At 43.5% G+C, this 1,135,759-nt stretch overlaps 10 protein-coding genes, 2 long non-coding RNA genes and 1 pseudogene across 21 annotated transcripts; 3 read left to right on the forward strand and 10 right to left on the reverse strand.

Annotated features, from left to right (window-relative positions):
• Positions 1-3,512: 3,512 nt before the first annotated feature.
• On the reverse strand, positions 3,513-20,794 carry LOC129710315 (uncharacterized). Its single transcript, XR_008725657.1, has 3 exons — positions 20,583-20,794; positions 7,388-7,489; positions 3,513-6,121 (listed from the first exon to the last, which is right to left on the reverse strand). It is a non-coding gene; the product is annotated as an uncharacterized LOC129710315 (long non-coding RNA).
• On the reverse strand, positions 19,405-20,567 carry LOC129710314 (protein HEXIM1-like). Its single transcript, XM_055657220.1, has one exon. It carries the CDS (start codon positions 20,482-20,484, stop codon positions 19,672-19,674), a length of 813 nt encoding a protein of 270 aa, XP_055513195.1. The 5' UTR covers positions 20,485-20,567; the 3' UTR covers positions 19,405-19,671.
• A 12,483-nt stretch (positions 20,795-33,277) lies between the features above and the next one.
• On the reverse strand, positions 33,278-92,105 carry LOC129710316 (acyl-CoA-binding domain-containing protein 5-like). 3 transcript variants are annotated; one of them, XM_055657222.1, is made up of 12 exons: positions 91,974-92,105; positions 89,789-89,960; positions 77,628-77,748; positions 74,342-74,426; positions 71,420-71,540; positions 70,436-70,642; positions 68,796-68,902; positions 63,411-63,684; positions 55,182-55,387; positions 48,688-48,738; positions 42,480-42,602; positions 33,278-33,504 (listed from the first exon to the last, which is right to left on the reverse strand). In XM_055657222.1, the coding sequence occupies exons 2-11, from the start codon at positions 89,871-89,873 to the stop codon at positions 42,489-42,491; spliced, it is 1,371 nt and encodes a 456-aa protein (XP_055513197.1). In that variant the 5' UTR covers positions 89,874-89,960; positions 91,974-92,105; the 3' UTR covers positions 33,278-33,504; positions 42,480-42,488. The 3 variants fall into 3 exon arrangements, with proteins under 3 accessions (XP_055513197.1, XP_055513196.1, XP_055513198.1); XM_055657221.1 differs by lacking the exon at positions 33,278-33,504 and having other exon boundaries at positions 40,909-42,602; XM_055657223.1 differs by lacking the exons at positions 33,278-33,504; positions 48,688-48,738 and having other exon boundaries at positions 40,909-42,602.
• Positions 92,039-155,061, forward strand: LOC129710318 (abl interactor 1-like). 4 transcript variants are annotated; one of them, XM_055657227.1, is made up of 9 exons: positions 110,899-111,075; positions 120,299-120,466; positions 126,805-126,981; positions 128,839-128,936; positions 134,654-134,758; positions 134,859-134,965; positions 138,678-138,812; positions 145,725-145,853; positions 148,004-155,061. In XM_055657227.1, exons 1-9 carry the CDS (start codon positions 110,938-110,940, stop codon positions 148,165-148,167), a joined length of 1,221 nt encoding a protein of 406 aa, XP_055513202.1. In that variant the 5' UTR covers positions 110,899-110,937; the 3' UTR covers positions 148,168-155,061. The 4 variants fall into 4 exon arrangements, with proteins under 4 accessions (XP_055513203.1, XP_055513202.1, XP_055513199.1 ...); XM_055657228.1 differs by lacking the exons at positions 110,899-111,075; positions 145,725-145,853; positions 148,004-155,061 and adding exons at positions 92,039-92,121; positions 140,878-141,950; XM_055657224.1 differs by lacking the exons at positions 145,725-145,853; positions 148,004-155,061 and adding an exon at positions 140,878-141,950.
• A 6,685-nt stretch (positions 155,062-161,746) lies between these two features.
• On the reverse strand, positions 161,747-204,284 carry si:ch1073-13h15.3 (all-trans-retinol 13,14-reductase). Of its 2 annotated transcripts, none has more exons than XM_055657229.1 (11): positions 204,059-204,284; positions 199,167-199,349; positions 195,767-196,008; positions 183,257-183,452; positions 179,359-179,556; positions 175,265-175,384; positions 174,559-174,697; positions 171,944-172,053; positions 166,707-166,873; positions 165,329-165,488; positions 161,747-161,954 (listed from the first exon to the last, which is right to left on the reverse strand). In XM_055657229.1, exons 1-11 carry the CDS (start codon positions 204,213-204,215, stop codon positions 161,809-161,811), a joined length of 1,818 nt encoding a protein of 605 aa, XP_055513204.1. In that variant the 5' UTR covers positions 204,216-204,284; the 3' UTR covers positions 161,747-161,808. The 2 variants fall into 2 exon arrangements, with proteins under 2 accessions (XP_055513204.1, XP_055513205.1); XM_055657230.1 differs by lacking the exon at positions 204,059-204,284 and adding an exon at positions 203,835-203,935.
• LOC129710320 (uncharacterized) lies at positions 199,362-214,701 on the forward strand. Its single transcript, XR_008725658.1, has 2 exons — positions 199,362-202,164; positions 214,099-214,701. It is a non-coding gene; the product is annotated as an uncharacterized LOC129710320 (long non-coding RNA).
• A 24,720-nt stretch (positions 214,702-239,421) lies between these two features.
• LOC129710321 (galactoside alpha-(1,2)-fucosyltransferase 2-like) lies at positions 239,422-242,252 on the reverse strand. The gene is given in 2 exon segments (XM_055657231.1): positions 239,422-240,264; positions 240,267-242,252. Coding segments are annotated over 2 exon segments (1,092 nt in total). The 5' UTR covers positions 241,324-242,252; the 3' UTR covers positions 239,422-240,229.
• A 9,222-nt stretch (positions 242,253-251,474) lies between these two features.
• Positions 251,475-779,883, reverse strand: mpp2b (MAGUK p55 scaffold protein 2b). 2 transcript variants are annotated; one of them, XM_055657232.1, is made up of 13 exons: positions 777,923-779,883; positions 544,945-545,072; positions 343,401-343,519; positions 314,167-314,319; positions 309,382-309,537; positions 295,456-295,683; positions 292,287-292,418; positions 286,384-286,492; positions 271,684-271,752; positions 269,226-269,387; positions 263,052-263,254; positions 259,032-259,160; positions 251,475-257,390 (listed from the first exon to the last, which is right to left on the reverse strand). In XM_055657232.1, the coding sequence occupies exons 2-13, from the start codon at positions 544,976-544,978 to the stop codon at positions 257,214-257,216; spliced, it is 1,671 nt and encodes a 556-aa protein (XP_055513207.1). In that variant the 5' UTR covers positions 544,979-545,072; positions 777,923-779,883; the 3' UTR covers positions 251,475-257,213. The 2 variants fall into 2 exon arrangements, with proteins under 2 accessions (XP_055513207.1, XP_055513208.1); XM_055657233.1 differs by lacking the exons at positions 544,945-545,072; positions 777,923-779,883 and adding an exon at positions 431,602-432,743.
• Positions 779,884-813,294: 33,411 nt separating this feature from the next.
• On the reverse strand, positions 813,295-833,814 carry LOC129710323 (peptide YY-like). The gene is given in 5 exon segments (XM_055657235.1): positions 813,295-813,933; positions 821,785-821,862; positions 830,346-830,533; positions 833,693-833,727; positions 833,730-833,814. Coding segments are annotated over 5 exon segments (396 nt in total). The 5' UTR covers positions 833,800-833,814; the 3' UTR covers positions 813,295-813,908.
• A 45,899-nt stretch (positions 833,815-879,713) lies between these two features.
• Positions 879,714-880,385, reverse strand: LOC129710030 (U5 small nuclear ribonucleoprotein 40 kDa protein-like; annotated as a pseudogene).
• Positions 880,386-1,014,874: 134,489 nt separating this feature from the next.
• On the forward strand, positions 1,014,875-1,062,273 carry nags (N-acetylglutamate synthase). 3 transcript variants are annotated; one of them, XM_055657236.1, is made up of 8 exons: positions 1,014,875-1,017,776; positions 1,029,161-1,029,435; positions 1,033,745-1,033,958; positions 1,044,080-1,044,172; positions 1,047,795-1,047,975; positions 1,056,291-1,056,462; positions 1,058,543-1,058,725; positions 1,059,351-1,062,273. In XM_055657236.1, the coding sequence occupies exons 1-8, from the start codon at positions 1,017,450-1,017,452 to the stop codon at positions 1,059,526-1,059,528; spliced, it is 1,623 nt and encodes a 540-aa protein (XP_055513211.1). In that variant the 5' UTR covers positions 1,014,875-1,017,449; the 3' UTR covers positions 1,059,529-1,062,273. The 3 variants fall into 3 exon arrangements, with proteins under 3 accessions (XP_055513211.1, XP_055513212.1, XP_055513213.1); XM_055657237.1 differs by lacking the exon at positions 1,044,080-1,044,172 and adding an exon at positions 1,044,473-1,044,514; XM_055657238.1 differs by lacking the exon at positions 1,044,080-1,044,172.
• A 13,073-nt stretch (positions 1,062,274-1,075,346) lies between these two features.
• Positions 1,075,347-1,093,712, reverse strand: tmem101 (transmembrane protein 101). The gene is made up of 4 exons (XM_055657239.1): positions 1,093,534-1,093,712; positions 1,089,532-1,089,712; positions 1,077,584-1,077,730; positions 1,075,347-1,076,839 (listed from the first exon to the last, which is right to left on the reverse strand). Exons 1-4 carry the CDS (start codon positions 1,093,662-1,093,664, stop codon positions 1,076,531-1,076,533), a joined length of 768 nt encoding a protein of 255 aa, XP_055513214.1. The 5' UTR covers positions 1,093,665-1,093,712; the 3' UTR covers positions 1,075,347-1,076,530.
• Positions 1,093,713-1,106,350: 12,638 nt separating this feature from the next.
• On the reverse strand, positions 1,106,351-1,107,761 carry LOC129710326 (leucine-rich repeat-containing protein 17-like). The gene has a single exon (XM_055657240.1). It carries the CDS (start codon positions 1,107,466-1,107,468, stop codon positions 1,106,401-1,106,403), a length of 1,068 nt encoding a protein of 355 aa, XP_055513215.1. The 5' UTR covers positions 1,107,469-1,107,761; the 3' UTR covers positions 1,106,351-1,106,400.
• Positions 1,107,762-1,135,759: the final 27,998 nt, after the last annotated feature.

Genomic DNA, 1,135,759 nt, shown 5'->3' on the forward strand with positions numbered 1-1,135,759 from the left:
TCAGCAGGGGGGTGAGCACGCAGCCTTGAAGTGTTCCCGTGCTGATTGTTATCGAGAATGACACATTTCCACCAATACGGACAGACTTTGGTCTGTGGATGAGGAAGTCGAGGATCCAATTACAGAGGGATGCACAGAGACCCAGACCTGAGACCTTGGTAACCAGCTTGGAGGGGATGATGGTGTTAAACGGCAAGCTGTAGTCAATGAATAACAGCCTGACATATGAGTTTTTGTTGTCCAAGTGGTCCAGAGCGAAATGGAGAGCCAGTGAGATCGCATCTACCGTTGATCTCTTGTGGCAGTGGGTCGAGGTAGGAGTTGACATGTGACATAATCAACCTCTCAAAGCACTTCATCACCACAGACGTTAGTGCCACTTCTAGAAGAACTTCTGCGCATTGCATTTTAGATGATGTTTCTTCTGTGTTCTGGGATGTCCTAAGGTGCAACTATTCTTTGAACTGATAACACTTGTTTACTAATTTCTGGTCAATATCCTCTTTGTAATACATTATTATAAGTTTAATACTGTCCTCATCAATTTCAGAATTGTTCACCAATTCTGAGAGGAACTTGAACCTTTTCGCAATCTGCTCATAAGGGTCAATCCTCTTGCGTAACTGGATTACCAAGCAGTCATAGAGCTGATATAAAAATTCTATCCTAAATTGGTCAGCTCCTCTCAAAGCAATATCACTTGTTCCATCTGAAAATGTCCTTGTAACAATGCATTTGGAAGCGTCAGAATAACTTGAGGTGATATCTTCACACAAACCTTTTGCCTCCGATTCATAGTGTGCAATCCTATCAGCTGAATTTTCTCTGAGTTTGTTAACAAATGAAAGATGACAGCAGAAGATATCCTTCAAATACATCAAAACCAGGGGTTTAGAGTTTCTTACTTGTTTTGTTTAAACGCTCCAGCACTTCTTCCCAAACGTCTGTTAAAATAGCATATTCCAGCTTTACCAACATGGTATAAATTCTTTGCATCGTGTTTACATTCAGGTTTCTCTTCTGAGTCTTCACAAATATGTTCGAGAGTATGTAAAATACCCATATATCCATTTTTAATGGCCCGACTGCTTGATAGTGTGCAGACCATCTAGTTACACTTAAGCTCTTTATAGAAAAATGTAGATTGCCCTGTGTGTTTAAAATCCCCCATCTTCGTGGAGATCCAGAAAAGAAACCATACAGCTCCTGCAAAATAGTCAACAACTTCAGGTACAGTAGACACTGCCTTTTCTTCAACAAGGTTAAGTTGGAGAAACAGGTACATGGTATATAGTCTGCGTACCTGTTAATGTTTTTAAAGAGTGCTTGCAGCCCTTTCTCCGAGCCCTTCATGTTAGATGCATTATCGTAGGACTGACCACGGATATTTTCAAGTGAAAGCTTATGTTCACCCAGGACATCTTGTATTTTGTTGAGCAAGGTAGTGGATGAATGGTTTTCTATTGGTAAAAATGTTTTAAAAAATCTCTCACAGGGTTTTCCATTATAGCAGTATCGAACCATAATTACCAGCTAGCCAACATGTGTCAGGTTAGGTGCAGAGTCAACAATAATAGAGTAGTATTTGGTGTCTACGTTGTTGATTTGATTTACAATTCCATCTTGCACATGTTTTCCCATGATTTCTATCAATTCTTCATACACGGTTTTGGATAGGTAAGTAGCATTTACTTTTTCATTTTTACATTTCTTGAGATGTTCATGTAAAAATGGGTCAAACTCTGCAATAAGATCAATGGCCCCATGACATTTCCAATATTTGGTGAGCCCCACTTCTCCTCATGACCTCTAAATGCCAAACCTCTTTCACTTAAAAACTTTATAACAGCTACAACTCTTTTCAGTACTTCAAAATCAACTGTTATGTGCCAGTTTTCGAGGTCACTGAATTTGCTTCCTGTTTTATGTTTCTGCTCAGTCTCTGCTTGTTCCACGGTACTTTCATGATGACCACTGGTATCAAAAGCATCACCAGTGGGTTGAATATTGCTAGAAAGAGCTCCCACGGTTTGTACACTATCACTGGAGATTCAATGGTGTTTGCTTGGCTTGTTTCAACTGTAGGTGTTGACAAACTTGACATTGCAAAATTGTTTGTTAGTTTTTGACATTTAGAAATGTTGTCAGATCGCTTTTCCTTGAGTTTGCATTTTTGGTATCCACTTAAGTACTTACGTGAACTCATTGTAATTCCTCTAGGGTCTTGACCTCTGTTAAAAAGGGAAAAAAATACATTAGCCACAGCACAACAGCCAACTTACCGCGACACTCCACTTTTACAACATCTGTGCTATTGACTCTCAAACTAGGATTGTTGAAATATATACAACAAAAAATTAACCAATTTGAGTCGTGCCACTATTGTCGAATGCTTTGAAATAAAAAAAGATGTAGATCTACTTTCTGGGAAAGGTTTTTTTTTTTTTTTTAAACCCTTCTATTATGAACACTTTTCATAATAAACATCAGTAATTTTTTTTCTTTTTATTATAATTTTATTGGAAGCAATTGTACAAAGAAGAATCTGTAATTTAACTCAAATTCACCCTTTTATTACTTTTTCATAAATACTTGTAATATAGCATTAGCCAAGGTTACGAGATCATAGCCAGCCTTCCGTTCACCTCTTCATAAAAACTATAGGCTTAGGCTATTCTAAAACTCGAACACTATTTCACCTTTATCACTTATCTTACTTTTCTAAATATAACATTTATTTTTGAGATGGGGTAATTCAAATATTGCATCCTTATGAACACTTTATTGAAAAAAATTAGTCTAGATCGCTATCACGAGTGCTATCACGTGATTCACCTTAGCATTGTGATTTCCTTTTCTGCAGCTCCCCTTTTTTGTTACAACATGTCATCCACTGTTTGTATCTACCAATGGTATTTTTATTACATTTTAATTTTTTACTGTATTTTAATTGTACACAGGTAAAATTGTTATTATTTATTGTAATAGTATATTTTAAGGTTTTTTAAGATTATTAGTGTAAATAAAATGGTACCGCAATGTTGTCCTTTACAATGAACGCACGCAATAAAATATGCTTTCATTTTTTCCATTACAGCTAGCCTAAGATAAATAATTTTAATAAAAGTTTTAATTTCTGTCAGAAATGTTAATAATGTTTTAAATTATTTATAATTATTTTATATTAAATATTTTGAATGAAACATCCTTAATTTCTTTAACGGTTAGCCTACATGATACAATAAAAATTAAAAGATTATTAAAGTAACTATTTGTATTGAATTACATTATATTATTAATATTATTATTTTTTTAAATTCCTTCTCATACAATAGACCCAAAATTTAAGCAATGTGGACTAAAGTCGCTTCTGGGGCCCTCTGGGATTAGGGGCCCTGAAGCTTAAGTTTCATTAATTTTGTTGTAGATCCGCCACTGCCAGCAACTGGCGATGTCCATGAATCACAGACTTTAAGCAGTCTTGCATGCAAAGGATATGCAACTAAATACGAAACACGACTACTTTCATTTACATGACATTGCTGTGTCCCAAACATTATGGTGCCCTGAAATGGGGGACTATGTATAAATACTGCTGTCATTTCTACATGGTGAGACCAAAATGTACAAAAATGGCCGTTATTAAAATCTGACAATGTGCACTTTAACCACGTGATTTTTTCTATTACAAATCTCAAATTGTGGAGTAGAGGCAAATAAATAAATGATGGGTCTTTGTCCCAAACTTTATGGAGGGCACTGTGATTGCATTATATAATTTATATAACACACAAAACATGGCTAATAGAAAGAAAATCGAGAATATGTTTAAAACTTGCTTGAAGAACATGAAGTTCCTCATCCCTATCTCTCAACCATTGGAATGGTGTTGAGAATCATATGGACATGCATCCGGAGCACGCAAAAGCCTAGCGCAAATTACAGGAGCTCTCCAGGTCACAAATTACCCTCCTGCCTACTCTGGCTACCACCTCATAACCCAAGAAAATCTGAGTGGAACCAAGTCACCCTCTGTCCCCAGGGGCCTTGTCAGAAGAAGAGTAACTGCTTAATCTAAAGGCATTAACAGAATCTAAGAATTGTGTAGGTCCTTCGGACATTGGAATTTGTTTCACGAGTCAATCATTTGTTTCACGAGTACTACTCCTGCAACAAACTTGACAAATTCAGAACATAGGCAGTTGGAATGGGAAATATTTCATGAACTAACACAACTCACTTCAATTGTTATTCCAGTCTCTACTGAATCCAGAAATTAGTGCCTGTTGGCTGATCTTAATTCTTATCTAGGAGGATATTCCGATGAAAACATGTGGAGTTTCAAATTGCTCACTGTGCATTGAGTTGGCAATGCTATGCAGAATTGCCAACCAGAGCAGAAAATGCAAAATTGTTTTACCTATTTGGCTTAGAAATGTTTTCTTCTTCAGATCTGCATTATGTCATTTTTATCCACAAAGTTAAGGTAGGATTACCAGCAATTCCATTATATGGGTAGTGAACATACCACATAAGCCCTGTGTTCTGCAGAAGTACTTTGCAGGGAGGTTGCAAGCATAACACGTATTCACCACACCTGCTGACTATCATCTAATTGTGATCTTCCGATCTCACAGTCCCACAATTCTACACATAATGGATATTTTAATGACCAGCTTTCTGAGTTGAGCATTATATACTGGACACCACAGCTCCCAGATTCACATCTGTTAAAGATACAGAGTCAAAGAGAGTGTGAAGTTCTGAGGGTCAAACTTGAACTGTAGAAGTTTTGTGAGCTAGACTTGAACCATAAATTGCCACTGTTTGGTCATCTGTGTGAAAAGCTATACCCAAGGGATGACTGATGTGGTACCTTGTCCCAGGATAAACTTTCAACCTATTGCTTTTCTCCTGGAAATTGATGATGAACAATTACAATGTTATAAAATACTCTATGCACATTACTTCTTGTATGTGAATGTCTTATCTCACAAAGACGGATTTTAAGCTAGAATGCTGAGATTGAATCCATGCTCCCTCCTAAACTCTTGCCCCACAAGGTTACTCTCTGCAAATGAGACCTCACTGTAGAACGGTACAGCACAGGAACGGGCCTTTTGGCTCACAAAATTCATGCCGAAAATAATGCCAAGTTAAACTGAATTTGTCTGCCTGTATATGATCCATATCATCCTCTTCCTTGTACTTCCATGTTCCTATCTAAATCTACATGATCAGTTGACAGCTGAACACTTATCCTTTACAAATTCTCAACATTTGGAGCAACTGTTGCCCCACAAATATATATTTTTAGTTATTCATTCAAAGGATGCGAGCCTTGCAGATTCAGCCAGCATTCAATTTTCCTACCCCTAATTGGCCTTACGAAGATGATCACAAGCTTTTTCTTGAATCACTGCAGTCTGAGGTGTAGGTATAACTCAATGGTGTTAGAGCAATTTCTAGGATTTCGACCTTGTGGCAGTCGGGAACTATAATATATTTGTGTCCAATATATTGGACATCAGTTTTTATTCCTGTCTATACCATCTGCTCTTTCAAATGCTAGTTTACTATTTATTTGTGTAAAAAAATATGTTTTCTTATTACTTCGGGCTTCTAGAAATCATCCATTTAAAAGCTTTGTAAACTTCTTTCATCAGCAGTATTATTGGGCAGTTGCTATAGTCCTACGATTCTGAAAACGGGTCCTGACACACAATGTTATCTGTCCATTCCCTCCACAGATGCCACCTGTCCTGGTGAGTTCCTCCAGCACTTTATGAATTGCTCAAATTTCCCAACATCTACAGTTTATTCTGTCTCCAGTCCAGTTAAATTATAAAACAGATATATTATATTGTTGATATTTGTCAAAAAGAAATAGATCATTTTTTGTAGAAGCACATGTATTGGTATATTTGTAACATAATTTTTATTCTTTGGAATTTGGACCGGTAGAAAATCATAATGAAATAGATTGTAGATCATCGAGCAATATTCCAAAATCTTTTACTTTCTTTTACCATAATCACAAAGGCGAAAGCTGTCTTTATATTGAAAATCAGGCACCTGATTCTTGAACCCCACCGTTCTGTGTTGATTGTCAACCATTCAGCTAGAAAAGATAAAATAACCTTAACTTTTATTGTTGTAAAGCACTTCTCACGACTTCTACAACTTTTGTAATAGGACATAATGGATACATAAATATTTTAATAAATTGAGGACAATAGACAATAGGTGCAGGAGTGGGCCATTCGGCCCTTCGAGCCAGCACCGCCATTCAATGTGATCATGGCTGATCATCCCCAATCAGTACCCCATTCCTGCCTTCTCCCCTGACTCCGCTATCCTTAAGAGCCCCATCTAGCTCGCTCTTGAAAGCATCCAGAGAACCTGCCTCCACTGCTCTCTGAGACAGAGAATTCCACAGACTCGCCTCTCTCTGCGAGAAAAAGTGTTTCCTCATCTCCATTCTAAATGGCTTACTCCTTATTCTTAAACTGTGGCCCCTGGTTCTGGTCTCCCCCAACATCGGGAACATGTTTCTTGCCTCTAGCGTGTCCAAGCCCTTAAAAATCTTATATGTTTCAATGAGATCCACTTTCATCCTTCTAAACTCCAGAGTGTACAAGCCCAGCTGCTCCATTCTCTCAGCATATGACAGTCCCGCCATCCCGGGAATTAACCTTGTAAACCTACGAGGTACTCAATAGCAAGAATTAGGGGACCAAAACTGCACACAATACTCCAGGTGTGGTCTCACTAGGGCTCTGTACAACTGCAGAAGGACCTCTTTGCTCCTATATTCGATTCCTCATGTTATAAAGGCCAACATGCCATTCGCTTTCTTCACTGCCTGCTGTACCTGCATGCTTATTGTTTTGCTCATGATATAATTATTTTGCTCATGATATAATGTAAAATGCTAACAATCTGTATGTGCAACATGATGTGGTTGCTAAATTCCAAACTGAGATTATTTTTTGGAAAACTATTCAACAGGACCCCTGCCTCATGCACATTTTCAGCCAGCAAGTACAAACAAAATCGGAAATATGGACTCTACTATAAATTTCTAAGATTCTATGCATTCATAGAGGAAATAAATCTTACTCATCCCAGTTTAACTCGCCGTGTTTTTGAATGTGTAGAAACCCATGATATAATGTAAATCATAAATACAAAAATGCTATTCTGTCAAATTTTATCTAAACAGACAAAATCGTACCAATTGTCTAATTCTTGGATTAATTCCAATAAATTGTGCTACCAGTTTGATGTAAAGTAGAAATGCTGCAATGATTTAGATACAGGATTTTTACTCACAGGGATCCAATTCAAATTCAGCCTTGACTGATGAGATGGAAGTCCAATTTACCTTGAGTGAATATGGCTGTGCAGGACGGTGCCATCCTTTTCGATATTTCCTATTATGTAGGCTTCCATCTTAGCAACAGGACTGAAACAACATCCTTTAAGACTGCAAACAAATTGCAATACCCTTCATTAATATCCTTGCAAACTTTGAGCAAACCATCCTCCTCCTTTTTTCTACTACTATAAGATTACTCTCAATTGAATTCTTACTTAGAGGTGTAGTAATTTTGACTAAGTGTCTTTTTACAATACTGCACACAAAAATGTGACATAGGGGGTCAAATTTCAAATTCCTTCAAAAAAAGTTGACAAGCACTTTACTGGGTTCATGACTAACATAGTATCAACAAAAAAATAAAAGATAACATTTTGATGGTAAGTTTCCGAAAATGGCATCAGAATACACAAATACATTTTGTGTAACGGTTTGTCTCGTGGTGTCCACCAGTGACCTGGTTGCCACAGTAAGGGCACGTACTTCTTATTCCTTTCTAAGTTTTTGAATACCACATGGAATAATAAAATTGCAAACACTGTTTCCACTTCATTCACCTGATCATGTAGTAGATTACTGCATCCATCCGAGTGGACACCACAACACACGTTACACATCATACACAAACGGACGTTGCGGTGGACACTAAAAGGATTGGTGTCCCAGAAAACGAACACATTATTAGCGAAAACCAAACATTTTCACCAATGTGATCTAAACGGTACATTACCATATGGATTTGAGCTATATTGTTGGCCTATGATTCGTCAGAATGTTTGATGTGGGCTGAATTTTTAGTAAGTAATAAGTAAAATGTCTCCATAACGGTCGTTGTGGAGCTTCCCGAAGTTGACACGAATGAATTAAGTTAGCAACTTGGTGCGTAAGAAAGGTAAACAAGAGACAGTGTGTTGCCAAATTGAAGATTGGCCCATTTTATTCGTTTTGATTTAAAAAAAAATTGATTTTAAAAGGTCAGAAAATATAGCCTCCGCGATTAAACTTAATGCAACCAGGTACACCATCAGATCCAATGGTTTGCAAGGATTCACCCTCATGAAGGATCGGCCTTGGTGACTGAGATCACAGTGCCATCGGGAGCTATGGGGGCCTGAGAAGACATATCTTTCCCAAATGTTCCTTCTCCATTCTGAGTGGTTGCTGTTCAGAGACTTTCAGGAATCAGTGGAGGTGTTGCATTTTTGCTGACAACAATCCTACTCTTGGTAACACTCAGCTGAACTTCTCCAAAAACTGTTTTGACCCACCCACTGTCTTTGTGTTGACTGACTGTTTCAAAACATCCAGTCTGGAACGTGTCAGAACCTTCCACAGTTAAAAACAATAGTAGTAAAACCGATGTATTTTGTCCCACTACAAGGTTTGGACCTTTTTGATCAATTCCATTCACTCTTTTGTGATTGTTTTAAGTGAAATCAGTTTGAACTCTCTGCATCTAAATCAACGCCAATATTGTATCTCTTGGCCTCACCAACATAAAGACCTCCTACTTTCATCATTATAGTCTACTTTGCTTCAACCTGTTACTCATCTGCTGCTGAAGTTCACATTTATATATTTTATTCTTCCTGTGCTCTCTACCATAATAATCAAATTCCAATGATTTCCAACTCAAAATTCCCAATCATCATCTTTAAATTTAAGAGTTTTGACTACATCTGCCTTTTTAACCTTCGCTGCCTCTCTCGGAATTTTCCATTCTTCCAGTCCCTTGTCCATTTGTGGCTACGCCAACCATTGTCGATGGCCATTTCATAACACATCACCATATATGATTTAGATTTCCTTTCTTTCATTTCCTCCTCCTCTTGAAAATCCATCTAATTCACAATGCATTTAATCACACCTTACAATATTGCCTTTCTCATATTTAGTGTCCATTTTTTGTCGGATTGCATTCTGCAAAACATCCAAGAATTTTTATTTCTGTTAAAAGATCCGAATACAGATTATTGTTTGACATAAGTCGGATATTTACAAAGAAAGTTAGTGCTGTAGCAAGATCATCTGCCCCATCATTCCTTTGCTGCTCTATGAAAGAACTATTTAATTAGCTCCATATCCATGATCTTTTCCTCGTAGTCCAAATGTTTCCTTGAAGTATTTATCCAATTGCCTTTGCAAGTTATTATACAAATTCTAAGGAGAACAGTTTCTCTAATGACTACAACTGAAATCTTTCATCACTGGCTCTGTATAATACATCTCTTCTGTATCTCTCTAGGCTTTTACATCCTTCATAAAATATGATGTTCATAACACTGCAGCTGCGCGTAACTAACCTCTTACGAGGTCTGGTTTAATTTCCTTGCTTTTGGATTATATACACCAATTTATAAAGCCAAGGAACCTGCTTTACTTTCAAACTGCCTTCTCAACATGTCTGGCCACCAATTAAGTTGTATATATGTACTTCCTCTGGTCTTCAGTCACCATCTCTCTTTCAAATTTGATCAATGTATTCTATATCACCACTCTTCATTGTTCCTGCCAAAATGAGTAATGTCACTTTTTACATACAACTGTATTTGCCTCCTGCCTACCCATTTCACCAGTTTGTCTCAATCTTCTGTAACAATTTTTCTCACTGTTCCCATAGTTTTTAGTTTAATGTCAATTGTATACTTTGAAATGATGCCCTGTTTACTTAAATCCGGGACATCAATATTTATTTTAAAGAAAAGCAGTGATCAAAACACCAAACCTTGAACTTCATACTGTACAGTTTTGAATACAACTGTTTGACACATTTATGCTTTTCTGTCTCTGAGGTTATTATATAATTAGAATAAATTCTATAGGCCTTAAATTTGCTCATGTCTATTATATGGTACTCTATTAAATGCTTTTTGTAATGCAATATTAACCTTATTTCTATTCCTTAATCGAAAAACTCAATGAACCATGTGAAACAAAATTCGTCTTTAATAAATATTTTCTGAGTTTCATTTATAATGTTCAACATTTCTCAATACCAATTAATCTTATCTAGATTTGTCACTGAATGCTTTCTCCACCACTAACTGCTTTGTAGTCGCCATCTTTATCACATTCCCCCCCTTTTTAAAAAAAAGGATGTAACATTTATAGTCCTTCAGTCCTTGGGCACCTCTTCCATATCAATCAAGGCTTATAAGATCGTAATCAAAGCCTCAGCAATAATTACCTTTGCTTCCATTTGCAAACCAGGATAACACCTAATCCAAAATGTATGCCACAACAGTTTAAGCCCCTTTTATTTATCCTTTATCCAATTTCTCTGTTATTTTCTCCTTTGTTGTAATATTTGTAGTATGTTCTTCCTTCGAGTAATTTTGGAACTTAATTATATTTTAGTTACGTTAAAATGTTCTTGTTGGTCACCATTAGATCTTAAGTGTTATTTGATTATTCTAAAGGTAAAAGCATTCATATTGTAAAAAAATTCTAAGCTCCCTATTATGTGGTGCTATGCTCATACATTTTCCTTGCTTTTTATGATCAGTTTGGTTCTTTATAACATGGAAGCCTCCCCCACACCCACCTGCAACCGCAGGAGATGTAACACCTGTCCCTATGCCTCCTGCCTCCTTTCAGCATGGACCCCAGCAATCCTTCCAAGTGATTCACAGGTCAATTTGCACCTCCTCTAACCTCATCTATTGCACTCTTGATGGGGCCTCCTTTACATCGGCACAGTCTAGATGATCGTTTCGCCGAACATTTGTGCTTAGTCTGCTAAGGCCTGCTGGTTCTCCACCTTAAACCCCCCCCTTCCCCTCTCCCATTCCTCTACTGCCCTTTTTGGCCTCGGTCTCCTCCATTGCCAGAATGATGCTGGCAATGTGTGTGGAAGGAACAACACCTCATATTCTGCTTGGGTAGCTTACAACACAACAGTATGAACATTGAATTCACCAATTTAAGGTAAACAAACACCTCTTTACTCCCCTTACTTGTGGCCATTCGGATGTGCGCCATTTTGCCCTTTCCCCTCCCCTTTGTGTTTACATTTAGACCATAAATATTAGGATCATGTCAAACATTGCAATTTGTGTGTATTATTCAATAATGCTGCCACAACCCCGAGCATCAGCACGGTGAACTGTGCTACCACATTATTTTACCATACAGGCAGGATAAATCATCTTTGTTCTGCAGAACAAACACTGGCATTCTTAATGAGGAGGATCCTTGAACATGATAGCTTCCTAATTTCATGCAACAAACTCCAATATCATCACAGCAATGAATTAAGAAAGTATACAGTTTGCTTCGGCTCAACCCGAGTGATTCAGGAAGACAGTAAAAACACCAACCAGATTTAATTTGCATGGCCCAGCAAGATTTCTTTGCATTTATGCACATTCTAGCAATGTTACAAAATTTTGAGATTTAAAAAATCAAGTCTGCAATTTATCCCATCAGATAAAGCATAACAATAAGTTTAATTTGACACCAAATTCACTTTCATATCTCAAGTATTAAAAAAGTTATGACCATTTTCATACTCGGAAATTAGCATCTTGTTCCCTATTGATTTTCAATGGGGATTACAAAAAAGCTGTGATCTTAGATAGTCAAAAGCACATTTCTTAAGGAAAGATTAACATTTTTAAATAGCCTAAGTGTCCAAAGATTATTCACAAATAATTCACAATATAACATGATTTTTATATCTAATTTACATTAATTTATAGGCCAAATGGAAGGAATTTAGTGTTCAATTGCTGTAAATAAATCGGTTTTCTAGTGGGTTCATGTGGAACGCGCAGGTTTAGAATGTTGACAGCGCGCTGGATTAGTGCCCTCAAATGCCGAGAAAAATACTGGGGGGTTATTAAAAAGCCCAAAACCTGAGCTACTGCTATAGAAAATTATAATTATAGGGTTATATACATGCCCCATTTAATGTAAAAATAAGGTACATACCTTTAATTGTTTGCTTTATAAAACCCTGGGGCTGCCAGAGCTTGCGGAATGAACGAGAGCTTTTAAATTTATTATATCTACTCTTCGAGGCCTATAAAACTAATAATAGCTTTTGGGACCGGGTCTTGCAGCGATTCTCCGTTAATGATTTACTAGGCTGAACATCTGCGATTGGAACAGCCTAGTAAAAATCGGGTTTTAAACCCGCCCCCTCCAAACAGCTCCAAAATCACACACAAGGGGAGGGGCAGATGCTCAGCCACGATTCAGGTACGTTTTGTAACATACCTACACATTCCATGTCTTTGTCAATTTTGTTTACAAGAACGAAACCTTCTGATAAAAAGTGCCATTGGAATTGCTGAAAACCTGGAAGTAAAATAATATCCCATAGCCTTCATCAAATATCAAAGTCCATATCAAAGATTAAGTGAACATGTACACATTTACTTAGTTAAGCTCTAGTTATTCCTAGTTATTTCTATAAAATGCAAATATCTATAGAATTAAAACTCAAATCTTGACCACTTACTGTTTGCACTGCATATTGATTTTAGAAAAAAATGCTACCACTTACGATTTTTGGCCATCTTACTCAGAGTCCCCCTCCGCTGCGCAGGACAAGAAGATTTTTCCCATCGATGAAAAATACAAGACTTATTAATGTTTAAAAAATGTTGAGATTCTCTCCTGTCAATCATGCCATGAAAGCCACACCCCTTCCGGTGGGAGGGGGGACGGACTATAAAACCTGGAAGTGTGGACTGCCTCAGTCTCTGCAAGATAGGGGAGCGAGAGGTCACAACTCTCAGTCTGAGCTGTGAATAACACTGAACACATGTCTACTAAACTGTGAGTGGTTTTACTGACCTGTGAGTGCCCTTAATGTAGTTTGAAAATTTGGTTTGAAAACGCAAAAGTGGCTTGGTTTGAAAACGCAAAAGTGGCTTGGTTTGAAAACGCAAAAGTGGCTTGGTCTGAAAATGCAAAAGTGGCTTGGTTGAAAATGCAAAAGTGGTGTTGCCTTTGCCTTATTGAAAAGTGGTGTTGCCTTTGCCTTATTGAAAAGTGGTGTTGCCTTTGTCTTATTGAAAAGTGGTGTTGCCTTCCATATAATTAAAAGTTTAATCTTGACCACTTCCTGTTTGAGCTCTATATTGATTTTAGAAAAAACGCTACCACGTATGGCTGTGATTTTTGGCCATCTTACTCAGAGCCCACGTTCGGTCATCAGGTACTGAGGATTTTTCCCATCGATGAAATATAACTTATTAGTGTTTAAAAAATGTTGAGATTCGCTCTCCTGTCAATCACGCCATGAAGGCCACATAAAACCCGGAAGTGTGGGCGTGGCTCAGTCTCTGCAAGGTGAGGGAGGGAGAGGTCACGACTCCATCTTTGGTGGCCTTGCACCCTTTGAAATGGTAGGAAACTGCACGAGTTTGGTAGCCTTGCAGCCTGCTTGAAATGGTATGAAACTGCACGAGTTTGGTGGCTTTGCACCCTGCTTGAAATGGTATGAAACTGCACTTGAGTTTGGTGGCTTTGCACCCTGCTTGAAATGGAATTTCAAGGAATAGCTGTGAGTCAACTGCCAGCCCACCAGCCGTGAGTAACTGAGCTGCCAGCACACCAGGCTTGAGTGACTGAACCGCCAGCCGAGGAATCCATTCGGCCCACAATGTCCATACTAGCCCTGTGGAAACCAGTCCCTTCAGCCCACAACACCCATACTAGTGCTCCAGAAAGCCCCCCCCGCCAATATTAGAATTGGTGGACAGGTGGAACATTGCGTTGGGGGACCAGCCCTCCCGTGTGAAGCTGGGACCCAACTGGTCCCACTTAGTCTAGTTTATATATAGACGGGTTATTTTTCAATTCAACCCGAGGCAGAAAGGCACACCACAGTAAATACTTGTCACGTTTCACAAAAATACAGCCTCTTCTACCATTCAATCAGATCGTAATAGATCAGTAGATTAAAGTTACCTCCTTTTGACCTTAGTCTTAATATCCTAAATTAATATCTATCTCAGTTGTGTGTTTCTTTCATTTACTTTAATAAATTAATCTTATCAGGTTTGGTTTGGAGAAAGTCCATTCACATTTAACATTCTCCTATCCAAATACATGTCGTCATATCTCTCCAACCTTACTATAGTTCTGGCATGTCTTTGACCATCCTGTGGATACACCCACAGCATGGTTACTATACGCTTTATAGAGTGCAATGGACAGAACTGAACTCAATTATTTAAATGTGGTTTACTCAGAGCTTTATACAGTAATAACAAAACTTTCAGTCCAAGCTCTCCAGCTCCTGAAAATAAAATCTAATATTTCTTTATACATTTAGCATATTTGATGCAGTCATAGCACATTCAATTTTTGTTGATTGGTATTTTGGATTAATAGCTTTGATGGGTGAAGTGATAGTAATGGGTTTGAAAGGGGCAGAGCAATTAAATTCTTGATGAAATAATGGGATTTAGATACTTACCAAAAACCAGCAACTTCCAATTGTGTGCTTTTTTTGGCCATTTTCCTCAGCTCAGCATTCAATAGGAAGCAAATAGAAAGACTACACAGGTTATCAACTCCATACATTAACCCTCAGAAGTGCATGCCCATAGGAGATCAATTTTACGCTAAGAGATAGCACAGATTCTTTTGACATCTTGTATAAGGATAAAGTAACTCTTCTGCGTACTCGATAATTTCCCACTTAATGTTGAAATTAATTAACTTCATACATTTTGGAAATGAGAAGCATGCTATTAAGCCATGTAAAAAACACTGTAGAACTCATATTATCAGTAATCTAATTGGAGCAATATTTGGAATTTGGTTGCTTCTGGTGAAATCCAAAGGGAAATGGTGTAAATTAACCTTATTTTCATGTGCAGTACCTGATGAATTGAGTGTGATGTCTGATTAAGAATTTAAACATGCAATTTGACAAAGGTTCTGAGCCTTTTGCAATCTTAGAAGGCAGTCATAAAACTGTCACATGGTTGAGCAGTAAAATGCTTAGTATTGGTGAACCTGTGACCCAATTATTCAGCCCATGTAGTAATGCAGTATAACAGGGATTTAAAAAAAATCATTAATTACATGTCTATAAATTGCTGTTAAAGTCCAGCAATTGTAAATGCTGTCATGCGGTGGGCTTCTTTAATCACTGCAATTCATGAAGTGACCATATGAAACTATAGTCAAAGACCCATGGTAACTCCCACCACCAGTGGAATGAATTGGTGAATGAGTAAATAGTGCAGAATTCAAAAATAGGAATTTTACAACAATGGATACAGTGAAGAATAAAAAGTAATATAGATTTGTTAGTTATTCAATTGAAAATCAAAAATTTTGCAACTGAAAATTAGTTCAGAGTTAACTACCAACCAACCATAGGTTGCAAGGCAAGTATTACTGTTATTGTGAGTTGGTTGCAGAATTTTGTTTGTTTTAAAAGTAGAGAGACGCTTGCAGAAGAGAACCACAAACATATGACAAAGTGCAGACTAGTGAAATGGAAATTTGGTGAAAGTGGGATATTAAAACAGTAAATGCTGAAAATACTCAGCATGCATTTTGCTGCAAGATGGTCAATTATCTTTCCACATTTGAAACCATGAGGGACTACAATCTTTTATTACGCATTAAAATGTATTAAGGGTTTGGGGAAACTGTTGCAAACGCAAGGATCAAAATCAAAAGGACCAAATATTAATGTGACGGACAAACTAAACTGCTGACACTAAACTGCTGACACATAAATAAATATGTTTATACAAGGAATCAAGATTTGTATCCCATGCCTGATAAATCGGTCATAATCCCACATTCAGTAGCAGACTTCCAGAGGGAATTGGAGAAAAACTCATATGAGAAATAATTAAAATGGGGAGTGAGATTAACGGAATTTCTTCTGAAAGCAAAACGGCTTCCTACACTATACCATTCAGATTAGCAGCCTCAATTGCCATCAGTTAACCAAGCACACGGGATCGCTAAACCCGTGGACCTTTTGACATGCGTCATGCTCGCTGTTTTTTCGATGAAGCAATGGGCAGAGCATCGTATTTAAAAGAGTCTCCAAATGCAACCTGTATTTTAAATGCCGTTGAAAAAGGGTTAGTTAAACAAATGGTGAATCGTTCCTTACGCAAGAAAATGTACCCTCTGTTGATAAGTACGCGAATACCAGTGCCTCAATAACTTAATATCGTCCAAAACTGTATATAAAGGAATAGGAAACAAAGTGCTGGAGCAACTCAGTGGGACAGACAGCATCTCACACTGTATGGAGGACCGTGTTCCCTAAAAGACCAAATTGGCTGCATGGCTTCGTACGTTAGAAAAATATTGTTCACCAATGCATTAGATTAAGAGCTCCACTTTCCGTGTTTGAAATATACTAGACTAAATGGGACCCACTGGGTTCCTGTCACACAGGAGGCCTGGTCCCCCAATGCAATATTCCACCACTCCTCGTTCCCCCAATGCAACCCACCCCAACGTAATATTGCACCAATTGCGCAGGCATGGCTTATTTCCCCTCAACTCCCTCTCCCTTCTTTCCCCTCTCCTCCTCCGCTCCCCAATCCCTCACCTCTCTCCATCTACTTTCCCCTACCCTCAGTCACTCCCTCCCCCCCCCCCATAACTCCTCTCCCCTCCCTATCCCCACTACTCACCTCCCCTATCCCCCCCGTTCCTCACCTCCGCCTATCCACCCCCCACTGCCCTCCACCACTCCCTTTATTCCCCACCTCCCCCAACCCGACTCAACCCCCCCCCCCCATCCCTTCCTCAATCCTCCCACTCTCCCTCCTCACACCTCCCCAGGAACTTTCCCCATCTCCTCCCCAATCCATCCCCTCTCCTTTCCCCTACCCTCAGTGACTCCCTCCATAAAAAGCAGCATGTGCAGTTCCTTCCTCCAGATCATTGTTAGCTGTGGTTTCGATCCCGTTCACCTGACAATTGGACTAATTTGCATCGTGTGTGTGTGTGTTTGTGCGCATGTGCGTAACTCAAACTCCGCGCAAACTGCTCGGCCACCCTGCAACCCGACTCTCCCTCCCTCTCTGTCCACTCTGGCTCAGCCGCCGCCCCCATCCTGTCCGACCGTCAGCTGCTGCCACTCGGCCCTTCCCCGCACTGCCCACCTACCTGCTTGCTGCCGCCGGTCCGTGGGTGGGTGGAGATGGGAGTCTGGATTCTTCACGGTGGGCACCATGAGTTTCGATGAGCTGGTGAAGATGTCCTCCGGGAAGGCCGTGAGGGTGAGTTACCGCAACAGCGGTGGAGACGGACCCGGGGGGACGGGTAGATGCGACCGCCATTGCCGCGGGGGGTGAAGGGCAAGTGATGAGGGGGAGAGACGGGACCAGGGCCTCCATTGAACCCCCCCCCCCCTGCCAACGGTGATGGGGAAGCTGATAGACAAGTTACTGTGAGGAGGGATGAGTTTGTGAGGTGGTGAGGGACAGGCCGTCGCCAGTGGGGGAGGAAGGGGCATGGCCATCCCGGTCGTGGCATTGACTGACAGGAGAAGAGACCAACCTGACTGTAGGAATTTGCACAATACGTTTACGATTTTTTAACCGTGGTAATTTTTACAATATACCACTGATCAGAACAAAACTTGTTGCACTCACAGCACAGGAGAACGGTGAGTAACCTGGCAAAAAATAATTGTGGCACTATCGTGTACCGTTTTTGTGCAAATAGAAAAACTCCGCAAACCGGAAGAGCACAAGATCAGAGTTTTAGTTATGTACAGATTCAATCCTGCCTTTGTGTATAAATTCAAGGTGTACACATGATTTGTAGCTAGAAATTATTATTATTTTTTTTTTTTTTAATTATAAATAGCACAGGTTTTATATTTACGATGTCAATACAAAGGCTTTGGACCTCGCCATCTTTCGTTATAAAACTGATCGAATTCCGGCTGCAGTAAATGGCGGAAGGTAATTCTGAAAACGGGCAATGCAAGGGCTTCTTTCACTTCAAATAATTAACTCTTGCTTAGCTGTCATCTGACCCCCCAAAAATTTTTTTTTTTAGCCTCAAACTAAGTAGGAATGAAATAGATGCTGGTTTAAACCAAAGGCACAAAAGGCTGGAGTAACTCAGCGGGACAGGAAGCATCTCTGGAGAGAAGGAATAGGTGACGTTTCGGGTAGTTTCAGACACTGAAGGGTCTCGATCCAAAACATCACCCATTCCTTCTTTCCAGTGATGCTGCCTGCCCCACTGAGTTACTCCTGCTTTCTGTTCACCGCTTGAGGGGATATCGTTAGATCACTTGTGACCTGCACATTCTTCACATTACTACAACAATTTTTCCTTCTTCTGACAACAAGCTTTTTAAATTAGTGATGAGTGTTCCAGATTGGCAACTACACACCCAGAAATGTATAACAAATATTACTTTGGTTTGGCCACATTTGGAGTATTTACGTAGTTCTGGTCGCCCAGTTACTGGGGCAATGAGGAAGCTTTGAAAACGGTTGAGAAGTTTGAGAAGGGCTGACACCCTCTGAACCAGGCAGAAGGCTGCCTGGTTCAGAGGGTGCCAGCGACAAGGAGGCTGGATAAACTTGGATTGTTTTCACTGGAGCGTCGGAGGTCGAGGGGAAACCTGAGAAGTATATACAATTATGAGAGGCATAGATTGGGTAGATATACAGGCACATGGATTTGCAGCGAAAGGATGGCTGGATATGGATCATGTGCTGGAGGAAGAGATTAGTTTAACTTGGCATAATGTTCAGCACGGATACGGCAGTCAGAAGGTCCTGTTCTTTCCTGTGCAGTACTATTCTATATTCTAGTGCACCGTTTGACATTGTAACAAAGTAGCTGCTGGGCAACCGCAAGTGCCTTATCAATCTACCTTTCCCCCCCCCCCATGAACTTATTAGTTCAAAATTAGTGCAAACTGATCGAGACTAACTAGGTAAATTTGCAAGTGTCACTAATCGTTCTTATGACAATCTCGAACAAATAGCCCAACAGTGGAACATGGACAATTGCAAAGGGCTTACTGTGAACATATCACATCACGAACATTGTCATCACTTTACTAACGCATCGTTTATTCTTTGACTACGAGAAATCACTTTGAAGATGCACAGGACTAGATAAAACATTAAAACTTTGCAAACACGAGACAACACTCACATATTATACCGCGAGTTCAAAAAAGGTAAACAAGCCAAAAAGTTGCACGGGGAAAAAAAAAGCTCAACACATATGGCACAACAAAAAGGGAAAAGTGTACATTTTTATAAAACGCTTACATCAATTTAAAATATGTACAACATAAAAGTCCAAACATCGTGTTATTGTCCGTTCTCCAAGCATCCCTCGTGTTTATATTGTTCGTTTTCGATCATCAGTGTCTGGTTTTCAGTCTTTAACATCTCTACTTGATGTTGGATTTGCTTCATTTGTATCTCCGCAGCCTCTGCGCTCCTGACCGCTTTCTTCCCTTCCAAGCGGCATCGCAGCCGATTGTTCCCGTCCTCCAGCCTGGACAGGCACTTCTCCAGCTCCAGGTACTCTTGGATCAGTTCCTGCTTGCTCATGTTCTGCAGGGTTTCGGCGTGATACTTCTCGTAAGTCTCGGAGAAGTCCTTCTGCAGGAACTCGCTGCCGTTGCCCCCCATGCCGTCGCTGCCACTGTCCTGATCCTCCTCGTCCAACTCTTCCTCCTCGCTCGTCTCGTCCGACTTGCTGAGGCGCTTGGGGCAGACGCCAGTGTTGAGGTCGGGCTCCTCCTGGTTGTGTTCCTCCATCAGGAACTGGGTGGTGTTGTAGGGAGCCACGGTGAAGCCTTTGGCGAACATCTCGGCGCGGGTCTTGGCCGCCCGCACGCTCTCCCTCTCGTCTAGCTGCTTCTTCTCCTCCCACGACAGCTTGAAGTACGGCTTCCAGCGCCGCTTCTTCTTCGACGGCCTCCTCCGGTGCTTCCTCTTGGGCTGCCTGAGGAGACCGTGTCTCGAAGCCTCGGGTCTCGGGTCGCAGCTCCCAGCCGGAGGCTTCGACGCCACCTCCTCCTCCCCGTCTTCCACCACTTGCTCGCCGTTGGCGGGGACGGCGGATGGATTGCCCAGAGGCCGCGCCTCGGCGCCCGCCGCCATTTGATCCCCCATCGCCCTCGCCTCACAAGTTTCTCCTCATGAGTCTCACCCGCCCACCCCTGTCCCCTTCCCCTGCGGCTGCAGCCACAACCTTCGCCACGTTCACCTACCTCCAACTGTTCTTCTCACCGCAGCGACGGCGCTTCATATAGCAAGACGCGGGAGGGAGGGGGGGATGAGGGCAAACGCTTCACCGCGCTCGCCTCTTGCGCGCACGGTACACTGGGAGTAGAAGTCCACACCGGCCACCGTCGCCGTTCTAGGTAGACGCATGGCGAACTACATCGCCCAGAAGCCCCCGCGCACACGGCCGCCTGCCGAACGTTCGTCCGCTTGGCGCCGCCCGCTCGACACTAATCCCGCCCATTGGCAGCGACACAACCGCCCTCCCCCCATTGGCTGCGGCCCGCCCCTCGCTCCGCCCATTGGCTGCGATACGACCGCCTTCACTCCGCCCATTGGCTGCTGTCCGCCCCTCTCTCCTCCCATTGGCTGCGCCACAACCGTCCCGCCCCGCCCCTCCCTCCGCTCATTGGCTGCAGCGCGCCCTCATTTCCATACAATTACCGCTGTTGCTAAGCCAACTCCGCTTCAACCATTGGACGGAATCGCTGTCATTCATTGTGTATCACATCGCATTATCCGCCAATCATCTTGCTAGGGGGTCGGGTACGAACAAGGCATTTTCGCTGACAGTGACATTAAACATGGGGGGAGGGGTGCACTTTAAAGCAGTGTTGGCCACAGCAAAATTGAACTTTGTGAAAGGAAAGATTGGGGTAAATTGTACGAATAATATGTATGCATTACTGATGTTAGGATTTCAGGTAAAATAATTAGAGAATGAATATAGTTAAAGTACAAGCAACTGCACAAGCTGGAATCTTGAGCAAAACAAAATGCTGGATGAACTCAGCGGGTTAGACAGCATATGCGAAGGGATTGGATAGGCAATATTTCGGGTCGGAACTTTTCTTCAGACTCACTGAGTTTTTCCAGCAATTCGTTCTTTGCTCAATTTAAGGTTGCTGAAGTCTACTGCAAAGTTTGATCACCCGGATGGAGACGGATTTGTTTATACGGTCATAATTGGGCCATTCGGCCCATCTTCTACTCCGCCATTCATTCATGGCTGATCTATTTCTCCCTCCTAACCCCATTCTTCTTCCTTCTCCCTATAATCCCTGACACCCGTACTAATCAAGATGATTTGCATTAACGTTCCACACACCTTTTATCTTCAGCATCAGCTTGAGGTTACATTTTGATATGGAACTCCACCCCCCAAAACATCTTGACACCGAGAAGACCAAGACATTACCTGAGGCACTCTGATACTCTTAAAACATACAATGTTGGAGGAATTCAATAGGCCAGGCAGCAACTGTGGGGGGAATGCACAACATTTTGGGCTGAGACCTTTATTCAGGCCGACCCAACTCAAAATATCCTTCGCTCCATAGATGCTGTTGCATCCACTGAGTTTCTCCAGCACTTTTGTCTACCTTCGATTTTCCAGCATCTGCAGTTCCTTCTTAATCAAAATGTCATCTGTCCATTCCCTTAACAGATGTTGCCTGACCCCTTGAGTTCCTCCAGCTCTATGTATTTTACACAAAATTAGCTCCTTTCCAGCTTTCTCCCCATACCCACTCCACCAGTCTAAAGAAAGGTCCTGACCTGAAATGTCACCTGTCCATTCCCTCCACAGAAGCTGCCTGATCCATTGAGTTCCTCCAGCACTGTGTTTTGCTCAAGATTCCAGCATCTGCAGTTTCTTGTGTCTTCTGATACTCTTGGAATGTTGTGGAGTGTAGTCAATGCGGTAATATGGAATTACTTCCATTGCTATTTTATTGTTTAAAGAAGGGTCTCGACCCGAAACGTCACAAATTATTTTGTTCCATAGATGCTGCCTCACCCGCTGAGTTTCTCCAGCATTTTTGTCTACCTGCGATTTTATTGTAATAGATGTGAGTGAATTAAATCACATGAACATTCTTGCTATTGAGAGAGTGCAGCGTAGGTTCACGAGATTAATTCCCGGGATGGCGGGACTGTCATATGATGAAAGAATGGAGCGACTGGGTTTGTATTCACTAGAATTTATAAGGATGAGAAGATATCTTATAGAAACATGTAAAATTATTAAGGGATTGGACATGCTAGATGCAGGGAACATGTTCCCGATGTTGGGGGAGTCCAGAACCAGGCACCACAGTTTACGAATAAGGGGTAGGCCATTTAGAACTGAGATGAGGAAAAACTTTTTCACACAGAGAGTTGTGAATTTGTGGAATTCTCTGTCTCAGAAGGCAATGGAGGCCAATTCATTGGATGCATTCAAAAGAGAATTAGACAGAGCTCTTAGGGCTAGTGGACTCAAGGGGTATGGGGAGAAGGCAGGAACGGGGTACTGATTGTGGATGATCAGCCATGATCACATTGAATGGTGGTGCTGGCTCGAAGGGCTGAATGGCCTACTCCTGCACCTATTGTCTATGTATCCATGTATGTATCTATGACAGCACATGAGGAATTCTTGTCAAGTAAAGTAAAAGCTGTTGGTGCAAATAGTCCAACACTTATTTGACTGGTTCAAGTTATCAACATACAGTATGTAAGCAATCATGTTAATTTTGTTTAACTATTGTGAAGTGGAAATATTTACCAATGACATAGCTGAGGACAAGTCGGAGAATCAGAAACCACCAATATAGATTGAATCAAACAATCCAAACCGTTAATTGTTCCGAATGCATCAATAAACAAAAACATGCCAAAACAAAATTAACTTAAATTGTCCATCAACAGCTTCCTGGTACTTTCCTATGGACACCCAAATAGACAACTCCAATTGCAAGTTATGTACAACCAACAGATTAATACAAACTTAAATAATGTTAAAATCATCCTGCAGATGCTGGTTTATACTAAAGATAGACACAGAATGCTGGAGTAACTAAGCGTGTCAGGCAGCTTCTCTGGATGTTTCAGGTTGAGACCTCTCTTCAGACTAAAACGTCACCTATTCTTTTTCTCTAAAAATGCTGCCTGATTCACTGAGTTACTTTAGCATTTTGTATCTAACTCTGATAAAAGCATCCACATTCTTTTGGTAATCCATTCAAGTATTAAGTTTACAATCCAATGATCATTGGAAGCCAAGGATTTCCTTGGCTTCTCACTTAGAGTTTATGTTGTAAAGTAGATTTTTTTGATTTTTTTTTTAAAATCACATCATTCCTGTTATGAGTCTTAAAAAGAGCCTGTCACTGGAGAGATCCATTTGAAATGTTTCTCAGCAAATTGGTCAGGAGCGCTCTCTTGCCCACATTAAGTTGCTGGCTATTTCGCCTCAACCCAAAACCTTGAAATACAATTGAGGATCTTGGCCAACTTCAGAGCCAGCCAAATTATCTGCCATCACCAAACTCCCAACCACATGAAATGCAATCCTTGAAAGTTACCACTGGGCCTGTTAACATCACACAGGCAAATGGTCCAGGAAGGTAGGGACGCCAAGAAGTGAATAGCACCAAATTAGATGTTTCTTTTAGAAAATGTTGTCTAAGATTCTCCAAACTCATTTGACTTCAGTGAACAGATCCGACAACCCTTTTCCCTTCAAGCAGATGGGATTAACTCCTGTTCCAATGATCATTGTGTAAACCCATTAGATAATTTAGTATGAAGACTTATATTTTCTTAATTCTAATTAAATCTTGTTCAATCTTTCCAACAAGACCAAGAAATTAGAATTTGTAATAAATTGTCATGGGGAACCTCAAAGCTACCTGCTCAGTCCCCTTCGCTAGTGTCTCTACACCCACGACTGTGTAGCCAGACACAGCTCCAACTGTTGTGTTGGGTGGTGAGATTACCGCAATGATAGGTAATGATGAGTCAGAGTACTGGAGGCTGATCATTGATAACCTGATTGAATGGTTCTTACTTGTTGAAAGAAACAAAAACTAAAGAGCAATCCTTATCACTGCAGGACTGGAGTAACTTTGTGGGTCAGGCAGCATCTCTGGATAGGTGACATTTCGGGTTGGGACCCTTCTACCGACTTATCTAATTTAAAGAATATTTGCAAGAACATGCCTTTGATTCTGTGATCCATGATAATGTGAATGCATTGCTTGCTGACCCTAAAGAAAGCAAACTACATCGATCTGTCAATCCCAGGGGCTACAGGGTATGCCTGGATTTTCTCAGCAGACCAGATACCCAGTTGCATTTAAGAATTCTCACAGTCGGTAAAACAAGAAGAAAAAAGCTCTATTTTAAAAAAAAATAGGGATTGAAATACAAATCTGATTAAGGACAAAATGTAAATACAATATATTTTAAAGATTTTAAACAAGGACCAGAAGTTTGGAACAGTTATTCAAAGGGAATTAAACTTCACTGTTTGGAGGTTGTTCATCAGTAATTATGGATTGGAACATCTTAAATATGGCCCTTTTAAAAAAAAAAACCCCCATAAAATTACAAAAGTATTTAAAAACACCACAAATACAGATGTAAACTTAAGGGATTCTTTGTTTAACTGTGTATACACAAACAGTAACTTGCTGTTATCTTCATTGAACATCATTGCTCAGTGAAGAGATTTTCACCATTATTACAGCAGATAAACCCACGATCAATAATTTAATGGAGTGAAATATCACACTTCTATTTTTTGTTGATAATTCTCTCACGGAGTAAGATGCATGGTGCACTGCATGATGAGTTGGTCTTTTTTTTATCTGTATCAAACTCGCAGGTATCTGTTCCAATCATAGTTGGGAGATATAATATTTCATTCTGAGACTAAGATCAATATTAGTACTACCATTCCAAGTATCAGTATGAATTTATTGGAAATCTCCAGGCAGAATTTGATCATACACTGCAGGGATGACATTTCCTGAGATTAGTCTGGGGTTGGACTTACCATGCAGTGGGATTTTCATTCGCCAGAATAGCCAAATCCCCCAGGCACGAACACCATAATGAAAACCTGACATGGTAGGATGATATCCATCCTTTCCTTCATCAGAAATACGTTAAATCATTCTTCTTCTCCAGAGTAAAGAGTAGGATTGGAAATGCCACACTGAACTTGCTGTCGCCCCAGTATGAAGAAACATTTCAGTTTAAGAAACATTTAGACAGGTACATGGATAGGGCAGGGTTAGAGGGTATATGGACAAATGCAGGAAGGTAGGGCTAGTAGATGGGACATGTTGGCCGCTGTGGGCAAGTTGGGCCGAAGGGCCTATTTCCGCGCTGTATGACTATGAAGTGGGCCTGTGCTGTAAATGACAACTATATTATTTTGAGGATTAGCATGAATTTAAAAGATGAATCCTATTTGCTAGTAATTACGCAGTTTGAGTGCTCAAGGACTAGATCCAAAGTTCATCCCTCCTTTCTTCTGATGTGATTAATAGAACAATTATAACTGAAATTCATAGAGCATCACACACATTAATAACAATTCGTAACTGTGCATGCACGTAGGAATGGAGATGGATAAATAATTCACAAATTATTTGGAGATTTTAGGATTTCAGTGGTCCATGCATGGTCAAGCCTCACAATTTCTGATTCTCTCGCCTAAAATACCCCTTCATATAGTGCACAACAGTGACACTGTAGGTATCACAGGCATCTTGCAAATTCAACTATTCAGGTTTGATTCGGACCTCGTATTTATGGAGGCTGCAAGTTTTCCCTGTGACTGAGTGGATTTTCCTCGGTTGCTCTGGTCTCCTCCCACATCCCAAATTTTGCTGGTTGGCGGTTTTATGTGCTCCCAATAATTAATCTGGGAGGTAGCTTGTGAGATAATTGGCAATGGTGTTAATTGGCATGTGTGAGAGTGGGTTACAAGGAAATAAATGGGGGAATAGAACTGCTCAGAGAACTGACGTAGATTTGATAGGCTGACTGGTCTCTTCCTATGTCATTAGGAAACATGAAAATACATAATGAAAATGTTTATATCTTTCACTAATTAAATATTCTTTGAACTCTTTGGTTCTTTTAAGTAAGTTTATTGATTTTAAATCCAGGCATGTGCTTTTAAAACTGCCATTGTTTGCATTCTTTGCTTGCTCTCATTGAAACTTGTCACAATGGACCTCCGATATAGTTAGTCATCTGGTTGACGAATGAATCATAAAGTCATTGGAGACAGGTAGAAATAGAGAGGGCATGACCAGAGTTCAGGATGTCCACAGGCTACTTGGTATATTACAAGTGTTGGAGTAATTCAGTGGGTGAGATAGCATCTATGGAGGGAATGAATAGGCTACATTTTGGGTTGGAATCCTTCTTCAGACATTGTATTTTGCTCAAGATTCCTTCATCTGCAGTCCCTTGTGTCTCTATTTGGTTTATTGCTTGTTAAAGAAATAATAGTGAAGCCAAATGTCGTGAACCTATTCATTTATGTGATAATATTTACATTGGTACAAAAGGATGGGCGATATCCTCCCTTGAAGATATTTTTCGTTGTAAATTGATTCAGTAACATTTACTTTCTAAAATAATAGATTATGCAGGGACGTATGAGGAAAATAAAATTGGATAGAAAAGTTTGACCTAAGTCGAATGAAAAAAATGGGAAAGAAGAAAACGGGCAGCACATTGTTGCGGCGTGTAGAGCTGCTGCCTCATAGTCTGCTGATTGTCGCCGGAAAGTCATACATTTTCACACATGAACCTCCAATTATTACAGTTGCAAACTTTAATAAGGTATTGCTAGCCTGCAATATTGTTATTAAGTTTTTGAGTCCATTATTAAGCTATCTGAGTATATAATAATATCCTTTACACATTGTAATCTGGTAGAACTGAACAAGACATTTCAAAAATATGAAGAATGTATTGCATTCTTTGGAATAAACACATTACATTTTCAAAATCACATTAACTTGCCCTTTCAACACCAAAGACGACGGGTAACTAAATGTGGATTGCAGACTGTCGTGTTCAATCCTCATGATCCACGCATGTCTTCACCGACAAGAAAACCTGTCTTTATCAGAGTCTCCTTGAGAAGTGATCATATGAAGTCAATGTGAGTTCATATGGAATTCATTACCATCACAAAGTAGATCTGCTTATTTCACGGGTAAATATTCATTAAAATCTTTAGAGACTGCAGATTTTAGATCATGCTATTTTATTAACTCGGGGGGAGGGGGGGGGGGGGTTCATATGGTTGTTTCTATCGCACACCGATGAGTGCAAATACGATGAGAAATCAAAAGAAAGACACAAAATGCTGGAGAATTCAGCGCAACAGGCAGCGTCTCTGGAGAGAAAGGATGAATGGATGATGTTTTGGGTCGAGACCCTCCTTCAGACTGAGAGTTAGGGGAAAGGGAAATGAGAAATATAGACGGTGATATAGAGAGATAAAGAACAAAGCAATGAAAGATATGCAAAACAAGAAATGATGATCGAGGAAACAACCCATTGTTAATTCAAAAGAAGCAAAAGAAGAAGAATGTGGCAGAAATTGCACATAAAGACACATTGGCTCATATGGTGAGGGATTCCCATTAACCCCATTGTTTGGGCACCGTTTATGGAGTTATAGAGTCATACATCACAGGAACGGGTCCTTCAGCCCACAATGTCCATGCCAAACATGATGTTAAACCAATTTCCTCTTAAACCAACCTCCTGCACTTGGTCCATATCTCTCCATTCTCTACATATCCATGAGTCAATTTAAACACCTCTTACATGACACAATCAAGATGCTAAGCTAGTCCATTGTCTATATATAGCCCATATCCATACGATAATTATAGTGAAATAATTCTTTCCGATTAGTGCCAAATCTCATCAATCCTTTTATTTTTTTAATGCTGTTAACCTGAACTCAAAATGTCTTCTTCTTTGACCATTCTTCAATTGAACATACTGCTGGCAATCCAAATCTAAGCCCATCAGGCAAATGTTATAAGACACTTCCAGAAGGAACATTCCCTTCGGTTCTCTTTAATCAAAGTAATGATAATTTATTTTTTGAAAATTGCAATTTCTGCAGTAGAGCTGTTATGGAAGACAGATAACATTCCCATATTACACAGTGGCCCATTTATTTTTGTACAGATTGGGGCAGCCAGCTCGAGGGTAAAAAAATATCTGTTATGAAATTATTTGGATTCATGGGTGGGTGACACTTGCCATTTACCAGTAGGTCGAACAAAAATCTATCATTAAACAGCAAACGTAAGATGTGTAGGAAGGAACTGCAGATGTTGGTTTAAACAGAAGATAGACAAAGGCCTTGACCCAAAATGTTACCTATTTCTTTTCTCCAGAGATGCTGCCTGACCCACTGAGGTACTCCAGCATTTTGTGTCTGTAAACGTAAGATGTTGCCTGTATTTCCCTTCTTCAAGATCAACACGGCAATCACAGTCAATATTACAGCAAATTTCACCTGGAGACAGCAAAAAGGTTTAATCACATCCACGTATAATGCACACCTTTGTTGTTGTTACCCTGTACTATAGTAAAATGTCATGATTATACACTGAAGCAGAGAATGAGGTAATGGAGCAACTGTATCATTGATGGCGTCCAGATCTGATTTTCTAAATTATGGATGTAATGCGAAAAGCTGAGAAGAAAGTTTCAAATACATGTTTAAAATGCTTGCTGCAGAGCCAATGTTTCTGCAATGAAGCCCAAACAATCTTTCCAAATCTAGAAAACATTTATCAAATTTCTACACTGCTGCACTTTGACATTTTAAACCGACAAATCTACACAAACACAGAGAACAAGGATTTCTAAATCTCAATCTGAAGAAGGGACACAGCCCAAAACACCACCTATCCATATTCCCATACAGCCCTTTCTGTCCAGGACCTCCACCTGCCAGAGTAAGGCCCAACGCAATTTGGAGGAACAGTGTCGTATATTTCGCTTGGGCAACTTACAACCCAGCGGTATGAATATTGACTTCTCCAACTTCAAGTAACCCTTGTTTTCCCTCTCTCTCCATCCCTCGCCTCATCCAAGTTCTCCAACCAGCCTGACTATCTACCTGATTCAATTTTACATTGGATGCCTCGTTGTCACCTCCCACCAGCTAACAATGATCTATTCTACATTTTCCTTGATTTTTGTCCCCTTTGATCTTTCGTTTTCACACCTTATCCTTCCATACCTCTTATTTGGTGATCATATGAAGTCAATGGTTCATATGGAATTCCCTGACTTTCAGTCTGAAGAAGGGTCTCGACTCGAAAGGTCACCCATTCCTTTTATCCAGAGATGTTGCCTGTCCCTTGAGTTACTCCAGCATTTTGTGTCTCGCTCCAGAGATGCTGCCTGACGTACTGACTTATTCCAGCACTGTGTGTCTTTTTTAGGATTTTTAAAGATTTGCTGGTAACCAATTACATGTTATTGGCATATAAAGCACAGTTGTTATAGACGGTAAGTTAGACAAACATTTCCAGCCTGTTCCCTTTGTTCAAATTAAGGTGAAGTGCCTTCATCAAGATGCAGGTGCTTCATGTTTTTACTCCCCTCAAAGGTGAATGACCAATCCAGTTCATGTGAGATTATCCTTTGAACTTTGTAACTATAAAGGTTTATGACTGCTAAGTAATTGCATTGGACTCCAAGTCTCTGCTTTTTGTAAAGTAAACTTATTAACTTCCCAACTTCTTGTTTCCCCCACAAAGGCGTAAACTTTTTCTGAGATCCTGTTCCATCAGTAGAGTCCCAATTGTGTACATTGACTCAGTAGGCCATCTGATCCTGAGATTCATCACCGACAAGTCCAATCATATCCTCTCATGAGAAGCCAACAGTAAGTAGCCATTGTATCTGAAAGTCAGCTATGTGCTCGACATCAGGCATGATCAACCTATATAGTATCAAAATGCTGGAGCAACTCAGCGGGACAGGCAGCATCTCTAGAGGGAATGGGTGATGTTTTGGGTCGAGACCCTTCTTCAGACAGAGAGTCAGGGAAGAGGGAGTCTAGAGATATGTATATACCTATATTTCACAGGGTTGAGTTTTAGTTTTAGAGATACAGTGAGGAAACAAGCCCTTCAGCCCACCGAATCTGTGCCAACCAACTATCATCCGTCCACTAATTTTATCCTCAAGGAAAATTTGTCAAAGCCAGTTAACCTACACACCTGCATGTCTTTGCAGTGTGTGTGTGTGGGTGGGGGGGGGAGGACCAGAGCATCTTGAGAAACCCCAAGCAGGCACGAGGAGGACGTACAAACTCTGTACAGATAGCACCCATATTCAGGATTGAACCCGGGTCTCTGGCGATGTAATGCAGCAGCTCTACTGCCTGGTGCTTTTCTGTAGCCCTTTTGAACTCATTTTGCATCATAAACGTGCAACAAAAATAATGGTGGCTAGGGCATGGGTGAATTATGGGCATGGGTGTTAGTTTAATTTCAGATTGTGTATTGCATGTAAATATATTGTGTAAATGTAATGTGTGGAAGTTGAACAGAGGTTGCCCTTTCTTGGCTGGCTGATTTGTTGGTTGCTTATTGTTAGGGCCCCCACTTTCTAGGGGGCCTCCCGAAAAAATTGATGGGCCTCGAGGTCTAGGGGGGCCTCCGGCCAAGGCAGAACACCTACCGTTCAACTCTGGGCGGCCCCCTCTCTATCTCTCTCTCTCTCTCCATCTCCCCCCGCTATCTGTGTCCGGGCCGCCGGGCTCCGCTCGCTCCTCATCCGCCGGCACGACAGGCCGCCTTGCACATGCGCACAACCACGGCCAGCGCATCATCGGCCGCCCTGCGCATGCGCACTGCAACGGCAACTGGTCGGCGCTGGGCACTTTCTCCCTCGCTTTGAATTGTGGGAGATTTGGCCGCCATGGCTGTCCGGTCGTTGGGGGCCTCACAAGTGGAACAGCTTAGGGCCTCTCTTCATCTAAATCCGGCACTGCTTATTGTCATGGTTTATCCTGGTTAGATAAGAAATGAGCCTGCATTGTCTGCCACACTGGAAGCAGTGCTTTTAAGTATCAAATGTTCTGGATGCAAGAATGCAACCTATATTTCCAGTTAAGAATGAAAACAATGTTAATACATTCAATTTGCCAAATCTGAGCTATTCTTAAATCCCCAGAAGTATAGCTGCTCTGAACCGGCCCCGCTGAGTGCCCCCCACCCCCGTGAACTGTCTCCCTTGGATGGTCATGCCGCACATCGACCCGGCACAGATATATTTGCACTTTAGACAGTTTTGACTGTTTTACTGTTCTTTTTATAAATCATGTTTGTCGGGGTATCTAAATCTAAATTTTATTAGTTGTTTAAGTTATGGGTGGAAGCTGCATACCAAATCTCGTTGCACAAATGTGCAATGATAATAAAATATATTATTACTATTATTATTATTATTAGTATTAATTTAATTTTGATGCACTTCCAAATCATAGAAGATTGATAAGTGGATATTCAACCTGTATTTATCCCCTCTCTCGCCACCCCTCCGCCATCTTAGACATTGTACTAGTTTTACTGTCACCCTGTTGAGTTCCACTGTCTGTATAACTCATTGTCACCTATCCCACAGCCAACAATGGACCATTGTGGACTCCATATTTCCTTGATTATCTTTGCTTTCTGCATATCATCCATTCATTTGTCCTAAGTACCATCTACATCTCTAGTTACCCTTTCCCGGCTCTCAGTCTGAAGAAGGGTCTCGACCTGGAACATCACCTATCCTTTTTCTCCAGAGATGCTGCCCGACCCACTGAGTTACACCAGCTTTTTGTGTGTGTTTTCAGTTAAAGCCGGCATTTGCAGTTCCTCCCTACACATCTGTATTCATTAGACTTGGATAAGATGTTAATTGACTTTCATAATCATGGACACATTAATAACACTTGCATTTTTTATCATTCATACTCACATGAAAATGAGCTGACCTGGTTCGCACAGTGTATTAACATAGGTGTCCATATCCAATACCACTCTGACTTTACTCAATGTTGATTTAAAGTCAGATGGTAACAGATTAATGATGTTACAGAATATACTGACTTTATATTGGTAATGCATTAATAATAATCCTTGAAAATACATAATCTAAATGGCGATTCTCCATCTTCCAAAATATAATTAAAATAGATTTCAAAAATTCATGCATTGATGATTTTATAATAATACAGTATCACTGATAATTTGGTGATTAGTGCATAAAATGCATGATATCTAGTTCTTTGAATAAGGAAATGAGGCTCATTGATGCTTGACATTGATTTGATGATATCAATTAAGTACTATGAATTAAGTGGCAGATATGTCAAATTAATAAGCAGATCATACAATTAAATCAAATGTATTTAAAGCCTGTGGCTTTTTTTTACTTTTTTGACTCATGATCTTTGAATGATATGCCAGCCCTGCAGAGCAGTGCATGGAGCAATACCTTTACCCATCTGGGCCATCAGGCAAATGTATTTTAAGTAATCACAATTAATATGTAATTGAATAACATTTGATAATTGGGCCAACTGTTTGCAAATAGTTGCTAATTTGCTATTTTAACATTACTCCACACTCCTCTTTAAAGTTTAAGCCGCCTAATGCAGACAGTATAACCCTTGCACATCTTAAATGAAAATTGAAACTATTGTAACTCTGTGACAATTGAAGATTCTTGGAATTGGGATATTCTACTATTGTTTAAAAATAATGGGCCGACAATGTCTCGTGTTGCGACCCGAAATGTTGTCCAGAGTTCTCCCAGTAGTTTGTTTTCGTGCTCATAATTCCTGCACCTGCAGCCTCTTAGTTTAGTTTAATTTACTTTATTATTACCACATGTACCGAGACACAGTGAAGCTTTATTTTGAGTGTTATCCAGTCAAATCATACCATAAATCATACATACACAAATGAGTGGAACAAATAGTGGATCCTCTTCTGGGTCAGCGGGCAAAGAGTCGCCACATTCCACCGCCATCGTTCAACGCTTAATTCTCAAGTCTCTGAAATCAAGTCCGATCTTGGTCTAAGGAGATATATATATACACACTTCTTATTTTCTCACTTTAAACTGTAGTGTCTTGCAGCACTGTATTAATGATGCTGGGGATGCCCTGGCCCAGCGTGATGCCTTCAGTTTCTTTCACGGCCACCATTGCTGCAAACTGCGCCCCCCCCACCCCGGCCTCCATGTATTCCTGTTCTAACACCATGATCACCGCAACTGGGCCATTTGTTGCATCCCGCAGCCACCCCTCCACTTCTGTGCACCAAGGTTACTGTGTAGTGCTTCCCCGAACTGACCACAAATCATTAGGTCTCCCTCTGTGGAGTGTGGTAGGTGAGCTCGCAGATTGTTCATAGCCACTAACTTGCCCTTTCACCTTCCACCACCACCATTTTGATGTACACTCCAGACAAAGAGACATACGGTCATCAGTGTTCCACACCACTCGTTTTTTAAGTCCAAGACCAAATAATTTGGATCCCCACAAGACACAAGGAGGTCTCAGAGACGATTCAGGTTATAGCAGAGAAGACAGGGACAACAAAACAGGCATGCAGGTTTTGTGCTATGCAGGTATCGTAAACCCTGTCTATCTACTCACTCCCTTCCTGAAATGGACTTGCTAATTAAACGATTCTGCACCTCAGTTGGATATTTGCTACAAATCCATTGTGCAACAATGCCACACTAAAGTCTGCATCTTTATCTTTGCAGCCTTATCAGGGAACCCCATTTTACCACCACCAGTAGAGAACCTTACACAGGAAAAGGTGCAGGAAGATGATAACCTTATGGCTGGTGTGATGGCAGAAGGAATCTTGCATTATCACATCTATCAGCAGAGCCTGAGATAACAGAATGGGGGGGGGGGCGGATGCTGCATAAGGGAGTCACCTGACACTGGTGGACCACAGAGAAGCAACAAGACAAGAAAGCCTACGCCTAAGAGGATGAGGGGTGATCTTATATAGGTGTTCAAAATCATGAGAGGAATAGATCAGGTGGATGCACAGAGTCTCTTGCCCAGAATAAGGGAATTGAGGACCATAGGTTCAAGGTGAAGGGGAAAATATTTAATAAGAATCTGAGGGGTAACATTTTCACACAAAGTGTGGTGGGTGTATGGAACAATCTGCCAGATGAGGTATCTCATCTATCCCAATGTTTAAGAAACAGGCAGGAACATGGATAGGACAGGTTTGGAGGGATATGTATCAAGTGCAGGCAGTTGGGACTAGTGTAGTTGAGACATGTTGGCCGGTGTGGGCAAGTTGGGCCGAAGGGCCTGTTTCCACACTGTATCATTCTATGACTCTCTATGACTCTAAGATAAACACAAAGTGCCGGAGTAACTCTGCGGATCATGCAGCATCTCTGGAGAGAAAGGATGAGTGACATTTCTGACTGGGACCCTTCTTCAGGCCTATGTCCCATATCTTCAGACAAGATGGCCTATTGGGCTGGCTTGTACATGGTGACTCCACAGGGAGGTACGTTCTCAGGCCAAAATAAGGGAACGGTCAGGTAATGGCTGATGAGGATCCATAAACAAACGTTAGTATGGCCTGCAAGAGAGAATACGAGCTGTGTGAAGCCAATAGAGGGTCACTTCTACTTTGGTAGCCCACTTTGGTTGCCCTCTCCCGCCATTGCCAACATCCCAATACTTTTGAATATCAGGTTTCTGCTTCCAAGAAGATCCAGTCTAAGGCCATCAACAGTTATTTGGAGTCTCAAGCACTCCCATCTATGATCTGTGGCTGGAGAGTTTGCCATTTTGTGGGAACTACCAGCATTGCAACAACAACTACTATGTCTGGCTCCAGTCCTGGTCTTTCAACAAAAGCAATGGTGGCATTAACAATGCAAACAGTTTCCAAGTTGGAGTATCTCAATAGAGTTCAGTTGAAGTCACAGTGATGGTAAAAGCTACCTTCAATATGACCAGGCAGACACAAAATGCTGGAGTAACTCAGCGGGACGGACAGCAGCTCTGGAGAGAAGGAATGGGTGACTTTTCAAGTCGAGACCCTTCTTCAAACTCCAGACAATATGAACAGGTGGTCTCCAACAAAGAGAGTGAGAACAGGAGAACAGGGATGAGCACCATTGTCAAAACCTAATAGCTAATGTTTCATGTCTTAACACACAAAAATATGGCTTAATTTCATCCTTTAGTTTATTTTATCCAAGCTTGCTGAACACATGTTTCCAGAAAGTCATTTCAGCAATAAAAACGGCATGTGCAAAAGGCTAATTCATTATATTAACACATACATTATATATTATTACAATCACCCATCCCCCACAGTTAAATTCAACATTTAACAAAGCTTTTAAAATACACTGGAGGTCTCTTCTCTAGTAGAGTGCTTGACCAGCACTTAAGGCAGTCCACTGTTTTATTTACACTATATTCACATACAGAGCATGATCCATGGCTAGCATTTGGCTCCTAGGGACAATTTGCAGAAGCCAAGTAACCTACAAACCTGCACGTCTTTAGAAAGTGGGAGGAAACCGGAACACCCAGAGAATACCCAGGTGTTCACGGGGAGAATGTACAAACTCAATACAATCACCACCTGTAGTCAGGCTCAAACCCAGGTCTCTGGCACTGTAAGGCAGCAACTCTACTGCTGCGCCACTGTGCCGTCATAAGCAATGGTATCTTCACATGTTGAAAGCTGTGGTGTATTCACGTGTTCTCAAGATTGTAACCCATCTTGTAGTCCCACTGGTTGAATTTACTATAAATCAACAATCCCAGATATACCTTCAGTTCAGCTGCTTTAGTTGGGGCAGGAGCATTGGTAATGAAGATGGAGGTTGTGACAAAGGGTCTGAAGAAGGGTCTCGACCCGAAACGTCACCCATTCCTCTCTCCAGAGATGCTGCCTGACCCGCTCAGTTACTCCAGCATTTTGTGTCCAGCATTGGTAATGGCTTGGATCTTCCCTTGAAACGGTCAGTGTATCCTCGTGTCTACACAATGCCTCTTAAACTGCACAACATTCATTAAGAAAGCACACTTACTTCTCTACAGGCACAATCCTGCCTTTTCTAATCTGTTCAATACTTTTTTCCAAATTCTGTAAATGTTAATCGCTTGAGAATCCTGCAATCAAAGTCTCATCCAAAAGTCCAGGAACTCTCACACTGCCCCTTTCTGGTTCTCTGAAGCACTGCAAGAGCGAACACACCCTAGGGTGGCGACAGAAGAATCGGTAGATGCGGGAGTCTTAAACAAAACACAAAGTGCTGGAGTAACTCAGCGGGTCTGTCAGCATTGTGCAGGGACTGGACAGTCCTTTTCATGTCGAGACCACTTTTCATACTATTTATTGCAGTTAGCCATATGTGAACAAGCCTTTATAAGTGGATGTCAGAATCATCTGAGACTACTTCTCTATCGTTTTCTGTTGATATGCATAACTCATATCCAGCTTGGTGAATAAACCTGAAAGTAATTCTTCTATTCAAGAATTGGGGCACTATTGCAATGATAAGAATTGATGTACACTCACCAGGTTCAGTCATTAAGTCTGAATTTCTGCCTCTAATTTTAGCTTTATTGCATGTCATTGTCCTCAGCTGAAAAAGCTACAGTGGAGCAACAGGGTTAATGTGAGCATTGGCCATTCATTGTTGTCAGCTCACCTTTGATAACTTCACCGAATATCCCAGAACCCCCTGTAATTTAGTTTAGAGACACAGCGTGGAAAGAGGCCCTTCAGCCCATCGAGTTTGTGTCGACTGACGATCACCCATACACTAGTTCTATCCTACATCCTCTGGACAATGTACAGAAGCCAATTAGCCTACAAACCTGCACGTTGTTGGGATATGGGAGGAATCCTGAGCACCCGGCGAAAACCCACATGGTGACAGGGAGAATGTACAAACTCCATACAGACAGTACTTGTAGTCAGGATCAAACCTGGACCTCTGGTGCTATAAGGCAGCAGCTCTACCGCTGCACCACAGTGCTGCTGTAAAGTTCCAGCCCCGAAACAAAGGAGGCTGCAGAGAGCGGTAGACATTGCCCAGACCATCACAGGTATTGAGATCCCCACAATCGAAGGGATCTACAGGAGACACTGTCTCAAACAGGCAGACAATATTATTAAAGAGCCAGGTCACCGTGCCCACACTCTCATTTTGCTCCTACCATGAAAAATAAGCCACAGGAGCCTGAAAACCGTGACCACCAGGGACAAGAACTGCTTCTTCCCGGCAACCGTTGGGCTCTTGAACAGTGCACAACACTGACCTCAGCAATTATGATCTTTCATGGATTTTTTAGTTTAGTTTAGAGATACAGCACGGAAACAGGCCCTTCAGCCCACTCCGACCAGCGATCCCCGCACATTAACACTATCCTAAACCCACTAGGGACAATTTTTTACATTTACCAAGCCGTACAAACTCCATACAGACAGCACACGTAGTCAAGATCGAACCTGGGCTCCCGCGCTGCATTCGCTGTAAGGCAGCAACTATACTGCTGCGCCACCGTGACCACTCTGTCTTTGGTTGCATGACAGGCTTCGGTTTTTGTACTAGTATGGTTACCATAAGAAGTTATTTTTGATTGATTTAAAAAATTTATATGTCATTATGTTTGTTGTCCTGTTATGCCAGTGAAAGTAAGATTATCATTGTTCCATCATCGTTGTCAATTAAACAGTCTTGATTCAACTCATGGCCTCACTCTTAGTATGATGAATATTCCTCCAATCCAGCAGAATTATGTTGAACCAGCCTTGTTCCGACGAGTCTGAAGAAGGCTCCCGACTCAAAACGTCACCCAGATTTGCTGCCGGGCCCGCTGAGTTACTCCAGCACTTTGTGTCTGTCTTCCCGACAGGTTTGAGTCCTGGGACGGCAATGACCACTTGTGGTGATGTTGTAACTTGTACTTGGTATTTCACTGTCAACCTCAACTCCTCCAACGCTTTCACTTGTACAGGTTTTCAGCATTCGTTCTGCCTTTTTAAGTTCAGGTGCTACGTTCTCTGGCCACCCAGCTGCACTTTCAACCTGGCCCATCAGTGTAAGACTCAAATGTCATGTCTCTGTCATTCACCTCCATGATAACAATCAGTGGTCCTACTTACATTAAATTCCCCTTTTCATCAAAGATCGTAATCACAATGCCTCCATTGTAGTCTACACTTGCTTCCTTTATCTGATGAGAATGTAGAACATTTGACATTTTTTGTGTGCTGCAAAATGGCAAAAAGCATTTCACTTCATTACACCTCGGTGTATGTGAATGTGACCAATAAAATACCTTTGATACTTTTGATTTTTGAGCACCTTTCTTTTAACCTTTGTTACTTTCATTTTGTTTGTTTAACTTCTGACAAGTGGCTTTTTAAACCACATGGTGACATTGTATTTTTGTCCGAACAAGGATTCAGATACATATGTTTCCTCCATAGTGGTAATAGCTTTTATTTACTATTTTAAAATGATGCTCAAGTTGCTTCTCAAAAAGGTGAAGGTTTATTTCTGCCATTTAGGTGCTATGTTTATTTTCCTCAAAGCTGCTGAATACACATTTGCAAACTAATTTCTTCCAGTGCGCAACAAAAATGGTGTCTGGCAAAGATGAAAAGAATCACACAAGTAAGCACCCAAAAGCACCGTGATCTTTGCTGTTGTGGGGGATAAATATGAATAATACAACATTCCATCGTATATTACTACATACATTAGATACATAATCCCTACACAACAGACGAGTTTGGGAAAAAAAAATAATTGTGTTTGAACAGCAACAAAAACAGCATTATTTAGGGCAGGGGTCGGCAACCTTGATCTGCATAGGAGCCGGGACGCATGTCTGCGCGCGCATGGTGGGCCACATCTATCACGTGTATCCCGGGGCCATAGGTTGGCGATCCCTGATTTAAGGCATAGATAGGGGAGATGGTCAGAACCATTCTCCCAGGGTGGAAATGTCCAACACTAGAGGGCATGGCTGTAAAGATGAAGGTGGAACATTTAACGGAGATGTGCAGGGTATGGTGGAGGCACATGAGAATGGTGGGGGCTTGGAACGCATTGCCATTTTTTTTCCCCACACGGAGGGTGATGGGTATATGGAACGAACGGGGATGACGGGGCTGACATATGATGAAAGAATGGATTGATTGGGCTTATATTCACTGGAATTTAGAAGGATGAGAAGTGATCTTATAGAAACATAAAATTCTTAGGGGATTGGACAGGCTAGATGCAGGAAAATGTTCCCCATGTTGGGGGAGTCCAGAACCAGGAGTCACAGTTTCAGAATAAGGGGTAGGCCATTTAGGACTGAGGTGAGGAAACACGTTTTCACACAGAGAGTTCTGAAAATCTGTGGAATCCTCCACCACAGAAAGCAGTGGAGGCCAATTCACTGGATGTTTTCAAGAGTTAGATATAGCTCTCAAGGCTAATGGAATCAAGGGATATGGGGAGAAAACAGGAACGGGCTACTGATTTTGGATGTTTCTATGAGCCGCCAGAGGAGGTAGTTGAGACAGGTACTATAACACCATTTAAAATATTTTTGCACAGGTACATGGATAAGAAAGGTTTAGAGGGATATGGGCCAAACATAGGCAACTGGGACTAGTGTAGTTGGGCATCTTGGTTGGCCTGGGCAAGTTGGGTCGAAGAGTCTGTTTCTTTGCTGTATCACTGTATACTGTACGAGTTATTTATGATCGCTGAAATTAATACTACCTGTACTCAGCAATCAAATTGACTGCCATTTTTCTAACCTCCCTCTTATCAATTCCCTTGACTACCTTAATTAAACCAGCCCTTAATTTTATTCATCAGGGAATATAAATCTTGTCTATGAAATCCTTCCTTATAATTTAGGCTCATAACAATATTATTCTACTTCATTCAAACTCAAGGGATGGAGACGCTGGCTCCGAAAATATTGCACATTTTAAGCCAGTTGTGGAGTGCACTCTGGAACATTACCCCACAGTTTGCTTGTCTAATGGTGGTATTGCAGGATAGACACAGGCCACTGCAAGAAGCTCCTTAACTTCACCAACGTCTTGGCTCGCTATTCGAGTGAGAACACAGAGAGCTCCTTGCAGGAAATACCACAATGCCACCTACATCTTGTTTTGCTGAAACCAGCTCCTAAAATTAAGCTCCGAGCGCAAAGAGCTCCGGCAAAAATAATAACACAAGGGGAAGAAAAAACAGAGAACAGATGTAGTTTTCACTTCACAAGCAACAAGGTGACCTTTGCTGTAACTGTAGAGGAGCTGGAGTATTTTTTTGTTTTTTTGACAATGCTTTCATGACGGAATCAAGGCTGGGGGTGGGGGGGGGGGGGGGGGGGGGGGGGGGGGGGGGGGGGGGGGGGGGGGGAGGGGGGGGGGGGGAGAGTGTGGGTGGGGGGGGGGAGGGTGGATTTCATAAAACTCAGCTGCTTAGGCTTAATGACCGCCTCAATAGATTGAAATAGAGATCTGGAAATTCTTCAAAACACATGGGAGAGTCCGATTCCACTGCTAAGAAATACCCACATTAGGAGAGTCTGCAAATCTTTTCCTTGCTGTGTAGCTCCGGGTTTTGTATTGATCCCAGTTGGAGCGGTCGGATAGAGGGGGTGTGACTCTGGCCAGCATTCACAACTTGGCAACAACAGCTTAAAGGCCTCATCGTGGGCAAGGGAGATTGACAGCTATAATGTAAACAACAGGCCCAGAGCTCTGCGGGTTTGTTGGTTTAATTGGCCTCTGTAAATTGCTCCTAGTTTATAGTTCAGTTTAGTTTATTGTCACGTGCACCGAGGCACAGTGACAAGCTTTTTTGTTGCGTGCTATCCAATCAGCGGAAAGACTATTCATGATTACAAACACGCCATCCACAGTGCACAGATACAGGATAAAATAAATAATGTTTAGTGTAAAATAAATTCCAGCGAAGTCCGATTAAAGATAGCCCGAGGGTCTCCAATGAGGTAGATCAGGACATCTCTGTATTTGTAGTCATAGGATGGTTCAGTTGCCTGATAAGTCAGTTGGGAAGAAACTGTCCCCAAATCCAGAAGAATGTGCTTTCACACATCTGTACCTCTTTCCTGGTGGGAGGGGAGAAGAGGGAGTGTCCGAGGTGAGACTTACCCTTGTTTATGGTGGTGGCCTTGCCGAGGCAGTATAAGTAGGGAGTGAATATAAGAGTGGGATAACATAGTGTGAATAGGTGATCGATGGGTGGTGTGGATCCGATGGGCCGAAGGGCCCATTTCCATGCTCTATCTTTCATTCAAAAAGCCATCTACCGAATGTGTCACTGTTATTACAGGGCAATGCCAGACAACTATTTGTTTTCTAAAGAACGGTCCAGACCCAAAACGTTGCCGGTCCATTTCCCTCCACAGATGGTGTCTGACCTGCTGAGTTAATCCAGCACTGTTTTTTTTTTATTGCAACTCAATATTTGCAGTTCCTTAAGTCTCAACTTTTTTTTCTGCAAGTTATGGTTATTTTAGGTCAGACTTGAGTGTGAATAAAATCAATATGTAGCACTCACATTGCCATGCTTTCCCTACAAAGGTTCGGATTGCCAAAGCAAATACATCTTAAAGGCATAATGCAAAAGTGTAGTACATGGAGGCACTCATACAGGTCAGATGAATACTAGGAAGCTGACTTCTAGAAGATGGCACAGTGGTGGATTAGTTGCCTTACAGCGCCAGAGACCCGGGATTCGATCCTGACTACGGGTGCTGTCTGTACAGAGTTCGCACATTCTCCTCGTGACCAGCGTGGGTTTTCTCCAATTTCTTCCCACACTCGAAAAATGTACGGGTCTTGTTGGTAAATTAGCTGGGTATAATTGTAAATTGTCTCTAGTATGTGCAGGAAAGTGATAGCGTGTGGGGATCACTGTTCGGCACGGACTCGGTGGGCCGAAGGGCCTGTTTCCACGCTGTATCACTAAACTAAAGGCGGCTTGCAGACACGTACCATGGTTTCTCAGCTCCTCCTCCTGCGCAGGAAGACATGGACAATCCACTGAGCAACGAAGGGCCACAAAACCAGAAAGATCAGGGTGCGTCTGGATGGGCTGAACAGCCACCTGGAAGTTCTCTAAAAGTAACAGAGAATGAACCGGCTGAGACAGATGCTACGATGTATCATAATAGCGATCATAAAATGACAATCAAACGAGTCTTCACACGCCTTCCCTATTCCGAAGAAGAGTCTCCTAATAATTTTCCCATTTTCCTCACCGACAATAAAAATGGTTCAATGGTTCAAACATTACATACTGGAAATGTTGTGTGTTATACAATCTGATAACCGTCCCACCTCACACAGCGGATTGATGCATCCGACCTGTGTGAGCTTGGGACAGTTGTTATGTATCAGCAATTTAGAAACATAGAAACATAGAAAATAGGTGCAGGAGTAGGCCATTCGGCCCTTCGAGCCTGCACCGCCATTCAATTTGATCATGGCTGATCATCCAACTCAGTATCTTGTACCTGCCTTCTCTCCATACCCCCTGATCCCTTTAGCCACAAGGGCCACATCTAACTCCCTCTTAAATATAGCCAATGAACTGGCCTCAACTACCTTCTGCGGCAGAGAATTCCAGAGATCCACCACTCTCTGTGTGAAAAAAGTTTTCCTCATCTCGGTCCTAAAAGATTTCCCCCTTATCCTTAAACTGTGACCCCTTGTTCTGGACTTCCCCAACATCGGGAACAATCTTCCTGCATCTAGCCTGTCCAACCCCTTATGAATTTTGTAAGTTTCTATAAAATCCCCCCTCAATCTCCTAAATTCTAGCGAGTACAAACCGAGTCTATCCAGTCTTTCTTCATATGAAAGTCCTGACATCCCAGGAATCAGTCTGGTGAACCTTCTCTGTACTCCCTCTATGGCAATTTATTTTTAATGTGCAGTAATTTCATATTGGACTGTAATAAATATTTCTGATTGAGGTGTGAAAGAGACGAGAAACATGGCCATGAAGTGTGGACATATCAGATTAAGTAATTAGTATGCTCTCAATGGTCACTGAAAATTGACGAGGTGGGTGACCAGTCTTGGTGATGATCCAAGATCGGCTTGGGAAGCGGAACATGGGAACTTCTGTGCTCATAAATGGAAGGCCTGTGCTTGAGGCGATGAATGTAATATTAGCGGAAGCCGCAGGTTGTGGTATCACCAGAGGCGGCTGCGGGAAGCCCTACAGCAGTTGGGTGAGCTAGCCGAAGGCATAAGGAGCCGAAGGCATAGGAGCCGAAGGCATAAGGAGCCGAAGGCATCGCACTGGGCCAGGCCAACCCCTACTTCATTGACGATAGACACAAAATGCTGGAGTAACTCAGCAGAACAGGCAGCATCTCTGGAGAGAAGGAATGGGTGATGTTTCAGGTCTCAAGCCAAAAATGTCACCCACTACTTCTATCCTTGAGATGCTGCCTGCTCCGCTGAGTTACTCCAGCATTTTGAATCTATCTTCAGTTTAAACCAGCAGCTGCAGTTCCATCCTACATCCTACTTCATTGATTCAGCACCACCAGGACATTGGGTCTTAAAGTGAGAAAATAAAAAAATTGCATATTTCCTTAGGCCAAAAATGGGACTTTTCAGAGACTTGGAAATTGCAAGATGTTTCTGGAATGTGGCGCCCCTCTGCATGCTGTTCCAGAAGAGTCTACTTACGAACATTTCATTCCTGTCTGTGTATGATTGGACTCATACGGAGTATGATTTGACCTGATAGCATGCAGAACAAGCTTTTCACTGTTTCATGGCACACATGACATTAATAATCTACTGTAAACTAGAAAAAAAAAAGCTCAATTCAAGCTGATGTTCCAATGAAAAAACTGAAGAAATCAGTGACTTTGGGTCAGATGTAAAAGATCATCCACTCTCGGGTAAAATAAAACATTGCATGTTGAAGGAGGATCTGGGGTAGAAGATTGGGGGTTGGAGGAGTGAAATGATGAAACCATTATCCTCTCAATAGAGCAGCACTGTGGCACAGTGATGGGAGGCACAGTGGCACAGCAGTAGAGTTGCAGCTTTACAGCACCAGAGACCTGGGTTCAATCCTGTCCGCGGGTGTTGTCTGTACGGAGTTCGTACGTTCTCCCCATGACCATGTGAGATTTGACCGGGTGCTCCAGTTTCCTCCCACATTCCAAAAACGAGCAGGTTTGTAGGTTAATTGGCTTCTGTAAATTCTCCCTAGTGTGTAGGATAGTACTAGTGTACACCTGATTGTTGAGTGACGCAGACTCGATGGGCCGAACGACCTATCTCCACACTGTATTTCTAAACTAAACTAATTTCTAATTATTTATCAATTAATATTATCAAAAACGAGTGATCAGATCAGTCACATTGCTGTTTGCAGGCACATTGGCTTTTTTCTTCATAATAACTGTGACTACACAACAAACGTAGTTTACTTTACTACAAACTCCGTCCAGACATCACCCGTAGTTAGGATCAGTACTGTACTGATTAAAAATGCTTTGTAACATTAGAAGAATATATAAAGTCGATATTTTTTGCTCTAATATTTAAGCCATTGAATGCCAAACTAATTCTATGACTATGCCAAGGGCACTACTATAAACATAAGGAAGGTGGGGGACAAATCATCATGAAAATTAAGGAGAATTGACATACAGGTACTTGGTTCTTTGTTTCTTGGTCCTCCAAAATATTCCAAATTTTTATTTAAACTGGAGGTGATGAAGGGAGGGCTTAAGCCAGAAAAGGTTATTGGGAAGAAAGAGCTACTTTAAATTTAGTTGCATCTGGTTGGGTAACTATAGTAGGGTGGAGATTATTCCATGCTTTAATTGTGCATTCAATGGGCAGAATCCCAAAAGGTGTTTTTCCACAATGTGCAATGCTGGGGTTTTCTCTTTAGATAGTTGTAAGTGGAATGGGGCATAGCTGGACGTCAGCACCAGAAAATCTCCGATGATTGAAAATTATCCTGCTTTTTTAGCAAGGATCTGTTTTTGTTTGAGGAGGTACAGAGGGTAGAAAACATGGTGGTTGACATGAGCAGGCAGCCGGCATGAACAGGTGAACATTTAAAATACATTTGGACAGGTACACAGACGGAAAATCTTTAGAGGGATATAGTTCAACTGGAAACTGGTGGGCCTAGTGTTGATGGGGCATCTTCGTCAGCATGTGCAAATTGGACCGAAGGGTCTGTTTTCTTGCGATATGACTCTATAACAGTGTGCAGATCCCATTCAGGGCTGATGGACAATGAGGGAAGTGATGCAAAGGGGGAAGTGATGTTGGGTGATGGAGAACCAGGATATCGTTGCTCAATGCAAATACATTATTCTTCATTAAACTGTAGATAGGGCTGATATAATCATGTGGCAAGATTTACTTAACATTGAAAATATCTGCTCCAGATTTACAAAAAGACAGATTAAAAACAATTTGAAATATATTTACACAAAATATAAATGTAAACTGAAAATTCAATAGAGCATGAAAAGATGAAATGGCTATGTCAAAGTTTAAACCCATTATATTCGGCAAAATGGCACGGTACTGGGATGTTCCAATTAAATTGTCTATTTGATTTCTGATGCCCGCAGTTCACTAAAACTGTTAATAACTTCAGCTTTCTTAAGCACAATACATAATTTTGTAAAAAAGACAAATGCAAACAAAGGGGAGCAGGATTAATGTCAACATGATTAGATTATTAGATTGCCTATCTAAGAAATGAAAGATATGGACCTGCAGTTGCCGTGACGTGCATATTAATACACAGACCCAGTCGTTCCAATTCAGAAATAATCTATTGTACACGGAATGTTCTAACACCTTTTAGAATGCAGCACTGTGGCATAGAGGTAAAGTTAATGCGCCAGATACCCGGCTTCAATCCTGACTACGCATGCTGTCTACATGGAGTTTGGACGCTCACCGTGTGACTGCATGGTCTTTTCAGCTGAAGCAACAAATCATTTTCAAGGCAACTGATTGCTCGGCATTATTTAAAGAAGTCAGACAATAAATTACAAAGTCTGTAGATATTTCTCTTAAAATTTGATGCAAGAATTTTTTGTTAGAATACTAGACAGATATCATATTTCAGTTCAAGAATGATTGGAAAACTAAACTAAGCAATTTTGAATCTGTTATTAATCTAACATCAGTTACGGGCATGTTCTCATAATTTAAGTAGCCACTTAAATGTATTTTAATAGATGAATCCATTTAACTCAATAAAATTATTTTATTTATTATTTATTTATGTTTTTTTGTTACTTCATACATATTACTTGTATGTGTATATCAGTTGTATGTGTATATATATATGTCTGTATGCATCTCTAAAAATTGTCTAGGGTTTTATTATTATTAATTAATTATTAAATATGGAAGAAGGGTTTAGGGAGAAGGGGTGAGATTAAATAAGTTATTCTTCTTCTCACTCCTTTTCGAGCTTGTAAAGAAAAAGTGTTGGACATTTAAATTTTGCTTTATGCTTTTCATTGCTTTGCAAATATTGCCTGGAATGTCCAATTGTTTGACTACTTCGATTTTGCTGTTGTTATTTATTCCTATTTATGTCTTTACTTGTTCGGAACAAATAAACAAACAAATAAATAAATAAATAAATAAATAAAGGTGTCTCGAAGAGAGCTTGGTACAAGAGTTTAGATATAGGCTTCAAGAAAAAAAAATGTATGATCACAAACAGAAAAAGCTAATGAAAAATGAAGACTGGTTCAAATGGGCATTCTAATGGGCTGGTAAGAGTACCAGCTCTGAGCTGGTAAGAGAGTCGACCTTCCACGTCCTCAATGTTGGCTGCGGGAGGCATCCTCAGTGCACAAAGGCTGAAGGTGGCCGGGCGAGGAGAGAGACAATAGTTCACTGAACAATATGGACAAAGGCAATGGCCGAAGGCCCTGCAGCAGCCTGGGGCTGGCCTGGATCTGGACCTGTTCCAAGACACCGAGCACATGGACCGGACTGGACTTTGAAAATGGTGCCAAAACCTGCCAACTCTTGCAAGCAATGTCTCAGTGGACTATTTCTATGCACTTTGTACTAATCAGTGATTGTACTTTAAGTATGGTAATTCTTTACTGAACTGTATGAAAAAAAGTAATTTCACTCTACGTCCGTACATGGGAAAATAAAAATAACATTGACCATTGGGGAGATTGAAAGTGAATTTCACTGGTGCCAAGTGATAGGAAGCGACCCTTGCTCGCCTGCCTCAGGCAGTGTGCCTGGCTCAAGTGTTGGTTTTAAGTTATTTTTAAAGTTTTGAGATATAGCGTGGAAACAGGTACTGCAGCCCACCAAGTCCACGCCGACCAACAATCCCTGCACACTAATACTATACCACACAAGCAAGGGACAATTTACAATTTTACCAGTCCACTTAACCTATAAACCTGTACGTCTTTGAAGTTTGGGAGGAAACCAGAGCTCCTGGAAAAAGCCCGCACGATCACAGGGAGAACGTACAATCTCTGTACAAACAGCACCCGCAGTCAGGATTGAACCCAGGTAAGTCAATTATTATTTGTATAAAAATAATTTGACTTAAGTATAAAGGAACAGTTATAAAATGTATTTATAACAGGAATTTGGTGCAGGAGTAGGCCACAGCTATTCTGACATTTAATAAGATCACAACTGATCTGATTGTAATCTCACATCCACATTTCTGAATATCCAAGGTAACCTCTCACCCCAAATCTGTGTTGTTCAAGACTCTTACTCTGCTTCCCATATATTGTGCACTAAATGAATGTATCTCACAGCTTAATCTGATGACATTGTTCTAAGGGTGTTACATTTAGTGTTTGTTTTTGGTGTGAAGATGTTGCAATATTTTCTTGTGATCCCCAAAGTGCTATGCCATGGTCAAGGTGAATTTATTATTTTCACAAGACGCATAGATTTGAGTTAATCAGAGACGGGGATTATTGTGTTAATGTCAGGAAACGCATTCACAACCTGTTCTTTCTATTGTACTTCAGAGAGAGGTTAATGAGGAAGAAATCAGCCTTTACAACATTGACAGCAGCAAGTTGTTTTCAGTATAATTTTGATCTCATATGTAATGTGCATTGCAGGGAAGAAAACACTGATATTTAAGAAAGTATGATATTATTAAAACAATAACTTTCATGACATTATTCACCTTAAACAGAGTCATTTTCAAGCATGAAGGTTGCAACTCAGTTGCTTCCATCTATAATAAGAAAGTAAAAATAAGTATTAATCATAAAAACTGATCTCATATTTCAGTAGGCTGTGTGTAAGAATTGCATTACAAAGCTTGTTTTCATAGTATTCAATGATCTGCCTATGGGAGGATTAAGCTTGAAGTGAGCGTATTTGTGGGATTGAGTGTTAATGAGCAAGGAAAGCAAATGCAATGCTAGCATTTATTTCAAGAGGGCATGTATACAGAAACAGGGATGTAATGCTGAGGCTCTATGAGGCACTGATCAGGCCGCATTTGAAATATTGAGAGCAATTTTGGGCACCATAACTGAGGAAGGATGTGTTGGCTCTGGACTGGATTCAGATGAGGTTTACAAGAATTATCCCAGGAATGAGTAGGTTAACATATGATGATGGCACAGGTTCCATATTCGCTGGAGTTTAGAAGAATGAGGGGGGGGGGGACCTAATAGAAAACTACAGAATAGTGAAACGCTTGGATAGAGTGGATGTAGAGAGGATGTTTCCACTAGTGGGAGAGTCTAGGACTATTGGGGTCATAGCCGCATAATTAAAGGACGTTCATTTAGGAAGGAGGAATTTCTTTAATCAGAGGGTGGTGAACCTGTGGAATCATTTGCCACAGAAGGCTGTGGAGACAAAGTCAGTGGATATATTTAAGGATAGACTTTTGATTGATAGGGTTGTCAGAGGTTAAAGTGAGAAGGCAGGAAGAATTGGGTTGGGAGGAAGAGATAGATCAGCCATGATTGAATGGCAGAGTAGAGTTGATGGGCCAAATGGCCTAATTTTTACTCCTACCACTTATGATCTGTAGGGCCATTCTTTGGAAAGTGAACCAAAATGTCACATACGTGACCAGATGGCATCACATAAAGTAATACATTAAAAAAAAATCTTGTAAGAGATTAATCCTATTCATTGCTATTTTCCTACCTGTAGAACTATAATGCATATCTGCTAAAAATATGAACATTCTAGCTTTTTAAAATTCAGTTTGTAAGATAAAACAGTTATGAAAAAAATGCTTCCGTGTGAGGTCACCAACATGACCAGTCATGTTTGACCTCTGGCCCTAAACAAACATTGTTAGCATAACATAAAAATTTCATTTGTTAAACTTCAAAAAAAAAGAATCATATATACAGCATAAAGCAATATACCTGTAATGTTTTCAGAATTAGAAGAGATGTGTTCCACAATCTTTCATATTTTGGTCACACATGTGGGCCTGGATATCTATTCCAGAGTTTAGTTCCTCTCTCTTGCTACTTTGTGAAAATTTATAGTTGAAAAGCAGGCCCAAATGAACAGATTTTCAAGGCCACGTACCATTGCAAGAAAACGTTAACGTTAAACTTTTCTACCTACTGCTCAATATTTCTAATTATTGATAAGCACAAGTTAAAGTTTAGTTTAGTTTAGAGATACAGTGCAGAAACAGGCCCTTCGGCCCACTGACTAGCGATCCTCGCACACCAACACTATCCTACACACACTAGGGACAATTGTACATTTACACCAAACCAAATAACCTGCACATTGGTTTTCTCCCACACATCCAGATGCTCAGAAGATCTCGGAGAAAACCACGCTGGTCACAGGGAGAACATACAAACATACAAAGACAAATAGCCTCATTCTTTGCCATTAGGAAGAATGAACCCAATACCTTGAGTCTAACTGAAGTTCTCTAGGTCTAGTTTGTAATACCGCTGTTTCTATTCTATCCTGATTTTCTATGCAGTAATTAACTTTTCCCCTGGTTACACTTCAGCTGATTGCGACTATCAATTTGCATCTTCACTTTACTCCAAGTAAACAGTATGAAAATCTTTGAGACACAACGAACTGCAGTTGCTGATTTACAAATAAGAGACAAAGTGCTGGAGTAACTCAGACACATCCCTGAAGAATATGGTAGATGATGTCTGAAGATTTCTCAAGAAAGCTTCCAAACTAAAACATAATCTATCCATGTTCTCCAGAGAAACTGCCTGATCTACTGAGTTACGCCAGCACCTTGTGTCCTCTTTTTTTAATTGAGAGAAAAAAAAACTTGACGCGTATGTTATACTCAGGGTGAATTTAAAAAATAACTTAATTCTGTTGAGTTGGCATTATTCTCACAATACGGCGTATACAACTATTCCTGGGCACACCTTTACAGGTGATGTTACTGCAGGTGCATCACCACACACTGCACATCACAACGGCACCAGTTCAATATTAATCACAGATCCCTCAAGCTGGAATAGAATTCCAACTTTGGAAGGCGAAACAAAAAGCCTGCTCCAGATCCCCACCTGCTGATCTTTCTTGGGAACATCATTTATGGAGCTCAGAAAGAGAGATGATCTGGCTTGTTTATATTGACCTCCTTTGCTGAATAATGCCCGAAACAGCTGAATAGGACACTGTCAAATTGCTCACTGCTATTCTAACACAGTCCCAGATAAGTCAGTGACAATAGACAGTAGGTGCAGGAGTAAGCCTTTCGGCTCTTCGAGCCAGCATCGCCATTCAACGTGATCATGGCTGACTTCAGGGAAAAAAAAGTGGATAAAACCCCAGAGAGGAAAGTGTAAATTTTCACGTTTTGCCACATAAGAAATAATTTGCTCTGTGAAGTATTTAACCAGCTGTTAATCATAATACATGGATGTTATCACTGTGGATATGACACAAATAATTTTGTAGAAATAATGCTGTATTTTAAAAATTCGGATTCCACAAGTTTATTTGCACTACAGAAACAATGCAGTTTGAATAGCAAGCAGTTGTGCATGATAGTTTTTGCAAAAAAGTGTAAAAGCTCTTCCCAATATGGACTGCTGTTGCGAAATACTGAAAGTAGATTACTGAATTACAGTAACATACAGTAAAAGAGAAACACAATTGGAAAATATCACATCCGGCACATGGATATGGATCATATGCAGACAGAAGAGATTAAGTTTTATCTGACATCCTGTTCAGCACAAACATTGTGGGTCAAAAGCCTACTGGTCCCTGGTGGAAGACCGCTTTTCGGTGCTCCCGCAACGGCAACTTCTCTCGCCGGAATCGTGGGGTTTAAGTGACTCCGAGCGGGGCCTAGCATCGCCCAGCGCGGCTTAAATGGCTGCAGGACGTACCATCGCCCGCCGGGGGCTTTAACATCGTGAGCCCCAGTCACCTTGACGCTGCAGTTGGACTGCTGGACCGTGGGAGAAGAACAAAGGGAATAGATAGGACTTTTGCCTTCCATCACAGTGAGGAGGTGTTGGAGATTCACTGTGATGGATGTTTGTGTAAATTGTGTTAATTGTGTGTCTTGGTTTTTTTTTTGTAATGTCATGACTGCAGGAATGAAATTTCATTTAAACCTTATCTGTTTAAATGACAATAAAAGGCATTAAACATAAAAACATAGAAAATAGGTGCAGGAGGAGGCCATTCGGCCCTTTGAGCCAGCACCAATCAATAACCCGTGTTTGCCTACTCCCCATATCCCTTGATTCCACTAGCCCCTCGAGCTCTATCTAACTCTCTCTTAAATCCATCCAGTGATTTGGCCTCCACTGCCCTCTATGGCAGGGAATTCCACAAATTCACAACTCTCTGGGTGAAAACGTTTTTTCTCACCTCAGTCTTAAATGGCCTCCCCTTTATTCTAAGACTCTGGCCCCTGGTTCTGGACTCGCCCAACATTGGGAACCTTTTTCCTGTTCAATTCTATTCTATTCTGTGCTGTTTTGTGTTGTTGTGTTGGATGTAGACAAATACGGCAAAGTACTGCAACCGAGCAAGTACAGCATCTGTGCTTTAATAACACAATCGTTAACAACCATATGTTATATATATTGAAGGAGTTTTTTTCATGCGCGACATCAAGTGACACAGTCAAAGCTAATATCCAACTGGAGGGGTGGGGAGGGAGGGGGGGGGTGGATTTGCTGTTCCTATGCCATTCAGCCTCTGATCATCATTGTGGGAATGCTCTCTGCAGAATCCTGGCTAGGGTCCCTCATTTGCTGTCCTGTTTTTCAGTGACAGGTCTAGGAGCACTCTTGGCTCCAGGACGAAACAAAATGTGCGAGAGAAAATCTGGGGAAATTCACAGGACTGAATGAATCAAGCATTGTGTCAGCAAATGAAATACGTCAGAACAGCAGCCGGCTTGCAGCTGGAAGTAGGATCGATTTTCAGCAGGGAGGATGATGTGCAGAGATTTTTGAACATCAACAAAATGGTCATCATTTTACAGTAACTGTGTTCACCTGACCATTACCTGGTTGATTTGTGCGAGTAGATTTATCACTTTAGCTCTAGTGACATGATTGACCCATCGGGGGTACATGGATGATGTCATTCCCTTTGCCAATTTGTTTAGGGTGGAATGCAGTAAAACGTGCATCACCTATCCCAAGACTTATTATCGTTAGAATTTCATGAGGCAAACCGTTCTTTATACTGCAGGTCTGGTCTGGGTCAGACAGGGAATTACCACCACTTGGTCTATCCCGTCTTGCTATCCCTGTTGGCTCTGCACCCTCACCGTCATGACCTCCGAACCTTCACCACCCCTGACCTCAATCTTGATCCAACCAACTCCCTTTCCAAAGACCAATCCCTCTCATGTCCTGGTCCTCCGATCCTGTGATCCACCAAACCTCGTCCCCATCCTCAGGACCAAGTCCACTTTAACCAAAAAAAAATATATCTATATATGTGTTCCTTATGAAAATCCTTAATATCTGCTTGAATCTCAGCATTTCATAATGTGAAATGAAATACCATGATATATAGACAGAAATTCAGTGTTTCATTCCTAGATAGCTGTGGAACAAGAGGCAAGCTGCTGCACTTTAGTCTCCCGAAGATTGGAGCTGACTCAGGTTACACACTAAGGGATTGTTTACCAAATATGCAAGATTGCAATTGTTCCCCTGTGCAGTTTCACCACCATTAACGATTGACAATTGTCAGAACTCCTACGAGTCTTCCCTTTATCTCCTTGTTCATCATTGATGATGACATTCCCCACGCATGGCAGTAACACGAGTTGCATTGCAGTGCCCGCATTGATTTGCAGTGTGTTCGCAGGCTGCAGAGACTGGAGCCCCATTAATTAATGGCTGTCTGCCTTTTGACTGGATTTCTTCCTCTGACGGCACCCCATTTCAGGAAGGATATGGAGGCGGGGGGGGGGGGGGGGGGGGGGGGGGGGGGGGGGGGGGGGGGGGGGAGGGCGGAGAGGAGTGGGGGTGAGGGAATGATTAGTGGAGGACGGGGAGGAATGGGGCATGAGGATGGGGGGGGGGGCGTGAGGGGGAGGAGTGGGGTGCGTGAGAGTAAGGGGGTGTGAGGAAGGAGGGGTCAGGGGGTGTGGCAGGGGAGGAAGAGGGGGGGGGTGAGGAGATTGGGGAGGGGTTGAACAGAATGCGGAGGGGAGTTTGATGGGGAGAATGAGGATGGGGTGAGGAGAGGACGATTTGAAGGGGAGGAGGAGGAATTGTGAGGGGGAGGAGTTGGGGGCTCAGAGTGGCAAGCGGTAGAGGGTGGGGGAGGCGGTGTGAGGGTGATGAGGGCATTTGCGAGGAGGTGATGGAGGGGGGCGGTGAGGTGGGATTGTGCTGTGCGGGCAAGGTGTGGGGGTTAAAGAGCTATTCCCAATATGGACTGCTGTTGCGAAATACTGAAAGTAGATTACTGAATTACAGTAACATACAGTAAAAGAGAAACACAATTGGAAAATATCACATCCGGCATATGGATATGGATCATATGCAGACAGAAGAGATTAAGTTTTATCTGACATCCTGTTCAGCACAAACATTGTGGGTCAAAAGCCTACTGGTCCCTGGTGGAAGACCGCTTTTCGGTGCTCCCGCAATGGCAACTTCTCTCGCCGGAATCGCGGGGTTTAAATGACTCCGAGCGGGGCCTAGCATCGCCCAGCGCGGCTTAAACGGCTGCAGGACGTACCATCGCCCGCCGGGGGCTTTAACTTCGTGAGCCCCAGTCACCTTGACGCTGCAGTTGGACTGCTGGACCATGGGAGAAGAACAAAGGGAAGAGATAGGACTTTTGCCTTCCATCACAGTGAGGAGGTGTTGGAGATTCACTGTGATGGATGTTTGTGTAAACTGTGTTAATTGTGTGGCTTGGTTTTTTTTTGTAATGTCATGACTACAGGAATGAAATTTCATTCAAACCTTGTTTTTTTTTTTTAAACACAAAGTAGTGGGTTCTGGAGCGCACTGCCACGGGTGATAGTGGAAGCAGAAACAAGGGTTCCAGTGGGTTAAGAGGGTTTCAGTGAGGCATAGTAATACAAGGAAATGTGGGGTGATATGGATCATGTGCAGCCAGATGGGATTGGTTTAATTTGACGTCATGTTCAGCGCGGACAACGTGGGCCAAAAGGCCTGTTCTGAGCCCTACGTTCTATTATTTGCAAACCTGAGATGTTGCCAGGTTTTCAAGATGTCCGAGTCGCCGTAAGACGTTCTGCATATCTTCCTGCAGGTGAACAAGAACCATCCCAACCTTGTCACCGAGACTAGCTGCACCCATCTCTCCGTGTGTCCGTCTTTTGTTGTCCTCCATGCTGTGGACAAGGCCATTTCTCAGTCTGTGCGAGGACCAACCTTCAACCTGCTGCAAGCCTGTTGGAACAAGGATTGTCCTTAAACATAATATATGTGGCGGACAACAAAGTTGGGATGTAACAAAGATAACACAATTATTAAGTTAGGGTCTACTGAGGTTCTTGAACATTGCATAACTCTAACCTCAGCAGCTATAACCTACAATGGTCTGCGTCTTTGGTTGAACTACACACTTCGGTTTTGCCCTATTATGATTACCCAATGTGACTGTTACTAATTAATTGTATTATTGATGTATATTCATCTGTGCGTTTGTGTTAGCAGCCTTTTAAGCAACAATAAATTTAGAACTTCATTGTTCCGTTACAGGTACATATGACAATTAAACACTTGACTCACGTTTCTTTAAAATCACATTCAGTGTTCTTTTTAGATATTTACACATGCTCCCTGCTTGTCATTCTGTGAAAATATCCTCATTTATAAACTAAGCCATTTCCCCATAGCTTAATCGTTTGAGTCGACACAAAGACTGGATGGAAAGGCTTAAAGAGAGCTGTCTCACTGAGTTACTCCAGCATTTTGTGTCTATCTTCGCTGCATTTATACATTTGTGTATTCACACTCCAACATTTCATTTTCCAAGTCATTTAAGCCATGAATCAGCCCCTTAGAGCAGCGGATACCCATATGGAACCTCACCCAAGAAACCATTGTCATTTGTAAACATCGGCAAGAGGAGCTAGAATTTCCTCCCAAAGAACTTCTGGCAGGAGATGAGATCTAGACATCAATCCAGAGGGGCCATGATCCCAAATCCCACAGCCAGGCATTTTTCCCATACTGATTGTGGACACTGAAAACCATTCATCAGTACACACCTCACTGGTGGAGCAAGCTCCACAAAGCAATGAGAAGACTATGTATCCCTAAAAGGTTAAACGGTTTAGCCAGTTCAACCCTACTGTTAGACTTTAGAGATACAGTGTGGAAACGGGCCCATGCAAGTGACATCATTCCACCAGCACTTCCGATTCAGTAACTGCTTTCAGTTGTGCTACACTGGTAGTGCTCTTGCATCCAAGTCTAAAGTTTCTGGGTTCAAGATTCACTCCAGATCGACTCAGAATTTAAGGCCACATTGCAAAAATATCAAAGATCATCTGCCATGTTATAGGGTCTGAAGATGGGTCTCAACCCAAAACATCACATATTCCTTATCTCCACAGATGCAGCCTAACCCGCTGAGTTACTCCAGCATTTTGTGTCTATCTGCCCTACTATAGACCCAGTTCATTGGACTGGATTTGCATTTTGTCTAAACATTCAAGTCAGGCCGTGCTGTGCTGGCCTGCATTATCGGGGTCGATGCGACCCAGTGACTTTTGAAAGAGGTGACTGTGTTAGAAGGACTTTCTACAAAGAGGGTGGTGGGTATCTGGAATGAGCTGGCAGTGGGGGTAGTTGAGGCAGGTACTATAACAAAATGCATTTGGACAGGTACATGGATAGGAAATATTTAAAAAAAAATAGCAACATTTGCCACCTGTGCATTACAATGCAGTTCCAGCAAATGGTCTTACCAACGCACAATTCTTAATTCACAATGTAGTTTGATGACAGTTGTATATTTAGAATTGTTATTGAAATTAGAATGGTGGCTGGATTAGAGGGTGTTAGCTGTGGGATGGTTTTGGACAGACTTGGATTGTTTTCTCTGGAATGCCAGAGTGTGCGGAAGAACTGGTAGAAGTATATAAAATGACTAGACTGTGGGACCCGTTGGGTCCCATGTTCACACGGGAGGGCTGGTCCCCCAATTCCAATATTGGTGCCCAGTGGAGGGGGGGGGGGGGGTTCTGGATCGCTAGTATGTTGTGGATTGAAGGGACTGGTTTCCAGAGGGCTAGTATGGAGATTGTGGGCCAAATGGATTTTTGGGATGGCAGCTCAGTCACTCAAGCCAGATGTGCTGGAAGCTCACTCACGACTGGTGAGCTGGCAGTTGACTCACGGCTATTCCTTGAAATTCCACTTCAAGCAGGGTGCAAGGCCACCAAATTCAAATGCAGTTTCATACCACTTCAAGCAGGGTGCAAGGCCACCAAATTCAGGTGCAGTTTCCTACCACTTCCAGCAGGGTGCAAGGCCACAAAATGCAAGCGCAGTTTCATGCCATTTCAAGCAGGGTGAAACCACCATAAAACCCCACAAAACCACCACTCACAGTTCAGTTGACATTCAGTGTGTTCAGTTGATTCACAGCTCAAACAGAGTTGTGACCTCTCCCTCCCCCATCTTGCAGAGACTGAGCCACACCCACACTTCTGGGTTTTATAATCCCTCCCCCCTCCCGCGGGAAGGGGTGTGGCCTTCATGGCGTGATTGGCAGGAGAGCCATTCTGAACATTTTTTAAACACAAATAACACTTTTGTAAGATGGCCAAAAAACCACAGACGTAAGTGGTAGCTTTTTGTCTAAAATCAATATAGAGTGCAAACAGGAAGTTGTCAAGTTTCCACCACCAACAGCCACTTGCAGTGCTTCACTTCAAACCAACCACCACCAACAGCCATTTGCAGTACTTCACTTCAAACCAACCACCACCAACAGCCATTTGCAGTGCTTCACTTCAAACCAACCACATTTTCATTTTCAAACCACATTAAGGGCACTCAAGGTCATTAAAAACACACTCATAGTTTTGTAGACATGAGTTCAGTGTTCTTCACAGCTCAGACTGAGAGACGTGACCCTCTATCCCCCATCTTGCAGCGACTGACTGAGGCACTCAACACTTCTGGGTTTTATAGTCCCTCTGGAAGAGGCGTGGCCTTCAGGAGAGAGAATCTCAACATTTTTTAAACACTAATAACTTTTTTAATTTTCATCGATGGGAAAAATCGTCTTGTCCTGTACTGCGAAGGGGGACTCTAAGTAACATGGTCAAAAATCACAGCCATAACTGGCAGCGTTTTTTCTAAAGTCAATATACAGAACAACAGGAAGTGGTCAAGATCAGACTTTTAGTAATATAGATGAGAGGCATAGATAGGATAGACAGTCAGTGTCTTTTTTCCCCAGGATCGAGAAATCGAATACTTGAGGATACAGCTTTAAGGTGGGAGGGGCAAAGTTTAAGCGAGATGTGTGGAACAAGTATTTTCTTTATATTACAGTGGGTGGGTGCCTGGAATGTACTGGCAGAAGGTGGCAGTGGAGGCAGATATGATTGTGGCATTTAAGAGACTTTTGGATAGACACATACTGTAGATGTGCAGGGAATGGAGGCAGATAAATGTTGGTCTTGGCATCATGATGGGTATGGACATTGTGGGCCGAAGGGCCTGTTCCTGTGCTGTACTGTTCTATGTTCTGCGGAAATGAGTTGCAAAGGCTCAGTGCTAAACCATTGCGTCCTGCTGGAACTGGAGGCCTGTTCTGATAATCAGAAGCAGCTGCACTCTCTTCTACATCAGTAAAGCTCAGTCAAGTGTTGGATAAATGAAAACAAGGAGTTGAAGCAATTTCCCCAAAACAGATTTCAACAGCAGTCATATTTAAATGCCACAATACCTCATTAAAATAAATCACACAGATTGTTTTAATAGTTCATAGATTAGTGGAAAATCAGATGATGCAAACTGAGAGACAAAACTCCAGTACTCGATACACCCCATTTATACCATTTGAAGTGGGGAACTTTCTCCATTTTAGCTCATATAATTCCGAAATAACTGCACGTAAAATGGGAGCTGTACTTTCACTCACCAAAACAGACAAAAACAATTTAAAATTATGACTTCTTGTTCTAGTTTCTCCCTCAGAGGAAATAATTATGTTCAACATCTTAAATAATTTAATCAAATCAATCGCAATTGACTCAAAAGGACTCTGGCCACGTTTATTCAACCTAGTCTCATAACTTAACCCTTTGAGTCTTGGTATCACATTAGACATTTTCAATCATTCTTCTCTGAGGTCCATTACCCAGAACAGAATTCAGTTCTCTCCGTAACAAAGAAGAACTGCCTTCCTTTATACTTCAAGTGTCAAGAGACTTGAGTCTTTAATTCTCTTATGTACTGACAAGGAACAATGGCATTCTTACTTGCTGCAGTTTAACCGTCCTATAAATGCAGTACACACAGATAATATAATAAAATAATTCAATACCAGTGCAAAAGCTGAGCTTCTTGGTGCAACCAAGGACAGTTCAATATAATAAAATAATTCAATACCAGTGCAAAAGCTGAGCTTCTTGGTGCAACCAAGGACAGTTCATGGAAGTTCATAGTTGCTGAGGTTAGTTTTGCATAGTATTAACAATTCGATTGCTGTCAGGAAGAAACCACTCTTGAATCAGTCGGTTACCCATTTCAAGCTCCCTCCCGTACCTTCTACCCGATGGTAGGAGTGAAATTAGAGCTTGGGATCTTGGATGATTCTGGCTGTCTTTTTGGGGCACCCCCATCAATAGAAGATCCCTTTGATGGTGGCGAGGTCAGTAACTGTGACAGAACAGCCAGCCTCAAATATGACACACAAACTATTTTTAACAGGATAGAATTGAGAAGCTGACAAAATGTGAAATTCATACATAATTTCTATTGGACACTGGTTGGGACACTGTACACAATATCCATGCCCACATTTTTACTGGACTGTGCTAGGGACAGAGTACAATTCTTAAGTCCAAATTCTCAAAGTATAAAGTGTAAAAATAGTTATAAGAACAAAATCAGATATGTCAAGCCAAGAAATGACTGATCCGAATGTAACCTTTTATGTAGGAAAGATTGAAGTCTGGTGACATCTTTACAATGATTAAAGCAAGTTAAGAGACTGCATGTAGGCAAGACCAGAAAACAGGGCCTTAGGTGTAAGATGGACAATATTAAGTCCATGGAAAGAATTAAGAAGCAACCTCCTTATTTGGAAAATGGTTAGAATCTGGATATTGCAAGTACAAGTGCAGAGATCAAATTATGCGTATGGGAGGAAGGCAGATGAGGATGAAGCATTGGTAGGATTTGCCAAGAGGATGAAATGTAGAAGGTGGGATGGGGTTTTGCATTGACCTGTTGAGATGTACAGCCTGGCCCTGCACAGAATTTCTATTTCAAGGACTTTGAATCCTTGCTCAAAAGCTCAGGGAACTGGTTCCTTTCATCACACATATCTCGCCCAATGTTAAAAATAGAAAAGTGCCACTCCTGCAAGGCATTCCAGATTAGCGGCACCAATTTTTTGTTGGGGTTCTTCCTTCCTATTCTGCTTAAGTGACGTTAACAATGACCTCAGGAATGACATGCCAAATGGAACCAGTTCTTATCTCTCACTCAGGTGCATTAGCTGTACAGAGAGGTTGCTGTACGGAGAGGTTGGACAAACTTGGATTGTTTTCACCGGAACATCGGAGGCTCAGGGGAGACCTGTCGTAAAAGGGCAGCATGTAAAATTATAAGAGGCATGGATAGGGTAGACTGTCAGAACCTTTTTCTCCAGAATGGAAATTTCAAAGACCAGAGGCACAATTTTAAGGTGAGAGAGGCAAAGTTTAAAGAAGATGCCTGGGCAAGTTTTCTTTCAATACACAGAGGGTGCTGGGTGCTTGGAAGGCACTACCACCAGTGGTGGTGGAGGCAGACATAATAGAGGCGTTTAAGAGGATTTTAGATAGCCACATGAATATGTATGGAAATTGAGCAATATGGATCATGTGCAGGCTGGGGAAATGTGCTTAATTTGGCGTTGTGTTTGCCACAAACATCATGGGCTGAAGGGCATGTTCCCATGCTGTACTGTTTTACGTTCCTAGTCCATGTTACCAGCAAATAATCCATCTGGTTTCCTGGGGGCAACACTGGGGGCAATTTATAGAGGCTAATTAAACTACAGCCCTGTGCATCCTTGGGGTGTGGGAGGAAATCAGAGCACCCGGAGGAACAGGGAGAACACGACACGGACAGCATCCAAGGTCATGATCAAACCCGGGTCTCTGTCGCTGTGAGGCAGAAGCTCCGCCATCGTTCTGTTGTAGACAAAAATTATTTAATAAACTTTTGTCACGCAGAATCTCTTAAAGGTGGTAGGTATTGTTTAACAAGCTCAAGAGGAGATAGTTGACGCTGGCACTTTAACATTTAAAAGGGAATTGGACAGATGCATGGATAGGTACAGTTTAGAGGGATATGGGCCAGATGTGGGCTGTTGGGACTCCTGTAGATGGGGCATCTTGGAAGTCATGGGTAGGTTGGGCCAAAGGACCTGTTTCCATGTTATATAACTCTATGACTCCAAGTCCATGCAAAGCATCTTACTGTTAATTGCACATTTTTTAAATGTTTTTTTTTGTCCCTAATCTTATTAAATAAACATGTTTATAGGCTGGCTGATGAGATGAAAACAAGTATGTGTTATTGTTCTGCTCATCTCCCAGGACTAGGCAATTCTCTGACATTACACAACACGGTGGCACAGCGGTAGACCTGCTGTCTTACAGTGCCAGAGATCCGGTTCAATCCTGACTACGGGTGCTGTCTGTATGGAGTTTGTACGTTCTCCCCATGACCTGCGTTGGTTTTCTCTGGGTGCTCCTGTTTCCTCCTACACTCCAAAGACATACAGGTTTGTAGGCTAAGATAGACACAAACAGCTGGAGTAACTCAGCAGGACAGGAAGCCTCTCCAGAGAGAAGGAATGGGTGACACCACCCATTCCTGCTCTCCAGAGATCCTGCCAGTCCCGCTGAGTTACTCCAGCTTTTTATGTCTATCTTTGGTTTAAACCATCATTTGCAGTTCCTCCTTACACAGATTTGTAGGCTAATTGGCTTGGTAAAATTGTAAATTGTCCTTAGTGTGTGTAGGATAGTGTTAGTATGTAGGGATAGCTGGTTGGCATGGACTCTGTGGGCCGAAGGGCCTATTTCCAGGCTGTATCTCTAAACTAAATTACAGACATTTCAGTCAAAACTGTGGGCTGGTAATGTTGAATGTAACAGTTTACAACAAACTGATAGTTCTGTGACCTTTGCCATCACAACACATGCACATAACAAGGTACAAGCCTCCTGTCTCCTAATCTAAACCTGTTCTGTTGGGAAACTAAAAGCACAAGGTTGCTCTCGGAATTGAGAAATAGTTCAATGTATTGTTCTCCTCCGTATAGATCAGGCAAAGTTCAGATTGAAAACATACTCCTCAGATATAAACAAACACCAAAGTGTGTATGTAAAGAGAGAAGTGATGGTATGGAACTTTTTAAAAATTCCATTCTTGACATTACATCAAAAGGCAAGTCTTAGTATGCCCTAAACCAGAGCTCAAAACCTGGGCGGAAACCTGTTACCATCTATAAAGGTCATTGTCTGAGAGTTAAATATTCACACAAATACTCCAGTGAGTTTATTTTCACATCTACTATAGCTAGGAATGTGAGACTTCAATAGTCACACTACCAGCAACAGAACAATGAAATTCTTACTTGCTGCAGCTCAAGTGGCTTGTCAACACAATAACACAAAACATAATATATAATAATTAAAAACACAAGGGTGGCACAGCGGTAGAGTTGCTGCCATACAGTGCCGGAGACCCGGGTTCGATCCCGACTACGGGTGCTATCTGAACGGGGTTTGTACGTTCTCCCCGTGACCTGCGTGGGTTTTCTCCGAGATCATTGGTTTCCTCCAACACTCCAATGATGTACAGGTTTGTAGGTTAATTGGCTTGGTATATGTGAAAATTGTCCCTAGTGTGTGTAGGATAGTGTTAATTTGCAGGGATCGCTGGTCGGCATGGACACACTGGGCCGAAGAGCCTGTTACCATGCTGTATCTCTAAACTAAATTAAACATTAACTTAATGGCCATAATACTAGGTAACCATAATAGTGCAAACCCAAAGTCCACAGGGCAACCAAAGATGATCTGAGATGTTGAGGACCTTAGTATAGAGATGCAGCTTGGAAACAGGCCTTTCGGCCCATCGAGTCAATGCCGACCATCACTCACACCAGGTCTAGGTTATCCCACCTTCCCGTCACTCCATAAACACTAGGGAATATTCTACATACCATTCTCCTTGGTTAGCTCTTCAGGTTCCAAGGAATGGGTTGCAAATGCTGTTTTTCCTTTCTTCCGACTTCCCACAACTAATGCATGCTCTCCATTGCCATTGCTCCATGAATGTTGGCATTGATGTAAATCGTCAGCTGTGGGCTGGTACCCAGCTGGCAAACCGGGAGGCAATGTGACACAGTGGACCAGTGGAGGGGGTGCCATGTCTCGTGAAGGGGAAGAATCTTGAGAACACGTGGCGATCATACTGCTGCTGTGATTCTCCAACATCTGGAAAACACAAGGAAACAGAAAGGCTCTCAGCTGAGCAGCTCTTTCCTGGGAATACCCAGTAACACCACAGAAATCTCCACCTTGAACTTTTACCTGTACTTTTTTAGCTTCCTCTTTGGATTAGATGAACTGGGCACACATTGTGACTGAACTTGACCCATTTTGTTTAGTTTAGTTTGGAGATACAGCATGGAAAACGCTATATCTTGAAACTAAAAATCCCACCTCTATTTCTTAGTTCCAGGCCCTCTACAGATAACGTAAGAATACAAGAAATAGAAGCAGGAATAGGCCATTGAACCCCACATGAACCATGTCTGATCATTTACCCCAGAACCACTTCAATGTACTAAGCCCAAATTCCATCAGGACACAAGGAATGGAGATTCATCTCACTTTTCCTGTCCCAAGAAAGATCCCTTTACTTTTCATAAGATCACAAGAAATAAGAGGTGGGCTTGGTGGGGGAGGATGCTCCTCAAACTGCAGAGCATCCTGGATAATACAGCTCACCCCCTCCATGACACACTGGTCAATCTGAGAAGTACCTTCAGCCACAGGCTGGTTCCACCAAGATGCAGGACAGAACGCCACAGGAGATCCTTCTTCCCTGTGGCTATCAAACTTTACAACTCCTCCCCCTTCTTTCGGGGGGGTAGACTGAGACAGAGTGACTCCCTTACCCCTCCTCAATCTTTGCACACCCCCCTAGCCTTTCCACTTGTCACTTTAATTTCATGTATTTTGTGTTTTTTATGACTGTTGGCAGATCAATTTCCCTCCTGAGATAAATAAATTATATTGTATCATATTGAGTAGAATTAGGCCATTTGGTCCATCAAGTCTACATCGCCATTCAATGAGGGCTGATCTATCTCTCCCTCCTAACCCCATTCTCCTCCTACTCCCCATAACCTCTGACACCCGTAAAACCCGTACTTTTCACTCATGCTATTAAATAACTTCATGTTAACTAACAAACACTGATATCATCCCGGATGCACAATGAACTGCAGATGCTGGAATCCAGACAAAAGCACAGAGAGCTGAAGGAATTGAGCAGATCAGGCAACATCTAGGGAGGGAACAGACAAAACCATATAACCATATAACAATTACAGCACGGAAACAGGCCATCTCGGCCCTACAAGTCCATGCCGAACAAATTTTTTCTTCCCCTTAATCCCACCTGCCTGCACTCGTACCATAACCCTCCATTCCCTTCTCATCCATATGCCTATCCAATTTATTTTTAAATGATACCAATGAACCTGCCTCCACCACTTCCACTGGGAGCTCATTCCACACCGCCACCACTCTCTGCGTAAAGAAGTTCCCCCTCATATTACCCCTAAACTTCTGTCCCTTCTGTCCCCTGCTGTTTTTAGTTCTCAACCACAGTAAACTGCTCCCTCTTGTGGCCACTTTGCAGCTGTTCACGGATAGTTTAGAGTTTAAAACGTTTAAGATCAGGATGCTTCTTCAGACCGATTGGAGGGAAGTGCTGGAGGAATTCAGTAGAACAGCAAAACCAGCCTGGCAAGTGATAGGTGGAGACAGGTGGGGGTGGGGGTGATTGGAAGATGGGCGGAGTAAGTGACAAAGACTTGGGGTGAAAAGGAGACGAAAGGGTGTCAGACAAAGAGAGAGGAGGAGTGAAATATAAAGCTGGGGGGAGATATGGGAAGAAGGGGAAGGGAAAGGAGCAGGGTGACTGTGGTAGTGGCAGAAACGTGAGTGGATCTGGTGGGGTGAGGTAGAGGAAGGAGACGGGGTGTAGGGTGTGTTGGATAACCTAATTTCAGTAGATATCATTTCATGTGACAGACGGCTCTACATTAGTTCAGTGTTCTGGAGATATGAGGAGGAAATAAACTATCAGGTTTTCTGCTGGATGTTTATCTGTGGCTGTTTGCCTCAGTGGGGAAGTAGAATGGACAAGGCCTGCTTTAGGACTGCCCGTGTACGACAGAGTAAGAAATAGCCTCGCCCTTCTTACCAAACTGAAGTTTGGTGCTGTTTTTAGTTCTCAACCACAGTAAACTGCTCCCTCTTGTGGCCACTTTGCAGCTGTTCACGCATAGTTTAGAGTTTAAAAAGACAGCCTCGAAACCAGTCCTTCAGCCAACTACGCTAACTATCGATCACCCAAGCACACTAGTTTTGTTATCCCACATTCCCACCCACTCCCTACACGCTATGGGCAATTTACAGAGGCCAGCTAGCCTATAAACCTGCACGTCTTTGGGATGTGGGGGGGAAAAACCGGAGCACCTGTAGGAAATTCACGCAGTCACAGCGAGAACGTGCACACTCCAATCAAGCAACATCCAAGGTCAGGATCGAACCTGGGTCTCTGGAGCCGTGAGGCAGCAACTCTACTCTGAAATGACAATGTGGGAGTGAGGGTACCCGCAAATAGAATCTTTCCATTTCAGCTGGTCATAGGAATCCATTGTCGCCATTGTCATCACCAGGGGCGCCGAACGATTGGCTACCCCGCCAACAGTCTGTTTGTTTTTTTGTCTTCAAAATAAAAAATGTTAGTGCATTTTATAAGTTTGTCGAAATGTTCTCTGGTTTGTTTTATGTGAGGGGGTGGTGGTGGGTCGGGGGAATTTTTTTTTCAGTTTCTTACCTTGCTGGAGACGCGATGTTTCTGGGTTGTTTCTCCGGTCGCTTTGCGGCCCATCATCGATGGAGCTGGAGGCCTCCTCAGACTGACCATCGGCCAGACCGCGAGACGCGGACTTAATATCGGAGCCGATCCCTTGCCTGGTATAGCTCCAACCGCGGCCTGTGGACTTACCACCAAGAGCTCGCAGTCGAGAGAGGCTGGTCGGGAGCTCCGAAGAACGCAGAGGCTTGGCCAGCCCCGACACGGGGTTCGATCGCCCATCACGGGGTACTGACATCCCCCGATACAGGAGCTGGATCACCCCGACGCCGAGAGACCAAAACGCCACCGACTAGTCAAGATCGTCCGGTCAACAGAGGGCTCGGGGCCCCCGACCACGGGAGAACTAAGGGAAGAGTTTGAACTTTTTTTCGCCTTCCATCACAGTGAGGAATGTGGAGGAGTCTCTGTGGTGGATGTTTATGTTAAAATGTGTTTTGTGTGTTCCGTTGCTTTTTATTCGTATGACTGACTTGGCAAATGAAACTCCTCGTATGTTGCAAAACATACTTGGCTAATCAAGTATTATTGTGTGATTGTGATTCTCCTGGGCAATACATATATGGTTCGTCCACATCCAGGTCATAACCCAGCTATTACCCCTTACAGTTGGCTGAATTGAAGGAACTTCACTTAATTTAATGGGATGTTCTTCCTCAATCCCTAACATGCGGACAGCATGTGTATGAGCGGGGCTTGCCACGTTGACACAAGAGGCTGCAAATGCTGGAATCTTGAGCAAAAAATGAGTGCTGGAGGAACTCATTGGGTCAGGTATCATCTGTGGAGGGAATGGGCCTGTGATATTTTGGGTCGGGACCCTTCTTCAGACTGATAGGACAAGAATCCCCTCCTAAAAATTGCCTGAAGTATGGCCCCAACCTCAAGTGTCTCCACCACTTCACCTACATATACTAATCACTTGCCAGGCTTCATTCTGCCCCCAACCCACTCTTTTCTGGCTTTCTCCAGCCTGTTACAACAGACTGAAGAAAGGTCCCGACATCCAAATGTCATCTGTCCATTTCCCTCCACAGATGCTGCTTGATCTGCTGAGTCCCTGCATCATTTTCATTTTTGCATGGGGATTGAAATGGTATCTGACAACCTTTCCTTTGAAGAAGCAAAACCATCTGAAACAAGAATGCTCGACAGGGAGGAGGTCTCTTTTATTGTAATTAATATTCTCACCCATCTTCAATGAGATATCGATCCACCCCATCCCAGCAGGTCCCCTTAATTGTCCCGCCATTCTTTATACACGCTTCTGTTTGGGCAGCATAGCAAGAAAATCCTTCATGAGAAAAGAAATAGATGACGTTTCAGGTCAAAACCCTTCTTCGTACCCGAAATGTCACCTATTCCTTTTCTCCAGAGATGCTGCCTGACCCACTGAGTTACTAGTGCAGCTAGTAGGAATGCCATAGTTCTGTTCCCATTCCACATGACAATTAAATAGTCTTGATGGGAGAACAACAACAGAGTTTCACCTTCTCCCCAACTGTGTACACTTCCTCTATGTGTTCCCACTTCCTTTTGCATTCCAGGCGCGTGCTGACTGGTAGTAAATTTCCCCTAATTTAGGAGATTGGAGCACAAGGGTGAAGCTGCTGGGAATGTGAAAGACAATGTTGTACGGAAACAGGTGGGGAGAATGGGACTGATGGCATGAGGGACAACACTGACTTGATGGGAATATTGCTTATGTTGAAGATAAAAAAAGATTTTCATTGTTAAATCAATGAACTGTCTTCAGTTTCCCTAAAAGAAAAACAATTTTCAATTTGAGTCAGAGTCATACAGGACGGAAACAGGCCCTTCGGCCCAATATTTCCATGCCGACCAAGATGTAATTAATTGTTTTCTAATTTGTTTTCCTCCTAATGCTCGAGACTTAACAAATGCCATCTATTTTAAAGTCATGCAGGATAGAAACAAGCCCTTCAGTCCAAATTATCCATCTGGCTGGATTAGCTGGAAGCTAGGTGGTGGGGCCTAGCGTTACTGCCTCATCCAAGCTGGTCCCATTTGTCCGTGCCTGGCCCATATCCTGCTAGATGCAGGAAAAATGGTCCCCATGTTGGGGGAATCCAGAACCAGGGGTCATGTTTTAAGAATAAGGTGTAGGCCATTTAGGACTGAGATGGGGAAAAACCTTTTCACGCAGAGAGTTGTAAATCTGTGGAATTCTCTGCCACAGAAGACAGTGGAGGCCAATTCACTGGATATTTTCAAGAGACAGTTAGATTTAACTCTTAGGGCTAAAGGAATCAAGGGATATGGGGAAAAAGCAGGAACGGGTGGGTTACTGATTTTGGATGATCAGCCATGATCATATTGAATGGCTCGAAGGGCCGAATGGCTTACTCCTGCATCTATTTTCTATGTATCTATGTTTCTAACCCTCAACAACCTTTCCAAAAAGGTTTACCTTTTCAAGGCCCAGATCTTCTACAGAATCGCAGAACACCTCGCTCTCAGAGTCACTCGTGGGATGATTGGCATCAATTACATCCACTGTGGAATTCCAGTTACTGCCTGAAAACCAAAGAGCAAAGTCGTTGTTCAACAAAGGAAAATCTCTCAGCCCGAGCGTTTGTTGAATTTTTTCATTTTCAGCCCAAACTTGACTGGAGTGGCTTCATGTTCTGCTCTTGCAGATCACAATCCTTCATCTTGGTGTCAAAAGGGCACATTCATTATAAACCAGGGGGTCAATATTAAAGCTGGTTCTTCATGTAGGAAACAATTGCTTCAAAACCTACAGGTTTAAAAATTAAAAATGGACCAGTTGAAAAATGAGCAAAAAAAAAATCAAAGTGCTGGAAGAACTGAGTAGAACAGGCAATATCTGTTGAAGAAATGGACATATGAAGTTTGGGGTCGGATTCCTCCTTCAGTCTGAAGAAGGGTCCCAATCCAGAACGTTGTCTATCCATTCCCTCCGCAGATGCTGCCCAATCTGCTCAGTTCCTCCAGTAGTTTGTATTTTCTTCAGGATTCAAGCAACTGCAGTTCCTTGTGTCTCCAATTAAACACTGATTCTTACAACTGATTTCCCGAGCTTTCAGAATCAGTAATCAAACAAGACCTCATTGTACAAAAGAAAATTTGGAGGAAGACATGGGACTTGCATCTAGTCAGATTTTCTCAGTGCAGATTTTGAGAGCTTCAATGCAGAGCACATCTTTGCAGAATGGAGACTTGCTTGTTATGACAACATATTTTACGTATTACAATTAGTTTGCATTAACTTTAGTTTAGATACAGATTGCAAACAGGCCCTCGGCCCACCAGGTTCATGCCGACCATCGATCACCCATTCATGCCAGTTCTATGTAATCCCACTTTCTCATCCACTCCCAACACATCAGGAGACAATTTTACAGAGGCCAATTAACCTACAAATCCGCATGTTGTTTGGGATGTGGGTGGACACTAGAGCATACGGATGGATCCCACACAATCACAGGGAGTACTTGCAAACTCCACACGAACAGCACCCGGAGGTCAGGATCGAACTCGGGTCTCCAGCGCTGTGAGGCTGCACCCTTAGTAGCAAAAACAATTAATGTGGGTACAATGGAAAATATATTTCACATATAAAAAGTGCAGGATGAGAACCAAAGTACTGTGAATTACAATACCTAGCCCTTTAAAATGCAGCAGATATTAATGATCAAGTAAATTAGTAAGCCAAGTAACAAAAAGAACCATCAACACTATTGACTTAGTGATAGAGGTTGCACAGCAGGAGCAGTGGGATCAGCTTAAATGGACCTAGTTTATTTGTGGATAAATAGGTTCAATCAACAGCGTCAATGGTAACTCCATGCACTGTGGCTTAAAAAAAAACCTTTTCTGACAGCAAAGACTTGCAGTTTGAAAGCTGCCCTGCCCTTCAATAGTTATGCCGTCCTTCTTGTTCACTACAGCCCTGCAACACATATCTTGTTCATCAAACATACGTCGCAGTTCCTTTTTAATCTGCTCCCACCCTTTCAAGCATTGCCGCCGAGACTGTAACTCTCAGGTGGGTAAAATTCTCCATGTTCCCTTTGGTTAATTTACCGTTTGTCACATGTGTAGCCATCTGAAGCTCGTGGGAACTCTCAAGAGGTTGCATGGTGTTTACAAGTTCCTTGGTACTTTCCAGCTGAAAGATCTGCACATCTGCATCAAGATCTTCACCTTGCGAATGGTCATCTTCCGTTAGATATGACACGTTGTCACTGGTATCATCTTTCCCGACATCCTCTTGAAATCGGACCATCTTTACTACAAACATAAATCCATCTTTTAAAATGTAGTCACACTGAAGCCGTTTAATGTCTACTGCACACATACTGCAACTGGCTTTTCCGGAATATTTTATTTCCAGTCCTGCTAACAGTTTATTCAACAACCTACGCAACCCTAACTCCACCTCGATGACAGAACACTATGACCCACTTAAGATAGACAAAATGCTGGAGTAACTCAGCGGGACATGCAGCATCTCTGGAGAAGGGTCTCCAGAGATGCTGCCTGTCCCGCTGAGTTACTCCAGCATTTTGTGTCTATCTTCAGTTTAAACAAGCATCTGCAGTTCCTTCCTACACTACGGTCCACCTGTCACACTTCCATAGACTTGTTTCTCTTTCAATCATGATTCTGCACTGACGACTTGTTTTTTTTTGTACCATCTTTATTTTAGAATTATATGTGTAATTAGTTTTCTTGTGTGCCTGCTGTCTCCAGTCTGTGGTGCTGCTGCAAGCAAGATTTTCCATTGTGCCTGTACCTCACCGTACTTGTGTAAATGATAATAAACTTGAACTTGTTCTGGCCTGTATGTGACTGCAGGCACAAACCAATGCATGAATAAGATGGGCTGAAGAAATGGTCCAGGAGGGCAATGTGTTGAGGAAAGGACAATAGATATTATGTTGATCAACATAAGCTACATGCACAAAGAAAGAATAAATTAAATCTGTATCCCAACTGCTTCACCATCTCATAATAATATCTCAGGGAAATATTGGTGACTCCAGCCCACCGTATCCCTGCTCTTACCCGGTACTTTCTTCAGGTGAAAGCCAGGCGGCCGAGGCATATCCTCCACAACTTCGTACAGCGGTTTGAACAGGAGGAAGTGCTGCTCCGCATTTTCATCTCCGGCCATCTTATCCACAGCCTGAGTGAATGGATTTCAGATAACATTAATATTTCTAGCTTGGCAGAACACCACTCAGCAATTGTTCCTGTTGCAAGCCAAAAATAATAAACTTCTTGGAGTTGCACTAATAAACTACTCTTTTATTTTGAATGAAATAATGCTGACCAGGGACAGGCATCCATCCGTCCACTGCTGTTTGCTCTAAATGCGTCATTAGTAATGTGAGCATTAGGCTCTCGTTTTAGAATTTGAAATTTGAATCCATAAAAGTCAATGGAGCTGACTTTCAGTCAGAGATTTCACTGTGCTCATGTTACAAGACCAAGCATTTACACTGTAGTTCCCTAAAAGAACAAAATTCAACACAAATTTTGACACCAATCTAAACTTAATGAATTCTGTAATATTATTTGTGAGGGGCAGGGGGGGTGACGATTTTAAGGTGAGGGGGGCAAAGATTTTAAGGTGAGGGGGGAAGATTTAATAGGAGCCTGAGGGGCAATTAAAAAAAAACTTACACAATGTGTGGTAAGTATTTGGAACGAGGTGCCCGAGGAAGTAGTTGAGGCAGGCACATTTAAAAAAACATTTGGATAGGTACATGGAACTTAATGGTTTCGAGGGAAAAGGGCCAAACCCAGGCAGGTGGGACTAGTGTAGATAGGGCACGTTGATCAGCTCGCGCAAGTTTCAACAGAGTATGATTCTGTGACTATTATTCATTCAGAATGATATAACTAATCATTCAAAAAAAACTCCAGATTCAATTTGTGTACAAATGTATGGCTATGTACAAGTTTTTGTTCCCTTTACCTTGTTCAGAATTAAATGAATGATTTTTTGTCAAATGAACATTGAAATTCTGCAAATGTGCAATTGTAAAGATATAATACACCTGTATCCTGGTGGTGGTTTTAAAATGTCCCAAGTAATTGGTTCCTGAAGTGAAGGGCCAATTAAATGCCTTGTTGAAAAGCAAGGCGAAAAGAAAAGATGCCAAAAAAAATCAGAAATAAAACCAGGAAATGCTGGAAACATTCAGCATGTCAGGCAGCATGTGCAGAGAGAGACAGCAGACAACGGTTTGAAGGGTCTCGACTGGAAATGTCACCTATTCCTTTTCTCCGGAGATACTGATGGACCCGCTGAGTTACTCCAGCTTTTTGTGTCTATTCCACCACGGTGTCCTTTGTGTATTAACCAGCATCTGGTGAAAGGCTTGGATAGAGTGGATGTGAAGAGGATGTATTCACTAGTGGGAGAGTCTAGGACTGGAGGTCACAGCCTCAAAATTAAAGGACGTTCTTTTAAGAAGGAGACGAGGAGAAATGTATTTAGTCAGAGGGTGGTGTATCTGTGGAATTCTTTGCCACTGAAGGCTGTGGAGGCAAAGTCAGTGGATATTTTTAAGGCAAAGATAGATAGATTCTTGATTAGTACAGGTGTCAGAAGTTATGGGGAGAAAGCAGGAGAATGGATTTAGAGGGGAGAGATAGATCAGCCATGATGGAGTGGCAGAGTAGGCTTGATGGGCCAAATGGCCTAATTCTACTCCTATTCATTATGACCTATGTGTAGTTCTTTGTTTCTACAGCTATGGTTCAGGTCATTGGTCTTTCATCACTTCCAGAATTCACAGTTACAAGTATCACATTCTCTGGTTGTGTTGGTACCACAGACAGCAGATACAGGCCTTTGAAACCACCGTTTCTCCTAGTTTCAAGAGGCAGACAGTTCCTGTTCCTTCAAAGCCTCCACAGCCACCAACAGAAGTACTGTAATATCTGGATCTAATCCTCCCTCACTTCCCTCTTCCTGCCTACTTTCACATCCCACTCTGGCTCACACCTCACCTTGCTGGTCATCAGTTCTCCCAGTTCCTGATCCCCATGTCTTCCCAGGCTTTATGTCTCTCTCATTCTGTAGCTGCCTATTTATTAATCTAACCCTTGACTATTCACCTTTAAATAGCACAGTTTGGAATTACATTTAACCATGCAGCAAATATGCCACCTCTCACATAATTTACGTCCTTTGTAGCTCCCAAAATGTTGGGTTTTAGAGCACACTGAAATTCAAAAAATTGGAACGAAGGTCAAATCTGCCCGAGCCTTGCCCGTCGATGCAGGGCAAGAGAGAAGATGATGAACTAGTTTGGAAGAATATACAATTACTCTTTAATCAGCCAACAGTATGCATACTAATGCCCAGTCCACATCCCCCAACTGAAATATTGTCTATCCATGTGTAGGAAGGAACTGCGGATGATAGCTTATACCGAAGATAAACACAAAATGCTGGAGCACTCAGCAGGTCTGGCAGCATCTCTATGTCCTAATGCCATAGTGGACATAGTGCATGCAGCTGCCATTGTTGATGCTATTGATTGATCCTGTTTATCTAAAAATAAACAAGGTGCATTGCTTAATCCCACTGTTCCTGCTGTGGAACCTCCATCTGGAGATGTTGCCCGACTCGCTCAGTTCCTCCAGCAATTTGGGCTTTTTCCAGCAACTTTGTAAAACCCAAAGTATCTATATTTCTACATAGCCAACCCCCGTGTCTCCATTTCTTTTTTAGCTCCTCTCCGAAGAACTTGTGCATGACTCCTCAGTGACACTGATAAACTTGACAGAACTTTGTGCAAGTTCACACTCTTGCGCACTTTATGACACATCAGAGACAATTTTGCATCTTCTGGTATTGCCGTTCCTTCATCAAGGGTTATAGGAATAGGCTAGGTACTTCCATAAAATAAAACATCTTTTCAATGCAAGAAAAACAACGTTGCCTTTTGCACAGAGAGCTGGAGAACCTACCTCCCCTGCAGATGTTTTAATCTCTTCCACGTAGTTTGTCATGGCTTCTCTTTTTGACATGTTCCCGAGAGCTTTCCAAGCATCCCTACAGGAGACAAACAGGGCCATTATAAATTTGGCAGTTTCTGAGCAACAAATACCATTTTACACACTCACACTACACATAATATACAACATTTAAAAGGGTCCCACAAACCTACTTAAATACCCATTTGCAAACCTTTTTTTTTGTTTATAAAGTGTTTTGAAATTGAACAATCTACAAAATGCTACTTATAGGCACAGAAAAAAATCAAATAATTTATCAAGTAATACTATACTATGTAAGATTACTTGATTACCCAACCATGGACGTGTTTATATTGCGTTTTGCAATTGTCTATTTCTTTTCACGATCTTGTGGCATTTTCCTACAATTTTTCCATTTGTTTAGTTGATTATTGTCACATGTAATGATGTGAAAAGGTTTTTGTTGCGTGCTATCCAATCAGCAAAAAGACTACACATGATTACAAACAAGATGTCCACAGTGCACAGATACAGGATAAAGGGAATAATGTTTAGTGCAAGGTAAAGTCCAATTAAAGTACCCGTGGAGGTTCTGCTCGTTAGATTTTCATTGTGCCTGTACTTCACCGTACAGGCACAATGTATATGACAATATAATCACAGAGAGTGGTGAATCTCTGGAACTCTCTGCCACAGAGGGTAGTTGAGGTCAGTTCATTGGCTATATTTAAGAGGGAGTTAGATGTGGCCCTTGTGGCTAAGGGGATCAGGGGGTATGGAGAGAAGGCAGGTACGGGATACCGAGTTGGATGATCAGCCATGATCATATTGAATGGCGGTGCGGGCTCGAAGGGCCGAATGGCCTACTCCTGCACCTAATTTCTAGGTTTCTATCAGCTCAGCTTGATTACTTTGCTATTATTAATGTTAATACAGCGCAGAAACAGGACCTCCGGCCCACCGACCAGTGATCCCCGTACATTAACACAACCCTAGACACACTAGGGACAATTTACACTAATGCCAAGTCAATTAACCAACAAACCTGTACGTCTTTGGAGTGTGGGAGGAAACTGAAGATCTCAGAGAAAACCCATGCAGTCACGGGAAAAACATACAAACTCCGTACAGACAAACTCCGTACAGACAGATGCACAGAGTCTCTTGCCCAGAGCAGGTGAATCAAGGACCAGAGGACATGGGTTTAAGGTGAAGGGGAAAACATTCAATAGGAACCTGAGGGGTAAAATTGTCACACAAAGGGTGGTGGATGCATGGAACAAGCTGCCAGAGAAGGTAGTTGAGGCACAGACTATCCCAACATTTAAGAATCAGTTAGACAGCTACATGGATAAGACAGGTTTGGAGCAATATGCACCAATTGCTGGCAGGTGGGACTAGTGTAGCTGGGACTTGTTAGCCGGTGTGGGCAAGTTGGGCCAAAGGGCAAGCACTGTAAGGCAGCAACTCTACCGCTGCACCACTGTGCCACTCGTAACATAACAATATGTGAAGTATGTTTATTAATTTCTTGATGTATAATTCATAATGAATAGAATGAATTCACTGCTGCATCTTGTGCCCCATTGCACTGAGGAAATACTACTGATAACATTGGCAATATGATTTGAGTGGAGACATTTCAGATTACAACAACAAAAAAGACCAATTCAGACTTTGTTTTTGGAGTTTTTAAAAAAGAATTAGTAACATTTCGGAGCCAGTGTGCTCTGGTAAGGATGAAGGGAAAAGCTGATCATGGAAAGAATTGGATGACTGAAGGTTTGATCAGGAAAAAAACCCATTTTGACAGGTCTTGGCAACTGGAGAGGGAAACATATACATTTTACTCAGAGTAACTCTCTGCCAATGGAGTTGGTGGAAATGGATACAATCACCACGTTTGAGACATTTAACAACTGAATAAAGAAGTCCTACAAGGGACCCTAATAGGATTAGTGTAGGTACATTAAAAAGATCAGCGTTGACATGGTTAAGTCAAGTAGCCCATTTCTGGACTCTAACTATGGATTTTTAATTAGAATTATTGAACTTTGTTCTTTGCTTTATGATGTTATCAATTAAGTACTCAACATACAGATCTGTTACGCTGCTGGAAGTAAAATTGTCATTGTTCCGTTTCGGTACATATAACCATTAAACACTCTTGATTGTAAGTTATAATTCACAAGTGGCCGGCACAGTGGTGCAGCTGGTAGTGCAGTTGCCTCACTTTGCCAGAGACCTGGGTTCAATCCTGACCTCGGACCTTGCTCTCTGTCTGGAGTTTGCATGTTCTCACTGAAAAAACATGGGTTTTCTCCCACAACCCAAATACCTGCGGCTTTTGTGGATTAATTGGCCTCTGCAAAATTGCCTCTAGTGTGTAGCAAGTGGATGAGAAAGTGGGATAACGTAATTAGTGTGAACGGGTGATCGATGGTCAGCATGGACACGGTGGGCCAAAGGGTAAGTTAATCCAGTAAATGAATGAATTGAGCAATGTGTTATAACACCCTACAACTGAGGTGAAGTAACTGAATATCTCCAAAATCTTTCACCATTGCTAAAAACTTAAAAATTTGAAAACCGTTTTCCTGGTGTTTAACCATAAGGCACCTGCTCACGTGGAAAAGCACACGAGCTCTGGTCTGCCTGCCTAGTCCCTGAAGAAGGGGCTCGACCCAAAACATCACCCATTCCTTCTCTCCAGAGATACTGCCTGTCCTGCTGAGTTACTCCAGCATCGTGTCTATCCCTAGTGGGAGGCTCCAGTTAATGAACCCACATGCGCCTGAGGCAATAAGTGGCTAATTAGTGGTAGAGGATAAGAGCAGAGTTGTGAAAATGGTCTTAGTCTACTTTCGGATCCTATTATCTAATGATGGGTGCAGAATCCCCAATATTACTTCAATTACATTGGCAAGGACAACAGCAATTTCCAAGGTTACAGTTCAAGAGTAATAAGTAGGATTTCTAATGGATTGAAAGATTAGCAGTGTTAATCATGAACTGATTTGCCAATTTCCCCAAACGCGAAAAATTGTCAAATGAAGGGGAAATGTCTGGCATGGAACTAAATAATTTGGCTCATCAAAGCCTCACTGGAAAATCCCGCATCTACTTTTTTCCAGTTCCTTTGAGTTTCCAAACATCAAAGAGAAACCAAAACCAGCAGTCTACATATTAAAACAAAAGGCACAATGACTTCTCTGTGGCTAGGAATCACTGTACTTCCTTCACCTTAATTTGATAGATAACACAAGGCAAAGGTTACCATTTTATGCGTCCAACAGGGTCCCAGAAGCCAGGCCTGCTGATGGTACAGGGGCCAACAGTTGCCTGTTTGTAGTAACTGTAAAACTTCAGCATCTTCTCATGGGACGGCTGGTAAGAACCTGATGGCAGAGAGACAAATCAAAAATAGCACACTCTATTTAGTCGTCTGTGATATTCCCACTTGGCCACCTGCTGCTGCCATTCACAGATGAAAGAAAATGAAAGGAAAGATTAATATTTCTGGAGTGGTTCCCACATTCCACATAAGAGAGACACCTACGCCAGATTTTTATTCATAGAATACATCTCTACTTTTAGTACCATTACCCCATCCAGACTCAGCTCCAAACTCATGGAACATGGAATGAGCACTCATCTCTACAAATGGATCCCTGACTTCCTGACCAACAGACCACGATCAGAGAGGATAGGGGACAAATCGTCCTCTACAATAATCTTCAATAATGCTGCTCCCCAAGGATAGGTTCTCAGCCTCCTCCTTTACTCCTTATACACCCATAACTGTGCAGCCAAGTGCAAGTCCAACTCAATTTACAAATTCATGGATGATATCACCCTAGTGGGACACATATCAAATAATGATGAGACGGAGTACAGGAAGGAGATTGAGAACCTCTTAACCTGGTGTCAAGGCAATAACCAGGTTAATTTCCGGGATGGCGGGATTGACATATGATGAAAGAATGGATTAACTGGGCTTATATTCACTGGAATTTGAAGGATGAGATGGGATCTTATAGAAACATATAAAACTCTTAAGGGATTGGACAGGCTAGATGCAGATAAAATGTTCCCGAAGTTGGGGGAAGTCCAGAACCAGGGGTCACAGAGTAAGAATAAGGGGTAGGCCATTTAGGACTGAGATGAGGTAAAAAAAGAAACTCACCCAGAGAGTTGCAAATCTGTGGAATTCTCTGCCACAGAAGGCAGCGGAGGCCAATTCACTGGATATATTCAAGAGAGAGTTATATATAGCTCTTAATGTTAACAGAATCAAGGGACATGGGCAGAAAGCAGGAACAGATGATCAACCATGATCATATTGAATGGCGGTGCTGGCTCGATGGGCCGAACGGCCTACTCCTGCACCTATTTTCTATGTTTGTATGTTTCTAACCTTTCAATGTCAGCAAGCCAAAGGACATAGTGATCGAGGAGTAAACGGGTCCTTTTCACAATGGCAGGCAGTGACTAGTGGGGTACCGCAAGGCTCAGTACTGGGACCCCAGCTATTTACAATATATATTAATGATCTGGATGAGGGAATTGAAGGCAATATCTCCAAGTTTGCGGATGACACTAAGCTGGGGGCAGTGTTAGGTGTGAGGAGGATGCTAGGATACTGCAAGGTGCCTTGGATAGGCTGGGTGAGTGGGCAAATGTTTGGCAGATGCAGTTTAATGTGGATAAATGTGAGGTTATCCATTTTGGTGGCAAAAACGGGAAAGCAGATTATTATCTAAACGGTGGCCGATTGGGAAAGGGGGAGATGCAGCGAGACCTGGGTGTCATGGTACACCAGTCATTGAAGGTAGGCATGCAGGTGCAGCAGGCAGTAAAGAAAGCGAATGGCATGTTGGCTTTCATAGCAAGAGGATTTGAGTATAGGAGCAGGGAGGTTCTACTGCAGTTGTATAGGGTCTTGGTGAGACCACACCTGGAGTATTGCGTGCAGTTTTGGTCTCCAAATCTGAGGAAGGACATTATTGCCATAGAGGGAGTGCAGAGAAGGTTCACCAGACTGATTTCTGGGATGTCAGGACTGTCTTATGAAGAAAGACTGGATAGACTTGGTTTATACTCTCTAGAATTTAGGAGATTGAGAGGGGATCTTATAGAAACTTACAAAATTCTTAAGGGGTTGGACAGGCTAGATGCAGGAAGATTGTTCCCGATGTTGGGGAAGTCCAGGACAAGGGGGTCACAGCTTAAGGATAAGGGGGAAATCCTTTAAAACCGAGATGAGGAGAACTTTTTTCACACAGAGAGTGGTGAATCTCTGGAACTCTCTGCCACAGAGGGTAGTTGAGGCCAGTTCATTGGCTATATTTAAGAGGGAGTTAGATGTGGCCCTTGTGGCCAAGGGGATCAGAGGGTATGGAGAGAAGGCAGGTACGGGATACTGAGTTGGATGATCAGCCATGATCATATTAAATGGCGGTGCAGGCTCGAAGGGCCGAATGGCCTACTCCTGCACCTAATTTCTATGTTTCTATGTTTCTATGATTTCAGGAGGCAAAGCAGTACACACACTGTGGTATACATTGACGGCGCTGAAGTAGAGATACTGGGAGTCAATATCACCAGCAATTTGTCCTGGACTAGCCATATCGAAGCAATGACCAGAAAGCATACCAACATCTCTACTTCTTTAAAAGGCTTCGGAAGTTTGGCATGTCCCCTACAACTCTAACCAACTTCTAAAGATGGGCAGTAGAAAGCATTTTATCGGGATGAATCACAGCATGGTTTGGGAACAGCTCCATTGAAGACTTGTGGACACAGCCCATACCATTACACAAACCAATCTTCCATTGACTGCATCTACACTTTGCGCTGCCTCGCAATGCCACCAGCATAATCGAGGACTAGTCAGTCTCAACCCAGACTCTTCTCTTCCCTCTTCTCCCCTCACCCATCAGACAAGAGGTATAGAAGCATGAAAACGCATACCTCCAAATTCAGGGACACGATTCCCAGCTGGTATCAGCCAACTGAACCATCCTCACACCAACTAGAGAGAGGCCCTGAGCTAGACTGCCAGACTATCTTTAATCAGACTTTATCATGCACTAAATGACCATTCTACATTTCCTGGATCGTCGTCTGCGTTGTTCTGTCGTTTTCACACCTTGCTCTTCCATATCTCTAGTTTCCTTCTCCCATGACTCTCAGTCTGAAGGGTCTCGACCTGAAATGTCACCCATTCCTTCTTTATAAAGATGCTGCCTGTTACTCCAGCATTTTGGGGTTTTCTTCAAAGTAAACCAGCATCTGCAGTTCCTTCCTACATGTTATTCCCTTTATCCTGTATCTGTACACTGGACTGCTCGATTGTAATCATGTATAGTTGTTTCGCTGACTGGAGGGTGTGCATCAAAAAGCATTTCACTGTACTTCTGTTATTAAACCTTTGGCACCCTTATCAAGAACCTAAGAATCTCTGCTTTAAAAATACATTTTGCAATCAATTACTTTCATACTGAATGAATGCTTTACCATCAAACCATAGCCCTAATGAGAATTTTTAAGAACTTAGACTTAGATGAGTTGACAACCAAAAATAGTTTAAAGATTAATGAAACAGAATGCATTATTCATCCATTCACGAATATGGTTAATTGGAACATTTCTTTCATACCCCATTTCTTCAATAGTTTAATATTGATTTTAAGCGCTTCAAAACTCAAAAGGCAATTTCAAAAGGCAAACTCAAACCAATAATATATTTTTTAAACGAAACAAATGTTGTTATTTCGCCTATCATTTAAGATCCATTTACAAGCAATGAGTGGCACTTGCAATGCCAACATTGATTGTCTATCTTAGATACCCTTGATAAGGTGTTGAACCTTCCAAATACATACATCTATACGTTCAATACATGCATTGAAATACATGACTGCATCTTAGTCTCATAATGTAAATATTTGCTCTGAACTTAGTGACATTTATTTTTTTAGAAACATACATCAAATATTGTTACACCCAAGCCCAAATCCCTCAGGAAATATGTAGCAAAGGGAACGTTCTTAAAACATTTGTTATATTTGAATAATAAATTATCAACGATGTGAAATGTTATGGTGGCAATCTGGCTTCACGAACAACATGTTAAATTCCAGTGCCCATTCCTATATATAGACACTAATCCACTGCAAGATATACAGCCAGGACATTGCACTGAGGTACTCATTATTTTTCCTCAATTTGCAAAAGCAAATTAAAACAATAAGATAACGATTATCCCAAGCATCCTTAGCCCCCTTTGGAATGAAATCCTACACTTGTTATAACTTTGTAACTTGAGTAAAACAAAGTGCTGGAGGAACTCAGCAGGTACGTGGGGGAAAATGAACAGGTGACTTTTTGGGATGGGTCCCTTCTTTGGACTGATTAGAATAGGGAGAATAATGCTGAAAAAGGGTGGGGGCAGGAAAAGGCCTGGTGAGTGATGGGTGGATACAGGTGAGGGGGGGAGCGGCATATGGATGAAGCAAGTCAAAAGCTAAAGAAAAGACGACCAAAGGGTGCGATGTATGGTGAGAAGAGGGGGGGGGGGGGTGGGGGGAAATCTTATCATTTACCACACAACCCCCCCCAACTTGTATCCACCTACTAGACTAAGTGGGACCCGTTGGGTCCCATGTTCACATGGGAGGGCTGGTCCCCTGACGCAATATTCCACCTCTCCACCAAATCCAATATTGGTAGCCAGTGGGGGGGCTTTCTGGAGCGCTGGTATGGGTTCTTGGGGTGGCAGCTCAGTCCCTCAAGCCTGATCTGCTGGCAGCTCACTTACAGCTGGTGGGCTGGCAGTTGACTCATGGCTATTCCTTGAAATTCCATTTCAAGCAGGGTGCAAGGCCACCAAATTCAAGTGCAGTTTCATACCACTTTCAGCAGGGTGCAAGGCCACCAAATTCAGTGCAGGTTCATACCACTTCAAGCAGGGTGCAAGGCCACCAAATTCAAATGTAGCTTCATACCATTTCATGCAGGGTGAAACCACCATAAAACCACACAAAACACCAAACTCACAGTTCAGAAGCCATTCCATGTGATCAGTTGATTCACAGCCCAGACAGAGTCGTGACCTCCCCCTCCCCCATCAGGCAGAGACTGAGTCACACCCACACTTCCGGGTTTTATAACCCCTCCCCATGGAAAAGGTGTGGCCTTCATGGCGTGATTGACAGGAGAGAGATTCTCAACATTTTTTAAACACTAATAACACTTTTATATTTCATTGATGGGAAGAATTCTCTGCACCTGCTGAGCAGAGGGGGACTGAGTAAGATGGCCAAAAACCACAGCCGCAAATGGTAGCATTTTATCTAAAATCAATATACAGTGCAAACAGGAAGTAAGTGCATTTGCAGTAGTGCCTTTTTACTTCAAGCCAAAGCACACAAGCCACCATTTTCAGTAAGTAGTGCCTTTCAACTTCAAGCAAAGCACCCAAGCCGCCATTTGCAGTAAGTAGTGCCTTTCAACTTCAAGCCAAAGCTTCCAAGCCACCATTTGCAGTAAGTAGTGACTTTTAACTTCACCAAAGCACCCAAACAACCATTTGCAGGCAGTGCCTTTTTACTTCAAACAAATTCATATTTTCATTTTCAAACCACAGTAAGGGGACTCACAGTTGAGAAGACATGTGTTCAGTGTTATTCAGAGCTCAGAGAGATGTGACCCTTTGGCTTCATCCATCTTGCAGAGACTGAGTGAGGCACACCACTTCCTGGTTTTATAGTCCCTCCCCCTCCCTCCAGCAGGGGCAGCAGAGGGAATGGTGAATTATTTAAAAACATTAATATCTCTACGATTTGTCATCGATGGGAATAATCCTCCGGTCCATGAAGGCGGAGCGGGGCTCTGAGCGAGGTGGCCAAAAATGGCAGCCGTAGGTGGCGGCGTTCTCTTGGAAATCGCAGCACAGTGGGCCAAAAGCGGTCAAGATCAGACTTTTAGTAATATAGATAGATTGCTTGTGTAGGAAAGAACTGCAGATGCTGGTTTAATTCAAAGGTAGACACAAAATGCTGGAGTAACTCAACGGGACAGACAGCATTTCTGGAGAGAAGGAATGGGTGACATTTCCGGTCGAGACTCTTCTTCAGACCTATCGCTTGCCATACTTTGTCCTGATTTTACTTCATGCTCCACGTGCATCATAAGCCTTCCAATCCGGACTCTGCACAATATAGAATGCTACTGGCATAGACTACAGGACTGGGACGATGTCCAGTGGGAATTCTGACAGGATTGTGCGTGGATTGTGCCTGTTGGCTGCTCACAGCGAGCTCAGATGTACCAAATTATTAGAAGATAGACAGAATATGCCGGAGTAACTCAGCGGGACTTGAATTGGCCTTCTGTGGCAGAGAATTCTACAGATTCACAACTCTCTGGGTGAAAATGTTTTTCCTCATCTCAGTCTTAAATGGCCTACCCCTTATTTCTAAACTGTGACCCCTGTTTCTGGACTCCCCCAACATTGGGAATTTTTTTCCTGCATCTAGCCTGTCCAATCTAAGAATTTTATATGTGTTTATGATCCCTCTCATCCTTCTAAATTCCAGTGAATACAAGCCCAATCGAACCATTCTTTAATCTATGGTTTTTGCCAACAGTTTGAAGATGACTAGAAGATCGTAGACACTAAGTGTCAGATCTTTCACTACATGCTTGGAAGGGGGGAGGGCAGAGTGAAGGGTAGAAATCCCAGCCATCTACTTAGTAATCAAACAGCAATACATCACCTCTTGAATTTCAAAGCAATAGTCGTAACATTTTTCAGCCATACTGCAGGTCTTTAGGGCTAGGGTTTGGTGTAATTGCAAAATTGTACTGGTATTTATGGTGGCGAGTTTTAATAAAAAATCATCTGCGTAACTAGACAGGGTAGGTGGTCAGAACTTTTTTCACCAGTGGGAGAGGGAAAAAAAAAACAATACTAGAGGACATAGCTTTAAGGTGTGAGGGGCAAAGTTTAAAGGAGATGCGTGGGGCAGGTTTTTTTTTATTTTTAAACAGAGGGTGGGAGGTGCCTGGAACACACTGTCGGACCTTGAGGCAGATATGATAGTGGCATATAAGAGAATGTTGAATAAGCATAAGGATATGCTGGGAATGAAGCATAAGTATTTTATGCGGGCAGATAAGATTTGGTCTTGGCATCATGTTTGGCACAGATATTGTGGGGTGTAGGGCCTGTTCCTGTGCTGTACTGATCAATGTTTTAACTACAAGCATAAGATCTGCCGTGAAACAGCATCACCAAACTATATTTTCTTTCATAATATTCCTAATGCTTCTTAGAATGAAAATCTGCTCCAATTTTACATCTGAAAATTGGTTTAATAACATGAAGCATTTTTAAGAAGGGCTTTCAGTTGCCCATCTTCTTAAAATTAACTTAAAAATGACAAAATATGTCTTGTGGAAGTGTCTGTATTGATTCAAATACTCCTTTCGTTTGTGCACATTTCTTGTTTTTTTTTTAAATATACGAATGAACTTTGAACACAAGGCCACTGATCTCTTTGTGTGATTGAACAAATCTTGCGCAACTCAAAGAGCCTTCTCTAACTGATGGAATCTTGCATTGACCCCCCCTCCCCCCAAGGCAACTTTGAGAGAAAGATGCAATTCAGTGAACTGAACTTTAAATCAAAACAATAGATTGCAGAAAAAATATGCACAACTAGCCTGGGAGTAAGTCACTTTGGTTCACAGTTCTCTGAACATTTCCGCCAAGGCTGCAGAGTGTTCCTGACCGTGGCAAAGGAGAACACTAGTTAATGTGCAATTGGTGATTATGGCCAAGAACAACATCAAAAATGGACGAGTAATAATAGGTTGTTCTGGGATGACACAGAGAATGTAAAATATATACGTCCTTCTAATCATAATCATACTTTATTAGCCAAGTATTTTTGCAATATACAAAGAATTTGATTTGCCATACAGTCATACCAATAAAAAGCAACAGAACACACAAAATACATTTTGACATAAACATCCACCACAGTGACTCCTCCACATTCCTGACAGTGATGGAGGGCGAAAAAAAGTTAAATCTCTCCCTTCTTTGTCCTCCAGCAGTCAGGGGCCTCTAATCTTCCGTTGATGGGACGATATTACTCCCATAGCCGGCAGCAGACCTCCTCGTCGGGGTGATCAAGCACCTGCATTGGGGGGGAATCTCAGCTCAGCCGCGCCTGGCGATCCACCCTGGGTTGGATCTAAACGAACGCCGCGCGGTTTTGGAGCTTCCCCACATTGGTCTCAACCCGAGACTGCGAGCTCCTGGATGTTAAAGGCCACAGGCCGCGGTTGGAGCGTCGATCCCAGGGAAGGGATTGGCTCCGATGGTAATTCCATGCCCCGCAGTGGGGCTCAGTCAGTCTCGAGCAAGGCCTCCAGCTAGCGGCCTAAAACAATAGCATCTCCGGCAAGTTAAGATATTTAAAAAAAAAAATTCCCCCGACCACCCCCCATGCACACATAACACAAACCAGAGAACATTAATAATAATAATAATAATAATTTTATTTATAGAGCAATTTAAAAACAATCATAGCTGCAACAAAGTGCTGTACATCACTAATCATTGACAAAAAAGTTAATACACACCAAAAATAACAATCAAAAGAAATAGTAGGAAAAGACATGTAAAATAAAGAAACATCAAAAACACCACAAACAAAAGCAAAGCCTCAGGCATGGTCATACATACATACTTTTTAAACACACTAAAAATAATTTAAAAAATGACAAAAAGGACAGACAGACTGCAGGTGAAGCTGCCATCCAAGTGCCACCCAGTGGAATACCTAGTTTTCCCGCAATATATCAAACACCTTCCACTGACACAGATAATGACAATAATGGAAACCTGCAATATGCTGGTGTCTGAAGAAAGGTCTCGACCCAAAACATCACCTGAACCTTTTCTCCAGAGCTGCTGCCTGACCCGCTGAGTTACTCTTGCATTTTGTGCCCATCGTCAGTATAAACCAGTATCTGCAGTTTCTTCCTACACATGCTACTGGTGACAGTATGTATAGTGGAATGAATGAACTAGTGGTTGTACTCAGAATTTCCTATGTTGAGCACCTAACCCAACAGGTATGATAGGTTGAACCTGTTTGTTTACGTGCCGAAATTATGGAAAACCACCTTCAGTTCAGTTTAGAGATCAAGTGCAGAAACAGGTCCTATATATCTTTATCTATATCTATATCTATATCTATACCAGATGCTTATTCTTACTACAGCGTGCTTATTCCAAGAATGTACAGGTGTTAGGGATCATGGGGTGGGGGGGGGGAGGGGGGCAGGAGAATGGGGTTAGGAGGGAGAGATAGATCGGCCATGATTGAATGGTGGAGTAGACTAGATGGGCCGAATCCTACTCCTATCCCTCATGACCTTATAAAGACAGACAGAATTCTGAACGAAATATGTAACCCACATCAAAACTAGTCAGATCAAATATCAGCAAATTTGAACATTAGCAAATATGAATGGCCTTTTCTTTAAAATGCAGTACCCTAGAGTGAGAATGGTTGTGTAATGTATAAAACTGTTGAGCAATACTCCTTGAAAAGAGCAGAGAAGCAGAGTGGAAATCAGAGATCAGCACAGCCAGAGGCCAGAGAGGTTAGGAACAGTCAGCATGGATTTGTGCCTGGAAGGTCATATTTGACTAATCTTCTTGAATTTTTTGAAGAGGTTACTAGGGAAATTGACGAGGGTAAAGCAGTGGATGTTGTCTATATGGACTTTAGTAAGGCCTTTGACAAGGTTCCTCATGGAAGGTTGGTTAAGAAGGTTCAACTGTTGGGTATAAATGCAGGAATAGCAAGATGGATTCAACAGTGGCTGAATGGGAGAAGCCAGAGGGTAATGGTGGATGGCTGTTTATCGGGTTGGAGGCAGGTGACTAGTGGGGTGCCTCAGGGATCTGTGTTGGGTCCTTTGTTGTTTGTCATGTACATCAATGATCTGGATGAAGGTGTGGTAAATTGGATTAGTAAGTATGCAGATGATACCAAGATAGGGGGTGTTGTGGATAATGAAGAGGATTTCCAAAGTCTACAGAGTGATTTAGGCCATTTGGAAAAATGGGCTGAAAGATGGCAGATGGAGTTTAATGCTGATAAATGTGAGGTGCTACACCTTGGCAGGACAAATCAAAATAGGATGTACATGGTAAATGGTAGGGAATTGAAGAATACAGTTGAACAGAGGGATCTGGGTATAACTGTGCATAGTTCCTTGAAGGTGGAATCTCATATAGATAGGGTGGCAAAGAAAGCTTTTGGTATGCTAGCCTTTATAAATCAGAGCATTGAGTATAGAAGCTGGGATGTAATGTTAAAATTGTACAAGGCATTGGTGAGACCAAATCTGGAGTATGGTGTACAATTTTGTCGCCCAATTATAGGAAGGATGTCAAAAAAATAGAGAGAGTACAGAGGAGATTTACTAGAATGTTGCCTGGGTTTCAACAACTAAGTTACAGAGATAGATTGAATAAGTTAGGTCTTTATTCTCTGGAGCGCAGAAGGTTAAGGGGGGACTTGATAGAGGTCTTTAAAATGATGAGAGGGATAGACAGAGTTGATGTGGACAAGCTTTTCCCTTTGAGAATAGGGAAGATTCAAACAAGAGGACATGACTTCAGAATTAAGGGACAGAAGTTTAGGGGTAATATGAGGGGGAACTTCTTTACTCAGAGAGTGGTACCGGTGTGGAAAGAGCTTCCAGTGGAAGTGGTGGAGGCAGGTTCATTGGTATCATTTAAAAAATAAATTGGATAGGCATATGGATGAGAAGGGAATGGAGGGTTATGGTACGAGTGCAGGCAGGTGGGACAAAGGGGAAAAAACGTTGTTCGGCACGGACTTGTAGGGCCGAGATGGCCTGTTTCCGTGCTGTAATTGTTATATGGTTATATATAGGTGTTTGTCTGTCAGAGGGTCTCAGCGGTATTAGGCAAAGGGAAGGGGTTAAAAGTAAATGGTTTAGTTTAGTTTGGAAATAGAGCGCAGAAACTGCCCCTTCGGCCCACCGAGTCCGCACCGACAATGGTGACCAATTAGGAAAAGGGGAGATGCAACGAGACCTGGGTGTCATGGTACACCAGTCATTGAAAGTAGGCATGCAGGTGCAGCAGGCAGTGAAGAGAGCGAATGGTATGTTAGCATTCATAGCAACAGGATTTGAGTATAGGAGCAGGGAGGTTCTACTGCAGTTGTACAGGGTCTTAGTGAGACCACACCTGGAGTATTGCGTACAGTTTTGGTCTCCAAATCTGAGGAAGGACATTATTGCCATAGAGGGAGTGCAGAGAAGGTTCACCAGACTGATTCCTGGGATGTCAGGACTTTCATATGAAGAAAGACTGGATAGACTTGGCTTGTACTCGCTAGAATTTAGGAGATTGAGGGGGGATCTTATAGAAACCTACAAAATTCTTAAGGGGTTGGACAGGCTGGATGCAGAAAGATGTTGGGGAAGTCCAGGACAAGAGGTCACAGCTTAAGGATAGAGGGGAAATCCTTTAGGACCGAGATGAGAAAAACATTTTTCACACGGAGAGTGGTGAATCTCTGGAACTCTCTGCCACAGAAGATAGTTGAGGCCAGTTCATTGGCTATATTTAAGAGGGAGTTAGATGTGGCCCTTGTGGCTAAAGGGATCGGGGGGTATGGAGAGAAGGCAGGTACGGGAGACTGAGTTGGATGATCAGCCATGATCATATTGAATGGCGGTGCAGGCTCGAAGGGCCGAATGGCCTACTCCTGCACCTATTTTCTATGTTTCTATGACAAATGATCCCCGCACATTAACACTGCCCTACACACACTAGTGATAATTTTACATTTACACCACACCAATTAACCAACAAACCTGTACCTTTGTAATGTGGGGGGAAACCGAAGATCTGGGACAAAACCCACGCAGGACACGGGGAGAATGTACAAACTCCGTGCAGACAGCACCCGCAGTCAGGGTGGAACCTGGGTCTCTGGCGCTGTAAGGCAGTAGTTCTACCGCTGCGCCACCGTGTTGCCACATCCCAAACGGAGAGGAATATATGGCGTTCAAGAAGGAACTGCAGATGCTGGAAAATCGAAGGTACACAAAAATGCTGGAGAAACTCAGCGGGTGCAGCAGCATCTATGGAGCGAAGGAAATAGGTGACGTTTCGGGCCGAACCCTCCTTCAGACTGAAGGAATATATGGCGTTGTCTCCACCGTTTACCATTCTCACCAAAACCTCTGCACCATATCGGGTACTATGTTTATATACGTGTTGTGCTGCTGCAAGTAAGAACTCCATTGTTCCATTTCGGGACATACGACAATAAAACACTCTTGACTCTTAAAGGATAATTCACTCACCTTTTTTTGGCAGGGCCTGGATGACAGAAACAGCCACCTGGAATTGTCTCTGGAAGTCCGATTGAACCTCTACCATCGTGTCCATTTTCTATCGTCGCAAAGGAATTTAATTAAACTTCCCAATTTCAGGGAAGCTGCACCAACACCTCAGAATCCCTGGTGACCACAGAAGCTGTCAATATGAACACACAACAGGCACAGAATTACAAGTAGATCTGCCATGGCTGTATGGTACTTCCCAGAAAACCATGTGACACACTTCAAAACAGTATCTACGGATTTATTTGCTGTTTACTTTTGGTTTAGAGATTAGCATGCAAACAGGCCCTTCAGCTCACTGACAGCATGCCGCCCATCGATCACCCGTCCACACTAGTTCTTTGTTATTCCCTATTCTCATTCACCCCTTACACACGAGGGACATTTTAAAAGAAATAGACGCCAATTAACCTACAAACCTGCAAGTCTTTTGGGATGTGGAACTCCTAGAGGAAATCCATGCAGTCACAAGGGAGAACATGCAAACTCCACACAGACAGTGCACGTGAACCTCTGTCTCACCTGGAAGGTGATCCTGCGACGCCGCCAGGACAACAGACCTTCACGCTCTGATCAAGATCCCTGCACTTACAACAATTGGGACTTGAAAAGGGTCCCAAACTGGCAACTCTGTTCTGTCGCAGGGTACCATTGCTATACACTTGCACTGTTTCTGAGATGCTTAACTAATATGTATCTAAGTACTTATGTATAGTGATACTTGTACTGAACTGTAAACAAAAATGAATTTCACTGCCCCTCGGTACAGGTGACAAATAAAGCACCAACACCATAGGTCTAAAGGACTGTTGGGGTCCCTGGAATATGGGGAAATCATTGTTCAAAATGTTGAACTGCGAGGACGTGAATACAATGATAAACTCTTCACAGGCCATGACTTGAGTGAGGTGGTGAGACTTGTCATGGCCCTCACAGCGAGGTAGAGACACTGCTCACACTTCCGGTATTGTTCTTGGCTGACACCCATCGCCACTGTTTACACAGGAGAGCAGACTGGAAACACGAACGCTCCCAGCAGACTTCACATATCCAATTTGAAATTAAAACCTTTCAAACCAAATTGAACCCTCCTCATCTCCAGTAGTCAGAGCTTCTGTCTGTCACCCTTCATACACACAACTGCATTAATGAAACCAACTCCCATGCATTGTACAGATGGAATGGTTATATCATTGGTTTATCAAAGGTGGTCATAAATTTCCACCTCCCTCAAATGTTACCAGGGCTTGTGTTATAGGGAGAGGTTTCTAGGCTGGGACTTTTTCTTTGGAGCAGGGCGGGCGGGGGCGCGGGGGGGGGGGGGGGGGGCTGAGGGGTGAACTTATTGTGGGGCAGAAGATCATGAGGGGCAAGGATGAAGTAAACACTCAGTCTTTTTTCCCCAGGATAGAGGATACTAAAATTAGAGTGCATCGGCTTAAGGTGAGAGGAGAATTAAGAGGGACCTCAGGGACACCTGTTTTTCATTCAGATGGTATTCCATATATGGAATGAGCTGCCAGAGGAAGCTATAGAAATGGAAACAATTACACAGGTTTTAAACGAGAGATATTGGACAGATATATGGATAGGTCTGTGTCATGGGCCAAATGCAGGCAAATGGGACTGCCCAAATAGGTCAGCATGGACATGGTGGCCCGAAGGGCCCGTTTCCGTGCAGTACAACTCTCTGACCTTGTGAGCAACTTTAGATTTAGCTCAAGCTCTTTGCATTTACTGAAGTGGGAAACCATTTGTGCCAAGCTGTTTAAAGTGAACAGGTAAACATTCACGTTTAAAATGGAACGGCAGGTGCTGGAAAATCGAAGGTAGACATAAATGCTGGAGAAATTCAGCGGGTGAGGCAGCATCTATGGAGCGAAGTAAATAGGTAACGTTTCGGGTCGAGACCCTTCTTCAGACTGATAACATAAACTGTGTAAACATTCGCAATGAATCGGGTTGCCACTGATCGCCAAAGGCTGCAACTTGTGCTCCTGAGCTACTCAACAAAGGATTGCAGAGATAAACCCCGCATAAAATACACTTGCCCTAACCAGCATCGTTAACAAGCACCACAATTCAAACAGAACAGCCTAAAATTGCAACATCTAAAAATAAAGGCCTGCAGCCCACATCTACTAACCTCGGTCACAGGAGTATACAGGAAGTATAAACGAGGAGGTGGAGTCAGTCCCAGGCAGCTTTAAAGGGACATTGTCTCCAATGCTGCACCATGGCTTTCGATTTCAATTCGCACATTTATACAGTATTGAAACTATTCTATATCCGAGGTAGGAATTAATTGAATTTACTGTGTTGTTACCAGCTTTATTTTGTCCACGCACCATAAGGAATGCTGGAAATAGTTTTTTTCCCGTTGATTCAACCTGAAATAAATACCCAGGGGGTGCTTAGAATATTGCACATTACTATTGGCAATTGTTTATTATTGTCACACGTACCAAGGTACAGCGAAAAGCCTTTGTGTGCTATCCAGTCAAATCAAGAGTGGATTTGAAATGGAACAATGACAATTTTCCTTGCAGCGCAGCAGGCATGTGAGCGCAGCACTCAGTAAATATCACAATGAACAACAAAAAGCTGTTAAATACTTAAAACATATATATTATATTATATACTGCACTGACATTACCAAAACACACAATGAAATTCTTACTCACAGCAGCACGATAGGTTTGTGAGCACAGTACTCAATAGAAATATAATTATAAACAAAAAAAAATGCAATAAAAAAAATGTAGTGCAAAATCAAACAAAGTCCAAAGTCCCCAGTGAAACCCTGGCAGTTTATAGTTTAGTTGTAGTTCATAGTAGAAAAAGGGGGTTACAGTCATACAGCACATAAACAAGCCCTTTGGTCCACAAGGGCAATTTATTCATCCATTTTGACTATATTAATCCCATTTAAACTTTCCTTGATAGTGGGGAGGGAATAAATTCAGTTTACCAACCCACCCCACACTTTAACTCAATGATAATCCCACTCAATCGTGCTCCCATGTACACAGCCAGGTCAGACCAAAGGAGCAAATATAAAGAGGCCACCATGTATACAGTACCCTTCAGGAATGTATTTGCTTAATGGCTTTTTACTATGAAAACAATTCTGTTTTACACACATTGAACATTTTTAAATATTTGTTTAATATATTTGCCTAAGGCAAAAGGCATTGGTGGAATTCATGGCAACTGGCAGAGTGGGTTTGGGATACTTCCCGAAGACACCGGTTGGCAAGGCCCAGGGCAAGGAGAGACACCATCTAATCCAGGAAGAGGTCCGAGCAGGAGCGGAGGAAGAGCGTGTGAGCAGGACGGTGGAGCTCAGGCAGCAGGGAGCGTGGACAAGGTGGGAGAGCATACCGCAGAGCAAGATTACCTGGTCAAACATCATGCAGGCAGACTTCCAGAGCGTCCGGTTCCTTGTCCAAGCTGTCTACGATGCCCTACCAAGTCCAGCAAACCTCCACGTCTGGGACAAGAGCGAGACTCCTTTCTGCCCACTTTGCTCTGGAAGAGGATTATTAGAACATCTCCTCAGCAGCTGCCCAAAGTCCCTTGGGGAAGGTCGCTATCGGTGGCGCCATGACCAGATGCTCAAGGTGGTTGCTGAGAGCATAGCCACTGCCATCGGTAACAGCAAACACCACCATGCCCCAAAGAAATCAATCACTTTTGTCAAAGATGGAGAGAAGCCTCGACCACAACCAAAAACAAGGACGGGCCTCCTCTACCCAGCACGTCGATCTGGGCAATTTTCACAGTACATCACAGCAACATCACTCCGGCCAGACATGATCATCACCTCCAAAGTGACAAAACAGCTGATCATTCTGGAGCTGACAGTGCCCTGGGAAGAGCGTATTGAAGAGGCTAACGTGAGGAAATGCGCAAAGTACCAGGAACTGGTGGAGATGTGCCAAGACAGAGGTGGGAAGACATACTATGAGCCCATAGAGGTGGGCTGTAGAGGCTTTGCAGGACGCTCACTCTGCAAAGTCCTCAACCAGTTGGGCATTACGGGGCTGGCAAAGAAGATGGCCATTCAAACCGCAAGCGAAGCCGCAGCTTTGGATTAAGAGGGCTGATCCGTGGGCGGTTGCTGCTGGGACGGAAGTCGGGGCCTGATCAACCCCGGCTGGGTCAGCTGGGCAAAGGTGGCTGATGTTATGAGACCCGCATCAACCCTGGCCTTGCTCTCGTTTCAATCATACCATTGGTAAGAAGGTATAGGAATCTGAAAACAGTGACCACCAAGAACTGGATAATCCTTGCAGCTTCTGTCAGAGTGTGTATTGTGTTTCTAGACTGTTATGCTGTTGCAAGTAAGAATTTCATCGTTCCATTGTCAGTACATATGACAGTTAACAGGGCTGCCAACTCTCACGCTTTGAGCGTGAGACTCACGCATTTCGACAAATTCTCACACTCTCACGCTGATCACAAATTTCTCATGCTCTGCCGTGAGAAATTATGTGATCAACGAGAATTTCAAAACTTATATTAAGTGCATGGGCCGCGGGCATTTGAGAGCCGGAGCTGAGGGAGGGATGGAAGCAGACGCAGTGGCGGGGACAGAGGGGGGAGTGTTTGCCAGGCTGGCGAGTTGCTCGCTGCAGCTCCAGCCATGGAGAAGCCTCAGTGCAAGAGTCCCAGGCCATCGGAGGCATCGGAAGCATTGCGCCGCTGCCGTTAGTCTCTGTGCTGAATTCGTCCTGGTGACCGGCATGGATCAGGCAGCGTCTCTGGAGAGAAGGAAAGGGTGACTTCTCTGGTCATGACCCTTCTAAGGGTCTCTACCCAAAATCTTTAGAAGGGTCTCGACCCGAAACGTCACCCATTCCTTTTCTCCAGAGATGCTGCCTGACCCGCAGAGTTGCTCCAGCATATTGTGTCTCTCTTTGGGTAAACTAGCATCTGCAGTTCTTTCTCACCCAATGAGACCCAACAAGACGACTTGGCAGCTAGTACCAGGTAGTAGTCGGGTGGGGGAGGGACGGAGAGAGAGGGGATGTTAAAGAAATCGATATTCATACTCAATCGGGGAAATTAGTTGATATCTGTCTTTAAATTGATATTTTGTTCATCTTTAAATGTAAGTCTTGGATTCATGTATCGCGGGAACAAATAAGCAAAGGCAAGATGGTAAATATAAACTACAAATTAACCAGAAAATAAAACTTGTAGAGATGAACATTGCCCTTCACTTTACAAAGAATAACCTAAGGGATTATGCAATAAATGCCATTCAAATACTCTGCAACCTTGGGATAATATTGTTCATGTTCAAATCCAATAGGTAAGTCTTGATTTGTTCAATATTATAATTAGTTCAAAGATACAGCGTGGAAACAGCCCTTCGGCCCCTCGAGTCCATGCCGACCATCGATCACCCGTTCACACTGGTTCTATGTTATCCCACTTTCTCATCCACTCCCTACACATTAGGGGGCAATTTACAGAGGGCCAATTAACCTACAAACCCGCACGTCTTTGGGATGTGGGAGGAAACCAGAGCTGTGGGAGGAAATGGCAGCACCCGGAGGAAACCCACGCGGTCACAGGGAGAACGTGCAAACTCCACACAGACAGTACCCGAGACCAGGATCGTACATGGGTCTCCGGTGCTGTGCAGCATTAATTGTAATGCTAATACTTGGGCCTTCGCTAATATGCCGGGATGATTACCCAATATTACTGATTATTAATCCATCGTATTATTGATTATATATGTTGTGCGCGTTCTCCTTTATCTGTACATTGTGAGCGGCTTTCTTGAATTTACCGGATAGCACGCAACAAAAGCTTTCCCCTGTACCTCGCTACAGGTAGCAATAGTAAACTAAATCAATCTATTTACATGTATCCGTGTGTTGCTTTAACCGGCCTGTTAAGGTGCAGCAACTGAGAATGTCATTGTTCTGATGTCGCTGCACGCAACAACTAAACACTCTTGTCTTCATTCTACACATGAAATTACCACAATGACATTTAAACGGCATTTGGATAGGTACATGTGTGGGAAGAAACTGCAGATGCTAATTTAAACTGATAGACACAAAGTGCTGGAGTAACTCAGTGGGTCAGGCAGCACCTCTGGAGGGAAGGAATGGGTGACGTTTCGGGTCAAGACCCTTCTTCAGACTGAAGGTCTGGTTAATTGGCTTGGTATAAGGGTAAATTGTCCCTAGTGTGTGTAGGATAGTGTTAATGTGCGGGGATCGCTGGTCGGTGCAGACTCGGTGGGCCGAAGGGCCTGTTTCCCTGCTGTATCTCTAAACTGAACCCAGTCCGGCTAGCAAGGCTGTGTAGGGCCGAGTGCCGGGACATGGTGACATCTGACTCTGATCTCCACAAAGCAAATCACGTATCGAGCATCGCCGCAAGTCAATGGGCCTCTGGTGCTTGGAGTTGGTCCACAGACACAGAGAGGAAATTGGCTGTTACTTCGGCTTTTTATGTCTATCAGCGACTTGGAGAGTGGGCTAGACAACGAGTGACACAGCTGGTCATGGCTCCCCTGGTCTACGCTATTCCCACGCACTTATGGACCTGTCCCCCTAAGGCGACTCTTCAGGCGACTGTCAGGGACTAGTTTTACTAGCATTCACCTACGACACTTCGCGACAACCTATGACGACCTCCGGCAGCAAATATCGTTGCCACTGTCGCTTGTAGTCGCCCAACTGATTGCCTAAGAGGGACAGGCCCTTCAGGTTGCGGCTCGGTGCATCCTGGAGGACAGCCAGTGGCTGCTGGAAGTAGATACCAAGCACTGGGTAGAAACGGTGGAAGATGGAGGCCTTCAAATGGGGGTGGTTGGAGAAAGCATCCTGCTTGCCTGCTAGATTTTCACATACTGTAACTGCAGGAAAAATGTTCCCGATGTTGGGGGAGTTCAGAACCAGGGGTCGCAGTTTAAGAATCAAGGGTAGAGCAGTTAGGACTGAGATGAGGACAAACTTTCTTCACCCAGAGAGTTTTGAATCTGGAATTCTCTGCCACAGAAGGCAGTGGAAGCCAATTCACTGGATGTTTTTAAGTGAGTTACATTTAACTCTTGGGGCTCGTAAAATCAAGGGATATGGGCAAAAAACAGGACAGAGGTACTGATTTTAGATGAACAGCCATGATCATATTGAATGGCAGTGCTGGTTTGAAGGGCCGAATGGCGTATTCCTGCACCTATTTTCTATGTTTCTATGCTTGAGTACATGGCAATAAAACTCAACCACTTCATTTTGAAACATTCTTGCATGGCGGAGGTATAATGTAGTCATAGAGTGATACAGTGTGAAAACAGGCCCTTCGGCGCAACTTGCCCACACCCGCCAACATGTCCCAGCTACACTACCTGCTTTTGGTCCATATCCCTCCAAACCTGTCCTATCCATGTATCAGTCTAACTGTTTCTTAAATGTTGGGATAGTCCCTGCCTCAACTATCTCATCTGGCAGCTTGTTCCATACACCCATCACCCTTTGTGTGGAAAAAGTTACCCCTTAAAATGTTACCTCTTAAAAATACTTCAAACAAAAAACATTGAAATCATACTTCTACAATGCACTAAAACATGATTTTAATACATCAAATGTCAAAAAGTCCCTACCGTGGGAGGGAGGACACCCTCCTCCCACACCCTCCCCCACTCATTTACTCCACTCCCTCACCGGTTACCCCCAAGGCGAGTGACCAGCGACCACTCAGCCCTCCCACTTTCAAAAACACTCTGTGGCCCCCTGGTTCAGACAGAGAACCCTGCTAGATGTGAGTGGGGAACTGAGGCCAGTTGTCCGTGATGTATGGAACCCAATGCTCAGCTCTTTGTGTTTTGGAGTTGGCTAATGTTATTGATTTTTAATTCGCCTGATGTAATTAGTTGACAAAACCTTAATTTATTAATCTGGAATATCCAGGGGATGGGATAAGTGTAATATTAAAATGACATGCAAGGTGTCAGGCTGTCTGTCACAACATACAGCCCCGATAACTCATTATTTCCTTCAGTTAAATATTGGGAAGGTAGCACTATTGTCATTTGCCACTCAACTATTATGTTTGTTTACCTCGCTGACTATTTCTAACCCCCCCCCCCCAAATTCCTTTGACAGGTTGAATAGAAATGTCCCCAATCTCGTTGTTTTATTAATTGAACACGTAGATGAACATCCTCAAGGAATGTAATCAGATGGAAACTGATTCAGATGCAATGTTTAAAGGCTTGTTAAAAGAAGGGGCATATTTTAAAGGAGTGACAGAGATACTTGCAGAGGGATGTGTGAGGAGGTTATTATTTGCCTTTAGTTTTAGCTTGAACCAGGACATCTGAAGATTCAAAGTTTAATTTAGTAATTGTGCTGATACTGACTCCAACCAACCACGTAATGAATATCATCCATTCCGGAGGTTTTATTTTTCTGATGCCATTTAAACTTCACTTGGATTTCAATCACTTCAATGTAAAAGTAATTGGGAAGGGGGAGCATTGGAACAAAAATTTGCCCTCGGTACATATTAACTGTAATATAATAATGTATGCATGTTGGAAGGTGCAATCAAAACAAAGATATATTTTATCATTGTTATGTTATGAATACCACAGAAAATATGAAGTACTCTCAAGATCACATTTAATAGAATAATATTGCTTAAAAATATATAGTTATCGAACTTTGCATTTTGGAAAAGTCCAAGCTGAGAGGAAGACAGCAAAATACTGAAAATATTGGGGGTGAAAATGATTTCAGGACAGTTTGTTACGAAAATGAAATAAATTGTAACAGAATACTTATACAGCTGAGTGGGTATAATTTTATGGTTGAGAAATTGTGTTCAACCAACTGATGACTTATTTGACAAAGTAATTAGCATGTTAGATAACAAGGAAGCCAATGAATGGAGCAAATTTTGTTTTCCATACAAAATTTGGTCTGTGAAGTCCCCCATAAAAGATTACCGCATTAGATAAGCACCTGTGGACTTGAACAAAATAGGTTAAATCCAGGGGGTCAGATATGGGGGCTTTATGCGTGGGCCAGATATATTGTCAGTGCAGAGGGGCTAGGAGCAAGGCCAAGTGTGCATCCAGAGTCAAGGTCTGGAATAGTACTAGGTGTGCAGTCAAAGCTGGGACAATGGGAGTGTTCAGCACTAGGAATAGGTCAGCAGCTATGATCAGGGTAGAATAGGTTGGCAGGTGTAAGGCTGGACTCAGGTCAGGACTGAAAGAAGGTATGCAACCGGAGTCAGGGTCAGGAGCAGTACCAGGTGTGCAGTGAGACCCAGGTTGGTCAACATGGGCCAAGTGTTTGATTATAATCTGATTTCCATACATGAATATACTACGATCATTCATGTGCTGCATCTGTTGATCAGAGCCTGACTCTATTGTGGAATGTAATTAGGAATGTAATTTAGCCTAACCTTATTCATAGCTAAACCAATTTAAAGCACCTCCCTCCCAAACCCTCCCCCCCTCAGTCGCTGCGCTCCCTCGAGCTTGGTCTCTCACAATTTCTCACTCCCAACTCTCACCTGTCTGAAGAAGGGTTTTGGCCCGAAGCGTTGCCTATTTCCGTTGCTCCATAGATGCTGCTGCACCCGCTGAGTTTTTTCAGCACTTTTGTATACCTTCGATTTTCCAGCATCTGCAGTTCCTTCTTAAACACTCTCACCCAATGTTGGCAGCCCTGCAGTTAAACACTCTTGATTTATGACTACTTTCAGAATGATATACTGAATGATTTTCAACCAAGGTCAAAACTTTACATTTGGTAGTTTGGTAGTTAGTTTATTATTATTATCACAGGTACAGTAAAAATCTTTTTGTTGATTGCTATCCAGTCAGTGAAAGGATTGCAATCAAGCCATCCAGTGTACACATACAGGTTGAAGGGAATAACGTTTAATTGGAGATAAAGTTCAGTAAAGTCCAATTAAAGATAGTCTGAGGGGCTCCAATGAGATAGATTGTAGCTCAGGACCACTCTCTAGTTGGTGATAGGATGGTTCAGTTGCCTGATAACAGCTGGGAAAAAAACAATTCCAGAATTTGGAGATATACACTTTCACATATCTTTACTTCTTGCCTGATGGGAGAGGGGAAAAGATGGAGTACTGGGGTGATACTCGTCCTTGATTATGCTGCCGGCCTTGCCAAGGCTGCGTGAAGTGTAGATGGAGTCAATGGAAGGGAGGTTGGTTTGCGTGATGGTCTGGGTTACGTCCACAACTCTCTGTAATCTCTTGCGGTCTTGGATGGAGCTGTTCCCAAACCATGGTACGATGCATCCCAATAAAATGCTTTCTATAGTGCATCTGTGGAAGTTGGTGAGGATTGTTGAGGACATACCAAGCTTCCTCAGCCTTCTAAGGAAGTAGTGGCATTGGTGTTGTGTCTTGTTTCAACATGACTGGTCCAGGACAAATTGCTGGTGATACTTAGTCCTAAGAACTTGAAGTGTTCAGCCATCTCTACTTTGGCGCTGCCAATTTATATGCAGGTGAATAATGGGTTCTGTGTATAAAATGTCACCATCACTTGTGCTGTAATATCAGAATATGGAGAATCATGACATACAAATTTCTCATTTTTAAATGGAATTTTTAAAATTTTAACCCAAATTATCAGCAAACACTTCAAGTTCTGGCCATAACTGCATCTCCTTCAATCTTTATGCATAAAAATAGGCACAAATGTATTTTATTTCAAGCAACATCTCAGATATGAAATCATAAAAGTATTACAGCACTAAGGAAGATTAATTGGTCTATTGAGTTTATGATGCTTCTGCTAACAAGCAATCCAACATTCTTTTCCAGGCACTTTCCCTCTAGGCCTGAATTGTTTTTCCTGTTTGAATCTATTTTTTTAGTTTTGCGCTCCAGTTATAAGTAGTTGCGAGAATTATGTTACTTTCATGCACCTAGTCTTTCTGTTTCCAATCATATTGCAAAGATCATCACCAATTTACTTTTAAAAAGTGGTGAACACGGCCCAGTCTATCACAAGTACTACATGGGATCTACAAGAGGTACCGCCTCAAAAAGACAGCCAGTATCATCAAGGACCCATACCACCCTGGTCTCGCTCTCATTTAATTCCTGCCGTAAGGAAGAAGGTATAAGATCCTGAAAACTGTATTGTCCAGGATCAGAAACAGCTTCTTCCCAACAACCATCAGGCTATTAAACGCTTTGAACCCCAACTAAACTACGAACTATGAACTCTTTGATTGCACTAGGGCTTTGTTCCACATTTTGCAGAAATTGGGTTCTTTTTTAATTTATTGAACATTTTTTGTTTGTTTATTAAATATTACATTGAATACGATTTTACAAATCTGATGAGCTGCATCAAGTAAGAATTTCATTGTTCCATTTCGGTGCATATGACAATAAAACTCACTCTTGACTCTTGATCTTTGTTTTCCCACGCCCGCAACATTTGCATCTTTTCATCTCAACAGGAAAACGTTTTGAATGGCAGTATCTTCTTATTTTCCTGTCTGCAGTTTTCAGCCCTGAGTCTAGGTTGCAATGACTGGTTACAGGAAACACTGTCAATCTGGCGGTTAAATGTTGCAAAGCAGACAGGAATTGCTGCAGCTAGAAATGGCCAATTTATGGATACAGTACATCACAGATGTAAGTGTGAGGTTGGCTGCAGCAAAGTGCTTCTGTGTGGTAAAACGTGCAAGGTAGCTTGGTATGTCATATTCAGAAAGAGATTGCAAAAAGCCACCATAATTTCGAAATCAATTGGAACTGCTAGGGTTGGTATCGTGGAGAAAGAAGTATTTTTACTTACATTTAATTTAAATTAGTTCAGAGATACAACACGGAAACAGGCCTCTCTATTTGTTTCATGGGACTGTAAGAAATCTTCTGTCTTTACCTTCTGTTGTTAGTGTTAGGTTTAAGTTATTTTTTAATTTTAGTTTAGTTTAGAAATTCAGCGCGGAAATAGGCACTTCAGCTCACCGAGTCCGCGCCGACCAGGGATCACCCCAAACTAACACCATCCTACACACACTAGGGACAATTTACATTTATACCAAGCCAATTAACCTACAAACATTTGGAGTGTGGTAGGACACCGGGGATCCCGGCGGAAACCCACGCAGGTCACGGGGAGAACGTACAAACTCCGATCGAACCCGGGTCACTGACACTGTAAGGCAGCAACTCTACCACTGTGCCACCGTGCTGCCTATTTCTCACAACTACTAAAATAAAAATAAGAAAGTAACACGCAGAAAGCTCAAAGAACCTCTGCCACATTATATGAAATAGTCCTGGCTGATCCAGAAGATGAAGATGCACAAGTCCACTGTGATTTGACATTGAGGATTGAGGATTGGCTTTTGTTGTGCATTATGATGAAAGGGTGCTTTTCTGGCTGGAGGTCTGTGACTAGTGGAGTTCATAGGGATCTGTGATGGGATTTCAGTTCTTTGTGATATACATATAAATGACTTGGACATAAATGTAGATGGATTGGTAATAAATTTGCAGATGACACCAGGATTGCTGGAGTCAGAAAGGCTGTCAAAGTATAGATCAGCTACAGAAATGAGCAGAGAAATGGCAGATAGAATGTAATCCAAGCGCGTGTGTGGTATTGTGCTTTGCAAGGTCGAATGTAAGGGTAAAGTAGACTATTAATGGCTGGGCAACTTTTTACACAGAAGTGCTGAGTGCTAGGTGTGTGCTGTCAGGGCTGGTGGTGGAGGCAGATATGATAGGAGCATTGTGGTGGCTTTTAGATAGTCACATGCATAAGCATGGAGGGATATGGATCATGTGCAGGTAACCAAGATTTATTTTCTTGGCATCATGTTTGCTGCATCATTGTGGGCTGCAGGGCCTGTTCCGGTGCTGTACTATTCTATTTTCTAATTTCTAACGTCATCATGGACTTCCTGCATCAGCATTTCCAGAGGCTGATGTGCAGTGTTTTAGATAGTGAGCTTCCTCATCACTTCCCAGCACAAGAATTGCTGAATCATTTATAAGCCAGGGTTACCTCTGGGCAGTGTGCACCATTTCTACATTGGACAGATAATGTAATTACGCAAGGCTTGTAGTCCAGTCACGTGATCTAATTTCTCTTTGCATATTTTGTCCCATGTGACTTAGAGCTTCCTCATTTGAAATGTTGGAAGTCCTCTAATTAGACTGTTGAAATACATGTACCTTTTCAGTCTGAATAATTACTGCGAGACAGATCATTTACAAAGTTGCCTCTATTAAGGAACAGATTTGTAATTAGGTGGTCGAAATTGGAATTGTTGAAAATAATTCGCTTTAGAAATGGGAAAGTTCCTAAAGTCTTGGACCCTTCTTCAGACTCACTGACTCTTCACCTCCCCAGATGCTAACTGGCCCACTGCGTTCTTCCAGCATTTTGTTTTTTGCTCAAGCATCCAGCTTCTGCAATTTCTTGATTTTGATATTATAACATTAGATTGATAACGTGGAAGGTTAGGTTGCTGAATATTTGAATTCCTAAAACAAATCAAAACATAGAACTAACATCTGGGTGATCACTGATCGGCATGGACTTGATGAGTCACAGGGCCTGTTTCCACACTATATCTATTAGCTGAACTAAGCTAAACGGATTTACCAGAAGGATATTGTATTTGATAAAAAATGTTAAGGATGTGACTGGTAGAATGGATACGTGGATTCCAGCAGATGTGGTGTATTTGGGCCTTTGATGAGATACCACACAAGGCAATATTAAACACAATTGGACGGAATGGGATTGGGGGTAATACAAGGGCATGGTCTGAGAATTGGTCAACAGGCAGTGGTAAAAGGATCGGAATAACCAATATGTTTGGGATGGAATTCTTGACTCGTGGGGTCCACAGATATCAGTGAGGGGCACCAGATGTTCACTATACACTTCATTGATTCAGCGGAGGGGATTAAGTCTGTTTGAAAGGTGTCAGTGTTCCTTGTACACAAATCACAATGTTAGGAAGGTAAATGATATCATGACCTTCATTGAGAAAATATTTTGGCAGAAGAGTAAAGATGTCCTTGTGCAATAATATTGAGTCATGATGAGACCTTGCCCAGCATACTGTCTATTTGTTTGGTCTCCCTTCATATGTAAGGACATATTAAAATAGAAGCACAACAACGAAAGTTTGGATGATAGATTCCTGAGAATCTATCGCTGCCTTAAAAATGTCCACTGACGGCCTCCACAGCCTTCTGTGGCAAAGAATTAAAGGACATTCTTTTAGGAAGGAGATGAGGAAAAATTTCTTTAGTCAGAGGGTGGTGAATCTGTGGAATTCTTTGCCACAGAAGGCTGTGGAGGCCGTCAGTGGACATTTTTAAGGCAGAGATAGATTCTTGATTAGTACAGGTGTCAGAGGTTATGGGGAGAAGGCAGGAGAATGTGGTTGGGAGGGAGAGATGGATCAGCCATGATTGAATGACGGAGTAGACTTGATGGACCAAATGGCCTAATTCTACTCCTATCCCTTATGACCTGAGCTGTGGAAACTAGATACAATTACAACTTCTAAAAGACATTTGGACAGATATATGATTAGGAAGGGTTTTGAGGTCTATGGTCAGAACTAGGCCAGTATGCCAACTTGGTCACCATGTACTTGTTGTGCCATAGCGTCTCTTTCCATGCTCTACAGCTCTGACTATATGACTATGAGAATTTGGCCCATAAGGAGAGATTAAGTACATTGGGCTTCAACTTCGCGAGCTTAAAAAATTGACAGACATATCGTATGAAAATTTACCAAATTCTTATAGGACTTCACAGGATTAATGCTGGGATTATATTCCAGTTGGCTAAGTTTGAAGAACCAAGGATAACAGTCTCAAAATATGAGGTCAGCCATTCAGAACTGAGCTGCGATGTAATTTGCTTACCAAGAGGGTAGTGAATCTTTGGAATTCTCTCTCCAGGAAGTCTGCGGAGGTTCAGACACTGAATACATTTCCAACAAAGATCAGTTGACCTATTGATAATAGGGTATCAAGGGATATGTGGTTAGTGCAGGAAAGTGCTGTAAAAGCTTGGCTATGATCTTATTGAACGATGAAGAAGTAATTGGCCACTCCTGCTCCTATGTCTTATGTTCTTTAGAAACGATGAAGGAACAAGTAATTCAGAAATTTGGAGACACAATGGATTGAAGATGCTGGAATCCTGAGCAAAACCCAGAGTACTTATGGGGATCATGGTGGCGAAGTGATAGAGTTGCTTCCTTACAGCGCCAGGGACCCGGGTGCGATCCTCACCTTGGGTGCTTGTCTGTATGGAGTTTGTACGTTTTTCCCGTGACCTGCGTGGGTTTTCTCCGGGATCTCTGATTTTCTGCCACATTCCAAAGACGTACAGGTTTGTAGGTTAATTGTCTTGGTATAATTGACTCCTGGGGCTCGGAGGCTCCAGCAACGCAGCCGCAGGTCCGGTGGACTGTGACATCGGGAGCTCGCGGGTCTGGGAGGAGAGAGAGAGACCGCTTCCCGGAGCTCCCGCAACGCGACTTCTCCAGCCGGTGTCACGGGGTTGGAACAACCTGGAGCGGGACAGTACATCACCCGGCGCGGCTTCATGGCCGTGGGACTCACCATCGCCCGTGGGGGTTCCAACCTTGTACTTTCAGACCGGGAGCGGGGCCGTAAATCGCCCCGCGCGGCCTAAAATGGCCGTGGGACTCATCATCGCCCGCCTGGGGCTTGGACATCGGGAGAGACACGGAGAACAGGGGAGAGAAAAGACTTGCCTTCCATCACAGTGGCTTCACTGTGATGGATGTTTGTGTGAATTTAATTATGTGTATGTCTGTAAGACAGTGTCTTTGTTTGTATGGCTGTGGAAACAACATTTCGTTTGAGTCTCACTGGGGCTCAAATGATAATAAATTTGTATTGTATTGTAATTGTAAAGTGTGTGTAGAATAGCGTTAGTGTGTGGGGATCGTTGGTTAGCGTGAACTCGGTGGGCCAAAGGGCCTATTTCCGCGCTGTATCTCTAGACTAAACTAAACTAAACTAAACTACTGAGGAGCACAACAGGTTAGGCAGCATCTGTGGAGGGAATGGACGGACATTACTTGGGTTCGTGATCCTTCTTCAGGCTCAGAGATTTGCCTGAATGGTACCAAGGATGTATTACGTCGGTAGAATGGAAAAACCAGAGCAGTTTCCTGTGGCGCAGGGACGATTGAGAAGAGATTTGATAGATATTCGCATGGGTCAAGTCAAAGTAAGCAGGAACATCTCTCATTAGCTCAGGTTACAGATTTAGGTTATTTTGCTGAAAGAACCAGAGGCAAAGTGAGGACAATGTTCTACAAAAAATGAGTGGTTCGGTTTTGAATTAAAATGACTGTGATGGAAATGAATATAGCATTGCATAAATAATTGAAATAAATAAGTTCTACGGAAAAAGACTAGGAATGGGACAACCTAAACTGCTCAAAAGAACTGGAAGCGATTTGATGGGCAGAATAGAGTCTCTAGGAGGTGTATTCTTCTATGATTTATTTCAATAACTCTGAATCCTCATCATAGACCTTTAGTGGCAGAACATTTCATTGCGAAGTCTACAAATTTTGTTTGATAATCATACAGGATGTGGGTGTGGGAGCATGAGGCCGCTATGTTAGAGAACGGAGTGTATGGGCGGTTGTGGGAGTTGAATTTATTGCGTAACCTCTTGCTGCTGTCAGTGACATTTTGTGTTCTATCTGGCTAGAACCTTGGCTGCAAAATGAAACAATGATTTGGGGTTAATATATAAGCAGTATTTTGTAATATTGAAAATATCTCATGATGCTTTAAAGAGGAAGGAGAAACTATTTATTTTTCTGGTGGATTGGTAATGGAAATGTCTTTCTTAATTTTTATTTGTAGTACAAGGCATTCTCTGGAAGATCAGAGGTTGAGGGGAGGCTTGATAGAAGTATATAAATTTATGAGAGGCATAGATATGGTGGACAGTCAGAACCTTTTTCCCAGGGTGGAAGTGCCCAACTTTAGAGAGCATAGCTATAAGGTGAGAGGGGGAAATTTAAAGGAGATGTGCGGGGGAAGTTTATCTATACAGAGAGTTGTGGGGGCATGGAATGCACGACCAGGGGTGGTGGTGGAGGCAGATATGGCAATGGTGCTTGCGGGGCTTTTAGGAAGGCACAAGGAAGTGCATGGAATAGAGGTATATGGATCAAGTAGGGTCAGATGAGATCAGTTTAACTTGACATCATGTGGGCACAAACATTGAGGGCCGAATGGTCCGTTCACGTGGTGCACTGTTCTATGCTTTATATTCTAGGCTCTACTTAAGGTTGAGTTGAGCCAATTTACCCACATTTAGGAATCAATGTTATCTTTGGATAACTAAACAACAGATTATGTTTAATGCCTTATAGCTTTATGTTTTTACCAGAAAAAAGGAAATATTTTAACAACAGAATTATCTTTGCAAGACACCCTCAAGTCAAAATGAGAAAACAATATGATTCCAATAATGTGGCATTAATTGCTTGGAAATCTTAAAGATCTAGAAATAGTATTTCTCACTAGCCATTATGTGGACTACCTGCTAATTGAAAAAGTTGCCCCCCTCACCTTAAGCATATGTCCTCTAGTTTTAGAATCTTCTACCCTGGGTCCAGAGTACATGCTGAATGCAGGACCATGGTCAGGGTCAAGAACATGGTTTAGGCTGGGGTCAGGACTGTGGGCTGAATGTGTCGCTGGCACTGGCAGTATCATCTAGGATGCCAGAGGTGAGGAACAATGGGACATTTGGCGGGACCAGAGTACTTGGATATTTCAGAAGTCAGAATAAATGTATTGGCCAAGTATGTACACATACAAGGAATTTGCCTTGGTGCTTTGCTCACTCATGGTAAAAAACACGATGTACAGCAGACAATTAAAAATAAAACATTATAATTTAAACATGTGAAAATAAAGTACCAGAGTAAAAAGAGGCTACAGTCTTTTGGCTGTTGAGTAGGAAGAAGCTGTTTTTATGTCTGGCTGTAGCAGCTTTGATAGTCCAGAGACACCTCCCAGAGGGAAGTACTTCAAAAATGTTGTGACCAGGGTGAGATGGGTCAGAGATGGCCCTTGCAATGGGGGGATGTTTGCAGCCAACAACTTTCTCGGCTGATCGAATGATGCGCTGTAGCCTCCGGATGTCATGTTGGTGCCTGAGCCAAACCATACCCATGATGGAGAAGATGAGGACAGACTCTATGATGGTAGTGTAAAACTGTACCATCATTGCCTGGTCCATTTCTCAGCTGCCGCAGGAAGTACATCCTCTGTTGGGCCTTTTTGACTGTGGAGTCGATGGTGGCCTCCCATTTAAGGTCTCTGGAGATGACTGTTCCGAGGAACTTAAATGACAGTTGTGACTGTAGTCCTGTTGATGATGAGTGGGAGGAGGGGGAGCTCTCCTAAAGTCTACAATCAATTCCACTGTTTTAAGAGCATTGCACTCCTGGTTGCCGCGATAGCACCAGGACACAAGCTGTGTCACTTAATGTCTGTAGGCAGATTTCTCCCCATTCTGGATCAGTCCAATCAGGGTTGTGTCGTCCGCAAACTTGAGAAGCTTGAGAAGCTTCTGGTACACTCGAAGGTTTGTTGTACTGTTGTGTAATATGTGAAAACAATTGAATAAAAATGTGTTTGTTCAAAAAGTAACATTCAATAGACTGGAAAAATCTGCTAGTCTGGCACAACCAACGTCCCAAGGGTTCCAGATTATTAGAGTTTTACTGCAATTCAAAACATGCAAGTATTAAATATATAACATTTTCTGTGTACAAAGAATGGTATCCCTATCCAATATTCAGTGTCTGTGAGTACTGATCAGAGAAATAACATTTGATTGTAGATAAAGGGATTCCCAATTCAAATTTTGGTGAATTTAACATGAATGTTGGCATAGACCTGATGTGCTGATTGGCCTGGTTCTATGCTGTATATTCTGTGTAACATAGCAGTCACATCTCCACATGAAATCATCCACACAGTCCTTTATCATCAGTCAGGGTCTTGAGTGTTAGCAAACAGCTTGGAAAAATGAAAGGGCGAGTATCCAAATCATGTGTGTTGGAAACAAGCAGAATTGTTTCTCTGGTTCAAACCAACTGTCCTGATGTAGGGTCTCAACCAAAAGTTCCTACCATCTTTTTGGTTCTTGACCTGCTGAGTTCCTCCAGCAGATTGTTTTTTGCTCCGGATTTCACCATCTACAGACTCTATCATCTCCAGAATAATTTATCTAATTCACTCATGACTTCTATATACTGTGAATTGTTGAATGCTGCTTCCGGCCATTTCTTATTTGGTAGATCACTTAAGGAACAAACATATTGGTAAATGCAAAAGATTTGATCAAATTTGTATGGATATACGTGAAAATTTGTTTTCTAACAGGAATGAATTGCAGACACTGAAATCTCACTCAAGATACAAGATATAAGATACAAGATACATTTATTTGTCACATGTACCAATTGGTACAGTGAAATGTGTTGTCACCATACAGCCATACGAATAATAAGGAGCTGAGAACACGATAGACTTTAACACAGACACCCCCACACAGCGGAATCAAAATTTCCCACCGTGAGGGAAGGCTCTGAAATTCAGTCATCCTTCTCCGTTGTTCACCCGTGGTCGGGGGGCTCCCAAACCCCTCGCAGTCGCCGCCACAGGCGGCCCAATGTTAAGGCCCCCACACCAGGATGATGGAACTCCGACATCGGAACGGGAGAACCACCTCAATGGCTTGGACATCTGAATCGGCCACTTCCTACCGGAGTCTGCGGCTCCCGAAGTCCACGGGCCACGCTGGGCGGAGATTCAACGCTGGCGACCCCCGGCAAAGGGTCCCAGGACTCCCTGATGTTGGTCAGTGCTGCCCCTGCTGGGAGCTCTCCAAACCCCAGCTCCGAGATGTTGAAGCAGCAGGCCCAGCACTCCGGAGCTTCAAACGGCGAACCAGGTAGGCATCGCCCTCTCCGCGGTGAATCCAGTGTTGCGCCGCCGCCGCTGAAGCTTTGGTCCGGTCCCCGGCAGGAAAGGCCGCGCCAATCCAGTTGGTAGGACGTGAAGGGGCGAGGACACACGACTCAGAGAATAGTCACATCCGCGCCGGGAAATGACTGAGAAAACGGTTTCCACCTTACTCTACCCCCCTCCCCCACATAGAAAAACTAAAGAATCCTCCAAATCACACTTTAAAAAAAAGATTGAAAAACACTGTAGGCAGAGGCTGCCATCAATGCGGTGTCCCTAGAGGCCGCAAAGTTTCCGCTCTCAATTGGTGGGACCCACCAAATGTTTGATTGGATAGGATCTAAGTACCTTATTTCTCTTCCGCTTAAATAGGTAAATACTCTTATTTGACATAAAGTCACAGAGCTTCACAGCATGGTAATGGGCCCTACAGTCCAACTTGTTCATGCAGTCCAAGGTGGCATTCTGGATTGCTCCCATCTACCTGCATATGGCACATAGTCCTCGAAACCCTTCCAATCCATATATCTGTCCAAATGCCTTTTTTTAAATTGTAACTGTATCAGCTCCTATAGCTTCCTCTCATTATGGATTGCCACTAGCATCGGAATAAATAGTTGCCCTTGACGTTCCACTCAAATCTCTCCCCTCTCATCTTAAGCCTATGACCGCCAATCCTCTACCCTGGGAAACTGACTGTGAGTGACATGAAAATGGAGAAATAAATTGTTTATCTTCTACTTTAAAATGAGATGCAATATACAAAGAATAAACTTTAACAAGATTGTATCGGGGTTTAAATAATAATTCTTCACCCCTTAATACAGATATTCCATATTTTGTACATTTAGCTTTAATACCATTTTTGTTTGAAGTTGAAACTTCTCTAAAAATATCGGACATTACTTCTTTAAATGAACAATGCTTTTATATACACTGCAATTTTTTTGTTGATGCAAAGCATACCCACAATGCTGCTGATTGAAGAACGCAATAAATAGGCAGAGACTGGGGTAAAACCTCAACTTTAAAACCCGAGCACTCACTGTAAGAAGGAAATGAAACAGTCAGGCTGCAAAATGGCAGAAATTCAGAAGTTACTTCAACAAGATATCCCAGCCGATAGACAAGTTCTGGTGGAAAACTACACAAAACTCCAGCAGGTAGCAGAACACTGTGAAGATAACTATGTACAGGTATGTGAATTAATTTAATGCACCATTTGTAATGATGCCAGCCTTAACTACAGCTGCAGTATATTCACCACAGCATCGTTCATCAGCTCCTGCATATCAGTAGCCTCTAGTTCTACATTAACTTTGCTATTACCTTACAGTCATGCAGTTCTCTAAAAGGTATCACAAATTACTATTCTGGTTTGAAAGTCTGTTTTCAAAAACTCTTAAGCTGACAAAATGAAAAAACAATATTTCGAGCATACATTTGAAAGATGGAACCTGAATGAAAAATTGACAGTTACTTTTTTGTGATGTATTTACTGGACGCTGTCAGAAATTATTTACTCACTCGGAGAACTGGAAGTGTTTGGCAAGGTTTGCTGTGAGAATTTAAAACAGTGCTTGCAGACTTGTGTACTAATCTACCTTCTTTTGCACTGGAGTGCACTGCTTGCAAGGTTGGCAATTCTCAGCACACTTCTAGTTTCCGTACGACTGTGTGCTTTGCATCTCAATATCTGCAGCTAATGAATATACATGGCAAATTAATTCACTGCTCATTGGATTATAATAGTTGGCAGAAGTGCCCAGAGCATTAAAAGGTCGTGGTTTAGGATGAAGTGAATGTTTGAGTACCAAATAAAAGGTATTGCCGTAAAGTTTGCTGTAATGGTGCTGCATGTAATGGTTAGATTGCACCATTATAGAAGTCATTTCAGTCTGGTAGGGACATTGTTTCTTAAAAATTCATATTTTAATGGCATTTTTCTCCCACAGAAGTTTTTCAAGAAACCAGTGGGGCATAAATTATTGCAATTGTGGCGAAACACAGAAGTAATTCAACTTCCTCACTTCTAACAATGATCTCAGGAAATTGAGGTTGCCAGAGAAAATTGAATTAATGTGTGAAAATTAGCTGGGGGGAAAGAAACACAGTTCTTCAAAATTCTGCAGTAATGCTTTTGAAATATTGCCTACAACATTAAAAAAAAAAGTGTGATATGACCAGAGATGAACCCTTGCTTGGTGCTCAGAAATCAGAAAGTTAGCAGAAGTTCGAAGCTCCCTTTCCCACTCATTTATCAGCATTTGATGAGTTCCGTTTTAGGATGTAATTGGTAGAAGTGCAAATGTCAACATTTTTGCTAATAGTCAATTGCAAGGTTGCTATTTCAGAGCAAATGGAATTAAATAAGAAATGTTATTCATAACATTTACATAGAACATTACACAGTACAGCACAGAAACAGGCCTTTCGGCCCACAATAAGTTCATGTCCATAGGTTCACAATTGATAGGAGCAGAATTAGGCCATTTGGCCTATCAAGTCTACTTCGCCATTCAATCATGGCTGATTTATCTCGCCCTCCTAACCCCATTCTCCTGCCTTCACCCCATAATCCCTGACACCCATATTAATCAAGAATCTATCTATTTCTGCCTTAAAAATATCCATTGACATGGGCTCCACAGCCTTCTGTGGCAATGAATCCCACAGATTCACCACCCTCTGATTAAAGAAATTCCTGGTGGTGTGGCCTTTCCTGAAGACCGGCCCGGCACTTCCAGCAGCAGGTGCGGCGCGGACTTTATCATCGGGAGTTGCGATCCTTTGCCAAGGATTGTGGGGAGCTCCGACCGCCGGGCCTGTGGACTTTAACACCGTGAAGCCAGCGGTCTCCGGTAAGAAGAGGCCAACTCGGGAGCTCCATGCTGAACAGAGGGATCTAGGAATAACTGTGCACAGTTCCCTGAAGGTGGAATCTCATGTAGATAGGGTGGTAAAGAAAGCTTTTGGTGTGCTGGCCTTTATAAATCAGAGCATTGAGTATAGAAGTTGGGATGTAATGTTAAAATTGTACAATGCATTGGTGAGGCCAATTCTGGAGTATGGTGTACAATTTTGGTCGCCTAATTATAGGAAGGGTGTCACCAAAATAGAGAGAGTACAGAGGAGATTTACTAGAATGTTGCCTGGGTTTCAGCAACTAAGTTACAGAGAAAGGTTGAACAAGTTAGGTCTTTATTCTTTGGAGCGCAGAAGGTTAAGGAGGGACTTGATAGAGGTCTTTAAAATGATGAGAGGGATAGACAGAATTGACGTGGATAAGCTTTTCCCACTGACAGTAGGGAAGATTCAAACAAGAGGACATGACTTGAGAATTAAGGGACAAAAGTTTAGGGGTAACATGAGGGGGAACATTTTTACTCAGAGAGTGGTAGCTGTGTGGAATGAGCTTCCAGTGAAGGTGGTGGAGGCAGGTTTGATTTTATCATTTAAAGATAAATTGGATAGTTATATGGATGGGAAAGGAATGGAGGGTTATGGTCTGAGTGCAGGTAGATGGGACTAGGGGAGAATATGTGTTCGGCACGGACTAGAAGGGCCGAGATGGCCTGTTTCCGTGCTGTAATTATTATATAGTTATATGGTTATCGAGTTTCGATCATCCAATCCGTCCCGACGCCAGAGTTTCGATCATCCCGACGAGAGGGCTCGGACATCGGACCGTCATCAGCAGCGAATGCGGAGGGTTCAGAAGCCCCGACCATGGGTGAACAAAGGAGGAAGATGATTGAACTCTATTACCTTCCATCACAGTGAGGAATGTGGATTCCACTGTGGTGGATGTTTATGTTAAATTTTATTTTATGTGGCTATGTGTATTGTTGTTTTTCCACTTAGTATGGCTGTATGGTAACTCAAATTTCACTGTACCTTAATTGGTACACGTGACACTTAAATTGAATCTTGATCTTGCTCATCTCCTACCTAAAGAATGTCCTTTAATTCTGTGGCTATGACCTCTGGACCTACTCTCCCATTAGTGGAAACATCCTCTCCACATCCACTCTATCCAAAGTGCCATACTTGATGCCAACATTAACATATCTCATCTGCCTGCACATGATCCATATCCCTCCATTCCACGCATATACATGTGCCTATCTGAAAGCCTCTTAAATGCCATTGTATCGTAATTAATTCTCCATTTACTTTAAATATGCTATAGTTTTATAAAAAGGTATGTCATCTAACGAATAATTTATTTTTATTTTTATTGGTTCTGAGTGATTTATTATCTGCACTAACTTCATTGTTAAATACCAACAAGAAATGCTTGGGGTCATGTTCCAAGTCAACAAGCTTTCAAAAGAGCTGGGTAAAACTGGAGCTAAAAATGTTTAGAAAGGAAAAGAGAGAGCAACAAGGGTGGGCTGTGCCAGAGTATGCGGTAGGAGAAATTAAATGAAGAATGACGGTGCAAGGGAAAAAAGTTAATACCTTAAAATAATAAAAGATGGGTTCAGAGGCAATATGAATATAAGAAGCATCATTATCTGGTTACAAAATAAAGCACAAAATATGCTGGAACACCAATTATTCGAAATTATAGAGCTCAAATGTGGGTGCTTTGAAAGGTTTCTGTAATAGCTTCTTCCCAACAACCATGAAGCTTTTGGATACAAAGCCTCTTAAATGTCACCACCCTAACTTCTGCTCATCTCAACTATGATCTAAGGATAGGCACAAAAAGCTGGAGTAACTCAGCGGGTCAGACAGCATCTCTGGAGAAAGGGAATAGGTGACGTTTCAGGTCGAGACCCTTCTTCAGACTGAGAGTCAGGGGAAAAGCAAATGAGAGAAATAGTGATACGGGGAGATGTCGAACAAATGAATGAAAGATATGCAAAAATGTAATGATGATAACTATGGACTGTCTTTGATTACATTAAGGACTTTGATATTGGAGTTATTACTTTATTGAATTTTAGTTTGTTCTATGTTATCTATGTGTATTATATTTACAGGGCTGATATGCTGCTACAAGTAAGAATTTGAGAGTTCCATTCTTCGTACATATGACAATTCTTGACTTGACTTTTGACTCTTGCAGCCGTCAGTGAAGGGCCTGTCCCACTTGCTGATTTTTTCGGCGACTGCTGGCATCATTGACTGCCATATCAGGTCACCGAATAATTGCGGCATGATGACGTATTGATCCGCGGTGTTTTTTCAAGTGTCACAACATTTTTTTTGTCGCTGCTGGATTTTGAAATGTTCAAAATCTTTTGGCGACACTGATATGAAGCCGGCAGCTGCCGAAAAAATCGCTAGGTGGGACAGGCCCTTTAAGTCTGTATTGAGTCGCTCCGTATCTGACGGGAACTAATGAGCTGAATAGTGATGTATTATAGTCAGTGCTAATCCTTTAATTAACAAACAGACTTTTCAATTGGGGATTGTACCATGAATGGATCAACTTTACATTGACATAATTTAAAGTTATGTGTAGATGTCGGCATGGATTATTTTATTTGTTTGCATTAATGAGCAATTGTTAACTTTGCAACAAAGTAAATCTGTACCCAGGCAGCTCAAATCTTAACAAATCAAATGTTATGTTTCAACACCTTCTTTGATTTCCTGTTGTTGTAATTTTATACAAATAATATCAGACCCACTAGTGGCCATGAAAACCACAAGATTAGAAAAAAACTATTTTGTATTGGTATCAAGTTTTCCCGTTCAATCAAAAACTCCATAATATTGAAATTTCTAAATGTAGGGCAATATTATTGGGGTCTCTGTGATAGAATTTAAAAACCCAATGTGATATGTTGTGATTCAATGGAAAATTTCCAGAAATGAGCATCAAATCCTCTGTGTATACAACACACACATACACTAGGGCAGTGTACATACCCTGTGACATGAAATTCTTGTTCTGATATCACTGCACAAACTGAACAATATGTAAGAGGCCAACAAATATCATGGGCTCAGAATAATAAAATATTAAATAATATTCATCCGCACAGATGATTGAGACCTGCTTTGATGTATTTTAAAGGGCCTAATCTTACACGTTACTGCCCAGATCTAACGTTTTTTGATTGTTTGAAAGATGCAGCATGGAAAAAGGCCCTTCAGTCCATAGAATCCACACTGACCATCAATCACCCATTCACATTAGTTCTATCTTATGCCCTTTTCGCATCCACTCCCTGCACTCCAGGGGAAATTTAAAGAGACCAATTAACCTACAAACCTATATGTCTTTAGGATGTGGGAGGAAACCGGAGCACTCGGAGGAATCCCAGGTGGTCACAGGGAGAACATACAAACGCCACACAGCCAGCCCCCAAGGTCAGGATCAAACTAGGATCACTGGCACTGTGAGGCAGCATCTATACCAACTGCGCCACTGTGTCAGAGTGCCAACGTGTTCATCCTCTTTAGGTTTTCTTTGTTATTGACTGCCTACATCTCTGCTTGCCACTGTTGATCTGAGTCAAGTCAAGTCAAGTTTATTGGCATAACCACAGGTAAAGTGAGGTACATGTACAATGAAGATCTGGCTTGCAGTAGCGCCACAGACAGTTAACACACAAAAACGTACATTTTTACATAACTCACACATAAGTTCTCCAAGACAGTGAAAAGGAAAGGAAAACTAGATATTTGTGCAAAATACAATTCGGAAACAACTCCATGGTAGTGCAAGAGAAGGTATGTTATGTTCAAACCTGGTGGTTATAGGTAAGTAGATGTTCCTAAGCCTGGTGGTAGGGGATTTCAGGCTTCTGTACCTCCTGCTTAATGGTAGCAGTAAGAAGAAGGAATGGCCCAGATGGTGGAGATCCTTGATGATAAAGGCTGCCTTCTTCAGGTAGTACATCATGTAGATACTTTTGATGGAATGAAGGGCTTTGCCAGTGATGGACTGGACTGGTCTGAGTCCACCACTCTCTCTGTCAAATGTCTCCCTGTGACTCCTTCCTCCAGTCATCCCTTGCAACTAGTTGCCCATCCACTATCATCTCTCTGAACCCCCATGATCATCGCAGACCAACTCCATATATTAGAAGTATGAATAGGAACTGCAGATGCTGGCTTGAACTGAAGATAGACACAAAATGCTGGAATAACTCAGTGGAATAGGCAGCATTTCCGGAGAGAAGGAATGGGTGACATTTCAAGTCGAGATCCTTCTTCAGTCTGAAGAAGGGTCTCGACCTGAAACATCACCCATTTCTTCTCTCCAGAGATGCTGCATGTCCCACTGAGTTACTCCAGCATTTTGTGTCTACCCCATATCCTAGAGGGTTGGGAATTAAAGTTAATGAGCCTTCCTCCACTGCCTTCACAAAGGGGTTCTAATGAGTCCAGAATTTGAAGCCAACATCAACATTCATAATTTTTGAAAGGCACAAAGAGATTAATATCGAATCCATTATACTTTCATTAAAAAAAGGAACAAATATGACACCATCCATGGAACATACTGGGTAAGAATCTCTAGTTTTCTTATTTGCCTTTTCAGTTATTTATTTCAATGTTATATATATGAAACAAAAACTGCATTGTTGGAATATGAAGTGTGTTGCAAAACATCAAGTGTCGAGTCAGAGTGAGACCAAAAGAATGAGGCTCAAATGACTTTGTTTGCATGTCCCAGTTTTGCAAAATGCATCTTTCTTCTCTTTTTCCAATTTGAATCTACTTTATTGGAGTAAATGTGTGTGTTATTAATAAAAACGGCTTAGAGTGTGCTTCATCGATACATTGACAAATAGCATGACTCAAACTGGAAAGATGGCTTGTGTTATCTTACAAGGGAACAACTTGCCTCAACTGCATGATTATTGACAGATAAATTACATACTTTACATGCTTTGACTGGTTGCCCCGTGGCAACTAATACGTTTCTAAATGCTTGTATTAAATTTAAAAGTGAAATTCCAAATGAAATACATTTGTGAAAATTTCAATTGTTTCAGTAGAAATGTTAATGAGTTGTAACTCGGAATGACAACCCAAGATCCCCATCTAAGCTGGTCCCATTTGCCTACAATTGTCCCATATCCCTCTAAACCTTTCCTTTCCATGTCCTTGCCAAAATGTATTTTAAATGTATTAAAGGACAGGGATATCTTGTCATAATTTACTTAACTCTATCCTTTGTTAGTTTATATAACCTGTCATTATATTGCCAACCATTGTGAATATTAATGCTGGCTTCCAGTTCCGGGTTCATCAGATACTTGAGGAGATTATGAGATACGAGCTTGCAGTATTGTGCTTAGAAATGACTGGAACCATGGTGCTAGGGGGAGCTGTGGTTGGGGAGGATAATATTGCTGAGGTTGCAGAAAGGATATAAGGTGAGGCACACCACATTGTAAGTGTACAGAAATGCTCCATTTGACCCCGGTGGCCATGGAGGGACAGTACAATTTAAATTTAAGTAGAGATAGCAGTGCTCCATTTTCCTTCCTCTAGTTCCCCCACCACCCTCTACTTTCTGGCTGAAGAAGGGTTCCAACCTGAAACGTCATCTGTTCCTTTTCTCCAGAGATGTTGCCTGACCAGCTGAGTTGCTCCCGCACTTTGTGTTTATCTTTTACATAGTTAAGCGATGAGAGCCATTTACGGATCAAAGGAAATAGGAATCAGAAAAGAACTAATGCTTTGAATCTTGGGAAAACCAGGACTAGGGGCCATAGCCTCAGAATAAAATGACATACCTTTAGGAAGGAGATGAGGAATATCTTTAGTCATGGGGTGGTCAATCTATCAAATTCATTGCCACAGACGGCTGGGGAGGCCAAGTCGTTAGGTGGTTTTACGGCGCAGATTGACAGAATCTAGATTAGTAGAGGTGTCGGGGGGTTATGGGGAGAAGGCAGGAGAATGGGGGTTGAGAGGGAACGATAGATCAGCCATGATTCATTGGCGGAGTAGCCTTCATGGGCTGAATGACCTAATTCTGCTCCTATAACCTTTGAAAGCGATTGAAGCCAGGAAGCAGTTTATATTGTGAATATTGTAGAGAGGACATCAAGGATTAAAAGTGGTCAATAAAAGGTGATAGGTGATGGAATTTTAGAATGTGCAGCAACCAAAATTGGGGAATTACCAACTCAAAAGAAGGTAATATACTATAAAAACAGGAAGTTGACTTTGTTACCTATCTGGTCCTGGACTAACTTGTTGTGATTGTAGAACGACTAAAGGGATGGTTTTACTTCCCTTCTGAGGTAATTTAGTTTAGTTTAGTTTAGTTTAGCAATACAGTGTGGAAACAGGCCCTTTGGCTCACCAAGTCTGCACCAACCAGCAACCACCTGCACACTAGTTCCATGTTATCCCAGTTTCACATCCTACACACTAGGGGCAACTTACAAAAGCCAATTAACGTACATGGAACCTTCATGGGAAACTCTAAAATGGATTTACTATTGGAAAATAGGGAGATGGAAATCGATAGTATCACATTGATACCTTTCATGTTATACACCCCTCAGATCCTGGGGAATGTCAAAGGGCAGAGCTTTGTCAACATAGTCTCCTACTCCTACTTGTGCTTTGAACTCCATGTGCATATCATGGAAAATAAGTGCAATTAAAAGCAAGTTATGAGTAGAACACATTTATGTTGAGCAGAATGGAGCTGTAACTGCCTTTTCTTATGCAGTAGGAGTAAAGTCCCAGGCTATCTGCACAAATGAGCTAACTAAGAGGAAATGTTGTTGTATTTTCTGTATAATCTACTCGACTCGCTCTATTCCAAACCACGGATGTATTATTTAATAATATGATCTGATGATTATTATTTCATGATTTGGAGGAACAGCACCTCATATTCCGTTTGGGGAGTCTGCACCCCGGGGGCATGAACATCGACTTCTCCCAACTCCCACCAGCCTTCCGGCTACTCCTCCTTTTCCCTTTCTTGTCCCCAAATAATTTCTCCAGCTTTTCTGTGTAACCTAACTAAGAGGATTTTCCATGATTTCTGTACATTTATTAAATAACATTTATTTGAACATTTCTCTGCCTGAAAAAGGGTCACAACCCAAAACATTGCTTATCCATTCCCTCCACATTCCCTGCCTGATCTGCCGAGTTCCTCCAACACTTTTGCGTTTTGCTCAAGATTCCAGCATCTGCAGTTCCTTGCGTCAACATTTCTCAGCATTTGGAGTGAACACTGCATTCATAAACGGCATATCTGGAGAAAGGGAATAGGTGTCGAGACCTTTCTTTCAGACCCGAAATGTAACCTCTTCCTTTTCTCCAGAGAAGCTCTCTGACCCACTGAGTTACTCCAGCTTTTTGTATGTATCATTGTTTTAAACCAGCATCTGCAGTTTCTTCTTTTTTATGAACAGCATTCATAAAATCCATCTTAAATGAAAGTTGGTGTCCTAAACAAATATGTTTCTATTGCAGGCTCAAGACAAGGCAAAGGCTCTTCAGGAAACCAAGGCCTACACCACCCAATCTCTCGCAGGTGTAGTTTATCAGATCAATACGCTGGCTGAGAAAGTGCTTAGACTACTTGACCTACAGGCTTCTGAAATCTCCAAAATGGAATCTTCCATTAACTGCATATCCCAGGTGAAAATTAATCTTTATTCATTTGCCTTTCCTCTTTCACTTTCTCTTTTCCAACACTCAGTTAAGAACTGTGCCATTTAATCAATATTGCCTCTTCATAGTCTTCTTTTTAGCTTTAGTTTAATTTAGTTTGGTTTAGTTTAGTTTAGTTTTGTTTGGGTTATTGCATGTACTGAGGTACAGTGAAAAGCTTTTTTGTTACGTGCTATCTAGTCTGCAGAAAGACTATACATATATTTGAATTCAATTTCATTGCCTAATGGCCACCGATTCCACATGATTATCAACAATGATGTGTACATTTCCCATTTTATCAGGTGGGCCTTGATGACTATAGCAATAATAATTCTTATTGGGCACTTGAATCTCATTCAAAATCTGTAAAACAAAAACTTGTTATTTTTCTCTCTCGGAAATTATTCCAATGTTAAATGTTCATTGGGCCTAGAGTCACAGAGTCAAACAGCATGAAAAGAGGCCACAAAACATTTGAGACTCAAGGAACTGCAGGTGCTTGTATCTTGAGCAAAATAAAACATGCTGGAGGAATTCAGCTGATCAGGCAGCATCAGTGGAGGTAATGTGTTTAAGAAGGCACTGCAGATGCTGGAAAATCGAAGGTAGACAAAAGCACTGGAGAAACTCAGTGGATGCAGCAGCATCTATGGAGCGAAGAAAATAGGCAACTTTTCGGGTTGAAACCCTTCTTCAGACTGATGTAGGGTGGGGGGGGCGGAGGCGGGGAGGGGAGACAAAAGGAGAAAGGAAGAGGAGGAGCCCGAGGGCTGAGGGAGAGCTGAGAAGGGGAGGCGACAGCAAGGGCTACAGGAAATTAGAGGTCAATGTTTATGCCGCTAGGGTGCAAACTGTGCCCACTCTGGCCATGGAGGAGGCCGAGGACAGAAAGGTCGGATTCGGAATGGGAGGGGAAGTTACTTCAACAGAGTGGGCATCACCGGAAATTGGAGGAGTAGCACCTCATAAACAAGTCTTGCATCTTGGGCAGTTTGCACCCTAGCGGCATAAACATTGACCTCCAATTTCCGGTAGCCCTTGCTGTCTCCTCCCCTTCTCAGCTCTCCCTCAGCCCTCGGGTTCCTCCTCTTCCTTTCTCTTTTCTTCTCCCCCCGATCCTACATCAGTCTGAAGAAGGGTTTTGGCCCGAAACGTTGCCTATTTCCTTCGCTCTATAGATGCTGCTGCACCCGCTGAGTTTCTCCAGCACTTTTGTTTACCTTCAGTGGAGGTAATGGACAGGTGACATATTGGGTTATGACCCTTTATGTGACTCTGAATCTGTCCATTTCCCCCCACGGATACTGCCTGGACTGTTGTGTTTTGCTCAAGATTCCAGCATCTGCTGTTCCTTGTGCCTCCATATTTAGCATAAGGCTTGTTTTTTCATTATTCCTCAAACAGTTAAGAGCACTCTGCTCTAAATGAACACAAGATGCAAGACTTGTTTATGGACATCACAAAGAGAAGTGGTGTTTATGAAGTTTGTGGCACTGAGTAACAGCTTGTGCATAAGACCCTTAATGTTCCCTCCAACACACACATGGCTTATTTAGGACAAAGGATTTAAATCTTTTTCCCAGTTCAATGTCTTTAGTGGAAAGGAAAAACTGTTATTTGTGACTGTTCAGACTGCTATGAATGCAGAGTGAAAATCCACTTATGCCCCAGTTTTTGAAATGCAAAACATCCCAATTTCTATTGTTTATCACTGGTTGTTTATTCCACTGACTCACAATTCACGAGGGAAATAAACTGGTGAATAGAAAATTCTAGATGCAACAGTTAATCTCCATCTGAAATCGTTTTGAGTGTGTCAATGAATAAGTCCTTGTGAAGATCTTTCCCTGGTGTGCTACTGAGGCAGTGTGAATGTGAGTGGCAGTGTTGGAAGCAGTGGAGCTGTCTCCTCACAGCCAAGTGACCCATGTTCAACTGTGATCTCGGGTGCTGTCAGTGTGGAGTTTTCATGTACTCCCTATAACCTTGTGGATTTCTTCCCACATTTACAAATGTGTAGGTTGGTAGCTTATTCAACTGCTATAAACTACTCCTAGTATGTAGTGGGGAGAGGGTGGAGTACAATTGGTGGGACAGTGAGAAGCGTGATGTGAGAAGGATTTGGGTAAAAAAAATCAAAGGAAGATACAGTAGTTGGTCTGGACTCCGTGGGACACTTTGGCACCCTCCAATGTATTTTATATAATGTAAAACACTCAGATCACACAGCAAGACTATCAACAAATGAAAAGGAATTAGTTATTGGGAGAAGAAGTTTTAGTATTTATTTCCTCTTTATGAACTACATCCATTAGGCTATTAAACACTACAATCTCCAAATAAGCTCTGAACTACATAGACTTGGGGGCAATGGTTTTGTCTTTTTGCACTATTATTGTTTGTTTGTACAGGTGCACAACCTTTTATCCGAAAGCCTTGGGACCAGACACTTTTCGTAATTCGGAATTTTTCGGCTTTCGGAATGGAAGATTTTTAGCGTAGGTTTTAACGGCTGGCTCAGTGGTAGAGTGCTCGGCTCATATCCGCAAGGTCGCGAGTTTGCGCCTCGATCCCGGCAGTTACTCAATCGCAAGTTTGAGTCTTCAATGTAGTTTTTTTCTTGCAGAATAGGAGAGAATAGGGAGGGTTAGGCTGGGATCATTCTCTGCGAGATGATCTTAGTGCGGGAGACAAGTGTAGGAGAGGTGTACTGACTGTGTGGGCTGAACTTTGGAAGTGATTGCCCACCATTCTCAAAAGCCGTTGTGTCTCCCTGTCCCTCCAACTCCAGAGGAATCCGCTCCCCGATCGGCCGCTACGGCGACAAGTGGTAGTTCGCCCACTGCCCGAGCTGCGCCACCCCAAGAACAAGACATACCTTGCACACCATCAGCTTCTGCCCCTACGGGGAGCGTGTTCCTCTGGAGTTGGAGCGGGGCTGGCCTGGAGTTGCTGATCTGGGATCTCCATGCTTGCAGTGGGCCTGGGGGTCGGTGTCCCGATGAGGGGGCGCAGCTCGGGCTGTGGGCGAACTGCCACTTGTCGTCGTATCGGTCCATCGGGGAGCGGCTTCTGGTGGTCCTGACGTCTCTCAGCTCCTGTCCAGGGGGGTGGCCGGAGATCTCAGGACCAACAGGAACCCTCTCCCCGATGGGCCGCTACAGCGACAAGTGGCAGTTCGCCCACAGCCCGAGCTGCGCCCCCTCATCCGTAACCCGGGTTCCGCTGGAGTTGGAACGGGGCTGGGCTAGAGTTGCTGCTGGCTGTGAGTCTCTGGGATCTCCGTGCTTGCAGTCGGTGTCCCATTGGTCCTGACGTCTCCGGCCACCCCCCTGGACAGGAGCTGAGACTGGGAACTGTACCGCCCTTGCCCCCTCCCTCTGCAACTGCAAACAACCCCACTCTACTGCTCAGTGGCAGCCTGAGCTGCGCCCCCCTCATCCGCAACCCCAAGAACAAGACTACCTTGCACACCATCAGCTTCTGTCCCTACGGGGAGCGTGTTCCTCTGGAGTTGGAACGGGCCTGGGCTAGAGTTGCTGCTGGCTGTGGGTCTCTGGGATCTCCGTGCTTGCAGTGGGCCTGGGGGTCGGTGTCCCGTTGGTCCTGACGTCTCCGGTGACTGGCACTGACCTGCTGGCATCGCCGACGTGAAGACAGTGCAAAGCCCCCGCGCCGGTGCAATGGGCGGGGAGCTGGAGAGGGGAGGGAAGGGGTCACACACATGGCCGGGAAGCAGAGGGGTGTAGGTGGGGTGAAACTGAAGGGAGCGACAATCTGCTGCTGCCTGCCCGCTGAGTTAAAAAGTTCCCACGCAAGACTCACGATACACTGTGTATCGTGAGTCTACCATGGGAACTTTTTAACTCAGCGGGCAGGCAGCAGCAGATTGTCAATTATTAACCCTCCCGCGCAATATACCCTCACCTTCTCTTTTATGAATGGGGATTTAGTTCCCCTTTCTTCGAGGACCGACCGGAGGTTCTGCTGTCACCTCTGCGGGCCACCCTCGGTGAACGTCTTCAAGGACCTTTCTTCAAGGACCGAAAAAATGTCTGCTATTCGGAGCTTTTCGTTATTTGGAATTTCGGATAAAAGGTTGTGCACCTATACTATGTACAGAGTATTAGGTTTGCATATTCTGTTGTGCTGCTGCAAGTAAGAATTTCATTGTTCTGTTTGGGACATCTGACAATAAAACATTCTTGACTCTTGACTTGACTGGATTGCACACAAACAAAAGTTTTTCACGGTACCTTGGTACATGTGATAAAAATAAACAATACCAGCACAAAAATGCAATATTCTGAGCACCGAGCCTTGTCGAGCCTACTACTAGAAAGAGCGAACTCAAAGCATAGAAAGTGATACATATTCTGTGGTGCTGCTGCGAGTAAGAATTTTATTGTTAAATCTGGGACATATGACAAAAAACCCTCTTGATTTGCAACTCATGATAGGAATTTGTGCAGTTGTATGTGCGTGCATGTTTAGATGTTGAAAGGTTTCACTTCTTGGCTTTATTTCCTTTTTCTCAAAGCCCAATAAGTCGATGGAAGCCAAAAGGCAGAGAAATATATTCATGACTTATTCGCAAGGCAGCAACTCTACCGTTGCGATACCATGCTGCCCACGGTGATGTTTCAACTTTTACATTGGTGCACCACAACAAGAAAGTTGCTCATGTACTGACCTCCTGTCCTGCTGCTGGATAGAAATATAGAAACAAAGAAGGAGGTGAAGGAGGACGCCATTCGGCCCTTCGAGCCAGCACCACCATTCAATGTGATCATGGCTGATCATCCACAATCAGTACCCCGTTCCTGCCTTTTCCCCATATCCCTTGATTCCACTAAGATTCCACTAGCCCTAAGAGCTCTATCTAACTATCTTTTGAATACATCCAGTGAATTGGCCTCCCCTGCCTTTTGAGGCAGATAATTCCACAAATTCACAACTCTCTGGATGAAAAAGCTTTTCCTCATCTCAGTTTTAAATAGCCTACCCCTTATTCTTAACTTATGGCCCCAGGTTCTGGACTTCCCCAACATCTGGAACATGTTTCCTGCATCTAGCTTGTCCAATCCCTTAATAATTTGATGTGTTTCTATAACATGTATAAGAAGGAACTGCAGATCTTGGTTTACACTGAAGATAGACACAAATTGGTGGAGAAACTCATCGGGCCAGGCATTGTCTTAATATAAAAACTCATTTATTTTACCATCCAGAGGTTCAGGCAGTTATTCACTGTTGACAAAACACTCAAGTTGTTGGCAGCGACTCGGAAATATGTACAAGACTTGCTGAGCTTGCACAAGTTCACACTCAGCAAATTGCAAATCTACTGCAATCTCAACTCCACTGTTGATGGACAATCGCAACGGACCTATCATCCTTCAAGACGGTGAATGCACGCAACGTGTCCAGCCCAGACTGCGTACCTGGCCGAGTATTAAGAACTGCGGGGACCACTGGCTGGCGTGTTCAAGGACATCTTCAATCACTTCTGTGGTCTGAGGTTCCCACCTGCTTCAATAGGGCATCTATTGTACCAGTGCTTAAAAACAGCGTGGCAACCTCCTTTTTAGCACAATAAACAAGAAACAGAAAAAAAAAAAAAAAAAAAAAAAAAAACAATAACTACCCATCCAGTACTGTAGCACTTCCAGTATCAGTAGAATCCATTGAATGAAATGGTTTCAGAGGTTGATTGTGGTGCAATAGACAGTAGACAATAGGTGCAAGAGTAGGCCATTCGGCCCTTCGAGCCAGCACCGCCATTCAATTGATCATGGCTGATCATCCACAATCAATACCCCGTTCCTGCCTTTTCCCCATATCCCCTGACTCCGCTACATTAAGAGCCCTATCAAGCTCCCTCTTCAAAGTATCCAGAGAACTGGCCTCCACCGCCCTCTGAGGAAGAAAATTCCACACTCACAACTGTGTGAAAAAGTGTTTCTCCTGCCTTCTCCCCATAACCTTTGACACCTGTGATAATCAAGAATCTATCTTTCTCTGCCTTAAAAATATCCACTGACTTTGCCTCCGCAGCCTTCTGTGGCAAAGAATCCTATAGATTCACCACCCTCTGACTAAAGAAATTCCTCCTCATCTCCTTCCTAAAAGAATGTCCGTTAGTTCTGAGTGTCCATTCCCTGCACATCCGTGCACCAATCTAAAAGCCTCTTAAATGCCACATATTTGAAAATCAGATTTCACAGGATGTTTTAAAGATAATAATTTGTTACTTTGTTGAGTAATTATGAAGCAATCTTTTTAATTAACCTTCTAAACCTTTCTCTTTCCAATTTACCTAGAGGGTGGAAATGCACAAGGAAAAAGTGGCCCGTCGGGAGATTGGAGCATTTACTGCCATTAAGACCACACCAAAGATTACCAAAATTATACCTCCTACAAATCCAATCCAACGTGTAAAGTACACCAGGAAACCTATCATTTACACGATTCTTGATGATGTTGGTCATGGGGTAAAGGTGAGGAAATCGATTTATTCTCATGTATAAATAAACCTATGCTTGAATATATGCGCTTTTGCTGTGCATAAACAGTAACAGCGAAATTTTGATATTATCATAACTCCCGAAGCAAAATGTAGCAAAGAATTTATTGCTGAAAACCTATTCCTGGTAATTGTTCCATGAAGATGTTTATTAACTAATAACTTGAATTAAACATGGTAAATGGAAGAGCAAAGAGAGAATTGATTGTTTCAAAACATAATTATCAGAAAATTATTGTGCAATTATGGAGAAAATTAAATACCTTTAAAATTAAATGCTCATTTTTGGATGTGATAAAGCATTTTCGGTGTTTCGTTATATTATAATATCAAAACATAGTATTATTTATAAGGCAACTCAAAGTCAACACAATCCCTTTCAGCCTCGCAGTTTAAATAACTTTGACTTTCTGAATAAACAGACATGTTTATTGTTGAGTAGTCTGTTTGATGTAGGCCCTGTAATAAACCAACCACATCCCGCCTCCAAGACTGGAGCAGAAAGTTGGCATAAAAGTTGGCATGTTATGTTAACAAACACAGGAATATCGTGTGCAGTTCCTGTTGCCCCACTACAGACAAGATGTGATGGACCTGGAGAGAGTGCAGAAGGGATTCATCAGGATATTGCCTGGATTGGAGGACTTTACTTGTGGAGAGATTGGATAGACTCTGGAGCAAATGAGGCTGCTGGAAGACTTAATAGAAGTATAACAAATAATAAGAGGCATGGGTGGAGTGGTTAGTCAGAATCTTTTTCCTGTGGTAGAGGTATCAAAAAAAGGTATCAATTTAAGGTGAGGGAGGAGATTTTAAGGGGACTTGACGAGAAAGTATTATTTTTGCAAAGACAGTGATTTATATGTCAGAGGCAGGTACAGTACAATAACTCTGTTTAAGAGGCATTTGAATAGGCAATGCATAGAAAGATATAGTCTGAATGCAAACAAATGTGATTAATGTAGAAGGGCAATAAGATTGGCATGGATACGGTGGCCCAAAGGACTGTTTCCATGCTGTACAACTCTATTACTCTGAGAATTGAAAAGTTAGAAGACAACTATGTTTTAAGTCACAGAAATGTGGAGGTGCAGAGGGAAGTTGCAAGGTAAAACTCACTTTAAGAACTGACGTTTAAAGCATTAGACCAATTGAGGTGGATGAAGTGGATTAGGCCAATTGAGGTGGATGAAGTGGATTAGACCAATTGAGGTGGATGAAGAGGTGAGAGTGGAAATTACATGGAGAATTAAAGTGAGGGTGTGTTTACGGTCACCCTGTGGCTGACTGGGGGTTTTCTGCAAAGTAAATTCACAATTTACTTTCCATAGTAATGTCCCAATTTGCTTCTGCTTTCACCAAAGCAGACAATACCACATCTTGAGCATTCAATGCAATATATTAAATTTGAGGTCTTGTAAGTGAATTGCTCCTTCTCCTGGAAAGATGGTTTGGGATAGACACAAAAAGCTGGAGAAAATCAGCAGGTTAGGCAGCATGTCTGGAGAAAAGTAAGTAATGTTTTGGGTCGAAACCCTTCTTCAGACGGTTATCAGAAGAAGGATCCTGACCTGAAACGTCACCCATTCCTTCTCTCCAGAGATGCTGCCTGACCCACTGAGTTACTCCAGCTTTTTGTGTCTATCTTTGGTGTAAACCAGCATCTGCAGTTCCTTCCAACATAAATTGGGTTGTGACCCTGGAGAATGGGAATGGATGGAAGTGCAGAAGCATAATTGTCATTTATTTTCAAAAAAGCATTTGAAGGGGTTTCCTTTGCTGCAAATCCTTCTCCTGTGTAATATATTTTATTTTCATTTCGGCTATTTAGGAAAGCAGCAACAATTCAAGACTGGGAACTCTAACAAGGAGGAATAGACAAGGAAGTATACCAACGTGTCCGACTATACCCTCCCAAGGAACTATAGGGTAAGTCGTTGGCGAGACCACACTTGGAGCACTGTGTGCATTAGCATTCCTATAGATGGGAGACCAGAACTACTCACAGTTGGAATGAGTGCAGAAGAGATTCACCAGGATGGTATGTGGGCCGACGTGGTTGAGTTATAGGTAGAGGCTGAATACGCCTGGACTCTTTTCTTTGGAGTGTAGGAAGCTGAGGGGTGACCTTATTGAGGTGTACAAGATCCTGAGGGGCATGGATAAAGTGAATGCTCACCGCCTTTTTCCCAGGGTAGAGTATTCTAAAACTAGAGGGCTTAGGCTCATGGTGAGAGGGAAGAGATTTAAGAGACAACCTTTTCCCTCAGTCCAAATCTGGAATGAGCTGCCAGAGAAAGATATAGAAGCAGATACAATTGCAACTTTCAAATGACATTTGAGCAGACATATGAAGAGGAAGAGTTTATAGGGCCAAATGCAGGCAGATGGGACTAGTCAGTATACCAACTTGGTTAGCATAAATAAATTGGACTGAAGGGCCTGTTTCAGTCTATGACTATGATTCTAAGTGTGAGTCTTAAACCAGGATGCTTGTTGGCATTTGGGAGCATTAACTGTGGGTAGGAAGAGACCTATTTATTACATGATTTGCTTTGTTTCAGTGATCCTCATTAGTTCGAGACAATTAGCTCATACAATGGATACAATTGACTGCAGCGTTGAATGTAGTGGGAGCAGAAGATAGAGGGGGCTTCTTCTTCTTCCTTCTTCCTTCTTCCTCCTTCTTTCTTCTTTGTTTTTTTTGGCGGTTGGCAAACAACTTTTTAGTGCATTACCGCCACCAACTGGTATGGAGTGTGGATCAAACAACATTATAACTTATATACCAATAACCTATATCTTTCCGAACAAATTGATTACCTTGAGAAAAAGCAATAGGATTTGATAGCACTTATATGAATTCTTTTGTAAAATATCTATTAAATCAAATTGTACTTTTTCTTTTCTGAATCGTTCACTCATTTGTCTTCTTTCGTTCTCATACCTCTCACCATGTATAATGACATGCTCTATTGTCTCTTCTTGCCCACAGTATTCACATCTGCCTGTATTATGCTTGCCTATTATAAAAAGTGTACTGTTCAGACCAGTGTGTCCAAATCTGATTCTTGAAATTACTGTCTCCTCTTTTCTGTTTTTTCCTGCACATCTCATTTCTCCCACTTTCCTCTGGACTCTGTAGAACCACCGTCCTTTCCGCTCTTCCTCCCATTGCTTTTGCCATCTTTCCTTCAGTCTTTGCTTAATAATGTCTTTGATTTCAGTTTTACCCATGTTAATACTTAAATCAATCTTACTTCTTTTTGTTACCTCTTTTGCTACCTTATCTGCCATTTTGTTTCCTCTAATGCCAATGTGTGCTGGTACCCATAAAAATATGACTGTAAGCCCCATCATTTGAATTCTGAATAGTGTTTGTTGTATTTCAATCAAAATGTCTGGTCTACTGTCTGAATGGCTGTGCTGTAAACTCTTTATTGCTAAACTTGAATCTGAACAAATAACTGTCCTTAAAGGCCTAGTATCCTCGACCCACTGTACTGCTAACAATATTGCAATCATTTCACCTGTGTATACTGAGACCTCATTATTGATCCTCTTCCCTACTTTGATGTGAAATTCTGGTACAATAAATGCTACTCCTACTTTATCTACTGAATCTTTTGATGCATCTGTATAAATTTGGACAAAGCTGTAGTATCTGTCAATGTATTCCTGTATGATGAATGAATTATACATACGTTGTTTATCCTTGTTTTTCTGTTCTAATATTGTAAAGTCTACTGTTGCATCTGGAAGTATCCAAGGTGGAATTGAAGGTAATGGAACCGTTGGAACCACATTTAATTGTGCTATGCTGATTTGTAATGCTCTCTGGGTCACTGTCCATCCAAAACTTTTTGTTTCCCTTCTCTCCTTTTCCCAGCATGGTTTGACAGTAACTTGTGCTGGATGTTCTTGACTGTGTCCCTGTAGGTTAATCCAGTAATTCAATGAAAGCTGTATCCTTCTCATCTCTAGAGGCATCTCCCCCATTTCAACCTGTAATGCTGCTGTTGGAGTTGTTTTTATTGCACCTGTACATATTCTCAATGCCCGATATTCAATGTTGTCTATTTTCTTAAGAGAAGTACTTGATGCGGACCCATACACCACACAACCATAATCTAACACAGATCTAATTAACCCAGTGTATATAGTCTTCAAAGCTGTTCTATCTGCCCCCCAATCACATCCAACTAAACATCTCATTACATTAAGTATCTTCTTACATTTGTCCACTACTTTCTGAATATGAACCATCCATGTAATCCTCTCATCAAACCATAAACCTAAAAATTTATAGTATTTTACTCTCTCCAATTCCTGGTTATATAATTTTAGTTTTACCTCACTACCAATTTTCTTACTAGTAAAAAACATTATCTTTGTTTTTTCCACAGAAAATTTGAATCCCCATTTATATGACCACTCGTGTACCTTTATTATAGCCCTCTGTAGTTTCTGCACAATAAACTTCACATTTCTCCCCCTTTTCCAGATTGGTGGGCTTCTTCCACCACGAGGACCACCTATATACCTCTCATCTGTACTTTATCTAGGATTGGAGGTTGTGCATTGGTTAGGGGAGGAAATCAATTGTTGGTTTCATTAGTGCTACCTTAATCTTTATTTAAACACAGCAGGACACCAAATGGGCATGTGCCTAAACACTATTGTGGAAAGACAGGTTTTGGGTACTGGCTTGAGAGACAGGTATTTTAGATTTATGCAGGAAAGTGGAAGCTATGGTGGTTTCCTCAGAGCAGATTAGTAGATGAACTAGAGTTAGCCACTGGAAATTTATGATGGTTTGAGTGGAATAAAGATGAGAAAATGTTTCAACTATTGGGAGTCATTAAACGGCAGACACACAATTAATGCAATCGGCAAAAGAGCATGTGAAGTGATGTGGAGAATTTTCTTTTATGCAGCGAATTGTTATCCGGGGTGTACTGCTAAAGTAAATGGATACAAATTCAATTGAAACTTCTAAAAGATAATTGGTTGTAAATGCGAAAATAAAAACAAGGAGAGCTATTTTTAAAAAAGCTGTTGACTCTCTGGATAGTTTTTAAAGACTTAATGTAGGTTTGATGGATTCTTGCCTTAAGTTAACCATCTAATTATTCTATGAACTGGAAGAAACTGTTTTCATGTACTTTTGACTAGAAGAGGCCATGCCAATAGTGATGAGAAAGTCTCTTTCCTGGAGTCATGGAGTCATACGCCAACCCAACTAGCCCATGCTGACCAACGTGCCCCATCTACATCTGCCTGCATTTGGCCCATATCCCTCTAATCCTATCCTATCCATGTTTCTTAAATGTTGTGATACTACCTCAAAGGTTCAAAGGTTCAAAGGCTATTTTATTAGTCACATACACCTAGGTGTAGTGAAATGCTTCTTGCCAATGCAGCACATAAAGAAAGAATACAGACATAACAGTAATAAAGAAATTTAAACATAAAAACATCCCCCCACAATGGTTCCCACTGTGGGTGAAGGCACAATGTCCAGTCCCCATCCCCAGTTCACCCATAGTTGGGCCTATTGAGGCCTCCACAGTTACCTCCACGGAGGCCCGATGTTCCAGGCCGTTCTCGCCGGGTGTTGGTGCTCCAGCGTCGGGAGATTCCTCACAGCGGCATGGGACACCTGGAACGGCTGTTTCCGTACTGGAGGCCGTGGCTTCCGAAGCCAGATGGAGCTCCACAACTGGTGATCACGCTGAGAGATCCCAGGCTCCCGATGTTAAAGTCAGCGCCGCTGCCTGCAGCTGGCTGCTCCACAGACCAGCAGCTCCGCGATGTTTTTATCGGCGGTCTCAGCTCACCGGACTTCCAGCGCGGCGACCCGGGCAAGGCATCGCCCGCTCCGCGATAGCGCTCCAGCGCTGTGCTGCCACTGAAGCCGAGGTTCTGGGTGGTCCGCTTCAAGCCCGCTGGTAGGCCGCGAGGACGGGTCAGCCCGGAGAAAAGCTGCCTCTCCGACCAGGTAGGGACCCTAGAAAGCAGTTTCCCCCCCCCCCCCCCCCCCCCCCCCCCCCCCCACATAAAAAAAAAAGGCTAGAACTCCAGAACAAAAAAACTCAACTAACTAAAAATTTAAAAAAAGAGAGAAAAAACGGACAGCTCAGATTCAGATTCAGATTCAATTTTAATTGTCATTGTCAGTCTAAAGTACAGAGACAACAAAATGCATTAATGCTGGGCAGCCATACCACACAGGACGGCGCCCCCAAACCTCAACCATCTCCTCTGGCAGCTCGTTTCATATAGCTCCCACCCTTTGTGTAAAAAAAGTTGCCCCTCAGGTTCACATTAAATCTTTCCCCCCTCACCTTAAACCTATACTTCCTCTGATCTTCATTCCCCTACTTCGGGTAAAAGACTCTGTATTTACCCTATCTATTGCCACTTTAACTTTTTTTGTTGCCTGCTCACACCAACACGAGCAATCATTAGTGGACATCAGTCAATCTCAAACAGAACGGAGAGCACTCACTTCTCTGGCCCTCCCAACTTTATATATTCATACAAAGTAAAATTCCCTCTACTATGCTTCAAAATACACTTGTCAAAATGAGTTTCTTTCCACCTCATTCTGCATGCTCTCAGAATGAAATCTCCACTTTGAAGTTGTGAGCACATGTCAACAAGGTACTGATCTGAAGGTGTCAAAATTACTAGGGCCTATTCAACCAATAAAGATAAAGATTGTCATCATTCTCTGTCTAAGTTGCAGTTGAAATCATAATTTGAAGTAAAAAATCAACAATGTTTAATTGTCACATGTACAGGCAACAGGACAACGACATTCTTACTTGCTGTAGCTTAACAGACCCTTTAGCACGATAACAGAACGATAAAATAAATGACAATCAATAAATTAATAGCTGGGTAACCACAATAAAACACACCGAAGTCTGTAGTGCAACCAAAAGCACAGTCGATAGGCAATCGTTGTTGCTGAGGTTAGTGTTGCAGTCTTTTCGAGCCTGATGGTTTTTGGGAAGAACCTGTTCTTGAACCTGCTGCTCCATGCTCCTATTCCTTCCTCCTGATTGTAGAGTGAGAGCAGGCCAGGGTGATGTGGGCCTTTGATGATATTGACTACTTTTTTGAGGCAGAGGTTCCACAGATCCCTTCAATGGTGGTCAATACCTGTGATGGATCGTGCAATTTCTACTACTATCTGCAGCCTCCTTTGTTGTTGGGCGTTAGAGTTATCAACCGGGCCATAATACAACTACAGAGAGACACAAAATGCTGGAGTAACTCAGCGTGACAGGCCGCGTCTCTGGAGAGAAGGAATGCGTGACACTTCTAGTTGAGGCACTTCATGCAATATTGAAGTGTCTCGACCCGAAACGTCACCTATTACTTTTCTCCTGGATGCTGCCTGACCCGCTGAGTTGCTCCAGCATCTTGTGTCTATCTTCGGCGTAAACCAGCATCTGCAGCTCTTTTGTACACATTTTGTGATGCAACCAGTCAGCATGATCTCTATCGTACACTTGTAAACATTCTGTGGAGTGTAAATCAACGTATCAAATCTCCTCCATTTTCCCCAGAAGTAGATCATTCTTAATGATCTCCATTTAATATGTTCTGCATCTTCTTGCGTCTGCCATTTTCAGAAGACGGGGTATCTCGCCGGCACCAGTTCAGCCTCCGGTGGTCTCCAGCGCACTCAGCAGCCCCGTGACCAGCTCCCCACCTGCAGATGGGCCTCAGGTGCTCAGGTAAGCGTGGCCAGAGATATTAAAGTATTTGAGATGTAATTATGAATTCTCATAATTATATTTTTTCTTCATGGTTTTCATTTCTCCTGTTCTCTGGAAGCAGTGAACCCGGCAGAGACAGGAGCAGTTCCAGAGCCAGTGACATGGTGGTGCCTCCTCCTCCACCACCACCACCACCACCACCCACCCCGGCAACGTGCGGAACAGGTCAGTGTTGGCACATGTGCAAATCTTATATCAATGGAAATGGATACAGTGGGCTGCAATAAGTTACCAATCTGCGAAGAAAAGTGCTGGTGGAACTCTGTGGTTCAAACAACAACAGACACAATCTAAATTGTGAAGCTAGAGGAAGGAATGTAGGTGATAGAGGGAGGGGGATAGACAAACACATGTGTGGAATAGACGGACAACGTTTCAGAAGATGAATGGACAGATGATGACAGGGGCGCTTCTTCTGCCAGATCTTTTTTTTTGCTCCAGATTCGAGCATCTGCATATCCTCATGTAACCAATCTGCAATTTGTAATTTAGCTTCAAAAACCAGCCCTTCGACTCAACTTGACCATGCCGACCAAGATGCGTTATCTACGCTGGTCCCATTTGACTGGGTTTGGCTCATATCCCTCTAAATCCTGTAAACAAGGAACTGCAGATACTGGTTTGCAAAAAAACCCACAAAGTGCTGGAATAATTTAGTGGTTCAGACAACTTCTCTGGAGAGGTTTAAGAAGGAACAGCAAATGCTGGAAAATCGAAGGTAGACAAAAATGCTGGAGAAACTCATCGGGTGAGGCAACATCTATGAAGCGAAGGAAATAGGCGACGTTTCGGGTCGAGACCCTTCTTCAGACTGATGTGGGGGTGGGGGGTGGGGCGGGAAGAAGAAAGGAAGAGGCGGAGACAGTGGCTAGTGGGCTCTCTGCCTCTTCCCTTCTTCTTCCCCCCCCCCCTGAAGAAGGGTCTCGACCCGATCCTTCGCTCTATGAATGCTGCCTCACCCGCTGAGTTTCACTGGAGAGGTGATGTTTCTGGTTAGGCCCATTCTGCAGACTGATTGTAGGGAGGTTGGGATGGGGGAGGAAAGAAAGCTGGAAGAAAGGAGGGGCAAGATAAATTCTGGCAAGTAGACACAAAATGCTGGAGTAACTCAGCGGGTGAGGCAGCATCTCTGGAGAGAAGGAATGGGTGACGTTTCGGGTCGAGACCCTTCTTCAGACCCAAAATGTCACCCATTCCTTCTCTCCAGAGCTGCTACCTCACCCGCTGAGTTACTTCAGTATTTTGTGTCTACCTTCGATTTAAACCAGCATCTGCAGTTCTTTGAAGGTTTGAAGGAGGATAGATTGAAGGAGGGTGGGTTAGATAGGCAAATGGTTTGACAAAGCCAGAGATGAAAAGACAGAAGTTGTGAGAAAATAGAATTGAAGAGGTGCAAATTGTGAAGCTAGAAGAAGGAATGCAGGTGGTAGAGGGAGGACAAGGTGAGAAATGCGTATGGATCCAGATGGGAGAGATAGAGAGAGGGGTGGGGGCAAAAGTGAGGGGCTGGGTGGGTTTGTAGCTGCTTAAAATTGGAGAATTCAATGTTCATACTATTGGGTTGTAAGTTATCCAAGCGGAATATGTGGTGGTGTTCCTTCAGTTTTTATGTAGCCTCACTCTGGCAATGGAGGAGGCCTAGGACAGAAAGGTTAGTATGGTAATGGATGAGGAGTTAAAATAGTTTGCAACCGGGAGACTTCTGAACAGTTAGCAGCTGAACAATAGCTTTCGGATTGCCAGGGCCTTCTGGATCTCCCAGTTCTCCAGAGATGCTGCCTGACTTGCTTAGTTAGTCCACTTTACCCTCCAAATCATTCTTATCCATGTACCTAGGAAAGGGTTGAGAAGGCTGTGGGTCAAATGCAAGCAAATTTGTACTAGCCCAACATACCAACTTGGTCAGTATGGATATGGTGATCCAAATGAGCTACTTCAATGCTGATTAGCTCTACGACTCTACGAATAAAATTACAATTTGTTTTTTGTTGTTCTGAAACATTCAAATTTACGTTTTGAACCATGACTACCATTGAACCAAGAATACCTGCTGTATATCAACAAAGCTGAAATTTAAAGCACTATAGCAGCACTCTGACTGCTTAAGTACCTGTTTCGGGAAGAATATGAGAATTTAAATGTGTCAGCTTTTTAAGGGGTCAAAAACTATTGGTCATGATTAAAAATGAAGAAAAAGGAAATGTAGTTGTGCGTGAAAGGAAAATGTTAGTAAGAGATGTGATTGAAACAAATGGCATAAAAATTTCAATGATAATGAGGTTTCTCTGTTAAGAAAGAAGAATGGTTAAAGGTTATGAAGGTAATACAGAAGTAACGAGGTGGACTTTAACACAAAAGGAACAAATGTGTCAAAATACACTTTGTATTAAAATACATTTGAAGTGACTTAATGTGGAGTAAGCCATTGTCTGGAATTTAACGCTATTTTATGAAAGTGACCTTAATTTGAAAAGAGATATTAAAACCAGTCCTCATCTTGGAACAGCTATTACCATTATTAATTTTAATTTTAACAGGCCAATGCTCTTGAAAAATGAACTGTAAAAGCAAGTGCCATTGAACAGAGCCCCCGTGTGGACTGTTCAGTGATAAGCCTTCTATTCTGCACTGAAACTATTGTTTCATGCGCTTATTTAAAACTTATGGCTCTGCTAGCTTAAGGTTGAATCAGTTTCAAATAAAAGAGATAGTGGGAGTAATTTTTATGTAATATATGCAAGAGATAGAAAACCAGGTGATGCAGATAATTGGCAGACGGCACCATTGCTGCTGTTTAATATCAAATGTTGTAATGACTTTTGATATAGCCGTCAAAATAGCACTGCAAGACTTAAAACCACCATGTTCCATATTTGATTTTTGAATAGGTATCCCATGATGTCACGGTTGTTCTTTGCTTAATATCTGAATTTTGATATCATTGAATTAAGCGTTTTTTAAATTTTACTGGAGTTATTTAAGTTTTCCTGCAGTTGTCATGACTGGGGGGGCTTGGGTTACAAGGAGAGACTGGATAATCTATGGCTGTTTTCCTCGGGCAAGAGGATGAGGTGTGACCATATAGGAATTTATTAAATCAAGAGAGGCATAGAAAAGACGATTGCCACAATCTTTTTCCCCACATGTTGGTATTGACTTATTAATGCCACCTGTACTGAGTTACAGTGAAAAGCTTGTGTTTGCATTCTAGTCAAAATTCTAGTTGTAATCAAATCATACTATACAGGAGTACACTCAAGCCATAAACAAGTACAACAGGTAGTACAAACAGAGAAATACTAGAGTGCAAAATATAATGTTACAGCATTATAGCATCACAGTGACACTGTTACAGGTACAGAGAAAAAAAGTCCAAGGTCCACAGTGAGGTAGGTTGAAGATTAACATAAAGGAAGACCATTCCTATAAGACTAAACTGAGGGGAAAAAGCTGTTCCTAAATCCTAAATTCCTAAATCTGGTGGTATGTGCCTTCAGAGACGAAAACTAGGGTGTATAGGTTGAAATTGAGAGGGAAAAATTTAACGGACCTGAGAGGTAACGTTTTCACACAGATGGTGGTGGGTATATGGAACGAGCTGTCAGGCCAAATGGTAAAGGTAGGTAGAATATACCTACATGGATAGGTGCTTACATGGACAGGAGATGCTATCCCATTTGGACAAGTACATGGGTAGGAAAGGTTTAGAGGAATCCAGGCAAAATTCGGGCAAATGGGACTAGCTCAGGAGGACATGGTTGGTAAGGATGAGTTGACTGTGGGGCCTGATCACATGCTGTATAAGTCTACGACTCAAGAGATTAAATTGATCAAGGTGGTAAAGAGTGAGATTAATTGTATTTATTGTGATTTAAAGATGGAATTGGTTTTCCGGAACCATTGGCTGTGAATTCATTGGGGCTGCCCCCTGCCCCTCCTCCTCCACCAGAAGTCACCAGTGAGATCTACCTCCCTCCTCCTCCCCCCTTAATGTCTGATGCTCCCTCATCAGGTAAGCAACTATAAGTCTTACTTTTTTATCCCCTCACTGCCATAAAGGTAATTTAAAGTATTATTTCTATTGGTAACATTTTTTATAACATCAGTCAAGATATTGAATGTAATTGAAAACTGCTCTGGATTCTACACGCCCCTCTGTGTTTGGAAAAACCACAAGACTTTCAGCTAGAAATAAATAGATTTGATATGTTACCCATTATTTGAGCCACATCATAAAATTAAACAATTTGAGCCACCTCATGAAATCAAACAATTTCTACATTGCACAGGGTCATTTGTACATCATGTGACAAGTTAAACGGTGACTGTAGATTATTCAAGTAACCTTGTTCTAACTTGACTTCTCTTTGAGTTTCTCTCTCTCTGCCCCTATATCTCCCTGCATTGGTTTATTATTGTCATATGCACCAAGATACAGAGAAAACCCTGTTTTTTTTGCGTGTTCTCCAGATAAATAATACCATAAACAAATACATTAGGTAGTTCAAAAGAGAATGTGTACAGAGTGTAGAGCATCAGTTGTGGAGAAAGAGCTGATAGAAAAGTGCAAGGATTGGGAGATTGGGATATTATTCTTAGCACATTAGAGATCTGTTGCAGGATCAGTGTTGAGGTGCATGTCACTCATTGAGTTGGCGATCGGTTAGAACCCATGGAAAACCATTTATTCTACAGCTATTACAGTCTATTGGAAAGTGGAGTAAAGAGTCTGACAAGATGCTCAAGGTAACAGAATCAACTTCAGATAAAACCAAGGGAGGTTAGTTATAGTCATAGGGTCATACAGCATAGGAACAGGTCCTTCAGTCCAATTCATCCATACCATACCATCCCATCTAAGTGAGTCCCATTTACCTGTGTTTAGCTCAACCTTTCCAATCCATGTATCTGTCCAAATGTCTTTTAAATGTTGTTATTGTACCCGTCTCAAATAATTCGTCTAGCAGCTCATTCCATTCACTCAACTCCCTCTGTGTGAAAAGAATGCCCCTAAGGTTCCTATTAAGTCTTTCCCTTCCCATCTTAAACCCATGCACTCTATTTCTTGATTCTCCTACCCTGGGAAAAAGACTCTGTGCACTCACCCTATCTGCTATCCTCATGATTTATACACCTCCATAAGATTACCCCTCAGCCTCCTGTAATAAAGTCATAGCCTAATCAACCTAATCAACCTAATGCTACAGCTCAGGCCATTAAGTCCTGGCAACATCATCATAACTCATCTGTGCCTTTCCAGCTTAATCACATCTTTCCTACAGCAAGCTGACCAAGACTGAACACAATACACCAAGTGCAGTCTCGCCTATGTCTTGTACAACAGTAAAATAACGTCCCAACTTCTATATTTATTTCATGACTAATAAAGGCCGATGTTTCAAAAGCCTTTATCACTGCTCTATCTACCGGCAGCGCCACTTTCAGGGAATTATGTACTAATATTCTTAGATCCCTCTTCTCTCTGCACTGCTCTTATATCAGATCAATCCCAGTCTTTTGCAGAAGGCATGATTGATGAAGTAATCACCCAGTCATGTACATGCGGACAGGTAATTCTGCAGACACCACACAAACTACATGACAGTGAAACTCATCAAGTAAACGTACTGAGAATGCACTGCGAACTCTGAGGCATCTGCATCCCTCCCCTGTACAAAACTGAACTGAGAACACAAATATTATGAATAAGTCAAAAAAAAGGCGAATTAACAAGCAATTGCTTTTTGTTAATGTGGACAAAATGGTATGCAGATGCTGGTTCATAAAAAAAAGACATTAAGTGCTGGAGTAACTCAGTGGTTCAGGAAGCATCTCTTAAGGGCATGAATAGGCAATGTTTTGGGTCGGATCTGCAAAAAGGGTTCTGACACAAGCCATCTAATCTTGCCCTTCAGAGATGCTGCCCCACCCCCTGAGTTACCCCAGCACCTTGTGTCTTGCATTATTAATAATACTGTGTTGGGTTGCTCTAAATCCAGCTGAAAACATTGTAGTTCCTTTTTGTGGATGGGACATGTTGATGGATTTGTTGTCTGCCTTGTATCTCTGTGATGCAGCTAACTCTGCTTCAAGCTGTCAGCACCACCTTACGTGGCAGGGTCTTCGGCAAGGCCACAGTACAGCAGCTTCTGCGAGCCTCAGGTCCCGGCGCTCTGTAAACTCTCCTGTCCGACATCTATTTGCTAGTACCACACCTCTCACCTCCCTGCTCTCAAGTAAGATTTCTTCAGCTACACAAATTTTAGAATTCCACTTTGTGCAATGTAATCTGATACATTTGCTCGAGTGTCTTACAAAGGCTTTTATTTATCTCTGCCACTCCCTTAGTCTGTTCCCCAGAACCTGTCCTCTCCCCTTTATTGCCATCTGTTCCACAGATCCCACTGACTGGCTTTGTCGCACGCTTTCAGGAGAATAGTAAGTTTCTACTTTACTTGCTCGCTCGTCTCTTCACTGTTTCTATTACAAACACTATTGCAAAATTGCCATTTGACAATATAATCTCAACAAGGAAATAAATGTAAATAAATAATAGCATCAGTAATGATAACCATGAACAGCAGTACAGTGGTGCAGCTGCCTCACAGTGCCAGACACCCAGGTTCGAACCTGTCCACGGGTGCTGTCTCTGTGGAGTTTTTATGTTCTCTCTGTAACTGTGTGGATTTCTTCTGCATACTTCAGTTTCCTCCCATATCCCAAAGACGTGCAGGTTTGTAGGTTAATTGGCCTCTGTAAATTGCTCCTCACGCACAGGGAATGGACGAGAAAGTGGGATAACATAGATCTAGTGTGAATGGGTGATTGAAAGTTGGTGTGGACAGTGGGCCGAAGGGCCTGTTTCCATGCTGTATCTTTCAATCGATCAAACCTACTAGATTGTCATATCTGGTTCACCAATGTAAAGAGAAAGTGCACTGCCATCTCCCCCTGTGTGGCCTACTGGCTACATTTAAATATCACTTATCTGATTCAGTAAGTCCTTTAGTTTGAGTTTAGTTTATTGTCACATGTACCAAGGTACAGTGAAAAGCTTTTGTTCATGCTAACCAGTCAGTGGAAAGTCAATATATGATTACAATCAAGCCATCCACAGTGCACAGATACATGATAACGGGAATAAAGTGAATAACGTTTAGTGCAAGATAAAGTTCAGGGCCTAATTAAGATCAACAATTACGGGAGCAGAGGTAGAATTGCTGCCTTACAGCGCTTGCGGCGCTGGAGACGCGGGTTCGATCTCGAGGTACGTTTTACCCCGTGACCTGCATGGGTTTTCTCTGAGATCTTCAGTTTCCTCCCACACTCCAAAGACGTACATGTTTGTAGGTTAATTGGCTTGGGTTCGTATACTTGGTATAAGTGTAAAAATTGTTCCTAGTGTTAATGTGCGGGGATCGCTGCTCAGCGCAGACTCAGTAGGCTGAAAGCCCTGTTTCCGTGCTGTATCTCTAAGCTAAACTAATCAACATTGTTCATCCCAGCTTTTGCACCTGTAGGACATGGGAGTGTCAGTGTTATTTGCTGCTTTGCTGCTTGTTTACTTGTATTTTTGATTGTTGTTTCAATTAGCTATTTTTTTCTCTTAATTCTATATTGTTTGAGTGTTCTTCCTCCATCATTGATCCTAGTCATTGAAAAATGCTCATATTTCATTACAACTATCCAGCAAAATCCATATTCCATGAATTAATAAAAATATCATATTAGTGATGTCAGAAGAATAAATGTATTCGTGGTTTTATGAATTGATTTGGTTGTGAATGTCTAAACATGTTGCAAGGTCATCATGCCCAGGGCAATAGTTACTGGATCATGACTATTCAATTTAACCCAAATCTCAGCTGGTATAGGGGTTGGTGGTACCTGGATCTTCAGAAAGCATTTGATAAGGTCCCACATAGGAGATTAGTGGGCAAAATTAGGGCACATGGTATTGGGGGTAGAGTGCTGACATGGATAGAAAATTGGTTGGCAGACAGGAAACAAAGAGTTGGGATTAACGGGTCCCTTTCATAATGGCAGGCAGTGACTAGTGGGATACCACAAAGCTCGGTGCTGGGACAGCAGCTATTTACAATATACATCAATGATTTAGATGAAGGGGTTCAAAGTAACATTAGCAAGTTTGCAGATGACACAAAGCTGGGTGGCAGTGTAAACTGTGAAGAGGACGCAGGGTGACTTGGACAGATTGGGTGAATGGGCAGATGCATGGCAGATGCAGTTTAATGTGGATAAATGTGAGGTTATCCACATTGGTAGCAAAAACAGGAAGGTGGTTGGCGTCAAGTTGGGAAAAGGGGAAGTACAACAGGATCTGGGGGTCCTTGTTCATCAGTCAATGAAAATAAGCATGCAGGTACAGCAGGCATTATTAAGGCATGTTGGCCTTCATAACAAGAGAGGTATCGGAAAAGAGGTGTTTTGCAGATGTATAGGGCCCTAGTGAGAGCACACCTGAACCACTATTGTGCCACTTTTGAAGAAGGACATTTTGCTAAAAATAAGGGTGGCGGGATTGTCATTTAGAACAGGAGCGGCTGGGCTTGTATACTCTGGAGTTTAGAAGGATGAGAGGGAATCTTTTTGAAACATTTAAGATTATTAAGGGTTTGGACAAGCTAGGGGCAGGAAACATGTTTCCGATGTTGGGGGAGTCCAGAACCAAGTGCCACGGTTTAAAAATAAGGGCAAGCCATTTAGAACAGAGACAAGGAAACACAGAAAGTTATGAGTGTAGAATTCTCTGCCTCAGAGGGCGATGGAGGCCGGTTCTCTGGATACTTTCAAGACAGAGCTAGATAGGATTCTTAAAGATAGCGGAGTCAGGGGATATGGGGAGAAGGTAGGAGGAACGGGGTACTGATTGGGGATGATCAGCCATGATCACATTGAATGGTGGTGCTGGTTCGAATGGCCGAATGGCCTACTCCTGCACCTATTGTCTATTATCGTAGATTGCAACCTGGTCCGCCCTGTTTCAACGAATGCAATCAACCTGGCGTGCACAATCAAATAGAACAAGTGTCCTACAACTTTAAGCTGTGCACGCCATACGCAAGAAGAAGAAGCTGGTATAGGAACAGGAATTCATCTCTTAATTATCTGAATTTTCAGGCAGTTCTGTGAAAGTAATAGGGGATCCTCAGTGAAAATGTCTTTGCACATTTATGTTAGGAGGATATTTCGTCCTTGTGAAGATTCTTGACCTAGAGTTTTATATGTATTTTGTTGGATTGGTGGCCAATGCCAATGTTTTTCTGAATGGACCTACCAGCATTTGTCTATTTAAACAGCCATGGGTCTTGGACTTCCAGGTCTGGATTATTCGCAATTCATGGATTTACCGATGGATTGATCTGTGTGATCTGTTGCTGGATGCAATCCAGAGGAACCCAATTTTGCTGTCATCTCCCAGCATTACACCAGAGAATCACCTCTTAGGTCCTGGACAGGATCAATGATGTCAATGGGGATTGTAGGGCAATGGTAGAGAAGAGCATAGGTTAACTATTTTGACATGATTTCACTTTATATCCACATTTTACAAATGTTCATTATTATTAATTATTTACAAGCATTGTTAGTTGTTTTTATAAGAACACTTTAGTTTCCAGATTGCTAAAATGTTAATAGATTTTACTTAGCCCTGTTACACTTAGAAATTACTAAAGAAAACGCTGATGGATTTTATGGTTGTCAAAGCTGGAGTTGGGGCTTTGTTGGCTTTCAAAGCTGTTGAATGGCCTTTCCAGTGCCAAGCATCCTCAGTCCATCAGTAGATGCCCTGCTGCCCACCAAGTCGTGGCACTGGTTTTGGAGATGCTTTGAGATAGTGAGAATGGTCCTCTAAATTCAGCCAGGTAAGGATGGCCATGGATGTAATATGACTGGTGATTCAGGGCCATTGCATTGGGCAGCATGGTGGCACAGCAGTACAGTTGCTGCCCACAGCACCAGAGACCGTGTTCGATCCTAACTACAAGTGTCCGTACGGAGTTTATACGTTCTCCCCATGACCACTGGGTCCCTGGGTGCTCCGATTTCCTTCCACACTCCAACGATGTAAAGGTTTGCAGGTTAATTGGCTTCGGTAAAGATTCTAAATTGTCCCTAGGGTGTTGGATTGCGCTAATTTACGGGGATCGCTGGTCGATGCGGATTTGGTGGGCCGAAGGGCCTGATTCCCTGCTGTATCTCCAAAATAAAATAAACTAAACTAAACGTTGAGTCAGCATTACTGATTTGTATATGTGATTTACCAAGACCCCTTTCAGTGAGTGTAAAAGAAGCCACAAAAACAAATCAAGTCCTGTAGTGTTCTACAATAGAAATGAACAGAAGAATTACACAAATTAATTAATCTCAATAATTGAGTTTCATCCTATTCGAAAGGCAAATGTAAAAAAACTTGACCCTTTGAATTTGACTCTCTTTTGGAACCCACGTTTTCGTTTTATCAGTGTCAATTTCTCCAAATGTGTATTTCTCTAAAGTTGCATATAAACAATCATGTAATAAAGATACAAGCATAAAAGATAATAACCAAGTGCAGCTTCCCTCTGGATCACTCACCATGCTGACTTAGGAATCTATTGCCCTTCCTTCATCGTTGCTCGGTCCCAAAGAATCATTGACTACACAGAATCATTGAAGCGAACTGCAGGAGTTGGGCATCTGCACTTTAAGGCCTTCTCCAGCATTCAACGTGAGCATGGATGAACGATAGGAGTACAATTACATACCAGAGACCTAGAACCTAAGGAATTAGAGATTATTCTGTTTACCACTCTCTATTCTATGATGTGTGGTGATTGCTGCGAGTACAGTACTACCTTCTGCAATGCTTACGCTTCCCATTAGACATTCCTTGGTCTGATTTTTGTTATTCTGCTTCCAGTCACTGAATGCCCACCACCACCACCTCCTCCTGACTACATGCTTGACTTTGATGAATGCCCACCCCCTCCACCTCCCATAGACTACCTAGATGACCATCACTTGGCACCAGCCAACTACATCGAGAAAGGTACTGCCAGGTTTTTGTTTACTTTTTGTAACAATATTGCTAATATCATTTTCCATGATGATTGCCTGTAAAGCCGATAGATTTCATTCATGTTGAATGGATGACGTTGAGAATGATTTAATACTTGTAAAATGGGGGATGCATATCTATGTGCATATCCAAAAGCCTCTTAAACACCATTATCATATCTGCTTCCACCACCACCTTCTGTGTAAAAAAAAAACAACTTGCCCTGCACATCTCCTTTAAACTTTGCCCCTCTCACCTTAAAGCTCTGCCCTTTAGTATTTGATAGTTACAATACAATACAATACAATACCGTTTATTTGTCATTTGAACCTCACATGAAGTTCAAATGAAATTTGGTTTCTGCAGTCATACAACAAGAAAAGAACCAAGACACACACCAACACAATCCACACAAACATCCATCACAGCGAATCTCCTCCTCGCTGTGATGGAAGGCAAAGTCTTGTCTCTCCCCTGCTCTCCATTCTTCTCCCGATGTCAAAGTCAAAGTCAAAGCCCCCGGCGGGCGCTAGAAAGTCCCGCGGCCACTTAAAGCCATGCCGGGCAATGCAAGGCCCTGCTCCGGGTCCCGATGCTGGAGCCCCCGGCGGGCGCTAGCAAGTCCTGCGGCTGTTTAAGCCAAGCCGGGCGATGTAAGGCCCCGCTCCAGGTCACCTTCAACCCCGCAATTCGGGCGGGAGATGTCGCCGTTGCCGGTTTCCTGCAAAGCGGTCTCCCTCCAGGGACCCGCGAGCTCCCGATGTCACCAACCACCGGAGTCGGGTCGCAGCAGCGCGCCACCACAGCTTTCCACGCTCCGAAGCCGGCCAGCTCCACGATGTTAGGTCCGCAGCTCAGCCGGCTCCGCGACTTGAGGCCACAGCTCGCTCCGGCTGGAGGCCGCTCCACGGCTCCAGGCCCCAACGACAATGGGGACCCGACAGGGAAAAGGTCGGGTCCCCATACAGGGAAGAGATTTAAAGGTTTCCCCCATTCAACCTTTCCTTATAGCAAATACCCTCTAATCCAAGCATCGTTCTGATAAACCTCCCCTGCACCCTTTCCAAGGATTCCACAATGGGATGACCAGAACTGCCTGCAATACTCCAAATGCAGCCTAATCAAAATCCTATAAAGCTCCAACATGACTTCCTTATTCCTTACATATATACACAATGCCCCAATCAATGAAGGCAAGCATATTATATATCTTCACCATGCTATCTGCAGTGAGTTATGGACTTGGATCCCAACATCCCTCTGTACATTAATGCTGTTCAGGGTCTTGCCTTTAATTTTATATTAGAAACATAGAAAAATAGAAAATAGGTGTAGGAGTAGGCCATTCGGCCCTTCGAGCCTGCACCGCCATTCAATATGATCATGGCTGATCATCCACTGATATTTTCCCCTTACATTCAAATCCCTGTACAGTCTCATACTAATTTGTATTTCCATTAGCATAAATGTAAACATAAATAATAAATATTAGCATAACTAAAGACTATTATAAGGCATTCATCATTAATATGAGTTGAAAGTGTTAATGAGAGTGAGGTAAAAATGCTTTAAATGTTAAAGATGAGAAAGTCACCTTCAGATAAAGGTTCACGGATGAAAGAGGTGAAGCATTGACTTAAATGGCTTCACTGGGCTATCTGTTGCAATTCTATACCTTATTGTCAGTGCTTCCATCTCTCCCCCCCTCTCTACATTCCTGCTGCTTCAATCTTATGCATTTACATCAATTTATCTTCTTTCCAGAAATGTTTTTGACGAGTTTATGTTCTCCCATTAGCATTGGTACACTTGTGCTCATCCTTGCCTGAATCGACCTTATAAATTTAAAGCTGGTTTTCAAAATCATCTCCTATCTGTTTTGCCTGATTGATTTAACATAACTTTCTCTCCTTTCAAGCACTCTGTTCTAATAGAAAAGCAAACCAATTTAGGGCAAAGCAATATCAAAAGCAAAGTCCTTGTTGCATTAGTGGTTCTTGCGAAGATATTTCTGCTTCAATTACTCTGGTTCGGTTTCCAGAATCAGTACTTTGTATCATGCGACACTCAAATGATTTGTGCTTCTCCTTCCCCCTCCCTCCAATCCCGTTCCAACCCCTACCTCTCTCTTCACACCTCAGTTGTTGCTCTCTTTGCCTACAACAAAAACTGCGAAGAAGACTTGACTTTCAAAGAAGGAGAAATTATCTATGTCATCAAGAAGAATGAGAATGGATGGTATGAAGGCATCATCAATGGAATAACCGGCTACTTTCCTGAAAACTATGTACGGCCAATCAATTAGAGCAATGGAGATCAGCTGCAGGATTCACCAGCAATGTGTATCATCATGTAAACGTTCCAAACATTCACTTTTTTCTTGTAAATTTCCTTAGAAGGAGCATGTCTTTTTATTTGGTGGATGAAGGTGATGCCTCCTAAATCTTGCAGCTGACTGATGTCACAGCCCATGGAAGCCTCTTTATCTGCTGGGCCAGATTCATATTTACGAAGCATAACATAACCTTTGAATGATGCAGCGAGATTGTAAACCTTAAGACAGCAGCATCCTCAAAATAACCAGGATACTGGACCCATCCTTTCTCTTATGTACAAACTGTACAAAAGGGATGGAATGCACCTTAACAGGTGGGGGACTGGCATTCAGGCAGGCAGGTTTGCCACTGCGACACAGGTGGTTTTAAACTAAATAAGGGGGGTGGGGGGTGGTCAAATGGGATAGTCAAGAATGGAGTTAAAGGGAAAGGGAGTAACGGGATAGTAAATGACCCCAGAATTAATGGGAGAGAAAGCTCACAAAGGGATAGGAGAGTATGGCCAAGTGTAATAGGGATCGATGTGAATGGTGAGATGCGTAAGGAATTAAAAGTACTGTATTTGAATGCGCGAAGTATAAGATGTAAGTAGATGAGCTTGAGGCTCAGATAGAGGTTGGTAGATATGACATTGTGGGGATTACCGAGACGTGGCTGCAGGAGGATCGGATCTGGGAACTTAATATTCAGGGTTATACAATCTATAGAAAGGACAGGCAGGCAGAGGAGGGGTGATAGCTCTTCTGGTGAGGAATGGAATTCAGTCCCTTGTGAGGAAAGACATAGGGACTGACGAGGTAGAGTCACTGTGGATTGAGTTGAGGAATTGCAAAGGCAAGAAGGCACTAATTGGTGTTATTTACAGACCACCAAATAGTAGCCCGGATGTAGGGTGTAAGTTGCAGCAGGAGTTAAAACTGGCATGTAACAAAGGTAATGCCACTGTGGTGATTGGGGATTTCAATATGCAGGTAGACTGGGAAAATCAGGTTGGTTCAGGACCCTAAGAAAGAGAGTTTGTGGAGTGCCTCTGAGATGGATTCTTAGAGCAGCTTGTAATGGAGCCGACCAGAGAAAAGGCAATTCTGGATTTAGTGTTGTCCAATGAACCAAATTTGATAAGAGAACTCGAGGTAAAGGAACCGCTTGGAGATGGTGATCATAATATGATTAGTTTTAATCTGCAATTTGTGAAGAAGGCTAAATCGGAAGTGGCAGTGATGCAGTTGAACAAAGGGGACTATTAAGGCATGAGTGTAGCTGGTCAAGGTAGACAGGAAAGGGATACTAGCAGGAATGACGGTGGAACAGCAATGGCAGGAATTTCTGGGCATAATCTGGAAGACGCAGGATCATTTCATTCCAAAAAGAAAGAAAGATTCTAAGGGGAGTAGGAGGCAACCATGGCTAAGAAGGGAAGTTAGGGATAGAATAAAACTAAAAGAAAAGATGTATAACGCAACAAAGAGTAGCTGGAAGCCAGAGGATTGGGAAACTTTCTTAGGACAACAGAAAAAAACAAAACGAGCAATACGGGCTGAAAAGATGAAGTACGAGGGGAAGCTGGCCAGGAATATAAAGAAGGACAGTAAAAGCTTCTTTAGATATGTTAAGCGAAAAAGAATAGCAAAGTCAAATGTGGGTCCCTTGAAGGCAGACACAGGTGAAATTATTAATGGGGAACAAGGGATTGGCAGAAGAGTTGAACAGGTACTTCGGATCTGTCTTCACTAATGAAGACACAAACAACCTCCCAGAAGTACTGGAGGACAGAGGATCTAAAGAGGTCGAGGAACTGAAAGAAATTTTTATTAGGCAAGAAATTATATTGGGTAGGCTAATGGGACTGAAGGATGAAATATCCCCTGGGCCTGATGGATTGCACCCCAGGGTCCTCAGGGAGGTGGCTCTAGAAATAGTGGACGCATTGGTGATAATTTTGAAATGTTCAATAGATTCAAGAGCAGTTCCTGTGGATTGGAGGATAGCTAATGCTATCCCACTTTTCAAGAAAGGAGCGAGAGAGAAAACGGGGAATTACAGACCAGTTAGCCTGACTTCGGTGGCGGGAAAGATGCTGGAGTCAATTATTAAAGAGGTAATAATGGGGCATTTGGATAGCAGTTAAAGGATTAGTCCATGTCAGCATTGATTTATGAAAGGAAAATCATGCTTGACTAATCTTCTGGAATTTTTTTAGGATGTTTCCAGTAAAATGGATGAAGGGGAGCCAGTGGATGTAGTGTATTTAGACTTTCAGAAAGCCTTTGTTAAGGTCCCGCACGGGAGAATGGTGACTAAAATTAGAGCACATGGTATTGGGGGTAGGGTGTTGACGTGGATAGAAAATTGGTTGACAGACAGGAAGCAAAGAGTAGGAGTGAACGGGTCCTTTTCAGAATGGCAGGCAGTGGTGAGTGGAGTGCAAGGCTCGGTGTTGTTAATGATTTGGAGAGGGAATTAGGAGCAACACTAGCAAGTTTGTGGATGATACAAAGCTGGGTGGCAGTGTGAACTGTGAAGAGGACGTTAGGAGGTTGCAGGGTGACCTGGACAGGTTGAGTGAATGGGCAGATGCGTGGCAGATGCAATATAATATAGATAAATGTGAGGTTATCCACTTTGGTGGCAAAAACAAGGAGGCAGATTACTATCTCAATGGGGTTAGGTTAGGTAAGGGGAAGGTACAGCGAGACCTGGGTGTCCTTGTACACCGGTCACTGAAAGTTGGCGTGCAGGTACAGCAGGCAGTGAAGAAAGCTAATGGAATGTTGGCCTTCATAACAAGAGGATTTCAGTATAGGAGTAGAGAGGTTCTACTGCAGTTGTATAGGGCTCTGGTAAGACCACATCTGGAGTACTATGTACAGTTTTGGTCTCCTAATTTGAGGAAGGACATCCTTGTGATTGAGGCAGTGCAGTGTAGGTTCACAAGATTGATCCCTGGGATGGCAGGACTGTCATATGAGGAAAGATTGAAAAGACTAGGCTTGTATTCACTGGAGTTTAGAAGGATGAGGGGAGATCTTATAGAAACATATAAAATTATAAAAAGACTGGACAAGCTAGATGCAGGAAAAATGTTCCCAATGTTGGGCGAATCCGGAACAAGGGGCCACAGTCTTATAATAAAGGGGAGGCCATTTAAGACTGAGGTGAGAAAAAAACTTTTTCACCCAGAGAGTTGTGAATTTGTGGAATTCCGTGCCGCAGAGGGCAGTGGGGGGCAAATCACTGGGTGGATTTAAGAGGGAGTTAGATAGAGCTCTCGGGGCTAGTGGAGTCAAGGGGTATGGGAAGAAGGCAGGCACGGGATATTGATTGGGGACGATCAGCCATGATCACAATGAATGGCGGTGCTGGCTCGAAGGGCCGAATGGCATCCTGCATCTATTTTCTATGGTTCTATGTTTATAGTTCTCTTATATAGTTTGGAGCCAATTTGGAGGTTGTAGTGTTTAATAGCCTTCTGGTCATAGGAAAGAAGCTGTTCCTGAGTGCTTTACATTTCTTTCTTCTTCTCTCCTTAACTGACAGCTCTTGGTGTCTCCTTTTCACCTCTAGCCTTACTCCAACCCCCTCACCTGTATCCATCTATCATTTGCCAGGCAGGCATTGTTCTGCCCACCTCCCTTTTCCAGCTTTCTCCCTACTACAATTAGTCTGACCCAAATTGGCACCTATCCATGTCCTCCTGAGATGCTGCCTGACCCACTGAGTTACTCCAGCACTTTGTGTTTTACTGCAAATGAGTGGTTTGACTTTATGAGAAAAAAAAAACACGCATGAGTTCTATTTAACTTTACAGTCACCCTGTTATAGTCAGCTCTGTTTTACTAAAGATTGTAGACTGAATACAGTAGTTGGAAGGTCATGTTGCAGTTATATAAGACGTTGGTGATACCACATTTAGAGTATTGTGTTCAGTTTTGGGCACCATTTTATAGGAACGATGTTGTCTATCTGGAAAGGGTGTAGAGAAGATTTATAAGGATGTTGCCAGGACCCAAGGGCCTGAGCAAAAGGGACAGGTTGAGCAGACTAGGACTCTATTCCTTGGAGAGCAGGAGTATGAGGGGTGATCTTATAGAGGTGTACAAAATCATGAGAGGAATAGATTAGGTAAACGCACAGAGTCTCTTGCCCAGCGTAGGGGAATCGAGAACCAGAGGACATTAGATTAATGTGAGGGGGGAGATTTAATAGGAACCTAAGGGGTAACTTTTTTACACAAAATGTGGTGGGTGATTGGAATGAGCTGTCAGAGGAGGTAGTTGAGGCAGGCTAAGAAACATTTAGACAGGTACATGAATAGGGTAGGTTTAGAGGGATGTGCACCAAATCCAGGCACGTGGGGCTAGTGTAAATGGAACATGTTGGTCAGTATGGGCAAGTGGGCCTGTTTCCACACTGTATGATTCTATGACATTGGGGTGTCAGGGTCTGGTCCCACTTTCTGACCTGCCAACATCTCTATGACCTCTTGAATGGCCCAAAGCCTTGAAACACCTCCCAGTCCACCAATTCTCCAATTAGCTGATTGCCTTGGCCACTGTCCTACAGCGGACCCATTGGCCCATGATTAAATAACATTTCACTGCACCCTCTCCCAAGGCTTCTGTTTTCTTTGCACACTATCATGTGCTTGGTTCCTAATGCCTGTCAGGGAGCAACAATGGTCAATAGACACTTTTCTAGTTCTATTAGAACATGGAGAAAAGAACAGTACAGGACAGGAGCCAACCCTTTGGTCCACAATGTCCATGCCAATCATAATGATGTTAAACTAATCTTGTCTGCCAGCATGTGACCCTCTGCATATCCATGTGTCTACTCAAAAGATTCTGAAATGACACTATTGTATCTCTATAAACCTCGCCCTACACATCACCTTTAAACTTTGTTCCTCTATCCCCTCTTATCTTTAATATTTCCATCCTGGGGAAAAGGTTCTGACTGTTTATCCTATCTATGCCGCTCATAATTTTATATATTTTGGTCAGGTCACCTCTCAACCTCCGACACTCCAGAGAAATCAATCTTAGTTTGTCGAACCTCTTTCTTTACAGCTAATACCCTCTGATCCAAGCATCATTCTGGCGAACATCTTTTAGACTTTAGAAATACAAAATGGAAATAGGCCCTTCGGCCCACCGAGTCCGCGCTGACCAGCGATCATTACGTACACTAGCATTATCCCGCACACTAGTAACAATTTACAATTTCTTAGGAGCCAATTAACCGACAAACCTGTACATCTTTGGAGTGTGGGTGGAAACCGGAGTTCCCTGAGAAAGCCCACCGAGAAAGGAGACCGTTTAAACTGTATAGACAGCACCCTTAGTCAGGAGCGAACCTGGGTCTCTGGAGCTGTTAGGCAGCAACTCTAACGCTGCATCAGTGCGCCGCCCATCTGCACCCTCTCTGAAGCCTCCATATCCTTCCTGTGATGATGCTACCAGAACTGCACACAATACTCTAAATGTGGTCTAACCAAAGACTGCAGGTGAAAAGCAAATTAAAATGAGAATCATTTTTCTTTCCATGTTCCCCACAAGGTTTACAGACGTGCTGTTTGTTTCCCCACTGTAAACTTGGTGAAAGATGTGAACACACCTTAGTTTTTTTAAGTGGAACTAAGAAGATTTAAGGCTAAAGTTAATGTTGGAACTCTTACTGTGAATGAATACTGAACACTGCTGTAGAAGATTCACTATTTTAACAATACTTAATCTTTGTTGGCCAAAATAACAGATAAATGAATATATTATGATCATGTCAAATATTTGCTAACATAACTGACAATTATAATATCTGATTTGTATAGTAAAACAATTCTTATATTTTGTATGTTTGGTTAATACACTGAAAAATTACTTTGTACTTTTCTGTATAACATTTCCAAAATGCTATCTTTCTAAAAATACAATGAGATGGATGAGCTATTTGTTACTTCACGGTCTTCTTTGAAAATAATTGTGACAAATGAAATTGTGCGAAGATTTAATGGAGGTGTATAAATAAATAAATGGACTGATAGGGGACCGAACTGCCTGAGTAGAGGGCACCAATCAGAGGGTAGAACTTTAACTTAAGAGGTAGAAGGTTTAGTGAGCTGGTGAGAAAACAAGATATTTTATTAACAAGTTGTATGAGTATGGAAGTCACGGCTGGGAGGGTGATTTGAGGCAGACATCCTCTCCTTATTCAGAAGGTATCAAGCAGAGCACTTGTAGTGCCACAACCAACAGGGTAATGAAATGAGAGATGTGAAGTACGTAATGTGTTGAAAGAACACCTTCTGGTGCATGGATAGGGCCAACAGGTACATGGATTGGATACGGACCAAATGCGGGCAGGTGGGACTAGTGTAGCTGGGACATGTTGGCCAGTGTGGGCATGCTTGGCCGAAGGGCCTGTTTCCACATTGTATCACTCTATGACTCCTGGGCTTTCTTTGTATAGCTGCAGTACTGCAGCTCTATCCATGAGCCAGTTTATATAGAATAATGGCTGGGTCAGAGCAGGACTTTGCACCATCCAGTAACTATGAAAAGGCTGCCCGTGTACACAGACGTGTGTGGATTAATATCAGTGGGGATCCCTATATCAGTCAAAGGGACAGAGGTTCAAGAACAGATTCTAAGATTTTCCCTTTTGTTGAGCTAATGGATATAATTGTAACATTTTAATGGTATCACAGATCATGATTCTTATAGAAATTGAAATACATTTTACGTGATTCTGCAAATATAGTTTGCAATTTTTGCCTTCAAATTGCACAACACACCTGTCATAAAATAGGTTTCCTTCAGTCCTGCAAATGATGTTATGAATATGTCTGGAGCTTATTTTTAGAAGAGATGCTGTTATATCCACCTTTAGTGACAATGACTTGTATATAACATGGCAGGGTTTCTCAAAGAACTTCCTAGGAATGTAATCGACACTGGGCCAGATCATACTTGTGTGTGGGGAGCAGTTTGGTGGAGAACAGCTGGCACTGGCAGCATAGCGGTAGAGTTGCTGCCTTACACTGTAAGTTACAGCGCAAGAGGTTTGATCCTGGCTATGGGTGCTGTCCGTACGGTTTGTACATTCTCTCCGTGACCTGCATGGGTTTTCTCCGAGATCTTCGCTTTCCTCCCACACTCCAAATTCATGCAAGTTTGCAGGTTAATTAGCTCAGTGTTAATGTTACAATTGTCCCTAGTGTGTGTAGAGTAGTGTTACTGAGAGGGGTGTGAGGAGAGAGGGGAGAGGAGAGGGGGGAGGGGAGAGAGGGGGGGGAAGGGGGGGGGGGAGAGTGGGGTGGGGGGGGGATGAGAGAGAGGGGGAGAGGGAGGAGGGAGGGGGGAGGGGAGGGAGAGGGAGAGGGGGGAAGGGGAGAGAGGGGGAGGAAGGAGAGGGAGGGGGAGGGATGGGATGGGAGGGGGAGAGGGGGGGGGGGGGAGAGAGAGGGGAAATAGTGGTGAGGGAGGGGGAGGATAAGAGTGTGGAAGAGGGGGGAGGAGGAGTGGTGGAAGGGGGAGATATGGGAGGGGGGCAGAGGTGGGGGGGAGGAGAGGGGGGGGGAGGGGGGAGGGGAGGAGGGAGAGAGGAGAGAGGAGAGAGAGAGAGAGAGAGAGAGGGGAGAGGGGAGAGAGGGAGGGGGAGGGAGAGAGGGGGGGGGGAGAGGAGAGAGAGGGAAGAGGGGGGAGGGGGGGGAGGGGAGGGAGGGGGGAGGAGGAGAGGGGGGGGAGCGGAGGGGAGGAGGGAGAGGGGAGGAGGAGGAGGAGGGAGAGGGAGGGGGAGGAGGGGTAGAGGGAGAGGGAGGGGGGGAGGGGAAGGGTGAGGAGAGAGAAAGGGGGGGGGAGGGAGATGGAGGGGGGGGGGAGGGGGGAGATAAGTGGAGAATGGGGAGGGAGGGGGAGAGGTGAGGGGGAGTGGGGAGAAGAAGAGGGGAGGGAGGGGGGGGGAGTGGTGGAGGAGAGAGGAAGAGACAGAGAGGGGGGGGAAGGGTGGGGGGGGAGAGGGGAGGGGGGGGGGAGGAGGGGGGAAGGGGGGGAGGGGGGGGGGAGGGGGGAGAGAGAGGGAGGGAGGGAGAGAGGGAGGGGGGAGAGGAGGGGGAGGGGAGTGAGGAAGGGGGGAAGGGTAGGGGGAGGAGGAAAGATGGAGGGGGGTGGGGGAGATAGGGAAGGGGGGGGGGGAGAGAGAGGGCGGGGGGAGAGAGGGGGGAGGGGAGAAGAGAGGAGGGGAGGGGAGAGAGAGGAGGAGGAGGGGGGGGGGAGAGAGAGAGGGGGAGGGGAGGGGGAGAGGGGGAGAGAGGGGAGGGGTGGGGGAGGGGAGGGGGGGGAGGGAGGGAGGGAGGGATGGGAATGGGAGGAGGGGAAGAGGGAGGGAGGAGAGGGGAGGGGGGGGGAGGAGGAGGGGAGAGGAGAGGGAAGGGAGGAGGAGGGGAGAGAGAGGGGGGGGGAGGGGGTGGAGGGAGGGAGGGGGTGGGGGGGGAGGAGAGGGGATGGGGGAGGGGGGGGGGGGGGGGGAGAGGAGAGGGAGAGGGGGAGAGGGAGAGGGGAGGGGGGGAGGAGAGGGAGGGGAGGGAGAAGAGGGGGAGGAGGGGAGGGGAGGGGAGGGGAGAAGAGAGGGAGGGAGGGGAGGGAGGGGAGGGGGGGGAGGATGGAGAGGGGAAGGGGGGGGGGGGGGGAGGGGGGGGGAAGGGGGAGAAGAGGGGGAGAGGGGGGGGGGGGGAACGGGGGTCAGGGGGAAAGAGGGAAGGGAGTGGGCAGAGGAGAGGGAAGAGGGGTGGGGGAGAGGGAGGGATGGGGAGGGAGGAGGAGGGGAGGGGGAGGGAGGGGGAGGGGAGAGGAGAGGGAGAGGGAGAGGGGGAGGGAGAGGAGGGGGAGGGGAGGGGAGGAGAGAGGGGGGGGGGGAGAGAAGAGTGGGGGGAGAGGGGAGGGGGGAGGGAGGGAGAGGAGGGGGATGGGGTAGGGTGTGTAGAGGGGGAAAAGGTGTGGATGGAGGGGGAAAGAGTGGGGAGGGGGGGGGGGGGGGGGGGGTGAGAGGGAAGGGGTGGGGACGGAAGGGGGGGGGGAGGAGAGGGGGAAGGGGTGGGGAAGGGAAGGGGGGAAGAGAGAGAGAAGGGGGTGGGGAGAGAGGGAGGGGAGGGGGGGGAGGAGGGGGGGGAGAGGTTAGAGGGGTGAGGGGAGAGAGAGGAGAGAGGGAGAGAGAGAAGGGAGGGGAGAGGGATGGGGGAGGGGGGAAGAGGGATGGGGGGGGGAGAGAGAGGTGGGGGGGGGGGAGGAGGGAGATGGGGTAGGGGAGGTAGGGGGGAAGAGTGTGGAGGGAGGGGAGAGGGGGTGGGGGGGAGAGAGAGAGGCGAAATAGTGGGGAGGGAGAGTGGAAGGGGGAGGGGGTAGGGACAGTCCATCTGTTCCCCATTCCCTATCACCCCCAATCCACTTTCTCTATTCCCACACACGTGATGACGCGCTTCGACACAGGTTGCGGGGGTGGGGGGGAGGGGCTGGGGCTGCTGTAAAGACATATGTAAATGATCCATTCCGATTGGACATCTGTGAGCATTGGGCATTGTGACATCACACGATGGAACGTTCACCAACATTCTATGGGTGAGAAGCTTTTTTTTAAGGATTTTATTAAAAATGTGTACATAAACACAACAAAATTTAATCAGGAGTGGATACTTGGAATGAAAAGTGAAATCTCTGTGTCTGGTGTTGGCGTAGCAACGAATCAAAGGCTGGCAGCCACAAATCAGGCAGAAACAAACACAGCCAACCGGCAACCACAGAGTTTTATATTATAACTAGACCAAGTGCAGACCCGCTGGGTCTGTGTCCCCAACGCGCGTTTGCGGGGGGTGCTGCAAAATCACACTCACACTAACCACCCCCCAAACACACAGGGAAGGGTAGGGGGAGGGGAGACAGGGGGGGGAGGGGGGAGGGTGAGAAGAGAAGGGGGGGGGGGGTGGAGGGGGAGGAGGAGGGAAAACGGGAGAGATTGGTAGAGGAGAGTGGGGTAGAGGGATAGAGAGGGGGATCGGAAGGGGGAGGAGAGCGGGGAAGGGCAGGAAGGTGGGGAGAGAGAGAGGGGTAGGGGTGGGAGAGGGGGGTAGCGGGGAGTGGTGCAAGAGAGAGGGGAAGGGGGGGAGGGGGGGGGAGGGGGGGGGTGAAGAGAGAGGGGGCAGGAGGGGATGGGAGGGCAGTAGGAGAGTGGGGTGGGGGGAGGGGATGAGAGAGGGGTGGGGAGGGGAGGGGATGAGAGAGGGGTGGGAGAAGGGGAAGAGAGGGAGTAGGAGGGGAGGAGGGAGGGGGAGAGGTGTAGGGGAGTGGTGGAATGGGAGAGAGGGAGGGGGAGGGGAGGAGGGGGAAGGGGTTAGGGGAGAGAGGGGGGACGGGACGGGGAGGGGGAGGGGGGGGGAGGGGAGGGGTGGGGAGGGAGGGGGGGGGGGTAAGGGGGAGAGAAGTGGAAGAGTGGGGAGGGAAGGGTAGGGGAAGTGGGTGGAAGAGGGACAGAGGGGTAGGGGGGGAACGGGGCAGGGGGAAAGAGGGAAGGGAGTGGCATAGAGAGGGGAGGGGGGTGGGGGGGGGAGGGAGGGATGGGGTGGGAGGAGGAGGGGGAGGAGTGGGAGAGGGGTGAGGAGAGGGAGATGGAGAGGGGGAGGATAGGGGGGGGGGGGAGAGGGGAGGAGGGAGGGGGGAGGGAGGAGAGAAGTGTGGGGGGAGAGGGGAGGGAGGCGAGGAGGGAGAGGATGGGGTAGGGTGTAGAGGGGGAAGAGTGTGGATGGAGGGGAAGAGGGGGGGGGGGAGGGGGAGGGGGGGGTGGGGGAGAGGGTAAGGGGGTGGGGGACGGAGAGGGGGGGGGTGGGGGAGAGAGGGGAGGGGGGGGGGGAAGGGAGGGGAGGGGGGGGGGAGAGGAGGGGGGGGGTGGGGAGAGAGGGATGGGGTGGGGAGGAGGATGGGGGGGAGGAGGAGGGGGAGGAGGGTAAAGGGGTGAGGAGAGGGAGATGGAGAAGGGGAGGAGAGAGGGATGGGGGAGGGGGGGAGAGGGATGGGGAGGGGGAGAGAGGTGTGGGGGGGGGGAGGGAGATGGGGTAGGGGAGGTAGGGGGAAGAGTGTGGAGGGAGGGGGAGAGGGGTGGGGGGAGAGAGGGGAAATAGTGGGGACTGAGAGTGGTAGGGGGAGGGGTAGTCCATCTGTTCCCCATTCCCTACCACCCCCCTATCCTCGGATTTTATTAAAAATATGTACATAAACACGACAAAATTTAATCAGGAGTGGATACTTGGAATGAAAAGAGAAATCTCTACCGAAATGGAAAAAATCTCGGCGATTCTTCGTCTGGTGTTGGCGTAGCAACGAATTAAAGGGTGCTTGTCTGTACGTCAGCGCTGTATCCGCACTGTTTCTGTAAATTAAACTAAACTAAGACTCCCGCTTGGTCTTATGCACATTTATGACTCTTGTACCTGGATGTTGAAACGTAGACACAAAGTCGAGATCAGATATTGGTTCACCTGATCTCCTGGTTCCACTGCTGAACTCAACACCAAGACCCATGGTGGGACATTGATGTTCTGAGCTGAACATTCAGACATGCTTAAGACTCAGATTAAAGAAAGGTCCTGACCCAAAACGTTACCTGTCCATTCCCTCCACTGATGTTACCTGACCTGCTGAGTTCCTCCAACACTTTGAGGTTTTGCTCAAGATTCCAGACCTGCAGTTCCTTCTGTCTTGATTTTTCTGATACACTGTGGTATCTGCTCAAAATATGGCGACATTGGGGCAAAAACGTCTTTGGAGTGTGAGAGGAAACAGAAGTTCTCGGAGAAAACCCATGCAACTCCAGATGTACGGACAAGCCCCCCGTAGCTAACCCTCCACATTGCAACTCTTTGTATGCCTGGGTATGCAAAACAAAGCATCTCACTGTGACTTGTCACATGCAACAATAAAAGTATTCCAACACTCACTGCTCCCCCTCTATGATTCCTGCTGCTCTCCTGCTCTTCACCATGTTCTGACATCAGTCTGAAGAAAGTTCCCGACCCAAAACATCATTTGTCCATTGCCCACACAGATATTGCCTGACCTGCTTAAGTTCCTCCAACACTTTGTGTTTTGCTCAAGATTCCAGTATCTGCAGTTCCTTGTGTCTGGTCCCTCAATTTTACTTCAAGGGCAATAGAGAAAGTAGCATGGCTCCATTTATTCAAGCTGACCTCGAGTTAAGTGCAGGTAAATGATTTCTTTTTTGTGTGTTTGGTATATCAGTTTTATTATTAGCGCCTTTTTCAAGATAAAACTGACAGTTGCAATACTAACAATGTCCTGACAGTGGCAATGCAGAGCTATTATAAATTTCAGCAGGGACTTTATAAAAAGAAACTAATCCTGTGATGCATTCTATTACACCATGTTATTACTAAATTAAGTTGAAGGGCTCAGTATATACTGCACAAACAGTCATTGACTAACCTTTCTATAAAGTCACTTAGTCGTGCTATTTACAAAATTCTCTGAGAAAGTACAAGAGATCATTTTGAATATTAAAATATAAATTAAAACTGTATTACGAAAAATGAATGTTAATCCATTGAATAAACATAAAGTAGACGAACATGAGTTTTCTGGGGATAATTAGTTATACAACATTGTTAAACTATTATATTTGAATCATGGAGTTGATCCCATGTCACCTCTGCATTCCAGCACTGAGCTCACATTTTACCCCCCAGACAGCAGCCTATAAATATCTTCTCCTTCTCCCTTGGGAATTATGTTGGACTGAGGATGGCTTCTCTCCAGTCTGGTTCTGTGGGTCTGAAGTGACCGATGCTGCCAATCTGTCATGAGTAGACATTTCCACAATGGGGCGGAAGGTGTTTGATTGGACAGGCGGATGGTATGAAAGAGAGTGTTCGCCTGCAAATGCTAATACTGAGTCTCTGCATGCTGCCAATGCATGGACTCCATTCCCGCAATACTTCACATGCTCATTGGTCATGCGCCAGGGGTTACCATGGTTCAGTGGTGAACTTGCATGTTTCCATAGATGAAAGACATGCAAAAATGAGTACATGTGACAATAAAAGACCTTTGACCCGAAACGTCGCCTATTCTTTCTCTTCAGAGATGCTGCCTGACCCGCTGAGTTACTCCAGCTTTTTGTGTCTATCTTCAAAAAAATGTGAGATACTCGTATAATCCCCATCTGGGTCACGACTGTTCTTCAACGCAGAAAACTTGTCCTCTTTAACTGATCTGTGTTTTATGATCCTCCAAACTATGACAAAGTCCTCCAAGCTGCACACCTGATCAGTTATTGTCACCTTCCATGAGGCAATGAGTGATGGGCTGCAAATGTCGACCTTTCTCAACATTATCAGAAAGTGAATAATTCAAAAACAAAATCCTACGGTCCAGTTTTGACATAGCACCAACAACAAAAAATCTTAAACTGTATACCAAAGTGAGAAAGCAGCAGCAAAAGAATTGAGAATGAAGAGATTTTAACAAAACATCAATTGAGAATCAGGTGGAATTGAATCAAGCGTCCTTTATTCACAGTGCCATGAAGCACTGATTAAACCTGCTGTCAGAGGTTCACACAACTTTTTTAAGTTGTTTCTTCTTAAGTCTCCGTTTAAGAAAAATAAGATCTATATACACAATTCGCCTGAGAATGGCAGAGGCACAGAGAAGGCCTCCATGCATAGCTCCTGCTATCCCATTGGAAAAGACATCTTGACCTGCAAGAGAATGCATCGAGATAAGTGGATGGATTGCAGTTTGGAATTTAGAGAGATACAGCATGGAAACAGACCCTTCTGCCCACAGGGTCCACACTGCCAATCGGTCACCCGAACACACTACTTCCAGGTTACCCCACTTTCTCATCTATTCACTACGCAATAGGTGGAATTTCAAGAGGACAATTCATATACCAAACGGAGACTCGGTGATCACTTTGCTGAACACTTTCTCTAAGTCTGTTGATGTCTATGGCATCTGCTGGTTACTTCCCATACTGACCTCTCTGTCCTGGGCCTCCTCCGTGGCAAGAATGAGGCCACAGGCAATTTACAGGAACAGCACTTCATATTTCACATGAGCAGCTTACAACCAAGCGCTATGCACTTTGAATTCTTTAATTTTAAGTAACTTCTACGTTCATTCCCCCCCCCCCCCCCCCCCCCCCCCCCCCCCACCTTCCCCTTTCCACCAGCCTAGTTGTTTAACCAGTTCCACAGTTCTTCATGTTGTTTTGTCCACTTTTGTCCACAGTTCTCAACATTGTTTCCCTCATGAGATGACACCTTCCCTAGCCAGCAATGGGCCTACCAGGCATATCCCTGCCTGAGGCCATTTGTAGACAGCTCAGATTGGTCCTGGTCCTTTCTTGCCTCCAGCTCTTCACCAAGGGAATTCGAGAACCAGAGGACATAGGTTTAAGGTGAGAGAGGGAAATTGGAATAGGAACCTGAGGGGCAACCTTTTCACACAGAGAGTGGTGTATTTATGGAATGAGCTGCCAAAGGAGGTAGTTGAGGCAGGTACTATAACAACATTTGGACAGGTACACAGATAAAAAGGTTTAGAGGGCTCTGGGCCAAGCACATGTAGGTGGGACTAGTGTGGATGGGCATCTTAGTTGGCATGGGCAAGTTGGGCAGAAGGGCCTGTTTCTGTGCTGGATGACACTATGACTCTTGGGGGAAACACACAGAGAACGGGAAAGCCCGCAGAGAGAGCACCCGAGCTCAGGATCGAACCTGGGTCACTGGCACCGTGAGGCAGCAGCACTGTCTCCTGTGCCACTGTGTCACCTTCCAAAGGAATCAAGGCCTGAAACATGGTTTGCCATGGTTTTTGATTTGATTTGATTACATTTAATTTATTGTCATTGTCTTCAGTTAAGAGACAACGAAATTCTCTTTCCCTTACAGTCATACAAAAAATAAAATAAAAAACAAAACAAAACAAAAACACAGAACACAGTAGTCCACAACACAAACATCCCCACAGCGGCACCAAATTTCCCCACTGTGAGAGAAGGAACCAAAGTCCAGTCAACCCCCTCGCTGATGTTCCCCAATGTTCACCCGTGGTCGGGGCCACCCGAGCACCCCGTAGTCGCCGCTACAGGCGGCCCGATGTTCAGGCCCTCTCGCCGCGAACGATGGAACCCCGACGTTCAACGGGAGAATATCCTCAGCGGCCTGGACCTCTGAATCAGCCACCTTCCACCGGAGTCCGTGGCTCCCGATGTCCACAGGCTGCGCTGGGCGGAGATTCGCGCTGGCGACCCCCGGCAAAGGGTGCCAGGACTCCGCGATGTTGAAGTCAGCGCCGCCTGCATTGGGAGCTGTGCACCCTCAGCAGCAGAAAGCGAATGAAGGACAGTTCCCCCTTACAATACCCGCTTCCCCCCACATAAAATAGTGAAAAATAACTATAAAAACACACTCTAAACACAACAAAAAACCAGACCATGGGCGGAGGCAGCTAGTAACAGCACCACCGGATGTCCAGGGGAGTGTGCATATGTTTTTTATAGAACGTGTAAAACCTTAAAACGTGCTGTAACCATGGAGATTGTGTGGAAGAGATTTGTCACAGCATTGCCATTGGTTGTTACATGTTTGTGAGGTTGGACACCAGGGGTCATCTGAATAGTGCCCAAACTGAAAAATTAACTGGGAAATTCATTTCCCCCGACAATCTCCATGAAGTTAACACTTTTATGAAATTGAAACAGAAAACGTTGGGGATACTCGACATCTAAAGGCTTTCCTTTCACTTTTTGATTTGATGAAATTCATTTTTTTTTCAGCTGAGAATAAATTTTCTCAAACAGGCTCAAATCATTTTTTTCCAGAGCTGAGACCATTAGTGAGCAATTTTTACTTTGTCCATCTCTGTGTCCAAGTCGTGCTCGTGTGGAACGGAATGGTCAAAAGGGAAATACAAGCAAATAAATAGAACGAGGCACTGAAGGATTTCATCAGTCCTTGCTCTCTGGCAGCTTCTACGCACTGAGCTTTGAGACACGATCGACACACTTATCTTTTCTCATAGTGCAACAACCATTCCTGAGGTACAGCAAAAGATCTATACTGTGCAAGCTGTGATGATCAAAGTTATAAAGGGAAGCAGCCAAAGCACATGGTCACATTTGATCTTCTGCCAGAAAGCTAGTGGGCAGGGGGTTAAGGTGAGAGGTAATAAGAACCTGAGAGGCAACATTTTCACACATATACCCAAGGTGGTGGGTATATGGAACAAGCTGCCAGAGGAGATAGTTGAGGCAGGTAAAATAACAACATTTAAAAGACACAAAATGGTAGAGTGACTCAACGGGTCAGGCAGTATCCCTGGAGAGCATAGATCGGTTATGTTTCGGGCTGAAGAAGGGTCCCGATCAGAAACGTCACCTATCCATCTTCTCCAGGGTTGCTGCCTGACCCGCTGAGTTACTCCAGCATTTGGCGTCTTTCCTTGGTAAACCAGCACCTGCAGTTCCTAGTTACAGCATTAACCATATAACCATATAACAATTGCAGCATGGAAACAGGCCATCTCGGCCCTACAAGTCCGTGCCGAACAAATTTTTATTCCCCTTAGTCCCACCTGCCTGCACTCATACCATAACCCTCCATTCCCTTCTCATCCATGTGCCTATCCAATTTATTTTTAAATGATACCAATGAACCTGCCTCCACCACTTCCACTGGAAGCTCATTCCACACCGCTACCACTCTCTGAGTAAAGAAAAGACATTTGGACAGGGAACGATTTAGAGGAATATGGCCCAGACGTGGGCAGAAGGAACTAGTGTTGATCGGCATGGAAGATTGGGCTGAAGATTCTGTTTCAGTGCCGCATGACTCCATGACTAAAATATGTATTCATTATATGTATTAATTATGAAAATGTGGGTTGAAGAATTGTGGTCTGGTTACAGGCAATTCCTGGCACAGGAAGAATTGCAACATGCAGAGGCAAATCTATAATTCCATTCTTGCTGTTATATTAATACCTGATTCTGTCCCTGTCAACATAGTGAAGTAGCTAGTTAACCGACATTCTTGTTTGGTTGGAATAGACTCAGCCGAATGCTTACCAGTGAGGTAAAGGTTCTTCACGGGCGTTTTGGCTCTGATTGAGGCGACGACTTCAGGTGTGAACCGATGAAGGTCCTGCTCGATACCGTACATCTCCCCTCGAGGTGCAGCCAGGTAGTACTGATTACTGAGAGGAGTCGCCGCATTGATGTATTCAATCTAGGATTTTCACACATACATTTTAAACAATAATTTCTCGTTGATTAATTGATGACGACAGATAAACACAAAAAGCTGGAGTAACTCTGCGGGACAGGCAGTATCTCTGGAGAGAAGAAATTGATGACTGCATTTTCTTTCGTTGCCAGACAACCCAAATATTTCTCTAGATCACGCCTCTCTCTCTCTCTCTCTCTCTCTCTCGTTTCCCTGATTCTCAGTCTGAAGAACGGTCTCGACCCGAAACATCACCTGTTCCTTTTCTCCAAAGATGCTGTCTGCCCCGCTGAGTTATTCTAGCTTTTTGCGTCTATCTTTGATTTAAATCAGCATCTGCAGTTCCTTTCAACACACATCGTAAAATAATGTCACATTATGGCTATCTTGTGCAGCAGAGTGGGGTGCCCAGTAAAGCAAAGTTCCACAACTCCAGGGACCCAGGTTTAGTTTTGTTTAGTTCAGTTTATTGCCACGTGTACCAAGGTACAGTGAAAACATTTGTTGCATGCTAACCAGTCAGCGGAAAGACTATACATGATCACAATCGAGCCATCCACAGATGAACAGATACATGATAAAACGAATAACATTTAGTGCAAGATAAAATCCAGTGAAGTCCAATTAAAGATAGTCCAAGGGTTTCCAGTGAGATAGATAATAGCTCAGGACCATTCTCTAGTTATTGATAGGATGATTTAGTTGCCTGATAACAGCTGAGAATAAACTGTCCCTGATCTCTGGTACTGATTGGGATTATATTGCACGTTCTCCCCTTAACCACATAGGTGTACTCCCACACACCAAAGACCAATATGTTAATTGATCACTTGTGTTCTTCGACGGAGGAAATCAGCCACCCTTACCTGGTCTGGTCAACGTCTGGCCCCAGAGCCTCTGAGGTGATTGACTCAAGTTCAAGTTCACATTTATTGCCACATGCACCAATTAAGGTACAGTGGAATTTGACTTACCATGAAGCCATACAATCAAAAGAGCACAATACACAGTAGAATACAACATGAACATCCACCACTGTGTAATCAACATTCTTCACTGTGGTGGAATGCAATAACTTTCACTCAGTCCTCCTCCTTTGTTCATCTTGACAGCACCCTGAATATTACTGCAAGACATTTGTTTCAGCGGGCAATGAGGTCAGACCAGTAATACTGGCAACAAATAAATAAATAGCTAGAAGAACCACGGTTTTAATGATACCTTATCCTTCAGCTGTGGAAGCAAATCTATGGCCCGGTCCAATAGTTTCCTGGCAATGTCCATCTTCCATGTCTCGTAGTCCGCCCCTCGACTCTTTACTTTTCCATCTTTCCATTCCTCGAACCACTCGTAGCGAGCCATGGTTAGAATTGTCATACACGAATTTCCTGATAATCAGAAAATGTTAGTTTGAGTTTAGTTTAGAAATACTGCCTTGAAACAGGCCTTCCGTCCCTCCAAGCCCGCACCAATTATCGAGAACCCATTCACACTATTTCTACGTTATCCCACTTTTACATCCACCTTCTAGACGCAAAAGGTAATGTACTGCGATCAATTAACCTACATGCCCGCAGTTCTTTGGGATGTAGGAGGGAACCGGAGCACTCGGAGGAAACCCACATGATCACAGCGAGAACGTGCATACTCCACACAGACAGCACCCGAGGTCAGGATTGAACCCGGATCTCTGGCACTGTGAGTTCTACTGCTGTGCCACCGTATAGCACATATAGCCGTATAACTCTGCGTCATGTAGCTTTATTCTCCAGTCCCACTGCTCTAGATGACTTGTAAAGACCAAAGATTTAATACATATCACTAATGTCTGATGACATTTTTATCTCTGCATATTGCAGAAAGATTAGTGAAGCAAATCAGGCCTGATTTGAGGAGATATTAACTTTTCTTCTTAACACAGGCATTTGTAATCAGACACAGTAATAATATTCTCAATTGTAAAATATAGATCAACCAAAATGTTTTAATGTTTTTTGACAAATGTTTCCTTTTCTCCACAGACTGCCTTTTAATAATTGGGTGCTGATGAATTAAGCTCCAAATTGCTTCTTAATTCCATCAAGAATGTATCTTTTGATCAACACTGGATTGTTAATGGGAGGAAGTCCCTTTTCCTTGGAACATTCACTCTCTTTTAGAACTTGGTTGAGTTAAAATATAAAGAGAAGGATGATAGCAAGACAAATAGTCCCATTGTACATTAAAAAAAAGTATTATTAAAATTTGTTTAGTCACCAATGGCAATAAAATCAAATGGGGACCTGGCGGGTGGTGGGAGGGGGGGGGGGGGGGGGGGGGGTACTTTTGTAACTTTGTCAGAGCCAAAATGTGGCAACACTTGTGTACTGCCTAGATGAGGTATGCTATATGATTTTACCAGGCTTTATGCAAAACACCATTTCACTGCACCTACAGTAGTCAAGTCAAGTCAAGTCTATTCGTCACATACACATACGAGATGTGCAGTGAAATGAAAAGTGGCAATGCTCGCGGACTTTGTGCTAAAAAACAACCAATCAACCAAACAAACTACAAACAGGTCCATGTAGGCAGTAGGTACATGTAACAATAGCTATAATTGAATCATTGAATTGCAATCTCATGACATCTACATACGCCTTTATTTTATTACAAATGCTGTGGTTTCAGTATGGCACCTTTGTAATAGAATCAACAAATTAGCAGACACACACATGTAAATATGGATATGACATAATTATTAGGCAAAGGCACTAGTCTAGTGGATAAGGCTGGGAGTTGAATATCTAAGGAGAGTTGATATTTAGGAAGACCAAGATTAAAGGAAAAGGAAAACGGGGGAAAGTGCTAGCTATGGATGAAATCGGTGCAATGGTGAGCAAGGAAACAGACTCGGAAAATCTGAATGTCGGACCAGTGTGGAACCAGAGCTAAGAAGCACCAAGAGACAGTAAATATTGACCATTAGTGGGAAGTGCCCATGGGATTCCAAACATTGAATGGGTGTGCATCGAACAAAAACAATATTAAGTACTATTGGCAATCATGGGTGGACTTGGCAATTGGGAATAATACCTGGAACCTCGCCACAATGTTTTCATTTCACCAGTCAATTGAGAAGCCAACTCGTAAGCAGACTATCTTAGATTGGATGCTGTGCAATGAGCAGGAGTTCTGTGCAATGAACAGGAATGATCTTGTTGTGTGAAGCCCTTCAGGGGAGAGTGAACACAACATAATAGTTGCTCATTAGCAAAAAATACAAAGTGCCGAGGAACTCAGTGGGTCAGGCAGCACCTGTGGATAGGAAATGGACAGACGATGTTTCAGGTCGGGATCTTTCTTCTGACTGACGAATAGGTGGGGAGAAAGGGGTGCGGGGAAAGGGCGGGGCAAGACAGGGATGGGAGGACATTCAGATGAGGGGAGATTGGGTTGACTGAGCTAAGTTTAAGAAAAGGGGTAAGCCATTTAGAACAGAGATGAGGAAAAACTTTTTCACACAGAGGGTTGTGAATCTGTGGAATTCTCTGCCTCAGAAGGCAGTGGAGGCCAATTCTCTCGATGCTTTCAAGAGAGAGTTAGATAGAGTTCTTAAAGATAGCGGAGTCAGAGGATATGGGGAGAAGGCTGGAACGGGATACTGATTGTGGATGATCAGCCATGATCACAGTGAATGGCAGTGCGGGCTCGAAGGACCGAATAGCCTACTCTTGCACCTATTGTCTATTGTCTATTCATAAGATTGTTTAAGATTGAGAGGAGATCTGATTGAAACGTACACAATTCTGACAGAGTTTGATGTTTCCCCTGGAAGGACAGGTCGAGGACCAGAGGTCACAGACTCAAGTTAGGAGTTTAATTATGTGAAACCTGTGGTATTCTTGACAGCAGAAGGCAGTGGGCGCTAGGTCACTAAATTAGTTCAAGAAGGACAGTGATACAAAAGAACATCAAGGAGTTAGAAGAGACTACGGGAATATAATGACAAGAAACTGCAGATGCTGGAATCTTGAGCTAAAATCTAAGTGCTGGAAGAACTCAACGGGTCAGGCAGTATCTGTGGAGGGAATCGACAGATGACTTTTCGTTCACTGCCCTTTGTCGGACTTGAGATTTTAGCCTGAATAGGGTCCTGACCTGAAATATAGTCTATCTATTCCCTCCACAGATGCTGCCTGACCCTTTGAGTTTCTCCAGCACTTTGTGCTTTGCTGTGGGGATATGGTGTCGAGATAAAGGATAGGCCATGAATGGTGGAACAGGCTCAAAGAGCCAAACAGCCTTCCCCGCTCTTATTTTTCAATGTTTGTCTCAATGGGACTAATATACACAGATTTATTACCTTTCAAAGAGAAAACCTGTTGCAATTTCAATTATGTAAATTAAAATGAGGCTTTGAGATACTATTGTGAGTAGTAATCCTAATACCTGCAACTCTAAATCCATGGGATGCTTTATATCAGAAGCACACTAACAAATAATTAATTATCTGATTTGTTCCCTGGGTTTCTGGAGATTTTTTTTCTGCCCTTAATTTTCCTTTATTTATTCCTTTTTTTTAGGATATGGATGTTGCTGGCAAGGCCAGTATTGTCCATTCCCAATTGTCTGAGAAAAGGTGGTGATGAATTAGCTTCTTTAAACTTTGAAACACTTTTGGGCAGCACGGTGGCGCAGTGGTAAAGTTGCTGCCTTACAGCACCAGAGACTCGGGTTCGATCCTGACTTCGGGCACTGTCTGTACGGAGTTTGTACGTTCTCCCCGTGACCTGCGCGGTTTTCTCCGAGATCTTCGGGTTTCCTCCCATACTCCACAGACGTACAGTTTTGTAGGCTAATTGACTTGGTATAAATTGTAAATTGTCTCCAGTGTGTGTAGGGTAGTGTTAATGTGCGGGGATCGCTGATCGGTACGGACATGGTTGGCCGAAGGGCCTGTTTCCACGCTATCAACTAAACCATCTCTCAACTAAACTAAACTGTTGATGATGATGAACCCTTAGGGAGAGGTATTCAAGATTTATTCCTGCAGCAATGAAGGAGCAGCAATTTATTTCCTGGTAGGATTGGTGTGCGACTTGGAGTTAAGTTTAGTTTATTGTCACGTGGTATAGTGAAACATTTTTGTTGCATGCTAACCAGTCTGCGGAAAGATATGATAACAATTGGGCCATCCACAGTGTACAGATACAGGATAAAGGCAATATCATGGATAACATTGAGTGCAAGATAAAGCCAGTAAGTCCCATCAAAGATATTCTGACGGTCTCCAATGAGGTAGATAGTGGTTCAGGACTGCTCTCGAATTGTTGGTAGGATGGTTCAGTTGAATTATAATAGCTGGAAATGTCCCTGAATTTGGAGGTGAATCTGAATCTGGATAGCAGGTAGGGTAGTAATGGTTCCTTGGAGTCAATGTCATCTTTCTTTCAAGTGGCAATGGAAGGGTATTGTTGGGATGGCCTTGGAAGGTAGTGTTGGAGGGAATTAATGTATAGGGTGGATCCAAGAGACAACCAGAGACAAGAGGCAACCCGAGGTCAGTATACAAATTGTCCCACAGAACATGCAAGACCAATTGGTGGACAATAAGTCTTCAAATTTTTGCCGAAGACTTGGTTTGATCATTAAACACACTACACAACAGATTCAGAGTTTAGATTGAGCTTTTTATCTGAAGCTTTGTGAGTCAAAAGGGAGATATTGTGTGATTAAATACATCACTGCTGGATCAGTACATCCCTTCTCCAGCAGAAGGCCATGGATAAGGAGCAATGGCAAATCAGTTCGGAATTAGAATTAAACCTTGTGTTTGTACAGAAGATTCCTTCAATATTGTGCCATTAAAATGTTACTGCAGCCTAAATATAGCCAATAAAAAGGTTATAAACCACATGAGTCTTTATGTTCTGGGATACTCGAGCAAAGCACAATGAACTCAGTAGGTGAAGCAGCATCTGTGGAGGGAATGTAGAAGGGTCTCGACTAGAAGAAGGGACTGAAGTTGGATCCTAGCCCAAACCACCATCTGTCCATTCCTCAACAGATGCTGCCTAACCTCCAGCACTTTCTTCCAGATTCTTCAGATCCTCCAGAACTCAAGAGTCCATCATCTGCAGATCCTTGCATCTCCATTCAAAGGTGTCATGGTACCTCACTGTCACATGTACCTTTGCGCTGGGAGATTATTTTTTGCACAGAATTCAGGAAAATCTTATTATACATAAGCACATTCATACTCAAATAGAAGAGTATAAGCATAGTAAATTACACCAAGCCAGACGAGATGCTCAGACGAGATTTGCAATATAGAAATATACAAGAAATTAAATTTGACTGAAAAAGTGAGTGGAACACATACATGAACGTGTCTGTTGAATGCTTAATAATTATTTCAAGGATCCCATGCCCAGTTTGTCTGCCCATCTTTTTCAACGCACTTCGATGGTAATTACCTAGGTATCGTTCCTTCCAGGTGATATCCTTGGCTGATGGAAAAGTAATAAATAACATCGGAATAGTTTTGACAAACTCCTCCTTGCTTGCAGGCATGGTGTGACACATTCTGAAACAGTAAAATAATTGAAACTTTTAGAGTCTAGGATGTTTTATTGTCATATGTCGCTGATAGAACAATGACATTCTTATTAGCAACAGCACAACTGAACATGTAAAGATAGTACTCTGTAAACAATATAATTAATGAGAATAAAATAGTTCAGTCTGTGAATATACACACACATACGTATATAGACACACACACATATATATATATCCACACACACACACACACATATATACACAGATATACACATAAAAACACACACACACACACATATATATATATATACACACACACATACATATACATATACACACACACACATATATATATATACACACACACACACTAGATAGATAGATAGATAGATAGATAGATAGATAGATAGATAGATAGATAGATAGATAGACACACACAAACATACACACACATGTGCATACACATGAAAACAAACATATTAAATAATGCAAAAAGCCAAAACCAATGCCTCCAAGTCTATGTAGTTCAGAGCTTATTTGGAGGTTGTAATGTTGAAGTGTTTAATAGCATGATACCTGTAGGGAAGAAGCTCCAAAGAAATTCACCAAAGTTACTAGTTTTCATCATAGCTTTGGCAATGTTTATGATTTCAGGAAAGGCAATTCCGCTAATTTACAAGGTGAACAGTTAAAGGATTGACACATGATCACAATTTTGCCAATGAAGGAAGCAGCAAATCTGAAACAAAAACAGGGAATGCCAGAAATGCTCAGTAGGTCAGGCAGCATCTATGGTGAGTAGAGGGATGGGGCCTGAAGAGGACTGAAACAAGGATTGTTCCGCAGTACCCACAGGTACATAGGCATAATGTGTAGGAAGGAACTGCAGATGCTGATTTACACTGAAGATAGACAGAATAAGCTTGAGTAACTCAGCGGGTCAGGCAGCATCTCCGGAGAAAAGGAATAGGTAACATTTCGGGTCGAGACCCTTCTTCAGATTGAGTCGGGAGAGATATGAAAGGTACAGAACAAATGAATGAAAGATATGCAAAAGAACAATACAAAGCCAGCAATGATGATCAAGGAAAGGTGGAGCTCACAATGGTCTATTTTTGGCTGTGGGGAATGTGGCAATGAGTGATACAATCAGTGAAACTATGCAGAACGACAGTGAAACTAGTACGACGATTAGGGTGGAGGAGGCACGGAGAGAGTGGGCATGCAAGGGTTACTTGAAGTTAGAGAGATTCTAAATCCTACTGCTGGGTTGTAAGCTGCTCAAGCTAAATATGAGGTATTGTGCCTCCAATTTGCACATAGCTTGGGTCCTGCAAGTTCCCAAAGCTACACCTTCAATGTGGAGAAGTTGAGTTGAGTTGAAGGAGAAGTTCAATGTTATGAGTACAATGAGTACAGCCATGGTGGTGGAGGGAAACCAGCTGAGGAACCACTGGGCATCCCAGTGGCGTAGCTGTTAGAACTGCCTATCTAAAATGGCAGCGTTTCTGGCAGTGAGTTACAGCCCCCACACCAGGTTTTGTGTAAAAAACCTGCCCCTCGCACCTTAAAGCTTTGCCCTTTCACTTTGACAGCCTGTTACCCCTGTACCTCCAAGGTGATAATATCAACAGAGAGTTTGAAAAGCATATAAACTTGTCTTTTTAAGTTTAAATGCAAATTACACTTACAATAATTAAAATACCCAAACCAATTTGTTAATTCCCCCTCATAAAATCTTGATTGGCCATAAGTTTAAGAAAGAACTGCAGATGCTGGAAAAATCGAAGGTAGACAAAAATGCTGGAGAAACTCAGCGGGTGAGGCAGCATCTATGGAACGAATGAATAGGTGAGGTTTTGGGTCGAGACCCTTCTTCAGACTGAAAAAGGGTCTCGACCCGAAACGTCACCTATTCCTTCACTCCATAGATGCTGCTTCACCCGCTGAGTTTCTCCAGCATTTTTGTCTACCTTAGATTGACCATAATATACTTCTCTCCCTCACAGCCCTTAATTTCCAATGAAATGTAGACAATGATTATTGTCTCACCATAACTATTGGGAAACTGTGGAATTATGTATTTGGTCACTGATTAGCTTTGAGTATAAGGGCGGCTTGGTGGCGCCGTGATAAGAGTTTCTGCCTTACAGCGCCGGAGACCCGGGTTCGATCCTGACTACGGATGCTGTCTGTCAGGAGTTTGCAGATTCTCCCTGTGACCATGTGAGTTTTCTCCGGGTGCTTTGGTTTCCTCCCACACTCCAAACATGCACAGGTTTGTAGGTTAATTTGGATTTGGTTTAAAAAATTGTAAGTTGTCCCTAGTGTGTAGGATAGTACTAGTGTAGGAATCGCTGGTTGGAGAGGACTCGGTAGGCCTGTTTCCACATTGTATCTTTAAACTAAACTAAACTAAATTGATCAGAATGACTTGAACACCCCCACCATCACTTCCCCTTATCCTTACCCAATGCTCAATTACCGGCAGTGGGACGGACTGATGCAGATGAATATTGCAGTAACTTACAGCTCATCCATGTTGTTGTTTTGATAAATCCAATAATTGGTTGCTCTCAACCCTAACTCTTCTTTTGTACCTTTGAGACCGACGAACACAAGGAACGATCCCATGCTATGACGCACCATGCTAAGCTGTGACTGGATGTCTGCATAGGAAGAAATAAGATCACCGATCAGTATCCATGACCTGAATTTTCTTGAGTGGAACCTGCTATACACCTCTAAACTTTTACTATCCATGTTCCTGTCCAAGTGTCTTTTAAATGTTATTATTGTATTTGCCTCAACTACTTCTACTGGCAGCTTATTCCATAGACAAATCACCCATTGAGTGAAAACATTGCCATTCAGTTTCCCATTAAATCTTTCTCCTCTCTCCTTAAACCTATATCCACTGGTTCTTAATTCCTCTACCCTGTGTAAAAGACTGTGCATTTACCTTATCAATTCCCCTCATGATTTTTATACACCATTACATGATCACCCTTTAGCCTCCGTCACTCCAAGGAACCTGTTGCAGTCTTCATTAATAACCTATCTATAAGTGAATGTATAAAGAGACTTTTGCTTTTAACAGCAAATCTACTAAGATCAACTGTTTATCAATCATGTGCTGGAGAGCTACATTGTATTGATATTCTAGTTAAAGAAAATTGATGCTGTTACACTAAGATCTATTAGCCACAGCGCAATACAGCAGATTATCGTCTCACCGGGTTTGGCTTGGATTTCCTTTGGTAAAAGACATTCATAAGTGTTGTAAATTCCGGCATCAGAGATGACCGAGGGGGCATAAATATTTATTTCCTCTTGCCCTTTTTTGACAGTCACACCTACAATGATATATGTTGATAGTAAAACCAAACTAGCGTCAAAATATTAATGCAGTTAATCTCACTTCCCATAAAATTAAATCTTAGAGGGCTGCTGAAGCCAACTGAACGGAGAACTGCAACGTTTAACCTTGTACAACTTAAATCCTTGACCAAAATTAGTCATGCAATAATCTTGTTGGCAAGAACACAAAGAGTTTGTAAGTTTGTTGGTATGTGGTGTGCATGAGAATACATTGGCATGGGGATTTTCTGAGAAATTTGAAACACCTGACCTGCCAACATTGTAACACACAAAGTGGTGGAGGAACTCAATGGGTCAGGTAGCATCTGTGGAGGTAAATGGACAGGCAACATTTCAGGTCAGGCCCCATCATCAGACTGACAACATTGTAAATGGGAGTCCATAAACAGGGTATGAATGGATTAAGTGAAAATCATTCTATCCACTGTATCCATTTAATCTGATGTGAACATTTGCAGTGAATGCTTCACTTTTCATTTATGTTTCCCTAGTCTGTGGAAAGCATTGCCAGCTAAATCTATTTGGCATTGTATCATATTTTTGGAGAGCTGGTGTCTTTTCTTTTATTGAAGCCCATCAACAGCCAATTTGAGAGGCATAAAGATGGTGTTCTGCATATGATTGATAATTTCAGCATTGAGCAACATTAAATCCTCTGCAGGAAAGTCGAGATGCAAAACAGTATTTCTCCCTCTGCGTAAAATAATGCTTCCGTTCAAATGGAAAGGCATCTGGAGTGAGAGTACGAGTTAAACAGCCTAATCCATCATGCTCCATTATTATAACAGCATGTATCATGTGCTCAACCCTTTCCATATGTTTATGGGAGCTTTAAACGTCACTGGTGGATTCAATGATATACAGTGCCCACCATAACGTTTGGGATAAAGACCCATCATTTATTTATTTGCCTCTGTACTCCACAATTTGAGATTTGTAATAGAAAAAAATCACATGTGGTTAAAGTGCATATTGTCAGATTTTAATAAAGGCCATTTTTATACATTTTTGTTTCATCATGTAGAAATTACAGCAGTGTTTATACATTGTCCCCACATTTCAGGGCACCATAATGTTTGGGACACAGCAATATCATGTAAATGAAAGTAGTAATGTTTAGTATTTTGTTGCATATCCTTCGCATGCAATGACTGCTTGAAGACTGCGATTCATGGACATCACCAGTTGCTGGGTGTCTTCTCTGGTGATCCTCTGCCAGGCTTGTATTGCCTGTTTTGGGGGCTAGACCCCTTCAGTTTTCTCTTCAACATATAATAGTCATACTCAATTGGGTTCAGATCGGGTGATTGACTTGGCCACTCAAGAATTGACAATTTTTTAGCTTTGAAAAACTCCTGTTGATTTAGCAGTATGTTTGAGATCATTGTCTTGCTGTAGAATGAACCGCCGGCCAATGAGTTTTGAGGCGTATGTTTGAACTTGAGCATGTTGAGCATGAACTTGAACTTGAGGATGTGTCTATACACTTCAGAATTCATTATGCTACTACCTCCAGCAGTTGTATCATCAATGAAGATAAGTTGTATCATCAATTGAGTTAGATGTGGCCCTTGTGGCTAAGGGGATCAGGGGGTATGGAGAGAAGGCAGGTACGGGATACTGAGTTGGATGATCAGCCATGATCATATTGAATGGCGGTGCAGGCTCGAAGGGCCGAGTGGCCTACTCCTGCACCTAATTTCTATGTTTCTATGTTTCTATAAGTGAGCCAGTATCTTCAGCAGCCATACATGCCCAGGCCATAACACCCCACCACTGTGTTTCACAGATGAGGTGGTATGCTTTGGATCTTGGGCAGTTCCTTCTCTCCTCCGTACTTTGCCCTTGCCATCACTCTGATATAAGTTAATCTTCATCTCATCTGTCCACAAGACCATTTCCTAGAACTGTGGTTGCTCTTGTAAGTACTTCTTGGCAAACTGTAACCCGGCCATCCTATTTTTGCGGCTAACAAGTGGTTTGCATCTTGCAGTGTAGCCTCTGTATTTCTGTTCATGAAGTCTTCTGCGGATAGTTGTCATTGACAAATCCACACCCGACTCCTGAAGAGTGTTTCTGATCTGTCGGACAGGTGTTTGGGGATTTTTCTTTATTAGTGAGAGAATTTTTCTGTCATCAGCTGTGGAGGTCTTCTTTGACCTGTCAGTCCCATTGCGATTAGTAAGCTCACCAGTGCTCTCTTTCCTCTTAATGATGTTCCAAACAGTTGATTTTGTTAAGTCTAAGGTTTGGCTGATGTCGCTAACAGTTTTATTCTTGTTTTTCAATCCCATAACTGCTGCTTTGACTTTCATTGGCACAACTTTGGTCCTCATGTTGATAAACAGCAATAAAAGTTTCCAAAGATGATGGAAAGGCTGGAGGAAAGACTAGGTGCTGAGAGCTCTCTTATACTTACATTAAGGAGGCAACTAAACACACCTGAGCAATGACAAACACCTGTGAAGCCATGTGTCCCAAGCATTATGGTGCCCTGAAATTGGAGGATTATGTATAAACACAGCTGTAATTTCTACATAATGAAACTAAAATGTATAAAAATACCCTTTAATAAAATCTGACAATGTGCACATTAACCACATGTGATTTTTTTTCTATTACAAATCTCAAATTGTGGAGCACGGAGGCAAATAAATAAATGATGGGCCGTTGTCCCAAACATTATGGAAGGCAGTGTAGATCCATGGGCCATGATTGGCGCACAACTGGTTGTACACCAGTAGGCTTGCATTTGATGGTGTTATAGATTCCGAAGATGTAAACTTGGCTCCATAAACCCAAACAATGTCAATTTACACTTCAGCAGGAAATTACAGCCTTCTTCAAGATAATTGCAATTTAAGAGAGCTCCACGCCCAATCTCCTTATGAAGAGGCACCCAAATGTTTGTCACCAGAGCATCTGATGAGTTTTTAATTGATACTGAGCTGTTGTCTCTGTAAATTCATTCAAGGGCCAAATCCTTCAAGAGGAATTTCTCAATATCATCTGTCCACGTGTCTCACATGAAAAATATAGTGTGTGCAGTAATCTTCCTCTTTCTATCTTTTACCAGACAATTTGGGAGCATTTGGAATTTTTTTCATTTCAACATACTCATTTTCAAGGTTTAACTTTTCATTATTTTCCCTCTCATAAATTTCACCTCTCTCCTCTCTTTTAACACCCTTCAAGGCCGAAATCCTATTAACCAGCCTTGTGCAAAACGCCATGAACACCCTGACATTCTTATTTCCAATTGACCGTCTACTCAACATTAAAAGTGTCTAAATAAACAAGAAATATTAATAACAAAAATTGTTAGATATTGGCCTTTGAAAGTGAAAGCCAGAGTTTGTATTCTTGCCTGGAATAATATCTCTATCAGTCTCTAGTTGGAGTGAAAAGTTGACCATTTGAATGAATATGAAATGCAAGTCACATTGATATGTGAAAGGAATAGTCCAGTTGGCATCTATTTGAAGCAGCCCAAAAATGAATAGACATTATGTGTAGGAAGAAACTGCAAATGCTGGCTTATACCGAAGATAGACACAAAATGCTGGAGTAACTCAGTGGGACAAGCAGCATCTCTGGAGAGAATAGATAGGTAACATTTTGGGTCGAGACCCTTCTTCAGACTGAGAGTCAGGGGAGAGGGAAACACAGAGATAAGGAAGTACACTTCCACTTTACACTACCACTTACCTTACATTTCCTTTTCTCTGTGTCTTCCTCTCCCCTGACTCTCTGTCTGAAGAACGGTGTAGACTCAAATCGACTCCCATTCCTTCTCTCCAGAGATGGTGCCTGTTACTCCAGCATTTTGTGTCTATCTTCGATGAGTAGACATTAATAGACATAAATTTCCGATGGCTACCTTGTTCTTCCGTCGTGGCGAGGAAGAGTCAGAGAAGAGGGCAAAGAAGTGGTTTGACTTTAAACTCACCACAGGCCTCTCCATTTTTGCTAATTAAAATCTGCTGCACACGGGCGCGCATAAGAACAGCCCCACCTGTCCTCTGGATAACTGGGATACAATGGAAGGCAATCTCGCTGGCACCTCCTTTGGGATACCAAGCTCCACGCTTATAGTGATGTACCAACAGTGCATTCATAACAAAGCTGGATTCTTTGGGAGGGACACCTGGTGAGGCAAAACAATCGTTTAAACAGTCTGCAAAACCATGCAATAATTTCCTTCTTTCTTTCTGAAATCACTGCTCCATAAACATGCATGGTTTACATTCTGAAATAACACACGATTCTAAAATTGAACAGAGGCACAGCTGGTAGAGCTGCTGCCTCACAGCAACGGAAACTCAGTTACGATCCTGATCTCTTGTGCTGCCTCAGTGGAGCTCGCACGTTCACCTTATGGCCGCATGGGCTTCCTCTGGGCGCTCCAGTTTCTTCCTACACCCCAAAGATGTGTGGGTTTGTAGGTTAATTGGCTCTCTGTAAATTGCCCTTAATGTGTAGGGAGTTGATGCAAAATTAGAATAACACAAAACTGGTGTTTGGTGGTCAGTCTGGACTCAGAGGGGTTGAAGGGTCTGTATCCATGATTAATCTCTAAACTAAAGTGAGAATTGTGAGTTGATTGGAATTTCAGTCTACATAAGTGCAGATTTTTTGATTAATTTTAGTTCTCTACTCAATATAATCTAGAAATGTCTCTGCTGCAATATAATCTGGAACTCTCAACTCCTCGAAACCCACCTCTGCTGTTTATCCCCTAATCTGATCTAAAACAGTGCATTATGTATGTTAAACATGTGTTATTCTTTGGAAATTTAATTTCTTTGACATTCAGTGAAAGGGAAATTGCAATAGAGGTGCAGCTGCAACTTCATAACAGACCTTTCTCTTTAGACTGGGGATGAACATTCAGGAAAATATGTGTCAACAATGATGTTATTTGGTCTGCCATTGTAACCATTTGGAGTTACATATGGAAATCTGGCATTTATTAGTTCACATGACACAGTACAATTCCTCGACATGATATTTTTCTAAAATAACTGTGACTTGTTTCAATGCTGTTGTACAATCAATAATATGCTCCATGCAATAGATAACTAACATAACTTGTAATATAAAGATTTCAATTATAATTAAAATCTGCTGTACAGATTCCAACTCTTTTCCATCGCTCTCTCGCCCACTACAATCAACCTGAAACCTGACCTAAATCATTGACTGTCCATGTCCTCCACAGATGCTGCCTGGCCCACTAAGTTTAGTTTACATAGAAACAGAAACATAGAAAATAGGTGCAGGAGTAGGCCATTCGGCCCTTCGAGACTGCACCGCCATTCAATATGATCATGGCTGATCATCCAACTCAGTATCCTGTACCTGCCTTCTCTCCATACCCTCCGATCCCTTTAGCCACAAAGGCCACATCTAACTCCCTCTTAAATATAGCCAATAAACTGGCCTCAACTACCTTCTGTGGCAGAGAATTCCAGAGATTCACCACTCTGTGTGAAAAATGTTTTCCTCATCTCGGTCCTAAAAGATTTCCCCCTTATCCTTAAACTGTGACCCCTTGTTTTGGACTTCCCCAACATCGGGAACAATCTTCCTGCATCTAGCCTGTCCAACCCCTTAAGAATTTTGTAAGTTTCTATAAGATCCCCCCTCAATCTTCTAAATTCTAGCGAGTACAAGCCGGGTCTATCCAGTCTTTCTTCATATGAAAGTCCTGACATCCCAGGAATCAGTCTGGTGAACCTTCTCTGTACTCCATCTATGGCAAGAATGTCTTTCCTCAGATTAGGAGACCAAAACTGTACGCAATACTCCAGGTGTGGTCTCACCAAGACCCTGTACAACTGCAGTAGAACCTCCCTGCTCCTATACTTTAGATATAGTGTGGGGACAGGCCCTTCGGCTCACCGAGTCTGCGCCGAACATCGATCCCCTCACACTAACACTTTCCTACACACACTAGTGACAATTTACGATTTTACCGAGTCAATTTACCTACAAGCCTGTGCGTCTTTGGAGTGTGGGAGGAAACCGGAGATCCCGAAGAAAACGCACGTGTGTCACAGGGAGAATGTACAAACTCCGTACAGACAGCACCTGAGGTCAAGGTCGAACCCGGACCTCTGCCGCTGTAAGGCAGCAACTCTACCGCTACGCCTCCATGTCACCCTTCCAAAGTTATACCAGCACTTTGTGTCCTACTGCTGTACAACAACCTGTGCTGTTAAAATTTGTTTTTTTCCCTCAAATCAGGATAAATAAGCTGAGTTATCGGCTGTGCAATCAATTGACTTGGATTGATATCTTCAAATTCCATAGAAGTGGGAAATGCATAAATTCATTAGTTCACAAGTTCATAAGTGATAGGAGTAGAATTATTTCATTTGGCCATCAAGTCTACTCTGCCATTCAATCATGGCTGATCTATTTTCCGCTCTTAACCCCATTCTCCTGCCTTCTCCCCAAAACACCTGACACCTGTACTAATCTTGCCCGCTCGCCAGGAAGCGAGCGGGCCCTGGCCACAAACTCTTTGAATCATTTCCCTCTGGAAGGCGACTCCGGACTGTCAAAGCTGCCACAGCCAGACATAAAAACAGTTTTTATCCACGAGTAGTTGTTCTACTCAACAGCCAAAAATCTGTAGCCTCCCTTTGATCAGGTATTTTGTTGGTTCACATGCTTGATCAATGGTTTTTTTTATCATTAATGTTTTATTATTATTCATGTTTAGTGTTTTCTGAGTCATTCGTAACTGTCACTGTATGTCATGTTGTTACTTGTGGGCAGAGCACCAAGGCAAATTCCTTGTATGTGAATACTTGGCCTATAAACTTACTTACTTAATCAAGAATCTATCTGTCTCTGCCTTAAAAATATCCATTGACTTGGCCTCCACAATGTACTGTGGCAATTAATTCTACAGAATCATTACCATAAGTAAATACATTAAAATCTAGAATTTATATATTTTTTAATGTTAATAGTAAACATGAAATGTGTCTGATTTAATTATGCCTAATCTATCTGGCTAAAATGTGACTGCAAATCGAGAGCAAAGTGGCTGAATTTTAACTTAAACTGAGATGGTCAAACAAGCTGATAAACTCCAGGGAAATTAGCAATGGACAATAAAAACTGGGCTCGTGAGCAACCTGCGAAATAATTACATGATAAGACTTTTCTTACAGAGATGTATAAAATAATAAGGATAAATAGATTGGGTGAATGCACAATTAGTTACCCAGGGTAGGGAATCAAAAAACAGATGACATAGGTTTAAGTTGAGAAGGGAAAAATGTAATATGCAACCTTTTTAGCTCAAATGGTGGTGGGTATATATAGAATGAGTTGCCAGAGGAAGTAGTTGAGGCAGGTACTATAACAGTATTTATAAAGCTTTTGGATAGATATATGGATAGGAAAGATTTAGAGAGACATGGGCCAGACACGGTCAAATGGGACTAGCTTAGATGAGGCATCTTGGCCGGCATGGACAGAAGAGCCTATTTCCATGCTCTATAAGACTTGTTGAGTATCTGCAGTATATCGATAGATGGTGAGACAAGGCATTAGGAGTGGAGAGAGCTATTGATCTAGGGCAGTGAGTGCGTATTCATGAGTGAAAAAGAAAAATGTGTTCTGCTTTGGATTTCTGAAGTAAGCACACTCCTAAATCTAATGATTAATAGAAACAAAACTAACCACAAAGCCATACAGTATGTCAACTGAAGCGATACCTGAAATGCATCAAACGGTTAATGTGATAAACTGAGAAATTATTCTTATCTGTGATCTTACAGTTGCAGCAGACACGAAGAATAAGGCGGAAAATAAAATCATCCACTTACCGGTGAACATGTAGCAGAAGACAACTCTTAGATCTTTGTTTTCTGTCAGCTTATTAACAACCTGAGTAACATTTGTGCTTGCATCCTTAAATATTGTGGAGATCCAATGGATGATGCCCGTCTTAATAAGAAATTTGGCCAACCAAAAAGGAATCATTTTCAGGATAGCCATCAGGGGAACATGCTTTGAAGCTTTCTGCAACATCAAGAGAGGCAATTAAACCCATTTACTCTTCTTGAACTGAACAATGGATAGGACAGGTTTGGAGGGGTATGAACCAAAGCCGGGCAGGTGGGACTAGTGTAGCTAGGACATGTTGGCCGGTGTGGGCAAGTTGGGCAGAAGGGCCTGCTTCCACACTGTGTCACTCTATGACTCTGCAAAGGAGATATACCTCAGTCTGAAGAAGGGTCTCCACCCGAAATGTCACCCATTTCTTTTCTCCAGAGATGCTGCCTGTCCAGCTGTTACTCCAGTGTTATGTGTCTATCTTTGCTATGTAGAAACAATTAAATTAACAAAAGACCACTCTTTTCCCTCCCGTGAGCCAAGCTTCAGTTACTGTAGATGTACGTTGAACAGGTCATTGGATGGAATTATTCTCCTATATTGTTAATTGGAGCAGAACAGGTTGGCATGAGACCTCCAGCAGTGAGCTCTTAGTGAACATTAAACAATGCACCAACCTCAAATTTCTCCTCATGTTTTGACGTCCAGCTGTTTAAAGTGTTCCTTCGTTCTCTGACATTCAGTAACTCTCAATAACGAGCAAAACATGAAACACTTATCTCAACCTTTTTGAAATCTAAGATTTTTTAAAATTAATGAGAGGCACAAGACAAATCACAAATAATGAAGTAAAAGGAAACGAACATATTTTCCTCTCTTACTCGCAGACTTAACTGTCTGCTTGAAGTCTGTGGGCTTGAGGATCCAATACCATTCCTCACCAAATAAAGGTCTGGAGTCAATTTCCCATCTGCAGAATCTAGGTGAGATAAAGCTCCACACCTGCAGATGGTGTTGTTGCATAGAATTAGATAGACTGTTTTTTTTAATCTCCCTTCTTTCCCCTATCCCGTTCCATATAACCATATAACCATATAACAATTACAGCACGGAAACAGTCCATCTCGGCCCTACAAGTCCGTGCCGAACAACTTTTTCCCCTTAGTCCCACCTGCCTGCACTCATACCATAACCCTCCATTCCTTTCTCATCCATATGCCTATCCAATTTATTTTTAAATGATACCAACGAACCTGCCTCCACCACTTCCACTGGAAGCTCATTCCACACCGCTACCACTCTCTGAGTAAAGAAGTTCCCCCTCATGTTACCCCTAAACTTCTGTCCCATAATTCTGAAGTCATGTCCTCTTGTTTGAATCTTCCTTATTCTCAAAGGGAAAAGCTGATCCACAGCAACTCTGTCTATCCCTCTCATCATTTTAAAGACCTCTATCAAGTCCCCCCTTAACCTTCTGCGCTCCAGAGAATAAAAACCTAACTTATTCAACCTTTCTCTGTAAATTAGTTGTTTAAACCCAGGCAACATTCTAGTAAATCTCCTCTGTACTCTCTCTATTTTGTTGACATCCTTCCTATAATTGGGCGACCAAAATTGTACACCATACTCCAGATTTGGTCTCACCAATGCCTTGTACAATTTTAACATTACATCCCAGCTTCTATACTCAATGCTCTGATTTATAAAGGCTAGCACACCAACAGCTTTCTTTACCTCACTATCTATATGAGATTCCACCTTCAAGGAACTATGCACGGTTATTCCCAGATCCCTCTGTTCAACTGTATTCTTCAATTCCCTACCATTTACCATGTACGTCCTATTTTGATGTGTCCTGCCAAGGTGTAGCACCTCACATTTATCAGCATTAAACTCCATCTGCCATCTTTCAGCCCATTCTACCAAATGGCCTAAATCACTCTGTAGACTTTGGAAATCCTCTTCCTTATCCACATCATGGTATCATCTGCATACTTACTAATCCAATTTACCATACCTTCATCCAGATCATTGATGTACATGACAAACAACAAAGGACCCAACACCGATCCCCGAGGCACCCTACTAGTCACCTGCCTCCAACCCGACAAACAACCATCCACCATTACCCTCTGGCTTCTCCCATTCAGCCACTGTTGAATCCATCTTGCTACTCCTGCATTTATACCCAACAGTTGAACCTTCTTAACCGACCTTCCATGAGGAACCTTGTCAAAGGCCTTACTAAAGCCCATATAGACAACATCCACTGCTTTACCCTTGTCAATTTCCCTAGTAACCTCTTCAAAAAATTCAAGAAGATTAGTCAAACATGACCTTCCAGGCACAAATCCATGCTGACTGTTCCTAATCAGACCCTGTTTATCCAGATGCTTATATACAAGTATCTTTTCCATTAATTTGCCCTCCACTGAAGTCAAACTAACAGGCCTATAATTGCTAGGTTTACTCTTATAACCCTTTTTAAACAATGGAACAGCATGCACAGTACGCCAATCCTCGGGGACTATTCCCATTTCTAATGACATTTGAAATATTTCTGTCATAGCCCTTATCCCTTACATTTCTCTCCTCACCTCTCCTTATCTGACACCCTTTTTGTCTCTTTTTCTTGTCCAGCCCTCTGTCACTTACTCCACCCTTCTCCCAATCACTCACCCCCTCACCTGTATCCACCTATCTCCTGCCAGGTTTCCCCCCACCCCACCTCTCTTATCCAACTTCCTTCCCCTTACTACATCAGTATGAAGATGGCTCCTGACCCAAAATGTTGTTTGTCTATTCCCTCCACAGATGTTGCCTGACCTGTTAAGTTCCTCAAACACTTTGTGTTTTGCTCGTAGAATTACAGATATGTACCGGACAAAAGAAGGCCATTCAGTCCTTCACGTGCATGCCAGCCCCCACTTTTACCCAGCAGCACCCAGTCTCTCCCATCTCCCTCCCCATCGCCCATTTGCATGATGATCATGGATAGAATCCCATTTTAAAGTGTGAATAGTGACTGTTCTATTCAGTACGCCTGGATTTTACAAGCAAAGTCGAGACCAATACATCACAGGATTTCAAACATCTCTCTTTTGAAGGATTCCAACTATAAATGTTTTCAAAAGATGAAATGTGACACCGTTGTCCTTTTACTAATTTAAATTCCTGGTTTAAAGCCTTTAAAAAAACCGGTATGTATTGCCTGAAACACATAAAGTCACTAGATGGTTTTAAGAGTTTACTGAGGGATGAATGATGAACGCGTGGTTCTCGAAGGCGGGGCAGACGTAATAGGAGGGGCCAGCAATACAGGGCCGGGAGGGCAATATAATTGAGGCCGGCTGAACAAAACCTGAAACAGGTGAAGAAACAGTACTCAGTATGGGCTAAACGGCCGGCGGATGACCCCTACGCCGCGGTGGAGCAACAACCACCGGCCTGTCCACATCCACGTGGGCGGGCTTAAGGCGGCCGATGGAGACGAACTCCTCCCGGCCTCCTACGTCCAACGTTAACGTGGCACCTCTGGCTCGCAGCACCTGGAAAGGCCCTTCATAGACCCGTTGCAATGGCGAGCGGTGAGCGTCCCTGCGGATGAAAACATAGGCACACTGCTGTAACACCGCGGGCACATGCACCGCAGGCGGCCCATGCCTGGAAGTGTGAACGAGAGCCAATGTGCGTACCCGTTCATGAAGGCCAGCCAGCAACACCGCGGCTGAAACATACTGTCCGCGTGTGGCAGGCAGGAAATCTCCAGGCACCCGCAAGGCCGAACCATACACAAGCTCAGCTGAGGAAGCAGCTAAACCCTCCTAAGGGGTGGTACGGATACCCAGGAGGACCCAGGTCAGCTGGTACAGCCAGTCTGGAACCGTAAACCGGGCCTTCAGCGCTGACTTAAGGTGTTGATGGAACCTCTTGACCAACCCATTAGCCTGCGGGTGATAGGTGGTAGCATGGTGTAACCGGGCGCCGTAGAGCTGGGCCAGGGCCGACCACATGGACGTGAACTGGGCATCCTGGTCCGTGGTGATGTCGGAGGGCACCCCGAACCGGGTGATCCAGTGGGCCGCCATAACCCGGGCGCAAGCCGCGGCGGAGGCATCCGAAAGTGGGATCGCCTCTGGCCACCACGTGAAACGGTCCACAATGGTGAGCAGATGCATGGCGCCTCGGGAATGTGGCAAGGGACCCAAGAGGTCCACATGCACGTGCAGGAAACTGCCCTCGGGGACAGCAAAATCCTGCAGTGGAGGCCGTAGATGTCGCTGGACATTGGAGGTCTGGCATGGGATGCAGGCGCGGTCTCAGGCAGCCACCTGCTTACGGAGTCCGTGACAGACGAACTTGGCTGCTAACAGGGTGGACATCGTACGCATGGACGGGTGGGCCAGGCCATGGACTGCATCGACAACTCACCATCTCCATCAAACGGGGATGACCTGACGGGAGCGACCTGTGGAGACGTTGCACAGGACCATGGTACTGGCTGCACCGCAAGGCCTGTACTGGCGGTGCAGTAGTCCGCCATACTGGTATCTACCTGCTGCGCTGCTGCCAGCTCGCCATAGTCAACGCCATGGTTGAGGGCTGAAACAGAGGGAATGGCAGGGCAAGACAAGACGTCGGCAATGACGTTAAGCTTCCCAGCTATGTGTCGGATATCTGTCGTGAATTCTGAGACGCAGGCAAGGTGTCGCCGCTGTTGGGCAGACCACGGATCCGCAATCTTAATGAGGGTGAAAGTAAGGGGTTTGTGGTCTGTGAACGCGGTGGACATGCGGCCCTCGAGGAAATACCTGAAATGCCTGATAGCCAGGTAGAGCGCTAGGGGCTTGCGATCGAAAGCACTGTATTTGCACTCTGGGGCCCGCAGCTGCCGGCTGAAACCCGCCAACGGCCGTCAACAGACTGCTCTAAAACTGCACCCACGGCAGCATCCGAGGCTTCGATGGTCTGCTCTGTGGGTGCGGATGTGTGCGGGTGCATCAGCATGGTGGCGTTAGCACCCTCAAACAGCGCGTCTGCCTCTGCGGACCACACCAGATCCCGTGGTTTGCCCACCAGGCACCGGAAAAGGGGGCACAAGATAGCAGCAGCCGCCGGCATGAAACAGTGATAAAAATTCACCATGCTGACAAACACCTGTAGCCCGTTGACGGTGAGCGGCCGGAGAAACTGCCGAATGGCCTCAACTTTCGCAGGAAGCAGGGTAGCGCCCCGCGGGGTAACCCAGTGTCCCAGGAATGAAATGGAACGTATGCCAAACTGGCACTTTTAAGGCGCCTGTAATCACCGCAGGGTCTCCACCCCCCAGATGCTTTCGGGACCATATGTAGCGGGGAGGCGCACGGGTTGTTAGACTGATGTCCATGTCCTACATCAGTTGGAACTCATCCCGGGCGATGCGCAGATTGTCCGGCGTGTGGCGGCACACGTGGGCATGCACTGGGGGGCCCTCGGTGGGGATGTGATGCATGACCCCACTGAAATGGGGTGTAAGGAGCTCGGTAAACTCAGAGAGCAGGGCGGCGTATGGGCTTTCGACCTTGGCAAAGGCAAGGGATGGGTGAGGGCAGTGCAGAGTGGCCAACCGGAGAATAAAGCGACCATCCCGTAAATCGGTGACGAGGGAGGAAGCGTGTAGGAGATCGGTTCCCAGGGGTGGCTGGGCAACGTTTGCAATGATAAATGTCCACTTGTACGGGTGGGAGTCGAAAGTGAGGGCAAGAGTCCACGTACTGTACGTTCGGATATCGCTCCCGTTAACGGCCGAGAGAACGGGGCCTTTCTTACCAGCAAGAGTGTCATGGCTGGTCGGGAGAAGTATGCTGGCGATTGCATCGGAGTCCACCAGGAAATGGCAGCCGGAATGGCGGTCGTGGACGTAGAGGCGGTTGTTTGGGCCGATTGCGATGGCCTCTACAGACGATCGGCCGAGGCATTTCCCTGAAACATGCAGGGGTGGCAGCAGCTTCGAGCCTCCGCACCATAGCGGAGGTGATAATAACACTAACGGTGCCTACCGCTGGTCTCGGGTGCTGCTGATGTGGTTGCTCGGTGGGAGATGAGGGCGTGACTTCTACGCGGAGCCGCCGAGGAGAAAGGTGCGCTGGTGTGGGCACGCGGCTGATGGTGCAGATATCCTGGTGTCTGGTCTTCCTGAGTTCGTCGGTCCACTCCGTGAGCTGCAGGGGATCGGTGAAATCCGCGCTGGCGAGCATCAGGCGGACATCGTCAGGCATCTGCTCGAGGAACGTCTGTTCAAACAACAGGCACGGGCGGTGGCCATCCATGACGCGAGCATCTTGGCGATGAGAACGGACAGCCGGCGATCTCCCAAACTGTCCATGTGAAGGATGCGGGCAGCACGGTCCCGGCAGCTGAGTTCAAAGGTGTGCAAAAGGAGGGCCTTGAGGCCGTCATACTTAGCGGTTGCAGGAGGGTCCGAAGATAAGGCAGTAGACGGGAAGCGGACTCCTGCGACAGGGCTCCCACCACATGGAAGTGCCTCGTTTTGTCTGCAACAATGTGGTGCAGATGAAACTGCGCCTCAACGTGGGCGAACCACGCCTGAGGCTGATCTGGCTAAAACATGGGCAGTTTCAGGTTGACGGCATTATGATGGACGTCGGGAGGAGCGGCGGGAAGATAATTGTCCTGCATTGTGTCATTCAATCTTCGGTTGGACGCGTCGGGGTCACCAATTTGACGGATGAGACGAGAGTTGATTTTCCAAATGAGTTTCATTAATAAAATGATGCAATCAACGAAACAACTCAGCCAATACACAGATCCAGCCACAACGGTGGTCCTGAACGACTGAAGGGGCATTGCCCAGAAAGTGCGCGAAACACAACCCCTGCCCAGAATCACATGTCCGAGGCATCCGGCCACAGGGTTCGATTACCTGCGGACAAGGGTTTACTGTATTTGATCAATCTGTATGTTATATATTTGTTTAAAGCACTATCATGACCAATTGGTATTATGTGAATGCAATGAACATTACTTCGAGGGTGATATGTTCTATATTGAATGCCATTAGTATTACATGCCAACAGATGAAGCTATTTCAGAGACCCAGGCACCCATTCCTGACGCAGGTTTCTGTTTCAATAAGCGAGTTCGGTATAACAACTGCGCATGCCAAGATCATGGGTCATTCGGGATAAACATTCTTGCCAGCTGAGCTACTGTGTGTGTACGGACCTGCGTATCCATTTCAATGAGATTTATAAATAAATGTATCCGTCAAATATGTCAGCAGTAGGCCACAGCGTATGGCAGGCTGCACAAATCCACTGTTTAAATTATTGACTCAATACAGCACCAGCCTTGAAAATACAAGAATGCCTGGAACGAGCCTGTCAATGATCAAATCCCTGGCATTAGCCTGAGTCACAGCTATTCAAATTCGATATTAATTTACACGAATTACAAGTTGCGTGGTCAACCAATTTGAGACATTCCTTACATTCCTATATAAACAACCTTCCTGGATGGAAGGAAACGAGGAGAATGTACTGTGTGTGGAATAGGTAGGAAAGTTCAGATTGGATTCGAACAGGCTGGTTAAACTTTCAAGGTGGATTGGCTTATATAAAGATGTTTTCACTTTAACCTCTGGGGTTGGTTCCAGTGTGTCAGGGCACACAGTTGAGCCAGGTCTGGGTGACCGGGCAGTGATAATTATGAGAATTTGCAGCCATTTGAGCCGCAGCCAAACCAGAGGCTTCACTCAGGAGCAAAGATCCTAGAGGAACAAGATAGACCACTCCTCGAAAAACGCGTAGTATGACGTGTGTGATCGTCGACGCCATTTTTCGAGGCATTTATTGGGCTTCCCCCACACTGTCATGGCGTCCTTATCTAAATTTCATCTCACTGCTCTGCTATCAAGTATTCTAATCGTAAATCTAAACGACCCGACCTGTCATTCTTTAGGTTCCCCAATAAAAAAGAAAGGTGAGAAAATATTTTTATTATTTTCAGTCGATATTCTGTCGTGAAAATGTTATTTTCTGTTCTCCCATCAACGGCCATTGGGAAACTTGGTTTGTCGGTACATTAGAAAGTTATTAGACTTATTTTTAATAGTTCTTTACTCACCACAATAATAAAGACAATTTTAACACTTCTGTACGTTTTTGGTTTTGTTTTGTATGGGATTAGTCTCCACAATATGGCCCGCGGACACATTAGGTCCAGTGACCAGGAGATTTTTCGAGCTCAGATTCAAGTCCGAGAATGGGCGGCTGTTACCCATTATATTCCTCGAACATAGGGACATAGCAAACAACACTCACATACGTACAAGACATCACAAGCAAAGATCACAAGCCCGCCGTGAAGAAGGGTGCAATCAAATATTATATAACTCTGCTCTATCATCTTTGGGTGCAATGGTGGGTCGGGGGGTTCGGTGGCGGCGGCCGCAATCAAAGATACTAGTGGAGCTCTGCTCTATAATCTTTGGTCGGAATGGGACGGCTGCGCGTTATAATGTGCTATCGTTCCACTCTCCCTCTCCCCCCCTCTCCCCCTCTCCCCCCCCTTGTCCCTGTCCCCTCTCCCCTCCCCCCCCCCTTCTCCCCCCCCCCCCCCCCTTTCCCCCCTTCTCCCTCCCCCCTCTCCCTCTCCCCCCTTCTCCCTCTCTTCTCTCGATCTCTCTCTCCCCTCCTCTCGCTCTCTCGCTCCCCTCTCTTCTCTCGATCTCTCTCTCTCTCTCTCTCCCTCTCTTCCCTCTCTCCCTCGCGATCTCCCTCCCTTCCCTCTCTCCCTCCCTTCCATCTCTCTCTCCCTTACCTCTTCGTGAGAGTTGGCAGCTCTGCTATGCCTTGGGTCCAAAAGAGGATAGATAGAAAATACTTAATGGTCTTTGTAAGAAGATTTTAATAAGCTCTTCTACATTTAAGGTAAATTGACATATTAGAGCCAAAACGCATTTTCAATATACAGGTCTCTCCACACAACTGAAAACAATTGCATTTAAGTGATATATCATCCATTGTTCAGGCAAGTAGCACTAGGTTACAATAAACTTCTTACATATTCCAGGAATTCATCTCATAAAAATGGGAGAGGCTTAAATGCATTGTAAAATCATAAATCCATGTTGACTTGGACTAATCCTTTTACTGCTATCCAAATGCCCCATTATTACATCTTTAATAATTGACTCCAGCATCTTTCACACCACCAAAGTCAGGCTAACTGGTCTGTAATTCCCCGTTTTCTCTCTCGCTCCTTTCTTGAAAAGTGGGATAGCATTAGCTATCCTCCAATCCACAGGAACTGATCGTAAATCTATTGATCGTTGGAAAATAATAGAAACATAGAAACATAGAAATTAGGTGCAGGAGTAGGCCATTCGGCCCTTCGAGCCTGCAACGCCATTCAATATGATCATGGCTGATCATCCAACTCAGTATCCCGTACCTGCCTTCTCTCCATACCCTCTGATCCCCTTAGCCACAAGGGCCACATCTAACTCCCTCTTAAATATAGCCAATGAACTGGCCTCGACTATCCTCTGCGGCAGAGAGTTCCAGAGATTCACCACTCTCTATATGAAAAAGGTTCTTCTCATCTCGGTTTTAAAGGATTTCCCCCTTATCCTTAAGCTGTGACCCCTTGTCCTGGACTTCCCCAACATCGGGAGCAATCTTCCTGCATCTAGCCTGTCCAACCCCTTAAGAATTTTGTAAGTTTCTATAAGATCCCCTCTCAATCTCCTAAATTCTAGAGAGTATAAACCAAGTCTATCCAGTCTTTCTTCATAAGACAGTCCTGACATCCCAGGAATCAGTCTGGTGAACCTTCTCTGCACTCCCTCTATGGCAATAATGTCCTTCCTCAGATTTAGAGACCAAAACTGTACGCAATACTCCAGGTGTGGTCTCACCAAGACCCTGTACAACTGCAGTAGAACCTCCCTGCTCCTATACTCAAATCCTTTCGCTATGAAAGCTAACATACCATTCGCTTTCTTCACTGCCTGCTGCACCTGCATGCCTACTTTCAATGCCTGGTGTACCATGACACCCAGGTCTCGCTGCATCTCCCCTTATCCTAGTCGGCCGCCATTTAGATAATAGTCTGCTTTCCTGTTTTTGCCACCAAAATGGATAACCTCACATTTATCCACATTATACTGCATCTGCCAAACATTAGCCCACTCACCCAGCCTATCCAAGTCACCTTGCAGTCTCCTAGCATCCTCCTCACAGCTAACACTGCCCCCCAGCTTAGTGTCATCCGCAAACTTGGAGATATTGCCTTCAATTCCCTCATCCAGATCATTAATATATATTGTAAATAGCTTGGGTCCCAGTACTGAGCCTTGCGGTACCCCACTAGTCACTGCTTGCCTAATGAAGAACTCAACCATATTATGGTCACTCTTGCCCAAGGGGGCACGTACAACAAGATTGCTAACTAACCCGTCCTCATTACTCAATACCCAGTCTAAAATAGCCTGCTCTCTCGTTGGTTCCTCTACATGTTAATCATATGTATAAATATATATGTATGTGTATATATATGCATGTATGTGTATATATGCATGTATATGTATATGTGTGTATATATGTATGTATATATATGTTTATATGTGTGTATGTATGCATATAAATGTATCCATATGTATGTGTGTATTTGTATGTGTGCATATGTATGTGTATACGTATGTATGTATGTGTATATATGTATGTGTGTATATATGTATGTGTATATATATATGTGTGTATAAATATATATATGCATATATATATTATTACTATATAATTATATATATAATTGCCTTTATGGTTTATGTATATCATCTTACAAGACAAATAAATTAATAGTGATTATTTAAATCAAAGTAGCTTCTGATCCATGAGAATAAACTTAACTATCTGTAACTTGCCTCTCACACACAGACACACATTCATATAAATATATATAATATGTATACGTTAAATTTAATTTTGTGCAGTGTGTGTTAAAGCAATACAATGCAAGGGAAACTACGCAAAGGAGGGGTCTGTTCCCGCTACAAGATACTCGAGGATCTTTGCTTTGGATCAAAGATTATAGCGGAGCTCTATAATCTTTGCTTTGGATCACAGCGGGTGGCATACCGGAAGTCGCATGTCGCCCTAAAAAATGGCGGCCGTGACGTTCCGTCACGTACTACACGCCAGTCCATTGAATTTCGAAGGAGTGGTCTATCTTGCTCCTCTAAGATCTTTGCCCCAGCTGACGGGACCTGTTCTCGCTCTCGTTGAAGGAGGCGCCGCCCGCCCCAACGAGTGGGCAAATGCGGAGCCAACTCGTAGTATGAGCACAAGCATTTTCCCAGTCAGACTTTGTCGACAATTGGGGTGGGGGATCTGGGAGAGAGAGAGAGAGATGTTGATGCCACAGGAACAGTTTAATAATGACCCATTAAAATCTGCCCTGCGGCCACTAGGCAACCTGGGCTGGTCTGATCCGACAGCCCCCTTGCTAGCTCGCTGCGTGTCCGATCCTGTCGCAGAACCTCCACAAACCTTTGGACCGAGTAACACCTGCACAAAGAGCCTCTGCTAACAAGGGCTGGCGAACTGTGCTGGTCAACGTGCACTGGGCGAGATGGTTGGGGAAACGCACTGCAACCACCGCAAACTTGGAACAGCACAGACACCTCCACTCAATCTATCCAATACTAAAGGACAGGCATTTCACAGTTAAATGTCTTATATCAGGTTGGCAGCTCCTTCACAGGACTTAGTTTTCCTCGGAGATTAATCTTTGCTTTAACAGTACACTCACACCACCTGTAGGTAAAGCATCAGCCCACATCACACTGATACAGTCATTGCCCACCTCAGATTGCATATATTTTTACACATAAATTATGAATAAAGATAAGAAAATGTTTCAAACACAAGTAATATTTTCTTATTCCAGTAGCAAACACAATCAGGATTAAATTAAAATAATAAATTCTTGAACTTTCTGAATATTTCATAATTGCAGATTAATGAACTGAACTAGAACTGGGACTGTGTAAGTAGTGTGTGAACAGCAGAACAAAAAAGGAAGATATTGAGTTGACAAAATGATAGAATAATTCCTGATGAAGGAAACTTGAGAAAAACACAAAGAGCTGAAATAACTCACTGGGTCACACAGCATAAATGGTGCTGACTTTTCGGGTCTCTTTTTCAGACTGATTGTAGTGGGGGGGGAGAAAGTTGGAAAGTTGGAAAAGGGAAGTGGGATGGGACAAAGCCTGGCAAATGCTAGGTGGATACAGGGAGGAGGGAGGAGGGGGGGGGGGGTGGTTTGATTAGCAGATGGTTGGTATAAGAGATATGGTTGGTAGCTAGAGATGCAATAAGGTTGATATATAAGGAGTGAAATGTAAAGCCAGAGGGAGGGATATGGGTGGAGGGCGATGACGGGTGTGGGGGGCAGCCGCTGGGGAAGAAGGGCAGGAAATGAATATATTTCATTACCTTTAAATGTTTCATAAATGTTTCGATAGCTTGCTCCTCCTGAGGAAATTGCCTCTTCAATGCGTCAATAAAGCCCTGTTTGCCACTGTAGAGTTCATATTTACGGGTGTTGTCTCCGCTGCCCAGGATAATGTTATCGTATTGATCATCCATTCGAGTCCATTCCAGCTGCCCATCGGTGATTTGATCCATGATTACCCGCAGCAGTCCACACTCGTGCATTTGTCCGATATAATGGATGCCTGCAGTCGGAGGAGTGAGTCCGTTAATTTATGGGACTCTTGAGTCCTAATTGAAATGTACAGAACAGTAAAAGGCTTGGATAGAGTGGACATGGAGGATGTTTCCACTAGTGGGAGAGTCTAGGACTAGAGGTCATAAGCCTGAGAATTAAAGGACGCTCTTTTAGGAAGGAGATGAGGAAGCATTTCTTTAGTCAGAGGGTGGCAAATCTGTGGAATTCTTTGCCACAGAAGGCTGTGGAGGCCAAGTCAGTGGATATGTTGAAGGCAGATAGATAGATTCTTGATTAGTACGGGTGTTATGGGGAGAAGGCAGGAGAATGGGTTTAGGATGGAGAGATAGATCAGCCATGATTAAATGATCGGCTGAATGGCCTAATACTGCTCCTATCACTTATGATCTTATGATGGCATTTTATGCAATAACATCAAGAGACTTCCTGGTTGGCCAATCTGTGCTGGCCTCAATTCATCTCTGCCAAATTATGCAACAATAACTTTAATTGTGCTTGGATTACTTTGGCTCAGTTGCCAGCATTCCTGCTTCAGAACAAGAGTCATTGAATAGTTTAGTTTAGTTTATTGTCACGTGTACTGAGGTGCAGTGCAAAGCTTTTGTTGCGTGCTAACCAGTCGGCAGAAAGACAATACATAATTACAATCGAGCTATCCACAGCATACAGATACAGGATGAAGGGAATAACGGCAATGACATTCAGTGCCAGATAATGCCAGTAAAGTCCGATCAAAGATAGTCCGAGGGTCTCCAATGAGGTAGATAGTAGTTCAGGACTGCTCTCTAGTTGTTGGCAAGATGGTTCAGTTAACACTACAAGCTTCAGTACATAATTAAGTGAGACACTTTCATGTTCAAAGGTTAACTATGACTGTACAATACATGCAAGCAATCTTGATCTGGACTTTCCCTGGCACCAAGTTCACTGACTCTATCCTATACCCCTGCCAACATTTCAAGGACAGCCACTTAAAGGAATAAGCGCAATGCAGAATAGGATGTTAAATTTTGTAGATTGTGATAGGTGGCACAGTGATGCAGCACGTAGTACGGTCCCACACAGCTCCAGCAATCCAGATTCATTCCTGACCTCTGGCTCTCTCATGTTTTCTCTGTGACCAGGTGGGCTTTCATCTGATATTAATATATCCAGAAGAGCAGTGGGCTGCCCCAAATCTGAAAGATAATCATGGTTTGATGTTCTCCGCTCTATGTCAGTCCCGTCAATTATGCTGTTAACTTATCCTTGCATCAATGCCGCTGACAGGTCCATGACGTGGTACTATCAATACAATCTTTTGAGTTCTGTTTTATGTCTCCTGATGATCAATTCCCCCCAAGAGAATCTACCACAGAGGTCACAGAATCCTTTCCCAAACTTTTGTCACCTCCTCCAATACATTTCCTGTCAGCTGACCCCAGGAGGAATGTAGATTGACGATAATAGATCTAGTCAGAGGGATGGCAAAGTGGTGCCGCGGTAGAGTTGCTGCATGTTTCGATCCTGACTGCAGTTGCTGTCCATACGGAGTTTGTCCACTCTCCCCGTGACCTGCATGGGTTTTCTCCAGATGCTCCAGTTTCTTCACACACTCCAAAATCCAAAGCTGTAAATGCCTGTTTCTTTTGTTATTTCTGAATTTGCTCTTCAACCCATGACCTCTGGTGGTTTAGTATTCTGCAATAAACTTGGCTTGTACATTGCCTTTTGGATTTGTCCCACTCTGTCATTCACCTGCCTCCGGCCTTCCATGCAACCCAACCTTCCTCGGTTGTTGCCAACCATCCTATCGCATTTTATGCAACGCCTTGTTTTATGCAAAACAACAATCTTAATTTTATACCAAGCAAATACTTTCATTTTATGCAACAACAACCTTCTTCCTTTGTCTAAGAAGGAACTGCAGATGCTGGTTTAAACCGAAGATAGATACAAAATGCTGGAGTAACTCAGCAGTGCAGGCAGCATCCTTGAGTTACTCCAGCATTTTGTGTCAACCTTCTCCCTTTCATACAAACCAACCTTCTTAGTTTAATGCAAACAAACCTCCTTTGTTTTGAGGTAGAAATATGTTCCTTTAAAGTCTTTCCTGAATGGCTTCTTTGCATTCTTGGAACTTTTTCAAAGTTCAGATATCAGACATATTTCATATCCTATCGAAGTCTGAAGAAGGGTTTCGGCCCGAAACGTTGCCTATTTCCTTCGCTCCATAGATGCTGCAGCACCCACTGAGCTTCTCCAGCAATTTTGTCTACCTTCGATTTTCCAGCATCTGCAGTTCCTTCTTGCACATATTTCATATCCTGCTGTTGTGCCGAGTGTGTGTGCTCATTCCATGTGAAGTTTCATGAGTACATTAAAGAAATGTAGATCGTAGAGCATTTTATTGTCTCACAGGGTGGTTCAGTGGTGTAGCTAGTCGAGCTGCTGCCTCACATCGTCAGAGTCCTGGTTCAATCTTGAGCACTGACTGGTTCTGTCTGTGTGGATGTGGAGAGGATGTTTCTACTGGTGGGAGAGTCTAGGACCAGAGAGCACAATCTCAGAATAAAAATTACTTGTTTTTAAAACGGAGATGAGCAGAATTTGTTTAGCCATTGGCTGGTGAATCTGTGGAATTCATTATCACAAACCATTGGAAGCCATGTCATTGGGTATTTTTAAATAGGAGATTTATAGGTTCTTGATTAGTTAGGTCATCAAAGGGGAGAAGGCAGAAGAATGGGGTTGAGAGGGAAAAATAGATCAGCCATTATCAAAAGGCGGTGCAGACGTATGCAGAATGGACTCATTCTGCTCCAATGTCATTTAGTGTTATGGTCTTCTCCCTGATACCACAGTGGTTTCCTTCGGGTGCTTTGGTTTCCCCTCACACCCGAACAAAGTGCTGATTGGCATGTTAATTGACCTCTGTAAAGTGCCCCGGGTGTGCAGGGAATAAAAGTGGGTGCAAAAGTGAGATGACATAGGACTAGTGTGAACTAGCGTGAACTTGCGATTGACGGTCGGCATGGTGGGCTGAAGGCCCGTTTTCATGCTGTCTTTCAATGATTCAATCAATTACATTAAAGGGCCATTACTGCAAACCAAATGAAGAAAGTTATTCGACATTAGAGGAATGTGATACATGCAACGGCTTACCAACATCAAACTCAAATCCCTTTTCCTCGAATGTATGGCTACAGCCTCCAGCAATCTCATGTTGTTCCAGCACCAGAACACGTTTGCCAGCTTTAGCCAATACTGCTGCCACCGTAAGTCCTCCGATTCCACTGCCAATCACGATGGCATCAAGATGAGCTGGTACTCTGTCTATCAAAAACCCTGAAAAGACAGCACATGGTAGATATCTTTTTAACACTGACTGCTGCATCAACTGTGTTTGGAGAAAGACATTCATGAGTCACCACTGGGAAACTTTTCACAGATTCCTGTTATCCAAGATGGTACAATGGCACAGCGGTAGAGTTGCTGCCTTTCAGTGCCCAGAGACCCAGGTTTGTTTGTACGGTTTGTATGTTCTCCCTGTGACTGTGTGGATTTTGTCCAGATGCTCCGGTTTCCTCCCTCATCCCAAAGACATGCAGGTTTTTAAGTTAATTGCCATCTGTAAATTGTCCCTTGTGTGTAGGATAGAATTAATATTAGCGGGTGACTGTTGGCGAGGACACATTGGGCCAAAGGGTCTGTTTCTGCACTGCATCTTTACATTAAACTAAACTAAAAGCATTCAAAGTGCCACAGTAACTCAGCGGTGAGGCAGCACATCTGTACAACACGGATAGGTTACATTTCGGGTTGCAAGCTTTCTTCAGTCTTTTTGAAAAAAAAGTCCCAACCCAAAATGTCACGTATCCAAGTTCTCCAGATATGCTGCCTGACCCACTGAATTACTCCAGCACTTTGTGTCCTATTGTACAAATCACCATCTGCACTTCCTTGTGTCCACATCCAAAATCATTCATTCATTCGTACAATTGGGCTCCAAAAGCAGTTATTTTTATCCCTGATAAAAATGTATCACTGGGGAATAGATCAGATGAAATGTGTAAAATGAACTTGTCAACAGCTTTGAAAGATCCATAACACATATAATTTAAGTCTAGTTGAGGCTATTGTCAAATGCACATTTAAGAAACATTCAGACGGGTACATGGATAGGACTGGTTTAGAGGGGTATGGACAAAAACAGGCAGGATGCGTAAATGGGGCATGTTGGTCGGTGTGGGCAAGGTGGGTCGAGCCGGCCTGTTTCCCCACTCAATGAATCTATGGCCCAAGTCCAGTGAGGTGCAGGTACAATGAAAAGCTTACTTTTCATTCCCGTTACTGCAAAGTTATAGGAACATAGACTCAAATCAGACATAGTTCATGTATATATACCTCAGTCAGAGGGTGGTGAATCTGTGGAATTCTTTGCCACAGAAGGCTCTGGAGGTCAACTCAGTGGATATTTTTAAAGCAGAGATACAGATTCTTGATTAGTACAGGTGACAGAGGTTATGGGGAGAATGGGGTTAAGAGGGAGAGATAGATCAGCCATAATTGTATGGCGGAGTAGACTCGATGGGCAGAATGGCCTAATTCCATTCCTATTCCTTATGACCTTATGACATGGAATGTAAAATTACACGTAAATCTTACAAAATAATGAAAAAAACACGAAAAAATGGAAACAAGACAATGAGTGCAAAAATATTTAGAAATGAAAAGGTTCAAAGGTGAGTAAAGATGCCACAGTCTGCCCTCTCCTCATTCTCATCCACTTCACCTCCCAGCACTTTTCCACCGGTCCCTCCTTCTCCTCACCTACCTGCCTGCCACTCCCCTCTCATCAGCCCAACTCTCCTCACTTGTTGCACTCATTTGCCTCTGATCACCAATTAACCCGGTATATAGACTCGCCTCACCATTCACACAGTGCCAGATTGTTCTCAGCATTCATGCAAGACTCTCCAGCGATTTCCCGACTGCCTACACGGATTCGAACCTGCCTGCCCCTGACCATTCCATCCTGTCGTCTTACCGGATATCTCAGCCTTCTGTCCACGGCCTTCGTCCCGTACCTCCTGGTTTCTGTCTGCCTCTCTCCTGGGCTGTTTGGTGTATCCCTGCAACGGCTCCTCGACTTCCTGCCTGGCTTTGACTCTCCTTTTGTCTGTCCCTCGCTGGTTTGTTTGCATCGTGTGTTGGATCTCCTGGTTACCGGACCTTCCGCTACCCCGACTACGTCTCCTGCCTGCCCCTCTTCGGAACCCTCGCCCAATCCTGAGCCTCTGTGTGAGTACGGTGTACCCATTCCTGTGTTACTACTCTGTGTTACAGTATCGTAATAAAGTTCATGACCAATTATACCTGCCTGATTCTGTGCTGCTATTGGGTCCAAGCTAGACCCGTTACAAAAGAAAGTGTGCGCCTGCACAAAGCATGAAAGTAAAGCGCTGGAGGAACTTGGTATGTCAGGCAGCATCTGTGTAGGGAGTGACCTTTCTTCTGACCTTTCTTCTCCTGCATGCTGGTTGAAGGTCTCTCGAGTGCCATTTTTAAAAACAATTAATGATGTTCAATTGAGTCTCAGTGGATCAATTTTAACAAACATTATTGTGAAGGAGTGGTCAGAGTATGTGGAAACCTGGTAGCGTTCCAGCATCATACACTTATCAACATTGAAGTCATTAGTTCTTCCATACATTGACCATGGAGATTTGCTCTAACAATATGCAGAAAAAAAATGGCATTTTGGTTTTATTTTAATAACTTTTACAAAAGATGCAACATTTCCCAAACAACGGTTGCCTGCTTCATCATCCTCGGCTGTCCCTCAGGCCTGAGGTTGATTCATTTCCACTTTGATAGTAAGATCTGCACAGGATTTGCTCCAATGTGGGGTAACTTGAGTTCAGCAGTTGCCATGGGAGCCTGGAGGGCAAAGTCTCATTTGTCCTCTTACAAAACCTCTGCTCACATCCAATGAAATCCGTTTGGGTTTCCTGCCAGATTTTGGTTTCGAATACAATCTTTCCCTCCCTGATTTTCTTTGCAAATCAAAACAGAAGGAACTGCTGTGATCCTGAACGTGTTGGAGTTCCTCATTGAGTCGGGCAGCAATCATGGAGTGAGTGGATAGCCGATATTTCAGGTAATGTAATCGACTGGATCCCCATTCACAACCAGGCAACTTTTTTGGCTACTTCACTATCTATCTTTTTGACTCTGGCTTCAACTTTCCTTTCCTTGTCCCTTCCAGGAACATACTGAGACCATAGATGAATTGAATTGAATTGAATACATATAGTTAGCCAAGTATGTAAACATACAAGGAATTTGCCTTCGTGCTTTGCTCGCACATGGTAAAAACACGATATACAGCAGATTATAAAACTAAACATTATAATTTAAACATGTGAAAATAAAGTACCAGAGTAAAAAGAGGCTACAGACTTTTGGCTGTTGAGTAGTACTACTGCTCATGGGAAGAAGCTGTAGTTTTATGACTGGCTGTAGCGGCTTTAATAGTACAGTCGCCTCCCAGAGGAAAGTAGTTCAAAACATTTGTGACCAGGGTGAAAGGGATCAGAGATGGCCCTTGCAATGGGGGAAGGTTGCAGCCAACAACTTTCTCAGCTGATTGAACGATGCGCTGCAGCCTCCGGATGTCGTGCTTGGTGGCTGAGCCAAACCAGACCATGATGGAGAAGTTGAGGACAGACTCTATGATGGCAGTATAAAACTGGATCATCATTGCCTATGGCAGATTGTGTTTTATCAGCTGTCGCAGGAAGTGCATCCTCGTTGGGCCTTATCTACACGACTCTGCCTCGGCAAGGATGCCAGAATAATCATGGATCAGTCTCACGGTGGTCACTCCCTAAGTTTGAAAAACCATAGGGCCATATTCAGGAACAGTTTCTTCTCAGTTGTTATCAGGCAACTGATCGGTCCTCTCATCAGCTACAGTGCTGTCCTGACCTCCAATCTACCTCATTGGAGACTTTTGAATTATCTTCAATCGGACTAATGTCTGGGGAAGTTTTATTATGTAAAAGATCTTCTCATTTTAATACTGTGTATTCACAGAGAGAACACGAATCCCTGTTTTTACTTCCTATCTAGATCTTTCACTCCAACAATGGCAATAGTTAGTAACATTGGAAATATTTGCAAATTTACAAGGTTAGATTAACCTACTCTTATACTGTGACCTGGAGGAGAAGGAAGATTCCTCCCAACACACCACCTATCACTTCCTGATATGTCCTGCTCCCCTATAGCTTCAACTACAGTCCAAATCCCACTCCAAGTCCTGGCATTGATTCCTGTCTATTCCCTGTCCCTCAACACCACCTATCAGTTCTCCATGTTAATACTAGGTGGGTGTACTTGGATACACAGCCAAATATTTGTGTCCCGAACAAACAGTACAGCTAGTGCTTGGAGATAACAGGAGTAGAGTAAAACAGTTGGAGTCTGCACATATTTACTGATCAACTCTGTTACAAGATAGACACAAAATGCTGGAGAAACTCAGCAGGCCAGGCAGCATCTCTGGAGAGAAGGAATAGGTGACGTTGCGGGTCGAGACCTTTCTTCAGAATGAGTGTCATGGAAACTTGAGGTATGAAATGGTACAGAACAAATCAGAGCTGGCTCGCATGACCCAAGAAAGGTGGGGCCCACAATGGTTGCGTAAAAGGTGACAACAAAGGTTAACCAACAGATATGAAACTAGCAGGATGGCTGGGGTGGGGGAGGGACAGAGAGAGAGGGAATGAAAGGGTTACTTGAAATGAGAGAAATCCATATACATACAGCTGGGTTGTAAGCTGCCCAAGCGACATATCAGGTGCTGTCTCTATCTATTCCACTTCCAAAGCTCTCAATCCAGTTACCCTTCGAAGCTTAGTTTGTCTACAATAATAACAGAAGACTTAAAAAAACTTAAAGCCATAACATTAACACAACATTTCTCTCTGCTTTATGGAGTTGCAAGTTTTAGTGATTTGCAGGGTGTAATCACAACTGAAGCAACATACCTCGTTTAAGGATTTTGTTCCTGGTCCTCTGGTTCAGCACTAAAGGTTGAGGTGGCCGTCTGGTGTCAACAGCAAAAGGATTGGGATTTGAGCCAAAAATCAATTTGAGTAAAACTGCTAAAAGGCAACAAAGTCCGAGAGAGAGAAGGAGCAACATGCTGATTGAATATTAACAGCCCAGGAATGAGGAGTCAAAGTCAAATAACAATTCAGTGCAAGGACCAGCCAGAGAAAGATAAGCGCAAGAAATAAAATCAGGGACTCAAGTTACCACAACTTGGTATTTAAATTAAAAAAAATATTTTATATTACAACGTCATGTTTTATATAACAACGGCATGCTGAAGGCTGAATAATTTAAGCAGAGCTGGACAACAATCAAAGATTTGTTTTCAAAAAATGCAGCTCAAATTGCATTAGAATCAGTAGTGTAAATGAACAAGACCTTAAATTTAGGCCTGTTTACTGATAGCTCTTAGGGCTAAACACAAGACAAAACACAAGACAAGCTTTGGACAGTTAACATTGCCAGTTGAAAGGGTAAAATAATTTCTTTGTTGTGAAATCTTCAGGAAAGGAAGAGAGAAATTTGTGAAGCAGTTGACTTTAAAAAATGATTCTTTATGTCAGAAAATATGATATAACAAACATCTTTTAAGTCTTATAGATTGCAACTTTTCATTGATGGTCAGTCTAGAGTCTGCTAGTGCGAGAAACAACACCAAGTGTCACACTATGGCGATAGATGTGGCCCACCATCCGCTCACAGACACGGGTCCTGGCCCCTATGCAGAACAAGGTTGCCGACTCCTGGGCTAGATTGTGGGCAAACGGGCCTGTTTGCATGTTGTATCTCTAACACAAAGAGGTAAAGGATGGAGGTGGAGCATTTCGAGAAGCCATCAGTTAAGATGGTGCGAGCATATCATTTTATGAGAGACATAGTTAGGGCAGGCAGTGAAAACCTTTTTCCCTGGATGGAAATGTCCAAGACTAGAGGGCACAGGCTTAAGGTGGGAGGGGAAAAGTTTAAAGGAGATGTCCGGGGCAAGATTATTTACACAGAGAGTGCTGGATGGCTTGAACACCCTGCCAGGGGGTAGTGGTTGAGGCAGATACAATAGTGGTGTTTAAGATGCTTTGTGGATAGAGGCATGGATATGCAGGGAATAGGGGGATATAGACATGCATGCAGTTGATATTAGTTTATCTTGGCATCATGTTTGGCACAGACATTGTGGGCTGAAGGGCCTGTTCCTATGCTGTACTGTTCTTTGTTCTTTGTTCCATGAGACAGACCATTAATTGCACAATCTTAGGATTTCATAGCCTGTGAAGAGATTGGACAATAAACCATGGTAACTGTGATAAAAATAACTCCATCCAGTCATGGTGGTGATCTTGGCATTATCAGAGATTCTGTGGATTATGCAAGGGCTCCACTATGACGACGGTCCAAAGGGCAAGCCTTGAGGCCAAAGTGCCAGTGCTGGTAAATAATGTTAGTTACAAACAGAGGCCACAACGGCTCTGCTTATAGAGACGCTATAATCTACACAAGAAGTATTAGCTCAATATTCTATTTCTATCAATAATACATGACCAAAACTTTCCACTCTTTGGAGTGATTTAAGGTTATAGGTTTCAATACTGCCCCGAATATTGTCTCGTTAGAAACATCACAAAATGCATGCAATAAAAAATCAATCCTCAAATATCCCTCTTCATTTGTGTGGGTTCCCATCAAATGAAGTTTTATAATCTGTCATGGATGTTCATTGCTAATGATATCCCTCCTCCAATATCTCTAAACTGGTGTCTACCAACCATTTCTGTAAATCATGCACATACCATTCTGGCCTGCCCCAAAGTCAACATTTCAAACTTCCTTCTGTAGAAGGGTCCCACCTCGAGACGTCATCTGTCCATTCCCTCAACAGATGCTGCCTGACCTGCAGAGTTGTTTCAGCGCATTGTGTTTTGCTCAAGATTCCAGTGTCTTGCAGTTCCTTGTGTCTCCCTTCTTATGAGTTGATCTGTTTTTCCAACATCTATCTAAAATAGAATTTATAAGCAATGTGAGCCATCAGATCCTCGTATAACTGTTACTCATATAATTGCTTTGCTGTAAATGCTTTTAATCGACTGTTGGCAAAGCCAATGCCTCACAGAGCCAGAGTCCTGAGATCAATCCTGACCTCCTGATATAGGAGAGTGCGGAGTCTGCACATTCTTCCTTTGACAACATGGGTTTCCTTCAGTTGTTCCAGTTTCCTTCCACATCCCAAATACATGCGAGTTTGTAGGGTAATTGGCCTCCGTAAAATTCGCCCCAATGTTTAGGGTGTGGATGGGAAAGTGGAATAACAGAACTAGTGTGAACTGGTGCTGGTTGGTTGTCATGGACTCAGTGGGCCGAAAGGCTTGTTTCCATGTTGTGTCACAACACTAAACTAAATTAAAGTCCATGAGTAAAAGGAGCAGAATTAGGCCATTCGAACTATCCAATCCACTCCGCTAATCAATCAGGCTGATCTATTTTTGCCTCTTAACCCCATTGTCCTGCCTGCTCCCCATAACTCCTGACACCTATACTAATCAGGAATCTCTATCTCTGCCTTAAAAATGTCCATTGACTTGGCATCTACAGCCTTCTGGCGCAATGAATTCCACAAATTCACCACACCAAGCTAAAGTAAACTAAATTAAACGACTACTTTTCTTTCTTGATTTAACTAGGCATTGTCAATAAATCTATTCTGAGTCACACTTGCTTTGTTAACTGGTATCAGTGTCATGAACTGTGTCAGGATGTGGAGAGGATGTTTCCATATGTCGGTAAGTCTAGGACCAGAGGACACAGCCTCAGAATAAAAGGTCGTAGCTTTAGAAAGATGAGGAGGAATTTCTTTAGCCAGAGCATGGTGAACCTATGGAATTCATTGCTATCGACAGCTGTGGAGGCCAAGTCTTTGGGTTCTTTTAAACTGAAGATTGATAGGTTTTTGTTTGGTGAGGGTGTCAAAGGTTATGCGGAGAAGCCAGGAGAATGGGGTTGAGAGGGAAAGATAGATCAGCTATGAATGAATGACGGAGTAGATTTGATGGACCGAATTTCCTAATTCTGCACCTATGAGTTTTGAACATGAACTCAACGGGTCATGCAGCATCTGGGGGGGGGGGGGGGGGGGGGGGGGGGGGGTGGAATGGACAGATTATGTTTTGGGTGGGGACCCTTCTTCAGACAGATGGAATAGGGGTGAAAAAGTTGGAAAATGGAGATGGGCAGGGAAGGGGGGTCAAAGCCTGGCAAGTGGTGCGTGGATACAGGAGAGCGGGGTGGGTTGAATTGGAAGGTGGGTGAAGCAAGTGACGAAGGCAAGGGGTGAAAAGGAAACAAAAGTGTGACAGATATGGAGAGAAAATGAGTAGTGAAATGTAAAGTTCTCGTGGGGATTGTGGGTCAACAATGGGGAGGGGAAAGAGGGGATAAAACTGGAACAGGGCAATTGTTTGGTGGATTTGGGAGATGGCGGGAACAATAGGGGTGCAGTGGGATCAGGGTGGGCTTGGGGGTGGAGGAGCATGGGGAAAGAGGGGGCAAGGGATGTATTACTCTAAGTTGGAGAATATATTGTTCATACTTGGGTTGGGTTGTAAGCGACCCAAGCAGGGTCACAGTTTAAGGATAAGGGGGAAATCTTTTAGGACCGAGATGAGGAAAACATTTTTCACACAGAGAGTGGTGAATCTCTGGAATTCTCTGCCACAGAAGGTTGTTGAGGCCAGCTTATTGGCTATATTTAAGAGGGAGTTAGATGTGGCCCTTGTGGCTAAAGGGATCAGGGGGTATGGAGAGAAGGCAGGTACAGGATACTGAGTTGGCTGATCAGCCATGATCATATTGAATGGCGGTGCAGGCTCGAAGGGCCAAATGGCCTACTCCTGCACCTATTTTCTATGTTTTTATGAGAAGCTGCTCCTCCGGTGTGCGTGTGGTCTCACTCTGGCAGGTGGGCGAGGCCAGGGACAGAAAGACTTGAAGCCGGAGAATTCAACATTCTCACCTCACTCCTTCCCCCCCCCTTCCACCCACATCCCTTCCACCAACTTCCTCCTCTATTCAAGAGCACCGCACCTGCAGTCAGCCCGTCATGCGATGTTGCTTTAACAAAGTGGAAGCTTCTTTCCAAATCTTTATCTGCATGTAAATCACTTGTGTAGCTTCACAGATCATTAACGATGTGTTGCCACATACTGTGTGTAACCCTTTGAGTGTCTTTTACATCAGGTTGGTTATTTCACATGGACATACTTAAAATATCTGGAATTGCCTCATGGTGTACATCTTGATACAATAACTGATTGAATTACTCCAGCACCTTGTTGAGTTACTCCAGCACCTTGTGTCTTTTTTGACAGACCAGCATCTGCAGTTCCCCGCAGATCATGTAACATCAACATCAATTGGTTTAACGTCCAGTTAGTTGCTTGTCACAGTACAGCGTTTCACACCTCTAAAAAGTTAAAATTGAGGTTTTCAATTTTTTAGATAATATACAAAGGGATTACCAATGTTTAAAAAAATAACTGGAAGGTACACAAAACAGCTGGAGAAACTCAGCGGGTGCAGCAGCATCGATGGAGCGAAGGAAATAGGCAATGTTTCGGGCTGAAACCCTTCTTCAGACTAAAAAATAACTAATTTGCTGGGAACGATATTTCACACTATGTTTAGGGCTTGAGATCTATTTCAGATACTGAAGCATTTTGTGGCTCAGATAGGCACTTTCTTGATACCATTTTTAGTTGTTTGATGGTTTACTTCAAAATTACACTCACTTTTGCTACCTTGTCCCCAAATACAGATGTTCACACTAATATCTCCCCTGATAATATTTACTGCAATACACTACAGAAGTCTAAAGGTACCATGTGCTTGTTTATGTAAAATTACTATGTATAAAGCCCTCTGCCTATTACCTCTATCCTAAGTACCAATGATTGCTTTTTGTAGAGAGGTGTCATTTGAATATCATAGAACAGTACTGAATCAGTCTGAACAAAGGTCCCAAGCCGAAACGTCATCTATCCATTTTCTCCAGAGATGCTGCATGATCCACTGAGTTATTCCAGTATTTTGTGTCTACCTTTGGTAAAAACCTGCATCTGCAGTACCTTTTTTTTTTGGTTACATTATGGAACAGTACTATACAGGACAGGCCCTTCAGCCCACAATACCATTCCTTGCTGTTAGTGACAATGGCAGATAATTGTTATATAAACTGTTTAAGCTGAGGAACGGCCTGGCCATCAGATTGGTAATCCTTTTGTATATTATAATTTCTAAAAAATTGAAAACCTAGATTTTAATTTTTTAGAGGTGTGATACGCTGCCAGGAACTAACTGGGCACTAACTCAATGTTGTCATGATATTGATGTTGCATGATCTGTGGGGAACTGCAGATGCTGGTGTGCCAGAAAACTCAACAGGTCTGGCAGCATCTTTTTAGAGAAAGTGGATAGGCTACATTTTGCATTGGGACCTTTCTTCTGATGGATTGTGATGAGGAAGGAATAAGTTGGAAGAAAGGTGTGAGCAGGACAAAGCCTGGAAAGTAGTAGATGGGTGCAGGTAATGGGGGGCTCTGGATTTTTATCAGTCTATTTAATCATGTGTGTATATATTTATACAATGGTATATGGATACACTGATCTGTTTTGTAGTAAATGCCTACTATGTTCTGTGCGCTGAAGCAAAACAAGAATTTCATTGTCCTATCAGGGACACATGACAATAAACTCACTTGAACTTGAACTTGGATTGGTGGATGGTTGGACTAAGGCCAGAGATTAAAAGTTAAAATAAAGTGAGATAAGGATAGTTGAAATTAATTTGCAAGTCAAATCGGAAGTAAGGAAGGCACATTAAATGCTAGCATTTATATCAAGAGGACTGGAATACAAAAACAGATGTAATACCGAGGCTCTATAAGGCACTGGTCACCCTAATCGTTTAATCTGCTCCACAGTTCACCACAATACATACCTCTTCAGATCACACCTTCCCTAGACAACAATTGGCTTGCAGGGCCTGTCCCACTTGGCGATTTTTTTTGGCGACTGCTGGCGGAATATCAGTGTTGCTAAAAGATTTTGAACATTTCAAAATCCGGAGGTAACAAATAAAATGTTGCGACACTTGAAAAAAACACTGCACGTCATACGTCATCACGCCGCGTCATGCCGTGTAACCGCCGCATCACGCTGAAAATTTCAATGATGCCGGCAGTCGCCGAAAAATCGCCAAGTGGGACAGGTGCTTACCACAGCACTGTCCTGCCTGAGGTCATCTATTGCCAGCCCTGATATCTCCTGGCCTGTTCTCACCTCCAGCTCTTCCTCATCCCCCATCTCCTACTTTCAGCCTGAAGAACGGTCCCGACCCGAAACTTCACCTATCCTTCTTCACCAGAGATGCTGCCTGACCTGCTGAGTTACTCCAGCACTTTGTGTCTATTTTACTTTTCTTGGAGTCTGGAATGATGGAAGTTTCCTTGTAGATACTGGGGACAATAGACCTTTGAAATGAGTGGTTGCAAATGTCGGCAAAGACTGTTGCTAGTCCGTTGTCTCATGACCCAAAACCCAACTGTTCACTGGAATTATACATAACCATTGTGAATGCCAGGTACTTACTTCTGGTAATTGTAAATCAGATAATAAACTGACAAAAAAAGAGAAATAAAAGGGCAGATAGAAACATGGAAATATAGAAAAGAGATGCAGGAGTGGGCCATTTGGCCCTTCTAACAGCATTGCCATTCAATATGATCATGGCTGATCATTCAAAATCAGTACCCCGTTCCTGCTTTCTCCCCATATCCCTTAATTCCAAGTGGGACAGGCACTTCTTCATTATCAGAATGAGGCCAAACGCAAATTGGACGAACATCACCTCATATTTCACTTGGCAGCTTAAAACCCAGCGGTATGAATATTGATATCTCTAACTTCAAGTAACATTTGTATCCCCCCTCTTGCTGCCCCTCCTCCACCCTAGTCATCGTTCTAGTTTCACTGTCGTCCTGTTGAGTTTCACTGCATGTATAACTCGTTGTCACCTACCCCACAGCCAAAAATAAACCTTTGTGGTATCCACCTCTACTTGATCATAGTTGCTTTTTAAATATATTTCATTCATTTGTTCTATGTGTCGTCTTTATCCCTCATTTCCCTTTCCCTGAGACTCTGAGTCTGAAGAAGGGTTCCGACCCATAATGGCACCTCTTCCTTCTTTCCAGAGATGCTGCCTGAACTGCTCCAGATTTTTGTGTCTATCTTTAGTTTAAACACACGAGGAGCAGGTGCTTCTGACCAACCATCTCTCTCACATGTTATTGTATCTGCCTCAACTACTTCCTTTAGCAGCTTGTTCCATATACCTGCCATCCTCCATGTGAAACAGTTACACCTCAAGTTCCTATTACATCTGTGCACTCTCACCTTAAACCTATGCCCTCTTGATTCCCTTATCCAAGGAAAAGGACTCTACACATTCAACCTCTCTAATCCCTTCATTTTATACAAGATCGTGGCTCCAAGATGTCTCGATTAACCTATTCAATATTCGACAGAATCAAAAAGTACAATATGTCAAATCTGTCATGATCCCAGGACACCTTGAACATTCAGGCTAAATGAAACCAGTCTCTGCAAAGAAGCCGCAGAGTGAGGTCTATATAAGATAAGAAAAAGATTTTCAGGAAATAACGATGGGTCAGTCTTTGGACTAGGGGCAGAACTATGAAACTGATGAAGCTTAAGTTTCAGGGCCCCTAATCCCGGAGGGGCCCCAGAAGCAACTTTAGTACATATTCTTCTGATTTAAATCGTAATTCCAATTGTTTTGTTTTCCTAGAAATTAATCTGATTTTTCACCTCGACTAAACCCCTCTTTCCCGTCACACAATATCATCTGAGCAATCACATCCTGTATGACACATTTTGCCTAAAGGGAGATTCTTTGCGACTGATAAGTTTCTGCCACTTGTTTTAGGGAGATTAGTTTATCGTGTTTAGCATAGACAATGTGAACGGTAACGCTAGTTCCTGTATTCATGTTCTATGTTCTGTGTTCTGCTTGTTACAAAAGGAGGTATATTGGATAAGTGCAAATGGGGAGTATTTATCAAATGTCTCCCACCATTTTATATAGTTACTGAGTGAGTACTGCGAGAAGTGGGGTGCTTACATTGTCAATGTGTTTTTGCCTGCAGGAGTACATTAAGGCAATGGTAATGGATAACTGTGTGCTTGTGTGTGTGAAACTAACTAGAAATTAGTTCATAATTAAAGTGAGCAATTCAAGTCCAACTTGAATTGAATATGTTAATTATTGACTATAACTAAAGGAACATTTTGAGGAAATGTTCTCAATGAAGAATAAAGGCAAGAATTCAGGAGTTTTAAGCAGGATTATCGCAAGCAGCTTCTATGGTGTTAACCTGAGGTCATGTCAAACAGAAAATGGTTAGTGTCAAAGATTCTATAACGGATCTTTGGTTAGTGCAATGTCGCAAACTTTCTCAGCGGAAGTGATTAACAAGGACGATGTGAAGCTATTTTCAAGTCAGAATATTTCAAAATGTAACTTTCGTTCAACAACTAATGGCCAGATTAATCCTTGTCCCTGCAGCTTCTAGCATGTACAGCTTTTAACTCCACCTCGGTACACGTGACAATAAACTAAACTAACTAACGTAGCTGTGTGCATCCATTATAAATTCCCCATCATCAGGTAGGTTGTTCCCTTTGACTGTTTCTGCTGTAAATCATCCACCTGTGATATTGATTCAGCTTTCCCCTCTCCATTGGTACGGTGTAACATGATTTGCATGTCCTGTATGTTACAGTATTGTACTGATGTTACTACATCCTAATGATCCCCATTAACCCATTTAACCGAACACCTCCTGTAGATCATCTGCAAGGTAACCTCGGCTCTCATCCTATCTCTGGTATTCCCTTTGCCCTATCCATTACACTCACCACATTACCTAAACTTTAATTTCCCTTTCCTAGTTTTGTCAAGAAGACTTCAGACCCAAACATTAATTCTGTTTCTCTTGTCCTCAGATGCTGCCTGACTTGTTTGAGTATTCAGACCATTTTTTGTTTGTATTCAGATTTCCAGCACCTACATGTTTTTTATTTTCATTAACTGCCTCAGTAATATGATCGTGTAGGAAGGAACTGCAGATGCTGGTTGAAGTAAGAAGGCAGTGCAAATTGTTGTTTGGGTTGAAGTAAAAAGGTAGTACAAATGGTTGTTTGGGTTTTTATTGGGTTACTTTATAAGTGTGATTTATAGATCAGATTCAATTTCAAAATTAACATTGCAACACAGTTTAAGATTCTTGGGCAAATCTCATACATTTTTTCATTCACAGACCCTTGCCAAATTAGTTTCTCAAGCACATTATTTGTGTCACCCAAATCTATTTCACCAGCTAGTGCACACAAAATTCCTTGTGTTCAGTTCGGTTTGGTTTATTAACATGTACTGAAATACAGTGAAACGTTTTTTGATAGGCTCACAGATATTCTCCTGCCGCTCCAGTGTTTTGCGTCTCTGCTTTCCTTGGTCCAAAATGAAGCTACCATTACATGCCAGGTGCTGCATTGAATTGTGTCTGTGATTAGCACAACATGCACCGCCAACCAGCACAACACAAGGAAAATGAAAGATGACTCCAAATTTGGACCAGGGACCCACTGTCCCTATTTTAGCACTGAAGGCTCCACACTGAATTTACAATGGAATACCAATTTGATCAATACCTTATCTTGAATTGATAAGATAGGTTGGGGGCGCTGCCAGTCGGTTGCCCTGCCAGCAGCATGTTCGTTATTTCGGCTTTTTTTTTGTGTCCAATTATTAGTGTAGGTGCCTCTCGGTGTGTTTTGTGTGGGGGATGGTGGGGGGGAAATCACTTTTTGGTCGCCTCCGACTTTTTCCATGTGATCTCTCTCGCAGCTTAACAGCTTGGATTGGAGCGGCCTTTCCCAGAATCGGGCCTGGATCTTCAGCAGCGGGTGCAGCATCGACTTTTCCATCACAGAGTGGGTGAACCCTTGCCGGGGGTCACCAGAGAGGAGTGCTTTGATCGCTGGCCTGGTGAATGTGGTCTGTGGAGCTTCTAGCCATGGGCGTGGCATGGACTTACGGAGTCTGGGATCCCTTGCTGGGGATTGCTGGATAGAGCTCCGACTGCCTGCCTGCTGACTATAACATCCTGAAGCCATGGTCTCTGGTAGGAAAGTGCCGATTCGGGCACTCCAAGCCACGGAGTGTGTTCGACCGTCCCGATATCAGAGCTTAGATCATTCTGACGAGCGGGCCTGTACATCTGGCCGTCCATAGCGGTGACTACGGAGTTTTATGGCCCCAACCACGGATGAACAAAGGAGGAGGATTGGCTGAACTTTGTTGCCTTCCACCACAGTGAAGAATGGTGTGGTGGATGTTTGTATTAAATTCTATTGTGTGTTCTTTTTTAAAGTGTATCGCTGCCTGGTTAATTCATTTCACTGCACCTTAGATGGTGCATGCGACGAATAAATTTGACTTGGACTTTGACTCTTCTATCCTTCACTCCAGCTCTTCCCTCGTGATTCTCTATCTTTAATTCTTGGTCACATCGAGATTTCCAGTTACAGCAATCTCCCAATAGAGGAGGAGAAAAGTATTTGTACAATTTTCACCAGCAATCAGCATTGGTGATGATGCATTGATTTTGATTAATGTTTGATTAAATTAAAATATAGATGAAATTATACATTTATATGAATTAATTTGTAACTTAATATTTACTAATATTAATTCAAATTAATTTGTGAAGTAATAAATAAGTAACAAGATACTTTTTAAGTACCTTTTATCAAGCAGCCAGTTTTTTTATGATAAACATCGAATGGAAAAGGAACTTATACCAGCTTCTTATTTTCTGCCATCTGTAGCTTTAGATTTGAACTTTGAGGATGGTGCTGCAGATCACATCTCCAACCATCAAGCATGCACAGAAACCTCTCCAAGATGTCTCGATTAACCTATTCAATATTCGACAGAATCAAAAAGTACAATATGTCAAATCTGTCATGATCCCAGGACACCTTGAACATTCAGGCTAAATGAAACCAGTCTCTGCAAAGAAGCCGCAGAGTGAGGTCTATATAAGATAAGAAAAAGGTTTTCAGGAAATAACGATGGGTCAGTCTTTGGACTAGGGGCAGAACTATGAAACTGATGAAGCTTAAGTTTCAGGGCCCCTAATCCCGGAGGGGCCCCAGAAGCAACTTTAGTACATATTCTTCTGATTTAAATCGTAATTCCAATTGTTTTGTTTTCCTAGAAATTAATCTGATTTTTCACCTCGACTAAACCCCTCGCCTCGATTAAACTTCACCTACACTTAAACCTCAACTCACTAAACCTCGCCTCGACTAAACCTCCCACCTCACACATAATACCTGCCACGACTAATCGCCGCCTCTCTCCTGCGAGGAGGGGCTGCGGGCGCCGCTGGTGGGGGGTCGGGGTTCGGCTCGACGTCAACGTCAGAGCGAGTGCACCCCTCCCCTCCCACCAGCTCTCTCGGGTAATGTAACATCTGCTCCACGGATGAGGCGTTCCACACCAGGACATCTGAAATGTCCTCATTATTCAGGGAACGGGGGTTCCCCTTCTCCACCATAGATGAGGCTCGCACCAGGGTCTCTTCCATACCCCGCAACACTGCTCTCTCTCCCCATCCCCCCACTCGCAACAAGGGCAGAGTCCCCCTAGTCCTCACCTTTCACCCCACCAGCCGTCACATAAAAAAAGTAATCCTCCGTCAGTTTCGCCACCTCCAACGTGACCCCACCATTCGCCACATCATCCCATCTCCCCCCATATCTGCCTTCCGCAAAGACCGCTCCCTCCATAACTCCCTTTTCAATTCTTCCCTTCCCTCTCATACCACCCCCTCCCCGGGCACTTTCCCTTGCAACCGCAAGAGATGCAACACTTGTCCCTTTACCTCCCCCCTCGACTCCGTTCAAGGAACCAAGCAGTCGTTCCAGGTGCGACAGAGGTTTACCTGCATCTCCTCCAACCTCATCTATTGCATCCGCTGCTCTAGATGTCAGCAGATCTATATCGGTGAGACCAAGCGGAGGTTGGGCGATCGTTTCGCCGAACACCTCCGCTCGGTCCGCAATAACCAAGCTGACCTCCCGGTGGCTCAGCACTTCAACTCCCCCTCCATTTCCGACCTCTCTGTCCTGGGTCTATTCCATTGCCACAGCGAGCAGCACTGGAAATTGGAGGAACAGCACCTCATATTCCGCATGGGGAATCTGCATCCTGGGGGCATGAACATCAAATTCTCTCAATTTTGTTAGTCCTTGCTATCTCCTCCCCTTCCTCAGTCCCCCTGCTGTCTCCTCCCATCCCCCAGCCTTCGGGCTCCTCCTCCTTTTTCCTTTCTTGTCCCCGCCCCCCCCTTCCACCCCCCGATCAGTCTGATGAAGGGTTTCGGCCCGATACGTTGCCTATTTCCTTAGCTCCATAGATGCTGCTGCACCCGCTGAGTTTCTCCAGCTTTTTTGTGTACTCTCGGGTAATGTGCCTGCGCCACTCAGCCCCGCCCCCCCTTGTTGAAGTCGTTCCGCTCACGTGAGGCGCCGCCAATGGCCGGGGGTGGGGGGCTATAAATAGCAGGAGCGGGAGAGAGGCGGCGATTAGTCAAGGTGCGGATTAGGTGTCAGGTGGAGTTTAATCGTGAGGTGGGAGGTTTTGTTAAATTAAGGTGGGATTAAGGTGTGAGGTGAGGTTTATTTGAGGGCGAGGTTTAGTGAGGTACGGTTTAGTCGAGGCGAGGTGAGGTTTAGGTGTGAGGAGAAGTTTGGTAGAGAGGTATTGTCGAGGCGAGGGGTTAAGTGAGGCGATGGGATTAGTCGAGGTGTAGGTGAGGTAAGGAGAAGTGGGAGTCTGAGCTCAGGAAGGGTGACCGAGGTGCTACTGAAGGAGACGAGACCACTGCTTTCTGTGGCAGAGAATTCCATAACTGGGTGAAGAAGTTTTTTCTCATCAGTGCTAGGCAAAGAGACATTTCAGGTAACATATTTTGTAAAGATTTTTTTAGCAGAATGAGGCAATTTATTATAGACAATCTAGAGGCAGGAAACATGGTTCCAATGCTGGGAGAGTCCAGAACCAGGGGCCGCAGTTTAAGAATAAAGGGTAGGCCATTTAGAACGGAGAGGAGGAAATACTTTTTCACACAAATTCAGTTGTGAATCTGTGGAATTCGCTGCCTCAGAAGGCAGTGTAGGCCAATTCTCTGGAGGCTTTCAAGTGAGAGATAGATTGAGCTCTTAAAGATAGTAGAGTCAAGGGATATGGGGAGAAGGCAGGAATGGGGTGCTGATTGTGGATGATCAGCCATGATCACAGCGAATGACAGTGCTGTCTCCAAGGGCCAAATGGCATACTCCTGCGCCTATTGTCTATTTCTTGAATTATATATAATTTGGTGGTTATTTTACTGCTTATGTGTTAGGAAAATTCTAAGCTTCTGTTATGTAAACTACCAGCAGAAAGCTTGAGAATCACTTTCAATTTATTGAAAATGCTTTGCACCCTGAACGCCGCCGGGGGCCTTGACAGCCTCCTGGACCCCTGGTCAATACTTCCTACTATTTTTCTGGAGGTGAATATCATGCTTAGTCCACATGGCTTAAATATTTTGGGTCTACTGTATGAGAAGTGGTTTAAAACAAAATTAATATTAATAATATAGTGTAATTCAATACAAAATAAAATAGTTAAAATTAAAATTAAAAGGTTATTAAAGTATGATGTAGGCTAGCAGTAAACAAAAAGTGTTCAAATTAAGGATGTTTCATTCTAACTATTTAATATAAAATAATTATAAATAATTTAAAACCTTATTAACATTTATGACAAAAATTACAATTTATGGTGATCTGTCATGGAACAACCCCATTGAAGAAGATAACAGTGGTTACCCAGACCTCGTTGCTGGTTGCGAAGACGTCCCCATAACAGTTCAAGCTTCAGGGCCCCAAAAATGTAGGTCCGCCACTGCTTTGGACAAAAGTGACGGAAGGGCCCCAGTGCAACACATGTGTTATGTTAACCCAGAAAAGCATAAAAGATTATCGACAATTGTCGGAAGCGTTAAACAAACGTTTGGGAGATGAACCTTGGTCAGTAGGGAGAACATGGAATGTTGAGACTATTAAACAAGCAGAACAATTGATATGGGAAAGAGCGGCAAGTAAGAAATTGAAAAAGAGGATAAGAGAAGGCACAGAAAAAGTGGGATGTATCCAGGAGTAGAATTTTAGAGGGATAATGCAGGTCGTAGAGGGATTACAGTATGTACAAAGGATGGTATATTTAAGAATTGGGATATGTTGCAAGCATTGATACAAATACATCTATAGATGCTCCTGAACACATCATCAGTGATGTAACCTGGGGTCATTGGGTTTTTTGGGTCTTTCAACATCAGACACCCTCACCCAGGCGACCCAGCCGTGGTTGATCAGACCACGACTTGTGTTCAGGTGGCATTCGCTCTTCCCCATGAACCTTCTCTCCTGATCCAGAACCATCTCAAGGCCTTCTCCGCTGCCTCTGTTGTGTTCTTGATGGCCCTTCTCCTCGCCACTCCATCGATGCCCAGTGCACTCAAGGCTTTGTAGAACGATTGCCCTGCAGAACCTCTGCAGCCAACCTCGATGGGCATACACCTTGCCTTCCAGCCCTGCTTGCGGCAGTCTATGACCTTCTCTTCATACTTGGCCATCTTCCTCTCGTGGGCCTCCTCCAGATGGTCCTCCCACGGCATTGTCAGTTACAACGGTGATGTTTTTGGTTGCCTCTGAGACCAGGAAAATATCTGGCCACAGGGTGGTCGTGGCAATGTGCTGTGGGAACTTCAACCATTTCCCAGGTCTACGGAAAGCTGCCAGTCCTGCGCAGTCACCAGGATTCCTGACGGATTCCTGGCTGCTGTGGTTCTTGGCAGCTGCACTCCGGCCTTCACGAAGGTGATCAGCTGGTTGGTGGGGCGTGCTCATCTGCAGCTGCTGATTCCCATGCTGATGGCTTCTGCAATGGGTTTATGAACCTGGTCGTGATGCCAGGTGTACCGGCCCTGCCCAAGAGCCTTTGGGCAGCAGCTCAGGATGTGTTCCAATGTCCCCTTGCCTGAGCATTGCGGGCAATCTGGAGATTCCACTTTGCCCCAGATGAAGAGGTTCGATGGGCTGGGCAGGACATCATAACTTCCTGGACCAGGAACTTGATGCGCTGTGGTTCAGCCTGCCAGAGCTCAGTCCATGTGACTTTTCAGTCCATGGCCTGTTCCCACCTTGTCCAGGCTCCCAGCTGCCTCAATCCAAGCAGATTGGCATAATAAACAACAGGAAAAGGCCGAAAAAAAAAAAAGTCTTGACTGAGTCGCAAAATAAGCGACGTTTGAAAACAAAACAGGCACCAAAACGAGAAAACCCCAGGAACTCCTTAACTGGCATAGAGACCCTCTATAATTTAGGAGATTGAGAGGGGATCTTATAGAAACGTACAAAATTCTTAAGGGGTTGGACAGGCTAGATGCAGGAAGATTGTTCCCGATGTTAGGGAAGTCCAGGACAAGGGGTCACAGCTTAAGGATAAAGAGGAAATCCTTTAAAACCGAGATGAGAAGAACTTTTTTCACACAGAGAGTGGTGAATCTCTGGAACTCTCTGCCACAGAGGGTAGTTGAGGCCAGTTCATTGGCTATATTTAAGAGGGAGTTAGATGTGGCACTTGTGGCTAAGGGGATCAGGGGGTATGGAGAGAAGGCAGGTACGGGATACTGAGTTGGATGGTGCAGGCTCGAAGGGCTGAATGGCCTACTCCTGCACCTAATTTCTATGTTTCTATGTTTCATAGACGAAGAAGAGGAGGAATGCTATCTAGAATGGAGCGTTCATCCACCCCTTTATGTCCCCACATCCCAAGCCCAGGGTAGCCAAGCAGCAGGAGGCATGGCTGGATCTACCCCATCCGTGCCACCGTCCCAAGACAAGGAATACCCGGAAGAAGAAGAAAGAAGAAAGAGAAGGAACAGGTGTTTGGAGGGGAAGTAGCTAAGTCAGTGGCTGAAAGGACTAAAACCAATCAGCAACTCCAGCCTAAGGGTGTCCGGAAATACCGCATGAGAGCTATGCTAAATCCCCAAGTGAATCAAGTTGGCTAACAGGCAATAATGAACATTTACAATTCATGGAAGCTTCAGGAGATGTTCTTAATTGCACAAAATGCTCCCGACAGAGAAAAGGACCCTGTAAAATTTGGTAACTACATTCAGTCGACTCTGACAATGTATGAGGCGACTGCCAGGGACCTGTACTCCCTGGTCCATACTATGTTAAGCCCAGAGGAGGAAGATAAATGAAAGAGGGCCATGGGAGGGGCAGGCACTATGGTCGTAGATTTTCAGGCATTGACCCAACTGCATAATACTCCCCAAACCAAAGTCTAATGCATCCTGGATGCATTGACCCAGTGTCTGAGGTGCCCGATTGACATGAGTAAGGTTATCGAGTGCCATGCCAACTCCAAGGAACCTGCCCATGACTTCTGGGAAAGATTCACCACTGCTTAGGTGAACCCCACCACCTATGCCGGAGACCAAACCCATAATGAAGGACAAATCTCAGCCCAATTTAACGCCATACTGATGCAGTGCCTCCCAGAATTGTTTTTTGCTGAACTAGGGGAGCAACCAGTCATCCCCATGAGGGTTCAGGGAATCCAGGTTCCATTTTTGATTGATACCAGTGCAACTTTTTCGACTCTGGATCAGGAGCTGGTGGAATCCTGCGGGTTTCCTCCCTCCAGGCAAATGGTACAATTATCTGGGCTGGAAGGGCGGTCCAAAGAATACCCGTCCACCATGTTTTTATCGGTGACGTACGGCAATGCCAGCCACCTCCCCTTTTCCATAACCCCCAACCTTGGATGCAACTAAGCTGGCCGAGATCTCCTATATGGGACTAGAGGTGGATATCACATGCTCCGACCGAGGCATACACTTCCAAGAGACAACCTCGAGCCAAATGATTGCTGCACTTAAACTCCAAACTACAATGGTGGGCGATTGATCTGCCTCTATCCACCTTATACCCCCATGTCCATGATCCCCATGTCACTCTGTACTGGATGCGACGGCGCAGCTGCTGCTGAAGACTTTTTTATGCCGCTGTTTCGGACACCTGCTACTGTCGCCCTCACCGCAACAATACAAGGTGCCCCAGGGACAGCCCTTATTGCTGAGATCCTGCAGCAGGGATTAATGTGCCCACATGTCTCCACCTCTATGAATCTGCAGCACCCTGCCAAAGAATTAGGATTTCTGGCCTACCAGTTGGTTATTCAAGCGGATAAAAGCAAGAAAGGTCCTCAGAATTTCCCACAGGAAACCATTGAGTATTGGTGCAGCTCCCAACGAGTGGAGGGGTGCATCCAACATTACAGATCTCAAGCGGACTCACAAATACTGGAACAGGTTTGGTCCGCCTCGCCCTACGAAGTCGGGCGCACCAATTGCGACTCCGTCCAAGTAACCCTCAAACCCAATGTGCGGTTGCCATCTATTTCACAGTGCCTGCTGAAGCCAGAAGCCAGAGGGAGCATACAGCAACTTGTTACCTCTCAATCACACCAGGGAATCTTGGTCCCTCGCCAATCGTCATGTAACACCCCCAAATTCTCTGTTCCCAAGCCAGGACACACAGAATGTCGGCTGGTACAAGACCTACGGGCCATCAACGACATTGTCATCCCTATGCACACCATTGGACCAAATCCCGTCACCATCTTGAGTCAGGTACCAGCAGAAGCCACCGTCTTCACTATAGTTGACTTACAACACGCCTCTTTCAACGTGCCCCTGCACCTGGATTGCCAATACCTTTTCGCCTTCACCTACGAGGGGCGACAATACACTTGGACACGACTACTCCAGGTGTACATCCATTCGCCAACAATCTTTTCCCAGATTCTGAATGGCCAGCTGACAACTCTCCGATTGCCCCATGGCTCCGCGGTGATACAATATGTAGGTATGTTACAAAACCTACCTGAATCGTCATTGGGAATCTGCCCAAAGCCATGTCCGCGATTTTGGCGCTGTTTGGAGGGGGCGGGTTTAAAACGCGATTTTTACTAGGCTGTTCCAATCGCAGATGTTCAGCTTAGTAAATCATTAACGAAAAATCACTGCAAGACCCGGTCGCAAAAGGTATTATTAGTTTTATAGGCCTCGAATAATAGTTTTAAAAGCTCTCTTTCACTCCGCAACCTCTCGCAGCCCCAGGGTTTTATAAAGCAAACAATTAAAGGTATGTACCTTATTTTTACATTAAATGGGGCATGTATATATCCCTGTATATAAAATTTTCTATAGCGAGTAGTTCATTTTGGGCTTTTTATATCCCGCAGTATTTTTCTCGGCATTTGAGGGCACAAATCCAGCGCGATGTGAACGTTCTAAACCAGCGCGTTCACAGGACCCCACTAGAAAACCGATTTAAATGGGCATTTATTTACAGCAATTGAACACTAAATTCCTTCCATTTGGCCTATAAATTAATGTAAATTAGATATAAAAATCATGTTATATTGTGAATTATTTGTGAATAATCTTTGGACACTTAGGCTATTTAAAAATGTTAATCTTTCCTTAAGAAATGGATAGATGTTTATATCTACTAATTGAATTTTGATTAAACATGATTTTCGTTTTTAGTATTTACTATTTGTTTTAGCGTTTAACTTTATAATCTCTACCTTTTTTTCTAAAACTGCAAATAATAACTTGTTTCTGTTAATGCTGTTCAGTGTTTTTGTTTTATTTACATTGTAAACAGATGTCTCCAAAGAAGAAATGTAAAATTGTCAATCCAAAAGCCCAGCCAGGCATAGCTAGAGTTCAACTTGAAGTGAATTTCTCTGTCATGCCCAAGTCTATGAGGGATCTTAAAAATGGACACATCTTGTACTTGTTTACCTCATTTGGAAAAAGTCTGCCTGAAACAGAGAAAGTGCTGAGTTCACATTTCTCTTTGTCGGATGCAGAAGGCTATTCATGTGCTGCTGTTAAGTTAAGAGTGCATGCTCTCGTTAAACGGACTTTGCTTAAGTTTAAAAAAACTCACCAATCCCAAGGAATTTAGAGCATTTATGGAAATTTGTGATGAAACTTTTAAACTTCAAAAAGGCAGTCGACACATTTATTTAGATGACATTCCACTGCCTGGTGCTCAAGATCCTGAATTCTTGACATCAGCTGAAAGCCAAGTGCCCATATTTCAAGAGACCGAGGACATGGGCGATGACAGTCATAGTCTGCATTCTCCACTGAATCTAGCAACGCCAACGACAGCTACTGCCTCACCTGAACCAATGCCATCGACATCTGGTGTTTCTACAAGATGTAGCAGAGAATTTCTAAGTCTTTCACCAAGGAAACAGAAATTGAAGAAAAGACTACAGTTTGTGTCCGAATCCAGGGCTGCTCTTTCAACAAAGTATCACACAAAGATCAGTGAACTTAGGGCACGGTTGAAAACTCCCAAACGTATAGTTAATCAAGCCTTAAAGAGAAAGGAAAAGCAAATAGATTTAAAGGACAGAAAGATTCAGGAACTCAAAACCAAATTACATGATAACACTTTGGCACGAGAGCTCTCTAACACCAAGGCAGAGTTTTTGAAACTTAAAAAAGCACACAGACAATTGCTGATGTTTCGTGGCAGTATGAAAAAGAGAAAAGTTTTTTCAATTCAACAGTTCAGAAAATGTCAAGAAAATTTAAAGGACAGGAAAGAGGATGTGAGACGCCTCGAATTTGACATTCTTGTCCTCAAAGAAACAATCAAAACTCTGCAGGCTGCCAGTATTGTCAAGGCAAAGGTGGGCCAGAAAACTTACTCCTCAACAATAAGGATGCATGTGTTTGACTGTATTGTAAACAAAACTCCCACAGCAAACATTCCAATCCTGATAAACCAGTTCTACAAGCGGAGTGGACTTCATCTGGATCATGTTCCACAACGCAGTGCAGTTGAAGTTATGGCCTGAGAATTCGTGGTTATTGCTGAGTTTTAAAGAGCAGAGATGCTCCTTGCAACAAAGGGTTTGACTGTGGGTTTTGACGCAACCACCCAGGAAGAGATCCACATTAACAGCATTCATTTCACCACCACAAACAAATGTCTCTCTGCAGCAGTCGAGGAATTAGCTGGTGGGACTGCTGAGGACTATGCACAACATATTTGTGAAACAATTGACAATTTATGTAAAACCTACACTTATTTCAATCTGCAAGCAAATTATCAAGAAACCAGACAAAATATGATCGCCAACATTTCAAACACAATGAGTGACCGGTGTGCAGCAAATCATGCTGCTATTAGAATTGTGAGTAGTGAGTGGGGTAAATATTTGAACGAGCTCTACTGCCACTTGCATCCTCTTGACTCCATTGCTACATCAGTTCGCTCAGCCCTAAAAATGCAGAAACAATCTGGAGGACAATTCTTGTTTGGGAAAGACTGTCTAGCAGTAAATGCCATTCTGCAGATGAGCAAGCTTCGTTATAAAAACGGAAAAGGGGACCCAAAAGGATTTGTCGCATTTTTAGATGACAGGAACATCCCCCGAGGTGTCCTCCCACGGTATCGTGGCAACAGATTGCACATACTGTTTCACATTAGTGGCAAGCTAATAGAACATTATGATGACTTTGTTGCCCTGCTGAATAGCGGAATATCCTGTGGGGGGTTGAAAAGCGCCATCCTCCATGACTTCACCCAGGCTGAAGCAAAAGTAGAACTTCAGATATTGGGCTTACTTGGCAAATATCTGACTGGGCCTTGGATGAAGCGCTTCTACACTTCAAGCCAGAATCAGATCAACCATGTTGATGGCATCAAAGTGGTTAAAGGGGTGATTGCTGCTCTAAAGGAAGCCACAGATGATCCAGAGGAATTGATATTGGCAAGGGAAGATTTCTTCGGTGAGGAGGTACATCTTGACGCCACATTGACAAAACTTCGGGAGCTACCAGTACATCCACAGTTCAGTTCAAAGATGAGGAGCTGTCTTCAAGCTGTCATCACTGTGTTGGAGAGGCAGTATAGTAAATACTTTGAACTTGATGTTACTGAGAAACTGAAGGAGGAGACTGCATCAGCAAGATCACACAACATGAGATATGAGATATGCCATTTATTGTCACTATACATGTACAGTGAAAATGAAAGCTGCTCGTACTCAGTGCATACATACAATTTAGCACAAAAAACAAGAAACAGAAAAAACAAAAAACAGAAGGGGGGGGGGGGGGGGGGGGGGCGGGAATAGGTGCACAATTTCTGCGGCGCTACATACATATATACATATATACAGATGGAAGTCCGTGGTGTTGGGCAGTGAAGTCTTCGGGAGACTTCTTCGGCACAGGGACGATTGTAGCTGATTTTAGGCAGGACGGAATAACTGCCTGGTCCAGGGAGAGATTGAACATTCTGGTGAAGATGGCAGTGAGCTGGTGGGCGCACGCTTTGAGCACCTTACCAGGTACTCCATCTGGGCCGGTAGCCTTCTTGGGGTTCACTGCCAGGAGCACCCGTCTGACATCGTGCTCCCTGACAGTGAGTGGAGCAGTACAGGAGCTAGGTGAGGGTGGAAACAGGGCTGTAGCAGGTGAGTGCTGCTGTTGTGGTGTTTCAAAGTGGGAGAAGAAGCCATTTAGCTTTTCTGCCAGCGGCGCACTCGGGTCTTCTGACTTGTGGCACAGCCTCTGTAGTTGGTAATGTCTTGTATGCCCCGCCGTACCTCCCGTGTATTATTGCTGGACAAGTGGGACTCTATGCTCCTCTTATGGTCCGCCTTGGCATTTTTAATACCACTTTTCAGATCGGCTCGAGCAGCCCTGTACAGAGCTCTGTCACCTGACCTGAAGGCAGCATCGCGGGCTCTGAGGAGTGTGCGGACCTGGCTGGACATCCAGGGTTTCTGGTTTGGGAAAACCCGTATGTTTTTGTCTACAGTCACATTTCCGATGCAGAACTTGATAAAGTCCAGCACCGATTCTGTGAGAGTTTCCAGATCCTGGTGTTCGAATATGTCCCAGTTTGTCTGTGTAAAGCAGTCCTGTAGATTGGAGAGTGCATTTTCAGGCCAGGTTGTAACAGATCTTATGGTGGGCCTGGCACTGCGTCTGAGGGGGGTGTAGGCTGGAGAGAGCAGGAGGGAGAGAGGATCTGACTGGCCGAGTTGGGGGAGGGGGATGGCTCTATACGCGTGCTTGATATTGGTGTAGACATGATCCAGCGTATTCACCCCTCTAGTAGAACACTTGACATGTTGGTAGAATTTCGGCAGTACAGTCTTCAAGTTGGCCTTATTAAAGTCCCCTGCGATTATGTGAACACCTTCGGGGTGGTCCCGCTGCTGTTCGTTAATGGTGTTCAGCAGGAGAGAGAGCGCCTTGTTTACATTGGCGTCAGGTGGAATATACACAGCCGTGACAATCACGACTGTTAGTTCTCTCGGTAGAAAAAAAGGCCGGCATCTTACAGACATGTACTCGAGGTCAGGGGAACAATGATTGTCTATGATTGTCCCATTGTTGCACCAATTCTCATGCACGTATATACAGAGACCCCCTCCCCTGCTCTTACCGGAGTCCATAGTCCTGTCCCCGTGGAGCAGAAAGCGTCCTGCTAGCTGCATGCTAGCATCAGGTATCCCCGGGTGAAGCCAGGTTTTGGTGATGATCATAACACAGCAGTCGCGGGCATATCGATTCCCAGCGAGTTGTACTTCCAGGTCATCCATTTTGTGAACCAGGGATCTGGCGTTGGAGAGATACAGGCTCGGTAGAGGTGGCTTGTGTGGTCGATTCCTTAGCCTTAGCAAAGCACCGGACCTGCGGCCTCGCTTCTGCTCCCTCTCCCTCCTCCATCTGCGCCGCCTCCTAGACCCGACAACAATCCACGGGGACCCCGATGGTCTTGCTATGTCGCCCGGGATGTTATACTTGCGATGGAAGACACCCGAAACCGCAGTCTGGCGCTGGTCACCGATATCACCGATATCCACGAGGTTCTGTCGGGTGTAGCGGGTGTAGCGGGTGTTCGCAGAACCGACAGCAAAGACGTACACGACAACACAACATACACAAACAACAAAAAAGAGCACCGAGTCCGAGAGCCGTGAGCCGCTGCGACCGTGCGCGCCGCCATCTTGGATCCGCAGCATTTTGATGCGGAGCAGATAATGGGGATGTTTAGTTCATTGAAACAGAAATCTCCCAATGCCACCATGTGTTATTTCTCATGTAGGATGCGGGCTTGCAAGAATAGAACAGTCAACTTCCTTGATAATCTCGAGGAGCATCGTAGGGAGGAGGTGCTCTGTAAGGCAGTGACATGGGGGAGAGTGCAGAGGAACAGACGGAAGAAAAAACAGAAGGAATTGAGAGCAGAAATCATCAAGCGACAGAAAGGCAAGGAGCATGCTCGAGACACGAAAGAGAGGAAAAAACTAGGGAAAGAATTGAAAGAGACTGATTTAGACAACATTCGCAGAGATTATCCGAATTTGGACTATTCCAAATGTGATGATCTACACGACATTATTAGTGGGAAAGTAGTTGGCAGAAAGGCATGCCATGCGTGGTTTGAAGATCAAAACCTTGTAGTTTACAATGCCAAAATTGAAAAATTGAGGAAAAACAACGTGTACAGAGTTGCTTATTAGTTGCAGTCTGAGGAGTATGATGATGCTACTGATTATGATATGCCAATGTACCAGCTATCAGATGATCTTCTCCATAAAGACTTGGTCTTTTGCTAGAAATTGTAATTTATTTACCTATCCATAACTGACTTACAGCATATTATACAATAATATTAAAGTTCTGATCTTGAGAATATCACATTTTTGAATTTTCAAGGCAGTCTGGTTGTTTATTACCATTTATGTCACATCGGTCAATTTTGTAATTAGCTACAATTAGGTAATTAGCTAATTATATGCTTTAATTTCATGTCATCCAAGTAAGATTGTTTTATATTTTTTCAGAATGCTTCAATCTATGATAAGTGAAAATTTCATTCAGTTCTCTTAATTCTTAAGAAAGTTACGGGCTTTTGACTATCCAAGATCACAGCTTTTTTGTAATGTCCATTGAAAATCAATAGGGAACAAGATGCTAATTTCCGAGTATGAAAATGGCCATAACTTTTTTAATACTTGAGATATGAAAGTGAATTTGGTGTCAAATTAAACTTGTTGTTATGCTTTATCTGATGGGATAAATTTCAGACTTGATTTTTAAAATCTCAAAATTTTGTAACATTGCTACAATATGTTGACGATCTCCTCCTGACCAGCATAGGCCCCAGAGAGAACCATGCGGACATGAAGGTACTGTTAAAGGCGCTCCACTGCTGGGGATACGCCAATGGATCCCCAACATCGCACTTTACACCAAACTACTCTCCCCCTTGGCCTCCGTCAAGGCGCCACGCCAGTTCACACTTTCTGCAGAACGGGTCGCCGCATTCTGTGGCAGCATCGCGGTTTCCTCACCTCCTCCGGCAACCCCATGAAGAATGTTACAACTTGCTGCAGGCCCTTGGCCTTCCTGCCCACCTGGCAATAATTAAATGCAGTACCAATATTGGCGACTACGATCTGGTTTCCTTGGGTAATGCCTTTGCCGACACCACAGCAAAGACAGCCGCACAGACTTCCCCCCTTACGATCCCCGTAGGCCCACAGATCCCAGTGAATAGAAGGCTCCCATTGAGGTGAGGGTGACCCCACATAGTGCCACCGGGCTGACACCTGCGGAAGTTGTGTACAGGCAGCCATTGCGGACTCCTTGGGGAGCAGACCATAGTGTAGAGGTTAGCTTCGACCTGCATGCTCTCAGTGATGAACTGATAACTTATGTGCAACAATTAACAAATGCATTATCAGTATTGCATTCCCAGATTCATGAAGGACAAAGGGCGATGACTGACACCCGTGAAGAACGAATGGTGTGGCCAGGTGACTACGTCCTCGTCCGAAATTGGGATCGGAAGAAGTTTGGACCACGGTGGAAAAGACCGTTCCAGGTGCTCCTAACTACCCGCACTGCAGTTAAGGTCAAAGATCATCCTCGTTGGATACACTTACAATAGATAGATCTTTACAATAGACAATAGGTGCAGGAGTAGGCCATTCGTCCCTTCGAGCCAGCACCACCATTCAATGTGATCATGGCTGATCATCCACAATCAGCATCCCATTCCTGCCTTCTCCCCATATCTCTTGACTCCGCTATCATTAAAAGCTCTATCTAACTCTCTCTTGAAAGCATCCAGAGAACCGGCCTCCACCACCCTCCAAGGCAGAGAATTCCACAGACTCCCCCAACATCGGGAACATGTTTCCTGCCACTGCCGTTTAAAACCTTAAAAATCTTAAATGTTACAATAAAATTCCCTCTCATCCTTCTAAATTCCAGAGTGTACAAGCTCAGCCTCTCCATTCTATGAACATGTGACAGTCCAGCCATCCTGGGAATTAAACCTGTGAACCTACGCTGTGCTCCCTCAATAGCAAGAATGTCCTTCCTCAAAGTTGGAGACCAAAACGGCACACAATACTCCATGTGTGGTCTCACAACTGCAGAAGTCAAGTCAAGTCAAGTTTATTCGTCACATACACATACAAGATGTGCAGTGAAATGAAAAGTGGCAATGCTCGATCGCAACGAGATCTCTTTGCTCCTATACTCAACTCCTCTTGTAATAAAGGCCGACATGCTATTCGCTTTCTCCACTGCCTGCTGAAGCTGCATGCTTACTTTCAGTGACTGATAAAAAAGGACCCCCAGATCCCATTGTACTTTCCCTTTTCCCAACTTGACACCATTAGATAATAATGTGCCTTCCTGGGAATTCTCTGTGGAAACCTGTGAACCTACGGACTTTGCTTTTCCTTTCTCTTTAAGGCTTGATTAACTATATGTTTGGGAGTTTTCAGACTTCTGCGGACTTTGCTTAAGTTTAAAAAACTCACCAATCCCAAGGGATTTGGAGCATTTATGGAAATTTGTGATGAAACTTTTAAACTTCAAAAAGGCAGTCGACACATTTCTTTAGATGACATTCCACTGCCTGGTGCTCAAGATCCTGAATTCTTGACATCAGCTGAAAGCCAAGTGCCCATATTTCAAGAGACCGAGGACATGGGCGATGACAGTCATAGTCTGCATTCTCCACTGAATCTAGCAACGCCAACGACAGCTACTGCCTCACCTGAACCAATGCCATCGACATCTGGTGTTTCTACAAGATGTAGCAGAGAATTTCTAAGTCTTTCACCAAGGAAACAGAAATTGAAGAAAAGACTACAGTTTGTGTCCGAATCCAGGGCTGCTCTTTCAACAAAGTATCACACAAAGATCAGTGAACTTAGGGCACGGTTGAAAACTCCCAAACGTATAGTTAATCAAGCCTTAAAGAGAAAGGAAAAGCAAATAGATTTAAAGGACAGAAAGATTCAGGAACTCAAAACCAAATTACATGATAACACTTTGGCACGAGAGCTCTCTAACACCAAGGCAGAGTTTTTGAAACTTAAAAAAGCACACAGCCAATTGCTGATGTTTCGTGGCAGTATGAAAAAGAGAAAAGTTGTTTCAATTCAACAGTTCAGAAAATGTCAAGAAAATTTAAAGGACAGGAAAGAGGATGTGAGACGCCTCGAATTTGACATTCTTGTCCTCAAAGAAACAATCAAAACTCTGCAGGCTGCCAGTATTGTCAAGGCAAAGGTGGGCCAGAAAACTTACTCCTCAACAATAAGGATGCATGTGTTTGACTGTATTGTAAACAAAACTCCCACAGCAAACATTCCAATCCTGATAAACCAGTTCTACAAGCGGAGTGGACTTCATCTGGATCATGTTCCACAACACAGTGCAGTTGAAGTTATGGCCTGAGAATTGGGCTCTATTGCTGAGTTGCAAACAGCAGAGATGCTCCTTGCAACAAAGGGTTTGACTGTGGGTTTTGACGCAACCACCCAGGAAGAGATCCACATTAACAGCATTCATTTCACCACCACAAACAAATGTCTCTCTGCAGCAGTCGAGGAATTAGCTGGTGGGACTGCTGAGGACTATGCACAACATATTTGTGAAACAATTGACAATTTATGTAAAACCTACACTTATTTCAATCTGCAAGCAAATTATCAAGAAACCAGACAAAATATGATCGCCAACATTTCAAACACAATGAGTGACCGGTGTGCAGCAAATCATGCTGCTATTAGAATTGTGAGTAGTGAGTGGGGTAAATATTTGAACGAGCTCTACTGCCACTTGCATCCTCTTGACTCCATTGCTACATCAGTTCGCTCAGCCCTAAAAATGCAGAAACAATCTGGAGGACAATTCTTGTTTGGGAAAGACTGTCTAGCAGTAAATGCCATTCTGCAGATGAGCAAGCTTCGTTATAAAAACGGAAAAGGGGACCCAAAAGGATTTGTCGCATTTTTAGATGACAGGAACATCCCCCGAGGTGTCCTCCCACGGTATCGTGGCAACAGATTGCACATACTGTTTCACATTAGTGGCAAGCTAATAGAACATTATGATGACTTTGTTGCCCTGCTGAATAGCGGAATATCCTGTGGGGGGTTGAAAAGCGCCATCCTCCATGACTTCACCCAGGCTGAAGCAAAAGTAGAACTTCAGATATTGGGCTTACTTGGCAAATATCTGACTGGGCCTTGGATGAAGCGCTTCTACACTTCAAGCCAGAATCAGATCAACCATGTTGATGGCATCAAAGTGGTTAAAGGGGTGATTGCTGCTCTAAAGGAAGCCACAGATGATCCAGAGGAATTGATATTGGCAAGGGCAGATTTATTCGGTGAGGAGGTACATCTTGACGCCACATTGACAAAACTTCGGGAGCTACCAGTACATCCACAGTTCAGTTCAAAGATGAGGAGCTGTCTTCAAGCTGTCATCACTGTGTTGGAGAGGCAGCATAGTAAATACTTTGAACTTGATGTTACTGAGAAACTGAAGGAGGAGACTGCATCAGCAAGATCACACAACATTGATGCGGAGGAGATAATGGGGATGTTTAGTTCATCGAAACAGAAATCTCCCAATGCCACCATGTGTTATTTGTCATGTAGGATGCGGGCCTGCAAGAATAGAACAGTCAACTTCCTTGATAATCTCGAGGAGCATCGTAGGGAGGAGGTGCTCTGTAAGGCAGTGACATGGGGGAGAGTGCAGAGGAACAGACGGAAGAAAAAACAGAAGGAATTGAGAGCAGAAATCATCAAGCGACAGAAAGGCAAGGAGCATGCTCGAGACACGAAAGAGAGGAAAAAACTAGGGAAAGAATTGAAAGAGACTGATTTAGACAACATTCGCAGAGATTATCCGAATTTGGACTATTCCAAATGTGATGATCTACACGACATTATTAGTGGGAAAGTAGTTGGCAGAAAGGCATGCCATGCGTGGTTTGAAGATCAAAAACTTGTAGTTTAAAATGCCAAAATTGAAAAATTGAGGAAAAACAACGTGTACAGAGTTGCTTATTGGTTGCAGTCTGAGGAGTATGATGATGCTACTGATTATGATATGCCAATGTACCAGCTATCAGATGATCTTCTCCATAAAGACTTGGTCTTTTGCTAGAAATTGTAATTTATTTACCTATCCATAACTGACTTACAGCATATTATACAATAATATTAAAGTTCTAATCTTGAGAATATCACATTTTTGAATTTTCAAGGCAGTCTGGTTGTTTATTACCATTTCTGTCACATCGGTCAATTTTGTAATTAGCTACAATTAGGTAATTAGCTAATTATATGCTTTAATTTCATGTCATCCAAGTAAGATTGTTTTATATTTTTTCAGAATGCTTCAATCTATGATAAGTGAAAATTTCATTCAGTTCTCTTAATTCTTAAGAAAGTTACGGGCTTTTGACTATCCAAGATCACAGCTTTTTTGTAATGTCCATTGAAAATCAATAGGGAACAAGATGCTAATTTCCGAGTATGAAAATGGCCATAACTTTTTTAATACTTGAGATATGAAAGTGAATTTGGTGTCAAATTAAACTTGTTGTTATGCTTTATTTGATGGGATAAATTGCAGACTTGATTTTTAAAATCTCAAAATTTTGTAACATTGCTACAATATGTTGACGATCTCCTCCTGGCCAGCATAGGCCCCAGAGAGAACCATGCGGACATGAAGGTACTGTTAAAGGCGCTCCACTGCTGGGGGTACGCCAATGGATTCCCAACATCGCACTTTACACCAAACTACTCTCCCCCTTGGCCTCCGCCAAGGCGCCACGCCAGTTCACACTTTCTGCAGAACGGGTCGCCGGTTTCCTCACCTCCTCCGGCACCCCATTAAGAATGTTACAACTTGCTGCAGGCCCTTGGCCTTCCTGCCCACCTGGCAATAATTAAATGCAGTACCAATATTGGCGACTACGATCTGGTTTCCTTGGGTAATGCCTTTGCCGACACCACAGCAAAGACAGCCGCACAGACTTCCCCCCCTTACGATCCCCGTAGGCCCACAGATCCCAGTGAATAGAAGGCTCCCATTGAGGTGAGGGTGACCCCACATAGTGCCACCGGGCTGACACCTGCGGAAGTTGTGTACAGGCAGCCATTGCGGACTCCTTGGGGAGCAGACCATAGTGTAGAGGTTAGCTTCGACCTGCATGCTCTAAGTGATGAACTGATAACTTATGTGCAACAATTAACAAATGCATTATCAGTATTGCATTCCCAGATTCATGAAGGACAAAGGGCGATGACTGACACCCATGAAGAACGAATGGTGTGGCCAGGTGACTACGTCCTCGTCCGAAATTGGGATCGGAAGAAGTTTGGACCACGGTGGAAAGGACCGTTCCAGGTGCTCCTAACTACCCGCACAGCAGTTAAGGTCAAAGATCATCCTCGTTGGATACACTTACAATAGATAGATCTTTACAATAGACAATAGGTGCAGGAGTAGGCCATTCGTCCCTTCGAGCCAGCACCGTCATTCAATGTGATCATGGCTGATCATCCACAATCAGCACCCCATTCCTGCCTTCTCCCCATATCCCTTGACTCCGCTATCTTTAAGAGCTCTATCTAACTCTCTCTTGAAAGCATCCAGAGAACCGGCCTCCACCACCCTCCAAGGCAGAGAATTCCACAGACTCCCCCAACATCGGGAACATGTTTCCTGCCACTGCCGTTTAAAACCTTAAAAATCTTAAATGTTACAAAAAAATACCCTCTCATCCTTCTAAATTCCAGAGTGTACAAGCTCAGCCTCTCCATTCTATGAACATGTGACAGTCCAGCCATCCTGGGAATTAAACCTGTGAACCTACGCTGCGCTCCCTCAATAGCAAGAATGTCCTTCCTCAAAGTTGGAGACCAAAACGGCACACAATACTCCATGTGTGGTCTCACAACTGCAGAAGTCAAGTCAAGTCAAGTTTATTCGTCACATACACATAGAAGATGTGCAGTGAAATGAAAAGTGGCAATGCTCGATCGCAACGAGATCTCTTTGCTCCTATACTCAACTCCTCTTGTAATAAAGGCCGACATGCTATTCGCTTTCTCCACTGCCTGCTGAAGCTGCATGCTTACTTTCAGTGACTGATAAAAAAGGACCCCCAGATCCCATTGTACTTTCCCTTTTCCCAACTTGACACCATTAGATAATAATGTGCCTTTTTAGCAGATGCAGAAACGACAACCAATTTTTCTGAACGGTTTTATTTACATAATCGCTCCTTGGCAAACGGGACTCTGCAAACACGTCTGGTCACAACGGTGGTTGGCAAAACAACTGTGGCGCAAAAGCGAAACCGTACTAAACACAGCAGCCCCTCCCGAGTCACGAGACCACGGCTTCCGAACGCCGGGTTCGATACCTGTGCGCGCCAGTAGGCACCGCTACATGGCCACCCCCCACCCCCGAAACCGCTGTATGGAAACGCACTGGTAGCTGGACGGTTCAACCGGAACGCGTAGTCCGAGGTCGTGGAGTGAGCGTAACATTCGGAGCCGGCAAAACAGAACCGGGGGAAGCGACAAACATGAACGAGGGACGGGCGTAACAGAGGGGACCGGTGAAACATAACCGGGGGTAACAGGTGCTGAGGGTTGCAAAATGGCCGGCGGAGTGGCCACAACCACCGGGCTATCCTTGTCAACATCGGCTGGCTTAAGGCGGCTGACGGAGACGAACTCCTTCCTGTCAGCCATGTCCAATGTGAACGTCGAGGTACCAGTCTCTAGCACCTTGTACGGTCCTTCATACACCCGCTGTAACGGCGAGCGGTGAGCATCCCTACGAAGGAAAACATAAGCACAATCCTTTAATATAGCACATACATCGCAGATGACCCATGTCGGGAGGTGGGAACCGGGACCAATGCGCGCGCCCGCTTGCGAAGGTTAGCTAGCACCACCGAAGCCAGGACCTCCTGATAGCGGGTGGCAGGCAGAAAATCCCCAGGTACCTGCAAAATCGAGCCATAAACCTGCTCGGCCGAGGAGGCACTGAGGTCTTCCTTGGGCCTTCTGATGCCTAGGAGAGCCCAGGGCAACTGGTCAACCCAATCAGGGCCGGTGAGCCGGGCTTCAACGCCGACTTAAGATGTCTGTGAAACCGCACGACTAAACCATTCGGCTACGGATGATACACGGTGGTCTGGTGCAGCTTAGTGCCATACAGCTGCGCCATAGCACACTACAGGGAGGACATGAACTGGGCCCCATGATCAGTAGTGATATCTGAAGGGGCCACAAAACGAGCGATCCAATAGGAGACAATAGCGCATGCACAAGCCTCAGCGGAGGTATCAGTTAACAGTATTGCCTCTGACCATCTGGTGAACCTATCCATGATAGTTAGTAAGTGAGTGGCCCCATGTGAACACGGCAAGGGACCCACCAAGTCAACATGGATGTGCAGGAACCTGCCGTTTGGAACAGCGAAATCTTGCATGGGCTGGCGCACATGCCTCTGCACCTTGGATGTCTGACAGGAGATACAAGCACGGGCCCATGCTGCGACCTTCTTTCGTAACCCGAGCCAGATGAACTTGGAGGCAACCAGGGCAGAGGGACAATCGGGCGGGCTTTACCCGTTGAGACATCGCAAATGACTCGCACGCCTGCGGCGCCGCAAGGCACCTCAATCAGCTTGAGACCCGATTCAGCATTGCCGCAATCCTCCATGCTGGCGTTGGCCCTTTGTGCCGCTGCCAGCTCCGCATAATCCACACCCAGGTTTAAAACAGAAACATCAGGGACCGCCGGATGGGAAGGCGCGTCGTCCACACCGTTCAGCTTCCCCGCCTCATGCCGAATGGCAGATGTGAACTTGGATATGTAGGCGAGGTGCTGCTGCTGCCTGGCAGACCAAGGGCCGAACACCCTAATTAATGCGAACGTGAATGGCGTGTGGTCCGTGAATGCAGCAAACGCGCGGCCCTCTAGGAAATAAAGGAAATGTTGGATCGCTAGGTAAAGCGCAAGGAGCTCACGATCGAAAACGCCACACTTTATCTCCGGGGCACGCAGCTGCCCGCAGAAAAACGCCAGCGGCAGCCAGCAGTTACCTACCCGCTGCTTGAGGACAGCACCCACCGCGACATCCGACACGTCCACGGTGAGAGCTATGAGAGCTGATGCCCTCGGGTGTACCAGCATGGTGGCGTTGACCAGTGCAGTCTGAGCCCCCTCGAAAGCTATCCCGGCCTCCTTGGACCAAACCAGGTCCTTGGGCTTGGCCCGCCAGATATTGGAACAACCGCCGCATGATGGCGGCCGCTGACAGGATAAATCGGTGGTAGAAATTGACCATTCTGATGAATTCTTGCAGGCCCTTGACGGACAGTGGCCTCGGGAACGACGGATTGCGTCGACCTTCTCAGGCAGCGGTTGTGCGCCTTGGCAGGTTACCCTGTGACCTAAAAAGGAGATGGAGTACAATCCGAACTGGCACTTCGCGGGGATGATCACCAACCCGTGCTTATGCAGCCGTACGAAGAGCAGGCGGAGGTGCCTAATGTGATCAGCCTACGAGCTGCTGGCCACCTCACATAATCTGTCTCAGATATGCAAGAGTCTCTTAAGACTACAGTAGAAACAAGGAACTGCAGATGCTGTATACAAAAAAAAAGGACACAAAGTGCTGGAGTAACTCAGCGGGCCAGGCTGCATCTCTGGAGGACATCAACAGGTGACATTTCGGGTCGGGAACATCTTTATTCTGAAGACCCAAAAAGTCACCAGAGAAAGACACAGAGAAGCTCACGTTCTCCAGAGATGCTGCCTGACCCACTGAGTTACTTGTGGATTAAATTATTTTAGGGAGAAATTAAAGGAAAATAAAAAGCGGAGACTTCACAGGTTTGTTTCAAGAGACTTTATTGCATGATATCATGAAGAGATGGCGGCAGTTTACTGCTCCCCAGTTCTCTGATTTTGCAGCAGAATTAGCTGACAGTTATACTGTGCAGTAAACAACTTCTGTTTTTTTGTTAAGTACAACTATACAAAAATATACTATCTACTACAATGGTACCAATTATTTCATTAGTCATAACATACTTTCTGTTTATGTCAATCTTATTTAACAACAGATGGTTAATACAAGTCAAACACTATTTTCTATGTTTCTAATATTCACTTTTTGTTTGCACATGAAATAAAAAAGAGCTGTAACAAAATAATTGCCTGTTAGACAGTTATGGTGAACAATTGTTCTTTGGACGGGACTAGGGAGCTGGAGGTGATGGTGCTGGAACATGTGCCTTTTGATGTACAGTATTAATAGCCTGGATTTGGGTGTATGGCGTGTGTAACAAAGAACATAGAAATGTACAACTTGGGAACAGGTTCAATGGCACACAATGTTTGTGCTGAATATGATTCCAAGACCATCTCTTATAGAAACATAGAAACATAGAAAATAGGTGCAGGAGTAGGCCATTCGGCCCTTCGAGCCTGCACCGCCATTCAATATGATCATGGCTGAACATCCAACTCAGTATCCTGTACCTGCCTTCTCTCCATACCCCCTGATCCCTTTAGCCACAAGGGCCATATCTAACTCCCTCTTAAATATAGCCAATGAACTGGCCTCAACTACTTTCTGTGGCAGAGAATTCCAGAGATTCACCACTCTCTGTATGAAAAATGTTTTTCTCATCTCGGTCCTAAATGATTTCTCCCTTATCCTTAAACTGTGACCTCTTGTTCTGGATATAAGACATATCTCTCCATTCTCTACATATCCATGTACTTCTTAATCCAAATACCTCTTTAAATGCTATTAACGTATCTGCCTCCACCACCAAGCCTGACAGTGCGTTCTAGTCACGCAATGCACTCAACGTAAAAAACCTGCTCAGACTTCTCCTTTAAACTTTGCACCTTTCACCTTAAACCTGAGCCCTTTGGGAACAAACATTGTACAGGTAGCAGTTGTAGGAGATTTCCTCAGACCGGTAATACAAAAATTATAATTTGTAAGGTTAATCAAGAAGTTAAAGTTCTTCATCTCTATGTGATCAGAATAAATCATATTTAAATACTATTATACAATTCTTTTTAGCTCATTTACTGCAAAGAAGACATAAGGATGCAGACATGCTTACTCTATTAAATTAACAATTATGCTAGAGTTTACTTTCCTGAACATATGAGTTAGAATTTGTTAATCTGTACTTTTAGTGTTAAAGGATAAAGTTTTAAGACATGAGCTGACATTAGAATAATAAAGATTACAGCAAACTACTAAAACATCTTCATGTCCCTTCCTTTCTGGGCTTTTAAGTGAGGAGAGTTTTAAGTATACTTGAGTTTTCATGGTTTGTGACACGCTATGATTCGTATATAGAAAGATGGTTAAAGGGCCATATTCATTGTTCTTAAAAATAATCATTTAGCTAAACAAAACATACAATTAATGATAAAACGAGAAGTGCTTGAGGAACTCAAATGGATTTGGTAGCCCCTGTTATCCCCGCAGTTAGCCTTCTTCTTTCCCCTCATTAGTACACACTTCTCCCATCTCCCGTATTTCCTTTTTATACCTGGTATTTCCCCAGCTCCCTCTCCTATGTGCCCCCCCCCCCCCCATTTCACTCTTCCTCTTCCCTCCTTATCAAACACCCTTTGCACCTGAAGCCTTTGTCATTTACTCAACCCATCTGACAATCAACACCCTCACCGACACCAACCTATCATTTACCAGGCTTTGTCCCACTCCCACCCATTTTCCAGCTTTCCCCTCAACCCCATCCAATCCATTTGTCAGAATAAGAGTGCCAGCCAATTATGTCACCTACCCATTCCCTATCGATTCCCTCCACAGATGCTGCCTGACTTTCAGAATCTTCTGTCTCTTGTATCTTAGAGTAATGTGTTCAGTTTTGGTCACCCTACTATAGGAAGGATGTTGTGAAGCTGGAGAGACTGCAGAGAAGATTGACGAGGTCTGTGCTATTGTGAGAGGTCAGGCAGGCTCGGAGTTTATTTCATGGTGCGCAGGAAGTTGAGGAGTGATCCTATAGGGGTGTATAAAGTAATGAGGGGAACAGATAGGGTGATTGCACAGTGTTTTACCCAGGGTAAGGTGAGAGGGGAAAGATTTAAATAATTCAATTTAAACTATTAATAGATTTAATAGTTGCCCCTGAGTGGGAAAGTTTTCCACAGAGCGAGGTGGGTATATGGAAAGAGCTCACCAAGGAGGTAGTTGAGGCACGTACAATGAGAACATTTAAAATACATTTGGACAGGTACATGTATTGGAATGGGTGAGAGGGAGATGGGCTTAAGGTGGGCAGGTGGGACTAATGTGGATGGGGCATCTTGTTTGACTTGGGCAAGTTTGGCCGATGAGCCTCTTTCCATGGTGTATGACAGTTTGAATTAAGAATGCTTGGTTAAATTAGTTATTGTTTTTTTTTGTACTGGCAGTGTCTTCAGAAGAGGTGAGAGATCAGCTGGAATTCCAATCCATTGAGGTAAGAAAGCTGCTTTGTACTTAAATATCTTTAGAAACGGTGAATCAGGCAGAGTGTAATTATCGAGATAAATAGTCTCCCCACCAGCGAGGTACCCAGCCCAATACCCAAATGTTCCTATCGTCATTATAGTGTGATTACAATGAGCAAGAATAGAAAGATCTTGACCTGGACTGTTCAATGTATCTGAAAAGAAAACATCCCCTTTGGAATTATTGATGTTCTCCTTGCACCAATCCATTCCATCACTTGTCACCGCAAAAATTACATTCTTGAATTTATTTCTGAAGTAAGTCATTGCTTTTTCTAAATATTTCTTATCCGCCACAACCCCTTTCCATATTTTTGGCATGGTTTGTAAATAATCGCCCCTTCGAACATGAACACCAACAAAAGTCACATTCTTTCGCTCTCCCCCGATGCGTCTCAGATATGTATTTGTCTCTTCCGTTATAAAGTCATGAAAGGTGAACTCGCGGAGAATTTCCTCTCGTAAGTGATGATAGAAGGTCCAGGAGCACGGGTATCCCGTGAGTATTCGATAGTCCCCTGGAATATTACGATACTCATCATCCATCCAGTCATGGAGCCCGTAAGGCTTCAAGTGTAATTTTTTGTTCAAGCTTTCATGGAGGGTTGGAAGAGTAGTTTTAAAGAGAGGAGACAGATAATTGGCCATGGAAGGCAAAATGTAGGCCTGATGACCATTCAGCTTTGCCAAAGCATACAGTGTTGCATATTCCCCCAACTGGTTGCCAAGTCGTCCAATAGAATTAATTGTCCAAATTCCCTTTGGAATATTCTCCATTCTGGTTTGACCATCTTCCTTACCACATTTTACATTTGTATCATTATTTAAATTAACTATTTTAAACTGAAGTTTATATTGCCATCCAATATTTATGCAAACAAATGTTACTGAAAGTAAAATGAATATGAAGAAGTGACGTTTCATCTTTTTTTGCGCAATAGAAATGCACTTTGTCAAAACTATTTTCATGATGTTCACAAGTTGCATCTTCTCTGTTCTTTCAATTTACCTCAGTGCTTCTGTGTTTAAAATAAAATTATTAAAGTTATTATTATTAAAAATTATTATTAATAATATTACATTTGAACAATTCCTCAAATTTGCTAATGTTTAGTTTAGTTTTGAGATACAGCGGGGTCATGGGGAGAATGTACATTCATTTCCAATTAACCTATTTCTGAAAAACAAAGGGAATAATTAGTTTCAGGGAAAAGACAGAAGTGCCCCCAAGCTGTGGAATACCCTACCTAGGGCTGTGAGAGACATCCACTCACTTGACATTTTTAAACGACAGCTAAAGACTTACCTTTTTAATCAAGCTTTTAACTGATGTTACTTCCTTTGTCCTTTTACACTCTCAATTTAATATTTTATATTTTCATATAAATCTGTGTTTTTATGCCATTAACAGCCTATGTTCTAACTGTTTTTAATTATATTTTTGTTTACATCTGATTCAACGTGGAAAGCACTTTGGGTTGCATTCAATTGTATGAATGTACAAATAAAGTTATTATTATTATTATATTATTCTGCACACCCAAGACGTCCTAATTTCTCACTGAATATTGAGGCAAATTCCAGACTTGTCACTATTATCAGGGCCACTGAATGCACACAAATGAACTCAACGTTAACAAGCATTCATTTACACTTGGGATCAATCAAAAGTTTAAAAAAGGGTGTTAATAAAATTAAAATATCCAGAGCTTCCTTTTCAGGGACAAAAAGGTGTCAGAACACATATCAATTAAAATTTAGCTGCATTTATCCACAATTTCTTTCCACTATACCCCCTACTCCTGTTTTGATTTTGTGATCAATCAACTTCTAATGACAGGGTACAAACTATCGACTGATGTCTACTACAAATCCACTGACTCCCACAGTTATCCCAACAACACAGGCTCTTTAACGTAGGACTACACTGTGGTCATTTGCAGTTCTATTAACCCATACACATTGGAGTTGTGCAGGAACCCAGAGGACTGGATGGAACACATGATGGCCAGGACAATGTGCGAACATGCAGAGTCAGCATCCAAGGCCAGGATCAAGCCCAGGCCACTTGAACTGTGAGCCATTATCTCTACCATGCCACCTGGCACTGGACCTGGAGGCATAAAGTGTTGGAGTAACTCTGCGGGTTAGACAGCAGCTCAGAGAACATGAACATGGATTGGTGACGTTTCGAGTGAGGCCACATGCAAACTGGAGGAACAGCGCTTCCTCTTTGGAATCTTACAACCCGACAGTATAAACATTCAGTTCTCCAATTTTACGTAACCATAAAAGCCTCCCACCCTCCCCATATACCCCCCTCATCCTGCACACCCAGGACTTGCACCTATTCCCTCCCAGCATTTTGCATCTTTTTTTGAAATATCAGCAACTGCAGTTCCTTGTTTCTAATGGATCTTAGGGAATGGGAGCCAGAACTGGATCTTGAGGGTTGAGAACCAGCATTGGCTCTGGAGGAATGGAAGGCAGAATAGGATCTCAAAGAATGGGAGCCGGCACTGAATCTGGAGGGATGAGCCAACTCTGTTCAGAGTAATGGGAGCCTGCTCAGTCCGGAGTAATGGGAGCCAGCTCTGTCCGGAATAATGGGAGCCATCTCTGTCCGGAGGAGGTGGTCTGGGAGGAGGTGAAAACTGCCCAACGCATCATCGGTTCCTCACTCCCCTCCATTGAGTCTGTCCAGAGCAAGCTATGGACAGCTATGTGCCGACAAATGTTCATCATAGGTTAACCTTATCATTCCTGGGACCATTCTTGTAAAGGTCCTCTGGACCATCTCCACAGCACATCTTTCCTCAGATATGGTGCTCGAAATTGCTCACAATATTCCAAATGCGGCCTTACCAGCGCCTTATAGAGCCTCAGCATTGCATCTGTGTTTTTGTATACAAGCCCTTTTGAAATAAATGCCAGCATGAGTTTGCTTGAGTCATTGGTCTGCTATTTTTTTCACAAGCCCCCCAAATGAAGCAATTTATTCACAATGCAGAACAAGAAACTTCAAGCATATTGGTGATAATTTGTATTATTTTTTAATTATTTGAAATTAGATATACACAAATATTTCAGTAAATAATAACAGTGAGACTGCGCACTTTATTAATAAATCGACTAACTAATGCAACACAACATTCTGTGCAACACACAACCTGGAAATATCAGAGAAGTATTGCCTAATAACAGTATATTGCAGTTTAAACAGTGACCATTTAATAGATAACATAAACATTAAAAATAAAATGATTACAGGTAACTCACAACAGTGACTTTACAGACAATATGAATTTTCCTTCCATTTTAGTAAAAGGACAAACTATTGCTCAGCGGGCACAGCAAGTCACATAATTTACCATCAAATTAAGTATATAATACTGTACATTCACACACAATGTCGTATTTGTACAATGCAAAGATTTGACCAGTTTGAACACCAGTCCTTACTTAATTTAGAAAAAGCTACAAACAAAAATACTGCTCACAATCTGTTTGAGACATGGATACAAAATGTAACCACAGTTTCAAGTAAGCATTCACTAATAATCACCTGCATAATAAGACAATTACGTATTTTTTTGTTACTAAGAAAAATATTTTGACTTGCCTCTGTTTTTATTCGTAAAATCTTGACCAGAATACAAATAATTTCAATGCGCACATCACACAGAAAGTTCTCCACGACATGGAGAAGGCAAGAAGTATTAAAGAAGGATTAAAGGTAATATACAATTGCTGATTCTTAAAAATGAAAATGTGTAGTCCAAAATACACTCCTCAAATATAATTTCTATTGTTACTATCATTTTAAAAAACTCTTGATGCAAATGGAACAAAAAGTGTATTTTAATGTGCACCCAAAAGAAAAAGAAGCTAAGTGAATGTTTACTTAAATATTTATAATATTTTGAAATTCATAGTAAAAACTGCATGATTGGTCATTGTATTTGTATGGTACAGAAAAACACAAATCCAATAATCATGAGAAAAATATAATGTTCTTGTACTGAAATAACTTTTGACAAACTTCTTAACTTGGTACGGTAGACTTCAAAAATACTTTTTTTTGTGTGAATATAGCTCCAGGTTTATATTGTATAAGACTAGCGCTTGTAATTGTGTAATGACATTTTGTAAGACTGAGTAAGAATGTGATTCATCCTAACTTTGAATGAGTAATGATCATTTGCAGCATGAAAAGAGCAGGAAAATAACAGCCTTCCATGTACCTTCTTCAGCCTGCATTCTTTAGTGTATATTTACAACATGTGAGTAATATGTACAATTTCCAATGTCTCCTATTTGCTTCTCATTCTTCTCTAAGTGGTCACAGTTTTGGAAGCTTATGTCCATAAGTTAGACCATTGTCCTTTAAAATTTAGCTGAAACAACCAATTATTCATTGCCCACGCTTCAACTTTACTCATGTTTTAAGTTAAATGCATGGTATAATTTCATTGATGTGTAGATATTTTCATAAAGTGAAATATTTGAATAAAATGAAATGCAGACACTTTGAATAAAATGAAATGCAGACACTTTGAATAAATCTGACAAAGACCGACTTGGAACACCTGTGCATTTCATTTAATCCATCCATTTCATTAAAATGTCTAATATCTCTATATTTAATTTTATGCATAGACAGTTTGATGATGTGAATTATACAGATGGTTCAATTAAGTGAAACGCAAGGACATTTTGATGAGAATGCATTGGCATTCTATTTAACTTAAATGCATGGCAATATAAATACGTAAATGCATGATTATTCTGATTAGGTTAAATGCATGTATAACAAAATGCATAGGAAGTTTGTTGAAGTAAAAGTATAGGTCAATAAATAAATGGGTTTTTGATTAAACGAAGATATGGCCACTTTAATTTAGCGAAGTATACGCACATTTTGATGAATTAAATGCACTGATAATTGTTGATCTAAATGCACAAAGATATTGAAATGGATCGATGTCTTGAGTAAGTGAATATGCAGATATTTGAACAGGTGAATGCATTGACATTTTGATTAAATGGAGGATGAACATTTTGATTGTGTGAATGGATGAAAATTCTGATGAAGAGAATGAATGGAGAAAACAATGAACTAATTATTGGAATATTTTGATGAGGTGAATGTGAAGACATCCTGATTAATTACTATGCATGGATTTTTACATTACATGCTATGTATTGACAGATTAAATGAATATAGAGACATTTTGACCAAGTGAAATTCATGGACATATTCATGATTGATGTTTTCGATACAAACTTACCAATACAGAAATATTCAATATTTTAGACAGTCTGAATTAAATTATTCCAGACAATTTTGTTGCAATGCATGATCAGCAAGGTGAAGATTCCTCTTGGTACTAATTAGTGCCGACTGTTGGGCAATGCAACCCTGTAATATGCATTAAACTATGGATCGACGGGACAATTTCCCAATATCTTCATTGACTTTCAATGTTGGAGAGATAAATATCCATGAAAGAGACAAAATAACAATATACTCTGAAGCTTTTGCTATATATATACACATTTATATATGGAATCCATATATGGAATTATATATATATAAATAATATAAATTCCATATATGGAATTGGAGGTGGACATTTTTTAAAAAGTGTGACTGTAAATCAAAGGAATTTTGCTATTTTTCTTTCTATTAACACATGGACAAATGTTACATTATAAGGCACATCAGCAAGTTTTGTATGTCTACATTATTTCAGATCCTCTACTTTGGGCAGTGAATTATTTGATCCCTTTGCAAATGGTGACTATTCCTCCCACATCTAATTTGCAATGCTTTGGAATATGCTTTGAAGAGAAAATACAGAAGAACCAGGATCCCTGGCCAGGGGTCAGACCTGGACAATCGGAGGGAGCCTGGGTTGACCATATTACCAAAGCAGCACAAATTCATCCACAATCTCTTAAACATACTCACAATAAACTTATGACCTAAAGTGCAGTACTTTATCATGCATTTACGATTTAAGATGTCCGATGGAACCAAACGTCAGAAGTGGAGGACAATATGCTGTTGTGATCATACCACTGACTTGGGATGAATTTCCACTTTGATGTCTCACCAAAAAAAATCCCAAATGGTAAACTGCACAGAAGGCAATGATACCTAGGTTATAAAATTGACAGTTACCAAGTACTTCTAAAAGTGCCCTTCACTATAATAATAATGGCTTTAGACTTTAGAGATGCAGCGTGGCAACAGGCCCTTCGGCCCACCGACCAGTGATCACTCCGTACACCAGCACTATCCTCCACATTAGGGACAATTTGCAATTTACAGAAGCCAATAACCTACAAACCTGGACGTCTTTGTGGGAGGAAACCAGAGCACCCGGAGAGAGCCTATGCGGCCACAGGGAGAATGTACAAACTCTGTACAGACAGCACTCATAGTCAGGATTGAACCCGGATCTCTGATGCTGTAAGGCAGCAACTCTATCACAGCACCATCGTGGCATCTTTTATCTTTTTGAACGTGTGACAATCGGAGCTGAAAACCTCACATGGACCAGTCTATATCTGTGCAAAGCCTCAATGTAACCCTGTGCGGTAACAGTATTAGTTTAATCTTTGGTAAGGCAAAGTCAATGGACAAATAGCACCATGCAGCAACCACAGTGGGTGGCATTTCCCTTCATTACCAATTACACAACCAGTTCACAGATGGCCCATTGAAGTACAATCACACTCCAGCTGCCTTATCAACATATGTGACTTGGTCTCGGCCTATCATAGATATTCCCATGGTTCTCTCCATTTCTCCAGCCATCTACTCTGCAAATTCCAATGATCTTTCTCACTTTATCTTTCCCAGATCTGATGTAGGGATTCCGTACCTGAAACAGTAGCTTTACTTACCAAATTGCTCAGGAACATGAAAACAGGAAAGATCACGCAATGCCTCATGACTATTCAACTAATTAGTGCCATCAAGCCAGAATAGTTTTCCATAACAATGGATGGTATCGGGTCTGGTTTAGGTTTATTATTGTTGTGTGTACCACAGTACAGTGAAAGGCTTTGTTTTGCATGCTATCCAAACAGATGATATATCTATATTACTAAAAGTCTGATCTTGACCGCTTTTGGCCTACTGTGCTGCGATTTCCGACAGAACGCCGCCACCTATGGCCGTCATTTTTGGCCACCTCGCTCAGAGCCCCCCTCCACCTTACGGGTGCGGAGGATTTTTCCCATCGATGACAAATCAGAAAGATATTAATGTTTTAAAAAAATTCACCATTCTCTCTGCTGTCCCTGCTGGAGGGAGGGAGGGGGAGGGACTATAAAACCAGGAAGTGGTGTGCCTCACTCACTCTCTGCAAGATGAAGGTCATGTCTCTCTGAGCACTGAATAACACTGAACAAATGTCTACACAACTGTGAGTACCCTTAATGTGGTTTGAAAATGAAAATATGGTTGGTTTGAAGTATAAAGGTACTGCCTGCAAATGGTTGTTTGGGGGGTTTAGGTTGAAGTAAAAAGGCACCCTCTCTCTCTCTCACCCTCCTCTCTCTCCCCACCTCTCTCTCCCTATCCCTCTCTCTTTCTCTCTCCCCCATCTCTCTCGCTTTCTCTCTCTCCCCTTCTCTCTCCCCCCTTTCTCTCTCCCCCTCTCTCCCCCCCCCCCCCCCCCCCTCCCCCCCCCCTTCCCCCCCCCCCCTCCCCCCCCCCCCCTCTCTCTCCCCCCCCCTCTCTCTCTCCCCCCTCTCTCTCTCCCTCCCTCTCTCCCTCCCCCTCTCTCCCCCCCTCCCTCTCCCCCTCCCCCCTCCCCCCTCCCCCCCCCCCTCTCATATCTCTCTCCCCCCCCTCTCTCTCCACTCCCCCCTCTCTCCCCCCTCTCCTCCTCCATCTTCTCTCCTCCTCCCCCTCTCTCACTTTTCCTCTCCCCCCTGTCTCACACTCTCCCCCCCCCCCCCCCCCTCCCCCCCTAAACCCCTCTCTCCCCTCCACACCCCCCCTACCCCCTTCCCTCCACCCCCCCCCTCCCCACCTCTCCCCCCTCTCAGCACCCCCCCCCTCTCTCTCCCCCTCACTCTCACCCCCTCGCTCCTCCCCTCCACTCTCTCCTCCCCCCCCCCCCCTCCTCCCCTCTCCTCCCCTCCTCCTCCTCTCTCTCCCCCCCTCCTCCCCCACCTTTCCCCCTCACCCACCCTCCTTCTTCTCCTCCCCTCCACCCCCCTCTCCCTTTCTCCCCTCTCTCTGTCTCTGCCCCATCTCTCTCTGCCCTCACGCTCTACCTCCCCCTCCTCTCTAGATGCGACTGCAAATTGGGGGCTATGCGTCAGTAGATAGGGTGGTTATGGGGTAAAAGGAGCAAATTAATAATATTAATATAATATCAAGGGGGGTAATTAGCGTGTGTCCGGGGGGGGGGGGGGGATAGTTAGTGTGTGTGACGCTGCATGCCGTGTGATGCCGCATGCCCCCCCCCCCCCCCCCCCCACCGCACGTTGGGGGAACACTTGGTCTGGTACTATATATAAATACAGTCAAGTCAAACTCAAGTCCAAAAGATGGAGCAAAGCGGAAGAAACATAGTGCAGAAGATAATTCTCAGCATTGGAACACATGTTCCATGGACAAAGTAGAAATCATTTTATTTCAGATTTTCAACAACTACAGTGTTTTTTTTAATTAACATGGCCCATTTATTTGATTTATTGGTATTCACCATAAATCAATGTATTGATCATTGTGGCTGTAAATGAAACACATAGCATATTACACAAGAACAAGCCCCTTGCCCCACGATATTTGTGCCGAAAAGGATGCCACGATAAACTAATCTTCTCTGCCTGCACATGATCCAAATCACGCCACTCCCTGCGTATCCATGTACCTGTCTAAAAGCTTCCACTACCTGTACAAAATAACCTGCCCCGCACATCTCCTTTAAAGCTTGCCCAGCTTACCCTCTCTATGCCCTGCCATGCTCTCGTCTTTGACAAATCCACTCTGGGAAAAATGCTCTGTCTACCCTATCAATGCCTCTCATAATTCCTATCTACTTCTATCCGGTCCCCCCACAACCATCGATGTTCCAGAAGAAACAGCATGAATACTCCAAATGTGGTGCATGTAAAGTCTTTGAGCTGTATCTTTAGAATCAGTTGCTTGATATGTGTACAAAAGACACAAAGCGACCTTTGTTTGACAGATTTGTTTGAAAGATAGATTTTGGATAGGCGCGTGGAAGCTTAGAGAACAGGGAGAAATGGATCATGTACAGGAAGTTGAGATCAGGTTCACTTTGTATTATGTTCGGCACAAACATTGTGAGCCTAAGGGCCCATTCGTGTACTGTACTGTTTTATGTTCTATATGTTAACATATAACCATATAACAATTACAGCACGGAAACAGGCCATCTCGACCCTTCTAGTCCGTGCCGAACACATAATCTCCCCTAGTCCCATATACCTGCGCTCAGACCATAACCCTCCATTCCCTTCCCATCCATTGTTATGCAGCATATCAAAAATAGTCTACCTGCCGACCCACTGCAGTTTGCCTACATGTGAGAAATTATTTGTTTTTTTGGCCTAATTCGAAAGACATTTCCAAAACTCTTTGGAATTTCCTGCAAGAAGCCGAGAGAACCTAAAGCAAATCATCGCATAGAAACAAGGAGCTGCAGATGATGGTTTACACAAAAGGACACTGACAGATGATATTGACCTCTAATGTGTTTATACTACTTTCCAAATTCAAGCATATAATGTTTGAAAGAGCATTAAAATTTGTAAACATAAACAGCTTCAACTTTTTTCCAATTAGATTAATGAACTTATTTATTTAGCGAATGCAAAGTCCTTTAGCCAAGCAGTTGACTCTTGATTTGCTGTATGAAGGGTGACAAGTCCTCCTTTGAGTCTTTGTTGCGGGCATGCTTCAATGATGTGTTGCATTGTTTACTGCTCTCCACAAGCACACCGTGGGGTTGGACTGCTGCCCCATTTGTGAAGGCTGGCCAAGCAGGGGCCATGTCCAGTCCTGAATCTATTCAGCATCGTCCACTGCTTCCTTGGGAGATTGGTGCCAGGGACCGGTAGGGTGGGGTCTGACACCAGATGTTTATTTGGGACGTCCTTGGACTCCCATTCCCTTTTCCAAGCTGATTGGATGGTGAAATCAGCTGGTGGTGGGTTCTTCCAAATTGGTCGTCTAGATGGAAGTCGAGCGGTGGGTGGGTTGAAGATGTCCATGTGAATTGGCAGGTGAGGGGAGTTTTTGGTCTTTTGGAGCATCCTTTGAGTGAGGACTACTCGCCGGATGTGTGGAGGGGCTATGTTGGATAGGACAGGGAGCCAGGGGAGTGGTGTTGAGCGGATTGTTCCTGTGATGATCCTCATTGTTGAGTTCAATTGGGTGTCCACATGGTGTGTGTGGGATGACCTGGACCAAACAGGGGCACAATATTCGGCTGAAGAAAATGCAAGGGCTAGTGCTGAAATGCGCAGTGTGGGGGCTGCTGCCCCCCACTTTGAGCCAGCAAGCTTACTGAGGAGATTGTTTCTGGACTTCACCTTAGCTGCTGTTCTTTTGAGATGTTCCTTGAAGGATAGGGTCCTGTCAAGGGTCACTCCGAGATAGGTTGTAGTGGGGGCATACTTCAGTTTGGTCCTGCTCAGATAGATGTTTGGTTCTCTTGTGGCTTCTGCATTATGGAGGTGGAACACACTGGAGACCGTTTTTTCTGGGCTTGGTTTTAGGCGCCAGGTTTTGCAGTACTTGTCCAGTTTAGCAAGGTCTTCATTGAGCACCTGTTCCAATGTACCAAAATCTGGTGCTTGGAAGGCCAAACAGATGTCATCTGCATAGATGAATTTGCGGGATTTGGTGGTGGGTAGGTCATTTGTGTAAAGGTTGAACAGGGTTGGGGCTAAGACTGACCCTTGCGGGAGCCCATTCTTCTGCGTTCTCCATGCACTCTTGTTCTGACCAAGGTGAACTCTGAACCTGCGATTGGAGAGCAGAGATTTGATGGTTTCTGATGCCCAGGCAGGGAGTGCTTTGGTGAGTTTTAGGAGGAGGCCTTTGTGCCACACAGTGTCATAGGCTGCGGTGAGATCAAGGAACTAAAAATTGGTGGTTGCATTTATTTTGGCAACTTGACACAGGCATGTACAAGCATGCATTTTAAAATGCTTCAAAATACTTGCACAATGATAGAAAATTATGTACTATATACACGTTGTAAATTTTAGTTTAATTTAGTTTAGAGATTCAGCAAGGAAATAGGCCCTCTGGCCCACCGAGTCCGTGCTGACCAGCGACCACCGTACATTAGCACTATCCTATGCACTAGGGACAATTTACAATCTTTACCAAAGCCAATTGACCTACAAACCTGTCCGTCTTTGAAGTGTGGGAGAAAAACCAGAACACGCGGAGATAACCCATGCAGGTCACATAGAGAATGTACAAATTCCGCACAGACAGCTCCTGTAGTCAGGGTTGAATCCTGGACTCTGGCGCTGTAAGGCAGCAACTCTACCAATGCACCACCATGGCATATAATTGGAATATTAAATATATTTAATATTGATTAAAGTTCATTGTGGAGTAAATAAATGAAAGCTTTGATAAAGAAGGAAATGAGCTTACACGAAGTTTAGGCACACACGTAGGTTACTAGAAGGATTATAAAGGAGAAGATGGTGGCAGTGAGTTTCAAAGGGCTAAACTCCTGAGAGTGCTGCCTTTGGTGAGGTGAAAGCTTAAATACATGAATCATTGAGTCAAAAAACAAGAGAGCTTGGATGGATGCCTCCAAAACCAGTGTCGATCAAGATTCATGGACACCCAACAAAGTAACTCCATAGTTTCCACCAGAGAAAACTATGACCAGATTAGAACATAAAACTTAGAAAACTACAGTACAGGAACAGGCCCGCATTGCATGTGTTAATTATAATGCCAAAATAAATTAATCTCATCTATCAACACATGATCCACATCCCTCCAATCCCAGCATATCCATGTGCCTATTTCAAAGCTTCTTAATCGCCTCTAACATATTTGCCTCCAGCACACCCCTCAAAGCACGTTTCAGGCACTCAACTGTGTAAAAAACTTCCTCTACACATCTCTTTTACATTTTTCCCTTCTCACCTTCAGTTTATACCCTCTAGTCTAACTCTAGTGGCATAACTCCCTCGGAAAAAGGGTCCTGACTCTCCAACCCATTTAGGCTTCTCATAATTGTATATACTTCTGTCAGGTCTCCCCTCAACATCCAGCAATCCATTGAAAACAATCATTTTGTTCAATGTTCCATGTAGCTATACCTCAAACAGTTCATCAAGCATGACAGCGCTTTCATCAGTGTCTTCTGACTTATCAGTAAAAGCACTGAACCATAACTTTTGTACTGGAGAAGGGTCACAAATGTTTACAATTCTATTGATCATCTGTGCTCACCTGGAAAACACAGTTGTATAAAGTATGACAGAAAATAGTAGATTTGCAAAACTCTACATATATTGTTTTTGCTAAATGTAATCTACAGCAATTGTACATTTTACAGCAATTGTATACCATCTCTCCTTTTTTTCCAAATTAAATTCATACCAAGTCTAATTTTTCCATTGATAAATTCTTCATGTTACATATATAGAGATTCTTTAAATCTGTTACAAAGTTAAAAATACAATAAAAAACAACATTTTAAAAGCACCCTCGATGGATTGTTTAAAAAAATGATCTTCAATATATTAACTGATCAATTATAGAGATGGGTTTGATCTGTAGTCACTGGACACAAAATCTCTTTACAATTGGCTAGTAATAGAAATACATCATAAAGCAAAATCTATAAGGATAATCATATTTTTAATTAAGAACAATATCTGTTGTTATTCATCTATTATCACAGCTTATCCTCAAGTTGGCAAAGGTAAAATGCTTTCTGATAACTCGTAGAGATTGGACAAGTATAATAGGTATGTGGATGTCTTGTCTCATTGGGACCCAGTGTCCTGGGCGACTGATGTGAATTCAAATCTCACCACTGCAACTTGAGAATTTGAATTTAAGCAATTAAATAAAATGTAAAAATAAAATTTAGTACCTATAAAGTTAATCATAGAAGTTGTACATTTACGTGATACTCCAGCAAGCCATGAAATGCTGGAGGAACTCACAAGATCAGGCAGCATGTGTGAAAGGGAATGGGCAATCTGAGAAAGGGATCCGACCTGAAACGTCGTCTGTCCATTCCTTCCGCAGGTGCTGCCTGACCCACTGAGTTTCTGCAGCACTTCGTGCCTGCTCAAGTTTCCAGCCTCCGCAAAGCTTCATTCATGGAGTGGATATGGTGGGAGTTTTAAGTGAAGGAAATTTACCATCTTCATCACCTCTGGTCTATATGGGATCTGAGATCCACAAGTGTGGTCTGAGATAGATATCCTCTGGAATCGCTAAGAAACCCCTCCGACCTGAAGTGATTGGGGCAGACAGCAAGTGACTTTGAAACCAACATTCCATGAAAGAATAAATGAAACAAATTAAAGGACACAGAAATGTGTCCATGATTACTTGCTATGTGCATGATACTCAGCTTATTATATACCATTTCTGAAATCACAAATACCAGAGCAGTGTGAGTATGGTGAACAAGGATAAATTTCACTTTTTCAGTACAGCTATCAACGCGAGGAACTTTCTTGGTCTTGCATGTGTGGAGAAGGAGGCAAACTAGAAAATAATCTAAAGTGTTTACATTGAAAGATTCAATATTATAAACAAGACATCTCTCAAGTAAAAGCTAATGAAACAAGGCCCTACAAAAAATATTCTAATAATACTAAGATTTCAATGGAAATGTCTATCCCTTAGAGTAACACATGGAATATTTCAACAAGTGAATTTGTGTGTATCAGTTTCAGAAAATAAAAAAAATTGAAATGCAGAAAATGTTATCCTCAGCAAATCAGGCAGCATCTGTGAAGATGTATAGTATTAATTCATCAGTCTAGAAACATTAATGCTGTTTCTCCTTTCATAAATGCTTCTGCACTGCTGAATACTTCCATCACTTCTTTTACTTCAGATTTTGAGCATTTTGCCACGAGTGCTTTCTGTTCATTTTTTAATCCTAGTTTTATTACATTTTAGCCAATATTTTATAGAAATATTGATTGGTTGATTGAAACACACTTTGGCCCACCACTATCATGTTGACCATTGATCACCTATTCATACTAGTTCTATATTATCCCACTTTCTCATCCACTCCCTGCAGTTAAGGGGCAATTTACAGAGGCCAATTAACGTACAAACCCGCATGTCTTGGAATGTGGGAGCAAACCAGGTCACAGGTAGAAAGTGCAATGCCCACACAGACAGCGTCGAGGGTCAGGATCGAACCTGGATCTCTGGTGCTGTGAAACAGTAGCTCTGCCAGCTGCGTCTCTGTGCCACCTTTGGAACAATGAAATAGATTGAAAAAACTAAAAAAATGTCTGGACTTCCACCTTGATGAGTCTGGCTTTTGTTGCAGCCCACAGTATTCCAATGAAGTTAAACGTTATGGTTCAGTTACCAAGGGTTACTGATTATTAACTTACTGTATTATTCATTATTGTATATTTATTAGTGTGTTATTGCATTAGTGGGCCATGTAAAGCTGCAGCAAGTAAGTATTTCATTGTTCTGGTGCACATTGTTCTGGTACATATGACAATTGAAGAGCATTCAATTTTGCAATGACAATACATAAACTGGAACTAAAGTTGATGAACTTGATCCAATTCAGCTCATGTTTTAAGATTGTGAATATACATCACTATTGCTGTGAAAGTGTAATTCATAATTTGGAATAACAACTTTGTTATTTTGTTATGGGCATAACATACTTGACATACTTAAATTATATTAATGTAAAAAAACTAAACTCTTTCTATCATTGAAAACACTTTCAGCACAACTTATACCTCAGCAGTAAACTTGAAGGCAGTACCCCATGAAATGCCCAATTAACCATTGTTTTCTCCCACTCGTAAACCACTAAAAAGAGATACTCACTCACAGAGAACCTTATTATTAGTAAATATTAGATTAAATCTGAATTAAAAACACTAGAGAAGAAGGCCTGTAGGAAACAACCAGTGCTAAGTCAATGCCACAGTTGTGCCCGACTTGATGAACAATTTGAAGGAGTCACAAGTGTAAGACAGTCTGGGTTAAACCTGTGCTGACCATTATGAGCACATGTGCTTTAACATGTTTCTACAAAATACATCCTCCACCATTTAATTAACACATCAATATATGTATGTTCAAGTAGTTTGCCTTCTTGAAAAACAGAGAACTGAACCAAACAATTGTATTAAAGCATTCATGTGCAAATATTTCTTATGTGTGCAGTTATTGCTACACAACTGGGACCCCAGGATTCAGCAGCCTCAAGTAAGTGTACAACTGAAACACATTTTGACAGAATCCTTTGCAAATTAATGGCAATGACTTCCAGTTTGATTCTGGACAACAATCATTCAATTCAAATTCTGACACTTGTCCATTTTAGGGTAATTTAAAAGCATTGAAATGGAATAAAAGTGAAAATGTTTAAACAAACCCAATAACTTAGATTCCAACACCAATGTGCCCAGGATTATTTTCCTTCAAGTGGAATTGTGCCAATTATTTCTGAAAACAGAAAATGCTGGAAAACCTTGGTACATCAGGATGGATCAGCAAGAATTTCAGGTTGAGATGCTTCCTTTTCCAGAATACTTTTCAGCTATAGTTCTATGTTACCCCATTTTTACATCTGACACACTTTTCTTCTCAGATTCCCACCAACCACAATATCGTACATTGCATAGTTGTTCATTGTCCTGGTGAAATGCTGCAAAGAGCAGTAAAAGTCCGTCTTCCTCTTCTTTCCTTTCCACCTATATCCCTCTCACTGTCTTTACATTTAATCCCCTTTCTCTCCTTATCTGAGAGCCTTTTATCTCCTTTCCATCTTTACCCTTTGACCAACCATATGTAAATAAAAACCCACTCGTATCCACCCATCACTTGCCAGGCTTTGTCAGGCACCCACCTCTTTTCCAGTTTTCTCCCCCTCCCCCACTACAGTCAGAAAAAGGGTCACAATCCAAAACTTTTTGTTTAGAGATATAGTGTGGAATAGCCATGCCATTAATCGCCCATACACTAGTTCCATATTATCCCACTTTCGCATCCTACACATTAGGGGCAATTTACAGAGGCCAATTAACCTACAAACCTGCACATCTTTGGGATGTGGGAGGCAATGGGAGCACCCAGAGAAAACCCACACGGTCACAGGAGGAATGTGTAAACTCCACACAGATAGCACCTGAGGTCAGGATCGAAGCCGGGACTCTGGCGCTGTGAAACAGCAGTTCTGCCACTTTGCCACCTGTCCATTCCCTCCACTGACCCGCTGAGTTAATCCAGCACTTTGAGTTTTACTCAAGACTCCAGCATCTGCAGGTTCTTATGTATCTAATGTTTTATCTTGTTAATTGAATTGATATAATCTAGCAGAATCTGCCATAAATCAACAAACTGGACACCAATGCCAATGGAATTTGCCCATTTCATAATTGTTTGAACAACAAAATCATAAAAGTAACATGGGAGCATTCCCATCCCTTCCTTTCATAACCATTTAATTTAAGATTTAATGTTGATTGGCACAAATATATTGGTTAGAAGCATGACACGTTGCCTCCTTATGACTTGTCCAAATTGGTGTCCCTTTATATCTAAGGGACTTTTTCTACAAAGTTAATGGTGCTCTGTGTAAAACATATTTCTCTACCCCTTTGGAAGAACATTAGTAGACCCAGCTCACAGGCACCCACTGGGGCTCTATGCAGAGTTTCTCCATGACTGTCTGAAGCTTTTGGAAGGCCTTGTCAAGATTATCATTCATAATGGTGAGATCGAAGTAGTGGTTGTATGCTCGCTGGATGCGGGAGCTCTCGTCCACAGTTTTCTTCAAATCTGTGTCCTTAAAATGAATAAAATAGAATGCGGAATTATTTGCACTTTGATGGTACATGCATGTGCTCTGTCTCACAAAATAATTAAAAAGCATAACAGATTAACAGACAAATTATAAAGGGCTGTGAGATTGAAATTTATAAGGAGAACCAAACTTTGGAGTTAGAAGTGCAGCCATCTCCACCTTGTGAGGCCAAGACCCAGTTTCTATCTCCGAGTACCTGCTCAATAATTGCTCAAGAGTAGCATGGTGGCACAGCGGTAGAGTTGTTGCCTTACAGCGCCAGAGACCCAAGTTCAATCCTGACGACAGGGGGGTTGTCTGCACGGAGTTTGTACATTTTCCCCATGACCTGCGTGGGTTTCTCTGGGAACTCCGGTTTTCTCCCACACATTGTAAAATTGTCCCTAGTGTGTGTAGGATTGTGTTAATGTGCTGGCATCACTGGTCGACGCAGACTTGGTGGGCCGAAGGGCCTATTTCCGCACTGCATCTCTAAACTAAATTAAACTATGCATTGATGCTTAAGGTCTCATGAAGAGTTCAACTGAGATCGTTCTAAGAGATCAAGGCATTACTTCCTTTGAGATGACAAACGAGGCCAACATGAGATCCACAGACTGTGACATACACCCAACTCCTCGGGAATATGTGCGACACTGCCACTAACCAGCCCACTACTATGGTAGATGTGCTAACGATTTAATTATGAATGAGATCAATTCTTGTAGATTATAAAGGAACTGTCATCGTTTTATAAGATTGGTTTGCAGCTATGTGATATTTTCACACCCTCCTTACATTTTTCTGTGCTATTGGAATGAATTTATGTATATTTTAATGTGTTTGTGCTTCAAGCATTTTCATTCTTTAATGTTTAGTTTCAATAATAGTTCTCGAATACTGTTAAATGTTTTTGCTTGCCAGGAATTTTAATTTTGTCTGCAAGTGTGGCTTCATCAGCTTAGATTAGAGAAGCAGCATGGAAACAGGCCGTTTGGCTAACTGAGTCCACTGCGAGCACCGACCAACCATACACTTATTCTATCCTACACACTAGGAACAATTCACAGATGCCAATTGCGCATGTGTGGGAAGAAACAGGAGCACCTGGAGAAAACCCACACAGTCACAGGAAGAATGTACAAACTCCATACAGACGATCAGGATCAAATCTGGGTCTCTGGTAAGGCAGCAACTGTACCTCTGTGCCACAGTGCTGCCTCGGTGTAAAAGAATTTCAGTAGGTGAGCTTTTTCAGGGTTTGCAAGCAGTAAAGATCAAAGCATCCTCTGTTCATTGATCAATCTTGGGAGCTCAGGATCAGGTTTTGAGGGGTATCAACCATGGGAGGAGTTTTACTGAAGAAACACCCAACTTAAATTTCTGTGAAATGCTTATTGGTTAATTGAAAGTTGCAGCATGGAAACAGACACGTCAGCCCATCGATTCCTAGCTGACTATTGATCACCCATTCACACTAGTTCCATGTTATCCCACTTTCCCATCCAATCAAATTCTGTTGCTTTATTATTAAAGAGGTGTTTAATTTTACTTACCAGTGTCAACAGTACTGAAAGATTGTTAATGAGTTGAAATGTGATGACTGTGCCGAGAAGTACATAGATTTATAAAAATGCAACTTACAGTTAATTGTTTTGTTGTAACTCCCACATCAATAGCTGCCCTGTGCATTGCTCGAAGTGTGTCCAAGTCTGGAGCCTCAATAAATACCACATAAGGCATGAATTCAGATGTCCGTAGAACCTTCAGTGCCTGCAAAAGATTTGAACACTAAATGACTGTCTCGTGGAGTATAGAACGGTACAGCACAGGAACAGGCCCTTCAGCCCACAATGTCTGTGGCGAGCACAATGTCGATATAAATTAACTTCCTCAGCCTGCATATGATCCATATCCCTCCATTACCTGCATAGCCGTGTGCCTCTCTTAAACTCCACCACCACTCCTGGAAGCATATTCAAGGCACCTACCAACCTAGAGATAGCCAAAAAAAACTACCCCTCACATCTCTTTGCCCATTTGCCTCATTTAAACTTTGCCTCTCGCACATAAAACTTGGCCCTCTAGTCTTTGACATTTCCACCCTGGGAAAAAAATATTGATTGTCTACCCTGTCTATACCTCTCAGAATTTTAAATATCCCCTCAGCATTCAAAGACTAGAGGAAATAATCAGGTTTTACCCAACCAATAATAGAACATAGACACAAGCTGTAGTAACTCAGCGGGATAGGCAGCATCTCTGGAGAGAAGGAATGGGTGACATTTCGGAGGAGAGACCCTTCTTCAGACTGGTTATGGATAAGGGAGACAAGAGATATAGACGATGATGTGGAGAGATAAAGAACAATGAATGAAAGATATGCAAAAAGTAACAATGATAAATGAAACAGGCCATTGTTAGCTGTTTTTAGCATCTTTGGTTTGTAGGGTGAAAATGAGAAGCTAGTGTGACTTGGGTGGAGGAGGGATAGAAAGAGAGGGAATGCCGGGGCTACCTGAAGTGAGAGAAATCAATATTCATACCACTGGGCTGCAAGCTGCCCAAGCGAAATATGTGATGCTGTTCCTCCAATTTGCGTTTAGCCTCACTCTGACAATGGAGGAGACCGAGGACAGAAAGATCTGTGTAGGAATGGGAAGGAGAATTAAAGTGTCCAGCAACCGGGAGATCAGATTGGTTCAGGCGGGCTGAGCAAAGGCATACCGCGAAACGATCACCCATTCTGTCCGCCGATGTATAAGAGTCCCCATCTTGAACAAACTGATGCAGTAGATGAGGTTGGAGGAGGTGCAAGTGAACCTCTACCTAACCTGAAAGGACTGTTGGGGACCCTGGACAGAGTCGAGGGAGGAGGTGTAGCAACAGGTGTTGCATCTTCTACGGTTACAGAGGAAGGTACCTGGGGAGGGGGTGCTTTGGGTGGAAAGGGATGAGTTAACCAGGGAGTTGTTGAACGAACAATCTCTGCAGAAGGCGAAAAGGGGTGGAGATGGGAAAATGTAGCTAATGGTGGGATCCCGTTGGAGGTGCTGAAATTTTCGAAGGATTAAGTGTTGTATGCGACAGCTGATGGGGTGGATGGTAAGGACTAGGGGGACTGTCTCTGTTGCGACTGGGGGGGGGGGGGGCGCAAGGGTGGAGCTGTACGGTACCGAGGAGACATGAGTGAGGGCCACATCTATGATGGGAGAGAGGACCCCCATTCCCTAAAGAATGAGGACTTCTTGGATGTTCGAGTACGGAACACCTCATCAGATGCGGTGTAGACGGAGGAATTGGGAGTATGGGATAGTCTTTGCAGGAAGCACAGTGCGAAGAAGTATAGTCGAGATAGTTGTGGGAGTCAGTGGGTTTGTAATAGATGTCAGTCAATCGTCTATTTCCTGTGATGGAGACTGTGCGATCAAGAAAGGGGAGGGAGGTGTCGGAGATGATCCAAGTAAATTTGAGTGCAGGATGAAAATTGTTGTTGAAGTTGATGAAGTCCATGAGTTCTGCATGGGTGCAGGAGGTACCACAGATGCAGTCATCAATGTAATGGAGATAGAATTCAGGGATAGGGCCAGTGTACACCTGAAACAGGGATTGTTCAACGCACACCTACAAAGAGGCAGGCATAGCTGGGGTCCATGCAGGGGCCCATAGCTACGCCTTGGACTTGGAGGAAGTGGGAGGAGTCAAATAAGTTGTCGAGGGTGACGACCAGTTCCGCTAGGCGGAGTAGAATGTTAGTAGAGGCAAATTGAATGGTTCTGCGATCAAGGAAGAAACGGAAGAAAAGTCCTTCCTGGTGGGGGATGGAGGTGCAGGGTGACTGATCGTCCATAGTAAAGATGAGGGAGTGGGGGCTCGGAAAGCGGGCGTTATCAGAGACAAAGGGCATGTGCGGTATCTTGGACATAGGTCGGGAGAGATTGGTTTTGGACATAGGTCAGATTTATATCCTCTATTCCAGGCAGCATTCTGGTAATCCTCCTCGGCTGCGTCGCCAGAGCCTCTGCATCCTTCCTGCAGTGGGACGACCAGAAATTGTGGGAAATGGTGGGAGAAACGTATGCATACCAGTGTTAGGGGTGGCAGGGAAGTGAGAGGGGGTAGGAGGGTGGTATTTGAAAATGGAGAATTCAATGTTCATACTAATGGGTTGTAAGCTAGCCAAGCGGAATATGTGGTACTGTGAATAGACAAGATTGCTGAATTGAGGTTTGTTTTAGGTCAGCAGCACCTATGTTTGTCAGATCTCAATAACTCAGTCAGAAATGGACGACCAGACACTTAGACATAGAATCATAGCGTGTAGAAACAGGCCCTTCGGTCCAACTAGCCCACACCGGCCAACATGTCCATTCTATTAGTCTCACCTGCCTGTGTTAGATCCATATTCCTCAAAACCTATCATATCCATGTACCTGTCTAAATGGTTCTTCAATGTTCTGATTGTACCTGCCTTAACCATCTCCTCCGGCAGCTCGTTCCATACACCCACCAATCTGTGTAAAAAAGTTACCCCTCAAGTTCCTATTAAACCTTTCCTCTCTCACCTTAAACTTATGTCCTCTGGTTCTCGATTCCCCTTCTTCGGGCAAGAGGCTCTGTGCGTCTACCCGTTCTATTCCTCGCATGATTTTGTACATCTTCTCTGGATGAGAAAACTTCCCCCTCTTCCTTGTTTAGTTAAGTTTAGTTTAGAGATACAGCGCGGAAACAGGCCCACCGGGTCTGCGCCGACTAGCGATCCCTGCACATTAACACCATCCTACACCCACGAGGGACAATTTTTACATTTACCAAGCCAATTAACCTACAAGCCTGTGCGTCTTTGAAGTGCGGGAGGAAACCGAAGATCTCGGAGAAAACCCACGCAGGTCACAGGGAGAACGGACAAACTCCGTACAGACAACACCTATAGTCGGGATCGGACCCGGGTCTCCAGCACTGCATTCGCTGTAAGGCAGCAACTCTACCACTGTGCCACCGTGACTGGGAGTACAAATATAACTAAGATACACCCCATAAACAAAATGTGGCAAGCTTTATTGGAATTCATGATACAAATCATTGAAAGCCAGAAATTGTAATTGTAGAATAAATTGATTTTTACTTACAGGTCACTCTGAACGATCAATAGGAGCAGAGTGCAGCGATGGTCTAAGGGGTTAAGTCTAAGGGACCATTACCAACCTCCAGTTCCAGATTTGTATCATAAATTCATCCTGTTGTTTGTGTGATGAGAGTTAAAATCTGATGGAAGTGCACTCTATGAATGTGACAACTTTTATTTGAATTCATTATGTACATTTACAGAAAATGATACTTGCCTACCAGACCTGCAAATAAATAATCAATTTATTCTAAAAATCACAATTTCAAAACCTTTCTGAACCCCTAAAACAAGAGCTGAATGGGATCAGATTTAAATTCAGAATCAAAGTGCCTTAATTTAAAGTGCACGGAATTGAAATTCCATCTTCATTGCTGTAAATTAGTTATTATGGATTTCAACCGCTGGCGTAATGTATTTATTGCAATTGTTAATTTGTATTGCAGGAAGAGCATGTTCCCTAGAAAGATCTAGGGACGTTCAATTTTAAATTGTAAGTAATAGGGACATTCTGTTTCAATATCAATTCTGTCCCATACCTGTGGGTTTGCATCCAGGATGCAGATTTTTCCACATTCAACCACCTCGTGAATGGAATCGATTTTTGTTCCGTAAAGATTCCCTTCGTATTCACCGTGTTCAAGATACCTGCTGCTCTTGATGTCGTTCTCCATTTCAGCACGAGACACGAAGGCATAAATATGTCCGTCATTCTCATCCTCCTTCGGTTTCCGTGAAGTGACTGTAACAGAGAGAGTGTACAACATAAACGAGTGCTCGCTTGAAAGTAGAAGTTGATCCAGTGTTGAGTGGTACACCTCAGGGCACAGTACTTGGCCCAGTACTTGAGTCAGCTGATGATGCTGATCAACTTAAGTCAGCTGATGATGAAGATGCTCTCCAAAAGGATCTTGATACTATGGTTGAGTGGTCACAACAATGGGGCATGCAGTTCAACCCTTCCAAATGTGAAACCATGCGTGTCACCAGAAAGAGGAATCCAGGCGAAACATCTTACAATATACTTGGTGCCACCCTTGAAGAATCCAAACAAACCAAGTATCTTGGCATCAAATTGCAGAATGATCTGCGTTGGAATGGTCAGACTCATCATGCAACGGTGAAAGCAACAGGTGTCCTAAACTTTCTGAGGCGCAACTTTCATCATTGTTCAACTTCTGTCAAGGAGAAGCTATACTTCACCCTCGTTAGACCTCATTTGGACTACGCAGTTGCAGCATGGGACCCATACACAAATAAAAACATTTCTTCCATCGAACATGTCCAAAGACAGGCAGCTCGATTTGTTACTAACACCTATGAGAGAGAAGCGAGTGTCACCAAACTTCTGAATTCTCTGGGGTGGAACCCTCTCCAAGACAGACGTGAAGCTCACCGTTTGACCTGTTTTTACAAAATGTTAAATGGTCAGCTCGACATAGATTACAAGACCTACACCAAACCCAAACCAGGAGCAGACGAGGGCATTTGGTCCAATTTGTGATCCCAGCTATAAAGACAGATGTGTACAGCAATTCGTTCTTCCCCCGCACAATTAAAGCATGGAATAATCTCCACCCTACTATAGTTACCCAACCAGATGCAACTAAATTTAAAGTAGATCTTTCTTCCCAATAACCCTTTCTGGCTTAAGTCCTCCCTCCACCACCTCTAGTTTAAATTCCATTTGGAATATTTTGGAGGACCAAGAAACCAAGAACCAAGATGGAAATGGAGAAATTGAAAAAACAGAAACTCGAAAAAATGTCATAAAAGCTGAATAATAAGTCGACATTTCGGGTCGGTACCTTTGTTCAAACAGCTGTTACTCAAAAAGGTCAGCAAATGGAAGGGATGATGAGAAGGTAGAGTTTAAATCCAGCAAATCTCAATAGAAGGACAGGCAGGAAGAGGTTAATGAATAAGGTGAAATTCATGGGCTGAAGTGTGTTTATTTCAGCGCATGTATTCGCATAAATATGGCGGTATGGTGGCGCAGCGGTAGAGTTGCTGCCTTACAGTGCCAGAGACCCGGGGTTGATCCTGACTACGGGTGCTGTCTGCACGGAGTTTTTACATTCCCTCCGTGACCTGCATGGGTTTTCTTCGAGATCATCGGTTTCCTCCCACACTCCAAAAACGTACAGGTTTATAGGTTAATTGGCTTGGTATAAATGTAAAATTGGCATTCGTGTGTGTGTGTGTGTGTGTGTGTGTGTGTGTGTGTGTGTGTGTGTGTGTGTGTGTGTGTGTGTGTGTGTGTGTGTGTGTGTGTGTGTGTGTGTGGGGGCGTGTGCTTGTGGGTCAGGGTGTGTGTGTGTGTGTGTGTGTGTGTGTGGAGGATAACGTTAATGTGCAGGGATCGTGATTGTTGGGCCGAAGGGTCTGTTTCCGCATTGTATCTCTGAACTAAACTATTGTGGGTAAAGCAGATGAATTTAGAGTCTGGATCAATGCTCGGGATTATGATTTCATGGCCATTCTGAAAAATTGGTTGTGAGAGTGAGAGGAATGGCAGTTCAATATTCCATGGTTACACAAAAAAGCTGGAGAAACTCAGCGGGTGCAGCAGCATCTATGGAGCGAAGGAAATAGGCAACGTTTCGGGCCGAAACCCTTCTTCAGACTGATCGGGGGCGGGGGTGGGTGGGGACAAGAATGGGAAAAGGAGGAGTAGCCAGAAGGCTGGGGGATGGGAGGAGACAGCAGGGGGGCTGAGGAAGGGGAGGAGACAGCAAGGACTAACAAAATTGGGAGAATTCGATGTTCATGCCCCCGGGGTGCAGACTCCCCAAACGGAATATGAGGTGCTGTTCCTCCAATTTCCGGTGCTGCTCGCTGTGGCCATGGAGGAGACCCAGGACAGAGAGGTCGGAGGCGGAGTGGGAGGGGGAGTTGAAGTGCTGAGCCACCGGGAGGTCAGCTTGGTTATTGCGGACCGAGCGGAGGTGTTCGGCGAAACGATCGCCCAACCTCCGCTTGGTCTCACCGATATAGATCTGGGATCAATATTCCATGGGTTTGATGTTTCAAAGGTCTTTTATTGCCTCGTGTACCAACTAAGGTACAGTGATACTCAAATGTTTCAGATATGATTGAGGGGGAAGTAAAGAAGGTGGAGGAGTTGCTCTGCTAATCAGGGAGACTGCCATGGCGGCACTCAGTAAGGATATCCTGGAGGGCTCCTCCTCTGACGCCACAGATATAGAGCTCAAAATTAAGAAAGGTGCAATCATTCTAATGGGATTACACTACCTGCCTCCCAATAGCCAGTGGGAAACAGCGGGAAAACACAAATGTAAGATTTTGGAAATATCCAAAAACAAGAGTGTTGTTGTGGTGGGGAAACTCTGAAGACGAGATCTGACCTGAAACGTCACCTATCCATGTTCTCCAAAGATGCTGCCTGACTTGCTGAGTTACTCCAGCATTTAGTGTTCTTTTTTTTAAACTTCGCAATATATCTGGTACGTATTCAGTACAACGGGCATGGCCGGGGCAGAATTACTTTGGTGTATCCAAAGATAAACTATGTGGATAGTTAATCCAAGGAGGGATCATACATGTACTGGAAAATCATCATGGGCTCCTGTGTTGTACTAATTAAGTAATAATCCAGACAGTTAAATCCATATTCCAGATCCTACTTTGAAAGGTAAGGACGTTTTTTAACTTCTAATACTTGAATATTGATATATAGAACTTAATGTATCCCAGGAGGGAAATTGATCTGGCAACAGTCATAAAACACAAAATACATGAAACATGAAATTAAAGTGACAAGTAGAAAAGATTGGGGGTGGGGGGGGAGTCAGTCTGCCCCATGGCAGGAGGGGAGTTGTACAGTTTGATAGCCACAGGATTGAAGGATCTCCTGTGGTGTTCTGTGCTGCATCTTGGTGGAACCAGTCTGTTGCTGAAGGTACTCCTCAGGTTGACCAGTGTGTCATGGAGGGGGTGAGAAGTATTGTCCAAGATGCTCCACAGTTTGAGGAGTATCCTCCCCTCCAAGACCAACTCCCATGAATCCAACTCCGCCCCTAGGACGGAGCCAGCCTTCTTGATGAGTTTGTTAATCCTACTGGGATCCTATGGGATTCTTATACAAACTCATGAGATTGTTCTAAGATTAAAACACATGTCTGAGAACAAAATATCAGATATGACAAGTTGTGAGATGATGCAATACTTGGAATTTATTATGGGGAACAAGGAAATGGCAGATGAGTTGAACAGGTACATTGGATCCATCTTCACTTAGGAGGACACAAACAATCTTCCTGATGTACTAGTGGCCAGAGGATCTGGGGTGAGGGAGAAACTGAAGGAAATCCACATTAGGCAAGAAATGGTGTTGGGTAGACTGATGGGACTGAAGTCTAATAAATCCCCAGGGCCTGATGGTCTGCATCCCAGGGTACTTAAGGATGTGGCTCTAGAAATCATGGACGCATTGGTGACCATTTTCTAATGTTCTATAGATTCAGGATCAGTTCCTGTGGATTGGAGGGTAGCTAATATTATCCCACTTTTTAAGAAAGGCAGGAGAGAGAAAACAGGGCATTATAGGCCAGTTAGCCGGACATCAGTGGTAGGGAAGATGCTGGAGTCAATCATAAAAGATGAAATAGCAGCACATTTGGATAGCAGTAACAGGATCGGTCCGAGTCAGCATGGATTTACGAAAGGGAAATCATGCTTGAATAATCTTCTGGAATTTTTTGAGGATGTAACTAGGAAAATGGACAAGGGAGAGCCAGTGGATGTAGTGTACGTGGACTTTCAGAAATAATTTGATAAGGTCCCACATATGAGATTAGTGGGCAAAATTAGGGCACATGGTATTGGGGGTAGAGTGCTGACTTGGATAGAAAATTGTTTGGCAGACAGGAAACAAAGAGTAGGGATTAACGGGTCCTTTTCAGAATGGCAGGCAGTGATTAGTGTGGTACTGCAAGGTTCGGTGCTGGGACAATATATGTTAATGATTTAGATGAAGGGATTCAAAGTAACATTAGAAAATTTGCAGATGACACGAAGCTGGGTGGCAGTGTGAACTGTGAGGAGGATGCTATGAGAATGCAGGGTGACTTGGACAGGTTGGTTGAGTGGGCAGATGCAGTTTAATGTGGATAAATGTGAGGTTATCCACTTTGGTGGCAACAACAGGAAGGCAGATTATTATCTGAATGGTGTCAAGTTGGGAAAAGGAGAAGTACAATGAGATCTGGGGGTCCTTGTTCATCAGTCACTGAAAGTAAGCATGCAGGTACAGCAAGCAGTGAAGAAAGCGAATGGCATATTGGCCTTCATAACAAGAGGAGTTGAGAATAGGAGCAAAAAGATCCTTCTGCGGTTGTACAGGGCCCTAGTGAGTTCACACCTGGAGTATTGTGTGCAGTTTTGGTCTCCAAATTTGAGGAAGGACATTCTTGCTATCGAAGCAGTGCAGTGTAGGTTCACGAGGTTAATTCCCAGGATGGCGGGACTGTCATATGTTGATAGAATGGAGTGGCTGGGCTTGTATACTCTGGAATTTAGAAGGATGAGAGGGGATCTTATTGAAACATATAAGATTATTAAGGGTTTGGCCAAGCTAGAGGCAGGAAACCTGTTCCCGATGTTGGGGGAGTCCAGAACCAGGGTCCATTTAGAAGGGGTGAGCCATTTAGAACGGAGATGAGGAAAAACATTTTCACACAGAGAGTTGTGAGTCTGTGGAATTCTCTGCATCAGAGGGCAGTAGAGGTCGGTTCTCTGGAAACGGTTCTCACGAGAGAGGTAGATAGAGCTCTTAAAGATAGCAGTCAGGGGATATGGGGAGAAGGCAGGAATGTGGTACTGATTGTGGATGATCAGCCATGATCACATTGAATGGCGTTGCTGGCTTATAGGGGGAATGGCCTACTCCTGTACCTATTGTCTATTATCTATTGAAATCATCCCATTAACCAAAGAGAAGAATATTCCTAATTACTGTCATCAAAGACTCTCTATTCTACTTTCAACTAAAAATGTAATCCTCAAAAGAGCCACGTGCACTTTACATGGCGTTTAATGATAATCAGTTGACTAAAAGGGGTCAAGGAAAGAGTGTTCACGTCGCGGCCATGTTTCCACAAATCTTTCCACCACCATCACGCACAAGAAGCGCAAGACGCAATTGTATGCAGATGCTAAGTGTGTTCATCTCTGGCTGAACAATTTCTAATCTTGCAATGTGGTCTTGATAAGAAGAAGTTAATTAAAAGATTATTATTTCATATATGGTGGGCTGACATGGATTTGTTTTATTTAGAGTTTTAGAGATACATTGTGGAAACAGGCCCTTCAGCTCATGATCACCCATACACTTGTTCTATCCTACACACTAGGAGACAATTTACAGAAGCCAATCAACCTACAAACCTGCGCATCTTTGGGATGTGGACGGAAACTGGAGCACTCGGAGTAAACCCACGTGGTCACAGGGAGAATGTACAAAATCTGCACAGACAGCACCCATGGTTAGGATCAAACCTGGGTCTCTTGCGCTGTAAGGCAGCAACTCTACCACTGTGCCACAATGCCACCCTTATTGCTACAACAGACTGGATATTCTTGTCTTATTGATTCTGTTATTTTGTCACAATCCAGCTAAATTACCAGAGATGGTGATCCCGGGATTAGCTGCTAATCAAAGGTTGTGGGAAAACAAGTCTATTTCTACTCACAAGGAATGGTGGTTCCAAATCTCATTGGATCAGACATGATGAGTCTGTTCTTCAAGCTTCTTCTCCCGACTCCTTGTGCCCCAATAAGAACCAGAGTCTTCCTCTGAAACGGTGGCATTTTTGCTACTTCCTCGTAGATTAGAAGCTCGTGTCGATCAAATTCTAGAAATTAAACAGAAGAATTATCTGAATAGCAAATATGAATGATACAACGCTTTTCATCACAGTCACAGAATCACAGTGATACAGCGTGGAAACAGGCCCTTCAAACCAACTTGCCCACACCGGCCAACATGTCCCAGCTACACTAGCCCTACCTGCCAGCGTTTGGCCCGTATCCCTCCAAACCTGTCTTATCCATGTACCTGGCCAGTTCCAGACAAGGGAAAGAATGAAGAAGTGTCCCAAAACATCACCGATCTATGTTCTCCAGAGATGCTGCCAGACCTGCAGAGTTACTCTAACACTTGGTGTTTTTTCTTTAAGGGACAGAATGCATTCAGTATCAGTATCAGTATCAGTATATCTTTATTGTTATTTCCTGAGTACTCACATACCCAGAGGAAACAAAAAAACGTTGCTCAACCAGTGTCCATTCAGTGTGCAGTGCAAATAACAACAAGTAAATAGAAATAAAAATACATATATCATGAACAAATTAAATTAAACACTCTACTCTCTACTAAACATCAACAGGCGTTCCGATCGACAGCTGCTGCAGTGTGTCCAGGTTGGTGGTTGGTGCGCGATACTTTGGCAGGGGGCTAAGTCCGTTTATCAGTCTTATAGCCTGCGGGAAGAAGCTGAGGAGCATCCTGCTGGTTTTGCATCTAATGCCCTGTACCTCTTCCAAATGGCAGGATGGAGAATATGTGATGTGATGGGTAGGGGTCCTCTGTCTGAACTCTCTTCCTGTGTACCAGCAAGAAAGGGAGTGGAGCAAGCTGGCGGTCCACAAAAGTTGGTTACCGATCGTTCCACAAAAAAAATGAAATGAAATGATTCAATTTATTGTCATTGTCAGTGTACAGTACAGAGACAACGAAATGCATTTTTAGCATCTCCCTTGAAAGGGAGACACAGGGCGTCGCGGTGTGCCCGCGCCTGCCGCCGTACATTCCATTACAGGCAAAGGTGGGTGAAGTGTCTTGCCCAAGGACACAACACAAACAAATAAGGGTGGAGCTAACAGGAAATGTCCACACTTGCAGCTGAAGCAGTACATTAGATTGAAAAAATTATTCACATAAAGAGGGCAGCCAGGGCTTTAGTTTAAGTCAGACTCCAAAGAAAGATGCCTTAAGCAGCACAACACTCTCTCAGTTCCTCATTCAAGTCACTGAAATGAATTTAAATTGAGAATCCTTCTCACTCTGAGCAAGAGGGCCATAAACGCAACCCCTATTGATAATGGTGTTTATTTAACAAAGCCTCTCACAAAGCAGCTAAGAAAATGCACCCTGAGATGATCTGTGAGATACTGGCAGCTTAACATTGTTACATTCATAATCTTATTGGAGGTGCTAATCTTCTGAAATAAATGTTGAAGCGCTCTGTTGAAAGAGGTAGTAAAGGAACTTCTCTACATTCTCCTGCACTTATACCCTTTAATGTTGTATTTTCATTAAACAAGGCCCAATGAACAGTAATGTTAAAAGTTCCAGATAAAGTGTTTTAGTGATTTGGCTTTAGCGATAGACATTGGCCTAGACACCAGATTTAAATGCTGCACTTATGTTTTAGTGGCATGTGGTCTTTAACAGCTGCCCTAACAAAATAGATTTGGCTTTGGTTTAGCATCCCTAATTATTGGTATCAGTATTTGGTTCATAGATAGAACATCAGGGCTGCCAACTCTCACGCTTTGAGCGTGAGAATCACGCCCTCAAGCAAACTCTCACGCCGATCAGAAATGTCTGAGATCAACAAAAATTTAAAAACTCGGATAAACTGCATGGTCCGCGGGTGTTGGAGAGGGAGGCTGAGGGAGCGATGGAAGCAGCGGGCGGATACAGAGGCGGGGAGCCGGGGCTGGTGGGTTTGCGGGGCTGACAAGTATTTGGGTGGCTAGCGAGTTGCTCGCTGCAGCTTTGGCCATGGAGCACTCCGGACAGTGCGAGTGTCCCGGGCCGTCGGAGGCGTTGGAAGCGACGCTGCCGCGAGAGTCTCTGTGCCGAAGGGATAGACTCTCAAAGGGTGGAGAGGAGAGAGAAGGGAGGGAGGTAGGGGAGAAGGAGACAGGGAGGGAGAGGGGAGAGAGGGAGAGGGAGAGAGAGGGAGAGGGAGAGGGGGAGGGGAGAGGGAGGGAGGGGAGGGAGGGAGAGAGAGAGAGAGGGAGAGGGAGAGGGAGGGGGAGAGGAGAGGGAGGAGAGAGAGAGGGAGAGGGAGAGAGGGAGGGAGAGAGAGAGAGAGAGAGGGAGGGCAGAATCTTTACTTACCCATTGACAAATATAGTTACCTGCATTTTTGGTGGTCAGATACATCATCTTCTTTTTCCTTTTTCCACCCATACTCCCACACAATGCACCTGTTTACGAAATGATATATGATATGATTATGGTTATAAACGGCCTAGATTCCTGATGGAAATATTGAAATCTGCATCTCATACTGCTTTAAGCAATCCTCTTGTTAATGTTAGCAAAATATTGAGTAGACTAAATTAAGTTACCCTGTCAAATACAACTTCTGTAAAGCAGTATAGATTGCAGAGTGAGGTTTGTTTCAAGCTTCAAACAAGATACAAGATATTTTATTATGTCATTTAAACCTCAGTTCAAACGAGATTACATTTCTGCAGTCATACAAACAAGAAAAAAAAACCAAAACACAATTAACACAATTTACATAAACATCCATCACAGTGAATCACCAAACACCTCCTCACTGTGATGGAAGGCAAAGTCTTGTCTCTTCCCTGTTCCTTATTCTTCTCCCGATGTTGGAGGCCCTGGCGGGCGATGGTAAGTCCTGCGGCCATTTAAGGCCGCGCCGGGCGATGCAAGGCCCTGCTCCGGGTCACCCTCAGTCCCGCAACCTGGGCGGGAGAAGTTACCGTTGCGGGAGCTCCGAAAAGCGGTCACCCACCAGGGACCCGCGAGCTGGAGATGTCCCGTCCACCAGGCCTGCAGCTGGAGCCTCTGAGCTCCGGAGCCGGGTCGTAGTCACGCCTCACCACAGCTCTCCATACTCCAAAGCCGGCCAGCTCCGCGATGGCGAATCCATAGGCTCCGCGACTGGAGCCCCCAGGTCATTCCAACGACAATGGAGACCCAACAGGGAAATGGTCGGGTCCCCCGTACGGGGAAGAGATCCGACCTTTGGGCTGCTTAAAGGGGATGCTGAGTCTATGGCAGTGTTGGGGATATGGGAGAGCCCGCGCTAGCTGCGCCTTGTAACAGGGCTGCTTAATGGGGATGCCGAATCTATGGCAGTGCCGGCCTATGGGAGAGGCCACACCAGCAGCGCCTTGTAATAGGGCTGCTTAATGTATGGCAGCAGCACCTGTAGAAGGACTGCATAATGTCTCCCTCATGGAGGAGGTGAGCTTACCGGGGCAGTTTTGTTCTGACCCTGAAGTTGGAGGTATTGCAGAACAGCATACCCCAAGGGATGGAAGCCACTGGGTCGCCGAGTCTATGGCAGCGCTGGCCTATTTCTCTAGGCCGCGACAGCAGCGCGTTGTAGCAGGGCTGCTTAATGTCTCCCTCATGGAGGAGGAGAGCATGCCGGGTCAGTGTAAATCTGACGCCAAGGCTGAGGGTATAGCCGTGGAGCATACTCCAAGGGATGAAGGGCACGTGTCAGAGGTACCATTCCTGGCAGCAAGGTTGCCATCCCAACACAATGCAGTGGGACGTTAGAGCGTTAGAGCCACCCGCCGAGTCTTCTATTCAGGTAAGACCTATTCCACAGACAAAACCTGGAGGACGAAGCATAAGCTGTTGGACCAATTAGGCCAACGACGAGGAAGGCTTCATAGTTTCGGTGATAACGCACCCCACGGCTTCATCGGCAGTAAGCGGTTCACTGAAGCTGGTAGCAGCATGAAAGCTGGCCAGAGGGTCCACCCACTCTACCAAAGTCACTTAACAACTAAGTGACCACGTACAAGTTGGTAAGATTTACACTTGGTTGAACAATACACAAATTATTAAGACATTGTCATCTACTCAGAGGCATTTAACCAGGTAAAACTGGACATTACTAGTATTCCAAGCAGGTTGGAATTGGGCCAGAATTGTGTTGAGCCAGGTTCAGTATTTTAGACAGGTTTGCCTTCGAGACAGGCTCGGAGATATGGGCAGAATTGTCTTTCAAGGCAGGGTCAGAATTGTGGCAAGAGTTGTCTTGGGACATGTGAGAATTATCGGTAACCGGGCCAGAGTTGCCGTTCAGGACAGACACAAAATGATGGCAGGCATGGCCTGTTCATTATGAAAGAAGGGTGATTAAACTGATTTCATAGGGTGTTTCCATGTACAGTGATCATCAAAGATATTTGGCGGCATTGCTATGATGAGGCAATTTAACAGTAACAATTTAAAGATCAAGAGGGAGCAGCTGTTGTGAGTCAGCTACCTGCTGATTTCTCCCAGCAGTTTCTATTGTATTATACTTGTATCGGATCCAGGGTAAGGCGGGAGAATGACAGTCAGAGTAGTGTACTGTTCTGGATGTCAGATGTGGGAGGTAATGGTGTCGGATGGCCCTCCAGACGTCCACATCTGCACCAGGTGCAGCGAGATGGGGCTCCTAAGGGACCGTATTAGGATCCTGGAGCAGCAGCTCGATGACCTCTGTCTGATCAGGGAGAGTGAGGAGGTCATAGAGGGGAGTTATAGGGAGGTGGTCACTCCAAAACCACGGGAGAGAGAGACATGTGGGTCACACTAAGGAAGGGCAAGGGGCAGAGGCAGGAACGAGTGAGTACTCCAATGTCGGTACACCTTGCAAATTAGTACTCCTGTTTGAGTACGGATGGGGGTGACAGCCTACCCGGGGGTAGTGACAGCGGACAGGCCTCCAGCACAGAGACCGGCCCTGTTGCTCCGAAAGGTAGGGAAAAAAAGAGGGCAATAGTAATTGGGGACTATTGTTAGGGGGTCGGATAGGCGATTCTGTGGATGCAGTCGGGAGACCAGGATGGTGGTCTGCCTCCCTGGTGCCAAGGTCTCGGACGTGTCTCAACGCATCCAAGATATCCTGAAATCAGAGGGAGAGGAGCCTGAGGTCGTGGTACATATAGGTACCAATGAGATAGGTAAAAAAAGGGAAGAGGTCCCTCTTGTACTTCCGGTGGCGCTGGTGCCAGCAGCCTCCACCTACAGCCCGGTATCTTTTTTGTTTTTTTGTTTATTTTGTTATGTTAAAAGTGTATTTTTTTGTGTTTTTTTGTGTTTTTATGTGGGGGAAGAGGGCACGGTGCGGGGGATACCGTCCTTCAGCCGCTTCCTGGTGAGGACGCGACTATTATTCGAGTCGCGTCCTCGCCCCCCCCCCCCCCCCACAGCGGCCTACCTACCTGGATTGGCGCGGCCTTTCCTGCCGGGATCGACCGGAGCTCCAGCAGCGGCGGGACAGCGCTGGAACATCGCGGGGCTGGCGATGCCTTACCGGGGGTCGCCGTCTGGAGCCCGGAGTGCTGGACCTGCTGCACCAACATCATGGAGCTGCGGTTTGCGGAGCTCCCAACGCGGGCGGCGCTGATGGACAGCGCGGGGTCCTGCGACTCTGCCCGGCTCGGCCTGTGGACTCAGGAGCTGCAGACTCCGGCAGCGGGAGGCGGCTGATCAGGAGGTCCGGGCCGCTGAGGAGGAGGATGCTCACCGTCGGGGTTTCGGCGTCGGCGTTCCACCAGCCCGGCGTGAGGGCCTGAACATCGGGCCACCCGGGGCGGCGACTGCGGGTGCTCGGAAGGCCCCGACTACGGATGGACACGGAGGGGAGGCTGGCTGGACTATGGTGCCGTCCTCACCTGGGTGCCATTTATGTTATGTTGTGTTGTGGACTTTTTGTGTTTGTGCTTTTGTTAAATTTTTAATTCAATTTCAATTTTATTTTTTTAATATGTTTTATTATTTATTTATTATTTATTTTTATTATTTTTCTTGTGATTTTTTTTTAACGATACTGCTGTACGGGAAATTCATTTCGTTGTCTCAAAGTGAGGCAACGACAATAAAATTTGAATAGAAGAATACAAGAATACAATACAAGAAGGGAGGTTTTAGGGAGTTGGGAGGAGAGTTAAGGAAAAGGACCAAAAAGGTAACAATCTCAGGATTACTGCCTGTGCCATGCGACAGTGAGAGTAGGAATGGAGCGAGGTGGAGGATAAATGCGTGGCTGAAAGACTGGTGCAGAGGGCAGGGATTCAAGTTTCTGGATCATTGGGACTTCTTTTGGGGAAGGTGGGACCTGTACAGAAAGGATGGGTTGCACTTGAACCCGAGGGGGACCAATATCCTGGCGGGGAAATTTGCAAAGGCTACTGGGGATACTTTAAACTAGAATGGTTGGGGCGAGGGACTCAAATAGAGAAAGCTAGTAGACAGAATGGGAGGCAGGAAGCAGAAAAGGGAAGCACTCGGACACAAGAGGAGAAAGAAAAAAAAGGAAATAAACAGAGAATAAGAGACGGGGGGTTTCTTAAATGTGCATATTTTAATGCTAGGAGCATTGTAAGAAAGGTGGATGAGCTTAGAGCCTGGATAGACACCTGGAAGTATGATGCTGTGACGATCAGTGAAACATGGTTGCAGGAGGGCTGTGATTGGAAACTAAATATTCCAGGATTTCGTTGCTTCAGGTGTGATAGAATTGGAGGCGCAAGAGGTGGAGGTGTTGCATTGCTAGTCAGGGAAGATATTACAGCAGTGCTTTGGCAGGATAGATTGGAGGGCTCATCTAGGGAGGCTATTTGGGTGGAACTGAGAAGTGGGAAAGGTGTAGCAACACTTATAGGGGTGTATTATAGACCGCCAAATGGGGAACGAGAATTGGAAGAGCAAATATGTAAGGAGATAGCAGATATTAGTAGTAAGCACAAGGTAGTGATTGTGGGAGATTTCAACTTTCCACACATAGACTGGGAAACACATTCTGTAAATGGGCTGGATGGTTTGGAGTTTGTAAAATGTGTGCAGGATAGTTTTTTGCAGCAATACATAGAGGTACCTACTAGAGGAGGGGCAGTGCTGGACCTCTTGTTAGGAAATGAGATGGGACAGATGGCGGAGGTATGCGTTGGGGAGCACTTCGGGTCCAGTGATCACAATACCATTAGTTTCAATATAATTATGGAGAGGGTCAGAACTGGACCTAGGGTTGAGATTTTTGATTGGACAAAAGGCTAACTTTGATGAGATGCGAGATGATTTAAAAGGAGTGAACTGGGACATTCTGTTTTATGGGAAAGATGTAGAAGAGAAATGGAGGACATTTAAAGGGGAAATTTTAAGAGTACAGAATCTTTATGTTCCTGTTCGGTTGAAAGGAAACAGTAAAAATTGGAAAGAGCCCTGGTTTTCAAGGGAAATTGGACATCTTGTTCGGAAAAAGAGGGAGATCTACAATAATTATAGGCAGCATGAAGTAAATGAGGTGCTTGAGGAGTATAAGAAATGTAAAATGAATCTTAAGAAAGTAATTAGAAAAGTTAAAAGAAGATATGAGGTTGCTTTGGCAAGTAAGGTGAAAGTAAATCCAAAGGGTTTCTACAGCTATATTAATAGCAAAAGGATAACAAGGGATAAAATTGGTCCATTGGAGAGACAGAGTGGACAGCTATCTGCGGAGCCAAAAGAGATGGGGGAGATATTGAACAATTTTTTTTCTTCGGTATTCACAAAGGAGAAGGATATTGAATTATGTGAGGTAAGGGAAACTAGTAGAGTAGCTATGGATACTATGAGGTTCAAAGTAAAAGAAGTACTGACACTTTTGAAAAATATAAAGTGGATAAGTCTCCAGGTCCTGACAGGATATTCCTAGGACATTGAGGGAAGTTAGTGTAGAAATAGCCGGGGCTATGACAGAAATATTTCAAATGTCATTAGAAACGGGAATAGTCCCCGAGGATTTGCGTACTGCGCATGTTGTTCCATTGTTTAAAAATAGTTCTAAGAGTAAACCTAGCAATTATCGGCCTGTTAGTTTGACTTCAGTGGTGGGCAAATTAATGGAAAAGATACTTAGAGATAATATATATAAGCATCTAGATAAACAGGGTCTGATTAGGAACAGTCAACATGGATTTGTGCCTGGACGGTCATGTTTGACTAATCTTCTTGAATTTTTTGAAGAGGTTACTAGGGAAATTGACGAGGGTAAAGCAGATGTTGTCTATATGGACTTTAGTAAGGCCTTTGACAAGGTTCCTCATGGAAGGTTGGTTAAGAAGGTTCAACTGTTGGGTATAAATACCGTAATAGCAAGATGGATTCAACAGTGGCTGAATGGGAGAAGCCAGAGGGTAATGGTGGATGGCTGTTTGTCGGGTTGGAGGCAGGTGACTAGTGGGGTGCCTCAGGGATCTGTTGGGTCCTTTGTTGTTTGTCATGTACATCAATGATCTGGATGAAGGTGTGGTAAATTGGATTAGTAAGTATGCAGATGATACCAAGATAGGGGGTGTTGTGGATAATAGAAACATAGAAATTAGGTGCAGGAGTAGGCCGTTCGGCCCTTCGAGCCTGCACCGCCATTCAATATGATCATGGCTGATCATCCAACTCAGTATCCCGTACCTGCCTTCTCTCCATACCCCCTGATCCCCTTAGCCACAAGGGCCACATCCAACTCCCTCTTAAATATAGCCAATGAACTGGCCTCAACTACCCTCTGTGGCAGAGAGTTCCAGAGATTCACCACTCTCTGTGTGAAAAAAGTTCTTTTCATCTCGGTTTTAAAGGATTTCCCCCTTATCCTTAAGCTGTGACCCCCTTGTCCTGGACTTCCCCAACATCGGGAACAATCTTCCTGCATCTAGCCTGTCCAACCCCTTAAGAATTTTGTAAGTTTCTATAAGATCCCCTCTCATTCTCCTAAATTCTAGAGAGTATAAACCAAGTCTATCCAGTCTTTCTTCATAAGACAGTCCTGACATCCCAGGAATCAGTCTGGTGAACCGTCTCTGCACTCCCTCTATGGCAATAATGTCCTTCCTCAGATTTGGAGACCAAAACTGTACGCAATACTCCAGGTGTGGTCTCACCAAGACCCTGTACAACTGCAGTAGAACCTCCCTGCTCCTATACTCAAATCCTTTTGCAATGAAAGCTAACATACCATTCGCTTTCTTTACTGCCTGCTGCACCTGCATGCCTACCTTCAATGACTGGTGTACCATGACACCCAGGTCTCGCTGCATCTCCCCCTTTCCCAATCTGCCACCATTTAGATAATAGTCTGCTTTACCGTTTTTGCCACCAAAATCGATAACCTCACATTTATCCACATTATAATGAAGAGGATTTCCAAAGTCTACAGAGTGATTTAGGCCATTTGTAAAAATGGGCTGAAAGATGGCAGATGGAGTTTAATGCTGATAAATGTGAGGTGCTACACCTTGGCAGGACAAATCAAAATAGGACGTACATGGTAAATGGTAGGGAATTGAAGAATACAGTTGAACAGAGGGATCTGGGAATAACCGTGCATATTTCCTTGAAGGTGGAATCTCATATAGATAGGGTGGTAAAGAAAGCTTTTGGTATGCTAGCCTTTATAAATCAGAGCATTGAGTATAGAAGCTGGGATGTAATGTTAAAATTGTACAAGGCATTGGTGAGACCAAATCTGGAGTATGGTGTACAATTTTGGTCGCCCAATTATAGGAAGAATGTCAACAAAATAGAGAGAGTACAGAGGAGATTTACTAGAATGTTGCCTGGGTTTCAACAATTAAGTTACAGAGATCGGTTGAATAAGTTAGGTCTTTATTCTCTGGAGCGCAGAAGGTTAAGGGGGGACTTGATAGAGGTCTTTAAAATGATGAGAGGGATAGACAGAGTTGACGTGGACAAGCTTTTCCCTTTGAGAATAGGGAAGATTCAAACAAGAGGACATGACTTCAGAATTAAGGGACAGAAGTTTAGGGGTAATATGAGGGGGAACTTCTTTACTCAGAGAGTGGTAGCGGTGTGGAATGAGCTTCCAGTGGAAGTGGTGGAGGCAGGTTCGTTGGTATCATTTAAAAATAAATTGGATAGGCATATAGATGAGAAGGGAATGGGGGGTTATGGTATGAGTGCAGGAAGGTGGGACTAAGGGAAAAAAGGTTGTTCGGCACGGACTTGTAGGGCCGAGATGGCCTGTTTCCGTGCTGTAATTGTTATATGGTTATATGACAATAAATCATTCAAAGAACTACTCGGAGTTCAAAAACACTTGTTATGTATTGGCTGGATGATATTTTGATGCTGTATTTGACTAAAATCCACTGTTTCATTCTCAAACTACTTGAGAAATTGTTCTCCTCTATCCAGTTAAATTAAGTTGTTATCAAATAGATAGTTGGCCTGTGACTCCGCCCTGGGCAACAGATTGGAGTCAATAGAAGCCTGGAACAGCCTTGTTGTTATAAAGCAGCTTTCTATTCATTAGACTAATTGGCAATGTAATAGATATGATGCAGCTGTGCAAGTGGGAGAACTGACAGCTTGCTTAATGGCAAACTATAAAGGGCCATGAATGTCATTGATAACACACATTAGCTATTACCTGTTGAAGCTACTAAAGTCACTATGATGGACAAACAGTATTCAACAATGCTCCAGTAGTTGATCAATAAATGTGTCATTATATTGCAAAATAATGTTATGGCCTAACGTGGGAAATTGCGAATGTCATCTCTAGTTGGAGGTGGAGGAGACTTGCATGAGTTATTAATTCTTCAGTTATTGGTATCAACTATCTATAGACCCTACGTGCATTTTATGTGTTAAAGATTGATTGAGCGAATATGCATATCTGCATGCTCAACTTCATGTTGACACTATGATGGTGGCATATGATAATCACTGGAGTGCAATCAAGTAAAATAATCCTGTAATAGGTACATAATCTCATTTGCCACTGGAGTATCATCAAGTACAGATCAATGACAACACAGAATGGGTGTTGGACCACACCATATTTATGAAATTCTGATTCAATGCAACACCAAATATAGATATGTTGTTTTCATGCTAATTCACAGGTTGCAAAAATGTGTGGCATAACAGTGGCGAAAGATACATTCTCGCTACAAGCAGGAGGAATGGTCTTTTATGTCTTCCTCCATTTTGCTTCATGAGTCGGATCTTCAAATAAAGTCATCAAGAGCCCGCTTTAGGTTCCAGCTGTGGGATTGGCCTATGCAGTTTAATTCCCGATTTGATAATGCAACCTTATATGGTTATTTTAAACGTAACTTACTGGTTCAGCCTGTGGCATGATGGGAAATCAGCCGTTGCATGATAAAATCAATTTATGTTCTACAGATTCTCAATAGATTGCCTTCAGCTTGGGTTGTCACACCCATTCTTGTATGTATTCAGAGTGCTGGGATAGTACCAAAAAGCAGTACATTGCTTCTTCAGGAGGTGGGAAGCGTTTGTTTAATGCTCATGTTACATTTAAAATGGTACGGTCGGATCTCATTAGGTAGTTATCCTCCTGGCGCTGGTTTAGCGCAACAGGTCACTCGCTACATAATTGCGACAGGACAGGATGATTACATCTGTAAATAATGTGTATAGTATTTTATGTTATAATTTATTTAAGCAGAGCAGTAGGGGTGTCAGGTCTCAAAATAGGTCAAGGCATACCCAGGGACCTTTCGTTATGTGAGGGCACACATATACAACAATACGTCAAGGTCAGCAAGAGCCTTCGAGACTCTGAGCTAGCTATGATTGTTAGTTACAAAAAACGTTAAAAGAACGTATCTGTTCAGATCTTGCCAGGTGTTAAAACGGAGTTGAGTTATGCAGGAGTAGATACTGATTCCAGATCTCACTCCACCAGGGCTGCTATAACAGCAGCAGCAAGGGTTAATTATGTTCCGCTGGACCACATCCTAACGGCTGCAGCATGGTCAAACAAACGAATTTCCAACATTTTATAATACCCGTTGTCAGACCAGGGGTATTTATCAACTTTATTTTACGTTCTGTTATAGGTTCCATCCGGATGAGAGATGTGACTATTGTTAATACTTTATTTAACATCATTAGCATGTTTAAATCTATGTCATGACTGTATGCATTATGAATGTTTTCCCTCATTTGTCAATGGAGCAGTTGTGGTTGTGTAGACTTATTTTTCACGGCATGAAATCACAGAGCTTTGAAATCTTCACACAGTGACTCACGTGACTCCGAAGTAAAATAGTAAGATTAAACGAGAACTTACCAGTTTGAAGTTTGATCTTTATTTGATGAGGAGTTACGATGAGGGACTATGTCCCCTCCGCTCCCAATCCTCATAAAGGTCATCTGGTAGTTCTAGTCTTCTTTCATCTTACTATTATACTTCAGTCACTATTATCTGTGATTTCACACCGCTGCTTTGAAGATTGAAGCACGTGCGGCTGTATGGGGTTCTTCACGTAGTCCCTCATCGTATCCCCTCATCGTTTGATGTATACAACAATGACCCCAATCATCCCATTCCAACCACTCATTACCCTTGACTCAACCTAAATTATTTCTGAAATATTGGCATAAATTTGGTGCAGAAATGCTCCAAAATAAGGCTCAGAATACACAAGAGAGCATCTAAAACCCCAGAGCTTCCAGGGCCCGCTTAATGGCCTGGACCCTGGACGCAAGGGTATTTGAGCTTTGCGCTTGTGATATGCGCTGTGTGCACTTATTTCATTTAAAATTTTTGTAATCCTGCCATGCCATCCCCCTTTTCGAAAAGCCTCGTACGGGCCTGGTGTATAATATTTTTGACACTGTCATAGACTTTTCTTACATATGCTGTCACAACACACTGTAGTCTCTAAACAACACTTCAGTAGTTTTCCTTGCCCTCCATTTCAGAATAATTGTGTTTTAAGCCGATAACTCGACAATAGCACTGGCAATAAATTAAAAGCGCAGCTTTCCAGCCCTTATCTCATTGGCCATGCGCGGCTGCACATCGGTGTCAATCTGGTGGACTTTTCCATCTTCCTCTAGTCGTGGGGGTGGGGGATTGGGAGGGGCCTCACAAGTGGAATAGCCTAGGGCCTCTCTTCATCTGAATCCGACACTGATTCCCAGGATATATTTAGATATATATAGATCAGCCACGATGACGACTCGGCCTACAGAGAGGAAGTACAACAACTCATCAACTGGTGTGACATCAATAACCTTCAACTCAATGTCAATAAAACAAAAGAAATAACTGTGGACTTTAGGAAGAAACAGACAGCACACACCCCACTCACCATCAATGGCAGTGCAGTGGAGTCTGTGAAAAGCACCAAGTTCCTGGGAGTGCACATCACAGATGATCAGGCATGGTCCACCAACAACATCTCCCTAGTCAAGAAAGCACAGCAACGCCTCCACTTCCTTCGACAGATGACGAGAGCCGACCTCCCCCCTTCTGCCCTCACCACTTTGTACAGGGGTGCCATTGAGAGCATTCTTACCAGCAGTCTCTCAGTCTGGTATGGCAGTTGCTCTGCTGCTGACCAGAAGGCCCTACAGAGAGTGGTGAGGACAGCGGAGAAGATCACCAGATCACCCCAACCAGCAATCCAGGACTTACACCCATCTCGCTGTCGCAAGAGAGCAACCAGTATCATCAAAGACACCACCCACCCAGCATACAAACTGTTCACCATCCTACCATCCGGCAAGCGCTACCACAGCATGCGGAGCAAAACCACCAGATTCAAAATCATCTTTTTCTCTCAGGCCATCAGACTACTCAACACATTCAAGAAAATTCCATGAACATTATACAAACAAAGACCAACTGACTGTCAAAATAACTTTAACTCAATGTCTGCAGTATGCTATTTGCACTTTTCTATATTGCACCTTTATTATTGCACCTTAATAACACAATAATAACACCTTAAAATTTTACTACACTCTGGCACACTATGAATATTTTATATAATGTATATGTCCATTGTCTATCTTTATTGGTATATAGTCTGTCTGTGTTATAAATATTACTTGCACATTTGGAGTATGGGGAAATGCAATTTCAATCCTCTGTGTAACTACTTGTTGCATTATTTGAATTGACAATAAAGTTTACTTACTTACTTACTTACTTACTATTATATTTGCACAGACAATTCGCAATATAAGGCTTTCTTTACCAAGTGCTTGATTGTTAACCCAAAAATACATGTCTAAATTAAATTTTGCTCCCAATCAAGCCAGAGACACAGGAAGTTGAAAACACATACCTCCAGATTCAGGCACAGTTTCTTCCCAGTTATTATCAGAATGGTCCTCTCATTAGTTAGAGTGGAGTTCTGACCTCCCATCTACATCATTGGAGACCTTTGAGTTCTCTGTAATCAGAGTTTATTTTGCACTGTGTGTGGTATCCTTTATCCTTCATCCTTTATCTGTACACTCAGGAGGGCTTGATTGTAATCAGATATAGTCTTGCTTTTGACTGGATAGCGCACAACAAATGCTTTTCACTGCTTCTCAGTGTATGTGGCAATAATAAACTAAACTAAACTGAAAGAATTATCCACCACCATGGATAATTTAACCACATTCAGCCACAATTTTGATTGTTCACCCTTAATAAATCAGCCAACTAATGGCAGTAGGCAAAATACACAGAGAGAAACAGGCAGGTGATGTTTTTGCACTGAAGACTTGAATAAGGATTAAAAAGCATAACATAATTCTTTCATTTCCATAGAGTAATACACTGTGCAAACAGATCCTTCGGCTCACAGAGTCCACACAACTGTTTTGCAAAATCCTAGTGCTATAAATTGATTCAATTTACGGGACACATTTTATTCAGGATTTTTAAAGCAATAAAATCTTGCTGTTATACTTCACTCGCTCATAATAAACACACCGTCCCATGTTTAATGAGTGCTCCAGAGTTAGTACAACAAAATAATTGCATGCAGTCGAATCAGCAAAATAAAATTGAACTTTAATTCTTTTTACGTACATTTATACAAAATTAACTTATTTCACTTAAAATGTTTGTAATCCTGCCATGCCATCCCCCTTTTCAAAAAGCTTTGTATGGGCCTGGTGTATAATATTATTGACACTCTCATCGGCCTTTCTTACATATGCTGTCACAATGCACTGTAGTCTCTAAACAACACTTCCGTCATTTTCCTTGCCCTCCATTTCAGAATAATCGTGTTTTAAGCCGATAACTCGACACTAGGTGGGGGATTGGGAGGGGCCTCTCTTCATCTAAATCCGGCCCTGTCCGGAATGTTAAAATACGGAAGGCAGCCGGTCCGGACGGAGTCCCAGGACGGGTTCTCAGAGACTGTGCTGATGAGTTAACTGACATATTTACAAACACAAATCTCTGGCACAATGCATAGTCCCCACATGCCTAAAAACATCGGAAATAGTGCCAGTTCCGAAGCAGACAGCCATAACCTGCCTCAACGACTACAGGCTGGTTGCACTAACACCAATAATCATGAAGTGGCTGGAGAGACTGGTCCTTAAGCACTGTTGCTGGTGGATGAATTAGTATTGTTTTTGTTGTTGGTGATGTGCCGTATACCTTGCCAATCGGCGACGGGAGTCTGAGTTGTTGAAGTGACTCAATCCTACACTTATAGGCTGCTTTGGCATTCCTGATGCACCTCTTCGGTCCGACCTGGCCGCACTATACAGCTCTGTGTTGCCAGGCCGTGATGCCATATTGTGGGCTTTTAAAAGGAGTCGGACGCCTTTTAAAAGGAGTCGGACAAACCATCCATGGTTTGTTGTTGAGAGGGATACGGATGCGTTTAGTTTTAGCGACATTGTCTACACAGCTTTTTATGTAAAATAGTACAGTGGAAGTGTAGGTGTCAATGTCCTCATCCTCAAACAAGTCCCAGTCATTTCGGATAAAGCATTCGTGTAGTTGCCCAGAAGCTCCCTCAGGCCTTGAATGTCCCTAGCAGCTGGTTTGATCATATTGATGAGTGATCTATATGCTGGAGTTGAAAATAGGGAGATGTGGTCAGATTGGCCAAGATGGGGGAGAGGTGATGCTTTGTACCCATGTTTGATGTTGCTATAAACATGGTCCAGTATGTTTTTACCTCTTGTGGGGCATTGCACATGTTGATAGAATTTAGGGAGGACAGTCTTTAGTCTTGCTTGGTATTACATGGTAGTCATTTTTTCTTGCTTGATATATTATTTGTGCTGTATTAAATTCTACTAGATCCATAAACATCAAGGCAAAAACAGAGAGTTGATGAGTTCACAAAATCCTATATCATTAACTATCCTTATGGCCCTTGTTTGCATAATGGGTGTAGGGTGCTTTTGCAAGTGTTACCCCCATACCTCCACACAGTAATTTAGATATGGCATTACAAGTGAACACTAAACAATGTACAGCGCTTTGTGATTCAGAACGTGCATTGTTCATCCCAGGACTTTGGCAGATTTTGTGGTTTGTGAAAAACAGTGAAAAACTTTGTTTGTGTGTTATCCAGTCAACTCATGTTGTACATGAGTACAGTCAAGCCATACACAAGTACAACAGGCAATGCAAAGATAAAAAATATTAGAATGTAAAATATAGTGTCACAGTGTTATAGTGTTACAATTACAGAGAATGCTGTTCGCTGTATTTTGCACTCTGGTATTTTTCCCTTTGCACTACCTGATGTACTTGCGTATGAGTTGATTATACTCAGCAGAGTACTTTCGTTAAGTAGTGTGGGAATGCATTGGTTTATGGATTTGACGTAATTGATTCATGTTCATAACTCACAGGAGCAGAATTAGGCTATTCGGCCCATCTACTCCTACATTAAATCGTGGCTGATCTATCTATCTTTCCCTCTCAACAACATTCTCTTGCCTTCTCCCCATAACACCTGACACCCATACTAATCAAGAAATAATCAAGGAATCAAGATACAGCATGGAAACAGGCCCTTTGGCCCTCAAGGTCCATGCTAACCATTGATTGACTATCGCACAGCACTTACCTGAAGGTGCAGAAAAATCCCAATCTCGCTTGACAAAAGCTTTTCTCTTTTCTTCCAACAGCTGACTGGGGATAAGGCCCGCACTCCCTCCCTCCTTCACATGGCAGGCCTTGAAGAGAAGAGGACAGTGAAGGGTTAGCAAATCTCTACCTTTAATTCGCACCCTGATTACAGCAGAATCTAGGAAGGGTAGTTTCTGAGGCCTCCTGCCCAATGCAACTGGGGCTGTGGTGATATCAACATGGTCGGTTAGAACAACTGTTCCATTAGTGTGGGCAATGATATTCTCAAAAACAGAGTCTTAAAATACAAGCAAAGGTGCTAAGTGTATATATAAAAGTCCATAGAGTAATCGATTTATACAGCATAACCCAGTGATATGAATATTGATTTCTCTAATTTATAAACTTTTGCATTCCTCTCTCTCCATCCCTCCCCCACCCTAGCTGTCCTGCCAGTTTCACTGTTCTTATCCCTTTGTTATCACCTCCCCCACAGCCAACAATGGACCATTGTGGGCTCGTGGGCCATCGGTGCCAGTTCTGATTTGTTCTGTACCTTTTCATACCTCTAGTTTCGCTCTGCTCTGAATCTCAGTCTGCAGAAACATCACCTATTCATTTTCTCCGGAGGTGTTGCCTGACTCGATTAATTACTCCAGCAACTGTGTCTAACTTCACAGAAACAGGCCCTTTAGCCTAACTTGTCCATGCCAACTAAGATGCTTCATATTAGCCATTTTAGGGTGCAATCTTACCCCTGTTCAGTTTTTAACAGACTTTACTACAAAAAAATACCAATTTATGAGTGCCATACAGATAGGATAGACAGTCAGAAACATTTTTTTCCAAAATAGAAATGTCAAAGATTAGCAGGCATAGCTTTAAGGTGAAAGGGGGAAAGTTTAAAGGAGATGTGCAGAGAAAGTGTTTTTTCTTTAAACATAGAGAGTGGTGGATGCCTGGAACGCACTATCAGAGGAGATGGTGGAAGCAAATACAATAGTGGTGTTTAAGAAGCTTTTAGATAGGCACATGCATGTGCAGAAAATGGATAGAAACATAGAAACATAGAAAATAGGTGCAGGAGTAGGCCATTCGGCCCTTCAAGCCTGCACCGCCATTCAATATGATCATGGCTGATCATCCAATTCAGTATCCTGTACCTGCCTTCTCTCTCCATACCCCCTGATCCCTTTAGCCACAAGGGCCACAAGGGATGGACATGGATGAAGTGCAGGCAGAGACGATTCGTTTAGATTAGTATCATGTTTGGCACAGAGATTGTGGGGTGAACTGTTCTATGTTCCAGTATGTTGCATTTGGGTTTAACTGTGTGGTTTCCTCTAAATAGGTGACACCAATTGAAGATTCAGTCCACATTGCAAATCCTGAGTTTCCTGCCACTTTAGCTCAACATCCCCCTTCCATTCTGACTCATCACCTCCTGTGCAGTTCCAGTGAGGTCCCACGCATGCCTGAGCAACAATACCGCAACATCCATATTCCATGTTAATCTCTGGAACCAATATCAACCTCAATAACCTCAGAGCCATTGAGTGGTAGAGTCATACCACTTGTAAACAGGCCCTTCGGCCCAATTTGCCCTAATGCCGACCAAGCTGCCCTGTCTACACTAGTCCCACCTGCCCATGTTTGGCCAACAACCCACTAAACCTTTCCTGACCTTGTACCTATCCAGGTAACTTGATATTTCTGTTTGTGTCAGTTCTGCTCTAAGTTTAGTCATCTGCAATCCAAACTCAGTTTGCTTGTCACCGCTGTTGCTGCCTGAGGAGTTGGGTGTGTCCCAACTTCCTTCTTTTGATGTCATGTTCCATGAAGAGCTTATCCTGGAAGAGTAATTTTAGATGTTTCTTTCGTGTCGACCGTCATGAACTGTTAATCAACCCCAGTTCCTTCCCCACACTTTTTCGTACACTGTTTACCTCTGTTTCAACCACTGCAGTCTGAACTGCTGAACATTTTCTGTTTTATAACCCATACAGTTAGTGGTTCCACATTTTCAGCCTTTTTAATCAAAACCAAGCATTAATTACCATCAGACTGCTAATCAGGGAATCAAAAAAAACTGTGTAGGAAGGAACTGCAGATGCTGATTTCACCTGAAGACAGACACAGTCATAAAGAAGACATATGGTATGCTTGCCTTCATTGGTCAAGGCATTGAGCATAAGAGTTAGGAAGTCATGTAGCAGCTTTATACAATTTTGGTCAGGCTGCATTTGGAGTATTGTGTGCATTTCTGGTCACTCCTTTACAGGTTGGAAGTGGAGGCTTTGGAGAGGCAGCAGAAGAGGTTTATCAGGATGCAGGTACACACAAAATGCTGGAGTAACTCAGCGGGACAGGCAGCATCTCTGGAGGGAAGGAATGGGTGACATTTTGGGTTGAGATTCTTCTTCAGGTCTCAACCCGAAACGTCACCCATCCCTTCTCTCCAGAGATGCTGCCTGTGCTGCTGAAACAAAATTACCTAATATGCACTGATCATTATTCCTTCAGGATCTGAGACTTGGAGATATTTCTCCTTAAACTGCAAAGTAATAATTTAATGTGCAGGCCTGGAGAATGAGTGGCATTGATTGGCTGCTTTAAAACCCAAGCTCAATTGAGAAAACTGAATTCTAATGAAACATGCACACATTAAAAGTGTTAGTATCTCAAGATTCAAAGCCAAAGTCAAAGTATTCTTTATTGTCATTCAGACCATTCAATCTGAACAAAATTTCGCTGCCTTGCAGTCATACATTTAATAAAATAACAAAACACACAATAAACACAAATTTAACATCCACCACAGTCAGTTCACCAGGCACCTCCTCACTGAGATGGAAGGCAAAAGTCTTAAGTCTTTGTCTCTTCCCTCCTTGTTCTCCCTCTGTGCTGAGGCAATCCAGGCCTCCGATGTTGTGACCCCACTGGGTGATGGTAAGTGAGTCCCGCGGCTCAACCGTGTTCCGCGAACGGGCCGGTTCAAATTCCGCGGCCCGGGGTGGTCGAAGCTGCCGAAGCTGCCGCTCTCCAGTCCAGTGGACGAAGCTGTTTCCGCGGGAGCTCCGGAAAAACAGGTCACCAACCTGTGACCTGCGAGCTCCCGACGATGTCGTCCACTGGGCCCGCGGCTGAACGTCCGAAGTCAGGTCGCCGCCGGCCAGAACACCGACCCGGCCCCGAGTCGGGCCACTGACGGAACACCGCATCAGCCCTGAAGTTGGGCCGCCGACGGAACACCGCATCAGCCCTGAAGATGGCCAGCCTTGCATTGGTAAGTCCTGGCTGGCTCTGCCTCCGGAGCCCCGAGGTCAGTCCCAGTTGGAGGCCGCCAGCTCCGCCGTTAGGCCTCAGCGCAGATGGAGACGGAGACGGGGGATACAACAAGAAAAGTCGCAACCCCCCCCGAAGGAAGAGACAAAAACAAGTTTCTCCCCCCCCCCCCACACATGCACAACCTAATAACTCAAATTAACAGGACAAGAAAACAAAGAAAAGAAAGAACAGACGGACCGCGGCTACTAAGGCAGCGCCGCCACTTCTGCCTGCGGAATAAATCAAATACAATAAATCAAATGTCAACAGCTGTGATTCAGAATTAATATGACTCTGTGGAGTCATTATTTATTATCTGGCAAATCCCAGGCAATGGTGAGATCTAGTACTTATTAATGACTCAAACTCATTTGTCTCATTTATCAACTGCTATATATTTACTGACAAGGAAATACAACATGTGTAGGAATGAAACTGCAGATGCTGGTTTGAACCAAATATAGACACAAAAAGCTGGTGAAACTCAACGGGACAGGCAGCATCTCTGGAGTGAAGGAATGGGTGATGTTTCGGGTCGAGACCCTTGTTCAGACTTTCTTTAAATAAAGCGTGACAGGTAACATGCTTTGGGTGAATATCATACAGAGACTGATGAAACTTCTGTTAAAGAGGGAACTGCAGATGCTGGAGAATCGAAGGTTACACAGAAAAGCTGGAGAAACTCAGCGGGTGCAGCAGCATCTATGGAGCGAAGGAAATAGGCAACGTTTCGGGCCGAAACCAAGGGTTTCGGCCCGAAACATTGCCTATTTCCTTCGCTCCATAGATGCTGCTGCACCCGCTGAGTTTCTCCAGCTTTTCTGTGTAACCTGATGAAACTTCTGTTGGAAATGAGCACAGAGAATTGAAATCAAACATATTTTACCTTGCGTAAGGGTTAGACATAATAGCAGGCAAAAATGGATCCAAGTTCTAAGTATTCAAACCTAACGGGTGGCACGGTGGCGCAGCGGTAGAGTATCTGCTTTGCAGCGCCAGAGACCCGAGTTCGATCCTGACAATGGGGGCTGTCTGTATGGAGTTTGTATGTTCTCCCTGTGGCTGCGTTTTTTTTCTCCGGGACTCTCTGGTTTCCTACCACACTCTAAATACGTACAGGTTTGTAAGCAAATTGGCTTTGTGAAGTTGTAAAAATTGTCCCTAGTGTGAGTAGTGTTAGTGTGCGGGGAACGCTAGTCGGCGCAGACTCGGTGGGCCGAAGGGCATGTTTCCGCGCTGTATCTCTAAACTAAACTAAAATATATTAAACTAATCTGAGATTGATCTGAACACACTTGGAATGCAACACAGGATAGCTCGTCGAAATCCAGAGAGTCAAAACAAAGGCCAGGGCAGCTCAGGGGCAATGAGCAAATGTTGATGGACCAACACAACAATCCAGGTACAGTGACGACCTGCACTGGTCTGATGAGATGTCTCGAAGAAATCAGCATTGTATAAGAGGTTCCTGCTGGCTTTGGGAGTGATGGGGTGGGGGAAATGGAGGCCAAATGCAGCATAGGAATTGTTCCTGTGGCCCACTAAGTCCATGCTAAGGCCAAACACCATGGAGTTTGTATGTTCTCCCCATGACCTATCAAGCATGCATTGACACTAATCTCATTGTATTCTCCACACATTCCCACACAGGACCAATCTGAAGAAGGGTCTCAACCTGGAATGTCATCTATTCCTTTTCTCCAGAGCATTTGCCTGACCTGCTGAGTTATCCCACATTTTGTGGGAATCTTCCCATCAACACGTTCCCCTCCCAAGATTTCACCACTATCTACATACTAGGGGGAGTTTAGAGTAAATGGGTTCACCGATCGACACGCATGCCTTGGAACGTGGGAGGAAAGCGAAACACCTAGAGGGAACCCGCAGGCTGAACGTGCAAACTGCACACAGACTGCGGCAGAAACCAGGATGGAACCCAAGGCATTGGAGCTGAGGTGCAGCAGCTCTACTAGCTAGTCTGAAGAAGGGTTTCAAACCGAAACACCACCTATTCCTTTTCTCCAGCAATGCTGTCTGATCTGCTAAATTACTCCAGCATTTTGTGTCTATCCACTCTCCCATGTGCCTGTTATACTGTCAGAAAAGCCAATTAGTGTCAGTAGTCAGTGCCAGAGCATCTGCCCATTGCATGTAGATCTATTCATTGAACAATGCAGTTTCAGAAAAATGCAAACATCGCGATTGATCTGAATTAATGAACAGGTTTATTAGCCAAGTATGTACATGACGTGAGGTTTGAGTAGTGGGGTAAGGCTTCCAAGGCTGCCTGTCTGAGGGGCCGAGAAGGATGACCTCAGACTTACTCTCGTTTAGTTGGAGGAAGTTCTGGGCCATCCAACACTTTATATCCTCGAGGCAGTGGGTAAGGTTAAACAGATTTGATTAGTTTTTGGGTTTCAGGGGGAGATATAGTCTGACGTTAATGAGTGCCTCTCATATGAAAGCGATCTTTGTGGAATTTTGACAGACGACATAAATGAACAAACACAGACAAAACAGCAAGGAGCAGAACACCATGGCAACCATCGTGGGAGCGGCAGAAACCGGCCTTACCTGCCACCAGTTGAGGTCCTCCTGATTGACAATCTGTAATATATCGCCACAAGTGAACTTCAAGCCAGCTTCTTTGCAAGGGATCAAGTTATCGTTGACAGGTTCATATTCATAGTGGCATTTCACATACACCTGGAAGGATTTAAAAAGTGACTTTTAGTTACTTCGATATTCTCTTCAACAAACATGGCATTACAACAAGGAATTGACGTTATATACCACCTTTGATATAGTAAGGCATCCTGAGCTGTTTCGAAAGGGGGGAAATCAAATAACGTCCAACACCACAGAGTTTGTACGTTCTCCCCATGACCAGCGTGAGTTTTCTCTGGGAGATCCGGCTTCCTTTCACACTCCAAAGACATACATGATTGCACGCTAATAGGCTTGGTAAAATTGTAAATTGTCCCGAGTGTGTGTAGGATAGTGTTAATGTGGAGAGATCGCTGGTCGGTGCGGGCACGGTGAGATGAAGGGCCTCTTTCCACACTGTATCTCTAAACCAAACTAAACTAAACTAAAACTAAAACTAATCTACTTAGCGAATGTATGCGTTAGGACATCAACACTTTTATCAAAATGTAGGTTTTTGGTGACTTTGTAATGGAAAGGTTAGGGATAGGTTTGGCAGCTGAAAAATTGCTACCAGTTGTGAGAAAGGAAATTAGGAATGTGCAGGTGACTTAATAACAACATTTAAAATATATTAGGACAGGTCGGAAAGTTTTGGAGGAATGTTAGTCAAACACGGACGTGGCACAGCGGCACAGCGGTAGAGCTACTGGCTTACACTTGTACTTTATGTGCAAGTTCACTTTTCACTTTACTTTTCACACATAAAGTGCAAGTGACGAATAAAACTGACTGATTGATTGATTGATTACAGCGCCAGTGACCTGGGTTTGATCCTGACCTCGGGTGCTGACTGTCTGTAGTTTGCATGTTCTCCCCGTGACTGCGTAGGTTTCCTCCAGGTGCTCCATTTTCCTCCCAAAGACATGCGGGTTTAAAGGTTAATCGGCCCCAGTAAATTCTCCCTGGTGTGTAGGGATTTAATGAATAAGTGGGATAACATAGAACTAATACGAATGGGTGTTTGATGGTCAGCCTGGATTTGGTGGGCCAAAGGGCCTTTTTTCCATGCTGTATCTCTAAAACTCAAACTAAAACGGGCAAATGGTACAAGCTGGGGTGGGGTGTATCGGTCGGCCTTGACAAATTGCCTCAAAGGGCCTATTTCTGTGCCGCACATCTCTATGACTTGATATGTAGGAATGTAGAGTTCTTAGTTGCTACAAGGGCTGATGCAAGACCAGAGAGGGATTTGAAAACCAGGAAGATAATTATAAAATCAAGAAGTAACCAGACCAGAATCAACATGTTTTTGTTCGTTAGGATTAAAGCTCTGGGGGTTTGGTGAAGTTGAAGTCCTGGGAGGCTGGAAAATGGCAGAATTGGCAGGGATTCAACGGAACTACAGAGGCTGCAGATATATAAATCATTCACTAGGTTTCAAAGGTGAACAAGTTGACAATGGAACAGCTTCACCGATACGATGGGTTTGAGAGTGGAAGTGTCTTATGATGGAGAGAAAATTGTATCAGAAATTTGGGATGCTGAGATTCAAACCGAGGAGAGGGGGGAGGATGGGAGACGGAATTGGCAGCATCGGCTGAAGAAGCTGCGTCATCAAAGTATTCAACTGGAGGAAATTTCTATCGATATGTATAATGCACAAGGCGAGGATGGCACTGTGGTGCAGCTTGTGAAACCAGTGTCTCACAGCCTTGGTAACCCGACTTTAATCCTGACCTCAGCTACTGTCTGTGTTGCATTTTCCCTGTGACTGTAGAGGTAGAGCTTAGAGATACAGCATGGAAACGGGACCTTCAGCCCACCAAGTCCACGCCAACTAGCGACCATCCGTACACATTAGTTCTATGTTATCTCACTTTCACACCCACTCCCTCCACATGTAGAGGACAGTTTACAGAAGGCCAATTAACCTACATACCCGCACGTCTTTGGGGTATGAGAAGAAGACGGAGCACCCAGGGGAGAATGTGCAAACCCCATGCACACAGTACCAGAGGTCACTAGCGAACCTGAGTTTCTGACACTGTGGTGGTTGGATATTTACCTGAATTGGAGGTCTTGCATATGAAGTTACAGTCTCAGGAATTGGGGTAAAATATTTAGTTTTAAGATGAAAGAGTTCTCTTCACTCAGTGGTGAACTAGATAAGATTCACTTGTACATAAAGTGATGGAGGCCAATGTTCGGAATATATTTCAGGCAATGCATAAATAAAATATATCGAAGGTACAAGGAGAGAGTGAGAATGGCATTGACATAAAGGATTAGCCACGGACAAACTTAATATGATAAAGTTGAACCTTAACCTAATATCCTATCATTTATAGATAAACATAAAATGTAGGAGTAACTCAGCGGATCAGGAAACATCTCTGGGGAAGATGGATAGGTGACGTTTTGGGTCTGAAGAAGCATCCCGATGCAAAACGTCACCTATCCATTTTCTCCAGAGATGCAGCCTGACCCACTGAGTTACTCCAGCATTTGTGTCTATTTTTGTGTCTATTTAAACCACATCTGCAGTTCCTTGTTATTACCCTATGATCTCTACATGCTTCTAGCCTCATTTAACCCATTTTCCGATCCTTTACTCCACAGATGCTGCCCGACCGAGTTCCTCCAGCACTTTGTGTTTTGCTCAAGATTCCAGTCATCTGCAGTTTCCTATGACTCCAGCTCTTCTCATCTGTTTTGTTTGTAATCTTTTCAGTTTCATTGTCTTGCAAATCTTTGCAACTTGGTTCATCACATTTTATCTATTAAACAAATCCATAAGCTGGTCCTCAAACAAATGATGCGTATGGAACAAGGTGCCAGAGGAGGTCGTTGAGGCAGGGACTTTTACAGTATTAAACAAACAATTAGACTGGGCCAAACATAGGCAGGTGGGACTAGTGTAGATGTGACATGTTGTTTGGTGTGGGCAAGTTGGGCCGAGGGCCTGTTTCCATGCTGTATGACTATGACTCTCTATACCTGGAAGGCACTGTAATCATTCCTAAAATTAGTGTGCTAACATTTAACAAACCAGTATTATGATGAGGTATAACAAGCAAGTACAACATGTTCTCACCTGGCGTGGAGGGTGTGGTTCTTGGTAGCTGGGCAGGATCTTAAGGATGACACTTCCACTAGCGTTCTGCAGCATCTCCTGCAAGACTTTTGGATCATTCCCAACCTCTTTTCCGTTGACCTCCTTGATGATGTCCCCTACATGAAGTAGACCTTGTTGGTCGATCATGCCTCCATGGAGGATGCGAGCAATCACAAGCTCACTGTTTTCCACCCTGAACGTCACACCCTGGAGAGAATTGTTACTGCTCATTATTGACTAACAACCACTCATCCAACAGAGATATTCCTTTGTTTTAGAATGAGAACATTTTGTAACTGCAGTTACATTTGAATTAACGATTCAACGAGGCAACTATTGCTTAAAGTCTAGGAGGGTATCACGTTAAATATTTGATTTACTTCTTAGCTGTCACTTTATTCACTAAAACAATTGACTTCAGTAACCATTCCCCAAGACTAACTCAAGCTGTTACATGTGACATTGCCTCCTCCCACATGTGACCTCGCCTCCTCCCTCATGTGCCGCTCCAAACCCCGTTAAAGGCAGACACGTCAAGACATCAGGGAACTCTATCCTTGTTCTGTCTGGGGAGAGGGGAAGGCAGTGCAGAACTACAGGACACAGAGGAAATGCGGGTGAGGGATTCATCTATGATAGCAAAAGGTGGCCATGTTTTCTGAAGAACGAGAGCATTTCAGATGTCCTACAATGGAAAGCTTCATCTTGGGAGCAGATGCAGTGGGGACGGAGAAATTGACAGTAGGGAGGACAGCGATTTTGCAAGAGGCAGGGTGGGAGGAGGTGTAGTCCAGATAACTGTGGGAGTCGGTAGGAATTTAGTAGACGTCAGTCGATAGTCTGTCCACTACGATGGAGACAGAGATCAAGTTAGCAGAGAGAGGTGTCAGAGATAGTCCACGTGAATTTGACGGCAAGGCAGAAGTTAGTGATAAAGTAAAGGGCCTGTTCCACTAACGCGACTTTTCGAACAAGCATCCTAATACTGAAAAACTAATAGCTTATATTTATAACACCCTACTAAACAACGAGGTACCACCGTCCAAACCATATAGATACAAATGGGAAAATGAAATAGTTCACACTATAACGAAAGATATGTGGGACGAAAGTTTACAACAAATACATCAATGTTCATTAAATGCAAGACATACTTTAATACAATTCAAGGTCTTACATAGACTACACTACTCTAAAATAAAACTATATAGAATCTTCCCACAAATCTCTCCTATTTGTGATAAATGTCTACATCTAGAGGCTAATTTAACACATACGTTTGCAAACTGTATAAAACTTAAACATTTCTGGACTGATATTTTTGAAATAACTTCAGAAGTTATTAATACAAAACTGGACCCAGACACAAAATGAATAATACTTGGAATATCAGAACAAAGTTTAACACTCACAACAAACCAAAGAAATTTCATCGCCTATAGTATAATAATCGGGAAAAAATTAATATTAAAATTTTGGAAAGGCCCTACAACCCCCACAATGAAAATGTGGGTTACGGAAATGTCGGAGACCCTATACTTAGAAAGAATTAGACTTGTCTTAATGGACAAACAAGACCTATTCGATAAAATCTGGGCTCCATTCATTAACTATCTGAAGGGATAGATTGGCACAGCACGACGACCCAACTGAAACTTGAACTCAGGATCAGATGAAAAGCTATACTTTATAACCTACGAACCTATCTCCATTGACGTATTACAGGTAATCCATTCCACCTCCTTTGTTTTTCTGTTTTTTATTTTATTTTATTTGTAACTTTCTACCCTCTCTTTCTCTCTTTTTCTATGAAATATTTTTAATAATTTTTTTTTAAAAAGAGATAGTCCATGTGAATTTGACGGCAAGGCAGAAGTTAGTGATGAAGTAAAGGGCTTGTTCCACTAACGCGACTTTTCGGCGACTGTCTTCGACCTTCAAGCTCGAGGGCACTCGCCACACAAACACATTGCAAAGGTGGGGGTCAGGGAAAGCGGGGGAGCGCTGTCTGAATTTCGCACCCGCGATGAACAAGAAGGTAGAAGACGGCTGGCACAGTTACAGTAAGTCCTTGAGAGAGCGGGGGGGGGGGGGGGGGGGGGGGGGGGGGGGAAAGGGGGAAGAAGAAGGGGGAGAAGGAGGGGAGAAGGGGGGAAGGGGGGGTAGGAGGAGTGGAGACACTTTTAAGAAGCCAGACAACTTTTAATAAAGTTTAGCGGGCATTTAATATTACCGGTTGGTTTCTTACCTTTTTTTTCTCAACGAGCTTTACCTTCGACTACCTTCGACTACCTTCGACTACCTATGATAGCATTACGACCTACCTTGACTAAACCTACGAGTAAAAAAATATCAATTTTTTCCATTGGGACCTTTTTTTACTCGCGGGCATTTTTCAGCATGTTGAAAAAAACGCCACGACCTAGCTGAGGCCTCGAGTACGCGGGGACTACTCTCGAGCATGAAGGAGTGTTACAAAGACCTCCTTGGACCTCGTGTCGACCATGCTGTGAGTATGAGTCGAGGGCAAACTCTTCTAAACTCGGCAATTAGGTTGCCGCAGTGGGATAGGCCCTTTAGTGAAATCAAGAGGTACTGCGGAGCTTTGGTTTCCGGCTAGCAGCTGGTTCATGCAACATTCCAGCTCAAGCCAGGCAGCTGCAAGTGAAATGTTCGAGCTATCAAGGATAAGTCACTGTTGTAAACCTTTTGTGCATGGCTTAATTCTACAAAACTTCCCCTCAGAGAGAAGATCTGGCAGAAATCACCAGACACTTGAATCAAACCAAGAATAATATTCATGATAATCTCCTTTTGTTTTTTGGAATTGAGCAGTGAAGAACTTGATTTGAAACTAATCATAGCACAATTTGTTAACATTTCACAACACCATAAAGATCTCCAACTATTTACCAAGGGAAATTTTCAGAAAATCTATTATTTGTGACTAAATACTACATACTAAATGAAATGAGTTTTATTTTATATACTTCAATGTATTAATTTGAAAGAATTTGGTTTTAAAATGGCGTCCAGTTCTTTTACAAGTTTAGCATGCAAATTCCCCTTGCAGTATAATTGCTCAATTATTTAATAGTTCAGCCTTTATTTGGAGGTCATCATTGATAAGTTGGGTCGAAAGGCCAGTTTATGTGCTGTATGACTGAGTCTATTAGTGCACAGAGCAAAGTTGGACACTGTTACCTGCTTGATAAAATCTTCTTGTAGAACCTTTGTTCCTCCATTTCATTTTGTGTCTTTTTAGATTCATGTGTTAAATTGCCTCCAGCCCATTCCCTTCCTTTATTGTTAATATCTTTAAATGGGTTTTTTTTATACACAGTAAAAAAAAAACCTTGGCACAATCGTCTGAATTTTGACAACCCCACCAGCGATAGGAATGCAGCCATGAGAAAAACAGGATCTTAAACAGGATTTAATGATTACACAGAGAAACAAGGAAGTGCAGACGTTGCAATCTTGAGCAAAACATAAATTGCGCGTGTCAGGCAGCATCTGTGGAGGGAATGGTTAGGCTGAAGAAGAGTCCAGTTCAAAACGTCTCCTCTTCATTCCCTCCACGGATGCTGCCTGACTCAATCTAGCACATTGGGGTTTGTTAAAGATTCTGAGGTCAGATTCTGAGGTTCTGTTGAACGTTCCCAGAATTTTCTGTTTTGATTTCAGATTTCCAACAGCTGCATTTTTGTTTCATTTTACATTTAAAATAATTGTTGATTTAGGATCTCCGGTTGAGAAAGAGTGCCAACACTGTTGTGTTTTAGATATTGGCTTTGCATTCTAAATTTGCTCTCAATTAATGTGATTCTGGAGAAGTCTCCTTCAAAATCTAAACCACGGAAAGAGTTTTATTATCCAAAATAGCATAATAGCATATAGAAAACGACAAAATACTGAAGCAACTCAGCGGGTCAGGCAGCATATCTGGAAAACATGGATAGGTGACGTTTCGGATCGGAAACCTTCATCATCATATGTACAACATAATGTACATCGACTATTATGAATATGAAATTAAATTGGTGGATTTGGTGGATACATACAATATGTAATAGAATAGAATTGGAGAGGAGGAGTTACCTGGGCGGTGAGTTAAAAATCGAGCGTGGGGCTTGCTTTCACAGAGGCCCAGGGAGCCGTTGGTGAGAGGAGGAGTTACATAGGCGGTGAGTTATAAATCGAGTGCGGGGCTTGCCTTCACAGAGGCCCAGGGAGCCGTTGGTAAGAGGAGGAGTTACCTGGGCGGTGAGTTATAAATCGAGCGCGGGGCTTGCCTTCACAGAGGCCCGGGGAGCCGTTGTTGAGAGGAGGAACATTCCATCTCACTTCCATAGAAGGGGACTGGTGGAAGCCTCTGATTGGTGGAAGAGGACCAGAGGAAGCAGCTGATTGCATTTCTGCTTTCAGGTTAAGGGTTCAGTGAGTTAAGGGTTCAGTGAGTTAAGGGTTCTGTGATTTAATTGTTCTGTGAGTTAATTGTTCTGTGAGTTGAGGGTTCTGTGAGTTAAGGGTACAGTATTTATTAGTAAAGGTACAGTTTAAAGGATAAATATTTTTATAGTGTGAGGGAGTTGATTTAATTTGGGAGTAAGCTATGTCAGTGGAGATTGGCCCCGTGGTTTGCTCAGCCTGCAACATGTGGGAGATCAGTGATATGGTCGGTGTCCCTGGTGACTACGTTTGCAGGAAGTGTGTCCAGCTGCAGCTCCTGGCAGACCGCATTGAACGATTGGAGCTGCGGTTGGATTCATACTGAAGCATCCACGATGCTGAGAAAGTCGTGAATAGCATGTACAGCGAGTTGGTCACACCGCAGGTAAAAGGTAAGAGGACAGAAAGGGAACGGGTGGCCAATAGCCAGCAAAGCAGTAGGCAGGTAGTGCAGGAGTCCCCTGCGGTCATCTCCCTCCTATACAGGTATACCATTTAGGATACTGTTGGGGGAGATGGCTCAGCAGGGGAAGGCAGCAGCAGCAGCCAAGTTCATGGCACCATGGGTGGCTCTGTGGCACAGGAGGGGAGAAAAAAGAGTGGAAGGGCAATAGTAATAGGGGATTCAATTGTCAGGGGAATAGATAGGCATTTTTGCGGCCGCAAACGAGGCTCCAGGATGGTATGTTGCCTCCCTGGTGCAAGGGTCAGGGATGTCACTGAATGGCTGCAGAACATTCTGGGGGAGGAGGGTGAACAGCCAGTTGTCGTGGTGCATATTGGCACAAACGATATAGATAAAAAAGGGATGAGGTCCTACAAGATGAATTTAGGGAGCTAGGAGATAAACTTAAAAGTAGGACCTCAAAGGAAACTACCAGTGCCACGTGCTAGTCAGAGTAGAAATAGGAGGATATTGCAGATGAATACGTGGCATGAAAAATGGTGTATGGGGAGGGATTCAAATTTCTAGGGCATTGGAACCAGTTCTGGGGGAGGTGGGACCAGTACAAACAGGACGGGTCTGCACCTGGGCTGGAATGGAACCAATGTCCTTGGGGGAGTGTTTGCTAGTGCTCTCAGGGAGGATTTAATGGGGGATGGGTGCAAGAGCAGAGAGGCAGAGGGGTGTAAAATGAGGGTAGAAGCAATAGGCAGCAAGGTGAAAAGTAAAAGTGGCAGGCAGACAAATCCAGGGCAAAAATCAAAAAGGGCCACTTTTCAACATAATTATATAAGGGGTAAGAGTGTTGTAAAAACAAGCCTGAAGGCTTTGTATCTTAATACAAGGAGCATTCGTAATAAGGTGGATGAGTTGAATGCACAGATAGTTATTAATGAATATGATATAGTTGGGATCACGGAGACATGGCTCCAGGGTGACCAAGGCTGGGAGCTGAACATCCAGGGATATTCAATATTCAGGAGGGATAGACAGAAAGGAAATGGAGGTGGGGTAGCGTTGCTGGTTAGAGAGGAGATTAACGCAATAGAAAGGAAGGACATTAGCTTGGAGGATGTGGAATTGATATGGGTAGAGCTGCGAAACACTAAGGGGCAGAAAACGCTAGTGGGAGTTGTGTACAGGCCACCTAACAGTGGTAGTGAAGTTGGGGATGGCATCAAACAGGAAATTAGAAATGCGTGCAACAAAGGTAAAAAAATTATAATGGGTGACTTCAATCTACATATAGAATGGGTGAATCAAATTGGCAGGGGTGCTGAGGAAGAGGGTGTCTTGGAATGTATGCGGGATAATGTAGAGGAACCAACGAGAGAGCAGGCTATTCTAGACTGGGTATTGAGTAATGAGGAAGGGTTAGTTAGCAGTCTTGTTGTGCGTGGCCCCTTGGGCAAGAGTGACCATAATACGGTTGAGTTCTTCATTAGGATGGAGAGTGACATTGTTAATTCAGAAACAAGGGTCCTGAACTTAAAGAAAGGTGACTTTGAGGGTATGAAACGTGAATTGGCCAAGATTGACTGGCAATTAATTCTAAAAGGGTTGACGGTGGATATGCAATGGAAGACATTTAAAAACTGCATGGATGAACTACAACAATTGTTCATCCCAGTTTGGCAAAAGAATAAATCAGGGAAGGTAGTGCATCCGTGGATAACATGGGAAATCAGGTATAGTATCAAAACAAAAGATGAAGCGTACAAATTAGCCAGAAAAAGCAGCCTACCAGAAGACGGAGAAATTCAGAGTCCAGCAGAGGAGGACAAAAGGCTTAATTAGGAAAGGGAAAATAGATTATGAAAGAAAACTGGCAGGGAACATAAAAACTGACTGCAAAAGTTTTTATACATATGTGAAGAGGAAAAGATTAGTTAAAACAAATGTAGGTCCCTTGCAGTCAGAAACAGGCGAATTGATCATGGGGAACAAGGACTTGGCAGACCAATTGAATAACTACTTTGGTTCTGTCTTCACTAAGGAAGACATAAATAATCTGCCGGAAATAGCAAGGGACCGGGGGTTAAATGAGATGGAGGAACTGAGTGAAATCCAGGTTAGCCGGGAAGTGGTGTTAGGTAAATTGAATGGATTAATGGCCGATAAATCCCCAGGACCAGATAAGTTGCATCCCAGAGTACTTAAGGAATTTGCCGCAGAAATAGTGGATGCATTAGTTATAATTTTTCAAAACTCTTTAGATTCTGGAGTAGTTCCTGAGGATTGGAGGGTAGCTAATGTAACCCCACTTTTTAAAAAGGGAGGGAGAGAGAAAACGGGGAATTACAGACCAGTTAGTCCAACATCGGTGGTGGGGAAAATTCTGGAGTCAGTTATTAAAGATGGGATAGCAGTACATTTGGAAAGTGGTGAAATCATTGGACAAAGTCAGCATGGATTTATGAAAGGTAAATCATGTCTGACGAATCTTATAGAATTTTTTGAGGATGTAACTAGTAGAGTGGATAAGGGAGAACCAGTGGATGTGTTATATCTTTACTTTCATAAGGCTCCCCAAAGGTCCCACATAAGAGATTAGTATGCACTTAAAGCACACGGTATTGGGGGTTCAGTATTGATGTGGATAGAGAATGGCTGGCAGACAGGAATCAAAGAGTAAGAGTAAACGGGTCCTTTTCAGATTGGCAGGCAGTGACTAGTGGGGTACCGCAAGGCTCAGTGCTGGGACCCCAGCTATTTACAATATATATTAATGATTTGGACGAGGGAATTGAATGCAACATCTCCAAGTTTGCGGATGACACGAAGCTGGGGGGCAGTGTTAGCTGTGAGGAGGATGCTAGGAGGCTGCAAGGTGACTTGGATAGGTTGGGTGAGTGGGCAAATGCATGGCAGATGCAGTATAATGTGGATAAATGTGAGGTTATCCACTTTGGTGGCAAAAACAGGAAAGTAGACTATTATCTGAATGGTGGCCGATTAGGGAAAGGGGAGATGCAACGAGACCTGAGGGTCATGGTACACCAGTCATTGAAAGTGTGAATGCAGGTGCAGCAGGCAGTGAAGAAAGCAAATGGTATGTTAGCATTCATAGCAAAAGGATTTGAGTATAAGAGCAGGGAGGTTCTACTGCAGTTGTACAGGGTCTTGGTGAGACCACACCTGGAGTATTGCGTACAGTTTTGGTCTCCTAATCTGAGGAAAGACATTCTTGCCATAGAGGGAGTACAGAGAAGGTTCACCAGACTGATTCCTGGGATGGCAGGACTTCCATATGAAGAAAGACTGGATAGACTCGGCTTGTACACGCTAGAATTTAGAAAATTGAGGGGGGATCTTATAGAAACTTACAAAATTCTTAAAGGGTTGGACAGGCTAGATGCAGGAAGATTATTCCCGATGTTGGGGAAGTCCAGAACTAGGGGTCACAGTTTAAGGATGAGAGGGAAGTCTTTTAGGACGAGATGAGAAAATCTTTTTTTACACAGAGAGTGGTGAATCTGTTGAATTCTCTGCCACAGAAGGTAGTTGAGGCCAGTTCATGGGCTATATTTAAGAGGGAGTTAGATGTGGCCCTTGGGGCTAAAGGGATCAGGGGGTATGGAGAGAAGGCAGGGATGGGATACTGAGTTGGATGATCAGCCATGATCATATCGAATGGTGGTGCAGGCTCGAAGGGCCGAATGGCCTACTCCTGCACCTATTTTCTATGTTTCTATGTTTCTATAATAGACTATATTTCCTGAACAAGAGGTTTACATTCTATTCAGGAGCATAAAGTAATCTGTCCTATTTCACACATAAAATGAGACGTCATAAAACTTTGAAGATTACTGTTACCGCAAGGTAAAAGGCTATTTATTGAATTTCCATTACCACCATCTGTTGACATAAACTCTGCTGTTATCATCCTCTCAACCTCACTCCATTCAAACATTTGAGAGCCTCACTGCTGGCATTAACAAGACATACGGCTGCAACATTGCTTGGCATCTTATTATTCTGAGAAGGTTACAAGAAAAACAGCGTCTCTCTAGAAATGGTATTTTGTTTTAAACTTCTCCGGTTGTCAACAGGGCGGCATGGTGGCGCAGCGGTAGAGTTGCTGCTTTACAGCGCTTGCAGTGCCGGAGACCTGGGTTCAATCCCGACTACAGGTGCTGTCTGTACGGAGTTCGTACGTTCTCCCCGTTCCCTGCGTGGGTTTCCTCTGAGATCTTTGGATTCCTTCCACACTCCAGTCGTACAGGTTTGTAGGTTAATTGGCTTGGTGAATGTGAAAAATTGTCCTTAGTGTGTGTAGGAGATTGTTAATATGCGGGGATCGCTGGTCGGCGTGGACCTGGTTGGCCGAAGGGCCTGTTTCCGCGCTGCATCTCTACACTAAAATAAGAGCAAATATTTTTGTCCCAAAAGGAAATGGAAGCTTGGGATATTATAATAGCATATTGGCATCTCTGTACATTTTCACTGAAACATTTTTTCAGCTAAATATTTCACAGCAGTTACATCTTGTAGAGCACTTGATCCTTAGAGACTGCCATTTTATTGTATCAGTAATTTCTCAACTACTGCCAGTAAAAAGGTCAGAATCTCATCTTGATATCACAAACCTTTTATGAGCAATCGTTTTATGTCAAGCAGTGCTTATATATTGATTTGAGCACGTTTGTGACAAAGTGATTTTTTCTTGAAATAAAAATTATGAGTAGTCTGGGCTCAATTGCAGCCAACATGGATGTCATAGAGTCATGCACATGGACACAGGCCCTCCGGCCCAACTTGCCCATGCCGACAATGATGCCTCATTTACACTAGTCCCACATGCCCGCATTAGGTACCTATCCCTCCAAACCTTTCCTGTTCAAATGTTTTTTAAATGTTGTTGCAGTATCTGCCACAACTACCTCCTCTGGCAGCTCGTTCCATATACCCCCAACTCTCTGTGTCGGAAATGTTGCCACTCAGGTTTTATTAAATCTTTCCCTCACACGTTAAATCTATGTCCTCTGGTTCCTGATTACCCCAACTCTGAGTAAAAGACTACGTTTACACACCTCTATAAGACTCCCCTCATCATCCTATGCTCCAAGTAATAAATGAAACCTCTTCAGCACCTTGTACAGCTGCAACATAACATCACAACCTCTATGGATATAAGTGCATACCTCTGCTTAGTCTGCCTAAACCTACCAGATCTCCTGGTTGCTTTAACTTCCCCTCCCATTCCCACACTGACCTTTCTGTCCTGGGCTTCCTCCACTGTCAGAGTGAGGCCCAGCACAAATTGGAGGAACAGCACCTCATATTTCGCTTGGGCAGCTTACACACCAGCGGTATGAATATTGACTTCTCTAACCTCAAGTATCCCTTGCTTTCCCTCTCTATCCATCCCTCCCCCTTCCCAGTTCTCCAACCAGCCTGACTGTTCCCTGAATAAATATTATCTCTGTATCCTTCCTTGTCACTTTCTCCAAGCTAACAAAGATTTATTCTCCATTTTTGTTACAATCATCACACAGGATTGTAGCCATTGAATGAATAACAAATTACAAAATTTGCTAACATCATTAATCTCAAAATCTACAAGTGTATCAAACACACCCAGATTTAGTCAATAGGTGGCTCATATACACTCGTACTTATATAAACAATGCTCTACTCAGTCCTTAGTGCAGTTAGTCAAAAATGCTGGAGAAACTCAGCAGGTGAGTGAGCATCTATGGTATTAGGTGACGTTTTGGATCGAGACCTTTCTTCAGACTGGGGGGGGGGGGGGGGGGGGGGGGGGGGATGGGACGAAGAAAGGAAGAGGGGGAGACAGTAGGCTGTGGGAGAGCTAGGAAGGAGAGGGGAAGGAGGGAGAAAGCAAGGTCTACCTGAAATTGGAGAAGTCAATGTTCATACCGCTGGGGTGTAAAATGCCAATCTTCCGACATTTTCACCACCTCCAACGGGATCCCACAGCTGGCCACATCTTCCCATCTCCTCCCCTTTCGGCTTTCCGTAACTCCCTGGTCAATTCGTCCCTTCCCACCCAAACCACCCCCTCCCCTGGCACTTTCCCTTGCAACCGCAGGAAATGCTACACTTGTTGCTTTACCTCCCCCCTCGACTCCATCCAAGGATCCAAGCAGTCTTTCCAGGTGAGCCAGAGGTTCACCTGCACCTCCTCCAACCTCATCTATTGTATCCACTGTTCTAGGTGCCAACTGCTCTACATCGGTGAGACCAAGTGCAGGCTTGGCGATCGCTACGTCCAACACCTCCGCTCAGTTCTTTTTTAAATTTCAAAATAGACTTTATTCGGGTAATAAATATATACAATACATGAACCGTGCAAAAAATTCATCCGACATTTTCGGATGCTATATAAATTGTTCAGTAAGTCTATATACATTGCTCAAATTTCACGAATTTGTCCCCCACCCTTGCTACTCATGTGGCCCACTGGCGTGGAATCTCTTCCCTTATTTTGAGGGGCGTCTCCACCACCCCCTGCCCCCATGTCCAGCAGCGGAAGGACCCTAGACTGTGGTCCTCCCCCACCAAGCCTTGGCGTTGGCTGCACCGAGCTTCAGTGCGTCCCTCAGCACGTACTCCTGCAGTGTGCAGCGGGCCAGTCGGCAACATTCCCTGACGGACATTTCGCTCTGCTGGGTGGTGAATGCTCGGGCAGACCAAAGAGCGTCTTTCACCGAGTTGATGACCCTCAAGCAGCACTCGATGTCAGTCTCTGAATGCGTCTCTGGGAACAGTCCATAAATCACAGAGTCCTCTGTGACGGAGCTGTTTGGAATAAACTGTGACAGGGACCCTTACAAACCTCTCCAGACTCTCTTTGCAAATCCACACTCTGCAAAGACGTGGGCAACCATCTCTTCTCCATAGAAGCCGTCCCGCGGGCAGCATGTGCTGGTAGTGAGGTTCCGATGGTGCAGGAAGGATCTGACTGTGAGGACTCCCCTCACCATCAGCCAAGCCAGGTCTTGGTGCTTGTTGGTGAGTTCTGGCGATGAGGCATTTTGCCAGACAAGCTGGGCAGTATACTCTGGGAACCACGCCACCAGATCCATCGAGTCCTTTCCCTGCAGTGCCTGCGGGGCGTTCCGTGCTGACCACTGCCCGATGGACATGTGGTCAAAGGTGTTGGTCTGGAAGAACCTTTCCACAAACGACAGATGGGGCGGCAACGTCCAGCTGACTGGCACATTGCGTGGCATTTGCACCAGGCCGATCCTTCGCAACACCGGGGACAGGTAGAACCTCAGCAAGTAGAGACACTTGGTGCCCACGTGCCTTGGCTCTACACTCCGCCTGATGAAGCCACACAGGAAGGTGGCCATCAGGGTGAGGGCGACATTGGGCACGCTTTAACCCCTTTGTCTGCCGACTTGTGCATTGTGGCCCGTCACACCCGGTCTATCCTTGACCCCCAGATGAACTGGAAGACGGCCTGGGTGATCCCTGTGGCATAGGAGGAAGTGACAGGCCACACTTGCGCCAAGTACAGCAGCCCCGCCATTAACCAACCTGATCTCCCGGTGGCTCAGTACTTCAACTCCCCTTCCTATTCCGAATCCGACCTTTCTGTCCTGGGCCTCCTCCATGACCAGAGTGTGTCCCACCGCAAATTGGAGGAGCAGCGCCGCATATTTTGCTTCATTCCCCCTTCAGTCCTTAGTGCAATCAAGGTAGTTTGTAATTTCAAGTTTACATCAGAAACAAGCTGACACTGGGCGACGGTGTTTACCCAGAAGGCTGTGCACCGCAGAAAGGGTCCCAGACGCCACTGAGGCAGTTATTACTCTCAGTATTAACGTAGACTGGGAGATCATTTCGCTGAAAACCTTCGCTCAGTCTGCCTGGACTTACGTGATCTCCACGTTGCTAACACTTTCCCCCACTGACCTTTCTGTCCTCCATTGTCAGAGTGAGGCTAAATGCAAATTGTAGGAACAGTATCTCATATTTCGCTTGGGCAGCTTACAGCCCAGTAGTATGATTACTGATTTCTCTAACTTCAAGTAACCCTGGCATTCCCTCTCTCTCCATTCCTCCACCACCCAAGTCGCTCCAGCTTCTCGTTTTCACTCAACAAACAGCTGACAATGGCCTGTTTCCTTTATCATCATTGCCTTTTTGCATATCTTTCATTCATTCATCTATATCTCTCTACGTCTACATCTTTCATTTCCCTTTCCCGTGAATTTCAGTCTGAAGAAGGGTCTTAACCCAAAACGTCACCCATTCCTTCTCTCCAGAGATGTTGCCTGTCCCACTGAGTTACTCCAGCATTTTGTGTCTATCTTCGGTTTAAACCAGCATCTGCAGTTCCTTCCTCCACAATCTTCTTTTAATTCTGTGCTTCAAGATTTATAAGATGTTACAGAGTTGGAAGTATGTTTTTCTTGCAATGCACACTGCCTGCTATAAAATTACTGCTCAGACCTTGAATTGCGAACAGAGCCACCTTGCTGCCACAGTTGTCTGCATCACCAAAGGCTGAGGGGAGACCTGATAGAAGTTACTAAAATAATGTTAGGCTGGAACATGCTGTCAGGGGTGGTGGTAGAGGCAGATACAATACTGGCATGCAACAGGCTTTTGGATATGCAGGGAATAGAAGGATATGGATCAGGTGCAGGCAAAAGTGATTAGTTTATCTTGGCATCATCTTCGGCACAGACATTGTGGGCCAAAGAGCTTGTTACTGTGCTTTCCATGTTCTCAATCCTAGGGCCCTACTCAGAACATATTGTGTGCTTGCAGAGCAAAGATCCACCAACTGCTGTGAACAGAGGAACACGAGTCGGTTATAAAGCCCTTTAAGATTGTTCTGCCTTTTAAAGAGATTGCTGCAGATCTGTAACCTCATTCTAGTGACGGCACACTCAGTATTTTGATAGAATATGTTCCTGCTAAACTTGAATAAATTTGCAAAAATGAATGCAAAAATACATAGACCTTCTTATCTATTAAATACACAATGTATTCTAATATAAATGTCATTTGTGGATCTCTGTACCTACCAAATGCTCACCCTTGACCTTGCGAATCCCCACCATTCGGACAGCATCAGGGGGCACAGGCTGATTGTTGAACGTGGAGTCCATGAACGACTCTGGACTTGGAGGTGGAGTTTCGTAGTTTTTGGAGGCGACTGTGTCGTGAGCTTCCAGCAGTGACTGCAGGCAGAACAGGAAACCAACCATTTTAAACACATTCAATAGTTCAACTTTTACAAAATTATTCAACATGCCGCCTTGAGGCTGAAATATTACACTTGCATATACTAATGCAACATGAAAACACTGCAAACTTTGAAATTCTGAAATAAAAATGCATGCAGCCTCTGCAGATGAAGCAGCATGTTTGGGAGTGATTCACAGTAAACCCTTCAAATCAGTCAACCTGGTGTCCTGATACATCTTTAATAATCAACTCAAGCATTTTCCCCTCTACTCTCAGTCTTTCGGTTTGCTGCTTCCTCTGGCCAATTTATATGCCTCTTTCTTGGATTTAACACTATCCCTAATTTCTCTCATTAGCCACCGTTGAGCCGCCTTCCCTGTTTTATTTTTATGTGAGACAGGGATGAACAATTGTTGTAATTCATTTGTTGTGCGGGCTTTGCACAACATGATTGCTAACTCATCCTTCCTCATTACACAATACCCAGTCCAAGATGGTCTGCCCTCTAGTTGGTTCCATAGAAACATAGAAACATAGAAATTAGGTGCAGGAGTAGGCCATTCGGCCCTTCGAGTTCCTTCGAGAAGGTGGTTCCTCTACATATCAGCTTAGAAAACCAACCCATATACACTCCAGGACACCGTCTTTCTCACTTTCTGTTATACCACTTTCGCATCCACTGCTTGAAACCAGGAGGAATTAAAAGAGGCCAATTAACCTGCAAACACACACATCTTTGGGATGTGGGAAGTAACAGGAGCACCCAGAGGAAACTCATGCCAAAGGTTACAGGGCAAACGTGCAAACTCCATACAGAGGTCAAGGTTGAACCTGGATTCTGGCACTGGCTACCAGCTGCACCACTGTGCCACCACAAATAAATATCTCACATTTTATGCTGTTAGTGACGGGGCAACCTCTCATCTCAGGAATTTGCTTAGTAAATCTCTTCCACACTGCCTCCAATTGTATAATATATCCTTCCTTGAATATGGAAACTATATCACCTCCCTCCATAATATCCTCCCCTCCTCTGGAAATGGGGATAGGCAGAGAAACAATCAACTTGCTGTCAGGCAAAGACGCTCCACAGATGTTCTACTTTGCATATATCCTTAATTAGTTGTCTTCAGCCCATAAGGTTTTAATTCTACACTATCCCAGCACAGATGTGAGTCATGTATCTTCCAATGCAAGAGGCTGAGAGCTACAACATCCTACAGTTGCTAACTGACCCATCTGTAGTCATAAAACGGCAATTTCTATAATTTGCTGTTTGCATATCCCTGAGTCTGTAGCTAAACATACCCTGTCACAAAACTAATTTCATTTGCACTTATTGCAACATGTTTGTGTTAATCGCTAAGAAATGATTGGCATTGATTGCATTTACACTTTAGAGGAATTAAAAATAAGTTTCATCCCAGCTGTCGTGAACAGCAGCTGAATATGTAATAAAGTCAGCAAATTTGAAGGATGTTGGCTATCTAGTCTTAAACAGTGAAAAATTATGATTTAATAGAATGTTGCTATATCAGTGACTCGTGAGACATGTTGTTCATGACCTAGTTGGTACAATCAAAAATATAGGATTATGCCCATTGCTGCTAGATGTCATTAACTGTAACCAAGACCTACACTAGATGCTCATCTAATACTTCTAACCACAGATAATTAATGTGGCACAGTGGCGCAACTGGTAAAGCTGTTGCCTTACATTGTCAGAGACCCGGGTTTGATGTAAGTCTTTGGAGTGTGGGAGGAAACTGGAGCACCTGGAGAAAAAACCCTCGCAGTCACAGGAAGAATTTACAAACTCCCTACAGACAGTATCTGTAGTCAGGATTGAACCTGGGGTTTCTGGCACTGTAAGCAGCAACTCCACCGTTGCGCCATCGTGCTGCCCCAGTTTTCTCCCACATTTCAAAAGCAGCAGGATTGTAGGTAAATTGACCCTGGTTTGTAGGGAAAGGATGAGAAAGTAGGATAACATAGAACTTGTGCGAGCGGGTGATAGTAGTCGTCGTGGATCAGTGGGCCGAATGGCCTGTTTCCATGCTGTATCTTTAAATTATTCAATAATATCATGCCTTTCTGGACAGTTCTCTGAGAAGCCCTTTCATCACACAATTACCCTTTGACAAAGCAGCTATCTGGTAAGCAGCAAACAGAACAAGATCATTGAAAGGGAATGTTAAAACGGCAATAATTGATGATGCCTAACAATTCCAGAAGAATCAAATGCTACTGATGTGTGGCAGGTTAAGGTTGATTATTGTTATCAGCGAGTTTCAGCACTTCACATACTCCAGAGGAATGACGATGACTTATTAGCGGCCTATTGACTCATCCTCACCACTACAACTGAGAAAATTCAATTTAGATAAGAACGTGAACTAATTCAGAATAAGTAGATGAAATCCGTGACAACCGTTATGAAAGGTGCCTTGTATTCATTGACGTACTTTAGGAAAGGCAATCTGTGTTCCTCTTAGTCTGGTCTATAGACAAGAGTCAACATCAGTTCATGTTCTAGGAGCAAAATTAGGCCATTTGGCCCAACAAATGTACACTCGCCATTCAATCATGGCTGATCGATCTTTCCCTTTCAACCTCATTCTCCAATAAGTTCATAAGTTCTAGAAGCAGTTGCCAAGGAACAGCTTGGATATTTGAAGCATGGGGTGAGATGGGTGGGTCACGTTCTGAATTTCAATTGGCATTAATTGTTGGAAAAAAACATATTGTTCAATATTGACCACCTACTCCGCAATGGCTGTCGCAAGATCCCAGGTGTTCATGTCTTTCTCCATCATAAGAACAGAGGAGAAAAACGGATTAAAGACCTTTCCCAACTCCTGTGGCTCCACACAGAGATGATAGCATTGATTCCTGAGGGACACTATTCTCTCTCTGGTTACACCTTTTCCCCTAATGTACTTATTAAACTCTGGATTTGGAGATTGTTGAGCTATTGGTATTAGAGGGTATTAGAGTCATTTATAAAACCTAGGTAGTAAATAGAGTTACGATGACCAATAGCATGATATCTGTGAGTGCAGAATTGGTGCAAGTGCAAAAACATGAAACTAAAAACCTTAGCGGTATATGCTGGAAATGCTCAACAGATCAGGCAGCATCCGTGGAGAGAGTTAATGTTTCAGGTCAGGGACCCTCTGCCAGAATTGGATTTCCTACTTGAAACATTGGCTCTGTTCTCTTCCTACAAATACTGCCTGACCCACTGAGTGTTTCCAACATCTTCTGTTTTTATTTCAGATTTCCAGCATTTTGATTTCATCAGAAGTGCAGAATACACGGTCAAGTGTAGAGACGGTTCACCAGACTGATTCCTGGGATGTCAGGACTGTCTTATGAAGAAAGACTGGATAGACTTGGTTTATACTCTCTAGAATTTAGAAGATTGAGAGGGGATCTTATAGAAACTTACAAAATTCTTAAGGGGTTGGACAGGCTAGATGCAGGAAGATTGTTCCCGATGTTGGGGAAGTCCAGGACAAGGGGTCACAGCTTACGGATAAGGGGGAAATCCTTTAAAACCGAGATGAGAAGAGCTTTTTTCACACAGAGAGTGGTGAATCTCTGGAACTCTCTGCCACAGAGGGTAGTTGAGGCCAGTTCATTGGCTATATTTAAGAGGGAGTTAGATGTGGCCCTTGTGGCTAAGGGGATCAGGGGGTATGGAGAGAAGGCAGGTACGGGATACTGAGTTGGATGATCAGCCATGATCATATTGAATGGCGGTGCAGGCTCGAAGGGCCGAATGGCCTACTCCTGCACCTAATTTCTATGTTTCTATGTTTTCTATGTTTACGCTTCAATGTAACAGGGAGTGTTACAGAAAGGAGGGTGCAGCACTTTATTTTCTAATCTAATCTATGTTTGTATATTTTGTATGATATACAGGAGCTGAGATCACAGGACTAACACCATAATTAAATTTGGAATGGGTGCAGAGGAGGTTTAACAGAATGATGTGTGTAGGAAGGAACTGCAGATGCTGGTTATACACCGAAGGTAGACACAAGATGCTGGAGTAACTCAGCAGACAGGCAGCATCTCTCAAGTGAAAGAATGGGTGACGTTTCGGGTCTCAACTCATTCCTTCTCTCCAGAGATGCTGCCTGTCCCGCTGAGTTACTGCAGCATTTTGCGCTCAACATAATGATGTCAGGTATTAGCTGCAGTGAGAGATGCTCAGTGTGCTGCAGGGGGTGGTGGTTGAGGCAGATACGATAGTGGCATTTAAGAGACTTTCGGAGAGACACACGGATATGCAGGGAATGGAGAGGTATAGATTATGTGCAGGTAGGTAAGAGTTGGTGTCGGCATCATGTTCGGTACAGACATGTGGGCTGAAGAGACTGTTCCCGTGCTGTACTGTCCTATGTTCTACACATTAAGAACTGTGGTAGAGATGTTAGTTACAATTTCATTCATTGGCCCTAGCTACTAGGCAAAATCCACACCCTGTAAGTACTTTAATGTACATGGATAACATTACCACCCAACGAATCTCAACTGCTATTCAAACAAGAAATTAAATGCATTTTAACTTCAGTTACAATTTTTAAAAATTAATTGTTGTGGCTGCACTTCACCTGAAAATGTGGTTCTTGGAGAATCTGAGAGAGTTCTGCTGCAGTGTCATTCTCTTTGGCAATTGGGGTTATATCATCGATGATCTCCTTCACTAACTCCAAGTTGTTATCACTCACAGCTTCCAGCTGAGTGTCTTCCAGCTTCTCGTGGGCCTGCATGATAAAAAAAAAATCAATTTATTAATAAGAGTTGGTATTGATATTGGTTTATTGTTGTTACGTGTAACAAGATACAGATGCCTTTGCTTGCGTACGATCCAATTAAATCAGATAATACCATACAGGATAATACCATGTATACCATACAATACAGATAACACCACATAATGCCAGAGTATAGAATATAGTTTTACAGCATTGTAGCGTAACAGTTAAAGAGAAAAAGTTCAGCATCTGCCATGAAGGTAGGTTGGAAGATCAGGTTTCACTGCTAATTTATGCGAGGAACCATTCAGTATTCTGGTACTTGAGGGGTAGAAACTAATCCTGAATCTGATGGTGCGTGTTCTCCAGCTTCTGTATCTTCTGCAAGAGCGGAGAAGAGTAAATGTCGAAAAAGGTCCTCGATTATGTTGGCTGCTTTTTTGGCAGGTCTACAAAGTGAAAGGTTCACAGGGAATATCCATTATGGTAGAAATTATATTTGTGACATTTAATAACATTCACATTTTTTTTTTTTTTTTTTTTTTTTTTAAATTAGGTGCAGGAGTAGGCCATTCGGCCCTTCGAGCCTGCACCGCAATTCAATATGATCATGGCTGATCATCCAACTCAGTATCCCGTACCTGCCTTCTCTCCATACCCCCTGATCCCCTTAGCCACAAGGGTCACATCTAACTCCCTCTTAAATATAGCCAATGAACTGGCCTCAACTACCCTCTGTGGCAGAGAGTTCCAGAGATTCACCACTCTCTGTGTGAAAAAAGTTCTTCTCATCTCGGTTTTAAAGGATTTCCCCCTTATCCTTAAGTAGGTGTGGTGTAGGTGTGAGGAAATTTATGATCTGATTTCCTATAAATATTCAATGTCAATAATTTGTTTTTGGCTCCAATGGCCATTGTGTGCATCTAGAGAAAATGACAAAGGATAAATTCTAGTTCCATGACTGTTAATTTGGATAGATAGTCTTTATCATATCTATTGGATAAACAGTGCAATTCAAATTGTAGCGCACAGTTTTCCTCTTGGCTAAGATATAACACTATGCAGAGGAGAGAGAGCGTCAGAATAATATATAATTAAAACTCTGCTATGTAACCTCCCTGCAATTGGCAAGACAAGTAGATAGAATGGTAAAGGAGGAGGATGGTATGCTTGTCTTCATTAGTCGGAGCATTGAGTATAAGGTTCAGAAACTCATGAGGCAGCTCTATAAGGCTTTGGGTAGGTATTACGTGCATTTCCGGTCACCCTATTACAGGAAGGATGTTAAGAATTTGGACAGGGTACATTGATTTACCATAATGCTGCCTGGTTTAGGTGGTATCAGCTACAAGGAGAGGTTGAACAAACTTAGATTGTTATGGCTGGAATGCTGGAGACTGAGGGGAGACCTGATGGAAGTATATAAAATGATGAGAGGCATAGACAGTTAGAAACTTTTCCCCATGGTAGAAATGTCAAAGACCAAAGGGCATAGTTTGATGGTAAGAGAGCCCTTTAAAGGAGATGTGCGGGACAAGACTTTTGTTTTACACAGAGAGTAATAGGTTTCTGGAACATGCTGCTAAGGGCGGTGGTGGTGGCAGATACAATCGTGATTTTTTGAGGCTTTTAGATAGGTACATAGATAAATGGAGAAATGTGGATCATGAGCAGGCAGATGAAATTAGCTTAACGTGGCATCATATTTAGCACAGTCACTATGGGTCGAAGGGCCTGTTTCTGCACTCTATAGTTCTATGTTCCTTGACCGAAAAGACATAAGGAGCCAATCGTCTCAGGGGCCTGTCCCACTTAGGTGATTTTTTCAGGCGACTACTGACGAATGTCAAGTTGTCAGCAGTCGCCTGATACACCGACAACTGGAACGGCGACTGTCAGAGTGGAACACGAATACACACACACACACACACAGACACACACACAGACACACACACACACACACAGGAAGGCAACCTCATCTGCAGTACACAGCTACATCTCTTCACCAGATAAAATCTGTCCAGGGTCTGACCTCCCCATAGGAGCACGGGTGAAGCTCAACAGACTCCACACTGGAGTTGGGCGTTTCAATTCCAGCCTGTGGAGATGGGGGCTCCGCCAGAGCCCAGCCTGTGAATGTGGAGCAGAACAACAGACAGCCAACCATGTCATCTCTGAGTGCCCGCTCTACCACTTACCAAATGGAGCTCAGGGCCTGGCAGACATTGACACAGAGGCAACAACCTGGCTGCTCAACAATCGGCTTGAGATCTAACTATTGCTTTGGTTTATTTATGTTTCATTCGCAAGAAGAAGTAGACACCCCCCCTTCCTACATGTTATTCAGGCGGGGACAGGGCAAACAGGGGAAGCACTGTCTGAGTGAAATTCACACGGTGCAAAGCCAATGTGATACAGACACATACCGCGATGAACAGGAAGGTTGGCGCTGTAATTAAGATGGTGAAAGCTAAGTGTACGGGAAGGGTCACGTAAGTCTTTTAAAAGATATGGGGGGGGGGGGGGAGAAAGAGGGGAAAAGGAGTGGAGACAACTGTTAAGAAGCCAGAGATACACGGCTGTGAAGCTCGGCAGGCATTAACATTACCGGTCGGTTATCCTTGGTTCTGAAAACTACTGCTTACGTTTTTTTCCCCCAATGAGCCAATAAAATTCACCAGTCAACACCGGCTACAACCTACGAGAACCTTCGACCTCCTGGCAACCCACCAGGACCTCCTACCGACCCACCTACGGCACAAGAATTCTCGCTACTCTCCATGGCGGCTTCATTCTGGTCACTGCTAATTTTTCAACATGTTGAAAAATTTGCGCCGACCATAATGAGGCCATGACTAGTTCCCAGAATACGGGAAATCCACACGACCATGAAGGTGACTACCCGGCAACCACCCGCGAACACGTGGCGACCAAGTGGCGTCCGCAAAGTCTCCTGCAGTCGCCTAAAAAGTCGCATAAATGGGACAGGCCCATTAGTTACAATGTTACTACTTAATAGTTGCGCAAACATGTTTTTATGAAGATGCAGCCAAAGGTCAATATTAAAGGCATTATAGACTTGAATCCAAACGTATATTAAATGGTCTTCAACCAGGGCCGGATTCAGATGAAGAGAGGCCCTAAGCTGTTCCACATGTGAGCACCCCCCCCCCCCCCCCCCCCCCCCCCCCCCACCCCCCACGACTAGAGGAAGATGGTCCACCAGATTGACACCGATTTGCAGCCGAGTGTGGCCAATGAGATAAGGGGCTGGAAAGCCGTGCTTTATGTATTTATTTATTTATATATCTATCTATTTATTTATTTATTTATTTATGCCACAGCTAGTGTCGAGTTATTGGCTTAAAACACTATTATTCTGAAGGAGGGCAAGGAAAATTGCCCTCCTTCAGAATAATAGTGTTTTAAGGCATCTTTTTAAGTTGCCAAATGACAGTTTAGGTGGTCATTTAAGACGGTTTGCATGACGCGTGCGATAATGTGCTTGGGCAAAGTGCGTAGATATCAGTCGGAATTATGCTCAATGAAGCACTCACATATTACTTCTGCTTCAAATAAAGCCACAAACTAAACATATTCACCAATCAAGACATGATATATACCACAATGACATGCAGCAAAATTATAATACAGTATCTCAACTCTTTTTACACTCTGCAATGAATGCAATTTCTATTATTTCTTTCCACTTCCAAACAAAAATGTGGTTGGAATATTCAGTGTATGATCAGCCTCGGTGAGACCAAGCGCAGGCTTGACGATCACTTCGCACAACACCTCCACTCAGTTCGCAAATAACCAACCTGATCTCCCGGTGGCTCAACACTTCAACTCCCCTTCCCATTCCGAATCCAACCTTTCTGTCCTGGGCCTCCTCCATGGCCAGAGTGAGGCCCACCGCATATTGGAGGAGCAGCACCTCATATTTGCTTGGGGTAGTTTACATCCCAGAGGTATGCACATTGGCTTCTCTAATTTCAGGTAGCCCTTGCTTTCTCCCTCCTTCCCCTTCCATTCCCAGTTCTCCCACAGCCGCCTGTCTCCGCATCTTCCTTTCTTTTTCATGTCACCCCCCTTGCCACACTTGTCGTTTTAATTAAGTTCAAGACAATGGGGTTGTAAATTGGCCATAAAGTTGCTGCCTAAAAGTGCCAGAGACCCGGAATTGATCCTAAATATGGGTGCTGTCTGTATGGAGTTTGCTCCTTTTCCTTTTGATCACATGGGTTTTCTCCAGGTGCTCTTGTTTCCTTCCACATTCCAAAGGTGTGCAGGAACCTATTTCAGACCCAACCCAAAACGTAATATTTTCCTTTTGTCCAGAGATTCTGTCTGACCTGTTGAGTTACTCCAGCTTTTTGTGTCTATCTTCAGTTTAAACCAGCATCTGCAGTTCCTTCCTACACACACAATACTATACGATAGAACTTTATTAACCCAAGGAGGGAAATTGTGTGTGGGTGTGGGTATATATAACACACACACACACACACACACACACACACAGTTATATATATTCATATATAAATATACACCATTTTGTTTTCTCGTTTAAAACATTGTTTACAGAGTATTATGTTTGCATATTCTGTTGTGCTGCTGCAAGTAAGGATTTCATTGTTCTAACTGGGATGTGAGAGAATAAAACACTCTTGACTCTTGACTCACTTGGCTAATGTGTGGGAAAGAACTAGTGTACGGGTGATCAGTGGTCGGCGTGGACTCGGTGAGCTAAAGGGCCTGTTTCCATGCTGTATCTTTAAATTAAACTAAGACACTAAAACCAGAGGGAGTCTAAAGAAGGGTCTCTACCCGAAACGTCACCCAATTTCTTCTATCCTGAGTTGCTGGCTGCTCCATGGAGTTCCCCCGCACAATTAAAGCATGGAATAGTCTTCACCCTACCATAGTTACCCAACCAGATGCAACTAAATTTAAGGTACCTCTTTTTTCCCCAAGAACCCTTTTTTGATTAAGTCCAAGTCAAGAGTCAAGAGAGTCTTATTGTCAAGTGTCCCAGATAGGACAATGAAATTCTTGCTTGCTGCAGCATAACAGAATATGTGAACATAATACAGAACAGGAGATAAAAGTTCAGTGTGTTTACATACCATGGACCATATATATATATACAATAAATATACAGGTAAAATGCAATAGGCTGTTATTGTTCAGCCCTCCACCACATCCAGTTTAAATTCCATTTAGAATATTTATGGAGGACCAGGAAACCAGAAGCAAGAGTTACTCCAGGGAGATACTCCTGATCCAGGGTCAGGGAGTGATTCTGCGTTGGTATTCAGCGCTGGCGGTGAGGCAGCGACCGGACAGCAATGGTGGCCAAATCTCCCACTATTCAAAGGGAGGGAGAAAGTGCCCTCCAGTTGCCGTGACAATGCGCATGCGCAGGGCGGCCGATGATGTGCGGGCCGTGGTTGTGCGCATGTGCAGGGGGAGGACTGCAGGCCACAGCAATGCGCATGTGCAAGGCGGCCTAGAGCCCGGCGGACCGAACACGAATAGTGGGGGGAGACACAGAGAGAGAGAGAGATAGAGAGAGGGGGACCCGCCCAGAGTTGAACGGCAGGGGGCCTGCCTTGGCCGGAGGCTCCCTAGATTTCGAGGCCCTAGGCTGCATGCCTAGTGGTAAATCCGGCTCTGCTAGGCCCCCCTAGATCTCGAGGCCAAAAGCTGAAGCTTGTTCAGTGTTATGTATTCGGGATGCTTAGCACACTTGAATAAAGGCTCGGACACATAATTACATATGCTAATTATCACCTACCTAACCTTCGGCTTATACGTAAATCCGGCCATGACTTCAACTGGGTATTTCCAACCAGTGAATTGATATGAACATCCTTCTGCACGCTAATGGACCACTTCTGAAGAAGAATTAATTAAAATAATACCAATACACTATCACCAGACATCTAACTCCAAGTTAGATTTAGTTCTTAGGGCTAAGTGAATCAAGGGATATGGGGGGGAAAAGCCAGAACGAGGTACTGATTTTGGATTTTGGATGATCAGCCATGATCATATTGAATGGTGGTGCTGGCTCGAAGGGCCGAATGGCCTACTCCTGCACGTATTTTCTATGTATTTCTAAGTAAGAAGTGATGTATATATCTTCGCGGGTCAGACAGCATCTCTGCAGAAAAGGAATGGGTGATGTTTCTGGTCAAGACCCTTCTTCTATACCAGAAACGTCACCTATTCCATTTTCTCCAGCTTCAGTCTAAACCAGCATTTGCACTTCCTTCATGCACGTGTATTAATCTTTGCTTGAATAGCTGAACGTTTAGCTCACTCAGCTCTCCAATTAAAAATCTAGTGACAAGCACATATTATGGCAAGCTTCTTACTGCTGTTGCAAGGGAGTAAGGCATCTCCCAATTACATTAATTTGACATTTGAATCTCAAAGAGCTTCTTATTTCTAAAATTAATTTAAAATTGTAATTTTCTAAGTTATGTTTAATTTGACTGCAGTAGAATAATATTGACTGTAGGAGTAATATTGACTGTCGTAATCTAATACTGGGCTACATTTTACCGTTAATCCTACAATACCACAGCAAAAGAGGTACAATTTTTAGTTAATGCTTTTTACATTTTGCAAAGAGCAGAATAAAGTGGGAACAGATGCATAAGATTATCGGGGTTGAAATATAAAATCGTAACTCGTAATTAAATTTGTTTATATTTTAAAGTATTTTCAATGCACGTGCACTAAATTAGTTCTTTAAATCAGCATGCTAAACAAAACTATCAACATTCCATTAAAATACATTTTGTTTTATATCTTAGGCAACAATGCATTAGATTGTCAAAGCGACAATTCTTTGTCAATACCTGAGATTTTCATCCTACCATTGATTTCCTTTGATTATAGTGGAGGAGACAGTAATGTTGTGGAGAAAGATTAAATCACTGATGTTCCAACATTAAACCCTACTGACAGCAAATCTGGAAGCTGTTTTCCGTATCACTGAGATATAACACTGACGTCTATAGGGCCATCATTATCATTTCAAGGTCAGAATTTGAGCTATGAACTATTCCTGGCCGAATATGTTCGCTGCTCAAATACTGACCTTGAAACTACATTGGGGCCGAGTTACTCCAGCACTTTGTGCTTTTTTTGTTTGTAAGACTGCATCTGCAGTTCCTTGTGTCTACATTTTACTACTCCACAGCTAAATCTCCTCAATGTATGCCTATTTTGAAGTTCCCTTCCTCTCTCTGATGGATGTTCTGCTCCCCTTCTGATTCCCGAGTCTGAAGAGGGGTCTTGACAACAAATGTCACCTATCCATGTTCTCCAAAGATGCTGCCTAACCCACTGAGTTACTCCAGCACTTTGTGTATTTTTTTAGCATTGGTATATTATTTTCAGTACTGGTTTATTATTACCAGTATAAGCGAGTTCGGAATTCGGAAACACGCAAGGAATCATGGGATATGTCAAAGGTCACTGGCTATAAAGAAAAAGTGAACAGAGTGCTGGTTGCATAAACTGTATGTAAATTCCTATCTTTATTCATGATTAATATGTAAAAATATATTCAATATATTTTTTATAATTAAAAATCTATTTAATCTGAGGAACCGGGATGTTGGGTAGCGGAAAAGCGGGTGTAACAGCGAGAGAGAGAGAGAGAGAGGCAGATGCCAGTGGGAGACGGGAGAGTGCGCACAGACCCGCACTTCGTCTGCAGGCTGGGTCAAGCCCATGTCCCCGGAGCCGTGGACGCTGCCGAGTCGCCGCTAGACCCCCCCCCCCCCCCCCCCCCGCAGGTGGCGCCTGAGCCAGCCCGGCCCTGCTCCTACTCCCGAGGAACATTCCTTTTCTCTGGGGATGCTGCCCGTCCAGCCGAACCACTGCAACACCCCACGCGCACCCCCGCCGACTGCCGGCGCTAGGCGCCCACCAGCGCCGGGGAGTCAAGTCAGGGGCCGAGCGCAGGCGGGGGCGTGCGCGGGGTGCTGCAGTGGTTCGGCTGCACGGGCAGCATCCCCAGAGAATAGGACTAGGTGACGTTTCAGGTCGAGACCCTTCTCCGGAGATGTTGCTTGGCCCGCCTGTGGCCAGCGCTCGGCCCCTACCGCCACCACACCTCTCTGTCTGAGTCACAGCACCCTCCACCAAAGGGGCCAACTGATGACCACTGGTCAGGGACAGAGGCATGTCCGGGGGACGGCCCTCCCAGGAACCGGAGCGGAGCCAGGCTGGAACCGGCGCCGAGCCATCTGCGCGCCGGCTGCATGTCTGGCCCAACACCTCCGACCACCTCCAGACGGGGACGGGACCCCCGAGGTGGGACGGGGACGACACATCGGCGACTCGGCGGCGCCGGAGACCCATGCACGTGCCCTACCCTGACCATGAACCATGACCCCGACCCCACAGAGTAGCACGAAGCATAAAGTACTCACTGAAATTAAGGTCTGTTAACCAAAGATAACACACAGCAGTTCCGCACCTTCCAATGTTTATCTGTAGTGACCTATGACCTGGGCATGAACAGTCGGAATACCAAACTCACTTATTGCTATTTTATTATCGGGTGTACCAAGATACACCAAACCTATTAAAGTCACAGGGTAGGCGGTAGGCGGCGCGGCTCTGGCCAGCAGCGGCCTCTGCAGTCTGTCCGCGTTTTTATTATTTTCTGTCTGTGTTTTAATGTAGTTTTTGTTATTTTTTGTTGGGGTGTGTGTGTGGGGGGGGGGGGGGGGTGGTGGGGGGGGGGGGGGGGGAAACTTTTTAAATCTCTCCCTGCACTGGAGACCCGACCTTTTCTCGTCGGGTTCCGTTGTCGTTGAGGCCGCAACGAGGAGCGGCCTCCAACAGGAAGAGACCGGGGACTCAGGTGCCGACTCACCGTTGCCGTCGCGGAGCTGGCCGAGACCGGAGCGGTGGAGGAACGCTGCTGCTGCTGCTGCTGCTGCTGCTGCCGATGCCGCTGCTGAGTCGGGGGCTGCTGCTGCGGGTCTGCGGACAGCGGCGCCAGGAGCCCGCGGATCCCTGGAGAGAGACCGCTTTTCGGGGCTCCTGCAACGGAGAATTCTCCCGCCCGAGTTGCGGGGTTGAAGAGCTCATGGAGCGGGGCCTCACTACACCGCCCCGCGCGGCTGGAATGGCCGCGGGTACTTGCGAGCGCACACCGGGGGCTCCAACAACAAGACCCGGTGTGCGACCTCGCACCACCCGGCGTGGCTTCAATGGCCGCGGGACAATCGCCATCGCCAGCCGGGGGCTTTGACTTTGACTCTGACATCGGGGGGGGGGAGAGTGCAGTGGAGAGATAAGTTTTTTTTTTTGGCCTTCCATCACAGCTATGTGATGGATGTTTATGTAAAATTGTAATTATGTTGTGTCTGGGTCTATTTGTGTGTAATGTATGGCTGCAGAAACGGCATTTCGTTTGGACCTCTAGGGGTCCAAATGACAATTAAATTGACTCTTGACTCTTGACTCTTGACTCTTGAAATCTAATAACTCAATTTGGTCAGTTTTCGGGATATAGAATTAATTGGAATAAAAGCGAAATCATGCCAATAACAAAATTCAATTTACATACAATACAACAATCCCCTTTTAAAATAGTTAAAGATAAATTTAAATACTTAGGAATCTATGTAACTAAGACATATATCTCTTTATTTAAACTAAATTTCCCACCCTTACTGAATAAACTACATAAGAATATTCAATACTGGAAAACACTCCCCATTTCTATGCTTGGGAGAATTAATGCTATAAAAATGATTTTTTTACCGCAACTGCTGTACCTACTTCGATTAATTCCGATATATATCCCAAAAACTTTTTTCAAAAAAGTCGACTCCATTGTTACAAGTTTTGTCTGGGATTATAAGAATCATAGAATAAGTAAAAAACATTTATGTAAGTCAAAGAAAAATGGAGGTTTGGCTTTGCCAAATTTCTTATTTTATTTTTGGGCAGTCCATATTAAAAACATGAATTTCTGGCTGGAAGAAATGGATCAACAACCAGATTGGTTAATGATGGAAAAGGAAGACTGTCTACCTTTTGAAATTGGACCGATCATATTTGCCCCCACAAAACTGCACAAAAAAACCTATAAAGAAAACCCCATAATACATAGTGGAATACGAATTTGGAATCAAATAATAAAAAAAGATTTAAAATTGAATAATATACCACTATGCCTTCCCATTGTAAAAAATCCTTTATTCAAATCATCCTTTGTGGACAAAGGTTTCACACAATGGAAAAATTATGGAATCAAAAATATAGGACATCTTTATGGGAAAGGCACTTTTCTTTCATTTCAAGAGTTACAACAGAATTATGGACTGCACTCAAATAATTTCTTCAGATATCTACAAATTAGAGATTATGTTAAATCTAATACACAGGTCTACAGGAGTAGGGAATCAGAAATTCTTGATGAATGTTTGATCAAGTCTGCAATTTATCCCATCAGATAAAGCATAAAAATAAGTTTAATTTGACACCTAATTCACTTTCATATCTCAAGTAATAAAAAAGTTATGGCTATTTTCATACTCGGAAATTAGCATTTTGTTCCGTATTGATTTTCTATGGACATAACAAAAAAGCTGTGATCATGGACAGTCAAAAGCCCATAACCTTCTTAAAAATTAAGAGAACTGAATGAAATTTTCAGTTATCATAGATTGAACCATTCTGAAACAAATATAAAATAATCTTACTTGGATGACCTGAAATTAAAGCATATAATTAGTTAGTTACCCAATTGTAGCTAATTTCAAACTTCAATTACTAGATCTAAACAACCATCGATTTCTTAATAAATGATTAACATTTTTAAATAGCCTAAGTGTCCAAATTATATTCACAAATAATTCACAATAAAACATGATTTTTAAATCTCATTTACATCAATTTATAGGCCAAATGGAAGGAATTTAGTGTTCAATTGCAGTAAATTAAAGTCAATTTAAATCAGCTTTCTAGTGGGTTCCTGTGAACGCGCTGGTTTAGAACGTTCACATTGCAGTGGATTTGTGCCCTCAAATGCCCAGAAAAATACTACGGGATATAAAGAGCCCAAAATGAGCTACTCGCGATAGAAAACATTATATACAGGGTTCTTAAGAAGCCCCTTTTAATGTAAAAATAAGGTACATACCTTTAATTGTTTGCTTTATAAAACCCTGGGGCTGCGAGAGGTCGCGGGTTTAGAGAGTGATTTTTAAACTACTATAACTATTATACAAGGCCATAAAAACTAATAATACCTTTTGCGACAGGGTCTTTCAGCGATTTTTCGTTAATGATTTACTAGGCTGAACATTTTCGATTGGAACAGCCTAGTAAAAATCGCGTTTTAAACCCGCCCCCTCTAAACAGCGCCAAAATCGCGAACACGGCCTGGGGCAGATTCTCAACGATGATTCAGGTAGGTTTTGTAACATACCTACCCTATACTTAGAAAGAATTAGACTTGTCTTAATGGACAAACAAGATCTGTTCGATAAAATCTGGGCTCTATTCATTAACTATCTGAAGGGATAGATTGGCACAGCACGAGGACCCAACTGAAACTTGAACTCAGGATCAGATGAAAAGCTATACTTTATAATCTACGAACCTATCTTCATTGACGTATTACAGGTAATCCATTCCATCTCCTTTGTTTTTCTGTTGTTTTTTAAATTTTTTTATTTGTAACTTTCTACCCTCTCTTTCTCTCTTTTACTATAAAAAAAATAAAAACACTAGAAGCAGAAGTAATTGATAATTGAACATTTTAATAATGTATGACTGATGTATATGAAAAGTCTTCTTACTATAATATGTAACTATACTTTATAATATGTCTACTTCTAATAAAAATATTTAAAAAAAAAAAAAGATACACTGAAGAGCATGTGTTTGTGCTGTTCCAGAGACGTGGAATGTTGCTTTTGCCCAGCTGGAGAAGAGGGAATGACCAGAATGAAAAATGTATTTGATTACATTGGCTGCATTCCCAAGGCAGCAAGAAGTGTAGATGGACTCGATGGTGGTGAGTTGAATCTGTGTGATGGACTGGGCTACGTTCACATCTTTGTAATTGCCTGCGGTCTTGGGCAAAGCTGTTCACCAAACCAAGCTGCGATGCAACCACAGCATGATTTTTACGGTGCACCTGTAAATGTTGGTGAGCTTTGTTGGAGACATGCTGACCTTCCTTAGTCTCCTGAGGAGGTGGACACATTATCGTGCTTTTTTTTTTGCCATAGCTTGCATGTGGTTGGTCCAGGATAGATTGTCAGTGAGATTTCATGAAATTTGGTCACAAACCAAATGGTCATCATGATAACAAATGACAGCAACGCTTCTTTTGAAATCACTTGGGATGAAATGATGCCATATAAATGAAGCTTGCAACTGGGGTCTTGCAATGTTGCCAGCAATTGTCTCAAACCATCTGCTGACTGCTATCTGATGTTCTCAATGGCCCTTCTCAAATCGTTTTATCCAACTCAGTCCCACACGATCCTGACACACCTTTTGTGGGCGGCATGGTGGCGTACTCCCAGCGCCAGACTCCCAAGTTCGATCCTGTGTACGGGTGCTAGTCTGTACGAGATCTTTGGTTTCCTCCCACACTCCAAAGACGTACAGGTATGTAGATTAATTGCCTTAGCAGCAATGTAAAATTGTCCCTAGTGTGTGTAGGGTAGTGTTGATGTGCAGTGATCGCTGGTCGGTGTAGACTTTGTGTGGTCAATGGCCTGTTACCACCCTGTATCCCTAAACTAAACTAACCCTTTCCTATGACTTCATACATACAACCTTAAGGTGTGTGCTGACTGTAGTTGGGGGGGTGGGGGGGGAGAAGAAGGGAGATACGAAACGTTTCTGCCCTCACTGGCCTCTTACACTGCATACATCCCTGCAGATCATAGAGCGTAGAACAGCACAGCAGAGGAACAGGCCATTTAGCCTAAAAAGTCTGCTCCAAACATAATGTGTAGGAAGCGAACTGCAGAAGCGGGTTTAAACTGAAGATAGACACAAAATGGTGGAGTAACTCAGCGGGACAGGCAGCATCTTTGAATAGAGGTGATGTTTTGGGTCGAGGCCCTTCTTCAAACATAATGCCAAGATAAACTAATCTCATCTGCCTACACATGATCCAAGCCCCTCCATGAACAGCATAACAATGCGCCCACTGCCTTCTGTGTAAAAAAAAAACACCCTGTATCATTTTCTGCAGTTTTGGTTTGCCGCACATACACAGTGTGAATTAATGTGCGTAATACCCACTTTTCAAGCATCTTGTCACATTTCCAATGGTTCGTGTATAATTTATATTTTTCCAAGATCAAAAACAATTATCCGAGGCAGTCTGCACATTTAATCTTGAAAGCCGTACAAAATGTCTAATAATTATCTGCCTTCAGAAATATAATTATTCAAAGAAGCAAAATGCTAATTTTTGTCTGTTTTTTCCTTCCAGGTCACTGAGGTCATTAATTAATTAATGATAGAAAGCATTAGATTTCATTAGCCAGTACCGTAGGGAGTCACAATTGTGAAAATCTTATTTCATCTTATTCATTCAGCTCTGAAAATGAAAGGGAGTGATAAAGGAGAGTGTCAGACTTTAAAGTCCACTCATTCATGAAATCTGGTAGAAAGGAACCGATCCAACACATTGTCTGTACATTCCCTCCACAGGGAATGCCTGACCCACTGAGCTCCTCCAGCACTTTGTGCTTAGCTTAAGATTCCAGCATCTGCAGTTTTTTGTGTCTCAATTTTACTGCCTACTTTAAAGAAGTTCTCCTCCTCTCTCTGATCTGTGTTCTGTGAGACCTTCTCTCACTAGAGTTTCAAGAAGGGTCCCGACCCAAAACATCAACTCCGTCCACAGATGCTGCCTGACCAGCCGAGTTGCTCCAGCAATTTATGTTTTGCATGAAATGTGGATTGTTGCCTATCCATATATATCCACTGAACAGAGTGTGTTGTGAGCTTAGTTCAGACGTTGTTAAAGGATCACCTAGATTGGTGAACCTGGAATCATATTCAAGCTGGAAATTCTAAAGGTGAGAGAGGTACTCTTCCCTTAAAAACACAAATGAATCAGTGATGTTTTCACAACTTTTCATGGTTATGATTATTGATTCTGTTTCTGCCAATTTTCAAATTGATTTAATCATGCAAACTAATTAAACTATTTAAATATTTAAACGATTAAATAGTTCCCTTGAACTATTGAACTATGGCATTGATGGAAATGCCAAAGACTGGAGTGCATATCTTGAAGGAGAAAAGAGTAATGTTTAAAGGACATGTGTGGGGAAAGTTTTTTTTCCATAGGGATTGGGTGGTGGTGGAGGTAGGTATGATAGTGGCATTTAAGAGTCTTTTAGATAGGCGCATGGATATGCAGGGAATGGAGGGACATAGATCATATGCAATTAAATGAGATTCATTTATCTTGTCATCATGATGAACATGGACATTATGAACATGGACATTAGGCTGAAAACTCTGTTCCTGTACTGTACTTTTCTATGTTCTACGATGGAACTTAAATAAAAGCCTTGTGACATCTAATCCAGACCTCTGGAGCCAACCACAGTGGTGGCACAGTGGTGCAGTGGTAGAGTTGCCGTCCTACAGCGCCAGAGACCCAGGTTCAATCCTGACCACGGGTGCTGTCTGTGTGGAGTTTGCATGCTCGGCCTGTAATCGCGTGGGTTTTTGCCAGGAGCCCCAGTTTCCTCCCACATTCCGAAGATGTGCAGAATTGTAGGTTAATTGGCTTCTGTAAATTATCCAAAGTGTGTTGGATAGAAGTAGTGTATGGATGAACATTCATCAGCGTGGACTCGGTGGTCCGAAGGGCATGTTTCAATGCTGTATCTCTAAAATGAAAACTAAAGAAACTAAACCACACGTTTGCTGACAACAATGCAATGTTACTGCATCCGCACAACTCATTCTAGTGAGTGCGCTTCAATACCTCGGTTTTCCATCTGTTGGCAAATTGCAACAAATTACCTATAGTAAAGAGTTTCCATGAAATAACTTCCAGATCAGGCAAGATTCAATCTTACGCTTAGAGATTCAATCTCCAAATTTCACATGCATAGGAACTCACATCAAAGTTTTAAAATAAAAGGCTTCAATTGCCAATAATGCACTAGGGCAGGCAGCATCTCTGGAGAACCTTCGACCCTTCTTCAGACTCAACTCGAAACGTCACATCCTCGTTCTCCAGCGATGCTACCTGTCTTGCAGAGTTGCTCCAGCACTTTGTTTTTTTTTATACAAACCAGTATCTGCAATTTCTTCTTTCTTTCAAGAATTCACTGACTGAATTTAAATAAAAGGAAATAAAATCGCGAATTATCATCATGCAACTTTGGAACTGCTCCCTTTCCAAGATTCTTTCTGAATTGAAAGTGATGATATATTTAGGTGGAATCACAACTTTAGAAAGCCATTAAAGACTTATACAATACAATAGAATACAATACAATACTACTTTATTAGCCATGTATGTTTTGCAACATACGAGGAATTTGTTGTAAAGCAGTGCATTTTTACATGGTTTCTTATTATAGTAAGGAAATTGTGTCATGATCACATTATATCTAAACTACAAATACAACTTTGTTTTGTGTAAGACCAGATTCCTAGAGCTAGACTTTTGTGTTCAACTGGTGTGACAGACGTTGTTTAAAGTAAACATATAATGTTGCTAAATACTCTTTCTAACCTCTACAGGTGTATTGCAGAGAGCATACTGACTGGTGGCATGACGGCCCGGTACAGTGACAAGCATCCCTAAGATTGAAGGTGGTAGCAGGAAGTGGTGGACATAGTCTGGTCCATCATGAGAATTATCCTCCCATCCATCAAAGAAACCTACAGGAATCGCCACCTCACAAAGCAGCCAATTCTACCCCTATCACTTATGAACTAATGAACCTTACCCTTAACACACTCTTATCTCACTGCCATCACCAGGAAACAGGTACAGGAGCCTGTGAATCGTAACCTCCAGGTTCAAGAACACTTTCTTCCCAGCAACTATCAGACTCTTGCGGTGGAGTTGCTGCCTTACAGCGCTTTCAGTGCCAGAGACCCTACCTCAACAACAATCTGCTATGGACTTTGTATGCCGCTACTTATTTCAGTTTGCACAATGATGGCCTGGTTAACTAGTATTACTACTAATTTTTTGTATTATTGACTATTATATATTTATTTGTATTATTGTGTTAATATGCCTATAAGGCTGCAGCAAGTAAAGATTTAATTGTTCCGCTCCTGGTGCATATGAAAATTAAACACACTTGACTCCAAACAATCCTCCCCTGTGCTCAACCAGGACTCACACCCATATCTCCCCATCTCTCCCCCTCTACCTACATTCATTCCTCTGGCTTCACAAGGCTAAACCCATCTTCGGGTTCCAACCCAAAACAACACCTATTCCTTCCATCTATCGCCTAAGATGCTGCCTGACCCGCTGAGTTACTTTCGCACTTTGTCTCTATCTTACATGCAAACTCCAGACAGACAGCAGCCGTGGTACCAATCAAATCTGGGTCTCTGGCACCACGAGGCAGCATCTCCTCAGCTGCACCACTGCTGCTTTAAAATGTGCACTCAAGGCCAAACTCTTGGTCTGATACAGTCAACACTGATGAATTTTGTTCATTTCAATAAGATCACCACTCAAATTTATAAAATCACGAGTATGCATGTTTAATGAGCTCAATCTTTCCAATTTCCCACCATCTCCAGAAATCAATTCTGTTTATCCTTCCACCACGGTAACCACGATAATCAAATTAGATTTTTGAGGCGATGGTGGGATTGTGGTAAATGGGAATGTTAAGTGTGAATTCAGTAAGACGGAATATTGGTCAAAATAATTTTTAATCCCCTCCTATGCCTTATGATTCCAGTCCCCCAATTACTACCTAAAGAGCTAAACACGTTGGTCGGTTGTGACTATTGAGGTGCCCTCAACAGATCAGGTCAAATTGTTTTCCACATTAAAGACAAATTTCACAGAGGGATCCTTAAGTAGGCACCTTAACAATTGCAAAGAACTGTTTCGATGCTGAGCCACAAGTCGTTGAGTTTCTTGTCACATACACATGTCCAGTGAGGTAAAGGGACAATAACAAAGTTTGCTCATAGCAGCATCACAGGCAGACACAGACAAACGCACAACTACATAAAATGCACGTAAAAATTGTAAACGTAAAATAGATAGCCAAAAAAAAACACAATACGAGACAAAAAACATCCAAAACTTAATCGGGAGAAAACAAGATCACAATCGTGCAAGAGGTAGATCATTGTGCTCTGTTGTTGAGGTTAGGTTAGACATAACCATGAGACTCCACGCTATTCTTGCAATAAATTTGTTAAAGTGTTCATCTTCCATAACACATACTAATTTTTAGTCACATGTGTGTAGGTTCAACTTTGCAAAGAGAAATATTTTGTTCTCCTCAACATTAGGTCGGCTTTCCCAAAGTGTTATCATACCAAACAAGAAAGTTTAAAGCTGATTTCACTAAAAGAAAATGTTTATTTATTTACATTAAATGCATTTGCCAGAGTATGAAATTTATACTACAATATTGTAAATTCAATATAGTCCCACTGTGGGATCAATATAAATTCTGATTGGTTATGACAGCATGACTGATGGAATATTGATCAAAATACTTTTAATCCCCTGCTCTGCCATATCATTCCAGTCACCCAATTACTATCAATAACTTTCATTCTTGGCATTAACAATTTATGATTTGCACAATCTTGAGGTTTTGATTTTTGTGGAGCGATGATGAAGTCCTGCCCATGTGCAGCGAGGCAATTATGGGTTGAAAATAGAGATATTTACAGCTTACACCCCAGCGATATGAATATTGACCTCTAACATCGAAACCCTTGCTTTCCCTCTCTCTCCATCACTCCCCTTCCCAGTTCCCCGACCAGTTTGACTGACCCCCTGATTACATTTGCTTTGCTCTCACCTAGCTAACAATGAGCTATTCTACATTTCCCTTTTGCTCTTGTTTTCATACCTTACACGTCCTCATCTCTGTGTCACCCTCTCCCCTGACTCTCAGTCTGTAGAAGGGTCTCGACTGAAAATATCACTGATTCTTTCTATCCAGAGATGCTGCCTGTCGCGCTGAGTTACGGCAGCATATTGTGCCCGTCTTCAATATTTACGACAATCCTAGACCAACATAGAAACATAGAAATTGGTTAGGGATGCAGGAAACGAGGGATAGGCCATTGATGTAGAGAGATTCGAGCCTGCACCGATGATAAAAGAAATTTGTTAGCTATTTGTTGGGTGAAAAGAGAAGCTCATGGTAGGGGAGGGATGGATGCATCCAACATGAAGAGAGAGGAATCAGTATCCCGTACGAAATATGAGATGCTGCCTTTGCGTCTCCTCATGACCCGGGAATCTTTAAGTGATCCCCTGGAGATCAGGTACGTTTAGGCGGACTGGCAAAGGTGTGCAGAAGGGCCACATCTACGTATACATCTTGCCTCCCTGTAAGTGAACTTAACTTTATATAGCCACGGATGCAACTGGCCTCAACTACCCTGCTGTGGGTCAGAGAGTTCCAGAGATTTTCAGCACCACTCTCTGTGGTTGAAAAAACAAGGGGAGTTTCTGTGGAGGGGACTCCTCATCTCGGTTTGGTAAAGGATTTCCCCCTTATCCTTAAGCTGTGGGGACCCCTTGTTCTGGACTTCCCCAAGGGATCCGGAACAATCTTCCTGCATCTAGCCCCGTCCCTAAAGCATTAAGAATTTTGTAAGTTGTGTCTATAAACCATCCCCCCTCAATCTTCTAAATTCTAGCGAATCTGGATGGTTTGACAAGCAAGGTAAGTTAACAAATATCCAAAATTTGGTTGCCTGGAAGTAGTCTTCATATGAACTGCAGGCCTCCTGACATCCCAGGAATCAGTCTGGGTTGAACCTCTCTTGGAAGAAAGATACACCCATCTTGTCTGGCAAGAATGTCTTTCCAGGATCCAGATTTGGAGACCAAAAAAATGTACACAATGTCTCCATGGTGGGCAGAGGATGTCTCATGTGGACATAAAGATTCCCAGTGTAACTAATGTACTGAAGTAAACATAGAAACATAGAAAATAGGTGCAGGAGTAGGCCATTCGGCCCTTCGAGCCTGCACCACCATTCAATATGATCATGGCTGATAATCCAACTCAGTATCCTGTACCTGGCTTCTCTCCATACCCCCTGATCCCCTTAGCCACAAGGGCCACATCTAACTCCCTCTTAAATATAGCCAATGAACTGGCCTCAACTACCTTCTGTGGCAGAGAGTTCCAGAGATTCACCACTCTGTGTGAAAAATGTTTTTCTCATCTCGATCCTAAAGGATTTCCCCTTTATCCTTAAACTGTGACCCCTTGTTCTGGACTTCCCCAACATCCGGAACAATCTTCCTGCATCTAGCCTGTCCAACCCCTTAAGAATTTTGTAGGTTTCTATAACATCCCCCCCTCAATCTTCTAAATTCTAGCGAATACAAGCGGAGTCTATCCAATCTTTCTTCATATGAAAGTCCTGACATCCCAGGAATCAGTCTGGTGAACCTTCTCTGTACACCCTCTCTGGCAAGAATGTCTTTCCTCAGATTTGGAGACCAAAACTGTACACAATACTCCAGTTGTACCCTGTACAACTGCAGTAGAACCTCCCTGCTCCTATACTCAAATCCTTTTGCTATGAATGCTAACATTCCATTCGCTTTCTTCACTGCCTGCTGCACCTGCATGCCTACTTTCAATGACTGGTGTACCACGACACCCAGGTCTCGTTACATCTCCCCTTTTCCTAATCGGCCACCATTTAGGTGTAAAGTGTGAATGCTGATGGATTGTCGGTTTTAATTTCACCAACTCAACCCGATATTAAAACTGCGTTATCCATGCTTGTTCACTGCTGGTCGAACTAAATCAAAATGTTTTAAAACCCCTAGTATTACGTCAGGTAAATGGTACAAGTTTGGAGCGGCACAGTGGCGCAGCGGTAGAGTTGCTGACTTACAGCGCCAGAGATCCGGTTTGGATCCTGACTACAGGTGCTGTCTGTGTGGAGTTTGCACGTTCTCCTTGTGACTGCGTGGGTTTTCTCCAGGTTCTCTGGTTTCCTCCCACATTTCAAAGACGTGCGGGTTTGTAGGTTCATCCTCTGTGAATTGTCCCGAGAGTGTCGGATAGAACTAGTGTACGGGGTGATTGTTGTTTGGTGCGGACTCGGTGGGCCAAAGGGCCTGTTTCCACTCTGTATCTTTAAAACTAAAAACTAAATTCATTGTTGTTTGACCCTTTGACAAGCCGAATATGATATCGAAATATTTGTTCCTTAAATACATTTGTTGAATTCTTGCAGTTCATTGCCACCTATTGGAAAACTAGTGAAAATACACCACTGAGGCACAGATTTAAAGTGAAAGTGGAGAGAACAGAGGCGCAGAGAGACTAAAGCTTCTACCAAGATACAGATTTAGTTGTGGCTTGCAAAAGGGGAGTGAATAAATAGTTGGAAGTAAACAAAAACCTAGAGTTATAGGGAGTGTAGTTGGAGTACATTGGTCAGCATGGGGCCAATTTCCATGCTGTATGATTCTATGACTATCATTCTGTTCCAGCATTTCCTACTCTGCTTTCCAATTACCTTGTGCTGCCAATGCCAGATATCCAGAATTTTAACTACGGCAAAGAACTCGTTTCGTTTTTCTTCACTTTCACTTTTGCTGAAACCAAAAGATAAAAAGTCTGCCTGATGATGGGGGTGGCACAGTGGTGCAGCGGTAGAATTGCTGCCTCACAGCGCCAGAGACCCGGGTTCGATCCTGACTACGGGTGCTGTCTATGTGAAGTCATAGAGAGATACAGTTATAAAAACCTGGATGCAACATAACTTCCTCAAACTCAACAGCGATAAGACAGAATTCGTCCTCATAGGCTCCAAAGCCACACTCAGCAAAATCAATAACCCCACTCTCACCATCGACGGCAGCACTGTCTCCCCATCTCCCCAGGCCCGCAACCTTGGCGTGATCTTTGATTCCACCCTCTCCCTTGAGCCTCACATCCGCCATGTCATTAAAACCTCCTTCTTTCATCTCCGCAACATCGCCAAACTCAGACCCTCTCTCACACCTCCCGCTGCTGAAAGACTCATCCATGCCTTCATCTACTCCCGACTAGACTATTGCAACTCACTTCTCCTTGGCATCAGCTCCACCTACATCAACCGACTCCAACTGGTCCAGAACGCAGCCGCCCGACTCATCACCCACACCAAATCCTGGCATCACATCACTCCAGTCCTCAAACAACTTCACTGGCTTCCGATCTCCCACCGGATCACCTACAAAATTCTGGTCCTCACCTACAAAGCCCTCCACCATCTGGCCCCCCCCATATCTCACTGACCTCCTCTCCCCCTACCAACCCTCACGGTCCCTCAGATCCACATCAGCCGGTCTCCTCTCGATCCCAAGTCCGACCTCCGCAGTTTTGGGGACAGAGCCTTCTCCAGGGCAGCTCCCAGGCTCTGGAACTCCCTCCCCCAACTGATCTGCAATTCCGTGTCCCTCACCATCTTCCAGTCCCGCCTCAAGACCCATCTCTTCACCTCTGCCTATCCTTAGCCCCACGTCCCCCTCCCTTTTCATCTGTGCATTAATTGCCTCATATTGTGTTTTGAATTGAATTCTGTCTTTACTTTGTGTACTAGTCATGTCTCTACTATTTATTTCATTCCACTTACATGTTTTTCCTCCACCTGCTAAATTTTTGTAAGGTGTCCTTGAGACTCTTGAAAGGTGCCCATATATAAAATGTATTATTATTATTATTATTATTATAATACAGTGTGGAAGCAGGCCTTTTGGCCCATCTTGCCCACACCAAACAACATGTCCCAGTTAGACTAGCCCTACCCGACTGCACTTGGTCCATATCTTTCCAAACCTGTCCTATCCATGTACTAACTGCTTCTTAAACTGGCTCCCGGTGCACTTTCGGGTTCATTTTAAGTTACTGTTATTTGTTTTTAAATCTCTGAATGGGCTCGCCCCGCCTTACCTCTCTGAGCTGCTCCACCCATACACTCCTGCCCGGTCCCTCAGGTCAGCTGGTCAGCTGCTCCTGGAGGTACCGAGGTCTAGTCGGAGGCTCAGAGGGGATAGAGCCTTCTCTGTTGCTGCTCCGGCACTCTGGAACACCCTGCCGCTGCACATCAGACAGGCCCCCTCACTGTCCATCTTCAAATCCAGTGTTAAAACGCATTTGTACTCCCTGGCTTTCGACCATGCCTGAGGCTTTGCTTCTGTTGTGGTGTTTTTGATGTTTCTTTATTTTACAGGTCTTTCCCTACTATTTCTTTTGATTGTTATTTTTGGTGTGTATTAACTTTTTTTGTCAATGATTAGTGATGTACAGCACATTGTTGCAGCTATGTTTGTTTTTAAAGTGCTCTATAAAAAAATTTATTATTATTATTATTATTATTAAACATTGAGACAGTCCCCGCCTCATCTACCTCTTCTGGCAGCTTGTTCCGTACAACCACCAACCTTTGTGTGAAAAAGTTACCCCTCAGATTCCCATTAAATCTTTTCCCCTTCACCTTAAACCTATGTTCTCTGGTCCTAGATTCGCCTACTCTGGGCTACCTGATCTATTCCTCTCATGATTTTTTACACCTCTATAAAATCACCTCTCATCCTCCTGCGCTCCAGGGTTTAGAGTCAGTGTGGAAATGGTGCGCCAAAGAGTCTGTTTCCATGTTTTATCTCACCCTCTCCTTCTCTGTTGCTCTCTCTCTCTCTCTCACTCTCACTCTCACTCTCTCTCTATACCAGTTGGTTCCTACTACTTTCAGCCAAACTTCAAAACGCTCTTTCCAAACCCTGCAATCTCTGAACTTCAATACATTTCAAACACACTCGGATATATAATGACCATATCTACAAATAATTACCTCCATTCCTCACTGTAGGTCAAGTGGAGAGACTGTTGGTTCGTGCTGCTACAGAAAGGATTACGGCTTAGAGCAGATTCTAACAATTATGAATATGTAGATTGATGAATAACAAGGAGAAACACCAGGCAGTGTGTAGCCCTTTGCTCTGAAAGCCAGTAAAGAATGGTGTTTTCTGGGGTAAGAAACTGATTTACATCTGTTGCAATACTTTCAGCAAGAGCGATGGCTCCATTCAGTTATAAAAATAAAACCCTGGAATGAAACCCAGTGGTAATTTCCATATGGTGTGTTGCTGATAAAGTGTTGATACTTTACAAGCATTCCTGATGGAAGCATATAAGATTATGATGGCTAAAGACAAGGTTGATAGTCAGAATCATTTTTTTCTCAGGTTAGGGGTTTCACAACCAAGAAGGCATCGGTTTCAAAAGGGTCCAGGTCTGAAGAAAGGCTCCGACCTGAAATATCACCTATCCATGTTGTCCAGAGATCTGCCTGATCCACTGAGTTACTCCAGCTCTTCGTGTCCTTTTGTGCAAACTGGCATCTGCAGTTCCTTGTGCCAACATCCAAAAGCATTCATTCTTAGACACAATTGGGCTGCAAAAGCAGTTCCATTTGTCCCTGTTGCTTCAGCACTTGGTGTCCTTTTAGGAATAGGTTTCATATAAAACGGAGCAATTTTAAAGGGAACCTGAAAGCTGATCTTTGGTCAAGTCGGGGAGATTTCCCCTCGCGACGGGTGCCATGTAATCCCGTGCTACCTGCTCCATGGTCGGACAGTCGGCGACTAAACCGTCTCCCCCACCTGAATTTCCAGGTGAGGAGGAGGCTGTGGACCCCCAACAGGACCAAAAACAAGACCTATCAAAGGGCGGATGATCTTCTAGCGAGCCAATGGCCATCCACACTTCAGTAGAAGTTGCGATCACTGTCGTACATAGCATTGTAAGGAACGATGATAAATCACACACACCAAAATCTTGTACTTCCAGCGGTGAACTTCCGCAGGAACTGGAGGACAGAGATGTGTGGTGCCAGTCGGAAACCAGCACCACTGCGTCGCTAATGTTTACAACGATGATGATGATGATGATGAAGGCTAAGCTTTTTTGTGCACTGAAGGGGTTGATATCTGGAATGTGCTGCCAGAGAGGATGCTGGAAAAAGGTATATTCACTATGCCCGGGAAACATTCAGAAAGGCATTGAAAGAGTAAAGGCCTAGAAGGATACAGCAGGCAAATAGGATTAATGTAGATGGGCAAAAAGGTCAGCATGGATGCAGTGGGCCATGGGGCCTGTTTCCGTGGTCTGTACAACCCTATGACGTGTGCATATTGCAAACCTGAAATTTGGATTGGGATTTTTCTTGTGGAAGAGGCATTGTTTTATTTACTGATCGGGCCCGGATGTTTTGCTTGTTTGGAAATATTTAAGTTCTGTGGTACAGATATACAGCATGGAAACGGACCCTTCCGCCCACTGAGTACCCATCAATATTTATTGCGCATCTGTAATTGCCCCTGAGAAAATGATAGTGAGCCACATTCTTGACCCAATGTATCCAAAAGGTAATGGACAGCATGGATTTAGTGGGCTGAAGGACCTGTTTCAATTGTTTATCTCTAAACTAAAACTCCAGACATTGTGTTGAAGTGAACTTGCCACTGGCTTGAAGTATATTTCTCAGAGACACAGAGCAATATGGCACAGAAACTGGCCTAGCGGATCCACACCAAACACCCATTTCCATTGTTCCTGCATTATTCCCAATATTCAACCCAGATTCTATCCAAGTCCACCAAGGTTCTACCTCTCGCCTATGCACCTGGGCCAATTTACAGAGGCCAATTAATCTACCAATTCATATGTCTTTGGGATGTGGGAGGAAACCTGCATTGTCACAGGGAGAACATGCAAACTCCACTCCGACAGCACCCAAGATCAGGATCGAACTTGGGTCTCGGGCGCTGCGAGGCAGCGGCTCTATCAGCTGCGCCACTGTAAAAGGCAGAAAGGTTCTTTTCATATCATGACCTTGACTGGAGTTTTCGGAAAAAACTGAAGATTCATCAAAGTCTAATCAATGATAATTAGACCAAAGCCCAGAAAAAAAAGCTTCAATCATTTGATTCACAGAGGAAAACCCACTGCTAGTTTTAGCCAAACAGAAAACTTAATTTTGATTAGCAACATTTCAAAATAATTGCTCAAAAATCAACATCACTGCAGAAGAAATTAATCTCAACCTCACCAACGCAACCCAATGGTGTTCAAAACCTCACTTTAATTTGCCGTGCTAATTTGCAGCCTCTCAGCTGAATATTAATCATTATCTTTTGAAGTGTAAGCTCGTGACTTTGATGAAATTACTGTGACACCATGTTGCCCGGGACATGAGCTGGTATTGGGCCAATATTATGCTATTCCTGAGCAGATGCAGAAGAGATTGTAGCATTCAGTTCAGATTTAAATCGAAGATAGACACAAATTGCTGGAGTAACTCAGCGGGACAGGCAGCATCTCTGGAGAGAAGGAATGCGTGATGTTTTGGGTCGAGACCCTTCTTCAGACTGTCTGAACTGAACTTCAAACTCGATCCATTCCTTCTCTCCAGAGACACTGTCTGTCCCGCTGAGTAACTCCAGTATTTTGTGTCTATCTTTGCAACAATCTGTGATGTTTTCAATGGAGTGGCCAGGCAGAGTGGAAGCTTTAATCTGATTGCTTTTTGTCAGCAGAACCTGACAAGCGGACACAAACCTAGAAAGATTGTCAGTCAGTGTGAGTTTCTAATAGCTGGTGTGAACGCTAACAGTGCATCAATTAAAGCCACTCCGCACCATATGGCCATAGCAAATCCATAGAATTTGTTAGCAACAGAACTGCAGAGCCTGTTGCAAATAATTCTGTTGCAAAACATAATAATGACATTAGTTTAATAATGTTATTTCTTTTTAATCTAATCATAGTTGGAAACAAGAATATCTATCACATGCTGATGCTGTAAAACGTGTCACCAGATCCCGTTGGCTTGAAAGAAATTGCTTTCCCAATTAATTGGCTGATCTTACAAAGTAAGACACGCGTATTTAGCAGTGCTTGACGTACTCTCGTGACCTGCCTTTGTTGTAGAGTAGGAAAGAACTGCAGATGCAGGTTTAAATTGAAGATAGACACAAAGTGCTGGAGAACTCAGCGGGACAGGCAGCATCTCTGGAGAGAAGGAATGGGTGATGTTTCGGGTCGAGACCCTTCTTCAGACTGTCTGAACTGAACTTCAAACTCGATCCATTCCTTCTCTCCAGAGACGCTGCCTGTCCCGCTGAGTAACTCCAGTATTCTATGTGCAGAATTCTCCTGCCAACAATAACATATGCTGGGCAATTTCCAGTATCTCCAGCTATGATAGCACTGAAGAATCTTTCATCAGAAAACGTCCAAGATAAAATTCCTCCCTGCAGACTGCCTGGCAAATCTTAAGCACGGGAACAAAAACCGATCCAAAAATTGTTCCAAAAAACAATATTTAGAATTTGCTCACAATTAGACTTTATTGTCTTCAATCACCGTGAGGAATGCGGGGAAACTGCTGTGGTGGATGTTAATGCTAACTTTTATGTAGTTGTATGTCTTGTTGCTTTTTTTAATATAGCTGTATGGTAACACGAATATCACTGTACCTTAATTGGTGCATGTGACAATAAAAGACCATTTGAAACCCTTTAATTCAGAAGAGAACAGGGGTGCCACAGTGGCACAGCAGTAGAGTTGCTGCCTTACAGCGCCAGAAACCCAGGTTTGTTCCCGACTACGGGTGCTGTTTGTACGGAATTTGTACGTTCACCCTGTGACCTGCGTAGATTCCCTCCAGGAGCTACAGTTTCCTCCCACACACCACAGACGTACAGGTTTGTAGGTTCATTGGCTACTGTAAAATAGTGTGCGGGGATTGCTGGTTAGCGTGGACTTGGTGGGCCAAAGAGCCTGTTTCCGCACTGGATCTCTAAACTAAACTAAAACTGAAGCTGCTTTATATTTAAACCATTGAAGATTATGTAAAACGCTTTTCATTTATGTTGTTAAAACACATAGCATCCTTTAACTATTAAAGATGGCACACAGTTTCCTGTTAAAATGCTCTTCACATATGAAGCCGTTTCGAGGAAAGAACAAGGTTATCTGTCAGAATTATTTGGATCAATTTAATTTGGATCAATTTAATCAAGATATTCAGTTAGCTCTTCACATCACCCTGTTGAACCCCGAGAGGAATCAACCTGTTTTACTCAATTAAATGTTTAGTCAGCAGTTAAGTTGAAAGCCGTAGCTGTGTATGCTTTTAATTACATTCACAAAAGATTTGCAAAATCTGTACAGCAGAAGAGATCAGCCTGCAATGGAGTCATATAGCTGCACAGCAAGGATACAGGCCCTCCAGCCCACCTTGTCCTTGACGACCAAGTCAGCATATTGGTCTGGACCTATTTGCCTGCATTTCGCTGATAGCCCTCTCAGCCCGGTCTATCCATATACCTGTCCAAATCTCTATATAACTAAAAGTCTATGGTTTGTGCCCATGATGTGTCTCTGTGTCAATGGTTAATTCCTATCTTCTTCCAAACTCTAGGCCACAGCCTTCCCATTTTCACACATCCAACTCACATTTTTCCCGTGGTGGCGATAAACATCTTCCTGTCACATTTCCACCTATATTTCCGACGTTATTAAACGTTGACATTTTAAAAACAGCCTGAAAACCCACCAATTTTGGAGAAAAAAAAAGAGTTACGTCATAATGCACTCGCAAGGCAGGTGACGCACGGAGTCGCTCAAGCCTTCTGCAGTACCACACATGCAACATGTACGTTCTTACTTGGTAAAAACCGCCACATCACTGCTGCTCCCGGACAGAGAGAAGATACAAATGCTTTTTGTGACTGACCTGCGAAAGGGCAGCGTGCTGGCGATTGAGGGAAAGTCCCGGCCCACGACCGCCCGGGGTTGTAGGGTGACTGAGCTTTCTGAACCCGAGCACCAAGGGACACTCAAACACCCAGTGTAAGCGGTGGAAGGAGCGGATCCCTCGGGACAGCCCCCACTCTCCCCACGGGATCAGCACTGTCCGGCCATCAGACACACGGGGACACAACACCCGGCAACATCCCCGTCAGCTGCAGTCAGGTCCCTCCGCCCACCCGTCACTAACCTTGCTGCAGTAGCACCGGACCCCGACCCACACACGGGGTGATTCACCCCACCACCCCCAGACCCCGACCCCCACATTATTTCACTGTGCCAAGGATCGGAGGGGAAAGAGGAGAAGGGGGAGAGGGGGGAGGGGGGAGGGGAAAGAGAAAGTGGTGGAATATTGTGTTGATGGAACGGGTTGCATTGGGGGAACAGATCAGTGATGCAATATTGCATTGAGGGAGCAGACCCAATGGGTCTGCACTTGGTCTAGTGTCTTTTAAAAGTCAAAATTGTATCCGCTGCTATAGCTTCTGCTGGAAGCTCATTCCAAATATGGACGACACACTGAACAAAAAAGTTGCCCCTGAGGTTCATAGAAACTAGGTGCGGTATTAGACTATTCGGCCCTTCGAGCCAGCACCACCATTCAGTATGATCATGGCTTATCTTCCTCTTAAATAACTCCCCTCCACCTGAAGCTCACGTCCTCTAGTTTTAGAATCCTCTTCGCTGGCAAAAATACTGTGAGTTTGACTTTATCCATGGTCCCTCATGATTTTATAATCCTCAATAAGGTTATCCCTCAGCATCCTACGTTCCGAAACAAAAGGTCTGAGCCTACCCAACCTCTCCTGACATCTCAAGACTGCAAGTCCGAGCTGGTGAATCTCTTCTGCACCCTTTCCAACTTCATTTCCAATAGATGAAGTTTCATCTTATTTCATTGTGGTTTATTTTGATTGACACTTTTCTTAGGAAAAAAACACAAAGCAGAGAATGCAACACAGAAATGTACACAGAATAAATAGCTACCTTAGCTAGTGACCGAACAATTGGGCTTTCCATGATTCCTCGCAGGAAGAGCAAGTCTAGATCCTTGGCTCCAGTAGAGTTTGGTAAGTCATTCAAGTTGTCCAGGACCTGCTGCATAGCTGCAGAGAAAACAAAGTGTACATTTCAGTTTGGAAGTTTCTACGTATGGAAACCATTAAACATCTTTAATAGCACAGTGGCGCAGGTGGTCAAGCTGCTGACTCGCCACGCCAGAGACCAGGGTTTCGACCTTGGGTGCTGTCCGTATGGAGTTTGCACGTTCGCCCTGTGAACATGTGGGTTTCCACAGGGTGCTCAGTTACCCTCCCACATCCCAACGGTATGCGGGTTGGTGCCATTATAAAAAATGCCCCTACTGTGTGGGAAGTGGATGAGAAAGGGAACTAGTGTGAACTAGTTGATGGTTGGCATGGACTCGGTGGGCCGAATGGCCTGTTTTCATGATGTATCACTAAACCAAACTAAACCAAAGGATGAATACAAATTAATTGGTCAATTGCATGGCCTGATACCCAGGCATTATGACAACAAATCTTTAGTTGAGTTGTACTTCTCAGAAAAAGTGGCGTAAAGGATCGTATAATTATTTTGAAGGTTGTACCAATGCAATTTTTTTTTTTAAATCACTTTCTTAGAACCTTTTACATAACAAGTGGAATATGTGTTGGAAGTGAGGAAAAGGGGTACAGAGGAGGGTACAGAGGAGGAAGTGAGGAGAAGGTATAAAGTAAACTGAAAAAAAATAATTTGAGAGAGGATCTGGGCTCTGAGAAAAGGAATCCCAAAATATTACATTCCATTAATAATATTGGAACAGAAGGCATTATGCAAGGAAAAGGCATCAGAAAAAGTGGGAGTAAATGATCGTAAATAAGGAAGTTGAAGGTTGTACCTATGCAATTTATTTGTTTTAAATCACTTTCTTAGAACCTTTTACATAACAAGTGGATATTGTGTTGGAGGAGGATTTGCAGAGTGGGAGGAAGTGAGGAGAAGCTTCAGGCTAGGAAAAAAAAAAAATTTGGCAATGGGGAAAAAGAATAAAATTGCTATTAATAATATTGGAACAGGGAGCAGATTGCAAGTCAATGGATGTCAATAGTCAATGAAAGTGAGATGGGATGTCTTGGAATTTGCAATGTGGCTGGGAAGAGGGGAGCTTCAGGCTAGGAAGGCAATGGGGAAAGATAAGGTTGCTAATCGAGGAAGATTTAAGTGTGGTAAATACAATTGGTAATTAATGAGACATTGACCTGGGGGGGGGGGGGGGGGGGGAACTGAAACTGATGTAAAAATGTTTTTTTAGTATTAGAGATGCTGCATTGAAACAGACCCTTCAGCCCACTGAGCCAGTGCCGGCCATCAATTCCCCCTTTCACACTAGCTCTGTGTTATCCCAATTTCTCATGGACTCCCAACACATTAGAATCAATTTTACAGAAGTCAATTAACCACAAACCCACACTTCGTTGGGATGTGGGAGAACACTGGAGCACTCGGAGGAAACCCACGTGGTCGCAGGGAGAACGTAATACTCCACAAAGACAGCACCTGGTTTCAGGATCAAACCTGGGTCTCTGGCGCTGTGGGGGCTCTGCCAGCCGCAGAACCGTGCTTCCTGGATAATATCCAAATTCAACCCAAGCTCGGGTACTTGTGGATAGACAGAAAAAGCTGGAGTAACTCAGTGGGATGGGTAGCATCTCTGGAGAGAAGGAATGGGTGATGTTTCAGGTCGAGACCCTTCTTCAGACTTATGTAATTGTGGCATTGATCATACACGACTTGACAATTATCATACATTTAACAATGTTACTAATGTGTAAGAACAGCAAGTAAATCATTCTGACCATGTAAGAGCATGGAACTGGCCAGTGGGGCATGACTAACTGACCAGAGTCCAATCATGTTGTTAACCTAATAATCTGATAGAATTATTATTCTGACCCACACCACACCTGGCACATACAGCTGGGTTCTTACGGATCTGGTCATCAAATACTGAGGCTCTCAGGTGAAACATTGGTGGGAATTAGAGCAATCAAACCCAATGTGCCCACAAATATCAGCTTCTCAGTTTTAGCAATGCAGGACCACGTGAGGGATTACTAATCTCAACGGTGCACAGTGGCGCAGCTGGTAGAGCCGCTGCCTCACAACGGCAGAGAACCGGGCTCAATACTGACCTCGGGTGCTGTCTGTGTGGTGTTTGCAACTTCGTAGCTTCATGAGACCATAAGACATAGGAGCAGAGTTAGGCCATTTGGCCCATCGAGTCTGCTCCACCATTTGATCATGGCTGATATATTTTTCCCTCTCAACCCCATTCTCCTGCCTTTTACCGTGACCTTTGATGCCCGTATCAATTAACCTATCAATCACCGCTTTAAAAATACCCCGTGATTGGCCTCCACCGCCTTCTGTGGAAAAGAATTCCACAGATGCACCACCCTCCTGGCTAAGGACATTCCTCCTCATCTACATTCTATAGATACACCTTTTTATTCTAAGGCTGTTTGTGCCCTCTTGTTCTCGACTCTCCCACTACTGTTAACATCCACTCTATCTAGCATAGCATATAGCATAGAACTGGTGTAAACAGGTGAACGATGGGCGGAAAGGACGGTGGTTCTACAGAGTCCAGAGGAAAGTGGGAGAAATGAGATGTGCAGGAAAAAACTGAAAAGAGGAGACAGTAATTTCAAGATTTGGACACACTGGTCTGAACAGTACACTTTTTTTAATAGGCAAGCATAATACTGGCAGATGTGAATACTGTGGGCAAGAAGAGACAATGGAGCATGTCATTGTACATTGTGAGAGGTATGAGGAAGAGAGGGGACGGATGAGTGAGCAGTTCAGAAAAGAAAGAGTACAATTTGATTTGGTAGATATTTTGCAAGGTAGTTCATATAAGTGCTATCAAATCCTGTTGCTTTTTCTTAGGGTAACCAATTTGTTCGGAAGGATATAGGTTATTAGTATATGTAATGGTGTTGTTTGATCCACACTCCATGCCAGTTGGTGGCGGTAATGCACCAAAAAAGTTGTTTGCCAACCGCCAAAAAACACTACATAGAAGAAGAATAAGGAGAACGATGGACGGCTTTGACTGGGTGGGCCGAAGGGCCTGTTCCCGTGCTGTCTGTTTCAATCAATTCAATCGACAAGAGAGAAGCAATGAAGCAGGTTAATGGAAGATGTGACTGTTTCCGGTCGGTAGACTCAGCAGCAGGTACATCTGGAATAGGCACCACATTGTTCTACTGCTATTTCTTTGAGCAGCAGGTGGCCCTGTAGGAGAAAGGTTATGGCTGACACTGGGAATAAACTGCGAGAAGATGCCTTAATGAATCTACCTTATATTATGCACATAAAGCAAATCTGCAACTCTTTAAATATACATGGCATGTTTTATTCATGCTAAATACAGCTGCAAGCAAAGACAAGACAATTAGAACGCATAAAAATAATTGCTTTAACTGCACGCACACACACACACTCACACATACACACATACGTACTGACACACACTCACTCTGACACACCCACACTCACTAATTTACAGTTGTGTTGTATCTTTTTATTTTTCTAAAATGTAAATACTGGTTCTGTTCTGTTGTTTTGCACAATCATCAGGCATTGTCATTTTCATTTCACTGCACATCTTGTATGTGTATGTGACAAATAAAGTTGACTTGACTTGACACTGACACACCCACACTGACACACTCACACACACTGACACACTCACACATGCACACACTCAAACCTGTACCACATTCCCGTCGCTGCAGTGCTGACAGCACATGGTTCTTCATATAATATGATAATGATTCCTTTTAACAGCAATTCCACTCCCACTCCCACTCTTGTCCCCAAAAACACATCATAAACATTAAGCAAGGTATTTGTGTACGTAATTACAGTAAGATGTGTCAATCCTTCATTTATTGAAGCTCTTAAGGAAATATCAAATTTCCTCACCTTTTCCTCACTGTCACTCTGAAATCTACATCCAAACATATTTCTCTTTCCGGATCGGCTTTGAAATTAACATCACCACTCCCCTCTCAGTTTATTCTGAATAAAGTAAATCAGTAAATCTGAAAATCTGAGTTTTTCCTTGATCATTATTTCCTTGGTTTATTTGGCCATCTTTAAATATATTCGATTTAAGGAGATACCCACTTGCTCATCTTGTTCCCTCATGTCCCAAATCACTAACTTGTTTAATTACACTGCTCCATTTTTGTCGGCAAAAGGTTTTAGACAGGTAGAGGATGCGGAGTTAAAGAATAGTGGCAGGGATCGCAGTTGATTTACTGCATAAAATTCTAACTCCTAATGGTTCACTTTGGCCTGATATGGCAGTGTGTATTAAATTAAATATTGAAATAGAATTAATCCAGTGCTTTTCTTGTGACGGTATGGCATACCGGCACCACTAATGTGACATGTACTTTTATTAACCGTGCTTAGCTAATGGATAATGTAAGAGAATGAATTAGGACACATATTTGTTACAAACTTAGGGTTCAGTAATTATATTACAAGTGAAGGTGTCCCCAACGTTAGGGATATTGATGGAAAAAATAATGTTAAAGGCAGCACAGTGTTGCAGCAGGCACCAGAGACATGGGTACGATCCTGACCTCGAGCTCTATCTATGTGGAGTTTGCACGTTCTCCTTGTGACTGCGTGGGTTTACTCCAGGTACTCTGGTTTCCGCCCACATACCAAAGACGTGTGGGTTTGTGGGTTAATTGACCTTTGTAAATTGCGCCTAGTGTGTAGGGAGTTGATGAGAAAGTGGGATAACGTAGAACTAGTGTGAACTAGTTGGTCGATGGTCGACGTTGACTCGGTGGGCCGAAGGGCCTGTTTCCTTGCTGTATCAATAAAGTAAAAAAACTGATAAATGTGGCTTAATTTTTAATTGAAATTTTTGTTTATTATTTAAAAAAAAGCACATGGAATCCATTACATGAATAATATTCTCCATCACTCTTTGCTTTGATTTATTCACAACTAAATTAACACTTTATAGTGATAAATTCTAATTGCTTCTTTTAAAGCAATCAGCAATTGAGTTGAAAATTTTAAAAAGTGCTAAGATTAAGATATTCAGATAGGCATCTTGAAGATCATGACACTAACATGTTTTCGTGTGAAGAATGTGACAGTGGCTATTTGTATCAGAAAGACATTTGTCTCAATAATGATGGACTCACATTCCCTGCTGTGTTGCCACGGTTAGTGGCATTTATCCAGGACTGACTCAGTATTGACTTTGCATCAGGGTGCCGTCAAACCTGAAAATGCAATGGTAGCATTCAATTAAAGGTCCAATTATGTTGCATAACACTCTGCATGAAACCTGTTGCTAATATTGTGGTGGTGGCATATTTTATTCAAGTCAAAGGTATTCAAGTCAAGATTATTCACTTAAGTCCCATCCTGAGCCAAGGATGTAGTGACGTTTGCTACTCTGGTGTGGATGGCCCACGTTTTCAATTATAGTGAAGAGAAATCCCCCCAAAATCAGAAGGATGTAGGAGTGGAAAACACTATTGGGTTTAAATAAAGAAAAATAAAGGCAGAGATGTGAAAGAAAAATATTGATTATAATGATGAGAAACAAATACTACTTACTAATAGACTTTTAAAAATAGAACTGCCATTGGAATTATGCTTTGTCGAGCTTCTCCTTCAGTGCCATTGCAATAGAAAGCTGCAAGGGACAGGGTCTTCTGGCTTTACGAATAGGGAGTAGAGAAAATGGCTGCATATATATGCATCAGGGACCGATCTAATTGTAAAGTGGTCTTCCCCCAATGAGGCATGAGAAGTCATCAATGAAATAGCAAACAACAGCAGAAGAATCATTCTTTCTAAAAGGAGGGATAAAAAAGAGATAAAAACAGAGAACAATGGATGATGTTTCAAGTTGAGACCCTTCTTCAGACTGAGAGTCAGGGGAGAGAGAGAGAGAGACACAGAGATAAGGAAGTGTAATGTGTAAAAAAGAGACATCAAAGGGGATGAGGCAAAAGGAAAATGTAGAATAGATCATCGTTAGCTAGAAGGTGATGACAAAGCATACAGGGATAAAATTTAATCAAGGGGACATTCATATCTAAACAGCAGCAGGCAAATCCTGAAGCTAACAAAGGGTTGTTTGCAGTCATGCACTACTTCCTGTGTATCGCATGGATAAAATTGTCAAGGGTTCAGTTAGTCACAGTCAGAGTTGTCCCAAAGTCATTTTTATTTTTTATGACTGGACAATTTGGAACTCACCAAGTTACTTTAGTAGACTTAGCGTTTGAATTTCAGCAAAGTAACGTGGAATTATTAAAACAAATAAAGGTTTGTTTCAAGTGTTCTGCATAGAATAGAAAAACGAATGTTTACAACAGTGTATACAAATCCTCAGTTGACAGTGTAATAGCTATCTAAAATAGATTTCTATATCTCCTATTATTAAGAAAGGCCTGCGGTAGCCAATATATTTTGTGTTTCACACAAAATACATTTCACTCCTGCCATCGGGAAGAAGATATAGGAGCCTGAAAACTGTAGGAGCTTGTAACATCCAGGTTCAGGAACAGCTTCTTCCCTACAGCCATTAGGCCAGGGGTCGGCAACCTATGGCCCCCAGGCCGAATGCGGCCCGTAACCCGAAATCATCTGGCCGCAGGCTGATTTTTTTTCCCCATAATCATCCGGCCCTGCCGAGCTCTGGCTGTACCGCATCCCGCGCAGAGCCGCCGGCCACATCTATCGCGTGCACCTTCTGTGAACACATTTAAGAAAGAAATGCAGGTGTTGGAGAAATCGAAGGTAGACAAAATGCTGGAGAAACTCGGCGGATGAGACATGCAAGGGTTGCATGAGGCTGCCTCACCCCCTGAGTTTCTCCAGCATTTTTGTCTACCTTCTGTGAACACGTGATTTGATGCCTGCCATCCGGGGCAGAATGGGGGCGCGATCCATGTGTACACGCGATAGATGTGGCCCGCCATCCGCTCACAGATATGCACCCTGGCCCCTATGCAGAACAAGATTGTCGACACCTGCATTAGGCTATTAAACACTATAACCTCCAAATAAGCTCTGAACTACATAGACTTGGGGACATGGGCTTTGACTTTTTGCATCATTATAGTTTGTTTCTTTGTACTTATGTGCATGTGTGTGCGTATATCTATCTATCTATATATATATATAGAAATTTATTCCTTGTCAAGCTTCTCACTTATAGTAGACGGAACATTTAGAAGAAAGTGGCGGCCATTTATATTTTGGGCGCTACCCAATAGTGGGGATAATTGCATAATTAAGTTAGCATCTGTACAAGATGCTGGAGAGAGGAGAATGAAAGATCAACACTTCATTCATCAAAAATGTCCACCGTTGCCTTCATAGCCTCAGTTCATTCATTCACATCACAATTCATTCCAACCGCAAATTCTATATCATCCATCAGTAAGAAAGTTGTTCCTTACCTCAGACATCACCTTTATTGTGATAGGTGCAACACAAAATAGTGTAGAATGAGAGGAGGGAAAAATCATTTTCCCCCACAATGTTCTGTCATCTTACAGGTCACTTGTAATCTGTTTTGATATACATTCTCTGCCACTCATTAATCTTTTGAGGAAAGACAATGAATATAAAGCTTGACAAGCAAATCTCCAGAATTGTAATTTCTTCTGAAAGCTCTTCCATCCAATTTTGTCCAGCTCTTAAAATAGATTACACACAACACAAATTACAGAGCCATGCAGCTGTATAGCAGGCCTTTTGGCCCAACTTGCCATGCCAACCTGGATACCCCAACCTGGATAGTCCCATGTGTCTGCATTTGGCCCATATGCCTCTAAACCATAAGCAAAACACAAAGCACTGAAATAATTCAGGGGGTCAGGCAGCATCACTGGAGGGAATGGATCAGCAATGTTTTGATGACCCAAAAAAATCACCTATCCATTCCCTCCAGGGATGCTGCCTGACCTGTTGAGTTACTCCAGCAGTTTGTGTTTTGCTGAATATTCCAGCATCTGCAATTCCTTGTGTCGCCCTCTGCACCTTTCCCATCTATGCACCTAATCTTTCATCCCGAAAGCGTGGATGTAATCAGGTGTTCTGTGGAGCACGTAACCCTTTTTGCTTTATCCTTACGTTCATAAACCTCTAATCATCATTCCCAATTATCTACTTGTCCACTTTTATTTAAAAGTGTTCATCATTGCAGTGCCAACACCCCTTCATCTAACACTGTTCTACTTAATTAGTATGTGGGAAAGAAATCTTTTAAACTCACATTTCAGGACTTGCTAATTGTAAACTCGTAATATTTATTTTTAGAATACTCTCCAGCTTAAACAATCAGTGCCAGCATCAGAAGTTTAAAAGCCAAAGTCACATCTCTCATTCGTTTTATCAGCGCCAATTGAAGTTTAGTTGAGATGGGATCAATTAAGAATCTTTAATTAGACAGAAAAAGCTGGAGACTCAGCGGGACAGGCAGCATGTCTGGAGAGAAGGAATGGGTGACGTCTCGGGTGGAGACCCTTCTGATCATTCTGAAGAAGGGTCTCGACCCGAAACGTCACCCATTCCTTCTCTCCAGAGATGCTGCCATGTCCCACTGGGTTACTCCAGCATTTTGTGTCTACCTTTGATTTAAACCAGCACCTGCAGCTCCTACACAAGAATCTTTAATTACTGAGAGTAATAACACCATAGAATGTGATTCTTCCAGTCCCATTTCCCTTTATGGAGCCTTTTTTAAGGCTTTGATGTTTTCCTCAAGTTAGTGTGTCCAAAACGTATTCAATATTCAAATACGATCTCACTAATCCAGGCTGAAATGTTTGTTATGGTCTGGCCAGAATCAACCTACCTTTAATTACATGTACAGGCAGTAAATACAGAGTGATCCCCACATAGACAAAGATCATCTAATCCAATCAACCCAATTTAGTGCAAAATTTTCATTTGATAAATGTTTTTAATCCTGGCTGCTGTTAGATTTAGTTTAGAGGTACTGCGCGGAAACAGGCCCTTCGGCCCACTGACTCTGCACCAACCAGCGATCCCTGCACAATAACACAAGCCTACACACACTAGGGACAATTTATACTTATACCAAGTATACAAACCCAAGCCAATTAACCTACAAACCTGTACATCTTTGGAGTGTGGGAGGAAACCGAAGAGCTTGGTGAAAACCCATGTGGTCACGGGGAGAACGTACAAACTCCATACAGACAGCACCCGTGGTCGTAATCGAACCCAGGTCTCAGGCACTGCAAGCACTGTAAGGCAGCAATTCTACTGCTGTGCCACCGTGCCACCCCCTATTTAGCCTTGTTCAATCACCCATTCAACCCATTCTTAAGTGCTGACTCCATTAATCCCAGTAGTAAATACCCCAACTTTACAATCCAATAATATGTTTCTCCTTTTTTCTTTCCTAAAACTTCCTGTAATTTCAAATCACAATAATGTTCCGTCATTCTGATTGCTTCAATCACAGCAACTGACCTGTTCTTCCTTAGCTTTCTAAGTCATTCCATCAAATCGATCTTAGTTCCTTGAAGGTGGTGTCACAGGTAGATAGGGTGGTCAAAAAGACTTTTGGCACATTGGCCTTCAGCAGTCGGAGTGCTGAGTATTGAATTCATTAACTCTTCCCCCCCATTCCCACACTGACCTTTCTGTGCAAATTGGAGGAACAGCACCTCATATTTTGATTGGGCAGCTTACACCCCAGAGGTATGAATATTGACTTTGCTACCTTCAAGTAACTCTTGCTTTCCCTCTCTCTCCACCTGACTGTCCCTGATTACATTTTATCTCTGTTTGCTTACCATCTCCTAGCTAACAATGATCTATTCTACATTTTCCCTGACCTCCACCCCCTTTGATGTCTCGTTCTCAAACTATACACTTCCTTGCCTCTGAATCTCCCCCTCCCCTTCAGTCTGAAGAAGGATCTCGATCCGAAACATCACCCATACCTTCTCTCCAGAGATATTGCCTATCCTGCTGATTTACTCCAGCATCCTGTGTCTATTGAGTATTGAAGTTGGGAGGTCATGTTGCAATAATATAGGATGTTTGTGAGGCCACATTTAGAGTATTGTGTTCAGTTCTGGACACCATGTTACAGGAAAGATGTTGTCAAGTTGGAAAGGGTACAGGGAAAATTTACGAGAATGTTGCCAGGACTCAAGGATCTGAGCTACAGGGAGAGGATGAGCAGGCTGGGACTCTATTCCTTGGATGGGGAGTGATCTAATAGAGGTGTATAAAATCATGAGAGGTGATCTTATAGAGGTGTATAAAATCATGAGCAGGTAGAAGCACAGATTCTTATTCAGAGTGGAGGAATCGAAAACCATAGGCCATAGGCATAAGGCGAAGGGGGAAAGATTTAATGGGAATCTGAGGGGTAACTTTTTCACACAAAAGGTGGTGGGTGTATGGAACGAAATGCCAGAGGAGGTAGCTGAGGCAGGGACTATCTCAACGTTTAAGAAACAATTAGACAGGTACATGGATAGGAAAAGTAGGCAGGGGGGACTAGTGTAGATGAGACATGTTGGTCAGTGTGGGCATGTTGGTCCGAAGGGAATGCTTCCAAGCTGTATCACTGAATAACTCTATTCCACTGTAATAATTGCCTTTTCTATGTTAGCTCCAAAGTTATTGCTACACAGTAACAGATGGGGAAATTTCAACACATTATTCAATAACGCAGATGAGATGTGTGTTGATCATTTGATTAAACAATAGGTAATCGCATATTGGCTGAATACTGCTTGTACAATCACAATTTCTCTTGCATTCATGTGATTTTAGACTCATACAGCATCATAGAGTCACACAACATGGGAACATGCCCTTCCATCCAAATCATATCATAAGATCATGTGATCAGAGCAGAATTAGGCCATTTGGCCCATCACGTCCACTCCATCATTCAATCATAGCTGATCTATCTCTCCCTCCTAACCCCATTCTCCTGCCTTCTCCCCATAGCCTCTGACATACTAATCAAGAATCTATCTATCTTTGCCTTAAATATATCCACTGACTTGGCCTCCACAGCCATCCCTGGCAAAGAATTTCACAGATTCATCACCCTCTGATTAAAGTAATTCCTCCTCATCTCCTTCCTAAAAGAACGTCCTTTAATTCTGAGGCTATGACGTCTAGTCCTAGATTCTCCCACCAGTGGAAACATCCTCTCCACATCCACTCTATCCAAGCCTTTCACTTTCCTGTACGATTCAATGAGGTCCCTCCTCATTCTTCTAAACTCCAGCGAGTACAGGCCCAATGCCATCAAACGCTCATCATATGTTAACCTTGTTAAATCGTCCATGCTGACCAAGATGCCCCATCTAAGCAAGTCTCATTTGCCCAACTTTTGCCCACATTTCTCTGAACGATCATATAAATGTGATCAAAGTACCTGCTTCAACTACTGCCTCTGGCAGCTCGTTCCATATGCCCACCAGCCTCTGTGTGAAAACGTTGCCCCTCAGGCTCCTAATAAATCTTTCCCCTTACAAATTAAACTTATGCCCTCTAGATCTTGATTCCCTTCTAGGTATTCACCCTATCTATACCCCCTATCTATTCCTCTCATTATTTTATACACTTCTATAACGTCACTCCTTAGCCTCCAGTGCTGTGAGGAATAACGTCTGCAGTTATTACCTCAACCACTTCCTCTGGATTCCTATTTTCTACAAATTATCTAATAAAGTGAATTTATGAGGCATAAATTCCTCGCCTGAAGTTGAATAATTTAATTTGTTTTGCAAAAATTGTTTAAAAAATGGAAAATAATGTTAAGTAACCTGTGCATAATGTTATCAGGTTGAAATCATACTGATGATATCAGTCAGATATTAGAACTTTGAACTGTACAGCACAGAAACAGGCCCCTTGTCCCACCATGCTTGCGTCAACCATGATGAGCACCCAACTCATCATATCTGCTAGGACATGATATACATCCCTCTATTCACAGTCTATTCATATATCTATCAAAATGCCTCTGAAACAGATGTCAGAGGTTATGGGGAGAAGGCAGGAGAATGGGATTTGAAGGGAGAGATAGATCAGCCATGATGGAAGACTTGATGGGCCGAATGGCCTAATTCTACTCCTATCCATTATGGCATTTTTCATTTAATGTAATGTTGCCCCTTGTCTGGACTTCGAGTCTGTAATAAAGTTTATTATTATTATTATTATTATTGCTATTGTATCTGCTTCTACTAACTCCCCTGGCAATGTGTTCCAGTCACCCATCATGTTAAAACAATCTTGACCTACACATCTCCTTTAAACTATCCCTTTCTTGCCTTCTCACACATCTTCTTTGGATATATTCTCGCCGTTTCCCAGGACATATTTATATATATATTATATATATATATATATATATACACACACACACACACACACATATATATATATATATATATATATATATATATATATATATATATATATATATATATATATATATATATATATATATATATATATATATATATATATATATATATATAAATATGTATATATATAAATATGTATATAATATATATATTATATTTGCACAGACAATTCACAATATAAGGCTTTCTTTACTAAGTGCTTGATTGTTAACCCAAAAATATATGTATAAATTAAATTTCGCTCCAATCAAGCCCGAGACACAGGAATTTGAAAACACATACCTCCAGATTCAGGCACAGTTTCTTCTCAGCTATTATCAGGCAACAGAATGGTCCTCTCATTAGTTAGAGTGGAGTTCTGACCTCCCATCTACATCATTGGAGACCTTTGAGTTCTCTGTAATCAGACTTTATCTTGCACTGTGTGTGGTATCCTTTATCCTTCATCCTTTATCTGTACACTCAGGAGGGCTTGATTGTAATCAGATATAGTCTTGCTTTTGACTGGATAGCACACAACAAATACTTTTCACTGCTTCTCGGTGTACTTGGCAATAATAAACTAAACTAAACTTAAAGAATTATCCACCACCATGGATAATTTAACCACATTCAGCCACAATTTTGATTGTTCACCCTTAATAAATGAACCAACTAATGGCAGTAGGCAAAATACACAGCGAGAAACAGGCAGGTGATGTTTTTGAGCTGAAGACTAGAATAAGGATTAAAAAGCATAACATAATTCTTTCATTTCCATAGAGTAATACACTGTGCAAACAGATCCTTCAGCTCACAGAGTCCACACAACTGTTTTGCATAAATCCTAGTGCTATAAATTGATTCAATTTACGGGACACATTTTATTCAGAATTTTTAAAGCAATAAAATCTTGCTGTTATGCTTCACTGGCTCATAGTAAACACACCGTCCCATGTTTATGGGTGAATCAAACTGGCAGGGGTGCTGAGGAAGAGGATTTCTTGGAATGTATGCGGGATAGTTATCTAAATCAACATGTAGAGGAACCAACGAGAGAGCTGGCTATTTTATACTGGGTATTGAGTAATGAGGAAGGGTTAGTTAGTAGTCTTGTTGTGCGTGGCCCCTTGGGCAAGAGTGACCATAATATGGTTGAGTTCTTCATTAGGATGGAGAGTGACATTGTTAATTCAGAAACAATGGTTTTGAACTTAAAGAAAGGTAACTTTGAGCGTATGAGACGTGAATTGGCCAAGATTGACTGGCAATTAATTCTAAAAGGGTTGACGGTGGATATGCAATGGAAGGCATTTAAAGACTGCATGGATGAACTACAAAAATTGTTCATCCCAGTTTGGCAAAAGAATAAATCAGGGAAGGTAGTGCATCCATGGATAACAAGGGAAATCAGGGATAGTATCAAAGCAAAGGATGATACGTACAAACTAGCCAGAAAAAGCAGAATACCGGAGGACTGGGAGAAATTCAGAGACCAGCAGAGGAGGACGAAGGGCTTAATTAGGAAAGGAAAAATGGATTATGAAAGAAAACTGGCAGGGAACATAAAAATTGACTGCAAAAGTTTTTATAGATATGTGAAAAGAAAGAGATTAGTTAAAACAAATGTAGGTCCCTTGCAGTCAGAAACAGGTGAGTTGATCATGGGGAACCAGGATATGGCGGACCAATTGAATAACTACTTTGGTTCCGTCTTCACTAAGGAAGACATAAATGATCTGCCGGAAATAGCAGGGGCCCGTGGGTCAAAGGAGGTGGAGGAATTGAGTGAAATCCAGGTTAGTCGGGTGTTGGGTAAATTGAATGGATTAAAGGCCGATAAATCCCCAGGGCCAGATAGGCTGCATCCCAGAGTACTTAAGGAAGTAGCTCCAGAAATAGTGGATGCATTAGTAATAATCTTTCAAAACTCTTTAGATTCTGGAGTAGTTCCAGAGGATTGGCGGGTAGCAAACGTAACCCCACTTTTTAAGAAGGGAGGGAGAGAGAAAACGGGGAATTACAGACCAGTTAGCCTAACATCGGTAGTGGGGAAACTGCTAGAGTCAGTTATTAAAGATGGGATAGCAGCACATTTGGAAAGTGGTGAAATCATTGGACAAAGTCAGCATGGATTTAAGAAAGGTAAATCATGTCTGACGAATCTTATAGAATTTTTCGAGGATGTAACTAGTAGCGTGGATAGGGGAGAACCAGTGGATGTGGTGTATCTGGACTTCCAGAAGGCTTTCGACAAGGTCCCACATAAGAGATTAGTATACAAACTTAAAGCACATGGCATTGGGGGTTCAGTATTGATGTGGATAGAGAACTGGCTGGCAAACAGGAAGCAAAGAGTAGGAGTAAACGGGTCCTTTTCACAATGGCAGGCAGTGACTAGTGGGGTACCGCAAGGCTCAGTACTGGGACCCCAGCTATTTACAATATATATTAATGATCTGGATGAGGGAATTGAAAGCAATATCTCCAAGTTTGCGGATGACACTAAGCTGGGGGGCAGTGTTAGGTGTGAGGAGGATGCTAGGAGACTGCAAGGTGACTTGGATAGGCTGGGTGAGTGGGCAAATGTTTGGCAGATGCAGTATAATGTGGATAAATGTGAGGTTATCCATTTTGGTGGCAAAAACGGGAAAGCAGATTATTATCTAAACGGTGGCCGATTGGGAAAGGGGGAGATGCAACGAGACCTGGGTGTCATGGTACACCAGTCATTGAAGGTAGGCATGCAGGTGCAGCAGGCAGTAAAGAAAGTGAATGGTATGTTGGCTTTCATAGCAAGAGGATTTGAGTATAGGAGCAGGGAGGTTCTACTGCAGTTGTACAGGGTCTTGGTGAGACCACACCTGGAGTATTGCGTGCAGTTTTGATCTCCAAATCTGAGGAAGGACATTATTGCCATAGAGGGAGTGCAGAGAAGGTTCACCAGACTGATTCCTGGGATGTCAGGACTGTCTTATGAAGAAAGACTGGATAGACTTGGTTTATACTCTCTAGAATTTAGGAGATTAAGAGGGGATCTTATAGAAACTTACAAAATTCTTAAGGGGTTGGACAGGCTAGATGCAGGAAGATTGTTCCCGATGTTGGGGAAGTCCAGGACAAGGGGTCACAGCTTAAGGATAAGGGGGAAATCCTTTAAAACCGAGATGAGGAGAACTTTTTTCACACAGAGAGTGGTGAATCTCTGGAACTCTCTGCCACAGAGGGTAGTTGAGGCCAGTTCATTGGCTACATTTAAGAGGGAGTTAGATGTGGCCCTTGTGGCCAAGGGATCAGAGGGTATGGAGAGAAGGCAGGTACGGGATACTGAGTTGGATGATCAGCCATGATCATATTAAATGGCGGTGCAGGCTCGAAGGGCCGAATGGCCTACTCCTGCACCTAATTTCTATGTTTCTATGTTTATCGATGAGGTGGAGTTAGCACAACAAAATAATTGCATGCAGTCGAATCAGCAAAGTAAAATTGAACTTTAATTCTTTTTACGTACAATTATACAAAATTAACGAGTAGTTACTTTTTATGCAGACACCAGGAACTGCAGATGCTGGAATCTTGAGCTAAAAAACAAAGTGCTGGAGGAACTCAGCAGGTCAAGCAGCATCTGTGCAGGGGATGGACAGGTGACGTTTCAGGTTGGAAGCTTCTTCAGATCATAACTATCCATGTATCTGTACATAATGTGCAACAATTTGAAAGATTGCTCACATCCACATACTTTGCTAAATCAGTAAAGTAAACACACAGCATCGTGCCGAATGCTGGAATCTTTTAGAGCAAAACTCCTATAATCTGGCTCATTGGCAGAGCCTGACTGGTAGATTTTCCAGACTAATGGAGGTTAGTCCTGTTAATACCATTTAATTCCTTTTCGTTCAATCTTACTTAGTAGAATAATACTTTTTTTTTTCAATGAACCAGGTGAATCTAAGCAAACATGGGGATCAGGGGCCTGGTAAGTTTGAATGTACTGCAGGAAGCCTGGGAAATAGGGCACAAATAAATTTAATGGTGCTCAGGAAATGGGGTCCTGCTGGATTTAAAGGAAGTGAGTATGACACAGGTGAGCCAGGTATCTAAAAAAATTATTAGAATTTTACTGTAATTATTAATTTATTTTGTAATTATTAACCAAAACTGAAACCACCACCTACTATGTTTGTAATTCACTTACCTGCGCAAAGCATTATGCTTTCCATTAACAAATGAGGATGTGTATGCAATGTTTGTATTCAATAACTAAAAATGGAACCTCGCAACATAACAACCTGACATCCAACGTATTCTCATAAGTAGAAGTAGAATCACATTATGGAGTGCAGGGAAATTATCAGTGCATCTTCTCAGTTTTTTTTGCATGCCCAAAATCAAATAACCTGATTACTAAAAGCATTTGGGTCACAAGTGCATACTTGCTGAGGTAAAAATGGTAATGTTGCTAAAATGTCCAACTATATTGGCGGGATCATGACACATGCAGAATGCAGCTTTAATAACCAATCTCAAATTGGGTTTCGTTAAGAGCCACATGTAGCCAGATCAATGGAGCTGCACTGCTGGCTGCAAACCCACCCAGATTAGAGAAAAGCCAACTGTTAAGGGTCTCTGAAAATCAAAAAAAAACTGCAGATGCAGGGATAAAAAACAACCCAGAAAAAATAGAACAAGAGTCATAGAGTTGTACAGCATAGAAACAAGGCCTTTGGCCAACCACATCTATACTGTCCATCAGCGGTAAAACTGCTACCCTACAGCGCCAGACATCCAGTAATGATCCTGACTGCGGGTGCTGTCTGTACAGACTTTGCACAGTCTCCATGTGACCTCATGGGTTTACTCCGGGTGCTCCAGTTTGCTCCCACATTCCAAAGGCGTGCAGGTTTGTCTGTTAATTGGCTTTTGTAAATTATCCCTAGTATGTAGGATAGAACAAGTGCACGGGCGATTGATGGTCAGTGTGGACTCCGTGGGCCGAAGGGCCTGTTTACAGACTGTTTCTCTTAAACTAAACTAAATTAAATAATACTAGTCTAACTTGTTCAAGAAGGAACTGCAGATGCTGGAAAATCGAAGGTACACAAAAATACTGGAGAAACTCAGCGGGTGCAGAAGCGTCTATGGAGCGAAGGAAATAGGTGACGTTTCGGGCCGAAACCCTTCCTCAGTCTGAGGACGGGTTTCGGCCCGAAACGTCACCTATTTCCTTCGCTCCATAGATGCTGCTGCACCCGCTGAGTTTCTCCAGCATACTAATCGAACGTGCTTGCATTAATTCCATACCTCCAAGGTATCTTTCAAATATCTTCACAGATGCCTCTTAAATGTTGTTACTGCTTCTATCACCTCATGTGGCCTCACATTGAAGATAAGGACTACCTGGCAACTAGAGACAGACTGGCTCTTTGTGTTGCCACTTTCAAGAAACTATGCACTTATACCCCAAGGTCTCTCTGTCCTACAACACTCTCCAGAGTCCTGCCATTCACGTTGTATTCCTGCCCCGGGTTAACTTCCCAAAATGTGTCGCTTTACGCTTGTCAGAGTTAAATTTAATCTGTTATTGTGGGTCTGAGGTAATTTGAAACCTGTATCTCGTTTCTGTAAACTGTTCGATTTTCTGTACATTTCCGTTGACTTTGAGATCATTGCACCTCCCAGACTCATAGTCTCTGCCAATGAGGGGATAACAAGAGAGGGCACATCGGCACATTATCACCAATAGGTTTCCCTCCATGTCATTCACTATCCTGACTTGGACAATATTTATGTTCTTTCAATGTTACAGTGTCAAACTCAGCGTGTCAATGGACAATAGACAATATGTGCAGGAATAGGCCATTCGGCCCTTCGAGCCCGCACCGCCATTCAATGTGATCATGGCTGATCATCCACAATCAGTGTCGGCTCCCAGAAGCCCAGTGGTTGCTTACAACTTCTAAATATTTAACGCCATACTTTCAGTTCCCTTTACCCACCATGTCACATACACCAATTGGTGCAATGAAATTTGAGTTACCATGCAGCACACAAATAAGATAAACACAACATTTTTAAATTTAACATAAAACATAAAATATATCCCCCCACAGAGTAATCAGTGTTTCCCACTGTGAGGGAAGGCACCAAAGTTCAGTCCTCCTCCTCTGTTCACCCGTGGTCAAAGCCTATTGAGGCCTCCACAGTCGCCGCAATGGCGGCCCGATGTTTCAGGCCCTCGAACAGAAGAACACTCTCACCGGCACGGAGCCCCTGAATCGGCCGCTTCCTACTGGAGACCACGGCTCCCGAAGTCCACAGGCCAAGCTGGGCGGAGATTCAATACTGGCGACCTCAGTGAGAGATCCCAGGCTCCGCAATGTCAAGTCAATGCAGCCCGCGGCTGGAAGCTCCACAGACCACAGCTCCACGGTGTTGAAGTCGGCAGTCGCAGCACTCCAGAGCTCCAACACGGCGATTCCTGGTAAGACATCGCTTGCTTCGCGATGGAATCCAGTGCTGCACCGCTGCTGAAGCTTAATCTCTGACCGGTCTCTGGTAGGAAAGCCCGCATCAATCCAGATGGTAGGCCGCGAGGCAGGGGTGAAGATGCGGCTCGGAGGATAGACGCATCCTTGACCAGGAAGTGACTAAGAAAAAGGGTTTCCCCCTCCCCACCCCCCACATAAAAAAGACTAAAGACCCAAAAACAAACTTTAAATCAGACTAAAAATAACAAATAGGATGAGAGGACAGACAGCTGCAGGCGAGGCAGCCACTTTTCTTCTGACTCCAGTGCATTTCTGCCTCTCTTGATGGCAGGTACTATCATAACATTTAATAGACATTTAGATAGGTACACAAATAAGGTAGATTAAGAGGGTTTACCGGCCAAGTGTGAGCAGGTGGAACTAGTGTAGATGGGCAGGTGGTTGGTGTGGGGAAGTTGCGCTGAAGGGCCTGTTTCCACACTGTATGACTCTATGAGGAAGATCAGATGAAATAAATATCATTGCAGAGGTCAATGATATCCCGTGTGAAGTCTTATTTACATTCCACCAGCATCCTTGGGTATGCCTTTGTGAAAGCTGCAAAAACAGCATTCCATTCAGTCTGAATAAAGGTCTCACGATCAGGCACGAAGAACGCCCGTCATTACATTTTTGATTGAAAGATAGAGCATGGAAAAGGCCCTTCGGCTCACCTAGTTGACACCAACCATTCACACGAGTTCAATGTTATCCCACTTTCACATCCACTCCCTACACACTAGGGGCAATTTACAGAGGCTAATTAATCTAAAAACCCGCAAGACTGGAATGGAGGAGGAAACCGGAGCAGCCGGTGGAAACGCACCAGATGATGAAATCATCAGATGATGAATATGCAAACTCCACAAAGACAATACCTGAATGGGGATTAAACCGGTGTCTCTGGCACTGTGGGGCAGCAGCTCCAGCAGCTGATCTTAATGTGTCCAAATCTATGTAAATGAGACTCGGGTCATCCAATAACACATACATGAAATGACTGGTGATGTACATTGTGGGTATTATTTTGTAAACTTCCTTGATATTTTGCTTGCACCTTGGAAAGTGCTGAGAGAAAAATTATTAAACCTGATCCAATGCAAGTACTCTACATAAAAATCAAATGTTAAAATGACTTTAATGCGAGTCCTACACATTTGCATCATCTCCTTCCCTTGTTCTGTCCCCAAATATTAGCCACAGTAACAGTTTAGACACTTCCCAGCAGTCCCTCAGATCACATTATCATTCCAGGGTCTCTTGCAGAAAGACAGAGTGCCTCTAATTCCAAATTTAGCATTTAAATCGATATTGGATTTGCTGGAATTAGCCTCCAGCTCTTTCATAAGTTCCTCATTAACAATCCCAGAGCCACATACTGCCTGGCAGTGTTATTTTCTTCTCATCTATCTATCTTGGCTATTGTGTGGGACAAAATGAAATGCTAAAAAGTAGGCCAGCTTTAGAAAAGCTTGGAGAAGCAAGAAACTGTAGACGCTGCATTAGGCAGACTGGCATTGGTATTGGCCACAATCCAGTTAACTGTGGGCTTTGTTTTCTAATCTTGTTCAATAGTCGATTCTCTGCATGCTGTGCTGTGCTGTACCCCAGGCAGAAGGTTGCAATTCTGTGTGAGGGTCTAGTACTGGCACACTTTCTTTGGAATTATCCAGCGAATCATTTTCGATTGATTGAAACATACAGCATAGAAACAAGCCCTTCGTGCCAACCCTCGATCTCCCATTCATACCAGTTCTGTGTTATGCCACTTTCACATCCATTCCCTACACACACGGGGGCGGGAGGCAATTTTACGAAGGCCAATTAACCTTCAAACACACACATGGGAGGAAACCGGAGCACCCGGAGGAATCCCACACGGTCCCAGGGATAATGTGCCAAACTCCACACAAATGATAGCTGAGTTTAGCTTTTAGTTTAGCTTAGTTTAGTTTAGAGATACAGCACAGAAACAGGCTCTTTAGCATAGCAACCAGCGATCCCCACACATTAACACCATCCTACACACACTAGGGACAAATTTCATTTATACCAAGCCAATAAACGTCAGGAAAGATCTATTGGAAAAATGAATAGTCACCATTTCAGGTCTGTAATTCTTCATCAGAATCTGATTTTAATTTAATAGAAAGAGCACAAGAAACACAGACCGTGATTAATGCAATGGCTGCACTCCATGCTAGTATAAAGTATTCTGGTTATTCAAAATCTTAGAGCGATTCAGATCACAACAGAATCTGGATTTCCTTTGAAATGGTAATGGGAGGGTGGTGGGGGAAAACGTTTCTTGTCTCTTTTCTCGACAGACATGCAACTTTTTCCGTGTCGTATCTCCGTCCGCACTGCGGCTTAACATCGTGCCGTTGGCGGCCTCTTGTTTGGGACTTCTAGAGCTCCAAAACCACGGAGCCTGCGGACCTTTGCCAGGGATTGGCCTTTGGTGCTCCAACCTGCGGGAGCTGCAGACTTTAACATCATGGAGCATGCAGTCTCTGGTGAGAGACCGATTTCAGGAACTCCAAGCCACAGGAGTTCGGTCACCCCGATGCGGAAGCTTAGACGGCCCCGATGTGGGAGCTCGATTGCCGGTTGCGGATGGTTAGACTTCCCTGACCGCGGGAGGAAAGGAGGAAAGAAGATAAGACTTTATTGCCTTCCATCACAGTAAGGAACTGGGAGGAGCCACTGTGGTGGATGTTTATGGCAATTTTTATGCAGTTGTCTGGCTTGTTGCTTTTTTGTTATGACTGTATAGCAAACCAAATTCCTCGTATATTGCAAAACATACTTGGCTAATAAATTATGATTATGATTGTTATGATTATGATCCGCAGTTCCTTCCAACACAAAGTGCTGGGATAACACAGTGGGTCAGGCAACATCTTTGACGAATATGGATTGGTGACATTTTGGGTCAGGACCCGTTTTCAGACACTCAGTAGACTGAGGGTCACTGAGCTAAGATGTTGACTGCTATTTTCACCAAAAAACCCCACAGAACCACTGAGTATTTCATAGAACATATACAACAAAGAACAGTACAGCACAGGAATGGGCCCACGATGTTTGTGCCGAACATTGCGGCAAGTTAAACTGATCTCATCTGCCTGTAAATAATCCATATTCCTTCATTCCTTGCACTTCAACATGCCTATCTGAAAGCATCTTAAACACCACTATCGCATCTGTCTCCACAACCACTCCGGGCAACGCGTTCCAGGTCCCCACCACACGCAGTAAAAAATACTTTCCAAACTTCCCCCCTAGCTATGCACTCTAGTGTTGGACATTTCCACTCTAGGAAAAATCTTCTGGCTGTCTATCGTATCTATGTCTCTAATCATTTTACATACTTCTATCAAGTCTCCCCCTCAACCTCCGACGTTCCACAATTTTTGGCTTTAATTATTTTCCAGTTTCAGTATCTCAGGTAAACCACTTTTCAGGATTCCAGCTTTGACCTCAGCATCAATTCCTCTGTTGCAGTGGGTGTCCGGATTACCCAGTTACAGCATGCAGGCATTGCTACAGTGCTGCATACCATCTGGCATCAGATGCAGACAATGCCACAGCATGGCACCATCAGATAACAGCATTCAAACTTTAACTGGAAACCATAAGTGCAAAAAGACTCTGCAATCCGAACCATTGAACTTTTTCAAATTTGATTTTCCTTGCCAAATTATCTAAATCTGTGTGGGAAAAGAAGCACAAGTATAAATTTAGCGTACAATTAGCTGTACAAAGATTAATGGCACCATTCAAAAAGCTCACAAAGGAATTAAAGACTTCCATATAGAATGTTGACATCATTCCTTATACAGTTCATTCATAATTAAGCTTAAAAGTGCTTAAATTACCTTTTAAGTGCAATTCAATACACTTCTCAGGGCGATTGATAACAAATTCCAAGACAAAGCAACTAATTTACAAACTTTTAACCAGTTTCTTAACCATTTAAGAATGCCGTCTGTTGAATTCTCTGCCTCAGAGGGCGGTGGAGGCCGGTTCTCTGGATACTTTCAAGGGAGAGCTAGATAGGGCTCTTAAAGATAGTGGAGTCAGGTGATATGGGGAGAAGGCTGGAACGGGGTACTGATTGGGGATGATCAGCCATGATCACATTGAATGGTGGTGCTGGCTCGAAGGGCCGAATGGCCTACTCCTTTGCCTATTGCCATTTAGTCAAATTTTGTACAAAGGCAGGAGAGATGGATGATGTTGATTCCACTCGGAATACTGATCCAAATGCACTCATTCCATGCCGATCATATGGTTGAGTATTAATCTTCTACGTATTCCCTTATAGTACACGAGGAAGTCACTAAGAACATAGAGCATAGAAGAGTACAGCATAGAAACAGGCCCTTTGCCCCACATGTCTGTGCCTTACATGATCCCTAGATAAACTAATCTCTTCTGCCTACACCTGGTCCATATCCCTCCATTCCTTGCATGTGCCGACCTAAAAGCCTCTTCATGCCACTATCATATCTGCCTCCAGCAGAAGAGATGAAAAGATCTTCTGCAATCTCTCAATAGCCCAGGGTAGATCCCATCAAGCCTTGGGAATGTATCCTCCTTATTGCCCTTCAAGACCCCCAACACCTTCATCTTAATCTCAGACTATCCTTGCATATTAGCATTTTCAAATACTGATCTCACTGTCCTCCATGTCCTTCTAGTGAAAACAGATGCAAAGTACTCCTTTAGTACCTTGCATACATCCTCTGACTCCAAGCACAATTTCCTACAACCTATTCTCTACAATTCCCATCTGCTTCCCTCAGACCCTACACTTCACAGTGACCGATTAAACTACCAACTTGTGGTAGTTGTGGAAAGAACTGAAGAATTTGGGAAAACCTGAAAACCACACACACAGCGCCAGACATCAAGTTTGAACTTGAGTGGCTGGAGCTATAAGGCAGCAGCACGACTAGCTCCAACAATGGGATGGCATGCAGGGCAGCATGGTGGCGCAGCGGTAAAGTTGCTGCCTTACAGTGCCAGAGACCCAGGTTCGATCCTGAGCACGGGTGCTGTTTGTACGGAGTTTGTACATTCTCCTCATGGCCTGCGTGGGTTTTCTCCAGGTACTCCGGGATTCCTCCCACACTCCAAAGAAGTATAGATTGGTAGCTTAATTGGCTTAGTTAAAATTGTAAATTATCTCGAGTGTCTGTAGGATAATGTTGGTGTGTGAGGATCGCTGGTCGGTGCGGACACGGTGGGCTGAAGAGCTTGTTTCCACACTGTATCACTGAACTAAAATTAAACACCGTCATATTCTGGCATGTTTGTGCAGTTATTTCAAGCAACGTTTCATCAATATACATCCAATACAAAGCAAATAAATGATGGAGAGTCTGTGCACAATAATCATGTGAAGGTCACCCATTCACCTGCAAAACAGAGGACTAATCCCTGTGAATGGAGACGCATGGAGTAACTCAACAGCCCAATTCTCAGCAAGTGCCGGACAACACTATGTTGAGTTGGATCTGTGCACCGGTACACACCTCAGAATTCTGTCTCCTACTAAGAGTCCAACTACATTTCAGGTATAAATAAATATCTTGTACAACATGCATGCATCAAGTGTTAAACTGTGGGGTAACCAGTGGATCCAAGATAACCTGGCAGTTTCTCAGAAACTCCTAAATCTCTGCCAATACAAGCCAATGGTGAGACTACACTCAGAATACTATGTGCAGTTCTAGTCACCCAGCTATAATAAGAATATTATTAGGTTGGAAAGAGTGCAGATGAGATTCACCAAGATTGAGAGTTTAGACTTCAGAGATTCAGACTTTAGAGATTTAGGCTTTAGAGATACAGCGCAGAAACGGGCCTTTTGACTACAGCACCCTTAGTCAGGATTAAACCTGGGCCTGTGGTGCTGTAAGGCATGAACACTAACACTGCACCACTGTGTTGCTCTTCAGTGATTTTATGATGCTTGTGGGCTTGAGTTATAGTGAGAGGGTGGATAGGTTGGGACTTTTTTCTTCCATGCATAGGAGGCTGAGACATCCAAGATCATGAGGTGCATGGATAACATGAATATTTGCTGTCTTTTCCCCAGGGTAGTGGATTCTAAAACTAGAGGCAAGGACTTATGAAGAGAGGAAAGAGGTTTAAGAGGGTCCTCAAGGGCAACTTTTTCCACAGAGTATAGTCCATATCTGGAATGAGTTGTTAGAGAAATTTATAGAAATACATTTAGTCAGATATATGTATAGGAAGGATTTAGTGAATGACAGGCCAAATGCAGGCAAATGGGACTAACATAGAACATAGAAAGTGGGTGCAGGAGTAGGCCATTCGGCCCTTCAAGCCAGCACCGCCATTCAATATAATCATGGTTGATCATCCAAAATCAGTACCTCATTCCTTCTTTCTCCCCATATCCCTTGATTCCGTTAGTCCTAAGAGCTATTTCTAACTCTCCCTTAAATACATCAACTAGCACAGTATACAAACTTGGTTAGCATGGACAAGGTGGACCAAAGGGGCAGTTTCCGTGCAGTACCACTTTATGAGTCTATGCCTACCCAACATTGGAATCTCTGTGGTAACTGTGGTGGAGCTTGCCACAACTGGTGACCTTTGGGCATCAGAAACTTGGCAAGCCACCTACATCTTGCCAATGTTACATTAATAAATAACAAAATATTTTACCACCCCCACTAACCAAGCCAGGGCTTTGTAAAAACCAACGATCTTATAGCGGAGATCTTATAGCGGAGAAAATAACAGTCAGCCCCAATACTACAGCAAGACCAATATTGTTATACACTGAAAATTACAGTAAAGTTAATCTGTGGAAATAGCAAATTAAGAGATGCATTATTCCTGGGGAAATTATTTTTATTAATAATGTTTAATACTTGGTAATAACAAATTGTACAATAATTTAATTGCATGATTCAATCAATATTATTAATGCATCTGCGCTGTGAAAATGTGACATGCTTCTGAAATAGCAAATGTTTGTCTAATCTGCAGAATATTTGTACAGAAATTGCCATTTTAATTGAGCACTAAATAATTTTATGCATTAGAAACGTTGCAATGGGTAGAAGAGTCTGACCCAAAACGTCACCCATGCTTTATCTCCAGAGATGCTGCTTGACTCGCTGAGTTACTCCAGCACTTTGTGTCTATCTAATGGTGACTAAAAGTGTTCCTATAAAACAAACTAAAGTCACACTTTGGTCTATTTCTTACGATTTGTCAATGCCACAACAAACATTGTTGCCTTGGAATTTCCCCCCCAAAATCATGAAATAAATATATAAACAGAACAATTTGCTACCTGGAATTAGATGGTATTAGCTACATGGAGAGATTGGACAAACTTGAAGTTGTTTTCTGTGGAACACCAGTTAGTTTATATCTTACATTCAATGTTATATCTTGCACTAAATGTTGTATCTTTTATCTCGCACTGAGGACATCGCTGATTGTATTTGTGTATAGTCTTTGCTTTTACTGCATTGTGTGCATTGTGTGCAAACAAAAACTGTACCTCGGTACATGTGGCAATAATAAACTAAGGGTAGACCTGATAGAAACATGTAAGAGATTATGAGACGCATGAAGGGGATGGACAGTCAAATCCTTTTACCCTGGGGTGGAAGTATCCAAGACTAGAGGACATGGCTTTAAAGTGAGAGGGGTAATATATACCAAGATTCCAAAGTATAATTTTAGACCCACTGGAAGAAGTAATGAATATCAATGCGGAGTCAACAAAATTAATATCATACTTGTGCTGTGCTACCTGCCGATCACCAACCACTCACACTCACCCCCTACGACGTATACGTGGCACTGAGTAGGACTAATGCACGTAAAGCTGCTGGCCCTGACGGCATCCCCGGGCGCGTGCTCAGGGCCTGTGCTGCGCAGCTGACAGACGTCTGGACTGACATCTTCAACCTGTCACTTGCCCAAGCAGTTGTCCCCACTTGCCTTAAAACCACCTCCATCGTGCCAGTGCCAAAACACTCCACTGCGGCAAGCCTCAACGACTTGCGGCAAGCCTCAACGACTTCCGCCCAGTTGCACTTACCCCCATCATCACCAAGTGCTTCGAGAGGCTGGTCCTGGCACACCTCAAAAGCTGCCTACCCCCCACACTGGATCCCTATCAGTTTGCCTACCCCAAGAACAGGAGTATGGAGGATGCCATCTCAACGGCACTTAACTCCGCCCTCTCCCACCTCGACAACAGAGACACTTACGTAAGAATGCTGTTCATCGATTACAGCTCAGCATTCAACACCATTATACCATCAAAACTGATCACCAAACTCGGTAACCTGGGCATCGACCCCTCCCTCTGCAACTGGATACTGGACTTTGGAAAAATGCTAATATACCAACATTTAAAATGTGGATCAGTAATATGCTGGACACAGCACATTTGGAAGAAATGAGACTCCTCCTAATAGACAAACAAGACCTATTCTTAAGGAGTTGGTCCCCATTTATTGATTTCTTGGATTCATGTGGTGACATAGTATCATGAAAACCAACAGTTTCAGGTATGGGTGAAAGATGATTTAGAATATTTAAAAAAAAACCATCTCACTGTGGCAATGGAATAATCTCCCTCCTGCTTTCCTTCTTCACTTATTCCTTCTCTTTCACTTTTTCTTTATTGGTTTTTCACCCACGCTCACTAATCTATTCTTCACTTTTCACAACCTCTTTTTCTTCTCTCCTTTCTCACTTCTCTCTTTCTCTCTTTAAAAAAAAAGGGAAGTTGTACAGAGAATGTAATATGTTAACATCGTTTTTGTACCAATGCATTGTACTCACTTCTAATAAATAAAATTTTTTTTTTTAAAGTGAGAGGGGTAAAGTTTAAAGGAGATTGGCAGGGCAAGTGTTTTCATCACAGTGTGGTGGGAGTCTGGAACACGCTGTCAGAGGTGGTTTGTGACTTGCGAGGTTTTTAGATAGGCACATGCCGAGAATAGAGGGATGTGGATAATATGCAGGCAGATGAGATTAGTTTAACCTGGCATCATGTTCGGCACTGACATGGTGGGCAAAGGGCCTGGTCCTGTGTTGTATTTCTTCCATGTTCTATGTTAATGAGCTTTTAATAAAAGGCAGTGCATCGGAGAGGAAAGCAGATCTATAAACCTTGAGTCCACATAAGTCTGTCAGCTATTTATACACTTGAATCCTACTCGACATACGTAATACTTGCTAAGAAATTACCTGTTTGCACCAAGAGTTCCATTAATTCCAAGCATGATTTAATAAATAACTAATTATGATATCTTGCACATTCAATCTTTCACTGGACACACCTGGAAACAACCAACATCAAAGCATTTAATAAGAAAGTAATTTCCACAGAACTTTGTTGTCTCCGGGTGAAGCCTGCCAGTACTGGTAATTAAAGTTTAATACCAGTTATTTTCACTTGTCATTCCTCGTCTTTCCCAGCACCCTCCCCCCTAACAAAAACTAAATTATAATAAAGAAACAGGAATGTAATCCTAGCATTTAGTTCCCTACATTCCTGAGGTAGACACAAAGTGCTGGAAGAAATATAGAAAACATAGAAAATAGGTGCAGGAGGAGGCCAGCATCAGAGGAACTCAGTGGGTCAGGCAGCATCTCTGGAGAAAAAGGGTGGGTGACGTTTCAGTTTGGAAACTGCTTTCGGACTCTGAGTCTGAAGAAGGATCTCGACCCGAAGTGCGAGTCCGAAGAAGGGTCCTGATGTAGTGGCACCTAGTGGTGGGGTTGGGAGGTCAGAACCTTCATCATTGGTCGGTTCTGTCATGTGACCGCGGGCTTTTCTAGGGTGTGTTAGTCAGTCAGCGCTCCTCCTGGTAACCAGAGCTATTATTGTTAGTTCAGTCAGACACGCAAACTTCACTAGTTTTGTTTCGTTTTTATTCAAAATAAAAATCACTTTGCTCAACCTGTCTGGCCTCGCTGCACTGATACAAAATGTCACCCATCCTTTTTCTCCAGAGATGCTGCCTGACCCGCTGAGTTACTCCAGCACTTTGTGTCTATCTTTGGTATAAACCAGCATCTACAGCTCTTTGTCCCTGCATACCTGATTGTTTTATGTGATAATCTTCACTATCACTGACAGAGGACCTTTTCCTTATATCATATTTTGCAATTGCTAAATGTGCATAATTGGAACTTTGCCCACACATTGTTCAGAGATGGCTAATTAAGTCCTCAGTGTATTTGTATATGAGCTCTAATAAATAATCTAAAAAATATTCCCAATGAATTGTACGGCTGCATTTGGAAATTTGCATAATTGATGCATTTGGGAAGGATACAACTAGAAAGGAATTTATCAGTAGGGAGTTCTAAGCTGGGCAAATCCTGCAGCAATGTGAAAATTGCTATCAATATGCAGGGGTCTCAGAGACAACACTGAGGCTAGACTGGTTCAGTGCATTGATTTAGAACATTGAACATTGAAAAGTACAGCACAGGAACAGGCCTTCGGCCCACAATGTCCATGCTTAACACAATGCCAAAATAAATTAATCTCCTCTACCTGCAGTACCCTACCATTCACTACATATCCATGTGCGCATCTAAAAGACTCTTAAACTCCTACAAGCCAACCATCTCAACATTTCATCACAACCAAGAATATTTATATTCAAAGATAGGTGCACTTGGTGCACAGATAATAACCTCCTACTCAACACATCAAAAACACACAAACTTATCATTGATCTCAGACGTAAGGCACAACCCAAGATCCCCCCTACTCATCTCAGGTGAACCCATATCCACCACTGACTCATTCAAATTTCTTGGCACTCATATAAGCAATAACCTCAAATGGAAAATCAATTCAGATCACATTTATAAAAAAGCCAACCAAAGACTTTTCTTTCTCCGCCAGCTCAAGAAGTTCAGAGTGAGGAAACATCTCCTAATCCGTTTTTACACAGCCATCATCCAAAGCATGCTCACTTCATCTATAACAGTCTGGTACAGCAGTTTAGACACTCACTCCCGAAATAAACTACAGCGCATTGTTAACAAAGCATCCAAAATCATCAGCACTCCCCTCCCATCAATAGAATCACTCAATATCAAACGGTCCGTGTCAAGGGTGAAGAAAATCATTTCTGATCCCTCCCACCCAGCTCACTACATCTTCCACCTGCTGCCGTCAGGAAGGCGCTACAGCTCACTGCCCGCCAAAACATCACGATTTAAAAACAGTGTCTATCCACATGCAATTCGAATTCTGAACACCCTATGACAACATCACATAGCCACCTCGTGCATGTACTGTATACGGTTTGTTGTTGTGTTTTTATGTTATGTTTGACGGGAATCAGCCTACTGTATAACATCCTGTACTGAACCTGAATTCCACCAGCTTGACTGTGTGGTCATTAAATAATCTAATCTAATCTAATCTAAGATACAAAATGCTGGAGTAAATCAGCGGGACAGGCAGCATCTTTAGATAGAAGGAATGCATGACTTTTTGGGTCGAGACCCTTCTTCGGTGTCAGTTTAAACCAGCACCTGCAGTTCCTTCCTATAAATTTATATTCAGTGTTTCCTAAATAATAAAGAACAAAGGACATTTATTGTCACAATGGTTATCTCAATCATTGTTCAACTAATCTAGTTTCCCAAAAGGACCTGTAAGGGAAAAAAAACATTCCCTTATTGCTCCAGGGAGCCTGTGCATTATCCTGCAATTGTTACATGTTGTGTTGAGTTTCTTTAAAAGCTCTGTGGCGTACAGGTTTTAGCACAGCTCATACAATAACGTCAATTTCTACAAGTGGTTGTTTTTGCCAACTTAAAACTTTTCATGTTTAATAAAGAAAATAAATCAAAATAAGTGAGAACATTTGACTCTTTGACATGGGCACTTTCTTCGCAAACAGTCGTAAGGCCGCACTTAGAAATTTGCACAGAAACATAGAAAAATAGGTGCAGGAGTAGGCCATTCAGCCCTTCGAGCCAGCACCGCCATTCAATATGATCATGACTGATCATATAAAATCAGTACCTCCTCGTCCCTGCTTTTTCCACAATATGCCTTGATTCCTTTAGCCCTAAGAGCTATATCTAACTCTCTCTTGAAAACAACCAGTGAATTGGCCTCCACTGCCTTCTGTGGCAGAGAATTCCACAGACTCACAACTCTCTGGGTGAAAAAGTTTTTCTTCATATCAGTCCTAAATGGCCTACCCCTTATTCTTAATCTGCGACCCCTGGTTTTTGGACTCCCCCAACATCGGGAACATTTTTCCTAGCCTGTCCAATCCTTTAAGAATTTTAGAGGTTTTTATAAGATCGCCTCTCATCCTTCTAAATTCCAGTGAATACAAGCCTGTGCATCATTGATACATTTGGGATGTGCTCTATTTGAAAGGAATTTACCGTTAGGGTTTGGATATTTGGCTGAAGATTTTAATTACTTGGGTGCCAAGTGTAGTGGAGAGTTTCCCCTCCCTGCATCAAACTACTCATTAGTGAAGCCACCGAGCATAAATAAAGCCGAGTGTATGACACTAAGCTCCTGTGCGCGAGGAATTAACTTGGCAGCGAGGGCAAGAGAGTGAAGGTAGAAATGTGGGTACACACAGCAGGTCTGTAGATGCTACACTTTTACCTCTTGTTTAAAGATCAAAGTGGTTTTATAAATACCGGGAACCAACAAGGCATTAATCTCAGGAAGGCTTTGACCTAGGTAGGCCAAGTTTACAACTGCACTTCCTGTCGTTTTTCTGTGGACAAAAGGTGCCGGCACGCAAGATTAATAAACATACGTGACAAATGGCTGGTAAACAAAATAATTACTGAAGAAAGGTCTCGCCCAGAAACGTCACCTATTGCTTTTTCCAGTGCCTGATCCGCTGAGTTATTGTAGCCTTTTGTGCCTGACCAGTTTAAACAGTATCTCCAGTTCCTCCCTACACAATTACATTGAACTTTCAATTGGTGCTGGTCCAGCAAATACAGTCACCAGAAAGCACTGTACTCTTCAATTCAAATATGTATAAACCACTGAGTAATCTTTAAGGTGGGTGTAAACCTTCTTGCAATTTAGAATTCAGCATTATTGAACTAAAACCATTTTTGAAATTTTGCCTATTTTAAAAACCTAATACACTCTAAACACTGTATTTTGAGTTATTAAACATGTATCGGGCTAAATCTGTCAGTTTAAATTCCATTTGATGCCCAACCGCATGGTGGTTGAGAGATACGTACACACGAGTCATGATGCCAAGTTAAACTGATCTCATCTGCCTGTACATGATCCATATCCCACTATTCCCTGAACTTCCATGAGCCTATCTCAAAGGCCTCTAAACACTATCGTATCTGCCTCCACCATGACCCCAGGCAATCTGTTCCAGGTTCCACTACTCTGTAAAAAAAAAAATTGCCCTGCACATCCCCATTAAACTTTCCTCCTCTCACCTTATAGCTATGCTCCCTAGTGTTGGCCATTTCCACCCTGGGGAAAAGGTTCTGACTGCCTACCCTATCTGAGCCTCCCTTAATTTTATATACTATCATTTATTCGACCTCCCAAGGTGTAACGATGGTTGAAACGCCATTGCTTCATTTTATTTGGTTAATTAACAATAATACGATAACCTACACTGAATCAGACTGGTAGGATCAGATATTCTACACTACATATTTATAAAATATTTGGACTCGTACTTGGATTGTAATAGGAGAGGGATACGAGCAAAACACAGCAGGTGGGACTAGTGTAGATAAGGCGTCTTGGTCAGCATTTTTATTCAAGCATCATTGAAATACTATTTAATTCCATAAACAAAGGCCTCTGGGACTTTTATCACCCTTTTGTTGGCAGCTCCTTGTTCAATGCTGCTCCAATTGGCTACCATACACCTACTGGTTCTACGTTTCTGGGAAATGTAATTTTCTATGTTCACTTCCAATTATTTTCTGTCGATCATTTGGTAGAAGTCCAATGAACTAATCACTTCAACGTTTCTTCCACAGCCCTCCATTCCCAGGAGGCCTTAATTTCTCATCAACTACATCCGTAACTTCCCCTTCAAATCCCCACTACCCACCATCTCCCAATTTCAGTAGCCAGTCTTTCTTTATAGTTCCCCGTTGATCATTCTCTCTCAATTCCCTGATCTTCATTTTCAGCCACCCCTACCATGCCTAATTTCTATCGTCATTGTCCTCCTTCCTTGTCTTCACTGCATCCATATAACCATATAACCATATAACAATTACAGCATGGAAACAGGCCATCTCGGCCCTACAAGTTTGTGCCGAACAATTATTTTCCCTTAGTTCCACCTGCCTGCACTCATACCATAACCCTCCATTCCCTTCTCATCCATATGCCTATCCAATTTACTTTTAAATGATACCAACGAACCTGCCTCCACCACTTCCACTTGAAGCTCATTCCACACCGCTACCACTCTCTGAGTAAAGAAGTTCCCCCTCATGTCACCCCTAAACTTCTGTCCCTTAATTCTGAAGTCATGTCCTCTTGCTTGAATCTTCCCTATTCTCAAAGGGAAAAGCTTGTCCACATCAACTCTGTCTATCCCTCTCATCATTTTAAAGACCTCTATCAAGTCCCTCCTTAACCTTCTGCGCTCCAGTGTCCCTCAGTGTCCCTCTCCCTCCTGGTCCATTCTGTTAAGAAAGTCAACGTTGCTGATCTCCTCTGCGTTTGGATGCATGTTGGTCGATAATGGAAAACGCTAAGTAGCTCCAAATTCAACTATGCTCTGAGTACTTTAAGGAACGGTGACAGACGGGTTGGTAAATGGGATAGCTTTCGGGACTCAATCTGACAAGTACAGAACGAATCGGTAACACGGTAACAGGGTACGGCACCAGTTCGCCCTGTGACCTGCGAGAGTTTTTTTTTAGATCTTCGGTGTCCTCCCACACTCCAAAGACGTACAGTTTTGTAGGTTAATTGGCTTGGTATAAAAGTAAAATTGTCCCCAGTGTGTAGGATAGTGTTAGTGTACAGGGGCCGTTGGTCAGTGCAGACTTGGTGGGCCAAAGGGCCTGTTTCCATGCTGTATCTCTCAACTAAACTAAACAATGCCCAGGTAAAAACTCAAAGGCTCGTTTGCAGATGTATACCTTCTAAATTTTGAGCAGGACTTTGTTACGTAAATAGAAAACAAAAATGAAATTGATGCAATGGGATTTGTACCATTTTCAAAATCCATTTTATTTCCTGGAGACCTCAGGCATAAACATACTCAATTCAACAGAAGTGTAAAAATAGCCTGCAAGCCTTGTCCTGCCCTTCACCCTTCATCTGTATGAAAAAATCCGAAAAACAAAACCAGCTTGTTGAGCAAAATCTAAGTATAGAGTTCCCCACTTAAATGTGTACTGAATAGATCATCGTAACCTGGATAATATAAAGATCTAATGCAAACCGATAGCTCCAAAAAGTTTCACGCACAAACACTTTCATCTCAAAAGTCACGTTGCTTTCTTTTGATTGCTTCAAGGGACTAATTTTACAAAGAGATTTGCTGTATCCCACTTACGGATGAAAAATTATAGCAGTCAATGATAGGACCTGGTTTACTTACTTCTTTTGAATTTTTAACCAACAGTAATGAGTCAAGGATTAAGTGAAGAATGTTTATTTGTCAGATGTACTGATAGCAGAACAATGAAATTCTTACTCTCAGCAGCATAGCGGGCCTGTAAACACAATACACATTGATAATATATGATAACCAAAAATTCAATAAGTGAATAACTACAATACAAATCCAAAAAAATGGTCCTTCGTGCAAACAAAGGCAGATGTTTATTGTTGAGGTTAGCGTTGCGTAATGAATAATTGTAAATAAGGGATTATGATTGGAATACAATTTCTAATTTTATTAGCATATGGGAGAATTAGCTCTTCAGGTATTTATTTTAATAATTAAACTGTTCATTGCCAGCTGACAAAAATAAATAGAATAAACCACACCTAATTCATAGGCTTTTTGCTCTTTAAACCTAGACTAGCACAAGCTGACAAAAATAGGTGACAGCCACTGCCAAACACTGCAGGACTTCAACAAGGGGGCCAAAGAGCACGAGAAAACATTCTATTACAACAGGAGATGGTTTTAGCTGCAAGGATTGGATTGACTGAGGCAAGGAAATGCCACAGTGCGTTTTGATCTTAAGATTCCAGTTCATTGCTGATGCAAAGAAATAGTGCTGTAAAATAAGTAAATTCCTCTATTGTGGAGATGACCCAGTTTGCAATGCGAAAGCCATTGATGTGTGTAAATTTTTAACAAAAATTTTAAAGCTGTGTTTTAAGTGCTCATTTATGGAGATGCACATTGACATAATTTCATAACCACCTCCTCCTCAGGGGGATTGAAGAAGACAGGCAACGGACATGCTTAGGCCTAGAAGCTACGCCATGTGAATATTAAAATGTGAACCTTGTCTTTTGCACAATGTAATTCCATTCAAGTTATTTAGTAGTTGTTCTAATCCATTATAAATAAATGAATATTGCCTGTTAAAATAGGAGGGAAAGGAATATCACGGCCAAATTCTTTCACTTTAATATTCGGCAGTGTTTCCCAAGACTTTTCATCAAGAAATAATTAGACTTTGCAGACACTAAGGTTTAGGGTTTATTATTGTCATGTGTATCGAGGACCTTGAAAAGCTTTTGTAAGCACACTATCCATTGAAATCATATAATACCACGTGAATAAAATCACGTCAACCACAACTTCAAAAGAAAAAGCAAAGAGAAACATACCAGAGGACATAAAATAGTTCAAAGAAGATTAAAGAGTATATTCTTAGTACGACTTGAAATAGTGATAGATTTACGTGGAAAAGAGGTTTAAAAGAGTGGAGGGATCGTATCGGATGACAGTAGATCCTCCGCTGGGACTAGTAGGCAAAGAGTCACCACACACCGGCGCCATCTTGCAGTATCAACCTCCTTTCAAGTTCAGAGTTTTGCTCAGAACGGCATAAACATCTGACTGCTTTGTTCATGAAGCTTTTGAAACTGGCTGCTCTGACAAAAGAACATAGAACATAGAACAGCACAGCGCAGGAATCAGGCCCCTCAATCTACGAGGTCTGCAAGCTCCATGATGCTAGTCTCAACTAATCCTACCTTTCTGCACATGATCTGTATCCTTCTATATCCTACAACAAAAGGAACTGCAGATGCTGGTTTACACAAAAGGCTGAAGAAGATTGCTGAAGATGGCTAACTTAGTCTGAAGAAGGGCCCTGACCCGAAACGTCACCTGTTCATATACTGTACTCCAGTGATGCTGCCTGACCCAGTTCATTCTCTCTATTTTCTTCCTGTTTGTGTGAACGTCCAAATGCCTCCTAAACATTGCTATCATATATGCTTCGACCACATCCCAGGCAGAGTTCGGTAGGCGGCGCGGCTCTAGCCAGCAGCGGCCTCTGCAGCCTGTCCGCGTTTTTATTATTTTTTGTCTGTGTTTCTGGGTTGTTTTTGTTTTTTTATGTTGGGGTGTGTGTGTGTGGGGGGTTGGGGGGGGGGAACTTTTTGAATCTCTCCCTGCACTGAGACCCGACCTTTTCTCGTCGGGTCTCAGTCGTCGTTGAGGCCGTAACGAGGAGCGGCCTCCAACAGGAAGAGACCGGGGACTCAGGTGTCGACTCACCTCACCGTCGCGGAGCTGGCCGGGTCCGGAGCGGTGGAGGAGCGCTGCTGCTGCTGGTGCTGTTGCTGCTGCTGCTGCTGCTGCTGCCGGAGAGTCGGAGGCTCTCTACAGGTCTGTGGACGACGGCGCCGAGCCCACGGCTCCCTGGAGGGAGACCGCTTTTCGGGGCTTCTGCGGCGACGACTTCTCCCGCCCGAGTTGCAGGGTCGAAGAGCTCCTGGAGCGGGGCCTGACACCGCTGCCCCGCGCGGCTGGAATGGCCGCGGACTCTGCGAGCGCACACCGGGGGCTCCAACATCAAGACCCGGTGTGCGACCTCGCACCACCCGGCGTGGCTTTAATGGCCGCGGGACAATCGCCATCGCCAGCCGGGGGCTATGACTTTGACTCTGACATCGGGGGGGGGAGAGTGCAGTGGAGAGATACGTTTATTTGGCCTCCATCACAGTTATGTGATGGATGTTTATGTTAAATGTAATTATGTTGTGTCTGGGGTCTATTTGTGTGTTATGTATGGCTGCAGAAACGGCATTTCGTTTGGACCTCCAGGGGTCCAAATGACAAATAAATTGATTCTGATTCTGATTCCTGGCACATCCGGTGCAATTTTCCTCGCACATCTACTTTAACCATTTCCTCCCTCACCTTAAATCCATACCCTCTGGTATTTGATTTGATTAAGATACATTGGAAGAATTGAAATAAAAATGAATTGTAGAACTTATCACTAAGACTCACATCAGAAATGCTATCTCTTTAAGTGATGCTCATAATCTTGTCAATTCAATTTACTTTTGTGTCTTTCTTCCTCACAAAGAGTATCATTAAACTCAAAATTTCAAACATCAATTCCTATTGTCATGGCAGAACCCATTGCAATCACTTAGTTCAATACTTCAACTCACTCCATCAGAAAACTTCAACTTCTAGCATACCATTTGCTGATCATTTTGAGCCATGCTTATCATTCTCTCTATCATTTCCCCATAGTCAGGTTTGGGCATTTTAAATCAGAACAGAATCGCAAATGTTAATATCGCTACAGTGAATGGTTTGGTCTGATTCATGTCTAATAGAGAATTGACAGATAATCAAATTATGAGGCAGAGCCGGCTGCATAGAGCAAGTTCAACTTCTTCTGTTCCCCATAGAGAAAGCCTCATTCTCTTGGAAAATTACCTGATATGCTTTCTTAAAGGCAAAACTAACAACTGTAAACTACGAGTGAGAAGCAAAGCGATCTACAATGGATATTGTCTTATTTGTAGCTTGAAATCATGACAAGAGCTTCTGCCCAGCAACCATCAGTCTCCTGAATACTGCACAAAACTAACCTCAGCAACGATGATCTTCAAAAAACAGTGTTTGAATTGTCATAGGCAAAGACAACAAAACAATGACATTCTAACTTTCTGCAGCTTAACAGGTGTATAAACACAATGCACACAGATAATATGCAATAATAAAAAATATCAATAAATTAATAGCCATAATAATTGTGCAAAACAAACAAAATTGAAGACAATGCACCAAAGACAGTCGGTGGAAATTCATAGTTGAGGTTAAAGTTGGGTAGAGTTGAAGAGCCTAATGGCTGTTATGAAGAAGCTATTCTTAGATCAGGTGGTCACGGCTTTAAGACTCCTGTTCATTATTTCCGATGGGGGGGAACAAAATGAGAGATTGGCCAGGGTGATTTGAATCTTTGATGATATTGGCTGCTTTGTTGAGGCAACACCTCCTGTAGGTCTCTCTGTAGGTGGTGAAGTCAGTATCTGTGATGGGCTGTGATCTTCTTTTGTTGCCCTACAGACCAGTTTCTGCACTATTATGGTTGTAATAATATTAATTTATTGTATTTTTGATTATTATATATGTATCTGTGTGTTCTTGCATCAATGGGCCTGTTAAGCTGCAGAAAGTAAGAATCTCATTGCAGGTAGACATGGCAATTAAACACTCTTGACTTGACCCTTGAAACAATGCTGGTGAGGAATGATGGTGAAGCCAATTGAGATGGACTTAGCAGCCTGGGAGTAAGTTATTGAAAAGATCAGCGCCATAGTTTTCACAGGAGTTCAGACAGAAATTAAATTGATCAGGCACAGAAAGAGCACCAGCAGGAAGGCTTTCCAGGGACATTTTGTGAACATTGCCAACTCCAAGAGTGTTATTGTGTCTTGTTGGACGTGGGTGTCACTGGTAAGGGCAGTATCTTTTGCTCATCATAAACTGGTCTTGAAAAGCCAATGGCAAATTTCTTCCTTGAATCGTTGCAATGCAGTTGCGGAGGGTAGTGCAGGAATTCTTAGCAAGCAAAGGTGAAGGAAGTGCGCCCCGAATATACAGACGCTCCACGACTTACATACGTGCTATGCCCCGCGGATCCTTGCATAAGTTAAATGTTACTGGAGTCAGAAATGGAAAAGCTGCTGTGCACGTGCAAATGACTATTCATACTGTGTAGTACCAGTGGGAGACCACATGGGAGCTGCAATGTGGAGACCACGTGGGAATGTCCACGGGAATAGCTGACTAACTTGCAGAAACGGATACACGCACAGAAGCTCACTGCTACCGAGACTACTGAGGCACATAACTCGGAAATAACGCGGTGGGCTTAAAGAATTGCTTTCGCAAGTGCGAGTTTACGTAAGTCGCCTATTACTCAAGTCAGGGAATGCCTGTTCCAGGCCAGAATGGTGTGCAACTTGCACACCAGGTAACTCCATCCTTCTTGTTATGTAAAAAAGAACTACAGATGCTGGATAATACCGAAGATAGACACAAAATGCAGGGGTAACTCAGGGGATGTAACGTTTTGGGTTTGTGGATATTTTTAAGGCAGAGATAGACAAGGGCTTGATTATAGTATAGTATATCTTTATTGTTATTTTCCTGAGTACTCACATACCCGGAGGAAACAAAAAAACGTTGCTCAACCAGTGTCCATTCAATGTGCAGTAAAAAATAAATAGAAATAAAAATACATATATCATGAACAAATTAAACACTCTACTCTCTACTAAACATCAACAGGCGTTCCGATCGACAGTGGCTCTGCTGCAGTGTGTCCAGGTTGGTGGTTGGTGCGCGATACTTTGGCAGGGGGCAAAGTCCGTTTATCAGTCTTATAGCCTTAGAACAGGTGTCAAGGGTTATGGGGAGAAGGCAGGGTAATGGGTTTTGGTGGCAGAGATCAGCCATGATTGAATGGCAGAGTAGGCTCGATGGGCTGAATGGCCTAATTCTACGCTTTTAATTGTGAATGTGAACTTTATTTGTGTTTAGAGATGCAGCATGGAAACAGTCCCTTCGGCCCATTGAGTCCGTGCAGATCATTGATCACCAGTTCCCACTAGTTCTATGTTATCCCACTTTCTCTTCTATGTACCAGGGGCAATTTTACAGTGACCAATTAACTTACAAACCTGCACGTCTTTAGGATGTGAGAGAAGCTCCATGCAGACAGCTACCGAGGTCAGGATGGACCCAGGGTTTCTGGCGCTGTGGCGCTGTGACCAACTCTGTCACTGTGTTTGTGATGTGCTCTGAAAGAGTCCTTGGTATGTAATAGCTGTGACATTTTGGCAATGGCAAACTCTGCAGCTCAGTGTCCTGGCAGTGAAATGAGGGAATGTTAAGATGATGGATCAGATGGTAATCAGACAAACTGCTTCGGCCTGGATGGTATTGAACTCAAGAGTTCAAACTGCATTCATCAATGCAAATAGAAATTATTTCCGCACACTCCTGCCTTTCCTTGTAGGTGATGGAAAAGTGATGTGGGTTTGTAAGTGAGTTCGTTCCCACACGTACCCAACCTCTGACCTGTTCCAGCAGCCATGCTTTTATGTACTTGCTCCAGTTAAGCATCTGATCAAAGTTGATCCCAAGATGTTGATAATACAGGATTTTACCAGAGAACATCAAGTATTTACACTTTCTCTCTGGTTAGTTCAGTTTAGAGAGACTGCTTGGAAACAGGCCCTTCGGCCCACCAAGTCAGTGCTGGCCATCGATCACACTTATACTAGTTCTACATCTGACACACTAGGGACAATTTACAGAAGCCAATTAACCTACAAACCCACACGTGTTTGGAATGTGGGAGGAAACCAGGGCGCCCGGAGAAAACCCATGCGGATTCTAAACCCATCCGCATCCTAAAGATGTGCGGGTTTGTTGGCTATGTGGCCTCTGATAATTGCCCCTAATATGTAGGTAGTGGATGTGAAAGTGGGCTAACGTAGAACTAGTGTGAATGGGTGATCGATGGTCGATGCGGACTCAGTGGGCTAAAGGGTCTGTTTACATGTGCTCATCATTCTTCCATTAAGGGCCAGTCCCACTTAGGTGATTTTTTTAGGCGACTACTGGCGACTATCATAGTCGTAGCAGGTCCCCGAAAAACCGGCGACTGGACCCCCCTACGACAATGTCTACGACAAGCTACCACTTCGTCGACGTCAAGCTACAGCAAGCTACCGACAACGGGCGACCCATTAGGACGTACACATACGACCACACCTCGACCACACAGGCGACAACCTACGTCCACCCGAGTCAAGCTACGACCCTGTCGGCGACAAATGAAGACATTTCAGTCACCGGTAGACGTAGGTCGATGTAGGTAGTCGCCAATGGAATTTGCCGAAGTCAGCACCAGCGACAACCTACATCACCACCTGGCGACAACGTACAACAGCACCTACATCAGGAGAAGTCAAGACCACGCTCATTGGCGTTAAACCCACTGTTGCCGAAAAATTTTGAACATGTTGAAAATCCAGCGGAGACCAGAAAGATGCTACGACTCTTTCGGCGACTGAGGAGACTACTCACGACCATATAGGCGACGACTCGGCGACCATGTGGCAACAGGCTAGTCGCACATCATATAGCCTAAGTGGCACAGGCCCTTTATTTACTCTTTGGTCCTGACCCTGTTTTCTTTAGCTGCCTGCGAAGGATCGATTAGGCAGTTCAGAATCCATCAGAAATAAACCAAGACTACCGCACAGCATTCCATGTTGAATTAAATCTCCAGCTGATGTGACTTTGACGCTCATTCTCATCACCAGTCAAACACCCCTGTCACAAACACCAGAACGATAACTGCTTCGAATTCTAATCCCATAATGCTGTTTTAATCAAATGTGAGACAATTGAAAATCAATCTTTTGTTTTGGAATGAAATGAGATAAATCGATTTTCAGGTTGATTTGAGTCATTCGGAAAATGTAACTGGTGTAAACTACTTATGACCAGCCAAGGATTCTATGTCATTCCCCGCTCGTCGTGTGACACTTGTTCTGAAGCATTATGGGGGAGCCTCGACCCTGGGAGTCATTTCTGGGACTCCAGTTCCTCTCACTGCAACCATTGTACATTTTACCTTTCAGGGCCACTGTCAATATGCACCGATCACTGCTCACATCCTCATCTCCCCCCCACAACCTCCTCCCCTGAACAACTTTCAATGCAAAGATAGGGTAGACATTCAGAACTTTTTCCCAGGTGGAAGTATCATAGACCAAAGGGGTATAGCTATAAGGTGAGAGGGCCAATGTTTAAAGGAGATGTGCGGGGGAAGTTTTTTTTTTTACACAGAGGGTGGTGAGAGCTTGGAATGTATTGCCAAGGGTGGTGGTGGAGGCAGATACATTAGTGGTAGTGAGGAGGCTTTTAGATAGGTGTGTGGATATGCAAGGAAGGGAAGGATATGGATCATGTGCAGCCAGGTGAGATTGGTTTAACTTGGTATCATATTCGGCACAGACACCGTGGGCTGAAAAGTCTGTTCCCATGCTGTACTTTCCCATGTTCTTTGTTCTATGTTCTATGCCAATCCTTTCCCAGAAGCAGACCCATTCCTCAAGGCACTACTCTCCCACATACATATCAATGCTTCTGACCCCTGCCCCAATCATCGCCTCACACCATTCTTAACACCATTTGTTGAGCCCCATCCTCCCTGTAACTTCACCTCATACCTGTATCCCTCCTCAGTTTAGTATTATCATGCATACAGCCGTGGGTGGACAAGGAATAAAGAAGGGGCCTGAGAACGCATCCTTGCAGTGCAGTGTTGAGGATTATTGCAGAGGATGATTTGTCCCTTATCCTCACTGATTGGGGTCTGTAGGTCAGGAAGTCGAGGATCTTGTACGAACATCCCACCTGTATCCCTCGAAACCTTTCCTCACTGTGTTCCTGTCCGAATGTCTTTTAAATGTTTTGTTTCGGAAGGAAAATAGTTCATTTAGTACGTGAACTCAAAGGATGTGTTACATGAGATGTCAGTGTGCATATGAGACTCTTCTTTCTAGTGTACATGCGGCCTGTGCTACAGAAAGGGAACCACTGACTGCCACTGGGAATTGTGGCAAACATAGAAACGTAGAAAATAGATGCAGGAGTAGGCCATTCGGCACTTCGAACCAGCAATGCCATTCAATTGCTGATCATCCTGAATCAGTACCCCGTTCCTGCTTTCTCCCCATTTCCCTTGATTCCATTAGCCCTATATCCAACTCTCTTGAATACATCCAGTGAATTAGCCTTCACTGCCTTCCGTGGCAGAGAATTCCACAGATTCACAACTCCCTGGGTGAAAATATTTTTCCTCATCTCAGTTCTAAATGGCCTACCCCTTATTCTTAAACTGTGACCCCTGGTTCTGGACTCCCCAACATTGGGAACGTTTTTCCTGCATCTAGCCTGTCCAATCCATTAATAATTGAATATGTTACTATAAGATATCCTCTCATCCTTCTAAATTCCAGTGAATACAAGCCCAGTCGGGAGACATCGCCCTACTTGGCTCAATTGTATAACCTTGCAAGAAGACTTGCTCTGTACTAAACACAAACTGCTGGAGGAACACAGGGGGGTTCGGCAGCATCTGTGGATAGAAAGGCAGATGGCGTTTTGGGTCAGGACCTTTCTTCAGTATCCATTCCCCAGATGCTTCCTGTCTCGCTGAGTCCCCCTGCACTTTCAGCACGTGCCGTTCCTTGTGCTTCAAAATGTGCCTTAAGTAAAGGCAGCACTTCTCTGGAAAGCATTTAAAGCCTAAACTCTCCAAATGTCAGGAAGGAACTGCAGATGCTGGTTTACAACGAAGATTGATACAAAATGCTGGAGGAACTCAGCGGGTCAGGCAGTATAATTGTAAATTGTCCCTAGCAGATGTAGGATGGCGTTAATGTAGAGTGATCGCTGGTCAGCGTGGACTTGGTGGACCAAAGGGCCTGTTTCCGCGCTGTTTCTCTAAACTAAACTAAACAACAGAGAATGCTGGAACTGCATTACAAGTTGGGTGAATGCTCCAGAGCGGCTTTGGAGGAAAAAAGAGTCTGGCTGAGTAAATGTTTAGGAAGGAACTTCAAATGCTGGTTTACACTGAAGATAAACACAAAATGCTGGAGTAACTCAGTAGGTCAGGCAGCATCTCTGGGGAAAAGGAATAGGTGACATTTGGGGTCGAGTCCCTTCTACAGTCTGAAGAAGGGTGTCGACCAGAAACATCCCTATTCCTTTTCTCCAGAGATGTTGCCTGACCCGCTAAGTTACTCCAGCATTTTGTGTCTAACTTCACTGCAATTGTCAACCCACCACATTCATTTGTTTGCACTAAAGTTTGGTGTCAAATGTACTCTAAATTGAAGTCAGGCAACTACTGAATTCAATGGAGGAGGCCCAGTAGATAAAGGTCACTGTGGGAATGGGAAGCGGTGTTAAAATGGTTAACAAACGGGAGATCCCGCAGGCCTTGGTGGACCAAGCGTAACCGTTCTGTGATAGTACTGTCACCTTCTATGTTATGAATGAATAGCATTACCGTAAACAGAGTTGAATTAAGAATTAATGAAGCCATGGACTCCATAGTAATCTATTCGCTCCACTGCTTCACTCTTGTCACTAATCACAAGTGGCCGTAAATGGTGACAAATCTGCCGACAATATCCTTCACCTGGCTCCATTCCCACATTTGTATGTACTTTCACTATAAATTGGTGACATTGAAATGCACCTGGTTAGTTCCTTAGCTTGTTGGAACTCATGTCCTTGGACCCAACAGTATTGTGCGAAGTTGGTCATGACCCACAGCATCAGGATCAAAGAACAAGATGGCACAGTGGTGCAGCGGTAGAGCTGCTACCTTACAGCACCAGAGACTCGGGTTCAATCCTGACTATGGGTGCTGTCTGTACAGAGTTTGTAAGTTCTCCTTGTGACCATGTGGGTGGTCTGGTTTCCTTCCACATTCTTAAGGCATGCAGGTTGTAGGTTAATTGGTTTCTGTAAATTTCCCCGAATGTGTAGGATGTGAAAGTGTGATAATAGGGAAGTAGTGTACGGGTGATCAATGGTCAGTGTGGACTTGGTGGACTGAAGGGCCCGGTTCCAAACTATCTCTAAAGTAAACTAAGCGAAACAGGTGAAAAACAGGCAACAGCTGGAGATATATAATGATCCAAACCACAAATGCAAAAAAGCCTTAATTTAATTGACCATACATTTAATTAAATTGCTAAGATATCCAGCTGCTATAATTTTGACATATGGCCAATATGCTTGCAATATCAAGTTGTATCTCATCCTTATTTGACCTTAAATCCTACAAATGCTGAATAATTTGTCTTCTATTACTGTAAATTGCTTCACAACAAGGAGATATTCCAGTACCAAGTTCAACAACTCATTCTCCCATTAACTTACCTCTTGTCTTTCTTCAGTGCTTTTTTTAAAATTGAATGATACAGCAAGGAAACAGGCCCTTCAGCCCACTGAGTCCACACCAGCCCGTTGACATGAGTTCTATATTATCCCACTTTCGCATCCAATCCCTACACACTATGGGCAATTTACAGTGGCTAAGTAACCTACGGACCTGCATGTCTCTGGGATGTGGGAGGAAACTGGAATACCCTGGTTCCAGAGAGAAGGTGCAAACTCCACACAGGCAGCAACCAAGTTCAGGGTTGAACCTTGATTACTGGCGCTGTGAGGCAGCAGCTCTATAGTATGCTCCACTGTGCTGCCCTTCTTCTTAATGGAAGCTTATAATATAGATTTTGTTTTCATCGGCTTTACACTGGGCTCCTACTCAATAGTTCCTCAATGGAAGGAGAAAGAGAATTTGATTGTTCTTGTCGTGTATGTTGCCACTTGATCTAAAAGTAACTTGGTGTAATCGCAAATAACGTCAGCCAGTGAAAGGTTCAAAAGGGTTTTGTGGGTTTCTAAGCAGAGTGAAGGTTATAACATCTGTATGGGGCTAGAAAAAGAGTGGTATTTAACATATAATGTACCGTTTCTGATTCCTCATCATCTTGGCAGTCCACTAGATTCAATGTTGATTTGTCTACACTTCATTTTCTGAGGCGGCTGATTAGGTTAATGCAGTCACATGAGAAAAAGAGAACATTAAAGTCATCAGAAGAATGCAAATAACACCCAGACCCTGAGCTGATCAGCTTCAGGTCAGGAATTGTGCCAGAGACTCCCAGTAGCAGTGACCACCACATCCTGGCTCACCCCAGTCAGTCAAAAGAAAACTTGCACATCCCTGGGATGTGGGAGGAAACCAGAACACCCAGGCGGCCACAGGGAGAACAGGCAAACTCCATATAGACAGCGACCAAGGTCAGGGTTGATCCCGGGTGTCTGGCACGGTGAGGCAGCAGCTCTACAGGATTCAGTACTGTGCTGCTCTTCTTCTTTATGGAAGCATGATAGTGATTTTATTTTCATCCACTTTGATATTTCTAGTTGAGACCCTTCGTAAGGGTTCTTCACACCAGTCAGTGGCTGGAACTGGTGGACCCCAGTACCGTGTACACTGCAGATTTGAGCAACTGAATGGGGATGCCAGGAACTGCAGATGCTAGAATCTTAAGGGAAACACAAACTGCTGGAGGAACTCAGTGGGTCAGGCAGCATCTGTGGGGGGAATGGGCAGAAAACATTTCCAATCACGACCTTCGTTCGGACTGATGAAGGGTCTCGACGGCTACCATCTGTCCATTCCCTCCACCGATGCTGCCTGACCCACTGGATTCCTTCAGTAGTTTGTATTTAGTGCCAAGCAACTCTTACTGCGTGGATAAAAGATTCAGCCAAGCAGGACTGTGCCTCCCACCCTTCCCAATGGCAATCAATAGTCCCCCTTCTCTACCATAGGCCCCACTGCACTCTGGAAGGAGAGGTCTTGTATGCACATTAACATCATGTATTACATTTTTATAGTTGATATACTAAACAAATTATTTTTCTTGCAAAATATTACAACATTTAAGATTAATTCAGGCAGGTACACTGATAGGATAGATGGATAAGGACCAAGCATAGGTAAATGGGATTGGCTTAGATGTGGAATCTTTGCCGGCATGGACGAGTTGGGCCGTGGGGCCTGTTTCCATGCTGCAAGACTCTCTGACCCTTAACCTTTACTTTATTAATTTAAGACTGATCTACTATTTAGAGGAGAAATTAAGTCAGTTTTCCACTCAAACATACTGATATGTATATCTGAAGAACTGCCAGCACAAAGCACATGCCATCACAAGAATATAGTTACTACTGGTGTTTCCTCGGCTACACAGCTGCAGAAAGGATTGTGATTACTGGTCACCTTACATTCCATCTTCTCAAAATATTGTGTAGAAAGAGATCCTTGGAGATTCTGAACATTTTGATTGGATTACAGAATGCCAAGAACTTGATTGCTACCAATGTAGAAATTATGAAGAACTTTCGCTAACAAGTATGGAGAAAATCAATTCCTTCTTTGACAAAGGGTATGCATTTTAAAATTACATTTGTGTTAAGACAAGCCAGGAGAAATGTGTACAATCAGAAGGCTGTAAGGGAATAATTTGTTGCATGATGTGGCTGAGATTAATGCATGAAGCGCAGGAAGATATAAAGGCCGAAAGCAAATAAAACTTAGCTAAAATGTCAAGGGAACAAATCGTGGCATTTAAAAAAAAAAAGAATTCTGCAGATTAGTGATGTGCTTCTAATTCCCAGTTGCCTCCCGCTTTCTGTTCTGGCTGTTAATGATGAGGAAGTGTCAGCGTGTGTCTTGTTGTGTAACACATCCCTGCTCCCTAAAGGTGAAGGGAAATCATTATGAAATATGGAGATATGAAATAAAGATAGAGGTTTGGGTAAAAAAAAGACACAAAATTCTAGAGTAACTCAGCAGGGACAGGCAGCATCTCTGGAGTACTTTGATGCATGACGTTTAAGGTCGCGGCCTTATGGCGTCCCACATGAAATGTCACTTATCCATACTCTCCAGAGACGATGCCTGAACTGCTGAGTAACTGGAGCATTTTGCCTTTTTTTGTAATCCAGCATCTTCAGTTCCTTGTTTCTACATTCCTCTATGGAAGTTTGGATAACAGGAACGCCTATCTTCAGCCTCTCCTATCCCACCCCTCTTTGCACTTCCATTACATGCTTCCTTCTGGGTTTACATTGTACTCCTCTTCCCTCTCCTTATCTGACACCAGTTTGTCTCCTTTTCATCTTACTCCACCCATGTACCAATCAAACCTACCCCACCTCTTTCCCTCTACCACGTGACAGTTCTTTCCCCACCCCTCCCTCTTTTCCAGCTTTCTCCCCCCTCCTATCATAAGTTTGAAGAAGGGTCCCGGCCCGAAACATTGTCTGTCCATTTCCTCCACTGTGGCTGCCGGACCCGCTAAGTTCTTCCAGCACTATGTGTTTTCCTTAACAAGCATTGGAAATTGTACATTGATTTAATTAATGGAATGTGTTGTTCATCAATTTTGAAGAAGGGGTCCCGGCCCGAAAAACATTCTGTCCCCCCTTTTCGCATTTTCCCCCTCCCTGCTGGGGGCCTTGCCCGGACCCCGCTACGTGCACTATGTTTGTTTTTTTTGTTTTTTTCTTACAAGCATGTTGGGAAAATTGTAAAACATTGGATTTTATTAAATGGATTAGTGTTCAGATGGATAATCCGGGCGAAAATAAGGTCCCATGGAGAAAACACAACCAACACAGACAATGCCTTTTGACCCGCCAATTTTGTTCCCCCCCCCACGCGGACCCAAGTTTCCCAACCGAGCTAGTCCCACTTGGATGAAGCAAAATCCTGGGCCTGCCCCCTTTTTCACATTTTGGGCCTTTATTTGAAACCCTCCAGAACTACCCCAAAGGGTTTTTGGACATTTTGAATGCTAAATGGAACACAATCCTGGAGAAAGAGTCATGGAGGAACACCACCACACCATGGTTTAAAAGTTCCCCACAATTTATCCGTGGGACAAGTTTTTTAAACACATGTACACCATAATCTACAAAAAACCAAAGTCAATGCAAAATGGGAAATAGGCTCTTTGACCCAATTTGTCCACGCACTAGAAGCTTTAAAGTAACAACTGGGTAACAGTCTGTGGTGGGCGGACAACCTGTCATGTAAAATAACTGGGTACAGTCCCTGGGGTGCGGACAGGGGAACGTCCCCCACCTGTAAATAAACTGGGTGTACAAGGGTCCCCCCTGGTGGTCGGACCCCAAGGAACCTGGTCCAACCTGTAATAACCTGAAGGTACAAATAACAAAGTTACCAAATAGTCAGTTTTTTTGATTTGAAACTAACAGCAAAAATTAGTTTTTTTGAACTCAAATATCCGATTCTGGTTTTTTTCATCCACAAAACTCAAGAGCAATTTTCTTTAAATTTCTTATCGAGGTATATTTAATGCCATTTATTACAGTACCCACCTTGAGGGAACATCTAACCCTTGCTCTTACATGACACACAAGTCTCAAGAGGGTTTTGGGCTTTTTTTTTTTTCACTAGGGGGGGTTAAAATCCAGCTTGTGGCAATACATTTAACCTTTTTTTTTACTTTTTTAGACTTTTTTTAGGCTTCAGAGATGCCCCCAACACGGAAAACCAACGGCCCTTTTGGCCCACGCCGAACCCATAGGCCGTTCCCCACCCCGTACCAACTAACAATATCCTCACTTCTATGGACCAATCTCAAAAGTTTTTTACCGAAGGCCAATTACCCCTACCAACCTTATAGCCTTTGGAATAAGAGTCATGGAGGAACATCCCACTTGCCGCAGACCAGTTCCCAACCGAGCTAGTCCCACTTGCCTCTACATGTAAATGCTCAGATATAAGTTGCAACCCCACTTCGTACCCAAGTAATTAGAATTCAAACAATTAAACTAATTTGAACTAAAAAAAACTGTTGTCAACGTTAACCAAGAAACTACATGATAATTGAAAAGCTCACTAATCACCAATTAGTGAACAAATCCTGCTGCCTTTTACACATTTGGCCTTTATTTGACTCCAGACTACCAAAGGGTTTGACATTTGAATGCTAAATGGAACATGCTACCTGGCTTAAGAGGGAATTAGGGATGGATAATGAACACTAGCCCCGTAAAAGTAGGGTTCAGACCTGTTTAATGAAGGACACTTACAACTATACAATAATGAATACTTTCTATATGGCCTTGTTCTAGAAATGAGGAAAGAGAGTTTTAATTCAGATGGCTACCAATTCTGGGAAAATATGTTGATAATGTTTAAACATTAATGCGCCGTTGTGTATGGCTGCTCCTCCTGCAGTCCGTCCTTTCACCCTTTTTTATTTTTATTTTTAGTCCTGTCCGTACAAAATGTTTCTTGGAGGTCTTCTTTTATGTGGTGGGTGGGGGGGAGGGGAAGGGGGAAACTATTTTAACCCCAGTTCTACCTGGTCGGAGATGCGGTTTTTCTCCGAACCGCATCTTCGTCCTCTCTGTGCGGTCTACCATCAAGCTGGAGCAGCGCTGGAGCGGCGTTTCCTGCCGGGACTACAGCTTCGCCGGCGGTGCAGATGCTGGGACACCAACATGGAGCGGGCGATGCCTTACCGGGTCACCTTGCGGTAAGCTCCGGGGCACTGTGACCGCCGACTGCGACATTGTTGAGTTGCGGCTACAGAGCGTCCAGCCGCGGGCGGGCGGCACTATATTTACAACACCGCGGAGCCTGGGATCCAAGATCGCCAAAGTCGGAGGTCCGGCCGGCGCGGCCTGTGAACTTTGGACATTGCAGTCTTCGGGGAGGAAGCGGCCGCTTCAGTCCAAGCCGCTGAAGGATGTTCACCCGACGCCGATGATCCAGCTTCGCGGAAAGAGGGCCTGAAAACATCGGGTTGGCTGAGGAGGCCAGATATAGGCCCCGACCTCGAGTGGACTATGAGGGGGAGAACTGGATATTTTTAGTGCCTTCCCTCACAGTGAATTCTGCTGTGGGGGGACGTTTCATGTTGATTTCTATAGTGTACTGTTCTGTGTCTTTTTTTCTTTTTCTCTTTTTTGTTTTGTATGGATTTATTGACATTTGATCTGTTCAATTAATTTAATCAATCTCTGTAAAGCACTTTGGTTCAAATATTGGTTTTGTTGAAAAGTGCTATATAAATAAACATTATTATTATTATTATTATTATTATTATTAAACAATTATGGTGTAAATTCCATCAAGCTCTCATTATGTGGTAAAAGTCACAATTATCGTGGGAAAAGGTTACACAGTGTAGCACCATATCTACAAAAGTCATGCATACTCAGTAGGTGAAAATGGTTCCATTTTTCAATGTCACATTTTACCATGATTAATCAAGATTTATAACCAGCTTTTGTACCCTTCTGCCTCCAAATCTTCCAAAAATAAGTTAGCTGCTCATTACTGTTGATTAAAATAACCCAACGCATTGAGGGCCAGAGGCCAAATTGCCTCTAGAGTACCTTTGCTGAATCTTCAGATAATAAATCATATTCTATCAATCACTTAGAACAATTGACATGTTGCACTAAGACTGTCCCCTGCAACAGTAGGTCTTCGAATGGATTAAACAGGGAAAAAATGCACCTTCACTGGACAAAGCACCTCACTGTATAACATTGGGGTACAGTACTGGTGGGGATAGGTCTGTCACTATACAACAGTGGGATGCAGCATTGGTGGGGATGGGTCAGTTACTGTATGACATTGGGGTATAGAACCAGTGGCAACGTGTCTCACATTATAACACTGGAGTAGCACTGGTGGGGATGGGCCCGTCACAGTATAACACTCGGAGGTACAGTCCTGATGGGGACGGGTCTGCCACTGTATAACACTGGGGTACAGTCTGGTGCGGACAGGACTGTCACTGTATAACTGAGGTACAATACAAAGTGGGAATCGATCAGTCCCTGTATAAAACTAGACAAAGGAAAACATGTTGCAGAGAGTCAGAAGTTAGACTGAAAGGGAATTCTCGTAACTTGTTTTCAGATATATCGGATCAACCAGAAATTAATGAGTCTAAAGCAGTGTTTGATTGAAACTGTAGCAAAAATTAAGTTGACAAATATCGAGCTGGTTCATCACAAACCCTCAGAGCATTTCTGAAATCTTATTCGAGGTATATTGAATGCATTATTACAGTACCACAGCTGAGGGCTGTGTTCTATTTTGGTTGATGACAAGCAGGAAGAGCTTGCAGCAATCCTTTTATTTTAAACTTTTGATTCTTTAATAGAAAGGCTTCAAGCCCTAATCTACTTGCACTGCTCTGGAATACAAACTCTTATATATACAAGACCAAGCGACAAGAGTTGTGCTTTTTTTTCGCGAGGGTATCCAGCAGTATGGCATACATGTACCTTTACTTTTTAGACTTTAGGCTTCAGAGATGCAGCACGGAAACACGCCCTTTGGCCCACGCCGACCATCGGTCACCCCGTACACTAACACTATCCTACACTCTAGGGACAATCTACAATTTTACCGAAGCCAATTAACCTACAAACCTGTAGATCTTTGGAGTGTGGGAGGAAACCAGAGCACCTGGAGAAAACCCACACGGTCATAGGAAGAATGTACAATCTTCGTATACACAGCACCTGCAGTCAGGATCGAACCCGGATCTCTGACACTGTAAGGCAGCAACTCTACCGCTGCATTATTGTGCCGCCCACATGCCGCTGTGCCGCCCCCTATATTATTGTGCCGCCCCCTATAGTTGAAAACTAGATTGATGTATAATAATCAGTAGCGTTGCATGAACTATTCCTCGTATATTGCAAAACATACTTGGCTAATAAAGTGTGATTATGATTATGATATTACATGCATAACAGCACCCTCTTGTCTACAATATAAGCACTGGTCAAGAGTGTTTAATTGTCATATGTATCAGCCACGGAAAAATGAAATTCTTACTTGCTGCAGCTTTACAAGCCCATTAATGCAAACACACAAATAAGTATACAACAATCAGCAATATCATAAATTAATAATCAGTAATACCAGATAACTAGATCATAATATTGAAAAACCTAACTTCATAGTGCAACCAAATAAAAGTTGGTAGTAGATCATACCTGCTGAGATTGTGGTTAGAGTTGTGCAGTGTTCGAGAGCCCGATGGATGCTGGAAAACTTTTGTTAGTCTATGTTATTTGCAGGAAGTTTGCATGTTTGTACACCTGGGAGATAAGCTGGCACTGAGCACCACTTCAGAGTTTGGGAATGGACTCATCTGCAACTCATGATCAATGGAGTCGGAAAATTATTTCTCAATTTCCACTGTTTTGTTTCTGCATGCTGGTACATTAGCTCGCAATCATATCAAATTCATCAGAAGCTCGTGTCATCTTTGAAGAGAAGAACCAAAAAGCAATTCTTTATTCACATCAGAAGAATTGAGCCTCTGTGGAGCTGCTTTGTAGTTTCTAGCAGCAACTACTGGCATCATTATGGTCTGCTGTAACTTTACCCACTCAGCTTCAAGCAGCATTACGATTCCCTCCCCACTACATCATCTTTCAAACCCTCGCTGAGTGTTGTTCTGGTCTTTCAACAGAACCTGGATGGCACTGTGGTCTCACGGTGCCAGAGTATCAGGTGCTGTCTGTGTGAAGTTTGCAAGGTTTCCCTGCGATCGATTTTTCCAGTTTCCACCCACGACCCAAATGCTTGCGGGTTTGTAGGGTAGTGTTAATGTGCGGGGAGCTGGCCGGGTCCGGAGCGGTGGAGGAGCGCTGCTGCTGCTGATGCTGTTGCTGCTGCTGCTGCTGCTGCTGCCGGAGAGTCGGAGGCTCTCTACAGGTCTGTGGACGACGGCGCCGAGCCCACGGCTCCCTGGGGAGGGGGCCGCTTTTCGGGGCTTCTGCGGCGGCGACTTCTCCCGCCCGAGTTGCGGGGTCGAAGAGCTCCTGGAGCGGGGCCTGACACCGCTGCCCCGCGCGGCTGGAATGGCCGCGGACTCTGCGAGCGCACACCGGGGGCACCAACACCAAGACCCGGTGTGCGACCTCGCACCACCCGGCGTGGCTTTAATGGCCGCGGGACAATCGCCATTGCCAGCCGGGGGCTATGACTTTGACTCTGACATCGGGGGGGGGGGGGAGAGTGCAGTGGAGAGAGAAGTTTATTTGGCCTCCATCACAGTTATGTGATGGATGTTTATGTTAAATGTAATTATGTTGTGTCTGGGGTCTATTTGTGTGTTATGTATGGCTGCAGAAACGGCATTTCGTTTGGACCTCCAGGGGTCCAAATGACAAATAAATTGATTCTGATTCTGATTCTGATCACTGGTCGGTGTGGACACGGTGGGCCGAAGGGCCTGTTTCCCCACTGTATTTCTGAACTAAACTAAACCATCATACACCATCCTTAAGGGCCTGTCCCACGAGCATGCAACTGCATGCGGCAAGCGCGACCAAACCAGAAGCGGGGGCTGCGCGGAGGTCGAGTGAGTGACATGAAGTTCGAGCAAAGCCCGCGGGAAGTTCGCGCGTGACGTACAGCGTCGAGGCGGCTGCAGGCCGGCAGGCCGTTGCCACGCGGAATTTTTGAACACAGTCAGTTTTTCAGACCAGCTCTGCACAACTCCATATGGCTCCTGCGATCGAAGTGGGACCGGCCCCGCGAGCCGTACGGCTCAAGCGACCACGTTAGGTCGCGCTTGCCGCATGGAATCGCATGCTCGTGGGACAGGCCCTTTACAAGCATATATATCACCAATCTTCAATGGGTCTAAATGCAAGAACTGACTCTGCAAAACAATTGATACATTATAGCGAGACACGTGTTGTGAAACTAAGTGATCTTTATTGAGTTATACAGAGAACAGCACACACACGACTGGGGAGGGTTCACCAAGAGTTCTATATACCAGGGCACACCCCTAAAACACATGACAACTTCTTCCCGCCAAACACCGTCATGTGACCCTGCCCGTCCTGGTGCCGAGGGTTCGCTCAGTAAGTGGCCTAACCACAACATCTTCACCACAAGATTGTTACAGTTCAAGCCAGCTGGACACCATCACCTCCTCAAGGGCAATCAAGGAGAAATAATAAATACTAGACCCTTCGAGCATTAGTCAAATCTTGGAACTTAATTTTTTTTTAATCTTTAATTAGATACCTGGGAGAAGAACTGGTTACAAACATGAACCTATAATTTTCTGTCACCTGTAACAAAGTAAATTCTTATGCCTATTGTTGCACATCGTATAATTAAGATACAGTTGAATAGCTTGCAATGAAATCTCTCGAGTCATTGCATTAAAAACTAATTTCATTCATTTAAAGGCTAAGATATTTTGGAGAAAATAAAATATTTGAAATGTTATCAGTTTCATGATACAAGATCAAAAATAGCAATTAGGACAAAGGCAATCTCTGGAGATGTCGTAATAAGCACAGAATCTGCACCTCAATCATCTCCACCTCATTGACTAACATCATAGATGCACCTCCAGACTGCATCCATAGCCACCCAACTCTTCTCTCTTTCCACACTTGACTGTACAGCTAAGCACAGCTCCAATGCCATCTACCAATTCATTCACAACACTCCATTGATGGTGGAATCAGGCATGGTGATGAGTTAGCAGAGATAGAACACCTTGTTCAGAGGTGCCATAACAACAGCCTCTCATTTCATGTTAACTGGAGTTAAAGTGCCAGTTTTCATTGGCGGGTTGCTAATGGAGTGAGTTAGCAGCTTCAAATTCTGTGGCGTGAACATCTTGGGTGATTTATCCTGGACCCAGCAAGTACATGTAATGATGGAGGAGTTCCAGTACTTCTACTTTCTTAGACAATTAAAGAGCGTTAGCAAATACTCTTTAACAAAGAAATGTAGGAAGTATGTTGGATGGAACTGCAGATGTTGGTTTACACCGTAGATAGACACAAAATGCTGGAGTAACTCACTGTATAATACTGGGGTACAGCACTGGTGGGGATGGGCTCTGAACGATCCTGGATCTGAAGAAGGGTCTTGACCAGCAATGTCACCTATTCCTTTTCTCCACAGATGCTGCCTGACCAGCCTGACTCCAGCTTTCTGTGTCTATCTACTCTAGAAAGTATCCTGACGAGAGTCTGCAGAAAGTGGTGGACTCAGCCCGTTCCATTTTAGGCAAACCTCTCCTCACCATCGAGAACATCTACATGAGGTGCTGCCTTAAGAAGACAGCATCCGTCATCCAAGATCCCCACATGGTGGCAATGCGCTATTCTTGCTGCGTTTGTCGGGCAGGAGGTACAGATGCCTGTGCTTCCAAACCACCAGGTTCAAGTACAGCTACTTTCCTGAAATCATCCGGTTCCTGAAACAACCTGCACAACTCTAACCCAACCTTGACAGCAGAACACTTTGGACCACCAATAGACACAAAGTGCTGTCAGTGGGTCAACAGCATCTCTGGAGAAAATGGATTGGTGATGTTTCGGGTCGTGTCCCATCATCAGATTGTGGGCCACCTCTTGACTACCATGGACTTGTCCTCTAATTGGATTTTGCACTGATGTCTTTTCCATTCAATTGCCTTGTAAAATGTATGAATATTTATGTTTTTGTCTGAGACTATGTGCCTGTGATGCTGCTGCAAACAAGATTTTCATTATAGATGTACATCACCGTACAATGGCAATAAACTTGACATATAGGAAGTAACTGCAGATGCAGGTTTTAAACTGTAGACACAAAAAGCTGGAGTAACTCAGCGGATCCGACAGCATCGCTGGAGAAAAGGAATAGGTGACATTTCAGGTCTAAAGAAGGGTCTCGACGATTAACTTGACTTGAATTGAAAGAAACAATAGCCTTCATTAGGTAATGGTTTACTTTGAGGGCAATCACTCTGCCTTAACACTGTCAGAGGGAGTGAATATAGGAAAGGAAAAGTGCCTCTGCCAATCCACGGCTGACCTGCAAACAGACCTGCAACCTGACACAAAGGATAGAACAAGCTGCCAGAGGAGGTAGTTGAGGCTGGGATTATCCCAACATTTAAGAAACAGTTAGACAGATACATGGATAGAACAGGTTTGGAGAGACATGGACCAAGCACAGGCAGGTGGGACATGTGGGCCGGTGTGGGCAGGTTGGGACGAAGGGCCAGTTTTCACACTGTATCACTCTGTGACTCTAAAGTGATTCTTTATACTCTTGGCGGGTGCGTTTGTAGATCCAGGTTGGATCTAAAATTATCTCAGAATCCTGAACAAGTGGATGCTAGTGATCAAACTTGAATCATGGAATTGCCACTGTCAATAACCACAGAAGTCATTCTGTAACGCCGCTTCATCCCTCTCCTTGACAACTATCTAAGGCTAAACCAGAACGCTCAAATATTGGTGTCAGATTTGATGTGGCGAAGAAGGAAGAGCAATATATCTGTTCAGTCGATGTCAATTGCTTCGACCTCCACCACATCCCCCATACAGTGGACGTCTCAGCTCAGCTGTCACTGCAAACTTCATCCCGGTATTTATTACCATTCGACTCTATAAATCCAATGCTCCTCTAACCATAGCGTGATAGAGCTGTGCAGCACGGAAACAGACCCTTCGACCCACAGACCCTTCGACCCTTCGGGAGAACAGGGAAGGGGGAGGGGATGGAGAGAGAAAGCAAGGGCTATCTGAAGTTAGCCCTTGCAGCGGCTAACTTCTCTAACTTCAGGTAGCCCTTGCAGCGGCTAACTTCTCTAACTTCAGGTAGCCCCTTGCAGCGTCTGACTTCTCTAACTTCAGGGAGCCCTTGCTTTCTCTCTCAATCCCCTCCCCCTTCCCAGTTCTCCCATTCAGTGCCAGATTTACGTATAAGCTAAACAAGCTATAGCTTAGGGCTCCCACTTTCTAGGGGCCCCCCCCCGAAAAAATTGATGGGCCTCGAGATCTAGAGGGGCCTCCGGCCAAGGCAGAACACCTACCGTTCAACTCTGGGCGGCCCCCCTCTCTATCTCTCTCTCTCCATCTCCCCCCGCTATCCGTGTCCGGGCCGCCGGGCTCCGCTCGCTGCTCATCCGCCGGCACGGCAGGCCGCCTTGCACATGCGCACAACCACGGCCAGCACATCATCGGCCGCCCTGCGCATGCGCACTGCAACGGCAACTGGTCGGCGCTGGGCACTTTCTCCCTCGCTTTGAATTGTGGGAGATTTGGCCGCCATGGCTGTCCGGTCGTTGGGGGCCTCACAAGTGGAACAGCTTAGGGCCTCTCTTCATCTAAATCCGGCACTGCTCCCATTAGTCTTACTGTCTCCGACTACATTCTATCTTTGTCCCGACCCCTCCCCTGACACCAGTCTGAAGAAGGGTGTCAATGTGAAATGTCACCCATACCATCTCTCCAGAGATGCTGCCTGACCAGCTGAGTTACTCCAGCATTTTGTGTCTACCTGCATACTGATTTACACCAGCATCTGCAGTTCTTTCCAACATATTTTTTAATCAGGATGCAGCCTGGATTATGAAAGAAATAGATAGGGTGAATGCACAGTCTTTTACCCAGAGTAGGCAAATCATATACCTCACACAGAGGGTGGTAGGTATATGGAACGAGCTGTCAAAGGAGGTAGTTGAGGCAAGTACTATAAAAACATTTAAAAAACATTCAGACAGGTACATGGATAGGAAAGGTTTAGAAGGATATGGGCCAAACATGGGCAGGTGGGACTAGTGTAGATGGGGCAGCTTGGTCAGCATGCGCTAAAGGCACTATTTCCTTGCTTTATGACTCTTTTAAACAGAGAGTGGTAGGTGCCTGGAACACATTGCCAGGGGTGTTGATTCCAGTTCAACATTACAGGTGTGACTACACCAGAAAAGTACTTTGTTGGCAGTCATATACTTTTGGACATCCTTTGGATGTGAAAGGCGTCAATAAATATCACATGTATTGAAAATGGTCAACCCAACAGTTCAGCCAGCATCTATGGAGGAAGAAATGGTAAGCATTTCAGGTTAACAACCTACCATCACGCAAAAGCAAGCTCCCTAACTAAAGTCAAACCTTGCAAAGAAAATACCTTGCTGATGCCCTCGGCAAGGCTAGATAACACTACACTAATTTCCAAATGTAATCTGAAGCCCACACCACTCAATGCTGCTTTAATATCATTATTCACTGGGAAACATTTCATGAATGCAATTAAAATTAAGCTCATCACCTACAAGGAGCTTGATTAGAGTCTGGGTTTCTATTTTTGTTCAATAAAACAAATTGGTTTATCAGGTAGACTCAAATTACTGGAGTAACTCAGCGGGACAGGCAGCATCTCTGGAGAGAAGGAATGGGAAAGGAATATCCTACACAAATTGGTTTATCAATTGTACATTAATATTCTACAGTTCAAAGAGACCTGAAGACTCTACATCTCCACTATTTTAACATGATGAAATCCTTCGAGATCAAGGCCAATTTTCATGTGGATTTCATATTTCACCTCTGCTGACACAGTAATTTTGGACTGAACAAATACACCATGCCATTGAATGTAAAGTTCTCACTGTGATAAGTTTATTTATTCACTGTTGGCAGATTAAGCATGTCATGTTCTGAAAAACTAGAAGGGTTCCAATGCCAAACACTGCAAAATGGATATCAAGTTCCCTCTTTAATTACTCCTAGATTTGCTCAATTTGACAGTGCAGAAAAGTGTATGTTCATCTTCAAAATCCATTACATACCTTTTGCCCATCGTTTTCTTCACCTCTTCTGTGTTCAAGACCTAAATGTTACTGTTCCACAAGTGCAATAAACAGACAAGTTCTAACAGAAAGGGTCGCTGAGTCTGCATTTGTTCTCGCTGATGTACAGGAGGCCACATCGGGAACACTAGATGCAGTGGATGTGGTTAGAGGTGGTGCACCTGAACCTCTGTCTCACCTGGAAGAACTGCTGAGGTCCCTGGATGGAGGTGAGGGGGGGGATGTATAGGGACAGGTGTTACATCCCCTTTCGTTTCAGGGGAAAGCACCTGTGGACTTCGTGGTTTGGGTGGGAAACGATGAGATGCACAGTTTTCATTTAAAAATAGGTGTTTAAATTTCATTCATGCAGATTGTTGAAATGAATGAAATCAGTACGCTTTGGACACTTGCAGAAATTCAAGCAAGCGCAATTGTTCATGATGCATCCATTTACAGGGACAGCAGCTATAGAGTTATAGAGCTATACAGGGCATCTACAGAGGGCTATATCAGTCAGGGCTAAAGTAACAAACATCTGACTTGCTTACTTCAGGCCCAGCTCCCACCAAACCTTTCCTACCCTGGATGTGTCTTTTGTAATGCAGCTCTCTAAGACTTTGGTTAAGCCGCATCTGGAGTATTGTGTGGAGTTCTGGTCACCGTAACTATTGTGTGTAGTTATGGGAAGGATGTGGAGGCTTTGGATAGGGTGCAGAGCAGATTCACCTGAATGCTACCTGAATTAGAGGGTTTCAGCTATGAGAGGTTGGATAACTTTGGATTGTTTTCTCTAAATCGTTGGTGGTAGTAGGAAACTTGATAAAAGTGCATAACATTATGAGATATATAGACAGGGTAGACTGTCAGAAGTTTTTCCCAAGATAGAAATGTCCAGCACTAGAGGGCATAGCTATAAGGTGAGAGGGGAAAAGTTTGATGGAGTTGTGTGGAGCATGGTCTTTCACATAGAGAGTGGTGGGGGCCTGGATGCTGATACGATAATGATGTTTAGGAGCCTTTTAGACAGGCACATGGAAGTGCAAGGAATAGAAGGATATGGATCGTGTACGGCAGATAAATTCAGTTTCGCATGGCATAGTGTACAGCACAAACCGAAGGACCTGTTCCTGTGCTGTACTATGTTCTATGTCAATTTTATAATTACACCCGTCTCCATTTGTTCTGAATCCAAACTTCTTCACCTGCCTCCACAGCTGTTTTGAATCCAAGCTCTCCAGTCCCTCATCGTAACTATGCTTCTGTGATTTTATAAACCTCCATAAGGTCACATGCTCCAGTGAACAAAGATACAGCCTCTCCAGCCCTTCCTTATTGCTCAAATCTTCCCAATTTGGTAACGTCCTCGTAAATCTTTTTTGCATCTTTTCTAGTCCTTCCTATCGCAGGTCGACTAGAACCGTACACCATACTCCAAATATGCCCTTGTTCACGTCTTGTACAGCTCCAGATTGATGTTCCCACTCCTGTACACAATACACTGACCGATGAAGGCAAGCGCACCAAATGCCTTCTTCACCACTCTTTGAAGAAACGTTTCAACATTCTAGACTCAATTATTGTACTTTGTTTAACATTGTTACTCATAGTTATTTCATTTGGCTGCATGCAACAGCTTATTAAGACACCTGGAGGGGGGGGGGGGGTTAATGTAATGAGTAGCACCTGACTCCTATTTATTAGGCATTGTGGCACAGTGGCGCAGCTGGTAGAGTAGCTGTCACACAGTGCTATAGTCCCGGGTTCAATCCCGACGTCGAGAGCTATCTATGTGGAGTTTGCACGTTCTAACACCCCAATTGTATTTCATGACCTCTTCTATTGGTGTGACTCACAACCTATCATTCAAGGTCATTATTCACATTTTCAACCGATTACAACATTATCTCACAAAGTTCAAATTTAGCAACACAATAATCACGGCATAATATATAGTTTTCTATCCTGAAATAGCATGAGCATGAGTCATTTCAACTATAAAATGACCGAGATACTCATTATAAACTTGAATCAAAGACAAGGAAATAACACAACCGCTTATTAAACAGATATGAAGAAACTGGTTTATATGAAGAAATGGATCTGAGTTTAGAGGTTAAGTCCTTGCCCTAACTGCACATCCTTGAATCCATTTAATATCCAAGAGCTATCATCGCTATTGTGGATGCAATCTTTAAAGAAGAGACTCATTTCCCCAATGCCAGGGTGGGATTTGATTCTGGACCTTGAGATTATTAGTCTAGGCTTTGGGAACACGGGCCCAGTGACCAATACCCAGCTGTGCTGCTGAACTGCGAACAAGAAGCAATGAAGGCTCAGTCATGGAATATATTCAAGAGAGAAAGCAATGGATGTTGAGGCTTTAAGCGAAAGAGAGGAATCGATGCAGGAACTGGCAGGAATGGTCCCTAGTACAAACTCATTACACAGCAGTGCTTGAATACTTGTTAACTTGAAAGTTGGGAAAGGACTACACAGAATTGTCCCAAGAATTTCTTTAAAGGCTTGAGAAGTAAAGCATGAAGCAATGTTTGCCATTAACATTCGTCTTAATCTTCCACGCTCCAACAAAAACATATTTGTCAAAGGTAGACAGGATTTCTGAAACAAGGAAGAATCTTGTAACTAGTTTACGTTCAGAGATACAGCCTTCGGCCCACTAAGTCCGTGCAGCTCCACAATCACCTGTACAATAGTTCTATCCTACGCACAAGAAACTATTTACAGAAGCCAATTAACCTACAAACCTGCCACTCTTTGGAATGTGTGAGGAAACTGGAGCGCGGTCACGGGGCAAACGTACAAACTCCGTGCAGACTGCGCCCATAGTCAGTATACAACCCGGGTCTCAGGCTCTGTAAGGCAGCAACTCTACTGTTGTGCCACAGTGCTGCCCTAATACTGTATATGCATCAACTAACACTGTGTACCTGCCATGTTGCACTTCAGAAAAACACCTGGGTTAATGGCGACATCCATATAAATATTATCTTTTGGTCAATTGCTAGCCAGAATATCTTTGATATGGAGTGATGAACCAGAGCATGGGGAGGGCAGATTCAGCAGCATGCTTACAAAAGGGCAGACATACACACAATGCCATGACAGTCACTCCTTGTGAATCATGTAGACAGATTCATGAGCACGCTTCAGTAACATTGCAGTGAGGTTTCTGCATCGAAGCACACTTGAGTGTATTCTGGCATTGAACAACACCTCGAAGGAGACATGACCAACAGCATTGGCGTGATTGGCAACTGGATAGGGTAGGGTAGTTATCTGCTCTTTTGACCTACAGTTCAAATCCCATCATAGCAGGTTATGATTTTAAACATTAGTTAAGCTGATTTTAGATTATATAATCACTGCAAAAAAAAAGCCTATTTATTAATATCTCTTAGGGCCTGGTAGAAGCTAGAGGTTTGAATGCTTGGCTCTTAATGGACCAGCTAGACACTTAGTTGTAAAACAATTATGGAATGGAATCACCAGAGAAATATTGGACAAGCCTGTTGGTAGGAGGCCAGGAATCGACTTAAGCAACTGTAACCTCTCGTGCGAAAAATAATAGTTCTCAACTTGGGAGAGCTGCCACATAGTAGTTAAGCAACAGGAATAGATGCACATACATCAGCGAAATGGATAGACCAACTGGGGCTTGCGACTTCAGTCTTGCATAATCTCTCATTGTTTTCAGATATAAAACTAACATAGTCATGTTTTATTTCCAAGTGATTTGATGTCATCAACTGACAAATTAGTACTTCCCCCATGCTAAGCGACTTGGGGAACAGCAAGGACACATTATGTACTGTACTCTGGGTTGCTCAATGTTATCTCTTACTGACAAAGCAACTGAGTTCTGCATGATATAGTTGCCAGATTTGGATGCCAGCAAGTGGTAAAATCACCATCAGGAGGCAGAGATCTAATTGACTTGGAGAGATATCCAGCTGCGAAAGCTCTGGGTGGAGAGACCATCACGCAGTACTTGCAAACGCAATGTTTCAAAACCATATCAGCAAAATAAGGAGTAGGGCAAGGATTACTATGGGGTAAGGTAAAGGGTCTGTCCCACTTTCACAACCTAATTCACAACCTTTTTTACTCGTGGACATTTTTCATCATGCTAGAAAAACGCCGCGACCTACTTGATGCCACGAGTACCTACGACTAGCATCATGGCCTGCTACAACCCACCTACAACCTCGTGACGACCATGCTGCGAGTATGAGTCAAGGGCAAACTCGGCAGAGGTCATGAATTAGGTCGTGAAAGTGGGACAGGCCCTTAAGGATTACTATGGGGTAAGGCAAGGTATCCTTAACTTACCCCATATTTTGCTGATATGGTTTTGGAAACCATGCGCCTATGAGTTTTGTTCCAGACTATTTTAGATAAAATTCAGTAACACATTGATGGAAGGCGGTGGGGAGGAGAAGGAAATGTATTCATTGAATTGAAAGATGCAACATGGAAATATGCCCTTTGGCCCACCGAGTGGAAAGGATGAGAAAATGAGGCTACTGGTGTGGAAAAGAGAAGGGAGAGTGGTTGGCGATAAATATAAGGATGCCAATATAATGTGTAGAAAAGAACTGCAGATGCTGGTTTAAATCGAAGGTAGACACAAAATGCTGGAGTAACTCAGCGGGACAGGCAGCTTTTCTGGAGAGAAGCAATGGATGACGTTTCGGGTTGAGACCCCTCCGCTGTCTGACGAAGGGTCTCGATCCGAAACGTCACCCATTCCTTCTGTCCAGAGATGCTGCCTATCCCGCTGAATTACTCCAACATTTTGTGTCTATCTTCGATGTACTGATTACCTACCTACCTTCAATATACTGATTAGTTGGTGTTGGGATTGGCATGGATGGGGAAGGTGAAAGGGAGGAAGGGGACAGTTTTCTGATCAGTGAAGAGAAAAGATCAATGCATTACACTCCTGTGGCAGAGCACTAAAGATAATAATTCTGTTCACCTGCTGGATTTTTGATTGATTGAAAGATACGGCACGGAAACAGTTGCCTTGGCCCTCTGGGTCCACTCCGAGCATCGATTCAAACTAGTTCAATGTTATCCTACTTTCATATCCGACACATTAGGGGCAATTTGCAGAGTCCAATTAACCTACAAACCAACACATGCCTTTGGGATGTGGGAGGAAACCTGAGCACCTGAAGGAAACTCTCACAATCACGGGGTGAAAGTACAAACTCCAGACAGACAGCACCCGAGGTCAGGTTCGAACCCAGCTCCCTGGCGCTGGCAGGCAGCTGCCAATTTGATCCTCTTTCTATTCCTTAGAACCTGCATTAAATTCCCATTTTAAGATTACAGCAAAAGTTTCTGTAAATGTTTGTAAAACCACTAAAACCTCTATGATTCTGCATTAATTCACAAACCAGCGGCTCAGAATCCAGCGATAATGTTTGGCCTTTTATACACAAAAATATGTTTAGAAATCAAACTGAGCAAATTCCAGATTCCGTATCAAACAGCCAGGCTTTCAAAGAGGAGGAATAATGTATTACCTTCATCCCACTGCTCTGCTGAGTTTGTGAATTTGCTTTTGTCTAACGAAAGGGAGTTGAAGCAACTACTGTATGCAAAAGAATCTCTTCCTTGCAAGTCCAAAGTTCACTGTGACAAGGCAGTAAATGCACTCTATATTTACAGCAAAGTCTCCATTGACAACACTATGTCAACCAATAGGTTGGAAATGGGTTGGGCCATTCATCCAGGCTCATAACAGTCAAGTTGCTCAGAACAGAGTATGTTTAAAGAATGGAGGAAATAGAACTTTTAAAAGAAACTAGAGTAACTTCTCCCAACAAGAGCAGCGTAAAATCATCCAGAGAAAAAAATCAGTAAGTGGAGGATAGTAGCTAATAAATTTCAGCACAGAAAATTAAATCAACGCAGATATCAGTCTTGAACAACAATCCATTCATCCAATCACCCCACCCTATATTGCAGCAGTCTTGCTGTTGTACACAGGTATTTTACATAAACATGCCTGAACAAAATCTAACACTGTTCAAAAGATACTTACTTTTAATTTTACAAAACATCAAAAGGCTAAGTGAAAATATCATTCAAAGGAACAGATTTACGTGCCTTAAGATTATAGGCATAGCATCCAACAGATCAGAGAGAGGAGTAGCATTGTGGAATTTTGTACTGCCATCTTCATCTTTCAGCACTTTTCATTTATGCCCAGTTTTGAGGGTTCTCCCATCAAGGGTATTAGGACCCTTCAAGACCGGACGCCGTTTGGCCCCAATCACGTGGTTCTTTGATAAGGCATCATGGTACATCACACAAACAGATCCTTTGGCCCACTCCCATGTCCATGCACACCAAAGATTGCCAAGTGTTCTAATCCCATTTACCAGAGCTTGGTCTGTAGTCTTTGATGCCTTGGCAATTCTCGTTGCACTTATGTGCAATGACAATAAAATATATTATTATTATTATTATTATTCAAATGCTCATTAAGATACTTTGTAAATATGGCAATGCATTTCAGATTCCGAATCTTCCTCTGATTTTCTCCAAATCTCTTGCCCCCCATTTGTACAATTGCAGTGAGCTGCAGGTACAATGAAAACCTTGCTTGTAACAGCTCCACAGGCAACACGCAACAAACCTAGGGTCAGGATATGGGCCTGACATGTTTGGACACATGTTCGGACACATCTGCTCTCGGGAAAGATTTCCAACTACCTATGTCCCTCTGTTTTGCGTAGCTCCGACATCGTATGTTGCCAGTGAAGCTGCTGCAAGCAAGGTTTTCATTGTATATCCAGCTCACTGCAATTGTGCACATTGCAACAAACTCCACTTGGTTTAGTTTTGTGTGCTCGGGATGAAATGGTTGCCACGTCTTCTAGACAACAACAATCGCACTTAAACAAAGGACATCATTGTCTGTAAAACACATTGAGGTATCCTGCCTGGGGCTCAAGAAAGGCACGTTCCAAATGCATCTTTTTCGATTTCTTTTGAATTCTTATTTAACTTTCAAAATGGTGCAAGTGTAATGCAATATAATCTGTCACAATCTAATCATTCTTAAGGGATTTTACCCATTATAGGGGCTGGTGAAATACAGCCCAGTGCTGGAACATGCCTTCAAAAATCAATGGCGTCAAACAAATTATCCTTGGGTCATCGAGACGATACTCTTTAAAATCTCAAAGTCTACTTTCACCCAATCAATCAACATATTAACTTCTATTCTCCATTGTCGATTTGGTCCCACAACTTAAACAGCTGGAGTTAGTTCAATTTAAAAACAGTGAATTAAAGCTCCAATGCCTCAAAAGCTCAGTTGAACCTTCTGAAAATTAGTTTTAAGGCATGTAACTTACAAACTCGGTGTTTTCAATCATCTGAGTTTCTACGATTTTTGATTGCAGCTGAAATCAAACTTCTCGGTGCTGCATCTCCCTTCTCAACAGAGCGGACTTGAAGACTGTACCAGCCGCTCTCATACAAGAGCGAATTTTAAAGCTGCAGCACCCCACAATTATCATCATACACTGTTTCCTAAAATAATCGTATGCTACTTAAGAAAGGAATACCAAGAGCCTTTAATTACTGAGGAATACAGACAGTTCCATTTGTTTTATTTTAAGGCTTTAAGTCAACCTTGTGGTTAAGGCTGCAGTTCGGGACCTCTCCCAAGCCGGAGACCAGAAACCCCGCCACACCCACCAAAATGAGTAATGTTTTAGTGTTTTTTAGTTTTAGAGATAATTTACTTTAGACTTTTGAGACGCAGCATGGAAACAGGTCCTTTGGCCCACCGAATCAGCGCCGACCAGCGATCACCCCACACACTAGCACTATCCCACACACACTAGGGACGATTTACAAATTTTACCAAAGCCAATGAACCTACAAACCTGTACATCTTTGAGTGTGGGGTGGAAACCTGAGCACCCAGTGAAAAACCCATGCGGTCACAGGGAGACCATAATCCTCCGCAAGAAAACCCCCCGTAGTCAGGATCGAACCCAGGTCTCTAGCACTCAGGCAGCATATTGTCTGTGTGGAGTTTACAAGTTCTCCAGGTGCCCATTTCCTCTTACATCTCAAAGGCATGTAGTTTCATTGGCCCCTGTAAATAGTCCCTAGTGTGTAGGAAGTGAATGGGAAAGTGTGATAACATTGAACTAGTGTGTTATGTTGTGCTTGGGACAGCTTGCAACCCAGTGGCATGAACATTGAATTCTCCAATTTTGGGTAACCTCTGACATCCACTCCATTCTGCCTGCCTCCCCCATTCTCCCCCACACCCTCCTTTCGCTCCCCCCCCCCCCCCCCACACCCCCCATTTGGCCCACCTGGACTTGCACTTATTTCTCCCCTCCCCCTTCTCCACCACGTAGATTCCTCTCTCTGGCGGCACAATTTGCAGTTCTTCAATCATTTTCTTTCACACCTTGTTTTTTTTAAATCTCTGGCCTTTGTCCAACTATCTGACTATCAACAACCCCCCTCAATTGTGTTCACCTATTGCCTGCCATGCTTTGTCCTGCCCCTCCTCCCTTCCAGCTTTCTCCCCCCCCCCCCCCCCCCCCCCCCCCCCCCCCCCCCTACAATGAGTCTGAAGAAGGGTCTCGACCCGAAGGGTCACCTATCCATATTCTCCAGGGACGCTGTCTGACCTGTTAAGTTTTTTCATAAACCAACATCTACAGTTCCTTGTTTCTACATTAAATTACATTAAATTAATCTGAATAGGTGATTGATGGTTGTTTTGGACTAAAAGAGCTAAAGGGCTGTTTCCATGTTGAATCTTTAAACTAAACATCATCTCAGGACATTGAACATGTTAGAAGCTCCTTCTTCCAATGTCAAATGTATAGGGAAAGGCAATTTTGAATGAAAATACAGATTAAGTACAGTGGCGTAACGATTCCTGTGGTTTTATAAAGAAAATGTTTCACCGAACAACCACAGAGAGAAACAAACAATCTTATTGAGGTGTTCAAGAAGGAACTGCAGATGCTGGAAGATCGAAGGTACACAAAAATGCTGGAGAAACTCAGATCAGATTAAGGGCAAATTGGATAGGTCAAACCTATTACTCCTCATTCACCTCTAAAGCAAGAGGCACGGCCATTATAATTCGGAAGGGCATACCTTTTAAATTAAAGAATTCCATATCTGATAAAGAGGGAAGATATGTTATAGTCACAGGAGAAATTTACAATACACCATTAACTATGATAAATATTTACGCGCCTAATTTTGATAACCCACAATTTTTTAGGAAAATAATAGATTTAATCGCAGAGCATAATTTTCAAAATATAATAATGGGGGGAGATTTCAATTGTGTTATAGATCCATACTTAGATAAATCAATAAAGCTAGGGAAGCGTCTTGTTAAAACCAAGACCTGTGAATTTTTAAATACTTGTATAAAAAATAATAACATAGCTGATATTTGGAGAATAGCAAATCCAAGTGGTAGGGAATACTCATTTTATTCATCAGTTCACAAAACTTATTCGCGAATTGACTATTTCTTACTGGACACAAAATTGATCCCGTATACGAATAAACCATCATATCATAATAGTATTATTTCTGATCACTCACCATTGACTTTTATACTTAAAATTGAGGGAATGCCGAGTATAAAGCCTTTTTGGAGGTTCAATGCACACATATTAAATAACCCGCAGGGTTACGAGTATATAAAAGAACAAACAAAACTTTTTTTCGAAATAAATGACACACCGGGTATTTCTGCACCGCTATTATGGGAAACCTTCAAGGCATATATTCGCGGTGTCATAATCTCTTACCAAAGTTTTCAAAATAAGGAAAATAAAAGAGAACTTCAGCGGATAGAACAGAAAATAAAATTACTAGAACTGGACAATGCAACTGACCCAACCATAAATAAACATAATAAGATAACTTTATTGAAATATAAAGTCAATAGAATACTATCGGCTAGAGTAATAAGATTATTCCAAATTACAAAACAAGCACACTTCGAATTTGGGGATAAGCCACATAAACTGCTTGCGAGGCAACTGAAGCAACGAGAAAAGGAAAAAACTATTACAAAAATTAAATCGGACAATGGTGAGTTTCTAACATTGCCTAAGGATATTAATAAGAGGTTTGCCCAATTTTATCATAATTTATACACATCCAAAATAAAGATAGATGTAACTAAAATTACAATTTTTTTAGATAATTGCAAGCACCCAAAATTGGATAGTTTAGAACAAGAGCAATTAGGAGCACGGATTACTAGTGAAGAAATAAAACAAATAATAAACTCATTGAAAAATGGGAAGACCCCAGGACCAGATGGCTTTAGTAATGAATTTTATAAAAGATTTCAGGAGTCAATTGTACCAAGATTATTTAAGTTATACACGCAGGTTTATACTGAAAATAAACTACCAGAAACCCTAGCAGAAGCAACAATAACGCTTATACCAAAAAAAGATAAAGATTTAGATGAACCTGGTTCTTATAGAGCTATATCACTTCTAAATACGGATCAGAAAATTTTAGCAAAGATTCTAGCTAGAAGGCTAAATAATTATATTAACAATTTAATAAATACGGATCAAACGGGATTTATACCCAAAAGACAATCATTTAATAATTTGAGAAGGCTTTTTAATATAATGTACTCATAAGGAGGACAATGAAGATATCTCAGTGGTCACGTTGGATGCAGAGAAGGCATTTGATCAAGTAGAATGGCAGTATTTATACAAGGTACTCCAAAAATTCAATATGGGAGAGAATTTTATTAGATGGATTAAACTACTTTATGATAGACCTACGGCAAGAATATTAACTAACAATATGCTATCTCCAAAATTTTACTTATCAAGGGGTAATAGGCAAGGGTGTGCCTTATCACCATTGCTATTTGCCCTTATGATAGAACCGCTGGCCGAAAGGATTAGAAATCACCCGAATATTCACGGATATAACAGCAAGGACTCAAAGAATAAAATTTCATTATACGCTGATGATATCCTTTTATATATTACTAATACACAAACGAGTATACCCACCTTATTAACACTAATTGAGGAATTCGGCTCTTTTTCAGGATATAGAATAAATTGGAATAAAAGCGAAATTATGTCTTTAAAACCACAGGATTCGAGACACTTACTAAAATTCCCCTTCAAAATTGCAACAGAAAAATGCAAGTACCTGGGTATTCAAATTACGAGAAGACACAAATCATTATTTAGTGCCAATTTTATACCACTATTAAATAAACTGAATGATACGATTAAATTTTGGAAAACGCTTCCGCTCTCATTGATAGGTAGAATTAACGCTATAAAAATGACTTTCTTACCACAATTAATATATTTGTTTCAAGCGATCCCAATATATATTCCAAAATATTTTTTCAAAAAATTAGATTCCACTATCACTAATTTTATATGGGACTACAGAACACATAGAATTCAACGAAAGCATTTGTGCAAATCTAAAGAAGTTGGGGGTTTATCATTACCTAACTTTATATATTACTACTGGGCAGTGCATATTAAGAACATAATATACTGGCTGGATAGTTCCACTCAGCAGTTGGAGTGGATAAGAATGGAGAAAGAGGAGTGCTATCCGCACGATATAGGAACGATCCTGCTCTCACCGATAAAATTGAATAGTATAATATATAAGAAGAACCCAATTATTCACAATATAATAAGAATTTGGAAACAAATAAAAGTATCCTTGAAATTAAATAATTTATCAGTACTAACCCCACTATTGAACAACCCCGCATTCAAACCTTCTCTCATCGACAACACATATCAACAATGGGATAGACTGGGGATTAGGAAAGTAGGGGATATGTATGAAGTGGGCAAACTGTTATCATTTCAACAATTAAAATTAAAATTTAAATTGAAGGATAATCAATATTTTAAATATATACAGGTATGTGACTTTATGAAGAAATATACACATAGATTTCAAACTATATTTTTAGATCCTTTAGAAGAAGCAATGAATATTAAGGCTGATTCACAAAAATTAATATCATACTTTTATAATATATTAAATAGAGAATCACCCTCAACAGAAGCATTAAGGGAAGATTGGGAACAAGAGCTAATGATAAAGATCTCGAAGGATAGATGGGAAAAGTATTTGATGAATACACATAACTGTTCTATTAATGCAAGACATAATTTAATTCAATTCAAATTATTACATAGACTATATTATTCAAAAACGAGGTTGAATAAATTTTATCCAAACATCTCTCCCAGATGCGATAAATGTTTGTTTCAAAACGCTAATATAACACACTCATTTGTAGGATGTACAAAGTTGAATAAATTTTGGAGTGATATATTTGATATATTTACAAAGATTTTCAAGTCAAGAATAGAACCCAACACTGAATGGATTATATTTGGAATAATAGGAGAAGATACCAATTTAAATAAAGATCAAAATGTTTTTTTTAATTATGGGTTAATAATTGGAAAGAAATTGATACTTAAATTTTGGAAAAATACAACCACACCAACTGTTAAAATGTGGATTAGGAATATGATGGACATAGCACGCCTTGAAGAAATGAGACTCCGACTAATAGATAAATATGACCAATTCTTAAGGAGTTGGTCTCCTTTCATCGACTTTTTGGAATCATGTGATGCAGCGGTACCGTAAGGATTGCTGATTTCAGTTCATGACGCGGATAGATCTACATCTCCGAATACAGATTTGAAAAATTCTCTTTTAAGGGGCCTTCTCTTCTATTTCTACTTTCCACTTTCTCTCTTCCTTTTTTTTATTTTTTATATACACACTTCACGTTTTTCTACTCTCTACCATCTATTTTTCCACTTTTTCCCCTTTCTATTGTTTTCTTTTTCTTGTCCTGCTTACTTCCTTCTTATAACATAAAACTAGAGGTTGTACATAGAATGGATTACGGTATTACATAGTTGGCACCTAAAATTAGGTGCCACTGTACTGTTTTGTGCTGTATTAACTTCTAATAAAATAAACAAAAAAAAAAAAAACAAAAAAAAAAAAGAAACTCAGCGGGTGCAGCAGCATCTATGGAGGGAAGGGAATAGGCGACGTTTCGGGCCGAAGCCCTTCTTCAGACTGATGGGGGGTGGGGGGGAAAAGGAAGGAAAAAGGGAGGAGGAGGAGCCCGAGAACGGGGGGATGGAAGGAGACAGCTCGAGGGTTAAGGAAGGAGAGGAGACAGCAAGGGCTAGCAAAATTGGGAGAATTCAACGTTCATGCCATCCGGACGCAAGCAACCCAGGCGGAATATGAGGTGCTGTTCCTCCAATTTCCGGTGTTCCGGTCTGACGATGGAGGAGACCCAGGACAGAGAGGTCGGATTGGGAATGGGAGGGGGAGTTGAAGTGCTGAGCCACCGGGAGTTCAGGTAGGTTATTGCGGACTGAGCGGAGGTGTTCGGCGAAACGATCGCCCAACCTCCGCTTAGTCTCCCCGATGTAAATCAGCTGACATCTAGAGCAGCGGATGCAGTAGATGAGGTTGGAGGAGATACAGGTGAACCTTTGTCACAACTGGAACGACTGCTTGGGTCCTTGAATGGAGTCGATGGGGGAGGTGAAGGGACAGGTGTTGCATTTCTTGCGGTTGCAACGGAAAGTGCCCGGGGAGGGGGTGGTACGGGAGGTAAGGGAAGAATTGACAAGGGAGTTGCGGAGGGAGCGGTCTTTGCAGAAGGCAGACATAGGGGGAGATGGGAAGATGTGGTGGGGTCACGTTGGAGGTGGCGGTAATGGCGGAGGATTATGTGTTGTATTTGCCGGCTGGCGGGGTGAAAGGTGAGGACTAGGGCGACTCTGCCCTTGTTGCGAGTGCGGGGATGGGGAGAGAGAGCAGTGTTGCGGGGTATGGATGAGACCCTGGTGCGAGCCAGGTGTTATTGAGGTGTTGCTCTTAAACAAGTCTTGGCCAGTTGTGTCTTTTGAAAGGAGTAGCATTTAGTGTGGGAACATTGCAGCACATACTAAGCTCTGGAAAATGCCTCACACAACCTTACAATTACCACAGAACCAGTGAAGTAATCAGCAGCAACAAAATCCTTACAACTAGACAGTTAGAATGAAACCTATTTGGAACTCATTGTGTGATATCTTGGCCTATCACTAGTGCAATATGCTGCTTCCTTTTTTCTTTTGATTTATAATTTAAGAACACCAAGATAATCCTGTTAAGGCATGGCCATGTCAGGTATTACTGGATTTGTGCCACAGTACAATAATAGATCAGGATATAAATGTCTTTGCTTTTCCTCTATTCTGCTCAAAGTACCCTACGAAACACATTCTGAGAAGGACTGTATCAAAAGGTATTGGACAAAAGGGTGACACAGTGGTGCAGCTGGTAGGGCTGCTGCCTCACGGCGCCAGAGATCCAGATTCGATCCTGACCTCGGTACTGCCTGTGTGGAGTTTGCACGTTCACCCGGTGACCGATCGAGTTTCCCCTGGGTGCTCCAGTTTCCACCCACATCCCAAAGATGTGTGGGTTCATAGGTTGATTGGCCTCTGTAATTGCCCCTCGTTTCTAGGGAGCAGATGAAAAAGGGGGGCAACATAGAACTGGTGTAAACTAGTCAGCGTGGATGGTGGAGGGAAGCTCCTGTTTCCATGCTGTATTTATTATTCAAGCAATCAAGAGACGTATTTTCACTGATTTGCCTATTGCCAGACATTACTTTTATGCCCATTGATAGCATGGATCAAGTACTGCCCCTCACTATGACATGAAATAAACTACTATACAGCGTTGATATCCCTGGGCCTGACTTCTAGGGTCACAGACAGTGAGATTGTTGAGCTGACCACAGCATTATGAAAAAGTGGCAAACTTTCATGGACATTGATGTAATATTTCAGGGGGATAACCTGAGGTCATGAGGCAATGCTGAGCCCAATCAAACAGTTGAAACTGTGGGAATCAATTGAGCCTAGGATCAATTGCTCCTGACGTGTGCTTTATAGACAATGAAAATGCATTCGGGAGTCTGGATTGAGTTTATGTTTATTATTGTCATATATACAGCGGTACAGTGAAATGTTTCGTTCAACATGCTATCCCATCAGAAACATAGAAAATAGGTGCAGGAGTAGGCCATTCGGCCCTTCGAGCCAGCACCGCCATTCAATATGATCATGGCTGATCATCCTAAATCAGTACCCTTTTCCTGCTTTCTCCCCATACCCCTTGATTCCGTTATCAGATCAGATAATACCTACAATCCTCTCAAAAGCTAGAGAGTGGTCTTGCCCTCACATCTACCTCATTGGAGACCTTCGAACTATCGCTAATCCGATGTTTCCATGCACTAAACGTCACACACTTTATCCAGTATCTGTACAGTTTGGGAGCTTGATTGTAATCATGCATAGTCTTTTCGCTGACTGGATAGCATGCAACAAAAAGCTTTTTGCTGTACCTCAGTACACGTGACAATGATAAAATAAACTAATCAAGTTAAACTCAAGTACAATAGGTGGAGTAAAGAGGAAGATACAGGGTGCAGAATATAGTTCTCAGTATTGTAACGCATGGGTTTTATAGCCAAAGTGCAATATCCAAAATGGAGTAGAGGTGAATCGAACAATGCTCTAGATTATGGAAGAACTGTTCTGAAGCCTGATAACAGGAGGAAAGAAGCTGTTCCTGAGTCTGGTGATGCAAGTTTTCAAGTCTGTACCTTTTGCCTGACAGGAGAAGCAGATGTTGGCAGCTTTTCCAAGGCAGCGTGAAGTGTAGATGGAGTTAATGATGGGGAGATGAATCTCTCACCACAGTATATCAAGCCTTTGATCTGCTTGTATAACTACAACTCTTAAATGACTGCCCCATCAAGTTTATTTTCAATGGTGATCCAGGAGTAGATGATTAATGATATCATCAATGGCAGTTGCATTTGTATAGCGGGTATATTGTTGGGCATTTTGTTATTGATGTTGGTACTTATGTGGCAACATTGTTAGCTGTCACTTGCAAACTAATGTCTGAACATTATCCAAATGCATGCAGGCAAAGACTGCAATGTAGAAACAAGGAACTGCAGATGCTGGTTTACAAAAAGAGACACAAAGTGCTGGAGTAACTCAGCGGGTCAGGCATTATCTCTGGAAAACATGGATAGTATTGTATTCTTGTATTCTTGTATTCAAATTTTATTGTCGTTGCCTCACTTTGAGACAACGAAATGAATTTCCCGTACAGCAGTATCGTTAAAAAAAAAAAAAAATCGCAAGAAAAATAATAAAAATAAATAATAATTAAATAATAAAACATATTAAAAAAATAAAATTGAAATTGAATTAAAAAATTAACAAAAGCACAAACACAAAAAGTCCACAACACAACATAACATAAATGGCACCCAGGTGAGGACGGCACCATAGTCCAGCCAGCCTCCCCTCCGTGTCCATCCGTAGTCGGGGCCTTCCAAGCACCTGCAGTCGCCGCCCCGGGTGGCCCGATGTTCAGGCCCTCACGCTGGTGGAACGCTGACGCCGAGACGAGCCCCGACGGTGAGCATCCTCCTCCTCCAGCGGCCCGGTTCTGATCAGCCGCGGAGGCGCTCCTGAGTCCACAGGCCGAGCTGGCAGAGTCACAGGACCCCGCGCTGGCGCCGCCCGCGTTGGGGGGCAGCTCCTTGATGTTGGTGCAGCAGGTCCAGCACTCCGGGCTCCAGACGGCGACCCCCGGTAAGGCATCGCCAGCCCCGCGATGTTCCAGCGCTGTCCCGCCGCTGCTGGAGCTCCGGTCGATCCCGGCAGGAAAGGCCGCGCCAATCCAGGTAGGTAGGCCGCTGTGGGGGGGGGGGGGAGGACGCGACCCGAATAATAGTCGCGTCCTCACCAGGAAGCGGCTGAAGAACGGTATCCCCCGCACCGTGCCCTCTTCCCCCACATAAAAACACAAAAAAATACACTTTTAACATAACAAAATAAACAAAAAAACAAAAAGATACCGGGCTGTAGGTGGAGGCTGCTGGCACCAGCGCCACCGGAAGTACAATGATAGATGATGTTTCGGGTCACAACACTTCATCAGACTGATTGTGGGGAGGGGAGTGGGGAAGAAAGCTAAAAGAGAGGAGGGGAAGAATATGGCATGGCAGGTAATAGAACGGAGGCGACAAGTGGGGGGGGGGGGGGGGGGGGGGGGGGGGGGGGGGGGGGGGGGGTTTGGGTTGATAGGCAGAAACACACGTGGCTGTGGTAGTGATCCGGGGTCAGAACATGGTCATAGAGCAGGAGTCACACAGGGGAAGCAATGAGACAGGGTCTCACAGAACTCCCATCAGAGAGAGGAGTGGAACCTGTTCAAAGCAAGCATAACTTGAGGATATTTTACACAAAGTAGTCAGCAATGTCAAATGTCAGAATGTGAACAGAATCAAACACGATGTAGTCTTCAGTAAAACATCCCCACTTCTGGGCTATCAACAGAACAATGCAAGATGGCTTGGTCAAATGCACTCGCTAAGGATTACATGAGTGGGTGTCCTGCGGTTGCAAATGACAACTTTTCAACAATCACAACTCTGTTCCTTTGTGCAAATTCTATTCTACAGAGATCTCTTATGCCACATTCAGCAGTGATGCCAGGGAAAGTCATCCCCATTTCACCTTCCAGCTTCAGCTCTTTTTGTCCATGCTAGCATGCTATTGTAGTCTGGTCCCAGGTAGAACGGAAGCTGAGCAGGTTAACGGTGGGTTGTATCCATCTCGCGGTGGATGGCAAAGCAACAGCAGCAGGGGAGCAAGTTGTATGCACTTATTTGTCATTTGTTCAAACAGCCTTCAGAATGACATGGAAAACAAATCAGGAAAAGGGATGAAGAAATCAAAGCTTTCTGAGGAGTGCTATTCAATAGCGAGAAGCAGATTGGATTTCACACTTGGATGTCTACAACTAATAATGGTAATGCAAATACACATTGCCTTCTATCTTTCATAATAGAAGTCTCCGCCTAGAAATTGGAGTTTACCCTTTCATAAATTGATGTTATCGGAACAGAATCAAGCCATTCGGCCCATCAAGTCCACTCCAGCATTCAATCATGGCTGATCTAACTTTCCCTCTCAACCCCATTCTCCTGCCCTCTCCCCATAATCCCTGATACCCAAACTAATCAAGAATCTGACAATCTCCGCCTTAAAAATGTCCATTGACTTGGCCTCCACGGCCTTCTGAGGCAATGAATTCCACAGATTCACCACCCTCTGACTAAAGAAGTTCCTCATCTCCTTTCTAAAGGTACTTCCTTTTATTCTGATGCTATGCCCTCTGGTCCCAGACCTGCCGTGCAGATTCTGCATATTGGCCCAGTCCCCAATGGATTGATCCACAAAATGACATTGGTTAGTTGCTCATACGGATGCTCAGTAGAACTGCAGCAAGACATCCCCACTCCTTTATAAAAATACTCTTGCTATTAATCATCCGGTACACCTGCATGCTCCCTTTCAGTGCCTGGTAAGAGGCACATAGTGAGTTGGCCATGATAGATTGGTGAAGATCACTTCAGCTTAGTGTATTATTGTCATGTGTACCAAGGTACAGTGAAAAGGTTTTTTTGTCCAGTTAACGAAAAGATTATGCATGACTATACATGATTGCAACCAAGCTTCCCACAATGTACAAATACAGGATAATGGGAATATTATTTAGTGCAAGGTGAAGTCGAAAAAAGTATGGTTAAAGATAGTTCAAAGGTCTGCAATGAGGTGGGTGGGAGGTCAGGGCCGCACTCTAGCTGGTGAGAGGACAGTTCAGTTGCCTGATAACAGCTGGGAGAAAACTGTCTGTGAATCTGGAGGAATGCATTTTCATACCTGTACCTCTTTCCCCTGATGCTTGACACTGGATAGAGAATGGAAAATATTGCCTGCCCAGACACGTTCCACCTCACCTTTTCTCAATCTCTCACTATGCAGTTAATGACTGAATTGCCATTGTATTGAATAACTTCACACTATACTGCAGCTACCATTCCTTTAAGCTGTTCAAATCAAGCTGGAATTTCTCTGGGTTCCTCTCAAACCCAATCTCCCAGCCAGTTGGTCATCTGTAAACTTGAAGATATTACATTTAATAACATCCAATTTATGAATCTATATCATGACCAGCAAAACTGCCATTGCTGATCCCTGTGTTACTGCACTAGTCTCTGCTTGACACGTGGACAAACATCCACCTATCCCTACTCCTTGCCCCCTGTCTGTTCTCTATCAAATTGTGGTGTGGTGGCGCCTATCGGCAGCAGCTCAACTACAGTTCGTTTGTCTTTTTTTTAATTTTTGTCTTGTTAAATGTATGTCTTGACCCTAGTTTTTATTATTTTTCTTTAGCTGTGTATATGTGGGGGTTGGGGGAAACCGTTAATGTCTTCCCCCATTCAGGGACCCGACTTTTTCCCTGTCCGGTCTCCGGTGTCGTTGAGCCTAACATCGTGGAGCCGGCGGCGGCCTCCTAAGGCCGGAAACGTCACCCCTTCTCTCCAGCCCAACATCTTTTATAACAGAATCTAACCACCTCCAGGCTAAACAGTCTCACGGAATTCATGGTGGACCTGACACTCAGATGATGGGGCCCTGGAGCTCCCCATTACCGACTTCGGAGCGGGGAATTTCTATCAAGTTGCAGTCTCTCAGAGATGTGTGGTGGCGCCTTCGGCTGACAACATCGCCCAGAGATGCATAGCTTAAAACGGCCACAGGACTTACCATTGTCCACCGACCCGACCCGGAGCTTCGGAGGCTCCGGAACCGTAGGCCACAAATGTGGACAGGAACATCGGGAGCAATCAGTCTGCGGCCTCAGTAATAGTTCCCCTCCAGTTTATCCACTGGTTCTGAATTCCATTTGGAATATTTTGGAGGACCAAGAAACCAAAACGTCACCAAGCCACAAGATTGTCCCCAACATTTTGTGTGAAAAATTTTTCTGCGACCAAAAAGTCTCTCGGTTGCCATCCTCAGATGGTTTTTAATATTGTTTGAAAATCGAAGTTATCCTTAGAGTTAGTCAGTCTCCAGGTTTAGCAGCTGTAGTTTGGGATCAATATGCCATGTGACTAGTTCCATAAATTTGCCATAGTTCTTCAACATGAGGTAGTCCAGGAGTCCCAATGCCCCACAATCCTAGTGTTTAACTTTTTAATCGCCTTTGCGCCACATGACCACATGGTCGTGAGTCACCCTTCATGATCGCAGTTCGCATTGGGGCGGGGGGGAAAGGTAAGAAACCACCAATTTTCAACATGTTTGAAATATTTTCTGCGACCAGGTTTCCATGGAGAAATCGATGATCCTGTAGTCGTAGGTGCAGCTGTAGTGGGATCGCCATGTAGTTATACCTAGTCGAGGTAGTCGTAGGTAGTTTTAATTAATCGCCTTTGCTGACCGGTCGTTTTCATTAGTTCGTTGGGGGGGAAAAGGTAAGCACCAATTTTCAGAACCAAGGATAATCGACTGGTAATGTTAAATGCCCGCCGAACTTTCAGGCTGTGTATCTCTGGCTTATTAAAAGTTGTCTGGCTTCTTAAAAGTGTCTCCACTCCCTCCCCCCCTTCTCCCCTCCCTCCTCATTTAAAGAACTTACCGTACACTGTGCTAGCAGTCTTAACCTTCCTGTTCAACGCAGTGTGTGTCTGTATCACCTTGGCTTTGCACCGTGTGAATTTCAGACAGCGCTCCCCCCACTTGCCCTGGCCCCCCCTCCTTTGCGATGTGTGTGTGTGTGTGTGTGTGTGTGTGTGTGTGTGTGTGTGTGTGTGTGTGTGTGTGTGTGTGTGTGTGTGTGTGTGTGTGTGTGTGTGTGTGTGTGTGTGTGTGTGTGTGTGTCTCCACTCTGAAAGTCGCCATTCCAGTTCCTGGTTTCAGGCGAGTGCTGGCAACTTGACAGTCGCCGGCAGTCCGCTGAAATATCGCCTAAGTGGGACAGGCCCTTAACTCCCTTCCAAATCACCTTCTCAGCCACACATTAATCTAATCCATCTCTTTCTCTGCCCACCAACATGTGGCAGAAGAAGTAATAATTCGATTGTTACCTTTGAGTTCCTGCTATTTGAGTTACTTCCAACCTCCTGAAAGATGCGATGTGAATGAATGCTCTTCACAATCTACTAGAATTTGGCAGCTCGAGCCAATCTCGGACATCAGTTACCACGTGGGAAGTAAACTACCCGTGCACTCAAACAGATTAATGGAGCAGCTTCGAATGCAAGGAGATAATTAAAATAATAGGCTCATAGGGGAATGGCTGAGTGAAATCGTCTTAAGTTGAAGAGATAGACCACTCTCTCTCTCAACAGGCCTTTCTATCGATGAGTCAAACAAATTGTACAAGTTTGAGTAATTCTGAAGAGGGGTCTCGACCCAAAATGTCACCTTTTCCTTTTCTCTAGACATACTGTCTGATCCGCTGAGTTACTCAAGCTGTTTGTGTTTATCTTCGGATTAAACCAGCATCTGCAGTTCCTTCCTCCAAATTGTACAAGTTTCCCTGCTCATCTTCCAGTTGTACATAATCAACCGAGTCCACCCATGCTGGTCACTGAGAAACGACATTGCGATTCCCTCCACAGATGCTACCCGACCTCCTGCTCAAAGTTCCACCAGCTGGAGTTTCTTGTGTCTACAACTGATCTGTGTTCTGTCTCTGGGAAGAATCAAAGTTTCCAATGGTGCCTGTGAAATTTTGCATGGATATGGGATGAAGATTAAACAAGGTCAGACTTGCCTTTTTTTTTGCCTTAACTGAATGAATAACTAACATACATTCAGTTCCTGTGCCTTCAATGAAAAAGCATTGAAACTATTCCCTTGATCCTCACTCTTAATTCCAGTATGAAAGTGTCCTACTCGGAAATCTGATTTACTATCAGTTAATATGACAAAGTCATTGTTCCCAGACTTTTTGTTTAAACTGTTGAATGGTGGAGGAGGGAGGTGTAAAGTGTAATGTTCCTGTAATACTAATTTAGTGTACCTAATGTGCACCTCAGGAGCTTTCTGTCCTCTTGGCTTTCCCATTCCTTTTAACTTAGTGCTATGGATGGAGCCTGTGCTGTTCAAGGTATTTTGATCTGTTTAACCAACTGCGCCGCCAATTTAACACCCAAACTATTCACATCAGTCCTCAGCGGGCTGGAATGTGTTATTGATGCATTGATGCATATTGAAACATCTGATGCACCTTTGTGAATAGACTAGGATGTGCAGGACATACCTATAGAAAGGAGATGAGGAGGAATTTATTTAGCAGAACTTTTTTCACACAGAGTGGTGAATCTCTGGAACTCTCTGCCACAGAGGGTAGTTGAGGCCAGTTCATTGGCTATATTTAAGAGGGAGTTAGAGGTGGCCCTTGTGGCTAAGGGGATCAGGGGGTATGGAGAGAAGGCAGGTACGGGATACTGAGTTGGATGATCAGCCATGATCATATTGAATGGCGGTGCAGGCTCGAAGGGCCGAATGGCCTACTCCTGCACCTAATTTCTATGTTTCTATGTTTCTATGTTAGCCAGAGGATGGTGAATCTGCGGAATTCATTGGCACAGACGGCTGTGGAGACCAAGTCATTGGGTAATTTTAAGGCGGAGATGGACAGATTCCTGATTTGTAAGGGTGTCAAGGGTTATGGGAAGAAGACAGAAGAATGGGGTTGAGGGGGAAAGATAGATCAACCATGATTGAATGGTGGAGTAGACTCGATTGGCCAAATGGCCTAAATCTGCGTTTATGGGTTATAAATCGACAGAGCAGCAACAGGAGATGGTTGATCAGGTATTGCTTAATTAAAAGCATACTTTTTTTGCCATTATGTTTAATATGTGTTTTATGTGCACTTATGCCTACACACATTAACTACTGCAGTTCATTAATTTGCAAGGTAAGATAACATAAAACTACTGATGAATTAAGGCACATTAACAGAATTAAAAGTATGTGCCTGCCGATTTATAAAAGGTTAGAGGTTTCTACATGAGTTATGCAAACATTATACAATGAAAACTTTGCAGAACTGTACATGAAATTGATTATATTGTTATGGTTTCCATATTGCACGTCGACAACCCTTTAGACATTTGTAATAATTATCTGTGAGCCATCCCATACTGTAATGCATACCATGCTTACAGTAGCCCAGTGGCGGACCTACATTTTTGAGGCCCTGAAGCTTGAACTGTTATGGGGGCCCCTTCACAACCAGCAACGAGGTCTGGGTAACCACTGTTATCTTCTTCAATGGGGTTGTTCCACGACAGGCTGGCTAGGCCACTGGCGGGTTCCAGGGGCAGTGCCTCAGTGGGGGTTCAGGAAACAATGTCTCCAGAAGCTCCTGCATTTTCAGTAAATTGAAAGTGATTTTCAAGCTTTCTGCTGGTAGTTTCCATAACAGTTTTCTAAACACATAAGCAGTAAAATAACCCCCAAAAGAAATATATTTAATGAAATAGACAATAAACATTTCTATGATCATCAACAATCAGTACCCCATTCCTGCCTTCTCCCCATATCCCTTGACTCTGCAATCTTTAAGAGCTCTATCTACCTCTGTCTTGAAGGCCTCCAGAGAACTGGCCTCCACTACCAATCCACTCTTGAAGATAGCGGAGTCAGGGCATGTGGGGAGAAGGCAGGAACGGGGTACTGATTGTTGATGATCAGCCATGATCACATTGAATGGCGGTGCTGGCTTGAAGGGCCGAGTGGCCTACTCCTGCAACTATTGTCTATTGTCTATTCACAACTCTCTGTATGAAAAAGGATTTCCGCATCTCCGTTCTAAATTGCCTACCCCTTAATCTTAAACTGTGTCCCCTGGTTCTGGACTCTCCCAACATTGGAACCACGTTTCCTGCCTCTCTAGTGTCCAAACCCTTAATAATCTTATACGTTTCAATAAATGGCCTCATACAGCTAAAAAAATCTTTACAAAAAGTATTTTACCTGAAATGCCTAGCACTGAGATAGAATCTTAATTTGCAAATGCAGTGAATAACATTCATCTCATACACTGGATTTAATAAAAGTTCTGGGCAACGCTAAGTGAATTGTCAACTGCAATGTAGGAAAAAAACATGTTGCAGGAAGCTAGAGCACGAATAAAATAATGGAGAGAGGCTGCATGGAACCAGACTCAGTCAGTGTTTTAAAATGAAAGGAAGTTAACATTACGCTATTAGAAATCATAAGAAAATGATCTTGAAACGCGCGTGAGGAAGTATTAGTGAAATCTCAAGGTTCCAGCTCCATTTGCATTTTCCACTGTTGGGACTAAACTGGTTTGCTGAAAAAAAATCACATCTAACAGATGTTATCCGATGGCTTCAGAGACAGCTTGCAGAATCTCAATGTAAAATCTAACCTATGTCACATCATCAAAGAAACGCAAGGGGCCATCTCCCAGCAGACTGTGCCCGACCACTTAATTGGGTTCTCAGTTTGAACCATATCTTTTAATCACATTTTCCTCTCCGATCCCTTCGTACTCTTCTTTATATATATATATACGCAGATCACATTCTCTCTCAAATTAGGTTAAATCCTCTGGGGTTATTTTCAGACTTTTCCTTTAAGGCATGAAGCTCGTCAACCAAGCTAGCACATCAGGACATGACAGGCAGCTCAACGCTGGCAAATGATCAAACCCAGCAACTAACATGAGAGCTTTAGATGGTCAGATAATCCCTAGCGTACATTCATTTAATTTAACTCCCCCTCACGATAACCCCCACGTTTAGCTATTTCTCAATCAATGCAAACAATCCTTCACTATTTACCTTTTAAAAACCTTGCATAATCTGAGAATCCTCAAAGAGATCCTCTTATCCAATGTGCTTTGAATGAAAAAACAATTCCCATTTTCACAGAGTTTCTTTGGAAAACCATGGCCACTGTATCGTGAACTTTAACTGCGACCTATCATTAGTTTTATTGGGGTTTTTTCCTTTAATGTGACATTTACAGTTGCCTGATTGACTGATATCCTCTCTCAAGATGACCGGCAGCTTTGAGACTGTGGTCAAGCCATTTGATGCACTGTGTTCCCATTGATGATTAAATAAGCCGATTGTGAAAAGGCAGAGTGTGCTATAAGTGTAATGGCTAAAAGCCTCATTGACTAATGCTGTAAGGTGATGTATGATTCTGTGGACGTGTTTATGATGCAAAAGCATTGGCTTTTATTGTGGCACATTCCTATCCACAGCCAAAGACATTATTCACATCAGTCATCGGCCACAGCTTCCCACTCATCCCAATCAGCACTGAGTGTCTTGTCCTATTCTACTGATGATTCAAGGCAGCAGGCCCACTGGCAGTTAGGGAGGCATGGTGGCACTGCGGTAGAGCTGCTGCCTTACAGTGCCAGAGACGCGGGTTCGATCCTGACTACGGGTGCTGGCGGTACAGAGTTTGTATGTTCTCCGCGTGACCCATGTGGATTTTCTCCGGTTTGCTCCCACATTACAAAAATGTATAGGTTTGTAGGTTAATTGGCTTTGGTAAAATTGTAAATTGTCCCTAGTAAGTGTAGAATGGCTTTAATGTCAAGGGATCGCTTGGCGGAGTGGACTCGGTGGACCAAAGGGCCTGTTTCCGCGCTGTTTCTCTAAACTTAACTAACTAAACAACAGAAAATGCTGGAACTGCACTACAAGTTAGGAGAATGGCACGGGGAGGCTTTGGAGGAAAAAAGAGTCCGGCTGAGCAAATGGGTAGGAAGAAACTGCAGATGCTGGTTTACACTGAAGATAGACACAAAATGCTGGAGTAACTCAGTGGGTCAGGCAACATCTCTGGAGAAATAGAATAGGTGACGTTTCAGGTTGAGACCCTTCTTCAGACAGTCAAGGGAGAATGGGGGAGAGGCACCTCTAGTTTCCCTCCCCCCCCCCACCAACTCTCAGTCTGAAGGGTCTAAACCCAAAACGTCCCCTATTCCTTTTCTTCAGTGATGCTACCTGACCCGCTGAGTCAGTAGGCAAGGACATGGGAAATGAGAAAAGATATGGACAAAACCTGAAGTCATCATGTTTGTTGATATAAAAAGAAATCCGAATATTCGGTTTAACTGGTGAAAGATTGAAAGTGCAAGACTAACTTAGTGGATCACGCTGCCTAACTCACTGAGTTACTCCTGCATTTTGTGTCTATCTTTGGTGTAAACCAACATCTGCAGTTCTTTGTTTCTACATAAAGATTGAAAGGATTCAATTTAAGTCATAGAGCGTTACAGTAGTACAGTACTTGGTAGTATGTGTATATATACACACTGAACTTTTTTTCCCCTCTCTCATTTATCATATTGTTTATAGTGTACTATGTTTACATATTCTGGTGTGCTGCAGCAAGTAAGAATTTAATTGTTCTATCTAGGACATATGACAATAAAACACTCTTGACTCTTGACTCATGTTGGTACGGAGTTTTACGTTCTCCCCGTGACCTGCGTGGGATTTCTCTGGGTGCTCCGGTTACCTGCCATACCCCAAAGACCTACAGGTTTGTAGATTAAGTGGCTTGGTAAAATTGTAAATTGGTCCTAGTGTGAATGGGATAGTGTTAGTGTGCGGGGATCGCTGGTCGGCACGGACTCGATGGAGGACTGTTTCTGCGCTGTATTTCTGAACTAAAGTAAAACCAAACTAAAACTTTCTAATGTACCAAGACAAGCCACACCAGGAACACATGTTTTACACTTGCCATGTATAAAGGCAGTCATCAGCTTCCTCATCTAACACATACATCATTGTTTTGAAGGTTCGCAGGAAAATTATTCAGTGAAGCATATTAATCTCTCCCTTAAATATCCAACTAAAAATTCAGATTTAACATTTATAAAAATAGATCTCTGTATCAGGTTTAAAGAGATAACCATCATTCACGACCCAAAACATCATCTATCCTTTTTCTCCAGAGATGCTGCCTGACCCGCTGAGTTACTCCAGTACTTTATGCCATACGGCGTGGGAACAGGGCCTTTGGCTCAATTTGCCACACTGGCCAAACATGTCCCAGCTACATTAGTTCCACCTGCCTGCCTTTGGCCTAAATCCCTCCAAACCTGTCCTATCCATGCACCTGTTATCCCTCCAAACCTGGGAACTATCCATTCCCTGGGTGCTTTGTTCATCAGATAATATACAGAAAGTCAAAGATATTCCCCAAGAGGAATTGATGGAAAGGGGTGGTGGTGAAGGCAGATACGATAGTGGCATTGAAGAGGCTTTTAGACAGGCACATGGATATGCAGGGGATGGAGGGATATGGATCTCGTGTGGGTAGGGGAGATTAGTTTAACTTGTCGTTATGTCCGGCAAGGACATTGTGGCCCTGTCCTTGTGCTGTACTGTTCTACATTCTACGAGAACACGTTATCCAACTTTCGCTCAGCTATTCCAATTCTCGTTTATTTTTCGATCCTAATTTCCACAATACCTGCTCCTTATAAGGGTTTTGTGTAGTACATTCGTTTCAGGTAGGCTTCACCTAACAAGTTCTTTGACTGATAAAAATCTGAGCTTAAATCTTCCAAATGAACAAAATAGGGGGTGACAGCTGTCATGCGATGTGGTCACTTTCTATGCCCACGCTTTGTTTCAAGGTTTATTCTAAAGGGTTTAGCTTTTAAAACAGCAGGAACGCAAGCTTGTAAATGACGCTGTGAACATGTGTGCAGCTGCATTGATTTCCACTGCTGTAACTACATCTCACCAGGCAGTAAATACAGTGCAGAAACTCTGAGGTTTTTTTTGTGCCAGCAGAAAGTACAGTTCAAAACAGCCACTCCATCTTTAAATAATGTTCAGACAGCAGCCAAACTGATTGAAATGCAAGTCGTTTCTGCACACCCGGGGTGTTAGTGTAACCTGGCAAAGATGTTTTTTCTCACCGAAATGCTCTGTGTCGTTCAGAGAGATGGCAAGGTAAAATACCTCACTCTCAGTACTGCTGGTGACAGGACAAGTTTAATCCTCGCCTTACTCTGTGCCTAGACTTGACACTTGGCATTAGCTTCTGCAGCCTTGCACTAACAGTTCTTCATTGTTCCTCTTCTCTCATTGTTTCACCGTTTCGAAGAGGGCTAAGCCAAAGTACACAGGAAACGAATAAGCTACAATTATTTCAGAGAATCTAGCAAAGCGTACAGAGTTGCAACAAAGCTTGTATTCCAATATAATTCCTTCTAATGAGCAGCTCAACAAACAGTACTGCTGTGCACTGTGATCAACATATCACCCTGGGTTATACTATGCGTCTGAAAACAACAACTAAATCCTCATTACAACAGACACTTTGTGGATAATAATGATTCAAGTAGCTCATTCATGACAGGAATCTTACCTCCTTTGCTTTGACTTGAGTCGGTCCCTCCAATAGATGCTAAACAACCCTCTTGTGAGGAGGCTCTATGAGGCTGACCATTAGCTCCCCAAGCTCAGAAATGTCTTTCTGCCTCCGCTCTCTGTGGGAAAGGAGCAGAGTCTCATGGCCCTCTCTCTTCTTCGAGAGGTCAAGCAAGCTGCACGCCAGCTGGCTGTTACTGAGTTCTTTAATGAGAAGAGAAGCTGACAGGTTTTATGTTTGACTGAGCAGTTTAATATGCCTACGGTCCTTCTCAGTGGCTTCTGTCCAGCTAAGTACTCCAAGCCTTGCTTTATACACACACACACACACAATTTGAATGGGCCAGAGTCTTCAATGGGGAGGTGTCACTGTCAGGTGATGTAATTGATATCAGCTACCTTACCTTCACTCTGTGTAGTTCTACTAGTTGCCTACCTCCACAGCCCTGAAAGCAAAACTATAATTGTACATTTCCCCTTACAGCTTAAACAACCTTTCAAACCTCCGTGTGAATTAGTGACGTTTTACTTCCTATCCGTTTTCCCTGCCAATGATTTTCCCTGGGTCCAAGTGGAAGATAACAGAATCTGCTTCTCATATCGTGGCAGGGTAATTATTGGTTCATGAACGCCCCTCAACAACTGGCCACTTAGGTAGGTTTGCATAACTATGATAATTTAACATTTGGAGGCTGGCTTTTTGTCTGGTACATCTAGCATCCCATTTTCGTAATACTGCACAAAAACCTTCATTCTAAATACCAAATGACTCAAGCAGTGATTATGTTCCTCTCCATTGCCGCCCCTCAATGGCAATACATCCCAGCAATCCCGTGAACATGTTCAGCTGAATTACTTGCTAGTTTGAAAAGAAGACTCGTCTTTATATAGTGCCTTTCACAATCTCCGGCCAATTCTTAGTGCTTTACAGTCATTTAAGTACTCTTGCAGCATAGTCACTGCATAGTCACAAACTCTTACATTTCTAGCAATGTGCTCATAGAACATAGAGCAGCATAGCACAGGACCGGGCCCTTCGGCCCACAACATCTATGCCAATCATGATTTCAGGTTGCACTATGGACTTCAGTTTTGCACTATTATTAGTATCAGTTTTTAATTAATTGTATTATTAATTGTTATATATTTATATCTGTGTATTATTGAATTTATAGGCCTGTTGAGCCGCAGCAAGTAAGGTTTTCTGGCACAGTGGCACAGCGGTAGAGATGCTGCCTAACAGTGCCAGAGACCCGGGTTCGATCCTAACTACGGGTGCTGCAGTGGAGAAATGTGTGCATACCAGGGTAGGATGTGGGTGGGCACTGGAAAGAGAGAATGAGTCGTGAATATCTCTTTGGACCAAGATCGGACTTTTCAGAGACTTGAACGTTACAAGACGGCACCAGAACGTGGCAACACCCTGCGTGCTGTTCCAGAAGAAGATGTCTTGTAGTCATGTACCGTATGATTTGACTGAATAGCATGCAGAACAGATCTATCTCTGTACAAACGACAATAGATAGACCATGTGCAGGGAGGAACTGCAGATGCTGGTTTAAACTGAAGAGAGACACAAAAAGCTGGAATTTCTCAGCTGGCCAGGCAGAATCTCTGGAGAGAAGTTTTGGGTCGAGACCCTTCGTCAGACTGGTTAGGGATAAGGAAAACGAGAGATAGACACGATGATGTGGAGAGATGAAGAACTATGAATAAAAGATATGCAAAAAAGTAACAAAGATAAAGAAAACAGGCCATTAGCTGCTTGTAGGGTGAAAGCGAGAAGCTAGTGCAAAATGGGTGGGGGAGGGATAGAGAGAGAGGGAATGCCGGGACTACCTGAAGTGAGAGAAATCAATATCCATACCACTGGCTGTCAGCTTCCCAAACGAAATATGAGATGCGGTTCCTCCAATTTGCGTTTAGTCTCACTCTGACAATGGAGGAGACCGAGGACAGAGAGGTCTGTGTAGGAATGGGAAGGAGAATTAAAGTGTCCAGCAACCGGGAGGTCAGGTTTGTTCACGCGGGCTGTGCGAGGGTGTTCCGCGAAACAATCGTCCAGTCTACGTTTGGTCTCACCGATGTATAAGGGCAAATCTTGAACAACGGATACAGTAAATGAGGTTGGAGGAGGTGCAGGTGAACCTCTGCCTCACCTGAAAGGACTGTTTTGGTCCCTGGACAGAGTCGAGGGAGGAGGTATAGGAGGAGGTATAGGGATAGGTGTTGCATCTTCTGCGGTTGCAAAGGAAAGTACCGGGGGAGGGGGTGGTTCCCCTCCGCAGCCCTGGTTAACTCATCCCTTCCCACCGAAACCACCCCCTCCCCAGGTACCTTCCCCAGGTAGCCCCAGCATTCCCTCTCTCTCTTTCCCTCCCCACAGTGACTAGTGGGGTACCGCAAGGCTCAGTGCTGGGACCCAGCTATTTACAATATATATTAATGATCTGGATGAGGGAATTGAAGGCAATATCTCCATGTTTGCGGATGACACTAAGCTGGAGGGCGGTGTTAGCTGTGAGGAGGATGCTAGGAGACTGCAAGGTGACTTGGATAGGCTGGGTGAGTGAGCAAATGTTTGGCAGATGCAGTATAATGTGGATAAATGTGCGGTTATCCATTTTGGTGGCAAAAATGGGAAAGCAGACTATTATCTAAATGGTGGCCGATTGGGAAAGGGGGAGATGCAGCGAGACCTGGGTGTCATGGTACACCAGTCATTGAAGGTAGGCATGCAAGTGCAGCAGGCAGTAAAGAAAGCGAATGATATGTTAGCTTTCATTGCAAAAGGATTTGAGTATAGGAGCAGGGAGGTTCTACTGCAGTTGTACAGGGTCTTGGTGAGACCACACCTGGAGTATTGCGTACAGTTTTGGTCTCCAAATCTGAGGAAGGACATCATTGCCATAGAGGGAGTGCAGAGAAGGTTCACCAGACTGATTCCTGGGATGTCAGGACTGTCTTATGAAGAAAGACTGGATAGACTTGGTTTATACTCTCTAGAATTTAGGAGATTGAGAGGGGATCTTATAGAAACTTACAAAATTCTTAAGGGGTTGGACAGGCTAGATGCAGGAAGATTGTTCCCGATGTTAGGGAAGTCCAGGACAAGGGGTCACAGCTTAAGGATAAGGGGGAAATCCTTTAAAAACCGAGATGAGAAGAACATTTTTCACACAGAGAGTGGTGAATCTCTGGAACTCTCTGCCACAGAGGGTAGTTGAGGCCAGTTCATTGGCTATATTTAAGAGGGTGTTAGATGTGGCCCTTGTGGCTAAGGGGATCAGGGGGTATGGAGAGAAGGCAGGTACGGGATACTGAGTTGGATGATCAGCCATGATCATATTGAATGGCCGTGCAGGCTCGAAGGGCCGAATGGCCTACTCCTGCACCTAATTTCTATGTCTATGTTTCTATGTTAACTTTCTCTCCACTTCAACAGTTACAGCCTGACTGCTGAGTATTTCCGTAATTTTCTGTTTTATTCCAAACAAAAATGCCAAATGCATTCACAAGCACGGGAATAGGCAACTCCAAAGATCGTTCACTGTATAGGAAGCACTTTGAAATATTTGCAATGGGAACAATATGAGACATTGCATTATTGCAAGTTTTGCTTTCAGATAGTGTAATATTATGCTCAGCTATGTAAACGAATTGATCACAAAAGAATAATGAATTAAAATAACATTCCAATTTATGCCGGATGTCAAAAAGCACAAAGCGAATGTCTGACTGATGCATAATCCTTATCTGAATACCACAACGAAAATACTGGTTTATTGAAAGGAAGGTGCGTTCTTATTACCCCAAACATCTAAAGTAGCCTGATTTCAAAGGAGGTCCAATCAATCAGTCAGTGCATTGAGAGGTCCTCTATTATTATTCCATACTGATGCAAAACAAAAATAAATGTTAGCGTATACAGTATAATGTTACAGATAATCATCAAGCCTCCAGTTTTTGACAAATTACTTCTGTTTCATCAATATGTTTCCTTTTCAAGATCTTGATTAAATCATCATTTTGCGATTGACCCTCTGTTTTCCATGGATGCAACGGTTTATTTCTAACATGTCCCAAAAAGTTTACGGCAGATAGTTTACAGTGTGTACTTGGGTTAAAGGAGGACCCTGAACCCCAGTGAATATCAGAACATTTAAACATTAAAAAGTTGATAGCTCCGATAAAAGGTGACGCATTAGGATGCAGTTGTACAGGTTAGTGGTGATACCACACCTGTGTATAGTTGAGGTCTACACATACAGGAAGGAGGTTATTAATGTGTAGGACAGCACTGCAGATGCTGGTTTAAACAGAAGATAGACACAAAATGCTGGAGTAACTCAGCAGAACAGGCAGCATTTCTGGAGAGAAGAAATGGGTGACGTTTCGGGTCGAGACCCTTTTTCAGACTGTCATTAAGTTGGAAAAGGTACAGAAGAGGTTGACCAGGATGCCACCTAGGCTTGTGGGCTTAAGTTATAGGGAGAGGTTGCAAAGGCTGGAACATTTTTCTTTGGAGAGTATCATGAGGGGCATGGATAAAGTGAACACTACCAATCTTTATCCCTGGGTAGAGGATGGCATTGGCTTATGTGGAGAAGGGAGAGATTTGTGTGAGAAAGAACTGCAGATGCTGGTTTAAATCGAAGGTAGACACAAAATGCTGGAGTAACTCAGCGTTTGAGGCAGCATCTCTGGAGAGAAGGAATGGGCTTCTTCAGAGATTTAACAGGGACCACAGGGGTACCTTTTTCACTCATAGGATTGTCAGTATCTGGAAGAAGGTGCCAGAGGAAGCTATAGAAGCGGATACAATTGTGACTTTTAATAGACATTTGAACAGACATATGGATAAGAAAGATTTAGAGGGATAAGGGCCAAATGTAAGCAAATGCAACTAGCCCAATTTGCCAACCTTGTCAGCATAGACCAGTTGAGGCGAAGGGGCTGTTTCTGTACAGTACAGCTCAAAGACTTTGTGACTCGAACATTAGAGCAAGTTCATGCACTGATATTTACTGCTGACTCCATGGGAGATCCAGCAGCATTTTCCCTGCCGTGGGTGAAAGCAACGTTGAATACACTGTTCAGTAGACTTGCTGTTGTGCCGCTCTTAATTAAAGTCGCCAAATTTAAGTCACCGGATGGTTTCAAATTACAACCTGTATGTCGAAAGCAGATATCGAGGCATTAAATGGATCTTCAAAATAAAGTGCATCAAATGAAAAGAAGTGACGATAATGTAATCTATCTGAAGATAGTAATGGCATCCTGCAAAGAAGCTTGTCATCGAGTTAATGGAATCGCAATTATGGGACAAAATCTTGAAAGTTAATCGATCCTCTTTAAAGTTAACAAATCCTCTAGCCTACCACCCACCTTCAGTTTTTAGCAGAAATAATCAACAGCAGCATCTCAAGGTTTTTAATTCCGATGGAAGTATGGAAAAAATCTGGTAAGGAGACTGCTAAGCTGGTGCCGATGTAACTGTGGAATAATAAATATTTGTTTGTGAACCTTATGCAGTTGATTAAAGGGAAGGCCTAGATCCAGGGTATAGAATAAGTCAGCTCTATCAAGTGGGATTTATTATTTGGAAAATACGTGTTAAAGCATTCCTGTTCAGTTATTAATGACCAAATATTATGCAAATACATCTATTTAAGGCCTAATCAATCATATTTGTGTGCAATGCATGAGACATTGTTTCTTCACGTCCTAGTATTAAAAGACTGGTAATAAACAACACCATAAAAACACAATCTCACGCTAATCTGCACGTCTGCACAACAAAAGAGCTTCTGCATAAGCAACATAGATTGCCAAAAGTCTAAATAATTAAAAAGACCACGATCAGTAAATAAAGCAGCAATACTAATCCCAATAACAATTGAGTTTTTTGCAAGTATCATTCATTTCTATAAATGGAACATTGAGGGGTAATTCTCACAGCAATGTTCAGTAAGCAGATTTTCCAACAGGCTCTGTTATACTCATGTGTGGGAAGTAAAATCTAATAGCCACAAACTGTGGCTATTAGATCAACAACCTCCGTTTCCTTTCACGTCATATAATAGTTAAATTCGTAAGCAATCGCAATATATGTGCCTTCATAACTAAGTTTAAATATATCTAAATATAATTTTTGCTTCAAACTGATGTTCCGGATTAATTTTGACTGATGCATTAATTCCAGCCCATGTTTCCCTCCAATGCTGCTAATGAACAATAGTTCACAAAGCAGATCTATTGCCCATCTGGAATCACTTGATGCGTAGGGATAGTGTCTGTCTTACAATGCCAAATACCCAGGTGATCATCCAAAACCTGTACCTCCTTCTTGCTTTTTCCCCATATCCCTTGATTCCGTTCATCCAAAGAGCTAAATCTAACTCTCTCTTGAAAACACCCAGTCAAGTGGCTTCCTGTGGCAGAGAATTCCATAGATTCACAACGCTCTGGGTGAATTCTTCTAAACGGTGACCCCCCTAGTTCTGGACTCCCCCAGCATGGGGAACATTTTTCCTGCATCTAGCCTGTCCAATCCCTTAAGAATTTTATATGTTTCTATAAGATATCCTCTCATCCTTCTAAATTCCAGTGAATACAAGCCCAGTCAGTCCATTCTCTCCTCATATGTCAGTCCCACCATCCCGGGAATTAACCTGGTGAACCTACGCTGGACTCCCTCAATAGCAATAATGTTCTTCCTCAAATTAGGAGACCAAAACTGCACACAATACTCCAGGTGTGGTCTCACCAGTGTCCTGTACAACTGCAGTAGGACCTCCTTGCTCCTAAACTCAAATCCTCTCGCAATGAAGGCCAAGATGCCATTAGCTTTCTTCGCTGCCTGTTGTACCTGCATGCTTACTTTCAGTGATTGATGTACAAGGACACCCAGGTCTTGTTGGACCACCCCTATTCCTAATCTGACACCATTCAGATAATAATCTGCCTTCTGTGTGGAGTGATATTTTCTCCCTGTAACCGCAAGAGTTTCTTCCAGGTTCCACGATTTCCTTCCACATCCCAAAGGCGTGTGGGTTTGCAGGTTAATTGTTCTTTGTAAATGGCCCCAAGTGTGTAGGGAGTGGATGAGAAAGTGGGATAACGGAGAACGAGTGCGAACCAGTGATCAATGGTCAGTGTGGACTCGTTGAGCCAAAGGGCCTGTTTCCGGGCTGTATCTTTCAAAGTGCCGCATTCTTTAACATCTCACCTGCCTCTCGCTGACGAAACATCTATGCTGCAACTTTCCTTAACCATCTGACCAAGTTGTGGCCAAATCCCGGCTCAAGCCCAGCTTCATGAGCATCAACTTAAATCAAATGGCACTCAACTTTTTAATATATTATTCCACTGGTCTCTTTGTGACCTATAATTTAGTCCAAATGGCTTCAATCTTATTCCCTGTAGCAGTGGGGGATAGCGTATCATGGAAATTTAAACGAGGCAACAATCTGGTTATTTGTCCTAGGCAGCACTATTCCCATCCTGACTTCCAGTCTATCTGTGTGTGGAACTTGCACACTTGTGACTGTGGTGATGGGTTTCCTCTCTGGCCCTCTGGTTAACGGTGGCCAATTATCCACACCGTTATGGAAGATATCCACACCGTTATCATGGAATATGCAAACAGTCTGAAGAAGGGTCCCGACCCAAAACGTCATCTATCCATGTTCTCCTGAGATGCTGTCAAACAGAATTAAGGGGTATGGAGAGAAAGCAGGAACAGGGTACTGATTCTGGAAGATCAGCCATGATCATATCGCATGGTAGTGCTGGCTCAAAGGGCCGAATGGCCTTCTCCTGTACCTTTTTTCTATGTTTCTATGCTTGTATGACCTGCTGAGTTACTCCAGTACTTTGTATCTTTTTCCGCTCAGATGAACCTGGCCAGCTGGGCTGCGAGAGGCGCCGCGGTGCATGTAGTCAGAGCGTTGACGGTGAGAGGCAAGGGTCACCGTGTCTGGATCGAATTGCCCATGGAGTGGCCGCTGGAGGCCCTGCAACAGCTGGGGAATGACTGGATCAGGCATCTCTGAAGACCCCACAGAGGCAAGACAAGTGTGTGAATCAAGAGGTGTGTGGATTAAGGTCACGTGTCACAGACAGAACAATGAAATTCTTACTTGCAGCAGCACAACAGAATATGTAAACATGGTACACTGTAAACAATATAATAAATGAGAGAAAAAAAGTTCAATATGTGTATATATGCACATACTCACAAATACACATATATATATAGATCATATATATTATTGTTATTATTGCACTGTTGTGTTTGTTGTGTGTATGTATGTGTGCATGTGTATATACACATGCACACATACGTATACACAAAAAACAAACAATAATAGTGCAATATATACATTAGTGTATATATATATATATATATTATTGCACTATTATTACGTATTTTTGTGTGTGCACCAACATGTGTGCGTGTACACACACACACACACCCACACACGTACACACAAAAAACAAACGATAATTGCACCATAAGAACAATAATAGTTATTATTCTATCAGGCATGGATCAGGCATGTCCTGCATCGGCAGGGTGCAGAACACCAACATCATCGGCAGGCCAGGCTGATCACTGCTTCACCGACCCAGTGCTGCCTGCAAGACAATAGGCATTTAAGCCCAAGATAAGATGACGTTTTTAAGAACTTTGAGACCTGAAGGATACAAGATGACACCAGAAACGTGTTGACGCTTGTGTACTGCCTCATTGTAATCTATTATTTCGATACTACACAGATACTACCACAAAACATTTGGACGGGTACATGGATAGGAAAGGTTTAGAGGGCTATGGGGCAAACACCGGCAGGTGATGCCAGTTTAGATAGGGTATGTTGGTCAGCATGGGCAATTTGGGCTGAAGGGCCTGTTTCCATTCTCTATGACTCGACGACACTCTTGTACTTAGCAATGATTGTGCTTAGATATAGTAAGATTTTTTACTGATTTGAATGCAAAAAAGGATTTCACTGACCTACGTACTTGTGACAATAAGTAGCATTGAACCATTGACTGTATAATGGTCAAACTAATCATTATCGTGGAAATAAGCTGTGTTTTGTATGGACTTCATTTTGGTTGCACTATTATGGTTGGGCTACTTTAGTATTATTGATTATTAATTTAATGTTTGACTGATTATTATATATTTATGAGTGTATTATTGTGTTAATGGGCCTGTAAAGTTACAGCAAGAACGTCATTGTTCCATTGCCAGTACTCGCGACAATTAAACACTCTTGACTCTTGATTTGAAATAAGGGTGTTCCCAGTAAATTGAAGTAGATGATTTATTCATGATCAAATGCAGAGGAAGCTAACTTACATTCAATGTTTTGTGCTTTTACGCGGAAACCAACAGAGAATATAAGCAAGCGCGAGGAAGAAATTTAGAAAACCAATAGTTAAAAATACAGAAAATAATAGACCAAGTAAATACCCCCCCCCCCCCGCACTCGCGCTAACAGAGGGGCGGAGGGGGGAGAGAGAGGAGAGAGAGGAGGGGGGGGAGGAGAGAGGGGGGGGAGAGAGAGAGGGGGGGGGGAGAGGGGGGGGGGGGGAGAGGGGAGGAGAGGGGGGGGGGGGAGGAGAGGGAGGGGGGGGGGAGAGAGAGGGGGGAGAGAGGGGAGGGAGAGAGGGGAGGGGAGAGAGAGGGGTGCTGAGGGGGGTGAGATGAGGGGCGGGGGCAGAGGTGGGGAGCAGGGAAGGGGTAGGGGTGTGTGTGGGGAGGGGAGGGGGATTTAGGGAGGGGTTTAGGGGAGGGACGGTGGGGGAGGGGATGGAGGGGGGAGGAGAGGGGGGGGGGAAAGGGGGGGGAGGAGGAGGGAGCGGGGGGAGGAGGAGAGGGGGGAGGAGGAGGAGGGGAGGGGGGAGGAGGAGGAGGAAGAAGGGGGGGGGGAGGCAGAACCGAGAGGGGGGGGAGGAGAGGGGGGGAGAGTGGGGGGGGAGAGGAGAGCAGGGGGGAGAGGGAGGGAGGAGGGGAGGAGAGGGGGAGAGGGGGGAGGAGGGGGGGGAGAGGAGGGGGGGGGGGAGGAGGGGGGGGAGGAGGAGGGGGGGGAGGAGAGGGGGGGAAGGAGAGGGGGGGGAGGAGAGGGGGGGGAGGAGAGGGGGGAGAGGAGAGGGGGGAAGAGGAGGGGGGGGGAGAGGGGGGGAAGGAGAGGGGGGGAAGGAGAGGGGGGAAGGAGGGGAGGGGGGGAGGAGGGAGGGGTAGGGGGGGGGGTGGGGAGGAGAGGGAGGGGGAGGGGGGAGGAGAGGGGGGAAGGAGAGGGGGGGAGGGAGGAGGGGGAGGGGAGGAGGGGGAGGGAGAGGGGGGAAGGAGAGGGGGGAAGAGGAGGGGGGGAGGGGGGGGAAGGAGGGGGGGGAGGAGAGGGGGAAAGGAGGGGGGGGGGAGAGAGGGGGAAGGAGGGGGGGAAGGAGAGGGGGGGAGGAGGGGGGGGGAGGAGAGGGGGGGAGGAGAGGGGGGGAAGGAGAGGGGGGGAAGGAGAGGGAGAGAAGGAGAGGGGAGAGAAGGAGGAGGAGAGAGAGAAGGAGAGGGAGAGGGAGGGGGGAGAGGAGAGGGAGGGGGGAGAGGAGAGGGAGGGGGGAGGGAGAGGGAGGGGAGAGGAGAGGGGGGGAGAGGAGAGGGGGGGAGAGGAGAGGGGGGAGGGAGGAGAGGGGGAGGGGGAGAGGGGGAGAGGAGGGGAGAGAGGGGGGGGGAGGGGGGGAGGGGAGGGAGGGGGGGGAGAGGAGAGGGAGGGGGGAGAGGAGAAGGAGGGGGGGGGGAGAGAGAGTGCCTTTTCACTTCAACCCCAACCCAAACAATCATCTGCAGGCAGTGCTTTTTTACCTCTAACCATATTTTCATTTTCAAACCAAATTAAGGGTACTCACAGTGCTGTAGACATTTGTCAGTGTCATTCAAAGCTCTGATTGAGGCACACCACTTGCAGAGACACCACTTGGAGACTGGTTGAGGCACACCACTTCCTGGTTTTATATTCCCTCCCTCTCCCTCCAGCGGGGGCAGCAGAAAGAATGGGGAATGTTGTAAAAACATTAATATCTCTGTCAATTTTCATCGACAGGAAAAATCCTCGGCACACATGCGGCGTAGGCGGGCTCTGAGCGAGGTGGCCAAAAATGACGGCCGTAGGTAACGGCGTACTCTCGGAAACCGCAGCACAGAAAGCCAAAACCGGTCAAGAACAGAGTTTTAGTAATATAGATAGATATCAGAAGATGGAAAATAAATCGGCACTATCTTTACGATGACTGCTTCAATGGGTCTTGTCCTTCAGACACAACCTTTTTGGTGGAATATTCTCACCAACAGCAGAGACATTTTAAACAGTCGGTGTCTGGTGCACCTATTGTACTTTCTGTCATCCTCACCACCTAGAAATTAATTAGCAGCTGAGGCGAAAGGCACTAGGTGCAATTGAATTAACTGTACTCAAGGAAAGATCATTCCTTGGAGCACTGCATCAGAGCAGAGAATGCAAATGTAGTCAATTAAGTCTTGGACCCGCATCTCAGTGTGGGGAATTGCATGGAAGAGAGGCTTCAAGATGAGGGTGTGTCATGGATAGGGAGAGAGACAGGATGTTGATTGTTGCTGGCGATGGAGGCTGCAATCCTTGGCCCATGCTCCACAAACTCCATGAGGATATTTTTGGGTTGGGGAGAGCGGTGGCGTGAAGTGGGGGGGTGAGGTACGGTCACTGGGGATCATTGAATGGGGAATTAGAACGTGCATGGGTTCCGAGCTTGCATGGGGTTGGCTTGCAGCGTGCAGTGGGTGCTATATGAGGCAACATTTGAGGCCTGTAGAAGGGCCAGCAGTTGATTAACTTGAAGAGAGTTGAATTCCCCCTAACATCATGAAGACGCAGGTCACACCACATACTTCACCTTACCTGTCTCTTTTTCACGTCTAACCTCTGTCTCTTACTCCACCCATCTGCCACTTCACCTGTATCCACCTATCACTTGCCAGGCTTTGTCCTGCCCCCAGCTCTCTTTGTCAGCTTTTTCTCCCTGCTCCAATCACTCTGAAGAAGGGTCCCGATCCGAAACATTGTCTCTCCATTCCCTCCACAGATACTGCCTGACGTTGCTTGTGTTCTTCCAGCATTTTGTGTTTTGCTCACGATTCCAGCATCTGGAGTTGCTTGTGTCTCCAGGTCTCACCCTACTGTGAGCAGCAGGAGTGACTGGCCCATTCCAAAGATCCTGGAGGTGGCATTAAGCCACGCATTCTATAGTGTTGAGTGGACACCTCCAGGTCCACTATCCTTTGCACAACAGGTGCACAGAGGTTCAGGTTTAGGTTTGTTATTTTCACGTGTACGGAGAAACAGTGAAAAGCTTTGTTTCACAAGCTATCCAATCATTGCAGATAATACTATACATAAGATAGACACAAAATGCTGGAGTAACTCAGCAGGCTGGCAGCATCTCTGGAGAGAAGGAATGGGTGACATTTCAGGTCTAGACCCTTCATCATACTATACATAAATACAATCAAGCCAACCTCAAGTACAAGAGTTTCCTCCAGATGCTCTGGTTGTCTACCACACCTCAAAGATCTGCAGGTGTGTAGGCCTCTCTAAATTGTCCCCAGTGTGCAGGGAATGGATGAGAAAGTGGGTTTACATTAAACACGTGTGAACAGGTGATTGATGGTTGCCGCAGATATGTTGGGCTAAAGGGCCTGTTTCCAATCTATATCTTTAAATTAAATGTACATTAAATTATGAGGAGCATAGATAGGATTTCCAGTCAGAACCTTTTCCCCAGAATGAAAATGGCCAACACTAGAGGACATAACTATACGGTGATACGGTGAACCATACGGGTCTCATGGGAGACCCCTTCCACCCCTGCAACGGACTGTTCCAGCTGCTATGGTCAGGCAAACGCCTCCGTTGCCATGCGGTGAGGGAAGGAGAGGTTGATGGAGGCAATTCGGACTGTAAACGAAAACTTTAAACGTTTTTACATTATTTAGAGTAGTGGTGTTATGGTGATAATTTGCTTTTGCTGGAAGCATTGCATTGCCTGGGGCGGTGACAAATGGACTTGGACTTGAGGGAAGGAAGGTTTAATGGAGATATGCAGGAAAATTTTAATTTTACACAGAGAGTGGTGGGAGCCTGGAACGCATTGCCTGGGGCGGTGGTGGGGGCAACAATAGCGACATTTAAGAGGCTTTTACATGCAAGGCAGAGAGGAATATGGATCATGGACAGGCAGATGAGACCTGGTTGCACAAACATTGAGATCGTGGTTGCACAAACATTGTGGGCAGAAGGGCCCATCCTTGTTCTACATTCTAAGTTCTATGATAAACAGTGAGCGAATCCTAGAATGAACATTGCAGCCTCCTGATCCACACAGTAAGGCCATGGTAATCCATTACATTCAATTTTTTCCCAAGAACTAGATTATGCAGCCCACAAAAACAGAGCGCCATGCCACCTATTTACCAGATCCTCGTCTCAACAGGTTTCTTAAATTGTAAAATTGGAGCGTGTTTATTTAACTCTCTGAAAGACCCTTTGTTAAATAGGGTGGCCACAAACAGAGGGCTGATTCTCCCAAATGCACCAGTGATTGTTGATGCCCATTAACCTAGAGCAAAAGTGATACTGTGCTCAAGAACCAAAATCATTCAAAGAGGACGTATTTAGCACGCATTCTCTCTCGCTGTCAAAATGATATACTGACCGAAAGCAACCTACTGGTATTTTATGTGCGCTCCACTCACACGGAGAAATAACCTCAGGAGTCCGGCTGTGTTCCATAAACAACTTCTCTTGCGCCCATGATGAACACGCTCCTTCACAAAATGTGTAAATTAAGAACATTTCTTTCTCCAGTGTGAATTTACTTTGTCAGAGTAGGATCTTCACCGTAATTGGTTAAGTGAGAATAAATGCGAACTTGAACTTGAACTTGAGCTATTCACTCTTTACAAATGGAAAATAAATGAATCCTTAATTGGGTATTGTAGATGTGAACTGCAAATGCCTGCCCCATTCAGTCCCATCAAAGTGACAAGTTACAGAGCAATCCTGAGCTGCCATCTAACTTATTGGCGAGCCTCGGACTCTCTTTAACCGAACTTTACCTTCCACTATACATTATCCTCTTTGTGCTGTATTAGGACACTGTTGATGGTTCGATTGCAAACATGTATAGTCTTTGTGTTGACTGGTCAGCACGCAACAAAAAGCTTTTCACTCTACCTCGGTACAAGTGACAATAAACAAAACTAATAATTGTTCTCTACATCTTTTCTCACATACATTTTACCTTCCAACGTAATCTGGTTTAAGGTAAATTTAATGAATGTTTCAAAAGGCTAAAGTTGGTGATAATAACTTGAGACAATCACTTCACATCTTATTGTCAAGGCACCGATAAATACCACTAACACTGTCTCTGCAAACTTGACAAATTGACTGGGGTCTGAAGAACGGTCTCGACCCGAAACGTCGCCTATTTCTTTCGCTCCATAGATGCTGCCGTACCCACTGAGTTTCTCCAGCATTTTTGTCTAACTAGGAGAATAAGGGAATAAGTCTGTAGACGGGTCCCGATTCAAAACATCACCCATCCACAACGTCGCTTAAACACTAGCAACAGGAATAATACAGGAATTATCTATGCACCGGCAGCTGTTAATTTCCATTCCACCTACCGCCAACCACTAAAGCCCCTGTCCCACTTCGTGTCCTTGGACGGTCCCGCGCGACTTCATGCGTCTGCACAGCCGTCTGGAGCGCGTGACGTAATTTGAAGACAGACACAAAATGCTGGAGTAACTCAGCAGGACCGGCAGCATCTGTGGAGAGAAGCAAAGGGTGATGTTTCGGGTCGAGACTCTTCTTCAGTCTGAAAGAAGGGTCTTGAGCCAAAACGTCATCCATTCCTTCTCTCCAGAAATGCTGCCGGTCCCGCTGAGTTTCTCCTGCATTTTGTGTCTATCTTCAATTTTCTTGGCCCCGCTCTGGGAGTAGAAGTGGAGGGAAGAACAATGGCCGTGAGCCCCAGGCCAAGTTCGACGATCGTTTGCCTGCTTCTGCTGCTGTTGGAGGTGAGACGTTGCGTTGCGCCAGGGTCTTGAGCCTGTCCCACTTTGGCTGGCAGTTACGCGACAGGCCGGTGGCGCGCAATGATTTCGTTCGCTACAAAATTTCGGGGCACCGCGCGATATCGCGCACAACTCCAAACCCTTCCGCGCTTCTCAGTGGGACCGACCCTGTGCGGCCACACGATACCCGTGCACCTCAACGCGACGACGAGGTTGAGTAATTTGCGTGCCAAGGACACATAAGTGGGAAAGGGCCTTAACACTTGCGAACTCCTTGCTCTCGTGTAACTGAAAGAGTTTACAAGCCATCACTCCATCAGAAAATCATTCCTTGGGGGCCATTAACATGTCCTCCCACATATTGGAAGCTCCAACTAAACCATCATATTCAGAGAAAACGATAGATTAAAAAATGTTAAAGCAATTTAAGAACACAATAGAGGATTGCTCATCAATTGCTGTAGTCTTCTTCAACAGTATCCAAAGGCATCCAATCACACTCTTTGCCTCTCGTGCTTTGTCATAATCTCGCACATTTCTGTGAAAGCTACTAATTTTACTCCTTCAAAAATCATTATCTGCTGGCAATTGCTTTGGTGACTAATCAAACTGATTGTTTAAGTTCTAAAGCTGTGATTTTTTACTGAACTAGAGTGAATTAAATTTTTCATTTAAGCAACTGAGAGACTGTAAACAAATGACAGCACAATTTAAAACACATTTAAAGAAAGTGGTGTCTTACCACCATTACATTTGAGTATCAGCACATTTCTATTCTTTGTTTTTATTACCTTTGTTTCTATTATCCATAATAATTTTACTTCACATATTACAAGAAAATCTTACTGCATTTATAAGTGCCTTAATGAGACTGCACTTTGGGATGTGTGTAAAATGCCAAGTGCTGGAGGAACTCAACGGGTTAGACAGCATCTGTGGAGGGATTGGACAGACAAGGTTGCAGGTCATGTCTACTGATGCTCCTGCTACCCATCGTGCCCTGGTCTCCTTATATCCCTTCCTCCAACCAATTAAGTATCCAATTAGTCCTTTATCCCATGCAATCGATTTTCCAGAGCAGCCGACCATGCAGAACCTTATCAGAGGCCTTACTTAAGTCCGTATAGACAATGTTTTTATGGTCTTGCCCTCATCAACCTTCTTGATTACGCCTCCAAAAAACTAAAGACATGTACAACATGAATAATCTCCCACATAAAAGGTTATGCTGACTATCCCTAAACAGCCCCATACCATCCAAATGCATTTGCAGAGCTACACAAGCTGATAAAGAATTGGCTTCATGGAAGGAAATAGAGGATGATACTGCAAGGCTGTTTTTCAGACCAAGCATGTAATTAGTAATGTGTCTCAGGGATCAGTGCTCAGCCCATTTCTGTTTATAGTTTATGTCGATGATTTGGATGAGAATACACAAGACATGATTAGTAAGTTTGCAGATGATACTAAAGTGGATGGTATTGTAGATAATGAAGATATTTATCAAAAATTACAGCAGGATTTTGATTAGCTTGGAAAGTGGGCTGAGGAATGGTTAAAGGAGTTTAATGCAGATGAGTGAGAGGTGTTGCATTTTTGGAAGTCAAACCAGGGAGGACGTTCACAGTGAATAGCAGGGCCTTGGGGAGTTTTGTATCTACTTCTTCTTCTTCTTGCGTATGGCGTGCACAGCCTAACGTTGTAGCACAACTTGTTCTATTTGATCTTATTTGATTGTGCACGCCAAGTTGATTGCATTCGTTGAAACAGGGCAGACCACGTGAAGGTTGCAATCTTCCGCCCCAGTACAGAGTACAGAGGCATAGTTCCATGAAAGTGGCATCACAGGTAGGTAGGATGGTCAAGAAGGCTTTAGGTACATTGGCCTTCATCAATCCGGGTATTGAATAAAGAAGTTGGGATGTTATTTTACAGTTGTACAGGATGTTGACGAGGCCTCATTTGGAATATTGTGTTCAGTTTTGGTCACCCTGCTATCGGAAGGATGTTGTTAAGGTGCAAAGAAGATTTACGAGAATGCTGCCAGGACTTGGGGGCCTGAGCTATAGCGAGAGGTTGGGCAGGCTGGGACTTTAGTCCTTGGAGCACAAGAGGTTTATGGGGATCATATGGAGGTGTATAAAATCATGAGGGGGATAGGTAGGCTGAATGCACAGAGTATTTTACTCAAGAGTAAGGGAATCAAAAAGCAGTGCACATAAGTTTAAGCTGAGGGGGAACAGATTTAATTGAAACCTCGTGGAGAAAAGTTTTCACAGAGGGTGGTGGGTGTATGGAACAAGCTTCCAGAGGAGGTAACCATATAACCATATAACAATTACAGCACGGAAACAGGCCATCTCGGCCCTACAAGTCCATGCCGAACAAATTTTTTTCCCCTTAGTCCCACCTGCCTGCACTCGTACCATAACCCTCCATTCCCTTCTCATCCATATGCCTATCCAATTTATTTTTAAATGATACTAATGAACCTGCCTCCACCACTTCCACTGGGAGCTCATTCCACACCGCCACCACTCTCTGCGTAAAGAAGTTCCCCCTCATATTACCCCTAAACTTCTGTCCCTTAATTCTGAAGTCATGTCCTCTTGTTTGAATCTTCCCTATTCTCAAAGGGAAAAGCTTGTCCACATCAACTCTGTCTATCCCTCTCATCATTTTAAAGACCTCTATCAGGTCCCCCCTTAACCTTCCGCTCCAGAGACTTATTCAAAAGTAGTCGAGGCAGACATTATAACGACATTTAAAAGACAATGAATGAGCATGACGAGTTCTTAATTCCACCAAGGCGGCTTTACAATGACCACAGTGAGGAACCCACTGCCCCAATTTCTGTCAAAACATGTGGAAATGGGTGAAAATAATGACAACACCTGGTGCTAGCTGACTCTGGGAAGATGAAAAGCGTGCCATCATGAATTGCTCATAGAAAGAAAAATAACAAAATGCTCCTTGGAACTCAGCAGGTCAGACAGCATCTGTGGAGGGAATGCGCAGGTGACAATTTGAATCGGCACCCTTCGTCAGTCATATTGTAATGTCCCTTTTCAGTTTCACATCAGGGATGATTTTACTTCTAGATCTATTCAAGCTAACATCAGAATTATACTGAGTGGCTCCCAGTACCATGTAGTCCGCATTCACGCAGCCATGTATAACTACATGTTATCAAAGATAGACTCAAAATGCTGGAGTAATTCGGGACAGGCAGCATCTCTGGAGAAAAGGAATGGGTGACGTTTCAAGTCGAGACTCTTCTTCAGAAATGTCACCCGTTTCTTCTCTCCAAAGATGCTGCCTGTCCTTCTGAGTTACCCCAGCATTTTGTGTCTATCTTCGATTTAAATCAGCATCTGCAATTCTTTCCTACATGTTACTCATCAATATAAAAGACTGTGCAGCATAAAAGGCACACAGCATATTGTTCAATAAAATGCATGCCAAAAATAGTTCTGATTTTTTGAATAATTGCGTGGGCATAATTTTTTCCAGTTTTCCTCCCACCCGTGATTTCAAAAATGTGTAGGGGCCTTGAAAGATGTTTTCTAAGGGCAGAATCACAGCAATTGCCTTTATATGCCTTTATTCTGTTGGCATTGAAATCCCAAAACCACCAGACAACTATTCATATCAAACTCTTATCAGCTTGGCCAACCTAATATTATCTTTTCAACAATGATGCCACAAACTGTGTTAAATATATCAGCTGCTGTAAATGATATTAGGTTGGCATTGCTTAATGATGCCACTTCAATATGTGGGCTTCTTTTTGAGTGATATTGAGTATTTTTTCAATTAAAATATGTTTGGAAGGATATGGGCCTAACGTGGGCAGGTAGAACCAGTTTAGATGGGACGTGGTGGTCAACATGAGCAAATTGGGCTGAAAGGCCTGTTTCCGTGCTTTATGGCTCTATAACTATGTTTTCAAAGCAATTTTTAATTCAACCCAGTGAGGTGGATATTTAGAGTAAAAATCAGCAGTGCCTTTTCAGATAACAAAAAATATTTTTGTCTCAAGAAATGAGGGCAGCACAGTGGCACAGCGGTAGAGTTGTCGCCTTACAGTGCCAGAGACCCGTGTTCCACCCCAACTATGGGTGCTGTCTGTACGTCCTCCATGTGACCGCAGGTGTTGACACCGGTTTCCTCCCACACAACGTACAGGTTTGTAGGTTAATTGGCTTTGGTAAATTGTGAAATCGTCTGTGAGTGAGTGAGTATGAAAACAGGCTATTGGGCTTAGCAAGTCAACGCCTACTATTGATCATCCATTCTACATTATCCCACTTTCACATCTGCTCCCTACACACGGAGGGTAATTTACAGAAACCAATTAACCTGCAAACCCAAACATCTTTGGAATGTGGGAGGTAACCAGGGCACCCCTGAAGGAGATCCACGTGGTCACAGGGAGAACGTGCAAACTCCACACAGATAGCACCCAAGGACAGGATTAAACTTGCGTTAATCCAATGTAGCCACAGAATGATATATGTGATCTGTGCTCATGCTGCAGGCAAGATTCACTAAATATAGTCATAGAGTGATACTGTGTGGAATCAGGCCATCCGCCCCATCTTGCCCACACCGGCCAACAATGTCCTAATTGCCTGCGCTTGGTCCATATCCCTCCAAACTTGTCCAATCCATGTACCTGTCTAACTAATTCTTAAACAATGGGATAGTCCCATCATCACCTACCTCCTCTGGCAGCTTGTTCCATATACCCACCACCCTTTGTGTGAAAAAGTTACCCCTCGGATTCCCATTAAATCTTTTCCCCTTCACCTTGAACCTATGTCCTCTGGTCCTCGATTCCCTTTAGGCAAGAGACTCTGCGCATCTACCCGATCTATTCCTCTCATGATTTTGTACACCTCTATAAGAGTCCCCCTCATCCTCCTGCGCTCCATGGAGTAAAGACCCAGCCTACTCAACCTCTCCCTATAGCTCACATCCTCTAGTCCTGGCAACATCCTCGTAAATCTTTTATGAACCCTTTTAAGCTTGACAATATCTTTCCTATAACATGGTGCCCAGAACTGAACACAATATTCCAAATGCGGTCTCACCAACATCTTACACAACTGCAACATGACCTCCCAACTTCTATACTCAATATTTTGACTGATAAAGGTCAAAGTGCCAAAAGCATTTTTGACCATCTTATCTACCTGCGACTCAATGTTCAAGGAACCATGCACCAGTACTCCTGGATCCCTCTGCTCTACAACACTACCCAGAGGCCTAGCATTTACTGTGTAGGTCCTGCCCTTGTTCGACATCCCACAATGTGTCACCTCACACTTCTCTGTATTAAATTCCATCAACCATTCCTCCGCCCACCTGGTCAATCAATCCAGATCCTGCTGCAATTTTTCACAAAATTATCTCGACAATAGATATGACGTATGGAAGGCTGACGAATTTTATCCAATACAAGGCACAGTTACTATAATAATTTAAGAGCCAAAGAATTAAGAGCATGAGTAAGCCTTTTGGGTGTTTTAGACTTTAGTAATTTTTAATATATTTAAAATTTGAAAAGCTAGTTTTTAAACATTTTTAAAATAGGTACTGTCACAAGGAAAACATTGATTGCGACACATACCTCAGTGAAAAAAAATGACCCTGGCCCAAATGTTGCCTATCCATGTCTTCTTGAGATGCTGCCAGACCTGCTGTGTTACTCCAGCACTGCGTGTCTTTTTTTATGGTTATGCAGTTTGTTTGTCGGCACGAGCATTAATTTAGCACCAAGATGCTGAATCACGGGCAATCACACCCATAAGTGCAGCCAAGTAGCATCAGTGAAAATGATGGAGAACCTGAAAATATATTCAAGCAAAGTACTGAGGACTTTAGCCCAGAAAAAATGTTTGGAAAGTCATAACGGTTAGGAACCAATATAATCAGTTGTCGTAGCTAATTTTCCCATTGCTGGCATCGACGGGCAAGGATTGACTCTGAGAATTGGAGCAAGATTGGAGAGATATTTTCAGTACCAAATGTATAGGGGCCTTGAAAGATGTTTTCTAAGGGCAGAATCACAGCAATTGCCTTTATATGCCTTTATTCTGTTGGCATTGAAATCCCAAAATGACCAGACAACTATTCATATCAAACTCTTATCAGCTTGGCCAACCTAATATTATCTTTTCAACAATGATGCCACAAACTCTGTTAAATATATCAGCTGTTGTAAATGATATTAGGTTGGCATTGCTTTATGATGCCACTTCAATATGTGGGCTTCTTTTTGAGTGATATTGAGTATTTTTTCAATTAAAATATGTTTAGAAGGATATGGGCCTAACGTGGGCAGGTAGAACCAGTTTAGATGGGACGTGGTGGTCAACATGAGCAAATTGGGCTGAAAGGCCTGTTTCCGTGCTTTATGGCTCCATAACTATGTTTTCAAAGCAATTTTTAATTCAACCCAGTGAGGTGGATATTTAGAGTAAAAATCAGCAGTGCCTTTTCAGATAACAAAAAATATTTTTGTCTCAAGAAATGAGGGCAGCACAGTGGCACAGCGGTAGAGTTGTCGCCTTACAGTGCCAGAGACCCGTGTTCCACCCCGACTATGGGTGCTGTCTGTACAGAGTTCATACGTCCTCCATGTCACTGCGGGTGTTTACATCAGTTTCCTCCCACACAACATACAGGCTTGTAGGTTAATTGGCTTTGGTAAATTGTGAAATCGTCTGTGAGTGAATGAGTATGAAAACAGGCGTTAAGTTGGCCACACAAACAGATTATGAAAGTCATAACGGTTAGGAACCAATATAATCAGTTGTTGTAGCTAATTTTCCCATTGCTGACATCGATGGGCAAGGATTGACTCGAAGAATTGGAGCAAGATTGGAGAGATATTTTCAGTACCAAATTTGCTTGAGATATACCAATTGGGAAAGCAAGCACGATGTCCAGAATACAAACATATGTATTACATGTTATAATGTCAATACCTAGCCAAATACAAATTCAGTTTCTGTAAACCTCAACCTAAAACTTAAAGGACGAGTTGGAAGAGGAGTCAGGAGACTCCGAATGAAATAAAGTTCCAGTGAAGTCAAGACATAGTAAATGAGCAACACCAATTGCACCGTGACCTAAAACCATCAAAGTTATTCAATGCGCAGGAAGGAACTGCAACTGCTAGTTTATACCGAAGATAGACGCAAAATACTGGAGTAACTCAGCGGGTCAGGCAGCATTTCTGGAGAAAAGGAATAGGTGACGTTTCGGGTTGAGATCTTTCTTCAGACTGAGAGTCAGGGGAGAGGGAAAGTAGAGGTATGAAAAGGTATAGAACGAATCAGTCAGCACGAATGGCGAAAGAGCCATTTGCTGTGAATTCTCTGGTGATGTCAAAATTACATTGAACCTAGCCATTGATGAGAAACAGTGTCCATTAATAACCTCACAGAATCTATATGAAGAAGGTTTTCACCAAACTAAATCTGTCAAATGCATGATGAATGTGGATAAGAAGTGTCAGCAATGTTTGTCAATTAATACACATAAGGGCCTGTATTTGTATTAAAATGATGTGTTAAAGCATCACTGAAGATCTGGCATGCTCCAATAGAGAAGATATTATGAAGTTCAGATTATTGTCAATACAATGAAGATGATGTATAGTACCATTAAGTCCCAAAGTCGAAAATCTTTGAATACTAGATGAAGCGTTAAGTTGGCCACACAAACAGTAATGTGCATTCATATATGTGAAGCTGGTTTATTCTAGGCTAGAATTAGATGCAATTGGAATGCAACATAATTAAGAAAACAGTAGATGATGATTTTCTTGTGACTGCAATGGGGATAGCTAAAAAGACACAAAACTGCAGATGCTGGCATCTTGAGCAAAACACAAAGTGTTGGGGTAACTCAGCGGGTCAGTCAGATCTATGGAGGGAATGGATAGGTCCCTTGCGTCTGAAGACGGGTCACAACCCGAAATGGAGCCTATCCATTCCCTCCGAAAATGCACTGATGTTCCTCCAGCACTTTGTGTTTTGCTCAAAGAAACAAAAAGATAGCAGGTAGATAGCATTGATGCACGTGACAATTGCACAGCTGAACATATGACACTATGCTAGAGTGGATGACATGAGTTGTCAACAGAACAAGGTTGTGTTGAATGAAGGCACAGAGCAGTCATTGTACAAGCCTTGGGAAAACAGATTTTGAAATAGTTTCACACTGAACATTCTGGTATTTTCAGCATGGAGGCAACAGTCAGAGCAGTGGCGCAGCGGTAGACTCCTGCCTCACAGTTCCTGACTCCAAGTAGGCTGTGGGCCCAGGAGCTTTTTCGTTCAAGTTCATGAGCCAACTCACAGAACTACCTGGATTTTTCACATATTGTGTAAAAATATTATATAAATCATAGCTGAAACTCGTGAAGACCAAAACCTGCACATTTATTTTAAAATATCAGAAAAACTTCCAATTTTCCGAGTAGTAATTATCCAATCAATGCACCTTTGACATTGAGGGCAGACGCAAATTGACCAATCCCCCGCTTTGTTTTATGGTCACTAGGCAGCGAGGACCCTGGGATCATAGCAGCCTCCTAATTACATCAAAACCATAACAAAGTTTTGAAGGAATAAAGGTAATGCTAACCTTGCTGATAATCTTGTTTTCAATTGATTTGGACATCCAAGATGGCGGCGCGCACGGTCGCAGCGGCTCACGGCTCCCGGACTCGGTGCTCTTTTTTGTTGTTTTTTTGTACGTTGTGTTGTCCGTGTACGTCTTTGCAGTCGGTTCTGCGAACACCCGCTACACCCGCTACTCCCGACAGAACCTCGTGGATATCGGGGATATCGTTGTACAGCGTCAGCCTGCGGTTTCGGGTGCCTTCCACCGCAAGTATAACATCCCGGGCGACATAGCAAGACCACCGGGGTCCCCGTGGATTGTTGTCGGGTCTAGGAGGCGGCGCAGACGGAGGAGGGAGAGGAAGCAGAAGCGAGGCCGCAGGTCTGGAGCTTTGCTAAGGCTAAGGAATCGACCACACAAGCCACCTCTACCGAGCCTGTATCTCTCCAACGCCAGATCCCTGGTTCACAAAAAATGGATGACCTGGAAGTGCAACTCGCTGGGAATCGGTATGTTCGTGACTGCTGTGTTATGATCATCACCGAAACCTGGCTTCACCCGGGATACCTGATGCTAGCATGCAGCTAGCAGGTCGCTTTCTGCTCCGCGGGGACAGGACTATGGACACTCCGGTAAGAGCAGGGGAGGGGGTCTCTGTATATACGTGCATGAGAATTGGTTGCAACAACGGGACAATCATAGGCAAACATTGTTCCCCTGACCTCGAGTACATGTCTGTAAGATGCCGGCCTTTTTTCTACCGAGAGAGAACTAACAGTCGTAATTGTCACGGCTGTGTATATTCCACCTGACGCCAATGTAAACAAGGCGCTCTCTCTCCCTGCTGAACACCATTAACGAACAGCAGCGGGACCACCCCGAAGGTGTTCACATAATCGCAGGGGACTTTAATAAGGCCAACTTGAAGACTGTACTGCCGAAATTCTACCAACATGTCAAGTGTTCTACTAGAGGGTGAACACGCTGGATCATGTTTACACCAATATCAAGCACGCGTATAGAGCCATCCCCATCCCCCAACTCGGCCAGTCAGATCATCTCTCCCTCCTGCTCTCTCCAGCCTACACCCCCCCTCAGAGAGTGCCAGGCCCACCATAAAATCTGTTACAACCTGGCCTGAAAATGCACTCTCCAATCTACAGGACTGCTTTACCCAGACAAACTGGGACATATTCGAACACCAGGACCTGGAAACTCTCACAGAATCGGTGCTGGACTATATCAAGTTCTGCATCGGAAATGTGACTGTAGACAAAAACATACGGGTTTTCCCAAATCAGAAACCCTGGATGTCCAGTCAGGTCCGCACACTCCTCAGAGCCCGCGATGCTGCCTTCAGGTCAGGTGACAGAGCTCTGTACAGGGCTGCTCGAGCCGACCTGAAAAGTGGTATTAAAAAGGCCAAGGCGGATCACAAGAGGAGCATAGAGTCCCACTTGTCCAGCAATAATACACGGGAGGTATGGCGGGGCATACAAGACATTACCAACTACAGAGGCTGTGCCACAAAGTCAGAAGACCTGAGTGCGCCGCTGGCAGAAAAGCTAAATTGCTTCTTCTCCCGCTTTGAAACATCACAACAGCAGCACTCACCTGCTACAGCCCTGTTCCCACCCTCACCTGGCTCCTGTACTACCCCACTCACTGTCGGGGAACACGATGTCAGACGGGTGCTCCTGGCAGTGAACCCCAAGAAGGCTACCGGCCCAGATGGAGTCCCTGGTAAGGTGCTCAAAGCGTGCGCCCACCAGCTCACTGCCATCTTCACCAGAATTTTCAATCTCTCCCTGGCCCAGGCAGTTATTCCGTCCTGCCTAAAATCAGCCACAATCGTCCCCTGTGCCGAAGAAGTTCCCATCACCAGCCTTAATGACTACCGTCCTGTTGCCCTCACTCCGGTAATCACGAAGTGCTTCGAGAGATTGGTCCTCCAGCACATCAAGGACTATCTACCACCAGACTTCGACCCCCACCAATTCGCTTATCGCCAAAACAGATCCACAGAAGACGCCATCACCGTAGCTCTCCACTCTGTGCTGAGCCATCTGGAGCAGGGGCAGAGCTACGTCCGGATGCTCTTTGTGGATTTTAGTTCAGCCTTTAACACAATCATCCCGGACATCCTCATTGGTAAACTGGTCACTCTCGGCCTCCCCACTGTCACATGTGCCTGGATTAAGGATTTCCTCACAATCCCGGCCCCAGACTGAGAGACTTGGACCCCCCCTCTCCTACACTCGCAGGTTGAGTACCGGTTACCCACAGGGCTGTGTGCTAAGCCCCATCTTATATTGTCTCTACACCTGCGACTGAAGTCCGACCCACAACAACAACCGCATCGTCAAATTTGCTGACGACACTACTGTGGTCGGACTTATTTCAAAGGGAGACGAGGCAGCCTACAGAGAGGAAGTCCTGAAGTTGACAACCTGGTGCTCAGAAAACAATCTGGCTCTGAACACACCAGGAAAACAAAAAGAGCTCATTGTCGACTTCAGGAGGCACAGCACCGACTTAGTCCCCCTACACATTAACGGCGAGTGTGTGGAGAGGGTCAACACCTTCCGGTTTCTCGGCGTCCATATCGCTGCTGACATCTCCTGGACGGACAACACGACGGCGGTCATCAAGAAGGCTCAGCAGCGGCTGCACTTCCTGAGGGTCCTCAGGAAGCACAACCTGGACTCTAACCTGCTGCTGACCTTCTACCGCTCGTCCATCGAGAGCCTGCTGACATACTGCATTACAGCATGGTATGGCAGCTGCACCATGGCAGACAAGGAGAGGCTTCAGAGGGTAACCAGGACAGCGCAGAGGATCATTGGTTGCCCTCTCCCCTCCCTGATGGACATCTACACCTCCCGCTGCCTTAGCAGGGCAAAGAAGATCACCAAAGACAGCTCCCATCCTGCGTTTGGACTGTTCGACCTGCTGCCCTCTGGAAGGCGCTATAGGTGCATCAAATCCAGGACAAACAGACTCAGGAATAGCTGCTTCCCGAGAATTATATCTACCATAAATTCAAATCCACACATGCACTGACTACACCGCCCAACACGGACTTCCATCTGTATATATGTATATATGTATGTAGCGCCGTAGAATTTGTGCACCTATTCCCCCCCCCCCATCTCCCTTCTGTTTTGTTTTTCTGTTTCTTGTTTTTTGTGTAAAATTGTATGTATGCACTGAGTACGAGCAGCTTTCAGTTTCACTGTACATGTATAGTGACAATAAATGGCATATCTATATCGATTTATCTTGTGAACTGTTAAATAAAAATGATAAATAACAAATGTAGAGCTAGGGTTAGGATTATGGTCAGTCAGTCAGTCGGTTATTCAGTCAGTCGGTCGGATGGTCAGTCTGTCGGTCGGGCCTGTCAGTAGGCTATGGATGCTGTGGAGGATCAGTCGGGCTATCGGGCTGTCGCGCGCCGGTGGGTAGTGAGAGTTGGGCCGGGCCACTGGTGAGAGTGGCCGGGCCGCCAGTGGGTGGTGAGAGTGGTCGGACGGCCAGCGGGTGCTGCGAGTGAACACGCTGTGGAGCCACACGAACGGAACCCGCAGTCGGTCCCAAAGCGGCTCCAGCTCCAGCCGTGGGCAGCTCTGGAAGGGGGGCGAGTTAGGGTTAGGGTTCGGCATTTTCCTGTCAGTGGAAGATGCCTTAGCCTTCTCCCAGCCTGGCACTGGCCCAGTCCAACTATGGTGACCCCCACTCTGCACACAGTTTAATTAATTAATGTACAACTTTTGGCACTGACGAGTTATAACTTCCTTCTCAATTATATTTTATCTAAATCTGTGCAAAATTGGGCATGCGTCACGAAAGTTGATTTCTAGACATATTTTTGATGCTTGGCCAACCACCTGGAGTGCTGTCTCAATGTAGTTTGTACTTTCTCTTTGTGATTGCGTGGGTTTTCTCCAGGTGCTCCAGTTTCCTCCCACACTCCAAAGACATACAGGTTTGTAGGTTAATTGGCTTTGGTAAAATTGTAAAATTGTCTCTAGTGTGTAGGATAATGCTAGTGTACAGAGATCGCTGGTCGGTGTGGACTTGATGGGCCAAAGGCGCTGGTTCTATGCAGTATCGCCAAAATCTAAAGTCTACTGTCGAAAGATTATGTTTCTTTGTCTGGTTAGATAGGGGTGTTGCAGTGCCAGCAGATAAACCAATTCAGCGAAGGGACCTTCACTGAATTGTAAGTGACCTTTCCAAACAATATTCCATGATTATTGAGAGAAAGGGGTTTATAGCTCCTCAGTACTAATGGGCAAGAAATGAAAGCGGCCAGTCAGAACATTTTTCCCAGGATGGAAATATCGAATAGCAGAGGGCATAGTTTTAAGGCTAGAGGGGTCGTTTAAAGGAGTTGTGCAGGGCAATTTTATTTTACATGAAGGGTGGTGAGTCCCTGGAACGTGCTGCCAGGGTTTGTGGTTGAGTTGCATACGATAGTGGCATTTAAGAGGCTTTTGGATAGGCATATGGATATGCTAGGACTGGAGGGATATGGATCATACATGGGTAGATAAGGGATGGTCTCAACATCATGTTCGGCACAGACATTCTGGGCCAAAGGGCTTGTCGGAGTGCCCTACTGTTCTATGTTTTAAGTTCTATATTCCAACTAAAATATTGCAAGGTTGTGGAAGCAGACACTTATCCCAGCAGCATCCTAAAGCTTGGCATTTTCTGTTCTTATTTCTGATTTCTGATTTCTAAAAATCTACAGTTTTTTTATCTTCAATAAATGACTCAGAACACTGCATCCTAACATCTGCACGTCCAAGCATCATCCCTGTACTATAGCCCAACGTCTGAATTTGAGCAGACGGTTCTAGAAGAAAAGAAAATATTTCCCCTTTTTTTTCCCAATGGATTAGCTTCCCTGCAGCAGGATATTTGTTGAAAGGTGCAAAATTATGGCCAGGTCATGGAAAGTGTTGGAGCTTCTGACTACCCCTGTATACTGGGTAAATTCCCCTTCATTCTTTGCTCTCAGATGACTAGGCCATGGGTAGTGAATGTGCTGAAGAATCTACCAATGTCACATTTAATAGCGAGCTGAAGGGCTTCCTATTATCTGGTCTTCAGGTGAGCAGAGGGCAGAATGCAGGGCATCTTTCTATGTATCAGAGGCAGATAAAGCAGGAGGAGAATATGATCCAGGTAAGGTTCAAGGGGAAGAAATTCTGAGGGATATGAGGGGTGCCTTCTTTACCCAGAGAGTGGTATGTCCCTGGAATGCACTGCCTAAGAGGGTGATTGAAGTGGGTAGCTTACTGCCCCAAGACTAAATATTCAGAGCCATCATAAATTTGACTGGCACCACCAATGGCATTCTGGACCTGCTCTGTGACTAATGTCCTATCAGAACCTCCGTGACCACCCCCTTCATAAAACTGACCTGAAACTTTGCTCCTCGCCCTGCTGTACATAATAATAGTCTGGTCTCTTAACACAGAAAATGCTGAACACACTCACCAGGATCAGGCAGCATAGGTTTAAACCAGCCACTGTTTTAGGTCTCAGAAGCTTCATTTCAACATCTCTAAACACCTTTGAAAGGTGGGACACTCCTCCTTTTGCAGCAAGCTGGACACTCACGTTTCCTTGTTATGATTGATTCCTTGTGCTATGCAAACACCAACTTCCGCAGCCTTGCGATATTTTAGTGCAGGAGTAGGTCATTCGGCCCTTCGAGCCAGAACCACCATGCAATGTGATCATGGCTGATCATCCCCAATCAGTACCCCGTTCCTGCCTTCTCGCCATATCCCCTAACTCCACTATCTTTAAGAGCTCTATCTAGCTCTCTCTTGAAAGTATCCAGAGAGCTGGACTCCACTGCCCTCTGAAGCAGAGAAGTCCACAGATGCTGAATGAATCCCAAAGATAACTCCAATTACTCCACAACAATAATAGTTACTTGGATCAAATCCCAAATGTTCAAGTAGTCCTGAAGAAGCCTTCTCTCATGGCTGAAATAAAGGCTGTTAACTGCATTATCAACGTCCTAATTGTTCAATGGTTCTTCAAAGGTTCTTTATTGTTACATATACCGAGGTACAGAGAAATTCTTCTTTGCATACAGTTCAGTAAAACATTACTAAACATAAGCCCAATCTTAGATCAGTACAAAGTATAAAGAAATAGACCACTGAGCCAACATAAAAGTCGCCAGGTTTAGCCACCAAGATCCTAAGGTGGCTATGCTGATTTCAAAGCTTGTTGCACCATGATTAATATCTCAGTCTTCCTTCTCTGCAATGGGCGTACGTGCTCTACACACGCGGAGATGCTATCCAATGTGACTGATGATGAGAGTTGTGCAAAGACATGCATGCATGACCCGGATAGCTAAAGTACCTGTAGCACTGAATAAAGCAATGAATCAAAGCCAGGTTTTGTGGTGCACAAACTTGCTTGCTTATACCAGCATTTGTGAAGTTAATTAGCTAATCCTGAGGAACAATCCCATTTGCAAGCAATTATCTGCAACATTAAAGTGTTAAAATAGCATTGAGTATTCAATACTGACAGTCAACATGCATCGGAATCAATCCCAAAGAAATTGGAAAGTTAACGGTGTTATTACCTCATTACAATTCACGTTGATTTCCTCATTCTTCCCATGTCCCGTAAGGAATAAAACAAAACAAGGGTGGTTTAATCAGATCTTGGCAATATCAGTCTCCACACCCACAATCGCTTCCTGTTGACAGGATGTCGGGTGTCATGTGGGTTCCCAATTCTCTTGATTCATTTTGAAAAATGAAAACTGCACATGGTTATGTTCCTATTTTGGAACAATTTCATGATTCCATGTGACCGGAGATTGGAAGACAAAACTTCCTTTAAAAGTTGAACTGGTGATACACAGCAGCATTCAGCCACAATTGGGCATGCTCCATCATCGGGCTAGAAGTGGTGCTTGGAGAACTTCCACTCCCGGGAGAAACAGCGCCTTCGTAGACAGATTCTTGATTAGAATGAGTGTCAAGGGTTATGAGCAGTAGGCAGGAAAATGGGATTAGGAGGGAGAGATCAGCCATGATTGACTGGCAGAGTAGACTCGATGGGCCGAATGGCCTAATTTTACTCCTACAACTTGTGAACCTGTTCACCGCGATGTGAACCAAGTCCTCCAGAGCAGCAGCAAGTCTTCCAAACCAAGTGCTCCTCAATGCATCTTCCAGGCATTTCTTTCTTCAGAAGCTTTCCCTGTTGACTGAGACAACAACAACCCTGCTTCTTTCAGGGGTCTCTTCTGCTCATACCTCAGCCCCAACATTTCCCCACAAACCACTGCTACCCTACCCCAACCATGCAAAAGCTCCGTACCAATGGGAGGGAAGACACTCCCCTTTCCACACCCTTCTCTCCCCTCCCCTCCCCTCCCCCCCCCCCCCCCCACCTCAGTCACTATGCTCCCTCGGGCTTGGTCTCTCGCAATTTCTCACTCCTAACGTTCATCCAATGTTGGCAGCCCTGCCACTATCACCCCCAGCAGCACATCCCAGGCACTAACCACCAGATTTTCAAAAAGCTTGCCCCACGCATCTTTAAACTTTGCCCCTCTCACCTAAAAGCTCTGTCCTTCAGCATTTGATGTTTCCACCCTGTGAAATAAGAATGTCCACCCTATATTGCACCACCAAAAAAGAATTTGCAAATATTCACCATGCAAGATTGACAACAGTAGTGTGCTTTGAGTAGCACAATTTTCAGATATTTTCTATTCTTGCTCCATTATAAAGGAGAACTTTGAAAAACACAAACAAACTGTTGATTTATAAGTTTATCAAAAACATCCTCTGATACTGATTTATTGACTGGAGGATGTGAACTTTGTGCTTGTGGAGAAGTCTTATAAAATGAGCTCTCAGCAGCCAACTTGAAAGCTGCTACATAAATTTAAAGTAGCTCTTTCTTCCCAATAACCCTTTCTGGCTTAAGCCCTCCCTTCACCACCTCCAGTTTAAATTCCATTTGGAATATTTTGGAGGACCAAGAAACCAAGAACCAAGAATCCCCAATCAATGATTTCTTTAAAATTGGTCAATTGTCATAATTTTCTTTAAAGTATCGTGTGAGCAGTTCAGAGGGATTACAACATTTCGGCAATAATACTGCATGTGCATTAATGGCCATTATAAATACAAAGAAACTCACATTTGAGCATTGCAATGTAAAAAGTGTTGAACTAATGCTTGGTTGAAAATATATTTGAACACACATAATTGAAATTCTAATGAACATGGGCCTGCAGTAATAATTGCTTCCTATTTCAGAACTAATTGGTAATCTCATACCATGGTGGGTGGTAGAAATTGAATAAAATATCATTCCAGCGCAGTAATGTACGTGTGATTGTGCCATAATTATTGTCGTACTGATGAGAAGGTTTGAATTTGCAGCTAGCTTGTGAAATGACAGGCAGAACCTTCTTCCCAGTGTGGAAATATCAGAGTCGAGAGGACGTAGCTTTAAGGTGAAGGGGGCAAAGGTTAAAGATGATGCGCGAGGTAAGTTTTCTTTTTACATATGTAGTGGTGGATGCCTGGAACTTGCTGCCCGCAGTAGTGGGGAAGGCAGATACTGTGGCGGCTCCTAAGGGTCGTGCCATTATACTGCCGAACCCCTCGGCACAGGAGTGGTGCAGTCCGGAGGCGGTCCTTAGCCGGAGGGTATAAAAGGCAGGGTTTGGGTGCCATCTTTTCCTGGTTTTGTCTTCCCCTGAAACGGGAGGAATTAAAGTAAAGTGCTTCTCAAACTTCGGACTACTTGCCTCATTTTGAGACCCACGCACTACAATACGATAATAGTATTTAAGAGGCTTTTAGATTGGTGTGTGGATAAGCAGAGAATTGACAAACGGGAATTATATGCAGGCAGATAAAATTAGTTTATCTTGTCATCAAGTTTGGCATGGAAATTGTGGGCTGAAAGGACCTTTTCCTGTGCTGTACTGTTCTATGTTCCATGTTTTAATGGTTTCGCGTGATATCAAAAAGATTTCTACAGTCCTAAAACCAGTATCCTTTTCTGAAGGAGAAACATTTCAAGTTTAATTCCAAATTTATTGCCACATGCAAAAGAATAAATCAGGGAAGGTAGTACATCCATGGATAACAAGGGAAATCAGGGATAGTATCAAAGCGAAGGATGATCCGTACAAATTAGCCAGAAAAAGCAGCATACCGGAGGACTGGGAGAAATTCAGAGACCAGCAGAGGAGGACAAAGGGCTTAATTAGGAAAGGGAAAATAGATTATGAAAGAAAACTGGCAGGGAACATAAAAACTGAATGCAAAAGCTTTTATAGATATGTCAAGGGAAAAAGATTAGTTAAAACAAATGTAGGTCCCTTGCAGTCAGAAACAGGTGAATTGATCATGGGGAACAAGGACATGGCAGACCAATTGAATAACTACTTTGGTTCTGTCTTCACTAAGGAAGACATAAATAATCTGCCGGAAATAGCAGGGCACCGGGGGTCAAATGAGATGGAGGAACTGAGTGAAATCCAGGTTAGCCGGGAAGTGGTGTTAGGTCAATTGAATGGATTAAAGGCCGATAAATCCCCAGGGCCAGATAGGTTGCATCCCAGAGTACTTAAGGAAGTAGCCCCAGAAATAGTGGATGCATTAGTGATAATTTTTCAAAACTCTTTAGATTCTGGAGTAGTTCCTGAGGATTGGAGAGTAGCTAATGTAACCCCACTTTTTAAAAAAGGAGGGAGAGATAAAACCGAGAATTACAGACCAGTTAGTCTACCGTCGGTAGTGGGGAAACTGCTAGAATCAGTTATTAAAGATGGGATAGCAGCACATTTGGAAAGTGGTGAAATCATTGGACAAAGTCAGCATGGATTTATGAAAGGTAAATCATGTCTGACGAATCTTATAGAATTTTTCGAGCATGTAAATAGTAGAATGGATAAGGGAGAACCAGTGGATGTGTTATATCTGGACTTTCAGAAGGCTTTCGACAAGGTCCCACATATGAGATTAGTATACAAACTTAAAGCACACGGTATTGGCAGTTCAGTATTGATGTGGATAGAGAACTGGCTGGCAGACAGGAAGCAAAGAGTAGGGGTAAACGGGTCCTTTTCACAATGGCAGGCAATGACTAGTGGGGTACCGCAAGGCTCAGTGCTGGGACCCCAGCTATTTACGATATATATTAATGATTTGGACGAGGGAATTGAATGCAACATCTCCAAGTTTGCGGATGACACGAAGCTGGGGGGCAGTGTTAGCTGTGAGGAGGATGCTAGGAGGCTGCAAGGTGACTTGGATAGGCTGGATGAGTGGGCAAATGCATGGCAGATGCAGTATAATGTGGATAAATATGAGGTTATCACTTTGGTGGCAAAAGCAGGAAAGTAGACTATTATCTAAATGGTGGCCGATTAGGAAAAGGGGAGATGCAACGAGACCTGGTTGTCATGGTGCACCAGTCATTAAAAGTAGGCATGCAGGTGCAGCAGGCAGTGAAGAAGGCGATGTTAGAAGAAGGTATGTTAGTATTCATAGCAAAAGGATTTGAGTATAGGAGCAGGGAGGTTCTACTGCAGTTGTACAGGGTCTTGGTGAGACCACACCTGGTGTATTGTGTACAGTTTTGGTCTCCAGATCTGAGGAAAGACATTCTTGCCATAGAGGGAGTACAGAGAAGGTTCACCAGACTGATTCCTGGGATGTCAGGACTTTCATATGAAGAAAGATTGGATAGACTCCGCTTGTATTCGCTAGAATTTAGAAGATTGAGGGGGGATGTTATAGAAACTTACAAAATTCTTAAGGGGTTGGACAGGCTAGATGCAGGAAGATTGTTCCCGATGTTGGGGAAGTCCAGAACAAGGGGTCACAGTTTAAGTATAAGGGGGAAATCTTTTAGGACCAAGATGAGGAAAACATTTTTCACACAGAGAGTGGTGAATCTCTGGAATTCTCTGCCACAGAAGGTAGTTGAGGCCAGCTCATTGGCTATATTTAAGAGGGAGTTAGATGTGGCCCTTGTGGCTAAAGGGATCAGGGGGTATGGCGAGAAGGCAGGTAGGATACCGAGTTGGATGATCAGCCATGATCATATTGAATGGCGGTGCAGGCTCGAAGGGTCGAATGGCCTACTCCTGCACCTATTTTCTATGTTTCTATGTTCTATGTTTCTATCATCACAGACAGTATAGATTCAGACAGACACACACAATTAAATTATACATAAATTACGCATAAAACTCAAAGAAAGAAGACCACGAGAAACAAGACATTAGTGCGAAAACATTATTAGAAAATAAAAAAATAAACAAATGCCTGATTGTGCAAGAGGTGGGCCAGAGCGCACTTTTCCCTGCAACCGCAACAAGAGATGTAATACATGTCCAAATACCCTCTCACTCAACTCCATCCTGGGACCCCAGCAGTCTTTCCAGGTGAGACATAGTTTCACGTGCACCTTTAACCTCGTCTACTGCTCCAGATGTGCCCTCCTGTACATTGGCGAGACCAAACGTAGTCTTGGCGACTGCTTCTGTTAGAACTGACCCACTGCGTTACTCCAGCACTTTGGGTTTTGCTGGCCATCAAATACATATTTATACTCATCCTATTTAACAATACTTGATTCATACTTAGTCAACAAGTAGACTGGAGACGCCGGTTTACAAAAAAAAACACAAAAGGCTGCAATAACTCAGCGGATCAGGCAACATCCCCAAAGAACATGGATAGGTGACTTTTGGGGTAGGGACCCTTCTTCAGACTGAAGTTCCTTATGTCAACATAAAAATGATATTACTTGTAAAGCGTTTGCAACACTTAACTATTGAAGCAGGCTCCAAAATAGTAATGTCGAATTTTAGTTTAAGACACCCTTCATGAAAGCATTGGTTAATTTATTTCTGGGAAATCAGAGGATTGAAACAATTTCCCATCAACAATGAATGCTGTGATTAATTTTGTCCAACCCGTTTAACATGGAAAAACATTGCAAAGGACTTTGCAGGGGATTAGAGCACTTAGTGAAAAGCTTGGTTAAAACAGTGGGTTTTAATGAGAGTTTTAAAGGAGAAAAGAGGTTTAGCACAGGAATTCCGGGGGCCAGAGGGTCAGTCACCAGTGGTGGGTGGGTAGCCAGAGCTGGGCATTGGAGATTACATGCCTGAAAGAAATGTGGTGAGATTTCATCATGACGTTGGCCATTTTACAATTGATACACAGGGCAGTTACAAGATAAATAGACTTGCAAGGAGGAGCATAGTGGATCAATGAGACTTCTATTACATTGAATTTCCAAAGCTCTGCTGATTGATAGTGTAGCTGAGCGGCAGAATGTCCCACTTTTTCAAGAATCAAATTGTTTAATTGTTATATGCTCCAGCAATGAAACAATTAAACTCTTTTTTGCTGTAGCTTAACAGACGTCACAGTGGCGTAGGGATAGAGTTGCTGCCTTACAGCGCCAGAGACCTGGGTTCAATTATGACAATGGGTGCTATCTGTACATTCTCCCAGTGACCACGTGGGCCTTCTCCGGGTGATTTGGTTTCCTCCCACATTCCAAGGATGTACAGGTTTACAGGTTAATTGGCCTCCGCAGATTATCCCTAATGTGTAGGATAGAACTAGCGTATGGGTCATCGCTGGTTGGCACGGTCTCGGTGGGCCTGTTTCCACGCTGTATCTCTAAACTAAACTAAGGAGACAATGCAATTACACACAAATAAGTGTACAATAATCAATAACGCAATAAATTAATAAGCAGTAACACTAGGTAACCAGGCCATTTCAGTTCAAAAACAAAGTCTGAAGTGCAACAAAAATGTCCACAGTAGTTCATCATTGCTGGGGTTGTGGTTAGTTCTGTGCAGGGTTCAAGATTCTTATAGCTGCTGGGAAGAAGTTGTTTAGTTTAATTTAGAGATACAGTGCAGAAGCAGGCCCTTCAGCGCACTGATTCCGCACCAACTAGCGATCCCCGCACACTAACATTATCCTACACACACTAAGGCCAATTTACAATTTTACCAAGGCTATTAGCCGACAACCCTGTATGTCTTTGGAGTGTGGTTGAAAAAAGGAGATCCCGGAGAAAACCCACGCAGGCCACGGGGTGAATGTACCAACTCCGTACAGACAGCACCCGTCGTCACAATCGAACCCGGGTCTCTGCAACTGTGTGACCATGTCGCCCAACATGTAAGTCACATGTTTCAGGCTTCTGTACATTCTTCCCAATGCTATGTGAAAGCAGTGCATGCAGGAAAATTAGACAAAAAATATCGCATGCCCATCTAATTTTGCAAAAGTAATGAGGTATGGAATATTGGGTAAGCTTCTTCAAAGGCTTGCGATCGTCATTGCCTGACTTTCTCCATTGTGCAAATTCCAGTCAACCCATGATGCAAGACTGGATCATGGCAATCTGTCCCAGGAATTGTGTAAGGAAAGTTGTCTTCTTCTCTCAGTTAAGTTTGGAAGAGGCTCAGAGAGGCAATTACATAGTCAAATCATTACATCATCATGAGACACCTCTCCTTGCATCAGTTTGACTGCAGCTTCTGGTCCCTTGGAGGCTGCAAAGCTGCTTGCTATATCTATGCTGAAATCTCTCTGATCTATACCAGGAGAGGTCACCTCTTGCAAGCTCCTTCTCGATATCCAGTGGTACTTTCAAAGGCGCCCCGCCGATACACTCAGTCCCAATCCAATGTAATTTAAGCATTATTCGGGACTCTTCTGGTTGGATGGCAGGATACATAACAAGTTCAGTCACTAATGTGGGACATTAAGCCTCAGTTAAACCTCACCCGATCTCTGTCAAATTCTGATGTCAGCTACATTATCAGTTATAACAATGAATTCCGTTTGCAAACCACAGAGGTGTATATTCTGTTGACGTGACATTAGGTGCGCAGCATTGCAGTGGATCATGACCACAAAACAGTACTTAAAAAGATTAGCTGGAAAGTCTTTCAAACTGTGAGGGATGGTAAACACGTTAGCAATAAAAGGCCTTGCAGTTCTGAGTGATCGGCCAAGTCTTGGACAAGTTGTCATAAGATCATAAGTGTTAGTAGCATTAGGTCATTCAACACATCAAGTCTACTCCACCATTCAATCATGAGTGATCTCTCTCCTCCCCAACCCCATTCTCCTGCCTTCTCCCCATAACCATATACCAGCAAGAAAACATCTCTGACTAAATCACAGTGGAGATCAATTCTGCAAATAAACTTTAAACAGATAATATCAAAACATGTATTCCATGATTCCATGCTGTTTGATGTGACTTTGTGTGTACTCCAAAACGCCTCGTGTATGCACACCACACACACACCTGGATTGAATTTGAGCAAATGTGTTGCATGGACACAGAGGACTTCAATACATGATAGACAATAATGCATTTCACACAAACATGTTGTGCCTTCTAACTGAACTTCGAGTCCAACAGATTTAATTTTCACCAATAAAACCTGTCAGAATACAAATTTAAATTCAGAAAAAAACCAATCTTAATCTGAACTTAATAATAGTTCGATTGGGTTTTGATCACCATGAATTTCTAATAAACTGCTTTAAGGCTGATCATCATTGACAGCTCAATCACACATTAAACAAAGATATAATTAAGCGTTAAAAATAATCATCCCTGAAATTATAACAGATGGCAATTTTTTGGAAGTATATTTTGTTTGACCAATCAAAATGCATTTTTTTTTCAAATTAGAGAATCAAAGACAATAGGATTGAAAGTGACAATTAATGGTTTTGAACAGATCTGAGAGACATGAGCAAACAAGGGTCAATGAATGAGAAGAAAGCAGAAACAAGATAAACAAACAACAAATTAAAAAGAAGATAGACGTGAAGAGCTGGAGTAACTCAGCGGGCCAGGCTGCATCTCTGGAGAGAAGGAATGGGTGACGTTTTGGGTCAAGACCCTTCTTCAGACGAAGAAAGGTCTCGACCCGAACTGTCACCCATTCCTTCTCTCCAGAGATGCTTCCCGTCCCACTGAGTTACTCCAGCTTTTTGTGTCTATAGTATCTTCAGTATATTTAAACCAGCTTCTGCAGTTCCTTCTTACACGATGGATCTATATTCCTTACATGCTCACTCAGCACATTGTCGAGGCATTGTGCTCCATCATCAGGGTTTCTTGGGACAAAAGATAATTGAGTGAATTTAACAAATACATTCTCAGATAACACAGGACTAATATGGATGGGTGATCGATGGTCGGTGTGGACCCTGTGGACAAAGGGCTGTTCCCCTGCTGTGTCTTTCAATTCAATTCAATTCAGCGCACATAGCTTGTGGCAACCCAGGGAGCTTTGCTGACTTCAAAATTTTAATTTTATATTCTCGTGCCCAATGTCTGTTACCGGGGGAGAAAAGCTCACACTTGGCAGCTCAAATTTATTCTTCCATCAGAGCAATTTGATAATTAACCTATCAGCCGTCAATACTAAAGATTGATACAAATTGCTGGAATAACTCAGCAGGTCAGGCAGCATCTCTGTAAAGGACAGGTGGCGTTTTGGGTCGGAACCCTTGTTGAGTCTGAAAAAGGGTTTCGACCAGAAGAGTCACCCAATAATCTCAGCGGGACAGGCAGCATCTCTGGAGATTATTGGGTGACGTTTCGGGTCGAGATCCTTCTTCAGTCCGAAACGTCACCCATTCCTTCTCTGTCTGCTGCCTGTCCCGCTGAGTTACTCCAGCTTTTTGTGTTTATCATTGGTTTAAACCAGCATCTGCAGTTCCTACCTCAACAAATAAAAAAGAGTGAGCCAAGAGAAACAGGAATACAGCAGAGATTTGCCAGAATGTTGCCGAGATTAGGTGGTATTAGCTACAAGGAGATTGTACAAACTTGGATTATTTTCAATGGAACATTGGGAGGTCAGATAGTACCGTTTACCCAGGGTGGAAATGTCAGTGACGAGAGGGCACCGTTTTAAGGTGAGAGGGGCAAAGTTTGAAGGAGATGTGCGAGGCAAGCCTCTTTTACACATAGAGGCTGGTGGGTGGCTGGGATGGTGGTGGATACCTGAGTAGAAGGGTTCCCAACCCGGGGTAAATTTACCCCCAGGGGGGTATATTTTACCTACCCAGGAGGTAAATTTGTTGATTCTGGATTTGTACATATTTTTCCTCATTGGCTGACTGTGTTTGGTTCTGGTGTACCTGAATCTGTTCATCATTATTTGTTCATAAATAAGTGAAATAATATTGTTATGTGCCAGTAAAGTTGCCAGGGGTAAATGGGACGAAAAAGGTTGGGAACCCCTGCCATAGTAACATATTAAAGATTTTTGGATAAGCACATGGATATGCAGGAAATGGAGGAATAGCAGCATAACTATACAGACAAGAGTTTTGGATATCGATTGCTGTGATCTTCTATACATTTATTCTGTAATGGTAGGTCAGTTAGCCACGGTCAATCATGCATTGCTTTTGGATGAGTGGTAGAATCTGGAGGAAGCTGATGGAAGCTGGTGGGGAGAATTAAATAACATTTATGTAAATGGGTTCTTGATGGTTGTCTCAGACCTGACAGATCCAAGCAGCCAATTTGTGTGCTGTAAGATAAGATCCTGACTGCTGGTGCTTACCTGCACCCAATCTATACATTTTCCACATGGCCTGCGTGGCTTTTCTCAGGGAGCTCTGGTTTCCTCCCACACTCTAAAGACGGACAGGTTTGTCAATAAATTGGCTTGGTAAAAATAGTAAATTGCCCCTATTGCGTGTAGGATAGTGTAAGATTGTGTGTTAGTGTGCAGGGATAACTGGGCAGCGCAGACCCGGTGGGCCGAAGGGCCTGTTTCCGCACTGTAACTCCAAACTAAACTGTGATATCGCATAATGATACCAAAAAATATTCTGGCTATTGCATAAAAAACTTACTTTGATTATGCTGTTGACATATATTTTAGAATTAATATTCTTAATTTGTACCCAACAAATGGACTTGCTTTCCTTTAAGATCCTTAGCCACCTTCAACAGAATTGGTAAGGTTGTGGATGCTCTATTAACAGGTATCCTTACCAGGGTCAGACTATTTATTATGAGCGAGTATAAAATTAAATCTTAAAAAAATAAACATATTTATTATGCAGAACCTGGGCACAATGTAGTGATTAATAAAGAAAATTAAATAGAGTACCAATGTCTTTGAGAAGTAATTTGCTACCGTCATGGACCTTACGGTGACATAGGGTCAGATCTGGCCCACATTGAACACCGAGTCATTATTTAGACAAACATTATCTAACTGCAGCATTGGATAAACTACAGCGAGTTTCATCTGTAGAATGGCTGGCCATATCCAAGGAAATGCCTCTACAATTTAAGATTAGTCTCAGAAGTATAAATCAACCACCCTTAAAAAAAAAGTCAGAATGGGAACATTAAAACAAATCACAGAGCTAAAGATTTGGAATATTATACAAATAATGGCCATTGAAGATAACGTGATCAACATCTGAACAAAGCAAATAATTAAAATGGTTGGAAAGAAATGGGACTCAATTTGAGGAAAAAAAGTGTTTTTCTACATAGTAAAGTGTTCACAATTTTTATACACTTTTATCAAGTCTCCCCGCAACCTCCAACGATTCAGAGAAAATAATCCAAGTCTAGCCAACCTCTGCCTGTAGCTGAAACTCTCAATCCAGGCAGCATTCTAGTAAACCACCTCTGCACCCTCTCCAAAGCCTCCACATCCTTCCTGTCATGAGGCAACTGGAACTGCATGCAATACTCCAAATGTGACCGGAACCAAATGTATACTAAAACAACATCTGTGGAGATGCTGCTTGAGCTGCTGAGTTGCTTTCTGCTCAAAATTCCAGTGTCTGCAGTGCCTGGTGTCTCCCCTGGAGCCAACTTGAAATGGAAAACAGTAATACTGTTTGTAATCCTCACATTGTTTCTGGAACAACTGCGTAGAAGTCTCCCTGATTGGAATGTCCATTAAAATGGGACCACTATATTGCACAAATGGGAAATGGAAGCAGAGAGCTGACTCAGCATTAAAGGAGATCTCAGGCATGTGTATGCATAATTGACAAAATCTCCGAGGCCATTAATGTCACCGAAATTGCTCTCTGGATGGTACCTTAGCTCCGAGTATGAGTGAATTATTAATACAGCCAATACAGCTGGTGCAGTAGATGATTCACAGTATCTATAAAATGGCCAATTCTTTCATTTCATAGCAGACTCTATAATCAATGAAACAAACACGTTCACTTTTAAAGATACCATGTCATATAGTTACAATTCCCAACGGCAGCTGATTGAGGCTTGCTCTTGCAAAATGTGATAACGTGGCATCTGATTATGAGACATCCGTCCGGCATTTACAAATGCTGTTATATTTTGTTCATTAATGTTTAGAAGAATAATGGGAGATCTCGTTGAAATATATACAATTCTGAGAGAGAGAGAAGAGCAGTCATAATTGTATAGATGAACAATCCAATCTTCATTGATGGTTTGGCAATGGAGAGAGTCAACAGGCTCTGAATTTTCGGCCCGGCACAAAGAAAGCCCATCAACGCCTCTACTTCATCAGAAGATTAAGGAGATTAGGTATATCAACATAACCTTCAGTTTTTACAGGTGCACAATAGAGCATATATTGACTGGTTGCAACACAGCCTGGTGCAGTAACTCGAACACTCAGGAATGAAGGAGATTACAGAGTGGTAGACAATGCCTGGTCCATCACAGGTACTGATCTCCCTACCATCGAAAGGATCTAGAGAAGGCGCTGCATCAAAAAGGCACCAATGTATCACACGGACCACTCTCTCATTTCACTCCTACCACCAGGAAGAAGGTATAGCAATCTGAAAACCATGACCACCAGGTTCAAGTACACAGCCATCAGGCTCTTAGAAACATAAAAACATAGAAAATAGGTGCAGGAGTAGGCCATTCGGCCCTTCGAGCCTGCACCGCCATTCGATATGATCATGGCTGATCATCCAACTCAGTATCCATCCCTGCCTTCTCTCCATACCCCCTGATCCCTTTAGCCACAAGGGCCACACCTAACTCCCTCTTAAATATAGCCAATGAACTGGATTCAACCACCTTCTGTGGCAGAGAATTCCACAGATTCACCACTCTCTGTGTAAAAAAATGATTTTCTCATCTCGGTCCTAAAAGACTTCCCTCTTATCCTTAAACTATGACCTCTAGTTCTGGACTTCCCCAACATCGGGAATAATCTTCCTGCATCTAGCCTGTCCAACCCCTTAAGAATTGTGTACGTTTCTATAAGATCCCCCCTCAATCTTCTAAATTCTAGTGTGTACAAACCGAGTCTATCCAGTCTTTCTTCATATGAAAGTCCTGCCATCCCAGGAATCAGTCTGGTGAACCTTCTCTGTACTCCCTCTATGGCAAGAATGTCTTTCCTCAGATTAGGAGACCAAAACTGTACACAATACTCCAGGTGTGGTCTCACCAAGACCCTGTACAATTGCAGTAGAACCTCCCTGCTCTTATACTCAAATCCTTTTGCTATGAATGCTAACATACCATTTGCTTTCTTCACTGCCTGCTGCACCTGCATTCCTACTTTCAATGACTGGTGTACCATGACACCCAGGTCTCGTTGCATCTCCCCTTTTCCTAATCGGCCACCATTCAGATAATAGTCTACGTTCCTGTTTTTGCCACCAAAGTGGGTAACCTCACATTTATCCACATTATACTGCATCTGCCATGCATTTGCCCACTCACCCAACCTATCCAAGTCACCTTGCAGCCTCCTAGCATCTTGAACACTGCACAACACTAACCTCAACTATGAACTTCTATGGACTTTCTTTGGTTGGACTAAGAATTATTGTTTCTTTGCACTCTGATTGTGGTTAACAATTTGTAGATTTTTTTTTTGTTTATGATATATTATTTATGAGTAGACAAAAATGCTGGATGGAGATAATAACTATGCTCCAAATGTATAGAGCGAAGGAAATAGGCAATGTTTTGGGCCGAAACCCTACTTCAGACTCAGCCCGAAGCATTGTCTATTTCTTTCACTCCATAGATGCTGCCTCACCCGTTAAGTTTCTCCAGCATTTTGTCTACCTTCGATTTTCCAGCAACTGCAGTTCCATCTTAAACATATTATTTATGAGTATTGTGTTTACAGGCGTGTTATGCTGCTGCAAGAAAGAATTTCATTTTTCCATTATTGGTACATATGACAATTAAACACTTGATGCTCTTGAATGGCAATTAGGATCAAAGTTGCTGAATGGTCTACTCCTCCTTTTCTATGTTTTCTTGAGTTCTCTCTTAAGTTTCATGAGCACTTTATCTGCAGTAACACACGTTGGCACATCATGATGGTGTGAAAGCTGTTACAAAAAAGAGGCCTTTCTGTCCGTCTGCTATTGAGAGCTTCAGTGTCACCAGGAACTAAATAAAATTCAGGAACACAAAAACATAAAAAAAAGTTAAGGATAAATAATATTTAAAAAAAAACATTACTCCTATAATATCCACTTAAAGATCAAGTAGTCTGAAGAAGAGTCCCAACCTAAAACAACATCTGTCCATTCTCTCCACAGATGTTGCCTGGCCTGTTGCGTTCCTCCAACACTTTCCACTTAAGTGCATTCAATTGAATCAGTTCCTGTTCATGGTGATCAATATGAGAGAGCAGCACGTGGTGCAGCTGGGAGAACTGTTGCTTCACAGCGTCAGAGACTCTGGTTCGATCTTGACCTCAGTTGCTGCCTGTGTAGAGCTTGCAGGTTCTCCTTCTGAATCTTCCAGCTGCTGGCGGCGCTGACTTTGACATCGCGGAGCCTGGGATCTCTCGCCGAGGTCACCAGCGTTGAATCTCCACCCAGCTTGGCCTGTGGACTTTGGAAGCCACGGCCAATTCGGAGGCTTCGGGCCGCTGCGAGTGTTCTTCCGTTCGAGGAACTAAAACATCGGGCTGCCGTGCGGCGACTGCAGAGGCCTCAATAGGCCCCGACCACGGGGGAACCGAGGAAGAGGACTGAACTTTGGTGCCTTCCCTCACAGCAATTCTGCTGTGGGGGGATGTTTTTTATGTTTTATGTGAAACTCTAAAGTGTTGTGTTTATCTTATTTGTGTGCTGCATGGTAAATCAAATTTCAAATGGGACAATAAATGTCCTTTGTCCATAGTCCTATGATCATATGTGTTTCCACCAAATGCTCCGCTTTCCTCCTACATCCCAAAGACGTGCGAGTTTGTAGGTTAATTGGCCTCAGTAAATTGCCCATGGTGTATCGGGAGTGGAAGAGAAAATGGGATAGCATAGAACTATTTTGACGTGGTTGACGTGGACTCACGTGAGCCGAAGGGCCTGTTTCCATGCTGTCTCTCTAAACTCCATCTGCCAAATGGGCACATTACAATTAGCCTAGAAAGTAGATAAAAATGCTGGAGAAACTCAGCGGGTGAGGCAGCATCTATGGAGCGAAGAAATAGGTGACGTTTCGAGTCGACACCCTTCTTCAGACAATTAGCTTAAGTTCTTAAAAGCAATAAGTCCTTCCATAAGCAAGGGTATAGCCTGGATCTTCTAATCTACCTCATTGAGAACACGGGCCATTTTTGCTGCATCGGGTACAATAATTTTTTTAACTTTATTCTGCACTGCTATTTTTCTCTTTGCTCACTCTGTTATATGTGTATGGTTTGATTATATTCCTTTATAGTTTTGTTTGATTTGATCGGATAGCACATCAAACAAAGCTTTTCACTGTATCTCGGTACATGTGACAATAATACATCAGTACAAATACCATACCAATTCTCTGACTCAAAAGTGAGAATAGCAGTTTTACATAATCAGCAATTCTAGCCTTTCTATCTCATAACTTCAGCATTCATAGTTTATTTCTCTTCTTTCTATTTTTTTTAAACTAGAGCCATTTAAATTCACCCACCTTAATTTACACCTCTTCCAATTCTATCTTCTAATATTCACAACTATCTTTAACACCCACTGACATCTGACCCCCCCCTCCCCCTACCTCATCATTCAATCTCTCTCACCCGCCATCCCCATCACAAGATCGGTCTGAAGAAGAGTCTCAACCCGAAACATCACCCATTCCATCTCTCCAGAGAAGCTGCTTGTCCCGCTGAGCTACTCCAGCTTTTTGTGTCTATCCCCATCACAAACTTATCCTTTTGCTCTCTATTCTCCCTGCCATCCACAACCCTGCACTACCTTCTCATGCTCTGCACCTTGATACATATCTGACCTCTAACTTTTCTCATTTCTGTTCAAATGCCACCAACCTGCAACGTTAACTCAGTTTCTTTCTTGACAAATTCTGCCAGACCTTCTGAGCATTTCCAGAATTCTGAAGAAGGGTCTAGACCCAAAACGTTTAATGAGAATCTGGGGAAGAATATTTTTAACCTCAAGGATAGTTGGAATATGGAATGCAGTGGGTGGTGGGAGATACACTTACAGTATTTAAGATTGATCCAAATGAGCATTTGAAGTGCGAAGACATAGTAGGTTATAGACCATGTGCTGGCAAAAGGGATTAGAAACATAGAAACATAGAAATTAGGTGCAGGAGGAGGCCATTCGGCCCTTCGAGCCTGCACCGCCATTCAATATGATCATGGCTGATCATCCAACTCAGTATCCCGTACCTGCCTTCTCTCCATACCCTCTGATCCCCTTAGCCACAAGGGCCACATCTAACTCCCTCTTAAATATAGCCAATGAACTGGTCCTCAACTACCTTCTGTGGCAGAGAGTTCCAGAGACTCACCACTCTCTGTGTGAAAAATGTTTTTCTCATCTCGGTTTTAAAGGATTTCCCCCTTATCCTTAAGCTGTGACCTCTTGTCCTGGACTTCCCCAACATCGGGAACAATCTTCCTGCATCTAGCCTGTCCAAACCTTTAAGAATTTTGTAAGTTTCTATAAGATCCCCTCTCAATCTCCTAAATTCTAGAGAGTATAAACCAAGTCTATCCAGTCTTTCTTCATAAGACAGTCCTGACATCCCAGGAATCAGTCTGGTGAACCGTCTCTGCACTCCCTCTATGGCAATAATGGCCTTCCTCAGATTTTGAGACCAAAACTGTACGCAATACTCCAAGTGTGGTCTCACCAAGACCCTGTACAACTGCAGTAGAACCTCCCTGCTCCAATACTCAAATCCTTTTGCTATGAAAGCTAACATACCATTCGCTTTCTTCACTGCCTGCTGCACCTGCATGCCTACTTTCAACTTTTTACTGATTTACATCGGCGAAACTAAGCGGAGGTTGGGCGATCGTTTCGCCGAACACCTCCGCTCAGTCCGCAATAACCTACCTGAACTCCCGGTGGCTCAGCACTTCAACTCCCCCTCCCATTCCCAATCCGACCTCTCGGTCCTGGGTCTCCTTCATTGCCAGAGTGAGCAACACCGGAAATTGGAGGAACAGCACCTCATATTCCGCCTGGTTTGCTTGCGTCCGGATGGCATGAACGTTGAATTCTCCCAATTTTGCTAGCCCTTGCTGTCTCCTCCCCTTCCTTAACCCTCGAGCTGCCTCCTCCCATTCCCCCGCCCTCGGGCTCCTCCTCCTCCCTTTTTCCTTCCTTCTCCCCCCCCCACCCCCCATCAGGTCTGAAGAAGGGTTTCGGCCCAAAACGTCGCCTATTTCCTTCGCTCCATAGATGCTGCTGCACCCGCTGAGTTTCTCCAGCATTTTTGTGTACCTTCTGCCTACTTTCAATGACTGGTGTACCATGACACCCAGGTCTCGCTGCATCTCCCCTTTTCCTAATCGGCCACCATTTAGATAATAGTCTGTTTTCCTGTTTTTGCCACCAAAATGGATAACCTCACATTTATCCACATTATACTGCATCTGCCAAACATTTGCCCATTCACCCAGCCTATCCAAGTCACCTTGCAGTCTCCTAGCATCCTCCTCACAGCTAACACTGCCCCACAGCTTAGTGTCATCCGCAAACTTGGAGATATTGCCTTCAATTCCCTCATCCAGATCATTAATCTATATTACTATAACTCTGTTCTTGACCGGTTTTGGCGAACTGTGCTGCGATTTCCGAGAGAACGCCGCCACCTATGGCCGTCATTTTTGGCCACCTCACTCCGCCGTACGTGTGCCGAGGATATTTCCCGTCGATGAAATATAACAGAGATATTAATGACTTTACAAAATTCTCCATTCTCTCTGCTGCCCCCGCTTGCAGCAGGGGGGGAGGGACTATAAAACCAGGAAGTGGTGTGCCTCAATCAGTCTCTGCAAGTGGTGTGCCTCAATCAGAGCTCTGAAAGTGGTGTGCCTCAATCAGAACTCTGAATGACACTGAGAAATGTCTACAGCACTGTGAGTACCCTTAATTTGGGTTGAAAATGAAAATATGTTTAGAGGTAAAAAAGCACTGCCTGCAAATGGTTGTTTGGGTTTGGGTTGAAGTAAAAAAAGCACTCACTCTCTCCCCCCCCCCCCCCCCCCCCCCCCTCCTCTCCTCTCCCCCCTCTCTCTCTCCCCCCCCTCCCCCCCTCTCCCCCCCTCCCCCTCCCCCCCCCTCCCCCTCCCCACCCCCCCCCCTCCCCCCCCCCCCCCCCTCCCCCCCTCCCCCCCACCCTCCCCCCCCTCCCCCCCCCCCCCCCCCCCCCCCCCCCCCCCCCCCCCCCCCCCCCCCCCCCCCCCTCCCTCCCCCTCCCCCCTCCCTCCCCCTCCTTTCCCCTGCCCCCCCCCCCTCCCCCCCCTCCTCCCCCCCCTCTCCTCCAACCCCCCTCTCCTCCCCCCCCCTCCTTCCCCCCCCTCCTTCTCCTCTCCCCTCTCTTCTCCCCCTCTTTCTCCCCCTCCCCTCCCACCTCCCATCCATCCCCTCCCCTAAACCCCCCTCCCCTCCACACCCCCCCTACCCTCTTCCTTCCACCCACCCCTACCCCCCCTCCCTCCTCCCCCCTGCCCCTCCTCCCCCCTCTCCTCCCCTCCTCCCCTTAGCATGAGTGCAGGGGGGGGGGTAGTTAGTGTGTGACTCTGCCACCGCCCCCCCCCCCCCCCCCCCCCCCCCAACAACTTTGGGGGGGAAACAGACCCAACGGGTCTGCACTTGGTCTAGTATATATTGTAAATAGCTGGGGTCCCAGCACTGAGCCTTGCGGTACCCCACTAGTCACTGCCCGCCATTGTGAAAAGGACCCGTTTACTCCTACTCTTTGCTTCCTGTTTGCCAGCAAGTTCTCTATCCACATCAATACTGAACCCCCAATGCCGTGTGATTTAAGTTTGTATACTAATCTCTTATGTGGGACCTTGTCGAAAGCCTTCTGGAAGTCCAGATACAACACATCCACTGGTTCTCCCCTATCCACGCTACTAGTTACATCCTCGAAAAATTCTATAAGATTCATCAGACATGATTTACCTTTCGTAAATCCATGCTGACTTTGTCCAATGATTTCACCACTTTCCAAATGTGCTGCTATCCCATCTTTAATAACTGACTCTAGCAGTTTCCCCACTACCGATGTTAGACTAACTGGTCTGTAATTCCCCCGTTTTCTCTCTCCCTCCCTTCTTAAAAAGTGGGGTTACGTTTGCTACCCGCAAATCCGCAGGAACTACTCCAGAATCTAAAGAATTTTGAAAGATTATTACTAATGCATCCACTATTTCTGGAGCTACTTCCTTAAGTACTCTGGGGTGCAGCCTATCTGGCCCTGGGGATTTATCGGCCTTTAATCCATTCAATTTACCCAACATCACTTCCCGACTAACCTGGATTTCACTCAATTCCTCTAACTCCTTTGACCCGCGGTCCCCTGCTATTTCCGGCAGATTATTTATGTCTTCCTTAGTGAAGACTGAACCAAAGTAGTTATTCAATTGGTCCGCCATATCCTTGTTCCCCATGATCAACTCACCTGTTTCTGACTGCAAGGGATCTACATTTGTTTTAACTAATCTCTTTCTTTTCACATATCTATAAAAACTTTTGCAATCAGTTTTTATGTTCCCTGCCAGTTTTCTTTCATAATCTATTTTTCCTTTCCTAATTAAGCACTTTGTCCTCCTCTGCTGGTGTCCGAATTTCTCCCAGTCCTCTGGTATGCTGCTTTTTCTGGCTAATTTGTACGCATCATCCTTCGCTTTGATACTATCCCTGATTTCCCTTGTTATCCACGGATGCACTACCTTCCCTGGTTTATTCTTTTGCCAAACTGGGATGAACAATTTTTGTAGTTCATCCATGCAGTCTTTAAATGTCTTCCATTGCATATCCACCGTCAACCCTTTTAGAATTAATTGACAGTCAATCTTGGCCAATTCACATCTCATACCCTCAAAGCTACCTTTCTTTAAGTTCAGAACCATTGTTTCTGAATTAACAATGTCACTCTCCATCCTAATGAAGAACTCAACCATATTATGGTCACTCTTGCCCAAGGGGGCACGTACAACAAGACTGCTAACTAACCCTTCCTCATTACTCAATACCCAGTCTAAAATGGCCTGCTCTCTCGTTGGTTCCTCTACATGTTGATTTAGATAACTATCCCGCATACATTCCAAGAAATCCTCTTCCTCAGCACCCCTGCCAATTTGATTCACCCAATCTATATGTAGATTGAAGTCACCCATTATAACTGTTTTGCCTTTGTCGCATGCATTTCTAATTTCCTGTTTGATACCATCTCCAACTTCACTACTACTGTTAGGTGGCCTGTACACAACACCCACCAGCGTTTTCTGCCCCTTAGTGTTTCGCAGCTCTACCCATACCGATTCCACATCCTCCAAACTAATGTCCTTCCTTTCCATTGCGTTAATCTCCTCTCTAACCAGCAACGCTACCCCACCTCCTTTTCCTTTCTCTCTATCCCTCCTGAATATTGAATATCCCTGGATGTTCAGCTCCCAGCCTTGGTCACCCTGGAGAGCCATGTCTCCATGATCCCAACTATATCATAATTGCATAGCATAGACAAGTAATTGAGGGTCTGACACAAAGTGCTGGAGTAACGCAGCGGATCATGCAACATTTCTGGAGTACATCGATAGGTGACGTTTTGGGTTGGGACCGTTCTTCAGAGTCTGAATGGTGGGTTGAAGGACGCGTTTCTGTGCTACATGACTCGACAATGAATTGTTGGGAAAGTCTAAATCGAAAATATCTCTTTTAACCATGTGCATTTTTGCTTGCTTGGTATTTTGCCTGCAGAATTATTCAAAATGTAAAGTGTGAGACAGATTTGTTTGAATCACCTTTCCCGTGGATCCTAGGGAGATCTAGCACAGAGCAGCTCCAACAGTGGTGGCCCAGACATCTGGTTATGAATCCCTGCCTGCTGTTCACTTCATCTTGGCCAAACGCATGTGGCATCAAGGTGAGTGTTGCAGTTGCTAATCGTGTGAGCAGCCCAAACTTCCATGTCTAACAATATCACACAACGCTGTGCTGGATGATGATGGAGCAAGTTTAGTTTAGTTTACTTTAGCTTAGTTTAGTTTAGATTAGAGATACAATGCAGAAACAAGCCCTTCGGACCACCGTGTTCGCGCCGACCATCGATCCCCGCACATTAACGTTTTCCTAGTATTAACCAAAGATCACAGGGACAAGTTACACTTATACCAAGCCAATTAACCTACAAACCTGTACATCTTTTGTTAGCCAACTATATATGTATACATACAAGGAATTTACCTTGGTGCTTTGCTCGCAAATAACAACACGATATACAGAAGACAATTAAAAATAAAACATTATATTTTAAACATGTGAAGAATGAAATAAAATACCAGAGCAAAACAAGGCCACAATCTTTTGGTGGTTGAGTAGAGATACTGCTCATGGAAAAAAAGCTGTTTTTATGTCTGGCTGTGGGGGCTTAGACAGCCCAAAGTCGCCTCCCAGAGGGAAGTACTTCAACGAGTTTGTGGCCAGGGTGAGATGATCTTACCCGCTCGCTTCCTGGCCCTTGCAGTGTACAGTTCGTCGATGGGGGGAAGGTTGCAGCCAACAACTTTCTCTGCTGATCGAACGATGCGCTGCAGCCTCCAGATGTCATGCTTGGTGGCTGAGCCTAACCAGACCATGATGGAAGGAAACCGAAGATCTTGGAGAAAACCCATGCGGTCAGGGGAAGAAAGTACAAACGCCGTACAGACAGCACCCGTAGTCGGGTTCGAACCACCAAAGGTGCTACAAGCACTGCAAGGCGGCAACTCTACCGCTGCTCCGCCATGCTGCCCAGCCGCCCAATAGTAGTTTAGTTTACTAAACTTTAGTTTAGTTTCGTAATACAACGTGGAAACACCCCCTCCGGCCCACCTATTCCACATTGACCATTGATCAGCCATTCACACCAGTTTAATTTAGTTTAGTTTAGAGATACAGTGCGGAAAGAGGCCCTTCGGTCCACCGAGTCCATACCGACAAGCGATCCCCGCACACCAACACTATCCTATACACATTAGGGACAATTTACAATTTTACCAAGCTAATTAGCCTATATGTCGGGGTGGAAACCAGAGATCCCGTAGAAAACTCACACAGGTCACGGGGAGAACATACAGACAGCAGCTGCTGTCAGGATCAAACGCGGGTTTCTGGTGCTGTAAGGCAGCAACTCTACTGCTACACCACTGTGCCACCCTAGTTCTATGTTATCCCACTTTCTCCTGTCCTCCCTACACACTAGGGGCATTTTTACAGAGCAATTAAACTACACACTCGCACCTCTTTGGTATGTGGGAGGCTATCGGAAAACCCGGAACAAACCCACGCAGTCACAGGGAGAACATATAAACTCTACACGGACAGCACCCAAGGTCAGGATCAAACTGGGCTCCCTGGCACTGTGACCAGCAGCTGTGCCACTGTGCCACCTCACGTTCTGGCAATGAACAGCCCAGTGTGGGATTGAGGCTGTATTTGTGGAACATGTTACAATCCGCATTTGGCTACTGTGAACATTCCAGTCAAACTAAGCCTTGGAAAAGATTCAAGAATTGCGATTTGAATTAATTTCTCGGTCAGTTTGAAAAGGGAAAATAATTTTCTATGGGCAATCTTGTCCTCACATGTTCTCACTGGTGACAAGGTTGTTCAAAATTGCAGCTAGATCTGTGGGCTCTGAGGTTTGGAAGTATATAGATGAATCGAGGATTGAATTCCCACAGTCTGAAGTGGAAAGCTTTCACGTACAATTATTTTAGGTCAGAGTCGAATTCAGCACTGGCAGCATTCGTTGAATTACTAATGGAAGAGCCACTCACTTACAACACAAAACATGACATCCAATTCAGCAGTGTCAAGCTGAGCCCAGGACTGAATTCACCATGATTTCCTCTTTAATCGTGGTTGAAAGGACTTACTAGTGCAGGCAGCAAAGAGTTCTGCACTCCTATTTCGCATGTTAGTGAGTCAAAAATAGATCCAGATAACAGTTACAAATTCACTGATGCAGATAACGTGCTTAGTGTGAAAATTAACAAAGTATCTACATCTATTTAATTCAGTTTTATTTCCATTTTTTTTTTACACTGCAAGTGGTTAGGATCTGGAATACAGTCCCTGGGCTATGATCAGAGGTAGATTGTACTTAGCATTTAGAAGGTAGTTCGACAAGAATTTGAAAGGCTACTGACAGAAGGATGTCAGTGGGAATTGCTGGATCACTATCAGGTAGAGCTGAATAGATTAGGTTTAGGTTTACTATTATCGCATGTACAGTGAAAAGCTTTGTCTTGCATAAATCAAATCAGATTTTGCTTTTAGTTTAGTTTAGAGACACAGTGCAGAAACAGGCTTTTCAGCCCACTGAGTCCACCCTGACCAGCGATCGTCGAACACTAACACTTTCCTACAAACTAGGGACAATTTACAATTTATACCGAAGTCAAATTAACCTACAAACCTGTACATCTTTTTCACACAGTGAATTGTGAGTCTGTGGAATTCTCTGCCTCAGAGGGCGGTGGAGGCCGCTTCCCTGAATACTTTCAAGAGAAAGCTTGATAGGGCTCTTAAAGATAGCGGAGTCAGGGGATATGGGGAGAAGGCAGAAACGGGTGCTGATTGTGGATGATCAGCCATGATCACATTGAATGGTGGTGCTGGCTCGAAGAGCCAAATGGCCTACCCCTGCACCTATTGTCTACTGTCTATTATCTACTGTGTGGTAGGAAACCAGAGGCCCCAGAGAAAACCCACACAGGTCACGGGCAGAACGTTCAAACTCCGTACAGGCAGCACCCGTAGTCAGGATCGAACCTGGGTCTCTGGTGCTGTAAGACAGCAATGCTGTGTGCCACCATGCCACCAATAATACTATACATAAATACACTTAAGCCAAACTCAAGTACAATACATGGAGCAAAGGGAAAGAAATAGAATGAAGAATATAGTTCTCAGTATAGTAGCACATCAGTTCCGTAAACCAGTTGATCGGCCAAAAGATCTCTTTCAAAAACCATAATGTTAATTTACATCTGATTGGCTTTACTTCACTCTGTTGAGCACAATGTAAACAATGTTTTATTTCTGTTCTGCAACGCCCAAGATACTGAGCATGTTCAGAACACTCTTAAAGAGGAAATACAAGCAGGAAATGTGCTAACAAAGTACAACAATAATATAACATTAACAAACGACATCCCCTCCCACAGAAACTTCTGACCTTGTTTACTTGCTACAAAGTATTTCGATTATAAGACGTCGGTGAGGCCACATTTGTAGTATTCAGTTCAGTTCTGGTCACCCTGCTGTGGGAAAGATGTTGTTACACTGGAAACAATGCAGAGAAGATGTACGAGGATGTTGCCCGGGCTTGAGGGCCTGAGCACCAGGGCCAGGTTGGGCAGGCTAGGACTTTATTCTTTGGAGTGCAGGAGGGTGTGGGTGATCTTATAGAGGGGTATAAGATCATGAGGGGAATAGATAGGGTAAATAGACTGTCTTTTATCCAGAGTAGGAGAATCAAGAGCCAGAGAACATAGGTTTAAGGTAGTTCAGGATCCTTCTTCAGCCATGAGAAGATTCACAATTGGAAACGTCACCTATCCATGTTCTCCAGGGATGCTGCCTGACCTGCTGAGTTATTCCAGCGCTTTGTACCATTTTTGGAGGGTCATTTCATGATTGGTGCAATCAGAGTAGATTACAAATTTGCTGAAAGCATCGCTGATAAATGATGTTCCATTAACCAGCCTCACTGTTCCAATACACTAACTCATGGTTTATGTTTAGGTTTATTATTGTCACATGTACTGAGGTATGGTGAAAGCTTTATTTTGAATGTTATCCAAACAGAACAGATATACCATACACTAATACCATCCAGTTAACCCCCAGCACAACAGATGGAGCAAAGGGGAAGATACAGAGTGCAGAATAGTTCTCAGCATTGTAAGCAAAGATATAATGTTCAAGTTTTTGTTTACAACTGGTGACATCTATGGTAGATTCACCATTGGAAGGTACAGCAGAGAATCTACTATTGTTGCTTATAATGATGAGCAAACATCAACACATTGTACATCTGCAAAACAAACTTGTTAATACATGGCGCTATTTATTGATTTCTGTAGACCTATCATCAAGTTTGCTTGACATCTATTTTTCCACCAAATGGACAATTTGAGGAATGTTACCTTGAGACTTGCCTGCTTTATGCATACTGAGCTTCCCACCATCTAAAGGGATGAGGAGGTGCTGCCTCAAAAAGGCAGCTGATATTATCAAAGACCCACAGCATCCGGGCCACGCTCTCATCTCACTACTACCACCGGGAAGAAGGTTCAGGAGCCTGCGAACCATGATGACCAGGTTCAAGAACAGCTTCTTCTCAGCAGCCATTTGGCTCTTGAACATTACACAACACAAACCACTACCTCAGCAACTATGATTTACGCTGGAGTTTGTTTTGGTTGCATTATGGACTTAATTTTTTGCACCTAATGTTACTGATTACTAATTTTTATACCATTGATCTTTATATATTTATTTGTCTGTAATTGCATTAATGGTCCTGCAAAGCTGTAGCAAGTAAGAATTTGATGGAAACGGGGAAAATAGGTGCAGGGGTTGGCCATTCGGCTCTTCGAACCATTCATATATGATCTTGGCTGACCATCCAAAATCAGGACCCTGTCCCTGCTTTCTCCCCATATCCCTTGATTCCGTTAGCCCTGAGAGCAATATCTAACTCATTTCATTGTTCTATTCATTCATCTAGCAATTTCATTGTTCTATCGCCGATACATTTGACAATGAAACACTCATGAATAGACACTCTTGACTTTCGAGCTTTGACGAGTCTTCTTTGGTCTTGGTGAGCAATGTGTAAAAACAATACACATTAACGACTGTGGAATGACAATCTTGAAACACATGATCCATAATTCCAAAGTCAATGCTAAATTTGCAACACATCGGCAATATCACATGGTTTCCAATATAATTCAACTTGGTGACGGGATTAGGGTCAATACACAGTGATATCAGAGAAAGATGTTGCACCATAACATTTGTAGTCATCAGTATTACGCTTGTGGGCATTGCCTTTCAAATAGCATAACTGCTGTTCAGTGGCCTTGTCTTGTGGACCACTGTGGTTTGGTGTCGGGTTGTAGGAACTGCCAATGTGACTATGATACATTGAAACTGCGATGGATTATCACAGCCAGCTGAGATTAGGTAGAAGATCTCATTGATTTGATCAATACTTGTAAAGAACAGCATCAAAAGAAAGCTCTACAGTAAAGAAATATTCTAGTATTAACTAACTGAACTAGATTAGGATAGTGGATCAGTCATCATATTGAGAGATGAACCTGCATCAACTAGTGCACTGTTCCAGGAGTTGCATATATTCACATGTATCCACGGCTAGCACTTTGATTAAACTTCACTTTGTCTTCAAAACCATGCATATACATCTTATCCCTTAGAATCCTCTCCAGTAACTTACCCACCACAGTCACCGATCTATAGTTCCCTGCAGTCTCTCTTAATAACAGCACAGCATTAACCATCCTCTAGTCTTCTAACATCTCACCCATGACTGATGATGATTCAAATATATCAGCTTGGGCTCCTGCAATTTTCTTCTATAGCTTCCCACGGTGTCCTCGGATATCTGATCAGGCATGGTAGCTTCATCTGCCTTACAACGTCCAGAGGTTCCTCGACCATAGTCAAGACATCTCCATTAACCATCTCATGATCCCCAGTCCTCATATCTTCACGGTAAATAGAGGAGAAATACCTGTTGAGGGTCTTGCCCATCTCCTGCGGCTCTACATAGAGATGGCTGTTATGGTTTCAGAGGGGCCTATTCTCCGTCTAATTATCCCCTTTACCCTAATGTATCTTAGTTTTGTTTTTAGTTTGAGATATATAGCGCAGACACAGGCCCTTCGGCCCATCGAGTCTGTGCCGACCAGTGATCCCCCGCACACTAACACAATCCCACACACACTAGGGACAATTTACCATTTTACCAAAGCCAATTAGCCTACACACCTGTAGGTCTTTGGAGTGTGGAAGGAAACCAAAGTTCCTGGAGAAAACCCAGGCAAGTCACAGGCAGGACATACAAACTCCATACTGGCAGCACCCTTAGTCAAGGTCGAACCTGGGTCTCTGGCGCTGTAAGGCAGCAGCTCTACAGCTGTGCCACTGTGCCACCCTTGTAAAATCTGTTTGGATTATCTTTAATATTATCTGCCAGAGCCATCTCCTGTCCCCTCTTGGCCCTTCTGACTTTGTCTTATGAAGATAAAGTGGAGTAGCCAGAAGCACACTCTACAAGTGGCAAGAACAGGAGGTAAACATATCACAGACGAAGAGTAGTGAGTGCTCACTGGAAGGAATGCTTTGAAACGTTTCTCAGCTGTGACTCTCTCCTTGACATAAGCCCATCAAAAGATGCTGTGAGTTCCAGTCTCATTCTCCCCACACATCAACCAGGAGTTGAAACAGCCATCTGCCAAATGAAAAATAACAAATCGATGGGAGCGAATGAAACTTGGCAGAGAAGAACTTCAGTCACAAATTCAAATCTCACCTCAGAGGAAAATATGCCAGAGAATTTGGTGTTGATATCATCTTGGCTATCTTCAAAATATAGGCACAAAATGCTGAAGTAACTTAACGTGTCAGGCTTCATCTCTGGAGAAACAATGGGTGACGTTTTGGGTCGAGACCCTTCTTTAGACAAGTTAGCCCACATACCTGTTTGTCTTTGGAGTGTAGGAGGAAACCAGAGCTCCCGGAGAAAACCTACGCAGGTCACAGGGGGGGGGGGGGGGGGGGGGGGGGGGGGTGGAACAAAAATCCATACAAACAAGAAAGACAAGAAAGAGACAAGTTTGAAAGCAAGAGCTACAATGGACTCCCCGTTGCCTTACACAGGTAAGGTCTACCAGAGTCCACCTCATCCTGCGTCTTCTGGTAGCTAAAGACCTGCAGCTAGAATCATGTTGCCGTTCTGAGGCACCGCGGAAGAGAAATTTTCCAAGAGAGAGAATGACCAGGCGTTGTTTCAGATCAGGGCCTCAGACCAGTGTGAAGAAGAATCCCAACCCAAAACACTGTCTGCCTATTCCCTCCACAGATGCTGCCTGACCTGCGAGTTACTCCTGCACGTTGTGTTTTACAGTGAGAATATAATCTATTTGGTAGCTTCACAGTTAACTGACTAGCTGCAAGAAATTCCACATACCTGGTTGAAAACTGACATTTTGGGATGCTACAAATGCAGGTTTTGAAATTGATCTCCACCGTAATCCCATATTCTGAATGAATGAATGAATGAATGAATGCTTTACTGTCACATGTGACAAGTCACAGCAAATTATTTTGCTTGCATGCCCAAGGTATGCAAATAGTCGTCCATAATGAACACTTACAAAGTTGCAGTATCCCCGTGCCAGGTCACCCTTTGTTTCCCCCCCCCCCCCCCATCATGGCAGAGACCCCCACACTGGGTCCTTCATTGTTTGTTCCCCTTCCCTCATGGCGGACTCCCCAAGCCGGATCCTCCATTGTTCCTTCCCCGGCAGCGGCGTCCTCACTTCCACGTGTCCCTCCTCGTCCGTCGGTCGGCGCCCTCATCGACTGCCACACCGACCTCTCCACTATTGCTGCCTGGTCCTCTCCAGAAGCCTCCGTGGCGCCGACCCAGGCCCTAGCCACGTGCTCCACTGACCCAGGAGCCGTTGACCGCGGGCTCCGTCGACTCGTGAGGGCCGGGAGGCTTCAGCCCGAGTGGCTCCAGGCTTGGCTTCTCAGCGGCACCTCCGGAAGGCATCTGCCACAGCAGCACCTCCAGCAGAAAGCCCGCCAAAGGTGTATTAACCAGCATCTGCATTTCTTTGTCTGCAATTCTCTATCCTCATCAGCTATACACACTTTGTCTGTTTGCTCTTATATCTATTATTAATTTTACAGTTTCACCACTGAAGTCAATGCAAACAATGGATGCTTTCTTTATTGTTACACCAAAGAGACTGACCATGTTCTAATGTAAACACAGCATTAAGGAGAAAATACACAGTGTCCCTGAAAAAAGGAAGCGTACTGAAACAGCATAACAATAACACAGCTGTACAGTTACCTCTCTGCAAAACCGTGGGATTAAGGAACCTTGCAATCATCTACTAATTTTAACTGAGTTCTAATGTCCGCAGTGTGAAATAATCGAATCCAGAGAATCAATTTCTGAGTAATCCGCTAATACCTTATCAGTGTCATCAGGTAATACCCACAGGGAATATTATCCCCAGTCTGAAGAAGGATCTCGACCCAAAACATCACCCATCCTTTCTCTTCAGAGATGCTGCCTGACCCACTGAGTTACTCCAGCACTTTGTCTATCTCTGGCATATACATGCATCTGCAGTGCCTTTCTACACATCTTCAGGGTGGTTGTAATTACTGAAACATTCACCAAACAATAAATTTGTTCATCACTTTCCAATGGTCTTTGCTACAGGATGAGATCAGGGCTGGTTTATTTTGGCATGGAAGATTCGTGGGTAATAATGTGCACATTCGATGCATCGGGTGACCAGATCCAGATCGGAATCAGAATGATTTACATCATTCTAGTCAACCCACCCCCAACCCCAATAACCGACCTGTTCTAAATTGATGAATTCTCCTGTATTCAAGAAAGAGTTGGATTTAGCTCTTAGGTCAAGGGGGTGAATTTTGCCTACTCAGGGGGAAAATTTGTTGAATCTGGATTTGTACATATTTTTTCTCATTTACTGTGTTTGGTTCTGATATTCCAGTATCTGTTCATCATTCATAAATAAGTGTTCATAAATGTGAAATTACATTATTATGTGCCAGGGGTAAACGGGACAAAATAGGTTGGGAACCCTTGTCATAGGGCTAACGGAATCAAGGTATATGGGGACAAAGCAGGAATGGCGGTGCTGGCTCGAAGGGTCGAAATGCCTACTCCTGCACCTATTTTTTATGTTTCTATAAATCATTTCATACAGGAAGACATTCAGTGGAGAGCTGCGTTTTTATATAACAGTTACTTTTGGGACAAAAAAGACGGGATATTCCTGGAACATGGATGTTTGTCCAATGGAATGTGTTTAGGATCATTTCTGAGTGGAAGTGCACCAAATCCAGACATTCAATTGAGCGGGCACATGTTCAGGAATCCTCGTTTCCCCGATCGTGTGTCATGAAGATCAGATATACACAAACAGGTCCTTTACAGAATGGCAGGCAGTGACAAGTGGGGTGCCATAAGGCTCGGTGCAGGTACCGCTGCTATTTACAATGTACATTAATGATTTAGATGAAGGAATTAAAAGTAACATTAGCAAATTTGCAGATGAAACAAAGTTGGGTGGCGGTGTGAACTGTGAAGAGGATGCTATGAGGATGCAGAGTGACTTAGACAGGTTGGGTGAGTGGGAGATGCATGCCAGATGCAGTATAATGTGGATAATGTGAGGTTATCCACTTTGGAGGCAAGAATGGGAAGGCAGATTATTATCTGAATGTTGTCAGCTTAGGAAAAGGAGAAGCACAACGAGACTTGGGTGTCCTAGTACATCAGTCACTGAAAATAAGCATACAGGTACATCAGATAGTGAAGAAAGCGAATGGCATGTTGGCGTTCATAACGAGAGGAGTTGAGTATAAGAGCAACAAGGTCCTTCTGCAGTTGTAAAGGCCCTGGTGAGACCTCACCTGGAGTATTGTGTGCAGTTTTGGTCTCCTGGTTTGAGGAAGGACATTCTTGCTATTAAGGGTGTGCAGCGTAGGTTCACAAGGTTAATTCCTGGGATGGCGGGACTGTCATATGATAAAAGAATTGAGCGACTGGGCTAGTATTCACAGGAATTTAGAAGAATGAGAGGGGATCATAGAAACATATAATTATTAAGGGATTGAACACGCTAGATGCAGGAAACATGTTCCCGATGTTGGGGACAGAACCAGATGCCACAGTTTAGGAATAAGGGGTAGGCCATTTAGAACTGAGATGAGGAAAAACTTTTTCACCCAGAGGGTTGTGAATTTGTGGCATTCTCTGCCTCAGAAGGCAGTGGTGACCGATTCGCTGGATGCATTCAAAAGAGAGTTAGATAGAGCTCTTTGGGATAGCGGAATCAAGGGGTATGGGGAGAAGGCAGGAGGAGGGTACTGATTGTGGGTGATGAGCCATGATCACATTGAATTGCGGTGCTGGCTCGAAGGGCCGGATGGCCTACCCCTACACCTATTGTCTATGTATCTATGTATCAATTCCTCTTCAATTCACCTTGAGGCATTGCCTGGGATGTTACTTCACATGGTTCCACAGGGCACTCTCGCACCAATCAGGTTCGAATGATGTGGTGCGATGTGGCAGAATTTTGGCAGAAAACCTGGCAACACTGGAGGTTGAGGGCGGGGAATCCTGATAGAGGTATATACAATTATGAGAGCCATTGATATGGTAGACAGTTAGGACCTTGTTTTATCCCCAGTCTGAAGAAATGTCAACCCAAAACATCACCCATAGCTTTCTCTTCAGAGATGGCCTGAAACAATGAGCGGGAGGCAGCAGTGGGTCTATCGCGCTGCCAGGAGTGGCTTTTGCATAGGCCTTGGATACACAGGGGATTCATGGATATGGTTTATGTGCACTGAGGAGATTAGTTCATCTTGGCATCATGTTCAGCACAGATATTGTGGGCTGAAGGGCCTGTTCCTATGCTGTACGGTTCCATGTTCTAATCTGATGGAACCCCATTCTACTGCTCCACAAAGCAGGTTTTAGCAATCCAAAGCAATTTTATTTTACGTTATTCAGTTATTTATCAAGCACACCTACACCCCTCCTCAATCATCACCCATAATAAATTTCTCTCATCCACCGATATCTGCTCTCAAGGTCCCAATTACACAGGACAAATGTGATCAAAATCAATTTAGTTTGGCAACAGAATAGCTCTCTATCATTTCACAATAAATAAAATGAAATTGCATTTACACTTTAGAAATAGGGATAAAGGCCCTTCGGCCCAACAAGTCTGCGCTGACCAGCGATCAACCCTACACACTAGGGACAATTTACAATTTTACAGAAGCCAATTAATCTACAAACCTGTACGCCTTTGGAATGTGGGAGGAAACCTATGCACCCAGAGAAAACCCAAGCGGTCACAGGGAGAACGTACAAACTCCGTACAGACAACACCTGTAGTCAGGATCGAACCGGTGTCTCAGGCGCTGTAAGGCAGCAAATTCACAGTATCATTGCGCCGCCCATTTGGAGAGGAATATTTTGGACTGAGTGTAGGAAATGCGCCAGCCTTGTGGTTACGACCACTGCCGCTTCACACAGATTCTGACGGAGGAGGACACACGCGTTGAACCACGGGGTTTGTGCACATTCCGCAGGAAATGGTTGGGATGGAATTAGTGGACAACCACTGGCGGCAGTGTGGGCACAGACACGCCAGTAGTCTTATGGCGCGGAAGGCAAGAAGCCTATAATTTAGCTCCAAGGCCTGAGGGAGAATTAGACGTCCTGCAACTGAAGAAAAAAAACTGACATCACTTTCCCAGTGCCTTTAGCTGACTGTTCCAAACAGTCTAACATTAATTGTTTGAGTCAAATGATGCAAAATACATTCCATTTCTCAATATAATCTGTTTGAGATGATGTGTACTTTACAGCAGCTGGGATGGGCGGCACAGTGGTGCAGTTGATAGACCCACTGCCTCACAGATACCTGGGTTTGATCCTGACCTCGGGTGCTGTCGATGCCGTGTTAGCAAGTTCTCCCTGTGACCGCGTGGGTTTCATCCAGGAGCTCCAGGTTCCTACCACATCGCAAAGAGATTCTGGTTTGCAATTTAATTGACCTCTCTAAGTTGCCACTGGTGTGTATGCTGGGAAAACAGGATGACATTAATCTAGTGCGAATGGGCAATGGAAGGTCGGCATGGACACAGTGGGCTGAAGGGCTTCATTCCAATGCTGTATCTTAAACGAACCTCAACAAACAAAAAATAGTAACGTTGTATAAAAAGCCTGGCTCTGTGTGGCATAACACTGTCATATGGGCTGGTCCCATGTTCCCATGTTGTATCTTTCAATGAAATCAGTAAAAGGGAAGTTATAACTTAGCAAGCTCAGCTACTGGAGTCAATGCCTCAAAGCAACAAATTCCTGGGTTCAATCCTGCTCTCAGGTGACCTCATGATGAGTAGGGGAGTGTGCCCAGGCCAGGCCTTGCACTGAGCGCTGCCATTCTGGTTTCACCTGTCATTAACCCAGACCACGGGTTGGTGAAGCAACTACTCTGCTCACTTCCAGCTGACTGGTGTTTTTATCAGTCAATACTTTTCAGTTTTGTTTACTGTGGCATGTAGCATGGTACAATGAAAAGCATTTGCTGCATGCTATCCAGTCAGCGAAAAGACAATATATGATTGCAATCGAGCCATTTACAGATACTTTCAACTAGAGGGTAGCGCACCTGACAGGTAGAGGCTCAGGTTCGAGTAGATAATAGCAGGTGTCAAGAGAGCAACATTTCTCCATTGAAGGGCCTCTAACCTGCAGGTCCATTTATTGCCGACAGTGTCTGCAGTCGGTGCTTCACGTTACACATGTCAATGTGTACAAATTGGAAATATCGTCGTTCAGCACAATCATCCGTCTCTTTAATGAGCACAAGAAGAGGCTCTGCTCACATTCATAGTCTGTGACAAATGAGATAAAATCAAGAGCTACCTCAGAAATAAGCACAAAGGAAATGAATGCATCCACACACAACTCCCCCTCAGCCCAAAAGGAAATGGGAAATATTCTATTCTGTGTTAGTCTAATGAGCTTTTTATTGCAGCATTAACTAGACAAGCCTGATCCTAAGAAGGTCACCACCATAAATCATAGCTCAAACTGACAAGCTGGACTGAGATATATTGTTCTGTTGAATCTCTTTCCAATTAGCAACAGTCTGCAACTGAACAGGATCAGCTTCCCTAGTGATAACAAAAAGAAAAGAGGTGCTTTAGAAGTAAAAAGGTTCGAACCTGTTACACACTGGATTAGAAATTCACACCAGTCTGTAAATCTGACAGTGCATAGTATGTCAAGTGTTTGTTGTCATCACGAGACTGCAGCTTCAAAACTATCACTGTTAAAATACAAATCTACCAGTGGGAGAGTCTAGGACCATAGCCTCAGAATTAAAGGACTTTCCTTCATGGTCCTGTCCCACTTAAGCGATTTTTCAGCAGACTGCCGGAGACTGTCAAGTTGCTAGCAGTCGCCTGAAAACCCGTGAGAAAAAAAACACACACACACACACACACACACACACGCACATGCACACGCCTTCCTTCACCAGCCCGTGTGAATTTTTTAGACAGTGCTCCCTCCGCTTGCCCCATCTAAAAAATACACACGGTGCAAGTTACAGACACACACCGCTATGAACAGGAAGGTTGGCGCTGTAAAAGGACGGCTAAAGCATAGTGTACGGTAAGTCCTTTAAAAGAGGGGGGGAGACAGGGGAGAAGGAGTGGAGACAACCTTTAAGAAGCCAGAGATACACGGCTGTGAAGCTCGGCGGACGATTAACATCGGTTATCCTTGGTTCTGAAAAGTATTGCATATCTCTTTTTCCCAATTAACCAATGAAATTCACCAGTCAGCACCAGCTCCAACCTAATAGAACCCCCGAGAACCTTTGACCACCTGGCAACCCACTAGGACCTCTTGCCGACCCACCTAAATTCTCGCTACTCTCCATGGCGGCTTCATTCTGGTTTCCGCTCATTTTTCAACATGTTGCAAAATTCACGGCGACCATAATGAGGCCGCGACTAGTTCCCAGAATACGGGAACTCCTCACGACCATGAAGGTGACTCCCCGGCAACCACCCGCGAACATGTGGCGACTGCATAGTCTCCTGCAGTCGCCCAAAAAGTCGCCTAAGTGGGACAGGCCCATTAGGAAGGAGATGAGGAGGAATTTCTTTAGTCAGAGGGTGGTGAATCTGTGGAATACTTTGCCACAGACGGCACGGTGGCGTCGCAGAAGAACAACTGCCTTACAGCGCCAGTTACCCAGGTTCGATCCTGCTGTCTGTATGGAGTCTATATGTTCTCTCCGTGACTTGCGTGGGTTTTCTTTGAGATATTAGATTTCCTCCCATAATTGGCTTGACATTAATATAAAATTGCCTCTAGTGTGTGTAGGGCCGGGTTAATGTGCAGGAATCCTTGGTTGGTGTGGACTTGGTGAGCCGAAGGGTCTGTTTCTGTGCTGTATCTCTACACTAAACTAAGAAGGCTGTGGAGGCTATGTCAATGGATATTTTTATGGCATAGATTCTTGATTAGTACGGGTGTCAGAGGTTATGGGGTTAGAGATTGATCAGCTATGATTGAATGGTGGAGTAGACTTGATGTGCCACAAGGCCTAATACTGCTCCAATCACTTATGAACTTAAACTGGTCATTACAGGTCACACCATCGCAGGGCACATGAATGAAAATGGAAGCTAAGTCTGTGACTGGGACCTTCCAGGACATGAAAGGTCAGAAATTAGGTGGTGGGAGAACAAGTAAAGGGCCTTCCCGCTGTACGAGGTAATTCAAGAGTTTTCCTGAGTTTCCCCTGATTTGAACTCGGAGAATTACGGTAATTGCCACTAGTAGGTACTCGGGGCTCTCGTCGACATTTTTCAACATGTTGAAAAGAACGTCACGAGCTTACTGCGTTGCCCGAGTACCTGCCGTTAGCGTTACGAGCCTCTAAGAGACGTCCCGAGCTCCGATGTACCCGCTACATGCATTCTATGTACTTACCACGAGTTTGATTTTTTCTAAACTCGGGAGGGCTCTTGGGTAAACTCGTATAGTAGGCCAGGCCCTTAAATAATTAAATGTAAATGAATAACCAGATGAAAATATCTTCTAAAATACAAATCAATGGCACAGAAATGCCAAAGAAATTCATGTTCATAAGTTGTAGGAGCGGAATTAGGCCATTCGGTCCATCTAGTCTACTCCGCCATTCAATCATGGCTGATCAATCTTTCCCTCTCAACCCCATTCTCCAGCCTTCTCCCCATAATTCCTGACACCCGTACTAATCAAGAATCTGTCAAATTCTCAGGAGATGGCTCTAACTATAATTATATCAATAATAATGTAATGGGGCAGCACAGTGGAACAGCTGGTGCCTCACAGAGTCAGAGACACAGGTTCGATCCTGACCTCGGGTGTTGTCTGTGTGGAGTTACTGCGTTCTCCCTGTGAGCACGTTGGTTTCCTCTAGGTGCTCCAGTTTCCAACCACAGCCCAAAGACATGCATTTTTTTAGGTTGGTCTCTGTATACCTTTCCCGAATTTGTAAGGAATGAATGAGAAAATAGGCTAATGTAGAATTAATGGGAATGGTTGATGGATGGGCAGTGTGGATTTGATGGGCTGAATGGCCTATATCCATGAATTAATTTTCAAACTTTCAATCAATTAATCTAAATGGTGTCCTCCACAACAGATTTTTAAACTCAATGTTTTATAGTAATTATTTAAAATGGCAAATTTTTATTCAAATGATAGGGTGGGATTCCAATCAGAAAATATGATGGAGCCACAAAATGCTGGAGTAACTCAGCGGGACAGGTAGAGGGCTGTAAATGCTAAGTCAAGGATATTTTTAAGGTGGAGATTGTAGCAATGTTACAAAATTTTGAGATATAAAAAATCAAGTCTGCAATTTATCCCATCAGATAAAGCACAACAATAAGTTTAATTTGACACCTAATTCACTTTCATATCTCAAGTAATAAACAAGTTATGGCCATTTTCATACCCGGAAATTAGCATCTTGTTCCCTATTGATTTTCTATGGACATAACAAAAAAGCTGTGATCGAGGACAGTCAAAAGCCCATAACCTTCTTAAAAATTAAGAGAACTGAATGAAATTTTCAGTTATCATAGATTGAACCATTCTGAAACAAATATAAAATAATCTTACTTGGAGGACCTGAAATTAAAGCATATAATTAGTTAGTTACCCAATTGTAGCTAATTTCAAACTTCAATTACTAGATCTAAACATCTATCCATTTCTTAATAAATGATTAACATTTTTAAATAGCCTAAGTGTCCAAATAATATTCACAAATAATTCACAATAAAACATGATTTTTAAATCTCATTTACATCAATTTATAGGCCAAATGGAAGGAATTTAGTGTTCAATTGCTGTAAATTAAAGTCAATTTAAATCGGCTTTCTAGTGGGATCCTGTGAACGCGCTGGTTTAGAACGTTTACATTGCAGTGGATTTGTGCCCTCAAATGCCCAGAAAAATACTGCGGGATATAAAGAGCCCAAAATGAACTACTCGCTATAGAAAACTTTATATACAGGGTTCTTAGGAAGCCCCTTTTAATGTAAAAATAAGGTACATACCTTTAATTGTTTGCTTTATAAAACCCTGGGGCTGCGAGAGGTCGCGGGTTGAGAGAGTGGTTTTTAAACTACTATAACTATTATACAAGGCCATAAAAACTAATAATACCTTTTGCGACGGGGTCTTTCAGCGATTTTCCGTTAATGATTTACTAGGCTGAACATTTTCGATTGCAACAGCCTAGTAAAAATCGCGTTTTAAACCCGCCCCCTCTAAACAGCGCCAAAATCACACACACGGCCTGGGGGCAGATTCTCATGGACGATCCGGGTAGATTTTGTAACATACCTAGAGATTGATAGATTCTTGATTAGTACGGGTGTCAGGGTTATGGGGAGAAGGGAGGAGAATGGGGTTAAGAGGAAAAGATAGATCACCCATGATTGAATGGCGGAGCAGACGTTATGGGCCGAATGGCCTAATTCTGGTCCAGCCAACTTATGAACACTGGCCATAAAATCGTTCTTTAGGAAGAAGATTCAAACACATTTTCAAGGAATCAGGGATATGGGGGGAAAGCAGGAACGGGGAACTGATTTTGGATGATAAAACATGATCATATTGAATGGTTGTGCTGGCTCGAAGGGCCGAATGGTTGTGTTTCTACATTTCTATTTTGCAATTATCTTTTGCCTAAATAATAATCTCTCTACCTATTGTAATCCAGTTGAAGGGTGTTTTTATTCTGTTATGTTCACCGATATCCATCCTGAATTCTGCTTCTTCTCACTTCAAACTTCATAACTTGTGCAAATTTATTTCTTCACAAAGCCAGCCATTTCTTCACATTTTTCTTAACAATTTATTCAAAAGAACTTACGTTAATGTTTAGGAAATGTCTGAAGAAGGGTCTCGACCCGACATGTCACCCATTCCTTCTGTCCAGAGATGCTGCCTGTCTCGCTGAGTTGCTCCAGCATTTTGTGTCTAGCTTACGTCAATGTTTCCCAGGTGTTAAAACATTGAAGCAAATCCTCTCAACAAAACGTACATGTTCCGCGCTTCACTTCCTATTTAATGCAGTGTCAACACTCATTTACAAACACACCATCCACACATTACATGAATAAGGTCACCCGTGTGCCACAGCATTGTGTCAACAGCTCCAAATACGTCAAAGCTACACTTCAAAGGCCAGAGATCAGCAATTCGGAAGTAATTTTTCATTTGATTCTACAGTGTTCTCAGGAAGTTACAATACTATTGCACTCCCCGACCCACACACACCTGAAGCTGTTTACAAATCACGCAGAGTCAAATCCACAGGGTCTGGCAGAAATTCCTGGATTTCATTTCATTGCCTTCAGTTCAGGGAGATGTTTTAAAGTTCACCCCATATCTTTCCAATTCCACCTGGACAATGAGGGACATGCTCCATTGGGCAAAGTCAGCTTGTTAGGTATAAGGAACCAACTGATCCGGTTCTGAAGCTAAACAAAATCAGTAATTACAATTATAAACAGAATACACTAGAAACACTCAGCAGGCCAAGTGGCATCTGTTACAGAGTTAATGCTTCATAACTAACAGAGTCTTCTACCTGAAACAGCAACACTGTATATCATTCCACAGATGTTGCCTCACCAGCATGTTCTGTGTTTATTTCAGATTGCCAGCAAGTGTAGCCTGTTTTAATTTTCCTTTCAATTGATGGATTGAAAGATACAGCATGGAAACAGGCCCTTCAGCCCACCGAGTCCACACCGACCATAAATCAGCCGCTCACACAAGTTATCCTTTTTGCGTCCACTTCCTGCACACTACGGGCAATTTACGGAGGGCCAATTAACCTACAGAGCAGCAGCTCTTTGAGATGTTGGAGGAAACCAAAACACCTGAAGCAAACCCATGCGGTCCCAGGGAGAATGCACAAACTCCACACAGACAGCACCTGCGGTCAAGAACAAACTCAGGTCTCTGGCACTGCGAGAGGATTTCTACCAGCTGTGCCACTGTGTCACCCAGTCCAATCCAGCTGTTTTTGTTTTCCTTTACATTAGGACCCGTTTGAAAGCTTGTGGAAAGATAAAATATGTTTTAAGGTTAATAAAAGGATTTCCTGCTGTACTTGCTGTGTTTATCAACAGAATTAATTTGATCCCAATCACTCCAGGTGTCCTTGTTGGTAAACTAATATATTCAAGAATTGCCTGATGATGCACGATGAGGTTATGAGCCCAATCCAACCCAATCTGAAAATAAAGATGTTGCAGAAGCAGCCACTGTGCCGTTTAATTGCAGATTGATCAAACATGGCATCACACATAGATCATTTAAACTTGACATAACCCAAGAACATCCAGTATTATGATTTCTTAAATGCTTTGTGAAATGGAATGAAATACATCTTTGCCATTCCTTACAGGAAATAAAACCTGCCAGTCTGACAGAATAGAAAGCTCAATGTGTGACGTGTGTGATTGAAGGGGAAAACACACACATTCACTGACATCTCTCGTGGAGAGGTAAAAGGCAAATTCATCTTTAAGCATCTCAATTCTCTCTAAATTCCATCGATTTTGACATCGATCTAATTCTCATTCCAGTCGAGAATAAGTGGGTTAGTTATCCATCGTATAACAGAGAAAAATATCCAGTGCCTTGGATTCCCTGCATATACGTGGCCAACCTCAATCCTGTATGCACACACAGTAACTGGTTTAAGTTTTCGATCTCCTGACTTCTTTGGCTTCGAGTTGACAGTTTAAATCAATCAAAGTGCACATTCTTATTTATTAGCCTTCGAAAGAGTCAATGAGATGTCTGTCAAACCCAATGGATTACTTTGCAAATAAATATTTTATCAGATGTTGAAAGAGTGAAGTTGCATTTTACCCTGATAATTTCCTGAATGCAACCTTAGAATACTGATGTGTAGAGCACTGGATAACATAATAATTGTTAGCGATGAGCTGAAAGGCTTAACAGTAGAAGAGCGATTAATACTGTTCGAGGCACTATTATCGAGGACAAATGGGAAGAGGAGTCATGCGGAGGGAAATGGGGATTAGAAACACGGCTTAAAAACCGGCATCAAAAATAATTAAGCAAGACAATTTCGAAAGAAGATGATAACCATGAGAACAAGAAAAGACTGGTTAATGGGAAAAGATCACGTTCTTTGCAAATGTTAACACTGGCGCTATACCTTCACTTTACACCTTATCAGAAGGGGTTTAATGTAAAGTTGATTCAGCATGGCTTCTGTATACAGCATAATTATTCTTCCTTCATCAGAGATTAAAATAATTCACATATGTAGCCATTCAAAAACTAAAACGCAACTGTAGCAGTTTTAAGGAGCAAGCCACCTCCAACAATGAATGGTCTTGGTTGCATAGAGGAGCTGCTGGAATTCTTACCCATTGGCCTCAATATTGGAGTAGCCGCAACAGGAAAACTGTCAACGCTTGCCCCTAGGAAGTTTGTGCTGGTGTTCTGGAATATGGGTTTAGTTTAGAGATACAGCGAAGATTCAAGCCCTTCAACCACCGAGTCTGCGCTGACCAGCGATCACCTGTACACTAGTTCCGCCCTGCACACTTGGGACAATTTACGGAAGCTAATTAACCTGCAAACCTGCACATCTTTGGAATGTGGGTGGAAACCGGAGCATCCGGAGAAAGCCCACACAGTCACAGGGAGAATGTACAAAAATCCATACAGACAGCACCCATAGTCAAGATCAAACCCAGGTCTCTAGCGATGCAAGGCAGCAAATCCACCGCTGCGCCACTGATGTTATATATCTGGTCAGGCTGACAAGAGTTGCGCAGCTGAGTTGAAGTCGTGCATCCACAGAGTGATTGCAATTGCTCGATTACATCTTGCAGGTGGCATTTCAAGAGTTTACCAGCCAATGAGAAAAAAAATCAAATAAACTCCCAACGTTCTTTTTCTTTTATAAGTAACTAGACCAAGTGCAGACCCGTTGGGTCTGCTCCCCCAATGGTGTGATCCCCCAACCCAATATTCCACCATGCACCCGTCTCCTCCAATGGAACTGAAGCCGTTCTCAAAAGTAAGATTCCAGCACTGCCCTGCCTCTTTAAAAAAAATCCCTGCCTGCTGCAGCAGTGAAAAGTTCAGTGTTCCTGTCTTGCAACATTGTTTCGAAGTGTGTTGGAAGCTGAGGAAGGAGCAGCCGTCAACGAATCGAAAGGCAGGAAGGGATCCGTACGGCAGGCGGACTGATTTGAGTTTTATATATATACTAGACCAAGTGCAGACCCGTTGGGTCTGTTTCCCCAACAGCGTTTGCGGGGGGGGGGGGGGGGGGGGGGTGGGGAGTGGAGGGGGGGGGGGGGGGGGGTGGGGGGGGGTGGGGGGGGGGGGAGGGGGGGGGGGGGGGGGGACAAGGGAGGGGGAGGGGGGGGGGGGGGGGGTGGTGAGAAGAGGGGAGGGAGGCGAGAGGAGGAGGAGGAGGAAACATGACAGACAGATTTGGGAGGGAAAGCAGAGCGGGGTAGGGGGTGAGAGAGGGGGATGGGGAGAGATGATGGGGGGAGGGGGGAATGGAGAGAGGGGGGGGAGGGGGGAGGGAGAGACGGGAAGAGTGGGGGGAGAGGGAGGGGAGAGAGGGGTAGGGGGAGGGGGCGGGTGGAGAGAGGGAAGGGGGTGGAGTAGAGAGGGAAGGGGGGTGTAGGAGAGAGGGAGAGGGGTGAGGGAGAGGGGTGAGGAGAGGGAGAGGGGTGAAGAGAGGGAAACATAGAAATTAAGTGCAGTAGTAGGCCATTCGGCCCTTCGAGCCTGCACTACCATTCAATATGATCAAGGATGATCATCCAACTCAGTATCCTGTACCTGCCTCCTCTCCATACCCCCTGATCCATTTAGCCACAAGGGCCACATCTAACTCCCTCTTAAATATAGCCAATGAACTTGCCTCAACTACCTTCTGTGGCAGAGAATTCCAGAGATTCACCACTCTCTGTGTGAAAAAAGTTTTTCTCATCTCGGTCATAAAAGATTTCCCCCTTATCCTTAAACTGTGACCCCCTGTTCTGGACTTCCCCAACATCTGGAACAATCTTCCTGCATCTAGCCTGTCCAACCCCTTAAGAATTTTGTAAGTTTCTATAAGATCCCCCCTCAATCTTCTAAAATCTAGCGAGTACAAGCCAAGTCTATCCAGTCTTTCTTCATTTGAAAGTCCTGACATCCCAGGAATCAGTCTGTTGAACCTTCTCTGTACTCCCTCTATGGTCTGTTTCCCCAACGGCGTTTGCGGGGGGGGTGAGAAGAGGGGAGGGAGGAGGAGGAAACGGGATAGATTTGGGAGGGAAAGGAGAGCGGGGTAGGGGGTGAGGGATGGGGAGAGAGCTTTGGGGGAGGGGGGATGGGGAGAGGGGTGGGGCGAAAGAGGGGAAAGAGTGGGGAGGGAGAGGGAGGGAGGAGGAGAGGGGTAGCGGGAGTGATGGAAGAGGGACAGAGGGATAGGGGAAGGGTGTGGGGGGAGAGAGAAGGTAGGGGGGGGGGTAGAGAGGGAAGGGGGGTGGGGGAGAGAGAGAGAGGGGGGAGGAGTGGGGGGAGGAGAGAGTGGGAGAGAAGTGGAAGAGTGGGGAGGGAGGGAGGGGTAGAGGGGTAGCGGGAGTGGTAGAAGAGGGACAGAGGGGTAGGGGGAAGGGGGGTGGTGGTAGAGAGGGTGGGGGTGGTGGTAGAGAGGGAAGGGGGGTGGGGGAGAGAGATGGGTGGCAGAGGGAGAGGGGTGAGGAGAGGGACACATAGAAACATAGAAATTAGGTGCAGGAGTAGGCCATTCGGCCCTTCGAGCCTGCACCGCCATTCAATATGATCATGGCTGATCATCCAACTCAGTATCCCGTACCTGCCTTCTCTCCATACCCCCTGATCCCCTTAGCCACAAGGGCCACATCTAACTCCCTCTTAAATATAGCCAATGAACTGGCCTCAACTACCCTCTGTGGCAGAGAGTTCCAGAGATTCACCACTCTCTGTGTGAAAAAAAAGTTCTTCTCATCTCGATCACAAAAGATTTCCCCCTTATCCTTAAGCTGTGACCCCTTGTCCTGGACTTCCCCAACATCGGGAACAATCTTCCGACATCTAGCCTGTCCAACCCCTTAAGAATTTTGTAAGTTTCTATAAGATCCCCTCTCAGTCTCCTAAATTCTAGAGAGTATAAACGAAGTCTATCCAGTCTTTCTTCATAAGACAGTCTTGACATCCCAGGGATCAGGCTGGTGAACCGTCTCTGCACTCCCTCTATGGCAATAATGTCCTTCCTCAGATTTGGAGACCAAAACTGTACGCAATACTCCAGGTGTGGTCTCACCAAGACCCTGTACAACTGCAGTAGAACCTCCCTGCTCCTATACTCAAATCCTTTTGCAATGAAAGCTAACATACCATTCGCTTTCTTTACTGCCTGCTGCACCTGCATGCCTACTTTCAATGACTGGTGTACCATGACACCCAGGTCTCGCTGCATCTCCCCCTTTCCCAATCGGCCACCATTTAGATAATAGTCTGCTTTCCTGTTTTTGTCACCAAAATGGATAACATCACATTTATCCACATTATACTGCATCTGCCAAACATTTGCCCACTCACCCAGCCTATCCAAGTCACCTTGCAGTCTCCTAGCATCCTCCTCACAGCTCCCCCCCTCTCCATACCCCCTGATCCCTTTAGCCACAAGGGCCACATCTAACTCCCTCTTAAATATAGCCAATGAACTGGCCTCCACTACCTTCTGTGGCAGAGAGTTCCAGAGACTCACCACTATCTGTGTGAAAAATGTTTCCCTCATCTCAGTACTAAAGGATTTCCCCTTTATCCTTAAACTGTGTCCCGCGTGTCCTGGACTTCCCCAACATCTGGAACAATCTTCCTGCATCAGACAAATGCAATTCAGGACTTTTCACTTCACAAGCAAATCAGAAATGACAGTTAGTGAAGAATTTGAATAATCACTGAGCGTTCTCAATGGCAACAATGTATTTGAGCATCGGGCATTGTGACATCACACGATGGAACGTTCACAGGGAGCTGCTTGTGTGGGTGAGAATCCAGTTTCTTTTTGAAATATCGAGGTGGTGGGGGGGGGGGGGGGGGGGGGGGGGGGGGTTGGGATTAATTTGAAAAAAAGCGTACTTAAACACGACGAAAATGTAATGAGGAGCGGCTACTTAGAAAGAAAAGCGAAATCTCTACCGAAATGGAAAAGACGTCGGCGATTCTGCGTCCGGTTTCGGAGTTGCGGAGCGTCAAAGGAAGAAACGCGGCGGACGCCGTACGGCGGCAGGCGGACTGATTTGAGTTTTATTATATATTATATATATATATAGATAGATAGATATATAAGATAGATAGATAGATAGATAGATAGATAGATAGATAGATAGATAGATTACAATACGTGGAACCAAAAAACCCCAATCTACCCGACATTGTTGCTTCCCTTGAAACAGAAATGAAAATAATTTGTGGAGACTTCATCAACAAAAAGCATTGTTCCTGCTGAAGGTAATAAAAACATTTCATTAACAAGGAATGGTGATTATAATCCAGTATAAATTGGAGCCAGCTGTCAGAGATTTATTTTGTTAATTGACCACGATGCACGGTCATTCTGAATAAATGAGGCATATGCTCCAAAGCCCATATTACCTTAACAATAGGAATGAAAAAACTGAGTATGTTTCACTTACAAAGGTGCACAGACTGTTATTATAACTTTATAATGTAATATAACAATTTAATTACTCTCAGTATAATTCACCATTATTTTTGGACTCGATCAACCACACAGTGACAGAAAATATATCAAAACACGGTGCAACCTTGCAAATGCCTGATGGTTTTAGAGATTCATCGAGAGAAACAGCACGGAAACATTTGTCCTTCCGCCTGCTGAATCCATGCTAACCATCCTTCATGAATCTCATTTTATTTTCATATTCTCACATCGGTGAATTCTGGACCCCTTCCTTCTCGTTTTCTACTTGAAATGGTTGGACAAATTTGGATTGTTTTCTCTAGATCTCTGGAGGCTTAGTGAAGATTTGATAGAGGTACATAAAATGAAGAGAAGCATGGATAGGGTACTCAGAACCTTTTTCTCCAAGTGGAAATGACAAAAGTAGAGGATACAGCTTTAAGATGAGAGGATGAAAAGATTTAAAGGTGCCTGGAATAAGCTGCCAGGTGTGCATGGTGTTGGAGGAAGATACGATAGTGGGGTTTCAGAGGCTTTTGGTCGGCACATGGATATGCAGGGAATGGTGGGATATGGATCAGGTGTAGGAACATGAGATTAGTTAATCTTGGCATAATGTTTGGCACAGACATCATGGGCTGAAGGGCCTTCACCCGTGCTGTACTGTTCTGCATTTATTCGTCATTAGCTCCTCCCAGGTTCTACCCACCCACACAAGGGGGCAATTATCCAACAACCTGCACGACATTGGTATTTGCAGAGAAAGTAGAGCACCTGAAGGAAGCATGTGTGGTCAAGAGCGAAAGTGCAAACTCCACACAGATAGCACCTGAGCTCAGCATTGAACCCAGGACTCTGGCGCTACAAGCTGTGCTACTGTGCCATACTATTTATGGTTTGGGAAGTTTCTAATGCAAAGGTGGTCACTGCTATATGGGGAAAGATACAGTAGCGACTGATTTATGTTGTCCTTTTTTATGAGTAGTTGCTCGAGCAATGGGTGGCCCATTTCACATTGGTCCTATTTACTTTTAGACTGTAGAGATACGGTGTGGAAACTGGCCCTTCGTCCCACCGAGTCCGTGCCGACCAGTGATCACCCCATACACTAGCACTATCCTACACATTAGGGAAAATTTACAGAAGCCAATTAACCTACAAACCTATATGTTTTTAGAGTGTGGGAGGAAATCGGAGCACCCGGAGAAAACCCACGCGGTCACAGGGAGAACATACAAACTCCGTACAGATAGCTCCTATAGTCAGGATCAAACCCGGGTCTCTAAGGCTGCAACACTACAGCTGCACCACCATGCCACCTTCTCCACAGAAGCTGCCGGACCCACTGAATTACTCCAGCACTTTGCATTTTTAGGTCACGATAAAATGTTATTTGGTATCAACATGATTTAAGGAAACTTGCCTCAGGGAAAGCAAACCAAATGCTAAGGATAAATTATTGGACTTCCTACATAAAGAATATTAAACAACATCAGACTGTCTACGTTAGCCCAATAAAGGTAATTGTGGGTAGACACAAAATGCTGGAGTAACTCAGAGGGACAGGTAGCATCTCTGGAGAGAAGGAATGGGTGACTTTTCAGGTCGAGACCCTTCTTCAGACTGATGTCAGTGAAATGGGCGGGACAGAGATAGAATGGAGTCGGAGACAGTAAGACTGGTGGGAGAACTGGAAGGAGGAGAGCGATCGAAAGCAAGGGCTATTTGAAGTTAGAGAAGTCAATATGAGGTGCTGTCCCTCCAATTTGCACTAGGCCTCACTCTGACAATGGAGGAGGCTCAGGACAGAAAGGTCAGATTGGGAATGGGAAAGAGAGTTAAGGGGCTGAGCAACCGGGAGATCAGGTAGGTTACGACAGACTGAGCGGAGGTGTTCAGCGAAACGATCGCAGAGCGTGCGCTTGGTCTCGCCGATGTGCAGAAGTTGACACCTGGAACAGCGGATACAGTAGATGAGGTTGGAGGAGGTGCAAGTGAACCTCTGCCTCACCTGAAAAGACTGTCAGGGTCCTTGGATGGAGTCGAGGGGGGAGGTAAAGGGATAGGTGTTGCATCTCCTGCAGTTGCAGGGGAAAGTACCTGGGGAGGGGCTGGTTTGGGTGGGATGGGGCGAGTTGACCAGGGAGTTGGGGAGGGAACGGTCTCTGTGGAAAACAGAAATGGGTGGAGATGGGAAGATATGGCTAGTAGTGGGATCCCGTTGGAGGTGGCGAGTGATGGAGAAATATATGCTGTATTTGACGGCTGATGGGGTGGAAGGTGAGGACAAGGGGGACTCTGTCCTTGTTGCGAATGGGGGGGGAGGGGGATCAAGAGCGGAGCTGCATGATATCAAGGAGACCCAAGTGAGAGCCTCATCTATAATGGAAGAGGGGAACCCTCGTTTCCTAAAGAATGAGAACATCTACGATGATCTAGTATGGAAAACCTCATTCTGGGCCCAGTTGTGGAGTAGACAGAGGAATTGGGAGTAGAGGATAGAGTCTTTACAGGAAGCAAGGTGAGAAGAAGTGTCGTCTATCTAGGGGTCTAACTATGGGGGTCAGTAGGTTTGTAGTAGATGTCGGTCAATAAGTGTCTGTCTCCTGTGATGGAGACGGTGAGATCCAGAAACGGTAGTTAGATGTTGGAGATGGTCCAAGTGAATTTGAGTGTAGGATGGATATTAGACGTGAAGTTGATGAAGGTTGGCAATAGTTGGTAACGATCTTCAGTATTTTACTGAATTTTCACACAAACACAGCTGAATGCTTGCAACATAAATACCAATATCCTTGGCCCACTTTATTTTATTTGCTGTTTAGTATTTTTGCGGAAAGAATTTTGGTGATATAATCACGCTTCAAGGAGCGGAGCCTAACGATGTGGTGAGCTAACTGCGTACACATCCCAACTGTGGGCAGCAGGTCTTTAGGTTACTGACTGTGTCTACTCATTAAATCAGCTCACTCACGTACAAATTATTTATTTTGTATATTAATGATATATGTAGGGTGTCAAACCTCTTGAAATTTGTGTTATTTGCAGATGACACTAATATTTTCTGTGATGGGGACAATTTGCAGCAGCTTTTGGAGGTGGTCACAGCAGAAATGAGTAAACTAAAAGCATGGTTTGATTTGAATAAATTCATTACATTTAAACAAAACCAAACTTATGCTGTTTGGAAAACGCAAAACAAATACACAAGTAAAAGTAATGATAACTAATGTTGAAATAGAAAGAGTGTATGAAAATAAATTTCTGGGTGTGATTCTTGATCACAAAATCTGCTGGAAACCCCATATAAAACATGTGAGAGCAAAAGTAGCACGGAGTATTGGAGTGATGGGGAAAGTGATGGGGAAAGGTGCAGGAGGCCATGTTTGCACCATTCGAATGAATAGAGCATCTGTATCCCATTCTCTCCATACCCCCTGTACCAGGGCCACATCAACTTGTGTGGCCTCAACTACTGTATTTGGCAAATTACTGTGTTCCAGGATTCATGGGGCAAAAAGTTCTTCCTACAAAATTTCCCCCTTACCTTAAGCTTGGCCCCTTGTCCTCACTTCCCTAACAAAAAATCTTCCTGCATCTAGCCTGTATTCGTATTTTGTAAGTTTCTATAAGATCCCCTAAATCTCCTAAATGTAGGAGTATCAACCAAGAAACCACAGAGCAATTCCAAACCGCTCACTGTACCGTTTTTAAATTACAAGTATGGGGCAACACCTACAAAACCACCTTAAAGAAGCACACTTAAAAGATCTATCCGTATAGAAACAATTAGGATATCATGAACACACCAATATACTGTATTTAAAATTACACACCTTAAAGATTAAGGATCTGGTAGAATTTAAGACTGCACAAATAATTTACAAAGCAAAAAATAAACTGCTACTTGTAAACATACAAAAACAGTTCAAAGACAGAGAGGGGGGTTATAACTTTAGAGGGAAACTAAACTTGAAACAGCATTATGCTCGGACCAATTTAAAAAGTATGTGTATTTCCATTTGTGGGGTGGTTTTGTGGAATGGTCTTGACGAAACGATTAAATAAAGTATGAATATAATGCAATTTAAAAAAATGTACAAAAGATATATCTTTGAAAAGTACGGTAATGAGGAAGGAGAATGTAAATCTCACAGATGTTAATGGTGCTTGTTCTTTTTGGTCTTTTCTTTTTTTGTTCTTTTTTTCTAATAGCTTGATTGGAGAAGTTTTATTTGAATTGTCTGTTTAGTTTATTTTATTGAATTTTGCATTTGTTAATGGTGAAGAATGGGGGTAGGGCTTGACAAGCATAGGCTTCTTCCTATCCCTTTTCGAACGAGTCTAATGTGTATTATGTTGAAATTGGCATTTGATTTTTTAATTTATGTATGTACATATACGTTATGTATATGTGTATGTGTGTATATGTATGTATGTATATGTACATGTATATGTATGTATGTGTGTATGTATTTATGTATATATGTATGCATATATATAATTTTCCTTTTATTTATTCATTTTCATCTTTTCTTTTTTTTTTTTTTAATCGTTCGAAATAAAGATATCATTCATTCATTCATTCAACTAAATCTCATGATTCAACTGACGCTGCTGTCTAATAAACAAAATATCCCTCTCAGTAAGAAAGGGATCTTCAGATCTCGTCTACGGAATCCATGGATGAAATGTAGAAATTTTTTTCTCTCACTCTTCGTAAAACGTTATCAATGGTAATCAATTGCAACTTTTAACACTGATCTTTGTATTCTTTCGCAAAACACAAAGTGCCGGAGGAAGTCAATGGAGCAAGCAGCATCTGTGGAGGGAATGAACAGACAATGTCTCGGGTTGGGATTCTTCTTCAGACTGATGGAGTAGGGGGGTGGAGAAAGCTGGGGAAGAGAGGTGGGGTGGGGCAAAGCCTGGCAAATAATAGATGGATACAGGTGCGTGGTGGAGGGGGGGGGGGGGGGGTGATTGGTAGATGGATAGAGTGAATGATAAAGATTAGAGATGAAAAGTGTGTCAGATAAGGAGAGGAAGGGAGGGAAATCTAGAGCCTGAGAAAAAGAAGGTGAGGTGATACTGTGAAGAAGGGGGAGGGGCAGGAAGATTGTTGAGGTGGTGAGGGTGGGAGAAATGCGTGCACATTGGGGCGGGTTGGGCAGGACACAATAGTGGGGTAGAACCTGAGATTGGAGATTCAATGTTTATACCAAAGGGTTGTAAGCTGTATATTTACATAAATTTGTACTGTAAAGGGTAAGATAGTGATAAATAGTCTCTAGAGGGAAACAATGCACTGTAAAAAGACAGAAAGGACGTCACTTATCCATGTTCTCCAGAGATGCTGCCTGACCTGCTGAGTTACTCCAGCACTTTGTGTCTTTTTTTTAAAACCACACCTGCAGTTCCATGTAGAAATAAAGTCTGAAGAAGGGTCTCGACCCAAAACGACACCTATTAATGTTCTGCAGGATGCTGCCTGACTTACTGAGTTACTCCAGCAATTTAGTTTAGTTTAGTTTAGAGATACAGTGCAGAAACAGGTCCTTCGGCCCGCACATTAATGCTATCCTACACACACACTTGGGACAATTTACACTTATACCAAGCCAATTAATCTACAAGCCTGTATGTCTTTTGAGTGTGGGAGGAAACCAAAGATCTCGGCGAAAACCCACTCGGGGGAGTTTGGAGAACGCACTAACTCCATACAGACAGCACCCATAGTCAGGATCGAACCCGGGTCTCCGGCGCTGCAAGCACTGTAAGACAGCAACTCTACCGCTGTGCCACCGTGCCGCACGTACACCTCCTGTCTTTTTTCATGAGTAATCTATATCTCAATTCGAGGAAGTGAGTGACTTACTCTGATTACCTTAACCCGTTTCCCCGATGAAGAACACGTGCAGTATTATCCCTCTTCTTGATTAAAATACAGTAGTAATCTGCAGCAGATTGAATCTACTTAACAAGAAATGTAATTTAAAACATGAATCAGTCGCAAACACTCAAAACGAGGATCTAATTTGTTTGTGTTGAAAGATAAACTTCAGGACAACTAGTAGAGGTCTTCAATGATTATGAAGGAGAATAAGACGCTGACAAGACTGGCAAACTAAAGTTGCATCTAGAATTCTAAATGTCAGAGTTCAGTAAGATGACAAATTTGCCTTTCCCTGTGAAAAAGCCATATGGTATAATGTGTTTCATTTTTATTCTATTAGATGAATTGACAAAACCCCCTCTTCAAGAGTCAAGAGTGTTTAATCATCTAACAGAACAGTGTAATTTTTACTTGCAGCAACTTCACAGGCCTGTAAACATAAGTATATTATATATGGGTAATATATAATAAACAAATACAATAAATCAGTAACTGCAATACTACTGTAAAAAAAATTCCATAGAACAGCCCAAGAGTCACACAGCATACTGTAGGCCCCTCAGTCCAACTTGCACACGTCAACCAACATGTCCCATCTACACTAGTCCCACCTGCCTGTGTTTGACCCATGTCCGTCTAAACCTTTCCTATCCATGTACCTTCCCAAATATTTCTATTTCCATTGCTATATGTTCCATCACAATAACAAAGGCCTGCGTGCTGGTGTATATCACTGCTGCAGATTCTGTGACTCCTGTTTCCATAACTACAGAGAAGTTGCTGCTATGATGCAGGGTGGAGCACTGTCCCTCGTCTCACTGATGCCCATGGAAATTACAATGTATGGCTCCTTCAGGACTGAAATACACAAAGGGAATTGCATTAAATCAATCAGCTTTTTTTAAGATAGTGCAATTTGCTTTGGTTTCGTAGTGGTAATTAGGTGCACATTTTTGAGTGGATGCACAGAAGCACTTGCAGGGTAAAGCAACAGTTGCTCTGGCAGCTTACAACCCAGTGTCATGAACATTGATTTCTCTAACTTCAAGTAACCCTTGCATCACCTCTCTCTCACTGTCCCTCCCCCACCCTACTTGTGTATAAAGGGCATGTCCCACTTGGGCGTCATTTGCACGTCATTACGCGATATCATTTACGTGTCACATGATTCACAAAACCTTTGCACGCCACCTGCGTGATGCGCAAATGACGCCCAAGTGGGACAGGCCCTTTAGTTTCAATGTCTTCCTGGGGAGTTTCACAGTCTATCTCATTTACACCTCGCCCGCGGCTAACAATGGCCTGTTTCCTTTATCATCGTTACTTTTTTGCATTTCTTTCATTCATTTGTTCTGTATCCGTCTGGATCATCCTCTATATCTCTCATTTCCCTTTCCTCTGTCTCCCGAAAAGTCACCCATTCCTTTCTTCCAGAGATGCTGTCTGACCCGCTGAATTACTCCAGCTTTTTGTGTCTATTCTCAGTAAAATTTAACTGACTTTAAGTCAGCTCCTTCCCTCTTTCCAACCCCCACCCCTCCTCCCGTCCCCTCACACACAATCCGACTGCCGAATCACTCTTCTTCCTTCTCGCAATGAGCCCACTTGTTGTAGGATAAATGCCAATATCAGGGCACCTTTGTATTCTGAGCTGTGTTGAAAATCAACACACAGTGGCGTTTAGATTTTTTAAACTAGATTTTCTATCTGAGTGCTCAATCTACTTATTGTTGTTCCTGTCACAAGGAGATATATTCTCAGAGACTGCCCCGTCCTCGTACGGTTGATGGATGTGCGGAATGATCATCTCATTATAAATCATGCAGACCAATCTCTCACCGATTCATCACCCAGTATTTCTACTGATCAACCCCATTCATGGGAACAGTGCAGGAACAACTACTGCATAATACAAAATGGATATATTGAACTTGAGAGAGTACAGCCGGGAGTTATAAAAATGGTTGTGGCCTTGGAAAATATACCAAGTTAATTTATTGAGAAGCGATGGTGCCTGACGTGTGTAGCAAGGAACTGCAGATGCTGGTTTATACCGAAGAGAGATACAAAATGCTGGAGTAACTCAATGGGATAGGCAGTATCTTTGGAGAGAAGGAACGGGTGACGTTTTGGGTCTGTCTGAAGTAGGGTTTCGACCCGAATCGTCTTACATTCCTTCTTTCCAGAGCTGCTGCCTGTCACAATGTTATTCCAGCATTTTGTGACTCTCTTTGGTGTCTGACGTCTTTATTCTTAAATCTGTCAGGATTTCAGGAGCAGAGGTGTTACAGCAAGGATTGTAATTCAAAAAGGAAGCTTTTAGACTATTCAAAGCCATTGGTTCCGATGACCCACTAAGAATGACTCGTCGGATGTAGCAAATCCTGGCAATTTGCCATTTACTCTGCAGGAGAGAGGGTACGATCTATACATGAGACACAGGAGACTGCAGATGCTGCAGGGCCAACTCTTGTTCCAATTTGTCCAGGTCTTCTCCAATGGAGATATGACTGGCTTTACCTCATCTCCTTTTCCAACTCAGGCGGCGAGGAGTGAACCACGAGCAAATTTGCCCAGCTTGGTGTTTAAGAAGGAACTGCAGATGCTGGAAAATCGAAGGTACCAGCTTGGTGCCTCTCCCTGCCCTGAGGAACAGAGACCACTGTAGAAAACAAAGCAATTATTTCAGTGACAATGTAAACCTTGATCAAAGGCAGTTTTTCTTCACGTTGAGCAGGATTATTCTCATGCCCCGCTGACACTGGCAGGATTGATAAATATTTAAAGAAAGGGGGAGTTAATGACTATAGTTGTTTGGTTAGAGGAGAATCAAGTGCCAAATGATGGCATTGTGTAAAGTTTATTGATTTCTCTTCAAGAGGAAGGCACTCTGCATGTACTCACTAAGATTACTACAAAGATTAATTTAGAAAGCTGTGTTGAAAACTAACTGCTGAGTTCTTAGTCCCAAAAAGGATAAAGTGGTGTAATCAAAAGCAAGTACAGCTAATTTCATTAACAATGTTCTGCCCCATCTTCATTTCCTTTGCAATCCTTACGGGGCTAGTCAGTCACATTTGATGTGGAACCGCAGTTTCTGGAAAACACAAAGTGCTGCAGGCAGCATCTGTGGCGGGAATGGTCAAACAACGTATTGGGTCCAGATCCTTCTTGGGTATTTAATATTTAATGTGTGCTGTGCTTTCAGTTTAGTTGTTCTGCTTGAACTGCAAAAGTATTGTTTCCTCAGATTGTATTAACGTTTCAATAGTGCATTGCCCGATTTGCTATTTTAAAATGATACGGAAACGCAAGGCAAACCTTCATACCAAATATCTCCCAGTTCAGCAAAGGTGTATTGTTACAATGAAGAAACATTGGTGCAAGAGACTCCAGAGACTGATTACATACCAGTCAGTTGCTCACAACTTGGGGTGGCACGGTGGCACGGTGGCACAGCCAAATGATCAGCACCCCCACAGTTTCAGGGTTCAACCCTCATCCCAGGTGATGTTTCACTGTGGAGTTTGCACATTCTCCCACACGAGATTCTTCTGGGTGCTCTGGTTTACTCCTACAGACTTGTGCTTTGATAGGTTCATTGGCCACTGCAAATTGTAGTGTGTATGTGAATGGTAGAATCTGATGGAAAGCAATGTGGGTGTGTGGAGAATAAAATGTGTACAAGGAAGTGTGTGGAACATGTGCATGAGTGTACATGGGAGTTGACTGGTGTGCAGAGACCTGGTGGGCCAAAGGACCCGTTTCATACTGCATGATGATATGATATTTTCAGTATAGGGTGGACAAAGATAAAATGAGAGCTTGACAATATTTTCATAACAGATGGCGAGAGGAAACATTTGTGGTTGTTAATTGGCCGGGTTCCCGATCTCTGTGTCCAGGGAACAAAATGGTGAGAAACATATGGGCACATACAGAGCAACAAAAAGAAAAATGAAAAGATTCGCAGCATAGGAGACGTGCAGCAAGAAGACAACTTTAAATGGCACGGTGGTGCAGCCGGTAGAGCTGCCGCCTCACAGCACCAGAGTCTCAGGTTCGATCCTGACCTCAGGTGCTGTCTGTGTGGAGTTTGCACATTCTCTTTGTCCACCCAATACTGAAATGATCATATAATCATGCAGTATGAAAAAGGTCCTTTGGCCCACCAAGTCTCTGCACACCAGTCAATCCCCATGTACACTCATGTACACATTCCACACACTCTCATGTACTGATGGAAGGAACGAGAATGAATTGGAAATGAAACAGAGACAACAGAAGAGTGTTTGCGAGAGAAAAATCGCATAAGCATGTTGCTAAGCATGAAGATAAGGACTTGATCTGTTTGAGTTTAAACAATAAGTAAGAATGGCTGCACTTCAGCCACTGAACTCAAAACAAAATAAAAAAATGAACCCAACTGAATGCTGATCTACTCAGCACAGTGCTGTTAAAGTTTATCGTTGCTGGAATCAGAAACAATTTCCACTATAAATGGCATCAGAACAGTGAGGAGCACTGGCAAATATAGATTATGAAACAGATTATAGATTATGCAGCACGTTATGAAGAGAGAAATGAAGTTGAGACCAAAAGCACTAAATAATACCGAAAATGTTTGCAAATTGTCTCCTCCCATCTGTTGGGGACATAGACATTCCTGCAGATGAATCCAATTGCACATTGCAACATGAAGGGGGTATCTCTGTGCTTTAGAGAACTAGGCATTTGATCGACCTGACCTCAAGAAGGATTCATTTACAGAGAGGTTGCAGAAGGTGACAAGAGTCTGCTGCGCAAACTGAAAATGTTAATAAACCAGTTTGATTGAAGGAAAATAGACAGCGCACTGCATCACCAAGCTGACGGCAGGTCAACAGGCATAGACATTACTCATGCGAATTTCCTAATAGCTACTGTGCATTCTCTTCCTGGGAACTCTGCCAGAAACAATCAATTTCCCATCGAGGTGGATTGAGCAGGCATTGATGAATACATATGCCCTCCAGGCTCAAACAACTTCATCATGCTATCTGGCACAATGCAAGTTGCACTGTAAATTCTCTGACCAAAGTGAAGACAGATGTCCACTGTCTCTGAGAAGGGAGCTCTGATATGTAGATAAATGGCTCTAGGAAGACCCAAGCCCGAAATCCAGAACGTTTAACCACCAAAGACCTGTCTAAAGTGATGGGTTGCTGCAGAGAAGTGTCCAAGAGTATGTGCAGAGAGAGGATGTGTGTGTGTGTGTGTGTGTGTGTGTGTGTGTGTGTGTGTGTGTGTGTGTGTGTGTGTGTGTGTGTGTGTGTGTGTGTGTGTGTGTGTGTGTGTGTGTGTGTGTGTGTGTGTGTGTGTGTGTGTGTGTGTGTGCGTGCATCAGAGAGAGACAGAGAAGACAGAGAAGACAGAGAAGACAGAGAGACAGAGAGACAGAGAGAGAGACAGAGAGACAGAGACAGAGAGAGACAGAGAGACAGAGAGAGAGAGACAGAGAGAGAGACAGAGAGAGAGAGACAGAGTGGGACGCTCCCGTCAAAGTGCTAGAGTAACTCAGCAGGTCAGACAGCATCTTTAGACTTTAGAAATACAGCTTGGAAACAGGCCCTTCGGCCCACTGTCCAAGATGACTAGCGATCCTACGCACTTGGGATAGTTTACAATTTTACCTAAGCTATTTAACCTACACACCTGTAAGTCTTACGAGTGTGGGAAGAAACCAGAGCACCCGGAGAAAACCCACAGTCACATGGAGAACGTGCAAACTCCATACAGACAGCAGCCGTAGTCAAGATCGATCTCAGGTCTCTGGAGCTGTAAGGCAGCAACATTACTGCTGCGCCACTGTGCCGTCCCATCTCCGGAGTACATGCAAAGGCAACGTTTCAAGTCAGGACCCTTCACAAAACGCCACCTTTTCATGTCCTCCTGCTTGGTCTGCTGAGTTACTTCAAATGAGTATTCCTGTATGAATCCAAACCCGCCTCCAACTGCTGCAATGTGCGTTGGCTTCTAAAGTACGTTCTGCAATAATCAAGTAAAGGGGCAGTCCCACTGCGGCGACCTAATCTGCGAGTTTAGACGAGTTTGCCCTCGACTCAAACTCACAGCATGGTCGACACATGGTCCTAGAAGGTCCTATGAGGTCACTGGAACTCTCCTTCACCTTCCCACCTGCGTTCTCTGAAGGACTTACTATTATGCTATTCGGGTTAAACCCTGCAAATGTCATCCCTCAACCAGAGCTGCAAAAACACCAAGCATTTCTCTTTAATGCAAGTCTTGCTTTGATTAGATTTTTTAAACTCTAGTGGCCAGATTACTATACCTAGATTATGTAGATTGATATATGTTTATTTTTTATGTTGTTATTTTTGATTTGGTTGTGACAAAGATTAAGCATATAAATTAATGCTTAAAATAGAAAAATGTAAATAAAATGTTTTTCTATTTCATTTGAAAACAACCCGGCTTTCTCTCTCCTTTGTGTTAACACAACAGAACTGCCCTGGAAGCAAATCCCAGGGATTTGCATTATGCTACCATTCATTAGGCACCCGCAATCAAAGACAAGCAGTGTTTTGATGAGAACAATAGTATTTATAATAGTATCTCTCCAGAGATGTTGCCTGACCTGCTAAGTTACTCCAGCACTTTGTGTCGTTTTGCTGCTCTATTATTTAAGGGATTCATTTCCATGGTAAGGTACAAAATGTAATTAGAGCACAACTTAACTCATTGTCAGATAACATTGGATAAACGTTACACAGGCCATAGATCATTTGCTCACCAACGCCAAGAAAACATTGATTTAATTTAAATACTCAATATCAAGCGTCATGTTATGCCGTTTGCTTCATTAATGTAAAACCCTTGTCCCACTTTCACGAATTCTCCTGTGTTTTCCCCTTGATTCAAACTCGGGGATGCTAGACGTAGGTACACGGGGCTATTTTTTTTACTCGTGGACATTTTTCAACATGCTGAAAAAACGTCCCGACTTACCTGATGCCCCGAGTACCTACGGCTGGCATTACGAGCCACTACGAAATATCTACGGACTCCTATAGAAACATAGAAATTAGGTGCAGGAGTAGGCCATTCGGCCCTTCAAGCCTGCACCGCCATTCAATATGATCATGGCTGATCATCCAACTCAGTATCCCGTACCTGCCTTCTCTCCATACCCTCTGATCCCCTTGGCCACAAGGGCCACATCTAACTCCCTCTTAAATATAGCCAATGAACTGGCCTCGACTACCCTCTGTGGCAGAGAGTTCCAGAGATTCACCACTCTCTGTGTGAAAAAAGTTCTCCTCATCTCGGTTTTAAAGGATTTCCCCCTTATCCTTAAGCTGTGGCCCCTTGTCCTGGACTTCCCCAACATCGGGAACAATCTTCCTGCATCTAGCCTGTCCAACCCCTAAGAATTTTGTAAGTTTCTATAAGATCCCCTCTCAATCTCCTAAATTCTAGAGAGTATAAACCAAGTCTATCCAGTCTTTCTTCATAAGACAGTCCTGACATCCCAGGAATCAGTCTGGTGAATCTTCTCTGCACTCCCTCTATGGCAATAATGTCCTTCCTCAGATTTGGAGACCAGGTGTGGTCTCACCAATCTCACTATCTCCTCGCTATGGACATTCTCCGAGTTTGAATCAAAGGGAAAACTCGGGAGAATTTGTGAGTAACTCGGGAAAGTGGGACAGGGGCTTCACACAGGCACTTAATTTGGAAGGTACAGGTTTCCAGCACAAAAAATCTGTTAGACCCGAAGATGGGTCTCGACCTGAAATGTCACTCATTGCTTTTCTCCAGAGATGCGGCCTGTCCCGGTGAGTTACTCCAGCTTTTTCTGTCTCTCTACAGTTCCTTGTTTCTATAAGACCATGAAACTCATTGCTTTTCTCCAGAGATGCGGCCTGTCCCGGTGAGTTACTCCAGCTTTTTCTGTCTCTCTACAGTTCCTTGTTTCTATAAGACCATGAAACTGATACGCTACAATGCTAAGATCTATATTCTGCATTCTGTATAATTCCCCTTTGGTCTATCTATGGTACTTAAGTTTGACCTGACTGCATTAAGTATGGTATAGCGGATCTGTTTGGATAGCATGCAAAACAAAGCTTTTCACTGTACCTCTGTACACATGACAATATTAAACCTAAACCCTAAAGGAATTTGACACATGGAGGATTGTTCCCCTGGCTGAGAAGTCCAGAACCACGGTCACAGTCTCAAAATAAGGTCATAAGGTTATAAGTGATAGGAGCAGAATTAGGCCAATCGGCCCATCAGGTCTACTCCGCCATTCAATCCTGGATGATCTATCTCTCTCTCCCTCCTAATCCCTTTCTCCTGAGCTTTCTGCCCATAATCCCTGACACACGTACTAATCCAGAACCAATCTGTCTCTGCTTTAAAAATAACCATTGAATTGGATTGAAATGAGAAGAAATATCCACATTCAGATGGAGGAAGATCTTTGGAGTTCTCTACCGCACAGCGCTGATGAAGTTTAGTCATTCAGGTGATTCAAAACAAATATCAATCATCAATTTCAAGGGATGTGGGAATAGCGCAGGAAAATTCCATTGAGGTCAAAGATCAGCCCTGAGTTTGATGAGGTGTGGTACAGGCTCGAAGAGTTACTCCTCTTCCTATTCCGTACTTTCTTGTAGACAGACAAGGAACTGCAGATTATGAAATCTGAGCAAATCTTGGGTGGGCGGTGCGACTCGCGTCGCAGTGGCCTCTGCAGTCCGTCTGTCTTTTTTTTAATTTTCTTGTCTCGTTTGAGTATAGTTTATAGTGTTTTTTTTTACTGGGCATGTGTGGGGGGGGGGGGGGGGGGGGGGGGGGGGGGGGGGGAGGTGGGGGGAAAAACTTTTAAAATCTTTTCCTGTACGGTGGACCTAACCTTTTCTCTGTCGGGTCTCCGTTGTCGTTGGGGCCTAGCACAGTGGAGCGGCCTCCAACCGGAACGACCTGGGGCTCCAGTCGCGGAGCCTGTGGACCACTTACCATCGTGGAGCTGGCCAAGTTCGGAGCGGGAGGAGCTGTGGTGGTGCGCTGCAGCGGCCCGACCCCGGAGATTCGGAGGCTCCAGCCGCCGGCCCTGTGAACTGTGATATCGGGAGCTCGCGGGTCCGGTGGGAGACCGCTTTTCGGAGCTCCCACAACGCGGCTTCTCCAGCCCGTGTCACGGGGTTGAAAATGACCTGGAGCGGGGCCTTACATCGCCTGGTGCGGCTTTAATTGGCCGCGGAACTTGCTAGCGCCCGCCGGGGGCTCCACCATCACGACCTTGTGTTGGCCTTGGATCGCCCAGCGCGGCTTTAAATGGCCCCGGGACTTATTTACCATCACCCGCCGGAGGTTTTGACTTTGACATCGGGAGGAGAATGGGGAGTGCAGGGAAGAGATAAGACTTTGCTTTCCATCACAGTGAGGAGGAGATTCGCTGTGATGGATGTTTGTGTAAATTGTGTTGTGTCTTGGTTCTTCTACTGTTTGTAATGACTGCAGAAACCAAATTTCGTCTGAACCTCAATGAGGTTCAAATGACAACAAATAAACTATATCATTGTAAAAAAAATAAAAAAATAAAAAGTGCTGGAAGAACACGGCAAGTCAAGCAGCATCAGTGGAAGGAAATGGACGGACAATAATTTTGAGATACACAAAATGTTGGAGTAACTCAACTGGTCAGGCAGCATTTCCGGAGAAAATGGATAGGTGACGTTTTGGGTCAGGCCCCTTCTTCATACTCTTTTAAAGCAATATTTCTGGTTGGGAACCTACTCGAAAGATCCTGACCTGAAACGTCGCCAATCCATTCATTCCAATAAAGTCTGCCTGACCCGTTGAGTTCTTTCAGCACTATGTGTTTTGCTTGCATGTTCTTGTGTTCATATTGTACAGGAGAAATGGTTAGAAACTAATTAAAGGATCATAATGATCCCAATGTGTGAGGAGTAATAAACCATGAAGCATGCTTTGATACATGCACAGCCCCGAAACAAAGCTGTATAACCAGGATATGATAGTTACTGTACTGTGAAACAAAGATAACATTGGACTGATGTCCGGTAATAAATCACATAATTAATTAATGTAAAACCCGATTGCTTAATGCTGCAGATGTGTACATCATGGCCTGTGGACAGATTTAAGTGCCATCAATTTGCATGCAATTTCTCACCTAGACCCCAAAACACCATTATTCACTATTAGTCATACACGGGATTCACAAAACTATTGTGCCTGGTGATTTTCACACAATGTACATGTTGGTCTCCCGTGGAGTAACTCAGCGGGACAGGCAGCATCTTTTGAGAAAAATAATTCTTTCTCTCCAGAGATGCTGCCTGTCCCACTGAGTTATTCCAGCATTTTGTGTCTATCTTCGATTTAAACCAGCCTCTGCAGTTCTGTCCTATGCAGTTTGTTGCTCTCCCATGTCAGGATGAGAACTGGTCACCTCCCGTAGACAGCACCATTTTCAAGGTACCTTTTTACACAAAGAACAAATTTTATTCCTGTATTCTTTATAGACAACCATTGGGGTATTTGACTCTGACTTTAATCTTAACTGTGGGGTAATTGGACTCTTGTCTGCCTGTTCCATGAGGCAAGTAACAAGGAAAGAGGGGCCCAGTGTGGGTGGGGGCCACCGAGAGGGAAGAGGGGACCATTGGGGCTACATTGAACACAGAATTTCCCTGTGACATATCATACGTGATTATAAAGTATCTTTCACTAAATGAATGGTAGAACAATGTATGAAAATTCAAACCACACAGTGTACAAAGTTCCTCAAGGTACACCCACACTCTTGCCATGATAGCATAAAAATAGGCAACTTGAAGATGGGGCTGAGGAGCTGAGAAGATATTTGCCTCTGAGCAAATTACCGAAGAATGTCTTCAAAGCTGCACAACTTGCCTTGGTTTTACTAATTCCAGTAACAACAGTGAAGCTATGACACTGACATTTTATCTGTAAGTTATGCAAATCTGCCACTGTGCAGCTCACATGATATCTGTCAAATGTACTGAAACAGGTCCTCTGTTAGAAATTAACCACTGTGGCAAAGCTAGCAGGTATGGAGATACTTCATTGGTCTCCAGAATTTGGTGGCAAAAAAGCTGTTATGCTCCTGCCGAGAATCTCTTGTAATTTGACATAATTATGACTTGGTTCAGCTCTATGAGGGAAAAGAGCAACTCAGCAAATTTCAGTGAAAGTGGTTTGGTTTATTATTGTTACGGGTAAAGTGAAAAACGTTGTGTTGCGTGATATACAGGCCAATCAAGCCATGCATGAATACAATCATAGCACACACATGTACAATGGGTAGTGCAAAAGAAAAAATGGAAGGAAACAGAGTGCACAATCTTGCTCTCAGCATTAGCACGACCAAGAAACTGATTGTGTAGGAATCACAATTGCATAGCTGGTTCACACAATAGACACAAAATGCTGAGGTAACTCAGCAGGACAGGCAGCATCTCTGGAGGGAAGGAATGGATGACATTTTGGGTCGAGACCCTTCTTCAGAGTCTGAAGAAACCCTTCTTCATAAGTGATAGGAGCAGAATTGGGCCATTCGACCCATCAAGTCTGTATTAAATCATGGCCAATCTCTCTCTCCCTCCTAACCCCATTCTCCTGCCTTCTCACCATAACCCCCGACACCCGTACTAATCAAGATTCTATTGTATCTACTATCTCTGCCTTATCTCCACAGATGCTGCCTGTCCCACTGAGTTACTCGAGCATTTTGTGTCTATCCAAGAGGCTGATCGTTGACTTCAGGATGGGAAAGCCAAGGGACCGTGCACCTGTCTTTATCAGCGGGATGACGGTGGAGGGAGTCAACAACTTTAAGTTACAGCTCCAGAGAAAATAGAGATTAAATAAAGGACAAGGACTACAATGAGGCAGTTTGAAAGTTTGGGAATATATCTTTAGTTCCATTCAAGAGTCTGATAGCAGTGGGTCGGGGTTGTAGTTAAATTTAATGGTACATGCAAGCGGGCAAAATAAACTCAAATACTGTTAGACTGGATCTATATTTAATACGTTCAACGACAGTGATTGCACGTCCAAGTGTTCATGTCGTGAAACTAGAATTCAATGTCATTAAGCTAGAATTCAATGTCATTAAAGGGTACAGATAAGATTTAAGAGGATATTGCCAGGACTCATAGGCCTGAGGTATTGGGAGAAATTGGGAAGGTTAGGACTTTATTCCTTGGAGCGCAAGAGGCTGTAGGTATAAAATCATGAGGGGAATGGTTAGGGTGAATGCATAGAGTCTTTTTCCCAGGGTAAGGGGAATCAAGAACTAGAGGGCATAAGTTTAAGGTGAGAGGGGAACATTTTTTATTGGAACCCAAGGGGCAACCCGTTTCCCCAACAGAAGGTGGTGGGCATTTGAAATGAGCTGCCTGGGTAAGTAGTTAAGGCAGGTAAAATAATAACACTTAACATACATTTGGACAGGTGTATGGGTTTGAAAGGTTTGGTGGGATAATGGTCAAGCACAGGCAGATGGGACTAGCTTAGTTGAGACATCTTGGTCAGGTTGAACAAGATAGGTCAAAGGGCATGTTTCCATGCTGTGTGCCTCTATGCCATTTTGTCAAGCAATAACTGGTCAAATAACATAATAAACAAAAAATAAAATATTATTGTGCTGCAACCATCAAAGTGAAAGCAATGGGCATATGTAAGGATTTCCTGTACTGAGCCAGCTCTTTGCATTGGAATATAGATCAGTACAGCCCAGGTAGGCACAACATGTTGGAGTAACTCAGCGGGACAGGCAGCATCTCTGGAGAGAAGGAATGGTTGACGTTTCGGGTCAAGACCCTTCTTCAGTCAGCACAGGGTCAGACAGCCAGCCTTCAGCACCACAAGGTCCATGCCAAACATGATTCCGATTTAAACTAAATCTCCACTGCCTGCTCGTGATCCATATCCCTCTATTCCCTGTATAATGGAATGAATGAATGATACTTTATTATCACATGTGACTTGTCACAGTGAGATTCTTTGTTTTGCATGCACAAGGTATGCAAAGAGTCGCCACATAAAGGATGCCGACCAAATTATGTGCCCATCTCAAATTACCTCTCCAAACTGTCTCCTACAGCTGAAACATTTATACAAATAAAATTCACATCATCACTGAAGCTCGATTTAACATCTCCTGGTGAATTCATATATTTTGGTTCTGCCGCACTACCTCTCACCACAGGTCAATCGAACCTTCAATGATTCTTGATTCTATGAAATGAGTAACAAACGTCACCGTTGAATTGCCATTGTTCATTAAACAGGCCATTTTCTTAAATATCATTCGCATTATCTGCCTGCTGTTCTGTGCTGCAGTTGGAAAAAAGAGAGAATGATATAATACAGCTGCCAATATCTCCCTTCAGAGGGTAATTTGTAATTTAAATGTGAAACTAATTCTTTCAGTCTGATCTCTTTTCATGAGGAAATTAATTCCATTTAGAGATATCTATTGGAATCTTGTTCTGTGGTTGGGGAACAATTTTGCCTTTGGCCAAGAAAACATTAAAACAAACTAAATGTGGACACTTTACAAATACCCTTCTTTCTGTGCTAACATACGTAATTTCAGCTGTCAGCTCATTGGTAACATGGATTAATACCTTAATAGCTTTACGGTGAGAGGGGCAAAGTTTAAAGGTGATGTACGGGGCAAGTTATTTTTTTAAATGTAGTGATGGGTGCCTGTGATACACTTGGCCATACACTAGACCTAGTGCTTTTGTCTGGTCTCCCAACTTGTAACACAGATATTATTGATGCCTGCCTATCTGATCATAGTGCTATTATATTTGATATATCTCTTCCTTTCTCTCCTTCAACATCCCATCTCCCTGCTCGCTACTCCCACTACGTTAACTCCACGACAGCCAGTAAGTTCTCTGAGGCTCTCATAACCGCCCCCGACATCTGCATTATTGAGGCATCCACCCCTCACCTCAGTACCGACGACCTAATTTCTTTATTCAATAATACCTGCTCTTCCATCCTGGATTCTGTTGCTCCTCTTAAAATGAAAAAGCCTAAGCCTAAAGGCGAGCCATGGCTCAATGATACCACCAGAGCCCTAAGAAGAGAATGCAGAAAATCAGAACGGAAGTACAAATCTGATAAGATATAGATAGATATGCCATTTATTGTCACTATACATGTACAGTGAAACTGAAAGCTGCTCGTACTCAGTGCATACATACAATTTTACACAAAAAACAAGAAACAGAAAACAAAACAGAAGGGAGATGGGGGGGGGAATAGGTGCACAAATTCTACGGCGCTACATACATATATACATATATACAGATGGAAGTCCGTGTTGGGCGGTGTAGTCAGTGAATGTGTGGATTTGAATTCATGGTAGATATAATTCTCGGGAAGCAGCTATTCCTGAGTCTGTTTGTCCTGGATTTGATGCACCTATAGCGCCTTCCAGAGGGCAGCAGGTCGAACAGTCCAAACGCAGGATGGGAGCTGTCTTTGGTGATCTTCTTTGCCCTGCTAAGGCAGCGGGAGGTGTAGATGTCCATCAGGGAGGGGAGAGGGCAACCAATGATCCTCTGCGCTGTCCTGGTTACCCTCTGAAGCCTCTCCCTGTCTGCCATGGTGCAGCTGCCATACCATGCTGTAATGCAGTATGTCAGCAGGCTCTCGATGGACGAGCGGTAGAAGGTCAGCAGCAGGTTAGAGTCTAGGTTGTGCTTCCTGAGGACCCTCAGGAAGTGCAGCCGCTGCTGAGCCTTCTTGATGACCGCTGTCGTGTTGTCCGTCCAGGAGATGTCAGCCGCGATATGGACGCCGAGAAACCGGAAGGTGTTGACCCTCTCCACACACTCGCCGTTGATGTGTAGGGGGGCTAAGTCGGTGCTGTGCCTCCTGAAGTCGACAATGAGCTCTTTTGTTTTCCTGGTGTTCAGAGCCAGATTGTTTTCTGAGCACCAGGTTGTCAACTTCAGGACTTCCTCTCTGTAGGCTGCCTCGTCTCCCTTTGAAATAAGTCCGACCACAGTAGTGTCGTCAGCAAATTTGACGATGCGGTTGTTGTTGTGGGCCGGACTACAGTCGTAGGTGTAGAGACAGTATAAGAGGGGGCTTAGCACACAGCCCTGTGGGGAACCGGTACTCAACCTGCGAGTGGAGGAGAGGTGGGGGCCAAGTCTCACAGTCTGGGGCCGGTTTGTGAGGAAATCCTTAATCCAGGCACATGTGACAGTGGGGAGGCCGAGAGTGACCAGTTTACCAATGAGGATGTCCGGGATGATTGTGTTCAAATTTCCTTTGAACTCCTGAAAGATAATCTTGACAAATACCAGGAAGCAGTAAAATCTGCAAGAACTAAATATTTTTCCACCCTTATCTCCAAAAACGCACAAAATCCCAAGGTCCTTTTTAGCACCATCACCTCCATCATCTGTCCTGCCACCAGCACCAGGCTAACTGGGTCCCCTGCTAAATGCGAGGAATTTACCACATTTTTCACCAGCAAGGTAAAGAATATAAGAACGAATATTTCCCCTCCCACCCGTGACCTGGCTGTCTCATTGGTCTGCTCTTCAAAATTAGACTGTTTCCAACCCGTTACTTTACCCTCCCTTGTAAAACTGATCACCACGATGAAACCTACTACCTGCCCCCTCGACACTGTCCCCTCTGCCCTCCTAAAGGACGTCATTACAACAGCTGGTCCCAGCATCCTCGCCATCTTCAACAGCTCTCTGGCCACTGGCACTGTACCTACCTGCTTCAAGCATGCGGTGGTCCAACCACTCCGGAAAAAAACCTAACCTCAACCCCACCTTGCCAGGCAACTACAGACCAATTTCTAAACTGCCTTTCCTCTCAAAAGCCCTTGAAAAGGTAATTTTAAGCCAACTTATACCTTACCTTCACCAAAACACTATCCTGGAAACTCTCCAATCAGGTTTCAGGGCTCACCATAGCACAGAGTCTGCCTTGTTGAAGGTACACAATGACCTACTGCTCACCGTTGACTCCGGCGACTGTGCAATTCTGCTCCTTCTTGACCTCAGCGCAGCATTTGATACTGTCGACCACACCATCCTAATTGACCGTCTCCGGTATGGAGTTGGTATTGATGGCACTGCCCTGAGCTGGTTCATCTCCTACCTCAAAGGTAGGAGTTTCTTGACTAACATAGGCAACTCATTCTCCTCCCCAGCTAATCTCTGCTGTGGGGTTCCACAAGGTTCCATCCTTGGCCCCATTCTCTTCTCCCTGTATATGCTCCCCTTAGGCCAAGTCATTGAAAGGCACGGCATTTCCTTCCATTGCTACGCAGAAGATACCCAACTCTATCTCCCCCTGAAGCCCAAAAACCAATCAAATCTGTTTAACCTTACCCACTGCCTCGAGAATATAAAGTGTTGGATGGCCCAGAACTTCCTCCAACTAAACGAGAGTAAGTCTGAGGTCATCCTTCTCAGCCCCTCAAAGGTATCAAAGGTATTTTATTGGTCACATTCACATACACCCAGGTGTAATAAAGTGAAATGCATTTTGCCATTTTGCAGCACACAAAAAAAGAATACAGACATTACACCAATGAGAGGCTTAAACACAAAGAACATTCCCCCACAATGGCTCCCACCATGAGGGAAGGCACAAAGTCCAGTCCCCAACCCCAGTTAACCCATAGTCGGGCCTATTGAGGTCTCCATAGTTGCCTCTACGGAGGCCCGATGTTCCTGGCTGTTCTCGCCGGGTGATGTTGCTCCGGCGTCGGGAGAGCCCTCACAGCGGCATGGGAACCCTGGAACGGCTGCCTCCGTACTGGAGGCCGCGGCCTCCGAAGCCGACAACGCCGCGACGGTTGGAGCTCCACAACTGGCAATCTCGTCGCGAGATCCCAGGCTCCCGGTGTAAAGTTCGGCGCCGCCGCCCGCAGCTGGTCGCTCCTCAGTCCCGCAGCTCCGCGATGTTTTACCAGGCAGTCTCAGCTCACCGGAGCTCCAGCGCGGCGACCCAGGCAAGGCATCGCCCGCTCCACGATAGTGCTCCAGCGCTGTGCCGCTGCCGAAGCCGAGGTTCTGGGCGGTCCCCGACAGGAAACGCCGCTCCAGGCCCGCTGGTAGGCCGCGAGGACGGGTCGAAGCTGCAGCCCGGAGAAAAGCTGCCTCTCCGACCAGGTAGGGACCCTGAAAGGCAGTTTCCCCCTTCCCCCTCCCACCCACTCTCGGACTCAATCAAAATGATAGCAGGCAGCCTTGGAAGCCTTACCCCACTACTCAAACCTCACGTCAAAAATCTTGGCGTGATATTTGACTCAGCACTGAAATTTGACAAACAAATCAATGCCGTGGTAAAAGCTAGCTTCTTTCAGCTTCGGATGATAGCTAAAATAAAACAATTCCTCCAGTTTGATGACCTGGAAAAGATCATCCACACATTCATCTCCAAATGTCAAAGATTGGAGGGCAGAGTTTTAAGATGAGAGGGGCAACGTTTGAACGAGGTGTGTGGGACAATATTTATTTGACACCGAAAGTGATAGGTTTCTGGAACATGCTGCCAGGGGTGTTGATGGAGACAGATACGATAGTCCCATTTAAAAAGCTGTTAAATAGGCACATGGATATGCAGGAATGGAGAGATATGGGTCACGTGCAGGAAGATCAGATTAGTTTATCTTGCCATTGTGTTTGGCATGGACTTCTGGGCCGAAGGTTCTGTTCCTATGCTCTACTCTTGTGTTGTCTTAATGTGAAACTTAATTGGTTCTCCGTACTAAAACATCTTTATATCATGTTAACAAGTCCATTAGTTCACTTCTTTCCACAAGAAATGATTTGAGGACATTGCCCCTTTAAACTCGGCCAGTTCTCAGCATGGAAATGAGGACGATTTAATCAATTAGTTCCACAAAATCTGTAGCTGCTCATTTCAGTGAGCTCCATATTTATAGTTTATCATTATTCAGTGTGTACCACATATTAGATTTATTTTCACTGCCTATATTGAAATATCTGTCATGGTTTTATTAATGTCCTAGTGAGCTGAGCATTGCATTAATTTTACATGGACCTATTGGATTTCATATACGGGAAAATGTAAACTAAGAGAATGATTGATCTTCATGAGCAGGGGCCTTTATTCTTCAGTAGTTTAGGTATTCCAGACAAACGTTTAGAAAGCCACCTTCAGCACTCTCCCTCACTGCTCAGTGCATAGATTTAATAGGTTTCAGGCCAAGGCCCTTCTTCAGACTGAGAGTCAGGGGAGAGGGAAACTAGAAGTATGAAAAGGCACAGAACAAATCAGAGCCGGCACCGATGACTCAGGAAAGGTGGAGCCCACAATGGTCCAGTGTTGGCTGTGGAAGTGGTGATAATTAAGGGATACAAACAGTGAAACCAGCAAGACCACTAGCATGGGGGAGGGACACGAGAGAGAGAACGCAAGAGTTACTTGAAATGAGAGACATCGATATACATAAGGCTGAGATTGTGGTAGGGCGAGGCTCAATTCTGGGTTCCATTACTCAATCAAAACAGGACAAGGCCTTCAACTCAAACCTGAAATATTAAAATAATAAAAACAAATTGCATCTGGATACTGAAAATAATTCTAACATTTTGCACTTAATGGGATAAAAATAAAGCAAACACCAGCAAAAACTATCAAGTTTTGCTCTTTTATTTATTGAACCACTGGTCTCAACATATAGATCATCTCATCTTAAATGTCTGTTCCAAGCAATTTACTAAAATGTATATCAACTTGCAATATTCCTCCCATCAGTAAAGATATAAAACACATTTATGAAACAGAAGATCGCTAAATCAATACAAACCCTTAATTTGTTTTCAGACACAACCAGCAGAGAGAAACAATTTTAACTCTGTGTACACTGGCAGATCAACAGTTGCTTATTGTCTCTCCTTGATAAAACATTTTGTGAAGATGGGAAAATCAAGTTGGTTTCAACTAAGTGAGAAACCTTGAACCTTAAAGCCGCTTTCTAATTTTCTAAACATGCTTCACCTAATTCAACAATGTCTATGAAAACTGGAAACACTTTCAAGATTTCTCATCTCAACTATTGCAAACCAAAAAATTATTGAAGGTTATTTCCTTTAATAGAATTAACAGAAGTAAAACAGTGAAACAATTAACTGGCCATCATGTTTGGTATCGACTTGGTGGGCCAATGTACCTGTTCCTGCACTGTAATACGTTCTATGAATTAATCAACCATTTATCATAACGCCTACATTACTGGTCTGGAGAAGGAAATTATATCAGTATATAAAAGAGAATCTATAATGGTACATGGAAAATGAATTGTTCAATGTCTGTTATGAAAACCCACACTATTACACTTTTGCACATAATGTAGGAACCTTAATACGCTAGTGAGTTCTTCATGTGCTGTTCCATCATCCAGTTGATTGATGGTAGATCTACATCCTGGGGGGCAGTGTTAGCTGTGAGGAGGATGCTAGGAGACTGCAAGGTGACTTGGATAGGCTGGGTGAGTGGGCAAATGTTTGGCAGATGCAGTATAATGTGGATAAATGTGAGGTTATTCATTTTGGTGGCAAAAACAGGAAAGCAGACTTTTATCTAAATGGTGGCTGATTAGGAAAAGGGGAGATGCAGTGAGACCTGGGTGTCATGGTACACCAGTCATTGAAAGTAGGCATGCAGGTGCAGCAGGCAGTGAAGAAAGCAAATGGTATGTTAGCTTTCATAGCAAAAGGATTTGAGTATAGGAGCAGGGAGGTTCTACTGCAGTTGTACAGGGTCTTGGTGAGACCACACCTGGAGTATTGCTTACAGTTGTGGTCTCCAAATCTGAGGAAGGACATTATTGCCAAAGAGGGAGTGCAGAGAAGGTTCACCAGAATGATTCCTGGGATGTCAGGACTGTCTTATGAAGAAAGACTGGATAAACTTGGTTTATACTCTCTAGAATTTAGGAGATTGAGAGGGGATCTTATAGAAACTTACAAAATTCTTAAGGGGTTGGACAGGCTAGATGCAGGAAGATTGTTCCCAATGTTGGGGATGTCCAGGACAAGGAGTCACAGCTTAAGGATAAGGGGGAAATCCTTTAAAACCGAGATGAGAAAAACTTTTTTCACACAGAGAGTGGTGAATCTCTGGAGCTCTCTGCCACAGAGGGTAGTTGAGGCCAGTTCATTGGCTATATTTAAGAGGGAGTTAGATGTGGCCCTTGTGGCTAAAGGGATCAGGGGGTATGGAGAGAAGGCAGGTACAGGATACTGAGTTGGATGATCAGCATGATCATATTGAATGGCGGTGCAGGCTCGAAGGGCCGAATGGCCTACTCCTGCACCTAATTTCTATGTTTCTATGTTTCTATCCTAACTCCATCTATTGGCCATGGTTCTTAATACTTTTTGCAATAAAAATAATCTAGGTTTGAGGTTAGAATTCTCTGTTGTATCTTATCTGTTGTCATACAGCACAGACATAGCCCCTTTGGCCCAACTTGCCCTTGCCTACCTAGATGCCCCATCTAAGCTGGTCCCATTTGCCCACATTTGGTCCATATAACTCTAAACCTTTCCTAATCATGTAGCTATCCAAGTACCTTTTAAATGTTGTTACTGTATCTGCTTCAACTACCTCCTCTGGGAGCTTGCTCCATATATCCAATACCCTCTCAGTGAGAATGTTGCCTCTCAGGTTCCTATTAAGTCGTTTTCCTCTCACCTTAAACCTATGTCCTCTGGCTCATGTATCTGTACACTGTGGGTGGCTCGATGGTAATCATGTATCGCTGACTGGTTAGCATGCAACAAAATCTTTTCACTGTACCTTGGTACACGTGACAATAAACAAAACTCAAAAATCAACTTGATTCCCCTACCATAGGAAAAGATCTCTGTGAATTCATCCCCTCTATTCCACTCATGGTTTTTATACATCTCTGTATGATCACCCCTTAGCTTCCAGCTTGCATGTTTTATTTTCCATAGTTACAGACAACAAACTCATTTCTCTATGTCCTCAACCAACAGTGCATTTAAAATTCACCTCAGACAGCTCAGCGAGTCCTGCTGATCCCAGCCCTTTAACACCTCCTGAGCACAGGATTCACTCAATGACGAGAGGCCGCTGAATTGTATTGTATTAACATTACATTATCAGTTTATGTCAGTGGGGCTGTTAGAAATTCAAGCACATTCCCATAAACTGAAAAGCACAGCCAGCGATACATTTTCATGCCATCTTATAAAAGGGAGATCTGCGGAATTTTCAGAGATTTAAATAAATTGAATCCGTTTTATTTTAAACACCGCATGTTAGGCTTAAAATACATTGCATTACAAGAGTTTGGCCACACATTTGGTGAGGGCAGGAACCTTTCCAGCAATGGAGGTTCCCACTGACCGAATACGCACATAAGTGGCCATACTTGGTGCCTAGTGGCTTCAGAGATAGACTTCAGGAAGCAGACACGATATAGAACATAGAACAGAACAGGAACAGGCCCTTCGGCCCACAACGTCTGTGCCAAACATGCTGCCAAGTTAAACTATTCTCTTTTCCCTGCACGTGATCCATAAGCCTCCTTTATCTGCATATCCACGTGCCTATCTAAACCCTCTTAAATGCCACTATCATATCCGCCTGCACCATTAGTCCTGGCAGTGCTAAAACACTCAGTGTTTTAAACAAAATGGCTTGAAATTCTCCTTCTCTTGCTTTAAATCTTTGTCCTGTAGTCTATGACATTTCCACCCTAGGAAAAAGGTTCTGACTGCCTACCTATGCCTTGCATAATTTTATCAGATCTCCTCTCTGACACTCCAGGGAAAACATTCCAAATTTGTTCAACATCTCCTAATAGCCAACTATAGTAATCCAGGCAGCATTTAGGTAAATCACCTTCTGTACCATCAAGAAATTGCAGAGTTGTGAACACAGCCCCGTTTCAGACCAGCCTCCACTCACTCCCCCTCTTCTGCTCCTCCTACATTCAGGGCTGCCTCAGAAAAGCAACCAACATAATAATGGACCACTCACAACCCTGCCATTTTCTATTCTCCTATCGGCCAAAGGATCCAAAAGTTTGAAAGCACATTCTACCAGGTTCAAGATCAGTTTCTTTGCCTCTTGTTATTATCATCTTGAATGGACCTATCATATGCTAAAATTCTCGATCTCCCAACCTACCTCATTGCGGGCCTTACATTTCTTTCATCTGCACTTTCTATATAACTATGACCCAATATTCAGCACTCTGCTATTTATTTTCTCTCTTGCACTACCTTGATGTACTTATGCATGATATGATTTGCCTCAATAGCACGCAAACACATTTTTCCACTGTATCACAGGGTACGTGACAATAATATCAGTAGTATTACTAATTCCCAATTCTGGAACAAATCCGATACTGTAATTTTTTTTTTGTTAGCTCTGACTAGCCGCACACATTACTCCTCTGATCTCTGAATCTGGCTTATAGCTCAAAGAGAGAACATGGAACAGCAAAATGATATCCAATTTAAATTTCTGTTTGGGAAGAGAATCACCATGTTCTCCAGCAGATCCCAAATAATTATTCCAAAACGTCCATGTCTCAAGTACAGGGGCTGCCATCTCCTCAATTTTACTCTGGTGTTACTCTGTCCATTTTCCATTGCTCTGAATGAATTTATTAATTGATTGATTGAAAGATGCAGCCTGGAAACAGGTCCTTTGGCCCATTGGGTTCACACTGACCATCGATCATCTATTCACACATTGGTACGGTTATACCACTTTCACTTCTACTCCCTAGAGAGCAGGGACAATTTACAGAGGCCAAATAACCTACAAACCCATCATGTCTTTGGGATGTGGAAGGAAACCAGAGCACCCAGAGGAAACCAACATGGTCCCAGAGGGAACGTGCATACTGTGCATTCACAGCAACTGAGGTCAGGATCGAACCTGGGTCTCTGGTGGTGTGAGGCAGCAGCTCTACCTGCCGAGCCACTGTGCTCTGATGTGGAAGATTACACAAAGGCCTCTGTGCAAACAACACCAAACTCAGCACCCGTGACCGCCATCATTGCCAACTGCAATGGTCATCGTGTTTAATGAATTTATTCAAGTCCTTAAATGGTGGTCATTTGCTCGCTTCTCAAGCAAGGCAACTAGTTAAAAATAATTACGAACAAATTATCAGCGAATTAGCAAATTTCACGATACCTGAAATTCCAACAGCTCTAACCATGTCCATATCAGCACCAAGTCTTGGAACGACATAAGCCTCTTCAGCCAAGAGCAAGATTTTTTTAATTTTATTTTTTAAATATTTTCATTTCTTAGAAGCAAATGTACAAAAATAGAACCAACGGCATATAAAATTATACAGTTATTGCACAGCAATTTTAACTTTTTAGCTTGGAATGAAAGAATAGAAAGGAAAAAAATCAAGAAAGAGAAAAAGTGAGATGTGCTAAAATAGAACCCCTAGACTACCAAAATGGTGTAGCCAAAGAGTGAATAAAAGAAAGAAAGGAGGAATAGAAAAAAATAAATAAATGATCAAAAAGAAAAAGAGAAAATAAAGTGGTGATATACCGGCTTCACATCCCTCCCCACCCACCTCACCCAACCCGCAATTAGATTTAATTCCAAAGTGGTGTTGTGCCATACTATCCTTGTAATAAATCAATGAATGGTGTCCATGTCTTCAAAATATGATATGTTTTTTCTGCCAAGACAAGTCTAATATTTTCAAGATGTAGCGTCTCGGACATAGAAACATAGAAACATAGAAAATAGGTGCAGGAGTAGGCCATTTGGCCCTTCAAGCCTGCACCACCATTCAATGTGATCATGGCTGATCATCCAACTCAGTATCCTGTACCTGCCTTCTCTCCATATCCTCTGATCCCTTTAGCCACAAGGGCCACATTTAACTCCCTCTTAAATATAGCCAATGAACTGGCCTCAACTACCTTCTGTGGCAGAGAGTTCCAGAGATTCATCACTCTCTGTGTGAAAAATGTTTTTCTCATCTCGGTCTTAAAGGATTTCCCCTCTATCCTTAAGCTGTGACCCCTTGTCCTGGACTTCCCCAACATCAGGAACAATCTTCCTGCATCTAGCCTGTCCAACCCCTTAAGAATTTTGTAAGTTTCTATAAGATCCCCCCTCAATCTCCTAAATTCTAGCGAGTACAAGCTGAGTCTATCCAGTCTTTCTTCATATGAAAGTCCTGACATCCCAGGAATCAGTCTGGTGAACATTCTCTGCACTCCCTCTATAGCAATAATGTCCTTCCTCAGATTTGGAGACCAAAACTGTACGCAGTACTCCAGGTGTGGTCTCACCAAGACCCTGTACAACTGCAGTAGAACCTCCCTGCTCCTATACTCAAATCCTTTTGCTATGAATGCTAACATATCATTCGCTTTCTTCGCTGCCTGCTGCACCTGCATACCTACTTTCAATGACTGGTGTACCATGACACCCAGGTCTCGTTGCATCTCCCCTTTTCCTAATCGGCCACCATTTAGATAATAGTCTGCTTTCCTGTTTTTGCCACCAAAGTGGATAACCTCATATTTATCCACATGATACTGCATCTGCCATACATTTGCCAACTCACCATGCCTATCCAAGTCACCTTGCAGCCTCCTAGCATCCTCCTCACAGCTAACACTGCCCCCCAGCTTCGTGTCATCCGCAAACTTGGAGATGTTGCATTCAATTCCCTTGTCCAAATCATTAATATATATCGCAAATAGCTGGGGTCCCAGCACTGAGCCTTGCGATACCCCACTAGTCACTGCCTGCCATTGTGAAAAGGACCCGTTTACTCCTACTCTTTGCTTCCTGTTTGCCAGCCAGTTCTCTATCCACATCAATACTGAACCCCCAATACCGTGTGCTTTAAGTTTGTATACTAATCTCTTATGTGGGACCTTGTCGAAAGCCTTCTGAAAGTCCAGATATAACACATCCACTGGTTTTCCCTTATCCACTCTACTAGTTACATCCTCGAAAAATTCTATAAGATTCGTCAGACATGATTTACCTTTCATAAATCCATGCTGACTTTGTCCAATGATTTCACCACTTTCCAAATGTGCTACTATCCCATTTTTAATAACTGATTCTAGCAGTTTCCCCACTACCGACGTTAGACTAACTGGTCTGTAATTCCACATTTTCTCTCTCCCTCCCTTTTTAAAAAGTGGGGTTACATTAGCTACCTTCCAATCCTCAGTAACTACTGCAGAATCTAAAGAGTTTTGAAAAATTATCACTAATGCATCCACTATTTCTGGGGCTACTTCCTTAAGTACTCTGGGATGCAACCTATCTGGCCCTGGGGATTTATCGGCCTTTAATCCATTCAATTTACCTATCTTACCTGAGTAAGAGCATTTAGTTTGGTAATTAAAGGAGGAACGTTTGCTTGAAATAGAGAAGTGTATTTTCTAGTTACGTGAACTCCAAGATATTTATTTTTTTCCGTAGCAATTCTGATAGGGAATTTTACTTCGGAGTCACGTGAGTGACTTCGTGAAGAAGCCCGCCCCAGGACGCATTGCGCTATTTTACGTTTCAGCATGCAAAGCGGCAGCCGGGAGTCAGGGCTCCCGAAGAAACGAGAAAAAATCTAAGTTTAGGTAAGTACTTACCTTTACTGTTACAGCCCCTTTGCGTCTGCTTGTTTCCCGCAGGGCGTGCAAGCGGCCCCCTTGGACTCCGGGAGGAGTTTTCCGTTCGAGGGAGGGGAGGAAAGACGCTACTAGGGAGAGAGAGCGCCGGCGGACCATGAATGGGAGCTGTGCCGGTGCCGGTAAACTCTCCACAGGGGCGACATCAAGAGCGCAGGAGACGGCGCTAGCACTGCGTTGGGGTCCCCTCAGTCCTCGCTCGCTCGCGAGTACTGTCCAGGTGAGGCAGGCGGGCGGGCGGGAGGAGGCTTCCGACATTTGCGGAGCCGTTAGGGGGACCCACTGTGCAGTGCTGGCGTGGAGTGCGCTGCAGCCCGAGTGCAGGTGAGCAGCAGCCCGAGTGCAGAGTCAGCCAGAATTGCTAGATAGAGCGAGGACCGCTAATCAGCGCCCCGCTCCCGACTCTGCACCAAGCCGTCAGCATCAACTGCGGGCTTGGGGGGGGGGGAAATGCTGCACCTGCCCGCAGGACGAAAGGACGTCGTTGGGCAGCAAACAGGGGTGGACCGCTTAGCGGGCGGTCCGCAAACCCGACACCGCGACCGAGCCAGCCCGCTAGCACTTGAGCAGCGGGCTGGATGTGTGTAAAACCCAGCGGTGGAGCTGACATCGGACTGGGACGTCTCTCCACCCAGGAGGGGGAGAGACAGCCGCCTGAGCTGCAGGAGCGGCTCTTGGGCATTGGAAAGGTGAGTTTGCAGTTGTGTTTTATTACAGATTTCAGGAACACAACGCAAAAAACTCGCAAAGAGAAACTGCCCCGCTCCAACTCTACCAGCGGGGCAGCAACCGGCGGCAGCGTCGCTCGCAGAGCGGTTTTTCGCTATCCCTGAGACCGAGCCAAGCCAGTCTCGCCAGAGCCTGCACGGCGGACTGGGAAAGCGGCCAGGAAGCCAAACGGCCGGTCGTCTCCGATTCGTCGGAGGGGGACATGTCTCTACCAAAGCAGAGAGAGACAGCCGCCTGAGCTGCACTTAGCAGCTCCTAGAGGAGAAGGTCCACCGGGAACAGCAGCGCTCCCGGCGAGACAGGACAGGCACCTCCTCCATAGTGTCGTTCAGGCACTGCCCTTTGCTACCCTCATACCACGGGTTGGAGCAGGAGGCTAGCATTGGTGACCAGGGCAGGGCTGGTCTGCAAATGGGGCAGGCGGACAAAATCGGGAGTATGCATGAGGTGCAGGATCAGGAACAGCTGTTGGGTGTCGTGGACCGCTTCGTAGCAACCCCACGGGCTGGAGCACCGCCGGAGCCAAAACAATGGCAGCCAGCAAGAATATACAGCACCAGAGAACTATGAGGCCCTTAAGGGGAATAAGCCTAAAACAGCAAAATCTGGAAGTTGTGGGGGCCCTTATGCGGGCATAAAAACTCAAGCTACAGCGGATCCGAAGGCTCCTGATGTCAGGTATCACAGCCTATGCTTGTTCTGTGGAGATAACGAGATCAACACATGCCACCAGAAAGTGCTGGTATTAAGGTGTACCACGATTCGAACTAAATAATCTCTGAAGGGAAATACAACACCTGCCCTCAATCTCAAAGATGCAGGCTTGAGCAAAGCCCAGCAGCGGAGGCAGACTCACTGCTATTTGGGAGAGATCTGAACAAAAAGCTGAAGGAGATCGAAGAGGTATCAAAAACCTTCGGCATCATGAGGGCAGGCCAAGGGACGAGCAAACCACGACTTTCGATACCCTAACAGCAGCACCTCACGGCATCCACCAGTCTATGTCTAGAATATGGGACTGGTGAAAGCTTGGGGCCGCACTATCCCCAAAGATCTTTTAGATCAGGGCCCGCCGCGGACCCCCTGGAAAATGCGCCCCCCCCCCCAACGTCGCCAGCACATCCTCAGAACAAAAGCACTCAGAAAACAGAAAACACAAAACCGCCAATAACCATGGAGGTAGGTGGGTCTGGTTCATACCAGTATATAGAGCGCTTTATTGGACTATCTTGGCTTTCATATTAATTCAGTCCACGTAACTATAAGGATGCCAAGAGACAACATAGTTGAATTGGCACAAACAAGCACAAAGTAATGGTCAAACTACCAACTACTCGACAAATAACAGAGTAATTGGGGAAAAAATGGTACCATTTCTGTCTACATCATTCAGATGTTAGTATCAAAAACAACATATAGGTTGTCATTGAGCATCTCATGAACTTACCCACTGAAGTAATATCAGAAAGACAGTGGTGGGGTTACCACTTATACTGGGCATTAATTATCTAAAAAATGTTCGGGTGAATTTTATGAGTTTTAAGCACTTGCATGTATGGGTATAAATAGACTACACTATGGAGGTGGTCTATATTAACCATATGGCAGCATAAAGTCGGTATCATATGAGAAATTGGTCAAACCAATTTGGCAATGGTATATCCATAGATGTATTTGACTATCAACAACTTACCTGGGCGGTAAGCAAGATACAGTGACAGACACCAGGTCACATAATATTAAGGACTACATCAATTAGATGTTTTCATATAAAGTTAACAAAACTATTAAGCTATATGATGCAACAGATATTAATGCATTTCATTGTCGCTGTACTGTACACTGACAATGACAATAAAAATGGAATGTGAAACTGATATCGATTATTTGCATTAACGCTATATCACCAGGTGTTCGGGGATGTCCTATGTATGTCGCGGGGGGAAACCAGACCCTGGGCCAGTGGAATCCTCATTAAAAAATTTCTCTGGGACAGATAGTTCCAGCAGAAAGATCGTCAGCTATATATATTAACTTTTCTGACCTATAGGTCATGTTGCCATTCAAGAATGTATTTATAATATTGATAGACAAATGCGTTCACGCTGCATTGGTGAAATTAATTCTATGTATTTTTCCCTTCTGCCTCACCAATCGAGAACAACGCACAGTACAAAAGGATTCTGCTTCAGGTATTTGATAGTACCTGACGGACTTACGCAGCCCTTGTTTCACTTCACGCCATGACATGGCTGTTGAAACTTGGATGGTGTTTTCCAGTACCCAGAATTATTAATAATCGGAGCCGGGCACAAATCAACTGTGCCATGAGAAAAAATAACCTCCTGAGCTGCAGATTCTGCACAACCTCTGGGACTGGGATTGTTATACTGAATAATCGACACCATGTCAGCATCCTTTTGAACATCCACTGGACTACAACATTTGTCCAGCATCAAGAGAAGTACTGCAAGGATACAGGGAAAAACCTACTCATCCGATACAGGTACTACGAACTGGAATTCCTGGAGAACCTTCATCATGATGAAGGATTCGGCTACAGTGCCATCAACACAGCTAGAATTACCCTGCCTGTTCTTTTTCAAAACAGCTACAGGACAACAGGCCATGGGGTCACTGGCTGGAGGTAAATTTGAAGGGTATTAAAACTCTAAACCCCTAGACTAGGTACACCTATATATGGGATGTCACAGTGGTTAACCACACTTCAGGGGATCCCACCAGCCAGAGCCCTAAACCTGAACCTTCTATGCACTAAAAACATATGTTAAAGGCACATGGAGCAGCACAGAGTGTCCAGTCACTACTCCTATTTTCAACTAGACACCATGCTCACAGCTTCAGACCAGATCTCTATCATTTGTTCAGGGAATGGTCAAACCAGACCAGGAACACCTTATCCAGTCATAAAACCCGGGCTACCCGCCAGAAAACACGGTATGTGCCAAGACCCTATTACCTTACATAGACACAACCTAATTATGCGAGGGAGATGAAAAGCCTTGTGGGTTGGTCACAAAACACCTTGTGGTCGGGTAACAAGCCTTTTTTGAAATGGCTCAAGCAGGTTAAAGCTCCTGGGATAAAACTAACATGTATAAAGTTGTCATCCCACAGGAGAAGCTTCCACGTCAACGGCAAAAGAATGGACGTGCCTGTAAACCACATCCTGGCTACAGCAGAATAGTGGGGGTAAAACGTTCAGAGAAATAAATTATTATAAACTGTTGACAAAACCTGTTTTTATTTGCAGGAAGATTCCAATCTGCAAATATTCAAATTAGCCAAGGGGAGCATTTAAAATTCTTCAGTGTTATTGTAAAAATACCATTGGTTTTTTCTATAAACAGAATCATTGGTTGATTATGATAACACGCTTCCTCCCTCAAAGGCTTCGGCAGCGAGTGATATAGAGCTGTTACACGGTTTGAAATCACAGAGCTTTGAAATCTTCACGAAGTCACTCACGTGACTCCGAAGTAAAATAGTAAGATTAAACGAGAACTTACCAGTTTGAAGTTTGATCTGTATTTTATGAGGAGTTACGATGAAGGATTACGTGCCCTCCGCTCCCACCCTCATTACATGGATCAAACTGATAATTGATGTCTCTTTATTCTTTACTATGTTACTTCAAATACGTGTCTGTCTGTGATTCCACACCGCTGCTTTGAAGTTATGCCGCAATGCGTCCTGGGGCGGGCTTCTTCACGTAATCCCTCATCGTAACTCCTCATAAAATACAGATCAAACTTCAAACTGGTAAGTTCTCGTTTAATCTTACTATTTTAGGAGGTGTGTCGGCTCTTGAGGTTTTATTGACATAATTTCACCTCAAAGATCGAGCTCACATCAGGCTGAAGGCTAACTGGATTGGTCAAATATATCACTCATCTTTCCTCTCCAAAACCAGAGGTACTGCAATTATAATCCGTAAAGGTATACCATTTAAACATAAAACCACCATACCAGATAAAGATGGTAGGTACGTCATAGTATCTGGGGAGATATATTACAATGGTGAACATCTACGCTCCCAACTTTGATAACCCACAATTTTTTTACAACATTTTTAATATAATCTCATGATTCCACCCAGCAAAACTTGATAATCGGGGGAGATTTCAACTGTGTTTTGGATCAGCCAAGAGCAAGATGAGGAAAAATCAGCAATAGACCGGTGCAAACGAGATTCTGACTGTTTAACACTAGAAGAGAATTCCACCTCTGGGACTGGTTTCCCATCACAGATCAACTCTATCCATTACATCAACATTAGAGCCTGCACTATAAAGCAATCTTGCTAATGAAATGAGGCTAATAAAACGAGGCTGGAAGAAGGAGCAAGAGGTCAGTGCATTCAGCAACTCTCTGAATAAGCAGACTTAGGCCGGGTGAAATTCTCCGCTGAGAGATTGCCTGGAATATAACCTGTAATAAGCCTGCTGCCGTAGGAAGAAATGAAACAACCTGCCCGTGGAATCCAATACACATCTCAAATCACATTAAGCGACAGGGCGGCACAGTGGCACAGCTGCCGGAGCTTCTGTCTCACGGCGCCAGTGACCCAGGTTTGATCCTGACCTCGGTGTAGTCTGTGTGGAGTTTGCACGTTCACCATGTCCGTGGATTTCATCCGGTGCTTCGTTTTCCTCCCACATCCCAAAGACATGCAGGTTTGTATGTTATTTGGCTTCTGTACATTGCCCCTAGTGTGTAGGGAGTAGATGAGGAATTGGGATAACATAGAACTAATGTGAAAGGGTGATCGATGGTTGGCGTGGACTCAGTGGGCTGAGGGGCCTGTTTCCATGCTCTATTTCTAAACTAAATGCATGAAACAAACAAGAGCAAACAACGCCGGAATAAATTTTCAAGTTAAAATGTCTAATTTGCATTGATTTAGTCCTTATAGCAAAAATATATACCAAATTACAAGGTTATGATGTCATTTGTGTATTGTTTAAAAAGGTTTAAATTTGGCATTTCTCTTCCAAGGAGTATCAAACCATTTCACAGAAAAGCAGTTAAAATGTAGAAACTATGTGATAACAATAAAACACTTTTTTTTCTTTAAATAATGTGCACAACAACATATTTGTTTTGTATCGCCCTGATATAATAAACTGCCCCAAATTACTTCACATTAGCAAACCTCAGGCAAAGAAACAGCAAGTGAGAAAACTAACTGTAGTTATAGCATTATAGCGTCATGCAGCCCTTAAGTCCTTAAACACACAGTGTCCCTGCGTCATTAAGTACATATCGAGATAAATCCTTTTTTCGAACAGTCAGACCTTACATGTCTTTGCCGCGGCATCCAAATACTCTCAAACATCGGGATAATTGCATTTACTTCCCAAACAAAAAAGCAGACCAACAATTAACCGTATTCAAAAATAAAACTAATGCACAAAAACTCTGCAAATGAACTCCAGTGGCAAACAAGGCCTTGCACAACACACCTGAATCGTCCGAATGAGCTGACGCCACAGGCATCTTGGCACCCGTTGATCGAAGACAAAGATTTTCTGTTACCGTTCGAGTGATGGTCTACGGCAGCTTACTCGTTCTTCGTTGTACAATCAAACTGCTGAAAAAGAAAACAGAGCTTAGTGTGGTGATCTAACACATTCTGTATACAAGCTCTTCGTACTCAAAAAGCCCCCTGCTCTTTGGACAATTGTCAGCTGACAAACAACCTAAATGAGTTCTACTGCAGGTTTGACAAGCAGAAACGTAACCCTGGTACCCCCTCCCCAACAAACACAGCCAGGCCCCAATCTGCAAAGAATGGACCCTTCTGCATCCACTCCTCCCCATTCACCACTTCACACCTACTTAAAGCAAGACTCCAGTCTGAAAAGACTGGACCCTTTCCCACCCCAACCAACACTTCATCCCACTCTTGCACAACATCACTTCTCCATCATCAACAATAAAAATAGAGGACGTGGAGAGGCTTATAAGAAGACAGAAAAGCCGGAAATCTCCAGGACCAGACAACTTTCCCCCTCTACTCTCAAGCTCAACAACTGGCACCGAACAACTGGCACCGGTCTACACAGACATTTTCAACCAGTCCCTGCAAACTTGTACTGTCCCTGCCTGCTTCAAAGTTTCCACTATTGTCCCTGTACCCAAAAAGACAAGGATTACTGGTCTTAATGACTACAAGCCTGTCGCACTGACCTCTGGAGTCATGAAGACCCTTGAAAGGCTTGTGCTGGCCAAGCTGAAAAATATCACAAACTCCCTGCTGGACCCTCTGCAGTTTGCATATCAGGCCAATAGATCTATGGATGGAGTGCAGTCAACCTGGGCCTGCACTTCATCCTTCAGCACCTAGACTGCCAGGGGACCTATGTGAGGTTTTTGTTTGTTGATTTTAGCTCTGCATTCAACACCATTGTGCCAGAGCTACAACACTCCAAAATTTCCGAGTTGACTGTGCCTGAACCCCTCTGTCGGTGGATCACCAGCTTCCTGACAGACAGGAAACAGCATGTGAGGCTGGGAAAGCACATCTCAGACCCGCAAACCCTCAGCATAGGAGCACCGCAAGGCTGTGTACTCTCCCTTCTCCTCTACATCAATGACTGCACCTCCACTGACTCCTCTGTCAAGCTTCTCAAGTTTGCGGATGACACAACCCTGATTGGACTGACCCAGGATGGGGAGGAATCTGCCTACAGACAGGAAGTGTCACAGTTGGCGTCCTGGTGCCATCGCAACAACCTGGAGCTCAATGCTCTTAAGACAGTGGAATTGATTGTAGACTTTAGGAGAGCTCCCCCTTCCCTCACCCCACTCATCATCAAACAACACCACAGTCACATCTGTGGAGGCTTTTAAGTTCCTGGGAACCATCATCTCCAAGGACCTTAAGTGGGGGGCCACCATCGACTCTACAATCAAAAAGGCACAACAGAGGATGTACTTCATGCGGCAGCTGAGGAAGCACAATATGCCACAGGAAATGATGGTCCAATTCTATATGGCCATCGTAAAGTCTGCCCTCACCTTCTCCATCATGGTCTGGTTTGGCTCAGCCACCAAGCACGACACCCAGAGGCTGTAGCGAATCGTCCGATCAGTTGAGAAGGTTATTGGCTGCAACCTTCCCTCCATTGACGAACTGTACATTGCAAGGGCCAGGAAGCGAGCGGGTAAGATCATCTCTGACCCCTCTCACCCTGGCCACAACCTCTTTGAATCACTTCCCTCTGGAAGGATATTCCGGACTGTCAAAGCTGCCACAGCCAGACATAAAAACAGCTTTTTTTCCCACGAGTAGTAGCTCTACTCAATAACCAAAAATCTGTAGCTTGTTTTTGCTCTGGTATTTTATTTAATATACATATTTAATCAATAATGTGTTATTATTAATGTTTAATATTGTATGTATCATTCTTAACTGTCACTGTATGTCATGTTGTCACTTGTGGGTGGAGCACCAAGGCAAATTCCTTGTATCTGAATACTTGGCCAATAAACTTATTCATTCATTAATTCATCCTTTCATTCATTCATTAAAAATATCCTCATGAAGTCCTGGTGACATTACAAAATTACCGGGCAGGAATGTCTCATGTTTCGTCTTAATTCGGTGGCTGCAATGTTCTAAGAGGGTCTTCTACAATCGATACAAAATTTAGAGACAGCCCCACTTTTCCCAGATTTAATCCTGATAAAAGTAATCAGGCAAGACCCTCGAACTGGCGGCTGAATAGCTAACACTGCTCCACCTGACCCCATCACATCCAAAAGCGTCTCCATGGGATTCATGTTTCATAGTCAGTCATACAACACGGAAACAGACCCTTCAGCCCACTTATCCATGTTGCCCAAGTTGCCATACCAAGCTCTTCCAATTTGCTTGCATTTGGCCCATAGCCCTCTAAACATATCTGTCTAAAGGCATTCCAAAACTTGTAATTGTATCCACTTCTAGAACTTCCTTTGGTGACTCATTCCGGAAATGGACTACACTGCGAGTGAAAATGTTGTCCATATAAATCTCCCCATTCACCATAAACCTTTGTCCTCTAGCTTCAGCATCCTTGACCTTGGGGGAAAAGACTGTGAGCATTCACATTATCCATGTCTCTCATGCTCTTGTACACCTGAATAAGAACATCTCTCAGCCTCTGAAACTCCAAAGAATAAAGTCCCAACCTTTATAACTTCTCCCTTTAACTCAAGACTGCAAGCCCAGGTAACATCCTGGTGAATCTCTTCTGCATGTCATGATAAAGCTATTGGATTGTATGCAGAACAGATCCAGGAAGAAATTGATAACTTTTTCCAAAGATTACAGTTCCTTCAGAGCTAACGGAATATTTACTATTTTTTTCCAGGAACCTCAGAAGTGGATCAAGCTGACGGACTCTGCTGAGCCCCTTGGTAACCCAATCCATTTTGTAACCTGAGATGGGAGCGGTTCATAGAAACATAGAAATTTGGTGCAGGAGTAGGCCATTCGGCCCTTCGAGCCTGCACCGCCATTCAATATGATCATGGCTGATCATCCAACTCAGTATCCCGTACCTGCCTTCTCTCCATACCCTCTGATCCCCTTAGCCACAAGGGCCACATCTAACTCCCTCTTCAAAATAGCCAATGAACTGGTTTCAACTACCCTCTGTGGCAGAGAGTTCCAGAGATTCACCACTCTCTGTGTGAAAAAAAGTTTTTCTCATCTCGGTTCATGAATACATGCTCTGGCCCACTGTCAATGCAAAGCAGGGTCTCATCATTCTGGTCTCTCTTGAAACCTTCTCAATTCAAGAAGTCATTTCCAATTAACGAAGACAATCTGGAATTGACACCAAATGCCAATTATAATATGGTTAGCAGCTCTTCACTGTAATGAGTGAACCTGAAGTACTCATCAGGAGACTGACTTTGCAGATAATCACGTAACAGTTGAAATGTTTGTAGCCAGTGCCTAACATCATGAAATTATCAAGGAAACAACTTGCCAGCCTGAGGTAAAAGTGGGCATTGCATGCACAATTAAAAAGGCACCTCCGATATTCCAGGGGCATATCAACCATTTTGTGGTGCGCCACAATTCTCCTCAGCTGTCAGACCGTAGGAAGTAAAAAAGCATGCAAAGATATTAAAGAAATCCATAATGGACACCAGATATGACTGACATTCATGATCCCTGTACATGGTGCTTGAAGCAACCTACATACTTTAATTGATTATCACTGCCAAGGCAGTGATTCAAGGGCTCAAAACTCACAGGTTATTATCACACAGGAAAACGTTCCAAGTTTGTCAACTATTTGGCAACAGACTCTCCATGTAGAATTCTTCTGACAGCAGACTCAATTCATTAACATACGAGGAGTGTTTGTTGGCTCTGCGGCCTGTACTCAACTCGAGAGTCAAGTCAAGAGTGTTCTATTATTCCGTTCAGAAACATATGACAATGAAATTCTTACTTGCAGTAGCACAACACAGATGTAAACATACTCTGTAGAACTCATACTATACAACAAAAAACAGTTTCATATATATAGACAAAAAAATAACATTTATAGAGCAATAAGGTGCTTTGTCACACAGAGAGTGGTGAATCTCTGGAACTCTCTGCCACAGAGGGTAGTTGAGGCCAGTTCATTGGCTATATTTAAGAGGGAGTTAGATGTGGCCCTTGTGGCTAAGGGGATCAGGGGTTATGGAGAGAAGGCAGGTACGGGATACTGAGTTGGATGATCAGCCATGATCATATTGAATGGCGGTGCAGGCTCGAAGGGCCGAATGGCCTACTCCTGCACCTAATTGCTATGTTTCTATGTTTCTATAATGGAGCAAAGCAAAAAATAATCCCACCAAGTCTATATGGTTCTATTTGGAGGTTGTAATGTGAACCTGGATGTCAGTTTTCAGGCTCCTAAACCTTCTTCCTGATGGCAGGAGTGACTTGAGAGCGTGGCCAGGGTAATGTGGGTCTGTAGGAGGGGAAATTTCATTGAAACCCACTAAATAGTGATAGACCTACTTAGATTACACATGGATAGATTGTTTCCACTTGTGGAAGCCAAGGACCAGAGGGTATAGCCTCAGAATAAAAGGACTTTTAGAATGAAGATGAGGAAGAATTTCTCATGGGTGGTGAATCTGTGGAACGCATTGCCACAGACGGCAGTGGAGGCCAATTCATTTGGTATTTTTAAAGCAGAAATTGATAGGGTCTTAAATAGTAAGGTTACAGGGTGAAGACAGAAACATTGAGTTGAGAGGGGAAACGAGATCAGCCAAGATCGAATGGTGGAGCAGACTTGATGGCCTGAATCTGCTCCTACAGTCTTATGGTCTAATTCTACCAGTGGTAACAGCCACAAACACATTCTAACTGCAGCAATTTGTTGTAGATTTAGCAATTAACTTTCGACAAACTTATAAAATGTCCAAATTGACTTGTTAACAGTAGGAGCACAATCTACAAAATGTTCTGAGTGCTTCATGAATAAAAATACAATTAAGGACAGAAATGCTTAACCAAGCAGCCAGGACTGATGCCAAGCCAAATATGTCTTCAGGTAATGAAATAGTCCTTCAAACTATGTGGATTTTGTCAAGTGATGTTGGACGATACAAGCAAGCTAATCGGCATGACTGCTCAAAGAATTAAATGTGGGAACATGCCATTACATTGTAATTGTCGGAAACAATTAAAACGTTGGCTCCTCTTTCTGTTACCTGCATGCTAAGTGAATTCCAAGGGCACAAACAGTACAGTTATTATGTTTAGTTTAGTTTGGAGATGCAGCATGGAATCAATTCCTTCGGCCCACCGAGTTCACACCAACCAGCTACCCCTGCACACTTACACTATCTTACACATACTAGGGACAAATTAAAAAAAAAACATTTATACCAAGCCAATTAACCTACAAACCTGTACGTCTTTGGAGTGTGGGAGGAAAGCATAAACCTCTGAGAAAACCCATGCAGGTCACGGGGAGAACATACAAACTCCATACAGTCAGGACCTCGAGTCAGGATTGAACCGGGGTCTCTGGCGCTGTGCCACCGTGCCGCCCAATGTCTTTCTTGACATACGCATTCTTTCCTCATTCACGTTATTTCAATATAACGCTATTCGATCTTTGCAAGTAGTTTTTCATCAAGAAGTTATCTCATCTGCCCGGATTATGGAGTATTAGCTCTAAGGAGAGGCTGGACAAACTTGGATTTGTTCTTTGGAGCTTCGAAGGTTTGTGGGAGATCCTAACGAAGCATATACAATTATGAAAGGTGTAGATAGCATAGACAGACAGACCTTCCCCCCCCCCCCCCCAGGGTGAAAATGTCAAAGACTAGAGGGCTGAGGTTTATGGTGAGCGGAGTAAAGTTTAAGGGAGATGTGCAGGACTTGTATGTTTTTGTGGTGGGTGCCAGGAATGCACTGTTAAGGGTGGTGGTGGCAGCAGGACATTTAAGAGTCCATTAGACAGGCACATGGGAATGCAGGGAATGGAGGAATATGGATAGCATGCAAGCAGATAAGATCAGTATATCTTGGCATCATGTTCAGCATAGACATTGTGGGCTGAAGGACCTGTTCCTGAACTGTACTATCTCTATTTTCAACATTCTACTTGGTGTAATTGACACAGCCACAAGCAGACCATAAAAAATCATGTACTGTCTCGAAAAATATTTTAATACAGAGATCACGTAAAAATGACCCAACAATATACCCCCGACCAACTAATCATACCCCTCCCATGTCTCTAAAGCATCATGGACTGCTAGAAACTTAAATAAAACAAATCATTGTAAATTAATTTTACAGCAAAACTTGCTTTTCTTGCACGAGCAACGCAGGCGCCAGTTAACGAGTTGTCCATGGAAGTCTTGATGAGGGTCGGCTTGTCCCCACCGTCCGATGCGAGTCTCCAAGAGGAGTCCAACGATACCAGAATGGTCTTCCCAGTCCACCGGGGGGCCGAGATACCAGTCCGCAAGGTGGGCCTCGGAAGTCAGCTATGGGAACAGATTTGGTGGCTGAGGACTGGCCGGAGTTCCAGAGACTCGGCCACAGGGGGCAAATTCTACCCGCCGATCATCTGCGGAAGTCCTGATGAGGTCGCGATCGGCCACCTCACCCAGCCTGGTTGCCATGTTTTTGGGGGGGCTTCCAGAGGGGGATTTCAAGTGCACTCTCATAATATTGAAGGCAATGAAGAAGGGCCTCGACCCAAAACGTCACCCGTTCCTTTTCTCCAGAGATGCTGCTTGTCCCGCGGTGTTACTCCAGCATTTTGTGTCCACCTTCGATTTAAACCAGCATCTGCAGTTCTTTCCTATGTTTCTCATAATATTTTCCGGATTAAAGAGGATGCTGGACCACCAGTTGCCAGAAGAACGGTGGTGGAATTGTACTATAAATATAGACAAAGTGCTGGAGTAACTGAGCGAGTCAGGTAGCATCTCTGGTGAATATGGGTAAGTGATGTTTCCAGTCGGGACCCTTCTTCATCTGCAGTTCCTTCTTCCTCCAGAGTTGGACTATAGTCGCTCAAGGTGCCAGCGGGGTTGGACAGGCAAATGGGCAAGGAAATAATATTACCATGGTTTCCACTGCCCAGTGGAGAGGGTTGGGCTCAGCTCAGGGCATGCACCTCTTACAGATTTGCACCATTGGACAAATGTAGGTATGTTACAAAACCTACCCGAATCGTTGATGAGAATCTGCCCCCACCCCGTGTGTGTGATTTTGGTGCTGTTTAGAGGGGGCGGGTTTAAAACGCGATTTTTACTAGGCTGTTGCAATCGAAAATGTTCAGCCTAGTAAATCATTAACGGAAAATCGCTGAAAGACCCCGTCGCAAAAGGTATTATTAGTTTTTATGGCCTTGTATAATAGTTATAGTAGTTTAAAAACCACTCTCTCAACCCGCGACCTCTCGCAGCCCCAGGGTTTTATAAAGCAAACAATTAAAGGTATGTACCTTATTTTTACATTAAAAGGGGCTTCTTAACAACCCTGTATATAAAGTTTTCTATAGCGAGTAGCTAATTTTGGGCTCTTTATATCAAGCAGTATTTTTCTGGGCATTTGAGGGCACAAATCCACTGCAATGTGAATGTTCTAAACCAGCGCGTTCACAGGAACCCACTAGAAAGCCGATTTAAATTGACTTTAATTTACAGCAATTGAACACTAAATTCCTTCCATTTGGCCTATAAATTGATGTAAATGAGATTTAAAAATCATGTTTTATTGTGAATTATTTGTGAATATTATTTGGACACTTAGGCTATTTAAAAATGTTAATCATTTATTAAGAAATGGATAGATGTTTAGATCTAGTAATTGAAGTTTGAAATTAGCTACAATTGGGTAACTAACTAATTATATGCTTTAATTTCAGGTCCTCCAAGTAAGATTATTTTATATTTGTTTCAGAATGGTTCAATCTATGATAACTGAAAATTTCATTCAGTTCTCTTAATTTTAAGAAGGTTATGGGCTTTTGACTGTCCTCGATTACAGCTTTTTTGTTATGTCCATAGAAAATCAATAGGGAACAAGATGCTAATTTCCGGGTATGAAAATGGCCATAACTTTTTTATTACTTGAGATATGAAAGTGAATTAGGTGTCAAATTAAACTTATTGTTATGCTTTATCTGATGGGATAGATTGCAGACTTGATTTTTTAAATCTCAAAATTTTGTAACATTGCTAACAAATGCATGGACAATTCTACGCGCATTACCTGCAGAACCTACATGCTGCAGAACCTCATGCCAGACTCCAGCAACAGACACCAGTGGAGACCTACCATGCCATTTGAAGCATCAGATCAAACCAAAGACTGGCTACAGGACTACAAGGGCATGGTTCTCTGGTGTTGACCATCGATCACCCATTCACAGTAGTTCTAAGTTATCTCACGTTCTCATCCACTCCCTTACACGCTAGGGGCAATACACAGAGGCTAATTAACCTATAAACCCACACGTCTTTGGGATGTGGGGGAAACCAGAGCACAGGAGGAAACTTGCGTGGTCACAGGAAGAACTTGCAAACTCCACACAGGTAGCACCCGAGGTGCCGGGGACTATCACCAACTCAGCACGAGATACACCCATGCGGACACAGAAGACCAATGGCATTCTCGGACATTTATCTTGCTGCCTGTATCATTGTCGGGGAGAACCGCTGTGCTCATTGGAGGGCATTTCAAGATTCATGGTTGGTGGTGGGGGGGGGGGATATGCTGGGCACAGTCTCACTCATCAAGGCATCCCAGCCCATCGACTGCAAGGAGGGCAGAAGATGAAGCAAAGGGAAACAGAGGGGGGTATGCAACTTCGACTGTCCCACAGCAGTCCATAAACCAGCCAACAACAATACCGAGATACACAAACCCAATTCCCCTTCACTAACAGCTCCAGTAATTACTTTAAATCAATGACAATGCAAAAGCTAACACAACATAAATTAAACATCCCAAAACAAATTGATTAATTGTGGGCAACATCACCTCATCATCAACGTTCAATTTGCTTATGGATGGCTCCCATGTGTTCCCGCTGTGCCCCATGCCGTGCTCTAAGTTTTGCAGGACAGCTTTGGTGGAACACCTGCTGAGGGATTATTCAATAAAAAATGTTCAGCTCTGGTCCCAAATACAAATCCTGGAGCGAATGCTACTATCTGCTTGCCTGCTCTGGAAGCTGCAAGTTCAGTTAATTGGTAACATAAATCATAAGTGTGAGGAGTAGAATTAGGCAATTTGGCCATTAAAGTCTACTCCGCCATTCAACCATGGCTGATCTAGACCATAGAACTGTAGAGCACAGGAATGGGCCCTTCGGCCCACAATGTTTGTGCTAAACATGTTGCTTGGATAAACTGACCTCATCAGCCTGTACCATATAACCATATAACCATATATAACCATATAACAAATACAGCGGGAAACAGGTCATCTCGGCCGTACAAGTCCGTGCCAAACAATTATTTTCCCCTAGTCCCATCTACCTGCACTCAGACCATAACCCTCCATTCTTTTCCCATCCATATACCTATCCAATTTATTTTTAAATTATAAAATCGAACCTGCCTCCACCACTTCCACTGGAAGCTCATTCCACACAGCTACCACTCTCTGAGTAAAGAAGTTCCTCCTCATGTTACCCCTAAACTTCTGTCCCTTAATTCTAAAGTCATGTCCTCTTGTTTGAATCTTCCCTACTCTCAATGGGAAAAGCTTGTCCACGTCAACTCTGTCTATCCCTCTCATCATTTTAAAGGCCTCTATCAAGTCCCCCCTTAACCTTCAGCGCTCCAGAGAATAAAGACCTAACATTCAACCTTTCTCTGTAACTTAGTTGCAGAAACCCAGGCAACATTCTAGTAAATCTCCTCTGTACTCTCTCTATTTTGTTGACATCCTTCCTATAATTGGGCGACCAAAATTGTACACCATACTCCAGAATTGGTCTCACCAATGCCTTGTACAATTTTAACATTACATCTCAACTTCTATACTCAATGCTCTGATTTATAAAGGCCAGCACACCAAAAGCTTTCTTTACCACCCTATCTACATGAGATTCCACCTTCAGGGAACTATGCACAGTTATTCCTAGATCCCTCTGTTCAACTGCATTTCTCAATTCGCTACCATTTACCATGTACGTCCTATTTTGATTTGTCCTGCCAAGATGTAACACCTCACACTTACCAGCATTAAACCTGATCCATATTCCTCTATTCCATGCACTTACATGTGCCTATCTCAAAGATATCTGTGGAAGGAATGGACAGACAACGTTTAGGGTATGGAACTTTCAGATTCTAAGGAAATTGCCAGACTCAAAAGGTCCCCTGTCCGTTTCCTCCACAGATGCTGCCTGGCCCACTTAGTTCCACCAGTGCTTTCATTTTTGCTCAAGTTCAATTATTTGTACACTATGTGTATGAAGTACCAAACATAGACACAAAATTCTGGACCAACTCCAGGCAGCATCTCTGGAGAGAAGAAATGGGTGATGTTTCGGGTTGAGACATTTCTTCAGACTGTCAGACGAAGGGTCTCGACCCGAAACGTCACCCATTCCTTCTCTCCAGAGATGCTGCCTGTCCTGCTGAGTTACTCCAGCATTTTGTGTCTATCTTATTTGTACACTTTGATGCCTCATTACCACTCTCTCTTAGCCATCACTACCCAGCCACTGTGCCACACCATGGAGGCGCAGCTGTAGAATTGCTGCCTTGCAGTGCCAGAGATCCATGTTCGATTCTGACTACGGTACAGTCTATATGAAGTTTGTACATTCTTCCTGTGACCGCGTGGGTTTTCTATGGGTGCTCCGGTTTCTTCCCCCATTGCAAAGATGCATAGGTTTGGGGGTTAATTAGCTTTGGTAAAAATTGTAAATTGTCCCTTAGTGTGTGGGATAGTACTGGCATCCGGGTTGGAGTGGACTCGGGCTCTTTATCTCTAAACCAAACTAACCTAAACATTCAGTCTCACTGGGACTGTGGCTCACAGAGGCAGTTCCTTAGTTCTCACATCAGTCTCTGCAACGTAAAACATCTTTGATTTTCAACTCATCTCGGCCCTCATGAAATGTTGAAACATTAACTCTTGTTTCTTTCTCCATAGATGCTGCCTGAAATACCGACTATTTTAATGATTTTATTTTTTCTTTATTTCCCAACACTCAATTCCATTTTTCGGGTACTATCCAAATTCCACACCAGTAACAATGCAGAACCTAGTTCTACCTTTGGCAGCTCCAACTTTGTTGATTCACTGCAAGTCGCTTATTGCTGTGCTTCACTGTCGGCATAAGAGCGTAATAAATGCAGATGGCATAATTATCATGCATTTTAATGTTTCACATCATATCCAAATATTTCCAGAATGCAAGTAGCTAAACATTCCATCTGTGACAACACATGCTGTACGCGTCCAATTAATATTTGCATTTAATCGAGAAAAATTGCATGTAATTTTACCATATTTTAAAGAAAATAACATAGAAACATAGAAACATGGGCGCAGGAGAAGGCCATTTGGCCCTTCGAGCCTGCACTGCCATTCATTGTAATCATAGCTGATCATCCACAATCAATAACCAGTGCCTACCTTCTCCCCATGCCCCTTGATTCCGCTAGCCCCTAGAGCTCTATCCAACCCTCTTTAAAATTCATCCAGCGAATTGGCCACCACTGCCTTCTGTGGCAGAGGATTCCACAAATTCACAACTCTCTGGGTGAAAACATTTTTTTTCCATCTCAGTTTTAAATGGCCTCCCCTTTATTCTTCGACTGTGACCCCTGGTTCTGGACTCTCCCATCATTGTGAACATTTTTCCTGCATCTAGTTTGTCCAGTAAGATCAATCTCACTCAATAGCACCCCCTTGTGATCATATTAAACTTCAAAAAATATCAACAGCTCAATAACAATTTGTCAAAGTTTACAGTTGGTTCATCTCGAGTTTTCTATCTTCAATTTTTTGGTGCAATTGGGGAAATTAATTTTGACCTTACAACATAGTTTACATTCTATTGGATTGACTCAATAAATCCACAGCGGTGGTTGTTTCCTTTTCTATACCACATCCAATTAAATGGAAGTCAGTAGTGATTCTTGCAGCACAAAGTGCTGGAGAAAATTAGCAGGTCAGGCAGCATCCACGGAGGAAATGAACAAGAAACGTTTTGGCTTGAGGCCCTTCTTCAATCAGTCTAAAGAAGGATCCCGACCCGAAACATCGTCTGTCCATTCCCTCCATAGATGCTACCTGACCCATTGAGTTGCTCCAGCTCTTTGTGATTCCAACATCTGCAATTCTTTATCTCTCCACAACCACAACAAATTAGATCATATTAGAACAAACTAACCAGTCTGAAGAAGGGTTCTTGTCGAGACCTGGAATGTCAACTATTCCTTTTCTCCAGAGATACTGTCTGACACATTGAGTCCAGCTTTTTGTGTCTCTCTTTAGTTTAAACCAGCATCTGCAGTTCCTTCCTACACATATACTTCTATCAGGTCACCCACCCCTCAACCTCCGGCGATCCAGAGACAACAATACAATTCTTCCAACCTCCCCTTGCAGCTAGTACTCCTGAGCCCAGGCCGTATTCTGGTATTCCCTTTCAGGACGGGGGGGGGGGGGCTGAAATTTTGGTGACAGAGGGTAAGCACCAAAAATTAATTTAACATTACCTCATAACTGCATTTTCAAACATACTGACAGATGAACTTGACTTTACTAAACACTTCAGCAACTATATGTGGGGACCTGAATCAGGTAGTGCAGTCAAATTAGACATGGCCCTTCTGCATTGTTATACTGTAACAACTTGTAGAGAAGGTCTCAGAGGAATTACTTTGGAAGGAATAACGACCTGACCTCATCTTTGCCAGTGTGGTCAAGATATGGTTTGCAAAAAGCTGTAGACATCCTCAGTGGAGTTTTGAATGTAGGGAGATCAGCTATGATCATATTGAATGGCGGTGCAGGCTCGAAGGGCCGAATGGCCTACTCCTGAACCTATTTTCTATGTATCTATGTATCTATGAGATGTGTACATACGGAAGACAAAGAAGATAGAAACAAGGAACTGCAGATGCTGGTATATAAAAAAAAAAGACACAGAGTGCTAGAGTAACTCATCAAGTCAGGTTGCATCTCTTGAGAATATGGATAGGTGACATTTCAGGTCGGGACCTTTCTTCAGATTCATGGATAGATGACATTTCATTACTTTCTGAGATTTGAAGAAGGGTCCCGACCCAAAACATCACTTATCCATGTTCTCCCGCTGAGTTACTCCAGCACTTTGTGTCTTTTTATGAGTATCTCAAAACCAGCTTTTGACCTCAAGAATTACAAGTAAACCTTGAGACACAAGAGGCTGCATGTGCTGGAATCTGGAGCATAAAATAAACTGCTGGAAGAACTCAGTGGATCAAGCAGCATCTGTGGAGGCAAAGGATGATTGCCGTTGTGGGTTGAGGCCCAGCATCAGAACCATCTTAATCTAAAACATTGACTGTCCCTTTGCTTCTACTGATGTTGCTTGATCTGCTGAGTTCTTCCAGGAGTTTATTTTTTGTTTTGAAACCAGGAAAATATTTGGTAATCATTACTTCAATAAAGCGTTTGACAAGAAAACAGTTTGTTCTGAGTAGTTTCAAAACTACAAGTAGTTGAAAATGGACTAAAAATCAGAACCATAATTCAGATAATGAAATACACATGCAAGGGTTTTGTCTCATGATTAAGTTCCAATTTAAAATTACCAATTCCAAACAATGTCCTCGAGATGCACTTTACTTGTTTTTGCAAGAAGCAGTACCATTAGCTTGCTCTATATTATCATTGTGAACTCGAACGATTGCCAAGACTCAAGGCAGCTGGTAGAGCCGCTGCCTCAGTGCCTGAGACCCGTGTTCAATCCTGATGTCAGGTGTTGTCTGTTCGGAGTTTGCATGCTCTCCGTGTGACTATTTGCTTTCCTCCCACATCCTAAGGATGTGCGGGTTTGTCGGTTAATTGATCTCAGTAAATTGCCCCTAGTGGTATAACGTAGATCTGATGTGAACAAGTTAACGATGGTTGGCAAAGATTCGGCCTGTTTCCATGTTGTATCTTTCAATCAATCAATCAGTCAAGTTTTGGGGACCGATTAATTTAGCCCTTATGGTGACACCATCAAGCTTTAATATAACGCCAGTTCAAGTGTTAAGATCCTCCCTCACACTTGTCTCAATGTTCTGCAAGCTCACTCTCCATGAGATAAAATATTTCCATTTTATGCCCCGACTATTACACTTTTGAGTGAAATAAAAATCCATCAACGTACTTTGCTGAAGTATTATGCTCGGGACAATGTCATTTATTAGCTTTCTGGGACCATTTGCACTCCATTGGGATGAATCTAGACCTCCATCCATGCTATTTTTATACCTTATGGATGAATATTAACTGAACATTTTATTGAATTCATTTGTCAAGGTTTAGTACATTTTTGAAATTGAAATCATTTTGAGATAAGAGCCTTAAATACAGCATGTTATAAGCAAGAAGTGTTACTCAGTAAGGTCAATTAAGCAACGATAGTGCGCTATGAGCATATGATATTGTAGCCTGGCAGAACTCTCCCACCGAACCCGCAAGAGTTGACACCCTCTGCTGATGCCAAGGATGAGACGGTTTGGCCCTGGAGGATGGGGAAGCTCCCCAACAGAACCCAGCAGCGTTCCACGATGCCACCCGGTTTACAGCAATTTCATTTTACCGATCAGATCACAAACGTTAAGTTTATGTGCCATTTGTTCGAACGTTAATGAAATAACCAGTGAAGCACAGCAAGACCTTAATGTCTTTAAAGTGATAAAAGCTGAAAGCACGTCATTCCTTCCTTCATTATCATTTTGAGCATAATGTTACAAGTCAAAAAGTTCACCCAGTATTTCTGAAATTATAGCAGGATAGTGGAAATGTAGATTGCTTTCTCTGAAACGCCAGAGGTTGAGGGGAAACCTGATGGAAGTATGTAAATCTATGAGAGGCATAGATAGGGTAGGCAGTCAGAACATTTTTTCCCCAGGGTGCAAATGTAAAAGACTAGAGGTCATAGCTTTAAGGTGAGAGGGAAAACATTTAAAGATGTGCAGGGCAATTGGAGGGGGGGGGGGGGGGGGGGGGGGGGGGGGGGGAGAGAGAGAGAGGAGGAGAGAGGGAGAGGGAGAGGGGGGAGGGAGGGGGGAGAGAGAGAGAGGGAGAGGGGGAGGGAGGGAGAGAGGGGGAGAGGGAGGGAGGGAGAGGGAGAGAGGGGGGGAGAGGGGGAGAGGGAGAGAGGGAGAGAGGAGAGAGAGAGAGAGAGGGAGAGGGAGAGGGAGAGGGAGAGGAGAGAGAGAGAGAGGCAGAGAGAGAGAGAGAGATGTTACAATTTAGTTCCAAACCAACTGTTCAATCACTTACAGTACATCAGAACATCAAACAGAACACTTTTCTGTAAATAGTTGACCATTCAAGATACAAGATAGATACAAGATAGATTTATTCATCACATGTGCCAGATGGCACAGTGAAATGAAATTCCCATACAGCCATACAATAAAAAAGGGACATAACACACTATAGGGTTTGACATAAAACATCCCCACACAGCAGAATCAAAGTTTCCCACTGTGTGGGAAGGCATCAAAGTCAGTCTCTTCCTCCACTGTTCCCCGTGGTCAGGGCCTCCCCGTGCCCTCCGCAGTTGCCGCTACAGGCGGCCCAATGTCCAGGACCGCTCGCCGGGGTGTTGTAAGTCCGACGTCGGGGCTGCGGGACGTCCTCAGCGGCGTGGACACAGAGTCGGCCCCCTCCTACCGGAGTCGGCGGCTTCCAAAGTCCGCAGGCCGCGCCGGGTGGAGACTGCTGCTGGAGACCCTCTGCAAGGCGCCCCAGGACTCCACGATGATGGTCAGCGCCGCCCGCGTTGGAAGCTCTCCGCACCAGAGCTCCATGATGTTGGAGCAACGGCTCAACGCTTCGGAGCTCCAAACGGCGACCCAGGTAGGTATCGCCCGCTCCAAGGTGACTCCAGCGCTGCGCCGCCGCTGTAGCAGCCCCGGTCCGGTTCCCGGTCCCCGGCAGGAAAGGCCGCTCCGATCCAGCTGGTAGGCCGCGAGGTGGGGGGGCGAGGACGCGACTCGGAGAAATAGTCGCGTCCCCGCCAGGATGAGACTGGGAAACGGTTTCCCCCTTACCCTGCCCCCCTCCCCCACATAGAAAAGTAAAAGTTTCCCCCAACACAAGACTTTAGACTAACTAAAAATTAAAAAAAAGATAGAAATAACAGACAGGCTTTAGGTAGAGGCTGCTGCACTGTCAGGTGGGGTAAAATAAAGCAATGCAACATTTGCCCAATTTGAAGAAATAAATTCTGTACCAAGTTCCATGTGAGTGGAAGTAGGTTTCGTTTTTTGTAGAGTGTCGAGCTATTCCGGCTGTCACATAAAAGAGTATTGGGGAGTCCTTGTTATAGAGCAATACCGCACAGGAACAGCCCTTCAGCCCAATTTGTCCATGTCGACAAAGATCCTCAGCTAAGCTAGGCCTCTATGCCTGTGCCAGGCTCATTTCCTACCCACGCAACTGTCCAAATATCTTGTAAAATTCTTAGTTTAGAGATACGGGATACACCGGTCAGCGATCTCTGCACATTAACACTACCCTATACAATTTTACATTTACACCAAGCCAATTATCTTACAAACATGTACTTCTTTGGAGAAAACCAATGCAGGTCACGGGGAGAACGTTAAAAACTCCATACAGACAGCAGCCGTAGTCGGGATCAAACCCAGGTCTCTGGCGCTGTGAGGCAGCAACTCTACCGCTACTCCACCATTGTTACACCTGCCTCAACAACTTTTCCTGACAGCTCTCTCCATCTACCCACCACCTGTGTGTGAAAAAGGTGCTGTTCAAGAACTTTCAGAAGTCCAGAGAGTGACATTGCACAGGTAGATAAAGTAATTGAGCGGAAAATGGACATCCCGAGGAATTATAATTAAGCTGGGATATCAAAACTATCTGTAAAATGAGTGTAAACATCATTGACAAGAAAATAAGTTTATTCCTCACAATGCCATAGTGTGCTTTCTTATTTATACAAATAATCTTGTTTATTTTTGTAGGGGATGTAATTTATAGCTTTTGTGGAGGATTCAACCCCAGCTAGGTTCTGAGACCAGAGGCCAGTCCACTGTTTAGAAGCAAACTAGATGGATTTTTTGTTTTTTTTTAAATGTGCTGGAAGAACTAAGTGGGTCAGGCAGTATCTGTGAAAGGAATGTACATACAGCATTTCGGGTTAGGACACTTCTTTGCTCCAACTTCCAATTCAAAAGGCCGTTGGTTGAATGGATATTCCCGCCTCAAGCACACTATCAAGTTTGACACACCAATGTATCATTGAGGATTAATTTTTTTATTGGTTTTAAGTATTATTGAGTACTGCCAAATTTGTTGACATTAACTCATTTGTAAATCTAAGCACTCTTTACCTGTCCTAAAGTTCCGGTGAATTTAAAGATCCCAGAGCTGATCTTAAGAGAAGTTGGCTCTGCTGCCTTTTCAACATTTATTCTTCTACGCAAACCAGTAAGGACTGGGCAGGCAGAGGAGAATTGGGGCGTGAGATTTGGGTGGAGATCAGATACATAGGCAGCGATGGAGCAAGGGGAATGTGGTATCTGGGATAGGCAACCAGGCAAAGGGCCAAGGCTTCATTGGTGCTATATTTATCACATATGCAACTATGCAGTGAAATTATTTTGACATATATTACACATGCGGGCGCCGCAATGTTTTGGCACCAATTCCAAACTCCAAAAACCAGGGGGCCGTGCGCTTGATGTACTGGAGCAGTCCCTCTCCTCGTCCGGCCATCTTTGTGTCCCCTGGGGTGCCTTCTGAAGGAGTGGGAGGCATTACCCCGGTTCACCCTCCTAGGTAGGTGGAGTCCATGTCTCAAGCTTCAGAGGTGCTGATGGAGGGGGGAGATGATGGGGGACATTTTCCCATGGGGAAGACCCTAAAGGCTCAAAAGTATGGGATTTACAGCAGTCCCAAATTAGTGCTGGCGTATTAAAACATGGTTGTTTTGGGAGTGGCTTATAAGACAATCTCAAGACATGGGTTAACGAATGGTTTGGAGGGATATGAGCCAAACACAGGCAAAAGGGACTAGCTTAGATGGGACATCTTGGTCGGCATGGATGAAGTGGGCCGAATGGCCGGCTTCCATGCTGTGTGGCTCTACCTTGGTCCAGTTTCTCCTAAATTAACCCAAAACGAAAATCATACGAGGAACAGATACAGAAATCACATCAAGCACAGAGTGAATTATTCAGAGAAGTGCCAGGTTACATTTCCGAAATAATGTAAAATGGATGTTCTCAAATTCACTCCAGCTCAAGACAATTTCCAATTGATTGAATGCTGAAAAGAAACAATATAACGCAATTGAATTTCTTGGCCAATATAACACATTTTCTTTGTTTCATCACTTTTTTGATTGCAGTCACTCAGAAACTATGACCTAAAACCTGACCAGCGTGCAAAGTATTCAGGATAAGTCATCTCTATGAGGATCGAAGATTAAAGCATGAACTTTACTGAATAAGGATTCTGTTCCACATCCCAATCCTTCTACAGAAAACAAAAACACTGATAAACTCTTAGCAACTAATTATTTTTAAACTGAGAAATAAAATTAGATACGAATGACATAAATAACTAGTGTAGGAAAGAACTGCAGATGCTGGTTTAAGTCGAAAGCAGACACAAAATGCTGGAGTAACTCAGCGGAACAGGCATCTCTGGAGAGAAGGGATGGGTGACGTTTCGGGTCGAGACCCTTCTTCAGGTAGATAAATAACTAGTATTGTATTGTTATTTATGTATTTGGCTTCTGATTAACTATACCAATTTAGGTTAGATTAAATTAAGATTTGAGATATAACATGATAGAACACAATAAAATTGCCCACTAGATAACCCATCCACTAGCTCTATCCTGCACACTAGGGACAATATACTGAAGGCAATTTTGTAATGTGGGAAGAAACCGGAACACCTGGAGAAAGCCCACGTGGTCACAGGGAAAACGTACAAACAGTACAGACTGCACCCATAGTCAGGATTGAACCCGGGCCTCTGTTGCTGTAAGGCCACAACTCTACCCGCTGCACCACTGTGCCTCCCAAAAAAAAAAAAAATCAAGTCTTTGTCCATTCTCCAGTGACTTTAGACCATGTTTTAAGCGAAAGATAAATGTCTTTGCTTCTGTCAAGCAGTGGCGCGGCAAGGTCCCAAGTAGCAGCCCTCGTTCATTGTTCTCCCATTTGCATCCAAGTTGACATCAATGACTGATGAACAGAGTCTGCCGCTATTAGATAAATCTGTCCTCCTGCAGCGCTGGTCCAGAAAATAACAGAAGTGCATAAACGGCAACACTGAGATAGCTGTACAGATCTGTGCTTTAAACAGGATGGAGCTTCAAACAATGGATCTATATAGACACAAAAAGCTGGAATAACTCAGTGGGACAGGGAGCATCTCTGGAGAGAAGGAATGGGTGACGTTTTGGGTCGAGACCCCTCTTTGTATGAAGAAGGATCTTGGCCCGAAACGTCACCCATTCCTTCTCTCCAGAGACGCTGCCTGCCCCACTGAGATACTCCAGCTTTTTGCGTCTACAGTACCTTCGGTTTAAACCAACATCTGCAGTTCCTTTATACACGATGGATCTATATTCCTTACATGCTCACTCAGCACATTGTCGAGGCATTGTGCTCCATCATCAGGGTTTCTTGGGACAGAAGATAATTGAGTGAATTTAACAAATACATTCTCAGATAACATAGGACTAATGTGGATGGGTGATCGATGGTCGGTGTGGACCCTGTGGACAAAGGGCCTGGTCCCCTGCTGTGTCTTTCAATTCAATTCAATTCAATTCAGAGCACAAAGCTTGTGGCAACCGAGGGAGCTTTGCTGACTTGAAAATATTAATTTTATATTCTCGTGTCCAATGTCTGTTACCGGGGGGGAAAAGCTCATACTTGGCAGCTCAAATTCATTCTTCCATCAGAGCAATTTGATAATTAACCTATCAGCCATCAATACTAAGATTGATACAAATTGCTGGAATAACTCAGCGGGTCAGGCAGCATCTCTGGAGAGAAAGGGCAGGTAACTTTTTGCGCCGGAACTCTTCTCCAGTCCTAAACTTTACATCGCACTTTGTGTCCATCCTCGGTATAAACCAGCATCTGCAATTCCTTTCTGCATAGCTGTCAATACTAACCCTTGAATAAATCTGTCCTCCTGCAGATCACAGTGATGTTCTGTATGCAATCCCATTGCACTGGAGATTTTACATTCTTGACCCAAAGAAATAAAGAACTTTCGCCTTCAATAAAAGATGCAATGCAGAAAGGAATCTGAAACATCTGCCCATCTCGTTGGTGTCAGACACTGAGAAATGCTCAGAAACGTTCCCAAGACTTCCCAAGAAGGGTCCCAATTGGAAACGGCACCTATCCATGTTCTCCAGAGATGCTGCCTGACTCGCTGAGTTTACTGCAGCATTTTTTGTCTTTACTGGGGAATATTTCCCAGCTCTGTCAGAGGAAGAAATTACCAAGCAAAAGGTTCCCCCTTGGATTCCTATTAAATCTTTTCCTCTTCACCTTAAACCTATGCCCTTTGGTCCTGGATTCACCTACTCTGAGCTAGAGACTCTGTGCATCTTCCCGATCTATTATCTCATGATTTTATACACCTCTATAAGATCATCCCTCAGCCTCCTGCGCTCCAAGGAACAGAGTCCCAGCCTGTTCAACCACACCCTTTCACACAAAGGTTGGTGGATGTATGGAACAAGCTGCCAGAGGAGGTAGTTGAAACAGGGACTAGCCCAACTTCAGGAAGCAATTAGATTGGTACATGGACGGGTTTGGAGGGATATGGACCAAATGTTGGCCGGCGTAGGCAAGTTGGGCCGAAAGGCCTGTATCCACACTATCACTCTATGACTCAGACCCTAAAGTCTTGGCAACATCCGCATACATCTTCTTTGTACCTTTTCCAACTTGACTGCATGCTAGACTCGTTATTTTTAAACCTCTCTTTGATCATTTATGTTCTATTCCAAATTATGTTAATTTCAATAATTTATGCGCAGGTATAATCACAACTTTTCAATGAAAGGATGTTTTTACCGTGCCGCCCTGTATAATGCTATATTATACCAACATTAGAGTCAGATCCTCCAGTTTGCATACTGTGAGACTGAAATACATGTTCCAACTTGTCATTGCTCTTTCAGTAGAAATACCAATGAGCTCTCCAACTCCATGTTCACTCAACGGTATCTATAAAGTCAAGAACAAGTTGCCCTGTTGTTCGACAATGTCCTACAGAGATACAAATAATGTTGACTGCTGTCATCAAAGCACACAGATTTATGCTTGAATCTTTTTTTTAATGGTATAATGAACAGCATTACATTTCCAGGAAATAGAACATGATGTAAATTCTATTACCTTACAAATGCCTAGATATCTGGTTTGATGCATGTATTGTTGCATGTACCAGGATACACTGAAAAGCTTTGTTTGTATGCTATCCACTCAAATAATACCATTCATGAGTACAATCAATCCATTCATGTATAAGGTAGCACAGTGAAAAACACCAGAGGGCAGAATCTCGTGTTACAGTGTTCAGGGTTACAGTTAAAGAGAAAGTGCAGATAGAAATAAGTGCAAGGTCTGCAATGAGGCAGGTTGGAAGATGGGGACTACATCCTCGTTTTTCGGAGGACTGGTCAGTGTCTAGAACTCATTGGCTAAAAATACCTGGCTGAGCCCTTGAAGAGTAGTAACCCGCACTGCTCTGGTCTATAAGCAGGGAGTAGCATGGACATAATGGGCCAAATGGCTTCCAATTCTAACAATTTGATGTGTTCTTCTGTTGACCAGCAGGAGGGACCATAACATTTTGTCACCCATTCTTTCTCCAGAACATTCCATTCCTTCTCTCCAGAGATGCTGCCTGTCCCGTCGAGTTACTCCAGCTTTTTGTGTCTGTCTACGGTGACAACCAGCATCTGCAATTCCTTCCTACACATACTAGTCCCATGTGTGCGCTCCCAACACAGCCTCTCGTGAGGAAGTTGGCCACCAGATGATGATCAAGGGCCTGCACATCACAATGCCTATCCAACCACATGGGGCCAGCGCTACCCTGAATGCCTTTGGCCCAGGGGTTCACCAGCATCCACAGTTAAGACATCCACCATTTAAATCACTTTATGAATTTGTACCTCAGAATGTGAAATCAAATGACTTTATCATCTACCACCGTCCACTTATAACATAGAACAGTACAGCACCAGGCCAGGCCCTTCAGCACAAGTCTGTGCGAACATGGTAATAAATCCATCACTTATCTACTGGCACATAATCCATATCCTTTTGAGAAGGGACCTCATTGAAACTTACAGAATAATGAAAGGCATAGATAGAGTGGACGTGGAAAGGATGTTTCCACTGGTGGGAGAGTCTAGGACCAGAGCAGGTATGAGACGGGAAAAAACTGTATAAAGAGGAAGAGAGATGGGGGCCCATGGGGCATTGCCCCCTGGTAAGATTCCAAGATTTCTTTTTTAACGAATTTCAAAATCCGCAGAAATCTGCGGGTCCGCAGAGAAATCTCATGCCTGCATGGCCTCATAGCCTCAGAATTAAAGGGCGCTCTTTTAGAAAGGAGGTGAGGAGGAACGTCTTTACTCAGAGGGTAGTTAATCTGTGAAACTCATTGCCACAGAGGGTTGTGGAGGCCAAGTCAGTGGATATTTTTAAGGCAGAGATAGACAAATTCTTGATTAGAACGGGTGTCAAGGGTTATGGGGAGAAGGCAGGAAAATGGGATTAGAAGGCAGAGGTCAGCCATGATTGAATGGTGGAGTAGACTCGATAGGCTGAATGGCCTAATTCTAATCCTATAACGTGAACTTTCCTAGGAGATAGAGGAAGCTTGTTTGCTCATCTTTCAATAATAAAAGCCTGCTTGTGCCAGTAATTACATAATTAACTTGGATATGTTAAGGCCCAAAATCAGAATGCGGTCAGGTTGGAGAATGTACACCGCCTTAATCAGCCTTTGGTTGAGATGGGACAACTTTCTTTAGATAGTTACTTGGATATAAAAGCTGGTTGGACAAGTCATTTTTATGCCTCTCGTTTAGGGGATGCACTGCCTGCTGATCATGTACAACATCTATTTACAGGTTTACCAATAATAGTTTCTTTAAATTTGATCAGGATATTCATGTCTTTCGCATACATACTTCTCCAATTACTTTATAGGGAAACTGAGAAAGTACGATATAACCATATAACCATATAACAATTACAGCACGGAAACAGGCCATCTCGACCCTTCTAGTCCGTGCCGAACACGTATTCTCCCCTAGTCCCATACACCTGTGTTCAGACCATAACCCTCCATACCTTTCCCGTCCATATAACTATCCAATTTATTTTTAAATGATAAAAACGAACCTGCCTCCACCACCTTCACTGGAAGCTCATTCCACACAGCCACCACTCTCTGAGTAAAGAAGTTCCCCCTCATGTTACCCCTAAACTTCTGTCCCTTAATTCTCAAGTCATGTCCACTTGTTTGAATCTTCCCTACTCTCAGTGGGAAAAGCTTATCCACGTCAACTCTGTCTATCCCTCTCATCATTTTAAAGACCTCTATCAAGTCCCCCCTTAACCTTCTGCGCTCCAAAGAATAAAGCCCTAACTTGTTCAACCTTTCTCTGTAACTTAGTTGCTGAAACCCAGGCAACATTCTAGTAAATCTCCTCTGTACTCTCTCTATTTTGTTGACATCCTTCCTATAACTAGGCGACCAAAATTGTACACCATACTCCAAAATTGGCCTCACCAATGCCTTGTACAATTTTAACATTACATCCCAACTTCTATACTCATCTGATCTGATAAAAAAAATAAAGACACAAAGCCTGATGCCTCCAACACTTTGTGTCTTTTTATTGTAAATCAACATCTGCAGTTCCTTGTTTCTACAATCCGATAAAAAAACAGATAGACTGTTAAGCTGTGTTATTTGATCAGGTTCCTTCAGTTCAAATAGTACAACTAATCTTTCTTAACATGACCCAAAGGGACGGACTTGCTTTGTTTCTGTGCTCTTACTCAATGCACAGTGTTCCAGTGTCTCTCTCTGCAATCTCCCTCTCAGCAAGGAGAGCGTCTCCACATGCATTCTGGTGTTGAGGAACAGAGATGACAGGACAACTGTGACTCAGTTATTCCACTTTTTTTCCCACCCATAGTCAGGGGCCCATCATACAGTCCAGTCAGTCTAAAATAGAGTGAATGAAGCCTATTAATTACGGGATCAGCGCCTCATATTTGGCTTGAATAACTTACAACCCAGCAGTACGAACATAAATTATCCAACTTTAGATGAAACACCATCCCTTTCATCCCCCCCCCCCGCCCAGTTCCTATCCTATCCACTCCTGTCCGCACCCATTACCCCCACCAGCCCATCCCCATCACTCCCACCCCCTTCCATCTATATCCCTGCCTCTGATTTTATATTTAATTCCATTTTCACACATCTCCATATCTAACACACTTTTGTCACCTTGTTTCCTAATCGTCTCGCTTGGTCCCCCTTTGTCGCCCTTTTCATCGAGACGTTGTGCTTTGTGCCCCTTCACCTGTATCCACCTCTCACTTGCCAGCCTTTGTCCCACCCCCACCTTGCTTTTCCAGTTTTCTCCTCCTTACTACAGTCAGTCTGATGAAGGGCAGCACAGTGGCGCAGCAGTAGAGTTGCTGCCTTACAGCGCCAGAGACCCGGATTCAATTGTGCTGTCCATATGGAGTTTGTACATTCTCCCTGTGACCTGCATGGATTTTCTCCAGGTCCTCCAGTTTCCTTCCACATTCTGAGGCCAAACAGGTTTGTAGGTTAATTGACTTTGGTAAATTATCCCCAGTGTGCAGGATAGAACTACTGTGAACGTGTGAGCGCTTGTTAGTGTGGACTAGGTGAGCCAAAGGGCCTGTTTCCATGCTGTATGTCTAAACTAAACTAAATCAGCCCTGACCAGAAACGTCATTTATCCATGTCCTCCAGAAATGCTGCCTGAAACACTGAATTACTCAAGCATTGTGTTCCACCCATAAAGTGACACTCCCTGAACAAGGAACACACCTGGATATGAAGGAAACCTGTCACAGAAACAAGGCTCAAGGGCAGAAAGTGATTCCATTCGTTATTCTTGAGGTAGCAGTTTAAGCGCACATTTTGATTACTTTCCATTCTACCATAGAGATATGAAGTCTATAATAGACTTTAATTATATTTCTATGAATCTACAGACCTTGGCTGGGAACCTGGGCCTCATCAAAATTGTTTCCAATTGGGATCCCACACCTCCTAAGGCAGGCCCTGGGTGAGGCCTCAGCTGAGGACAGACCGTTCGGTATCTGAGAGGGGGAGGTCAGGGGTGACAGTGACACATGGCAGGGAAGGGGGTTGGGGTTGGGGCCGGAGGAAGGCAGGTGAGTGGACTGAGCCCAAGGCAATAGACAATAGACAATAGGTGCAGGAGTAGGCCATTTGGCCCTTCGAGACAGCACCGCCATCCAATGTGATCATGGCTGATCATCCCCAATCAGTACCCCGTTCCTGCCTTCTCCCCATATCCCCTGACTCCGCTATTTTTAAGAGCCCTATCTAGCTCTCTCATGAAAGCATCCAGAGAACCGGCCTCCACCGCCCACTGAGGCAGAGAATTCCACAGACTCATCACTCTCTGTGAGAAAAATTGTTTCCTCGTCTCCGTTCTAAATGGCTTACTCCTTATTCTTAAACTGTGGCCCCTGGTTCTGGATGTCTGGTTGAGGGGTGATGGGTGGTCAGGGGGTAGGGGGGTATGAGGATTGTAGCGTGGGTGGGGAAGAGCTGGGGTCACATGGTTTGAGGGGAATGGGGAAGACCCAGTGGAACAGCCACTGAGATTACCAGGGTTGGCTGACTAGCACTAGGACCCAGCACAGTCAAACCCAGGGGAGTGGGAGTCTGCAGCGTGGAAGCTTCAGCCCAGGCTGCAGGTAAGGCAACGGCGATGGCTGCGGGCTGCTGGAGGGCGGTGGAGTGTCCAAGGTCAGCGAGCAAAGAGTAGGAGGTCCTGGTGGGCGGATGATCGGTGGGGTGGCGAGGTTCGACCGGTCCGGTGAGGCAGCGAGGTGAGTAGGCGCCCCTAGATCTCAAGGCCCTAAACTTAAACTTGTCTAGCTTATACGTAAATCCGGCCCTGGTAACCTGATCCAACAGCTTGCTGAATTTTAGGAAGAAGGGTCTCGACCCGAAACGTCACGCATTCCTTCTCTCCAGAGATGCTGCCTGTCCTGCTGAGTTACTCCAGCTTTTTGTGTCTATTTTAGGAATGTGGGCTTCTTTTGTTCAACAGAGATCAACAACAACAACTACTACTTCCATGGTTACCGTGAAACACTAAGTTCTGGAGTAACTCAACAGGTCAGGCAGCATAGCATCCCTGGTGGGAATGAACAAACAAACGACGTTTCAGGTTGGGCTCCTCTTTCAGACACCTTGATCTGCAACGCAGCCTACCCATTCCCTTCACAGCTGCTGTCTGGCCCAACGAGTTACTCCAGGACTTTGCGTTTTGCTCAAGATTCCAGCATCTCCATGTTTACAGAAACTGCAATTCATCCAAACATCCCAAGGAGATCCACAAACATTGATGGACAACCACCTCCAGAGAAATAAGGGCAAGCTACGAACACATCGAAATAAGTCCGTTTCAATGAATACCCATAAAGCGACACTCCCTAAACAAGGAACACACCCACCCGCATTTGAAGGAAGTCTGTCACAGTAAGAAACAAGGCTCAAGGGCAGAAAATGATTCCATTCATTATTCTTGAAAGGTTTAACTGGATTATGTGAAGATCAGGTTTAAACATTCACTTATCTGCAGAAAGCAGATTAGTGATGCACCTGTTGTAGTGGATAGTTCCTTGAACACACTTCATGGATTTGGTTTCATAATCCAGGAGTTGGTTGGTTGCCATAAAGCCACAGGAAATCTATGTGTGGTTTCAAAAGGCTGCCAGAAACTATCCCAGAGTTCACCCGTTTGTCAGAGAGTATTTCAAAAATAGTTAAGTTCATGCAGTTCACAGTCCCCCAGAGCTTCCTCTAGACAATGAAGTGTTTGTTAGATAACACTGCCAGCACATTTAGAGCATAGAAGGAAACAAATAGATTCTGCGTAATGTTATTCTTTGACTTCAGCCTCAATGGTATCCTCATTAAAGCAACTGGATGCCAAATTAATCAAGAGCAACCTTGAGATGAGGCACCACACATGTTCATATCCCTGTTTTACCACGAGTAAACAAAGTAATTGCTTGAGAACAATCCTTCAGTGAGCACACAGTCTTTTTATAACTTGAAGCTTTTATTCTCAGGAGTGACACCTATTACATCTGCTGTCTTAACAACACCACACGATCCCCTCCAGCTGTAGTCTGTTGAATTGTTGGGTTCTACACTGTAACCTGATCCAACAGCTTGCTGAATTTTAGGAAGAAGGGTCTCAACACGAAATGTCACCCATTCTTTCTCTCCAGAGATGCTGCCTGTCCTGCTGAGTTACTCCGGCTTTTTGTGTCTATTTTAGGAATGTGGGCTTCTTTTGTTCAACAAAGATCAACAACAACAGCTACTACTTCCTTGGTTACCGTGAAACACTAAGTTCTGGAGTAACTCAACAGGTCAGGCAGCATAGCATCCCTGGAGGGAATGAACAAACAAACGACATTTCAGGTTGGGCTCCTCTTTCAGACTCCTCCAAAACGCAGCCATTCCCTCCACTGCTGCTGTCTGGCCCGCCGAGTGACTCCAGCACTTTGCGTTTTGCTCAAGATTCCAGCATCTCCATGTTTACAGAAACTGCAATTCATCCAAACATCACAAGGAGATCCACAAATATTGCTGGACAACCACCTCCAGAGAAATAAGGGCAAGCTATGAACACATCCAAAGAAGTCAGTTTCACTGAATGTTTTGCAAGCCAGGAGAGCAGAATTAAAAGGGTGCAGTTAACCCGGTGGAGACGCCAGAAAATGGAAAGCCTATAAGCAAGAACTATTCTGAACTGGTGAACGAGGGATGGGGTGCACTTGGTGGGCAGAAGGGTCTGTTTCCATCACTACTATGTTATCCCAATTTAGCATCCATGAAGGCGAGGAATGGATTTGAAAATGAGTGACAGCTTAAATAATATGGCCTTAGGTAATTGGAAACAAGGAGAAGTAACAAAAACATGGGTGTTAATTAGAATTAGGATCTGGGCATCAGAGCTTTGAACGACCTTATACAGGTTCTCCATCGATTTTCCAGCAACTGGTGGTTTGGTACCTCCTTTAATCCAGACAAAACTACGAGCACTTAAAATGATTCCTCTCCCCACCCCCACCGGATGTCCCCCCTGAAAATGTGGTGCCAAGGCCGGGGGTCTGGAGCCTGTCCAGAGTCAGCAGATTCACTCCCATACCCAACTTCCGATCCGACTGTGTATATCTGGCACTCCCCCCCCCCCCCCCCCCCCCCCCCCCCCCCCCCCATGATTTCACATAGTTCGAACAACTTCATCGAGACACTTGTTCACTGATTTACTCATATAATATATGCTCATTACAGAAACACAATAAAGTGAGCCCATCAGTAGGTTTGTTTATCACACCAAAGCACATAATTTGCACTTTGATTTAATGTCAGCATAAAATGAACAACATGAAATACGGTCGGATGCCATAAGAGGCAGCCAAGTTTAAGAAAAAGGCGATAACCACAAAGATTTGACATACATGTTAAAGATGGATATTTAAACCAGAATTATCTGTGGCAGACGGGATGCTGATCTGAAATCCAATTCTGAATCGGCATCCATTCAACGATTTGTTATTGAAAATGTTCAGTCAGTTGTAATTTGTCTCTTTCCAAAGAAAAAAAAAGTGTATTTCAAGATTTGATCCAGATGTACAAAGTTACAAATGAGGACCCTAATGATTGTCAACTAGGGCTGCTGCATACAATTCTCTCAGGCACTTAACATATAAATGAAAGGATACGAGTTAGAACTGAAATCAATCTCTTACGTTTAGACCTGATGACAAAATGGTGCAGACCATACAATGAAGGTTCAACTCCTCACCATTCAACTCCTCACTTGATCCTTGCATCTATAATTTTGGAAAATAAAACTGTCCCCACCACTAGAAAGGAAATAAATACGTCTTAATATACAAACTCAGTTGAGAATTTAGCACCGTGTTTACTATTAACTCCCAACCAGATTATGTTTAATAAAATTAGAAAGCATGATTGCTATTCACTCGCTGAGGCATATCCTACACATTCAGTCTTTTTTACAACCTGAGAAATCAAGAATTAATTGAGCAGGAGTTAATCTGAAATTCACAAATACTGTCAAGATTCCCCACAGTTATGTTGTGCTATCTATTGCTGGTTTGCAGCATCCTACTTTTCAAATTCCATCAAACTGACAGCTAGAAAGCATAATTAGGCAGGGATGTGTGTTATCACCCCTGCTATTTGCCCTTATGATAGAACCCCTGGCTGAAAGTATAAGAATTCATCCGAATATTCAGGGCTATAATACCAAGGACTCAAAGAATAAAATCTCATTATATGCAGACGATATACTTTTATATATTACAAAGTCACAAACGAGCAGACCAAATTTATTAAATTTAATAGAGGAATTTGGGTCTTTTTCTGGATATAGAATAAACTGGAATAAAAGTGAAATCATGACATTAAAACCTCAAGAACCTACACACTTATTTAAATTCCCCTTTAAAATCGCTACAGAAAAATTTAAATATTTGGGTATTCAGATTACTAGAAAATATAAAGCATTATTCAACGCTAATTTTATACCTTCATTAAATAAACAATACGCTGATTAAATTTTGGAAAACACTTCCTTTATCATTACTGGTGCACAACCTTTTATCTGGTGTTCCGGAAACCGAAAAACTCCGAAAACCAGCCATTTTTTCCAGGATGTCGTCTGCACACCAAAGCTCGCGTTTGGCGCCAAACTTGACCCGAAACGACCCATGGTCAACCCAGGTCTGTACTACTGTAGCGGCTGCCTCCTCCCCGGAGACCGGGGAGACACTTAAACATCTGTAAATCATTGCTTAAATGTTAGTCAGTTAGTTTGGAGGACTTTTATGTGGGGTGGGGGGGGGGGGGGGGGGGGGTTGAAGGGGTAAACTTTAATTCTTAACCTGGTCGGAGAGGCGGGGAGCGGTCAATGCCTTACCGGGTCGCCGTGCAGTAAGCTCTGCAGCGCTGTGGCCGCCAACTCCCAGCTGGGGCTGGGGCGGGCGGCGCCGGTTGTAGCTCCGACCCCGGCAACTCTACCCCTGGCTACGAGGCTCCGCAAATGTTGGGAGTCAGCGGCGTCGCAGCGCTGGGATACCAGCGGGAAGCGGGCAATGCCTTACCGGGTCGCTGTGCGGTAAGCTCCAGGGCGCTGAGGCCGCCTTCTCCCAACGTTCGCGGAGCTGGGGGCTGCTGGCGGCGCTGGATTTGGAGCGCCGCGCAGCCAGGGGTAGAGTTGCCGGGGTCGGAGCTACAACTCCCGCGATGTTGGGAGTCGCCGACCAGGTAGGGGACTAAGAATTAAAGTTTACCCCTTCACCCACCCCACCACCCCACCACCACCACATAAAATCCCTCCAAACTAACTGACTAACATTTATGCAATGATTTACAATGATTCCCCGGTCTCCGGGGAGGAGGCAGCTGCTCCAGACTTTTCAAGCCGCCCGCGCTACCTACCTAATCTACGCTAAAAATCTTCCATTCGGAAATCCGAAAATGTCCGAAATCCGACAAGTGTCTGGTCCCAAGGCTTTTGGATAAAAGGTTGTGCACCTGTATTAGGTAGAATAAATGCAATAAAAATGATCTTCCTACCACAATTACTATACCTATACAGTCTATACCGGTATATATACCAAAATATATATTTTTTAAATTAGACTCCAATATTACTAATTTTATTTGGGACTATAGATCACATAGAATTACAAAAAACGACTTATGTAAACCAAAAGAGGTCGGGGGACTTTAACTTCCGAATTTTATGTATTATTACTGGGCAGTGCATATTAAGAATATAATTTACTGGCAATTTACTAGCAATTCTACCCAACAGACAGAATGGATAAAAATGGAGAAAGAGGATTGTCATCCTTGTAATATAGGAACGATCCTCTTCTCCCCGAAAAAACTGAATAACACAATATATGAGAAGAACCCAATTATATATGGTACAATAAGAATTTGGAAACAAATAAAAGTATCTTTAAAATTAAGAAATCTATCATTGTTAATGCCAATTGCGAATAACCCTTTATTTAAACCATCTCTTATTGATAAGACATATAACCAATGGGAAAGTCTCGGAATTAGAAGGATCGGGGATATGTACAAAATAGGAAACCTGCTATCATTCCAACAATTACAATTAAAATTTAAACTGAAAAACAACCAATATTTTAAATATCTTCAGATTTGCGATTTCATGAAAAAAAATATACAAGGATATCAAAAAATAACTCCTGAATTATTGGAAGAAGCAATGAATATTGAAGCTGACTCACAAAAATTAATATAATATTTATATAATAGTATTCTAAATATAGACCTACCATCGACAGAGGTACTTAGAGAAGAGTGGGAATGGGAACTAATGATAAAAATTACGAAGGTTACATGGGAAAAGTACTTGATATATATTCACAAATGTTCGATTAATGTAAGACATAATCTAATTCAATTTAAAATTGTACATAGATTATATTATTCAAAAACAAGATTGAACAAATTTAATCCAAATATATCCGCCATTTGTGATAAATGTCTATCCCAAAATGAAACTATAACACACTCCTTAGTTTCCTGCAAAAAACTTTATAGATTTTGGAGTGATATTTTCGAAATATTTACAAAATTATTCAAGATAAGAATGGAACCTAATACTGAAATTATTATATTTGGCATAATGGAAGATGGGAATAAATTGAACACATCTCAAAATTTATTTTTTAACTATGGTTTAATAATAGCAAAAAACATTAATACTTAAATTTTGGAAAAATACATCAATACCAACACTTAAAATGTGGATTGCAAGTATGTTGGACACCGCACATCTTGAGGAAATGCGATTCCTCCTAATGGATAAATCAGACCAATTCATAACGAGTTGGTCTCCATTTGTCGTCTTTTTGGAATCATATGGTGCAACACAATTGTAAAAAATAACTTTTCAGGACTGGACGAGGGTTGGTCAAGATTATAAACAATAATAATAATAATAATAATAATAATACATTTTATTTGTGGGCGCCTTTCAAAGTCTCAAGGACACCTTACAGAAATTAACAAGAGTAAAAAAACATATAATCGGAGTAAAATAAATAATAAAGACATCACCAATACACAAATTAAAGACAGAATTCGATCCAAAGACAAAAAATCAAAAACACAATGTGAAGAGAGAGCAGCCGCAGCTAAACCGCGCCAGCGTGCACTCTACCTTCCGACAGCCATATTGGACACGAACTAAAATATTCACTTACACACAAAAAATCATCCCCCCACAATGGTTACCACTGTGGGGAAAGGCAAAATGTCCAGTCCCCATCCCCAGTTCTCCCAAAGTCAGGCCTATTGAGGCCTCCGCTATTGCCTCTACGGAGGCCCGATGTTCCTGGCCATTCTGGCCGGGTGCTGTTGCCCCGTTGTCGGGAGAGTCCTCTCAGCTGCTGGGCCACCTGGAACGGCCGCTTCCTTACCGGAGCCCGCGGCTTCCGAAGCCAACAAGGCCGCGCCGGTTTGGAGCTCCCAGGCTCCCGATGTTGAAGCCGACGCCGCCCGCTCCACTCCGCAGACCCGCAGCCCGGAGGTGTTGAACTCGGCGGTCACTACTCACCAAAGCTCCAGCGCGTCGATCGAGCGCGGCGACCCAGGCAAGGCATCGCCCGCTCTGCTCAGCGATAGCGCTCCAGCGCTGTGCCGCCACCGAACCGAGGTGCTGGGCGGTCCCCGCCAGGAAACTGCGCTACATGTCCGCTGGTAGGCGACGAGGACGGGTCGACGGGGCAGGCCGGAGAAAAAGCTGCCTCACCGACCAGGTAGGGACCTAGAAATATTGTTACCCCCTACACCCCACATTAAAAAGTCTATCTCTCCCACAAACAAAGCACAGGACTCACTAAAACTACAAAAAAAAGTGAATTAAAACGGATGGCTGCTGGTTAGCAGCCGTTCCCCAAGATGGCTCCTCCTCCTCAAGGAAACAATGATCTTACTTTTTTTTTTTTTTAAATGTTTTATTCTCTTTTTTCTATTTTCTTTTTCTCAACTTTCTTCACTCATTCGTCTTTTTTCTTTTTCTTCACACAATATATATCTCACGTCTTTCTATCCTTTACTATCTAACTTCTTTTTCTTATTCTAATCTTTCTTTAATATAACAACAACAAAAAAAGAAGCTGTACATAAAATGTATTATGAAAATATATATTAGGCACTTTGGTGCCATATGATTGTACTTCTAATAAAATAAAATAATAAAAAAAATTTAAAAAAAGAACTGAAATTAATCTCTTACGATTTAGACCTGATGACAAAATGGTGCAGACCATATAATGAAGCTTTAACTCCTCACCATTCAACTCCTCACTAGATCCTTGCATCTACAATTTTGGAAAATAAAACTGTCCCCACCACTAGAAAGGAAATAAATACGTCTTAATATACAAACTCAGTTGAGAATTTAGCACCGTGTTTACTATTAACTCCCAACCAGATTATGTTTAATAAAATTAGAAAGCGTTTGCATGATTGCTATTCACTTGCTGAGGCATATCCTACACATTCAGTCTTTTTTACAACCTGAGAAATCAAGAATTAATTGAGCAGTAGTTAATCTGAAATTCACAAATACTATCAAGATTCCCCACAGTTATGTTGTGCTATCTATTGCTGGTTTGCAGCATCCTACTTTTCAAATTCCATCAGACTGACAGCTAGAAAACATAATTAGCAGTAAATAAGATTTACATCCAAACAGGATGTTGTACGGTAAATACCAGAGTTAATTATTCTTTATTAGCATAATTTTCCTGATGAATTCCTGCATTACATTTAACATACAGGGTTGTAGAGAAAAAATATTGTGAATCACAGACCAAATTCTTCTATTCATGCACACGTTTTTGTCCAAAGTTACCAGTGCGCATTGGAAAACTACATACCCTGATGTAGGCAAGAACATTCTCATCAACAGATACCAACATATCACCCTGAACGAAGGAACTGTTTCCAAAGATAGACACAAACTGCTGGAGCAGCTCAATGGGTCAGGCAGCATCTCTAGAGAAAAAGGATGGGTGACGTTTCAGGGTTGTGTCTATCTACGGTATATACCAGCATCTTCAGTTCCTTTCTACACAACTGCTTTCAAACTTTGGTGCATTCTGGACTTTCCACGAATACATTCCCACAGACTGCAACTTTAAAACCTTTCATCTGCCGACGTAGAGAATGCAGCCTCATTAATCATAGCTTTTATTTGTCATGATATTAGAAACAACTGCTCGAAATGCAGCAACTGAAATCTTGATTTGATGTAATGGCTTTGCAACTTCCCAGGTCTTTAGAACTGCTACAAACTCCATTTCATAACCAGTGATTCATTTTGATGCAATTTTCTTGACATTCAGAGCTACTCAGTAACCAGCATTCTCGTTCCCTTGAGGGTGTTTGTATGCAAAGCAGCACTGCTTCACAGTCAAATCGTATTAACTAGCGCAACCTGATGCAAGAACACAAGAGTTATTATAAATCTTACAAATTACACATTTAAAAAAAATTGTATGTTCAAATATAATCACAGGACAAAAATATTAAATGTACTTCTAATGCTTAAAGATGCAGACTCTTCCCAGCAACATAACTTTATGGTGGCTGATAGAACTGTGTCTCACAGCACCAGAGATCCGGGTTCGATCCTGACCTCAGGTGCTGTCAGTGTGGAGTACACATGTTCTCCAAGTGACCACGTGGGTTTCCTCAGGGAGCACCGGTTTCCTCCCACATCTCAAAGACGTGTGGGTTTGTAGGTTAATTGACCTGCTGTAAAATTGTCCCTAATATGTCGGGAGTGGATGAGAAAGTGGGCATAATGTACAACTAACGTGAATGGGTGATCAATGGTTGGCTTGGGCTTGGTGGGCCGAGGGACCAGTTTCAATGCTGTATCTCTGAACTAAACTGCAAGAGAAACTGAAAATGCAATGGCTGTGACAGGGAGGAAGGTGGGAAAATGTGTAGGAAAGAACTGTAGATGCTGGTTTATACTGAAGATAGATACAAAAATACGGGAGGAACTCAGCAGGCCAGGCAGCATCTGTGGAGAAAAGGAATAGGTGACGTTTTGGGTTGGAACGCTTCTTCAGCAGGAAAAGGGTTCTGATCTGAAACGTCACCTATTCCTTTTCTCCATAGATGCTGCCTGACCCGCTGAGGTACTCCAGCATTTACATGTCTCTCTAGGGAGGAAGGTAGATGTGGGAGTTAGTGAAATTGAAGATTAAATTAGTCAACAGATTATGCACAGTTATGAAATGAAGGATGTTGGGGTCGAAGAGTCAAGAGTGGTGAATCTCTGGAACTCTCTGCCACAGAGGGTAGTTGAGGCCAGTTCATTGGCTATATTTAAGAGGGAGTTAGATGTGGCCCTTGTGGCTAAGGGGATCAGGGGGTATGGAGAGAAGGCAGGTACGGGATACTGAGTTGGATGATCAGCCATGATCATATTGAATGGCGGTGCAGGCTCGAAGGGCCGAATGGCCTACTCCTGCACCTAATTTCTATGTTTCTATGAAGGACGACTCCATGAAGGTCAGGGCACGTAGAAATCAAACACAATTAGTCTGTGGACCATGATCCTACTTCTTAGGTGTCATTCTGTTCATTGGTATCCCTTCTGTCGGAAAAAATATGTTCCCAAGAAAAAAAACCTCATTTGGACGATTTTTTTTTAACCCTTATTTCAATATATGTCAAAGTTGTGTTTTTTCGCACTTTGCCCTCTTTCTTGGGGTCTGCAAATTTTGTACTTGCAATTGAGTCTGTTTCTTGGTAAAGATACATAAAACATCCACTAAATTAGGACCCTATCATCTTCAACTCAATGAAAATCACCAAGCTCTGCCAGAGGTTTCACAAATTTGTTACGCTGTTGCATCAGTTTGATTGGCTTGACTTTTTCCGATTCCTTTGAAGGCACTTGTTGAGCCACAGCCTGAGAAGGCGGGCAGTCCAAGTAATGCTGAGCAGTATTCTGAGGGGGACTGCTTTGCAAAATGGGTGACATCTATTAGTCTTTGCCTGTTGCTCTCCCTGTGTCAAAGAACACTGTGGTGTCTTGAATGCTGTTTTTGCACAGTGAAGCAATATGAAAAATATATCACTGTCTGGGCTTTTAGAAACATAGAAAATAGGTGCAGGAGTAGGCCATTCGGCCCTTCGAGCCTGCACCGCCATTCAATATGATCATGGCTGATCATCCAACTCAGTATCCCATCCCTGCCTTCTCTCCATACCCCCTGATCCCTTTAGCCACAAGGGCCACATCTAACTCCCTCTGAAATATAGCCAATGAACTGGCCTCAACTACCTTCTGTGGCAGAGAATTCCACAGATTCACTGTGTAAAAAATGATTTTCTCATCTCGGTCCTAAAAGACTTCCCTCTTATCCTTAAACTGTGACTCCTAGTTCTGGACTTCCCCAACATCGGGAATAATCTTCCTGCATCTAGCCTGTCCAACCCCTTAAGAATTTTGTAAGTTTCTATAAGATCACCCCTCAATCATTTTGACTTGTACGTGGTCATATCCTTGCTCTTTGCCAGAGTTGCAGTATAGGATGACTGGCAAGTTTGGTTCTTCTTGGTTTGACTTCAGGGATTGAATCTCAGACTGCAGTGTCTGTTTCCTATTCTGAGAAGTAAGAAGTGTGGCCCCCCCTTCCTTAATGAAGATCACCTTCCTTCCATGTAGCCTTTTTGCCATGTCATGCTCACTCCACATATCAAGTTCAATTATTCAATGTTTCTTGTTCTCATCATTGGTTAAGAACGGCTTCCAAACTCTTGGATTTTTGGTTTTTCCTCCTTTGATTATTTTCTTCTCCGCACGCCCATGCCGTGTCCGTTCACTTGACTTCACTGATTCTGGTTTGTACATATCGGTACTGAAGACTACATCATAGATGAAGATTTTGATGCCAATCTCTTTGAAGTTTGCAGGAATCTCTTTGAGATAGTAAAATGCAGAATTGCCATCTTCCACAATCAATGTCTTGTTACTGGCAGGAGATTATGAGTTGTCTACATTTTTCAATAGGTAGTGTAGGCCCTTGGATTTATTAGTCTGCAAAGAAGTTGTCTGATGTACCAATGGAGTAGGGTACAGGAGTCGGAGAGTACTTCATAATCTCCCGTAGATTGAGTTGACTGCCAGAACTTTGTGCTTTGAACATCAGTTGAAAAGCAATATCTCCTTGTTGCTTGTACTCTATAACATTTCGTTCAGATGTTTTCAGCTTCACTCTTCTTTGTTTCTGCCACGGTTTTGAGCTTCAGATTCTTGATGGGTTCGGAGAATGCTGTCTTTTTCTCAAGTCGCTCTCTGATGAACTTCTCTTTCTGTTCTTTCCCTGTGGTAAGTACCTTTATGACATCTTTCTCAACCTCAGCCAGAACACGTGCACCAGAAGACAATACATACAACCCAGCTTGTCATCTATGTCAAAAGGATTCAGGAAGCTCTTTACAGCAACAATGGCTTTCTTTACACATGCCTCATTTTCCCTTATCTCAGATGGTTGTTGATCTCTATGTTTGCTTCTGCGATTGGTACCAGAAGTCATGCCTGCGAGGCTGAGAGTTGCAGAGAGAAAGTGTGCATTTTCTGTTGAAGTTTGAACCCACCCCTGATAAGCACTGTGATTCTCCAAAATGCCAGAGAGCCCAACACCACTCAGCTTCATATTGTGTTTTTGATTTTTGTCTTTGGATTGAATTCTGTCTTCAATTTGTGTACTGGTGATGTCTTTACTATTTATTTCATTCCGCTTACATGTTTTTACTCTATTTGCTAAATTTTGTAAGGTGTCCTTGAGACTCTTGAAAGGCGACCATAAATAAAATTTATTATTATTATTACCACCACCTCGAGATTTGCCATGTTTCATGATCGTCTCCTCAATCATTTTGTCAACAGCATATCGGCTTCCTGATATGAACGACCTGGTGACACTGATGGCACCTCTTTCGAGGAAAGCCAGGGCACCAGGATGTGATTCTTTGATGTTTGCCAAGAACACAACAAGGTAGGTCAGATAGCGGGAGTAATTGTGACCTCCAAAGGTGAAGAAGAGATCGGGCATAACAAACAGACAGTACAAGTACAACGGAAAGTTGTTCTCTTTCATAGACCTAATCAATGAGAGAGCAATCCACACAGAATCCATGTGCGACAGCCAAAATTGTGCAGTCTTCCCGAGAGATCCTTTTCGAACATCAGCTTTGAAGCTCTCACATGACTCCATCAATGTGTTAAGATTTGCATTGGCCATGACTTCAACAAGTGCCTGCTTTGTTGGTGATCGAATTAGCCCTTGAAAGATGCCCTTTGATTCCTCTGGTATACCGCATTTTTTCCAGCCATTGACAGGAATTCATCAAGAAGGAGCACTCCAAGCACTCCACTATCGTCTTGTGGCAGTGCAGACTTCTATCGTAGTTCTTTCCCGTCATAACATCTTTCATAGAACCAGTAGACATGAGTCCCGATTCCATGACAACATCCTGAAGTCCGGATCCTTTCATTTCCATTCCAAGCATTTTGAAGTATACACAAATGACATGAAATGTGCCAATCAACACGATGTGTTTCTTGTAATTTGCAGGATGACTCCACACGAGAGGATATGCCTTCATGCAGGCACCCAAGTCGAATGTTGTAATGACATATTCTTGGCCAACCTCATGACTTGCTACTTCAGAAGCTCGTAAACACTCTTGAACTGTACTAAATTCCGTGATGGGATGATTGATCACAGGATAGTAGTCAACTGTGGTCACATTTGAAGGCACCTCACCTGTTGCTGAGACAAATCTAGCGCAAGCTGGAAGCTCTTGACTTTTCTCACTACTCGCTTTCCGGGAAAGCATCCATGCCAGATCTTTTATTGTACACTGTTTGAATGTTTTATCCTCATCATCACGCTTCCAGTGCTGCACACGAAAATCTTTCCGGTTGACATAGGATGATGGAAGAGGGCCACAAGAAAGAGGACAAAGTGTGAAAAAACACAATTTTGACGGATTGAAATAAGGGGTTAAAAAACATAGTCCAAATGAGTTTTTTCTTGGGAACATAATTTTTCCGACAGAAGAGATACCAATGAACAAAACGACACCCAAGGAGTAGGATCGTAGGGGGGGGGTGCATGGTAGGCCCCTCTGCCCACGGACTAAATGTCCCTGAGATTTCCACATTCAGCACAGAAGACTGTGGCTCAAATCAATGAACAGGGAAGTGGAGCAAAAAACAAAAATAAAATGCTGATGGAACTCAATGGGTCAGGGAGCATGGGTGGAGGGAAATGTACAGATATAAGCAGCACAGTGGAGCAACAGCATTGTTGCCTGACAGCACCAGAAAACCGGATTCGATCCTGACCTCGGGTGCTGTCTGTACGGTGTCTGTACATTTTCCCTGTGACTGCGTGGGTTTCCTCTGGGAGCTCCGATTTCCTCCCACATTCCAAAGATAGACGGGTTTGTAGGTTAAATGGCTTTGGCAAATTGTGAAAATTGTCCCGAGTGCGGGGATTAGTGTACGGGGATCGCTGGTCGACGCCGATTCGGTAGGTCGAAGGGCCAGTCTCCGTGCTATATCTCTAAAATTCTAAAATATATGTTCCAGGTCGGGACACTCTTCCTGACCCGAAACGCTGTCGTCTGTGCATGCCCTCCACAGATGTTGCCTAATCCACCGAGTTCCTTCGGCACTTTTTGTTTTTTGCTCCAGGTTCCAGCATCCACAGTCTCTTGTGTCTCCAACGGGATAGTGGAAACGCTTAGAATGGCAGAGCGGATCAAATAAGTTGCACGTGCAGATTTTGCAAGAACTGGAGCGGGACAGGGGTAGTCCAGGTGAGAAAAGTTAAACACGAGGCTGAAGTCATGGGTCCACCAGGACAGTCATGACTACACATCTCTGGAAGTGCAGTACATTGTTGAAGGTCGGAGTTTATGGAGTGAAGGCGGCAGTGGGGATCAAGATTGTTTAATGGCACGAGTTCAGTGATGATCTGAGAAGCAATGGCATGGCATATATATATAGAACAATAAAGCACAGGTCCTTCAGCTCACAATGTCTGTATCAAACATGATTCCAAGACCATCACTTATCTATCTGCACATAATCGATATCCCTCCATTCCCTGAGGAAATCCATGTGCCAATTCAAGAGTCTTTTAAATACCACTATTGTATCTACTTCAACCACCGCAGCGTGTTCCAGGCACTCACCACCCCCCATGTAAAAAAGCTTGCTGGTTGCCCGCCTGGCCGGCTTCCAGATGGAAATAGCCATCGAACAGGAGACATTTACAGGAGAAAATTCCCATTGAAAGAATAAATAAAGACGTGCAAATTTGCTGCCAGTAACAGGGAACTGTGATGCATGCAATGGAGCACAAGAGAACATTTGTAAAGGAACAATGATTATCAAATTATACAAGCACCTTCAGGATAAATGGCTATGGGTTTAGCAAAGTTGACATTTGTCTTTGCCACAGCTGTGACGGTCTTAACAGGCTTGTCAGAGAAATAAATTCATGACAAAAGGAGAGTAATTAACTGAACAGTCACCTTGGGAAAATGAAACTGCGTTACCTGGTGAGGGTACACCTCCCAGCGACGATGATGCAATTCACAGGGCACTAATTAATCATGTTCATCTCGGAAGAAAATGACAATTCAGAACATCTTGCAAATGCTTCAATGAAAGTGGATGAACTGCAGTGGAGGCGGACAACTAAAGTTAACTCCTAGTGGTAGGGGAACTGCCCAAAACAAATCTGTAGAGTGGGTAAGACCCCACCAGGAGGCAACACACAATCTTCTCACATAATCAATACAATTTTTCTACCAATCTATTTCAACACAGCAAAACACAAAGTATTGGAGGAGCGCAGAAGGTCTGGCAGCATCTGTGGAGGGAATGGACGGGTGACATTTTGGGTCAGGACCCTTCAGTCTCAAACACACAGTTTGAATCTGAATCACAGTTCTGAAGAAGAGCCCTGACTTGAAACGTCATCTAACTGTGTTTTCCAGAGATGCAGCCGGACCCACTCAGTCACTCCAGCACTTTGTATCTTTTTTTGAAATACATTCCCCCAACGCAATATTCCACCACTCACCCATAGCCCCCAACTGCGCAAGCGCGGCTGAGAGGTTCCCGTTGTGAAGCCAGAGATCCCCGTTGTGACGTGAGTTACGGCAACCCTCCCACAACTGCGCCTTGCCATCACAGCAACTCTCCAACTGCGCCTCGCCATCCCTCTTCCTAACCCTATCCTCCTTCATTCCCCCTCATCCCCCAGCAATCCTACCCACTCTTCCTCACCTTCCCTCTTCTTTCCCATATCCACCCTCCCCCACCTCTCCCTTCCTCTCCTTTCCCCTACCCTCAGTCACTCCCTCCCTCCCTCTATAACCGCTCTCCCCTCCCTACCCCCCTCTCCCTCACTCCCATCCTCCCCATTCTCCCTCCACACTTCCCCCACTTTCCCCTCCCTCTCCATCCCTACCCCATCTCTCCCTCAATCCCCCGTCTCCCTCCTCACCTCCCCAGGATCTTAATGGAAACCACCGCTGGCCCAGTTTCCTCCAATAGGGCAGGGGGGGGGGGGGGGGGGGGGGGCTTGAGGCGGGGACTGTCGGGGGGGGTGGGGCGCGAGTGTGCAGGAGCCGGGGGAGGGCACTTAAGGCGGGGGGGGTCGTCGGTGGGGGGGAGCGTCCTAGAGCCAGGGATGGTGAGGGCATGAGGCGGGGGCTGTCGGGTGGGGGGTGGGTGAGCGTCCTGAGCCGGGGGATGGGGAGGGCTTGAAGGCAGGGGGGGGTGAGCATCCTGGTGGGGGAGGTGGGGGGGAGGGCTTGAGACGGGGGCTGTCGGGTGGGGGGGGGGGGCTCCAGCACCATCCTGAAGCCGGGGGGGGGGGGGAGGGCATCTTGGAGCCAGGGGAGGGGGAGGGTTTGAGGCGGGGGCTTTCGGGGGAGCTGAAGACCCGTGGGGTGTCCTGTGTGACACCTGTCAAGTAAAGACAGCAAGTGGGGGCACTGTTTTATTTTTTTTAAGTTTTAAACATCAATAACTTGTAAAATATACCATCAATCTGAACGAAACTTGTTTAATTTACATCTCAGGACAATGGAGAGTAAGGTGGGCCAGAAATTGTAGCGCTATCGTGTACCGTTTTTGCGCAAATACAAACCGGGCAAACAAACGGACAAACAATATAGGAGTTTTAGTAATATAGAGCTGTATATATAAATCAGTAAACGCCGTTCCTTGTGTATCCGTCCAACAAAATTGATTGAGGTGGGGGTCAAACCATTCTTTGCAGTTTATCTTGCAATTAATGAAAGTGGTGCACTTTGTGACTTGGACGGTAAACATAGACAGACTGGTTAGTAAGTTTGCAGATGACACCTAAATTACTGCGATCATGAACTATGAGGAAGGCTGGCATGGTATTCAGCGGGATATAAATCATCAACAACAGAAATGGGCAGAGAAGTGGTAGATGGAGTTTAATTAGTTCAGTTCAGTTTAATTTGTCATATGTAGGTTAACACAGGGTCAACGGTACAATGAAATGTGTTTCACAAGACAACGGGTCACCTCAGCAATGATATTACAAGGATAAAAATAAGATTTAAAAAAAAAAGATAAAAGTAACATAATCAACATATATGATGTGTTTATGAGTTCAGAAGCCTGATGGCCTGATGGTAAAAACTGTTCTTAAGTCTGGTGGTACATGCAGCCATGCTCCTGTATCGTCTGCCTGACAGTAACATGGAGAACAGTCTGCATGCTGGGTGGCTGTGGTCCTTGATGATGCTGTGTGCCTTCCGCAGGCACCGCTGGTGGAAAATGTGTTGAATGGCCGAGAGACAGTTGCCAGTGATGTGCTGTGCTGCCTTTGCCACTCTCTGTAGTGATGTCTCCATCCCAGACTGTGATGCAGCCCGTTAGCAGACTCTCGATGGTGCAACTGTCGAAGTTTATCCAATCAGTAATCCATGTAAGTGTAAGGTGTTGCACTTTGTGAGGTCAAATTTAAAGGGAAATAAAAAATTAATGGCATGACCCTGAACAGCATTGATATACAGTGGGATCATAGCATTCAGGTCAAGAGCTTCAGAACGTGGCAACTCAAGTAGATAGAATGACAAAGAAGGCAGACGGTTTGCTTGCCTTCATAGATCAGGGCATTGAGTATAAGTCAGTATCTCATGCTGCAGCTGTATAAGACAGCAGGTGATGCAACATTTGGAATATTGCATGCAGTTCTGGTCGCCCCATTAATGGAAAGATGTGAGGGCTTTGGGAAGGGTACAGAGATGGTTTATACAGAATGTTGCCTGGAATATGAGTATTAGCTACAGAGAGGGTTTGGACAAATGTCAGAGGTTGCAGGGAGACCTGATAGATGTACATTCGATCTTTTATTATGTTTTAATTAAGATTATGAGATGCAAAGATAGACAGTCGGAAGCTCCTTCCCAGAATGAGAAAATCAAATACTACAGGGCATAGCTTTAAAATGAGGGGGGTAAAGTTTAAAAGAGATGTGCGGGCAGAAGGGCGTGTAGCGTGCTTCCAGGGTTGGTGATTGAAGCAGGTATATAAAAGGCTTTTGGTTAGGCATGTTGATATGCAGGGACTGGAGGGATATTGATTATGTGCAGGTTGGTCTTGGCATCATGTTTGGCATGAACATTGTGGGTCAAAGTGCATGGTCTTGTGCTGTGCTGTGTTCTATGTAAGACTCTGAGGTTTAGTTTAGTTTTAGTTGGGAGATACAGCACGGAAACAAGCTATTCGGCCCATCAAGTCTGCGTCAGCCAATGATCCCCGGACACTAGCACTGTCCTACACACTAGGGACAATTTACATTTGTACCAATTAACCTACAAACCTTTACATCTTTGGAGTGGAAAATAACCCAAGGTCTGCTGCCAGGAATAACACTCATGTTACCGAGGTGAATTTATCAGTTCTGCTTACTACCCGCACCACGAAAAATCAGTAAGAAACCAAACAGCCAAATTTTATAGAAACATGATTAACACGTTCGCTCGTAATATTACTGAGTATAATGTCAGGGACAGCTTGTCATCGGCTGAGCTAATGTTGTTAGCATGCAGCCCTGTCTGCACTCCATCTGCCACGGAGCTGGTCACTGAAGCGCAGTGTGGATGAGCCTTTGTGACACTGTCCTGGTGACGGTCTCAGAGTGTCCACTGAATGGATGTGCGCTTATTACCCACGCCGCGATGCTGACAGCTCCTAAAGCAGGTCTCTCCACATGCATCCCCCTCCTCATCCCTGCTAATAGCCAGGCTAGCCTTTAGACAGGCAACCACACCATCACAATGCCCACAAAGGCAGAAGCAAAATGTAAACATGCTATCACAAAGAATGCCCTAGTGACCACCTACTGTGTGTCACTGGTAAGTCTTCATCCGTCCCCCTCAGCAGATTGCAGCTGTGTCGTGAAGCAGTAGCTGCTTGGCTGGCAGTATTTTCAAAACCCTCTGCTCCCCACACTGCTCATTTAACATAGTTTACATAAAACCGCCCACAATGCCTCCAATTGCTATTATCTGTCAACTATTGAGTTGGCTTACAGGAGTATTTTCCATAATCTAAAATGCTCTCGAATTTACATTGGAGGAGCAAGTGTCAATGCCAGTTCAGAAGCTCTAAGCACAGTCCTCTGTCATAGTCCTCCACCTCTTTGATGACCCACGGACTATCCTTGATCGGACTTTGCTGGCTTTACCTTGCACTAAACGTTATTCCCTTATCATGTATCTATGCCCAGTAAAAGGATCGATTGTAATCATGTATTGTCTTTCCGCTGACTGGATAGCATGCAACAAAAGCTTGTCACTGAGCCTCGGTACACGTGACAATAAACTAAACTGAACAGAACTGAAGAGGCAAGAGACTGAAGATGTTGGAATCTTGAGCAAATCACAAAGTTCTGGAGGAACTCGGCAAGTCGGGCAGACAATAGGTGCAGGAGGAGGCCTATCAGTCCTTTGAGCCAGCACTGCCATTCACTGTGATCATGGCTGATCATCCACAATCAGTACCCCGTTCCTGCTCCATATCCCTTTTTTAGGGGTGACAGGTGAAGCTGAACTAATACCAGCCAAGAACATTTAAATCTAAACACAGATGGAATACAAATGACAGATAACAAATTCAATAAGTTTACTAAATGGAACAAGGCTTTTCCAGCAAAGATAGACACAAAATGCTGAGTAATTCAGCGGGACAGGCAGCATCTCTGGAGAGAAGGAATGGGTGACGTTTCGGGTCGAGACCCTTCAGACACTGTGATGTGGCCTTCACCCAGTAATGACCCCGTCTCCAGTCTCCACCTATCCCCCTCCTCTTGGACTCCTCCGGACAGCCTGCTGCCCTCATTAGAATTACTCCAGCATTTTGTGTCTATCTTCGGTGTAAACCAGCGTCTGCAATTCCTTCTTGCACAAGGTTTTTCCAGCAATTGTATGACAGTATGGACTAACATTATTTAACATATTACTCCAGCACTTTGTGCCTATCTACAGTATATACTAGCATCTGCAGTTCCTTCCGACACATTAGATAACACTGTCTGTGTTAGTACACAAGGCTGTGTAAGGTGTTAACTGAATCCCGAGAGCCTGAAAATCATTATGTGCCCTCTTCTGGAAATCAAGGTTCCCGACTGCTTGAAAAATAAATACTGAACCGGTGCTGGGTGGAGAGGTCATGGCAGCTTATCCATGTTCTGCTGAGGAGCAAGTTTCCTATACAGAAATAGTAAAATGCACGTGCAATTTGAGCCCAATTTATGCGACTATAATTAACCGCGCACCAGTTCAGGAGATGTACGAGAACCAAAAACTAATCTTGGGGGCTCAAATTCGCAGTCCTGGGCAGCAAAGTCTGCTGTTCGTACTGTGGTGGCTTGGGGTGATGGACAAGGTACCAAGCAGGCTCAGCATCACTCCGACTATGCCTCAAAGCTCGTGTCTGAGAGAAATGAAAATCCTGCACAGAAGATTAACAGAAGAACTCAACCAAAATGAAATGCATCTGAAATCTCTTCCATCACACCATTGATTGGTAAGAGTGTCAGGGGTTATGGGGAGAAGGCAGGAGAATGATGTTGAGAGGGAAAGATAGATCAGCCATGATTGAATGGTGGAGTAGATTTAATGGGCCAAATGCCCTAATTCTGCACCTATTACTTATGAATTTCATACAACCGATGACTGAGGAACAACAGCAAGTCAGTGGACACCTCGAGCATGTTCTTCCTTTTAATAAGGTAATTGCTGATCTCAATGTAACCTCAGCTCTCCATTGCTGTTCTGGCCATGATAACCTTTCAACTCCTTGCCTACAAGTGTCTATCCACCTCCGCCTTGGAATATTTTAGTCTGCCTCCACTGCCTTTGGGGAAGTGTGTTCCCTCTGAGAGGCTAAAAAAACTCCTATATATTAGTCATGAATTTCTGACCTACCTGCTTTTATTTCTAAACTTGACTATGTCCAACCATTTTTGAAGGGACTCCACAACACAGGTACTGTATATCATTTAACCCACATAAAATTCAGCCTGCATTCATCAACCAGTGCTCGCTCTTCAGTTTGTAGCTCCTGATGTTTCTTCACAGCATATTTGCCATTCACTTTGAAACCAGTCGCATAATTGCACTGTCATTTATTTATTACAGTTTTGTTTATGATTATTAATTTATTAAATTATTAATTTCATTGTTTATTACCCACGTCAGGATTTCATTGTTCAGTACATATGACTACAGGTATTAAACACTCTTGCTCCTGTTTATCAGTGACACGCGAGAGAGTCAGGAGTGTTTTAATTGTCCCGTGCAGCAACTGCATGCCCAGCAACCTTCATGTGTAGTCGCATCACGTGCAATGGAGTTTTGCATGCCAGAAGCTGAATATATTCATTTCTATGCCACAGTGCATAGAAAAACATGCATTGCCATTGAATTTCTACAGACTGCCCCGGGTTACAAACAGCCTACTTATGACCAACCCTACATACAAGCAAACTCCAATAACATCATTAAATTCAGAAGTGCAAGTTACATTAAAAAATTCCTTCCCGCGTGCAGCAGAACTCGTTTTTACTCATTAACCATATCTGGTAATTGTTCTTCATTATCAGTCTTATATGCCACTCAATACAATACTGTAGAGGTACAGTTACTATGGTGAGAGATCTGTGTTTTCTCTGACTTAATATTAAAATATAACTTATGAACATTTGTTTCCTCCCCCCCCCCCCCCCCACCGAAGTAAAACATTTTGTTTTAATCTCCAAGTATTTTTAAAATGTCTCCTTCCATTGATAACATTGGGTGTGAAGATGCACTCACATGTGACAGCCGTGTGGTGCTGTACCAGAACAACACTGATTAGAATATATTCTCAATGGAATTGCTGACAGAAAATGTACACTGCTCATCCTCTTTGTATGCATTGTGAGGTTGTTATCTTATTTTCTGTGTCTTCATCCTATGCAATCTTCCTATGGTCCAAAATGCAGCCGCCCGTCTCATCACCCACACCAAATCCTGGCACCACATCACCCCAGTCCTCAAAGAACTTCACTGGCTTCCCATTTCCCACCGGATCATCCTCAAAATCCTGGTCCTCACCTACAAAGCCCTCAACCACTTACCCCCCCCCCCTTATCTCACCGACTTCCTCACCCCCTACCAACCCTCACGGTCCCTCAGATCCATTTCAGCCGGTCTCCTCTCCATTCTGAAATCCAACCTCTGCTCTTTTGGAGCTGCTTCTCCAGGGCAGCTCCCAGGCTCTGGAACTCCCTCCCATAATTGATCCGAAATTCTGAGTCCCTCACCATCTTCCAGTCCTGCCTCAAGACCCATCTCTTCACCTCTGCATACCCTTAGTCCCATGTCCCCCTCCCTTTGTATCTGTCTTACTGTTCTATTTTGTTTTGTTCTTGACTCACCATATTAAGCGACTTTGAGTCCTTGAAAAGCGCTATACAAATAAAATGTATTATTATGGCCATCAGATTATATTCTCATTGAGATTTCTACAGACCTCGGTTTTGCACTATTATTCTCTGCTCACCTAGTATGTCTGATTATTAATTTATTGTATTATTGAATATTATTTCTTTAATGTGCACTTATCATCGGGGTGGGCAGGGGCAGGGAGAGGATACATGTCGCACGGAGTGGTAAATGAAGGGTTGTCCAGAGTGTAAAGACACAGGAGTGTGGGAGTTTGGAACACCATGGGGTTTTATGGATGGGTCGGTGGGAAGAGCATGGAAACGCAAACCTTCACAGCACATTTCAGTGGCAGAGCTGCTAGAGCCACTGCCTCATAGGTCCACAGGTCCGATCCTGACCTCAGGTGCTGTCTGTGTGGAGTTTCCACGTTCTCCCTATGACCGTGTGGGTTTCTTCCAGGTGCTCTAGTTTCCTCCCACGTCCCAAAGACGTGCTTGCTTGCACTTTAATTGGCCTCTGTAAATTGCCCCCAAGTGTGTAAGGAGTGGGTGCGAAAGTGGGATAATGGAATTGGTGTGAACAGGTGATCGACGGTCGGCGTGGGCTCGGTGGGCACAAGGACCCGTTTTCAATGCTGTATTCTTAAACTAAACTAAACCCAAAACTACACCTAAATATCCTAAGCATAACCCTGTGCATGGGTTTTCTGCGCTGGGAGGCAGTATCGTGCCTCACAAGCAGGGGAGCAAGGAAAAATGGCCACGTGTTCAATCACTGATCAGCTTCAGTGATGCTGGTGGGGAGGAAGGCACTAAAGGTTTAAACATCAAACATTGGATTGGTGAGGAGGATTTGTATTCAGAGAGACTAGAGTATGTAATCAGAGGAAATGTCAATTGAAGAGCCCCCATGAATGATAGTGTTCTGCCTTTGGAAGAGAAAGTTGTATACAATATTTTCCTCTATAATGCCAAAGTCTTCCCAATGAAACAGAGCAGTGGCGTAGTAATGAGTTTTGAGACATGGGTCAGAGGGCTTTACAACAATAAAAACTTTCATAACAATTTCCACAAAATAATTTTCATATTCTACAGAGGTCAGAATGTTATTTCTGTAAAATACATTTCTTTACGCTGTCAAAATCATTCCACAAAACATATATTTGTCAAATGAAGACATTCTCCCCTCTGCTTAAGGAAGAGACAGGTTGCTGCTGATGGAAACAGCTTGCCAATGTCTATCAACTTCATTCCTCCCCCTCTTCTAACCGGCTCAATGTATTCAGTTTAGTTTAGTTTAGAAATACAACGTGGAAACAGGTCCATCAGCCCACCAGGTTCACACCAAAACTTCAATCACCTGTTTACACTATTTCTGTGCTGCCTCGTTTTCATATCCACACCAGGAGTAATTTACAAAGGCCAATTAGCCTACAAACCCACACGTCTTTGGGATACGAGAGGAATCCGGAGCTCCCAGAGGAAGCCCATGTGGTCGCAGGGTGACATCACCAGAGGTCAGGATTGAACCCTGGTCTCTGGCACTGTGAGGGAGGAGCTCTACCAGCTGCCCATCATCTTTCTCCCCCTCCTCAGTCCAGCAATCACCACTGGCTCCCATCTGAGCACTCTCCCCTCTCCTCTTCATCCTGGCCATCTTCCCTCTCCTCTCTTGGTCCTGATGCAGGGTTTTGACCCAGAATGTCAACAATTCCTTGCCCCATCTCCAAAGACCCACCGAGTTCCTCCACCAACTTGTTGCTGCTCTGGGTTCCAGCATCTGTAGTCTCTTGTGTCTGTGCAGGATGATATCATGTCACGGGACATTGAATATCAAAGAAAGAAGGGAATGTTTGAACTGGAATATATCCATTAAATTGTTCGATTGGGAACAAAGAATGAATGCCTTTTAAGGACAGATTTCAAAACAGGGAAGATGATGGAAAGCATGTAAACACAAGGAACTGCAGATGCTGGTTTACAAAAAAAAAGCCACAAAGTGCTGTAGTAACTCAGCAGATCAGGTAGCATCTCAGGAGAAAATGTATATGCAACGTTTCAGATCGGGACCCTTTTCAGAAGAAGAGTCCTGACCTGAAACAATGCCTATCCATGTTCTACAGAGATGCTGCCTGACCTGCTGAGTTACTACTGCACTTTGTATCTTTTCTTTGAGAGTGAGCATGGTTGTTCAACGGTTCAATTGCATCACCTTCCTTCACAATAAACCAAAAATATAAGAAAATTGCTGGAAATACTCAGACCATATCTGTTGGAAGAGAGGCAGAGTTAACATTTCAGGTCGAAGACCCTTCATTGGAACTGGGAAGAAAACAAAATAAGCTGGTTGAGCTGCAGTGAGGTGGGGAAAGTGGTTGTCTCTGATAGAGTGAAACCAGGAGCAATGAGAACATCATCAAAAGAACCTACACAAAAGAACATAGTAGACACAGATCTGGAATTTTGAGCAAGAAACAAACGGCTGGAGGAACTCAGCAGGTCAGGCTGCATCTGTCGGGGAAAGGAACCATTGATGTTCAAGTTCCAGGGTGTGCACATCTCTGATGATCTGTCCTGGGCTCAACACATTGATACAATCACAAAGAAAGTCCATCAACACCTGTACCTCCTGAAGTTGGAGGAGATTCAGTCCCTCACTGAATAATCTCCCAAACTTATATGGGAGGGCATACTGACTGGTAGCAATGTGAATACCCAAGAACCCTGGAGGCTGCAGGTCCATCAGAAGAATTAAGCCCGAAACAAATAAAGGTATTTGCAGGAAGTGCTGCCTCAAGAAGGTAGTTACTATCAAAGATGCACACCGCCTTAAACCTCCTTTTCACGGTGCGACTTGACGCAAGAGGTAACCAGAGTTTGACATCGTGGGAACCTCGTGCGGTAACAGTACGGCATTCGTGGACCACCGTGGCGCTAACGGCAGGTAATCGTGTACCTTGGGTACTCGGGAGAAAATTCAAACATGTTTGAATTTGTCCAAGAGTGTCTTGTACACTTGTGGTTGAGCATTGCAACATTTTATGAACGAAGTGTCCCGTGCGATATCCGCAGTAACTCTTGCGGTCACCGTGGGAACTCCTGCGAACGGTGAACCCGGAAGTTGGATAGAGTGAATCCAGCCAGTTTGCTATTTACATACAAATCTAATAAAACTAGCTAACAAGCATTTCATTAATGTCAGTGTGTCTCTTTTTGTCTGAAAGCAGTTTCTAACTGGAGGAACTCTGCGGGCCAGGCAGCATCTACGGAGGGAAATTGACAGGCGAGCCTTTCCTCAGGCTGCCTTATCTCTCTACCCCCCCCCCCCCCCCCCCCCCCACCCACCCACACACAAATGCTGGAGAAACTCAGCGGGTGCAGCAGCATCTATGGAACGAAAGAAATAGGCAACGTTTTGGCCCGAAAAGTTGCTTATTTCTTGTGTATGTTTCGGAAGGAACAGCAGATGCCGGTTTAAAGAGAATGAGTTCGACGGCAGGCAGCATCTTTGGGGAGAAGGAATGGGTGACATTTCGGGTCGAGACCCTTCTGATATGCTGCTTGTCCCGCTGAGCTACATGTTGTGTCTATCTTCGTTTTAATCCAGCATCTGCAGTTCCTTCCTGGCCGAACCCGATTGAAAGATGAGAGGCTGGGCGATAGAAATCATTAAATGAATTAAATAACTAGATACCTGTCTAATCGTATCTACAGGATTGGACAGGCTAGATGGAGGAAGAATGTTCCCGATGTTGGGGGAGTCCAGAACCAGGGTCCCAGTTTTACAGTCTACCGTGGGAACTCTTTAATTACAGCGGGAAACCTTCAGTTTCCCAGGGGGTCGGGACAGGACTGGAGTTGGGAGGGAAAGGTGGGGGAGTCGAGGGAGAGGAGGGGGAGACAGATGGGGGTGACTTCATTTACTGGCGGTGGGTGTCTGTCACTGAAACAGGCAGGTAAGATTTCGCATCCACCTTGTGTGTGCCTCTCTCTCTCTCTCTCTCTCCCTCCCTCTCACACAGGCATGAATGGAGGAACTCCGCGGGCCAGGCAGCATTTACGGAGGGAAATGGACAGGCGACCCATTCTTCAGGCTGCCTTATGTCTCTCCCCCCCCCCCCCCAACTCCCACCCACACACGCGAATGCTGGAGAAACTCCGCGGGTGCAGCAGCATCTATGGAGCGAAGGAAATAGACAACGTTTCGGCCCCGCTGCACCCGCTGAGTTTCTCCAGCATTCGTGTGTGTGGGTGGGAGTTGGGGTGAGGGGGGGGGGGGGGGGGGGAAGAGACATAAGGCAGCCTGAAGAATGGGTCACCTGTCCATTTCCCTCCGTAGATGCTGCCTGGCCCGCGGAGTTCATCCATTCATGCCTGTGTGAGAGAGAGGGAGGGAGAGAGAGAGAGAGAGAGAGAGGCAGTCCTGGTCAGTCCTTTGAAGATAGACACCAGTTGCTTGGAGCAACTCAGCGGGACAGGCAGCATCTCTGGAGAGAAGGAACGGGTGGCGTTTCGGGTCGAGAGCCTTCTTCAGACTGAAAGTTTCACCTCTCAGTAGATCATAAAATAACACAATCATCACGGTCAATGTGAGATACAGTGTTTATTCATATTTGACAAAATAAAAAGACGACTTCTTGCACATATTGAGAGAAGGTGCATCACACCAAACAACATTTGTCTAAAAAAACACAGATTATTCTTCAGCTCATTAAAGAGCTCGGGTGAAAAAAACCAATATAGTGTGTGACAACAAAGTAACATCATTTGTGCCACGTGATTAACTACACTACAGTCCACGATGTTCATTCGGGAAAGATCGGGACACGGACAAGTCACTCGCACAAATGACAGAATTGCCGAGTACCGTGGGAACTCTTTACTCTACCCCCGTTATATCGTGCGATATCGTGCTAGACCACGACCACTCCACTCTGGCTACATCTTGCGTCAAGTCGCCCCGTGAAAACGAGCCATTAGCCATAGCTTCTTCTCCCTGCTTTTATATTTCAAAATAGACTTTATTCGAGAAATAAATATATGATCCTTATAAAACTCCATCCGACAGTGGCTATACATCCACTCAATACTGTTTACACAAATTACACTATTTTACCCCACACCCTTGCCACTCATGTGGCCCACTGGTATGGAATCCTTTCCCTTATTTTGAGGGAGGGGGGGGGGTCTCCATCACACCCTGCCCCCCAGGTATTGAAATTGCTATCAAAATATGGAGGAGACCGGGGGGACAGGTGGGCCACAATTTATTGTTGGCCACTCGCGCATACATGCGCACACACACGCGAGGCTTCGGAGGCTCAATCCAGCGCTAAATGCAACTCAACTCTACTTGTCTTGCCGGGTTAATCTACAGCCCTGCCTGGACTGACAGGATACCAGCGCTGCTTCTCCGCGCTGGCTGTAAACCTGGGCCATATTTCCCGCAAGTCCAGGCAGGGCTGAAGGTTAACCTGGCGGAAGAGGCAGGGTTGAGCTGGGTTTAGCGCTGCTTCTCCGCGCTGGCTGTGGGCCTGGCGGCACAGCTCCCGCCTGACTCCCAACGTCTCTGGCCAACCCCGGGAGTGGGGGAGGGGCACTCGGGTGGGGATGGGACCGCGCCGGAGAGCCGGGAAAGATCCTGGCTGTGGATGAGGCGCAGGTCTGTGCCACGTCTCCCTCCTCCAATCACCGCACTCTATCCTCAGTCCCACCCACCCTACTTCCGCCTCTGACCGACACCTCCCTCCTCCAATCATTGCGCTGAATCATCATGTCCCGCCCACATTGCCTGCTGGCGACGTCTCTCTCATCCAATCGGCGCCCTCGATCAGCAGTCCCACCCCCACTGTCTCGCGGAAAGTGATGATTTCACCGGGTTTTAAAATCCGGGTTACAAAAAATGGGGGGGGGAATCGTCACCCACCTCTCAAAATACGGGGGGGGGGGGGGGGAGGGGGTGTCCCACCTGGTCCACCCGGGATTTCCGCCCCTGCTGCCCCCCATGTCCAGCAGCGGAAGGACCCTAGACTGTGGTCCTCCCCCACAGAGCCTTGCCATTGACTGCACCAAGCTTCAGTTCATCCCTCAGCACATACTCCTGCAGTCTGTAGCGGGGCAGTCAGCAACATTCCCCGATGGACATCTCGCTGCTGGGAGGACAAAGCTCGGGCAGACCAAAGAGTCTTTCACCAAGTTGATGACATTCCAGCAGCACTCGATGTCTGTCTCTGAATCCGTCCCTGGGAAACAGTCCGTAAATGACAGGGTCCTCTGTGACGGAGCTGTTCGGAATAACTTGTGACAGGGACCCTTGCAAACCTCTCTTTGTACCAGACTCTCTTTGCAAATCCACACTCTGCGAAGAGGTGGGAAACAGTCACCTCTCCAACACCCTGCCTATTCCTCTCATGAGTTATACAGCGCTCTATAAGATCACCGAACCCCTATAGAGTGAACCGACTATTTCTACATTGCAGAGTTGCAGAATATCAAACCAGGAGATAACTTGCCAACTTTACATTACTGCTAAAATCAAAGTCAATCCAGATGTGACCGAGGCATGAAGACATGGTACGTCAGAGCATGGTGGAATAGTGCAGCACAGGTGGAGCCTGGGTCAGCTCTATCAGAGTAATCCAGTTGTATCACTAACATTGCTAGGGCACAGGAGGCCGCCATTCAGCCCATCTATTCTGTACCAACCAGCCCTTCACAGCCAAAAGAAATCACCGCATCCCTGCGTTTTATCTCCCAATCATTCATCCCAGAGAGCTCAAACACAACCTGTGATAACTCTCACTCCCACTTTTATCCATTGTCCACTGCAGCAGGGAAGAAAATGGCTTGAGGGTTTAGGTTCGACTTAATTTCAAAAAAGGCTCTCCATTCCAAGCTTTCTTAAGAGGCTGCACATCCATCGTGATTAACACCATTGTGCACAGGAGAAATGTAGCGTTGTGCCGCTGAATCGTACTGAGGCCTGTAGCTCACAGCTGGGATTGCCAGCCATTCAAAGAAATAAAGAAGCAGCAGTTTATTATATTGCATCGGAGACAGAAAGCATTTACTCTGCCACTGTCTAAAGTCTTGATGTATTAAAATCAGCTTGAGCAGATACAGAGAGTGCTTCCAAAAACCTTCTAATCCTCCATTATACCACAGCCATCTGTGCAGGAAAACCACTAGCATGATTAATAAAGGAATTTCTGCAGATTGGATTTTAGAATTCTGTTTAAATGTCAAATCTAAAATTGGTGCAATATTTTCTTGTTTAAAGTGCACATGGCCTGAGTAAATGAATAAATATACCATCACTACAGATTATATTTTTCCATGTACTGCACTGACCAGTAAGAGCTTCCACTTAGCAGATTCCAATTAATATTAAAGCCATTTGCCAGCATCAATGTGCCATGCGCACCTGCTGTGAAGCTCTCATCATGGGTACAGCATTACCTTCTCTTCCACCCACAGTCAGGAGCCGGTGAAAAATGCTCTGCTAGAAATTGGGGCAGGGTAGAGCTGCTGCCACCCAGGTTCGATCTCGAACTCGGGTGCTGTCTCTATGGAGTTTGTATGTTCTCCCTGTGACCATGCAGGTTTAATCCGGGTGCTCTGGTTTCCTCCCACATCCCACAAGACCTGTGGAGTTGGAGGTGAATTGGCCTCTGGAAATTAACCCCAGTGGGATAACGTAGAACCAGTGTAGATGGAAGTGAAATAGATGGAGGGGGCACAAAGAGAGGGCAGAGCAAAAAAAGAGCGCTAATCAGTCAGGTTGGAGCACAGACAAAATCTTTTGTGTAGAATATCGGTGCTAATGTCTGATAGACGGCAAGCAACTGTTAGAAGCCTGTGTGAGCAAGATCAACCAGCGGTGGGAAACACTCGCAGCATTGTGGAGTCAGTGAAGTCGAAACAGTTGTAAGTCACTGGCTACAGTGGGTCAAACCTGAAACATGTAAATAGTGTTTGGTACAATACAATACCGTTTATTTGTCATTTGAACCTCACATGAAGTTCAAAGGAAATTTGGTTTCTGCAGTCATACAAGGAAAGAACCAAGACACACAACAACACAATTTACACAAACATCCATCACAGTGAATCTCCACCTCACTGTGATGGAAGGCAAAGTCTTGTCTCTCCCCTGCTCTCCATTCCTCTCCCGAAGTCAAAGTCCCCGGCGGGTGTTAGCAAGCCCCACGGCCACTTAAAGCCGCGCCGCGCCATGTAAGGCCCTGCCCCGGGTCCCAATGTCGGAGCCCCCCGGCGGGTGCTAGCAAGTCCGCGGCCACTTAAAGCCGCGCCAGGCGATGTGAGGCCCAGCTACAGGTCACTTTCAACCCCGCAATTCGAGCGGGAGAAGTCGCCGCTGCCGGTGCCTCGCAAAGCGGTCTCCCACCGGGGACCCGTGAGCTCCCGGTGTCACCATCCACTGGAGTCGGGTCGCAGCCGCGCGCCACCACAGCTCTCCACGCTCCAAAGCTGGCCAGCTCCACAATGGTAGGTCCACAGCTCCGCAGGCTCCGTGACTTGTGCTGTCGTTCCTGTTGGAGGCCGCTCCACAGTGCTAGGCCCCAACGGCAACAGAGACCCTACAGGGAAACGGTCGGGTTCCCGGACAGGGAAGAGATCTAAAAGTTTCCCCCACCCACACATACACAGTCAAAAACCCACCACAAACTATACCCTCAACAGGACAATAAAATACAAAAAGACAGACGGACTGCAGAGGCCGTTGCGACATCGTTCGCGCCGCCAACCCACTGGGTGGGTGCAGGGATAAGGAGAGAGAGAGAACAAGAGATCATTTTGGGCAACAGGTACAACCGAACGTGGCAGTGGCTGGTTTTCGGAACTTAAAGAGAATCAACCTACGCTGAAGAAAAGATCCTCAATTAATAACACAGCGTAGGTATAATGAGTGAGAGCTCAGTGCCGAGGGGCTGGTCATGATAAGCCTTAGATTGAATCAAAATATAAAACAAGTCCAACAAGAGAGAAAATCAATTCCTCTTAGTCTCAAATTTGTAATTAAATGAATTCTGCATGGAATTAAAAGCAAGTAATGGACAAAATGTAGAAACACACAAAGTGCGAGAGTAACGCAACAGCTCAGGTAGCCTCTCTGGAGAACATGGTGAATGGGACCCTTCTTCAGAAGGTGAAGTTAATATTTTTATAATATTTCTAATAATATTAATATAACAGACTGAAGGATCCCAACCCGAAACGTCACCTACCCATGTTCTTCAGAAATACTGCCCGACCCGTTGTGTTATTCCAGCACTTTATGAATGCTTTTTTAATGGATAAAGGTTGGTGTGTAATGAGCGTGAATAGACTTTGCAAATTAATTGTATCAAAATAAGATGCAAAATGAAGGTTGGCAGGTTAATTGGCCAGTGTTAAAAAGCCCTTTGGGCAGCTCTAGGGTGTGAGAATGAGAATATGGAAGAACAAAAAATGTGATTATCATAGAATTTGTGAAACGAGAGAGTTGATGGTCCACACGGACATGGTGGGCTGAATGGGATAGATTGGCAGATGGGTGAATAAAGGCTAGGGATGAAGAGGAGAACAAAAGGTTTAGTTTAGAGATACAGCGATAAATCAGGCCCTTCGGCCCACCGAGTCCGCGCCAAGAAATGATCACCCTGTACACTAGCACCATCCGACACACACTAGGACCAATTTATAATTTTTACCGAAGTCAATTAACCTACAAGCCTGAGTTTGTATGTTAATTGGTCCAAACACTCTCTGGAATCTGGGAGGAAACCAGAACACCTAGAGAAAACCCACGCGGTCACGGGGAGAACGTACAAATTTCGTACAGACAGCACCCGTAGTCAGGATCGAACGCTGACCTCGCATGGATCAAACCACGTAAGGCAGCAACTTTACCGCTGCGCCACCATGCAGTCCTTATCACCACTTGCAAAGCTTTGCTCGTCCCCCACCTCTTTTCCAGCTTTCTCCTCCCAACTACAAGCAGTTTCAAGAAGGATCTTGCCCCGAAACATAACCCGTCCATGTCCTCCACAGATGCTGCCTGACCTGCAGAGTTACTCCAGCACTTTCTGTTCTATCCAGACTTAACCGATGTCCATTGCATTCTCTGCATTTGCACTTTACTCCAAGGAGAGGCATCATTTTGCATATCAGCATCATGGGTGTCCAACTGCAGGTTTTATAGGATATTCCAGGCATCTTTTTTCTTCTTCGGGAGAAGGTTCATAAATTCATTCTATAGACCTACTGATGGTCAGAGCAGGAAACTACTTGGCAGGCAATAGTTTATTTAGGAAAACTGCCATTTTCGGTGTGATCGTGGATAGTCAAGATGGGGTAATTAGCAGAAGACTGCTTCAATAACTTGGCATTGCAAGAATCACAACGCAAGGTTGTTGCAAAAATAATTAAATGGGAGATGGGAAATGAGTGCTTCACAGAAGGCGAGCAGCATGCATTAGTGTCTGCCACAAATCATTTCTGAATCAGGCCAGAAAATTTATAGAAAATGTTGGAAAAACTCAACAAGTCAGGAAGCATCGAAGAGAAACAGTTCCGTTTAGTTGAGAGTTGCGGAAACAAGCCCTTTGGCCCACCGAGTCAACACTGTCCAGGGATCACTGCACATTAACATTATCCTACACACATTGGGAACAATTTACGCTTATACTTAGCCAGTTACCCTGCAAACCTGTACATCTTTAGAGTGTGGGAGGAAACCAAAGATCTCTGAGAAAACCCACAAGGTCACGGGGGGAAAAGTACAAACTCCGTACAGAAAGTACCCGCAGTCTCGTCAGCAGCGGCCTCTGCAGCCCGTCCGCGTTTTTATTATTTTTTGTCTATGTTTCTATGTAGTTTTTGTTATTTTTTGTTGGGGTGTGTGTGTGGAGGGGTGGAGGGGGGTGGCGTGGGGGTAACTTTTAAATCTCTCCCTGCATGGGAGACCCGACCTTTTCTTTGTCGGGTCTCCGTTGTCGTTGGGGCTGCAACGAGGAGCGGCCTCCAACCGGAGAAGACTGGTGACTCTGGTGCCGACGACTCACCTCACCGTCGCGGAGCTGGCCGAGTCCAGAGCGGGTGGAGCGGTGGTGGAACGCTGCTGCTGCTGTGACCCTACCTCCGGAGATTCGGAGGCTGCAACTGCGGGTCTGGCGGACGGCGGCACCGGGAGCCCGCGGGTCCCTGGAGGGAGACCGCTTTTCAGGGCTCTCGCAACGGCGACTTCTCCCGCCCGAGTTGCGGGGTCGAAGAGCTCCTGGAGCGGGGCCTGACATCACCGCCCCGCGCGGCTTGGAATGGCCGTGGGACTCTGCGAGCGCACGCCGGGGGCTCCAACATCAAAACCCGGTGTGCGACCTTGCACCACCCGGCGTGGCTTTAATGGCCGCGGGACAATCGCCTTCGCCAGCCGGGGGCTTTGACTTTGACTCTGACATCGTGGGGGGGGAGAGTGCAGTGGAGAGATAAGTTTTTTTGGCCTTCCATCACAGCGATGTGATGGATGTTTATGTAAAATGTAAATTATGTTGTGTCTGGGGTCTATTTGTTTGTAATGTATGGCTGCAGAAACGGCATTTCGTTTGGACGTCAAGGGGTCCAAATGACAATTAAATTGAATCTTGAATCTTGAATCTAGTCGGGATGGAACACGTGTTTCAAGCGCTGCAAGCGCAGTAACGCAGCAACTCTACTTCTGTGCCACCGTGCTGCCCAAGTTCAAATAAAACCTTCAACATTAACAGTTTCTCTTTCCACAGATGCTGCTTGACCTCCTGAGATTTCCTAGCATCTAGAAATTAATAATTGTGTAATCATTTAATAAACATTAAAGGATATTGAGGGATGTATCACAGTACCATTGGCAATCATGGAGACAACCAAAGTAGGCGTGATGGGCTGAATGGTCATTTTTGTTACAGTGCAATGTAGTGGCAGAGCTGCTGTCTCTCAGCACCAAGAACCTGGGTTCGATCCAGACTTCTGGTGCTGTCTGTGTGGAATTTGCATGTTCTCCCTGTGAATGCATGGGTTTCCTCCTACATCTCAAAGATGCACAGGTTTGTTCATTAATAGTTAGAGTGGGGAGGTAGCGCATGCAAAAATGGGATAACATAGTATTAGTGTGAAGGTGATAGGCATCGATTCAACGGGTAAAATAGCCTATTTCTAGGCTGTATCATTCAATCAACATGTCACTTAATTTGGCACAAAGTGGTGGAGTAACTCAGCAGGTCAGTGGAGCCTATCACTGGATGGTGGCATTTGAGGTCAGGACCGTTCTTTAGACCATTACATTAATATTAACAGAAACATCCACTGCTTCTCTTCCAAAACATCACCGGTCCATGATCTCCAGAGATGATGCCTGATCCACCGAGTTGGAGTCCTTTTTTTAGCAAACCAGTGGCTGTAATTCCAATTAGCGATTTCGATTGACAGCTCGATTATGATAGTTTCTGACATTGTAACTCAGAGTAACAGCCAAGAAAAGCTGGATGAGAAATGTCCATATTATCTTGCTGCTGGGCCCTTGTGACAATAAATGTAACTTGAACATGAATGGAGAAAGGTACATTCAGGCCCAACATTCCCCGGTGTAGGACGGAACTGCAGATGCTGGTTTATACCGAAGATACACACAAAGTGCTGGAGCAACTCCGTGGGTCAGGCAGCATCTCTGGAGAAATGGAACACTGAGGAAGGGTTCTACCTGAAACATCATCTGTTCCTTTTCTCCAGAGAGGCTGCCTGACCTGCTGAGTTACTCCAGCACTTTGTGTCTATCTGCAGACATTCCGTGGATTGCCTGCCTCCATGGAGCCAACAAACTGAGAAAACAAGGCAGTATTAAAAGCCATGAGGAAACCACCTCCATCGTATGGTCTCAGCAGCTTCACCCAATTTATACTCGTGGCAGGAGCCAATATTGAGTCAAATAACAAAATATGAACAGCACCAAATAGTAGTTGGCTATTCCCCCAGAGAGTAACTCACTCCAGTATGTGACAAGCTGCCATATTTTAAGCGAGGAAACAACATAATTATACAAGTGTCAGATTTACCACCAGAAACACGGACCAGAGAAATGGGAATACAGAAATCAATATGTGGATCTAATTTATCTTTGCAGAATCTACACTCATTCGATCCACTGTTTGCTCCCTAATTGAGTCGTACAAGGATTGAAATGCATAGCATCGCATAGCTGTGTGTGTGTGTGTGTGTGTGTGTGCGTGCGTGCGTGCGTGCGTGTGTGTGGCTTTGTCCAGGGAACACTGACAACAGTTCTTCTTTGCCATTCCAAACATTTGCGTTTGTTAGATGTAAAACAATTTTCCTCAGTGTTTCCCGTCTTTTACAATTTGGTCTTGTTCACTCATTCTCCCTTCAGTTGCCCGTTCAACACAAGGGAGTTCCAATATCAATCAGTGCAGTTAAATCAGAAAACATACAGATGCATTCAGATCAGCCCAGCTCATATTTTATCTAACATTTCATCAGTCATGCCATGTCCTCTGATAGAAATACATACACTCAGTCGCCCTTGGGTTAGAGCCTAGCTGTGCCAGCAAGTACCAGTCCCAGCTCAGCTCGTTACACAGACACTCCCCGACTTACGCAATAGGTGACTTACGCAAACCCACACTTACATAAACAATTCTGGACTCTGTCTCTCGTGCAATCAAGGCAGATTGTAATTTCCACAATTATGATCACTCAAGTTTACATCGGAAACATGACAGCAATGGCGGCGATTCTTACCCAGAAGGCCATGCGCCACAGAAAGTGCCCTGGCCGCAGCCGGAAGTCACTGAGACAGTTAATAATCTCAGCGAGTTACTTCAGGCAGAGCATGAGGATGGTGATTTCAACTTGGGAAAAATCTGACTTATGCAAGGGTTCACAGAAGCTTCAACCATCATCAGCGGTCACTCAAAACTAGTATGTCTGGCCATAGGATCCATGGACAAGTATCCATAGGATCGTTTACTTGTGGGTCTGCAGATGTCTGTTGAGGCCGATCCGCGATCCACACACCTTGGTGCAACGTGGGCAGTGGAGACTGACAGTGGTTGGTAGTCGTTGAGCCCCCTTCTCTATCTCCTTGATGCCCAGTTAAACTAATCTCCTCCGACTGCATGATCCATATCCCTCCATTCGATGTGTGTCCATGTGCCTATCTAAAAGCCTCTTGAGCACCACTGTCATATCTGACTCCACCACCAACCCTGGCAGTGCGTCCCAGGCATAGAACACCACTGTGTAAAATAAATTCACCTCACACATCTCCTTCAAACTTTGGCCCTCTAACCTTAAAGCTCTGCCCTCTAGACCTTCACTTTCCACCCTGGGAAATAGATTCTGACTTTCTATCTTTCCATGCTACTCATCATTTTATACACTTCTATTAGGTTTCCACTCGACCTCTGATGTTCGAGAGAAGACGGTTCGAGTTGTTCCCGACCTCTCCCTATAGGTAAGAGGTCGACCTAGATGAGGTCCATTTGACACCATCAATGCACGCACTCAGATTCTAGTCACAAACTAATATCAACGGACAATAGTTAAGGATATCCGTGGCCCTCAATGCAAGGAACATCAGGCTGCTGTGGCAACAAAAACATAGATATGCCTGCAGCGCTTTTTAATCAACTTGTTGTCCTACATGATTGAAACCAGTGAGTAAAGTTAAGCCTGCTGTTCTGTCTCTGAAAGTCTGCACTAATTTTGAGCTAAAATAACTTAATGGAAGTCATTATCAGCTGCAGCATGGTTGTGCTGCAAAGGTGAAAGTAGTTAACTTGTGTCGCACAAACAGATTATTACGCCTTCGATACCACAGAGTTTTAAAAAGGCCTGACAACAAATGCCCAAAGTGCCCTGAGAATGAGTCTGCAGGGAGAGATGGATGTCAGAGAGCGAGAGAGACTCTTTGCAGGATCATCCCCAGGTTATCTGCACTGCATGCGTCAGAAGAGGCTGCCCTCAGGGAAGCTTGGCATGTGCTCGTTGGCAAAATGGCTGCTCGCCCTCGTCTTACAGTTCCAGCACCTCGCGCTCGCCCTTCTGACCACTGTCAGCCTCTTGCATCCCTCGCTGCTGGTCCTCGCTTGCACCATTCTGCCCGGCAGCGGCCAAACTCGGCTGATGGCCCAAGTTACGCGTTGTGCAGAGCGGAGCAGTGAGGCACACTGGCAGGCTGCTGAATACCACTTACAACCCCAACTACACAGTATTACTTTGCAGAAGGCCACTAAGTGCTGGAGTAACTCATCAGGTCTGGAGAACATGGATAGGTGTTTAGGGTTGGGACCCTTCATCAGACGGATTGCAGGTTTGCTGGTGGGAGGGGGAAGTAAAAGAAGAACACTAGAAGAGACTTTTTTGAGTTGCCCTCGAGTAATGATATGGAATATCACAACAGGTGCAGAATGGCATGATCCCAAGTCTGGGAAACGGAGATTGGGGACCCGTGTGTGAGCTTATAGCTAAGGTGTTACTGTATGAGTTTGCAGATGCTCTAGAAGCTTAGTTTAGAGATACAGCACAGAAACAGGCCCTTCGGCACAAAGAGGCTACACCGACCAGCAATCCCTGCAGACTAACACTATCCTACACACACAAGGGACAATTTGTTTACATTTAAACCAGGCCAATTAACCTACAAATCTGTACGTCTTTGAAGGAAGGAAATGGAAGTTCTCAGAGAAAACCCACGCAGCTCACGGGGAGAATGTACAAACTCCGTACAGACAGCACCCATAGCCAGGATCATCCAGGGTCTCTGGCGTTGTAAGCGCTGTAAAGCATTAACATTACCGCTGTGCCACCGTGCCGCCTTATCCTACCTACCCTGCAATGCCAGGCATCCAGTTCTTATCCACCACCCGTGGCATAGTCCCTTAGGTGCCTGGGAGACATCATGCACATGGTCATGTCATGCATGAAGAAGTGTTTAACCAGGGCAATAGACAATGGAAGTCAGAGTTGGTTGCAGCCAAACATTTAGAGTCATGGAGTCATACAGCATGGAAACAGGCCCTTCAGCCCAATTTGCCCACAGCAACCAACATGTCCCAATCAAAACTAGTCCCAATTTGGCCCATATCCCTCTAAACCCATCCTATCCATGCACCTGCCTCAATGTTTCCTAAACGTTGAGATAATACCTGCCTCAACTACCTGCTTCAGCAGCTCATTCCATATACCTACCACCCTTTGTGTAAAAAAAAAGTTGCCCCTCAGTTTCCTTTTAACTCTTTCCCTCCCTCACCTTAAACCTATGTCCTCTGGCTCTCGATTTCCGTACTCTGGGTAAAAGAATTTGTGCATTTATTCCCTAATGAACTTATGTTTAAAGACGCAAAGGCAGGTGCAGGTTTAGAATGAGCGATATGCAGCCCATGCTGTGTGTGTGTGTGTGTGTGTGTGTGTGTGTGTGTGTGTGTGTGTGGGTGTGTGTGTGTGTGTGTGTGTGCGTGTGTGTGTGTGTGTGTGTGTGTGTGTGTGTGTGTGTCACGCTATGAACACAGGTTCAGTGTGGTTTGCCCTTTTAATGTTACTTTCACAGATTCGGCAGGGGCGGCACAGTAGCGCAGCGGTAGTGTTTCTGCCTTAAAGCACCAGAGTTCCTGGTTCGACCCTGACTATGGGTGCTGTCTGTACGGAGTTTGTGCGTTGTCCCCGTGACCTGCATGGGTTTCCATCCACACACCAAAGACGTACAGGTTTGTAGATTAATTGGCTTGGTATCATTGTGAATTTTCCCTAGACTGTGTAGAACTTGCGTAGGTGTGCTGGGATCGCTGCCCAGCACGGACTCGGTGGGCCGAAGGACCCGTTTATGCGCTGTATCTCCAAACTAAACTAAGGTTCAGTATTAGTCTCAGCGCAGAGGGAGAAGAGGAGGGAAGAGACTGCAGACCTAAGACTTTTGCCTCCATCACAGTGAGGAGATGCTGGGTGGACTCACTGTGGTGGATGTTAATATGTGTTTATTGTTGTTTTTATTGTATTATATGTATGACTGCTGCAATTTCGTTCAGACTTCGGTCTGAATGACAATAATGGCTATCTAAAAAAAAAAATCTAGTAAAAGCTGGTTCTTTGAATGTGCACCAATCTGGCTGATAAACTATTGGGTGTTGTGCTCCTGTGTGGATTCCATTTGAACTAGTTTGGCGACTGCATGACAAGACTAGCGAACACAAACATCTCGCCAGGCACAACAGACAATATTTATAGCCAGCTTTCAGGGCAGTCAGAAACTGCAGAATTTCTACATTCCTGCACAGTGGTGCAGCGATAGAGTTACTGCTTTACGGCGCCAGAGACCCAGATTCGATCCTGACTGCGGGTGCTGTCTTTATGGAGTTTGTGTGTTCTCCCAGTGACCGCGTGGGTTTTCTCCAGCTGGTCCGGTTTCCTCCCACTTTCCAAGACATGCAGGCTTGTAGGTTAATTGCCTTCTGTAAATTGCCCCTAGTGTGTAGGATGTGAAACTGGGATGACATCGAACCAGTGCAAGGGTAATCGTCGGTTGGCACGGACTCGTGGGCCGATTGGCCTGTTTCCACCCTGTAACTCTAAACTAAACCGCGATAATACAATTTTTCAAATCCTGCAAAGCGGTTGAATTTCCATTATCATGATACATAGAAAATGTGCCATTCCTCTTAGAATTAATCAATATTCTTTGCTGAGCCAAGAAACACCAAGGGGGTTTTCACCTTCTTGTTTGTCCCTGGCATTTTGTAATATATTGGATTTTGGGGTTGTCATGAACAGTCATTGATGCAATTATTCTCCATCCTTAAAGATCATGCCAAGTGTCTGGCAGGCTTCTGCCCTTATGATCACTATGCCTCCAGAATGACAATTGCTATGAATGCTGAGAATATTCATGAAGAAACAGGGAGAAAGGACAGAAGATCGCTGGTGTCAGCCATTCGTGCCCAAGGCAGACCCAGATTGCCTCCTCTCAGATCCTCCATCAGAACAGATCTGGCATGAGAATCTGTGACATTGATTTAAACAGTGATTCTGGTCTGCTCATCAAGGATAAAAGGGAAATACAAACTGTTAGTCTAATTTAGTTTAGAGATACAGGGTGGAAACAGGCCCTTCAGACCACCAAGTCTGCACTGACCAGCAATTACCCATACAATAGACAATAGGTGCAGGAGTAGGCCATTCGGCCCTTTGAGCCAGCATGGCCATTCAATGTGATCATGGCTGATCATCCCCAATCAGTACCCCGTTCCTGCCTTCTCCCCATATCCCCCGACTCCGCTATCTCGTTCTATCCTACACACTTGCAACAATTTACAAAAGCAAATTAACCTGCAAACCTGCACGTCTTTGGAATGTGGGAGGAAATCAGAGCAACCCACACAGTTGCAGGGAGAACGTACAAACTCCGTACAGACAGCACCCGTAGTCAGGATTGAACCCGGATCTCTGGCGCTGCAAGGCAGCAACTCTACGCTGCGCCACTGTGCCCCCCCCACTAATAATTTCCTTTAATAATTTTGTTCTATAAATCATTAAAAACTTTAAGTGTTTTTACGCAACTTGAATTAATTACTTCACTTCTTAATAGAAATGTTTTAATTATTTACTTCAATGATCAGAGACAGTTAAGAAATTAAACTCCACAAGATCACCGGGTGAAACAAAAGCTCCACCACACTGTGATAAGTTGCAGATTTCTGCCCCAATCAAGGGCTTGGAAACCCAGCAGTTTGGACACAGCCAGGGGAGAGGGGGGGTGGGGGGTGAATGAAGGGGCTTCTTGGCAGGGGGAGGCCACCGAGAAGAAATGAGGACCAGGCAAGGGTGGGGGGGGGGGGGGGCTACTGCTATTAGCGGCGGCCGGCAGTAAGTACATATGACTGTTTGGTGATCTTTTGTGACTTTGTGGGGACCCTTAGGCACAGCCGAGGTGAGGTCTGCTACATGATCAGCATTTCACTGCACATCTCATATGTGTATGTGACAAATAAACTTGACTTGACTTGACTTGATTTTACCGGGTTGTATGCAAAACAAAACATTTCACTGTAACTAGGTACATGTGCCCATAAAATATAATTGAAGCATTGAGTCGGCATCCTGTGCCCAGCCCAGTTAATTGTGAGCACGGGGGCCTCAGGCAATGATCCCAGGTAAGAGGGCAAGTCCAGCAACATCCAGCCACAGTGTACCTTAGGCATGGTGATGATCCTGCAACTTTACTATTTGCCCATTTCATTACAGTGCGCCATGCAGAGTGTGGTCAGCCATCTATAAAAGTCAAAGCCAAGAGAAAATGAAGAGGAGTCCAGACTTGAGCCGCATAGTCGCCTATCCATTGCCTCCATAGATGCTGCCTGACCTGCTGAGTTCCACCTTACACTTTGTGTTTACTCACGATTCCAGTATCTGCCATTCCTTGCATCTCCAAACATAAAACCAGCGAGAAGATAGACACAGGGTGCTGGACATACCCAACGGGTCAGACAGCTTCTCTAGAGAAAAAGGATGAGTGACGTTTCGGGTTGGGACCCTTCTTCAGAATGAAAGTAAAGGAGAGGGACCTGGAGGTACGAAAAGGCCAGAACAAGGCAGGGTGGGCAACAGATGACCAATGAAAGGTGGAGCCCACAATAATCCATTGCTGGTTTACCGCCAGGGGCACTGCACGATTAGCAGCCCCGCCAACAGTCTGTTTGTTTTTTCGGCTTTTTTAATATTTTTAGTATGTGTTAAAAGTTTGTGTAAATGTTCTCCGGTTTGTTTAATGTGTGGGGAGGGGGAGGGGGAGGGGTCGGGGGAAACTTTTTTTTCAGTTTCTTACCTTGCCGGAGATGCGATTAATTTTCAGATCGCTTTCTCCGGTCGCTCTGCGGCCTACCATCGATGGAGCTGGAGGCATCCTCGGACTGACCTTGGGCCCCACCGCAGGGAGTCAATCCCTTCACCTGCAGACTTTACATTGGGAGCTCGCAGTCTCGGGAGAGGCCGTGGATGTCGCGAGCTCCAACGTCGGGGAAGGTTCTACTAGCCCCGACGCGGGGTTTGATTGTCTGGCGCGGGGGAGCTGACATCTCCCCCGATACAGGAGCCGATCGCCTCAACACGGAGGGCCCGCCACTGGCTACGGGAATCAAGATCATCCCGTTAACAGAGGGCTCGAGGCCCCTGATCGCGGGAGAGCAAAGGGAAGAGATTTAACTTTTTTTCGCCTTCCATCGCAGTGAGAAATATGGAGTCACTGTGATGGATGTTTATGTTAAAATGTGTTTTGTGTGTTCCATTGCTTTTTACTTGTTCCACCGACATGGCAAACGAAATTCCTCGCATATGTTGCAAAACATACTTGGCTAATAAAGTATTTTTGTAATTGCAATTGTGAAAATCAGCTCTGTTTAATGCCAGCCATCTTGGATGTAAACCAGCAATTCCTTCCTGCACATTTTGTCTGCTCCACTACGAAATCTCAAGGTATGCCCACTTTGAAGAAGTTCATCTCCTCTCTCTGACGAGCGTTCTGCAACACCCTCTCTCACTGCTCCCCCTTTGATTCCTCCCAGTTCTACAATCACGTTTGAACTCAGACACACCGTCACAGCCACGTGTCTGCTCTTTCCACACCTTACATGCTCTTTGTACCCTTCCATATCTCTAGTTTCCCTCTCCACTGACTCTCAGTCTGAAGGAGGGTGTCGACCCGAAACGCCACCTATTCCTTCTCTCCAGAGATGCTGCCGGACCCGCTGAGTTACTCCAGCATTTTGTGTCTATCTCCCGTGTAAACCAGCATGTGCAGTTCCTTGCTTCACATCACTTTGAACTGTGCCTTTCTATTTGCAATAGCTGCTCACATATAGCGCATCCTCACTGTCATTATACATTATTTTGGCGTACTGTTCAATAAAGGAGAGTTATAATGGGCCTAACAGCTTGGTTCTGTAGTACAGTTCTACAGTATAATGCTGCAATAATGGTGCTATTGAGTACAATTCAGTGAGGCCAATGAGTTGAAATTGCTGAGAGTATTAATTTTGTGCACCAGCTTACACCAATTCCTGTATGTGCTACTTAAACACAATAATTAACTGGATTTTTATTTTGTAGAGTAAACAACTTCATTAGAACAGCACATTTAAAAATGGCATAAAAGTATGAACAAGTGCAACATTCACTTGATTACATTTCCTCTCACATCCAACGGCTCCATTTTAAGGAGCCATTATTCAGAAGGCAGGCTTCAATGCCGAAATCCCAATGACGGCAGCACACAAATAATGCATAATGCATTTGGACTGATTTGCTTGACAATACCTTGAGATCCATTACCAGAACCACTTCCAGCTCACAGCAACTGGAAAATCATTTCCAGTACATTAAAGCAAATACTGTGACTTTATGCAGAAACTCACAGTCCATAGAAGAGATGGAGTCCAGGCAGCGTAAAGAAATGCGATGAAAGGCAGCTTACATAAATCCAATGATAAATTCATACAAACAAGATACAGGGGCAGGCATTAGGCCAATAACCCCTCAGGTTCAGGTCTTGGTGGGTAGGATGCTTCTCAAACTGAGCATCCTGGCCATACAGCTCACAACCTCCATGACACAATGGTCAACCTGAGGAGTACCTTCAGCAACAGACTGGTTCCACCAAGATGCAGGACAGAACGCCACAGGAGATCCTTTTTCCCTGTGGCTATCAAACTGTACAACTCCTCCCTCTTCTGTCGTGGAGTAGACCGAGACTGACTCTCCCTCCCTCCCACCCAATTACCCAATCTTTACATATCCCCAATCCTTACCACTCATCACTTTAACTTCACGTATTTTGTGTCTTTATGACTGTTGACAGATCAATATCTCTCCTGGGGTAAATAAAGTTCTATCGTATATTTACTCTGCCATCCAATAAGATTGACTAATTCTACATTTTAATTGATTAAATGTAATTGATTGCTACAACATGGATTCGGGCCCTTTGGCCTACCGAGTCCATGCTGACCATTTGTCACATGTTCACACCAGTTCTATGTTATCCCACTTTCTCATCCGCTCCCTGTACACTGGGGGCAATTTACAGCGGCCATTAATCTACGACACCAGACGTCTTTGGGATGTTGGAAGAAACCACAGCATGGGGAGGAAACCCACGCAGTCACAGGGAGAATTGCAAACTCCACATAGACAGCACCCGAGGTCAAGAGCAAATCCAGGTGCCCGGTACTGCAAGGCAGCAGCTCTACCAGCTGCACCACTAGGCTTCCCTTTTGTCACCAGCATCCATTCATTGCCTTTTCTCTCAATTCTTGAATGTAGGCAACAGCGATGACTAAAGATCTCTCTCATTTTTGTCCACAAAATGCCCTGATAAATGCCTCCTCGTTCTAGGCTTCCCAGCCTTGAGAAATCTCTCTTTACATAAATTCAGTGGGTTAACATCTAGCTGCATTGTAAATTATCCTTCCTTATGATGGAAACACAAATTGTATGTAATCGCCAGGCATGATCTCACCAAACTTCTGCTCATTGCATTGAGAATTCCTGTGCATGAAATGTCGGGAATTAAGGTGGCTCTGCACCGTGAAGGGGAAAAGAGGTGATGGCAAGTGTAGGAGGAAATTTACCAGAATGGAATCAAGCCTTAAATCTCTTGGAGAGGGGCTAGCAATCAGAAATGGGAAAGGCTTGGAATGAACATGCAGAATCAGTAGTCATGGCTGGTGAAAATATTAGAGTCCACTACTACGAAAACAGAGGGGAAATAGCTGGAAGATGGTGGATGCCTTAAACTACTCAGTGGCTGAGTCTGGCCACCACAAAAGCAGATCAAAATAAGAATGAAAGCAAGATTCACTGCACAAGATTCATGCCATTCACAGACCCTTGTGTTCAGAATAGCTTTGCATAGGTGAGACCAAAACAACGTCCCAATGTTTCCTCCCCTTGCCCCAAGTATCTGATCACATTTAGGGATCAGTCGGTCAATTAAATAAAGTCCCTTGCATAGTTTGAGAAGGCATTGGATTCTACATTTGGATTTGTGTGCTCTTGACTCCTGTATAATACACAGGAGGAGGGAGAGCTGCAGATCAGTAAGTCTAATGTCCCAATGGGGAAAATGGAAGACTCCATTATCAAGGGCATGGTAACATGCCGTATTGAAAAATCCTATATTGATTGAGCGCACCTCATCTCTTCCACAGGGGTCGGAGATTACAACCTTCACGTGGCCCGCCTTGTTTCAACGAATGCAATCAACCTGGTGTGCACAATCAAATAAGATCAAATAGAACAAGTTGTCCTACAACTTTAGGCTGTGCACGCCATACGCAAGAAGAAGAAGATCTCTTCCCCATATTCTCAGCTCCTGCTGCTTTTGCCTCTAGTGCACCGCCCAGGCTCCTATTTACTATTGAAGAAAAGTCTTGACCAGAAACATCATCTGTCCATTCTCTCCACGGATGCTGACTGGCCGACCGAGTATTTTTCAGCATCTGGTATCATGCGTTTGCTGTTTATTAACGTAGAATCCAACTGAGCAAATGAAGTGAATTTAAGAGCTTCACGCCAATGCCTTTAGTGCGACATCTTGTCAAAAGATGTTATAAATGACCTGCGAGTGCCATGTCAATCATGCAAGTTGCATCTTCAAAGCCTCAGATTGGTCAATCACCAATTCGATCCAATAAAAAACATGTCATCTCTGCCTAGTTACATGGTGTTCAAAAGGCCACCTTTCTGTGCCTGTACAAATGGATTTCAACATGTTTGCAATAGCTGATGTCAGGCTCATTAGTCAAGAGACTTATATCTTTTTATTTTCCCCCATCATAGAAAATAGAAACACAGAAAATAGGTGCAGGAGGAGGCCATTCAGCCCTTGAAGCCAGCACCGCCATTCATTGTGATCATGGCTGATCGTCCCCAATCAATAACCCATAGAAACATATCAATAACCCATAGAAACATGGGTTTAGCTTCCTTGAGTAGCAGTGTTAGCTTCCTTTCCACTGGAACTCTTATCTAAAAAATGTTGGCAGATGACATGCTGACATATACACCCACTCCAATTGTAGTGTTGAACATTTGTGTCCAGTACGTACTTCTCTTTCATTATTTATATATTCCTCGGCTTTATTATATCTTTGGTTCCCTAGGATTATGGGTTATATACTTTGAAGATAGCAAAACTATGTGTTGATTGCTTTTGCAACGTTCTTATTCATCCGTTTAAACCTATCCCCTCTGCACCTTGCTCGTATTTTTTTTTAAATTAGCTTCCTTTTCCATGTGGAAAATCTTGTGGTATTTTCTTTTATAATTTTTGCCGTTTTAAGGATTTTTAGGTCACCCTTTGCTAGTTGTCAAATCTCTCCCAATCGTCAGGTTGAACGCTCTTTGAGGCAATAGTGTATTTTTAAAATGACACCATTGGAAAGGGAATAGGACATCTTATCTAGCCTAAAAGGTAGACTCCAACCCCCCTTTGACTCCATTTATATCTCACACTGCCTCGGCAAGGCCAGCAGCATAATCAAAGACGAGTCGCACCCTGGAAGCTCCCTCTTCTTCCCTCTCCCGTTGGGCAAAAGGTGTAGAAGTGCAAAAACGTACACCACCAGAAAGTCTCTTCCCAGCTGTTACCAGGCAACTGATCCATCCTACCATAACCAGAGAGCAGTACTGAACTTCTATCTATCTCATCGGGGACCCTCTTACTGTCTTTGATTGGACTTTACTGATGGTCCGGGTCCGGGGAGGCCCGGGGAGCCGTTGGTGCGAGGAGGAGTTACCTGGAGCTGTGAGTATAAAAACAGCGTGGGGCTTGCTTCTACAGAGGCCCGGGGAGCCGTTGGTGCGAGGAGGAGTAACCTGGAGCTGTGAGTATAAAAACAGCGCGGGGCTTGCTTCTACAGAGGCCCGGGGAGCCGTTGGTGCGAGGAGGAGTTACCCAAATCTGCAACCTTCCATCTCACTTCCAGAGAAGAAGTCTGGTGGAAGCCTCTGATTGGTGGAAGAGGACCAGAGGAAGCAGCTGATTGGGTGCAACCCCGGGTTTACATTTCTGCTTTCAGGTTAAGGATTCTGGAAGTTAAGCATTCTGGGAGTTTAGGATTCTGGGAGTTAAGGATTCTGGGAGTTAAGGCCCAGGAGCCGTTACAGAGGGAGGAGCGACGTCCGTGTGTTGAGTGTAAAACCCATCGCGGGGCTTGTTTCAACAGAGGCCCAGGAGCCGTTACAGAGGGAGGAGGAGCCAAAATCTGCAACGTTCCATTCGCAGATCACACTTCAAATTAAGGGGGCTGGTGGAAGCCTCTGATTGGTCGAACGGACTAGAGAAAGCAGCCAATTGGCTTGTATCCCGGGTAAGGCTTTATTGTATTTGGATAAGGGGGAGAATGAGGGCCAGGGCAGTTTACTGTTCTGGATGTCAGATGTGGGAGGTCATGGAGTCTGAGTGCCCTCCAGACGTCCACATCTGCGCCAGGTGCGTCGAGATGGGGCTCCTAAGGGACCGTGTTAGGAACCTGGAGCAGCAACTCGATGACCTCTGTCTGCTCAGGAAGAGCGAGGAGGTCATAGAAAGGAGTTACAGGGAGGTGGTCACTCCAAGACCACGGGAGACAGAAAACTGGGTCACAGTTAGGAAGGGCAATGGGCAGAGGCAGGGACTGGTGAGTACCCCAGTGGCTGTACACCTTGAAAATAAGTACTCATGTTTGAGTAAGGGTGGGGGAGACAGCCTACCTGGGGGCAGCGACAGCGGCCGGGCCTCTGGCACAAAGACCGGTCCTGTTGCTCAGAAGGGTAAGGAAAAGAAGAGGAGGGCAATTGTAATAGGGGACTCTATAGTCAGGGGGTCGGATAGGCGATTCTGTGGACGCAGACAGGAGACCCGGATGGTAGTTTGCCTCCCTGGTGCCAGGGTCAGGGATGTGTCTGAACGTGTCCAAGAAATCCTGAAATGGGAGGGAGAGGAGCCTGAGGTTGTGGTACATATAGGTACCAACGACATAGGTAAAAAAAGAGAAGAGGTCCTGAAAGAAGAATTTAGGGAGTTAGGTAGAGAGTTAAGGAGAAGGACTGCAAAGGTAACAATCTCAGGATTACTGCCTGTGCCACGCGACAGTGAGAGTAGGAATGGAGCGAGGTGGAGAATAAATGCGTGGATGAGGGACTGGTGCAGTGGGTATGGATTCAAGTTTCTGGATCATTGGGACCTCTTCTGGGGAAGGTGCGACCTGTACAGAAAGGACGGGTTGCACTTGAACTCGAGGGGGACCAATATCCTGGCGGGGAGATTTGTAAAGGCTACTGGGGAGACTTTAAACTAGTATGGTTGGGGGGAGGGACTCAAATTGGGAAAGCTAGCAGTCAGTGTGTGAGGCAAGAGGCAGAGAATGGTAGCACTCTGACCCAAAATGTAGGGGAGAGAGAAAAAAAAAGACAATAAACAGAGAATAAGAGAGGGTGGGTTTCTTAAATGTGTATATTTTAATGCTAGGAGCATTGTAAGAAAGGTGGATGAACTTAGAGCCTGGATTGACACCTGGAAGTATGATGTTGTGGCGATCAGTGAAACATGGTTGCAAGAGGGCTGTGATTGGAAACTAAATATTCCAGGATTTCGTTGCTTCAGGTGTGATAGAATTGGAGGGGCAAGAGGTGGAGGTGTTGCATTGCTAGTCAGGGAAGATATTACAGCAGTGCTTTAGCAGGATAGATTAGAGGTCTCGTCTAGGGAGGCTATTTGGGTGGAACTGAGAAATGGGAAAGGGGTAGCAACACTTATAGGGGTGTATTATAGACCACCAAATGGGGAGCGAGAATTGGAAGAGCAAATATGTAAGGAGATTGCAGATATTAGTAGTAAGCACAAGGTAGTGATTGTGGGAGATTTCAATTTTCCACACATAGACTGGGAAACACATTCTGTAAATGGGCTGGATGGGTTGGAGTTTGATAAATGTGTGCAGGATAGTTTTTTGCAGCAATACATAGAAGTACCTACTAGAGAAGGGGCGGTGCTGGACCTCCTGTTAGGAAATGAGACGGGTCAGGTGGCAGAGGTATGCGTTGGGGAACAGTTCGGGACCAGTGATCACAATACCATTAGTTTCAATATAATTATGGAGAGGGTCAGAACTGGACCTAGGGTTGAGATTTTTGATTGGAGAAAGGCTAACTTTGAGGAGATGTGAAAGGATTTAAATGGAGTAAATGAGGTGCTTGAGGAGTATAAAGAATGTAAAAAGAATCTTAAGAAATAAATTAGAAAAGCTAAAAGAAGATATGAGGTTGCTTTGGCAAGTAAGGTGAAAGTAAATCCAAAGGGTTTCTACAGATATATTAATAGCAAAAAGGAAAACGAGGGATAATAATAATAATAAATAAATAATAATAATAACTTTATTTGTTAAGCACCTTAAAAACAACCAAAGCTGACCAAAGTGCTGTACAGAAAAAAGAAAACAAGCAAGACATCATAAAACAGGCAGAACAACAGAACATACAACTAACACGAGGCGCATAAATTACATACAAAAATCCAAACAATAAATTAAAAAACATAAAACACAAGTACAAACAACGCAGCAAAACCAAGCAAATAAAGTTAATAAACAATTCAACACCTCACTGGTCTACAAAGGCCATGGAGAATAGATATGTCTTCAGGAGTGATTTAAAAACAGCTAGAGAAGGGGCCTGTTTAACGTGCAGAGGCAATTCATTCCACAATCTCGGAGCCGACACAGCAAAGGCACGGTCCCCTCTGAGCTTCCGCTTAGTCTTTGGCTCAATCAGGAGCAGCTGATCATCTGACCTGAGAGAGCGGGAGGGCGAATAAGGGTGAAGAAGCTCAGATAGGTAGGACGGGGCAAGACCACTTAGGGATTTAAAAGTAAATAAAAGAATTTTAAAACGAATCCTATACTGAATAGGCAGCCAGTGGAGAGAGGCCAAAAGGTGAGAAACATGATCATGCTTTCGTGTGCCAGTCAAGAGACGAACAGCTGCATTCTGTACCATCTGGAGACGGGCGATGGAGGACCGACTAACCCCCAGATACAGTGCATTGCAGTAATCCAGCCGGGTGGTAACAAAGGCATGGATTACCGTCTCAAAGTGCTTCCTTGACAAAATCGGCTTTATTTTTGCCAGCTGCCTCAGATGGAAAAAACCAGATTTAACAACAGCCCTTACCTGACAGTCAAATCTAAGCTCAGGGTCCACTTTAATCCCCAGGTTCGTGATGTTAGGTTTGAGATATGCAGACAAAGAGCCTAGATCAACAGGGGGGGGCCCAGAGGTGCCACCAAAGATCATTACCTCTGTCTTGTCATCATTAAATTTTAAAAAGTTCAGTGACATCCAGGCCTTTATGTCACTGAGACACTCAAGCAAGAGCCCGACAGAGTGTACACCCCCCTTTCCCAGAGGCACATAAAGCTGACTGTCATCAGCATAAAAGTGGAATGAAATCCCGTGCTTCCTAAGGATGGAACCGAGTGGGAGCAAATAGAGTGAAAAGAGGAGAGGGCCAAGAACTGAGCCCTGTGGGACCCCACACGACAGAGGAGCAGAGGAGGATACAGAGTCCCCAAGGCTGACACAAAAAGTTCGATCAGCCAAGTACGACCTGAACCACTCCAGTGCTATGCCCCTGATACCCACCCACTGCTCCAAACGGGAGATCAAAATTTCATGATCCACTGTGTCAAAGGCAGCTGACAAATCTAAAAGCACGAGGACAACACAGTCACCTTGATCAGTAGCCAAAAAAATATCATTAAAAACCCTCAAAAGGGCCGATTCTGTGCTGTGCCGGGACTTAAAACCGGACTGGAAAACCTCCAAAACGTCATGTTCCTCCAAAAAGGCCATCAATTGCCTGTGCACGATCCTCTCTAGGACTTTTGATAAAAAAGGCAGTTTGGAGATAGGCCTGAAATTCCCAAGAACTGCAGGGTCAAGAGCAGGTTTCTTAATCAGGGGTTGTACTACTGCATGTTTAAAAAGCGCAGGAACAACACCCGAGGACAAACTGCTATTAACGACAGCGATAACAGATGGTCCTACAGTGGGCAACACCTCCTTAAACAGCCGAGGAGGAACAGCATCATTCGGAGAACCTGAGGGCTTTGAACGACCAACAATCTCATGCAAAAAGGAGAGAGACACCGGCTTAAAATGATCAAATACAGCCGTGCATGGAACAGATACCGAGGGGTCATAAGCAGATGGTGGGATTAGAGCTCTAATCATAGCGACCTTATCAACAAAAAAGCGGAGGAAGTTCTCACACACAGCAGGGGACGCCTCCATACAGACTGCCTGCGGGGCATTAAGAACTGTGTTAATGGTGTTAAACAAAACACGAGGGCTGCGGCAGTCAGAGAGGATAATACCTGAGAAATGTTTCCTCTTAGCAGCTTTCACAACTTTCTGATAATGACACCAACTCTCCCTCAACATTTGAAATGACACCTGCAGTTTGTCTTTCTTCCACTTCCGCTCAGCTCTACGACACTCGCGCCTGACAGCACGAGTCGTGTCATTCATCCAGGGCTCAAATTTAGTTTTAGGCTGCCTGAACTTCAATGGAGCCACAGTGTCCAAAACAGTCTGGCAGGTGGAGTGAAACCATGAGCTAAGCTCCTCTGTATCACACACAGACTCAGGAACGATGGAGTTCAGAGCAAAAGCAGCCGAGAACTGAACAGCAGTGGAGGGGCTAACAACACGACAGTGCCGAGCAGGAGCGCGAGGTCGAACTGCAGTAGGTGCAATAATAACCTCAAATAACACAGGCATATGGTCGGAAAACACGGCATCACAAATCACTAGATTAGAAACGGGCAAACCGTATGATAGAACAAGATCGAGTGTGTGACCATGCTCTTGTGTGGGTCCTGACACAGATTGTACAAGACTAAATGAATCAATGAGATTCAAAAAGTCCTTTGCCATAGGCTTTTCAGGACAACACACGTGAACATTAAAATCCCCTACAATAAGTACACGGTCATATCTAGGCATGATTTCAGCCAGGAAAATAGAAAAGTCATTTAAAAAGTCCTTATTATACTTTGGAGGCCGATAGACCAGAGCACACAACACTGTGTTAGAGCCAACCAGCTCAAACAAACTTAATTCAAAACTTGCTAAAGAGGATGAAAGCAATAGCTGTTTACATTTAAAATGACTCCTAAAGACAGTAGCTAGTCCTCCACCTCTGCCCGACGTCCGCGGGGAGTTAAGATAGCAGCAATCAAGGGGTAACATCTCAGCAAAAGCGCTGGACTCACCAACACCCAGCCATGTCTCAGTCACACAGAGGAGATCTAACCCTCTGGATTCAAAAAAATCTTTCAAAATAAAAGTCTTGTTCACCAGCGACCTAGCGTTCACCAGGGCAATCTTGACAGGAACAGGCTGGTCCACGGCGTCCGATGTCAGGGGAGCCCGGCACAAGGGCCGCAAGTTGAGGAGATTTAAACCACGCCTGCGGGGTCGAGGAGAGGAGGGGCCACAAGGGAGGAGCAGTTCTTCCGGGCCAACGGCAGGCAGCAGGCAGCAGCCATCAGGGTCCAACGAGCGTCGAGGAAGAATAAGAGAACGACCAATCCCAGTCCAGGAAGACGCAGGTAAACTCGCCAGACAAGCCTTCAGCCTCACCAACCGGCCGCCGCGTTTACCCCGGCGACGTTTACGCTTACGCCGAGGAAGTGGAGCCAGGACAAGGCAAAGGCGAGTCGGGGCCCTTGCCAGAAGAGGGGGTAACGTACCGCGGCCACCACCAGCCAAGTCCACTGAACAAAGATCCAGCAGAGTTTGGCGATCATAGACCAACAGAGAGTCGACATCCAGGGTAAGAATGGAAACAATTACAAACAGCACACACAATTCCGGGAGCAACTGACGGCAGGCCACACACACCGGCGCCATCTTGGAACGGAATGTTATCTGCAGAGCCAAAAGAGATGGGGGAGATATTGAACAATTTCTTTTCTTCGGTATTCACCAAGGAGAAGGATATTGAATTATGTGCGGTAAGGGAAACAAGTAGAGTAGCTATGGAAACTATGAGATTCAAAGAAGAGGAAGTACTGACACTTTTGAGAAATATAAAAGTGGATAAGTCTCCAGGTCCGGACAGGATATTCCCTAGGACATTGAGGGAAGTTAGTCATTAGAAACGTAAATAGTGCCGGAGGATTGGCGTACTGCGCATGTTGTTCCATTGTTTAAAAAGGGGTCTAAGAGTAAACCTAGCAATTATAGACCTGTTAGTTTGACGTCAGTGATGGGCAAACTAATGGAAAGGATACTTAGAGATAATATATATAAGCATCTGGATAAACAGGGTCTGATTAGGAACAGTCAACATGGATTTGTGCCTGAAAGGTCATGTTTGACTAATCTTCTTGAATTTTTTGAAGAGGTTACTCGGGAAATTGATGAGGGTAAAGCAGTGGATGTTGTATATATGGACTTCAGTAAGGCCTTTGACAAGGTTCCTCACGGAAGGTTGGTTAAGAAGGTTCAATGGTTGGGTATTAATGGTGGAGTAGCAAGATGGATTCAACAGTGGCTGAATGGGAGATGCCAGAGAGTAATGGTGGATGGTTGTTTGTCAGGTTGGAGACCAGTGACTAGTGGGGTGCCACAGGGATCTGTGTTGGGTCCACTGTTGTTTGTCATGTATATCAATGATCTGGATGATGGTGTGGTAAATTGGATTAGTAAGTATGCAGATGATACTAAGATAGGTGGGGTTGTGGATAATGAAGTAGATTTTCAAAGTCCACAGAGAGATTTATGCCAGTTGGAAGAGTGGGCTGAAAGATGGCAGATGGAGTTTAATGCTGATAAGTGTGAGGTGCTACATCTTGGCAGGACAAATCAAAATAGGACGTACATGGTAAATGGTAGGGAATTGAAGAATGCAGGTGAACAGAGGGATCTGGGAATAACTGTGCACAGTTCCCTGAAAGTGGAATCTCATGTCGATAGGGTGATAAAGAAAGCTTTTGGTGTGCTGGCCTTTATAAATCAGAGCATTGAGTATAGAAGTTGGGATGTAATGTTAAAATTGTACAAGGCATTGATGAGGCCAATTCTGGAGTATGGTGTACAATTTTGGTCACCTAATTATAGGAAGGATGTCAACAAAATAGAGAGAGTACAGAGGAGATTTACTAGAATGTTGCCTGGGTTTCAGCAACTAAGTTACAGAGAATGGTTGAACAAGTTAGGGCTTTATTCTTTGGAGCGCAGAAGATTAAGGGGGGGACTTGATAGAGGTCTTTAAAATGATGAGAGGGATAGACAGAGTTGACGTGGATAAGCTTTTCCCACTGAGAGTAGGGAAGATTCAAACAAGGGGACATGACTTGAGAATTAAGGGACAGAAGTTTAGGGGTAACATGAGGGGGATCTTCTTTATTCAGAGAGTGGTAGCTGTGTGGAATGAGTTTCCAGTGAAGGTGGTGGAGGCAGGTTCGTTTTTATCATTTGAAAATAAATTGGATAGTTATATGGACGGGAAAGGAATGGAGGGTTATGGTCTGAGCGCAGGTATATGGGACTAGGGGAGAATACGTGTTCGGCACGGACTAGAAGGGTCGAGATGGCCTGTTCCCGTGCTGTAATTGTTATATGGTTATATGGTTACTGGCTTTACCTTGCACTAAACGTTCTTCCCTTATCATGTCTCTGTACACTGCAAGTGGCTCGTGTAATTATGTATTGTCTTTCCACTGCTGGATAGCACGCAAAAGCTTTTCGCTGTACCTCAGTACACGTGACAATAAACTGAACTGCAATGTACTATTGTTCCTATAAAATTATGAAATTGAATCTGATTAACTGCTAGCAAGTTATCTCCCACACAATTCTTAAATTTAAACTTGTGAAAGTAAACAGATTAAGCAAGATTACTTACTATATAAATAAGGATTTCTGAAAGAAAAACTGGGTATCCAAATATAGTCATTTATTCCAAATGGTTAATAAATGACATATTACATTAGAAACAGCATTAACCCCCAGTATTTCTAATAAAGAAAAAACATCTCAATTCCATATAAAATTTGTCAGTGCAGTTTTCAAACCAGGTTTTATCATCCATTCAAAACGGAAGCAAAATTAGAAGCCTTCAAATTAGAAGAACATTAAATGGCTTGAAATGTGATGATCTACATTCTTTGTGAATGTAGAAGTCTTGCTGGTTCTGGAAAAAGAAGCGCGTTTCCATTTACACCTTGGCATAGAGAGTGGTTTATGAGCCCAGTCTGCACCAAGCATTGATTCACATCATTGTGTTGATTGCTCCATACTATCAGAATAGAATTGCTCGGGAATTAAGAAAAACTTACAAAATTCATCATGTGACATCCTAAACTAACGAGTTTAAAATGTTAAGGAAAGATTGTAAATATCTTTTGTAATTCAATTGCACCGCAATTCGTGCAGATTTTAAAGAGATCATTAGTAGCAATAACCACAATCAGAGTTTTGTACATTGGGGTTTAACAAAGGAGAACATTTTAATTAAAATTAAAAGTCTAGTATCCAGAGGTGCTCTCACACAAGATTTAAATGCAAACTGATATCAGTTCATCAACAATTATATTCAACAGTGGTCTGAGGTACACTTCGCCAGTAAAACATTTACAAGTCTTAAATCTCCCCAATTTCTCATTTGTATCACTTACGAAATACGATGGTGTTCTGAAATTCAGAGCATCTCCAAACAAAAACACTCCCTTGTTCCTTTCCAGGTACTTGTAAGTTCTCAATTTGAACATGATGCCATGGGAAAATACTTCTGTACATTTCAAAAATTTCTTCAGAGTTTGACTGCTGCTGAAATCTCTCCTGTATTACGATCAATAGATAGTAGAAGGTTGAAAACCAACAGCTCAAAAAGGTCAAGCAGAGAATTTAATTTGACATTGTTGACAGTGATCACTCACATATAGGTTTGAAAGATTCGACTGTGTGCCCAGGGAATTTCAGAGTGGATGTGGAGAAGATGCTGTTGTAATGGGTAAATCGAGGCAGGTCAGGAGGGACTACACACTAATCTACGTTAAATCAATTGTTCATTTTGTATTGTTTGTGTGTGTTTCTTACAATTCTCCACCTCTTTCCTTGACAGCTGCTGTAAACTTGCAGCGTGCCAGCCAGCAAGATGCGGGCAGTTCGATTTCACCATGCTGAGCACGTAGTCTGAAGAAAAACGAACAACCTCAAAATCCCCAAACATTTTTAAAAGCTTAGCCTGTTGAGTGACACGCATAAATGGATAGAGTCTGATAAAAGGATGTGATCCTACCTGTCGAGCATTAACACTCCCTGGAATTACACCACTAACTCAGCACATTTTCTGCTTTACTTTTTGCCAATGCCATCTTCATCTGCAAACATCTTCATTGCATGCTGCTGAACGCATGCCCAACGCATCACCGGTTCCACGCTCCCCTCCATTGAGTCTGTCCAAAGCAAGCGCTGTCTGCGGAGGGCGCTCAGCATCGCCAAGGACTGCTCTCACCCCAACCATGGACTGTTTACCCCCCTACCATCCGGGAGGCGCTACAGGTCGCTCCGTTGCCGAACCAGCAGGTCGAGGAACAGCTTCTTTCCAGCGGCTGTCACTCTACTCAACAACGTACCTCAGAGGGAAAGACACTTATTATTTTTTATTCAAATCGTTTGCTATGTCGCTCTTCAAGGGAGATGCTAAATGCATTTCATTGTCTCTGTACTGTACACTGACAATGACAATTAAAATTGAATCTGAATCTGAATCTGACAGGAATTATAAGTTGGAATTTTATCCAGAGTAGGGGAATCAAAAACCAGAGGACATAGGTTTAAGTTTAGAGGGGAAAGATTTAATAGGGACCCGAGGGGCAACATTTTCCATAAAGTATATGGAAAGAGCTGGTAGTTGAGGCGTGAACAAAACAACGTTTAAAGGACATTTGGACAGACATTAGGAAAGGTTTAGAGGCAGGTGGACCAAACACAGGCAGGGACACAGGCCCGTTTCCGTGCTGTTTGACTATGACTTGCAATACTTTTGGAAGTTTATAAAAATAATTTCAATACTAATATTGAGCCAGGTATTCTGACCAGCAACAAAGAGGCAGTACTCATTTCAAAGAGAATCCGATGCAGACTTTGTGCAATAGAACGTTAGACAGTACAGCAAAGGAACAGACCTCCCCACAGCCTCCACATCCTTCCTGTAATGGGTCAACCAGTACTCCACTCAATACTCCAAATGCAGCCTAACACAAGTCCTATAAAGTTGTATCATGACTTCCGGACTCTCATACAGAAGGTATAATAAGGAACTGCAGATGCTGGTTTGCACCGAAAATAGACAAAAAATGCTGGAGTATCTCAGCGGGACAGACAGCATCTCTGGAGAGAAGGGACAGGTGACGTTTCGGATGGAGACCCTTCTTCCAACTGAGTCAGGGGAGAGGGAACGAGAGATATGGAAGGGTAAGGAGTGAAAACGAGATATCAAAGGGGACGAAGATGAAGGCAAATGTGGAATAGATCATTGCTAGCTAGAGGAAGGTGACAATGAGGCATACGAAGTAAAATTTAATCAGGAGCCCTGATTACTCAATTGCCTGACCGACAAAGTAAACATGGCAACATGTTATCTCAAATGTCAAGATTTGTGCCGCACTTCACAAATCTTTAAATATAATCTTTAAATAACTGTATTGCAAACTTGGACTCCAAATGGAGAATCCAGCAATGGAAGATATGAATGTATCTTCATTCCTTGAATGCAGAGGAAAGTCATAAGGATGTCAACATTTCAAGAGTCAAGAGATTTAATTGTGATGTGCACCAGCAATGAAACAACACAATTCTTACTTGTTGCAGTTTTACAGGCCCATTAATCCAATCACAAAATAAATACATAATAACAGTAGATTAATAATCAGTAAAACTAGGTAACCAGACCCTAATAGTGTAAAACCACAGCCTGTTGTGCATCCTAAACAAAGTCCATAGAAGCAAATGTGTCGGAAAGAACTTCAAATGCTAGTTTATACTGGACAAAGGTACACAATGCTGGAGTAACTCAGCAGGTCAGGCAGCATCTCTGCAGAAAAGGAATAGGTGACGTTTGGGGTTGAGTCCCTTTTCAGACTGAGAGTCAAGGGAGAGTGAAACTCTCTCCTATTCCTTTTCTCCAGAGATGCTGCCTGACCCGCTGAGTCATTCCAGCATTTTGTGACTATCATCCATAGTAGATCATCGTTGTTGAGGTAGGGTTGGAGTAAGAGTTGAGTAGTGTCCAAGAGCCAGATGGTTGCTGGTCAGAAGTCTGGAGTCTTTAACCTGAAGTCCTTTTCTTCAGGCTCCTGTACCTTCTCCCCGATGGTAGCAGCGAGATGAGAGCGTGTCGAGGGTGGTGTCAGTTCTAACGCTGTCCTTGACAGCATTCACACCCCCAATGCTGCACTACCTTGCCTCCGCAGATCAAGAAGCCCTTTGTAGAACATTGATATTTGGGAACCCAGAAAAGTCCAAGGCAGTTTTAATGGCAACAGGGTACTGTTCTTTGCTGGAACAGAACTATGGTTTGTTTTAATTAATCAGTACAAATCCAGGTGCAGCTATCTTCAAATTTTATCTCCAAAAGAAAAGTGCTGCTCATTGTACAAAGCTACCCATTATATTGTGTCAGTAATGTATGATTTTTAATGTTGAAGGCATTTGAATTTCAATATAAACCATTCGCACATTGTCTCAACAATCTCATCGCACATTCGCACATTGTCTCCACTCCCGACTTCAAAAGGCTTTTTCAGCCTAGCATGCCCAGAATAAATCAGTCCTTTCAAGGCTCTTAGTATATATTCAGAGAATGTTTGTGCATATCTACCATAGGGCTCTGGCAGAAGAAAATGAAATGCTCTTCAATCGATCGGAGATGAAGGACATGTAAACAAAGCATAGATCCCAAATTCAAGAATGGTTGTTGATCTCCTGAAATTGTGGGTGTGAATTATATGAAGAACCCAAGCCACTGTAATAGTGCATTTACAGGCACCATAGCTGAAGTGTCCACGGCGTGGGGCTGCAAACTGGAAGTATTCCGAGCTAATTCTGCTACCACCATCATCAGGGCCGGTCTTAGGAGGTGCAGGGCCCAATTGGGAACAATTTTGGTGAGCCCCAGGTTCCCAGCCAAGGTCTGTAGAATCATAGAAATATAAATAAAGTCTATTATAGACTTTATATCTCTATGGTAGAATGGAAAGTAATCAAAATGTGCGCTTAAAAATTGCCCGTGAGTTAATGGACCAAACAGACCTAAGCTACATTTTATAATATAAAATTGCATACATGGAAGCCTACAAGTAACAAACAAAATTGTAGATCACCTCTGAAAAGTACATAGTTACAATACCACTTGTTTTAGTGACTGTGAAATGAAAAAAAAGTAATTTAATTAACTAGATCCGGAAAAACCAATAACCATTGGTGAAAAAACAGTCCAGGCATTAAATTTTGGGCTCCAGCCCCATCCTACCCTTTGGACTTCTAACCCATCCTAACTTAGTTGTGTGAGTGTGTGTTGTCTATGCATGATGTGTGTGTGTTAGTTGGCTGCACGTGATGTATGTGGGAGGGAAGAAGAGAAGGAAAGGAGGATGGAGAGAAGGGAGGGAAGGAAGTAGAGAAAGAAGCGAGGGAGGGAAGGAGAGAAAGCAGGGAGGGAGAGAAGGAGAGAAGAGAAAAGAGCGAGAGGAAGGAGGGAGGGGAGGATAAGGGAGGAAGGGAAGGGAGGGAGGGAAGGGAAGGAGAGAAGGGAGGGAGAGAGCCGGCGGCGGGAGCAGATGCCGGGGCCGGGACGGATGGGTGTGAGCTGAGGCCGAGGTTTGTAGAGAACCTGGCCCCTCCCTGTATTGTTCACCGCGTCTCCCCAGGGAGAGAGGGGTGTAGCCAGGGCTGTGTGCATGAAGCACGGCGAGTGGAGGGGCGGGAGCGCTGCCCCGGGACCGTGAGGGAACGACCCACCTCCCCCTCTCCCCCTTCTCCATTCCCCCTCACACACCCCTCCCCGTCTACCCTTTCTTCACTCCTCACCTCTCTACTCTCTCTCCACCCCTCTCCCCTCCACCCAGGGCAGCTCTACCTGAGCCGAGAGTAGATTACTCTAGCGCGGGGGTCCCTTAGGCGCACGGCCCAATTGGGGGCAATTGGTCCAATAGGCTTAAGGCCGGCCCTGACCTTCATCTACTGCGATAAGTAATGGCTTCCACTGATTGTCACCGGAGGCTTCAGATTTTAGCTCTTCGGTAGAGATAAACAACAGCTTCAGGTCTCTCAGTGGCAGTTCTTAATGTTTAATAATGGTTAATAATCCAGTCTGAAGAAGGGTCCCCACCCAAAACGTCACCTATTCCTTTTCTCTAGAGATGCTGCCTGATCCACTGAGTTACATGAGACACATTTTGTGTCTATCATCCTGCTCAGAGATAGCTCTAACCATGCACATTATTACCAGCACTATCTGAAGAGCAGCACAAGAGGAAATTAGACTTCAGCCTAGCTGCTATTAACCATTATTAAACATTAAGAACTGCCACTGAGAGACCTGGCTGTCTTTTATCTCCGCCGAAGAGCTAAAATGAGCCACAGACCTCAATTTCCTCAGCTGCAGTTCTTTCCATTCATTCACTAGGGAGTTCTGCAACATCAATCCTGGAGCCATGGATTCAGCAGGTGACAAGCCAGCCTCTTCCACATAGCAGCCAACTGCATTCGATAAGGTGCATCTCTGCAGAGCCCAGAGAGAGGGCCATCAACTTATTTTCCCCAACTACTTTGCTTCCCAAGATCGCAAAGTGCTTTTACTGATATCCACCAATTCCTGGACTACCAATGAAAATATGTCCTATTCCCATTCCAAGAATTAACTTTTTAATGACCTAAGGAATAACAGGTCCCTCACTCTTTCCAGCATCACCTTATAATGAGAACATTGCAATACCATTTTTCATGGGACTCTCCTAAAATACTGTGCATATGAATTGTGGTTACAAAATGCTGGAGTTACAAAATTTCAGCAAAACAACTTGAAGATTGATTAAACTTCAACACTAACTCAATGATAAAATAGTGAACTTACTCTAAATTGAGCCAATACTATACAAAAAATACTGGTTGTAAATCACTTTTAAAATTCTGAGGCTGTGAAAAGATGTGTGTGAATGGAGTTTGTATTTTTCACTCTACCAATCTGGGTCAAAATAAAATACTTTTTTCTCCGCAGTACTTATGCAGTAATCAACTCAAGGAAATTATTTCAAACAGTTATTAAAGAATGCCATGGGCCCATTTTTTCAGGGTCTGAAGAGAAATAACATTTGTCCATTCCCTGCACTAGCTCTCCTTCTTCTTCTTGCGTATGGGGTGACAGCTTAAAGTTGTAGGCCAACTTGTTCTATTTGATCATATTTGATTGTGCACGCCAGGTTGATTGCATTCGTCGAAACAGGGTGGACCACGTGAAGGTTGCAATCTCCCACCCATTCCCTGCACTGCAGATGCTGGAATCTTGAGCAAAATGCAAAGTGCCAGAGGAAGTCATGGGTCAGGCTGCATCTGTGGAGAGAAGTGGATCTGTCTGAAGAAGAGTCCTGATCCAAAACGTCATTTGCCTATTTCCTACATGGATACGACAAAAATGCTGAAATATCTCAGCAAGTCAGGCAGCATCCCTGGAGAAGATGGACGGGTGGCGTTTCAGGTCAGGATCCTTGTTTAGATTATTCTCCTCCTCCCGCAACATATGCTGTCTGCCCGCTGAGTTCCTGTAGTAATCTGTGGTCTTTTTTGTGGCTGTACATTAGCTTCCCAAATCTTCTCATTTCCAAGGCTTTCCATGTGCGTCCTTTTACAACCACGTGCAAAGTGGTATTGTAAAATTACGTTTCAACCGCTTATAGAGATTTTTGAGATCCCACAGAGAAGCATTCCAGGGGAGAGCTTTGTGAAATGTGTAGTATCTGCATTACTATCCAATTGAGATGCTCTACATTAACTCCAGTTAAAATATCTGCTCCATTATATTTACATTCCATAGCTGCTCTCAGTATGACTACCAGCAATAACCGAATAGCTCAGCCATAATCTTCCAGCAGCCTTCCATTTAATTTATATAAGCCACGAAATAACATGGGCACCATGGGTTGACAAATAGTCGAGCGAACCTGCTTCCTTCCCAGATAATGGAGATTCACTCGAGTTACTTACAACTAAAGATTAATTTTTCTTTACAAAATACAACCTCTAGTGCCAACTTTTACCAAGTACAAATACGCAAAGTACAAAATCATTCGAATTTCTCATTATCCAGATCATCAGCTTCACAAGATCAAGAGCTGGCAGAACAGTGCTAACATTTATTTAAATGTGGTCATCTAATTTGTACAAAAAAGTTAGAGCCAATTTTAATTTTATTTAATTTTCTTCATTTTAATTATTCCTTGGAGCATTAATGTGCATCATTTTATTACATAAATATAATTTTATTTTTCATTATTAAAATTATGTTCGAAAAGTTTGCAATTTCTTTAAAATAACTTTTCCCACCAGCAACCCTTCAAAGAGTGGTTAGTTTAGCTTAGAGATACAGCATGAAAACATCCCCTTCTGCCCACCGAGCACTCATTCACACTAGTTCGAAGTGAACCCACTTTCACGTCCACTGCCTACACATTAAGGGCAATTTACAGAAGTCAATTAACCTACCACCTGCACGTCTATGGGACGTGGGAGGAAAACAGAGCACCCGGAGAAAACCCACAAAGTCACAGAGGGAGTGTGCAAACTCCACACAGAGAGCAGCCGAGGTTAGGATTGAAACCGGGTCTCTGGGACTGCGAAGCAGTGGCTCTACCTGCTGTGCCACTGTGCTGCATGTTCTTGGCAGGTCTGCACACTGTAGAACACGTACTGAATGCAGACAGATTACTCCACATCTGGAAGCAGAGACTGCAAACGGGTGGAAGCCATGGCAACAAGCTGAGCAGCTGGCCCATCGCAAGGAGATCCAACCTTAAATGCTTTCACTCTTCCTAATAATACAGCTACTAGACTAAGTGGGACCCGTTGAGGGCTGGTCCCCCAACTCAATATTCCACCTCTTCACCAATTCCAATATTGGTGGCCAGTGTGCTGGGAGAGGGGGGGGGGGTGGCTTTCTGGAGTGCCAGTATGGGTGTTGTGGGCTGAAGGGCTGGTTTCCAGAGGGCAGCTCAGGTCTGGTGGGCTGGCAGCTCAGCCACTCGGGTCTGGTGGGCTAGCAGCTCAGTCACTCAGGCCTGGTGGGCTGGCAGCTCAGTCACTCAGGCCTGGTGGGCTGGCAGCTCAGTCACTCAGGGCTGGTGGGCTGGCAGCTCAGAAACTGCCAGAATTTCTGCCCAAATCAGGTGAGCGACTGTTAGAGAGCAAGGGGAGAGGGTGGAGAAACAATTTTAGACATTTTCCATCTATTTCTGCAGATCACAGCAATGAAGGAGGAAAGTCAGTCCTGGCCTGGTGTTACGACTCCAGAATGCAGGTACTTCAGAGCCGCATAACATAATTCAAAAACCAGGTTCAAGTTCAAAAATAGTTTTAATTATTCAATGGAACACAAAACCCAAACCCGATTCAAACAACCCAGTCAGGGATATGGATGAACTGACAAACAATTAAACAGTGCTCCAGCCAGCCACGTAATGGGCCGTCGAAGCGGAGACTCTAAAACCTGCCTAAAGAGATATAACCCTGAAACAAAATACCCGAAAACACTAAAGTCAGCCCTTATCCGTCCCAATTCAATATTTGTTAACAAGTAATGGTGAAAGTACACAAAGTTCTATGCCATGTGGCCAGGCCTTTCTCAGCTCACACCAGCAGGCTGCTCACAAGTCAGGGTCTACGAAGAAGAGAGAGAATCCTGGGAGATTCTGGTATTTAAGCTTCAGATGAGTCACCCATCACCTGATGCAGCTTAGCCAATCGGGTACAGGAGCCTTTAACCCCGTGATTCCTGACTCACAGCCACGCCTGCATTCAGGAGAAAACAGAAACAGTGAGTACCCTATAACACCAGCAGAGGGAGCGCTTAACACCTGGTTCTCACAGGGAGTCAATGAAGGAGATGAGAAAAATACTAGGGTGAGGTTTAATAATTGTAGGGGGAATACTTACTGATGGGTCAAATGCTCCTCCTGAGCTAGTACAGGCCTGATACATCGAAGGGACTCTTTAAAAAAAATAATCTGAGTGAAATCTCAGTTAAAGGCACTTTTTCTGGACTTTTCCTGGCCTGGCACAGGCCTTTTGGGCCAAAATGCTCTTCCTGAGCTAATACGGGCATTTTGGGCAAAGGGGACTGGTTTCGCGACTAATATGGGGCTTGTGGGCCAAAATGAGTGATTTCTGGCAGGCCAAACAACTCATTTCATTTCATTTCCATTTCAGTTTCAAGCACAAGGCAGGCCAAACAACTCATTTCATTTCATTTCCATTTCAGTTTCAAGCACAAGGCAGGCCAAACAACTCATTTCATTTTCATTTCATTTCATTTCCATTGCCATTTCAGTTTCAAGCACAGGGCAAGCCAAACAACATCTCATTTTCATTTCATTTCCACTGCCATTTTAGTTTCAAGCACAGGGCAGGCCTAACAAATCATCTCATTGTCATTAAGGGCTAACAAATCATTTATTGCAAGTACATTGCAGACTCACAGTTCAGTTGATTCAAAGCTTAGACTCACAGCTTAGAATCACAGTTGCGGACTCTTCCTTGCGATCTTCCAGAGTGACTAACTCACGTCCAGGCATCTGGGGTTTTATAGACCTGCCCCCCCCCCCCCCCCCCAGCCCCGGAAGGGGCATTACCTTCATTGACAGGTGAGAGGATCAATCAGCTGATCTCAAGATTTTTTTAAAACATTCATATCTTTTTTATGTTTCATCGATCTGAAAAATCCTCGGGGCTGCATCAGCCGAGGAGGACTGTGAGTAAAATGGCCAAAAATCAAAGCAATATATGGTAGCGTTTTTTTTTCTAAAATCAGTATATATTGCAGACAGGAAGTGGTCAAGATGAGACTTTTAGTTATATAGATGCCTGCTATTAAAACTGAAATGGGCTCAATTTGACTGCTGGAAATTCCCAAATACCTATGTATATTAAAAATTCATTCTTAAAATAGAAAAATGAATTGGCTTGATCACAGAAGTATTTAAAATGGAGATAGATACATTTTTGAAAGATCAGGGGATTGAATGCTATTGGCATTGAATGCTTGACAGATACGGCATAGAATAAAGGCTCGTTGCCCACCAAGCCTACGCAGACTATCGATCACCCTTAGACACTAGTTCTATGTTATCCCATTTTCTACACACTGTAGGCTGTGGGCCGAGGAGCTTTATTCTGCATTTCGTGACCCAACCCATGAAACTACATGAAACTTTCACATATTGTGTAAACAAAATCATATAAATCACCCCTGAAACTCGTCATGAACAAGACTTGCACATTTATTATTAAATTAGAGAAAAACTGGAAACATTTCGGGTAATTTTTAGTCCAATCAAAGCATGTTTAACATTGAGTTGTCTGCCAGTTGGCCAATCGCACGCTTTGCTTCAGGCTAGCACACAAAATGGCTGAGGGGACTTCACGGATGCCTGTTTTACTGGAGATTCCGATTTGTTATTCTGTGAAATACATGTCATGGAAACTTGCAGCAGGGTAATTGAATTTAGTGAGAAAATCATTAAAAAGGCTGAAGAATGTGCTGCTAAGTGAATAGGAGAGGAAGAAAGCCTTGAAAGAAAAGTTCCCGCTGAGGTGCTGGAACACAAAGAAGACAGCCAGGAATCAACTCTAACTGAAAGGTAAGATCTAAAGTCTGAATTTATGAAAATCTATCTGTATGGACTTTAATTAATTTAATTGCACCCTTTTATAATGTGAAGAAATTCACTCATTCACTTACTCCATTCAATCACTCATTCATACATGAAGTTGAGGGCCTAAACTATATATTTCCATAACACAGTCAATTAAACATTGTCACTAATGCCAGCGTGTTGTAATCTAATAAATCTTTAACAGCTAATCTCGGAGCTGCCTGCGATAACTTACCGGGAAAAAGTGCTCTGATCGCGGGGCCTAGGTACACGCGGTATAGTGAAGCCGCGGTCTCAATTAATAAGCAGCAGATTCGCGAACGCAGAGCTGCGGATCACCACCGCGGGGGGGGGGGGGGGGGGGGGGGGGTGTGTGGTGTGGAGGCTGTACATAGTGCTGTCTGTAGTGGCCGTTTTCAGGCCCCGACCATGGGAGAAAAACGGAGGGATATCGATCGCAATTTATAGGCTTCCATTGCAGTGAGAAATGGTCAGAAATGGTTGATGTTTCTGTAGAAATTAATTGGTGATATTTGAACGAACTAGTTTTTCTATGGTAGTAACCTATTGTTATTCTCATTAACATTCTTCTTGGTTTCTTGGTCCTCCAAAATATTCCATATGGAATTTAAACTGGAGGTGGAATTTTATTAAGATTAATTAACATTATTTATTAACAATTATTAATTAATAATCATTAATTAACAAAATTTATTAACATTAAGAAGAGGTTGAAATTTTTGAATTGAAGTCCATGCAGACTTAATGACTATGAGAATTTTTTTTTGTAGCCTCTACTTAAACTTAAAATAACTTATCAATTGTAGTAAATTACAGTGTAAGTCTCATTGACATAAAATAGAGGTTGACACTTTATGAATGGAAGTCCATGCAGACCTAGGTACTACGAGATGTTTCTTTCTCTAGCTATCCTGCACTTGAACTTGAAGTCTTGTCTATGGCAGTGAATTACAGTACAGTGTCAGTCTCAATGGCATTAAGAAGAGATTGACATTTTTATGAATTGAAGTCCATGCAGACCCAAGTAATATGAATTTTTTTTCCTGCAGCTTCTGCCCCTCCACTGATCAGAGCCTGTCCACACAAAAGTGTTTTGTGTGGACATTCACTGTGCTTTAATGAACACTAATTTGATAATTTGCAGACTTGCCATCCCATCTACCTGGACATGCATACATGTTTAATTTCCTCATTGATATGTCGATATTGTCTTACATAATATAAAACATGAAAAGATGTAAAATACACTCTGACACATATTATCTTCTATTATTAGGAGGCAGCAGTGTATTCCGGGTTATCATCCAGAGTGCTATAGTCACTTCTGCAACATAACAACAATAAATCGAGCGATAGCAAAGTCTAGAAGGAAGAAAGGTAATGATAGGACTCAAACAACAAATCTTTTTACTTGTGGTCATATGATGTCACTTTGAAAAATAAGACATATTTGAGGATGTTGATTTATTTTACTTTTCATTCCTTTTCTGTTTTCTTTTTTCTCTTTCAATTGAGTTCAAGACGCTGAAAAGCCTGAAACAGGTGAATCACCTCAAGAGGCAGTTCCTGATGGTGAAGCAGATGAGCCGGCCCCAAAGAGACTGCTTCGATCCATGACAAGTCATAGTCAACAAACAGCAACTGTCGAGCACACTGACTGTAGGCATGTCCTACCAGCGCATTGCATCATTTGTAAAGGTCACAAAATAAATAAATTGTGGGAAAAAATGATTATATAAAGTTTTATTTTAATGTGGATCGTTTCACTGTTTATTTGGTCAAATTATTTAAACAATGAGTGAATTACTTATGATAATGGCGTGCCGGTGAATGTGCAACAATCCACCCACCGATCCACACATACATACATACATACGCACATCCACACACACACATCCATCCATATGCACACTTCCATGCATGCAAACACACACATACATGCACACATAAATCCGCACACACACACATCCACTCACACGCAGACATACATGTACACATCCAAACATACATGCACACATACATCCATCCACACGTACATACACACTTACATCCACAGATATACGTTTGAAAGGCATACACAGCCACACACACACACACACAACACTAGAGATAAACAATGCAACACTTTTAGGGTTCTTTTAGGTTAAAGGTAATAGCCCTCATTTACAAAGGCACCATCCATTCACACGCAGACATACATGTACACATCCTAACATACATGCACACATACATCCATCCACACGTACATACACACTTACATCCACAGATACACGTTTGAAAGGCATACACAGCCACACACACACAAACTAGAGATAAACAATGCAACAATGTTTGGATTATTTTAGGCTAAAGGTAATATTCAATTCAATTCAACTTTAATGTCATCGCACAAATACAAGTAACAGTACAACGAAATGCAGTTTTGCGTCAGTCCGTAGTAGTTGTACATAAAGAAAAACAAAAAAGATAGAAAGAGGGAAGATACAGAATAATCAGGAAATACAGAATGATTAAACAAAGGGGACGGAGGGACCAGAGAAATATATCGTCGGGACTCCGAGTTCAGCAGTGTGATTGTGTTGTTGTAGAAGCTTTTCCTCATCCTACTAGTACGTGACCTGAGGCTCCTGTACCGCCTCCCTGATGGGAGGAGGGCAAACAGTCCATGGTTGGGGTGTGTGGGGTCTTTGATGATCTTCCCAGCCCGTCTCAGGCACCGTTTTAGGTGGAGGGCATCCATGGCAGGGAGCGGGGCACCGATGATGTGCTGCGCGGTTTTCACCACCCGTTGTAGTGCCTTCCTGCCGGCAGCAGTGCAGCTGCTGTACCATACCGTGAAGCAGGTGGTCAGGATACTCTCTATGGTACAGCGGTAAAAGTTGGTCAGGATCTGGGGGGACAGGTGGGCTTTCTTGAGCCTCCTCAGGAAGTAAAGGCGCTGCTGTGCCTTTTTGATCAGCTTGGAGGTGTTGAGGGACCAGGACAAGTCCTCCGAGATATGTACTCCGAGGAATTTATAGCTGGAGACGCGCTCCACCTCAGTCCCGTTTATATGGATGGCGGTATGACTGCCTCCTCTGGTCTGCCTGAAGTCAACAATAATCTCCTTCGTCTTTTTGGAGTTCAGGACGAGGTTATTGTTGGCACACCAGGTGGTCAGGTGCTGGATCTCATCCCTGTAGGCTGACTCATCGTTGTCGCTGATCAGTCCTACTACCGTGGTATCGTCAGCAAATTTAATAATGGCGTTGGATCCGTACTTTGGGATGCAGTCGTGGGTGAAGAGGGAGTATAGTAGAGGGCTGAGCACACAGCCTTGTGGCACTGTGTTCAGTGTTAAAGTGGAGGAGGTGAGGTTATTGACCCTAACAGACTGTGGTCTGTTAGTGAGGAAGTCCAGTGTCAAGTTGCAGAGGGAGGTGGAGATGCCAAGTCCACTGAGTTTGGTGATCAAGCTGGCTGGGATGACGGTGTTAAAGGCAGAGCTGAAATCAATGAACAGCAGCCTGATGTAGGAGTTGTTGTAGTCCAGGTGGGTCAGGGCAGAGTGTAGGGCCGCCGATATGGCGTCCTCTGTAGACCTGTTGGTCTCATTTACAAAGGCACCATGGGGGGGGGGGGGGTCTATAACATACATATAAGCTCATTGTAGATTAAAATGAATATTCATCGAGTAAACATCAGAGCATTCGATTCTTGGCCAGGATGTGACATTTACATCAGAAATAAGACAGGTCTCTTACAGGTCTGGCACTGCCCCAGTCCCACTATGGCCGTCACCCCCACTCTGGCAGTCAGCGGGATTCAGTAAATGGGGAAACCTAGAGGATCTGTCCTGACCCTTTAATTAGGCAGGTTCATGAGCCTTTAATACCTGGGACATCTGCTGCAGTCTCATTTAATTTCCTATTAAAGCGACTGGAACATGCCTGCCTGGCACTGCCCCAGTCCCACAATGGCCGTTACCTCCACTCTGCACACTGGCAGTCAGTGAGGTTCAGTAAAGGGAGGGACCCACAAGAACTGCCCTAACCCATTAATTAGGCTGGTTCAGGAGCAGGACCTCTGCGACAGAAACTTATTTCTAGACACATTTTTGATGCTCGGCCCACAGCCTACTAGCGGTAATTTGTAGTGGCCAATTAACCTACAAACCTTTGGGATGTGGAAGGAATCCGGAGCACCCGGAGAAAATCGACGCAGTGCTCTGGAGAGAGAACATGCAAACTCCACACAAGCAGCACCCGAGGTCAGGATCGAACCAGTTGTGCCACTGTGCCGCCGCCCTGACTCAAAAGTGGATCCACACTTGGGCTAGATATTGATCCTACCCTCTTGTGTTAAAATACTGGGGATGTGCATCTTTAATTTATTAGCCAATGTCCAACTGTCTCCCCGATGCAAAATTCCATGGATTTCAAACTGTTAAGATCATTGCAGTTGCAGCAGCTTCTGCTGACAACCTCCATTAGGGGCATTAAAATAATTAGATTGGTACATTGCACAATTAAATGCTTCGTTAGGTATTTTGTTGCCACATTTTTGCCTTGGGAAATAATCATTACCATCTCTAATTTCAAACTTGCAATTACGTAATGTAGCAATTTCTATTAAACAACACATTTCTAATTCCTTGCAAGCCAGTAAAGCTTTAGTGTAAGAAAGAAGGTTCAGTATCAACACGAAAAGGTGCCACACAGCAACAGAGATAAGAAACAGCAATTAATATACTCAATAAAATTATGATCCGTTATTAAAAGCTGCATAAATACCTTTACAGCTTTTCTTCTTAAACAGCTTGCTTTTAAAAGGTGTGATAGGTGTTCCTCACATGGGAATAGCAAGTAAAATATTTCCTTATCCATGAGTGAGGCACAAAAATAACTATTTCAAACGTTTAAAAAATATATATATCAGCTAGACCGTTATCAGGCTACTGAACTCCATGGATTAGTCAGCATCTGTGGAGGGAATGGACAGACAATATTTTCCCCTCTTATCAGTCTTCTGAATGTTCCTTCCATAAGCCTGGGTACTGCACGATTCAGCAAGATGGTGCAGAAACCATGGCGAGTCTTGTGTACTGACTCAATGTGGTTCCCTATCTTATGCCCCTGTCCCACTTAGGAAACCTGAACGGAAACCTCTGGAGACTTTGCGCCTCACCCAGGGTTTCCGTGCGGTTCCCGGAGGTTTTTGTCAGTCTCCCTACCTGCTTCCACTACCTGCAACCTCCGACAACCATCTGCAACCTCCGGGAACCGCATGGAAACCTTGGGTGGGGCGCAAAGTCTCCAGAGGTTTCCTTTTAGGTTTCCTAAGTGGGACAGGGGCATTACACTCTGATTCTACTTAATATGTCAGTGAACTGCATGCAATAAAATAACTTCACTGTGCTTGGGTACACTTGATGAGAAAGTACCGTTGAACCATCTCGCCTCCAGCTCTTCGCCAACCACCTTCCCCCCCACTACTTTCAGTCCTGAAGAAGGGTACCAATCCAAAACATCACCAAACCATGCCCTCCACAGATGCTGCCTGACCTGCTAAGTTACTCCAGCATTTTGTGTCTACCATTGATGGTTGGCGTGGACTCTGGTCAAAAGGGTCTGTTTCCATGTTGTATCTTTCAATCAATTATTCTCCTTATGGCTACAGGCGGAGCACCTGTCCTGTTCACATAAACTATTTGTACACCAAGTCTTCGAACGTCAGGCACTGCTTATCAACCAACATTCCTTTGAATGTACTTTCCCAATTTTAGTGCAATCAAAAGATACTTCATGCCTTTGAATGTTATTTCATTCAGATGATTCAGGTTTCAGGTTGAGACAAAATCACTTTCATTCTTTATACAAAATGTTATCCTATTATGATAACTGTTCCCCAAAGGCTCTGTAACCACTAGATAATCAATTAGCCATTCTTCAATACACAATACTAGACGGAAAACAGCCTGCTCCCTCACTATGCTGTGCACTATCAGCATACTGATTGAGGAAATTATCTTTTATATGGATGAATTAATCCACCACATGCGCCGTTTACCTTTAAATTAAATGCTCCTATGATTGCTAGTATTACCCTTATTACAGACACCTCTCATATATACTATGCTCTGCTTTACCAATACTTTATGGGGGCCATTACAATGCTCAATGTTTGTTTCCCCTCAATGTTGCCAGCTCAGCTCAAACTGACTCTGCTTCTTCCTAAAATAGACACAAAATGCTGGAGTAACTCAACAGGACAGGTAGCATCCCTGGAGGGAAAGAATGTGTGATGTTTCGGGTCAAGACCCTTCTTCAGAAGGGTCTGAACAAGGGTTTTGTCCTGAAATGTCACTCATTCCTTCTCTCCGGAGATGCTGGCTGTCCTGCCAAATTACCCCAGCATTTTGTGTCCATCTTCAGTGTAAATCAGCATCTGCAGTTCCTTCCTACACACTTTGTCTGTTTCTTCCTAGGTGTGCCCCAGGAGAGGAGAAGCCAAACTGTCTGATGATAGTGGTGGAATGCGAATGGGAAAGTCGATGTCTGTGAACGGTCCACAGACTCATCGCCCATGCCTCGGATAGCACCCGGAGGTTTTCTGATCGGCTCGTGAAGTGGCACGCAGCAGTGGGGGGGCAGAGGCTACTGGAGCCCATTGGCAGCATGTTTGTAGTGGTCACGGGTCATGACCAAAGATTATAGAGCTCCTCGGCAGAGGTGGCGATTGGGTGAGTGAGTGAATCGAGTACAGCCTGCGACAACTGCAGGGTGCAGCGGTGGAAGGGACTGGCGGCATTATGCTGTGCTGCACTGGGCCGGACCGTCCCCTACACCAGCGACACCTTAAAGTGAGAAAATAATAAATTGCATTTCCCCTTGGACTAAGATCAGACATTTAAGAAAGGTAGACACAAAATGCTGGAGTAACTCAGCGGGACAGGCAGCATCTCTGGAGAGAAGGAATGGGTGACGTTTCGGGTCGAGACTCTTCTTCTTTCCTAGACATTTAAGAAAGTTGGAAGTTGCAAGATGGTGCCAGAATATGACAACTCACCGCCTGCTGTTCCAGAAGAGGATCTATTGCATCCATATACAGTGTATAGCATGATTTGACAAGATAGCATGCACAAGCATTTCACTGTCTCTGTTCATGTGACAATAATAAACAAAACAAAACCAATTTTCTGCGGTAAGAACATTCCTTTCCACTGCCTTTGTCCCATTCTTAAATATCAAAGCAACCTCACCTCTTTTTCCATTTTGCCCCTCTTTAAAGTAAACTAGAATCTTTAATTCCCAAACTTGGCTATTTTACAACCAGATCTCTATATTGATGACAAGACAGAACTCCTATATTCTTTTTTTTTTTTTTTTTTTTTCAAACAACTCCTATATTCTGATGTGTAATTAATTAGTCTCGTTAGATATAGATCTCATCACAATTATTTTCAAAAACACACAGACCACTTGATTTAATCACTTAACCATAATCCACTTTTTGGATCAGAGTTATTGATTTTTTTTAAATCCATTTATACTTTCACATATTTAGAGACTTTAGGCCATTCCTTGTGAGCATTGCCAGCACTTCTGTGTGCACATGCTCTGTGTGCACATGCTTTGTAAACCTGAAAGTCCTGAATCTGCTCGCTGTACGTCATTGGTCATTTTACCATCCGGAAGCCGATGTTTGACTCCTCGAGGAATCCCGAAGCAAAGAGCAAAATTGTATCCATTTCCCCAAACCTTTGCAGGAGAATCTGCTCACAAGATCAATAATTTCAAAGGAAAAGAGTGGCCATCAGAGAGAAAGATATTTGGTATTTCACAAGAGTTTTTGAATTAATTGACTTGATAATTTTTAATTATTTGAAAATACTCCTTTTTTAATTTTTTATACATTCAACTACTCTGCCTTTTGCTAAATTTTGCCATAAGAAATCATTCAAAGCTTTTGACAGACTTGACAGCTGGCTAAGAGGGGGGGGGGGGGCATGATTTCACCAGATGCCAAAATGTTTCTCTTTTGCCATTTCATGGTGTGTCTTGTGCGCAGACCAGACCCACAGGATTTTTCATTGTACCCAAGCCTCTCTGTGCTTGTGCATATGACAATAAACCTGAAGGCATTCAAGCTGCAAGGATCGCCCATAGTCTGCAGAATAAACTTGGACCAGCATGATTGATGGCAAGTTTAAAATAACCCAAACGATCAATGATAAATGTGAATTTGCTACTGGCAACAAATATTGGCCCAATAATATCCATTTGAAACATAATTTAACATCAGGATCCTGGTAAGACCAATACCATTTTGGGACAGGATGATCTGACAAAAGAGGATAGACACAAAATGCTGGAGTAACTCATCAGGACAGGCAGCATCTCTGGAGAGAAGGAATGGTTGAAATTTGGGGTCGAGACCCTTCTTCAGACAGTCAGAGGAGAGGGACACACCGAGATATGGAAGGGCAAGGTGTGAAAACTAAACATCAAAGGGGGTGACAATCAAGGAAAATGTACAATTGATCATTGTCAGCTCGGGGAAGGTGGCAATGAAGCATACAGAGGTAAAATCTACTGCTGAGTTACTCTAGCATTTTGTGTCTATCTTCGGTGTAAACCAGCATCTGCAGTTCCTTTATGCACATTTGATCTGAATGAGGAACTCTTCCTGGGTTTTGAGTCTTCCTTTACCATTACAACTTTATTTTATAGTGATGAGAAAAATGTATTGCTCACACTGATTAAAACTGTGAAGATTTAAAAGGATAAAAGACAAAACTGAAGTATTTTTTGTCGAATGCTTAATTAATATCCCCGGCTGTAGCAGCACCATGGTTCTGCACGTCGCACCTTGACAATGGAAAATAAATAAATGGAAAATGGATGAAGCTCCAATCTCACTATTACCTTAAATAATTCAACTCAATTTTAATTTGAAACATTTCACTGCAAAGGTCGTGCACAAGGACACTTACAATTCACAGCACTCGAGTTCCTTTCTATTAGAAATTCATTCCACCCAGCCTTTCAAATCAACCTGAAATCCCCAGAAAAGGAAAAATTATATTAAAAACCAGTGATTCTCTAGCAAATCCGTGACAATGCCACTGAACCTGATTTTTATCCAGCCTGCAATTCTTGTCAAAGGGCAATACTTAAATTGTCATCTGCCGAGATATTGAATCTGGAATAACTACAATCCAACATGCATTCACAAATCCAACCTTTCCACCCTACCAATTGTACTTGTGTATGATTTGATTTTACTCATGTAAACGATTATCCAATTTAATTGGACAGCACACAAACAAATGCTTTTCACTGTATCTCGGTACACATGGCAATGATAAACCAATGCCTAGAGTTTCCATTCTCACCAACTAAATTCAGACAAATAATCCACAGCAAGGCTAAGTATTAAAACATATTCCTTTTCATGTCAGATAAAAAGTCAGGTTTCACTTGGAATGATCAGAATACTGTGGAAATAACAGGAAACACAATACCCTTTGTTCATTCAACGTTTACATTTCTCTTTGGAAAGTAAAAAATAGTTCTAAAATAAACTATAACTTTATTAGCATCTTTCTGATATGCAACTCGGTTCATCTTTGGGTACCTGGCAGTTGCTGGTAATTAGTTCTAATCTATACTCCCTTTTCACTTATTTGCCAAATATCTGAGTCAGTTTTGCTTCATATGCCTTTTAAGAGATGCACAATGTATTCCTTTTATAAATATCCTGGTTTATTCAGTGAAAGCTAATTCTTAAAACATCTCGAGGCTTAACAAGCATTGCAAAGTCAGTTGTTTATTTGAAGTGTAAAGTTGTGCGTTATTGCTAATGGATTAATGGATGAAGGGAAAAGGATAAATGCAATTAAAGCACTGATCAACGCTTTCAAAGATTATGCAGGCACAAGGGGCTGATTAACATAAGTTATAGGGGCAGAATTAGGCCATTCGGCACATCAAGTCTAATCCGCAACATCAGTTTAGTTTCTTGTCACGTGTACCTGGGTACAGTGAAAATCTGTTGTTGCATGCTAACCAGCCAGCGGTAAGACAATACGATTACAATCGAGCCATTCACAGTGTACAGATACATGATAAGGGAAGAACGTTTAGTGCAAGGTAAAGCCAGTAAAGTCCGATCAAAGATAGTCCGAGGGTCCCTGATAAGGTAGATAGTAGTTCAGGACTGCTCTCTGGTTGTGGTAGGATGGATCAGTTGCCTGATAACAGCTGGGAAGAAACTGTCCCTGAATCTGGTGGTGGGCGTTTTTGCACTTCTACACGTTTTGCCCAACAGTAGAGAGGAGAAGAGGGAGCTTCCAGGATGCGACTCATCCTTGATTATGTTGCTGGCCTTGCCGAGGCAGTGAGAGATATAAATGGAGTCAAAGGAAGGGAGGTTGGAGTCTACATTTTAGGCTAATCAAAATCAACTCAACAGTGTTCCAGACAATTTTTTATGAATTTTCTAACATCGAGAAATAAGAACCTCGCATGAAAATTGAGACCATTCACACCTTACCAGCAAGATTTGATTTATTAAAAAAAGACACTATTGCCTCAAAGATCTTTCAACCCGACGATTGCGAGAGTTTTGAAAACTTCAGGACTGCTCTCTGGTTGCGGTAGGGTGGTTCAGTTCCCTGATAGGAGTTGGGAAAAAGCTGTCCCTGAATCTGTGCGTGTGCGTTTTCACACTTCTAAGCGTTTTGCCCGAAGGGAGAGGGGAGGAGTTACTTTCCCTATGTTCCCACGATTGCAGAATGGAACCTTGGAAGTATTTGGAGATCCTAGTGCTGCCTTCCCATTTTCTATGACCCCTAGAAATCTGTTCTAGCCTCAAATTATTCTCTGAAGCTAAAAGGTGCACTTACTTCCCCTCAATAGTATTTGCTCACTATCGTTTGATCTTTCTCCTTTCAAAGATAAATTGCTTATTTCTTAAATCAACCATCATTCTGGTTAAGCAAATTGGTCAGAGTATTGACTCAATGACCTTCACCAGGGCAAATTGCATGTTTTTCTGTCCCAGTTTTAAATTTCCCAAGATAGACACAAAATGTTGGGAGTAACTCAGCGCGTCAGGCAGCATCTCTGCAGAAAAGATACAGGTGACATAATGGGTCGAGACCCTTCTACAGATTCAGAGTCTCGACCTAAAACGTCACCTGTTCCTTTTCTCCAGAGATGCTGCCTGCCCCACTGAGTTACTCCAGCAATTTGGGTCTATCTTCGGTGTAAACCAGCATTTGCAGTTCCTCCTTACATTCTCTAGGTATGCCTCACCTTCATCAGTGACCCTGAGCACAATCTCTCTTGATATTGACTGCATATATTGAGTTTACTTTTGCTCCATTCCAATTCAATGTTTTTATCTTCATTCATACTCTGTTGATAAGCAATTCAAAATTCCAAAATACACCAGTTATTTTTGCAGTTTAATAAATATACCAACAGAATAAAATACACTTTAAGTGCACATATAGTATTGAAGTTCAGGTGGACTCATCACCACTCATCTAATTTTTAGTCAGGAAATATTCACCCTTCAACCAAGATCACTAAAATACATAATTTTCCTCTTTGCTGTTTGATGATGATTTCAATAAAAATCGACTTCAGTGCATCTGTCCCTACTTTGAGATAGCGACTTCATTTCAGATAAATATGCAAATAGCTGTAAAGTGCTTGTTTCATCTGCAGTCAGGGAAGATGCTACAAAAATAAGGAGCGATGTGGCTTTGTGTTGCTGGATAAGCATTGCAGAAATTTTGATTAGCAATCCTGAAAGCTTGTTTGAATTCCACGGTGCTGATTCAAGAATTTAAATTCAGTTTGCTGGAAAACACTTTCCTCTCACACTTTAGTTACAAAAAGCGATAGATAAGTCGTCAGGTAATTTGTCAGATTAAAAGAGAGCTTTTAATGTCATTTAAGAAAATAAATCAGCCATCAGCGCTCATAAATCAGAGACAGGTGAATTTACAATTTGAACCAGGGAAATGGCAGAACAGCTAAATGAGTACTTTGGTTCTGTCTTCACTAAGGTAGTCACAAACAGTCTCCCAGTATTACTAGGGGACCGAGGATCTAGTGGGAGAGAGGAACTGAAGGCAATCCACATTAGTTAGGAAATGGTGTTACACAGTGCTGCCAACATTGGGTGAGAGTTGGGAGTGAGAAATTGTGAGACACCAAGCCCGTGGGAGCATAGCCACCGGGGGGGGGGGGGGGGGGGGGGGGGGAGGAGGGAGGGTGTCCCCCTCCCATTGGTATGGAACATTTGCATTTTTCAGCTTGAAATTGTGCAATATGGTGCATACCGTAGAAAGTCTTTTAACTTACATTTGAATGCAATATATATGCTTTAAATTGGATTGGAGCGTTTTTGAAAGGAGGGAGGCTGTGCCATCACCTATCACTGGCCTTGGGGGTACCCGGTGAGGGAGTGGAGCAACCGAGGGGGGAAGAGGGTGTGGAAGAAGGGTATCCCCCCCTCCCAGGGTAGGAACCTTTTGAAATGTAATGTATTAAAATCATATTTTAGTGCACTGTAGAAGTATGATTCCAATGATTTTTGTATGGAGTATTTTTAAGAGGTAGCTTTTTAAGGGGTAACTTTATCCACACAAAGGGTGATGGGTGTATGGAACAAGCTGCCAGAGGAGGTAGTTGAGGCAGGGACCATCCCAACATTTAAGAAAAAGTTAGACTGATACATGGATAGGCCAGGTTTGGAGGTATGGACCAAAAGCAGGTAGCAGGGACATGTTGGCGGTGTGGGCAAGTTGCGCCGAAGGGCCTGTTTTCACACTGTATCACTCTATGACTACATTATACCTCCACCATGCATGAATGCTTCAAATTCAAGTGAGCGGGTTTTATTGCCATATACTCAAGCATAGAAACATAGAAAATAGGTGCAGGAATAGGTCATCGGCCCTTTGAGCCAGCACTGCCATTCAACATGATCATGGCTATTCATCTAAAATCAGAACCTCTTTCCTGTTTTTTCCTGCAGTTACAGTAAGTGAAAATCTAGCAGGCAAGCAGGATGCTTTCACCAACCACCCCCATTTGAAGTCCACTATCTTCCACCGTTTCTACCCAGTGCTTGGTACTTACTTCCAACAGCCACTGGTTGTCCTCCAGGATGCACCAAACCGCAGCCTAATCCATGCTGGTCACCTGGGCGAATTCGGCACAGAGACTCTCATGGCAGAGACTCTCTCTTTGCCCCCCATCTCTCTCTCTTTCCCCCGTTTCTCTCTTTCTCCCTCTCTCCCTCTTCACCTCTCTCTTTTACCACCCCTTTCTCTTCCCCCTCTCTCCCATTCTCTCCTACCCTCCCCTCCCTCTCCACCCCCTCTCACTCACTCTATCTCTCCCGCTCCCACCCTCCCTCTCTCCCCCTCCCCCTCCCCCCCCCCTCTCTCCCCCTCCCCCCCCCCCCCCCATCCCTCTTCTCTCCCTCTCCATTCACTCCCCGTCTGTCTCTCCCCTCTCTCTCTCCACTTCCCTTTGAGAGTCTGTCCCTTCGGCACAGAGACTCTCGTGGCAGCGCCGCAACGCTTCCGACGCCTCCAACGGCCCGGGACTTGCACAGCTCCATGGCCGGAGCTGCAGCTAGCGACTCGCCAGCCCCACCAACACTCGACAGCCCCGGCAAACACTCGCCAGACCCGGCTCCCCGCATCTGTTCCCAATGCTGGTTCTGCTCCCATCCCTCCCTCAGCCCCGGCTCTCCAACACCCGTGGACCATGCAGTTTATCCGAGTTTTGAAAATTTTGGTGATCACAGAATTTCTCACCACAGAGCGTGAGAAATTTCTGATCAGCGTGAGGGCGTGAGAGTTTGCTTGAGGGCGTGATTCTCACGCTGAAAGCGTGAGAGTTGGCAGCCCTGTGTTACGTAAACTGTTGGGACTGAAGGCAGATAAATCCCCAGGGCCTGATGGTCAGCATCCCAGAGTACTCAAGCAGGTGGTCCGAGAAATCGTGGATACATTGCTGATCATTTTCCAATGTCCTCTCGACTCTGGATCAGTTCCTGCAGACTGGAGGGTAGCAAATGTAATCCCACTTATTAAGAAAGGGGAGAGAGAGAAAACGGAAAATTATAGACCAGTTAGCTTTACATCCGTAAAGGGGAAGATTCTGGAGTCGATTATTAAAGATGTAATAGTAGCGCATTTGCAAAGCAGTGACAGGATCTGTCAAAGTCAGCACGGATTTATGAAGGGGAAATCATGATTGACTAATCTTCTGGAATTTTTTGAGGACGTAACAAGTAGAATGGATAAGGAGAGCCAGTGGATGTGGTGTGCCTGGGCTTTCAAAAGGCCTTTGACAAGGTTAAACGTAGAGCACATGGTATAGGGGGTAGGGTATTGACATAGATAGAAAACTGGTTGGCGGACAGGAAGCAAAGAGTGGGAATTAACGGGTCCTTTTCAGAATGGCAGGCAGTGACTAGTGGGGTGCCGCAAGGCTCAGTGCTGAGATCCCAGTTATTTACAATATACACATTAATGATTTAGATGAAGGAATTAAATGTAAGATCTCCAAGTTTGCGGATGACACAAAGCTGGGTGGCAGTGCGAGTTGCGAGGAGGATGCTGTGAGGCCGCAGGGCGACAGGTTGGGTGAGTGGGCAGATGCAATATAATGTGGATAAATGTGAGGCTATCCATTTTAGTGGCAAAAACAGGAAGGCAGATTATTATCTGAATGGTATCAGATTAGGAACAGGAGTGGTGCAACAAGACCTGGGTGTGCTTGTACATTAATCACTGAAATAAAGCATGCACGTACAGCAAGCAGTGAAGAAAACTAATGGCATGTTGGCCTTCATTTCAAGAGGATTTGAGTTTAGGAGCAAGGAGGTCTTACTGCAGTTGTACAGGGCCCTGGTGAAACCACACCTGGAGTATCGTGTGCAGTTTTGGTGTCCTAATTTGAGGAAGGATATTATTGCTATTAAGGGAGTGCAGCAAAGGTTCACCAGGTTTATTCCCGGGATGGCGGGACTGACATATGATGAAAGAATGGGTCAACTGGGCTTGTATTCACTGGAATTTAGGATGAGAAGGGTTATAGAAACATATCAAATTATTAAGGGATTGGACAGGGTAGATGCAGGAAAAATGTTCCCCACGTTGGGAGAGTCCAGAACCAGGGGTCACAGTTTCAGAATAAGGGGTAGGCCATTTAGTACTGAGATGAGGAAAAATGTCTTCACCCAGAGAGTTGTGAATCTGTGGAATACTCTGCCATATAAGGCAGTGGAGGCCATTTCAATGGATGTTTTCAAGAGAGAGATAGATTTAGCTCTTAGGGCTAAAGGAATCAAGGGATATGGGGGGGGGGGGGGGGGGGGGGGGGGGGGGGGCAAGTCTAGGGTACTGATTTTAGATGATCAGCCATGATCATATTGAATGGCGGTGTTGGCTAGAAGGGCCAAATGGCCTACTCCTGCACCTATTGTTCTGTTTCTATCTTTGTAGACCTGCACCAAACAGACAGATCCAAATATCCCTCTGAGTTTTCCTTGCAAACCACGTAATTGGGTCACTACCATCGTCAAAGATCAGCTAAGTGTTGCTGATGGTCAGTACCAATCCTATTCAAATTTTGTGAACAGTACTTTATAAATATGTCATTATTTAAGTAGGTGTATTATTTAAGTCTGAAGTGCATTGGCTGAAGAAGGGTGTCGACCTGAAACATCACCCATTACTTCTCTCTTGAGATACTGCCTGTTTCGTTGAGTTACTCCAGCTTTTTGTGTCTATCTTCTATTGTTTAAGAAAACGTAATTATCTTAATACAACTCAGAGCGGCACGGTTCACAGTGGTAGAGTTGCTGCCTTACAGCGGAAGACACCAGAGTTCGATTCTGACTATGGGTGCTGTCTGTACAGAGTTTGTATGTTCTCCACGAGGCAGCGTGGGTTTTCTCCGAAGTGGGTGCTCTGGCTTCCCCCCACACTCCAAAGATGTACAGGTTTGTAGATTAATTGGCTTTGGTTAAAAAAAAAAGATAAATTGTCCCTAGTGTGTAGGATGGTGCTAGTGTGTAGGGATCGCTGGTCTAGGGTCCTGTCACCTCTGGACATGGAGGGGCTGGGCTAGTGTAACAGCCTCTTAAACGTTTCACTTATGGAATGTTTAGGGATGGAACATTAGGGATCTTGATGAAAGCTTCTCACAGGGTCTGTGAATGCAAAGGAAGGAATTGCACAGACCCTTGCAGAGATAGAAACATAGAAACATAGAAATTAGGTGCAGGAGTAGGCCATTCGGCCCTTCGAGCCTGCACCGCCATTCAATATGATCATGGCTGATCATCCAACTCAGTATCCCGTACCTGCCTTCTCTCCATACCCCCTGATCCCCTTAGCCACAAGGGCCACATCTAACTCCCTCTTAAATATAGCCAATGAACTGGCCTCAACTACCCTCTGTGGCAGAGAGTTCCAGAGATTCACCACTCTCTGCGTGAAAAAAGTTCTTCTCATCTCGGTTTTAAAGGATTTCCCCTTTATCCTTAAGATATTTGCATCTGTAGCCACAGGTTGCCCCAGAAGACTGGTGGATGGCAATTGTTATACTGTTATCTAAGAATGACAGCAAGGACAGGGAATTTCAGGCCAGTGAGCCCAACGTCAGTGATGGAAAAGTTGTTGGGAGGGATTCTGCAGGAACAGCATCTACATTTGGATAGGCAGTGACTGATTTGAGATAGTCAGCACAGCTTTGTGTGAGAAATCATATCTCCAGCGCTTTCTTGAAGACCTCATCAGTGGGTTGAGGGAAGAGCATTGAACATTTTCAACATGGACTTTGTAGCCTTTGACAAGGTCTCACATGGTAGGCTAGTCTGGTAGGTTAGGTCACATGGAACCCCTGGTGAGCTAGTCAACTGGTGTCAAAATTGGTATAACAGTGGTTTTGAACCACTTGTAGAAACCATTTGCTGAGGGTTTGGACACATATAGATCAGGCTGGTAAGGAAGGTGCTTTCCCTTTCTTAAAGTGTGTAATGACCACTGTTACTGATACTAGCTTTAAATGTCAAACATATTTAGTTACTTGAATTTAAATTCTCTAGTGTTTGTGGTGGGATTTGAATCCGTTTCTGTACTAACTAGGCTTCTGGAGCACTAGTTCATTAATGTAACCGCCGTAATACTATAATCAGAAACTGTATCGCAGGCTGTGCATTTTGCATAAAGGAGATGTGACAAAGGCAGGTCGCTTCATCCAAACACCTGCTTCTTTGGTGATATAGATTTCTTAATTATACAATTCTGCATCAAATTTGAAACAAGTTTGAACTTGCTGCATGGTCCTCTCAATAAATACTATTCCAATTGAATCCCACCATTATTATCCTTGCATTAAGCTGCTTAAAGCCTCAATCGCTCATTCCAGCAAAATCAATCCTTCCAAGTCAGCCTTGGGTCAGCCATGAGTCCATAATCTAGAGACAGTCTCCGGATTCTCCACTCCTTACTCAACTAAAACACTCAACTGATTTTTTTTGTCCATTTTTTATTCGATTTGAGTATTTATTGGAGATGCAATGCACTGGAACGTTAATTTTCATTATTTATTCATTAAATTGTTTAGTTGGCTGAGAGAGTAATCACTCTCAAAATAGCCATTATTTTTTTTTTAAATATATATATTTCTCACACTTTTTAATAAGTTCATAGCTTTAATACCTTGCATGGCCAATCAGATAACTGAATTATGACAAACTGCATGGCTAGTCAATAAAAATAATAAATCGGCAGGGTTTACAATATTTACTGTTGTGAGACAAGAATCCATTTAAGAGAACTTTGACAAATTAATCGATTGATTGAAAGATATAGCAAGGAAACAGGCCTTTCAGTACTTGCATACAGTTTTGGTCTCCAAATCTGAGGAAGGACATTATTGCCATAGAGGGAGTGCAGAGACGGTTCACCAGACAGATTCCTGGGATGTCAGGACTGTCTTATGAAGAAAGACTGGATAGACTTGGTTTATACTCTCTAGAATTTAGGAGATTGAGAGGGGATCTTATAGAAACTTACAAAATTCTTAAGAGGTTGGACAGGCTAGATGCAGGAAGATTGTTCCCGATGTTGGGGAAGTCCAGGACAAGGGGTCACAGCTTAAGGATAAGGGGGAAATCCTTTAAAACCGAGATGAGAATAACTTTTTTCACACAGAGAGTGGTGAATCTCTGGAACTCTCTGCCACAGAGGGTAGTTGAGGCCAGTTCATTGGCTATATTTAAGAGGGAGTTAGATGTGGCCCTTGTGGCTAAGGGGATCAGGGGGTATGGAGAGAAGGCAGGTACGGGATACTGAGTTGGACGATCAGCCATGATCATATTGAATGGCGGTGCAGGCTCGAAGGGCCGAATGGCCTACTCCTGCACCTAATTTCTATGTTTCTATGTTTCAGGCCACTAAATCCATGCTGATTACAAACCGCCTGTTCCATGGGATTAGCTTTCATGGGACATCACAGTACCATCCCTTGGCCATGAAGGCCATACAGTGTACTGAGTCTGGAGAGTTGCTACACACCAAGAACAAAGGTGGCACTGTGGCGCAGCTGGTAGAGCTCCTGTCTCCAAATGCTGGAGACTGGGGTTCGACCCCATACTCAGATACCGTCAGTGTAGGATTTGCACGTGGGTATCCTCCCGGTGCTGCGGTTTCCTCCCACATCCTAGAGACGTGCAGATCAATTGGCCTCTGTAAATTATCCCTGGTGTGTAGGATGCGAAAGTGGGATGACGTACAGTAGAACCAGTGTGAACGGCTGATCAATGTGGCCTTTTACATGCTGTATCTTTCAGTCAATCAGCAAGAAAGGCACTATCAATTTACTGGAAATAATGAAGAATAATGTTCCCCTGAGTTCCTGCTAAGTACAAGTATCTACAATTTGACATAATTTCTGCAATTCTTCTTAGCAACAGGAAACTTTATCTTGTAACCAATCCTCTTAACTCAGCCGTAAGTACAATGCTGAGCCTTCTTAAACACTTGTTTTGAAGATGCCAGTGTGTATAGACTCTGTGCCATATAGCACAATGCCTACTCTACTCAACAATACAATGGCACAGCCTGAAGGCTCAGCATTGTACTTACGGCTTCCGAGGTTCAGAGGCAGGTGTTCAGTATCCAAAAAAACACAGCACCTTCACGAAGCAAACTAACCTAACCTAGCCCAATTTTTTTTTTTTTTTTTTAACAATGTATTACCAGCTAACCCTGCATTGAGTTTGTTGGAAAGGCAGTCGCGGCCCTTATCAAAAACATCATGTCAACAATGTAATTGCCTTGTAACATCTTATATCAGCAAGAAGGTGTAGGAGTTGAAAACCGGCACCTCAGAAGCAGTTTCTTCCCAACAACCACCAGGTTATTAAACACGACAATTAACAACTGAACTCCGAACTACAAAACTGGGGACTTTGGTCTTTTGTTTTGTACTAAAATAGTTTTTTAATTTAACTTTGTTTGTGTGTTTTTTAATAAGTAATCATATCTGTATTACTAAAAGTCTGTTCTTGACTGGTTTTGGCCATCTGTGCTGCGATTTCTGAGAGAACGCCGCCACCTATGGCCGTCATTTTTTGGCCACCTTGCTCAGAGCCCCCCTCCGCCGCATGTGTGCCGAGGATTTTTCCCGTAGATTAAAAATGACAGAGATATTAATGTTTTTACAAAATTCCCCATTCTCTCTGCTGCCCCTGCTGGCGGCAGGGGGGAGGGACTATAATTCAATTCAATTCAATTCTATTCAACTTTATTGTCATTGCACAGATACAAGTATGGGTACAACGAAATGCAGTTTAGCGTCAGTCCGTAATAATAGTGCAATATAGAAATAAAAATACAGAATAAGCAAACAATGTGGACGGAGAGATTGGAGAAAACTATCAGCGAGACTCCGAGTTCAGCAATGTGATAGTGTTGTTGTAGAAGCTGTTCCTCATCCTACTAGTACAAGACTTGAGGCTCCTGTACCGCCTCCCTGATGGGAGGAGGGCAAACAGTCCATGGTTAGGGTGGGAGGGGTCTTTGATGATCTTCCCGGCCCGTCTCAGACACCACTTTCGGTGGAGGGCATCCATGGCAGGGAGCGGGGCACCGATGATGTACTGAGCGGTTTTCACCACCCGTTGTAGTGCCTTCCTGTCTGCTACAATGCAACTGCTGTACCATACCGTGAAGCAGGTGGTCAGGATGCTTTCGATGGTACAGCGGTAAAAGTTGGTCAGGATCTGGGGGGCAGGTGAGCTTTCTTGATCCTCCTCAGGAAGTAAAGGCGCTGCTGCGCCTTTTTTATCAGCTTGGAGGTGTTGAGGGACCAGGACAGATCATCCGAGATGTGTACCCCGAGGAATAAAACCAAGAAGTGGTGTGCCTCAAGTCTCTTCAAGATGGAGGAAGGCAGAGGTTCACGTTTCTCTGAGCTGTGAATAACACTGAACACATGTCTACTCAAATGTAAGTGTCCTTAGTGGTTCTAAAACGCTTGCAGAATGTGTCTATTGGTTCTAAAATGTTTGCAAAAAGTGTTTATTGGTTCTAAAATGTTTGCAAAAAGTGTCTCTTTTGGTTCTACAATGCTTGCAGAATATGTATTTTTTGGTTCTAAAATGTTTTTTAGGTTCTCCCACCCCCCCTTTCCTCTCCCCCTCCCCTCTTACGTTGGGGAACGGCTTGAGTTGGAGGACCACGCCTCCCGTGGGGGCTATGGGAAGGGAACGGGTGCGTTGAGGGAGCAGACCCAACGGGTCCTGCACTTGGTCTAGTATCTATTAAATATTGTGTTTATAGACCAGTTGCTCTGCTGCAAGCATAAATTTTATTGTTCTGTTTCAGTGCAATTAAACTCTCCTGACTCACTTGTTATACGAGACACTTTACCTGGAACTTCGTTGACACAACACTGTTTTTTCTTCAGTGACCATCTCTGGGTTATTTCTTATCATTGTGAGTATTTGACTTGGCATTTCCAAATACATTCAATGGTACTGATGTTGTTTTTAGGTCTATCATTAGGTTATTCCAGGATAATAGGATGGTTCCAATACAACACTGGACAGGATGCTCAACAGAGCAAATGACTCATCTTTATCCTTTGGATTGATAATATTTTACCAGATTCCAATGTCAATCCTGATCCTTCCACCAAAAATAAACAAAGCGATGGTCCCCAATTAATGGATTAACTGGTTTATTGATTGAAAGATACAGCATACCCATTGAGTCCATACTGATCATTGATCACCTCTTCATACGAGTTCTATGTGATCCTACTTTCTCATCCTCTCCCTACTCATCAGGTGTAGGAAAGAACTACAGATGCTGGTTTAAATCGAAGGTAGACACAAAATGCTGGAGTAACTCAACGGTACAGGCAGCATCTCTGGAAAGAAGGAATGGGTGACGTTTCGGGTCTGAAACGACACCCATTCCTTCTCTCCAGAAATGCTGCCTGTCCCGCTGAGTTACTCCAGCATTTTGTGTCTACCCTACTGTAAAGACGTGTTATCAACACACTGTGACTTTACTTCTTTTATTCATACTGTGGCATTACAGAGAGCACTAGCTATACGTGGTCTGTCACGGAAACTAGAGAGCAATATGTGGGTGGGGAGGTTGTAATTATACTTGTGATATGGGGAGTGGTTAGTAGTGATGAGGTAACTATATTAAGGGTCACATGCATATATCATCTACATCCTTCCCCTTGGAAAATGAAAGACAAACAAAGTAGTGACAGGGCGACCACGTCTCATGCGCTAGAAATGGTTAAGCAAAATCGCCATAGCGGACAGGCGGCTTGACAACACGTCCCGACCGGGTTCGCATCTCGCCATCTCCCCTCCCTGCAGGAACAAGTGGAGGCAGTACGGCAACAGGTGCAGACGGCCGAACCGGAACAGGGGAGCCGGGAGGGGACGGAGAAGACAAGGGCAGAAGGGCACGAGGGGATGCGGGGTTCGCAGTGGACTGCGCGCGGGCAGGCGAGGGAGGGTGAACCGGAGGAGGATCGGACGGAGAGAGCTGGGAGGGTAGAGACCGTGGCATGCGAGGAGCGATGGGCCGAGCATCGCCTGGAGGCTGAAATTGCAGCGAGGGAGCAAAAGGATCTGCGGGTGGTGGTCGCGGCTCGTTGACAAGCCGCAGATGTTGGCGGGGCCGGTGGTAGATGGTTCCTGCATGGTTGGCAAGATAGGACCAAGGCGACCCAGCAGAGGCGACTACGGTTGCGAGCCGGGAGTGACCGGTGGGGGTCTGCATGCGGGCAACCTGACTGGGGAAAAGGCGCGGCAGGGGGCGGCAGGACATGTCATGGGAACGTTTCTGGACATCGCGCTGAAAGGCAATGCGCTCCTGAACAGCAGTGGGCTTGAGGACAGAGGGGATGAGTGAGCGCTGGGCCACCGGGATTGGAGGTCTGGTAGTGCGAGACATGAGCCGCTGAGCAGGGGAGCCCATGGCAGGGTCACGGGATATGTTGCGAAGGTTGAGGAGGGCTAGAAAGAAGTCAGAGTTGGACAAACGACATTGTTCCAGTAAGTTTTTTGCACTGCGAACGGCGCGCTTCGGCCAGACCGTTGCTCTGCGGGTACTCAGGGCTGCTGGTGAAGTGGCGGAAGTTCCAGCTGGTTGCGAAAGCCCTAAACTCGGAGCTAGTGAATTGGTTGCCGTTGTCCGACTGCAGGCTGGCCGGGGTGTCAAAGGCAGAGAAATGGCGGTGCAGCTTATCGACAACGGCTGAAGAGGTGAGGGAATGCAGCTGGTCAACCTCGAACCAGTTGGAGTAGGAGTCGACAAGTACCAGGAAGTGTTTGCCTCACCACTCAAAAATGTCGGTGGCAATCGCCATCCAGGGCAGTTTGGGTGCAGGCTGCTGCAGAAGCGGCTGTCGTTGCTTGTGGGGGGGGCGAGGCTGTTGCAGGTGGAACAGGAGGAAACCCTCTCCCGGATGTATTGAGCCATACCAGGCCAGTAGAACTGGCTATGGGTGTGAGACAAGGTGGCTTTGGCCCCAGGATGACCGTTCAGGAGCGGCCTGAAAATAGTGGTCGTGCAGAGCAGCAGGCACTACCACCTTGTGTCCTTTCACAATCACGCCGTCGTGGAGTACGAGCTCCTCACGGACCAGGAAGTAGGGCACAGCGCCAGCCGGCAGAGCGGAACGACGGTCGGGCCAGCCCTGTTGGATGATGGCAGCAAGCTGTTGCAGGGCAGGATCATCAGCAGTGTGCTCGACCAGGGACTTCATCTGCTGTGAAGGGACAATATTGACATTGAGCACCATCAGGTCAGACATTTCATAGGGGTGGCGATCGGTGGATGTTAGTGGGGCGCGGGATAGCGTGTCGGCCACAAACATGTCTTTGCCTTTTCGGAAAACGACGTTGAAAGTGAAACACTGGAGCTGCAGCATCATGCGCTGCAGTCGGGATGAGGCAACATGGATCGACTTGTTGAGGATGGTGACAAGCGGCTGGTGATCTGTTTCAATGGTGAAAGTGTTGCATAGTATATAGTCCTTGAATTTGGAGCAGGCAAACACCACGGCCAGTAGCTCCTTCTCGATCTGTGCGTAGTGCTGTTCGGCAGGGGTCATGGTACGGGACGCGTAGGAGACTGGCAGTTGCAGGCCGTCATGGAGCTGTAGACAAGCGGCACCGAGCCCGAACTGAGAGGCGTCGCAGGTGATAATAATGGGACGTTGCAGGTCAAAGAATTTGAGTGTGGGGGTACTGATCAGCTTGGACTTAAGGATGTCGAAAGCCTTTTGGTGTTGAGGGAACGTTGCAGGCTGGGCACATCAGTGGGTGATGACATCTTGGAGGGTGATGACACAGCCGTTTTCTGTGGGTCGGGTTTCAGCCCCGAGGCCCCTCACTTTCTATCTTCTCGATTCCAACTGCATTACCCTGTTGGGCAGCCAAGCCTGCCAGGACCTGGGCCTGGTCTCCTTCCACCATGACATCCACAAGGTGCAGGCCCTAATGGACCCGTTGGCTGAATATCCTGACCGCTTTGATGACGAGCTGGGCAAGCTGCCCTACAACTACAAGATTGTCGTCGACCGCAAGGTCGAGCCAGTGGTCCGTACGCCACACCATGTCTCCTTCGCCATGAAGAAAAAAGTAGAATCGACGCTGCACAGCATGGTAAAAATGGGCATCCTAAAGGCAGTCAGCGAACCCACCAAGTGGGTCTCCACCATGGTTGTTGCCGCGAAAAAGGACAAAAGCGAAATACGCATTTGCATCAACCCCAAAGACCTAAACCTTGCCATCAAACGCCCGCACTACCCCATGAGAACAGTAGAGGCCGTCGCTGCACAGGTTGGTCCGGCCACAATCTTTTCTGTCCTCGATGCCAAGAGCTCCTTCTGGCAAATACCGCTTGACGAGCACTAGCTGTACGTGGTCTGTCACGGAAACTAGAGAGCGATATGTGGGTGGGGAGGTTGTAATTATACTTGTGATATGGGGAGTGGTTAGTAGTGATGAGGTAACTATATTAAGGGTCACATGCATATATCATCTACACCTACTCATTAGGGGCATCTTACAAAAGCCAATCAAACTACAACCCATTATCTCAAAAAAGAATCAGCTCTCCATGGTCATTAATGATTATTTGTAATACTCAAGACAGAAAAAGCTGCGGCAAGCCTAATGGTCAAAATACCTTTCATGTAAAGGCTACCAGAGGAATAGGAACCAGAATTCATAGAGAATAATGGGACCATAAAAAACTTTCCATCAGTCATTGAATTTAGAACTAAATTCCACTAAGCTATGCCACAGGTATTGGAATTCAATAAACCTATTGCCTTGTATTTCTTTATTTTGTTATTTGTGGACAAGTGGTACATATTTCAATGAAAAAAGTGCTGGAGCAAGTCAGCATCTTTGGGTGGGTCAGGCAACCTATGTCGAGGGAATTGACAGACAACGTTTCGGGTTGGGACGCTTCTCTTAGTCTGAAGAAAGGTCAGAGCCTGAAATGTAGTCTGTCCATTCCCTCCACAGATGCCGCCTGACCCACCGTGCTCCTCCAGCACTATTTTTGCTCAAGATTTCAGCATCTGATGCTTCTTTTGACTCCCATGTATATTTTTCTCACGTCTTTGGTGATGATCTATTTCTGCCGCAGAGCTTTCCATAAGACATAGCAGTAAAATTAGGCGATTCAGCCCTTCGAGTCTACTCCACCATTCAATTGTAGCTGATCTACTTTTCCCTCTCAATCCCATTCTCCTCTCTTCTCCCAGGAACTTCTGACACTTTTCCTAATCAAGAATCTATCAATCTTCATTTTAACAATATCTAATGTCTTATGCCCCTGTCCCACTTAGGAAACCTGAACGGAAACCTCTGGAGACTTTGCACCCCACCCAAGGTTTCTGTGCGGTTCCCAGAGGTTCCCGGAGGTTTTTGTCAGTCTCCCTACCTACTTCCACTGCCTGCAACCTCCGGCAACCACCTGCAACCTCCAGGAACCGACCGGAAACCTTGGGTGGGGCGCAAAGTCTCCAGAGGTTTCCGTTCAGGTTTCCTAAGTGGGACAGGGGCATAAGCCTCCACAGCTGTCTGTGATAATGAATTCCACAGATTCACCAGCCTCTGGCTAAAGAAATTCCTCCTCATCTCCATTCTAAAGGTACATCCTTTTATTCTGAAGCTGTGCTCTCTGGTTCTAAACTCTCCCATTACTGGAAACATTCTTTCCATGTCCACTCTATCTAGGCCTTTCATTAACAGTAGGTTTCAATGACATCCCCATCATCCTTCTAAACTCTAGTGGGGACATACCAGCCTGTTTCTTATGACCCAAACCTGTGGCAGAGCAGCGAGAGGTTATATGGGAAGCGGCAAATACACGCATGGCACCACACAGATCAGTTAATTGATCACACTAAATTTAATGGTGCATAAAGGTGGTTCACCATTAAATTCCCTCAATGGTTACACACTTTTATTGGTCTCAGTGTTGCTTTCAGTAATCTCAGCTATATCTAGCTACTGGTTACCTAGTCCATAGATTCTGGAAAAACAAATGCAAAGCAAAAGATTTGATAAAAAGCAATAAAGTAGGCGGTGGGGCAAAGCCTACATTGATCCAACCTGACTCGAAACGTCGCCTGCAGGATTCACCCCCCATATCATGGCCGTCCGAAGGGGGGGGGGGGTGCGTTGGGTTGGGTGCGACCGCACCCCCCTTTTCCCCCCCAAGAAAAAAAAAAAAAAATCGCCAAAAAAAACCCAAAACCCCCCCCGAAAAAATTAAGAAATAAATAAATAAATAATCGGGGGTCGGGGGGTAATCAACGTTTCCACTTTGAAAATGGCCAGTTCTCTGTTCTCCCATCGCTGGGCAAGAGTGGCTGAATCTGAACCCAATGGCTGTAACCCCAACAACAGACGCCGCTGTGGCGGAGCCCGTTCCCCTCGCCTCCCCCCCCCGCCGCCGGGGCCCAAGCGATCTTCCCCCCACACCACCCCCGCTGACCCCCCACTGGGCCCACGCCACCCCCGCTGGGCTCATGTCACCCCCGCTGGGCCCACGCCACCCCCACTGGGCCCACGCCACCTCCACTGGGTCCACACTCGCTGACCCCCGCTGGGTCCATGCCATCCTCGCTGACCCCCGCTGGGTCCATGCCATCCTCACTGACTCCCACTGAGTCCACGCCACCCCCATGGGTCCACGCCACCCTCGCTGACCCCCCCCGCTGGGCCCACGCCACCCCCGCTGACTCTCGCTGGGTCCACACCGCCCTCGAGGGCCCCCGCTGGGCCCATGCCACCCCCACTGGGGGCAAATATGCGTCAAGCCGATAGCCTAATCGTTAAAGAGTTAAAAGATAGCCTAATCGATAAAGAGCTGAGAAGAGGAATCAGAGCTGCCGAGGAAAGGTACTCTGAGAAGTTGAAGAGCAAGTTCTCAGCTAATGACTCTTCTTCAGTTTGGAAGGGCATGCAAGAAATTACCAACTATAAGAGGAAATCCCCCCGCTCTTTGAACAATCGTCAGCTGACGAACGACCTAAATGAGTTTTACTGCATGTTTGAAAATCAGAAACGGAACCCTGGTACCCCCTCCCCAACAAACACAGCCAGACCCTAGTCTGCAAAGAATGGATTCTGCACCCTCTCCTTCCCATTTACCACATCACACCTACTTAAGGCAAGACTCCAGTATGAAAAGAGTGGACCCTTTCCCACCCCAACCAACACTTCACACCCACTCACAGCCTGACCTCAGTCTGCAAAGACTGGGGCCTTCTACACCCACCCCCACTCCAATCACCACTTCACATCCAATTACTCATTTTTAACCAGTCCCTGCTTGCTTCAAAATCTCCACTATTGTCCCTGTACCCAAAAAGGTAAGGATTACTGGTCTTATTGACTACAGGCAGGTTGCACTGACCTCTGTAGTCATGAAGACCTTTGAAAGGCTTGTGCTGGCCAAGCTGAAAAATATCACAATCCCTCTGCTGGACCATCTGCATTTTGCATATTGGGCCAATAGATCTGTGGATGATGCAGTCAATCTGGGCCTGCACTTCATCCTCCAGCACCTAGACCGCCAGGGAACCTATGCGAGGATTTTGTTTTATTGATTTTAGCTCTACATTCAACACCATTGTGCCAGAGCTACTACGCTCCAAACTTTCTGAGTTGACTGTGCCTGAACCCTTCTGTCGGTGGATCACCAGCATTCTGACAGATAGGAAGCAGCACCGACACCAACAATAAAAATGTGGATATCAAATATGTTTGAAACATTACATCTGGAAGAGATGAGATTCCTCCTAGCCGGTAAAGCAGACCAATTCCAAAAGACGTGGTCTATGTTTCTGGACCTACTACAAGTATGAGGTGCAATAGTAATTTAAAAAAAAAACAAATATATAAATAAGTGGTATCAGGACCTGGTAACGGGAGGTAAAACAACAAAAACAGACTTGGTTGGTAGTCCCCTTTCTGCGGAGTTTAATGTTATAATAGAGCGATTGTTTCTATTTTCTCTTTCTTTCTTTTCTAGGGTCTATTTTCTCACTTTACTTCCTTCTCTAACTTCTTTCCTAAGGGGCTTTCTTTTCCCAACACTCTTGCACTTCACGACTCTCTTGCACTTTCTTTACTTTCCTTACTTCTACCTTTTTCTTAAAGCTCAAAAAAAATGAAGCGGTACAAAAAATGTATTAAGATATATGCGTTGTGTAGGATTGTAATTTACCGTACTTCTAATAAAAATTAAATTAAAAAAAAAAAAGGAAGCAGCATGCGAGGTGGGAAAGCATATCTCGGACCCGCAAACACTCAGCATAGGAGCACCGCAAGATGCGTACTCTCCCCTCTCCTCTACTCTCGCCACACCAATGACTGTACCTCCACAGACACCTCTGTCAAGCTTCTCAAGTTTGTGGATGACACAACCCTGATTGGACTGATCCAGGTTGTGGATCTCTGTACTCTTTTCAGTTTGACATCTTTCCTATAACATGGTGCCCAGAACTGAACACAATATTCTAAATGCGGTCTCACCAAAGTCTTATACAACTGCAACATGACCTCCCAACTTCAATACTCAGACTGATGAAGGCCAAAGTGCCAAAATACATTTTGACCACTTGATATACCTGCGACACGACCTTCAAGGAACCATGCAACCATCAACCATTCCTCTGCCCACCTGATCCAGATCCTGCTGCAATCTATCACAACCATCTTCACCATCTGCTAAACCACTCAGTTCTGTATCATCAGCAAACTTGCTAATCTTGCCCTGTTCTGTGACATTTCACAGAGTGTTGGGTTAACGCAGTGGGCCAGGCTGAGTATTGAAGTTGGGAGATCATGTTGCAGTTGCATAAGAAGTTGGCGAGGCCGCATTCAGAGTATTGTGTTCAGTTCTGGGCACCATGTTATAGGAAATATGTCATCAAACTGCAAAGGGTCCAGTGAAGATTTACGAGGATGTTGCCAGGACTAGAGAGCCAGAGCTATAGGGAGGGGTTGAGTGGGCTGGGGTTCTATTTCATGGAGCACAGGAGGATTAGGCTGGGTGTGTGGGCAAATGCATGGCAGATGCAGTATAATGTGGATAAATGTGAGGTTATCCACTTTGGTGGCAAAAACAGGAAAGTAGACTATTATCTGAATGGTGGCCGATTAGGAAAGGGAGAGATGCAAGGAGACCTGGGTGTCATGGTACACCAGTCATTAAAAGTAGGCATGCAGGTGTAGCAGGCAGTGAAGAAGGCGAATGGTATGTTAGCATTCATAGCAAAAGGATTTGAGTATAGGAACAGGGAGGTTCTACTGCAGTTGTACAGGGTCTTGGTGAGACCACACCTGGAGTATTGCGTACAGTTTTGGTCTCCTAATCTGAGGAAAGACATTCTTGCCATAGGCAGTACAGAGAAGGTTCACCAGACTGATTCCTGGGATGTCAGGACTTTCATATGAAGAAAGACTGGATAGACTCGGTTTGTACTCGCTAGAATTTAGAAGATTGATGGGGGATCTTATAGATACTTACAAAATTCTTAAGGGGTTGGACAGGCTAGATGCAGGAAGATTGTTCCCAATGTTGGGGAAGTCCAGAACAAGGGGTCACAGTTTAAGGATAAGGGGGAAATCTTTTAGGACCGAGATGAGGAAAACATTTTTCACACAGAGAGTGGTGAATCTCTGGAATTCTCTGCCACAGAAGGTAGTTGAGGTCAGTTCATTGGCTATATTTAAGAGGGAGTTAGATGTGGCCCTTGTGGCTAAAGGGATCAGGGGGTATGGAGAGAAGGCAGGTACAGGATACCGAGTTGGATGATCAGCCATGATCATATTGAATGGCGGTGCAAGCTAGAAAGGCCGAATGGCCTACTCCTGCACCTATTTTCTATGTTTCTATGAGGGATGATCTAATGGTGTATAAAATCATGATTTGAATAGATATGGTTGAGTCTTTTGCCCAGAGTAAGTGAATCGAGGAGTAGAGGACATAAGTTTAAGGAGAAGGGCAAAAGATTTAATAGGAATCTGTGGGGTATGTTTTTCACACAAAGGGTGGTAGGTGTATGGAACAGGTACATGGATAGGACAGGTTCGGAGGGATATGGATCAAACGTGGGCAGGTGGGACTAGTGCAGATGGGACATGCTGGGCCGAAGGGCCTGTTTCCACACTGTATCACTCTATGACTATCTTTCCCTCTCAAACCCATTCTCCTGCCTTCTCCCCATTACCTCTGACACCTGTATCAATCAAGAATCTATCAATCGCCTCCTGAAAAATGTCCATTGACTTGACCTCCACAGCTGTCTGTGGCAATGAATTCCACAGTTCACCACCCTCTGACTTAAGAAATTCCTGCTCATCTCCTTCCTAAAGGAATGTCTTTTAATTCTGAGGCTGTGGCCACTGGTCCTAGACTCTCCCACTAGTGGAAACATCCTCTCCAAATCCACTCCATCCAGGTTTTTACCAGGCTGGGACAGACGGCTACAGCTTCACACCGTGTCCCAAAGCTTGTGTCCTGTCTTGCATCACCCAAGGCAGCAGAGATGTTATAGGAGAGGGCAAGCACCGTAACAAAGTAGCTCACGATGGTTTGGGTAACATTCAGGAATGTCTATGCATGGCACATCATGAATATTACTGAAGAACGGTCTTGACCCGAAATATAATCTATACCTTTTCTCCAGAGATGCTGCCTGACTCACTGAGTTACTCCAGCACTCTGTGACATGTCACCTATCCATGTTCTTCACAGATGCTGCCTGACTCACTGAGTTACTCCAGCACTTTGTGACTATTTTCCCTTCACCCATCTGCCCAAGCCCACTCTGCCCCCTCCTTTCCTATGTTCTTTTCCACCCATAAACCTTTCATTACCTTTACATTTCACTCCTCTTTCAAATGTGCTCTACTTATACATGCATTTTTCTTCTTCACTTTTTAGTCATAGAATGATTCAGTGTGGAAACAGGCCCGTCAGCCCAACTTGCCCACACCGACTGACATGTCCCATCTAAACTAGTCCCACTCACATGCGTTTGGCCCATATATCCATCTAAATCTGTCCTATCCATGTACGTGTCCAAATGTCTCTTAAACATTAGGATAGTCCCAGCCTTAACTACCTCCTCTGGCAGCTCGTTACATACACCCAGCACTCTTTGTGTGAAAAAGCTACCTCTCAGGTTCTTGTTAATTTCTGAAATATTGGTCATAAATTTCGTGCAAAAATGCTCCAAGGCTCAGAATGCATCAGAGAGCATCTAAAACCCCTGAGCTTCCAAGGCCCTTAAGCGTGCCCTGGACCCTGGCATCGAGGGAGTTAATGCTTCGCGCTCGTGATGTGCACAGCGCAAACATTAATTCACATTAATTTTTTTGTAATCCTGTCATGCCACCCCCCTTTTTGAAAAGCTTCATACGGGCCTGCATAGGGAGGGAGGTACATAAGTCTGAAGGTGACTGAGGAGGGGAAAGAGGGGAGGGGAATGAAAGGAAATTATGGGACACAGAGATGGGAGATGGTTGTACAGAGAGCTAGAGTGACTAGGACAGTGGTAAAAAAAAATCAGTGCATCTGTGGGTGGGGGGGGGGGGGGGTCTTCCATTGTGGATTTTTGGAACCTTTTCAGATTATCCAAAGAGGAGATTGCATACAGTGAATTACTTTTGGAATAACATTTAATGAGGAGGATATGAACTTTGCTGCGGAGGCAAAGATTCTGATTTCAGAGAATGTCGGGTCTTGTAACAAAGTATACTGCAAACTAAAAATGACAGCAAATTAAGTTAGTTTATTTATTGCTGTTCCACTACTTCCATTAATTGCCAGCAGCTGTACAACCTCCCCAGGCAAATTGGTAATCAACCAATTCCAAAAGCCAGTAACACATCCTCAGCGCAGGATATCAGTGCTCAATACTCCTAGCACATCCACACAAAACATTGGGGGTGGGGGAAGAAATCTCTAGCAAGACGAGCATTTACTGCTCATCTCTTATTGCCCTGAGGCAGCGGAAACTCACTTTTCTGAATTACCTATTTCCGATTAGCCCTAATGGTCAGCGAGTATTGAACGCAGCAACAATGAAGGAACGATGGTTTATGCCCAAGTACAAAGGATTACAGGGATGTAATGCAGTGGCTCTAAGGCTCTGGGCGTACCTTATTTGGAGCAGTTTTCAGCCCCATATCGGTGGAAGGATGTGCTGGCATTGGAGAGGGTCCAGAAGAAGTTTACGAGAATTATCCCGGGGATGACTGGGTTAACGCATGGTAAGCGTTTGACAGCACTCGGTTTGTGCTCACTGGAGTTTAGAAGGATGGGGGGGACCTCATTGAAATTTACTGAATAGTGATAGGTCTCGATAGAGTGAACATGGAGAGGATGTTTCCACTAGTGGGAGCGTCTAGGACCAGAGGGCACAGCTCCAAATAAAGGGACATACCTTTACAAAGGAGGTGAGGAGGAATTTCCTTAGTCAGAGGGTGATGAATCATTGGGTATTGTTAAGGCAGAGATTGAGAGATTCTTGATTAGTAATGGTGTCAAGGTTCATTTCACTTCCACTTTATGTGCAATGCGACGAAAAAAAACGTATTGTATTGTAAGGGTTATGGGGAGAAGGCAGGAGAATGGGCTTAAGATGGAAAGATAGATCATGCATGATTGGAGTTGACTCAATGAGCCGAATGGCCTAATTCTGCTCCTGTGACTTATGAACTCATGGTTAACATAAAATGCAACTCAGAATCAAACCTGCAAATGATACTGCACTCACAACTGTACATGCTCAGCGTATTCCAAAGATGCCTCCAAAAATCAAGCCCATCTTGGATCTATGCATGAAAAACATGTGCATGTGACATTCTAACATGTCATAATTTAGTTTCTGGATATGCACCACAAAATGATTGGTCCTCAGGGAGCCTCCCAGTACTTTATGGTCCTCAATTTCCTCGAAATCTACGCAGGCAATAAATAACACTCTGACCCCCAAGGAGGTATCTAAGGGTCATTAAAGATAGGCGAGTTACTACTAGAGCCCTCATCAAGCCCAGTCAGCCATGTTTTCATGACAAGTCTCCCATTTCACCCAAAGCCCAGTACTAATGTTAAATGAAGCTCAATCCAGCTAATTTGCATTCCTGATTTTATGACTAATCTACTTCAAACAATCTTTTATTTCCCACCTTAATAATGGCATAAGGGTGGCATAGTTATTGCCAATGAGCGCCAGAGACCCAGATTTGATCCTGACTACAGGTACTGTCTGAACGGAGCTTGCACGTTCTCCCTGTGACCAGTGTAGGTTTTCTCCAGGTGCTCCGGTTTCCTCCCACACTCCAAAGACATGCAGGTTTGTAGGTAAATTGGCTTCCGTAAATTGTCCCTACTGTGTAAGATAGAATGAAGATACCGGGTGATCACTGGTCGGCATGGACTTGGAGGGCCGAAGGGCCTATTTCCCCACTCTGTATCTCCAAAGTCTAATTTCAGTTCACATGAAGCTGTACCTAAAATTCTCAAACAACTGCACTTTTGACGATCACAAACCGCACAGCTGATCGGATACAAACAAGGAGTCCGATACAAATCACAAAACTACTTTTAGTTTCTTTGGACACCGAGTTGACCCCATACGGTACTGCATGGGCGAGAGGCTGTGACACATCCACAAGACAGCTGGAAACTAAATAAATGAGCAGTGATACAGGTTTCCTGCAGCCCTGAACTTGCAGATCTGCCACTGGAAACCTCCATGAAGTAGTTACTTGCAACTGGTTTCACTCTAATTGGCGCGTTCCCCGTTGTGCAAAAGGCACATGGCATGATCCTACGTTCAATACAAAATAATTAGTGGCCGTCAAGTTTACATAGGTTCCTCATTGCCCGACTCCAGGTGCCCTCTCTTATCTCTCTATTCACTACCCACCATGTCATAAATGTTATTCCCAATAATAATCTGATTTAGTTCACTGCTGTAACATATAATATTCTGGTCAATTGAATGCCAATTCCTCAGTTGATCTAAAGCAGGTGTAGCATTATATTTTGGTAACCTGCTTCATCGCTCTGAACGAACAATCCTTCATGATCTGGCGGAACTATCTAAGATCTCTTGGGATCGTCTGAAGAGAGGCGATGTGTTAATTGACTTGCACAGTGAGATTTGCCATCGGGCAGCACAGGGGCGCTGCTGGTAGAGCAGCTGCCTCACAAGAGACCTGGGTTTGATCCTGATCTCAGGTGCTGTCTATGTGGAGTTTGCACATTCTCCCAGTGACTGTGTGGGGTTTCTCCCACATCTCAAAGTTTGAAGGCCAATTGGCATCCGTAAAAATTGCCCCTAATGTGTAGGGAGCAAATCAGAAAGTGGGATAACATAGAGCTAGTGTGAACGGGTGATTGATGGTCGACCAGGTGGGCCAAAGGGCCTGTGTCGTGCTGTACTTGTAAACTAAACTAAATATGAATGTTTCATGCCGTCGATGGGCCATTTCAAAATGGCAGCCCAACGCTCCAGCACATAAAATTAAAGCTGTCTTCACTATACACTGGGCAGCACTCTACAATATGATGCAGTGAGCCTTCAGTACAGCATCTGAAGGAGTCGGGAATAACATATTGAGCATTTATCTCAATCTCCATGGATGAGAGGAGTTTTGAGACTATAAGAACACTACAGGTGCTTGTGGACAAAGACAAAGTTCATGATTCAAATCAAGATGCATTAAAGAGGTTACTCAGAGTTATGCCGGGCAAATCAATGGAATTTTATATATAACAACAGTCACAAAGGAATGTAGATAAATCTCAATGACAGATTATTATTTTCAACACATGAAGGAAAATCATGGTAGACAACTGGAAGGTCGGAAGTGTGCCACGCTTTGTAAAATAAAGCAGGGATAAGTCTACCAAATGTCACGCAGCAAATCGGTGTTTTATTCGCTTACCATCTACAATATAGTCACTGAGTTACAAACAAGTCGATGAGCTACATAAATGTCAAGGTTGTTGGAAGGAACCGCAGATGCTGGTTTAAACCGAAGATAGACACAAAATGCTGGAGTAACTCAGCAGGACAGGCATCTTTGGATAGAAGGAATGGGTGATGTTTCGGTTCGTGATCCTTCTTCAGTCTGAAGAAGGTTCTCAACCCGAAACGTCACCCATTCCTTCTACCCATTCCTTTTGCCTGTCCTGCTGAGTTACTCCAGCATTTTGTGTAAATGTCAAGGTTGATGGGCCAAATGGCCTAATTTTGCTCCTAGAACCTATGAATTTACCCATGAACCATGCTGGCTCAAGAGGTTCGATGTCAGTCACCTCCCGAATTCCCAACACTTTTCCACCACGCACCAAGCAGCAGCATGATGCAATGCTCACCGTTTACCTTGAAGGCTGTCACAGCACTCCCAGCTTTAGACTTTACTTAATAGAAACAGGCCCTTCGGCCCACCAAATCTGTGCCAGCCAGCAATCACCCGTACACTAGCACTATCCTACACACTTGGCACAATTTTACCGAAACCAACTAACCTACAAACCTGTGCATCTTTGGAAAGTGGGAGTAAACTGGAGCAGTATTCAGGCAACTGGACTATCGTCTCACCAACTAGTGAGTGGTCCTGACCTCTTATCCACCTAATTGGAGATCTTCAAACTATCTTTAATCGGACATTACCTTGCACTGAACGCCATACCCTTTATCCTATGTACACCATGGACGGCTTGATTGTAATCATGTATAGTCTTTACACTGACTGAATGGCATGCACCAAAAAATATTTTCACTGTATCTCCGTATATGTGACAATAATAAACTAAACTAATCTAAGACAAAGGCAATTCAAGGATGGTAGACATCATTGTCTTGAAGCTCCTTCCAACTCATACTCCATTACGACAGATATTTAATGGCCTTCATTCATTGTCATAGTCTGATTTTTAACATTTCCACCCAATAGCCTTGAAGCCGCCTTCAGTATGCCGTTTCAATAATTGGGGACAATGATATTTCCATGTTTCATATTTTCTTATGACAAAGAAAAATCATAGGCCTACTGAGTGTGTATCATTGCACCAACCAAGCCCATTCTCCCATTAATTTCCCACCAATTCCCCCTGCCACCAATCTACCCTATCTAACCTACCAACCTCTCTGAACATACGACAGGGGAGGAAATCGAGGCTCTCAAAAAAAAGGAGTTGATTGGCAAATGGGTGACAAAGGCTAGAGATGAAAAAGAAACAAAAGGATGTCCAATAAGGAGGGAAGAAGAGTAAATGTAAAGCCGGGGGGGGAAGAGAGGAGGGGGGGCAGGCAGGTGGCCCCCTAGATGGCCATCCAGGTGTAGGAACTGCAGTTAGAGAGATTTTAGATGTTAAAATAAAAAGGGTGACGTAGAACAGATCTTCAAATTGTGAAGCATTCTGAATTATAATTGAGTGTTAGCATTTCACCAGCAAGACAAAAGCTGGAAGGCATAGATTTTACATGAGCAGAAAAGGAGATTAGAATGCTTATTACACAGAGGGCAGTTAGAATCTGGAATTTTCTGCCACAAACCAGCCATTAAAATAATTTAAAAAAGGAAATTAGCTATCTGCGTCAGACATAATAGTGGGCAGAGATTGCAGGAGGCAATGAAATTACAATTAAACTCGGAGAGTGACATGAAAATAACAATACCATCAATATATTGAAGGGCCTGCATTGTGCAGCAACATTCCAGAAAGTATGAAAGTCTATATTAGCTTCTATAAAAGGGCACCATTTTAAAATCTCATACTGTATACAAACAGAATACAAATGCTGCCTCAAATTCACCTTTACAAAATAATTGTTCATGCACATGGTTTTCAGTCACCTCTTATACGAGGTTTAATTTATCACTTAATACAAAGGCACCAAGCACATAATCAATAAAAATAGAGAAAAATTGCAGTACTTTGGATTGCAGCCACAGGTTTACCAAAAATAAAAATCGCGTTGGTCAGGAAAAAAAAGTACACTTCTTAGATAATGTAAGCAACCAAAGAATATCTGTTGATGTCATCAACTGCAACTATGGCAACATAGAACAATACAGCACAGGAACTGGTCCTTCGTTAAACTAATCTTTTCTCCCTGCACCTGATCCATATCCCTCCATTACCTTCATATCCATGTGCTTATCTGTAAGTGTCCTGAATGCCACTATCCATTCTGCTCCCACCGCTATCTCTGGCAGCACATTCCAAGCACGCACCATCTCCATTAAACTCTCACCACAAAAGCTGTCCTCTAGTCCCTGACATTTCCACCCTGGGAAAAATATTCTGACTATCCACCCTATCCATGCCTCTCATAAGGTCTCCCCACAACCTCTGACTTTCTAGAGAAAACAATCCAAGTCATAAAAATGTTAAGTATAAACACTAATGTCAATCAGTAAAGCTATCTGCACTTTCAACCTTTCCCCCCCATCAGTAAATGATTGTTATAAATATCAATCATGCTTCTTAATTGACATTGTTAATTTTTAATGTTCCTTACCTCGAAACTTCAAAAGATAAAACAATTGGTTTTCTCCTTAACATTTAAAATTATGCTGTAAGAAATAAATTCAAGGAGACGGCTTTGAAACTACAAGTGAAAATGCAAAGCTCTTTCCTACCATAACATCAAAATGCATTTGCAATGATCATCTGGATTCTCTTGCTGACGGTGTTTGGTTGGGATCTTGTGCAAGGAGTTTTGCAACCGAGATTATGGTGTTGATTTCTCCTAATCCTATGTGATTTGAAATCAAGATCAATCCAACAATAAAAGAGTATAATAGTTATGAAGTTATGATGCAGTTTAGTTTAGTCTTACGGCATGGAAACAGGCCCTTCTCAACTTAGAAATTCCCACTCATCTATATTGGTACAAATTCCATAAGTTGCTGTTAGTATACTGACTATCAGGGAAAAAAAGCTAACAACATCAGCAACATTAAATTATGGGTCAATATATTAGCAAGATTTGAGGCAAAGAAAGAGATCAGTTTTAGATGGAGTGCACAGATGCTGCCTGACACAGCTGCATCTAAACTTTAATACAGAAACATATACTATTCATTAATACGTATACATTGCAGTGACATCTTTAGGTTTTCCTTACCAAAACAATGAGTGGTGTGAAAGCAATATCCAGGTTAAAAGACAAATCCATGATGAAAATGACTGATGAGGCTGGAACTAAATTCCTAAAACAATTCCCACTCTAATTTTCCATTCACTTATCACCTGAATCCAATTCAGCAAATGGGAATTCAAAGGCCAATCAACAAGGTAATTCTTCAACATACATTTTCATATCCTGTGTCAGAAAACCTTGTTTGCAAATGGGACCTTTTCATCACCACAAACATTAAGAAGAAAATGTGTAGTTTAAAGGGCACTACTGCAATGTCCCCTCTACTCTCCAACACAGTAGTCTACTACACTGGATGGCAAACCTGTAGCACCAGTGAGTGTTTGCACATTTCCTATGTGACTCATGCTTGTAATATCAGTGCTAATTGCAATTAGTTCTGACCTCTGGTAATCCCAATGTGCTCTCATTCTAAATCCAAACATTCATTTGACATTTTAAGAAAGGTAATGATTGAAAGGATTAACAAAAAGAGAACCAATAATAGAGAATTTCATGCAGGATGCTCCAGGGCGTTGATTTAATATCGCCGCAAGATATTGCTCAGAGTGTACTGTACTCAAGTATGTTTGTCCTTATTTTTGTGCAGAGCATTTCTACCATTGGGCAATGTACTGTAGTAAAATGGCCATGTTACTAAGTTAGTAATCACAACACTGGGTGAATTCTAGATCCACTATGTTTAAATCCTGCCATGGACCTAGGCCATTTAAAATCAAGTAATTAAATAAAACTGGAACAAAAAGTAATTAACGGTAATAGCAATAACATAAATACTGGTTTTCCACCATTTAGTTTTAGTTTGGTTTAAAGGTACAGCACGGAAACAGGCCCTTCGGCCCACTGAGTCCATGCAAACAAGTGGTCACCCGTACACTAGTTCTATCCTTCACACAATTTACAGAACCCAATTAACCTCCAAACCTGAAACATGGGAGGAAACTGGAGCACTTCTTCAGACTCCTGGATACTTCTTCAGACACCCCATCATCAAAGGAGGCGCCATCTCAAAAGGGCAGCGAATATCGTCAAAAACCTACACCACTGGCCATGCTCTCATTTTGCACCTACCATCAGGAAGGTGATACAGGAGCCTGAAAACCTAGACCAGCAGGTTCAAGAATAGCATCTTCCCAACAACCATCAGGCTCCCGAGCACAACACAATACTAAACTCAACCATGACCAGGAATTCATTATTGCATTGTCAGCACGTATGACAATTAAACACTCTTGCCTCGCTTGAGGTGACTCCAAACCTACCTATATAATTGACTCATAACTATCTTCTTACATGTACAAATGAACCATTCAATTTAATATTCAATTAAGAGACAAACATGGCTACCCAATGAAGTCTACAATCCAATGAACAGATAGAAGAAGTGGGTTTGCAATTATGTTCCAGAATTGTTTTGTTTTTACGTAAGTAATGCGTTTGAAGCCTTGAAGAAATTATGCATAATTAATTCTGATATTCAATTAAAACATTTCTTTTCCCATGGCAAGTGGAGCTGAAGGGAAGCAAATAATTAATTCTTGGAGGCTGCTTCGAATAAATTGTCTGCTTTAAATGACAGAACCTGCAGCTAGAATTACAATCAGAGTTCTTCACAAGCAATTCCTTAGAAAAATAGGTTACTCGATTGACCAGGTTGCATAAGCCCCATGAGTTCTCACTCCAGATTTAAAGTCATTCATCACGCAGGCTCGATATCTCTCTCCCACCATTTGCATCCCACCAACTTCCCCAAGCTTCCACCACCTGCTAGCGCTCCACTTCGCCACCCTTCACAAATAGCAACATTTATGCCCCGTTTCAAATTGTAAAACACAGTAACACTATCGTAATCTGTTATCCAACTGTTTGGAAGACCTGGTCATTTCCTTCAGAGAATCATGGTACTAATTCATTGAAGTTTTGTTTATCATTGAAGTTTTGTTTATTATATATTGTCTAAATGTATTGTGTTTACAGGGCTGTTAATTCATTGCAGACCCCTCTCCCTGCTCTTTATCCCTAGGGCCCTGTCTACATGGCATCCTTTAAACTCCCTGGAGCTCCGGCTTCCAATGCTCCTTTCAAACTCACTGGGGCTCTCTCTCATGCTCCCTTTAATCATACTGGTGTGTTATTTCGTTTGTGTATATGTTAAGCTGCAGCTTGTAAGAATTTCATTGTTCCATTGCCAGTGCATACAGTATGACAATTAAACCTTCTTGACTTCATTCTTGATTCTCATAACTCCTGAAATACTGCTCTAATTCCAAGCCAGGCAGACTGCCTTTACGTATGGAAATCAAAACTAAGCACATTTCTCCAAATGGGATTTCATTGAAGTCCTGTACAACTCAGCAAAACTTCTGTATTTTTGTAATCCAAACCCTTTGCAATAGAGCTAATGTACAATTTGCATTTCAAATTATTACTATACCTAATAGTTGCGATTCTCATGAACCAGTACATCAAGATCCTTGTGAATACCAAAACTTGCGAGTTTCTCACTTCTTAAATAACATTTCTATTTTTCAGACTAAAGTCATTGCATTTTCCCACATTATTATCCATTTGTCACTTTCTTGCACATTTGCTTAATTAGTCTGCCTTTTTGCTTTCTGCACCTCCTCACTTTTTCCACTCAGCTTTGTGTCATTGGGGAAACATGGATCTGTGACAGCGAGTTTTTTAAATTGAAGTCACGATCTTTCAAATGCTGTGGGCCACACTTGCAGCTTTTGATGCAGTTGTGGGTCAACCCAGAGAAGACAAGAGTCAAGAGTGTTTAAATGTCATGTGCACCAACAACTCCCCTTCCTATTCCCTTACTGACCATTCTGGCCTGAGTTTCCTCCATTGCCCGAGTGAGGCCACAGACAAATTGGAGGAACAGCATCTCGTATACCACTTGGGTAGTTTACAACCCAACAGTTTCAACACTGCATTCTCCAATTTTAGGAAACTAGCTGACAAACAACCCCCCCCATATTTCCCACATCTCTTTCCTGTGACTCATCTGAATTTGCACCCACTTCTCCCCTTCCCCCCTTCCCCCCTTCACCTATATATCTTCCTCTGGCTTCACAATTCATATCCCTTGTGTCCGTATCTACACTTTTATCTTTTCATATCTGGCCTTCGTCTGGGTTGCACAACGGTAAAGTTGCTGCCTTACTGCACCAGAGACCTGGGTTCGATCCTGACTATGGGTGCTTGTCTGTACGGAGTTTGTACGTTCCCCCCGTGACCTGCTTGGGTTTCTTCCGAGATCTTCGGTTTCCTCCCACACTCCAAGGTTTCTAGGTTAACTGGCTTGGTATAAATGTAAAAAAATTGTCCCAAGTTTGTATGCAGGGTAGTGTTAATGTGTGGGGATCACTGGTCGGTGCGGACTCGGTGGGCCGAAGGGCCTTTTTCCGCCCGCTATCATCTCCAACTAAACTAAAAACTAAACAAAACTATCTGCCTAACAAAACCTCCCCTCACTCACCAGGCTTTGTACCCACCTCGCACTCACCAGGCCTTGTCATGACCCCACCTCTCTGCTAGCTTGCTCCTCCCCACCATAATCAGTCTGAAGAAAGGTCCCAACCAGAAATATCACCTATCTATTCCTACCACAAATGCTGCCTGACCAGCTGATTTACTCCAGCACTTTGGTTTATGCTCAAGATTCCAGCATCTCCAGTTCCTCGTATCAATATCTTTCCAAAATTTAGCTGTTGAAACAAATTTGAAAAATCTACTTTGCCTTTCTAAAGACTGGGAAATGTAATCTCCGATCCCACATTCATACACAATGAAATGGGCTCAAATGTCCACATTTATCAGATGTGCCTCACTAAAATCATTGTAACTGAACACCAGAGGACATTGACAATATACTCTGGTACATGAATGTTGCTGGCAACTAGAGAGAAATTGATATTCTTATATTTCTTCTAATCCTTTAAAACTAATACAGAAATGCAAAATCATTTCTCAGCTGATTACACTGTAGAACTATGAATATTTGTTGTGTGCAGGTGGTTTTTCCATCGTGTTATTTCCTGATGTGCAGACTAATTGATCCATTTATTACCAGCTGCACAACCTTCAGTCAATACAAAAGCCACACATTTGTCCAACTGCGGGAACAGCAGTCTTGTCATTATGACATTGAGCAGGCATTCTGCAGACTGTGAGTTCAAATGTCACTGTGTCAATACATGACATTTAATTTGATAAGTCTTGATATTTGTGGGTTAGCGGGAAATAACTGCAACAGCTGCTCTATATAAAGTAAACCCAAGTGGTTAACTAGTCACCCACAGCAAAGGGACCCCCTCCCCCCCCCCCCCTCCCCCCCCCCCCCCCCCCCTGCACAGAGGGTGGCATTAATAGGTTGTAGGAGCTGAATTAGACCATTCAGCCCATCTGATTTTTTTTCTCTCTCAACCACATTCGCTGCCTTCTCCCCACAACCCCTGACCCCTACTAAACAAGAATCTGTCAATCTCCACCAACAGCCCTCTGTCTCGATGAATTCCAAAGATTTGCCACCCTTCCTCTTCATCTCTTTGCTAAAGGTACGTCCTTTTATTCTGAGGCCAGGGCCTCGGGTCCTAGACTCTCCCACAAGTGGAAACATCCTCTCCACATTCATGCTATCCAGGCCTTTCACTAGTCGGTAGGTTTCAATGAGGTGCCCCGTCATCCTACTAAACTCCAGTGAGAATCCACTCAATCCATGTACTTCCAGGTATCCAGGCATTCCCACGTACAATTCCAAGAGGCGGCTGCTGGAAGCGGCGGACCGTTTGCAGTGGTTGCGGGTCGTTGTGTTGGTGGAAGCGGCGTTGGGAGGCCCTGCAGTAGCTGGGCGAGCGAGTGAGCAGAATGAGCGTAGCCTGCGGCAGCTGCACGAGGCGGCGGTGGAAGGAGCCAAAGGCATCGAGCTGGGCCAGGCCGACCCCTACATCATCGATCCAATGCCACCAGGACACCTAGCCTTAAAGTGAGAAAACAAGGCATCGCACATCTCGTTGGGCCAAGATCAGACTATTCAAAGACGCTGAGACTTGGAAGTTGCAAGCGAGACAAGAGCCAAGAGCCCTTGTACTGACAAGGGAACAATGAAATTTTTACTGGTAACAGCTAACAGGCCTGGAAACACAATACTCATAGATAATATATGATAAACAAAAACTCAACGGCTCTCAGTGTGCTGTTCCAGAAGAGGATGTATTGTACCAGTGTTATTTATTGGGTGATTTGTCTAGAAAGCATTCAGAAACAGCATTTTAAACTGTAAATAAATAAATAAACGATAGACAGTAAATAAACTAATTCTGCTGGCATCCCATGAAGGAGGTAAAAGTGGGATTAAATTAATTCCACAACCACCAAGGTCCAAGAAAATATATTCTTTGAATATCTTATTGAACTTGATCCTTATAAACATTAAACTGCATTGCAGCCAAAGTTAAATCATTTGATATACTTACATTTTAAATGTTTCTGAATGTTTTAAAGACTTGGATTACTGCATCACTTTAAAATGGAAAGACCAAGCTCAATTAACCAATACATATTTTATCCTGCAAACTGGCAAACGACACAGCAGATGATTTGTTACCAAAAGAGATCAGGGCCTGAAAATTATTCTCACAGTTGACTAGTCATTCATACTCATCATTTAGTGTTCAGTCATAATTGTATTAAACTATATGTACATTTTTTTCTAAAAGTTCAAAAAATTACACTTGCTTCAATTGACCCATTCTCCAAAGATTCAAGGCAACATGTAAAACAAAATCTATAAATAAGAATTGTCCCCATCCACCCACATCCCTCTCTCTGCCTTTATATTTCTCTTCACAACTCTCCTTATCGGATACCATTTTGTCTACCATTCGCCTCTCACTTTCTCCCATTTTCTAATGCAATCCCCATCACCTGCTACAACCCATCACTTGCCGGGCTTTTTCCAGGCCCACCTCTTTTCCAGCATTCTGTCCCCATCATGCTCCATCAGTCGGAACAACGATCCATGACCAAAACATCCATCACCTCGCCAGATTCTGCCCAACCCTCTGAGTTCCTGCACCATTTTGTGTTTTAATCATAAAAGTTACATTGATCTTCTTCAATATGTTCCTTCTTTCTCTTAGTCACTCAGCGAGAGGAGGTTATGGGATGTTGTAGTATGATATGTCAAAGACTCTACCCAAATTTATGAAAAGGCTGACATGCTTGGTTGTTTTAATGAACATTAAATTACCTCTGGTTCACTTTTCAACTCTCAATACACAGCTCAAGGCTCCTCTGCTTGCTCTGATAGTAGTTGTTTTTTTGAAGGACAAGCTTTTTCTTTTGACGCTGTTACACTTTCAGAGGTTCATAAGGCCCTGAGATGTTTAGACACAAAAAAATCGTCAGGTCCAGACAACCTTGCTAAAGTTAGCCGCTGATTTTATTGCATTGCCTCTGACTTATCTTTTTAATCTATCCCTGGAGACAAACGAAATTCCCCTTATTTGGAAATCTGCCTTTGTTCTCCCCACTGTGCTAAACAACTATAGGCCCATCTCCAAACTGTCTGTTTTAATTAAGGCGCTGGAATCCATTGTATACCAACAACTGAAGGACTTTTTATCAACTAACAGTATTTTACCTGAATTTCAATCTGGTTTGAGGAAAAAATATAGTACGTCAACAGCTTCTTTAAAAGTAGTAAATGATTTTATTGAATTTTTAGACAATAAGCAACACTGTGCAGCCCTTTTCGTTGACCTATCAAAGGCTTTCGATACTGTGGATCATGCCTTATTGTTACAAAGACTATGCAGCATCGGTTTATCTGATCAATCTGTCTGTTGGTTTAAAAACTATCTATCAGGCAGATCCCAGTGTGTGTGAGCAGAAGGTATTACTTCTAGCTCTCTTAATGTATCCAAGGGTGTGCCACAGGGATCGGTTTTAGGACCTTCATTATTTACTATTTATATTAATAGTCTAGATCATAAAGCTCCGAATGCAAATTTTCACTTTTATGCTGACGACACAGTGATATATTGCTCTGCGTCTACTCCAAATCAGGCTCTCTGTCAGCTCTGTCAGCTCCAAACTGCTTTTAACACTGTGCAACATACCCTGTGTGATTTAAAACTTGTTAAACATAGCACAAGAACAGACCCTTTGGCCCACACTGAGATTTATGGTGACGTTTTTATGAAATCTTAAAAATGCCTACAGTCTTGGACACCTACCACGGAGCACTGAGAATTTGTTACTATTTTTAAACGCCTCACGCACCACTGCTCTTTGTATGCTCGTGCCGAACATGATGCTAGCACCATCTTTATCTATCAACCACCAACCCCGTCAGCACCTACCAGGCATTCACCAACTATGTGAAAATAAAAGCTGCCCAGCACCTCTCCTTTAAACTTTAGCATTTGATTATTCCATCCTGGGATAAAGGTTCTGACTATCTACCATTTCTATGTCTCTCATTATTTTATAAACTTCTATCAAGTCTCACCGTAACCTCTGGCATTCCAGATAAAATGATCCAAGTCTGCCAAACCTCTCCCTGTAGCTAATATCCCCTAATCCAGACATCATTCTGCCAAACCACCCCGGCAACCATTTCCAAAACCTCCACATCCTTCCTATAATGGGGCGACAAGAACTGTACACATTACTCCAAATGCAGCCTAACCAAAGTCCTATAAAGCTGCATCGTGACTTCCTGACTTATACTCAATGCCATGACCTGGGAAGCAAGCATCCCATATGCTTCTTTTCAACTCTCTCTACTTATGTTGCCACTTTCACAGAGTTTGGGACTCAAAGATCCCTCTGTACATCAATGCTGTTAAGAGTCATGCATATTTTCCCCTTATATTTGACCACCCAACAAGAGAATGGACAGATGACACTTTGGGTCAAGACCCTTCTGCAGACTGATAAAGCAGGAGTTCTTCCAACACTTGGCATTTAGCTTCTTAATTAATGTAATTATCCCTATTCTCCAGAAAAAAAAGAAAACTATGAATTCACTAACAGCAGTTGACACATTGTCTTACTTGACCAGATTAAGAGAAGTTTACATGACTCTAGGTTCCCCTCCTTGGGGCATGCAAGTGAACTGCAATCCTTGAGATATGTCATTTCACAGGAAAACAGTCATAAGTCTGAGGTGGGGATTAAGCCTTGGTTAAGTGCGTTCATAACTCGTCTTTCATCCAAGGGAAGGTGTTTCATTTTCAGGAGACAATATATTTCTCCAGAAAAGTACTTGGATTACATAAAATGACTGTGCTTTATTAAAGTAGAACACCATAGATCCCTCAGTGGTCATATAAATTTCTAATCACCCCTGCGCTGTTTAAAAACTGTTAATTGGTCGTCAATTTTATACCACAGCGGTTAATAATTAGGCCCAAGAGAATGTTTTCAATAGTATTGTTCATGAACCAGACCAGTTAAAAACCCAAATTCCTTTTGCCTGCCTCCATCACACAGCATTTAATAGTGAATTACATTCAATTTATTATGTTGCGGGCTCATGATTTAATCCTTGAAAGCCCGAATCAGCACCTGTTAAGCTATTTCAGTGTAGCGCAGGTTTACAAGATTAATTCCCGGGAAGGCTGGACAGTAGTATTTTTAAAGAATGGAATGACTGGGCTTGTATACACTGGAATTTAAAAGGATGAGAGGGGATCTTATTGAAACATATAAGATGATTAAGGGATTGGACATGCTAGAGGCAGGAAACATGTTCCCGATGTTGGGGGAGTGCAGAACCAGGGGCCACAATTTAAGAATAAGGGGTTGGCCATTTAGAACGGAGATGAGGAAAAACTTTTTCACCCAGAGAGTTATCTGTGGAATTCTCTGCCTCAGGCAGTGGAGGCAGATTCTCTGGATGCTTTCAAGAGTTAGATAGAGCTCTTAAAGATAGCGGGCTCAAGGAATATGGGGAGAAGACAGGAACAGGGTACTGATTGTGGATGATCAGCCATGATCACAGTGAATGGCATCGCTGGCCCGAAGGACCGAATGGCCTACTACTGCACCCATTGCCTATTGTCTATTGCCAAGCCAAGATCATACTGGTTGGAAGTTATTCAAAGTACAAGCATGAACTATGAAATGACCGACTTCCCTATTTTGTTTTCCCATTTTCCAGTTGCACACCATTTATATGAAATAGTAAAACATGAATTTATAATTTACATCTGGTCAAATTACCACCCTTTGGGCTGAATGCTGCATTGACATTGTGTGATGATGTAAATGGGAGAATGGCTCATTTCATTTTTTCTTTTTTTTCCCATATAAATAGCATTCATAAACAATCAATGGTTCTTCTAAAGATATCAATGGTCTATTCAAAGTGGATTAATTATGACGCCGGCATTAATGCAATTCCTATAATTGCACATTTCCACGGCAGCATATCAGTGGCACTCAACTCTTCAATGAGTTTCACTAGTTAGCTTCTGTTTATTTCCCAGCATATTAGCATCTACCTATGGAACAGTCAGAATGATCCTGAGGCTATCTGAAGAAAATAAATGGTGCTGGATGCTACAGAAATCAACTCTCCAGCAGCCCAAGGAGGCATGGATTCAAATCCCATCGTTTTTTTCATAATAGAAATTGTCAAGGTTGACCTCTAAACCAATTCTGTAGAATATTTTTAATTAAATGCAAATTAATTCGCTCCGTTATGCAGACAGCTCACCACCCAAACGCTGCCATTCTTTATATAGTTTTCGGTGCTGTAAGGTCAGACCCAATGTCACACAGAGCAGTAAGTTGCTGGCATAAGTTGCAGAGGCAGATCTGTCAAGAGGGAATTCTCCAACATGAATCAACTGCCTGGGAGGATATACTGTATGATATGTTACAAATGCCAGCATCAAATCTGAATCATAATAATTAGGGAATATTAGATTTTGCATCTAGAATTAGTGGCAAGCAATCCCACAAAGATTATAAGCCATAAATCTAACCACAGAGCTGCAAATAAGTGCTTTTAATTCACTCTCTGTCATACATTAATTGCATTGAGTTTTTTTCTGGAACACTACTGAAGCAACAGAAGCAAAATAAATCAGGACACAATACATAATTTATTATTTTTTTCCTCTACATTGCTTTGTTGATCGATTCTGCAGGGGTCCCAGGAGAATGAGCTGATCTGTTTCTGACTTTTTATTTTGCCTCAAGCGAAATCCCTCTCTGCCGTTTTATACAAAATGGCCAAGTCCCCTGTGGATGCTGCGTGCGCTGGAATCAGCATCATTCAGTTCCAAGCACTGGCGATCATTTTGAAGCATAGGTTTATTTTGGCCGCCAGGCTTTAACAATGGTGGTGCTCCATACTGCCTTGTAACTTCAGGCATTGCTCAGGTTCACAATTGTCCACCTTTCTCCCAGGGTGGAAATGTCAAAGATTAAAAAGGGCATGGCCCTCCTAAGGTGAGAGGGACAAAGTTTAAAGAAGATGTGCAGATCACGCTGCCAGGGATGGTGGTGCAGACAGATAATAAAGATTGTGCTAAAAAACAAGACATAATTGCAGAAAACACAATTAGAAACAAGTTAACAAGAGTTGGTCACTGATGAGGTCGGATTAGGGGTCCATTAATGAGATATGATTAAGGGCCTGTCCCACTTACGCGACTTTTCAGCAAACTGGCTGCGACTTTCAAGCTCGGGGGCACTCGCCTGAAAAACCGCGAGCTGGATTGACCGTCAGCGCTGAACACACACACACACACACACACACACACACACACACACACACACACACACACACACACACACACACACACACACACACACACACACACACACACACAACACACACACACACACACACACACACACACACACACACACACACACACCACACACACACACACACGCACATCACACACACACACACACACACACACACACCCACACACGCACACATCACAATGGTGGGGGCCAGGGAAAGCGGGGGAGCGATGCCTGAAATTCACACGGTACAAAGCCAAGATGAACAGGAAGGTTAAAGAAGACTGGCACAGTGTACGGTAAGTCTTTTAAAAGAGCGAGGAGTAGGGTAGGGGGAGGGGTGAAGGGGCGAGAAGGGGGGAGAAGGGGAGGGAAGGGGAGAGAATGGGAGAGAAGGGGGGGAAGGAGTGGAGACACTTTTAAGAAGCCAGACGACTTTTAATAAGCCAGAGATACACAGCTGTGAAGTTTAGAGGGCATTTAACATTACCGGTCCGTTTTCCTTGGTTCTGAACTCGTGCTTACGTTTTATCTTCCGCAATGAGCCAATTAAAATGCCCGGTCAGCAAAGGAGATTACCTGCAGCTACCTCGACTACCTACCACCGACCCCACTACCACTGCAGATGAGTTCAAAAGTATCGATTTTCTCCATGCCAACCAATTTTTACTTGCAGAAATATTTTCAGCATGTTGAAAAAATGTTCCTTGACCAATAGTAGTACCCACTATGCGAGAACTCCTCTCAACCATGAAGGAGACTCACCTACAACTATGTGTCGACCATGCTGCGAGCTTGGGGCGAGCGCAGACTCTCCTAAGCTCGCAAATAAGGTCGTCATAGTGGGACAGGCCCTTCAAGATTGCTCAAGTTAGCTCAAGGACCCGGTGGTTGCAGGCAAGCAACTGTTCCAGAACTTGGTGGTGAGGGACCTTGGGTGGCACGGTGGTGCAGCGGTAGAGTTGCTGCCTTACAGCACCAGAGACCCGGGTTCAATCCTGACCACAGGTGCTCTCTATACGGAGTTTGTACGTTCTCCCTGTGACCTGCGTGAGTTTTCTCCTAGATCTCTGGTTTCCTCCCACACTCCAAAGATATACAGATTTATAAATTCATTGGCTTGGTATAATTGTAAATTGTCCCCAGTGCGTGTAGGATAGTGTTAGTGTACAGGGATCACTGGTCGGCGCAGACTCGGTAGGCCAAAGGTCCTGTTTCCACGCTGTATCTCAAAACTAAACAAAACTTGTCCTGTCGAACAATAGTAACAGGCAGTCTGCCCGGTTGGCCCATAGCTATCTGACTATACAAATGCTCATTCTGACAGTTCTCCAACATGGGATCTTGTCAAGGCCCTTATGAAGTCTCACAATCGCATGTACAGCACTGCCCTTGACAATTCTTCCACAATCCAAGGACACCATTGACAAGGCCAGCACCTCTTGCACACACTGTCAGGACATTGGCCCTTCATGGGCAGGTTAAGAACCCTGCACTTAAAACAACTGGGACTTGAAAATGGAACCAAAAACTGGCGACTCTATAATAATAAAAAAAAATAATAATAATAATAATAATATTAATAATAACAATATCTTTTATTGTCATTGCATGTCAGTACAACGAGACTTAGTATGCAGCTCCAACCGATGAAAAAGAAAAGTAAAATAAATAAATAAGCTGTGTGTCGTGACCATCCGAGGGAGACAGTCCAGGGGGGATGGGGGGGCACTCAGCAGGGCCGGTTCAGAGCCACTATAGCTCTTGGAATAAAGCTGTTTCTGAGTCTGGAGGTTCGGGCGTAGAAGGCCTTGTAACGTCTGCCGGAGGGAAGTAGTTCAAACAGACCGTTACAGGGGTGTGATGAGTCTTTATGGACGCTGACGGCCTTCCTGAGGCACCGTGTGTGGTAGATGCCCTCCAAGGCTGGTAGCTATATCCCAATGATCTATACTTGTGGTATTAAGAATAAAACAAGATTACAAATAATAAAAATAACTAACTATTCAGTTTTCTTATTATTGGGCTGTAAGCTTCACTGACAGTGAAAATGCTGACTGTTATCGGTGCTAAGAAGCTGCTTGCTGAAAGTACGTATTGCCGTGTCTTATCAGTGCTAAGGAGTTGTATGAATTGTTTGCTTGAGCACGTACTGACTATTATCTGTGTTGGGGGGGCTGCTCACGCACCTCATGTACTACTACTATCAGCGGCATATGAGTTGTGGTAGCACGTACGGCTAATATTGTGTAGGACGCATCTTGCCTGGACCTGAGTAACCCCCAAACCGCAAAATGATTCACTACTATGATAAACAAAGTTGTAAACAAAGTTGTACAACAGTTTGTACAAATTGCACATGTGCGATAACAAATACATAAATTATATTTGTTAATTTAGGTGATTGGATGATGCTAATAAGCTGTGCCTAATGACAATGCTGATAGGATAAGAATGTGTCGTACCATATTATAATATTATATACGGATGCTTAATGACTATATAATCTTTGCTTTTCTGGACTGATAGTCAGTTCTTACAACTTGCACCTCGGAGCCGCTGGCTTGTGTGGCGAGTGCTAAGAACTCTACAGCGCTGTAATAGAAATTGTTAAGTTGTAACAAGTGTTTGTATTGAATTTTATTAAAGTAAAGATTGACTTAAAATAATCCGAATCCTCATACTGACTCGGTGTACTACTGCTATACACTTGTACTGTATCTACAATGCTTATCTAAGATGTATCTGAGGGTTTATGTATAATGATACTTGTACTGAATTGTAGGCAAAAATGAATGTCACTGTACCTCAGTACAGGTGACAAATAAAGCATATTGAAGCATTGAATCAAACCACTGATCTCCAATTCACCATGAAATGGTTCTTGTTCAATGTCACCCTTGAGGAGAATGTGTTCCCACTTTGGTTTTAAGTAAGTTCCCCAATTTTTGACCAGGTGACTTTTAGGGATTTTTAAATCTTTATATATTAAAGTCGGAATGGAGTGTTGTTTGAAATGAGCATGGAGATGGCAATGTTTACTTATCCTGCTTCCCTTGCCCTTCAAGATAATGGTGGTCACAGATTTCTAAGTTTCTGTCTGTGTTTAGAGATACAGAGCGGAAACAGGCCCTTCGGCCCACCAAGTCCGCCCCGACCAGCAATCCCCGCACACTAACGCTATCCTACACACACTAGAGACAATTTACATTTAAACCAAGCCGATTAACCTACGTCTTTGGAATGTGGGAGGAAACCGAAGACCTCAGAGAAAACCCACACGGTCACAGGGAGAACATACATGCTCCATGCAGACAGCTCCCGTAATCGGGATCGAACCCGGGTCTCTGTAAGGCAGCAACCCTACCACTGCGCCACCGTACCACCCAAAGTGCCATCAAAGTCCTGTCCTGGTGAGGTGCTCCAATACAGCCTGAAAATGGTACATGTACCCACTATAGTGAGCTAGTCTTGGAGAGAAATGAATGTTTCTAATGAAGACATTGACTACCTTCCAGGAATTCAAATCATACCGTCATGTTTAGGACAATGTCAGCTCCTTAATCACTATTTGACAAAGAGCACCATTGTGTAAAAGAGATAAAGGATGATGTAAATGTATTTACACTGCGCATGATGTATGCACTTAATTTTATGCAGTCATGCATTTTTCAAAAGTATTAGAAAGGTGACTCGAATTAGAGAACTGATTAGTAAGGTTAGACTGCATACATAGAATATGCACCATGTTCGTGGCATTTTTAAGAAAGACACTATGTTACTATTAAACTCAAATGTCCTAGATATTTAATTGCATAGCACAGTTTTTCATTCACCATAGAATTTAACCTTGGAACCAAGCTGATAGCAAAAGGAGATCCGTGAGGAAGAGTAAAATATTGGACCATGTCTGTCAGTGCAAGTGAACAGGATTCATTTGAAGTGCTCCAGTAACTCAGTCAATCACTCAATACAGTTAGCACCATAATGACTGGGAATAAATTTCAAAGTAATAGAGTGGACCATTCACAATTTAGCAGGTCCAAAGAAAAGGAAGGACTCATTCATAGAACATAAAGCAGTACAGCACAGGAATAGGCCTTTTGGCCCACAATGTGTGTGCCCAACATGATTATGTGAAGCTAATCAATTCTGCCTGCATGTGATCCGTATCCCTCCATTCTCATGCGGACTCGATGGGCTGAAGGGCCTGTTACCGCGTTGTATCTCGAAACCAAACTAAACTAACAGCATATGCTCATAGTGAATGACCACGAACTGTGTGTCTTGTGCGGAGTGCCGTTAAAGCAATGATTCCAATCTATGAGAAGCTGCGGCAGAGGTGAAGAGAGCCAGTGAGGTGTGTGGGGACCCTGACACACTGCCTCTCTGGTGATGAGGACGGAAATGGACATGTGGAGGAAGGGGCTGAGCACTCTGGAATAGATCTAGTCCTTCATTGCAGCGGAGCTCAACGTTGGAAATGGACATCAGCGTAAGTCACTCTGCCCATCATACCAAGCCTTCATTGGTGCTGGGTTTAAATTCTAGGACTTCCTACCCAACAGCAGAGTTACCTTTCCCCATTCAACCATGCCCAACCTGGACACGCCTCCATTGTTCCCTTCCTCCTCCCCTTCCCCCTACATTCCTTCCTTGGTGTTCACAATCCGCAACTGTTCAATCCTTTTGCCTCACAGCTTCTGTCTTTCCATCTTTGGCCTTTAACCATCATCTGCCTATCACCCCCCTGTCAATTTATTACCTGCCAGGTTTTGTTCTGCCCCTCCTCTCTTCCAGCTTTCTCCCCCCCCCTCTCCATTTCAGTCACTATCACCACAGAAGCAGCGTGTCAGGGTCTGCACACACCTCACCGGCTCACTTCACCTCTGCCGCAGTTTCTCATAGATGAGAATCATTGATTTAACGGCTCTCCGCACAAGACACGCAGTGCATGGTCATTCCCAATTCAGAAACAGATGGGGAGGAGGAAAGATAAAATGGATTTGTGTCCAGATTGGACACAGGGGAGAGCGGGGAAAAGTAACTCTAGCTGTTGGGTAGGGCGTTCCAGAATTTAAACCCAGCAGCAACGAAGACTTGTTATGATGGACAGAGTAGCGTACGCTGATGTCCATTTCCCACATTGAGCTCCACTGCAATGAAGGACTAGAAAACACACGCAGGTCAGAGGGAGAACGTACAAACTCCGTACAAACAGCACCCGTAATCAGGATCGAACCCGGGTCCCTGGCGCTGTAAAGCAGCAACTCTACCGCTGAGCCACTGTGCCACCCAATGTGTATGGAACTGTACAAAAAGATTGCAAAGCTCAGATCCCCACAGAGCCTTGAGTGACCCACACCAATAAATATTTACTGTATTACCGCTGGAGCAAACGTTTGTAATGCACGTGCATTAGATCATTTAATGCTTTGAAGCAAGCATGTACTTCAGGCAATATTTCTTGTCTTCAAGACAGTGACTTGAATTTAATTCACAAACCTGCAGCCCTATGCTTTGTGTGATGCCAGCTGAAACGGCAAGCTCAATGACTCACGAAGACAGATTTAGGACAGATTACCACAATGGCACTGACACACAGGCTCTGCAGGTGCTGTGTAAATGCAGCCCGTCTCCACATTAAGGGCCAAGTTCACAACTGATTCGAAATCGGTGCATGTCCTCACATTTATGTCAATGCGAGTCAGGAACTGCTTCACACCAGTGTGGAGGCTCTACGGTAATTCCTTGCAGGGCAATTAATTACCTGTAAGGTAAATGTAATATTAGAACGGCACAGTGCGTCGAGTTGCTGCCACACAGCGCTGACCTTGGCTGACCTCGGGTGCTGTCCATGTGGAATTTGCACATTCTCCTTGTGGGTTTCCTCCTACATGTCAAAGATGTGTGGGTTTGTAGGTTAATTGGCCTGTGTAAATTGCTGCTAATATGTGGGGAGTGGATGCGAAAATGGGGTAGCATAGAACTAGCGAGAATAGGTGATCGATGGTCAGCATGGACTCAGTGGGCTGATGGGCCTGTTTCCATGCTGTTTCTAGAAAGTAAACTACTACTAACTACTACTGATGGGCCAGATGGTGGTTGATTCGATTCACTGCCTGCACACAACACGATCACACCCACTCTGGACAATAAAGTACAACACTGTACAATATCATGGCCATGCTCACTGTTAGGGTGCCGTGAGTTATGTCAGAGTCCCCCACCCTGTCTCTCATCCAAGCAGCAGAAGATGCCATGGGTACATCAAGGCCCAAATCACCACAGCTTGCTGCTATCCAAGGCTTCTTTCACCATCTGTAATATCACTCAGAGTTACTTACTCACTTCATTAAATGGGTAATGTATATAAAATATATATGAAATGCAATTAAATGAAAATGTATACAAATTGTGTTAAAGTTTATTGCCCTTAATAGACAAAAAAATTGCAATGAAACAAGCAAAAGCCTATTTTTTTTAATGCTGGGTAACCCGTTCAAATGAACAGAGTCACTACATGCCTCCCTGCCAGGCTGCCGTGAAGTGTAGCAGCCGGATGCAAAGTGCATTCAGTCCCTCAGCTCAATATATTTTGGAAGCATTGGTGGACTGGGGGGTAAATGCAGCAGCAGACCAGGGGAACATTGACTCTGGCATCTGCTATCCAGCTCGTCCCCAGTCTCCATGCTGCAGTGCAGGGATGTGGCGTGGGAAGCATCATTCATATTGTCTAGGTCTCCAGCACAGCCCACCCATACAACCGATGAGTGTGAGAAGAAGGTTACCAACTGCAGATGCTGGTTAACACCAAAGATAGACATAAAATGCTGGAGTAACTCAGCGGATCAGGCAGCATCTCTGGAGAGTAGGAATAGATGACGCTTCGGGTCCAGACCCATCGTACTCTGATGAAGGGTTTCCACCCGAAGCATCACCAATTCTTTTTCTCCAGAGATGCTGCCTGACCTCCTGAGTTACTCCAGCATTTTGTTTAAATGTGTTTTGTGTATTCCGTTGCTTTTTATTCGTATGACTGACTTGGCAAATGAAATTCCTCGTATGTTGCAAAACGTACTTGGCTAATATTGATACAAATACATAGATGCTCCTGAACACATCATCAGTGATGTAACCTGGGGTCATTGGGTGTTTCGGGTCTTTCAACATCAGACACCCTCACCCAGGCGACCCAGCCGTGGTTGATCAGACCACGACTTGTGTTCAGGTGGCATTCGTTCCTCCCCATGGACCTCCTCTCCTGATCCAGAGCCATCTCGAGGCCTTCTCCGCTGCCTCTGTGGTGTTCTTGATGGCCCTTCTCCTGGCCACTCCCTTGATGCCCAGTGCACTCAAGGCTTTGTAGAGCGATTGCCCTGCAAAACCACTGCAGCCAACCTCGATGGGCATACACCTTGCCTTCCAACCCTGCTTGCAGCAGTCTATGACCTTCTCTTCATACTTGGCCATCTTCCTCGCGTGGGCCTCCTCCAGACGGTCCTCCCACGGCACTGTCAGTTCCAACAAGACAATGTTTTTGGTCGCCTCTGAGACCAGGAGAATATCTGGTCTTAGGGTGGTCGTGGCAATGTGCTGTGGGAACTTCAACTGTTTCACCAGGTCTACGGAAAGCTGCCAGTCCTGCGCAGTCGCCAGGATTCCTGACTGATTCCTGGCTGCTGTGGTTCTTGGCAGCTGCACTCCGGCCTTCACGAAGGTGATCATCTGGGTGGTGGGGCGTTCTCGTCTGTAGCTGCTGATTCCCATGCTGATGGCTTCTGCAATGGGTTTGAGAACCTGGTCGTGACGCCATGTGTACCGGCCCTGCCCAAGAGCCTTTGGGCAACAGCTCAGGATGTGTTCCAACGTCTCCTTGCCTGAGCATTGCGGGCAATCTGGAGATTCCGATTTTCCCCAGATGAAGAGGTTTGATGGGCTGGGCAGGACATCATACACTGCCTGGACCAGGAACTTGATGCGCTGTGGTTCAGCCTGCCAGAGCTCAGTCCATGTGACTTTTCAGTCCATGGCCTGCTCCCACCTTGTCCAGTCTCCCTGCTGCCTCAATCCAACTGCTCTGGTAAACCTCTCCTCCTCCACCACTGCCCTCACTTCCTCCTGGACCAGACTGCACCTCCCCTTCCCCTTGGCCTTGTCAAACTGGGGAGATGGGAAGTTCCCAGGCCTGCTCTTCCCCGAGTCACTGCTGCCACCAGGACTCTGTGGCGTATCCGGGACTCTGCTTGCAGCACGGCTTCGCCAGCTCTCCACTTCCTCCCAGTTTTCACCTCCACCCCTGCTTGAGCCACCTTGGGGTCGCTGGAGTCCCTGTACAGCATCACCTCTCTGGCCCGAGTCACCTTGAACTCCTCCTCCAGGGACTTCAGGGGCAGCTGGAGCTTGGTGTTATTTCCGTAAAGGGTGATGCTGCTAAGGCTCCTGGGCAGTCCCAGCCACCTTCTGAGAAAGCTGCTGACTTTCCTCTCCAATCTCTCTACGATGGATATTGGGACTTCGTAGACAAGCAGTGGCCAGAGTATCCTTGGCAGGATACCATGCTGGTAAATCCATGCCTTGAACTTGCCGGGAAGCCCCGACCGGTCCACTGCTCTCAACCAACTCTCCAGCTCCTGACAGGTTGCCTGGACAGATGCTGTATCCTTCAGGCTGCTGTTAAACACCTTGCCAAGACTCTTCACTGGCCTTTCGGAGACAGTTGGGATTGGTGTCCCTTCGATGCTGAAGCGGAACCTGTCCATGACTTTGCCCTTTTTTAGCACCAGTGACCTTAATTTTCCTGGCCTAAACCTCATCCTTGCCCATCCAATCAGTTTCTCCAACCCCTGCAAGATCCACCTGCCTCCTGGCTCTGACTCAGTGGTGACAGTCAGGTCGTCCATGAAGGCTCTGATTGGTGGTTGGCGCATTCCTGACTTGGTCCGAGGGCCCCGGCACTCTGGCTCAGCAGACTTGACGATCATGTTCATCGCCAAGGCAAAAAGGATCACAGAGATGGTACAGCCTGTGATGATCTCAACCTCCAGTCTGTGCCACTCTGATGTTACTGACCCTGATGAGACTCTCATGCTGAACTGTTTGTAATAGTCCAGGATGAGATCTGCCACTTGGCCCGGCACATGATGCTTGGCCATGACTGTCTGGATCAGCTTGTGTGAGATGGAGCCCTGGGCATTGGCCAGGTCAAGCCAGAGCACTGCCAGGTCACCCTTGTTCTCCCTGGCTTCTCTGATGAGCTGGGTCACCACTCCCGTGTGCTCTAGATACCCCGGCACTCCAGATAAGCCTCCCTTTTGCACTGAGCTGTCGATGTAGCCATTATAAAGTATTATAGTGATTGATTGTGATTGTGATTGTGATCTACAGCTCCTTCCATCTCTTAAAAACATATACCCCTTCTAAACCCCCCCTCTCACGACCAGGGTAGATCAAAGTGGACAGGATATCGTCCACAAGTGTGCTACCTCTAATGAGACTCTACAATGTTCCAAATGGAATCTGCTGTGCCGTCTCTGGATAAAAATGGATCATCACCAAATTGGAATTTGACAACTAATTGTATCAACATGAAGCAGAATTCTAATCTTGACATTTCACAAACTGGTTCTGATAAACGTATTCAGTCTCTCCAACTCCCCCCAATTAAAACCATTCGAAATCCACCAGGCTAAATTTCCAATCATGTTCTGTGTTATAAGTTGATAGGTTCATAAGACAGAGGAGTAGAATTAGGTCATTTGGCCCAGGTCTACTCTGCCATTCAATCATGGCTGATCAATTTTTCCCTCTCAACCCCATTCTCCTGTCTTCCAAGGACCCGCCAATCATCAGATTATCAGTTCGGACAGAGAACAGCATAAGAACTGGTCGTTCAACTCACAATGTCTGTGCTGAACATGCTGCCAAGTTAAACAAATCTTCTCTGTCTGTACATGATCCATATCCCTGCATTACCTGCTACGATAATTCTTACCTTAATGAGTATTTCTAGGTCATTTTATATATCAATCTGGAAATTTAACCAGCATTTCCTGGTGAGACTTATCCTTGCATTTGATGTGAACTGATTGATACAAATACATCGATAGATGCTCCTGAACACATCATCAGTGATGTAACCTAGGGTCATTGGGTGTTTCGGGTCTTTCAACATCAGACACCCTCACCCAGGCGACCCAGCCGTGGTTGATACGAGTCATACATAAAAATAATGCCAATGTTTCGTTTGAAGTACCGAGGGGAAACTAGTATGGGGCAATTAAAAAATAATCATTATTATAATATAACACATTATATTAATAATATAACACATTATATTAATAATATAACACATATTATATGCCTGGAACGCATTGCCGGGGAGGTGAAAGAGGCAGATAGGATAGTGGTCTTTAAGAGGCATTTAGATATGAAGGGACTGGAGGGATTTGGATCACGTGCAGGCAGAGGAGATTAGTTTATCTTGGCATCATGTTTGGCAAGACATTGCGTTTAACATTTTAAAAAGTACTGGACGGTAACAGGAATACCATAAAAGAAAAACTAATTTGCTAACTCAACGGATTGATGGGCGATGAGATAATTGGAACACTTTGGCAATGCAATAACTCAGATGATATTTTAGTCCACTGCAAATTGCTGATGAAAATTGTACAATTTAAGCCGTGGCAAGTCTCGAGGATGACAGAGCCAAAAGGAGGAAAGCTAATGGGGTAAGAAAGTGTCAGAAAGAAAATGGCACAGTAAAGGAAAACAAAAAGAGTTTTAAAAAATTCAACTGCACATTTCATGTCCACAGGGGCTCATAAACTTAAATACAAGATTGGGAATAAGAAACAAGACCCGAGAGTCTTGACAACAGAACAAAGAAGAAATATAAGCCACCATTCGATATGCCAAGTCCTAGTGTTCAATGCTGCCTTAATCTGAAAATAAATACAGTATTGTATGCCATGCCAGGAGTCAGTATGAAATCATTGGCAGAGGATGCACAAACAGACTTCACCTCTGCTTCAAGGTCTGTTTAACAAGAAAGTCAAATTTGTAATTATTATTAAAGAATTACTGTTACGTTCAATGGCTTTCAGGCAAGAAACTGCAGATGCTGCTGGAATCTTGAGCAGGAAACTGAAGGCTGGGGGTAGTTCAGTGGGTCTGGCAGCATCTGTGGAGGGAATGGACAGACAACGTTTCGGGTCGGGACTCTTCTTCAGATTGATGGTGTAGGAGGGAGAAATTTGGAAAAGAGAGATGTGGTAAACGGCTGGTAGATCCAGGTGAGGAGGGAGGTAATTCACAGACAGCTGGAGATAGCAACAAAGGATGGAGGTGAAAAGGAAGCAAAGGGTGTCAGGGAAGGAAAGATGAGGAGCGAACCTCTTCTTGCCTCTCCCCTATGTTCTCTTCCACCTACATCCCTCCCTCCACTTTTTACTTCACTCCTTTTGTTTTCTTATTTGATACCATATTGTCTTCGAGTCTGTGTCACTTACTCCACCCATCTACCAATCACCCCCTCAGCTGGATCCATCTATCACTTGCCAGGCTTTCTCCCAACCCATCTTCTTTCTAGCTCTCTCCCCCCTACTCCATCAGACTGAAGAAGGGCTTCGACCTGAAACCACGCATGTCCATTTCCCTCCACAGATGCTGCCTAATCCAATGAGCTCCTCCAACAATTTGGCTTCTGCTCAAGGTGACATCTGACATGAAAGTGTACATGGAAAATCTGACTAGAAAAAATCCAACTGACAAGAATCATTAACCGAACCTTTAGAAAGGAAATGCATATATAGGTCAAATGAAGGCAAATAGGACCATCATTTGGTTGGCAATGGGGCTGGCAAAATTAGTTGTGCTGAAAGGGCCCATTCTGTGCTGTAGATTCTGTGACTCCATGATACTGAAAGTATTCGTGAATTAATTAACATCTTGGACTTCCTGTGAGAATAGTCTGCAAGTGATCTGATGAAGATTTCTTGTACTGTGGATCCATCATGGTCAGAACAGGAACAGGAAGTATCGTCAGATGAAGGCAAGCCATTGGAGGTAGAGGGGAGACCTGATGAAAGCAGAGAATATTATGAGGGTCATAGATATGGCTGACAATCAGAACCTTTTTCCCTAGGGTAGAAATGTCTAAGGCAATAGGGCACAGCTTTAACGCACGAAGGTCAATGTTTAAAGGAGATGTACAGGACAGGTTTTGTTTTTCCACATACAGATTTTTGGGCACCTAGAATGCACTGCCAGGGGTGGTGATGGAGGCAGATAGTGTTTTTTTGTTTTTTAGTTTTTGCGGTACAGCATGGAAGCAAGCCCTTCAGCCCACGACAACCATCGATCATCCTTAGACTAGTTTTATCCTACACCCTAGGGACAATTTACAGGAACCAATTAACCTACAAACCTGCATGTCTTTGGGATGTGGAGGGAAACCTGAGCACCCGGAGAAAACCAACGCGGTCACAGGGAGAACGTACAAACTCCATACAGACAGCACCCTGAGTCAGGATCAAACGCAGTCCCTGGCACGGTAAGGCAGCAACTCTATCTCTACGGCACTGCACTGCCCCTAAGTGGTATTTAAGTATTTTAGATAAGCAGGGAATGGAGGCATGTGGATCATGTTCAGGCAGAGGAACCTAGTTGAACATGGGGATTGTAGGCTGAAGGGCCTGTTCTACTGCTGTACAGCTCTATGTTCTATATGAAGCAGAGAACATAAAATAAATTGGAATGGAAGAGCATTACAGATCCATGACGTATCATTAGTGCTTAAATGCTAATGAGAATTTGAAAAATTGCACAAAAGGCCAAACTTTGGAACAGCAGGCACAAGATAATGAACAAAACATCGACAATGAAAAAGCATGTTGAGGAAGCAAATGTCAAAATTCAAACCAGATTGATAAAAAAAAACACCCGGGAGGTGTAATTGAGTTAACGGGAATGAAACAACATATCATCAGGCTAAGCACAAGCCTTCCATAAAACTGCAAAAATAGTAAGTTGGGCAAAAGATGATGAAACAAAACAAGCAGAAATAACAGAGGAAAGCAACAAACCTACTTAGCAAAGGAACGAGAAATTTAAATCGCTACTCAGGCGAGGCACCATTTGTGGACAAAGTAGACTTTAGAGATACGGCACGGAAACAGACCCTTCAGCCCACAGAGTCTGTGTCGACCAGCGATCACACTATCCTAAGTAAGTGATTAATATATCAAGTTAGGATATCTTTTGCACAACTTCTTTCTGAGGATATCTTCTGTACCAGTAAGGTATTGTAAAACCTATACAGTGGCAGAACACACAATTATTTACCTACTTTTAAATAACAGTAGATGTCCGGATCCAGAAATAAAGATGGTCTCGGTAAGAGGAGTGACTATGGTATTGTCTTTATGACTGTGGCAATTCAGAAATACCTTCTGTATCTCTAAAACACTTTGGGGGGTGGGGGGTGTGGAAGATTGCAACCGTCACGTGGTCCGCCCTGTTTCGACTAATGTAAACAACTCGACGTGCACAAACGGAAGATCAAATAGAACAAGTTGTCCAACAACTTTAGGCTGTGCATGCCAAACGAAAGGAGAAGAAGAGGCACTTTGGAACAGCCTGAAGTTTGGCATGGTGTTACATAAATTCAATGAAAAAAGTTACATTTATATACCATCTTTCAAAGAGAATTATAGGATGATACGAAGAAATTGACCCTTTCATCCCGCTGAGTCCACACCAACCATCAACCACCCGCTTATACTATTCCTGCATTAATTCTCTCCCCATATTCTCATCACCTGCTCGCAGGTTCTAGCATTCACTTACACACTTGAAATATTGACATTGGCAAATTAAAATACCAACAAGCACATCTTTCAGATGTGGGAGGAATTCAAGAGAATCCACGCGGTGACTAATGGTGCACTCAATATGTGCTTAACAAGGTCACATGAACAGCAATGAGGTAATAATCAAATCATCTGATGGATTAATTTGGGATTTAGAGATAAATATTGACCATGCCACCAGAAAGAGCACACACTAGCCTTTTCAAACAATCCCGCAGAATTTCACATCCATCAGAAAGAAAAAATAACAACTGCTCCAAAAGTTCGTGCCTTTCCTCAGCATGCTTCAGAGAGTCTACAAAACCAATTTCCATTTCTGTCCATATTCATATCTGTCCAAAAACAAGCTCTCAATGCTGGCAATCCCACTGTTACACTGCATGCCCACAGTCAAAGGCTGCAGCTATTTATTTTTACTTATTACTCTTTAGGTCAATGTTACAACACACATGCAGCATCTTTGTGAATGGAATTGAAAGGCCAGGAGACAAATTTCCACTCTGGGATAAATAAGTGCTGCTGCGATCAATCTCTTCAAAATGCCTTCTTGATGAATTCCGTTACTTTTATGTAAGACGTTTAGTGCATGCCAAATTATTTTAATCCTTTTAGCTATAGAGATATTGGTATTAAACTTTACGAAATAAAAATGGAATTTTAAGAAGAACCAATTGCCACATCCTTTTTTCTTACTCATAGAGCCATACAGCGCGGAGACAGGCGTTTCGGACCAACTTGCCCATGCTGCCCAAGATGCCCTATCCCTTCTTCTTTGTGTTGAGAGAACAGATTAATGCAGCACCCTGCTAATTTCTACCAAGTACTCAATAGCAAGGTTTTCTTTTTTATATTTATGGGACATGGATATCACCAGAATTATTCCTCATTCATGACCGCTCATAAATAATGCTGAAGGCACTGAACAAAACACAAAGTTCTGGGGGATCTCAGGTCAGGCAGCATCTGTGGAGGGAACGGGCAGGCAACATTTCCTTCACACAATCCAAAACTTTGTGTGACCAGTCTGAAGAAGAGTCCCGACCTGAAATATTGTGGGTCCATTGCCTCCACAGATGCTGCCTGACCAGCTGAGTTCCTCCAGCACTTTGTGTTTTGCTCAAGATCCCAGCATCTGAAGTTTTTTGTGTCTTCTTGAACCACTGCTAAACTTCAGGAGATGTCCACACCTGTGTTGCAACTTGTCATGTTAGCAGCTCATTTTAGACGCACTGCTACAATGCCCCCCATGTTGTTGAGCACTCCTCATTGTACAAATATTAGGCCATAGGCTTAACAGTGATGGTGCATTGAAGGAGGCACTGGGCATGGATTTAGCCATTGTTTCATTGAAAGATACAGCATTGAAACAGGCCCTTCGACCCATTGAGTCCACGCTGACTATCAAACAACCTGGTCACACTAGTTCTATGTTATCCTACTTTCGCATCCACTCCCTACACTGGGGGAAATTTAGAGGGGCCAATTATCCTACAAACTTGCATGCCTTTGGGATGTGGGAGGAGACCACAGCACCCGGAGGAAACCCAGGCAGTCTCAGGGAGAACACGCAAACTCCACACAGACAGGTCACAATCGAACCCGAGTCTCTGGTGCTGTGAGACAGCAGCTCCATCAACTGTACCACTATGCTGCCATGTAGTCCTGGAAGATTAAAACATCTAATCAGTTAGACACAAAATTCTGGAGTAACTCAGCGGACAGGCAGAATATCTATCTCTAGAGAGAAGGAATGGGTGACTGAAGAAGGGTCTCGACCCGAAACATAACACATTCCTCCTCTCCAGAGATGCTGCCTGTCCCGCTGAGTTACTCTGGCATTTTGTGTCTATCTTTGATTTAAACTGGCATCTGCAGTTCCTTCCTACACATCCTGATTTGCCTGATTCCATGAGCCAACTTGGGTTGGAAAGCAAAAGCACAACACAAAGCCAGTGACCATGATGCCCTTTCATAGACAACGAAAAGACCTAGTGGAACCTCCTGCAATTTTCTAAATTTAAGTGGATGTTTTATTATAGGGTGTAAAAGCAGAGATGTTTGAACATTTTGCAATGTACTTCCAAGTTCAGAATGCACTAATATTACAAATACCTTGAATGGAGGAAAAACAATCTCATTGACAAAGCACTGGAGTGCTTCGAATATCGAATGGTGAAAGGCCTGGACAGAGTGAATGTGGAGAGAATGTGGGCGAGTCCAGGACCAGAGGCCACAGCCTTAGAATGAAAGGACGTACCTTTAGAAAGGAGCTGAGGCGGAATTATTTTAGTCAGCGGGTGGTGAATCTAAAGAATTCATTGCCGCAGATGGACTTGAAGGCCAACTCACTAGATGTTTTTAAGACAGAGATTGACAGATTGAAGGTGTCAGGGGTTAAGGGGAGAAGCCAGGAGAATGGGGTTGTGAGGGAAAGATAGATCAGCTACGATTGAACAGCAGAGAAGACTGGATGGGCTGATTGGCCTGATTTTCCTCCTATAATTTAAAAGTAACCACTTTGAATAACCACTTGCTAACATAGACCACAACTTAGAACATAGAACATGGAACGTTAAACAACACAGCACAGGAGCAGGCCATTCCTCCCACATTGTCCATGCCTAATATAATGCCACCTTCAACTAATCTCTTCTGCCTGCACATGATCCATATTCCTCCATCCTCTGCTTGTGCCCATCTAAAAGCTTCCTAAATGCCCCTACTGTTCCTGCCTCCACCACACCCGACAGATTGTTCCAGGCACCCACCATCCTCTGTGGAAAAAACATTCTCCATACATCTATCTATCTATCTATCTATCTATCTATCTATCTATCTATCTATCTATCTAAATCTATCTATATAAAAGTCAAATCCATCCGTCCGCCTGCAGTACGGATCCCTTCCTGCCTTTTGATTCGTTGACGGCTGCTCCTTCCTATCAGCTTCCAACACACTTCGAAACAAAGTTGCAAGACAGGAACACTGAACTTTTCACTGCTGCAGCAGGCAGGGGAGGTGCAATTGAGGGAGGCAGGGGAGTGCTGGAAACTTACATTTGGCAACGGGCTCAGTTCCATTGGAGGAGACGGGTGCATGGTGGAATCTTACATTTGGGTTGGGGGAATCACACCAATTGGGGGAGCACACCATCAAAGGGTCTGCACTTGGTCTAGTTATTCGTATAAAGGTCTGTGGCTACCGCCTGCCGTCCGTCCGTCCGGCTTCCGGCTACCTTTCTGCCTTTTGATTCGCTGCTCCTTCCTATCAGCTTCCAACACACTTCAAAACAAAGTTGCAAGACAGGAACACTGAACTTTTCACCTCAATGGGATATCACAGCAAGTGCTTCAACAGGAGGGGGAGGGCCAATTGGTATTGCAATTGGAACTGCTGCAGCAGGCAGGGGAGGTGCAATTGGAATTTTTTTTCAATCCACTACTGAGGGAGGCAAGGGAGTGCTGGAATCTTACATTTGGGAACGGCTGCAGTTCCGTTGGAGGAGACGGGTGCATGGTGGAATATTGGGTTGGGGGATCACACCATTGGGGGAGCAGACCCAACGGGTCTGCACTTGGTCTAGTTATTATATAAAAGTCTGTGGCTGCCGCCTGCCGTCCGTCCGTCCGGCTGCCGGCTGCCTTTCTTCCTTTTGGTTTGTTTCCATCGTGTGATGTCACAATGCCCAATACTCGCAGATGTCCAATCGGAATGGATCCATTTACATGTTTCCCTTCCTGGACGGCTGCCGGCAGCCTTTCTTCCTTTGATTCCCTGCAACTCCAAAACCAGACGCAGAATTGCCGACATCTTTTCCATTTCGGTAGATATTTCACTTTTCTTTCAAAGTATCTGTTTCTCATTACATTTTGTCATGTTAGGTACACAATTTTCCCACAAATCCTTCCCCCCCACCCCCCCCCCCCCCCCCCCCCGCCCCCTCCTCCTACCCCTCTGTCCCTCTTCCACACTCCCCCTACCCCCACCCCCCCGAGCCTGCCCGCCATTCAATATGATCCCCCCTGATCATCCAACTCAGTACCCCGTACCATGTACCCCCCCCCTCTCCATACCCCCTGATCCCTTTAGCCACAAGGGCCCCACCTAACCCCTCTTAATATAGCCCATGAACTGTTTCAAAAAATAAAAATGGCTTCTCACCCATTCCAGAAGCAGCCCACAGCCCCAGCCCCTGTTGAACGTTCCATCGTGTGATGTTCACAATGCCCAATGTCCCACATATGTCCAATCGGAATGGATTCATTTACATATGCCTTTGCAGGAGCCCCAGCACCTCCTGACATCCCAGGAATCATGGTGAACGTTCCATCGTGTGATGTCACAATTCCCAATGCTCAAAGACATTGTTGCCATAGAGGGAGTACAGAGAAGGTCACCAGACTGATTCCTGCGATGTCAGGACTTCATATGAATAAAGATTTGGAGTTAGATGTGACAATACTCCAGTGGTTAAAGGGGTCAGGGGGTATGGAGAGAACCAGGTACAGGATACTGAGTTTTTGATGATCAGCCACGATCATATTCCTTTATGGTGGTGCAGGCTCGAAGGGCCATGAATGGCCTATCTCCCCCCTGGCACTTAATTAGTCTATGCTTTCTATGGTTTGCCACCAAAATGGATAACCTCACCCACTCTACTGCATCTCCAACTTTGCCCACTCACCCAGCCTATCCAACCCCCCATCCCTAGCATCCCTCCTCACAGCTACCACACTGCCCCCCCCGCTTAGTGTCATCATCTGCAAACTTGGAGATATTGCCAATTCCCTCTCCAGATCATTAATAATATTGTAAATAGCTGGGGTCCCAGAACCCGGGGTACCCCACTAGTCACTGCCTCCATAAAAGGACCCCTCTGTTGCCCTGTTCCATTCTCTATCCACCAATACTACCCCCAATCTCCTTACCCCTCCCTCACCCACCACTCTCCACCTCTCCCCCTTCCCCCCACCACTGTCCCTCCCCACTCTTTCCCCTCTCTCCCCAACCCCTCTCCCCCCTCCTCCCTCCTCCCTACCTCCCCATCCCCCCCTCCCCCCACATCTCTCTCCCCCATCCCCCTCTCTCACCCCCTACTCCGCACTCCTTTCCCTCCCAAATATGTCCCGTTTTCCTCCTCCTCCTCACCCCTCCCTCCCCTCTTCTCATCCCCCTCCCCCCACCTGTGTCTTAGGGGGGTGGTTAATGTGAGTGTGATGCCGCAGCCCCCCCCCCCCCCCCCCCCCCGCCCCCGCAAACACCGTTGGGGATACAGACCCAACGGGTCTGCACTTGGTCTAGTCTTCTTTAAAGTCTGCCCCTCTCATCTTAAAGTTATTCCCTCCAATTTTTGACATTTCCAGGCTGGGAAAAAGATGCTGACAAATATGTGCCTTATAATATTATACACTTCTAGTGGATCTCCCTTTAATTTAAAATGGTCCACAGAACTTGCAAACAAAAGCCCCTTAACTTCGATTTGCATACTGGAAACCAGAATACGTTTGACAGTTTAATGCAAGATGATTTTTAACTCAGTGATAAACCACAATGCCTTCATACTGCCTTACAGCACCAGAGACCCAGGTTCGATCCTAACTATGGGTGCTGTATGTATGGAGTTTGTACGTTTTCCCTTTGACCACGTGGGTTTTCCCTGGAAACTCAATTTTTTCCTTCCCAATTCCAGACTGCAAGTTTGTAGATTAAAAGGTTTCTGTAAATTGTCCCTAACATATAGGATACAACTAGTGTATGGGTGATTGCTGGCCGGCGTGGACTTGGTGGACTGAAGGACCTGTATCCATGCTGTATCTCAGGGGACCCGTTGTGGTGGGGAATGAAGAAGCGATGAGTACTTTTTGTAACTTTGTCAGCACTTTTGTGGTGACTCTTTTGGTACTTTGTATGCAAAAACAATGAATTTCATTGCACCTAGCTAGCTAGGTACAAGTAATAATAAAGTATCATCATCATCAAACTAAAACTAAAAGAAAACAAACCTTATAGGAACACTGTAACCTTCCTATGAGCCTTGCATCAATGAGTCAAAGCACTTGTGAAGGAGCTACTCAATCAACTACACCTATAATAATTTCCTCATTTAGCACAAGACTTTGTTCCCCCCTCCTCAAATTCTGCATGATTAGCATGTTAACATTTTAAATGGGAAATGTTAATTGCTCCGAGAACCGACTCAAATACTTGACAGCCAATAAAATTCTCTAGTGCACAGAAACACACAACACACAAAATGTCAAATAGAATTACCTGCACTGGAGATTTAATGACTTTCCGCTCGGTACAGCTAGAGCTTTTTTTCCCCACACTATATGAAAAGAAACCATAATTGGAGTCAGAAATCAGGCTGCCACCAAAATAAGCTGCTGCTTTGTCAGCCATAATTAACTGCAAGCTAACTCATTCTTAATAGGCGATGGTGAAGAAACCATTTAAAAAAAATAAAAATACTCATGGATTCAAACTTGTAAATACATTTTGTCTTCTAATTTTAGTTTGTACATTTGGAAATAGATATTGATAACCTTATTCAGGCACAGCCCCCAGGAGAGGTTGGCAGGAGATGTGAATCTATTCCATTTATCCAATTTTATCCATTTCCTGGGAAACTCAATAGAGGAATGCATGTATGTATGCAGTTAAGGGTGCAGTTAAGGGTCAAACCAATACTTGCAACAAGGCTGCATAAAACTGCATGCATTAGTCTTTATTGCTTATAGTGAGATAGGAGCTCTGTGCCTATGTTACCTATTTGAAAGAGCAATCAGTTTCACTACCCTGCATTTTCCCCACGATTAGTTAATGAAAACTACATTACATCGGCTTCTATTAACCTTTCAAGCAGGATATTTTACTATCATTTCATTAAGATGCTGAATTTACAACGGCAATAATTGGCATGTGCAATAAATTATACCTTAATCGTACAGCAAGCCTGTGTTTTAAAAAAAAACCTTGATGTGCCTAAAGGATTGAATGGCAAGAGTCAATATCTTGTATCACATTGCAAATTGGAGAAATGATGACGAAAGAAAATCAGCAAAAAAAAATTGCAATATAAATAATGTTTCAATTAGTTTTAAAAAACATGATGGCAGCAAAATTTGACCACTTTCGAAATTGCTAAGTTTCTAAATTGTAAAAGCGGAACACTGCAGCATAGAATAAAGTAATTTGACCCATAAATCTGCACTATTTCCCCCATTCACCACTTAACGTAATCCCATGTTCCCACTTGCATGCTGATATGCATTTTCTTGCCCGAGGAATAACTAACCTTCAAAAGAATGAACTGATTCTGCTTCAACAGCAGTGGTAGAGGATTACATTTCTAACCATCGATTGAGTCAGAGAGTTATACAGTGTTGGAACAGGTCCTTCAGCCCAACTTGCCCACACCGACCAACATGCCCCATTTTAACTAGTCCCATTTGCCTGCTTTTGACATATCCTTCTGAACCATGTGCCTATCCATGTGCCTGTCCAAATGTTTCATAAACGTTGCAATAGTACTTGCCTCAACTACCTCCTCCGGCAGCTCGTTCCATACACCCACCACTCTTTGTGTGAAAAAGTTATCCCTCAGGTTCCTATTAAATATTTCCCCCCACACCTTAAACCTATGTCTTCCAGTTCTCAGTTTCCCTTCACTGGCAAGAGGGACTGTGCATCTATCCAATCTATTCCTCTCATGGTTTTGTACAAATCGATAAGATCACCCCTCTTCCTCCTGTGCTCCAAGGAAGCGCAGTTGCTATAGAGTCAGAGACCACAAAAACAAGCCCTTAGGTACAACTCATCCATATTGGCCAAGATGCCTCATCTAAGATAGTCCCATTTGCATGCATTTGGTCCACATCCCTCTAAACATTTCCTATCTACCTGCCCATCTACGTGAAGATCCAATCTTATCACACAAAATAATAATGTGTGAACTTTGAACTTTACTTCCAAAAGATTCCTGCACTTTAAAACATAGTGCATTGTTCATGTTTTGCAATATCATGTTACATTATCGAAGAGTAAGTTCTAACATCCCGCACTCCAAGCAAAGCCATGTTCTTATGGCACACTTCTGAAGCACCACAGTTTAAATGGTGGAAGCAGGTTCAAATCATTTGGGAGGAATCTTTGCACCAGGTCTCCTCACGCCTGTACATAGTTGTTCTGGATGAAAGACCTTACCTGCCCGACCCCCAGGTATTTGAACAGGTTCCCATTCACATGCGGCAGGGCATTAGTATGGGTGTCAGGGGTTATGGGGAGAAGGTAGGAGAATGGGGTCAAGAAGGAAAGATAGATCAGCCACAATTGAATGAGTGTGTAAACTTGATGGGCCAAATGGCCTAATTCTGCTTCTATCACTTGAACGTATGGCTTTTGGTAGTGGATCTCTGACAAGGCCCTGACAAAGCCTCACCTTCAATTCTGCTGGCTGTAAAAGCAAGGTTTAGTGTCATGCAAGAATTTAATAACATCAAAAATTAAAGATAAAAATTAAAAATAAAACCTAAAAAAAATATCCATTGAAAATATAAAAACAAACCAAAATAATTAAAAACAACATTTTGCATTAGCTGCCTTGTCTTATAATGACTGTTACATTACATCCTTATAAATCAATGCGTTGTCAGATCTTGTCCTCGGTCTCGCCTCTTGTTGGATCTGAGAGGTAAGATGGAACTCTGCTGCTGAACTACATGTGGCATTGCTGACAAATGCATCATTACCGGTCCTTCAGAGAGTTTGGTCAAGTGTGCATGCCCCTGGCTTGTTGCTAGTTAGACAGACGCAGGTCAGAGGTGTCTCTCGAAACCAGCATTATTTGCCCTAAAGATCCATGTATCCAGGAAACAGAAAGGACCATTACAACTGCAGACCAACTTAGGAATTGCATTTATAATGATGGCCAGCATTCACCAACATTACTTTGTGAAAGGACCAGCAACCTTGTGCACAAGGTGCGGCACAGTGGCAAAGCGGTTGAGTTGCTGCATTATAGCGCCAGAGACCCGGATTTGATCCATCTACGGGTGCTGTCTGTACAGAGTTTGTATGTTCTCCCTGTGACCACATGGGTTTTCTCCGGGTGCTCCAGTTTCCTCCAATATTCCAAAGATATGCATTTTTGTAGGTTAGACAAAAATGCTGTAGAAACTCAGCGGGTGAGGCAGCATCTATGGAGCGAAGGAAATAGGCAATATTTCGGGCCGAAACCCTTCTTCAAACTCTATGGAGCGAAGAAAATAGGCAACATTTCGGGCCGAAACCCTTCTAATTGGCTTTGGTAAAATTGCAAATTGTCCCTAGTGTGTAGGATGGTCCATTGTACGGGTAAATACTGGGAAGCATGGGCTTGCTGGACTGAAGGGCCTGTTTCCATGCTGTATCTCTAAACTAAACTAAACATGAAGTTCAATGCAGAAGCAAAAAAAAAACATTAGTGATGCTCTGTTCCAATGCACTGTTGTAACATTTCTAGGTGCAATCAACAGGTCAGCCTTTTTCATACAACTATTTTATGCACTATTCTCAAAGTAAAGACAACTGCTGCAGTTAAGCTTCGTTGAATGAGATGGAACTGATTTTTGAATGGTGTATAATATATAATTACCACTGAACAATTCCTCTGGCACTACCTGTGTTAAACTAATTTTACACGTTTTTTTATCATTCCCTTAGAACACTGAAAAATATATTTTATTTGAAAAAAATGAGTACACCAGATCTTTTTCGCCAGGATAGAGGCATTAAGAGCTAGAGGGCATAGGATTAAGATAAGAGGGGAAAGATTGAATAGAAACCCGAGGGGCAACTATTTCACACAAAGGGAGGTGCGTATATGGAACATGCTGCGTGAAAGTAGTGACGGATGATACAATAACATTTAAATTACATTTTACAGGTACATGGATTGAAAAGGTTTAGAGGGATTTGGGGTAAACTTGGGCACATGGGACTAGCTTAGATGAGTTGGGCTGAAGTCGGCATGGATGAGTTGGGCTGAAGGGCCTTTTTCCAATCTATATGACTTTATGACTCTATCCTTTACTGATCTGTGGGATCAAAGTCTGCTCAAATCTTAGAACATACCTTCGGGCACACACATCTGCAAAGGAGCTGGGAAATCTGAGGCAGTTTAGCTTGCGCCAGTGGACCATGAGGAAAACAATGGTGCAGAACTGGTATCTGGGTACAACTGAAGAGAACACAGTCGAGTCCAAGAGTACTCGACCTCTGCTCAGCTGAGAAAGTTCCAAGCAGAATTATTGGCTTTTCAGTTCACGATCTGATCTACCTTTCTTGGTCGATTTATGAAATATTAGATTTTATCTTAATCCTAGGAGACTTAAGCCCCTGTCCCACTTAGGAAACCTGAACGGAAACCTCTGGAGACTTTGCGCCCCACCCAAGGTTTCCGTACGGTTCCCGGAGGTTGCAGGTGGTTGCCGGAGGTTGCAGGTAGTGGAAGCAGGTAGGGAGACTGACAAAAACCTCCGGGAACCGCATGGAAACCTTGGGTGGGGCACAAAGTCTCCAGAGGTTTCCGTTCAGGTTTCCTAAGTGGGACAGGGGCATTAAGGGCCTGTCCCACTTGACGATTTTTTTCGGCAACTGCCGGCATCATTAACTGACGTATCAAGTTACCGAAAAATTTGCGGCGTGATGCGGCAGTATGACTCGCGGTGTTTTTTCAAGTGTCGCAACATTTTGTTTTGTCACTGCTGAATTTTGATATGTTCAAAATCTTTTGGCGACACTCTAAAATTATGATTAGTTTATTGAAATGTTTTTATTATTATACATTATCTATCTGTATAGTATTTCCAGGTCTGCTATGCTGCTGCAAGAATGTAATTGATCCATTGTCAGTACATACGACAATTAAACACTCGACATTTGACTCTCCTGGTAGACAAAAGTGCTGGAGAAACTCAGCGGGTGAGGCAGCATCTATGGGGCGAAGGAAATAGAAGGGCCGAAATCCTTCTTCAGACTGATGTAGGGTGGAGGGGGCGGGGAAAAGAAAGGAGAGAGGAAGAGGAGGAGCCAGAGGGCTGAGGGAGAGCTGAGAAGGAGACGAGACAGGAGAGACTCTCCTGACTCTCTTTCCATTTTTGATCAAGAAACACGTTTGTTTCTGCATAATCAGCTAGTTTTTCCTCAAAGCAGATTCCGAGGTCAGCGAGCAGGCAGAGAAAGTAAAAACACCCAGCTCCATGAGAGCATTGATATTGAGAGCATTGATATACCTTGAAGCAACTAGATTAAGAGCACGCAAGGCCAATTTAACACGGCTCAAGAAACAAGCTGAAACAAGAGCTCCAAATCAGCCAACACATTGCACTCCACCAGTAGGTGGCTAATAATGAGGTCAATAAAATGGATCAAGTGATGACTGACTGCAGGGGTAACAATCTCGATTAAGTCAAATAGTTCACATCACAACTGGTACCACAGCGGGCTTCAGAGATCAAAGCAGAACTTGATTGCAGAGGGATGAAGTATCTCAGCAACAGTAAGCCCATCCAATGATGTGCTGAGCTCTGAAAACAATTGAGAAGAAGCCAGCGATTTGATTTGTGGTTGCATTGTAACTTACTGTGTAACTTCATGGAATGAGCAAATGTCAGATTGCAAGAGAATTAGCAGTAAAGCATCGAGCCCATCAATCTGACCTTGACCCTTGGAACCCAACCTTCAAGTATGGACTTGGAAGCCAGTGGAAGGAATTAAGGAGGATAAATATTTTGATCGAGGGGAAGGTGGGTATCTACAAAGAGTGATATAGGCAGAAAGTCTGATCATACTTTAAGTGCCTTTATTTACAAAGCCTCAGACCAAAAGGCGTAAACTGGGATCGACACTGTAGTAACTCGACAGTTCGAGCAGCATCTCCGACGATAAGATGACATTTTGAGTCGGAACCCTTCTTCAGACTGAGATAAAGCTGATATGTTTTAGGCCGTACGATCCATTTTTGAGTTTATCAGTCCAGGGAGATCCCTGATCTGGCTTTGCTGGTTTCCAACTCCAGAAAGAAATAATAAAGCAATCCAACTCTTTGACTCTGAACTCCAACACTGAAGATGAGCTTTGTGTTGGAATGGTTGTGTTGGTTAGGTTTAATAGGTTTTGATAAAGGACATAAAACACAAGATCTGTTTCTCTTTCTGCAGATGCTGCCTGGCCCGCTGAGCATCTCCAGCAGTTTCAGACTTGCAGATTTGTGCTTTCTATTCAATAAATATTTGCCTCTTACTTATACTGATCCTGCACAATCACCAATTTGAATGTCGTTTGAGACAACATCCATATGTCAACCCTTCCATTTTTATTTTGTTGAAAATAATTTTGCGCTCATCTTGGTGAGTGATGTACATTTGCAAAGTATCCCCCAAAGTGTCCTGGAAAAGCCAGCAGTGCACAAAAGCCAGAAAGTGGTGCAGAGCTAAAGCATTGTATTGTGACAGGATGGGATGACTCAGTGACACAGCGGTAGCATTGCTGCCATACAGCGCCAGAGACCCGGGTTCAATCCTAACTATGTGGGATGTCTGTACAGAGTTTGTACATTCTCCCCATGACCGGCATGGGTTTTCTCTGGGTGTTCCGGTTTCCTCCCACACTCCATAGACGTACAAGTTTGTAGATTAATTGGGGGTTTTTTTTTTAAATGTCCCAAGTGTATGTAGGTTAATCAACGGGGTGATTGCTGGTCAGCTCAGACTTGGTGGGTCTAAGGGCCTGTTTCCGTGCCGTATCTCTGAAATCTACATCTTAAAGGTTAACCCCACCAGCGTGAAATGTTCCAGTCACTGGGCAGTTTGGACAGAACTACATGCACAATTAATTCACTTTCTTCCAGAACTGCTGGTCCCTCACTTATTAAAGACATTCCTCCAATTAGTGGGATTCAATTGGATGGCCCATTGCCTACAGTGCAGGTCATTGTACACCTGTTCGTCCAAGCCTGCAGATCCTAACTCAGGATGAGAGCCTCATTGTTGTGTGCGCTGATAATGCAGTGAAAAACGTTGTTTTGTATGCCATCCTGTCAAGTCATACCATACATAATCAAAATCACATACATGGCAATTAAACAGTTTTGACTTTGTTTCTAGCACATGCAGTTTGGTTGACTTTCAGTGATAGAGGAGTAATTGATTTATGACATAATGACCCTTTAAATCATTCTTTCCCTGTGACGACATTTCCTTTACATTGCCCACCTTTTGCATCCAGAACTAGAGTGAATTTACATCCGTGTAATAAGATATGTGGGTTCAGTAACTAGATGTCCTCCTGTTGGCTCAGTCAATTTGACTGCTGTTAACTGAGCAGCAATAAGTAAAGGCTTTCATGGGAGCAGTTTGGGTTAGTGCTATCAATGGAACGCAGAATGCAATTTTCAAATGTCAGCTTGAATAATTGAATGCTCAGAGCATTTGGTGCCCAGATAATAAATGGGGCTCGGTTTTTATAAAGGGCCATTTCTTGCTTTTGGTCACAGTTATGCTTGCACAGATTAATGGAGTCAGAAAGGGTGAAAGTTATAAGACATTTCACACATTTTTCACAGATCAAATCACAGAATGAAAACCAATTGGGCCATACCGGCATAGAACAACACAGTTTGTCACAGTAACATTTCTAAAATGTTTATTAATTTGAAAAATATATCATTCACTATATGCAGTGATCCTTATATTGTTTTATTTTCCTCTCTGCCATAGTTTTTCATGTTGAGCACCACATCAATGTCAGGAGAGATTACACCGCTCACTAAAACAATGAAAATATGCAAATAAACACAGAAGCATCTGGCATATGATCATAAAGTTTGTCAATTAATTATTTATCGTGTAGCTCACTACCCAATTATCACAAACGTATAGATCACTATGTTTAAAGGATATGTGCAGGGCTAGTTAAACAGTGGGTGGTGGGGCCCTAGAACGTGCTGTCAGGGGAGGTGGTGGAGTCAGATATGAAGGTGGCATTTAAGATGCTTTTAGATAAGCGCATGGAAGTGCAGGGAATGGAAGAATATGGATCATGTACACGCAGATAAATTATCTTGACATTACGTTTGGCACAGACATTGTGGGCTGAAAGGCCTGTTCCTGTGCTGTACTTTCATATGTTCTGACAAACCTTTGAACTTTTTAAATTAACATTTAGAGTAATTGTGTTCATTATGGTCACCCTGTTATAGGAAAGATGTTGTTAAGCTGGAAAGGGTGCAGAAAAGATTTACGAGGATGTTGCAATGGAATGAAATGCTATTTATTTATTTATTGTCATTCAAACCTAGGTTTGAACAAAATTACATTTACTACAGTTTTTTATATTACAAAAAAACCCAAGACCCACACTTAACGCAGTTTACATAAACATCCATCACAGTGAGTCTCCAACACCTCCTCACTGTGATGGAAGGCAAAGTCTTATCTCTTCCCTTTATTCTCCACCCGCGGTCCAACTGCAGCGTTCAGGCGAACTGGGGCTCCGATGTTAGAGCCCCCGGTGACGATAGTAAGTCCCCGTGGCCACTAACTCGCACCGGGCGATGTTAGGCCCCGCTCCGTGTCCTTTCAACCCCGCGATTCCAGCGGGAGAAGCTGCCATTGCGGGAGCTCCGAAAAGCCGTCTCCCCCCAGGGACCTGGAGCTCCCGATGTTCCTGTCCACCGGGCCTGCAGCCGGAGCTTCCGAAGCTCCAAAGTCGGGTCGCAGCCGCGCCGCCACCACAGCTCTCCCCGCTCTGAAGACGGCCAGCTTTGCGTTGTCAGGTCCGCAGGCTCCGCGACTGGAGCCCTCAGGTTGGTCCCGGCCAGAGTCCGCCGACGGCTCCTCAGTGTTAGGCCCAACGACACCGGAGACCCGACAGGGCAAACGTCGGGTCCCCGTACAGGGGAGAGATTAAACGGTTTCCCCTCACATCCCCCCCTCCACCCCCCACATATACACAGCTAAAAAATAATAAAAGCTAAGCTCAAAACATACATTTAACAAGACAAAAATTAAAAAAAAGACGGACGACTGTAGTCGAGCCACTGCCATTAGGCGCTGCCACCTGCTAGGACTTGGGGGGCCTGAGCTATAGGGTGTTGAGCAGGCTAGTAGTTTATTCCTTAGAGTGCAGGAGGATGAAGGGTGATCTTATAGAGGTGTACAAGATCATTAGAGGAATAGATAGATTAAATGAACAGTCTTTTATCCAAAGTAGGGATATCAAGAACCAGAGGACATGGGTTTAAAGTGAGGGGGGGGAAAAGATTTAATAGGAACCTGAGGGGCAATTTTTTTTACACCAAGGTTGGTAGGTCTTTGGAACAATCTGGTGGTGCAAGTAGTTGAAGGAGGTACAATCAAAATGTTTCAGAAAAATTTAGGCAGGTACATGAATTGGATAGGTTTAGAGGAATATGGGTCAAACATAGGCAGTGGAACTAGTGTAAATGGGGCACATTGGTTGGCATAGGCAAGTTGGGTTGAAGCCCGCTTCCATGCTGTTTAACTGTGACTCTATCACCTTGTATTACAAAGCCATTGACAGGTAATCGCATAAAAACTAATCAGGATCTCAGGTAGTAAAGGTCTAATTGCTACTTTACAGCTTGTGGATCAGGTTCAGTCAATAAATAGATCAGATCAAAACCCATAAAGGATACCTTTCAATTTGTCTTCTTAATATTTTGACTTCTTTTTCGAGTGGATTGTCTATAGGTGATGTTTGTTTAATAGCCTGTGACTTGAATAAATGCTTCCCCACATAAACTCATTCTTTATACACATCACTTTGACAGAAGAAAATTATTGCACTCTTTCCATGTCAAGAGGTTCTGTCCTCAATAACTGTGATGCAGCCTGAAAAGTTAGTTTTATAGCACAATAAACCTATTACAATTAATTACTATTCCACATTTGTGACAGATGTTTTACTGAACTAACTTAAATTGTTTAAATGAGTCACATAGAACTACACAGATTTTGGACTCTTGTGCAAAAATGCAGACTGCTGGAGGAGTTCAGCAGGTCAGGAGCATCTGTGGAGGAAATGGACAGGCAACGTTTCAGGTTGGGATACCTGCTTCCGACCCAAAACAGCATCTGTCCATTTCCTCCCCATATGCTGCCTGGCTCGCTGAGTTCCTCTAGTACTTTCCGTTCTAAATGGTTAAATGCCTTAGAAGCTCTTCATAGGACTCGTATTCTTTCTGTAGATCAATTAAAGCGCAAAATGCACACCATAAATTTTGGATGCATAGTCCACGTGGGACTTACCTCCTTTCACCTCAACCCTATTTGCACTGATCACCCGACTTCTCCGAGTCAACAGAAAGCTGATTAAAAACGGTGGTGCAGCGGTATAGTTGCTGCCTTACAGTGCTTACAGCGCCAGAGATCCGGGTTCGGTCGGGTGCTTGTCAGTATGGATTTTGTACATTCTCCCCGTGATCTGCGTGGGTTTTCTCTGAAAACTTCAGTTTCCTGCCACACTCCAAATGCATACAGGCTTGTAAGATAATTAGCTTGGTGTAAGTGCAAAAATTGTCCCTAGTGTAGGATAGTGTTCATGTGCGGGGAACGGTGGTCGGTGTGGACTCGGTGGGCCAAAGGGCCTGTATCCGTTCTGTATCTCTAAACTAAACTAAAACAGCACAAAGTACTGGAGTAACTTATTGGGTCAGGAAGCATGTCTGAAGAACATGGATAGGTGATGTTTCGGATCAGGAACCTTCTTCAGACTGATCGTGATGGGGGCGGAAACAAACAGAAGAGAGGTGGGGGGGGGCGGGACAAAGCCTAGCACAGGACAGGTGGATTAAGGTAAGGGTGGGGTTAGGTTTTCAGATGGTTGGACAAGGGCCAGAGAAGGAAAGGCAAGTGGTAGGAAATAAGGAGATGTACCGAAAAGGTGTGGAGTATGAAGCCAGAGGAAGTAATACAGGTGGAAGGGAGGGAGGGGAAGGGATGGGGAATGGGAGAAATACACATGCATCCAGGTGGGGCACAGGGAAGAAAGAGGGTAAAATGAGAGAGTTAACCAACAATTGGAGAATTCAATGTTCATAGCATTCGGTAAGCAACGCAAGTGGAGTATGATAGTGTTGATCCTCAACTTTGCGTGTGGCTTCACTGTGGTAATGGAGGAGGCTCGCGACCGATTGGCCAGTATGGGAATAGGAAGGAGAGGTACAACGGTTAACAACCAGGAAGTCCAGCAAACATTGGTCGACCAAGAAGAAGTGATCGGAAAAATGGTCACCCAGTCCCTGCTTGGTCTCACCTCACATCTGCCCTCATCCCTTTTATTTTGTAGCTTATCAAATCAATGGCAGTTTTATCAGTGTCATTTTAAAACTATATCCTCCTCTGTAATGTATTGGTCGATCTGACCTTGCCTCGGTGCTTCGACTAGTGAAATTCTCATCCATATCTCTTACTTCCAGACTTAACAACTCCCATTTCTTGGCGTTGTTCACTCTCTCCACCATCATCCCATCGATGGAGAAGGTGGATCCTCGGCTGTCCTCTTCTAAAGTCAACGTTCAGCTCCTTGGAATTAAATTAGTTCACCGTTAGCCTCAGTGCCTTCACTGATCCTGAATCCCTTGCTAAACCTTCCCCAATCCTCTTTCTTCCTTCGAGGCATTACATAGACACCCATCTCCCAGGAAACCTTGGGAACCTCGACTCCATTCAAGGACCAAGGCAGTCTTTCCAGGTGCGACAGAGGTTCATCTGCACCTCCTCCAACCTCATCTATTGCATCCGCTGCTCTAGATGTCAGCTGATCTACATCGGTGAGACCAAGAGTAGGCTTGGCGATCATTTCGCCGAACACCTCCGCTCGGTCTGCATTAACCAACCTGATCTCCCTGTGGCTCAGCACTTCAACTCCCCCTCCCATTCCGAATCCGATCTTTCTGTCCTGGGCCTCCTCCATTGCCAGAGAGACCACCACCGGAAATTGGAGGAGCAGCACCTCATATTCCGCTTGGGCAGTCTGCACCCCAGTGGCCTGAATATTGACCTCCAATTTCCAGTAGCCCTTGCTCGTCTCCTCCCCTTCTCAGCTCTCCCTCAGCCCTCTAGCTCCTCCTCTTCCTTTCTTCTTCCCGCCCCCCCCCCACCCCACCCTGCATCAGTCTGAAGAAGGCTTTCGGCCCGAAACGTTGCTTATTTCTTTCGCTCCATAGATGCTGCCGCACCCGCTGAGTTTCTCCAGCATTTTTGTATACCTTTGATTTTCCAGTATCTGCAGTTCCTTCTTGAACCTTGGGAATCTGAGGTCCAACAAAATGTTTGTTTTGTTTGGTAAACACAGCCATTGCTGTCAGGAAAAGAATAATGAATGCAAATAGTTAGGAAATAGGGATGTGGATTGTACTAATGTGGTGACAGGGAACCACAGACAAAGCCTAAATGTAGAGACATGGGATGCAGGAGTGAGGACACCCATGTTTCAAGAACTGCATTGATTATGTTATAGAGTGCACCAGTTCCTACGAACTCCAACTCCGCGTGGCCTTTCCATTTGCTCCTACAGCCATGAAGCAGTTTAAACATTTTACTGCAGTGAGATCAGTATGAACACAAGTGAAATTCAAAAGAAAGTCTGCAGAGGCTGAAAAGCTGAATTAAGAACAGAAAATGGTGCAGCAAAAAAAAAGATGCTGGAGGAACTCGGCAGCTGTGGAAGGAAATGAACAGAAGACGTTTTGGATTGGGACCCCTCTTTAGACAGAGTTCTTCAAGCACTTTGTATTTTAGCTAAAGATGCCTGCATCTGTAGTTTCGTGTGTCTTTGAACAACAGCCAAAGGTTGTTGGTTATAGGAATGACCAGGGAATCAGTCATTCCAGTTCACGAGGATTTATTTGGCCGTGACTTTAAACTGCTTAAGAACCTGGGGATCTGAACTCAAGTAAATAGATATTCACACCACGTATCACAGCAACAGAACATTCCATTTCGACTTTGGGATTACTAAAATATTTCTTCATTAGTGTTATTGGTTTATTACTCAAAGGATTTCCGGAATGAGAATGGGCCTTTTGAAAATATCCCTAATATTCTTTACCATTTCCGTGGATTTTCATGAACAGCATTACATGGATTCTGATTTTTTTTTAAAGAAAAAACCAAAGCGCAGAATATGATCTTCAAAGTTAATAGATATTTATCAACGATGATGAGCTATATGATTCAAGGATAATTGCAGGAAAGCAGCGCTGTACGTTTGCTCAGGCTTACATGCTTTGTCGATGATTAAATTCAGGGAGGAAAGGCTCTTTCACGGCAAAGGATTTTCCAACCGTGAAAAATGCACAGCCTCATGTTAACCTCAATTAAAAATCGCACATTGAAATGCATTACATGCTGGAGTGCTCCATTCAGTCAACGTGCAGCCTCTTTGGAAAGTTATATTATAATGTATACACCTGCCCACTATTGTGCATGGCCTTACACGTTGGGAGCAAGTTTGTTCGAGCAGCTGTGGGAGGTTTAAAACCGAAACCATTGGAGGTACTGAGGCTGTCAACTTCAATCTCGGAGTAGCAGCGGGAGATTTAAAGAGGGAGCTGGTAGATTGGCTCATTGAGAGGCTCAGCAGCCAATAAAAGTAAGGAACGGTGTAGCGGAGAGACCTTTTGGGAACGGTCGAGCGGGAGAGGGGCCATGTTGAGGTGAAGTGCTTCAGATTATCTCAGGCATCAGGTCAGCACAGACATTGTGGGCCAAAGGGCCTGTTCCTTTGCTGCACTATTCTACATTCTATGAATCACAGGAACAGACCTTTTGGCCCACAATGTTGGTGCTAAACATAATGCCAAGATAAACTAATCTCCTAAACCTGCAGGTGATCGATCTTCCTCCATTCTCTGCATATCTATATGTTTATCTAAAAGCGTCTTAAATGCCACTATTTTATCTGCTACTCTCTTATCTATCATATCTTCCCCCATCACTACCCCATCAGTGCATCAGAGGCACCCACTATTCTGTGTGCAAAAAAAAGGGGCCCCATATCTATCTATCTATCTATCTATATATTACTAAAAGTCTGTTCTTGACCGGTTTTGGCGATCTGTGCTGCGATTTCCAAGAGAACGCCGCCACCTACGGCCGTCATTTTTGGCCACCTCGCTCAGAGCCCCCCTCCGCCGCATGTGTGTCGAGGATTTTTCCCGTCGATTAAAAATGACAGAGATATTAATGTTTTTACAAAATTCCCCATTCTCTCTGCTGCCCCCACTGGCGGCAGGGGGGAGGGACTATAAAACCAGGAAGTGGTGTGCCACACAGTCTCTTCAAGATGGAGGAAGGCAGAGGGTCACGTTTCTCTGAGCTGTGAATAACACTGAACACATGTCTACTCAAATGTATGTGCCCTTAGTGGTTCTAAAATGCTTGCAGAATGTGTCTATTGGTTCTAAAGCTTGCAAAAAATGTCTATTGGTTCTAAAGCTTGCAAAAATATGTCTATTGGTTCTAAAGCTTGCAAAAAACGTCTCTATTGGTTCTAAAGCTTGCAAAAATTCTATTGGTTCTAAAGCTTGCAAAAAAATGTCTATTGGTTCTAAAGCTTGCAAAAAAAAAGTCTATTGGTTCTAAAGCTTGCAAAAAATGTCTATTGGTTCTAAAGCTTGCAGAAAAATGTCTATTGTTTCTAAAGCTTGCAAAAAATGTCTATTGGTTCTAAAGCTTGCAAAAAAATGTCTATTGGTTCTAAAGCTTGCAAAAAATGTCTAAGTTCTAAAGCTTGCAAAAAAAATGTCTATTGGTTCTAAAGCTTGCAAAAAAATGTCTATTGCTTCTAAAGCTTGCAAAAAATGTCTATTGGTTCTTAAGCTTGCAGAAAAAGGCTTATTAGTTCTAAAGCTTGCAAAAAATGTCTATTGGTTCTAAAGCTTGCAAAAAATGTCTATTGGTTCTAAAGCTTGCAAAAAGTGTCTCTATTGGTTCTAAAGCTTGCAAAAAAATGGAGCTTGAAGTTAAAGGCATACTACTGCGGTTTGGGTGCAATGGCTAAAAAGCACTTGGGTGGAAGCTTTGGCACTTTACTGAAGTGGCTTGAAAGGCACTACTTACTGCAGATGGCTGGGTGCAATGGCTTGAAGTTGAAAAGGCATTACTTGAAATGGTGCATGAAAGGAAAGGCACTATTTGCAAATGGTGGCTTGGGTGTGGCTTGGGTGTGGCTTGAAGATGGTACTGCAAATGAGGTTGAAAGTTGAAAGACACTATTACTACTTACTGCAAATGGTGGCTTGGGGCTTGAAGTGAAAGGCACTACTTACTGCAAATTGTGGCTTGGGTGCAAGTTGAAAAGGCATTACTTACTGCAAATGGTGACATGAGATTGACAGGTACTACTTACTGCAAATGGTGGCTTGGGTGCTTTGGCTTGAAGTTGAAAGGCACTATTTACTGCTAATGGTAGCATGAGGTTGAAAGGCACTATTACTGCAAATGGTGGCTTGGGTGTGGCTTGGGTGTGGTTTGAAGTTAAAGGCACTTAAAGAGTTCTTGGCCCTGCAAATGGTATTGTGGCCATCTGTGTATTGTGGCCAATATGGTTACTGAACACCCCAAAAGTTGATCTGGAGATATGGGAGGAAAAAAGGAGGAACAAAAATTCAGACCTAAAGACAGAATATCATGGCCATATAGATTATACAGGGAACACCTCTTAATTTTCACACATGGATCAAAGGATCCAGTAGCTGAAACAACAGGGGCAGCTGTGGTAGTCCAGGGGATGAATGTTGAGCTTTACAAAATAACAAACAACTATTTGACAGTATATACAGTGGAACTGTACGCTATTTTGATGGCAGTTCGGTGGATGGAACAGGTGCAACCATGTAAAGTAGTAATATGTGGCGACTCATTATCTGCAATCCAGAGTATTGGGTCTGGTGCATCCCATAGGCGGCTTGACTTAGTTTATGAAATCCTGCTACTATTAAGCCATTTGACAAGGAGGGGCAGTGACGTGACTTTGTTGTGGGTCCCAGCACACATTGGTGTTCTAGGGAATGAAAAGGTGGATAAATTGGCAAAGGAGGCTGTAAAAAAAAGAAACATAGAGGTAAACTTACAACTATCCAAATCTGAAGGAAAACACATTGTGTGGAAGAAAATAAATCAGGAATGGCAACAATACTGGGAACAGGAGACAAAGGGGAGACACCTCTATTCGCTACAAAGCAGAGTGGGCATTACAGCAAGAAGAGGGGGGAACAGGAGAGAACAGGTAGTATTAACAAGATTGAGGATAGGACACACTCACCTGAACAGCACATTAAAAATATTGGGAAAACACCCTACTGGGCTGTGTGAGGAATGCCATCAACCAGAAACAGTTCAGCATGCCCTAGTTGCATGTAGGAGATACGAGACAGAAAGAGGATTTATGATCATTGAAATGAGGAAAATTGGATTGACAGAAATATCAGTAAAGAACATTCTAGAGTGTGGAGGGAAAGGAAAAGGAATAAAGTTGTTGTTTGATTTCTCGAGGGCCTCTGGGCTTATAAAAAGGATCTAATATAAAGACATGAGTACTGTGGAATGAAGCCAGAAGGTGGCAGCAATGCAACATTAGGGATGCCGGCTGCTGTAAAACTCCAAAGAAGAAGAAGAAGAAGAATGGTGGCTTGGTTGCTTTGGCTTGAAGTTGAAAGGCAGTACTTACTGCAAATGGTGGCTTGGGTGCAATGGCTTGAAGTTGAAAGGCATTACTTATTGCAAATAGTGGCATGAAGTTGAAAGGCACTACTTACTGCAAATGGTGGCTTGGCTTTGGTGCTTTGGTTTGAAGTTGAAACGCACTACTGTAAATGCACTTGCTGTTTGCACTGTATATTGATTTTAGATAAAACGCTACCACTTACGGCTGTGATTTTTGGCCATCTTACTCAGTCCCCCTCCGCTGAGCAGGTGCAGAGAATTCTTCCCATCAATGAAAAATAAAAGTGTTATTAGTTTAAAAAAAAATGTTGAGAATCTCTGTCCTGTCAATCACTCCATGAAAGCCACACGTTTTCCGGTGGGGGGGGGGGGGTTATAAAACCCAGAAATGTGGGTGTGGCTCAGTCTCTGCAAGATGGAGGAGGGAGAGGTCATGACTCGCTGTTTTTTGTGTCTTTGCACCCTACTTCAAATGGTATGAAACTGCACTTGAATTTGGTGGTCTTGCACCCTGCTAGAAGTGGTAAGAAACTGCACTTGAATTTGGTGGCCTTATACCCTGCTTGAAATAGAATTTCAAGGATTAGCCGTGAGTCAACTACCAGCCCACCAGCCGTGAGTGAGTGAGTTGCCAGCACAACAGGCTTGATTGACTGAGTCGCCAGCCCAAGAATCCATTTGGCGCACAATTTGCATACTAGCCCTCTGGAAACCAGTCCCTTCAGCCCACAACACCCATACTAGCACTCCAGAAAGCCCCAACTGGCCACCAATATTAGAATTGGTGGAGAGGTGGAATATTGCGTTGGATGACCAGCAAGTTGTGTAATGCTGGGACCCAACGGGTCCCACTTAGTCTAGTATACTTTTAAAACTCTGTCTGTGTGTGTGTGTGTGTGTGTGTGTGTGTGTGTGTGTGTGTGTGTGTGTGTGTGTGTGTGTGTGTGTGTGTGTGTGTGTGTGTGTGTGTGTGTGTGTGTGTGTGTGTGTGTGTGTGTGCGTGCGTGCGTGTGTGTTATTTTGCATGTGAAACGTATCTCCTCGAAAACCAGACGCAAAAACGCAGAGATTTTTACAATTTCGGTAGGGATTTAACTTATGAGTTCAGAAATCCACTCCTTGGTCAGTTATTTCCCCAGATTTTGAATAAAATTGTTCGCAAAATTCAATTTTTTAAATATAAACGCCGCTCACCAGCTGCTGACGTCACAATGCCCACATGCCCACCAATCCAGGCCCACCCCCACCCACGCCGCTGTAGATTAAGGGCGCAGAAAGATCAAGAAAGTTCTGCAGAACAAAGATTCTCAGCTCCGTTCCGCTTCTTTGTTCTACAGATCTCGAGGTAGCGACTCCTCACGCGCTGAACTTTTCCTCATATGTTCTGCAGAACAAACATTCTACAGCTCCGTTCCGCTACCGCTGAACTTTCTCCTCACAATTGACGCAGCTCACGAAGCCCCGCCTGTCTGCGCGCCCCTCCCATCCCCTGCGCACTCATTCCAGCTGTGGGTTTCCAGAGAGTCAGAAGCTGGTGCTTCTTTGCTGTCAACGCTCGCTCCTGGGCGAACGCGTCTTGCCTTAGTGGCTTTAAAGGGCTGTTGTCAGTTGGCAGTTATCAACGGCTGCGTACGTCGCGAGGCCGAGTTACATCAACCCCCCCGCCCCCCCAACGCGCGCTGGCATTTGGCTCTCTGACTCCTTCTCCCTCCCGCTGTCCATCTTTGTTGCAGAGGCCGAAACATAAAACGTATAATCGCATCAGTAGCTGGAGGAAAACTGCCCGAGTTGGTGAATCCCCTAAAAGCTCTACCTGATGCGAGGGAGTTTGTAAAAGCATAAGAAATGGAAGCAAGAATAAGCTATTATGCCCCTTTTGCATGATCAGCCATTCAATAAGATCAAGGCAGGATTACTTTCGACTTTAGAGATACAGTGTGTACACAGGCTCTTCAACCCAACGTGTCGGCACCAACCAGCGATCTCTGTTACACTAGCACTACCCTGCACACTAGGGACAATTTACAATTACCAAAGCCAATCAACCTACAAAAGTGTGCGTCTTTGTACTACTAATTCTAATATTAATTCAACTCAATTCAATTCCATGCAAAAAACCTTTCTTTCTAATCCCCTCCAAAATTCCTTCCTCAGAACTATGTCCACTGGTTTTGCTGAGCTTTTATTAGGTATGTTGCAAAGCCTACCTGAAGCGTCGCTGAAAATCTGTCGCTGCCGGTGTGCGTGATTTTGGCGCCGTTTAGAGGGGGGCAGGTTTAAAACGCGATTTTCTCTAGGCTGTTCAAATCGAAGATGTTCAGCCTAGTTATTATTAACGAGAAATCGCTGGAAGACCCCGTCGCAAAAGCTATTATTAGTTTTAAAGGCCTCGTTTAATAGTTATAGTAGTTTAAAAATCAATCTCTAAACCCGCGACCACCGGCAGCTGTCAGGGTCGCATAGAGCAAATAACAGAAGGTAGGCTGCTTATTTTTACATTAAAAAGGGCTTCTTAAGATCCCTTTATACAAAGTTTAATATTGCGAGTAGCTCATTTTGGGCCCATTATATCCCGCAGTATTTTTCTGGACATTTGAGGCACAAATCTACCGCAATGTGAACGTTCTAAACCAGCGTGTTCACAGGAACCCACTAGAAAGCTGATTTAAATGGACTTTAATTTGCAGCAATTGAACACTAAATTCCTTCCATTTGGCCTACAAATTAATGTAAATGAGATTTAAAAATCATGTTTTATTGTGAATTATTTATGAATATTATTTGGACACTTAGGCTATTTAAAAATGTTAATCATTTATTAAGAAATGGATAGATGTTTAGATCTAGTAATTGAAGTTTGAAATTAGCTACACTTGGGTAACTAACTAATTATATGCTTTAATTTCAGGTCATCCAAGTAAGATTATTTTATATTTGTTTCAGAATGGTTCAATCTACGATAACTGAAAATTTCATTCAGTTCTCTTAATTTTTAAGAGGGTTGTGGGCTTTTGACTGCACACGATCACAGCTTTTTTGTTATGTCCATAGAAAATCAATAGGGAACAAGATGCTAATTTCCGAGTATGAAAATGGCCATAACTTTTTAAATACTTGAGATATGAAAGTGAATTAGGTGTCATATTAAACTTCTTTTCATGCTTTATCTGATGGGATAAATTACGGACTTGATTTTTAAATCTCAAAATTTTGTAACATTGCTACTTTTATCTCAGTTGAAAAAATGTGTGCGATGGAATCAAATCAGAATTGTGGACCAAGTAACATCATAATTTACCTTTTTTATTTACTGCACATCAACAAGGCACTCACAAATACCTCGTCTTGATTTTTACTTCCGTTTGTAAATTCCAAATAAACAGAAGGAACAGAGTCGTGGGTCACATTTAATAACTTCAAACTTAAAATGGCTGCGGCTCTTAAAGGCTTCTGCTCTGCACCTGCACTGCAGATTGCTCCTGGTCACATGACATCAGAACATCCTACACCCATCCAGCATATCACAACAATAGTTTCAAAAAGATGGCAATGCAACATACCTCGTCTGACACAACTTAAGTTTTACGTCCATGTCCAATGTAGATACCCTTCTAGTATTCAGAAAGTTAAATCGGATGCGAATTTCATGTCAAGTCCCTCTAAAATCAAGATATATTAATAAAAAATGAAATCTGAATCTACTGATTCAAAGTGTAGGAAGGAACCGCCGATGCTGGTTATACACTGAAGATAGACACACAATGCTGGAGTAACTCAGTGGGGCAGGCAGCATCTCTGGAGAGAAGGAATGGATGACGTTTCGGGTCGAGACCCTTCTGGAGTCCGAAGAAACGTCACCCATTCCTTCTCTCCAGACACACTGCCTGTCCCGCTGCAGCATTTTGTGTCTATCTACTGATTCAAAGCCATGTTAAAGATGCTGCCAGGAATTTTGTTACATTTCTGAACCCAACGGAGATATTTTAATTTTCTTAGCTCCTCAACGAGACAAAGAATAAAGATGGAATTCAATTGACATCTCCCATTGCATTCCATCAGTTGGTCCTCAAAGCTGTTAATGTAGTCTTGAGAACTCTCTTCTCAACTCAATATTTTTGATTCTCTTTCCAACAGCTGTGTCTTTGAGGAAGCATCTTAGAACAGCACAGCACTGAAACAAGCACTTTGGCCCACAATGTCCAAGCAGAACCTGAAGCCAAATTAAACAAATCTCCTGCGCTTACTTGCGCTCAATATCCCTCCATGTGGTTGAGATGGTGAACTCAATGGATAAGTGCGTATCCCAAAGCCTCTTAATAGCCAAGAAAGAATTGCATTTATGCACTCACCCGCTCAACCTCAGGATACAGCGATGCTTTTCCACAGTTAATGAAATTATTTGCATAAAGAAGGGAAGTGAAGAACGTAATTTGTGTTAAATTGTTTATTCTCTTCTCAGCAACCACAGTGGAAACTAACAGACCTCATGCATACAAGACAATCAATGGCTACACCAGGTAGAGGCAATAACTCTGAAGATCTCTGAGCATTGTGGAGAAAGGTCCTGACTTGAAAAGTTGCCTCTCCATTCCCTCTAATGCTGCCTGACCCACTGAGTTCCTCCAGCACTTTTATATTTTGCAAAAATCTCTATTTCCTTTGTCTGTCCCTCACTTCTTTAACCTCTGTGCAACTTTCCTCCTCTCTTAGATAGACACAAATTGCTGGAGTAACTCAGCAGGACAGGCAGCATCTCTGGAAAGAAGGAATGAGTGATGTTTCGGGCTGAGTCCGTTCTTCAGGTGAAGGGTCTTGACCTCAAAACATCACCCATTCCTTCTCGCCCGAGATGCTGCCTGCCCCGCTGAGTTACTCCAGCAGTTTGTGTCCATCTTCGATTTAAAGCAGCATCTGCAGTTGTTTCCAACACATCTCCTCCTCTCTTTCCTAGTCTTCAACCTCAAACATTAACTAGTTTTCTTTCTGCCAATACTGCCGGACTTGCTCAATTGTCTGTTTTGTTCAATGACTATGGTATTTTCTACCAGAGTAATGACTATGAGGTTTCATCAACTGTGAGTAGGCTGCCGCTGGAGAACATTTGCCGTGATGATTTAGTCTGTAGTTAAATTCTCCACTCCAAGAAAACAGTCATTTCTTGCAGAGCAAGTGTCACTCTAAATTTGTTATAATTATATGGCAGTGCACAGGTTTTGTTCCAACTTGTCAACTATGATGATATATTACAAAAAAAGATTTTAAGTGCAGGTGCAAGAGCAAAAAGGGCTACATTTCAAGGAAAATATGGTTTAGTATGCAGTAATGCCAGGTGGACATTATTAAACACTGTTCAATGCAAGCACACCCATTTCCTCCCATAGCCTCCACACAAAGGGTGGTGGGTGTATGGAACAAGCTGCCAAAGGAGGTAGTTGAGGCTGGGACTATCCCAAGGTTTAAGAAACAGTTAGACAGATACATAGATAGGACAGGTTTGGAAGTATATGGGCCAAAAGCAGGCAGGTGCAACTACTGTAGATGGGACATGTTGACCGGAGTGGGCAAGTTTTGCCGAAGGACCTGTTTCCACGCTGTCTGACTATCCCAAAGACGTGCTTGTTTGTACGTTAATTGGCCTCCGTCAATTGCCCCTAGTGTGTAGTGAGTGGATATGAAAGTGGGATAACATAGAACTATTGTCAAGGTGTGAATGATGGCTGGCATGGGCTCACTGAGCAGAAGGCTCTGCTTCCACGCTGTATCTTGACAAAAATATCCTTTACAGATGTAATGTGGGAGATCCAGTTCTGACGGGGTGCGTTATGCTTCTCATTGGATCATCTACTTCTTCTCTGAGCAGTACCATTCTTCCTCTTGGGCACTCCCCCGGGATTAAAGATGACTCACAGTTGAAGCCAACATGGAAACTACAGATGCTTCTGATGAAGAAGGATCCTGACCTGAAACGTGCTCTACAGATTATCCCTGATCCGTTGAGTTATTCCAGCACTTTGTGTTTTGCCACAAATGCTTCCACGGGTGGGACAGCTGGCAGGCAGATAGTTTGAGAGATGATTTGATTCTCCAACCACTCACGCACCACCTCAATGTGCTCGTAATGCGTGGACATGAGGTTCTCAACACCATGCTGAAAGCTGCTCCTCAACTTTGAGCAAGGAAATTGCATTATTTTCATTGAGCACTTCTTTGAATCTTTTCTTCTGTCTACCTGGCAATCTCTTCCCATGATATCACTTGGGATAGAGTATCTATTTGGGGAATTTGATGTTAGAGAGCAGCGGGAATCCTTCTATACGCTTGGGCCACCCTCAGCAGGCATCTTAAGGTACCGGGAAAAGACCAAGTGCTTGCTCTACAAATTCCTCCAAATTCACCGGAAGATAAAGCAAACCAACGTCAGTGTTCTCTCCCAGGCAAACATTCTATTACTGAGGACCAAGCTATTCTCAGTCTGCTACGTTGGGGAGATTTTGCAGTGGAGCAGACAAAATGTGTGGGAAGGAACTGCAGATACGGGTTTATACTGAAGATCGATACAAAATGCTCGAGTAACTCAGCAGGTCAGGCAGCTCCTCTGGAGAGAAGGAATGGGTGACGTTTTGGGTCGAGATCCTTCTTCTGACTAAGTTGGGCAGGGTACATCACACGCGTGAGCAGAAACAATGCTAATCTCACAGTAGGAGTGACAATGAAGCAGCAAAAAGCAGCTTGACATTGAAGCATGCAACAAATCAGACTCTTGCACTTTCTTCCCAGTTGTCGGAATCAAATGACAATATGACCATGGCAGTGTCTACCACTCTGTAATCTCCTTCATTCCTGGGCATTTGAGTTGCTGAGCCAGGCCTTGATGCAACTATGGGAGAGCGGATGGAATGCAGGAAAACGGGTGTAGAGAAAAGCACAGATGAGAGAGTAGGGATGAAATGTGGAGACTGAGGGGGGGGGGGGGGGGGGGGGGGGGGGGGGGGGGGAAAAAGGGGATTGGGGAGATCAGGAGGAGAGATAGAAAGGGAATAAAAGCGAAGGGAGCAGGATCAGAGATGGGAGGGAATGTATTTTTTTTTTTAATGGCTTTTTAAAAATTTATGAAGATAATTTAATTAATTTATTTTCTATTCATGCTATCGATAGGATGTTTTACAGACAAATTTAACTCCATGCATTTGGTGCTTGAACGTTTAATTACCTTTTAGTTGGTTTCAATTTTATTTGGATTCTGGCAAGATGACTTTAGTTCCTAAGCCTTCAAGCCCAATTCATTCGCCCATTTTTAAATGCACCGCTGAATCATGACTTAAACCATGAAGTGATGCCAAAAGCACAGGTTAGTAAAACTAAAATCCGAAATGATGATATTTAAATATCACAGAACAGCACAATGGTACAGCAGCAGCATTGTTGCCTTATAGCACCAGAGACCCGGGTTCCATCTTGACTACGGGTGTATCAGGACCTGTACGGAGTTTTACGCTCTCCCTGTGAGAGTGTGGGTTTTCACTGGGAGTTTCCTCCCACACTCCAAAGACGTATAGGTTTGTAGGTTAATTGGCAAGGGGTGATCATGGGTCAGTATGGACTCGGTGGGTCAAAGGGCCTGTTTCCACACTCTCTCTCTAAAGTCTAAAACAAAGTACAGGCTACCCACTGAACACTGGTAACTAGTTCCTCGCTCTCATTTTCCAGTACAATAGATTATCATTTCAAATGCTTGCACTGTGCTTACCTCCAATACATCACCTATGTATCAGCTGTAATTATTTGTTGAATTCTAGTATGGGTCATGAGTTAGCCTTTTACCGGTTTCATCCATATACAGTCACAAATGTTCACAGCATGGAAACAGGGCCGAGGGCCCACCTAGCCGTCATTGACCAAGTTGGTATGCTCGGCTTGTCCCGTTTGTCTGCAGTTGGCTCAAAGCCCTCTAAATCCTTCCTAATCATATATCTGTCAAAATGTCTTTTAAAAATCATAATTGTATTTGCTTCTATAGCTTCCTCTGGCAGCTCATTCCAAATAAAGACCCGCTGAGTGAAAGAGTTTCTCCTAAGGCCCTGCTTAAATTACTCCCCTTATATTCTGACATCCGATCATCCATCCTGCATCATACTGCAGAGATACATGCCCTTTGCACCACTTATTTATACTAATCCCATTTTATTTTCCCGACATAAATATCAACTCATCCCAGATTCTACCATGCACCTACATTGTGGCAGTAGGATGAATAGCTTCAAAAAAACAAATTAAAATGGGCGGCAGGGTGGCGCAGCGGTAGAACTGCTGCCTTACACGGCTTAAAGCACTGGAGACCCGGGTTAGATCCCGACTACGGATGCTGTCTGTACGGAATTCGTACATTCTCCCCGTGAGTTTACTCAGAGTTCTTCAATTTCCTCCCACACATCCAAAGACATACAGGTTTGTAGGTAAATTGGCTTGGTATAAGTGCAAATTGTCCCTAGTGTGTGTAGGGTAGTGTTAATGTGCGGGGATCGCTGGTCGGTGCGGACTCGATGGGCCGAAGGGCCCGTTTCTGCACTGTATCCCTAAACTAAACCAAGCCACATAGTAGAGACAATTTACAATGGTCTATTATCCTACCAATGTGGGAGGTAACCTGAGCATCCAGAGGAAGCCCAGCCAGCCACAGGGAGGATGTGCAAACTCCACACAATCAGTGGTGGAGGCTCATGCTTGCAACCAGTTCACTGGAGCCACAAGGCAATAGTTCTACAAACCGCATCACAATGCATTTTTCTATTCACCTTCTTTCAACACTCAACGTTTTCCAATGCCAGTTTTCTGATCCAGGGTATAACAGGCACATGGATATGGAATGGAGGGTGTGACGACAGATCTTCTCCAAGGCTTTCTCTGATCCCCGTTACCAGCAGACAGCTGAATACCAGCACCATGGACAGCACCTGTCTGCCGGGATACACCGGCATGCTGGACAGTGCTCCAGACTGAGCCAAGCCCACAGCCAGAGGAGCAACAGTTCGATCCCATGAGCCGGTATAGGATCGACCCACCTGCTCCTCATCAACCCTGCTCCTTAAGACCAAGGGAAGTTCTAGCCAGTGTCAATTAAGAAAGTGGGGGACTCCCTACTAACCTTGCCTTCCTTTGCAGACTTGGAGCAAGACTGAGCTACCGGGCCAAGCACAAGACCGCCAGACCCTTCTCATCTGCCCACAGACAGTGAGGGATTGAGACGCTGCACAGACTCCAAATTTGTCCTTATCATCCCCCTTTACTGTGAATAAACCTTTTCATGCAAGTTCAGTTTGAACAACCATTATCACCTACCCCACAGCCAACATTAGACCATTGTGGGCTCCACCTTTCCTTGATCATCGTTGCTTTTTGTATATCTTTCATTCATATTTCGTACTATATCTGTATATCACCATCTATATCCATCGTTTCCCTTTCCCCTGATTCTCAATCTGAAGAAGGGTCTTGTCCCAAAACGTCACCTAATCCTTTTCACCAGAGATGCTACCGCTGAGTAACTCCAGCTCTTTGTATCTATCCACCAGGCACGTGACGTCAGGGGAGGCAAGGTAGGCACTGCCTCCTCTGACTAAAATTATAAAATGGTAATTACTAATTATAAATTGTAAAGGCATAGGAGAATTATGCCTATCTTAGAGATCGATCTCTTAGGTCGGCATAATTCTCCGTGCCTTTCATCCGCAGTACTTGCAACACGCGAAGGTCTGTACAGCCCACGTGCCGTCAGCGCTGCTTCAAGCCATCAATGACAAGCGGGGCTGAAGGCAGCAGAAATTCTGCCTTTGCTGGACTGCGCATGTGCAGCGCTAGTTTCTTGGCGGGGTTTTCAAATACGGATTGCCATTATCTTAAGTGTATCTTAGGAAACAAAGAGAGAAGAATGGAGTTTGTGTACCAATAATGTGGTAAGTTCATTTCTTGGTGCTTTATGTTTTTAAATACCGTATTTCCCGGGGTGGGGGGGATTCCTTTCACAGCGTTTGGGGAGTCTGGCCTGGGGTAAAGTTGCAGGGAGGGCACGAATGTTGTGAAGGAGGGGGTCGGGATCATGCCCCACTTGCGATGCTCCTTGCACGGAGCCACCGCATTGATGCCAGGGAGGGAAGCAGCACGGGTGGCTGCGAGGGGCTGCCGGGCCGGACGGTAACTGGGCTTGTATTCACTGGAATTTAAAAGGATGAGAGGATATCTTATGTAAACATATAACATTCTTAAGGGATTGAACAGGCTAGATGCAGGAAAATTGTTCCTGATACCAGCTCCTCTGCTGTTCCCCATGACTACCAACCGCTTCCCCACAGCTTACAACACTCGCTGGACCCACCCATCCACCCTCTCCACCACTCTTCCAATTTCCAACGCATCATTCCTCACCTCCATTACTGACCAGAATGCCCTGCCAACAACAACCATTGGCAGTAACTAACTCCCACGGCCCTTACAGTGCTGCCTACTCATGAGCTCCTATGGTTTCACCTACAGCAAGGCTGATTCAGTTCCATCCAATGCCTTGAGAGTCAGTGCAATCGTATTTGCAAGCGGTGGGGCCCGTGATCAAAATGGTTGCGTCAGCCATGGGCCCAGTGGCAGACTAGTATCTCTCTGGGATGGGGAGATCACAGCTAAACAGAAGCAAGCTATACTAAACTGCAGATAGCCTGCTTCTACACGAGGTAGCCAGCAACATGCCGGGCTACGACAAATAAACTGAAAGCTCTGAAGTGGTGAGTAGAAGTGGGCTTCATGTTAATGGATGTCACTGCACATGTCCTACACCCTCTCTGTATTATTCAGCAATGCAAAGATGAATTGGGAAAAATATATCACAGGCCTTGCAATTCATGTGCAAATCCACAGTATTTTTGCATTTATATTTCTCATGGAATCTTCCACGAAGCACATCAATTTAATTTCACAATTAATTTCTCACAGTGCCAGAGACCCGATCTCTATCCTGACTTCAGGTGCTGCTAGTATGGAGTTTGTACATTCTGTCTGTGACCGCATGGCTTTCTTCTAGTTTCCTCCCACATCCCAAAGATGTGCATGGTTGCAGATTAAGCAGCCTCTAAAATTGCCTCTAGTGTGTTGGGAGTGGATGCGAAAGAGGGAAAACAAAGAACCAATGTGAACAGGTGATCGATTGTCACATGGACTCGGTGGGCCAAAGGGCTTGTTTCCACGCTGTATCTCTAAACTAGCCTAAACATCCCTAGTTTCGGCACTATACTTTCACACGTCACCATGATTTCATCGATTTTGGATGAGAATGGCAAGAATAGCAAGTTTACTGATGATACAAAAGTGGGTGGTTTTACAGATAGTGAAGATGGTTGTGAAAAATTGCAGCAGGATCTTGATCAATTGGCCAGGTGGGGTGAGGAATGATTGATGGAATTTAATTCGGAAAAATGTGAGGTGTTCCATTTTGGGAAGTCTGGGGAATGTTGTAGAACAGAGGGATCTAGGAGTGCAGGTGATTTTGGCACATTGGCCTTCATTAGTCAGAGCATTAAGTATATAAGTTGGGAGGTCATGTTGCAGTTGTATAACACATTGGTGAGGCTGCATTTAGAGTATTGTGTTCAGTTCTGGGCACCATTTTATAGGAAAGATATTGTCAAGCTGGAAGGGGTACAGAGAAGATTTACCAAGGATGTTGCCAGGACTAGAGGGTCTAAGCTATAGGGAGAGGTTGAGTAGGCTGGGACTCCTTTGAGCACAGGGGGATGAGGGGTGATCTTATGGAGGTGTATAAAATCATGAGAGGAATAGATCGGGTAGATGCACAGAGTCTCTTGCCCAGAGTAGGTGAATTTAGGACCAGAGGACGCAGGTTTAAGGTGAAGGGGAAAAGATTTAATAGGAATCAGAGTGTTAGCATTTTCATACAAAGGGTGGTGGGTGTATGGAACAAGCTTCCAGAGGAGGTAGTTGAGGCTGGGACTATCCCAATGTCTAACAATCATTTAGACAGGTACATGGATAGGACAGGTTTGGAGCAATTTGGACCAAACGGGGGCAGGTGTGACTAGTATAGCTGGGGCATGTTGGCCCAATTTTCCACGCTGTATCACTCTATGACTCTTTGAGAATGGTGCATCCTTACTTTATTGTATATATTTCATGTAGTTTGTTTTTAGTTTAATTTATAGATACCTCGTGGAAAAAAGGCATTTGACCCATCGACTCTGTGCTGATCATCTGCACACTAGTTAACCCAGTTTTGCTTGCTAAACATTAGGGGCAATTTATAGAAGCCAATTAACTGACAAACCCACATGCCTTGGAATGTGGGAGGCACCCGGAGAAAACCCACATGGTCACAGGGAGAACGTGCAAACTCCACACAGACAGCACCCATAGTCAAGATCGAACCTAGGTCTCTGGTGCTGTAAGGCTGCAAATCTATCGCAGTGTTACTCTGCCACCAATTCACTGGATGTTTTCAAGAGACAGTTAGATTTAGCTCTTAGGGCTGAAAGAATCAAGGGATATGGGGAAAAAGCAGCAACGGGGTACTGATTTTGGATGATCAGCTACGATCATATTGAATGGCGGTGCTGGCTCGAAGGGCCTAATGGCCTACACCTGCACCTGTTTACTATGCTTCTATGAGATCGGCCACCTCACCCAGTCTTGGTGCCACATTTTCGGGGGGGCATCCCTTGGGGGGGGGGGGGGGGGGGGGGATTAAAATATGGGGGGGGGGGGGGGGGGAGGAGAAGGAGGGCCTGAACCACCAATTGCTGGGGAAATCGGTGGCGGACCTGTACTGAACCAGGCATTAAATTTTCCCTTGTTAACCAAAAACAGAAATCACTGGAAACACTCAGCAGTATCGGTGGAAAAAGAGAATTAAAGCGTCATGTCAACGATCTTCACGGGTTCAAATACCGAGTGCTTCCAGTTTTCTTTTGATTTACAAACTCTTTCTTCTGCCTTGCTCAAGAATATAAAAGTAAATTGGAGCTGGCAGCATCGTTCATGTTTTGAACACACTTGTACATTGCAGAGGATTAAGTGCAGCTACTGAGAGAGGTTCAGCATGTGGGAATACCACTTATGAATGGAAAAAAATGTAGTCAAATCCTAAAGGTCAGGAGATGCAATTGGAAAGGAATTTGCTGGAATCAGCAAACGGTACAATAGGATTGCTTACAAATGCCCTCGGAGGTTTGTTGGGGTTTTTTTTTTACATTGAAAGAATCTCTCTCCTTATTCTCAAATTGAGAAGCAGGAATCTCATCAAGCACTCGTTCAGCCACCGGAATCACAAGGATCACATCAGAAATGAATAAATTAAAACAGTGGTTTGATGTCAACAAATTGTCTCTAAATTTAAGCAAAACAAAGATTATGCTATTTGGAAAACATAAAACAAACTCTCAAGTACAATTGAAAATGGATAACATAAGTATAGAAAGAGTATATGAAAATAATTTTTTTGGTGTGATCTTAGACCACAAAATCTGCAGGAAACCACATATACTGTAAACCACGTTAAAGCAAAACTGGCAAAGTCTATAGCAATATTGGGAAAATCAAGACACATTCTGGACCACAAATCATTACATACTCTGTATAATACACTCTGAGTTACTGTGTGGAAATATGGGGTAACACCTACAAAACCAACCTACAGCCATTATGCACATTACAAAAAAGAGCAATAAGAATTATCAACAACGTTGGATATCTTGAACACACCAATTTATTATTCTTAAAGTCACATACACTGAAGTTCACCGAACTGGTTAAATTTAAGACTGCACAAATCAATGTACAAAGCAAGAAATAATTTACTTCCCGGAAATATACAAAAACTGTTCATGGAAAGACAGGGTGGGTATAATTTGAGAGGGTAACTTAATTAAAAAAAAACTCAATGTCAGAACAACTCTTAAAAGTATGTGCTTAGCAATCTGTGGGGTGCATTTGTGGAATGGTCTGGAACAGGAGATAAAACTTAGCACAAACATAATTCAGTTTAAAAAGATGTACAAAAACACTTTTTTTTAAAGGATATTGGGATGAGGATAGGTGATTTTGAGTGGGATATTTGTTATACTGATTGTATTGGGAAGGGTGATTATAGGGTGATGGGTTGTATATATGACTAAGATACTGTATAGTATATAAAATATTGTTTTTTATTTTTTTCTCTTTTTTTGTATGGCTTTGTAAATATTTGATTAGTGTATAAATGTAAATAATTTGGTGTACATATAGCTGCTGGTGTACATATAGCTGCTAAATTTGTATAAGATAATTATAAGCAGTTGAATAAGGGGTGGGAATTAATAAGCTTTGGCTTCTTCCTGCTCCTTTTCGGACACATACGATTTCATTTATTTATAGATATTGTTTATGGCACTTTATAAATATTCTTGTTTTGTTTTTTTGTATGTTGTTTCACAATTGCTTTTTATTTTTATTCTGTTCGAAATAAAGAATTAAGGAAGAAGAAGAAGAAGAGCTGTAATGGTGAGCAGAACACTAAGTACTGGAGGAACTCAGCGGGTCCAGCAGCATCTGCGGAGGGACTATTCTTCAGACTGGGACTCAACTCATCTTTCAATCACTCTCTCTTCATTGGTATCTACTTATAATTCCACATCCCATTTCCAGCTTTCTCCCCACCACCTACAATCAGTCTGAAGAAGGATCCCGACCCAAAACATCATCTATCCATTCCTTCCACAGAGGCGATCTGAAACTGCCCCATCCCCAGAGTTCCTCCAGCACTTTGTTGTTTTTCCTTCAGCCATCGTACTTTAAAAATAATCAAGTCTGAAGTCTTTAAAAAACGACAATGCAGGAAATTTAGCAGATTTTTACTGCCTCGGCATACAGACACTGATCATTTTATCTTTTAAAATATGTAATTTATTTGTAATTACACCAGCCTTGAGAAATGTAAAACATTGATGATTAGATATCTGTAAACACTGCCCAACAAAAGCTTTGACAATGTTCTCAATAGCCTTAAGAGAATGTATTTTGCAATGTCAGAAACAATAGCGTGATATATCAGATATGCAACATTTTGTAAAGAAGCTATCTTCCCCTACAGTATGTGGCTACAGAACACAAAAATAAAATTAGGTCCAAGTCCTAAGAGATTCGCCACACAGCAAGCTTGCCAGAGACAGCCAGTTACTGTTGCTCATATGCTGCCTCAGAGACAGTAGTGGCATGAATGATGTGGTCATAATTATTCACATTGTAAGCAGCGTTCAGAAATGCTTCCAGTCATAGGGCTCGATTCATTAGAGAATCTGTAATCTAGAAGTCAATTTTCAATTGACTAATTGCTGAAGATAAAGAATATTTCTTCAAGTCAGTTGAGGCATGCTTGCCACTGCACCTCCAAGTCTAAATATGCCTGCGATCGTCCCTCTGCAGCTCACTCTCGAGTTGTTCCAGTTGTGTTGCAGGCATGAACACTTGAAGTGGCGGGAAGGGCAAAGTGTCCTTCACTTGCACTGCCGCGAGATCAGAAGCAAATAGCACAGAGATTTCCTTTGACATTAGCTGAAGCCTTTGGCATTTCCTAGTTTGCACAATGTTCAGAACTCCAGCAAGCTATATGTAGCAAGAATGACCCACAACATTCAGGCTATTTTGACACATCTGCAGCTACCAGGGATTAAGTTGCAATGGTCTCAAGAGACTCCTGGGCTAGCACATATAACCAGAAGCCAGGATAAAGTTGTTTCTTCACAAATAAAATTCTTAATGTTCATAATCCTATTCAGAAGTTGAAAGAAAACGTTTTTGAAAAATGTATAAGGTGGCTTAAAATTAACATTCCGAATGAAGTTATTAATGTTTACATTGATGGCAACATGTATGAGATTATGTAGAACTGAATGGTCACAGAAATTAGATTTGCTTTCAGATGAAGAAATGTTCATGAAATATCAACAAGGCAAACAAAATAGATGTGGGGAGAAAGCTACACATACATAAAGAAAAAAGAACTGCAGCTATAACAATTTAAAATGTGCAAGGCAAATTAGGAAGTTCACAAAATATCCTGAAGCCATTTGCATATATTCCCCTTCCCAGTAAATTGCTCATGTTGGTGTTATTAGCTGCTAAATGCGTTTCAATTTTCCCATAATTGAAGAACATTTTTATAAAAATGGATTACTTAAAGAGGGAGTCAGCAAAACGACTATTTTGATTATTTGATTGGTCATTGGACAAATTGGATAGCGGATCAGACCAGTAGGGTGTGGTAGCTGGGAGCAATGTATTTTATTGTATAATCAGGCACTGTAACACATTTTCAGAGACGCAAGGAACAGCAGATGCTGGAATCTTAAGCAACAAAGATAAAATGTTCGAGGAAATCAGGCGGCATCTGTGGAGAGTATGGACAGGTGCTGTTTCTGGATGGGGCCCTTCTTCAGTCTGAAGAAGAACAAAGACGACTTCCGTTCATTCTCCCCACAGTTTCTATCTGGTTCATTAATTCACCACCTTGTGCATTTTAATACATTTTCTAATCGTTCTTTTTTTTTCTACTGTGGGAAGTGGGTGTTGTTGTCAGGCTCAGAATTTATAACCCATCTCCACATACTCCTGCAGAAGGAATCTCCGGGAATCATGAAGACATGGGGGGCAAGGTTGGCAATATGGTCACCTCAAGTCCCAAGAGCTCTCCCGAGTTTACCCTGATTCGAACTCGGAGATTTACGGTAATGACCACTCGTCGGTACTCGGGGCTCTCGTGGACATTTTTCAACACGTTGAAAAATATTCACGTCTTCCCTTGCTTACATGCCATTAGCGAGTCTTCCTGAGTACCTGCTGTTAGCGTTACAAGCTGCTAAGAGACATCCCCGAGCTCCGACGTACCCACTACGTTCATTCTCCATGCTTACACCGAGTTTGATTTTTTTTAAACTCGGGAGAGCTTTTGGAATGAACTCGTACCATGGGACAGGGCTTTAACTTGGAAATCAGGCTAACTTAGTAAAGGTAACTCAAAGGTCACAGTAGAAAAGACCAGTGCAGTAATTAGAGTGGGAGACTGCAAGGCCAGGTCAATTAGAACAAGAAGATAGACACAAAAAGCTGGAGTAACTCAGCGGGACAGGCAGCATCTCTGGAGAGAAGGAGTGGGTGACGTTTAGAGTCAAGACCCTTCTTCAGACTCTCTCCGGAGATGCTGCCTGTCCCGCTGAGTTACTCCAGCTTTTTGTGTCTATCTTCGGTTTAAACCAGCATCTGCAGTTCCTTCCTACTCAATTAGAACAAGGATAGCAATGTATTGGAGTTAGAATGTAGGATGATTCACAAGAGAAGCAAAACATGACAATGGTTTGAACTCAAGCCTGAAAGGGTAGGCACAAAAATGCTGGAGTAACTCAGCAGGACAGGCAACATCTCTAGAGAGAAGGAACGGGTGACCTTTTGGGTCGAAACCTTCTTCAGACTGAAGATTTAAACCAGTATCTGCAGTTCTTTCTTACACAAGCCTGAAAGGGTTAACTACAATAAGGATACTAGCAGGTAAACCCTGTACAAACTAATACCCAATGGCCACAACACTTAATTATGAAGATAAGGACCGTGATGATTTATTGTGAAACTGTAGGATCTGCATGTCACTATTGTAACACAAATACTATAAAGCTCTGTAAGATTTTTGGACCAGCAGATCATTTTTGAGATCCCCCAGGAGTGCTCTCGATTATATACTGAAATATGGCCTCAATAAATCAACTTGTTCAAGAAACTCACCACCACTTTATGAGATTTTCTTTGTGTGTGGTGTCCCGATGTGAGCCTGCTTTAAGAAGGCTACTGGGCCCCATCTGAAAGCCAGATTCACGATGCAGGTCATACATGCAAATCCTCCCACCACTCCCAAGATGGTGATGCTGAACCTCTTCCTTCCATCACTGCAGATGGTGAGCTAAAGGTACTCCCAGTGCTGCTAGACTGGACCTGATAAAAATTGGAGACAATGGGGGAGTTCTGATGTATTTCCAAGTCAAGATATCTTGAGTTTTGCGCTCTTTATAGTATTCCCACGCACTTGGTGCCTGCAGCTTGGTACTGTCAATCCAGGAGTTTGCAAAGTGATGCTCTGCATCATGTAGATGTTACGCACTGCCGTCATTATACAGGAGAGGCAGATACAAATGTTTAGGGTGTTAGATGGTGCATTGAAACTATTGGCTTCACCCTGTACGTAGCCATATTCTCATGTTTTAACAGAAATATACTACATCTTATTTTTTGTCACTGAACCCAATGTTTCTCTCAAGGTGTCAGTGACAAAGGCGAGAGGCGGAAAGGAGACAAAAAGATGTCAAAGAATTACTCAAGATTCCATCATCTGCAGTTCTCCGTGTCTCCAAGGGCGCTCGGATGGGTCAGTTACAACTTGCTTAAAGAAACTGGTTTGATGGATAATTTTGATCATTCTTGTGTGCACCGTGGGTCAGCTCACATTTTAAAACCAGGTTTCACCGCAATTTCTGTTTATTGTTGCAGTTCAGAAGAGACAGAAAGCAACAGTGGTACAGTGGTAGAGTTGCTGCCTTACAGTGCCAGAGACCCAGGTTCGATCCTGACTAAGGGTGCTGCAGGTACAGAGGTTGTACTTTCTCCCAGTGACCGCATTGGTTTGTCTCCGGATGCTCCAGTTTCTAACCACATTGCGAAGAGGTACAGATTTGTAGGGTTATGCCCCTGTCCCACTTAGGAAACCTGAACGGAAACCTCTGGAGACTTTGTGCCCCACCCAATGTTTCCGTGCGGTTCCCGGAGGTTTTTGTCAGTCTCCCTACTTGCTTCCACTACCTGCAACCTCCGGGAACCGCTCGGAAACCTTGGGTGGGGCACAATGTCTCCAGTGGTTTCCGTTCAGGTTTCCTAAATGGGACAGGGGCATAATTGTCTTTTGCAAATAGTCCCAAGTGTGTAGGATAGTGCTAGTGTACGGGGTGATCGCTGGTCGGCGCAGACCTGGTGGGTCGAAGGGCCTGTTTCTGCGCTGTATCTCTAAAGTCTAAATGTCAAAGAGTTTTAAAGGAACAAATTATGCTGTCATCTAATCCTGGTGAAGTGAAGTGAAGTTGTGGGCGAGAGGACAACAACGGAGAAATGCAAAGTTCATGGAGTTTTTCACAACGGGAGGTTACGGAAATACACGAGATGAGCAACAGGAAGATTTGAACACGAGAAACCTGGATGCAGCTAAAGGGCCTGTCCCACTGTACGAGCTAATTCAAGAGCTTCCCGAGTTTCTCCCGATTCGAAGAATTACAGTAATAGCCGCTTGTAGGTACTCGGAGCTCTCGTGGACATTTTCCAACATGTTGAAATATCCTCACGAGTCTTCACAAGCTTACCGCGTTTCCCGAGTACCTGCCGTTAGCGTTACGAGCTGCTAAGAGACGTCCCGAGCTCCGACATACCCGCTAAGTACATTCTGAGTGCTTACCACGAGTTTGATTTTTTTTTTTTTAAACTCGGGAGAGCTCTTGAATTACCTCGTACAGTGGGACAGGCCCTTAGAGCAAAAATAAATCTGTCAGTTGCAGGTGGGCTGGGATGGTACAAAGACAATCAAAGTATCAGATGCAGGAGTCGGCAATCTTATTATAGATGACAGGGAGTTAGAAACCTATCTTAGACCTGGGTATACGAACAGCTCGTCAATGAGTCTGTTCAACATTAAATAATATTAACATGTTGCAAGTGGCAACGGGAGAAGGGGTGATCACTGGGGGTTTAAGGATTGCTCCCATAGACAAAAGGCACGGAGACGGAGGAAGAAAAGCTCTATGTCGTGGTGGACCCGGAACTCGTTGAGGTGGGGGCGGAGGGGAACAAAAGCGAGGTCTCTGTTGAGGACAGTCTGTTCAATATCGGAAAGGGGGGGGGGGGGGGGGGGTGATGAAGAGTGGGGTCAGGGGTCAGGAGGGGGCCGGGGAGTGGACGGAGGCCGAGGAGAGGTCTGTTAGGGAGATGGTGGGGGTTCAGAGAGGAGGGGGGAGGATTAGTGTACGGGTGGGGGTGGTGGTCGGGGTGACCTGGTTAAAAGAGCGGGAAGGGGAAGAACCAGTGTGGTTCCCTGTAGGAGGGAGGGAGGGAGGGAGGGAGGGAGCAGTAGGACGCAGCAGAGTCAGGCCACGTGGTGTTGGAGTCTGCATCGTGGAGGTTGTGGGCCTGGTGCTGGGCCTGGAACTCAGCTGTGGTGACGGCTGGGCGGTGGAGAAGCCAGGGTCGGCAGAGTGGCTGGTGGAGGTCCGCGGGGGGTTGGCGTAAAGATACATGTCGACAGTAGCAGCATCGGTGGCCCCAGGGAGGCGGTGAGTGGTGGTGAATAAGATTTATCTTATTCTTTCAGGAAGCGGAGTATGCATGTAATGGATAGATCACAAGCTAGCTTCTTACAAAAAGACCCTGGAGTATACAGGTCCTTTCTTGGCAATTAACCTAGTGATTAATTATATCTTTTTTTAAATAATCACAGGAACAGGATGTTTGAGAGATACAAATTCTGAAAATGTAATTAACAAAATCAATAGCTACAGAGGAAATCAAGTATGTTCTGTTTCTTATTGAAAATGGCCTTAAGTACGATGGGAAGATGGTCGGCCTGTAAAACAAGCTACTCTATGCACACACATAATACACATTAGTAGTTGTAAATGATAACATACACCATTACTTAACAGCCAAGCTTGTCATCTGGGCAGATAGGTCAGTGTTGCCAAAAGGAGTAAGCAAGAGGCATTGGTTCCAGTTCTTTGCACGTTTGGGTACTAACAATCCGTATCCAAGTCCCACCCTTCTCCCTTCCATTCCTGGCACAAACTACAGATAACGCATGCTGCTCACTGCCAATGTTTGCAAGAACAGAATTTCTTTCCTCCCCACCAGGCATTGAACCATCTGTCGTGCTAGAAATGAAAGGAAAGTGTCAGATGCATCAACAAGTAGCATTAATGCTCACAGGGGGAGCGGCGGGTGGGAGAGAAAATCGGTGGCTATTTGGGGCCGCACTGTAGAGTGGGCAGGGACGACAGCGCAGCCGGTGGGGGGAATGTTAGGGATGGGGAAAAAGACGGCATTGCAGGGAATTGTAAACCTCACAAGGATGAAAGGAGTGGGAATTGAACAAGAAAAGAATTAGCAAAGGAGCAAAGCTAATCAATGCCAGAGAAAACACAAGTTGAGAATGATGATGAGGGAAGATAGAAGAAACGGGATTGAACAGTGGTGCATCATCCACATGCTAGCTGTGACACACATGGTAACACTCATGCTTCCACATTGAGAGGCTATAAGCTTTGAAAGACTAAACATAACCTCAATGGCCTCCATAACTTTGCAGAAAACATCAGTGTGGGTTGGCCGCCCCGGGTGTTGATGAGTTAGAGCACAGGAGATGGACAGGACATCTAGTCGAGTGGACCTGCAAAAACAAGTCGAGTGGACCTGCAAAAACAACTCGACTCGGAATGGGTGACGTTTCGGGTCAAGACCCATCTTCAGACCTCGACCCGAAACGTCACCCATTCCTTCTCTCCAGAGATGCGGCCTGTCCTGCTGAGTTGTGTCTACCTTCAATTAAATCCAGCAACTGCAGTTCTTTCTTACACATGATCCCAGCCCATTGATGTGATCACAAAGGCATCCCAGGAATGAGTAGGTTAACATATGATGAGCGTTTGATGGCACTGGGCCTATATTCGCTGGAGTTTAGAAGAATGAGGGGGGGGGGGGACCTCATTGAAACCCACAGAATAGTGAAAGGCGTGGGTAGAGTGGATGTGAAGAGAATGTTTCCACTAGTGGGAGAGTCTAGGACTCAGAATTTAAGGACGTTCTTTTAGGAAGGAGATGAGGAGGAATTGCTTTAGTCACAGGGTGGTGAATCTGTGGAATTCTTTGCAACAGAAGGCTATGAAGGAAAAGTCAGTGGATATATTTATGGCAAAGGTAGATAGATTCTTGATAAGTACTGGTGTCATGGGTTATGGGGAGAAGGCAGGAGAATGGGGTTGGGAGGGAGAGATAGATTAGCCATGATTGAATGGCAGAGTAGACTTGATGGGCCGAATGGCCTAATTCTATTCCTATCACATGATCTTATGATCCACTCTCTTAGAAATTGGAGGAGATTCAGTGTGTCACTGAATACACTCACAAACTTATACAGATGTAGTGTTGAAAGTATCCTTATGCCTCTGTCCAACTTAGGCGATTTGTTAGGCGACTACAGGCGACTGAGGAGACCATACAGGCGACACCCCGGTCGCTGGTCTCCGCCGTCGCCCAAAGAATCATAGTGTTTTTCTAGTCGCCACTGGATTTTGAAATGTTCAAAACTTTTCGGCGACAGTCGGCGATCGTGGACTTGTCGTATCTTGACTTCTCCTGACGTAGGTGCTGTCGTAAGTTGTCACCAGGATGACATAGGTTGTCGCCAGGATGACGTAGGTAGTCACCAGTGCTGACTTCGGCGAATTCCATTGGCGACTACCTACGTCAACCTACGTCAACCGCCGACAGGTACCGGCGACTGAATTGTCTTACCTTGTTCTAGCTTGACGCGGGTGGACGTAGGTTGTCGTAGGTGTACGTCCTAATGGGTCACAGGTTGTCGGTAGCTTACTGTAGCTTGACGTTGACTGGGTGGTAGGTTGTTGTAGACATTGTCGTAAGGGGGTCCAGTCGCCATTTTTTCGGCGACCTGCTACGACTATGACAGTCGCTGGCAGCTGCCAAAAAAAATCCCCAAGGTGGGACAGGCCCATTAGTGGTTGGATTGTGGACTGGTATGGCAATTCCAATGCAGAGGAACTCAAGAGAATGCAGAGTGGTGGATTCAACCTGGTCCATCATAGGCACACCCCTTCCTACCACTGAAAACGTCAATGTGGAACGCTGCCTCACAAAGGTGGCATTTATCATCAAGAACTGGGCCGGGCCCTCTTGTCACTGCTACCTTCTGGCAGGTGGTGCAGAAGCCCATAGGAGGTGAAGTCTAAAGCTACTTTCCCACAATTATCAGGGTTTCAAACTGACCTACACAAGCTTAATCCTACCTCAGCAAAGAACACTGTGGGCCACCTCTTGCACTAACGTGGACTTGTTTCGACTAATATTTTGGCACTAATGTCTTGTTTTGCACAGTCTTTAGCATTATAGCAATGTATAATTTGTGTGTAATTTGTGTATAATTTGTTGGCCAAAAAGTCGGTTGTGATTTTGCCACAACCAAGATTGTCACTGTACCCACACCTCACTGCACTTGTGTGACAAACAAACATGAACTGACTCCAATTGAAACTTTAAACCACAGCTAATTCTGCTCTCTTTGGTTAAAGTGAAAGAATCAATAGAATTCTCTCAAATCAGAGCAAATAAGTTATTCACGATGTCCCAGCTTATGTTCATCCCTCACTGGGCCAAAGGGCCTGTTTCCATGCGTTATCTCTAAACTAAATGGGACGAGTTTAGATGGAGTATCTGGGTCGGCATGGTCAGGTTGGGCCGAAGGGCCAGTTTCCATTCTGAATGACTCTCTGCCTCTAAAGGAATACTGCACCATCTGCAGGTTCCCTTTAAGTTACACATTACCTGGAGGTATGGCACTTTCCCCCAATCACTTGTTCTAAACCCAGGACTCTTTACCCATTCGCGCTGTAGATGCATTTTCACCTGTGGATCACCAGAGGGAGTTCACCAATGGTTCAGAGCTGCGATTCCTGCGATGGTAGGTTGACACACAAGGAGAGGTTAAAGAATGTGTGGGAAAGAACTACAGATGCTGGTTTAAATCGAAGGTAGACACAAAATACTGGAGTAACTCAGCAGGACAGGCAGCATCTCAAGACGGGTCTCGACCCGAAACATTTACCCATTCTTTCTCACCGGAGATGCTGCCTGTCCCGCTGAGTTTCTGCAGTATTTTGTGCTGACCTTCGAGAGGTTAAACAAATTGGGTCTTTACTCCATTGAGTTTAGAAGAATTTAAAACCTATCTCATTTAAACCTACAAATTTCTGCCATGAATTGGCAGGGTGGATGCGGGGGACGAGATTTCCCCTGGTCGAGGAGTCTACAGCCAGAGGTCACAGGCTAAAAATAAGGGGTCGGCACTGAGATATTGGATGAGGTTACATTTAGTCTATGGAATTCCCTACCCCAGAGGGTTGTGAAGGCTCAGTTGCTGACTATATTCAAGGCAGCGATCATTAGCTTAAAGTTACAAAACCCATGTAAACATTAGAACATAGATAATGAAAATACAAACAGGACAGCGCAGAAACTGGCCTTCCAGCCCTCAATGTCTGTGTCGAACATTCATACCAAGATAACTAATCTCATCTGCCCACAAGTGATAGAAACATAGAAAAACAGGCACAGGAGTAGGCCATTCGGCCCTTCGAGTCAGCACCACCATTCATTATGATCATGGCTGATCATCTGAAATCAGTATCCCGTTCTGGTTTTTTCCCTATAACCCTTGATTATTTTAGCCCTAAAAGCTAAATCTAACTCCCTCTTGAAAACACCAAGTGAATTGGCAGAGAATTCCACAGATTCACAACTCTAGGTGAAATTTTTTTTCTTGATCTCAGTCCAAATATCCATATCCTTTGTATTCCCCGAATATCCAGATACCTATTTAAAAGACTTAAATGTCACTATCGTATCTACCTCCACCACCACTCCTAGCAGCATGCTACAGGCTCCCGCCATTTCCCACACATCTCCTTCAAACTTTGCCCCTTCTCCCCTTAAAGCTATGCCCTCTGGTCTTTGACATTTCCACCCTGGAAAAAAAGATTCTGACCGTCTATACCTCCCATAATTTTATACACTTCCATTCATTGTCATGCATCATGTGTTTACAAAGTGGAATCATTTTGGAGGGAACTGTTTTCTGGCCTGACGCCAACATTGTAACACTGCTGGCCAGCTTCCGGGTTGCCATGACGTTGGGCTAGAAGAGTTGCCTTGCAACTAGAAAACAACCAGCATGTCACAATAACATTAGCACCTTTCACTTAACTTTGGAGGCAAACAAACAAGCTGCTGCTACACTCATAAAAGATTCACAAAATCTCCTCCTACCATCTCCACATTTTGAGACTCCAAGTTTTAAGAACATTCCTCGGGTTCGATCTTCTAAACCATTAGAATAAAATGTTATTACCATCAGAGTGCGAGCTTCACTATTCAATATAAAGAAAGACACCTTTAATGGGAGGTTAGTGAAATCCATAAGGTAAAGTATGTAGCAGCTTATAAATATAGGATGGCACTTTCCAAAATACAATCTCGTGTGCGGATTTAGAGTCAGGCAAAAGGACAGAGTTCGCCAGCAGTGTCCACGTGCATTATTTAATAGTCTGCTCGTGTACTGCTTGTTATTTAACTGGGGATTTACACAATACCTGGTACATGAGAACACCAGCGGAGTCCACTGACATTAGCTAGAGGTCAAATAATCTGAAATGCACGAGTCAACTCATTGCGTAATGAACCCTAGTGCCTGCATGTTTACAAGAAGGAATTTCACCCCCCCCCATCATTTCCACTATTATTATTATTTCAGACCACATTTTCTAAAAACTGCAAATGTAATTATTGTTTAAGTGAGTAGTTTCTCGTGCACAATGTAAGGTAAACTGCTGTTCTGAGGTGGGTGGTTGTATTCCATCAGAAGCTATCATACTGGGGAGCAGTGCAGTGGGTTGCAGGAGATTTAAGGAAGCACAGCCCAAATACTATAGACTGTCAGTATGAGACTAATTTGTCGTGACGGGGACTTTCATTGATTGATCACTGAAATGAAATGAAAATCTCTTCTTCCTACTTTCACTAAACCCCTCTAACCCCCACCCCCATTCCCCTCCAACCCACATCACTGCAGAAGTACTTTGTCACATCATTGATATTGGAAAACTGAATATCAAAATTTAAATCACAAATGAAAAATCCTGTCCACTTTTACATCCAGTTTGAACATCAAGCATTGCCTGCAACGTTAATGGAGCCACCCTGTTTAAAACAATTATGTTAATATCTCTTTTAAGGCAACAGTAAACATGGGTATGAATAACAAAATTTACCCCCAAAAAAATCACAAAATTCAATTTAATTGAAAGTGTTCCAGAGTGAATGGAAAAACTGCACTGAAAAGCACTGCTACAGATACACTGTGATTATGCACTGCCATTATATGTATCGTGTGGCCTCAATTATTCTTGACCTCATTCCTCCCAAATGCAATGGAAATTAATGGCTGGTAATACAACAGTCAGAGGCTAATGCTATAAGTAGCATGTGATCACTCTAACACTGGAGGACTCCACAAAGGTGAACGCTGTTTTGGAGTCAACAGGACCGCTGGAATGCAGACAATACCACCTTTAGTGCTTACTTCTGTGGGAAGGATCTCATGTGTACACCAACAGACTACGGAAAAAGAAGCATCACCCATTCATCTGGTTGGAGTGGAATTCAGTGGAAATGCATCAGCAAGAAGGAATCTTTGCTTTGAGACATCCACTGCAAATCTTGGTAGATGCCTTGGGATGTGTTATTTTCATCTACTAGTTAAGTGCATAAGAGAGGTTGATCTAACAGTGTGGTGTGCCACACAGATGAAAGGTCAGTTCTGTGAGGAGCTTTAACCTGTTCACTGCCAAGTTATGTTTCCCCACTATTGGTCAGGACCAGAGTTTACTCAGGGGTGGCACTGAAGCAGTTAAACTACCATTGTAAAAATTCCCAAACTATCCGGACCCACTCTGGGAGTTCAACAAAAAGAGTTGGGGAGTCCAAATTCCCTCAGTCACCATGGACATTGAACAATCAATCACCATGAGCAGAGACCTCGAGGCCTCAGTTACATCATGAGTGCTACATAACCAATACTTTCTTTCCAAACTATCCATGCCAGGTATCCTGGAGACATTCAGGGCAGGACACCAACCAGATCTGGTCAAGACAGTCATGGCTCACTACACAACATCCTCAACACACGCAGCTACTGGAATGCTCACTCTGACACAGGTCATTCTCTGATGGATACCAAGGTCACGGTGCAACCCTCCGCACCCTCTCCAAAGCCTCAACAACTTGTAATGTGAGCGACAGTAATTGCACACATATATATACTATTCAACAGAGTTGATCTCTAATGACACAGGACTCAAGATTGCCAAGCAAACCGTTGGGTTTTGCAATAAATGAAAGCAAACAAGGAGACTTCTCCAAAGCCAGTATATTGTCATAGAGTCATACAGCATGGAAACAGGTCCTTCAGCCCAGCTTGTCCACACCGATCAACATGACCCATCCACGCTAGTCCCACCAGCCTACCTTTGGCTCACATCCTTCTAAACCTATCCTATTTAAGTACCTGTCTAAATGTATCTCAAAAGTTGTTTCAACTATCTCATCCTGCAGCTCATTCCACATATCACCCACCTTTTCAGTAGCAATTTGTTTCTCAGGTTCCTATTAAATCTTTCCCCCCCTCACCTTAAACATATGTTCTTGGTTCTTGATTCCCCCCCTCTGGGTAAAATACTGTGCATTTACCCTATCCATTCCTCTCATCATCTTATACACATATTGGACATGTGAGGTAGTGCGCGCTTTTGAATAGAATTTTTACGTAGTCTGGCCTGGTCTAAAATGTGTTTCAAAGTTGTAAGCATCAACATTCAACACACTTTGCTTCTGCACATTCTGAAACATATTAAAGACCCGATAGTTATAAAAACTAGTAAATAAAATGTGGGAATGGGATTTTGTGGGTTGCCATAAATGGTCAGGAAAGTTTTTGGGTAAGTTGGGACATCCTTTCTAAATGCAGATGCAGGGGCTCAACCCGAAACATCGATCATCTCTTGGTCTCTGCAGATGCTTCCCGACCTGCTGAATTCCTCCAGCAGCTTAAATTTTTGCTCTGGATTCCAGCATCCGCTGTCTTCACTGACACCCGAAACTCTTGGTGCAGCTAGTGGAGCGCTGCCACGGAGCTCCATGGACCCTTGGTCAATCCTGATCTCCTGGTGTTCCTGCGACTATGTGGATTTGGCCAGGATGACCAGTTGCCTCACAGACAAGATCGAACAATATAGCACAGGTTCAGCCCTTTGGCCAACAATGCCTGTGTGGAACACAATGCCTCATCTCCTCTGCCTGCATATAGTCCATGTCATAGAGTCATAGAGTGATAGTGTTGAAAGAGCCCTGTTGGCCAAACTTGCCCACACCGGCCAACATGTCCCAGCTACACTAGTCACACCTGCCTGCGCTTGGTCCATATCCCTCCAAAGCCGTCATATCCATGTATTTGTCTAACTGTTTCTTGAACATTGGGATAGTCCCAGTCTCAACTACCTCCTCTGGCAGATTGTTTCATACACCTACCACCCTTTGTGTGAAAAATTTACCCTTCAGATTCCTATTAAATCTATTCCCCTTCACCGTGAACCTATGTTCTCTGGTCCTCGATTCCCCTACTTTGGGCAAGAGATTCTGTGCATCTACCTGATCTATTCCTCTCATCATTCCCTGCATCTCCATGTGCCTAGCTAAAACCCTCAAATACCACTATCATATCTGTCACCACCACCACTCCTGGCAGCATGTTCTAGGCACCCATCAACCTCGGTGTTAAAAACTTGTCCCCACATATCCCCTTTAAACTTTGCCCCATCTCACCTTAAAGATATGCCCTCTAATCTTTGACAAATCTCTGTGGGAAAAAGGTTCTGACAATGTCGGCATAGTTGCCCAGCGGTAGAATTACTGCCTACAGCACCAGAGACCCAAATTTAATCCTGACCACTGGTGCTCTCTGTACGGAGTTTGTACCTTCTCCCTGTGCCCGCCTGGATTTTCTCTGGGTGCTCCAGTTTGCTCCCACACTCCAAAGACATCCAGGTTTGTAGGTTAATTGGCTTTTGTAAAAATTGTAAATTGTCCCTGGTGTGTAAGATAGTGCTAAGTGTACGGGATGATGGCTGGTCAGCGCGAATTTGCTGGGCCGGTGGGCCTATTTCTACGCTGTTTTTCTAAAGTCTTAAAGTAAAGTCTACCCTATCAATGTCTACCCTATCAATTTTAAATACTTCAATCAAGTTTCCCCTCAACCTCACAGAAAACCAATCTAAGTTTGTCCACTTCTCTTTATAGCCCATAGCTTCGAATTCAGGCAGCATTCTCGTATGCCTCCCTGTACCCTTACTAAAGCCTCTATATCCTTCCTGTAATGGGGTGACCAGAACTGCACACAATACTCCAATGACTGGTTGGCTAATTAACTGCCCATTGTAAACAGCCGCTGGGGTGTAAGCAAGCAGAAGAATCAGAGGAGAGATATCGGGAACCTGCGGGAAATTAAATGGGATTGAATAACTTAGGTGATCAGGTGATCAGCATGGAAACAATGTTTTGAGGTGCATGCTTCCATGCTGGTGACTCTGCCTCTAGAAGCACACAAGTTTGGAGGAGATCAGAATTATATCAGAATGGTGTAATCATCTCATATTACACCATCACTGGTGTAATGGTGGCTTCAACTGAACAGGAAAACCCATCACTAGTTTAGTAAAGAAAGTGACTGATGTAGGATAAGTGCAAAGGTTGCAGGTTAACGCAGATTCTGTGGGCCAAATATCTTCCACACTGTATCTCCGATTGACTCTCAACTTCCGCAGCAAAACATTGCCAGCTTTGCCAGCACCTTATGCCAGCACAGGTGGCACAATATAGAGTTGCTGCCTTAAGCCCCTGTCGTCCCACTTTCACGGCCTGATTGGCGACCTCTGCCAAGTTTGCCCTTGACTCATATTTGCAGCATGGTCGCCACGAGGTCATAGAAGGTCTTCGTAACTCTTCCTCATGCTTGTGAGTGGTCTCCACGTACTCGTGGCCTCAAGTAGGTCGCGGCGTTTTTTCCAGCCGGATAAAAAATGTCCACAAGTAAAAAAAAAGTCGTCATGGAAAAAATTGATACTTTTTACTCGTAGGCAGGTCGTAGGTAGGTCTTGGTAGGTCATGATTGTAGTCGTAGGTAGTCGTAGGTAGTTGTAGGTCGGTAACTGGCCCGAGAAAAAAAATGCAAACATGACATCATTTTATCATGTGATCATTTTCCACTCGTAGCTAGTCGTAGTTGGTCTTAGGTGTGGAAGACTGAGGTCGAGGGGGTCGTAGGAGGTCGTAGACATAGTCATAGGAGGTCTTTTACTTCGGCGAGTCAACACGACCTTGACATTTTGTTCAACTCGTCTAGGGTCTTCTAAACTCATGGATTAGGTCATCCAAGTGGGACAGGCCTTTTGCAGCGCCAGAGGACAGTGTTCAATCCTTGACTGCGGGTGCCATTTACATTTGTACGTTCTCCCCGTGACTTACGTGGGTTTTCACCGGTTTCCTCACACATTCCAAAGACGTACAGGTCTGTAGGTAAATCGGCTTTGGTCTAAATGTAAATTGTTCCTCATGTATGTAGGATTTTGTAGTGTGCGGGGATCGCTGGTCGGTGCGGACTGGGTGGCCTGTTTCCGTGCTGTATCTCTAAACTAAACATTTTCCGCTCCCCAAAATAAATATGAATTGCGAAATATTTCCAATTCTTTTGAAAGATAACCAGGACATAGCAAAATGTCTCCGGATCTCATATGGATTTACCAAAAAAAAAAAAAATCAGCTTCCAGTTTGAAGCAAAATACACTAGGTTGATTCTGACACTGAATAGGGAATTCATTCATAATCTACAAACAACAGCAGCATCAAACATTTACATATCAAGACCTCTGAAAGGGCAACCTGCACAAATAGACCACAATGTGTATTTTCTGCAGCTGAAGGAATAATCAGTAGCAAACAAATGTTTAAAAGGAATGGCCATTTTCAATACAAATATATTACAGTGCAGTCACGGCATTGCTGGAAATAACACATTTCCCATTTGTCACCAGGGGGTTTGAAGTATGGGGTAAGGAAGGAGACTAAGATGACATCTGTGAAATTGGACTGATTACAACCAGTTTTTCCAAGCACAAATCATGCATAAAGAAAAATGGACTCAACCTGCAGCCAATCATCCTCGCAATCTTTTCCAGGTGAAGCAGCACCATTGGGAAATTGGACCAGGCGCTAGAGAATTCTATTTATGTTAGCACCGAGGACATTGCTCTGCATTAGATATTTATCTCATGACATCACTGTTCACAAAACACCCCGACTCATCCTTACTGGAGCGTTAGAATGCAAACAATAATCATTTCTGAACCGTCTCAGAGCAACTAAGGATTCATAAAAACTATGAATGCAGCAGCATGGTGTAAAGGGAGGATGCTGGAATCAGGCAGCTTCAGAGCTAATTACAGGTTGGCAAAGCAATTTCTCCAAGTGTGTCGAGTGTGTTTAAACTAAGTCGGTGTTTTCTGTAGAATTCAGCTACTCACTCACTCGTTCAATTGGTGCCCGAGTGGTGGCCTTGCTGCCAGCCTGTTCCCAGGGGCATCAGTGTGGCACAGAGCGCAGGGAGGCTCCGAGATCTCACGGAACCCAGAAAAAGGTCTGCTCACCGGCAAAAAGCAGACAGAGATGTCACATCTGCTGGGACCCTTCTGTCGAGCAAACTATTGTGAAGAAGGGTTTCGACATGAATCGTCACCTATCCATGTTCTTCAAAGATGCTGCCTGGCCCGCTGAGTTACTGTAGCACTTTGTGTCCTTTTGTGTAAACCAGCATCTGCAGTTCCTTGTTTCTACAATCTGTTTTTAGGCTTAGTAGGTTTTCCAAGGCTGTCCTCCAGATAAAACATCTAACATGGGAATACTCTCAGTCACACTCTCATGCTACTTGCCTGAAGGTTAGGTTCATTGACCCAAAATGTTGATTGCGTTATTCTCTCCACAAGTGCTGACTGGCTTTCTAAAAGTTTCTCATGTTTCCTGTTTTTAACTGATATCCAACCACCAGGCTTTGCTTTTTGATTTGTCCACTTCTCAATATCTTTTCAACAAGATCTTTCTCAGCAATACAGCAGATGGCTTCATTATTATCTTCCAGTCTGTCGCTCATTACTCCACCAGAGATCCCCCAGACATTTCATTCACAGGAGAGGTCCTTCCAACAAAGAGTGGACACAAGGAACTGCAGATGCTTGGTTACAGATCAGAAGCCAAAATGCTGGAGTATCTCAGCATTAGCATAGGGCTAGCATGGAGTAACTCAGTAAGGTCAGGCAGCATCTCTGGAGGACATGGATGGATAACGTTTTGAGTCAGCACCCTACATTAGACTCATTGTGGATGTCCGGAGAAGGGTTCAGACCCAAAATGTCACCTATCCATGTCTTGCAGTGATGTTGCCTGACCCGCAGAGTTACCCCTGCACTTTCCAATAAACTTTGACAAATAAAGAACGGGGAATATTTGGACAATGCCATTTGCCAGCATTACTGGGTTCCCACATTTGCAGGCATCCACGGACTTCCTTCTATGCCCAAATAGCCTCCCATAAAGAATCCATACATTTTCTTTTACAAGAAAGATTTTTTTACAAAAATCAGTTCAAAGGTCTTGGACACAGTCCCACATACTCCGATTTTAATGCACCCCTCTGATTGTAGACCTCCTTAAAACTGTTCCAAACATCTATTTTAGATATTTTTATATATTTTTTTTAGTTGTGAACATTCTGCTGCCAATCCAGTCTCTTCAGAGGTACACATCAGTTACCAGCCGTCTTGGATGTAGAGAAAAGTCCAAAGCTAGTCAATCCCTTCCCTGCAAGGCAGCAGTAAATCAAAAGCAAACTGTGCACGGTTTGACAAGCTGGAAGTGACCTGCAAGTTGCTCTATCCATGGATGGGTAGACTGCTATATATCATTACAGACTTGGTGACATTGCCAGGGGCTTAAGAAGTATCCGTAATTGTTTTATCCAAAGAAAGTCTGTGCCCCTATGCCTTGCAGGTAAAGAGGACTTAGAGTGTAATAACAAAAAGGATATGATAGTTCTTCATAGCAAACCTTTACATGAAATTAAAAGTCACTTCCAGCAACTTGGATTTATTGAAAACCACCAAATATAGAATACGAATAAAAAATTATATCACACCTGATCGCAGGCAATAAGACTGATCATAGTCCGAATGCTAGCAACTGGAAGTAAAATAACTGAAATTGTGGATATCAGTTACAGGAATGAGATAATGGTAAAGGAAGTTGATGCAAGTGTCTCAGTGGCAAACACCATTGTGTGCCTGAAGCTCGGTTTTAGAATTGCCAAGAACGACGATACATTCCTAAAGATCTGAAGAAGGGTCGCCTGTCCATTCCCTCGCAAATGCTGCCTCCAGCACTTTGTGTTTTTGCACAGAATTCCAGCATCTGCAGTTTAATTTAGTTTAAACTAAACTAGAGATACATTGCGGAAACAGGCCCTTTGGCCCACCGAGTCTGCACCGACCAGCAGTCCCCTCTCACTGACAGTATCCTATACATTAGGGGCAATTTGACATTTATACCAAGCCAATTAACCTACAAACCTGTACGTCTTTGTAGTGTGAGAGGAAACCGAAGATCTTCGAGAAAACCTACGCAGGACACGGGGAGAACGTACAAACACCGCACGAGTACTCGCAGTCAGGGTGGGGACTGGCATCAAAACATGTTTAGTGCTCCCAGTTGGTAGATCCAGCTACTTACCTTGTGTTAAATGCTTGCAATCTTGCAGCAAGTAAGAATTTCATTGATCTATTCTTGGTACATATAATCAATCTCTTCTGTTCTTCTCCTTCATGTGCTGCATTGGCTGGTATACCCCTCTGCCAAATCTGTGCCCTTCAATGGTGGGAAGGTCAGTATCACAGCCTGGTTAGGGAACAACTCTGCCCAAATCCGCCAGAAATTGCAGAGTTGGGGAGGTAGCCCAGTTCATCACACAAACCAGTCTCCCCACCTATACTTCACACTGTTTCAGGAAAGCAACCAACATAACCAAGGATCACTCAACTCTGGTCATTCCATCTTCTCTCCTCTCCCATTTGGCAGAAGATACAGAAGCTTGAAAGGCCATACCACCAGATTCAGGAACAGTTTCTTCTGCACTGTTATCAGACTAGTGAATGGTCTCTCATATCCAGCTTCAGGTTTCTGGAGGTCAACATCTCTGATGACCTCTCTTGGACCCACAATACCTCAACTCTGGTCAAGAAGGCTCACCAGCGTCTCTTCTTCCTGAGGAGACTAAAGAAGGTCCATCTGTCTCCTCAGATTCTGGTGAACTTCTACCGCTGCACCATCGAGAGCATCCTTACCAACTGTATCACAGTATGGTATGGCAACTGCTCTGTCTCCGACCGGAAAGCACTGCAGAGGGTGGTTAAAATTGCCCAACACATCACCGGTTCCTCACTCCCCTCCATTGAGTCTGTCCAAAGCAAGTGATGTCTGCGAAGGGTGCTCAGCATCGTCAAAGGCTGCTCTCATCCCAACCACAGACTGTTTACCCTCCTACCATCCGGGAGGCGCTACAGGTCTCTCCGTTGCCGCACCAGCAGGTCCAGGAACAGCTTCTTCCCTGCGACTGTTACATTACTTAACACTGTACCTCGGTGATTGCCTGTCATCCCCCACCCCCCGGACACTCCTTCCACCAGAAAAAAAAAAATTGCACTACCACGACTGTATGTACGTAAATATATTTATTGCTCATATTCTATGTCGCTCTTCTAGGGAGATGCTAACTGCATTTCGTTGTCTCTGTACTGTACACTGCACAATGACAATAAAGTTTGAATCTGAATCTGAATATGCCACGGTGTAGTCCCGATCTTGCACCTTCCTCATTGCAGATCTTGCACTTTCTCTGTAACTGGGTCATTAGAATGCTCTAACACTATGTTCTGCATTCTGGCACATTTCTCTTTGTACTATTTGTTGTGCTTGCACATGGCATCATTGTACTCCTGTGAAGTATAATTTGACTGTATAGCATGCAAACGTTTTTCACGGTATCTCTGTACAAGTGACTATAATAAACCAATACTTATCACAAATATCCCTTTGCAATCTGTCTTCCAACTTGCACAATTATCAACAGACTTGGATAGATTACACTCAACCCATTTATTTAAACCATTAATAATAGAATGCATATTTTAAATTACTGATTTGAGGTGATCCCTGAAGCAACTCACTCGCTATAGCTTGCCAATCTAAAAATGACTAAATAATCCTTATCCTGTTTTTCTTTGGTTAATCAGAAGGCACAGCGATAGAGTTGCTGCCTTACAGCGCTTGCAGCACCAAAGACCCGGGTTTGATCCCGACTACGGATGCTGTCTGTACAGAGTTTGCACGTTCTCCCCGTGACTGCATGGGTTTTCGTAGAGCTTCTGTTTCCTCCCACACTCCAAAGATGTACAGGTTTGTAGGTAAATTGGTTTGGTATGAATGTAAATTGTCCCGAGTGTGTGTAGGATATTGTTAATGTGCAGGGATCGCTGGTTGGTGCGGACTCAGTGGGATGAAGGGCTTGTTACCGCGCTGTGTCTCTAAACTAAATCAATCCTCATTCCTTGTTACATTATTGCAATCAACGTCTTTATATTGTACAGTGGCTATGTGGTACGTGATCAAATCTCTTTTGGCTGCCCGCCCAGTACCCGCAAGATCCAATCTCAAACTCCAAATAAAAATTGTTATATAACATTGCTCTTTCATTCAGGGGTGGTGATTCTGCCCAATAATATTCTTCCCAGTTAACCACTATTGCATTCTTAATGGATTCCAGTATTTTTCCAATGCCCAGGAATGAAGGAGGCTGCAGAAAATGGTGGATGTTTCCCGGTCCATCAGGGATACTGACCTCCCCACCATTGAAGGGATCTACAGGAGGTACAGTCTTAAAAAAAAACAAAACAGCTGATATGATTCTACAGCCACACCACCCTGGACACATTCTCATCTCGCCATTACCATTGGAAAGAAGATACAGGAGCCTGAAAACTGTGACCATCAGGTTTCTTCCCAGTAAACACTGCACAACACGAACCACTATCTCAACAACTATACCTTGCTGTGGACTATAGTTTCATTACAGACTTCAGTTTTTTTTTCACTATTATGGTCGGATTACCCAGTATTACTGATTATGAATTGATTATGTTATTGATTATTGTAAATTTATTTGTGCATTTTGCAGTAGTGGATCTGTTGCAGGTTTTAGCAAGAAAAAACAAGTTAAAAAAAAATAAAAGCCGCAGCAAGTAAAAACACCATTGTTCCGTTGTTGGTACATATGACAATTACACACCACCTTGACGACTGATGTTAGAGTTATCAAATTCTACTTCCTAAGTTTTCTCTTTCACAATTCTCAAACGGAGGTTCACATTTGCAATTTCCCAAACTGTTGGGAGCTTTCTAGAGAAAAACACGATGTACATATGCCTTTGCGATGTGTTCTGGAGCTGGGCTTAGGATGGAAGAAAACTGCCACTGTCAACATCCTACTGACCAGACAGGTTGGCGTGGAAACAGAGTGGGAAGGGAAAGGAGAGAGGTGGCATTATCAACCCATGCGAGTATTGCCAAAAAGTTATAAGGAGCAAAGAGGCAATCTGTGCAAATTATACCCTGCGACTCTAGCACATCAGTACATGTAACTCAGAATTATTCATTACAATGGTCATCACTGAGCATTGTAGAAAGGTCTTGTCCACATTGCTACCTTCTTGATATAACTTTATCACAACAGGGAAACTGGGACAATAAAGCATTAAATAAGTCAGACAATCATTAAATAAATCATGGCAGCCTCTAGATGAAATATTGAAAGTTAACAATTTAAAAAAGTGGATAATTTTCTGGAAGTGTAAAGCTCGGCGTTATCTGCATTAAGCTAGAACAAGGCGAAATACAGTTAATTAAAGCATCTAGCCAGGACTACAAGCAGATAAATATCTGAATTGTTTCAGGGTAATTAAGCCAGCTTCTTTTCTTAAATGCACAGCATGACTTAATTATATTCCAGAAACTTCACTCTGGATCAATTAGACTTCCTGAATAAAATTGCAAAATTGCAAGAACTTCCAAGGATTAAATGTTCATTGTATTTAAATGAAACGTAGTGTAAAAACCCAGGCAAACACACTGTTCTATTGGACATTTCCAGCACATGAAAGGCTCCATATAGATGTTCACCAGGTGAGTTCGTAGGCAGGAAGAATTATGCCAGGCAAATTTTTGTTCTACAAACATAAACCAGCATCTGCAGTTCCTTCCTACACAATAATATGTTGAAAACCATATGGTAGTTAGGAGCAATACTTGATTGGACTGTACGCTTTCCTCTGCAGCTGTGGCGCTTCAGAAAACAAACACATTGAACCAATAAATAATACAAGACTAAACAGGACTAAAACCTGAACCAAACATAAGTGAGCTTCCAGGAAAAGATTCAATAGATGTTTTATTCAATCTTATGAAGTCCCTTTCATAATAACATGGAAAATAATCATCCAGTAAATCTCCATCAAGATTTTGTACAAATGGACAACTAGATTGAAGTTTGTAAGAGTGTGAGTGTGTCACCGTGTGAGTGCATGCTTGTGCGAGGGGGTGGTTGTGCGTGAGGGTGCACGCAATGCAGTCTTTAATGATCTGGCAAATCATCTGCAGCAACAGTAACTGGGGTGGCACAGCAGTAGAGCTTGCCCCACACATCTCCTTTAAACTTTGCCCTTCTCACCTTAAAGATATGCCCTCTAATCTTTGACATATCCACCCTAGGCAAAAGGTTCTGATGGTCCAGGGTGGTCCAGTGGTGCAGCAGTAAAGTTGCTTTACAGCACCAGAGACCTGGGTTCAATCCTGACCACGGGTGTTGCCTGTATGGCGTTTGTATGTTCTCCCAGGGACCTGCGTGGGTTTTCTCCAGGTGCTCCGGTTGTCACCCACACTCCAAAGACATACAGGTTTGTAGGTTAAATGGTTTTGGTAAAATTGTAAATTGTCTCTGGGGAGTAGCTTAGTGCTAGTATACAGGGCCATCACTGGTTGGCATGGACTTGGAGGGCTGTAAGGCCTGTTTCAACGCTGTATCTTTAAAGTCTAAAAACATCGGACAGTTTTGGCCACAGTGGACACCAACTGTAACGCGATGTAGAAACAAGGAACGGCTGTCACTGGTTTCCACAAAAGGATAAAGAAGACGGGTCCCGGCCCAAAACACCAACTAACCACGTTCTGCAGAGATGCTGCCTGATCTGCTGAGTCACTCAAGTCCAACTATGATGTGATCTTTATTTAAAGATGAACCAGGATTTTATGTTGCATGGTAATAGAACCAATTATTAAAAACTGTGCAGCGAGAGTGTTCAAGGGGTCCGCTGGGAATATAATCCCGATTAAAGATAACCATTGAACACTCCTGTTTAATCTTTTTTCATAAAACAATTCAGATGGTATGTACCTGGAAATATATTCCACCAAGGCAATAAAAAAAAATCATCCCTCAGACAGAAATTATACACAGTCAGACTGAATAAAATGGTTGCGCCCAATATAGTTGCTTGGAACAATGTTATGCGTAATTCACAGTTTCTCCCATGACAGATTTTATGCTGTCCATAGTACAGATATTTCAGTCCTGCAATTTTGTTAAACGGTTTAACATTCCATTATAAAATCATAAAAAGGAAAAAAATGGTCTATTTGTCACCTCATGAAAGCTCAATACATTTGAACACGCACCATGAGTAAACACGAGGTCCCATATTATTTGTCAACACATTCATAATGAGGGACAAGCCGCTTAAGAATATTTTAACAGATAGAGAAGTGAAGATTATCCCCAAAGGTTAGATGCAGTTCTCTCTTATATCCTGTTTGACATGAACTTAAGCACGAATTTTCTTGAATTTAAACGTGGCATTTAATACTTTCTTCCTTTGATCGGCATTACATTATGCTCATCATCATCGATTCTAAACCGCCCTCTGAAGCTGTCAGTACATCATTCACCTAGAGCTTAGGTACATCATGCCATTCAAACGCAGAGCCACACAGTTCCATTGTTGACTGGTGTGGGCTAGACCTGCCCTGTAGAAGGGTCAAGCAATAGCCTTACTCACGTACGGTTCTGCGGGTATAACTGATGACTAAGATATTCATTGGTGTGGCTGGGACACCCGCAAAACAAATTCACCAAGAATGGGGCAGATGGCAGTACAAGGTGGGAGGCAGTGGCCCAAAGACTCCAATATTGCTGTCTCATTTGTATCAATAACAAATATTGATAATGAAACATACACTAGTTTACCAATCATTACCATCACTCATCTCTTGAATGATTACTGCCCATGTTACCCATTGTTTGTGTCAAGGCTCGCAACATACGGTCTTGGGGTTGGAGCGATTCAATGTCTATCTTGAAGAAAACGTTAATTAAAACTGAGAAATAATCAAGAGGTCAGGTAGCATCTGCAGAGACATAGAACATAGAGCGGTACAGCACAAGAACAGGCCCTTCAGCCCACCGTGTCTACATCAAACATGATGCCAAGTTAAACTGATCTCCGCTGCCTGCAGATAATCCATATCCCTCCATTCCCTGCATATCTATGTGCCTATCTGAAAGCCTCTTAAACACCACTATAATATCTGGCTCCACGATCACCTCTGGCAGCACGTTCCAGGCACGCACAGACCTGTAAGGCTGCAACATTACCACTGCGCCAACCAGGATTTCATGGGATTAAATTCCATCTGACATTTCTCATTTCTATAGCTGAGTTATATCCCGCTGTATACTTTGACAGCCTTCCTCAGTGTCTGCAAATCCAGAGACTGAGAATGATTTGTTTCCTGACAATTAACTAACGGCAACTCATCAACACTCTCTTTACAGATGCTACCTGACCCACAAAGTATTTACGATATTTTGTTTTAGTTTTCCAGGAAGCACAGCTTGTCACCGAGTCCAATAGCACAAAGCTGCCAGACACAATTCATCACGGGTATGAGAACCAACAGGAGAATCATTTCTTGGTCTCATTTTGACCAATCTAGCTCTCGCAGATACATCCATAGCAGCATTAAATGGAAGAGACCGCAGTGGATATCAAGCTGCCAATACACCACATCATGTCATGTGGCAATATCATCACTGGTGAAGAGGATCGATTAAGAATAGATCTAGCGGTATGAATCTGGCAGCGACAAGGAATGTAGGGGAAGCATTACCTACCTGCAGAACTGTAAACAATCATAATGTAGGTTCTTATGGACCTTCCACACCTAGTCCAAACATGGACCAAAGTGCTAAACTCCCAAGATGAATTACTCTTGACATCTAAGCAGCTTTGGATCACGCATGGTATTAAGGAGCCCTGGTTATACTGGAGTCAATGCAAATCAGGGGTAAACCCTCTAATGATTGGAATCCTACCTAGAGCAAACAGCTCTGGAGGTTGTGATCTTGTAAAGGTGTATAAAATCATGATGCGAATTGATACGGTGAATGAGATTGGGGAGTTTTATCCACCCAGGGTAGGGGAATCAAGACGCATAGGTTTAAGATGAGAGGGGAAAGAGTTAATAGGAACATGATCGGCAACTTTTTCCACTCAGAAGGTGGTGGGTATATGGAACGAGCTGCCAGAGGAGATAGTTGAGGCAGGTACAATAAAAACATTGAAAATACATAAACTTGTTCATGCCCATGGATAGGAAAGGTTTAGAGGGATATGGGCCAAGCACAGGTAAATTAGACTCGTTTACAGTAGATGGGGAATTTTGGTCAGCATGGATGAGTTGGGCTGAAGGGCCTGTTTCCACGTCGTACAACTAAATGATTGCCTGTGGAACTTTCTACAAGCACAATATGAGGTCATGTCAGCTCTGGTGTTTAAGGTCAGTAATTTGAAATGGTAAATTAGAGATTTCAAGTTAAACGAGAGGAAAGGCTGTCAGGCACCTTGCAGTTACGATAAACGTTCAGGTTCCAGGGAGGTCTTCACACCACATCCGTCTTTGACTTCAGGTGAATCTATTGAATGGGGTGAAGAGCCCAGGTGAAGAGCCAGGCTCCAGAGCCAGCTCCTGGCCGCGACAGGCATGAAACCAGCTGCACCTTGGTTACTGATGCCCACTGTCATTTCAACAAACGTGCTAGTCTCAATAGACATGGTGCCAGGACTGCAAAAGGCTCTCGAAAATGACAACACATCCAAAGGGAAATAAAAGAAACTGACAATTCAGGGTTGGAAATCATCATCTGACACATGCTGCAATCTGTGTTTCTGGAGTTTTAAATGCACACTGTTCCCACCTCAAGCCTGCAGACAAATGCCCATTTATTATAAAAAAAACATGCCCAAAAAACATTAACGCAGGGAAAGTCCTTTCGAAATCTTTTCAACAGATCCCCGCAGGAAAAATACTGACACAGGCTCCCAGTTAACCAGCATCTGGTTTCTCCCCCTCAGCTGGAGTTACATATTCCCTCCTTCCCTTGCTAAATGACTGGAGCAAAAGTGGGAAGGTAACAGCAAGTCAAGAGAGACAACAGTGTTTAACAGTCATGTGTCCCATAACGGAACAAATGAAACTCTTACTTACAGCAGCAGCGTATTACGTCTGCAAACACAGTACACAATAGATCAAATAATGAACAAAAAAGGAAGTTCAATAAGCAAAGCCTATAAACCTCAAAAACAAACCAAAGCCCAAAGTCCCTCATGCACCCAGGCAGTTCCTACTTTAGTTGGAGTTCGTAATACTCAATAGTCTGATGGTTGGTGGGAAGAAGCTGTTCCTGAACCTGGACGTTACAGTTTTCTGACTCCTATACCTTCTTCCAGATGGCAGGAGAGAAATGAGAGCATTACGTTGTGGTGTGGGCCCTAGATAATACTGGCAGCCTTTTGAGGCAGTGTCTCCTATAGATCCCCTCAATGGTGGGGAAGTCAGTACCTGTGATGGACCGGTCAGTGTTCACCACTTTTTGTAACCTCCTTTGTTCCAGTTCGTTCGAGTTGCCGAACCAGGCCTGGATGCAACCAGCCAATATGCTCTCCTGCCATACACCTGTAGGGGTTCTACAGAGTATTTTTCAACATACCTTATTTATTCAATCTTCAAAAGTGTAGCCCAATGCCCGCTCCAGTTGCAAGCAGTTAGGAGACAGGGGTCTTCTTTGCAATGAAGCAACCCAGAAGATCATTGTACAGAGTTTGTCTCCTGACAGCTGAGCATCTTTTCTGCAGCTCCACTCAAAGTTCTTGGGAAGCAAGAATGCTTTTTGGAACATCTGAAGATCCAATGTGAATGAAACTACAACAGGATATTCCATACGTAGGAAATCAAGGGAGCTCTATCTCCTCTGGTCAGAGAATTAACCGTTGGGCTAAAATATCGCTCAACAGGTGGCGATACCTCTATTGAACATCATTATTTTTAACAGATGAGTCCGTTAACAGTCTGAGTGGCACAGTGGTAGACTTGCTGCCTTACAATATCAGAGAACCGCGTTCGGGTGCTCTCTGTACGGAGTTTGTACGTCCTCCCCGTGACCGCGTGGGTTTTCTCCGGGTGCTCCAGTTTCCCTCCACACTCCAAAGACGTACAGGTTTGTCAGTTGATTGGCTTTGCTAAAAATTGGAAACTGTCCCTAAAGTGTGTGTAGGATAGTGTTCATTCACAGGGATCGCTGGTCAGCGCAGATTCGGTGGGCCGAAGGGCCTGTTTCTGCGATGTATCTCGAAACTAAACAAAAGATAACAGTTTTTTGCTGTCAAGGTCAAACGTCTATGTGAATTTTACCAAGAGGGCAAATTTGCTAAATCTAGTCTTGTGGGTTTTAATTCATTCCTTTACTAATCTTAACACAAAGATGACATTGTGCTGTCACCTTCACTTGACCTTTGCCATAAGACATCCTGCATGTTTGGCAATTTTTACATTAAAAAGAGTAATGGAAAATGGTTTGGAAGTATTTCCCTCTATTGGGTAAAATTCTTCCCCACTGAGTTAACATCTAACTATTTCACAACCAATTTTAAACGGATGACATAAAAAGACTTCTTCGTCAAAATAACCTTATAAATGACTCAACTTTGATTACATAATTTCCAAAATGTGTTTTCTCTGAAGATTAACTGAATGACATCTTCATCATTGTGAGTGATCTTTATTTCTAGATTATACAGGATCTAGGAGATTCTAATCCTACCACCAATTCATGCAAAACTACTCTATATGACATCTTCATCATTGTGAATGATCTTTATTTCTAGATTACACAGGATCTTTAGGAGATTACTAATCGCACATGTTCACCAGTAAATCATTAACGAAAAATCGCTGCAAGACCCGGTCGCAAAAGGTCTATTACGATAGGCCCGATTGACTCTAAGTGGTTTTAAAATTACTGTTTCATTCCGCAACCTCTCGCAGCCCCAGGTTTTATAAAGCAAACAATGTTGTACCTTATTTTTACATTAAATGGGGCAATATAACTTAACCACTAGACGAGTAGTTCATTTTGGGCTCTGTATTTTTCTCGGCATTCCACTAATCCAGCGCTACAACGTTCTAAACCAGCGCGTTCCACATGAATAGAAAGCCGATTTAATGGGCTCAGCAATTTAAATTCCTTCCACAATAATGTAAATTAGATATAAAAAATAGTTATATTGTGAATTAGGAATAGGCACTTAGGCTATTTAAAAATGCATCTTTCCTTAAAATGCTTTTGCATCCAATCACAGCTTTTTTGTAATGGTAAAAATCAATAGGAACAAGATGCAAATTTCCGTATGAAAATGCATAACTTTTTTAATACTTGAGATATGAAAGTGAATTTGGTGTCAAATTAAACTTATTGTTATGCTTTATCTGATGGGATAAATTGCAGACTTGATTTTTTAAATCTCAAAATTTTGTAACATTGCTAATATGAGAGGTACTATTGTCTATTGACTCAAGTGGTACCCGCTGAAGTTACAATGTTTAAAATCAATATCTTAACCACAGACACACATTGGTCTGTATTGATTCCACTCACACCACAGTTAGAATATTCCTCAGCATTTTCTACAATAAATAAGACAATAGGAACAGGATAGGCCACCCATGCATCAAGCTTGCAAATCAAATTGGTGGTAAGGAAGGCAAATGTAATGCTAGCATTTATTTCAAGAGGACTAGAATACAAAAAGAGGGATGTCGTGTTGCAGCTCTATAAGGCACTGGCCAGGCCACATTTGGAGTGTTATGAGCAATCTTTGGTACCAAATCCGAGGATGTGCTGGCCCTGGAGAAGTCCCAGAGGAGGTTTAGAAGAATGATCCCAGGAATGAGTGGGTTAACACATGATGAGCGTTTGACGGCACTGGGCCTGTACTCACTGGAGTTTAGAAGGATGAGGGGGAGACCTAATTGAAACTTACCGAATAGTGAAAGGCTTGGATAGTGTGGGTGTAAAATCAAGAGCCTATCGATTGGTTTTAAAAATACCCAATGACTTGGTCTCCACATTCGTCTGTGGCAATTGATTCCACAGATTCACCGCCTTCTGGATAAAGGAATTCCTGCTCATCTCCATTGAAAAGGTACATCCTTTTATTCAGAGGTTGTGCCCTCTGATCCAAGTCTCTCCCACCAGTGGAAACATCCTCTCCACATCCACTTTATCTATGCCTTTCAGAGATTCACCACCCTCTGCAAGAAGGGAGAGAGAGACAATAGACAATAGATCCAGGCATAGGCCATTCGGCCATTCGAGCCATGATCAATGTGATCATGGCTGATCATTCCCAATCAGAACCCATACATCAGGGTTTCTCCATTTGGCTGCTACAATCTATTAAAACAATCCATATGTAAACATCAGCTGCCAACAGGAATCTCAAATATTTATTTTTTGGGGGGTGGGTGGAGGAATGAGGAACCAAAGGCTTTGGTCCATGAGATTGCTGGCACACAAGAAATCCATGATGAATGATATTTTAAGTTCTAAAAGGTGAATTTCACTCGCCATTTCTTGAAAGCTGACTCAATGATGTTGATGCTTCCAGAATATGGATGAGAGAGAGAAGGGAAAGGTTGCACAAGGATGTTGTAATAATTTACAGCTAACAATTTTCTGTAAAAATCTGGAAAATAATGCAAAACTCCAAGGGGAACATCATCAGACTTTTCACCCCACTGCAACTTCCATTGATACACAGAATTCTGCAGCTGGCTGCTTCGAGATAACCAATGAAATAAAATTTGCAGCAAATGACACTGCTTATAGCTCCAGATTGAAGAGGTGGAACCAACAAATACTTGCAGAAGTGTGTGTTTACTGAAACAAAGACAAATTTGTGAAACAGTGGCAATGAATGATTCAGTCTTTGGAGTTTAAATGGGATCTATTCTGTGCAATGCTAAAATGAAGCGTTATATTCAACCATCAGACCCATGAGCCAAATCTACAAGCATACCCTTCCATTTATCCCAAAGGCACCACTGATAGGACATTTGATTACATTTAATGAATAAAATACATTTCTCAAAAAAAATAACAATTCCTGACATTACATTACATGCTTTCTGAAGGACATTAAAACTATAAAGATGCTTCTGTGCAAAGGATTGAATAAAATACACACTGTTTTAAAACCGCAAAGTAAAATAGCAAACACGAGCCTGTCACACATTCAATAATTCCCTACATTTAAGAAATCAATTGACTCTCAAATGTACAGCGTATAACAGCAAAAATTGAACATTTTACATTAAACTCTTAAATATACATTGTCCACCGCAAGTCAGATGTTACATTGTATTGGCATATACATTGGTTTATTATTGTCACATGTACCAACAAACAATGACAAGATTTCTTTGCATGCTAGCATTGTTGGTGATATTTTCACCAAGGAATTTGAAGCTCTTGACCGACTCCATTTCAGCACCATTGATGCAGACTGGGGCGTGTAGTCCACCCCGCTACCTGAAGTCGATGACCAGCTCCTATGTTATATTAACATTAAGACAAAGGTTGTCGTCTTCAGACCGTGCTACTAATCTCTCTCTCGTCGGGGCGGCCCAGCTCGAGGGAGGAACAGCGCTCCCGTCGGAGCGGCCCAGCTCGAGGGAGGAACGGCACTCACGTGAGGGCGATCCGGCTCGGGGCTGGAACGGTGCTCCGGTGGCTGGGACGGCGTTCTGGCGGCGGTGACCTGAGTCCGGGGTTCAGCCGCGGGCCAGTGGCTGCGTCCGCTGGACTGGAGGGCGGCAGCTTCGACCACCCCGGGCCGCGGTGTTTGAGCCGGCCCGTTTGCGGGGTTCGGTGAGCCGCGGGACTGTTTGTACCATCGCCCGGTGAGGTATCGCCTCAGCACAGAGGGAGAAGAGGAGGGAAGAGACTGCAGCCCTAAGATTTCTGTCTCCACCACAGTGAGGAGGTGCTTGGAGGACTCACTGTGGTGGATGTTAATTTCAAGATTCAAGATTCAAGAAATTTTATTGCCATGTCAACAAGTTGATAGGAATGTGTCTTGGTTCGCTCTCAGACAGACACAATACAGTGCAATACAACCACCACATACACCACTAAATAATACAGACAATACCGCACGAAGGACAATATATACAGGAAGAACAGTACCCAGCAGCGTCATACTAAGCGTAAGTGCAAATGCAAAAGAAAGTGCAAAGTGATTAGTGCAAATTCAAATATCTGATGGCTTGGAGGTAGGTGTTGTCTCTGAAGCGAGATGTTTTACTTTTAATGCTTCTATATCTCCTTCCTGATGGGAGGAGATTAAAGAGGTAATGTGCCGGGTGAAAGTGATCTGCTATGATTTTCCTGGCCTTTCTGGTGAGTCTTGTTGAGTAAAGTGATGTCACTGAGGGAAGTCTGCTGCAACCGATGATCTTAGATGCTCAGCGCACTATTCTCTCCTGCCGAATCTTATCCTGCGAGGTTGTGTGGCCATACCAGACAAGCATAGAGAATGTGAGTATGCTTTCTATGGTAGACCTATAGAAGTGGGTCATGGCTGGTCGACCGACCCTGAATTTTTTAAGCTGCCGCAAGAAGTAGAGTCGCTGGTGGCACTTACTGATTATGAGACTGGTGTTGAGATCCCATGATAGGGATTGATGTATGGTGGTCCCGAGGAACTTAAAGGAGGTGACCCTCTCAACCACCTCTCCATCGATGAAGAGAGGGAGGAGGGGGGTGGCACTTTTTCTGCAATCAACAACCAGCTCCTTAGTTTTTGAGATGTTAAGTATGAGGTTGTTGTTCTCACACCACCTTACTAGCTCCTCTACTTCACTACGGTAAACGGTTTTGATGTTATTAATAATAAGACCTGCCACAGATGTGTCATCTGCAAACTTAAATAACAAGACAGAGTCAGAGTGTGAACAGCAAAAATGTGTGTATACAGAGTACAGAAGAGGTGATAAAACGCAACCCCCCGATGTTCAGGAACCTAGCCAGTGAGACATGGTTACTAATTTTTACTTGCATGCAATGCACATCATGGAATTTGTGTTTATTGTTGTTTATTATTGTATTATTGTATGTATGACTGCAGGCACGAAATTTCGTTCAGACCGTAAGGTCTGAATGACAATAAAGGAAATTCTAATTCTAATTCTAATTCTACTCCGTCTCGCAGTTGTTTGCAAACTGGCCCAACACAGTGGTATCATCTGCAACCTGTACATGGAATTAAAGCAGAATTTGCCCACACAGTCGTGAATGTATGGGGAATATATTAAAGGGCATAGAATGCAGCCGTGCTGAAGACCAGTGTTCAGGATTAACGTGGTGGATGCTTTGCCGCCTATGCTTACTAAGTTCAGCCATGATTGAATGGAGGAGTGGGGTAGACGTGATGGGCCGAATGGCCTAATTATACTCCTATCACATGACCTTATGAGTGCAGCCTAGGGGTCAGGAAGTCAAGGATGCAGTTACAGACAGTGGGGGGAGAGGGGGGTGGGGGTTGCAGAGGGTACTTTGAATCCTACATCCAGGTGTTTGAATTTTGTGGTTAAAGGCAGAGGTATAGTCAATAATAAGTAGAAGCCTATTGTTGCTGACCTTGTTAGCCAGATGTTCCTGGGTTGAATCTTGGGCCAGGGAAAGGGCATCTGAGTGGACTTGTTTCGGAGGTTGGTGATTTGCACTGGATCGAGGCGATCTGGGAGGTTGGAGTTATTGTGCACCTTAACCCCGGTACAAGTTCTAGCACACAACTCCAAAGCACTTCATGATGGTGTATGTCATGCAATGCCTTTCCCACATCATGGAATTTATATGCAGTTACTTAAATAATCTGGACTTAAAATGCAACCATCAGAAGTGTGGCTCTGAAATAACTGGATTGCCATAAAAATGTGTCTACTTCAATAATATTCCTCCAGGAAGAATATCTGCCTTTCCTATTCTGGATCATTTGTGAATACAAATCCCAGGGCAACACGATAGATTCACTAATGGCCGAATGGATCACACATTTTATTCCATTTATGGAGGGAAATAAATGCTCACTTGAAGCTGTACATCCCAATTACAAGGAAACAAATTGGAAATGTGATCATTTTTTCTTTGCAACACACATTATCACTGGAAATTTTGAAAATGTATTTATTTTGCTTATTCATCCAACCATGCACACTTAAGAACAATAATTTAGCAAACCAAACTTTATCATGTATAATTTTAGTTCTCAATTATTATTCGTCAGGCCACTTGTATTGAATTACCATTGTGTCCACTGAGATTTCATATTATAGTTGAAGATGGTTTTAACTGAATCGATTGAAAGACACAGCATGGAAACAGGCACCAGCCAACCGAGCCCATGCTGACCATCGATCATCATTCACATTAGGTCCATGCTATTCCAAATTCACATGCACTCCCTACACTAGGGGGAAATCTACAAATCCACACGTCATCGGGATGTGGGAAGAAACTGGAGTACTAGGAGGAAACCCCACGAGGTCTCAGGGAGAATGTGCAAACTCCACACAGACAGCACGGGAGGTCAGGATCGAACTTGGGTATCTGGCACCGTGAGGATATAACTCTACCAGTTAAGCCACTGTGTCACCCTGCTCTATTGTATACAATGAGTTCAAACATTTTAACATTCTCAAACAACGAGAATGGCTCAGCTGAAACCAACCAGTTGTATACCCATCTGAAAAGAACATTTCAGAGTTGGATGGGCTGTTTAATCCCTTGAAGGATCAGTGCTCAATTCAGCGAACAGGTAAGCTGCGGAAAATAGTGCAATCTCAGGTTCAATTTGCAATCTGTACACAGTTAGCTGAGCTCCGCCAAGATGACAGCAAAGGCTTCACAATTCATGCCAGTGACCTGTAGTTATAGAAGACAGGGGTCAGTGCAGCTCTTCTGCACTGACAGAAGTCACCCAAGCTCGGCAGCAAAAGACACAAACTCAGTCTCGACCTTGATGTCCTCTGTGATCAGGAGCTTGTCACAAAATTCGACAACACATGTGCTGACAGTCTGCAAGTGCCTTGAAAGGACAGAGTACCTTGCAATCATTGTTCATTAAGGGGTCAATGCCGTCTGGGGGAAGCAGAAACTAAATGAAAATTGGCAAAGGAAAATATACTTCAATTAATGCAAAACAACAGAAATACCCATGAAGAATACAATTATTCCGACTGTTCTTGAGGGTTTTTATATAATAAAAGGTTTACTGGTTGTAAATCTCATAAGACTTTGATAACAAATAAAAGCAACGAACGTGTTACCAATAGATAGCAATATCAATATTTCACAGTACACAGATCAGAAACAGATACAACAGAAACAGGCCCTTTGGCCTATAATGTCCATGCTGAACATGATGCCTGGACAAACTAATCCCGTCTGCCTTCATATGATCCATATCACTCCATTCCCTGCATATATATGCCTATCCAAACGCTTCTTCAAGGCCACAGTCCTATCTGGCTCTCCCATCACCCGTGGCAGCATTTTCCAGGCACCCTCCACCCTCTGTGTAAAAGTAAACTTGCCCCACAGATCTCCATTAAACTTTGCCCCTCTCACCTTAAAGCTCTGTCCTCTGGTCTTTGCCATTTCCAGCCAGGGAAAAAGGTTGTGACTGTCTACCTTATCCAGGCCTCTCATCATTTTATATCATTCTATCAGGTCTCCTCTCAGCCTCTAATGTACTTGAAAAACTTTAATACACAGAACTTTAGACGCAAAGGTTGCCAAAAACTTCAAAATGAGATCCTCAGCTACACTCACGGCAATATTCACTGCAGCACACTGCTCCGACACATCTCTATCTCTCTCTTGCCCTTTAGGTCCAAGAGATTGGAAAACTGATCTGCTTCAGTGACCACCTAGGAAAAAGATTATATCTCAAATTCTCATCAAATGTTTCAAGAGTTTGAGAAAAACAGTTTTCAATATGGCTCAGCTAAACAGTGTTGAAGACTTATTTAGTGAAACAAACGTTTAATCTTTTACACCAGCATCACACATTCCTTTCCAAGAATGATTTAAAAAAAAAGAAAGAATTGAAGTCAACGTGAGAGAAAAAGGGTCATACAAAACCACTTGGGAATGGGATCTCTCTGTCAACCAGCATAGACTGAGTGAGAAAATCCTCCTTGTACACTGTAAGAAAATAAGACGTGGCACAGCTGGTAGAATTGCTGCCTCACAGCACCAATGATCCCGGTTCGATCCTGACCTCGGGTGCTGTCTGGGCGGAGTTTGCACATCTATCTGGTGAGTGCGTGGGTTTGCTCCGATTTCCTCACACATATGAAAGATGTGCGGATTTGCAGGTTAAAAGGCCTCTGCAGATTGTCCCTCATGTGCAGGGTGCGGAGGAGAAGGTAGGATAACATAGAACGAGCTAGAGCAGGTGAATGATGGAAGGGTCTATTTCCATGCTGCATTTTTCAATCAATGGAGCTGATATTTGTTAAGACATATTATCGGAAGTTAACTATCACAATTGTACCGTATGGTTCTGCCTGGTGCATTCATAGAAACATAGAAACATAGAAAATATGTGCAGGAGTAGGCCATTCGGCCCTTCGAGCCTGCACCGCCATTCAATATGATCACGGCTGATCATCAAACTCAGTATCCCATCCCTGCCTTCTCTCCATACCCCCTGATCCTTTTAGCCACAAGGGCCACATCTAACTCCCTCTTAAACATAGCCAATGAACTGGCCTCAACTACCTTCTGTGGCAGAGAATTCCACAGATTCACCACTCTCTGCGTAAAAAATGATTTTCTCATCTCGGTCCTAAAAGACTTCCCTCTTATCCTTAAACTGTGACCCCTAGTTTTTAGCTTTTAGAATAGATCGGACCAACAGACAGACTTGAACCGGACAGACATTGCCACTGCACTAATAAAAGTCAAATGTATGCAATAGACTAGGCAACTATTTTGCAAATACCTGCACTCTGTCCGTCAAGACCTGCTAAAGCTCCCGGGATAATCAATCATTTTAAACCATTCTAGCTCCCTTCCCATTCCGGCCTCTGCTGTTGCTGTGAGCTCACACGCAAACTGGAAGAACAGCACATCATATTCCACTTGGGTACCCTACCACTAAATGTTATAAATAATAAATTCTTCAATTTCAAGTAATAATCTGCCCCCACAAAACCCATCCTCCCTTTCTGCTGCCACTACTCCCACCAGGGTGTGCCTGCATTTCCCTGACCATCTCCCACCACACGAGTCACCCTCCACCTTTCCCTTCCTCCATATGTTCTCCCATCCGAATCCCATTTTTCCCCTTTGTCCCCCACTTTCTCTTCTCTCTGTCCTCTATCACCCATTTCCCTCCCTCTATCCACATTTCACTCCTCCTCCTCCTCTCTTATCTGACACCCTTTTGGCTCTTTTTCACCTCTAGCCTTTGTCACTTACACCAACCATCTGCTAATCACCTCTCCCCTATTAGGTATCCACCTGTTACTTGCCAGGCTTTGCCCTCTTGTCCTTGACAATTCTACCCATGCAAAAAGGTTCTGTCTACCCTATCTCTGCCTCTCATAGTGTTATATACTTCTGTCAGGTCCTCCCTCAGCCTTCGATGCCCCAGAGAAAACAATCCAACCTTGTCCAACTCCTCCTTGTAGATAGTGCCCTCTAAGCTCGGGAGCTTTCTGATAAATCTCTCCCGCAGAATTGTGGAATGTGCAGTATTGGCCGTCCCTGGAGGGACTTAGGAATTAAATGCGGTCTGTCTTTCCATGTGTAGCAGATCAATAAACAAGGCCCAAATTCCACAATACCAGGAAATTCATATCATCTTATTAGTTATGTTCTTATAGTCATGACTGTTTATTAAATGGGTCAACAATTAATAAACAGTCAGTTAGGTTGCCTGTGGCATTTATTTGCTGCCAAATTTTAATACGGAACAGGCACTTTAATGAATTAAAAGTTTCAGAACATGACTGCTTTAATGAATGGTATGCACCTGGTCTTGTACTCCAGCCTCACTGATAAAACAGTGAACATCTCAAATTCCTATACACAATCAATAATACCTTGGCACCTACATTCCTTGGCATAAAATTACAAATATTTGGGACTGTTCCATTTTCAATTGTATTGGCAACTATTCATCTCTCCCGTATATCCCGAGGTACAGTGAAAAGCTTTTTGTTGCGTGTTATCCAGTCAGCGAAAGACTATACATGATTACATCCAGTTACATTGTACACTGGAATATTTTGCAGGTGCCGGTTTGCAAAATATATTATCAGTTGCAACACTGATAAAAGAAGGGGATCCTCGGTTATCTGCAATGTGTAAGTGAATTTTAAAATCATTCCCCAATTATACAAATGGCCTTTTGAATATTTTTAGTTTATAATAAAGGAATAAGTACTAAATGTAATGAAGTGGCTTGTGGTTTTAGAATCTGCTCCTTGTATCGATTCTGAAAGGCAGGTGAAGCCTCTGAAATCATCTGGCTTAGAGATCTTGGTTTGCAAACACCCAGCTCTATTACAAGACCACAGTGCAGTCCATAGAGCAGAAACAAGGAACTGCAGATGCCGGGTTACGGAAAAGGACCATGTTCTCCAGGGATGCTGCCTGACCCGCTGTACTCTAGTACTTTGCGTCCATTTGCACAGCACAATATACTCTGTGTTATACTGACAACCTTACTAAACAACATCAGAAACGCATTACAGGGAATGAGGAACAACATCAAATGGGTAGAAAAGGTCCAAAGCATGTTGTTGGGGTAGCTTTAAGGATATTTACTATCATTCTATTTGACTAGAAGGGCTCAGTAACAACATACGTTCCCCCAAAATAAATCAATTCCTCTACTTCAAGTACAATGGGCACAATACAATTTTGACAGCTGAAAACATGTTAAACGATCATCCAATATAAAATCAAATTCAAAAGGCATATGATGACATATGACATTTAATATTATGCTTGTCATCTGGGTTGTCATTATGATTTGATAGAACTATACAATAATTCAATGTTTATACGATTCAATGCAAAATGACCCGAATTATAAACTACTTGCAATATTGGTCTGTTACAATTAAACAACGAGTTTATTCCTTGTCGGGGCAGGTCCAGAGGAATTAATACTTTTCCATTTGAAACATTAATGAACATTTTCCAAGATATTGGCTATTACAGACTAATTCTAATCAATTACTTCAGTGGGAGTAACCTACATTGATGCAGGAAAAAGAAAATACTCAACAGCATTCAAAAGTGAAACAGTTAATAATAATTCAAGTTAATGAACTGACATCAGTTGTGAAATGTTCTCTCTATTGGGACAGTCTCACCTGATGAGCATTTCCACCATTTAGTTTCACTTTTATATTTCGAGACTGCTCGCCTCTCAGCCGCACCGCCCCTCATTAAAATGTGTACATTATTTTGCTGGGACAAGAGGCAGTTCTTTTTACAAAGCGAAGTTAAACGTACAGATTACGATGCAGCCCAAATGACATATTTACACAATACAACCATGAAGCTGCGGGCGGCAGGACCCAGTAGAATTCCTTATCACTGCGATAAGACCAAGAGTGGCCAGGAAGAGATTCGCCTGGTCACACAGTGCGGCCTTAATATAACCCGAATACACTGATTTATTTCCCCCTAATTACATTTGCAAAACATTTGTATTTCGAGATGTATGAAGAAATGCTGGATCAGTACAACCAGAGTTAAGCAAGAAGGCGCTATTGCTGGATGTACATACACTTCCAAGACATATTAATACGCCCTTTACTAATCACTTCTTAATAGTCAAATACTTGCGTTATCCGGCATCAGCCCCATCTCATGCATCTTATCATTGCCACCCGGGGAGTCGCATCTTGTTTACAGTTTAGATCCAAAAAAAAATTCAATTGCACTCTCTCGTCTGGTGCTTCTGCACAATTGTGCGAAGTTGCAAGCAGCTGGCACGCCACGCAATTCACATCCTACCTTTTATTATTATTATTATTTTTATTCTCCCCGTGCAAAATCCTCCCTTTCGCTTCTGTGTGTCTTCCAGAGTGGCGTGTCGGTCTCCCCCGGCGGAACAGAGCTGCTGTCAGTTCGGTCTCATCCACTGACTCTTAAAGTGGCAATGCTTCCCCCTGCTTACCAAGGCGTGGGGGGAAATGATTCGACCCACATCGCTCCTGCTTCTCTTTCAGGGGAATTGACTTCTCCTTGATAACACAGCCGTAAAGTTCGACCCCCCCCTCCAAAATCATCTGAGATGCAGAGCTCTTTTTTTTTTTAAAAAGAGCTTTTAACCGTCTACTGAGCTCTAGTGGCGAAATCCATAGTTCATACATGAGATCCCAATTAAAATCATTGATAAGGCAGACTCTCAAAGATCAGGAGAGAGCAAAGGAAGACCATTTATTCCTGAAATAAAACTTTTGCAGTCGATATTCCCTCTTCCGAGCCAAATTTAGGTGGAGATTATGGTTACATTTTAATATTTTCCCGAAATGTGCCTTTTGAAATTCATTCCTTTCCTAAATTTAATTGAGCAAATCACAAAGTGCTGGAGTAACTCAGAAGGTCAGGCAGCATCATGTGGAGGGAATGGATAGGCATTCCTTCCCCTCTCTCCCACCTCCTCTAATCATCCAACTAATTCCTTGTATCCCTCTTGTGAAGTCACGGGTTAGGGGGAGAAAGCAGGAGAATGGGATTAAGAGGGAAAGATAGGTCAGCCATGATTGTATGGCGGAGTGGACTTGATGGTCCAAATGGCTGAATGCTGCTCCTAACACATGAGCTTTTGAACCTTTCCTAGCCAACAATGGGCCATTATGGGCTCCACCCTTCCCGATGTCATCTGTTGCCAGCCCTGATTTGTTCTGGCCTTTTCTTGCCTCCAGTTTATTCTCCTCCCCCATCCCTCTACTTTCAATCTGGGGCAGGGTTCCGACTTGAGACATCACTATTCTTTTTCTCCAGAGATGCTGCCTGACCCATTGAGTTACTGCAGCACTTTATGTCAGGCAAAGTTTCAAGTTGGGACCCTTCTTTATACCCTTCGCCTATCCATTCCCTGCACAGATGCAGCCTGACCCATTGACATACCCCAGCACTTTATGCTTTGCTAAAGATTCCAGCATCTGCATTTGCTTGTGTATCCATACTTACTTGATAACTGGAATAAATCAATATTCAGTACTTCTGGATTTTAAAAAGTATCTTGAATGATTGGAATTTTTCAGGGTCTTGATCGAAAACGATGGATAGGTTATCCTTATTCTTTGCATTATCTCAGGAAAATATTGATGAAAACATTCACATCTCCTTCACTTAAGGTATAGGCCAAAAGAAAATTCAATGGCAGGCTGAAGAAAGGGTGCACATGAAGGGCTGAAGCAACAACAGATTACCGTCGGCAACCATGAAGCTCTAGAACACTGCACAACACGAATCACAACCCTACCTCTGTAACTATGATCTACTATGGATTTTATTTAGGTTGTGATAAATACTTTGGCTTTGCACTGTTAAGGGGCTGTCCCACTGCGGGGACCTAATCTGCGAGTGTAGACGAGTTTGCCCTTGACTCAAACTCGCAGCATGGTCAACACATTGTCCTAGGAGGTCCTTTGAGGTCACTGGAACTCTCCTTCATGCTCGAGAGAAGTTCCCGCATATTCGCGGCCTCTGCTAGGTCGTGGAAAATTTTTCAGCATGTTGAAACATTTTCCGCGAGTAAAAATTGGTCGGCATGGTCCTTTTTAACTCATAGTGCCGGGGTCGCTATGTAGTTACAGGCAATCGAGGGCAGCCGTAGGCAATCTCCTTCGCTGACCGAGAATTTTAATTGGCTCACTGGAGTTTTCAGGACCAAGGAAAACCGACCTGTAGGTTAAATGCCCGATAAACTTTATTAAACGTTGTCTGACTTCTTAAAAGTGTCTCCACTACCTTCTCCCCCCCTTCTCTTCCCCCCCCCCCCCCCCCCCCCCCCCAGGTTTATGCCCGCACTGAATGGTTGCAACCAACGGCTAAAACTGCTGAAGAAGCCTTGCTCCCAAATCAGTGATCAAATACAAAGATTCTAAATGGAAGTGGAATCTTGACTGCAATTCCAGTATTTTTGTAGTCCAATACGGGAAAGTTTAGATTACACATCCCTTTCCTTACAACACAGAAGTCATTCATTTTGTGTTTATGCTGGCTCACATAACAATCATATTCCCCATCCAATTTTCTTTGCAATCCAATAACACCCTCAACTTCCCTCAATTACTCTAGCAATTTACTCCAATGCAATTTACATTGGCCTGTTAGCCTCCCAACTGGCAATTCTTGGTACGTGGAACTGGCTGGAGTTTTAGAAGGATAAGAGGGGACTTCATTGAAGCCTTCTGAATAATGAACGGCCTCGATAAAATGCATGTGGATAGGATTTTTCAGTAGTGGGAAAGTCTGGGACCAGAGGGCACAGTCTCAGAATAAAATAATGTACCTTTGGAATGAAGATGAGGAGGAATTACTTTAGCCTGAGAATGGTGGATCTGTGGAATTAATTGCCACAGACAGCTGAGGCCAAGTCGTTGAGTATTTTTAAAGCCGAGATTGATAGGTTCTTGATTAGTAAGGGAATGCAGGAGAATGGGGTTGAGAGGAAAAGGTAGATCAACCATAATCGAATAGTGGAGCAGACTCGATGGGCCGAATGGCCTAAGTATTCTCCTACGTCTTATGAACATGAAGTGGCGCACCTGGAGGAATTTTGCGATATCCCAGGAGAACGTGCAAGCTTTGAATCTCGGTCACTGGAACTGTCCGGCAACTGCTGTAACACTCTGCTGCCGCAACAATGATCTGTTTTAAGGTACAATACTGCACTATTCTATATTATTATTCTGCAGTGTCCAATAGTGAATCATTATCTTATTGCATTAGGCCATTGAGGGAAACCAGCCTCTCATGTCTGGTTAATATCAGCAAATTGGTTCAGTCATAGGATCTCCTATGACAACAGAAATCATCTTCCCTGTCTTGCTGAAGCATATGTGAACCAAATGCTAACCATCGCTGCTGTATTCTCAGATCACTCCCAATTGATGGAATAACATTCTCTTTTGCATTTTTCTGACAGTTTACAAAGTAAGATAAGTTAGTGTAGTTGTAATTAGTTCCGCACTGGTACTGAGCTGTCTACAGTTTGACAGAATGGTCACACAAATAACGTCCATCACTATGCCAGAGTTAAAATTAATTTGTGTTCACAATGAAATGTTCGACTTACTTCAAATACATCACATTTGGATTCGGAAATATATCTGGGAGCATAATTTGTGCCTGTTCTAATCCTAGCTTATTGCATTATACAAGGACTGCCTCACAAAAGGAGACAATGAGGACTAATCTAACAAATACCTTCAAAACATTGTCTGACTCCTGGTGTTGTCACAAAGGTTGACTGAAATTCCTTCTGCACTGCTGTGGAGATGAGCTGCAGCTGTTACCACAGTGCTCTCCAGTGCAGTAACACATTGCGCTTCAGTCCACTAATTGCATTCCCCAAACCAGGCAAGCTTGCCTGAAAAGATGCACAGCTTGGTATCATGAACTAACTGGCACTAAGTACATCTGCACTGATTTAGCCTATTTCGTAAACTAATAGCAAGCAGCTCAATGAAATGTATAGGAACAGCACCTTACATTTCGGATGGGCAGCTCATAACCCAGCAGTCTGATTCTTGATTTCCCTAACTTCAAGTAACCCTTGCTTTTCCTCTATCTCCGTCCTTCCCCCACCATAGTTCTCGTACTCGTTTCACTGTCCAACTGATTAATTTTACTGTTTGCATGCCTTGTTGTCACCTTCCCCTTAGCCGACAATCAACCATTGTACGTTTCGTTGATCAACATCTTCTTTGATCTGTCGTTTTCATACCTTACATGCTCTTTGTCCCTTCCTTGTCTCTAGTTTCCCTCTCCCGACTCCCAGTCTGAAGAAGGGTCTCAACCCAAAATGTCACCCATTCCTTCTCTCCAGAGATTCTGCCCGTCTGGTAGAGTCCCGCTGAGTTACTCCTGCATTTTGTGTTTATTGTCAGCTCAAAGAAATGCTTTCAGTGACTGATCGGACTGTCGGTAGTGTCTGTTAGGATATGAATTGTAGCTCTTCAATGACATTCTGCAATGAATATAAAGCCAAATTCTATCATCAGTAGGACTAATGACCAGCCCAGTGGCCTCATTCACTATACCCACAATACTGTGGTTCCTCAGTATCATGATGCAGTAATGAGATGATGGCGTTCTGGACACTCTGCACCCTAGCATTGTTGACTTGGTTATTGAAGCAATTACTTCTGGCTGTATCTCAAAGCAATATCTCAATCCATTTTTCATAAAGTTAAGCTAATATCAAAATGCTGGAGGAATTCAGCGGGTCAGGCAGCATCTGCGGAAGGAAATGACAAATGACGTTTCAGGTCAGGATCCTTCGTCAGTCTGAAACATAATCTGTCTATTCCCCTCTCCATAGATGCTGCCTGGGTAACTCAGCAGATCAGGCAACATTGCTGGACTACATGAGAGATGATGTTTCATGTTGGGATCCTTCTTCTGAAATACTACAGTTTTCTCTCACATTTCAAAGACATGGGGGTTTGTAGGTTAATTCAGTAAATTGCCCCGTGTGTGTAGGATGCGAAACTGGGACAACATAGAACTAGTGTATGGGTGATCATTGGTCAGTGCAGATTCGGTGGGCTGTAGGGCCTGTTTCCACACTGTATGTCTAAACACTAATCATCATTGACTCCTTGGCTTGCAATGATTCAATTGCACAGTTCTGTTTTCCATATTCATCCGTGTATTCATATCCCTAACTTTCTTCACACCCAGAAACCTTAAATTATCTGTCATTTCCCAGCTCCGGCCTTTTGCACATTCCCGATTTTGATTGATATATCGCTGGTGGTTGTGCATTCAGCTGCCTATTACTATCACTCCCACATTTCTACCTTTTTCCCCTCCTTTGAGACTCTTCTCACATTAACCTCTTTAGCCAAGCTTTATGTTAGCTGCCCTAATGTCCTTGTGTCAGATGTGGTTTGACAACACACCCAGATACTACCTTGAAATATCTTATTAATTACATAAAGCATACACATGGAAATTCTTGGCATCATGTAAATGAGTAATGTGCAGCATAATCTAAAACTAAAGAGCTAGAAAAACATATTTATTATACCTCGGAGTAATTAAACAAGACCAAGCTGATTTGATGGATAATTTCTGGTCAGCTAAAATAAATATTTATCCTCAGAGAGAGCAAAAAGGAGAATGAGGAAATTTAGGAAATAATTTCTTTAGTGAATGAAAATTTATTGATTTGGATGGCTCTCCATAATATTTCAATTAAAATATTAATATAATTAAAACAGGAATTGACATAAAAATCATTATTTTCGAAACCTCAGGATGTTAGCTAATTTGCAAATTATTTGTAAAGGACTTGATTGGCTAAATGTCCTGTACAATATCAATTTTTACATCTCCAGATTGACTCAAAGAGCATTTTTCCACAACAGCTTTTAGCTGCTCACATATCTACCCAGGCCCACAGTATATCACTCTTCCCATCATTTCCTTGCCTGGGGTTAAGACTATAGAAATGTGTGTTTAAAAAAAAATCTAATCAAAATCACAGCATCTGTTGATCTGAACCCAGCCACTCTGTTTAAGAGGGCCGGAATCCATGTCTGAATCAATTGGAAATGGAGCTTGGAATATGCATCTTTAAATTACAGGGAAGTGGGTGCAGTGTAGCCAGAGAGCTGACCAGGACAGGAGCAGGCCCTTCTGCCCACTCTGTCCAAGTTGTCATATTTGGCTAGTCTCATCTGCCTGCATTTGCCCCATACCCCTCCGAACCCTTCCAATCCATACATCTGTCGCAATGTCTTTTTCGTAATTGACTCTCAATTTAATTTTTTGGTGTTAATAGCACAGGGTGAAATTTCAACTAATAGACAATAGGTGCAGGAGTAGGCCATCCGGCCCTTCTAGCCAGCACCGCCATTCACTGTGATCTTGGCTGACCATTCACATTCAGTACCCCGTTCCTGCCTTCTCACCATATCCCCTGACTCCGCGATCTTTAAGAGCTCCATCTAACTGTCTCTTGAAAACATCCAGAGGATTGGCCTCCACTGCCTTCTGAGGCAGAAAAAATCCACAGATTCACAACTCTCTGGGTAAAAAAGATTTTCCTCATCTCCGTTCTAAATGGCCACCCTCCAAATAATGGGTGGGAGTTAGGCATGCAGAGCTGAACGTACAGGCCTTTCACTTTTTTAAAGTCAAAGGAAACTTCTACACTCACATCCCTTCATAAAGGCAATATTCTTACTTTTAAGTAGCAATATAGCAAGATTAATGATGCTTGTGAATGATTAACATAGGCATAATGATTTAACTCAATATGTCACTGTCGTATATAATGATAACAATTTAAGTGTGCATGATATAATTGCACTGTGATTATTGATTGTTCTATAGATTGTTTCTTAATCCTGCCATCACATCATAGAGTGATAAATTCTAGCAATGGCAGGTAAACTCAGGCAATGGAATCCACAGAGCTGTACCTGGTACAAAATGTACTGACTTGTCGACGAATCTGCCATGTAAATATTAGTCATCAGTCTGAAGATCATCCCAACCCAAAACATTGCCTGTCCATCCTCTCCACAAATGCTGCCTGCCTGGCTGAGTTCCTCGGGCATTTTGTGTTTTGCTCAAGATTCCAGGGTCTGCAGTTCATTGTGTCTCCATCCAAATATTATCTCCTGGTTACTAAAATTAGAACTCCCATTGTTCCTTTAACATGTCAAGAAAGGTTCTGCCATTTACCAAGTGGAGCAATACAACACAGCTGCCAATCATTGAGCACTGGGAAGAGATCCATCACAATGTGGAAACAAGGAACTGCAGATGCTGGTTTATGAAAAAGAGCACAAAATGGTTGAGTAACTCAGCAGATCATGCAGCATCTCTGGAGAAAAGGAAAGGTGACGTTTTGAGTCAAAGCCCTTCTTCAGTCTGACAATCAGGGCAGACAGAAAAAGGTATCTCTCTCCCTCTCTCTCTCTCTCTCTCCCCTGACTCAGTCTGAAGGGTCTCGACCCAAAACATCACATTTCTTTTCTCCAGAGATGCCTCCTGACCCGCTGAGTTACTCCAGCATTTCAAGTCAAGAGTGTTTTATTGTCATATTTCCCGGGACAATGACATTCTTACTTGCTGCAGCCCAACAGAATATGTGAATCATTTGGGTGAGTCCAGAACCAGGGGCCACAGTCTTAGAATAAAAGGGAGGTCATTTAAGACTGAGGTGAGAAAAATCTTTTTCACCCAGAGTTGTGAATTTATGGAATTCCCTGCCACAGAGGGCAGTGGAGGCCAAGTCACTGGATGGATTTAAGAGAGAGTTAGATAGAGCTCTAGGGGCTAGTGGAGTCCCTAAGGTATATGGGGGAGAAGGCAGGCACGGGTTATTGATAGGGGATGATCAGCCATGATCACAATGAATGGCGGTACTGGCTCGAAGGGCCGAATGGCCTCCTCCTGCACCTATTTTCTATGTTTCTATTTAGTGTCTATCTGCGGTGTAAACCAGCTTCTTCAGGTCATTACTACACATATTAACTTCAATGGACTATCTTTAATTGTAACAAGAACTTTGGGGGGGTTTTTTGCTCTCATATTGTGGTTATTAATTTTTTGAAATGTTATTTATTATATTCTATCTATAAGCAATGTGTTACCAGGCCTGTTATGCTGCTGCAAGTAAGAATTTCATTATTCATTGTTGGTACACATGACAATTAAACACACTCAACATCGGCAGGGAAATCTAGCTCGCCCGTTTCGTATGGCCAAACGTGATTAATTCTCTTCTTCAGTTTTGTCTGTTCTTTCAAAGTCACAGTGACCCAACTGTTTAATTAAATTTACTACACAATTCAAATATGTTACAAAGGATTAAATATCATAATTGTGGAATTAATCATCAGTGTTATGTAAAGTTCAAGTCCAGCAGAGACATATAAATCAGCACAAGCAATAAAGTTCTCATTACACATTAGTATACAGTAACAGAGTGGCAAGGCAGTTGTTTAAACACTTTCTCAGCCTGATGATCTTTTTTCTCAAGTCATCCTTCGGGGTAAAGGGCCCAATTTAGCACGGTGCATCAAACCATTGATCAACCTTTGACACGGGCAATCTATACAGTGCCTTAAGAAATGTTACTTTTCATTCTTGCCGCTGCCGTGAACGATTTTCAACTTTTTTTTTTCTCATTGAAACAGTTATATATCTCTTCAGTTGTTTAACCGACCCTATATAGTTTTTTTTGGTGATTATGAATTTGGCTTCTTGAAGATTTTTTCGTAAGTCTCATTTTACCAGTTTTCGTTTTGTGAAATGAATTATATAATGTCTGTCTCAAGCTGCAGAATAACTCTGTATTATCTCTGGCTGAACATGTTGTGGCAGGGTTCCAAATGTTGCTGTGAAAATGTATTTTGTGAAAAGGTAGAGCATTGGGTGTCCCTATCAGAAATTAATTCAATACAAATGGGAGAATAATGCCATTAATATCATAATTACTGTGTAACATGTCTCAATGTTTCCCCCAGAAACATTGTTGTAGAATAGCCTTGATCACAACACTTCTCTTTCAATACCTATTATATTTAAGCAATTTGTTTGAAATTGATTAGACCACCGTTGCCAAGTGGCAAATGCAGTAGTTTGTGCCCACAATTGGGAAAATGCTACTACACGAATGCTAAACCTGCATTGCAGGGGTGACATATCAATCTCTACATTATATGGGACATAGAACATAGAACAGTATCGCACCGGTACATGGATAGGACACGTTTAGAGGGATATGGGGGCAAACGCACGCATGTGGGACTAGTGTAGCTGGGGCATATTGGCAGGTTGGGCCATAGGCCAGGAACAGGTCTTTTGGCCCTCACCACCCATGGCAAAAAAGATGCCGAGCCAGACTGGTCTCTGCCTGCACATGATCCATACCCTTCCATTCCCCACATATCCAAATGCCTATCTAAATGCTTCATAAATGCCATTATCGTATCTGCCTCGACCATCCACTGGTAGCATGTTCCAGGTGCCCACCACTCTCCACACATCTCTGTTAAACTTTGCTCCTCTCACCTTAAGGCTTTGCCCTTTAGTCCTTTACATTTTATCCCCTGGGAAACAAGGTGCTGATGGTCTATCCTATCAGGTGTGTTCTATCGTATCTGCCTCTCATAATTGTATATCTTTCTTCCCCTCGACCTTCGACTTTTCAGAGAAAACAATCCAAGCATTTCTTATGGGCAATACCCTCCAATCCTGGCAGCAATGAATGGCTGATTTGTTATTACATTTTGAACATGTGCAGTGAATGGAAATTTATACTGAACACACAGGTTATTTCTGAGTCTAAACCCATTATTCCTGTAATAGAACCTCCAGCACAGCAACAAAGAACGCTACTGATATTCTCTGCTCATGATGGGCAATGTTGACCCACAGGTAATTTTTAATACCTTTTCTTTCTTCAGAATCCTCCTCAAACACTCCTCTCCTATCGTCCAGTGTAGAAACAAGGAACTGGTTTACAAAAAAACACACACACAGTGCTGGAGTAATTCAACGGGTCAGGCAATACCTGAGATAACATCGATAGGTGACGGTTCGGTCCGAGTCCCTTCTTCAGTCCGACCCGAAATGCCCCTTTTCCATGTTCTCTAGTTAAGCTGTCCGACTCGCTGAGTTACTACAACACTTTCTCTTTTTTTTAAACTTCCATTGTCCAGCTGATTTTATCTTTTACTTCCAATCACACTCACTGTGCTTTACCTTTCCATCTGCATATTGGTATCAGAATCCACTAAGGATCTATTCTTGGACACCTCCCAATCCCAACATGCTGTCCTTTTGGGATGCATTTTAAAAACAGACGTTGGGATCCATGTTTGCTTCCAACATCAATAATCATCACCTCGCTCTCAACATCTTCACAACATTTATGTAGATAGGTATTTGTCCAGCATCTGGTAATAGACAAACAGAAATCTAAAATTAAGCTGAAGTGGAATGGATCCCTAATTGAAGGCAAGAGGAAGTAAAGATGCATGGGAGGCTGGAAATGAAAGAACACAAGAGTTCTTCAAATGCTATGGGGCAATTGGAGGGCATGGAGACAGGGTGAAGAGTAGGCCATTATATTAACTTGAGAGTTTAGAGATGGGAACAGGACCTTCTGCCCACTGACTTCACATCCACCATGAATCACCTGTTCACATTAGTTCTACATTATACCACCTTCTCATCCATTCTCCATGTACAAAAGCGCAATTTTACAGAGGCCAATTTACAAAATTTGGGATGTGGGAAGAAACCAGAGCACCCAGAGGAAATCCACGTGGTCACAGGGAGAATGTGCAAACTCCAAACAGGTAGCACCTGAGGTCAGGAACACACCTTAGTCTCTAGTGTTGCAAGGCAGCAGCTCTACCAGTTATGCCACTGAGCTGCCCATTATAGAGAGTGGATGCAAATTGTTCAGGGCATTCTACTTGACTGGGAGTTCATGTCATTGGAGCAGAATTGGGCCATTCAGCCCATCGAATCTACTTTGGCATTCAATCATGGCTGATCTATCTTTCAACCCCATTCTCTTGTCTTCTTCACATAACCTTTGACACCTTTACTAATCGAGAACCTATCAATTTCCATTTAAAAAATCCCCAATGAATTGGCCTCTACTGTCATCTGTGGCAATGAATTACACAGATTCACCACCCTCTGGCTGAAGAAATCCCCCTCATCTTTCTAATGGTACACTATTTTATTCTGTTAGCTAAAAAATGATTTAAAAAAAGCATTTAAGTTTTAAAGGAACAATTCAATAGTTAAAGGATGGCTTAAAGGTACAACATACTTTGTTTCAGAATGACCACAGCTTGAACATTCAAGTACTACAGTGAGCTTTTATGAATGACCAGGGAAAAAATGTGTTGGTCACTGTGTGATATTGTACATACCTTCGTGAGGAATATGGTTATTTATTGTTCTATTGTGTGAATAGAGTTGTTGACACTCCAAGAATTAACAACTACTTTCCATCACCAGGCACCAGGGGAAAAAAGGTAAACACATATTTACACTTCTTTTTCTTCAAAAGCATGATATATCACAAAATATTTTGGAGGTGGGGAGGAACACTGCTTGACTAACACTCAAGAAACATCCATTTTTGTGACAGAGAACATATGATTTACAATTCCAATTAATGTATTGCCTGGATAGAGTGGATGTGGAGAAGATGTTTACACTAGTCGGAGAGTCCAGGACCAGATGGCACAGCCTCAGAATAAAAGGACGTACCTTTAGAAAGGAGATGAGGTGGAATTTCTTTAGTCAGAGGGTGGTGAATCTGTGGAATTTCTTGCCACAGACGGCTATGTGGAGGCCAAGTCATTGGGTATTATTAAAGCAGAGATTGACAGATTTGTGATTAGTATGGGTGTCTAAATCTGAAATGTTATTGGGAGAAGGCAGGAGAATGTGGTTGAGAGGGAAAGATAGACCAGCCATGATTGAATGGCGGAATAAACACGATGGGCAGAATGGCCTAATTCTGCTCCTATGAACTTACATTGAGATGATAAATCTGCCAGATTACAATTGGTATTAATATCAGGATTAAACACGAGGAAAGTTCCTGGAATACATTTGACCAGTAATAATGCCATATTGATGCCTCATTGATTTGCACACATTTTACGCATGCATATTGCTATCAGAGGTTGCTGGTGGCTTTCTCCATGAACCAGGGCAGCTCTCTGATGAAGACTATTCACATAGTGACAGTAGGTAGGATTTTCTCTGAATGATCATTGACAACGTTAACAGCCATCAGATTGTAGCAATGCAGTTACTTACATTGGCCAAAAGAGGGCATGAGGGGAAAGTTCCTCTGGTTCATAGAAGATCGCGGAGATTCTGCATGTCGGTGAACACTCTATCAAACCTCTACAGATGGAAGCAAGAGAGCACACTGACTGGTTGCATACGGCCTGGTTTGACAAGTTGAATGCTCAGGAACAAAGGAGATAACAGAGAGTAGTAGACACAGTCCAGTCCATCACAGGTACTGACCTCCCCGCCATCAAAGGGATCTACAGGTGACTCACAAAGGCAGCCAATAGTATCAAAGATCCACACCATCAAGAGTCAAGAGAGTTTTATTGTCATATGTCCCAGATAGGACTATGAAATTCTTACTTGCTGCAGCACAACAGAAGATGTAAACATAATACAGAACGGGAGATAAAAGTTCAGCGTGTTCTCGGCAGTGCTCTCATTTCACTGCTACCATCAAGAAGCTGGTATAGGGACCTGAAAACCATGACTACCAGATTAAAGAACAGTTTCTTCCCAGCCGTCATTAGGCTCTTGAACATTGCACAACACGAACCTCAGCAATGATGATCCTTTGCACAGTGTGCCTTTGCTGCACTATGGTTTTCACCTTTGCGCTATTACGGTTACCTGGTGTTGCAATTGTTAATTTATTGAGTGTATATTTGAATATTAGTGACAGGAAGACAGTTGCTAAAGGACATTTTTCTGACAGTAGCATGCAGAGTTCACGAATTAATTCAGTTTAAATAAAGGTAGAAAGTGATGGAGTAACTCAGCAGGTCAGGCGGCACCTCTGGAGAACATCGATTGGTGGCATCTTATGTTGGATTGCCAGGTTCCCATTGATTTTAGATTCATGCACATTCCCCTGTTGACTGCTCTTCCACTGCAATCAGTACTATACCCAAATTGTCACTACACATAGCAGGTTTCATCTCTGATACCATTGAATTAAAAGTCTCCTCACCTACTTCTATAATTTGGCACCTTTCCTGAATGTCACTGCTGAGAATTGGGTGGCACGGTGGAGCAGCGGTAGAGTTGCTGTCTTATGACGCCAGAGACCCAAGTCTGATCCCACGGGTACATGTCTGTACGGAGTGTGTACTTTGCCCCTGTGACCTCGGAGCCAGATTTACGTATAAACTAGGCTAGCTTAAGTTTAGGACCTCAAGATCTAGGGGGACCTCGGCCCGCTCAACCAAGGTGTATAAAACGTTTGACATAGTGGCGATGTTACAAAACCTACCATCAGTGACGCTGTGCTTGTGATTCCGGAGGCTTCGGTGGCGTGTGGTGTGTGGGGGGTGGGGGGGGGGGGCAGGATTAAAATGCAGGTGAGGTTTATATTCGTTGTGGAGAGGAATTTGCTCCAAAGATCCTTGGATCTTTGCTCAGACTGCTACTCAGACCTGATGCTGAAAATCCGTTCTACGTGAATAAAAACACCTTCAGCATCACGGATCGCAAGTGCAAGATAAAGCAAAAGGTATGTGGTTTATTTAACCCTTTTTCCCCGCAAAATCTTGCCGCCGCACTGGGGTCTACCCACCTCCCCACCGCATTAGGGCCTACCCACCTCCCCGCTGCACCGGGCCTACCCACCACCCAGCCGCACTAGGGCCTATCCACCTCCCCACCGCACTAGGGCCTACCCACCTCCCCCACCGCACTAGGGCCTACCCACCTCCCCAACGCACCGGGCCTACCCACCTCCCCGCCGCACCGGGCCTACCCACATTCCCGCCGCACCGGGCCTACCCACCTCCCCGCCCCACCGGGCCTACCCACCTCCCAGCCGCACCGGGCCTACCCACCTCCCCCCGCACCGGGCCTACCCACCTCCCCCGCTGCACCGGGCCTACCCACCTCCCCAATGCACCGGGCCTATCCACCTCCCCACTGCACCGGGCCTACCCACCTCCCCGCGCACACCGGGCCTACCCACCTCCCCAACGCACCGGGCCTACCCACCTCCCCGCCGCACCGGGCCTACCCACCTCCCCGCCGCACCAGGCCTACCCACCTCCCCGCCGCACCGGGCCTACCCACCTCCCCCCGCACCGGGCCTACCCACCTCCCAGACGCACTAGGGCCTATCCACCTCCCCCAGCACCGGGCCTATCCACCTCCCCGACGCACTAGGGCCTATCCACCTCCCCCCGCACCGGGCCTATCCACCTCCCCCAGCACCGGGCCTACCCACCTCCCCGCTGCACCGGGCCTACCCACCTCCCCAATGCACCGGGCCTACCCACCTCCCCACTGCACCGGGCCTACCCACCTCCCCGCGCACTAGGGGCCTATCCACCTCCCCCTACGCACTAGGGCCTATCCCACCTCCCCCAGCACCGGGCCTACCCACCTCCCCAACGCACCGGGCTTACCCCCCGCACTGGGGCCTACCTACCTCCCCCAGCACCAGGCCTACCCACCTCCCCGCCACAAAGGGGGCCTACCCACCTCACAGGCTGCCTCACCGGACCTGTCAAAACTCGCCGCCCCACCGACTATCAACCCACCGGGACCTCCTACGCTTTGCCCGCTGACCCGCGCCATTCCAGCGCCCTCCAGCAGCCCGCAGCCATCGCCTTACCTGCAGCCTGGACTCAGCACCGGGCCTGAAGTTTCCAGGCTGCAGACTCCAACTCCCCTGGGTTTGACTGCGTTGGGTCCTAGTGCTTGCCACCCCCCCCAATTCTGATAACTTCAGTGGCTGTTCCACTGGGTCTTTCCCATTCTCCTCAAACCATGTGACCCCAGCTCTTCCCCACCCACACTACAGTCCTCATACCCTCCTATCCCCTTACCACCCACCACCCCTCCACCAGACATCGCCTTGGCCTCAGTTCACTCACCTGCCTTCCTCTGGCCCCAACCCCCATCCCTGCCGTGTGTTCACCATCCCCCCTGACCTCCCCCTCTCAGATCCCGAACGGTCGGTCCTCAGCAGAGGCCTCACCTTTGTCCCCTCCGTCCCCACTTCAATGAGTTCCGCACTCGCCGCGATTTGGAGTTCTTCTTCCGTTGCCTCCACTTCACACCGTTCTTCCATGGGAAGGAGTCCTCGCCCCCATTGATGATCCCTTTTCCCGTCTCCAATGGACCGCCTCCTCTTGGACCCCCCCCCCCCCCCCATGGCCATTGGTACAATGACATTTGGAGGGTCACCATCCGACGTCGGAATGGGAGAACATTCTCAGCGGCTTGAACTTCCGAATCGGCCACTTCCTACCGGAGACCGCGGCTCCAGAAGACCACAGGCTGAGCTGGGCGGAGATTCACGCTGGCGGCCCTCGGCAAAGGGTTCCCAGGGCTCCGCGATATTGAAATCAGCGCGGCCCAAGGCTGGGAGCTCCGCAAACCACAGCTCCATGATGTTGAAGCAGCAGGCCCAACACTCCAGAGCTTCAAACAGCGATCCAGGTAAGGCATCGCCCGCTCCGCGGTGAATCCAATATGTATTTTAAAACCAACTGTTTAATGACAACATACAGTAGGATCGAAAAGTGTCACACTGTCACTGTCGGGTAGTCATGGGGGTGGAGGATTGGGAGGGGGGGGGGCTCACAAGTGAAATAGCTTTGGGCCTCTCTTCATCTAAATCCGGCCCTGCATGGCCTGCGTGGGATTTCTCACAGATCTCCAGTTTACTCCCACACTTGAAAAACAAGCAGGATTGTAGACTAATGGGCTTGGTATAATTGTAAATTGTCCCTAGTGTGTGGCACATAGTATAAATGTGCAGGGATCGCTGGTCGGCACAGACTTGTTGGGCCAAAGGGCCTGTTTCTGTGCTGTAACCCTAAACTAAACTAATTGCTCACAATTCCCTGCTCTATACCCATTAGCCAAATACTACCCACACTCCCATGAGCCTTTAGTCCCATGTCTGTCAGTTTCACCAATAATTATAATGTGCTATTTTATTGAAAGTTAATTTCCAAGTGACTGCCTATGGTCATCAGCACGATAATATTCCAGAGAATACCAAATGTTGGCAGCAATTATTGTCCATTTATCAATGTTAGGCTTTGATACTCATGTGATATTACCAAACACAAGGTAACAAAGGGTGGATTGATAAGCTTTGATGTTAAAATGCTTGGTAGCACATAGATCAAACATTACTCACACAATAAGAAAGCACTGATTGTGTTTGTTCACTGGTTACCAATGAAGGGTTGTTGGCTTAGATTTTGAAGTGAATGGTGTATTTATGTATCGAATTAATAGCAACCTTCCAACAACATGCTTATTCTGGGAGTACGTAGTGCAGATGGCCAAACAAGGAGAATGCATCCAGAGCAAAAAAGCCACTCTAAGGTCGAACCAAACAAAACTCAGCAAATATCATGCCGCTCAGGCAAATTAATGACACTTACATCATTGGATGGGAGAGAAAATACTTCAGATATGTTTTCAATGATGCAAACTGATTTGCAAGAAGAAGGGACAATCAGGTTCGATCCTGACTACGGGTGCTGCCTGTATGGAGTTTGTACGTACCACCATTAATATGGCACTGTGGCGCCACCCGGTGGTTAGGCCATTTACTATGCGAAGCCTCAGCGGTCGGGGGTAGGGTCACGTGATGGTAATGGCAGGAAGGAGTTGTCAGAAGGTTTAGAGGTGTGCCCTAGTATAAGTATTCAGCCCCGGGTCAGCCTTCCCCCATCCAATGTGTGTTGTTCTCTTTACTTCAGCAATAAAGATCTCTTTGATTCACCACCCGTGGCTTGCTTATTCGCCCGCCATACCATCTTATGTATTCAGATTTTTTAATTTCCTCACAATATATCTTGCCCAGAATTTGCAGACTTTTGCAAATGGATCTCCTAGATCAATGCTATGAAACAAGTGTGGGCCATTTCTTAGCATTGCCTATTGACATTTGTCTTCTGCATTCAATGCCTCTAATAGTGCCTAGATGCTTGGCTATCTGTCTTTTGGCTTTATACTTTTTCACATCGGTTTCTTGTGCCAGACTCTATATACGAAGCAAATGCCCAGGTCAAAGCAACAACAGTCACCAAGAGACTACAATCTTCCACAACACAAAACACAACTCAGCGAGCCAGGCAGCATCTGTAGTGGGAATGGACAGATGATTGGAGGGAATGGACAGAGTACGACTTTTCAACCATGTAGAACATCTTTACATAGACACAAAAAGCTGGAGTAACTCTGTGGGTCAGACAGCATCTGTGGAGAAAAGGAATAGGTGATATTTCAGTTCAAGATACTTCTTCAATCTGTCGCCTATTCCTTTTCTCCAGATATGCTGTCTGAGTTACTCCAGCTTATTGTGTCTGGTTTAACCCAGCATCTCCATTTCCTTCCAACACATAAAACATCCTTACAATGAACTTCACCCTGGCAAAGGGCCACATTGTCAAAGTGTGAACCTCGGTGATAACTTGATGAGCATGCTTCATTTGGCAATAAGTTAGATGTACAAGGGTAGAGCTGCTGCCTCACAGCAGTGTCCGGGTCTGATCCTGACCTCAGGTGCTGTCTGTACGGAGTTTGTACGTTCTCGCTGTGATCACAAGAGTTTTCTCCTGGTGCTCCGGTTTCATCCCACACTCCAAAGACATGCAGGTTTATAGGTTAATTGGCTTCTGTAAATTGTCACTTGTCTCTAGGATAGAACTAGTATACGGGTGGTCGCTGGTCGGCTTGGATGTGGTGGGCCGAAGGGCCTGTTTCCACGCTGTATCCCTAAACTATAGGAACAGTGCGTTCATTTTGTTCTTAAATTGGCAATGGTTCCTTTGAATGTCATGGGCCCAGCCCATTTCCTTGCAGAGAAATGAGTGAAGATTAAAACTTCACACATATATAACTGGGCTTTAGAGATCACGGACCATTCTTTTATTTAACTACAATTTGGCCCATGGCACCACCGTGTGGAATATTGGGTAAATTACAATGGCTAAAATCAAGCTGCAACTTTTTGTTTAAACTTGCAGCTCACGATTGTCAAAATAAAGAAAATAATTGGGGTGCATGTCTGGTATAGTCCACTAACCGAGATGAGAAGTTAAAAGTCGACAGTGTGCTACACTTGTCGAGGAATTCTAGGGCATCATCTGATCACCACTTGCACCCGCGGCCCAGTGAAGGACCGTGAAGTACAGAATCACAGCCCTGGTTATGGGAGAGGGGTGCAGGTGGAGAGTCCAGTGCTTGTGGTGAGGAGTTTAATCAGGCGTGGAGCAAAGTGGACCAAGCAGCACATGAAAATGTGCAGAAGGGGAGTGCGGAGGATCGGCCGTTTAGGTTGTGAGTGGGGAGGAACAATGGGGGTGGAAGGGTGATTGTGAGGAAAACCGACTCACGCTCCCTGTCCGTGGGTGGGAGTCATGTGATCTAGGTGGGTAGTTAATCACTTCAGGGACCTGGGGTGGTCTGCAGCTCAGGGGATGGTGGCAGTGGAGACAGGAGCCACTCATGAGGAAAAACACAGCGCACATCCATTGCTCCAAAAGAAGCGTTGTGCAAGCATTGGTGTCATCCCAGAAATCACATTAGAGTCACGAGGGCGATTGATACCAGGAAGTGCCCAGGCAAATTTTTGGAGAGATGCAGAGTTAACAGAAATAGTCATCATATTGTCTCAATCTGGAAACAGAATGAATGATTTTCAATTATACAATGGTGGAAAAGAAAGCGCGATATAATTTAAATTTCAAGACAACCATCTTTCGTCAGAAGTATCTCCCATGTCTGACTCTCTCCATCTGTGGAGAGAAGGATAGAACATACACCATCCACAGGCACACATGATATGAACGCACAAGTAGCTTATTCAGTCCTTGTGCTAATTTTAACTAGTTAATTGTGGCTGAACTTTTAACACAGCACCAATTTCCCTGAAGAAGGGTTTCGGCCCGAAACGTTACCTATTTCCTTTGCTCCATAGATGCTGCTGCACCCGCTGAGTTTCTCCAGCATTTTTGTGTACCTACCACTTTACCATTGCCTTGATTTCCTTAACGTCAACAGTTTGCCCAACTATCTTTAACATATACAAAAAATTGATTTATGGTATGCTTGTCAGTAGGGAATTGTAGATATTCACTAAGATCTACCATAGTCCTGAACTTGCCAACCCCTTAGGATCAGAAAGGAAACATCATTGCAATATTTACTCTGTGAAACACTAACAATGTTGTATATTTGATTGCACTCACTTCTTATTCATCTCTAGCCAGCTTAATCACTCATCGTGGTTCAAACCCACCATTTCAGAAATCAATCTGGAGAACCTTCTCGATCTCAAGTATATGTTTTTCTTGGTTAAAAGACCAGACGTGTGCACAATATTCTGGTGACACAAGGAACTGCAGATGCTGATTAACAAAAACAAATGCTCCAGTGCTGGAATACGTCAGCCAACATCTCTGGAGGACATGGATGGGTGACAATTCAGGTCAGGACCCTACTTCAGATATCTCTGGAGGACATTGATGGATGACAATTCAGATTTGGACCCTCCTTTGGTCGGAAGAAGGCCCCAACCCGAAACGTCACCTATCCATATTCTCCAGTGATGATGTCTAACCCGCTGAGTTACTCCAGCACTTTGTGTCTTTATTTGTAAATCAGCAGCTGCAGTTCCTTGTTTCTACAGTCAGGAGATGTATTGCTGTGTTAAATCCTAGCTTTTTCTACCCAAACCTATAATGGGAAAAACACTAGTGTACCATCTGTAGCCATTTACAAAAGCAGCTGTCAAGGAATGAACATGGTGATGGGTATGATGATGCACGAATAATTACAAAATAACAAATCATAACAAATCTGCCAAGCCATAAGCAGAGTGAATGGTGCAAAAAAATGTGAACCCTGAACTATATATATATATATATTATTAAATTGAATTAAAAGAGTCACAAACAATGTTGTTCCATTGCATACTTCAGCTCTTTGTAACTCTGTGGAAGAGCCTAAAGTTACAGTTTCAGTAAGCATGAGAAACAGCACGGTGGTGCCAATGGCCAAAGCTGCTGCCTCACAGCACCAGAGACCTCGGTTTGATCCTGTTCTCGGGTGCTGACTGTGTCGAGTTTGCAAGTTCTCCCTGTGGCCGGGTGGGTTTCTTCCAGATGCTCCATTCTCCCCCCCCACATCCCAAAGACGTGCGGTTTGAAGGTTAATTGGCTGATGTAAATTGACCCTCGTGTGTAGGGAGTGGATGAGAAAGAGGGATGACACAGAGTTGGTGTGAACGGGTAATCAATGGTCAACGCTGACTTGGTGGACTGAAGAGCTTATTTCCAGGTCATATCTCTCATATAAATTAAACAGACATGACCAATTCTGAACCTATCAAACTATGGCAGAAGTGGCCCAAACATAAGAGGCTTGAGAATTCTGTTGAGGTATTGATGGCAGAAAATTAATCTAAACACTGCAGAGGAAAGAAATGTAATGATACAAATCATGAACTAAGAACAATAGGAAAACCAATTGAAAGATATTACAACTTGATTAGTAAGGGTGTCAAAGGTTACGGGTAAAAAGGCAGGAAAATGGGTTTGAGAGGGAAAGATAGATCAGCCATGATTGAATGGCGAAGTAGATTTGATGGGCTTAATTCTGCTCCTACGACTTATGAACGTGGATACTTCCATTGGCATTCTGCCATTCTGCGGTGAGATTACAAGAAAGGTAACTGTTATAAACAATAGAGTGATACGACATGGAAACAAGCTCCTTGGTCCACTGCAGACTGCACCAGCCATTATGCTTCCATGTGCACTAGTTCCATTTTGATCCCCACTTTCCCATTAAATCACCTCAGAATCTACGACTCACGCTACATACCAGGCCAATGGTCAATTAAACTACCAATCGGCACATCCTTGGGATATGGGAGGAAACCAGAGTGCCCACGGGAAACCCAGTGGTCACAGGGAAAGCTTTGTGTTCACGTGCAAACTCCACGCTGACAGCACAAGATTGAACCCAAGTCGCCAGAGCTCTGGGCCACTATGCTGCCAGTCACTGGAGATGAGCTACCATCTTTTAGAAAAGTATCATGTTACATCTCCGAGGGATCTACCATTATCATAAAACTGCACAATCATAAGTTCATAAGTGCTAGGCCATTCGGCTCATCGTATACTCCACCATTCAATCATGGCTGATCTATCGCTCCCACTCAACCCCATTCTCCTGTCTTCATCCCATAAACTCTGACACCCTTACATAGAAACATAGAAAATAGGTGCAGCAGTAGGCCATTCGGCCCTTCGAGCCTGCACCGCCATTCAATATGATCATGGCTGATCATCCAACTCAGTATCCTGCACTTGCCTTCTCTCCATTCCCCCTGATCCCTTTAGCCACAAGGGCCACAGCTAACTCCCTCTTAAATATCAGATTCAGATTCAATTTTAATTGTCATTGTCAGTGTACAGTACAGAGACAACGAAATGCATTAATATAGCCAATGAACTGGCCTCAACTACCTTCTGTGGCAGAGAATTCCAGAGATTCACCACTCTCTGTGTGAACATTTTTTTTCTCATCTCAGTCCTAAAAGATTTCCCCCTTATCCTTAAACTGGTGTACCATGACACCCTGGACTCGTTGCATCTCCCCTTTTCCTAATCGGCCACCAATCAAGAATCTGTCAATGTCCGCCTTAAAAATGGCCAGACCTGGCCTCCTCAACTATAATTTCAGCCTGATTCAGCATTTTCTGTTATTATTAAAGCAAGTAGAGCCTTTGGGGGACAATGGATCAGCGTTCTCGTCGCGCCCCCCGTCAGTACCCAGGCTCGCCTGGGGAAGCCAATGATCCTTCCAGCAGACTAAATTCTACAAGACGACGCCTGAGAGCCAAGTCAAAGAATCCTAGTCATTATCCCAAAGCCGAAAGCAGCAACAACGACCAGCCTCAAGAGCACCTAGCAGTTGGACCTGCTCTCCGAATACTACAACTGAATGTTGAAGGCCTCTCTGCAGCCAAGCGACGCCTCATCGAAGTCCTTGCCCACCAACACTCCATTGACGTCATCTGTCTCCAAGAGACTCACGTTGGCACAGAGGAAGCGGGTCGTTACATCATCAATGGCTTTGACCTTCTTTGCTACGCTCCCCATGCCAAACATGGACGTGCCACCTATGTGCGCTCCGAGATAGCTGAAGCAAGTTACCTGACCATAGCAAGTTTCTCGGATACCATAACTATTGGTGGTTTCCACATTGTCAATGTGTACAAGCCACCAAGTGCCAACTGGGATCTGCAAGTCCTACCCACCCTACCCCACCCTGCCATCTATGTGAGAGATTTTAACAGCCACCACCCTGACTGGAGTTACCCAGCAGCGGATCATGGCGGGGAGGCACTTTCAGACTGGGCATCCAGAAATGACCTTGCTCTCATACACGACCCAAAACAAAGAGGAACATTCCACTCTGCCAGGTGGAACAAGGACTACTCTCCTGAATTGTGCTGGGTCAGCTCTTTGAATGGAACCCATTACTCTGCACAGACCCTCATTCTGGAAGATTTCCCACACAGTCAACACCGCCCCTCACTCATACACATCGGCCTACACCTCCCAGTCATAAACAGTCCAAGAAAGATGCGCTGGAATTTCCGCAAAGCTAACTGGAAGAAATACAGTGAAACTCTAGACCAGAGTGTTGTTACCATCCCACTCCACACCATCACTGTAGATGAAGCAAACAACCGTTTCTGCAGCGCCATCTATAAAGCCGCCCACAAAACAATTCCAAGAGGCTACCGTCCCCTCTACGTCCCATGCCTGGATGGAGAAAGCGCTGCCCTCCTACAAACCTACAAAACATCAGGGGACCCTGAGATAGCAGAACATCTCATTGAATCACTATCTTCAGCCCGGCAAAGGAAATGGGAGGAGACAGTAACAGAGCTAAACTTCACCCACTCTAGCAGAAAATGCTGGAGCCTCATCCGCCGCCTAGGAGCTGCACAGAAACCCCCTACCCAAAGCCGACCTTCTGTCACACCCAACCAGGTTGCATCCCACCTACTGAATATTGCAAAAGCATCCCAAGACAAGTCCACCAGAAGAGCTGTCACAACAGAGCTAAGGACACTTCGACGAACATCTGGAAAGGAAAGAAACCCTGAGCCCTTCGAGGTGGCTGAACTGGAGAAGGTCCTGCAAGACCTGAAATGTGGAAAGGCAGCAGATTATGATAACATCTCTCCAGATATCATGAAACACCTGAGCTCCCGAGCTCTAACCTGGCTGACCCAACTCTACACTAGGGCCATGCAGACTAACTCCATCCCAAAGATATGGCGGACAGCAAAAGTCATTGCTATACCAAAACCTGGCAAAGACGAAAAACTACCAGCAAGCTACCGCCCAATCTCTCTACTCTGCGTCCCACTCAAAATCTTAGAACGCCTTATACTACAACGTATATCTCCAGGAGTAGAAGAGATCCTTAGTGTGGATCAGGCAGGTTTCCGCAAGGACCGCAGCACAGGAGAACAAGTTCTGGCCCTAACCACCTGCATTGAAAACGGCTTCGAGAACAAACTGAAGACCGGGGCAGTGTTCCTTGATCTCACCGCAGCCTATGACACTGTGTGGCACAAAGGCCTCCTCCTAAAACTCACCAAAGCACTCCCTGCCTGGGCATCAGAAACCATCAAATCTCTGCTCTCCAATCGCAGGTTCAGAGTTCACCTTGGTCAGAACAAGAGTGCATGGAGAACGCAGAAGAATGGGCTCCCGCAAGGGTCAGTCTTAGCCCCAACCCTGTTCAACCTTTACACAAATGACCTACCCACCACCAAATCCCGCAAATTCATCTATGCAGATGACATCTGTTTGGCCTTCCAAGCACCAGATTTTGGTACATTGGAACAGGTGCTCAATGAAGACCTTGCTAAACTGGACAAGTACTGCAAAACCTGGCGCCTAAAACCAAGCCCAGAAAAACGGTCTCCAGTGTGTTCCACCTCCATAATGCAGAAGCCACAAGAGAACCAAACATCTATCTGAGCAGGACCAAACTGAAGTATGCCCCCACTCCAACCTACCTCGGAGTGACCCTTGACAGGACCCTATCCTTCAAGGAACATCTCAAAAGAACAGCAGCTAAGGTGAAGTCCAGAAACAATCTCCTCAGTAAGCTTGCTGGCTCAAAGTGGGGGGCAGCAGCCCCCACACTGCGCATTTCAGCACTAGCCCTTGCATTTCCTTCAGTCGAATATTGTGCCCCTGTTTGGTCCAGGTCATCCCACACACACCATGTGGACACCCAATTGAACTCAACAATGAGGATCATCACAGGAACAATCCGCTCAACACCACTCCCCTGGCTCCCTGTCCTATCCAACATAGCCCCTCCACACATGCGGCGAGTAGTCCTCACTCAAAGGATGCTCCAAAAGACCAAAAACTCCCCTCACCTGCCAATTCACATGGACATCTTCAACCCACCCACCGCTCGACTTCCATCTAGACGACCAATTTGGAAGAACCCACCACCAGCTGATTTCACCATCCAATCAGCTTGGAAAAGGGAATGAGAGTCCAAGGACGTCCCAAATAAACATCTGGTGTCAAACCCCACCCTACCGGTCCCTGGCACCAATCTCCCAAAGAAGCAGTGGACGACGCTGAATAGATTCAGGACTGGACATGGCCCCTGCTTGGCCAGCCTTCACAAATGGGGCAGCAGTCCAACCCCACGGTGTGCTTGTGGAGAGCAGCAAACAATGCAACACATCATTGAAGCATGCCCTCAACAAAGACTCAAAGGAGGACTTGTCACCCTTCATACAGCAAATCAAGAGGCAACTGCTTGGCTAAAGGACTTTGCATCCGCTAAATAAATAAGACCCACGTTTGCACAGTGTAGCATAAGAATATATATATGAACTAATCTTAACTTCACTATATATACATATACATATAGGCTTTGAGAACCTAAATGTACCAGGTGATATAACTCTGATGCTTTCTTGTGCATAGTAGTTCATTATTAGCGATGAAGAATCTTAAGTTCTACCTCATACTGAGTGGGTCTTCATTGCATCTGCACATGGGCTGCAGTGAAGCTAATAAGGAGGGGAAGGACTGCAGACTTTTAGAGACTTCCTTGCAAAATATTACAGCATCATTGGTCCAGGAAACGTACCAAGTTTGTTGCAGTAGTCATAATCATCACTTTAGCTTCCCAGTGGCAATTGTTCAACTGGAAAACTGACAGCACACGTTTCGAGACCAACCACAAATTACTGCTCTGCTTAGTTTGGCATGCCGTCATTTCTGGTTTGAGAGCCAAATAAATGTTGACACTACCCAGATATAACATTGCTGAGCTGATTTTAACTGTAATTCTTCTGAATAGTTGAACATCTTGAACTATCTTTTATTTGTACTGATGTTCTCCCTACTGTATTGATTTTCATGCAAAGAATAAAATACATTTAGTCCTACGAAAGAAGGGCTGTGCATCAGGGGAAAGAAAATAGTTTATTCCCAGAGCAGAATGTAATTACCAATACTTCTGGAGAGAACACGCTATTCCTGAGATTTAACCATCAGTTGAATAACACCCTAACACTAAACATAGGGCATAGAACAAGTACAGCGCAGGAACAGGCCCACAAAAACAAAGTTCCTCTGCCTGCAAGTGATCCATATCCCTCCATATTCACATGCCTATCTATCTAACAGCCTCTCAAACACCATTATCGTATCTTTCCCCACCATCACCCCTGGCAGCATGGTCCAGATACCCACCATTTTCTGTGTAAAGACATTTGCCCTACACAACTCTTTTAAACTTTGCCCTCTAGTCTTTGGCATTTCCATCTTGGGGAAAAAAATGTTCTGACTTTCTCCCCTATTTAGGCCGCTCATAATTTTATACACTTCCATCAGATCTCCTCTCAACCTCTGGTCCGATTGAAAACAATCCAAGTTTGTCCAACCTCTCCTTGTTGCCGATACCACCTAACCCAGGCAGCATTCCGGTAAACCGCTTCGGCATTCTTTACAAAGCCTCCACATCCTGCAATGGGGCGATTAGGACTGATGATGCAAATACATGTATCAGTGGTGCCTGGGATAATGTCATTCCTCAACACATTGTGTCCCCTCTTCTACCTCCCACAGGTTTAACCTGTGCATGTGCATCAATCATGAGCAACCTAAATTTCCAGATCCAGGTTCTAATCTCCGGCCACCACCACACCAGCAACCCAATTCAATGCTCTGCTCAGCTCAGCTCAGCTCAGCTCAGCTCAGCTGCTGTCTGTGTAGAGTTTGCACGTTCTCCCTGTGACCGTGTGGATTTCCACTCCAGGTGCTCTGATTTTCTTCCACATCTCAACGATATGCCGGCTGATTGGTTAATTGGTCACTTTAATTTGCCCCAGGTGTGCAAGTGAGTGTTCGAAGCTGGAGGGAGGTTGATGGGAATATGGGGAGGATAAAATGGGATTTGCACAAGATTACCACGCATGGATGTTTGATGGCCCATGCAGACGAGGTGGGCCAAAAGGCTTATTTCTGTGCAGAAATCTTTTCCAACATCAAAATAATTTTTAAAAAGTTGCAAATCATGTCTTTCACCTTCTGGATGATTAAATTCTAATGCCTGAGTATCTCCTTGAGTATTGCTGGCAGGTCAAAGACAGGCAAAATTCTGTGTGTTTCAACCAAGTGAATGATTAAAAAAATTAAGTGTCTTCTTAACCGATGACCACTACTCCTCATTGAGACCATCTGATTGGCAATACTATATTTAACTTCTAAAGTAATTGATTGGTCCATGCTAAACATGGCAGACACTATCAAATGTTATTTTTTTTCCTGCTAACTCTGTCCAAATGCCAAGACAATTCATTGCTGCGTACCATGTTCATAAGATGCAGAGGCCGGATTAAGCTTTTCAATCATGGCTGATCTCTTTTTCCCTCTCAACCGCATTCTCCATGACAACAACTATTTCCTTATGAACACGCTGTTCAGGTACAGTACCGCTCAGGGGGAAAGTTTTGTTTAGTTTAGAGATACAGTGTGGAAACAGACCCTTCAGCCCACCGAGTCCGCACTGACCAGCGATCCCGCACACTAATGCCCCTGTCCCACTTAGGAAACCTGAACGGAAACCTCTGGAGACTTTGCGCCCCACCCAAGGTTTCCGTACGGTTCCCGGAGGTTTCCGTCAGTCTCCCTACCTGCTTCCACTACCTGCAACCTCCGGCACTACCTGCAACCTCCGGGAACTGCACAGAAACCTTGGGTGGGGCGCAAAGTCTCCAGAGGTTTACGTTCAGGTTTCCCAAGTGGGACAGGGGCATAACACTACCCTACACACAATAGAGACAACTTTACATTTATACCAAGCCAATTAACCTACAAACCTGCACCTCTTTGGAGTATGGGAGGAAACCGAAGATCTCAGAGAAAATCCATGCAGGTCATGGGGAGAACGTAGGAACTCCATACAGACAAGCGCCTGTAGTCAGGATCAAACCCGGGTCGCTGGTGCTGTAAGGCAGTAACTCTACTGCTATACCACCATGCCGCAAAGTATCAGCCGCTATTGAATTAATTTCACACTGGAAAAAAACAATCCTTCACGAGGCACAGATTGATTAAATGACAGTCAGTGTGGCTTTGGGTGTGAGAAATTGTGTCTCTCAAATACAAATGAATTTTTTGAAGAGGTATTCATGAAAGCAGATGGCAGTGTGGTAGACATTGTCAACATAGACTTCAGCAAGACTTTTGACAAGGTACCACATGGTAGACTAGTCTGGAAACATAGATCACAGGGGATTGAGGATGAGTTAGCCATCTGGATACAAAATTGGTTTGAAGGTAGGAGGCAGGATGGTGATAAGAGGCTGTTTTTCAGACTGGAGGCTTGGAACAAAAGGTGTGTCCCAGAGATTGGTGATGGCTCTATGATTGTTCGTTATTTATATTAATGATTTGGATGGGAATGTAGGTGACATGGCTAGTAAGTTTCCGAATGTTACTATAATTGGCGGTATTATGGACAGTGAATACGTTTATCTAAGAGTCAATGCAATCATAATCAACTGGGCAAATAGGTTGAGAAATAGTAAGATTAAACGAGAACTTACCAGTTTGAAGTTTGATCGTTATTTTATGAGGAGTAACGTTGAGGGATTACGTGAAGAACCCCGCCAGGACGCATGCGTGTCATTCTTCAAAGCAGCGGTGTGAAATCACAGATAACTGTAATGACTAAATATAGTAAGATTAGAGAAGAGATACCAGTTGAGTATATGATCAAGGGTGGGAGTGGAGGGCACGTAATCCCTCAAAGTTACTCCTCATAAAATAACAATCAAACTTCAAACTGGTAAGTTCCCGTTTAATCTTACTATTTTACTTCGGAGTCACGTGAGTGACTACGTGAAGATTTTAAAGCTCTGTGATTTCATGCCGTGGAAACGAATCCATGCATCACATCTGCCTTGATTATGGGGAGAATAGTGTTAACATCATTAGACATCAATACGATATTGAAAACCCAACGATAAATATATTAACACCAAATTATAGCCCCTATTTATGGGGTAAATTCTGTTTTTAACTTAAAATGACCCCTGCAAATGTTCCTGTTTTAATGACTGATTTGTTAAAATCATTGGAAATTTTCTTCGTTGACCATCCTGCTGTCTTGACGATTTGTTCTGTAGGAACATCCAACTTCATAGCCGTGATGTACGGCAGGCCTCAGCATGAGTGTTTTAAAAGTAGTGTCTACTAGGGACAGAGCCTTATTAGGAGACCAGTTTTTTTAGCCATCTAGAGATGGTCACATGTCACTATTTTGGAGTACCTGGTTCTAGCTGATTAAAAGTGACATTAAAATTTCCCTCTGATGAGTTTGGTATACCAGGGTGTGTGTTACAATACAGAGACTCTGTTCGGGTAGCCCCTGAATTCTGTTTTTAGGCCTGCTGCACTTCTGGCGCAGTTCTGTTATGACTAATTCATCGTAATGGAGAAAAGTTAAATTTTCCAGATGAGATATAGTCATGTTGTACATCCTTATCTTTCTGTAGTGACTGGACCCTTTGTGCCGTAGGTCTAGATGGATGGTGATGCATGGTTTTCATAGTCCATTTCTAGTAGGGACAGAGCCATAGTTGAGTAGACCAATCGGGTAACATGGTCATACAATGCTCAGTCATCCCATATTTTCCTTAGTACCCGACTTCTGGGGGGATTAACATTAAAATGGAATGCATACCAGGGGTGTGTCCCAATTTCCACCAATTCCTTGCCACAGGTATCTGTTGCCGCTGCCACTTCTGGCGCAGTTGATGAAACTATGACTGATAACTCTCATCGTGAGCCTGGATGTGAAAAGATCGATTCCAGAACCATACCATGTTCATATTTCAGCAAATAGATTTTTCCTTTGTTTCAGTGATGGACCAGAATTTGCGTGACTGGTGTCTGCCACTAAATTTGGTTTACCTGATGCATGGTTAGCTGATACCAAATATCTCTCTGTATACACCGGGAACCATGGTTGAGTAGGCCAATCGGGTACTATCAAAATACCAGACGTAGTCTTGCTGTATTTTCCTTAATACCCGACTGATGAGGCAGAAAGGAGGGAATGCATAAATAAACAATTTCCCCCAATGCAGCAAAAATGCACTTAACATTTCCAGGTAGTTTATGCCCAGTGTTTATAATAATGATGCCTCCTGTGCATTCCATCTCCCTCCACAACTGGAGATGGAATTGGTAGCACCCCAACCAAGTGCACTGGCATCAATTTGTAGTACCATAGACGGGTTGCTGATAATTATTGGATTGGAACAATACCTTACGTTATGTTCCCACCATTTTAGTTCCATTATGGCCTCTGTTGGTAGCTTCATTGGTCTGTCAAAATGGCCACCATTAAGTTTGAGTGCTCTTATTTTTGCTCTCTGTAAATTTCGATAGTGTAAAGGTCCGAATTGTGTGGCTGGAAATGCAGCCACTATCGTCCCAATTATTCTAGCTACCAGTCTAATGGATGGTTTGGTGATGTCAATGATTTTGCTACAAGCCTCTATTAAGGCTGTAACCTTTTCTTTTGGCAAAGTCACTGACATGAGAACTGAGTTAATGGTGAACCCCACATAATCCATTTTTGTTGAAGGCGTTAATTTAGACTGAACTGGATGGATGATAAACCCCACTTTTCCAGACAATTGTTTTGTGGCTGTTACCGCTTGTTTAGCCAATTCCAAAGTTTTGACAACAATAAGTTTCTAGATATGCCATTACCATGTGTTTTTGTTTCCGCAGTAATGCTAGGGCTGGTTTCAAATTTTTGTGAACAGCCTGAGGCTGATGTTAGGCCATTAGGTAGTGCCCTGTATTTCCAGGGGTGACCCATACAGTTGAATTTTAAATAACATCTGTGGTCACCTCTTGTGGGTACTGTATAGTAAGCATCTTTTAAATCGATGCTTGCCATGTAGTAGCCTTCGGAAATCAATTGCTTAGCAGTAACAAAGGTTTCCATCTTGAAATGAATATATTGTACGAAAGTATTCAAAGTAGTTAAATCGATGATGATGCGGCAACCACCATCTTTCTTGTTTTTTATAAAGATATTGGACACAAATTCCTGTGATTCGTGTTGGGTTTTCTCAATTACTCCTTTTTTATAAAGCCGCTGTAATTCAGCATGTGCTTTAGATTTTTCTATGCCTGTGAGCACGAACATTCGGTTCGGTACATGCTGAACTGGAGGGTTATGTTTTTTATAAATTCTATGGTATAACCCTGGATACTGCTTAAAATATAAGTGTCGGTAGTTAACTTATTCCATGCATCCAAATAATATCGTAATCTCACACCAACTTCCATGCTCCCTTTAATTCTTAAGGAACCAGACCCACCTACCTCCATGGTTACCAGTGGTAGGTATGTTACTTCTTCGGCATCCTCCGTGGACGTTGAGGCTCCGTTGTCTGGGTCTGTAGTTGGGTTGGTGTTGAGGGCTTGCGCATTTTCCAGGAAGGTCGGTCTGGGCCATGGCCTAAAAAAGACCGATGTTGGGTGTTCCTGGTTTTGCGCTTTCTCCAGTTTGTCTTGGCCGACTGGTGGGTGCGTAGGGGTGGTGTTTGTGGCCGTAGTAGCTTTTGGATGCTGCTTTTATGAGCCCCAGGGTTTTCGCCTCTTCGTCACGTTCTTTGACTTGTTTTGATAAATCCCCTCCAAATAGTAGTATTGATGGTTTGGAGGTTCCAGGCTTGCAGAGGCCTGCAAATTTGGGGTCTAAAGCCGGTTGGATAGCACTTTTCCTAATATTGTTTAACTCGTATTGTGAGTTGCAGAGTAAAGCCAGTGCATCTTGGTGGTCTAGGGTCATGTTTTGCTCATTCAATGTGCGGGCAAAAGCCGTAATTCCTGCTGTTAGGACTTTTAGGACTTTCTGTATTTTTAAGTCCCTGGTTCTAATTGATGCCCCGACATGTTTCCAGATGCACTGGTTGACACTGGGAACATTTAGTGACTTGCAGTTCCCTGGTGGTAAGTGTCGTGCCGTGGTGGCTGATAATGTCTGTCCCTGTAGTTGGTTAAAAGACATGTAGTCAATGCTTACCGCTATTTTCGGCTCCAGGTTTAGGCCAGTTTGGTCGGGTTGGAATCAACTGGGACACCATATCCAACATGTTTTCGTTCACCCCAGGAATACTAGGGGTATGTTGATCACTCCCCTCTTCAGGGTCAGCCCAGAATTGACCCTCCGTGCTCCCCTCTGATGAGGGAGAAACACTGTGCAGCCCCACAAGAGGTACTGCTGTGGGGCTTACTAACTGCCCACTGTGGCTAGCCTCCATCTCCCGGAGCCTGCCACTTGGAGTATTTCCTCCAGCAGCCGCTCCAACTGGCTCTTATGCTCTCGGGCATAGGCCACTCGCGGCTGCTTTTGTTCCCCGCTCCCAGCCGCTCCAACCGGCTCCAATGCGCATGGGCACTGGCCGCTCGCGGCTATTCAGAGTCGGACTCATCGGAGTCAACGACTCTGTTAGTTTTTTGTTTCACTCTACCGAGGGAGCGAAGTCGGGCACAGCTGTTCCCATTTCGGGAGATTGGCGTGCCGTTGGCTGCTGCTGCCGGCTGCCCGCAACTCCGCGGTTCTCCCCCGCCAGCTTTCTCGCAGCCTTCGTGGATCTGGTCCATGTCTCCACCTCTAAGGTAAGTGGAAGGAACACACAGTCTCCTTACCTGCTGTTCCCGGCTTTCAAATTCTGCCGCTAAGGGAACGTCATTCCCCCTGCTGTGACTCGTTGCAATGCGTGTAGCGATATGACACGCATGAGTCCTGGCGGGGTTCTTCACGTAGTCACTCACGTGACTCCGAAGTAAAATGGCAGATACGGATTAATTCAGGTAAATGTGTGGTGTTGCATTTTGGTAAGTCAAACCCTGGCAGGGTCTACATAGTAAATGGTTGGTTGATGCCTGGGTGAATGGGGTGAGCTAGGACGGCTGAGTACAGCGTGGGGGTGTTTAAAATAGAGCTATCACCTGGCCTGTACTGGGAGTGTCTGGTTAGGTTATAAGCTCTCAGTGACAAACGCTTTGAACCAACACGATCAATTCCAATATTTATGAACTACTTATTTCTGAGCTCATTAGCATATTAGAATGTTCCAACAATTGTTATTTGTAACTTGTGGTGAAGAGAAGGATAAGCAAATGAGGAGTTGTTATTATAGTTTGCAGAGCTGGTCAAATCACCTCGAGTAATGTCCCAGTGAAATCCAGCAATTTAAGGTCACAGCGACCCCTCTTGGAAACATCAGCAAACCTCATGTAAAAGCCATCTGACCCATTCCTTCCGTGGGATAATATTTTAGTTTTAGTTTTTGCAAAACAGCATGGAAACAGGCCTTACAGCCCACCGAGTCTACATTGACCAGCATTCTCCTGTACACCAGTTCTATCCTGCACACTAGGGACAATTAACCTTCAAGACAGCGCCTCTTTGGGATGTGGGAAGAAACCGGAGGAGCCAGAGAAAACCCACGTGGTCACAAGGGGAATGTACAAACTCTGAACAGACAGCAACCATATTCAGGATCGAACCCGGGTCTCTGGTGCTGTAAGGCGGGAAATCTATCGCTGCACCACTGTGCTGCCACTTCAATGCTAAAATATGACCAGGATGTCCCAATTCAAAGTCAGAAATAAAATCATCTCTCTACACAAATCATTCATATTTTAATAAATGTCTTGTAGAGTACATGCTGACTTTTATATATTCAGCGGCAGAGTATATTACATTGCAGTGCCAGAGACTTGGTTCGATCCTGACTACGGGCGCTGTCTGTACGGAGTTTGTATGTTCTCCCTGTGATCTGCGGGAGTTTTCTCTGGGAGCTCCGTTTTCCTCCCACACTCCAAAAGGCGTACAGGTTTGTAGGCTAATTGGCTTCAGTATAATTATGTCCCAAGCGTGGAGGATAGTGTTAGTGTGCGGGGATCGCTGGTTGGCACGGACTCGGTGGGACAAAGGGCCTGTTTCTGCACTGTATCTCTGAACTAAAAGGCTGGAAAAGTTGGTTTCAATTGCTGTAAATAAATGCCATTTAAATCGGCTTTCTAGTGGGTTTCTGTGAACGCGCTGGTTTAGAATGTTGACAGCGCGCTGGATTAGTGCCCTCAAATGCCGAGAAAAATACTGCGGGATATAAAAAGCCCATAAGGAACTACTCGCTTAGATAACGCCATATTTAAATCAGTAAAAATGAGGACATACCAAGGCTTTATAAAACCCTGGGGCAGATGTTGCGGAATAGAATTTTAAAACAATTATAACTATATTATCGAGGCAAAATACAAAACCTGCTCTTGCAGCGATTTTTCGTTAATGATTTACTAGTCAACATCTGCGATCTACCCTAGTTTCGCGTTTTAATCCCGCCCCTCCAAACAGCGCCAAAATCGCGGACCTGGCTGTGGGCAGATTCCCAATGGCGATTCAGGTAGGTTTTGTAACATACCTACAAAAGGCATCACAATTAATTCAGCTACTTGCGCCATTTTAAATCAGAAATGAGGACACAAGGAACTGCAGATGCTAGAACCGTGAGCAAAATACAAAATGCTGGAAGAAGTCAACATGTCTCCAGTTTCGGGAAATCCTCCCCTTCCCCTCTCCCCTTCCCCCTGCACCCCCACCACTCTGTGCATCCATCTGCCTCACCATCACCCTGCTCCTCCCCTCCGTACACCTCTCTCTCCCAACGCTAATCCCAAATTATCGTTTATCCCCTCTTTCCCCTTCCACCTATATCTCTCCTTTCCGACTTACATTTCACTCCTCCTCCTCTTTACTTACCTGGCACTCTTGTCTCCTTTTCACCTCTAGCATTTGTCACCTATTCCACCAATCTGCCAATCACCCCCCCCCCCCCCCCCCACCCCCATGTCGATCCACCTATCACTTACCAGGTTTTGTGCCACCACTAGTTCCCCATCAGTTTGAAGAAGGGTCCTAACCTGAAATGTCATCTGACTGTTCCCTTCACTGGTGCTGCCTAACCCACTTAGTTTCTCCAACAGTTTGTGATTTGCTTTATATCAGAAGCTTTGGGTTCAAGTGTTTCTCGAGATCTTTAGACTCTGGAGATACAGGCCCTTCAGCCCACTGAGTCTGCGCCGACCAGCAATCACCCCGTACACACACACAATCCTCCACACTAGGGACAATTTACAATTTTGCCGAACCCAATTAATCTACAAATCTGCATGTCTTTGGAGTGTGGGAGGAATCCAGGGCACTGGGTGAGTGAGGGGAGACTAGAAGAATGAGGGGCAAAACGTACCGAATAGTGTGGATGTGGAGAGGATGTTTCCACTAGTGGGACAGTCTAGGACTAGAAGTCGTAGCCTCAGAATTAAAGAACGCTCCTTTAGGAAGAAGATGAGAAGGAATTTCTTTAGTCAGAGGGTGGTGAATCTGTGAAATTTGTATTTGCTACAGAAGGCTGTGGAGGCCAAGTCAATGGATATTTTTAAAGCAGAGATAGACAGATTCGTGAATAGTATGGGTGTCGGGGTTATGGTGAGAAGGCAGGAGAATGGGGTTAGGAAGGAGAGAGATCAACCATGACAGAATAGCGAAATAGACTTGATGGGCCAAATGGCCTAATTCTGCTATCACCTATGACCTGATGACACTGGGAGAAAACCCACATAGTCACGGAGAGAACATACAACCTCTGTACAGACAGCACCCGTGGTCAGGGTCTCCCGGCTTTGTAAAGCTGCAACTCTACCGCTGCACCATAGTGCCATCCCCAGATGTCCGTCAGAGGGGCTGCCTTTAAAGCAGTGCATACCTTCTGAAGCGAGTATAAAAGATCCATGCCAGTATCCAAATAGTGAGCGAACATTTGCATCCATGCTTAACTGAACCAAATTATATTTTTCATATGAGCTTGATGTATGTAAATTAGCAATGGTACTTCCTACAATTAGGACAACATTTCAAAATGTTCTGTGAACAGTTTGTGAAGTCCCTGAACTTGTATAACTCTTGAAGATCATAAAACAATTGAAAGGGGTTGGCCGAGAATGTCTGCGCATGTGATTTCAAATAAACAGAGACATCATTTGGATGCAATTTTGATTGATCCATTAAACTTTATTTGCACATAAACATTTTTACAATACAAACGAGATTATTTTCCTCAGAAAGACCCCACATTTTGTTTTCTTTTCCTTGATTGCTGTATATTATTTTAAACAATAAATTATGTACAATTGTCTGCCACAAAAAAAAAAGCTTTGATGGTTTCTCAATGCATGAAAAAGGTTTGCATGCAATGATCCTTTTGGTTTGGTGTAATCTTCTCATAATTCTTCAGAGATCAGGTCCTTCTGCATCATAATTAAAATGCATAAACACAAAAGGTATAATGAGGATGAAATCACCACATCAAGGAATCATCGTATCTGTGAAAAGGAATATTGAAATAGGTAAAAAGTTAAAACCGTATATTAAGTGGAGGTTTACACCCATTAAAATGTCCAAGGAATGACAGTAGTGAAATGCAAAACACAAAGAACAGGAGATACTCAATGAGTCAAGCAACATCTGTGAAGGAAATGGACACTTAATTGACACTTCAAGGTCAGCAGAGGTTAAGAATAAGGTGTAGGCCATTTAGGACTGAGATGAGAAAAAACGTTTTCACCCAGAGAGTTGTAAATCTCTGGAATTCTCTACCACATGAGACAGTGAAGGCCAATTCACTGGATGTATTCAAGAGGGAGTTAGATATAGCTCTTAGGGCTGACGGAATCAAGGGATATGGGGAGAAAACAGGAATAGGGTACTGATTTTGGATGATCAGCCATTATCATACTGAATGGCGGTGCTGGCTCGAAAGGCCGAATGGCCTACTACTGTGCCTATTTTCTATGTTTCAATAACATACGACATTTCAGGTCAGGACCCTTCTTGCCTGACCCTCAGAGTTCACCAGCACTTTGCGTTTTGTTCGGGATTCCATCGTCTGCAGTTCTTTGTGTCAGCAAGTACTTAAATATTTGGCATATTTATATTGTGCACATTATTAAATGGGCAGGTTTGTTATTAATTAAAAAAGAGCTTTATCCTAGTTACACATCCTAGTTGGTACTCCTTGATGTACATGAAGTCACTCCAATTAATAGTTCACAATGGGTCCTTCTCAGGTTTTTCAATAAAACAAATACAATGTTCTCCTTGGTGGAGACAAAATGTTGGAGTAACTCAGCAGGACAGGCAGCATCTCTGGAGAGATGGAATGGGTGACGTTTCGACCCATCACTTTCTTCTCTCCAGAGATGCTGCCATGTCCCGCTGAGTTACTCCAGCATTTTGTGTCTACCTTCGATTTAAACCAGTTTCTGCAGTTCTTTCTAACATAATGTTCTCAATGTGTATTTATTCTTTTTCTTCAATCATTTTCATTAAATACATCATTATTTCAGGGCTATGATTTTTTACTGGGACAGGGTGACATCAAAGGAGTTTAGAAATAAACTTTAAAAAATTGATCCAGCAAGGAACCAGTCGGCGAAAGGTAAAATAAGCAAGCAAAAGTAATGTTCCATAAAACTTAAATTGTATGTTAACAGTAGGTTGAAATATATTCCAATGCAGTTAAATGTAAACCAAAACAAAAAATGCAGGAGGAATTCAGCATGTCAGACGGCATCTGTCAAGGGAATGGGCTGGCGATGTTTTGGGTCGGGATACTTATTCAGTCTGATCGGAGTAGAGAGGAGAAAGATGGAAAAGAGAGATGGGAGTGGGATAAAGCCTGGCTCTGAAATGGTCTAAACTGTTTCAGTTTAACTAAGGCTCTTGAGTCACAGAGTCATAAGAATCACGGAGTGATACAATGTGGAAACAAGCCCTTCGGCCCAACTTGCCTGCACCGGCCAACATTTCCCATCTACACTAGTCCCACCAAACTATCCCTCCAAACCTGTCCTATCCATGTACCTCTCTAACTGCTTCTTAAATGTTGGGATAATCCTTGCCTCAACTACCTCCTCTGGCAGCTTGTTCCATACACCCACTACCCTTTGTGTGAAAAAGTTACCCCACAGATTCCTATTAAATCTTTTTCTCTTCACCTTAAACCTACATCCTCTGGTCCTCAATTCACTTACTCTGGGCAAGAGACTCTGCATCTACTCGATCTATTCCTCTCATGATGTTATACACCTCAATTAGATCACCCCTCATTCTCCTGCGCTCCAAGGAATAGAGTCCCAGCCTACGCAAACTCTCCCTGTAGCTCTGACCCTCTAGCCCTGACAACATCCTTGTAAATCTCCTCTGTACCCTTTCCAGCTTGACAACATCTTTTCTATAACATGGTGCCCAGAACTGAACACAATACTCTAAATGCAGCCTCACCAACATTTTATATAACTGCAACATTACCTCCCAACGTCTATACTCAATACTCTGACTGATGAAGGCCAATGTGCCAAATGCCTTTTTGACCACCCTATCTACCTGTGACTCCACCTTCAAGGAACCATGCACCTGCACTCCTAAATCCTTCTCCTCCACAACACTCCCCAGAGCCCTACCATTCAGTGTAGGTCCTGCCCATGATACACTTCCTAAAATGCAACACCTCACATTCCATCAACCATTCCTCAGCCCACCTGCCCAACCAATCAAGATCCTGCTGCAATTTTTCACAACCATCTTCACTATCTGCAAAAACACTCACTTTTGCATCATCTGCAAATTTTCTAATCTTGCCGTGTATGTTCTTATCCAAATCTTTGATGTAGATGATAAACAGTAACGGGCCCAACACCGAACCCCGAGGCACACCAATAGTCACAGGCCTCCAGTCTGAGAAGCAATCTTCCATCATCACCCTCTGCTTCTTCCATTAAGACAATGTTCTATCCATTCAGCTATCTCTCCTTGGATCCCATGCAATGCAATTTGAATTGCATTCAGAGATGTTATTATGTGAACACAGTATAACGTATGTGTGTAGAACTAATAAGAGTTTCATTTGGATTACCAGTTGTTCTTCAGATCTCAGTTTAAGTGACATTCTTATGCGGTGTGCATGTCCTGAAGCTTTGATAATTAGTGCATACTGGTGCCATTTGGAATTTAAATTTTCTGTCTGTGAACACACTAAGATCAAAATCTTTTAATGTGAGTAGAACAGTAATTTCAACTCCGTTCTATCAGGAATAGGCAGCGTGATTGAAAAACCCCCAGGTTCCTGCAAATTGGGAAAGTTACCAAACTAAATAGCTGAACAATTTGTGCAAGGATTACGGATAGTACAGTGGTGCAGCGCCAGAGACCCAGGTTTGATCCTGACATCAGGTGCTGTCTGTACGGAGTTTGTACGTTCTTCCCGTGGGCAAGTGGGTTTCCTCGCCTGCTCCAGTTTCCACCCACACTCCAAAGACGTGCAGGTTTGTAGGTTAATTGGCTTCAGTAAACATTCTAAATCGTCCCTCTTGTGTAGGATAGTGTTAGTCGAAGGAGATCACTGGCCGGCACAGACTTGTGGGCCGAAGGGCCCGTTTCAGCACCGTATCTCTAAACCTAAACTAAACTACTGAAACCTTTCCTTGTCCCCATCATTGATAAACATGGGATTAATCCAGGAGATGAAGGCAGACAATGTGTTCCTGCCATCACTATATCTGGGTGAGAATCAAACTATCAATATTTACATGAAAATGACTGGAACATTCGTCATCCCTGGTGGGAAATTACATTTCTTGTCAAGTAACACGAAAGAAACCCTTTCTAAGTCAAAACCACCACTGCAAATTTGATTCCATTCCTGCAACTGAATGTCAATTATTTAGACGACTTACATTTAGAACTCTCTCTCTCTATCTGTCTCTCTCTGATCTTCACCTTCTGAAGTGGATGCACAGGCAGACAGCCAAGTCGGTAGAAGTCTCAGCAATTTGTCTGTGCAAGGCACCACCAGGTGTACTATATCAGCAGAGTTTGCATGCACTGAGAGAGCTTTCTCCAGTGGAATACTGGATTTACATTGTACTGTCATGTCACACCAATCCCCAGTCCCTTTCTTTGAGCCACATGAGCACAGACTGTGCAGTGGTAAATATAGCGAGACTTCCAGGGTTCACATACAGCAGTGACAACTCTTTACATGCTTGGAAATGCAAAAACAGTAACACTTGCTGCAGGAATAGACCATTAACCTTTCTGAATCTCTTCTGCCATTCAATAGGATCATAACCCAGAGTAGGGGTACCACGAACCAAATGACATAGGGTTCATGTGAGAGGGGAAAGATTTAGCCGGAACCTAAGGGGCAACTTTCTTTCACATAGAGGGTGGTTGAGCCAGGTACTCTAACAACATTTAAAATATATTTGGACAGCTAAATGGATAGGAAAGGTTTAAAGGGATATGGGCCAAATGTGGGTAGGTGGGACTAGTGTAGATGGGGCATCCTGTTCAGTGTGGGTGAACTGGGCTGACTATGTGACTATGAACTGATGAATACTCTATTCCAGTTTTTACCATATTCCTTGATCTCTTTAGCCTGTAGTACTCTATCCAACAACCTTTCTTAATATAGTTAATAATTAAATCTCAAACTGCCTTCTGTTGTAGAGAATTCCATAAATTGGTCTCACTTTGGGTAGAGAATATTCTCCTCGTCACAGTCTTAATTGGCCTTGCCTATATCTGATGGCTGTGACCCCGATCTGAACTTCCCAACCCTCGGGATATGTTTGTGCATTAGTTGGCACAGCTCCATCAGGAGTTTATGAGTTTCAATGAGATTTCCTCTCATTCTTCTAAACTGACGTGAAATTTACCACAGATTTCCCAACGTCTTTTCACACATCAGCCCTGCCAGTCCTGGAATCTGCCTTTACTGCATTCATTCTGTAACAAAAATATCTGTATTTGGAGTATTGCATGCAATTCTGGTAACTCCAGTACAGGGACGTTGTGGAGGCTTTGAAAATAATGTAGGAGAGGTTTATGCGAATGCTGCCTGGATTTGAGAGTATTAGCTGTATTGAGAGTTTGGACAAACGTGGATTGTTTTCTCAAGAGTGTTGAAGACGAAGGGGAGACCTGATAGAAGTTTATAAAATTATGAGGGTAGACAATCAGAACCTTTTTCCAAGTGTGGAAATGTCAAAGATCAGGGGGCAAACCTTTAACAGGAGAGGAGTAAAGTTTAAAGGAGATGTGCAGGGCAAGTTTTTTTCTACAGAGGGAGTGGTGGATGCCTGGAACACACTGTCAGGTGTGGCGGTGGAGGCAGATATGATCGTGGCGTTTAAGAGGGTTTTAGATCGGCACATGGATATACATGAATGGAGGGGTATGAATCACTAGCAGTCAGAGGAGTTAGGATAACTTGGCATCATGTTTGTCATGGACAAGCATTATTATGGGGAACAAGGAAATGGCAGATGAGTTGAACAGGTACTTTGGTTCGTCATCACTAAGGAAGACACAAACAATCTCCCTGATGTACTAGTGGCCAGAGGATTTAGGATGATGGGGGAACTGAAGGAAATTCACATTAGGCAGGAAATAGTGTTGGGTAGACTGATGGGACTGAAGGCTGATAAATTGCCAGAGCCTGGTGGTCTGTATCCCAGGGTACTTAAGGAAGTGGCTCTAGAAATCGTGGATGCATTGGTGATCATTTTCCAATGTTCAATAGTTTCAGGATCAGCTCCTGTGGATTGGAGGGCAGCTAATGTTATCCTACTTTTTAAGAAAGGCGGGAGAGAGAAAACAGGGAATTATAGACCAGTTAGACATCGGTGGTGGGGAAGATGCTGGAGTCAATTATAAAAGATGAAATAGCGGCACATTAGGATAGCAGTAATAGGATCGGTTCGAGTCAGCATGGATTTACGAAGGGGTAATCATGCTTGACTAATCTTCTGGAATTTTTTGAGGATGTAACTAGGAAAATGGACAAGGGGGAGCCAGTGGATGTGGTGTACCTGGACTTTCAGAAAGCAATTGATAAGGTCCCACATAGGAGGTTAGTGGGCAAAATTAGAGCACATGGTATTGGGGGTAGGGTACTGACATGGATAGAAAATTGGTTGGCAGGCAGGAAACAAAGAGTAGGGATAAACAGGTCCCATTCAGAATGGCAGGCAGTGACTAGTGGGATACCGCAAGGCTCGGCGCTGGGACTGCAGCTATTTACAATATACATCAATGATTTAGATGAAGGGATTCAAAGTAACATTAGCAAATTTGCAGATGACACAAAGCTGGGTGGCAGTGTGAACTGTGAGGAGGATGCTATGAGGATGCAGGGTGACTTGGACAGGTTGGTTGAGTGGGCAGATGCATTGCAGATGCAGTTTAATGTGGATAAATGTGAGGTTATCCACTTTGGTGGCAAAAACAGGAAGGCAGATTATTATCTGAATGGTGTCAAGTTGGGAAAAGGGGAAGTACAACAAGATCTGGGGGTCCTTGTTCATCAGTGACTGAAAGTAAGCATGCAGGTACAGCAGGCAGTGAAGAAAGCGAATGGCATGTTGGCCTTCACACCAAGAGGAGTTGAGTATAGGAGCAAAGAGGTCTTTCTGCAGTTGTACAGGGCCCTAGTAAGACCACACCTGGAGTATTGTGTGCAGTTTTGGTCTCCAAATTTGAGGAAGGACATTCTTGCTATTGAGGGAGTGCAACGTAGGTTCACACGGTTAATTCCCGGGATGGCAGGTGTCATATGTTGATAGAATGGAGTGGCTGGGCTTGTATACTCTGGAATTGAGAAGGATGAGAGGGAATCTTATTGATAAAAGATTATTAAGGATTTGGACACGCTAAAGGCAGGAAACATGTTCCCGATGTTGGGGGAGTCCAGAACCAGGGGCCACAGTTTAAGAATAAGGGGTAAGCCATATAGAACGGAGATGAGGAAAACCTTTTTCGCACAGAGGCTTGTGAATCTGTGGAATTCACTGCCTCAGAAGGCAGTGGAGGCCAATTTTCTGAATGCTTTCAAGAGAGAGTTAGATAGAGTTCTTAAAGATAGCAGAGTCAAGGGATATGGGGAGAAGGCAAGAACGAGGTACTGATTGTGGATGATCAGCCATGATCACTCTGAATGATGATGCTGGCTCGAAGAGCTGAATTGACCTACTCTTGCACCTATTGTCTATTGCTGTTCCACGTTCTATCAGATAACAAGATTCAAACCCTACTCAGGGTGTGGTGTCACAGAGTTCCGTACAATTGCAACAAGACATTCCAGTTCCTTTACTCACTCCCTCTGGTTATAAAATACAACATACCTGGTGCCTTCTTAGTGGCCTGTTGCACCTGCATGCTTAGTTTCATTGATTGGTACACAGAGATATCCATGTCACTCTGTACTGCTGCCTTTCTTAGACTTCACATTTATCCACATCATACCGTGTTCTGAACAAAACACTAAGTGCTGGAGGAACTCAGCGGGTCAGACCGCATCGGGCCTTTCTCTCAATCTGTCCAAATACCTCTAGCGATTCTCCATATCCTCCTCACATCTCATGATCCTCCCCAACTTTGTACCATCCACTAAGGAGAGTTTACATTTACTGCACCTCCTTCACCTGAATCATGAATCTAAATACTTGTGAACATCCCAAATACTTTCAATGTGAAAGCCCTGAAATTGCTCTCAGTTGTCTGGGGCTCACATCGTAGGATGAACTATTGTCTGCTTTGTCCACTGACATCATCTCAATTGATCAGACTGTTACCCATTTAAGCTATTGATGAATTAGTCTGACCATACAATCCCTTGAAAAATACGCAATCTGAATTTTTAATAATGAGTTATTCATTATAAAATTCACCAAGAATGGTACAACTAATTTTTTGCTAAGTCATTATTACACCTGAGTAAACCATCTGACTGGAAAAAATAATTGTATTTACATTGGAGTGCAGCTTTTGCAGTTGCTATTGAAATCATACTTTAAAAAAATATATATATTAGAGTAATTTAAATTAATTGGTTTCTTCTATTGGCAGAAGAAAATCCATGTATTCTTTGGAAAAGGCGGGAATCATCTTTATAATTACTGAAGAAAGCTCTGAAGAAGGGTCTTGACCTGAAACGTCACCCATTCCTTCTCTCCATAGATGCTGCCTGTCCTGCCAAGTTGATCCAGCATTTTGTGCCTATCTTTATGATTACTGAGTTGGTTTTAAAGTTATCTGAGTGAGTGAGTCAGTTTCAATTGACTGCACGATGCAGTCCGCTCAAGCATTAGTAACATTCTGCAGGCTGTGTTTACCTTGACTTCCCAACATGATCTCTGCTTTCATCAAAGGGGGAATCTGACAAAGCTTCTGGATTATCTCTCTTTCCATATCTGTTACAGAGAAAAAAAAAACAATGTTCAATTACAGATTAATAATCACCCTGTACATCAAGCTACAATATATCACTATCCTTTCCATTCAATGACAACTCTGTTAATCTGTGGAAATCATTGCTGTGGTGGCCAAGTCAATGGATATTTTTAAGGCAGAGATTGACAGATTCTTGATTAGTATGGGTGTCAGGGTGTTAAGTGGAGAAGGCAGGAGAATGGGGTTGAGAGGGAAAGATAGATCAGCCATGGTTGAATGGCGGAGTAGACTTAATGGATTGAATGGCCTAACTCTGCTCCGGGAATTTATGAACGTATGCCCTCTAATTGGAATAAAATAGTTCATACAGATTTCCAGTCACCTGTACAAATATATTGTGCAAGTTTCCCATTAGTAACTGAGAAATGTGCATTTGATTTATTTTAATTATCCTGGGACACTTTGGAAAGACGCAAGTTCGGAACATGTGACAGATGGTATTTAATGAGTGATTTCTGATCTTACTCTGTGAAAACAGGGCTAGCTGCAAAACAGTTGTATGCCACATCCGTCAGTCGTGAGATAACATGAGTATTACACTCTCCACACAGCTTTTGGGTGCAAAGTTGATCGAAATTGAAGGCATATAACATATAAGTGGAACTGCTGTTGATTGTGCTGGAGCAGTACAGTATTTGTGAGAGAACAGGAAATTATCTAAGGCAAAGCATGTAATGCTTTCTTTGTGAGTTTGAGAATGATAAAATTGTCTGGACCAGTTGGGTGAAAGTTTCGTTATTATAAAATACATTGAATCCTGGGCCCAAGTGATCTGTAAAGATATGTTATGCCACATGTAAGACATCACACGCAATCCACATATCCTTCTATCCCTCTCTCATTCATTAACACAGCTTCCCTTCAAGTAAATCCATGTTATTCGCTTTAACTCAATGGTACCGTGTTTTGGGATAAAGATTTCTGCTAAAATTTCTTTCCTAAGCTTAATATTTCCTGCCTATTTTGAGGTTGACAGATGCCTAGGTAGGCAAGTGGTCAAGAATGAATAATTCATATTGAAAGATTAGATAATTATTCTGTATTGGCTTTTGGATGCTTTGGAGCACATACATAAATGTTTCACCCGGAGTTGTAATGGATTGAGTGAAGATGGTGTTGATTACAACTGGTATGAGTTTCTCTCACTCCATGCTTTTTGTTTTAATATATTATTTCTCTGAATTTACTGCCGAGCAGGAAAATCAGGAGAACTAAAGTGAAATGGGATGAACACCAGAAAGAAGATGGGCAGGAAGATGACAGGACACAAAGTGCTGGAGTAACTCAGCGGGTCAGGCAGCATCTCTGGAGAACATGCATAGGTGATGTTTCGGGTCTGGAGCCATCTTCAGAAATGTCACCTATCCATATTATGCAGAAATGGCGCCTGACCCGCTGAGATACTCCAGCACTTCATGTCCTTTTGTGTAAATCCAGCATTTCAAATTCCTTGGTTCTACATGGGCAATAAGATGATAATGTTAACACAAAAACTGGGAAACCATGAGGTCAACTTTAATGTAATTGGCACCAAATGGCTTGGGAAGATTTCTTAATGCAGTCAGGTCAAGGCAGCAGAATACATTATACTGCCTCTCAGCTCTGCAATCCAATACTATTTCAGGATCTGAAGATGGGTTCCAACCCGAAACGTCACCCATCCTTTTTCCCCATAAAATGCTGCCTGACCCACTGAGTTACTCCAGCACTTTGTGTCCATCTTCAGGATATTGTGCTCTCTATAATTGTGGACTATTTACTGCAATTGGTCTTATTAAAAGTTTTGGATGCAAGTTTTTTTTAAAAGTTAGATCAATCTTCTTTTTGGCCAAATGTCTCCTCCTTCCACGGTTTATACTTGGAATTGGCACTGGTGATATTTCAGTGCCATTTCTGACATGACTGTTCTTTGTGTCTGAATGCTGGACTCAGAAAACCCTTGGCAGATTGCACATCAAGAGCAGCATCAGACCTCTCCATTTCCACACTCTGCAAATATCCCCATGGCATGAAGGTCGGATTATCATTCCATGATCGAACTATCTCTGCATTGTAGCTACCTGCAGTTAAATGCATAATTTTGCAGCTCGCCTGTAACTTCATGCCACTGTAAACATGAATCCATGCCATGTCTATAATTAAAAGCAAGTCAACTAACTTGCCAACTATTTTCCCTCATTATCCCTGGCTGGGTGCTACATGTGGTTATGCAACAGCTTGGGTTGAGTGCAAATGGTGCAAGATAAAACACCTACACTTGATTAACAATGTTGGATTAAAGCCCGTTTGGCTATTTATACTCAAAAATTATGTTGGTCTAATCGAAATAAGCAATTTTAACTGCAATAATTTAATACAACTAATTGGTGAGTCACTAATGACTGCATAGCCCCTAGGTTTGGGTTCAGTGTGTGTATAAAATGCATCGCAACAAGTCCTAAAGATAATAATTAAGAACCCATCTGCCAGTCAAGTTTTTTACCATTAACATCACTAACATGTACATGCCAGATGTAGGTTTGTTACATTGGTAGCACATTCACTTAATTTAGAAGGGAGCACATGACTAGGATTTAAATGCAGAAGTTAAGTTGAAGCCTCAGACAGCTCTGTTATGGATGAAATGCTAATCTACAGCACTACCTGCCAATTCAAGTGAGATAAATAATCCATTGTGCTATGTTGAAAAATTCTCTTGATCAATAACCATATCTCAACCAATACAACCAGCTGGTCATCCAATCTTTTGCTGATTTTAAGATTTTTAAATAGATTTTTAAGATTTTAAAATAGCAAAATGATATTTGCTAATTGGTTTTCAATTTGACTACATTGACAATAACCTCACTTTAAACGAGATCCACAGATTGTAAATTGTACTGGGGCACAAGAAAAGATAGCAATTATATAATGTAAGAAGGAACTGCAGATGCTGGTTTAAATCAAAGGTAGACACAAAATGCTGGACTAATTCAGCGGGTGAGGCAGCATCTCTGGAGAGAAGGAATGGGCGACGTTTCGGGTCAAGACCCTTTTTCAGACTGATGTCAGGGGAGTGGGCGGGACAAAGATAGAATGTAGTCGAAGACTAGTGAGAGAACTGGGAAGGGGAAGGGGATGGAGAGAGAAAGCAAGGGCTATCTGAAGTTAGAGAAGTCAATGTTCATAACACTGGGGTGTAAAGTACCAAAGCAAAATATGAGGTGCTGTTCCTCCAATTTGCACTGAGCCTCACTCTGACAATGGAGGAGGCCCAGGAAAGAAATGTCAGATTGGGAATGGGAGGGGGAGTTGAAGTGCTGAGCCATCTGTAGATCGGATAGGTTAAGACGGAGTGAGCGAAGGTGTTCAGTGAAACGATTGCCGAGCCTGCGTTTGGTCTCGCCGATGTAGGAAGTTGATACCGGGAACAGCGGATACAGTAGATGAGATTGCAGGAGGTGCAAGTGAACCTCTGCCTCACCTGGAAAGACTGTTTTTGTCCTTGGATGGAGTCGAGGGGGGAGGTAAAGGGACAGGTGTTGCATCTCCTTCGATTGCAAGGGAAAGTACCTGGGGAGGGGATGGTTTGGGTGGGAAGGGACGATTTGACCAGGGAATCCCCAGGAAACATCGCCTATTCCTTCTCTCCTGAGATGCTGCCTCATCTGCTGAGTTACTCCAGCATTTTGTGTCTACCTTGCAATTATATTGTTTAGTTTAGTGATCCAGCATGCAAACAGGCCCTTCGGTCCATCAAGTCCACGTCGACCATCGATCACCTGCTCACATTAATTCTATGTTATACCACTTTCTCATCTAGGGGTAGTTTTCAGAGGGCAATTAGTCCACACACCTACAAATCTTTGGGATGTGGGAGGAAACCACCCATAGGAAATCCACGTAGTCACAGGAAGAACGTGCAAATGCTACAAAGGTCAGGATCAAGCCTGGGTCTCTGACCCTGTGAGGCAGCAGCTCTACCAGCTGTGTCATTGTGCTCTCTACTTAGTAAAACATTCCAAGATATTCTACAAAAATATTACAAGCAATATTTGATTTGGGCTCTTAGGATGAGCTAAAGTTTAGTGAAGAAATAGAACAAAGAGCAAGGAATAAAGAAATTGAAGAGGTGAAATGGTTAGAGTGAAAATTATGAAGCTCAGGGCCAAAGCAGCTAAAGAATTGACTACCAAAGGTGTAGTGATTCCAAGCAGGAATTTAAAAGCAGTCAAAAGTGGGGGAGCAAAAACATCTTGGAGGGTTGCCGGGACATGTTGGAATACAGAGAGAGAGAGAGAGAGAGAGAGGTAAGTTTGAGAATTTTTAAATTGAGGGATTGATCTGGGAACTGTTGAAAAAGACCTGTAGTGAGAAATCAGTTGTACATTGTTCCTTAACTAAACTAGCTTCTAATCCCATTTATTACCACAGTTGTTTATAAGCCACATAAAAAAATCAAGACAAAACTGTTCTGGTTTTTTTCAACGTAGAACCAAGAAAAAGGGAGAATTATTTACTAAATTCATCTGTGTAAATAAAATACACAATGTTGTTAAATGGGCTAAATGTTCCTGATGTTACAGACAATGTGAAAATACTAAGAATCCATTATGTACTATGATATCACTCCAGGTATACTGCTTATCACACACAGGTTAAAACATTGCAAATACATGTCAGTCACCAGCTGGAAGGATTACACATAAAGGTACACATCTGACGCAGCTTAATACTCTGCAAATTTTCAAAATATTTTGTTCTTATTTCATATTTCCTGCATTCATGAGTTTTATTTTTCTCTTTTTAATTTTTTTTTAGTTTAGGGATACAGCATGGAAACAGGCCGTTCAGCCCACCAAGTCCATGGCGGGCAACGTTCACCAACGAGTTCCATATTATCCCACTTTCTCATCCATTCACTGCACATTAGGGGCAATTTACAGAGGCCAATTAACCTACAATCCTGCATGTCATTGGGATGTGGAGGGAATTCAGAGCACCTGGAGGAAACCCACATGGTCAGAGGGAGAGTGAGCAAACTCCACACAGACACCACCCAAGGTCAAGATTAAACCCGGGTCTCTGGCACTGTGGGGCAACAGCTCCACCAGCCTCGCCGTTGTGCCACTCTATAACTGTCTGATCCAGCAATCTTTTTTAACTTACATCGGGGCCTGTTTGAAACCTTGTGCTTTTATCAATATTACTCTCCTTTAAATCCTTTTCAGGAAATTGTTTTTGACAGTACTCTTTTGAAAGACTATCAGAAAGCCACTGGTGTGAAGATAAGATCAGTAAGCTGCTGACAAGCTCAATGCTGGCATTTAGTTCGAGGGTGTGTATACAAAAACAGGGATGTAATGTTGAGGCTCTATAAGGAGCTGGCAAGGTCGCATTTGGAATATTGTGAGCAATTCTGGGCACCATATCTGAGGAAGGATGCGCTGGCTCTGGAGTGGGTCCAGAGAAGATTTAACAGAATGATCCCAGGAATAAGTAGGTTAGCTTATGATGAGCATTGTTGGCATTGGTCCTATACTCGCTGGAGTTTAGAAGAATGAGGGGGGACCTCATTGAAACATACAGAGTAGTGAAAGGCTTGGATGGAGTGGATGTGGAGAGGATGTTTCCACTAGTGGGAGTCTAGGACTAGAGGTCATAGTCCCAGAATTAAAGGACAATCTTTTAGAATGGTGATGAAGATAATTTTATTTAGTCAGAGGGTGGTGAATCTGTAGAATTCTTTGCCACGGAAGGCTGTGGATATTTTTAAGGCAGAGATAGATAAATTCTTGATTAGAACAGGTGTCAGAGATTATGGGGAGAAGGCAGGAGAGTGGGGTTAGGAGAGATAGGTCAGCCATGATTGAATGGTGGTAGACTTGATGGGCCGAATGGCCTAATTCTACTCCTATTCTTATGACATGTACAATAAGAACGGTGTAGTGAATTGAACTGTCAGATTTCTGATTTAAGATGGAACAGGATCATCAGTAAACAGAAGGTCAGGAAGTTAATTAGCTCCAGCATTCCAATTTGGCAACATGGCTACAGTCAAGCATAAAATGTACAACACATGTTTATATTTATTTTGGGTAAACATTTTCTCATCAACTGGTAGAATCATGAGATTGTTTTAAAGTTGCATCAATGAATCTTGCAACATTTGAGTGTGTGCCATCTACAAAGCTATAATGAATGACGACGTGCAGATATAGGAAAATCTTTACTCTAACAATGGTTGTACCAAGGGAGCAAGATTAAAACTCCTGGAATGCACCTAGATGCCTTAATTCAGAATAAACTGAGAATAATGTACGGAAATGTGGCACAGAAACTAAGATCCACTTAAGAGAAAATAACTGGAACGAGATCTTGTCTGTTGAAATCATGGTTTAATATTATTGAGTATTATCACAGCCGGACAGATCACAATGCATGATGAGGACGGCAGGAGTTTAAGAGGCAGCTCTGCACTAGTTTGTGAAGAGCAATTGAAGCTGGAAAATATATACAGTCAGCCACATTCCACATGGGAAAAATTGCGATTTCTAATGTTAAATCTAATAGATCGGAAATCTCAGCACTGTTGGCGTGTTGGTTTGAGTTTAGTTTAATTTTGAAATACAGCATGGGAACAGGCCCTTCGGCCCACCAAGTCCACACCGACCATCAATCATCCGTTCACACTAGTTGTATGTTATCCCACTTTCGCATCCACTCCCTACACACGAGGGCCAATTAACTTACAAACCCGCACTTCCTTGGTTCATGAGAGGAAACCGGATTACTCGAATAAAACCCACGCAATCACAGGGAGAATGTGCAAATTCTGAAGAGACAGCACCCGAGGTTAGGACCGAATCTAGTTCTCCGGCACTGTGCCATGCAAGTTGCTGAGTATTTTCTATTTATACTTAAGCAAAAAATGCATTCTTGAAAACAAATATTTGGAATGCATGGGTACTTGTTCTCTGTACTTTATAAGAGAAATATTTCCCAATAAGAATGGCTACCTGGTTTCCTACTGTGACCTCAATTCACAAGTGTTTTGACTATATGCACTCTGATATCTCAAGGTTATTGGAAGTGTTTTATAATTGCAAGTTATTTCGTTTCCATATATTCTAATGTGATGTTGAGTCGTGCACTCCTTATAAAATATTGGCTCAATAAATGTAATTGTTCTCAATCTTTTTCTGATATCAAACCAAAATGACAAAAAGCAATTAGAAATTAAATAGTTCATCTTCACTAAGTCGTCATCTTCCCACAATAACCATACTGCTCTTGAATAGGATACTAACGAGCAGGAAGAAGATTTTGCAAATCACCGCTTTAAGCTTCGATTCAAAGACAAGATGTAAAGACATGTAGCTGCAATACTCGAGACAGAAACTTCAAAATTGCCTTCATTTCATTCTCAGACACAAGGGACTGGAGTAACTTAGTGGGTCAGACAGCATCTCTGGAGAACATGGAAAGATGATGCTTTGAGTCAGAACCCTTCCTCAGACTGTCGATCATCCATCTCATTCTTCAGTCTGAAGAAAGGTCCTGGCTCAAAACATCACCTATACCTCCTTCCAGAGATGCTGTCTGACCGATTGAGTTACTCCAGCACTTTGTGTCTATTTTTATAAACCAGTACCTGCAGTTCCTTGCTTCTTCATTTCATTTTTGTTGGTTTATGCGTCAAGTACTGTTGGTACTTCACAGAAGCAGCTAAATTTCTAATATGTGGCTAGATTGTTCCATATGGCAGGCCACTGGAAACAGGGAGAAAGGCCTGATGCCCTTCTCATGTGTTAGAACAGCAACTACACTCCAAGGAAAGAGCATCACTGGGACATCCAGAGGATGCTTGTTGAATTTTTCTGTTTGAAACATTTTGTTTTCCCCGTTGCTCACTTGCCAAAAGAGCAGCACAGTGGCACACCCGGGCGAGTTGCTGCCTTAGAGTGTCAGAGACCTAGGTTCAATTCTGACCTTCGGGTACCATCCGTATGGAGTTTGCACGTTCTCCCTGTAACCACGTGGGCTGCATCCGGGTGATCCAGATCAAATTCCACAGACGTGTGCGTTTGTAGGTTAATCACCCCCTGTAATTTGCCCCTCATGTGCAGGGGGTGCTTGCAAAAGTGGGATAACATATAGTAGAACTGGCGTGAATGGGTGATTGATAGTCGCCGTGGACTCGGTGAGTCAATGGACCCGCTTACGTGCTGTATCTTTCAATCAACCAAAGCTGCAGAGAGATTTATGACTATATTGTATATATTAAAAAAATGAAACAACAAAGGGAGTAAAATATTCAGATCAATCACATGATACGACAGCTTAGCACTGCTAATGATCTGCAGCAGGATCTGACTGTAGTGCGAGGTATTAATATGCGGTGTGAATAGATGCTAACTTGGTTGTTATCTTACATTTTCAATGATGTGTGGTACCAGCTTACCTCTGTCGTGTGATGAGATTGATGTAATGTCTGAGAGCAGAGTAGTACTTCGCCAGTTCCTCGGGAGGTGCATCGTCTCCTGGGTTCTCTGGTTTCGGAGGGTAGGCATCCACCAAGGTCCCTAGGCACACCAGCACACACACTGCAAGGACAAACAGGGTGGTCCAAGGTTTCTGCACAGCTACCATCTGTTTCATAGACAAAAAGAAAAACTGATATCAGTGCAGTGCACCAAGATTAGACTCTGTAAAATCAGCAAAACCCCTTCCCTAAAGTAGTACAGTAGACCTAAATTATCCAGAATTATAGACATACAGCACAGAAACAAGCCCTTTGGACCAACTTGTCCATGTCAGCCAATGTAGTTCACATATGCTAGTCTCAGCTGCCTGTATTTTGGCATCTCTCTCTAAACCTTTCCTATCCATGTACTTGTCCAAATGCCTTCAAAATATTGTTACGTTGCCTGCCTCAGCTAGCTCCTATGGCAAATCATTCCATATACCCACCACCCTCTTTGCGAAAGTTGCCCCTCATTCCTACTGAACCTTTCCCCTCCAACCCAAGTCCTCTCGTTCTTGATTCCCCTACTCTGGGTATAAGACTCTGGGTATTCGACATTAGAATAGAAGAGAGACACATGGAACCTCGAGCTAAACACAAAGTACTGGAGTAACTGAATGTGTCCGGCAGCATCTGTGGCGGGGATGTTTCAGGTCAGGACTCTTCTTCACACTGAAGCTTGTTTTAGTTTTTAAATTCTTAACATTATCTTATTTTGACCTTGGAACACTTTCAAAGTCCTTTTACACATTTAGAAGTAGTGTTTTAACAACGAGTACTGATTAAAGAGAGGGATTCTCAAAAACAGAAAGGAGGTCAACTGCCTTAATTGAAATTCACGAGTTTCATTAAACTTTGCATTGAGTGGTGGGATGAACACTGATGTTCTCAACCTGAGCTGGACACAAAGTGCTGCAGTAACTCAGCATTTCAGGCAGCATCTCTGGAGAAAAAGGATGAGTGATGTTTCGGGTCGGGTCCCTACTTCAGACTGAAGAACTTTGGGTCTATCTTTGGTTTTAAGCCTGAAGAAGGGTCTCGACCTAAAACGCCACCCATCCTTTTTCTCCAGAAATGCTGCCTGACCTGTTGCGTTACTCAATCACTTTGTATCTCTCTTTGGTGTAAAGCGGCATCTGCAGTCCTTTGTTTCAAAACATTTTCAACCTGGTTTGGAGAAGGGTCAAGTGACAGATATTGAAGAGGAAGAACCTGGAACGACTGGATGCGCGTGAGGTTTGGGTGAGGAGGCACAAACTAGAACACGCTTGTCTACGAGAGAGGATCACAAGAACGTAACCTGGAATTAATACTAAATTCACCAATTCTGGTTTCAAATAAAAATATTGTCAAGCAAATGTAACTAGGCAGAAAAAAAGCCTTATTGCATGGTTTCAATTTTCTAAATAACTTTAAAATATTAATGTATTATAGGGCTCAAGTTGTTCAGTCAAAAAATATGTTTTTTAGGTATGGTGGATAAACAAAGACACAATATTTGAAATTGGATATTACAAACACATGAATGGAATTCAGATAATCCCGAATTAAACTGCAAACATGTGATATCAGCACAAAAATAAAACAAAATAAAACAATGGTAAAATTAACGAGGAAATACAATGGGAGAGGAAGAAGGTAAAACGCCCAACTGTTTTCCACATTAAATTGCATAATAAATTTAATCACGTAACATTACTTATGATATACCTTCACTACTATGTTACACATCTTATGCCAAATGTGGAAGAGAAATGGAAAATAAAACATTTCTTTATTCAGCTTCCAGACATAAAAAATATCTAAGGAAAATAGAGGAGATTTCTTATTCAAGCTCTATTAAATAAAATAACCTCTGGGAGAACAAATGATGGACGGAAATGTTTTGAAGATTTTGAATAAATAATCTGAGTATATCATAATACATATATCATTACATTAATGATTAAAGACATTGAATTCTACTTTCTTAATAAATGGATCATTTTAATGGAGATTCTGAATTCTTGCTGATTTGCACAAATACAGTAGCTCTGTTACACCCATGTTCATTCCCTTACACTCTCTCCATTCCATACACCCTTTGTCGCTCACCGTGACATAAAAACAGTAAACGTAACTGAGAAAAGTTACCATGAGTTACCAATAAAAAGTGGCGTAGCTGGTAGAGCTGCTGCCCCTCAGTGCCAGAGACCAGGGTTCAATCCACACCTCAGGTGTTGTGCCTGTGTGGATTTTGCACGGTCTCCCTGGGCCGACATGGGTTTCCTCCGGGTGCTCCGGTTTCCTCACACATCCCAAAGAAACGAGAGTTGGTAGATTAATTGGCCTCTCTACATTGTCCCTGTGTGTAGGGAGTGGATGCGCAAATGGGATAGCATTGTGTGACTAGTGTGAACAGGTGATTAATGTTTGGCATGGACTTGGTGGGCTAAAGGGCCTCCGGTGTCCATGCTGTATCTTTTAAATTATATATATTTTTAAGTTCCCCAAATTTCTTCCTCTTATTGCTGCTAAAGATATTTAATAATGAGTTATTTCCCCCCCACTTATAACCATGCAATGTCCAACACTAACCAACGCAGTGGCATTTAGGTAGATGAAGAGTAATTCCAAAAATACAGATTCCTGCTCCCACTCGCTTGTGAATCAGATATAGAAATGATATTAATCATCTGCAAATCTAATTCAGCTCAGCAGAGTTTTATTTGTACCATTAAAGTTATGCCAGAGCAAGGCAAACACACAACAGTGCAAACTGCAGGACGTTAAAATGATTTTCCATTCAAAGATAGATGTGTGTGAATGTATGTACAACAGCCCATGATCAATCAATGGACGCTAAGCATGAATAAAGCAGTTTTGTTTCCCCTGAAAACACAAAAATGCTAAGCTTCTAGGATGAAAGCAGCCGAAGATATTTATTAAACAGCTTGTGTATCCTTTAGACAAATCAATGCCTTCTCCCCGCACCCACTTCCCACACCTCAGAGAACACAGTCAGAGATGGATAACATACACCTATTGGAATGATAGGGACTATATATTAACTTAGAGCTAGCAAACTAGCACGGAGTAGTACTACAGAGACAGAAAGTTGTGTTCCCTGAAGTTTGCCTGCGCCGGTTGTTGCTGTCACCGCTAGATAATTTTACACGTTCATTTTGAGAGATTAGAACATTTCAACTGGGGGTGGGGTGTCGATGGGAGTGGGGGAGGAAAACAGTATAAAGTAACTCGGGCATTGGAAGCAATGCACTTGGATAAAGAAGACATGTACTCACGTTCTCTATTGTCTGAGAGTCTTGCCGACGATCAGAAAAAGCTCCTTGTACCTGTCCTGACTGATTCGCTCAGCCGTCCCCAGCTTGCATCTGATGCCGCTCAACATCCCGGGTCCCTTTTATATGAGCGGACTCTAAGACCACGAGGGAGGCGCTTCATTGTCATCACCTCCTTTGACTTACTTTGCATTAATGAATTATAGGAAAATCGATATCCACTCAACCGTCCTTGTTACCCCACACGGAGATAGCCTAACTTCCGTTTTTTTTTTAAAATAATCCTATAAAGCAAACGCTTTCGACCAGACTAAAAAGTTGTCAAGGCAGAACTAACGGACACGCAGCAGACTGACATTTAAGAATCATTTCCCAGCTACCTTAATGCCCACTTGGTCATTTCCATCGATGCATGCAATAGTTATATATATATATATATATATATATATAAGTGGCCAAGACTACAAAACTATTCTAATGCCAGCTTTTAAATATATATATATATATATATATATATATTTCTTCTGGGAAATAGACACGTTGTTTTAACGAGTTAGTAGACAGAAAAGATGTTTAAATAATGTATTACAGTCATTGCAGTAATATTTAGTTAGTTAATCTTTTAATTTAAAAATAATTCGAGCAGAATTTAAAATACTTGAGGGTTTTTTTTAACTGAGAGTATCCCTAAAACATTTTGAAATCATGACATCGATTGATCTACTTTTAGTACCAACTCAAATAACACAAATCCCCTTGAATGTGGATCTGAATAAATAAAACTTAAATGATAGATGTAATCCCGCCCCCATTTCTTGCATATTAGACGAATCAACTTCTGATTCAGTTGTATAATCTAAAAGCGAGAGTTTACATGTCTGATAACACGGGGAAAGGGTGGCGGTGAAACTAAATCCAAGCGAAGCAGTAGTGTGCAAATCCACAAACACCGATGGTCGAAACTAAACCCAGGGTCTCGACCCGAAATGTCAACTATTCCCTTTCTCCAGAGATTTTGTCGGACCCGCTGTGTTAACCCAGCTTTTTGTGTCTATCTTCAGTTTAAACTAGCATCTGCAGTTCCTTCCAACGCTGAGCGTCGTCCGTGTGTAGTATGAACGATGCCATCAAAATAAATTGAAGTCTCTTTCAAAGTTGCATGAGACCTGGCGCAACGTAGGATTGGAAGCATAAATCTAGGCCATTATCAAAACACTTTAAAAAACAGCTATATTTAACATGGATTCGCCATGTCAGTGATGCCGGACTGTCACAGATACAGCCCAGAGAAACATCCACTCTCCCATCCCTCAGTTAAGGAATTAATAACTGTGATTCACTGTAAACCCCGCCTGATGAATTGTTATCAACAAATCTTTTTTTATTCCACGCAGAGTGGTGAGTAGCTGGAACACGCTGTCGAGAGAGCGGTTAATGCAGTTTCGCTGACTGCTTGTAAGAAGTGTGTACACGTTTGTGGATCAAATGCTGGAAATGGACACAGAATGCTGGGGTAACTGGAGAAGAAGGGTCTCGACCCGAAACGTCACCATTTCCTTCTCTCCAGAGATGCCTCCTGTCCCGCTGAGTTACTCCAGCATGTCTGTGTCTATCTTCGGTGGAAACCAGCATCTGCAGTTCATCCTACACATTTCAACCAATTGCTAGAGACAGGGGCTAATATCTGTGGTCCTCTACTGTTCAGGGTGGACATGGGGGACCGAACGGCTGCGTCCTCATTGCATGATTCCCTAACTCTACACATCAAACGCTTCAGCCCCCTCCCTCCCCCCAATTTTTTGTGTTAAATATACTTTCTACATCTGAGCAAAACACAAAGTGCTGGAGGAACTCAGTGGGTCAGACAGGCGACGTTTCGGGTCGGGACTCTTCAGACAGGTGAGGGGTCCCGACCCGAAACGCTGCCTGTCCATTCCCTCCACAGATGCTGTCTAACCCACTGAGTTCCTCCAGCACTTTGTGTTTTGCTCGGGATTCCAGTATCTGCAATTCATTGAGCAGCTACATTTCATGATTCCACCTCAACAAAGGTCACACAATCGCTCGAATACTAATCGTAGCAGTGCACATAACTTCATCCGATTATTTCTAAATATTTCAGTTCCTTTGTGGCGTTTTTACTAAATGATATTCAGCAGTGCTACACTTGACAGAACATGACTGATTACTTGAACAGCAACTTTCATCGGGCGCTGGTAGTTTGTTGAAATATTTCACAATTTTGTCAATATCTGCTTAGCCAAGGAGAAAAAAAGCGAACCGCACTGAAATATATGTGCAATTTGGAAATTTTCCCCACCATTAATCTACGGAGTGTAGAAAAGACAACTTTGGTATTTTGAGATGGATTAGGAAGGTAGCCTCGAGAGACTGCAGATGCTGGACTATTGGGCAAAGCACAAAGTGCTGGAGGAATTCGGCGGGTCAGGCAGCATCTGGGGAGGGAATGGACAGGCGAGGCTTTGGGTCGGGGCCCTTCAAGAGTCAAGAGTGTTTTATTGGCATATGTTCCAAACAGAACAATGAAATTCTTACTCGCAGCAGCACAACAGAATATGTAAACATAGTACTCTGTAAACCAGTTCAGTCTGTGTATAAAGAAGATACACAAAATGCTGGAGTAACTCCGCGGGTGAGGCAGCATCTCTGGAGAGAAGGAATAGGTGATGTTTCGGGTCGAGACTTTCTTCAGACCATATATACACACACACACACATATACGTGAGAGCCATATAGCGTGAAAAAGGTTCTTCGGCTCAACTACATACACACACGTAAAACAAACAAAGAAACAATAATAGTGCAAAAAGACAAAACCAATGACGGACTCTTGAGGGGAAAGGATTTGTCGTCGTTTTGGGTCAAAACTCTGCATCAGAGTTCCCGCCAGCATTTGCTTTCTGCTCTGCGTTGGAAAGAAAGCCAGGCGGACAGACAGACGTTGAACTGCTGCTGAGGGTTAACTACAGAGGAGAATCGTTGTTTAGGCTCAGGTCTGACAGACCTTCCTGCAATCTTGCTCTCGGGGAGTTTCCACAGCTCGAACCTTGTTAATAATTTCTCATTCGCCTTTGTTATTTACCCTGAGAACGTATAGGTGTCGCAATAAGCTACCGCTCTGACTTCGGAAGCCCGGCCTAACTTCAAAACATCTCGGGGTGGAAAACTATTGCCAGTGTTATTGTCCCGGGTTTTCTTTCACGATTGGATCAATGATCTTATAGTCTTCCATGGATATTAAAGAACTTCTTAAGCATAAATTGATTTTCCGGAGGTGTCTCCTCGCCATTCAGATTACAGATGAAGATAGAAACAAAATGCTGGAGTAACTCATCGGGACAGGCAGCATCTCTGGATAGAAGGAACAGGTGACGTTTCGGATCGAGACACTTCTTCAGAATGACTGAGTTTGAAGAAGGGTCTCGACCCGAAACGTCACGTATTCCTTCTATCCAGAAATGTTGCCTGTGTCCCACTGAGTTACTCCAGCATTTTGCGTCTATCTTCGGTTTAAACCAGCATCTGTAGTTCCTAGCTACACGTTTAGTTTACAGATATAGAGATACTTGTTCCTTAAGATAACTGACCATGATTTAGTGTGTGGGGTCTTTCGGGATAAATATGACCACTTCGTTGAATTAAAAGGCTGCTGTGATTCTTTGTTGCATACTGTTAGTGTGCTTGATACAGATCTAGTCCTCCATTTAGTTCCCAATCTGTGCTGCTTCAATTAGAAACTAGCTGAAAAAAAGACTCCCCGTGTGTATATGTACATATGATCTATATATTTGTGTATTTGTGAGGATGTGTATATATATACACACACACACTGAACTTTTGTTTTCTTTCTAATTTACAGTGTACTATGTTTACATACTCTGTTGTGCTGCTGCAAGTAAGAATTTCATTATTCTATCTGGAACATATGATAATAAAACACTCTTGACTCTTGTCGACTTATGAACATGAGCATATGGAAATGTTAGAGAAGAACAGGAATAGAAAATCAATGGCAAGATTTAAAACATTGAGTTACCCGTAATATCAAAACACCATTTGACTGCCAACTGGCCCATGGCATCAAGAACCAATAGACAATAGACAATGGGTGCAGGAGTAGGCCATTCGGCCATTCGAGCCATTCAATGTGATCATGGCTTATCATCCCCAATCAGTACTCCGTTCCTGCCTTCTCCCCATATCCCATGACTCCGCTATTTTTAAGAGCCCTATCTAGCTCTCTCTTGAAAGCATCCAGAGAACCTGCCTCCACCGCCATCTGAGGCAGAGAATTCCACACTCGCCACTCTCTGTGAGAAAAAGGGTTTTCTCATCTCCGTTCTAAATGGCTTACTTCTTATTCTTAAACTGTGGCCCCTGGTTCTGGACTCCCCCAACATCGGGACCATCCAAACCTTCCACTGGCTGGAATCACAACTGAATGAAGGAACATGGTTGTGTTAGTTGGAAATCAATGGATCCCAGCTCAAGGGCATTGGTGATAGAATTCCTCACAGCTGCTTCACATTGCTAACCATCTTTAGGGGCTCATCGTGACAATTCTTCCATCATAGAGTTGGAAGTGGGGATGTTTGCCAATGATTACACAATGATCAGTCCCATCACATCTCTTCACTAATGATCCAGTGCACGCCAACATGTAGCGTCACCTAGATATCATCAAGACAGAGATTGATAAGTAGGAAATAACGTGACTGGAAACTTAAGCAGGCCAACCACATAGGGTGGTGGGTACATGGAATGAGCTGCCATAGAAGATCGTCAAAGCAGTTATTATAACAACATAAAAAAAACCCACTTTGGACAGGAACATGGATATGAAAGGTTTAGAGGAATCTGGGCCAAATACAGGCAAATGGGACTCATTTAGATCGGGCATTTTGGTCGGCATGGACAAATTGGGCTGAAAGTCCCGTTTCCCTGCTGTGTGACTCTATAATACAAATAGAAGAACAGGGCACAGGCTGTGTGCCCAAAGGCTAGCCCAAGCCTTTCACATTATTTACAGGAAAGTCACAAGCATAACAAAATACTCTCAAAATCTTTGAGGATAAAGGATCCAATTTGATTGCCACCTCTTCTAGTGTCATAAACACATTCTATCCACCACCACCACATAGTGTGGCACTGTGTGATTTCTATAAAATGTCTTGGACTCTGAAAACATACGCAGACCTCTGCTCCCTACTGCTACTAAGGACAAGGGCAGCAGGTGCATGGGAACACCTCCATCTACGTGTGCCCCATCAACATGCACAATGCCCCGACTTGGAGAAGAATGAAGGAACATGGTTGCGTTTGTCGGAGATTTGTATTTTTTTTATTGGCTGGGTCTAAAATCCTGCCATGCCCTGCTTTGGAATCCTGCCATGCCCTATCGTCATTGGAAAGGATATACACGAGTCACTGCTTCAAAAAGGCAGCCAGCATCATCAGAGACCCACACCACCCTGAGCATACTCCTATTTCACTCCTGCCATTTGGAAGAAAGTATAGGAGTCTGAAAACTATAACGTCCAGGTTCAGGGGCAGCTTCTTGTTATAGCCATTAGGCTATTAAACACTACAGCCACCAAATAGGATCCAAACTACATAGACTTGGGAACATTACTTTGTACTACTATTGTCTATTTATTTGTCCATTTTGGTTATATATACTAAGCTTTTTTGTTGTTTATTACGGGTTTTACTGAGTAATATGTGTACATATCTGTTGTGCTGCTGTATGTTAGAATTTCATTGTTCCGTTTTGGGACATATGACAATAAAACACTCTTGACTCTCTCTCTCTCTCTCTCTCTCTCGAAAATGATCACCAGAACCTCCTCAAGGACATTTAGATATATAAATGAATACTAACCTTGCCATCAATGCTCAATACTTCAGGCATTTATTGATTACAAATTGACTGTTTTTTGCCATAGTGTGGTCTGTGGAAACTTAAAAATATAAAATTATGAGAGGCATGGATAGGGTGGACAGTCAGAATGTTTTCCCCAGGGCTGAAATATCAAAGACTGAGGAGCGTAGCTTTAAGGTGAGGGGGGGGCAACGTTTAAAAGAGATATGCAGGGCAAGTCTTTTTTTTTACACAGAGAGTGGTGAGTGCCTGGAACCTGCTGCCAGGGATGGTGGTGGAGGCAGATGGCAAATAATGCCATTTAGGAGGCTTTTAGCTAAGCACACGGATATAGAGGGAACGAAGGGATATGGATCATTTACAGGCAGGTTAAATTAGGTGAACATAGCATAATGTTCAGCACAAGCAGTGTGGGCTCAAGACACTGTTCCTGTGCTGTACTGTTCATGGTTCTGGTGCAGAGATATTTTAAAACATGGTTAGCAATTCTGCATCCCCACAGATAATGTAAACGATAATTACTTTTAGAAACATGTCTTCCACCACTTTCTTTCCGCTCATTGGTGTTGCTAGGATGAAATGACCTAACTTTCAGGTGTCAAGTCCAAGGTTTGATCAAGCACCCAATCAAAGGCAATGGTCCATTAGCAGAGTGAACACCCACACAGGCAATGGAGGGAGCCACTTAGTATCTGCTTCCCACCCACTAGGTAAACATCTTTCCAATCATTTGTCAATGAGGTAGCCTTATCCTTGTGGTATTAACTTTCCTTTTAAAGATAGTAGTGGTGCTGAGCAAACAGCAATTTAGTTACTGTTTGCATTTTTGAGATGGAAAGTTTAAAGCTATTGTTTGCAAGTGGAAAATAGTCAGTCACTTCACTAGAGTCTTATATGTAATAGATCGAAAAATAAATCAAAGAAAAGTTTCCTATCTTTTATAACACGGACTACGTTTACTTAGCAAGGTTGTCCCAAACCTGTCACCTCCACCACAAGTGGAGCAAGGGCAGCAGGTACAATAGAACACCATCAGTCTGTCTGATCAGTCTGAAGAAGGGTCTCGGCCCGAAACGTCACCCATCCCTTCTCTCCAGAGATGCTGCCTGTCCCGCTGAGTTACTCCAGCATTTGGTGTCTACCTTCGATTTAAACCAGCATCTGCAGTTCTTTCCTACACATAGAACACCACCACCCACAGGTTGCTCTTTCACTGGGATTTCTCAGTGTTACGTCAGGCAATCCACCTCTCCAGGTGGCTCAGAGACAGAGGGCAGCTCATCGATGCAGATGATAGAGCTGCTGCCTCACAGCTCCAAACACTTAGTATCGATCCTGGCCTTGGGTGTGGAGTTTGCACGTTCTCCCTGTGACCACGTGAGTTTCCTCCTGATGCTCTAATCCCAAAGATGTGTGGGTTTGTAGGGTATAGAAACAAGGATGTGCAGATGCTGATTTACCAAGAAAAGAAACAAAATGCTGGAGTAACTCAGCAGATCAGGCAGGATCCCTGGAGAACATGGATAAGTGATGTTTTGGGTCGGGACCCGTCTTCAGACTGAGGTTTGTAGGCTAATTGGACTGTAAATTTCCCCTGGTGTGTGGGAAGTGGATGAGAGAGTGGGATTATATAGAACTAATATGAACAGGTGATCGATAATCGGCATGGACTCTGTGGGCCGAAAGGCCTGTTTCCACAATGCAACTTTAAAACTTAAATACTAAATCATACCCCAATCTGTTTTGGAGTAGGATCAGCCTCAATGTATTCAACTGGCAATTACCTACCTGAAAACTTGCAGGAAAAAATAAGATTTATTTTTACTTCTGGGTAAAAATAAGATATTAAAAAAATTATTAATGATTTTTATTTCTGAAAATATTGACAGACATGTTAATAGTTTGTAATTGTTTCTGATTGTTAGAAACAACTAAAAATGATAAAATGTTTTGACAGAAGCCATTGGTCAGCTCTCATCTTTAGCCGTTCGCTAGATCTCCAACACTAACACGATCCTACATACCGAGGGCAGTTTACAATGTTACCAAGCCAATTAACCTTCAAACCTGTATGTCTTTGGAGTGTGGAAGGAAACGGAAGATTCTGGAGAAAACCCATGCACCTCATGGGGAGAACGTACAAATTCCGTACAGACAAGCGCCCGTGGTCAGGATCAAACCCGGGTCTCTGGCGCTGTAAGGCAGCAACTCTACCGCTGTGCCAACGCGCCACCCTAGGTAAGGTGGACTGCTCTATTCTAGATAAGTATGTGCAGTCAGGGTCTATTAAATCCAAATGTGTGGGAAGGAACTGCAGATGCTGGTTTATACCGAAGATGGACACAAGGTTCTGGATCAACTCAGCAGGTCAGGCAGCATCTCTGGAGAAAATAAACTGGTGATGTTTCGGGTTGGTGCCCATCTTCAGACTGAAAGTAGGTGGAGGGGGGAACTGGTTGTAGGAAAAAGCCAGTCTGTTCTTTTCCGGCTTTCCCTATTTCCAGTTCTCCCCCCCCCCCCCCCCCCCCCCCCCCCCCCCCCCCACCCCCTCCTCCTAAACCTGTCCTATCCATGTACCTGTCTAAATGTTTCTGAAACGTTGCCAAGACCTGATGTCACTTCATAATCCAATATTATTATTCATCATATAACACAAGGAAATTACGGTATGAGGAACCGATTACATGTGAGGTTAATCACTTTAGGTGTGAGCTTCCATTAGGTGTGATCTTCAGTTCAGTTCAGTTTAGTTTAGTTCAGGGATACAGCGTGGTTACAGGCCCTTCGGCCCATAGATTCTGTGCCGACCAACGATCCCCGCATATTAACACTTATCCTGCCCACACGAGGGACAATTTACATTTATACCAAGCCGATTAACCTACAAACCTGCACGTCTTTGGATTGTGGGAGGAAGTTGAAGATCTTGGAGAAAACCCACACGTGTCTGGTTTGGAGCAAAGATCTTATAGCTCTGCTATAAGATCTTTGGTTTGGAGCACCTTAGGTTATATCTCTGCTCCCCGGTGACTGCAGTAACAGGAATAGTGTGATAAACTATCAAAAGTACTCAATCCAAAAGGAGAACAGCAATAATTTAAAGCATTAATGGCCACAGCAAGGTTGCAGTGATACCTGTCAAGCAGACATTTCTTGTTGTCCATACGCATATATGGTGACTAATCTCGACAGTTTATTCTTGTCGCTGTTTCCCTTGGTTCCTCTGCCGCTTGCGAAAGCTCAGAGCAAAAACTAACAAACTCAGAAACACAGGAAACAAAAATATTACAGCTGACTGCAATGTCTGATGCTGATTTGAACACACTGTAGATGACACTGTGCTCAGGTGTCATTTTACCCAAGGAAATCCAAGTGGTGCTAAAAATGTGGCGATTCTCACACAAGCGCAAATAAACACTGATTCTGTCAGCCTTTATCTCCGTCACAGTTACCAGCAATCAGAAATGTATTTTTATCCATCCATACGAGCTTTGTAGCAGAGAAAAAAAATCCTGACCAATGATACCTGCAGAAGAACTGATCGTAGAACATAGAACAGCAGCACAACGCAGGAACAGGCCTGCCTGATGCTGTCTGTCCCACTGAGTTACTCCAGCATTGTGTGTTTATCGTCGGTGTAAACCAGCATCTGCAGTTCCTTCCTACACAGGAACAGGCCCTTCAGCCCACTATGTCTGTGTCGAACATGATGCCAAGTTAAATTAATCTCTGCTTTCACATGATCCACGATCCTCCAATCCCTGCATATACACGTGTCAATGCAAAAGCCTCTGAAACACCACTATTATATCTACTCCCACTAGCATTCCTGACACCCACCTGTGTTCCAAAATCTTGCTCCGCACAAATCCGTTACACTTTGCGCCTCTCACTTTCATGCTATGCCTTCTAGTCTTTGACATTTGCATCCTGGGAATAAAGTTTTGAATGGTTTATGCTAACTATGCCTCGCTCATAATCTCATACACTTCTATCAGGTCTCCCCTCAGCCTCCAAAACTCTAGAGAAAACAATCCATGTTTGTCCAACCTCGTCTTATAGGTAATACCCTCTAATTGCGGCAGCATTCTGACAAACTAGACACAAAGTACTGGTGTAACTCAGCATCTCTGGAGGACATTGATAGGCAATGTTTTGGGTAGGGACACCTCTTCAGACCTGTACCTAGTGCTGGAGTGCAGCTACTCCAGCACTTTGAGTCATGTTTTGGAAACCAGCATCTCCAGTTCCTTGTACCCAGCAGTCAGATGAATCTCATCTGTGCCTTCTCCAAAGCCTCCACATCCTACATGTAATGGGGCGACCAGACCTGCACACAACACTCCAAGTGCAGCTTAACTAAAGTACTATAATGCTGCAAGATGACTTCCTGACTCTTATACCCAATGCCCGGACCGATGAAGGCAAGCCTTCTTTACTACTCTGTCTACTTGACACACCTACAATCAAAACCCCCCCAACACACTGACACTATACCCTGAGGAGTCCCTTCCACTGGGAGCGAGAGACATGGCCAGTCTGGCTCTGCCTCAATTGCCCCACAATACCGGTCGGACGATGCAAAGCCCACATGCAGAAGTGGGGGTACAACAACGATGGACCAACCATATGTGACTGTGGGGAGGCAACCCAAACTATGTAGCACTTACTTACCTGCCCCCTCCTCCCAGAGTCCTGCAAACCAGAAGATCTCAAGGTCTTCAACCCATGTGCCAGAGCCTGCTTTATGTAGTGACACAGCAAGAAGAAGAAGAAGCTTGAGGCCTTGGATTAGGGGCAGATACACAGCAGACAATGCCATCAGCTTCACACACCACCTGGCAACTCCTCAGCCCAGTCCCAGTACCCCTCCGCCCCACTGACTCATTCCCCATTGATTTAAGATGAAATACAAACAACTCATCTGAAGAAGGGTCTCGACACGAAACATCACCTATTCCGTTTCTCCAGAGATGCTGCCTGGCCTGGTGAGTTACTCCAGCTTTTTGTGTCTGTCTTAGGTTTAAACCAGCATCGGCAGTTCCTCCCCTCACAACCTACTCCGTTTGTTTGGTTCTGACCAAAATGAGACCCTCATTTATCATTCGCAAAATGAACGTTACCTGATAATTATCACATTGCTGTTTACAGAAGCTCATTGTGCAGAAAGTAGCAGCTGCATTTACTGTATTCTAAAAGGATTGGCTGCATTGGCTGGAAGATCTGAAAGGGATATGAAAGGCACCACATAAATGTTTATAACATATTTATAACACATAGGGTGACCACTAATCCATTGGATACAAAATGGCCCAGCAGAACAATCCCATTCATCTTATCTTCATTCCCCTGCAGCCCCGCAACCTATTCTCCTTGACATGCTCAACAACTTACTTCCATTCTTTGCCATTTACCTCTACTAGCAATAATTTACAGTTGATAGTTAAACATGTACGAGGAAACCCGCGTATTTAATTTTACAAATTTTGTCAGCCAAATTCAATATGTTTCTTTGACTAAGAAAATGGGCATGTGTACTTTTTTTCTAACTTATTAGGGTGGCACAGCGGCTCAGCAGTAGAGCTGCGGGTCTCACAGTGCCAGAGCCATGGGTTTGATCCTGACTACAGGTGCTATCTGTGCGGAGGTTTGTCCGTTCTCCCAGTGACCGTTTGGGTTTTCTTCGGGTGCTCCGGTTTCTTCAAAAGACGTGCAGGCTTGAAGGTCAATTGGCTTCTGCAAATTGTCCAAGAACAGCCATTGCAGAGATGAACAAAATGGAGCATGGTTTTGGGAAAAGTAACAAACACCTTTTCATGGAGATACACAAGCATTGCACGATACAACAGAACTTCCACACGTCTGCTGATTGCTTCAGAATAGTAGATTAATCAGAATACAACTGCAGAGGATTCCAGCCCTGTTTAAAATGGAGAACATCAGTCTGCTCATTAAAGGTATTTTGAGAAATCACTGCTATTGTTGGACTGCTTTACATACATTGGTTACAAACTCAATTGCAATTGAAGTTCCCCTGAGCTGGTAGTGTAGTCTCTGGTGTGCTTGTGATTCATGTGATGTGAAGAGCATCACTTCTATGCCATTGAGTTAAGCAACTGAAAAGGTCTCGGTCAATGAAATTATTACCTTGAATTCTGTCAAAACTTCACGCAACATAATTATTACATTGTTGAAGACTTACAGATTATAGGAATTAAATATTCCTGCAGCACAAAGTGTTAAAAAACCCAAATTGGTTATTTTTGAAGATTAAAATCACATTTAGCATGACAGGGGCCATGGTGTGTTTGATGCAAATTATGTTTATGACCTGGGTTCACTGCCAAAAGGCTGTTTATACTCTGCAGATGACAGATGTCACAAGTTAATGCACAAAATTGCCCAAACTGAGCCTAATTAAAGCTCATGTACTCACCAATGACTATTGAAGAGTGTTGAAACTGTACATATAATAATAACAATGCCATGTAAAAAGGACAAGTCATTGAACATATTTAAATAGTATGAAATTAGCACAAATGATGAATATTGGAAACAAGCCCTTTGGCCCACCGGGTCCGCACCAACCAGCGATCCCCGCACATTAACTGCCCTACACACACGAGAGACAATTGTACATTTATACCAAGCCAAATAACCTACAAACATGTATGGGGGAGGATACCTGTTACGACTCCCGAATGCAGGTACTTCAGAGCCGCGTAACACAAGTCAAAAACCAGGTTCAAGTTCAAAAATAGCTTTAATTATTCAATGGAACACAAAACCCAAACCTGATTTAAACAACCCAGTCAGGGATATGGATGAACTGACAAACAATTTAACAATGCTCCAGCCAGCCACGTGATGGACCGTCGAACCGGAGACTCTAAAACCTGCCTAAAGAGATATAACCCTGAAACAAAATACACGAAAACACTAAGGTCAGCCCTTATCCGTCCCAATTCAATATTTGTTACCAAGGAATGGTGAAAGTACACAAAGTTCTATGCCATGTGGCCAGGCCTCCCTTGGCCCACACCAGCATTCTGCTCATCAGTCAGGGTCGACGAAGAAGAGAGAGAATCCTGGGAAACTTTGGTATTTAAGCTTCAGATGAGTCACCCGTCACTTGACGCAGCTTGGCCAATCGGGTACAGGAGCCTTTAACCCCTTGATTCCAGACTCACAGCCACGAGGCCTGTACTCGGGAGAGAAACAGAGAAAGGTAAGTACATAGCATTCACCAGGAGGGGGAAGCGCCTAACAATACCGAAGATCATGGAGAAAACCCACGCAGGTCACAGGGAGAACGTAGAAATTCCATACTGAAAAGCACTCATAGTCGGGATCGAACCCGGATCTCTGGCATTGTAAGGCAGTAGCCTCAACTTGTGTATCCTAAACTGATTATTAAAAAATAAATTTACATCTGATACATTTTCCACCATAAGTTATACGTTCATAACGCAGAGGGATCTAGGAGTGCAGGTTCATGGCTCCCTGAAAGTGGCATCACAGGTAAATAGCGTGGTCAAGAAGACTTTCAATACATAGGCCTTCATCAATCAGGGTGTTGAGTAGAGAAGTTGGGATGTTATGTGACAGCTATACAACACATGGGTGAGGTCACATTTGGAGTATTGTCCGTAAGTTCTAGGAGCAGAATAGGACCATTGGGCCCATCAATTCTACTCTGCCATTCAATAATGGCTGATCAATCTTTCCCTCGCAATCCCATTCTCCTGCCTTCTCCCCACAACACTTGACACCCTATAGAACTTCGATTTTTTTTTAAATCAAAATAAACGTTATTCAGAATAAAAAATATGGGCAAAACAAGAACTTGGCAAAAAGATTTTCTGACTTGTGAAATTTGTCCTGCAACTGGTTGAAAAGCACAGTGAATTCATTTGACGACCTATTATACTCCAGACATTCCCCCGTTCAGTCTTGTCTATGTCGCTCAGAGCTGCGACATCATTAGAGCCTTTACCACTGGTCCTCATACTCCCAGACTAAGGATGTGTGGGCATTCAAAATAATTTCCTGCTCCAGGTTTGTCTCCAGCAAAGAGTATTGGAAATCCTGGATATGGATCTTCAACAAGGATTGGACCTGGTTTAGGAAGATGTGGAATATGGCCTGACAACCAAAGAGAATGGTTCAGGGATTAATGAGTACCTGGTGTTCGGGAAGGACCAAACATCTTCAGGAAGGGAGCAAAATCCACAGGGAAAATTTGTAAGCAATAAAATACATCTACCATTTTATTTCAAGTATTTCTACGAAGGAGGGTGTACTTTCTACAGCTCGTTTCTGACTCATGTTGCTGTGGGTGTACTGCATCCATTGGTTTGATGCATTAGTATTTTTAGATCAATCCAATTAGAGCACTATGTAGAAAATGATCCTAATCTCATTCCTGTCTATACACTCAGTCGGTGGTTCTGCTCAATTGACGAGATCTGATATACTTCATGTCAGAATAGTTTGTAGCGCAGAAACAGGCCCTTCGGCCAGCCAACCAGCGATCCCCGCACATTTACGCTGTCCTACAATTATACCAAGCCAATTAAACTACAAACCTGTACGTCTTTGGAGTGTGGGAGGAAACTGGAGATCCCGGAGAAAACCCATGCAGGTCACAGGGAGAACTTACAAACTCCGTACAGGCATCACCTGTAGTCAGGATCGAATCCTGGTCTCTGGCGCTGTAATGCAGCAACTCTACCACTGCGTCACAATGCCGCCCTATAATACATGGAACATTATAAAGAATAGACAAAAGAGCAGTGTCGTACGTCTGCTAAATGCATTCCATAATTTTCAGCTGTATCAAGGTTGAAGTAGAGCGAGGTTGTATCCTGTAGAGGTGCACCACTTCCCGGAGTTTACTGGTTGTGCACTGATGTAAAAATCATATCACAGCAAGGCAGGCTGGAGTAATCTACCCAGTAATAAGAGAGCACAAGGTATCCATGAACCTGCTTCATAAATGTTGCGATAGTCCTGGCTCAACTACCTCCTCCAGCAACTCGTTCCATACACCCACCAACCTTTGCGTGAAAAAGTCACCCCTCAGATTTCTATAAAATCTTTCCCCCTTCCCCTTAAACCTATGCCTTCGGTTTCTTGATTTCCCCCACTATGGGCAAGAGGTTCTGTGCGGCCACATAATCTATTTCTCTAATGATTTTATACACCTCTATAAGGTCACCCCTCATCCTCCTGCGCTCCAGGGAATAGAGTCCCAGCCTTGTACCTTGTACCTTCCAAAGAGTCCACCAGGAACTATACTGGAAATTGGACAATTTTATACTGGACAATTTTTACATTTATCAAGCCAATTAACCTACAAACCTGTACGTCTTTGGAATGTGGGAGGAAACCGAGGATCTCGGAGAAAACCCATGCAGATCACAGGGAGAACGTACAAACTCCGTACAGATAGCGCCCCTAGTCGGGATCGAACCCCAGGTCACCGGCGCTGTATTCTGCCGTGAGGCAGCAACTCTACCGCTGTGCCACCGTGACCTGCTCAACCTCTCCCTATAGCTCAGACCCTCGAGTTCCGGCAACATTGGAATTGACTTTGTGTCAATTCAGCACTGAACAGGATGGGTGTCATTTCAATCAGCTAGAAGATTAACCCAACGTGGGGAAAGGGGGTTGTTGGGGAGTGGATGAATGGAGGGCTCAACTGCAACACTGATTATTATTGTAGCATTGTAGTACAATACCAAACCTGTAAAGATTCAGCCATGGCCTTGCAGTAGGTGTACCATGGCTGGGATACAACACAGCCGTCCTTTCAGCAGAATTGCTATTGCAGGATATGTGGGTTATGCCAGCTCTGTTTAATTTAATAATTGTTGAGCAGCACAGTGGGAGAGCTGGTAGAGCTGCTGCCTCACAGCATGAGAGACCTGGGTTCAATCTGTGTGGAGTTTGCATGTTCTCGCTGAGACAGAGTTGGTTTTCTCTGGGTGCTCCGGTTTCCTCCCACATCCCAAAGACATACAGGCTTGCAGTTTAATTGGCCTCTGTAAATTGCCATTGCCCAGAGTATGTAGGGAGTGGATGCAAACGTGAGATAACTTACAATTAGTGTGAACAGTTAATCTATGGTCAGTGGACTCGATAAGCCAAAGAGCCTGTTTCTATGCTGTATCTGTCAATCTTTGAACCCTTATTTTAATATTTTTAACGTAACTTTTACTTTTAACATGTCTCAGTTTAGTTTAGAGATACAGCGTAGAAACAAATCCTTCAGCCCACTGAATCCATGCTGACCATCGACCACCTGTTCAAACTAGTTCTATGTTATTCTACTTTCTCATCCATTCTTAGGGACATTTCTCAGGCGCCAATTAACGCACAAATCTGCACGTCTTTGGTGCGTGGGAGGAAACTGGAGTACCTATAGGAAACCCATGCGGTCACAGGGAGAACGTGCAAACTCCACCAAGAAAACTGTGGCAGCATTGACAGTCAGTGATGCTGTTGTGGTTGGTGGGGGTGGTGGTGGTGGGAAGGGGGTGGGGGGGTGGGGGGGGGGGATGGGGGGGGGGGGGGGGAGGAGTGGATAATCAAGGCCTCATTATCCGTAAAAACCACTATGGGCATATAACTGTCCCCTTGCGATTGCTATTGCATTAATGGTGTTGCTCACCTGCAGCGAGCAAGAGTTTCATTGTTCCATTGCCAGTACATTTGGTAAGTAAACACTTGACTCTTGGACTGCCCAAGGCTCTGTGCTCTCCTGGGTCTCACTGAACAGGGGAAAGATTGGCCTGGGACAGGTGGAACAGCAGCAGCAACATGGACCAGGGCACCAATGAAGGGCAATCTCAGGATGGTAGAAGACATGCTCAGCACAGTGGTGCAGCTGGTGGAGCTGCTGCCTCATAGCATCCTGACCTTGGGGGCTGTCAGTGTGGAGTTTGCATGTTCTCCCTGTGATCACCTGGGTTTCCGCTGGGTGCTCCAGTTTTTTCCCACTTCCCAAAGACGCACGGGTTTGTCTGTGTGTAGTGAGTGAATGAGAAAGTGAAATAATTTGAGTGAACAGGTGATCGATGGTCAGCGTGGACTCGGTGGTCCGAATGGCCTGTTTCCATGTTGCATCTCTAAACTAAACCAAAAAAAAATCATGGACTATTGTTCTTGTGGAGGCTGTGGTTTGGACTATAAACATATTAAATGGGTTAACACCTCTTCCAAATATCAAATGCAGAAACTTAATAGAATATACTTATCCGTGCAACTGAAAAGCAAGTAATTTCGACACCTTCACAACCCTAGCTTTGCTGCCAATACAATCTTTCTGAAATGTACTTATCATCATTAGAGTGTACATATAATCTACCATGTTTTAACCTTCTGATGAAATTTGATAAATGCTGGAGGACATGAAATTGGTTTGGAAACTGCTATAATAGTGCATCAACCCATTAACAATTCAATGGTATTTGACAGGAGTGAAGGCCTATGCCTTTTAAATAGGGGGAGTTCAGATTCAATGTCATTTTTCATGAATTGATCAACAAATGTTTACAGCGACTTTTCAATCTAATATCCAGGCTTGTGATTATTCTGTCGCAGTTAGCTGCAAAAGATCAAATACATTTCTGCATGATTGACTGCCTTGCTATACTTAATAGCACATATTTATACTTTAATGAAAAGTGATGCATCTGTTTTTAAACATTACTCATTGAGATAACCAATGTTCAGATATAGTTAGGAAAGTGGAAATTAAAAATCTATCAGCATGTTTTCAAATCACATTGCCTATTACCAATAATATAATTGATTATTATTCATTCTTGTGTAAATATTCTTCAAATATCCTAAGCTGTAGATTTAAAACAAAAGAGACCTTCAAAAAATGAATTATGTTCTACCATGGCAACATTTTAAACCCAGAGCACAAAAGGTTTCAATAGAATTTAATGATAGTTTTATGTGTGTGAAATCAGGCAAATAATAATATAAAATAATCTTATTTATATAGCACATTTTTAGTCAACTTGCATTGACCCCAAAGTGCTTCACATAATTACATTACATTTACACACAGGCAAGGGTGGGTGAAGTGTCTTGCCCCAAGGACACAACGACAGTATTCACTCCAAGCGGGATTCGAACCGGCTACCTTCCGGTCGCCAGCCGAACACTTAGCCCATTGCACCATCTGTCGTCCCAAATGACCAAAGAAACATGGAAGGTGGACAAAAATGCTGGCGAAACTCAACGGGTGAGGCAGCATCTATGGCGCGAAGGAAATAGGCGACGTTTCGGGTCGAGACCCTTCTTCAGACTGATGTGAAATGATTCATAACCATTTTAACTCCCCTACCCATTCCTCTACTGGCCACTCTATCCTTGAACATCTCCATTGCCAGGGTGAGGCCAAATGCAAATTGCAAGAGCAGAATCGAGTAGATTTCAACCCAACAGTATGAATATTGAAGAGAGACACAAAGTGTTGGAGTAACTCATTGGGTCAGGCAGCACCTCTGGAAAAAAAGGATGGCTGATGTTTCGGGCGGGGAGTCTTTTTCAGACTGCATCTGCAGTTCCTTTCTACACAGTATGAACTTTCAATTCTCCAATTTCAAGTATTACCCCCCCCTCCTCTCTTTATTTATGCCCCATCCAACCCTATTGCACACAGATTTCAACCACCATCTCTAAATTTCACATCTCCTCCTCTCCTTATCTGATATCCTTTTGTCTCCTTTTTACCTCGAGCCTTTGTCACATACTCCACCCATCGAAGATAGACAGAAAAAGCTGGAGTAACTCACCGGGTAAGACAGCATCTCTGGAGAAAAGGAAGAGGAGACGTTCGGGTCGAGACCCTTCGTCAGATTGACTGTCAGGGGAAAAGGAAATGAGAGATGCAGGCGGTGATATGGAGATATAGAATAAATGAATGAAAGATACACAAAATATATATTCAATTCAATTCAACTTTAATGTCATTGCACAAATACAAGTATGAGTACAACAAAATGCAGTTTTGCGTCAGTCCGTAGTAGTTGTGCATAAAGAAATAAAAAAAATAGAAAGAGAGAAGATACAGAATAATCAAAAAATACAGAATAATTAAACAATGGGGACGGAGAGACTGGAGAAATCTATCGGCGGGACTCCGAGTTCAGCAGTGTGATTGTATTGTTGTAGAAGCTGTTCCTCATCCTACTAGTACGTGACCTGAGGCTCCTGTACCGCCTCCCTGATGGGAGGAGGGCAAACAGTCCATGGTTGGGGTGTGAGGGGTCTTTGATGATCTTCCCAGCCCGTCTCAGACACCGTTTTCGGTGGAGGGCATCCATGGCAGGGAGCGGGGCACCGATGATGTGCTGCGCGGTTTTCACCACCCGTTGTAGTGCCTTCCTGTCCGCAGCAGTGCAGCTGCTGTACCATACCGTGAAGCAGATGGTCAGGATACTCTCTATGGTACAGTGGTAAAAGTTGGTCAGGTAGGCTTTCTTGAGCCTCCTCAGGAAGTAAAGGCGCTGCTGTGCAGGCAGAAGGGATTAGTTGAACCACATCATATCTGGCACAGACATGGTAACTGAAGATCCTGTTTCTCTGGTGTATTAGTTCCACGTTAATGGTCACTAAACCTAGCGTTGTGTGATCTCGTCTGGTGATTCTTCCATTTTGAGAAGATGTAGTCAATGGGACCCAACTAGTTAGGAGCCTGGATCTTCACTGGATGTTGCTGCGAATTATGAGCAACCAAACAAACTGCTGGAGGAGCTCAGCGGGTAAGGCAGCATCTGTGGGGGGTAATGGACAGATGACATTTTGGGTCGGGACCTTTCTTCAGCCTTGTGTTTTTTCTCCATTAATTGAGCAATATCAAATGGCTGTTTGACATTCAGATTCTTATTACTGAGCAGCTACCTTTTCAATGCACACCTTGGATTCCACAAACTATCTAATCCTACACAATCTCCTGTAACATCCTTGCAGATGTTATGCAGATCATCTCAAAGTCAAAGTACTGAAGGATGAGTATAGAAAGGAACTGCAGATGCTGGTATATACTGAAGATAGACACAGAGTGCCTACCTGCCTGAGATGGGCCAGGCAGCATCTCTGGAGAAAAAGGATGGGTGATGTTTCGGGTCAGAACGTCTGAAGAAGGGTCGTCTTCAGGCATCCGAACGAGAGTCCTGACCCGAAATGCCACCCATCCTTTTTCTCCAGAGATGTTGCCTGACCCATTGGCGTATCATTTGACTCCGCATTGAAATTTGACAAACGAGTCAATGCCGTGGTAAAAACTAGCTTCTTCCAGCTTTGGACGATAGCTAAAATAAAACAATTCCTCCAATTTGACGACCTCGAAAAGATCATCCACTCTTTTATCTCCTCCCACCTTGATTACTGCAACTCCCTTTACACTGGCATCAGCCAATCATCCCTGTCCCACCTGCAATTGGTCCAAAATGCCGCAGGGAGACTCCAGACGGGCACCCAAAAAAGGGACCACTTCACCCCGATTCTGGCCGCTCTCCACTGGCTCCCTGTGTGGTTCCGAATCAATTTCAAGCTCCTTCTTTATGTCTACAAAGGGCTTGCCCCACCTACATCAAAAATCTGCTTACCCACCATATCACCTCCAGGTCCCTCAGATCGTCCGACTTGGAGTTATTGACCATCCCGCGGTCTAGGCATAAGCTCAGGGGCGACCGTGCTTTTGCGGTTGCAGCTCCTAGACTGTAGAACAGCATCCCTCTTCCCATCAGAACTGCCCCCTACGTCGACTCTTTTAAGTTTAAACTTAAAACTTATTTCTACTCTCAAGCCTTTCTTGAGGTCCTCTGATGGAGGGCTGTATGTATTTATGTATGTATTGTTGATGTATGTACCACTGTTTGTAGCAAGTTAGTACCTGCACCAATGTAAAGCACTTTGGTCAACGAGAGTTGTTTTTAAATGTGCTATAGAAATTGAATTGTCTTGACTTGACTTGATTGAGTTACTGCAGCACTTTGGGTCGACAGTATCTTCACTGAAAGACTTGTCTTTGTTAAACAAAAAGTCACAATTGAGCAATAAGACTGGGGGTTGGGCATTCATGTAGTTCAAATCACTTAAACCAAATCTACAACTATTTTATTCCATGAAGAAACGCACAAGTGCTGGAGTAACTCAGCAGGTCAGGCAGATCGATGGAGAACATGGATAGCTGGTGTTTCAGGTTGGGACCTTACTTCTAAGATCGTTTTCCTTGCTCACATATCATGTTCATAACTTCGGTTTTCATGTTTCCATCAAGATTTCTGTTACGTATTCAGAAATAAATTACTTTCTAACCGCTGTAGTGGATTTGTGAGCAGAATCAAGAAGTTCTGAATAAGTACATATAATTTGCAATACAATAATCTATATTTTTCACATTGAAGTCTGGCTCAGCCAGTGTCACCTAGGAATAGACTGGGTGACAACCACGAATAGTTTGGTGTCTACTGGAGAGACAGCGCATCTAGAAGATGTATATTTTTCACATATAATGTTAACTACTTGAAAGCACTCTCCAAATGGGGCATCAGCTGCAGTGAACATGAAGCAAGTGTTCCAGAAAGCAAACCTAACATTTCACCAATGATTACCCTGGAATTTTCCTTCAAAGAGAAGGTTGGATCTGAGTGTCTTTTGTTGAAACCTTTTCAATTCAGGTCGATGAACGTGAGAGGGGAGGGGAAGACAATGGGGACCTGGCATGGGGGGGGCCGAGGTGAGGGACAGTGGGAGAACAAAGGGGAAGCCGCTGTGGGTGAGAGGGGGGGGGGGGGGGGGGGGGCACTCTAGTTTAGAATCCTCTGCCCAGGGGATAAGTCTGTGTTTGTTTGTTCATTTGTTCCAGTGAAGGCGCTGTGCACATGGCAGCCATCCAACAGTTGCTTGTCTTTTGCGTTTTGTTTTGACTTTTAATTTCAAGTTTTTGTGTACCTTGTGTGTTGGGACTGTCGGTAGACCAATTTCCCTCTGGAGATGTATAAAGTTTTATAGGAGGGAGAGAGGGGGGGAGAGGGGGAGGGGGGGGAGGGGGGGGGGGAGAGAGAGGGATATAATATATATATGAGGGACGGCAGGCTGTAGCTCAATAGAAATTAGCATTTTTTAAATGGCGGTGTCTAGGACAAGATTATTGTCATATGTCCTGAAACAGAACAATGACATTCTTACTTGCAGCAGCACAATATATATGTAAACATGGTACCCTGTAAGTTTCTGAACTTAGGAACTGAAAGATCCTGAATCCAGTTCCCTACCAGCGTTGGACATTCATCTTCAAGTGTCCTCCGGCATCGATGCCAACTAATTTCCTGAGAATAAGATAATTATGAGAAAAAGCATAACGGTATTCACCTCATAATAGGTCAGGAAGCATCAAGCTGTCTCCCATCGCCTCACAGAGGCATCGAGTCCCACAGCTCTGAAACAGACCCTTCTGTTCAACACGTCCATGCTGACCAAGATGTCTCATCAAGCCATTTCTCTACATTTGGTCCATTTCCTTCTAAACCTTTCCGATTCAAGTAGCTGTCAAAATGCCTCTTAAATATTGCTGTGGTACCTGCCTCAACTACTTCCTCAGGCAGCATGTTCTACATATGCACCACTCTCTATATGAAAATGTTACTCCAATTAAATCTGTCCCCACTCACCTCAAACCTATTCCCTACTCTGCATTCCCCCTATCTATTTCCATCATGATTGTATATACCACTATAAGATCATCCCCGTCTCCTACGCTGGAAAAAATAAAGTCTTGGCCTGCCCAACTTCTCCCTGTAGCTCAGGCCCTCGAGTCCTGGCAACACCCTCGTAAATAATTTCTGCATTTTTTCAGCACCTTTCAACTCTCTTGAATGATACTGTCCTCTGCGAGCACCAAAGACGAACATGGCCAATAGAAATATAGAAACATAGGAAATAGGTGTAGGAGGCCATTCTGCCCTTCGATTCATGGTAATCATGGCTGATCGTTCCCAATCAATTACCCGTGCCTGCCTTCTCCCCATATCCCTTGATTCCACCAGTCCCTAGAACTCTCTCTTAAATCCATTCAGTGATTTGGCCTCCACTGCCCTCTGTGGCAGGGAGTTCCATACATTCACAACTCTAGGTGAAAACTTTTTTTCTCACCTCAGTCCTAAATGGTCTCCCCTTTATTCTAAGGCGGTGGGCTCTGGACTCGCCCAACATTGGGAACATTTTTCCTGCATCTAGCCTGTCCAGTCCTTTATAATTTTATACGTTTCTATAAGACCCCCCTCATCCTTCTAAACTCCAAGCCTAGTCTTTCAATCTTTCCTCATGTGACAGTCCTGCCATCCCAGGGATCAATCTCATGAACCTATGCTGCACTGCCTAAATCACAAGGATGTCCTTCCTCAAATTAGGAGATCAAAACTGTACACAACACTCCAGATGTGTTCTTACCAGAGCCCTATACAACTGCAGAAGAACCTCTTTACTATACTGAAATCCTCTTGTTATGAAGGCCAACATTCCATTAGCTTTCTTCACTGCCTGCTGTACCTGCATGCCAACTTTCAGCGACCGGTGTACAAGAACACCCTGGTCTCGCTGTACCTCCCCCTTACCTAACCCAACCCCATTGAGATAATAATCTGCCCCCTTGATTTTGCCACCAAAGTGGATAACCTCACATTTATCTGCCACGCATCTGCCCACTCACTCAACCTGTCCAGGTCACCCTGCAACCTCCTAACATCCTCTTCACAGTTCACACTGCCACCCAGCTTTGTGGCATCTTGTTACCTTGACAGTCCTGCCTCTTTGCAGTCTGCCAGAGGAGTTGAGTGTAGGAGGAAGTGTGGGGAGATTGATAGTTACTGAAACGTCCCAATATCACTGGCCGGCACAGTTGTGCAGCTGGTAGAGTCACTGCCCCACAGTGCCAGAGACAAGGGTTCGATCCTGACCTCAGGTGCTATCTGTGTGGAGTATGCTTATTCTTTCTGTAACCGCGAGGGTTTTCTCCGGTGTTCCAGTTTCCTCCCACATCCAAAGACGTGCAGGTTGTAGGTTATTGGCCTTTGTAACTTGCCCCCGGTGTATAGGGAGTGGAAGCAAAAGTAGGATAACATAGAACTAGTATGAATGGGTGTTCGATGGTCAGTGTGGACTCGGTGGTCTGAAGGACCTGTTTCCACCCTATATAACTGCTATCCAATCAAAATTACCTCTTTCTTCCATCTTCCTAAATTTAGGATTACATTTCCAATCGGAGAAAATAGACTGATTCCTGTTGAAAACCAGCTGAATGAGGAGCAATGCCCCCTGTCTGTGCTCTGTGCCTGGTCTGCATCGTGCCAATGCCATCGGGCAGTACGACAGGCATCACAAACTCAGTACTTCATTCATGAATTTGTATCCAAGACCAAGCACTTCTGACCCAACCAGATCTGAACCGTGACCTAGTTTCACTCCTCCTTGCTCATGCCTCCTGAGTGCTTTTGTGATTTCGCCCTTTAATAATCTCCAGTATGGGTTTTTGTAAAAATATCCTACACTTTAGACGCAAAGCCGTTAGTGACAAGCGTGACGGATTAGTTCACACTGAGAATTAGCTGCAAATTGAGTCTGATTCAGCAGTGTGTCAGGTATGCTGCAAGACCAAGACGTTAGTTAGTGGCGTCACTGATCCACCTCAGCCTGTGAGTCAAACCACAGCAGGTCGGCAATCAAAAGGATTCAACTGAAGCTGCTTGGATTTCAAAATGTCTATTTAGAGCACTATTCTCCAGTCAAAGAAACTTAAATTACATTCACTTCACTAACTGACAGAACCTTGCCTGAAATACAAGTGATGATTTATACAGTGTCATATATTTACATAACCAGGCTGAGCGGCAATAGTTGTTAACTACTTAGATCTGTATCTCCATGCAGATGTTGAAATAAGATCCATTAAGATTAAAGTAATCCACAGAAAAGGTTCAACAAAGCCATTAACACTTCATTGGTGCTATTACGAGCAATCACTCAGCCTTCTGTTTACCTGAAAATAAAAGATGAAATTTGCCAGATGAACAAACACACCTTTCTGATATCTGTTAAGGCACAAAATATTGTAGTAACTCGGCGAAACTAGACATAAAATGCTGGATGAACTGATCGGGTGAGGCAGCATCTATGGGGAAAAGGAGCAGGCGACATTTCGGGTCGAGACCCTTCTTCATACTGATGTTGGGGGGGGGGGAAGAAAGGAAGAGACAGTAGGCTATATAGAAACATAGAAATTAGGTGCAGGAGTAGGCCATTCGACCCTTCGAGCCTGCACCGCCATTCAATATGATCATGGCTGATCATCCAACTCAGTATCCCGTACCTGCCTTCTCTCCATACCCCCTGATCCCCTTAGCCACAAGGGCCACATATAACTCCCTCTTAAACATAGCCAATGAACTGGCCTCAACTACCCTCTGTGGCAGAGAGTTCCAGAGATTCACCACTCTCTGTGAAAAAAGTTCTTCTCATCTCGGTTTTAAAGGATTTCCCCTTTATCATTAAGCTGTGACCCCTTGTCCTGGACTTCCCTAACATCGGGAACAATCTCCCTGCATCTAGCCTGTCCAACCCCTTAAGAATTTTGTAAGTTTCTATAAGATCCCCTCTCAATCTCCTAAATTCTAGAGAGTATAAACCAAGTCTATCCAGTCTTTCTTCATAAGACAGTCCTGACATCCCAGGAATCAGTCTGGTGAACCTTCTCTGCACTCCCTCTATGGCAATAATGTCCTTCCTCAGATTTGGAGACCATAACTGTACACAGTACTCCAGGTGTGGTCTCACCAAGACCCTGTACAACTGCAGTAGAACCTCCCTGCTCCTATACTCAAATCCTTTTGCAATGAAAGCTAACATACCATTCGCTTTCTTTACTGCCTGCTGCACCTGCATGCCTACCTTCAATGACTGGTGTACCATGACACCCAGGTCTCGCTGCATCTCCCCCTTTCCCAATCGGACACCATTTAGATAATAGTCTGCTTTCCCGTTTTTGCCACCAAAATGGGAGAGATGGGAAGGGGGAGGGGTAGGTGGGAGAAAACAAGGACTACCTGAAATTAGAGAAGTCGATGTTCTACCGCTGGCGTGTAAACTACCCAAGTGAAATATGAGGTGTTGTTCCTCCAATTTGCACTGGGCCTTACTCTGGCAATGGAGGCCCAGGCCAGAAAGGTCAGATTCAGAATGGGAGGGGGGAGTTGATTTGCTGGGGAACCGGGAGATCAGGTTGGTTAATATGGGCTGAGCGGAGGTGTTTGGCAATGCGGTCACCGAGCCTAGGCTTGGTCTCGCCGATGTAGAGAAGGTGACACCTACGACAGCAGATGCAGTAGAGCAGGTGCAGGTGAACCTCTGCCTCACCTGGAAAGACTGTTTGGGTCCTTAGATGGAACCGAGAGGGGAGGTAAAGCGACACATGTAGCATTTTCTACGGTTGCAGGGGAGGGGGTGGCCTGGGTGGGGCGGGACGAATTGACCACGGAGTTACGGAGGGAACTGTCTCAAATGCTTGCCTGTGCCTCCATCTTGTAACTCTTTCCAAAGTCGGAGTAACTCAGCGGGTCAGTCAGCATGCCTAGAGAACATGGATATGTGACATTTGTGGTTGGGAATCTGAAATCAGTTGTTATTTCGTTCTGTAAGAGGGGCTGTTGCAGGAATGAATGAATAGTGGAACAAAGTACTTCCTACATTCTATTATTGATTAGGTAAATCTCCTAAGAAATTGCTTTCAAAGCACTGCAATCATACGGAGACGCAAGAGGCTGCAAATGCTGGAATCTTGAGCAAAACACAAAGTGCTGGCAGATTCAGTTGGTCAGGCAGCATCTGTGGTGGGAATGACCGGTTTGAAGATGAGCAGAATGTCGCCTGTCCATTTCCTGCACAGATGCTGCTTGACACACTGAGTCACTCCAGCATTCTGTATTTTACTGCAATTGAAACCACACTGGGAATATTTTAGGTTTGTCAGGCTGGTTCCTGCAATGATGTACTTGTCACATGAGGAGGGCATGTTCAATCCCTGTTCAGAAGAAATTGAGTGAACAAAAAATTCTGAGAGGGCTTAATGGAACTGAATGTTTCCCTTTGCCAAGGAGTCTAGAACGAGGGGAACAGACCACTCAGCCAAACTTGCCCAAGCCAACGAAGATGCCCAGTCTACGCTAGTCCCACCTGCCCACATTGGGCCCATATCTCTTTAAAGCTTTCCTATCCATGTCCCAGTCCAAATATCTTTTAAATGCTGTTACAGTACCTGCCTTGGGGTGGGAGATTGCAACCTTCACGTGGTCCACCCTGTTTTGACTAATGCAATCAGCCCGATGTGCACAAACAAGATCAAATAGAACAAGTTGACCAACAACTTTAGGCTGTGCACGCCATACACAAGAAGAAGAAGATAGTATCTACCTACGTCCTCCGACAGCTTGTTCCATAATTGTTCCACCACCCTCGATGTGGAAAATGTCCCTCAGGTTTCCATTAAATCTTTCTCCTCTCACCTGAAACTTATGCCCTCTGGTTCTTGATTACCTCACTCCAGGTAAAGGACTACATTCATCCTATCTATTCCTCTCACATTCCTCTCTAAGATCTCTTAATCTTCCTGCGTGCCAGCTTGCCTAACCTCCCCCTATAGCTCAGGCCCTCAGGTCCTGGCAACATTCTCGTAAATTTTGGCACTCTTTCCAGCTTAACAACATCCTTCCTATAATATTGTGACCAAAATTGAACACAATACTCCAAGTGTGGCTTCACCAACATCTTGTAAACTGTAACATAACATCTCGACTTCTATACTCAATACTCTGACTGATAAAGACCAATGTACTGAAAGATTTCTTGACCACCATATCTTAACTTCCCTAAATGCAATACCTTGCATTTAACTGCATTAAACTTAACCATTCTTCAGCCCACTTGCCCAACTGATCATGATCCTGCTGTAATTTTTGATAACAATCTTCACTCTCTTTGATATTACTCACTTCTGTAGAAACTCACCAACTGTGCTTTCTACATTCTCATCCAAATCATTGATATAATCCACAAACGGGGGTGGGAGATTGCAACCTTCACGTGGTCCGCCCTGTTTCGACGAATGCAATCAACCCGGCGTGCACAATCAAATAAGATCAAATAGAACAAGTTGTCCTACAACTTTAGGCTGTGCACGCCATACACAAGAAGAACCACAAACGGAAATGGTCCCAGCACCAATCCCTGAGGCACACCGCTAGTCTCAGGCCTCCAGTCTGAAAAACAACCCTTCACCATCATTCTCTTCCTTTTCCCATGAAGCCAATTCTCTCTCTGATCAGCTAGTTTGGCTTGGATCCGATGTGACCTAACCTTCCAGAGCAGCCTACTATGCAGAACATTATCAAATGCTTAGCTGATGTCCATATCAATGTCCTTTGCCCTCTTAAACCTTTTTGGTTATTTCTTCAAAAATCGCAACAGATTTGTAAGACCCGATCTCCCATGTATAAAACCATGCTAACTCTCCCTAATTGGCCCCTATCTATCCAAATGCATATATATCTTATCCCTCAGAATCCCCTCCACTAACTTGCTTACCTTAGATGTCAGGCTCACTGGCCTATAGTTCCCATGCTTTTTCTTGCAGCCCTTGTCAAATTAGTCATCCTCCAGTCATTTAGTACCTGATCCGTATCTAATAAAGTTTCATATATCTCAGCCAGGGCACCTGTAATTTCTTCTCTAGCTTCCCACAGTGTCTTTGGATATACCTGATCAGGTCGGGGAGATTTATCCATCTTCAAAGAGTGGCGAATCATCGGAAAAGTTTAAACTTTCCCCCTCTCACTTTAACACTATGCCCTTTCGTATTTGACATTTCCACTCTAGGGAAAAGTTTTTTTTTTACCCTATCTATGCCTCACTTAATTTTATAAGCTTCTATCAGATTTCCCCTCAGCCTTCCGTGTTCCAGAGAAAACAATCCAAGTTTCTCCAACCTCGCCTTTATAGCTAATACCTTCTAATCCAAGCAATATTTTGCTAAACCTCATCAGCGCCAGCTCCATAGCCTCCGCATCCTTCCTGTAAAGGCCAAAAATCTAATCTGAAAATCTAATCAGACATACATCCATAAACAACAAACACACACACACACACACACACACACACACACACACACACACACACACACACACACACACACACACACACACACACACACACACACACACACACACACACACACACACACACACACACACACACAATCTATCTATCTATCTATACATTACGAAAACTCTCATCGCCAACACGGTACACGTTAGTGCTAAATTATTTTGCACCACCTTACTCACAATTGTCCTGTGGTGGTTTGTGTCAAGTCTCGTTCAGATTGATGTTATATTTAACGATATTAACATTTTTAGCTTGACAAAATCCCACTTTGAGAATGATTTCTTCAAATCTGCACTGGCAGTTCCCAACTATGGGATTGTGGCCCTACCCGCTACATTGTTGCTGTCCCAGAACACTGTTGCTATCCCAGAGTCCTTGCCAGCGAATGCCCTGCAGGGGAAGAATCTGCCAGCCTAACCCTGGCATATGTGTGATTGCAAAGCCTTTTAATTGCTCTCTAAATTGGAAGTGTAATCATTCAATTTGGATAACAAAAGATGGCCTTGTCAGTGGCATCTACATCACATTAAAGAATACAAAAATGTCAGTGCAATTGCATTTTTTAAAAAGTTTAAAATGAGGGACAGTGGTCGAATATTGCGTTTCGGGAACGGGTTGCGTTGGGGGACCAGGCCTCCTGTCCCCCTGCCTCCTCCAACCGGTCCCACTTGGTCTAGTATATTACTAATAGTCTCACTTTGTTTGCTGTTATGTCTGTGATTCTGTCTGTGTGATCCCAAAACTACGTGAAAACGGTACACGATAGCGCTACAATTTTTGGACCACCTTACTCACCATTGTCCTGTGGTATGCATTATTCAGATTGATGGTATATTTTACAAGTTATTCACATTTTAAACTTTACAAAATCCACTTTGACAAAATCACTTGTACTTGCACTGGCAGTTAGCAGCGTATGACATCACATTTACATAAACTGCCCATCAGCAGTGCTCCACCCCACAATGACATTACAATGGGATCTTTTCCATTAAAAAAAAGTCGGTTTTAAAGAACACAGCATTGTTCAATTCAGATTGATGTTATATTTTACGTCATTCACATTTTATACTTAACAAAATTAACTTTTCACTTTAAAAAAATCAAACTTTTCACTTTAAAACGCCCTGCCTGTTGCAATGTTACACATGACAGAACACCTAGTGCAATGAGAGATTTGTTACATTGTTGTAAGGAGAGAGAGGGACTGGTGGAGGGTAGGAGGAGAAGGCGAGGATTGTTGTTTAATTTTCTTTAAACATTCTCTTTAGTTGTGGAGTGGGATAGGGGGCAGGTGAGGAGTGGGGAAGCAGGGAGATAGAGGGAGAGGATGGGGTAGAGAGGGGAGAGGAGGGGAGAGGAGTTATGGAGGGAGGGAGTGACTGAGGGCAGGGGAAAGGAGAGGTGAGGGCGGGAGTGGGGAGGGAAGGAGGAGAAAGGAAAGAAGAGGGAGGGTGAAGAGGAGGGCGAGGGAGTGCTGGGGGATGAGGGGAGCCGCACCTGAGCAGTTGGGGCTATGAGTGAGTGGTGGAATATTGTGTTAGGGGAACGGGTTGCGTTGGGAGAACGGGTGAGTGGTGGAATATTACGTTGGGGGAAAGGGGCCCAATGGGTCCCACAGTCTAGCATATCACTAAAACACTGTTGATCTGGTTTGGTATCATTGAGCTAATCTGTTCATCAGGCAACCAGTTATTCAGACTTTTTTAAAGCATAGGCCAGCGCAAGAAGACATTGCAGAATCACTAAAGGAGTCTGCAATCAGGTGGCAGGGGAAAAAAAATCACGACAAAATCAGAACAGATGCAAAAGGAACTAATCTATCTGAGGCAGAGAAACCGCAACAGAACTAATGCACAAAGAAGGTGTTATCCTGATATGTGGTCATGAGTAGGGTATTGTTGCACAATCTTTGCAATCTTCTGGACCCAAATTATGTGCTTTCTGCTGCCATTCACCACCTTTGAGGTGTTGCACATTAAGGATTTCCTTGTCTTTTTATCCTCCACCCCACACTCGGTATAGATTGGGATGGGCGGAGGGAGTGAGATAATATTTATGCTGAATACCAAAGAGGGAGCAGATGCCGAAGGAAATAATAAAACTGAGGCAGAGAAGATGTTAATAAAGAAACATCGCCAGAGTTGTGAGCACAAACAATTCTGCTGTGTACCGTCACAATTATATGTTCCATGTGATGGAACTTTATCAGGAAATCGACTGTGCTTGTGCACAGATGGTGCGTGTTGGTAAGTTGTCGTGTGATGCTCAACACACGTGATGCGTGTATGGGTGAAGGCTGCGTGATGCCAATTAGCATACAATGCATTACTAATAGTTCCTGTGTTTTATTTTCAGTGCACCAACGGCGTTCAAGAACAGCATGGATCCTCAACTGTGGAAGCAGATGTTAACTGGAAATCTGCTGCTGTGCAACTCAACAAGCCTGGGGCAGTGAAGATTCTTGCAAATGAATTGCTTTTCCTTAAACGACTTCTGGTTTTCCCTTCATTTAGTTTCCTTGCATTTAGTACAGAGAAACAGCATGTAAACATTGCCTTCGGCCCGTTGAGCCCAAGCCAATCATTCATGCTAGTTCTATGTTATCACACTTAGTCATCCACTCCTTTACACATTCAGAGGTAAATTAACCTACAAACCTGCACGTCTTTGGGATGTGGCAGAAAACCGGAGCACCTGGAAGAGACCCACGTGGTTGCAGGGAGAATGTCCTAAACTCCATACGCACAGCACCCAAGGTCAGGATTGAACCTGGGTTGCTGGCGCTGTGAGGCAGCAGCTTCACCAGCTGTGCTACTTTGCCACCCTTAGAGCACCAGTCACTTTACAAAGTTGAAATCTTACAGATATCTACCATGGCCACTCTGATCTATTTCTGCTCCCACACCAATCTTCTAATTCCTCTGTCATTCTTGCTCAGCTATAAATGATTGGTGTTGATGTTACATAATCTGTGTTTAACTGCATTTCAATAAGGGCAATGCTCGTTATTCATGTCTGTCTGTTAGGGCAGGATGTCAATTTTAATCAGAAGATATGTGGATACCAGGCATTCTCAGAAATTAGACCCAGTCATCGATCCATCACATAAATTGTTCCACGAGCACACACTGAAGACATGCAGGTTTGTAAGTTAATTGGCTTCTGCAAATTGTCCCTAGGGTGTAGTATAGAACTAGTATATGGGTGATTGTTGGTTGGTGTGGACTCGTAGGTCAAAGGGCCTGTTTCCGCATTGTATCTCAACAGTCAACATGTCAGTTTGGGACCCTTCCTCTGGACTGAAAGAGTGGAGGGCAGAAAGAGTGGAAAGAGGCGAGGTGGAGGGGTGGGCAAAAGCTGGCAAGTGATGGGTGAATACAGTACAGTACAGTTGATTATCAGATTGGCGAAGGAAGAGAGAAGTGCGGCATGATGGCGCAGCAATAGAGATGCTGCCTTACAGCGCCAGGGTCATGGGCTCAATCCTAACTATGGGTACTGTCTGTACAGAGTTCGTATGCATTCCCCATGACCTGCATGGGTTTTCTCCAAGATCTTTGGCTTCCTCCCATACACAGGTTTGTAGGTTCATGCACAGGCTTGTAATTTAATTGGCTTGGTGTAAATGAAGGACATAGCGTGTGTAGGATAGTGTTAGTGTGCTGGGATCGCTGGTCGGTGCTGACTCGGTTGGCCGAAGGGCCTGTTTCCATGCTGTACCTCTAACCTAAACATTAAAGAAATCAACGACACAAACTCCCACCTATCCATGGCACATAGGCACCTTTGACTGAACCAACACTACCACCCATGCTTATTCAACCATAAACGGAGTGGCCTGCCTTCACAAGGTGCAGGTTCTGGTGATCCAGTGGATGCGGTGCATCTGGACTTTCAAAAAGCCTTTGACAAGGTCTCACACAAGAGATTAGTGTGCAAAATTAGAGCACATGGTATTGGGGGTAAGGTATTGACATGGATAGAGAACTGGTTGGCAGGACAGGAAGCAAAGAGTAGGAATTAACGGGTCCTTTTCAGAATGACAGGCAGTGACTAGTAGAGTGCTGCAAGGTTCGGTGCTGGGACCCCAGGTGTTTACAATATAGATTAACGATTTAGACAAGGGAATTAAATGTAACATCTCCAAGTTTGCGGATGACTGAAAGCTGGATGGCAGTGTGAGCTGCGAGGAGGATGCTATGAAGCTGCAGGGTGACGTGGATAATTTGGGTGAGTGGGCAGAAGCATGGCAGATGCAATATAATGTGGATAAATGTGAGGTTATCCACTTTGGTGGCAAGAACAGGAAGGCAGATTATTATCTGAATGGTGTCAGATTAGGAGAAGAGGAGGTGCAACGAGGCCTGGGTGTGCTTGTACATCAGTCACTGAAAGTAAGCATACAGATACAGCAGGCATGTTGGCCGTCATTGCGAGAGGATTTGAGTTTAGAAGCAAGAAGGTCCTACTGCAGTTGTATAGGGCCCTGGTGAGACCACACCTCCAGTGTTGTGTGCAATTTTGGTCTCCTAATTTGAGGAAGGACATTATTGCTATTGAGGGAGTGCAGCGTAGTTCACCAGGTTAATCCCCGGGATGGCGGGACTGACGTATGATGAAAGAATGGGTCAACTGGGCTTGTATTCGCAAGAATTTAGAAGGATGAGAGGACACCTTATAGAAACATATAAAATTCTTAGAGGATTGGACAGGGTAGATGCAGGAGAAATGTTCCGGATGTTGGAGTCCTGAACCAGGGGGTCACAGTTTAAGAATAAGAATGTAGGCCATTTAGGACTGAGATGAGGAAACACTTTTTCACCCAGAGTTGTGAATCTGTGGAGTTCTCTGCCACAGAAGGCAGTGGAGGCCAATTCACTGGATGTTAGACTTAGCTCTTTAGGGCTAATGAAATCAAGGATTATGGGGAAATGGCTGGAACGGGATACTGATTTTGGATGAACCGCCATGATTATATTGAATGGCGGTGTTGACTCGAGGGGCCTAGTCCTGCATCTATTTTCTACGTTTCTATGTTTCTAATTACAGTGCAAAATGTCACCTGCTTTTTTGAATGTTTGATGCTGAAAATAAACTCAGGAGAAATAATTAATGTTGTGGTGCAGATAGACACCTAGACTGCTTGTTCATCAATTTTGCACCATTTTGATGCAGATTCTGTAAACATTTTAATGGTGGTAATCTAGAATATAGATTCAGCTTGTGCCAGATATGAAGGTTGAATGCAAATCTTCCCATCTCAGCAAGCAGCTTCTGAATGTTTTTGGCACTCCAGAAACGTTTCAGTTTTAGCTTAAGAGATACAGCATAGAGCAGGCCCTTCAGCCCACCGTAACTACACCAGCCATCAAACACCCATTCACACTAGTTCTATGTTATCCCACTTTCTCATCCACTCCCTACACACTGGGGACACTTTACAAAACCACTTAACCTACAAACCCACGTATCTTTGGGATGTGGGAGGAAACTGGAGCGGCCGGAAGAAACCCGTGCAGTCACAAGGAGAAATTCCACATGGGCAGCACCCGAGGTCAGAATTGAACCCGGATCTCTGGTGCCGTGCGGCAGCTGCTCTACCAGCTGCGCCACTGTGCCATCCCCACCACTGTGCCATCCCCACCACTGTGCCGTCCCCACTACTGTGCCGTTCCCACCACTGTTATTTTAATAGAGAAACTAAAGGAAAGAATACGTGCTAAATGGTTCCATTTTAAACCCAAGCTCGACAACAGAGTGGCCTGTAGGCTGTTTCTGCACCTCTTTTAAAGTGACAGGACAAGTTAATAAATCATGTGAGCTTCTGAGGTTTATAAATAGAAATAGAACTTAGAAAGCTATAATAAATCTGTATAAATTCTTCGTTCAGTTGCAGCTGGAATATTGTGCCTGATTCCAAGACCAGATTTTGGACACGACTGAAGTATTGCAAAGGGTATGGTGCAGATTCCTTGGAATATGTCCAGTGACAGGGGATCACAGAATAAACTGGAGAATGAATCGAATTTCATATGAGAGCAGGGAAAGGCTTTGACAGACGTGCTTAAAGTTGAGAAGGGTTTAAGTAGTGCGAATGAAATTAAGTAATTGCACATGGTTGAAGGGTTTATACATGGTATGCAAAACAAACAGTGACACAAGAGACTGGAGATGCTGGAATCTTGAGCCAAAAACAAACTGCTCGAGGAACTCCATTCACAAGTTTGCATAAGACCCAACCTTAGTGTGCTGGATTTCAAATGATGGCGAGATGCAGGAAGGAAATAGAGGACTCAGTCCCATGGTGTCAATAGAACAACCTCGCCCTCAATATCAGCAAAACAAAGTAGCTGGTGATCGACTTCAGGAAGCCGAATCTTTGGGAATTGGGTCTGGTGCTCTAAGGCAAGAACTCTACCACTGTGGCACCGTGCCGTCCCTGTTAATGGGAACAGGTTGGGTCTCTGTACTAGGAAGCAGCTGAAGTTGTGGCCTTCCTGATGGGTAATGGAAATGTAAAGGGAATGGACATGATAAAGATGAGGCAATGGCCCTAGACTTTGGAGGCTGATGAAGTGGTGGGGAGAAGGACATTGCCTACAGCTGCCCTCGACTGCCTGTAACTAAATAGCGACCCCACTCCACTGCACTACGAGTTAAAAAGAACCATGCCGACTAAATTTTACTCACGGAAAATGTTTCAACATGCTGAAAAATTGTCCGCGACCTAGCTGAGGCCACGAGTATGCGGGAACTTCCCTTGAGCATGAAGGAGAGTTCCATTGACCTCATAGGATCTCCTAGGACCACGTGTCGACCATGCTGCGAGTTTGAGTCGAGAGCAAAGTCTTCTAAACTTGCAGATTAGGTTGCCGCAGTGGGACAGCCCCTTGAGGTGTCCAAGATAAAGGTGAGAAGGGAAAACAAACAACTGCACAAATGTTGTATTAAGACCTTGACCCGAATCGTCAGCTATCCTTGTTCTTGAGAGATACTGCCTGGAGTGGGAGGTATATAGATAAGGAAGTGTATAGACAAGGAAGTGTATAGATAAGGAAGTGTAAGGTGTGAAAACAGGACAAAGGGAACGGAGGTCAAGAAAAATATAGAATAGATCATCGTTAGTTGGGAGAAGGTAACAACAAAGCAAACAGAGTCTCAAATGTAGTCTGAGACAGTAAGACTGGTCGGAGAACTGGGAAGGGGGATGTGATGGAGAGAGAGTGAAAGCAAGGGTTACTTGAAGTTAGAGAAGTCAATGTTCATAACACTGGGGTGTAAGTTTCCCAAACAAATTATGAAATGCTGTTCCTCCAATTTGAGCTGGGCCTCACTCTGACAATGGAGGAGGCCCAGGACAGAAAGGTCAGTGTGGGAATGGAAGTTAAAGTGTTTAGCAACCGGGAGATCAGGTAGGTTCAGGCGGACTGAGCGGAGGTGTTCAGCAAAACGATCACTGAGCCTGCGCTTGGTCTCGCCATTATACAGGAGTCCACACCTGGAACAGCGAATACATTAGATGAGGTTGGATGAGGTGCAAGTGCGAGCATAGATTAATTTGTACCCTTTCGAGGGGATTTTGATAAGTACTTGCAAGGAGGGAAGAATCAGAGGAACAAGGCGAAAGAACATGTGCGTGGGAAAGTGCCAGGGCAAACTAAATAAACCAATTGACCTCCACGGCTCTGCACTAGCTGTGGCCTGGCTGCCCACTGAGATTATGTTTCCATCAGCCAGAAGGAGAACTGATGATGGAGCAGCTGCAAGGACCCTGGGTTCACCGGGTACACTCCCAATGACTATTTATGAAGCTCAGCAGCTGCTGCGATCACGAGCCTGACGACTCCAAAGCTTGCAGAGCGCGATTTCCGCAGCTCAGAAATAGATTTGTATTTCTCTCTCCAAAGGCTATTTGGGGGCACTTAGGAGGATCACTACAGTGAAATGGTTCACAGATCGGGCAGCCACTGGATGATTAACATGGAGGAGATACGGCAACACACGATGGAAAGGATGTGATCGTGTTGAAGAAGGTGCCGTGGAGGTTGCTGCGATTGAAGCGTTGTAAGGAGGGATAGGATAGGCTGGGTTCATTTTCCCTGGAGTGTAGGAGACTGAGGGGTGAGTGGAGCTTGGAGATACAGGACCTTCAGCCCCATCAATTCTACACCAACCATCGATTGCCCTTTCACACTAGTTCTATGTTATCCCACTTTTACATCGACTCCCTACACACTAGGGATCATTTTACATAGGCCCATTAACCTGTAAACACTTTTGCATGTCTTTGCAAAGTGGGGAGAAACCAAAAGACCCGGAGGAAATCGACACAGTCACAGGGTGAACGTACAAACTCCACACAGGCAGCATTCGAGGTCAGGCCGAAAGCCAGATTTCTGGAGCTCTGAGGCAGTAGCTCTACGAGCTGTGCCACTGGGACACCCTTACCAAAGTGAGGGTTTTACTATGGAACAAATAATTTCACCCATTAATGGATAAAAAGACATTGCATGATTCTACTACCATCCGATAACATTAATAGTCACCAGTCTTCTTCTTCCCAACATAACCCTACCACCAAAGAATAATACACTTTCAGATGACAACAAACCATTTGATGCACAGCCTTTTCTAACGCAGTAATTTCAAGCAATCATTCCACTTATTTCTAATCATTTCTTTACTGGGGATGAACTGACTGATTGCAGAAACCTGCCAGCAAGCAATAGAAAGTTCCCACAATGTCACCACTATAATCGGCCGTGGAGCCCTGCGCTGTTTAGTTGTGGCACATTATCATTAGGCAAGCTTGCACACAGTTACATTATTCATCCAGCCAGCAATCTCACCCATCAGTGACAAGGTCATGAGTTGAACAAAAACAGAGGACAAATATTTGGTCACTCATAGGCAGCACAGTGGCACAACTGGAGGAGATACTGCCTCACAGTTGAGACCTGGGTTTGGTCCTGGCTTTGGGTGCTATTTGTGTGGAGTTTGCACAATCTCCCTGTGGCCGCATGGGTTTCCTCCGATGTTCCAGTTTCTTCCCACATCCCAAAGATGTGCAAGTTTGTGGGATAATTGGACTCTGTAAGTGAGGCTTTCATCAATTACCTCAGTGTATAGGAGTGGATGAGAAAGTGGTAGGTGTGGACTCGATGGGCCAAAGGTCCTGTTTCCATGCTGTATCTCAAAACTAAACTCAACGTCAGTGCAGGAATGAGGGAGTGTGTGATTGCTAAATGGTTCAACTTTGGATGAGATGCCAAACTGGAGTTTTTACTGCTTGCCCATACAAGTCCTCCTCATCTCATGAACGCCCGACTAATGTACAGCCCATATGGATGAACAAGGATGGATTGCTAGCAACAACAGAGCTGCAGAAATCTTCTGCTGCGTGAGAACTCAGGTTGACAAATTTCCCACTTGCGAACCGTTTGTGATATGAACAGTTCACAGGAATGGAACCCTGACATAGGCCAGGATCGACCTGGATTTGGTAAAAAAAAAAATTAAAAAGTCCCCTGTCCCATGGAATAAAACCAATGATACTGGATGACCTAGTCATTACCAGATGAAGGTTGAGGGACTTTAGATAAAATACTTTGCAATGATATGCTGGGAAAGTCGTTTCTTACTCTCATTGGGTCAACATAAGATTGTGAAAATTGCACCAAAAGTCTAATTTCTTTATTTCATTAAGTGTCCTTCGCCTGAGAAAAGAGGTTGAGATGCAGATTGCACAGCTTTCCATCTCACAAAACTTCTGCAGAAGTGACACTTCCTCATCCCATCCCCACACACCTGGATGATGCTTGCTTTGTGAATCACCCACAACCTCACCACTTCCAACTAATGCACCACTGAGGATGAAAAGCTTGAGATCTGCTGGTGTAGACAAACACAGAAAATTAAATAAATATGTAATTGGTTTTCATTGTTTCATGTTCTGCTTTCCTCGAGATTCAATGCAATTTAATGAAGAATGGTATAAATATCATTAGCAAAGTCCCACATCGAGTTTGAACTGCTTTTTCACCTTCCAAAAGTCTGAAACTGATTTCTGTCAAACGTATGGAATTGCATTTTCTAATATTCACTTTATGCTGTAACTTTTTCTACCTATCTCTTTTCATTGATTACCCTTGCTGCGTATCTAAAGTATATTTTAAGTAGATCAGAACAAATCTGCATCTAGCCCCCTGCCCAGACTCAATGCCTGAGGTGAGTCACTGTCTGAGGTGCCAACTGGCTGCATTAAACTTTCCAGTCACAGAGGACAGAGCCCAAAAGATGTGGCAAAGCAAGATCCACACCAGGAACAGTCTTCAGGAGTTGGAGCCCAAAACGCCATCCCTGTAATGGTCTGATGGCTTCTGGCAGCCAGTTTTTGAATTATTGACATTTACAAATAAATTAAAGTAAATTTAAAAATTATTAAAAAGTAAGCTTTTTAAATTTGTTTGTAACTATGAATAATTCAAATATATTATTCAATGTAAAAAAAAATGTTACAATTGTTTTTGAAGTTATTTTAATTCATTAGGATATTCGCAAACACCTAAAAACATCAGAATAGAGGAACAGAGCAAAATAATCAAACCGCCTACCTTTATCCACAGGGTCAGATTTCTGTGTTCGACCCAATATGTGTTGATGTTGAAGATGTTAACAGCTGAATGGTTCTCTATGGAAGGATTGATTATCCATTAGTTCAGTTTGGCCCATTGAATTCTGTGCCTGTCTGTAAATATTACACAACTGATTACATTTTTTCAAAACTATACATAAATATTTTTACCAAAGAATATTCGATATGTATCGTCCTTTACATTGACTGTGTCATCAAATCAATACATTCTCTTACGATGCATCAGCACCTCTCATGTGTCTTCTTTAAGACATCTAGGAGGTGTTTGCGAGGCTGTTACATAGGACTCAGCCTCACACTGTGCAGTAGTGGCAGGACCTTGACTGTAGTCCTTCCCCTCAGGTCCTTTGCATTGGTTGTGCCACTTCAATGCATCCCTTACATGTCCATCTGCAGCTTGCAATGCAACTGTTAGCACCATTCCCAGACATCACTCTGCATTGGAAGATCAATAAGTCTTAGAAGATAGACACAAAGTGCTGGAGTAACTCAGCGCGGCAGGCAGCATCTCAGGAGAGAAGGAATGGGTGATATTTTGGGTCGAGACCCTTCTTCAGAAGATCAGTAAGTTGACGATCTAATTGATGATTGGGTCAGAAAGCGTCCTTGGGAACAGCCTGCCGAACAGGAGTCCACTATTACACAGCTCCGAGGCTCAAATCGCAACAGTGGCCATTGCATCCTTTTCCAGAGCTTCTTAGGAAGGCACCGTCCACAAAGAGATAGACAATGGTCTCATCCACACCAAGTCAAGTCAAGTCAAGTCAAGTTTATTTGTCACATACACATACGAGATGTGCAGTGAAATGAAAGTGGCAATGCTCGCGGACTTTTGTGCAAAAGACAAACAACCAAACAAATTATAAACACAATCATAACACACATATTCTTTTACATGAAAAATACACCACAGCCATCTCAGGGGCAGTGTGCACGAGGAGTGAATGCCAGCCAAGTGTGTGGGGGGGGGGGGGGGGGGGGGGGGGGGGGGGGGGGGGGGGGCATATTTAATAGGAACCCGAGGGACAACTTTTTTTACACAAAGAGTGGTAGGTATATGGAACATGCTGCCAGAGGCCATAATTGTGAAAGGTACTAATACAGGGTTTACAAATAATTTGGACAGGTATATGGATAGGATAGGTTTAGAGATATACAGGCAAAACATAGGCAGGTGGGACTTGTGTAGATAGGACATGTTGGTCGGTGTGGGCAAGTTGGAATGAAGGGTACGTTTCCATGCTGTATGACTCTGTGACTCTACCTGATGGATTACTGGAGCAGAACAGTGTTGACTAGAAGACCTCCAGCAATCCCATGTTCAGTTCGGGCCTAGGACATCTGTGTGGAGTTTACATGTACATCCAGCAACCATGTGGATTGCCACCAGATGCTCCAGTTTCTCCCCAGTATTGCAGGTTAACTGGATACTGTAAATTACCCCCAGTGAGGGTGGGTGGTAGAACCTATGAATGTTGATGGCAATGTGGAAAGAATGGCTTAGAGGGACAATCAGTTGGAAGAACGGGATTGATGTGTGTTCTCTGGGAGCTGGCACGGACATGATGGGCCAAACATGCCTTCCTCAGTGAGGAACTAAGAAACTAGCACGGGCCTCCGAACTGCTAATGCAGTACTATGTCCACCATGCTGAAAAGTGGATCCAGCTACCAATGTTAACAATATAAACACCGCTTTTACACCAGAGATACAAACAAGCGCAAACCTTTGCCTTCACCTTCTCACTCGCTCCATATATCATTCCTACACTTGTTATTTACAGTTTTTGTTATTGAATAGCTATGGATGAGTCAGTTCTAAGGAATGCAGCCTCAGCAATTGTATTGATTTTCTGACCAAATAAATATCTTACAATTATTACAAATGTGCAATTTATTAGTTTCATTAATACAGTGATTGATTTTTTTGCCAACAGATAGTAGAGATTCAGGGATAAGAATAAATAAAAGTGTTCCTCCATTTCTGTAGCTGTGTGCACTGCTCTGCAAATCCTAAAGTTCGGAAGCAACAAAAAATAACTTTCACTGAAATTTTTATCCTTCTGAACCAATAATGTCACAGCGATGGGGTAATTAAAAATACATCGTAAACAAATTGCAGTCTTTATGGCTCAAAATTCAATTATTTGTCACAGAACAGTCCAAAGTAAAACGCTTGTTCTTTGAACAGGTTTTGGGAGGCGTTAATGGGAATAGAGGGGAGAGTAGTGGGCCGGGACGCTCCCTGCATGCAGGCCTGAATTGCCCGCCGTGGACCGATGACGGAGGACCCTCTCAGTAGGCCCGGCTCACTCACTGTGGTCTCTGGCGGGACCGGGATCCCACCCACAGTCGACGGTACCACGAGCGAAAGCTCGGCGGTCAACGGGACCGGGAACCCGCCCGAAAACTCGGTGGATGGTGTAACCGTGAGGGGACTGGAGAAGTCGGACGCGAGGTGTAAGGACCGGCAGGAGGGTGAACCTGGATAATGCCTCCAACGCCTTCGGGTCCAGTGGCTGCAGGGACACAAAGATGGCTGGTCTAGGAAGGGAAAGCGACGTCGGTTCGCGGGAACTGCTCCAGTACAGAGCGTGTGGGCCAAACGGACTTTGGAATTTGAATAATGCCGCCACAAATGGTGGCACCCACATGTGTAATATATGCAAAAAGAATTTCACTGTGCAGTTGCATGTGACAAATAAGGCACCATTAACTATGGAGAGAGAGGTGAGGACAGGCAGCGATAGAGGATAGGGTGCAGAAAAGGAGAAAGTCTGGAAGTGAGAGATTGCATACTATGGAGATGAGAATGCCAGAGAGTGTGTGGAAGATGGAGAAGGGGTGATGGGAGAGAGCAAGGAAAAGAGAGCATGAGAGGAGTGAGAGAGCATACGAGGCGAGAGAGAGAGAGAGAGAGAGAGAGAGAGAGAGAGAGTAGTAGGGAAAGAGTGCGCAAGGAGGGAGAGCACAAGGAGAGAGAGCAAGGAAGGAGAGAGTGTCAGGAGGGAGAGTGCATGGGCAGAGGGAGAAATGAGGAGGAGGGAGGGGATGTAAGGAGAGAATGCATGAGGAAGAGGGGGAGAGCACAAGGAAAAAGGAGAGAGCCACCTGGTGAATGTGGGAATCTGAAGGATCAAAGGCAATATGCGACCTGGGGACATCTGAGTGCCCACCTGCTATAGGTTGGAGTTTATGATTGATACATGTACCGAGGAAAAGCTTTTGTTTGTGTGCTATCTAACCCAATCTGATAACACTACACATGAACACAATCAAGCCAAACCCGTAGAAAAGGTAGAGTGAGGAGGAAGAAACAGAGTCCATCATGTAGTTCTCAGCAATGTGGCAAACAGTTACAAAGAAAAAGCTTATGGGAGAACCATTCAAAATTCTAATAACAAAGGGGAAGAAGCTGAGTCAGGTGGTGTGCACTTTGCAGCATCTGTATTTTCTGAATGATGAGAGCAGGGAGAAGAAGGATTGACGGGGGTGGAAAGGTATTTGATTATGTTGGCTGCTATCCCGAGGAATAGAGATGGAGTCAATGGTGGGGAGCCTGTTCTGCATGATAGAAGGCAAACACAAAATGCTGGAATATAAGCCCTGTCCCACTGTACAAGTTCATTCAATAGCTCTCCCGGGTTTAAAAAAAAAATCAAACTCGTGGAAGCATGTGGAATGTACGTTGCGGGTACGTCGGAGCTCGGGGACGTCTCCTAGCGGCTCGTAACGCTAACGGCAGGTACTTGGGAAACGCGGTAAGCTCGGGAAGACTCGTGAAGATTTTTCAACATGTCGAAAAATGCCCACGAGAGCTCTGAGTACCTACGAGCGGCCATTACCGTAAATCTCGGTTTGAGTATTTTATCCTCACCCCATTATTGCGGCATTGGTGTACTGTTCAAAATGCTTCTTCTGCTAAGAATTTAGATCAAGTCTCCACCTGTGCGGTTTAAGTCCCACTGAACTGGAATAAAAATTCTGTCCAGCACTCCACTCTCAACACCAATCATGAGTAGTAGCTGGTCATTCATCATCGCACGGTTAGTGTGAAGGACAAATAATAAAACAAGTGGACTACAGGTTAGAATAATTAATCAAACATGAAACAACTCAAGGCATTTTTGAAGAATGCAATATCCACATAAGCCTTTTGCTCTCCATCCAGGAACAATGCTGATGTTGAGTTTTCAGTCAATTTTGCACACATTATTAGACGCAGTATAATTTGAAGGAGGTTTCTTTTCATTCATTCTCTTGACATGGGTTTCACTGACAAAGCACTATTAGCCAGTTCCAGATGGTTGGAGAAAACCGAACGGTTCACTGGTTATTCCAGAGAGTAGTTAACCACGGCAGGATCCCTTCATTAATCAATACCGATTCACTCTGAAAACGTCTTTGTGATATGAAAGATATAGAAAAGCAGAAACATTGCATCATGGAAACATCTCTCTTCTAAAACTGAAGACGTCTCATTAAGTAAATTGATATCGCCCATAGCAAAGATAACAACGATTCTGTTGTCTGTGCCTCAGTGGCTGTCATGTCTGAGGTAAGAGGGATCTGACCCATGGTCCAGAGAATGAAGCACTGAAAGAGAGAGTTAGATGTTGCTCTAAGGGCTAACGGAATCAAGTGATATGGGGGAGAAATCAGGAATGGGGTACTAATTTTGGATGATCAGCCATGATCATATTGAATGGCGGTGCTGGCTTGAAGGGTCAAATGGCCTACTCCTGCACCTATTTTCTATGTTTCTATGTTTCTAAAAACTCTCTTCATGTTATGGAGACAATACAGTCTCTATGCAGACAATAGACAAAAAATGCTGGAGTAACTCAGCGGGTCAGGCAGCATCTCTGGAGAAAAGGAACAGGTGACGTTTCTAGTCAAGACCCTTCTTGAGACTCTTCTTCAGAACACTAACCCAACCTCACACAACCCTAACCCTGCCTCAACAACAGAACACTATGACCAATCCATGCACAACCACAAACTTTTATTTTGGCATTGCGTTTTGCATGAATCTATATTTTTGTAAACCCTGTTCCAAGGGAACAGGTTCAAGGATCTGACTAGTAGAACAGAAAAAGGCTCATTCATCTGTTTAGTTACAAATCATTTTTTTTGGCAAGAGAGAAAACGCAATACTTATGTAGGAAAGAACTGCAGATGCTAGTTTAAATCAAAGGTAGACACAAAATGCTGGAGTAACTCAGTGGGATAGGCAGCATCTGTGGAGAGAAGGAATGGGTGATGTTTTGGGTCGAGACACTTCTTCAGACAATACGTGTCTTGGTATGCGCGGAGTCCGTTTTACAGCAGCACCCCTCGCTCTCGCTCTCTCGCTCTCTCTCTCGCTCTCGCTCTCTCCCTCTCTCTGCCTCCGTCCGTGGCGTTGATTACGACTCAGCCTGTCAGTGAACCCCTCTGATACATAAACTAACAAACTAATCTATGGCTTCCTAGTGCCTGCCTTTATACGGGTAAGAAATCAGCCATTGAAATAACCACCGGTAAGTCCTGGCCAGTAGCACTGCACTCAAATTCAAACTATAACCAATGGCAGGGGACTGCATCCGAGCGAGCCCCCTCCCCCTTTAGGAACAAAGCGTTATCAGCTGCAGACTGGTGGGTAAAGCAATACACACACCGCTGCCGGTTTGGCGCACAAAGGTTGAAACAGAGTGCCATCGGCTTATTGTGTGGGAATTTAAACAAAGAGCTGTCGGCCGCAGCGCTATGGGTTCTAAATATAGTAGCAATGTTACAGCGACGCTTCAGGTAGGCTTTGCAACATACCTAAATATAGTGCTGCTGGCCGCAGTGCTATGGGCAATAAACATAACGCTACCGGCCATAGCATTATGAGCTTTAAACATAGCGCGATGGCCACAGCGCTATGGGTCACAGACTGTTTGGGCAAAATTCTCAAAAACATTCCACCCCTTGAACAGTCTGCTTACCGTCACATCCGGGCCGCGAGCGTTACCTCGTTACATCCGGCCCACAGGCTGTAGTAAAGTCCACGCGGTCGTGATGCCAAACCGCACCTGCAACGTTGTAATATTATGGCCAATAAGATTGTCCCAATGGTCAGTCCCCAGTGCACCACTGTTGTCCACCATCCTCCTGTGGGATTGTAGTCGTGATACTTTTCTTCGACCCTTCAAATCTTCTCTCCTGCTTCCTGGATGTGGTCAGCAAGGTTGGTGATATTCTCTTTTACTCACTCAGGGTCAAACCAGTCACCGAGTATATATGACCACGCATGATAGAAATTAACTTGTTTTATCAGAGGTCCCAAACCTTAATGCCGTCATCAATACCACCAGAGATAATCTAATCGCTTGTGTCATTAAATGTTGCTGCCAGTACTTGGTACATGTTTTGAAACGTATGGATTGCAGCCTTCTTCCGAATGTCCCATAGCTTCACTGTTTCATCATCACTTCCTATACAGGCCAACTGTGGTCCCTGTCGGGCTGGATAACATGAATTCACAAAGGATGTGTGACGTTTAAGTCTCTTGATTCTTTCACCTGTTTCACTGTCCCACACTGCTACAGTTTTGTCTGTTGATGCTGGAGAAAGCATGCTGCCATCTGTGTTATAATGCAATTCCATCACTGAACCACTGTGACCTTCCAATGTAGCATAATTATCGCGGTCGCCATATACATTCCAAAACAATACGAGTCGATCAAATCCTGCAGATGCCAGTGTTGATCTATTCCGGTGAAATTTACAACAATAAACTTTTCTCTTGGGACTCGTTAAAAGCATTAGAGGAGCTTGAAGACTCGAGGTTCTTGGTACCACCTGCAGCAGGGCCTGTTGCGGGCACTGAGGACAGCAGCTTGTTGCAGGGGGTACTTGGGCCTGCACTAGTACCATCTTGTTTGCTATTTTATTTTATCAAACATTTTCTATTCAACTCCTCAGATCCTGCCGACTACACCACAAGTGAACAGGTTTAAGGATCTGACAAGAAGGACCGAAAAAGGCTCACTCGTCTGCTTACATACAAATCAGTTTTATTGTCAAGAGACAACAGAAACAATACTTGTCTTGGTATGTGCGGGGTCCATTTTACAGCAGCAGATGTCTCTCCCTCTCTCTCTGCCTACGTCCGTGGCGCAGATCGCGACTCAGCCCATTAGTAAACCCCTCTCATACCTAAACTATCAAACTAACATGGCTTCCTAGCTCCCTTTATACAGGTAAGAAATCAGTCATTGAAATAGACAATAGGTGCAGGAGTATGCCATTCGGCCCTTCGAGCCAGCACTGCCAATCACTGTGATCATGGCTGATCATCCACAATCAATACCCTGTTCCTGCCTTCACTCCATATCCACTGACTCCGCTATCTTTAAGAGCTCTATCTAACTTTCTCTTGAAAGCATCCAGAGAATTGGCCTCCACTGCCTTCTGAGGCAGATTCCACAGATTCACAACTCTCTGGGTGAAAAGGTTTTTCCTCATCTCCTTTCTAAATGGCCTACCTCTTATTCTTAAACTGTGGGCCCTTAAACTTTATAGTCCCTCCGAAGAGGCGTGGCCTTCTGGAGAGAGAATTCCAACATTTTTTAAACACTAATAACTCTTTTTTAAAACTGTGGGCCCTGGTTCTGGACTCCCGCAACAATGTGAACATGTTTCTTGCCTCTAGCATGTCAAATCCCTTAATCTATATTACTAAAAGCCTGATCTTGACCCTGTTGTTCTGTATATTGATTTTTTGAATAAATGCTGCCACTTATGGCTGTGATTTTTGGCCATCTTACTCAGTCCCCTTCCGCTGCCCATCTATGAAAAATAAAAGAGTTATTAGTGTTTAAAAAATGTTGGAATTCTCTCTCCAGAAGGCCACGCCTCTTCGGAGGGACTATAAAACCCAGAAGTGTTGAGTGCCTCAGTCAGTCTCTGCAAGATGGGGGGAGCGAGAGGATCAAATCTCTCAATCTGAGCAGTGAATAACACTGAACACATGTCTACTAAACTGTGAGTGGTTTACCTGACCTGTCAGTGCCCTTGATGTGGTTTGAAAATATAGGTTGGAAATGCTAAAGCTGTGTTGCCTTTGGTTTGGAAATGATAAAGCTGTGTTGCCTAATTAAAGTTGCTTTATCTAATTAAAGTTGCCTTGCCAAATTAAAGTTGCCTTGACTAATTAAAGTTACCTTGCCTTCTATATAATTAAAATTCTAATCTTGACCACTTCTTGTTTGCGTTTTATATTGATTTTAGAAAAAATGCTACCACGTATGGCTGTGATTTTTAGCTATCTTACTCAGAGTCCCCCCTCCGCTCATCAGGTGGTGAGGATTTTTCCCATAGATGAAAAATAAAAGAGTTATTAGTGTTTAAATAATGTTGAGATTCTCTCTCCTGTCAATCATGCCATGAAGGCCACGCCCCTTCTGGAGGGAGGGACGAGGGACTATAAAACCCAGAAATGTGGGCGTGGCTCAGTTTCTGCAAGATGGAGGAGGGAGAGGTCACGACTCGCTGTCTTTAGTGGCCTTGCACCCTGCTTGAAGTGGTATGAAACTGCACTTGAATTTGGTGGCCTTGCACCCTGCTTGAAGTGGTAAGAAATTGCACTTGAATTTGGTGGCCTTGCACCCTGCATGAAATGGAATTTCATGGAATAGCTGTGAATCAACTACCAGCCCACCAGCCGTGAGTGAGTGAGCTCCCAGCACAACAGGCTTGAGTGACTGAGCCGTCAGCCCAAGATCCATTTGGCCCATACTAGCCCTCTGGAAATCAGTCCAGCTCACAACACCCATACTAGCGCTCCAGAAACCCCATCCCACCACTGGCCACCAATATTGGAATTGATGGAGAGGTGGAATATTGCGTTGGGGGACCAGCCCTCCCATGTGATGCTGGGACCCAACGAGTCCCACTTAGTCTCGTAATCTTGTATGTTTCTATAAGATCCCCTTTCATCCTTCTAAACTCCAGTGTATACAACCCCAGTCGTTCCATTCTATCAATAACCGCCGGTAAATACTGGCCAATAGCGCTGCTCCCAAATTCAAACTATAACATGGGATTGCATCCGAGCGAGGCCTCCCCACCTTTGGGAACAAAGTGCTATCAGCTGCAAACTGGCGCGGAAAGCAATATACAGCACTACAGTTGGCGCGCAAATCAATACACACAGCGCTGCCAGTTTTGCGCGTAAAGGTTTAAACAGAGCTGTCGGCTGCATCGCTAGGGGCTTTAAACATAACGCCATGGCCACAGCATATGGGTCACAGACTGTTCGGGCACAATTCTCATATAACACACAGCCATTTTTCTATTTACTATTTAAGATACAGATACAGCATGGAAACAGGCTCTTCAGTCCACCGCCTTCAATCACCCATTCAAGCCAGCTGTATGTTATCCCATTTACTTAACCCCTCCCTAAACATTCTTACACAAGCCAATTATCTGCAAAGCTGCTCATAACTGGGATCTAGGGAGGAAACTGGAGCACCCGAAGGAAACACTCATCTCAGGAAGAATGTGCAAACTCCACACAGCCAACACCTGAGGTCGGGATTGAATCCGGGTACTTTGTGCTGTGAGGCAGCAGCACTACCTACTGCGTCGCTGAGTTTGAGAGTTTTGTGTGATGTTTGTATGATTTATGTCTTGGTGTTTTTGGCTGAGTCCAGGTGCCTGTGATGCTGCTGCAAGCAAGGTACTCAACCGTACTTGTGCATATAACTATAAGCTCAAATTGTCCATGATTAAGTGCAAGAATTAATTTTCTAACTGAGTTGAAGTGCTTCCTTTTATTCGGATTAAAAGGCAATATTTTTTAATCACTGTTCATGCTTTATAACTTCGTAAAGATAAAAAGAGCAGTGATGTGGTCCCAGTTTAAGATGTTCTGAAACTGATAAAGCAGAAGATAAAAGAAGACATTTCTTTTTTTCCATTAAACATTCCGTTCATACTGGACAGCACAAACTTTGACAGTCCTTCAATCATTACTTCTCTCTAGGCCTGCTAGATAGGCTGCTGATGAATTCAATGGGATCAATGGGCTTATTTCCACCACTGAGAGATATGGAGCATCTAAATGAAGGACAAACTGAAATAGCACAATGCATTCTAGTCTGCCAAACCTTTCCAATCGATAATGAGAAAGTCTGAAATCCAGTCTAACCCATCAAATTCACATCCAACAAAATAACATCCTTCATTTCTGAAATTTTCATAACTGCTATCTTCATTTTTCCTCTTGTTCTAGATGGTTATAGATGTCATAGTTTGGAACCATCTGCTGAATTTTCATTCAAGGCATTCCCCCATTGTATTCCCCAAAAGATTATAGATTGTTCAGTTCATTCACAGTTAGAAACATTTTATTGAAATTAAATACAATGGGAGACTTAACAGGAATGTATAAAATAATAAGAGGCATAGATCGGGTAGATAGTCAGAACCTTTTTCCCCAGCGTGGAAACGTCAATGACTAGAGTGCACAGCTTTAAGGCGAGAGGGGCAAAGTTTAAAAGAGTTGCGTGGGGTAACTTCTTACATGTTTCCCCCCCACAGAGAGTGATGGGAACACCCTGCCAGGGGTGGTGGTGGAAGCAGATATGACAGTGGTGTTTCAGGGGCTTTTAGACAGGCACTAAGATATGCAGGGAAATGGAGGGATATGGATCATGTGCAGGGAGAGAATAGTTTAAATTGGCATCCTGTTGGGCATGGACATTGTGGGCCGAAGAGCCTATTCCTGTGCTGTACGCTGTGTCCCAGTGTTCCTCTTTGTAAAGCATTTGATTATTAATTTCTATCACGTTCCTATGTCCAGTGCTGGTGGGTAAGTGATGAGTTTACATGGGCCCTTCCTACTGTAATCACGGGTTATGGGAATATAGGTCAGAAATATAAATGAGGAATGCAGAATTATTTCAAATGAGGCAAAGCATATTATAATTTCCATTACAGCCAAACTCGAAATTCATTTCACACGAAGGCTGCATAATTTCACTCTCCACATGCAAATTAGAGATTAGATAATTAGCTTTTAAATTATGTTTTTGGTTTCAATAATTTAACCATCTTCCTTCCATACACTCATTGGCTTTTTCCATTCATTTATGCACTGTGGAATTACTGACAAGATCAGCATTTCTTAGTTACACCTAACTTCCCTTGAGGTGGCAGTGATGTGCTACTTTCTTGACATTGAATGGCTTCTGGGTCTTTTTTAAAGAGCATCTACAAGTCAAAGAACTGTGCAGAATGGAAGCAGGCCATTCAGCCGACCTTGTCCATGCCGAACAAGCTGGCATGCTGGGCTAGTTCCATTTACTTGCATTTGGCCCATATCCTTTTAAACCTCCCTGACCATATATCTGTCCGCATGCATTTTAAAAGTCAGAATTGGATCCACTTCTATAGCTCCCTCTGGCAGCTCATTCCAGATATGAGTGAAAATTTTGGCCCTGAGGTCCATTTTAAACTCTCGCCTCTCACCTTAAGCTTGTACTCTCTAGATTTAGAATCCTCTAACCTGGCACTTTATCAGGATTAGTGTGTTTGAACACAATTTGGACCCAGTATGGAAAGCTTCGTTTTTAGTTTAAAGATACAGCGTGGAAACAGGCCTTCAGCCCACCGAGTCCACACCAACTAGCGATCCCCGCACATTAACACTACCCTATATACATTAGGGACAATTTTACATTTATACCAAGCCAGATCAGTAAGCTGCTCATTTATTTAATGAGGGGTTGTATACAAAAACAGGGATATAATGTTGAGGCTCTATAAGGCACAGGTAAGGCCACATTTGGAATATTGTGAGCAATTTTGGGCACCATATCTTAGCTCATTTTGATATTTCGCTTTAGAGTAACAAGTATGAAATATTATGCAAATTATGAATGGTATACTTTGCATTAATCCATGTGAAATTCCATTTTTTACTTACTGGTTTTAAAAACATGAAGCCTTTATTATTTGGATTTGTTGCCAGTTTCCTGACCATTCTGCTACTTCTTTTGACTACATCTATATATTAGTAAAACTCTCATCTTGTTTGTTTGTATGCGTGGTGTGTGATCCTGGAACTACACCAAAATGGTGCACAATAGTGCTACAAATTTTTGCCCGCCTTACTCACCATTGTCCTGGGGTGTGCTGTGGCAAGTTTCATTCGGATTGATGTTATATTTTACAAGTTATTCACATTTTAAACTTTACAAAACCCACTTTTCAAAAATCACGTTTCCACACCCTGTCTGTTAGCTGCGTATGATGTCACAATGATGCCACAATTTGATCCCGAATCTAATTTACATTAAAAAATTGCGACTTTCAAAAAAACTCAGGAGGTAGGGAGTGGGGGTTAGAGGGAGAGGAGGGCAGAGGGGAAGGTGAGGAGGGAGTGTGGGGGGGGGGAGGGTGGGATGGGGGGGGGTGATGAGCGGGGGAGGTGGGGAAAGCTGGATAGGAGGAGGTAGGGAGGGGAGTGGGGTTATGGAGGGAGTAAGAGTGACTGAGGGTTGGGGAAAGGAGAGGGAGGGAGAGGTGAGGGAGTGGGGGGAGGGGAGGAGGAGAGGGGAAAGACGAGGGAGGGTGAAGAGGAGGGAGAGGGAGTGCTGTGGGGATGAGGGGGAATGGAGGAGGATAGGGTTAGGAAGAGGGATGGCGAGGCGCAGTTGGGGGAGAGTTGCTGTGACTCGCGTCACATCAGTGATCCCTGGCGTCTCAATAGGAACCCCTCAGCCACGCCTGTGCAGTTGGGGGCTATGGGTCAGTGGTGGAATATGTCCTTGGGGTACGGTGCCCAACGGGTCCGCACCTGGTCTAGTATATTCTATTATTAATCATGAGTACATCATCACAAGTATTTGGCAACTCCACATATCACACCAATTATGTTACAATTGTTTACTCTTTTCGTTACTTCTTTAAAGAATTCACTGTGGGTCAAACATGAGCTTTACGAGGCTGTCCCACTTGGGCAACCTAATCCGCGAGTTCAGGCGAGTTTGCCCTCGACTCAGACTCGCAGCATGGTCGACACGCGGTCCTAGGAGGTCTTTGTAACTCTCCTTCATGCTCGAGAGTGGTCCCCGCGTACTCGAGGCCTCAGCTAGGTTGCGGCATTTTTTTAAACATGTTGAAAAATGCCGGCGAGTAAAAAAAGTTCGCCATCGTAAAAATCGATACTTTTTTACTCATAGGTTTAGTCGAGGTAATTCATAGTAGGTCGTAATGCTATCGTAGGTAATCAAAGGTACTCAAAGGTAGTCGAAGGTAATAGCTCCTTGAGGAAAAAAAGGTGAATAGAAAAAAAAGATAATGTAAACAGCAGCACGTGATGTCCTGTCATTCCAGGGTGTGTTCATTCACAGCTGGAGAGTTTTTTGGAGGAGACACTTTAGAGATGGCACCAAACAGGCAGCAGCGTAGGGGCAGGGCACAACCCTAAAAAAAACCTGCCATGCAGGTGTTGCCCACCCAGGAGGAGGAGTGGCAGGAGGAGATGCCACAGGAGGTGAGAGTGCAGGAGGAGGAAGCCCTGCATGAGAGCTCCCTGGAGGAGGAGACCAGGGAGGTAGGCAATGTCCCCAGCACCACCCCGTTCTTCACTGCCTCATTTGAAGGCAGCAAAGCAGCCCTTTCTACTGTGTCTGACACGGCATCAGAGGCAGATGCCCCATAGGTGGTGAGGGAGGACTGGAGGAAGGTTTTGCCCTATACTTTCACCAGGCAGCAGGAGGGAGACCTTGTGGAATGGTTCCAGCAGAATGCCATCCTGTATGATAAAGACAACGAGGAGTACAGGGACAGGGACAAGAAGATCAGATTTGTCGAGGTAAAGGTGAAGGAGTATCCTGACATTTATCAAATACTGTCCAAGCCTGAATCTTCTTTGCAAGAGGGGCTTCACCCACTGAGACCTCTTTTTGTGCTTCCTCTTCACCCTTGTTCTTACCATTCTGCCTTTAGGCTGCAGAAGCAAAGGGGCTGGTGCAAACAACAGGAGTTGTATTTTTACTGCTATCCTCCTCACCAGTTCCTTCCTTGCACGCATGGCTCAGAATGATTTTTTTTTTTAATCTGGCAGGCATTTTACAGTGAAAAAGAAAATGCTAACATGATCTCATCTTCTCTGATGATCATTTGAGCTGCAGCCACTCGTCGCTATTCGTAGTTGGCTTTCGTTGTAGTCGACTGAGGTCAAAGGGGGTGGTCCTCACTCTCCACTATTCAGGGTCCAATTTGCTAGAGACCATCCTCGAGTAAATCGTACATAGTCGAAGCTAGTCTTCAACATAGTAGAAGGAGGTCGAAGGAGATCGAAGGAGGTCTTCTACATAGTCGAAGGAGGTCTTGAACATATTCGTAGGTGGTTCTATACATAGTCGAGGAAGGTCGCAGGAGGTGTTCTACTTCGGCGAGTCAACACGACCATGACACTTTTTTTAAACTCGCCTAAACTCTTCTACACTCGCGGATTAGGTCGCCCAAGTGGGACAGCCCTTTTACTTTTGCATCCATGTCTACTAAATTTCATTGTAGCTTGGTAGCTCGATGTTTCTCTATGATATTTTTGAGATGAGATTTCCAAACAGTTCTTAACATCAGCACAAAATTTACTGACCTATAATTTCCTTGCTTTGTTCCATGCCTCTCTTTTTGAGGTGATATCAATTCTGAACCATTTCTGAACCACATTTTCCAGATGATATATAACTCAGGAAAGATTTCAGCTCTTTGAGCGAGCATCAATGCAATTAATTGTATACCGAAGCCATAACCTTTTGCTCAAACCATTATAAATGGTACGATTTTCATTACATCTTACATTCACAATGTTGCATTCACATTGGTACTCTCCCTGTTAACAAATTGAAGAATCACATGGTCGTCATTCTGTATTCACCGTCTACTGAAGTATTATGCATTGACATGAATACAAATAATTCATTTTTTGCCTCCCCATAAAAAAAGCAGTTACCGATTCCAGATCACCCTTTCCCACAACTGTAACACTTTGTCGTTCATTCTTTATCGCTGTGATCTTCAGCTATCTCAAACACACACTTGATATTTCCCAATTGAAATTTGAAAGGAGATATGCTGGGCATAAGTTTTTGTTCAGTACACAGAGAGTGGTAGGTGCCTGGAACACGCTGCCAGGATGGGGAGGCAGATACGATAGTGACGTTTAAGAGGCTTTTGGATAGGCATCTGGATATGCAAGGAAGGGATATGGATTGAGTGCAGGCATTAGTTTAACATGGCATCATGTTCGGCACAGACAATGTAGGTGGAAGGGCCGTTGCTGTGCTGTACTGGTTAACGTTCTATGAAATTGGGTTTATATAATCCTTCTCACTGTTTTTGAAAGATGTGATATTTGATATGTTATCCCTTTCTTCTAATTTCTATGGTTTTATAAAAGCCAAACTGATCGTAAATGAGAAGTTTAACAAGTGTGATAATGATAATTGAAATTCATAATGGCAGAGGAGCATGATGACCTAACGTAAGATTCCCCATTTCTGGGCTACTTCTGCCCATTAAAAGGCCTTTGGACAGATATATGGATAGGATGGGTTTAGAGGGCTGTGGGTCAAGTGGGACTAATCTGAAATACCCATTTGGTTAGCATGGATAACGTGGACTGAAGGGCCTATTTCTGCGCTGTACAGCTCCATGACCCTTAGGTACTATGCAGAGCTAAAAACCTTTACTCTAATATATAATCAAAGGGAAAATATTTGTTTCCCTGAAATATTTTCCTGAAGAAAGGTTCCGACCCGAAACGTCACATATTCCTTTTCTCCAAAAATGTTGCCTGACCCTGCTGAGCGAATCCAACGTTTTGTGTCTATCTTCGGAAAAATATCTCACAATGATAAATTCCCTGAAAATGTATAGCCTTGAATTGTTTTAATTAACAAATTCACAAAGTCCACAGGGATGTTGTGTTACTACCATATAAAATGAATAATTTCAAAGTTGCATGCTGTTGTAATATTCAAGGTTCTATCTTTTTCCAGCTTCTTGCAGGTGTTTAGGATTCAGGCAGTGGTGCTGTGACGCTGACATGTTTCATGTTTCTCGGGGCTTGTATTATGCTATTGTTAAGTGTTGTGATCCCATTGTGTAGTATAGATATAAACTGGCAAGCAGATTGAGAAGCCGAGGGCTTGCATATGCCATTTGCCTTTTTCTCTCTGTACGTGACACACGCATTTCATTAGCACAGTCAATCAGCTTCCCTTTCTTAGCAAAATGTTCTTCATCATTATGGAACTTAAAGGGCAACATTCAGCAAGAGTGGGAGGGTGCAGCCTGTGGCAAAAGATCAACTCCCTGTTATTCATTATGCACTTGCATTAAAGCAATGGATAAAGTGGATGGTTAGCCTCAGTTCAAGTCTGCAACAGTGACTCATCCATGATGAAAGTAGTTGAAAAATTCAAAAAAAATTCAGAATATGTTAAAATTTCAAGTTCAAGTCCCATCAATGGGACTGCAATGAGTCTTTCCTATTCCAATGAGAATTTTCAATGCTTTCTGTTTATATTTCATGGGGTTAAAGTGAATGTGATAAAAGAAGACCACATGCTGGAAAGTAGCCAGCATAATCAAGGACCATTCACACCTCAATCATTCTCCCTTCTTCCCTCTCTCCTGGGACAGAAGATGCAAAAGCTTGAATGCACAAACAACCAGATTCACGAATAGCTTCTTCCCCGCTGTTTTCAGACTCTTGATCGGACCTATCATAAGCTAGGGATGGACTCAGTCTTCCAAACCACCTCGTTGTTGCCCTTGCAATTTTTTACAATTTCACTTCTCTGTAGCTGTAACACTATATTCTACGCACTTATTTTTTCTTTTGCACAACCTGATATTATATATGGCATGAGCTGCCTTGATAGCATGCATTTCATTGTAACACAATGACCCAGGGACTGTCATATGTTGATAGATTGGAACGGCTGGGCTTATATACTCTGGAATTTAGAAGGATGAGAGGTGATCTTATTGAAACATATAAGATTATTAAGGGTTTCGACATGCTAGAGGCAGGAAACATGTTCTCACTATTGGGGGGGTCCAGAACCAGGGGGACATAGTTTAAGAATGTGGTAAGCTATTTAGAACGGAGATGAGGAAAAACTTTTTCCTGGGAGTGTGTGGAATTCTCTGCCTCAGAGAAGCTGGAAGCTGGTTCGTTGGATGCTTTCAAGAGAAAGTTAGATAGAGCTCTTAGGCTGGCTTGAAGCGCCGAATAGCCTACTCCTGCACCTATTGTCTATTGTCAATTCAATGATATTTTATACGCATTACATCTCAGTGCATATAACAATAATAAATCACCATCTATACCAGAGGGTTTCACTCAAGAGCCCCCCTTCTTAGTTCATAAACAAAAGGCATTGAAACTCTGATCGGATTACAATTCATTGTAAGACATAGATGGTATGTCAAGTGCTTACTGAGCAACAAAGTGCAGGTCAAGGCATTGGCCATTGCTGAATCTCAGCAGAACATTATTGCTGCAGGAGGTGCACCTGAATCACAGCTACAGTGACCTGGGTTCAGTGTCGACAAAGAATCAACACTATAAAATCTGACGCATCATAGAACAGACCTTTGATCCATAATGTCTGTGGTGAACGTCATGCCAAGACCATCACTTCAAGAGCTCCAACACCTCCTCCTCCTCCTTAACCTCAAACTGCCCTTGCATATTAGTATTCGCTTAACATGGTACAATCCCAGTCTGCACTGGTAGTGATCAGTCCTTGAAACAACATGGGTTTGTTGTTCAAGGAGGGATGCTGACCAGGGAAAGGTTCACCAGATACACAAGGAGACATTTACAGCAAGAAGTACACAGTTAAATCTCCAGAGTTCACGACACAAGCCAAATATATTTTACATGGTACCTTCAAAAAGTCAAAAACGGGATTTTAAAATTTGTAATATTAAAAAAGAAAATTAGGCAGTCAGGCCGTTTAAGCAGCTTTTGGACAACGGTGTGCCAGAGACACCAACATCAAGGGACAATATGTGTACTGGCATCTTTTGTCTACAAAAATCAGCAGTGGTTATTATCGTGTTTCACTCAAGTCTGTCTTAAATCACATTGCTCAGAAATAAATAGTGTTATATGATTGAACATTGATTTCTGGATATAGATTATTACCATCGGTTTTCTGTGCCAATAATACAGCATAAATAATTGGCAGAATTAACTGAAAATGTAAAAACTTGATCCCTGACAATTGAGTACAACATGTATGAGTGAAGTAATGTGTGCAACATTTTATGTTAATATATGGTTAATTAATTAGTTGAAAACTTTGATCCAGGAAGGGTAAAAAGGATGATTTCCACTCGCATTGTGCGATGGTGCCTTCCTATCGTACCAATGCACAGTGAAATTATTTTCTTTCATCCAGTTTGGTGAAGTATTGCCATACTTTAGTACAAACCCCGATTAGTAAAGTGCACAGAAATAGTCCACTGAGACCTCATGCAAGAGGCGCCATGTTTTGCCGCTATTTGGAGCAGAATGCCACATACTTTGCGAGATGTGGCTTCCCACACCAATCTTAAAAAGCCGCAGTGAAACTCATTGAATACCGTCATAATTTGTGCTGAGGGTGATAAGAAAATCCCAAGCATTTACTAGATAAAGAAATAATCAGATCCAATTGCCTTTCCAAAGGGGGTAGAAGATTGAATTAAACAAAAGGCTTCTGTGAAGGAAGTAGTTGAGGCACGTACAATAGCAACATTTGAAAGACCTTTGGATGGGTACATGAATAGGAAAGATTTAGAGGTGGGCAAATGAGATGCGTTTAGATGGAGCACCTTGGTCGGCATGGACGAGTTGGGCAGAAAGACCTGTTTGCATGCTGTATGACTATGACTCACTATAAAGTTACTTTCATTACCCGAGCAGGCACATAATTCCCTTCTCGGAAACTGATGTGGAGTCAAGAACTCTGAGCATTTGAGAGAGAGGGACTTAGAAATAGCTTGACCTTGATCTTCCTTCAAATCCAGATAAAGTGTACTTTAAGAAAAACGGTTAGAGAAGTGGAATGCCTTGCAGAGAGCTTCGTAACAAGATGAAAGCATTGGCAATCACTCCAGAGTTCTCCTAAACCTCTACTCCATTAACCAGTGTGCTCCTTTGACCTGTCTTTTTTTTTTTACAATTCCATCAGCGACGAGAGCCAGAATAGTTTAAAGTTGAATGTTGGCAGCTTCAAAAGAGAGGGTGAGCTACTGACTGCTATTTAAATCCTTTGTACACTTTCATTTGCTTTTAGTGACAAGTATTTCATTGGTAGCTGCTAGTTGCATTCGAATGAAATTTGTTTTATCCACATTTTTTTTAACTGTAAAGAATGTTTCCGTGTAATTATTATGAAGAATGAAGGAGAGTTTATTTTTTTTAAATGCCTCATTTTGTGACAACAAACTTCCATCAAGGTTAGTTATATATGCAGGATTGCTGATTTTACACATGTTTGATTTATGAGTGTTTGAAATAATGTGCTTGTTCCTTTAATAATGAAGCTTGATGTATGGTTTATGTATTATTATTTTGATCTTAGCTTTATTCAAGCTAGAGCTTGCTCATTTATTCTCAGAAAAATAGTATAGGGAAATGCGAGTGGTTATTTAACATAGATGTTGTGTATTTTCAGGATAAAATAATTGATTTTAACAGCAGCATAACTGGTTTAACTAATCTTCCAGGTGTTCAATGACAAACAACTTTTGTCAAAGGTACAGAAATCAAGTAGCCACAGAAATGACCTCAAATATTACTACAGGTACATCATTTGCAGAAGTAGATTACTAGACTGAATATGTAAAGGTATTAAAAATGAAATGCTTGTCAAATTAGTTTATGTTATCAATGAATAAATGGAAGGTGGAGAGTTTAGTTTAAAGATAGGGCACGGACACAGGCCCTTTGGCCCACCAGGTCCACAGTGGCCAGCGATCCTCGCACACTAGTGCTACTTCGCACCAGAGTCCATTTACAATTTTACCAAGCCAATTGGTCTACAAACCTGTACGTCTTCGGAGTGTGGAAGGAAACCGGAGTACCCGGAGAAAACCCACACAGGTCACAGGGAGAACATACAAACTCCCTGCAGATAGCACTTGTAGTCCGGATCGAACCTGGGTCTCTGGCACTGTAAGGCAGCAACTCTGCCGCTGCCCCACTGTGCCACCTATGTAGTTACTAAAACCCCCCCCCCCCATAAATATTGTCGTTGCTGGTAATCTGAAACAAACAGAAAATGCCAGAAATACTCAACAGGCCAGGCAGCATCTGAGGCAAAAGGTAGAGTTAATGGTACAGGTGTATGTTCTTAATCTGGAGATTAGTTTATTTTATGATAATAATGGCAATGCTCAGCCTTGTAAATCAATAATTAAGACACAAACACCATATAGAAGGAATCTCTGGGAATTATAAGTGAAATGGAGAAGTTTGTAAATGGTCAACTGAGGTTCCATACTAACTGGGAAAGGATTGTACGAAATTAGGCCAATTATGAAGGGAGCTTAAAGGTCACATTGTGACCTTTAACAGCCATGATCACATTGAATGGAGGTGCTGGCTCGAAGGGCTGAATGGCCTACTGCCAAATGGTCTACTATTGTCTATTGTCACTTTGGAAGAAGTAGGAATTACAAGGCATACTTAGTTGGAGCAAATATAAACAAATGGAGAAACAAGGAACTGCAGATGCTGGTTTACAAAAAAAGGACACAAAATGCTGGTGTACATAGCGGGTCAGACAGCATCTCGGGGGCTCCCAACAGGGATACTACCTGACCTACTGAGTTACTCCAGCACTGGGTGTCTATCCTTGAGTTACTACAGCATTATGTGTCCAATAAACAAATGGAGTTTGAGTGCAGGCCAAGTGCAGAGGAACAGATTGTACGATAAGCCGTCAAGACTGCATGACATGATCATAAATAATAGTGGCCATTTGCAATGGAAATGGGGAAAATAGCTTTCAGGCAATTGAAGACAAATGTGTAAGATGGAACTGCAGATGCTGGTTTTCACTGAAAGTAGTCACAATGCTGGAGTAACTCAGTGGAACAGTCAGCATCTCTGGATAGAAGGAATTGGTGATGTTTTGTGTCAAGAAAGACCCTTCTTCTTCCTAAATGAAGACAAATGCCAGCTGTCAGGCAGAAAGGGGCAACTGCACAGAGATAAACAAGGATCAGATTCTGCAAAGAAAAGTAGGTTACTGATGAATTAGTGTGCAAATGTTAAATATGCATGTGACTATGGTAATGCAAATGAATTGCTGGAGGTGTTTTGAGTCAGTGGAATATCTAACCTCTCACCCAAAGTGCAGTACCCGCTGTAACAAACCCTGAATAAATTTACTGGTTCAAGAAATTCATACATTCTGTATGAGATTTTCCCTGTATGTTCTGATCTGAGCTGCAATTCAGAGGGTGACAACACGGAAGCAAGCCGTTTGACCTGACTTGCCCATGACAACCAAGATGCCCTATCTAAGTTGGTCCCGTTTGCGTGCATTGAGCCCATATCAGTCTATAACTTTCCTGTCCATATGTATTTTCAATGTTGTTATACTACCTGCCCCAATTACCCCCTCTGCTCTTCTTGGAACGCCTCATTCTAATGCAGCATCTATAGTGTGCCCACATTCCCTGTAGGATCCACCAGCCTGAATGTTCATGTGCATGGGCTCTGGTGTAGGACCCGGGCCTGGCTCAAGGATGAGAGAACCGCCCACCACAATTGTACCTGATACCCACAGCACATGCTGGTGGCTCACCAATCTGAAACATCATCTTTGCTGCATGATAGTCCACATTCATTGCAATTGTCTCACCATAGAAACAGGTCCTTTGGCCCAACTTGTCCATGCCAACCTGGGTGTGCACTTGTCAGTAAGCACACAGCACCGTAGAAGAAAGGGAAGACATACAATTATGACCCGATGTACTGTTGCAATAAATATGGGCGGAAGAAATTATGCCCCTGTCCCACTTAGGAAACCTGAACGGAAACCTCTGGAGACTTTGCGCCCCACCCAAGGTTTCCGTGCGGTTCCCCGAGGTTCCCGGAGGTTTTTGTCAGTCTCCCTACCTGCTTCCACTACCTGCAACCTCCGGAAACCACCTGCAACCTCCGGCAACCACCTGCAACCTCCGGGAACCGCACGGAACACTTGGGTGTGGCGCAAAGTCTCCAGAGGTTTCCGTTCAGGTTTCCTAAGGCAGCTGGTAGAGCTGCTGTCTCCCAGCGCCAGAGACCTGGGTTCGATTCTGAACTCAGGTGCTGTGTGCGTGGAGTTTGCACGCTCACCCAGTGACTGCATGGGTTTCCACCAGGCCCTCTGGTTTCCTCCTACAACCCAAAGTCGTGTAGGTTTGTGAGTTAATTGTCCTCTGTAAATTGCCCCAAATGTGCAGGGAGTCGATGAAAAAGTGGGGTAAAATAGAACTTGTGTGAACGAGTGATCGATGGTGGGCATGGACTCGGTGGGCTGAAGAGTTCCACGCTGTAAATTAAACTAAATAGCTTCAAATTACTGCTTTCCATCACTGGCCTGTTTAGGAGTAAAATAACAAACACTTTGTCAGACCTAACAGAATACAACAGAGGACCAAGCATGGGCACCTTTTAAAACAAAAACAAACAAACTGTAGATACTTTGCATAGAAACAACCATGTGAATGTGTGTGAATTTTTCAACTTCTGTTTCGACTAATGCAATCAAACTGACGTGCACAAACAAATAGATCAAATAGAACAAGTTGACCTACAACTTTAGGCTGTGCACGCCATACACAAGAAGAACTGCTTGCCAGAAGAGATTTGCAAAATCAATGAACTTCCCCAATATCTAATTCCAATATCTCATTAAAACTCCATCATTCCTACAAGCCCTTGTGCAGTGGTATCCGAAATCAAACTGTGACGCAGGTGAGCAGTGTCATCTTGCAATGTGACCTTTCCTCCTGGTGCCTGTATGCTGTACTGGTGGTATCTTGCTGGTGCAGTCCGTTACCTCTGCAGCTGACGTTCGTTGTAATCAAGATGCCATATCTGACTAATTCCCACTTGTGACAGACAGGTCATTTATCTAGCTGGAGGAGAAAGACTGGCATGAATCTCTGAACCCTTTTCACGATTCAAGATCCATTCTGCCAAGGGCTGATTGTAGATAAAATGCACTTAAAGTTACGATGTGACATCTTTATGACAAGGTAAGGTAGCAATGCTGTAAAAGACTTAATGTGCAATCACAGGAATTAGTTACTCAATCAGCCGTAGATGTGATCCTCAATTTCCAATGTTATTCCAACTTGGGGACACTTGATGACAAGTTTCTGTAATTAATTTTAAAAATAGTGTGTTGCTGTAACAGAAAACCTTTGGTAGCCTGACTATGATATGTATAATGGCTAGACATTAGTAGTTGGTGATTAATGGAGTGTTAAACTGAGTCAATTTGGATGAAAGATTAACAGATTTACATTTAGGAAGTTAGCAAAATGAATTATTAATCACCTGTTAGTATGCAGAAAGAAATGGGAAATGTGTAAAGCAAAAGCAGTTACTAATGTGCAGCACAGCAGATTTTATGCTTTTGACACTTAATTAATCAATACACTTGAAGGTATAAGGTAACATACAATGCTAAATTTGTGTGTGGGGAGAACACAAGGTGGATTAATGGAGCCCTTGTTCCAGAGGGAAAGAAGGGATCGCAGCTAAAAATTCAATTACATGGTGCTTTTTCTCAGTGTTATATTAGTGTTAATAGATTTATTTTCCAGAGTGAAATGAAATAACAAGTATTTCTGGGTCACTGTGTAGCTCAGGAAATTTGACTACGTGCGGTCGGGCAATAATCTGCCCCTGACTTGGTTTCTGCTGCAGGCTGACATTTGCTGTGTGGTGCTCAATTTGGAGTAGTACAGGGGAAAGAGGACTATGTTGTCCAACAGAAGCTGCCATCGGCACCCTGCTGTCATCCTCACAGCACATAGAACATGGAACAGTACCGCGCAGAAACAGGCCCTTTGGCCCACAATGTCGGTGCCAAACATGATGCCAAGACCAACTCTTATCTAACAGCACATAATCCATATCACTCCATTCCCTGCATGTCCATGTGCTTATCAAAATTCTCTTAAAGTCCACTATCATATCAGCCTCCACCATCATCGCCAGCAGCATGTTCCAAATGCATTCACCAACCTCTGTGTAAAATACTTGCTGGCCACATCCCCTTTAAACTTTGCTCCTCACACCTTTAACCTATGCCCTCTAGTATTTGAGATTGTTACCCCGGGAAAAACATTATGACTATCGATCCCATCAATGTCTCTCATAATTTTATGTACTTCCATCATTCTCCTTTCCATCTCTGGTGTTCCAGAGAAAACAATACAAGTCTATCAATCTTTCCCCGTAGCTAATACCCCCTAATCTAGTGATTGGGGATGATCAGCCACGATCACATTGAATGGCGGCGCTGGCTCGAAGGGCCGAATGGCCTACTCTTGCACCTATTGTCTATTAGGAACGGGGTACTGATTGTGGATGATCAGCCACGATCACATTGAATGGCGGTGCTGGCTCGAAGGGCCGAATGGCCTACTCCTGCACCTATTGTCTATTAGGAACGGGGTACTGATTGTGGATGATCAGCCACGATCACATTGAATGGCGGTGCTGGCTTGAAAGGCCAAATGGCCTACTCCTACACCTATTGTCTATTGTCTAATCCAGGCAACATTCTGGTAACCCTCCTCTGCACCCTTTCCAATGACCCTACCACATTTTTCCTGTAATGAAATGACCAGGACTGCACGCAATACTCCAAATGCGGCATAACCAAAGTCCTATAAAGCTCCATCACAACTTCCTGACTTTTATACTCAATGCCCTTACCGATGAAGCAACCATATCAAATGCTTCCTTAGCACTTTATCTAGTCGTGATGACACTTTCAGGGAGTTATGGACTTGGATCCCAAGATCCCATTGTACTTCAATGGTGTTAAGGGTCTTGCCATTAATAGTAAATCTTCCCCTGACATTCAACGTCCCAAATTGCAACACTTCACATTTGCTCATTTTAAACTCCATTGGCCACTGTTCCACCCATTTCTGTAGCTGATCAATATCCCATTGTACTTTTTGACAGCCTTCTTCCCAGCCCGCTCTCCAGCAATCTTGGTGTCATCTGGAGATCTACTGGAGATCTGGAGATCACAATCAGCAGATGTTCCAGCACAGATCTCTGCAGACTTTCTGCACCCTTGTCCTTCCTTCCTCTCCACGGTCCCATCGGGTAGAAGATACAGAAGTTTGAAAGCATGTACCACAAGACTCAAGAACAGTATATTCACTTCTGTTATCAGACCTCTGAATGGTCCTTCCATAAGCTATGATCCAGCCCTGATTTTCCATCCTACTGCAATGATTTGGACGAGGGAATTGAATGCAACATCTCCAAATTTGCGGATGGCACAAAGCTGGGTGGCAGTGTTAGCTGTGTGGAGGATGCTAGGAGGCTGCAAGGTGACTTGGATAGGCTGGGTGTGTGGGCAAATGCATGGCAGATGCAGTATAATGTGGATAAATGTGAGGTTATCCACTTTGGTGGCAAAAACAGGAAAGTAGACTATTATCTGAATGGTAGCCGATTAGGAAAAGGGGAGATGCAACGAGACCTGGGTGTCATGGTACACCAGTCATTAAAAGTAGGCATGCAGGTGCAGCAGGCAGTGAAGAAGGTGAATGGTATGTTAGCATTCATAGCAAAAGGATTTGAGTATAGGAGCAGGGAGGTTCTACTGCAGTTGTACAGGGTCTTGGTGAGACCACACCTGGAGTATTGCGTACAGTTTTGGTCTCCTAATCTGAGGAAGGACATTCTTGCCATAGAAGGAGTACAGAGAAGGTTCACCAGACTGATTCCTGGAATGTCAGGACTTTCATATGAAGAAAGACTGGATAGACTTGGTTTGTACTCGCTAGAATTTAGAAGATTGAGGGGGGTTCTTATAGAAACTTACAAAATTCTTAAGGGGTTGGACAGGCTAGATGCAGGAAGATTGTTCCCGATGTTGGGGAAGTCCAGATCAAGGGGTCACAGTTTAAGGATAAGGGGGAAATCTTTTAGGACCGAGATGAGGAAAACATTTTTCACACAGAGAGTGGTGAATCTCTGGAATTCTCTGCCACAGAAGGTAGTTGAGGCCAGTTCATTGGCTATATTTAAGAGGGAGTTAGATGTGGCCCTTGTGGCTAAAGGGATCAGGGGGTATGGAGAGAAGGCAGGTACAGGATACTGAGTTGGATGATCAGCCATGATCATATTGAATGGCGGTGCAGGCTTGAAGGGCCGAATGGCCTACTCCTGCACCTATTTTCTATGTTTCTATGTTTCTATTGCAAATATTGGACATTTTCTCCGATAATGCTATGCTGCAATGCTTGGAAACTACTGTATATTTTGCACTCTGGTATCTTTCTCTTTGCTCTACTTTTGTATTTCTGTTTGGCTTGATTGCATTCTTGTTTTGACTTGATTTATTACTTGATTGTTTTGACTTGACTTATTACTTGATTTGATTGGATAGCACGCAAATAAGAGCCATTCGCTGTTTTCACAGTACACGTGACATTAAAAAACCTAAACCTAAAAACCTCGTGGAAAAGGCTCAGAAAGGCTGCCAACATCATCAAAGACCCACACCATCCTGGTCACACGCTCATCTCTCCGTTGCCATCGGGAAGAAGGCACAGGAGCTTGAAATCTGGAACATCCAGGTTCAGGAACAGCTCTCCCCCACAGCCATCAGGCTATTAAACACAATATCAAACAAGCTCTGAACAATAACAGTGCATTATTGCTATTGCACTATATCTGTTTATTTAATGTGTATATATATGGTCTATAGTCTATGGACACACTGAACCTTTATCTGCTCTTCTGTATTATGTTTACATATTCTGTTGTGCTGCAGCAAGTAAGAATGTCATTGTCCTATCTGGGACACATGACAATAAAACTCTCTTGACTCTCTAATGACTCTACTCTTGAACCATTAATGATGATTTTATCCTATGGAAAAAATGTTACTATTTCACACTGGCAGAGATACTGAAGATACACAAAAAGCTGGAGAAACTCAGCGGGACAAGCAGCATCTCTGGAGAGAAGGAATGGGTGACATTTAGGGTCGAGACCCCTCTTCAGGATGATTAGGGATAAGGGAAACGAGGGGTATAGACGGTGATGTGGAGAGATAAAGAACAAGGAATGAAAGATATGTAAAAAAAGTAGCAGTGATAAAGGAAACAGGCCATTGTAAGTGGTTCGTAGGGTGAAAATGGGAAGCTGGTGTGACTTGGGTGGGTGGGGGAGGGATAGAGAGAGAGAGAGAGAAAGAGAGAGAGAGAGGGAATGCCGGGGCTACCTGAAGTGAGAGAACATACTGAAATACAATCTGCCTGTAGCACTAAGATGTACAACTTATCTGAAGCCTTTGAAGACATATTTTAATTAGTGTGTGCACATTGGATGACAGAAATACTCCATGTTTTGCTGCAGATCAGTAAGATGTAAGATGATTAAACGTACAGAGAAAACAGTGTCAAATGCATTACAGCAAAGGCAAATTTAAATTAAAGGAGAATGGAAGATGATTTTCTTAACAGTGGAAAGGCAGGTCCATAGACACCTGGGTGATTCACATTGGTAGATTTTTTAAATGCTGTGCACATATACGAAAGAAAGTCACAGACACTGGTGGAATTACTCAGCAAGTTGTACTACATCTGATGCAGCCTGGCCTGTTTAGTATTTGCACCATTTTCCATTGTCTTTTTAGATTTCCAGCTCCTGCAGCATTTTCATTTGATTTTCATTAATTTTACAAAAACAAATCAGACTGGTTGCTGAATGTACAGTTCTGAATGCAAAGACTACAAAGATCAAAGTGATGCTATAACTTTACAAACTTCTAGTTAGATACCCCTTCAAAAACACAGTGTTTTTGCAATGAGTTGCCAAGTGAGACTTGGTCTTCAAGATTAAAATGACACAGAGCGACAGAGGAATTATACGTCAGGGTTATATTTCCAGGAATTTAGGGTTGAATTAATTAATTCAAGATTTTATTGGCAATAAAATATGATGCAACTCTTATTGGAGTTGGAGAGTTCAGGAAGAGGCATAGGTCAAAAAGTCAGGAAAGGACCTTTCAAGGTTGAAGTCAGGAAACCCTAGAATAACAAAAGGTTGGTAGGGCAACAAAGGGGCAACAGTGCAATGGTGACGCAGGTAGTGAGTGCTGTTACCTCATTGTTCCAGAAACCAAGGTTCAATCCTCACCTTTGATGTTGTCTGGAGTTTGGTGTCCTTGCTCAGACTACATGGGTTTTATTTGGCGTCCTGGCTTCCTCACACACCTCCTTGATGCTGGAGAGAGGTGACAGTTTGCAAGCAGTGTACAGGAGAACAGTCTGAAGAAGAGAGACAAAATACAGATGTAACCCAGCGGGACAGGCAGCATCTCTGGATAGAAGGAATGGGGCGATGTTTCAGGTCGAGACCTCAAGTTCAAGTTCAAGTTCAAGAGTTTATTGTCATGTGTCCCTGTATAGGACAATGAAATTCTTGCTTTGCTTCAGCACACAGAACATAGTAGGCATTTACTACAAGACAGATCAGTGTGTCCATATACCATAATATAAATATATACACACATGAATAAATAAACTGATAAAGTGCAAATAACAGATAATGGGTTATTAATAATCAGAGTTTTGTCCGAGCCAGGTTTAATAGCCTAATGGCTGTGGGGAAGTAGCTATTCCTGAACCTGGTTGTTGCAGTCTTCAGGCTCCTGTACCTTCTACCAGAAGGTAGCAGGGAGATGAGTGTGTGGCCAGGATGGTGTGGGTCTTTGATGATACTGCCAGCCTTTTTGAGGCAGCGACTGCGATAAATCCCCTCGATGGAAGGAAGGTCAGAGCCGATGATGGACTGGGCAGTGTTTATTACTTTTTGTAGTCTTTTCCTCTCCAGGGCGCTCAAATTGCCGAACCAAGCCACAATGCAACCAGTCAGCATGCTCTCTACTGTGCACCTGTAGAAGCTAGAGAGCGTCCTCCTTGACAAACCGACTCTCCGTAATCTTCTCAGGAAGTAGAGGCACTGATGAGCTTTCTTGATAATTGCATTAGTGTTCCTGTCCAACTCGTGCTCTCAGCACCTGGAACATCAGGCGGTGAAGTGCCGTCCCTTCTTACCTGCCGACCTTTCTTCCGACTGAGAAGACATAGAGATAGAGAAGGGTAAAGTTTTGTGTCTCTCTTTGATGTAAACCAGCATCTGCAATTCCTTGCAACACCAACTCTGTGTCCCCTTCTGTAAACCAGCATGTGCGGTTCCTGGTTTTTTACAAGACACATGGGCACACGTGTTTTGAACTTCTAAAGCTGAAATCTGCAACTAGAAGTACAGTAGCAAGGAAGAGGCTTGCAAGCCATTTAAATACATGAGCAGTCTTTTGATTATCCGATGCACCCAACAGATATAGGTCTGCTTCAAAGCAATGACTGCTCAAGGTCCTGAATAAATGTTCCATAGTCACCAAGTTCACAGTGGTGCAGCTGGTAGAGTTGCTTCTCCTAACACCAGGGTCCCAGGTTTGATCCTGACCTCTGGTGTTGGCTGGATGGAGGTTGCACGTTCTCCAAGTTACCACATTGGGTTCATCCGGTTTCCTCCCACATCCCAAACAATGTGCTGCTTTGTAGGTTAATCAGCCTCAGTAAAATTGCCCCTACTGTGCAGGGAGTGGATGCGAAAGTGGAATAACAGAACAAGTATGCATGGACGATCGATGGTCGGTGTGGACTAGGTGAGCTGAAGGGCCTGTGTCCATGCTGTACCTTTAATGTAAACTAAACAGAAACCCTGGATAAATAAGGAGGTTCATAATCTGTTGAAGGCTACATGCATGGCGTTTAGGACAGGCAACCTAGATTCATACAAGTTGGCTAGGTACGAATTCCATGAGGCCATCGCGAGCATGAAGAGACAATTCCAGACTAAACTGGAATAACAGATGGATGCCCAATTGCTGTGTCATGGTTTACAACATAATTTCCGACAATGCAAATCCGTGTTGCAGAAGTGGCAATGCCACATCACCACGGGCTATTATGCAATGGCTCACCTACAGGAATCCCGACAGCCCCTGATGACCTTGTGATCTCAGTCGCTGAGGCCTACATCAGAGCATCCTTCAAGAGGGTGGATTAATGTATTTTGTGGACCTGGCTGAACACTAACTACTTGTGCGGCCCAACTGGCTGAGTGTTCAAGGCCATTCTTCTGCAGTCTGGTTCCTACCTGTTTCTAATGGGTACTTATTGGATTAGTACCCAAATAGAGCATGCCTCAATGAGTACTGTCCAGGTGCACTTACATCCACCATAATGAAATGCTTCAAAAGGTTGGTTATGGCAGTGATGCTGTTTCACTGGTTCTCCACTCTGCTCTTGATAATAAGAACACACACACATCGGGCTGCTGTTCATTGACTACTGCTCCACATTCAACACAATCATCCCCTGCAAATGGTCTGGTGCACAGAAAGCCAGAATAAAACCGATGGGCAAAATTACCTTCTTTCATATCCGAAGGTAATATAAGCAGTATTTTCTTGGCCCCTGCCCTTCACTGTAAACCCCTTTGATATTCAGATCAGTAGATAAGTGGATTGAGATCGATGATTTCAGAGTAGGCACCAGGGAATGTACTTCTTAATGGTTTCACAATTTAAGTTTGTGTATTCTTTCCTTCTTTTCAGCTTTTGATCACCTGAAGGAATCAAGGAAACACAATTTTCATCAGCAGTAATGAAAACATAATGGCAATTCCAAGATAGTAATCAACTGAAAGACTTGCACAATAATAAGAATTTACTATTTCACAATAAATCTGCAATAACACATCTCCAATTTACAAAGCAATTGAAAATGCTTCGTGACTTAAGTACTCAAAACAGTACCAAGAATCCTGCTGTGAAGAAACAAAGATACAATAAAAATAATAATAATATATTCATTTAATAAGCACATTTAAAAACAATCCACGTTGACCAAAGTGTTGTACAGACCAGATCAGGTAGACACAAACAGAGGCAGGGCAAACAGCGATAGAATTTAACATAAACGTCCCCCACAGCGGAATCAACGTTTCCCACTGGGAGGGAAGGCAAGGAAGTTCAGTCTTCTTCCACTTGTTCACCCGTGGTCGGGGCCTTTAAGGCATCCACATTTGCCGCAACGGTATGATGGAGATCCGGTGTCGGAACGGAGAACACTCTCAGTGGCTTGGAGTTTCCGAATCGGCCACTTCCTACCGAAGTCCACAGGCCGAGCTGGGCGGATATTCAATGCTGGCGATCCTCAGCAAAGATCCCAGGCTCCGCTATGTTAGAGTCAGTGCCGCCCGCGGCTGGAAGCTCCACAACCATGTAATCAGCTGGCCCAACACTCCGGAGGTCCAACACGGCAATCCCCGATTGGAATCGCCCGCTGCACGATGGTAACTCAGTGCTGCGCCGCCGCTGAAGCTCTGGCCGGTCTCCAGCAGCGTAGGCCACGGCAATCCAGATGGTAGGCCATTAGGAGGGGGCAAAGATGCGGATCGGAGGAAAGACGCATCCTCGACCATGTAGCGACCGGAGAAAAGTTTCCCCCACCACCCCCCACATAAAAAAGACTAAAAGACCTCCAAAACAAACTTTTTAAAAGACTAAAAATAACAAAAATGGGTGACAAGCCAGACAGGTCAGACAGCTGCAAGTTGTGACCTGCAGGGACTCCACTCCACATATAAGGACTATATGGTTTAGACTGGCTGCAGGATCAAAAGACAGTACATCGAACCCTTGTTATAACGGACCATATGGGACAGGAGGTTGGTGGGAATGGTGTCCGTTATTGCCGATTGTCCGCTATAACCAAGTAAGGTATTATCATTGTATGTAGTTGAAACGAGGAACTGCAGATGATGGTTATACACATAAGGACGCAAAGTGCTGGAGTAACTCAGCAGATCGTTCAGCATCTCTGGAGAACATGGCTAGGTAAAGTCGGGACCCTTCTTCAGACTGATTCAGTCTGCTGAGTTACTCCAGCACTTTGTGTCATTTCATCAGGAAACTAGGTGCCGATGCCGCCGGCCTGCATCAGCGAGCCCTTCTTCGCCGGTTGACACAGCTGTTGTAGCGGCTCACGTTGTAGCACCGGACAGGCCGCACTTTCTTCAGGCCGCTGCTAACGTCAGGATGCGCTCGGTCACTATGGGGTTCCCTCCTCTCTTTCGCTCCCCGCCTTACCACCGCCGCCTCCTCCTCCCCCCGGAGTTGCTGACATCTTCCAAGGTGGAATATATCCGCTCCTCCAGGGGAGAGAGAGGTGAGGGGGATGAAAGGAGGACAGGTGGAAAAAGCAACGGGCCGACAGGAAGAAGCAGCAGCAGGATAGAGGGGACGGAGGCCCACCTGCGTGGTCTTTCTCCGAGATCTTCGGTTTCCTCCCACACTCCAAAGTCGTACAGATATGTAGGTTAATTTGCTTGATGCATGTGTAAAATTGTCCCTAGTGTGTGTGTGTGTGTGTGTGTGTGTATAGGACAGTGTTAATGTGCGGGGATCGCTCGTTGGTGAGGACTCAGTGGACCAAAGCGTCTGTTTCCGCGCTGAATCTCTAAACTAATCTAAATATACAGCCATGTCAACTGTGCAGTGGGTGAAGAAAGGCTCGCTGGTGCACCTTGCGAGTCGGGGGTGGCATCGTAAGGCAGGGCTGGGATGGTGGACCACTGGACGCTGCCCCCCAGTGTCCAGCAGCAGAAGGATCCCAGACGGTGATCAGCCTTGTAATAGAGTGACAGCACGGGGCTTGCCCTCCACATCAGTAGGGATGTTGTGCAGTAATGGAAGATAAACGCAAACTCATTAATGCATTGTTAATGGCAACCATTCATTTTATAAAAAGGTTAAAACATTTACTGACTTTTACCTTTTGAAATCTTCAATATATTACCATGCGATTGCCCTTACAAAGGGAAGGAAAACAATGAAAAGCCACGACACTCTGAGGTTTGATCAGGAATTAGTGAAGTTGATTGTGATCTCGGCTGTCATGGCTGGGAACCCCACGCGCTTTCTTCAACTGCCTTCTAAATAATGCATAGCAATTATCTTTGCAGCGCTCAGAAAAGAAAAGATTTGAGACTGCTTTTAACACACTGATCTGAAGCAAAAAAAAGCTTTCTTGCACGTGTCAGACAAATCCCTGGCCCATCATTTAAAATGTCAAGCACAAAAAGCAGAGAGGATGTAACTTTCTCCTGGTCATTGAGCCCAGAACTTGTAATCTTCAACTGTCTCTCACTGCAGAGGCGACTGACCTGAAGATCACTTGACACTTTTATGTACCATTTTTATGTAGCCCATTTTATGTACTATTTTAGGCACTATAGGGAGGTTTGATTGATACTTTATTATCATACGTGAGATGGTCACAGCGAAATTTGTTGTTTTGCATACAGATGGACGGCCACGGTGATGCAAAGGGTAGAGTTGCTGCCTTACAGCTCTTGCAGCACCGGAGACCCGCTTTCGATCCTGATTACGGGTGCTGTCTGTACGGAGTTTGTACAATCTCCCCATGGCCGCATGGGTTTTCTCTGAGATAGACAATAGACAATAGACAATAGGTGCAGGAGTAGGCCATTTGGCCCTTCGAGCCTGCGCCGCCATTCAATGGGATCATGAGCTTGAGGCTGGCGTCAGGCTGCCAATGAACAAAATGACCATCAGGTACACCATACCTTCAGGGCACCTTTGCACCCAAATAGGTCACCCAGTGTTTAACTGCTTAAGTGTGGTGGGACAAACAAAGAGAGTTGTATGAACATTGCTTAAAAGAAGAAAATGATCAACCTTATTCTACAATAAATGACAAATAGAAACATGTTTTATTTTTAATCAGTGCTATTTTTGTACATTTAAAAAGGTGCCAGTAGGCACGATTAATAAATATGCATGTCACGTGGCTATAAAATGAAATAACTTTTCACTTTTCAGAGGTACAATTATGCCTCACCAGTACATGCGATCACAAAACATGCACTGCTTTTATTTCTTTACAGTACACTACTTCTGGAAATTTCAGTGGGGAAAAAACAACTGGTTTAAGTTTTTTTTTTTTCCTGCCTCGTCTCTGTTGAATATTTGCTTCATCCATGAATGTAATTGCCATTATCAAGACAGCTGGCAGAGAGGAGAGTCTGAGCCCAGCAGTATGCGGGATCTGAATTGACAAGCACAGTCGAAATGATAAAAAATATACTGAACTAATGAGAGTATGTACAGCTTACGCTGTCAGACCCGTTGACAAATTTGTCAAACTGCCTCTCTCAAGGCATCATCTTCACTGCAAATGGCCAGGAATAGCAAAATGGACTGAAGTCTTCAAAGAGTCTACCTTGTCAATCCCTCAGAATCCACAATGTCTCAATTAATTCATCTCTCATTCTCTCCAAGGCAGTTTAGAGAAGCTCCACCAGAGATGGCAAAGTGCTTGCGATGCCAACATAATCATGCCGTTCCTTTAATCAATACATGGAGGGCCCTACTAGAGGGAGCGCAACACTGCAAGATGGATGATTCTAAAACTAGAGGGCATAGGCTAAAGGTGAGAGGGGAGCGGGGAGAGATTTTAGAGGAACCTCAGGAGCAACATTTTCGCTTAAAGGGTCACAAAAAACTGTAGCTCAACTGACCCCTTCAGCCAAAAATAAATCAGGTGCAAGAATACTATTGATGGGGGAAATGGCAAGTGCAGGGAGTGGGTGCAACAAACAGCAGGCAGCTATTTTTGGGAGATGGTTTTGCATGAATCAGCTGCTGCATTCCCCGGTTTACTACATTGACAACACTTCAATTGTACTTAATTGTTTGTAAAGTGCTTGCAAAGCACCAGGAATAAAGTGACTTTCTTCAATCCATTTTCCACAGCACCATGCAGGTCAGTCAGTTGATTGGTTTGCCTCTATGCAACGCCACCTCTGTAAAGGGCACAAAGTGCAAAATATATTGAATTTTAGCTTTTTTAAAATAATCACAGTAAAGATCAAAGCAAAGTTGCTGCAAGAACTAATATCACGCTGTTGAAGGAAAGATTTTAAAATGGTATAAAATGAACGTTAGAATCCAAGGCACAGGAAACCCAACTGATAATATGCATGGATAGACACAAAAAGCAGGAGTAACTCAGCGGGACAGGCAGCATCTCTGGAGAGAAGGAATGGCCAACGTTTTGGGTTGAGTCCGTTCTTCAGACTGGTAAAATACATTCTAGCCTGCAAAAATGTAAAGACCTAAATCTAAATGTTACATCAGATATCAATGATATCTGATATAACATTTAGCACTTAGAAAGTGGTATATCACTCTTTGATGATGCACAATTTGGTCAAGACAATAAAATATTCAAGTGGAGGTACTTTAGTAATTTACGTTAATAATCTTCAAGCAGTATTGCTATTACAGTGGTGAAACACTTGCTTATCTCCAACAGTAATTAAAAAAAGATTAAAATAGGTCAGCATATTACATTTTAATTTCATTGCAACTCAGTCAGTATTTCGATATTAATTCGAGAGTAATTAGGAAAAATACTCAAGGAAGCGTAAAGTAAGATGAGGATCATCCAGGTGCTTATTTTTCGTAACAACTAATGATTGAAATACTAACTGAATCAAACAGTAAAATGATTTTGCAAGATAAATTAATTTCATGCCAATTTCTGAGACAAAAATTGGTTCAAAGAAGTCAGTTCTTGTGTTTTCAGCCGTAATGGCTTGAAACTAGGAAGCTAAGACTGGCACTAGCTACTAGGTAAAATGCTTCTCCCTTAAGGATTAACTAGGGAAGACCAAAAATAAGCAGGATCAGGTCAATCAATCCCTGAGCATCAACACCAATCTCTCCCTAAACCCCCTCCCTCCCCACCCTTCCAATTCCCTTGCAGTTTAAATGATTATCAATTCCTGCCCGCGACCTGTTTCGGCAACTTGTAAGCCCAGGAACAAAGGAGGCTACAAAGAGGTAAATACTGCCCAGTCCATTACTGGTACTGACATCCCCACCACCGTAGGCATCTATAAGAAGCTCCATCTCAAAATGACAGCCAATATCAAAGATCCACACAACCCTGGCCACGCACTAATTTCTTGACCACTATTAGGAAGAAGGTACAAGAGCTTGAAAACCATGAACAGCTTCTTCCCACCCTCACACTCTTGAATACTGCACAACACTAACCTCAGCAACTATGATCTTCTATGGGCTGTGTCTTTGGCTTCACTATGGACTTCGATTTTGCATTATTATGATTACCTAGTATTACCTTTATTAATGTATTGGATCATTGATTACTTAATATTTATTTGTATGTATGCTGTATTTATTTGTATGCTCTTGTGTTAGTAAGGCCCGTTAAGCCACGTCAAGTAAGAATTTCATTATCCCATTGCCAGTACATATGAGACTTGAACACTTTTGATTCTTGACATCTCTCTGGCATAGAAAAGTCCGAAGAATCACAACCTTCTGAGAGAAAGAGAAAGTACTCTTCCTCATCTCCGTCTTAAAAGCAGATAATGCCTTATTCTGAAACTATGGTCCCCTCACTATTTCCAGGTATTCCTGCTGGGAAAATCATGCTCTCAACATCTATTAGTCCAGTGCCAAAGTCCCAATTTAGACAGATTAAAGGGCCTGTCTCACTGTACGAGCTAATTCAAGAGTTCTCCCGAGTTTCCCCTGATTCGAACTCAGAGAATTACGGTAAAAGTCGCTCGTAGGTATTCGGGGCTCTCGTGGACATTTTTGGACATGTTGAAAAATCTTCACGAATCTTCACAAGCTTACCGCATTTCCCGAGTACCTACTGTTAGCGTTACGAGCCACTAAGAGATGTCCCGAGCTCCGACGTACCTGCTACGTACATACTACGTGCTTACCACGAGTTTGATTTTGATTTTTAACTCGGGAGAGCTCTTGAATGACCTCGTACAGTGGGACAGGCCCTTAACAGTTTTACTGCAGATTGTAAATAACCAAGGCCCTGACTCTAATCCCTCTGGAACTCCCTAGTTAGATCACCAAGCCATAGTGATCCATTCAGCCAACGCCTTTTATGTTGGTTAATCATTGCCCTATTCTTGTCAATATTTTATGTACCATTCAAAGGAATCAATCCTAGTTTATCCGAGCTCTCCTTATAGTCTATATAGCCTCTAATCCAGGCAGCATTCTCACAAACCGCTTCTGCATCCACTCAAAAGTCTCCACAACCTTCTTGCAATGGGGCGACTAGAACTGCACACAACATTATAAATGCAAACTAGCCAACATCTTATAGCAACGTCTTATAGATATGATTTCCTTAGTCTATGCTCAATGCCTCAACCAATGAAGCATACAATCTTTACCACCCGACCTAGTTGTGTTGCCACTTTCAGCGAGTTATGTACTAGGACCCCAGGAACCCTCTTCTACACCAATGCCATTAAGGGTCTTGCCATTAACTGTATACTTTCCCCTTACATTCAACCTCCCAAAGTGAACTGAGATAACACTAAACCTGCTCATAAAGAGTGCTGCTGCTGTGTGCCACTTTGTGATCTATTGTGTTCAAAACTAAGGCACCGTTGTTGCTGACCTCATCTCCACAAGACATTTTTACAGTCTCTCATCTCATGGTTGTCCAACCAGTGTACAAACATCTCTTTTCCCCAAGACCTACATACAAGACGGCCAACACATCAACTTATTTGCACACTACAGAGCAAAGCTTCTCATCCCTGGCATCCACAATACTTTCTTAGCTACTTTAAGAGTTACCATTTCTCTTACTACTAACTTTCTTTCTTGATGTTTCCATTGATGTTTCTTTCTTCAACAAGAAAGGAACAAAATCTTTGTTCTTTGTCTTTTTACTGGACCTCATTACTCATGACAATAATAAACCAAAATCTAAACCTAAAGTCAAAGACATAGCCATTGCCATCGTCCACTTGACTGAGAGACGCAAGAAATTTGGTCTGGAATCGTGAGCAAAAGGAAAGGTGCTGGGGAAACTCAGGCAGTGTCTGTGGAAGGGAGGAGGGTCCCGATCCAAAATGTCACCTGTCCACGACTCCACAGATGCTACCTGACGCGCTGAGTTCATCCACTTGACTGAACATGTTCTCAAAATAAACAATTTCCCCTTTGAATTCAAACACTTTCTCCAAAAGAAAGTGCAAAATCAAGAGAACCAGTGAAGATCCCAGCGATTCCTGTGGTTTCATAGCATGAATTGTTTTCAGTCAAGTCTTTTTTACGATTCTCTCCCTCACCATTTTATCTGTACAAGGTTGGTGTTGGTGAATTATCCTGTTCTCAACCTGAACTGGGAAATGGTATTAGCTATGTTTTGTAATTCCCACTTTTCCCTTACTTTCCTTTATCCAAAATCTTCACTTTATTGATTTCCCTTCTTCCAACTCCACCGATCAGTAAATAAGCAATGTCCCCTGTCAACTCTCTAATTCTTAAAGCTACCCTGAAGATGCTCTGTTCTACTTTTGTTATTTCTTTAACAATTCTAGTTCATTCCTCATGTTCCTCAATCTCCACATAGTTGAGCTGATGAAGTTACCTTCCGTTGTAATGTATTGTTTATGTCTTTCTATATCCACAACCAAAGATACTTCCCCACCTTTTAAACCTTTGCTATGTCTGATATGTTCCCACTCAACTCCATTTCTCGGCACTGGATATCTTCCCATTATCCTCAGCTTCCATCCCATTTTCCATTCTCCATTTTCTATAGTTTATTCTGGGGGGTTTTCTGTAATTTTCATCATGATTTCAACATAAAATACATCACCGCTTCCATCCGTTTTCAGCATTTTTTAAGAGGCAACAGGGTTCTCCACAATATCCTGCTCTCACTCATTCACTTGCAACAGTCTTGTGCAACTGTGGCAGATGCAACACTTGTCCGTTTGACTCCTATTTTCTCTCCCACTGTCCAATATCTCAAGCACTCTTTCTATGCGATACATCAATACGTTCATACTTCTTTCAACTTTGTATATTGCATCTATTGCCGATGACATGATCTCCTTTGAGCGCATCGATTTAAATAACCTTTGCTTAATTCCTCTGATCTGTCTGTATTCTGACCTTTACACCAGTGGCCTTTCCCACTCTGAACGCCACTATTACACTGTTCTGGAATAAGTCAAGACAAATTCAAGGAACAACACTTCAAAGACATTTTTCAACCTTCTGGACTCGACTTTGCTTAAATAAATCAATGTTCTCTTTTCCAATCCTATTCCTACCCCCTTTTGCTTTGTATCATTTTTACTTCAGTGGGTAGGAAGGAACTGAAGATCCTGGTATACAGTGAAGATAGACACAACATGCTAGAGTAACTCAGCGGGTCAGGCAGCATCTTCTGGAGAAAAGGAATAGACACTTTTTCTGAAGAAGGGTTCCGACACGAAACGTCACTTACTCCGTTTCTCCAGAGAAGTTGCCTGACCCATTGAGTTAATCCAGTATTTTGCGTCTATTTTTACTTCATTGTTCAGTTTCTCCTGCCTTCCATCCTTTCACAATGTTCCCTGCAACCTTCCTTCCTGCACTGACAAAATCATAAAATGTCCCAAATTCTGGTAAACTTTTGTCCTTTTGCACCACATATTCCCATTAACTTTCTGAGCATTTCTGGTGCTTCCTGGTTATAGTTGAGTTGAGAAACTTTGAATGAAACTGCTGATATTTGGATCAAGAAATGTTTTTCACATTATACCATAATCCAGGAGTCAGCACGTTGAGATTTGCCAGAGAGCAGCTGGGGATTGTTCAGATTGCATTTCTTTCTCCTAGGGTACTGTGAAGTGCGTTTCGCCGTGTGGTACCCTTATCAGACTGCTCCCAAACTATCATTTAAAAATGTTCCTGAGAAAATTCTCATGTGATGCAAATCTCCTGAAGGGAACAATCTGTTGCCCACTGAGGTGAGATGCCAATAATTTCCCTCTAGTATTAAACGCACGATTCTCCTGACATATCAAATCCCTTTGAAACTGATGCAGAAACAGCATTTTTAGATTTGTTTCATTTAGTTTATTATTGCCACATTTAGTGTCGTTTATTTAGTTTAGTTTAGTTTAGAGATACAGCGCGGAAATAAGCTCTTCGGCCCACCGAGTCCGCACTGACCAGTGATCCTCGCACATTAACACTATCCTACACACACTAGGGACAATTTACAATTATACCGAACCAATTAACCTACAAACCTGTATGTCTTTGGAGTGTGGGAGGAAACAGATGATCTCGGAGAAAACTCACGCAGTCACGGGGAGAACGTACAAACTCCGTACAGACAGCATCCGTAGTGAGGATTGAACACGGGTCCCTGGCGCTGCACGCACTGTAAAGGGCCTGTCCCACTTGGCCGTCATTTGCGCGTAATTTATGCGACATCATTTACGCGTCACTACGTGCGCGTCATGACACACATGTGATGTGCGAATGGAGCGCATTACGCGCGCTTGGTGCGTGATGACATAGGCAGTGACGCGCGGCCGCACGCCGTCGCAGGATTTTGTGATGTACAAAATCTTCGCGCACCATCTGCGTGACGCGCAAATGACAGCCAAGTGGGACAGGCCCTTAAGACAGTAACTCTACCACTGCGCCACCATGCCGCTCTACAGAGATGTACAGAGATGCAGTGAAATGCTTCTCTGCATACCATTGTGTCAAATCATACCATGTAACAGATCCTTAATAGTACAATCGATCCTATTCTGCAACAGCCACAGAGATCTGCCATGTTCTGGCACTTATCATGCAACTTCTAAGTCTCCGGAACATCTGATGTTGGCCCAGGGAGATATGCAGTTTCTTATTTTCGCACTTTCAGGCCCAGTGTCCTGACGCCACAGGAACAATGAGGTAGGGCGTGATGCTGTTGGCTCCCAACACTGCTGCCCTGTGCAGCCGCCGCAGGCTGCGCTCAATCCACTCACTCACCCGGCTGCTGTAGGGCCTTCCTTGGTTGCCTCCACCAACACCATGACCCACACCCACTGCAACGCACCATCCATCACTTCTGCTTCTACATTCTTAGTTCATAAGTTCTGGGCGCAGAATTAGGCCATTTGGCCCATCAAGTCTACTCCGCGATGGCTCATCTACCTTTCCCTCTGAACCCCAATCTCTTGCCTTCTCCTCATAACCCCTGACACCCGTACTAATCAATAACCTGTCAATCTTCGCCATAAAAATTTCCATAGACTTGGCCTCCGCAGCTGTCAGTGGCCTTCATCGGTAAGGGACTAGAGTATAAAATTCAGGTTTAGTTTAGTTTAGTTTGGAGATAGTGTGGAAACCGGCCCTTCAGCCTACCGAGTCCATGCCAACCAGTGCACTAATTCTGGCAATTATTGCTTGAAGCACTTGCCAATGAACCACTTGTGAAAAGCTTCCTTTAGTAAGGGGTATTTAGTCTGACGAGGCATGTTATTCTTTTCTCTCTAATTTGTCTGTGAGACTAATGTCTGTCTGAAGGTGCATCTAGAAATGAAACAGTGTTGAATACGTTATATATGACAAGATATTGCCAGGAAAATAACATGTCACTGCTGAGTATCTGTATGGGTGCTTTTTGGCACAGAGGCATGAAAACATCACTTTAAGATTTGGTATCCATATTTTTTCATCAGTTTTCTAAATAAGTAAGGCCAGTGCATTTCCATTAATTACTCTACATGAGTCATTTGAGAGTTGTAGCAGATTGTTCCTTGTGCATCGAAATGTAACATCCAAAATGCGAGAAACACACGAGGTGTAAAAATGTCCAGATGGGCATCTCCCAAATAAGAGAAAGTTTGGCATAGGACATAGGTTGAAGGTGAGGGGGGGAAAAAGATTTAAAAGAAAATCGGAGGGGTACACCCAGGGTGTACACAAAGGGAGATGGGTATATGGAACGAGTTGCCGAAGGAGGTAGTTGAGGCTATGGGCCAAGCATAGGCGGGTGGAACTAGTGTAGATGGGGCATGTTGGTCGATGTGTGCAAGTTGGGCCGAAGGGTCTGTTTCCACACCGTATTACACTGTGGCATGGGAACACAGGCTCGAGAGTGGGCAGTGGGACTTTGTGACACAGAAGCCCAGTTAACCCTGGATGGGATACCCTAACTTGCAAATCAAAGAGGTTGAAATGTTCTGTGGCCTGCTCTTCATAATACCATCTATGAACTGGAGGAACAACATCTCAAAATCTGCTTGGAGAGTATGAACACCAAATTCTCCAATTTCTTTTCTTTCTTTTAAGATCTTTCTATTAATTTTTCAAAATCAAAAAAACAATGATAAACATAACAGTGATATTGATACATAGGGATCAGGATTACATTAACAGCAAGTATAACAAGTATGAATCCAGTGTCGAAATACACATTGGGTATAGACCTCCCGGTCTCTATGTAAATATAGTTGAATGGTTAAAAGAGAACTTGTATATTTGTAAAAACAAATATATAAAAAGAAAAAAAAAGAGAAAAGAGAAAAACAGAACCCCTAAACTAAAATAAGCAAAACAAAAAGAAAAGAAAAAAAAAAAAAAAACAGAATCTGGGCTGCAAAGAATTTCAACAATTTAGATCCCTGTTGTGGCCAAATCCATTCCACCATATAAAGGTACGAAAATTATTATAACGGTTGGAGAGGAGGCAATTTATATCGTGTGAAAATATTGAATAAAGCTTCACCAAGTCCTATCAAATGTAACCAATGGTTCAACAATGTCACTCCTCATTCTTTCTAAATTTAAACATGATATTGTTTCAGAGTACCAATGGAGTGTGGTAGGAGGATTAGAGTCTTTCCATTTAAATAAATTAGATCTTCTGGCAATTAATGTAGTAAAAGCAATCAACCGATGGGCTGAACGGGATAGATGAATAGAATCTAACATTGGTAGCCCAAAAAGTGCAGTAATAGGATGAGGTAAATCAATACCTAAAACTACAGAAATAGTATCAAAAATTTATTTCCAATATGAATCCACCTGGATTCACATCAATATCAACTCTTCTGCCCCCCTCTGGCCCATTCCACCTGTATTCCTTCCTCTGGCTTCACAATTCTCTATTCTATTCTTATCTCACACTTTTTGGCTCTTCAGCTCTGGCCTTTGTCCAACCATCTGCCTATCACCCGTCACTATCAGGCTTTGTCCTGCCCCCACTTTTTTCCAGATTTCACCCCTCCATCAGAATCAGTCAGAAGGATCCTGACCCAAAACGTCACCTGTCCATGTTCTCCAGAGATGCTGCCTGAGCCACTGAGTTACTCCAGCACATTGTGCTTTCTTTTGTAAACCAGCATCTGCATTTCCTTTTGTCACCACCTTTTAGCATGTCTCCCTTATCTTTGGCGATTGTTTGGATAGCCACATCAATCCTTCTCAATGAGGCTCACTTACATTGCTGTTGACAAGTCAGATATCTCTTACCATTATCCAACTGCTCACAGTTCCCTTGAAGACCGAGGTCTCTTCTCTGCTATACCAACGGAATCTCCCAACTCTAGTTCCAAGATAAGCTTTGGACACTCAGCTTGCCAATACTGGTCTTTGTCCTAGATTCTACCAGCTTACTAATGCAGGAGCATGAGAGCATAAACTCTGCACTATACCTGTAAAACTTTGATAGAGTATTCAGCCACATACCAAATCTCCTCAACCTTGGTAGGAAACAGAGGAATTGATAAGCTTTATTTGTGATACTGGTTTAATTAAAGGGCTGGGACAGCACCTCACTGCTGCTGGAAACTTAAATTTGAATAAGCGGGATCTCATAGCAGGAAATAAATCTGCCACCACTGTTTTCTTCTTTTCCGTTTTATTGTTTCCTTATCTTAGGTGGATAAAGTGAACTCTTTAACCTCAACTTCAGTTCATGTTAAATTGCCTTTTCCTTCAGTGGGTAAGAATTGATTTAAAATATATTTTTATATCAATCACTCCCTCCAGGAGCTGGGGTCAGTGAGCCATGGGTTTGGTGTTTTGACATTAATTTCCCATCAAATACATCATATTCGCAATAAGCAAATGTCTCAATGTCAACTCATGCATTTTGTTTCATGTTTCACAGCAAAAAAATCAGCCTGTGATAAGCCCCTACACGCAGCAAAATAGCTCAAGTTATAATGTGTAGGAAAGAACTGCAGACGCTGGTTTAAATCTTGAGCTAGACACAAAATGCTGGAGTAACTCAGCGGGACAGGCAACATCTCTGGTGAAAAGGAATGGGTGACGTTTCGGGTCAAAGCCCTTCTTCAGTCTGAAGGCTGAAGAAGGGTCTCGACCCGAAACGTCACCCATTCCTTCTCTCCAGAGATGCTGCCTGTCCCGCTGAGTTACTCCAGCATTTTGTGTCTAGCTTGAGTTATATTTACTTGCCAATCTGAGTATATTTAAAAAGGGATTTTGCAACATTTTGAATTATGCCTTCCAATCTCATTTTTCAGGCTGTGAGCATTGCTGGCAAATGTAGCATTTACTGCCCACCTGCCCTTTGCCGTACTATCTGAAACAAGCTGTCGGAGGAGGTGATGGCGGCAGAAACAATCACCACATTCAAAAGGCATTTGGATCAGTACTTAGGATAGGATGTGAATAGAGAGATACAGTAATAATGCAGGAAAACGGGATTAGTGTGGTTATGCATCTTGATCATGATGATCATGGAGGGCAGGAAGGGCCTGTTACTATACTGTACGTTTCTAACCATATCTTGCTGCACCACCCCTTCATTTGGTGACCTACACTCACTGCTATACCAAAAATAACTCTGCATTCAAATCTTAATTTTTGTTTCAAGTCCCTCCATGGCCGCTCCATTAAGTTCCCCAATCCCTCATCGCCCAACTTCTCCGTGCTACCATTCTCTCCCCAGCACAGAGGTGCAGTAGGTAAAGCCACTGCCTCAAAGCATCAGAGACCCAGATTCAATCCTGACCTCGGGATGGAGTTAACCCACTCTCCCAAGGGTTTCGGCCCGAAACGTCACCGAAGGGTTTCGGCCCAAAACGTCACCTATTTCCTTCGCTCCAAGGATGCTGCTGCACCTGCTGAGTTTCTCCAGCATATTTGTGTACCTCCCAGGGATCTTGTGAGTTTACCTAGGATCTTGGGGTTTTTCTCCTGGTGCTCTGAAATCCTCCCACTTGTGGGTTAGTAAGTTAAATGGCCACCATAACTTGCCTTCAGTATCAGTATCAGTATCAGTATCAGTATTATTGTTATTTCCTGAGTACTCACATACCCAGAGGAAACAAAAAAACGTTGCTCAACCAGTGTCCGTTCAGTGTGCAGTACAAATAACAACAAATAAATAGAAATAAAAAATACATATATCATGAACAAATTAGATTAAACACTCTACTCTCTACTAAACATCAACAGGCGTTCCGATCGACAGCTGCTGCAGTGTGTCCAGGTTGGTGGTTGGTGCGCGATACTTTGGCAGGGGGCTAAGTCCGTTTATCAGTCTTATAGCCTGCGGGAAGAAGCTGAGGAGCATCCTGCTGGTTTCGCAGCTAATGCTCCTGTACCTCTTCCCAGATGGCAGGATGAAGAATATGTGATGCGATGGGTGGTAGGGGTCTTTAATGATGGAGATGGCTCTGTTGAGACCTCTCTTCCTGTATATGTCCAGCAAGAAAGGGAGTGGAGCACCAATAATCCTGCTGGCAGTATATAGGTAGGTTGGGTAATTTGGGGGGAGTTGATGAAAAGGTGCAGAGAATAAATAATAGGATTGATGCAGGGTTAGTGTGGTTAGTGTCAGTGTAATTTTGAGGGCCTCTGATTTCTGCAATCTAGATTCAGGTCAATTTAAACCAGACAGGATTTTGATTGTTACACAATTGGTGGTTCGGAAATTTGCTGCTTAAAAACACCACTTCAATCTCCTGTTCTCCTTGAGAGGGGATCATTTTAAAAGAGGAAAATAACAATGTACTGGATAAACAAAGCAGGTCAGGCAGCATCTATGGAGGGAATAAACAGATGATGTTAGAGGTCAGACCCTGTTTCAGACCGATTAAAAAAAAACAGCTGTTTCACCTTATGGTGGGGCATATTACAGTTTTAGAATAAGATGATGCTCATTTAAAATGAAGATCAAGAGGACTTCCTTCTCCCAGTGAACTAAGCTGCTTTAGAAATTTATACCCAGACATTTAAAAAGACATTTGAACAGGTACATAGATAGGAAAGGTCTAAGATGTAGATAGTGGTCAGCATGGACGAGTGGGCCAAAGGGCCTGTTTCCATTCTGTATGACTCTGTATGATTCATTGACTATGTTCAAAAGGTAATGTATAATGGTAAACTGTCAATGGGGGGGAGGGGGGGAAGGGGTCCCCCAAAATAAAACAGAGGATTATGGGGAGCCAGTAACAAAATGGAATCAAGGCCAAGGTCAGGTGCCATTAAGCTTCAACGAGTGCAGAGAAGATATACAAGGATGTTCCCAGGACTTGAGGGCCTCCGGTACAAGGATCTGCCAGGCAGGCACACACAGAATATATATGGGAGCTGCCAGTGGGGGGAGTTGAGGCAGACACTATAACATTTAAAAGACATTTGAACAGGTACATAGATAGGAAAGGTCTAAGATGTAGGCCAAATGCAGTCAAATGGGACTAGCTTAGATAGGGCATCTTGGTTAGCATGGACGAGTTGGGCCAAAGGGCCTGTTTCCATTCTGTATGACTCTGTATGATTCATGTTGAATGCCTGATCAGGCTTGGGAGGGCAGTAACCTGCTTTCTACTCAGTGGTAGTTTGTCCCGTCTCCTCCTTCTGAGTTTCAGCGTCAAACTTTGGTTTGAAAATATTAATGCTCAACAATTTGAAATATTTAATTATATCAGGTAATGTATAATGGTAAACTGGCAAAAACAGCACCTCATATTCCACTTGGGTAGCCAACAACCCAACCGTAAAACAATGAATTCTCCAAGTAATAACCCCACTGTCTCACCACCCCCTCGCTTTTTCCCTTTCCCCCTCCACCAGTTCACTCACATTTTTCTTACAACCTCAATCTCCCTGTGTTTTTCCCTTCATTCGTACACTCATCTCACATCCCAGTCCCATATTTTTCCTTCCCTTCCACCCTGTCCCTTTCCACCCGTATCCCTCCCTCTGGCTTTGCATTTGACTCCTCTTCTTTCCTTACCTGACACAATTTCTTTCCCATTTTCACCTCTCGCCTCTGTCAGTTACTCCACCCATCTGCCAATTTATACCCCCCTACCCCCACCTGTATCCACCCATCACCTGCCAAGCTTTGTCCCACCCTCATCTCTCTTTTCCAGCTTTCCCCCCCTATTCCATCAGTCTGAAAATGTGTCCCGACCCAAAACATCACCTGTCCATTCCCTCCACAGATGCTGCCTGAACCACCAAGTTCTTGCAGCGATTAGTTGTTTTACTCAAGATTCCAGCATCTGCAGTTTCTTGCGTCTCCAAATTGTCGTGTAGATTTCATTCAAGAGTGGCATTGAGCTTGTCGAGAATTTGATGTTAAGGAAATGATTATAGGAAACCCATCTACAGAAAGAATGTTTTATTCCAAAGGGAATTAATTGATATTAGCGTACCTTGTCCGAAATGAAGTAAATAACTAATCATGCAAAAATCATATCAAGCAGAAAATCAAAAGTTGCACTCTTGACCTGAAGATTTTTCCTTGACGTCTGTGTGTAATTTGATATCATTAGTCGTGGTGTTCCAAGTAAGTGACATTCAAACAAGGTGGGCTGCAAGTTAGCTGTCATCATCTGCCCCAGGCTTAACATGAAGCTCATACATTGCAGTTGTACAAAATAATTTTGTTTTAATATTCAATAGCATAGTGCTCTGTTCCTATCCAAATTGATTCTGGCAACACTCAATCATCCGAATGAAATGAGTTTAATCTGAACCTTGATCTTCCGCCGCCAACCAAAAAATTCACTGCATTACATCAAATTCACTGCAAATTAACTTGGTTTCTATATTAAACACAGGAAATGAAAATATTTCATTGGTACTTTCATTAGTACAAATACTTCATTTGGAGGTGATTTCCTGAGGAAGCCACCTGATGAGCAGCATGGTGGTGCAGCGGAAAGGTTGCTGCCTTACAGCGCCAGAGTCCCGGGTTTAATCCTGACCGTGGGTTCTGTTTGTACGTTCTGGGTTTTCGTGGGTTTTCTCTGGAAGCCCCAGTTCCCTCCCACACTCCAAAGACGTACAGGTCCATATGCTAAATGACTTGGTATAATTGTAAATTATTCTCATTGGGTGCAGGATAGTGTAAATGTACGGGGGTTGCTGGTCGGCACTGATTCGGTGGGCCAAAGGACCTGTTTCCGTGCTGTATCTCTAATCTAAATAAGAGTTTCTTCCGAGACAAGAATCCAACAGAACCTTTTCACAGTCTTACAAAGTACTATCCTCCAATTTACTGCCCCGCTAAGCAACGAACAGAATGCACGGCGTCTAAGTATACGTGGGGCGCACATGAACCTACACATCTGGCATGCAACTTTATTAGTATCAAGTGAACACGCAAAACTTTGATGAAAATTGACAAATTAAACAGAGAAAATTAAGGTGACATTAAGAAATGTAATGAAGTGGTCTAACACTTCCTGGTTTCATTTTAGAGAAACAGATAACCATTAGAGAAAATCAATGAAGTAATAATTTCAATCTTCTTCACAGAATTAACCAGCGAGTAATCAGGAACGAGGTAGAGAGCAAAGATTCACAATGAAACCTGTTCATCCTTATAAGATTTCAATCTTTTCATTGACATAATTTAACACAAACACATTCTGACATAGTTGTACAATTCAATAGATATCACTGGATTACCATTAACATTGAAAATTGAACAGAAAAGCATAGGAATACTCCCTGAGGGCCACAATGTCTGTGCCGAACATGATGCCAAGTTAAAATAATCTCCCTGCCTGCATGCGATCCATATCCCAATGCCCATCAAAAAGCCTCTTAAATGTCATTACCATATCTGCCTCCATCACTAACTCTAATCACACCTTCCAGGCACCCACTTCTCTCTGTACATTAAAAAAAATGCCCTGACATCTCCTTTAAACGTTGCCCTTCAGACCTTGAAACCATGGCCTCTAGTCTTTGGCATTCCAACCCTGATAGTGGAGCTGCAGTAGGCACAGTGCACACAACAGCATGGATCAACTCTGGTGGCCAACATTGAAGAAGCAGTTAATTTGATTGAAAGTTTTGACCTCTTTTGATCCCGCTGACCAGATTGCAAAGGAGGTTGCAGCGGCACATTGTCTACAGCTTCAAAGATTGCAATCTGCTGCATTAATGATTTTCAATAATTGAGGCCATTTTGTTACTAAATGTCAATATTAACCCACATAAACCTGTGAAAACACTTCAAGACTCATTGCTTTAAGGGTTTGTGCCAGTGGATGACAAATAATCTCTGCTTTTTTACACTTTTCAAAATGGTGTAATTTAAAGAATATCCTTTCTCCAGAGTGATAAGCACAGAAAAGGCCCTTTAGCCCAACTTGTTTACGCTGACAAAGATGCCCCATCTGTCCCATTTTCCTGAAATTGGCCCATCATCCCTCAAAACCTTTTCTACCCATGTATATATCCAAGACTCTTTTAAATGTTGCTTTTGTACCTGCCTCAACTACCTCCTCTGGAAGCTCATTCCATATACCCATCACTTAAGAGGTCTCCTCATTGAACTCCCTGCCTTGCTTCTGTCAAATTTACTGCATCATCCTGAGGCCTATATTCAGGTGGTTCTTCTACAAGTCAATAGTTGTGTTCTTAATTCATAAAATCACATTATCAAAACAATTTGGACAGTGTAATACAAACAGTGTTCCATGAACATTGTAAATTGTCCCTAGAGTGTACGATAGCGCTGGTGTACCGGGTGATTGCTGTTCGGTGTGGATTCGATGGGCAGAAGGGCCTCTTTCCATGCTGTATCTCTAAACTAAAGTACCCAAGCACAAAATCACAAAGTTCACTTTAATTTCTCTATTTGGTAGAATAAGAATAGGATCAGATAAGGCACTGGATTTATACACGATCCAATTTTACTTTCCATCAACTCCAAGTTGGATATAAAACAGGTAGCCAGTATAATCTTGTCTGCTTCCCACTGAGCAGATGAACTTCACTTTACCACTCCCCAGAATGATAAATTGACTGGACAGATTGGATCTAATCCTTATGGTTTTTAAGGCATTTTATGTTGAAATCTACATTCAGAAAGCAGCTCAGCTATTCCAATTACCACCTGCAAAATTCAGTTGCTTTTGCTGATGTTGTGACCAGACCCAAAAAGTCCCGCTGAAGCCGAATGGAATGTGAAGTCTTGTTTCGTTCTGCCTTCAATAATTTAGCATTCGAATCTGCCATAGTCCTCAAGTGCGGAATCTCACAATTTAAATCAGCAGGTTCTCAACTATTCAAACAGTGATGTTGGAATTGAATTATTTCTTTAGACCTACATTAGTATCTCGAATGTTTTTTCAAAAAAAAAAGGTAGCATTAAATCAATGGTTTGTTATCTGCGGCACATCATCTTCAGATTCCCCCGGTGATTTAAAAACATTCAAATACCAAAATGAAAATGTGTTTATAACCCTTGTATACAAGGCATACACCAATTAAAGCTGTTGCCTTAGTTTTGTAAAACAAAGGCAGAACATTGCGTCACATTGCCAGAGACCCAGGTTCGATCCTGACCTTCGGTGTTGTCTGTGTGGAGTTTGTGGAATTTGTGCATTTGCCCTGTGAGGCTGCACGTTCCCTCATGGTGCTCCAGTTTCCTCCCACATCCCACAGACGTGCGAGTTGGGAAGTTAATTGGCCTCTGCAAATTGCCCCTATTGTGTAGAGAATGGCTGCGGAAGAGGAATAATGCCCCTGTCCCACTTAGGAAACCTGAACGGAAACCTCTGGAGACTTTGTGCCCCACCTAAGGTTTCCGTGCAGTTCCCGGAGGTTCCCGGAGGTTTTGGTCAGTCTCCCTACCTGCAACCTCCGGATACCATCTGCAACCTCCGGGAACCGCACGGAAACCTTGGGTGGGGCACAAAGTCTCCAGAGGTTCCCGTTCAGGTTTCCTAAGTGGGACAGGGTATTACTGAACTAGTGTGAACAAGTGATCAATGGTGGATGTGGACGCGATGGGTCGAGGGCTCGTTTCCATGATGTATCTTTCAACCAAACAATCAAAGTTGACTGCGCAAAGCTGAGAAATGGTATATAAAATGCTCATGACAGAATCCAAACATCCATCAATCAATTACATATAACTCTCATTATAGGATTAAGTTAAACAATATGCAAGCTTGTGAACAGTAGAAATCAGATGTTATCTGATAGAATAAAACAGAAAGGATTGATTCAGATTAATCTACTGCTGGAATTGTTTACATAAGAACTAAAAATATAAAACTAATGTCAACAGCATATAAAAGAGCAAACCAGATTCAGGTCAATAAAAACATTGAACCGCATTAAAAGGCACACAATCCAATTCTGTTGGTTTTATTGCAGTATATTATCATTTATTTTCAGATTATGTCTTCCCAAATATTCTTAAACGAATATATTTCTCATCTGCAACTACCATGGAGGGGATCATGGCAGCTAAGGAATTAAGAGAAATAAATCGTGATGTTTGGAACATTTCAACATTACAAAAGAGAAAGCTGGCCTTCGTAAAACATATTACGCTGGATATGTCCCCGGGTACCGCGGAGGACATTGTGGGAAGCTAGGGAAGAAATTGCAGAGGCCTTGGCAGGGATAGAAACATAGAAACAAGAAAATAGGTGCAGGAGTAGGCCATTCAGCCCTTCGAGCCTGCACAGCCATTCAATACGATCATGGCTGATCCCGTACCTGCCTTCTCTCCATACCCCCTGATCCCTTTAGCCACAAGGGCCACATCTAACTCCCTCTTAAATATAGCCAATGAACTGGCCTCAACTACCTTCTGTGGCAGAGAATTCCAGAGATGCACCACTCTGTGTGAAAAATGTTTTTCTCATCTCGGTCCTAAAAGATTTCCCCCTTATCCTTAAACTGTGACCCCCTTGTTCTGGACTTCCCCAACATCGGGAACAGATAGTTATCTTCAGCCACAGATGAGGTACTATTGTCTTCATTACGTAATGTTCATGACATGAAATGAGAGCTCCGTTTCTCTTTCCACAGATGCTGCCTGACCAGCTGAACAGTCCCAGCACTGTTTTTCTTTCAAATTTCCAGCATCCGTAGAATTTTACATTTGGAGAGGGAGAGTTCAGTTACCTACTGTTTTGTTGTCCGTCAGTATTTGAGCAGGTCTTACAAAGCCAGAAAGTGAAAAATGACCTAAAGCCAGACTCCACTTGAATCAATTATCCAGCATGAGAGGAAGAGAAAACTTTTACACAACATGTACAGGGGGAAGCTGTGGACTTCAGCTGGCCAATTTTGTAAACAGCAAGGGATCTGGATAAAGATAAAAATTTCTCTTTTATTTACTTCAGCAGAGGTTTAACAATCTGGAACTAATGCATACTGAAGTTGCCATTAAAAAATAACAGCCAGCAATCTAAAAAACAACTCAAACAGTTATAGACATATTGTTGGGAGAGAGATGTGAGTCTCACATCAATGAGGAAAAACATTAACTCCAAGAATAATAAATAGCATTTTTTAATTAAAGGAAATGTAATGAGTCAGAGTCATACAGCTCTGGAAAACAGCCTTAGTTTGGCTGTTCCCTTTCGGCCCAACTTGCCCACACCAACCAACGTGCCCCATCTACATAATGTGTAGGAAGGAACTGCAGATGCTGGTTTAAACCAAAGATAGAATCAAAAAGTTGGAGTAACTCCAGCATTTTGTGTTTATCTGAGCCATAAGCACTAGTCCCAATTGCTTGAGTTTGACCCATATCCCTCCAAACCTATCCTATCCACCATGTGCCTATCTAAATACTTTTTAAATCTTACAATAGTACCTGCAGAAAGACGATAGAGATTTGGGGGCCACTATAGTGCCTGTGGCAGCTAGTGAGTGGGGAATGGGTCTCATTGACTCTCCAACCCATTCTGGGATGGAGCTGACCAGCTACAAATGAGGAGGCCACTGATCACAAACTTATGCAGCACAACGTTATTTACACACCAATACAAAATAGACTGGGATGAACAAATTGCCAATGTTTACATCTGTGCACTAATGAGACAACCTAATAATACCTTTTTGATTATGTCAAATTGTATTCAGAATGCAACCTATACTTTGATTAAAACACAAAGTGCTGGAAGAAATTAACGGATCAGGCAACATCTGGCGAGAGAATGGACTAACAACTGAGATGAGACTTCAATTTCTCTTGACCATCTGAGTTCCTCCAACACTGTACCTTGCCCAAGATTCCAGTATCTGCAGCATCTTGCGTCTCCATATATTTTGATTAGTTAAATGCGATTCAAAGTGAAATGGGAAGTCCAGAACAAGGGGACTCAGTTTAAGGATAAGAGGGAAGTCTTTTAGGACTGAGATGAGAAAATCATTTTTTACACAGAGAGTGGTGAATCTGTGAAATTCTCTGCCACAGAAGGTAGTTGAGGCCAGTTCATTGGCTATGTTTAAGAGGGAGTTAGATGTGGCCCGTGTGGCTAAAGGGATCAGGGGGTATGGAGAGAAGGCAGGTATGGGATATTGATTTGGATGATCACCCAAGATCATATTGAATGACGGTGCAGGCTCAAAGGGCCGAATGGCCTACTCCTGCACCTATTTTCTATGTTTCTATGTGGACTCCAAAATGTCCTTGGCCTTCTCCAATATATAGTGAAAACTCTGATGGTTGATCAAAATTGTATATTGCCACTACTTTTCCCGCCTCAAACCACTTCACAGTCTGGAACAACCAATATCCTGCTTTTCAAAGTAATTAATTCCCAAGAGGGTCTTGCTATCTCTCAAGAGCTTAGTCAGATATCATCTACAGCAAAAATGCTCTCCACACCATATGGGGCTAAAGATTAAATGTTGAAAGTAATGTCAAATGCAGGAGGAAGTGCTTAAGGAAAAAGTTCAGAGCAGATCCAAAATCCTAAAGTGATCTTAACTTCAGTATTTATCTGTGGTGAGAAAATATGAATTTTTGTATCCTCGATGTGCAAGCTGGAACCAAAATTCTTGCATTTATATTTGACGGTATGAAAGAACTGAGGTGAAAGTTAATGATCTGATTAAGCATCAATTACAAGCCAAAGCAAGTCTCTACACAAAATGCAAACTGCTGGAAGAACTCTGTGATTCAGGTGGCATCTTTGGAGAGAATGGACAGAGAACTTTTCTGGCCGGGAGCTTTCTGCAGACTAAACTTGCTCCTGACCCACTGAGTTCCTCCAGCAGTTTGGGTTTTGCTTAAGATTCCAACATCTGCAGCCTCATCTCCATATATATTTTAATAGTTAAATGTTATTGAAAATATAACAGACTTTAAAAGATTGCCAGAAACTACATTGGCACTCCACAGATACTGGCTGACCTGCTGAGTTCCTTCAGTTGCTTGGCTATTTGCTCAATTTTCTAACCTGCATTTTCTCGAGTCTCCGTTTATATGCACTCTGCTTTTCATTAATAATTCAAGAAAGAACAATTTATTGACTGGGTTCCAACATGTTGTGAAACAGTGTGATATTTTAAGTGATTTTTACTTTTAATTAATTGAGCGTCCACTCGAACAGTGGTAAACTGAGCCAAGATTCCACTCACATTCTATTGATTTCTTTTTGGTCCTCAGAGTGGAGCCTTCAGATGACTCTACAAGGCTACCAGTCTAACGGGGTTATAGCCTGGCCAGAGATAAAACCCAAGTTTCTTCTGATCAGATGTACCTGCTTCTAGGGCTTCAGTCGTGTCCTGACAAAGATTTCAACCAATATAGTTTTAATTCCAACAGCTTTCTTATCCATCAGAGGAATGATGCGAATAGCTCCCCTGAGCTAACACTAAAACCTCACCATTTAAGCTTGTCTATACTAATCAGTGTAGTGAAAATCCAGCATCTTTCCACTTAATGCAGCTGTAAAATGGAGAATCATTTAAAATAGTAAGATTAAATGAGAACTTACCAGTTTGAAGTTTGATCTGTATTTTATGAAGAGTTACGATGAGGGATTACGTGAAGAACCCGTGCAGCACGCATGCGCGACATACTTCAAAGCAGCGGTGTGGAATCACAGAAAACAACACAGTAATTGAAATAAACATAGTAAAGAAAAGGAGAATTAAGTTACCAGTTGATCTCTATAATTGAGGGTGGGAGCGGAGGGCACGTAATCCCTCATCGTAACTCCTCATAAAATACAGATCAAACTTCAAACTGGTAAGTTCTTGTTTAATCTTACTATTTTACTTCGGAGTCACGTGAGTGACTACGTGAAGATTTTAAAGCGCTGTGATTTCAAACCGTGTAACAGTTCATACTTCACTCGCTGCCGAAGTCATCCGAGGAAGTATGTTATCGTAATCAACCATGAATCTGTTTATAAAACAATAATGGTCTTGACACATAACCGAGGGTCAGGTGGGTATGCCCGGAAATCCATGACAAGGCCTGAAGTTCCTGGCTTGCTCTGCTTGACCAGCTCCTGAATAGTGAATGTGATGCGGTCTGGTGTTATAACCATGTTGACCAGTCGAAGTAAGTGGAGGGACTGGACCCTTTCTGCTGAGACTAGTGCCATCAGCATGACCGTTTTCAGGGTTAGCTGTTCTAAGGTGAGAGATCTAGCTGGTGACCATCCTCATGTCGCGCATGGGTGCTGGACGGGTTCTTCACGTAGTCACTCATGTGACTCCGAAATAAAATCAATGAATAGGCTTGAACACAAATCATGAAAATGACCATATTTCACAATTTTCATGAATGTCTATTAATTTATTTTGTCTCCAGGCACTAAAAACTTGACAGGAATAATAATCCCAACAACTCCCAACATTTTTTTGTTTGCAACAAAGTTTGTTGTCTTTCTTAATTCTCTTTCATAACTTACAAAGCCATGCATCTTAGTTCTGCCTTTCTGGTCCAGGATTTGTCAACACTTCACTTTTAATACAGTGAAAACCAATTCATTCCAATGAATCCTTAAACCCCCTGGATCATTGCACAAAGATGGTTTCATTGAACTGCAGAAAAAAAATCTACCACTGCCCTACATTTTGCACTAAAATTCACATTGCACTTATGTTTGTGAATAACAATATTTAGCAGTACATACAGATTCTCATTTCACCCTCCTCAGGTATTACAACAATCTTAGGTAAAAAATGAGTCAGGAGCAATCTTATCAGAATAGGGCCCCAAGGCAATGAGACTATTTATAGTTTTAGGTCAGTTGAGATACCTCATTGATATTCAAAGCAGCACATTCACAAAGATGGAAACAGTAGTCCATTTCACATAATATAATATGAGAAAAGGCTACATAAAAAAGGCTCTGATGTAGACAGGTGTAATTATAATTTTCTTTCAGGCATTTTCCCGTCCAGATTTCTGCTCACTGTCAAAGTTCATTTTAAGGTTTTTTAAAAAATAATACCTTGTATTGCATTTATGCATCATCTGCCTCCATATTCAGTCAAATGCTTCAAAATAAAATAAATCCCCATAACCAATGTTTCTGTGATAAAAAAAAGGGTTGGAGACACTCAGCAGGCCAGGAACCGTGTGTGGAGAGGAATGGGCAGACGACTGAAGAAGGGTCCATTTCCATCCTGGCATGCTGAGTTTCCCCAGCATTTTGTTCTTCGCTCAACAACCCAGCACATGCATTCACTGGTGTCTCCATTGTCTCTGTGGTCACAACACGAGGACGGCATAGTGGTAGAGTTGCCGCCTTATAGTGCCCGAGAGCCTGGTTCAATCCCGACTATGGGTACTCTCTGTATGGAGTTTGCACGTTCTCCCTGTGACTGCATGCGTTTTCTCCTGCATTCCAAAAACGTGCAGGTTTGCAGGCTAATTGGCTTCTGTAAATTGTCCCGTGGGTATAGATCTAGTGGATGAGTGATCGTTGGTTGAAGAAGACTCGGTGGGCCGAAGGACCTGTTTCCATGCTGTGTCTCTAAACTAAATTGGCCACAGAGAGAAGTTTGATTTTGATGCTTGCTAATTGCTATTATGTGGGCAAGTAGGGATTGGAACATCAAGAGGGTATTAATTGTCTAGGTAAGGAGAAATGCTTTCCACTTACTGGGGACTAAGTGGCTATAGAGCACAGATTTAAAAGCAAAGTAAGTAAAGGACATGGAGACCTGCGGTTATTTCCTGGAGTGTATTATAGAAACATAGAAACATAGAAACTATGTGCAGGAGTAGGCCATTCGGCCCTTCGAGCCTGCACCGCCATTCAATATGATCATGGCTGATCACCCAACTCAGTATCCTGTACCTGCCTTCTCTCCATACCCCCTGATCCCTTTAGCCACAAGGGCCACACCTAACTCCCTCTTAAATATAGCTAATGAACTTGCATCAAATACATTCTGTGGCATTCTAATCGGCCACCATTCAGATAATAGTCTACTTTCCTGTTCTTGCCACCAAAGTGGATAACCTCACATTTATCCACATTATACTGCATCTGCCATGCATTTGCCCACTCACCCAACCTATCCAAGTCACCTTGCAGCCTCCTAGCATCCTCCTCACAGCTAACATTGCCCCCCAGCTTCGTGTCATCCGCAAACTTGGACATGTTGCATTCAATTCCCTCTTCCAAATCATTAATATATATTGTAAATAGCTGGAGTCCCTGCACTGAGCCTTGCGGTACCCCACATGCCTGCCATTCTGAAAAGGACCCGTTAACTCCTACTCTTTGCTTCCTGTCTGCCAGCCAGTTCTCTATCCACATCAATACTGAACCCCCAATACCGTGTGCTTTAAGTTTGTATACTAATCCCTTATGTGGGACCTTGTCGAAAGCCTTCTGAAAGTCCAGATATAACACATCCACTGGTTCTCCCATATCCACTCTACTAGTTACATCCTCGAAAAATTCTATAATGCCCCATCTACACTAGTCCCACCTACCCATGTTTACTTTCCGTGACTGGTGTACAAAGACACCCAGGTCTCGTTGCGCTTCAATTTTTCTTAATCGGACACCATTGAGATAATAATCTGCCTCCTTGTTCTTGCTGCCAAAGTGGGTAACCTCACATTTATTTACATTATATTGCATCTGCCGTGCATCTGCCCAATCACCCAAGCTGTCCAAGTCATCCTGCAACCTCCAAGCATCCTCTTTGCAGTTCACACTACCACCCAGTTTTGTGTCATCTGCAAATTTGCTAGTGTTACTTTTAATCCCAACATCTAAATCATTAATATATATTGTAAATAGTTGTGGCTCCAGTGCCGAGCCTTGTGGCACTCCACTCACCACTGCCTCCCATTCTGAATTGTCCTTTGAAAGTCTCCCAAAAGCTACCTGCTACTCTTTACTATGTTATACGCCTTTTCTTTTAGTTTTATTCCATCCCTAACTTCCCTTGTCAGCCACGGTTGCCTCTTACTCCCCTTAGAATCTTTCTGAGGAGAGTAAGAGGAAGGGGGAAAAAGATGGTCTGAAGGACCCGTTTCCATGCTGTATAACTCTATGACTCTAACTTTCATCGGGACAACTGAACACAACGAACCATCTCCTGCACTACCATGGACTAGTTTCTAATCGTGCATTTTTGCACCAATGTCTTGTTTTTTGTTTTTTTTGCACAGTCTTTTCATTGTCTGCAGAATATGTATGTAATTTATGAATAATTATGTTTTTGCATTGTCTGAGTCGGTGTAGCTGTAATGCTGCTGCAAGATTTTCAATGTATTGGTACCTCACCGTACATGTGCAAGAGAATAAACTTGCCTTGACTATATAAACATTGGACTGGTGTTTCAAACTTTGGATTAAATCTACAAAATGCTTTCTGCTGATTTACCCATTAAATATACGGGTACACTCATCAATAAGAAGCACATCCAATCTCTTTGACAGGACCACCACATGATCTGGGAAAATCTACAATTTATTGTATTTACTGTGGACAGATGCAGTTTCAGTTGCTGCCTGGAATCAATGTCCATGACAGATTAAAAGTTAAAGGATAGCCATCACTTTAAAAAAAAAGGGCAGTATCTTGCACTATTTATTGTTATAACTCTAAAAACTGTTATGAAGTCAATAACTGCTTTCACCAAAACTGAAATAGTTGGTTACTTGAAATATAGTAAACTTAAGTTTCTTTTAGAGAGCTATTTATATAACACTGCAGTGCAATGACTTTGATAACTGCAAAGGAATGTTTTGGCCAATACTTTAGACTTTAGAGAACCAGGCCCATCGGCCCGCCAAGGCCGTATCGATCTGTGATCACTAACATCATCCTACACAATATGGACAATTTACAATTTTTACCAAAGTCAATTAACATTCAAACCTGTACAGCTTTGGAATGTTGGAGGAAATCGGAGCACCCGGAGAAAACCCTTGCGGTTACAATGTACAAACTCTGTACAGACCAGGCACGGAACTCGCTATCAAAATATGAAGGGACCGGGGGTCAGGGAGGTGACATCATTTTTTGGCGGCCGCGCGTGCATGCGCACACTCACACACACATGCGCGAGGCTTCGGAGGCTCAATCCAGCGCTAAATACAGCTCAACTCTGCCTGGCTCGCCGGGTTAACTACAGCCTGCCTGGACTGACGGGACACCGGCGCTGCTTCTCCACGCTGGCCATATTTCCCGCCCGCAGCCCAGGCAGGTTAACCTGGCGGGAGAGCAGAGTTGAGCTGGGTTTAGTGCTGCTTGTCTGCGCTGGCTGTGGGCCTGGCGGCACAGCTCGCGTCTGACTCCTGACCTCTCTGGCCACCCGTGGGGGGGGAGGGGGACACTCGGGTGGGGATGGGACAACGCCGGAGAGCCGGCCGGGATCGATCCTGACAGCGGATGAGGCACAGGTCTGTGCCACGTCTCCCTCCTCCAATCACCGCGCTCTATCCTCAGTTTCCCCCCCCCCCCACTCCTCCCTCCTCCAATCATCACGCTGAATCATCATTTCCCGCCCCCATTGCCTGCTGACCAACGTCTCTCTCGTCCAATCGGCGCCCTCGATCAGCTCCACTTCCACTGTCTCTAGGAAAGCGGAGATTTAAAAATCCGGATGAGAAAAACTTGGGGGGATGTCCCTCACCTCTCAAAACATGAGGGGGACGTGTCCCCTATGGACTCCCCCCCCCGGATTTTCCGCCCCTGGTACAGACAGCACCCGTAGTCAGGATCAAACTCGGGTCTCTTGCGCTGTAAGGTAGCAACTCTACCGCTGAGTTGGGGAGAGATGGAGGGGGGGGAGAGAGAGAGGGGTTGAGAGGAGAGAGAGTGCATCCTGGAGGACAACCAGTGGCTGCTGGAAGTAAGTACCAAGCACTGGGTAGAAACGGTGGAAGATGGTGGACTTCAAATGGGGGTGGTTGGTGAAAGCATCCTGCTTGCCTGCTAGATTTTCACTTACTGTAACTGCAGGAAAAATGCTCCCGATGTTGAGGGCGTTCAGAACCATGGGTCACAGTTTAAGAATAAAGGGGGGGGCAGTTAGGACTGAGATGGAGGACAAACTTTCTTCACGCGTAGAGTTTTGTGAATCTGTGGAATTCTCTGCCACAGAATGCAGTGCAGGCCAATTCACTGGATGTTTTCAAGAGAGAGTTAGATTTAGTTCTTGGGGCTAATGACATCAAGTGATATGGGGAAAAAACAGGAAAGAGGTACTGATTTTAGATGAAATCCATGATCATATTGAATGGCAGTGCTGGCTCGAAGGGCCGATGGTCTATTCCTGCACCTATTTTCTATGTTTCTATGCTTGAGTATATGGCAATAAAACTCGATCACTTGATTTTGAAGCATTCATGCATGGTGGAGGTATAATGTAGTCATAGAGTGATACAGTGTGAAAACAGGCCCTTCGGCGCAACTTGCCCACACCCGCCAACATGTCCCAGCTACGCTACCTGCTTTTGGTCCATACCTCCAAACCTGTCCTATCCATGCATCAGTCTAACTTTTGTTTAAATGTTGGGATGGTCCCTGCCTCAACTACCTCCTCTGGCAGCTTGTTCCATACACCCATCACCCTTTGTGTGGATAAAGTTACCCCTTAAAAAGTTACCTCTTAAAAATACTTCATACAAAAAACATTGAAATCATACTTCTACAGTGCACTAAAACATGATTTTAATACATCAAATTTAAAAAAGTTCCCCTACCCTTCTTCCACACCCTCTCCCCACTCGGTTGCCCCACTCCCTCTCTGGGTACCCCCAAGGCCAGTGATAAGTGATCGCACAGCCTCCCCCCTTTCAAAAATGCTCCAATCCAATTTAAAGCATATATATTGTATTCAAGTGTAAGTTAAAAGACTCGCTGCAGTATGCACCATATTGCACAATTCCAATGGGAGGGGGACACCCTCCTCCCAAGAAACACCCCCCACCCAGTCGCTGTGCTCCCTCGGGCTTGGTCTCTCGCAATTTCTCACTCCCAACTCTCACCCAATGTTGGCAGCCCTGCATCTATGTTTAATTGTATAACTGATGCACTCTAATGCGATAGCAACAGTCAGTGCTAACAGAAATTATAATGAAACCTGTGCATTCTGAAGATATGTCCCACACAGGAAATCTGATTCAATTCTGATCATTCTCAAATTCAAATGTGTCGTTTGTTATATTTTTTAATTTATCTGAGATTATCAATAGGCAGTCAGAACCTTTATCCCAGGGTAGAAATGTCAAAGACTAGAAGACATAGCCTGAAGTTGAGTGAAATAAAGTTTTGAGGAGATGTGCAGGGCAATACGTTTTTTTACTCAGAAGGGGCAGGGTGCCTGGAACATATTGTCAGGGTTGGTGGTGGTGGAGGAGATACATCGGTGGCATTTAAGAGTTTTTTAGAGAGACATGTGGATATGCAGGAAGTTAAGGGATATGGATCACATGTGGGCAGAGGAGATGAGTTTAACTTGGCATATTGCTCCCTACAGATATCGCGGGCTGGTTCCTACACTGTCCTATGATCATGTTTTATGTTCTATTTGTCATCAAGCTATCAAAATCAGTTAAGAACATTGAACATAGAGCAGCACAGCACAAGAACATGTCCTTCGGCCCACATTATCTGTGCTTAACACGATGCAAATACCAATTCTTGTCTGCCCACACAGATAACCCCCCATCTCTCCAACCCTGTATATCCATGTGCCTATCCAAAAGTCTCTTAAATGCCATTATTTTATCTGCCTCCACCACCACCTCCGACAGTGTGCTCCAGGCACTCGCCACCCTCTAATAGCCTTCCCCGCATGTCTCCTTAAACTTTACCCTTCTCACCTTAAAGCAATGCCCCCTAGTATTTGACAGTTACTTTCTGAGGCAAACAGTTCTAAAGGAGGAACATATGGATTATTATGAGGACGTCCAAAGCGGCAAAATGGAAAAACTCTGAAGTAGTGGAAGACATGTGGACAGGTGTGTGGATAGGAAAGGTTTAGAGAGATATAGGCCATACACAGATAGATGGAACAAGTGTAGATGGGGCATCTTGGCCAGCATGGACTCTGTGTGACTTTATCACTATAAGGGTTACAGATCCAAAATATTGACTGTGCATCTTTCCACAGATGTTATCTGTCTTAGAGATTTTCCAATGTTTTCTGTTTCATATTTCATATTTCCAGCATCTACTGGGTTTTTTTTTAATGATTTTCACAAAATGGGGAATGAAGTGAAACAAGCCAAGAAGCGGTGGAGTCGTTTTAAGAGTAGGCAATACAGGATCACAGTTCAGTCCTGAACTGATCTGTCGGGATGTTATTAGATGAAAGATGCTGTTCTAACAACAGCATGTTGTGGAGTCATTTTCCTTTGCGCTTTTTAGAAAATGTTACACCAATAAATATTACACAAAACAAAAACAGAAAAATTGGAAATACTCAGCCAGTTAAACAGCATCTGTGGAAAGGTAAAGCAGTTAATGTCTGATGTTGAAGACCATTCATCGGAGTTGAATAAAATATAAAATGGATATAACACAAGACTAATATATCATGTGTTATATAAAATAGAAATAATGCAAAAAAACATGATGGCTGGAATCTCATCAATATCTATGTAGAATACTAGCAAGTGAACATTCAAATTTAAATAGAACAAATGAGAAGTTTAATTTAGTCATTTGAGATCTGTGAGGGGAGGAGGAGAGATCAGAACAATAGAAATGATGACAATGTCAACAACGGTAGTGGAGAGGACATGCTTAAGCAAACTGGAGGACATGTTGGAAGGCCCAGTGTGGGGTCATTCTTAGAACAGCTGCAACAGATCAGATGGGGTGGCATGGTGGCGCAGCGGTAGAGTTGCTGCCTTACCATGTTTGCAACGCCAGGGTTCAATTCCAACTACGGGCGCTGTCTGTATGGAGTTTGTACGTTCTCCCCGTGACCTGCGTGGGTTTTCTGAGATCTTCAGTTTCCTCCCACACTCCAAAGACATACAGGATTGTAGGTTCATTGGCTTGGCAAATTGTCCCTAGTGTGTGCAGGATAGTGTTAATGTGCGGGGATCGCTGGTCGGTTCAGACTCGGTGGGTCGTAGGACCTGTTTCAGCTCTGATTCACCAAACTAAACCCAAGAAGAATGGGGAGAATGGAATGCAGGACACATCCCAGAATACCATCTGCCAGCACCATTTTTAGAATGTGTTAATGACACTGAATGATTTTGTCCAAGAAACAGATACACTCATTTTTACTATTTTTTTTACTTTTAAAAAAAAGTAAACAATTTTGAAAAGTATTAAGTGAAGCTATTTTGATGGTATTGCATTGTTTTCCCATGATATTAACAAAAACTGCACAGGGCATCATGTCACTCAGTCCCAAAGAAGTACTGATTTGAAACCGTAGGATAATGCTTCCCAATGATAACAGCTGAATTCAATTCCATTAATTGCAAGATGGCACAATTTTACTTCTTTTATTATTCTGAGGAAGAGTCAGCAGCCTGACACATTCATTCTGAATTAATTAATTTAATTAATTGAGGTCTGAAGATGGGTCTCGACGAGGGTTGCCAACTGTCATGTATTAGCCGGGACATCCCGTATATTGGGCTAAATTGATTTGTCCCATACAGGACCGCCCTTGTCCCGTATTTGACTGCTACTACTCGGGTTGAGGGGACTGTCAGGTCGGAGCGCCGAGTCCAGTCCCACCTCACTCGTCCCGACGTAGTGCAGCCCATGGAGTGCAGCAGCAGCTCCTCGCCCATGGCCCCGTCGGTCGGCAGCCTGACCAGCTATCCAACCTTCGGTTCTTCGCTTACCGCCAACACTGCCACCCCTCCTTCTCATGGCCGACCATCGGTTCATGAGTTGGATGGGGTGCCGGACTTTGCGCGCGATGTCGCACGCAAAGTCCGGTGCCTGGGCCAAAACTCCTCAGCTGGCCCGCCGGCTGGGCTTTGTGTGCAGTCCAGCACCCAGGCCAACTCATCATTCACCCAGCACCGTCCGAGTCGGTCAACGAATTGCCATCGGGAATTTCTATTGTATATCTTTATTGTCATTTCCTGAGTATTCGCATACCCAGAGGAAACAAAAAAACGTTGCTCAACCAGTGTCCATTCAGTGTGCATGAAAAAATAAATAGAAATAAAAATACATGTATCATGAACAAATTTAACACTCTACTAAACATTCCTGTATTCAACAGCCGTTCCGACCGGCAGCGGCACAACAGTGGCTCTGCTGCAGTGTGGGGGTTTGTGCGCGATACTTGGCAGGGGGCAAAGTCCATTTAACAGTCTTATAGCCTGTGGGAAGAAGCTGAGGAGCATCCTGCTGGTTTTGCAGCTAATGCTCCTGTACCTCTTCCCAGATGGGAGGATGGAGAAAATGTCATGCGATGGGTGGTAAGGGTCTTTGATGATGGAGATGGCTCTGTTGATACATCTCTTCCTGTATATGTCCAGCAGGAAGGGGAGTGGAGCACCAATAATCCCTAATTTGTCCCTTATTTTGACCTTTTGTCCCTTATTTGTGAGTGAGAAAGATGGCAACCCTAGTCTCGACCCAAAACGTCACCCATTCCTTCTCTCAGATGCTGCCTAGCCTGCTGTGTGCATCTTCAGTTGAAATCAGTATCTTCAGCTCCTTCCTACACATTAATTCTCTTTCTCCACAGACATTGCCTGACGTGCAAATGCTCTCCATCTTTTTCTGATTTTTATCCCATCCGTCTTCCCTTATCTTAGTTTCTTTCTTCCAGGTCGAAGTGTTTTTGTATCAATGCCAGTGACCAACACAACATCAACCCCCATCCCCTCTCTACTCACACCCGCCATTACACAACTCCTCCAAATTAAATCACAAGAGCTTCAAAATTCAAACTGCATTTTAACACAAGATGGAGCAAGGAAAGAGGCAAAAACATCAGGAGTAAAGCATTCAATTTGTGCAGTCTGCTGCAAAAACATCTTTGCTGATCTTATCCTCTCTCCATTAACTCCTGTTGTCACTCAGTTTCCCTTCTGGAGACTAACCAGACTCTAAGATTTAAACGACCCCAGCACCTAAATTGCTGAGCACACAGAAGGCTGCTTAGGAAATTCGACTGAGATTTATAGAGCACATTCAAAGACTAATTAGGTTTTGATGGTATGCTGTGGCTTTTTCCCTTGGGAATTCCAACAGGCACCTGTGTAGGGGATTCAGCTACACTTATCATGAGGTCTCAGCAGCTAATCAGCTGGAAGAGTTCTCGCCTGCAGCCTGTCAAGTAGTAAAGGCACAAAAGATGGTAACAAGTTAGAAATGAAAATATCATAAGCAAGCTTTAGGAGTGGTGCGGGGGTTGAGTTGCTGTACATCGTCAGAGACCTGGGTTGGATACTGACTATGGTGCAGAGTTTGCACGTTTACATAGAAACATAGAAAACATAGAAACATAGAAATTAGGTGCAGGAGTAGGCCATTCGGCCCGTCGAGCCTGCACATCCATTCAATATGATCATGGCTGATCATCCAACTCAGTATCCCGTACCTGCCTTCTCTCCACCCCCCCTGATCCCCTTAGCCACAAGGGCCACATCTAACTCCCTCTTAAATATAGCCAATGAACTGGCCTCAACTACCCTTCTGTGGCAGAGAGTTCCAGAGATTCACCACTCTCTGTGTGAAAAAAGTTCTTCTCATCTCGGTTTTTAAAGGATTTCCCCTTTATCCTTAAGCTGTGACCCCTTGTCCTGGACTTCCCTAAGATCGGGAAGAATCTTCCTGCATCTAGCCTGTCCAACCCCTTAAGAATTTTGTAAGTTTCTATAAGATCCCCTCTCAATCTCCTAAATTCTAGAGAGTATAAACCAAGTCTATCCAGTCTTTCTTCATAAGACAGTCCTGACATCCCAGGAAATGCATTTCGTTGTCTCTGTACTGTACACTGACAATGACAATAAATTGAATTGAATCATTTCATTTCATTTCATTTCATCAGTCTGGTGAACCGTCTCTGCACTCCCTCTATGGCAATAATGTCCTTCCTCAGATTAGGAGACCAAAACTGTACGCAATACTCCAGGTGTGGTCTCACCAAGACCCTGTACAACTGCAGTAGAACCTCTCTGCTCCTATACTCAAATCCTTTTGCAATGAAAGCTAACATACCATTCGCTTTCTTTACTGCCTGCTGCACCTGCATGCCTACCTTCAATGACTGGTGTACCATGACACCCAGGTATCGCTGCATCTCCCCCTTTCCCAATCGGCCACCATTTAGATAATAATCGGCCACCATTTAGATAATAGTTTTACCTGTGACCTGTGTGGGTTTTCTCCAGGAGCTCCAGTTTCCTCCCACACTCCAAAGACGCATAGGTTAATTAGCGTAATAAAATTGTAAATTGCCCCCAGCAGGTGTAGGATAGCATTGGTTGGCTTGAACTCAATGGGCCAAAGGGCCTGTTTCCATGCTGTATCTCTAAATTAAACCTAAATAGCGAGGGAAAAATAATTCTTATCATGAAACCAAAGAATTTGATTAATTGATGGATTCTTTATTATTACGTGACATGTCAGTGAAATTCTTATTTTTGCATACCATAGTTTCAGTTTAGTTTATTGTCACATGTACAGAGATACAGTGAAAAGCCTTTGTTGCATACACACACAGTATGCAAAGAGTTGCCACGTAAAGAGCGGCAACACCAAATATTTTATATATAGAAAACCCAGAAGCAATTAATGTGGATAATGGAAATCCAAAGAATCTTGCAAACATTTAGCAGGTTCTGCAGCATTAATGAAGTGAACATTATAAACCACACAAATAAAATTGGTTTCACAGAAACAAAGAGAAGTTGTTCAGCAGCAGTTATACCATGGTTTGCGATTACAAAAGCACCCACTCATGATAATTTTAATCGTTTTTACTGTCCGGGTAATGAAGTTCATTTCAAATCACACATCTCTGCACTGAAGACTGCAACACTCTAGGGTTTCACCATCAGCAACTTAAATCTAAACCTAACAGCAACTTTGGGATTTTCTTGTATAACTGCAGTTGTGTAGATACCTAGATATAACAAATGCAGCGAGCATCCATAACAAGGGTCAGAACATCCACTAAGGTTGGGCAATTAAGGGCCTGTCCCACCAGCATGCGATTGCATGCGTCTAGCGCGACCAAACGTGGTGGCTTGAGGCGTACGGCCTCGCGGGGCCGGTCCCACTTCCAACCGCGGAGCCGTCTGGAGTTGTGCGTGGCTGGTCCGGCCATCATACTCACCAATCAGCTGGGCAGGAGGCGGGCCGACTGAATTTGGACGTCGCATGGCGTCGGGCTGTTACGTCATCACGCAACGGCACGCCTGGCGGTGATGTCATCGCGCAACACCACGCACTAGGCATACGCCATCAAGACGCTGCGTACGGCGTCGAGACACTGCGTACGGTGTTGAGACGCTGGGTATGCCCGTTGAGGCGCTGCGTATGACCTCAATGTGGCTGCGGGCCGACAGGCCGTTGTCGCGCGGAATTTTTGGACAGTGTCAGTTTTTCGGAGCCCCACGATGGCAGGACCAGCCCCGCACAACTCCATTCGGCTCTGGCGATCGAAGTGGGAATGGCCCCATGAGGCCGTACGGCTCAAGCGACCACGTTAGGTCGCGCTAGCCGCATGCAGTCACATGCTGGTGGGATAGGCCCTTTAGAATCACAGAGCATCAGTAACTGCTTGAAGTAACAGGAAAAGTAGATCAAAACTAACTATGGCAAAAGCTCTCCCTTCAGCATCTCTGCTCAGAGGCAAATAATGCACCACTCTCGCCTTCCCAGATGTGTAAACCTCACTATTGATTCCTGCAGACATCCACAGAAATAACAACGTACTAGCACATTATATGAACAATGTAAAAATTGCAGCATCTTTCACACAGGAAAGACGGTGTCCCTCAGAGATGTTTATTCAAGGATGGAATGTGGGATAAACAGAACAAGTGGGAATGAACAAGGTGGGCTGAAGGGCCCGTATCTGTGCAGTATCTCTAAATGAATCCAAACTACACTAGGAATAGGAATCTAAACAAAACAGAATCAAAGTAAGATAGCTAGACAAATTCTCCAATGCTTTAGAAAGCAGGTGAAAACACAAATGCAAAGTAGGGATTGGGTGATGGGGAACAACATGTATCAGTTTTGTACAAAGTTGTGGGGAGAAATGTTTGCAGCAAACATCAATTGCAATGTGCCATCCACATTAGAACTCTGAATATCAAGTCATTCGTAACTTCCGCACATCCTCCAGCCCAAAAAGATCAGTCTGAAGAAGGGCCCCAACCCGAAACGTCACCTATCCATATTCTCCTGAGATGTTGCCTGACCCACCGAGTTACTCCAGCACTATGTGTCTCGTTTTATAAGCCAGTATCTGCAGTTCCTTGTTTGAATTAGATTTTTAATCAATATCAAATAAATTGCTTACAGTATATTATCATAGATATGTTGCAGGAACCAGACAGCCATTTTAAGGATCTCACTGCTCAGATTCCATCTTGAGCTTCTGGTTTCATATCTTTTAGCTCTTCTTCCCACACGACACTGCCTTCCTCAGCCTTTTCCATTCTGGTGTGGCCAAATTGAAATTAGAGGAACAACCTTCCATATTCCTCTAGAATAGCTTACAACCCAATTCTGAATTTTCAAATTTCAGAAAACCCACACTCCCAGTGATCTCCTCCCACACATATTCACCTGTATATCTAGGTTTCTTCCTGTTCACCTTTCCTGTTCCCATCTCCCTTCCCAACATGGCTCTGTCTGCCCATCATCTCCAACCTCTAGTTCCATCCATCACCTACCAGCCTTTGTCCTACCCCCCCCCCCATACCACTATATACTGGCAATCTTCCCTCTCATTCCCGATCCTGAGTCTTGACCCAAACAATCATCAGCCTTAACTTAATATTAAGTTTAAGGAAACAAGGTGGTACTAACACTACCTGTATAACACCAGCAACAATGAGTGCAAAATATATCACTAATGTAATACAAGTTTTGTACAGTATTTGATTTGAATCTACTTTTTATTATATATCAAGTTTATTTTTGATATGCAAAAGAGACACCCTTTAGCCTCTGGGGATGCTGCCTGACCTGCCAAACTCTCCCACCGTCTGTTTTTAGGAATAACTGCTCTTTTATCTTTCATACTTTTAGGTTTGAAATTGGTTTCTTATTTTCATGTTTGAGTCAACCTTTCCCATTATACCTCCAGCCATGGGCGTGTATATATGCCTTGCAGCACCAGAGACCCGGGTTCAACCCTTACTACGGGTCTGTAAGGAGTTTGTACGTTCTCTCCATGAACCTACATGGGTTTTCTCTGAGATCTTCAGTTTCATGCCACACTCCAAAGAGGTACAGGTTTGTATGTTAATTAGCTTGGTATAAATGTCAAATTGTCCCCAGTGTGTGTAGGATAGTGTTAATGTGCGGGGATCGCTGGTCGGTGCGGACTTGGTGGGCTGAAGTGCCTGTTTCCATACTGTATCTCTAAACTAAACATGATCCCTACATGAATAAACAGTTTGGTACCCTGTGTCCACCCAAGCCTGAGCCACAACCACATTGCCACCAGCCACTTGAATTGTGCAAGGAGCTCTCTGCTCTCTCTGGCCCTTGAATGCACCCTCATCCCTTCTTCTCACAGTCAGGCTCCATCTACTCTAGACATTGAGGCAAAGTCAATCTATTCCTCACTCTCTCTCTCTCTCTCTCTCTCTCTCTAAGCATCTGTAATACGATTGAGACTTCCACCTTCAGGTCAATCCATGGGTTAAAATCTCACAGCCTGTGTTTTAATGCAGGTTGATGTAGTCACTGTCTCAAAGCCCATAAGCCTCCTGAAAGTAAACAGTTATCGACAGCTTATATAACCAGGGTACTATTAAACGTTTCCTTAATCATAGTTTTTTATTATCCGTGTTACTCTGACCATTACAGACTCAATCTCTTCATCAAATGTGTAAATATTAGTGCATATAAATGTCATTGCTTTATTGACACTGAGCTCTCCTAATGACCAGTATCCATTTGCAAATGTCACAAGCAAGCAGTTGGCAAATCTGGCTGCGAAGGCAGATAAAACCCCATTGTCATTTGAACGACTGAAGAAAGGTAATGGTAGAAGTTTAATAAGGACTAGATTGATGGAGCCAGAGTTATTTGCACAAATTTGTGCTGCTCAAGTTGCTGCAGTTAGCACTTCAGCATCAGTTCATTGCTTTGGGTCATTCAGTTTAACACAGCACAGATGGCCACCCCCAAACTGAGTTCTCTAAAGCTGGAGATGTATACCACACCCAATTTACTTTTTTTAATAAATATAACCTTTTGCTGGTGAGACGTTTGTTGACGAAAAAATGTAAAGTGATAAGATCAACAGATAACGATGAAAAGGGCATCAGATAAGGAAAGAAGAGGAGTGAAATGTAAAGCCAGAGGGAGGGGTTTAAGTGGAAATGAGGGGGAGGGAATAATAGGGAAAGTGGGGGTCTCAGGTCAGATGGGTGAGAGATGAAGGCAAGAAAGGTAAAGGGACTGGGAGAGTATGAACAGGGCTGCCAATCAGGCCATCAAGCAAACTCCCACGCTGATCAGAAATTTCCTCACGCTTTGTGGTGAGAAATTCTGTGATCAATGAAAATTTCAAAACTCGGATAAACTGCCTGGTCCGCGGGTGTTGGAGAGCAGGGGCTGAGGGAGGGATGGGAGCAGAACCAGCGTCGGGAACAGATGCGGGGAGCCGGGACTGGCGAGTGTTTGCCGGGCGGCGAGTGTTTGCGGGGCTGCGAGTGTTTGCGGGGCTGGTGAGTCGCTCGCTGCAGCTCCGGCCATGGAGCAGCCCCAGTGCGAGTGTCCCGGGCCGTCGGAGGCGTCGGAACTGTTGCGCCGCTGTTGTGAGAGTCTCTGTGCCGAAGGGACAGACTCTCAAAGGGAGGTGGAGAGAGAGAGAGGGGAAGGAGACAGGGAGACAGGGGGAAGGGAGACAGGGGGGAGAGAGAGAGGGGGGAGAGACAGAGAGGGGGTGAGAGGAGAGAGGGGGGAGACAGAGGGGGAGTGAATGAAGAGGGAGACAGAGGGGAGTGAATGAAGAGAGAGAGGGGGAGCTAGGTAGGGGAGAGAGAGGGAGGAGAGTGAGGTGGGAGGGGGGCGGGAGAGAGGGGTGAGAGGGAAGAAAGAGGGAAGAGAGAGAGAGGGGGTGAAGAGGCAGGAGAGGGTGAGAGAAAATGAGAGAGGGGGAAGAGAGAGGGGTGGTAAAAGAGAGAGGGGGAAGAGGGAGAGAGGGGGAAAGAGAGAGAGATGGGGAGCAAAGAGAAAGAGGAGATAGAGAGAGAGAGAAAGAGAGAGGGGGGAGAGAGAGAGCAAGGGGGAGAGTGAGGTGGGAGGGAGAAATGGGGCAAAGGGAAGGAGAGAGGGGAGGAGAGAGAGATGAGAGCATGTTGGAAGCAGAAGCAGCGGCGGGGACAGATGCGGACGGGGAGCGGGACTGGCGAGTGTTTGCCGGGCTGGCGAGTCGCTCACTGCAGCTCTGGCCATGGAGCAGCCTCAGTGCAAGAGTCCCGGGCTGTCGGAGGCGTCGAAGCGTTGCGCCGCTGCCGTGAGAATCTCTGTGCCGAATTCGCCCAGGTGAGCGGCATGGATCAAGCTGCGGCTCGGTGCATCCTGGAGGACAACCAGTGGCTGATGGAAATAAGTACCAAGCACTGGGTAGAAACGATGGAAGATAGTGGATTTCAAATGGGGGTGGTTGGTGATAGCATCCTGCTTGCCTGTTAGATTTTCACTTATTGTAACTGCATAGCTTATTGGAAAAATGGTCCCGATGTTGGGGGTGTTCAGAACCATGCGTCACAGTTTAAGAATAAAGGGGGGGCCAGTTAGGACTGAGATGGAGGACAAACTTTCTTCACGCAGAGAGTTGTGAATCTGTGGAATTCTCTGCCACAGAATGCAGTGCAGGCCAATTCACTGGATGTTTTCAAGAGAGAGTTACATTTAGTTCTTGGGGCTAACGACATCAAAGGATATGGGGAAAAAACAGGACAGAGGTACTGATTTTAGATGAATAGCCATGATCATATTGAATGGCAGTGCTGGCTCGAAGGGCGGATGGCCTATTCCTGTACCTATTTTCTATGTTTCTATGCTTGAGTATATGGCAATAAAACTCAATAACTTTTGATTTTGAAGCATTCACGCATGGTGGAGGTATAATGTAGTCATAGAGTGATACAGTGTGAAAACAGGCCCTTCGGCACAACTTGCCCACACCCACCAACATGTCCCTGATACCTGCTTTTGGTCCATACCTCCAAACCTGTCCTATCCATGCATCAGTCTAACTTTTTCTTAAATGTTGGGATGGTCCCTGCCTCAACTACCTCGTCTGGTAGCTTGTTCCATACACCCATCACCCTTTGTGTGGATAAAGTTACCCCTTAAAAAGTTACCTCATAAAAATACTTCATACAAAAAACATTGAAATCATACTTCTACAGTGCACTAAAACATGATTTTAATACATCAAATTTCAAAAAGATCCTACCCTGGGAGGGGGGGACATCCCCCCTTCTTCCGCACCCTCTCCCCACTCGGTTGCTCCACTCTCTCACCGGGTACCCCCAAGGCCAGTGATCTGTGATCGCACAGCCTCCCCCCCTTTCAAAAACGCTCCAATCCAATTTAAAGCATATATATTGCATTCAAGCTACAGTATGCACCAGATTGCACAATTGCAAGCTGAAAAATGCAAATGTTCCATACGAATGGGAGGGGGACATCCCCCCTCCTCTCCTTAAGTTAAAATGGTTGGCATTTGTGAAATGGAGCAGTTCTTGATGGACCAGGCGCAGGTGTTCAGTGAAACTAATGCATCGTCCACACTAGGTTTTGCTGATGTAGAGGAGGCCACATCAGGAGCACCGAATGCAAAAGACGGGGTTAGAAGAGATGCAAGTGAATCTATCCCTCGCCTGGAAAAGCTGCAGTGATCCATGGGTAGAGGTGAGAGGTGGTGAGGCAGGTGTTACACCTCCCATAGTTGTTGGGAAAAGTAGCTGGGGAGGGGGTGATTTGGGTGGCGAACCAAGGAAATGCAGAGAGCGCAGTCTCTACTGAAAGCAAAAAGGGTTGGGGACAGGAAGATGTGACTTGTGATGGGATCACATTGAATCACATTGGGGAATGATGTGTTGGATACAGAGCCTGATGGGGTGAAGGCGAGGGCCAGTGGAACTCCATCATGTTCCATGTGGAGGGAGGGAGAGAGAGAGAACTATGCAACACGAATGCTGGTGAGGGCTCCATCCAATCAGCAGGCGGGGGAAATCACATTAATTAAAATGAGATCCAAATATTCAAAATAGAAAAACAAACTTGCTCACAATATACTTTAAGGCCATTGAGCCCATTATCAGGTGTGGGATATTCTGAATTGTTACCATTATAACTACGCAGAGGCCAATGGGTGAATGTTTATATTAATGGACTCTCATTCTCTCTGCTGAAATAAGGTAAGACATTGAGAGGCCATCTCTTGTATTAACACATGGTTCATGGCATATCCCTACCACGGTGCATTAATCAGGATATGTCTCAACACTGTAATGAAAGGTCGATATCTTGGGTGTGAGGATTTCTGCCCTCAGAAGCTTTTGGACCATCTACATGACCTCCCCCCAAAGGTGTTTGAACATTCAGAGGATCAAGTCAAGTCAAATTGGGTTTAATGTCAGAAAAGTACAGTGAGATACAGGTACGATGAAAACCTTGCTAGCAGCAGCATCACAGGCACAGAGACCAGCTGACATAATGTATAAATTGTACAAAGCATGCAAGACAACAAAAAGAAAAAGACTGTGCAATAACAAGACATTAGTGCAAAAACATGGTAGATGTTTATAGGCTATGGTAGTGCAAGAGGTAGTCCATAGTGTTCAGTAGCTGAGGTAGATGTAGAATTGTGTGGATCATTTCAAGAACCTTACAGTTGTAGGAAAGCAGCTGTTCCTGTCCAATAAGGCATCATGAATCAGAGTACTGAGGCTGGTCATGGAGTCATATGGCAGGAAAACAGGCCCTTTGGCCCAACTCACCTTCTCCTTCCGTGTGGCGTGCACAGCCTAAAGTTGTTGTACAACTTGTTCGATTTGATCTTCCGTTTGTGCACGTCGAGTTGATTGCATTAGTCGAAACAAGATGGACCACGTTAAGGTTGCAATCTTCCACCCCGGCCCAACTGACCCATGCTGACCAACATGGCCCATCTAAGGTCATCCAATTTTCCCACATTGGGTCCAAACCTTTCATTTCAGTGTACCTGTCCAAGTTCCGATGGTGGATCAAGAGTGGTATTGTTGCAGCTTTGGGGAAGGATTTGGTGAAAAGAGGGTGTGGTGGGAATGGGATACAAACTATTAATGGCAAGTCAAGAACCAAACTTAGAGGTCCCAATCTTGCAATGTGTTACTTACACAGGGTTGCCCCGGGAGCAAATGTCACTCCACGAACAATTTGGTCCAAATCACTGCAAGACTGTGCTCTCAAAGTCCCAGTCCATGGTGTGGAAATAAGCGTTCGAGTATGTTTCTGAATGATATCAATAATACACAAAATAAGTAACATCATTTTAAATTGTGCAGCTCTGAAAAGAGTGATTCAGCCCCAGCATCAGTCCATGGGAGACAGAACATCAGGTTTTATTTCAGGTTTGTAATGCGAGTTTATAAGTTAAACGAAATGAGATACATAGAAACATAGAAACATAGAAATTAGGTGCAGGAGTAGGCCATTCGGCCCTTCGAGCCTGCACCGCCATTCAATATGATCATGGCTGATCATCCAACTCAGGATCCCGTATCTGCCTTCTCCCCATACCCTCTGATCCCCTTAGCAACAGGGCCACATCTAACTCCCTCTTAAATATAGCCAATGAACTGGCCTCAACTACCCTCTGTGGCGAAGAGTTCCAGAGAATCACCACTCTCTGTGTGAAAAAAGTTTTTCTCATCTCGGTTTTAAAAGATTTCCCCCTTATCCTTAAGCTGTGACCCCTTGTCCTGGACTTCCCCAACATCGGGAACAATCTTCCTGCATCTAGCCTGTCCAACCCCTTAAGAATTTTGTACGTTTCTATAAGATCCCCTCTCAATCTCCTAAATTCTAGAGAGTATAAACCAAGTCTATCCAGTCTTTCTTCATAAGACAGTCTTGACATCCCAGGAATCAGTCTGGTGAACCTTTTCTGCACTCCCTCTATGGCAATAATGTCCTTCCTCAGATTTGGAGACCAAAACTGTACGCAATACTCCAGGTATGGTCTCACCAAGACCCTGTACAACTGCAGTAGTACCATGACACCCAGGTAACGCTGTATCTCCCCTTTTCCTAATCGGCCACCATTTAGATAATAGTCTGCTTTTCTGTTTTTGCTACCAAAATGGATAACCTAGGAACTAATAAATCAATAGGAACTAATAAATCAATGGAGTACCATGGGAGCAAATAAAGGTTATGGCAAAATGCGTTATCATTTAATCCACTCATTTGAATGCACTGGTGAAACATTTACCTTTGATAGTCAGTGTAAATGTCACAGATGAAGTTCCATTTGTTTTGCACCTTAACTTTGTTTTAGCTTTTGCTTCTTCCAGCTGTTAGGCAGGATCCTTGTACTAACATGCATTAAACATTACAGGAAATCTGTGTTCTGCTTATTAGCCAGGTCTCGTTGTCATATTTCTGTCAAAAATTTAGACCAATTAAAGAACAACTTAAGGTCTTGAATTAAATGGCATGATTAAATACATACAGTACATATACCCGATACCGAGTGCAAACAAGAACATAATTAATCTGGCATCAGCAGTTTGCTGACAGCTTTACAGTCATTGGGCAGAAGATAGATCAAAAAGGTTTACACACAAAAATAATATTCATTTTCAGCAGTTTTCAAACCAGTTGCAACATTTAGAGATTCATGAAGTTACCATTTGTCTTTGGTCTCTTGAATTTATATTTGTATTTTGTTACCATATACCAATTACAACTTGTATCTGTAATGGTAACCAGCAGTCTTAGAGCTACACATCATGGAAACAAGTCTTTCAGCCCACCTTGCCCATGATGGCTAAGTTGGCATATTGGGCTTGCCCCGTTTGCCTGCATTTGGCCCATAGCTGTCTGTATCCTTCCAGTCCATATACCTGTCCAAATGTCTTTTAAAGAATCCTCAACACAATGGCCCAAAGCTTCCTAGCAGAAGTTCAATATCTTCACGACTCTCAAAAACCTTTGGACCTTGGCCGCTCAGAGCATAAGAGGACCATTTGGGGTGGTATTGGAGGACTCACAGTCATGCATCAGAAACAAACAGAAACCCTGCATAAGTAAAAAAACAAACTGCAGAAATGAGCTCGGTTTCTTCAGCAATTAAAAAAAAATCAAGATTCCAGCCTGTATTGCTTGCTGTGTCTCCAACCCTGCATAAGTGGTGGCACGCCACTTCACATACCTGTCCCACACTGATATTATATGATCTCAACTTCCCCTCACCTCTAATGTACAGAGGCCAGTTGACCTATAAATCCTGCACGTCTTCAGGCTGAGGGAGAAAACGGGAGCACCCTGAGGAAACCCATGCAGCCACAGGGAAAATGTGCAAACTCCACATAGACAGCACCCACAGTCAGGATCGAACCTGGGTCTCTGGTGCTGTGAGGCAGCAGTGTTACCCACTGTGCCATTGTCCTGCCATTCTCCTTAAACACTCCCTTGTCCTCAAAGTACCAGAATCATACCACGGTGAAGGTCCATCCAACTTATCAATGTTGACAGCACTGTCAAGTCTTGTTAACTGAAGATTTTATTCCAGATTTAAATGTTGAACTATTTTGCCCAGCAACCAAATCTGACTCATTCAAGTCACAGTCCAGGTGCAAAAGTGGTTCATTCTCACACCAACTATCAACCCTTTACATCCTAGAAATAAACTTTCCCTTTGTGATAACTATATAAAGATAATGAAGATGTTGAAGACACTCATTACTGTCCAGCTATTCTGTTCTATTCTAACTCTAGTTCTGTTCTAACTCTATTTACATGTCTGTAAATGACACAACCATGGTGGGCCAGATTTCAGACAATAACGGGAGGGGTGGAGGGATTCCAAGGCAGTAGAGAACTTAGTAGCATGGTGTCAAAATAACAAAACTTGTTGTTTCATTGTCAGCAGAACAAAGGAGCTGGACATCAGCTTCAAGAAGCAGGGTGGAGGACACACCAACAATCTGCATCAATGGTGCTGAAATGGAGGTGGTCGAACACCTACATGCTTTGAACATCAATGTTTCCTAATCTGTCTCGCAATTTAAAATATACTTTGCTTTCTGTTCTGTGTATTGAACCCTGGTCATTCCCTCTTCTTCCCCTCTCCCATCAGAAGATACAAACACTTGAAGCACATACCACCAAATTCAGGAACACCATCTTCCCCACTGCTATCAGATTATTAAATGGTCCTCCCATGCCAGGGTGTTGTCCCGATCTTCCAACCAACCTCATTACAACCTTGCACTTTATCCTACATTTTCTCTGTAACTGTAATGCTATAATGCTGTGATATTATATCCCGCATTATTTATTATCTCTTTGCACTACCTGTTGAGCTTGATTATATTGACATTTAGTATGATTTGACTAGATAGCAGGCAAATAAAGTTTTTCACCGTATCTCAATACATGTAACAATAATAAACCAATACCAAAATGGTTGAGCTCACATTTTTTTCCCTACAGTTTTGCTCCTACCATTCAGTTAAATTGACTTTACACTCTCAAAGCCACTATGCACTTCTTCACTTATCATAATTCCTCCCATGTCTGTGTTACCAGCAAACATGGAAATATAGTATGGCAGTTCATCTCCTCAGCCAAGTGTTTGATGTAGATTATTAACAGCCAGGATTCATGCATAGATCCTCATGGTACCCTATAGTCACAGCCTACCATCCTGGGACCCATTAAATCCCACAGTTTTCTCTTTGTTAATCAATTCCCACTAGTACATTCCTCATATTCCCATGCTCCCCAATTTTGTTGACCAACCTATGCAGGACGTTATCAAAAGCCTCTAGAAATCACCCATGGATTCTCCCTTATCTATTCTACTGGTCAACCCCTACTGTCATCACCACTACCACCTCCTACAGAACTACAGTAGTAATTTCCATTTTATACTCATTGTATTTGTTTTGTTCCAATACCATCACCTTTTCCTTAGCAATGAACCCCTTTAGTCTTTCCATCCCAATGCCTGTGGATTGTTTTCTCTGGAATGGAGACTGAGGGAATCCTGATAGAAGTAGATAAAATTATGAACAACATTGATATGGTAGTTATTGAGAATCTCAAATATCAAATTGGAAATATCAAAAGCTATAGGGTATAACTTAAGGTGAGAGAGTCAAAGTTTGGTGGGTGCCCAGAATGTGCTACCAGGGTGGTGGTTGAGGCAGATATGATAGCAGCATTTAAGAGACTTTTAGATAGGCACATGGATATACAAGGAATGGAAGGATATGCGGGCCAAGGAGATCAGTTTAATGACATCATGTTCAGCATGGACACTTGTTCCTGTGTTGTTCTATGTTCCAAGTTCCAAGGCCCACCTTGTGTTTTTGCACCTTTCACTGGCTGTTAACATGCCTAAAATGAGCTAAATCTCTAATATTTGCCAGGTCTAGTGAAAAGTAACCAGGCTCAAACACGACTGTCGTTTCTCACTCCACAGATGGTGCCTGACCAGCTGAGCAATTTCCAACATTTTCTATTTTATTTCAAGCCAGCTTCTCACTTCATTGCAAACACAACAGCACAGAACCCTCCAAGAAGCATATTTATCAGCAGAGATTCTTTTTATAACTTAGCAAAACAAAATGTTCCAAAAGTTGCTGCCACTGTGACAATTTTACTCATCGAAACAGGTCAGTGGAATGTGCCCATATAGAGTAATCTCTTGGATGGTCTTGGGTAAATATCATCTAATGAGAAGTTAATTTAGAGGGTATAGAGACAGATATTAATGCCACAATTTAAATGTTTCGCCAGTGGATATTCTCTTAGTTTCAACATTCAACAATGGACCATTGTGGGCTCCACCCTTCCTTGGGTCATCTGTTGCTAGCCATGATTTGTTCTGACTTTTTCTTACCTCCAGTTCCCTCCCCTCTGCTTGCTGAGTGAAGAAGGGTCCCAACCCAAAATATCATCATCCATCCTTTTTCTCCAGAGATGTTGCCTGACCTGATGGGTTACTCCAACACTTTGTGTCAATCTTGAGAGGACATTTTAGCAGATGTTTTTTTTTAGGATTAATAAAGGTTGTTGTCTTGGAGTTCCGCTGGGGTACAATGTTCATCAAAAAGATAACATCTGCTTTTCTGCCCTGAGACATAATATGCCCAAGGACGATGGGTGATATGTACAGCTTAAAAAGTGAAAGTTATATAGTGTTCCTGTCATCAAGTAAACTTTTAAAAGATAACAAATGCATCCCATTGGCCAAAGCAAACTAGGGGATCATAAAATATTAGATAACTGATGTAACTGAACGTAATGAATGATACAGTAAATATTTGTTTAGCTTTGTCTGCTCCACACACCATGCATTAAATTATACAAAGTGAACAGAAAAAGATAAGCACTTTAAAAATAAAAGCTGGAATAGGCCATTCAATAGCCTTTATCTCAGCGCCACTTTTCCTGCATTAATTCCATATCCCTTAATCTCCGAGATCTATTGATCTCAGTGTTAAATTCAGCAGCTGAGCCTCCACTGCCTTCTTGCTTGGAAAATCGCACAGATTCATGCTGCAGCGTTGAGCCCCTAATCCGATTAATCCCTTTTCATGGGATAAATCCACCATCTAAGGAATTCATCTGGTGAATGTTTGCTGCACTGGAATTATATCCATTCTTTGTGATGCACATAATATTCCAGATGCACTGCATCAGGGCCCTATGCAATAGTATTAAAGCGTCTTTGGAGAGACACAAAAAGTTGGAATAACTCAGCGGGTCAGGCAGCATCTCTGGAGAAAAGGAATAGGTGACTTTTTCAGGTTGAGACCCTTCTTCAAACCATCTTTAGTCTTGTATTCAAATCCTCCCAGAATAAAGGCCAATATATGGCATGCTCCCTCTACCTGCATTTTAATTTTCAGTAATCAGTGTTCAAGGAAACCCAGGTTCCTCTACAACTTCAGCATCTCGTTAGATTTAGGTTTGTTACCGTTAGATGTATCGAGGTACAGCAAAAAGCTTTGTTATGAACACTCTTCAATCAAATCAGATGATATTATACATAAATACTCAATGTACTTATGTATCATAAGCCAAATGCAAATATAATAGGTAGAGCAATGGGAAAGATACAGAGTGCAGAACTCAGCATTGCAACAGTTCCCGAGATAAAATCCAATGCCCACAATGAGATGCAGGAAAATCAGACTACAACCTAGCCTGTGGAAGAACTGTTCATGAAGCCCGACTACAGAATGGAAGAAGCCATTCTTGAGTCTCATGGTGCACACTTTCAAGCTTCTTTATCTTCTGCCCGATTGGAATGGGGAGAAGAGAGAATGGCCGGGATGGGAAAAGTCTTTAATTATGTCGGCTGCTTCCCGAAGAAGCATGAAATGCAGATAGAGTCGATGGTGGGAAGTGTGGTCTGTGGGATCCACAGCCATCTGCAATTTCTTGCAGTCTTGGGCAGTCTCTGGTTCAATCCTGACCTGTGCTGCACATGTAGAGTTTGCATGTTCTCCCTGCAATTGCATGGATTCCCTCCCGCATCCCAAAATCATGCATTTTGGTGGACGAAATGGCCACTATAAATCACCCCTAGAGTGAATGTGGATGGTAGAACTTGGGGTCAGCTGAAGGGAATGTGTGGAGAATAAAATGGGACAAAAGCAATCCAAATCAGGCCCTTCAATCCACTGAGTCCATCCCAACCATCAATCAGCCATTGCCACTAGTTCTATGTTATCATCCACTTCCTCATTCACTTGGGGCAATTAACCTACCGACCCACACATCTTTGGGATATGGGAGGAAATGCACACAGTCACAGGAAGAACCTGAAAACTCCACACAAACAGCATCCATGGTCAGGATAGAACCCAGGGCTTTGGTTCTGTGAGGCAGCAGCTCTATCAACTGTACTACTATGCGGCGCATTTCTCAGGAATGTCTGGGTTGGTGTTTTGGTGTGAGGGTTTGCAAGCATTTACTTTATTTTACTTTGGAGATACAGCGTGGAAATAGGCTCTTCAGCCCACTGAGTCCATGCCGGATCACCCCGTACACTAATACTATCTTACACATTAGGGACAATTATTTTTACAATCTTATCAAAGCCAATTAAACTACAAACCTGTATGTCTTTGGAGTGTGGGAGAAAACTGGAGCACTCAGAGAAAACCCTTGTGGCCACTGAGAGAACATATAAACTCCATACGGACAGGACCCGTAGTAAGGATTGAACCCGGGTCGCTATAAGGTAGCAGGTCTACTGCTGTGTCACTGTGCCACATTGCAGGGGCACTATTCTGTCTGCATTTATTAACAAAGTTCGCAGAAATCAGGACATTGGCTAACCTTAAAAGGACACAGTACTGGAGTAACTCAGCAGATCAGGCAGCATCTTTGGAGGACATGGATAGGTAACATTTTGGGTCGGGACCCTTCTTCAGACAGGCTAACCAACATTGGCTTACACAATACAACATTTTTCTAATGTTTTCAACATGCAGTTTTCAAAATTCATAGGTTTTCACCTGTTGTTTTATTACTAAGGATCTAAACCAACTGATTCCCCATCAGGATATTCCAGATTACATGAACAATTCAGCAATCAAACCAGGAACCTTGCAACACACCAGCAGGAAATCTACTCACAGTTAAAAGAAACTTCAAGTAAAATGATTTTTACTTTTGAGCAATCTTTATTGACCCTGTTCCCCTGCATTTCTGTGATTTAAACAAAATATTTCTGTTGAGAAAAAGTAATACAAATTAAATATTTCTGTTGAGAAAATGTTACCTGTTAAAAGGATCAAGGATAAAGATGTGAATATGTACCACTATCTCATTTACACATCTCCACATTCTTAAAATTAAAGGACATTTCAACAATAGACAATAGACAATAGGTGCAGGAGTAGGCCATTTGGCCCTTCGAGCCAGCACCGCCATTCAATGTGATCATGGCTGATCATCCCAAATCAGTACCCCGTTCCTGCCTTCTCCCCATATCCACTGAGAGCTTATCGAGCTCTCTCTTGAATGCATCCTGAGAACCTGCCTCCACCGCCCTCTGAGGCAGAGAATTCCATATACATGCTTTTTGTGCGGGTCCTTGCTTCAATATTCTATGGGAGAGGATGGTTGGAGCAAGCTTTAGACTTCAGAGATACAGTGTGGAAACAAGCTCTTCGACCCACCAAGTCTGCACTGACCAGAGATCACCATGTACAATCGCTACACACCAAAATTTACTGTTTTACCGAAGCCAATTAACTTACAAACCTGTACAACTGGAATGTAAGAGGAAACTGAAGCACCCGGAGAAAACCCATGTTGTCCCAGGGAGGATTTTAGATGTGGTACAGTGATGTTCTAATCATGCCTTATTTCTATAGCACATTTAAAAAACAACTCTCATTGACCATAGTGCTTTACATTGGTGGAGGTACTAACATTATACAACAGTGGTTCATAGATTAAAGTACATACATAAATACATACATATAGCCCTCCCTCAGACGACGTCAAGAAAGGCTTGAGAGTAAAGATGAATTTTAAGTCTTGACTTAAAAGAGTCGATGGAGGGGGCAGTTCTGATGGGAAGAGGGATGCTGTTCCAGTCTAGGAGCTGCAACCGCAAAGGCGCGGTCGCCCCTGAGCTTATGCCTAGACCGCGGGATGGTCAGTAACTCCAAGTCGGCCGATCTGAGGGACCTGGAGGAGGTGTGGTGGGTAAGCAGATTTTTGATATAGGTCGGGGCGAGCCCGTTAAGGGCTTTGTAAACATAAAGAAGGATCTTGAAATTTATTCGTAACCGCACAGGGAGCCAGTGGAGAGAGGCCAGAATCGGGGTGATGGTGTCCCTTTTTCAGGTGCCCGTCAGGAATCTCGCTGCGGTGTTTTAGACAAGTTGCAGGCGGGACAGGGAAGATTGGCTGATGCCAGTGTAATGGGAGTTGCAGTAATCGGGGCGGGAGGAGATAAATGAGTGGATGATTTTTTTCAAGGTTGTCAAACTGGAGGAATTGTTTTATTTTAGCTATCGTTCGAAGCTGGAAGAAGCTAGCTTTTACCACGGCATTGACTTGCTTGTCAAATTTCAACGCCGAGTCAAATATCACGCCACGGTGTTTGACGTGAGGTTTGAGTAATGGGGTAAGGCTTCCAAGGCTGCCTATTATGGTTTTGATTGAGTCCGAGGCGCCGAGAAGGATGACCTCAGACCTACTCTCGTTTAGTTGGAGGAAGTTCTGGGCCATCCAACACTTTATATCCTCGAGGCAGTGGATAAGGTAAAGTAGATTTGATCGGTTGTTGGGCTTCAGGGGGAGATAGAGTTGTGTATCATCTGCATACAGGGCCGGTTTTAAGCCTATTTGACCAATTTTATCAAATTGGGCCCCGCACCTTAAGGGGGCCCTGCGCAAGCGGCGATAGAGTTACCTTTTGAAGCCTTTTCTGTATTCTAAGAGGAATAAACCACTACTGAAAACGTGAAATGAAGAATGAGAAATTTTTATTCCAAAAATGGCTTGTGGGTGGAATAGCTGATTCTGAATATAATGATTATTTTTCATGTTCCATGGATACTTATATAGGGTAGTTTTTACTTTTGGGGAACGCACCGCATTACCGTCGGCAAATCCTTCAGCCCGGCGCCGCCAAATCATTCCGCCCAGGTAAGTAGATCCGCGACATGTGGCCTAAATTAATGTTATATTATGAAAAGTGCAATCGCAGGTTAGGTTTGGTTTGGTTTGGTTTGGTTTCGTTAGATGGCTCAAAATTTATCTAGCGGTAGGTTTGGCTAGGAATCACCTGTTTGTAATGAATGTTTGTAATGAATGTAAACATAGCCTAGTGCAACTCCGAAGACCAAATAACAGTGGTTTCCTTATGATTTTGTATAATCACAGCAATTTACAAGTATTTCGGCATAATACTTTAGAATTTATTACAGTAAATGTGTACAAAATCTTTACAAGGCGATTTCTCAAAATGTAAAATAGTTCTTATAACTTTTTTTAATTTTAAAGTTCTTTCCTTCTTTCATCATTCAAACTTGCTTCCTTCTTTCCCCTTCTTCTTCTTTTTTCCTTCCTTCTTGTTAATACATTTTTTTAAAATTTCAGATTATTGTCATTGTTTGTCTTTTCTAAAAAAGATAATATAAAAAGGCCTTACATCATGGCAAGCACAAGCAGAGATCGAGACAAAGGGCGTCAATATTTAAGTGGCAACCAGAAATGAGCACTGTCAAGGCTAAGGTGGGTGAAAATGAAAAACATAGAGGTGCTATCAAAAAATTCCTTGTCACTCCATCTTTGAAGCGCCCATGTATTGAGGATGAAGAAAACAAAAACTATTCAGAAAATGACGATATAGCTTTTAGTCCAATTACAGTTGATAAATACAATGATGACATTGATAACAAATTAGAAAAGGATGACACAGCTGTGAATCAAATTGAAGACAATCTCAATGCACCAGAAGACAGTGCCAAAGCAGAAAGCTTACTTATGACCGGAGAAAAACAAGACCCAACATCATGCAATGATAGATCATCCATGAGTACAGTTGTAATTAACATGTGTGATGACCCAACCAGTTGGCCAGCAGATATAAATAAAAATGTAAGAGATTATTTAACAATGAAAGGTCCTCCTAATATTCCAGTGATCAGCTTTCCAAGAAATGAAAAGGGATTGTGTTTTTCAAGGTTTCACTGTAAGAGGAAACTTCCAAATGGTGAGAGTGTTGAAAGACCTTGGATTATATACTCTCAGTCTGCTGATAGAATGTATTGCTTTTATTGCAAACTTTTTAGTAAGAACACAACCAGTACATTATCAACAAGTGGATTCAACAACTGGTGTAATCTTCATACAAGGTTATGTGAGCATGAAAATTCAAAGAACCATTTAGAAGCCACATGGAGTTTCTGGGAGTTACACCAAAGACTTTGTAGTGGACAGACAATTGACAAAGAGCGTGAAAAAATCGTCAATTGACATGCAAAGCACTGGCAGCAAGTATTCAAAAGGTTAGTAGCAATAGTGCAGTTTCTTGCTGAGAGAAATTTAGCATTTAGAGGAACAAAAGAAAATGTTGGTAATGAGAGTGTGCACAATGGAAACTCTTTAGGTCTTGTGGAGCTGCTTGGAAAGTTTGACCCTGTTCTTGATACACATTTGCGAAAAATCAAAACCCACGAAATTCATAATCACTATTTAGGAAAAGATACTCAGAATGAACTACTAAACATCATGGCTACAGCTGTTTTGAATGAAATACTGAAACGTGTAAAAGCAGCTAAGTACTACGCCATTATTTTAGACTGCACACCTGATATGAGTCACCAAGAACAAATGTCTCTAACGATCAGGTATGTGTCTGATGGTAACTTGGCTCCTTCGGGTGTTTATGAACATTTCATAAAGTTTATACAAGTTGAAAGTAGCACAGGAGAAGATTTATATAAAACATTATTAAACACACTGAAGGAATTAAATTTAGAAGTGCAAGACATTCGAGGTCAAGGCTATGACAATGGTAGCAACATGAAAGGTCACACATCTGGAGTACAAGCACGACTGTTGAAGGATAATTCAAGAGCATTTTTTGTACCCTGTGCATGTCACAATTATAACCTTTTACTCGGAGATGTAGCCAAGTGTTGTCCAGATGCCATAACATTTTTTGGGATTCTGCAAACGATCTACATATTGTTCTCAGCATCAACAAAAAGGTGGGCAGTTTTTAAAAAACATGTACCCGGGTTATCAGTTAAACCCTTGAGCAATACAAGGTGGGAGTGTCGGATTGATAGTGTTAAAGCTATTCGTTATCAGGTTGGAGAAGTATATGATGCACTTGTGGAAATATCAGAGATAACAGATGAGCCCAAGGTAAAAGCAGAAGCTGAATCTTTAGCAAACCAGCTAAAAGACTACAAATTTTTAGTTTCTTTGATATTTTGGTATGAAGTACTTTTTAAAGTTAACTATGTAAGCAAGCAACTACAAGGTGAAACAAAGGACATTGATGAAGGCATGGAGTCATTTGAAAAACTATTATCATGGCTAAGAATTTATAGAGAGGAAGGTTTTAATGATGTTCTAGTAGGTGCAAATGAATTGGCTGAATCTGTTGAATTACCATTGGAGTTTAGACAATTTCAAGAAAAAAAACTACGTAGAAGGAAGAGAATGTTTTCATATGAGACAAAAGATCAACCTTTAGATGATCCAAAAGAAGCATACAGAATTCAGTGCTTCAACTTAGTGCTAGACCAAGCTATTCAGTCCATGGAGTGTAGATTTGAACAACTTAAAAGCCATGTAAAATTATTTGGATTTCTAAATAACTTTCAAAGTATACAGAAGGCGGAAATAAGGAAACACACAGCAGACCTTGAAGCAGCTTTAACAGACACCACAATAAAACAGAGCACTGATGAAGAGGTAGTTACTGAAAAAACTACCTCTGAAGATACTGAAGGGAAGAAAAAACTAAAGACGTTGATGGCTATCTATTGGCTGAAGAACTTGAAGCTCTGAAAACTTTTCTTCCCTCCAGTATCATTAAGCCTCATGCTCTGTTTGAATACCTGGTAGTAAACAATCGATTTACAGCATTTCCTAATGTTTTTTATTGCTTTGAGGATTTACTTAACAATGCCTGTAACAGTCGCATCAGGTGAAAGAAGTTTTTCAAAACTAAAACTGATTAAAACATACTTACGGTCAACAATTTCACAAGAGAGTCTAAACAATTTGGCAATGATATCTATAGAAAATGACATTGCTAAAACCATTGACCTTGAAAATATTTTGAGAGACTTTGCAAATAAAAAAGCCAGAGAAGTATTTTTCTAAAAGACCTGTGTATAAGCAGTATGTCTGTAATTGCCTTACCTTGTATTAAAAAAAAAAAAACTTTCATATAGTTTTTCAAAATTTTAGTATATCAAGCATTTAATGTTTTTTTTTGGTTAAAGACGAGCATACTACACGAAATATAAACATACATAAATTTTTACTTTTGTAGAGTAGGGGCCCCGCCATCAGTTTTCTAATTGGGCCCCGCAATTCCTAGCACCGGCCCTGTCTGCAGAGCAATGGAAGGAAATGCCGTGCCTTTGAATGACTTGGCCCAAGGGGAGCATATACAGGGAGAAGAGAATGGGGCCAAGCCAAGAGAATGGGGCCAAGAGATGAGACTGCCAAGCCTGGTCGGGTAAATCCCCTTAAGTTTAATAATCGAGAGTCTCAAATTTGCTTTAATCACTGGCAGACAATTTTGTACAGCAGCCACTCCTGTACAACTGAAGATCATTGGCAGCATCCACCACTTGTGTAGTCAGCACCTGATAGTGTCCAGCAACAGGCTTTTGGGTAACATTTCTCACAGCACAGATAATTAGACACACTTTGGTTCCAATGAAATGAAAGTTAGTTCGAAACACTTGGACAAACTAATGGTATTATACCAAGAAAGGTTATCTACTTCCAGCCTGTTCCTATTCCCAGCTTCAATCTATGCCTGCTTGTTATTACTGAAGCATATAAAGCAATTAAGAAACTGAATTAACCTAGACTTGGCTCTTTACATGGGTGGAAAAAAGAGCATTTGGCTTCATCCCAAGTAGTTACGTGTGCATAATAGTAAGCAAACATTTCCGTGATGTCGGCTAACTACTACAAATTTGGAAAAGCTAAATAAAATAAAGGAAGCATAAAGTCTAACAATACTGTACAGTTTGAAGCATTATATTGTGTTCCCCATATTATGATGTCTAAATGCCAGAGATCTGGTGGTTCAGATCTGAACAGCAAGTTTAATTGCTGTGAAATGTAATTTAGAAAAATATACTTAATTGTGCATGAAAGCAAGCAAGGGATGAAATTGCACACAATCACACAGATGAGAGAAATAGCAGGCAGCAAATTTCTATCATGCTAATGACTTATTGACAATCTACACAAATCAAATTGACACTTCCCGTCAATCAACTAATCCGATGATGAACTTGGTTAGTTACACCTAATTGAGCGTGGAAACTGTGTACGTCAGAGATTCATTCACATTCATGATGCACAGGCTGACAAAATTGCTGCTCAGCCTGGCTGCGGGAATCTTCTGGAATCGTTACAACACATTATAACACGAACCAAACAACATCTGATCAAAGAGACATCATTGCAGATCGGGCTTCTTTAAAATCCCCCAATAAAAATGAAAGTGGGGATGACATTTATTAAATTTCATATTAAAGTAATGGTAATTGTAATATGGCTCTGGGGTTTGGCGAGATTAGGTTGATGATTATTAACAATAAATGACTGATGCACCCGACCTAGGCGCATTCTTTGCTCGGAACTTCCTCCCTCCATCTAGTCTTCCATGAGAAACCAGAATCTGGATCGCCTAGTCAGCTTCCCGATATATTTCAACCTATTACTTTAGAAATTACCAAAAGAGTGGTGGGTGTATGGAACAAGCTGCCAGAGGAGGTAGTTGAGGCGGGGACTATCCCAACATTTAAGAAACAGTTAGGCAGGTACATGGATAGGAAAAGTTTGGAGGAAAATGGACCAAATGCAGGCAGGTGGGACTAGTGTAGCTGGGGCATGTTGGCCGGTGTGGGAGTTGGGCCAAAGGGCCCGTTTCCACACTGTATCACTCTATGAATCTAATACCTATACTAGCATGGCGAAATATGCAAAGGTGATTAACAGGAGATTCATTATAAAAGTATACTTATCCCATTTAAAACTAATTGGACAATGCCAAAAGTCTGGATAAAGAAGCATAGGTATGCTGGATAGATAGCACCTTAACTGATAATAGGTTGTGGGGCAGATAGGTTTAAAGAAGGATTCAAAAGCTTAGAGCCCATGCAGCTGAAAGCACAAGAACTAGAACACAGATATCCGTAATCTTGCAATATGAAACATTTTATAATTTGACGTGAATTTGCACGTCTCACACAGAAAGACGACACAAATACCTGGTATAAAAACATTACAGTGTTGCTCGCTATCTCATACATTTATCCTTACCAATTCATCACTAAAATGGTGCAGCAGAGGCTGCTGGTGTTAAATGAACTCTGATCTCTGCTGTGGAACAGAGTCAGAAAAGAATCAAAATGCAAAAAAACGGCAGGTGGTAGAAACCTGAAATAAAAGCCAAAATGCTGGAAATATGCAGCAGCCTCAACACCATCTAGGAGGAGGAAAGCAAAGTTAATGTTTCAATAGCTTTCATCAGAACTGGGTAAAGTTTGAAATCAAATGTAGAAAGAGTACAGCACAGGAATAGGCTCTTCAGCCCACAATGTCTGTCAAATATGATGCCAATTTAAATTAATCTCCTCTGCCTGCATGTGAGATCTCTCCATTATCAGCAAATCCATTGCCTACCTAAAATCTTCTTAAAGGCCACTATCTTATCAGTCTCCACCACAACCCCTGGCTACACATTTCAGGCATTCACCTTTAAACTGTGCCCCTCTCACCTCAAAGCAATGCCCTCTAGTCTTTGGCATTTCCTCCCTGCAAGAAAGTCCAGATTAACCTACTTATGCCTCAAACAAACCTCAAAAGGAATACAGAAGGTGACATTAAGTATTTTTTCACGTGTCAAATCCAACTTACGAGAGCACAAGAAGTGTATTTTTGAACTGTGGCCTCAATAAATATCACTGCACATCCGAGTGCTCTTGATGGCTGCTTGGTAGAATTCAGCGCTTCACTTTAGGTAACGTTTTCAGAGAAATTTACACCCTGCCAATTCCTTCCACAGTCATCTTGAAATTAAGCACAATTGCATTGAAAACCTGCTTCTGCTTATTTGACAGGAAGGATCGTTGTGGCAGATCTATCTTCAAATTAAACTAAACAGAGATGCAATACATCAGGGCAGAAACCATGAACGTTTGCTGCCGGTGCTGTATCTGATCTTGGGGACAAGGCTCTGATGGTGACTAATAGCTGGGCCATTAGATCCTACAATGAAATAACATTAAACATTTCTTTCTTTCAACTTCTGATGTTCTATTGGAAACTTTAAGCAAGTACTGAAAGAAGAATTGACAAGTAACCATGGAGTTCCAGTAACAAAAATGCCTTTTAATTTTAGGTCATATCTGTAATATATTGCAAATGTCTTGTTTTAATATATTCTTGGCATATGACTGTCGGTGATAAAGTGTTAAGTATCCAACCCTAAATGAAAATAAAAGAACTGAAATAAAAATTTGCAATAAAACATACTAAAAAAAACCCTCGACATCTGTGGAAAGAGAAAGGGTTATTTTTTCAGGTCGGGAACCCTTCATCAGATTGACTGACTGGTTCTGATGATGGGTCCTGGACATGAAGAATGCACTTGGTTTCTCTTTCCGCAGGTGCTGCCAAACTTGCTGGGTGTTTCAAGCATTTTGTGTTTATTACCTACCTCTGGTTGCCTGGAGAAGGGTGTGATCGGTCGTCTTAAATCTTCGCAGTGCACTATGCCTCAATCTATGCTGCAATTTTACACAGTTAGTCACAATCAAGAGGCAAGCATAAAATAATCAATAGTATTAGCATGTGACTGCAAAGAATTATAAAGATAAAAACAGTATATTAAACTAATTTCAATAAAATGCATGCATGTTACAGTCACCCATCTCAACACACATCTATGTCCTTAACTATAAATCAAATTCTCATTTGCTCGGACATTGATTTGAATCCAATTTCTTTGGACTATTGTTCCAGTATCATCATAAATTACTGTCAACACAATCTATAGGCAAGGCTCCACCTCACTGAAGGCGGAGAGTGGAAGTGAATTTATCAATAATGCAGAGACAGCCACTGGAAGAAATGTTTGGAGAATCTCTTCAACCAAGACGACCTTGGATATGAGTGCCCTTGACTCTTGTCATACAACAGCTTATTCAGGGAAGCCTCAACCAATCTTGACCGAGAAATCAAAAAGCCCACATCCAGACTAAAAAACAACAAGGTCTCAAGAGCAGACGGTAAATCCACCAAAGTTCTAAAGCCCAGCAGTAAAGAGCTCAAGTCACAAACCCTTAACTACGTAGATCTCATCTGGGAAGAAGAGGACCACCAGGGGGCCTCAGACAATAATCCTCAAGGAAAGAAACAAGCCTGCAGAGGAATTTACCTGCTCTCCGCTACAAGGCACATCTTCGCCAGGGTCCTCCAAACCCATCTCCCCCCAGTGGCCAAAGAGAGATTAGTATCCATCTACAGAAACAGTGGACATGCGCTTCACTGCAAGACAACTCCAAGAGAAGTGCAGTGGCACAGTGGCGCAGCGGTAGAGTTGCTGCCTTACAGTGCCAGAGACCCAAGTTCGAACCCGACTATCGACGTTGTCTGTGAGGAGTTTGTACAATCTCCCTGTGACCGTAGGGGTTTCCTCTTGGTGCTCCGGTTTCCTCCCGCACTCCAAAGATGTTGAGAATTGTAGGTTCATTAGCTTTGCTTAAAAATGTAAATTGTCCCTAGTGTGTAGGATAGCGCTGGTGTACTGGGTAATCGCTGGTCGGCGTGGGGTCGGTGGGTCAAAGGACCGGTTTCTGTGCTGTCTAAAATCAGCTCCGACCAAAGGAGATGACCATTTTCAGATTCACTAGAGCATTTAACTCCAAACATAAGGGACTGCAGATCATATTCCTCAGCCACTGATCCAGCTGAACTCTGAAATCCATCTTGTCGGCTTCATGATGACATGAAAGCCACATTCCTACTCAACAGAACTACAAAAGAGCAATTCACAGAATAGATAAGCGCCAAACAAGGCCATATCATTGCCCTGAGTCCATTTTTTACAATCTTCCTTTGCAGGGTGCTTCACCTCAATAAAAATATCAAAGGAGTGGAGGTAATCTTCAGGACTAATAGCAAACTGTTCAACATCACATGCTTGTTTGCTTTCTTTTCTCGATTTAATAAGGCTTTTGAATACAAAATGTCAATTTGTTTCTAACCCCACTGATGCAGAGTTTTGCATTTAGAGTATTGCATTGGTTATTCTGTTATAGGAAAGATGTTGTTAAGCCGCAAAGGGTGCAGAGAAGATTCACGAGAATGTTGCCAGGACTCGAGGGCCCGAGCTATAGAGAGAGGTTGAGCAGGCTAGGACTTTATTCCTTGGAACACAGGGGATGTGGGGTGATCTTATAGAGGCATGGAAGGTCATGAGACGAAAAGATAAGGTAAATGTACAGAGTCTTTTACTCAAAGTAGAGGAATCGAGAACCAGAGGACACAGATTTAAGGGGAGGGGGTAAATATGTTATAGGAAGCCAAGGAGGGGACACACACACACACGCAAGTGTGGTCAAAGGGCCTGTTTCCATGCTCCATGAGTCTCCAGTTCAAACATTGGCCTCATTAGCCCTCTCAGGAATTACAGAACTATAATGGAAGCAAGGCATTCTCAATCCCAAGGGACTGCTTAGTAAGTAGATACTATAACAATAATTATATGACAACTGCATACATAAAGAGTTGAATGCTTTCCTCGTAATTAAGACAAAGCTCTTCCACCTCCTCCACCGCTTCCCATTATTACTGAACCTTAAGGGACAAAATTGAAGATTAATCCATCGCCTGAACTGCAGTATATACATTTTATTCAGATTCATATGCCAAGGAATACTTCCAATACCTGAAACTAATTATCAGGAGGACGCGATTATCAGATTTCAAAGAACATTAGACATCAATAACATAAGAAAGTGAAATGTAACTGTATAGTCAGCAACAAACAGGAAATATTATCAGAGTTTATTATTAGCCTCTTACAGATCTATTGGGATTATCCTATTACTAGATTCTCCCCCTCTCCCCCTCTTATTGAAGAATAAAGGAAAGGCTGATTCACGTGGCCTACAGTCAGGGTTAATGGATTAACTAGACAAATTGGGAGGCAGTGACAGGTTATTGCCTAATCTGGATCTTAGAAGATGAATGTGACAAAATAAAAATTAGAAGGATGTAAGGAACCCATTTGCTTTAAGAATTTGAGGAAGAATGAGTTGGAGTGGAAGACAGTGCGGTGTTCAATTGAATATTTCACAAGACGCTGGAACCAGCAAGAAGAGTGGAAGTGATTTGAAGTCCTTATGTTTAACTTGCTTCTCAGTTCTTTAAATTACAGCTGGAGGAACTCAACCCAACCTCTTCTCCATCTTCTTGCAGGGTGCTCCATTTGGAGCTACAATCCCACTATCCTGTTGGAGATTTGAAGAACTTATCCAGTTAATCAAAATCATCAATTCCTCAAGCACTCAGTTTTAGATGTGTAGGAATGAACTGCAGATGTTGGTTTTAGATAATGGGCATCTTAAAGTGTGTGCATTCCGCATCTCAGATGGCCTTGTGAAATGGTATGGACATGATGCTGATCAAAATACATACACATTTCAATGATAAAATGGTTTCTTTATTGTCATGAGTATCAGGCACAGTGATGTACATTTTTTGCATACAGTAAGACTATCCCTGTACACAAGCACAACCCCTTGGTTAGTACAGAATGTGCAGAGCAGCCCACTGAGTACATGTGCAAGATGTACCATTTTACAATCTCAGCTGCAGCGGGCCACAAAGGCCTGTTGCAGCCATTGCTTCCATCCAGCCGTCTACAAACTGATGTTCTTCTCTACGCCTGACCCTCTTCAGCCCTCATTCCACGGGTGGTGGGACAGGGCGCATTCCCACAATCAACCGAGGAAGCAGGAGGCAACACCCCTTAGCTGGGCTTACAGTTGGGATATGGCCACGGCTCGCCTTGTCAAGCTCCAGGCTGCTGCAAGGCCTCCAGTGGGCCTTGCAGTACCTCCCGCCACTGGTGTGCTTACTGGCCTTCGGCATGACACCCTCCTCTCCAGTCCTCGGGGTGAGAAGAGGCCAGGCGGCAACCTTACCGAGCTAGTTCTTGGTACCGGGCCAATGAGCCAGGCCTGTTGTCGGCCGTGACTGTAGCCCATTGGGAAGTGACTTTATGTCACGCGGCCTGTCAGGAAGCTATTTCTAACACATCTGGACCTTCTAGTCAGATTGCCACAATCGCCAAGCTAGGTGCGTCTTTGAGCTACACCACTGGGAATAGGATTTCTAACAAGGCATAGTGCCAGGTTTGCTAGCATCACATACCAACAGAAGGCTGTGGATGAGACAGTGATGAAAATGCTGGGCTGGCTCAGAATGACAGGATCAGTGTGAATGATAGCACAAAAACATTGTGGGGGAGATTCTCAGTACAGATGGAGGACATTGCAGCCCAAGTGTATTATAAATCTGCAACATTCATTTTTTTCATTTACACTTCTGATCTCACCAAGGCACAGAAGTCTGCTGCAATTTATTTTGTCCCTTGTCGGTGATTTGTGGGAAGAAGGCTCCTTTGAAAATAGTGTTCAGGGACAGATAATTAATCAGACTTACTTGGAAACGTGGTTAAAGATTTTAGAGTACACCATTGCAAAATTATGCTTTCAATCTTTAAAAAATACACCCAGATGCCAGAAAAAAAGGATATACACATCCATTAATGCTTGAGAATTGAACACAAAATATTTTGATGATTCAAGTTTTTTTTTAAACTTTAGGCATCAGGCTATAGTGTATTATCTGATCCCACTGTGTAAACTGCGGCTCAGGCAGATGTACATGGGTTTGAATCCCACCCAAGCACAAACTGTGTCCTGGCATTCTGGTGCTATAGTGTCGGTGGAGTGTCTTTTGGATGAGGTATTAAGCAGAACTCTTCCTGGTCTCCCATACAACTGTTCAAGATCCAATGGCGTTAGCTTAAGTTCGCACGCTCTTGTAAACCGCCCAACCTTTATTTCTCAATTCACAACACAAACGCAAATTACCTGGCTTTTATGTTGGATATCCCTGCATACATGTCCTATGTCGTGGCAGTGACCGCATTTCAAAATGTAATGGATTGTCAAGCATTTGGAGATACCTGGAGCTGTAAAATTGTGTTGCTTTTGTTTTACCCAGCATATATCCGGGTGGAGAACTTGCAGCACTGAGACAAGACATTCAGTTTCGCTCTTCAAACCAGGGGAAGCCTTCTGTTTAAGATTCAGCTCACCCCCCCCACTAACATATTCTTCCATAGCTTTCAACCTCTCATTGTCATCAAATTTCCTTTTGAATGCATCTACATGTTGTTTGTTTCAACAACACCAAATTTGTAACGAGTTCCACATCTCGCCACTCTCCGAGGAAAGTTTTTCCTAAAATCTTTATGGATATGCGAGTGGCTATCTCAAATGTTTGTCCCAAACTTTATGAAAATATTCAGCGGGCCAAATGACATGAGGCAGAGCATTTGCAGTCAGCGGCGAAATTACAGTCATTGCGAATTTAATGAAAAACACAGTATGAAGAAGGGTCTCGACACGAAACGTCCCCCATTCCTTCTCTCCAGAGGTGCTGCCTGTCCCGCTGATTTACTCCAGCATTGTGTCTATCTTTGCTGCAGTTCCTTCCTACACATATTAACATTCTGCAGCTCTTCCAATATGAAGATCGAACTAGCACTGCAAAGTTTTTACACGGCTTGACATTATGCATCGTGGCATATTCTTGGACAATAAAGTCTAGGTCTTCCCCCCCCTAAAAAAACAAGGGGGAAAAAATCAGCTTTAGATTCAATCTGAACTGTTGCAAAAAATAAGCTGTGTTTGAAGTTTTAAAAGCTTTCAAAATTTTCATAAAAATTGAAATTAATAAGCTATTGGTCAATTTTGTATTTAAAAGTCCTGAAAATATTTTTACATGCCTTTTCTTTTAAATTAAAAAACGATTACGAAGACTTTATAGCACAGTCTTTTTAAATTAACAATTTGAAAAAAATGTTTCTAAATCATTATGCTATCGGAATTTTTTTAAATCATTTATAAATTAACTAGCATTTCAAATTGTGCTACCTGGGTCTCTTGTAGCTGCTCTCTTCCATTAAAATCAGCTTCTGCTATGCAAAAACACTCCTTGCGTCTCTTAGAGCTGGTGCAAACTCTTTGAACAAATTATCTTTAAGTGGCAGCAGTTAATTCACGCTGCATCATTGATTTCCATAATCATATAAATGCTGGAGACAGCATTGGTACAACTAGACATACCGTGCTGAATGGCTGACAGCATCTTCTCCTTTTCCTCAATAATCTACCTCATTCAGAAATTCCCAAAACCACCGTCAATTTCATGGAGAATCAAGGCCAACACCAGAGGCTGCTGAAGAGCTATGATGTGGCCCAAGTATCCAAGATCTTCGTACACCTTGCTTTTGACTCATCATGCAGGGATTAGAGGGAGGCCAATCCAGAACAGTCTGCAATGTAGTGCAGGGACCAGTGTTGAGTCTTTGCAGGCAGTTGAAATGAAAGATCGCTTGGCCCAAATTTTGCGGTAGTTAGGATGGCAATACTGCTCGTATCTGCTCTTTACAATGACAACTTGTTCAGAAATCCACACCAGCTCAAAGGAGGAGTGAAGAAAATGACTACGGGGGAAGGAGGAGGAGAACTCAAGAAATGGAGGAGGAGGAGGGGGAGGGGGGAGGAGGAGGAGGAGAGGAGGAGGAGGAGGAGGAGGGAGGAGGAGGAGGAGGAGGAGGAGGAGGAGGAGGAGGAGGAGGAGGAGGAGGAGGAGAGAATGACTGCGAGAGAACCAATTCTCAACTGTTGTCAAAAAAGAAAAATGCTGGAAAGACTAGACAGGTCAGGAAGCATCTTTATGAAAGGGAACCAGAATTAATGATTCACATCAATAAGACTTTGTCAGAAGTTCCCAAGAGATCTTTGATCTGAAAAAATAACTTTGTTTCTCCTCCTGCAGATACTGCCTGACCTACTGAGTGTTTCCAGTATTTTCTGTCCTAATTTCAGCATCTGCAATGTCAAGATTTTCAGCAGATTTAAAAATGCTGGTTAAGTAAAAATAGATTACAGCTACTTACTTTCAAATTTTTTTTTTTCTCCATAGCTTGTTAATTTAAAAAGACGCCTTAAAATCTTGGGTGGGAAGGAACTTCAGATGCTGGTTTACACCGAAGATAGACACAAAATGCAGGAGTAACTCAGCAGGTCAGGCAGCATCTCTGGAGAAAAGTAATAGGTAATGTTTCAGGTCGAGACCCTTCCTCAGACTGAGTCAGGGGAGAGGAAAACTAGAGATATGAAGGTACAAAGGACAAACAAATGAAAGATATGCCATAGGACAAATCAAATCCATCAAAGAACAGCATTGATGTCACAAATTACAATTATTGGTTCTTAAGACATTATTGCAGCTGTTCTTGGTTTACATATAAAAACACAAAGTTGCTGCCAAATTGTGCATACACAATTACCAATGAGCTGTGCATGCATTGCTGTTCCTATTTTCCCTCCTGTGGGTACACAGAATCCAAGCACAGGTGGAACCTCCACTTTATTCCTCACTGGCACAGTGTTTCACAAAGAGACAACAGTGTCACAAGCAAAGCTAATTATGCCCTGTAGGAATCCTGGCATGTGGCAGCAATATAGAGGTGTTTCACATTGCAACAATGGTACTCCATGCAGGAAATATGATTAAGTCGCAGATCCTATCCAGTTACCCAGTGCCATTGCCACCTGGTTGGAAGTGGGATAGAAATCTCTTGTACCTGACCGGGCCCACGTAATAACAATCATCGCACATTAATGAAGCCACTTTGGGCAGAAACTGATTTTCAAGAAGTCCATTGGCGATTTCTCACAAGAACTCAGGTCTGTTTAAGTACATTCTTCAGAAGCTTAAACATTTTATTTAAAGTGCTGGACCCATAACATATCCCCAAAAAGTCGGACATTTCTGCTGCACCTACGGAAGCTTCTCATTGAGTTTGTATGCAGTTTCAATCCAATCCGAGTTCCAAGACAACTTTAGCTCTGTAAGTTGGTTGGAGGATTTAATAACATGTCTATGCCACCAAACAGCCATTTGATCTAACCTGCCAGCCTCTGAAGGTCAGGCATCAACCAGCTCAACGCTGATGACCACGTTGAGCGAAGAGAACAGACCCAGGTCATGCCTTATAGGAGCCCACAACTGGTCAGGATTTGCCTAATGGAGAACACAAACACTAACTGTTAGGTGATCCTATACCTGGTCTACAAAGGATGAAAGCACAATATATTGCTTAATTAGTTGCACCTCTGTTTTTCAGCTTGGATGCAACAACAGCTATAAGATGACAACTTGGATTTATAAGAAACTTAAGACTTGTATCAGGCAGCCCCATCAAATGTTTTCAAATTGAACATAGCATCAAACATAAAACAGTACACGCCCTTCAGCCCACAATGTCTGTGCCAGTCATGATGCCAAATGCTGGACATGATCTATATCCCTCCATTACCTGCATATCATGCGCTTCTCTTAAAAGTATCTTAATGCTGCCATCATATCTGGTGTAAATGGTGAATGCCAGGTCATAGAGTGATACAGTGTGGAAACAGGCCCTTCGGCCCACAACATGTCCCCTCTACACTAGTTTCACCTGCCCGTGTTTGCTCCATATCCCTCCAAATCTGTACTATCCATGTACCTGTCTGTCTAACTGTTTCTAAAATGTTGGGATAGTCCCTGCCTCAACTACCTCCTTTGGCAGCTCATTCCATCGGCCAGTGAGTAAAATCTGGAAGACCAACACCGGTGTTTGCTTCCTTGGCAAACAGTTGAACTTCTCACCCCCACAATCTCAGCTTCCACTCTCATGATAGGTTTTCAAAAAACAGTGGCGTCAAACAAGACCATTTGCAGAAATTGCCCTGTCAGCAAAGTACAAAGGAAAGTAGTAATATTGACAAATATGTCACAAAAATGCAATTTTCTTGGAACTCTGCACTTCATATGAAAGACTGACATAATGCCATCACCCATTTTATTGTGTAGAGATAAATTTAGTTATTCCCTGCTCTCAGCATTTGCTCAAAGAAGCAGGGTTAAAGGTAAATTTAATTTCACCCTGCAGGATCATTATATTTTCTTCAGTTGACGGCATCCATTTGATTTTCTTCCTTTCAAACTTCTTTCCTTCAGCACAGCCATTTCTTCATCAATCTGACAAAATGGGTCATTTATACTTTTCTACAACTTCAAATGGAAATAGTTGCTGCAACTTAAAACTGGTTTCTCTAAATGAAGCTCATTGATTTTTTTTGACAGACAATCAATACATGTAGAAAGCTGCTTAATCAGACAGTCAAAATGGAAGATAATCTGTCCAATATCTCCTCACATATGTCAATCGCTTCACTCGGAAACTATAAACTCCTTAATAACTTCAGTAGCTTTTGATCTGTTAAATGTTAATATATATTGAGGGAGCAGAAGAAGAAATAAACTCATTTAATCACTCCATTTGCAGAACCATTTTTTAAAGTCGAAAGAATAGAAGTACTAATACGGAAAAATTATACTCTTACCATAAAGCTGTAAATTAATCTGTTCTCCGCTTGATGCAAGATCTTCAACTGCAAATGTTTATTGCAGTCTAAAACTTCAACACTCAGCAATAGTTTGTTTCATAGGTGTAAGTCCCTTAGGTGGAAAGGACACAAGATTGACGGAAAAGCTGTATAACCAGTAGATTTAGAAAAGGGCACGGGAAGACTAATTCCATCCTTGCATTTCAAGTGGTACACAAAAAAGCTGGGGAAACTCAGCGGGTGCAGCAGCATCTATGGAGCGAAGGAAATAGGCAACGTTTCGGGCTTTGGCCCGAAACGTTGCCTATTTCCTTTGCTCCATAGATGCTGCTGCACCCGCTGAGTTTCTCCAGCTTTTTTGTGTAACTTCGATTTTCCAGCATCTGCAGTTCCTTCTTAAACACCTTGCATTTCAAGTACCTTGCAATTGCATGCTAAAATGAACTTTAACTCTTAACACCTGGCTGCTAACTCCAGGCCAACAATTGCTGCACCATGCTGAACATCAAGAATTTCAGTTTCCCCCCCCCCAACACCCTGACCCCCCCCCCCCCCCCCCCCCCCGACAGTTCCCCTCCCCGTAATGGGGATTTCAGCCACACTCTGCTAAGCCACTGTAAAAATAAAAAAAGCTTACTGCTGAAATAGCTTTACACTTAAAAAGGATAAAAACATTTTGAAAAGTAAAATTACCACTGCTTTGTTTGTACACATAAGGGACCACAGGTGCTGGTTCGCAAAAAAAGACACAAAGTGCAGCAGTAACTCAGTGGGTTAGGCAACATCTCTGGAGAACTTGGATAGGTGACGTTTTGGGTCGGGATGCTTCTTCAGACTGGATTAGCTTTCAGCATTTTTATCATTTTAGCCTTTACAGTAGTGTTGCAGGAACAAATCCAGACATATTCCTGTCAGTTTTTCTTGCACTATATGAATGTTGTTGTACAGATAGTTTGTTCAATCAGCAATGAGATTGAAATACAAGATGGCAATCATCCCATATTTTAATCATAACACTTCATGGCTTTTTCTGCAGTTGAATCTTTATTCATTTCCCCTGTTAAAAATATACCATCTGATTGATATTGATATTAATATATTATTGCCATGCTTGTAGTATTTGTTTATTGGCATGTGTACTGTGGTACTGTGTCAAGTTTTTTGTTGCGTGCTATCCAGTCAGCAGATCAACTATCCATGATTACAATTAAGCTGTCCACAGTGTAAAATAAAGTCCAGTAAAGTCCAATTATAAATAGTCCAAGGGTCTCCACTGAGGTAGATGGTAGTTCAGGGCCGCTCTTTAATTGTTCATAGGATTGTTAAGTCATGCATTGTACATGTACCGCCCATGTACTGAGATACATTGAAAAGCTTTGTTTGCGTGCTATCCAGCAAACAAACTATACATGAGTACAATTAAACCAAACACAAGTACAGCAGGTAGTGCAAAAAAAAAGCTACAAGAGTGTAGAATATAATGGTACAGCATTTTAGCATTAAAATTTCAGTTATAAAAAGTTCAAGGTCCACAATGAGGTAGGTTGGAAGATCGGGTCTACCCTCTAGCTTGTCAAAGAGCCGTTTAGTAGTCTGATAACATTGGAGAAGAAGCTGTTCCTCAAACTAGTGGTACGTGCTTTCAAGCAGGGGCGGAAAACCCGGGGGGGGGGGGGGGGGGCCAGAGGGGACACGCCCCCCCCATTTTTTGCGAGGTGGGACATCCCCCCAAGTTTTTGTAATCCAGATTTTAAAACCCGGTGAAATCTCCGCTTTCCGCGAGACAGTGGGGGTGGGACTGATGATCGAGGGCGCCGATTGGACAAGAGAGACGTCGGTCAGCAGGCAATGGGGGCGGGATATGATGATTCAGCGTGATGATTGGAGGAGGGAGGAGTGGGTGGGGGGGGTGGGACTGAGGATACAGTGCGGTGATTGGAGGAGGGAGACGGGGCACAGACCTGCGCATCATCCCAGCCGGCTCCCCGGCATGTGCTCTGGCGCTGTCCCGAGTGCCCCCCCCCCCCCCATGGGTGGCCAGAGGGGTCAGCAGCAAAGATCCTCCGCTATAGGATCTTTGGTCGGGAGTCAGACGGGCGCGGTGCCCCCAGGCCCACAGCCAGCGCAGAGAAGCAGCGCTAAACCCAGCTCAACTCTGCCTGTCCCGCCAGGTAAGCCTACAGCCCTTCCTGGACTTGCGGGAAATATGGCCAGTGCGGAGAAGCAGCACTGGTATCCCATCAGTCCAGACAGGGCTGTAGCTAACCCGGTGAGACAGGCAGAGTTGAGCTGCATTTAGCGCTGGATTGAGCCTCTGAAGCCTCGCGCGCGCGCGTGTGTGTGTGTGTGTGTGTGTGTGTGTGTGTGTGTGTGTGTGTGTGTGTGTGTGTGTGTGTGTGTGCGCGTGCGTGCACGTGTGTGTGTGTGCGCGTGCACTCGGGGCCGGCATAAAATTGTGTCCCCCGGTCCCCTCCATGTTTTGATAACGAGTTCCGCTCTTGCTTTCAAGCTTTGATTTCTTTGCCTGATGGGAGAGGGGAGAAGAGGGAATGACTGGGGTGGAAATGGCCCTTGATTATATTGGCCTTGTGAAGTGCAGATGAAAGTCTGCACTTGATTCTATAATTCATAGACGATTCGTAGATAATAGATGATTCTATAATTTTCCTTAGTCGGATTTCAATATTTAATCATGAGTAAATTCTTGCGTGGTTAATCACAGAGAGCTGCCGTTGAATGAAAAATGAGCAGATGGACGGGAGTGTTGAAGAACACATGCTTAATAGCGTGAAGAATTAATATTCCACCTTGTAATTAATATTATCATCTGGCTGCAAAGAAATCTTCTATATACTGTAACACATGGACCACTAATATAGTGCAATCTTAAAAACCTGGGGCATTGGATGGGACGATAAAAGCCTGCCTTGTCCGTGATGTCCACATACAGTGAATGAATGACTGGCATCCTTACTCCATAAGTACACAGATAAGACAAGGTTACTGTTCTCTATTAAACCATTATCATCATTGTGACTTGTGAACTGAGTCACTCTGGAGTCGTAGATATGAACATCTTTATTCATCAGGAGAACCAGACGTTCTCTTGATGACCATCTCAGTCCAAACTCAAAGTTTCCATATCTTTTAAACACAAAGGAAACAATTAACGGAGACACAAGAGATTACAGATGGTGAAGTCGTGAGCAAAGCACAAAGTACTGGAGGAACTCAGCAGGTCAGGAAACATCTGGGGAGGAAGAGGTACAGGCGGCATCTCAGGTTGGAATCCTTCTCCAGACAGGACCCAACCCAAAACGTTGCCCCTCCATTCCTTCCCCAGATGCTGATTGGGCCACTGAGTTCGTCCAGCAATTTGTACTTTGCTCATTAACCATTTAACTACAGTTGCAGGAGCTATAATTACCTACTTAGCTTTAACATTTGTAGACAGGTAGCTTTGCAGATTTACATATTTACAATGGGAATACACTGTAACTGCCAAAACACCATTGAATGTTCAATACCCTTTGCAGGGATAAAGTGCTTCAAAAGGGCGGCACAGTGGTACAGCTGCTGCTGCTGCTGCTGCTTCACAATGCCAGGCACCCAGGTTGAATCCCGATCTCATGTGCTGCCCATGTGGTGTTTACACATTCTCACTGTGACTGTGTGAGTTTCCCCCCGGGTGTTCTGGTTTCCTCCCACAGCCCAAATCCTATGTGAGTTTGTAGGTTAATTCAGTGGTTCCCAACCTTTTTTAGCTCATGGCCCCCTTGGGATCTTTTAATTTTTCTGTGCCCCCCCCTGCCCCTGACATTATTAGCGGAAAAAAAGTACTTCAAAATTATAATACCTTCCATAAAAATATCAATGTCTATTAATTGCACATATATTCTCTTTTATTCTATTCCACAAACATCAAAAATATTTCAACTACATAGATTTAAATTTATTAAACTGAAATTTAGGAGGCAACAGGGTGGTAGCTCTGTGGCCCCCTTCATTGAACCTGTGGCCCCCTAAATCCAAAATTTTTCTGCGGCCTCCTGAAATTTGCCATGGCCCCAGGTTGGGAGCCACTGGGTTAATTGGCCTTTGTAAATTGTCCCTACTTGTATGCAAAAGTGGCATAACATAGAACTAGTGTGAACGAGTGATCAAGAGTCGGCATGGATCGGTGAGTCGAAGTGCCGCTTTCCATGTTGTATCTCTAAATTAAACTAAACTAAACTAAATTTAACATAAAAGAACCTGATAAGTTTATTCTCAGACTGAACCATTGTTTCATCAACCCCTCAAGGCTTTGTCAATCCTTATAAAATATCAATGAATGAATGAATAAGTTTATTGGCCAAGTATTCACATACAAGGAATTTGCCTTGGTGCTCTGCCCACAAGTGACAACATGACATACAGTGACAGTTAAGAATGAGACTTAAAACATAAAAAATAAAACATTATTGATTAAACATGTGAATAAAATAAAATACCAGAGCAAAAGGAGGCTACATATTTTTGGTTATTGAGTAGAGCTACTACTCGTGTTTTCAAAGCTGTTTTTATGTCTGGCTGTGGCAGCTTTGACAGTCCGGAGTCGCCTTCCAGAGGGAATTGATTCAAATATCATAAAAATATCAATGTTTAGATTCACATACAAATTCAGTCAAACATTCTGAAAGTGCTATCAACATGATCCTTAGTGTGTAGGAAGGAACTGCAGATGCTGGTCCGAAAAAGGGTCTCGACCTGAAACGTCACCTATTTCCTTTCTCCATGGATGCTGCCTGGTCTGCTGAGTTACTCCAGCATTTTGTGTCTATCTTCAACATGATCCTTAGTTTGCTAGCCAAACCAAGATCTTCCAGAAAGGGAATAGACGAGACAAATGTTGGCCTTTTCAAACAGAGAATTATTGACAAAAAATAGGCTGCATTCACTAAAATTACCAGCATCAATAATGTGAGGCATCTATCGTTATAATAGTTGCGGCAGCTGCCGAGCCTAATGCAAAAAATATAAAGATTTTGATGAAGCCGAATAAAGGTACAAAAATAAGAAAAAAATTAAAATAGGTTTCAGGGCTAGCTTACAGTTTATATTTAGTGTCAAATTAGGCTTGTCTAAGGTTGCAGTGTGTGGGATAATAAATACCATAACATTGTCTCCCAAGTGAGGAAGTGACAACAAGGAAGAGAGACATAGCTAGTCAAATCTTTGAAGTGAGATGCCATAAAGCAAATGACCAATGTTTATGGGGGAGGAGGTGATAGAGGAAGAGAGACATAGGTGGTCACATCTTTGAAGCAAGAGGCAATAAAGCAGATGGCCTATGTTTATGAGGGACCAAGTGACAAAGAAAAACCAGGGAAGTGGAAATAAAATGATAAAGCAAATGGCCAATGTTTTTAGTATATCTTGTACCATGTAAACAAAAGGCCTTTGATGTGATGCAATCTGTGGAAACCTTTTCCTGTACCTCTGACATGATTAATGTCTGTGGAATGTGCTAAGGGGAAAAAAAAACCCTATTTAAGGCAATTCTGTTGTTCAGAGAAGAGGACCGAGGACAGTTGAGTGTCTACATTGGTCACTTAGCTGGAATTCTCGCTCCCTTCCATCGGCCGATGTTAAGTAAAGTTCTGAACTGGTCTACCAAACAGTTTGTGTGGTGTCTGTTTATTAAGAAGCGAACCTGGTTTAGTAGTTGTTCAGGCCTCGTTATTTTCAAACACTTACTGTTTCATGAATTCGAAGGCCAGGCTAGCTCAAAGGTATCTTTGGGAACCCATAGGTTTCTTCAGGAATCTTAAGAAACATTTAGACAGGTACATGGATAGGACAGGTTAAGAGAGATATGGGCCAAACACAGGCAAGAGGGACTAGTGTAGATGGGACATGTCGGCCGGTGTTGGCACAGGTTGGGCTGAGGGGTCTGTTTCCATAGAGTCATAGACTCGATGGCTCTTAGACTCTATGAACCCATTTAATGCAAGATGCATTGTTAAATTTCAACTTTGTTTTTAATCGAACTCTGAGAACCAGAACGCTGAGAACTCTGAAAATCTCAGTTCTAAGAAAGTGCAGCTTTAAACTTTGCCCCATTTTTTTTAACAATACAAAAGAGGTCCTTGCAAATATGTTTGTATCCTCTTTAGTCACAGGTGACAGGTTGAAAACTGGGAGGTAGCCGATGCTGTACAGTTATTTAAGAAGAGTAGCAAGGATAAGCAAGTGAACTACATGCAGTTGAGCCTGACGTCAGTGGTGGGTGCATTACAAGAAGGGGTTCTGAGGGACAGGATCTACCAACATTTGGAGAGACAAGGACTGATTTGGGATGGTCAGCGTGGCTTGGTGCATGGGAAATTATGTCTCATAAATCTGCTAAAGATTGGAAATATAGGTGGAAATGCGATGGGAAGATGTTTATCGGGAAAAATGTGAGTAGAATGTGTGAAAATGGGAAGGCTGTGGCCTAGCGTTTGGAAGAAAATAGGAATTAACCAGATTGTGCTCAGATGACACACCCACATATACACATACACACAAACAAGAGGAGAGTGAGAGAGTCGACTGAGAGTAGGGGAAAGGAGAAAGGAGAGGGAGTGGGGAAGGGGAGGAGGAGACATTTTATTTAAACATTGTGTTCAGTGGGGGAGCCGCACTCCCTGCCGCACTAAACATAGGAGAGAGGCGAGGAATGGGGGAGCAGGGAGATAGATGTAGAGTTGGGGGTAGAGATAGGAGAGGGGTGATGGAGGGAGGGAGGGAGTGACTGAGGGTAGGGGAAAGGAGGAGAGAGGAGGGAGAGGTGAGGGAGGGAGTGGGTGAGGGTAGGAGGAGAGGGGAAAGAAGAGGGAGGTAAAGCGGAGGGGGAGGGAGTGCTAGAGGATGAGGGGAAATGAGCCACGCCTGCGCAGTTAGGGGCTGGGGTGAGTGGTGGAATATTGCGTTGGGGGAACAGGGTCTAATGGGTCCCACTTGGTCTAGTCTCCTTTAAATTGTTCCCTTGTCACCTTCAACCGATGTCCACTAATCTTTGATATTTGTGGGCATTGTGAAAAAGGTTCTGACTGTTTGCCCTATTTATGCCTCAATCGCCTAATCACCTTTATTGTGGTGCTGAAAGAGTAAAAAAAAACTAAATATCTTGAGTTCAGAGAGATTCCATCAGCAGGTCTCCTCTGAGTGTGTTCTCTTGCTGAATACGGACCTGGCTCATCTTCAGCACAACTCTCGGTGTGGCTCATTAAAAGACACCGCATATCATGAAAGATACCGAAAATTGTAATTCTTCCCGACTTCTTAGGCCCCCTTTGGTGATGGCTGACCATGGGTGTCTCCAGGGTTGGAGGACGCCAGAGCGTGACTTTGCTTAACATGGGGAGACTGGTGCACAGACAGCCACCACATGGTCCTTGACAGATCTGGGTCAGGATCCAGTGGCATGGAATCCAAGACGACCGGAGACCCTTTTCTGCTGCAGCCTTCATCCGCCTTCCCAGCTGTTGTGACGCTCCACTAAGGTCAGCCATCATCTTCTGCCTGTTCCACAGTTGAGGTCTTGGTTGGATTGCTCTTTGTCAGAGTCCTCCCCCCCTCGACCTTACCGCCAAGGGTGGCCCTACCAGGTGCATAGCTCCAGACGGCATTGCTTTCAGGATCTCAGGACCACACAAGCTTCTCCACCATGACAAGGTGACAATCCACGGAGAAGCTTCCTGGCAATAGGTGGAGGAAATATAATGAATGCTTTTTGAACGAGGTAAAGATATAAAGAAGCAACTTTGGAGAAACATGGTAGGGCAGGGCACGTGGGTGGCACGGTGGCGCAGCAGTAGAGTTGCTGCCTTACAGCACTTGCAGTGCCAGAGACCTGGGTTCGATCCTGACTATGGGTGTTGTCTGTACGGAGTTTGTATGTTCTCCCCGTAACCGCGTGGGTTTTTTTCTGAGATCTTCGGTTTCCTCCCACACCCCAAACATATACAGGTTTGTATGTTAATTGTGTAAGATGGACCTGCAGATGCTGGTTTAAACTAAAGATAGACACAAAAAGCTGGAGTAACTCAGCGGGACAGGCAGCATCTCTGGAGAGAAGGAATGGGTGATGTTTGGAATGTGTCAGACTGAAGAAGGGTCTCGACCCGAAACGTCACCCATTCCTTCCCTCGAGAGATGCTGCCTGTCCCGCTGAGTTACTTCAGCTTTTTGTATTTTAGGTTAATTGTCTTGGTTTAAATGTAAATTGTCCCTCGCGTATGTGGGATAGTGTTAAGGGCCTGTCCCACTTGGCCGTCATTTGTGCCTCATTTACGCGTCATATGTAAATTAGGCCAACACGTCGCTACACGCGACATCGCGCGCAAATCACACGTCATCATGCAGCCTGTTGCACGTGACGTCATTAGAATACCCTGCGGCACACGGCGACACACGGTTATGCACGGTGACGTGAGACGTCAGGACGCTAGCGTGCGACGCCTATGTGTCAGCATGCGTACCCAACGCGTCAGCGTGCATACGCGATACGTTACGCAGGTGGCGCAACTCCACACTCCTCCATGCCGCGCGCAACTCCACACTCCTCCATACCCATGTGGGTAGCGCAGGACAAATGTGGACAATTACATTTTGGGAGGTCACTTAAATGGTGCGCAAATGACGGCCAAGTGGGACAGGCCCTTTAATGTGCAGGGATCGCTGGTCGTTGCGGACTCGGTGGGCCGAGGGGCCTGTTTCCGCACTGTATCTCTAAACTAAACAAAACTAAAGTAAAGCTATCAGATTTCTGATCAGATGGCACTGTGAACCTCCACAAGCCATCTATTTATCATTGAAGGATATAAATAGAAACTGTAAATTTTCCTGGCAGTAGGAAAGTGCAGGGAACATAGAATCTAAATTAAATATAATTCATCAATTGAAGATTATATTGATTAAGAAAAATGCTGGAGCTTGCTGTTTATTAAGCTCAATTTTTCTGTGGTTGGAAATTGACAAATATATGATAGCTCCAGGATATGAATAAAAATGGACAGATATCTGATTTTTTTGCTGCTTTTATGAAATGTATGTGCATCAAGGTAAGAAATATTAAGTAGTGGTGCTCTTGTACTTCATACCCATTTTATAATGGTTCACAATGAAATCAAGGGAATAAGGTTTAAGGAATGGAGAATATCCTGTAACATGGATACTGCAATAGGTGTGTTGGAGCCAAGGAAATAGGACATTGTGGTGCAGCGGCACAAGGCGTTGGTGAGACCACACATTGTGTATTGTGTGCAATTCTGATCGCTCAGCTACAAAAAAGTGGTCATTAAATTGGAAAAGAGATTCACCAGGATGTGGTCTGGGATGTTAGCTTGAGTTATCTGGAGAGTTTGGATAGATTGGGACTTTTTTCTTTGGAGCACAGGAGGCTGAGGGACAACCCTATAGGGTGATTTCACCAAATGTCGAATGAGCGTAGATCCCCCCCTCACGTGACCGAAAATTTTAACTGAAGGACATATGTCACATCGGTACATGTTAGTGAATGGGGAAACAGGCACTTTCCCACCCGTTAAAAACATGGAAAACGGCCGATTTTTGAGCTGAAATTTTCTGTGCTAGTCGGGGTGACCGTGAAGCACAGCGACCTAAATTTTCAGGCAAAAAGAAAGATAGAAAGTAAGGTAATTACAAGAGGGAACTGAAGGTGGAAAACAGCGGAAGTGAACAGCCGACATTTGCCGTGGAGATTTAAAGATCCAAAATATCGGGAATTATCGTGTTTGCTCGCTGAATTTCATCAAAAGTAAGTTAATAATGCCTTACTTTTGATGAAATTCAGCGAGCAAACGAGATCTACGCTCATTTTGATGAATAGAAATTCTGAATCAATGTTATAAGATTGTTCTGAAAGACAAAATGGTTGGCCAGGTAGACTAAAACAAAGGACATAAGATGGCTGCTGACCAGACTTGCTGGAACCGGCTGTTAGAATGGATACACAATGTCTTGCAGTTACTGTGTAGTCATGAATAAAGGATCACAGGCCCAGTCTGACAAGATTGAGGAATACACAACCTCCCCCCCTAGCCAGGAAGACTGAGGAATGTACTGGTCTGAGATTATGTGTGGTTCCTCTTTCATCCCCTTATATGTACATACTTGGTTTCCTGTATTCTTCGTACGTGTTGGTTCTTTGATCGGGGGGGAATGTGGGAGGTGCTAAACGGTGGCATTAACATATAAAGAGCCTTGCAATTAAGAGCAGGCAGCTTGACTCTTTGCCAGGTTGTAACCTGTGTGGAGACTCCTGCTCAATAAAACGTACGTTTAAAGCAACCCTGGTGCCTGGTCGATTATTGTCGAAACAACCGATGTGAGAGAGAAACGTGAATCAACATTTTGACATTTGGTGAAATCACCCAATTGAGGTGTACAAGATCACGAGGTGCATGGGTAAAGTGAATGCTCACAATCTTTTTCCCACAGTAGAGGATTCTAAAGTTAAACAGCATTGGCTTAAGGTGAGAGAGGAAAGATTTAAGAGGGACCTCAGGGCAACTGTTTCACTCAGAGGATGGTCGTACCTGGATTGAGCTGCCAGAAAAAGCTGCAGAAGAAGACGACTTTTCAAAGACTTTTGGACAATATATGGATAAGAAACGTTTGCAGGGTTATAGCACGCAAATGAGACTGGCCCAATATGCCATCTTGATCAGTTTAGACAGGTGGTTCGAAAGGTCAGCTTCTCTGTTGTGCAATTTGATAAATGGATTTCCCCGAGGGAGTATTTCTAAATTTTAAGGTGACCATTACATAAGGACAGTGAATTTTATAGATGAGAGCAGAAAATTACCACGGTAGCACACTCTGACTCTCAGTATAACAAGAATTTAAAAATTCCTACTGTTATGTACAAAAAGTGTCAATAATGCTTTATGAAAGAATCTTGGAAAATGTAATTGATGAGAAACCCATACAAATGCAGGTTATGTTTGCTCGTTATATGCTTTTAGTTTAGTTTAGTTTAGAGATACAACGCAGAAACTAGCCCTTCGGCCCACCGAGTCCATGGCGACCAGTGATCACCCTGCACATTAACACTCTTCTACACACACAAGGGACAATTTACACATACACCATGCCAATTAACCTATATACCTGTACATCTTTGGAGTGTAGGAGGAAACCGAAGATCTTGGAGAAATCCCATGCGGTCACAGGGAGAACGTACAAACACTGTAGTCAGGATCGAACCCCGGGTCTCTGGCGCTGCAAGCGTTGTAAGGCAGTAACTCTACCGCTGCGCCAGCTTGCCGCATGGGTGGTTACGGTCAGTGTGGAGTCGGTGGACCAAAGGGCCAGTTTCCGTGCTGTATCTCTAAATTAAAAAAACAAAGAGTTTGCAAGCTGGAAATGTAGCTGCCCAACAATATCTCTAAATATAAACATAGGCCAGCCACGAGCAATGTGTAGTTAAAGCAGGGCGTTTAATTCAACCATTCAGATTTCACTGCAAGATACAATGATATTGTCAATGAACCGATTTCCCACATGCCAGAAGATGCCTGCAACCGACATATCCATTCTGACCATCTCCCAAAAGTTTGTTTGCATGTATTAGCCAAATATAAGTTGGGTGGTGGTAACCTCGGGAGGATGTGTCTACGACAGCAACTTGGTTCGAGGTGCAAGTAATCTTGGAACAATTATCTCCAGCATGGCTGTCAGCATATTGTTTTGATCTATTGACTTTGCCATTTTCCAAGGCAATCAGTCATTTCTGGATATCACTTGAAATGCATTGACTGTGCTGAGACTGAGCATTGATGCTGGGCACTCACTCACTGGCCTTGCCAGTGTTGAGGATAGTGTTGACAAGAGGCTCCTTCTTCTGAAGCCTGCTCCATTATCCACCACTGTGCAAAACCGGCTGTAAAGGGCCTGTCCCACGAGCAGTCGCATGCGGCAAGTGCGACCTAACGTGGTCGCTTGAGCCATACGGCCTCGCGGGGCCGCTCCCACTACGATCGTCGGAGCTGTATGGAGTTGTGCGGAGCTGGTCCCGACATCGCGCGTGGCTCCGAAAAACTGTCACTGTCCAAAAATTCCGCGCGGCAACGGCCTGCCAGCCCACAGCTGCATTGAGGCCGTACGCACCGCCTAGACGGGCATGCGCAGTGTTTCGACGCCGTACGCAGCGTCTTGACGCCGTACGCAGCGTTTTGAGCGTCTTGATGCCATACGTCACACGCGAACTTCCTGCGGACTTCGCTCGAACTTCACGTCAACTAGTACGGGATCACTCGACCTTCGCGCGGCCCCCGCTTTGGTCGTGCTCGCAGCATGCAGTTGCATGCTGGTGGGACAGGCCCTGTACGGGGATCACTCGACCTCCGCGCCGCCCCCGCTTCCGGTTTGGTCGCGCTTGTCGCATGCTCGTGGGACAGGCCCTTAACTTCATTAAATTGACACCGTGCTTGTAGGTGGGTCTGGTGTTGCTTTTGTACATTCCAAATGGAATGCTCTAATGGTTGTGGTAGATGTGGGTTATGCCAGGCTGAGATAAAGGTTTGCTACCTCTGACTACCCACTATGTATATTGAGAGACACAGCTAACACACACCTGAATTCACATGGTGATAGTGCCATACAATAGGCTTTATCTCCACCTAGACCAGGCAGAGAAGACTCCTACCAAATACATCAGGTGAATATGAATTTAAATTGGTTTACCTTCTGCAGTCAGTGCAGTCCAATTGGTTTAACCTCCTGGATCAGACCAACTTGGTCAGCAGAGGTGCCGCTATCTCTTGAAGCTCCCCATCATGAAGAAGATGTCCTTGTTTTTGTCACGTGGTGTTCAACGTGGAGTGATGCAAATGGAACAGCTGAGGGAGGTTAATAGGTCGCAATTAGCAGAGGCTACCTGGTCCAATTTTGATCTGCTGCCATAAGACTTAAGGTGAGACGAGACAACATTAATGATTTTGAGGCCCATTCTCTCCTGATCGTAGCATTACCTCCAAATACATCTGTCTTACTAGTTAATATCCAGAACTTTGACTGACCAAGCTTTTGGAACAACTCTCCCAATTAGAGCACAGATTCCTTAAACTAATGGGAAGAAGTTCACAAAGTCAACTGGACAAAGTATTGAATCCATTGTGCTGGCTGAAGAGCTCTAATGATATTTTAGTACAACTAAGTGTTTGCTGCGCCCCTTCAGATGAAAGTTAAGGTAACTATAATCCTCTGGGTCTGGACCCAAACAAGGATCAGACCCAGTTATGTCGGGAATAAGAATTAAAAAAACAGGAAACATTCAGCTGGTCAGGCAGCATTTGTGGAGAGAGAAATGTTTTATGTTAAAGAACCTTCACCAGAACATCCAAATAAACAGGTACATGGATAGGACAGGATTAGAGGGATATGGACCAAATGCAAGGAGGTGGGACTAGTGTAGATGGGACATGTTGGCTAGTGTGGGCAGGTAAGCCAAGTACCATGCCATGGTTGGGCAACTCAGACACAAAATACTTCTTTCCGATGCATTAAGTGATTACTTAGTTGAATCGCCAGGGAATATTCAAAGTATGACAAAAATAAATTATGAAGACATTCTGGTAAAAGTATGGAACTATTTGCTTAATTGGTGCTTTAAATAGCATTGGTCTATGAGACTTAGTACATTTCTGATGGTTTCTGTAACATTGTTGGGTAACCTGCAACTGGAGGATACATTTAACCTGCGATGACATTGATAGACGAGCAAATCCCCAATTTCATACAGTGTAGCTTTTTTATCTTGATTATCACAATCATGCACAGTATGTTAAGAAAACTGCACAGCCTCTCACAATTTGTAGTTAATGAACTGAGTACTTATTGCTCTGCAGTTACAAATAAGGTTTGCCTTGCCCAAAGTAATCTTGCTGAGATTTTCTAAGTTTGGGGACAGTGCCCCCTACTGGGTTTGGTGATCCTGAATTTATATTCCTTTACTATCTAGACTTCAGAGATCCAGTGTGGAAACTAGTCTTTTGTGCCCACTGAGTGCACACCGACCAGCGATCGCCCCGTACACTAGCACTATCCAACACACTAGCGACAATTTACAATTTACAGAAGCCAATTAACCTACAAAACTGCACGTCTTAGGCGTGTGGGAGGAAACCGGAGCATCCGGAGGAAAAACCCACATGGTCAGGGAGAAAGTACAAACCCCATACAAATAGCACCCATAGTCAAGATTGAACCCGGGTCTCTGACGCTGTAAGACAGCAACTCTACCGCTGCGCCCCTGTGCCGCCCTGCATATGTATAAATCTAAAGAGTTCTATGTCTTAAGAAGAGTCCCGATCCGAAACATCATCTATCTATTTCCAGATGCTGCCTGACGCGCTGAGTTACTCCAGCACTTGTCCTCAAGTTGTGACAGCTATACAACGCGTTGGACATGTGTTCAGTTTTTGTCATCCTGCTATAGGATTGATGTCATTAAGCTGGAAAGAGTGCAGAGAAGATTTACGAGGGTGTTGCCAGGACTTGAGGGCCTGAGCTATAGGGTGAGCAAGGTCAGGCTAGGACATTGTTCCTTGAAGCGGCGGTGGCTGAGAGGTGATCATATAGAGGTGTATAAGATCATGAGGGGAATAGATAAAACAAATGCACAGTGACGTCTACCCAGATTAGGGAAATCATGAACCAGAGGACATAGGTTTAAGGTGAGAGGGGAAAGAGAGGAATCTGAGGGGTAACTTTTCCCCCACAGAGGGTGGTGGATATATGGAATGAATTGCCAAACGAGATAGGTGAGGTGGGTATTATAACAACATTTAAAAAAACGTTTGGACAGGTATATATATGGACAGGAAAGGTTAAGAAGGATGTGGGCCAAATATGGGCAATTGGGACAGGCATAGATTGTGCATCTTGGCCAGTATGGACAAGTTGGGCTGAAGGACCTGTTTCTGTGCTGTGTGACTCTGTGACTTTATTGGACCTTGCAAGTTTTGTTTATAATAAAGCATTCTCGTTAGATTGAAAGCAGATTGACGATTTTCAAGATAAAGAGAATGCTTTATTAAACAATACTTTTGGTGAGGTCAGTACCTGTGATGGACCAGGCAGCATCTACAACTGTAATCTCCTTTGCTCCTGAACATTTGAGTCGCCGAACCAGGCCGAGATACAACTTGATAGCACGCAACAAAACGTTTTTAACTCTACCTCGGTACACATGACAATAATAAACTAACCTAACTCAATCAGTATGGTCTTTACCATGCAACAAGTTCAAGAGAGTACTAGGCGACATATTGAATCTCCATAATCTTATACGGATAAAGAAGCAGTGATGTGTCGTTTTTAAGATTGCACCAATGTGCTGGGGCCAGGACAGAGACAATGCACGCCAAGAAACTTGAAGTTGTTGACCCTCTCCATCACTATCCTGTCGATAAAGCCATGGATCCTTGGCTTTCTCTTCTAAAGTAACAATCAACCCCTTGGTCTTCCTAACATTGAGAGTAAGATTGTTGTGCTGGCACCATTTCATCAGATTTCTGAACTTCCCCCCCTATGCTCTGACAATGGTGGTGACGTGGGCAAATTAAGAAATAGCATTGGAACGGTGTCTCAACACACAATCTTCGGCATAGAGTGAATTGAGCAGGGGAATGCACGCACAGACCTGAGGTACGCCTGTGCTAATAGTTATCGAAGAGGAAGAGTTGTTGTCAAACCATACTGATTGTGGTCTGTCCAAGGGGAGGTCAAAGATCCAGTTGCGTAGGGATGAGTAGAGACCCCAATTTGTTAACAGGTTTGGAAGTGGTAATTATGTTGGACACCAAGCTTTAGTTGATGAACAACAGCCTGATGTGCGTGTTCTAACCGTCCAAGTAGTCCAGTGCAGAGCGGAGAGCCAGAAATTCACAACCCCTGTTGATCTGGTGTGAAATAAAGTGTGTGTAGCCACAATCTTATTGAATGAAGGAGAGCACGTGAAGGTACAAATGGCTTGCTCCAGCTTCCGATCCTAAAGTTCGTTAATGTAAAAAGGCAACCTGCCTCGTATTCTAGCTCTATTTTTACAGGACTGTAGGATGCAGTAATGAAGATGAGATTTGACTGCAAGCTCGTGCTGTGCTTGTCATTGGAAGAATTAATAATATAAAGAAGATGAACATAATTCCCCAGCACAGAGAATGTTAGCCCAACAAATACAAAATTCAATTAAAAAATAATTGTTTCACCACAGCCCAAGATAATTGTATTTAAATATGTCCAAGATCACAGAAATGCAACATCTTTGGAAAGCGACCAACACTATTTGCTAACCCCACACTGCAGAGAAATGTACTGCTGTGGTTGTGATGCAATAAAATGCATATGGTTGCTAAGTTACTGATGTGATAGAGGCTGTGCAGTAAGCACTGAACCAGCTGAAGGTGAATTCAGTTTTAAGCAGTCAAAATTTAGCACAGCGGGTTTTTGCAATAGCCAACCAGTACAACAGGACGTGTAGGAAAGGACGGCAGATGCTGGTTTAAACCGAAGATAGACACAAAAACCTGGAGTGACTCAACGGGTCAGGCAGCATCTCTGGAGAAAAGGAATAAGTGACAGTTCTGGTCGAGACCCTTCTTCTAACTGAGAGTCGGGGGAAAGGGAAACGAGAGATATAGATGGTGATTATAGAGTGATGTAGAACAAATGAGCAGGAGGAAACACAGAGGGGGTGCAGCAAGAGAGGATGTTGCAGAATCCTCGTCAGAGAGAGGAGGAGAACTTCTTCAAAGACAATGGTAACAGAGTGTCATTATCTTCAATGACCAGGAGTTTAAGGAGAGATGGGAAAGATTCAGAGGGACCGGAGTGTGATGGGTATGTGGAATGAGCTACCAGAGGAAATGATAGAGGCAGGTACAATTGCAATGTTCAATGATTCAATGGTGCTTTTATTGTCACAGGTGCGAAGTGCAAACGCACTGTGAAATTATTTTCTCACAAACCGTCCAGTCGAGCATTGTTACACCCGAGCACATCCTCAATTAGCAAGTGGACGGAAATAGTCCACTGATCCTGCATGCAGGAGGTGCCATGTTTTGGCACCATTTTCAAAGTCCAGTTCACACTCTAATTGCTATGAGCATTGCCCGTTCTAGGCAAGCCCAAGACTGATCTAGGCTTCTAGCCATTGCCTCCCTTGGACGTACGGGTTACTCAGATACTTGGATAGGAAAGACTTAGAAGTATGCGAGCCAAATGGATGCAAATGGGACGATCAGAAAGGCACTTTGATCAGCATGGACAAGTTAGGCAGAAGGGCCTGTTTCCATTCTATGACTATGTAGGACAGACCTAGAGGGAAACCGGAGGGGAGTGGGGGAAACCTTGGTTCACCTGCTCAAAGCAGTTTCAAAAGGCATTAAGCTCACCCAGCACCTTTGGCAGGGGTTGCCCCTAATTTGTTTCTTGTCACCCCTGATGTTTATTCACGCCCGGCCACAATCTCCTTGCATCTATATGATTTAAATGGAGCCTTTCGCATGTTCTGCAATTCTTGCCTGGAACCCTGATAGCCTTATGGAGAAGATTCGGGGCCGTCTTGAAAAGAAAACTTCTATCACATACCTCAAATGTTTTATGAAACACAAAATAAAAATTGGAGCATGTACTCATTAAGTTTGGATTTGAAATATCAATACTAAACTTTATTTAAAAAGACAAAATTATCTTAAATTATAACATTATTTAAAAGTCATATTATTTAGAAATATATATATTCTAATATATATATGTTGTTTATAGGTTCAATTAATTTACTATTTACCTTGGGTATTATTGGCGTTGTATATCATTAAATGCTCACTGGGACCTCATCAAAAGCATAACTATTTCAGAGCCTGTCAAAGTGAGGTTACTTCAGAAACACTTGCCTGATCATTTATTCCCCTGGGTTGTGGTGGAGAGGGCTGCCAACACTGCACCATGAGAGTGAGTGTGGGTTGAATCATTGACAGCGACTTAAGAATTTAAACTCTCGCTCACAGCTACTCCAAAATTGCTGTCGGTTTCTCATTACAGTGACGGCAAACGTAAAGTTTCCCTGTCATTGCAATCGTAAGAGTACGAGCTCGCTGAGCTTCTTGGTTGTCGGAAATCAGCAAAGTGTATGCCCCAAATCAGACTACATTTGTCAAGGATACAGTAAAATTCCATTCATCTGGCATGGTTGAGACTTTGGTTAGGCAGGGAATGGAGGGTTATGGATCATGTGCAGTCAGGTGAGATCAGTTTATCTTGGCATCATGTTTGGCACAGACATTGTGGGCTGAAGGGCCTGTTCCTCTGCTGTACTATTCCATGTACCACAGTGACGCCAGACTGCCAAATTTGCAGCATTATTGGCTGCTGTACCTATTAATATCCCACGGTATTGTTAATTCACTAAATTTGAGATGTTACTTGGTCGCTAAATAAATATTGTAATGAACCCAGTAGGTTTAATGGAAGCACAGGAAATGGCCCTGGTGAGTTTAAAAGGATATGAGAAAGGGAAAGCAGTGACATTCAGGGGAGTTGAGAAAACAAGTCTCTAGTGGATTGCAAGAGAGGATGGGAAATAAATGTGGTGAGTTTCAAGCAGGTGTGAAAAACTGGGTCCCCATGAGTTTGAAGGGAGCGCAGAAAAAGTTGGAGAGTAAAGGGAGCGTAGGAAATAGGGTCTGGGTAGATTTGAAGAGAAAGCAGGAAACAGGGCCCCTTGAGCTTAAGGGGAGCTCAAGAAACAGGGCCCTGGTGCGTTTCACTGGAGCACAGGAAATGGGGCCCAGTGAGTTAAAATGGATTACAAGCAATGGAGTCCCGGTGATAGGGTTGCCAACTTTCACACTCCCAAATAAGGGACAAAAGATCAAAATAAGGGACAAATTCCTGATGGCAATTCGTTGACCAACTCGGGCATGGCTGGGTGAATGATGAGTTGGCCCGGGTGCTGGACTGCACACAAAGCCCAGCCAATGGGGAAGCTGAGGAGTTTTGGCCCGGCACCGCATCAAACTCATGAACTGATGATCGGTCATGAGAAGGAGGGATGGTGGTGTCGGCGGCAAGCAACGGTCCGAAGGTCGGACAGCCAGCCGGAGAGGCCCTGCTGCTGCACTCCACGGGCTGCACTATGTCGGGACGGGTGAGGCGGGGCCGGACGTGCCGCTCCGACCCGACAGTCCCCTCGACCCAAGCAGTAGCAGACAAGGGCGGTCCCGTGTGGGACAAACCAATTTAGCCCAATATATGGGATGTCCCAGCTTATATATGGGATATATGGGATGTCCCGGCTTATACAGTAGGCAACCCTAGAAACATAGAAATTAGGTGCAAGTAGGAGGCCATTCGGCCCTTCGAGCCTGCACCGCCATTCAATATGACCATGGCTGATCATCCAACTCAGTATCCCGTACCTGCCTTCTCTCCATACCCCCTGATCCCCTTAGCCACAAGGGCCACATCTAACTCCCTCTTAAATATAGCCAATGAACTGGCCTCAACTACCCTCTGTGGCAGAGAGTTCCAGAGATTCACCACTCTCTGTGTGAACAAAGTTCTTCTCATCTCGGTCCTAAAATATTTCCCCCTTATCCTTAAGCTGTGGCCCCTTGTCCTGGACTTCCCAACATCGGGAACAATCTTCCTGCATCTAGCCTGTCCAACCCCTTAAGAATTTTGTAAGTTTCTATAAGATCCCCTCTCAATCTCCTAAATTCTAGAGAGTATAAACCAAGTCTATCCAGTCTTTCTTCATAAGACAGTCCCGACATCCCAGGAATCAGTCTGGTGAACCTTCTCTGCACTCCCTCTATGGCAATAATGTCCTTCCTCAGATTTGTAGACCAAAACTGTACGCAATATTCCAGGTGTGGTCTCACCAAGACCCTGTACAACTGCAGTAGAACCTCCCTGCTCCTATACTCAAATCCTTTTGCTATGAAAGCTAACATACCATTCGCTTTCTTCACTGCCTGCTGCACCTGCATGCCTACCTTCAATGACTGGTGTACCATGACACCCAGGTCTCACTGCATCTCCCCCTTTCCCAATCGGCCACCATTTAGATAATAGTCTGCTTTCCCGTTTTTGCCACCAAAATGGATAACCTCACATTTATCCACATTATACTGCATCTGCCAAACATTTGCCCACGCACCCAGCCTATCCAAGTCACCTTGCAGTCTCCTAGCATCCTCCTCACACCTAACACTGTCCCCCAGTTTAGTGTCATCCGCAATCTTGGAGATATTGCCTTCAATTCCCTCATCCAGATCATTAATATAGATTGTAAATATCTGGGGTCCCAGTACTGAGCCTTGCGGTACCCCTCTAGTCACTGCCTGCCATTGTGAAAAGGACCCGTTTACTCCTACTCTTTGCTTCCTGTTTGCCAGCCAGTTCTCTATCCACATCAATACTGAACCCCCAATGCCTTGTGCTTTAAGTTTGTATACTAATCTCTTATGTGGGACCTTGTCGAAAGCCTTCTTGAAGTCCAGATACACCATATCCACTGGTTCTCCCCTATCCACCCGCTACTAGTTACATCCTCGAAAAATTCTATAAGATTCGTCAGACATGATTTACCTTTCGTAAATCCATGCTGACTTTGTCCAATGATTTCACCACTTTCCAAATGTGCTGCTATCCCATCTTTAATAACTGACTCTAGCAGTTTCCCCAACTACCGATGTTAGACTAACTGGTCTGTAATTCCCCATTTTCTCTCTCCCTCCCTTCTTAAATAGTGGGGTTACGTTTGCTACCCGCCAATCCTCAGGAACTACTCCAGAATCTAAAGAGTTTTCAAAGATTATTACTTAATGCATCCACTATTTCTGGAGCTACTTCCTTAAGTACTCTGGGATGCAGCCTATCTGGCCCTGGGGATTTATCGGCCTTTAATCCATTCAATTTACCCAACACCACTTCCCGGCTAACCTGGATTTCACTCAATTCCTCCAACTCCTTTGACCCGCGGTCCCCTGCTCCCTTCCGGCAAATTATTTATGTCTTCCTTAGTGAAGACGGGACAGTTGGCAACCCTACCCAGTGAATTTAACGGGAAAGTGGGAAACATCACTGGGTAAACCAGATGCTGAACCATTCGGATTACCAAATAATGGGATTATCAGAAATTACTGTCATTACTTTCTACCAGGTTTAGTAAAGAAAGGTTAGTATTCATCTCTCTGCTTCTTATTTAATAAAAGTCGATAAAGCAAATATATGAAAAATACAGATATTCAGTACGCAATATACACCCCCATTCTTGCTCCTACCATGGTTTAGTTACTTTCTCCTTTGAAAAAGTAGTTGTTTGACTTGATCTGCAATTTAACACAATTTACTGTACATTTATCTACCTTCAACAAACTCAAGTGAAGATAAAAAGTGCTGATTCACTCAATCCTACTTAAAAAGGTTAACTGATATAAATAAGCATTGAATCCCATTTAATTCCTGAGCTTGCTTTGCTGCAATGCACTCCGTGGGGAAAGAAATAAAAGAACCAAAAACCTAATAGACTCAGCAACACACAAATAAGAATATGATTGCAGTGTCAATCATGCCACCATCTAAATATTCCATTCAATATTCACATCTCCTTCAGGATTAAACTGACAAACTTTATATATTGCAACATCACACTGAGGATAATAATGCAAACACAAGATAAATCAGCAGTCACATACAGCACCAGAATTTCCTAACCAATGCTGGTGATTTCGGGCAGAACAATAGACCAGTTTATGCTGTGTTAAGTCCAATATCTCCATGCATTCACAGGCAAATACATTACACTAGGGATCCACACAAAATGCTGGAGTAACTCAGTGGGACAGGCCGCATCTCTGGAGCGAAGGAATGGGTGACGTTTCGGGTTGAGACCTTTCTTCAGACCCGAGACGTCACCCGTTCCTTCTCTCTAGAGATGCTGCCTAACCCGCTGAGTTATTCCAGCATTTTATCTATCTTGGGAGTTAACCAAAATCTGCAGTTCCTTCCTACACATCACACCAGGGATCTGTCTCTCAGATTCTGTGCCGGGTCTAAATTGACAGAGCATTTCAGCCCCCTAGTGATTTCAAGGGAACTTTTACACTGGGAAGCAAAGAGGAAGGCAAGATTCTTCTTTAAAATTATTTTGGTTTAGTTTAATTTTTTTAATGATTTATCGATTTTGCTAATTAATTATTTACAAAATGTTCTTGGACTTTAATGGTTTTTAAATGGCACTGAATATCAGTGATATTTAATGAAAAGGAGCATCCTCACAGTTTAGATGGTTAGTAGTGCTGGAGGTGGGGCTTTGCCAGTTGACAAAACTGTCAGGGTGGATCAGTTTTAGGACAGAGACACAAAGTGCTGCAGCAACTCAGCGGATCAGGCAGCATCCCTGGAGAAAAGCAACGCTTGATGTTTCGGGTCGGAACCCTCCTTCAGACTAAAAGCCGAGCGGTTGGAGGTGAGGGGGGGGGGGAAGGGGGGCGAACTGGAGGTAGGAAAATTACAACTCAATGGTATAAACATTACATTCTCCAATTTTAAGCAATGCCCACCGCCCACCTACCCCCCTTTCCTTCCGCTGCACCCCCACCCTGGTGTGCACACGTTTCTCTCTCCACCTCCACCTCACTCAGACATACTCCTCCTTTCCACTCCTCGGTATGCTCATCTCCCGTCCCCAAGTTCTCCATTTCCCTTTTATCCCCACTTTTTCCCCTACTCCTATCCTTTTCTACCCATATCCCGCCATTCAGCTTTACATTTCACTCCTCCTCTCCTTATTTGAGACCCTTTTGTCTTATTTTTACCTCTGATCATTGTCACCATGCATCTGCCAATCAATGCCTCATCTGTAACAAGCTTTTCACTTGTCAGCCTTGACCCACCACCACCTCTCTTTTCCAGCTTTCTCCTCCCTACTCTCTAGTCTGAAGAAGGGTCCAGACCAATAGATTGTCTGTACATTCCCTTCACATATGCTTGCAAACCAATTGAGTTCCTCCACCATTTTGTGGTTTGCTTATTGACTCACAAACTGGCAAAGGTCACAGGACAAAAAAAAAAACCCACTTAAATTACAAAGATCAGCTGAGATTTAAAAAAAGTGTTGGAGGCATTCAGTGGGCCAGGCAACATCTGTGGAATGAAATAGACAGTTAACTATTCAGGTTGAGGCCATCTGCAGTGAAAGAATAGAGAGGAGATTGCCAGTAAAAAAATGTAATCGGTTGGAGTGCAGCAAGGTAGGTGATAGGTGGATCCAGATGTTGGGCCGAAGGGCCTGTTTCCACGCTGACTCTATGGGACGAGGAAGGGTTAATTGGCAGATGGAGTCAAGTAGAAGGTTGGAGATAGTGATACAGATTGGGAGGTGATGGGTGGAGAGAGCAAAGAGTTGCAGATTATGAAATCTAATAAGAAAGGAAGAGTGGAAGCAGACAAGGACGGGGAAGGTGGGCAGATGGGAATGGGAGGCGATTGGAACTCTGTGGGATGAGCCTGTGGGCAATGGGCAGATGACATAGAAACCAGGAACTGCAGATGCTGCTTTACATAAAAAAAGACACAAAGTGCCGGAGTAACGCAGCAGGTCAGGCAGCATAGATGGAAAACAAGGATAGGTGACATTTCAGGTCGAGACCCTTCTTCAGACTGATGATCTAGATAGCAGAGGGAAAGAAACTGAGTGTTCAAGTTCCGGGGAAGGAAGTTTTGAAAAAGAAGGATATGCGTGAAAGGACCTATGTTGATCAGAAAGAGAGAGAAAAGGACAGGCAGAAAGTGGGCTGTTTGAAATAGGAAATTTTAATATTCATGCCATTGGGCTGTAGGCTACCCAAGCAGAATGCGAGATGCTGGTGCTCCAGTTTGCATTTGGCCTAATCCTGACAGTGGAGGAGGCTGAGGTCAGACAAGTTGGTTTGGGAATGGAAAGAGGAATTCAAATGGCTTGAAACCAGGAGCTCCAGGTCCCCATGGCTTACAGAGTGCTGATGCTTAGCAATATAGTTGCATAGTCTGTGCTTGGTCTCAGCAGCGTAGAGGAAGCCACGCAAGATGCTTCTAATGCAATAGGAGAGGTTGGAGGAAGAGCATATTGTAATATAAGGGATAAACCGACTATGTCCGCTAAAATGGAGCTGTCAGCTAAATTAGCAGCACCACATTTCAAACCCTGCTTAATAGATGTTTTCAAAGAATACTTAGGCTAACTTGAAGGGACCAGTAATTCTTGAAGCCATTTGCGAGGTCACTAATATAAGCTTTGCTGTCCTCGTGACATCCGGGACAAGCTCGGTGTCTGATAGGACACATAACTCACACCATTATGCACCAAGGAGGGTAGCTAGTTTTGACACATAGTCATCTATTGTTCTCAGAGATAAAGTTACTATAGAAGTGCATTCTTCCAATCAGTAAATCAATCAATCAATCAGATTTATTCATCACAAACACAATAAAATGCAGTGAAATGAATTTTGCCAGCAGCGGTACAATAAAAAAGAACACATAATACACAATACAAATTTAACACAAACATCCGCCACAGCATTCTTCACTGTGGTGGAAGGCACAAAGTATTGTCAGCCCTCCTCCATTTTTCCCCGTGGTCGGGGCCATAACCTCCGCAGTCGCAGCTTCAGGAGGCCAGATGACAGGCTGGAAGGTGTCCCAAATCGTTGCTTCCCTACCGAAGACGGTGGCTTCAGGATGACGTAGGCCGCAGGCCGGCGGTCGGAGCTCTTCTCCTCCGGGGGTCCCCAACGAGGGATCCCAGGCTCCGGACGCCGCGCCTAAAAGCTCCGCAGTCCGCGGCTTCAAGGTGTTGTAGGCCGCGGGCCGGTGGTTTGGAGCTCTTCTTCTCCGGGGGTCCCCAACGAGGGATCTCAGGCTCCGGACGCCGCACCTGCGGCTAGAAGCTCTGCAGACCGCAACTCCAGGCTGAACGGGCCAGCGATCGGCGGCTTCTATCTCGGGTCCGGTCACGGCCCCATCCCAAGCCCCGGGCTCGGCCTTCACTCCAGCTCGGCTCCAGCCAGGGCCCGCGGCACCTCCCTCGCCACCAGATGTCGGGCGCCGGCAGCTGCCGCATGAGCGCTGGAGTGCCCCTCCCTCCCAGAGTGTCCCGTCCAGCCTTGCAAATCCATTGTGACATCACTGGGGTTTTTTTTTCCCGAAATGGGCGAGTATTCAGGCTGTTTTTAAAACTTTAAGCGATTAAAAAGTTCAGAAATATAGGCGGGAATGCGACGGGAAGATGTTTATCGGGAAAAATGTGAGTAGAATGTGTGAAAATGAGAAGGCTGTGGCCTAGCGTTTGGAAGAAAATAGGAATTAACCAGATTGTGCCTGGGGCTTGGGATGGGGACGTGACCGGGACCGAGAAAGAAGTCGCCGCTGGAACCAAGGACGAGCCTGGGCCTGTCGTCAGGGCACTATAGCCCATGCAGGGCAGATGCACTATAGCCCATGCAGGGCAGATGCACTATAGCCCATGCAGCGGCCGAGCTGACGGCTACATATACATACACACAAACAAGAGAAGAGTTTTAGAGATAGATAGATAGATAGATAGATAGATAGATAGATAGATAGATAGATAGATAGATAGATAGATAGATAGATAGATAGATAGATAGATAGATAGATAGATAGATAGATAGATAGATAGATAGATAGATTGATTGATTGATTCTCAGGTATAGCACTGAATGTGAAGTGTTCATATACTCCTTCTTTAAGTGTTGTTGAAACAGTGTAAGCTGCCAATGGCCAATATAAGCATGAAATTAGCCATGCAAGCTAACTTAAAATTAGCATTGCATTATTGACCACTATCTTAGTTATTTAAGGTAGCTAGCATAACTAAGTTCTTTAAAACATTCATTTACACTTCAAAAATTAATTAAATATCTTCCATAGAAATGAGGACTGTATATGATAAGGAAAAATAAGGATTGCGAGCATGTTAACTTCTTCGTCTGAGTGCCACCTTGTGGTAATATTTGGTTTGAGAAACATTTCTATTTGGCTGAACAACAAAGGCATAAATTGCAAAAAATAAAAGGATGATGGATAAAAGAATAAAAGACCTTTAACAAGTTTCCCCAAAGACTAATATTTCATTCTTGGCGTTTGATTACCCGGCAGGAGACTTTTAGATTTGCACTTATTAATAAAGGACTCCACCCAAAGGGTTGACAATTGAAATGGTCCTGTGATATATGATTACTATTCCAGATGAAGCTATGTTGCATGTGTCCATACACAGTAAGGCAAGTCAGGTTGATCAAAGCAAGTTTGGGATGCAGTCACTTCAGAGCAATACTGTGCAAAATGAACTGCTGGCATGTGACGCCCATCAAACAGTGCAGAATATAATTGAAAGCTGAGATCTTCACCAAGGCCCAGATTTAACAGGCAGAAGGAAAACAAATAAAATTGCAGATACTGGAAACTGCTTAAGACTGAAATGTGGGAAGAAATAGGATCAGAGGAGGAGTCACTCGCCAAAATCGCAGATGAGTTTCCCTTCCCGCTGATGCTGCCTGCCGGACTGCCTGAGTTCTTCCAGCACTTTTGTTTTTATTCCTGATAGATTGAAACTACATGTTGAGCAGTAGTGCTAAATAATGACATCATATTTAGAAGTTGATTTTAAAACCTGTTTTTTTTTAAGTCACATGAAGGAAATCTTATTTTGTAAAATTGATTCCTTTGTAAGAAGAAAGTGTCAACCCATCCCTCCAAGGAAATCTGAGATTTGACAGCATGACTAAGATTGAGAGGATTTTATGTGCTGCGTTTCATTTTAGCAGCCCGTTCACTTTAGATTTAGCACCAAGGGTGGGGGGAGGTTTGCGGGGTATGTCTAGCTTTGCATGTACGGGAACTTTTGTATTGGTTTTCCTTTATTTGGCAATAAACTCTAAGTCAGTGCACGTTCAACCAAACACTCTACAGCACGGAAACGGGCCATTCAACCCATCTTGACCATGCCCGATCAAGATGCCTCCTCTAACCTTGTCCCGTTTGCCTGCATTTGGTCCATGGCCCTCTAAACCTTTCCGATCCATGTACCTGTCCAAGTGTGTTTTCCCCCGTGTGATAGGATACTGTTCAGGACGCCCAGAAGTGTGGAATTGTGGAACTTATTGCATTGTCACAGCATTGGCTTTCTTCCTTCCCTCCTCCCTAGGTGCCAAACATGCTGCTTTTTCTCAAGCAGACCCTCTGTTTTTTTATCCATCGGATTAAACAGCATTTATCCTTCGATTGGGTATTCCTAGCCAATGTACTCCATGGTTATGATAGCCCTGAACTTGTGTATTCAAGGACAAACTACTGGAAAAAACATTGTTCACCACAGGCTGCATCACCTGCTCAAGGAAAACCAGGGATGAATAAACCACAGAGCAGGAAGGACCAGCAGATGCTGGTTTACACTGAAGATAGACACAAAATGCTGGAGTAACTCAGTGGAACAGGCAGCATCTCTGGAGGGAAGAAATGGGTGACGTTTCAGGTCGAGTCCATTCTTTAAACTGCATGTCAGGGAGAGGGCACTGAATAAATCACTGGCTTTCTTGAGACCCCAGATACCTTGAATAAACAAAAGTGAAATAAATATCTTGCAAATATATTGTGAAAGTACTTCAAAGGTAATAACTCATTTATAGCGTCATCGATATCTTACAATACGATCCTGTATGTGTTCAAAGTATTTTTATGCTTCGAATTCCGTCTAACTCTCCCCCATTTCATCTCTCTGAGCCTCCAGCCAGGTCAAACACATTATAAGGCAGAGTGAACCAATGTTTCAAAAGTGAGAAAAAAGGCCTGGGCGACTCACGTCACATGGTTTATTTCTCTCTTTATGTTTAAAATAACAGCACAATATGTCGACAGCAGGGCGATTGGACTCTGTTTTTATTTCATGTGACATCTGTTGATGCTCAGCTTCTGTGTGACAGGTGACCAAGGTCTTTGGGGAAGTCCAGAACAAGGGGTCACAGTGTAAGGATAAGGGGGAAATATTTTAGGACCGAGATGAGAAAAACATTTTTCATACAGAGAGTGGTGAATCTATGGAATTCTCTGCCACAGAAGGTAGTTGAGGCCAGTTCATTGGCAATATTTAAGAGGGAGTTAGATGTGGCCCTTGTGGCTAAAGGGATCAGGGGGTATGGAGAGAAGGCAGGTACAGGATCCTGAGTTGGATGATCAGCCATGTTCATATTGAATGGCGGTGCAGGCTTGAAGAGCCGAATGGCCTACTCCTGCACCTATTTTCTATGTCTATGTTTCTATGTTCACACCATTCAAAATTTGCAACTTTTTAACATTACTAACCAAAACAAAACTTGGCAATGCAAACTCTCCAGCTCGTACTGAACAATGATCGAGTCCCTGATCTTTCATGTCGCTAAAAGTGAGGGATGAACAAGTCCAAACCTCATTCAGTGAGCAAGCTCCAAACTCCTGTTGCATGTAGTAAGTGGGGTTCAGCTGGTTAAAGATCACCAAGGGATCTTTCCAGCTACTGGAATATAAACTCTTGAGATTCTCTGGATATTTAAATAGAAAGTTAATTAATCCAGTTTTCTGGAGGACTGCAGGTTTACAAGGCCTAATTATTCCCTTTCCCCTCTCTCACTTTCAATGTAAACATCTTGAACTAATTATGTACCCATTTATGACTTTGAGGAAAACAACAATTGCTGAAAATGAACTTTGCTGAATGTTTTAAGTTGTGTACTATTGATAAGCTTGCACCGTGTTGGAATAATTTATGCAAGAGAGTTGTTGGCAATCCTTCATTTGCTTGAAACTATCTCCTGAAGCAATAGGGAAAGATTGCAACACATTTGGCCTAATTCCAGATGTTACTACAGCAACTACACATTAAATAGGTTCCCTTCAAAAACAATTTCCTTGTTCACATGATCCAATTTCATTTAAATTTTAGATAATACAATATTTTTAAAAATTATAGTCATATTGATTGGCAATTCAAATATTGTGCCTACTAATGTCCAAAAGGAATCCGATTTATTTGTGATCATTAACTTTGCTCATAACCCATACTAGATCGAAAATTAAGTCAACGATTAACATGGTTCAGTTTTGATAGTGAAAATCTTCGATGGACTGACTTGTTCTATTTACTGATGGTGATGGGGTTAGTTTCAGGAAAGAGAAAGAAAGAGGGAGAGGGAGAGGGAGAGAGAGATACTGTTACCTCTGTCAAAGCAAGTCAGACTTTATGATGAGCTGACAGCCTTCTATGTCTGAAAATGATCTCGACCGGAAACGTCACCCATTCCTTCTCTCCAGAGATACTACCTGCCCCGCTGAGTTACTCCAGCATTTTGTATCTATCTTCTATCTCAGTGTATGGCAGGCAAATATCCAGTTATCAGAAAGGAGGGCAGGTTTGCCGAAATGAGCGATGACAGTATGTCGGAGAGATCAAAAGTCTGTCTTTCCTAGACTGGCTGGCTCTGCTTATTTGTAGATCAATGTCAACGATGTACGTTTTAAGGTCACAGTAATTTACTTAAACCTTGTCCAACAACAGAGTGGCTTGAAGATAACTGCATGATCAGATGTCATATATCCAGCTGTTAGGTGAATACACATTACATAAGTATTCAAACCCTTTGCCAAGACACTGAAAATTGAGCTTAGGTTAATCCTGTTTCCATTGATTTATCCTTGAGATGTTTCTACAACTTGATTGGAGTCTACCAGTGGTAAATTAAATTGATTGGACATGATTTGGAGAGGCACACACCTGTCTATATAAAGTCCCACAGTTGACAGTGCATGTCAGAGCAAAAGCCAAGCCATGAAGATGAAGGAATTGTCCGTAGACCTCCGAGACAGAATTGTGTCGAGACACAGATCTGGGGAAGGGCATCAAACAATTTCTGCAGCATTGCAGGTCCCGAAGAGCACAGTGGCCTCCGTCACTCATAAATGGAAGGACTTTGGAATAACCAGGACTCTTCACAGACTGAAGAAGGGTTTCGGCCCGAAACGTTGCCTATTTCCTTCGCTCCATAGATGCTGCACCCGCTGAGTTTCTCCAGCATTTTTGTGTACCTTCGATCTTCCAGCATCTGCAGTTCCTTCTTGAACTCTTCATAGAGCTGGCCGCCTGGCCAAACTGAGCAATCGGGAGAGAAGGGCCTTGGTCAGGGAGGAGACCAAGAACCCGATGGTCACTCTGACAGACCTCCAGAGTTCCTCTGTGGAGGGGAGAACCTTCCAGAAGGACAACTATATCTGCAGCAGTCCACCAATCAGCCCTTTATGATAGAGTGGCCAGACGGAAGCCTCTCCTCAGTAAAAGGTGCATGACAGCCCGCTTGGAGTTTGCCAAAAGGCACCTAAAGGACTCTCAGACCATGAAAAACAAGATTCACTGGTCTGATGAAACCAAGATTGAACTCTTTGGCCTGAATGCCAAGCATCACGTCTGGAGGAAACCAGGCACCACTCATCATGGTGAAGCATGGTGGTGACAGCATCATGCTGTGGGGATGTTTTTCAGCAGCAGGAACTGGGTGGGACACTAGTCAGGATCGAGGGAAAGACGGACAGAGCAAAGTATGGAGAGATCCTTGATGAAAGCCTGCTCCAGAGCATTCTGGACCTCAGACTGGGGCAGAGGTTCACCTTCCAACAGGACAACGATCCTAAGCACACAGCCAGGACAATGCAGGAGTGGCTTTGAGGCAAGTCTGTGAATGTCCTTGAGTGGCCCAGCCAGAGCCCGGACTTGAACCCGATCAAACATCTCTGGAGGGACCTGAAAATAGCTGCGCATCGACGCTCCACATCCAACCTGACAGAGCTTGAGAGGATCTGTGGAGAGGAATGGGAGAAATTTCCCAAATACAGGTGTGCCAAGCTTGTGGCGTCATACCCAAGAAGACTTGAGGCTCTAATCGCTGCCAAAGGTGCCTCAACAAAGTACTGAGCAAAGGGTCTGAATACCTATGTAAATGTGATATTTAAGTTATTTCTTTTTAATTTTTCTAAACACCTGTTTTCACTTTTTTTATAATGGGTATTGTGTGTAGATTGATGATAAAAAAAAATTAAATCCATTTTAGAATATGGCTGTAACGTAACTGTAATGTGGAAAAAGTGAAGGGGTCTGAATACTTCCTGAATGCACTGTATGTGGAAATGGATGTGTCCATATCCCCATCCTCCCCATTTGTTGCTTGCCTTTGCTATTCCAGTCACAGCCACCTATCCCACCCAATCTAGCCACCACGACACGAGCATTTTGATTCCCTGCTCAACCACAACTCCCTCTTGTCTATTTACCTTACCTGCAGATTGCCATCTCCCAGGGTAACCATCCTTCTCAATCAAATCTCTCTCTCTCTCCTCCTTTACCAGCTTAGTTGAATAACTGCATTTGTGTCTCAGAGGAACATTCCTCTTCTGTGAAACTATCTAGATGTCTGGAGACCGTAGAAATCTCACTTTTTTCCCCCCCAGATAGGTAATTCATTGCCTCTTTGCTACTGGGCCTTGGATCCATTAAGCCTGCTGTGAACATCAGCCCTCCATAGATCTTTGCATCTCCAGGCATTGTTTTTAAAGGAGCTATGTTATACCTGTTCTACTGCTTAAAGAATAAGCACACCAATGAAGCAGCTTTCCCCTGACTCTCAGTCTGAAGAAAGGTCTCAACCCAAAACATCCCCTATTCCTTTTCTCCAGAGATGCTGTCTGACCCATTGAGTTGCTCCATCACTTTGTGTTCATCTTTGGTTTAAGCCAGCATCTGCAGTTCCTTCCTACGCAGCTTTTTTTCAGCTAGTTTGAAGATTCTCAACGGAATGCTTGTAAATTAACTCGAGAGGGAAAGAGAGGAGCAATTAAGGATTGGTGCGCTGTGCTAAGAAAATACATTTCCTACTTAGAAAAGTTCTCCAAGGTGAGTTCATTATTTTGTATTGCACATGCCTGGGTAACTCTAAATATGCAACTTAGAGTTACCCAGGCAATCTTTCAAAACATGTTTCTGGGTTGTTATTTAATTAGCAATACATATTATTAAAATAACATGAGAATTTAAGAACAATTAGCAAAATGTTCCACATTATTTTAATATAAAGCACACAAAAATTAAAACAGAAAGGAAATTGGTAAAGGTACATTTATTTGAAATAACTGCTGATTCTCTATAACAATCTGTCACCAATGATAACTATCCACTCATGTTTGGGATCTTATGTTTAAAGATCTAACATTTCTTGATAAGGATTATTTTTGTTATGCATTAATTTTCTAGCCCGTTTTGTACTGTATAATGTAATTTCAAATTAGTTAGCATATTAAACAATCTAAGATTATATTTGCTGGCTCACTACGAAACGTAATGAGTCAATAAAGATTGGATGGTCTTAATCTCCTAACTTGACACATTGTGTCATAAGTTTCCATCTGTCTTGGCAAAGAATTGAATGCAGTAATTACGTCTTCGAAGTCGCAGTGCGAGCATTTCGTATTTTTCTTATTTATAATCAGGGAGACTTTGCACAAACAGTATTCTGTTTAATTATTGCAGGGTAAGATAGTGCATGTGGTCATTTGAAATATGGTAAGCTGGAAATTAATCAAGTGGGATAAAAATAGACAGTGTGAAGAAGCAACACTTATGTTTAATGTAAGATGATAGTTTCCAACCACCTGTTATATAAATTATGAAGATATCTTTTTTATTTTAAAATTGTAGTGACTTCTTGGAAGTCGAAAAAAAAAGTCTTCAATCACAAGTCTGTCCTTTTTTCACAGATCAGCGTTAGCTGTTCAAAGCATGACACTTTTTCCCCACCCAGTAACATAAGGTGTTGTCTCTTAAAGCTATTTTCCCCAGGCTATTTCAATGACATTTGCATTAACACTATCCATAAACCCACTGATTAAAAATGTTTATTGAACATTCAGGTTCCTTTTCATTCTTAGTTCGACTTTGCATCTTCTTTGGTTAATGTTTTAAACATGTGCACGTGGTTATGAAATATGGTCAGCTGGAAAATAATCAAGTGGATGTTCTTGTAAATTTAATGTTGGGATTCAATTAAAATGGGATTGCTACTTCCACCCATGTTAGACAGACATTCATCAATGTGCAATTGCTTCTCTACTTCATGGCCATGCTGCAGATTGATTTTTTTTTAATTTCAATACTAAATTTTATTTACAATAAAAAATATATATAAAACAAAAACGGTGCAAAACCTTTTCTGGCATTTTCAGCGTTGACACATTCAATAGTGTCATACTCAGTAGTGTTCACACTTATCTTTAAACAAAACACCCTTGCCACTCATGTGTCCCCTGGTGTGTTATTCCTTCCCTTCTTTGAGGGGTGTGCCCACTGGACTGCCTCTCAATGTCCAGCAGTGGAAGGACCCTAGACTGTAGTCGTCCCCCACAGAGCCTTCACCAAGGCTTCACCGAGCTTCACTGCTTTCCTCAGCACATACTCCTGAGATCTGGAATAGGCCAGTCGGCAACATTCCCTGACGGCCATCTCGCTGTACTAGAAGACCTAGAAATTGCACGTTTACTTATCCACAGGAATCAGTGACTTTAATGTCTTTAGGGTAATGAGCAAAATGCTGCGCTACTACTTTATAGCAAAGATAGACACAAAATGCTGGAATAACTCAGCGAGACAGGCAGCATCTCTGGAGAGAAGGGGTGGGTGACGTTTCGGGTCGAGACACTTTTTCAGACTGATTAGTCTGTCTTTCCAGCATTTTGTGTCTATCTTCGATTTCAACCAGCATCTGCAGTTCCTTCCTACACCACTTTATAGCAATAGTATACTGATAATGGTTCATCTAAAGTAAGCAAGGCAAGACACTGAGTATTAGTTGAATTCTTTCTTGCTTGCAACTTGATTTATGAAAGTAAACTTTGTTTCTATCATGTATGAATATCATAATTTATATGTATGTTAGTACAGTACCTTTCAGCTACTGTGAATCCTAATTTGAGTTCCAAAAGCTTTATCTTGTGAATTCCGCAAATCAATATCTGGATTTAAACAGGGTTCACTCTATAAAAAATGTAGTGTAAATTTAATAGCAGGACGCAAAGTGCTAGAGGGACTCAGCAGGTTAGGCAACAATGGATAGGTGGAATGTTCTCCACAGATGCTGCTCTACCTGCTGAATGACTCCAGCATTTTTGTGGTTTTGTGGTTTTGTGCAGTTCATATAAACATAGAACATAGGTGCAGGAGTAGGCGATTTGGCCCTTCGAGCCTGCACCGCCATTCGATATGATCATGGCTGATCATCCAACTCGGTATCCCATCCCTGCCTTCTCTCCATACCCCTGATCGCTTTAGCCACAAGGGCCACATCTAACTCCCTCTTAAATATAGCCAATGAACTGGCCTCAACTACCTTATGTGGCAGAGAATTCTACAGATTCACCACTCTCTGTGTAAAAAATGATTTTCTCATCTCGGTCCTAAAAAACTTCCCTCTTATCCTTAAACTGTGACCCCCAGTTCTGGACTTCCCCAACACCGGGAATAATCTTCCTGCATCTAGCCTGTCCAACCCCTTAAGAATTTTGTAAGTTTCTATAAGATCCCCTCATCAATCTTCTAAATTCTAGCGTGTACAAGCCGAGTCTATCCAGTCTTTCTTCATATGAAAGTCCTGCCATCCCAGGAATCAGTCCGGTGAACCTTCTCTGTACCCCCTCTATGGCAAGAATGTCTTTCCTCAGATTAGGAGACCAAAACTATACGCAATACTCCTCCAGGTGTGGTCTCACCAAGATCCTGTACAACTGCAGTAGAACCTCCCTGCTCTTATACTCAAATCCTTTTGCTATGAATGCTAACATACCATTTGCTTTCTTCACTGCCTGCTGCACCTGCATTCCTACTTTCAATGACTGGTGTACCATGACGCCCAGGTCTCGTTACATCTCCCCTTTTCCTAATCGACCACCATTCAGATAATATTCCTTGTTCCTTGTTTCGAAATTTAAGAACAGCTGAGCTTTGAAAAAGTCAATTGATTATTAATCATTTCACAGGCACATTGCGCTCATTCTTTAATGGCAATCGATAGATTTGCATTAATATTGCACATGTGTGCAAGGCTTGACTGGAGCATTGATGCTTTCAAAGATTCACAACACATTATGCTCAGCCAGTATCATCAATCCACACCACCCTGGCCATCAGGAAGAAGGTATAGGAGTCCAAAAAACCATGATCTCCAGGTTCAGGAACAATTTCTTCCCAACAACGATCAGGCTATTTATTGAACACTACAAAACAACGACAAAACGGTCCTGCTTGAATTAGGGACTTTGGACTTTTGGTTTGATTTGCACTAATATTGTTTTTTTCTTATGTATTGAATGTTATTTATAGAGTTTTTTTAATGTTACCTATTGAGTAATGTTTGCAGACCTGTTATGCTACTGCAAGAAATAATTTTACTGTTCTGGCTGGGTAGTTATGACAATTAAACACTCCTGACACTTAACATGAGCTGGATTGACAGCTCAGGGGTAAAAATGAGAAAAGTTAGATGGAAAAGAGCTGCAATCTAAGCTCATATTTCTGGAGTTGGCAATGTTAGATGTACTGGCAGCAGTTTGAGAGGAAAAACAGAGGGGGGTATGAGGGCAAAAAATATAAAGAATTGGACATTAAAAGCACTGACTAAGAGAATTACAATGAAGCAGAATGCAGGCTTGAGCTGCAGCTGTAAGGCAATAACCTCATTGTGGGTCTAAATCCCCTTTAATCCATGGCTGTCAGTAAATTTGATGCCCATCCTTAGTTGATAACTATGGAACATTGACCTTGTTGCAATTTAGTGTTTTTCTTTTCTCATCTCATTTCATTTCTCCCATCAAATGAAACCAAGGTCGTGTGGAAAAACAAACTATTTCTTGCATTAGCAATCTGTGCACATTTCCAGAGGTTATTGGTAATTCTTGAAGAGAGATTTTCGTGTAGCCAAGTTCATGGGTGGTACAGTGGCAGAGTTGCTACCTTATAGCGCTAGAGAACCGGGTTCAATCCTGACTAGCGGTGCTGGCTGTACGGAGTTTTACATTCTCCCTGTGATCGTGTGGGATTTCTTGCGAAAACTCCAGTTTCCGCCCACTCCAAAGACGTACAGGTTTGTAGGTTACTTGACTTGGTATAATTGTAAATTGTCCCTAGTGTGCATAGGATGGGATTAATGTACGGAGTTTGCAGGACAGTGCGAACTCGGTGGGCTGTATCTCTAAAACCACAGCTAAGTGGAGCTTTTCTGGAATTCAGTTTATCAAAGAGAACATCAGCAGTAGCACTGTGACCAATATTTGGTCTCCAGTGAGATTTTCAGCCATTGTGGTCCAAACAGTGATCAATAGGATATGCTTATAGCAGAACTAGTGTGCACTGATGTTCTAAGATCCTCTGCAATATTATATGTGGCCTGACTCATTTGTCCTGCATTCTTAAGCCAAGTGCTGCACACTCTCTGCAAGACAATTCACAAATAAATGACCAAAACTCATCAATCAGTCATCATAGCACCAATAATGTCAGTGGGTTCCCCCTCAAAGTCTAGTTTTGGTCATCTGCAACAAAACAAAGTAGCACACCTAGTCCACCCTGATTTCACAGAAAACAACACTTTAGCTGCAGCAAGTGTACCTACATGAACAATCTTTAATATCCACAAGGTCATCCTCAATCTCATCTGCAATCCCAAAAACCGTAGCATGGCACTTAAAAGCCAAATCCAAGGTCATAGACACTCTCAGAAACTTGGTCTTAAGGCCATTCTAGATTATGTCTGCTGACATACACCACGTGTAATGCTGCTGCCTTACAGACGTCAAGGAGAACATTTTTATTTTTGTTGTTGTTTATTTACTTTCCAGGATCTGTGTGTTGCTGGCTAGACAGCGTTTATTGCCTACACCTAGTTTCCATTGAGGAGGTCGGGTTGTGCTGACTTCATGAACCACCGCAGTCCTTCAGGTGAAAGTGTTTCCAGTATTTTAGACCTCGTGATGATGAAGGATACATATTCTATTTCAGGAATGCGTGCAACTTGGAGGGGATCATCAAAGTCACGTGCCTGCTGCCCTTGGCCTTCTTGGTGTAGAGGTCAAGGATTTGGCAGCTGTTTCAGAGTAGCTGAGGTGAGTGGTTTAGTTTAGAGATACAACGTGGAAACAGGCCCTTCGGCCCACAGAGTAACCCGGTACACTAGTTCTATTCTACACACTGGGGCCAATTTACAGAAGCCAATTAACCTACAAACCTGCACGTCTTTGGAATGTGGGAGGAAACTGGAGCACCCGGAGAAAATCCACACAATCACAGAGAGGACGTACGAAACTCTATACAGACAGCACCCATAGACAGGATCAAACCCAAGCCTCTGATGCTTTAACCCAACAACTATCCCGCTACACCACTGTGCACCCCTAATATTAATTGCATTGCTTGTTCGAGGGTCATGCAGCCACTGTACATCAGTGGTAGAGAATGAACATTTGGGCTCCCCATTCCTGAATCCCCTTGAGAACGTGATGGTGAGCTGACACTTTGAACAATTGGAGCCATGATGAATGGAATTCCATGGTGCATTATTGAAGATGTCCCAGAATTTGCACTCAAGCAACAATGGAGGAACAGTGACACATTTCTTGGTCAGGATATTGTCCATCTCAATGAATCACTTGTCCATAGAAGCATGTATTTGGGGCACATTGTTGGAGCATCCTAAATAAGGAATGGTATTGCAGGTTGTAGCTGTTGCACTCTGCAGTCACAATGCACTGTGGGTGAAGGGAATGAATATTTAGGGGGGTGGATGGGGAACTGATCAGCTGGGTTGCTTTGACCTGGACCATATTGAGTTTCTGAAGTGTTGTTAGAGCTGCACTCAAAGGTTCAAAGGTCTGTTTATTGTCCATATAACCATATAACAATTACAGCACGGAAACAGGCCATCTCGGCCCTACAAGTCCATGCTGAACAAATTTTTTCCCCTTAGTCCCACCTGCCTGCACTCATACCATAACCCTCCATTCCCTTCTCATCCATATCCCTATCCAATTTATTTTTAAATGATACCAATGAACCTGCCTCCACCACTTCCACTGGGAGCTCATTCCACACCGCCACCACTCTCTGCGTATAGAAGTTCCCCCTCATATTACCCCTAAACTTCTGTCCCTTAATAAGTCATGTCCACAGTTTGAATGTTCCCTAACGATGGGTGCTTGTCCACATCAACTGTGTCTAATGCTCATCATTTTAAAGACCTCTATCATGGTCCCCCCTTTTCTGCGCTCCAGAAAGGTTGTTGTCTGCAACATCTTATTCAACTTAACTGGCACAACATTTGCAACATTCTAGTAAACCCCTCTGTACTCTGAATGTTTTGTTGACATCCTTCCTTATAATTATGTAGCGATTAATTCATTGTACTGGGGTAATGAGATTGGTCTCACAAACGCCTTGTACAATTTTAACATTACATCAAAGGGTCTTCATTGATACTCAATGCTCCCCGGGATATTTATAAACTTTCATACCAAAAGCTTCTTTACCTGGGCTCTATATGAGATTGACCTTCAAGACCTATGCACGGTTATACCCAATCCCTCTGTTCAATTGCTTCAATTCCCTACCATTTACCATGTACGTTGTATTTTGATTTGTCCTGCCAAGGTGTAGCACCTCACATTTATCAGCATTAAGCTCCATCTGCCATCTTTCAGCCCATTTTTTCTAAATGGCCTAAATCACTCTTCTTTGGAAATTGTCAGGTCATGGTACTGAAACTCATATTTCCCTCAAGTGAGATTATTCCATCATCTCCTGCCTTGTGCTCCAGATGGTGGAAAGGATTTGACATGTCACCTTATTAATCAGGAACTTGGCTCTTGTAGCACACTTTTTTTTATAGTGATCTAGTTAAGTTTCTGGTCAATAGGAATCCACAGAATGTTAACGATGGGTGATTTGGTGATGTTAATGCTATTGATTATCAAGGGTAGATGGTTGGAGTTTTACTAGAAAAGGTTGTTGTCTGCACATTTCTGGCACAACATTTGCCATTTGTTCACCCCTTACCTGAATGTTACCTCATGAATGTCACCTTACCTTATGAACTTATGTAGCTAAGGATTAATTCATTTGCTGGGGTAATGAGAATGGAATTCAATATTGTGTAATCAAGAGCCAATCATCAAAGGGTCTTCATTGATGAAGATGGCTGACCCCGGGATATTGCCATGTGGAACTTTCACGATGTTGTCCTGGGCTGTGATGATTGACTTCCAGACCTCAAAATAAGGCAATCCCTCTCACATTGCCATCGTAATTCAGCTCTTTGGCCCATGGTTGGACCATGGCTGTAGTTCATAAGTCATAGGAGCAGAATTAGGCCATTTGGCCCATCAAGTCTACTCCACCATTCAATCATGGCTGAACATATTTCCCTCTGAAACCCATTCTCCTGCCTTCTCTCCATAACCTTTGACACCCTTATTAATCAGGAACTTGGCACTGTCAGCTTTAAAAATATCCAAAGATTTAACCTCCACAGCTGCCAGTAGCAATGAATTCTACAGATTCACCACCGTTGGGCTAGAAAAAATCCTCCTAATCTCTCTTTTGACAGCATCCTTTTATTCTGTGGCTGTGCCCTCTGGTCCTAAACTCTCCCACTAGTGTTAGCATCAGTAGTGAGATTGGATGCTGAGTAGTGCTGGTAAAACCCAAACTGGGCATTGCCAGCAGACATTGTTGATGACTCTTTCATCGTATTGTTGATAATTGAGGATAGACTCATTAGACTAGATCTGTCTGACTGTGAATTCCTGTTGTATGGAGTGTGAAAGAATATCACTGTGGAGTTGAAGTTTCACTCTGCAAGGGTAAGAAACTGGATTGAGAATCATCGGCAGAGGATTTTCATCTTTATTATATCTCCTTTCATGAATTAAGCCACCCCAGGTGACTCCAATGAAGTAAATATTTTTGGCGCCTACCAATAGTTGCTGCGTACGAAAAGCACACAGGAAGGTCTCACAAACAGCAATTAGGATTTTTAAGATGGTTTAGAAAAATTTTAGCAACGCCAGAAAAAGCAATATCTCACATTGAATGGGCAAATGAGACATGTTTAAAGTCTCATCCAAAAGGCAACACCTCTGACTCAAGCAGTGTTTACTCAACCATCAATTTACTCGTCTGCTCCATTCACATCAGTACATACTGTACGAATCCCCAACTTATTATCGGGAGACAAGAGTGAAAGCGGTGATCAAGTCTGGGAATGAAACTAAATACACAATTACTATTCTTCTTTTGATTAAAGCTGTAAATGTGTAGAAAACATTTACTAAATAAGAATGACTGTTAAATGATCAAGTTTGATTAGTACAGGTTATGAGTCAGAATACAGTCAGAGGTTATTATGAGTACAGTCAGAGGTTATGGGGAGAAGGCAGGAGAATGGTGTTAAGAAGTGGAGAGAGATCAGCCATGATTGAATGGCGGAGTAGACTTGATGGGCCGAATGGCCTAATTCTACTCCTGTCACTTATGGCCATATGACATTATGACCTGGTGTTACCTATTCCAAATATCCATTGGATTAAAAACAAAATACTATGGATGTTAACGAAAGGTTGTCTCTGTCTCTAGTTGTACATATGCACCATGAGAATACCTAGCTCTTTATTTTATTATCAGCATGTTTTTATTAATTAGAATTGCCAACTAGCTTGACTGATATTTGGCAGTATTGCAAAGACTTGTAATAATAACGAGCTGCGCTTAAACTATAAAAAAACAAAATTGTGCAATATGCCCTCAGGTAGTTCCCAATGTTTCAAAGGTACTGAACTACCCATCTCCCTATTGATCCATACTGATGGGTTGACCGGACAATATGATCCCGCATGAGCTGGCTAGACTGGGCAATTTGTGCATTGATGCCAGCATTAAAATTTAAGTCCAAATGAGGAATCTCTGGTGAGTGGTGTAAAGCAGAGGGATCTCGGAGTACAGTGACACAGTTCCTTGAAAGTGGCGTCATAGATAAGTATGGTTGTAAAGAAGGCTTTTGGTATATTGCCCTTCATCAGCCAGGTATTGAGTATAGATGTTATGACATCCTGTTACAATTGTGCAAGACGTTGGTGAGATCACATTTGGTGTATTATGTTCAGTTTGGTCACCCTGCTATTGGAAGGATGTGATTAAGCTGGAAAGAGTGCAGAGAGGTTTTACAAGGATGTTGCCAGGACTCGAGGGCCTGATCTATAGGGAAAGATAGGGCAAGCAATTCTTTGGAGTGCAGAGTGTAAAACTGCAACAAGTAAGACTTTGTGGTGTATATGACAATTAAACATTATTTTCTTGTTATATTGTCCATTTATCAAGGAAGTATGAAGTATAGATAGTTAATAGGAGGAGCAGCAGGGTTGCATGATGGTCAGTCCATTCCCTCCACAAATGCTGCTTTTGATCGATTGATTTGAGAGATGCAGCAGGGTAAAATGCTTTTCATCCCACCGAATCCACGCCAACCATTGATCATTCATTCTATGTTATCCGAGAACATGCAAACTCCACCCAAACAGCACCCGAGGTCAGGATGAACCAGGGTCTCTGGCATTGAGGAAGCAGCTCTACCAATGATAGATATAAGGTGCTAGAGTGGGCAGGCAACATCTCTGGGGAAAATGAAAAGGTGATATTTTGGGTCAGGGCCCTTCTTCAGACTGATACCAGGGATGAGCTGAATAAAGATCGAAAGTGAGCAGGGGCCGGACAAATCGCAGCTGGCAACAGATTCCCGGATACGCAGATTGTTGGGACAAAGGTGAGATATAGCAGGGAAGGGAGAAGGCCTACAGGATTTCCTGGGGTTTTTCCCGCCCGCAATCAGTCTGAAGAACTGACCCAAAGGAGGCCCGAGCCAAAAAGGTCAGTGTAGCAATGGAAAAGGAAGTTTAAAATGTTAGCAACCGGGAGATCCAGTAGGCCTTGGCGAGCCAAGCACAATTGTTCGGCAAAGTGGTTGCCAAGTCTACAATTGGTCTCACCAATGTGCAGGAACCCACATCGGGAACACCAGATGCAGTAGATGAGTTTAGAGGAGGTGCACACGGACACTGTTTCACCTGAAAACATTGCTTTAGACTTTAGAGATACAGTGTGGAAACAGGCACTTTGGCCCACCAAGTCCACACCGATCATTGATCACCCTGTACACTTGATCAATCTGACACAGTAGGGACAATTTACAGAAGCCAATTAACCTGTAAACCTGTGCGTCTTTGGAATGTGGGAAGAAACCGGAGCACCCGGACAAAACCCACTGGGTCACATGGAGAATGTACAAACTCCGCACATACAGCACCCGAGGTCAAAATCGAACCCGTGTCTCTGGCGTTGTAAGACAGCAACTCTGCCACTGAGCCGACCGCTGGGGTCTCGGGATGGAGTTGAGGGAGGATGAATAAGGACAGGTTGCAGGGCAAAGTACCTGTGGAGGGGGTGGTTTGGGTTGGAAGAGATGAGTGAACCAAGAAGTTGCAGAGGAAACTCTAATGTAATGTCTTCCTTAGGACCTTGTTGTTGTGACTACTATCTTCGGTGTAAACTCGCATCTGCCGTACCTTTATGGTACTTTGCAAGTTCTTCGAACATTTTGTTGTGTTTTGATGAAAGAAAATGTATTGGCATCAAGGAAACAAGTTCCACTTCGTTTCCCCCAAGCGCTTTATTTACATTTGGAAAGGAGCAATGTTTGAACAAATCAAGTGGAAGGTGGGCCTTTCGTTGCAATGTGCGTGCAGCAGTGAGGTGGCTCTCCAATAGTAAGCCTGAGGTTTGGGTGGGTGGTGCCGTATGTCCAACCCCCCCGGACGCCAGGTTGCTGCTGGTAAACACACACTCCCGATTGACGGCTCGGCAGCTTTTACCAAAGATCCTATAGCAGACATCTTTGGCTTTTACAGGACCGGGACCCAGACTCGGAGGTGCAGAGAGGCAGATCATGGCTTCAGCGACCTCGGCGTCAGCCGGCAGCCGTGCGGTGGCCACAGCCGGCCGTTTCCTCTCGTCCAAACGAGCCGCGCCGTGCAGCCCGGGACTCCGCCGGCTCAGCGCGGTGCAAGCGGGCCGGCGCTGCAAACTGCCCGGCGCTCCCTTGCAAGACGTGGACCGCTCGGCGCCGCTGGTCGCTCACCACCAGATCGCCCGCTCCCTGGTCTACAAAGACGTCAGGATGTTCCTGAACGAGATTGGCGCCGACCCCCGGGAAGCCCGCTACTGGCTCACCCAGTTCCAGAACGCCAGCACCAGGCTCTTCGCCGTGGTGGAAGTAAGTTCACGGATCCCCTTTACATTCAATGCAATGCCAGTTACTTTCACTCTTATGCCTTCAGTTGCAAAGTAGTGCAGTTGAAACAAAACCTGTCAAATTGGCTTCACGGATTGCAGCTATGGACAGCTGGTCTGCAAAGATCTAGCCCCAAAAATGGCTTGGAGGGTGACCGTGTGGCCAAAATAATCACCGTTTATATACACGGAGGCACGAGGAACTGCAAGTGCTGGAAACTTGATCAAAACATCACTTGTTGCAAGCGCTCGGCAGGTCGCGCAGCTTCTGCGGAGGGAATGGACAGGGGGATGTTTTGGGGTCATTTCAGTCTGGCGAAGGGTTTTGACCAGAAGCATTGTCCATTCCCCACCACAGATGCTGCCTGACCCGCTGAGTTACTCCAGCACTTGGTGTTTTGATTATGCATTTGTGCATATGCTCATGCATTTGTGTCAAAACACAAAGTGTTGGAGCGGGTCAGTATGTGTGTGTGTGTGTATATATATATATATATATATATATATATACACACACACACATATATATACATACACTGACCCGCTGAGCATATATATATATTAGGCATGTATTATTTGATCGCACTGTCCCCAATTTACTTTTTAACCCTGCATTGACGTGCAGCCGAGCCGGCTTTGAGCAGGGCTGGGGGAAGGGGAGACTAGGTGGTTGCAGAAGTCGACAGCGCTTGTAAATCTTACAACGTTTGTGTTAAACGAGCAGGGTTACTCCCCACTGTTGCCCCGCGGATGGGGGAGGGTGGGTGTTGGTAGGGTGTGGATGGGACGGTAAAAAATTAACATGGGTGAGATTTGGTGGATTATTGTAGAATTGCAGTTCAGCTGCTGCACAGACAAGTTGGTGCCTGTGCCATGAAATTCGGTTCCATTGCTGAGAGTAAAGTGAGTCCGACGGGAAGCTTTCTGAACCGCCCGCATCGAGAAACCTATTTCTAGTTTGTTGTTGTGAATAATTTAAGTTTGACAGTGACAGATTTTGCATTAGTGGGACAAAATCAACCTGTTATGGTCGATCAGTTTATTGAGTAAAGGTGCCCCAGTCTATTCGTTATTCTTGGAAACACAGTGTTGTGGTAAAGAGGCGTATGGTAATCTTGCATTCATCGTTCTGGGGATTTAACAGTCAGGGAATCCTGTTTCAGCTTTCTAGGACATTGATTAGACCACATTTGGAGTGTGTTGTGCAGTTTTGGTCATCCCATTACAGGAAGGATGTGGAGAGGGTGCAGGCTAGGTTTACCAGAGTGCTGCCTGGATTAGAGGGTATTAGATACAAGGAGAGGTTGGACAAACTTAGATTGCTTTCTATAGAGCGTTGGAAGTTGAAGGGGACACCTGATAACAGTATATTACATTCTAAGAATAGATAAGGTAGACGGTCAAAACGTTTTTTCACAATCAATGTCACAGATTGGAGGATATAGCTTTAAGGTGGAATGGGAAGTGTAAACGAGATGGACAGGGCAAGTGTTTATTTTCACAGAGTAGTGGGTGCCTGGAATAATTTGACAGGGTTGATGGTGGAGGCAGGTAAGGGAGTGACATTTAAGAGGTTTTTAGATTGGCACAGGGATATGGAGCTCGTGCAGGTAGAGATTAGTCTAACTTCTTAACCACGTTCAGCTCAGACACTGTGGGGTCTAGGGTCTTTTTTTGTGATCACACCACCAAATATTTCCTGGTGAAGTAATGTAAATTAGAGTGGGCACTCCCGTGTGTGTTCCATGTTAGCATACCTGTCCTGTAATCTTCCATTTGTGTGATCCCCATTTCTGTCCGTAAATTGTCTGATGTAAATTGTAACTGAAAGCACCAATCTATCTGTGACTGTTATGGAAAAAGTTTTATAATATGTAGGAACATCTTGATAGTTACTCACATTTTAAATTTTTACTGCCAACAATGGGAGTTCAGAATGGTCAACTTTAGGACTAACTACAATTTGTTCATTACAAAGTCTCCTACAACCAACAGGGAAGTTGCTCTGTAGCATCCAGCAACTAACTAACTATCTACAAATGTGACATTCATTCTGAGGTAAGGAGTCTTCTGACTTGGACTTTCCTTTGAGCGATATACTTACTGGCTCAGATTTCCCAAGGCAGTCATCCCTGAGATATGTGACATTCTGCAGGAAGACCAGCAGGGTCTCTTGCATCATGGACCATGGTGAACAAGGTCACATTGAATCTCAACTTCCTCACCAGTGGCTCAGTTGTCAGTTTTCCCAATTTGCTGATCACCACATCATCAATACATTGCAATCATGAAGAAATTATATAATCTATCTAGAACTGCGTGATACAGTGATAATTACACTGAGGATGTTGCAAGTCACAGTATTGAGAGGAACCCAAGCGCTACTCTCCATCCTTCAATTGTTATCTCCAGTAAGTCGCATGGAATTCAGAATCCTTTTCATCCAACTGCACCAATTATAACGCAAGATTGAGTTAATCCTTGCTCCACCTACTTAAGTAGCTTGTCACAATGTTCTGCATTTCTTGATATCTGGCTCCTTCCTTAAGGAACTCGGCATAAGATGCATTTTCACTCTGGAGATATACACAATGCTGTGCAAACCACTCTCACAGAAGTAGTAAGGACATCACATTTCTTCCTGCACCGCGGGGACTCAAAACACATGGAGGTGGCTACCAGAACCAAAAAATGCCTCCCCAGCCTGTCTGAGTGAGAACCGTCCGGTGGCCCTTACCTCGGCAGTCATGAAATGCTTTGAGAGGCTGGTGAAGAATCACATCTGCGCCTTCCTCCCTCGGAACATGGACCCGTTGCAGTTCGCATACCGTCCGAACAGGTCCACGGACGATGCGGTCTCCCAGGTCTTGCACACCGCTCTCTCCCATCTGGACAGCCAGAAGGGGGGCTACGTGAGGATGCTGTTCATAGACTACAGTTCAGCCTTCAACACTAAGATTGGAGGGAATACATCGGAGTCCCTCACCCTGAGCCACAGGATCGCCCCAGGGTTGCGTCCTCAGCCCCCTATTGTACTCCCTGTACACACATGACTGTGTGGCTAGGTTCAGCTCCAATTCAATAATTAAGTTTGCTGATGACACTGTGGTGGTGGGCCTGATCTCAGACAACGATGAGAAGGCCTACCGGGAGGAGGTGGCTGATCTAGCACTCTGGTGCCAGGATAACAGCCTCCTCTTGAACATCAAAAAAACAAAGGAGCTGATCATGGACTTTAGGAGGGCACATCATCCGAGGACGTACACTCCATTGAGGATGAATGGGGATCCTGTGGATAGGGTGAACTGTTTTAAATATCTGGGAGTCCACATCTCTGAGGATATGACATGGGCATCACACGCCTCAGCACTCGTGAGTAAGGCAAGGCAGCACCTTTACCACCTCAGGCAATTGAGGAAATTCAGAGTGTCTCCGAGGATCCTCCAGTGCTTCTACGCAGAGGCGGTGGAAAGCATCTTGTCTGGGAACATTACCATCTGGTTTGGGAATTGCTCTGCCAAGGACAAGAAGGCTCTGCAGAGAGTAGTGCGTTTGGCCGAACGCACTATGGGAACTTCACTCACCCCCCTGCAGGAACTATACAACAGGAGGTGCAACTCCAGAGCAAACAAAATCATGGGAGACCCCTTCCACCCCTGCAACGGACTGTTCCAGCTGGTACGATCAGGCAAACGCCTCCGTTGCCATGCGGTGAGAACGGAGAGGTTGAGAAGGAGTTTCTTCCCAGAGGCAATTCGGACTGTAAACGCCTATCTCACCAGGGACTAACTCTACAGAACGTTTTTCCTTCCATTATTTATTATGTAAAAGAATATGTGTGTTATGATTGTGTTTATAATTTGTTTGGTTGTTTTGTTGTTTGTCTTTTGCACAAAAGTCCGCGAGCATTGCCACTTTCATTTCACTGCACATCTCGTATGTGTATGTGACAAATAAACTTGACTTAACTTGACTTGACCCACCTCCTGCCAGCCTTTCCTGATGGGTCTCCTTTCCAGCATATATATATATATATGTGTATATATATATGGAAGTCTGACTGACTATTATCATCTCAAGTGACAGATCATTTTCACTCTTGCAGCCAACTCCAGAAGGTGTTTTGATGAAATATTTTGGAGTTTCTGCACTGTCATGCATTTCAGTTCTGGTTCTGCAAAGGGAGCACAAACTCAGATTCACTCCTGTTGAGCCAAATACGACCTGTCATTGAATGTATTATACAATTTACTTAACATATCAGACAGTAATTTAAGAACGAAAGCCTTAAAAGCAACTGGTATACAATGACACAGTTTGCAGTATGTTTGATGTGCCTAAGATAATACATATTCTTTAGAATATTACAAGAAAATATATACATATCTCTAACGGTTAGATATAAATATGACTTTATTAACATTATCCCCAAACCAAAATAATTTTATCTTTCCCCTTCATCAAAGCAAAAGATGTTGGCATATTTTTTACCAGCTATACTCTCATCATTGTTTTCCATTCCTTGCGCTAATACAGACATTTCTAGTGTCAGGGAACAAAACCCAGAGAAGAAATTGGACCCTGTTTAACGCAATGAAGGGATATGGGCAGGCTAGTACAGGCCCTTCCCAGGGGATTTCTTAGACAGCTGGCAAAGTCCTGCCCCAGCTTTGTCACTGCCAAAGAATTGTTCCGTGTCTCTCAATGTCTCAATATTCAGAACACTAAATAATATCAAAGCTCCCATAAGTATAATCATCATTCAGATGAATGGACTCTCAGATTCTATACAGGGTCCAAGCTCTCTAAGGGATTAGAGAGCACATTTCCCAGCAGAAAATGTCAGAGAGTTGAGCTGTTGGGAAACAGTTAACAGAACACAGCCAATAAATTGGGGACTATTGTATCTGGACAAGATTGCCAAACATAGACTGATAAATGTTAACTGTTCGCAGCAACATCTGGTCATTTTGCTTTGCAGGCTCATCGTTTGAGTCATACAGCACAGAAACAGGGACTCTCAACCCAACTTGGTTCACTCTGACCAAGTTGCACCATCTAGGCTAGTCTCACTTGCCGACATTTGGTCAATATCCATCAAAATATTTTCTATCCATGCTCCACGTGTCTTATAAATGTTGAAGATAGACACAAAGCGCTGAAGTATCTCAGCAGATCAGGCAGCATCTCCGGAGAAAAAAGTGGGTGACGTTTAGGGTGGGAGCCCTTCTTCAAAATGAAAGTAGACAAGAGGGAACCGGAGGTAGGAAAAATAAAAGGAGGTAGCAGATTGACGGATAAATGTTGTTATTGTACCTGCTGTAACTATCTCCTCTGGCATGACAGCGGTCCATATACCCAAATTTGCCTTTCAGGTTCTTATTAAATCTTTTCCCTCTCACCTTAAACTTCCATCCTCTGATTCTTGATTCCCTTCCCCAGGTTAAAGGCTGTGCATTCACCATATCGACTCCCCTCATGATTTTATACACCTCTATAAGATCATTCCTTGCCTGTTGTGCACCAAGGAATAAAGTTTGGGTGATGACATCCGCATGATAGAACCATACAAAGGCACTGCACCAGCGAGGTGGCAAGGAAGGAATGGATTCACATCAAGCGTTGAAATTTCAGGCAGGGATTCACAAAGCAGATTCTAAGCAAATCTGGCCAATAACCTATAGTTGCACAGAATACTGCATGCTGATTGTTCACCAAGAAGTCCTTAGAACGCATGCTGAGTCTAACCCCGCAGAAGGACATGGCGATTTGAAAGCAGTTTGTTTTGTTTTGTAATGGCTCATGGATTTGCTGTAGGGTGGCACAGCTAGTAGAGCTGCTGCCTCACAGCATCAGAGACACCCATTCAGTCATGACCTCGGGTGCTGTCTGTGTGGAATTTGTACGTTCTTCCTGTGACGGCATGGGTTTCCTCAGGGTGCTCTGGTTTTCTTCGCACATTCCAAAGACGTGCGGATTTGGAGGTTAAATGGCCTCTGTAAAATTGCCCTTGGAGTGAAGAAAGCGGATGAGAAGGTGGGATAATGTAGAACTAGTGTGAACGGGTCGGTGTGGATACAATGGGGTGAAGGGGGTTGTTTCCATGCTGTATCTCTAAACTAAACTTACTACAATAGAGCAGGACTTCTGCCCCGTCAGTCGGTGCTAGCTCCCAGCTGAGCAAGTTCCTCATATGTCTGCACCTTATCCTCTCTCACCTTTTCGTCAACTCCCCGTTTATTTTACTATTTACCTAAACTAAGGGTGATTTACAGAGGCCAATTAATCTACCAGTATGTCTTTGGGATGTGGGAGGAAAACAGAGCTCCCAAAGGAAGCCCATATGGTCCCTGAGAGAATGTGGAAACGCCTCATAAGCAGCAGCCAAAGGCAGGATTGAGCCTGGGAGCCAGTAGCCGGGAGCTGTGAGACAGTGGCACAAATTGTACTAAACTGCCAGCAAACTTGATAATGGAACTTGCCAGAAAACACCAAACTCTTTTCACCTACAAGGAAATGTTAAATCCAATGTGACACCTTTATTCAGATAGAAAAGTAAAATTAGCATGGTATTTAGTGAATAGATTTTCCATAGCAGCTCAGCAAGGTCGAGGTGCAAAGTCTTAGTTTGTATAATCCGTGTTCAAAGGTGTTTTAATGTTTGATCACAACTGGGGGGGTATAGAGAATTGAACTAAAAACTGATCACAATTGAACACTGTGCAGAGATTCAGCAAAGGAAATAAACACATTGGTAACTAGCAATGTTATCCCAGTTAGTCATAATTGCTTACTTTCTGATGCAGATTGCAGAGTAAAACATAAACATTTGGGAAGAGTTTGTAAAGAGAGCCAATGGGCTTGCGAGGAGCGAAGGTCGAAGGGGAATGGAACTGGTGCACAGCTTCTTTCCGGCGGCTGTCACTCTACTAAACAACGTACCTCGATGACTGCCAATCACCACCACCCCCCCCCCCCCCCCCCGGAACTGGTTTGCTATGTCGCTTTCAAGGGAGATGCTAAATGCATTTCGTTGTCTCTGTACTGAGACTGACAATGACAATTAAAATAATCTGAATCTGAATCCTCTGTTGAGAGCTTGTATGGACCCGATGGGCTGAATATCCTCTGTTATTACAACATAGACATAAACTTAATCTACAGATCTGGGCAGTAACAACGGTGGCAATAGCCAGACCACAGCCGTGAAATTTATTCCTGGAAAGAGTGTCTGCCACATATCCTTCACGTGGTCTTCACATAAATAGAAAACAGTGAGCCAAACGTACATTTCAGAAGTACATTTGTGGGTCCACGAAAGGTCGTTATTTGGATAGATACTCGAGAACAACGAACTTGGGGGCAAAGTAGCAAAGTATGTCCACAATTAAAAGTAATAGATTTTTCAGAATGCTTTATGTTTTACAAGGACATGAAGGAAAAAAAAGTTGCCTATCTTTACTTTAATCTTCATTTAAAAATTCCTAAAACACTGATATATCTAATGAAAAGAATTGCTGTGCTGGCAATTTCAATTCCAGAAATTAGTTTCAATTGTTGCACTGATTAATCTATGCTTTAGCATAAATGCTGACAAAAGGAGTAGTAGAAATAAGAACAGAAGCTACATTTGATGAGTTACTATTTTGGCCATTTCCCAATCTGAATTTTTCTCATAATGTGTTGTATAACTGGCTTGAAGATTAACCTCCAGTTTTATTTTAACTGCATTAAGCGTCATGGACTTGGCATAGATTGTGATTCAACCGCCAACTATGTTTCTCTGATCAAAAGAGGCATGAGAGCAGTAAAAGTCCCTCCATATAAAGGATGACACCACATAGTTTCTCGGTGAGGGCGGCACAGTGGCACATCTGGTAGAGCAGCTGCCTCTCAATGAGAGATCCAGGTTCGGGCCTGACCTTGGTGCTGTCTGTGTGGAGTTTGCATGTTCTCCCAATGACCACGTGGCTTTTATCTGGGTGCTCTGATTTGCTCCACAACCCAAAGACTTGCTGATTTGTAGGTTCATTGACTTTTTTAAATTGCCCTCAGTGTGTAAGGAGTGGATGAGAAAGCGGGATAACATAGAGCCAATGTGAATCTGTGATCGATGGTCAGCGTGGGTTCAGTGCCCAAAGGGTCTGTTTCCGTGCTATATTTTAAAATTAATCAAGTAAAGCACTGGAGTGTCAATCGTGCTATTACACTCACATCTTGGGGTCAGAGATTGTGTGGATTCAAGTCCCACTCCAGCTACTGAGCAAGAGTCCAATGCAGTACGGAGATGGTGCTACACAGTCAGAAACACCATTCTTTGGTTGTCATTAAAACAAGGTCCTGCCTTCCCTCTCAGTTGAACATAGAATCTCTCACAACTATTTGTAGTCAAAGAGTGTTTTATTGTTATACATTGCCCTCCATAATGTTTGGGACAAAGACCCATCATTTATTTATTTGCCCCTGTACTCCACAATTTGAGATTTGTAATAGAAAAAAATCACGTGGTTAATGTGCACATTGTCAAATTTTATTAAAGGCCATTTTTATACATTTTATACATTTTGGTTTCACCATGTAGAAATTATAGCTGTGTTATACATACTCCCCCCATTTCAGGGCACCATAATGTTTGGGACACATGGCTTCACAGGTGTTTGTAATTGCTCGGGTGTGTTTAAATGCCTCCTTAATGTAGGTATAAGAGAGCTCTCAGCACCTAGTCTTTCCTCCAGTCTTTCCATCACCTTTGGAAACTTTTATTGCTGTTTATCAAAATGAGGACCAAAGTTGTGTCAATGAAAGTCAGAGACGCCATTATGAGACTGAGAAACAAGAATAAAACTGTTAGAGACACCAGCCAAACCTTAGGCTTAACAAAATCAATTGTTAGGAACATCATTAAGAAGAAAGAGAGCACTGGTGAGCTTACTAACCGCAAATGGACTGGCAGGCCAAAGAAGACCTCTACAGCTGATGACAGAAAAATTCTCTCTATAATAAAGAAAAATCCCCAAACACCTATCTGACAGATCAGAAACACTCTTCGGGAGTCAGGTGTGGATTTGTCAATGCCCACTGTCCACAGAAGACTCCATGAACAGAAATACAGAGGTTACACTGCAAGATGCAAACCACTGGTCAGATGCAAAAATAGGATGGCAGGTGACAGTTTGCCAAGAAGTACTTAAAAGAGCAACCACAGTTCTGGAAAAAGGTCTAGCGGAAAGATGCGACGAAGATTAACTTATATCGGAGTGATGGCAAGAACAAAGTATGGAGGAGAGAAGGAACTGCTCAAGATCCAAAGCATACCACCTCATTTGTGAAACATGGTGTTGGGGATGTTATGGCCTGGGCATGTATGACTGCTGAAGGTACTGGCTCACTTATCTTCATTGATGATACAACTGCTGATATAATGAATTCTGAATTGTATTGACACATCCTATCTGCTCAAGTTCAAATAAATGCCTCAAAACTCAATGGCCGGCAGTTCATTCTACAGCAAGACAATGATCCCAAACATACTGCTAAAGCAACAAAGGAATTTTTCAAAGCTGAAAAATGGTCAATTCTTGAGTTGGCCAATCACCCGATCTGAACCCAATTGTATGCTTTTATATGCTGAAGAGAACACTGAAGGGTACTAACCGCCAAAACAAGCATAAGCAAAAAATGGTTGTAATATGGTTGAACTTGTATCACCAGAGAAGACACCCAGCAACTGGTCATGTCCATGAATCACAGACTTCAAGCAGTTATTGTATGCAAAGGTTATTCAACAATATACTAAACATAACTACTTTCATTTACATGATATTGCTGTGTCCCAAACATCAAGGTGCCCTGAAATGGGGGAGAATATGTATAAACACTGCTGTAATTTCTACATGGTGAAACAAAAATGTTTAAAAATGGCCTTTAATAAAATCTGACAATGTGCACTTTAACCACATGTGATTCTTTTTTTATTACAAATCTCAAATTGTGGAGTGCAGAGGCTAATAAATACATGATGGGTCATCGTCCCAATCATTATGGAGGGCACTGTATGTCCCGAAACGGAACAATGAAATTTCTACTTGCAGCAGCACAACAGATATAAACATAGTACTCTGTAAAACCCATAATAAACAACACAAAAGTTCAAAAGAGCAAGGGGGTATTCCTCATGTCTCTAGTGACATTTATCTCTTACATGACTGTTCAAAAAAATGATTGTATGGTCATTATCTCTGTTTGTGGAAACGTAGCTGCTGCTCTTTCAAGATTATCGTGGTGGCTTGGGGTGGAGGGGGGTTGGGGGGGTACTGACCAGTTGAAGGGTAAAGACTGGAACCCATTATTAAGGCCATGATAACAGTGTACTAGTAAAGTTAGAAAAAACAACATTAACATGGTTTTAAGGAAGACAAATAAGGCTTGTCCAATCCTGGAAAACCTATTGAGGGATTCTGGAGAGTAGATAAGAGGGAGCTATTGGATATCTGGGTTTTCTAAAGGAATTTGATAAGATGTGACACGTTAATGATTGTTCCACAGATAAAGGTGCATTCAAGTGTGGATATTAGCATGGATTAGTTAAATTGCTGAAAACAATGGGTCTTTTTTTGGTATCTATTGGAGGGTTTGGATGAAAATCATTGGAGACCATCTATATTATCAAGTTAACAGAAGAGACAGAACATAATGTAATCAGGCTTGCTAATAGTACAAAGTGAGTGAGAAAGCAAGGTTTGAGGTAGACAGAGTTTGCAAAGGAAGATACTGGTTTAATAAAACAGCTGGCTGGCAAATTAAAGATAATGTCAGGAAATTTGATTATTCTTTGCTACAGCTGCAGTGGTATGCTAACTTTGTATTTTGCAAACAAGGGCATTTCATTCCCTTTCAATGCAAATATCTAATGGTTTATCATCTATAGAAAATCCACTTTCTCTTCTTTCTACCAAGTGAATAGTCTGCTATACTGATTTTTGAGGAGATTACATAACAACTCCCAGGTCCCAACCCAGGATTCATGTTACTTGTGGTTTTAAAAAAAAACTTAAAGCCAGCGAAAAGAGGATTCTAAATATGCCGTGTGCTAATGGTCTGAAAATAGAACAGCACCAGTCGCTGCCCAAGAACTGATCCGTCATGTCAACTAACCCTATCTTTATGTTCATCAGGTGGATGAAGAGATCTTTTGCTCGAAAGAGATGGTGTCCAGTCTGGCGTTTTCTTTTTTTAAAAAAAAAATTAAGCCAGTGAAAAGAGGATTCTAAATATGCCGTGTGCTAATGGTCTGAAAATAGAACAGCACCAGTCGCTGCCCAAGAACTGATCCGTCATGTCAACTAACCCTATCTTTATGTTCATCAGGTGGATGAAGAGATCTTTTGCTCGAAAGAGATGGTGTCCAGTCTGGCGTTTGGCTTGGCATTCCTGCAACGTATGGACATGAAGCCTGTTGTTGTAATCGGATTATCAAATCAGTACAGTGAAGAAACGTCACATTCATTTGCGGAAACTAAATCCTTACTACTGAGGAATTGCAAGATCCTGACTGACGCACTGCACAGGAACTCAGCTGTCACCATGCCGTTTTTTAATGGCGGGGCCATGCTCCATGCAAAGAGGCCTACATTTCCCAATAGGTACAGCTGCATTACTTACGACTTCTAAAATAACCATGGTTTGTGTGGGCAAATCAACACAAGTTTAAAAGTGTTATTGATTTGGACATAATTATGACTGACTGTGAAGTTCATTTAACAGAAACTAAAAAAGTGATATAATGCAAGATATATGTACTTGCCACTGGTCTAATTCAGTCACATTGGATAAAGAGAGGCATCAGAGAGTGGTCCCATCCTCTGCATCCCCAGTTCCAATACCAACCACAGTAGGGAAATAATTACTGGCATTTCAATTGATCCAACAAGAGATATTTCCATAGACACTCCCATTTATTGTAGATGATTTGATTTGTTAGCAGCAGGCAGTGGTGATCTCAGAGCTAATGCACTGTGCACAGTTGCACTGTGTCAAACCTGCAGTTCCTATTTTAAACAGGATTCATCTAGAGTGTTTAATTGTCTTATGTAGTGGTAACAGTACAAGTAAATTCTTACTCGCTGCAGCTTAACAGGCCCGACAACGCAATAACACACAGATAATTACGTAGTAATACAATAAATTAATAGCCGTAATACATGGGGAACATAGTAGTGTAAAACTAAAGTCCAACCACACGCATAATCCACAGAGGATCATAGTTGCTTCATCATGGTCAACTTCATCATTGTCATGTGGACCAAGGAACAGTGAAAAGCTTTTGTTTGTGTGTTATCCAATCAAATCAGATAATCCTATACATGAGTACGAACAAGCCAAACTCGCAAACAACAGGTTGCATGAAGAAAAAGATATCAGAGAACTACGAGTTCTCAGCTGAAGATAGACACAAAATGCTGGAGTAACGCAGTGGGAGAGACATGGAGAACAGGGGAGAGAAAAGACTTTGCCTCCATCACAGTGGGTTCACTGTGATGGATGTTTGTGTGAATTAAATTGTGTGTATGTCTAGGAAATTGGCTTTGTTTGTATGGCTGTGGAAACAGAATTTCGTTTGAGCCTCACTGAGGCTCAAATGACAATAAATGGTATTGTATTGTATTGTATTGGGTCAGGCAGCATCTCCGGAGAAAATGAACAAGTGATGTTTCGTGTCAGAACCATTCTTCAAACTGAAAGATAGAGGTGGGCAAGGGGAGGGAGGAAGGGGGGGAGGGGGACCTAGAGGCGAGAAAATGCTCTTTACTGAACATCCAGGGAACCAAGCAATGCTGGTTCACAGCATTGTGCCGCAACAGTTACAGAGCAGTGATAGCTGCAGAGAAAAAGTCCAATGTCCAATAACATGACCAGGCCCACATCTGCTGCAGGCACAGAATCCCAGTGACCTGGAAGACCACTCTGCTCTTCCCACCTGCCAAGTGAATTGGACCAAAGGTGCACCCAGGCCTCGAGCGAATGCATCATGTGAATCTCTGGAACTCTCTGCCACAGAGGGTAGTTGAGGCCAGTTCATTGGCTATATTTAAGAGGGAGTTAGATGTGGCTAAGGGGATCAGGGGGTATGGAGAGAAGGCAGGTACGGGATACTGAGTTGGATGATCAGCCATGATCATATTGAATGGCGGTGCAGGCTCGAAGGACCGAATGGCCTACTCCTGCACCTATTTTCTATGTTTCTATGTGACCTCAGACCCAGACCACCCTGATGGCCCTTGACTGCCCAGTTGTTATAAAAGCTGGTGACGTTGATTTAAATAATTAAAGAAGTAAATTAGACAATCATATTTAAAAACATTAAACTACTGTAAATGATTTAAGAACACAAATGCCCTGGGAAATAAAAATAGATAACTTATCACGTATCACCAGACTCAGGCATAGCTTCTTCCCCTCTGTTAACAGACATCTGGTACTGTCCTGATTCTGCAACCGCTCATATTACAGACACTGGATTATTTCTCTGGAGCTGTTACATTTCAATGCTAAGAGCCATATTCTGAACGAGGGGATCTTTCTCTTTGCTCTACTTTCTGCACTTGAGTTTTGGTTAGTGCATTAAAACAAAGTAATACCTGATTTTATGGAATAGAATGCCAACAAAAGTGTTTCAATGTACCTCAATGCACATGACAATAATAAACCTAAATACATACGTGGTGCATTCAGGGTCAGTTGACCTTTGGCACCTTCTGTAATTTCACACTCCAGTGGTTATGTCTGGAAGTCAGCTCTGTGTTGACAAGCACACCATAGCTAATTCTACATGGAACGACTCACCAGCCATCAGTGTGAATCAGAATAGAATTAGGTCACTTTTTCAAGAGAGCAGTTGCATGGAAATTTGTTTATTTAATTAATTTTCTGCCTGGAGTAAGCTCCAGCAAGAACTCACAAAAATGCAGAGGGGGATGTCCATGAGGTTTTCAGCTAATGCTTAATCTTTGAAATGTCTAGCCTAGAAAAATATTGTTATTGGAATCTCCCAGCCTATTTCATAAGTGATGGGAGCAGAATTAGGCCATTCGGCCCATCACTTCTACCACCATTCAATCATGACTGATCTATATCTCCCCCCTAACCCCTTTCTGCTACCTTCTTCCCATAACCCCTGACACCTGTACCAATCAAGAATCTATCTGTCTCTGCCTTAAAAATATCAATTTACGGCCTCCACAACCTTCTGTGGCAATGAATTCCACAGATTCACCACACACTGACTAAAGAAATTCCTCCTCATCTCCTACCTAAAGGAACGCCCTTTAATTCTGTGGCTATGACCTCTGGTCCTAGACTCTCCCATTAGTGGAAACATCCTCTCCACATCCACTCTATCTATTTCAGTTATGTTCTCAAGCCCATGTATGTTTCAATATTCACTGACTTATTATATTTAGTTTAGAGGGGTAACCTCTAGTTCTAGAGAAAAAGTCCAATGTCCAATAACACAATCAAGCCCACAACCATTCTCGCTGCACACCTGCAATAGTCTCTGCAGGCACAAGAGTCCCAGTGACCTGGAGAGCCACTTTGCTCTGCCCACCTGGCAGGCGAATTAGGACAAAGGTGCAGCCAGGCCTCGAGCTGATGCATCATGTAACCTCAGGCCCAGACCACCCTGATGGCCTTTTACTGCCCAGTTGTTTAAAAATCAGGTGAAACCGATTTAAATAATTTAAAAAATAAACTAGACAATCACATTTCAAATCATTAAACTGTAAATTGTTTAAGAACGGAAATGCACAGGGAAATAAAGAAAAATAGATTAAAAAACCTTGCATGTACCACCAGACTCGGGAACAGCTTATCCTCTGATATCATACCTGTACGGTCCTACCGTAAGCTAAGGTGCTGACCCGATCCTCCAATCTTGGCTAAAAATGTAATAGTTATTGGGATCTCTTGGACTATTTCAGTTATGTTCTTAGACTAGGCCTGTTGTACTGTTCATAGACTTATTATATTCGGTTTAGTTTCAAGATACAGCATAGAAACAGGCCCTTTGGCTCACCAAGTCCAGGCCGACCAATTGCCCGTTCACACCCGTTCTATGTTGTTCCGTTTTCTCATCCACTCCCTACACATTAGGGGAAATGCTGGGGAAATTGTACAATTAACCTGCAAACCCACACGTCTTTGGGATGTGGGAAGAACCCAGAGCACCCGGAGGAAACCCATGCAGTCACAGAAAAAGTGCAAACTCCACATAGATAGTACCCAAGATTGGGATACAACCTGGGTCTCTGATGCTGTGAGGCAGCAGGTCTACCAGTTGTGTCACAAGGATTACTTCATTATATGTTTACTCTGCTTACCAGTTGTTGATCCCTAACTCTTAATACCCTAGTGTAACAAAAAAAATCAAATCTTATTTCAAAATATCCAATCATCTCAGGTCAGTTGCTTTTTAGGGAAGTGATTGGATGTGAAGGACTTCACTCTGAGCAGCCTGGCTCCAATTATCAAATCTATTCTGAACACCCCCCACTTGGAGAATGAGTTCCTCCTTTAAAGGTTTTAGCTATCATTTTTCAAATAATGTGCATGGAAGTTTCAGAAATGTACTTGCTCTTTAAAACAAAATTGATTTAATTAAGAAAGGAATTAAAATATATTAGAAGTTGATTTTAAAACAAACAATACAAGCAATGAAGTACCATGTCATGTGTGCAGAGTGGTGAAATCAACTCGGCCTTTGGACTTGGCAGATCCATCTATTTAATTAGGAATGAGTTTTAGTCTGCAAACACCTTAATATTGTTTTCGCTGTCAGTATAAATATGCTCTTGTTGGTGTTTTTATTAAATAAGAAATTTAATTGGTGGTTTAATGGCCATATTATGTGCATTGGACCCCCCCCCCTTGGATGAACTGATTTTGTTTGCACAGATTTGGGAGCGTTGTTTCAGTTGAAGAGCAGCTACTAAGTTGGAGCTTGGAGTCGGGTCACATTCCTATCATCTGCTCTGTGGGAGAGACCTCCGATGGACAACTGGTGCCTTTAAATTCCTTGGGTGTCACGGCACACATTGCAAAGATCATGCAGCCTCTGAAAGTGATGTTTCTGAACAACTCGGGAGGTCTTCGGGACAGTAATCAAAAGGTGAGTAAAACATTTATTTGTGCACTGTACACTTGTTACGTCTCGATATTCTATAAAAGACAGTTGACTAAATTGTTGTGGAATGTGTACATATATTTTGGTCCTAAGGTAGAGCTGCCAATATCTTTTTCTTTTAACATTTGAGAAGATGGTATGGGCTTGATAAGATATGATATCCCATCTACCTTTGATCTCATTTCCCAATCTGGTCAATTCATCTGACATCAACATGAACCCTTTCCACCTCATTGCTATCAGTGCTATAAATTATTAGTGCTTCTGTTACCCACTGGTGAGCAGAAAACCTTTTCAGCCCTCACTGCCCTCGTAGCTGTAACAATGCTTTTCCCCAAACCAGTTAGTGAACTGATTTCTGCATGGACAATATTTTCCAACCTAACATATTTTACTCCTCCAACCTCCATCTCAAAAACTCAATATTGGGAATTCTTTCCAAGGAGAACACTGCATTGCAGGTAAGATGGGTATGACATGCAAAAAAATATGCAAGAAGATAGGTTATCTGATAGGTGTAATAAGAGCACAAGCCACATGGTTAGGAGAATGAAACAAAATAGTGAGATTAAACGAGAACTTACCAGTTTGAAGTTTGATCTTTAATTTATGAGGAGTAATGTTGAGGGATTACGTGAAGAACCCGCCAGGACGCATGCGTGTCAATCTTCAAAGCAGCGGTGTGAAATCACAGATAACAGTAAATGAACTGAGCATAGTAAGATTAGAGAAATAGGATACCAGTTGAACTTTATGATCGAGGGTGGGCGTGGAGGGCACGTAATCCCTCAATGTTACTCCTCATAAAATAAAGATCAAACTTCAAACTGGTAAGTTCTCGTTTAATCTTACTATTTTACTTCGCAGTCATGTGAGTGACTACGTGAAGATTTTAAAGCTCTGTGATTTCATGCCGTGGAAACGAGTCCAGGCGTCCTACACAGCATCAGTGGGCCAATGATGAGTGAACATTAATATAGCATTCAGACATGACATAGATATAGACATGTTGATGCCATTATGTGAAAAGAAAGAGATTAGTTAAATCAAATGTAGGTCCCTTGCAGTCAGAAACAGGTGAGTTGATCATGGGGAACAAGGATATGGCGGACCAATTGAATAACTACTTTGGTTCCGTCTTCACTGAGGAAGACATAAATAATCTGCCGGAAATAGCAGGGGACTGTGGGTCAAAGGAGTTGGAGGAATTGAGTGAAATCCAGGTTAGCCAGGAAGTGGTGTTGGGTAAATTGAATGGATTAAAGGCCGATAAATCCCCAGGGCCAGATGGGCTGCATCCCAGAGTACTTAAGGAAGTAGCTCCAGAAATAGTGGATGCATTAGTAATAATCTTTCAAAACTCTTTAGATTCTGGAGTAGTTCCTGAGGATTGGCGGGTAGCAAATGTAACCCCACTTTTTAAGAAGGGAGGGAGAGAGAAAACGGGGAATTACAGACCAGTTAGTCTAACATCGGTAGTGGGGAAACTGCTAGAGTCAGTTATTAAAGATGGGATAGCAGCACATTTGGAAAGTGGTGAAATCATTGGACAAAGTCAGCATGGATTTACGAAAGGTGAATCATGTCTGACGAATCTTATAGAATTTTACGAGAATGTAACTAGTAGCGTGGATAGGGGAGAACCAGTGGATGTGGTGTATCTGGACTTCCAGAAGGCTTTCGACAAGGTCCCACATAAGAGATTAGTATACAAACTTAAAGCACACGGCATTGGGGGTTCAGTATTGATGTGGATAGAGAACTGGCTGGCAAACAGGAAGCAAAAAATAGGAGTAAACGGGTCCTTTTCACAATGGCAGGCAGTGACTAGTGGGGTACCGCAAGGTTCAGTGCTGGGACCCCAGCTATTTACAATATATATTAATGATCTGGATGAGGGAATTGAAGGCAATATCTCCAGGTTTACGGATGACACTAAGCTGGGGGGCAGTGTTAGCTGTGAGGAGGATGCTAGGAGACTGCAAGGTGACTTGGATAGGCTGGGTGAGTGGGAAAATGTTTGGCAGATGCAGTATAATGTGGATAAATGTGAGGTTATCCATTTTCTCAATGGTGGCAAAAACAGGAAAGCAGACTATTATCTCAATGGTGGCCGACTAGGAAAAGGGGAGATGCAGGAGGTTTTTAGTTGACGATACCCTTCATAATCTAGACGTCAGAGCGGAAAGAGTGGTTTATATTCTTCGCAGCCAAATGATGAGGAGGTACTTCAGGCACAGTAAATGGAATTTTAACTTGATGTTATAATCCCATAAAACTGAATTTCAATGTGCCAGTCATCCGTGCCGAGTTAAACGTGAAGAATAAACAGTACTTCCCATCTCCTATTCGGTTTGCTGCTATTTGGTGCTATTCCTGCAATCTGCAGTGAGCACTCCTAATGCTTATGGTTAGACAACCCGAGCCGCAAGAAATGGTCTCTCAGTGTCTGTAAGTCTATGAATTCATTATATCATGCAGAGGATGGTTTCAACATCACAACTGAACCAGCATCTTTTTTTATCCGGAAATAACCATGTGAGGTTTTATGCTCATTCCCCACATCAGCGGGAATCATGGGTATATAACCCAGGCAGGGACTATGAAACCTGGAAGCGGGAATCTTGCTGAATTTTGCAAGACCTGTCTATTGAGGCCAAATGGAGGAAGACATAAAGAACATTCCTCCCTTGTGTAGCGAGAATGCGCCCTTCGCCACTAATATGCCTTGTATATTTTGCAAGTTGATTGAGCCTGGATGTAAGCATCTCAATTGTTAGTGTTCCATCGATCCACAATGTTATTAAATGCTTTGTGATCACACATTAATTCGGTGTTGTCATTAATTTTGCATGATAATACACCAGTGCTAAATGCGGTTAGGTAAAACAATCACCGGATAGTTTGATTTGATTGTACCTTTGTGATTAACATATACCACCACCAAAGTGTATCACCTTGGACTTGTGCATGCAGGTTATGCATATCCACATGCCCTTTAATGCACAGAATGCACCTGGTGTCCATTGGCAGTTGATACCATAACTGAACACTTGATAACTCATGCTAATCCCATCTGCCTCCGTAACTAGAGATGGTATTAGTAGATTTCCCATCTTTGGGCAATAGCATCAGTTTGGAAATGACTGAAGATTTACAGATGAGAGGTTTTTAGTGGAGCAACGCTGAATACTGTTCGTCCATCATTGTGACTTTGTTAGTTTCAGCTGAGAATAGCAGAGGTCTAATCTTTTGTCTCAGAGCTGATCCCAGACAAATAAATGGTTTGATTGTATCCCAATAATCAATAGTTTCAGTTGGTATCAACTTAATTTGAATTTAACTGGATGGGTGAGAACCTCAATTTCTCAAATATAGCTATGTGGCTGATAAGGCTAATTTAGTAAAATACAGTATGTTCAATATCATCCAGATTGGCCATGCCACATTTGTTAGCTCTGTGCAGTCGAAGCACTGATTGTAGTGATTTGGTAATAATCTGGAAACTGGTTAGCCCATTTTGCAACGCAACTGAGTGTATCATTGCCTCATCCAGTAAATTGATCTTCTGTAATAATGATCACATGGAAGTTATTGAAATGTCTATACTGCCCATTTTGCAAGCACGATGGCAGAGTGTTTGGTCATAATCTGGAAACCGGTCAGCCATTTTGCAACGCAACTTTCATTGCCTCAAAGTAAATTTCAAATGTCTTCCGTGAAAGGAAATGATCACATGGAAGTTATTCAGAAATGTCTATACTGCACATGCGGGTTGAGGCTGTTGAAGCACTGATTGCAGTGATTTGGTAATAATCTGGAAACTGGTTAGCCCATTTTGCAACGCAACTGAGTGTATCATTGCCTCATCCAGTTAAATTTCAAATGTCTTCTGTGAAAGGAAATGATCACATGGAAGTTATTCAGAAATGTCTATACTGCACATGCGGGTTGAGGCTGTTGACATTGATCAGTCCACATCCCATATTGTGAGCCTGCCTTGAAAGGCAAACTCCACCATACCTGTTGTGCAGTATAAACTAATCTTATGTTATCCCAAACCAGTGTAAATATTCAAACCAGTTTAAGTATTACCAACTTGTATCCGTGACGGGAGACGTCATCGATGTGGCTCCATACCTTTATCCGAATGGGAGGACTTATGCAACCCAACCCAGGAGCTGCCTCAACCATGTGTGCATGATTGCACTGCTGCTCCCGAGAGGTAGAGGAGCTCGAGTACGGGGTTGGCGCATCTTCCAGGAAGGCCATTCTGGGCTATGGCCTAAAAAAAGACCTTTGTTCTGGTTGTACGGCCTTCAAGCTTTCACCAGCTTTAGTGCATCGTGGTTTGCTGGTGGGTGGGTAGGGGTGCTGCCGCCGGGGATGTGAGGTCTTGTGTGATGATGTGGCCTTCCTGAGTCTGATGGCCCTCGTCGAGCTCCTGCTGCTGGTTTTGTTGTCCCTGCACCCCCTGCACATTTTTGGTATCTTCAGCCACTTTTGGTATCTTCAGTCTTCAGAGTCAGCCCAGAGGGAGATGCATTATGTAGCCCTCAATAAGGTGCTGCCTTGGGCATCCTAGGACCCCATGGTGACTAGACTCCATATACCGGAGCATGTCACATTGGAGCATCTGCTCCATCAACCGCTCCATGTGGGATATGCGGTCACAGTGCTCCCGCCGGCGGTGAGTCTTCACAGCCCGACTTGTCCGAGCTATCGGCCCTGTCCGACTTTGCTTGGCCTTCCCGTCAGTCTGAGGTGTCGATTCCGACTGTGCAGGTGCCAGGTCAGAGACTGATGATCGATTAGCGGTGCAGGTGTAGCCGACCGCTGACTGCCCGCACTCCCGCGGTCCTCCGCAGTCAGTCTCCGTTTGGACTTAGTCCATGGTTACTTTCCTGTAACACATCCTCACAGAAATAGAACTAAACAACCTGAGAGTAAAGAATTTACCTGTAGGTCCTATTTTAAACCTTCTGCTGCGGGGGCAACGCTCCACCCCCCTTCGAGCTTGTTCTCGAGGTCATTGTATGCAGCCGGGATTCCCTAGTAGTCGGGCCTTCCCCCCCCCCCCCGCCGTGCTGGGTATCCCCGCGGTTCCTGCAGCAGGGATATCCCTGCAGTCCCTGTGAAAGGGATAGCCACGATATACATTGTCGGGTGGTATCCCCGCTATATAGGTGCCACTGGCGCCAGTATGAAGCCGCTGGCTCCAACGCCAACGCCAACGGCCCGAGAGACGACTTCTCCGCCGCCTGCTACCCATATTTCGGAGTCTTTCAAGCGGCTGTGTGTAGGGGTATCCCCACTGTGTTTCCCAGGTGCCGGTAATATGAGGCTGCTGACTCCAATACCAGCGGACCGAGAGGCGAATTCACCGTCTTCCGCGGTCTTAAAAGCGGTTTGTGTCGCGGGGTATCCACGACGTTCCCCCCCCCCCCCCCCCCCCCCCCAGTGCCATTGGCACCAGGGTGAAGCTGCTGGCTCCAACGCCAGCGGCCCAAGAGGCGAATTCACCGACTCCCGCATTCCGCGGTCTTTAATGCGGCTATATGTCGGGTATGCCCAAGGTCGGGACCAGTATTCCCTTGACTGGGTCCTCCGGACTTCGCCCCGGGCTTTAACAGGACCTCTAAGTAGAGGTTCCTGTAGGAAGATAAAACCTGGAAAAAGTTTAAAAAACTTACCTTCAGGTCTGACTGTTGGCAGGAGAAACACGTTCAGCCTGCCAGTCGTACGCAATGCGTTAGACGATATGACATGCGTTAGACGATATGAACCCTGGCGGGTTCTTCACGTAGTCACTCACATGACTCCGAAGTAAAATAAGATTTATTGGCTCAGAACTAAAATACCACAAGCTGTTCTTCAAAACATTTGGTAAGCTGTTGGTTCAGGAATGTACCAAAAATCAACAGAAACAATGCTCATTCTTGGATCATGAGCGCGTGGCCCTTTTTTTCATGTTTTTATACCCTTTTTAACTTCCATGTGGGTATTAGAAGATAATTAATGAAACTGAAATAGAGGAAATGCTAATTCATTGCTTTTCATCAAGGAGGCTAATCACAGCCAAGTAGAAGGTAGTCCTTTCATTTGGAATTCCGCTAAATCAACTCCGAAAATAATAATCTGAGAATATTGATTTGATATTTTCTTGTGGGAGGAATCATTGTTGTATTAATTCTAGCATTAAGAAATTATTTTACTGAATAGTGGAAGAAAGGTGTCTCTGGATTTCTACCCCTGATATGGATCTGTTTTTGTAAATACGGAGTGAAAGCATGAGTGGAGTACCCTTCCAAATTATTGAAGGTAATGAAATGAAGGAATTTGAGATGTTAAAATAGGAACGTTCAATGCTTTGAATTAAATTTTAATGGAAGAGTGAAGACATTTATTTTAAACCAAAAATAGGAATAGGAATCTGACAAACACATTAAGTCTCAGTGTAGTAGCCAGTGAGTTATGTTATTAAGAACTGTTAGCTGTTGGGAAATGTTTATTGTTCAATGTGTTTTGCCACCGTCTGGTTATAGAACCCGGTCACCCTGGTTATAGAACCCGGTCATAACCAATTATAGATTAAATAAATAATTTCGATAGCTTTGATTAGTTACTACATACAAAAACTTAAGGTTGGTAAACAAGCAAATAATATGCAGAGATGCATAGATGTTGCAACACAGCAACAGATCACATGGTACGCTGTTGTCTGTGTTTACCTTCCAATTGAGCAGTTAGTTCCTATCCTAATTACATAACTTGTTCTGTAACAAGTTTGGGTCTTTGCCATATCCAATCTTATCTCGTATGTTGACAGTCTCGGGCTCAACTCCAAACCCAGAAAATGAATGCCACATCGGCACAGCTTTCCGTTTAACAACATCTCTGCTGTTCGGTAGTTCTGAGAAGTGAAAACGAGATTCCGAGAGGGATTGGCAAGGTGGTCGCAAGGACCCTGTGGATCTGGAACTAGCAGTCTCTGGATAAAGGGGTCAGGCACTTGGAATAAGGTGAGGAGAATTCTCGAATGGATGGGATGCTCAGTCATCAGATGCTGGATGAAATCAGGACTGAACACAGTGCAATAACCAGTGCAGTAGAGTCCAAATGACATTTACAGGGTTGCTTCAGTGCAGGCTGCAGCATTGATATATATGCACAGCTAATCAAAATGATCAAAACAATTGTGCTTTGTTGAGTCAGCACCAACTATGCTGTTTAGTGCACGAGTTACTGGACTAAGAATTCAGAGATCTGGAATAATGAAAGACAAGAGTTTTAATCTCACCTCAGCATCTGGGGACTACATTAATCTGACATATTTTATTTTTAAAAATATAACATCAATAATGATGCCCCTGAAAATACCAGATATTTGGAAAGGTGATTCCCAAGGAAAGGGAATCTGTCCATCCTCATTCAGATTAGGCTGCAGCCCCACAACAGTATGGTTCACTTATGCTTACAGTATATTATCGCAAAGTTTCAGAAACATTTTGACAGGTACATGGATAGGACAGGTTTAGAGGGATATGGGCCAAATGTATCTGGGGCTAGAACTAGTGTAGCTGGGACATGTTGGCCGGTGTGGGCAAGTTGGGCCGAAGGGCCTATTTCCACACTGTTGGACTCTATGACTTGCAGCTGTCCCATGATATGTCCTAGCAGGGACTACACCAGATATCTGTCCTCGCTGGATGGACCTCATTGATTCACGAGGGGTGTGGGCCTGTACTTACCAGCACCATTACTAAAGACTAACAGTTAGGGATGAGAATTAAATGTTGACTTTGTTAGTATTGATACAGTGAAAGCTCAGTTAATATTGATACAGTGAAAGCTCAGATATGTGGCATCCAACCCCCATGTTACAACTGTGGATACAACTGTGGATACAAGAGTTGAAGGAGGTTTGAATGCGACCTGCTTTGTGTCCAGCAGAAAGTGGCAGGTCTTCATGAAAACATACCATTCGCAGATCACCCAGGTCTGTTTCCCTTTCCCAATCGGCCACCATTTAGATAATAGTCTGCTTTCCTGACCAAAATGGATAACCTCACATTTATCCACATTATATGCATGTTGAGTTACAACTGATACCAGAGTTGAAGGAAGTTTGAATGCGACAGTTTGTGAAGAGCCGCAGCCTCATTGTCAGAGACCTGGATTTGATCCTGACCTTTGGTACTGTCTGTGGAGTTTGCACGTTCTCTCTACGACTGTGTGGGTTTCCTCCAGGTGCTCCGGTTCCCTCACACATCATAGGACCTGCGGGTCTACAAGTGAATTAGATTCTGTAAAATTGTCCCCAGTGTGTAGGAAGTGGATGAGAAAGTAGAAATAATGTAACATAGAAATAATGTGAACAGGTAGGTGATGGATGGTCGGTGTGGACTCGGTGGGCCGAAGATCCCGTTTCTATGCTGTATCTCTAAACAAAATTCTTGATCATAGAAACATAGGCCATTCAGCCCTTCGAGCCAGCACCGTCATACTATATGATCATGGCTGATCAACCAGAATCAGTACCCCATTTCCCTTGATTCCGTTAGCTCTAAGAGCTATATCTAACTCTGCATGGGATCCTACCAGTGTCAGTTCCTGAGCTCTTGCTCATCCACCATGCAGCACAGATTATTGCTGCAAGTAGTGAACTTTAGTTCAGAGATATAGTGCGGAAATAGACTCACACCGTCCGCGCCGACCAGCAATCCCCGCACACCATCCTACACACACTAGGGACAATTTACAATTATACCAAGCCAATTAGCCTACAAACCTGTACGTCTTTGGAGTGTGAGAAAACTGGAGATCCCGGAGAAAATGCACGCAGGTCTCGGGGAGAACGTACAAACTTCGTACAGACAGCACCTGTAGTCGGGATCGAACCCGTGTCTTTACCAACAATAATATAGGAATCAGCGCTTTATGTTTGGATGCTTTTGTTAATTGGATGTATAAGTAACATTCTACTTTGTTTTTAAAGTGTTCCGTAATACTTTCCTTCTTCTTTAACAGTGGGGCCAAGGCTTCCTTTGTTTAAGGTTTTAGGTAGCGATTGAACCTCAGGACCTGTAATTCACATGACCTAGGTGAAAATCTTCTCCTTCAGGTGGTTTCAAATGGTCTGGTCACCCTCTTTCTAATTCTAGTTGAGGTGTTCCCACATCACTGTACCCATTGCTTTGCACAATTATCCACTAAACTTCAAAATTATGTTGCGTTGGAAATAAAACTGGAACGAAAGTATTTTGCTCAGTAAGGGTAGAGGGAGCTTTACTCTGTAATGAGCTGTACCATAGCTAACACAGACGTGCTCAATGCTGACACTGGGTTCAACAGAATTGTAATAATTCATTGTGGTTTCAGTACCTTTGCAAGAGGGTGGCCTGTTTAGAGTCATACAACCTGTGCATGCTGACCAAAATACCCCATGTACTCTAGTCCCACTTGTCTGCGTTTGGCCCATATCCCTATATACCTTTCCTATCCATATATCTGTCCAAATGTATTTTAAATGTTGTCTTGTACCTGCCTCAATTACCTCCTCTGGCAGCTTGTTCCATCTACCCACCATACTCAGAAATAAATTGTCCCTTGGGTTCCTATTAAATCTTACCCCTCTCACCTTAAACATATGGCCTCTGGTTCTTAATTCCACTAATTTGGGTTTAAACAAAAACTCAGTACATTCACCCTATTTATTCCCCTTGTGATTGTTATACACCTTTATAACATCACCCTTCTGCCTCCTGTGATCTAAGGAATAAAGTCCTAGCCTGCCCAACCTCCCTGGAGCTGAGGCTCTCGAGTCCTGGCAACGGCCTCGTAAATCTCTGTACTCTTTCCAGCTTAATGACATTCTTCCTATAGCTTGGTGACCAGAACTGAGTACAATACTCAAATGCGGCCTCACCAATGTGTTGCATGCCACATTTGTTAAATTGTGCCATTCGAAGGAAGTTCAGATCATGAACCAGGAGACTGGCACGGACCACCCACTGCCAGCATGGTCCCTGGTGTTGCCAATTTCAGACCCACTTCTGAGGCTGGCCTGCACGAGACAAGAAGACCTCATTGTAATTGTTTTTCAGTTTCGTCGTTGTCAAAACGCTGCTTCAAGTGCCAACGTGCGTTTTCAGGGTCGGACTATCTCTGTTGGTACCAGCTGTGAGGAGAGTCTACAGGTACGTTTTGTGGAGTCATTTCTGGCACGAGTCCATTGAGATGGTTGGAAGAATACACTCCACTTCTTCCTTGTTCATTTTGCCTCTGCTGGCAACAGTACAGCCCCTGGCATATGGACTTGCCCCAATGGAAGACTGAGTACAATTATTCACTAAGTACACCAAATCCCACCTTTCATGGGGGTTTTTTGTGACTATTTTAGTGTTATGCCAGCCAATGTTTTGATAACCAAGATCCCTCCAGTCTTTTACATTCTTACTTATTTTTGTATTTTTTTTCCAAATCATTGAGATCCACAGAGGCTGTACCTTGGAGGACCAAATCTCAATTGTACCACAAAGGTGAGGCACAATGTTACAGCCAGGATGTCCTTATCTGCCAAGCTGGAAGAAAAACTCCCAGGAAAGCGACCAGTGCCAGACTGGACCGACTCCAGTGCAACCAACATTTTTCATGTCCATATCAGAACAATTATTTGTTTTTCAATTTTGATTGGCCTTTTTTTCATTAATCCTCTATTAATCTGCCAGAGTCCTGCAATCTTTCATTCAGGGAAGAAGCCTCTCAAAATGGTGCCTTTCAAAATGGTGTAGGGAACCTGCCTTGGCAAAGAGCTTCTGATAATCCCGTTTTCCCTTTGGCAACAGGCCTGAGGTGAGTTCACCAAGTTTCCTAACTTGAACTCAGAATGTGACAATGTCTAGCATTTCTCTCCCCAATCCAAAAATGAGAAGGGTTTTGATTTCAGCACAATAAGATCGAGCACACAATACTCCATGCGTGAGCTTAGGAAACAAAAGCAAACATGAAGCTGCAAATATTAGTGAAATAATTGATTTGAACCATTTACTGAATTGGTTGAGTATAATTATTATTGAGTTTTAAATATGAACAGTAATAGAGGATACATATTGGTATCCATGACAATGATGTTTGTTCCTCGTGAGGTTTGAGGCCGGCCAAGCGCGGAAGGAGTATCATTATAGGATCTGAAATACAACTCTCCGCCTTCACACAAACAGGAGCCCTCGGCATGTATCTTTTTTTTAAATGGCCCTTTAGGATTCTTTTTGTGTGTCTTTATTGTGTGATTTTTTTTTAATGTGGTTTACATTGATGGACATTCAGTCTATGTTTTGTGTGCTGCAAGCTGTTTACTATTGTGGCAGTAAAAAGGTAGGATATGCAGAATGTGACGAGCTTTGTAGCATGCAAGCTGCAGTTAGTTGCAAGTGGATGCAATGGTTGTGTATTAGGCTGAAGGAGCATTGTGCATGTAATGTGCATGTTTGAGATACAGTGGGCGGATATTTTGAACAGATGGAATCTAATGGATATTTTGTAATATGTTTTTCTCAATAATTTGCAGCTTTGATATCTAATTTTCTTTACAATAATTTTCATTGTAACCCAATATAAAGATAATGCTCAGTAATTTTACCCAATGTATAATCACCCAATGATTTGACATTTAATTTATTGTTCAGTAATTTTTATCTAATGTATAACTTTCTCAATAATTTGTTATCTAACATGTACCTTTCTCAAACTTTATTAACCAATATAGATATTTTTCATTTTTCTGCCTTACGTAATATAGTAATTTCCAGTAATCTACATCCTTATACGATACCAATGATGTACCATTTATTTGTATGTTTACCTGTCAGCTAAACATTATTGCTGTTTCATACACATCTAACTAATGTATGTCAGTCATCTTGTAATTATGCACCATTAACAAAGCTTTCTTAAAGTATACAATATATATTATCATTACATGGAAAATCAGTTCACTGCTGTTTGTTTATAATACCTATGTAATCCCCACAAATTAATGCACAACTTTTGATTAAGCAAAGATGAAACTTCTACTCTTAATCATAATCAGCGGTGTCAATTGAACCGAAATGGCCAAACCTCACATTTACGATCTGACTAGAATAATAACAGATACTGTAAAGACTTTAAATTCTAGGTAGGTCATTGATTTACAAAAGCTATGATGAACTTGCAAAAGTCTAGTTTTCTCATTGAGCTTTGCATTTTACTATTGTGGCTCATTGAGAAAACTATGATTTAGTAATAAAAATTCGCATGGTCATGTTTTATATTGAAATAAAAGGGAAAAAAATCTTGGAAATACTCAGCAGGTCAGACATCAACTGCGGAGAGAGAAACAGTGTTCACCTTTCATGTTATTGGCCTTTGTCAGTTTTGTTAAAAAATGTAATTTAGTTGACCATTTATAGCTGTTTCTCTCGGGATAAGAGTTGCATGATTTGCCAAGTATTTCTGAAATTTTGGAGTTTCTTTGTGTCTGAGATTTCTAGCATCTTGGAAGTGAATGACAATGGAGCCAGAAGCAGCATACAACATAAATGCATTCAACACACAATGTATTAGCACGTGTGACACAGAACAAATTTACAACCAAAGTACCCCCCAGTATGATGTCCAATTGTAACGTCATTTATTAAGCACCCTTCATTTCAGTATGTGTAGGAAGGAACTGCAGATGCTGGTTTAAATCGAAGATATACACAAAATGCTGGAATAATTCAGCGAGACAGGCAGTATCTCTGGAGAGAGAATAGACATAAAAAGCAGGAGTAACTCAGCAGGCCTGGCAACATCTCTGGAGAGAATGGGTGACGTTTCGGGTCGTGACCCTTCTTCAGACTAATGTCTGGGGAGTGGGAGGTACATAGATAAGGAAGTGTATAGATAAGGTAGTCTCGACCCAAAACATCACCCAACCCTTCATTTCAGTATAGGTTTGGATTTTTAGCATTTATTTCAAAATAGTTCCAGCCAATTAAATAATCTGCCTCAGATATTTCTAGTGATTGTTAGATATGTTTATCCCATCAAAGGTTTTAATAATATCCTTGAATATTGATATTTTTAATATGGCCAGTACCACTTTGTGATTTTGAACCTTACTATGGTGACTATCTGCAGTAAAATTGGGGAATAATTAATCTGTGAGGTAAGGTCTTCAAAATTTTTAAATGGTTTGGTGCTCTCTGAAAAATAAAATAACTATATACATCTTCTGAAATTCTTCATATAAATATATAAATAGTAATGATACGGCGATACTTAATATCAGTATATTCCTGAGGAAGGGTTAAGGGGGATGAAATCAGGATATAGTGTTAATATCCATAAAATAAATTTGTACCCTTTTTAAAAATATAGCCACTATTTGGGTAGTAGATAAGTTAATAGCAGTTTCATAAGATTTAAAGCAGCAACTGTATAACTGAACAAAAAAACAAAATGCTGGAGAAACCTAATGGGTCAGTCAGTATCAATGGAGGGAATGGACTGATGACATTTTCAGTCTGGAACCTTCTTCAGTCCAAAGATCCAGACTCGCAATGTAATTTAACCATACTCTCCACAGATGCTGCCCGACCTGCTGACTTCATCCAGCACTATTTTTTGCTCAAGATTCCAGCATCTGCAATCTCTTCTGTCCCAATTGTATAGCATTTCCTGATTCACCCAGATTTACTGTTCCCAAGTAAAGGTCCAAATGTAATATGAAGCAATCATAAAATGTCTTTGTTGTTCCTGTCAGTTCTCAGTGATGTGCCCTTTTACACGACACAGGTGGTGGGACAGGTCAATCTTCCATCTGACCTCGATCTTCTATCAAATACTAACTGGATTAGTGACAAAGAGGAACAGAAAGCCAAGGTGATAACCGATCTGCTCAACCACATGCCCTTAGAATCTTCTGCAGTCATCACATCAGCCGACACCATTCTCGCAGAGCTCTTCAGTCATAAAGGTACCATTGTCATTAAGGGTGTTACTGCATTTGTATAATGGAAATAGGAACTATTGAAAGATCGTCAGTAGAATAACATTGCAAAATATGTTTTTCTACTTGCAATTGACAGATTCTACATTTATTATCTCTTACTTAGATAGTTGATATAATAACAACAATAGAACATAGAAAGGTACAGCACAGGAACAGGCCCTCTGACCCTGCACTGAAAAATGGCGCAATGCTATGCTAAACTCCACGTGATCCATACCCCTCCATTCCCTGCATGTCTCTTTGCCGATCCAAAAGCCTCAAATGCCTCTATTGTATCTGTCCCCATCACCACCACTGACACATAAAGAGATGCAAACTCTGAAGACGGGCCCTACCCGAAACATTGTCAAGTCAACTTCCTTCCCAGATGCTGCAGAACCTGCCAAGTTATTCTAGTACTCTATGCATTGCTCATAATAACAATAATAGCTGTCAACAGTAACAGGGCTAGGAACCATCTGAATGACAGGCTCAATATCAATTTTTCACACAGAGACTGGTGAATCTCAAATTCTCTGCCACAGAAGGTAGTTGAGGCCAGTTCATTGGCTATATTTAAGAGGGAGTTAGATGTGGCCCTTGTGGCTAAAGGGATCAAGGGGTATGGAGAGAAGGCAGGTACAGGATACTGAGTTGGATGATCAGCCATGATCATATTGAATGGCGGTGCAGTCTCGAATGGCCTACTCCTGCACCTATTTTCTATGTTTCTAATATAACATACTAAAGATGGGCATGGCATACAATAGGTTGAAACAAGGTAAAATTGGTATGTAGTAATTAAATAATGCCAAGCTTGGCACAGAAACACGTGTGGTTCCGAAGGATGTGGGGAGCAGTGTGTTGAGTCTTCATTTTGTAAGCGAGTAAATATGTGATGGGTTTCAATACTGTGAAAAGCAAAGAGGGATGTGTATTTGAAGCTCGTGGAAACTTGAAAAAAGGTATTGATTTATTCTTGTCACATCTACTGAGACACGGTGAAAATAAATCGGATAATAATCATATTTTACCAATAAAATCAACTTTTTAAAAAAAAGTATATTTCTTAGTTGTTTATTGAAGATAATCATGCTGCAATGTTGTGAGTTCACTGTTTCCTCGCTGTGAGAATCAGAAAGTGAATTTGATGAAGGAACTGCAGATGCTGCATTAAACCGAAGATCGACACAAAAAGCTGAAGTAACTCATCTTTTCGGGTTTCAACGTATCGGGTCGAGACCCTTCTTCAGTCTGAAGAAGGACCTCGACCCGAAACATCATCCATTCCTTCTCTCCAGAGATGCTGTCGGTCCCGCTGAGTTAATCCAGCTTTTTTTTGTCGACCTTGATGCTAGCAAGTTCGTAGTAGTATTTTGGTGGTGGTAATTCAAAATGAGAAATATCAACAATCACAAACAAAAATGTTCCATTTAGTCAGCAGTCAAAACATGTAGAGAGAGAAGAAACTATAGTTACGGATGGATGTTAGATTTTTCAATACAAAGACTTTTGTTTTTTGAATAACTTTATATTACACTTTTAGCATCGCAAAACTTCCCCGGGTAAATCCACAGCAGCATTATAAAACCCAATTTTACACTGAGCCGCAAAAGAGTATATATTAAGATGAAGCCAAAATGAGAGACAGGGATACTAGAGTAATTCAGCTTGTCAGGCAGCATCCCTGGAGAACATGGATGATGTTTTGGATCAGGACCTACCTGAAACAGGGGTGCTGCCTGACCCGCTGAGTTACTCCAGCATTTTGTGTCTTTCCTTGGTAAACTAGCATCTGCAGTACCTCATTTCCATATACTGAGACTCGGGAGGTATGAAATAGGAATTCTAGAACTTGTGGCCCAGGTAGCTGATGACACAGTTGCTAATGACACAGTAATTAAAACTGAAGTTGGACAGTAGGCCAGAATTATGGGAGTGCCGAGATCATGGGAAAAGTGTAGGAATTAAGTAATTGTCACAGGACTTGGAGAAACTATAAAACATGGATGCAGATTTAAAAAAAAGAGGCATTGACAATCTGGAAGACAATATAGGCTAATGATCACAGAAGTAATGAGTACACAGAATCAGATACCCACATCCGCATCATCTGGGTAAATGCAAATGGTTCACAACACCACTTGCTTAGCACAGCAAGATCTGGGCCACTGTGATCCCTGAGGTTTAACAATTGTGTGGGACAGATATATTGATCTCAGTACAATGAAACTTTATGCGCTTGACTTTCAGACAGAGGTCTTGAATACTTTGGTCCCATGCTAAAGATAGCAAAGTTATGACTGCACTGCACTATATCGGAATCCTTATCCCATTCCTGGCATTACATGTCATCCCTCCTGTGGGATGCCTTGCTCTGACTTGCAACAGTGAACAGCAGGATGTCCTTGTTTAACGCTTCCCTGTTGGGCCACTTGTTCCCAAGTCCTGCACAAAGCTAGCAAATCCTGTGTATTTGTACTTTTCATAATTTAGTGATTTATCTGGTTTGGGTTTGAGGGTTTGTTAGCTCGGCAAGGACTATCTTACTAGTCAAGGAGTGAAAAAAACTGAATGGAAAAAGCCTGCTATCATTTAAAATAGAGATACTTAGAAGAAAATAATACATTTTCATTAGATCGAATATTAAACTCCATAATTCGGGTGTCTGTTGTCCCAACTCAAAACCTGGCTAAATCTGTTCTAGATAAGCTCAGAATGCAGTTTGCAATTTCTAGTGAACTGGTTCAGGACGAGACAAAAAACCTGTTTAGATATCCATAAAAAAGACACAAAATGCTGGAGTAACTCAACAGGTCAGGCAGCTGCTCTGCAGAACATGGATCGGTGACTTTTCAGGTTGGGACCCTTCAGACTGATATAGTCTAATTCCCTCTCCTATTAATATAGACTGAATATTCTTTCGGACTGCCTCATAAAATTTTACTTACTTTCCTGCAACCCTAATCCTATCGATATTTGAATTATGTTAAAAAATGTACATTATTAGGGAATGCATTGCACTCTATGATAAAGTTAACACAATTGAGTAATCAAAATGATTAGGAAATGATCACAATTTTAAATGAAACTAGACCAAGTGGGACCCATTGGGCCCCGATCCCCCAAAGCAATATTCCACCACTCACCCATAGCCCCAACTGTGCAGGTGCGGCTCATTTCTCCTCATCCCCCAACACTCCCTCCTCCTCCTCTTCACTCCCCTCCCACCCTTACCTCTCCCTCCTTTCCCCTACCCTCAGTCACCCCCTACCCTCAGTCACTCCCTCCATAACCCCCTCCCCTCCATACCCTCCTGACCCGTTGGCACAGGATTCACAAGCGGACTTGCCAACTTAAATGCTGCAAAATGTTGGAATTTGTGCTCTGCTACTGCGCCACGCCACAGAGTCAGCAGCAGATCATGACGACAGACTCACTGGCAGGATCTGTCAACAAGGTTGGGACATCCACATTAAAAGGAAAGTAGCCTTTATTGTCATTCAGACCTTTCGTTGCCTGCAGTCATACATATAATAAAAATGACAAAAACACCCAATAAACACAAATTTAACATCCACCACAGTGAGTTCACCAAACACCTCACTGTGATGGAAGGCAAAAATCTTAAAGTTCTTGTCTCTTCCCTCCTTGTTCTCCCTCTGCTCCGACCTGTGAGCTCCCGACGTTGTCGTCCTCCGAGGTCAGGTCGTCACTGCCGCCGGAACGCCACATCTCCGATGCTGCCGGGTCGTCGCTGCCGCTGCCACTGGAACGCTACATCTCCGATGTTGCCGTCGGAACGCCACAGCTCCGCTGCCGGGTCACCGCTGCCGCCGGAAAGCCAAAGCGCCGCTGCCGGGTCGCCGCTGCCGTTGGAACGCCAAAGCGCCGCTGCCGGGTCACCACTGCCGCCGGTCGCCAAAGCGCGGCTGCCGGGTCACCGCTGCCGCCGGAAAGCCAAAGCGCCGCTGCTGGGTCGCCGCTGCCGCCGGAACGCCAAAGCGCCGCTGCCGGGTCACTGCTGCCGCCGGAAAGCCAAAGCGCCGCTGCTGGGTCGCCGCTGCCGCCGGAACGCCAAAGCGCCGCTGCCAAAGCCAAAGCGCCGCTGCTGGGTCGCCGCTGCCGCCGGAACGCCAAAGCGCCGCTGCCGGGTCGCCGCTGCTGCCAGAACGCCACAGCTCCGATGTTGCCGCTGGAACGTTGCCCCAGCTCCGTCATTAGACCTCGGCGCAGACAGAGACGGACACGGGGGATACGACAAGAGAAGTCGCATCCCCCCCGAAGGAAGAGACCAAAAACATGTTCCCCCCACACCCATACACGACACAATCAAATAAAACCAAAAATTAACTAAAACAGGACAAAAGAACAAAAAAAAAGGGGCGAATTAGAATTATGGCCTCATTGGTGACCCTGGGACTATCCTTGATCGGACTTTGCTGGCTTTACCTTGCTCTAAACGCTATTCCCTTATCATGTATCTATACAATCTAAATGACTCGATTGTAATCATGTATTGTCTTTCTGCTGACTGGATAGGACGCAACAAAAGCTTTTCACTGTGCCTCGGCACATGTGATAATAAACTAAACTAAAACTGAAACTTTAAAGTTTCCCACTCACCTTAATGTTATGACCTCCAGTCTTTGACAGTTCCACCCTTGGGAAAAAGGTACTGTCTATTCCATTTTACCTCTCATAACTTTATATACAGGTGCACAACCTTTTATCCGAAAGCCTTGGGTCCAGACACTTTTCGTAATTCGGAATTTTTCGGCTTTCGGAATGGAAGATTTTTAGCGTAGGTTTTAACGGCTGGCTTAGTGGTAGAGTGCTCGGCTCATATCCGCAAGGTCGCGAGTTTGCGCCTCGATCCCGGCAGTTACTCGATCGCGAGTTTGAGTCTTCAAAGTAGTTTTTTCTTGCAGAATAGTAGAGAATAGGGAGGATTAGGCTGGGATCATTCTCTGCGAGATGATCTTAGTGCGAGAGACAAGTGTAGGAGAGGTGTACTGACTGTGTGGGCAGAACTTTGGAAGTGATTGCCCACCATTCTCAAAAGCCGCTGTGTCTCCCTGTCCCTGGGATAGCAGGGGGCGATCAAACAGCACAATACCCCCCTCCCCCTCCAACTCCAGAGGAATCCGCTCTCCGATGGGCCGCTACGGCGACAAGTGGCAGTTCGCCCACAGCCCGAGCTGCGCCACCCCAAGAACAAGACGTACCGTGCACATTATCACCCTCTGCCCCTACGGGGAGCGTGTTCCTCTGGAGTTGGAGCGGGGCTGGGATCTCCGTGCTTGCAGTGGGCCTGGGGGTCGGTGACCCGATGAGGGGGCGCAGCTCGGGCTGTGGGCGAACTGCCACTTGTTGCCGTAGCGGCCCATCGGGGAGCGGCTTCTGGTGAGCCTGACGTCTCCATCCTTGCAGGTGAGCAGGAGAGTGGGGTTGTTTGCAGTTGCAGAGGGAGGGGGCAAGGGCGGTACAGTTCCCAGTCTCAGCTCCTGTCCAGGGGGGTGGCCGGAGACGTCAGGTCCAACAGGAACCTGCTCCCCAATGGGCCGCTACAGCGACAAGTGGCAGTTCGCCCACAGCCCGAGCTGCGCCCCCTCATCCGCAACCCCAAGAACAAGACGTACCTTGCACACCATCAGCTTCTGTCCTTACGGGGGGGAGCGTGTTCCTCTGGAGTTAGAACGGGGCTGGGCTGCTGCTGGCTGTGAGGCTCTGGGATCTCTGTGCTTGCAGTGGGCCTGGGGGTCGGTGTCCTGTTGGTCCTGACGTCTCCGGTGACTGGCACTGACCTGCTGGCATCGCCGACGTGAAGACAGTGCAAAGCCCCCGCGCCAGTGCAATGGGCGGGGAGCTGGAGAGGGGAGGGAAGGGGTCACACACATGGCCAGGAAGCAGAGGGGTGTAGGTGGGGTGAAACTGAAGGGAGTGACAATCTGCTGCTGCCTGCCCGCTGAGTTAAAAAGTTCCCACGCAAGACTCACGATACACTGTGTATCGTGAGTCTACCGTGGGAACTTTTTAACTCAGCGGGCAGGCAGCAGCAGATTGTCAATTATTAACCCTCCCGCGCAATATACCCTCACCTTCTCTTTTATGAATGGGGATTTAGTTCCCCTTTCTTCGAGGACCGACCGGAGGTTCCGCTGTCACCTCTGCAGGCCGCCCTCGGTGAACGTCTTCAAGGACCTTTCTTCAAGGACCGAAAAAATGTCCGCTATTCGGAGTTTTTCGTTATTTGGTATTTCGGATAAAAGGTTGTGCACCTGTACTTCCATCAGGTCTCACTCTACTTGCAGAGAAAGCCAATCAAATAACTAACAGCCTCCAGATATCTCTATCTGATCCTCCACAGCTGCACTTTGATTCCTGATTCATTCTAATACATTTTTGATTAGGTCACCTACAAGCACATGATTCCCTGGTGCAGATTTCCATATCCTCTAATCCACCTTAATGCTTTCCCATTTCTTTGAGTTCCCGTTTTATGTTATCACATAATGTGATAACATGCAAGGGTAGAAATTAATTAAAACCCCGGCACAAACCATGCCCTTGAGCAGTGTGCTATTAAAAGCATATTTTTCTTAAAGTGGACCTGGTGCCTATCAGTGAATCCACTAGTGAGCTGGAGTGCCTGAGGTACTGGCAGCCAGCCGTGTTTATTTGAGGATTTATACATTACCAGGAATGAGCTTGCGTTGATCATTATATGCAGTAGAATAAGAGAGAACCAATTAAAAATCTTATACAGTTTTCACGATACTGTTGACTGCTGGTAGCTCACCAGCTAAGACAGAAATTTGCTGGTAAGCTGTTGTCCTTGCCCTGCACACTATGCTGGGCCTCAAAACTAATTTTGATTGTGGTAATAAGTGAGGCCATGTCCTTCTACTTTGTTCAGAATGAATGCATACCATCCAATTGAACTGAACCATATCAATCTTACCAAAATATTGGGATGTCGTAACCGAAAAGCAAATGCCTCCCCTGCCATGTGCCTGTCTAAAAGCCTCTAAGTGTACATTATCGCACCACCCCTGGCTATGCGTTCCAGGCGCCCACCACTCTGTAAAATGACCCGACCAACACATTTCCATTGAACGTCCCCGCTCTTATCTTATAGCTATACCGTCTAGTGTTGGACACTTCCACCCTAATGGAGATGTGTGGAAGAGTAGCATGTAACACAAGTGATACACAAGCAGCAAGCAATGACTATCCCCAAAGCGCTCTTCATGCCATTCAAGAGCATCACCTTTGTGAAAACACCCCCACCAATACCTTAATTTTCACCAATGTCTCGAAACTTAACAGAACTGATGATATAGATACAGTGTGGTTCAAAAGCAGATCAGTGGCTGGATATTTCTGCAATAGATGTCTCGTCTCCAAACCCTTTCCACTGTCTTCATGATGAAGAAGTTTGATTCAATACTTTCCACTTTTTTGTATATCTGCAAATCCAGCGCTCAAAATGCTGAATGCCGTCTAAGACAAAGCATATATTTGAATATCTGGCTATCTGCCACTTTCTCAAGAGTAGTCTAGGATAGACATTAAACCCTGTCACTTTCAGCACCACACACATCACGTTGACAATAAAAAGTCACTATCGGTATTCACTGAATAACTGAAGTGTGTTGAAACTCAGAAAATAAAGTTGAATATTGGTCAATATTTCTATTGACTCAACAAGTTGATTTGGTATGTTTAGGGAGGAATGATGATGCAGGTTTTAAACAAAGACAGACGCGCAAAGCTGGAGAAACTCAGCGGGTCAGGCAATATCTCTGGAGAAAAGGAATAGGTGACGTTTCAGGTTGAGACCCTTCTTCAGATTGAAGTAAGGTCTCAACCTGAAACGGCACATATTCCTTCTCTCCAGAGATGCTGTCTGACCCGCTGAGTTACTCCAGCTTTCTGTGTCTGTCTTTAAGTTTATTTGGTAAATAGATTAAGAGAACCCCAGGTTCAATCTGCATATTGTAATTTTAGCTGGGCTTGGAGGGGAAGAAATGTCCAGGGTTTGTACTTGCTGACTTACCAGTCTCTGGAAACATGTATGGTTAGTGTTGTACTGGGACAAGATGGGGCTTGTTTTAGTAGCAATGTTTTAGTAACAATGGACACCGAGTGCCCATACAGAGTGGCTGCTATCCAGGGAAGATTTCCCCATCAAGGAATGCAAAGCTTGGACAAGAACTGAGGAAAATATACCGTTAACATCTTTGCACCACATTTGAGAAGATGACCCCTGAATATTCTTTCTGAATTTGTTTCAGGAGCGGGAACTCTTTTCAAAAATGCAGAACCCATCCGCAAGTATACACACCTTGAGGAAATAGACACAGGCCGTCTAATGATGCTCATAAATAAATCTTTCGGGAAAGAGCTATACGAGGACTACATGTCAGTAATAAAGCCCAAGCTACATTCTGTTTATTTGTCTGAAGGGTAAGAGATTTGCTACCACTGCCGTTTATTTCTCCTTTACCTTGTACACCTTTTTCTACCTCAAGTGGTGTAATAACTGCAAATGGTTGCAGCTGGTTATTGTTAACTTAGACATGATTGGGAAGTGAAACTAATGCATAATATAGGAAGGATTAAGGTAAATCAGGGGCATTGATGAAATCCAAGTTGAGATTTATCACAGACAGAAAAAACCCAAGGCCAGAAACTCCACTGCCATCACAATGTCTACACGGTTAAATGGTATTCTGATTGGATGAGCCAAGCAATTGGGTATTTGATTGGCTAGGAGCAGAATTAGGCCATTCGGCCCATCAAGTCTACTCCACCGTTCAATCATGGCTGATCTATAGGTCCCTCTCAACCCCATTCTCCTGCCTTCTCTCCATTACCACCAACACCCATTCTAATCAAGAATCTGTCAATCTTTGCCTTCAAAATATCCATTAACTTGGCCTCCACAGCCGTCTGTGGCAATGAATTCCACAGATTCACCACCCTCTGACTAAAGAAATTCCTCCTCATTTCCTTTTGAAAGGTACATCCTTTTATTCTGAAGCTATGGCCTCTGGTCCTAGACTCTCCCGTTAGTGGAAACATCCTCTCCACATCCACTCTATCCAGCCTTTCACTAGTCAGTAAGTTTCAATGAGATACCCCTTCATCCTAAACTCCCAGGAGTACAGGCCCAGTGCCGTCAAACGCTCATTATATGCTAACCCAATCATTCCTGCGATCATACTCGTAAACCTCCTCTGGACCCTCTCCAACGCCAGCACATCTTCGATTGCTCATTTCACAAAGGTGGGAGAGTTACTTCTGGGACCTCCCTGTGAATGCACCCCAGGCACAGAATCCTTCAACAAGTACCCAGTGCCACACATCGGTGTACATCGCACCTTTGGACAGCACGTCTGCCAAATTCAGCTGTCCCATCAGATAGATCAACCCACCTTTGCAGATGGTGACTTTCACAATGAACATAATGAATATGAGACTTGCTTCATCAAAATCTAAAGAAGATTATCTGACCAAATCAGACACTGTGGATTGACCCACTTTGAACAATTCTTGGTGGAACCCTTTTAAGCTACTTACTTGGAGAGGTTTTCTTTGGCCTCTGTACTAACAAAACCCAACCCATTTGTGGTCCTATCACCCCACCACCACCATAGACTTTGTCTCTAACCTCCTCTGCACCCACTCAATCATGGTTGACTCCTACCACCATGGAGCAGAACATAACAATCCCACCCAGATTCCCCAAAGCCAAAATCAAACCTAGAGATCTCACCCCCACGTCCCCCAAATGGCTGGCACTACAATCGCTGGCCAATTGCCGGCCTAGTTCCCTTCTCTTCCTTCAATCTATCTGAGGTATCTTGAACCTCACACGATGAAACTTGGTGCTGGCCCCAAACTCAGAATATATGTTGGCCTACTACATACTGCCAGTCTAGTACATCGCATCTGGAGCACCAGAATGTTTAGGCCATTGCAGAAGAATGCAACTTCACTGCTCACCTGATGTTTACACTTGCAGAAGACCCTCAAGAAGACCCATAATTGCATCTCCCCCATTTCCATGCTTCCCACTCCCTCATCTGGCTCAAACCTACTGAAGCCAGTTTGTGACAATCCCTCTATCTTCCTAACTGAGACTGACTAACTCAATGCAGAGCAGAGTCCGACTCTGGCTTATTCCCCAACAAGTAGACAGATTTAATTAATAACTGCTTGAACACAAGTCTAAGGATGCCTCCGCGGCTATATGGCACAGAAAAATCCAAATGGGAAATAAAAATGCATTTAATTATTCCGAGGAATGCAAAATGATGCAGCTGTGGCTTTGACATCATTTGGTGTAACACAGATCTAAAACTGAAGCAGAACTAAGGCAGATTATTGTTGAATACACTGAAATGTAATGAGGCACATTTTTTGTGCAACATTAATTTGTAGCCAAAATACTGACATGCGGTATGAAATGTTGCGATAAATTATAACGTTAGAATGGATTTTAAATTGCTTACTCAGCTAATCTCGATCTATCTTCCCACAGGTACAGTGCCGCTGCAATTATCACCACAGAAGCCGTCTTGAATGGGATGCCCTATCTTGATAAATTTGTTGTCAGTACGAGTAAACGGGGCCAAGGGACGAGTCTGATGTTATGGGAATGTATTCAACAGGACTTTGAGTCACTTTTTTGGAGATCAAGAGCAACAAACAGAATCAACCCTTGGTAAATTTATCTTTGAACTATACTTTATATTTTAAAGTAACCTGCACTACAAAGTTTACATATCAATAGTGAGGCTTCAGATAATTCTAATTTTATCCATAGAATTTACACAATGTGAATTGAATCTATCAATCAATGTGATTAGAGAGGGCTTCAAGGAACACAACAGGATGGACATTAAAGATAATCAGTGCTGAATAACAAGCAACGCTTCAGGTCAGGATGTTTAAGAAGGAACTGCAGATGCTGGAAAATCGAAGGAAGACAAAAATGCTGGAGAAACTCAGCGAGTGAGGCAGCAATTATGGAGCAAAGGAAATAGGCAATGTTTCGGGTAAAAACCCTTCTTCAGACTTCAGGTCGGGACCTTTCTTCAGATTGGGCCAGAAACATTGTTGGTCCATTCCCTCCACAGGGACTTGCTGACCTGCTGAGTTCCTCCAGCATGGCATGTTTTTTTCACCCTGTAGTGTGCAAGTGCACTAGTTTTTCATTTATTTGACTGCATTTCTTCCTCTTTTATCTTTTATTTTAATCCCTTTTCTTCCGAAAGAGTTAGTGTCCTTTATTGTTACCATAGACAAGTCAGTACGCAGCCAATTTCAGATGTCTTTCATTTGTGCAGGTATTTCAAGCAATGTGATGGAAGCTTTACAACTGGACAATGGATAGTATTTTGGTACGGCCTATCGAATATGCGTGAATCTTACGACTTGGTGGACTATGCCGAAAATTTGCCCGATTCGTTTATCAAACCAAAGGTGCCTGTAAATGAGAAAACTTCTTCTCTGACAAAAAACTAAATTGCTTCACTTAATGCATTATTATTTTTTTCCATCTATGTCCAAAAAAACAATTGTACTGCAAGGTTAGACATGCTTCAGTTTATTGCAAAGATTATTGGTTTGAATCGCTCTTTTTTTACAAGCTTACCTTCAAATACTAATTATGGTAAAAGAGGGGTGACGTCTACTTAAATTAACCATGCTTTTGTGAATAAAACTAAAGCTAATGAAACCTCCAGTAACATGATGGTTTTAAAGCTAACTTCCCTTGTCTGTCACTGGATTTTAATATTTTGTGATCGATGGTAACAAAGTAATTAGTAAGCATTCTTCAATTAAAGCTAGATCAAGTATAACAGGGAAGCTTATGACCAAGTTTATCAAAAACCTGACTAAATGACTCGGTTAGATTGCCTTGGGAGACAATTGAGCATCTCTTTTGGCAGGAAGAGGGGTCGGGTTGATTTTGGGAAAGAATGGACACAAAGTGCAATCTATTAGAAGTCAGTTTGGACATTCCTTGACCATATTTTGCTTTCTTAGCATTAGTGGATGGAAGTTGTAAGTGAATATCAGGATCATTGCGGACCTGATCCCTGATGATCAAATTATATATTTGATTTGCAAAGTCGCAATTGGCTTTGTTGAAAAACAGCCAGATCTGGTTTTGCTGCTCCACCTAATGTCAGCATGATGGATATGGTAGACTGGCAGATCCTGCCTGCATGAGGGAAGGGGGGGGATATATGCCATTCACTAAAGAGATGCCACCTGAGAGGGATCTCAGAATGGTCAAAAGAAATATCCTTCTTCCGAAGGAACTGCTTCTCATCCAAGCCCTTGTTTTATAGAGAAAGTAAAAAGAACATTGTGATTATATTTTCTAAATGGAAGGTAGCCAAGCACTAAGCATGAATGCATCAATTAACTGAAAGAATTACCCTCAATTCTAGACCCGTTATTTACTCGAAAACAGTTTGTGCCAGATTTTTCTTTCATTTTTCCATTTATCTAGTGAATGAAAGTTTTCATCATTCCTTCCTACAAAAGGGGTCATACCAGTTTGTGCTTTCTGTATATTCTCAACCAGAAGGCAAATTCTTATCAACCTATTGATGTGCGTGCCTGCCCTGGTACAGACAAGCCATAATAGTGTCTGTACAAATATTTGAAAGATTTTTTTTTAAACTAAAAGGCTAGAATCTAGGCAACTTTAAGCTTTTTGATTCGGCGATCATTGTTTTCCTGATTAGTATTTAATTATCCTGCAATCCTCAAAGTCTTAAATTTTTCATTGTAACATAATGAAATGTTTTAGTAGCAGAAATGAAAATGTCAAATACTGTACTTCTGATACCTTCAGGTGACAATACTTTGAATTCTGAGCTCTTGAGGGCTTTCAAATCCTCTGCCTTCTGCAACCTTCATGGTTGTTGACAAGGATGATGTGCAAAGAAAAAGCAAATTTGTGTTTTGCTTTAATTCTCTTCTCCAATTTTTAGGAGAGTCTTTTACATCTCAAAGATCACATCAGTGGAAATCTTTACTATGAGAGGGAAACTATATTTTAGTAATCTATTTATTAATGAAACTATTTGAATAATAACATAGTGTGGTGATAGGAGTGACTCGGTTTGTATTTTTAATTAGTGCAATGATGATCATAGATGGGTCCATTTATGAGGATTTGTTTCTGATGTGGTGTCTAATTCTGCTTCAGCTGTTCCTCTTTAAACGTTGATTCAGGCCATTAATATAGCAAAAATATGATGCCACATAAACCATGGTGTGCCTTTATAACTATTCTTTCAAAAAAGAAATCAAATGCTATTGTACTTCAATGACATGAAATGTTTACGCCTTAAAATCTTTATAAAGGGGATAAGTATTTTGTGCACAAATGTACTTTCTGGGCTGTCTCTGGTGGGTACATGGAATAAGCTGTCAGGAGAAGTGGTGGAGGCAGGTATAGTTGCAGTGTCTAAAAGACAGTTATGGATAGGACAGTTATAGGGATATATGGGGCAAATGGGACTAGCTCAGGAAGGCACTTTGGTCATCTTGAACGAGTCAGGCCTATTGGCATGTTTCCATGCTGTATGACTCAGTAACTCTAATACACATTCATAAAGGATGGTTCCAATTTATACAACATGAGATGAATTTGCAATTATCCAGCTGTTTTATAACATGGCATATTTCCTGTGGATAGATAGCCACAGGAAATCTGCTTGGGGATAGTTACTGTTGATAGATGACCCGTGATGAGCTTGTAAAAAGTGCAATAAAGAAAATGTCCCATTTCTCCAAACTTCAGAGGTGCAAATGAAAAATTATAATTGTCTGGCACCACACACACGCACACACGCACACACACACACACACACACACACACATATATGGACAGTGATGCAGCGGTAGAGTTGCTGCCTTACAGCACCAGAGACCGGGGTTCAATCCTGACTACGGGTGCTGTTGGAGTTTGTACGTTCTTCCCGTGACTGCATGGGTTGCATAGTTTAGTGTGGACACGAGAATTGCAGATGCTGATTAAAAAGAGAGATACAAAGTGCTGGAGTAACTCAGCAGGTCAGGCAGCATCTCTGGAGAACATGGAAAGGCAATGTTTTGGGTGGGTATTTCAGACTGTGGTAACGGGGGGGACAAAGGTGAGGGGGGAGTTGACTGGACGCAGGCCAGTGATAAAAAAGATAAAATATGTGGTGAGACGAGAGAAGAGGTGTGAATTGTGAAGCTAGAGGAAGGAATATTAATGGGTGGCGTGCGGAGGGGGGTACATGGGGAAGAGGGGTATAAAAGGTTTAGTTTAGCTTAAAGATACAACGTGGAATCAATCTTTTGCCCTACCATTGAACGTCCGTTCACACTAGTTCTACATTACCCCATTTTCCCATCCACTCCCGACACACAAGGGACAAATTACGGAGGCCAATTAACCTATAAACTCACATCATAGGGGTTTGGGAGGAAACCCATGCAGTTGCAAGGAGAACATTTAAAATTCATGAAGACAGCACACAAATTCAGGACTGAACCAGGTCTCTGGCACTGTTGAGGCAGTGTCTCTGTCAGCTGTGCCACTGTATTGGCCATGCTGAGAACTTAGTTGTATTTAGTTTTGATCATTCAATTATGTCAAACTGAAAGAAATTGAAGGGAGGCAAATACAAACAACCAGCAAATTTAGAAAAATGATCTTGAAACCCATAATGTTGTCAGCATAAGTCATTCAGCATCATTTGTAATTAATCTAACCATTTGAGATCTTGGAGCAGCAAAATTACTGAGTACTGTAATCTATGGTGCAATCTATTTTGTCCTGTATCATGACACTAAAATAAACATTAAAAGGCCATAAGTCATAGAATGGACTGACTTTAAAAAAACATTTGTGGAGATAAGAGATAACATCACTTAAATATTGACAGACATTAGAGTCACATGCCAAATGTCAGATCACCTTAAGGAAATTAAATTAGCAAAAAGTTCTGCATTACAAATATCTATAAAATGCCTAAGTGCATTGTTATGAGATATTTTAATTTGCATCTGAATGTATTTTAACTGATTATTTTTATCTTTGCTTCCCACATACCTGTTTACGCACAGGTTTATTTTGTTCAGCAGTGTACATAGTAGAATAAGTCCTGGTGAAATGGTTGATTTTCAGACTATAAACTTTCCTGTGTGTACACAATTATCATAATGAAATTGGAACTTTTTTGTTTACAAAGTTTCTTTACTATAACAACATTTAAAAGACAATTGGATAGGTACATGGATTGGTAGGGTTTAGAGGGATATGGGCCAAAGTCGGGCAGGTGAGACTGGCGTAGATGGGGCATCTTGGTCGGCATAGGCAAGTCAGTCCGAAGAGCCTGTTTCCGCGCTGAATTACTCTAAAGTCATGCAGAAGTTGGTCAGGGGAACTTGGTATTTGACTGTGATCAACTACTTGGACATATTTAAGTTTAATCCAATTTAATCACACAGTTCAGTTAGTTAGTACTGTGCTGAGTTAGTTCCTCTTGATGGGATAGGAGCAAAGCTACAATTATCTCCCGTCTATAGAGGCGAAATAGGGAGAAGTGGACCTGAGGTCCTGCTGTGATCACTATTCTGCTTGTAAAGTGTAGAGAATAGCCTGTGATTGCAATAATGTGACTGTACAACAGCCATTTTCTGGAATTCATGAATAAAGGCAATATTGATACACCTGACTGATTACTTGTGTTTCTTATCACATTTAGTTTTTATTCTACTGATCTGTATTATACAAATGTTGATGTTGCATCGTTCTGCACTATTACCTAAACCTGCTGCAAAAAATAAGTTCTGGAGGAACTCAGTGGTTCAGGCAGAATGTGTGGGGGAAATAGACAGGCGACATTTTGGGTCGGGACCCTTCATCAGACTAAATCTGCTAGTTTCCCATCCCAAATTAAAAAAAAAACAATAATCTTTTAACATCTTGAATTGTATATATTTTTAATTGAGCAAGTGCCTCAGATTTTAGTGAATTGTAAGAATTGTAAAAAGAATATAAAGTGTATATAACTTACTTTGAACAGGTTGTTAAAAATGTGGTGATATAATCCTGCTAGGCATTGGGGAAATATATCTAAAATAAAGTTCTATATTTATTGTACGAGTGATTTATTTAACCTAATTTACTAAAAATTGATGCATGTGCTTTTATTCATCTTTAGACTTTGGAGATACAGTGCGGGAACGGGCCTTTCGGCCCACTGAGTCCACGCCGACCAGTGATAACCCCGTACAATAACACCATCGTACAGTCAGGATAATTTACAATTTGACTCGAGTCAATTAACCTACAACCCTGCATGTCTTTGGAATGTGGGAGGGAGCTGGAGTCACAGGGAGAATGTACAAACTCTACAGACAGCATCCGTAGTCGGGATTGACCCAAAGTGTCACCCATTCCTTCTCTCCAGAGATGCTGCCTGTTCAACTTTGTCACTTTTTGCATTAATAAGATCCCCAATTCCTACTCTGATCCAACCAATCTGCTGTATATATTATTTTTGCTGTGTCATCTCGCTCAAACTTCTGTTCATCTGCTACATCTAATGTTCTTTTAATACAACTCGTGCTTCAGAAAACATCAAACTTTTCCCTTTCTCCATCGCAGAAACTTCTGCATGACTTTAGTGTAATTGTTAGGTAATGCACTAACAACCAATCCCCACTTTATGCCCAACAACTCCCTCAGCAATCTTCAACTACTTTGTTCCGGTTGAATCTCCATTCTCTCCAATTCTGTTTCTGTCATATCTAAAGGGGCAGAACAGTGGTGCAGCAGTGAAGCTGCTGCTTCACAACAACGGATGCTCCGTTTCCACCCACATTCCAAAGATGTGCAGGTTTGTAGGTTAATTGGCCACTGTAAATTGCCCTTAGTTTAATTTAGAGATACAATGCGGAAACAGGCCCTTCGGCCCACCAAGTGCACACTGACCAGCGATCACCGTGCATTAACATTATCCTACACAAACTAGACATTTTTTATTAATGTCATTAAGGACACACAGTCCTTCCAGGTGGAGCAACAATTCACTTACACTCCATCTAGTTGAGGGTATTGCATTCACAATGTAGTCTCCTTTACTTTGAAGAAACCAGATGCAGTTTCAGTGACCACCTTACAGGTCTGAAGACGGGTCTCGATCCGAAATATCACCCATTCCTTCTCTCCAAAGATGCTGCTAGTGCCGCTGAGCTACTCCCAATATTTTACGTCTATCTTTGGATTAAACCAGTACCACGTTCCTGCCTTCTCCCCATCTGCTATCTTTAAGAGTAACTCTCTCTTGAAAGCATCCAGAGAATTGGCCTCTGAGGCAGAGAATTCCACAGATTCACAACTCTCTCGGTAAAAAGGTTTTTCCTCATCTCCATTCTAAATGGCCAACCCCTTATTCTTGGTCTGTGTCCTCCTGCACAGTTCTGATGAAGTGCAACACAAACTTGAAGAACAGTATCTCGTCTTCCAACCGGGCACCTTCTGGTAGCAATGCCAAATTCCACAATATTTGTTTTGTATTAGAATTGGCCAGTTAATTCTGTTTCACTCGATAGACACCCCTGGTTTGCTGGGCCTTTCATAGCTTTTACATTGTTCTTTTGTTGCGTCTTCTGTTTTTTGTTTCAAACCAAACTAAATCTTGTTGCTTCTCTTCAAATATCTTCCTTGATATTTTTGGTATTTGCCACTTTACAACAGTTCAGTTGCTAATATTTTTTTGTTAATAAACATGGCATTAACATGGGTAGGTTTAGTTTAGAGATGCAGCATAGAAACAGGCCCTTCTGCCCCCCCGAGACCAGGCTGACCAACAATCACCCATACACTAGTTCTATCCTATACACTAGAGCAAATTACAGAAGCCAATTAATCTACAAATCTGTATGTCTTTAGAGTGTGGTAGGAAACCGGAGCATCTGGAGAAAACACCATACGGTCATAGGTAGAATGTACAAAGTCCATACGGACAGCACTCGTAGTTAGGATCAAACCCGGGTCTCTGACACTAGGCTGCAACTCTACCACTGCGCTGTTGTGCTGCCCAATCTCTTAGAAACTGCATTAACTATTCAATCCGCATACTTGTGCAGCCAACAAATGATTCTGTCATATCTATTCTAAGTGCAAGTTGATTCTGGCACGGGTCCGGAAGAATCCCAATCCAAAATGTTATTTGTCCAATTTGCTCCACAGATGCTGCCTAATCCATTGAATTCCTCCCGTGTGTGTTTTATCCTTGCCAGAACCTACTCTAAACAGTGATTATACTTCCCCGGAAACAGTCCACATAGCTAATTGCTGGTCTGACAAGCAGATTGAACACCATAATATAAAATAAAAGTTGTCAAGGTATTACTCCTTAATGTGTGAGATTCTGTACCTGTTATTACAGAGCAATGTTTGCAAATTTACTCTTCACAAAGGTGGAATGATGACAAATGTTTTTTGGTTTTCAGATGAGTTATTGATAGGGTACGATCAGCCATGATCACAATGAATGGCGGTGCTGGCTCGAAGAGCCGAATGGCCTCCTCCTGCACCTATTTTCTATGTGCAGGGTGAAAATTCCTTTCCACCAACTAATACGCAGACTTTAATCATTACTTCAATGGAATTTCAATTTACACAGCCAAAATTTACCACTTGCTGCATTCTTCCTTCGCCCCAAATCATCACCTCAGTTCATTCCCAATAGCTCAAATTATGGACCTCTTCACTTCTATGGTTTTTGCCATCACCAGGCTATTAAAACACTTTCTATTCTAAACGTGCTGTAAACAGAACCACAGATGCCTACAGTAATCCTACAGTTCATTCCCATACTCATTCTTCAGGTAGTTGTGGCAACTAATCTTAAATAGGATAATAACCTAATCCTAAAATAGACACAAAAAGCTGGAGTAAGAGCGGGACAGGCAGCATCTCTGGAGAGAAGGAATGGGTGACGTTTCAGGTCGAGACCCTTCTTCAGACTAGTCAGGGGAAATGGAAATGAGATATAGACGATGATGTAGAGAAATAAAATTGAATGAAAGATCCAAAAAAGTAAGGATGATAAAGGAAACAGGCCATTATTAGTTGTTTGTTGGGTAAAAACGAGAAGCTGGTGTGACTTGGGTGGGGGAGGGATACAGAGAAGGAATGCCAGGGTTACTTTAAGTTAGAAAAAGCAATATTCATACAACTGGGTTGTAAGGTGCCCAAGCAAAATATGACGCTGTTCCTCCAATTTGCATTTAGCTGCATTTACTGTACCTGTTGTTCAAGATGTGGACTCGTACATCGGCGAGACCAAACGTACACTGGGCGGTCGTTTTAATGAACACCTTCGCTCATTCCACTGGACCTACCTGATCTCCTGGTTGCTAAACACTTTAATTCACCTTCACATTCCCACACTGATCTTTTTGTCCCTAGGTCTCCTCCATTGTCAAGAGTGAGGCAAAATGGGCCTGTGTACGTGACTGTGACATAATGTGCTACCCACCATGAACATTTATTGTGGGGTTTTTTTTTAATATCTTCAGCATTGTACACACCCATTTTAGTACAATTTTATGAAGATTGCCAGATAATGAGGCCTACAAAACTGCCAATCAATGTCATTCCTTACTCTTTCAGTCTTAAATTGCAGTTTATTGTCATGCATAAGTAGTGAGGTCATGGAAATCTTGCATGCAGCAGCATCATAGGCACATAAACATATTTAAATTATACACAGGTTTTTATAAAACCAAAAAGAAAAAGACTGCAAAAAAAAAACAAGAGAAGCCAGAGACAAGCTAGAGGCAGAGAAGTTAGTTTGTGCACGAGAGCAATTGTTGAAAGTCTTGGCTTTGTCATTCCTGTCTTATAGTGGTGAGAAAACAAATGACAAAGAAGCAGTGAAATATCCACCAATCACTTGCCAGGCTTTGTTCTTTTTTTTCCCCAGCTCTTTTCCAACTTTCGCTTCCCTGTTAGTCAGTCTGAAGAAGAGTCCCAACCCGTAATGTTGTCTGTCCATTCCCTCCATAGATGCTGTTTGACCCACTGATGTCGTTCAGCTCTTTTGTGTTTTGTTCAAGATTACACCACGAGCAGTTTCTTGCATCTTGACAAAGCAATTCAGGAGCTAAGACTTTGTCCAACGCTGCCTTGATGTCCAGGGAATTAACTCTGATCTCACCTCTAAAATTCAGTTACTTTTAGTCCAATCAAATCTGAAACCTTTATTCAGATTAAATTCAAAGCATCAGTTCCAGGAAATTGTTAGGAACTAATACTCGTGCTGCATGTAATGGGTTAATTTATTTCTTGTTACCTCATGAAGTATATCAAGTCGGCCGAGGACTGATCCCCACTTCTTTGATAGAGATCGCTGAAGCCCTCCTCTACTTTGCACTACCAACCAACATTTGGTTGAACATATTTCAGTCCATCTTCCTCATTGCATTGGATTGCCAGGCTTGAATGTCATGGAGTAATGAGGTACATAATTGTTAATGTTAGCTCTGGGGAGATAAATTGGCCCACTGCACCTCATGGATATTCATAAGATGAGATGATGGTGCTGGAGTCTGTATATGGACCAACTCTTCCAATTTTCACACAAGCTGACATTATTAGCAACTTTGTTTAGTCCTAATGTTGTGCATTTGAGCATAAATTGTATTAATTATACACACACACACACACAAAAATAGTTGGTGTCCTTCTACATTTTGACCTGTCTCAAATAATTGACAATACAATCCAGACAATGCCAGAATTACACAGTTCTGGTAACAGAAATTCACACAAACAAATTTATAAATCGCTACCCAAAATTTGAGATATGGAATAAAAATTCACTCTTCGAGAATTCTCTTGGCTATAAACAGCCTACCTGTGGAATCGTTGAGAGAAAACAATTCCACAGGAGAGATTTAATAGGAAATGGGATTCTCATTGCAGTAAATTGCAATACAGAGTTTGAGGAACACAATGAATCCCTATTTACTGCAAGGAATCGTCTGAACTTTTGCAAAGCAGCATCAGCAACCATTTTAACAAAATTATTTCCATTTCCTGTCATTCTTTTCTTCTGCATCATCCCATCTATAAAAACACAAAATCATTTCTTCATTTTTTTAATGAAGACTAATACTTAAAGAAAATCTGATTGATACATACGTAACCTTAAGTGAGAATTGAGGAAAATGTAGGACAATACCTGGTCGATCAAACTGAAGCTGATCCTGCTAAAACATTCATATTTACTACAGTCAGTCTACTTTTTAGTAGAATTCAATGAACAAATACCTCACCCACATTGTGATCGAAATCTTAATTTTCAAGGCAAACTGATAAATGCAACAAAACAAAAAAATATTTTGAGATTTCAGGTTCTTAACATGGTGAACAAAGCCTGCAGACACAGCTCATCCCGCACTGGCCTTCAGGTGATGGCAAGCTACCTTCTCAAATCACTTAGTCCTTCTGGTAAAGGTATTTCGACAAAACTGTTGAATAGGGAGTTCCGAGAGCAGGATCTAGTAATGATTACAGAATGATAATAAGATGAGTCAGGATAATGTGCAACTTGGAAGGTAAGCTGCAAAGTTCCTCGGCTTCTCATGCCCTTGTTCTGCATTCTGTAGATGGCATGCACTACAGCTCTAAGGGGACAATTATGAAGAGAAGTCAAATGGGTTGTTTAACCTGGGGCTAATGAGCTGCCTTAAAAGATATTGGGGCTGTATCCACCTGGAAAATAAACTATTTTAGACTTTAGAGATACAGCGCGGAAACACGCTTCTGCGCCGACTGAGTCTGCGCCGACCAGTAACCACGCCATACACTAGCACTATCCTGTCGTGAATCTGAAACATTAACTGCTTCTCTCTCTACATATGCTGTCTGGCCTACTAAACATTTCAACATTCTTTACTTTATTTCAGATTTTCTGATTTGACACTTCCACATTTGACATTTAATTATTTTTACATAAAAATGCTAATAATGATTTTTTTATGAAGGCCCAGAAATACTGGGGCATTCAAATATTGGAAATTCAAGGTGCAGGGTAAAAATAAAAATGGAGATACAGCTGTTTAAATTGAACAACGAGAAAGCAAAATAATTATTTGGTTGGAAATAGTTTAACATATTAAAAGCTTTACAGATTGAAAGAAGATGTATGGTTATTTCTGATTCATGTGGGAAGAAACTCTTAACATATTAAAAAAAAAAAGGAAAATAAAGTATTCTAAGAGATACCACTAAATACTATGCAAGAACCACGCAATGGCTTGTTAATAGACATTGGACAGCATGCAAAACAAAGTTTTTCACTGTGCTTTAGTGCATGTGACAATAATAAACCTAAACCTCTCATGTGGGCACAATTAATGATAATAATTCTGCCCATGATCGCAGCTGAATGTGCGATCGAAGAAAGGTTTATACATTACAACAAAATATTAATACTGTTGCAGCAAACTAACTAAAATGAATATTTAACATGCAAACTTTAAGACAAATTGATAACAAGTTTCGGAAAAAACTTTTTTTCCCGGGATCAAGAAGTGACACAAAATATTGTTTGAAACTTTATTACATTTATTGCTGAAGTTACATTCAATTCACATTTTCATCTAGAGCATGAAAAACATTTGTTAAAATTCTAAACTTTAATTCAGGGTTTAACATGAACCAAATAAAAGGTTGGAGTACATACCTCGTTACCCAATGAAAAGGTGGTTTGAACCTTCTATAAAATTTACATGTGCTTTTTCACTTTCTTTTTTCAGCCATTCATTGCCAATTGGCGACATAGAAATAGTAAAGCGCACTCTTTCTGAGCAGCCGATACATTAGTTTTTAAATCGAAATCACTGCTGAACAATTTTTTCAAATTCTCATCTTAACTACCTTTTTTAAAAAAAATCGGTTGGAAAATATTTAAAATTTTAGCAAACATTTCAATGCATTTTCTTAGATTGTTCATCAGAATCATACAGCATGGAAACAGCCTGTTGCGTCTGCACCAATCAGCAAACCACCATCAGGACTAATTCTATTCTTCCCCTCAGATCACTATAAATCTAGTTGCCGTTCCCACCTCCTCCCACCGACACCCCCATTCTCCAGCCATAGGCCCACACCAACAATAAATTCCTTCTCCCCAGACATGCTGCCTGTCCCGGTGAATTATCCCAGCATTTTGTGCCTATCTTGAATTATTGTGTTCAGTTTTGATCACTCTGCTATTGGAAGGATTAAGCCGTAAAAAATATTTACTTGAGTAATTGGGAGTGGTTGGGCAGGTTGGGAATTTATTCCTTGGAGCATAGGTGACCGAGGGGTCAGGGGTGATTTTACAGTGGTGATGGGGGCATCACTGGATGTCTTTTTCCTAGAATCAGGTATTTAATAACTAGAGGGCATAGGTTTAAGGTGAAGTAGAGATTTAAGGTGAAGAAGAAGACAGGAACCCGAGGAGCAGGTTTTCCCACACGTGGGTACATGGAACAAGCTGGCAGATGAAGTGGTTGAGGCAGGTACAATAACATTTAAAATACATTTGAATAGATACATGAAGCAGGAAAAGTTTAGAGTATGTGTGTCAAATGCAGGCAGTTGGAACTAGCTTAGATGGGGCATCTTGGTGAGCATGGTAAAGTTGGGCCAAAGTGCCTGTTTCTGTGCTGTATGACCATCGCTCTTATAAAGGACTAAAATCACTGCTCCTGGCATTTTTGTAAACTACAGCACAACTAAATAAGTCAGATTTTGGTTTTCAATCCTTTTTCTTGGAGAAGTTACTGAGGGAAGTGCAGATTGATTTAACATAACCGAGGATCAGATTTAGCAGTGTGCACATGAACTCTTTTTTTTTTAAAACATGTCGTAACACATTTCATCAGCATCTACGCGAATCAAAAGATTTCCATTGCCAAAAATCACACTGTACTTACAGAGTCACAAAAAAGTCAAGGTATTTGTAGAAAGTTCACGATACGTCGTTGGGGTTATAGAAAGACAGTAGACAAAAAGGTACTCTTGTCATTTAATTACAAAACACTTTGACGTCAAAGTCGCTGACATCAAGGTTACGTAAACAATTTACACAAGTTTGCACAGTAAATAATTCACGGTTACTAGTTCATGTTCCAATTGGCACGTACGTTATTAATAAAAGATTTTTTATCCAAAGAGAATCATCATATGAAGGATTTGATTAAACCCGAGAGGATCCAGAAGATTCAGGGGAAGTTTGCCTAAATTAGAGAGTTTGGATTATAAAGAGATTAGACTGGGATTGTTTTCCGTGAAGCAAAGGAAATTGAAGGGTGACTTTAAAGAGGTGTGTAAAATTATACGGGGCACAGATAGGGTAAATAATCACAGTATTTTCCCAGGTTAGGGGGAGTCCAAGATTAGAGACCATAAGTTGAAGATTCAAAAGGGAAAGGAAAGATTTAAAGGGGAATCGAGGGGCAAGATTCTCCACACAGGTGGCGTTGTGGAATGAGCTGCCAGAGAAAGTGGTTGAGACAGATGCAATTACAATGTTGAAACAACATTAGGACAGGTAATGGGGTATGTGGTCAGGGAAAGGTTTGGAGCGATATGAGCCAATGGGAATGGGAATAACATAGATTGGCCTTAAAAAAAGAAATATTTCCCCATTATAAAACTCTATGAACATATGAATACGATCATTTAATCAATCTGGTGGACCCGAGTTTTCTAATTATAATAATAACGTTCGTATTTTTTACTTAAATACCAAAATATTAAATGGACAGATCAACATTTGACTTAGATCAACCTTGTACGGTTTGGACACTTCATTGCAATACAAGTTTGTTTCTAAAGCTTAAAACAGTTTCATTTGCTAATTCCCTTTATTCAAATAACCAGCAAAAGTATTGAAAAATTGGGTTTCATTTCACTGCACCAGAGATACTACACGTTTCATTTAAAAAATCCTCAAAGTATGCCTTCAGCTTGAAACGTTCTCCAAATACGAATTGTATTTTGTTGAAATTGTATTTAATGTAGTCATTTCTTTCATCAGTTCTCACATCAAAAGGGATTCCATATGAACAATAAGGGATGATGCAATTGAAGACATTTTGCCCAAGAAATTACAAAATATGTGTTTTCTATAGAGGAAATCTCAACTATATTTATTGGTGTGGTATAAATAAGCAAAAAGATTTTGCAATGAATTGGATTTCATTAGGCTCTACTTGATGAAATTAGCAACTTCCATCTCCAATATGTTTAGAAAAAAGTTACATCAATACAAACAATTAATGGAGAATGTCAATCAGCCTAGTGTTAAATGGTGAAACAAAATATTTGAATTACAACTATATTAATGCTCTTACTTATGCATTGTAAACATATTTAGATTGAATTTCACTGACTATACATAGCAAGAGTCTGGGAGAGGAAGAGAGATATGGTGGGGTGAGGAAGTATGTGGATAAGAGCATGTGTGATTGCGTTTGCCCATGTGTTGATGGAATGTACCTGCGTGTGAATACAGGTACAAGCATATAGATACAGGCACTTATGCAAGTTCATGTTAAGTCTATGGAGCAAGGCCAGCTCTAATCATCTTAGACCAAGACATCACCCTGCCAAGACCTTAAGGTAACTCATATGCAACAATCATCCCCCAGTGAAAGAAATCACACTGAGGCATCTTCTACTCTTCATTCCAGAGGAAGCAAATCATCCTTGCCCTTGAATGCTGCCTAAGAAGAAAGTAACTACACTTCATTTTAATAAATAATTTATGGTTGCAAGCTCTTCAATGAATACTTGAACGAATCACAGCTTGGTACATATTTCAGTTAACTGGTAATCCCCATTTTTCCAAATGTAGATTATATTGAAAATAGGATATTTGTTCAAAAGCTATCTGTGGAAAATGGATTTCCATTAAAAAATTTCTCAAGAGAAGAGTGCCAACCCAGAAAGTTTTCTGTCCATTCCCATCACAGATGTTGACTGACTCGCTGAGTTTAGTTTTCTTCATCATGAATGTTTTAAACAAAGCAGCATTCAAACCTAAGGAGCATTCAAACCTTTCTATAGATCATGTCATTCGAACAATTGCCTGGGATCAATGATGGCCATTTGTTCATTTATATGATATAATTTTTAATGAACATTTTACTCCCAATATGTTACTTATACAGTATCACAATGTAACCGCTCGGAGACAAACACAACTGAAGCCTTATACAATACAGATCAAACTGCAAGAAACAACTAGGAGTGAGGGGCCTGGATCCAGCTGATCCAAATTCCCACCATTCACTTAATCCAAACATACTCTTCATGGAAGGAAAGTAACAATGACAATATAGACAAAGATAGATTTGATTTTGTTTTACATTCTTCAGTACAGATTATAGAAACTCGTGGCTTTAAATCCCACTGAAATCTAGTCAAATTTACAAACATTTTAGAATCAGTTGCAGTTAGGGCAGTTGCAGTTTTACCATGTACAATATTAATCCTATTTTCAGATGCCACAATTCACAACCCCTTCAATTTACAATCCTAAATCACTTCAACATTCAGCATGTTTTATTGTGAATTAGTTGTCTTTTTTTGAATTCATTGTCTTTGTAAAATATTCATTCAAGCTCTTTCTCTTCCTGCATAAGTAGTCACAAATATTATAAAAAAGATAATTCGATATAAAGCCTACAAATATTAAACATAGTGAACCCGCTGTGTCTCTGTATTTTTAATTAAACGTCCATTTAAAATTGAATTGCATTTCAGCCTATTTTCTTACAAAGAGGAAATCCTTTGTACTTAAGTGAGATCACAATGGAAAAAAGGGATAAAATAGCTTTATTGTTTTAGACAGGCCATGATATGTATTCATATCCATCACAATCGATGCCTTCATCATTTGGAGAGGGTCCACTTGCTGAACAATTTATAAAATTAACAGAAACTAGAGATCCTCCATTTCTTCACAAAGACAGTTCATTTGTTTTAAACCCGATTTCATTTTTTAAACTCAGTTTGCAGGATGAGCACAACAGCTTGAGGGATTGTAAAGTTTTAGTACAAATTTGTTAAGTAGATAGGGATTGGATGAAGGGGAAAAAGAAAAGCTCTCAGTAAATCTGAAGCTATTGATGAGTTGATGTATTCCCACGAATTCATGAAAGTTCTGACTATCTCCGTTACACTTTGGAAACAGTGGGCCTCATTAAGGCACCCGCAAAGGCAACTTTTAGATTATAAAAAGACATTTAAAAAAAAAAACTATAACTTAACATAAATCCAAAAGCAACAACTCATCTTAGCTCGTGATTTACCCAGAGAGATTGACCGCCAACAACCACAGCTCACCAACATTTTTTTAATTTTCAGCAGAAACACAGGATTGAGGTGAAACAAATCAACACAAAATGGTTAAAAGGCGAGATCAATTATTTACTTTATGAAAGAAAAAAATCAGTGTGTTTAAAACAATGATAATTTCACTCAAAGGATTGATGCCAGGACTCAGGACAATACTTATACTGCCGTGGTCATTATTACCCCCTAAAAATTCACCATATCTTTTGGGCTTAATCGTCTTCTGATTTACCGATCCAGCTTCTACAGAGCCAAGGGAGAAACTTCAGAAGAGTAACCCTTCAGAATCTGTTACTGCAAATTATAGCACTGAGGGAATTATAGCACAAAGTGAAATTGGAGGAAAGAAAAAAAAAATCATTGACATTGCAAACAAAACTGAGATTTCAATCACAATGAATATTAATGTGATGGTGCCCCAACTGTGGATTGTCACAGATCCATGGTCTTAAGAAGTAAGGAGTGTGTTTAGGCTGCCAACTAGAACAATTAATATACACTAGCTGTGTGGGTGTTGTTCATCTTGCTTGCATAAATAACCATGGGAATCAGACGAAGGAAATGGAGGTTGGAAAAAAAAATTATGCTTTTAAGAGAGGAAATCGATTTGTACACGATAATATAACTGTTTAGTATTATACCACAAGGAACAATGGAATCATAAGTAATATAAATCACAGGACATCATGTTGCAACAAATTACAGGCCGTATTTATCATTCATGATGCAGCACATGGAATTTGGTGAAAAGATATCAATTAACACAAAATGAGCCAATATTTCAGATACATATAGCTGGTGCAAATGTTCATCTGCCTAAGGCAAGCACCCAATATCTCAATACAGTCCTGGAAAGTGAGATACAGTGCCAGGAGCAAAAATGTTGTCCCTCGGTTAGATTGAATGTTCACCAGGATCTAAGCAATTGCTCACACAGTTCACTTTATCTTTAGAATTGTGAGAGAATATCTTCTATATTGAAAATATATTTAAAAACCTATACATTTTTTTAAATGTCAAATAAATAGCAGTACAAGGTTTTATTAGTGCCATGCAATGAGGAACTTCACCTTTAAAATAACATTAGCAATCTGTGGCCAAAATTATGGCAGCACCAAAAATGCCCACATTCTGCCCAAGCAGCTTCATTTGATTCCAGAACTCAACCCTGCGTGAATGGTGCCAATAGTTCACATTTCCATCAATGAACAGAATTACAATGGGCATAAGAATAGAAAGCATCTGGGCTGCAGTTCGTACACAGTATCCAGAGAGGAAAGACAAAGCCAGCACAGCATAAAATACAAACATCAACTGCAGTGTAATTTCACCTCCTATGATGTGATTCAGATAGGCCAGGCGGTCCTCCTTACTATGCTGCAGGGAGTAAGCCTAAAGATTAAATACAACAGAATTAGAATATCATGATTTAAACTGGCACCTATTATAACTGTTGTCTGTGCCAATGAACAAATCGTTCAGTTTGTAGACACAGTGTGTGGATGCAGGCCTTTTGGCCCACTTATTCCACTCAGATTCAGATTCAGGCCTTTTGGCCCACTTATTCCACTCTAACCATTGATCACCCAATCACACTAGTTTTATGTTATACCACTTTCTCATCGACTCCCTGTGGATTAGGGGCAATTTTACAAAGGCCAATTAACCTATAAACCCATACGTTTTGGGGATGTGGGAGGAAACTGGAGTGCCTGGAAGAAATACATGCGGTCACAGGGAGAATGTGCAAACTTCATGAAGATAGTACATGAGGTCACGATAGAACCTATATTACCGTAGGTCAGGATTGAACCAAGGTCTCTGGTGCTGTAAGGTAGCAGCTCGATCAGCTGTGCCACTCTGTCACCATTAATTTCTAACTTCTATAATCTCCACTACCTCAGTCCAAATCTAACTGAAATACAATTCAGCACCGCTGAAAGGCTTTTTTTGGGTGGGGGGTGGGGGAGGGAGGGAATTAGAAGCCACAGTGAATTAGGTTAAGATTAGCTCACATTTCTTTTATTCAAAAACACAATGCAATAAAATATCAGTATTCACAACAGTCGCATGTATAGATGAAAGTTGCTCATATAAAAATTATAATTTGTAGTGTCAAAAAGGTCAATTACTCACCACGCAAATAAGGTGGATGCCAAGAAACACTTGCCCCGTGGACTGTAACGACCTTGTACGAGGCTTCTGCCGATATATCTCGCCAGCTCCACTCGCTAATATCAGAAATCCACCAATTACAGCTATAGTCCTGGAATACATCCTTACCTGTGGAATTCAAAATGCTCATTTACTTACTTCAGCAATACAGGATTTATTTACCACATCAATCTCATCACATTTTGTTTATATAGGTTTATAGTATTTTATATTTGAATAATGACATCGCCCATTAATAACATTTCACCAGATTTCAATCACTGCCCGGAAGACATAAATTGGATTTTGATATCCCTTTAATATCCATTGGGATTCAAACATTGAAACATGCCAGAGACACAAACATCACAAAGGGTCCAACTGTAGAGGGCGCTGTCCTGTGCATGGCTGCCCAGCCAGCAGCTGTCTCTCTCTTCATCTTTTTATTTTTTATTTTAGTTAGTTAAGTGTTTTGTTTGGAGGTCTAGACTTTTTTATGTGGGGGGTGGGGGAAGGGGAAACTACCTTTCAGGGTCCCTACTTGGTCGGAGAGGCAGCTTTTCTCCGGGCTGCAGCTTCGACCCGTCCTCGCGGCCTACCAGCGGGCCTGGAGCGGCGTTTCCTGTCGGGGACCGCCCAGAACCTCGGCTTCGGCGGCGGCACAGCGCTGGAGCGCTATCGCGGAGCGGGCGATGCCTTGCCCGGGTCGCCGCGCTGGAGCTCCGGTGAGCTGAGGATCGCTGGGGAAAACATCGCGGAGCTGCAGGACTGTGGAGCGACCAGCTGCGGGCGGCGGCGCTGAACTTTACACAGGGAGCCTGGGGTCTCTAGATGAGATCGCTAGTTGTGGAGCTCCAACCGGTGCGACCTTGTTGGCTTCGGAAGCCACGGCCTCCAGTGCGGAGGCGGCCGTTCCAGGGTTCCCAGGCCGCTGGGAGGACTCTCCCGACGCCGGAGCAACATCACCCGGCGAGAACGGCCTGGAACATCGGGCCTCCGTAGAGGCAACTGTGGAGGCCTCTATGGGCCCGACTATGGGTTAACTGGGGTTGGGGACTGGACTTTGTGTCTTCCCTCATGGTGGGAGCCATTGTGGGGGGATGTTCTTTGTGTTTAAGACTCTTATTGGTGTTATGTCTGTATTCTTTTTTTTGTGGGCTGCAAAATGGCAAAAAGCATTTCACTTCACTACACCTGGGTGTATGTGAATGTGACTAATAAAATACCTTTGATACCTTTGAACTGAAACTTACATTAGACTGAACAAATACACTTCTATTACTCAGGGTGGCACAGTGGCACGGCGGAAGAGTTGCTGCCTTACAGCGCCAGAGATCCAGGTTCAATCCTGACCTCGGATGCTGTCTGTACAGAGTTTGTACGTTCTCCCCATGACTTGTGTGGGTTTTCCGAGATCTCCAGTTTCCTCACACGTTCCAAAGTTGTACAGGCCTGATGGTATAACTGCAAATTATCCCTCATGTGTAGGATAGTGCTAGTGTGCGGAGATCGCTGGGCGGCACGGACTTGGTGGGCCGAAGGGCCTGTTTCCGCACTGTATCTCTAAATTAAACTATTTCCTGCAGTGAAGTCAAGGAGATTAATGCTGTTAAAACCAATCTAAAAAAGAAATGTTGCTTGGGCAAAGTCTTTATCAGCAAGCCATCCCAAAATCCCTTTTCAGAGTTATTTGGGCATTCTCAAACCAGTATTTTGTCAGCATATGGAGAAAAATTGTTGCTGTGGACAGAGCAATGGTGAAAGCCTCATCAAAACCTATGTTTGATGTCCTGCAAGTTCCCTTGCATGTTCACTTATTTTAGCTGATCAACCATAGAAATGGGTAGCTGGAGCACATTTACCTCTCTAATATAGATTACAATCCGAACTTCATGTGTGATGCGAGATTCATGTGCGAAGAGAGAAAATAAAAGAAATACATATCAATACAAAGTAATTTTGTTAAGAGAATAAAAATTCAACAAAATCACTTATAATGCTGACACAAATACAGGCCATTCCCCACATTCAAGCTACTCCGTGTCTGCCTATACCAGTAAAACGTGAAATTAAAATAACTAGAATGTAGGCCACAACTGGACCAAAATTAATAGGAAAGAACTGCAGATGCTGGTTTAAATGGAAGGTAGACACAAAGTTCTGGAGTAACTCTACAGGGCAGGCATCGTTTCTGGAGAGAAGGAATGGGTGGCGTTTTGGGTCTAGACCCTTATTCAGACTTAAATTATTTTGTTTTCCAAAAGTAATGTCTATATTAGTGCCATTACATCACAAACAGGCTACATACAATACCCCAGAATGAAAACAAAAACAGGTGTTTTTAAATTTTTACAAAGTAATTAAAAATAAATAACTGAAATATCACATTTACGTAAGTATTCAGACGCTTTGCTATGACACTCAAAATTGAGCTTAGGTTCATCCTGTTTCTATTGATTATCCTGGAGATGTTTCTACAACTTGATTGGAGTCCACCAATGGTAAATTAAATTGATTGGACATGATTTGGAAAGGCACACACCTGTCTATATAAGGTCCCATAGTGACAGTGCATGTCAGAGCAAAAACCAAACCATGAAGACAAAAGGAATTGTCCGTAAACCTCCGAGACAGGATTGTGTCGAGTCACAGATCTGGGGAAGGGTATAAAACAATTTCTGCAGCACGAAGAGCCCAGAGGCCTCCGTCATTGGAAGAACTTTGAAACCACCAGGACTCTTCAATGAGGTGGCCGCCCAGCCAAACTGAGCAATCGGGGGAGAAGGGCCTTGGTCAGGGAGGCCTGACCAAGATGGCACCTAAAGCACTCTCAAACCATGAGAAACAAGATTCTCTAGTCTGATGAAACTAAGATTGAACTCTTTGGCCTGAATGCCATGCATCACCTCTGGAGGAAACCAGGTGGAAGCATGGTGGTGGCAGCATCAAGCTGTGCGGTTGTTTTTCAACGGCAGGAACTGGGACACTAGTCAGGATCGAAGAAAAGATGAACGGAGCAAAGTACAGAGAGATCCTTGATGAAAACCTGCTCCAGAGGATTCAGGACCTCAGACTGGGACGGAGGTTCACCTTCCAATAGGACAACAATCCTATGCAAACAGCCAAGACAACGCAGGAGTGTCTTCCCCGATGTTGGGGAAGTCCAGGACAAGGGGTCACAGTTTAAGGATAAAGAGGAAATCCTTTAGGACCGAGATGAGAAAAACATTTTTCACACAGAGAGTGGTAAATCTCTGGAACTCCCTGCCACAGAAGATAGTTGAGGCCAGTTCATTGGCTATATTTAAGAGGGAGTTAGATATGGCCCTTGTGGCTAAAGGGATCAGGGGGTATGGAGAGAGGGCTACTGAGTTGGATGATCAGCCATAAGTAGGTATGTTACAAAACCTACCTGAATCGCCATTGGGAATCTGCCCTCAGCCAGGTCCGCGATGTTGGCGCTGTTTGGAGGGGGCGGGTTTAAAACGCGATTTTTACTAGGCTGTACTAATCGCAGATGTTCAGCCTAGTAAATCATTAACGAAAAATCGCTGCAAGACCCGGTCGCAAAAGGTATTATTAGTTTTATAGGCCTCGATAATATAGTTATAATAGTTTAAAATTACTCTCTGATTCCGCAACATCTCGCAGCCCCAGGGTTTTATAAAGCAAACAATTAAAGGTATGTACCTTATTTTTACATTAAATGGGGCATATATATAACCCTATATATCAAGTTATCTATAGCGAGTAGTTCCTTTTGGGCTTTTTATATCCCGCAGTATTTTTCTCGGCATTTGAGGGCACTAATCCAGCGCGCTGTCAACATTCTAAACCAGCGCGTTCACATGAACCCACTAGAAAGCCGATTTAAATGGGCATTTATTTACAGCAATTGAACACTAAATTCCTTCCATTTGGCCTATAAATTAATGTAAATTAGATATAAAAATCATGTTATATTGTGAATTATTTGTGAATAATCTTTGGACACTTAGGCTATTTAAAAATGTTAATCTTTCCTTAAGAAATGGGCCTTTGATTATCCAAGATCACAGCTTTTTTGTAATGTCCATTGAAAATCAATAGGGAACAAGATGCTAATTTCCGAGTATGAAAATGGCCATAACTTTTTTAATACTTGAGATATGAAAGTGAATTTGGTGTCAAATTAAACTTATTGTTATGCTTTATCTGATGGGATAAATTGCAGACTTGATTTTTAAAATCTCAAAATTTTGTAACATTGCTACCATAAGCATATTGAATGGCGGTGCAGGCTCGAAGGGCTGAATGGCCTACTCCAGCACCTATTTTCTATGTGTCTATGTTTCTATGTGACAAGTCTGTGAATGTCCTTGTGTGGCCCAGCCAGAGCCCGGACTTGAACCCAATGGAACATCTCTGGAGGGGCCTGAAAATATCTGTGCATCGACACTCCCCATTCAACCTGACAGAGCTTGAGAGGATCTGTAGAGAAGAATGGGAGAAATTACCCAAATCAAGTCAAGTCAAGTTTATTCGTCACATTCACATACGAGATGTGCAGTGAAATGAAAAGTGGCAATGCTCGCGGACTTTTGTGCAAAAAAACAAACAAACGAACAACCAAACAAATTACAAACAGAATCACATATTCTTTTACATATTAAATATTGTGGTCAGAAGGAAAAAGGTTCAGTAAAGTTAGTTCCTGGTGAGATAGGAGTTTACAGTCCAAATGGCCTCTGGGAAGAAACTCCTTCTCAACCTCTCCGTTCTCACTGCGTGGCAACGGAGGCGTTTGCCTGACCGTAGCAGCTGGAACAGTCCGTTGCAGGGGTGGAAGGGGTCTCCCATGATTTTATTGGCTCTGGAGTTGCACCTCCTGATGTATAGTTCCTGCAGGGGGGCGAGTGAAGTTCCCATAGTGCGTTCGACTGAACGTACTACTCTCTGCAGAGCCTTCATGTCCTGGGCAGAGCAATTCCCAAACCAGATGGTAATATTTCCGGACAAGATGCTTTCCACAGCCGCTGAGTAGAAGCACCGGAGGATCCTCGGAGACACTCTGAATTTCCTCAATTGCCTGAGGTGGTAAAGGCGCTGCCTTGCCTTACTCACGAGTGCTGAGGCGTGTGATGTCCATGTCATATCCTCAGAGATGTGGACTCCCAGATATTTAAAACAGCTCACCCTATCCACAGAGAGGCCCGGGGAGACGTTGGTGAGAGGAGGAGTTACCTGGAGCTGTGAGTATAAATTCCAGCGTGGGGCTTGCTTTTACAGAGGCCCGGGGAGCCGTTGGTGCGAGGAGGAGTTATCTGGAGCTGTGAATATAAAATCCAGCGCGGGGCTTGCTTTTACAGAGGCCCGGGGAGCCATTGGTGCGAGCAGGAGTTACCCAAATCTGCAACTTTCCATCTCCCAGAGAAGGAGTCTGATGGAAGCCTCTGATTGGTGGAAGAGGACCAGAGGAAGCAGCTGATTGGGTGCAACCCCAGGTTTACATTTCTGCTTTCAGGTTAAGGGTTCTGGGAGTTAAGGATTCTGGGAGTTAAGGATTCTGGGAGTTAAGGGTACAGTATTTATTAGTAAAGGTACAGTTTAAAGGATAAAGTTTTTTTTAATATTTAATATAGTTAATTTGGGAGTAAGCTATGTCAGTGGAGATTGGCCCTGTGGTTTGCTCAGCCTGCAACATGTGGGAGATCAGGGATATGGTCGGTGTCCCTGGTGACTACGTTTGCAGGAAGTGTGTACAGCTGCAGCTCCTGGCAGACCACATTGAACGATTGGAGCTGCGGCTGGATTCATACTGGAGCATCCACGATGCTGAGAAAGTCGTGAATAGCACGTACAGCGAGTTGGTCACACCGCAGGTAAAAGGTAAGAGGACAGAAAGGGAACGGGTGGCCAATAGCCAGCAAAGCAGTAGGCAGGTAGTGCAGGAGTCCCCTGCGGTCCTCTCCCTCCTAAACAGGTATGCCATTTTGGATACTGTTGGGGAGATGGCTCATCAGGGGAAGGCAGCAGCAGCCAGGTTCATGGCACCATGGGTGGCTCTGCGGCACAGGAGGGGGGGGGGGGGGGGGGGGGGGGGGGGGGAGTGGAAGGGCAATAGTAATAGGGGATTCAATTGTAAGGGGCATAGATATGCATTTCTGCGGCCGCAAACGAGACTCCAGGATGGTATGTTGCCTCCCTGGTGCAAGGGTCAGGATGTCACTGAATGGCTGCAGAACATTCTGGAGGCGGAGGGTGAACAGCCAGTTGTCGTGGTGCATATTGGTACCAACGATATAGGTAAAAAAAAGGGATGAGGTCCTACAAGGTGAATTTAGGGTGCTTGGAGATAAACTTAAAAGTAGGACCTCAAAGGTAATAATCTCTGGATTACTACCAGTACCACGGGCCAGTTGGAGTAGAAATAGGAGGATATTGCAGATGAATACGTGGCTTGAAAAATGGTGCAAGGGGGAGGGATTCAAATTTTTAGGGCATTGGAACCAGTTCTGGGGAGGTGGGACCAGTACAAACAGGACGGTCTGCACCTGGGCTGGAGTGGAACCAATGTCCTTGGGGGAGTGTTTGCTAGTGCTGTCGGGAAGGATTTAAACTAATGTGGCAGGGGGATGGGTACAAGGGCAGAGAGGCAGGGGGGGGTGTAAAATGAGAGTAGAAGCAATAGGTAGCAAGGTGAAAAGTCAAAGTGGCAGGCAGACAAAACCAGGGCAAAAATCAAAAAGGGCCACTTTTCAACATAATTGAATAAGGGGTAAGAGTGTTGTAAAGACAAGCCTGAATGCTTTGTATCTTAATGCAAAGAGCATTCGTAATAAGGTGGATGAGTTGAATGTGCAGATAGTTATTAATGAATATGATATAGTTGGGATCACGGAGACATGGCTCCAGGGTGTCCAAGGCTGGGAGCTGAACATCCAGGGATATTCAATATTCAGGAGGGATAGACAGAAAGGAAAAGGAGGCGGGTAGTGTTGCTGGTTAGAAAGGAGATTAACGCAATAGAAAGGAAGGACATTAGCTTGGAGGATGTAGAATCGATATGGGTAGAACTGCGAAACACTAAGGGGCAGAAAACGCTAGTGGGAGTGGTGTACCGGCCACCTAACAGTAGTAGTGGAGTTGGGGATGGCATCAAACAGGAAATTAGAAATGCATGCAACAAAGGTAAAACCATTATAATGGGCGACTTCAATCTACATATAGATTGGGTGAATCAAATTGGCAGGGGTGCTGAGGAAGAGGATTTCTTGGAATGTATGCGGGATAGTTTTCTAAACCAACATGTAAAAGAACCAACGAGAGAGCAGGCTATTCTAGACTGGGTATTGAGTAATGAGGAAGGGTTAGTTAGCAGTCTTGTTATGCGTGGCCCCTTGGGCAAGAGTGACCATAATATGGTTGAGTTCTTCATTAGGATGGAGAGTGACATTGTTAATTCAGAAACAAGGGTCCTGAACTTAAAGAAAGGTGACTTTGAGGGTATGTGACGTGAATTGGCCAAGATAGACTGGCCAATGATTCTCAAAGGGTTGACGGTGAATATGCAATGGAAGGCATTTAAAAACTGCATGGATGAACTACAACAAGTGTTCATCCCAGTTTGGCAAAAGAATAAATCAGGGAAGGTAGTGCATCCGTGGATAACAAGGCAAATCAGGGATAGTATCAAAACAAAAGAGGAAGCCTACAAATTAGCCAGAACAAGCAGCCTGCCAGAGGACTGGGAGAAATTCAGAGTACAACAGAGGAGGACAAAAGGCTTAATTAGGAACGGGAAAATAGATTATGAAAGAAAACTGGCAGAGAACATAAAAACTGACTGCAAAAATTTTTTATAGATATGTCAAGGGGAAAAGATTAGTTAAAGCAAATGTAGGTCCCTTGCAGTCAGAAACAGGCGAATTGATCATGGGGAACAAGGACATGGCAGACCAATTGAATAATTACTTTGGTTCTGTCTTCACAAAGGAAGACATAAATAATCTGCCGGAAATAGCAAGGGACCAGGGGTTAAATGAGATGGTGGAACTGAGTAAAATCCAGGTTAGCCGGGAAGTGGTGTTAGGTAAATTGAATGGATTAAAGGCCGATAAATCCCCAGGGCCGGATAAGTTACATCCCAGAGTACTTAAGGAAGTAGCCGCAGAAATAGTGGATGCATTAGTGATAATTTTTCAAAACTCTTTAGATTCTGGAGTAGTTCCTGAGGACTGGAGGGTAGCTAATGTAACCCCGCTTTTTAAAAAGGGAGGGAGAGAGAAAACCGGGAATTACAGACCAGTTAGTCTAACATCGGTGGTGGGGAAAATTCTAGAGTCAGTTATTAAAGATGGGATAGCAGCACATTTGGAAAATGGGGAGTTCATTGGACAAAGTCAGCATGGATTTATGAAAGGTAAATCATGTCTGACGAATCTTATAGAATTCTTCGAGGATGTAACTAGTAGAGTGGATAAGGGAGAACCAGTGGATGTTATATCTGGACTTTCAGAAGGCTTTCGACAAGGTCCCACATAAGAGATTAGCATACAAACTTAAAGCACATGGTATTGGGGGGTCAGTATTGATGTGGATAGAGAACTGGCTGGCAGACAGGAAGCAAAGAGTAGGAGTAAACGGGTCCTTTTCAGAATGGCAGGCAGTGACTAGTGGGGTACCGCAAGGCTCAGTGCTGGGACCCTAGCTATTTACAATATATATTAATGATCTGGATGAGGGAATTGAATGCAACATCTCCAAGTTTGCGGATGACACGAAGCTGGGGGGTAGTGTTAGCTGTGAGGAAGATGCTAGGAGGCTGCAAAGTGACTTGGATAGGTTGGGTGAGTGGGCAAAGGCAGGGCAGATGCAGTATAATGTGGATAAATGTGAGGTTATCCACTTTGGTGGCAAAAACAGGGAAGTAGACTGTTATCTGAATGGTGGTCGATTAGGAAAAGGGGAGATGCAATGAGACCTGGGTGTCATGGTACACCAGTCATTGAAAGTAGGAATGCAGGTGCAGCAGGCAGTGAAGAAAGCAAATGGTATGTTAGCATTCATAGCAAAAGGATTTGAGTATAAGAGCAGGGAGGTTCCACTGCAGTTGTACAGGGTCTTGGCGAGACCACACCTGGAGTATTACGTACAGTTTTGGTCTCCTAATCCGAGTAAAGACATTCTTGCCATAGAGGGAGTACAGAGAAGGTTCACCAGACTGATTCCTGGGATGGCAGGACTTTCATATGAGGAAAGACTGGATAGACTCGGCTTGTACACGTTGGAATTCAGAAGACTGAGGGGGGATCTTATAGAAACTTACAAAATTCTTAAGGGGTTGGACAGGCTAGATACAGGAAGATTATTCCCGATGTTGAGGAAGTCCAGAACTAGGGGTCACAGTTTAAGGATAAGAGGGAAGACTTTTAGGACCGAGATGAGGAAATCATTTTTCACACAGAGTGGTGAATCTGTGGAATTCTCTGCCACAGAAGGTAGTTGAGGCCAGTTCATTGGCTATATTTAAGAGGGAGTTAGATGTGGCCCTTGTGGCTAAAGGGATCAGGGGGTATGGAGAGAAGGCAGGGATGGGATACTGAGTTGGATGATCAGCCATGATCATATCAAATGGCAGTGCAGGCTCAAAGGTCTGAATGGCCTACTCCTGCACCTATTTGCTATGTTTCTATTTTCTATGTTTATCCTCAATGGAGCGTACGTCCTCGGATGATGTGCCCTCCTAAAGTCCACGATCAGCTCCTTAGTTTTTTTGATATTCAAGAGGAGGCTGTTGTCCTGACACCAGAATGCTAGATCAGCCACCTCCTCCCGGTAGGCCTTCTCATCGTTGTCTGAGATCAGGCCCACCACCATAGTGTCATCAGCAAACTTGATTATTGAGTTGGAGCTGAACCTAGCCACACAGTCATGTGTGTACAGGGAGTACAATAGGGGGCTGAGGATGCAACCCTGGGGCGATCCTGTGCTCAGGGTGAGGGACTTCGATGTATTACCTCCCATCTTGACTACCTGGGGCCTGGCGGTGAGAAATTCCAGGGCCCAGGCACACAGGAGGGTGTCGAGCCCTAATTCCAGTAGCTTCTCGGCCAGTCTGGTGGGGACTATCGTGTTGAAGGCTGAACTGAAGTCTATGAACAGCATCCTCACGTAGCCCCCCTTCTGGCTGTCCAGATGGGAGAGAGCGGTGTGCAAAACCTGGGAGACCGCATCGTCCGTGGATCTGTTCGGAAGGTATGCGAACTGTAACGGGTCCATGTTGCGAGGGAGGAAGGCGCAGATGTGTTTCTTCACCAGCCTCTCAAAGCATTTCAGGACTACCGAGGTAAGGTGTGCCAATACAGGTGTGCCAAGCTTGTAGCTTCATACCCAAGAAGACTTGAGAATGTAATCGCTGCCAAAGGTGCCTCAAAGTACTGAGTAAAGGGTCTGAACACTTATGTAAATATGATATTTCAGTTATTTCTTTTTAATTACTTTGGAAAAAGTTCTAATCACCTGCTTTTGCTTTTAGATTGATTAAAATAATGAATTTAAAATAGAAGCATCCCCACACCATAGCGTAATGGATGTTTATCCTATTGTTAAAATACATCATCAAGAACCATTGCTCTTCAAGGTGGAGGATAAAGTCAATCTCAGGATTATTTTAATTTCACCATCTGAATAGTCAGAAAGAGCAAGTAATTGAGTAAACAGTTAACCTGAACATAAGAGTATGAGAAATGTTGAAACCAGGAATAGCAATGTTACAAAATTTTGAGATTTAAAAAATCAAGTCTGCAATTTATCCCATCAGATAAAGCATTAAAAGAAGTTTAATACGACACCTAATTCACTTTCATATCATCAGTATTAAAAAAAAGTTATGGCCATTCTCATACTCTGAAATTAGCATCTTGTTCCCTATTGCTTTTCCATTGACTTAACTCAAAAGCTGTGTTCGAGGACAGTCAAAAGCCCATAACTTTCTTAAAAATTAAGAGAACTGAAATACATTTTTCAGTTATTATAGATTGAAGCATTCTGAAACAATTTCGTTGTCATGAATTTATAGGCCAAATGGAAGGAATTTAGTGTTTAATTCCCATAAATTAATGGGCATTTAAATCATCTTGCGAGTGGGATTTTGTGGAACGCGATCGTTTGGAACATTGCGGTTTGTGGTGAATTTAAACCCCATATCGGCAGGAAAAATACTGCCGGTTCGTAAGGGGCCTAAATCACCTTTTTTCCGATGAAATTTGGATTAAAGTAAGAAGCAAGTTTATATGTAAAGTAAACGGCTTATCTTATGTTTTGTCCCATACGGGAGATCCGTCCCGTTGTCGGCGTTGAAAGTAGATTTTTATTTTACTCCTGCAATTAAATTGTCCAGCGATGTTTTTCAAAAACTTCAGAGAACGGATGTCGGAGCGATTTTTCTGCAGCAGCTGAACAGCCTGTGAAAGATCGACTCCGACAGGCAGGAGAAAATGGCATTTTAATCCCTCCCCCCTCCTCAAAGGCGCCAAAGTCGCGCACACAGCCAGTGGCAGTACTGCAGCGCTGCTGAAGGTATGTTTTGTAACATACCTACAAGGAACTGCAGATGCAAGTTTACACAAAAGGACAGTGCTGGAGTAACTCAGCGGGTCAGGCACCATCCCTGGAGGCCCTTCTTGAGACTTATTGACTCCAGTCTGAAGAAGGGTACTGACCCGAAACGTCACCTATCCATGTGCTGCAGAGATGCTGCCTGACCCGCTGAGTTACTACAGCACTTTGTGTCCATGGAGAAGGAGACTTCACATTAACAATAGAAACAGATGCATGGAAATGATAGCAGAGGCAATTACTTCTTGCCACCTCCATTTATAGTGGAGCTAGTCTTGCAGTGGAGTTTGAGATTGTTATAGTGCAGAATGCTCAAACTGTGGTTTTCATACCTTAAGCCAGTCCCCGTAGTGCACCTGTTCTGCAGCGTATGATATATATGTGCTGATAGCTAACTGAAGGGCAGCTCCCAAGGCAAACCATCTCCTCTTCACACCGAAGGACATGAAACTGGCACAGATAACTGCAGCTCCCATATCAAAATAGAGGTATGGCACTGGAATATCCGGCTTCCTAAAAGAAGGCAGAAAGCCAATCACTTTCACTGGACAGCCAGAGAAATATACAGTTGTACATTTGAACAGGCATTTATGCTGCCAATATAAACCAGCCTTGACATCATTGATAACAATTCATCATAGCAAGATATTTACAGGTACAATTTCACAAAATGTATATCCATCATTTCCTCCCAATAAGGATAGAACCCACCAACCATAGCCGCCTTCCAAAAAAACTTTAATTTAAGCAGAAACGCAAGATTGAGGTAAAACAAATTGGTAAAAAGGCAAGATAAATATAACATAGAACAGTGTATCACAGGAATCGCCCTGTGGCCCTACGTTTGTGCCAAATAAATTACATTATTAAAAAGAATCAACGTGTTTGAAAGATGGGAAACAATTTCAGTCCATCTTGTCTGTGCCAAGACACGGATTAATCCCATTCCCACCAATCTCTTCACCCCCTCCAACTCCCAGATACTTTGGGACACCTTGAGACATTAAACTGCCAATCCACACAACTTTGGAAACCGGGGAACTCAGGGAAGAAACTCATCGGGAGAAGGTCAGTCACGGTGGCACAGCAGTAGAGTTGCAGCCTTACAGCGAATGCAGCGCCGGAGACCCAGGTTCGATCCTGACTGCGGATGCTGTCTGTACAGAGTTTGTACGTTCTCTCCGTGACCTATGTGGGATTTTTCGGAGATCTTCGGTTTTCTCCCACACTCCAAAGATGTACAGGTTTAGTAGGTTAATTGGCTAGGTAAATGTAAAAATTGTCTAGTGTGTGTAGGATAGTGTTAATGTTCAGGGATCGCTGGTCGGTGCGGAGCCGGTGGGACGAAGGTCCTGTTTCCGCCCTGTATCTCTAAAATAAACTAAAAAAATGCACATTTCACACAAAGAACGGGGTTCAAGACTGAACATGAATCACTGGCATTGTTGAACATTTACCACAGCTCCAAATCCTTTGGACACAAAGAACATGCCACCTCCTGTTAACGCACATATGAAGAAGAAATGTTTTGGGAAGATGATTTTAAAAGGCTGCTTGAATACGATATTTACAGATGATATTTGGCAATCTAGCAAGAATGCAATTAAAATTGACAGTGGAGGAAAAATACAATGTGTAATGAATTTTATTGAGTTTTAATGCCATGCCAATTCCTTTCCTAAAAGTCCATGTCACTATATTTCATTTTAACATTGCACCTTTTTTACTTCAGAGATTACTTTAATGTCATGTGTAGGAAGGAACTGCAGATGCTGATTTACACCGAAGATAGGTACAAACTGCTGAAGTAACTCAGCAGGACAGGTAGCATCTCTGGAGAGAAGGAATGGGTGACATTTAGGTTAAGAAAGGTCTCGACCTGAAACGTCACCCATTCCTTCTCTCTGGAGATGCTGCCTGAACTTAGTTACTCCAGCAATTCATGTTTACTTTAATGTAATTCCGTTTTAAGATAACAGGCTTGACTTTTGCTTGAAGGCCACTGAATGCACTTTCAACAGGATGCCCCAGAAATTCACCAGCATCTGCAGGGGTGCTTCTGTCAAATGTTGTGCAGTGGAACGGTGACCTTTGGGCCAACCTCAAGGAAATTTAGTCACAAACCAGGGCACCACTGCGCCAGTGCAGAGCGCACAAAGTATGGAGGGAAATAGGCTCAGGTCATGACCAGGTTCCGAGAGGAGAGACGAGCAGGTCTTAGGTTACTTGTCAGCCATATTGCTTAGGTGATTCCGGATCACATATCTGGTGGGGGTAAAGAATTTGGGTGTGGTGGGCAAGCAACCCCGTATATGTGATTTGGTGGCAAATGGTTAGGGTGGTTACAGAAATTACCAAATTATTTTCCCAGTAATGGGCTGTGACCTGCTCAGGTTGGACCCTCCTATAATCACACTTCTGCAGTCCAGTAAAACCCATTTGAGCCAAGACTGCCCTAAAACAAAGTGCTTTTGAAATACATGAATTGACATTCAAATGTTCTTTAAACAGTAATGAACAGTTGATCTGCTCAAGCACAACAAAAATGCCTGGACCAATTTCCAGAGTGTCACAAAATATTTGAAATCCACCAGAATTACATTTGGTTCCAGAAAAAAAAAATTCATTCACAGAGCACTGATAAAAAGTACTGCACAATTGTAATGATTTGCCCACAACAGTTGCCTTATAACGAAATACATTTTATTTGAGGTAACTAATAAACATCTGATACAATCACTAGTCAGTGGTGGAATGCATTGCACAACTTGTTATTCAAGAATAAAGAGTCAGGAGTGTTTAATTGTCATGTGTACCAATAACAATCAATTACATTTTTACTTGGAACAGAACAACATATCAATTGCCCACCTCCCAAACTTAACTGAATGAATGGCAATTCCTTTCAAAAATAATAAATTATATTTAAATAAAAAGTCTAACATGACAAAATATTCCACAACACTTTCCAGGAGATAGGATGCCACGACACAAAGGAGATAGGAAATCAGGCAACTAAAATGTGGGTCATAGTTTCAAGAGTGCCTCAACAGGAAAAAAAATGTAAGGAAACAAAAGGTTTCCCTGGAGCTTAGAGTGTTGGCTGTTGAAGGCACAGGTGGAAACGCTGTAGCAAATAAAATCAGACATACAAAGAAACAGAACCAAATGAACAACACATATGAGAGTCTTGCATCTCATATTATAGCTCAGAGAAGCATGCAACCACAGAATTATATGAAATACCTCATTCAAAATATCAGGTGCATTTTGATTTTGATCATATTCCCCAGAACCCAAATTGCACGTTTTGTCTTTGTAATTTTCAAAGATGCAAAATTAAATGGTGTTTAATTTGTGATAACTCCAAAGAGGCCATGTATCATGCATTATGTGAATTTGTCCTGCCGTTGATAATAGATGTGGTCTCATAATTAAACACTTTCATAAGTCAGATGGGGGAAGAGAGGAAGTGACGATGTGGTGACCAGGGAAACATAGGTAGGAATTCCATAACCTGTGACTAAAATACCTGGATGACACTCTATGTGAGACCCAGCACTGTCATTGCTCCCTCTCTTCTACCACATCATCCTTCCTCCACACTCCCAACCACACCAACCTCTCTCCCACCCTGTCACATCCTCCCATCCACCCCAACACCTCCCCCTCCATTTCTACAACATACTCCCACACTATACCTTCTTTCCTCCAACTCCCTTTCCCACACCCCCCCCTTCTCCACACATCCCCACCCTCTCCCCTTTCCCACCCTCTCCCTCACCCCTTCCCCCCTTCCCCACCCCCACCCTCTCCACACCCTCCCCACCCCCACCCTCCCTCCCCCCCCACCCTCTCTCCCCCCCACCCTCTACACACCCTCCCCACCCCACCCTCTCCACACACCCCACCCTCTCTCCCCTTTCCCACCCCCCCCCCCTCTACACACCCTCCCCACCCCACCCTCTCCCCCCCCACCCTCTACACACCCCCCCCCCCCACCCTCTACCACCCTCCCCACCCCACCCTCTACACACTCTCCCCACCCCACCCTCTCCACACACACCCCCTTCTCTCCCCTTTCCCACCCCCCTCTACACACACCCCTCACTCCCCTTTCCCACCCCCCCTCTCTACCTTCTCTGCCCACCCCACCTTCATCCCCCCCCACCCTCCCACACACCCTCACCCCTTTCCCACACCCCCTACCTTCTCTGCACCCCCATCCCATTCCTCCCCCACATCCCCGCCACCCTCTCCCTCACATCATCGCCTCCCTCCCTCCCTCACACTCCCCTCTCCACACTCTGCCCCGAGCCCCACCTCCCGCTCACCTGCGCTGATCAGCCCGTTCGGCGAACAGCATCAACATGCTGAAGCAGTTCCAGAAGGGGAACCGGGTGATGATGGCGGCGCCGCAGCGCAAAAGGAATTTAAAGAAGCGCCTGCGAACATCCAGCGCCATGGCCGCCCGACCACAACTCGGGTCCGTCCGGAAACCCGGTCTCCGAGCGCTGGTTCCCCCCCCGCCTTCTACACAAGCTCATCCCTCTGGCTCAATAAATAATTCCCAACTAGTTAGTTTGTTTGTTTGGTTTCATCAAAAATAAATCTAGTCTCTTGTGTTTCACGTTTTACGAAATTAAAGAGTCAGAATCGTGTTTTCCAAAGTTTCAATTTATGAGTTAGGACTTCCATTCCACCAAAACTTGTATTTGAATAAGCATGTATTAGCATTAGCATATTGCAGCAGTTAAAACGGTCCAAAGAAACAGTGACATTATTTTGAATTGTGTCAATGTAGTACCATATAATTTGCTGTTACGTGTTTTTTTTTTTTTTGCACAAAGGTCCTTCACGGTCATTAAGTAGTTTGAGCTAGGATTATGTACAAATTTTGTACTATCTCCAAATTTATAGATGATACAAAGTTGGGTGGCAGTGTGAGCTGCGAGGAGGATGCTGTGAGGGTGAGTTGGAAAGGAGAGTGCAGATGCATGGCCGATGCAGTATAATGTGGATAAATGTGATGTTATCCACTTTGGTGGAAAGAACAAGAAGGCAGATTATTATCTGAATAATGTCAGATTAGGAAAAGGGGAGGTGCACCAAGACCTAGATGTCCTTGTACATCAGTCACTGAAAGTAAGCATGCAGGTACAGCAAGTAGTGAAGAAAGTAAATGACATGTTGGTCTTCATAGCAAGAGGATTAGAGTATAGGAGCAAGGAGGTCCTACTGCAGTTGTACAGGGCCCTGGTGAGACGGCACCTGGAGTATTGTGTGCAGTTTTGGTTTCCTTATTTGAGGAAGAACATTTGTGCCATTGAACGAGTGCAACGTAGGTTCACCAGGTTAATTCCCGGGATGGTGGGACTGACATATGGTGAAAGAATGGGGCTTATATTCACTGGAATTTAAGATGAAAGGGGATCATAGAAAAATATAAAATTCATAAAGGATTGGACAGGCTAGATGCAGGAAAAATGTACCCGATGGTGGAGAAGTCCAGAACCAAGGGTCACAGTTTAGGAATAAGTGGTAGGCCATTTAGGATTGAGATGAGGAAAACGTTTTCACCCAGAGAGTTATGGATCTGTGGAATTCTCTGCCACAGAAGGCAGAAGAGGCCCATTCACTGGATGATTTCAAGAGAGAGTTAGATGTAGCTCCTAGGGCTAATGGAATCAAGGGATATGGGGAGAAAGCAGGAACAGGGTACTGATTTTTGATGATCAGCCATGATCATATTGAATGGCGGTGCTGGCTCGAAGGGCCAAATGGCCTACTCTTACACCTATTTTCTATGTTTCTGTATAGGCCAAAACAAGAGGCAATAAGTAAAGGTCATCAATAAGCAATCATATGAATGGTCAGATGTTGATTGAAAGAATTGATTCTCTAATCTCTTTACCACTGAGCCCGAAGAAGGCTCCCGACCCATAAACGCCGTCTGTCCATTCCCCTCCGCAGATGCTGCTTGACCCACTGAATTTCTCCAGCACTTTGTCTTTTGCACACGATTCCAGCATTTATCAGTATTGTCTAATGTATCTAATCATGTATTGTCTTTCTGCTGACTGGATAGCATGAAACAAAAGCTTTTCACTGTACCTCAAGACACGTGACAATAAACTAAACTGAACATTTGCAGTCTCTTGTGTCTTTCTTTATCATCTGATTGCTTCAGGTCATTGTAACATCCAGTAAGCAACACCTTCTTATGCAGCTTTCCGTGATTGAGAAGGGCTTGAGAGTCCATTCGAGTTTTGGACATTAAGAGGTGATATTATTGGCCTCAGCAATCACCTCATAATATCCAAAACTGGAGTGGACTGGAGAATAGTGGACGTCTTTAGATGGAACAGAAGGTGCCTGATAGAGTGGCCATGACGGTAGTGGGTGAGGAGATACATTCCTTCTGCTATTTATACAGTCGTGGAGTTATATAGCACAGAAACAGGCCCTTCGGACAACCCTACTCATGTTGACCATAGTGGCATACTGTGCTAATCCTATTTGCCTGCATTTAGCCCATAGCCCACTAAACCCTTCCTATCGATTATCTGTCCATACGACTTCTAAATGTATAAATTATACTCGCCTCTGCCACCCCATCAAGCATGGATACACCACCCTCTGTGTCCCTTAGGTCATATTAAATCTCTCCTCTCTCACCATGAATCTATCCCTTGTAGTTTTAGACTCCCAAACCCAAGGGAAAAGACTGTGCTTATTCGCCTCCTTTTGATTTCATATAAAGGATAAGGTCACCCTTCAGTCTCCTATGCTCCAGGGGAAAAAAGACCGACCTAACATAAATAAAGACAAGGGCGGTCACACAATAATATGTTTACAGAACAGGCAGAAGCTGTTCAGTCCACTGAATGTGTACCGGATCCTGGTAAAGCAACCCCATCTCACTTTTTTTCCCCTACAGCCTGCCAATGACTGTTTCCTGAATAATTATCTTTTAAAAACACTGATTGATTTTGTTTCCAGCTTACAGGCAACAAATCCCATGCTTAGCACTTTCTCAGTAAAAAAGCTTTTTTTTCTTCGATCAGCCGAAATGTTAAAATTCTGTCTCTTGGTTCTTAAATCATTATTAATGGAAACAGCAATTCCTCTAGTTACACTACCTCAACCAATCACCATATACAACTCCTGTCAATTTATTTTGTTTGAAGAAGAATAACTGCAACCTTTATATTGTAGCCTAGCGTTGAAATCGCTCGACCCTGGAAGCGTTCCAGTAATTTTTTTCTTACCCCCACCCATCATGTTGACACAAAGTTACGGATCTTTGCACTTGTATTAAGTTATTTTCATGTCAAGTCAAGTATCAAGTATATCTTTATTGTCATTTTCCTGAATACTCACATACTCAGAGAAAACAAAAAAACGTTGCTCAACCAGTGTGCAGTAAAAAATAAATAGAAATAAAAATACATATATCATCAAATTAAACACTCTACTCTCTTCTAAACATCAACAGGCGTTCCGATTTGCAGCGGCACCACAGTGGCTCTGCTGCAGTGTGTCCAGGTTGGCGCGCGATACTTTGGCAGGGGCAAAGTCCGTTTATCAGTCTTATAGCCTGCGGGAAGAAGCTGAGGAGCATCCTGCTGGTTTTGCAGCTAATGCTCCTGTACCTCTTCCCAGATGGCAGGATGGAGAATATGTGATGCGATGGGTGGTAGGGGTCTTTGATGACGGAGATGGCTCTGCTGATACATCTCTTCCTGTATATGTCCAGCAGGAAAGGCAGTGGAGCACCAATAATCCTGCTGGCGGTCTTCACAATCCTGTCTAGTTGGTGCCGTTCGTACGCCTTGCAGCTCCCGAACCAGGAAGTGATGCCGTAGGTTAATGTGCTCTCGATTGTCCCCCTATAAAAAGTTTGTAGGTGTGTAGTGGGGAGACCCGCTTTCCGTAGTCTTCGGAGAGGGTGTAGTCGCTGCTGGGCTCTCTTGACCAGAGCTGTGGTGTTGGTCGTGGACGTCAGGTCATCTGACAGGTGGAGTCCTAGGAACTTCATGCTGCTGACCCTTTCCACATCAGCTCCATCGATGTGCAGAGATGTATGGTGTTGTTTTCCCGCCCTCCTGAAGTCAATCATCATCTCCTTAGTTTTTCCCATGTTGAGAATGAGGTTGTGGGATTTTCACCATCCTGTGAGCAGCTCCACCTCCATCCTGTACGCCGACTCATTGTCACTGATGAGACCCACCACTGTTGTGTCATCAGCGAACTTGTTGATTAAGTTATTGTTGAGTCTAACAGTACAGTCGTGTGTAAGCAGACTAAACAGCAGGGGGCTTAGGACACAGCCTTGGGGCAAGCCAGTGCTCACAGCTATGGTTTTTGATGTCCTACTGCCTGACTGTCTGCTGCCGTTGCGATAGAAAGTTCAGGACCCAGTTGCATGTGCCAGCATCAACCCCCAACAGCTCCAACTTCTCCACCAGCTGCTGCGGAATGACTGTTTTAAAAGCAGAGCTGAAGTCTATGAAGAGGATCCTGGCATAAGTATTTTTCCGATCAAGGTGTGACAGTACGAGGTTCAGTGTTGTTGAGACTGCGTCCTCTGTGGATCGGTTGGCTCTGTAGGCGAACTGCAGTGGGTCTAGGTCGGCAGGTAGACTATTTTTGATATGCTGCATAACCAGTCACTTAAAACACTTCATTACTATGGGTGTTAGAGCCACTGGTCGAAAGTCATTATGGCAGGCTGGGTTTGGTTTCTTCGGGACAGGGATGATGGTGGCACTCTTAAGACAGTTGGGCACTACTGCCTGGCTGAGTGAGATGTTAAAAATGTCTGTGAAGACATCTTTCAGTTGCTCGGCGCAGTCTCTTAAAACGCATCCAGGAATGTTGTCCGGCCCTGCAGCTTTGCGTGGATTGACGCTGGCAAAGGCCTTTTTAACTCCGGCTGCGGACAGCCTGAGCGACTGGTCACTGGGAGATGGCAGTAGTGCACGTGTCTGGGTGCTGTTTTTTACCTCAAACCGTGCGTAGAACTTGTTCAGTTCATCTGGTAGAGAGGGGTCATTTTGGCATATCTGCAACGGGGGGGGGGGGGCTTGTAGTCAGTGATAGTATGAAATCCCTGCCACAAGCGACGTGTGTCTTTGTCATTTGCGAAGTGGCTATTAAGTTTTTGTCCATACAGCCTCTTCGCTTCCCCGATCCCCCGGGATAGGTTACTCCTTGCCACTTTGTATGCTGCGTTGTCCCCAGATTTAAATGCAGCATTCCGGACTCGCTGTAGGGAACACATTTCCCCAGTTAGCCAAGGTTTCTGATTGGCACGCCTCCTGACGGTTTTGACCACCGTTACATCATCAATGCATTTATTGATGTATCCGATGACGGATTCTGTGTATTCTTGGAGGTTGATGCCACTGTCATCTGTTGCTGCCTCTCTGAAAATCGCCCACTGTGTGGTTTCGAAACATTCTTGTAGTGCTGCGATAGCTCCCTGTATTTTGGGTCGGAATTTATTTTTTAATTGGTCATTGGAATAGATTTTATACCATTTTCAATTTTTAACACTTTTTAATTGGTCAGCGGAATAGATTTTAAAGTTATTTCCTCCCAGCTAGTCTGACGATTTATCCTCTCAGAAGCCTGGATTTCACGAGAAATCCTGAAGAATTTATATTCTATATCAGCTATATAGAGTTTTCTTTCTGCATATAGTACCACAATTTTATAACTATGTTATATTTCAGTATGATTCCTATTTTAATATCATTCTGTTAATTTCACGTTGGCCCTGAAGAAATAAAGTGCTAGAGGAACTCAGTGGGTCATTTGCCTCAGGTGCCGCCAGACCCGATGAATTCCACCAACACTTGGTAAAAGCAAAATGACTCCTGTAACACCTCCCTAAATGCACCAGGTGGTGGTGTTCCCATATTATTTCTCCCCTTGCCTTTCTATGTGGAGGAGATTGTGGGTTTTGATGGGCATGCTGTATGGAAACTTGGCAAGCTGAACCTCTTTAAAAGATGGAATTACATACTGGAACCATGTTTTTTTGATGCAGGAAGGTGAGTATATTCAAGGTCTTCTTATCAAATCCACATCACAAGATTAGAAATTGTTCAACCAGAGCTGAACACACATCTGCATACAATGGCGTCTTGCGCTTCTTGTGAGTAGTGGTGGAAAGATTGGTGGAAACAGGGCCACGACGTGAACGCTCTTTCCTTGACCCCATATTCAAGGTGATAGATGGATTACAAATTAAGCTTCAGTCTTGGATAATGTTAATATTCTTGGATGTTGTGATAGTAGAGAAAATCAATACTGATAAAATTGTTTCCATCATAACACTAATGCGACATGTAAATGGGGTTAAAGGCTTTGAGGATCTGAAAGGTGAGATTCACATCAAGGGATATCCAATGAGCTAAGTCCAGGTAGGTTTCTGGTCCAGGAAGTTGATGCTGGATTATTCAGGGAAAGTCATCGAGGTGAGGAAGAGACACAGAAACTTCAGATGCTGAAATCTTGAGCTAAAAAACAAAGTGCTGGAGGAACTCAGCGGGTCATAAGGCTCAGATGCTGCCTGACCCGCTGAGTTCCTTCAGCACTTTGTTTTTTGGTTAAGGTGAGATGGTCTCTTTTTAAAGGGAAACATTGAATGGCACTTGTACAACAAGCATGTTATTTGTCACTTATCTGTCCAGCTGTGTGTGGGCTGGGTCATGTGGGAACAAGGTGCTGCTTTATCTGAGCGTTGGCAATGTGACTCAGGCTCTTTACTGAAATAGCAAGGCAATGGGTCTACTCCTTGCAAAACAACTACAAGAATCATCACAACAAGGACATTTAAGCTCACCCCCTGCCGCTGCACTCACTGGTAAGTGACAGAAAGTTCCCAGCGCACTCCAGCATATACAAGCGGGTCCCCAAAATGAACCGAGCTCCAATTCAATTACCAACAAACCTTCAGGCTTCATGGATCATTTTAATTAGTTATTGTGGGTAAGGAGACATTTCATCCTCTTCTAATGCTCCAGGTTTCTCACGCATGACTAACAGATGGCATTCGATGAATAATTACAATCCAGTTTGGCAGGGTTGATGTCTCTGCATTTCCAGCCCTGCATTCTTCTGCCATGAAGTAGAAAATTGCAGTGGTGAATTGCTCTTTAAAATGCAACAGTGATTGGCAGACAAAAATGAAAACAGATTGTAATATTAAAAGTCAACAACATGACAGAGACTGGAGGAAGATTGTCTCTGAGCAAACAATGTAAGTGCTCTGCTGGGTTTGTTGTTTGTTTTTACTTGGACCTTTTCTTATGCACCAACTCCATTCTTTTCATACATTCACAGAGCTATTGTAAGGACTATATGGATGTAAATCTGTATATGTGACTTATGAGGCTTTGTGCATTTTGATGGAAGAGATGATCAAGGGTATACTTTCAAAAACATTTAATGAATTCATTGAATATGAAGATGTTAAGTCAGAGACATTTCATGGAATTTTCATTCATCGTGTGAATACTGCAATGGGAGCTCAATCTGGTGCGGGACTGAGACTAGTTGGGATAACAGGTCTGAGGATAAGTTAGGGTTAAATGAAGATGAAGGTCCCAAATGGATTGCACTGGTAGGACTGTGATGTACATACGAACTAAAAATATATGCATTGTGGCCTTCACTCTGATAATAACTTCCATGTGTGGGGCCACATCGTGTGTAGGGATCCTGTGTCCACAATCACTAAATGTCACAACTGTGTATTGTCCTCTGTGTATTGAGGTTAGGTCTGGCCACATTACCACTTCACACTCAAGCCACACTCAACAAAATCAATAACCCCACTCTCACCATCGACGGCACCACTGTCTCCCCATCTCCCCAGGCCCGCAACCTTGGCGTGATCTTTGATTCCACCCTCTCCCTTGAGCTTCACAGCCGTCATGTCATTAAAACCTCCTTCTTTCATCTCCGCAACATCGCCAAACTCAGACCCTCTCTCACACCGCCCGCTGCTGAAAGACTCATCCATGCCTTCATCTCCTCCCGACTGGACTATTGAAACTCACTTCTCCTTGGCATCAGCTCCACCTACATCAACCGACTCCAACTGGTCCAGAACGCAGCCGCCCGACTCATCACCCATACCAAATCCTGGCATCGCATCACTCCAGTCCTCAAACAACTTCACTGGCTTCCCATCTCCCACCGGATCACCTACAAAATCCTGATCCTCACCTACAAAGCCCTCCACCATCTGGCCCCCCCATATCTCACTGACCTCCTCTCCCCCTACCAACCCTCATGGTCCCTCAGATCCACATCAGCTGGTCTCCTTTCCCTCCACAAGTCCAACCTCCGCAGTTTTGGGGACAGAGCCTTCTCCAGGGTAGCTCCCAGGCTCTGGAACTCCCTCCCCCAACTGATCCGCAATTCCGTGTCCCTCACCATCTTCCAGTCCCGCCTCAAGATCCATCTCTTCACCTCTGCCTATCCTTAGCCCCACGTGCCGTCCCTTTTCATCTGTGCATTAATTGCCTCATACTGTGTTTTGTATTGAATTCTGTATTTACTTTGTGTACTAGTCATGTCTCTACTATTTATTTCATTCCCCTTACATATTTTTCCTCTACCTGATAAATTTTTGTAAGGTGTCCTTGAGACCCTTGAAAGGCGCCCATAAATAAAATGTATTATTATTATTACCACTGAATGTGCCATGTTCTTCGTGGAAAGGTTTGTGCTATAAAACAAGTCAATCGGGTAGTGGTGTGTAGAAAATCTCCATGAGGCCCTCTGGGAAAAGGAGATGTGGATCCTGGTGCACAATTTCTTAAGCAGATTGCCAAAGTCATTTGATAGAATGCCTCATTACCAGAATACTCAAACACCAATTTAGCTTGGCTGGCGAAGACTGGTGAAGGATTCTCCCTGTCAGATCCAAAGTCAACTCCATCTCATGCTGCCATCGAGGTGGCTGCAACACAGACGAGGCTGTAATCCACTTCCTAGTTTAGTGTAGATTATTGTCACATGTAGAGAGGTACAGTGAAAAGCTTTTTGTTGTGTGCTACCCTAACCTATAAGGAAGTAGAGGCATTGGTGTGCTTTCTTGGTTATTGCTACGATATGGCTAGTCCAGGACACGTTGTTGTTGATAATCACTCTTGGGAACTTGAAGCTCTGTGCATGTGTTTGTGTGCGTGCGTGTGTGCGTGTGAAGAGTCTTGAAAGAGACGCCATGTTTTTTTTAAGGTTCAACACAGGAGCCTGGGCTCTACATGGTATTTCTAAGGGTGCACACCAAAACAAATATCAACAACTGCTGGAATATCATCACTTTGGTCTGTCTAAACCTGATCTTCCAGCAGATGGGATTGTTCACAGCAGAATGCAACAATCTGCAACATTGGAAGCAACAGGACTATGAGCTGAGACAGTCACTGAAGCTTGGCGCACCCAGCACAGTCCATGGGGCCACAGGTAAAGGCGAACACTGTAGTGGGGTGGTCCAAATGTAAACTTGAAAGACTAGCGCTACTGGAATGTTTGGGAGTGAAAAATCGACGCCACATTAATATAGTGTAAATATGATAAACAAATGCAACAGTCTTGCTCACGTGAAAATAATTATTGTAATGTTCCATATTGTACAAATACAATTTTATTTTGGGGAAACCAAGAAATGAGGGGGTCGTTAAAACATCAGATTAATAAGTAAATACAAGTTATTATTATCATATTGTTTGGGGATGTAGTACAGTATTCCCGCTACTTATTTATGCGTGTATACCAATCTTATTCCATTAATAGCAGTAACAGGATCGGTCTGAGTCAGCATGGATTTATAAAGGGGAAATCATGCTTGACTAATCTTCTTGAATTTTTGAGGATGTAACTAGGAAAATGGATGAGGGAGAGCCAGTGGATGTAGTGTACCTGGACTTTCAGAAAGCATTTGATTAGGTCCCACATAGGAGATATATGGGCAAAATTAGGGCACATGGTATTATGTGCCCGAATTGATGAAATGAATAGAAAATTTGTTGGCAGACAGAAAACAAAGAGTAGGGATTAACAGGCCCCTTTCAGAATGGCAGGCAGTGACTAGTGGGGTACTGCAAGGCTCGGTGCTGGGACCGCTACATATATATTAATGATTTAGATGAAGGGATTACAAGTAACATTAGCAAATTTGCAGATGACACAAAGCTGGGTGGCAGTGTGAACTGTGAGGAGGATGCTTTGAGAATGCAGGGTGACTTGGACAGGTTGGTGAGTGGGCAGATGCAGTTTAATGTGGATAATTGTGAGGTTATCCACTTTGGTAGCAAAAACAGGAAGGAAGATTATTATCTAAATGGTGTCAAGTTGGGAAAAGGGGAAGTACAATGGGATCTGGGGGGGTCCTTGTTCATCAGTCAATTAAAGTAAGCATGCAGGTACAGCAGGCAGTGAAGAAAGCGAATGGCATGTTGGCCTTCATAACAAGAGGAGTTGAGTATAGGAGCAAAGAGGTCCTTCTGCAGTTATACAGGGCCCTAGTGAGGCCACACCTGGAGTATTGTGTGCAGTTTTGGCCTCCAAATTTGAGGAAGGACATTCTTGCTATTGAGGGAGTTCAGCGTAGGTTCACAAGGTTAATTCCCGGGATGGCGGGACGGTCATATGCTGAGAGAATGGAGCGGCTGGGCTTGTACACTCTTGAATTTAGAAGGATGAGAAGGAATCTTATTGAAACATACAAGATTATTAAGGGTTTGGACACGCTAGAGCCAGGAAACCTATTCCCGATGTTGGGGGAGTCCAGAACAAGGGGCCACAGTTTAAGAATAAGGGGTAAGCCATTTAGAACAGAGATGAGGAAACATTTTTTCACACAGAGAGTTGTGAGTCTGTGGAATTCTCTGCCTCAGAGGCGGTGGAGGCCGGTTTTCTGGATACTTACAAGGGAGAGCTAGCTAGGGCTCTTGAAGGTAGATATGGGGAGAAGGCAGGAACGGGGTACTATAACCATATAACCATATAACAATTACAGCACGGAAACAGGCCATCTCAGCCCTACAAGTCCATGCCGAACAAATTTTTTTCCCCTTAGTCCCACCTGCCTGCACTCGTACCATAACCCTCCATTCCCTTCTCATCCACATGCCTATCCAATTTATTTTTAAATGATACTAATGAACCTGCCTCCACCACTTCCACTGGGAGCTCATTCCACACCGCCACCACTCTCTGCGTAAAGAAGTTCCCCCTCATATTACCCCTAAACTTCTGTCCCTTAATTCTGAAGTCATGTCCTCTTGTTTGAATCTTCCCTATTCTCAAAGGGAAAAGCTTGTCCACATCAACTCTGTCTATCCCTCTCATCATTTTAAAGACCTCTATCAGGTCCCCCCTTAACCTTCTGCGCTCCAGAGAATAAAGACCTAACTTATTCAACCCATCTCTGTAACTTAGTTGTTGAATACTGATTGTGGATGATCAGCCATGATCACATTGAATGGCGATGCTGGCTTGAAGAGCCAATGGCCTATTCCTGCACCCATCTCTATTGTCAATTAATAAGTGATGATATCATGAACATAGTCTTGCCGATTAACTAGATTTGTGTAGCATTTCCTGACAAAATATATGCAGTAGAACCAGGATCTATTTGTCATTAATTATTTTTGAGTTTTTAAAGGTAATTTATTAAGGTAATTTATTTACTGTGGTGGGAGATTGCAACCTTCACGTGGTCCACCCTGTATCGACTAATGCAATCAACCCGACTTGCACAAACAAGATCAAATAGAACAAGTTGACCTACAACGTTATGCAGTGCACGCCATACGAAAGAAGAACATTTATTTACTTTAAATATGAAATATAAAATCAAGATTGTTGACCGAAGTTTTCCATCAATTAAAAATGATACATTCTGCAAGTTTAAACGTGAGCGGAAAATAGTTGCATTGAGTTCAAATCTTCCAAATGCTTTTGCATGCATTGCAAACGGTAGTCGTAATTTGCAAAGTACAAGGAACAATTTGTCAATCTATATTATTGGGAAAAAAAACACTCCTGTTGAGGGTCAAACTTAAGGAAATAGTTAATAGTAAATATTGAAGAAAGACACAAAATACTGGAGGGTCGAGACTCTTCTTCAGAATCCTCCATGTGTCTTTATACCTTGAGATGCAAAAAGAGCATAATATCCCCTTCATAGCGAATGTTATTCAAAGATAACATTGAAATTCAAGAGCAATGACTTCCCCCTTGACTAAGTAGGCACTAATCAATATAGCAGTTGCCTGACACCGTTGTGTTACATATATATCCCACATCACTGCTTTGTGTCTCCAGTTCCCCGAGACCCCGCACCACCGAAGCTGAAGGACTCCTTCGACCAGAGTCTCTGGTCCGACAGCAGGTGGGACTACTTCCAAATCCCTCTGATTTTCATGATCCATAATCGATATATCTAGTGTGTGTCGGGAGAAACTGTCGATGCTGGTTCAAACCGAAAATAAGCACAAAAAGTTGGAGTAACTCCGCGGGACAGGCTAACAGGTCTGAAGAAGAGTCTTGACCCGAAATATCACCCATTCCTTCTCTCCAGAGATGCTGCCTGTCCCGCTGGGTTACTCCAGATTTTTGTGTCCATCTACGGACATATCTATAGATCGATATATATATATCATAGATCATGCATAGAAAATAGAAGATAGACACAAAATGCTGGAGTAACTCTGGCAGATGAGGAGGCGGGAGTTTGCGAATGTCCCTGGAAAGTGTTCATTCTTGATCAAAAAGCAAAACCTATCACTTACCGGGCTTTGTCCCGCCCTCATCCCTTTCCCAGCTTTCTCCCCCTGTTGCATTTAGTCCCAATCAGAAACGCAGTCGCGCTGAATGTCCACAGACGCCGCCTGGCCCGCTGAGTTCCTCCAGCACATTGTGTTTTGCAAAAGATCTCCGGCATCTGCAATTCCCCGGGTCTCAATAATAAACGATTCACAGTTTGACTTGGCCCTGACAGACCCTGGGATAAAAGGGATTCCCATTAAAAAACAAGATGGTTATGTTCGTTTCTGAGAAGGTGGTGATTACAATTTGTCAAGAGCATTTTGGGGGGAGATTGTGTGTTGGTGATGGGATGGGATGCTCTGTGGTGGCCGGTGCAACGACTTGGCCGGTACCTCGGGCAAGCATCACTTCTCCTGCGGGTCGGAGGGTCCATCGTTGTCGTTCCAGCTCTTGTTCCTGGTTTTATTTCGGTTCCTCTCGGCCATGACGATGGCGGCGATCACGGTGACTAGCACGGTGCCTGTGATCACCAGCACGGTGGCAGTCTCGGCCACACACAGCTGGGAACCCACGGCCAACATCGACTGACCCTGGAGATGTCCGGGCTCCGAGCAAGTGATGTTGCTGTAATCGTCCACGTGTAGGTGGCGGACGCTGAAGAACTTCACGAAGACTCTCTGAAGATCACAGTCGCACACCCAGCGATTGTCAGCGAGCTGCAGGTGAGTGCCCTGGGTCTGGATGTTCAGAAACGTTTTGAACTTGATGCGACTCAAGCGGTTCCCGTTCAAACACAGGAGGTTTAAGCTCCGCAGAGAACTAAAGGCTTCTCCCTTAATGGTCGAAATGGTATTATTCTCCAAGTGGAGAGCTTCCAGGCTCTGGAGGATGAGGAAGTAACCATCCTCAATGACAACCAACCTGTTGTTATTCAGCAACAGGGTTCGCAGTTTGGACAGACCTCGGAAAACCCCCGTTTCCATCGCCGTGATCCAGTTGCCACTCAGGTCCAACTTCTGCAGGTGTTCTAGATTCCGCATGCTGTTCCCGTGCATGTATTCAATTAGGTTATTGGACAACCTCAGCTCTATCAAGTGCTCCAGACTGTCAGAAAAATAGCCCGGTAGATACTTTATCCGATTTTGATCCAGATCCAAGATTTCCAGAAAATTCAAGGACTCAAATGCTTCTGACTGGATGTGTTGGATCCCATTGCCAGCCAGCAGGACAATCCGCGTGGACCACTGGCCGCGGAAGGAACCGTCGGGGAGTTCCATCAGGTTGTTGTACCTGATATCCAGCATCCAAATGCCATGAGGGATATCCCTCGGGATAGCAGTCAGCGACCGCCTTTTACAGTCCACGAAGTGGGAGAAATCGTAGCAGGAGCAACGGTGGGGGCACATTTTAAATCCATCGATCTTCAGGATGCTTAACAAGGCACCGAGGCAAATGGTGATTATTGGGTTCATTCTGTTTTCAATTTTCGTCCAAGTGCTTTGGAAACCGAGGCTTTGGAGAGTCAGGGACAAATTCCAAAAATATTTAGCCAGCTGATCTTCCCAATCATAAATTTATGACCGTTATTTTCCATTAACTTGAGTCACCTCAACCACGTCTTGCCAATGGTCACCCAGGATCTTTCTTCAATTCTTTTTTTCTTTAACTCTTGATACATTTACTTTGTTAGCATAGTCACACCCCTTTGCTCTTTGGTCTTTGACTGCGTCAACTTAAAGAACATCCAAATCTACAAATACCTTCTTGTACCTGTAACAATAAAAAAATCACATGACTTAGCGTAATGTTAAATTTTTCTACCCTGGTCCACAAAATGCTGACAACAAATATACATTCTAATCCTTTATTACCACCTGATTTACAGGAACCGCTGATATATATTACACACAGACACACACATTACATACACACATTACACACACAAACACACACATTACATACATATGTAATGTGTGTGTGTATATAATATATGTGTATATATATATATGTGTGTGTGTGTTGTGTGTGTGTGTGTGTATATATATATATGTGTGTGTGTGTATATGTATATATATGTAATGTGTGTGTGTATATATATATATATGTGTGTGTGTGTGTGTATATATATATATATGTGTATATGTGTGTGTCTGTGTGTGTGTGTGTGTGTGTGTGTGTGTGAATGTGTGTGTGTGTATATGTGTGTATACACACTGAACTTTTTTTCTTGTTATTATATTGTTTACAGTGTACTATGTTTACATATTGTGTGCTAGTGCAAGTAGGCATTTTATTATTCTATCTGGTACATGTGACAATAAAACACTCTCGACTTTTTGGTTAAACTTGTGGTATGTTTATATAGTATAGAAGCTGGGAGAGTATAGAAGCTGGGATGTAATGTTAAAATTGTACAAGGCATTGGTGAGGCCAAATCTGGAGTATGGTGTACAATTTTGGTCACCAAATTATAGGAAGGATGTCAACACAATAGAGAGAGTACAGAGGAGATTTTACTAGAATGTTGCCTGGGTTTCAGCAACTAAGTTACAGAGAAAGGTTGAACAAGGTAGGGCTTTATTCTTTGGAGCGCAGAATTATTCATAAAATTGAACCTGATGGAACATGCTTGGTAAAAATGAGCCAGAGCAAATCATTAGACCAATGTGAATATTAGGTCCAGTCTTGGATAACTCTGCCATTAAGAAGATAAAATACAAGTTAACAGGAAGACAGGTGTCGCAGTCTTCAGATTAGTGATCAACCGTTCTGAATTTGGGTGAGGAAAGACTTCTTCACCAAAGCAGTGAGGAATAGTTCAAATACTGTATCCAAGAGACTGAGGGGCCATCTGTGATCTAATTCAATAGACGTTTGATTGAAAGGGAGAATCAAGGGATATTGGGTTTAAGGAAAGTGGGGGATAGGCATATGACCTTGTGAATGGTGATTTCACTTTAGGGTAAGATGGTACCCCTGATTTCAATGCTGCAGGCAGGTGGAACAAGACTAAGGGGAAAAAAATTTGTTCGGCATGGACTTGTAGGGCCGAGATGGCCTGTTTCCGTGCTGTAATTGTTATATGGTTATATGGTTTTCCAAGGAATTATATCATAAAATTGAATTTATGACAGAACATGCTCCAGCATTTTGTGCCTATCTTCAGTGTCAAGCAGCATCCTTCCCAAACAATTAAGGAAACCAGACTCCTTTGGTTATTAATGTAATCAATTGCTGCACTGATAAGCAAAAATATAAAAATACTCTTCATCCGTAATGAGATCCACATCAGATGGTCAAAATTGATAATGTAAACTGGGCAAAGTGTGTACACATTCATGGGTTGAGATCGGTGTAGGTGCATGGGTCTAAGTGACAACAAAAGATCAGCGCTGTGACAATGGACCCAGTGGTGGCTTGTGCTATGAATCAAGTCCGGGCATTCTTTTTCAATTCTTTTTCAATTGTTTTTTATTTGTGATTTTATGAATTTAACAAGAAAATAATAATCTAAATATTCACAGCACTGTAATAAACAGCTTGTGCTTAAACCATCAAATTAATTGGAAGACAATCAGTTACAAAAAAAAACATATCATAAAACAATAATTTGCAACAAAATTCTTACTTCTCTCAATGGCATTTCCACCAGCTGGTGTCAGTAAAAAAATTTTTTTAAAGCAGGTTAGCTGAAGTTCTCCAAAGTCAGTCTGCATTCTGTAAATGATGATCATATAATTTTGCTTTTAGAAATATTAGACAAAGGCTCAAAGCACTTGTGGGCAAATTTAGTGCAAACAGTCACGGAACTGAAAACATTCCTGGGCATTATGAACACCTTTGAAATTTTTCCCCAACCTCTAGGAAGATGTCCAGTGTGTCAGCAGTCTTCCATTTAAAGATATATTAGATATGATGCAACACCCTGTTTCATTTCACTGCGACTAATAAGAAATTACTGCATATGTTTCAATATTTTTCTAAGCAGTCAGCCAATCCAACAAAAACACAAATACTGGAAACGCACAGCAGATCAGTCATTTGATAACTACCTCTTCCATTCCTCGGAATATGTCTGCAGCTCTCTTAATTTTCAGAACCTGTTCTAGAAATAAAAGTTGGCTGAAATATCCATAAATGACAGCTGACTCATTGTGTGTTTTTTCCAGCATTAACTATGTTTAAAATTTACAGTGCATGAAGTATTTTTTCTCTTTTTGCTTCTCAGGGCAGCAATTGATTAGATTAATAACATGTTGGTAACAAGATCTGAATATCTCAATGATATCACTTACCCCTCTCTGCAAGGTGGAAGGTATTTTCGGTTTGAAGGTCTGGTTCTGTACTGATTGTTTTATAGTGCCGAGGCCGTCACATGTGAAACTCCTTCCAATCATTTCTCGTTTTCTTCCGACTTGCCCTTCTGCCGTCACCACAGATGTTACAACTGGAAGCTTCCATCTGCACAGAGCGGCAACGCAGATTTTATTAAGATTACCCTCATCAACCAAGATTAATTATTTAAAAGCCAGTTGCTTTACAGCTACCGTTAATGAAGATTAACTGTTGCCGTCACAGCAAAATAAATATCTTTTCAGAAGTAATGTCACTTACTAGCACTTAGTTGACAGAAAAAAAATAAAAATAAACGATGGAGTCTGGGCCATTCTGATGGAAATGCATGTGGGGTTATGACAAAGGCTGGCAAGTGATAGATGGATACAGGCAAGATGATCCTAGGGATGTGCAGGAAAGAACTGCAGGTGCTGGTTTAAATCGAAGGTCGACACAAAATGCTGGAGTAACTCAGGGGGATCATCCTAGGGATGATTGATTTAACGTATGATGGTTCTGAGCATGTACTCTCTGGCATTTAGAATGGTGGGGGGGGGATTTTATTGAAACCTACGCAATAATGAAAGGCCTAGATAGAGTGGATATGTTTCCAGTAATGGGAGTATCTAGAACCAGAGGGCACTGCCACAGAATAAGAGGAAGTACCTTAAAAATGAAGATGAGGAGGAATATCTTTGGCCAGAGGGTGGCGAATCTGTGGAATCCATTACCACACATGGCTGTGGAGTCCAAGACCTATGGTATTTTTAAAGCGGAGATTGATAGATTCTTGATTAGTAAGGGAGTCAGAGGTTATGGGGAGAAGACAGAAGAATGGGGTTGAGAGGGTAAAATAGATCAGCTATGTTGGAATTGACTCGATGGGTTGAATGGCCTTATTCTACACCTATGTCTTATGGTCATAGGTGGAATAAGTGACAAAGACTAGAGGTAAAAAGAGACAAAAAGGATGTCGGGGAAAGAGGAGGAGTGAAATGTAAAGCCTGAGTGAAGGAAATGGGTGGAAGGGGATGAAAGGGTATGGGGACAGGAATAAGAGGGATAAAAGGGAAATATGGGGCACAAAGATGGGAAATACACATACAGAGATGCAGAAATGAGTAGGGTGACTGGGGTGGGTAAAATGTGTGCAGAGCTAGGGTATTACTTCAAATCAGAGAATTCAGTATCCATGCTGTTGGGTTCAAGGCTACCCAAGCAGAATATATCTTTATCACATGTAGTTTGATATGATTCTTAACCTTGATTCTCAGTCAATAACAAAAATTAAATGCAAAACCCATTCCTACTGATCTATTTTTATATTCTGCAGAAGAAGAAACTGAACACCAAGTGAACCTGGTCACAGCAGGAAATTTGAATCAACTTTTCTGCATGGCCCAAGGTTTCCCCAGGCACCTATAAACAGATTGCTTTCCGACTTCCATCAAATTGAAATAGAATCTAGATCTATCCCTGCTAAAAACAACCAAAGTGTTCATCCTCCAGCTCCCACCATGGAACAATTAAGGAGCATTGTGGGCTGAGACTATCTTTTCCAAATGACATCTGAAATTCGGGACTGAATTTAAAAAATGCAAAACAAGTAGTACAGTTGCATGTGTAGGAAGGAACAGCAGATGCTGATTTAAACCGAAGATAGACACAAAAAGATGGAGTAACCCAGTGGGTCAGAGAGCATCTCTGGAGAAAAGGAATACGTGTCATTTCGGGTCGAGACCCGCCTTCAGACTAAGAGTTGGGGAAAGGGTTTCAGGTCGAGACTTTTCTTCAGACTGAGAGTATGTTGATTTTTCCTGCCCAAAGCATTTCTGTTGAACCCTCTGAAAATTACTGTTGCCAATATTATGTTAAGGATATTTCACACTTTATCAAGTTCCTTTTGGGCGATTTTAACAGCAGTGTTAATGTATTTAAAAGGTCAATGTTCCCTTTAAAATAACAGTATTCATCAGAACAATCCTAACAGTAATTCTTACCTTATGTTGTGCAAAGAAATTACTTTGAGTACTAATATTTCTACTTAGTTATGTTTAGACACTGTGGCTGATTATGAACTGACAATCTACAATTATTTCAGCTGTCACATGTACAGGCAGCTGTTTCCTCTGGTGTTGAAACGGGCTGTTCAAATTAGAATTGACATCCAGTTTTCTCTGTTATTTAAATTTACAAGTCGACATATTGTGGTATAAGTAAGGTGAACTTAACTTTTTCTATATCCCCCCACCCTACCATTGAGGGGAGATTATGTGTTCGGCACGGACTAGAAGGGTCGAGATGGCCTGTTTCCGTGCTGTAATTGTTATATGGTTACCATACACAGTTTTAAATGCAAGTTATTTCACTACTATCATCAGGGTAGAGGAGCCTTAACAGCATGATCACCAGGTTGAAGAACAGCTTGTTCCCCACAATGAACAAGGCACAGCACACTACCCTCCGCAACCGTGATCTTCTCTTGACTGTCTCTTTGACTGCATTATGGACTTCGGTTTTGCACTATTATGGCTACCTAATATTTTGGTTATTAGTTTAATGTATTATTATTGTTATATATTTATCTGCATGTTATTGCATTAATGGGCCTGTTAAGCTGCAACAAGTAAGAATGTCATTGACAACCGACAACATCGTCCCCACAGTAAGGGTAAGCACCTTTCCGAATCAAAAACCCTGGGTGGACAGGTTCGTTCGTGTTGCCTTGAATGCTCGCACCGCTGCCTACAACTCGGGCTTGGCATCCGGAAACATGGACGTCTACAAGGTAGAGTCCTACCGACTGCGAAGGGCGGTGAAGGACGAAAAAGGAGGTACAGAGACAAGATGGAGTCACAGACGGTGCAGCAGGACACCAGATACCTGTGGCAGGGGCTACGAACTGTAACCAACTGCTGGAGCACCCCCCTCCACACATCCGCAAGTGCCGGCACCTCCCTAGCTGATGACCTGAACTCCTTTTACGCTCGTTTCGAGACGGGCAACATCATCCCAGGTCTACCGACTAACGACAACACCGCCAGCGGGCTGGCAATCGAAGCTGAAGGGAGGAATGTGCGCACATTCTCGTTGTCCGAGCACAATGTCTGTCACAGGTGAACACGAGGAAAGCTGCAGGCCCCGATGGCATCTCGGGGCGAGTACTTAAGTCCTGTGCTACGCAGCTATCTCCGGTGCTCACTACAATATTCAACCTCTCCCTGGATAGGTCCGTGGTCCCTGCCTGCTTCAAAAAATCCATAATTGTACCGTCTGAATAGATCCAAGGACGATGCGGTCTCCCAGGTTTTGCACACCGCTCTCTCCCATCTTGACAGCCAGAAGGGGGGCTACATGAGAATGCTGTTCATAGACTTCAGTTCAGCATTCAACACGATAGTCTCCACCAGACTGGCCGAGAAGCTGCTGGAATTAGAGCTCAACACCCCCCTGTGTGCCTGGGTCCTGGACTTTCTCACCGCCAGGCCCCAGGTAGTCAAGATGGGAGGAAATACATCGAAGTCCCTCACCCTGAGCACAGGATCCCCCCAGGGTTGCGTCCTCAGCCCCCTACTGTACTCCCTGTACACACATGACTGTGTGGCTAGGTTTAGCTCCAACTCGATAATCAAGTTTGCTGACGACCCTGTGGTGTTGGGCCTGATCTCAGACAACGATGAGAAGGCCTACCGGGAGGAGGTGGCTGATTTGGCACTCTGGTGTCAGGACAACAGCCTCCTCTTGAACAACAAAAAAACTAAGGAGCTGATCGTGGACTTTAGGAGGGCACATCATCCAAGGACGTACACACCATTGAGAATAAATGGGGATACTGTGGATAGGGTGAGCTGTTTTAAATACCTGGGAGTCCACATCTCTGAGGATTTGACATGGACATCACACGTTGCAGCACTCGTGAATAAGGCAAGGCAGCGCCTTTACCACCTCAGGCAATTGAGGAAATTCAGAGTGTCTCTGAGGATCCTCCAGTGCTTCTACTCAGCGGCTGTGGAAAGCATCTTGTCTAGAAATATCACAATTTGGTTTGGGAACTGCTCTGCCCAGGACAAGAAGGCTCTGCAGAACGCACTATGGGAACTTCACTCGCCCCTCTGCAGGAACAATACATCAGAAGGTGCAACTCCAGAGCCAATAAGATCATGGGAGACCCCTTCCACCCCTGCAATGGACTGTTCCAGTTGCTAAGGTCAGGCAAACGCCTCCGTTGCCATGCTGTGAGAACGGAGAGGTTCAGAAGAAGTTTCTTCCCAGAGGCCATTAGGACTGTAAACTCCTATCTCACCAGGGACTAACTTTACTGTAACATTCTACTGTTTTTTTTTAAAATTGCTGTTTTTTTCCCCTTTTTCCTTTCGCCTACAATATTTAATATGTAAAAGAATATGTGATTCTGTTCCATTCTGTTTGTAGTTTGTCTGTTTGTTTTTTTTGCACAATCCGCGAGCATTGCCACTTTTCATTTCACTGCACATCTCGTATGTGCATGTGACGAATAAACTTGACTTGACTTGTTCTGTTGTCAGCTCATATGACAATTAAACACACTTGATCCTTAGTACTGGCTACTATAGAGGTCGGACAAACTTAGATTGTTGTCGCCAGAACGCGGAGGTTGAGGGAAGACCTGTTAGAAGTATATCAAATTATGAGAGGCACAGATAGGGTGGACAGTTAGTACCCTTTTCCCCAGGATGGAAATGTCAGACTAAGGACATAGCTTTAAAGGTGAGTGAGACAATGTTTAAGGGAGATGTGTGGTGTGAGTTTGTTTATACAGAGGGTGGTGGGTGGCTGGAATGTGCTGCCAGTGGTAGTGGTGGAGCAGATACATTAGTGTTTAAGAGTGTATTAGTTAGAAATATCTATGTTTATGCTGGGAACGGAGGGGTATGGATCATGTGTATATAAATGAGATTAGTTTATCTTGGCACAGACATTGTGGGCTGAAGGGCCTGTTCCTGTACTGTATGGTTCTATATTCTAATGTCAACGCAATATGCAGAATGTCATCAACTTTGTTCCCAATTATTTTTCTCCTCCACCAACTACATTAAAGAAATAGAGTAAATGTCAGAAAATGTAGAAAAATAGAGAAGGGAAAAAAGATGGAAAGAAAGGAAAGCCACTAAAACATCAAAGAGAAAGCAATGAATCAGCATAATCAGAGTACCTGGTAACTAACCCCAATGTAGTGGAATTATAGCGTTCGCCCTTGCGAAGTTAATTTGAGCAGCAAGACATATATTAAAATATTCCTACTTATACCTTATATTGCCAAGTTATTTTCTGCAAGAAATTAATCTACTTTGCATTTCTAAGAAAATAACAGAAATTATGATGGATGGCAAAAATATTAGCAAGATGATTACCAAAATGCCCAAAATGTATTACCTGAACAAATTCCCTGATCCGCTGGAATGCGATTCCACAGCTTCATTTGTTTTCTTCAATGTCAGGAGCATAAATCATTTCATTAACGGAATCCTTGCAACATAAATTACCAACGCTCCATAGTGGAGATATGATGCCAGTGTTGAATAAGATGCAAGTATTAAATACTGTGCAAGCTAGAAATTTCACAAAGTGGAATTAATTGCATTTAGGGTCTAATGGCATAATTACAATCTTATGTTTTATCATGACTAACGAGAGCATGAAGCAAACTGCCTGGCAATATGTGGAGAAAAGGAACTTACATTACCTTCTCGTGACAAATTGCTGATTTTGTTGCACATTAATAATTAAAGGTGCAATTAATTTGGCGACAATTACCAAGCCATTATGTTATGCAAAATAAATGATGTCACCACACAGTATATCTCAGTGATTTTAGAATGGTTGCCATGATCTTTGTCAATGATCAGGTAAAGCAGATGAATTCTACCCGTATACAGCCCCCTTGTCCACAAACAAGCGGTCCATCTAACCAGGATCTGAGATGACAGAGTCTATTAAATATATAGTCGTGTGAGATGACAATTTTCCCAACATTTCCTGAGATGGTCTGATTCCCAAGGCTTTCACAAGACAGAATTTGTTGAGGGCGATCAACAACGTTTGAGACAACTTGCAGCGAGTCTACTTGAGACAGAACAGTACTTAACCGTATGTTAATAAATGGAACTGGGCATGTGGTGAAAATACTGTACTTTGGGAACATTGACCATATTTCGAAGTAGTGATGGAAAATGGATAAGGCAAGGACTGATCAGGCATAGTCAGCATGATTTAGTGTGGGAAGAATCCGGCTCCTAATTTTTCTTTTGAGCAGGTAACGAGGAACATTGGTGAAGGCAGGGAGGTAGATATTGTCTGCATGAACTTTAATAGGCATTTGCCGGGTTCCACGTTTGGGGTGGCACAGTGGCAGAGTTGCTGCCTTACAGCGCTACAGACCTTGGTTCGATCCTGACTGCGTATGCTGTATGTACGGAATTTGTATGTTCTCCCTGTACCCACTTGAGTTTTCTCCAGGTGAGCAAAATGTAGATCAGATGGAGAGTTGGGGGAGCATCAACAGATGATGTTTAATCCCAACACGTGTGAGGTGGTTCATTTGGAAGTCAAGTAGTGGTAGGACATGTACAGCTAATGGTCGGGCCTGCTGGAATGTCGATAAACAGACGGAAATTTGTGTTCAAGCCCATGGTTCTTAAAAGTGGCCGCACAGGTACATGACATGGTAGGGGCGGCCATGGCACGGTTATATTCATAGGTCGGGGCTTAGAATGTAAAAGTTGCAATGTTATGGTGCAACTTTATAAAACACTGGTTAGACTATACTTGGACTGTTGTGTGCAGTTCTGGTCTCCATACTGTACGAACGATGCAGTTGTGCTGGAGAGAGTGCAGAGGAGATTCCCAGGATGTTGTCTAGTTTGGAGAACTATAATTATTGTGAGAGATTGGAAAGGTTGATCAGTCTGAAGCAGAGTCTCGACCAAAAATGTCACCCATTCCTTCTCTCCAGAGATGCTGCCTGTTGCGCCGAGTTACTCAAGCATTTTGTGTCTATCTTGGAAAGGTTGGGTTGGTTTATCCTGGAGCAAAGGATGCCAAGGAATGCTTAGTTTAGTTCAGTGTAATGGTGATAGAGATATGCAAATTAATAAGATGCATACAAAGGGTAAGTAGTTAAAAATCTTGTCACGATGTTACGGGTATCAAAAACAAGACAGCATGCATTTAAGGCAAGAGGAAGAAGTGTTAAAGGGGATTTGGGGAGCAACTTTTTTTTTTTAACACAGAGAGTGATTTACATCCAGAACTTGCAACCAGAGGAAAGGATGGAGTCAGATATATTTTAAGACTTGAATAGGCAAAGAATAGGAGATAGATATAGTGAGGCTAAATTCAATTAGTGTAGACATGGAAAGAGATCTGCATAAACATAGGTTGAAGGGCCCTTTTCTCTGTTGTACAAATCTATGTTTCGAGACTTGAAATAAATAGTTCATTAAAATTGACTATTTTGTGCCACCATTTTGAGGGATTCCATTACCACAAAGTTAAATATGTTTCCGATTTTATGTTTTTGATGTTAAATTCAGATTTAGCAAAAGAGATTTAATAATATTAAGAACAGCAGGAAACCCAGTGTATATACTGTACCTTCAAAGATAAAGTTAGTTTTCCGCTGAGAATTTAGCAAAGCTGATTAAGTTAGTGTAATTTCAGCAAGATATTGGCATAACCTTGTTTTAAAATCCTATTTGTGGATTTCTTGTGAAGTCTATATCTTTTGAAATTTATAAAATCCAAAAGGATCTACTGGAGTGATTGATCATTTTCTTAAACATTCTCAGACAATAAGACACAGGAGCAGAATTAGACCATTCAATCTATTTTTGATCTATTTTTCCCTCTCAACCCCACTTTCCTGCCTTCCCTTCATAACCTTTCATGCCCTTACTAATCAAGAACCTATCAATCTCCGCTTTAAAAATACCCAATCACTTGTCCTCAACAGTCATCTAGGGCAATGAATTCCACAGATTCACCGCCTGTCTGGCAAAAGACTGGAGTTACATTGGCACTCATAGGTTCCAAAACAAAACACTCCCAGAAAACCAAATTTGCAGAGCAACATAGCCATAGCTAAAGTTCCAGCTACATTGATCGAATCAAAGCTTGGAAGGAGATATGAGATATGTGAAAAAGCTATTGAAGCCTCCTGATTGAAATTTTCTACCAAGTGTTATCAGTTGGAGCTCAGATCACCCAAGAATTTGAGAATATACCCAACCTCTCGGAAACCCTTACATCTTTGCATTTCTGAGGATCGAATGACACTACACTGCATACCTCTGCAAACAGTAATGAAGATCTCTTAATGTTCGAGTCTAATAATAGACTGAGGAATTTCAGTCATGAATAAATTTGAACAGGAGAATTGTCCATAATTAATGTTACTTTGTGTTGTCCGGGTATCTTTTGCAGTCACTCGTCATACGTGATAATCAAAACCTGGGCAACATTCATTCAAAGATCCAATATTCATGGACTGGAGATACAACTGAGTAATGACACCTGTGTTTATTAGGAACATAGATGAATATTTATCCCAGAAAGGTCTTATTAATCAAAGAAACATAAGGAACAAATTAGGCAAACAGATGGTTGCGTGAAGTTAGAATGTTTAGTCTTGTAATGCTGAAGTAAATCACTGAGTTAATAGTATACTTCAATATTCTGACAGCAAAGGAGACCCTTAATAAAATTTAGTTTGTAAAGTTTAAATCTACACCTGACATTTTATGGCCTTCTACAGCTGGATGATGAAATGAGTTGAATAAATTGTATGAAGAACAGCAGCTTTGAAATGGAGAGACGTCTAAATTTCATGAAAATCAAGACATAAATTCAAGAATAAAACATTTTATATTTTAACTGTGATGAATGTTTGAGAATATACCCTTAAGCTATGGGGACTTTTGCAGTACTGAATCATTTATAAAGTAAAAACAGTTCAAATGAATGCACTTAAAAATAGAAACTATGTCATAATTTGCTTTTAACAAAGTACATTGTGAATACTAATCTATAAAATTTAGCAGAAGAAAAGCTTATTGAAGCAGATAACGATTTTGCATTTAATGGTACTTGGACATCCCACTGTCTACAGTCAAAGTTCCACAACAAATGAGGTGCCAGAGTTGATAGAATTAAATGATATTGCTTTTGTGCCACATCTAAAAAGGTTTTATTGTGCAATTACAATCTGAAAGACAACTTTGTGTATTTTTTTCTGTGGAGATCTGACATGTCACTAAAAAAACCCACTGTGAATTGTTCATCACCAATTCAAAGTGGTTTCACAGATTAAAATTACGTTTAGTGCAGTTATTCTCTAGTGCTCATTATACTAGATACTTCACAAAGAGAGAAGATCATCGATTCTTTCTTCTTTGCAAAAAGAATATTTTTACATAACAATGCAACCTCCAGGCAGAAGCTTACCATTCTAGGAATGTATTCTGTTATTCAATATTAGTGAGTCAATGTTAAGTATCCCATTTACAGCATGGTTGTAGGTGAGTGAGGTGTGTACTGTTACATAAACCACATCTGAGAAAATTATCACCTGTCTCACAATATTTATTAACCAAGCACCATATTAATAAAAAGCAACACTGCTGGCTGTCAGTCAGGATATAAAACATGTTGTTTCTAACAGCACTGCTCCCTTCTTTCCCAATTTAGAATTGCAGGGCCTGCATTGTGCCTATTGATAAGATACTGTATCAATTTTGAACCAGAGTTTCATTAAGCAAGAAAATGGAATGATAATTTGATTGTAGGATTATAGCACAACCGTAGACATATGGTAACTAATCGAACATTCTATTTTATCCATTGGTCACAGCGTTCAAAGTTCTGTATTGTAAAATCCATTTAAAGATAGAGCATGGAAACAGGCCCTTCGGCCCACTGACTCCATGCTGACCTTCAACCACCCATTTACAGACAATTTACAGTTGTGTGAGGGAAACCAGACCTGTCTGTTTTTTTTCTTGTTTAACTTCTTTACACAAAGGGTGGTGAATGTATGGAGTTAGCAGATGAGGTAGTTGAAGCTGGTACTACCGCAAAATTTAAGAAACAGTTACATGTACATGGACAGGATAGGTTTATGGGCCAAACGCAGACAGGTGGGACTTGTGTAGATGGGACAAATGTTGGTCGGCGCGGGCAAGTTGGGCCGAAGGGCCCGTTTTCACACTGTATGACGCTGTGACCTGAAGGAAACCCACACGGTCACAGAGAGAACATACAAACTCCACACATACAGCACATGAGGTCAGGATTGAACCCGGATTTCTGGCGCTGTGAGGCAGCAGCTCCACAAGATGCGACACTTGTGCCAGCCGTAAAGTTAAACGACAGGTCACACAAAAATGATAAATTGTTCATCGCCAAATTCACAGAGAAAAATATTATTTAGTATTATCAAGTCACTACCTCGTGCCCAGGATACCACATACTTCAATTTGTAAGTAGATAATCCCCAGGAATTTGTAATTCCTTCAATATGCTGCAATGTTTCATCTATATAGGATCAAAGCACTATCCATCACAGGATAATGAATAGCCAAAATTGTTGGCACAGTTTCAAATCACTACCTCATAAAATGAGATGAAGTTTAAACAATTTCTAAATGTCTGAAAAGCATGAACTGGAACTCAGCCCCAAATGCACTGCCATCTATCCATTTATTTGCTTGTTCCATGCAACACAATGGGTGATTTATTTGGCTTCATTCATTTTGTTTTCTTACTATGCGCACGTGTTTCATTTTCATGGTAGAGGTCAATGGATGCACGTAAATGAATAATAAAGGATTATTTATGAGCATTATGAAAATGTTATCATGTATTATAGTTTCCGTCCGAAGAGTAGATTACTATATAGTATCAGAATTCATATATTAATACACTTTGAAGTTACCAGAAAAGGATATTTGAAATGTTCACCAAATTTCGTTACAATGACCCCTTTCTGTTAAACAATATGAATGCCTATTGTTTGTGCCTCTCCCCTCCCCCCACCCCTCCCCCCAGCAGCACATATAGTACCCATTTCCCCCACTCTCCATCCACCTTTTACCTACAGCCCTTCCTCCAGCATTACACTTCACTCCTCTCATCATTTGACATCCTTTTATTTTTCACCTCTACCCTTTGTCACTTACTCCATCCATTTGCCAATCAACACCCCTCCCCCCCACATCTATCTACCACTTGCCAGGCTTTGTCTTGCCTCCACCCCTCCTTTCCACCTTTCTCCCCCCCCCCCCCCCCCCCCCCGCAATACACTAAAACCAGTCTGAAAAAGATCCCAACCTGACATGCCATCTATCTGACTCAAAAGTATTGCTAGCACTTTGTGACTTGCTCAAGATTCCAGCATCTGCAGTTCCTTGCGTCTCCAATAAATATCACTAGACTAAGTGGGACCAGTTGGGTCCCAGCTTCACACGGGAGGGCTGGTCCCCCAATGCAATATTCCACTCCACCAATTCCAATATTGCTGGCCAGTTGGGGGGGGGGGGGGGCTTTCTGGAGCGCTAGCATGGGTGTTGTGGGCCGAAGGGACTGGTTTCCAGAGGGATAGTATGGACATTATGGGTTGAATTGATTCTTGGGCTGGCAGCTGTCACTCAGGCCTGGCAGGCTGGCAGCTCAATAACTGAGGTCTGGCACGCTGGCAGCTCAGAAACTACTAGAAATTCTGCACAAAACAGGTGACAGACTCTGTGAGAAGGGGGAGAGGGTGGAGAATCAATTTTAGACATTTTCATCTTTTTTTACAGATCACAGTAATGAAGGAGGAAAGTCTATCCTTGCTTGGATGTCTGGTAGTATCTGTTAGTATGGATGTTGTGGGCTGAAGGGACTGGTTCCCAGAGGGCTAGTATGACATTATGGACTGAATGAATTCTTGGACTCGCAGTTCAGTGATTCATGGCTGGTGGGCTGGCACTTCAGTCACTTACAGCTGGTGGGCTGGCAGTTCACTTACTCATGGCTGGTGGGCTGGCAATCCAGTCACTCACGGCTGGTTCACATGGCAGTTCACTCAGTCACCCCTCCCCCCTTCACCAGTCACCCCTCCCCCTTCACTCTGCTCCTTTCCATCCCCCCCCCCCCCCCCCCCATTCAGTTCATCGCTGCTCAACTCCCCCCCCCCCCCCCCCCCCCATGCACGCATAGTGGCTCTCCGACAGCGCATCCATTCCTGCCTATTAGGTTCCCATTGTGATGAAGAACACGCAGGCATGAAAAGTGGAAAAAGGATTTATTAAAGTTTAAAATGTGAATGACTTAAAATATAACAATTTAAATGCTAAAGATGAGATTTATTAAGTTCAGTTCTTGTTGTGTCTCGTGTTCTGCTGCTCACTGCCTCTTGATGTCTCATTGCTGTTGATAAAAAGAGACAATTGTAATATAGAGAGATTGAGCGGTCAAATTTTAGCAAAGAAACTCTGAGAATTTACCTCAGAAGTCATCATTCAACGAAGCACGCTTTTAATGACAACATTCTTGGTCGATGTTCCATCCTTCAGGAAAACGTTGACATTTTCTTTCATCTTTCCTCGGCTAAGAGCCACATATAGTTGTCCATGCTGAAAAACCAGTTTGTCAAGGTAGATCAACACCTTCTGCATTGTTTGTCCTTGCGCTTTATGGATCGTCATAGCAAAACTTGATTGAATAGGGAATTAGGTCCGCTGAAAGGGAATGTCTTCACCTTCTGTTAAATTGAGTGCTATCCTAGGAATGAGAACAATGTCATATTTGAAGGCTCCCATGTTGATTCTTGCAATGATCAGATGATTGTGTAGCTTTTCCACAATCGTCCTCATTCCATTGCATAGCTTTGGCGGTTCCAAGTTTCTCATTAATATGATTGGAGATCCTTTTTCCAACTCCATAAAATAGCTCTGCAAGAATTGACTTTCTTGGTCTAGGTCAGGCATCAACGAACCAATATAATGATGAACCTGGCCTTGAAATGATCACTGTTGGATTCCATCCGGGTGGCACCACTTCCTTGGCACCAAATGATGTCAGTTGAAAGAGACAGTTGTATTGTCTAATATTTTTTCTGAACTCGTTTGCCTATGGTATGTCAACAGCATACAATCTCATGAGTTCATCAGGCAGTGCCCGCAGAGGAGCAATGTTCACCTGACCCTTCATGCAGCAAAAGGTGTATCTCTGGCCTGCTGTTCAGCCAGTCTTCTAGTTTTTTCATCTCCTGTTGCTTGGACCCTTCTTCTTTGCAATCTTTGTCATTGATCCATGAGATGCTCACTGCATCTTTGTGGTCATCTTTCTTTTCCACTGCTTTGTGGTCTTCTTGTTGATACATTCAGTTCTTTTTGGTTGTGTCTCTTCATCCCTTCTTTGTGTTCTTTCTTGTCGATCCTTGAGACGCTCACTTCTTCTTCGTGGCATCTCTTCATCTCTTGTGGTTTGCGTTCTTTCTCGTTGATCCTCAAAATGTTTAGTTCTATTTGGTTGCGCCTCTTGATCCTTTCACCTTTGTCTTCTTTCTCGGTCATCTGCTAGACGTTGAGATGTATTTTCTTGTGTCTCTTGTTCTCTTCTGATTCTTGCTGCTTCTCGAAGTTCCTTTACGTGCTTGCTTGACCATCCTGCAGCTCTTTTTGTCCCTTTTCCTGACATGATGTTGAAAAAGCAGCTTAAAGACAATTCCAGTTGTTAATGAACACTGAAGAATTTGTGGAAAACATTTGGAGGCGGGGACTGTCAGGGTGGGGGGTGGTAAACGTCCTGCAGCCGAGGGACGGGGATGACTTCAGGTGCGGGCTGTCGTGGGCTGATGAGGGAGGGGATTGTCCTGCAGCAGGGGATGGGAGCGGCTTCAGTAGGGGACGGGATGGGGAGCATCCTACAGCCAGGCGGAGGGCAGCGCCTTGAGGTGGGGGATGACAGTGGGGGGGGGGGGGGGGGGGGGGCTCAACCGCAACTCACTGGCTGACTTCCATGGCACAGCATTTTCTGGGGCTCCAATTTCACTCATTTTTCCAGTGAGGGACAGACTCACGGCTAGCAGAGTCTGGACCCAAAATCCAATCATGGCCAAGCTCTGGACCGACAGCCTGTGACACTCACTGCGACTCTTCCTTGCGCTGACTACTTCCAATTGCACCCCCCCCCCCCGAGCATTTTCAAGCAGAGTGAGGACCAGGCCTGATCTCAATCCAATTTCACAACTTTTTTTATTTTTCAAGCAGGGGCTGCCTCAACGGGCCAGGCAAAAATCATAGCATATAGGGTAGCATTGCAGCGCATTGGTCAAGAGCTCCTAACAATGCATTTGAACATGCAAGTACAAGTGCACTGACTCACAGTTCAGTAGTTCCATGCTTTTCCCAGTTTTAGAAGCCAATCGTGGACTCTCCCTTTAGGATCTTCCAGAGGGAGAATGACTGACTCCAGCCAGCCAGTCATCTGTGGGTCTCTAGTCAGCAGCGCTCCACCTATGGTAATTTCCCCCCCCCAATACTTATGTTTGAATCACTTCTGCTAGTATCATCAGGACACTCGACGGTTCCACACAGCCTATGGGTAATGTTGCCATTAGAACATAACGGAACTGTCCTATGTCTGTGTCAGCCACGGCACTAAATTAAACTGCAAATTCACTTACACATAATCAGGATACCTCCATACATTGCCAGTCCTGTGCCTGACTAAAAGCCTCGTAAACCTCTGTTTCCACCATTTACTGTATAGAAAATTTGGCATTCAGATCCATCAAATCACTTGATTAGCCTAGATATATGGTGCAAGTTGAATCAAGAGTTAAAATTGGCATGTCACAAAGGTAATGCTATGGTTGTTATGGGAGGTTTTAAAATGCAGGTAGACTGGGAAAATCAGGTTGGTACTGGACCCCAAGAAAGGAAGTTTGTGGAGTGCCTCCGTGATGGATTCTTAGAGCAGCTTGTACTGGAGCCTACCAGGGAGAAGGCAATTCTGGATTTAGTGTTGTGTAATGAAACGGATTTGATAAGGGAACTCAAGGTAAAGGAGCCATTAGGAGGTGGTGACCATAATATGATAAGAGAAAAACAAGGAATTTTCGACCAGTTAGCCTGACATCAGTGGTGGGGAAGATGCTGGAGTCAATTATAACAGATGAAATAGCGGCACATTTGGATAGCAGTAACAGGATCGGTCTGAGTCAGCATTGATTTACGAAGGGGAAATTATGCTTAACTAATCTTCTAGACTTTTTTGAGGATGTAACTAAGATAATGGACAAGGGAGAGCCAATGGATGTAGTGTACCTGGACTTTCAGAAAGCATTTGATAAGGTCACACATAGGAGATTAATGGGCAAAATTAGAGCACATGGTATTGGGGGTAGGGTACTGATATGGATAGAAAATTGGTTGGTAGATGGAAACAAAGAGTAGAGATTAACTGGTCCCTTTCAGAATGGCAGGCAGTGACTAGTGGGGTACCGCAAGGCTCGGTGCTTGGATCGCAGCTAATTACAATATACATTACGATTTAGATGAAGGGATTAAAAGTAACATTAGCAAATTTGCAGATGACGCAAAGCTGGGTGGCAGTGTGAACTGTGAGGACAATGCTATGAGGATGCAGGGTGACTTGGGCAGGTTGGGTGAGTGGGCAGATGCATGGCAGATGTAGTTTAATGTGGATAAATGTGAGGTTATCCACTTTGGTGGCAAAAACAGGAAGGCAGATTATTATCTGAATGGTGTCAAGTTGGGAAAAGGGGAAGTACAACGAGATCTGGGGGTCCTTGTTCATCAGTCACTGAAAGTAAGCATGCAGGTACAGCAGGCAGTGAAGAAAGCTAATGGCATGTTGGCCTTCATAACAAGATGAGTTGAGTATAGGAGCAATAGGAGTAGGTCCTTCTGCAGTTGTACAGGGCCCTAATGAGACCACACCTGGAGCATTGTGTGCAGTTTTGGTCTCCAAATTTGAGGAAGGACATTTTTGCTATTGATGGAGTGCAGCGTAGGTTCACAAGGTTAATTCCCGGGATGGTGGGACTGTCATATGTTGATAGAATGGAGTGGTTGGGCATGTATACTCTGGAATTTAGAAAGATGAGAGGTTATCTTATTGAAACATATAAGATTATTAAGGGATTGGACACGCTAGAGGCAGGAAACATGTTTTCAATGTTCGGGGAATCCAGAACAAGGGCCACAATTTAAGAATAAGGGGAGGGCCATTTAGAAAGGAGATGAGGAAAAACGTTTTCACCCAGAGAATTGTGAATCTGTGGAATTCTCTGGATGCTTTCAAGAGTTATAAAAAGCTCTTAAAGATAGTAGACTTAAGGGATATGGCGAGCAGGAACAGGATACTGATTGTGGAAGATCAGCCAAGATCATATTGAATGGCGGTGCTGGCTCGAAGGGCTGAATGGCTACTCCTGCACCTATTATCTACTTCAGAAATTAAGAAACGATAAAATGACTTTCTAATTCATATACAGGTATAAGAGTATGTTTTGTAGAAAGGATAAGAGATACAAGTAAAATTAAGATCTCTAGAAAATTGGAAAAGTGCATCTCCAACAAAAATGTTACAGAAGATTGCAAAATTGGAACTTGCTGGTCAGAATATACATGGGAAAGAGAACTTGTTTGTGTTCAAAGACTCATACTTTGTCAGAAGTGTGTGTCTTAATGATACAAATCCCTTGGGATCCAGGCAGGTGAAATTTAAACCAGTATGGAAGTCCAGTATGGAAGACACATTTATCTGGTAGTAAATCATCTGGAAAGAATGAGGAATATTAGACAGTTGCTGCACAGATTACAGTAAAAAATATTTAAATGCTGTATTAGCTCCGTCAGTTCCTTTATTAGCAAATGTCACATTTTAAATGAAATCGAAAGTTTAAATCTGAATGCTTCAAATAAAATCTGTCATTCATTTCTCAATAGAAAAAATTACAATTCAAATGATTTGTCATCAGCTCCAGCTTTGAGAACCTCACTCACTTAAACGGCAAACAAATTATTGTGACTAAATATTATTCTTATTATTGCACTACTATTGTTTGTTTTTTGTGTGTATGTATGTGTGCGATTGTGTGTGCGTGCGTGCGTGCATATATAAATATGTGTATTTGTGAGTATACGTATATATACACACACTGGACTTTTTTTCCCCTCTCATTTATTATATTGTTTACAATTTACTATGTTTACATATTCTGTTTACTGCAGCAAGTAAGACTATCATTGTTCTATCTGGGGCATAAGACAATAAAACACTCTTGACTCTTAAAATATTATCAACTAAAGTTTCTTTAAAACAATTCTGAGGGGGAAAACTTCTCTGGAGTCACAGCAAAGACTCTAGAAGCGATGTTTATTTCAAAGCAAAACATTGAAAGCAATATGGTCATACGGCACTGTGGAAACTGTAACTCGAGCAGTTGGAAGCAAGCTGAATGAAGGTACTTGAAAGAAGAAACTCCCTATCACTTCACAGAAATTCTCCAGTGATGATTTATTGACAAGAATTTACTGTTCCTAGGCCACATTGGTTTGATGAAAACCTATAAAATCATGGCCACGTAATAGAATTATATTAAGCAATTATAAGCAGAACATAATTTCATTATATTTTAATGTGAAGCTTGACTGAATAAGAAATAAAGAGCAAATGTAGACCATTTGGACCCTCAAGCCTGTTCTACCATTTAACAAATTCCTGGCTGATCCACGATCCCAACTTTGCTTTCATATCCTCTCCATCTATTCCTTGCCTCCTTTAACATCTAGACATCTATTGATCTATAAAATGACTTTATAATTCAATTATGAGAGTATGTTTTGCAGAAAGGATAAGAGATACACATAAATTTAAGATCTCTATAAATTTGGAAAGTGCATATCCAACAAAAATGTTTCAGAAGATTGCAAGATTTAAGATCTTTCAGTAGAAATTGGAACTTGCTGGTCAGAATATACGTGGAATAGAGAACTTGTTTGTGTTCTATGACTCTATGAGCCTTTGTCAGAAGTGTGTCTCTTAATTATACAAATGCCCTGGGATCCAGTCAGGTGAACCAACATCCAATATGGAAGACACATTTAAATGCAATCAATGACTTAGCCTTCATTTCCCTCCATGGTAAGAAGTTACAAAGATTTGCCACTTCTGATGAAGAAATCTCTCATTTCAGAGCTAAATATCTGTCTATCCATATTTTGGGACAAACTTCGCTAATCCCAGAGTTAACACCTCTGCTCAATAAACTGAAGCTTCAAGGAAAAGTTGAATCCTAACTGAATGTTAACATCTTAAATATTTCACATCTTTCCTATTGTATAATCTTATATTCCCATTTCCCCTATCGCTTTATAGTTACAACCTTCTCCAACAATGGACTCCTACTCAGGAATTTTACCTAGTAGTGGTCCTCAGATTGAGGAGAGCTTGTTTCCATTCTGGATTTGTGGGATCCGAGGTGGTCACATCTCAATGGCAAAACTACAGATTATTCCATGGATGAAGCCGAGGCAGCTGACAAGAGTACGTGAGGTGGATAGTTTTTTCAGGTGGTTCTGTGTGTTCCGCATGCATTGTACTGATATTCTCAATATGATCGAGTCGTAACGCATGGAGATAGGCCCTTCAGCCCAACTTGTCCACGTCGACCAAGATGCCCCATCTACACTAATGCCACCCGTCCATATTTGTCCCATATCCCTCTAAACCTTTCCTATCCATGTACCTGTCCAAATGTATTTTAAATGTTGTCATAGTATCTGCCTCAACTACCTCCTCTGGCAGCTCATTTCATGTACCAACTACCCTTTGTGTGGAAAAAGTTGCCCCTCAGGTTCCTGTTCAATCTTTCCCCTTTCAGCTTAAGCCCATGTCCTCTGGTAAAAGACTGTGCCTCTACCCCCCATTTATTCCTCTCATGATCTTATACACTTCTACAAGATCACCTCTCAACCTTCTGCACTCCAAGGAATAATGTCCAAGTCTGCCTAATTTCTCCCTATAGCCCAGGCCCTCAGTCTTGGTAACATTCTCTTAACTCTTCTCTGCACCCTTTCCAGCTTAACAACATATTTGATGCGCCTTCTTCCCTCGCAACATGGACCCACAACAATTCGCATACCGTCCGAACAGATCCACGGACGATGCGGTCTCCCAGGTTCTGCACACCACTCTCTCACCTTGACAGCCAGAAGGGGGGGCTATGTGAGGATGCTGTTCATAGACTTCAACACGATAGTCGCCACCAAACTTGTTGAGAAGCTGCTGGAATTAGGGCTCAACACCCCCGTGTGCCTGGGTCCTGGACTTTCTTACCGCCAGGCCCCCGGTAGTCAAGATGGGAGGAAATACATCGAAGTCCCTCACCCTGAGCACAGGATCCCCCCAGGGTTGCGTCCTCAGCCCCCTACTGTACTCCCTGTACACACATGACTGTGTGGCTAGGTTCAGCTCCAACTCTATAATCAAGTTTGCTGATGACACTGTGGTGGTGGGCCTGATATCTGATAATGATGAGAAGGCCTACCGGGAGGAGGTGGCTGATCTGGCACTCTGGTGTCAGGACAACAGCCTCCTCTTGAATGTCAAAAAAAATAAGGAGCTGATCGTGGACTTTAGGAGGGCACATCATCCGAGGACGTACACACCATTGAAGATAAATGGGGATACTGTGGATAGGGTGAGCTGCTTTAAACACCTGGGAGTCCACATCTCAGAGGATCTGACATGGAAATCACATGCTGCAGCACTGGTGAGTAAGGCAAGGCAGCGCCTTTACCACCTCAAGCAATTGAGGAAATCCAGAGCGTCTCTGAGGATCCTCCAGTGCTTCTACTCAGCGGCTGTGGAAAGCATCTTGTCCGGAAAGATCACAATTTGGTTTGGGAACTACTCTGCCTAGGACTAGAAGACTCTGCAAAGAGTAGTGCGTTTGGCCAAACACACTATGGGAACTACACTCGCCCCCCCAGCAGGAACTATACATCAGAAGGTGCAAATCCAGAGCCAACAAGATCATGGGGGACCCCTTCCACCCCAGCAACAGACTGTTCCAGCTCCTACGGTCAGGCAAACGCCTCAGTTGCCATGCTGAGAAAATGGAGAGGATGAGAAGGAGTTTCTTCCCAGAGGCCATTAGGACTGTAAACTCCTATGTCACCAGGGACTAACTTACTGTACCAATTTACTGTTGTGTGGTGTCTTTTTTAAATTGCTGTTCCTTCTTTTTTTTCTCTCCCACAAATATGTGATTACTGATTTTGTTCCATTCTGTTTAGTAGTTTTTTTTGCACAATCCGCAAGCATTGCCACTTTTCATTTCACTGCACATCTCGTATGCTTATGTGACGAATAAACTTGACTTGATATTTCCTACAGAAGGGTGACCAAAACCAAACACATTACTCCAAATTTAACCTGAATGTTACTTCTACACTCTGAGCTGTCAGAGGCCTGAGGCTTCCTAGAATCTGTTGGGATATTGTACTGCTTCAAGGTTTGCACACACATTCTTCAAAAACTTCATATGGCGTAGGCTATGCGAAGGATATAGTCCACCTAATGCAGCTGACCAGCAATAACTAGGGCCTCAATGTTAGGGACGTTGGCCAGTGAGCACACAAGAACGAGAGTTTGCAAAGACCACATTGGTGATACATTACCATTGCCTTCAGTTTGATTGGTGGAAAAATACAGCGTGGGAACAGGCTCTTTGACCCACTGAGTCCACACCAAACTGTTCACACCAGTTCTGTTATCCCATTTTTTACATCCACTCCCAAAACACTAGGGGCAATTAACCTACAAACCTGTGTATCTTTGGGGTGTAGGTGGAAACTGGAGCACCCAGAGAAAACCCACAGGGTTTGTGGTCGCAGGGAGAATGTGCAAACTCCACAGACCGCTTGAGGTTAGGATTGCACTCGGGCTTCTGGTGCTTTGAGGCGGAAGCTCTCCCAGCTGCACCATAGTGCCCTCTGTAAGTCATCCAGATCACACAAGCATATAGGAGGGTAGAGCAAGCGCAGTCACTTTCTACAAACACTCTTTTTTTTAAACAATGAAAGGTTCTGCTGTATATTAAAGGTGGTGTGGCATTGAGGTATTTGATCATTCATGTCTCATGGAACAAAAATTCAAATTAGCAGTGCATCCAAGGGGTGGGGGGGGGGGGGTGCACTGTTCCTTTGTGGAATATGGAATTAGAAGTACAAGACACATCCAAAATTGTTATTGGCACTGCAACATTTGACGTTAATTACCATAACAAGGTACATAAAACAATGTGGGGTAGGATGAAAGTAGTCATTCTTCTGCCATTTCCTTGTTCCTCATAATAATTTCACCCGTTTCTGCATTTGTCTTTACTAATCTTTTTCTCTTAACATACCTAAAGAAGCTTTTACTATCCTTCTTTATATTCTTGGCCAGCTTACCCACGTATTTCATCTTTTCACCCCGTATTGCTATCTTTTTGTTACCTTCTGTTGTCCTTTGAAAGTTTCCCAATCCTCTGGCTTCCCGCTACTCTCTGCTACATTATACACCTTTTCTTTTAATTTTATTCCATCCCTAACTTCCCTTGTCAGCCACGGTTGCCTCTTACTCCCCTTAGTATCTTTCGTCCTTTTTGGAATGTAATGATCCTGTATTTTCTGGATTATGCCCAGAAATGCCCGCCATTGCTGTTCCATCATCATTCCTGCTAGGATCCTTTTACAGTCAACCTTGGTCAGCTCCTCTCATGCCTTCATAGTCCCCTTTGTTCAACTGCAACACTGACACTTCTGATTTAACCTTCTCCCTCTCAAATTACAGATTAAAACTTGTCATATTATGGTCACCACATCCTAGCAGTTCCTTGACCTTGAGTTCCCTTATTAAATCTGATTCATTAGACAACACTAAATCCAGAATTGCCCTCTCTGGTAGGCTCCAGTCAAGCTGCTCTAAGAATCCATCTCAGAGGCACTCGACAAACTCCTTTTCTTGGGGTCCAGAACCAACCTGATTTTCCCAGTCTACCTGCATATTGAAATCTCCCATTACCACAGTGGCATTACCTTTATTACATGCCAATTTGAATTCCTGCTGCAACTTGCACCCTATATCCAGGCCACTGTTTGGGGGCCTGTAGATAACTCCCATTAGCCAAGTCAAATCAAGTCAAGTTTATTCGTCACATACACATACGAGATGTGCAGTGAAATGAAAAGTGGCAATCTTCTTACCTTTACAATCCCTCAATTTTATCCACAGTGACTCTACATCGTCAGTCCCAATGTCACCTCTCGCAAGGGACTGAATTTCATTCCCAGACCCGATCCTCCTGCAGCCATGTCTCTGTAATCCCCAATGTCATATCTAACAATCTCTAACTGAGCCTCCAGCTCATCCACTTTACTTCTTATACTTATTGCATTCATATATAATAATTTTAATCCATTACTCATCTCACACATCGATTCCTATTTCACTGCCATACTCTATCCTTTTGTAAGTTTCCTGCCCCATTAATTCTGGTGTCTTTCTTAACTTTTCCTATAATCTCTTTCTCTTTAACTCCATCCTTGTATTTCCACTTTGTCTTCCTTCATCCCCCCCCACTATTTAGTTTAAACTAGTCCAATCGCTTGACATTTTTATATGCTTCTATAAGAGACCCTCTCATCCTTCTAAATTCCAGTGAATATAAGCCCAGTTGATCCATTCTTTCATCATATGTCAGTCCCGCCATCCCAGGAATTAAACTGGTGACTCTACGCTGCACTCCCTCAATAGCAACAATGTCCTTCCTCAAATAGGAGACCAAAACTGCACACAATACTCCAGGTGTGGTCTCACCAGGGCCCTGTACAACTGTAGTCGGAACTCCTTGCTCCTTTTCTCAAATCCTCGCGCTTTTAAGGCCAACATGTAATTTGCTTTCTTCGCTGCCTGCCCCACCTGCATGCTTACTTTCAGTGATTGATGTACAAGGACACGCTGGTCTTGTTGCACTTCCCCTTGGTACAGGTACATGGATAGGAAAGTTTCAGAACACACACACACACACACACTTTAAGATTTGTAATAGAAGAAAATCACATATGGTTAAAAAGACATTTGGACAGGTACATGGTCAGAAAGTTTCAGAAGTAAAGGGTATTTCACACATACATTTTGGTTTCACAGGGACAAGTGTAGAATTTACATTTCTGTGTGTGACTACACATAGCTCCACCTAATGTTTTGGGACCCAGACCCATTTATTTATTTCCCTCTGCACCATGAAGATTTTAGAAGAAAATCACATATGGTTAAAGTGCATTGTCAGATTTTATTAAAGGGTATTTCTATACATTTTGGTTTCACCGTGTAGAAATTACAGCTGTGTGTATACATAGTTTGTAATTGCTTAGGTGTGTTTAATTGCCTCTGTAATGCAGGTATAAAGGGAACATTTAACACCTAGTCTTTCCATCACCTTTATTCATTTTTATTGCTGTTTATCAACATGAGGACCAAAGTTGTGCCAATGAAAGTTAAAGAAGCCATTATGAGACTGAGAAACAAGAATAAACTGGTTGGAATATCATTAAGAAGAAAGAAAGTACTGGTGAGCTTACTAATCACAAAGGGACTGGCAGGCCAAGGAACACCTCCACAGCTGATGACAGAATTCTCTCTATAATGAAGAAAAATCCCCAAACACCTGTCCGACAGATCAGAAACTCTTCAGGAGTCAGGTGTGGATTTGTCAATGACCACTGTCTGCAGAATACTTCATGAACAGAAATACAAAGGCTACACTGCAAGATGCAAACCACTGGTTAGCCGCAAAGATAGGATGGCCGGGTTAGTTTGCTAAGTACTTAAAAGAGCAACCAGAGATCTGGAAAAAGGTCTTGTGGACTGAGACGAAGATTAACTTATATCAGAGTGATGGCAAGAGGAAAGTATGGAAGAGAAAAGGAACTGCCCAAGATCCAAAGCATACCACCTCATCTGTGAAACAGTGGTGGGGGTGGTATGGCCTGGGCATGCATGGCTGCTGAGGGAACTGGCTCACTTACCTTCATTGATGATACAACTGAATAATGAATTCTGAAGTGTATAGACACATCCTATCTACTCAAGTTCAAACAAATGCCTTAAAACTCATTGGCCGGGGGTCCATTCTACAGCAAGACAATGATCCTAAAGCAACAAATGAGTTTTTCAAAGCTAAAAAATGGTAAATTCCTGAGTGGCCAAGTCAATCACCCGATCTGAAGCCAATTGAGCATGCCTTTTATGTGGTGAAGAGAAAATGGAAGGGGACTAGTCAGCAAAACAAGCATAAGTTAAAGATGGCTGCAATATTGGCCTGGCAGAGCATCACCAGAGAAGACAAGAGGAAAGTATGAATTTTTTTCACACAGAGAGTGGTGAATCTCTGGAACTCTCTGCCACAGAGGGTAGTTGAGGCCAGTTCATTGGCTATATTTAAGAGGGAGTTAGATGTGGCCCTTGTGGCTAAGGGGATCAGGGGGTATGGAGAGAAGGCCGGTAAACAGGATACTGAGTTGAAGATCAGCCATGATCATATTGAATGGCGGTGCAGGCTCGAAGGGCCGAATGGCCTCACCAGAGTTTCTAAGACACCCAGCAACTGGTGATGTCCATGAATCACAGACTTCAATCAGTCATTGCATGCAAAGGATATGCAACAAAATACTAAACATGACTACTTTCATTTACATGACATTGCTGTGTCCCAAACACTATGGTGTCCTGAAATGTGGTGACTACGTATAAACACGGTTGTAATTTCTACATGTTAAAAGCAAAATGTATAAAAATACCCCTTTTAAAATCGGACAATGTGCACTTTAACCACATGTGATTTTTTTCTATTACAAATCTCAAATTGTGTAGTACAGAGGCAAATAAATAAATGATGGGTCATTGTCTCAAACATTATGGAGGGCACTGTGTTTGTAGCCCAGGCAAAAAAAAAGCCACATCTTTGTATTCACATGGCAGTGTTGGGTTCCGACATGTTTCAGAATGGCCTAAACTCTACCGAAAACACACAGGCATAAAACATAAACGGGGTTTAAATGTGGCCGATTTGAACGAGGGACTTGAATAGATGATTTGTTACATCTGCACATAATCTTGGAATTATAATTAGTCAAAAAAAATGAAGCTGATGTCAAGCTGCGTGCAACAGCAGGATGTCCAGAGAACAATATTCATAAGACGTTATATAAAAGATCAGCAAATGAACAGATGTTCAGTACTGAGAAATATAAAGTAGTGGATATTGATGGTGAAATACATAAAACAATGATTAAATATGCCACAAAGTGCCCTAGCAATTTGCAAACTCTG

The sequence above is a fragment of the Leucoraja erinacea genome, chromosome 27 (assembly GCF_028641065.1).
Source record: "Leucoraja erinacea ecotype New England chromosome 27, Leri_hhj_1, whole genome shotgun sequence".
Lineage (NCBI taxonomy): Eukaryota > Metazoa > Chordata > Chondrichthyes > Rajiformes > Rajidae > Leucoraja > Leucoraja erinaceus.

Coding starts and splice junctions, on each gene's coding strand:
- LOC129710314 (XM_055657220.1), bottom strand. CDS start 20,484: ATGGGGGATCAAATGGCGGCGGGCGCCGAGGCGCGGCCTCTGGGCAAT.
- LOC129710316 (XM_055657222.1), bottom strand. CDS start 89,873: ATGGACACGATGGTAGAGGTTCAATCGGACTTCCAGAGACAATTCCAG. Junction 71,541..74,341: donor TTAAAACATCTGCAGGGGAG/GTAGGTTCTCCA, acceptor CCATTCACTCAG/GCTGTGGATAAGATGGCCGG. Junction 48,739..55,181: donor AAAACCTGGCAACATCTCAG/GTTTGCAAATAA, acceptor TTCTTATTATAG/ATGGAAGCAACTGAGTTGCA.
- LOC129710318 (XM_055657224.1), top strand. CDS start 110,938: ATGAAACAGTCAGGCTGCAAAATGGCAGAAATTCAGAAGTTACTTCAA. Junction 128,937..134,653: donor CCCTCCCAAGGAACTATAGG/GTAAGTCGTTGG, acceptor TGCCATTTTCAG/AAGACGGGGTATCTCGCCGG. Junction 134,759..134,858: donor GATGGGCCTCAGGTGCTCAG/GTAAGCGTGGCC, acceptor GTTCTCTGGAAG/CAGTGAACCCGGCAGAGACA.
- si:ch1073-13h15.3 (XM_055657229.1), bottom strand. CDS start 204,215: ATGTTGCTCCTTCTCTCTCTCGGACTTTGTTGCCTTTTAGCAGTTTTA. Junction 165,489..166,706: donor TTCCACAGCTGAAGGATAAG/GTATCATTAAAA, acceptor TGAAAATCCTAG/ATTGAATACATCAATGCGGC. Junction 161,955..165,328: donor GAAGAACCTTTACCTCACTG/GTAAGCATTCGG, acceptor ATTCTCTTGCAG/GTCAAGATGTCTTTTCCAAT.
- mpp2b (XM_055657232.1), bottom strand. CDS start 544,978: ATGCCTGTGGCGTCAGCTCATTCGGACGATTCAG. Junction 263,255..269,225: donor ATTTGGAACCACCATTCCTT/GTGAGTAGAAAT, acceptor TCTCTGTTACAG/TCACTTCACGGAAACCGAAG. Junction 259,161..263,051: donor TCCTGGATGCAAACCCACAG/GTATGGGACAGA, acceptor AATCTTTTGCAG/GCACTGAAGGTTCTACGGAC.
- nags (XM_055657236.1), top strand. CDS start 1,017,450: ATGGCTTCAGCGACCTCGGCGTCAGCCGGCAGCCGTGCGGTGGCCACA. Junction 1,017,777..1,029,160: donor GGCTCTTCGCCGTGGTGGAA/GTAAGTTCACGG, acceptor TATGTTCATCAG/GTGGATGAAGAGATCTTTTG. Junction 1,058,726..1,059,350: donor ACAAACAGAATCAACCCTTG/GTAAATTTATCT, acceptor TCATTTGTGCAG/GTATTTCAAGCAATGTGATG.
- tmem101 (XM_055657239.1), bottom strand. CDS start 1,093,664: ATGGCGCTGGATGTTCGCAGGCGCTTCTTTAAATTCCTTTTGCGCTGC. Junction 1,077,731..1,089,531: donor ACTACGGGGACTGGCTTAAG/GTATGAAAACCA, acceptor TGAATTCCACAG/GTAAGGATGTATTCCAGGAC. Junction 1,076,840..1,077,583: donor GCATCCACCTTATTTGCGTG/GTGAGTAATTGA, acceptor TTTAATCTTTAG/GCTTACTCCCTGCAGCATAG.
- LOC129710326 (XM_055657240.1), bottom strand. CDS start 1,107,468: ATGAACCCAATAATCACCATTTGCCTCGGTGCCTTGTTAAGCATCCTG.